The sequence below is a fragment of the Leucopleurus acutus genome (genome assembly GCF_964270905.1).
Source record: "Leucopleurus acutus genome assembly, chromosome: 5".
Classification (NCBI taxonomy): Eukaryota; Metazoa; Chordata; class Mammalia; order Artiodactyla; family Delphinidae; genus Leucopleurus; species Leucopleurus acutus.
Window position 1 is genome coordinate 122,810,950 of NC_139147.1, and position 1,153,433 is coordinate 123,964,382.

Below are 1,153,433 nucleotides of genomic sequence, written 5' to 3' on the forward strand. Positions count from 1 at the left end.
AGGCTGGGTGGAAGGAGGGCAAGAAAGGAAACAGGAAATGCCTTAGGGGGCCGTTGCAGTTGGTGGCTTGGACTGAGTGCGCACTCTCAGGAGTAGTGAGTAGACTGGGGTGTGGGGGAGAGTAGGGGAATGGGGAGGATGAAGAAAGTCCATGATACCTTTCATTAAAATGTAGTTTTCAACCAAGATTCATCATCATGGTGAGTAGAGGTGCTAATTTAAGAACACTTTCCACGAATAGAGCAAAGTTATTCCAATGAGTCTTGGATAATTTGATTGGTGCCATTCATTGAGCCTTGACTATGTGATAGATACTTGCTTTACGTGTAGTTTCATCTCGTCTTCATGACAACCCCTTGAGGGAATTACCACCATCATTGTAGAGATGAGGAAACACAAGCTCTAGTGAAACCACGGGTGAGCATCAGAGCTGGAAATGCACCCTCGAACTCCCAGTACCCTGGTTTTCCCCCTGCTCTGGGCCCTCCCAAGATGCTTTGCTCACTGCTCACTGTGGGGCTCGGAGGAGGGCTGCTGGCTCCTTTACCTTCTCTGAGCCGCTGAGCCCGTCTCAGATCTGCCAGCAGAGGGAGGCTCACAGACCAGCCGCACAGGCCTTTAATGAGGTAGAGCTGCTAAAAAGGAACATTTAGCAGCATGTTTTATTCATTTGTTTTCTGTGAAATATTAATCATGAGCTCCTGCTAACACCAGGTTTGGGAAGCAGTGAGTAACTTTGACTTAGGGCAATCTTCAAAGTACTGAACCTGGGACGTCCATGGCAGTCCAGTATTTAAGACTATGCTTCCATCACCCTGATACCAAAACCAGACAAAGATGTCACAAAGAAAGAAAACTACAGGCCAATATCACTGATGAACATAGATGCAAAAATCTTCAACAAATACTAGAAAACAGAATCCAACAGCACATTAAAAGGACATACACCATGATCAAGTGGGGTTTATCCCAGGAATGCAAGGATTCTTCAGTATACACAAATCAATCAATGTTATACACCGTATTAACAAATTGAAGGAGAAAAACCATATGGTCATCTCAATAGATGCAGAAAAAGCTTTCGACAGAATTCAACACCCATTTATGATAAAAACCCTCCAGAAAGTAGGCATAGAGGGAACTTTCCTCAACATAATAAAGGCCATATATGACAAACCCACAGCCACATCATTCTCAAAGGTGAAAAACTGAAAGCATTTCCACTAAGATCAGGAACAAGACAAGGTTGCCCACTTTCACCACTCTTATTCAACATAGTTTTGGAAGTTTTAGCCACAGCAATCAGAGAAGAAAAGGTAATAAAAGGAATCCAAGTCGGAAAAGAAGAAGTAAAGCTGTCACTGTTTGCAGATGACATGATACTATACATAGAGAATCCTAAAGATGTTACCAGAAAACTACTAGAACTAATCAATGAATTTGGTAAAGTAGCAGGATACAAAATTAATGCACACAAATCTCTGGCATTCCTATTCACTAATGATGAAAAATCTGAAAGTGAAATCAAGAAAACACTCCCATTTACCATTGCAACAAAAAGAATAAAATATCTAGGAATAAACCTACCTAAGGAGACAAAAGACCTGTATGCAGAAAATTATAAGACACTGATGAAAGAAATTAAAGATGATACAAATAGATGAGAGATATACCATGTTCTTGGATTGGAAGAATCAACATTGTGAAAATGACTCTACTACCCAAAGCAATCTACAGATTCAATGCAATCCCTATCAAACTACCACTGTCATTTTTCACAGAACTAGAACAAAAAATTTAACAATTTGTATGGAAACACAAAAGACCCCGAATAGCCAAAGCAATTTTGAAAACGAAAAACAGAGCTGGAGGAATCAGGCTCCCTGACTTCAGACTATACTACAAAGCTGCAGTAATCAAGAGAGTTTGGTACTGGCACAAAAACAGAAATATAGATCAATGGAACAGGATAGAAAGCCCAGAGATAAACCCACGCACATATGGTCACCTTGTCTTTGATAAAGGAGGCAGGAATGTACAGTGGAGAAAGGACAGCCTCTTCAATAAGTGGTGCTGGGAAAACTGGACAGGTACATGTAAAAGTATGAGATTAGAACACTCCCTAACACCATACACAAAAATAAGCTCAAAATGGATTAAAGACCTAAATGTTAGGCCAGAAACTATCAAACTCTTAGCGGAAAACGTAGGCAGAATACTCTATGACATAAATCACAGCAAGATCCTTTTTGACCCACCTCCTAGAGAAATGGAAATAAAAACAAAAATAAATGGGACCTAGTGAAACTTCAAAGGTTTTGCATAGCAAAGGAAACCATAAACAAGACCAAAATACAACCCTCAGAATTGGAGAAAATATTTGCAAATGAAGCAACTGACAAAGGGTTAATCTCCAAAATTTACAAGCAGCTCATGCAGCTCAATAACAAAAAAACAAACAACCCAATCCAAAAATGGGCAGAAGACCTACATAGACATTTCTCCAAAGAAGATGTACAGACTGCCAACAAACACATGAAAGAATGCTCAACATCGTTAATCATTAGAGAAATGCAAATCAAAACTACAATGAGATATCATCTCACACCAGCCAAAGTGGCCATCATTAAAAAATCTAGAAACAATAAATGCTGGAGAGGGTGTGGAGAAAAGGGAACACTCTTGCACTGTTGGTGGGAATGTGAATTGGTACAGCTACTATGGAGAACAGTATGGAGGTTCCTTAAAAAACTACAAATAGAATTACCATATGACCCAGCAATCCCACTACTGGGCATATACCCTGAGAAAACCATAATTCAAAAAGAGTCATGTACCAAAATGTTCATTGCAGCTCTATTTACAGTAGCCAGGAGATGGAAACAACCTAAGTGTCCATCATTGGATGAATGGATAAAGAAAATGTGGTACATATATACAATGGAATATTACTCAGCCATAAAAAGAAACGAAATTGAGTTATTTGTAGTGAGGTGGATGGACCTAGAGTCGTCATACAGAGTGAAGTAAGTCAGAAAGAGAAAGACAAATACCGTATGCTAACACATATATATGGAATCTAAGAAAAAAGAATGTCATGAAGAACCTAGGGGTAAGATAGGAATAAAGACACAGACCTACTGGAGCACGGACTTGAGGATATGGGGAGGGGGAAGGGTAAGCTGTAACAAAGTGAGAGAGTGGCATGGACATATACACACTATGAAACATAAAATAGATAGCTAGTGGGAAGCAGCCGCATAGCACAGGGAGATCAGCTTGGTGCTTTGTGACCACCTAGAGGGGTGGGATAGGGAGTGTGGGAGGGAGGGAGATGCAAGAGGGAAGAGATACGGGAACATATGTATATGTATAACTGATTCACTTTGTTATAAAGCAGAAACTAACACACCATTGTAAAGCAATTATACTCCAATAAAGATGTTAAAAAAAAAAAAAAAAAGACTGTGCTTCCACTGCAGGGGGTGCGGGTTCAGTCCCTGGTCAGGGAACTATCCCGCACAAAAAAAAAAAGGAGGTACTGAGCCCTCCCCTCATCCCCACCCTCCGAGTTATGTTTTTCGAGCTGAGCTCTATCTCATGATCCTCTCTTCTGAAAAGGAAAACAAAATATTCAAAGGGAAAGAAAGGGAGGGAGAAGAAGCCCAGGGTGGGAAGGGCGGCAGTTGGCAATGCTGGGAGAGCAGCAGTCCAGGAGGAGGTGGGGTATGGGACATTGCAAGGTCAAGCTGAAGACCTCCTCTTCCAGCATGGCCCACTGAGAGGGGGGACGTGGACCTGAGCTTAGGCCACCCTCCACCCGCCAAGTGGTTTTCTGCTTGCTGGGAGGAATGTCAGCAATGGACACCCAACAGAGGTGGTCTTTATTTTTACTCAGCCCACAGCACACAGTGCCACCTTCTCTTCAGGGGCCCCCAGGGCTAGGAACAGGTCTAATAAACAGTCAACAAGAAGAAGGGAGTGGCCAGTATGTGGGGTGGGTATCCAGTGATTTTCAGAGATGGTACAGCCTCTTCCCTGGGGCATCCTCATCATAATAGTAGCAAAAGGGTCTTTTCCCCCAGGTAGGAGGAAACATGCTACTCTGTTTGACCTGCTGATAAAGGAGGTAACTGGATTGCTGCCCTTAGGTAGTGACCAGTCTGGGAAAGCAGACAGGTCAGGGAGCTCCCGGGCTCATGGTCTCTGTTCTCAGGGAGCCCCTGATTTGTCCTTGGGCAAATTCCAGCCCAATGTAGTTTATACAACCACGATTTCCAATAAAGAACAGGAAATGGTGAACACATGCATGAAAATGACTTAGGTACTTTGACACATTTGAAGAAGTTTTAGGTAATATATAGGCTACTTGTTTTAAGTAGCCATTAGACACAGACTTTAAAAACCATTCTGTTTTTTAGATCCAAATACATATGAGAATTTGGTATAAAAGTGGCATTGCAGATTAGTGGGGAAAAATGAATTATTCGATAAAATATGTTGGGATTACTAGATTATCCCATTTTCAACAAACAAACAAAACTTGGGCTTCCAATCTCACTCCTTAGATAAAATTAAATTCCAGATATATTTAAATACAAAAAGGTAAGCCAAGTCAAGAGAGTGAGAAGACAAACCACAGTTTGGGAGAAAATATTTGCAAAACACGTATCTTATAAAGGACTGTTATCCAAAATATACAAAGAACTCTTAAAACTCAAAAATAAGAAAATGAACAATCCAATTAAAACATGGGCAAGAGATCTGAACAGACACTTCACCGAAGAAGATATACAGATAGCAAATAAGCATGTTCAACAACATATGTCATCAGGGAAATGCAAATTAAACAATGAGATACCACTACACACCTATTAGAATGGTCAAAATCCAAAACACGGGCAATTCCAAATGTTGATGAGGATGTGGATCAACAGGAACTGTCATTCATTCCTGATGAAAATGCAAAACGGTACAGCTGAAATAGGAGGGAAGGGGGCAGGGCGCAACCTTTGAAAGAATGACTAGCCCAAGAACATGGCATAAACTGATTAGAACCAAATGGGTCCAAGATGGCAGACAAGTCGACTTCCACTAGACCTTGAGCCTCAGAGCATATGCTCACTGTATGGTGCCTTCCTCACCTTCTGAGATGGCCCACACTCTGTGGAGTGTGTTTCTTCCAAGGCCTCTCTCACCTTCTGAGATGACCTGTGCTCTGTCTGTGGAGTGTGTTTCTCTCTAAATAAATCCGCTTCCTACCTATCACTTTGTCTCTCACTGAATTCTTTCTGTGATCAGACATCAAGAACCTGAGCTTTGGGTCTTTCCTGGTGGCGCAGTGGTTAAGAATCTGCCTGTGAAGGCAGGGGACATAGGTTCGATCCCTGGTCCAGGAAGATCCCACATGCCGAGGAGCAGCTAAGCCTGTGCGCCACAACTACTGAGCCTGCGCTCTAGAGCCTGCGAGCCACAACTACTGAGCCTGCATGCCACAACTACTGAAGCCTGTGCGCCTAGAGCCCATGCTCTACAACAAGAGAAGCCACTGCAATGAGAAGCACGCGCCGCAACGAAGAGTAGTCCCTGCTCACCGCAACTAGAGAAAGCCCGTGTGCAGCAACGAAGACCAAAAGCAGCCAAACATAAATAAATAAAATAAATAAATTTATTAAAAAAAAAAAAAGAACCTGAGCTTCATTAAGTCCTGAAACCTGGTGTGTGATCTCATTTGGAAGACTGTGGGTTTTGTCCATGTTTGACTCTGGCCACATGGGTTCAAGTCCCAATCATGATTTTGGACAGGTTTGAGTACCGACACGTGGATTCGAGTCCCAATCTGAGGTGGACGGTTTCACAGCCACTTTGGCTTCCACTTTGGAAGACAGTTTGGCAGTTTCTTACAAAACTAAACATATTCTTTCCCTACAATCCAGCAATTGTGTTCCTTGGTATTTACCCATAAGAGCTGAGAAGTTATGTCCCCACAGAAAAATCGGCACACAGGATGTTTATAGCAGCTTTATTCATAATTGCCAACATTTGGAAGCAACCAAGAAGTTCTTTGTAGGTGAATGGATAAATAGACTGTGGTATATCCGTACAATGGAATATTACTCAGCACTAAAAAGAAATGAGCCATCAAGCCATGAAAAGACATGGAGGAAGAACCTTAAATGCATATTCCTAAGGGAAAAAAGCCAATCTAAAAAGAGTACGTACTGTATGATTCCAACTACATGACATTCTGGAAGAGGCAAAACTATGGAGACAGTAAAAAGATCAGGGGTTGCCAGGGGCTGAAGGAGGGAGAGATGAATAGGCAAAGCACAGAGGATTTTTAGGGCAGTGGAACTATTCTCTATGATACTATAATGGTGGATACAGGTCATTTGTCAAAATTACACATTTGCCAAAACCCATAGAATGTACAACCTATGGTAAAACCTAAGGTAAACTACGGACTGTGAGTGACAAAGATGTGTCAGTGTATGTTCATCAGTGATAACAGATGTGTCACTCTGGTTGGGGATGTTGACAGTGGGCAGGCTGTACGTGTGTAGAGTCAGGGAGTGTATGGAAATTCTCTACTTCCCACTCAATTTTGCTGTGAACCTAAAACCGCTCTACAAAATAAAGGGTATTAAAAAAAATTAAACCATCAGAAACAAAACAAAAAAGCAGAGCCAAGCAGTATTATTCATAATAACCCCAAACTGGAAAAGATGCAGCAGATGAAAGGATAAACGAATTATGGTTTATCCATATAATGAAACACTACTCAACAATAGAAAAGAAAGAAAATATGCACAATAACATGGGTAAATCTCACAGATGTTAGTGAAGGAAGCCAGATACCATTCCAATATGACATTCTAGAATAGGCAAGACTAATCTAGAGGGAGAGAAAGCAGACACATGATTGCCTGGGGTGGGGCTGGAGGTGGGGATTGACTGTAAAGGGGATGGAGACACATGGAGGGAATTCACTGGCTGGAACTCAATCAGTGAGGTGATGGAAATGCTCTTAACTGTACTGCTGATTACTTGGCTGTATATATTTCTCAGAACTCATTGAATTGCATACTTGAAGTGGGTGCATTTATTGTGCGTAAATTATACCTCAATAAAAGTGATTTGAAAATGAAACCGTAAAAATGTTAGAAGAAAATATGAGAGACTTCCAGAACGTGAAAGACAAATACCATATGATTTCAGTTATATGTGGAATCTAAAATATGGCACAAATGAACAGACTCACAGACATAGAGAACAGATGAAAAGGGGGAAGGGGGAAGGAGAGGGATGGACTGGGAGTTTGGGGTTGGTAGATGCAAACGATTACATTTAGAATGGATAAACAACAATGTCCTGCTGTATAGCACAGGGAACTGTATCCAATCTCCTGGGATAAACCATAATGGAAAAGAATATAAAAAAAGAATGTATATATGTGTATAACTGAGTCACTTTGCTGTACAGCAGAAATTAGCACAGCGTTGTAAGTCAACTCTACTTCAATTAAAAAAAATTTTAAGAAAAGAAAATATGAGAGGCTTCAGAAAGTATATAATTTTGTCTTGTCTAAATAGGGCATAAAACCTAGATGGCATAGAAGAAAAGACAAATTTGATTATAGAGATGAAAATTTTCTGTAGAGCAAAAAAATACCATGTACAAAAGAAAACAAGTGACAAATTGGGGGAAATATTTACAACTTGGTTTCTCTTGTTCTTAAAGAACTTGAACTGAAACTGTGTAAATATAAACCTGTGTTGTCTCAAAACTGAGCCTGGGTGAGGGATATAAGGGCATGTATGTTTTGAGGACTGTGGGTGGTGATTGGAGTTGTGCTGGGTTAATCGTGGAGGACTTGGCTTGCTAGAGGAAATGATTTATATATATATATATTTATTTTTATTGGAATAGAGTTGATTTACAGTGTTGTGTTAGTTTCAGGTGTACAGCAAAGGGAATCAGTTATACATATACACTCTTTTTTTGGATTCTTTTCCCATATAGGCCATTACAGAGTATTGAGTTAGGTTCCCCGTGGGAAATGATTTCTATTAACAGGGCTTATCCCATGCCCACCTGAAACTGAGAGATACAACCATAAACTCACCATCCAACTTTGGTCTCAGACTACTAGGGCTGCTGATGTTGCCATTGCTGCTGCTGGTGCTTGAGTTTAGTGTATCTGTGCACATCAAGGTTGGATAAGGGGGCACTGGGATCTAGGAAGATTTTTATTCCCAGGATAGCCTCATTCCCTACCCCTGTGTCTTGATCAGGATGTAGGAAATAGCCCTTTCTTATGAGCTTGAACTGTTTTCCCAAATGAAATCTTAAAAAGGAAACAAATGGAAAACTTCTCCTGGGCACTGCTCCCCTCCTTCACTGCCTTGCGTCTAAGCATTGTCTAGGAACTTGGTTTCTGATTAACCAGAGTCTAGTTCCGGATTAGACTGGCTGACCCTGCTGATCTCACACTTGGCCCAGGCTTCTTTTCCCTGTGGCAGCTCTGTCTGAATCCTAAATAAAGACAACCTGGCTTCTAGGCCAAGGTCAACTGGTTGGCATAAAGTCCAGACCTGGTTAGATGCTGTGTCCTGCCCAGAGCTAGCTTCCTGGTCTCAGGCCTTGGGCCCCAGGTCACCCCCCCGCAGCCCACTCTGAATGGTATTTCCACTCTAAGGCATGCTGCCGGGTTGCCTTGATCCCAGCCCTGGCCCCTGGCTTCTTGAAGAGGAAGTCCCTTTCTTGTGTGTCCCTTAGATCCCCTCCTTGCTCTTCAAGCCACCCCCCATTTGCTTTGAAGTTGCTTGTTTTTCTTCTTCAGGAGCTTTCTGTGGATCTGAGCTCCCAGAAATCCTTCTAAACCTTCCTGGTTACCTGCTATGTGCCAAGTACTTAGCTGGATGCCGGAATCAGCCCTGCCCTCAAGTTGCTAAACCTCACAGTTTAGTGGAGGTGGTCAGACAAGTAAACAGGCTGTAACAAATCATGGCTGTGATAAAGGGAAGCACGGGGTGGGGAGGAACGGTGGGAACCTAGAAGGCAGAGAGAGTCACCCAGCTAGGGAGATCAGAGGAGATTCCTGCAGGAGGTGATGCTTGAGTCCAGATCTGAAAGGCAGACAGGGAGACATGTCAGGAAGATGCCTCAGGCAGAAAGAATAGCCTTTCTGCTATTCTGCTATTTCATGCTTCTGTAGAAGCATGAAACAGGAGAGTGAGCTTTGGAACATGGAGGTGATGCTGAAAACTCAGCCTCTGTGCACCGGAGCTGAATCGAATCTTGGAGACAGAGTTTTGGGTGAAGCAGAAAAGAATAGCTTTATTGTTTTGCCAGGCAAAGGGGGGACACAGCAGGCTCCTGCCCTTGAAAACTGTGTGTCCACACCCAGCAGGATTTGGTGAGAAGTTTTATACCAGTAGTTCAAGGGTGGGGTTGCTGATAAGATTAGGGTGTGTGCACGGTCCGCACTCCTTTAATCTAGTCTCAGGTAATCTTTTTTCTTTTTTTTTTTTTTTCTTTTTTGACCATGCAACATGGCTTGCAGGGATCCCAGTTCCCCAACCAGGGACTGAACCCAGGCCCTTGGCAGTGAGTCCTAACCACTGAACCACCAGGGAATTGCCCTCGGGGAATCTTTTTTTTGCGGTAGGCAGGCCTCTCACTGTTGTGGCCTCTCCCGTTGCGGAGCACAGGCTCCGGACGCACAGGCTCAGCGGCCATGGCTCATGGGCCCAGCCGCTCCGTGGCATGTGGGATCTTCCTGGACCAGGGCACAAACCTGTGTCCCCTGCATCGGCAGGCGGACTCTCAACCACTGTGCCGCCAGGGAAGCCCCGGGGAATCTTTTGATGAGCTTTTCTGGTTACTTTAATCTGACCAAAGGTGGTCTTCTCTGGAATGAAGAATGCTGACATCTTCCACTTGGGAGTTTTAATTCTATTAAGAGCTTAAAGATACTGTTCCGTGTATCCCGTGAGGCAGAACCAGGACCCTGCTCCAAGGCTGCACTATTATTTCTTGGCTATTCTTCCCTTGTCTCTGCATTCCCTCCCTTCCCTGATTAGCAACTGTTTGAATCTGCCCTTTGGGACTCAGGGAAGGTCCTGGAGGCTGTTCCCTACAAACAAGGAATGGGGAACCCAGAAAGGCTTCCATGCCCAGGAGCCCCACAGGGTCCTGCTCGGTTTCAGAGGTAGGAGATCATTTTCCTCTGTTGGGCTATATTTGTCAGGAGCTTCTGTTCCTTTTGTAAGGCCCATCTTACCCTGGATTAGCTATCTAAGATCTAATAGAAAATTTAGCAACTTAAAACAGCAAATGTTTATTATTGCATACAGTTTCTGCGGTCAGGAATTGGTAGCAGCTTAGCTGGGTGGTCTGACTCAGGATCTCTCACACAGTCCCAGTGATGCTGTCTCCCAGGCCAGAGTCATCTGAAGGTTTGACTCAGGTTGGAGAATCTGCTTCTAAGCACACTCACAAGGCTTTTGTCAAGCTTTGGTTTCTCACCATGTGGTCTCTCCATAGGGATGCTTATAACAAGGTATAACACGGTAGTGGACTTCAGTGAGAGACTGGTAGAGAAGGAAGCCACAGTCTTTGTAATCTAATCTCAGAAGTCACATCCCATCACTTTTTTTTTTGTAAATGAATATATCTCCCCATTTGTATTTGCCGTTGAAATGGAAGTCTCTTATTCTTTAGGACATTTTTTTAAAATTTACTTTTGGCTGCGATGGGTCTTCATTGCTGCACACGGGCTTTCTCTAGTTGCGGCGAGTGGGGGTTACTCTTTGTTGTGTTGCGTGGGCTTCTCATTTCGGTGGCTTCTCTTGTTGCAGAGCCCAGGCTCTAGGCGCACAGGCTTCAGTAGTTGTGGCATGCGGGCTTCAGTAGTTGTGGGTTTTGGGCTTCAGTGTTGTGGCTTGCAGGCTTCAGTAGTTGTGGCTCATAGGCTTCAGTAGTTGTGGCTCGCAGGCTTCAGTAGTTGTGGCTCGTGGGCTCTAGAGTGCAGGCTCAGTAGTTGTGGCGCACGGGTTCAGTTGCTCCGTGACATGTGGGATCTTCCCAGACCAGGGCTCGCACCCGTGTCCCCTGCATTGACAGGCAGATTCTTAACCACTGCGCCACTGGGGAAGCCCCATCCCATCACTTTTATCACACTCTTCTGATCACACAGAACAGCCTTGGTACAATATGGGAGGGGATTAAACAGGAGTGTGAATCCAGGAGATGGGATCAATGGGGCCATCTTGGAGGCTGGGTACCACATATCCTACGGCTAAACTGGATTGCATCACCTATGATCTTAGGCATAGTAACATGTAAACTTAGTTTCCCAGCCATCCATGTAGCTTCGTTGGGGCCCCTCATCTTTATTTGGAATCTCTTAGAAAGTTAGACATTTCCTTGCCTCTTCCTGCTTGAGGGGTGAGGGCTTTCCTTTTGGCCTCCCATCTTTTGTGTCTAGTTTGTGGAAGTCGCTGCTTCTCACTCCGCTCCTTGGGGGATTTATCAATAGGACACACTCTGAGCCAGATGAATAACCAAATCTTCTCTGACTCAACTAACAAACCATGTCTACCTTTTGAGCGTCTAGGTACAGCCAGGGGGTAGCTTTTCTTGAATCATGTTACTTTGGTTTTACAATTCCAAAATATTAAAAGGTAACGTTCTTCAAGAGAAGAGGACGGGTGCTGTTGCCTACAGCTTGGAGAGGTGGTATATGTGGTGTGGTGGAAAGAACAGGGGCTTAGGTTGCAGACAAACCTGATTCTATCATTGGCCAAAGTCCTTAACCTCTCTGGGCCTGTTTTCTCATCTGTGAAATGGGTTGCTCTGAAGATCAAATGAGATAATTCATGCATAGCATTTGCTGGCAGTAGCTTGTACAAATTGGTATTTTATTTATTTACTTTATTTTCTCTTATTAATGATACTGGTTTTAGTTTTATCACTACCATCTTCTCTCAAGATCCAACTCAATTTTTACAGCTACTTCAAATCTACCACAGTAATCAAATCAACATTGCCATCTCTGTGTTCTAAACTCAAATAGCATCTGAGTCAGCACTCAGCACTTAATTACCTATCATCTTACATTACTTTCTATTTATTTTGTGTCAGTCCTGTCTTCACAGTTAGATTCTGTCTTTTCCTAATTGCTTGACATTTGTTCAAGATACTGGGTGTTCTTGGGAAGTTGGCTACAAAGTGAATTCCCTGCTTTGAGCTCAGAAGACTTTCAAGTGGGGAAGAAAAGGGAAGGAGGAAGGAGCAAAGTAGCTAAGTACAGATATTATCAGGAATCTCTGCATGTAAAGTGTTGTATTTTATTTCACCTGCTATGATTTTGTTGGGTTTCCAAATTAATTGCTAAAACCCTCAGTACAGCTAGCAACCAGCAGGGAAGCTATCAAACCAGATTGGATTCATTTCTTTAAAACAGTGAATTAATCTGACTTCTGCAGAGGAAAACAGGCTCTCACCCTTTAAAACTCTTCTTAAAATAAACCAATCTAATATTAATCTGAAAATATCACGTTAACAGTTCTCCCTGCAACACAGAAGTGCTACTATTTAAAAAAAAAAAACCAAACCTACGTTTCTTTGCCACAGTTAGCAACATATTCATCAATGTGGAGACTGTTTTGCAATAAGGGAAGAATGGTTCCATTAAGGTATCAGCTTTATGGAATCTAGTGGCTGGCTTCAAATGCTATTTTAGGGCCTCCGTGACATGTATAAATGTCTGTGTTGACAGCTCTAGCTTCCTGTTACCAAATGTGAATCAAATTAGTCCTCATTTAAAGAAGGAACTTATTATACAGAGAAAGTTGAATTACAGGGTTTGTTCATTAGTGCACACATTCCTTTTATAGAACCTGCTGTTGCAAATGGGAAGGATCTCCAGCACACTGTACATTGTTGGAAGTTTCTGCAGAAGAATAATATTGCAGTACTGCTCTGGTAATGACCTAAGGAGCAGGTCATTCTGTGGGTACCTGCTGAAGCCAGGGAAGGGACTGTTCCCCAGAAAAATTCATAGTCATAAATAAAAAAATTGGCGAGGGTTCCATTGATTGCTTCTAAGAGTCAATGGATCCTTGGTTAAGAAGCTCTAGGTCAAGTTGACTAGGGAGTTTGGGGTTTTAGGAGGAGGCTGGGAAGTCAGTGATGGCCCGGAGAGTATGGCCGTGTCTCACTGGCTCCCCTAGAAGCCAGCATGGAGTGCTCAGGGTGTTTGAATGAGTGAATGAATGAATGAATGGATGGATGGCTGGAAACACGGTGAGTGCTGATGTCTATTTAAGATCACGACCGAATCAGGTCAGTGACTTTAGGGAAGAATAGCAGTGTCGGTGATGACCTCGTATATAATCCCTTTTGTCCTTTCTCATGTTTGCTTGGGATAGCAGGTTGGTAAACAGAGGGGTCATGTTTGCATCTGATCTCTGACCCTGTTTGGAGAGGAGAGAATCCAGACTCAGCCAGAAGGCACAAACATTGTCCCTTTGTGGGTCCTGCTTCTCCTCTAGGAGCCCCCGTGCCCTAAGGAGCTCAGTCTCCCAGGAGGGCCCACCTTGCAAGTCTCCCCTTTCCATAGAGCACTTGGGGCCTGTCTGCACCTTCCTTTTCTTCCTGGCAAGATGCCCACGTCCTTGGTGCCGTGATCTCAGAAGGCAACCGGGTAAATGAATTCACACCAGCCAATGTGTAACACCTCAGCTCTGTTGCTCAAAGGGGATTACTCTGTAGCGGTGCTAATTTGATTACCGGGACAGGCCGGTGGGAGAGGCATTTGTGAGTGGAGTAGCCCTACCCAGGGTGCTGACAGCCTTCTCTGCCAATGAGCATCCCTTGAGACCTCGGAGCACAGGTCCGGGTTTGGGTCCTGGCTCCTCCAGTCACCAGCTGTGGGATCTCGGCCAAGTCATGTTCATTTCCTTTAAGTCTCTCTTCTCTGAAGTGAGGAAATAACTCTTCCAGGCTCCCAGGGTGGATGGGAAGAATAGACGAGTGTGTAAATATAAGAAACTATTGGGCATTTGGCAAATATTTTAATGAATGTTATGCATGGATTAGCCTTGTTGGGGGAGGCGGGTAAAGTTTGGGGTGTTGTAGAAATGAGTCCAAATAATCCCACTGAAATTCTGGTATCTAGGGGTCAGGTTTGGAGATAAATTTCAGAAGTGATTGAATTCTGTGGGGCTCCCCTACCCCCGCTGCCCCCAGTGGGTCCCAGCCAACACTGGAGGCCCCTCCGAGAACCTCTTCAGGCCTCCTTGATGAGTCCTCCAGGCCTGGGCGCCACACAAGCGAGAGTCCCCGTGGGAACAAAGGGTAAGAAGTAGAACGTGATTGGAGCTTTGCTCCCTTTCCTATCTGGGAAGTTGCTGGGGAAAGCAGAGGCTCTGTGTGTCTTGATGTTTGTGAAGGAGATTTGTGAATAAACAACTTGTGTCAATGTCAGGCCACATTAGGTCAGCCCTTTCAGATGTCCAGCACAGAGCCTTGTCGCTGAGAGGCCCCCCAAGAAGGGGCAGTGTGAGGGAGGCCATTGCTGACTCACCTGCCCGATCAGGACTGCATCTCATGCATTCCTGATCGCACTCTTAAGCACTCGTCATAGAGATGCATTTTCTGAGATCAGATGCACAGGGGGAGAAGCAAGGTGGAGTTCAGTATCAGACAGAGTGGGATGTTGTGGAAATGCTCTGCAGGCAGCTCTTGATGCCGCTGGTGGAGAGAGAGATCTGGAAGCCACCAGTCAGGAGGTGGCAGGTGAAGCTGTGGGAGCTGATAAGCTCTTTGGGCAGGTGTGCTGAGTGACAGGAGGGATGCCTACATCTAGTGGGCTGGTGGGAGCCTTTGGCCTGGGTACAGAATTAAGGGGAGCACTGTCTGTAGATCATTTAAAAACAGTAATAAAAACTGATTAATAGTCAGCTTTTATTATCACGAGTGCAAGTGATTCTCAACAACATCAATGATAAAATTCTTCTTTCTGCTGGGGCAGATGGCTCCCACACCCCATCCTTGGTATGTCAGCACCTGTGTCCCCTTGCATTTGTTCATTCCTTGATTGGAGAATGACTTCCCAAATGGCACACCACTCTCCAGGTATGCTCGGACCAAGAACTCTGCTGGTGTTTGCCTGAGATGCTTGAATAGAATTACAACATGGTGATATCCAGAAAAAGGAAGACAAGAGCTTCTAGAGATGAAAGAGATTCCTGCATCTGGAATTTGTTGGAATCCAACAAATTTCCTATGTGCCTAGTTTAATTTGGGTTTTCGTCACCTGCGATAGAAAGAATTCCAGTTATATAAATATCATATTAGTAACTATAGGCACAGGAAACTCCAAAAGCATTTGGTTGTACACAAGGTGTTCTGATTGTCACCTAGTAACTGAGGTAGAGGCTATGGTTTCTAGGTTTTTCTTGGCTTTGGTGACCTCTGTAATCACCAAGCAAACAAACACAGTTGGCAGGTCACAGAGACACCTTTATGTACACACCAGAACTCAGTAGAAAGCTGCTTGGACGCCATCCAAGGCAATTATTTACAGAAGTTCCCAAAGCATATAATTATAGGGCCACAGTGCAGGGCCCTGCCCCATGAGGGCAGCTCCCGTGTGTAACCAAGAGTGTTAGACAAGAAAATCACTGAACTGGCTGAACTTGCATTTAGGATAAAAAAAAAAAAATCAATCAATAAAATAAAATAAATAAATATTCCACTGCATAAGCTTAAAGCAAGGAGACCTGAATCAATAGCATTTCACATGAGAAAGCTTTGAATATTTCAAAGAGGCAGAAGAAGCTGTCTTTGGGTTTTGAATTTATGCCACTCCCAACACAAACAAGTAGTTGACACAGTGGTTAAAAAAAAAAAAAAAAAAAGACTGACGTTATATTCCCAAGCAGGCCCTCTCTCATTAGTAGGAAGATGGGTTCAGCACCTTCAGGCTTATAGGGGCCTTGTAGCTCGTGATCTCTTAAAGTGAGAGATCCTTTTTTTGCCTAGCAATTCCCTAAAATAGCTGTGAATATGCCTGCTTGGATGATGTACCTATCCCTGAACTAATCACTGCCCAAGGGGATAGGAGGGAGAGACGGACTTGTTTGGGTCCCTTGCCCACCCCTGTGGAGTACGAGGGAACATCCTCCCTGACTGACAGCCCCACGTAATCCCATGGGTTAGTAAAGGGTAGTTCCACAAAGCGGGGAGACAGGGGTGATAGCAGGTAACAACTGTCCACAGGAATCCTGTGAGTTTCAAAACCTCGTTTTCTTTCCCATTGCTGCTCCCTTCTTTCCGATCACTTTGTTTAAAAACTTGTGAGTTGGTTAGTCTGTCATCAATCGGTTTCCCCCTCTAAACTCCCCTAGGCTGGAAGCCTGCAAACTACATTCCGCAGAATCTCTTTCAGCTTGCTTCTGGTAGGATCTTCCAATAGGAGACATTGGCCAGAGACTGGAAGGTGAGAGAAGGACCCCCCAGTTTCTGGTAGGGCCTCTGGGCACAGTGGGGACAGGAGCTGTGGCCAGCAAGCGCAGGCTCCTGGGTGTGACAGCCTCAGGAGTATGCTGTGGGTGACAGCAGGGCTCTGGGTGACACCACCATTTTCTCCTTTGCGTCTTCAGCTCCGGGGTTAGCGCGTAGTGGCCCCGCAGTTGCTAATCCCTTGGTGATTTCCCCTCTTTTGCTCCTTTCAATATCTTGTAACCAATTCCTGGTACAGTATTAACACCTTTTTGTTTAAAATATGTGGAGTGGCTTTTGTTTTTCTAATTGTACTAATATAGTCTTCATTTAATTTTGTTATTAGAAATTCTTATTTTTTTCATTTAAAAAATTTAAAACTTGTGGCAAAATACACAAGAGAAAATCTATCATTTTTTTTTTTTTTTTTTTTAATTTTGGCCTCACCAAGTGGCTTGCCTGGGATCTAAATTCCCTGACTAGGGATTGAACCTGGGCCTCGGCAGTGAAAGCACCAAATCCTAACCATTGGGCCACCAAGGAACTCCTGTATCATGACATTTTTTTACAGTGTACGGTTTAGTGACATTAAGTACATTGATATTGTTGTATAGCCATTACCACCATCCATCTCCGCAACTTTTCCATCATCCCAAACTGAACCTCCCCATTTCCCCCTTCACCCAGCCTCTAGCACCACCATTTCACTTCCTGTCTCTGTGAGTTTGACTCCTCTAGGTACTTCATATTAGTGGGATCATACAATATTTTGGGACTGTCTTAGCATAATGTCTTCAAGGCCATCTATGTTGTAGCCTATGTCAGAATATCCTTCCTTTTTAAGGCTCAGTAATACTGCGTTATATGTACATAACCCATTTTGATTATCCATTCATCTGTTGATGGATACTTGGTTGTATATCAGCTTCCTAAGTACCACAGACTGGATGGTTTAAACAAGAGAAATTTATTTTCTCACAGTTCTGGAGGCTAGAAGTCCAAGATCAAGGTCTCAACAGGACTGATTTCTTCTGAGGCCTCTCTCTCCTTGGCTTGTAGATGGCTGTCTTCTTTTTGTATCTTCACATGGTCTTTCCCCTGTGTGTGTATGTTTAATTTCCTTTTTTGTATAAGGACACCAGTCATGTTGGATTAAGGCCCACACTAATGACCTCGTTTAACTTTAATTACCTTTTTAAAGGCCCTGTCTCCAAATATAATCACATTCTGAGGTCCTGGGGGTTAGGACTTCCATAAATGAGTTTGGGGGGCAGAATTAACCCCATAACAGGTTGCTTCCACCCTTTGGCTATTCTGAATAATGCCACTATGAACATGTACAGATATTTATTCGAGTCTCTGCTTTCAATTCTTTTGAGTATATACCCAGAAATGGAATTGCTAGAGCATATTGTAACTCGATGTTTAGTTTTTTGAGGACCTGCCAAATCATTTTTTCCCAGCATCAGTACCATTATACATTCCCATCAGCAAGGCACAGGATTCCAACTTTTCTACATCCTTGCCAACACTTGTTATTTTCTGTTATTATTTTATTTTCATAATAGCCATTCTTATGGATATGAAGTAGTAGCTCATTGTGGTTTTGATTCGCATTTCCCTAACGATTACCGACGTTAAACATCTTTTTATGTGCTTGCTGGCCATTTGTAAGTTTTCTTTGGAGAATGTCTATCAAGTCCTTGGCCCACTTGTAGACATTTTTATTTTTCAAAGAAACCGTATACACACTATAGCAATAGTAAGTGAATGAAATGGGGAATATATTCACCAGTAATCCCTAGATGTGAGATGACCACAGACAACTGGTACAACCTTACAGAGTCAGCTGTGGCAAGGTGGCACAGCAGGTGGACTCGAGAGCCGCCATTGCCTGGGCTTTGATCTCTGGTTCCTCCACTTACCAGCTATGTGACCTCAGGCAAGTTTCTTAATCTCTTGTGTCTTGGTTTTCCTATGTAAGAAACGGGAGTAATAATACTGCCTACTTCATAGGGTTGTTACAAGGATTAAGTGAGTTAACAATTAGCACCGTGCCAGGTACAAATTCATATAAATTAACTATCAGCATTTATTCTCTGGATCCCAACCTTCTGGGCTGCCTCCACAGCTGGGCTCCATCTTGTGTCCTCTCCCGCCACTGCTGGTGTTTCTCTTTACCCAGTGATCCACCAGGCAAATAGATCTATGTAGCAGATACTATACGCTAAAAGCTTTTTACATACTAACTTTAATTTTTTACCATTACCTTCAACAATAGTCTAGTGATCCTGGGCTCTGGCTCAGTGATCAGCTGGGAAGGAATCTGGGTTCAGATCACAAATCTCCTCTTCCTGTGTGACCTGGGGCAAGTCACTTCACATCTCTGGGCTTCAGTTTCTTTCTTTTTTTTTTTTTTTTTGGCTGCGTTGGGTCTCTGTTGCTGTGTGCGGGCTTTTCTCTAGTTGTGGCAAGGGGGGGCTGCTCTTCATTGCGGTGCACGGGCTTCTCATTGTGGTGGCTTCTCTTGCTGCAGAGCATGGGCTCTAGGTGCACGGGCTTCAGTAGTTGTGGTTCACGGGCTCTAGAGCGCAGGCTCAGTAGTTGTGGTGCACGGGCTTAGTTGATCCGCGGCATGGGGGATCTTCCCAGACCAGGGTGTGAACCCGTATACCCTGCATTGGCAGGCGGATTCTTAACCACTGTGCCAGCAGGGAAGTCCCTGGGCTTCAGTTTCTATATTTGGAAAATGATGAGAGTGATTCCGATTTCACAGGGTCACTGAGGGGTAAGGCCTGTAAAGCACTTAGCACACACAGTGCTTGGCACATAGTAAATGCTAAAAAGATATATATTACTATTATATCCATTTTACAGATGAGGAAACTGAGTCTTAGAGAGCTAAAGTTATTGCCCAAGGTCATAAACCTGATGTTGAGAGAAGATGGACCAAAATCATTTTCTTTATTATTTTCTTCAGTTCTGCATACATGATTTTTGTGCAGTTCCTGCTGTATGATAAGAGTGCAGACATAAGTTTGTATTTTTTTTAATTGCATTAAAGCATGAGTAATTTTCATGTTGCTATGGCAATATGAAGACCTGACTATGTAATATACCACTGAATAATCCAGCATCTTCATGCCCATTATTTCCTTCTCTTGGATTATTTCCTCAGGATAAATTCCCAGAAAGGAATTTGATATGTCAAAGGGTGTTAACATTATTTTGATTTTGGATACAGAACATCATGTTGTTTTCCTAAAGAGTTCTGCGATAGTAATTATATTTGTATGACTGTAATTTATTTTCTGGTCTCCTTGAAATAATTGAACATTGATAAATAATGATGTAGATAAGTAATCTCCAGGCTGAAAAAGAGTGAATAGGTTGGGATTAGATGATAATCCTGTTTGGAAACATGTGACTAAGTAACCCCAGTTACTGGATGTGGGTATGTATTAGTTCTTGTCTACTAGATGGGATGCTCACATCATCCGGTTAAGGAGTGTGTATGTTATCCATAACTGACCAGCTCAGTCTCTGGGCATGTGAGGGTATCAGCAGAAGGGTATGGCTTGTTTACTGGGTCCTGCTGAGCACTTGGCTCACCTCCAGAAGAGGCCTCTTGTTCTGAAAGGAACCTGGATCTGAGGTGCCTGAGTGGGAGCCATTCTTCAAATTCTTAACTCAGGGTGTGGAGTCCAGGAGAACAGGGCTGACATCCTTTCTCCTTCACTATTAGTCTTGGGATCTACAGAAAGCTCTGAGAGTCTCTGTTTCTTTATCTGCACAGGGGAAGGGTGATAAAGTAGATAGTAAATATTTAACAAGCCTTCAAATGGCTTCACATATATTAAATCATACCATTCTCAAACAACCCTATGAAGGAGATATTATCACTAATCTCATTTTACAGATGAGGAAGCTGAGGTACAGACTGGTTAAATAATTTACAGTCAGTAAGTGGAGGAGCCAGGGTTTGAACCCAGGCTCTTGGGCTCCAGAGCTTCGGACTTCAACACCACGCTCACTGTTGAGTAATATGGAAGGTTAACAAACCTTAGCTTTAAGGGCTATTGTGAGGATTGGGGATGATGACACATTGGTATGTGGCACTGGTCTTGCTATTCTACAGAAATGGTCACTCTTGCTAAATTTATCAGTGACGTCCATATGACCAAACCTAATAAAAACTTTTCTGTTTTCATTTTCTCTGACCTCTCAATAGCATTAAACCCAGTTGACCATTTCCTCATTCCTTTTTTTTTTTTCTTGCAGGATGCGGGCCTCTCACCATTGTGGCCTCTCCGGTTGCAGAGCACAGACTCCGGACGCGCAGGCTCAGCGGCCATGGCTCACAGGCCCAGCCGCTCCACAGCATGTGGGATCTTCCCGGACTGGGGCGCGAACCCGTGGCCCCTGCATTGGCAGGCGGACTCTCAACCACTGTGCCACCAGGGAAGCCCCTCATTCCTTTTTTTTTTTAACTCACAGGCCATGAGGTAGGTTTTTTCCTTTTTCCTTTTTTTTTTCTTTTGTTTAAATAAATATGAATCACAATGGTTCAACGAGTAAGGCAAATTCCACGAATATAAAAGCTGCAATTTGCAGTATACCATATCTAGAACCCAAGGGAGGTGAATTAGACAGAAGTGGTAGTCATTCTAATTAAACAATCAGGTGACGTCATGACAAGTTGGTTTTTAGCGTCAAAACTGTCCATTGAAGTTTCTTTTTTCTTAATGATCAGAGGTCCCACGTTGGCTCCAGCCTCTTTGTTGTGTTTCGTGTGTGATCCATCACAGAATGGGAACTTTTTGGCCTCTGACAATAGCAGTGCACAACTTTATCTCCCAAATCCTCCATGTCAAAAGCATGCACCATCTTGGAGTTTTCTTTCTGGCTGTGAAGGTTTACCATAGATTTGCTGCAATGATCTCTAACATAAAATCTTTTGTAAGCTAGATAACCAGCTGCAGCTGTCCCAACAGTAATGGTAACAGGCTGCAGTCCATTCAGCTCTAAGCTGGAGGTTGCATTCATGACGCTGTCACTTCCAAAGTGTGTACACAGGACACCCAGCACAGACAGCTCGAGTAGCCAGCCCGAGTCACGGTGCGAGAGGCGTCCCCAGGGCACCGATTCCAGGCTGCTCACTCCTTCTTGAAACACTTTTTTTTTTGGCTTTAGTGACAATCCACTCACAAGGGTTTACTCCTACTCCTCTTGGTTGTTCCTTGTCAGTCTCTTTTTCTCTCTTTTCCTCTTTTAACTGACTTCTAAGTGTTGGTGTGCCCTGGGCTGGTGTTTCCTTAGCCCTCCTCTCTTTTCTTTCCCTGGGAGATCTCACACAGTCCTGTGGTGTAAGATATCATCTGTATTATATATTTGTTGATGACCCCTGTATTAGCCAGGGTTCAACCAGAGAACCAGAACCAGTAGGAATATACAATGTATCAAGAGACTTATTGCAAGGAATTTCTTATGTGATTTTAAAGGCTTGCTAGGTAAGCCCCAGATCTGTAGGTCAGGCTGTCAGGAAGAGCAGGCTGGAAACTCTTCCCCTGTCCCCACCCTGGCTAGCCTCCATCTCCAGCCTGGACGACGACTGCCAGCGCCATTTAACCTGTCTCTCTGCTTACATTCCTGCCTCACTCTCATTGTTTACCTTCTTGTCTTAAGCTACCCATTTACCAGAGTGTTTCTTTAAGGTGCACAGCAGAGTGATTTGACTTAACATACATCATGAAAGGACTGTCATAATAAGTTTAGTGAACATCCGTCATCTCATCCAGATACAAAATTAAAGAAAGAGAAGAGAATATTCCTCCCCGTGATGAGAACTTTTCGGATTTCCTCTCTTAACAACTTTCATCTGTAACATCCAGCAGTGTTCATTCTATTTACATGTGGTACATGACATCCCTAGTACTGATTTATCATATAACTGGAAGTTGGTACCTTTTGACTGCCTTCCTCCAATTCCCCCTCCCCGCTCCCCAACCTCTGGTAACCACAAATCTGATCTCTTTTTCTATGAGTTTGTTTGTTTGTCAGAGAGTGACCCTTTTAAAGCATAAACCAGATTTACCTGATTCCCATATTTGAAACTCATCAGTGACTTCCTGTTGCTCTTAGCTTAAAATGGAAACCTCTGACCTTGGTGGAGTATATTGCAGAATTGGTCACAAATTTTTCCCATCCCTGTCCACATGCCCCTTTGCTTTGTGACTTTGCCACTCCTCCCATAAAGAGGAGTAGTCCATTTTCCTACCCCTTGGATTCTAGGCTGGCTTTGTGACTTGTGTTGACCGACAGAATGCAGTACAAGTGACATTATTTGACTTTTAAGGCTAAGCCTCAAAAGGCCTTGCAGCTTCTACTTTTATCCTCTTGGCATGTTCCCCTGAGACCGACATGTGAAGAAGGCTAGTCTAGCCTCCTGGAGGATGAGCAGTCATGTTGACAGAGAAGAACTCTTCCATCCGAGGCCCTCTAGACTGACCGGCCAATAGCCAGCACTAACCACCAGACGTGTGTGGGAAACCATCATAGATCATCTATGCCCAGACGAGCCACCAAATGATGGCAGCCACCTAAGTGACACCAGGTAAGCCTGGTGGTTCTTCTGCTGATCCCAGCCCAAATGGCTGCCTTCCAGAATTGTGAGCAAATAAATGGCTGTTGTTTTAAGCCACTAAGTTTTGGGTTGGTTTGTTACTCAGCTCTGAATACCTGTTACACTTCATCTACAAGGCTCCGTATGCCTTTGACCAGCTTCTCTAAACTTATTTCATACTGTTCCCTCCCTTGATTGTTCTACTGTAGCTCCACTGGCCTCGTCCTGTTCCTGGAATATTCCAAAGTCTTCTCTTCCTCCAGGCCTTTGCTTCCTTTGGCAATTGCATGGCAGGTTCATCTTCATCTTTCAGTGTGTATTAAAATACCATTCTTCAGATTAAATTCAGATACCATGGAGCAGTCTCCCATGACCACTCCTCTATGTAAAGTTGCCTGTGCCAGACACTCCCATGTTAGGATTTCTTTCCTTACCACAGTTTAAAATTATCTTGTTCCTTTATTTGTTGACTTGTTTTACTGGAAGGCAAGCACCACGATTCTTCTCAACACAGCACTACAGGCTGCCACTATCAAAAGATAAACCCTAGCCCCTTTGTAGGCAAAGAGCATGGTTACTCAGTGAGGAAGACAGAACGGCCGGGAACTCTGACAGGTGGCTGAGAGGCAGCATGAGGGCATTCGATGGGGGAGAACTTCTCCAGTGACTCAGAAGCTGCCTTTAAGTCACACTTCAGCAAGGTTAATCCCTCCCAGGCATCTGGCCCAGAGCACCTTGATTTCTCTTCTTATCAATCCTGCCTCAGTTCTGGGAGTTGCTGTGTATAAATTATCTCAGTCTCGAGGATCGCTCTGGAGACTTGGGATTTTTGAAGAACTACTAACGATGGTTAATGTTTTCATTCACAAACATAAAGTGTAATTTAATTAAACAGATTTTCTTCCTCCTGAACTCTTCATACAAACCTTCAGAGATTTAGGCTCCCTGCTAAAAAAAAGAAAAATGTTTTTACTCCTCAAAGTTGGGACAAGGGATGTAAGAAGAGGCGTTGTGAGAAAGTTCAAGAAATACTGTTTCATTATCATTTTCTTAGGTTTAAAAATAACCTTAGGGGCTTCCCTGGTGGCTCAGTGGTTGAGAATCTGCCTGCTAATGCAGGGGACACGGGTTCGAGCCCTGGTCTGGGAAGATCCCACATGCCGCGGAGCAACTGTGCCCGTGCGCCACAGCTACTGAGCCTGCGCGTCTGGAGCATGTGCTCCACAACAGGAGAGGCCGCGATAGTGAGAGGCCCGCGCACCGCGATGAAGAGTGGCCCCCGCTTGCCACAACTAGAGACAGCCCTCGCACAGAAACGAAGACCCAACACAGCCAGAAAAATAAATAAATAAACAAAAATGTGGGGTTTAAAAAAAAAACCTTAAATTCTAAGAAAAAAAATTAATCAGAAAACTGACCTCCTGGAAACAGCTGTGGGAAAGCTGAATTAAAAGGGGTGAAGTGAAGGGGCTTCCCTGGTGGCACAGTGGTTGAGAATCTGCCTGCTAATGCAGGGGACACGGGTTCGAGCCCTGGTCTGGGAGGATCCCACATGCCGTAGAGCAACTGGGCCCGTGCGCCACAGCTACTGAGCCTGCGCGTCTGGAGCATGTGCTCCACAACAGGAGAGGCCGCGATAGTGAGAGGCCCGTGCACTGCGATGAAGAGTGGCCCCCACTTGCCACAACTAGAGAAAGCCCTCGCACAGAAACGAAGACCCAGCACAGCCAAAAATAAATAAATTAAAAAAAAAAAAAGTAACAAATGTTCAAGTACAATTGGTGTCCAAAAAAAGGGGGTGGAGAATGACAGCTTTATTCCAGATATGAATCTCGATACTTCTCAACACAGGAAATGCATACAATTACTGCAGGGAAATAAGACATGATAGCTCATTTATTTAATTGAGTTGAGAGAATCATAATTTTCTTTAAGCCTCTGAGCAAAATATAATGTATTCTAGCACTCAAGAATAATATTCAGAGAAGCCATAGGACAGAAGACTATTTGAATGAGAATGGAGTGGTGGAAGTGGAGGGGAGGGGGAGGGGAGGAGGGTTGCTGATTACTCCTTGTTCTGTGCCTCTCAGATCCATTTTCTTCCCTGCTCTGTGTCCCAGCAGTAGGTTCTCTCCAGCCTCTACCCTCTAGCAATCAGGTCGGGTCCAGCCAATGGAAAACACCAGCAGAGGATTAGAAGATGGAAGGAGAGAGAGGTCAGGGTATTTACACCTCCTCACTGTGGTTCTGCTCCTCTGAGGCAGTGGGTCTCAAAAAGTGATCAGCATACCAGCAGCATCTTCATCACCTAGGAGCTTCATAGAAATGCAAGTTCTCGGCCCAACGCCAGACCTTCTGGGGGCCCAGCAATCTGTATTTGAACAAGCCCTCCAAGGTGGTTTTGATGCTCTGTAAAATCTGAGAACCAATGATGTACAGCCACAGCTTCTGGTGGGCAGACCTTTCTCTGCAGTCCCAGCTTTTACTAGACTCCAGTAATTCTGTCCCCTTCTTTTGTCCTTCAGGTCTGGGGGTAGAAAGGGTTTCTCAGCACGGCTGGTACTTCAGTAGCTCATAACCTCTTGATGGTTGCCTTATCCCTGCCTATTGTGCCTTTGCAAAGTCTCTTTAGTTAAAAGGTTTGAGTGCACTGCCAGTCTCCTGCTATCTGCCTGATTGATTTGCAGAGGCAGCAACTGTGGGCAAAGGCTGGAAAGCTAACTGGCCACGGATAACAGAGCACAGGCATATCAGGCTAGCAGGGCAGGGAACGCATGGGAGTGAGCCTCTCCTACGTACCAGGTGTTCACTCGTTTAAGGCTCACAAACCTCCTAGAGGAAGGTATCTTCTGTGTTTCACTGATGATCACCTGAGCCAGACCCCAGACTGCACCTCTGTCATAGATTGGCTGATTCTTCTTTCTGGCCAAGGAGACTCTTCCTGAGAATCCTGCCCCTGGAGTCCTCACACAGGTCACACCTTCACCCCTCAAACCATCATGAAGTTGTTGTTAGGGGCCGGGGGGAGACTGGTAGGCCCCTTAAGAGCTGTGTGATATTGGGCACGTTGCATGGCCACTCTGAGCCTCAGGTTCCTCAACTGTAAACAGGGATTTTAATGCCTGCTCTGTGGTGTGTTGGGAGGATTGCACCAGGTGACATATGTAGAGCACCTGAAACCACATCTGGAACAGAGTAGGAGCTCTGTAAACCTGAGTGCCTCTGCCTTCCCCACAAAGGTGTGCTAGGGAGAGAACCTGACTGGCTAAGTGAATCAGGTCTCACTTTTTAAAAAATATTTTATTGGAGTATAGTTGGTTTACAATGTTGTGTTGGTTTCAGGTGTATAGCATAGTGATTCAGTTATACATATACATATATTCGTTCTTTTTGAGATTCTTTTCCCATATAGGTTATTATAGAATATTGAATAGAGAACCCTGTGCTATACAGTAGGTCCTTGTTGGTTATCTATTTTATATATAGTAGTATGTGTATGTTAATCCCAAGCACCTAATTTATCCCTCTCCACCATGTTTACCCTTTGGTAACCATAAGTTTGTTTTCGAAGTCTGTGAGTCTGTTTCTGTTTGGTAAATAAGTTCATTTATATTATTTAAAAAAATTAGATTCCATATATGAGTGATATCATCTGATATTTGTCTTTCTCTGTCTGACTTACTTCACTTAGTGTGATCATTTCTAGGTCCATGCATGTTGCTGCAAATGGCATTATTTTGTTCTTTTCTATGGCCGAGTAATATTCCGTTATATATATGTACCACATCTTCTTTATCCATTCCTCTGCTGATGGACATTTAGGTTGCTTCCATGTCTTGGCTATAGTAAATAGTGCTGCTATGAACATTGGGTGCATGTATCTTTTTGAATTAGAGTTTTCTCCAGATACATGCCCAGTAGTGGGATAGCTGGATCATATGGTAACTCTATTTTTAGTTTTTTAAGGAACCTCCATACTGTTCTCCATAGTGCTTGTGCCAGTTTATATTCCCACCAACAGTGTAGGAAGGTCAGGTCACACTTTTTATATAGATGTTGGTCTGGAAACATCATATCCCCAAGGAAAGGCACTTCCAACAGGTGGAATCCTCAGGAAGTCAAGAGGACTTGTCTAAGCTCTGAAGAACTTGGTCAGTAATTGAGGCTTGGTGAGAGAGAGGCGGGGCTGACCGTTGGATATGCAGTTTGTTTGTCTTTTAAAGTAAGTTATGCTCTGGAACTTGCCCCCAGTCTCTCTCCTGTGCTCTTCCTGTCTCCTTGACATGGTGGTGACCAGAGGAGGGCAGTGCCTAAGGGGTATCTGGAGGAAGGGTTCCCTTAATGTGACTTTGCAAGCTTGACTCCCTCTGCTTGGAACTGTCTCTATCCTCACCCAGGCCAACTCCTGCTAACTCCTACTCTCTGCTCAGAGAGTAGGTCCTTCGGACCTGTTCCCTGGCTCCAGCCATTCTAGGCAGAGTTAGCTGCCCCTGTTCCACAACACCCAGCCCCATGCATTCCTCAATTGCCACAGTTGCCAAGGGTGTGGGGTCTGTTTCCTCTCCAGGCGCAGGCATTTGTCTTGCTCACTTGCATCCCGGGTCTAGCCCAGGACCTGGTCTGCGTTGGGGCTCAGGGTTCCCAGATGCTCAGCGGTGCATTTAGGAACAGCCTGGGAGAGGGCTTGCCTCAGGCCTGATCCATCTCCCATTCGTCCCTGGTTAAAGCACATACACATGTATTTCTTCCACGAACGTTGGTGGAGTATATGCTGGGTTCCATTCTGGATGCTAGAGATGCAGGAGTGGATTGGATGCAGCTCTCCTGGAGCCTGCAGGCTAATAGGGAGGACGACTGTACACTAGGTAATACTGATACACAGCAGAAGCCCTCAGTGGCCCAAGAGAGGTGCCAAGCTACGGGGATTAGCGGAAGAAGGGGTGACTCCCTGTTGGGCTCAGGGAAGACCTCACACACAGGTGCTCTGTTGCCTTCCCGATAACAGAATATCTTCCCAGCAGTTATAGCACATTTCTAATATCGTGATAGCTGCTGTGGTGAGGTGGGGTGATCCCAGACACACCTATCCCATGGTCTCTTTGCTTACCTAATCTATGGGTCTCAGTCTTGTGTCACGACTTCTTTTAAAACAACGGCCCTAGCCAGCCCAGGAGGTGTTCTAGAAATCTAAAACAGATGGGTTTTAGAAATCAAAATGTTTTAGAAATCTCAGTCAAATGGGGACCCATTTGAGTGGCACAGTGATTGGGGCACCTGCTGGCAAGGTCAGGGTGAGGTCAGGGATGCTAAACATCCTGCCAGGCCCAGGACAGTCTGGCTCAGTGAAAAACGGTGGCAGATTGTACATGACTCTCAAGTGCCCTGCCTGACACTCAAGTAGGTGGAAAACTTGTTTATAATGCTCTGAGCCTAAAACCTAATCCCGTTTTATATGTAAACACAAAAGTATTTTCTGCTCAATTTTAATAAACACTGAATTTTCCAGGGGTGCAACTACTGTGTAAACCAAAGAACAATGTACTTTATTTTGTTTGGAATTTTGCCAAGGGTTGTTCAAGGGGTTGGAAATCATGTCACCAATGGCAACACTGTCAGATTTGATGCCCAATTTAACTTTCCTGTATCAGTCTGCATTTATAGCTGCTGCATTTGTATTGATTTAAACCTTATTTTTAAATGCCAAAAATAAAGAAAAAAGAGTTGACAATATATATGCTTTAAAGCAACCATAGCAACAGAGATTATACCCAGTGCTGAGGTGAGATGGGCGGGTGGTGAGACGATAAGTAACTTGAGGATGGGAGTTCTTTTAGGTACAGAGGTTGAGGAATCCTTTCTGCGGAGGGGATGTGAGGTGAAAAGTGAAGCATGACAGAGCTAGCCGTGCAAAGGCCCTGAGGTCGAAATAGCTGGGCATGTCTTAGGAACTGTCAGAACCCCCAGGTAACTGGAGTACAGGTGAGCAAGGGGAGCAAGGGCGGAGAGCATCAGGGATTGAGGTTGAGAAGTGAAAAAGGGCCTTGAAACTGCAGTAAGGATTTTATTCTCTGAAAATCACTGAGGGGTGTGAAGCAGGGGATGACCTGGCCGAAATCATCTGTTAAAAAGATGAAGCTGCTGGGAAGGTTCGAGGTGAGCCTAGAATATTTTGCAGTGCCAGAAAGCAAAGAAGGCAGTCAACGTGGAGACATTACACATGACATTTTCCTGTTGTCTGGAAAGCTTAAAGGGAGAGAATAAGTGCTCTGTAAATATTTAATGATACCCTGTGTTGATAGAAACTAATCAGAGAACAATGCATGGCAGTTCTGTATTGTGGATTTGTGTAGAGCTACACTGTTCAATACAGTGTCGCTGGGCATATGTGACTATTAAGCACTTAAAATGTGACTAGTGCAACTGAGGAACTGAATTTTAATTTTATTTAATTTCAATTTACATTTAAAACCTGAAACTTGACTCAGTTACTAGAAAATGTTTAGGTGTGTTGAGAATAATTTGATAGCTCATTAATAATTTTATATTGATTACATGTTGAATTGGTAATACTGTAGATATATTGGATCAAGTAAGAGACTTTATTAATATTACCAGTTCTTTTTACTTTTTAAAATGAGGCTACTAGAAAATTAAAAATTATATTCTGGCTTACATTATTATTATTATTTTTTTTTTTTGCGGTACGCAGGTCTCTCACTGTGGCGGCCTCTCCCGTTGCGGAGCACGGGCTCCAGACGCGCAGGCTCAGCGGCCATGGCCCACGGGCCCATCTGCTCCGTGGCATGTGGGATCTTCCTGGACTGGGGCACAAACCCGTGTCCCCTGCATCGGCAGGCGGACACTCAACCACTGCGCCACCAGGGAAGCCCACATTATTATTTTTTATTTTTATTTTATTTTTTTCTTGGCTGCAATGCAAGGCTTTCAGGATCTTAGTTCCCTGACCAGGGATTGAACCCGGGCCCTGGCAGTGAAAACGTGCCGAGTCCTAACCACTGGACCACCAGGGAATTCCCTCTTTATTGTTTTTTTAAAGTGTGTCTACCCTTAGTTGTTGTTGTTTTTTTTAATTAAAATATAGTAGAGTTACAGTTTTGTGTTAATTGCAAGTGTACAGCAAAACGATTCAGTTATACATACATATATATCTATTTTTTTTCAGATTCTTTTCCCTTATAGGTTATTACCTGGCTTACATTATATTTCTAGGAGACAGAGCTGCTCTAGATGTTTTAACGATGAGCCCTCAATTCTGTTTTCAACCATAAAAAATCATTACACGGACAAGGAACTGTAGCGACTTCCACTGTTGAGATTTAATGTTCCAATTAAGTGGAGGCTATAAATGAGATTAATGGGAAAAATAAAGGCAAACCCTGGCTTGGATGTTGATGAAGTTAGAGGGTAACATGCCAACTTCTCCTTCCTCTTTGTCCTTAAATGCACTCCCTGCCTTTGTGTAGCGTTTCTTTTCTAAGGAAAGGGGGTAAGGTTCTGTAGTTCGCCCAGTCAGAACTTCTGGTCTCCCTTTTCCTGGTCCCCTTCCTGCCCTTCCTTCTCAGGGATTCACATCCCTTTACCCTCCATATCACCCATCTTCTCTGGAGAAACACAGGATAGAAATTTAACTCTAAAGCAGGCAACCTTTCTTTGTAAAGGGTCAGAGTAAATAATTTAGGCCTTGTGGCCATAGTCTCTGAGGCAACCCTTCAATTCTGCAGTCGTAGAGTGAAAATAGCCACAGACAATGTGTAAACAAATGCGCTGGGCTGTGTTCCAGTAAAATTCGATTTATGGATACTGAAATTAGAATTTCATATAATTTTCCCATGTCATGAAATAGTCTTCTTTTGATTTTTTCCTAACTCTTTCAAAATGTAAAATCCATTCTAGACTCAAGGGCCATACGAAAACAGCCTGGCAGGATTGGCCCTCGGGTCCTGGTTTGCTGACCCCTCCCTAAAGTATAAGTGAAGACTCAGTGTAATGAGCTATCCTTTGGGGAATATTGGGGCCAGAAAGATCTTTTCATTCCTTCACCATACAGCTCAGTCCCAGCCAATTGTAAGTACTCAGTACTCTACCTGAGTGACTGAAATTTCAGTAGCCCTGTCAAGGTCGGGAGGTTAAACACTGTAGATCATCCGAGGACCTGGATGGCTGGAGGGACTTCTGTGCAGTAATCAGTCTCAGCGACAGTTCCCTGCTCCGAGTCCTGTACTCTAAAGGGCCTGCTTTGGCCCTGGTCTGGCTTTAACCTCCCCAAGGGATGAAGAATCTACAGGGCAATGGAGACATGCCCATTTGGAGACTCACCCCTTCCTCCATGCTTCAGGTATTGGGATCCCATAACTCCCTGCCCAGATGAACTCAAGTCCACTTTTATGCTGGTGTGGCCTCTACCCTGGGTCCATTCTCCTGTGCAGAGACCACACTGCCAGTGTGCTCACACTTGGGCCAAGGGATGGCCAAGCGGCTGCTGTTTGCACAGGGTGCAGTGGAGCTTGGAAGCACGGACTAGGGCTGTGTGTGTTGCGGTGAGCAGGGGCAGGGGCTGGGCCTGGGATAGAGGGCCAGGGGTGGCTTCTTCTGTCTGGCTGTGTTAGGCGTAGAATTTTAAATGTAAACCTGACTAGGTAATTATGATGGTATATTTGTCATGGCAGCAGGATAAGCGATATTTTAATCAAGAGTTTGTTAGGTTGACTTATAACTTAAATATTTAGACATACAGTCTTTGGGCCTCCATTTATATCCTCACGCTAAACTCTGCAAATGTTAGGGTAGGCCTGCTTCCACAGTTGAGTTAACTTTGAAATGGAGGTGGAGGGTGGGTGGGAGTCAGTGGTGTGGTAAAGCTGACTTGTACTGGCTGCTGAGAGCCCATTGTGTGCCTCTATTTCCAACTCCATGTTCAGTGACTCCATGTTGGTAGCTTGAAGTTGGTCAAGGTAGGAGTATTTACGCCATGGAAATGGCAATGCCATGAATCAGAGTTTTGGGCTTTTTTGTTTGTTTTGAGAACTGGTTGCTAAGCATTTACCAGCACACCACACGCCGTGTAACTGGCCATTGTTTGTGACAGAGGCTAGCTTGTCCCCTCCTTGCCCCGTACAGAGTCCTCATTTACTATATGAAGAGAGAAGACCCGGAGAGATTTTCAAGGGACACGTTCAGCAGAAAAGTGTGATGGAAGCTTACTGAATCATTCACTCATTTGTAAGAATTTCTGAAATAAACCAAGTTTCTGGTTGTCCCGAGCCACATGCTTGCATAACGCCAAGCTCTGATCCTTAGGGCAGCATTTGTATAGAGAGGCCCCACTTTAGACTGGGGCTGCTGATTTTGATCAGCTCTAGCAAGACATGAACATTCCCAGCCTCATACCTTGTGTTTGCAGAATACCTCTCAATTCAGATAAACATGTAACGTTTTCATGGTGAGAATTCAGATGCACGTGGTGAATCCCTAGATTCCTTTCCCTGAAGGTACCAGTAGCAAAAGCTATGAGTTTCTTCTCTTGTTTTCCATGCCTGCCCTCTGATGGTGAATTGAGAGAAATACAGGTAATTCCCATGAATGCCGTAGATTCTGGAAGACAGGTTTGCAAACGCAGCTACCTGCTGGGCCAGTGTAGAAGAATGAAGATGGCAGGGTGTGAGAAGAATGGGGAGTTGTGGGGTGTACTGGAGAACTCAGGGCCCGTCTAAAAGGGAATGACCCTACTGACTCAGGGTGGAAGGCTACTCCTAAGATGATGCGTCTAGACAGAGGTCATAGCCTAGGAGCCTACAGATAGATGTCTTCTGTTTGGCCTTCACAGTGTAGATCCATGCAGTGTTTCAAAATAGTTCCGTACATTAAATTTTTTTTATTTCCAGAATTTTGGTAAATATCTGAATATTTGGGGTTAAAATCAAAAGCAAATGGGGACCAGTCTTGAAGTTTCCCTGAGCAGACAAAACCAGCTTAGTCATTAATTTAGCTTAGTTACCAGTTACCACGAAGACACTGCCTTCTCACTATATGAGCTGTTTTGTAACGTTGTACCCCTGAAACTCATTCAGGTTTGGCTTGAGGGCTCCCAGTTTGCAAACTGTCTTTTTGATGTTGTGCACTATATATATATATATATATATATATATATTTTACTAATTACTACTTCTGTGATTCATAGGTTTTGTTTTGGCTATTTCTGAACATGGCATGGGCAACCCCAAGTTCACACTGCCACATGGCAATAATTGGGTGATATAAAAACTATTAGAGGGCTTCCCTGGTGGCGCAGTGGTTGCGAGTCCGCCTGCCGATGCAGGGGACGTGGGTTCGTGCCCCGGTCCGGGAAGATCCCACATGCCATGGAGCGGCTGGGCCCGTGAGCCATGGCCGCTGAGCCTGCGCATCCGGAGCCTTTGCTCCACAGCGGGAGAGGCCACAACAGTGAGAGGCCCGCGTACCGCAAAAAAAAAAAAAAATAAGAAAAACTATTAGAGAGATTTTGAAAATGGCAACTGACGTTCAAGAGCAAGTTACTGTAATTTTCCCAAAGTAAGAATTATCTCTACAACATCCCTGACAGACGTGGCCATATGTTTTATGCTTTAGGAATTCCAGAAATAGGGAATCCATTATTTTTCATTTGCTTTTAATTTTTTATTATAAGACATTTCATACAAACAAAACCACGTGCATGCACACACACACACACACACACACACACACACACACACACTATAAGGTATGTAGTATAATAAAATAAACAGCCTCCTCTCCACCATCTATCTTAAGAAATAGAACATTACCAATGCTTTTGAAAGCTACCTGTGTTCTATCCCTGTTGAATCCTCTCTCTCCCCACTGAGGGTAAATACCATTTGTTTACCTTACCATTCCCTTGCTAAACTTAGTTATTCTGAGAATAATTCTAATAATTTGTTTATTGTCACTTTGGGTTTTTCTAGGTAGAGAATCATTTCATTTGAGAAAATTAACTGTTATTTGTTCTTTTCCAATCCTTGTATCTCATTTCTTTTTCTTGAATTTTTGTACTGATTAAGTTCTCTGATTCAGCAGTGCTGAGAAGTGGTAATAGTAGGGGCATCCTTGTTTTATTCCTGATTTTTTTAAATGTTTGTTTCATTGTTAACTATAATGTTTGCTGTAGCTTTTGATAGGCACACTTAGTTAAGTAAATTCCCTTCTATTCCTAATTTGCTAAGAATAGCATTTATGAATGGGTGTTGACCGTGATCAAATGAACTTTTTCTGTGACTATTAAGGTGATAATATGTTTATCTTTAACTTTTTGTTATGTAATGTACACAGAATTAGAGAGAATGTTATAATGAGTCCTCGTGACCCATCATCCAAATTCAACAGTGATCAATTTCCTGCCATTCTCGTACCATCTCCTCCCCCACTTCTTTGTTTTTTGGGGTATTTGAAAGTAATTCCCAGGCATCATGTAATTTAATCGGTAAGTACAGTAATGTGTACCTCTAACAGATAAGGACTTTTTTTTTTTTAATCTATTTTATTTTTTTATTTTTGGCTGTGCTGGGTCTTCGTTTCTGTGCGAGGGCTGTCTCTAGTTGCGGCAAGCGGGGGCCCCTCTTCATCACGGTGCACAGGCCTCTCATTATCGCGGCCTCTCCTGTTGTGGAGCACAGGCTCCAGATGCGCAGGCTCAGTAGCTGTGGCTCACGGGCCTAGTTGCTCCGCGGCATGTGGGATCCTCCCAGACCAGGGCTCGAACCAGTGTCCCTTGCATTGGCAGGCAGATTCTCAACTGCGCCACCAGATAAGCCCCCTGGCAGGAGTCCTTTAGACCCAACCAGGTTGTCAGTTACGTGCCACGCAGTCTTAATTTGGATGTTTGGTGGTCGTCTGGGTGGATCTTTTCAAGTCCAAAGAGATAGAGCAATAGGAGAATGAGAAAGACTGAGGGGGAAAAGCCTTGGCCTCAGTGCGCTTCTTCACGGCCAGAGAACTGGTCTCTGCCAGATCCTGCAGGCGACGTCAGCTGCCCCTTAACGGGCTACTTGAATCGACGTGGCTCAGGGTAAGTCCCAGCCACCCTTCAGAGGGGAGCCATAGCCCAGTAGGCGGATCGAGATTATGGCCTTTGAGGCCCCGCATTGGGTGCCAGGAAAGATGTTGCAGGAAAGAGAGTGGGTGCGAGAGGATGGTCACATCCCAAGTCATGTCTGAGTCCCTGGGATGGCTGCCAAGTGTGGGTTCTTGGCTTTGTGCAGGCAAGGATTCAAGAGCAAGACATAGTAAAGTGAAAGAAGGTTTATTCAGGGAGATACACACTCCATAGACAGAGTGTGGGCCATCTTGGAAGGCAAGAGGCCCAGATAAGGACTTTTAAGAAGCCCAGCCACAATACCCATGATTACTCCCCCACCCCCATAATAATAATTCTTTAATATCATCTAATATCCAGTGTGAGTCCAGTTTTTCCTGATTTTCCAAATTATTGTAATTTTTTTTGTTGGTTTATTTGAACCAGGATGCAAAAAGGTGCACACATTTCATTTCATTAGTGTGTTTCTTAAATCTCTTTTAGGCTGTAAATTTTTTCTCTTCTTTTCAAAAATGCTATTTATTTGGTGAAGAAACTAATTCATTTGTACTATAGGGTGTCTTGCCTTCTGTATTTATCTGATTTAATTTTGAACTGTTATTTACATGTTATTCCATCCCTTGTGTTTCTGAAAACTAATAATTAGAAGCAGAGACTTGATTAGAGTTAGGATCTTCCTTTTCTTTTTAAAAAATGTTTAAAATTTTAAAATATTTATTTAGCAAAATTTCTCTATAGGTGGTGCTGTGTACTTCCTATTTCGTCACATCAGGAGATACATAATATCCGATTGTCTCACTTTTAGTGATCTTAATACTAATCAACTTGTTCAGGTGGCATCAGCCTAACCCATCTATTACAGTCTCCCATTCACCTTTCACGCCATGCTTTTGGTAGCCATTGTTGATCATTATCGCTATGATTTCATTAGCGATTGCAAAATAGTCATTTTCTAAGTCATTAACTCTTCCTACATTTATCATTTGTGATTTTTCTGTAAAGAAGAATTTAATCAATTATTTGTTTACCGTGAAAAAGAGTCTGAATGGGAAAGGCAAGATAAATGCTGGATTCTTTTTAAGTGTCAATTTCAGAATGAGTTGACATCCTAGCAACCTCCAAAGACATCCAATGATGGCTTTATAAAATTATCATTACAAATCAATGTATTTTTATATATTTGTTGTGTGGTTTTTTTATAATATTCTTTTTTCTTTTTTTTAAACCCCACATTTGTTTATTTATTTATTTTTGGCTGTTTTGGGTCTTCGTTTCTGTGCGAGGGCTTTCTCTAGTTGTGGCAAGGGGGGGCGGCTCTTCATTGCAGTGCACGGGCCTCTCACTATCATGGCCTCGCTTGTTGCGGAGCACAGGCTCCAGACGCGCAGGCTCAGTAGTTGTGGCTCACGGGCCCAGTTGCTCCACGGCATGTGGGATCTTCCCAGACCAGGGCTCGAACCCGTGTCCCCTGCATTAGCAGGCAGATTCTCAACCACTGCACCACCAGGGAAGTCCTATTTGTTGTGTTTTTTAAAGTATACTTTTATATATTTGGTGTTTCAATCTATTGAAATAATAATTGTTATTTTTTAATTGAAGTATAGTTGAATTACAATATTGTGTTAGTTTTAGGTACACAGCAAAGTGATTCAGTTATACATATGCATATGCATATTTTTTTCAGATTATTTTCCATTGTAGGTAATATTATAAGATATTGAATATAATTCCCTGTGCTATACAGTAAATCCTTGTTGCTTTTCTGTTTTATGTATAGTGGTGTGTATATGTTAATCCCAAACCCCTGATTTATCCCTCCCCTCATCACATTCCCCCTTGGTAACCATAAGTTTGTTTTCTATGTCTGTGAGTCTGTTTTGTATGTATTGATAGATTCATTTGTATTAGTTTTTAGATTCCACATATTAGTGATATCGTATTTGTCTTTCTCTGTCTGACTTCACTAAGTATAGTGTTCTCTAGGTCCATCCATGTTGCTGCAAATGGCAGTATTTCATCCTTCATTATTATTTTCAATGCTTAAATTTTCCCATCTTTGGCCAGCAGGAGCTTCTTCAAGCTGTCCCAGTGTACTGCTGAGATGCCCCCAGTAGCCTTTGACATGTTCCTTGATTTCTGTTACGACAAGATGTACCAGGATCTTTTTGTATATTTCCTTCCCCAGATGTGGCAAAATTTGTCCAAAGAGCCCTGGTTCCTTTTAAAGGGTAATAATATTTATACACCATAATCTTGGGGTTAGGGGTGTATTTATTGATTCTACTCTTTTCAGAATAACCATACCAATATTACAACAGACAACAAGACCGTTGAATGCAGCTTTGATTCCTTTTGATCTTTTTTTTTTTAACCCTGTGATCTATCCTACTAGGGTGTACAGTCAAAATACTGTGTTTAAAGTCACTTGAGGGACTTCCCTGGGGGTCCAGTGGTTAAGACTCCGCACTCCCAAGGCAGGGGGCCCAGGTTCCATCGCTGGTCCGGGAACTAGATCCCACATGCACGTCACAGCTAAGAGCCTGCCTGCCGCAACGAAGATCCCAAGTGCAGCAATTAAGACCCGGCGCAGGCAAATAAATAAATATTTTAAAAAAAAAGAAAGGAAGAAAAGAAAGGATCACACCTGAAACTTACATGATATTGTAAGTCAACTATACTTCAATAAAAATAAATAAATAAATAAAATAAAGTCACTTGAAATAATTCTGTGTAGTTATGCTCCCAGACTGACAAAGAATTAGATTATTTTGTTTGTTTTAGTTTTAATTTTTAGGGGTTGCTTTTTATTTTTTGATTCAATTTTGTGTTTTATTTATGCAAAATTTTTTTTTTTCTTTTTTTTTTGCAGTACGCGGGCCTCTCACTGTTGCGGCCTCTCCCGTTGCAGAGCACAGGCTCCGGACGCACAGGCTCAGCGGACATGGCTCACGGGCCTAGCCGCTCTGCGGCATGTGGGATCTTCCCGGACCGGGGCACGAACCCGCGTCCCCTGCATCGGCAGGCGGACTCTCAACCACTGCGCCACCAGGGAAGCCCTATGCAAAATATTTATATGATTCCAAAGTCAAACCATTGTTAAAAAAGAAAATCCAACTGAGTAAATTTTGAAGATCTTATAGGCTTTATTCAGTGATTCATGAATCAGGCAGCATCCCATCTAGCAGACAGAAAGGAGCTCCAAGAAGCTGTACAAAATGAAAGACTTTTAAAGGCAGAAGGGAGCAGGAACAAGGAAGTTACACTAGTCAAAAAAGTGGGTTGGTTATTGCAGGGTTACTTTCCTTTAGGGGATGACAGGGGTCTGTCAGGCAGATTACCTAACTAGTGCTGAATAGGCAATTTCTGATTGACTGGTTTAAGACGCTATTTCTGGTAGAGTCAAACTCGTAATTAAGTTAAGTCTTGGTTTGGTGACATGGAGCTTAGCATAAGCAACCCTATTTTAGTCCTGTTTTCTTCCTTTTAATACCGTAATACAAAGTACATTCAGAGAACTTTAGCTTCTACCTTATCCCAGCCCATCTGTTCTCTTCCTCCCCTTTTATATGACCGTTAATTATTAGGTTTTGGTTTATCTGTTCTTTGCTGCAATGACTTTTGACACTAACCACCAAGAGTTAGGCCAGACTTCATGGGTTAAGAGCACAGTGCTCCACAGACTAGCCTCACTTCAGACACCAGCCAAAGCTAGGGGGTTTCCAGGGATCCCCCACTTCTGAATAACTGGCTATAGATTTGGGGGTTCTCACGACCCAAACAGGTTTGATAATTTGCTAGTGACTCACAAAGCTCAGGAAAGTTCTATAGTTGCAATTACGGTTTTATTATCGCAAAAGGGATACAAGTCAGAACCAGTCAGAAGAAGAGATGCGTAGGGTGAGGTCTGGGAGGGTCCCCAGTGGGAAGCTTGCTGTGTCCTCTCCCTGTGGCATCAGGACAAGTTGCCCTCCCAGCACACTGATGTGTACTGATATGCATAGAGTGTTGTCAACCAGGGAAGCTCACTCGAGGTATCAATACATTTTATTGGTTTTTTATTGGGATTTCATTATGTAGGCATGATTAGTTGAATCATTAGCCATATGATTGAATTCAATCTCTAGTCCCCTCTCCCTGGAGATCTGGTTGCTATCACCTGGTACAAAGCCTCAACCCTCTAATCACATGGTTATTCTTTCTGGGTAGCCAGCCCCCATACTGAGTCATTTCCTTAGATAAACTACCTAGTGGCCCACTGTCAGGGAGGAAAACATTTTCGTCTACCCTTCTAGGTTCTTCTGACTTGTGTAAGAATTAAATGGACAATGAGGTGGATTAACAGGAGAAAATCAGACAAAAGTTTAATAACAGGTATACCTGAGAGAGACCCAAGAAAACAGAGTAACTCACCAAAGCCCTCACCTTAAATACCATCTTCAGCTAAAGACAAAAGAGGATGTTAGGGGTAGTAGTTTGGGACCTCAAAGGGGAGAAAGGGAGTTCACATGGATATGGAAAAGCAAATGTTTGGTAAACAAATGTTTGCTGGGCTGTGCAGAGACCATGGGACACGGAGTGGACTCTGATCTCTGGGTCTTGCTGGGTCTCCCCCATCACAGCTAGCCCATATTCTTTGTAAATATTTCTGACGATGGCTCTATTCCGGGAACAGGCCCTTTATCCAAATTCCTTCAGGCAGTTAAAAGGGTGGTCACGAGACAAACTTCCTGAGTCTTCTGTTTTTTAAAAACAATCAGCCAAATTAATCCTCATGCCCAAGAGACGTATTTTGGGGCAACAAAGTTTGCTCCCCTACGCCACCATGAGTCATGTTAGCATAAGCTCTGGGGTGGTCTGAAGAGCCATCATGAATAACAAAGACATTCCTAGCACTCAGGAAATTCTCAGGGTTTAGAGGCTAACTCCCAGGAATGGGAGACAATGGCCAGCCAGATCGATTATATAGGAATTGCTTATTCAGTTTTGAATATGTAAATTGTATTTTTTCTTTAATGTGTAAATTTAATTGAGTACATTAATGCCTTTTCTTTTTTTTTTTTTTTTTTTTTTTTTTTTGCGGTACGCGGGCCTCTCACTGCTGTGGCCTCTCCCGTTGCGGAGCACAGGCTCCGGACGCGCAGGCTCAGCGGCCATGGCTCACGGGCACAGCCGCTCCGCGGCATGTGGGATCTTCCCGGACCGGGGCAGGAACCCGCGTCCCCTGCATCAGCAGGTGGACTCTCAACCACTGTGCCACCAGGGAAGCCCCATTAATGCCTTTTCTAACATTAAGCATACTTTGAATTCCTAGGATAAACTCAACTTGGTAATGAATATATTTTTCATGGGTTGCTGGATTCAGTTCGCCCATATTTTATTTATGATTTTTTATGTATGTTAACCTTGATTATTTTATCAGTGTATGCTTTTAAAAACGTTTTTAATTGGGATATAATTGATTTACAATGTTGGTTAGTTTCAGGTATACAGCAAAGTGAATCTGTTATACAAATACATATATCCACTCTTTTTTAGATTCTTTTCCCTTATAGGCCATTACAGAGTATTGAGTAGCGTTCCCTGTGCTATACTGTAGGTCCTTATTAGTTATCTGTTTTATATGTAGTAGTGTGTTTATGTCAGTCCCAATCTTCCAATTTATCCCTACATCCCCCTTACCCCCCAGTAACCATAGTTTATTTTCTACATCTGTAACTCTATTTTGGTTTTGTAGATAAGTTCATTTGTAGCCTTTTTTTAGATTCCACATATAAGTGATATCATATGATATTTGTCTTTGTCTGACTTACTTCCTTTATATGAGAATCTCTAGGTCCATCCATGTTGCTGCAAATGGCATTATTTCGTTCCTTTTTATGGCTGAGTAATATTCCATTGTATATATGCACCACATCTTCTTTATCCATTCCTCTGTTGATGGACATTTAGGTTGCTTCCATGTCCTGGCTATTGTGAATAGTGCTTCAATGAACATTGGGGTGCATGTATCTTTTCCACTTATGGTTTCCTCCAGATATATGCCCAGGAGTGGGATTGCTGGATCATACGGTAGCTCTATTTTTAGTTTTTTAAGGAACCTCCATACTGTTCTCCATAGTGGCTGTACCAGTTAGCATTCCCACCAATAGTGTAGGAGGGTTCCCTTTCCTCCACACCCTCTCCAGCATTTATTGTTTGTAGACTTTTTGATGATGGCCATTCTGACCAGTGTGAGGTGATACCTCATTGTAGTTTTAATAATTAGGGATGTTGAGCATCTTTTCATGTGCTTTTTAACCATCTGTATGTCTTCTTTGGAGAAATGTCTATTTAGATCTTCTGCCCACTTTTTTTTTGGTGGCTTATTTTTACTTATGCAGATATTTTTATCCAATGCCAAAGAGGCTTGTAGACAATTTTAACAGCCAAGTGTCCAAAATGCAGTGATACATGCACAGAGAAACTAGGTAGAGGGAGGTTTTTAGGAAAACCCAGACACTCGGCTGTGAGCACAAGGAAAGCAGAGGCCTGAGTCTTTGTGCAGTTTCCTAGTAGTAAATGTTGTTTGTCGGATCGGTTTTTCTTTCCAGCACTGTGACAGGAGCTTAAGGATGGAGGACACCACTGACCTCAGGGGAAACAAAAACAGGCCTCATTTTCCAGGACCGGAAGACCTACCATTACTCTCCCGGGGGCCTCTCCCAGGGCCTCGCTTCAGCCTGGTCCTCAAGGTGGGTAGAGAGACTGCAGGTGTGGTGGGGGATCACCTGAAAGGCAGCTTCTTGGGGAAATCCTTTTAAAGAAGCGTGTGTCATAGCCCAGGGGTTCCAGTAACATTCGCCCAGTTCAGAACATCTCCGCTGGCTGGGCCTCTTAGGAGGAAAGGGATGGAGGAAGGCATAAAAATGCCTCAGCGGACTTTCCCTCGGGACGTGGACCCTCCAGAGCGCTTGCACCTGCACGAGCTCTGAGATCCCGTTCCTGGGGGACAGCCCTTCTGGGGGAAAACTTGAGAAATGTGGTCCTCATGCCTAGCTCACCCTGTAGTGGAGCTGGGTGCGTGGGGCTCAGAGAGGAGCAGAGGCTGTTCCAGCATCACTCAGGCGGTGGATGGGACGCCGAGGGCTCCTGTGCAGCCTCCGTCCCTGGGGCCCTTGTTGCCTCGGACAGGAAGATGGTTTGACTTCTGCAGAACCTGTCATTAGGTCATCTGGTCCAGGACTTTCCAAAATGGAGGACAGTGAGCTCCTGGTGGCCTGGGTCCTGGTCGCCTCGTCCAGCGAGCAGGGCAGCTATGCCAGCTCACAGCCTGGAGCCAGGCCTGGGACCGAAGCCTCATTTCTGTGCCCCACATGCCGGGCCTCCGCCATAGCACCGGTGTCCCCAGGCCTCCCGGGGCCTCGGTCGGTGGCCCCGTCCCTTCCGGCTCTTCTACCCATTTTTTGATTGGGTTGTTTGTTATTTTCATATTGAGCTGTATGAGCTACTTGTATATTTTGGAGATTAATCCCTTGTCAGTTGCTTCATTTGCAAATATTTTCTCCCATTCTGAGGGTTTTCTTTTCATTTTGTTTATGTTTCCTTTGCTGTGCAAAAGCTTTTAAGTTTAATTAGGTCCTATTTGTTTACTTTTGCTTTTATTTTCATTATTCTAGGAGGTGGATAGAAAAAGATCTTGCTGTGATTTATGTCAAAGAGTGTTCTTCCTATGTTTTCCTCTAAAAGTTTTATAGTATCCAGCCTTACGTTTAGGTCTTTAATCTATTTTGAGTTAATTTTTGTGTGTGGTGTTAGGGTGTGTTGTAATTTCATTCTTTTACGTGTAGCTGTCCAGTTTTCCCAGCACCACTTATTGAAGAGACTGTCTTTTCTCCATTGTATATTCTTGCCTCCTTTGTCATAGATTAGGTGACCATAAGTGCATGGGTTTATCTCTGGACTTTTTATCCTGTTCCATTGATCTAGATTTCTGTTTTTGTGCCAGTACCATATTGTTTTGATGACTGTAGCTTTCTAGTATAGTCTGAAGCCAGGGAGCCTGATTCCTCCAACTCCGTTTTTCTTTCTCAGGATTGCTTTGTCTATTCATGGTCTTTTGTGTCAATGTGTGCTTTTGATGTCAAGGTTATAATAGCTTCAAAGAATAAAAATGGGAGTTTGAAATATTTGTTCCTTGAAAGGTTGGTGGAACTCACCTGTAAATCCATCTAGTCTGGCTGGTGTTTAACTGTGGAGAAAATTTTAAACTACTGCCTGAGTTTCTTTAATGATTATAAATCTATTTAAATTTTCAGCTGAGTCAGTTTTATCAGGTTAGATTTTTCTGGAAACTTATTCATTTATTTGTATTTAAAATTTTACTGGTATAATATTGTTCACAATACTTTCTTATTCCTTTATTCTTAAAGTTTAAATTTTTATTTTGAAATAAGTTCAAACCTACAGAAACATTGTAAGAAATATACTAAAGAACTATATTCTTTACTTAGATTTTCCCACTGTTAATATTTTGCCATATTTGCTATATCGTTCCCCCCACCCCTGTGTTAAAAAACAAAATTCAACTGAGTAATTTTGAAGATCTAATTGACTTTATTCAATGGTTCGTGAATTGGGCAGCATCTCATCTAGTAAACAGAAGGGCACTCTGAGGGGCTGTACAGAATAGAAGGTTTTTACAAGTAGAAGGAGGGAGGGGCAACGAGGCTATTAACAAAAGAAAACAGAGGATTGTTTCAGGCCAGGTCACCTTCTTTGTGGGGAAGAGCGAGGGTCTATCATACATTTTACCTCTGCTTCTTTGGAGGACTAGAGGGGTAACACAGGACAGATTACCTCATTGGTGCTGACCAGAAAAAATCCCAGACTGGCGGATTAAGACAACATCCTTGGGGAAGGTCAAAACCACAGTTAGGTCAGGTATTAAATCTAGATTTGGTATCATGAGCTTTAGCACAAGTGATGCCATTTTAGTCTGTGGTTTTCTCTTTAACACACTCTCTCTCTATTTTTTCTTTTTTTCTCCTGAATCATTTGAGACTAAGTTGCAGATAATCATGCCTCTTCGTAGGTTAGTACTTCAGTATTTATCTTCTAAGAATAAGGGTACTCTCTTACATAACTACAGGGAACTCAATGAATTCAGGAAATTTAATATTTAGCAAACAGACAATCTGGCATTATCTAATATACAGTTCATATTCCACTTATGCTAGTTGTCCCAATAATGTCTTCTATAGTGAAGGGGTACAGAGTCTGTCACCCCCAAATACACCTTTTTGGCATAAAGATCATTTTAAGCTGATTATTTTTAAGAAACAGCAGACATAGGAAAGCTCTGAAAACTGAGTAGCATTTACCCTTTTGTAAGAGACACTTACAGTGATAAGGGAAATCTCGATTTGTAAGGGCATCTCCCTGTCTTTACCAGGAAGAGAAGGGTGACTCTATATCTCAGGAAACTTATCAATGGAGAAAGCAACAATGTAAATCTGTATAACAACTTTATTCTTGTCTACTGTGCTTTCTTCCTGGTCACCCCCCATATCTAGCCTCTCCCCTCCCCTGCCCCAATATCTTCTTTTGTCTGTAGCTAGAGATTTAAGATGGTGGCTTGGGCCATTTCCCTGGGGAGTTACTCAGTTTTCCTGGATGTCTCCCATGTATACAGGAGGTACACATGTTATTAAACTTCTGTTTTTGCCTGTTATTAATCTGTCTCTTATTACAGAGGGTCTTAGCCAAGAACCTAGGAGGGTAGAGAGGAAAATATTTTTTCCTCCCTAGCGTTACTTTTTACTGGTTCATGACCCAGTTCAAGGTTACACGTATTTGTCATTGCTCTTAGATTTAAGAGTTCCTCAGAGATTCCTTGGCCCTTTTTTTTTTTATTTTAAATATTTATTTATTTACTTGGCTGCATCAGGTCTTAGTTGCGGCAGGCAGGCTTTTAGTTGCGTACGCGGGATCTAGTTCCCTGACCTGGGATGGAACCCCGGGCCCGCTGCATTGGGAGCACGGAGCCTTATCCACTGGACTACCAGGGAAGTCCCTCCTTGGTCCTCTGTGACATTTACATTTTGGAGAGGACAGGATGGTGGTTCTGTACAAGTCTCTCATGTTGAACTTGTCTCACGTTCCTCATGGTTAGATGTGAGTTATACATTTCCTTGTAGGAGCACTGCAAAATATTGTTTGCTTCTCAGTGCATAAGTCATCATCACAAGTCAGGTGATGATGATTTGTTATGTCAACTTTGATCACTTGGTTAAGGTGATGTCCAACAGTTTTCTCCACTGTAAAGTTACTATGTTACTTTCTGTATTAAATAAGTAATTTAGGGAGGTACTTTGAAATGATGGAACTATCCTATTCCTTATCAAACTTTCACACATGAGTTTTAGCATCCATTATTGATTCTTGCCTGCATCAATCATTATGATGATGGTTGCAAAACAGTAATTTTTCTAGCACCTTCATTCCTTTTTTTTTTTAACATCTTTATTGGAGTATAATTGCTTTACAATGGTGTGTTAGTTTCTGCTTTATAACAAAGTGAATCAGTTATACATATACATATGTTCCCATATCTCTTCCGTCTTGCGTCTCCCTCCCTCCCACCCTCCCTATCCCACCCCTCTAGGTGGTCACAAAGCACCGAGCTGATCTCTCTGTGCTATGCGGCTGCTTCCCACTATATCTATTTTATGTTGGGTAGTGTGTATATGTCCGTGCCACTCTCGGTTTGTCACAGCTTACCCTTCCCCCTCCCCGTATCCTCAAGTCCATTCTCTAGTAGGTCTGTGTCTTTATTTATTGGTTGACATTCTCTCTTTTTTTTTTTTTTTTTTTTTTTTGCGGTACGCGGGCCTCTCGCTGTTGTGGCCTCTCCCGTTGCGGAGCACAGGCTCCGGACGCACAGGCTCAGCGGCCATGGCTCACGGGCCCAGCCACTCCGCGGCATGTGGGATCTTCCCAGACCGGGGCACAAACCCGCATCCCCTGCATCGGCAGGAGGACTCTCAACCACTGCGCCACCAGGGAAGCCCTTGTCTTCTTTTTAATTTGCAGTATTGTTTATTTGTTCTTTCTCCTTTACTGGTCCAATATTGCCAGAATTTTGTGTACTTTATTAGACTTTTCAAAGAACCAACTTTTTGATTTGTTGACTGCCTTAGGTTTGGTCGCCCCAGAAGTGGACAATCTGTGGCTTTCAGATAATGGTGCTGGCCAACTTAAGACCATCCCATAATTAGAATATGTATCTTTTCTAGTAAAGATGAATTGTTGCCTCCTCCAGGGTAGAAGAGATCTAAGATAATGAACTTGACACCAAATGTCTGCTTATGTCCTTGAGAGATTGTACCATATTGGGGGCGCAGCATTGCTCTGTACAGCTGATGGTCAGGCACTCAGCAGCAGTGGTAGCTAGATCAGCCTTGGTGAGAGGCAGCCCATCATGTCAAGCTACCATGACTAATCCATTCATTCAGGAAACTTTTTGCAAGATTGAGGTGGCTCAGGCTCACTGGCATTCACTGGATGAGTCGTTCTATCCCTCTGCTTATTCAGTGCTTCTGTTGCTGCCACTCACACTTTCTGGAGAGCATTGGTGTGGGCCAGAAAGATCCACACACTGTGCCCATTCCATACTCCATCCACATGCCTCGTCCATCCTCGGACATCCTTGTTTCCAGTCTTCCAGTCTTGATCCTTCCAAGCCCTTGACCAAGCAGACGAACCATTTGCCATTACCTGGAAGTCTGTGTGTATCATTACTTCAGGCCATCACTTCCCCCACACAAAGTGCATGACCAATTTACTTTAAACACTGCCCACTGGGAGGCTTTTTCCTCACCACGCTTTTTCAGGGCCATTCTCTGTAGCAGCAGCCCATTTTTAGTTTACACCAACGTATTTTGCTGACCTAACTACTATCAGACCTTTTATTTTTTTCTTCCTCTGTCAGCTGGCTGTAGAGAGATCCCCAGGGGCCACTGATGTGGGTTGATGGTAAGGCATCAGGGCGAGAGATGCAGGGTATGTTGGACCTGGACCACCTCTTCATACTGTTTTCCTATTTCCTCCATACCTGCTTGAGCCTCATCCCAAATGTATTATTTTCATTGTGTGACAGATTGCAATTTTGCCTGTCTCAGCTTATGATTTGGTGGGTCTGACAACTGCCCCAGTTGATGATGTTCTATGGTCAGACCTTCAGTTTCCCCCAGGGTCCAGTACTGAGCCAGAAGCTGTCTTTTGAATGGCCCTGCTCCAGAACCTTAGGGGTCTGGGCTGCAACTCTCATCCAGGGTCTTGCCAGAGACTCCATAGAGTTCCCTTAACTACCACAGATGCCTCTAGCATCACTGGACCTGCCAGACCATATGCACGAGCATTAGGGCTGCTTGTACCACAGTCTGAGTCCACCGCAAATCTCCCTCTTGCTCTGGCCCCACTCAGAACTGGCAGCCTTCCACGTTACCTGCAAGGTGTTCAGGCAGTATTGTGTTTCTTTCTTAGAGGCAGGTGGCACCAAGTGCAGTAACTTGTCCTTTATTTTGGAGAGCATGTTTGGCATATTCTAGACCATGGACTCCAAAAAACATCACTAGATAGGTAGGGTTCCCAACCTTTGTTAGGGTTTATCTGCCACTCCCTGGCATAAATGCTTATTTCCAGGATGTTCCGAGTACTTGTCACTTCCTAGTCTCCATGTCCAAATAATGTGAAATCATCAGTATAGTGGACCAACCTTGGAATGTCAGGATGTTCAAGATTCCTTCAAGTTATATTGTGACAGAGCAGGAGAGTTAATACAGCCCAAGGGCAAGGCGGTAAATGTGCACTGCTGTCCATTCCAGGTGAATGGGAAGTGATTTGGTCGTCCTTCCTGATGGGGCCAGATCAGTAGATGCATTCCAAGTAGCAGAGGCTGTGTTCATCTGTTCTGTCAATAATAAAGATACCGTATCTGGCATAGAAGCTGCAAATGTGGCTACCTGTAGTTCAGTTTATAGTAGTCTACCATCACCTTCTATTATCCATCCGGTTTTGCAGGGATTACAGTTAATTAAAAGGGGTGTATGTATCTTTAAGTCTTTGAGAATGGCACTAATCTCTGTCATTCTGCCTGGCATTTTGGGGCCCTGGTCTCAGTGTCACCTCACAACTTGTATATAATAACACTGTAAAGGTCTGGGTAGTTTGCTCGCTCCGGTGTACAGCTACTCTGATAAATGGCTGGAGGTCCCTTTGGGGGAAGAATTGGGAGAAATGCTACTATACTTTGTGAAAATTAATAACAGGGAACCTCAAGTAAACGTGGAGTTGGGAAGGCCTGGAGAGGGAGCTCTCATGCCCTCTCATGCCCATTGTCCGTTACCCCAAACAGGACGACTTCAGTTACTGACCCCAACAGGAAGAGTGGTACCTTGCACGACCAAGCAGGTAGTGCAACTACATTACTCCCACAGTAAGAGAAAGGAAGACTTCTTTCTTGCCCAGCAGCAAGCCCCAATGGAAGACGCCACAGTTCAACCAATGAGACGCCGTACTCACCGGGACTTTTACTTTCCTCCATTGAACTTTCATTTTTCTCCCCCTTACTGATGACTTCTTTTCCTTGTCCCAAAAGCCTGTTATGTGTAACTCCTTGGAGCACCTCTCTGTTTGCCAGATGAGACATTGCCTGATTCATGAGTCATTTAATAAAGCCAATTAGATCTTCACATTTACTCAGTGAAATTTTGTTTTTTAATGACCTGTTGTGCAGACTTGTATGGGATCTGGTCTCCCCTTTTATAGACGGCCTCTGGGTTTGAGAAGCATCTGCCTTCTGCTAACTGGCTCTTGTTTTGGTTATACAGTCATCCGTTGGTACCTGCAAGGGATTGGTTCCAGGACCCATGTGGATAACAAAATCCATGGATACCCAAGGCCCTCCAGTCGGCCTTTCATATCTGTACGTTTTGCACCCATGGAAAGGGAGGGTTGACTGTGTGAGTGAGTCACAGATCCTTGTTATTCGTGGTTTTCTTACTTTGTTACTTACTATAACAAAGCCCAAAATTAATTACTTATCTCTCCTCCTAAACTTACTTTAACATTAATCACTTTCATTTTGCTTCCATCTAATTTTGTTTGGTATTTTAAATCTGTTTTGTATTATTATGTTAACCCCACAAATTAGACATTATTTTTCTTTTATATAATTGATACTTGTTTAGATTTACTCATATATTTTTAAATTTCTTTGCTCACCCTTTCTTCCAGCATATCGGACCTTCCTTCTGGGATCACTTTCCTTTTTTTTTGGATATTTATTTATTTATTATTTATTTAACTTTCCTTCTTTGTAAAGTGCATTGTTTGGAAATATTTTTGTGAAGCTCTATTGGGAATGAATTATCACCGTTTTTATTTGTCTGACAACACCTTCACTGCCTTTTTTTCTTTTCATGAGCTTTTACATTGAATGATAACATAGAGACAGTGAAGTGCACAGTACTAAGTATAGAGCTCGATGAATTGTTTCCAGGGGAAGACACCCATCCAGCTCCCCAGAAGCCTCTCTCCCGTACTCTTCCTCTGTTACCCCCCCCCCCAAAGGTAACCACTTTTCTCACTTCTATCACCATCTGTTCTTAAATTTTATATAAATGGGATCATACATTAGGTAATGTTTTGTTTCTGGTCTCCTTCTTCAAACATTATGTCTGAGAATCACCCTTGTCATGTGTAGCAGTGATTCATTCTCTCTTTCTATTCTTTTATTCTTTGTCCACTGAACATTCAGCTGTTTCTCTTGAGTTGCTATTTTACTCAAGTTGGTCAATGCCCGTCTTCGTTTTTTTTTTTTTGGCCTTGTCGCACGGCTTTTGGGATCTTAGTTCCCCCGACCGGGGATCGAACCCGGGCCCACAGCAGTGAAAGCATGGAGTCCTAACCACTGGACCACCAGGGAAGTCCTGGTCAACGCCCATCTTAAAACATGGCTGCAGGCTCCACATGTGGTCTGACTAACCCAGAGAAGAGGGAGGTATTTTGTTTTCTTGGGAGGAGGAGTCAGGAGGCCGTGGAGTCGGGCAGCCTAGGCTCCAATTACAGCGATGCAACAGAGTGAGTTACTTAACTTTACTGAGCCTCAGCTCCCTGGTTTATAAAATCGAAACTACAAGGTATCTGTTTTATGAATCCCAATGTCCTCAGTGCCTGGCATCGTGTCCGACACATAGTAGGTGCTCAGTAAGTGCTAGTTGACTATATGAATGAATAAAGTAATAGTACCTACTTTGCAGGGGTTGTGAGGTTTAGAAAAGATACATGTCAAGTGCCCAACAGAGGAGCTAGGGCACTGGAGGTACTCAACCAAAGGCAGATATTCTTATCAAAAAATGATTGCCTAGGCCAAGGTGCTCGTGGCTTTCTACATTTTCCAGGATGAGAAAGAGTTTAAACCATCACTTTGGGTTCTGATGGATTACCAGGCTTAAACTGTCACACGGTACACATTTACTATGGAGTCCCACTCTACAGAGGGTGCATCTGGATTGCCAGGCACTGCACTATCCCAATATGGTAGCCACCGGTCACATATACCTACTTAAATTTAAATCAATTAAAATAAAAATTCAATTACTCAGTCACAATTGCCATACTTCAGATGCTCAGTAGCCACAGGTAGCCGGTGGCTGGCATTTCAGACAGTGCTCATCTAGAACATTCCATCATTGCATGAAGTTCTGTAACATCACTGCATGAAGTTCTGTTGGATAGAACTGGCCTAGAGTCCATGGTGGCAGAAAGCAATGTGATAGAGTGTGGGCAGAACCATAAATTAGGAGGCTGAAATACAAATGTGACATGACAAGCTTCTGAACTTCAGAAAATGGAGAGGAAGGACAGGTCCTTGGGACATGTTGGACGAAGAATGGACAGGACTTTGTGGCAGGGTGAGGAAGGCAGATAGCACACAGGCTCTGGAGCTTGGCAGGGTTGAAATCCTGGCTCTTAACATCTCCCAGCCCAGTTTCTCATCTGTAAAATGGGAGTAATAGTATCTACCTCACAAGGTGGTTGAAAGCATTAAATTAGGGTGAATGGATTAAGTAGAAAGGCTCAGCACAGGGAGAGTCATGAGTAGGGCACAATAGATGGTAGTTGTAGTGATATTAAGGTTCTAGTTTCGGGGCTGGGGGAAGAGATGCTGATTGACAGAAACATCTCTCACTGCACATTTCCTTTCAGGACTCTATCCCCTTCTCCCAGAAACTCTGGTGTCCTCTTTCCCCAGAGGCCCCAGTGTTATAGATCTCTGTATGGTCTCCCTGGCAAGGTCCCAATCATTGGACTCTTGTCCTGTCATTATCAAACTTCCCTGTCTTGGGTTACACTCCCACATCTGCAAGATGACTTAAGATAATGAAGTCAAGTTTTAGGTTGGAAAAGACCAAAATGGTCATGTGTCTCCCCCTCTCCCCTAAATCTGATGTTTGAAGCCATTCTACTGTAAGATTATCCACCATAATTCTAATAGTAACGTCCATACTGGAAGGTCTTCTGTTTGCTAGGACTGTGCCAGCCACTTTATATGAGTTGTCTGTCACATGGCCACATGTTGTCCCATTTTCCCAGAGGAGGACACTGGAGTTCAGTGAGATGCAGAGACTCTCTTGTTACCCCCTCAGAGAGTAAGACATTGAAGATGTCTTCAGTTTGGTCATTCCTCTGTTGGTTGTTTTGCTGTTTTCCTGGGGTTAGTCAGATGTCAGCATGCTTCACAGGAAGCATGGCAAGAGGGAGATCCTTTTCCAGGAGGTAGCAAGGCTGAGGATGGATGCCACAGGGCAGAGGGGGCAGCCGACCTCCTGGAGTCTGTAGGAAAGAGGAAAAGAGAGCAGGGAGTGGTCCTGCCTGGGGTGCCGTTGTGGGACTGTGGGTGTTCCCTCGTGTCTTGGACCTAAAGGAGGAAGCCAATCTTTCCAGCAGAGGCAGTGGAGGTGGTAGCTATAGGTCACATGATGGTTTTCCTCCACCCTAACTCCAACTGCCGTTATATTTCTCTTTACAGAATTCATATCTTTTATTCCCCTCACAACTGCGAGTAAGATATTATTTCCATTTTATGGATATTAAAAACAAAGCTCAGAGAAGTGAAGTGATTTTTGCACATCATAAATGGGGGGACCTGGGATTTGGACTCACGACTCTCATATGATGCTCTCCTCTCTTGTTTTTGAATGAAATTCTAACGATATTCTTTTTATAATAAGTGCTACTTTAATTTGATCTTTCCTAACTTCAAGGAATTTCCCTGTGCCTGTTAATATGTTTTTAAAAGATCTGTTGGAACGTTTGGGAGAATCAGCTGCATTGAAGAAATCTTGCCAGCAGGTGGCGACACAAAACCAATAACTCGGGATCCAAATCAGTGCTTTTCAGAGGACGGAATGGTACTCGCTGCTGTGTCCTTTGAAGGATGGGTGTCTGGCTTCATCTTGTGACTCCTGGGCTACTGGATTCTCCAACTCAGCTATCTCGGGGCTCACCTTGGTTTCCTAAGGCCCTCAGGACAAAGTCCCCACGCCTTAGCCCTGCTCAGACCCTTCTGGTCTGGTGAGTGAGTTCCTCCTCCTTTTGCCCTCCTCTGCTCCCTGCCTTCTGGCTTGATGCTCCTCACGCACCTTGCTTTCCACATTCCAGGCCTTTGTTTCTGCTGGTCACTCTGCCTGGAAGAGCGCTTCTGTCCTCCCCCATCTGGTTAATTCCTTCTCATCCTTGGGGACTCAGCACAAGGCTCGCCCACAGGAGACCCACTCTGCCTGCCCCTCCCCGACCCACCCAGGACGGGTGGGGCTCCTTCACCGTCATCTGCCTGTTACAGCACTGGTGGCCCCCGGTCCTACTCTTTCTGCTTGGCACCTTCCTCCTAGACAGTGCCCTTCAGGGTAGGCACTGTGTCCCATCCATCTCAGGTTATTCCTAGTGCCAGGCATGGAGGAGGTGCAGAAAAAAATCGTTGCTGAATGAATGAACAAATGGATGTTTATGGAGAGGGCCAGTGACCTGTCCGGGGACATTCCGTCCGCGGGCTTTTGTGGAGCCCCAAAGGGCCGAGTCTCTTGTAGTCACGGACAGCCATCACCGGGAGGGCGGCTCTCCCTTGGCCTGCACGGTGGGGTATTTGTGTTTTCCGTGTGGGGCATTTCTTGCTTCATCTCAACAGCCTCTTTGACTCTCCTTAAGTACCTCCAAGGAAGGCTGCATCTTCTCAAGACGCAAAGAAGAGTAATTTAAATAAGTGGAAGGAAAATGCATTTAATTGTATTATTATACTAATTTATGGCTCCTGCCTCCCTCGAAAAAGTGCTTTTTCACAGTGTGGAAGCCCATTAGGGCCGGGAGTTGAAACATTGTTTCAGATGGCTGCTGAGAGACGATGGGCTTTGTTTTCATAGCTCTCGAAGCAGGTGGGTAAACAGGCCTGTTTCATTCCCTCTACAAGGCCAGATCGCGACTCAGGACTCAGGGACCCCTGCTGCAGTGTCTGCACTCCCAGCACCGTGCCTGGCACACAGTAGGTGCCCAGGAAGAATCTGCTTAGTGGGTTCACGAATGAACGATAGGGGTGGGACTGGACGCAAGAGTCAGGGCGACTCAGCGTGGTTGGGTCTCTTTCTGGTGAAGTCCCGCGAGATCTGGTTGTAGGGAGCGGAGGCAACATCGCACGTCTGTGGGACTCCTGCTTGCCGCTCTCGCGGAGCGCCACTGCGCACGCTTCCTGGGGTGAGCCTAGTTTCCAGATCAGCAAGTTGAGGGGCAGATGGGTTAAGTACCTTGCCCAGATCACAGTGTCAGAGAGGGGCAGAGTCAGGATGAGCAGCCGGCCTGTGTGATGCCAGCGTTCAGGCTCTTCCCTCCCGCAAGTCAGGCTCTTTTAAAGGATAGCTACCTCACGTGGAGCGCCTGCAATGTGCAGGCGCTAAATGAGGCATCTCTCTGTATTATCCTAGCATCTGGTACATAGACGGCGTCAGGTAATGGCTGCAATCACTGTTAATAAGGATCCTCACAAAATCCTTCTGAAGGAGGCATTGTGATTTCCACGGTGTAATAAAATGCAGATCCTGGGTCGGTAGTTTTGGGGCGCCCCCTGAGATTCTGCATGTCTAACAAGCTGGATCGTGCGAGTCCGCATTGCACCCTGAGTGGAGGGATGTAGAGAACAGAGCTGAGGTAAGGACACCCCGCTGTCTAGAGCTCAGCTGCCTCCTCTCACATTCTCCAGCCTCTAGGTCCCCAAGTCAGGTTCCCCAACCCTGTGGGCAGCCCTCTGGGACTGTGCTCTCACGGTGGTCAGGACACTCTGCATGGGGGCCAGCTGGGGCCAGCTCAGGGTGCCCAGGTCAGGCCTACCCTCCCTGGAGTGGACTCCAGGGCCCTCTCAGTGTGAGCACCACTGCTCCAGGCCAGGTCCGTCCATCTGCCCAACCTCCTTCTCTGTTTTTGTCTGGTACTTGTCTTCCATTATGTCACCAATTTTTTGTTTTTTGGTAACCGCTTTATTGAGATATAATTTACCCATTTAAAGAGTACAAGTCAATGGTTTTTATTTTATTTTTTAAAATATTTATTTGGTTGCACCGGCTCTTAGTTGCGGCTCACAGGCTCCTTAGTTGCGGCTCGCCAGCTCCTTAGTTGTGACATGTGAACTCTTAGCTGTGGAATGCATGTGGGATCTAGTTTCCTGACCAGGGATCGAACCCAGGCCTCCTGCATTGGGAGCATGGAGTCTTATCCACTGTGCCACCAGGGAAGTAGTATATTCACAGAGTTGTGCAACCATTACCACAACTGATTTTAGAACATTTTCATCACCCCGTAAAGAAACCATACACCTTGTAGTCATTACCTTCCAACCCTCCCAGCCCTAAGGAACTACTATTCTGCTTCCTATCTCTGTGGATTTACCTATTCTGGACATTTCATAGAAGTGGAATCGTATGTGGTTTTTTTGTGACTGGCTTCTTTCACTTAGCATGATGTTTTCAAGATTCACCCACGTTGCAGCATCCGTATTTCACTCCTTTTTATGGCTGAATAATATTCCATTGTATGGATGTATCCCAAATATCAGTTGAATAATTCAGTTGGGGTTTTTCCACTTTTTAGTTGTTATGAATAATGCTGCTATAAACATTTGCATTCAGGTTTTTACGTGGACATGTTTTCATTCTCTTGGGTATCATATACCTAGGAGTGGAATTTCCAGGTCAAGTGGTAACGCTATGTTTAATTTTTTGACAAACTGCCACACTGATTTCCAAAATGGCTCCACCATTTTACATTCCCTCCGGAAAGGAACAGAGGTTCTGATTTTTCTAAATTCTTGCCACCACTTGCTATGATCTGACTTTTGGATTCTAATCATCCTAGTGGTGTGAAGTGGATGTCACAGCATCTCAACTATTGCGGTGTCAAAATAACTTTTTCTAGTACCTGCCCTTCAGCTGTGCTATGTTGACACTCCCCTTCTTTCCAGATGTCAGTAGCTGTCACCTCATCAACCTCTGCACCAGAGATACAGCTCTTCAGCTACCTCTAGTTATTAGAAGAGTCTCATTCCAGTATTAAAGACTCAATCCTATTCGCTCAAAAAATGCAACCTGATGTCTGATTCAAAACTCTCCCTCTCAGAGCTGTGTCTCTAAATGTTAGTTTGAGGGTGTGACATGGCTGTGTCTTCAGTCATCATACTCTCCTCTTCCTTTCTGTTCTATGTTCTGGCTTCTCTTGTGGGAAAATAAGAGGGTACCTGTCTCCTCATCTGGCATGGAGACTGCAGGTCTCTGGTGGTCAGTGCTGCTACTCCAGTCAATGCATCTGGTTCTTTCTTTTTTTTCTTTAACATCTTTATTGGAGTATAATTGCTTTACAGTGGTGTGTTAGTTTCTGCTGTATAACAAAGTGAATCAGCTATATGTACATATATCCCCATATCTCCTCCCTCTTGCGCCTCCCTCCCACCCTCCCTATCCCACCCCTTTAGGTGGACACAAAGCACCGAGCTGATCTCCCTGTGCTATGCGGCTACTTCCCACTAACTATCTTTTTTACATTTGGAAGTGTGTATATGTCCATGCCGCTCTCTCACTTCGTCCCAGCTTACCCTTCACCCTCCCCATGTCCTCAAGTCCATTCTCTACGTCTGCATCTTTATTTCTGTCCTGCCCCTAGGTTCTTCAGAACTATATATATTTTTTAGATTCCATATAGATGTGTTAGCATATGGTATTTGTTTTACTCTTTCTGACTTATTTCACTCTGTATGACAGACTCTAGGTCCGTCCACATCACTACAAATAACTCAATTTTGTTTCTTTTTATAGCTCAGTAATATTCCATTGTACATATGTACCACGTCTTCTTTATCTATTCATCTGTCTATAGTAACTTAGGTTGCTTCCATGTCCTGGCTATTGTAAATAGAGCTGCGATGAACAATGTGGTACATGACTCTTTTTGAATTGTGGTTTTCTCAGGGTATATTCCCAGTAGTGGAATGACTGGGTCATATGGTAGTTCTATTTTTAGTTTTTTAAGGCACCTCCATACTGTTCTCCACAGTGGTTGCACCAATTTACATTCCCACCAACAGTGCAAGAGGGTTCCCTTTTCTCCCCACCCTCTCCAGCATTTATTGTTTGTAGATTTTTTGATGATGGCCATTCTGACTGGTGTGAGGTGATACCTCATTGTAGTTTTGATTTGCATTTCTCTAATGATTAGTGATGTTGAGCATCCTTTCATGTGTTTGCTGGCAATCTGTATATCTTTTTTGGAGAACTGTCTATTTAGGTCTTCTGCCCATTTTTGGATTGGGTTTTTTTTTTTTTTTTTGATATTAAGCTGCATCTGCTGCCTGTATATTTTGGAAATTAATCCTTTGTCAGTTACTTCATTTGCAAATATTTTCTCCCATTCTGAGGGTTGTCTTTTCGTCTTGTTTATGGTTTCCTTTGCTGTGCAAAAGCTTTTAAGTTTCATTAGGTCCCATTTTGTTTATTTTTGTTTTTATTTCCATTTCTCTAGGAGGTAGGTCAAAAAGGATCTTGCTGTGATTTATGTCATAGAGTGTTCTACCTATATTTTCCTCTAAGAGTTTTAAAGTGTCTGGCCTTATATTTAGGTCTTTAATCCATTTTGAGCTAATTTTTTATATGACAGTAGGGAGTGTTCTAATTTCATTCTTTTACATGTAGCTGTCGAGTTTTCCCAGCACCACTTATTGAAGAGGCTGTCTTTTCTCCATTGTATATTCTTGCCTCCTTTATCAAAGATAAGGTGACCATATTGCGTGGGCTTATCTCTGGGCTTTCTGTGCTCTTCCATTGATCTGTATTTCTGTTTTTGTGCCAGTACCATACTGTCTTGATTACTGTAGCTTTGTAGTATAGTCTGAAGTCAGGGAACCTGATTCCTCCAGCTCCGTATTTCTTTCTCAAGATTGCTTTGGCTCTTTGGGGTCTTTTGTGTTTCCATACAAGTTGTGAAATTTTTTGTTCTAGTTCTGTGAAACATGCTGTTGGTAGTTTGATAGGGATTGCATTGAATCTGTAGATTGCTTTGGGTAGTATAGTCATTTTCACAGTGTTGATTCTTCCAATCTAAGAACATGGTATATCTTTCCAACTGTTTGTATCATCTTTCATTTCTTTCATCAATGTCTTATAGTTTTCTGCATACAGGGCTTTTGTCTCCTTAGGTAGGTTTGTTCCTATGTATTTTATTCTTTTTGTTGCAGTGGTAAATGGGAGTGTTTCCTTAATTTCTCTTTCAGATTTTTCATCATTAGTGTGTAGGAATGCATGAGATTTCTGTGCATTAATTTTGTATCCTACTACTTTACCGTATTCATTGATTAGCTCGAATAGTTTTCTGGTAGCATCTTTAGGATTCTGTATGTATACTATCATGTCATCTGCAAACAGTGACAGCTTTACTTCTTCTTTTCCGATTTGGCTTCCTTTTATTTCTTTTTCTTTTCTGATTGCTGTGGCTAAAACTTCCAAAAGTATGTTGAATAATAGTGGTGAGAGTGGGCAACCTTGTCTTTTTCCTGATGGTAGTGGAAATGGTTTCAGTTTTTCACCATTGAGAATGATGTTGGCTGTGGGTTTGTCTTATATGGCCTTTATTATCTTGAGGTAAGTTCCCTCTATACTGACTTTCTGGAGGGTTTTTATCATAAATGGATGTTTAACCTTTTTGAAAGCTTTCTCTGCATCTGTTGAGATGATCATATGGTTTTTCTCCTTTAATTTGTTAATATGGTGTATCACATTGATTGATTTGCATATATTGAAGAATCCTTGCATTCCTGGGATAAACCCCACTTGATCATGGTGTATGATCCTTTTAATATGCTGTTGGATTCTGTTTCCTAGTATTTTGTTGAGGATTTTTGCATCTGTGTTCATCAGTGATATTGGCCTGTAGTTTTCTTTCTTTGTGACATCTTTGTTTGGTTTTGGTATCGGGTGATGGTGGCCTCATAGAATGAGTTTGGGAGTGTTCCTCCCTCTGCTACCTTTTGGAAGAGTTTGAGAAGGATAGGTGTTAGCTCTTCTTTTAATGTTTGTTAGAATTCGCCTGTGAAGCCATCTGATCCTGGGCTTTTGTTTGTTGGAAGATTTTAAATCACAGTTTCAATTTCAGTGCTTGTGATTTGTCTGTTTATATTTTCTGTTTCTTCCTGGTTCAGTCTCAGAAGGTTGTGCTTTTCTAAGAATTTGTCCATTTCTTCCAGGTTGTCCATTTTATTGGCATATAGCTGCTTGTAGTAATCTCTCATGATCCTTTGTACTTCTACAGTGTCAGTTGTTACTTCTCCTTTTTCATTTCTGATCCTATTGATTTGAGTCTTCTCCCTTTTTTTTTTTTTGATGAGTGTGGCTAATGGTTTATCAATTTTATTTATCTTCTCAAAGAACCAGCTTTTAGTTTTATTGATCTTTGCTATCGTTTCCTTCATTTCTTTTTCATTTATTTCTGCTCTGATCTTTATGATTTCTTTCCTTCTGCTCACTTTGGGGGTTTTGTTCTTCTTTCTCTCATTGCTTTAGATATAAGTTTAGGTTGTTTACTTGAGATGTTTCTTGTTTCTTGAGGTAGGATTTTATTGCTATAAACTTCCCTCTTAGAACTACTTTTGCTGCATCCCATAGGTTTTGGGTTTTCGTGTTTTCATTGTCATTTTTTTCTAGGTATTTTTTGATTTCCTCTTTGATTTCTTCAGTAATCTCTTGGTTATTAAGTAGTGTATTGTTTAGCCTCCATTTGTTTGTATTTTTTACAGATTTTTTCCTGTAATTGATATTTAGTCTCATAGTCTTGTGGTCAGAAAAGATACTTGATACGATTTCAGTTTTCTTAAATTTTCTGATGCTTGACTTGTGACCCAAGATATGATCTATCCTGGAGAATGTTCCATGAGCACTTGAGAAGAAAGTGTATTCTGTTGTTTTTGGATGGAATGTACTATAAATATCAGTTAAGTCCATCTTGTTTATTGTATCATTTAAAGCTTGTGTTTCCTTATTTATTTTCATTTTGGATGATCCATCCACTGGTGAAAGTGGAGTGTTAAAGTTCCCTACTATAATTCTGTTACTGTTGATTTCCCCTTTTTATGGCTGTTAGCATTTGCCTTATGTATTGAGGTGTTCCTATGTTGCATGCATAAATATTTACAATTGATATATTTTCTTCTTGGATTGATCCCTTGATCATTATGTAGTGTCCTTCTTTTTCTCTTGTAATAGTCCTTTTTTAAAGTCTATTTTGTCTGATATGAGAATTGCTACTCCAGCTTTCTTTTGATTTCCATTTGCATGGAATATCTTTTTCCATCCTCTCACTTTCAGTCTGTATGTATCCCTAGGTCTGAAGTGGGTCTCTTGTAGACAGCATATATTCGGGTCTTGTTTTTGTATCCATTAAGCCAGTCTGTGTGTTTTGGTTGGAGCATTTAATCCATTTAATTTTAATGTAGTTATCGATATATATGTTCCTTACCATTTTCTTAATTGTTTTGGGTTTGTTATTGTAGGTCTTTTCCTTCTCTTGTGTTTCCTGCCTAGAGAAGTTGCTTTAGCATTTGTTGTAAAGCTGGTTTGATGGTGCTGAATTCTCTTAGCTTTTGCTTGTCTGGAAAGGTTTTAATTTCTCCATCGAATCTGAATGAGATCCTTGCTGGGTAAAGTAATCTTGGTTGTAGGTTTTTCCCTTTCATCAGTTTAAATATGTCCTGCCACTCCCTTCTGGCTTGCAGAGTTTCTGCTGAAAGATCAGCTGTTAACGTTACGGGGATTCCCTTGTATGTTGTTTGTTGCTTTTTCCCTTGCTGCTTTTAATACTTTTTCTTTGTATTTAATTTTTGATAGCTTGATTAATATGTGTCTTGGCGTGTGTCTCCTTGGATATATTCTGTATGGGACTCTGTGCTTCCTGGACTTGATTGACTATTTCCTTTCCCATATTATGGAAGTTTTCACCTATAACCTCTTCAACTATTTTCTCAGTCACTTTTTTTTTTCTCTTCTTCTTCTGGGACCCCTAGAATTCATATGTTGGTGCGTTTAATGTTGTCCCAGAGGTTTCTGAGACTGTCCTCAATTCTTTTCATTCTTTTTTCTTTATTCTGCTCTGTGGTAGTTATTTCCACTATTTTATCTTACAGGTCACTTATCCGTTCTTCTGCCTCAGTTATTTTGCTACTGATTCCTTTTAGAGAATTTTAAATTTCATTTATTCTGTTGTTCTTCATTGTTTGTTTGCTCTTTAGTTTTTCTAGGTTCTTGTTAAACATTTTTTGTGTTTTCTCCATTCTGTTTCCAAGATTTGGGATCATGTTTACTATCATTACTCTGAATTCTTCTACCGGTAGACTGCCTATTTCCTCTTCATTTGTTAGGTCTGGTGGGTTTTTATCTTGCTCCTTCATCTGCTGTTTGTTTTTCTGTGTTTTCGTTTTGCTTATCTTACTGTGTTTGGGGTCTCCTTTTTGCAGGCTGCAGGTTCGTAGTTCCTGTTGTTTTTGGTGTCTGTCCCCAGTGGCTAAGGTTGGTTCAGTGGGTTATGTAGGCTTCCTGGTGGAGGGGACTAGTGCCTGTGTTCTGGTGGATGAGGCTGGATCCTGTCTTTCTGGTGGGCAGGTCCACGTCTGGTGGTGTGTTTTGGGGTGCCTATGAACTTATTACGATTTTAGGCAGCCTCTCTGCTAATGGGTGGGCTTGTGTTCTTGTCTTGCTAGTTGTTTGGCATAGGGTGTCCAGTGCTGTAGCTTGCTGGTCATTGAGAGGAGCTGGGTCTTAGTGTTGAGATAGAGATCTCTGTGAGAGCTTTCACCATTTGATATTATGTGGGGCCAGGAGGTCTCTGGTGGACCAATGTCCTGAACTCGGCTCTCCCACCTCAGAGGCTCCGGCCTGACGCCCGTCTGGAGCACCAAGGCTCTGTCAGCCACATGGCTCAGAAGAAAAGGGAGAAAAAAAAAGAAAGAAAAAAAAGTAAAGTTATTAAAATAAAATAAAAATAAAAAATAAAAAAGTAATGAAAAAGAAAAGAAAGAAGAGAGGAACCAAACAAAAAAACAAATCCACCAAGGATAAGAAGTGTGAAAATCTATATAAAACAAAAAACAAAAGAACAGGCAGACAGAACCTTAGGACAAATGGTAAAAGCAAAGCTATACAGACAAAATCACTCAAAGAAGCATACACATACACACTCACAAAAAGAGAAAAAGGAGAAAAAAAATGTATATATATAAAAAAGAAAAGGGAAGAGAGCAACCAAATCAATAAAGAAATGTACCAGTGATAATAAGCTCTAAATACTAAACTAAGATAAACATAAAACCAGAAACAAATTTGGTACAGAAAGCGAACCCCAAGTCTACAGTTGCTCCCAAAGTCCACCGCCTCAATTTTGGGATCATTTGTTGTCTATTCAGATATTCCACAGATGCAGGTACATCAAGTTGATTGTGGAGATTTAATCCACTGCTCCTGAGGCTGCTGGGAGAGATTTCCCTTTCTCTTCTTTGTTCGCACAGCTCCTGGGGTTCAGCTTTGGATGTGGCCCCACCTCTGCATGTAGGTTGCATTAGGGGGCTCTAGCTCAGGCTTGGGGGGAGGGAGGGGAATGGAATGCGGGGCGAGCCTGCAGCAGCAGAGGCCAACATTATGTTGCACCAGCCTGAGGCGCGCTGTGTGTTCTTCCGGGGAAGTTGTCCCTGGATCCTGGGACCCTGGCAATGGCGGGCTTCACAGGCTCCCGGGAGGGGAGATGTGGATAGTGACCTGTGCTTGCATACAGCTTCTTGGTGGCTGCAGCAGCAACCTTAGTGTTTCATGCCCATCTCTGGTGTCCACGCTGGTAGCCTAGGCTCACACCCGTCTCTGGAGCTCATTTAGGAGGTAGTCTGAATCCCTTCTCCTTGCGCACCCCGAAACAATGGTCTTTTACCTCTTAGGCAGGTCCAGACTTTTTCCCGGACTCCCTTCCGGCTAGCTGTGGCACACTAGCCCCCTTAAGGCTGTGTCCACACAGACAACCCCAGTCCTCTCCCTAGGATCTGACCTCCGAAGCCCGAGCCTGAGCTCCCAGCCCCCGCCCTCGGGCTGGTGAGTGCCGGTCGGCACCGATCTTTTGTGCGGGAATCTCTCCGCTTTGCCCTCCGCACCCCTGTTGCTGTGCTCTCCGCCGTGGCTCCGAAGCTTCCCCCCTCCGCCACCCGCAGTCTCCACCCGCGAAGGGGCTTCTAGTGTGTGGAAATTTTTCCTCTTTTACAGCTCCCTCCCAGAGGTGCAGGTCCCATCCCTATTCTTTTGTCTCTGTTTTTTCTTTTTTCTTTTGCCCTACCCAGGTACGTGGGGAGTTTCTTGCCTTTTGGGAAGTCTGAGGTCTTCTGCCAGCGTTCAGTAGGTGTTCTGTAGGAGTTGTTCCACATGTAGTCGTATTTGTGGGGAGGAATGTGATCTCCATGTCTTACTTCTCTGCCATCTTGAAGATCCCCTCTCATGCACCTGGTTCTTAATGCCCTCTCTGTAGACAACATTCAGGTGCAGGCTGTCTTGGGGGGTTGCATCGCTGAGTTCTTTTGGGGGGCCTGTGGGCCGTCCTCAATGCACAGCTCTCTGATATTGGAGACGTGGCTGTGTCTGATGTCTTCTTCCATCAACCCTGAGACCCTGCCCAGGCCGCCCACCTCACAGCCCCTCCTGTTCAGGTCTCCAGCGTGGATCTCCACTCCTAATGTAGTCTCCTCCTTGTGTCACAGGGGAGGCAAGGGCTGGGGCAGGAATAGCCTCTCTGTGGTCACTCTATGCCCTCCAAAGGCTGAGGACTCCACACCTCTCATTCATTTCTCCTCCAACACAGGGGACTTTCTGAACTGAGAACCTGGGGGAATTGATCACCTTTTCCCCACAGCTTTGGATTTCAACAGTGATACCAAGAAAAAGGGTAGAGTCCCACGGTACCTCTTACTTCCTGTTCTGTGGGGCAGGGATGAGGAGGACTTCTAATGCACCTGGCTGGCTTCTCAGGAAACTCAGACAAGGCACACAGTCCATGACCTCCATGGTTGTAAATTCGAATGACATTCAAATGAAAATGCATGGACAGCATTTCTGAGTTGCAGGTCAGGAGTGGACCCTAAACATGGGCACAGGGATTGCGAAAGCCCTCCAGATCAGCCCCAGCACACTTATCCTGCACTTTCTCAACACTTGCACACCCAGCCTGGATGGGATCGATTTACATTTGCTGTTTCCTATGCCATTTCTCAGGGACCCAGCACAGTGGCTGAGAGCCCTGCCACTCGATTCCCACTGCCTGGCTTCAGATCACTACTCTTACTTTACTAGCTGTGGACCTGGACAGAGTCGCTGAACATTTCTAAGCTTCGGGGTCCTCATCTGTAAAATGGGAATATTAATACTGTCTGCCTCATAGGCTTGGGGGGACTGAAAAAAGACAATGCGTGTGTGTCTTAGTCTGTTAGGCTGTTATAATAGAATACCGTAGACTGGGTGGCTTACAAACAACAGAAATGTATTTCTCACAGTTCTGGAGTCTTGAAATCCAAGATCAAAGTGTTGGCAGATTAGGTGTTTGCTGAGGGCTCTCTTACTGGTTCATAGGTGGCCATTTCTTGCTGTCCTCACATGGTGGGAGGGGTGAGGGAGTTCTCTGGGGTCTCTTTTAAGGGCACTAATCCCGTTCATGAGGGCTCCACCATCATGACCTAATCACCTCCCAAAGGCCCACCCTCCTAATACTATCACACTGGGGGTTGGGATTTAACATCTGAATTGGGGAGGAAGCAAATATTCAGTAGCAATGTGTCTTATGTGGAGTCTGTACAAATTAAGAACTCCATTCCTCCCCCAACTGAAAAACAATTTGCTCTCAATGAATAATTTAACATGTGAATTTAAATCACTGCCTTCTCTAATTGCAGAATGAAAACTTATTTATTGGTGTAGAGGAAACTGGTCACCAGTGGAGGAAAGAGGCCACTTGGAGAGGTGTGTCAGTTACCCTCAGAAGCTCCTCACCCTGGCAACCTGTCTACCTCTCCCTTCAATGCACAAAGTGGGCACTCCACCCATGACCTCTGCCCGATCACATGGACACAAGATGGAAGAGGGATGCAAAAGGAGATCTGGTGCTTGAAGATGCCTGGTCTAGAGCTATATCGCAAAATTCAAATCTAGCCTGATTCTGGTGATTTAATAGTAACAAGAAGGAAATATTTTAAAAAGCTCTGCATTGTGTTAGATCTAGATAATAGTGGAAGCACTTTTAATTTTGTTTAAAGGTACTATAAACTTCTTCAGAAGGGAAGTCAAATTATAATTGCCCATTGCAAAAATGAAGACTGCTGGGATTTTATGTTTTGAAAAACCCAAAGAGGCAGGAAAAGAATTTTAAAATGTTCATTTTGAGTTACATCTCAAATGTATGTCATAAATATAATTAATCAACTGACTACCTCCTACTCATACCACTTTATGACATTCCACAATTTTCTTAAACAAGTTTCACACTTAGACATCTATACAAAGAGCCGGCTATCATTTAGATGAGTGAAGGTTCGCTCTGTAACATGAAAATAACACACGAAAGGGAATCTGGCTCCTAAATACAGAGCAGAGGTGGTTATGGCTTGTCTTACTTGGCACTTTCACCCCTGTTAATCAACCAACTAACCAAAAGCTCTTTCCTTAGTTCAGACCTTGAATATTCAGTTTTCTTATCATTTTACAGACAGCATCTTAATTTTAAAAGTACTTCTGGGTCCTAGGTAATGGTTCCATCATTTTCTTTTAGTAAGAACTGATTTTCTTATTTGCAAATGAAGCAACTTCAAAAAAGGATTAATCTCCAGAATTTACAAGCATCTCATGCATCTCAATACCAAAAAAACAAACAACCCAATCCAAAAATGGGCAGAAGACCTAAATAGACAGTTCTCCAAAGAAGATATACAGATTGCCAACAAACACATGAAAGGATGCTCAACATCACTAATCATTAGAGAAATGCAAATCAAAACTACGAGGTATCATCTCATACTGGTCAGAATGGCCATCATCAAAAAATCTGTAAACAATAAATGCTGAAGAGGGTGTAGAGAAAAGGGAACCCTCTTGCACTGCTGGTGGGAATGTGAATTGGTACAGCCACTATGGAGAACAGTATGGAGGTTCCTTAAAAAACTAAAAGTAGAACTACCATATGACCCAGCAATCCCACTGGGCATATACCCTGAGAAAACCATAATTCAGAAAGAGTCATGTATCAAAATGTTCATCGCAGCTCTATTTACAATAGCCAGGACATGGAAGCAACCTAAGCGTCCATCGACAGATGAATGGATAAAGAAGATGTGGCACATATATACAATGGAATATTAACCATAAAAAGGAATGAAATTGAGTTATTTGTAGTGAGGTGGTTGGACCTAGAGACTGTCATACAGAGTGAAGTAAGTCAGAAAGAGAAAAACAAATACCATATGCTAACACATATATATGGAGTCTAAAAAAAAAAAAAGGTTCTGAAGAACCTAGGGGCAGGACAGGAATAAAGACGCCAACATAGAGAATGGACTTGAGGACACGGGGAAGGGGAAGGGTAAGCTGGGACGAAGTGAGAGAGTGGCATGGACATATATACACTACCAAATGTAAACTAGATAGCTAGTGGGAAGCAGCCACATAGCACAGGGGGATCAGCTCAGTGCTTTGGAGGGGTGGGATAGGGAGGGTGGAAGGGAGACACAAGAGGGAGGAGATATGGGGATATATGAATACATATAGCTGATTCACTTTGTTATGCAGTAGAAACTAACACACCATTGTAAAGCAATTATAATCCAATAAAGATGTTAAAAAAAAAAAACCCTGGTTTTCTTACTTAAAAATCAGGGAGAGAGAAGTTCTCATTTATTGCATCTGCCTTGGCCTAGTTTCATCTCAGCAGGCCATAGCAAGCTCACAACGACCAGCAGGCGGCCTGACTCTGTTCTAGAATCTGGGAGAGGTCATCAGGTCAGGCTGTCAAGGATTTTTGGTTGCTTTTCAACTAAGCACTAGAGTCTCAGATGCCTCAGTAACAAGACGAACAGTGCCTCCTGAATCCCCAGTCCTCTGTGGTATATCCACATGCCCACCTGTCTGCATTGCTTGGGGTAGCAGGCTTCTTTGTCATCTTCGTTCTACCAGAGGCCAGGGAATTAGGAATCATGCCCCAGTCTGTTGCCTGGGGTCTGTCTCCCCCCCCCCCCACCCCATACCTTATCTTACCAGCTCCATCTTAGCAATGCCTGGCTCTTTTTAATTTTTTTAACTTTATTTTTGGCTGCTTTGGGTCTTCCTTGCTGTGTACGGGCTTCCTCTAGTTGTGGCGAGCAGAGGCTACTCTTCGTTGCAGTGCATGGGCTTCTCATTGCAGTGGCTTCTCTTGTTGCGGAGCACGGACTCTAGGTGCACAGGCTTCAGTAGTTGTGGCTCACGGGTTCTAGAGCACAGGCTCAGTAGTTGTGGCGCACGAGCTTAGTTGCTCTGCGGCATGTGGGATCTTCCCGGACCAGGGCTCGAACCAGGGTCCCCTGCATTGGCAGGTGGATTCTTAACCACTGTGCCACCAGGGAAGTCCCCCTGGCTCTTACTTGCCTATTCTTACTTGCTTCTGTTTCTCTTCTCCTTGAAATGACTTGGCTTGATCCTGAGTTGCCCCTACCCCACTCACGGGTCTGCTTATTTTCTCTGAAGCCACACCCCTTTACCATGATATGGTTAATTATCAGTGTCTGGCCTGGAAGGGGACAGGTTTGCCAAATGGACAGTGTTAATAATTATCACATACTTCATGTATGGAGCATTCCTGTGCTCCCTCTTTGTACACACACACACACACACACACACACACACACACACACATTTAATTTTAAATATAATACATTATAAATATATGAAAAAAATAAGCATAATTGCTTTTTGAATCTTTTGTATCTGTTTAATTTCCTTTATCTTCAGTAGTTTTTTCAGTTTTTTTTCCATTTGGGTCTGAAGTGGTAAACTCAGTCCTTATTTGTTTGAAATAACTTCACTGGGATATACTAGCCTGGCTGAAATTAGTATTAGTATAGGTTGATGAGTGTATTCTCTCAGTACTTCAAAGATATTTTCCTATGGTCTTCTGCCCTTCACTGATGCTATTTGTTGAGGTGTACCAGTTTAATTAATAGTATTTTGTAGGAAATCTGTTATTGTGAAGTCTATACCAGTCTAATTGTTATTATTTTGTTGAAAGTTTGCCCTTTATCTCTAGCTGCTTGTAAGATTTTCTTGGGTGTTCTATAGTTCTGCTATGATGTGTCTTGGTTTAGATTTACTTATTTTCCTCATATTCATTATGGTTCCTAAATCTGAGAAGCTATGCCTTCATCAATTCTGGAATTCTCAGCCATTATTTCTTATAATTTTTTCAAATATTACCTTTCTCATTTACTGTATCTTCTTCTGGAAAGTTTATTAGATATAGGTGAACGTTATTGTTTTATCCTCAGCTCTTTTAAATACTCTTTCATATTTTTACATCTTTTTATCTGTTTGTGCCTTGTCTGTGGAATTTCTTCAGGCTCATCTTCCAGTTCATTATTTCTCTGTACAGCTTTGTCTAGCACTATTTTACTAAACCTGTCTTAAGTTTTTTAAACATTATTTCAATGGTTGAACTTTAAAAAAATCTTCATTGAGATATAGTTCACATACCATACAATTCACCCAATTAAATTATACAATTCAGTGATTTTTGTTATAAATGGGTGAATTTTTAATGTCCAAGAATTCCATTTGTTTATTTTAAAAATGTGCCTGCTTTAAAAAAATATAATGCCTTGCTTCTGATGATTATACTTCATTTATTTTGGGTTATTATTTTAAACACATATATTTATGGTCTCTATTATATTGTCCTATTATCTGAAGCTCTTATGAGTATTCTGTATGTTTGCTGACTCTCACTCAAGGTAGGTTTGTTCCTCATTTGCTTTTTAATTTTAAACTTATGTTCAGTGGACATTTATCTATTGGAATCATCCACAATGTGGGATAAAATTGTGTCCTTCTGCAGTGATTTTTCATTCACTTCTGTCAGGGGCTCTAGGGATATTACCAGCTTGTAATAGATTTCTATGCTAATTCATCAGCTTGGGGTTTTCTGGAGTATGCTGATCGTGTAAATTTTAACTTTAAAGCTATGTGAGGTATGGGGCTGTGATCATAAGTTCCCAGGGGAGGATTTTTTTTTTTTTCCCCACACAGCTTGCAGAGTGGTGTCGTTTTTTTCTCCCTGTATTTATGGGTAGGTTTTTCCCTAGTCTACACTGTCACCGAGAGTATAGTCCTTTGATGGTCCTGGCTTCATGTGGGCTTCTAAGCGGCATTTCCTTACTTTGATTAGGTTGATGGTCTCATCTCACAGTGTCCCCAAATAAGCATTAAAACCCAAGCCCTGGGCTTCCCTGGTGGCGCAGTGGTTGGGAGTCCGCCTGCCGATGCAGGGGACGCGGGTTCGTGCCCCGGTCTGGGAAGATCCCACATGCCGCGGAGCGGCTAGACCCGTGAGCCATGGCCGCTGAGGCTGCGCGTCCGGAGCCTGTGCTCCGCAATGGGAGAGGCCACAACAGTGAGAGGCCCGCGTACCGCAAAAAAAACAAAACAAAACAAAAAAACCCCAAGCCCTGCATATTTCCACCAGGAGACATATACCGGAGTGTTCATAGCAGCTTCATTCATCAAGTTTCAAACTGGAAACAACCCAAATGCCCATCAACAGTAGAATTGCTAAATAAATAGTGGATTTTTTTTTACCATGGAATACTACACAGTAATGAAAAGAGCAAATTGCTGATACATGTGATAACATGGATGAATGAAGTAGACATACTATTGAATTTAAAAAAACTAGACAAAAAACGAATAGCCAATGTACAATTCCATTCTTACAAAAATCCAGTACAGGCAAAGCTCATCTTTGGTGATGAGTCAGAATAGTGGTTACCCTTGAGGGGAGATATTGATGAGGGGTTACGAAGGAGCCTTTTGTGGAAATATTCTAGATCCTGATCTGGGTGGTGGTTACATGGTGGTACACATATGTAAACATTCATTAAGCTTTGCACTTAAGAATTGCACATTTCACTCTATGCTGATTATACCTCAATAAAAGAGTAAACAAACAAAAGCTAAGATCCCCCAGAGCAGTCATAAGGTAGCTGGCATGTTTGCCTCTCTGCTTTGGAGTTCCTTTGTATTTCTGGGCCAGGGAGATGAACGTTTCTTTTTTTGTGAGTTCAGCTGAGAAGGTAAGAGAATATTTGTGATATGTGTCCCAGAATCCCTGCTGTTTCTTTGAGGCTGGCTCACAAGAGTCCATCATATTGCGGATCAAGAAGCCTTAGGTCTCCTTCTGTCTTAAATCACTTTGGCATGCATGTAGCAGGTGCATGCAGCGTAATACGACATATTTTTAGCATGGTTGTTTCTCTGCCTAGGTGTTCATGACAAATCCCTGAGGCAGATTTGTGTTCAGGAAGAGCCCCTGGTGTGGGCCCTTTTCATTATGTAAGTGTAAGTCCCCCAGGGCTTGGTAAAAGGACAGAAGAGGGCCTGATGTGGCCTAATGGAGATGAACCCTATCCATGATTCTTGTATTCAGAGCTGATTTGGGGAGAAGGGTGTGCAAATTTACAGAGGGGTCAAGGAGTCTCCTGTGGGGAAGGCAGGGAGATTCTGATTGCCCCCACTGAAATATTCAGCTGTACCAGACCTTCTCTGATGGGTTGGGGATGATCTAGTCTGAGGTCCTCCAGTAAGAAAATGGCATCCTCTGGAGAGGTGACCCAGGCTGAAAATTGGGGTCTCAAGAATCATAGAGGGGCCATATCTGACACAGGTTGCAGTTGAGGCAAGAAGCCCTTGATGACCCAGCCGCCTTTCCACTAGACTTATAATTGAGGCATACTGGCTGTGCATGTGAGTGTAACCTGAATGACTGCATCATGAGAACCAAGCATGAGACCCCCATGGCCTGTCCAGTGAACTGGAACAATGACAGCATCACCTCTGCAGTGGACCAGTTGTTAACAGCATTACTGCAAGGCAGAAACACACTCAGTGACTGATGACAACTTGGGCTTCCTTGTGGACAGGTCAGACTTTCCAGTTCTCACTCCACCTGGCCTTCAGAAGTGGAACTGAACCCCTTAGGTTGAATAAACTATAGAGCATGAAAAGTGAACTTACTCAACTTCCCTTGCAGCTAGGGGTGGTCATGTGATCTAGTTTTAGCCAATAGGATGTAGGCAGAATTCCCATTTCAAGTGAAAAGAAAATCATCTCTTTTCCCTTTGCTCTTCCTCCTTCTTTCCTGGAGGCACAGCAGCTTTCCTGTGACCACAAGAATGAGTCATAAACTAAGGATGCTGAGCCAGGAGCCTGGATCCTTGAGGACATCCTTGAGCAGTGGTCCAGCCCTGGGCTGCCTAACTCTGCATTTCTTATTATGGGAGGGAAATACACCCCATTTGTGTATTCCACAGTTAGTTGAATTTCCAATGTTTACAGTGGAACCCACTTTTAAGTGTTACTAGGGAGAGACCCAAGAGGGCAGACACTGTATTGCTTAGGGCTTGCAACTGCTCGAGTGATGAATTGGAAAAATGAAAGAAATGCGCTCATGTTTGTAGCCTCAGCTGGTGATGTGGATTGTGTGGATTTAGGCATTATCTCATCATTCCCCAAATAGGACTAGGACAGAAGCAAGGCAGGTGCGGTCCACGCTTGATACCCTTGGCAACTGAAGCCCAGAGATAGTCAGTGAGGAATTTTCTAATTACGAAAGTAATCCAGGTTCATTGTACAAACAGTGGAAAATATAGAAAAGTGTAAAGCAGAAATTACTTGAAATACAGCCCCCTCCAACATTTTGATGCATTTCATCCTGGTCCTTTTCCTTTGTGCAAGCACACACCCATACTCACACTTTTTGATTTTTCATTGTTTTCTTAAGTGACTTTCCAGAGGTTGCGTGGATCGCCAGTGTGGAAACCAGGATGCACGCTGGGGTTATGGTGTGCAGGGCTAAGAGCAATCATTTTGTTTAGTAGATAGTAGCCTGTAGTGTAACTTATTAGCTTTTTCTCTTCAAAGAATAAGAAGAGAGAGGATGCAGAGAAGGCCAGGAAAGGCCAGAGTCTTTTCTCCCACTTTAAGGAGGAGCTGACTGAGGTGTACCGTACTTAGCGTAGAACCTGGTGCACGTCAGATGCTTAATGTTTGTTGAGTAAATGTTGAATGAGTTTTGCATGTATAGGCACTCTGACGACTTATAAAATCCATCCATTTGTTTATTCATTCAGCACATATTTATTGAGCACCTGCTATGTGCCTATCTGTGAACAATGACAAAAATCCTTTCCCTCATGGTGCTCACCTTACAGGGAAATGAATGAATAAATTAAGAACCCAGTGAATTGAGATGAGGAGGAGTTGTTGCTTGGATACCAGTTGCTATAGACTGAATGTGTGTGTCCCCTCAAAATTCATATGTTGCAACCTAATCCCCAATGTGATGGCTTAGGAGATGCAGTTTTGGGGAGGTAATTAGGTCAGGTGGATGGAGCCTTCATGAATGGGATTAGTGCCCTTATAAGAGAAACCCCAGAGATCTCTCCTGATTTTTCTACCCTGTGAGGACACAGCAAGAAAAGGCTGTTTGTGAACCAGGAAGAGGGCCTTCACCACATGGCAAATCTGCTGGCATCTTGATTTGGGACTTCCCAGCCTCCAAAACTGTGAGAAATAGATGTTTTTTATTTAAGCCACTTAGTCTATGGTAGTTTGTTATAGCAGCCCAAATAGACTAAGATACCAAGATACCAAGAATGTTTTCTTTCTGACCTTTGAAACAGGAATAGTTGTAGAACTTTAGAATGACAGATATAGAACAGACCTTGGGGAACATCTAGTCCCATGGAATATACTTCTTAAAGCCTGAGAACACAGTATTCAAATAAGAACTTACTACAGACAGCCAATTTATAAAGCAGATAAAAGAAGCACTTCTTTGTATCTCTCTCCAGTTCCTTAAAGATGTTCTTTGCTTTTGAATCTCTGTCCAGTTGCCATTTCACTTCTCCACTTCCCTCACAAAACTTGAAAGGATGTGTACACATGCTCTCTCCATGCTCTATGCTCCCAATCGCTCTCCAACCACCCCTGTCCAGGTGTCACCCTTATCCTCCATCAAAACTGCTCTTGGCAAAGTTCTCCAGTGCCTCCGTCTCACCAGATTCAATGGCACTCTTCTGTTCACCTTGTACTTGACCTCTCAGCAGCTCTGACATGCGGCTTCCTCTTCCTTGAAACATTCTCCCCTTTGGTGTCTATGGAATCATTCTCTCCTGGTTTCCCTCCTATTTGTCTGACCATCTACTTCCATCTCTTTTGTTGGCTCTCCTCTTCCACCTCTACATTTTGTTTGTTTCTTTGTTTTTGGCTGCTTTGGGTCTCTGTTGCTGTGCATGGGCTTTCTCTAGTTGTGGTGAACGGGGGCTACTCTTCATTGCGGTGTGCGGGCTTCTCATTGTGGTGGCTTCTCCTGTTGCAGAGCATGGGCTCTACGCGTGGGCTTCAGTAGTTGTGGCTCGTGGGCCCTGGAGTGCAAGCTCAGTAGTTGTGGCACACGGGCTTAGCTGCTCCGAGGCATGTGGGATTTTCCCAGACCACGGATTGAACCTGTGACCCTGCATTGGCAGGCAGATTCTTATCCACTGCACCACCAGGGAAGTCCCCACCTCTATGTTTTGAATTTCCCATGAGTCAGTCTTAGACCTTCTTCTCATTTATCCCCATAGCCACTCCCTAAGTAATCTCATTGATGCCCTCTCTTTTAAATATCTTCTGTATTTTGATATATTCTAGATTTCTATTGCCAGCCCAAATTTCTAATGAATCCCAGACTTAAATATTCAAATGCCTGCTTAACATTTTGATATCTCATAGTCAACTCAAAATTAGTTATCAAAGCTGAGTTCTCCATCTCCACCGTATTCAAATGTCTTAACTCCAATTTGCCCTCTCTGCATAAACGACCCCACCATTCAGCCACATGTGCAGTCCAGGGAATCCCTTGTGACTCTTCTCTCTCCTCCAAACCACACAGCCAACCCTACAAGCCCTGCCTCTTTCCTCCTCCCAAATATATTTCTCATCTTTCCAGGTTTTTCCACTGCCACTACTGTAGTTTCAGCCACATCAACTTTTGCCGGATTATTGCAATCACAGCCTCTTACCCAATCTCTCTATTTCCACTCTTTTAAAATACAAATCATTTCCTAGTACTCTGAGGCTTCAAGATCCTTTCGTGGCCTTGCAGTGCCTCAGAGTAGAATCTGAACTCCTTTTCAGGGCCTAGCAGGCCCTGTGTGCTTGGACTCTGCCGACTCTCCAGGGGCAGGTCTTTCCACTCTCACCTTGACCACTGGGCTGCGGCCACACGGGACTTCTTTTAGTCTCCCATGTGGGGCAGGGTCTTTCCCGTTTCCGGGCCTCTGCCCGCAGAGCTCCTCCCTGAGCCTGGAACCATCTTCCCTTCACTCTCCCTGTAGCTCTTTTTTAGTCTGGATCACAGCTTAATGGCCTCTCCTCCGAGTTCTCTCTAAACATTCTACCCAAATAGCTGCCTAATTTCCTTTATCACTTCACCCTGTTGGTTTCCTTCATGGCACTTGTCCCAATTAGCAGCTATTTGTCTGTTTACCTGTGTATTGTCTGCTTCTCTCACTAGGTTGTATGCTCACGAGGTCTGTTTTGGTTACTGTAGTGTATCTGATGCAATATATACTCATTGAATCAGTGATAATGGATGAGGTGCAAGCCAGATGGTTGGCCTTCTGACCTCCTGTTTGTTGTAGGCTTCCCATCGGTGACTGGAGAGGCTACTGTTTTGGTTGCCCAGCACCCGATCCTCTTATTTCAACTAGAAACACACCCAGGTGGGAGTGGGTGCAGCATGTTGACCCAGCTGGGCCAGCAATGGTTCTCCACGACATGGCCATAGTTCCAGCCTAGGAATGGGCATGCAACCCAAGCCTGGTCAACCAGAGTGCTTCTCCAAGGTTCTGCTGAGGCTGGCAGGAAAGACTCTTCCCTCATTAGCTGTGAGGCTATAAGGATGTTTGCTTGGAGCTGCTGAGGCAGTGGGCCGGAGAGAACAAAGCCAGAGAGGGGGAGACAAGAGGCAGATGGTGGGGGTGTCCTGATGGTGTCCCCATCACGGGCAGCTCACTGAGCATGCTCCAGTCCTGGAATGACCACGTCTGTTAGCTCACTTCCCATCCTTAACACACAGGCTCACGGGAATCATGAATACTGAGAAGCAAGCTTCTTCTGGATGAGTGTTAATACCTTCTATTTCCATTATTGTTTTTTTTTTTTTTCCTTTGAGCTGCTGGGAGACTTCCTTCTTCATTACCCGTGTCACACAGAGAGCTTGTATGCTGCAGGCTTTGATCTAAAACTGTTTAAAGTGAAACAGCTGCTTTTGCTGAGCAGTCTCACCCCAGGTCCCCGGAGAACATGATTGGATAATGAAATGCAAATGGTTGGACCAGGGCTCTGGGGTGGAGGATGCCCTGCCCGCCTCAGCAAACATTGGCTGTCTAAATCCTGCTCAAGACTTCTCCAAACTGTCTTTCCCATCCCCAGCTGTTCCAAGCATCTGAGAATGTCCACATGAACTTGACTTTTTTCCCTCGTCGCTACATGTGTTTAACCCTTAACCGGCATCTCACTTCACTGTGTCCATCCCCTGGTGCTGGCTCAGGAGTGCCAGTGCCTCCCAGCCCCCTGGTGATTGCCACTCCCGTGACTTACATCTTCCGAGCTCCAGTTCTTCATCCTGTCTCACCAGTCATTCAATCTCAGCAGGCTTATGTCCCATAGAGCACTACCAGGTCTAAAGGGAGAGTCATTCTTCCACTTCCCCAGTTCCTTGTCCAGCCTCTTCATTCCTTGCAGCACCCCATCCTTCTGCCCTGATCCCAGGCTCTGACCTTCAGACTCATCTTGACCCTTCTCTTTAACTTGCTCTGCAGATCCAGGCGGCCACCTGGATCTGGTGATTTGTTGATTGATGGTTTCATCCAACCCAATTACCCAGGACTCTCTGTCAGGTCTTGTGTAGGTGCCGGGGAGATAGAAAATAGAGCTGCCGTCTCTCAGTCTATTGCTTAGACCACTGAAGCAGAACAGCTGTGCCCCTCGCCCAAGGACAGATGAAAGCTCCCTAAACTGCATTTTTGTGCATATCACTCCTCTGACGAAAATCCATCATGGCTCTCCGTGGTGCACAGAATGAAGTCCAACCTTAGAGCTGGCAGTATGGCACCCACGTGAAGCTGTTGTGCACCTGAAATGTGTCCACTCTGAATTGAGATGTGCAGTAAGTGTACAATCCGTACAGAATTTCAAAGACTTCATGCAGAAGAAAAAAAGAAGCCTATGACATGCCTCATTAGGCTTTTAATTAATTACATGTTGAAATGATAATATTTTGGATACAGAGTTTTTAAATTAATACATTTTACTTAAAAATTTTAATGGGGCTATTAGAAAATCTAAAATTAATTATGTGCCTTGCATTGTATTTCTGTTGTCAGCCCCGGTTGAGAATATGAAGTTTCCCACAATCTGACTCCTAATGACCTAACACGTTATCTCCTGTTAGCCTCACAATAGGCAGAGGTGGTTTGTGTTTTTACACCGTTTTACTGATGAAGGGACTGAGGTTCAGAAAGGAATGGGGGGCTAGATAGATGGATGTGAAGGTCAGCATCGGGCACACACGCCTGACATCCCACAAGCCTCAGGAGAGCCCCATGTAGCATCACATCCACGATGCCTGCATGCCATTGTCCTGTTGTTTCCTGTCTGCCATTCCCCAGTGGACAAGATAGGGAAGAGGGACAATAAAATCATGAAAGCCCTGACTGGACAGACCTGGTGCTGGAGGACCGACTGCAATTATTTACACAGAATCACATGTTAGCTGAGCTCAAGAAGAGCTCTAGTTGAGGTTCGTCATTGTGGGTACAACTTGGTCGGCCTCCCACCATGAGTGGCCACCATGGTGAACAGAAAAAGTAAGCTTTGGTCTTAACCCAAGTTGGAGGCCTCTGGTGGCTGATTTCTTGGGTTTTGGAGGTTGCTCCTTGTTTCAGAAGTTGGTGGGGAAGCAGCTGAGCGGGTCAAGAGTGGCCCCTGGAGCTGCAGGAGTCAAGGGGAAGCAGGACCATGCAGCTTGGGAGAACCTCCTGATATGCAAAGGACTTGCTGGGGCCAACCAGCTGTTAGGAGGTGCAGCTGGGATTCCAACCTCATTGCCTATGCTGGTTCTAACCACCGCACTGCACTGCCTCTCAGAGGACACGTCCCACTTTCTGTGAACCTCTGGTGTCAAGCATACTTCTGTGTACTTCGTGGGGCTCTGTGTACCACATCAGAGAGTTGAAATTTAACCGGAAGACACAAGGAGAAGTTGGAGAGGTCTGAGCAGGGAGTCAGATAGGGAGATTGATAGCCAGGGTCTAAACAAGAAATTAAACATGACTGTAACATGGATCGAATAGACCTGCCAAAGGCCCATTTGCATGATGGAGATTGTTGAACAAATTCATCTAAGGGAAGAAGGAGCCAGGCATGATGAGCTGGACCCTCGGTTTCTGCAAGAGTAATTTCTGTGCGTCGAGGTCTTTCTCACTCATACCAGGGGACATGACATGCCTGGCAAGCCTGCTTGTTTAGAGTTAGTTGGCAGATTTCCAACAAAGGATGGCTGGCAGGTGCCTGGGGGATGTGTGTCGGGCAGCAGTGGTTTCTGCCAGCAGTCAGCTGGCATTGGGGAGCATACATGATACAGCCCCTGGAAGGACCAGCCCTGGTCAAGGGGAACTGCAGGGAACTGGAGTTCCTGTGTGGGTGAAAGGAGCCAGTGATGCTTAAGGCATTTCTGTTCGTGTGGCTCCATCTGTCCCCATAGGCCCGGGGAATTTGGGGACTTTGAGAGTCCTGTGCTTGGAGCACCCTTTATTGATCCCTGGGGACTGGTGGGAAGGGAGCATGGCTCAGTGTCTGGTGGCTAATTTCCTCTAGAACCCCCTGGAGGGATTCCTGATTCTGGTGGACCACGGTAGCCCTAGGAGTTGCTCAGGGAGCCTTGCAGGGCCTTTTCCCCATTCTCTGATCACAGGCAGCTTCTCAGCTTTGACAGATACGTGTATTCAAGGAACCACCTCTTCGGAACTAATCTTCGCATTGTCTTGTGTCAGAGGTCCTGGCTTCCTCTGTAGATGTGAGCGCCTTTGTGGCACACCTCCCAGGAATAGATAAATGGTAGTCTGGGGCAAACAGCTTCCTAGTTAACGGAGTGTAACTTTTTTAAAATTTTTGATTTTTTGCATCTGAGACAAAAATGCAGTGGCATGGGGCAGTGCAACCTCAGTGAAGTGCTTCTCTGTTCTTTTCGTTAAGGAGGCTCCTATCCAATCTCTCATCCACCCAACCACTCACTCCAAACACTTTGGCTTATCTAAGGGGCGAGTGGAGAGCTGGTAAAGCTGATTACTCTTCTTTAGTCAGCCTTTGAATTGGAAACATTGAGAGCAGACAGAGATCTCTGAGATCCTCTGGTTCTGTATACATGTTGCATAGATGCAGAAACAGAGGTTCCGGGAGGGGATGGGACTTATATAATGGAGAGCTGCTAGCAGAGGGGCTGGGGCCAGGGCCCAGGTGGGTGCTCACTGGCTCCCTACATAGGCATTTGGCTCGTGGAAGGATATCTGGGCCCCATCTGCCCTGCCGTAGTGAGTCCTGTTCCTGCATTTCATTTGACTCTTGTCACTAGGGCGAGCATCACAGTGACATGGGAAAGGCTCCAGATATCAAGAGAACTGGGCTCCAGACCTGTCTCCATCTCACCAGGCTGGGTGGCCTGGGGCACACTGTCTGATACCAGCCCTGTACTTTTGCTACCACTTTACTGAGTTTGGATAAGATGCCTCTTGAGCATGAAACACAAAAACTCCCAAATGATCCAAAGCCTGCGTGCATTAATTAATACATGCTGTCTTAGTCAGTTTGGTCTGCTGTAACAAAGTACCATAGACTGTGTGGCTTAAACAACAGACACTTACTTCTCAGAGCTCTGGAATCTAGGACATCCAAGATCAAGGTGCCAGCAGACTTGGTTCCTGGCTTGCAGGCAGCCGTGTCCTCACATGGTAGAGAGTCCTGGTTTCTCTTCTTATAAAGACACTAATCCCATCATGGGGGCTCCACCCTTATGACCTCATTTAAACTTAATTACCTTCCAAAGACCACACCTCCAAATACCATCACACTGGAGATTAGATTTCAACATATGAATTTTGAGGAATACAAACACTTAGTCCATAACACATGCATTTATAAGGTGGTTATTAAGACCCACTGTGTGCTCAGCACTAGAAATATAGAGATGAAAGACATACTCCCTCTCCGCAGGGAGCTTCCAGGTGAACAGGTGAGAGCCATGGAAATAGCATTATCTAACTTGGGCGATTTGTGGGTTTCCTGAGCCCAGCTGGGGGACAAGGAAGAAGGCATGATGCCTGCAAATGACATCTGAGGGGCAAGAAAACTGGACTCAGGAACCCTCTCCTCCTCCGTGCTGGCCAAGGGCTCTGAGATTCACAGTGGTAATTAATTTCTTTCTCTTTCAAAGATAACAGGGAAAATGCGAATACCGTGGGGAGGGGACATTTTAGTTTTTTCCCAACCATCAATGTTATGACCAGTAGGTGAGCACCCAGAAGCAGTAGGTGGAAGGGAGCCTTGAAGAGGGCCTGGGGCTGGGGGTAGGGCAGAGAGGGGAGGCTGGAGACAGGAAGACACCACTGGCTGCCTGCCTTGCTGGGAGAGCAGGTGCTTCTTCACCCACATTTATGGGTCAGATGGTTTCCTCCACATGTTCCCCCCTTCTCTCCTCTGTCATTTACAGCCCTTTTCTATGGAAGGAAGTCATTTGTTGAGAAGAATCTGTGGTGTGGGTTCACCCATTCCTCATGCCTTGTCATTAAGCTCCACCATTTTTACCCTCAAATGATTTTAACTTTGTTCTGTGAACTCTCAATCCCATTTTCTCTTCCCCTTGAGGATTATCTCTAGCCAGTGTTAAATAAAGCTCACTCACTGGGCCACCTGCTGTGACACGCTAGCGAAATTATTCTCAGTATTAGTCTGAGTCATGTAATTGAGCACGTAAGATTGTTAAAAAAAATCATTATTTTTGTGGTTTGAATTATGGTTGGATTTCATGTGCATTCCAAGGGCATTTCAGGGTATAGTGCTAAATATATATGAATCAGGTCTACTGCACATTTATGTTTTTTAGGTCAGTTATATACTGATTTAATATTTTTATCTACTTGATCTTTTGTAGATTGAGAGAGGAACTAAAATTTCCTTACCATTTTTTTAACCTGTCTCTCCTTCCAGGTGCTATAATTACTGTTTTTTGCCCACTGCTTCTATGTATCTTGTTGCATTGATATTCATGACTGCTATATATTCACTGTGAATTGCGTGCTTTAGCCTTATAAACGGTGCCTTTCTTTGTACTGTTTAATGCCTCATGCTCTGAACTTAACCTTGTCCAATATTTAGGTTATGCCCTCTGCTTTTTTTCTTGTTGTTTGCTTTTACCTGTTACACCTTGGCCCATTCTTTTATTTTCAACTTTTCTGAATCATTTTGTTTTTTGTGTATCCCTTGTCTATACCTTGGGGTTTAGCTTTGCTTTGTGATCTTATCTGAAATATATTTGTAAACAGATAAGTCCGTTTACATTTGTTAATATGACAAATATTAATATTTGACCTTGGTGTGGCATATTATTTTATGTTTCTCTTGTGTGGTTTCTCAGCAAGTTGTTACAAAATGAATTTTCTTTGTTTGAAAAGATCATTGGCAGTTCTGATACTCAGCAGGGTTTGTATTTTTGTTCTCGTGGTTACCTTTATAATTGTAGCTCTGTATAATATTGTGAGTGCTCTATTTCTCTAGACAGAATTGATTAGTTCTTTTGTATGAATAATGATAACATTAATATGCTTCATGCTCATACCCTCTCTTCCATCACCCACATTTAGTTAGCTGAGCGTTTACCATTGTCTTGTAAAGTTGTTTACACATACTCCTTATTTGCTTTGTCAGCTTTGTATCATATTCTTTGGCTCCCCTATTACAAATGCAACAAGTTGCAAACTTACCCTACTTTTCATCTTCCCTACCCCTTCCCCTTTCTATTTTTTATTACTTGTATCACTTAGACATTGTTAAGGCATATAACATTTAAATTCTGTCACCTCAACCTCCAGCTTTGTTTAATTACTTAATTATTTTTTAATTTTTATTGAGGTATAATGGACATAGAGCATTGTATTTGTTTCAGGTGTACAACATAATGATTCATTATTTGTATGTATTGCAAAATGATCACCACGCTCAGTCTAGTTAACATTTGATGTTTAATCTTAATTTTGTGATGGTGGTACACAGTACCCTTCACTTGCCTTTTTGCTGTAGTTTGTTTCCTCCATTATCTCCTGGCTGGCTGATGGTTGATCTTGTAGATTCCTCAAGAAAGGTTCATGGGACAATATTACATAAGTTTGAAAATTTCAAAACTGTTAGTTTTGTTTGCTTTTGGAAGGACATTCTTTGCTGGGTATAAAATCCTTGGCACACAAGTCTCTTTCTCTTTCTTGTAGATGTGTTAACTACATTATCTTCTTGTTTTGAATGTTGCTTTGGATAAATCTGAGACATGCCTGAATTTCCCCCTATTTAATGGCTGGTCTCTTTGCCTGGATGCCCAGAAGATTCCTTCCCTCTTTCCCTTCCTTCATCTCCTGCTCCCTCACTTTCCCCTTCTGCCCTCCTGTCTCTCCCTCTCCCTCTTTCTCTTTCACCCTCCAACCCTGTGGGATATGTCTCATGGCTGACTGTTCTCATTCAATTTTCCCTGGTTCATGGTGTACCCTTCTAATACGCAGAGTCGAATCTTCTTTTATTTATTCAGTTTCATCGTTTCTGTTTTCTTCCTTATGGACTCTGGTTTTGTATATGTTGGACCTCCTTTGCCTGTTGTAGGTATCATTTTCTTTCTAATCCCCTTTAATTCCATCTTATTTCATTTAATCTTGGTTGCATTTCTTGTATCTGTCCTTTATATCCTTTAATGTCTTTTCTACAATGTATAGTCTCCCTTGTAAACTTTCCAATTTTGTTTTAATTTTTCTGATGGCTTTTTAAAAAAATAAAAAAAAAATTTTAAGAACTTTTGGCTGCGTTGGGTCTTCATTGCTGTGTGCGGGCTTTCTCTAGTTGCGGTGCACGGGGGCTACTCTTCGTTGTGGTGCGTGGGCTTCTCATTGCGGTGGCTTCTCTTGTTGCAGAGCATGGGCTCTAGGCATGCGGGCTTCAGTAGTTATGATGCGTGGGCTCAGTAGTTGTGTCTCACAGGCTGTAGAGCACAGGCTCAGTAGTTGTGGTGCATGGGCTTCGTTGCTCCACAGCCTGTGGGATCTTCCTGGACCAGGGCTCGAACCTGTGTCCCCTGCATTGGCAGGCAGGTTCTTAACCACTGTGCCACCAGGGAAGCCCGGTAGGCGGATTCTTAAACACTGCGCCACTAGGGAAGTCCCACTGATGGCTTTTTAAACTTTCTGTCAATCCCTTTACAGAGTTCTGCTTGCTCACAGTTCATTTCCTCCTGTTTTCTTGCTACAACTTCCCTGAATTCCGGCATTTCTGTTTTGTGATATTCTTTTAGAGGGATGGTTGCTTTATTAATTTTTAAGTATCCTGGTGAAATATTTATGTACTTTTTTTGCTTTATAGCAACATGTTTTTGAATGAATGTTGTTCACCTGTTGGTAAATTTTGCTGCTCTTCAACTTTTACCTTACAATAACTTTGTATAGATGAGATGATGCCTGTTCACCTTAAAAAATTGCTTATCATTAAATGTGCTGAAGTTTTTAGTCCAGCTCTTTACATGCAGTGTCTGATGTAATGCTTCATAAATCAAAGCTTCTTTTGCTTTTCCCAAAAAGGACTGATTGCTGGAAATATGGTTTAACTGTGTCATCCTCTGTGTGGCCTTACTTCCTCTGTTTCTCTGAACCCCAGGGGGACTCGTCCTGTGCTTTCTGCTTCCCTCGGTCCCTGCACCTTGCTGCAAATAGGGTGGTAGCTTACACACTTCATGGTGAGTTGCCTGCTTTCAAGAGTTTTATTTCTACTGACACTTTTAAGATCCGCCATCATTAAGTTCTCTCACAACTCAATTTTTCTTTTTTTCCCTTTCTTCCCATGTGGTTTCTGTCTGATTCAGTTGCTTTTGTCAACCCTTAAGCATATTTTGGAGTCTGCAGATTATATTTGGTTTCTAGTTTCACTGCAAATGGAGTCTGTGGACATATTTTCTTCAATTCTCCTTGCCCCTTTCCCATGATTTTATGGAGAGGATGGACAGTAAGCTGAAATGGGCAGCCATGTTTATACCAGAAGCCCCTACAATGACTTTATTTATTTATTATTGAAGTATAGGTGATGTACAATGTTGTGTTAGTTTCAGGTATACAGCAAAGTGATTCAGTTACATATAGTGATTCAGTTATATATATATTTATATATCTAAAGACTATATAAATATATTCTTTTTTCAGATTCTTTTCCCACATAGGTTATTATAAAACATTGAGTATAGTTCCTTGTGCTATGCAGTAGGTCCTTGTTGTTTATCTATTTACAATGACTTTAAGGTTATCTTCCATCATAGGTTTTTCTTGTTTTGAAACATTGGAGAACTGAGGTCTCTGAGTCCTTGGAAGAGTCCCTGCCTCTGCCCCTGACTTAATAATAAAGGAGATTACAGATTTTTTAAAAAACCTCATATCCTCGACTATCCAGAAATTTAAGGAATATGTCTTTTAGCTAAATCTGAGTTAAAACTTTAAGCACTAGAATTTTCCACTTGAACCATTTTGGAAGGAAATCGTTCTAAATACTAACGTATTCCTTGCTTTCCTGGAGCTTCAAGAATCTACATAGGTGATTGGATACTGGGGGTTATTATGACTATATTGTACTAAAACACAGTTATTTCATTGAAGGAGTAGAGGGTGTTGGCTTCTGTAAGAAGAGGCTCCCCAATGTAAATTTGAAGTTTCTTGTCATACATAGCTTTCCCCCCTTTTTTTCTGGTGAGTATATTTTCTGTAGGTGCCTTTCTTGTAGCTTTGTGTTTGCCTGTTATGGTCCTCCTTTGAATTTGATGAAGTCTCAGCATTCAGACAACAAGGATTGATAGAATTATATATATAGTGAAAGTAAATACACTTTGGGCGTGACATGAGGGACTCTCCCATGAGGAAAGTGCACAGACCTGGTAATATCTGCTTGAGTTGCTTGGGAATCTGTCGTTTCTTGGATCTCAGCTGCCCCATTCCTCTTTGGAGAAAGTACCCTGCCTAAAAGAAGAGAATTCGCATGGCTGTAACTCATCAAAATGGGAGGTAGGAAAGTGAAGAATGCACTTCAGCGAGATAGGCAGGCACTGTAGGCTGCATGGAGAAGGTCATTTGACTAGATTACACTAGGTAGGTTGCGTGTGTAGCCACTGCTAGAACCAAAGTTAGTTTGCTGACCTTTGGCAGAGAATAAAACAAAAGGGAAAGTAAGCTGAATCGTTACGTTTCTGACACATCACATGTTTCTGTGGTTTTGATTTTGTACATGCTTCATGTTGTTATTGTAACCGAACATTGTAACTCTAATTTAAAATGCCACCGCTGTATAGTCTCTTTTCTCTGGAAATACCCTGGAAAGTCTAAGGAAAACATTTGTCACTGCATTCCATTGCCTTGCAGAGAAGGGTGTCTGTGTTCTTAGTGCCCTGTTGTCCCAGCCTTGGGGGAGGGGCAGATGTTTGTTATGCAGGCCAAGTGCACAGGGAAGGTTCTAAAGTTGTTAAGTGTAAGCTGCAAGATTCTAAGATTAATTGGGCTTCACTTTCCAGTGAGATTAGTGTATTATAAATCATAGAGGCATATTCCATCAGTCTGGCACCTGGATGCAGGAATATGATAACCCCTAACTCAGCAGAAACGTACCTTTCATCCATTACGGCATCTCTCCTGGAATGAGCCGTGTGCTCCTCAGATAGGGCCAGGGCAACAGACAGCGTTTTAAAGACATCTTTGAGATCACTTCCTCCTTTTACAGCAGGGAAGGCATTTCTATGGCTCCTTGGTTTTATTCTACAATAACTTTAAAGGAGACAGATTTAAAGGAGTATTTTCTGGGTACTTAGTTTTGTTCAGCCCTTGGGTAAGTTCTCTGGGGTTTCAAAATAAAGATATAATATGATCTCTACCCTAGATGAGCCTACCGTTTAGTTGGGGAGAAAAGCCATATTAATTCTGATTATGTGATATTAATGCTAATTGATACTGTTTATTTAGCACTTACTATATGCATACCAATCAAATATACTAAGAAATGATTCATAGAATGTCTTTCAAAATAAATGCTGACAAGGTCAGAAAAAGGAGAGATACGTCTTGGCTGGATTAATTGTGAAGGTCCCTAGAGGAGGCAGGCCTGTGCTGGGTGTTGTCCACAGGAAGGCTTTAGTGAGAGGAGACAGGCCACATTTCTCAGTGTGAGGGTACGGATTGCAAGAGATAAGCAATGTTAGGTAGGCAGTGAGGCATACAGGAGGAGGCTTGCAGGTGGCCAGCAGAACCACAGAATGTGCAGAGTCCCTTGCTCTGCACCTTTTCAAAATGGCAGATGGAGAAGTGAATGCATTACAGCTAGATAGGCAGGTAGGGCTACACAAAGATCATTTGACCAGACTATGTCAGCTAGGTTGTGTGTGTAGACACTGGTGGGACCAAAGTTAGTTTGCTGACATTTGGCAGGGATATTAAATACGTTTTCCTCCCTTCCTCCCTCTCCTCTCCCTCCTTTCCATCCTCCTTTCTTTTTTTCCTTTTTCTTTCCTTTTTTTTTTGCGGTACGCGGGCCTCTCACTGCTGTGGCCTCTCCCGTTGTGGAGCACAGGCTCCGGACGCGCAGGCTCAGCGGCCATGGCTCACGGGCCCAGCCGCTCCGCGGCATGTGGGATCTTCCCGGACCGGGGCACGAACCCGCGTCCCCTGCATCGGCAGGTGGACTCTCAACCACTGTGCCACTAGGGAAACCCCATCCTCCTTTCTTATTATGAACATTTCAAGCTTATGGCTCTGTCTCTGCTCCTTTAATCATCCTCTTTGATTCTCAGCTCAGTTCCCTTAGCTACAATGTCATGGCCACACACTGTTCATTCTACTTTATTCATTTTTCCCCTCAACAAGCCCTTATTGAAAATTCCGTGTGCATCTTCAGGAAATAGACAATCTTACAAGGAAGACAATTAAGACACAATTACAGTATGTTGTAATGAATACCTCGAAATGAGAAACACAGGATACTATGGGAGCAGATAGCAAGAGAACTTGATTTTATTAAGGGGAGGAGGGTGTCGGAATGGAAGTGACATAGAAATTGAGAACTAAAAGTGTGAGTGGAGATGTTCAAAATTCTCCCTAATTTATTTATTCAATCAGTACATAGCCCTTGAACAGTTCTGTGGTCTAAACAGGGTCCTGGGCTCTGTAAACCAAACAGCTGTAAACAAAATGAGCAAAGCACCTGATCTCATAGAGCTTACACTCTAGTAAGGATGAGCAGACAATGAATAAATCAGTAAATATATATAATATTTTGGGTGTTATGGAAGAAAATGAAATGGAGTAAGATGATAGAGTGTATGTTCTTGTATGCGTGCGGTAGTATGTACTGTTTTAAATAGGGTTGTCTGGGCTTCTCTGTTAAGGGATATTGGAGCAAAACCGGATGCATTGAAGGAGCTATCTGGGTGGTGGGGTGCAGCAGGGAGGGGACAGCATTCTAGGCTGAGGGAGCCACTAGGACAAAGGCTCTCTGGAAGATGTGTGCTAGGATTGTCCGGGAAACTGTAGAAAGGCCAGGTGGCTAGAGCTCTAGGAAGAGAGTGGAGATGGATGCGGTTGTGGAGGTCCCTGTGAGCCTGAGAAAGTAGGGTCTTGCCCCCTATAAGATTTACATGTAAGAGGATCCCTTTGGCTTCGGTATGGAGATCTGACAGTAGAGGGGCAAGAGTGGAAGCGAGGAGATCAATTAGGAGCCTATTGTAATGGTCCAGGCAGGAGATGCTGGTAGCTTGCTGGGGTGGAAGGGGGAGAGGTGGCTGGATTCTGAGTATGCCTAAAGGGTAGAACGGACAGGTTTGCTGATGATTTGGTTGGGAGAATGAGAGAAGAAAGGGATCAATGATGACTTAAAGGATTTTGGTAGACCAGATTTGCCATTGACTGAGATGGGAAAGACCATGGGAAGAGCAGGTTTTGGGAAGCAAAGATATATTAAGTTTGTTATGCCATCATCCAAGCGGAGGTTTTATGTAGCCAGATCGTTTCACAGTTTCAAGGGAGAGTTTGGTACATTGTCATGGAGATCAATAGTTTGACCTCAACCCTTGAGATAGACAGGTTGAGATCATCAAGTGGGTGAGCCTAGAGAGAGAAGAAATGAGGTCTGAGAGCTGAGCCTTGGTGGGGGGCACAGGCTGTATTGTTTAGAGATTGGGAACATGAGAAAGATCCCACAAGAGGTGGAGAGGAAGCAGCTGATGAGGTAGAAAGGTCAAGGAGTGCGTGCTGCCCTTGAAGCCAAGTCAAGAAAACTTGTTTCAAAGAGGATGGAATGACCACCTGTGTCTGACACTGCTGAGAGGTCAATGGAGATGAGGTCTAGGGGTCATTGGGGACCACAGCAGGTGTGATGGAGTGATGGGGGCAAGGCCTGATAGGGTGGGCTCAAAAGAGGACGAGAGGAAGAAAGCAAAGGCAGCTCGTGGAGTCACCTCTTCCATGGAATTTGGCTACAGGGGAGGGGGCAGAGAAAGGAGGCTGTAGCTGATGTGGGAAATCGGGTCAAGAGAGGATATTTCCAAGTGGGGGAAAAGCAGCAAGTCTGTGTGTCTGTGGGAATGATCCAGTAGAGAGGAAACATGATGATGCAGGAGAGAGTGGCAACCGCAGGAGCAAAGTCCAGCAGGTGAGAGGGCGTGGGATCCAGCAACCAGTGCACAGGAGCAGCGGCAGCTCATTCCTGCAACAGGAGGGCAGGTGGGTGGGGGCCTGGGAGTGAGTGGCGTATGAGTTCTCTCCTGATGGCTTCTGTTTTCTCGGTGAAATGAGAAGCTGGGTTCTCTGCTGTGCGTGAGGACGGGGAGGAGATGTCAGAGATGTGTGCGGGGGCAGGAGAAGGGGAGGCAGCTGTCTAGGAGGGTGGGAGAGCATGGACTGGGGTCCGAGACGTGCCTGAGGGGGCAGCAGCAAGGGCTCCCTTTAGGCAAGTGCTCATGAATTAAAAAATGGCCCAGGCGGAATGGGTCAGGACAGCGTTTAACCGGGTAAATCAGATCTTGGGCTTGTTAAACCCTGGCAGCGGACGTTTTTGAAGAAGGATTCTCAGGATAGTGTTGAACATTGCTATCAGCCTCATGTCGGGAGCGCAGGGCTATATCCTCAACAGGTGACCTCTGGCCACAGCCCTGCAAACCAGGCACAGGATCACGGGACTTCCCACGGGCAGGCAGGACCCCAGAGGCTGGCCACACGTGGTCCCTGCATGACTCACTTCTGCTTCCTTTAACTGTTGCTGGAGGCGTGCTGGAAGATTAGGAAAGTCATGCAAGCTTTGGGAGGCCTGTAAAGATTGACACACAAGGATTTGGGGCAGAGGTGTGTCAGTCGATACGAGACAGCTCTCTAGTGCACAAGGAGTTCCAGGCAGAGGGACTGCGCGGGGAAAGCCTTGGTGGGTGGGGAGCATGGACGGAAAGGGGCATTGAGGACCTGAAAGTCGTTTGGAAATGTGGATTGTAGGTGCTGTAGGCAGCTGTCCTCCTCACTGTCTTTCACCCTGACGTGCTCATTTTAGCCTTTATTTATTCATTCGTTTATTCATTCATTCATTTACTGGCTGTGCTGCGCGGCTTGCGGGATCTTACTTCCCCGGACCAGGGATTGAACCTGGGCCACGGCAGTGAAAGCCTGGAATCCTAGCCACTAGGGCACCAGGGAACTCCCGTCTCTTTAGCCTTTAATCATGCTGGTTTCCCTGCCGGGAACGCCCCTCCATTTCTCAGGGTCATGGGGCTGTACAACTCCAGGGGGCGCCATTAACACTGTCCTTTATGTTTCCCTCCTGAGTCAGCTCAACCTCCATCTCTTCCAGGACAGCCCCTTCTCTGGCTCCAAGCCACACTCACTTTCCTTTCTGTGAATTCCTAACCTAGAGGGTAGGGTTGCCAGATTTAGCTAACAAAAACAGGATGTCAGTTAAATATCACATGGGACACACTTATACTAAAAAGCTATCGTTTATCTGAAATTCAAGTTTAACTAGGCATCTTGCGTTTTATCTGGCAACCCAACAAGATTGGGAAACACAGAGTTAAGCATTCATTCAACATATCTTTGTAGAGGTAGGACATGCCCTGTACTGGACACTGCCCTCTGGGCTGGGAGGCACCAAACGTGTATTTAGGTCACCAGCCAAGTAGGGTCTCAGAAAAAACACTGCAAAATGTTCAGCTTGAATAACTCCTCCAGAATTTTGCAATCATAATATCTAAAGAAAAGCTATTTTAATTTCAGTATATGTGAAAATTTTGTGACTTATTTTCAGAGTATTATAATTTTTTTTTCTTTTCTTGGCCATGCGGCTTGTGGGATCTTAGTTCCTCAACTAGGGATTGAACCCTGGCCCTTGTCAGTGAGAGTGTGGACTCCTAACCACTGGATCTCCAGGGAATTCCCCGGAGTACTATAATTTTTAATTTTAATGACATATGGGGATGGAGGCATCCATATCTTTTCAATGCTTTGGACATCAAAAAGTCTCCATTAAGACTTGTCTGTGTACGAGGAGTTTGTCATTTGTTATTATCATCTTCAACATCACCGCCTTTGGCATTGATCAGAAGTGGCGGTTACTAGGCAGAGGCAGGGTGACCCAGGGCTGCACCCCTTCTGTGACATTTACTAGCTGTCCGATCTTGGCAGGTGACTTGATCTCTCTGTGCCACAGTTTCCCCATCTGTACAATGAAATATAATCCTAATATCGACTTCAGAGGGTTGGTGAGAAGATTAAAGGGTTAAAACTTGTGAAGTGCTCGGAACAGTGCAACATTTATCTAGTACTCTTACCATGTTAATGACATTCATGGGCGATGTTTCTCCGAGGTCACTGAGTTCCAAATACTCTAAGTCTCTCTAATTTCACTATTCCTGATTTACTTATAAAGACCAAGGCAAATATATTTAATTTAGGAGACCCAAGGTGAACTTTATAGATACCCTAGGAATGAGAGCCAATTGAGAACTCACTTACTATTCATAACTAAGTATACATTAGTATACCAGGTAAGAATCAGTTCCAACTGATGAAGCATTTAATAAATGACATTATCTAACTGAATTCCCCAAACCTCTCTGAGAGTTAGGTATTATTAACCCCACATTACACACAAGGAGGTGGAGGTGTGGAGCAGATAAGTAATTGCCTAAAGTCACCTAAGTAGTAGTTAGTTGACGCCGGGTTCAAGTTCGGGATTGTCAGATTTCAAAGCCCATGTTCAAAATGAGTAAGCATATTTCTCAACCTAAAAAGCTCGTGGAGAGAAGAGAAGAGGCTTGAGACCATTCATTCATTCATTCACTCTCTCACTCCATTCATTCAGACATTCAGTGACGTGTGGAGCCTGCAGAGGTGTGAAGGACAAGGCCCTGCCCTCAGGAAGGTCACAGTCATACAGAGCTGGTTATAGCGAATATGGTAAGTGTTCTAGCAGAGGCAGGGTAACATAAAGTGCCGGAGTAGCACAGAAGAGGCACAGCTAATGGTACCCAGGAATGGGTCGCTGGCTGGGAAAGGCATCAGAGACGAGACGCCATTTTGCTGGACCGTACAGACCAAGTCAGAGAAAATTGCTTATTTAGGCATTGAACGGGCGCTGTATCAGATTTGCAACGAATGCCACTTCACCAACATGACATAATAAGGAAACAAATATTTTTGAAATTCTGCTTGGTACAAAGTCCTGTGCTAGACACCTTTTATGGACAGAGGTTAGCTTCCTGACAACCATCTCAGGTAGATTCTCTAATCTCCCTTATACAGATAAAGAAACTGAGGCTCAGAGTGGTTGAGATGTGCCCAAAGTGGGAAGTTATTACTTATTTAACAAATTCAGTTATCTGTTCATTCATTCAATAAGCATTGGTGATGTGGTTGGTTCTGAATATCAGTGGGGAACCAAGGAGAGCTAGACCCACCCCCCCACAGAGACTACTGTCCAGTGGGGAAGACAAATATTATCTATCTATATATATATATATATATATATATATAATGTTTTCCATATATATATATGGAAAACAATACATCCTTTGAGAAGAAGTTTCAAGTGAGAGTGATTGGAGAGCCCCTAGGATCTATAGTTGGGATTGTCCTCTGGCCCCATGCAGGCTTGTGCCCAGGTTTTAGGGGGGAGGTACCCTCAGTCAAAACTTCCAATGCAGCTGTGCCCCGAGTCTGCAGGGAGCACGGCAGGGAAGAGGAGGAACATGGTGGGCTCTAAAGGGTGATGGAAGAGACCGTTGATGTGCACGTGTGAGACACCTTTGGGGGTGCTGGGAAGGGAGGTTGGAGTGGCTACCGTTCTGTAGGGGAGAAAAATCTGAGCTGAGAAATGCAATTTTGTGCTCTAATTCTGATACTAATTTTACTTCTGTTTTTTTACAAAGTTCAGTGTTAGGGAGAGCAGGTTTCCCGGAGGGTGAAGAGCAGGGCTGCCCTGTTGATTCAGACCATGGTACCCAGAGTGTGCAGAATCTGTCCTTGTGGCCATGTGCTTTCCCTGGGTGGGTGTGGTGCAGAATGGGCTCTGTGCTGGCGAGAGATTGGGTGAAAGCACTGGGCATCAGGAAGGCTCAAAGACAGGTTCGGTATTCCCTAAGACCAACTATTCCCCCTTATTGCTTTGATAAGGGCTGATCCTAGGAGGCATGTTATTCATAGTGATGATTTCTTTGTTAGTTTAAGGTTTTGGCTGCAAGCAACAGAAGCAGATCCTGTCTAATGCAACCAGTTGATTGAGAAATCTCAATTCACTGAGATATAAACATCAAATGTTTTATTTCATCCAACTATACTAGTGATTCTCAAACCTTAATGTACTTATTATTTATTTATTTATTTATTTGGCGGTATGCGGGCCTCTCACTGTTGTGACTTCTCCCGTTGCAGAGCACAGGCTCTGGACGCTCAGGCTCAGCGGCCGTGGCTCACAGGCCCAGCCGCTTCGCGGCATGTGGGATCCTCCTGGACCGGGGCACGAACCCGTGTCCCCTGCATCGGCAGGCAAACTCTCAACCACTGCGCCACCAGGGAAGCCCTAGACTTTTTATTTTTTTATTTTTTTCGGTACACGGGCCTCTCACTGTTGTGGCCTCTCCCGTTGTGGAGCACAGGCTCCGGACGCGCAGGCTCAGCAGCCATGGCTCATGGGCCCAGCCGCTCCGCGGCATGTGGGATCCTCCCGGACCGGGGCACGAACCCGTGTCCCCTGCATCGGCAGGCGGACTCTCAACCACTGCGCCACCAGGGAAGCCCCTTAATGTACTTATGAATCACCTGGGGATCATGGTTAAATGCAGATTCTGGTTCAGCTGGTTTGGGCTAAGGGCAGACGTTCTGCTTTTCTAACAAGCCAATGCTGCCAGTCTGTGGACTGCACTTGGAGTAACAAGGAAATCTACCTTATGCAATGCCCCTTGCCCCTTTGTGATTCTGGAAACATGATCCTTGTTTTATTTTCACACTTTCCAACAGTTGCATGTTCTACTCGTTCTGGAAGTCAAAGCTTATTCCTCCTATTCATTATTTTAAAAACTTAAAATAAAGGTTTTAAGAATTTATTAGTCTCAAACATTTTGGACAAATCCTTCTCTTTCTCTAGTGCAGGCTAGAGTTGCGGTCCTGCCTTCTTAGATTGGGAAGGAGGTGTGAGGTCTGGTCCTGAGGTTTCCCCCTCTCCCACCAAGTGCATCTCATCAGGGGTCTCCCTGGAGACAGACAGGGAAGGGAGGCAGGGAGGGGAAGGCTCTCTCCTTAGCCTCCTCCACACTGGCCATGGGAAGTGTTGCAGACACTAGTCCGCTTCAGGCAGCTCTAGCCATCACTGGAGCTCTTTGCTGGTTTCTCCATGACCGTGCTGTGTGGGGTTTGGGGGAAGTGCTCACCGTGGCCCCTCCATCTCTTGGGAACCTACCAGAGGGGCAGGTTTACCTCCCTTTGGCTCCTGGAGGTATATCCCAGTGGCCCTTTCACCAGGCTGGGCATCCTCTCACATGGCCCTGGAACCAGTTATTCCTGTGGAACCAGCCTCTGTGTCTGGTGCCGGGTCCTGGCTATGGGGCTGGTTGAGTGGAGTGGCCATTCCTGCTTCTCCCACTCACGCAGAAACCCCTTCGGGGGGACCCCTTGGGTCCAATGTCGGGCCATTGGGCATCCCACAGCCGCCTTCCAGGACTAGGTGGGAAGTGGGCCGAGGCTCCCCATCAAACCGTCTCCACCTATCCCACTCCATGCCCAGAAGCCACTCTGTCCCCTCCTGCTTCCAGGAACCACCACCCTCAGAATTCAGTCAGCACTCCTGACTTGAGGCTCGTGCTTCTCTTTGGGACCTTTTCCTCCCAGGTGAAGTGATCTCAGGGAAAAGAGGGGAAGGCAGAGGTGAGTCTCACAACACAATCCTTGCCATGTTGGTGCTGATGGCTTCCTCTTGCAGGCGTCCTGCCTCTTTTTGGCCCTCCGTGGGCTGGATATTTGGATATAAATCTGTCCTTAGTCTAAGCCATCGCATAGCACCAAGTAGCAATGTTCCCCCTGTTCCCTATGGACAGAACCCTGGCTGCTGGCAGAGCAGCTCACCGATGAAGGTATTTTTGACAGCTCCAGGTGTCTGAGGCTGTCAGCTGTGCGCCTGCTACAGGATCTGGACTCGTGCTTGTCACCGTCATCTCTCAATAGGAAACTCTCACACACTCATCCAGAGAGACCACAAAGCTGAGCCGTTACAAAGCAGACAGATCTTTGTGTTTGTGAAAGCTCCCAATGAATACTTCACGGAGAAAAGATTAATAAAACATCGTGCAATTAGCTGCTTCCCTTCAGCCGTTCCATCTCATTAAGGGCGGCACAAGGCACCCCCAGGTCTAACCTGCAAGCGGCTGGCCTGGGCCCTGGCTGGTGGGGCAGCCCTGCTGGTTCAGGGGAGCCACAGCCCCAGTTTTGCATTGTCTGGAGAAGAATTTTCTCCGCTAAGTGATGTGATAAATGGGGCTGGCTCTCAGCAGGACAGCTTTCAGCAGTCGCACCTTTATCTGTATCCCAGATTTTTCCCTTCATTTACTCGTTTATTCATTTATAGTCTTCTGTATGCTTGGTGCTGTGCTAGGTGCCGGGTAAGGAGCAGTGGTCTGTAGCTCCACTTCCGAAGCCCCTGCCGGATGGATGCCATCAAAGGCTTCTTCTGAGCCGCTTCCTGTCTGGTCCCCTCCCCCCATCCTCCTGCCTGCTCAGCTCTCATCTTCTACCCCGTGAAGACCCTGAAGGGTTCATCCCGTGTTTTGTGCCTTTGCTCTCGTTCTGTACGAGGCCCCCTCCCAGGCTTCCTTCCCTGCATCCCAAAGCTGTACAAAGAGACCCTGTCTCCTCTCCGCTTCATGAAGAACGACACGGAAAAGGCAGTGATGGGGACCATGAAAACCCCGTTTCAACGCCTCCTTCTTACCTGGGCTAAGAAGAATCACGTGAAGCGAGCCTTTCTCGTCTGAGACTTTGTTTCCTGTTTGGTCGTGTTTTCTTTTCTCTGGAGTAGAATGGTTAGGAGAGGAAAATAGGTTTGAACGTGAATCTCAGGTCCTAGGAGGGTAGCAGGTAGCCTTGGGCAGGTGGCCGCATCTCCGGAAGCCTCAGGGTCCCGCCCTATGGAAAGAGGAGGACAGTGCTGACCGCGCAGTGTGGCTGAAGGATTCACAACCTACACTTTCTGGAAGGGAAGCTGCGACGGTTACGGTTTGGGTAGTGCTGGGTGGGCATCAGACCCAGAGGTGCTGGGCTGAGTGGCCAGGTCTTCCAGCCCCTAGGGGACAGGTCCATCCCCCTGATGCAGGGCACTGGCACTTTTCTGCCTTTTGCTGCCGTCTTTAAAGGGTGACACTGTCCCTGCTTCCAGCCTGGCGTCCCTGTGTGAGGCTGTGGCCTTGGTCTGGGATCAGCATGTTGACATGTTGCCCCGGCCCCAGAGACAGGAGCTGACAGCGCCTCCTGACTCCCATCAGACTGAATCAGCTCGCGGCCTCCCGAGCAGGCTGTGACCCCTGTGAAGCCCAGTTAGACCCGTGGGATCGAGAGCATCGGGCTGGAATGTCCCGCCTGGCAGCCTGACGGTCCATTCCTGTGTCAGGCCGCCTCCTCTGAGCCCTTCTAAGCTGGAGGCAAGAAAACCGGGCCTCAGTGAAACATCTTGAGAGCCAGAGTGACAGAGGAGGGGATGTACTCATAGCTTTGTTTGATCACCCCACACAGGCAGTTTGGATCGCTGTAAAGTGAACGGATTAGGACATGCAATTATCTGGATGATCGCTTCAGCTCACTAGCCAACTTCACCTCCGTGGATGAGAGAGAGAGGAGGGGGAGGGGCAGAGGAAGAGGGAGGGGGAGGGGGGAGAGGGAGAGAGAGAGAGAGAGAGAGAGGGAGAGCGGGAGAGAGGACAAAGTAGGAAGATTGGTTTGGTTTGGACTAGGTCGTGGTGGTCTTCCATGAAGATGGAGAGTTTGGGCTCTGTGCACCCACCCCAACCCAGTGCAGTTGGAATCATCGGACAGTTTGGATCACAGACGTGATAAAAGCAGATGAGTTTGTTGGGAAGGTCATCGAAGGTCATTGTAGCGAAGGCTGTTGCTACCCAGCCTAACTCTCTTGTTTATGTTGGGGCCATCTCCCAGCTTCTGAGTGTTCGCTGCTAATAGCTCACAGCTGTCGCCTTTTTCTAAAGCGTTGTCCTTAGCCACTCTGCCTGAAAAATAACACGCCCTGCCCGCCGCCTCCCAAGTCAATGGCTGACACTCAGAGGAGGCAATCAATCCACTTTGCCTCAGGGTGGCACCAGCTCTGGTACAACTAGTGCCTCTGAACTTACCTGAGGGCTCAAGCTTAGAGCACATCCTTGCTTGGTTCCTCCCTCGGCCTCATCCTGCTTTGCTCAGCTCCGTTCTTTGAGAGCATCCCCCCGATATATCACTTGAACAAGAATCCCCATCTTAAGCTTTGCCTCTGGGAAACCTGACCTGTGCAGTCATTGTGCACAGGAGAGTGGTAACCTAGTGCTGGGGAGATGAGGCAGGAGGCTCTGCAATGGTTCAGGCAGAAGTTGATAAGGTCAAGACCAGGGAAAGTGGCAATGAAAAGAGAGAGTAAGAGAGAGATGCCAGAGACATCAGGATGGGTGATGTACCAGGACCCCTGGGTAAGGGGGTGAAGGAGAGGGCAAACATGACTGATACTTCAAGTGGAGGCGAGTGAGGGCACCTGTGGTGATGCCACAGGTTAATGAAAGAAGCAATGTTTACTGTGCCCTTTCCTATCTCTGGCTCACTTCTCCCATCTTCTCTGGGCCTTTCCCTGTGGCAGCTGCCCCTCTTCCTGGACTTGTTTAGGGTCACAGTTGTACCCTGCACGGCCATCTCCATTCCTCATGTGTGCCATGTCTCTCCAGCTAGACGGTCATCTCCGTGGGTTCCAGAACTGTGCTGTGTTCTTTTCTGTGCAGAACTCCACGTGTGTTTTTCATATGTTAAGAGACTAAAGAGGTGTTTGTTGACTAATTGCTAGATTAGCTCTTAAGGCTTCCTCCAAACCTTGGTGAGTCCTCCCTGGCCAGGTTGAGGTTTTCAAAGCTATAATGTCGTGACCTGTAGACCTTGGTTTCTGCACCATTAACTTATTTCTGTTTCTTCTCGACTTTATTGAGGAATAATTTATTTCAGATAAACCACATCTTTAAAGTGTGTGATTCAATGAGTTTTATCCGTTATGTACATTCATAAAACCATTATCACAATTAAGACAAAAAGCATTTTCATCACCTGCATTCCATCCCCCTTTGCCCCTGGCTCCATGTAACCACTGATCTATTTTTGTCACTTATGGAATAGTTTGTATTTTACAAGAATGGAATCATGTAGTACATGTTCTTTTGTGTTTGGGTTCTTTCACTCAGCACAGTGTTTTGAGATTCATTCATGTTGCTGAGTGTATTAGCAGTCCATTCCTTTTTAAAAAAAAAAATCACACTTAATTTTGGGATAATTGTAGATTCGCATGCAGTTGTAAGAAGTAGTACAGAGAGGTGCTGTGTACCCTTTACCCAGTTTCCTCCAATGGTAACATCTTGCAAAAATGTAATACACCATCACCAACAGGATACTGACATTGATAGCCAGTTGTCACAGGTTGGAAATCCCTCAGGTTGCCCTTGCTAGCCACATCCCCTTTCTTCACTCCCCCCTTCCCCAATTTTAACCCCTAGCAACCACTAATCTGTTCTCCATATCTACAACATTGTCCTTTTCAGAATGTTATATTAATGGAATTGTTTGTATCACAGTATGTAACATTTTGGGAGTGCTTTAAAAAAAAAAGGATTTATTTTTTAGCTCAGTTTTAGGTTCACAGCAAAATCGAGTGGAAAGGCAGAGATTTCCCACGTGCCCCCTGCCCTCACACATGGATAGTCCCCCCATTATCAACGTCCCCCACGAAGTGATACATTTGTTACAATTGATGAACTTGTGTTGACACATCATAATCAACCAAGGTCCATAGTTTACAGGGGGTTCCCTCTTGGTGTTGTATATTCCCTGGGTTTGGACAAATGTATAATGGCCTCTGTCCACCATTATCGGATCACACAGCGTAGCGTCACTCTCCTAAAAACCCTTTGTCCTCTTCCTATTCTCCTTTCCTCCCCCCCCATCCTTGGCAACCATGGATCTTTCTATTGTCTCCATAGATTTGCCTTTTCCAGAATGTCATGTAATTGGAATCATACAGTATGTAGCCTTTCCAGATTGGCTTTTTTTTTTTCTTCACTAATAATATGCATTTAAGTTTCCTCCATGGCTTTTCATGACTTGAGAGCTCATTTCTTTTAGACAATATTCCATTGTCTTTATGTACCACAGTTTATTTATCCATTCACCAACTGAAGGACATCTTGGTTGCTTCCAGGTTTCGACAATTATGAATAAAGCTGTCATAAAGATCCATGTGCAGGTTTTTGTGTGGACATAAGTTTTCAGCTTCTCTGGGTAAATACCAAGGAGTGGAATTGCTGAATCATATGGTGAGAGTGTTTCATTTTTTAAGAAACTGCTAAACTGGCAGAAGCATTACAGTTAGAGAAGACAAATTCATATCCAAAATACATACCTAGTCCAGTGAGAACATGTTGCCACCCACCCCATGATGAAATGGGTGCAATATAATCAACTTGCCACTAGGTGGCTGTCTAATTCCCTTAGGGAATTGTGCCACACTAGGAGCTTGGGGCTGGGCTCTTCTGCTGGTAAGTTAGACCCTTGGTAACAGCAGTAACCAAGTCAGCCTTAGTGAGGGGAAGTTCATGTTGTTGAGCTTGTGTATAGCTGCCATCCTGCCAACATGCCCACTTCATACATCATCTATAGAGCAAACATTGGGGGTGATTGATATCCACAGAACATTCCACCTTGTCCGTGTTATGAAGAGTCTCCTCTGCAGTGGATGTCCTTTGGTGAGCATTCACATGGAACATAAATATCTTTCACAACATTTAGTACGTTTTTGGTCACTGTTTCTTTAAATATTTCTCTTTCTAATTCTGGCGCTCCAATGTCACAAATGTTAGACCTTCTGATATTTTCCCATAGGTTCTTGATGCTGTATTCATTTTCAGAATGTTTTATTTTCTTTGTTGTTTAGATCAAATAATTTCTACTGATCTGTTTTTAAATTTGCTGACTCTTTCCTCTGTCCTCTGCATTCGGTTTTTGAGCTCATTCAGTAACTTTTAAATTTCATAGATTCATAGTCTCCTTTTTAGTTCTCAAGTTTTCATTTTAAAAACAGTTTTTATTTTTCTACTCGTATTGTCTACCTTTCCATCCATTTTGAGGGTATTACCTTCACCTCATGGAACATGTTTATAATAGTTCTTTTGTTTGTTTGTTTGTCTTTTGGGTTTTTTTTTTTTTGCGGTACACGGGCTTCTCACTGTTGTGGTCTCTCCTGTTGCGGAGCACAGGCTCCGGACGCGCAGGCTCAGCGGCCATGGCTCACGGGCCCAGCCGCTCCGCGGCACGTGGGATCTTCCCGGACCGGGGCACGAACCTGTGTCCCCTGCATCGGCAGGCGGGCTCTCAACCACTGCGCTACCAGGGAAGCCCTATAATAGTTCTTTTAAAGTATTTGTCTGATGATTCCAACATCTGGATCATCTGAGAACTGACATCTGTTGATTGTATTTTCTTTTGAGAATTGGTAACATTGCCCTGATTCTTTGTGTGCTGAGTACTTTGGAACACTATGTGGTGAATCTTTGGGTCCTGTTAAATTCTCTGCAGAATGTTGATTTTATTGTTTCAGCAGGCAATCAATCTGATTGGGTTCAAACTGCAAGTTCTTTCTTGCCATCTGTGGCAGTGGTTCCAATGTTTATCTGGGTTTCAAAGACTTTGTTATGCTGCTTTGGGTCTATTCCATGCATGTCCCTATCTAGGGCATGGGCAGTGGATGATACTGTAGTTCCGATTTCAGAGACTTGGCTATGACGCTTTGGGTTGATGCTGTGCATGTACAGCTTAGAGGTGATCCTGGTGCTTGTGAGAGAATAAAGGGATCTCCCTCTGCAGCCCTCTCCTCTCTAAGATTTCCTCCACACTCTTCGCTCTCCAGAGCCCTTTTCCCAGGTCCTCTGCTGTGTTTTTCTCTGGTGTTTTAGGACCCCTGTCTGCTGTATAGTTCTGCAGTGGCACCACCCTTTGGTCAAAGTCAGAAGATAAAAGAGGGGAAAACTGGGAAACTCATCCCTTGATGTGGATCACTGTTTACGTGTTGGTTCCCTTCCTTAATCTACCTAATTTGTTAACTTCTCGGAGTCTGCAAGTAGTTGTTTTTCGTACTTTGAAGTTTTAGTTGTAACCAGTGGGAGAGAAGGCTGGGGTGGGCTTAATTCATTTTGGCTGGCTCTGGAATTTCCAGGCAACTGTGTTTTTAGAGCTATTGCTAGGACATTGGAGTATGCTGCCTGAGAGTCGAGTGGCATTATTCCTGCTTCGGAGCTAGTGAACAGAACAAGCTGGTGATTGGGACCTCGAGTAGAGGGTGCCACAGAGAAACAGAGGGGCCTGATTGCCACAAAAAGGCTAGAAGTGATTTCCCTTTTCTTTTCTACTCAAGTAGGTATTTTATTTTATTTTATTTATTTTTATTGAAGTATAGTTGATATATGTTACTTTCAGGTGTACAATATAGTGATCTGGCAATCAAATATACTATGAAATGATGACTATGACAAGTCCAGTAACCACCTGCTCCCATGCAAAATTATTACAGTATTATTGACTATATTCCTTATGCTGTATATTACATCCTCATGACATTTATTTTATAACTGGAGGCTTGTACCTCTTCTTTTAAAAACAATTAATTAATTTTTGGCTGCATTGGGTCTTTGTTGCAGTGCACGGGCTTCTCATTGTGGTAGCTTCTCTTGTTGCAGAGCATGGGCTCTAGGCATGAGGGCTTCAGTAGTTGTGGCACGTGGGCTCTAGAGCGCAGGCTCTGTAGTTGTGGTGCACGGGCTTAGTTGCTCCATGGCATGTGGGATCTTCCCAGACCAGGGCTCGAACCTGTTTCCCCTGAATTGGCAGGCAGATTCTTAATCACTGCGCCACCAGGGAGGTCCCCCTGATCACTTTTTAATTGGATTATTTTTTATATTGAGTTGTGTGATTTCTTTATATAATTTGCATATTAACACTTATCAAATTTATCATTTGCAAATATTTTCTCCCGTTCAGTAGGTTGCCTTTTGTTTTGTTCATGCTTTCCTTTGCTATGCAAAAGGCTTTTTAGTTTGATATAGTTCCATTTATTTATTTTTGCTTTTGTTGCCCTCGCCTGAGGAGACAGATCCCCCAAAATATTGCTAAGACTGATGTCAAAGAGTGTGCTGTTTCTGTTTCCTTCTAGGAGTTTTATGGTTTCAAGTCTTACATTTAAGTCTTTAATCCATTTTGAGTTTATTTTTGTATATGGTGTAAGAAAACGGTCCAGTTTGATTCTTTCGCATGTAGCTGTCCAGTTTTCCCAACACCATTTATTGAGGAGACTGTCTTTTCTCCATTGTATATCCTTGCCTCCTTTGTTGAAGATTCATTGATCATATAAGCGTGGTTTTATTTCTGGGCTTTCCATTGATCTACGTGTCTGTTTTTGTGTCAGTACCAAGACCTTTGCGGTATAGTTGGAAATCAGGGAGTGTGATACTTCCAGCTTTGTTCTTCTTTCTCAAGGTTGCTTTGGCTATTCGGGGTCTTTTGTGGTTCCATACAAATTTTAGGATTATTTGTTCTACTTCTGGGAAATACGCCTTTGGTATTTTGATAGGGGTGTCACTGAATCTGTAACTTGCTTTGTGTAGTATGGATATTTTAGGAATATTAATTCTTCTAGTCCATGAGCATGGTATATCTTTTCATTTATTTGTATTGTTTTCAATTTCTTTTATCATTGTCTTATTGTTTTCACAGTACAGGTCTTTTACCTCCTTGGTCAAATTTAGTTCTAGGTATTTTATTCTTTTTGATGAAATTGTAAATGGGATTGTTTTCTTAATTTCTCTTTCTGATAGATTGTTATTAGTGTATAGAAATGTTACAGATTTCTATATACTAATTTTGTATCCTGCAACTTTACTGATTTCATTTATCGATATTAGTTCTAACAGTTTTTGGGGGGAGTCAATAGGATTTTCCATATATAGTATCATGTCATCTGCAAACAGTGATAGTTTTATAGAAGTGACTTCCTTGATCACTTGTAAGCAGATTTCTGTTTGTTTTAGGAACATGCTACGCATGTCATTTGCTACCAGATTCTTTGGAAATAGGAGATTTTTGCTTAAACCATGATGTCTGCTGAGGTGTAAATGGCAACTGGTGCCTGCAGTAACCAAAGGATGTCGTTAGTATTACACGGGCTCTTTAGCTGAGTCCCTGACTGGGTCCTGAAACTCCTGGTATGGCCATATATGACTTTTTTCATCATCTTCTTCTTTTTTAAAAATATTTATTGATTTAATGATTTGGCTACACCCGGTCTTAGTTTCGGCACGTGGGATCTAGTTCCCTGACCAGGTTTCGAACCCGGGCCCCCTGCATTGGGAGCAAGGAGTCTTAATCACTGGACCACTAGGGAAGTCCTGATTCTTTTCTTCTTATAAGAACAAATAGCAGTAGTAATTTTAGACTCCTGTCCTTAAGTAAGGGAGACCAAAACCTTTTGCACCCCAGCTTGGAAGGTTTGCTGCATATCCATACTGGGGAGAGAGAACATTATTCTCATTCTGCTGTTTAAACCTCCTTTGTTTAGCAATACTATTTATTAAATCTTTTGATATATATGTAGTTTTAATCAAAAGGAATTTGTATCTAGCTTTGACTGCTCAGCAGAAGTAAATAAAAACACTAAAGATAAATGTGTTCCTTTGATTCCCAAATAAAGCAAAAGGAAGTTGCTGTTGGAATTTGCCTTGAACCCCCAAATTTTTGCCCAGCAAAATTAATACAAAGGGTCATAACATTCAAGTGTGCCTTTTCCTGGGACAGTTTGCTTGGGCCTGTGGGGATTCAGCTGTAAGTCGCGGGCAACCCCTTTGTAACTGGCTTCAGTCAGTGAGGGAGAATTGTCAGAGCTGGCGTCAAGGACTTTTAGATAAGGGGGGTATTCTGCTAGTTGGGGAAATGGTTGGGTAGAAGGCAGGATGTAGCAAGATATTTCTTGGATTTTGTGTTTGACAGATTTAAAAGGCATGTGAGACCTTTGGCCCAGTCTCTGTCACCTAGGGTTTTGAAAACTTTAATTTTATCCTAATTAAAAATAATTGAGAGGGCTCCCCTGGTGGCGCAGTGGTTGAGAGTCCGCCTGCCAATGCAGGGGACATGGGTTCGTGCCCCGGTCTGGGAAGATCCCACATGCCACGGAGCGGCTGGGCCCGTGAGCCATGGCCGCTGAGCCTGCGCGTCCGGAGCCTGTGCTCCGCAACGGGAGAGGTCACAGCAGTGAGAGGCCCGTGTACCGCAAAAAAAAAAACCAAACCAAAACAAAACAAACAAAAATTGAAGTGCCGTTTACTCCAGGGAGAGGGGCAGCCACAGAGTTTGTGGACCCTAAAGCATTAGACATGTCTAAGCCTCACAAACTTTTCATCCTTTCCCTGGGGTCCCTCCTGAGGCAACACCTTCTTATGGGTCTCACTGAGGGCTCAAGTTTCAAGAAACGCCATAATGAGTGTTTGAAGGAGGAAGTTAAGAAAAGCTGCCTTCAGGCCTTTTTTCTGACTAAGAAGCTTACTAATCAGACGGCACAGTTCAAGCCATTTGGCACAATCTTACCATAGATTAGAATGCCCCCACCCCCAGGCCTCCAAACAAAAGCCAGAGTGCCAACCAGGGGGACCAGTACTGGGAGGGGGCTTCTTGTTGTAGTCTGGGGTAGAAAGAACCGAAGACCAGTGCCGTGAGTCAAAGCCAAGATCAACACCAAGACCGTGGCACGGGGTGGGGGAGGGATGGGAAAAGGGGCCTGAATCGACAATCAGGAGTCAAGCTGGACGTGGAAGGAATGGAAGTGGTTCTGGAACAAAGTGGGCTGGTCCTGGGTGGCTGCTGGCTGGCACTGGTGCAGGCGAAGTTTACCTTTGTTGGTCGGGAGGAGCGGGGGACTGGTGTAGATGGGCTTGTTAGGTGGCCCTAAAGGTGTAGGATCCAGTCAGACAATACTGAAGGGGACTCTCAGTGTTTATTTCCCTTTCTCTTTGTCATGGTTGTAGCTATAGAATCAGTTGTAAATAAATGACATTTTCAGCTTGTACATTTTCCCATTTTACAGTTACAAGTATTGCTTTAAAATATTTTATTATTAAAAAAATGTGCCGAATGGTTAAAAAAAGCACAACTTGGAAAGCACAAAAGAGAATTAAGAAGAAAATAAAAATGCACCAGGAATTAGACCACCCGGAGATAACTGTCATTGGTATGTTGGTGAATTTCCTTCCTGGTATTTTGGATGTTAAAAGAAACTTGTTGAGCTTGTGTTTTCACGCAGATGAGCTGACCAGGTGAGCCATGCTGGCTAGGTGTGAACCCCATCAGCCAGGTGAGCCATTATCCAGAGCAGAGACCTCCAGCTTGAGTGTTGATTGGAGAAATCTCCAGACACATTTGCCCTGAGTAGATGGACCCTGTTAGTGGTCTGACATTATTTTGTCACTATCATTGGTGTGTTTCATCACATGGAGCATCTGATCCCATTTGGACCCAAGACCTGGGAAGGTAAAGCCCAGAATTATGATCCAGTTAAGGGAATAGTTCTGCTGCTTATGCAAGTCTAAGGAGGCCCATTTTCAAGTCAGTGTCATTACAGTCACTCAGTGGGGGAGCATAATTCTCCAAGCATCTTCTGTAGTAAGACCTTATTACGATGATGGGTGTAAAGAAATATCCATGAGACGTGCACATCTGATGATAATGAGAACCCCAAACCGTGACATGTCCAATGAACTGTTGAACTGGAAAGGATTTTATCGGAAATGGCGGCCACCCTCCTGACTCTCCAGCTATGATGGGAAGTTATGGAGTGTCGATCGTCCTCAACACTGCCCACAGAACGGCTGGATGAAATCATATAAATGCAAATTATGCTGTAATTAAAGACGAAAGAGGCAAGAAGCGAAACATTTAGCTGAGCATGACCTTCAGGGTCCTCTGTTGCTTTTGAGAGTCCAGGAAGGCTCTGAGGGTTTGCTTTGAAATCATCCCCTTACGCTGTTGACAGGGACAGGAGGTTAATGAAGAGAGCTGCGGCAGTGGTTTTGAGAGAGCTGGCATGCCATTTCGGGGTGACAATCACTAGGGGGTGTCAGATTGTTGGTTCTCTGACCCCTCCCGGCAGGAGGAAGAACAGGCTCCCTGTTACTTATTTGTCTCTCCACCACCGGTTATCTTCCAGGGACCCAGCATTGGGGCTGATGGAAAAGGAAGAAAGAAAAAGTGTTCTTCATATGGGGAGGCAGTGCTAAGACCGTTTTCATGGGCTGTAATGACATCTATTTTTAATTTAATTTTTTCAACAGTTCTAACATTCGATTCCAAAATAAAGTAAAATAAAATAAAATAAAAACAAGTGAAACTCTCTTTTTCCACTTTCAGCCCCTGCCCAGCACCGCTACCCTTCAACCTCAACCACAGGAACCGCTGTTATTAGATTTCTGGGTGTCCTTCCAGAGTGTCTTTGTGCTGATACATGCAAACATTAATATACTCTTATTTCCCTCCATTTTTATGTGGAAGGTAACATACTGTATTTTTTTTTTTTTTTTGCGGTATGCAGGCCTCTCACTGTTGTGGCCTCTCCCGTTGCGGAGCACAGGCTCCGGACGCGCAGGCTCAGCGGCCATGGCTCATGGGCCAAGCCGCTCCGCAGCATGTGGGATCTTCCTGGACCGGGGCACGAACCCATGTCCCCTGCATCGGCAGTCGGACTCTCAACCACTGCGCCACCAGGGAAGCCCAACATACTGTATTTTGTACGTTGTTCTTTTCATTTAACATATCATGGAGCCTTTTCCATACCAGTACATGGAAAGCATCCTTATCCTTTTCTACAGCTGTGTATTGCTCTATGGATGTACCATACTTACTAATCCCCATTCATGGACATTTCATTTATTTCCAATTTTGCTACTGCAAACAAGTGTCACTGTTTTGTGTGTCTGCTTTCCCCTGGGTTCTGAGCTCCATAGAGCCTATGCCCTGGGCGTTATTCATAACACATAATACAGTTTCCGATACATAGTGGATGCTCAGTAAATGTGAGTGGTGGAATTGAGTGAAATAGAACACCAAAGACTCCATAGAGGCAGCCATGGTGAACACAGCTGTCAGCCTGCCCACTGGGGTGATTACAGTAGGCCTGGTAAGACCTTCCTTCCCTCCCCAGCTCAACTCCAGATCTTCTGGGTCATAGCTGGAATCCCTCTATTCCTTTCATCCCTTTAGCTTCCTGCTCTCACTTGTTAAAGAGCAAAAGCTCCACCCTGGTGTTTGCCAGTCATGTGCCTCTCAGTGGGGGTCTTCATACTCTCAGAGGAGGTCTCCCCTCTCCTGGCCACATCACACATTCTGACCATTTAGGAGGCAGAGGGACAGACACGTACAAGTGAGTCAAGTCATAACTGGCTCTCATTCATGCTGTCAGGTGGTCACTTACTTGGTTGGTCCAGGGCCTCAGAACAGAGACTCTGGGCTCAAATCTCAGCTCTGCCACTTCCTAGTGGGTGGCATCAGGCAAGTTGCTTAATCTCTGTGTCTCCATTTTATTTTTGAATTTTATTTTATTTATTTTTTTTATACAGTAGGTTCTTATTAGTTATCCATTTTATACATATTAGTGTATATATGTCAATCCCAATCTCCCAAATATCATATATATGTGGAACCTAGAAAAATGGTACAGATGAACCAGTTTGCAGGGCAGAAATAGAGACACAGATGTAGAGAACAAACATTTTTTTAATCTGTAAAATAGAGATAGTTAACATTTATACCGACCTCATAGGGTTGTGGGTGGGATCAATGAGCTAAAGTACTTATATCAGTGCCTGGCATGCAGTAAGTGCTGGTAAGGGTTTGCTATCGTTGTAATTGGCCCTCAGGGTGGGGAGGGGAGTGGGTGCCTGCTATCCACTCTGAGACTCTGCCAGCCCTCCTGGGCAACCTCTCAAAGCTGGGAGGGGTTGGCACTCTCCTTACTGCTTTCCTGGGTCACTTCCTTTGACACCAGTCAAAGCAGGATGGCTTGCATGAACTTCACTAACATTAAATGCTCCTTTCTTGTGTTGCCTTTGCCTTGTTAGTCTCCTGGGAATGAGCACACAGATCTTTGATGAGTTTTGCTTAAGATAATAAAAAGTAGCCAGCCTATTCCATCAATTTCCAAGTAAGAAGGAAAAATCATGTCATGATGATAGCACAGGGCAAGATCTGATTGTGGGTTTCCTGTATCAGTGGTTTTATCAGATAGGAAAGGGAACGAGAGGCAGGGCCTACCCTGTATTGTTGCAAGGTTTCTACATTTTTACGTGGAATAGTACAATTCTAACTTTAAGTGGATTGAAAACTTAAGGACGTATATTATAATCCCTACAACAACCACTAAAAAATATGATTGAAAGAGACATAGTTGAAAAGCCAAAGAAGAATTCTAAAAATTATTAAATTAATCCACAAGAAAGCAGGAAAGGAGAAGGAGAGGAACAAAATCAGAGAACACAAATAGAAATCACATTAAAAATGCTTAATCACTATTCAAAAATAAAATAAATAAATCATTGATACATGGAACAATATGGATGAATCCTTAAATTCATCAAGAATAAGCATCAAAAAAGAATGCATACTGTGAATCTTTATTCTCTATATCTATATCTATTTATCCGTATAGCTAGCTAACTAGCTATCAAATTCACTTGTATGAAGTACTAAAGTACTGAACTGAATCTATGGTGGAAAAAATCAGCAACCGTTGCCTTAGTGGGAAGAGGGCAGGGATTTAACTGGAAGGGACATGAGGGGATTTTCTTGGGTGATAGTTATATTATGTATCTTTAAAGAGATTTGGGTTGAATGTGTGTATGCATGTCAGATTCATCAAATGGTACACTTAAGATTTGTGAGTTTCATTGTATGTAAGTTTACCTAAAAAGAAAAAAATAAATTAATATTCACTTTAATTATGGTACACATGCTAAAATATTTAGGGTGAAGTTTACTGATTTCTGCAACTTACTTGCATAAAAAATAAGGTAAATGATGGATAAAGAGTTGGATAGATGGTAGATATATAATAAAATAATTATAATCAAATGTCAATTGTAGAATCTAGGTAGTGAATACATGGTATACATTTTTTCGACTTTCCTGTATGTTTGAAAGCTTTTATAATGAAAAATTGGTTAAAAAAAAAAAAGAAGGTGAAACAAACCATTTTCAGATAAAACCTGTGGAAATTTGTTGCCAGCAGACCTGCACTACAATAAATGCTAAGAAAGTTTCATGTGGAAGGGAAATGATACCAGGTGAAAATGTGAATCTGTAAGGAGGAAAGAAGAACCCTGGAAATCATAAATAGTACATACTGTTTTTCCTCTATTTTCTATGTTACTTAAAGCCAACTGACTGTTTAAAGCAAAAATGATGACAAATGTATTGTGGCATTTAAAATATATGTAGAAGTGAAATGTTACAACAACAAGAGTACAAAGTCAGGAGGGGGTGTAAAGAGAATTACACTTCATAAGTTCCTTCATTGTAAAGGAAGTAATATTAATTTCAGACAGAATGTGATAAGGATATATATTTTAATTATGAGAGAAACCACAAAACATAAACAAAAATAGTTATAACTAAATAGCCGATGAATGGAATGTAGAACTGAAAAATGCTTGATTAACCCCAAATGAAAGAAGGAAAAGAGGAAGAGAGAACAGAGTAGATAAGTAAAAAAATAAGAATTACATTAAATGTAAATGGACTAAATATGCTGCTTAAAAGGCAAGAGATTCTCAGACCAGATAAGAAAGCAAGACCTAAATCTATGCTGTTTAAAAGATATACACTTGAAATACAAAGACACAAGGAGGTTAAAGTAAAAGGAAGGAAAATATATGCCGTGCCAATACTAAGCACAAGAAAGCTGGTGTGGCTATATTACTATCCCAGAAGGAGCATTACCAGAAATAAGGTGGGTCATTTCATAGTGAGGGGCTGTGTTTTTGTTTAAACATCTCTAATAAAGATTCTGAATTTCAATCAGAATATTTGCCAAAACAGCTGTTTTGTGTTTGAGTTCTTCATTTTTTATTTCTCTTCCTCTCACGTCTCATGTAACTCCTTCCTCTCTAATATTATTAATTTGTAATAAAGTGCTTTTCCCATTTTTATTTCTTTAAAAACTAATTAGCAAAAATAAAATTTAAATAATTGCCCATAGTTTCCTCTTTGTAACCATACATTTGCCTTCCTTTTATCTTGTCCCTCTGTGGTCCTGGTGCATAGGCATTTACAGTTTTTATAGCTGAAATTATAACACGGGTACAATTTTGTGTTCTGGTCATTCTCTTATATCAGTAAAACACCCTGTTTATGTTGCATGTATTATGGCAAGTTTTCTCAGCCTTGGCACTATTGAAATTTTGCACCAGATTTGTTTGTGGGGAGCTGTCGTGTGCATTGTGGGTGGCTTAGCAGTACCGCTGAACTCCACAATTACTAGATTCCAGTAGACCCCAACCCCCTAGTTGTGACAATCAAAAATGTCTCCACTTTGCCAAAAGTTCCCTGGGAGGTACAATCACCCCTCGTTGAGGGCCACTGAATCTGGGAATCATTTTTATTCACAGCCTAACATTATATACATTTAGTTGAGGACTCATACTTTGCCAAAATAATTCCTATTACTGGACATATTATTTCCAACACTTTCCATTTAAATTTAAATTCCATTTAAATTTCACTATAAGAGGCATGCTCATAGCCATTCCTTCCTTCTAGGCTACTTATTTTCCTTAGAGTAAATTCCTGGGTATGGGGTGTGTGGGTTCAAGGACATTTGACCATCCTCTTTTGAGGACTTTGAGGAGAAGAATGATCCTCAGAGTGATCGAAAGCTGGGGATTTCCATGCCCTGAATCAGTCCCCTGCCAATATAAATCACGCAAATCATTTAGGACCCATCTGTGTCATGGAGAAAAGTGCAAGGTGACTTATACATTTTGGTGCTGGGTCAACAAATTAGTTATCTGAGCTATAAATTACTGCAGTGATCCATAAATCAAATCTGTATTATATAAATCAATAGATACAGATATATGATGAGAATTTAAGAATACTAATTTATAAAATGCATTATGATAAATTGAACCACGCAATAAAGGAAAACTGTGGCACATCCATCAGTGCCTCCTCACCCAAGGAGACATTAGATGCCCAGACTGGCAGCAAAGGAGCTGGGAAGTAAAGTCAATAGACTCTGCATGGAAGGGGAATATGGAAAACTCTTAGTGATTCCTGCAAAATAGATTGCTGATGTATATTTTAACTTTCAAGAAACATCTAAAGTGCAGTTTTCCTTTTTTGTATTTTTTTCCTCCAGAGTCTGGTGCCTCTGGATTTAAGGATGGTTGAGAAAGTAGCCAAGCTTTTTCTTGCTTCTCTGCATGCTGCTGCTCCAGCCTGGAATTCTTCCCTCCAGTTCTCTCTCTTCGCTTATATTCATCCTCCGGTTCTCAGTTTGAATGTCCTTTCTTCAGGGACACCTTCCCCCACACCCCTGACTGGATCAGGTCATCCTGTCAAGGGCTTCTATAGCTTCCCGCTTCCTCATTGCTTATGTATCCATTCCCACCCATTGTTCATGCCCATGATCGCTCTCCCGCATGAGAGTATAAGCTCCAGAGGAAAATAGTAGCGTCTGCCTTATCCTCTGCTATATATCCAGTACCTAGTACATTGCCACAGACTACACACGCTAGTGTTCCTGGAATAACTGAATGACAGGAGAAAGGAGGGTCCCATAGGTAGGGGCTGGGGGCTTGGAGATGCCATCTCTGGCAGGTGCTGGGTCAGTGATGCGTAGTATTTATTCTAAACTTCCTCAGCTGTTTTATGAGAACTTATTAAAGGAATGTTGTGGGTCGATAAGTTTGAAAAAATTGCATATTTCATTCCGCACTAGGAGAGTTGGGATGCACATCACCATAGGAAAGGCTCTTCTAGTTAAAAATGTTAAATATTGGGCTTCCCTGGTGGCGCAGTGGTTGAGGGTCCGCCTGCCGGTGCAGGGGACACGGGTTCGTGCCCCGGTCCGGGAAGATCCCACATGCCGCGGAGCGGCTAGACCCGTGAGCCATGGCTGCTGAGGCTGCGCGTCCGGAGCCTGTGCTCCGCAACGGGAGAGGCCACAACAGTGAGAGGCCCACGTACTGCAAAAAAAAAAAAAAAAAAAACGTTAAATATCGTTTCACTGAGGTCAGGGTATCCAAACAGAGGGAGGTTATCTGGGTTGTGAGTTTTGCCAGATCCAATCACCAGACCCTGATCAACACAGTTTTCTTAGGCGTTTCATGGTCTCCCCATCCTGGACAAGGTGATGCCAGAGACACAGGCTACAAATCCTTTCCTACCAAGAGATCGTGTCTTGTTGGGGGTACACATACGTACCTGTAACTGAAATCTCAGGCAAACTCTCTGGGGTACGAAACAAAAATTTATTTTTTTCTAACCACAGCCTTTAAACCTGCTCTATTGTATTTCCCTTCCCCACCTCTTGACAAGAGTTCCTGCAGACCCCGCGATTTTATGGTCCCTTTAACTATAGAAATAGTCATCCTGACAATCAAGACTCACATTCACGCAGCAGCAAGTCCTTCTGGTTAAATCCCCACTTCAGCTTCTCTCCCATCCAAAGCCTCTCCTCCCCAGCTCAGCTGTGGCCTGTGACTGAGGTCTTCTTTTATTCTGTCTTCATCTTCAGCTCTTCTGGGGTGGGCAGGAGGAGGGGGTCTTAAAGACAAGGGCCAGACGCGCTTACACCCGGCTAGAGATGGCAGCGGCAGCGGCGGGGGACTCCGACTCCTGGGACGCGGACACGTTCTCTGTGGAAGACTGGGTGCAGAAGGTGGGGGGTGGCGGCACCACCGGCGGGGACCGCTGGGAAGGCGAGGACGAGGACGAGGACGTCAAGGATAACTGGGATGATGATGATGATGATGAAAAAAAAAGAAGCAGCAGAAGTAAAACCAGAAGTAAAAATTTCAGAAAATAAAAAAACAGCAGAGAAGATAAAAGAGAAAGAACGGCAGCAGAAGAAAAGGCAAGAAGAAATTAAAAAGAGGTTAGAAGAACCTGAAGAACCTAAAGTGTTAACACCAGACAGATAAACTGCGGCTAAAGAAATTACAGGAAGAGTCAGACCTCGAATTAGCGAAAGAAACATTTGGTGTTAATACTACAGTTTATGGAATAGATGCTATGAACCCATCTTCAAGGGATGACTTCACAGAGTTTGGAAAGTTACTAAAAGATAAAATTACACAATATGAAAAATCACTATACTATGCCAGTTTTTTGGAAGCCTTAGTTCGAGATGTGTGTATTTCATTGGAAATTGATGACTTGAAAAAGATTACCAGTTCATTGACTGTACTTTGCAGTGAAAAACAGAAGCAAGAAAAGCAAAGCAAAGCCAAAAAGAAGAAGAAAGGTGTGGTTCCCGGAGAGGGATTAAAGGCTACCATGAAAGACCATCTGGCAGATCATGGTGGTTATGATGGAGGATATGTTCAAGATTTTGAAGACTTCACGTGACCTTTTATCTTCTCCTGGTGTCTTCTTTCTGTTGCCCACAATCCCTTCAACATGTAGCACAACTTCCTTTCCTTTCAGTTCTGCCAAATGCTACAATCAGAAGTTCAGCATCTTTTGTGCTGGTTATTAACCCCTTGACACTTAGGTGCTAATGTGCAAATGAGGGAACTTGGATCTTGCTGCCAAGGGGTTAAAATTGGGAACCTCCATTGCTACTAAATCATAGTTTAAAAAACCAGACCTAATAATGTTGTTGTTGCTGCTATCTGATTCCATAGCAGCAGTCACTAAATTGGAAACAAAGGTTGCAACACGACAAAAAATTGTGTAGTATTTACCAGCACCATTCAGTAATACAGCCTTAACCATACCTCCTTGAACTACTTCATAACTTGTCAAGAAAAGCAGTCTGCTGTAAGGGCATGTGGTATGCACCTAGTATTAAAGTTGCTTTGTCTTAAAATTGAGCGTGAGGATATTAAAAATACATTGTGAAGAAGACTGCTTATCTCAGAGTGAAGATGGCGGCTGAAAAGCGCTAGTTTGATACTTAAAAATTAAATGACCAAAACCCTCCAACTTGGAAGCTGAAGAAGGTAAACCTCTCCATTATTGCATTACCAAGTTGTGGAATCTCTTGAGTGCATAGACTGTCCAGTTTCTATCTATCAGACTATTCTACTGAGGGAGTGCTTCAGATGGGGGAGGGAAACTCCTTACTACCTATTTTATTTGTCTGATTTAAGTGTCTGAGAAACAAATCTCCTTTGTTCTCTGAGGCTGCAGGGGATCAGCTTTAACGGGGTTTTGGCATTTCCTTTATAAAACTTCGTTTTGTTCCGCAAACTGCGCCATTTAACTACAGTTTGGTAAATTGTTATGTTAACAATTATGACATCTGCAATGTTTTATAAAGCAACTAATTTAATAAAGTCACTATTGTGAGGAAAAAAATAAAATAAAATAAAATAAAGACGAAGGCCAAAACCTTTGTGCTTAATGGGCCATGCCATTGTGGTCCCCTCTCCACTCGCGGGGACTGGGCGTGGATGGTCTCCAGGGACAGGCAGGGTCATGCTGGCTGTCTTGCAGGTGAATATGTGGACTTTCCTGAAGCCCCTCAGGAGGAGGCTCCCCACGGTCCAGGTCCCTGACCTCCTGTGATGCTCCTGTCTGCCCCCCAACCCAGGCTCTTCCTGGGGGAGCCCCTTGCCCTGGCAGCCCATCCCTGGGGTGATGCCAGCCCACTTCCTCCCATGGCACTGGCTAGGACCATGGGAGGGGCACCCTTGTCCCTCCAGACTCTGTGGCTCTGTCACCTCATGGGGCTGTCATGGGCTGCTCTGCTCAGCCTCCCACCTTCAGAGCTCTCCAGGTGACCCTCAGGAGACTGTGGCCCCTCCCTCCCAAAGTCTGGGCCACCCACAGCCAAGCCTCCCAAGAACAGTCTCGCCACAGTCTGCACCGGGGCAGCCTTGGGGCCGACATCTGGCTGGAGAGGGGCAGCCAGGCTCCCTTTCAAAAGCACCCTCCACCTTTCCGGGAGGTGCCCCAAGAGCCCTCTTCACCTGGCTCGGCTGGACGGGAGCGCTCACCTCCCTCTTCAAGGCCATTTCCTCCAAGGGCTCCCTCCCCCATCAATGAGCTCCTCTGGCTTTCCAGGCTGCATATACAGGAGGGTGCAGTGGTGGGGTCAGGCTTACAAGACCTCTAGCTTGTTTCTTAGTAAGCACCTTGGGGCTTTCTCCATAATTAGGGGCACTTAACACTAAAGACCCTCAGCTGTGGGGCTGTGGGTCTGAGCTAAGCAGGAAAATCTTTCATTCTTCTGTTCATGTGTAGGTGAATGGGCAGCATCAGACCACACATGACGATGGACTTGGCTGGAGGTCTTTGCAATGCTCAAGGCATGTTTGGAATAGGACAAGACCACAGATCTGAGAGTCTGGGGAGGTTTCCAGTGGGAGTTGGGGCCTGATCTGAGCTTTGAAGGATTTTTCTTTATTTAAAAAATTGCATTATAAAAGTTATATAGGTTTCTTATAAAGAACAACCACAAGATAAAATAAAACTCCTTTCCGGTCTCACTTTCCCAGAATAACCTCTCGTAGTAGCTCTGTATTGCCCTAGACCTTTTAAAATATATATATGGGGACTTCCCTGGTGGCGCAGTGGTTAAGAATCCACCTGTCAATGCAGGGGACACGGGTTCGGTCCCTGGCCCGGGAAGATCCCACATGCCGCAGAGCAACTAAGCCCGTGTGCCACAACTACTGAGCCTGCGTTCTAGAGCCTGTGAGCCACAACTACTGAGCGCACATGCCACAACTACTGAAGCCCACACAACTAGAGCCCGTGCTCTGCAACAAGAGAAGCCACCGCAATGAGAAGCCTGTGCACCGCAATGAAGAGAAGCCCCTGCTTTCCACAACTAGGGAAAGCCCGCACGCAGCAACGAAGACCCAACACAGCAAAAATACATAAATAAATTTAAAAAATGGTTAACTTAAAAAAAAAAGAAAGAAAATATTTAAAAAAACGTATACGTAAACACACACATCCGAAACACAAATAAAGCACAAGTTTTTTTGTTTTTGTTTTAAGACAATGTGTACCGGCTTGAAGGATTTTGAACAGTCTTTCACCAAATATTTGTGTGTGGCTGTGGCTTGCGATGACACCGTGCCAGTTACTGAGGGCAGGGAGATAAGGCACGCTGGCCAGGCTTGGAGGAACAGGGCTGCTGGATGTGGCTGTGCCTGGGTCCTGTGGCCCAAGCACATGTCCTGGCTGTGTGCAGCCCGTGAAGGTGCCCTGGAGCAAGGGATGTCTTTTCATAATTACAGCAAAGGCATTGGCTCCCTGAGAAAGGTCCAGCTTCCTGGTGGAGCCAGAGAAAGGAACAGACCACTCTAACGCTGGAACAAGGCTCGAGGGTGACCCAAGGCCTTGTGGGCAAGGAGATAGGAGATCTCCACACCGAGGGAGCATGAGCCGTGAGGCCGGGGACCTCTGGGGACTCAGAAGAACACCTGGCTTCTGCCTCTGGGATCTGACCGTTTACCTGGGGTGAAACTCACACACCTGAGATAAATGTCAACAAATTGACCAAATGAATGATGTGCTGAAGTGTGAGATACAGATGGTACAGATGGTGATGTGCTGAAGTATGAGATACAGATGGTATTCTAGACATCTGGCTTCTGTGTGGGGACATGCCGGCCAGGCTTTCTGATGGTCAGTGTAACTCCTCTGCTCAAAACCCTTCACTGGTCTGTCTCCTGTCACGTTCAAGAGAAAGAAAACCCAAACTTCTTTGCAGGGACATAAGGAGGGCCCTCTGAGATCTGAGTGCCCTCGACCACTCCAGCTTCATTTCCTGGCCTTTGGGTGTTCCAGGACCCTCCACTTACACGGAGACTCTTGGAGTCCCCAGAGCGCCCTGCCCTCAAGGCTCTGCAGCTTCTCGGCCTCGGCACATGTTGCTCTAAGTCTGGATGACCTTATGTGCCCCTCGCTGCCCCTCCCGCAGTCTGGCTAACTCTCCCTTGGTTCCTAACCATGGCAATGCCCGTGAGGTTTGGGAATTTCCTCCTAGAAACCACTTCTGATCTTTTCGTTTAAGTGGAGTTGGGAGCAGCCTAGCTGGTGATATACTTTCTCCTATTCTGTCATTCATTCCTAAAACTTCATGGCAGACAGAGGGAGAAAGGAGGTCCAGATAACCCAGTGTGGTCTCAGAGAGGGAGGCCTGCTGGAAGAGGCACTGAGCCTTTGTACATATTAAACTTTACTTGCAGCGGCAAACCATTACATGCTCTGCTGAGGTAGAAAATGGCATTTTTCTTTAAGCTCTGTTATGTTTGAAAGTTATTTGAATAATAGTATACTCGTATATCCAAATCAATTCCTTGTTAGAATGACTCGATGCTTTTGAAACATCGTCTTTGAGGACACACGTATTTAATCTTGGTGGAATATCATTCTGTTTGCTGACACCATTCAGCCTCAGTTTCCATTTGCAGCCAGAATTAACATGAAGGAGCTCTTAATTGTGTTCTGTGAATCAAAGCCCAGAAAAAAACATAAACATTTGTCTCAAAAAGAAAACAGGGGCTTCGCTGGTGGTGCAGTGGTTGAGGGTCCGCCTGCCGATGCAGGGGACACGGGTTCGTGCCCCAGTCCGGGAAGATCCCACATGCCGCGGAGCGGCTGGGCCCGTGAGCCATGGCCGCTGAGCCTGCGCGTCCGGAGCCTGTGCTCCACAGCGGAAGAGGCCCGCGTACCGCAAAAAAAGAAAGAAAACAGACTTCTTATATACGAAGTCTTCTGGGTACTCTGGAAAGCCTGAGATTGTTTCCACCAGCCGAGCAGGTTAGGCTCTTTGTGCCAGTTATTGGCTACGAGTGATGGATGGATTTTCCTTCCTGGGCACCAAGGACGGTGGATGATGAAAAATGGTGACCCTGCCCGCTTGCCCAGACCCTGCCATCTGCCCTGTTGCTCCCCTCCTGCTTTGTGAAATTCGTCAGGTGAGCACTGTTCTAATGGCTGCTCCAACCAAAACAGTAAAAACCTATCAGGGGAGCTACCTATTTGTATCCAATTGTGTTAACTTCCCACTAACATGCTTTTCTCTGCCCTGCCCTTAACTTCCTTTGACGGATGATGTAAGAAACTGATGGGTGAAGCCCTCTATGGTATTTATTGTAGCTGGTTGGTGAGGATATTGTCCACTAAATCAGTGGACCTTGTTTGAAGAGCCATCTGAAACATTTAAAGCTCGAGTCCAAGAAAGGCATTGTTTCATCTGCAGAACTACGATGCTTTATTTTTCGTGGACAGTTTCAATTTTGTAATTGATTTGCTGTGGCTGCCAGGAAACTCAGAGCCCTATTTGCAGTCCAGTTTTTACCAGTGTATGACCCTATGATCCTATATTTATGTATGCTGTCCCTTGATTCACCTTCCTATTTTATTTACACTTCTTTTCTGATTTCATTTGATGTATATTTATATTCGTATCTCCAGCTCTAGCCCCTTCTATCAAACACACAGAATGAGTAGAGCCCAACAGGGTGCTAGCAGAAGATAAGTATTTATATGTATTTATTTTTTCCACTACAGTCCCATCAGACCTGCTCTGTGGCTCATACTTTCTTGCACCTTGGATAAAATCCCTGTGAAGTTCCATAACTTTTCTTGACACTCTTAGGGAAAAAACATCTCTTGTTCACTTTCCAACACCAGAAGTCTCATCTTACTAGTTACAGTGTTCACTCCAGAGCAGTAACCAAAATTCAGAACTTTCTTCCGGGTTCAACTTCTCCAGCATTGAGCTCACTTCTGGATGGGAACCTTGTTGGGGAGTTGTGGACTGGGGCGGCAGTCAGCATCTCTTTTGCCCCAAATTGCTGTTCTAACCACCTGTACCTTCTTCTGCAGATTGCCTGTTGCTCCTCCTGAGTTGAATGGAAGATAAGGGGTAGGAAAGCTCTTACCTGGCTGAGGTTGCCTTGTCCTAAGGTAGAAACAGTCTTGGTCTTTGCAATATGACCCACTCAGCTTCCATAATGAAGCCTGGGGGCTAAAATACAGCACATGTCTCTGTCCCGCTGTTGGTGGAAGGCAATTTGCTCCTGGGACATCTCAAGCCAAATCTCATACACTTCTCCAGACCAAGGTGTTGCACTTGTCTCTGTACCTGTTACACTCTAAAAGCACAGGGCAAACTCCCCAGATGGTTCTTGAGATGCCCTTTCTGGATCTTCTTGACTTCACAGTTTGGCTGTGGGTACTCAGAGAGCAACCTAGGAGGGTTTAGTGAAGGGACTATGGACAGAGGTGCGGCAAAGTAAGAACAAAAGAAGGTGAGGCTCCCAGATACCAGCACTGTGCCCTGAAGAGGGTAGGGGAGCGAATGATGCACTTGGGGAAGATAGGCTGCCGGACAGCTGCAGTGGCTACAAGGAGCCAGCCATAGCCAGGTGGGGCGTGTTATGGGTCGAATTGTGTCCCCTCAGAAATATATGTTGAGGTACTAACCCCCAGTATTCTATGAATGTGACCCTAATTGGAAATAGAGTCTTTACAGATGGAATCAATTTAAGATGAGGTCATTAGGGTGGGCCCTAATCCAATATGACTGGTGTCCTTATAAGAAGAGAAGACAGAGACAGAGACACAGACCAAGAGAAGATAATGCCAGGTGAAGATGGAAGAAGAGATTGGAGTGATGCGTCTACAAACTGAGGGACACCAAGGATTGCTGACAACCACCAGAATCTAGGAGAGAAACAGGGAACACGTTCTCCCTTGAGCCTCCAGTGGGAGCCAGCCCTGCCGACATCTAGATTTTAGACTTCCATTCTCCAGAACTGTGACAGATACATTTCATTGTTTTAAGCCATCCAAGTCTCTGGTCATTTGTTGTGGCAGCTCTAGGGAATCAACACAGGGTGGGGTGGGAAAATTCCTTCAGCTGTGTTCTCCTGCCTTATTCTCTCATGGTGGTGCCCCTCCCTGGACAGACCCCCACTCTCTGGAAGCCAGAAAGCAAAGGAGCAGCTGCGCAGTCTCTAGAGGTCAGCCTCTGGGCACAGGGCAGGGCAGAGGGTGGAGGGACGGTGGTTGTAGGTGGAGAATAAGCCCAGCCAGCCCTGCCTCCGGCTTCTGTCTTCTTCAGTGTCAGGGCCAGTGGTGGCAGGGGATCCATCCGAAGGGCACTGGACAAACTGCTGCCTCGACCCTTCTTTTCTGCCCTTTGAATCTGGTTCTTTCGTGAGCACAGGGGCTTGGAACACAGCTGGCTCCTCACAACTGCATCTTGGATCGGAAGTCAGCTTTCCCAGGAGAACGATGTTATAACCGGGCGAGGAATGGTATTTCCGTGCTGAGAAGGGCAGTGATGTACAGGCTAAAAGGCTGGGGAACCGTAAATGTGAAAGGCTGTTCAAACTCATTTGTAAGCAGGCAAAGTCAAGTCGAAACTGCATGGAGATGAATCAATTGTCACCCTCTGGGTTGGCTGGCTGCCAGGGCTGGCTACTTCTCCTTGCAGGGCTGGCTGTGGGTGGTGCCAGGTGTAGAGACCCAGCACAGCGCTGACACATATTAGGTGCTCAGCAAATATGACTTCCTCTCTCTTCATGCGCAGCCCCTCTCCTCAGCTCCCCTAACTGGCACTGTAAAGAATATGACATTGAATGCACAAGGCACAGCTTCAGTGTATCAGTGCATCAGTGCTGCAGAATCCACCTGTACTGATGGAAACCCCTGCTGCTTTCACACTGAGCGCTCTCGGCAGTACATACTCCTGGGCAGAGCAAGTGCTCTCGTGAGAAAAGTGATTGAATTCAATCACATGGGTCTCAAGGGAAGTGGAAGGGCAGGGTGGGTGCTGAGAGTTAAGAAAAACACTTGCGCCTTATGACAATGGCATCAGAATTGTAATCCCATTGAGGGATCCCGTAAAAGTTGGATGAGGGTAGCTGCAGTGGGTGCTCTGCTCATATCTCCTCAGAAGTTTTCACCATTTCCACCTATACCAGCCCAACATCCAGGAACCAGCACCTGCATCTTTGTTAGGGTTGCCCTTGGGCTACTGGAACCCCCTTTGTCCCTGTGCACTGCTGGCTGGAAGTGCCTATGAATTAACGTCCCCCTGGGGTCCGTCCTTAACCACTGGCTGATGGATGTCCAGGCAAGAGTCTCCTGGCTCCCTGGAGCCAGGATAGCTCTGAGCCATATTTTTGTGTCACTTTTCAGAGTTCTTCCATGAGATTAAAGTTCAGTCTTCCATTGTGGTAATTGGCTTAATAACATGCTTTTACTTATTGCCTTCACCTCCCATGACTACCAGCCCCCTCTGCTACCACTGTTTCTGTACTTCCTATAGCTGGTTTGTCCTCCAGTGCTTGGTGCAGGGTCTGCTTCTGGGGCAACCCAAACTAAGACAGGTGGCAAGCTTGGCCTACTGAGCCCATGGTCTCCAGATATTGCCCCTTCTGGGAGTCAGGGATTGGACTAGCCTTGGCCACTGGCTTCTTGCTTTTTGTGTTGATTCATCGCCAAGAGCTGCATAGCTCACTCACAACCTCAACATAATGAAAACATGTATCTAGCACTTGTCACATGCCAGGCACTGTTCTAAACACTTTGCATGAACTAACTCATTAAATCCTCATAGAAACCCTACGGACTAAGTATTATTATTCTCATATCAGAGGTGAGACAGTAGGCTCAAATGAGGAGACTTACCCAAAACACAGGGCAGGCTAATAGGGCTTCAAGCCAGTCTTGTGACTTTAGATCATGCTTTTCCCACTGTACATTTACACTCTATGAAATGTGCTTTTTATTTCTGTGTATTTTTGTTAGCTTCCATGAGAATCTGGGGTACAGTAACTGAGTCCTTTTGTGGAGGTTATTAGCCCTCCATGGAGGGATTGGGGGGAAAAAAAGATAAAAGAAAGATATTAAGACTGAGTGTTTTGTAATTCCCCAAACTCATATGTTGAAGCCCTAACCCTCAATTGGAGGTAATTGGATGTGAGGCCTTTGGGAGATAACTGTGTTTAGATGAGGTCACGAGGGTGGGGCCCCAATGATGGGATTAGTGTCCTTATAAGAAGAGGAAGAGAAACCAGAGCTCTCTTCTCTGTCCACCATGTGAAGACACAGCAAGAAGGTGGTAGGAAGAGGACTCTCACCAAGAACCAAATCTGCTGGCATCTGGATCTTGGACTTGCCAGCTTCCAGAACTGTGAGAAATAAATGTCTATTGTTTAAGCCACCCAGTGCATGGTATTTTGTTAGAGCAGCCTGGATGAAGACAGAAGGAAAGAGCCAGCCGTGAGACTATAAGAAAGGTTAAGGATGCTGAGAGGGAGTAAATTCTGGCCCTTGAATGGCAGTGGGTCTCTTAGCTACCAGGATGGGTCATGGGGTGAGGTGGTCACCGTTTGACAAACCTGGGCTTTGGAGAAGAGGGTCATAGGAAAACTGCTCAAAAGGGTCAAGGAAAGTTTTCTCCAAGGCTTCCTCCATCTTATGCATTCATGGTGGTTCTGGGTGCCTGGGAATTCTGAAGAATCCAGAGGGCTCAGGTTAACCCCCGAGCCACCATTGGGCACTGGAAGGAGGACCACAAAACCAGTTCCCTCTTCCAGGCATATTCCATTCTGCAGAGTTAGCAAAGTTACCAATATCTTCCTGATATTGCTGGGAAGGAAGGCCTGAGAATTTTCTAGCAAGGTTGGGTAGGGTTAACTTATGAACAATTAAAGACTGGTATCATTCTCATCTAAAACTATAGTGAAAAAGGGGGAACTAAGAGATAAAGTAACTTGGGAGGATCACACAGTAAGTGAAGGAGCCAGATTTCAAACCCAGCGCCTATATCTGGAACCTCCATTTGTAAGTACCTCACCATATTGTACCCTTAATAGGATGGTACCTGCTCTACTATTTTGTGTCAAATGTATTTGCCATCATTCTTATTTTTATGTAATTGAATATAAAAATAAGCATAAAAGCTCATGGGGATGCAGATGGCCAAGTGCAGGGGAAGCTAAATGGGCAGAGATCTCTGAAGTCCCTATTCCTTTTCAACCAAGAAATTCCATATTTTAAGTTCTCCATAGGATACCACTGGGGTGGAGACAGTTTGGGAACCACCAATGTGGTAGGAGATAAGTAGATTTGCATTTTAAGATCAAGGGGATTGAACTGCAGAAATGGATTTTTTGGGGGTAGGGGTGTTGGGAGTGGAGGGATCAGTAAGAGGCCATTGGAAGAGCAGGAGATGGTGGTAGCTTGGAGTAGGGACCAGGGGACATGCAGAATGAGAGAGGCTGGTGGATTTAAGACCTATTTTGGAATTAACATCAATGGGAAGTCCTGCTGTCATTCTTGGGGACATTGAAATCCTCATGGATGGTCCATTCCATGCTCTGCCCCTCCAAGTCTTGCTCTCCACACCTCAAGAAGCCTTCATCTCCTCTCCACTTTAGCCATCAATTCTAATGGCCATCCCACAGCCCATACCATCCTTATCACTTGATCTCCTCCACTGTGACATCCCAAACTGTGGTTTTACTCTGACCATCTCTCCCAATCTTTCTATCACTCTCACGGCATTCCTCCCACAGCATCTTCTCTGTGTTCACATTGAGATTTCTACCCCCTTGATCATTCTAATTTCTTTCTATTTTCACCCTTCATTTAGTCACTTCCTTCCCAATCTACCTTGGGCTCATCACTTCAATCTTTCTCTTGCCAAGATCTTCCCTCCCCTTTATACTTGTCCTTCACTACCACCCACACAAGTGAACACCCTCTACACCAGATGGATCAGTCTGGCTGTCTACCTTCTCCAAATGCTGTTGGACACAATTACAGAATTTTGCTGGTCGGGCCACCAGAAACTCATGGTTCTTGACCTGAGTTAGGTGCCCAGCTCTGCATGGAAAGATCGTGTTTCCCTCTCAGTGTTCCCCTCTGTTCCTCTCAGAAGCTCATTCACACTTTCTTCTCTCTCTTCAAACCCTATATGCAAATATGTTTCTCTTCACCATTGGGGGTTGACTTGGCCTCCACTGAACTGAGGAAGTAGATGCTCAGAAGGGCACCCTCCCAAAACTTGCTCTACTACCTCAAACTACCTCCACCTCCACCCACTTTGTCTCCTTCCTTCTGGTCTCACAGGAGAAAGCTCTCTTCTCTGGGGTAGGGCCACTTGCTCCAGCTGGGTCCCAATTTTCCTCTCCTTCTCTTTGTACATTCTGTTCACACTCTGACCATCACATTCTTCTCATTTTGGAAGGGTCCTTTGATCACCCTTGGCCCCCTGCTCTCCTCATTAGCTGAACAAGATTCCTTCTTGTTTGCCCCACTTTTAAGGTCCCCAACCCATATGTTACATGACTTCAGAGCTCAAGCCATGAGGTCGGTGGGGGTCAGGGCTGGGTGAGAATTGGGTCCTTCCAACCTTCCATTTCACTCATGGACCAGGTTGGCCCTGGCTATATTTCTACCAGGTGTGTCTTAGAAACCTGGGCATCTGAGGAGAAATTGAGTTTTCTGAATTGCCATCAACATTGACCTTAAAAAAAAAAAGCCCAATAAGAAGCAAAGAGGATATATCTCTCGATTTCAACCCTGTGAACTTCAACTGGAGAAGTGTGTTTAGGGAGCTTGTTCTTCGCAAGCTTATTACAAAAATAATACAGCTACATAATTGCAGGGGGAAAATGAAATTTTATTCTCTTTCTGTGATGGCCTCGAGGGAAAATAGAAGCACACAGAAAATTTTCTACCTAGGAAAAAAAACCAGAACCTCCCCCAAATGCTATGTAATTTAGTCATTAGGTGCTTTGGAAAAAAAAGTCTGTTTATCTGAAACCCCTAAAGAAATATCTTCATGGAGAGATTATTTCATTGAAATTTAGTTTAAGGAATTATTTAAAGAACATTGGTCTTTACCACCCATTAATCAGATTTCATTTGATCTTACTTTGGTTTCTCTTTAGTTATGGGTAATTATTTTAAGACTGCTGATTGCCTGCTATAAAGGATCGGATTTTTATGTTATAAAAACATTTTGAATGATCTATGGGCCTGAACACTGTGGGGGAGACTGGGAAAGTTCTGGGATGCAAATTGCTTTAAAGTCGATTGGGCTTGGTCTGGGCTGTGACAGAGAAGAATGAAAATGGAGCAGCTCTGGAGCTTTGCTTCAGAGGCCGAAGGTTCCTCAAGCGTGGCGGAGGTTTTAAAGGCGGCAGCAGATTGGACGGAATCTCTGGAGATGGGGTGTGAGCCACGCCCACTTTGGGGGAGGACTGAAGCTTCTGCCGGCTGGAGAGGACACTGCACCTCCTACAACATGGGCTTCCTGGGACCCCAGAAAAAGCTCAGGTGGAAGGACCAATGCTTCTGCACCCCCAGTACGCATCCCTCCGGTGGGAATCATGCCTCTCATTTCCCAAAGTCCAGCAGACCTCAAGGCAGACCTCAAGTGCAAGCAGACAGGAGGGACACGAAGGGGGAGGACCCACGTGGTGTAGATGGTCATATGCCTGTAGTCGGCGTGAACTGACAGGGTGGTGGGACCTTGAACAAGTCATTCAAATGCTCCAAGTCTCAGTTTTCCCACCTGAGCAATGGGAGAAATAAGGCTGTCGTAAGGAATCAATGAGATGATGCACATAAAGCACTCAGCCCAGTTCATGGCCCATCATAGACACTCAGTATATGTCCTTCTTGGCAGTACCTGGTAAATGGGTTCATATGCGCCATCTTGGGAGCTGTTATGATGATTAAATACTGTAACTTAGGTGAAGGACTTAACACAGTGTTGAGCCCACAACAAACACTCGACACAGGGGAGTCATTAGTGTGAGTATCAGTAGCATGTCCGAGTAGGCATTTGATCAAGTCCCTGCCCACCTTCCGGAGCTCTCCTCTACCCCCTCTCCCCTTCCCTCACGGCCCTCAGGTGCGCTGGCCTCCTTCTGTTCCCCCACTTCCCAAGCCCATTCCCTTCTCACCTGCCCCCTCTATCTGCACTCAGGCCTCCATGTCATCACTCAGCTCTCAAGTCTAAAGTGATGTCTGTAGAGAGACCCCCGGGCTCAAGAGCCTCTCCAAGTCCCCTGCACCGACCGCCATCTATCCTGCGTGATGCAGCACAGGCCAACATCTACTCAGTTATTGACTCTCCCCTCCGTCTGGACTGGAAATTCCATGAGAACAGGGATCTCGCTGTCCACTGCTGTCCCCGGGGCATAGGACAAGGTCCAGCACAGATTAGGTGCTCAGAAAACACCTTCCCCAGCTTCAGCCTATTGGGTACCCATTAGGGAAGCCCATGGGGGGATTCATTTTAGAGTCAACATCCCAGAGCCTTGAAAATGCTCAGTGTTCTGTGGAATAGGCCACTTAAGGAACCTAACAGCACTGGACACTAAGAATGTCAGGGAAACATATCCCCCCAGAGAACAAAGAAGCTGAATCTACAGACTGGTCTGAATACAAGAGGGGGGTTCTGTCTTCTAGGAGGGAGCTGGTGGCAGCAAGATCCTCCTGGGGTGCCTGCTGCTCAGGGAGGTGGGAGAGGAAGACCCACCTACTTCCTAGGGATAAGTGCTGGGGTCAGAGCTGCACAGACACACCATGGAATGACCTCCATCCAGGGGCCTGGGCCCCACGTCGGGCTCCCTCAGCAGGGTGGGGTGGTGGAAAAGGGGTAGAGACTCAGGCCACACCTGTGGAAGGGCAGTGCATGGTTCCCTGCAGTGATTCAGCCTAGAACATGTGGATGGCCTCAGGAATAACACAGAAAGTGTGGGAGAAACAGGAGAAAGGGGGCAGTGGTGAGGTGGCCAGAAATGGTCAAAACAGAAGGAGTAGGGAGGAGCAGGCTGAATCTCAGTGTCTAATGGGTATAGGAAATCCATCCATCCATCCACCCACCCACTCAACCATCCACCCACCCACCAACCCATCCATCCATCCATCCATCCATCCACCCATCCATCCATCCACCCACCCACCCACCCATCCATCTATCCAACCATCCACCCACGCATCTATCCATCCATCCATCCACCCACCCATCCATCCACCCACCCATCCACCCATCCACTCACCCATCCACTCACCCTCCCACCCACTCATCCATCCACCCATCCATCCATCCATCCATCCACCCACCCACCCATCCATCCACCCACCCATCCATCCATCCATCCATCCATCCACATATTTCTCTCTCCCTCTTCCCTCTCTCCCTCCCTCCTTCCCTCTTTCCCATTTTTCCTTTTCTCCTCTTTCTGTGCCCCCTGACTGGTTGGGGACACAAAGTAGTGCCTAATCCAAACTCTCAGTGAACTCACAAATTCGGGAGGGGGAGGCAAGCTAGAGCATAAGATACATTTCTAAAAAATTTTATTTTATTTTATTAAAAAATTTTTTTATTGGAGTATAGTCGCTTTACAATGTTGTGTTAGTTTCCACTGTACAGCAATAAAAAATTTTAAAAGGTGCTTTTTTTTTTTTGAAAGAAAGGGTGCTTTTTTCTTGAAGTTAAAAAAAATCAATAAATTTATAAATTGTTCCCTGAACAATGGTGCCCATAAGTCATGCCTTTGCCTAGGGGAGCTTTCTAGAGCCCCAGCGGCTGTCCTGGGGCTGCAGGCACACACGCCCACCTGCGCCCCCTGCATGCGGAGGTGCGCGTGCTGAGACCCCACCAGCCTCCCATCCTCCAGCAGGTGGCTGAGTCAGGATCAGACTCAGACTGCATTTGCGAGAGCAGCAAGCGAGCAAGTGAAATGATGCCAAGAGCGGCCCGAAGCGCATCTGGAACAGGGCACAGCTGCACACATGAGGGTGAGCCAGGGGGTGTGGGCGAGCCCGGCTGTGCCCACGTGGGTTCATGCTGGAGCCAACTCATGGCTGCTGTCCCAGTACCCACATGGCAGGGAGGTCTGTGCGCTCACAGGTAAGTGAGTGTATGTGTAGATTGCAATGGCGTTCCTCATGTGTGGAGCCCTTGTCCAGTGTACAGCTGGACATCAGTAAACAGCAGCCCTGCGGACAAGTAAAGACATATCAATGTCAACAACACCAAGTGCTAAGACAGAGGTGAGCACAGTCCCGAAAGGGAGCATAGGGGGCGGCACTGACATTGCTCCAGGGGGTCCCTTTCAACGCTCTCAGACTGCCTGAGCCCGGGGCTTCTTGGTTCTGTAAAGAGCTTCTCAGATGGACAGGAATGACTCCAGCTCTTCTCTCCTTCAACTCCCAGACCCCGACTTGGCCCCATCTGCCTTTGTGTCTTGGTCCTGCACTTTGCCTGGCTTGCTGGGGTGGGGTCCTGGCTCTGGCCTCGCCTCCTCTGGACGCTGGAACGACCCCTCAGCACCTTGGGCCACATACATGGACAGGAAGCGCCACGCACCTGCTCCTGCTGAGGCCTGGACACCCCAATGCCAAGTGGGCTGCAGGCGCCCAGCAAGGAGGGAGCAGTAGGGCCTGTGCTCCTGGCGGATTCCTCTGTGCTCTCCCGGGGTGCTGCCCTAGGAGACCATCACAGCCTCCTGGAGGGACTGATGGTCTTTTAATTAATTTACTTATTTTTAAAATTTTTTGGCTGCACTGCACGCGGCTTGTGGGATCTGAGATCACTGACCGGGGACCGAACCTGTGTCCCCTGATGTGTAAGTATGGAGTCTTAACCACTGGATTGCCAGGGGAGTCCCAGGGACTGATGGTCCTGGGGCTTCAGGCCGGAATCGATGTGGTGAGCAAAACGCTGTGATTGAACAACCCTCACGCAGTGGATTGTACCAGGACCCACATCAACCAGCACATCGCAGAACAAGCTCTTGAGGGATTCCGGAGTCGTCCGTGTTTGCTTTGTAAAACTTCCCTGCAAAGGATCACTTCGGGCTGGCAGTGGATTGCTGCTACCGGATTATCTTAATGTCTTCCTGGAGAAACTTTGTGCAGGTTATTCTTCTTGCTAATAAGTATCATATCTACTTATCTATCTGCTCAGGAATAGCAATTCAACACTGCTAAGGCTGTCCTTGCTGGAGAAAACCCTATCTTTCCTGAGACGTATGCATGTGCAATCCTGACTTATCACAGGTCTTCCTGGGCCCAGGCTGCTGGGGTATTCCTGACACTCTGTCTGGATTACAGCGTGAACGGCGCAGCTCCTGTGTGTTTGCCATGACTGTCTGCACTCAGAGGTCTCCACGGCTGAGGGTGATGCAATTGCATGAGTCCTCTTGCCACCCACACATCACGACTAGCTATTTCCTGACACTTTCAAACAAAGTAGTTCTACCAGCATATGCGCATATGTTAGAAGGTAGAGTGGAGTAGTGGGGAAAAATGAAACAAAACAATAAATATGGATTCTGAGGCCAAGACTAAGGTTTGAATCCTGGAAATATTTGCCCCAGTAGCTGTGTGATCTTGGCCACTGTGGTAGACAGAATAATCCCTGGAACCTCTGAATGTGTTAGTCACAAGGCAGAAGACGCTTTGCAGATGTGATTAAGGTAAGAATCTTGAGATGGGGAGGTTATCTTGGATTCTCCAGGTGGGCTCAATGTAGTCACAGGCATCCTTGTAAGAGGGATGTAGAGTGAGAGGAGATGTGATGATGGAGTGAGGGGTGAGTGAGAGAGGGAGGGAGGGATGGAGAGATTGAGAGAGAGGCAGAGAGAGAGAGATGACAGAGACAGAGAGACAGACAGACAGAGACAGAGAGAGAGAAAGAGATGACATTGGAAGATGTTACGCTGAAAATGGATGAAGGGGCTGTGAGCAAAGGAATACAGATGACTGTTATAAGCTGGAAGAGGCAAGGAAAAGGATTCCCCTTCGAGCCTCTGAGGGAATTGTGGCCTTGCTGACACCTGGACTTTAGCCCAGTGAAACCCATTTAGACTGTCTCATCTCCAAACCATACAATAATAAATGTGCGTAGTTTCTTTTTTTTTTAAGTTTTTTTTTTTTGATGTGGACCATTTTTAAAGTTTTTATTGAATTTGATACAATATCGCTTCTGTGTTATGTTTTGGTTTTTTGGCCCCGAGGCCTGTGGGATCTTAGCTCTCCGACCAGCGACTGAACCCGCACCCCCTGTATTGGAAGGTGAAGTCTTAACCACTGGACCGCCAGGGAAGTCCCCAAGTGTGTGTAGTTTTAAGTTACTGTTTGTGGTACTTTGTTACAGCAGGCATAGGAAACTGATACCGGCCAGGTACTTTCCCTCTCTTAGCTTCCGTTAGCTCATTTCTAATAAGAGAAGAGAAGGCAGGCTAGGAATTGCTTTCCCATAAGGTTGTTGTGTGGGTGAATCAAGTAGTGACCGCTACTTCAGAAGGAAGAGGGGAAGGCCTTTGGCATCAGGTCCTTGGGCCCGTGCTTCTCATGCTGTCGGTGATGAAGCCCCCCTCCCCCCTTTTAATAAATTTCAATCCACTGTGGATCAATACTTTTATAAAATGCAATACAAATGAACCATTAGAAACAAATGAAATAAAGGACATACAAAATCCAAGCCTCACTCTTTTATTATTAGATTCAGCAGCCATAGAATTGTGCTGGGTAATTGCTCTGAAAATTTCTCTACATTTACTCTCGCCTTCTGTCCTCGTGTCGCTTTCTGTGGGCGGGGAACAGACAATTTGCTGCCTGGTCCTGGCCCACACCCTGAGCTGATTGTTACCTGGAGGTGAGTATAGGTTGCAGTCGAGGCCTGGGGCAGTCAGATTGCCTTACAGATGAGGTGATGTCCAGGCTGAATTCTGAGGTAGGAATAGGGGTTTACCAGGAAGAAAAGAGCAAAAACAGAACAGGGGAGATGTTGAAAGGACGGAGGCAGAGAGAGAAAGACAAATATCATATGATATCGCTTATATGTGGAATCTTAAAAAAAAAAAAGATACAAATGAGCTTATTTACAAAACAAACATAGACCCACAGACATAGAAAACAAACCTATGGTTACTGAAGGGGAAAGGGGGACATAAATTAGGAGGCTGGGAAGTAATATATACACACTACTATATATAAAAGAGATAACCAACAAGGACATACTGCTTAGCATAGGGAACTATACTCAGTATTTTGTAATAACTTGTAAGCAGAAAGGATCTGAAAAAGAAGATAGATATATATACACACACATATATATAATTAAATCACTTTGCTGTGCACCTGAAACTACCACGAAATTGCAAATCAACTATACTTCAATTAAAAAAATCTTAAAAAAGAAAGGCATGCAGGTGAGGAGTGCTTCATATCTCAAATATGAATTTACCTGCCAGTGTCTTTGAAGGACAGCAGTCTGAAATTTGAGCTGTTCTTGAACCTTGATAAAGAGGAGACTACAGGTTGGTATAGTGTTAATGATTAGGACATGACCTCTCTGCTTAAAATCTTTCGGAAACTTCCCCCTGCCTTTGGGGTCAATTGACAGCTCTCAGTGGAGCCCTGCTACTTCCCCTTGATCCAGCCTCACCTGCACCAGCCCCTGTGCTCCAGGTCCATGGGACTCCCTGCCCATTCTTCCAGACACGTCCTTCCCCAGGACCCATCATGCTGTTCCTCTGACAGGCATGCTCTTCTGCTTTCTCGTTGCCTGGCACACTCTACCTGTTCTTCAGGTCTCAGCTTGACCAGCATTTCCTCAGGAGACCTTCTCTTCCTTCCCAGCTTTTGTCTTGTTACAAGTTTCAGTGAGCGTCTAAGGCAGGGTTTTGCCTGCCTCAGCGCTCAGTGAATATCTAGTGGTTGAATGAGTAAACACGCTGTATTTCTCTCTCCCCAGCAGGTACCACAGTTCCAAAGAAAACTTTTATGTACTCATCTGTTTAATGTTAATATTCCCACTAAACTATAACTATATGGGGTCAAGGATCATGTCTGTTTTGCCCCCCACGGTGCCTCAAACACAGTAGGTGCTAAAATACACATTGAATGAACATGTGAATGATTGATTGAAAGGATGAGTGCTGGGAGCTGGGTGGGATCGATGGGGAAAACCCTATGGGAAGAATCTGATTCTCTTCCTTGGCGTCACCTGAGACTGGGGGTAACAATAGCTGACATTCAGAGGGCTCCCTCACCCCTGAAGTCTCCTGCTTCAGACAATCGTGAGACCCAGTCATCACAAGAAACAAAGGAACTTTTCAGATCATAAGAGGAATCGGTGAGGTGAAGGTTACATGCAAGCAACTTCTTCATGCTCAAAGATTTTATTGTAGGAATGTCTTGGACATTTTCTTCAGATAGCCATAGAACAACCACATTTATAAGGCTGTGTTCCATAATAGTAAGACAACAACCAGCAAGCTAACAAAACCCACGATAGAAAACAACAACAGCAACAAAACAACCAAACGACCCAACTGTGCGAAGCAATTAATCAGCCAGAAAACTTCCACAACTCCTGGGACACGTGTAACACAGAGGAGCTGGTCCTTGCATATGTCAAGTGCTCTGTATATGTTAGTGGATGTGACTTTTGTTTTCTTGGATACAGATGGCATTCCATGGTCCTCCTGACTTGGCAGGATCTGTGGCTTCCTGGAGCAGATGTAACAGCTGTTGCGTCCTTGGGGAGACGGGGCTGAGCCGGAATTGCAGTTGGTTGACGTGCCTGGCTTGATGCGATGCGCCATGATGGCTGTGAGGACTGAGGAGGACCAGTTGGCCACCTCCCAGGTGCCCCTCTGAAGCTGTCAGCTCTGGCTTTCCAGATGGGAGTAGGTTACCAGCCAAGGGTGAACAGTCAGAGCCTCTTCCTCTGTTGGCGACAAGCGTGGCTTCACTGGAGCATGAATTCCTCAGGTTCGGTGGCCAGGCTTCTCTTTGGAGCCTTCGTGGTCTCCAAGGCAAGGTCAGCACTCAGTTGTGCCTGTTAAAGGCTCACTTACAGGTTCTTCCCTACAGACACCAGTTCATAATCCTGGAGAGGGAAAATGATCTTGTGGAAAGAAGCCAATAGGAGGGGAGTTGGGAGAGCTGGGACCTAGTCCTAGGTCTGTGATCTCTCAGTTGAAGGTCTGAATGGGAGAAAAAGCGTGAGGAAGAGGGAATTCTTCCTGCCTGACCTTGAGTGAGACATTGTTTTTTTCCTTCCTTTGGACTTGAACTGAAACATCAGCTCTTCCTAGGTATTGAGGCTGATGGCTTTTTTAAAAATGGTGGATTAATAGTCTATTTAAAAAAATTTTATTGGAGTATAGTTGATTTACAATGTTGTTTTAGTTTTAGGTGTACAGCAAAGTGAATCAGTTATACATATACATAATCTATTCTTTTTCAGATTCTTTTCCCATTTAGGTTATTACAGAATATTGAGCAGAGTTCCCTGTGCTATACAGTAGGTCCTTGTTGGTTATCTATTTTATATATAGTAGTGTGTGTATGTTAATTCCATGTTCTGGATTTATCCCTGCCCCCAAACCTGATGGCTTTTGGACTGGAACTTTCACCATCAGCTCCCCTGGTTCTCAGCCCTTCAGACTCAGCTACACCACTGGCTCTCTCAGGTCTCAGCTTGCCAATTGTAGATCTCGGGGCTTGTCAGCCTCCAAATCATGCAAGCTGGTTTCTAACAATAAATCTCTCTCTTTCTCTCTCTCCCTCCATCCACAACACACACACACACACACACACACACACACACACACACACACACACAGAGTTGATTCTGTTTCTCTGGTGACCCTGACTAATACAGCACCGTTATAAAGTACGGTGATCAGCATGGTGATGGAGGTCTGAGTGCTCTGTCACAAAGATTCCACCAAGACAAGAAAGTGGGCCTTTGTTCCCATTGCTTAGGAGTCCCTGGGGCACATGAACCCTCCCTAGCATCAGAGCAGGCCCCAGAATGGCAGCCTGCCCTGCCCTGGCAAATTCCAGGTACCAGCCTTCCTTAGCGTCCAAAGCTTTGAGGGGTATTGGCAGATGCACAGAATTGTTTATTCAGCAAATGAGCATCAGGCATCCTTTATGGGATGGACCTTGTTCCAGGAATACAGTCATGAAGAATGCAGAGTACAAGTCTCCCTTCTTATGGGGCCTTTGGTACAGCAGGGATGCGAGAGCAGGCAGTAAGGAAACAGTGATGTGTGAAGACATTAGGCATCATGTTGGCTTCTTGAGGCAGTAACATTAGGTAAGAAGTGCATTACAAGCAGAGGGCAGAGCTAGGGCAAAGGTGGGTGCAGAAAGGGGGCAATGGGGCTTGGCCTTGTAAGCATGACAGGGTGGTATTTGGTGAGACTGGAGGCTCTGGGATGGAGTCCCAACAGTTAGGTTCACAGGCATGGAAAAGAGCTCAGACTTACTCCAAGTGGGAAGAAAATTCTTTGGAGGGTCTTGAGTAGGGGACATTGTGATCTGACTCATAATGGAATACAGTGTCCCTCTGCCACAGTTGTCCAGGTGAGAGCTGATGGTGGCCTGGACTGGGGTGTGGGCAGTGAGGAGGGACAGGCATGGGAGGTGGGGTATATTTTGGAGGTAGAGGAGTTGCTGCTGAGGAGGGGTACAAAAGAAGACATGGATTCAAGGAAGTGATATGGCCATCTCTAAGTTCAGCAGAGGCCCGGACTGGGGTCAGGGATGGCATCTGCCACAGAGAGGTCAAAGCCAGCAGGTTTTGGGCTGAGGCCTTTCCTGGTCAGTCCCTTCATCCCACCGGAGCACTGGGTTAACACCCGCTAACCTCTTCCTTAGTTGCCCTCTCAGCTGGCCAGAGCTGCCTCTGGAAGCACCTCAGGTCACTAAGGAAACTTGGTGCTACTGTCTACTTCTCTTGTCTTCAGGCCCGCCTGCCATTCCGGGCACCCCTGCCTCCCAGGACTGGAATGCTCCTCCATTCCTGGGCCTCGTGGGGGCTGGGCGGAGGTCACCGCATGCCTCTGGGTGAGCGGGGGTGGGTGGAGAGCTGCCCACAGGACACGGTCTTCCCCCAGGGTGCCAGGCTCACACCTGTGCACTGTTCATGCCTGCAAGGCCTTCCCCCTCTTCTGGGGTCTAACCCTGCTCATCCTCCGAGCCTTTTCTTCCAGCCCCTCCCACTCCAGCCCCTCCCACTCTTTCTTCCATCCCCTCCCACTTCCATCCCCTCCCACTCCATTCCCCCTCCCACTTCCATCCCCTCCCACTCCATCCCCCCACTCCTTTGCTTCCAGCCCCTCCCACTCCTTTGCTTCCAGCCCCTCCCACTTACAGCCCCTCCCACTCCTTTTCTTCCAGCCCCTCCCACTCCAGCCCCTCCCACTCCAGCCCCTCCCACTCCTTTTCTTCCAGCCTCTCCCACTCCAGGCTTCTCCTCTAAGTGCCCACAGCCTATTGGTTAAAGTGAATTGTCTCTTTACTTGAGGATCATCCTTCCTGAGCTGGAGAATTCCCTGAGGGCAGGGACCATGTCTCACTTCTATTCCCAGCCCCCAGTCCAGGGAACTCTGTCCCTGTTTGGAGTTATGCAACCAATGCATCCATCATTGGCCACAGCAGCAGTGGGCTGGGGAGAGAAACTTGCCTTTCCCAGAGGTGTCCATCTTCCCTTCCACATACGGTACTTAACACACCAGCAGGACAATGACAAGAGACTCCAGCTCTATCTTTGTCTCCCTGATTAGGCAGACCTAGTTCTGAGTTCAGGTTGTAAAGGAGATGCCGTGATTGCTTCTTGAATAGAAGACCCAAATTTGCTTGAACTTAGGCAATAAGTATTCTATTTTTCTGACCTCTTTGGCATCAGGTTCAAAGCAGAACGCATCAGATGTTCTATAATACAGGCTCAGAGTTGGGCTAAAATTCAAACATACTCATACTAATGGGGAAAAATCTGGAGGCTTTAACCACAGCTTGTGATTCAGCCTGATTGACAGTGTTTCCATTTTGTGAAGTCCCTGTTTTCATGTGAAATGAATGACTCCTTTTTCATTTTGCTCCTGAAATAGGGAAATGTTCTCATTGTGGAGGGAAATCTCTACAAGCAGCCCATTAAATAGTAAAATGTTACTGCTGTGCCTGCGTGAAATTATTACCCACGGAAAGCATCAGTCCCCAAAGGGGGACCATCCTGGAGGAGGTTTGCCCAAATTGCAGAGCTTGGAGGCTATTTGCTCATCATTTGGGGAGACATGCCTTCAACATCAATGTCTTTCTTCTCCCCCAAGTGAAACCTTGGTCTGGATGTCAGCTCGGGAAACTCAACTCCATCTACTTCAAGAGAAAAAGGACTTGGTTGGAAGCATCTTAGGTGTGTTGCTGAATCCAACCTCAGAGGTAAAGCCAGGCAGCAGTACCAAAGCTGGCCCAACCCGGTTCCAACCTGGGAGTCTTTATTCTGTGTCCCTTCTTCAGTTTCCTGTCTTTGTCCTTCTGTCCTGCTGTTGTCCAGACTTTCTCTGTTCCCCAGTTCTCATGGTGGGACCTGGTCACCACTACCAGCTCCCAAATTTACGAGCTACACGCAGACATCCAGAGAGAGCCTGATCTCTTTCCCAAAGGCAGTGCCCTTCCCTTGACCATCCACGGTAAGCAGCGGGCAGGTTGTATTATCATGTGGAGCTTCTACTACAACCCTGTGGATGGGGTGGGGAAGGGTCAATGCTTAGAAAAGTCATAGTAGGAAGATAATCCAAGAGGTGTCCGTTACATGGATAGCAAAAGCCTAGAGTCATCCCACAAATGGATAAGAAGTTCAGGGACTCCTGCCATGTTGGAATTCAAGTTCTGACAATGAAACCCATAGATATCTACTTAGGAAAAAGGGGTTGTGATTCCATGTGAAGCTGTGGCTAGATCTAAGTTTCAGACACTTAACACCTCATTCTAGGAGCTTATGCTGCTGACTTGCGGGGTGGCCACCCCTCCCCGCAAATGTGGTTCCTTTTCCTTCCCCAGACTGGCTCTTCCTTATGTAACATCCACAACAAACCAGGGGCTCCCGGCCACATGATGAAGCTGCTGTCCTTCAAAAACACTCTTTCTGTACATGACCTCTCAGCCTGCCAACAGCCCCATCTTACAGATGTGGAGTTGAGGCTCACAGAGGTTGGGGAACTTGTGGAGGTCACATCTATAGGAAGGAGGACTGGGAAAGGCATTCACATGTTTCTGGTTCTAAAGCCTTTATTATTTTTTTTAATTTAATTTTTATTTTATATTGGATATGGTTGATTTACAATGTTGTGTCCGTTTCAGGTGTACAGCAAAATGATTCAGTTATACGTATACATGTATCTATTCTTTTCCATATTCTTTTCCCATATAGGTTATTACAGAATATTGAGTAGAGTTCCCTGTGCTGTACAGTAGGTCCTAGTCAATCATCTATTTTATTAAAGACTGTATTTCATTACACACACTGACAACATCATCTACACAACATCACGTCTCGAGACCAGGTTGTTAGCAAGGAGAAAACAGAGAAACGATGGATAAGAAAATGAAATGGACTCATCATGAGACAGGATGTAGAAATGTTTGGGTGGACCAGATAGGTTTCCTGGCCACCAGGACCTCAGATGGGCTTATGACCTATGTCATGTCTTGTGGAAGCTCGTGGCCCTCCTCCAGATGTTGTGAATTTCCAGGTCCCCTTGGCACCCAGCCTCTTCGGCCTGTGGGTGCTTTCTCCATGTGACCTAGCCTCAACCCAGACGTGGAAACACACTTCTCTTCTTAGGTAACGCCCTAAGTCTAAGTAAAACCTATTCACACAAAGTATTTATTAATGTGAACGTAGGAATGTTAACCCTTCCTTGAGGATTGGGGGATGGGTAGAGGATGGTTTCTAGCTGGCCATCCAAATAGGCTAAGGTTTGACATGAGTCACTCCCACTCTTACATTATGTATGGTGACCGCAGCCAGGGACATTTCCATGCCCTCCTCACCCCACAGAGTCCCCTCACCTCTCAGTATCTGCAGACCTCCCCTCTCCCCTTTCCTACTGTTCCTTGTGTTTCAGAGAAAAACACAGAGTCCTCCATTTTCCTATGCCTAGTACCTGCTGGATGGAAATCCTCTTCTTTTCCCCGCCCCCTTCAGAGTCCTTGGGTGGAACTAGCACTTCTGTCCAAGGAAAGCCCCGCTCCCCTGTCTGCCCCTGGGGCTGCTGTTTGCGTTCTCCCGGGTCCAGCCTTGTCCGTCCACCTGGAGCTGCAGCCACCCTTTGCAGCCGCTTCCATAATTTCTGCTCTTGGAAGTCATTTTTCTCTGACAGCACAGCACTAGCTCAGCGATCCCTGCCCAGAGCCTCCAGAAGCAGCCATCCTTGAGGACAGAGGGAAGGTATTTCCTGCAGGTGAAGCAACCAGGAAAGAATGTGGTGGCAGGTGGGAGCACGGGTGTCCAAGGAGCTGTGGGGAGTGGGGCAGAGGGAGCGTTGGGTTGGGGGAGTGAGAGAGAAGGTGATGCAGGATTCTGTCAGCCTGGGAGAGGGCTTCACGGTCTGCATAGGAGGAAACGATGGTAACAGCAAACTTGTCTTTGTCTCTTTGGCCATGCATGGAAGGTAGGGTCTGGTCCTTAAATATTTCTATGTCTCAGCCCTAAGCATAGTTCATAGAGGCAAATGGTAAATAGGTGCTGATGAATGAGTAAGTGCAGGAACAGGTTTTGTCAACTGTGAGAGGGATTTAAGGCATTAGGGAGTAGGCAGGTCTAAGGGGCCATTTTATAGCCCCTGAAGTCCCACTTGGCACACATCCACTTCAAGGTCAGCTCCGGGCTTCAGAAAGGCAGTCCCTGGGGTCTTTAGTTGATGGACTAATGAGGCCCACCAGCAAGCCCCTTGGGGAGGAGTTAACCTGCCTTATTTATTCTTTGTATTTCTGCCGCCAGCACATACAAAACGTGCCCCAAAGGAAACTCTTCCAAATAGAGATCCTTGTGGCCACAAGGTGGCGCCATTGTTCCGACCAAAGACCCCAGAGCCTGGGGGCAGGACCACATGGCTTGGAACTTTGAGTTAAATCCAAACTCCTCCAACCTCTCTGTCAGGCTCTAATCTCAACGCAGTGATATATTCTAATCCCATAACAAGGGGATTAACAACCCCACTGTAGCTAATTTGAATTGAAAAGATCTGTTTCGGACAGTGAATTCCAAGACGCTTCCTTCCCTCAGGGGCAGAGAAGGTAGGAGCAGTGCCTGTACAGACTCTTGGATTGCTTGCAGGCTGACCTGCTCTCACAGGTGCAGACCCGCAGACCACAGCGCTCACTGCCTCCAGCCCCTGTGCGCCATTTTGGTGGCTGTCACACAGACAGCTGGGGGCAAATGGGGGAAGGGTCCCCACGTAAATTCCCATCACTCCTTCCCTTTGCACCAAGCTCTTGGCGTTGACGCCTCTCTACTCTTCTCCATGTGTTCACATCCTACCCTTTCCTCGAGGTCCAGTTCCCAAAGAGGCTCTTTGTGCACCTCCTGCCCCAAGGACTAAGACCTTCTCTGAATTCTGGAAGCTCTTCTGATTTAATGAGCACTGAGAAATACGACTGGTATCTACCTTTTCATTTACTGTTTTTTTTTTAACATCTTTATTGGATTATAATTGCTTTACAGTGGTGTGTTAGTTTCTGCTGTATAACAAAGTGAACCAGCTATACGTATACATATATCCCCATATCCCCTCCCTCTTGCACCTCCCTCCCACCCTCCCTATCCCACCCCTCTAAGTGGTCACAGAGCACCGAGCTGATCTCCCTGTGCTATGTGGCTGCTTCCCACTGGCTATCTATTTTACATTTGGTAGCGTATATATGTCCATGCCACTCTCTCACTTAGTCCCAGCTAACCCTTCCCCCTCCCCGTGTCCTCAAGTCCATTCTCTACATCTGCGTTTTTATTTCTGTTCTGCCCCTAGGTTCATCAGGACCATTTCTTTCTTTTTTTTAGATTCCATATATATGCGTTAGCACACGGTATTTGTTTTTTTCTTTCTGACTTACTTCACTCTGTATGACAGACTCTAGGTCCATCCACCTCACTACAAATAACTCAATTTCCTCTCTTTTTTATGGCTGAGTAATATTCCACTGTATATATGTTCCACATCTTCTTTATCCAATCATCTGTCTATGGTCACTTAGGTTGCTTCCATGTCCTGGCTATTGTAAATAGAGCTGCAATGAACATTGTGGTACAAGACTCTTTTTGAATTATGGTTTTCTCAGGGTATATGCCTAGTAGTGGGATTGCTGTGTCATATGGTAGTTCTATTTTTAGTTTTTTAAGGAACTTCCGTACTGTTCTCCACAGTGGCTGTATCAATTTACATTCCCACCAACAGTGCAAGAGTGTTCCCTTTTCTCCACACCCTCTCCAGCATTTATTGTTTCCAAATTTTTTGATGATGACCATTCTGACCAGTGTGAGGTGATATCTCATTGTAGTTTTGATTTGCATTTCTTGAATAATTAGTGATGTTGAGCATCCTTTCATGTGTTTTTTGGCAATCTGTATATCTTCTTTGGAGAAATGTCTATTTAGGTCTTCTACCCATTTTTGGATTGGGTTGTTTGTTTTTTTGATATTGAGCTGCATGAGCTGCTTGTATATTTTGGAGATTAATCCTTTGTCAGTTGATTCATGTGCAAATATTTTCTCCCATTCTGAGTGCTGTCTTTCATCGTGTTTATGGTTTCCTTTGCTATGCAAAAGCTTTTAAGGTTCATTAGGTCCCATTTGTTTATATTTGTTTTTATTTCCATTTCTGTAGGAGAGGTCAAAAAGGATCTTGCTGTGATTTATGTCATAGAGTGTTCTGCCTATGTTTTCCTCTAAGAGTTTTAAAGTGTCTGGCCTTACATTTAGGTCTTTAATCCATTTTGAGTTTATTTTTGTGTATGGTGTTAGAGAGTGTTCTAATTTCATTCTTTTACGTGTAGCTGTCCAGTTTTCCCAGCACCACTTATTGAAGAGGCTGGCTTTTCTCAACTGTATATTCTTGCCTCCTTTATCAAAAATAAGGTGACCATATGTGCATGGGTTTATCTCTGGGCTCTCTATCCTGTTCCATTGATCTATATTTCTGTTTTTGTGCCAGTACCATACTGTCTTTTTTATTTTTGGCTGCCTTGGGTCTTCATTGCTGCACACAGGCTTTCTCTAGTTGCGGTGAGCAGGGGCTACTCTTCGTTGCGGTGCAAGGGCTTCTCATTGCTGTGGCTTCTCTTGTTGCAGAGCACCGGCTCTAGGTGTATGGGCTTCAGTAGTTGTGGCACATGGGCTCAGCAGTTGTGGCTTGTGGGCTCCAGAGTGCAGGCTCAGTAGTTGTGGCACATGGGCTTAGTTGCTCCGCGGTACGTGGGATCTTCCTGGACCAGGGCTCGAACCAGTGTCCCCTTTGTTGGCAGGCAGATTCTTAACCACTGCACCACCAGGGAAGTCCCGCACTGTCTTGATTACTGTAGCTTTGTAGTATAGTCTGAAGTCAGGGAGGCTGATTTCTCCAGCTTTGTTTTTCTTCCTCAAGATTGCTTCGGCTATTTGGGGCCTTTTGTGTCTCCATACAGATTGTGAAATTTTTTGTTCTAGTTCTGTGAAAAATGCCATTGGTAGTTTGTTAGGGATTGCATTGAATCTGTATATTGCTCTGTGTTGTATAGTCATTTTCACAGTGTTTATTCTTCCAATCCAAGAACATGGTATATCTCTCCATCTGTTTGTATCATCTTTAATTTCTTTCATCAGTGTCCTATAGTTTTCTGCATACAGGTCTTTTGTCTCCCTAGGTAGGTTTATTTCTAGGTATATTATTCTTTTTGTTGCGGTGGTAAATGGGAGTGTCTCCTTAATTTCTCTTTCAGATTTTTCATCATTAGTGTATCGGAATGCACGAGATTTCTGTGCATTAATTTTGTATCCTGCAACTTTACCAAATTCATTGATTAGCTCTAGTAGGTTTCTGGTAGCATCTTTAGGATTCTCTGTGTATAGTATCATGTCATCTGCAAACAGTGACAGCTTTACTTCTTCTTTTCCGATTTGGATTCCTTTTATTTCTTTTTCTTCTCTGATTGCTGTGGCTAAAACTTCCAAAACACTGTTGAATAATAGTGGTGAGGGTGGCAACCTTGTCTTGTTCCTGATCTTAGTGGAAATGCTTTCAGTTTTTCACCATTGAGAACGATGTTGGCTGTGGGTTTGTCATATATGGCCTTTATTGTGTTGAGGTACTGGTTGTTTCTTGACTCCACATTGAGGTGGTGATTCCCTTGAGACAACACTCCATACCTGGAGCTTGTTTCCTGCACAGAGCAAACACCTAGTCCATATTTATGGATGTAGAAGAGTGAAGTAAAACATTGCTCCATATTCAAGGAGCTGGGAGATGTTTAATAGCAAAACATAAAGAGAGAGAGAGAGTTCTATGGGTCATTACTCGTGTTCTCAGATAGCTAGCTATAGATTATGATCTTAAATCATGATCTATAAACTAGCAGCATGATGTTGTGTTAATACTATTATAAATAATGTTAAGAATAGGTGCATTTATTGAGTTCCTGATATGTAGTAGTCACTGTGCTATGCCTTTTACATATGTAGTTCACTGAGATTCCCCAACAATCTAGGAGGCATTATTTCCAATTCCCACATGACAAAAGTAAGGTTCAGGAAGATTAAGTTACCCGCTCAAGTTTCTAAGTTAATACTGGCCAAGCTCTGTGGGCTTGACTGTGGGGTTGGAAAACTCGAGCCACTTTCATAGGGACTCATATGCTGGGGCCATGCGTGGCTCCACTTAATCAGATCTGACTCTTGAAGGGCCCCAGGGGCACGGAGAGCATAACAGCTGGAGGAGTGGCCTGGTGGAGGCCAGAGCAGTGCATCCTGGGGACCTTGATTGAAGTGAATCCCTCAAATTGTCCTTCAGTAAGAACCAGACAAGGCCCAAAGTATAATGTATTTGCCGAGTAGAATGTGTGCAAAGAAGGTATATCATTGCCCACTGGTATGATTTAAGGGTCACCTGAGACTTCTCTGCCCCCAAATATCTCCCTCTCTAGCTGTTATGGTGCCCCAAAGGATGTCACCATTAGTTCTTATTTCCTTTGAGTTTGAAATGTTTTTCAGTCTCTCAACATTCTCAGTCATCTATCACACCTGGCAAGGGATGAGTTGAGAGCCACTTGGGAGGAGGGTGGGTGCCTGCAAGTGACAGGAGGCCGGGGACAGCTCTGGTTCCCTTGTGTTTTCATGGCCAGGGATGAGGCCCACAGGCAGACAGAAGGTTACCGACAGGGCCTCTGTAAGGCAGGGGAGAATCCCGCTTTTGGATCGGGACCAAAGAGTCCTTAGGACCCTGCTTTTCACCCGTTCTTGGTACCCTGGTTCCCCGAGGCTGCCACTCCTGCAGCAGAAGTTCCAGATACAACGGTTTGTCCAGCAAGAAGAACAGGTGTTGCCGGCGATGCGAGATGGAGGGGGGAAGACAAGTCTTCAGTAGAATCTTCACTCTGCTGAAGATGCCTGCCATGGAAATGCATTTTCTGGGGGAGAGATGTCTCTGGCTTAACACTGAGTATTTCCTTGTTGGAAAAAAAAAAATGCTGAAAGGGCCTCACTGCTGCCTGCATGAGCAGAAGGAACCCGCAGTTGGTCTCTGATGCTGGAAATGCTTTTTGCAGAGGATAAGGCCTTTCATCCTACTATCAAAACTAGGCTGAGGCTGCGAGTCGTGGCAGAGTAAATTTCTGATACCCTTTTCCCCGGAGAGTCCATTGCTATGGAGGAAAGGAGAGAGGCCTGAGCGCCTGGGGAGGACGGGCAGGTGGGGCAAGGCAGGCTGGGGTATCAGGGATGTCGTTGCACTTGCTGATTTCGCGGTGCACTGTGGGTTGGCCTCCTTGTGCAGGTCCAAAGTGTGTGCGTGTGGCTGGCTTGGCCTGACTATTTAGTAGTTTTCCGGGTGACTTTTCTAGAGTGGCTCCTACCTTGGTTGGCCTTGTTTGACTTCAGAAAGTTCCCAAAGATATCCAGCCCTAATCCCTGGAATCTGTGAAGGTCACCTTATACGGAAAAAGGGGTTTTGCAGATATGATTAAGTTTGGGATCTGAAGATGGGGAGATAATCCTGGATTATCTGGGTGGCCCCTATATGTAATCACAAGTTTCCTTAGAAGAGGAAGGGCAGGGAGACTCGGCTATAGTCAAAGCCGAGAAGGCCACGTGATAGAAGCAGAAGGAGGCAGGTCAGAGTCAGAGAGAAAAGATTCTGGCTTTGAAGATGGAGGAAGAGGCCACAAGCCAAGGAATACAGCTGTAGAGGTTGGAAAAGACAAGAGCAGGGATCCTCCTTAGAGTCTCTGGGGCTTACATGGCCCTGCCAACACCTGCGTTTTGGCTAGTGAAATTGTTTTGGATTTCTGACCTCCAGAATTGTAAGAGAATACACGTGTGTGGCTTTAGGCCACCAAGTTTGTGCCATCTTGTTGCAACACCCCAGGAAATTAATACATGAGCTGAGGTGGGAATTGTCATCCTTGGGACCCTGGCCCTTAAGCGGCTTCCACTTTAGGAGGTGAGATGAGACCCACGGGAATCTTTGGACACTAACTGTGCACCATATTGTTTCCCAGAACCCTTAGCAGTGGAGTGGAGTGGGGCTGGGCCTGGGGGCCAGAGGGGTTTAGGCTCAGAGACACCAGTTCAAGGCTGGTGCCATCACCTCTCATCTGATTGACTTTGAGAGCATTACCTGAACTCTTGAATTCCAGTGGCAGAAAACGCGGCTAAGTGTGCAGCCTGCTGTGAACAAGAAATGAACTAAGGGCTGCAGTGGAGTCACGGTGAGGTCAGTGCCTGGTCCATTCATCTTAAATGCCTCATCCTTCTCCTCACAGATACATGAGGTATCAACGTTCTGAGTAACTGGGGAAGTGATCGTGAATTAGTAAAAAAAATCTGAATTCTAGGCTTTTGGTAAAAAAAAAAACCCAAAACCCATCATTTTATAGATGGGGAAACTGAGGCTCAGAGAAATTCCTGACTATATCTCTGGCGCTGTCAGTTGAGTGTTCCTTCCTGCTAGTAAGATGTGTTCCTTCCTACTTTGTCAGTTACCAAACCCATGACTAGTTCTTTGGCCTTTAGCTCTCCTCCCTCCCATGGGCACAGATCAAGAAAGAAAAAAAGGATGGTTCTATAAATGAGTGCTGCGCGGGCTCTGCTGACATTGAAGTAGACTCGGATGTTTAGTGATGTAATCTACTGTAGCATAAGAAATAATGGCATCTAAAATCAGGCTCTGATGAGGCTGAAAGGACAAATGCTTCATTTTCCTTGACTACAGTTGAGTTCCTTTATGCAGATAAAAAACCGCGAAGGATCCAAACTGGCGTGTGGAGCGTACACGTGCACACGTGACCAACGGGGTGTGAGTGAGTGAGTGTGCGGCAGGCATGTGAGCTAGCGTGGGTATCACGTCCTCCGTTAACTTGAACTAGGGGCCTCAGAAAGCAGAGCCCAAGATAAGGGTTTGTGTGCAGGTAACTTATTTTAGCAGGTGATCCCAGGGAACAGGAGTGGGGAACTCAGAGAAGTGAAACAGAGAAGGTGGGAAAGCCAGTCCAAGGGCGAGTCATCCAGCTGCTTACTGCTGCGGACAGTGGGCTCAAGCCTGCTGGGGCCCCAGGTGGAGGGTCCAGGATGGGCCTGGGGCTGATCCCCACGCGGGGTGGGAGAGGGGGTCATTGTTGGCCGTGTCAACAGCCTTCACCCATCTCGCCTGGTTCTCGTTGCCGAGGGCCTGACCACGTGGCCACGTGTGGTTCACAGGCAGGGGCGGGGCATCTGGCAGGAGAGGGAAACACACAGCTGGGGAGGCAGGTGTTTGCAGCTGGTGGCTGCTGTAATGGGGGCCGTAAAAGGGCAGGCAAAGAGGGCGTGAAATGAGGCTCAAGACGTGTGACATTTCCTCCTACTAGAACATCCTTTTGTGTTGGTGTTGGAACCTCACTTCTGTCTTGTTATTAAAAGCGTCTTCCATGCATTGGAGACGGCAAGTAGAGACCCGATGGGTTTTGTCCAAGCTCAACAAACTTTTTAGAACCTTTCTGAGCTAATTGACATATCAAGGGAGTGACATTGGGCAAGGATCTGGGATGCGTCATACCCTGTGCTAGAAGAAAGGATGAGGAGATGAATACAACATGAGTTCCTGTCCTTAAGGAGGTACCATAGCTGAGGGGGTGGTGCTGGCTTGTGGCAATTGATGGGGGTTAAAATCTCAGCTCCTCAACCGTTAGCTGTGGACCTGGGAGCCCCACACCACTTCTCTGAGCCTCAGTTCCCACACTGGCATGATGGAAATAGTAATAACGTCTCCAGAGGTAGGATATCAAAATTAAATGATGTAATGAAGGTACACTGCTTAGCCCAGTCCCTGGCACATTATACATACTTGAAATGGCGCTGGTAAGAAGCTTGCTTGCAAGTGGGAAGATGCTGGTACATGGGTAAATTCCTGTCCACGTGCTAAGTATTGTGTATGTTGGAGGGAAGCAGAGTGAGGGGTTAGTGAAGGCTGTGTAAAGATAAATTGTTGAGACAATCATACAAGAAAAGATGACATCACATGGTAGTTTTTTAATTTTCAAAGTTATTTCTGTTAATACTACTCACTTCATTTTTTTTAAACATCTTTATTGGAGTATAATTGCTTTACAATGGTGTGTTAGTTTCTGCTTTATAACAAAGTGAATCAGTTGTACATATACATATGTTCCCATATCTCTTCCCTCTGGTGTCTCCCTCCCTCCCACCCTCCCTATCCCACCCCTCTAGGTGGTCACAAACCACACATGGTAGTTTTAATATAAAACTCAAGTCAAAGCAATTGAGAAACGATCAGAACCACTAGCAGGTTCAGAAGTGTGGATGCTTAGATTACACAGCAAGAGGTTATGGGGGAGAAGATTCGAGAAAACAGACAGACATACCATGTTACTAGATTGGAGGAGATGGTATTTTAAAGATGCCATTGCTCCTCAAATTATTGTATAAACTCAATACTTCACGCTCATTGTTAGTATGAGACTTGTTGCTACTTCATGACTGGAAAGAAATTTGTCCATATCTACCCTGTCACAGCTTTGACCTAACAATTCCATTTTTAGGAGTCTATCCTCCAGCAATACTTAAACGAGCACGAACACAACCAAGTTTCATTGCCATAGTTTGTGCTCGCAGAAAACTGGAAACCGTCTAACATTCTTCAATAGGGAATGATTATATGATATTATGGAATGCGGTGTAATGGCAAATACAGTCTGTGTATATTGACAGGGAGGTTTTCTAAGGTGGTGAGTCACAGGATACTATATAGAGTATGGTACCAGTTGTGTGTAAATGAGAAAATGGACCTGGGACATCACCAATTTCCCTGGGAACTTGGGCAAGATTAAAGAGGGACTTAATTCTTTTCAAATGAAAGAATATTGTGTTTGTTAGTGTAAAAAAAAAATGGTGAAAAGGAGTCACAGATGTATTTTCTTTATAGAATAGTCCCAGTACAGTTTTGATATATTATTGTTCCAAAATTTGACTCTTAAGTGACACTCCTAATTTCATGAAAGTAGCCTAGTCATCAAGTAAAAGCTTAAATGAGAGTATTCATTTCTATTTTTCTTGACTTATGGCTCAGTATTTAAAATATAGCTTTTCGTCATGATCACTGAATATTGACTTTTCCATTTTCTTATACTTTTAGATTCATTTCCCTATTCATGTAAAACTCGATGGGTGACAGTAAAGTTTTACGTTCCTTTTTATTCCTTGATTCCCCAGAATTCTTTTCCCTTTTCCATAAATCACACATGAATATACTCCTGATTTTCACATTTCACCTTACAGCCCACTGTGCTGGTTGCATTTGCTACCTCTTAGCGAGGCCACGATGTCTAGGAGTCTTTGTCTTTGCTGATGAAGCCTGCACTCAGATTTTGGGGCACGGATGCAAACTGTTCTCGCGGGGTCCCTGATGGTCTCACAGGTGCCTCATGGGGGATGCTCAGGGGCTCCCTGCCCTCAGTCTTCCCTTTCTTTTTGCTGTCTCCTTTAGGGTCACACTCTCCTGGAGGTCCTGCCTGAGAACTTTGAGTCTTGTGCAACTGGCCGGGGAACTTAGAGCTTCCAGATTCTTCCAGGGAGCCCCCACAAGACAAGTCTCTTTTCCTAGGATCAACGGCATTTCCTAGCTGTCATGATATTAACGTCTTCTCCAGGAGGGGGGTAGCTGGAAAGAAAAGAAGGCCAAGCAGGGAAAAGCAAACCTCCTTATGCCACAGCAGATGAGAATGTAAAGTAAAGAGGAGCAGGACGCTGTCAGATGGAAGAGGGGGATGGGTGGCCCAGGCAGAGAAGAAGGTCAGAGAGAAGGAACAATTTGGGGAGGGTGTGAACTCGCCAGGGCCCCCTTCTCACCCCACCTCCACGTGCTTCAGCAAACTCCTCTCAGGGACCTTGTCCAAGGTTGTAGATCCTGACATCACAGAGTTTTTCTCTTTGCCTCAGTCCCTTCATGTATAAAATGAAGCTAACGCTAGTGTATAGCTCATCAGATTATCATGAGGATTTAATGAGTTAACATTTGTAAAGTGTTTAAAACAGGGCCTGGTGAGCCGTGAGGGCCGTATAAGTGTAGGTATTATTATGATGAACAATCTGTGGCCCTTAATTTTTTTTTCTTTTCCTTACAGATTAGCTATCTGCTTTTAAATTTTCTTTAGAAAATTTTCTTTTCTGTTCAGGGAGAGAAAAGAATCTGTCAGCTTTTTTTTTTAAAATAAATTTTTTTATTTTTATGTTTGGTTGCATTGGGTCTTTGTTGCGGTGCGCGGGCTTCTCATTGCAGTGGCTTCTCTTGTTGCGGAGCCCGGGCTCTAGGCGTACAGGCCTCAGTAGTTGTGGCTCACGGGCTCTAGAGCGCAGGCTCAGTAGTTGTGGCGCACGGGCTTAGTTGCTCTGTGGCATGTGGGATCCTCCCGGGCCAGGGCTCGAACCTGTGTCCCCTGCAATGGCAGGCAGATTCTTAACCACTGCACCACCAGGGAAGCCCCAAAACTGTCAGCTTTACACATTTAAACAACAAAGTGGTTTTACTTCAGAAACAGTCCCCGTCATCCCGTCCTGGCCAAAAGTTTTTGAAATTTGCTTTTCTTTTTCTTTTTCTTTTTTTTTTGGCGGCACCATGCAGCTTGCAGGATCTTAGTTCCCCGACCAGGGATTGAACTTGGGCCATGGCAATGAAAGTGCCGAGTCCTAACCACTGGACTACCAGGGAATTCCCAGCATTTGCTTTTCAGTTGGGTTCATCTGATTTGATAAAATGTTGGCCGGCCTCTGGGTACATGTTCTTTTTGCTGGCTTTTCCTCTTGTTGGAGGATCAGTGATGGCCCCATGGCCCCTGTTGAGGTATAGTATGGAGGGAAGCTATGCCGTAGGCCCAAAGTTGCCCACAATGTCCAGCCCCCTGCCTGTGGGCCCTGGGTGGGCCTGGGTAAGTAGGATGTTGGAGAAGTGTAGCCTGCCTGCAGGGTGAGCAGATAAACAGGCTCCAGGATGGGAGCTTGATGTGTAACTATGCCGATTGCTATAGTGTAAACACTCCTACTGTGGCTGATTTCAGACGGCCAATATGAGGTCCCTGAATGTGGAGCCGGGAGGAGATGATGTTGGTGGTGTGGACCCGCTTGCAAACTGGTATGAGCCGGCTGGGGCTACCACCACCTGCTTGGGAAGGACATGGACAAACAGAAGAACCTTTACTTCCATAGCAACGGGGCTGGGGCTAGTAAGGATAGGAATGTTCCTGTGGGGATTTCTTTCCAAGCAGGGAATATTGGAGGAGTCAGAAATGGATTAACATTGGCTGAGCCTCTCCTGAGTACTTTCTGAGCTCTGTGCTTTGCAGACATGATCTCATTTGATCTTTGTGATGACATTGTGAGTCAGCGAATGCCAACTCCACTTTCATAGGAGAAGACAGAGCCTCAGAGCTTTAAGTAACTTGCCCAAGGTGATGCAGTGATAGAACAGGGATTGAAACAGTGCCGGTGAAAGCATAATTACTCCTGGGATCGAAAGCAGCAGAGAATAACACTAATGAAGAAATTATAGGTAATCCTCTATGGGTGAATCCATTCTCACTTCACTCCAGTCACTCTGACATAAAAATCATGGATTTAAGACTTGGGAGGAGGCTTTATTGAGCTTAACCCCTCATCAAACAGATAAGGAAATTGAGCTAGAACAGCTGAAATAGAGATAATATGAGCACATGTGAAGTCATAGTTAGGAAGGTGGTCTGTGCTCTTGGGAGAAGGAGGAAAGAGGCGGTTTTACTTCCCCAGGCCCCTTCCTCCCCCAGGGCAAGAGGCAAGGGCATCAGTGCCCTAATTTGGGAAAAACAGAGTGATTCCTGGAACCAGGATTGTAAATAAACCCACAGGAGGATGTGCATCCTTTCCTCTCCATGGGGCCTTCCCATGGGCACTGGAGACATGGGTTCAAACCCAAGGAGAGAGACACTGCTTGAGGATGCTGATGACGTCACACCTGCAAGTGGCCATCCAGCCGGGCACTTGCCCCGTGGTCTCCATCTGAGGAGGGCTGTCTTTGTGAACAGTCCCTGGCATTGTGGTACTTCCTGGTTTGGCTGTCACTCCTGTGCAGAAGGGGTGGGAAAGTTCTGGCCTTAATCTCACATTTCAGCCTTTTTTTTTTATTATTAGGGAGGAGCTGAGGAGGGACATTTCAAACCTGCTGTCCATCCTGCTTTCATTTCCTCTATGAATGTGATGACTTAGCCCCTGGGTCAGATGGGGCCAAGTTACTAGGGGCAGGGTCACCATGCCTTAGGCCTGCTTCCCCTGTCACATCCTGTGTCCAAGGACAGTGGGTTCCCTCTCTCTCTCTCTCTATGGTCCCTGGGCAGAGCCTGGTCAGCTTAAGGGCCCCCTGTCTTTTCTCCTCTCCAGATGGTTAAGTGGGTAAGATCTTTCTGGTGGTAGAGGCATAAAATAGGTGCTCAGTTGAGATGAATAGATTAGTTTTTTCCTACCCTACTGCCTTTTGGGGGTGTTGCATATATGCCTATAAAATCTGCTGTTGTGCTACCTACAGTTTATTCACTCGTTCATTCTTTTTAAATTTTTATTTATTTTTGCAGTACGCGGGCCTCTGACTGCTGTGGCCTCTCCCGTTGCGGAGCACAGATTCCGGACGCGCAGGCTCAGTGGCCATGGCTCACAGGCCCAGCCTCTCCGTGGCATGTGGGATCTTCCCGGACCGGGGCACGAACCCGTATCCCCTGCATCGGCAGGCGGACTCTCAACCACTGAGACACCAGGGAAGCCCCCATTCTTTTTTTTAAAAGAATTTTTATTAGAGTATCATTGATTTACAATGTTGTGTTAGTTTCTGCTGTCCAGCAAAGTGAATCAGTTATATATATACATATATCCACTCTTTTTCAGATTCTTTTCCCATATAGGTCATTACAGAGTATTGAGAAGAGTTCCCTGTGCTGTACAGTAGGTCTTTGTTGGTTATTCATTCATTCTTTTGTGCATCGATCAACAGGTATTTATGTGCCGGGAGGGCTAAACTCTTAAAGATCTTGGAAGCAGGGCTCTTCACTTTTCATCTTGCATCCCTGCAGGCTCTGACTCGCACCCGGCTACACGGGCGGACTTGCCCAAGACTTATGGCATGTCCTGGCCTTCAGCTTCTGGAGTGCTTTGCAGTTAGCCCTGTCCTTCCGGGGTGGCCTCAAACTCCTAGTTATAGGCCCCGCATCTGTGGTGCCAGATCACATGTACCTTACCCCTCATCCACTGCAGGTGTTAGATTGGACTATGAATCTCTGGGATTTCAAAAGATTCAGGCTTAATGACCCAGCTCCAGCTCATGTCTATATAAAAGTCAGGGAACCTTAGCAAAGCCGGTCGGCACAGCAGACTGGGAGGCCCATGGAGAAACGGGGGCTCAGAGTGGCAGGGGGAGGAGGGAAGCTGGGGAGGAAAGAAGGACCCAGAGCAAGGCTGCCTCTGCTGGCAAACCACAGGGTCTGAGCTAACGCAACAGTAAAGGGACAGGCGAGCCGGGTCTCAGGCATGGATGGACCTCACTGTCTCCGTGGTCAGAGCAAGGAGCCGGGGGCTTCCTGGACGGAGCTGGAGGTCATTTCCCTTTCCAGTGAGAGGGCAACTTGTCCAAGTAGAAAGGAGAAGGGAATTAACAGCACGTGACATCCTTAGCAGTCGGGAAATGGTTGCGAAGCCCCGCAACCCAGGCGGATCTGAGGAGGGCCACAGGCTCAGAAGCCCACAGTCCCGATTTCAAGCTCTGACCTGGCCACTCTGTGGTTTTATGACCTTGGGTAAACACAAAATCTCTCAACCTCAGTTGCCTTTTCTCAAAGATGGGGCCGAGAACACCTACGTGGCCTTGTTGTAAGGACTCCATAGGGGAATAGTTCTGAAAGGCCTGGCACAGAGCAGGTGCTTGATAAATACTGACCTTCCTCCTCCCATCCTTAATTAGCATTTATTTCTGTGGTTAATGGTCTCCAACGATGGCACCCAGTAAGCCGGGCTTCCTGATGTTCACGTCTTGCCTCTGGGCTGGCTTGGGACTAGCTCTTGGCCTGCAGGAGGCAGTGGGAGTGATACTGTGTGATTTCCCAGGCTAGATTCCTAGCAGCTTTGCTGCTTCCCCTGGGTCTCCTAGAAGCCTTGCTCTCGGGGTGTGGCTTCTCAGAACCCCGCTGGCGTGATGATACGAAGCGGGCATGGGTAGTTGCTCTGGTCAACAGCCCTGGCTGAGCTCCTAGGTGATCACCAGTGTGAGCTGCCAGCTGTGTGGGTGAGCCACCTCGGACCATCTTGGTCAAGGCTTCAGGTGGCTCCAACCACAGCCACTGCATGGAGACCCCAAGAGAGGGCCAGTTAGTCAACTCGTCGAACCAAAAGAATGAATGAATGAATGAATGAATGAACAAATAAATAACTAAATAAATTTGGTTTGGTTTTGTTTGAAACACAATGTTTTGCACTGGTTTGATAAGCAGTAGTAGACAAGGGGAACCATTCAGATTTATTATTGTGTGCAAACTCCATCATGGCTTGCAGTTAGCTATGAAGCTATCTGGAATTCCCTTTCTAGAATGCAAGGTCCATCTTACCCGAGTTTTGCTGGGCTTAGGGTCCAGCATAGCCTGAAGCCTTGGCCACATGGGTGAAGGAAGAGGATGGGCAGAGAGGACAGCCTGGGGATTCAGCCTGGGGTCCAGAACGTGGTCTGAGTGCCCTGGCTCAGTTCTCATGCTCAAAGAGGCCACAGTTTCTGCATCGTGAGTGCCTGTAGTGAGCCCAGCGCTTTACAGCTGTGATGTTAGCTCATCTTCCCCAGAGTCCTGTGCAGCAGAGGTGATCACACCTGTTCTATAGATGGATAAAGAGAGGCTCAGAGATGTGGAGATATGATTTCACCCAAGGTCATGGAGCCAATGAGCGTGGTGTCAGGCTTTGTGTCCATTTCTGCCTGATTCTGAAGTCGGGTCTCTTTAAGCTGAGACCTGGAGCATTCTTAAGGGGGTACTTCTTCCCCCATTCCAAGAGCTGCCCTTTGGCACCAGAGACATACCACACGCGTCTGGGTGGTGGAGGAGGGACAATTTCCCCTAAAGGGTCAAAACCAAGGCCTGCTGTCCATCCCCTTAGAACCCTGTGGTTCCAGAGCCAGGTCAAGGGTCTTCCCTCTGCTGAACTTCCAACCTGAGCATAAGCGGTCATTCTCCCCAGAGCCCTGAATTTCCCAGCAGGGTGGACTGGGGGTCCATGCACAGGCAGGTGCCGAGTGGGGGAAGTACCGCTGCCTGGCCGTGCCGAGGCTCTGTCCACTGCCTTCCCACGCCACCTGCTGCTGTCCCCAGGATCCCGAGCCCATCCTGGGCCTCTTCATCAACAGAGGCAATGAACTTGGAGAGGTCTAAAGTGGGAAATGTCTGGGCTCCTCTTCTCCCCAACATAGGAACTTACATTTCCCTGCCAGTGGGCTCTCAGCACGCCTGCTTTATCTTCAGGAAACTAATAAGATGTGCTTCAGCCCAAACAGATTTCTACCTAAGCCTATTATCAGATGGCTTGCCAGTCACTCTCTGTCTACCTGCCTAGCTTTCTGCAGAGACGGCGCCTCCTTTAAATTCCGGACAAACTCATTCTCCACAGTCAGACCTGTGGGCTGGGTCAGACTCAGGAAAGCTGTCGGTCACTGTGGGCAAAGGGAAGGGCCTGGCTCATCCAGGGGCAGAGGTGGCACTGCCCATGCAGGGGGCTTTCATGTGGGGAGGGGAGATGAGAGTTGTTACAGAACAACACCTGACGGGGGCAGCATGGTCCAGGCACCACTTCCTTTAATTGTCATAACAACCCTGTAAGGGGAGTATTATTATCTCTGTTTACGGTCAGGAAATTGAGGCTCAGAGGTGTTAAGTGATTAAGATTCCCTTCATTCGTTCATTCATTCAGTCAGCAACTCTTTACCAACTCAGTGTGGGTTCCCCTGAAGCAGAGCCTGATGCAGGGGTTTGGGCCTGTGTGATGTAGTGAGGGGTGCTCTCAGGAGAATCACAGCAGGAAGTGGGGGAAGCAGGTAGCCTGGGGAAAGGGCTGAACAAGGATGTGGTCTCAGGTGTCGTCTCGCCTTGGCCTGAACCACTGAGGGGGCTCTGGAGTATAAGTAGTGCCACAGAGCTGCCCCGCCTCAGACAAGCGGGCTGACCTCTTGAACCCTTGTGTCAGCTGGTCACTGCCCCCTGAGGGTGGTGGTACCACCTCCCAGTGTCCCTGGCTGAGACAGCTCCTGTCATCCTAAGGCCATTCTCTGGGGACGGTCACATGTGCCAGCTCTTGTAGCAGGAGCTGGTACAACGGATGCTGTAGGTTGACCTACAGTGACTCATTTCACCCAAGAGGACCAGGGTCTGTGTAGGGTAACCTCGCTTTGCCCAGGACTGAAAGGTTCCCAGGCTGCAGGATCTTCAGTGCTAAGACCTGGGCCGTCCTGCTGTTTTGCTGAAGGACCTGCTTTCAGCTTCAGGTTCAGAGGATTCACTGGCAAAATAACCACTCCACACTTCAATAAGCAAGAAATAAGGAAATTTATTATATTAGTAGTAGGTTACAGTATAAGGACAAGCTATATATATACATATACATACACATACATCATCAATGTGGGAGCACTTACATCTCTATGTATGTTACTAGTTTGAGAGAATGTTCATCACCAAATTGAGACAACAAGCAACATCATCAACCTGGGAGAATTTGCATCACCAGGTTGGGAGAACAAGCAACATGTAAAGAGATAGAAGTGTGTACATCACCAATCCATACCCGAGCAATGCTGGGAGGTCCCTGGAACAGCATTCTGGGGTCGTAGCTGGGAAGGTCCCGGGCCATGCATCCACCCCACTGGTGAGACTTCAGAGTGTCGTCCCGAGGAATCCTGCTTTTATCACCAAGCCGCAAGCTAATAATCATCAGTTTACGTGCAAATGTGCAGCTCTGGCTATTATGTTAGGTGCTTGTATTTCTAATCGTAAGTCTCAGAATGTTCGCTGATCCCCGGGAACTGGCCAGATTCCCAGGGCCCAGGAAGCTTGGCAACTTACTCCCTTTGCTGGTTCTCAAGACCGACTTTCACGGCTTCTGCTGGTCAGCAGTTTGGCGTGAAACTCTTTTCAGGATCTCTGTTCAGTCAAAGGCTTATGATTGCCTCTGAAGCCTGAACAAGACTATTTTATTCACTTCCCTAACACCTGGGCAGCCTGACGCTAGTAGTGCCCCCTACTTGGCGGCAAAGGGCTCTGAGTGGGGCGCCGACCACGTCTCCTAGATTGCCTGAGGGTCGTGACGTGTAAAAACTCTTCTTGGTAATGGGTAGTGGTCAGTGGTAAAAAGACATGGTCCCTGCCCTCAGGAGCCCAGAGTCTGGTTGGGGAGACCCACAAAAAAGGACAATGGCTGCACTGAGCGAAAGAAGCACGGGAGACTCAGGGAAGGAGGGGTGGGGCCTTTGGAGGGGGACAGATAAGGTTTCCCAGAGGTGACAGCCAGTATGAAGCTGAAAGATGGCTTAGCTGGGTGAAGACGTTGGGCGAGCAAAGGCAAGGGGATATTCTAACAACGAAGATTTCAGATAGAAACCCAATTCAACTACAGAAAAAATATGGGCTATCCAAGCATGGACTTAGAGATGCTTCATGTATTAGTTACCTAATGCTGAGAAACACATTTCCAGCGCTTAGTGACTTAAAGCAACAAACATTTATTACCTCGCAGTTTCTGAGGGTCAGGATTTTGGTAGTGGCTTAGGTGGGTGGTCCTGATTCCAGGTCTCCTATGAGATTGCAGACAAGATATTGGATGGGGCATCCAAAGGCTCGACTGGGGCTGAAAGGTCCACTCGCATGGCTGTGGGCAAGAGCTCTCTGCCTGTTGGCAGGAGACCTGGGTTCCTCACCTGGGTCTTTCTTTAGGGCTGCTTGAACGTCCTCTGACGTGGCAGCTGGCTTCTCCCAGATCAAGAGATTCAAAAGAAAAGAAGATAGAAGTGCCTTTAAGACCTACCTTCAAAAGTCTCACCCTGTAATTTCTACCACGTTACATATATCAGAAGCCACTCACCAAATCCAGCCCACCCACAATTCCCCAGTTAAGCTCCACCTGTTGAAGGGAGGAGTGCCAAATAATTTGTAGACATATTTTAAATTCATCACACCAGGTTTGACTGGACTCAGGGATGAAAATGAGGTCTCTCTCTCTCATTCTTTCTCTCCTGCTTCCTTTTCACCAAAACACATGTTAGAAATGCCTTGGCTACTCCTGTTAAACCATTCCCCTCTGTTCCTCATTGACTCAATCAGTGTTTATAAGGCACTTACACAAAGCAATGATTAAGCCAAAGGAATGTATTTCTAACAATAAAATATCAGGCATTGTGGAAGGTTGGTAGGGGAGACATTTTGGGGTAAGAAGCATAACTATCTCCTTGTTCCAGGTAGAAAATGATCTCATCCCATAATAATTAAATGTAAGGGACCACCGCTTTTCATATCTTTTTTTTTTTCGTTTCATCCTTACAGCACTTACTGGCTATGCCATCCTACATGAGCACCAAGGTCCTGGCTATATGAGTGTGACCATCAATGCACAGGGTTCAACACCAGTTACAGGCTTGCAGAACTGGGCCAAATAACCACCACCAACAGCAAGAATAGCAGTTTAAAAATTCCAGGCACTGGTCTAAGGGTTCTATACATATTATCTTGTGTGATTCTCACAACAGCTCCAAAAGGTAAGTACTGGTATTACTGTCATTTTGCAGCTGAGAAAACTGAGGCTCAAAGAAGTTGAGTCAGTTGTTCACAGTTACATGCTAAAATGTGGTGGTTTTGAATCCGGGTAATGGGATTCCAACTGCTCTGCTCTCTGCATTCTGCTAAATTGACTTTGGTTAACACACCACATTCTAGGTCAACGACATGATCCTCTGGGTGGAGACTCGCTTATGTGGGTTGCATGTGGCATCTCCATATGTTCTATGGAAATGGCAGATGGATACTATCGTGAACTCCCCACGACCCCTGCGCCCCGCCCGGGAACATTTTGTTCTCCGTGAATCTTCAGGCAAAGTCAGGATTTCAACCACTGTCACTCCCCTGGGAAATATCTTACAAGAAATAGCAAAGTAAATCTTAGCAAAAAAAAAAAAAAAAAAAAATGCAGCATATTAGAACAGGAGAATATAGCATAACCGCGTGCATTTTCTCTGCATCTTCATACAGGTGCACTGCACTGAGAAAGGGCTCTGAGCCCCTTCCTGGAGCAGCATCCTGGGAAAGGCCACCCCAAATGTGGTCATTAGGAATGCGGTTCTCTGACTTTCCTCTTTCTGGGGCATGGCAAGGTCAAAGCTGCACACACCTGCCCCTCTGAGGTCAGGTGTGGCCGTGTGGCTTGCATTGGCCGGTAGAATGTGAGTGGAGGTGACATGTCTCACTTCTGGGTGGAAGCCGTGCTCCCTCCCTCTGCTGCAGGGCTGGCCAGGCTGCAGATGACACATGTTCTGTCAGCCTGGGTCTCAGAGCGGCACAGCCCAGTGGGCAAGTGATAGGCATGCAGTGAGAGAGAGAGTTACACTTTCCTTAAGCCATTGATTTTGGAGTTGTTGGCTACTAGATCATGATCGGGTAAGTCATGACTGGTGCATCAAGTCTGTCTGTCCCCCTGCTGAAGGAATTACCCTAGGTCTCTAATTGATCTCAGGGACAGATTCTGCTTTGGAGACTGCTGTAGCTGGATTTGAGATGGACCCATTCCTCACCTCAAAGTCACACTAACCAAAGTAGATTAAAAATGGAAAATTGAAATGAGGATCATAATGGCCCTTGATAGATGCATGGACATTTAATTTTTCAAAGACTTTCTGCATTGATCATAATTTTTGCCCAGAATAACAACAAAAACTATATGCGACAGATTCTCTTTTTCAATATCTACCATCCCATTTGCTCCTCTGCAATGTGACCTTGCCCTTCTTCTGTCAAGAGATGAGGTTGATTTCCCAATCCTTGATTCTAGGCTGGACTTAGAGGACTTTGAGTACTTTGACCGATAGAATAAATCCAGTGGACTTTGTGCTTTGCCTGTTCTGGGAGTAGCACTTAATTGACTGCATCTTGTCTGCTGTGTTTAAGCTCTGAGATGAGATACCATGTGGAGAGAGAAAGAGAGAGAGAGAGAGAGAGAGAGAGAGAGAGAGAGAGGGAAAAGATATATTAAGAGGTACTATTGTGCCAGATATGTGAGTGAAGAAGCATCGTAGAACTGGATTTTCCAGCCCCAGAGGCCCCAGCTGATGCCACGTAGGGCTAAGATGAACCACCCAGCTGGATCCTTCCCCAGATGCGTGACCCATATAATCGTGAGCAAAACAGATGGTTGTCTTTAGCCACTATGTTTTGTGGTGGTATGTTATGCAGAATTAGACGACCACAGCTTGAAAACCACAGGAAAACCTGGAGATAGTCAGGAAACTGACACTAAATGACGCTAACTCATTTGCACGGGATAACAGTGCTCCTTGGTGCAGTAAAAAGGGCTAGAACACACATCTTCTGATTGTCAGCCTTGTCCAGGGTTTTTCCACAACAAAAGACATCCTGGCACATAGGATGCTTGGAGCGTATTTTGCAGAGGATCTACATGACAGGAAAATGAAGCTCAGAGAGACTGAGGGCCTAGCTCAAGGTCACCTGGGGAGTCTGGGCCACTGACCAGACATAATCCCCCGCCTTTTGACTCCAGGGTCCAGTTCGCTGCCCTACAGTCTTCTGATTTCTCTATTATCCGAAAGAAGAAGAGCGAATTGCTTGAACAATTAAAATGTGTTTTTTTGCCTTTGTTTCTTGGTAACACCCTGTAAAAGCAAGATCATTCTCAGGGGGGATGGTAAATAAAAAGCTATGAAAGTATCTCATTGCCACAGGCTGAACATTTGAAGGGAAATTTGCTGAGTATGAGCCGTACTTGAAGCCAAGGGAACCGAGGAGACAAGGCAGCAGTCTGTTCCCACAGCCGGAGACCCCAGCCTCACTCAGACCCACCCTGGCCATTCGTTTTCTCAAGATAGAAATAAAAATATCTTGACATGCTTCATATATAATATCTAATAATTATATATATTATAATTTATAAATTATATAGTTTATATAATGGTGCAACCATTTTATCGAGTGGTTTAAAGCCCCGTTACTGTCTCCAATATGTTCTCTCACATCTTTCTCTCTCAATAATGTTACCTCTAGAAGATTTTATAGCTTTCTGGTCACTTCTTGGTCACAAGAACCCTGTTTTCAGGTGTTAAAAGGTCTAGTCAGATCTAAATAAAACCCCTAATCTCGCATCTCACTTCTCTTCTTCCAGGTTAGAATGAGCCAGACTGAGGGATCCACAGTGGGAAAGGAGGGTACAGGGACCTTGTCCTGCTTCCTTGATGTCCTTCCATGGCCCTGCTGCTGGCTCCCGCTCCCACTACTTTTTCCCCCAAAGGTACACCCACAGCATCTTACTCCACCTGGCAGTCACTGCTTTTGAATGAGATTCCCTCAGACTGCCTCAAGCCCACTAACTCCTGTGTCCACTGGACACATGGGAATCTCATACATCCTTGTCCCACCAAATGGTGGCAGTGCAGCCACCAACTCTGTCCCATTTCTCCTTGTTCTGACATTATGGGCAGCTACTGTCAGGCTCTGCCCTTATATTTCCAGGCATGAGTCTCTAGGCTCATGTATCACAAATCCCAGAGTAAATTATCAAGGTGTATCAGTTAGCTAGTGGTGCAATAATGCTGTGTAACAAACCACCCGCCAAACTCAGCAACATGTAGCAATAAGCACTTATTCTCACAGTCGTGGGACTTCAGTTCAACTGATACAAGTTTGCCTTGTCTGGCAGCTCAGCTTCAAGTGATGGTTCTAGGTGGTCTTGGCTCCTTGCTGCTGGTTGGGCTCAGGTTTGGTTCATGTGTGTTCCTTCAGGGCCAAAACTAAAGGGGAGCAGCTTCCCTGGGGAAGCTAAACCCGGGAGATGACAGAAGTACAAGAGAACAAACCATGCACACTTCAAATCTCTGCTAATTACCATGTCTGCTAATATCTTGTTGGTCAGAACAAGTCCCATGACTGAGTGCAAATCCAGAGATGAGGAGGTAGGTGTACTCTGCTCACCATGGGGTCAAAACAAGTCACATGACCAAGTTCAAAATCAGTGGGGTAGGAAAGAACACCCCCATGGAGACGGTTGATTGGAAGGAATATTTGCTCAATAGAAATCTAGTTTACTACAGTCACTAAGATGGGATTTCGTTTCTGCAACTCAGCTTCTAGCTGGAGAGCAAACTACCAGCCCTCCTTCTTGCAAGCACCTTCAGTCTCTCCAAAGAGTTCTCCTCTTCCTGTCTTGAGCGGGGGCACACCTTCCCCTCCACAGCAGAGGAAGGGAGGAAACCAGTTCTCGAATCCTACTTTATGTTCAATGAGCTCTCTTTGAATGACTCATCTTCTCAGTTATAAGCAGGATGGAGTATTGGTTACTGGACTGGTTTTGCTGTCTTGTAACTAGTCCTGCATGGATGTGTCTAGGGATTCTCTTTAGAATGGGTGTATATGTACCACGTTTTGTTCTAGCTTTGGAGCTTCAGCCAAGCAGAAGAAAAGTCCAATTAGCTGGTCTCTTTCCACAGGATTATCTGTTTCTCCCCCTACTCCCCTGCAACACCAATCAGTGGACACCTTTCCGTGCCAACATATAAACTCTCATTTCTTTTAATGACCTTAGAGTATTTAAAAGTATGGAGATATCATTATTTAAATACCCAAGTTCTTAAATGGTAGACATTTAATTTGTTTTTATTGTTTTGTTATTTTGAACAGCTTTGCAAGAAGTATTCCTGACATGCATCTTTATACGCTTGTTTATTTCCATAGAATATACTTCTAATAGTGGGATTGCTGAATTAGCAATAAACTCTAAAAAATAATCTGTGTTTTCTTCATGGGGAAATTAAAAGCTAACATAATATTTCCATGCAACATTTCCTTACAACCACTACTGCCAGAGGCATTACTCTTTTACATTTGTGTATACTGGCAATTCTGATGTGAAAGTGGAAAGTCCCAATGGTAAATCTGATTTAGAGTTGGGGAGATACAGGCAAGAAAAACACCTCAGTTGCTCCCTTTTCCTTTCTCTAAATTTTGTTGTATACATGCTTGAAAGAATGTATTGCCAGGTTGTAGTGCCAGGTTGAAAGAATATCTAAAGACCCAAGGAGAGACCAGTCACTGGAGTTTCTGGTTCCTTGCAGGGTCTCCAGATTCTTTGCAGCAGCAGCATTTTGTGTCTTCTGAGCCAGACTAACATGTCAAATGCAGGAGTGACAAGGAGGACTGTTCTGATAATACATAGCCACTTAATGGGATGGACAAGCTAAAGATCATGATTGCATCCAGATTCCCTGAATTCATCATGTACACCATGGAACAGAAACTCTTATATTGAATGGTAATAAAAGGAAATATCCCAGCATCTATTCTTCTGTCTTTGAGTAATACTATTACATTGTAATAAATTTAAAATATTTTAAACATTTCTTTTCTGATTATTAAAGAAATACAGTCTCTTTAGAAAGTAGAAGAAATGTATAAAGATGCAGAGAAAGATTTACCCCATAATCTCACCACTTAGAGGCCTATAGAATAAATTTGGTGTTTTGGCCCTGATTCATACAAATATTATTGCTTGGTCTGCAAAAAAGGAGTATCACCCCCTGGTGGGCGCTTCCTGAATTGCAGGTAATGCAGGTGATCGGTCATTTACTAAGAAAGAAACAATGGAGAAAAGGAAGTGTTAGATTTGTTCACCTTTATTTCAAGACAAACGGCCTTGGAAGATTCAGCAAGAGCTGGGGAGAGGGGATGGAAGAAGCACAGGCTTGGAATCAGAGGAGGAACACAGAGGTGACAGAGAGGGTTTCCAAAATAGATTCATTTATTCAACACTCTTATCCTAAGGCACCTCTGCTTGTTACTATTATTAAATTTCTTCATATTTCATTGGCTACAGTATAGTAAGTTGAAGACAGTGTAAACCTGCTGTTTTTGTTTTTGTTTTTCTTTTGCGGTACGCAGGCCTCTCACTGTTGTGGCCTCTCACGTCGCGGAGCACAGGCTCCGGACACGCAGGCTCAGCAGCCATGGCTCACGGGCCCAGCCGCTCTGCGGCATGTGGGATCTTCCCGGACTGGGGCACAAACCCGTGTCCCCTGCATCAGCAGGCAGACTCTCAACCACTGCTCCACCAGGGAAGCCCAAACCTGCTGTTTTGGTTGAGTAGCTCTTTGGAAGCAAATTGAAACATAGGCTTCCCACATTTGAAAATCAGGCAAAACTATTTAATCTTTCTAACGTTAGTTTCTATGACTTTAAGAGGGCAAGATGAAAGAAAAAAGTAACAAAGACAAACCAACCAACCTAACCACAACCTTTTTCTTTGGGTATTAGAGAACTGGCAAAGTGGCTGTGAGGAGAATCTGCGACCCGGGGACCCTGGAAATGGGATTTATTTGCAGGAGCTAAATAAAAGGGGCATGATTCTCTTCCATTTAAACCGTGCTCTAAAAGGTTTCCACTTTAATTATATTAGTCACCACAGGAGGCCCAATGCTCAGGCATTGCCTAGGCAACCCTCTGTCACAGATGCTGATGCTGCACTGGGGGCTGGGGAAGGGCAGCTGGACCATAGCAGGGATTTCTGACCTTGTCAAGTTTGAGGGTCTCCCTAAATGTTGAGCTATTTCTGGTACCTCCACAGGCTAGTGTTTGTGCTTTCAGAAGGTCTTTCTATATTGCATTTGTTCATTGCCACAGCAGCATCAAATTTGAAAAATGCAAGCTCGTGTGTGGAACAGGTGCTGCTACTTTCTTAGGCTGAGCTCACTGCTTGGTGAACATGCCAATTCCAGGGGCTCTTTGGTCGCTCTGTGGCCCAAATATTGGGCCTTTCTAGGCCAGGAGACCTCTGTGAGCCTTCCATGGCAGTGATGGTGACAGGCCTCCCAAGACTGTCCTGGGAAAAACAGCAAAGAGGCCCTCTTACCCTCATCTCAGTGTAAAATTAAAGAGCTCATAGATGGGCAAATTCTCCTAAATGCAGGGCCTTTGATCTTGGAACCCCTGGACTCCCGCAGGGCAGGGCATGGAGGTTGGATGAGGGCCTTCTGGACTGCATCGAAATCCTGTACCAGATCTTGTGTATGTGTGCTTTTCGCTAGGGTCTATCATTCTCCAGATTCTCAAAGAGAGTCTAGGAATTTGGGAAAAGTTCAGAACTGCTCTGCCTTAAAAGATGCAGGTCTCACCAAGACACGGCTGAATGGAATGAAGGCAATCGCGTGGATTAACATTGCAATTGTAGCAACTACTCCCAGTTACTGGGCATCTGCGTCAGTCTGGCACTGTGCTTGAGGCTGTGGGGATGTATTCTCCTTCTGTAACCCGTGGTCCTCATGAGTGTCCTTCCCGGTGGGTGTTACTCTCCCCTTTAAAAGAGCGAACTCCTGAGGCTCAGAGAGTGTCAACACCCCGCCAGGGTCCTGCAGAGACAGAGGGGCAGAGACTGGACAGGGGCCCAGGTCTGGTGCCTTGATGCTGGTGCCTCTCTGGGAAATCACCCTGGGAAGGTGACAATGGCTCAAATGAGGTGTCCTCCTGGGAATCCCTGCAAATGTGTGAGAGACTTCACCTTCCTATCCTGTCTCTTCCTGGAGAGCTGGGAGGGAGACCTTGTTTTTAGAGTTGGTGTCAATCTCCTGAGAAAATCCACATGTCACAGGCAAAGTCTCAGGTGAGGTCCCTCCAATCAGCAGGGGGGGACTTCCCTGGTGGCACAGTGGTTAAGAATCCGCCTGCCAATGCAGGGGACACTGGTTCAAGCCCTGGTCCGGGGAGATCTCACATGCTGTGGAGCAACTAAGCCATTGCGCCACAACTACTGGCCTGCACTCTAGAGCCCGTGAGCCACAACTACTGAGCCTGTGCGCCACAACTTCTGAAGCCCGCACGCCTAGAGCCCGTGCTCTGCAACAAGAGAAGGCACCGCAATGAGAAGCCCGTGCACTGCAACGAAGAGTAGCCCCTGCTCACTGCAACTAGAGAAAGCCCGTGTGCAGCAACGAAGACCCAAGGCAGCCAAAAATTAAAAAAAATTAAAAAAAAATTAAAAATAAATCAGCAGGTGGATTCTTACCTGCAAACGCACAGAGTGCTGGGCTGATCCCAAGGGAAGGTGTCTCATTCATTTCTCTAAAGCTTAACCATTCAATTTTGCCCACACAAGACCTCAGCTGCTTTTAAAGTGGGAAACAAACACTTGAGTTCAGGGTGCTAATGTCCGACACTGGACATCAGTGGCTCTTCTGTCACTGGGGGACAGGGGCCCAAAGCCTCTGCTGAGATGAGACAACAGCACAAAGGAAGAGCCTGTCTAGACCTTGTCACAGGGTCTTGGTGTGTGTCTCTGGGTCCAGGTGAGGACTTGGGCCCCTCTTTCAGTGTCTTTGTCCTGAAGGCCACCTGGAAGACTTCACTCACCCGCCATGCCATCCCTCGGGTATCATCTGTCTCCTCTGAGACCCTTTCCCGATTCCCAGGGCGTCTCAGCCCTCCTCCCAGCACGACCCAGCCTGCCCTACACACGCTGTGCCCTTTTCATTAAGTTTCTCTCCTGAGGGTGAGACAGCGCCCCCCTCATCTCTGTGTCCCCAGCACCCTCCCCATGCCCCCTCCCCCTGCCAACCTCTCACCTTTCAGCTTCATTCTCAGACTAGCTGTTCGTGAGAAAAGTGTGCAGGGTGAAGGCAGAGCCCTCACCTATCACAGCCTCCAGGACAAGGCTGCGTTCTGTCTCAACCTCTCTGTGCCACTTACAAGCTGTGTGACCTCGGGCAAGTTACTTAACTTCTCTGTGGCTCAGTTTCCTCACCAGTAAAATGGAGATAATAATAGTGTCTACGTCATAGGGTTTTGTGAAAAGTAAATGAGTCCGCACATGTAAAATGCTTGGTACAGTGCCTGGAATAGAGTCATAAATGTTAGCTCTTTTGGTTATAATTACTATTATTATTCATTTTCAGCTCAACAACCTATATATGCTCCTCATTAACCACAGGATAAACTTAAAATTTGTTTTTCATTGACCCCTCTAATCTGGCCACAAATCCCCACTTAGGCTTATCACTCAGTGGAGATGAAAAACACATTCCTGTGTATTTTTCCTTCTGACACTTCTGGTCGCCAAATGTGTGAGGGTTTTCCCACACCAGGCAATTGTGCATGACAACAGCTGGGTGTCCTTTAATTCACTTCAAATCTGACCTTGTCTACCTGGAGTCAGCTTCAGATCCCACCAGGGAAGGGCTTGGTCCCACAAGACTGTCCCCACTTCAGACCTCTCAAAATACCCAGGTCTTTACCTGCATTTCTGAGCCACTGGCTACACATCAGCTTTCCTAAAACCCCTCTTTGGATTTGATCATTTGCTAAAACAGCTCACAGAACTCAGGGAAACAATCACCTATGTTTACTAATTTATTATATAATAGAGGATACAGATGAACAGCCAGAGGAAGAGATACAATAGGTGAGGTCTGGGAGGGTCCCCAATTCAGGAGCTTCTGTCCCCATGGAGATGGGGTGCATCACGCTCCAAGCACACGGATGTATTCACTAGCCCGGAAGCTCCTAGAACCTGTACTTTTGGGATTTTTATGGGGCGTCATCATGAAGGCATGATTGATTGTTAACTCCATTTCCAGACTCTCTCCCCTCTCTGGAGGATGGAAGGTGTGGTGCTGAAAAATTGCAAGCTTCCAGTCATGGTTTGGCCTTTCTGGTGACCAACCCCCATCCAAGAGCCACGTAGGAGCCCACCCAGAGTCACCTCAATAGAACAGAAGATGCTCTCATCCCTTAGGAAATTACAAGGGTTTTAGGAGCTCTGCATCAGAAACTGGGGTCAAAGGCTAAATGTTAGAACAAAAGATTCTCCTAGAGCCCCTATTTACAAGGGTTTTAGAAGTTCTGTATCAGGAACCGAGGGCAGAGACTAATGTATATATTTCTTTTTGTTTTACACTCATGCATTTGACACACTAGTCCAGCTTCTACCTCCTTCTTTGTGCTGTTCCGCTGCCTACTTCTCGTTTCTCTGCTCCTTTAATTCCCTTCAACTTCTGTGACCCCAGCGATGTTGCATGCCTTCCATGAAACTTGGTCTGGACACAGAGCCCAGTAGGGGTGGCCTTGACTTTCTCCCACTGCTTCAGCTGTGGAAGCCCATGGAGGGCAGAGCCTGCTCTGTCTGCTCCTCTATTTGGCTGGTGCAGTACTTGGTCAATTTTTATGGAGTGAATTTGTGGTCTACTTTGGTGTTCAGAAAGAAACTTCCTAGGCCTGGTTTTATTAAGATGAAAGACTCCCTTTATCTTGATTTTCTTGGAAGGCAAAAAAAAAAAAAAAAAAAAATCAAAGAAATAAACCCTGAAACATCTACAGTTTTATATAAAAGGCATTATTTCTGAGCTAAATGATTTTTTTCCTAAAGGAAAATTTAGAAATTGTAGCTCTTGGTGGAATTAAAGGAATGAAAATGTAGTCATGCATAGATTCACAGCAGCTGAAGAACTCTGTTTGGGACTCTATTTTGCTACCTCGTACACTTTGGTAAAAAATTCAAGCTTCTGGGCTCGGTTCAGCTTTGCAGTAGCCCGTGTCCCTTGGGCTTCTCCCCAAATTGCATCTTTTCCTAGATTCAGTCAATTATTTGCCTTGGAGTGCATTAGTTTTTCTGAGAACTTCTACACAAGCTGACTCTTCCGGTTGTTCACTGGCAAAGAAATCCTTTGATTTCAAACCAGAATGTCCTCACAAATCATTTGGAACCCAGGGTGACAGGGAAATGTCCCACCTTATCCCTTCCATCACGTCAGCCCTTCCTTTCCTCCCTGTTCCTTTCCTGTCACAGAGCTGTGCCTCTTTATTTTTTATTGGAGTAGAGTTGATTTACAATGTTGTGTTGGTTTCAGGTGTAGAGCAAAATGATTCAGTTCTATGTGTATATATTCTTTTTTCAGATTCTTTTCATTATAGGTTATCACAAGATATTGAATACTGTTCCCTGTGCTATACAGTAGGTCCTTGTTGTTTATCTATTTTATATACAGTAGTGTATATCTGCTAATCCCAAACTCCTAATTTATCCTCACCCCTCGCCAACTTTCCCCTTTGGTCACCATAAATTTGTTTTCTATGTCTGTGAGTCTGTTTGTTTTGTAAATAAGTTCATTTGTATCATTTAAAAAAATACTTTGAATTTTATTTAGTTTATTTTTTTATACAGCAGGTCCTTATTAGTCATCAATTTTATACACATCAGTGTAAACATGTCAATCCCAATCGCCCAATTATCACACCACCACCTCCACCCCCTCGCCGCTTTCCCTCCTTGGTGTCCATATGTTTGTTCTCTACATCTGTGTCTCAATTTCTGCCCTGCAAACCAGTTCATCTGTACCATTTTTCTAGGTTCCACATATATGCGTTAATATATAATATTTGTTTTTCCCTTTCTGACTTACTTCACTCTGTATGACAGTCTCTAGATCCATCCACGTCTCAACAAATGAACCAATTTCGTTCCTTTTTATGGCTGAGTAGTATTCCATGGTATATATGTACGATATCTTTATCCATTCTTCTGTTGATGGGCATGTATGTGGCTTTCATGACCTGGATATTGTAAATAGTGCTGCAATGAATATTGGGGTGCATGTGTCTTTTTGAATTATGGTTTTCTCAGGGTATATGGCCAGTAGTGAGATTGCTGGGTCATATGGTAATTCAATTTTTAGTTTTTTAAGGAACCTCCATACTGTTCTCCATAATGGTTGTATCCATTTACATTCCCACCAACAGTGCAAGAGGGCTCCCTTTTCTCCACACCCTCTCCAACATTTGTTGTTTGTAGATTTTCTGATGATGCCCATTCTAACTGGTGTGAGGTGATACCTCATTGTAGTTTTGATTTGCATTTCTCTAATAATTAGTGATGTTGAGGAGCTTTTCATGTGCTTCTTGGCCATCTGTATGTCTTCTTTGGAGAAATGTCTATTTAGGTCTTCTGCCCAATTTTGGTTTGGGTTGTTTGCTTTTTTAATGTGGAGTTGTTTGAGCTGTTTATATATTTTGGAGATTAATATTTTGTCCATTGATTTGTTTGCAAATATTTTCTCCCATTCTAAGGGTTGTCTTGTCATCCTGTTTATGGTTTCCTTTGCTGTGCAAAAGCTTTGAAGTTTCATTAGGTCCCATTTGCTTATTTTTGTTTTTATTTCCATTACTCTAGGAGGTGGATCAAAAAAGGTCTTACTGTGATTTATGTCAAAGCATGTTCTTCTTATGTTTTCCTCTAAGAGTTTTATAGTTTCCAGTCTTACATTTAGGTCTCTAATCCATTTTGAGTTTATTTTTGTGTATGGTGTTAGGCAGTGTTCTAATTTCATTCTTTTACATGCAGCTGTCCAGTTTTCCCAGCACCACTTATTGAAGAGACTGTCTTTTCTCCATTGCATATCCTTGCCTCCTTTGTCATAGATTAGTTGACCATAGGCGTGTGGGTATATCTCTGGGCTTTCTATCTTGTTTCACTGATCTATGTTTCTGTTTTTGTGCCAGTACCATATTGTCTTGATTACTATAGCTTTGTAGTGTACTCTGAAGTCAGGGAGTCTGATTCCTCCAGCTCCGTTTTATTCCCTCAAGACTGTTTTGGCTATTCGGTGTCTTTTGTGTCTCCAAACAAACTTTAAGATTTTTTGTTCTAGTTCCGTAAAAAATGCCATTGGTAATTTGATAGGGATTGCACTGAGTCTGTAGATTGCTTTGGGTAGTAGAGTCATTTTCACAATATTGATTCTTCCAATCCAAGAACATGGTATACCTCTCCATCTGTTGGTATCATGTTTAATTTCTTTCATCAGTGTCTTATAGTTTTCTGAATACAGGCCTTTTGTCTCCCTAGGTAGGTTTATTCCTAGGTATTTTATTCTTTTTGTTGCAATGGTAAGTGGGAGTGTTTCCTTAATCTCTCTTTCAGATTTTTCATCATTAGTGTATAGGAATGCAAGAGATTTCTGTGCATTAATTTTGTATCCTGCAACTTTACCAAATTCATTGATTAGCTCTAATAGTTTTCTGGTGACATCTTTAGGATTCTCTATGTATAGTATCATGTCATCTGCGAACAGTGACAGTTTTACTTCTTCTTTTCCAATTTGTATTCCTTTTATTTCTTCTTCTTTCCTGATTTCCATGACTAGGACTTCCAAAACTATTTGAATAATAGTGGTGAGAGTGGACAACGTTGTCTTTTTCCTGATCTTAGAGGAAATGCTTTCCGTTTTTCACCATTGATAATGATGCTTGCTGTGGGTTTGTTGTATATGGCCTTTATTATGTTGAGGTAGATTCCCTCTATGCCCACTTTCTGGAGAGTTTTTATCATAAATGGGTGTTGAATTTTGTCAAAAGATTTTTCTGCATCTATTGAGATGATCATATGGCTTTTATTCTTCAATTTGTTAATATGGTGTATCACATTGATTTACGTATATTGAAGAATCCTTGAATCCCTGGGATAAATCCCACTTGATCATGGTGTATGAGCCTTTTAATGTGTTGTTGGATTCTGTTTCCTAGTATTCTGTTGAGGATTTTTGCGTCTATATTCATCAGTGATATTGGTCTGTAATTTTCTTTTTTGTAGTATCTTTGTCTGGTTTTGGTATCAGGGTGATGGTGGCCTCATAGAATGAGTTTAGGAGTGTTCCTCCGCAAATTTTTGGAAGCGTTTGAGAAGGATGGGTGTTAGATCTTCTCTAAATGTTTGATAGAATTCAACTGTGAAGGCATCTGGTCCTGGAATTTTGTTTGTTGGAAGATTTTTAATCACAGTTTCAATTTCATTACTTGTGATTGGTCTGTTCATATTTTCTATTTCTTCCTGGTTCAGTCTTGGAAGGTTATACCTTTCTAAGAATTTGTCCATTTCTTCCAGGTTGTCCATATTATTGGTGTAGAGTTGCTTGTAGCAGTCTCTTAGGATGCTTTGTATTTCCGTGGTGTCTGTTGTAACTTCTCCTTTTTCATTTCTAATTTTATTGATTTAAGTCCTCTCCTTTTTTTTCTTGATGAGTCTGGATAATGGTTTATCAATTTTGTTTATCTTCTCAAAGAACCAGCTTTTAGTTTTATTGATCCTTGCTATTGTTTTCCTTGTTTCTATTTCATTTATTTCTGCTCTGATCTTTATGATTTCTTTCCTTCTGCTAACTTTGGGTTTTGTTTGTTCTTCTGTCTCTAGTTCCTTTAGGTGTAAGGTTAGATTGTTTATTTGAGATTTTTCTTGTTTCTTGAGGTAGGCTTGTATAGCTATAAACTTCCCTCTTAGAACTGCTTTTGCTGCATCCCATAGGTTTTGGATCGTCATTTTTTCATTGTCATGTGTCTGTAGGTATTTTTTGATTTCCTCTTTTATTTCTTCAGTGATCTCTTGGTTATTTAGTAACGTATTATTTAGCCTCCATGTGTTTGTGTTTTTTATGTTTTTTCCCTATAATTCTTTTCTAATCTCATGGCCTTGTGGTCATAAATGATGTTTGATATGATTTCAATTTTCTTAAATTTACTGTGGCTTGATTTGTTACCCAAGATGTGATCTATCCTGGAGAATGTTCCATGTGCACTTGAGAAGAAAGTGTAATCTGCTGTTTCTGGATAGAATGTCCTATAAATATCAATTAAATCTATCTGGTCTATTGTGTCATTTAAAGCTTCTTTTTCCTTAATTATTTTCATTTTGGATTATCTGTCTATTGGTGTAAGTGAGGTGTTAAAGTCCCCCACTATTACTGTGTTACTGTCAATTTCCTCTTTTATAACTGTTAGCAGTTGCGTTATGTATTGAGGTGCTCCTATGTTGGGTGCATATATATTTATAATTGTTATATCTTCTTCTTGGGTTGATCCCTTTATCATTATGTAGTGTCCTTCCTTGTGTCTTGTAACATTCTTTATTTTAAAGTCTATTTTATCTGATACAAGTATTGCTATTCCAGCTTTCTTTTGATTTCCATTTGCATGGAATATGTTTTTCCATCCCCTCACTTTCAGTCTGTATGTGTGCCTAGTTCTGAAGTGGGTCTCTTGTAGATAGCATATAGATGGGACTTGTTTTTGTATCCATTCAGCAAGCCTGTGTCTTTTGGTTGGAGCATTTAATCCATTCACGTTTAAGGTAATTATTGATTTGTATGTTCCTATGACCATTTTCTTAATTGTTTTGGGTTTGTTTTTGTAGGTCCTTTTCTTCTCTTGTGTTTCCCACTTAGAGAAGTTCCTTTATCATTTGTTGTAGAGCTGGCTTGGTGGTGCTGAATTCTCTTAGCTTTTGCTTGTCTGTAAAACTTTTGATTTCTCTATCGAATCTGAATGAGATCCTTGCTGGGTAGAGTAATCTTGGTTGTAGGTTCTTCCCTTTCATCACTTTAAGCATATCATGCCACTCTCTTCTGGCTTGTACATTTTCTGCTGAGAAATCAGCTGTTAACCTTATGGGAGTTCCCTTGTACGTTATTTGTCATTTTTCCCTTGTTGCTTTTGATAATTTTTCTTTGTCTTTAATTTTTGCCAATTTGATTACTATGTGTCTCGGCATATTTCTCCTTGTGTTTATCCTGTATGGGACTCTCTGTGCTTCTTGGACTTGGGTGGCTATTTCCTTTCCCATGTTAGGGAAGTTTTTGACTATAATCTCTTCAAATATTTTCTCTGGTCCTTTCTCTCTCTCTTCTCCTTCTGGGACCCCTATAATGCGAATGTTGTTGCATTTAATATTGTCCCAGAGGTCTCTTAGGCTGTCTTCATTTGTTTTCATTCCTTTTTCTTTATTTTATTCTGCAGCAGTGAATTGCACCATTCTGTCTTCCAGGTCACTTATCCGTTCTTCTGCCTCAATTACTCTGCTATTGATTCCTTCTAGTGTAGTTTTCATTTCAGTTATTGTATTGTTCATCTCTGTTTGTTTGTTCTTTAATTCTTCTAGGTCTTTGTTAAACATTTCTTGCATCCTCTCGATCTTTGCCTCCATTCTTTCTCCGAGGTCCTCAATCATCTTCACTATCATTATTCTGAATTCTTTTTCTGGAAGGTTGCCTATCTCCACTTCATTTAGTTGCTTTTCTGGGGTTTTATCTTGTTCCTTCATCTGATACATAGCCCACTGCCTTTTCATCTTGTCTATCTTTCTGTGAATGTGGTTTTTGTTCCACAGGCTGCAGAACTGTAGTTCTTCTTGCTTCTGCTGTCTGCCCTCTGGTGGATGAGGCTATCTAAGAGGCTTGTGTAAGTTTCCTGATGGGAGGGACTGATGGTAGGTAGAGCTGACTGTTGCTCTGGTGGCAGAGCTCAGTAAAACTTTACTCCACTTGACTGCTGATGGGTGGGGCTGGGTTCCCTTCCTGTTGGTTGTTTGGCCTGAGGCAACCCAACACTGGAGCCTGCCTGGGCTCTTTGGTGGGGCTAATGACAGACTCTGGGAGGGCTCATGACAAGGAGTATTTCCCAGAACTTCTGTTGCCAGTGTCCTTGTCCCCACTGTGAATCACAGCCACCTTCCTCCTCTGCAGGAGACCCTCCGACACTAGCAGGTAGGTCTGGTTCAGTCTCCCCTGAGGTCAATGCTCCTTCCCCTGGGTTCCAATGCACACACTACTTTGTGTCTGCCCTCCAAGAGTGGAGTCTCTGTTTCCCACAGTCCTGTGGAAGTCCTGCAGTCAAATCCCACTAGGCTTCAAAATCTGATTGTCTAGGAATTCCTCCTCCCTTTGCTGGACCCCCAGGTTGGGAAGCCTGATGTGGGACTGAGAACCTTCACACCAGTGGGTGGGCTTCTGTGGTATAAGTGTTCTCCATTCTGTGAGTCACCCACCCAGCAGTTATGGGATTTGATTTTACTGTGATTGTGCCCCTCGTATTGTCTCACTGTGGCTTTTTCTTTGTCTTTGGATGTGAGGTATTTTTTTGGTGAGTTCCAGTGTCTTCCTGTTGATGATTGTCCAGCAGCTAGTTGTGATTCTGGTGTTCTCACAAGAGGGAGTGAGAGCATGTCCTTCTACTCCGCCATCTTGATTCCTAATCTCTCACTGATTCTTATTGAGGCCTTTCTTATATATTTTGCCACCAGGTGACTCCTAAAGTGCTTGTTCCAAGTGGAAGGTAGTGTGGGACTGTCAAATGGGGATCACATGCATGATGCCCTGCTTTTCCAGCTACTAGGGGATGCTCGCATTATGTGTTCTGTAACCCCCTTCCAGGCAATTGTTGTATCACTCCAACCTCTATCTTCACATCCCCTGCCTCTCCATTTGTATCATTTTTAAAGATTTCACATATAAGTGATATCATGATATTTGTCTTTGTCTGTCTGACTTACTTCACTTAGTACAGTATGATAATCTCTAGGTCCACCCTTGCTGATGCAAATGGAATTATTTCGTTCTTTTTTATGGCTGAATAATATTCCATTCCATTAATATTTGATTACATACACACATATATAGTACATTGTGTGTGTGTGTGTGTGTGTGTGTGTGTGTGTGTAAAATTTCACTGACCTTGGAATGGATGACATGGTTCAGATGCAGTGAATGTGGAGCACTTATGTGCATATATGTGTGTGCCCATATGTGTGTGCATGAGTGTGAGAATATTAGTGTATATGTGTGTGTGTGCGTGACACAGCTGAGTGTGTGGGTCTGGGTGCTGCTGAGAGTTTGTACAAGGAAGACATGGCAGTGGGCAGAAACAGGGGTACTTGTGGGTAGCAGTGCTCCTGCCATTTTGGGGTTCATATTATCTCTCCATTCCCTGCATATACTCCTTTATTTATCTCAGAGCAGAGCAACTGTTGAAATGATATGGAAAATTTAAATGATATCAACATTTCCCCACATACCCTGTTTTTCATTATCTCTCAAAGCAAAAAGAGAGATATATAGCACAGGGTAAACTCAGAGTTTAACAACTCAAATCAATGAGCATTTTCTGAGGACCTGTGGTGCCCAGCTCCCCGTTCATTCCTGTCTCCCTGCCCTTTTGCAAGCCGTCCTTGTGGTGCCCTTTCCTCTGGCCTGTGCCTTGTCCAATTCCTGCCCATTCTTCAAAGGCTAGCTCTGGCCCTACTGCAGCCAGGAACCATCTTCCCACAACTCAGGCCACCATCTAGTGGGTCCCAAATGTTTGCTGGCCTGGGAGAGCGCTGCTCCTCATGGTCACCCAGAGGCTTTTAGGAAACACCAGTGCCCAGGCCCCTGGGCTATATAATCTGATCAGTGGCTCTGGGGCGGGCCCAGGCATCTGTATTTTTAAAACGCTCCATCAGTGATTCCAATGCTCACTTGGGGTGGGGGTAGCTCCAGAGGCCAAGCAATATGCCCAGTTGCTTTCCAGTTGGCCTTGTGGTTAGGAAGCAACCCGAAGATGGGAACTAGCTTTATGTCTCTCTGGTCTCTCCTGAAGAGCCTAGCTGAGCTGGGGACAGTTGATGCCATTAGCATTCTAGCAAATTACAGAGTCACATTCACTGATGATTCGAGTTTGTGCCCCTAGCCCAGGCCTATCCTTTGGGTCCTAGTCTTACAAAACTGTGCCAATTATTAAGCTTGTGTCTCCCAGCCCCTACCCTGCCTTTCTGGACTCAGTCTCTGATGCTGAGGGTGGGGCTCTGCAGATATAGCTTTTTTTTTTTTTTTTTTTTTTTTTTGCCAACTGGCTCCATGTGGTTCTGCTACTAGGGGACACCAGAGGAAGACTGGATGCCTTGAAGGGGGTGAAGGCAAGAGCTCCTTTCTCTCTTGCTCCCTCTTCTGGGTGGCATCACTGCCCTTCCCAGTGATGGTCCTTCCCAGCCTGTGGCAGTTTAGCTGTTACTGTCAGTTTCCAGATCTTTTCCCCACTCTCCTAGAACTGGCCTCCTGGAACTCTCCCAGAGACACCAGCACCAGTCTGGCAGCGACCCTCGCTCAGAGATCTGGGCCCCAGCTCAGCAGGGCTCCTCCTCTGAGCCTCTGGTTCTGATAACTCCATCCTCTTCCCTTCATTTCCCCAGTCCTAGGGGTGACAGTGGCTCCTAGGAGTGATAGTTGCCACCTCTGTGTTATCCCAGTGTCCCTTTTCTGTCCTGGGTCCTCCAACATCTATTGAACCAATTCCCATATTCAGTTCTCTCTGTTAAAAGGACTGGTGTGTTTTCTGTTTTCCAGACTGAATCAGGCTGATACAATAACCAGCTGCTGCTGTTTGATTCTGCTCACTAGTCCCTCAAGTATCTCCATCCATCCAAGGCAGAACTCTAACATTTCCCCAAACTGAAACTTGTCCATTCTTTCCTGTTTGGATCCATCACCCTCCTGGTGCTCAATCCAGAATCTTCGACACCATCCTTGATTACTCTCTCCTGCTCACTCATACACACCCCACTGGTCTGAAAGGGCTCTTGATTCCACCTCGAATCTGTCCTCTCAGCCCAGGTAACCACACTTGTGCTAACAGTGCTCCTGCCTTTTCCCTTGGCTCCCTGCAACTCACTGCCCATACAGAACCAAAAGTAACACTACTGAAATATAAATAGGGTTGTGACATTGCCTGGCTTACAGCTTTCTGAGATGCATGACCTCTGTGATGGCCCACAAGTTCTGCCAAGGCCACTTACCCATCCTTCTCTCCTCCTTGTTTCTTGCAATGCAGCCTCCGGGACTGTGTTCCTGTGTTTCTTCCTGCCACAGGACCTTGGCACCTGCTGCAGCTCTATCAAAAATGCTTTTCTCCTCTGCTTGTCACATGACTGGTTCCTCTCCTTTCTTAAGGAGACAGGTTTAAATTCACCTCTTGGGAGCCCTTCACTGACAGCCTCTGTTTTAGTCCGTTTGGTTGGCTATAACAAAGTATCATAGACTGGGTGTCTTATAACAACAGTAATTTATTTCTCACAGTTTTAGGGGCTGGAAGTCCAAGATAGGGTGCCAGCATAATCAAGTTCTGGCGAGGACCCTCTTCTGGGGTGCGGATGGCTGTTTTCTCATTGTGGTGGAAAGAGAGTGAGCTAACTCTCTGGCTTCATCTCATAAAGGCACTAATCCCATTGTTGAGGGCCCCACTCTCATGGCCTAATTACCTCCCAAGGTAATTAGGAAACACCATCACTTTGGGGTTAGGGTTTCAGCACATGAATTTTGGAGAACACAACATTCAGGCCATTGCACCCTCTTTAGAATTGATACCTCCCAGCTCCATGCTCCTTTCCTCCCTAGCACTTTTCATCATTTCTAGTCATCTATATACTTATAGCTTTATCTGTCTTCCTCATTAGACTATAAAATATGTGGGGCAGGGACCATACCTGTTGAATTTCCCACTGTGTTCCTTGCACCCAAGTCTCATTACAGGTGTGTTAAATGAATGAATGAATCTAGAGTGAATATAAAAAGAAAAAGAAAAAATGTAAGAAGAGGAGAGGTGCCAGAAAACTACCATTTTCTTAGCTATCAACTGCACTAATATACTATAAGCTCTTTTCAAGTAGACACTGCCACTAATTATCTGTTCCTATAGCCATACACTGTTCTCTAAAGAAAGACTGATAGAGATGCTGAAATACGTAGATATACAGAGAGATTATGGCTGGACACAGTGGTGTATATAGATGAATCTCTCTGTTATATTTGGCACATATATATATATATATATATACACACACACACACACACACAAACATATATGTACTACTGTGTACGTGCAGAATTACAAATCACTATATTGCATGCCTGTAACTTACATAATATTGTACATTAACTATACTTCAATTAAAAAAATTTCCTCCTTAACAGTATTTTCCACTTTGTAACATGCTTTCGTGTATATTACTCATTTGAATTTGACGACAATCCGAAGAAGCAGGGAAAGAAACATTATTCTTATTTAATTAAAGATCAGCTCTAAAATACCTAATCAAACCACATCATCATATAGACAAAGAAACTGACATCCAGGGTGAGAGAGGGACTCGCTCAAAGCCATGCAACTGGTTAGTAAAGATAAAGTGCTGGTATTACACCAGATCCTTGCCTCCCTTTTTATACCACAGGAAGGGTCCTGGGAGGGTACACTCTGTGTGAATCATAACCCCAGGGAACAAATGATGTGCAAGGGTTTCTGCATCATTAAGAAATTTCATCTTGTGTTTGGAAGAACAGCTCCGCTACCGCTTAAATGGGCCTCTCAGAGAATCCCACTAACTTCTTTGTTGCTGAATGCAAGTTTACACATTCTCTAGAGAGGCAAGATCAGGGTGCTGGTGCTTCTCTGATTCTGGCCATCCTACTTGGCTCTGTGAGTAGGTGTGATCATTGTAATGCAAAATTCATATCATTCTTTTTTTTTTTTTAGTTTAATTTCCTTTTAGTTTATCAGTAGTAAAATCCCTGCTGGCATGTCATTTAATTTGCTCCCCGTGCTAATGATGATTTTGAAGGCTTTTGCAGAAATGATTATATGGTAATACCAAATCTGATGGTGGATTCAAGCCATCATTTATAGTAATAGGATCGTAATGAAGCTCCCTCGGGTATTCCTTCTTGTAGTGCTGTTTGGGGGCGGGGCAGGAATCTGCTTGGCTTCATCTCACATTATTAAAAGATCATCACTAAGGATCCTTCACAGGGAATGGGGCTTTTCTGGCTCTGATGCTGAGTCTCCGGGCAAAATAATGGGTTGCAAAGCCATGATCCTCCGGGTGAAGCCAGATGAGCTGGCCACACCTGCCACGGGGCAGCTCATGAAAAGGATGGGATTAGAGGAGGTGGAGACCACTGACCACCGGTCCCTTTCCATGCCCACTCCCACTTCTGTGTGTAGACCCTCATGGTGCAAACTGACCTGTTGGGGATGGGTTCACAGGAGGGTGACTCTGTGTGCCTGACTTCCAGCAGTAGTTCTTCTGTCTCTGGTATTAATGTGCAATGTGAGTTTCACTGAGCCAGCCACTGGGACAGAATGAATGAGATGCCATCTCTGTCCTAAAGACTGGGGACCAATGAGAGCTCCTGAGCATCACGGGCTGGAAGAGGTGTCTCTGTGGGGGATGGGGTGGGGGAGGAGGGCTCGGGGTTTAGTGAGAACCCAGGAGAGGAAGGAGGTATCATCCCCACTTAGACCACCTGGAGAATCAGCAAAGACTTCACACAAGTGGTTGAGCTAGGTCTTGAAAGACTGGTGGTATTTTCTAGGCAGCAGTGGGGTGGGGTTCAGGAGTGGGTCGTTCCAGGCAGATGGGGCCTTTTCAAGCTTGGGTACTTCACATTGTCTGAAGGGCCTGGCCAAGTTCAGTGAGGCTGGAGCTGACACACGACTCTGCCATTCTTTCCTGCCATGCTTCAAAGAACCATAGGAGGGTGCCTCCCACAAGCCCTTCTACTGCTCTTCCTCTGTCTGGGGATCAGAAAGAGTGAGAAGAGGGAGTACTCTCCTTCTTATGGCTCTGGGGCAGACCTCAGACCATGGGGTTAAAGTTATGGGAAGGCAAGTTCAGGCTCAATAACGAGGAAGCGCATTCTAACAACGTTGGCCTTTTCATATTAAAATAGTCTGCATAGTGAGGGAATGAGCTCCCCATCAATCAGTGACTTGCCCAAACACCGACAGCTAGTTAGACCAGGGTCAACATGCATACCCAGGGAGCCTGACTTCAAAGAGAGTGCCTTTTTAATTTTTTTCAACCAACGCTACCTCATACAAAACACCACAGAATTCTGAGCCTAGGATTAGGTCCGAGCTCATGGAAACGTAGCCACTTGCTGACTTTTGTATCTTAGTTTCTATTTAATGAGCAAACAGCAAGCCATGACATCAGGCATTTCCTTTTATTAGCTCTTAGTAGACTTCTGCTGAAATGGCTCAGATGTCCCGGGAACATGGTCTACAACCTCGTTGAAGAATGTGGGGAGAAAGATACATATACACACGTGTGTGTGTCTACATATGTCTATTTTGTGGTATGTCTCTGAGGTTGCTGCCTGCCCTGCGGGGGGCACTCAGAAGCGTTTCTGGAGGGCAATCCGGATATTCTTCAGCAGGCCCCACTTAGCTCGGCTCTTCCCACGCCCATCCGGTGTTACCACCTGCAATCAGAAGCAGAGAGCCATGGCACCAGCCACAAGGGAAGCAGCAGCTCCCAGGAGCCCGGCCCCGGCTGCGGGCCAGGCGCTACACACATCAGAGCATTAGCTCCTCATGTCAACAGCCAGGCTAGTGCCATGGACCCCATTTTACCAATGAAAAAACAAAGGCACAGAAGAACCAGGTAGCTTTCCTGAAGTCCCGCAGCTAATATGTGGTGGGGTTGGGATTTCACAGACAAGGTCCCACTTTTTAAGACAGTTCAAGGACTGACTGCTGATTACTGTGTTGTGGTTGTGACCCCAGGTGGGCTTCACCAGAGATTAGCCCCAGGGGTCCTCCCCCCAGTCCCTAGAAATTGCTTCTGTCACAGCTCTTATCATTTGTAAATTTCACTGAATGTGTTTAATTAATTTTCTTACCAGACGGTGAGCACCTTAAATGGGGTGTGGAGGCAATGACAGTCTTTCCTCTCTGTAATCCCAACAGTGGTTATGGTACAGAGAAGTTTCTTAGAAAAGTGAATGAAAGGTGAATAGAACCATTATTTGTACATCTGCCAACTGTTTCTCTTCGCAGCATCATACTATCTCTGATCACAGTGAATAGTCAATGCTCCCTAGAAAAGGCAGCTTACATTGGGTAGCAGAACCCTCCTAGAGGTCTCACCAACTCAGCTTAGATGAGGAGCTCTGTGCCTTACCTTGAAGGCGGTGGACTTCTCCACAACTATGGTCTGGCACCATTCCTATTCCTTCCTAATACACATTTACTGAGAAGGCATTTAGGGAGTGAGGTTAAGATCCAGGTATGAGAGACAGCCCACAGGATCAATCAGGATTCATGGGGCAGATGGGGCTAGTGGTGCAGTTTGGATGAGGAAGAGCAATGTTTGTACAAAGTATATGCAAAGGCTTTTATGTTTGTTTTCAAAGGGAAAGGGCAAAAAATAGACACCGTTATTATTATGCTCTCTAGTTTTACAAAATTTACTTTTAGTTTTAGAGAAAACAGGGTTTCATGAAAGATAAAGATTATGTTATACCTATGATGTTAGATTATTCATTGCTGGATAAAAATGGACATAACACATAGAGATAATCCTGATAAGGGTGGTATAAATGTGTAAGATATACACACAGAGCTATCAAGGGGCAATGAGGAAGGAATAACAGTGTTATGGTGGGTTGGGAATTGACTCATAAAAATAGGGAATTGAAGTTCTGCCTTAAAGTATAGTCAGGATCTCCAGAGATAAAGACTTGAGTGGGACATGTGAATGGGGCAGTGGGGAATGAGGTGTGTCTGTGAATCAGAGGATCAGATGAAACAGGACAGAAGAAACAGAGAACAGAACTTGAGATACTAAAGAAATTGAAATGATAGTTGGCATTCCCTCCCCTGCCCAAAAGGCTCAGATGGTTTTTCAAATGAATTCTACCAAACTTTTAAGAAAGAGTTGTTCTAGAAAATAGAAAAAGAGCAATAGTTTCCTAGTTCATTTTTCAAGCTAGTAAAATATTGATTCCAGAACCAGACAAAAGAAATATAAGCAAAATATTATAGGTCTGGTTCACGAATGATGAGAGATGCAGTACTCCAAAACAAAATATGAGCTAACTAAAACCAAGTATATTAAAAAAATAATACATCATGATCACATAGGGTTTAGTCCATGAATGCAAGTAGAGTTTAACATCAGAAAAATCAGTGTCATTAATTTCATTAATGCCTAAAGGAGAAAAGTCATATGATTATATCAAATAATACAAAAAATTCACAAAGTTGCACAAGCTCTCAGAAATTTAGAAGTAGAAACAATTTTCCTTAACTTAATAAGGTTTATATATAAAATTTACCACTGAATTATACACTTCAAAAGAGTGAATTTCTTAGTATGTGAACTATATTTTAATAAAACTTTTATAAAAAATGAAAAGTCAGAGCACTGTTAAAAAAAACTAAATCAAAAATCATCATAGCTCAATGGAGAAACATTAAGATCAGGAATAAGACAAGGATATTAACTCTCACAGCCACCATTTTCTGTAGGACCAATAGCCCTGGCCAAAGCTATAAGGAAAGAAAAAGAAATAGTGGTTCAAGACTTGTAGGGAAAGAGGTAAAACTATCATTATTTATAGACGATAGGATCATACGCCTGGAAAAACAAGCAGAATCAACAGAGAGACTCTCAGAATAATGAGATATTATTGATATTGCTGGAATCAAGATTATCCTACAAACACAGTAGTTTTTATTCTAAACCAGCAGTACATTAGAAAGTATAATCAGATATAAAAATAACATTAATAATATCAACTAAATCTGTAAAATATCTGGTTTAACCAGGAATATATAGTACCTCTATGGGAAGATTTTAAAACTCCATACTATTCTCCATAGTGGCTGTACCAATTCACATTCCCAACAGTGCAAGAGGGTTCCCTTTTCGCACACACTCTCCAGCATTTATTGTTTATACATTTTTTGATGATGGCCATTCTGACTGGTGTGAAATGATATCTCATTGTAGTTTTGATTTGCATTTCTCTAATGATTAATGACGTTGAGCATTCTTTCATGTGTTTGTTGGCAATCTGTATATCTTCTTTGGGGAAATGTCTATTTAGGTCTTCTGCTTATCTTTGGATTGGGCTGTTTGTTTTTTTGTTATTGAGCTGCATGAGCTGCTTGTAAATTTTGGAGATTAATCCTTTGTCAGTTGCTTCATTTGCAAATATTTTCTTCCATTCTGAGGGTTGTCTTTTCATCTTGTTTATGGTTTCTTTTGCTGTGCAAAAGCTTTTAAGTTTCATTAGGTCCCATTTTGTTTATTTTTGTTTTTATTTCCATTTCTCTAGGAGGTAGGTCAAAAAGGATCTTGCTGTGATTTATGTCATAGAGTGTTCTACGTATGATTTCCTCTAAGAGTTTTAAAGTGTCTGGCCTTACATTTAGGTATTTAATCCATTTTGAGTTAATTTTTGTGTATGGTGGTAGGGAGTGTTCTAATTTCATTCTTTAACATGTAGCTGTCCAGTTTTCCCAGCACAATTTATTGAAGAGACTGTCTTTTCTCCATTGTATATCCTTGCCTCCTTTATCAAAGATAAGGTGTCCATATGTGTGTGGGTTTATCTCTGGGCTTTCTATCCTGTTCCATTGATCTATATTTCTGTTTTTGTGCCAGTACCATACTCTCTTGACTACTGTAGCTTTGTAGTATAGTCTGAAGACAGGGAGTCTGATTCCTCCAGTTCCGTTTTTCTTTCTCAAGATTGCTTTGGCTATTTGGGGTCTTTTGTGTTTCCATACAAATTGTGAGACTTTTTGTTCTAGTTCTGTGAAAAATGCCAGTGGTAGTTTGATAGGGATTGCACTGAATCTGTAGATTGGTTTGGGTAGTATAGTCATTTTCACAATGTTGATTCTTCCAAGCCAGGAACATGGTATACCTTTCCATCTATTTGTATCATCTTTAATTTCTTTCATCAGTGTCTTATAATTTTCCACATACAGGTCTTTTGTCTCCTTAGGTAGGTTTATTCCTAGATATTTTGTTCTTTTTGTTGCAATGGTAAATGGGAGTGTTTTCTTAATTTCACTTTCAGATTTTTCATCATTAGTGTATCGGAATGCAAGAGATTTCTGTGCATTAATTTTGTATCCTGCAACTTTACCAAATTCATTGATTAGCTCTAATAGTTTTCTGGTAGCATCTTTCGGATTCTCCATGTATAGTATCATCTCATCTACAAACAGTGGCAACTTTACTTCTTTTCCGACTTGGATTCCCTTCATTTCTTTTTCTTCTCTTATTGCTGTGGGTAAACTTCCAAAACTATGCTGAATAATAGTGGTGAGAGTGGGCAACCTTGTCTTGTTCCTGATCTTAGTGGAAATGCTTTCAGTTTTTCACCATTGAGGATGATGTTGGCTGTGGGTCTGTCATATATGGTCTTTATTATGTTGAGGTAAATTTCCTCTTTGCCTACTTTCTGGAGGGTTTTTATCATATATGGGTTTTGAATTTTGTCAAAAGCTTTCTCTGGATCTATTGAGATGATCAAATGGTTTTTATACTTCAATTTGTTAATATGGTGTATTACATTGATTGATTTCAGTATACTGAAGAATCCTTGCATTCCTGGGATAAACCCCACTTGATCATGGTGTATGATCCTTTTAATGTGCTGTTGGATTCTGTTTGCTAGTATTTTGTTGAGGATTTTTGCATCTATGTTCATCAGTGATATTGGCCTGTAGTTTTCTTTCTTTGTGACATCTTTGTCTGGTTTTGGTATCAGGGTGATGGTGGCCTTGTAGAATGAGTTTGGGAGTGTTCCTCTCTCTGCTATATTTTGGAAGACTTTGAGAAAGTTAGGTGTTAGCTCTTCTCTAAATGTTTGATAGAATGCACTATGAAGCCATCTGCTCCTTGGCTTTTTTTCTTGGAAGATTTTTAATCGCAGTTTCAATTTCAGTGCTTGTGATTGGTCTGTTCATATTTTCTATTTCTTCCTGGTTCAGTCTCAGAAGGTTGTGCATTTCTAAGAATTTGCCCATTTCTTTCAGGTTGTCCATTTTATTGGCATATAGTTGCTTGTAGTAATCTCTCATGATCCTTTGTATTTGTGCAGTGTCAGTTGTTACTTCTCCTTTTTCATTTCTAATTCTATTGATTTGAGTCTTCTCCGTTTTTTTCTTGATGAGTCTGGCTAATGTTTTATCAATTTTGTTTATCTTCTCAAAGAACCAGCTTTTAGTTTTATTGCTCTTTGCTATCATTTCCTTCATTTCTTTTTCATTTACTTCTGATCTGATCTTTATGGTTTCCTTCCTTCTGCTAACTTTGGGGTTTTTTTTTTTTGTTGTTCTTCTTTCTCTAATTGCTTTAGCTGTAAGATTAGGTTGTTTTTTTTGAGATGTTTCTTGTTTCTTAAGGTAAGATTGTATTGCTATAAACTTCCCTGATAAAACTGCTTTTGCTGCATCCCATAGGTTTTGGGTCATCATGTTTTCATTGTCATTTGTTTCTAGGTATTTTTTGATTTCCTTTGATTTCTTCAGTAATCTCTTGGTTATTAAGTAGTGTATTGTTTAGCTTCCATGTGTTTGTATTTTTTACAGATTTTTTCCTGTAATTGATATCTAGTCTCATAGCGTTGTGGTCGGAAAAGATACTTGATATGATTTCAATTTTCTTAAATTTACCAGGGCTTGATTTATGACCCAAGATATGATCTATCCTGGAGAATGTTCCATAATTACTTGAGAAGAAAGTGTATTCTGTTGTTTTTGGATGGAATGTCCTATAAATATCAATTAAGTCCATCTTGTTTATTGTATCATTTAAAGCTTGTGTTTCCTTATTTATTTTCATTTTGGATGATCTGTCCATTGGTGAAAGTGGAGTGTTCAAGTCCCCTACTATGATTGTGTTACTGTCGATTTCACCTTTTATGGCTGTTAGTATTTGCCTTATGTATTGAAGGTGCTCCTATGTTGGGTGCATATATTTTACAATTGTTATATCTTCTTCTTGGATTGATCCCTTGATCATTATATAGTGTCCTTCTTCGTCTCTTGTAATAGTCTTTTTTTAAAGTCTATTTTGTCTGATATGAGAATTGCTACTCCAGCTTTCTTTTGATTTCCGTCTGCATGGAATATCTTTCTCCATCCCCTCTCTTTCAGTCTGTATATGTCCCTAGGTCTGAAGTGGGTCTCTTGTAGACAGCATATATATGGGTCTTGTTTTTGTATGCATTCAGGCAGTCTATGTCTTTTGGTTGGAGCATTTAATCCATTTACATTTAAGGAAATTATCAATATGTATGCTCCTATTACCATTTTCTTAATTGTTTTGGGTTTGTTATTGTCTTTTCCTTCTCTTGTGCTTCCTGCCTAGAGAAGTTCCTTTAGCATTTACTATAAAGCTGATTTGGTGGTGCTGAATTCTATTAGCTTTTGCTTGTCTGTAAAGGTTTTAGTTTCTCTGTCAAATCTGAACGAGATTCTTGCTGGATAGAGTGATCTTGGTTGTAGGTTTTTCTCCTTTATCACTTTAAATATGTCCTGCCACTCCCTTCTGGCTTGCAGAGTTTCTGCTGAAAGGTCAGCTTTAACCGTATGGTGATTCCCTTGTATGTTATTTGTTGTTTTTCCCTTGCTACTTTTAATATTTTTTTCTTTGTATTTAACTTTTGATAGTTTGCTTAATATGTGTCTTGGAGTGTTTCTCCTTGGATTTTCCTGTATGGGACTCTCTGTGCTTCTTGGACTTGATTAACTATTTCCTTTCCCATATTAGGGAAGTTTTCAACTATAATCTCTTCAAATATTTTCTCAGTCCCTTTCTTTTTCTCTTCTTCTTCTGGAACCCCTATAATTCGAATGTTGATGCGTTTAGTGTTGTCCCAGATGTCTCAGAGACTGTCCTCAATTATTTTCATTTTTTTTTTCTTTATTCTGCTCTGTAGTAGTTATTTCCACTATTTTATCTTCCAGGTCACTTATCAGTTCTTCTGCCTCAGTTATTATGCTATTGGTCCCTTCTAGAGAATTTTTAATTTCATTTATTGTGTTGTTCATCACTGTTTGTTTGCTCTTTAGTTCTTCTAGGTCCTTGTTGAACGTTTCTTGTATTTTCTTCATTCTATTTCCAAGATGTGGGATCATCTTTACTATCATTATTCTGAATTCTTTTTCATGTAGACTGCCTATTTCCTCTTCATTTGTTAAGTCTGGTGGGTTTTTACCTTGCTCCTTCATCTGCTGTGTGTTTCTCTGTCTTCTCATTTGGTTAACTTACGGTGTTTGGGGTCTCCCTTTCATAGACTGCAGGTTCGTAGTTCCCATTGTTTTTAGTGTCTGCCCCCAGCGGCTAAGGTTGGTTCTGTGGGTTGTGTAGGCTTCCTGGTGGAGGGGACTTGTGCCTGTGTTCTGGTGGGTGAGGCTGTGTCTTGTCTTTCTGGTGGGCAGGTCCACGTCTGGTGGTGTGTCTTAGAGTATTTGTGGGCTTATTATGATTTTAGGCAGCCTCTCTGTTAATGGGTGGATTGTGTTCCTGTCTTGCTAGTTGTTTGGCATAGGGTGTCCCGCACTAGAGCTTGCTGGTCGTTGAGTGGAGCTGGGTCTTGGCATTGAGATGGAGATCTCTGGGAGATTATCGCCATTTGATATTAAGTGGAGCTGGGAGGTCTCTGGTGGACCAATGTTCTGAACTTGGCTCTCCCACCTCAGAGGCACAGCCCTCACACCTGGCTGGAGCACCAAGAGCCTGTCATCCACATGGCTCAGAATAAAAGGGAGAAAAAGAAAGAATGAAAGAAAGAAAGAAAGAAAGAAAGAAAGAATATAAAATAAAATAAAGTTATTAAATTAAAAATAATTATTAACATAATTTTTTTAAAGTAATTTTAAAAAAAAAGAAAGAAAGAAAGAAATAAGAGAGCAACCAAACCAAAACACAAATCCACCAATGAGAACAAGTGGTAAAAACTATACTAAAAAACAAAACAAAACAGAAAAACCAAATAAACAGAAAAAAGATGGACAGACAGAACCCTAGGACAAATGGTAAAAGCAAAGCTATACAGACAAAATCACACTAAGAAGCATAAACATACACACTCACAAAAAGAGGAAAAGGGGGAAAAAAAAGTATCGTTGCTCCCAAAGTCCACCTCCTCAATTTGGGATGATTTGTTCTCTATTCAGGTATTCCACAGATGCAGGGCACATCAAGTTGATTGTGGAGATTTAATCTGCTGCTACTGAGGCTGCTGGGAGAGATTTTCCTTTCTCTTCTTTGTTCGCACAGCTCCTGGGGTTCAGCTTTGGATTTGGACCCGCCTCTGCGTGTAGGTCGCTGGAGGGCGTCTGTTCTTTGCTCAGACAGGACGGGGTTAAAGTAGCTGCTGATTCGGGGGCTCCGGCTCACTCAGGCTGGGGGTGGGGAGGGGTACGGATGCGGGGCGAGCAGAGGCCGACGTGACATTACAGCAGCATGAGGCCCACCGTGCGTTCTCCCGGGGAAGTTGTCCCTGGATCCCGGGACCCTGGCAGTGGCGGGCTGTACAGCCTCCCTGGAAGGGAGGTGTGGAGAGTGACCTGTGCTTGCACACAGGCTTCTTGGTGGCGGCAGCAGCAGCCTGAGCATCCCATGCCAGTCTCTGGGGTCTGCGCTGATAGCTGCGCCTTGCGCCTGTCCCTGGAGCTCCTTTAAGCAGCACTCTTAATCCCCTCTCCTCGCGCACCAGCAAACAAAGAGGCAAGAGAAAGTCTCTTGCCTCTTAGGCAGGTCCAGACTTTTCCCCGGACTCCCTCCCAGCTAGCCGTGGTGCACTAACCCCCTGCAGGCTGTGTTCACGCCGCAAACCCCAGTTCTCTCCCTGTGCTCTGACCGAAGCCGGAGCCTCAGCTCCCAGCCCCGGCCGTCCCGGCGGGTGAGCAGACAAGCCTCTCGGGCTGGTGAGTGCTGGTCAGCACTGATCCTCTGTGCGGGAATCTCTCTGCTTTGCCCTCTGCACCCCTGTTGCTGCGCTCTCCTCCACACCTCTGAAGCTTCCCCCCCTCCGCCTCCCGCAGTCTCCGCCCACGAAGGGGCTTCCTAGTGTGTGGAAACCTTTCCTCCTTCACAGCTCCCTCCCACTGGTGCAGGTCCGTCCCTATTCTTTTGTCTCTGTTTTTTCTTTTTTCTTTTGCTCTACCCAGGTACGTGGGGAGTTTCTTGCCTTTTGCGAGGTCTGAAGTCTTCTGCCAGTGTTCAGCAGGTGTTCTGTAGGAGTTGTTCCACATGTAGATGTATTTCTGATGTATTTGTGGGAAGGTGATCTCCACGTCTTACTCTTCCGCCATCTTCAGAAATTCTCCATTTTAAGGATTTTTAAAACAAAACTTCAAAAGGTCAAACCATGAAAAAAATAATTGATGACTTTGATAACATCAAAATTGAAGATTTCTGCTGTTTCATGACATACACGATGAACAAAGTTATAGACAAATGTCAGAATGGAGAAGATATTATCAATGTCTAAAGCCATTATCTAGAATATATAAGGTCATACTACAAATCACCTAGGAAAAGAAAAATGCAATAGGAAAATGGGCAAAAGATATTTAGCAGGCTATTTACAGAAGAGGAAATCCTGAAAACAACCATACGAAATGAAATTTTAAACAATAAGGAGATAGCACTTTATACCTATTGGGCTAGCAAAATAGTAAAAGCTGGATCATGTCAAATGTAGGTGGGGCTTAAGATATGGGGTCCTCATTCATTCCTTATGGAAGAGTACATGCGTGCAGTCCAATCAAGTATGCACACACTCTACCCCCCAGCAATTTCACTCATGGTGTACGTCTGATAAGGGCTGAATTGTGTCCTCCCAAAATTCTTGTGTTGAAGTCCTATTCCCAGTACTTCAGAATGTGACTTATTTAGAGATAGTGCCTTTAAAGAGGCGATTAAGTTAAAATGAGGTCATTATGGAGGGTCTTAATCCAATCTGACTGTTATCCTTATAAGGAGAGGAAGTTTGGACACACAGAGACACACCAGAGGTGCACTCACACAAGAAAGGCCCCTGTGAGGGCACAGGGAGAAGGCAGATGTCTGCAAGCCAAGAGGAGAAGCCTCAGAAGAAAGCAGACCCACCAAAACCTTGACCTTAGACTCCTGGCCTCCAGAACTGTGAGAAAATACATTTCTGTTGTTTATGCCACTGAGTCTGCAGCATTTTGATGTGGCAGCCCTAGCAAACTAATACAATGTCCCAGAGAAAGTCCCACGTCCCTATCCCACCCACAAAATGTCAGGAATGAGGCTGTTTACTGCAGCATTATTGGAGGTCACCTGGGTGTCCATCCTGGCTGAATAGACAGGTAAAACTTGGTGAACAAACACACACTGTAAAGGATGAGGCAGCATTAGGAGTTAGGGACTAAATGTGCCCAGTGACATGGATGGATCATTAAAAACACAGTGTTCAGGGGAAAACGGTAAGACACAGTAAGTTATGTAACAATACTAGCATTTGTGCAAATTAATAACACATTCAAAACAATACACGCCATGTAAGAACACATAAAGGCAGCAAGATGCACATAAAACATATTAGAATGGATATCTAGGGAGGGTCACAAAAGGAAACAAATACATGAACAAGAAAAGGGCCTTGCATGCACCAGTACTGGTAAAGGACCATGAATTGAGGTGTCTGACTAATTCAACCTTCTGTGTATGAGGTTAAAAATGATAGGTCCAGCTTGAGCCTGAATTAGACTCATTCCAGGGTTCTAACCTATTGGCAGGGCAAGTAGGGAGGGACCAATAGGGTTCTATTTACGTGAACGATCAAGAGGCCTTTGGGAAAAGAATGAATTCTAAGGAGATGACTGCAAACCACTTTGATTTCGTTTCAGGGCATGGAGTCACGGTGAGTATGTGGGTAGGTGAGCGGGTAGTTTTGGGGTAGTTATTCCGAATGTGGACTAGTGTTGGTCACTCAAATTCCTCTAACCCCACCCCCTGAAGATGTGTGTCTCAGCCTAAGGTGGAGTGTCTGCAGTAGGGACAGAAGAAAAACCAGAGGGGGATTTCATGAAACTGAAGTAAGATGCCCAGGAAGGCCAAGCAGCCCTGCTCTGTGGCTGGAGTTCCAGCCTGAGTGTGGCCTGAGCAGGTAGGAAGAAGTACTGCAGATGCTCAGTTTATCTGGCAGGACCACTTCCTGAGCACACGTGAGGCACTGTTGGGGGGTGGGATCCAGTATAGACTGAGAAGGAATTTGAGAGGATGGGTGGGGCGAAGGGTGGGTGCCTTTCCTGAAAAGCTATAGGGAAAGACCCAGAACAGTACCAGTTTGTGAGTATTCTGGGGCCTGAATGTTTACCTCCAAGTCAGATGTAACCTGAGATATCTGGTCTACCTCAGATTGTGGTAGGCAGAATAATGGCCCCCCAAGTCCATGTCCTCTTCCCAGGAACCGGTGAACATTTTATGTTACATGGCAAAGGGGGATTAAGGTTGCTAGTCAGCTGGCTTCAAGATAGGGAGATTATCCTGAATCATCAGGTGGATCCAGTATGATCCCAAGAGTCCTTCAAAGTCAAAGAGGAGGCAGAATCGAACCAGAGAGATGATGGTGTGAGAAGGACTCAGCCTAGCATTATTGGCTTTGGATATGGAAGAGGCCATGAGCCAAGGAATGTGGGCAGCTGCGTGAAGCCAGAAAAGGGGAGGAAATGAACTTTCCCCTAGAGCCTCCGGAAAGCACACAGCCCTGCTCACTCCTTAGATTTCTGGTCTCCGGAATTGTTAAGTTAATAGGTAAAATTGTATTGTGTAAGCTACTAATTTGTTACAGCGGCAACAGGAAACCAGTGCGCATGTGGAAAGTTAGATATTTCATAGGAAGACTTCCTGGAAGTTAGCAGAGATTTGCAGTCAGAGGGAGACATCAAGGTGAGGAGGCTGTTTTCAAAAATGGGGGCCGTGGTCATCAGGTACACTGAGGTTTAGATGAAAAGCAGGAGGAGGAACTGAGGTCACAGGGTATGTGATTTGCCTAAAAACACATCTCCATTCCTTCAAAAAATATCAACAAGGCGCTGGGTCATTAGAAGCTCTCAGCTGGAGACTTGGGAGCCAAGAGAGGTGAGGAAGGCCGGCACGATGCCTGTCCTTGCTGAGCTTGCCGCCTAGCAGACTGGGGGCTTGGACCCAGGTACACCCGCCCAAGTCCAAAGATCTTCCCAACGCATGATCTTGCCTCGCAAGAAAAATAAAAGTGCCGCTCTCACGGCTGTTGCTCTGACAACATTCTCCCAGAGAGTGGTGCCAGGTCCCTAAGGCTGAGCCCACTCTGCCTAGACTTTGCTGCATCTGATTATCTGATTATGGTACAGGGGATGAAGAGCTCCTGCCTTAGATGAGACCTAGGTTCCCACTCAACTCCTTTGAGTTACACGAGGCCAGACTCTTTTCCTCTCTGAGCCTCAGTTTCCTCATCTGTAAAATGGAGGCAATAACTCCCTGCCTTCCGAGCGGTTGGGATGATCAGTGATAATGAATATACAGTGTCTGACACAGAGTCAGCCTTCAATAAGTGAGACCTTTAAAAAGCATTAAAGTTAATTTTCATGCTTTGTCTATTAGACTACATATAAAATCCCCCCAAAAAAATCAAGCGACAGACTATGAAAATCAAATATAAAAGGTGTTATTTCACTTCCTTTACAAAAGGATGTATGGTGGAAATATTGCATTTTGGATAAGAAATGATTCTGCTGCCTTGTTACAGCATTTTAAATGAAACCTTTCAGGAATACCTGCTTCGAACTGATGCTGAAGGAAAAATACTTCGATTTTATAGGAAGGAGCTAAAGTCATTACTTTTATGAAGCTTTATAAATGTCATTCAAACACACCATCTTCTTTTCATTTGCTATTGAAGCCTTTACTTATGCAAATCATGACAAATGTAAAGGAAAGCCAAGCTTCCCCTGGAATGCTAATATAATCACAAAGAGGGAGGAAGAATTACTTCTGAAGGAAAAATCTATATTGCAGCTCTGTGAGTCAGATGAAAATGAAGCTTCCAGAAAACCTCATTAGTTAGTGCTCTGCTCATTAAGAAATTGTGTTAAAAAGCAAAGAAACTGGAATGAGTTTCCTTCCCTTATAGGGAGCGCAAATTCATCACATAAACACAATTTCAGGGGGATTGTTATTTCTTGATTGATGGTGAAAAACACTTAACAGCTCTCAGGCATCTTATGGTACTTTGTAATTATTAATTTTATTTATTTAGACGTTCGTTCATAGATTCATTTGTTTGGTCACGTTTTCACTCATGTATTAATTCAATAACCATTAAGAACCATTAAGCTATGTGCACAGTGCTGGTAAGGCATTGTGGCAGAAGGAAAGATGAATTAGACGTGAATTTTGTTTTCAAGGGGTTCAAAATTTAAGATGGATGACAAAATATCTACCTGAGAAAGGCTGACACACTCCTGTCTCTCCACCCCCGTCCTTGGCCCTAGCATCTAAAAATGACTTAAGATACACACAAAAAAATATTAGTAACAGCACCGAGTGCGCCCTTCATGAGGAATTAAAAAAAAAATGAGAAGGCAGATGGAATTAGATTGAAGGAAAACTCCATAGTCAAAAGGACCTGCTGTCAAACATGGTAGCAACTGTGGGTGTTCCGTGCTCTGGAGAGAAGAGTATCAACAAGAATTGGTCTATGGGGCAACTGACGGACAGGGTACCTGGCTGGGGTCTAACACGAGGAGTAACCAGGCGACTTTCTCATCCTACGTCCTTCCCGTGTGAGTGTCTGACCTCCGTGGAGGGGGAGGGGATGCACATGGGTGCCAGGCTCCAGAAGCAGAGCATCGGGATGGAGTAGAGAGCCCCCTCCGCCTGCCTCCAGGAGACTTGCTTCTGGTATAATGACCAAGAGCATAGTCCTGCCCCACCCTACATCCTGCTTCCCTTTATCACCAGAGGTAGCAACCAATCAGATTCTCTTCTGCAAACATGTGACCAGAGCCCAAGGGCGTGAAGCTAGTCAGATTGTATTGGTCGCACAGAGCATGGGCCAGGAACCTCCAAAACCACATGCAAGCTGCATTTAGGGGAGGAGAAACAATGGGCTAGCTGAAAATGGTGCAGATTTAGAGAGAAGCAGAGATGGAAGGAGGGGCTGTGGGCGACACAGAAGAAGGGAATAGAGAGAGAGGGATTGATTGAGAGATTGAGAATAAACTGATGGCTTTCCAGCTTTTTTGGGTATCAGATGTATGTCCTGGCTGGAAGGGGTCTCATGAGACTCCCTTCTCTCTCGGGCTTTTCAATAGCCGAAATGAATGGATTTATTCTCTTTACTTCTAAAGAATCCCTGATTAAGACTTAATCTACTCTGATTCCTAAGAACACCATCATGGCTGTACAGTAAGATAGCTCTAGGCAGTCTTGACATTTTTCTTCCCTTTCTCCTTTGAATATCAATAAAATTATACCCATGAATGTATTTCCCCTGGGGATATAAAGCAGAATCAACCTTGCATCACAAAAAAGATAGGAATAATCTTGTCCCTTCCATTATTTGGAGTCCATCCTGGCTTACTCACTGGCTATTCCTTAACTTTCAGATAAACAACAAATAAATTTTTTTAGTATTATAAGTATATCCTAAATACTGCATGAGACATACTAACACTAAAAATTTATTCATTGCTTGTGACATACTAACACTAAAAATTTATTCACTGCATTGTATAATTATAAATTTATAATTAAATTTAGATTAATTATAATTTATATTGCTTAAATCTGATACCCTATCCTTGCTTTGATTCACCGCTGACGCTAATACTTAACTCTTTTTTTGTCCTTCTCACACCACAATTATTTGTTTGCTAGACCCTGAGCTCCGTGAAGGCAAGAATTACGTCTTATTTTCCTCGGAACTCTACATACTAACACAATACCTGACACAAATGTTTTCTGAATCAAAGCGAACTGACGATTCTCATTTGCAAAGTTGGCTGAGGCCAGAGGCCCTCCCTGTGCCCTTGAGTTAATGAGTTTTCTGGGAGTAGAGAGGGAGGTCATATGGTGGGTTCCATGACCTCATGATCAATCCTAACAGAGCTGTATCCATAGTGGATGAAGAACTTCCAACTGAGAAATAAAGTGTCTGGTACCTTGCAGATGTCACTCCACTGCCCAGGACCGTTATCGTTGACAGCTCTCACTTTAAACAGATACTCGGTGTTGGGGGTCAGGTTGTGCAGCTCCAGGTTCTGCTGCGTTATATCCCGAATTTGTGCACAGAGCTCTGCCTGCACATTGTTAGGAGGGGAATTAATGAGTTCGTAGAATTCCATCTCAAAAGAGTCCACGTCTTCTATTGGGCATGTCCAGTAAACCTAGGAAGAAATGAACATGTCAGTGGGTTACTAGCACACACCATTCAGCTTTCTTTCCCATGAAGATCTGTGTCGTGGACTCTCTGGGGTGAGTTTAAGCTGACTCATCCCCTCTAGCTGCTGAAGACTTTGAATTAGACCTTGTGCAACAGTCCTGAAAGGCTTTGTGATGAATCCTGACGTGAGGCTTTCAATGCGTTTCAAGAACAGAAGAATGCTCCTCTGGCTTCTGCTCCTGTCACTGTGGAGGTGAACTTGTCCTCCTGACACCACTAACCAAAGTGGCTACCATTTATTGAACACATATTATGCACCAGATTCTGTGTCAGACATTGCCTGCCTCGTTTAGTCCTCACAGTTCCCTAGGAGGAAGATTTCATTATCCCATTTTACAGTGGAGGCTCAGCAGGCTTACATTCAGCGATTCCAATGGAACCACAGACTACTAAAGTTGAACAGTGTATCTAGTTCAACTCTCTGTTTCATACACAAGGAAGTAGAGTCCCAAAGAGGTGAAGTGACTTATCCAAGTCATGGAGAATATATGTTCACACTCAAAGCATAAAATGTCACCTCTTGGGAAGAGGTATATTAACAAGTGTCAATTAGCAGAGTGTGCCTGGCATATAAATATTTTATAATAATTGCATTTTTAAACAGATATTGCATGGTTTATTTAAATGTTAATAAATTTAAATGTTATTGTGTATAAAGTTAATTTATAATTACTCATAAGTATATAAATTTTAAAATTTGTATTGATTTGTATAATTAATTTATAATTTTTTTATGAATTTACACTTTTAAAACTGTACATTTACGTGACTTGTTAATAAAAATTAACTTATCTTTTCTGATTATCAAAACATACTCATTTAAAATACATACCTGGAAAATACAGAAAAATTATAAGGAAAGAAAGAAAATAAACATCTCTTTTAATCCCACAATTCAGTTAATAATTCATTATATTTCTTTCCAATTTTGGAATATACACAAGCACACAAATACATATAATTTGGATTATTATTGCTCTGATTCCTGCTTTCTTTCACTTATTACATTTTATATATGTCCCTATATCATTAAAAATTCAGCAAAGCACCATTTTAATAACTGCCCTATAAGTGATTTACTTCTTCTATAGCTGAACATTTAGGTTGTTTCTAATTTTACACTCTAATAAGTAATGATGCATTGAACACTTTGGGGCATGAATCTTCATTGAATTTTTAATCACTTCCTTGGGAACGAGTTCTAGAAATAAAGTTGAGTTTTTATGAAAAAACTCTTTAGGATTTTTAAGGTACAGAGTGACAAGTATAAGGCTAACTTAAAGAATATTTCCCATGCCAAAAGAACACTGTTAGTCAACCATCACTTGAGAGAGATGCCAACACAGATTTCGTCTCCTGCATTACTGAGTACTATGATTCCTGTGTGAATTACATCCCGTGATCCTGAAATACGGATCAATGATATTTTTACATCAAATACCACTGTTTGGCAGTAGGTTTAGGTGTCCTATCTTGAGAGTCAATAACTTGACTGGATTTTTTCTGTGTAGGGTCCTTTCTTGAGCTCATCAAGGGACCATTTATAGGTGGCATAGGGTGACTGTTCTCCAAGCCCAAGTACAGAGCAGGTATCACCAGTCCTTCCCCTGCAGAGCAAAATCCCGCCCACCTCCCAAGTGGTCTGAGTTGTGTGAGATGAGACCTAATGCCATCCCTGATATAATATCACATACACTGCAGGTTTTGCTGATCTATGATCATTTGGAAATGTAGGTTCAGCTGCTCCGTTGCGGGCATCTGTTATGTGAAGGGCAGAGATACTTTTGCTGTGTCTGACAGCCTATGGGAGGGTATGTTGTACATGTTCTACCTTGCAACATAAGGTCATTCTTGGGGTCAATTATAAATGCCAAGACATAGATTATAATGTCTCAGGAAAATAGAAAAGTAAGGCTTGGTCAGTGTCTGCCTTTCATTTTCTTGTTTTTAGACCCTTGATACTAAATTGTGGTCTGCAGACCGGCAGCAATGCCAACATCTGGAAGTTTGTTAGAAGCGTAGAATCTCAGGCCCCACTGAGACCCACTGAAGCAGAATCTGCATTTTAACAAGATCCTCAGGTGCATATTAATGTTTGAGAACCACTAGTTTAGGATTCAAGGATGCTAAAAGTCTTTGTGAGTGTTCTCGGATCATGGAGACAAAAGATGGGCTCTGCCACATGGAAGCAGGCAGTGGGTTGGCTTGGGAGATAACCCTGTAGGACCCCAAGAGGAGGCAAGATATGCTCTGATAGAATATCTTTTTTCCTCGCTGGACTTTAATAAAACATTCTATAAACAATTCAATTTAGGTTCAGCTGGATTTGAAAGGAATGTTAAGAGATGCGCCATTTGTTCATGTTAGGCCTAGAAGGTCAAAGAACAGCCATGTCCCCTGAAGCTGGGTGATGGTAGCTGTAGAGGTCTGTGAGACATCCACACACCTCCAATGCCACCACCCCCCCCCCTTCCCCAAAAAGCTGAATCTCGGGAGATAAGGATTGGAATTCCATTGGGGATTATCCTTCTAATCTTTCCAAATCATGAAGAGTCTGGATAGTTTCTTTAGAAGAAGTAGCAGTTTAGAGGAATCACAGCTGATAGACAACAGAGCCTGCTTTTCTAATTCCAATTTCTGTGCTCCCTCTACTGCTACACGTTCTCCTCTGGAAAATATTACCCTCTCCAAGAAGTCTCTTCAAATTACTTTGTTTCCCAAATTGTGCTCTCTTTCAATAGAGAAGCTGCCTTTGAAGTGGAGTTGGGGCTTTCAGATGTACTTCTGGCTATGAGTTAAATACATTGTTTGGTTTAAAACAATCTTGGGCTACTTAAGATTTCGGGAACTTATCCCTTTTGAATGGACTGACCACAAAGAGTCTAGAGGGACAGATTTGAGTGACCGGACCCTGGAGGTCAAACAAGTAAGTGCAACCTTTCCTGACTACCCCACTCCATTCCATAGCCCACACCCTCCTATCTTCCCTACAGGGCCCAGAGCCTTTCTTACCTTGGCAGCTCTCGGATACACCAGAGTCTGGTAGATAAGAATTGGGCCTGGAGTCTTCAGGGAGCTATCATTGAACGAGTACCAGTTGTGGAAGCTGCTGCTGTCCTGCACAGGCTGGTTTTCTACCCCTGCACTCCAGTAAGTGTAGAGGCTGTCTGTGGGCTTGGCAGGTCCAGCGGACTGGGCTCGCCCGTAGGCCTCCAGACCCATCTCGGTCTTCTCACAGTTGGGGCCATTAAAGGACAATAGGGAGGAGCTCCGCTGGCTCTGCTGGTTGCCGAAGCTGTGGGTGCTGCAAGTGACCTTCCTGGCAATCATCGTTTCTGAGTGCAGGGGGTAGGGTGATGGCAGGGAGTTCCCCGAGGAACACACCTTCTTGGGCCCTGCGGGGAAGAGTTCGTGGATGGCATTGGAGAGCTCAGCAAAGTCCAAGGGCATGCAGTTCAAGGAGTGGAACCGGAGCTGTGGGTCTGGCCTGTAGGTATTCTGGATGCCGTCCTCGATCTGGTCCACCAGAATCTTGGCCGACTGCAGGAACGCCACTTGGCCTGTCTCCTTCAGGGCTTCCTTGGAGTAGGCGATCAGGCCACCCATCTCGTTCACTTTCATGGTGGTGACGTACACATAGTGTTCAATCTCCTTCTGCCTGGACACTTCCAGGTTCTCTATCTGCTCCATGATGGTTTTCTCTTTCTGCTGGAGAATGCTACGCAGCTTGAGGAATCCATTTCTGATCTCTTTGCGCTTTACCTCCTTGTCAGCTTTGAAGCTGTTTTTTAAAATGTTGAATTCCATGAGGTCATTATCAATTTCGTATCGGACTGCAAAACAACCAAGTGAGTTACTTCGGTTAAATTTTTCATTTCTCCAGATGTCAAAGCCAGTGGCAAACTGGAGCAAACTAACTTGGGCTCCAAAGATGTGGGTGGAAAGGGAGGGAAACCACTTGTTGCTGGGCTGAAAGATGCTAGCATAGGTTTATAAAATGAATGTGGCCTCTCTCCATACACCCCTCTCTTTCCTTGTGTAATTTCCTTGTGTAATACTTCCCTTGGGTAGGACAGCCATCCTTCCCTGGCATACTTCTATCTAGTAATCCCTGCAGCCTTGGGTCTAAAGTTGGGAGTTCAAGGCCACCTTTGATGTTAGTTTTCACCAGACTTCACTTGTCAGCAAGTTTTACTTGAGAAGAGATGATGTCACAAAGTGATGGATTTCCCCTGTGTGAAAACTTAAGCTTTTGCAGGGGTGGGAGAAAGAACTAAATTTCTGATGACTGCTTCTAAATACTGCCTTGCCTTGTTCATCAAAACCCAACCCTAGACAATGGTGGCAGATCAGCAAAGTTCCCCTTCACTGTGTTTGCTCTTTAACATGTTCCTTTTCTCTGCTGGGGACTTTGACTCCCTTGGGTTCAGCTGGGCTCCCTCTCTTACTTACTCCACACTTACTTTCCAGAAAGCATCTGCTGTTACACTTCAAGGAAAACCGAGTTTATCCTGCCGCCTCTCACGTGGCATTTGGATTTTAAGTTCACTCAGTCATTCAACAAACATGTGACACCTGTTCCATGTCACATGCTTTTCTAGGCTCTAGGGATACAGATATGAGTGTGAGAGGTCACTGATGTTCCAGGCACGCATAAACCCAACGATACTGCAGTGTGGAAGATGCTGGGGCAGGATGAGCATGTGGGCCACCTCTGTCTGTGAAATGGCAACTTCACAGTTGCCATTTATAGGGTCTTAGGCAATAGGCAGTGGTTTATAGGGTCTTTATAGGCATTAGGCAGTGATTTCAAGACACGTCAACCTTCTGTGGCCTATGCTAGAGGTAAGGCCCTCCCCATGAAAGGCTGACTCTGCAGTGATTTGATGGGCTATAATCCTCTCCAAATTTTACTCAGCAGTGGGGGTGACCAAGTCATGTTTCTTAACATAGCCCTGGGTCCACAGTAAGTTGGATCTCTGTGGGTGGTGGCACAGAGATGTGCATTACAATAAGAGAAACCCTCGGGTTCTGGCAGACCATGAGAACAGGACCACAGCTGTCTCAGTTACCACCATGACTAGGATGTGTAGAAGTGCTAGAATGGTGTTTGTTGAGTGAAAGCCATTCTGTCCTGTTTTCTAACATCTTTGGGGTGAACGTCAGCAGTGTTGCTCTCTGGCCTGCTTTCTGAAGCCCCCATTTCCTCTGCTCACCTCCTCCCTCACACTGGCCCAGAAGGGATGGGGAGGCAATACAGATGGGGGCTGAACAGGAGACTGTCAGGATGTGATTGCAGTGGTGCTGAGAAATGCTCCCTGCCCTCTCCACGTGCAAGCCCTGCTGTGACTTAGGGCCCCTGAAATTCCACGTTATACATTAATTCCTTTGACTCTTCAATAGTTACTCACTGTTAGAAGAAATCTGAATAGGAAATTCCTTGTTTTATTAGGGATTAGTTAGGCTCCTTAGAGCTGAGTCTGGAGAGGTAGGATAAAAATGTCTTAGATGAGGGGGAAGATGCCCCTTACAAATAAGGCAGTTTTGCAAGAGCTGGTCTTAGAACAAAGTCAAAGCAAGGTCTCTTTCAGGCACTATATTTAAAACTAGCTACTTTTTTTTTTTTTTTTTTTTGAGGTACGTGGGCCTCTCACTGTTGTGGCCTCTCCCGTTGTGGAGCACAGGCTCCGGACGCGCAGGCTCGGCGGCCATGGCTCACGGGCCCAGCCGCTCCGCGGCACGTGGGATCTTCCCTGACTGGGGCACGAACCCGCGTCCCCTGCATCGGCAGGCAGACTCTCAACCACTGCACCACCAGGGAAGCCCAAAACTAGCTACTCTTTATTAAACGTTTATATAGATCCAATCCATACATTATCATGTATCACACATATGGATCATATCTATATATTATCATACATTACATATAACTTCAGAAGAGGAAGATGTTGTTTCCATTTATAGATGAAGACACTAGGGCTCAGAGAGGTTAAGTGACTGCCCAGTGTCACACAGCAAGTAACTAGAAGGACCCAGGGCCTGTCCCTAATTCTATTTGTCTAACTCCAGAGCCTATGATCTTAATTGCTCCAGTTGCCCTTCTCAGTCTTCTGTGACATCAGAATCACCTGGGGTACTTAAAAAGGAATCCAGCCAAGCTCAGGCCACGGGTTCCGCCTTAAGAAAACCCTCTAGGAACCAATGGGGGCTTCCATTGGCCTGGCAACGTGGCTCCTGTAGGCTTTCTTTAATATAGGGGCTTCCCTGGTGCTGTTCCCAAATTGAATACGTGTCAATTGACAAACAATGTTTCTAGGCATGGAGCAATTGAGAAATCAAGTTATTCCTGAAATATTCATGCTGGTGAGAGGCCCTGGGGGACATATTTAGCAAAGTCTGCCCCTGACCCACTTCTATGTCCAGTGGGACCTTCCTGTGCAGCTCAGCGGAAAGCTGCCTCCTTGTCGATCTGTTCAGACCTGTTTGTATGGACACTGACATTTCTGACAGGGGACAGGCTGGGTTGATCTGGAGCACGCTGGTCATTTGACTCTAGGCCACCACGTAGGGAAACAGACCACAGGTGTGGTGGTGGTTCCCATTGTTTTTCAATCTCTTTATCTTTAGATTCTGGTCACTGTTTAGCAGAATAGGTTGTCAAATGAATGTTGTGGAATTAACATGGACTTCGGAGTCAGAGAGACCGGCTCTGCCATTTACTAGGGGACTTGTGCCAGTTCCTTCTTGGAATCCCAGTTGTCTATCCTGGGTGGGGGGGTGGAATATTAGTGCCTGTACTGTAGGATTATGGAGAGGATTAGACATAAGTCCTCTAAAAGGCCCCGGTAAAGTAGGCCTCTGTTCAAGGAAGCTATTCCCAGGGGCAAAGAGCCTAAAAGGATCCCTGAGATCCTCATGTCTAACCTGGTGGATATACACCCAGAAATTATTGGGCTCTTTGCCGAACCCTGTGAAATATCACTGTACTGGGTTCCATCACGAAAACCTGAGTCAGTTTCCCTTATAGAAACTATAACTATATTATATGTAGCCAACATAAAATAACCATGAGCAGGTGTGCAGAGGAAAAGTGAGCTGTTGACTACAACATTACTGGCTATTTCTGGGTTTTCCCATTATTATGTATTTGCTATCAGTTCCTTTACTGAGCTGCTTGCAACTTCAAGGGAAATTTAAAACTGAGGTAACTCTCAGCATTGACTTAATTCTTTTCCCCTTTAAATTGGGAAGATACTGAAGAAATCCATCTTTAGGGACAAAACACCTTAGAAAGGCTCACAGAACTTCAGGATGCTACAGGATCAATCTCTTCCTTCTCCAAAGGAGGAAATGAGGCCCAAGGTCATGAAAATTATAACCAAGATTATAGAATCTTTATGTACTTATTATGGGCTAGATCGTTTTTTGCATGCTTCAGTTAGAGTATCTCATTTAATCCTCACAACCACCCAGTGAGGAAAGAACAAATTGTTCAGGGAAGAACAAATCTGACATCGTATTAGATCTGTTCCTTTTGCTTTAACCTTTGCGCTTTGTTAACATGTGGTTAGTCCTGCAGGCTCTGCACCTTTTGTAAAAGAATGTTGCCTATAGCCTGAAATATACGGGATAGCCTATTCTCAAGGCTCTCATCTTTAAAAGTCCATTCACATAGAGATAAAAAGTTGCAGAACAGAGAATAACATTTGTCTTGTTGGAGGTTTGCAGGAACATCGTGACCTGACCTATGTGGACAGCTGCAAGAACAAAGGATACAGACACCAAGAAGCTTGCAGCAACCAACCTGACCCCTCCCTCACCTTGCTTTTAAAAGTGCCTTGCTGAAACCCCTCCCAGAGCTTGGGGTTTTGGGGGACAGGAGCCACCTGTCTCCTTGCCTGACCCTGCAATAAATCTTTCTCTGGTCCAAACTCCAACCTATTGTCAGTTTGTTTGGCCCCACTGTGTGCCGGGCACACGAACTTGCATTGGGTAACACCATTATCCCCATTTTATAGATGAGAAAACCAAGGCACAGGGAGGTTAAGTGGCTGGCGGTAGTTGCCAGATGTGGATTCCAGGCCACTGACTTGCAGCCTGGCTCAGTGTCTCCCAGGGCTTGGACTGCCCCACCAGGTGGAGGTAAGGCTCTCTCTAAACAGATCCTCCCAAATCACCTTCCCCATCAGTTCCTGAGCTAGGAGTGGTGGAGGGAGAAGAGGGGACCAGGACCTGCTTTGAACTTGGCGATGGCGCTGAAGAGCGCGGCAGCCCTCTCGGAGCAGGCATCGATGAGGCTGATGGTGTCGTGGTCATTGTGTAGGGCAGTCTTGCAGAAGCTGCAGAGCAACGCGTGGTCGTTCCGGCAGTACTCAATGACGCGGCTGGACGGGTGGTGGATGCAGATCTTCTCGTCCTGGTCCTCGGTGCTGGTGTCCACGAACACGTGGTCCTGCATGGCCACGTCCGAGTGGAAGGTCTTGAGGCACTCGTTGCACAGGTTGAGGCGGCAGGTGATGCAGCGCTTGTAGGCGATGCTCTGGCTGCGGCAGACCTGGCAGACGATAGGCCCGCTGGAGCGGTCGAAGCGCCACCTGAGGTAGCCATGCTGCTGCATGTAGCGCTTGGTGAGGCGTCCGCGCAGGTAGTTCTCGGGCAGCAGCATCTTGTGGCTGTAGGGCATGCAGTGCGAGCGGTTGCACACGGGACAGATGAGGATGAAGAAGTTCTCGGTGACCTCGGCGTGCTTCTGCAGCTGCCGCAGGCACTTCTCGCACAGGCTGTGGTGGCAGGGTAGTATGAAGGAGTGCAGGCGCAGCTGGCTGCAGATGGGGCACAACAGGTGGCTGACCAGGTTGCTTTTCGCGGGCATCATCTTCACCTTATCCAGTTGCGTGTCGCTGCTCCCGATGCGCAGGGCCATCTTGGAGCTGCAAGGGGAAGCAAACACGGGACCTCAGGAGGAGAGCTCCGTTTCTCCACCTCGGAAGGAACCGGGGTGTCACTGAGCTGCTTTGTGGTGTGATGGGGAGGGGCATGGCTGTGCCGGGGTGGGGTGGGGAGCGGGCGGATGGTGCCTGGGTTCTAAACCCCCCTCCACCATCCTTTAGCTGGGCGACACCAGGTAAGTTAATTAACCTCTCTCTGCCTCTCTCCTCGTTATAAAATTAGTACTCGCCTGATAGAGTTTCTTGAGAACATTAAAATTGATTTGAATACCTGCATGGCCTTAGAGCAGTCCCTGGAACACAGTAAGTGCGATACGACTGCTTGTTAATTTTTGAGCAAGAGAAAAACAGTCCAGAGGGGCTGGCACTGTCAGCTGGGTCTTGGGGTTCTGTTGGCCCTGGATAATATCACAGAACACCCACAGCAGACAAGGCCATTCTGGGACTGTGATGGAGCAAAACAGAAACAAGACCACTTCTTCATGTTTGAACTCAGACAAAAGCAAGAACATTGTCCAAACCACAAAAATGATCAAACATCCCCTGTCCTGGTTAAGGACAGTGATTGCTGCTTTTTCACCAGTTGCAGCATCAGGCTCAACTCTGTTCTTCCCACCTTCTAGGCAAGATTTATTAAGATACCTAATAGGAGATTTACCCCTGCGTCCTCACCTAACATGCGCCTAAATCCTGTAATGACTTAGTGATGCCTTCTTACGGAGACACCTCACACTTGCTCGTGGTGTATCTCTCAGTTGTTGCCCTGGGCCAGTAAATGCAGTCTCCTCTGGGCACTGACATTACTATTGTGTGTGAGATGGAACATAGAAGAAGGTGGGCAAAGTGTTCTTCACAGGACACCAGGAGGTTAGTTGCCCAGCCAAGCCCAGCCCCCGTGTGTTCTGATCACCAGACCTCAACTATGACCTAAGGGGCTAGGTGTTAGGGGCGGGTTGCACATGGTGAAATGCGCTGCTTTAGAGTTGCACTTTTGAGATAAGTTTCTTCACCTCTCTCACCCTCAGTAAATCAAAGCTCACAATACTACTTCCTTCATGAGGATTTTAAAGTCCCCATGAGATAATCCACGATAAGTGCTTAACTCCCTGGACATAGTAAGCATTCAATGAATGGCCACTAGAGTGACTCCCCTCTGTTCCTAGCCAGCTCATGTCCACAGCAGGGGAAAACAGTGGTCAAGTCTATGAAAAATATGTGTTTGTATGGTGTGTGTGTGTGTGTGTGTGTGTGTGTGTGTGTTGAATCTTTCTCTAATATCTGAGGCTGATTTCATATATTGTAAGAACTATGGATGAAGTAAGTGCATACTTGTAAACTTTCAAGTGCATGTTCTAAGAAGCTACAATCAGGGCAAAAGCAGTTTATGAAAATAAATGAATTAGCCATGGGGATGGAGGTGTAAAACATACTTATTTGGACCTAGAGTCTGTCATACAACAGCGTGAAGTAAGTCAGAAAGAGGAAAACAAATACTGTATGTTAACACATATATATGGGATCTAAAAAAAAACAATGGTTCTGAAGAACCTAGGGGCAGGACAGGAATAAAGACACAGATGTAGAGAATGGACTTGAGGACATGGGGAGGGGGAAGGGTAAGCTGGGACGAAGTGAGAGAGTGGCATGGACATATATACACTACCAAATGTAAAATAGATAGCTAGTGGGAAGCAGCTTTGTAGCACAGGGAGATCAGCTCGGTGCTCTGTGACCACCTAGAGGGGTGGGATAGGGAGGGTGGGAGGGAGACGCAAGAGGGAAGGGATGTGGGGATATATGTATATGTATAGCTGCTTCACTTTGTTATACAGCAGAAACTAACACACATTGTAAAGCAATTATACTCCAATAAAGATGTTTAAAAAGAAAACATACTGATTTTGTGACTATTCCTATCCCTTCTTCTCTGTTTGTATTAGCGATGTCTAGGGGTTGCGTTTGGCATTCTGCCTGTGTTCTCTTTTGCGTTCTTGCAGTCCCTATAAGCCTCTGGATCCTTCCCCATTCCCTTGGCCAGGGACCCAGGTCTCAGAGCCCAGGCAGTCAAGGGTGATACCCGAACATGTTGGAAGGGAGTGGCACCATGGGGACAGTGCCGGTTATGGAGACGCGGGCACCTGGATAGCTCATCCCTTAGAGATCTGCATGCTGGTGTCCAAGCCTGCCAGACTCAATGTTCTCAGCTCTGCTCCTTCTCTGCTTTCCCAGCCTCTCTGCTTTCTCCTGCTCCAGCTTTGGAGGGGTCATCTGGAGGGGGGAGGGCAGATGTTCTAGTTTCATAAGGTGGGGCTATGAGAATCAGTGTGTAATATAAAGGGAGACAGCACGAGAAATCAGAAAGAAGGAGGGAGAGAGGAGGGTGCTGGGGAAAGAGAAAGACAGAACAGGGAGAAGAGACAGGTGTTAATGGCCCAGGGAGTTGGGGTGAAGGTGAAAAAGGAAGTGAGAAAAAGAGATGAGTAAAGGCAAAGGGGGATGAATGAGATCAGACTGAGGCAGGATGAGGAAAACACTGAGAAGGAAGCAGTGACGAGGAACAGGGGAGGCGGTGGGCCAGACACCAGGAGAGAGGCCAGGTGGAAGATAAGCCTCAGCGGACCCAGCGCCAACCCCCTGCCACTTGCAATAGCATCTCTGAGCATCATCAAAACTCCTCAGGCTTGGACTTGGGCATTCAGGGGTCATGACTCCACGCCACAACCATCACCAAGCCCAGCAGCCTTGCCTTTCTGTTGAGATAACTGGCCTCTGCTCCTCTGTACCGTGGCAGCCTCCTCCCAAATTTAGGCCTGTTCCCCTTGTACTTGGGTTCCCATATATCACCTGGCAAGTCTCCTGGCTTCCCTTCTTTTTCCCTCCAGGCCATTCTGCACTTTAGCGCCACCTGGGGGCAGGAGAGTTTTTTAAAAATTCTGATGCCCAGGACATACCTGAAGCCAATGAAATCAGAATGTCTGGGGGTGGGGGCCAGGCATCAGTAGTTTTTAAAGATCCCCAGGTGATTCTAATGCAAAACAAGGTTTGGGAGCTACTGGTCTAAGCATCTCCAAAGCACCAGTGTCATCCTTCCCCTGTTGAAATGGGCTTGGTGACTCTTCATTGCTGATGTGCAGGAAATGGGGCAGTTGAGAGGAGAGAGGGGTGTGAGAGTTACTTTCTGCACCTTAGAACTTCTGCACTTGAATCCAGAAACCCTGGGTTCTCTGTTCGTGCAAACACCATGCGAGGTCCATGAACTGAGAGTAATTTTTATTAACCAGCTACAAAGGGCTGAACTGTGAGAGAGATCATATCCTTCCCCTGAATTCACGGAGCGTTTGCTCACAAAATTGTTTTTCCAGCCTCGAAAGGCTTCCAACCTGCCTCTCATCTTTCCGCCTCTCCAAGTGCTGTCATCTTAGAATGCTGAGTTTTGGTCTTTCCCCTCTAAGAAGTCTGCCTCTGCTATTCCAGATGCCCCTCATGTGTGACATGAAGAGACCGCCTTGGTCAGGGCAGGAAGAGGCTATGCAGTGCCTGACACAGAGGGTTAATGCCCTAAGTGAGAAATTGCGACCCTCAGTGCCATGACTTCTGGGTAGGAACAAAGAGAAGGCTGGCAGGAGCTCATGGCCACCTGGGGTACTTACACAGGCCATAGGGTTCGAAAGCGGCCTGTGGAAGTTACTCTTTTCCAATGAGTGTTGCAGATATCAAGGGTTCAGAGGAGGAAGGGCAATTTATATTTTTATATCACATAACAGATTTCAAAGCAATATTAAGCCCCTGAATCATCGCAGGTACCATACTGTCTATTTTGCAGGACAGCATTTTAATTTAAGCATACAGACTCTAGGTTCAAATTCTGACTGCATCTTACTAGTTGTGTGATCTTGGGCCACTGAACCTCTCAAATGCTCAGTTTCTTCACTGGTGTGATGGGCATGAGGTAGGGGTTACCTGGGGTCACGCACGTGGTTCCCGGCAAGTTGCTTACACACTAAGTATTAGCTATTAGTATTTTGTAGAGGTGAGAGTGGTGGGGTTCAGGAGAGCTCAGCACTCACTCACACAGCTGAGGGAGCTTGGGTTTGGAACTCAGGTCTATACTGATTAGTGACTGTTTAGGACACGTACACTTAATTGCTACAAAGTGTAGTTTTTTTTTTTTCTTGCAGTTGAGGTAAATTTTATTGCTACATTTTGAAACACAAAAAATATTTAAAATAATAGCACCATTGAATATACGTTTTTACTGTTACATCAAGTGCAAAACAGACTTTATAGTATTTTTAGCTCTTTTTTTCTTCTAGTTTTATTGAGATGTAATTGACATATAGCACTGTATAAGTTTAAGGTGTACAACATAATGATTTGATTTACAAATACCACACAGTGATTATCACAGTAAGTTTAATGAACATCTATCAACTCATACAGATACAAAATTAAAGAAATAGAAAAAAATTAAAAATTAAAAAAATTTTTCTTGGGCTAAGAACTCAGGATTTATTCTCTTAACTTTCATATGTAACTGACAGCAGCGTTCATTATATATATCCTGTGGTACATCACATCCCTAGTAACCTATCTATCATAACTGGAAGTCTGTGCCTTTTGGCTGCCCTCATCCAATGCCCCACCCCTACCCCCTGCCTCTGGTAATCACACATCTGATCTTTTCCTATGAGTTTTTTTGTTTTTGAAGAGTAATTGACCTACAACACTATGTTAGTTCCCGTTACACAACGTGTAGTGAGTTGCTATTTCTATACATTTCAAAAAGAATATCGCGATGTCTAGTTACCAACTCTCACCATACAATGACTGTGTGATATATTTGCACCAAGACATATTGTAACGAGAGTTAATTGCTCCCAAGTTCCTGGCCTCCCTTTTTCAGATAAAGAGGTGGAATTGGGGCGGGGCTGCTGACCTGCCCTGTCCCCACAGCTGGCAGGGGCCCCCCGCCCCCAGTTTTCCTGAGCCCCGGCGGCCCGCGTCGGGCGCGCGGCACTTACAAGGTACGGATGCTGGGGAGGCGGCTCCTGCGGAACGTGATGGCGGCATAGCGGCAGCAGCGGCTCTCATAGTACTGGCACTTGCGGTTGCTGCTGGTTGTACAGCAACACTTACAGTCGGGGTCATTGGCCCAGGAGCAGCAGCAGAAGTGGCAGTTGGGGCTCTCGGAGAAGGTGCAGTGGCAGCATTGGCAGTCGCGCTCATCCTTGTAAGGACAGGGAAAGCAGGTGCAGTTCCGCTCCGAGGTGAAGAGGAACTTGAAGCACAGACAGGAGCATAAGCGGGGACACCTCTGCCATGTGAAACATGGAGCGCAAAGACACGTGGCAGTCTCCATGGCGCCTACACGATTGCCACCCGCTCCCTGGAGCTCTTGGTGCCTCCTCTACCAGGATCCTGCTGTCCGTTCTCCCGTGGAGGGGTCCCTCCTCCCCTGGATGAGGCAGTTAGCTTGGAGGTTTCAAGAGGTTGGCTGTTGTGAGGTCTTCACAGGCGGTGTCCCTGCTAGGAATCTCACGGGCTGGCATTTACATAGATCAGTTCCAGGCCATTTGCTTATGTCACAATCCCTGTCTCCCCACCATATCTCACCACACAGGATAGGAGGGAGGGTGGGATCTGGGGGGTAGTGGCAGGTGGGCTGACAGATACTCCCTGTTTCCAGAGGACCAGCTCCAGAGGAGTGTCAATGAAGAGAGCATCCTGTCCTGTATCACACTTTGGGTTATTGGCTGGATTTCCGAAGCTATTTCTCTTTGCTTGGTCCTTTTCCTGCAACTTGGGCAAGTTGACTTCAGGGTATGTCTTCATGGGCTGAAAGCCTGGGTATGATGCATTGGAAAATACAGACTGACATGATATTCCTCTCCTTGGGCTTTTTTTTTGTATTGATAGGACTCTTTATTTGATGAACAAAGTGCAGTGTTTACAAACAATAATACCACATATAAAGGGAATCACCATTTGGAGAAAGAATTAAAGGAAAAACAGATATAGGTTCTTTAAAGCACTTCTGTCAGTAGTGATTGAGTTTGTCAGTTGCTGCATAGTCACTGCTGATTTTTATGAGGCTTCAGGCGTTAGTCACTGTGAATATTTCTTGGCATTTTTTGCAGCCTCATGGGGTTAGACTGAGACTCAAGCTCTGTTTCCTACGCCCCTGCACTCTTCCCCAGTTCTATCTCACTGTATCCCTTTTATTAAGAGGCTGGAACTCTACATGAGACTCTTTATCTCTTCTTTTAGTATATGCTCAGCATCTCTAGAAATGACCTTCTATTTTAGGAGAGAATTTTGCTTTCTACTTTATGCAGCTTGCAAAGATCGAAAGAGCAGAAATTTCATTATCATACCATATATATAATATGAACACTGTCTTATTTTTTCCAGAAAGAAGCAGAGGTGGGAGCTGAATTTGGCTGTAGGAATTTATTGCATAATATATTCTCTCTTCCTATGATTATCAACTTTATAATAAGAAAGAACATTCACTGAGTGCTAACTGTTCCAGCCACACTTTGATTTTAGATTCCTACAGATGAGAATTTTGGATCATAGGCTATATACTTTATTTATGTATTTATTTATAATTACTAAATTACTTACTTAAATGAATGTGACAGTTCATACTGACAGCAGTGGTGTATGAGAGACACTTTTTCCACACATGCTTTTTAAAACAGAGTTTTATCAATATTCCTATCTGTTCTCTAGACACAGAGGTTTGAGTTTCACTCCTGAATTTATTTTCATCATTGGTCTGTGCAAGACTTCCTCTTTTTAAAAGAAAAATAAAATTTTTATTAAGATATAATTCACTATTTTAAAAAAATTATTTATTTTAATTAATTAATTTTTAAAATTTTAGCTGTGTTGGGTCTTTGTTGCTGCGCGAGAGCTTTTCTCTAGTTGCAGCGAGCGGGGGTACTCTTCGTTGCGGTGCGCAGGCTTCTCATTGCGGTGGCTTCTCTTGTTGCAGAGCTTGTGGGCTTGTGGGCTTCAGTAGCTGTGGCTCTCGGGCTCTAGAGCACAGGCTCAGTAGCTGTGGCACACGGGCTTAGCTGCTCTGCGGTATGTGGGATCTTCCTGCACCAGGGCTCGAACCCGTGTCCCCTGCATTGGCAGGTGGATTCTTAACCACTGCACCACCAGGGAAGTCCCATAATTCATTGACTATTAAACCCACTGTTTTAAAGTGAACAGTTCAATGGTTTTTAATATATTATATAATATATTATAATATTAATTATAATATATTATTAATATATTATATATATTATATTTTAATATAATATATTATATATAAAATATATTGTGAATATATTTTAATATATTCACAATTCACAAAATTGTGTAACTATCACCAAGATTTATTTCCAGAACATTTTCATCACCCCCAAAAGACACACTGTACTCATTAGCTATCATTCTCTATACAGAGACTGTGCCCCATCCCCACAGTCTCTGGCAGATATTAATCTATTTTCTGTGTCTATAGATTTGTCTATTCTGGACATTTCATATAAATGGAATCATATAATATGTGGTCGTTTGAATCTGGTTTCTTTCATTTAACTTAATGTTTTCAAGGTTCACGCATGTATCGATATTTCCCTTTTTTATGACTGAATAATACCTTTATAATAATATATTTGGATTGTTTCCACTTTTTGGCCAATATGAATAATGTTACTGTGAGCATTTGTGTACAAGTTTTTGTATGAACATGTGTTTTCATTTCTCTTGAGTGTATACCTAGCAGTGGAATTGCTGGGTTATATGGTAACTCTATGTTTAACTTTTTGAGGAAATTCCAAACTGTTTCCAAAACAGCTGCACCATCTTACATTTTTACATTCCCACCAACAATATTATGAGGGTTACAATTCCTCTACATCCTTACCAAAACTTGTTATCATTTTTAAAAAATAATAATTATTATAGTCATCATGGTGGGTATGAAGTGGAATCTCATTGTGGTTTAGACTTGAATTTCCCTGATGACTAATGATGTTGAGAACATTTTGATGTGCTTATTGGCCATTTGTATATCTTCTTTGGAGAAATGTCTACTCAAATCCTTTGTCCATTTTATTTTATTTATTTTTTAAATTAATTAATTAATTAATTTTTGGCTGCATTGGGTCTTCGTTGCTGCACATGGGCTTTCTCTAGTTGCGGTGAGTGGGCTCTAGTTCATTGCAGTGCGTGGGCTTCTCATTGCAGTGGCTTCTCTTGTTGTGGAGCATGGGCTCTAGGCACATGGGCTTCAGTAGTTGTGGCTCGTGGGCTCTAGGGCACAGGCTCCATAGTTGTGGTGCATGGGCTTATTTGCTCCGCGGCACGTGGGATCTTCCCTGACCAGGGCTCGAACCTGTGTCCCCTGCACAGGCAGGCAGATTCATAACCACTTTGCCACGAGGGAAGTCCCCCTTTGCCCATTTCAAAATTGAGTTGTCTTTTTTATTGTTGAGTTGTAACAGAGTTCTTTGAATAATATAGATACTACACCATTACCAGATATATGATTTGTAAATATTTTTTTCCATTCTGTTTTTAGTCTTTTCACTTTTTTTCACAGTGTCCTTTTTAAAAATTGTTTTCTTTTTTTGCGGTACGCAGGCCTCTCACTGTTGTGGCCTCTTCCGTTGCAGAGCACAGGCTCTGGACGCGCAGGCTTGGTGGCCATGGCTCACAGGCCCAGCTGCTCCACGGCATGTGGGATTCTCCCAGACCGGGGCACGAACCCATGTCCCCTGCATTGGCAGGTGGACTCCCAACCACCGCACCACCAGGGAAGCCAAAAAAATTTTTATTGGAGTATAGTTGATTTACAATATTGTGTTAGTTTCAGGTGTACAGCAAGTTCATAGTGTCCTTTGAAGGACAAAAGCTTTAATTTTGATGAAGTCTAATTTATCTATATTTTTGTTGTTATTGCTTGCTCTTTTGGTGTCATTTACGAAACCTTTGCCTAATGCAAGATCATGAAGATTTATACCTATGTTCTCTCTTAACACTTTATAGTTTGAGCTATTACACTTAGATCTTTGATCCATTTTGAATTAATTTTTAAATTTGATTTGAGAAAATCCATTGACCACAGATGTACAGTTTACTACTGGACTCTATTCTATTCCTTTGATCTATATGTCTATCCTTATGTTGACCACACTGTTTTGACATTGCAGCTTTGTAGTAGGTTTTAAAATTGGGAAATGTGAGCTCTCCACATTCTTTTTTCTTGTAAAGATTATCTTGGATCTTCTGAACCTCATGTATTTCAGTATAAATTTTAGGATCAGCTTTTCTATTTTTTCACAAGAGGCCATTAGAATCTTGACAGGGATTGCATTTAATCTTTAGATGACTCTGGGGAGTACTGCCATCTTAACAATATTAAGTTTTCCAATCCTTGAACACAGGATGCTCTTCCATTTATTTAGGTCTTTTAAGATTTCTGTCAACAATGATTTTTAGTTTTCAGTGTACAAATCTGGCACTTATATGGTTAAGTTTATTCCTAAGTATCTTTTTTGGATACTACTGTAAATGAAATTGTTTCTTAATTTTATTTTTGTACCATTCATTGTTAGTGCATAGAAATATAACTGATTTTTCTATATTGGTCTTATATCCCGCAATGTTGATGAATTCATTATTAGCTCTAATCTTTAAAAACATTTTTTAAATTTTTTTAAACTTCATGCCATCTGTGAATAGAGATACTTTTAAATGATGTTTTTGAATATGACACCAAAAGCATAGGCAAAAAAGCACAAATAGATGAGTGGGACTACATCAAACTAAAAACTTCTGCACAGCAAAGGGAATAATCAATAGCATGAAGAGGCAACCTATGAAATGGGAGAAAATATTTGCAAACCATATATTTGATAAGGGGTTAATTTCTAAAATATATGAAGAACTCATACAACTCAAGAACAAAAAAAAGACCCAGATCGTCCAACTAAAAAGTGGGCAAAAGACCCTAATGAACGTTCTTTTTCCAAAGAAGACATACAGACAGTCAACAGGTACATAAAAAGGTGCTCAACATCACTGATCGTCAGGTAAATGCCAATTAAATCCACAATGAGATATCACCTCAGGAAGTGGAGAAAAGGGAAGCCTTGTGCACTGTTGGTGGGACTGTGAAATGTTACAGCCACTGTCGAAACAGTATGACAGTTTCTCAAAAAATTAAAAATAGAACTAACATATGATCCAGAAATCCCACTTCTGGTTATATAGCTAAAGGAAAAGAAATCAGTATCTTGAAGAGATGTCTGCCCTCCTATGTTCATTGCAGCATTAGTCACAATAGTCAAGATATGGAAAAAACTTAAGTGTTCACTGAAAAAAGTGGAAAAAGAAAATGTGATCCGCACACACACACTCGTACTGGAATATTCAGTCATAAAAAAGGAAATCCTGCCATTTGTGCAACAACATGGGTGAGCCTGCAGGATATTATGCTATGTGAAATAAGTCAGGCAGAGAAAGACAATTATTGCATTATCTCACTTTTATGTGGATTCTGAAAAAAGAAGTCAAACTCATAGAAACAGAGAGTAGAATGGTGGTTTCCATGGGGGTTGGGGGATATGGACAGATGTTGGTTAGGGAGTACAACCTCCATTTATAAGGTGTATAAGTTCTAGGGATCTTATGTACAGCATGGTGAATAGAGTTAATATTATAGACTTGAAATTCGCTAAAAGAGTAGATCTTAAGCATTCTCACCATACCAAAGGTTATGGATGTATTAATTAACTTGATTGTAGTAATTGTTTCACAGTTTATATGTATATCAAGTCATCAAGTTGTATACTTTAAATATATACAATTTTACCTCTTAATTATTCCTCATGTAAAGCTGGGGAAAAAAAAATCAACATACAAAAATCAATGACCAAATGTCATGAAGAACCTAGGGGTAAGACAGGAATAAAGACACAGACTTACTGGAGAATGGACTTGAGGATGTGGGGAGGGGGAAGGGTGAGCTGTGATGAAGCGAGAGAAAGGCATGGACATATATACACTACCAAACGTAAGGTAGATAGCTAGTGGGAAGCAGCCGCATAGCACAGGGAGATCAGCTCGGTGCTTTGTGACCGCCTGGAGGGGTGGGATAGGGAAGGTGGGAGGGAGGGAGACACAAGAGGGAAGAGATTTGGGAACATATGTATATGTATAACTGATTCACTTTGTTATACAGCAGAAACTAACACACCATTGTAAAGCAATTATACCCCAATAAAGATGTTAAAAAAAAATCAATGACCTTCATATACACAAACAAAAACAGAAGATGTAAAAGGAAAAAATACCCATTTACATTCACAAACAAAACAAAAGCAAAAACCAAAGTATATAGGTATAAACTTGACCAGAAAAGTTCAAAATCTATATCAGGAAAGCTCTAAAACACCCTTGAAAGACTTAAATGTAGACTTGAGCAAATGGAAATATGTACCATATTTATGGATAGGAAAACTCAACATCTTAAAGATGTCAGTCTCCCTAAATTAACACATTCAATGCAATTCTGACAAAAATAGAATTTTTTTCTGATGCTAGAAATGTTGATTACAATGTTTACTTAAAGAACAAATAAGCAAGAATAGTCAGGAAAATTCTGATGGAGAATAGAAATAAGGGGTGTACTTGTACTAAATATTTTTTAAAAATTTAATGCCTCTATAATTAAACAGCATTGGTGTTGGTGAAGAAATTGACTGACACTGAAAGGTAAATAGAAAAATACAAATAGACCAAATTGCATATGGAAATTTAATATGTATATAAAGGCAGCATCTCAGGTCAATGGGGAAAAAACAAGGTACTTAAGTTATGTGGTTAGGAGGATTAGATAGTCTTCTGTAAAAAAATAAAATTTAATCCATTCTTCACACCAAGATAAATGCTGAGTGGATAAGAGATTTAAATGTGGTGAAAAACTAAATCATACAAATAATAAAAGGAAACATGGATTAATGGCTTTGTAACTTGGGAGTGGGGAAAACCTTCCTAATTATGACAAAAATGCAAAAGCAATAAAGGAGAAGATTGATAAATTTGATTATGTAAATAAAAATATTTTAAAGGACTGAAACAAAACACAAACAAAAAAGTGAAACAAAACCCTCACAAAAGTACCCAACCCACCCATCATTAACAAAGTAGAAAGACAATGAAAAATTGAAAGCAATGTGTAAACTATGGGCAAAGATTTGATATCTTTAACATCTAAGGAGCTTCTAAATATTGTAGATGGAAAAGATCAGGTTTCCTTCAGAAAAATGAGCTAAAAATATGAAGTTTAGAGTAAAAATGTTATTAGCCTTTAATCAATATAAAGGTTCTTACCTTTGTTCATCATAAGTGAAATGCAAAATAAATCAACACTGAGATACCATTTTCCACCCATCGGATTACCAAAATTGCAAAAAATTGAGAACATACTCTCTTGGCAAAGCTCTAGATGAACAGAAGTTCTCATATATTATTGGTGAGAATTTACAAATGGCACAAACACTAGGGAGGGGAATTTGACATAATTCTTGAAATCTCATCTACCTGTTAACTCAGCAATTCCAGTTCTAAGACTTTCTCCCAAAGATATACTGACAAAAATACAGTAAAGGTTCATTCATGGTGTTATTTATTACAGCACTATTTGTAATAGCTCAAGACTAGAAACAATCCAAATGTCCATCATCGAGGAATTGATAAACTGAAGTACATCCACACAGTGGTATCTAATGCAGTTATATAAAAGAATGAGAAAAGACCTCTGTTGATTGTTTGAAAATGATTTCCAAGGTATTCTTCTCAATGCAAAAAGGTGTAGAAATGTGCATATAATATCCTACCATTCATCTCAGAAAAGGTCTTAAGTCATTGGTTTATCCTGACATATGAGATAGAAGGATAAACCAGAAATTTAGAATTATGAGGGAGTGCAAGAACAAGGTTGAGGGGAAAATGTATCTTAATTTATAGAATTGATTTAGAAACCACTTAAATATTTTAAATAATTATAGCACAAAATTAAACTAAAAAGAGCAATCCTAATACTAAAAGCAAAATGAAAAAATGAGCCTGTGACTTGAGTTGGTGGCATAGCCATACAAAGAGGAATTATCTTGTTAGTTTATTTTTTTTATTAAAATTTTTTTAACATATTTATTGGAGTATAATTGCTTTACAATGGTGTGTTAGTTTCTGCTTTCTAACAAAGTGAATCAGTTATACATATACATACATCCCCGTATCTCCTCCCTCTTGCGTCTCCCTCCCTCCCACCCTTCCTATCCCTCCCCTCTTGGTGGTCACAAAGCACCGAGCTGATCTCCCTGTGCTATGCGGCTGCTTCCCTGTGCTATATACTAACTATCTATTTTACATTTGGTAGTATATATAAGTCCATGCCACTCTCTCACTTTGTCCCAGCTTATCCTTCCTCCTCCTCGTGTCCTCAAGTCCATTCTCTAAGTTAGTTTAAAACACGGTAATTTGATTGTACATTCCCAGTGGGGTTTATCCCTAAGTAGAAGAAAACAAAGCAAAGAGAAATCTTATGTTCCTTCAGTAATCATATTGTTAATGGTAGTGTTGGTATTGTTATTCTGAAAGGGTTGTGTGTGTATTTTTCAATAAAATAAATGAGAAATTTTGTTGATGTCAATGAGAATCACAATTTTTGGCATGGGAGAAAACATACAGATGGGTGACTGCTGAAGTTAAGAAAATCAGTAGTCCTGATTTCAATTAAAAATACCAATATCCACTCACGATGTATTGTACCTGAAAAAAAAATTTCTTAACTCTGGCCACTGAAAAGGTCAAGAAACCACAACTTATCCACTAATAATGAACCCCCTTGTGGTCTCTGAATTTCAGCAACACGAACCAGGGCTCTTTGGAGAAATGGATGATCCCAGGTCTGGGGCAGGAAATGTACAAGACAAATGTGGGTTTAGATCTACATTTTACAAAATTCCACAGGTCCCTTTTGGCACTAGTTCTTTTAGCTTTGCTAGAGAATATAGGACAAGAAGAACAGCAGGCCAGCAGGGCAGGGGAAGGAGTGACAGCTCAGGTATAAAGGAATGAGACCAAATGAGTGGGTATAGTGATGCTGTGGTGCACCGTCCAGGTATCCTTGTTAAGTCTGAGATACGCACTCCTCTTGCTGTCTGGAGTGTTGGCTGCTCGCAGCGCACACCTGAATCTTTCTCTGGAAATTGCTTTCAGTGAAGGAGAGCTGCCTTGCTAAAGATTACACCCCTATTCAGGGAGCAGTCCTGCCTAAATTGGGACCACTTTAAAGGGCCATCCCAGCTACTGAGGAAGTCCTATTAGAATGGCTGAGGAGTCCAGTTGTAACTATATTACAGTTTAGCTCTTCCCGCTGCACAATCCTGTTTTCTTCACTCCCTAAGAACCCTCCCCAATAAACTTCTTGTGCATAAATCTCCACCTAGTAGTTTGTTTCTTGGGGAACCTGGCCCAAGAGATGGGTATGGGAGCCATTCTGGCTTATAAGCCCCACCCCCATATAAGCCAATATGTTTTGTTTCCTCCCAGGGGAATAACTTCCAGGGGTCCTAGCAAGGGGCATGCACAGTTACAAGAATGCACTGCATTCAGAGAAGCTCAAACTATGGATTTCCCCTAGGTATTTATTTATAGTTAATGCATAGTCCTCCAGGCAAGGTGTAGTTTACTAACTAGAAGTCATTCCGTAAGCAAGGTTGCCTGGTAACATAGATGACTTCCACCTTTATTATGTTTCCAGGGGAACAGAGCTAGGAAGTTAACTCAAGGTCATTTTTTTCATAGAGAAAGAGAAAGAGTTTGTTAACCCTTCATTCACATTTAAAAACCTATGAATTCATAAAGATAACCAAAATAAAATAAAAATTCCAACGATCCTCTCTTAGAGGATACTAGGAAACTAACTTGTTACTTTGAAACCTTGTAATAAAGGGAGAGAATTTATTTAGACTCTGTTGTATGAACCATGCTTCAGGATAATGAGTTGATAAAGGGAATTTTCTCTTTATAGAAGTATCCCGGCTAATAAATGAAGAGGGATGGAATTGAATTATTATCCATTGCACCTCCTACTGAAAAGATGAATCTAGACAATGTCACCAGGGACTGCTAATAGATGACTATATTAAACAGTAAATGTAGGGACTTCCTTGGTGGCACAGTGGTTAAAATTCCCCCTGCCAATGCAGGGGACACGGGTTCTAGTCCTGGTTCGGGAAGATCCCACATGCCACGGAGCAACAAAGCCCGTGCGCCACAACTACCGAGCCCGTGTGTCACAACTACTGAAGCCCACGCACCTAGAGCCCATGCTCCGCAACAAAAGGCACTGCAATGAGATGCCCGCGAAATGCAATGAAGAGTAGCCCCTGCCCACCGCAAATAGAGAAAGCCCTCGCGCAGCAACAGAGACCCAACGACCCAGGAACTACTAATAGAGCCAAACCAGAGACCACCAGACATTGTTGGGTCATTATTTTAAAAAAAAAAAAACCTCATTATTTAAAAAAAAAAAGACAAAAACTCTACCTGTGCATTTTTGTGTACTATGTGTACATGAGAGGGAGACCAGAGGGGTGTTGACATGGGTTCCTTGGGGTCGGGGGAGTGGGAAAGTGCTTGGGTGGATGGTGGAGAGATGAGGCTGCCGAAAAACGCTGGTAAAAATATGAGGAAGCTATGACGTGGCCCCTGTCACTGGCAGCTGGGCTCTATAGCACGAGCATGGGTTGTGGGATCAGGCTGCGTTCCGGTTCAGCTTTGCCCCTTACCAGGGGTGTCAACGTGGAGAGTTCAACAGTGTTCATGGAGCACTTCCCGTGTGCCTGGCTGGCCTAAGAGCTGGTGATACAGCAGTAAAGATGCAGTTCCTGTCCCTTGGAAGCTGCCATGCTAATGAGGGAAGGAGAAAGGTCGACATGTATAAGTTGCACAGGGTGCAATGGGCATATTGCTTACCTTTTATGGACCTCAGTTTCCTTATCCATAAAATGAGTTACGACATCTGCTTCACAGGGTAACTATGAGGTTTAAATAGGTGCAACATGAGTCTCACTGCACCATCTTGGGCCACAGTCTTCTGCAACCTGCTGGTATTTCCTCCAGGGGCGGGAAGATGAGCACTGAGAGTGGGTAAGGTGGGGCGGGGGCTTCGGTCAGGGAAAGTCAGTCTGAGAGCTAAGACAGAAGAGTGAGGTAGAACTGTATGATGGTTTCTTGAGAACACAGAAAAAAGGAGCCGAGTGAGTGCATTTATCCTTCACTTGAAATCATTCACTTCATGCTTACTACCTTATACAGCAGTGAACACAATAGACCAAGATCTGTGCCCCTTCAGAGGTAATAGTCCAAAAAGCGGAGACAGACAATAGACATTAAAAGGAATAAATGAGTAAATTCTGTGATACATTAAAGTTCTATGGGAAAGAGGAAAAGCAGAGCAGGGGAAGTGTATTAGTTAGCTAGGGCTGCTGAACAAAATATCACAGACTGGGTGGCATAAACAGCAGAAATGTATTGTCTCACAGGTCTGGGGGCTGGAGGTCTGGGATCGAGACCAGGCTCCCCTGCAGGCTCTAGGGGAGGATTTGTACCAGGCACCTCTCCTAGCTTCTGGTAGTTCCCTGGTAGTTCCTGTGGCATCTTAACTTCGGTCTTCACGTGACATTCTCCCTCTCTGCATGTGTGTCTCAATGTCCAAATTTTACCTTTTTATAAGGAGACCAGTCATATTAGACTGGAGGCCACCCTACTCCAGGATGACCTCATCCTAACTAATTATACTGACAATGACCCTATTTCCAAATAAGGTCGGATTTGGAGTTATTGGGGGTTGGGACTTTAACATGGATTTACAGAACAGGAAGGGAGATTGACGTGTCCAAGGGGTTGAGCAGCCTGCAGTGTTAAATAGGGAACCTTGTTGAGAAGGGGGCACTGGAGAGAAGGTTTGAAGGAGGTAGGGAGTGAGCCATGTAGATATCTGGAGAAAAGAAGGGTGTCCCAAGTAGAGGGGACAACCAGTGCAAAGGCACCTTGGCAGGAAGGTGCTTGAGATTTTCCAGGAGCAGCAGGAAGGCAGCATGGCTGCAGCAGAGAGTATGTGGAGTGAACCAGGAGATGAAGTCAGATGGGATCAGGCCCAGATCATGCAGCCCTTGGAGGCCCGTGAAGGACTTTGGCTTTTATCAGATATCGGTGGTTCTGGGCAGAGTGGCAATGTTGATAGGACACTGTGGATGGGTGGGGAAGTGGTTAGGAAGTCGTGGCTGTGACCCAGGTGGGAGATGACTGAGATAAGACTGGCATCCTCTACACCCACCCCATTGTTCTCCATTCCCCATCACTCATCTTAATCTCTAGCGGTTCTTTAATCCTTGAAGAATGTGAGCTGGTAGTGGCTTAAAGAAATGTTTTGAATGGTTGTCCAATGAATCCTAGGTTTTGGAGGCAGTGCCTTGGGGCCATGTGAGGGTGCAGGAAATCCTAAATGGAGGAACTCCCAGGTATTCCCACCCATTCCCCCTGCCTCTGCTTCATTGCCCACTTTATCCAGAAAATTCAATATCTATGGTTTGTATAGAGGGTCTCATTAAAGAGTTTTATTTAAAAACAAGAAGATTCCTGCTTCTTAAAAATTACCCATTGTCTTACAGCATTTCTCCTGTCTGAGATATTTTAAAGCCCTCTAACTCCAAAGAAATGAATCTCTAACGGTGGAATTTTAGATCATGGTTCTGCTTGTTTTGCTACAAATAGATTTTTTTACTTCATCAAATAATATGGATGATGATAATGTTAACTAATATTAATTGACGGCTAAACTTGCCCGTGTTTAGGATCCTGCCTAGGATTGTAAAGAATGAAGCTATTCATAGTCATAGATTCGTGAAGTCATTCATGTTGGAGCCTGGAGAGCTCGTAACAATATTCTAGTTTCAACCCTCTCATTTTATTTACAAATAACTGAGAGAAATGTTGACTTGGTCGAGGTCATCCAAGAACAGCTGGGTCTAGAATCCAAGCGACCTATATCCCAGATCCCCAATTTTCCCATTACATCCTGCTGGAAGGCAGGTGTCCTCAGACTAGGATAAGGAGTGCCATATCACAGCTGTTGAAACAAAGGATAGACAGGAAATGAGTGCTGAAGACATTTGATGTGACATTTACTGTCCCTGGGAGTTCAGGTTTATAAGCTCCACCACATTTAAGAGCCTTTTAAAATCTCTAATTGCTCATTTATCTGATGTTACAAAAACAGTCTCCACAGATGCAAACTGGTAGGTAAACAGCTTGTTGAGAATTTATTTAAAGTGATAAACTAACATAATGCATCTTCTCTTCAGAGAATTGTCAAAAGCACAGGATTGTACCACAGTTTGTAGTAATATTTCTTCTGGAATCATTATTGGCTGTGGCCTCCTAATTTGCTGGGAGAATATTTCATTTCTTGATCCACGAACTACTGCACTGTAAATAAACCTGGCAGTTCCCATGGGGACAGGTGGATCAGAGTAACCTGGTGAAGGGTAAAGAGGATAATTTGGGGGTTGGTCAGATCTGGGTGTGAGTTCTGTCTGCCTCTTAGATCTGTCTTACTTGGGGTAAGCATTTTAGTTCTCAATGCCTCATTTTTCTCTTTGGTTAGATGGGAATTATAATATCTACCTCATAGGCCGGTTGTGGGAATTAAGGGAGTAAAGGCTATAGGGCATCCTCTGCCATGCCTGGCTCTAGTAGGTGCTAAATAGTGATCCACTCTATTGGGAGGCAGAATAGAGATGTGACTTGAAGGCCAAGTGTAGTCCTTGGACCAGCAGCCTCGGCACACTCCAGTTTGGGGGCTTTGGAGTCAGTCTGGTTGGGTTCAAGTTTCAGTGTGTTTACTAATTAGCTATGTGGCTTTGGATAAAATCACTTTCTCAAAGTTGCTGTTTGTTCATCTGTGAAATGGGAAGGATACCATAGGAGGACCCAATTTATGGGTCATTTTTATATAGCAGTGAGATGCTGCAGAGTCTCTCGCCATGTCTGGCATGTGAGAAATCACTTTTAGGATTCTCTAGAGCCTGCCGTCCATAAGCAGCAAGCCTGTGGTAAATAAAAGTAATATGACAGCTTGGGATAAGGAAAGCTATTTCCATGCACCTGCTTCCAACCAAGGTATTAGATGTCCAGACCACAACCTACCACCTGTTTGTCTCAGTACTAAATCTTATTAGCGGTTAGCACACTTTGGGAGCAGAAGAGGTGAGGGGAGAAGAGGGCTGGCAGCTGCCTCGAGCATCTGATAAGAGGGTCATACCAGCAGGATTGGAACAGACCTGACGGTCATCTGCTCCAGCCACTGTTGATACAGCAACACTCCACCAGCAACCTCGACTCATGCACCCTCAGCCTTTCCTCGTACTTCTCTGGTGTTGGGAAGCTTCTTCCTTCTGTCTGAGGAAGCCCATTTCAGTTCAATTTGGGAGATCTCTAGTTCTTGGGAAGCTCTTGAGTCAATATGCAGTAAGACTCAAGGAAACAGAGTCAGTTTGGAACTGCTCTAGACTGAATATTTGTGTGCCCGCCAAAGTTCATGTGTGGAAACCTAATCTCCAGTGGGATGGTATTTGGAAATGGGGTCTTTGGGAGGTGATTAGATCATGAGAGTGGAGCTCTCATGAGTGGGATTAGTGACCTTAAAAAAGAGACCCAGGGCTTCCCTGGTGGCGCAGTGGTTGAGAGTCCGCCTGCCGATGCAGGGGGCACGGGTTCGTGCTCCGGTCCGGGAAGATCCCACATGCCGCGGAGTGGCTGGGCCCGTGAGCCATGGCCGCTGGGCCTGTGCGTCCGGAGCCTGTGCTCCGCAACGGGAGAGGCCACAACAGTGAGAGGACCGTGTACTGCAAAAAGAGACCCAAAGATTTCTTTGCCCCTTCTGCCATGTGGGGACCCAGCAAGAAGACTTCCATCGATAAACCAGGAATGAGTCCTCACCAGATCCCAAATCTGTACCTTGATCTTGAACTTCCCAGCCTCCAGAACTGTGACAAGATAAATTTTTTTTGTTTAAGCCACTCTGCCAGTGGCAGTGTGAATGGACTAAGACAGGAGCTATACCTCAGGGTTGGGAACAAGGTTCTTCAACGTATTACTTTCTTCTTATGAAATCATTTTGGTTGATTTTTATTCATTAACCAATTTGGGGGACATTTATACTCCCAAATGGTAGACACATTTTTTTTCTATGACATATTCACATGTTTAATTCGCAGTAAAAGATTTTTGAATTCCACAGGAAAATAAGTAGTTTCCTGATTGGATTAAGTAAACAACCTATTTAATTTGTATTAGCTCCAAGCTACATTCAAAACCTCATAGGTCTCTTGTGCTAATTATATGACAGGGAACATTAACCTTATTATTCAGAACTCTCATTTTATGACTGCCCTGAGTTAGCTTAACAGTAACTGGTCAATGTCATCTACTTGAACAATCTGAATCCTTGCCCCCCGGCGAATCCTGTCTTCACTGGGTAGAAAGGGTTCAGTAGTTGGGTTCCAGCCATCAACACTCCCTGTAGCAACCAAATTTCCCCTCAATAGCTAGGATTAATCATCCCAGGCAGAAGAGTAATCCACTTCTTTGCTTGTTGGATCACTAGTACGCAGAGTCCAACTTGACCAGCTCTCAATCTTGACTTTCAATTCAAAGGACTTCCAGTGGCAAGTCATCCAGTGACAAGACTTCCCTCTTGGATCTAAGACTTGTAAAACTAGTAGAGCCCAAAGGTATAGAGACAGCAAGTAAAAATTCTGCAAGTGGATTGTCAGGTGTAATCATGAGAAGGGCTGCTCCTATTTTCACCTTGTGATTCTCAGACACATGTACACTAGCTCTAGGGAAAACTACCATATATTGGATATAGGTTCAAAAACATCCTTTAGGAGAGTACCCCAATCTTGCAAGGTATTGTTTCCCAACTGGCTCTGTGCTGAGTCCTCAGAAGGCTGTTCTCTGATTCTATGAGTCCAGTTGCTTCTAGGTGATGCGGTAGGTGGTAGGACGGGTTGGAATTCCTTGAGTGTGAGCCAGTGTTGTACTTCTTTTGCCGTGAAAATGAGTTATTTGGTCAGAAACAGTGTTGTGAGGGGTAATGAGACAGTGAATAAACATTTAAGTTCACGGATGGCTGTGCGCTCAGTAGGGTTGGTCCATATTCAGTAGAAGGACCTATTTCAGTGAAGTCAGACCGTTGACCCTCTAGGATGGAAGGGCGGCACGGTAATCACTGCACCACCAGGTGACTGGATGGCTCCCCAGGGAGTGGTGCCAGGTTGGGCTTCCAGCATTGATCTCTGCTATTGGCAAGTCACCACTCAGCAGTGGTTAGGCGGGTTAGAATTGGTGGAGGAGGTGCATTTTGAGCTCACCTATAGTCTCCATCCCTGTCGCTACATTCAGGGGCTCGTTGAGCAAGCACTGTGGTGACTGGGGCAAGAGGTTGACTGACATCAACAGATCCTATTTTGTCCCCCGATAATAACAACCTCCTTTGAATGAGCAATCAGATAGATACACATATCCAGATGTTATGTCCATTTTTAGAGGTCCATCCACACAATTTCCCTCCAGACTTCCTGGTCACCAATTCTTTTCTTTCAAAACACTGACCTTATAGCCAAACCTTTAGCCACTGTCTCTGAATCAATGTAGGCTCTAACCTTCTGTGAGTTGATTCATCATGCTTCATCCTGCCCAACCTAGAGTACTTGCAGCTATCTAGATACATTAATTCTTCAGTAGGTTGTCAACCTTTTTCAGTCCGAGGCATGCTGTGATCAATTATCCATTGCCCAAAGTCCCATGGAGTCAAAACTTTGATAGCGACTGTATCTAAGTTTCCCAGCATGCTGGTTACACCAGCCTTGTTCCTGGTGATTAATTTCTACCACCTGGTCTCTCTGCTATTTCCAGATCCCATTATTTCCATTAAAATAATGGAGCCATTAAAATGGCGATGGTATTGCACGTCTTATGTTAACTTTATTCCTGAAAGAATAAGTTTGTTGACTGCACTGTAACTGAAAATTTAAATTTCATTTTCCATTTGTTTTCTGCTGAACTTGATTTTAGTGTATTGAATTCATATGCTATGAACTTGCTAAATTCACTTATTAATCCTAATAATTTCATTGTAGATTTCTTAAGATTTTCTACACCATCATGTCATCTGTGCATAAATACTTTACTTTTTCCTTTCCATATTTTTTCTTACTTATTGTAATGGCTGGGAATTCCAGTTCAATGCTGAACAGAGGTGGTGATAGTGGACATGCTTGCTTTGTTCCCAATCATAGGGGAAAAGTATCCTATCTTTTACCCTTGAGAGTGATGTTGACTGTAGTTTTATTGATATTGATTGTAGTTTTAAAATTATATTCCTTTTATAAATTCCTTCTGTTCATAGTTTTAAAATTATTAATGGATGTTACTTTATCAAATAATTTTCTGCTTTTATTGAGACAATCAAATGGTATTTTAAAAAATGTTCTTAATTCACAAATGAGACCATCTATCCTTTGAGTTTTCAATATAGGAAATTTTTTTTTTTAATACAGATTCAATGTCTCTGATAGTTACAGGGCTATTCATATTATATATTAAGTCTTGTCAGTTTTGGTAGGTTGTGTTTCTAAAGGAACTTATCTATGTTTTTAACTTGTTGAATATATTGGCGTAATATTCATAATCTCTTATTATTTAGTATTTACAAGATTTGTGGTGATGTTTGCGCTTCAATTTCTGAAATTGGCATTTTGTATTTGTTTCTATTTTTTCTTGTCATTCTTACTAGGGATTTTTAAATTTATTAATTAAAAAACCTTGGTTTTATTGATGTTACTTACTATTTGTTTTCAATTTTATTCATTTCTATTCTTATTTTTTATTGTATGGTGGTCAAGAATGTACTCTGTAAGATTTCAATTTTTTGAAATGTCTTAAGCCTTATATGATCCAACATAAGGTCTAGATTGGAGAACATCCCATGTTCATTCTTCAGTTGTCTATAAATATTAATTAGTCCAAGGCACTTGATAATGTTCTTATCATCTGCATTTTTAGTGATTTTTTTGACTAGTTCTTCTATAAATTACTCAGAGAGGTGTGTTGAAAATTTCCAACTATGTTTGTGGTTTTATCTATTTATTTCTTTAGTTCTGTCAGATTTTGCTTTATTTTGGAAGCTCAGATATTAGGCACATACACATATATTAGTGCTTAATGAATTGGTTCTTTTAGCTCTCTTTTTTCTGTAATAGGTATATTTATTTATTTATTTTTATTTTTGGCTGTGTTGGGTCTTTGTTGCCGCGTGTGGGCTTTCTCTAGCTGCGCGATGAGCGGGGGCTACTCTTTGTTGTGGTGCGCGGCCTTCTCATTGCAGTGGCTTCTCTTGCTGCTGAGCACAGGCTCTAGGCACGCGAGCTTCAGTAGTTGCAACCTGTGGGCTCACTGGTTGTGGCTCACAGGCTTAGTTGCTCTGCGGCACGTGCGATCTTCCCGGACCAGGGCTCAAACCTGTGTCCCTTGCACTGGCAGGCGAATTCTTAACCAGTGCGCCACCAGGGAGGTCCCTGTAATAGGTATTTTAAAAAATATGATTCCGTCATATTAATTAACCACCAATTTTTAAATGTTCAGTATTTGATGTCTCTTTCAGGTCAGTATTCAGTATTTGAGTATTTTTTTGCTTTTAACTTATTTTTCCTTTATATTTAAAGTTCATCTCATGTTGACAGCATATAGTTGGTTCTTGCTTTTTTATTCAGTCTGACAACCTCTGACTTTTTAAAAATTGAGGTATGGTTGATGTTTAATGTTATATAAGTTACAGGCATACAATACAATGATTCACAATTTTAAAGGTTATACTCTATTTATAGTTATTATAAAATATTTGCTATATTCCCTGTGCTGTACAATATATCCTTGTAGCTTATTTTATACCTAATAGTTTGTACCTCTTAATCCTCTACCCCTATGTAGCCCCTCCCCCCTTCCCTTTCCCACTGGTAACCACTAGTTTGTTCTCTGTATTTTTGAGGCTGCTTCTTTTTTGTTATATTCACTAGTTTGTTGTATTTTCTTAGTCCATTTATATTTAATGCAATTATTGAAGTTGGATTTAATTATAGTATCTTATTGTTTTCTATTTGCCCCATCTGTTGTTTTTATCCTTTGTTCTCTCTTTCTTATCTTTTTTTGGGTTAATCAAATAGTTTTTAGTATTATACTTAAGTTCTTTAGTAAGATTATTATAACAGTTTTGTTCTATTTTACCCCCAGTCCTTTGTGCTATTCTTTTTTTTTTTTTTTTTGTGGTACACGGGCCTCTCTCTGTTGTGGCCTCTCCCGTTGCAGAGCACAGGCTCCGGAGGCGCAGACTCAGCGGCCATGGCTCACGGGCCCAGCTGCTCCGTGGCATGTGGGATCCTCCCAGACCGGGGCACGAACCCATGTCCCCTGCATCGGCAGGTGGACTCTCAACCACTGTGCCACCAAGGAAGCCCTATTCTTATATATTATATTTACATATGTTAAAAGCCTGGAAAACAGTGTTATATTTTTGGTTTTAGTCATGTGTCTTTTAAAGGAATTAAGATTTGTATAATATCTTGTATTTACACACATCTTTACTTCAGTTCTCTTCAGCCTTTCTGTGTAGATTTGAATTTCTATCTGATATCAGTTCCTTTTAGTCTGAAGAACTTCATTTAGCATTTCTTGAAGTATTATTCTTATGACAGCAAATGTTCTCAATCTTAGTTTATCTAAAAATGTCTTTATTCACTTTTATTTTTTGGGGGAATATTTTCCACAGGCTATAGAATTCTGAGTTTTTCCTTTCAGCACTTTAAAGATACCACTTTTTTGTACTTTGATCTTGGTTGTTTTTAAAGAGAACTGGCCATTATTCATATATTTTCCCCCTTAATCTAGTGTGTTGTTTTCTGTGACTGCTTTTGAGATTTTCACCTATCTTTGGAATTCAGCAGTTTGACCATGGCATGCCTAGCTCTGATTTTCTTAGTATTTGTTTTGTTTTGGTTTCTCTGAGCCTCAGGATCTACAAATTGATGTTAACCAAATTTGAAAAAAAAGTTCTGCCATCATTTTTTCAAATGTCCTTTTCTTCCCCATTGTCCCTCTCCTCTCCTTCTGGGACTGTAGTTGCTTGTTATTGTCCCATAGGACACTGTGACCCTTTCATTAAAAAAAATTCCTTGTTCTCCATGCTCTTCACATTGGAAAACTGATACTGATCTCTTTCAAGTTCAATGACTCTTTCTTCTGCTATTCCCAATTTGCCGTTAAGCCTATCCAGAAAAGTTTCATGTCAGTTATTATACTTTTTAGTTTTTAATTTTCTATTTGGTTCTTTTACATAGTTTCCATTTCTCTGCAGAGGATCCTCCTCTGTCCATCTATTTTTATATTTACCTTTAAGTGTTTGAAAATATAATAATGGCTTTAAAGTCCTTAACTGGTAATTCCAGGGTCATCTCAGAGTCAGATGATATTGATTGATTTTTTTTTTTCTTAGCTATGGTTCACATTTTCCTGTTTCCTCATATTGTCTGGTAAGATATAACTGTATACTGAACATTATGGACGACACATGATTGAAACTCTAGATTTTCTTATTTTCCTCCAAAGATTGGTGATTTTCATTTTAGGAAGGAGTTTTCTTGGTTGCACTCAAACTCCAAACTCTCTCTTCTATGATGGGCAACAGCTGAAATATGCATTCAGCTCTTTCTGCCTTTTTTTTTTTTTTTTTCTGCGGTACGCGTGCCTCTCACTGTTGTGGCCTCTTCCGTTGCGGAGCACAGGCTCCGGATGCGCAGGCTCAGTGGCCATGGCTCACGGGCCTAGCTGCTCCGCGGCATGTGGGATCTTCCCGGACCGGGGCACGAACCCGTGTCCCCTGCATTGGCAGGCGGACTCTCAACCACTGCGCCACCAGGGGAGCCCCTCTTTCTGCCTTTTGACGGTTGCTTTCTGCCAAGGCTCCAGGTATTTTCTTCCATGTGTGTGTAATTCACGGGTCAGCTGAGGATTTGGGTTGGCTTTACATGCAGATTGTAGGCTTTACCTCTATAGCCCCCTGGGTCTCCAGCCACCCCGGCAGCCATGTATTCCATCCTCTGAGTCCTTAAAGCTGCGGAACTGTGGATGTTTGCTTGACTTCCAGCCCCACTTTGTATGGATTGGGGAAAGCCTGCTGATGAAAATCTGCATGAACTAATATCCAGCGCTGTCCCCTTTTATCCAGCTCCTCCAGTGTCTACCTGGTTTTATTGCTCTTTAATGCTTCCAGGTAGATTAGATTTTCCCCAAGTTTGTCCAGAGTTTATAACTGATATCTGTGGGAACGTTTATCTGATATAAGCTACTCTTGTTACAGAAGCAGAATTCCTGTACCTTAAACTTTTAATTTTACCATAAAATATATACTTGCACACAAATTCACCAAGTTTTTCAGTACGGCCATGCCATTTTTCTTCGAGTATGTATCCTTTTTTGAGTACGTATGTCCACAGTTTCTAATTTGGATTTCTTCAGGAGGAGTAGAACAAGAACTTAAAGACACTTGTGAAGGACAAAGCCTGTCTTGGTGGTCTTAGGCTCAAACGGACAATTATACTCACCCGACTTCAGCAGGCACAGTTGACTTCAGCTTCAACCAGAAGGTTATAGGTCAGTAAATACAGCAAGACAGCATCAGGTATATTTTTTCAGTGGTGTTCTCATAACAGTCAAAAGTCTATTTTTTAGAGCTTTGAAGGACAGCTCAGGTACTATGAAGGAGACCAGAATTGTGGGTATGAAAGTGAGACTGTATTTCCTAATTATGGACATGACAATATCTCCCATCCTATATGCTCTCCTTAAAATGTGAAACTGTGAGTTCTTTCACCTGGTGGTAGAGAGTTTATCCCCTTCCTTTGGACCTACTTTAGAACAATTTTGAAAAAAAATGAGGATCATCTGCCCCTCAAATATTTGCTAGAATTCATTAGTAAAATCATCCGGCTGTAGTATTTTGGGCAGATGTGAGATCTTGATGGGGTAGCTCTTTGACATATTTTTTAGTTTCTACCATGGTTTTCTCCTTAATTTGGCAGTTTTGGTAATTTATATTTTCTTTTAAAAATCATATATTCCAGCCTTCCCTGGTGGCGCAGTTGTTGAGAGTCCGCCTGCCGATGCAGGGGACAGGGGTTCGTGCCCTGGTCTGGGAGGATCCCACATGCCGCGGGGCGGCTGGGCCCGTGAGCCATGGCTGCTGAGCCGGTGCATCTGGAGCCTGTGCTCCACAATGGGAGAGGCCACAGCAGTGAGAGGCCCGCGTACCGCAAAAAAATAAAAATAAAAAAATCATATATTCCATTCGTATTTTCAAAGTTACTAATACGGTGTTGGGCAAAATGTTTCTTATATATCTTTGAATTTTTCAGGCATATTTGTTTTCTTTATTCATTTATAACTTTGCACTTTCTTTCATTCTTGATTAGGCTACCTAATAACGTATTAGTTGTGTTGATTTTTTTCTCTAAAGAACCTGATCTTAAAATCTTTAATTCTATTAATTTTTGATCACAAGTTCATTGTTTTTCCTTGAACTTCTTTTTTTTTCTTTCCCTTTTAACTTTCTATGTTGAATGCTTATTTAATTTATATTCATTCTTGTTTATTTTTGTGTTTAAGTGTTTAAAGTTATGAATCTCCCTGTGGGTACAATTAGAATGTATCCCAGTTCTAATTTGTGATGTTATTATTTTATTTTTTAGATATTTGACAATTGCAATTTATCTATTATCTTTGGCCCAATAGTTAATTGAGTGATGTTTTCCCCCTAATTTCCAAGTGTTTGGCATGTCTATGTTTCTTCTCGCTATTTATTTATTGTTTTATTGTATTGCAACCTTAGAATATAGTTTGCATTATAACAGCTTCTTGGAATTTATGCCTAAAAGATGGTAATTTTTATAAATGCACCATAGCAACTTGGAAAAACTTAAATTTAATTATATAGTTCATATATTTTATATCCTTATTTATCTTCATATACTCGATCTTTGGAGATCTAAAGAGGTATCTTAAAACCTTCTATTAGTCTTATATTTTTGTCAGTTTCTCTCTGTATTTCCTGTGGTTTTACTTTAGAAATGTTGATGCTTTGTTATTTGATTCCCAGCGGCTCATGACAGTATTATCTGCACTGTGGATTGTAGCCTTCATCATTATGAAGGGACTGCTTCTGCCCTCACACAATGCTTTTGACCTTGAATTCAACTTTGTCTAATAGCAGAGTCACAATTTCTGCCCTTTCTCCATTCAGGCTTCTGCCCCAGGTTAGGAAGCTGGTTTGGAGACAGGAGAAGTGGTGTGGCTGCCCGTCTCTCTCTGTCTGCCCTGCCTGTATTGTTTCTCTCTATGGTGGAAGAACAGCCTCCCACAGAGGGCCCTGTTTCTCCTCTGGCCCACCCAAGCGCAATGTCTCCATCTCTCCTAGGTGAGAGCTCTTCAGGTCCCTCTCCCTGATCTTTTCAAGTTTCCTAAGCACTGGAGGTTCACTGGTGAATAAGACACAGACCCTGGGTCTTAAGGCCTCTCACTCTAGTGGAGACATTCAGAGGGAAAAGTCACACTAGAGAATAGCAAGGGTTACAACTGATGCAGCCTCTGCTCTATGTGGGTGGATGCTGTAGGACTCAGACACCCCAATCCAGTCCTCCTGAGGAGGTCACACAGGTGACATAGAGCCTACATAGAAGATAGCCAGGCAAATGGCAAAAAATATGTGGGCATTCAAGACAGAGAGGATGCAATGATCAAAGGATGGAGATGGGTATTTATATACATACATCACAAAGAAGGTGGTTGAGTTTCAAAGGAGTGAAATAATTAGCCCAAGGTAACAGTTAGTAGGTAATAGAATCAAGATTGTGAACCAGGTCTTTCTGACTCCAAAGTCTGTGCTCCGCCCACTCCCTTGTGCCACTTGCCCAAATGCCATTTTGCCCTCAGTGATGTCCCATTTCCTCATCCTCTTCATGTATTTATGTTATTAATTATCACACTTTCGGGGAATTCCCTGGCGGTCCAGTGGGTAGGACTCTGTGCTCTCACTGCCGGTTGGGAAACTAAGATCCCGCAAGAAGCGTGGCACGGCCAAAAAAAAAAAAAAAGAAAAAAGAAAAAAGACTAATTACTAATTATCATACTTTCTAGTGACAAAGTGACAAATCTTTCACAAAGAAGAGCAAATGGCTGACAACGGTTTAAAGTCTGAGCTATTTTCTCTCCAAAGAGATCTGTATTTTAATGAGATTAAAGTCAGAAGCTAAAAGAATGCAACTCCAGCAGTGGAATTCCATTCCTTGTTTAGAGAAGGGAGTCTTTCAGAGCCTGAGAACTTTCACCTCTGGAGCTGAACCGAAGGCTGAACTCACTCTCAGCATCCCTCTTTTCTTTGGTTTTCTATTTTGTTTTCCTTTGTTCACATGAATTCCCAATTCTTTTGTACAGGGGAGTCCTAACCCATCGCTACTGTGATTGAATCCACACAAGAGCCCTGGACCTCTGGGAGGAAAGTGCTAAGAGGAGACACAGGCTTCAGTGGGTGAGAGCCACACTTTGCTCAGTTTACAGTTTTCTAAAGCTGTTCTGTCTTATGTATAGGTTCTTCCTTCATTTCCAGGTCTTGTGAGTACTCCTCTTTCTTGGAGTCCAGGGCCTTCTTAGTTTGAAAGGTGTTTTGAGTTGTCAAGGATGCTTAACTCACCAGTGACAGGAGGAAGCCAGCTTCTTCCTGAACCGACCTAAGGCTCTGCATGAGTTTCTTCCATAAATTCATGCTTCCCCTTTTATCCCACACCCTCACACCCCTTTGAGGTGGGAGGCACTCTGAGGCCCTGAATCTGATTGTCCCCTGCTCTAGGGGGTGCATCTGCAATGGGGAGGTGGGAGTGATACCTACCAGGGTTCTTGGCTTTCAATAGAGATTGATAAGAAGCCAGATAAGAAATTCAGGCAAGTCTCTTTTGGGGCTTCTGTGGCTGCAGAAGGGAGTGAAAACAAGTAACAGGTTCCCTTGATTGATCCCCAAGCGGGGCGAGCTATTTCCTCATATGGGTGAGGGTGGGGGTGTGTCCATGGATTGGGCTGGAGGCATGGCTTAGGTGGTTTGCCCACACCTTTGGTGGTGTTGAGTGCAAGGGGCATGGGCAGTACACTGCTTTTGCTCCTGACACCCTGTTTTTGCTTCCAGCTCTTCAGAAGTGGCAGTGGGATTTTTTGGTCTTTTTGTATCTTCTTGTCCATAATTTGTCCCAACTGTGCATGCATGCAGTTATTTTTAGTCCCTTATAGTTTCTTTGTATTTTGTTCCTCGAGGAGACATTTGTCCAGCTGCAAGCACTGCAGTAAAGGGTCCCAGGTCCCAGGTCCCAGCCTGTCTCAGGACGGGGAGGCCTTCCCTTAAGCTTTGTCTCTTCTCTCTTTAGGGACACAGGTGGCCTTGTCAAGTGTCTGGCCAGTGAGAGCCTTCTTGCTCACAGGCATGTCATTCTGTGGCTCAGGCTTTCCTGAACTCTGCTCTTTCAACATTGATGGGCAGTTGCATATTTACACTGGAGATTCCAAACGCCAGTGGTTGTTGTTTTGAAACGCAAGGATTTCCTAACACTTGACATCAATTATTCTTGACCTTCCTTCCGTGTCCCTTCATTCAATCAGTCCAACAGACACCACACACACTATCTTGGGAAGTTAGAGTATGGCCAGGATGTGCTAGCTACTCTAGGAAATGTAGAAATGCAGGCTGTTTGTCTCTCACTCAGTTTACACTTTTACCTTCACTGAATGTATTTTTCAAACTTAAAATCAGGGTACATGGTGGGGCACTCAGGATTTTTTGTTTGGTTTGGTTTTGAAGTAACAGAATACCCAATCAAAACCTGCTTAAGCAGCAAAGAGGAGATTTTGGCTCATTTAACTGAACCATCCAGAATTATAGATGCTTTCAGGCACAGCTGGATTTAAAGATTCAAACAGTCTTATATCAGGACTCAATTTCTCTCCACATCTCATCCCTGCCTTTCTGTCTTGGCTACATTCTCAGGTGCCATATGGTAACACGATGGTGGCAACAGGTCTCAAACTCTTTCCTCCTTACAGTTTAAATCCAGAAATGAAGACACTTGTCTCTCTCCCAGAAGCCACAGCAACATCTTATTGGCTCTGGTTGGGTCATGTGACCATGCCTACGCCAATTGCTATGGCCAGCGAAATGCAGTGTGCTTAGATCCAAGTTATCTGTTCACCCCTGGAGTTGGGCATGGGCTGAACCCATCAGGAGCACATGGACTGAGTGTGGGAGGGGGTGGTTCCCCAGAGAAAGACAAGGAATAGTTACCAGCATGGCAAACGGATGGTAGGGAGCAAAAACTGGATATTCACCACACCTGCTCTGGCCAAGAATTTTTGAACTTCCAGACATAAAATCAGTTTGAGAGAAGTAATATGATGCCAGTGTATTGTCATTTCTGGGACATATTTTTTGTGCAAAGACAAACTTGTCATAGAATATCAGTGATTTATGGTCACTGAACTGTTACCTCAATCCCTATGGTCTTTATAATTATTTGGTAATATCTCCCAGGGGAAACCAACAAAGAGGAAACAGTGTGTCTCACCAGGTCTAGATATTGTTGGCAGTTTTAATAGAGATCGTTTTGAAAATCTATTTATTATATGTGCCGAGAACCTATAAATTGCTCTCAACGTTTTCCAGAGAAGTGTGAAGTGCTGTGAAGGCTGCCAACAAAATGTCAAGTCGGCCAGAGAAACCTTTGGAAAAGATGTTATTGTTTCCCATTAGCTTTCATTCCATCTGAATCTGAGCAGTTGACCTGAGGAAGGAAATAGGAGAGAATAAAGGTATGAAATGCTGAGTAAGCCCTTTACTAATGATTTCAGTGGGAGAGATGCCACCTTTATCATTGTAATTATAAGGGAAACACCCATAGTTTCAAAGACATTGGAGTGTCTCTGCTTGCAGAGCAGAACATTATAGTTTGAAAAAGGGACCTCAGCACAAATCCTGGTGGGGGGCATCTTTTATAAGTAAACTCAAGCTAACCAAGTGATTCCCCAAAGTTCGTCAGATTTTCAAGAAGGCAACCAAAATTATTAATCATTGCACATATTTTAGAATGAGCACAGAACAACGAATTTATTCCAGGATGGTGACCTCATAGTGGTGGGGACACAGAACCATGCTGCATAGACCAGAAAGCAGGGCAGTGGAGGACTGGATACAGGTGAGTGGAAGCCGTTCAATTCAGGAGTCTCCCTGAGAAACTGCCATTCCACTAGAGGAATGGTCTCCCTGCCGGCGAGGGGAAGTATCTGGGCAAACTCATTAAAGACAAAACCATGGTAAGTTCCTAGAGAATAGTAGGCCCATAAACTTTGAGGGGCTTGTCTCTTGGGGCCTTGAGTGGTAAAAGCCCTAGGCTGGAAGGTTTTTATTTTTCATTTTGTTTTTATAAATTAAATTAACATGATGTATTACTTTTGGGAAGGATTTTGTGCCAAAAGGCCAGTGGTCTTTCCTATGGTCCTGAAGTCTTCTAAAGGATGATCTTAGGGACTTAGATGGCCAAGAAAAAAAGTTAAAAGCAGAAGATGCTAGTGGCCTTATGTAATCTACAGCTGTAAGGCCCAATGTACTAGTTAAGTTTTATCTCTCCTTTCCCCCTTCTCTCATGTCTCATGTGCTTATATGTAAAGGTCAGCGCACCTTCTGCCTGGAAAGGGCCTCATCTAGAAAAGGCCTGGATGGTAACCTGAGAAGGTCAGCTCTACACTTGGTGTTAGAAATTCCTTTCCAGCTATTTTTGGGGTGCCTTCCTTTGAGAATACCTTTCCTCCTCTTTGGAGAGGTGAGACCTTAAAAGGAAGTATCTCAGATGGCTTGGGTTACAGCTGCCTGTCACTCAGGTAATGGAAGCCCTCTACATGGTCCAGCCTAGCTTACAGAATGGAATTTGGGGCCACAAGCTCATGGTAACACATAAGGTGTCTCTGCAGGAGGTTGTTCCTGGGATATATGACTCCTGGGATATACGAGGCAAGGAGGGGAAGCTGAGACAGATCGCCATGCAGAAATGGATCCTGAATAGTTGGTGCCCTCGTTCCAGACACGCTCAGCCTCTTTGCATCATTCATAACCACCCAAGGTGGAATTTAAACCCAAGTCAGTCCGAAGCCACACCCATGCCCTTTTCCCTAAACTTTTGCTACCGAGGAGTAGGGCCATGAAGTACAGGTAAAATTTGGAAAGGCAGAGGGATGGGGAAGGAGGATCTGACAGAGGACAGAGGAGAAAGAAAAGATACAAGAATGAGAAGGCACTAGGTGTACTAGGGGTGGAAGGAGGCAGGGTAGTTGACTTGAGGCCCATGGGACCTGAGGCCCATGGAGTAGTGGGAATGAAAAGTCATGGTGGAGAATTGGTGACCAGGAAGGGGCTCTATCTTTGGGAACCAGATGGAGAGTCTGGGAGGTTTGAGCAGTCATGGGACATGATGGCAGCCAAGTATCAGGGGTAGGAGCCTGCTGGCCACTGTGGTTATCAGTGGCTGAGCTCCCCAGACTCTTTTATAGACAGGAAGCCCATCCACCGGGCTCCGTTTCCATTACTGCCACAGAGAAGTCTGTGCCGTTGGCTCTTCTTGCTGCCTTGGGGACTTGTGGGCCCGTGACTGACGAGGTGTGGCTCCCAGCCTGCCCTCGGCACTGTCAGTTAGAGGAGACTGAGTCCCAAGGCTCTTGGTGGATGTTCCAGAGTCCCCACAAGCAAGCTATGGCTAGATTTAGACGAGTCACAGGTGTGGAAGAGATCCTGGAAGTAGAAGAAGATGGGTTTAGAAAGAAAAAAATGGCTCCTTATTAGCTGGTCTATGTCACAGATGCACAAAGACAGCTCTTGGAGGGAGGGCAGCATGCTGGGTAAAAAAATGGGGATGAGAGTTTCCAAGAAATAAGCTACCTCCACCCCGCTTCTTACTTATCTTTAGCACTTTGGAACCAGTGTGGCGGAGATGCATTTAGTTTCCAAGAAATGGGGGAAAAAAAAACCAACTGGCTTAAACAAATAATGACTTGCATGACTAAAATGCCCATAGGTAGAAATTGCCTCCTTCAAGCTCAGTCTGACCAGGACGCTGCTCCATTGCTCCAGCATGCTTTCTGCTCTGCTGTTGGTCAGCTGCATTCCCAGACTGGCTTGCCTTAGAATTCAGGATGGCTGCAGCAATGCTAGGCTTCACATCCACACACCACTCCATCCAGAGCAAGAGAGCTGCTCTTTTCTTTCTTTCTTTTTTAAACATCTTTATTGGGGTATAACTGCTTTACAATGGTGTGTTAGTTTCTGCTTTATAACAAAGTGAATCAACTATATATATGCATATATCCCCATATCTCTTCCCTCTTGCGTCTCCCTCCCACCCTCCCTATCCCACCCCTCCAGGTGGTCACAAAGCACCGAGCTGATCTCCCTGTGCTATGCGGCTGCTTCCCACTAGCTATCGATTTTACATTTGGTAGTATACATTAGTCCATGCCACTGAGAGCTGCTCTCATTCCTGATATTGGCTCTTTTCTAAACCATCCAAAGTCCCGAGTTTTATTTTAATTGGATCAGTTACTCTGGTGAAGAAGAGGGAGTTATGCTGATTGATGTAGGACATTTGGGGCCGATATCAGGAATGAGAGTGGTAGGTCAACCTCACTCAGACCATATGCCTGCTGTACAGTGGGGTGGTGAGTGATAGACATTGTCGGGGGGAGGGGGCAACCAACAAATCCTCTCCAGGGCTTATCATTTTCTCATCAAGGCAGAGGACAAGTGCATCCATTTTGTGGTAAGTGTGTGGAAGAGAAAAATAAAAAACATTTATACCAATACAGATCTAGGACCACAGATGGGATGAGTATGCATTGCAATGGAAATGCTGTACAATTCACAGCCCATCATTCTTTTTTCGAAATTAACGAACTGCCTTATAAACATAGTAGTACTGGGAATTCATATTAAATAGTTGGTCTAAATGTGGCATTTATAAATGAGCTGCTTGCTCAAGGTAAGTTATTACTTGAGTACATAATGGTGTTTGCCAGGTAACTGAATACTTAAAATGAATAACAAAAATTTACTATGAAAATGAAGTATTTAAATAAGTAACATTTTCTTTATTCCCACAAAAATATATCATTTGCAGCAAAGGCAATGACTGTAGAGTCATTTGCTCTATGACATTTCCATAACGTTGTCATAGAGATAGATAGATAGATAGATAGATAGATAGATAGATAAAATGACAGAAAAGGTGAGTTATCTCCCTTTACCATGTTTTTCCCAAATATCTTGACAGACATAGGCTTCTGGTTCCCTCTGTCTTGATGGGACACAAAAAAGTTGATGACAGCTCTTCACCCACCCAAACTAGAGCACAGCATCTCTCTACGTAAAATTAATTTGAAAACCAACATGTTTTCCTCAATCTCTATCTTTACGGTGATTTGACTCGGGTAAGGAAAGTCATTGCAACAGCCCCAGCAGAGGCAACAGAGGACACACAGGTCCCTCACTCCTTCAGGGGATGCAGAAACTCAGGATAGACCTATCCTGTTGTAGGTGTGGCGAGGCTTGCCTTACCTGTTCAGGGGAATCAAAAGGAGAGGAGTTTGCGATGGTGTTGGATTTTTAAGCCCTTTTGGAAAGTGCAAGAGTTCGTTGTTCATGATGCTGGGGTATAATTATCAACATCAGCAAAATAACACCTCTGAAGAGACAGGGCTGAGCCATGTGCTGAGGCCAGAACAGTGCTAACAGATCACCTAGAATATAGAGTTTGACAGTTTGTAGATTTGGGTCTAGTCAATGACACAACTACATTTTTTCTCATCTGTGCAAGGGCTCCATGGAAGCACCTGGGATCCCAAATCTGTCCCCTACTGTTCTGGCTCAGGAGCTGAAATTTTGTTTAAAACTGAGCTTTTTTTTTTTTTTTTGTCCATAAGACGCATGTCCCCAGACTTTGCTGATCATATGCTTCAGCTCAAGGCACACTATCACCCCCTGTTTAGTTTCATACCCTCTTTCATTTATTTTATTTCCATTTTTCCCCTTTATCCCCCAAACCCACTTAATTTCCCTTATTCTGTAGGTGCCCATTCTAGAATATTTTATGTACATCCATTCAATCCACCTTCCATGTGTTTATTCAGATAAGTCTGTTCTTCAAGACATATCATGCAGGGCTTCCCTGGTGGCGCAGTTGTTGAGAGTCCGCCTGCCGATGCAGGGAACACGTGTTCATGCCCGGGTCCGGGAGGATCCCACATGCCGCGGAGCGGCTGGGCCCGTGAGCCATGGCCGCTGAGCCTGCGCATCTGGAGCCTGTGCTCCGCAACAGGAGAGGCCACAAGAGTTAGAGGCCCGCGTACTGCAAAAAAAAAAAAAAAAAAAAAAAGATATATCATGCACAGTTTGTTTTAATTTATGTCAATGGCTCTGTACTATAGATCTCATTGTGCTGTTTACTTTTTCTACTCAATAGTGTTTTAGATTTATCGATGTTGCTGTGTTAAAAATCAAATCTATTACTCCTCCTGCATAGCATTCTATCATAGGCAAATTCCACAATTATTTATTCAGAGGGACAACTAGGTTGCTTTCTCCTCTTTGCTATCACAAACAACACAGTGATAAATATTTTTGCATGTTTCTTCTTGTACTTGGATTTGTGTAAGTGTTTCTTCCAGATAAGCATCAAGTTATGGGGCTTATCTTGTCACTTCTTGTCACTCAGGCCTTTTTTTTTTTTTAACATCTTTATTGGAGTATAATTGCTTTACAGTGGTGTGTTAGTTTCTGCTTTATAACAAAGTGAATCAGTTATACATATACATATGTTCCCATCTCTCTTCCCTCTTGCATCTCCTTCCCTCCCACCCTTCCTATCCCACCCCTCTAAGTGGTCACAGAGCACCGAGCTGATCTCCCTGTGCTATGCGGCTGCTTCCCACTAGCTATCTATTGAGATTGCTCTCAAACACAGCAACACCAGTTACTCCTCCCAGCCAGGCACTAGATAGTAATGGTTTAATATATGTCAATAATTGGGTGTTTTATCACAGCATCAACACTTGTGTCCCACTGAGAGGGAAGCAACCAGAAGCCTGTGGCTATTGGGCTCACTGGGTAAAACATGGTGTTTTCTTATTTTAACGTGCCATTGTCCGATTACCAGTGAGACTGAGAATTTCCTCATATACTCATCAGCAATTAGGGGTTTCCTTCTTGTGATTTTCCCACATCATTTGTCTATATATTTTTAGGTTTCCTACCTTTTTATCACTGGTATGATAGAGAAAATAAAGGAGGAGGGTATGGGTAAACTACCATTTGTTTAATCATTGTCCTATTGATATGTGGATCATTTCCAGTTTGGGATAAAGCAACAAGTTGGTTTATCATTTGAAATCTCTCAATATAATTCACCACAGTAACAGAAAATAATTTATTCTTCTTAATAGATACAGAAAAAAAATTTGACAAAATTACAACAACACATGGAAAATTAGGAATAAATGGAATTACCTAAACCTGATAGAGCATTTATGAAAAACCTACAGTTCATATCATACTCACTGGTGAAAGATTGAATGATTTCCCCCTAAGTTTGGGAAACAAGGGAAGCATGACCACTCTTACCACATCGCTTTAACATTGTACTGGAAGTTGTAGCCAGTGCAATAAGTCAGGAAAGAGAAATAAGAAGTACATAGATTGGGAAAGAAGAAGTAAAACTGTTTTTATTCACAGATAACATAGTTATCTCCATAGAAAATCTTAATAAATCTATAAAAAGCTATTAAACTACTAAATGATTTTATAGGCTTGCAGGACAGAAAGTCAATGTACAAAAATAAATTGTATTTCTATATACTAGCAACAAACACTTCAGAATTGAAATTAAAAATCCTGTTTAAAATAACTGAAAACAGGGCTTCCCTGGTGGCGCAGTGGTTGAGAGTCTGCCTGCCGATGCAGGGGACACGGGTTCGTGCCCCGGTCCGGGAGGATCCCACATGCCACAGAGCAGCTGGGCCCATGAGCCATGGCCGCTGAGCCTGCGCGTCTGGAGCCTGTGCTCCACAATGGGAGGGGCCACAGCAGTGAGAGGCCCGCATACCACAAAAAAAATAAACTAATAATAATAATTGAAAACAAAATTATTTAGGGAAAATATAAAATATCTAGAGGAAAAATTTTAAAATACATACAAAATCTGTATATACTGAATATATTTTTAGTATACTGAAAATTTATTGCTGGGAAAAAATTTAGAAGACTTAAGAGTCTTCTAGTTTCTGGTTCTGCATGTAAGGAGCTTAGAAGTCACCATTCCACCCTAACAACAAATAAAATGCTGAGAAGACTGAAAAATCAACAGGTCTAATCTGTAAGAGAGGGGAGGAAACAAGGCAAACTGCTGCCCCCAAGATTGAAGAGGCAGGAGAATGCATGGAGTCATGGCCTACTGGAGCAGAGATTCATGAGTGGAAACTGCCAAGGAAACCAGTGCTTGGGGTAGGAAAACCTGAACTGTAAACGACTAACTGCTGGAGGCTTACTGTGGACAAGGCTGAGAGTTAAAATCTCTAGAAGAATGTAGTCATAGGGGAAACCCCCAAATATTGTGAGATTTACCTCCAGTAGCTTGATCAGCTTCCCACAGTAAATGGTGATATCAGAGAAAGTTCCCTTGTGCTTCCCAGAGGAGCAGGGGAAAAGGAACCATTCTGAAATCTAGAGTGCTCTGTTCTTCCCAACAAGGCTTGCACTCAGGGAAACTTGTTAACTGGAACTTAACCTGCTGGGGTGTTTTCAGAGCCTAACTGACTTGGAGAAAGAAAAATAAGCAAATCGGGCTAGTTCTAGCCCATCCTGTCCCACCTAAGGGGGGAGAATAAAAAACTGAAAAACTTTTATGAAGTTCACAGTCCAGAGACATAGGCTCACTAAAATACCAAGCCCTAGTTATAGGAGTTATTGAACATTTCCCCTCCCCCACACCTTCCCACTACTTCACTAAAGGCCTATTTACTAGAGTTCCTTTTACCCTGTAAATCATGTCCAGCTATCAAGAAAAAAAATCACAAGGCATACAAAAAGGCAAAAAAACACAATTTGAAGAGACAGAGCAAGCATCAGAACCAGGCATGGCAGGGATGTTGGAATTATCAGACCAGGAATTTAAAACAAGTATGATCAATATGCTAAGGGTCCTATGGATAAAGTAGGTAGCATTAAAGAACAATGGGCAATGTATGTAGAGAGATGGAAATCTAAAGCAAGAACCAAAAATAAACCCTAGGGATAAAAACCACTGTAACAGAAATGAAGAATGCCTTTGATGGGCTTATTAGTAGACTGGACACAACTGAGGAAAGAATCTCTGAGCTAGAGGATACAACAATAGAATCCTTGAAAACTGAGAAGCAAAGAGAACAAAGACTGGAAAAAACAGAACAGAATATCCAAGGACTGTGGGACAACTACGGAAGGATTAACATATATGTAATGAGAATACATGAAGGAGAGGAAAGGACGGAACAAAAGAGATATTTGAAACAATAACGACTAAAATTGACCCCAATTAATGTCAGACACCAAACCACAGATCCAGGAAGCTCAGAGAACAAAATTACACATAGGCATATCATGTTCAAACTACAGAAAGTAAGAGATAATTTAAAAAAAAATCCTGAAAGAAGCCAGAGGGGAAAAAATGTTTTCTATAGAGGAACAAAGACAAGGAATTACTTCTGACTTCTCAGAAACCATGAAAGAAATAAGAGATTGGAGAGAAACATTTAAAGTATTTAGAGAAAAACCCCACCAAACTAGAATTTTGTACCCTGTGAAGTTAGCCTTCAAAAGTGAAGGAAGGGCTTCCCTGGTGGCGCAGTGGTTGAGAGTCTGCCTGCCGATGCAGGGGACACGGGTTCGTGCCCCGGTCCAGGAAGATCCCACATGCCGTGGAGCGGCTGGGCCCATGAGCCATGGCCGCTGAGCCTGCGCATCCGGAGCCTGTGCTCCGCAACAGGAGAGGCCACAACAGTGAGAGGCCCACGTACCACAAAAAAAAAAAAAAAGTGAAGGAAAAATTAAGACAAATAAAAATTTGTTTCTCAGACAAATAAAAGTTAAGAGAATTTGTGGCCAGTAGTAGACCTACCTTGCAAGACGTTCTTTAAAGAAACAATACAGCTCAGTTAACTGGGGTCTATAAAAAGTAAGGAAGAGTACTAAAGAAGAAATGCATGAAGGTAAAATAAAAACTTTTATTTTTCTTATTCTTAATTGATTGAATAGATAACAGTTTATTTGAAATAATGCCAACAATGTATTTGATTGTGTATGCTTACGTATATAACTTATGTGTATATATATGTTTATGTATACTTTAAAAGGACATAGGAAATGGAGTAATATACTATGTTTATCAACTTGAAGACTCAATATTAAGATGTCAGTTCTCCTAAATTGATCTATAGATCCAAAACAATCCCAGTTGAGATCCTAGAAATCTCTTTATAGCTTCTTTAAGAAGAGGCTACAATTTTTATAGAAATGCAAGGAACCTAGAGTAGCCAAAGCCACTTTTATAGAGTCGAGTAACAAGGGAGGACACATAGTACCTAATTTCTAGACTTACTACATAAAGCTACAGTAATCAAGTTAGCTTGGATTTGGCATAAGGATAGACATATAACTCAATGAAATAGAATGAAAAGTCCAGAAATGGACCAAATTGATTTTCAACAAAGGTGCAATGATAATTCAATGAAGAAAAGCTAGTATTTTCAACAAATAGAGTGGAACCAATTAGACAGTCATATGGAGAAACAAATGAACCTTGATCCTAATCTCATACTATATATAAAAATTAACCCCTAATGCAACTTACTATATTATAAAAACTAAAACTATAAATTTTCTAGAAGTAAATATAGGAGAAAATGTTTATGACCTTGGCTGAAGTAAAGATTTCCCAGATAAAACACAAAAAGCAGAAACTATAAAAGACAAAATTTGATAAATTGGACTTCATGAAAATTAAAACCTTTGGAAGCCCTGTTAAGAAAATTAAAATTCAAGTCTCAGACTAGGAGAAAATGTGTGTCAGCCATATATTGGATAAAGGACTTGTATCCAGAATATACAAAGAACTTTTTTTTTTTTTTTTTGCGGTACGTGGGCCTCTCACTGCTGTGGCCTCTCCCGTTGCGGAGTACAAGGCTGTGGACGCGCAGGCTCAGTGGCCATGGCTCACGGGCCCAGCCGCTCCGCGGCATGTGGGATCTTCCCAGATCGGGGCACGAACCCGCATCCCCTGCATCGGCAGGCGGACTCTCAACCACTGCGCCACCAGGAAAGCCCACAAAGAACTTTTAAAACTTAGTATTGAGAATCCAAAGAACCCAACTTTTAAAAAATGGACAAAGATTTGATGACTCTTTACCAAAGAAGTTAGGAATGGCAAGTAAGCATATGAAAAGATGGAAAAAGGAAATTCAAATTAAAACCTCAACAAGATATCACTACACACAAATAAGCATAGCTGAATTAAAAAAACTGATAATACCAAGTGTCAAAGAGGATATAGAACAATTGGAACACATAAATTATGGGAGAGGAAATGGCATAGCCACTTTGGAAAATAGTTTGGCGCTTTCTTATAAAGTTAAACATATATCTATCTACCATATGACCCAACCATTCCAATTCTAGATTTTTATCCTACAAGAATGAAAACATATTCCACATAGAGATTTGTACATAAAGTTCTTAACAGCTTTATTCAAAATCGACAAAAACTGAGAACAACACAAATGTCCCTTAACAGGTGAATGGATAGTGATATATGCTTGAAATGGAAATCTACTCGGCAATAAAAAGGAACCATCTGATGATAGATGCCACAACACAGTTGAATCTTAAAAGCATTGTGTTAAATGAAAGAAGGCAGACACCCAAGAACATATACTCTATTCTTCCATTTTATGACATTCTAGAAAGAGCCAAACTATAGTGACAAGATGCAGATCATCATGGCCTGAAGCCAGGAAACTTAGGGGATGCCAAAGGGAACTTTTCGGGATAATGAAAATAGTCTATATCTTGACTATGGTGGTCATTACAAGATGGAATACTTTTGTCGAAACTCATCTCACTGCGCACTTAAAACAGGTGACTTGGGCTTCCCTGGTGGCGCAGTGGTTGACAGTCTGCCTGCCGATGAAGGGGACGCGGTTCGTGCCCCGGTCCGGGAAGATCCCACATGCCGCGGAGCGGCTGGGCCCGTGAGCCATGGCTGCTGAGCCTGCGCGTCCGGAGCCTGTGCGCCGCAGCGGGAGAGGCCACAGCAGTGAGAGGCCCGCGTACCGCAAAACAAAAAAAAACCAGGTGACTTTTTCAAAGTTAGATTAGACTTTAATAAATCTGACTTTCCAAATTGCTGTAGTGTTTGCTGTGTTGGTTGCAATGTTTCCATGTTGTTGGACAGTGGATCTGGCATCAGAGTGCCGGAGGGCCCAGGTTAGGGTGTGGGTGGAGTACTTTGAAGAAAGGGGATCAGCCTGAGCTGCAGAGGAGTCCGCGGCTTTAGGGAAGTCACCTACTTCCCCTGGCACCGAGGGGTCGGCGTCACCTTTCTTTCTGCTGGAGCCCCCATCAGCACCCGGGGATCTACGTATGACTGCACAGCTGAAACCCCCCACTTCCATCTGGTGAAGGAGTAGTGGCCCAAGAGAAGTTTAAGGAAAAATAACAATGCTGCCCCACAGGGGAGAGGACAGTGCTCTGGGGCTCGGGCCAGGGCATCAGCTGCTTCTCTGATGTGGGCTTTTCCTCTGTTGATGGACTGACTGATTCGGCAGGGGCTGGCTGAGCACTTTCCTGCGCCCAGCCCTCTGTGATCCAGCAGGGCTCCATTGGGGACTCCCACTGGTCCCTCATTTCAAGGTTCTCACAGTCTAGGAGGAAAGGCAGACATGAGCATAGATAATCATGATGTATTTGGCAACTGCAATGATAGAAAAATGTATGTATGGGAGTCCAGGGACTGGGACTCTTGTATCTCAATACTTTCACCTATTAAATGTGGGTAATAATAGCAACCTCCCAAGGTCATTGTGGGAAATTAGCAAAATATCTAAAAACATCTTCAAATCATCCATGGCACAAGTTGTGTAATGAAGCTGCCTTCATGGCAAGTTTCTGATCTCCAGGCCCCGCTGGTGTCAGGCCCATCATTTCCAAGTGGAGTATGGCTTCTGGCTGAATAGATAAATCATAATAATAGCTACCAGGTGCTGTGCAAACATTATACAATTTAATTCTCATAAACATCACGCGGAATCTGTACCATTAGCCCCATTTTACCCAGGAGAAAAGCAAGGTTCCTGAAAGTTATAGACCTGTCAAGTCACTCGGCCAGTGAACTTTGACTGGAGTGAAGGGGAGTTAGGAAGGTAGGACACCATGTGTTTCTTTTTCCCTCTTAGTTTTATCCTGGCTTGGTTATCCTCATTTTGTTATCAAGAATCGCAAACCAAAATGCCGTTAGGAGCCAGGTAGGTAGGTGATGTAGACGAGAGAGAGGGCTGGGTGTCAGACTGCTTCGGGGGTGGAACTGTGGGGAACACCGCCCGTCTAGAGAGCCAGCATCTTCTCAGCTCGAGCCAAGTTCTTCCAAGCAGGGGTGCCAGCTCCATGTGACCAGCTCCCCTAGTTTTCCAAGAGAAGCAGAAATCTGAATTTCTTTAAAGTAATCTTTAAAGTGAAATATCCTGTTTTTAATTTTTAGTTTGAAAATTAAGAACAATTTTGTGTGGACCTAACTAAACGTGTTGTGGGTTAGATTGAGCCCCAAAGTTTGCAACATTTGGTCTATATAATTTTCTTTTAGCCTAAGATTACAAACCCAAAAGGAATTCTGCCATGTGCTATATTTAAAGATCTGGAATAGTGTATTGAGTTTTTGGATGACATGCTGCTTGAAACCATCTTGGCAGGTGTATTAGTCGTAATTTGCCAGAGAAACAGAACCAATAGTATATATATACATATGTATGTGTATATATATATATATATATATATATATGTATACACATATGTATATATACCCTATATATATGAGAGAGATTGAGAGAGATATTATATTTATTTTAAGGAATTAGTTCATGTGATTATGGAGACCCAGGAAAGAACCAAAGTTGCAGTTCCAGTTTGAAGGCCACATGCTGCAGAATTCCTTCGTGCTCAGGGGAGGTCAGCATTTTATTCCATGCAGGCCTTCAGCTGATTGGATGAGGCCCACCCCACTATGGAGGACATTGCGCTGTACTCAAAGTCTACTGATTTAAATGTTAATCTCATCCAAAAAAACTCTCACAGAAATATACAGAATAATGTTTGGCCAAATATCTGGGTGCTGTGGCCCAGCCAAGTTGACACATGAAATTAACCACCACAGATGGTAACAGAGAGGCAATTTTGACAGGTGGGGCTGGGCTTCCTTTGGGGTCTGGAGCAGGGATCGGTCTGGGTCGTGATCAGCGGTCTTACATTTGGGCCTATGTTCCATACAAGTTGTCTCTAGAACACAGCCCAGAAAAACACCCAGGAAACTAGGAAACGGGGACAGCAGCCTGTCATCCAGACTTGGCAGCCTTAATACAATAACTTTCAAGGGAAAGGCTAAAGTTGGGTGTTTGCTGCTGCCCGGAACAACTTTGTTAATCATTACAGACCTCAGGGTTAAAAGCCAGGATGTTGAAGAAATTGAAGGCTAACACTCTGGGTCAGTGAGTGAAGGTTTTAGCTGCCTGAAGGTCTGTGGGTCGTGCTTTGGCCAGTGGACAGAATGCCTTGATTCGCACGCATTATTATAAGCCAAAGAATCATTTATTTGTTAATTCAGGCTTCAAATGGCAAAAGCAGCTACCTGGAGAGGCTGAGTGGTGTGGAAGAGCGAATCACAGGGCCAGGTTTGGACCCAACCTTTAGTGCTCAGAGTCTGAGCTGTGTCCCTGTGTAGAGTGTGTAGGTGGCTCTGCAAGGTTAGGAACAGGGCCTGTGCTGAGGGGTTGGACATCTAGCTTCCAGCTCTGATCAGTTTCTTAGGTGTGAGGGACACACAGCACCTGCTCTGGCCCTCGGCATCCTCATCTCATCAATAGGAGCATTTCCTGAGTTTGTCTTGGTACATTTTTGGCTACATACTCTCTGATGGTCTTTTCATATGTCAATAATTTTGTGATATTGTTTACAGAGTAAATAAAAGATAGTTCAGTCTTTCCTCCATCATGGTTGATCCAAATTTGCTTCTTAATGTTGATTGTTTTAAAAATATTTCTTTCGGTTGAAGAATTTATTTTTGGAAACATCACGTAAATTTTTAGGGTTGTCATCACATCTGGGGAACCTTCAAGTTTTTTTTTTTTCCAGGTATGTCTCATGTAATGATATATTTGCTTAAATACTTGTGCATAATATCACAAAAATTGGACAGTTTGGTCCTTTATGTAATTTCTATATTCTTTGAGGCATCTTTTTCTACCGCGTCTTCCTTAATATTTCAAAGAATTTTACCAAAATAAATTGAATGCACTTAGAGAAATTGACTGAAGCATTCTTAAAATGCTTAAAAATAAGCAAAAGAGAAAAAATAATGAAAATGAAAAAAAGTGCTTTAAAGGAGCTGCACAGGCTACATTAAATATGAAGAACTGCACATGTCATAAATCCCTAGCTACCAAAGATGCATGTTTAGGGGAATTGCCTGTCTTGGTCAGCTGTGGCTTGCTTGGTAAGGAGAAGCCACATAGCTGAATAGTGCTCTGCGTTCCAGCATGAATGCTTCAAAGCCTTCAGTAGGTCAATATGGAATTGGGTTTCTGTGACTTAACACCCACCCACCCTTTGGCTTTGACACCACAGAAACGGTATTAAGGGTGGGAGCAAGAAAAAATAGGGGGTAAGATACAGGACCCTTGCAACAGGGTCCTGTATCCCTGACTTCTGTACGGAAATGCTTCTCCTTACCAACTGGTACACTTCTGCGTTATGGAAACTATGCATGTTGCACTGAAGGTATTTCTCTTTTTGTTTTGGACGCTTGGAAGCTCCTATCAAACCCTATGACCTTAGTAAATAAGAAGGACTGTGTGATGTACACTTTTAGGAATTTTGGCTTCAATGCCTTATTCTAATGGTAGCTAATCAATTTCTCTCTCTTGTTTTTGGTCTGTTGTATACATATTTGAAAAGCTCCACGAATCCTATTTAGAAAAGTAAAAGAGGTATGAATAAAAGAAGGGTGATGTTTTGGGGAGAGAATGTCTGACATGGAGTTGAGCAAGAGGGGCTATGAATAAGAAAGCTGAGATGGGAGGAAAATGGGTTTTGAATGTTGAAGAAATGTGGGAAATGGAACAGGGGAAGAATAGGAAGTTACAGACAGGATCGAGATTTGAGAGGGTATTAGCAAAGACCCTGTGAAATCAGAGCAGTGAGGACAGCTCAGGAAGAGGGAGAGTCGCTCCCAGCAACACCTCAGTGCAGTTTAATTACCACATTTTATTTAGTTAGTAATTTTTTTTTTTTCTGGTCTGGGTATATTAAGGATTTTTCTGTTTCACTATGATATGTCTACTTTTGGATTAGTTTGTGTTTATCCTGTTTGCTTGTAGAGCAAATTTTAATTTGAGAACTTATGTGTCTCTTAAATCCTGGGAATGTTCTACTTTTATCTATCAAATATTACTTCTTCATTATCTTCCATGTCTCTTAACTGGTCTTTTTGATAATTGTCTCTATTAGGTTATCCTCTGGGTCATTTCCTCTCAGAATTCTTTTTTTTTTTCCTTTTTTAAATTGCAGTTGACCTACAATATTATATTAGTTTCAAGTGTGCAATATAGTGATCCAACGTTTATATACATTATGAATTGATCACCACAATAAGTCTAGTAACCATCTGTCACCATACAAAATTATTACAATATTATTGACTATATTCTCTATGCTGTACATTCCATCCCCATGACTTATATATTTTACCTCTGAGTCAGTTCTTGTATTGTGCCCAGTGTAGCATGTACTTCCTCTCTTGAGTTTATTTCAATAGCTATATATTTAATTTTCAAGATTTCTAATAGCATTTCCATGATTTACTAGTATTTTAATTTCTGCCTATCTCATAATTTCTGTTTTTTATTGATGATACTTCTTGTCACTGAGGATCCTAGACGTATTTATTTAAAGTTATTATCAGACTGTCTAGAATTTTACTTTCATCTGGGGTGAATTCATGTTGGATTGTTTATTAGTTTATTTTGTTTTCTGTCTTTTATTGCGTTTGGTTTCCTCATGTGTTTTGGAAGACTCGTCATCATCAAGAGGGAGGTCTTGCTCTATCCACACATACATTTCAATTGGGATACATTTGACTTTGTATAAGAGGAAATCCAACCAATGCTGGTTAAACCATATGACATTTACTACTTACTTTAGAACTACAGAGACTGGGTGGTCCAGAGTTCATTGAGTGGTCCAGCCATATAAGGATTCCAGGTTGTCTCTTTTTCCTTGATAGTTACAAGATGCTGTCTCAGCTTCAGGCATCTTGTCTTTGCACAGGAACATCCCAGGTTAAATGGGAGATGTAGGCAGAAAATGGAACCTTTTTCCCACGAGTGCTTTATTTGGAAGAAAATCTTTCCTAAAAGCCCTGGGCAGTGAGCTGGTTTGGGTCCCTCACCTGGTGTTCAACACATATACTTCCTACTCAACCTGCAAGAATGAAATTTTCAGACAGCCCAGACTAATCCAGGGCTTAGCAAGACAGAAGTTCTAGCTCTACTCACCACTTTGGATTTCTCTTCCATTTCACGTTGATAGACACAGTCATCCTGATTTTGAACTTGGCTATGATTTTAGCAGTTTCCTTTTATATTTCGTCTGTCATTACCATCTGCTCAGATTGGAGGAAAGAAAGGGGGTTTCAAATTTTGTACTTATAATACTACATAGATCCAAGTCCCACTCTCCTTTATGTTTTAAATTATGAGATGTGAGCACACGTTGGGTAAATGATCAAACTCACACGACTAATGGAGATAAAGTTTACTTGTTTTGAAGGATGTGGGCTGGACTGGTAAGGAGAGGTCCAGCTTGTACTGCACTTCTGGATGTGTGAGGCACAGGTGAAGCTCAGAGCAAGATATAAACAAACACCCTCCACGAGATGCATACTTACCCGGAGAGGACACACCTGCTTATTCAGCTTATTAACACTTGAAGGCAGAGTTTGAGACCCGATGTACTTTCCATGTAAACCTGAACTCAAAAATCAACCACCATAGACAGAATTTTTGTTACTTAAACCTTGAATTAGCTATGCTACAGCAGTTGTGGAGAGTATTTCACATTAATTAATTTTCATATTAATTAACTGGAATGTCAGTTACCATTTGGAACTGATAGGGGTAGGATATCAACTTTTGACCCATAAATCCTTTTTCCCTGCCCAGAGGGTCTTTATGTCTATGCCACAAGGCCTGGGGTGGGGAGGGGGTTGGCAGGTGGAGGGAATTGGAGGATCTTTTCTGTAACTTCCTCATGGGAACACATCTTATTAAAAAAATTTTATTGAAGTATAGTTGATTTACAAAATTGTGTTAATTTCTGCTATACAGCAAAGTGATTCAGTTATACATATATATACACATTCTTTTTCATATTCTTTGCCATTATGGTTTATCACAGGATATTGAATATAGTTCCCTATGCTATATAGTAGGACTTTGTTTATCCATTCTTTATTTTTTGGCCATGCGGCAATGCGGGCTCTTAGCTCCCAGACCAGGGATCAAATCTGTGTCCTCTGCAATGGAAGGGCAGAATCCTAACCACTGGACTACCAGGGAATTCCTTATCCATCCCTCTATAATAGTTTGCATCTGCTAATCCCAAACTCCCAGTCCATCCCTCTCCCACCCCCCCTCATGGGAGGACGTCTTTTACAGATCAAGTTATAACACAGCAAGCAAATAACACTTTGTTTCCCCTGCACCTATTTGTTTATTGCTGGCTTTTCTAGAGTGGCTGGACCAGTTTTGGAGCAGAGGTGGGCTGCTTCAAAGACTTTATTTCAAAGGTTTTGTTTTCAGAACTCACTTTCTTCTCTTTCTCTCAGAGGAAAAAAAATGGTAGCTCTGTGTAGTTTATTTACTAGCAGCTTTTCCCAGGGAGTTGAAGTTCAGCATTTCAAAGCCTTTGTTTTCAGATTTGTTTTTCTGTACACTTTTTTTTTTCAAAGATAAAAAGTTAGATCTATACAGTTTATGAAAGTAGTTTTTCTAAGGGGATTTGAGGGCAGCTTCTTGGAGGGCTGAAGTATACATTGCCAACTTCTCCCCAGCTCCCAGTCGGCTGTGTTCAAGCAGAAGGGGGCTTTGGCCTGTGACTTTGGCAGGGGGGCTGTAGCTACCATCTTATTACCCCTCCTAACAGTCTGGGGTCCAGCTTTATAGCTGCTCAGCTACTGGCTTCTCCTCAGGCCCCAACTCAACCTCTGGCCACATCCACCTTCATGTTCATGTCCATACCAGCTGCTGGTGTGGGTTAGGGCATTGGTCTTGTAAAATACATGCTTCATGCTTTTTTTTTTTTTTTTTTTGCGGTACGCGGGCCTCTCACTGTTGTGGCGTCTCCCGTTGCGGAGCACAGGCTTCAGACGCGCAGGCTCAGTGGCCATGGCTCACGGGCCGAGCCGCTCCACGGCATGTGGGATCTTCCTGGACCGGGGCACGAACCCGTGTCCCCCGCATCGGCAGGCGGACTCTCAACCACTGCGCCACCAGGGAAGCCCCTCCCTTGCCCACTTTTAAGGAGCTACTGCGTGCAGCCCTTTAGCTGCTGCCCAGGGGAGGGGATGTTAGTGCTCACTGCATGTAAATGATGGAGCTCTCACAGATGATGGGAAAGCAAACCAACAGTTTACTTGGCTTTAAGGATGTAGGTACAACATGTAGGAAGCAGCATGTCAAGGCCATGCAAACATGGGACGGTTTTTCATAGCAGGAAGCCTGCTATGGCCTAGAGCAGGGGTTGGTGAAATACAGATCATGGACCAAAATTAGCTGGCCATCTGTTCTCATAATTGACTGGACCAGAGCCACAGTTGTTTGTTTACATATGTCTGTCGCTACTTTCATGCCAAAGTTGGGTAGTTGCAACAGCGATCACATGACCCCCAGACCCCAAAGTATTTATTATCTGACCTTTTGCATCAAAAGTGTGCCAACCCCTGGTCTTCAGTCTGTTGAGGAGAAGAAACTTGAGGTTTCCGGCAAAGCCCCGAGAGATTCAGGAAGGCTCTCTGAAGGCTATCCGACACCCCTTAAAGTACCTGTTTTGGCTGTGTGAGATACGAGTGATGCTAAGCCACGTACCAAGATAAATCCAAGTGAGTGTGACTTTGTCTGTGTACGACCGCCTGAGTGAGGTTCCTGGTTGACCTGGGCCCATTGACCCACTCTAAGGGATGCTATGCTCGTAGGAAAGGACAGAACCAAAAATGCTATTGTAATATTAGAAACGAAAAAAATATTTGTGATTATTTGCATCTTTGTGAAGGTTTTGGGGTGTTATATTATTTGCTTGGCGACCCCTCACTAGACGTAGTGAGGCCATAAACTCTTCGACCGCTCATCCTAACCCATTTGTAGGAGTTCAAACCCACTTGCTGACCCCAAGGTCAAGGAGCACAGCAGAGCTGTGGACTGCCACAGTCTGAGACAATCCACAAAAGCCACCACATTGTGAGAATGAGTGATGCTTTCCTCCTTGTCGAGTTTCTGCCCACTCATCCCCTGCCCCGGGTAGAACAGCTGAGGAAACACGGTGCACAAAATGTGTAGTTTATTTACCCTGGGGGACCACACCTATGGGAGCATCTCCAGGTGTGCTGTACCTAAGCAGTTCCGGAGCACGCAGATTCAGGACACGGTTTTTCCTTTACAACCCAAGACTATTCTCCATAATTGTGATGTATCCCTCAAACGACTGTAAAGAAGCCTGAAAATAAGGCAAAGATGTAAGATGTTCTTTTAACGGCTAACAAGCTCAACCAAGGATTATTTAATTTTTATGTGAATGTTCCTGTGTTTGACCTTGCTATTTGCTATTTGTTAGAGTTGAGACATTGTAAAATTTCATCTCGACTTGTAATTCTGTTTGATAGAGAGTTGCCCCTCTCTCTCCCAATTATGGTTCTACTGCTCTGTAAAACAGTAACTAGTTTTACATCTGGCCCAGCAATGATCTTAAAAAAACTTTTTGTCCTTTCTTTCCCTAGCAATTTCATTTCAGCATTCTTTTTTAAAAAGCCTTTTGCCGATGAACTCCACAAACCCTATTCTTCACATACTCTTGGAAGCAGCTGTATCATTTTACTGGCATGTAGTTATGGTGAAAGGCATGCTCCAAGCCTGTAATGTCAAGCCCCTCCTCCCTTAATGAACTCTCACATCCCATTGGCCAAAGCAAATCTCCTCAAACACAAGGGCAAAGGAGGTGGGAATGAATCGTAGCTCAACAAGTATCAAATCAGTTGTGATGGTTAGTTTCAGGTGTCAACTTAATTGGCTCCTTGGGATGCCCAGATAGCTGGTTAAACATTATTTCTGGATGTATCTGTGAGGGTGTTTCTAGACGAGATTAGCATTTGAATTGGAGGCCTGAGTAAAGAAGCAGCCCCTCTCCAGTGTGTGTGGGCACCACCCAATCTGCTGAGGGCCTGAATGGAGCAAAAGGGCAGAGGAAGGGAGAATGCTCTCTGCCTGACCGCGTAGCTGAGCAGCAGTCTTTGCCCTCGGCACCCCGGGTTCTCGGGCCTTCAGACTCAAACTGCAATTCTGCACCATCGGCTCTTATGCTCATGGGCCTTTGAATTACACCGTTGGTCTTCCTGGCTTCTCAAGATTGCAGATGGCAGACTGTGGGACTTCTCAGCCTCCATTATCCCATGAGCCAATATCATTTATCTATCCATCTGTCTATCTCTATATCCATCTATCTATATCACTATTTATATCTATATCAGTATCTGTATCTATCTCTGTATCTCTATATATCTTCCATTGGTTCTGTTTCTCTGGAGAACTCTAACTTGATACACCTACCACAGTGGATAAACTGGGGCATTCCATTAGCAGGACTCACTGCAGTGCACTCATTGTCAGATTCTCAGAGCAAATAAAAATGATCATGTACTATATAAAATGGAAAAGCATGCAAACTGTGCTGATTGCAAATTGCACCCCCATGAATGTGTATCACAGACTTGGTTGAGCTGATTGGAAATAATAAGCAAATTTAACCAGTTCAAACATGGTAATGCCATAATCCTGCCCTGGTATCACATACAGAGATTTTTTTTTTTTAAAAAAGAATGCCACTTGCACAGCTTTGTAAGTAAACAGAGCTGATATAAGCATGTTCATAATAGACTAAGGTTACACCCATTGCAAAAACATCTAGGATGGAATAGAAAATTTGAATTAGAGGTGGGAGACCACAGCCCAGGGGCCAAATCTGATCCAACGCCAGTTTTGTAAATAAAGTTTTATTGGAACACTGTCATGTGCATTCCTTTACATGTCATCTTATGGCAGCTTTTGTGCTACAAGGGCACAATTGAATATTTAAAACAGAGACACAGGGCCCACAAAAAATCTACAATATTTACTCTTCGGCCCTTTACAGAAAACATTTGCTGACCCCTGATCTAGAATAACCCAGGTCTGATTTTTGCCTATTCTTGAGCTACCTCTGGATACACCACCGTCCATAAGCAGCAAGGTTAACAGTGAGGGCAGCAGGGCAAGCATTGCTAAACCCGCAGCCCCAGAGAACCAGAGCCTCCTCGGAGCTGTGGGGACCTGTTGAGAGCTTCTTCCTCCCTGCTCTTTTTCGAGCTTTCTAGAAAAAAGTCTTCTGAAGGGAAGAATGTTCCGGGTGTTACCATACCTCAGAGATTGGAAAGGTTTCCCTCTCTCATACACCTTGAGCTGAAAATAAGAGATATTTATTTGAAATGTGAAAGACTCCATTTGCAGCAGAAGTGACAGGCACATGCAGTGTCAGGCTGCTCTCTCCCCGCTGACATTGCCGGGATTAAAAATAGCCGTTCTGTTTGTCCTTCAGCCCTGTATTGAACTGGAGCCTCTGAGCCGAGTTCTCCTTAGCTTCATGCTTAATGAAGCATAATTTGTATTAATAGCAGCTATTAAATCTAGAGTGCTTAATAGGAATTTACAGAGGAGGCCCTGAGTCACCGAGCTCCTCAGAAGTGGTCCCCAGAGAGCTGAGCTCAGGCGTGGATGCTGGCGGCGATGAATCTTGGGCCTGATGAGGTGAGGCAGCTGTGGGTGAGCAGTAGAGAAGCAGGCCCCAAACCTCCCATCAGCCTCGAGTTTTCTCAGATCCCAGGTCCTGCGTGGTGGTCCCTGCATCAGGTGGTGGCTACATTCCAGGAAAGGCAATGTTGGGTACTGGGGAGCAGGTGGACTTGATTATTTTACAGAGCTGCATTCAGATTTGGGTTCTGCTGTGTAACCTTGCTCTGGTCTCTTAACCTCTCTGAACCTCAGTTTTTTTTTAACCTGAGAAATTGAATGGGGATGATATGATATGATATGAGGAATTTCTATGAAGAATAATAAAGACAGAAATGAACTTTTGATGCTGGTTCTGTACCTCTCTGTTTTCTCATCCTTCTTTAAAAGTATCACCATTTTAAAATGTCATATGGAAAGATTTCTGTAGGAAATGATTGTGGGAAGCAAAATACCTCCTCTTTAGGCCTGCATTAGCAAACATCTCCTTACTCGCCCAGGCTTCCTGCCGTTAACACACGCTGTGTTTGTATTTCCACTGTCGTAAATTCCCTGCTAAAATGTCTGTCCCTGCCCCCATGAGCTCCTTAAAGGCAGTGGGAGAAGAAAATTGTCCTTCTCGTCTTGGACTCTCCATTGTCTTAGCACAGGGTCTGGCACTAAGTAGGTGTGCGATTGTGTGGTTGTTGTCATCACTGTCAGTGTACAATTAAGAAAACAGTGTTAAACACGTGATCTAATTGTCTTTTATAATATTACCAGCTGCTTGCACTTGGGTAAATCACTTTGTCCATCTGGACCTCAATTCTCACATCTGCAAAAATGGGTTAATAATAGTACAACTTCATAGGTTGTTGAGACAAGTAACTATAAAAATAAAGCACTTAGGTTGGGCTTGTGACCTATGGTAGTTATTTTTACTGGAAGTGCCCTATAGTGACTTCTACCAGGGGAGAAAAAGCTGAGGAGCCTTCAATGCACAGCCTATAGCTTTTTCTGACAATTGCACGCTCAGTGTGAATGTCCTTTTCTGCCCTGGGCTGTGGGGTTGGTCGACATGGTGGAGGCCTGGCTCTAAGCACAGCTTCTGCTCAGCACTTGAGTAGCGGGGAGAAAGCAGCAGAACGTGAACCTTCAAAGAAATGATCAAGTTGGCAGCCTCCCTTTGGAAAGTACTGTTTGAGGCAAGTCATTGCAACTATGGCCCGGGGCCATTTAAACGTGCCCAGAAGAGAACACCTTTAACAATCTACTAAAGCTCTCATAACAGCTCTCGTCTGGGACTCGGGCAGCCTCCAGGAAAACAGACATGAAGACCTGGCCGTATGGGAGCCTGAGCATCCTCACGGAGCAATCCTTTCCAAGGAGAGGAGGAGACTGCTTACTGTTCTATTGTTTTAAAGAATAAGCTCGTGAGCCTGTAACTGTCCACTGAGTGACAACACGCAACAGGGGGCTCTATTCATTTCTGCGATGTTGGCTTAACCGCAACGAGCCCATCACAGTAGTGGGGCTCTTTGCTGGACCACGTACATCCAAACCAGACTTCCCAGAACTTCTGCTCATCTGTGGAGTGCAGGCGGCTTCTGCAGGGTTGATGACCTGCCAGGAGCTGAGGCAGATCCCCCAGCCCCAGGTAACAGCCTTCGGGACAAGAAAGGACTTTGCATTTGCAGAGGAATAAACTGTGGAGTGACTTAGGGAGTCATAGGGGCAGGGCAATAATAATCAAGCCGGCTCACGACCTTTTGCCCCTTTTTCCTTCACTGAGAAAGTGCTGAGGTGCCAGGCACAAGCTGAGACAGTGGATATGAGACAGGCTGGGACCTGGGACCCTTTACTGCAGTGCTTGCACCTGGACAAACGTCTCCTTGAACAATAGAACACAAAGAAACTATAAGGGACTAAAATTAACTGCATGCATGCTGCAGCGTGAGTCCCAATAAAGTCTTGCCTGAATTCCTCATCTGGCCTCTTATTTATTTCTGTTGATTAAAGAGTCCAAGGACCCAGGCCGGTAACACAGAAACTTGGAAACAGCAAGTTCCCCCATCAGGGAGCAGGTCCAGCTTTTGTTTGCTCTTTACTGATCATGACTATGCAATTAGGTAAAAAGGGGCTATTTATTTAGAATAACAAAGAAATTATATCAAATTTCATATTTTTAAAAGCTGACAAAACAGAAAAATAATACTGTGCTTGAATTAACAGTCAGACACAGCTCTGTAATGCTTTTTACTAACATATTTTGATAGCATATACTTTGATCATCTTTCATGTGGCAACAATTTTTTATTTGTTTTTTTTGCGGTACGCGGGCCTCTCACTGTTGTGGCCTCTCCCGTTGCGGAGCACAGGCTCCGGACGCGCAGGCTCAGCGGCCATGGCTCACAGGCCCAGCCGCTCCGCGGCATGTGGGATCTTCCCGGACCGGGGCACGAACCTGTGTCCCCTGCATCGGCAGGCGGACTCTCAACCACTGCGCCACCAGGGAAGCCCCATGTGGCAACAATTTTATGTTATTTTCTAAGGACGACAAAGATGATTCAGTCATTCCTTTTGCATAGTTTGTCAAAAATTGCTTTATATTATTGGTGGTTGAGGAAAGTTTCTTTCATCCTCATGTGTCATCAGAGTAATGGCATGTAAATGGGAGAATTGTACATTTGGGGAAAACTAATATCTCCAGTATATGGGTTGTCTGTTCTATTTCTCTTGCTCTTTTGTTTCTTGTTTGGTAGTGCTCTGATTCTCACCATCTCTTTTATCTTTCCTGCTGTTTTGTTATCTATACATTTTATTTTATTTTATTTTTTAAAGATTTTTTTTGATGTGAACCGTTTTTAAAGTCTTTATTAAATTTGTTACAGTATTGCTTCTGTTTCTTATTTTGTTTTTTTGGCCCCAAGGCATGTGGGATGATCTTAGCTCCCCGACCAGGGATCGAACCCACACCCACTGCATTGGTAGGCGAAGTCTCAACCTCTCGACCACCAGGGAAGTCCCCTATACATTTTAGATATCACAGTTCCTTCCTTATCTTCCTCTGGACCACCAGCCTTTTAGTCTAGTGTGATAGAAGAGGTTTGGACATTTTGAAGCCTTTGTTAGTCTGTCTTCCAGTTGATATTTTTGGCTTCCCCTAGGATAATTTCCTTCTGTCCTATTTTAGTTTTAAAATGTTCATTAATTCTGAAAAATTATACAAACTTGATCTGTAATTAAGAATTACACAAAGGACATTCAAATCCACTTTTTTTTTTTTGCAGTACGCGGGCCTCTCACTGTTATGGCCTCTCCCGTTGTGGAGTACAGGCTCCGAATGCGCAGGCTCAGCGGCCATGGCTCACAGGCCCAGCTGCTCCACGGCATGTGGGATCTTCCCAGACCGGGGCACGAACCCGTGTCCGCTGCATCGGCAGGCGGACTCTCAACCACTGCGCCACCAGGGAAGCCCCAAATCCACTTTTGAATGCCAATACTTTGTATCTAACTGTGTAACTGTGAAATCAACTTACTTTTATACTTCATACATTGATTGTGTAGGAGTTGGGCCAGACAAGTGTCTTCAGGTCATTTTCTTGCATCAGTGGTAATTTTTTATGCAGTTTTATCTGAAACTTCCAGACTTTTTTGGAGAAAAAATTGCATCAGCTACACTAAGCTGTACCCTGATACATGGGGACGTTTAAGACACACTATTTTCCACATAGACATGTTCTCTGTTTGCATTATTGCTACAGGTTTGTGCCATATAACACAAGAATTGTGATAAAATTGACTGTTACACTCCATTCAAAAGAATTTTAAAATGTGTGCCAAGTTTATAATTGTGTATGCAACATTCTTGATTGTAATCCTAAGAAGAGGGACATTCTTATCTGGGTATGGACGAGCCCCGAAGCCTTTGCTTACAGTTGTTTTCTTCCTGTGAAGATAAGAGCATACATCTCTAGCTCTGGCTTCATGCATTTTCACTGTGTTTCTTTTTCACCTGCAGGTGCTGTGGAACATGTTTATACTGTCATCTCACCTCTGGACCTTTGTACATGATGCTGGAGGGGTCGGCACATGTGGGTGGTAAGAGTATCCCACAGAAATAACTGTGTAGCACTTTTGTAAAATGCCCCACTCAATCCAACTTAAATCTATCCCACAACCACTCCAATGTCACCTACATGAGGGGAAGTGACGCAGGGGGGATGTCGGAGAAAGATGACAGAGTTGAGCCATTTTGTTTAAATATCTTATTTTTGACAAATCATGTGACCATGAAGACACATTGTTGGGGCCCCTGGCAGAGTCTAGGGAAGGAGCTGGTTAAGTGAGGAGTCCTGAGGCTACAACATCCTCAGCTTCATAGAGAATCTATCTCTGTCCATCCATAGAGAGGGAGGAAAGAGGAAAGATAGGCTAGTAGACAGGCCATAGCAGGATGATCTGATTGTTCCATGTCAGAGGGAAGCACAAGGGTGTGGAGAATCAGAGAGGAGGGGACCTGGGTCAGCTTGGGCGGCAGGGAAGGTATCCTTGGGGAGATGGTGTCCAAGATGAAACCTGAATGATGACCAGCACTTAGCCAGACAAACTGGATGAGAGAGACGTTTCGGGTGGGGGGCACAGCATGAGCAAGGGTCCAGAGATATGGATGTACGTGGAGTCCAGGGATGCACAAGTAGCCTGCACTGGAACTCAGAGTGTCAGGAGAGGAGGGGACAGAAAAGAGGCTCATTAAAAAAGGCAGGGGTGAAGTCACAAAGGGCCTGGAGTACCACGCTAAGGGGACTCTAACCTGGGTGATGGGGGAGGCTTTGAAAGAGGCAGATGAGATTTGCATTTAGAAAGCTCACTTAAAGCACTGTTGAATTGAATAGGAGTGGGGTAATTAAGGCTGGGGCTGGTGCAGTAGTATGCGTAAGAGTGGCTTTGCGTGAGAAGAGAAGGCCCAGATGTTAGGAAAAAATAAGAAATATTGATAGATGAGAGAAAAAGACTTTGGATGAGTGGGGATTTCCAAGGGTAATGATCCAAGTGTCTGGGTTGATGTGATGTTGAGAGAGGCCAGAGGGAGAGAAGTAGGTTTGCTGGGGAAGGTTGATGAGCTGCTTGAGGTTCTTACAGGGCATCTCAGTGAAGATGCCCCGTGAAGAGGCACCAGATGCATCCGCAACGCTGGGGAGGCACCTGCCATAGCGGTGACTTTTGGAAGTCAGTGAAGCCACAAGCATGCATGAGATCTTCACAGGAGAGAGCATGGCACGGAATCGAGGACATAGCACCAAATCCTGAAGCAGTAACGTTGAAGGCAAAGAAGTGAAGGAACATTCATAGGAGATTGTGAAGAAGTGGTCAAAATGTAGGGGGAAGATCAGTCTCCAGGGACGTTTTCTTGAATTTGATCCTAGAACAGGACAGGATCAGACAGAGCTTCCAAGGAGCTCTTGATGGTTGGGGAAGTCCCCCAAATGGCAAGCATGATTTCCACTTTACAATTCCAGGTCATTTTCTGTGTTGGCATCATCTGGTTATTGTACCAGCAACTTAAAGAAGAAAACAACTTCCATTTCCCTTTTTTTTTTCTTCAGGGGGACTCAAGGAAATTCAAAACCATAGGACTCTCAGTATCTGAGGCAGACATCCACGCGATTAATAGAGAACATAGACAAATACAGGATAATTGAGGTTCTGCCTAAGATTATCCTATGACTTTCTATCTCCAAGCCCTAATATGTAACCCTAGCTTTTGCATATACATGTGGATTCACCAAGGAGATTATTATTATTATTTTATAAATTTATTTATTTATTTATTTATTTTTGGCTGTGTTGGGTCTTCGTTTCTGCGCGAGGGCTTTCTCTAGTTGCGGCAAGCGGGGGCCACTCTTCATCGCGGTGCACGGGCCTCTCACTATCGCGGCCTCTCTTGTTGCGGAGCACAGGTTCCAGACGCGCAGGCTCAGTAGTTGTGGCTCAGGGACCCAGTTGCTCCGCGGCATGTGGGATCCTCCCAGACCAGGGCTCGAACCCGTGTCCCCTGCATCGGCAGGCAGATTCCCAACCACCGCGCCACCAGGGAAGCCCACCAAGGAGATTATTTAACTCTTATTTTAGTTTTGTGTTGCATTATATCTAGATGAATATAGTCATTCATTCTTTCAGTTAATTAGCCAGAATAATGCTATGTAGTTTAACACAACAAAGGTTTATTTCCCACTCATAGTTCATATCTACCATGGGTCAGCGGGAGTTCTACTGCACATGGTTACTCGGGATCCAGGCTGGCAGAAAGTCTACCATCTTGAAGCTATACCATCTGGAACATTTGGCTTCTGCAGTCACTTTAGTAGGGAAGAAGAGAGCTGCTTTGTCATGTCCTGGCTCTACAATGCTTTGTCGCAGAAGGTATATGAACCGCTTTGAGTCATAGCCCTTTGGCCAGGACTAGTCATGCAGCCCCATAAAACTGCACGGGGTTGAGAAATGTGGAGGAGTATATAGTGACTGTTACATGTCTGTGCCATGCTCCATATTATACAAAACAATAATTTTATTATACAAAACAATAATAAAATACCTTACAATTAATATTAGCAAGTATTAGGAAAATGCTTTTATTGAAAATCTAAACAAACATAAATGGATATGCATCTATGTCTGGTTTCATTGGAAGCAATTTACTTTTTAAAATCCCTACTTATTTAGATGTTGACATATTATCTGTAACATTACCACATTGACATTACATTTATATATTTTCCAATATTAATTTAATTAAGAGTAATGATATTTTTTACTGTTGCTGCTTTTATTTGAAAAGAAGTATAGGAAATTCAGAAAGTTACAATCATAAAAATCATAGCTATTTTGCCCTTGATATAAAACCCAATCTCTGCATAATTTAAGCATATCATGATATGTTTCTATCTTTGCTTCCTGTAGTAAGTGCTCAAATACTACAGAGATAAAACACACAACCACGAAGAATTGAGCTTCGGGCTTCCCTGGTGGCGCAGTGGTTGAGAGTCCGCCTGCCGATGCAGGGCACACGGGTTCGTGCCCCGGTCCGGGAAGATCCCACGTGCCGCGGAGCGGCTGGGCCTGTGAGCCATGGACGCTGAGCCTGCATGTCCGGAGCCTGTGCTCCGCAACGGGAGAGGCCACAACAGTGAGAGGCCCGCGTACCGCAAACAAACAAACAAACAAACAAACAAAAAACCCACAAAGAATTGAGTTTCAACAAAAACTTAATTCACCAATAGAATTTTCTTCTCATTCCAATTTATAGGGAAATTACTAGACTACAAAATGTTAAATTTCCCGGTTTTATTATCCAGTACAATTTTTTATTCGGAACTAAAATCATTCAATACAAAGTTTCCAAGTTTGGGATTCCCAGTTATTTGGAGAAAATAAAGCTCATACGTAAGATTTTTTTTTTATTTGAAGGAAAGTCAGGGGATAGTTTCATTTCCTTTTCTTGACTCAGAAGCTACCATTTCATAGGCCAAGATAGAGAGTAATGCTTTTTCTTCATTTTTTAGAAAAAACTTTTTAGTCTTGTGTAAAGAAAAGTACTCTTCCTCTGTTTCTCCTTTGCTCAAACACTCACCACACCTCTGACCCCAGATGTGTGGGTTTTCCACACACCAAGCAACAGTCTGTGACACCAGATGGGTGTCTTGTACTTTACTTCAGTTCTGACACAATCTATCTGGAGTCAGCACCAGATTCCAGAAATTAAGGATTCAGTCCCATGAGACTATCCAACTTCAGACACCAATCACAAAGTCCCAGGTTGTCGTCTGTAGTTCTGACTCATCAGTTATAACCTGGGGTTCCCAGAACCCCCTCCTGGGGCTCCATAATTTGCTGGAATGGCTCACAGAACCCAGGGAAACACTGATGTTTATCAGTTTATTTTAAAGAATATAATAAAGGATATAAATGAACAGCCAGGTGGAGAGATACAAGGTCTGGAATGGTCCTGAGCACAGGCGCTCCTACCCCCATGGGGTTGCGGTGCTCCAGCCTCCTGGCATGTAGATGTGTTCACCAACCCAGAAGCTCTCTGAACTCCATACTACTGGGATTTTTTATGAAGGCTCTATCACGTAGGCATGATCAATCATTAACTATCTCCAGCCCCTGTCCCCTTCCCAGAGGATGGGAATGGGGTGGGGTTGAAAGTTCCAAGCTTCTAATCACAGATTGGCTTTTCTGGTGACTGGCCCTCATCCAGGAGCCCACCAAGAGTCACCTCATTAGAACAAAAGACACTCCTATCACCGAGGAAATATCAAGGGTTTTAGGACCCCTGTGTCAGGAACCAGGGGCAGAGACCAATATATATTTTTTCTATTATTTCACACCTTGAAGAAATTTTCATGTTATTTTATGTTTATCTTAAGCTCATATTTATAACACAGAATAATTTTAGAAGGTTACCAGTTTCCATAGCATGTAAATTACTTTCTTATTGAAAGGTTATACTTAAAAGTAAAATTGGTAATTAAATTGAGTTTAATTATAATAGCATCTCATTTTTTGATTTTGAATTCAGCTTGAAATTTATAGAAGTTATAACTTGCAGCTCTTTACAAACACTTGCATACAGGTCATTTTTTTCCTGGTCAAAACATATTTATTTCTCAAGAAAACTTTTTAAAACAAGTTTTTAAAAAACAATTTTACAAATGGGGTTTTAGACTTTCAATTAACTTTTTTATATTGGACATTTAGGAGACACCCTTACTTATCAGACAATCTCTCTCTCTTTCTCTTTGAGACTTCCAGTCTCTGAATATCATTTTAAAGCTATAAGTTACAGCACATTTGTATAAATTTGTAGAACACTAAGTTCACAGCTTTTCTTTTTAAAGAGCAAACTCTTTGTATTTGAAAATGAGAAGAAAGATTAATATATGGTATCAGGAATCCATTTGTTTGCAAATAACAGAAACTCAACCAACATTGGTTTAATTGGGGTGGGGAGGGAAGGTGGGGAGGGGAGGTGGGGAGGGAGGTGGGGAGGGGAGGTGGAGGGGGAGGTGGGGAGGGGAGGTGGAGGGGGAGGTGGGGAGGGGTGGGGGAGGGGGAGGTGGGGAGGGGAGGTGGGGAGGGGAGGTGGGGAAGGGAGGTGGGCAGGGGAGGTGGGCGGGGTCCAGGCTGTTACTCTGGCTTAGCAAGGCCACCAGGACCCCAGGCTTCTTTACATCTCCTTGCTCGGTCCCCCTCAGCACGCCCACCTTCCGCCTTGTGTTTGGGTCACATGGTTACAAGGCGGCTGCTGCACCTTCCAGTCCTCTTATCTGTGTTCCAGGCAGGAAGAAGGAAGAAGGGGGAGGGCGAAGGCTGACTAAGCCTTGCCTTTTAATTCAGGCAAGAACATCTTCCTCAGGGTCTTTCTACGTCTTATTGGCCAGAACTGAGTGATGCGGCCATGCTTAGCTGCACGGGCACAGGGAGGCTGTATAATTTTAACTGTTCCGTTCATTAGCAGGGAAGTGGGAATGGATACCGAATTGGCAATTAGTAATGTTTGCTGAACTTACCTAAGTTAAAATAATTAAAATAATAATTAAAAGCTTAACATGTACATATTTATTTAACCAGTGCATGAGTAACATTCAATGTTATCATCCCTTTAAGAGTTCCTTCTTATAAAGAGAGCCATTTTAAAATATTTCTCAGATCCATTCTTATAACCTTCTCTATCTGACACCTGGGTATTTATCCCTTTTTTTCTTTTTAGATAAAAGGCTATTTTTAAAATAAAATCTGAGGAGGACTCTTTTGGTTAATTGGTGAGATAACCAGGCAGCTGTAAACAGACCTGATTAAGGAAATGCTAGAAGGCTTAACACACAAACCCAAGAGTATCGAATGATTACCAGACTACAAAATGTTACATTTCCCAGCTTTGCTCTATAACGTGTTTTAATTCATTTTGAACTTGCTCATAAAGTCCAAAGTAAGTGTTCCTGCTCAGCGGGAAGCTCTGCTTCAAGCGATCCGTCTTCTGCTTCTGCCATCGTCAACGTTGCTTCCAAGGATGCACGTTGCTCCGGATCCAGTGGCAGAAGGGAAAGAGCCTGCAGGACTGACTGTTCCCAGAAAGTTTCTAAGGGACAGGCTCAGAGTGGCTGGCATCACTTCCATACACATGCCATTGGCTAGAACTTTATCTCAGGACCACGCTAACTGGAGCCCCGTAGCAAGGAGAGGGCGCTGTGATCTTCTTGCCTGGGAGAAGAGCAAAGGGGTTTGGGAAAGAGAGAGCTGGGTTCCGCCCCACAGCTGATTCGGCTGGTCAACAATTACCTTCTGGCAAACACTGGTTGAGTCTGGCAATTCGAGGTTGGTGGGGCTATATTTCTCTCCTCCACAATTTTGCTGCAGAAGAACAGCAGAAACACATTCCAAACTCAATTCTGATCAAGGTACAAGAAGTCACCAGTCACGTGAGCTCCGTTTGTAAACAGGTGAGTCCTCACTCTCTATCTTTCCTGACTGCTATGAGTACATTGAGTGAAAGGTTTACTCCAGGGCAAAAGATATTTAAGACATTCCGATGGCAGAAGCAGCCAGCCATAAAGCTGGGGGGCTGGTTGGAGTGCTCTGTAAATTGGGGGCTCCCAGGGCCAGTGAGCTCTAGACGTCAGTGCTGGTGTGAGGAAGCTGCTGCTCCTTTTGTTTTTTTTCTTTTTCTTTTTTTTTTTTTTTTTTGCGGTACGCGGGCCTCTCACTGCTGTGGCCTCTCCCGTTGCGGAGCACAGGCTCCGGACGCGCAGGCTCAGCGGCCATGGCTCACGGGCCCAGCCGCTCCGCGGCATGTGGGATCTTCCCGGACCGCGACACGAACCTGCATCCCCTGCATCGGGAGGCGGACTCCCAACCACTGCGCCACCAGGGAAGCCCTGCTTTTGTTTTCTTACCTGTTCTTAATACAAGGACCACAAAGACCCAAGCCGTCTCTGTAGGCAACCACATATCCTGACCCACCCCTCAATTTCATCAATTCAAATTAATTTGCTGTTATTATTATTTTTAGTAGTAGTACTAATTTGGACCTCAGGTGCAAAAGGGCTGACTCAGTGCACCCTTCAGCTCATGTCATGTTGTCATCATTGGTCTCTGTTCAAGGCCCCATTCCCTATCGCATGGGTAATCCATGTAACGTGTCAATGTATGTTCTTTTATCTGTATGTGAAAACATGTATGGTTTGTGTGCATTTTTTTGTTAACTTATATTGATTCTGTTGAGTTAGAGATCTCATTCTGTTACTTATTTTTTTTCTTCCCTTATCACTGTTCTTACATGATGTAGCTATGTTGCTATGCGTGTTAGGTTTCCCAGGAAACAGACTCTTAGATAGAGATTCGCGTGAAGGAAGTTTACTGGGAATGTTCTGTGCTTCAGGATCAACCCCTGGGAGACGGGGAGGGGAGGAGGGAGAGAAGCAGGACTGGACAGTGGGAAGAACTGACCTGTGATGCAGATGATGGGGACCTTGTGCAGAGCTCTAGAGCTGGAACTCAGGCAGAGTTGCCCTAACTTAAGGCAACGGGCCCAGTCTCAAGGCATCAACCAGTTATCGGACGTGGGTGGGTAAGGTGCTTGCTCTGGTTGAGAGCAATTGTCAGATAAGGATGTGGCTAAGAGCATCCGTGGCCAGAAGCTCCAGGGGCTGGAGGAAGAATGGTTCTGTTCTGACAGAGGCCGGGGAGCACACTCTACTATCTGCTACTCCACACGTTAAGTCCAATCTGTTATTTCTGAGCCCTGCTTCACATCCCATCACGTTTACTTACATGTCTTCAGATGGCCTCAACTTCCTGGTACGGCAAATGATGTTGCAACAAACATCCCCATTTACCAGGTGGATCCGAGACAGCTTCTCTGGGGATTGTCAGGCTGGAGTCCTGGGTCCTGGGTCCTGGTGCTGGTTGCCTGTGTTCTCACCAGCGGGGCACAAGGGTGTTTGGGCTCCATCAACTTTTGACGCTACCCAGCTCTCTAATTTTTGCCCATTGGATGGGTCTGTGATGTCTGAATTTGGTTTAAATTTGCATTTCTATCATTGCTAATGAGTCCGAGAATTTCTTTATCTGCCTTTTAGCCCCTTGAGTTTCCTCTTCTTGAAATGTCTGTTCATATTCTTTGTTTATTTTCCTCTTGGGTTCTGAGAAATATTTCTGATCTCTCTTTAGCTGGTAAAAAACCCCTCCTGTATAGGTTTTAATAATGATATCCAAAGAATTTAAGCAACCCTCTCTGGAGTGTGGATTCCTGTTTAGAATATTTCAATGTTAACTAACCATTCTCTCTCTCTCTCTCTCTGCCTTACATACAATGCTGTTTATTATGAAGTATCTTTGAAGAAATTATCACTTTGATTATACAACAATTGTCTAGTTAATTTTAACTGAGGATTTCTTTGGAGTGGCTGTTAGTGTGTGTGTGTGTGTGTGTGTGTTTGTGTGTTTAACCCTCACTGCTTTCTTTGTGCCTACTATTAATCTTTTTATATGTAAATCTACAAAAACTTACAATATTTTCTAACATTTTAGGGTTAGAACTTCCATCTTATAGTCGACTGAATCTATAGAGGAGCTGAACGAGGGTAGAAAGGCTGGTTTCCTTACTTCTCCTTCCCTCCCACCCTCTCCCCCTCTCCTCTCTCTTCTCTCTCTGGTATATTGGTCAAAATAAGAGTCTTGGGATCCCTGAGTTCTCTCATTTTGGGGATGGCTTTAAGGTGCATGGTTTTTCTCTAAAACAATATCCCGTTTGAGGGAAATATTTTTATCCCAGAAAATGTAAAGCCTTTCTAGCCCCATGATGCGCGCACCCGCCAGGCCACCGTCCTGGGTGGGCACATCCTTGGACTCTTTTCATAGCTCACCTCCCACGCCGGGGAGAAACGCCCCCAGGCTGGTCCGCTTCAGCTTTCCTCAGGGGACGTTTATGTCGGGGGAAGAATCCAATCACACCCATATGTCTTGGGTTGAGATATTCATTGTGTACAGACCAAATCCTCCCAGGGTTCTTCCTGCAGAAGCCCAGGTTGCCTTCAAGATGGGCTGACAGTGCAGGCTGAGTGTCTTCTCACCCCCAGGAAAATTCAGTTTCCACTCCAGCTAGCACACAGTTCTGAAACTGGTGCCTTAAATTAATTTTCTCAGCTAGGAGTGGCTATTCTTCAATGCACCTCTTTGATACCACCTTTTTCCTTGCGTCTGGTTGCCATGTTTCCTCTTGTATGGACAAGTTGAGGAAATCTGGCAGCACAGCTGTTGCAGGTATGTTGGACATGCACCCAGGTTGCTCATCTCTGAAAGCCTTCGCCAGAGTTTCCTGGTAGCGAGCAGTCTGTCCCACTGCCTCTCTGTCAAACCCGGTCCCAGCCGGAGGTACCTTCTAGTGAAAGAAGCATGCTTCCACTTGTGTTTGGGTCAAAAATCTGCTAACACCAGGCTTTCGTGCTACCCTTCCGGCTGCTGTTGAGAGAGAGAGAGAGAGTGTGTATGTGCAGCAGAGGGTCTTTTAAATCAAAGCGATCTCCTGCCAAGTGAGAGTTGACATATTTTTGTCAGGCAAAAAGTTAGTTTATTATTTATTAACAGAAGGAAAATACACAATGTAGTTTTCAATTTTTCAAACATGTCATGTCTGAAAAGGCTCGTGGCTGCCTATCACCGGCATTGCAGATAAATAGCTACATTTTCCAGAAAGCATCCTGCTCTTTGAGATCAATTCAGGCTCCCTAACCGCCTTACCTCATGCTTAGTTAAGTCTGATGGGCACACGGACGAGCTCTGGACTGCAGGATTCCACACGGGAAGGAGTGGCGGATGTATGTCTGTTACATGTAGGTGGTGGCCAGCTTATTAACTGTATCATCAGCCGTGCAGTGGGTTTCCCTTTATCTTGATGTTATGGAGGTCTCTTGGTAGATTTTGAGCAGGCAAGTAGCATAATCTTAATCGACAAAACCTGAGTCCATTTGGATTCGAGTAGTCCCACGCCTATTCTACACATTCACAGACTCTCCATCAGGTGGCTCATCCTGGCTGAGGCATGGCGTTTCAGGAGATGGAATCCCAGGGAGTTTTGGAGTAAAAGTCTTAGGGGAGGAGATGGAGAGAGGAAAGCAAGATGGAAATTCTACCAGATCTGCAGCCCATATCTGAACTCAGGTCTCAGTTCATTTACGCTGGAGAAGGCACTGCTGGGAGATGTTCCTGGAAGCTCAGATTCTCTCATCTTCCCAATGATTCTGTTCATAAATATCTGTTGCCTTCAACTAGCTAAAGGCGACTTTCTCGTTTGCAGCTAGGAACCTTGACCGGTACGCTTCCTTTTTCTCCCTCTTCTCTCAACTTAATCACTTCCTAAGGGAATTTTAGCTTTCTGATGATGGCAATCCACCCTAGTATAGATGCCCGTAGCTCCAGAGGTGCCTCCTTTGCAGAGTTCATAAGTGTAATTATACCCTTGCTTATGGGTTATTTAATAATTATTTTGTTCTCCACTCGACTGGTCATCCAGTGAATGAGGAGAGCTGGTACTCCTGGTATCCTGGTACCTGGCTCACAGGAGACACTGAGTAATGACTGTGGACCATCTTTGGGCAACAAACAGACAAATGAACAAACAGACTCCAAATTGCTCTCAGGAACATCATAGAGTCCAGGACGCAGAGGTCAACAGAGACCTCGGGGATGGCTCGCTGGCGTTACTGCTCTGGGAGAGGAGACCCATTTGCCCTTGTTTCTAAGTGTGTATTTCCACATAGTTTGCTCTCCTGTTGGCTTTTAGACTCTCTGGTTTACAGACTTTTTAGCACTTGCTTTATTTTTGGAACTATAGCTGTGTAACGGGGACTTCTCAGTTCTAATCTGCTGTGTGCTTGGGGACTAGTGGTAGCCCAAGGTGCTAAAAAGGAAAAGAGCGTTTGTTACTGGGCTCCAGCACCTGCACACTTTGCTTTCTCAAAGGCAACATTTCACTCTTCAAGGCTGGTTATTTCCTAGCCATGTGGTCAGACGCTTGGTTCCGTAGCCCAAGCACAGTGTTTAGAAAACCACATCTGTGTGGGAATCTGGGCTCTGCTACTCACCAGCTGTGTGACCTTGACAGGAGACCTAATCTCTCTGGAACCCAGTTCCTTTATATAAAATGAAGATGAAGATGATTTCCACATGGGGCCGCTGGAAGGATTACGTTAGAAAATACCAATGAGATGTTGGTCCAAAGCAAAATACAGTGAAGTGCCTTTCCCCTTCCCCCCTTTCTGAAAACCTCTATATTGAGGAGATAAGGTGGAGACCACCCATGGAGACCCCAGAACCACTGAATGAATGAATGAGTAAAAGAATGAATGAATGAGTGAGTAGATGAAGGAAGGACTGAATGAATGAGGGTGTGACCCACAATATCTCTGCCTAGGGGAGATTGGAGATCATAACTGTGGTGTAATTTATTGACTGAATGCCTAAAGGGTTGGACATTGTGGCAGACTTTTAATGGAAATTATCTCATTTAATTATCATGAGTCCTTTAAGAAAGGTACCATTATCACCATTTTATAAATGAGGAAATGAAAGCTCAGGGAGATTGTCACATAACAGTGGTGCCGTGACTAGTAAGTGGTTTTACTAAGGTATGAAAATGGAAGGCCCTAGATACGTACGGGTGTGCGTAGGTGTATTTGCAGATGTATGTACGTGCGTGTGGTGTTTAACTTCATCCCAAGAAAATGGTAGGCCCTTATGACATGACTGTGCAATTGTTGGGTGACTGTAAATGTTGGTGGTAATTAGAAGGGTAAGGGCAGATAAAGTGAAGGGTAGAACAGGAATAATGGTTTGACAATGTGGCCTTGAGGAAGGGAACTCAAGGTCAACTCACAGAGGGCTTCTAGGGCTGCCTTCCTATCTTTTAGGGAAGAGACAACTGGGCTGAAGGCCCTGAGTGAGGTCAGAGGGTGGTGCTTGTAGATCCTGGGACCCAAGGCTGGGGGCCTGTGTCCAGCTAGGGTCCTGGTGAGGTTCATAGGCACACATGGAAGTCTCTGCAATGGGACCGATGTATGTGATCTTGTCCTCCTAAAGGTTTCCAAGTAGCTTTATGAATATAGAGCTCACAGAATATAGGCACCCACTCTTGGACTGATCTATGGGTTAAAAGCACCAGTGGGAGCCTGGGTGACCCTGAACTGTAGCATCCTGGCACCTCGGCTTATGCACTTGGCTTCTCTGCACTTTGTAAATGGAGATATAAATCTAATAAAGTTTTGTGAGGTTAAAATAAAATAAGGCATATAAAGCACAGCGTAGGTCCAGGCACTTAGTTTGAGCTTAATACAATTCCTATATTAATAATGATTCCCGTGACAAAATGTGTTGGAATGGGAAATATTTCTAAGCCATCATCCATTCAGCTTTATTTTAAGATTATTACAAAGGCCTGGAGAGGCTCTTTGGAAGGTTTCTCCCTTGGTTTACTTTGCTCACATGTTCTGGTCCCAGTTGGGTGGGATTGAGGCAGAGTGAGTTTCAGGGCAGGCTGTTAACACGGTGAACAACCAGTGGAGAGGAAGAGATTTCCCAGGGATGTCGTGTGTCGCCCATGGCACCTGGCCTTGGAAGACAACATTGGGCCCTTTACCTTTTCCATTTCCCTTTGGCAGCCCAGCATCTCAGCGTGCATGACACCAGCCAGCTCCAGCCTGTAGGTTTCACCCCTCTGCTGGCCAGCACATCACTGCCGACATCACACCCCCGGTCTGGCACCCTCTATCAGCAGCAGTTTCTACCTGCTTGAGCTCCACAACTTTGCGTAGCCTTGGAAGTGCACTGATGGAACCTGAGGTCTTGCCTTCGTGAACACAAACAAGAGGATACAAACTGGAAATTTAAGGCGTGATACTAAGTGGGCTGTCAGAGCAGATAGGGCTTGAGGCAAATGGAGCAGGGTCTCAGAGGCATCGTGCCTATATGTACATATATAAAAGAATCTAGCTTGTTTGCCCTGAGGAACGGGGGGAACCCCTGGAGCTCCAGGGCCCTTGTATATGACGGGCGAGTTCCTGTAGCCTGTCAGCTGGGGAGGGCACCTCCCAGCAGGGCTTTGGTCTCATGCAGGCACAGAGTCAGAGAGGGAGGCCGGGAGGAGGCTGCTGTGGAGGCCGAGGGATGAGGGGATGCTTTTGAAAGAGACGGGAGGGAATAGGCACAGAGAGAAAATGAAGAGTCTATTTATCAGACAGCAAGAACATGGGTCCCATTGTTTTGGGAATAAGGGAATGGTGAGAACTGTCAGGGACCCTGTACGCTGGGCTCCAGAGAAGCCCAAGGATAGGTGTGTGTGTGTGTGTGTGTGTGTGTGTGTGTGTGTGTGTGTGTGTTTTGCAGGTGAAGATAGAAGGATTCCCAAACAGACAAAGTCTTCTCAGTCTTCTTGCTGCCTCTCTGAGACGTAGTAGGAAAAATATAGTTCGATGTGATAAACATGCTGTCTTAACATCAGGCAGAAGAGCTCCTCTTAGGGTGGGAACAATCTGTATTTGGGAGAAGGTCATGATGAACTTCTTGGGATAGAAAGATGGGCATGGATTTTGGCTGGAGACCAGGGTATGAACAAAAGATGATGAAGCTGCTCATCAAAGAGAAAAAGAAGGGAATTTTTTTTTTTTTTTTTTTTTTTACTGCAGACAAGGATGGGGGAGATGTGAACAGGGGTAGGAAAGGAAAGGGTGGAGAGGGCAGGCAGATGGTACATGGCTGGAGGAGGGTAGCCAGAGGAGTTAAAAAAATGACAGCGCCTATAGGTGGTGTTTGCTGTGTCATGTGCAATGCGGATGCCTTCCACGACGCCAACACCTCCAAGAAAACTTTGTTTGAATTCTCCCTCCTTCTCTCTGGAAGCAAAAGGTAACACTTAACCCCTGGGTGGGCCCAATATGAATCAGGAGGGAGAGGCAGCTATACCTGCGACTCCCATAAACCTAGGGAAGTGCTGTGGTTCCCCACCAGCTTTGGAGGGGGAGGCAGCACATCTTCAGTGGGCTTCAGGGGCTAGATGGCCCTGGGCGGCACCTGGGTGTAAGGGAAGGTCAGCAGGAATGGAGAGGCAGGAAGGAACAGGCTAAGAGAGAGAGAGAGCGAGCTGTGCTCAGCCCCACCTGCCCTCTGCAATGCCCCCAGCTCCTCTGGGTCTCATCTTCTTCATCTTAATTAAGATTATACACATTGAGCTCCAGCGCTTTGTAGGTGCTCAGTAAACACCTTAGCTTTGCCTTTGTTTTGGTCTCCAGTAACAGTGCTGCTGAGTTCAGCTCTGAGGATAACAGGGTACCCTGATGGAGCCCGGATAGTGGCCAATTTGCCATGTCACCACCCCTCACATCCCACGCCCCTCTCTTCCCCATGCATGGATTTAGGACAGAGCCCCAGAGAACCCAGCTAAAGCTGTTCTTGCCATCTTACTTCATCAAACAGTCTGAAAAATAAAAACTCTCCAACGTCATCCTTACTGTGAAATTCGAAAATCATATTTATTCACCAATTCACAGAAAGTGTCGTAATGACCACCAACATGAATCAGTTTGTAGACGTTTACAAGCCAAGGTTGAAAATAAATATCTGTCTATGTGTTAAATAGGCATTTAACAAATTACTTGGAAATGGCAAGAATCTGAATTGTTAGAAATTTAAAGTTTGTAATTCAAACATGGGTAAGATCACAGTCATGGGAAGAAGCCCAGCAGATTCCTGTGGTGGTACTTATTTCTTCCTATATCTTTATATACATACCGATTCTCAGTGCCCCTCACGCTGTGTCAGCCTGGAGTGGATAGGACAGCTCAGTCAGGCAGGGAAGGGGTGCTGAGAGAGGGTAGGGGTGTGAAAGGGCATTTCTCGTTCGTTGAGCAAGTTGATAGTGTGCTCTCCTGAAATTAGATTCAAGATGCTGTAAACACACAACATCCTTCTAACGAGATAGTCCAGAGTTTGCCTTGTATGACACTCATACACACACAATAGTATATGTAGCAAATAAACACATGTTTTAAATTGAAAGAATTCACTCTGAGGCAGCTGGAAGATCTCAGAAGTCTGACATGTGCCAGGTACACACTGGCCCAGCCACGGAGATGCAGACGGCCACAGCAAGAGGCATTCTGGCCACACTGGCAGGAACTGCCCAGACTGTAACAGTGATCTAAGGTGATTCTATAAAATGATGCTACTGGTCTTTCCTCTGTCTGTAGTGTCGACACCAGAGAGGTTCCAAGAAGAGAAAGCTCACCGGACCTTTTCCCCACACACTGTGGTTGGGCAGCTGGGAAGAAACAGCCATCCAAGGCATCTAAATGGTGGTGGCATCTCCAGATGAGGGAGAAGGGAAGGGCAGAGAGAAGGAGTTTCTAGACCTTTCAGACTGGCTGAGCCCAGAACCTTTACATTTAGTTCCAGAACTGAAGTTGGCAAAATTCAACGGAATATCATTGAGTATTTAGGAAATGGCAGAGGTTAGAAGAGGGGAGCCCCCAGCCCTGTTCCCTGTAGAAATAGCTTGCTGGAAGTTATGCAGATTTGGTTTAAGTGCGATCAGCTCACTTAATGTAACATCCCATCACGGATCACTACCAGAGAGCCATACCCAAGACCTGCAGCTGGCGGAACACAGCACCGCATCTGGGAATCCACAAAGGCTTCTCCTCAGCCAGTTGTGATGATCTACGAGGAGGATGTCGCCGACCCGCTTCTCTGCAGCTCATTTAACTTGGGGTATAGTGACACTACTGAGTGTCTACTGAGTGGTGACAAGCTGGACCATCAATTTCTAAATGCTTAGCAAACGCCTACTATGTGCCAGGCGCTGTTCCAGTGCTTTGAGAGCTAGAAGTAAACAGCAATGAGAAAAAGTCTAACGTCCAAACCAGGGCTTCTAAGGAACTTAAAATGTGAACCATCGACATCTTCAGTCTATATTTCACTTATGTCTGCACTATAGATATGTATATGACATATATTTAGCGGTCCTTAGGTACTTGTCTCTGAGAATTTATATTTAATATATTAATTTTCCAAATGAATGTCCCACAAAAATCATTCTGACTCTTACCTTACTGACATAATGTCCATGCCAATAACATAGCAGACCCACTCTAATCCCTACAGATTTCTTTGAAAACAACTGATTTCTACATGCAATTTCTTATCTAAACTCACCAACTGGTTTTCTTCAGTCTCATTCCGAGCCTGTCCAGCTCAGTCCACCAACCACCGGTTCTGGAAGCACTGAGGTCAGGCTGGAAGCCATCAGGTGGATTGATCCATCATGACTAGTTCAACGAAGAACTGAAATCACCTTCAAACAGCTCTGACTTTGGAAACAATTGATTTGCTGCCTCTGTGGTCATATGGCCAGACTCACCCCTACTTGACTGAAATCTGGATATGGCTTTCGATCCAGAGCAATCCTCTGGCTTCCCCGGTGAGGGGTGTCCCTGTTGCTGTCACTCCTGCACAGCCTCGCCTGTTCCCTCTCCAACTCTGAGTCACCTTTCCCCTCCATCTCTTCTCTTGCTTTTTTGGGTGATCAGCCCTGGCTACTGGTCTAGCTTACCGACCCCCAAAATGCTTCTGCTTTATTTCCACCCCTTGAAACCGATGAGTAAAGATGGGCATGACCTCTCCAGAATCCCATCTGCCAGAGGCTCCTCTGCAGCCGTGTAAGGGAGCTGGGGGGCTGGGGTGGGGGCTCCAGATCTCTGCATTCCATATGCACCAGGACGGATGTACTTTTGTCTCCGGGGGTGGACGTGCACATGATAGCCACACCTGTGACCCCCAGGCACAGGTGGAGGCCCCCAGCACAGCGCTGTTAACGGACCTTCCCAAGGGCGGATGCCTCCTCACGCTTTTCACTCCCTTTTCTACATGGGGGCTGGAGCCTGTAGCTGAGACTTGCGGTCGATTTTCTGCTTCTGCAAATAGACACAATCTGTGGGCTCATTTCTCTGATAGCTCTTTCCGCTGGGGAAAAGAACCCTCCAATTTTGTTTGTGTGTGCGTATGTGTGTGTATGTGTGTGCGTCCCGTTTCTGTACTGAAATGCTCAGGAAAAAGGGTCTTGGCAGCAGAGATGCATTTTCATTTCAAGATAAAAGCAAACAGACATTAGAGGCGACGTGTTTCTCTTGCCTGTGATTAACACACACCGTCTGCATTTCGGCCCTTCTCATGTCTGTTGCCCTCTTTTCATTAGTCTGTTGGGGACTGAGCTTCATCTTGATGAATCTCCTCTGCAGTGAATCTGATAAAAGGGCCTGGAGAGCAGCACAGGGCTGGGGGCATTAACACAGTACGGCTTTCGCTCCTCGGATGCTGCCCCTGACTTTGGGGAGGAGTAAGTGGTCTCGTGGAGGCCCACCTACCCCTGCTCCTTGCCTAAGGGCTCCTGTTACAGGTTATAGCTGGGAGGGGGTCCCTCTTCAAACAACCCCACTCTCTTCTCTTTCCACTGTTGCCCTTCAGATGGAGGAGGATGCACTTCCATCCTCCGCCACCTGCATTTATAAAGGACCTGAACTTGTACGTGAAAAGAAGAGATGGCGGAGTCTTCCTCCACTGGAGCATCTTGATTTTTCAAACCCCATGCGCTCATGGAAGTTAAGTGATCTCTGCTCTGCCATTTACTTCAGCATGTATGGAGCACATGCGGTGGGCCAGCTGCCCTGCTAGCCACCCAGGGTGTTGCGATAGACAAGACCCTCTTCTTGCTTTGAGGAGGGGGCCTGTGACGGCAGAGGAGGCAAGAGTTGGGGAGCCATACCAGCCTCACACAACCATGTTTTCCAGTGCCCTGGTCAGGCACCCCATTAGGCATCTGGGAAATGAGGCCTGTGGTTCCTTTTCACTCAACTGAACGTTCTCATGGAGTGGGACCCTGACTCTGGAGACATGTCAGCTCAGGGGTCCAGAGGTACCAGCTCTTCCCTGCTCCTGAGAATGGCAGGAACCAGCTGGTATTGGGACATGGTTCTCTCTAGTGTTTCTGGCAAACGTAAATGGCTGGTATGTCCTACCCAGTGGCACACCGCGTGCGTCTCACCCGTATCCAGGCTTCCCAATGAACACTCCCCCTTATTCACTCACTCTATGCGGTGTCCTGGCTGGATATGAGCCTCTCACCCTCAGTCCACAAGGTGTCCCTGGCCTGCCTGCCAACGAGAACAAAACCCACCCTGTTTCCCGAACTACCGAAGGCCTCTGTGTCCACATTCTGCCATCCCACTCTGCATCCTTTTGTCCCATAGGAGCCTTTGTGATAAGTGACTAACCTCAGGGAAACACATAACATGGCCTTAAGGTCTTGGGCCAGAAATGTTTCATGAGAAAATTCACAAAAAGAGGCCAGGCTGTCAATGAAAACTCTTCTGCATCTCAGCCACATGAAGAAACACTATATCTTCCCCTCCTGGGTCCGGCTAGCTCTCCCCACACTCTCTCCCCAGCACACAACTGGACAGCCCTATTTGTTCTTGTTAGTACGTTCTAATTTGTTAGAGATGAGTTATTCCCCGTATGATCTCTGTGGTCTCAGGAGATTGAGCATTTAACCAGAAGACCTTTTCCAAGATGGGCTGGAGAAATGGAAGTGTCCTATGGGGCATTTGGGAGGACTCAGCAAGGAGACGGCTGAGAGGACCAGGGATGGGTCTGATCAGGAGGGGATTAGGGTTCACAGGAACTAAACAGCAGATGCTGGATCTCCCAGGCCATGTATCTGGGCTGTTTCCCAGGCCATTTCTCTTCTATGCTTCCACCCCAAGGCCCAGCACCCCAGCGCTCTGACTCCCAGAAATCCTTACACGAAGACAGATTCTGTCGCCCACAGCTAGGTGTAAATGACTACTAGGGCACTGACTAGTTACTTCCGAAGGTTTGTGGACCTTCACAGAGTTTCAGCCATAAATCAGAAAGTCAAATCAATAATCGGTGGACCTTAGGGATCTGGTTGATTGGGAAAAAGGGCATTGGTGGAACCGGGCACCTTTGCCAGGTCGTGGAAATTCAAGGGCCAAGACGTCTGTAGGGAAGGCTGCAGGTTCGATTTTGGGTTTTGTTTTCTAATTTCAGTAACATCCAGAGTGAGTTACTGCCCTTCCAAGAAAAGCCATTCATTCCCCATCCAATTTAGTGCCTGCATGGTGACGCTGCATGCGTCAGTCTCATTACAAACAGAGCGATGCTGCAGTCACCTGGCAGTGTCCTTAACTGACCCTGCTCCAGTCCTGCCAGGCCCTGGGCGGTTCCACCAGCATTGAGGCTGTGTGGAGACCAGTTCTCCTGGTGATGCAGGGTCACTGCTGCAGTGTGATTGTTTCCCCTTAAAATACAGCCTTGGAGAAGGTCGCTCAGCTTATAGGAAGCTGGAAGGTGGCCTCTCTAGGGCTGGGTGACCTCACTACAGCTTCTCCTGGGCTGCGTCTTTCTCCAGGACGAATGGGGCCAGACCAGCAGGAAGTGGCTCATGCCCCAGGGAGGAGTGGAATTGGGACTAGACCAGGGTTCTCTGAAACCACTGCTTCAGGGAGCGTGGTTTAGATCCTAGAGGGCCCGGGATGGGGGTGGGGCAGTCTGTCTGGCCCCCTCTCATCACTACACAATTCTTTTTTTTATCTTGCTAACAGTCGTCTGCTCCCAATGCCAGCTTAAATCCTTCTTCTCATCCTCTACCTCCGTGGTTTTCAAACCTTAGTTCGCTTCAGAATCAGAGAGCTCCTTGAAACACAGATGCTGGACCCCACCCCCAGTTTCCGGTTCAGCGGGTCTTGGGCGGGGCCCGAGAATTTGTATTTCTCATTTGTTCCCAGGTGATGCCGCTGCTCCGGCCCAAGGATACCTTGAGAACCTGGGTTCCACAGGGTGGGGTGTGAACATGCAGCGGGTCCTCCGGAGTCAGCCCTGCTTCCCTCTCCAGCTCTGACCTGGGGCGTCCGAGGTGCTCGCTCACTCAGGCTGTCCCGTGGCTGTGGGCTTTCATGCTGGTCCCTGGATCTGGGTCACCCTTCCTAACTTCCGACGTCTGGCTGCCTGCTCTTGGTATGTAAGAACATCCTTTGAAATGTACGTCTCAGAAATAACTACATTTCCTTGTCGATTGCATTATTATGAACTTTCATCAAATCTTTAACCGTGGTCATTTTTAAGTCTTTTGTCATTTACAGACAGTTCTGGGTGTACTCTGATGCTTTCGCAAAAATGTTCCTATTAAAGGGTTTCATCTTCAAGGAATTCATGGAAAAGACTCTGACAAGTACAGGTTTCTGGTAACTGACTATACTGCTGAACTGAATGAATAAGCATTTTCAGAACTCTAATGGAAAACTGATGAATTCATAAAAGTGCTAACAAAAGATCAAGATAAAAAAATTAATTACATGGGACTGAGTGAACTGATGAGGATGATTATAATTTTTGTGACTTTCTGTTCGAACATAAAAAAAAAAAATCCCCCCCCCCCCAAAAAAAACCAACTTCCTTTGGTTGCTTTCACTGAATCCTAGCCCTCGGCCATGTTATTTCTGCCCCGTAGGCGGGGTGACTGGCTTCCCTCAGCAGGTGAACTGAGTCAGCCTGGGGTGGAATTAAGAAACCCATAGGGAAGCACTGCCTGCTTCCCTAGAAAGTTCTCCACTTGGCCTCAGCAATGTGTGGCAGGGCTCCCAGAATCACACCTACCACTTGACTTAGGGTGGAGAACTGGCAGAGCAAGTTATCCCCCCTCTCCCAACCCCAAACTCTGTCCCCCCAGCCCTGACGGCTCAGAGACAGCCTCCAGCTCAGCAGAGGGAACATCCCAGCAGCTTCCAAGACCAGGAGATCCTCACGGGCAGGGCCACGACTCATCCATCCTCCCTTCCCCATTCCTGGCACCGGGGTGGCGCGCCACGGGCGCTGAGCAAGGGTTTGCTGAATTACATTGAACATCGCTGCAAACACGGAATCCCATCTGTTCACTGATGGCATACAGGGGGTGTCTGATTGCTTTCTGGGGTGCTGGTGGAGGTGACATCTTCTGTCTCTTTTCGCCTCCCTGGGATAGTCAAGTTTGGCTTCTAACCCACTTCTTACCAAGTCAACTAACTCTTCTTTCCGGTTGGTGCCCAAAGGAAAACTAGGGCAAGGTCTATAAAGCAGGTACAGAATAAATGTATAAAGTAAAGCAAATAAAGGCAGGGAGATGAAGGTGCTGGAGTAGCCTTCAAAACTTGCATTACTCATTTCCTTTGCCTACAGCTGGACAACGGAAAGTGGTTCCATGAAAATTCAATTGTGCCAGGGCTTTGGCTTGACAGCCTCGATAAATGTCTGATGCAGCTAGAGAATGGTGTAGCACCCGTAGCCTGTCAGAGTACATGGCAGGAGGCTTCGGGGACCCCCCAGAGGCCTCAGAACGATCTTCCCTGAAAAACATCTACTTTGCACTGGTAAATTTTTTCAGAGGATTAGACCAGCTCTCTCACTTTTTTGTAAAACTGATTTGGTTTATTTAAAGGAGAGGACGGTTAAGAGAAAGTCCTCCTTTGGCTAAAATTGAATCATACAGCCAAGAAGAATGCTAATTTTGAAGTGTGCCGGGGCAGCCTTTCTACTGATTATGCTGTATTGATTCAAACGGTCACAAGACTTTTAGATCATTTTTAGAGTGATGGCATGAGCAGGGCTGAATGGAAATCAGTCTGAAATAATGAACATTCCTGCTTAGAAATCATTATGGGCTGAGCCATTGGGGGAAGGCCCTGGGCCTGGGAGTTAGCCCTTAGCTCAATGGGGTTTGTACTCCGCGGTCAGCAGGTTCCTGGACCCAAGCCTTTCAGTTCTTGAGGAATGCTTGCCTGCGTGTGAGGCAACTCAACAAGCAATAAGTATTTTTTGGTTTTGGGTTTGGTTTTCCCCCGGAACATGGATTTTAAAAACAGCTTAATTAGGGACTGTGGCGTTATTTGCTGTTTATTTTGCAGGCAAAGACCACTGGGGAGCTGCTGGGAGGGCGTAAGATAGGAACCTGCTTTCCCTGGGCAGCCGGAAGGCTGCTTTCCCCACACACGTGGTTGAGGTGTGCAATCCACGGCCCCTGGGCAAAATCTGGCCGGCCGCTAGGTTTTGAAAGGCCAGTGGGCTCAGAAGGGTTTCTCCATTTTTAAATGCTTGAAAATAAAAATCAAAAGAGTCATAAAATTTTGTGACGTGTGATGACAATATGAATTCAAATTGCCTGCTCCTTCTTAGTGTAAAGTTTTTTGGGAAATAGAGCCGTATCCATTCATTTAAGCATATGCTACCGTAGCAGGGTCAAATACCTGCAGCAGAGACCACACGGCCTGCAAAGCCCGAAACACTTACTAACTGGATCTTTACAGGTGAAGTTTGCCAGTCCCTGTTGTATAGGAACAGAGGACATTGCTTCCCCTTCAGGAGCCCAACTCCCTGCAGGGTCCGGGTCCGCCAGGCACAGCCCTTGCTACAAGCAGAGGTGGGTGGGCTAAGCCCTGCTTGATAGCATGGCCGTGTACATTCAAGAAAGAAGTGGTGAAAACAGAACGCACGTTTTTGGTAGCTAGATGAACTGGGGCCTTGGTCAGATTTATAGCATTTGATTAAACCTACTAGAATGTACCTTTCTCGTTCTTTAACACTGATGACCAACTAGCTGATTGCTTTACTCCACTAGGGCAACTCATTCTGTACTGGCTTCTTTACCTCAACCTCTTCTTTCACTTCCTCCCTGTCACCTGAGTCATGTGAGAGGTTTCCGCCTATGTATTTGCAACCTCCAGAGAGCACGATCTGGTCATCCACTTGGCAAGACAAGCACTGGTCTGGCCTGTGGCCAAACTGGTCAGCTGTTCCCCCCGGTACAAGTGTACATGTACTGCCGCTGCTGTCTGGGTGAGAAGCCACAGGGGATCTGGCCATCTGGGAGTTTCGGTTCCCAGGTGCCAGCAGATGGAGCCTGGACAACGCTGGCCTTATGAATGGCATTTTCCACCCGCGGTTAGAATCCCTGCGAGAGGGCAGATCACATTACTCACCACTCACCTGGATACTCCCCGAAGCTTCTGCTACTTTTATATAGTCTCCCCTTCTTATTCTCACCCATGGCGCCGAGCAGGGTGCTGGGAACACGATAAATGCCCACTGACCCAGCAGCATCACTTCAAGTGCCTTGTCCTTGGGGCTGGCACGCAGGGTGACCTTCCACGGCAGGAGTTGATGGAAAGGGCTCAGTGGGAAACAAGGGGACTTGACCCCATTGTTTCTTTACATATGACAAGCTCCACTTTCACCTGTTCCCTCCCCCCGCCCCCCCAGCCCTGAAAAACCCACGAAATGGTTTCACATGCCCCAAGCAGCTCACCGAGCCGTGAATAAGTGATGTAGCCATAGAAGGCAGTTGGAGGGCACCAGACCACCTTCCCCACCACAGCCAAAACGAAAGCCCTAGCAGGAGAAAGCACTCTCATGAACACCGGACTTAAATGTTTTAAATCAAAATCCAATTCAAAAAGAAGTGGCTTTAAACCTATAAATACGGTACTCATTTTACTGCCTTAATTTTGGAAGAATTCTGTTAGCTCCTAAACGCCTGGCTAAAAAGTCTCTTTTTATTTAACTAAGGGGTCTGTGAGGACTAAAAACCCAAGATTTTCTCCTTCTACATGTGCAGACCCTGCCTGATAGAAAAGGGCTATTTGACTGGGACAATTCACAGAGGTGTCTATTTCCATTCAATGAATATAAAATCCCAAACTTCTGCCAGTGTCTTTTCTAAGGAGGGGAAAATCAGAGCCTGTGACTTCTCCTCTCCCTCCCTCTGCATTTGTCTCTTGTATGATTTCTGTGCCTGCCTGTTTCTCCTCTGCAACTATCAAGTCCTCTGAGGGAGGAGCTTCTTTCGCTTTCTCCCTTTCCCACAGCTGCTGGTAGAGCGCTTGGCACGTAGTAGGTCCTCCGCAATGCCTGTTAGCTGCATGAATACGAATAGGTAGAATCAGGGTGGTAGGCACTGGGCCAAGAGTGGGGAGTCCCATCTTGTCTATGCCTCAGAATGACTCTGAGCAAGATGCTGAATCTCTGAACCTCATGAAAATGGGTCTAACAACAGGCGTTCCCCACTCCCTCATGGGATTATTGTGAGGCTCAAAGGAGGAAACAGATGCAAAAAAACACTTTAGGCGAAGGAAACGGCTGCCCAAGGTGGTTTCTTCAAATCAGAAGGTTGCAAAGACCTGTCACAGATCCTCACTGGGTGGAGGTCAGATAAAAGACATTGATGGTGGTCCCCCTTCATAAGCTCTCTCTGAGTAGGAGAGTAGCTGTGTCTCTCTGACACAGGGAGTAGGATGAACAGATTCCGACCTTTCTTTTGAACCTGAATACCCTGTGCCTAGGGGCCAGCTCTGTGCCCGTGCCAGTACGGGATGGGCTGGGAATTGGGGTGGGGGAGAGAGGGGACAGATCATACATACTGAGGACAAAAAAAGCCCAAGACGTTTGAAACAGAGACATTCTTAGAGCCTCATGGAAGTCCTCTAACAGCCCTAGCTCTTGCCTGCTATACTCTCCGCCAGAAAAGATCACAGACCAGTTACTATAGCAACAGTTCTCCTCCAAAAGTGTCCATGTTAAGATGGAGATGGAAAAGGTTTCCTTATTAAAACAAAGAAGTAGGAAAGAAGGAAATGGGTTTTGGATATATTTGCCCTCCACCCAAAGCATTGCTCCTTTTCTGAGAAGAAAGAAGCTGTTATTATGGCAAAGATGCTTCTAATTTCTAGCAGTTAAATCTCCAAACTCTTATTTCAGACTCGGCGCAGTTCATGCCTGTTCCAAAACATCCAAGAGGAGTGTTTCTTCTCAAGAGGCAAAACTGTGAACTAGGGGATGAGGGACCCTAAGACTAGACAGTGAGAGCCTTGCCAACCTTGGGGTCGCTCTCTGGCCCAGGAGAGCCCAGCCACCCCTGTCACCCAGCTCTGCATCCACCGTGAAGCCCTTCCTTCTGATCCCTGGCTGTAGGCTTGTCACAGCTGTCACCCAGGGCAGCGGCTACGTGTAATGCTTCCTGGCCCTCATGGTGTCGTGTGGTGGGAGCCCCCAGCAGGGCAGCACCGCGGGTCTCAGCAGCTGCCGGGAAGGCAGGTTCTCAGAGAACTTTGGCTGGAACCAGGCCCTGCGGTGGCCAAGGGCCTGCTCTTGGCTTCGGACTTTTCATATGACCTTCTGTGGCCTCAAAAAGGACAAAGGGAAAGGCTCTCCAAAATGGAAGAGCACGTGTGTGTGGCGGGGGGAGGGGAGCAGTGGGGACAGCCTAGGCAAACCCTTCCCTGCAACCTTAATTCGGTACGGACGTTCCTTTGAAGTGCTGAGGACTTAGACCTCGGGTGTGTGGAGTCTGACCATCCTGCTTGTAGGAAGCAGCCTGGAGAGTCAGGTGCGAAGAACCTGATGGTCGGTGTGGAGACACCACGGAGTCAGTGCCCGTACGGGGGGTTGGAACCTCAGGGCCCTGAGAACGTGGAGCCCAGGTAGGGGAGCGACATGAAGGCTGACCTTCTCCCCTGTAGGGAAGAGCAAACACGGTACCCACGGATCCAGGCTGCTGGGTGAGCCCAGTGCAAGAGAAGTGGGGGCCACAGGACAAAGTCCCCCCTTAAGTCCCCAGTGAGGATGACGCTGGGCTTCTGGGAACCACCCCAGGGCTGGGACGCGGGGAGTACCCAAGGCATAAAGGGTGGGCTCCAGGATGCTGGGGAAGGCCTGCCGGGACCTGTCATAGAAGTCAGAGGCGACGTGATAGGCTGGGGCGTACATCAGGGTGGGGCTTCCAAAAGGGACACGTGGGCGGGTGCAGAAGGCGGGCACTAGTAGGGGAGGGTGGAGTCATCCCACTCCAGCTGCGCTTGCGCGGCTCCGCCTTGCCCGTGTCCGCCCCTGCCCACCCCATACTCCTCGTCACTGCCCTCGGAATCGCTGCTGCTCGAGCTTAGGTCTTCCTCTTCCTCTTCCTCGGTCTCATCTTCCCCACGCCCTGGGGCTCCGTGTTTCTGGATGGCAGGGAGAGAAGGGAAACGCTCATCAGGGATCAACCAGGAGCCACGCTGGAGTTTTTCTCCCTCCATTAAGGAGACGTTTAGGGCCCCTTGCAACTCCTTCCCTTGATGCTAAACCCTTGGGCTGGGAGATGGGCTTCCTGGAAGGGAAGTCCTTTGGTGAAAGACCAATCGGAGGGCAGAGGACAAAGACAAGAAATGGCAAATTCCAGGACCCAAACTCAAGGTAAATCGTTGCGTTTTAAACATTGGACATTGAGGCCGATCCCATCCATCATTCAGGGAGGCTTTCGGGCCAAAGTTTCTTTTCTGGCATTTCTGAAACCTATCTACATAGGTGTCCAAGTCTTTAATGACTTGCTTCTCAATGCGAGGATAGCATTTAAACTTGTACCCCTCTTCCAGGTGGGAAAATAAGGTCTCTGGGAGCAGAAGGTCTTCTAAGCCGAGACTCGGCTGTGCCGCCCCTCAAAAATACTCCTTTCAGAAGGACAAAGTTCACGGTCCTCATTTTCCACGCCTGTCCCTCACCCGCGGGGTTTGTGTCCTCAAACTCTACCCCACGCCTTTCCAGTGCCCTCCCCCTCCCCCCAGCTTTTTGGCAATTCCAGTCAAATCTTATTTCTGGATTTATGTTTTGAGTTCATAAACCAGCCATAAGAGATGTGAGCCCATGCTTGGCTACATGCCATCTCTGGAGTGTTTTCTCTTCTACCTTTGCCTCCCCCAGATCCTCCTCATTCTTCAAGGCCTGGCTGAGGCTCCAAGAAGTCTCCCCTGGACAGCCCCAGAGGCTCTCCCTGCTCATGCTTCACTGATTGCAGGCATCACGGGGTTAGCCCTTGGTGAGCACGCTCTGGCCGGGTACTCAGAGCGCTCCAGGCATAGTGATCTTGCCTCCTAGGCCCAAGGCTCAGCTCTCTGAAGGTGGAAATGCTGGGGTCCCCAGAGTGGTGCGCTCAGCCCCATACCTACAGCACACGCTGGGACGAGCTGACCGGCATTGGCATGCTGGCTCTGAAGTTGGAGCAGGAGGCCAGGTGAGGCGGGGAGACTGGGGACCGGCTGGGATACTTTTCATTCCTCAGTGGCTCCTCCTCATGGCCACTGACTCCCTCGCTTTCTTACTCCTGCCTTTCCCCCCACCCAGCAGCCATGGGCAGACCAAAGGGCCCGACGGAAGCGGCTTTTCTTGAGTGTCCTATGTCCAGATCAGGGACATTTGGACACTCATGGGTGGATTCTGGGGGCTGATGGCCAACTGGAGAGAGAACTTTAGAATCAGACAGGCGTGGGTTTGAATACTGGTGGTGCCGTTACCAGCTCTGGGAGTTTGAGTACGTCACTTTCCCTCTCTGAGTTGGTCCTACCTTGGTAAATGAGGAGGGTGACTCCCACTTCACAGGTTGCTGGGAAGATTAAATGAGGTGGTGCGTGTTGAGGACCCCGTGCAGTGCTGGCATGATGGGGGCTCAATAAATGGCAGGTATTACCATTGGGTTTTTGTATTAACGTATTCTGAGACTTTAAGTGAGCTCTGCAGGCAGATGGAGCAAAGCCATCTAACTTATACTGGTAGCTAATCAAAAATTCAATACCGAGTCCCTGAGAGTGAGTCAGCTCTGAGCTAAATACTACAGGGGAGGCCAGGGACAGATACTACGTGGCTGCTTGCCGTAAGAAATGTCTGCTTTTGTTTGTTGGGTGAGAGCAATTCACACGTTTTTAAGCAGTGAATGCATTTGGTGGGTAAGTGTGGCTCACGCAGGTTGAGAGGCTGGAGGAGCCCAGAGAAGGGAAGGACCAGTGGGGCTGGGCTAGCCGGGCAGGGCTTCTGGCACAGGAAGGATGGAGCTGGGTGGAGGAGAGGCATCCCGCTCTGAACTCCCAGCCCCCGCGTGACGATTGTTACCTCCATGGGGTTGACCGTGATAGTAAGTGCCGAGTCGTCCCAATCCATCTCGGCTTCCTTGGCAGCCTCAGACTCCTGGGTGAAGTGCTGGTGGGCGACCCGGACCCGGTACATGCCCATGGCCACGACAAACACTAGCATGCACACGGAGATGATGATGACCACCGTGGCGATGCTCGGGACCACTGGAAGGAGGAAGGAATTCGCAGGACGAGGTGAGCGAGGGACTAGCTCACCCTTGGGATGGAACACGATTGAAACATCCACGTGTAGGTTAAAATCTGCCCTACGCTGCCCAGTTGGAGAGCTCTGCGTCAGAACCTTACTCTGTCTGGGCTTCACTTTTTTCATCTATATGGTAGACGTCATCATTCCTATCCCAGGGGTAGTTGTGAGGAGCAAATGAAATCATCTATGTGAATTTCCACAGAGGCACATAGTAGGTGCTCAATAAGTGCACATTCTCTTTGATCTCTTGCTTTTTCCATCAAAGCATAGGGCAGCCCCCTTCCCCTCCCCCGAGAGCTAGAAACTGTGGAGTTCAGTCGGGACAGACAGAAGTGCCCGCCAGATAGGAAGACAATATGGAAGGTACTGGAACAGAAGTAAGGGTGGGAGACTTTGCTATATGGTGCATATGTGTGTGTGAGCATGTGTGAGGGGCTCAGGGAAGGCTACATACAGCATGTAGCTTTGAGTTGGGTCTAAAAGGACTTGCAAAATTTTACCCCAGCCCTTTGTAACGTCTGCTATTACACATTTCTTATAACTTCTTGTGTACTTGACCTGCGCCCTCCTGAGGCCGTGAGTGCCTCAGAGCCAGGCCCATAGCTTCTCCATGGCTGGGCACCTCCTTCAGTTCTGGGCGCCTCTGGCGCTGCTGCACCCTAACTGCTGCGTGGACGGTCTTGAGTCACCATCAGCACCTGGTGTCCTGAGGTCCCTCCTCCCATGTGACCTACCTGAACTGCGCTGGATGCCAGTCTGGGATTCCGGGTGGTGGACAGACTGGAGGAAGGGCGGCTGCACGATGAGGTGGTTGACGTGCTCCTTGTCTGAGACCCTGACCTCATGGAGGACGCTGACCTGAGAAGAGCAGGGAGGGGTGCAGTGGGCCGGGAGTGGCAGGTGGACCAGTGGCCGCAGTTCTCCCGAATAAGCGAAATGAATGAATGGGCGGGCCGGGGCGTCCCTCACAACTGCGGGACTCACTCACCTCCAAGTTGAACTCATTGCTGGTGTAGCGCCCATTGAGTTCCGAGCACTTGAGCCTGAACCGCCGGGCCTCCAGGGCAGCTGGACGCCAGTTGCGGTAGCGGATGTGACGTAGCACCTGCTCATAGCGGCTCATGGAGCCCACACCTGTGTCAAGAGACCACACCTGTCATAAGAAGGCAGAAGAGGGGCTGGGGAGACAGGCTGCAGCTGCTGGCGGTGTGGGTCTCCTGAAGTCGGTGAGGGTAAGAGCTCAGGGTGTTTAGGGGCAGACAGTGTGCCAGTGCAGACATTCTAAGGAGCCAATTAAACTGAAGCACAGAATTTCCACATAGATTGGGCTCTGACCAGAATGTTTGGCCTCAATCTGCCAAATGTTGCTGTAATACTTGCTGAGATCAAACATGATAAGAGCAGGCACCCGCCTAGTTTCTACAGATTTCCCCAGGAGTGGAATGGGAGCCAATTCCCCCGGATACTGGAATAGCTCATCAAAGGAGGGGCTAGAAGTCCACGCTCTGAGGTCAAGGGTTCCCTCCTGACCCACCTCCACAGGAGATGGAGCTGCCATCCCACTCATGACTCCCTGGACAGGGCCACTGAGAAGGGACCACCAGGTGCAGGACTGAGCACGGCCTTACCGTAGATGGAGTAGCCGGCCGTGGAGTTGGTGGCGTCCAGGTGTCGCTGGTGGAGCTCACTGTGGTTGAGCTCCAAGCACTCCTGTTTGGGGTCCAAGTCCCCTCCCAGCACTAAAATGTCACAGAAATCTAAGTTGTGAAGCATTTCTTCAAAAACTGCTGATTTGGGGGCTGTGGGAGGACAGACACATGGAAAACACAGGAGTGAGGACAGCTCAGGTCATGGCCCTGACACACCGTCCTCCTCCTCCGTCACTGAACCCCAGGCTCAGGCTGGGTCAGGAGGAGAGGCTGGGCGATCCCAAATATCACCTCCACTGCTCAGATGATGTCCAGGCAGCCCCTGAGGCTGGGCGGCACGAATTTATGTGAAGAGCATGAACACAGCAGTCAAAAGATGTGAATTTAGGGCTTCCCTGATGGCGCAGTGGTTGGGAGTCCGCCTGCTGATGCAGGGAACATGGGCTTGTGCCCCGGTCCAGGAGGCTCCCACGTGCCGCGGAGTGGCTGGGCCCGTGAGCCATGGCCGCTGAGCCTGCGCATCCGGAGCCTGTGCTCCGCAGTGGGAGAGGCCACAACAGTGAGAGGCCCGCGTACCGCAAAAAAAAAAAAAAAAAACCCCAAAAGATGTGAATTTGTATACCAGCGCTGCTTCTGAGAAGCCGTATAGTATTAGAGAAACCACCTACCGCTCAATTTCCTTATCTGTAAAGAGGGTAAGGGCATTGAGAGGATTGAAAACAATGTGTGGCACAGAATAAATGCTCAAGAAGGATTGGTCTCCTTTGGGACCAGAGATGAGTGCCCCTCCACCAGCCTCTCATAGCTTTCCCCGTGTGGTCATGGTGTGTGTCTGTCTCTCCCAGCAGACTCTGAGCTTCTCAAGGGCAGAAGCACTTTGCGTGACTATCTCTTCAGTATCTGAGGGGCTGGCATGGAGCAGTATGATGACACATTGCTGAAGTGGAGCTGCACTGGTGATATAATTAAATAAGTAAATTGGTTAGTCTAGTTGACGAGCTGCTGCATCCCTTGGCAAAGTTCCTGGGGGAAGGGTAGGCTGAGACACTCCATCTTCTTCTCCAGGGTGGGCAAGGTGTGGAAGTAAGTGGTGGGCTCGGGCTCCCAGACTTTTTGCCTTTGTGGCACCAACCCTACCATTTACAGAGGACACCCCTCCCCTTGCCAGTTTATGGAAGGCTGGTCCTAGGGCTGGAGACTAGCCAGTCTGGTCTCTCTTCTTCACTGCAGTGTGGCGCTGACCTGGAGGTGCCGGCTCCCTACCCCCAGCCTCCAGGGGTGGCCTTTAGTGTGGAGGTGGGAGCACTTTCTCCATCACTAGAACTGTTGAATGCAATTGCCGTCTGTGGACTTTATCCTGGCATCTGTCCCAGGCCTCGGCAACATGGCAGTCAGCAGACCCATCTTTCCAACCCTTGTTCCTGTGTTTCTGGTTCCTGGACAGCCTAGCTGTCCTTGCCTGATACTATGACCCCAAGTTTCCCAGGGGAGTGTCTGAGTATTTGAATGCTGGACAGGTTGGCAGTCCTAAATGAAAATCCTGCTTTAAAATAAAAAGTGATTAGTAGTTATGGAGTCCTTGCTATACGCTAGGCACAGTGCAAAGGAAATCCTAACAGACACTAGAGGGGGTACTGTTACTATTCCCATTTCACTGATGGGGGAGTGGACAGTCCATGGGGTAGAGTGCGGCGGATTGCCTGGGGTCACACAGACAACAGGGGAGGAGCTGGACGGCAACCATGACCTTCTGATACCACACTTTGTGAAAGTCTCAACCTCTGGGCCGGTGGTCTTCAAATATTTTTGATCTTGCGGGCTTTTATTGAAAAATTTGTGAACTAGAGATCATTTAAATAAGTATATTTACTCATTAAGCAGACTGGTGTATTTTGTGCATGATAAAAGATTTATGAAAACAAATTTTGAAAGGATTCACGAAAGATGAGAGAGCTATTTTAAATAATTATTTTATTTTGTTTAGTTTTTAAGGGATACCAGAAACATTTTTTGCTCTCAGCGGGTATATGTTGTTATAAATAATTTCGTACACTTACTTTTTAAATGCTTGCCAATCTCAATGGCTTCGTGTAGCATTGGCAAAATCTAAAAGCACGTTAATATACACTTAACAAAGTCTGTCATTAATAATGGTACACGTATATCTCTCTTTCAAATGGCCTGTGGTTTCTGGGTTTTCTTGGGAGCCGTACTCTTGTCAGGTCAGGTTGGGTCATCCTGGCTCCTATGACCCAACTGCCGACTGATTGCTCACCCTAGGTAGGGGGTGTGTTCACCCCACCATTTTCTCTCGTCCTCTTGCGCTTGCATATGGACAAAATCTTCCATCAGTTTCCTTGATTCCCACTGTGCTGAAGGGACTGTACTGGGCTCAGGGACTTACTGGCAAATCAATAAGTTGGGCTCTGGAGGAGATCCTTGTCTGGTTTAATAAACAGATCATCACCACCGAGGGCTCGCCAGTGTGTGTGAGAGAGAGCGCTAGTGGCTGGAAGCATACCTAGTGGTTGGGCGTGTACAGTACCAGCCTGGGGTCAGGCTGGTGGGGTCTTCTGGAAGAGGGGTTGAAGGTAGAGATTTTTGTCAGCAATAATGGGGAACGAGACAGAGAGGGACCTTCCAGGACGAGGGTAGAGAGTGAGTAGACACGTAAGCTAACACAGAGGGAGAGAGGGGTGTGATGTCATTGGTACTGAAACAGCACAAAGAGTGAGTCGCTGAGGGCAGAAGATGGTGGTGGAGAGGGTCACGGGTGGCAGACGCCATTAGCCTGCTTGTTTACGGCACCCATAATAATGATTATTCTTACAACGATAAAAGTGAAATTTTAGAAGTACTAACAATAGCTCTCGGGCACTTGGCTACGCAGTCTGCATGCACCTCTCATAAACAGAAGGTGAGATGTGGACCCAGATAATTGCTTGTCCCTGCGTTGCCTATAGGCTGATGTCAGGCCTCGGGAATCCAGATACTCTCAGCTACGGCCTGCAGCCACCGCAGTCGGAGGCCCTTCCTTTTCCTGTCTGATATTAGCCACAGATGAGGGCAAGAGGGAAGATCACACGACCTAATGCACCTTGGAGAGTAACTGGGAAACGGTCCTGCCCAGACAGGTGGTATAACGCCATCTATTTTTGTGAGCTAAGAAGGGCTGTCTTGCCAGGCATCCCATTTGCTGGGGACCAGCATGCTTTAAGGCAGTGGGTAGTTAAGATTATTATAGAAGCAGCCCTTCGGGAACTCAGGCCCACTGGCACTAGCACATCGTTAGCAGCTGCTCTGGGAGGGGGAGAGGGAGAGTTGAAAACATTCTTTTGGAGGAGGCAGCAAAGGACGGTTCTCAAACTCGTATTCCCCCCATAGATCTGGGCCCCAGGTTTTCCTGCCTTCCTTCCATATCCTTCCATCCCTCTCCCCCCCACCAGCCGAATATACTGTAGCTTTCAGTGCAACTCAGTGTTTCTTCCTGGCAGACAATTCAAATTACTTTTACTGAACAGCCCTCCCGACAATGAAACCGTTGGGAAGAACAACTGGAAAGTCCCCTGAGAGTTGAGAGTGATATTGCCGAAGGAGACTTTTGCGGTGTATATATTAAGATGCAGCTCTATTTTTTTCTTCATGCTTCTTTAACTTTTCTTCTCATTACCAAAATAATACACGTGTACTACAGAACATTTTGCAGTTGTAGGGAAGTGAAGGGGAGCAGAAACAAGTTGGCTGTTTTCCTGCTTCTCAGAGAATATCACTGTTAGCATTAGGTGTGTTTCCTTCTGGGCATTTTTCTACATATTATTTTTCTTGACAGACTTGCGATCACTCTCCACATAGCTACTCTGTAATTTGCATCTTGCTTTTTTTTTTTTTAACTTGCTGTTTGGCATAAGTGCCTTCCCTCCAACATCATACCTCTTCTATGGGGGTACCACAATTTGCTAAGCCATTCATTCCTCTCTGTTATTTATCTGCATTGTTTCCAGGCTTTTTTGTTCCGTTATCATAAATTACCCCACTATGGTGAACAATACCTCAGTTGTCCTGAAGTGTGATTGACGAGAAACATACTTTACGTGAGAATTTAAGGTCCCATCCCCCCCCACAACCCAGTATGCACCTGTACCTGTGGTCTTCAAGTCACCGGGGGCCTCGGTTTTGGTGAAGGTGCTCACAATCTTGATGTCGGGGAAGAGGGTAACCCCTTTGGGGCTTTCAAACTGGGCAGTGGGTCTCCAGAAGCGGTCCGTGCCATGGAGGGTGATCTGGGGCTCGACGGCCTGCAGCACCATCACGTAGGCGTCCACGTCGGGGAGGCTGATACACACATCTTCTCCAAAGCACCTGGGAAAACAGCAGTCACGGCAACTGAAGAGCAAACCCTGGAATCATCCGGCCATGGACAAAGATACATACAGCCACCTCTAGTCCTCCACGAGACATCCTGACTGCCCGAGAGCCTCTGAGGATGTCAACAGACATTCAGATTCAAAGCCACATTTTAGTTGAAACTACTAGCAATCTAGGGACTTGAAAAGCTTAGCTCCTGGGTGAAATAGGAATTTTCTATACCAGCAACAAGTAACCATTAGACCTTTAATTATCCTTTAACAAAGTAATCAATGGCAACATTAATTAGACAGCAACTGCTTGTCATGTGCATAAGGATTTGGTAAATAAATTGTTGTCTCCCTGGTTAGTTACAGCCATCTTACTGAGTGAGACGCCAGGGCTAAACTCTCCTGCCTGCCGGAACAGCGTATATGTTCTCTCTCTACAAGGATATCACACAAGTGCGGTGCCTCTTCCAGATGTGCCAGCAGACTGCCATTGTAATCATACTCCTTTTTCCTGATACACTGCCACAAAAACATCTGGGAGCCAGAGTGGTGTGACAACAAGAGCAAAGCCTCGGAAGTGAGACAGACAAGGGTCCATGCCTGGCTCTGCCACCACTCCTGGACTGGGAGGCTCTGGGCAAGGGGCACGACTCCTGTGAACCTCAGTCGCTTCATCTATACAGTGGGGATGAATAATTAATTACCTTGTAGTAGTAAGGCTTAAATGCAGGTGACATGTAGATAGGAAGCTGCCCAGGAGCCTGCATCATGGTTGGAGCTCAGTAAATGTTGACAGATCTGACAGTGTCATCAGACCTCATCAGGCATGTGTGTCACTGGCACTCTCTGCTGATCATCTAGACCAAAGACCTAAGCTAAAATGGAGAACCCCAGGGTCTAGAGAGATACTCTGGGAATGATGGGTGGACTCCAGCTGGTGGCAGCCATCAACTTGCATCCCTTGGCAAAGTTCCTGGGGGAAGGGTAGGCTGAGACACTCCATCTTCTTCTCCAGGGTGGGCAAGGTGTGGAAGTAAGTGGTGGGCTCGGGCTCCCAGATTTTTTGCCTTTGTGGCACCAACCCTACCATTTACAGAGGACACCCCCCCCTCTTGCCAGTTTATGGAAGGCTGGTCCTAGGGCTGGAGACTAGCCAGTCTGGTCTCTCTTCTTCACTGCAGTGTGGCGCTGACCTGGAGGTGCCGGCTCCCTACCCCCAGCCTCCAGGGGTGGCCTTTAGTGTGGAGGTGGGAGCACTTTCTCCATCACTAGAACTGTTGAATGCAATTGCCATCTGTGGACTTTATCCTGGCATCTGTCCCAGGCCTCGGCAACATGGCAGTCAGCAGACCCATCTTTCCAACCCTTGTTCCTGTCTTTCTGGTTCCTTTTTCTGGCTCCAGGTGCCAGGCGACTCCCTTTCTGCTTCTCAGGAGTTTTTCTGGGGTCCCCTTCCTAGCTGCCCTCCCAAGCAGCTGTTTGGCTGAGAAATGATTTGATAGGCCAGTAAGGGTGTTACTTAAAGGTCACAGTGATGGTCTCATCTCCTTAATTTAACCCTGATCCCTGGGGACAAGAACCATGCCTTTTCTTTCTCTTGCATACTCATGGTATTTAGGAGCTCTATCAAGGCTAGGTTGGTTAATTTAATTGAATTAATAAACATTTGTTGAGCATGATACTATACACAGAAGAACCCTAAAGATGCTTCCCAAATCTATTAGAGCTAATAAATGAATTCAGTAGGTTGCAGGATACAAAATTAATATACAGAAATCTGTTGTGTTTCTGTACACTGACAGCAACCTATCAGAAAAAGAAATTAAAAAACAATCCCATTTACAATTGCATCAAAAAGAATAAAATACCTAGGGATAAATCGAGCCAAGGAGGTAGAAGACCTCTACTCAGAAAACTACAAGACATTGATGAAAGAAATTAAAGACATTACAAACAAATGGAAAGATATACCATGCTCATGGATTGGAAGAAATAATATTACTAATATGATCATACGACCCAAGGCAATCTAGATTCAATTCAATCTCTATCAAAATGCCAATGGTATTTTTCACCAAACTAGAACAAATAATTCTAAAATTTGTTTAAATCCATAAAAGATCTCAAATAGCCAAAACAATCTTGAGAAAGAAGAACAAAGCTGAAGGTATGACACTCCTGTCTTCAGACTATGCTACGAACCTAGAGTAATCCAAACAGTATGGTACTGGCACAAAAACAGACACATAAATCAATGGAACAGAATAGAGAGCTCAGAACTGAACCCATGCATATATGGTCAATTAATCAATGATAAAGGAGGCAAGAATATAAAATGAAGAAAAGACAGCTTCTTCAATAACTGGTGTTGGGAAAACTGGACATCTATGTGCGAAAGAATAAAACTGGACTACTTTCTCACACCATACACAAAAGTAAACTCAAAATGAGTAAGACCTGAAACCATAAAACTCCTAGAAGAAAGCATAGGCAGTATGCTCTTTGACATTGGTCTTAGCAATATTTTTTTGGATGTGTCTGCTCAGGCAACAGAGACAGAAGCAAAAATAAACCCATGGGACTACATCCAACTAAAAAGCTTTTGCACGGTGAAGGAAACTATCAACAATATAAAAAGCCAGCCTGATGAATAGGAGAAGATATTTGCAAATAATCTTATATAGTAAGGGGTTAATATCCAAAATATACAAAGAATTTATACAACTCAACAGCAAAAAACAGGTAACCCAATTAAAAGATGGGCAGAGGACCTGAATAGACATTTTTGCAAAGAAGACATACTGATGGTCAACAGACACATGAAAAGATGTTCAACATCACTAATCATCAGGGAAATATGAATCAAAACCACAATGAGGTACCACCTCACCCCTGTCAGAATGGCTAATATCAAAAATAAATAAAAAGTGTTGGCGAGCATGTAGAGAAAAGGAAACCTCTAAACACTATTGGTGGGAATGTAAATTCGTGCTGCCACTATGGAAAACAGTATGGAGGTTCCCCTCAAAAACTAAAAATAGAGCTGTCACATAATCCAGCAATTTCACTTCTGGTTATTTACCTGAAGAAAATAAAAATGGTAATTCGATAAGATATATGCACACTAATGTTCATTGCAGCATTATTTACATTAACGAAAATATGGAAGCAGCCTAACTGTCCAAGGATAGATGGATGGATAAAGAAGATGTGGTTTTATATATTTATGGTGTGTGTGTATATATATATATATATATTTGTATATATATATGATATATATTTGTAATATAGTATATATTTAACACATATATTAATACTATAATAATAATAAATGATGTGTGTGTATATATATATATATATATATATATATATACACACACATGGAATATTACTAAGTCATGAGAAAAAACAATAAAATCTTGCAATTGGCAACAACACGAATAGATCTAGAGGGTGTTATGCTAAGTGAAATAAGTCAGACAGAGAAAGACCGTATGGTTTCACTTACATGTGGAATCTAAAAAACAAACCAAAAACAAACTCATAGATTCAGAGAACAGGTGGTTGCCAGAAGGGAGGGGGTTGGGGGTGGGGTGAAATAGGTGAAGGAGATTAAGAGGTACGCACCTCCAGTTATAAAATAAAAAATCCACAGGGATGTAACATACAGCATAAGGGATATGGTCAATAACATTGTAATAACTCTGTATAGGGACCTATGGTTACCAGACTTATCATAGTGTATGTAAATATCAGATCACTAAGCAGTACACCTGAAACTAACAAAACATTGTATGTCAACTATATTTCACTTAAAAAAAAAAAACAAAAATAGAACACAGATCCATTGGGGGGTCCTCATAGGGAGAGTGGAGAAGCTGCCAATAGTTGAAGAGAGGTGAATCCTGTTTTACGAGAGAACATTCCCAGGGACCATCCCTGATGCCTTGGCCGAGCCCCAGGCTGCCCAGCGTCCACTCACTGGACCTTGGAAGAGACTTTCAGGCGCCGCACGCCCACGGTTGGGAACTGCCTGGAGTTGATGTAGGAGACCTTCTGGAGGGCACGGTTGATGTTCCCAATGTCGTCACCTTCCATCACCAGGACAGACTGCGAGGGGTTGAAATGATACTGGAAGACAGAAGGCAGTATCACAGGAGAGAATGATCAACCATGTACCCAGTCTCACGGAGACCCTCCATCTCCATGCAAAGGCCACTAAGTCCCGCACAGGCGTCTCCAGAGCACGTGCAAGTGCAGGAGCTGTGTGCACAGGTAACTGTTTTAACCCGTCAAGCAATCCCTGCTGCCCTCTGGTGGGCTTCGGGACCCTCCTCTGTAAGATTCCCCGTGGATTATAAACTCCTGGTGATACCACCTGGAGCCACAGGATGCATTCTGAAAGCCCAGACACAGTGCTCTTGGGGCCCCGCCTTTGGTGCGCTCATGCTCTGGGCTACGATGGGGTCCCTCCCAGAAACTTTCAGTTCTTGGACGGCCACGCCCTCAGCTCACAGCCCGGAAACCTGGGGCTTTTGTTCCTTTTGCTGTCTTGACTTTGGCCTTGAACTGCTCCCCCATTCACCCTGCACTCCACCTCCTGACCCATGTCCCATCTTTTTAGTTTCCAACCTTAAAGTTCATTTTTAAGTTAATGGCCTTCCTTCTCTCTTAGATCCGATTCTTGGTCTTGCCTTCTAGGTGCTAGACTCTGGTTTCCCGTGAGTTTTAATCACTTGCTGTCTACACGCCTGCTAGCTGCCCTAGGTTTGTTATCTATCTGTCCTATCCTGGGTCCCTGGTATCCCACGCTGGGTGAAGGCCCAGGGGCTACGATGCTCCCCACTGAGTCACTTGGGTCCTCAAACCAGATAAAGTAGATCCAGACTTGTCTCTTCCGTGGTGTTCCCAGCAGTTTCTCTTCTTTGAATGGAGCATGGAGCATATATATCCAAATATATATATGTGCTAAGTGAAAGTGTCCATCTTATTCCTATCTCCTATCCAACCAATTTCCTCAACCTTATCCCACAGGTGATCACTGTTCCATTAATTTCTTAGTGACAAATTGCATTATTGTTCAAAATTAGTTGTTTCCCCTCCCAGTGAGATGCTTATTTATGCTACTCTTCCATACAGGATATACATCTTTGTCCTGTTGCGCTCAATAGTGGTCATGTGACTTGCTTGGCCAACAAAAAGTAGGCAGAGGTATTGTTTGGTTCACACCCGGGTGGTAGATTTCACAGCCAGTTAATTCGTGGTTCCATGTCCCTCTCCCTCTGCCATGAAATCTGCAAAGTTCCCTAATGGTCTATCAGCCTGGGTCTCACAGTGAGGGGGGCAGAGCTGCAGCCAGTCTTTAATGGGCATGAAGTGCACACCATAAAAAAAAAAATTGCTGTATAATTCACTGAAATTTTAGTCACTTGTTACTGCAGCATAACGTAGCGTATCCTGACAGTTATACCTAAGCATTTTATGAATATATAATCAATGAATATAGATTCCCATTTTTCTCCTTTCTTACACCAAAGGTAGCTTGTTACATACTATACTGTACTTTGCTTTTTTCACTTAGCTTTTGTCTTGGAGAGCTTTTTTTTTTTAAAGTTGTTTAATATTATTTAATATTAAATCATTTACTTAACCAGTCTCATAATATGAACATTGGGTTATTTCCAGTCTTATACTAATAATGGCACAATGAATAATCTTATATATATAACATTTCCTAAGTGTGTAAATATATCTGTAGTATAAATCCCTACAAGGGAAATTGCTAGGTCAGAGCGTATATACAGTTTAAATTTTGACAAATGATGCAAATTTTCCATTGCTAGGGATTATACGAATATGCTCTCCCTCTCATAGCATATGAGAATGTTCTTCCAAAACCTCAACAGAGCGTGCTGTCGAACTTGGGACTTTTGCCAATCTGATAGGTGATAAATACTATCTTAGTGTAGTTTTATTTTGCATTACTGTTTCCATGAAGTAGATTGAGTATGTTTTCAAGCTTTTAAGGGAAAATCTATCTATATTAGCTTTTCCCTGATATGACTCAGATGTCTTTACAAGAGTTCCTGTTCTGTGTCCAGACGCTACCAGGAGGTAGTTATCTCATGAGTACTGTGCTGCCATTGTCCCGCATAATAAGTCCCTTGCATTGTGACCCCCAGCCAACTGATAGCTCAGTCTTTGTCTCTTTCAACTATCATGTGATTGTTTCATTGTTACCTCCTCCTTGAAGCCTCCCCAGCTTCCCTCACTTAGGTCCCCACTGAACTCCTATAGTGCTATGAAATGGTAGTATAATTATTATAGTGCAGTGACTAGGAGCTCACTGAGGACAGGGGCTCTGACTGTTACCCCCGAATCTCAGAACCTTGTCCTAGTGCCCCGGAAGCCCCTGTTAGATGAATGAGTGAATGGTCCCCCGCTGCCCTCACTGTTGTTCCTCTTTCCCTATGATCCAGTTTCCTCCTGTCCTCAAAGCCCTGAGCAGGGTCTCTCTGAGCTGCGACGTCTGGTCACAAGCACTGTTCCCTATGCTGGATTCAGGAGCCCCTGGGCATATGCACAGGTGATGCTACAGTCGGCCTCTTGTTGGTCTCTCTCTTGCTGGGGCTGACTCACTAGCTTAGCGTGCTCAGCCGTGGAGATGCCACATGCTGGTGAATCATCAATAGTTCTGAGTGTTTTACAGATCATCCATTTCTCATTTGAGCAGATTGAAAGTCATTCTTCTAAATATACCACTTAAGTTTCCATGTATTTTGCACTCTCCCCGTCCCTGCCAACCCCTGCTGTAGCAGTCTTTTGGTGCTTTTGCTATCTGTCTGTCTGTGTGCCCCCCACCAGCAGACTGTGAGCACTTCGAGGGCAAGGTCCACTGACTTTTTTCAGCATCTAGAGGGTCCAGTACACGACAAGCATGAGACAAGATGATGCCCCCTGCAGAAAAGGCCAATCTCTGAGCCGTGCATGAGGGCTGAACAGGAAAATCAAGCAATTCATCCAGGAGGATGGACTGGGCAGCAGCCCGCGGCATCAGCAGAGGGCACTCCCACTGAAGCCTCCTAGGGAGAGGACAGGTTAGGGAATGTGTTGGATCTCTAGTGAATACCCAAGTCTGGCTGCCAGAGCACCCCAAGGACTGCCACAGGGCTTGAGGTGGGCACTGGCTAGCCGTCAGCACGGTTCTTGCAGGATCAATAAAACCCTCCACTAGAAGAGGTCTTGCTTGTATGTTTGTGTTGTCTTTCGTGGCATGACAGAGTCGGTCTCTGGTTTTGCGAGACACAGGATGGTATTGGCATTTCCACAGGGGCAGGAGATGGCTTCCTGGGGACCTAGCAAAAGGTGACAGCACTCACTCTCCCTGGAAAGCTGGGCTGTAGCCACAGTGGTTCCTTTCTTTGAACCAAGAAGCGGTTAGACAGATGGTCTTAGCAGAATGGTCAGCGGTCCTGGAGGGTCAGGCTGGGACATCAGTGAAGTCCCTGCCGAAAGCCCTGGCCTGTTCTTTGAGGACAGGCTGGCTGTGGCCCTCCAGGCACCTCGCCTTCCCTGCCAGCTCCTCTGGGCTGGGACAGATGAAGATTCCCTGCAATAGAGGCTCTTCTGTTGCAACTGTCAGCCAGGATTACTTTTCAAAAGAAGCTGGGGCATCAGCAATGCCAAGTGCAAGGTCCGCCCAGCAGGAGAAGGGAACTGTGATTTGTTGAGAGCCGAGTTATCAGGTTTTCTAGGGGAGATCTGTATCTATATCTAGATGTATATCTATATCTATATATCTCATCTGTATGTGTCTCTTTGCTATATCTGATATATAAATATATGTAAGGATATATAAAAAATATATATGTTATTCAATTCTTACATCACTACAAAATAATACTAAGTCCATTTTACACACAAGGAAATTGGGGCTTTAAGGATTAAAGTACCTTGCCCAAGGTCACCCCGGTCATGAATATCCATACTGTGCTTTGACCCTAGGAGGGTTTCGTCCCAAAGCTCTTGCTTTTTCCCACGCTTCCACACTAGAGATGACAATTTGGCAGGGATGACGCTATGAAAATCAGAAGCGTGTGTTCTTCAGGAATGTGGCGATTCCACAGTGTCTCATATGGTTACATAACAACAACCACCTCGATCATGTGATGAGTCCAGACATGCTGGAGAAATAGCTGGAAATATGCATGATCCAGGGGAAGACAAGTGAGACGAGGAACCCACGTGGGACCCCGTGAGTAGACGGGATGTTTTCTTAATCACGGCAGGCCCTCACTTTTTGGACTAGCCAGAGGGGAGGGAGGAGGCCGGGAGCCAGTAGAGAAAGTATTAGTCATTATTCAAAAAAGAAATGAGGGACGAAGGAGGAAAGGCAGGTTGGAAGCAGTTTTAAGAATTTTCAAGAATGCCTTCTCATCTGAGTCTTGTGGCGGAAAGAGCCTAGACTTATTTTGGCCAAGTCCCTGAGCCCCAACCTCCTTATTTCTGAAATGGGGTCATAATATTTAATTTGTTGTGAGGAGTAGGGATAATGAGCTTAAAATAGCCCCCAGTGGGTGCACCGTAACATCGTGTGTGTTTTCATTAACTTCTCATACAGTGAACTAGTTCTTGCCCGCTGCGCCCTAAGGATGGGAAAGGATCGTTTGCAGTGACTGGTTCTGAGCAGGTGGTATTCTAAAAAGTCAGATGAGCCCCCTCCACTCCCCACAGCTCTGGGTGCCATTTCATTTAGCACTTCCTCTTTCACAGGCTAGGACCGCTATGTAGGGATTGCTATGGTTCTTAATTTATAGTTCTAAGAATGTGTGGCTTGTAAGTCCAGCATCTTTGGTTTATGTGTTCTGTGGTGCTTGGAATCCTGCAACTGTGGCCCCATGGGATGGTCTAGAGCAGAGAAGATCCACGCAGGGGCAGGGAGCAAATCCAGAATCAGAGAGGGGACGGATTCTGGATCTGTTGGAGGACAGATTTCACTGGCTTGACAAACCCCTGAGGGAGCAATACAAACAGTAGACCAGGGATCAGACCCCAGGCTCTGCCTGTGAGGATATCTGTATGAAATGTGCCACGAGGGGCTTGCCTGGGCCAGCTGCCATGAAATTGACAGGTGGAACGCTGGCCTTTGCAGTACAGGCGGTCTTGTGAGTTTCCTTCAGACAGGTGATTAGCTATGGAGAGCACCTGTGTGTATGTGTTTCATGCATTTTAAACAGTGTTCTGGAAGGTCATTCATGCTTTACCCTGCTTGTGTACTCCTCCCATCTTCCCCCTCTGACCAGGGCTCCAGGGTGAGCATTCTGAACCCCACGCCTGTCCAGATCATGCTGCCTCGCCTGGAGCCCTTCAATGGTTGCTTGTTGCCAACAGAAAAAAAAAGTAAACACCAGACATTAACAAGGCCCCGTGACCCGGCCTCTGCCTACCTCTCTGGTCCCACTTTCTAGCTTGCCTCCTGCAATTTGGGCACTTGTAACACTGGCTTTCTGCCTAGAGTGACCGCCCTGCCCTCTCCCTTGCCACCCACTGCCTGCCTCTCTCCTGGTTAGTTCTTACCCGTCCTAAACAATACGCTCAGGCTTCACCTCCTCCGAGGAGCCTTCCCTCCCCGCTGTTGCTCCCGGTTCTGAAGCTCTGGAGCAGAACTGCCTGGGATCACATTCTGGCTCTGCTCCTGACTCACTCTGGGATCCCTGGCAACTTTCCTTTCTCTTCCAGGCCTCCATTCCTCATGTGCAAAATGGGAAGATTCATGGTACATTTATCATAGGTGGTTCTGGGGCTTAAGTGAGTTAAACGCATAAAGGTTTTAGAACAGTGCCTGGTACCCAGGAGACCCTCAGTAAATGTCGGTGCTCATAATCATTGGAGCACCGGATTACAGGTGTCTGCTTGGGCCACTGAGTGCCCCAAAGACAATAATCTTGGAACATTCATTTTCGTTTCCCTCTCCGCAGCCCAGAGCCAAATTATATGGGTGTCTGCGGAATGTTTGCTGAAGTGACTGCAACGTGAAGTCGAGGCATGATTTGCCCAGATCACTGGTCCCTCCAAGGCCAGCCCAAGTCAGAGCCCCACAAGCAGTTGGCCACTGAGAGTGTAAATGAGGGGGCCCTCTGTTGGAGTGGTGACCCCTGTCCAGGAGACGCAGGCCTGGGGTGGGGAGGCCGGGCAGCTCCATGGGCAGTGCTGAGTGGGGACGGATGGGAGGTGGTGGGAAACCTCTGTTCTGGTCACTCCCTCCTTGGGAAAACTTCACAGCCGCTGGGGCCTCATGGGGCTGTCCTGTGTCCCTGGAGACAGAGGGTGGGCCGCCCTCACTCCCAGAGAGGAGGCCAAGGGGCTGCCTGCTGTCACTGGGGTCCGCTATGATGGAGCGGGGGCTGTGATAATGTCTACCCTGCTCTTTGCTCAGGACCCCGAGGCCTGATGCGGGCAGGCGCTCCTCGGTCCAGGTGAGGCCAGATCTATCCCCGCCCATCGTGGGCGGGGAGGTGCTTGACGAGGACAGTCAGCCACATCCTGCGCCCCTCAGGAGGAGCTTTTCTCAAAATGCAGCTTGGATTCCCTTGGATCGTTTGAAGAGTTTTATGTTGTGTGGATGACGAAATTGTGAATCTGTTCATATTCCCTTTGGCAGCCAGACATTGCCTGGAGCCCAATCCGGGCCTCAACTTAACAACATAAGACCCAGTGACCTCTGCATCTGCTTTCTAATTCCACCCACCCCGGGGTGACCTTCCTTTGTAATTACTAGTTTCCATGGTCCAAACTTTTAATCCTACTTTTCTGTATTTCTGAAGGTTGTGCTTGCGTCACTGCTCCCTCAGTTCCTTTGGGCAAATAAACAACAAAGCAGCCCCCCAACCCAGGAAACAATGAAATGCAGCAACTCCCTCCAGGTAGACATTGAACGTGTGCCTGCTTTTATGCCCTGAACTGATTGCACTCGAGGGCTTCATCTAGGAATTTCAGGAGACGGCACAGAGTCTGTTGTGCGGTCACGGTCACCGTCACCGATCTCCCTGCTGTGGCAGCACCTTTGCCATGGTACCAGCTCGATGTGACGTGACAGGAAATGACTCCGCGTCCAGGATTGCACTGGTGTTTAGCAGCCTCTGCCTCACAAGGCACCGTCTCACCGGGAGCGATGCTGGCTCCTTCCTTACCTTTATTCCTTGGCCCAGGCTTTCCAGGGAATTGATATCCAGCCCTTCTTTGCAGGCCTGCAGGCAGGAAACCACCTTCTGACTGTCCATTTTGCCAGGGCGGATGGTGAGACTGGCCAGGCTGCCGTGGAAGAATTGAGCAAAGCGCGGCTTGGTGACTTCTCCTCCTAAAAGATAAAGAAGCGTCGTTATTTGCCCTGTGGACATTGGGTAGGAAACGTCACTTCAAGGCGCCATCTGGCTGGGGAGCCAAGAACACAGTGGCTGCATCCCCTGAACCCGAGCTTTTCCTTCCAAGTGGTGAGCGCAGAGTTGTGAAGCCCGAGTCTCGAGAGGATGTCATTGGCCGCCAAGACCTTGGCACTCCTCCAGGTGCACCTGTTTAGGAATCTGGAATGCCTGAATTTAAAACATTTACTTTCAGAGGCACGGGAGGTCTTAAAAGACAGGAAGGGCCTACAGAGTAAAAGTAGGAGAGGGAGAATCTGCCAGTGATGAAAGACGCGCCGTGCGCCAGGCTGTGTGCTGGGGACTTCACCTGAGCGAGCCTGCAAAGAAGGGATCATTGTTTCCATCTGACGGATGAAGAACCCTGGGACTCAGAAAGGTTGAGGGACTTGCCCCAGGACACACAGCTAAATGCTGGAGCTGGTACTCTAGTGGTGTATGTGACTGCAGAGCTGGCATTTGCTCTCCTGTATTCATTCCACAGAGAGGCTGGCCTGCGATTGAGGGGTCCTAGGAGCCCCAGGTCCCTGGGTTCTGGCTGTCTCACAGTGAGTTGATTTCACATCAGCTCCGATCGAGGTTCTCTGGCATATAAGGGCTTCCTTGATTCTCTTCTACCTCGGACCTTCTTCTCGTCACCCAAGAGTTTTTTTTACTGTTCCCTCTACTGGTTGTGCTGAGTCCCGTCTGAGCCCAGGTCGGCTCTTCTGCATATGAAATTGATCAACGCGGCTTGTGTGGCAAAGGCAGCCTGGAAGCCACCTCTTGTCATTTTTCTCCCTCGTTTCCTTAAAATAAAAGCCCCCCTAAGGTCCATTGGAAGCCTCACCTCCTCCACGAAGCCCTCCCCACTGACTTCACGGAGCACAGACCCCTTCCATCCCTGGGCAGCTTATGTCAATGATCTTAGTCTGGATCTTGCATTTCTGTTTGTTCAGAGAGGTGGCTGAATGTACAGGAAAGATGGATCTGGGTGGAAATCCAGCTTTGCTAATTCCCTGAGGAGGTTCTGTTGCCTCTCTCAGCCTCCACTTGCTTGTAGGGGACGTTGCTGGGTTTTGCGTCCTGATTCTCCTGCGCTGTCTCAGCCGTGGCCCCCATCCGTGTGCTCCATGAGAAACCTCCCTGTGGACAGCTTTCCCCAGCATCTGGAGGGCAGGTTCCTGGAAGGTTCTGCCGGAGTAACACCACAGCGATTTCTCTGCCCTTCAGTGAGCCACGCTGTGTCAGCCAAGTCTGGAGCTCTGCCTGGGTGGCAGAGGGCTCTCCACAGGGTGCTCTTTTTCAGCCCCAGGGAGGGTGGGTGTCCTGATATCTGCATTCCTATAGCCTTCAGAGTTCTCTCTACTTAGCAGCTAATCCTTCCTTATTCTAATACGCTGTTATAGTTAATAACTTTTTATATTTCCTTGTTGAAATTACTGTGTGGTTTCTCTCTCCTGGCTGGGTCCAGACTGATACACCCTCTAGGTTTGCACACATACATTTGCTCACACCCGTTCCTCTCACACTGAGAGGCCACCTTCAGACTGCTCAGATTAGGCAGATCCCACTGGTTCTTCAAGGCCCCTTAGGCCCCCTGCCTACCTTGCCCTCTCCCTGCTCTGAGCCTGGAACACAATAGTTCATTTTAATGCACCCTCACAGCTCAGCATTGTTAGTTAATGTATTTGTGCTTTATGTCTTCAGTAGCCTATAAGGGGTGGTTCTTGACTTCGGCTACACATTTTAATCACCTGGGGATATTTATTTATTTATTATTTTTATTTTTTGCGGTACACGGGCCTCTCACTGTTGTGGCCTCCCCCGTTGCGGAGCACAGGCTCCAGACGCGCAGACCCAGCGGCCATGGCTCACGGGTCCAGCCGCTCCGCGGCATGTGGGATCTTCCCGGACCGGGACACGAACCCGTGTCCCCTGCATCGGCAGGCGGACTCTCAACCACTGTGCCACCAGGGAAGCCCCCACCTGGGGATATTTGAAAAGATAAACTGACCCTGGTGAGGGGTCCCACCCCCAGAGATTGTGACCTAACTGGTGTGGGGAGTTTTTTTAAAAATTGAAGTATAGTTGATTTACAACGTTGTGTTAGTTTCAGTTACATGGCACAGGTTCTTTTCCCCTATAAGTTATTACAAAATATTGACTATAGTGTAGTTCCCTGTGCTATATAGTAGGTCCTTGTCGGTTATCTATTTTCTATATAGTAGTGTGCATGTGTGAATCCCAACCTTCTATTTATCCCTTAGCCCTGTTCTTTCCCCTTTGGTAACCATAAGTTTGTTTTCTATGTCTGTGAATCTCTTTCTGTTTTGTAAATAAGTTCATTTGTATCTATTTTTCTTTTTAGATTCCACACATAAGTGATTTTATAATATGATATTTGTCTTTGTCTGACTTACTTCACTTAGTATGATCATCTCTAGGTCCACTCATGTTCCTGCAAATGGCATTGTTTCCTTCTTTTTGATGGCTGAGTAATATTCCACTCTGTATATATACCACATCTTCTCTATCCATTCCTCTATCTCTTTCAGGTGAATCAAACATGAAGTCAAGGTTAAGAACCAGTGGGCTATACACTTCCTGAGGCCAGGCTTCTACATACTCCTTGCGTCAGCTCTCTCCTTTATGCCACCCACAGGCTTACTCTTGCCCCTCTCCATACGCTGCTGGAATTTATTGTTTTAAGTCTGTCTCCTGGATGGCAGGGAATACTCATGCAGGATTCATTGTAATGAAGACAATACTGAACAGGTATTGGGGCTGAGGGCTGCCCCAGGCACTTTGCACAAGTTGGCTCATTTATCCCTCTCAGTAACATGAGCCCCTGTCCCTGTGTCATCAAACATCTTGCACCCTGCCTGGCACACAGCGGACACTTCATAGTTGTTTGCTGAATTGAAGAAGATGGTCCAGCAGAGTTGTAGACCTGTGGTGCCTCTCCAGCATCCATCTCACTCCTGTCCTCTTGCAATGGCAGCCCTGAGGTTTGGGGGGTTGACTTGAGTTCCAGGGATGGACTCTGTTTAGTCAAAGGTTATTCCATCTCCATTGCTCCAGGGACAGAATGAGGTCTATACTCGGGACCCCTCATACCAGGATGAAGCCAGTCAGCATCAAAAAGCCATAGGAGTTGGTCTAGGGTTAATCATAAGACCGAATTTAAGCCAGGGAGCTGAGCGGGGAAATTGACTGGCAGCCTCTGGGAAAAGAGCTTCCATCTTCTCTCTAGAAAGTTTCTGGAACCTGCTCTTGCTCTCTTTCCCTGGAGATCATTATGTGACGATAGAAGGCTGAGAGCGGCTGCAGCCATCCTGCAAGCAGACCAGGGACAACCAAGGCAATTCCTCGAGGGCGCGGCGCCAGGAGAGCAGAGAAGGCTGAGCGAACCCTGAGCAGACCTCCTCACTGCTTTACCACGGAGTGTGCTCAGCTGTGGCAGCCAATCGTCCATCTTTACAGCTTAAGCTGCTTTAACTCAGACCGTTGTTACTTGACACCCAGAGCATCTTCACATTGGAAATGAAAGGAGAAACCTCTATTGAAGTGATCAGTCCACACATTTGGCTTTGAGGGATGACCTGAGGTGACCATGGCTTTGGGTATGGGGGAGCCAATGTGGGGTCTTTGGATTTAGGCCCTCGAAGCCCTCATAGATACGGCACTCCTCACAGCCATTAGCATGTCCCTACCCTAGTAAAGGGACACTTCTGTTGATCTGCAGGAAGAAGGGTGTGAGCCTGGGTCTGAATGGTAGAGCTGCCCACTCCAAGGCATCCAGGTGGTCATCCCTTCCCCGCCTTGTCCCCCACTTGGAGCAGCAGATCCAACAACAACTCTCAATGACTGGCATGAACTATGTGCCCAATGCTGTTGAATCTTCATCAGACTCTTGGGAGGTAGGTACTTATTCTTTTTTATTTATTTTTTTACATCTTCACTGAAGTATAATTGCTTTACAATGTTGTGTTAGTTTCTGCTGTATAACAAAGTGAATCAGCTATACGTATATATATATCCCCATATCCTCTCCCTCTTGCACCTCCCTCCCACCCTTCCTATCCCACCCCTCTAGGTGGTCACAAAGCACCGAGCTGATCTCCCTGTGCTATGCGGCTGCTTCCCACTAGCTATCTATTTTACATTTGGTAGTGTATATATGTCCATGCCACTCTCACTTTGTCACAGCTTACCCTTCCCCCTCCCCGTATCCTCAAGCCCATTCTCTACTAGGTTTGTATCTTTATTCCTGTCCTGTCCCTAGGTTCTTCATGACCATTTGTTTGTTTGTTTTTTAGATTCCATATATATGTGTTAGCATACGGTATTTGTTTTTCTCTTTCTGACTTACTTCACTCTGTATGACAGACTCTAGGTCCATCCACCTCACTACAAATAACTCAGTTTCGTTTCTATGGCTGAGTAATATTCCACTGTATATATGTGCCACATCTTCTTTATCCATTCATCTGTGGATGGACACTTAGGTTGCTTCCATTTCCTGGCTATTGTAAATACAGCTGCAATGAACATATTGGTACATGACTCTTTTTGAATTATGGTTTGCTCAGGGTATATGCCCAGTAGTGGGATTGCTGGGTCATATGGTAGTTCTATTTGTAGTTTTTTAAGGAACCTCCATACTGTTCTCCATAGTGGCTGTATCAATTTACATTCCCACCAACAATGCAAGAGTGTTCCCTTTTCTCCACACCCTCTCCAGCATTTATTCTTTGTAGACTTTTTGGTGATGGCCATTCTGACCGGTGAGAGATGATATCTCATTGTAGTTTTGATTTGCGTTTCTCTAATGATTAATGATGTTGAGCATTCTTTCATGTGTTTGTTGGCAATCTGTATATCTTCTATGGAGAAATGTCTATGTAGGTCTTCTGCCCATTTTTGGATTGCGTTGTTTGTTTTTTTGTTATTGACCTGCATGAGCTGCTTGTAAGTTTTGGAGATTAATCCTTTGTCAGTTGCTTCACTTGCAAGTATTTTCTCCCATTCTAAGTGTTGTCTTTTGGTCTTGTTTATGGCGTCCTTTGCTGTGCAAAATCTTTTAAGTTTCATTAGGTCCCATTTGTTTATTTTTGTTTTTATTTCCATTTTTCTAGGAGGTGGGTCAAAAAGGATCTTGCTGTGATTTATGTCATAGAGTGTTCTGCCTATGTTTTCCTCTAAGAGTTTGATAGTTTCTGGCCTTACATTTAGGTCTTTAATCCATTTTGAGCTTATTTTTGTGTATGGTGTTAGGGAGTGATCTAATCTCATACTTTTACATGTACCTGTCCAGTTTTCCCAGCACCACTTACTGAAGAGGCTGTCTTTTCTCCACTGTATATTCTTGCCTCCTTTATCATAGATAAGGTGACCATTTGTGCGTGGGTTTGTCTCTGGGCTTTCTATCCTGTTCCATTGATCTATATTTCTGTTTTTGTGCCAGTACCATACTCTCTTGATTACTGTAGCTTTGTAGTATAGTCTGAAGTCTGGGAGCCTGATTCCTCCAGCTCTGTTCTTCATTCTCAAGATTGCTTTGGCTATTCAGGGTCTTTTGTGTTTCCATACAAATTGTGAACTTTTTTGTTCTAGTTCTGTGAAAAATGGCATTGGTAGTTTGATAGGGATTGCATTGAATCTGTAGATTGCTTTGGGTAGTAGAATCATTTTCACAATGTTGATTCTTCCAATCCAAGAACATGTTATATCTCTCCATCTGTTTGTATCATCTTTAATCACTTTCATCAGTGTCTTATAATTTTCTGCATACAGGTCTTCTGTCTCCTTAGGTAGGTTTATTCCTAGATATTATATTCTTTTTGTTTCAATGGTAAATGGCAGTGTTTTCTTAATTTCACTTTCAGATTTTTCATCAGTAGTATAGGAATGCAAGAGATTTCTGTGCATTAATTTTGTATCCTGCTACTTTACCAAATTCACTGATTAGCTCTAGTAGTTTTCTGGTAGCATCTTTAGGATTCTCCATGTATAGTATCATGTCATCTGCAAACAGTGACAGCTTTACTTCTTCTTTTTCAATTTGGATTCCTTTTATTTCTTTTTCTTCTCTGATTGTTGTGAGTAAAACTTCCAAAACTATGTTGAATAATAGCGGTGAGAATGGGCAACCTTGTCTTGTTCCTGATCTTAGTGGAAAAGGTTTCAGTTTTTCACCATTGAGGATGATGTTGGCGCTGGGTTTGTCATATATGGCCTTTATTATGTTGAGGTAAGTTCCCTCTATGCCTACTTTCTGCAGGGTTTTTCTCATAAATGGGTGTTTAATTTTGTCAAAAGCTTTCTCTGCATCTATTGAGATGATCATATGGTTTTCCTCCTTCAACTTGTTAATATGGTTTATCACATTGATTGATTTGCATATATTGAAGAATCCTTTCATTCCCGGGATAAACCCCACTTGATCATGGTTCATGATCCTTTTAATGTGCTGTTGGATTCTGTTTGCTAGTATTTTGTTGAGGATTTTTGCATCTACGTTCATCAGTGATATTGGCCTGTAGTTTTCTTTCTTTGTGACATCTTTGGTTTTGGTATCAGAGTGATGGTGGCCTTGTAGAATGAGTTTGGGAGCGTTCTTCCCCCCACTGTATTTTGGAAGAGTTTGAGGATAGGTGTTATCTCTTCTCTAAATGTTTGATAGAATTCGCCTGTGAAGCCATCTGGTCCTGGGCTTTTGTTTGTTGGAAGTTTTTTAATCACAGTTTCAATTTCAGTGCTTGTGATTGTTCTGTTCATATTTTCTATTTCTTCCTGGTTCAGTCTCGGAAGGTTGTGCATTTCTAAGAATTTGCCCATTTCTTTCAGGTTGTCCATTTTATTGGCATATAGTTGCTTGTAGTAATCCCTCATGATCCTTTGTATTTCTGCAGTGTCTGATGTTACTTCTCCTTTTTCATTTCCAATTCTATTGATTTGAGTCTTCTCCCTTTTTTTCTTGATGAGTCTGGCTAATGTTTTATCAATTTTGTTTATCTTCTCAATGAAACAGCTTTTAGTTTTATTGATCTTTGCTATCATTTCCTTCATTTCTTTTTATTTATTTTTGATCTGATCTTTATGATTTCTTTCCTTCTGCTACCTTTGGGGTTTTTTTGTTCTTCTTTCTCTAATTGCTTTAGGTGTAAGGTTAGGTTGTTTATTTGAGATGTTTCTTGTTTCTTAAGGTAGGATTTTATTGCTATAAACTTCTCTGTTAGAACTGCTTTTGCTGCATCCCATAGGTTTTGGGTTGTCGTGTTTTCATTGTCATTTGTTTCTAGGTATTTTCATTTCTTTTTATGGCTGAGTAATAATCCATTGTATATATGTGCCACATCTTCTTTATCCATTCATTTGTCAGTGGACACTTAGGTTGCTTCCATTTCCCGGCTATTGTAAGCAGAGCTGCAATGAATACTGTGGTACATGACTCTTTTTGAATTATGGTTTTCACAGGGTATATGCCCAGTAGTGGGATTGCTGGGTCATATAGTAATTCTATTTTTAGTGTTTTTTTTTTTTTTTTTTTTTTTTTTTTTTGCGGTATTCAGGCCTCCTACTGTTGTGGCCTTCCCACTGTGGAGCACAGGCTCTGGACGCGCAGGCTCAGCGGCCATGGCTCACGGGCCTAGCCGCTCCACGGCATGTGGGATCTTCCCAGACCGGGGCACGAACCCGTGTCCCCTGCATCGGCAGGTGGACTCTCAACCACTGCGCCACCAGGGAAGCCCCCTATTTTTAATTTTTTAAGGAATCTCCATACTGTTCTCTATAGTGTCTGTATCAATTTACATTCTCACCAACAGTGCAAGAGGGTTCCCTTTTCTCCACAGCCTCTCCAGAATTTATTGTTTGTAGACTTTTTCATGATGGCCATTCTGACTGGTGTGAGGTGATACCTCATTGTAGTTTTTATTTGCATTTCTCTAATGATTAATGATGTTGAGCATTCTTTCATGTGTTTGTTGGTAATCTGTATATCTTCTTTGGAGAAATGTCTGTGTAGGTCCTCTGCCCATTTTTAGATTGGGTTGCTTGTTTTTTTTCATATTGAGCTGCATTAGCTGTTTGTATATTTTGGAGATTAATCCTTTGTCAGTTGCTTCGTTTGCAAATATTTTCTCACATTCTGAGGGTTGTCATTTCGTCTTGTTTATGGTTTCCTTTGCTGTGCAAAAAGCTTTGAAGTTTCATTAGGTCCCACTTGTTTATTTTTGTTTTTATTTCCATTTCTCTAGGAGGTGGATCAAAAAGGATCTTGCTGTGATTATGTCATAGGGTGTTCTGCCTATGTTTTCCTCTAAGAGTTTTATAATATCTGGCTTTACATTTAGGTCTTTAATCCATTTTGAGTTTGTATACTGTGTTAGGAAGTGTTCTAATTTCATTCTTTTACATGTAGCTCTCCAGTTTTCCCAGCACTACTTATGAAGAGGCTGTCTTTTCTCCATTGTATATCCTTGCCTCCTTTGTCAAATATAAGGTGACCATATTTTTGTGGGTTTATCTCTGGGCTCTCTATCCTGTTCCATTGATCTATATTTCTGTTTTTGTGCCAGTACCATACTGTCTTGATTACTGTAGCTTTATAGTATAGTCTGAAGTTAGGGAGCTGGATTCCTCCGGTAGGTACTTATTCTATAGTTACAGAGGAAACTTGGGGTTACAGGAGAAAGTAGCCAAGGTCACATGAGCAGGAATTGGTGAAATGTGGGCTCTAGAGAGTGAGTACATCCATCTGTGCTCAGGACTAACTGGGCAAACTAGTGGCACTGGGCAGCCCAGTCTAGAATGTGGCTTGGAGAGAGCCGCTGTGGTCTGCCATCCAGGCCCCCTCAACTTCTCACTCAGAAGCTCCATCCTTAAAGACCACACTCTGTGACTCTCCTGGTTGCCAAGACATCCTCCTACACAGTATTTTCGTTCAGCGAAACACCCATATTTCCTATTTTTGACTCAAGAATCCCAGATCTGTGATACACTCTATTAGTGATGCAGCTCCAGGAACGGAGTTCTATTAGCATTTTGCAATAGGAGGCCAGCAAAAATTGGAAATATATTTGCACTCAGAGGTGGTTGTGATGTAGGATTTAAAAAAAATAATGGATACATTGAAAAATCGCTTTCTATTTAATATCTAGGGTGTCTGCACACACCACATGGCTCCCCTGCTAACATTTAGACATACACATGCTCGTGAATTATTTTAAGAAAAGAAAATAACCTGATTTCTAATACAAAGAACCTTCTCTAAATATTTGCAAACACAATGTTGGATTCCTCAGGTTAGATCTGCACACATTTTTAAAGTGTTTTCTGTTTGCCTAGCCTTCTGTTTGATTCAGTTGATTATAAGATGGGACTGTGTTCCCTAGGAGCTCACATTTAGTTGGGAGAATAGACACTGGAAAAGTAAAATAAAAATATGGGTAAATTTCCAGTACAGCAGATGTTCTAAGGCAGTGCATGATTAATTTCCAAACATGTGATTTAGACAACGTGTCCAACAGATCAGAGGGGGAAAAAAATAACATCCATGATTTAGTATTAGGTCCCTAAAACATGGAAAATTTCTTTTATATACTATTTTATTTAATGCTTAAGTGGCAGGATAGTACTTTTGAGATCATAGCCTCTCTTCTTTATTTTTTTCTGAAGCCACAATTTTTAATAAAAGAATTCCAAAATCAAACCTGGCCTCCTGGGCCATTATGAAGAAATATTTATCAAGTGAATAAGAATATGCCTCTCTTCTTCTGATTTCTCCCATCTTACCCTCCACTTAAACGCACCTCTGCCTTGTGATCATTGCCGCAGGGAGGGTTGTGACGGGGGAAGAGAAGATGGGGCTTGAAGCCGAATCTCTTCCTCATTTTCATTTGCAGAATCCTAAACCTTTAGAAGGGTGGGGAAGATGTGGGTATCTTCAACATCTGGGGGAAAATAGAGGAAGAAAATCTGCCTTCCCCCAGTCTAGGAAATGATACCCCAGACTGGCGGGTGGCAGGGAAGGGGTGGGGGGATAAGATGAAAGAGATGCAGAGTGAGGGCACCTGAGGCCCACCACCTGGGCTGAGCCCTGGAAGGGGTGTGTGATATTGGGAGGGAATGCCAGCCTGGCATATCTGGACAGATGGACCATGGATGGTTTCACAGAGAACATGAGAAGCAGCAGAGGTATTTCTGTGCCCCTAAGTAAGGCAAGGGAATACAGAGAGCACTGATGGCCCTAAAGGACCATTAGTGACTGAGGACCAAAGAGATGGGCACTATTTCAGTGGATACCTGCATGGAAAGATGACTGGAGGCCCCTTGACACCCTAGCGGCTTCTACAATCCAGCCCCCTGAAATCAGCGAGCACCCTAAGGAAATGGGAGAATTCCAAATTTGCCAGGGTTAAATCTCCTCCAGTCAGATAGAAGAAGGGCTTGAAATGAAACTAAGATGGATGTGGAAAAACTACTTTTCTTTTTGTGAATCCAGATTCTTACCTGCTGAACATACAACTCCTTTTACAGATGATGTTTTCAAAGCTAGGTAGGTAAATGGCCTAATGCCCTACGGGCAGAAGTTAGTGAAATTCTGATTCAAACCCAGGTCTTGCTTGCCCCCAAGCCTTTGACCTCCACGCCATACAATACGTATGGCCGGGAGAGTTTGAGCGGCATTTCTTGGAGGATGTCATAATTGGGGTGCTTCAGGAAGATGGGGACAGGTTGGAACTGACACGGGGCTGGGGGAGAATGTCCAGTGACACTGGGTTCTGTAGACACTGAATGGTTTCAGAAGCAACTCTCAATGATTTGTGTCAAGTTTGCTGGGAAACACAGTTGTCCTGAAAAATAATAGTGTTTGGCAAGTGTGATTTAACGTTACCTGTGTTATTCTGGGTCGGAGTTTGCACTGGGAATGAATTCCCCCCCCAGCTTTCTTTCCACTGGGAGGTGAGCCCATCGACTGTTCGCGTAGCTTTAATCAGTCATGTTCACCTTCCTCTGAGTAAAAGATCTGTGTCGTGCGAAGGTACCAAGTCTCTTCCCCTTGCAAAGCGTATGCGGATGCTGTGATCTTTTTTTTTTTCTTTTCCTGCTGTTATTCCCACAGCTATTTAGTCTGAGAAACCCATGGAAAGTAGTGGGGGCCGCGTTCCCTCTTGCTCGAGTTGGAGGCTGCCCTGTGCATGGTTTATTGATGGGGACACTCCTCAATGAACACAATTTCATGGATGGTTGGATATCAATTTTGAGCAATGCAAATGGTGAGACCATCTGAAATCTTGCTTTCTCTCATTTCCTCATTTCAGTGATGGAGACACACACGGAACGCAAAGACTAAGTGAAGTGTGTAATAGACCCCCATAAGCTGCGGCTTTTAAAACTGTCCGTGCAACCCCGGGGGTTGAACTGTAGTTGCAGGGACTTGTGGACAGGGACGCTCTGCCATCAGGGCTGGCCATGACACATTCTCAGCAGGCTTTCTCTATCCTTTGGTTTTTATGTCTCCCTCCCTCCAGCCTTTCCAGCAAACATTTACACGGCATGTTCTAAGTGAGTGAAACATACGACTTATGGGATGACCACAGAAGTCATTACTCCGGGGTTGGGGACCTAAGTTGATGGAGTTAGAAGGGCCCTCATATATCACCCAGGGTGGCCCCTCCACTCTCCAGGACCACAGAGGCAAGACATGGTCCTCAAAGACTCAGAGCAGATAAGCAGCAGTAGTGAGGGTCTGGAATTCTCGTCTGATTCCAAACTCCACCCTCCCATTAAACCATAATGCGCGAGGGGCCTGTGGTTATCTTTGGTCTCAGCTTGATTTTGTCTGATCTGTGGGAAAAAATGCTCAGGGAGTTTGGGTAAATGGTTTGACCCCAGATTCCAGAATCCTCTGGTCTTCCTTACTTGGCTGTGAAACACCATCTGACTTTACGTGTCCCTAGAAGCAGAGGTGATGTAGCAGCATAATGAAGGGTGAGGGCTCTGGGTGGCACAGACCTGGGTGCAGATCCAGGCTCTAGGTAACCTTTCCCAAGGTCCTTATGTTATCTAAGTCTTAGTTTCCTCATCTGCAAAATGGGGATGATAATCACACCCACACCATAGGGTTGTTAAACAGAAGACAAGCCAGAGCTGAGCACAGTGCAGGAACTCAAAATTGGCCACTAGTTCTGGTGACAGCAAGAACCAAGGGACTCTGAAATGAGTCACGTGAGTTTTCTGTCTCTTTCTTCAGTGGCCTTCTCCTGTTTTTTTCTCCCCGCTCTGGTGTGCCTCTCAGAGAAGTTAAAATGACACTGTTTTTACTCTAAGACCCTTGCCAAAATTTCTAATTAATATCACTTTCAGAATAAGATTCAACGTTAAAATTGTAACTCAGTTATACTGTGTTTCCACACATGAATGCCTGAATTTTATTCATCTGTGTTGTCTTTTTTTTTTTTTTTTTTTTTTGCAGTACGCGGGCCTCTCACTGCTGTGGCCTCTCCTGTTGCGGAGCACACGCTCCGGACGGGCAGGCTCAGCGGCCATGGCTCACGGGCCCAGCCGCTCCGTGGCATGTGGGATCCTCCCAGGCCGGGGCACGAACCCGGGTCCCCTGCATCGGCAGACAGACTCTCAACCATTGCGCCACCAGGGAAGCCCATCTGTGTTGTCTTTAAACCAATATACCCTCATGTCAAATGAACTCCAGGTCCTAGAATCACCTTTTCTTGATTTTTTAGTACAGACAATGCAAAGAGACACCTTGTTGGTCATCCCTGTGTGTCAGACCATGAACCATACGCCTTTGTCAAAACAAACTCAAAAATGGGGTATAATTCAATAAACACTAATTATTGACCTTCTCCAGGACATGAAGTAGGAGGAAAGAGAAGGGGAGGAGCATCTGTGAAAGCAGATAGTCCTTACTTTCTGCAAACTCATGCCCTAGTAGTGGGTGGAGATCTGCATTAATAACTCCAATGAGATGTTTCCCAAACAGTGCTCCAAGAACACTATTCCACAAAGAGTGAGTTCCACAGTGGAATACGATTGAGAAACATAGGTTAAGTAATGTCAAACTGATTGGTTTCTTGGCAGGCTTTTGAGAGCTTTGAATAAGCAAATGTGCATTGCGACTCTTCAATGTGGTGCTGTGGGGATGGTTTACGCAGTTTCCCAAACTGGACCTTGGCCTCCTTGAGGAAACTGTGGGACCGAGCTTCATGAACCCCTCGGGAAATGCCACTTGAATGTAAGGCGGACTGTGCTAGCACGTGCCTCTTTCTCCCAGCAGCAGAGACCCCCAGGGATGCAGAATAATTTCAACACAGACTTTATTAAGAGAATTTGTATTAAATTAGACCAAGCTTATTAAGTGACGGCATGTATTCCAAGTCTCTGCACTACTTTTAGTGTCTGGAAAAAAAAAATGACCTGAAAATGTACAGCAGAGCTCAGGTCCACATGTGGCTCTAATTCCTCTCTGTCTGAGGAACAGACGCTATTGATTACTGCAACCCTCAGGGTTATTTCTGCCTTTTTATTCCTTTTTTGGCCATTCCTATTCTTTGCCTTGACTCCTCCCCAAAGCCACAATGGGGGTTCTCTCTGTCTGTCCCTTAACAGGTTCTAATTTTTAGAACCATCCCCTTCTTTATCTCCCGCTGCTTTATTTGTTAAGTAGGGGTAGGACTCAGCCAGACCAGGAGCTAGGGCAGAAAGCCCTTCTCATCCAAGGCCAGAGGGGTGCCACTGTCAGGAACAGGCAAAGCTAGACACTCTAGGGAGGTCAAGGTCCAGAGAGCACTGGAGGAGAGGCCCCAGCAGAGGCAGGGATGAGGTGGTCTCTGGGGACAGAGCCACAAGCAGAGAAGTGTGTGATGAGCTCCCCCAAGAGCAGATGAGACTCAGGCAGAGGGCAGGGTGGTACTTTCTGGGGTGCATGTCTAGAACTATGTTTCTTCAGACATGTTCAGCCATTTCATTAACAGAACTTTTGCCCTGATATCATACAAAATGGATAAAACAGAGCTGCTCTGGTTGTCGTGTTGGGGGAGAGGTGCCCTGGGGTGTCACCTGCTGAGGCACGTCTCTGACACCCCGGGGACTCCCTAAGGCCGTGGTCTGGCACATCAGCAGGCTTCGCGATTCACCCCCACGACAGCTGAGTTACAGGCCCTGGTTGGTTGGGCCCAGTGTAGAGGTCCAGGCACAAAGCAGATGTGATTATACAGTTTTTACCATATATGGGTAGAACTTGAAGTTTTGCTGTTAAAAATGGATGAGTAGGGGGCTTCCCTGGTGGCGCAGTGGTTGAGAGTCCGCCTGCCAATGCAGGGGACACGGGTTCGTGCCCCGGTCCGGGAAGATCCCACATGCCGCGGAGCGGCTGGGCCCGTGAGCCATGGCCGCTGAGCCTGCGCGTCCGGAGCCTGTGCTCCGCAACGGGAGAGGCCACAACAGTGAGAGGCCCGTGTACCACAAAAAAAAAAAAAAAAAGAAAAAAAAAAAGGATGAGTAGGGACTCTAAGGAAAAGGACAAATTAATTAGTCTTTCAAAAGATCTTCTCCAATGGCGTGACCCAGAGAGAGACAGGGACCTGGTATTTGTCCAAAGGCAGCCGTTTCTGACTGATCAGACTGATCTCGGCCAGGAGAGAGGGTCTGATTCCATCCCCAGAACACTGACACGGAGCACAGAGGTGATGGTCAGGTGGCATGTAGTGGCCATGCAGAGGAAGGAGGACTTTTTTGAAAGGCGAGGTCCATCCTGACTTCAAAAGCCCTTCTCAAGAATTAAAATATGCTGCCTGCTCTAGGCCGTACTGGCAACATTTCTTAAGTGTAAATGAAGTCTCAATTTTTTTTTTAATTACTGGAAAAAATACCAATGAAAATAAAGTTCTACCAATGACTTTGGCTTTCCAATTCACGAACAGGGCACAGTAGGCTCATTGGGGCTGCAGAGCACTGCCCAGCCTCGGTGCTGGAGCCAGTTCCCAGGAGCAAGAAGCTGCTAGCACGTTATTTTCTATCCTCATTGTTAAACCCCAACTGGAAATCTCACCAATGGGAGCCAGTTCCCTTGCCAATCTCAAAAGTACTTGAAAAACTCCCCACGATTACAGACCCAAAGGGGTTCATTCACACAGCGGGCTTAGAGCGTGTAGATAAGTGGACTTCGGGAGGTTTAGAAACATGCCGAGATAAAGACTGCGTTACAGGCCATCAACTTCACAGTGCCATGTCCTATTGAAAGACCTTTTGATGTCTCCTTCCAAGACGAAAAGAGAATCCAGGCTCCTGACAAGGCAAGATGGCGCACTATGGTCTGGCCTCGACTCCTTATCTCAGCCTCCTCTCAGCTCATTCTGCTCCATGCACGTTCCAGTGATAGGGCGCCCTGGGCATGCTGACGTCAAGCTTCTCCGCCACGCTGTATGCTGTTGCCGTCTTTATCTTCCTAGCGAACTCTTTCTCATCCAATAAAGCCCAGTTTTAAAGAGTTTAAAGGATTTTTCTCCTATGCTGAAAATTCACCAATAGATTATCATTCCCCTCAGAGAAGATACTCAGATCTTCTCCATACCCAGAAGCCTGGATGATCAGGTTCTCTCCTATACCATCAGCCTCATCTTCCAGCGCCTATAGATGGACCTGGGAGGGCAGGGTCTGAGTGTGAACATTAATCCTGGGGAAAGGGAGAAGGTCAGTGCATGCAGGGAGCCACGGGGAAGATGGTATCCCAGAGGCCAGAGTGTACCAAGGTCTTGCAGGCAATCTGCCATATTGGGTTTAGGTGCAAGGAGCAGAGAAGGAGGTGGACGAGGCGACCAGCAGATGTTTTCAAATTTACACATTCATTCAACTGAAACATGCCAAGCACACTCCATGGACCCATCATCTAATCCTTGTAATAAGGAGTAGGTATTACTCTAGATTAAAAAGAAAAAAGTAGGTGAGAAAGTAGGAGTTCAAGGGAGTTAGGGATTCTGCTGGATCCACACAGCTAGTGAGTGGCAGGGCTGGAATTTGACTCAAACTCAATTTTTTATGACTCCTAAGCCTAAACTCTTTTTTTCTTGTTCTGTAGAGGATCAGTTGAAGGAGTATACAGCAAGAGATTAGCAAAGAGAATACAGAGTTTCTGTGGCGTTTCGATTCCAGAGTTGTCAGATATCTCAGAAGGTAAAGGGTTTACAGCATTTGTGTCAATACACATCAGTTCCTGCATTTTCCCAAACACATAATCACATCAACAAGATGACCAGTCAGCAACAGTGGCAACAAGCCACAGTGGAAGGCAAAGAGGCTTTGAAGAGTGGAGGTTGGGCGAATCTGACGGGGTGACCGTGGGTAAGCTACCTCACCTCTCAGGCCCTCAGTTGTTTAATCCACAAGTGGGGACTTCCTAGTGCTTTCTCAGAGGACTGTAAACATCCATGTACATAAAGGGCCTCCTTGCAACAGTGGCTCTTAAAGTTTCCTCCAGGAAATGACATAAGGCACTTCCACTCACATTTAATTGGCCAAAGCAAATCACATGGCCACACTTTACTCCAAGGAAGAGTGGTCCTAGCATCTATCTGGGAAGAGGACAGAAATACTCAAACACCCTAGTGACCGTTCTTTCTCCCACACTCTTTTAAGGCATTTTTAAAAATCTTTATTTATTTATTTATTTATTTTGGCTGCTTTGGGTCTTCATTGTTGCACGTGGCCTTTCTCTAGTTGCGGCGAGCGAGGGCTACTCTTTGTTGTGGTGTGCGGGCTTCTCATTGCAGTGGCTTCTCTTGTTGTGGAGCACAGGCTCTAGGCACGTGGGCTTCAGTAGTTGTGGCACATGGGCTCAGTAGTTGTGGCACATGGGCTCTAGAGCCCAGGCTCAGTAGTTGTGGTGCACAGGCTTAGTTGCTCCACGGCACGTGGGATCTTCCCGGACCAGGGCTCAAAACCGTGTCCTCTGTTTTGGCCGGTGGATTCTTAACTACTTTGCCACCAGGGAAGTCCCTCTCCCACATTCTTTTAAAATGAACGTACACTTTGGTTTGAAAAGCATTTTTGTGGTATAGCTTTTAAATAAATTGTCATCAGGTATAATATTAGAACTTCTATTTATGGAGTGACAATGTTGTCTTCAGATGTGGCCTAGGTGGATATTGAGGAAGGAATCAACTCCCAGAGAATGGAGTCAAGGATCACAAAGAACATGTCCCACCCTAGGGCAGGGGCCCTTACAGCATCTGCCCAGAGGGATTTCAGAATTGCTGTGGACCAAAGACTGCTGTGTTTCTCTAACTATTCCTCTTACGTAGTAGAAATGTTTTTTGGTTATTCTTCTTCATTCCACTGTTGTATAGTGTGTGTGTGTGTCTCTGTGTGGGTGTGTTTGTGTGCATGTGCACGTATGGAGGGGGTGATGGCTGTGGTGGTAGCAAATACTTCTTCTTGTTAGTGTATAGGTCTCCAGATGGAGTGGAGCCGCATCTGGGCCAGATAGAGAGCCTCCTGTGCATCTCAACCCAATGAAAAGATCATCAGGAATCACTCAGAGAACCTGTACATTGAGCTTGGAGCCAGTCACAGGTGGGACTTAGAGGTTGTCTCATTTAGAGAAGGGTGGCTGTGTTTTTATTGTGGGAAGGGCAGTCAAACGAACATCGCTGACTAAGTGGACAGACCATAGTGTTCATCAGTGTCGTTCGTACAATAGTTCCAGTTTTTCTTCCAGACGTATTGTAGATTTCACTTCCAGGCTTTGTTGGAGTTAGGTGTGGCCATGTGACTTGCTTTGGCCAATAACGTGTGAGTAAAAATGACTGGTGTCACGTGTAGGCAGAAGCTTTAAGGGCTTGTGCACCGTCCCTCATGCTTTCTTTTTCTTCTTTCTCAGCGTGCAGCAGTGCGGCTGCTCTGCTGCTTGGGAAAAGCAGAGAGGAGCCCCTGCTCTTCTGCAGTGAATATGAAGTGAGAATTATTTGAAATAACTGAGAACTGGGGCTTGATTGTCACTACAGCACAACTTAGCCTATTCTAACTGATCCAAAGAGACCATCTTAATTCTTTTTTTTTTTTTTTTTTTTTTTTTTGCGGTACACGGGCCTCTCACTGTTGTGGCCTCTCCCATTGTGGAGCACAGGCTCCGGACGCGCAGGCTCAGCGGCCATGGCTCATGGGCCCAGCCACTCTGTGGCATGTGGGATCTTCCCAGACCGGGGCACGAACCTGTGTCCCCTGCATCGGCAGGTGGACTCTCAACCACTGCGCCACCAGGGAAGCCCTTAATTATTTATAAAATCACTTTATTTTGGTGGGGCTGGTCTGCCCAGTTGGCACGTAACTGGGAAAAAGTGTTTTCAACTGGCCTTGTTAGAGTTCGGGGCAGGTTTCCATTGCAGGCTGGGGTGACGGGGATCCAGATGTGGTCCCTGAGGGCCTCTAGGGAAGAGTAGTGGTAAGGTTCATGGTGAGGACATGACTGGGGCCCCCTTATCTTATGGGCAGCATCCAGGCTATGTTCCGGAATATCCACGGGCTGACTGGGGGTGTCCAGCTGGGGCACGGAGCCATCGCTCCAGCGCAGCTGTGTTTAGTGACTAATGATTCCTGTGCAACCTCTAAATTGGTGCCTTGCTATACTAGTTAGTTTCATGGACTCTTGCCAGATGACACCGTCTTCTTTCCTGTTATCCTGGGGAACTCTGCAATACTGAGGAAGCTCCTATCACATTCTACTGAAATGTCTGAGAAGCTTTCTGCTATCCCGTGATGTACGTCAGACTTCAAGTAGGTGACTTCTGCTCAAAAACACACTCTCTCACTCAGGCATAAAAAAGAATGAAATAATGCCATTTGCAGCAATGTGGATGGACCTAGAGATTATCACACTAAGTGAAGTAAGCCAGACAGAGAAAGACAAATATCATATGATTGGTTTATACGTGGAATCTAAAAAGAAAAGATACAAATGAACTTATATACAAAACAGAAATAGACTCACAGACATAGAAAACAGACTTATGGTTACCAAAGGGGAAAGTGGGGAGAGGGATAAACTAGGAGGTTGGGATTAACATATACACACTACTATATATAAAATAGATAAACAACAAGGACCTACTGTATAGCAGAGGAAACTATACTCAATAGTTTGTTATAACCTATAAGGGAAAAGAATCTGAAAAAGAATATATACACACACACATATATATCTCTGAATCACTTTGCTGTACACCTGAAACTAACCCAACATTGTAAATCAACTATACTCCAATTAAAAAATATATACTCTCTTCTGTTGCCTCATTCCTGCTTTGTTTCCTTTGGACTTTGTGTCTCTAGTGCTCCCAGGGCTGCACCATTTGCCTTTCTTGTCATCTTCTCTTGCATGGGGCTGCCCAGAACTCACTCTTCGTCCCAGTGCAGAGGGGCCTATGTCTCCCCTAGAGGAAGCCAGTCCTCTGAAGACTTACTCTTATACCATAACCCACCTTTCCCCTAAGCCCCCATGGCGAATGGTCAAGGCCACCGATCTTAGTAACTTTCAAAGAATCCATCAACACGAGTTCGAGTCATCTCAAAGTGCTAACCTGCTTATTTGAGCATTTTACTTCCCCTCTGCTCTCCCATTGGTACTATAAAACACCCCAGCTGCTAAGGGGGCAATGACAAAGATGCCAGCAAATCTGAGTGGGGAATAGAGAGGCTACCTGCATGCTCAGAGGGCTGGTTTTCCTGCTTCCAAAGAGATTAGCCTGTGTGCAGGGACTGGAGGAGAGGCAGCAGCAGAGGAAATGAGGAGGGAGCAGGGACCTTCAAGCGAGAAGGCAGCAAAGAGCCTCCATCCCTGGGGAGCAGGGAAGGGGCTCAGAGCTTAGCAGAACTTGAGGGCGGCCTCTCGTGGCTTTGAACCTATGCGCAATCCACCCGCTCCCTCCGTCCCACATATTTGTGAATTCCCGGTATAGAGGGTTGGGGTCTTGGATAATTTGATTGGGAATAAAGAGAGATCCTTGGCTCCTGACCTGTGTAGCAGTCAACAGAGCCAACTGGCAATTTTGTTATAAGATTCCACATTCAGCCCCACACAGCCCCAGTTTGAAACCGGATAAGGTTCCAGAACAATAAAAGGCATTAGCAACTCAGAGGCAACCTGAAATTCTCATGTTGATCTAAAATCAAAATCTGGTCTCAAGCCAAGTGCTTTATTATTATACAAGCGTAGTGCCTGGATTCATCCTTATTTTTATAAGTTCTGTTTTATTAGTAAGGGATAGAAAATTTTCCTGGCTGATTCTCATACCACTTGCTTTGCCCTTTTCTCTGTCAGTACCTTTCATGGACTGTACGCAAATGGGCCAGGAAGAAGGTCTGGACTTAGGGTTACCTTGCCAACAAGCGCCGACCGTAAGTTGCATGGCTATGTGAGACGGATGAATGGGCCAATCGTTGGTCACCAGGTATGGTTCATACGTTGCTCCATCCATGTATAAGGTAACCACAGGAAACTCCACATTGATGACATAGTAATGCCATTCTTTGTCACAAATCTAGTGGAAAGAAAGAGAAGCAACACTTAAAATTGAACAGGCAGTGAAACATCAAACAGACTGTTATTCTAATTATGAGAGAGGGAGAAGAGACCTTTAGATCAACAATGTTTATTGCAAAGAACTCAATGAACATAATGGTTGATATGCACTGAGGTTATAGAAACTCAAATCAAACGTGATGGGGCAAACCGTGGAGTAGAGGAACACCTGAGAAGCTAATCGTCAGGCAAACATTTGGCTATCGGCAGATTATCTCCGTCACATAATTACCAGCTCTCTAGGCTGGCAAGTCCTTGGTGGACAGGTGGAGGTGTCCGCTTAAATTTGCGCTGTATCAAATTTTTCTTAGTTTTTCAATAGAGAGAGAGTAGAATTAAAATTGTTTTTCTAAGCTCCGGGAAGGATGCTAGATTGGAAGTAGAAATGAAGAAGAAGATAGAGAAGGGGCAGAGGAAGGGAAAGAGAAAGAAGAAAATAGAAGAGGAAAAAATTAGGAGTTAGGAAGAATCAAGGAGAAAGCAATGACCATGGGAAGAGGAAGAAGAATGAGTTTCAGAAGAATTGGAACCCCCCCCACACCGGCAATTCCTTTGTCTCTAGATTAAGGCTTGTCTGAGGAGCTGTTGTAGTCTCACCCTCCCTTCAACCCAAGCAAAATAAATTCTGAGACAGACAGTCTGCCCAAGAGGACTCAGTTTTATCCTTCCTTAGAGTGCCTCGGGAGCTAGAGAAGAACAACAAGTGGGTCCTCCTGGCTGGACTCAGTGCACAGCACTCTTGCACTCATGTCCCCTCACAACTTTTGCACCTGTGATTTCTGGTCTTAGGCCTGGGAATGAAAATCTAACCTTAATGGGTGGGTAGAGACATTGGGGGCCAGGATAAAGTCACAATTCCTGACCTCAAGATGCTCAACTCCCACAGCATCATGCAAAATAGAAACCAGTATGGCACACGTCTTGGGAAAAGCGATAGGAAGCATAAAAGGTGACAAGGCTGGGGATGGGAGCCCCCTCCCTCCGGCCCCCTAAGCAAGTGTCTTGGAAGTCGCATTAGGCTCTCTCTCCTCCCCACTCCCTCTCCCTCAAATCCCTCTGTACCCTGTGGAGTCCACCTCGGAAGCGTCTCTCATCTGTGTCCTCTTGTCTCCATTGCCCCTGCCGTCTGTGGCAACGCAGACAGATGAGTTCTGCATGAAGGTGACCCCAAGTGAGGACATCAAAGTCCTCCCTACACCCCGCTCTGGGTTAAATGTGCTGTTTCTCATGAATAGATAACACGAAAGGGATGCTAAATGATGTTTTCCCTTTCATTCTGGAATAAGATTTTTTCCCCTTAATGTTCTTTTTATACGGTTCTGTCTCATGTCTCAGAAAATTGCTTCTTTTGAAATCCATTAACCTGATAAAGCCTGATGAATATTTTAGGGGCCCTTGGAAGGTAAGCAGGAGGGGTCCAGGCAGATGTCTCCAATATCCTGTTCCACTTCACTGAGTACAGCTCAGTACCTGATACATCTCACTAGAGGTCCTAACTCCTTACACCCACCTCCTGCTTGACGCCCGAGACCAGACACTGCGCTGGGTGCAGGGATCTTGGGGTGGGTCTCTGACCCAGGTGAGGCTGACCTAGGGGTGTAGGTGTGGCACCAAAGAAGATCTGAAGACACAGTCTAGGGGTGATGAAAGAGTGGGGAGCTAAGGAGAGTTCTGAATGAGGAAGCATCTAATCCAAGGAGACCCAGTGCACGCTGGACTTGGGGTTTGCAATCACGGATGGCCAGTCAGAACATCCTGGGGATGGTCTCTGAGGCATCAGGAAACCTCTGCCCGGTCCCAGGGTGGAGAGCGGACAGATGGCAGTGCCGTGACCCTGTCCACACCTCATGCCCTTGGAAATACAGGCAGAACACCATCAGGCAGCACTGGGGGGCTCCCCTGCCCAGGCCACCATCACCACTCTTCCAGTGGCCTCCCTCTCGGGCCTGGCTGCCATGTTGAATCCACGCACTGGCTGACTCTACATCACTCTGCATCTGCCGTAGCTGGATGGAGGCTGGTTCTCTGGCCCGCTTTCTTTCGCAACACTCACAGCATTTTTGTAGGACAATACAAAAAAATGCCAAGGAGGAAGCAAAATAAGTCCGTAGCTTCACAGGAGTAGCAATCCCTGTCAACGTTACAATCTTCTCCTAGGCATCCCCACATCCCCCAGCTTTTCTGAAATGTGCTCCATGAACAGCAGCCCCTGTGATGTCCCACCTAAAAACAGTGATGTCCCACCTTAAAAAACAGTGAAGCCTTGGTTTTTGTTTTTGTTTTTTCATTTCCCATGTCATTAGCCTATCCAAGGTTCCCAGCAGCCTCAAAGTATACACCTGTAACAATTTTTCAACCTTTTGGGAAAACGGAACTTTTCTATTTATAGCATTCCTATAAGCATCCCATGAAAAAAGAGTTGGGAAAGGTCTATTTGGAACACACTGTACATACAACTTGAAAGTTTGCTTATCTCACTTAACATCAGTATTAAAATGCCTTTACTGTCTTCATTTTACATGGCTGTATAATATGGATACACTCCATGATACTAGACTATATTTTATACTTCATTATTCCCTTATTCTCAGGTATTCATTGTGTACCAGCAATTATAAATGATACCACAATGAATTTCTTTTTGCACAAATATTTCTCTGCATTTCTGATTATATCCTTGGAAGAGATTCCTGGAATGGAATTACTGGATCAAACGTTGGAGGTATTTTTGAAGGCTCTTGACAATACATCATCCAATTTTTTCCTGCAGTAGTTTGTGCTTATTTATACCCCTGCCACACAGTGTGAGACTGCTCGTGCACTGTACCTTTACCTCACTGAGTATTTAAAAAAATAGAAAATCCTGGCAATTTGGAAGGGGGATACGTTCTAACTTATTTTAATATGGGTCACAAAAGATGGCAAGATTTATATTTTCCGAGGTCAGAAGGTAGGGCCTTCTGGGAGTGGGGAGCAGCCTGAGCTGACCTAGAGGTAGTAAAGGTTGGGAGCTTCCCCAGTGAGCTCCTAACTCGGTGTCCAAACAGAGGCTATCAGTCAGACTGGGCTTACTCCTGCAGACTTCCTGCACCAAGTAATCTATGAAGGCAGCTAAAGGAAATGCCTAATTAGGGTTTCATACATGTGGATCTATGATGAGAAAGAGACCCTCATTAACCCTCTGCAGGGACAAACGGTAACTGAAAAATGATCAAGCCAGGAGGCAGCAAAAATAACTGTGTCAAGGCAATAGCTCCACCATGAAAGGAGGAAATTAGGCAAAGTGACCTTTCCTGGGGGGAGAGAGGAACTTTCATTCCTGAGTGTGCATGAATCCCTGGGGAACCCAGCTGGCACCAGGCATGTCCAGTGCCATCCCCAGAGACAATGCCCAAGCCCTCAGCTGGCCCAAGGACGCTTTGCCCTCTGGAAACCTGCAGGTGTGTTCCTACGGTGTCTGGCGGCCGCTGCTGTCTAGCTGGGGAGTGAATCAGAGACCGAGGCCCAGGGACAAATGCTGGATATCCGCCCAAAAGGGTGGATGGCAGGGACATTGCCAAGGAGGTCTGAGTTGGGAGCAGGCTGGTACTGCAGGGTTGAGTTGGAGACTGGGGAAGCCTCCCATGAGAGGGGAGGAGATCAGGCTGCCCACAAGTTGGTCCAAATGTCCTTGAATGGGCCACACTGGAAGTTCTGAGTTGGTTTTCCTAGGGAGTCAGGTATTTTTGAACGCAGTTATTCAATGTGAGATACATTTACCTATGAACCAATGTGCGAGGGAATGTACTAAGGGCTGCTTGGGATGCAGCACTTAGCAGATACATGCTTTGCCTGCAAGATTTTCAATCTGGGGCAGGGCATGGTGGTGGTGGTTAGGTATCAAATACACAGAAGACTCAGATGCAATCGGAATTGAGATAAGTCTTACAGACAAGGTGCAAAGCACTGTGAGATCCAGACTTCTGGTTGGGAGAAGGTGGCATTTAGGGTGGCTAAAACTGTTAAGATTTCATTAGGAATAGATGGCAAGGAAAAATTCCAGGAAGATGGAGCAGAAACCTTTTATTCCCTCATTCATCTGTCCTTTCAATTTTCAAAGAAGCTAGTAGGTTTGGGGCAAATGGAGATTCACTCATTCACTCACTCCTATAGACATTTACTAACTGCATATCCTGCTTTTAGAAGAAAAGAAGGCACCTGCCCTCATGGACCTTCCAGTTCAGACACGGAATTGACAGAAAAGCTTGTAATAGTTGTGACTCATGTCCACAGATTTGTGCAAGGCACCAGGGTGATGCCGTGGAGGGGGCGGGTGTCTGATTGCACTGGGAGGAGGGAAGGAGCACAGACACAGAGCTTGGAGGGGTCACGTTGGTTTGGGCAAGGTGAGGAGTGGCAGGTGAGGCTGCAAGGATAGCTTGGAACTGAGGCCCGAGGACTTGAACAGCTTTTCTTCTGTAGGCAACAGGACTTGTGGGGGTTTGGGGGCTGCAGGACGAGGATGGTCGTCATAGCAACAATCAATCTTGGAACAAGCTTCTCAATGTCAAAGCAGCTTTTCCTCTCCCTTGTACTATTTAATCCTCACTGCAACCCTGTAAAGCAGGAGGACCAGTTGTGTCTTGGGCAGAAAATTATTAGAAAATACAGGGAAAGAAATGACATGGTTTCTAACCTCAAGGCGTTGCTACTGGATGTTAAGTGAACCACAACCCCATGGTGGGCTTCCCTGCTTGGCCTCTCTTCTTTCCATTCCATACACAGCCACCGGCTCAGCTTTGCATGCAGACTGCCAAATCAGGATCTTGAGCAGATACTTATCTTCTGAGCGATGGACTCCCATGTCAGATTGCCCCTGAATGGTCCACTAGATGTTCCACAGGCACTTCAAACTCACCATGTCCAATATTGAGCTCTACAGCCCCGTGCTCCAGCCCTGCCTGCTCCCTGTTCTGTGTTCCCTGCCTCAGCAAATGCTCCTTCATCCAATCTGTCATCCAAGCTGGGACACTGGGCATTGCTTTCAACTTCCTCCCTCTGCCCCTCCCTCCAGCTAAGTTACTGCCAAGTTCTGATGATGCTTCTCTTGTCCACTCTCATCTCTTCACCCTCGCTCCTACTCAGAGCTTATAATAAGTACTAGAGAGGGGAAAGGCTGAGAAAGTATGTGTGGGACAGGCTGTTGCAAGATGGAAAGCATTTCAGCAGGGGAAGCGGGCCAAATGTAGCAGGGGAAGGGTGGGAAAGCTTTGGTATGAGTGGGGGGCAGACAGAGTGAGGGGCTGCCCTGGGGCTGAAGGCAGCCACAGAGTGTGGTGAGCAGGGCAGCCAAGGAGGGGGTGGGGGGTCCACGCAGGTCAAGCCTGGGGGTCACGGGTTGGGTGTCACATCTGCTTTAGGAATTTCTGGGGAATTATGTTCTGGACTTTGGGAAAATACGTAAAGCTTCCTAATCCTCAACTCCATCTGTGCAGTGAGGATAATAATAGTATCTACATCGTAGGGTTACTGTGTGAAATAAGCTAAAATAAAACACCCCCAATGCTTAGAGCATATTTTCAACCTGAACAAACCTGCAAACTCCTTTCCTTTTCCAAATACATTGAGATGCTGCACAAACTATAACAGCAACAATAACAAAATAAAACAAAAATAATAGAGTTAGAAAGGCTCAGGCTATCAGCCATGGTTTCGAAGCCCACGAAAGTGAGGAATGTCTCAGGTCCCCATGCAAAGAAAACTCGAGTTGGCATGTCTGCATAAAGCCTGGGACTGTCTGAAGCCTGGGTCTTGGGACAACCACTGACATCAACCTAAGGGTGCTGGGAGGAAGCCAGCCAACCTCTCCGACACATGTCTCCTCTGAGACGTTACACACCCAAGCCTGCTCTAAGCATGTGCATTGGCTCCAAGTGTAAACAGCCCACATGGTGTGGAAATCCAGAACTCAGACACTATAAAAATGCATCCTTGGGAGTTCCCTGGTGTCCATTGGTTAAGAATCCGCCTTCCAATGCAAGGGACGCAGGTTGGATCCCTGGTCAGGGAAGTAGGATCCCACGTGCCGTGGGGCAACTAAGCCTGCGCACCGTACCTATTGAGACCACGTGCTCTGGAGCCTGCGCGCCACAACTATAGAGAAACCCATGTGCCACAACAAAGAGCCCTCGAGTTGCAACGAAAGATCCTGCATGCCGCAACTAAGACCCGACACAGCCAAAAATAAAAGTAAATAAATAAATAGATATTTTTTAAAAAAATGTATCCTTGAAGTCTTTAGGCCTTTATCAAAGACATACTCAAAACCTCTGGACAGACATGTGCCCACAACCTAGGGCATGAGCAGGACAATTCCTGCCGGAGATGAGCTCAGAGTAAACACTGATAAAACAAAGAGGGAACAATCTTTAGTGTGTGAGAAAAAGCATCAAAACTCACGTTCCAGGAACCAGAGAAAATGGAGCAATTGGAAAGGGGTTAGGGGAAGGCAGGTTTGAAAAAGAACCAAAGAGAAATGTCAGAAATAAAAGACATAGTTGTTGAAACAAACAAACAAAAAATCGAGAAAGCTGACAAAAGAGTTAGTGAATTGGAAGAGAGATGAGATTAGAGCAAAATGAAAAATTTGATAAAGCAATAAAGAGAGATAAATTCTACGCATGATAGAAGGATACATTCCAACCAGCATCCTGTCAGATGTGTGAGGCCAGCGGTGATGCTAGTGGAGAGCAGTGCGGCTGGGATCCTGAGAAATTTGTACACCACGCTAAGGAGTGTGTTATTTTATTTTAGTGCCTTGTGTTCTAGAAAGCTTTTCTTTATTGCAACAGCCTTATCAAGTGTTAGATTCAGATGACAGTGGACACATAAGCTATATAAGCTCCTGCAGGGTAGGTCAAAACTGAACTGGAGAGCTCCTGAAATGGAGAGCTATTGAACCAGGAGGACAGAAAGCATGCAAACTGGGTTCTCACTGAGGACCTGCAAGGCCATCTGCCCTCAGGCCACTGTTTTGGAACATCAGAAAGATGAAGTCTTGGTTAGTGCCAAGATCAACCGCATGCCAGAGCAAAGACGCCACTCTTATTTGCAAATCTATTTAAGATTTCCCCAGGAGGTTGCCTGCACTTCTGAACTGGCAGGGAGAAGTTCAGTGGGTTTTCAGCAGTAAGTGTTTATGACAGCTCAGAAAGCACCCGCTGGGCCTCCTGTCAAAAAGCAATCGACAGATGAATGGATAAAGAAGATGTGGCACATATATACAATGGAATAGTACTCAGCCATAAAAAGAAACGAAATTGAGTTATTTGTAGTGAGGTGGATGGACCTAGAGACTGTCACACAGAGTGAAGTAAGTCAGAAAGGGAAAAAAAATTACCGTATGCTAACACATATATATGGAATCTGAAAAAAAAAAGGTCATGAAGAACCTAGGGGCAAGATGGGAAAAAAGATGCAGACCTACTAGAGAATGGGCTTGAGGATACAGGGAGGGGAAGGGTAAGCTGGGACAAAGTGAGAGAGTGGCATGGACATATACACACTATCAAACATAAAATAGATAGCTAGTGGGAAGCAGCCACATAGCACAGGGAGATCAGCTCGGTGCTTTGTGACCACCTAGAGGGGTGGGACAGGGAGAGTGGGAGGGTGGGAGATGCAAGAGGGAAGAGATATGGGGATATATGTATATGTATAGATGATTCATGTTGTTATAAAGCAGAAGCTAACACACAATTGTAAAGTAATTATACTCCAATAAAGATGTTAAAATAAAAAAAAAAATGAAAACACAACTGCTGACTCAGGGCAGCGGAGCACAGGGGAGCAGGAAACATGAAAGGTAATCTGAGTCAAACAGACCACCCCCATTTGCAATTTGGTTGAGGAACATTCGGACAAATCTTCAAAACCATCCTGAAAAACTGTTCTCGTAATTGGTGCTTGGACAGTGTAAATCAAGAATTTCTAGCACCCCGGATCTACACTCATCCATGGGGGGAGAAGACACACTGTTATTAGGCAACAATGATTTACGTGGGACTCTGGCACCATTCTATGATTTTTGCCTACATAACCAACTCACTGGACCAGCTGGTTTTTCCCTTCCCACCACCCCCCAGCATGACACCCTGGGAAGATCCCTTAACTTTCAGGCCTTACTAATGGGCCTCATTTCCACTTAGTGAAAAAGTGCACTTCAATTGGTCTCTCATCCAGGCCAAAGCTTCTCTTGCCCAGGCTTGGGCTAATTGGCAAATTCTGCAAAGCCCCACAGAGGTAGGGTTGCCTGAGTTGATGTGCGAGCCAGAGGTTAGAGCACAAATCCTGCTCTCAGTGAAGTAGGGACTGTGCATTCCAAGGGCTCTGTGTCCTGCAGGAGTGAGTAGGCGGGACAGGACCAGCCAATGGCTATGTGGCCCCTCACTAGCCATCACTCAGGAAAATGCTCTCTGCAGACCCTTTCAGGCTTCTTTTCCAACTGGGTTTTGTAAAACACTGTCCTGCAAGATGTACCATGAACAATGGCTTCCAGAGACAAGAATATCTTGGAAAAGTTTTACTGAACACAGTAAAACAGATTTCTTTTTGCAAGGTGACTCAGAACTGTGGTTCTCAGAGTGTGGTCCCTGGACCACCAGCATCAGCATCACCTAGTGCTATGAACTGAATGTTTGTATCCCCTCAAAATGCATATGTTGAAGGCCTAACTCCCAATATGATGATGTTTGTAGGTGAGGTCTATGGGAGATAATTAGGTTTCGATGAGGTCATGCAGGTGGGGCCCCCATGGTGGGATTAGTGCCCTTATTAGAAGAGGAAGAAAGACCAGAGTCCCCTCCTTTTCTTTCTGTCACGAGAGACAGGGAGAAGGCAGCCATCTGCAGCCCAGGGAGTGGGCCTTCACCAGCAATCATATCTGCAGGAACCTTGATCTGGGGCTTCCCAGACTCCAGAACTGTGAGAAAATAAATGTCTGTTGTCTAAACTGCTGGTCTGTGGTATTTTGTTATAGCAGCCTGAGCTAAGACGTTGAGGAACTTGCTAGACATGCAAATTCTCAGGCCCCACCCCAGACCCACTGAACAGAAACTCTGGAGGTGGGGCCTGGCAGCTTGTGTTTCAGCAGGCCTCCAGGTGATTCAGATGGGCTAAGTTTGAGAACCTCCGCCTCAGAGAACTTAATATGCTAATGTGGCAGATAGAATAGTCAGTTTGCCGAATTTTCTGACCTCATTTATTTTATTTTCCTGTTGGGCACCTATGAACATCACCTGCAACAAAAAATCTCAGAAGACACATGGTGTGAGATTCATCCAGTTCATTCAACACAGGTTGATTGAGCGCCCACTATGTCCCAGGCACTTCCGGGCACTGGGAATGCTACAGTGAACAAAACAGGAAGATTTCCGCCAGTGTTTCCCACTGTCCACCATATGCCACCATCTCCCACCACCCCCACTGCCCGCATCCCTCCCCGCCAACCCTGAAGCTTTCCTGCCTCTGATCACTCATTTCTCCCAGCTTCCCCAATAAGCATTAGGACTCCCTTGCCCCCCAAAACAAAAAGCCTGCCCAGCTTTTTCACTCCTCCCTGGTTTTGGTTTCCGGGATGTGCCATGGAATTCGTATGTAGACATTTTCCTCCTGAATTTCCTGAACAGCTGACATCTGTCAGGGCCCTGGGGCTCCGATCTGAGCCTCGGAGGTACGGCCTGCCTGTTGCAGTTTGTAAGCAACCGTGTACAGAGTGAGTTCAATATTTTCACAGGCCGGGAAGCACATGTCTTCAATTAGACAGTTAGGAAAGAGACTATTTCTCCTCTGGTGCTCTTTCCCTGATCGTAATCAGCTGCACAAAGACCAAGCGGATCGCTCGGCTCGAGAAAGGGGGTTGAAATGGAGTCACTTTAGGATGGGGTTGAGGTGTTTACAATCTCATCCTGTGGGTGCAACCCCCTCCCGCAAAAGACTGTGAGCTTCTCGAGGTGTGGTTTAAGGGAAATGATGGCCACTTGACAACTACTGAACGAATGAATGATTACAGTAAAAGCCAGCAACAGTGGAATTGGTTCCTCTAGAAAAGGGTGACAACCCTAATCTTGGATTCCAGCCTCTAGAACTGTGAAAAATAAATGTTTTTTTTTTTTAAAAAAAAAAAAGAAAAGGGTGACAAGAGTCCAGCTCAGGAAGCTGGAGCATGATCATTGGGATGAGCCCATATGTGTGTCAAACACTTGGAGTTGGGCTTCCCTGGTGGCGCAGTGGTTGAGAGTCCGCCTGCCGATGCAGGGGACCCGGGTTCGTGCCCCGGTCCGGGAAGATCCCACATGCCGTGGAGCGGCTGGGCCCGTGAGCCATGGCCGCTGAGCCTGCGCGTCCGGATCCTGTGCTCCGCAACGGGAGAGGCCACAATGGTGAGAGGCCCGCGTATCGCCAAAAAACAAACAAACACTCGGAATCCTGGCAACCTCATCAGGTTGGCAGCACAAGAGGAAGGACTGCAAAAGCTCAGCAGACATGGAGAGCTCCGGAAGGTGGGAGCCTCATGGGGTAAAGGAAGGAGGGTAAAAGTTGTCAGATATAGGTGAGTCCCAGTATGACTCTGGCCAGGAAAGGGTCCATAACTATTGCTCAGTCCTCCCCGCAGCCTCCGGCTTTGATGCCCATCCTGGGAGCATCAGCACATCCTCGCAGTCCCACTGAGAGGCAGTGGTTTTGGAGTGAGCCAGGTCAGAGGAAATTTCCCCTCTGCCCTCTTACCTGGACTTGGACCTGGGGCAAGTTTCTTAAACTTGCTGAGTGGCAGTTTCTTTACTTGTGCAATGGCTAGAACACCCATGTTGCAGGAAGATTTGATTATGTAGTCAGTGGATATTTATTGATAGCAGTTATGGGTCAGGAATTATTCTAGGTGTGGAGTACAAAAAGTGAGGGAAAATAGACGCGGTTCCTTCCCTAAGGGAATAGGCAGAAAATAAAACGCTCGCATAAATAGATGTAACATTATATCTGAAAGAAATACTAGGAAGGGGAGGTACCAGGTGCCATATGAGCCCATAATTGGGAGGTTTACCTAGTTATGGAGACCGGAAGTGATGGTGAGGGAAAGGAGGCAGGTGAGGGGACCAGTGGGGTAAGAATGTTCAAGGCAGAGGGAATAGTGCAGGCGGTGGCCCTGTGGCTGGAGCACAGAGGGTGAGGGGACAGCTCGTGACAGGGTGGGCAGAGAACCTGGCAGTGCAGGTGTCATGGGACCATCAGTCTCTGCCCTTCTCCCCCAAACTCCTTGCCCCCAGGAGCCTTCCTGTCTCCTCAGACTGGGCTCTGTGCTGCCCCAAACCTGTGGAGGTGCCCATTCCCCACAAGGTGCTCACCCCTCAGCCCGACCCTAGAGAGGGGCTGTAGCATGTTCAACGCTGACGCTCTGGAATCAGGCCTCGCGGGTTCGAATTCTTATTTGACTACTTCCTGGCTATGGGAGAGCAAAATGTGACAGGACAAGCAAGCCACACCCCCTCTCTATGCCTCAGTTTCTTCATCTATAAAATGGAAATGATGACAATAGTAACCACCTCATGAGTACTGCATTTAGATGACTTAGTACCTATAAAACACTTAGAACAGCACCTGACATAGTGAGGGCTTAAGAAAAGTAGGGGTTATGGTTGATGTTTGCCTGCCCCTCATTACCGTCATCCACTTCCATTGTTCCTGGCATGAGCTCTCTGCCCTCCCCGCATGTGGTCCAGGACGTGCCCAGCCCTCCTGTGCTGCCTCTCTCCCCACCATGCCACCCAGGCTATTCCGTGCCAGCCCACACCATCCCCGCCCACCTCCACCCTCCCAAGTCCCTCTCAACACTCAAGGCACATATGTAATCCAGCATATTCCAGTAGCTACAGTGAATTAACTTAATACTGTGCTCTATTTAATCTGATACATCCATTTATCATTTCAACATGTAATCAATATTAAAACTTAGATATTGTACATCACGTTTTACTTATGAAGTCTTTGCCATCCATTGTGCATGTCACACTAACAGCACATCTCAGCTCAGACTAGCCACATTTCAAGGGTTTGACGGTCACACATGGCTGGTGGCTCTCTCATTGGTGAGGCCAGTCCTTGACTCTGAGATCCACGAGGGCAAGGACCACGTCTGTCTCCGGGTTCTTGGTAAATGTAGATCGCGTGAGTGAAAGCATGAATGGAGAGGTGAACAGCTGTCATGTTCTGCCAACCCCTCTCTGCTCTCCCCTGAGGCCTCTTCCTCTGTTACTGGGCACACAGCCTTTCAGCCATCATAGGGACCAAATCCTGGGTACCAAGTGCCCATGACCTTTCTAAAAATAAGGTGAGGGGAGCGCTTAAAAGACCTGGAATCCCAGCGAGCGCTATACGGAGAGATATGCAAAGAAGGAGAGGTGGGTGGCAAAGGTTCACCCTGTGTCAAGGAGGACAGACCCCATCCTAGGGAGCCCTCAGGCTCCTGCCTTCAGGTAGAGAGGGAGGAATGGATGTCTGTGAGGAGCTGCAGAAGAGCAGGTGGGAGGGTCCTCTGGAGCCTTCGACCAGCCTTCGGGCCCAGAGAATATCAGGGACTCGTTCAAGGTGAAAGAGCTTGTTAGTGGCAGGGCTGGAGCCCAGAACTCCTGTTTCCTGTCATCAGGTGCTTTTGAATGTTATCTCTTGGCAAAGATGAGAATGAATCATAGGCTGTTTGAAGGGGACCCCAGTATATTAAACAGGTTGCTGAGACGCAGCTAACTATTCAATAATGTATTTGAAGAAAATTAATTTTTCATCCTGCCAGTCAGAATATTGAGGCTGGTTTTCCAGAAATACAGAGTCTGACTTCTCCTTGCAAGTTAAAAAAAAAAAAAAAAAAGGAGGCATCTCAGTGGATACCTTTAGAGAAACATAATCATAGTTTAGTTGATATATATCTCGGTGTGAGCGAATAAAACTCCTCTGAATAATTCAAATAAGAAATTCTGCCCCTTTGGAAAATTGAGCTGATCTTGAACGGAATTGGTTAAGTGTTTCCATCTCCAAAGACACAGCACAGGACAAGTCAGCCAGCGTGTCCTACATCTCAGATCTCGCCAAGATTTCCTCAGGTATTGGCTCCGTAAACCAGGTGCCACGTGGCTAACCTGTCTCACCTTCGGCCACATGCCCGCCCGGTGTGTATCTGTCAGCTCTCTGGCAGAGTAGCTGAGACAAGTGTGCTTTCCAAACGGAGAGGATGAATCTGCAGCACAGAGGCTCCACCGTGTGGGCTTCCCACACTGATCTTGCTCTGGTGGCCTCTGGAGTGCCTGGTTATAATTACAGACTGTCAGTGGGCCTTGGCTGTGAGCATCATGGTTGCTCCAGAAAAGACCCATCCCTGCCACAAGTGGATCACCTGTTCCCCCCTGCAGAGAGGCCTGTTTGCATTTCACAGGGACCTCCAGGGAAAACGCCTGAACAGGTTGCCTCAGCTTGGAATTCCACAGCAAAGAAATTGGGTTCTTTGTTTGCCATTAAGTTTGGAAGAATTTGTGGAAATCTTTAGGGAACAGTTGTGGTTATAAATCCATTAGCACATCCAAGGTCTTAAGACCAGTCTGTTAGGGAGATTTGCCATGTGGAATTTTCACACCTGGGTTTTAGTCTCATACAAAGCTTTGGGAACAGTTTAGGATCCAGCAATATCTCTTCTCCCTCCCCACTTCCCCTGCAACACCCCCCCAAAAAAACACCCAAAGAAACATAAAATCCTGCCAGCACCAACCTTCCCTGGCTTTGGAGAGAAGTGGGGTGCTCTGACCAGCTCCAAGTCCAGGGTGGTCACTCAGCGTGAACTTCTGAGCGCTGATAGGGTGCAAAGCACCTGCTGTTTCCAAGCTTGGGTCTGACTGTAGATATCAGAAAATACAAATGGGCTTCCACATTAACATAGAGAAGTGTGGCTCATTCATCCTGGCTTCTATCCAAGCTACACTGTTCAAGGACCAGGTTTTACAAAGTCTTCAAACAAGACTGGGAAGGTCTAAGTCCACAATTCTGTGTTGGCCTTTGTATTAGGCTGCTAGGGCTGCTACAATGAAGGAGCACCCACCGGTCTTATAAGACCAAGAGCTATTGGTCTTACAGTTCTGTGGGCTAGAAGTCTGAGATCAAGGTGTCGGCAGGGTTGGTCCTTCGAGGGTTCCGAGGGAAGGTCTGCTCCATGCCTAGTGTTGGGTAGCCACGGGCCCTCCTGGGCTCACAGATGCATCCCTCCAATCCTCCATCTTCACATGGCCATCTTTTGATAAGGACACCAGTCATATTGGTTTGCGGGCCCACTCTACTCCAGTATGACCTCATCTTAACTAATTCTGTTCACAACAACTTTGCAAATAAGGTCACATTCTGAGGTATTGGAGGTTAGGACTTTAACATCTGTTTTGGAGGGACCCAGTTCAACCCCTAACAGCCTTCTCTTGTTCCTGCCATGTTCCCAAAGTGCAGGGCTGGGACGTAGAAAGTGCTCCAAGGCTATGCCCAGCATTCCATCCTACCACGCACCATGACAGAAACAGCAAAGTGGCCACATAGGTCACCACTGTGTTTTGGTTTGAGGAACGAAGATTCTTTGAATCCTGTGTAATAATGGTAAACTGTGAGATGTTATAGGTGTTCAGGAAGTACACATAAAAGAAGAATCCCTAATTAAATAATTTAATCCCATTGAAAAGTCTGCACACTATATTCATTCATCATTCATCCATTCATTCATCCATTCAATAAATACTCATGCAGCCTGCCATGTGCTAGGCGTCCTGCCTCATGTGGAAGAGGCCGAGGTCCTGCTCGGGGAGCCTGGAGCCTTGGCTCTTCCAGGCCATGCCTCTGAGGTTCCCTCTCCAGTGGTGTGGCAGAAGCAGGGGAGATGCTCAGACTTAAAACCACTTCATAGAGCATTCATTCTTATGCTTGAGTGTGAGTAAGATAATACGATATATATGTAAATAAAATATTGGTCTCTACTTCTGGTTCCTGACCTAAAAATCCTTGTAAATAAGGGCGCTAGGAGAATCTTTTGTTCTAACGTGTAGTCTCTGACCCCAGTTCCTGACACAGAGCTCCGAAGACCTTGGCAATTTCCTAAGTGACAGGAGCATCTGACACCAAACTCCTAACCCCCTTGGAATCTCCTGTGTGATAGAAATGTCATTTGTTCTAATGAGGTGACATCTGGTGGATGGAGGACAGTCACCAAAAGGGCCAAGCCATGATGGGAAGCTTTTCAGTCGTACCCGCTATTCTATGGCGAGGGGAGAGGGGAGGAGGAATGGAAAAAGAGTTAGTAATCTATCATGCCTACATGATGAGACCTCCATAAAAATCCCAGTGGGGTTTGGGGAACTTCCGGGGTGGTGAACACATCTATGTACTGGGAGCGGAACACACCCCAATTTCATGGCGACAGACAGTCCTGAGTTTGGGACCCTTCTAGACCTCGCCCTATGTATCTTTTCATCTGGCTGTTCATCTCTGCTCTTTATCTGTAGATTTTATCATATAAAACTTATACACATAAGTAAATGTTCCCCTGAATCCTGTGAGCTGTTCTAGCAAATGATCCACTCCAAGGAAGGGTTCGTGGGAACCCCCGATTTGTAGCTGAGCTAGACAGAAGTGGTGGGTAACCTGGGAACCTACTAGCTGAGATCGGCACCTGAAGTGGGAGCCGTCTCCTGTGACTGAGCCCTTAATCTCCGGGATCTGTGCTAACTTCAGTTAGTGTCAGAATTGAATTGAATTGTAGGACACCCAGCTGGTGTTGGACAAAATTGCTCGGTGTGGAAAAGAGAAAAAACCACATCTGGTGTCAGAAGAGTTATGAGTGTGGTATAGTGTGAGAGTTAAGGAAAAGCACACAGGAGAATTTGTCCCACATACACCGAGGCTCTAAGGGAGTTTCTGAATTTAGGAGGTAAGCGGAGGGTGGTGCTGAGGAGAGGGAGGGAAGGCCAAGGACGAGTGCTCTCCCAGGTCCTCATGGACTGCGGGCTGCCTTGCCTCTCCTGTGGCTCTTCCTAGAGATCCTGATGAAGGATGCCGTGTATGACCTTGGTCCTCATGGACTGCGGGCTGCCTTGCCTCTCCTGTGGCTCTTGCTAGAGATCCTGATGAAGGATGCCGTGTATGACCTTGGTCCTCAGTCCCTGTGTGAGGGGGAGGTTCTCCTTATGAACCTGCTACTATAGCTGGGTCATGAAAAACTTCTTCCCTTTGTTCCAAACTCTTGAATAAACTTTTCTTTTTCTTCTTTAGGAACTTCCTTAATAAGTTGCATTTCTCACAAAAGCCTGGGAGACAGACACCCAGGATTTAAGTCACCCCCAACTGGTAGGCAGACTAATGGTCCCCAAAGATGTCTCTACCCTAATCCCTGAAATCCTTGACTATGTTCCCTTACTTGGCAAAGGGGGTCTTCAGAAGTGATTAAGTGAAGGATTTTGAGATAAGAAATTAGCCTGGATGATCTGGGTAAACCCCATGTAATCTCAAGGGTCCTTATAAGTGAGCGGGAGGCAGAAGAGTCAGAGGTGATGTGAGGAAGCAGAGGCTGGTGTGGTGTGAGTGCTGACTTTGAAGAAGGAGGAAGGGGCCATGAGCTGAAGAATGTGGGCAGCCTCCAGAAGCTGGAAAGGGCAAGGAACCCCATTCTCCCCTAGGGCTCCCAGAAAGAACACAGCCCTTCCAACACCGTGATTTTAGTCCCGATTTCACACATCTGACCTCCAAACTGTAAGATAAATTTGTGTTGCTTGAAGCTATAAGTGTGCGGCAACTTGTACAACAACAATAGGAAACAAACACACCCATCTTACCCAACTCATAATCCCTGCTTCTCCAAACACACTGTTGTCTTTTGGTTCTAGGCTCCATTCTGCACCCTACTTGCATCGCTTGACCCTCCTTCTCCTACTTCTCCCACCCTGATTGGCCCACCCAGGCCAGCTCCTACCCCTCCACACCCTACTCCCCACACTGCTCTCCACCTCTCCACCCCAGCCCCAAATCCTTCACTGATGCCAGGCGCAGTTGCTCTGACCCCTGAACGCCCTCAGTATCTTCAGGAGGGTTCCTCACTATGTGTAACCTATGGCCACTTTATATAAACAAACAAGGATCCCATCTACCTAAAGACATTTAAGTGGGTGAGGCTGGCCACACACAACGTAGCTGGAGAACTACCCAATCTCCCCAAAGCCAGGTTTCCCCACGAACTAAACGCTGTTTAACAGGGACTTGTTTTCCTAAAATGCTAACGGTCTTTGCATTCAGAGGTATGGAATTAGTTGGCCGTGGTTCCAGGCAGTGCTAAGCCTGAACGATGTGCTCTTCAAAATCTCTGCAATGTCTTCCCAGGGAAAGGCACCCTTAAGAGAAAGCTCCTACTTCGTCTTCCTGTGATCCCCACTTATCAGTGGTACAGTGAGTACTGACCTCTCTCATCTGCTCTGTGCCACTCACTGGGCTAAGAACTTAGCACGCATTGCCTTAATCAGTTCTTCCAACAACTCTTGGAGATGGTAGTATTATTTTCCCCATTTTACAGATCCACAGAGGCTAAATAACTTGCCCAAGGTCTCACAGTGAGTCTGTGTCCAGAGCCTGGCTGGAAAGCCTTGCTGAGCAAAGTGTGAGCCATCCATAGGCAGCAGCACCTGATAGCAGCACAGGTGTCCCCAGGGAGCTGGTTAGAAACTACAATCTCAGGCCCCACCCCAACCCTCTGAATCAGAATCTGCATTCTAACAAGATCTCCAGGTGATGGTCTTGCACATTAAAATTGAATGGCTCTGCTCTAAACCGCAATGTGGTGCTACCACTCCAGAAAGAAAGAACAATCTATTGTCGGATGTGAATTTGAATAGTGTGTCTGGTAAGGGTTCCTGCAGGTCAAGTGGAAGTAGGCACTGTGGGAGGCTGGAGGGCCTTGGGAGAGGAGGTGAGGCCTCTGGAAGCATTCCATTTCATCCCGAAGCCTTGAGCTTCAGGATGTCCCTCAGGCTGGGCAGGGGAGGCCCACTCCTACAGGTTTGCTGGAGGACGGCCTGCAAAGGGTGTTAGAGTTTCAGAGGGATGGGGACGGCTCTTGCAAACACCCCTGTCTGGGGCTTCCCTGGTGGCGCAGTGGTTGAAAGTCCGCCTGCCGATGCAGGGGACACGGGTTCGTGCCCCGGTCCGGGAGAATCCCACATGCCGCGGAGCGGCTGGGCCCGTGAGCCATGGCCGCTGAGCATGCGCGTCTGGAGCCTGTGCTCCGCGACGGGAGAGGCCGCAACAGTGAGAGGCCCGCGTACCGCAAAAAAAAAAAAAAAAAAAAAAAAAAAACCCAAAAAAACACCCCTGTCCAGACCACATCTTCAGTCCCTTAGCCTAAGGAGGAAGGGATGGCAATTCAGGGGAGCTAGGTGGTCAGAAGGAGAGAGAGAGAATAGAAGAAAGCCAGGGTAGGGAAGGAGGGATGGGTTGCTTTGGGGAGGAGGTGTCTCATTCACCAGATGTGTTGAGTGCAGGGCCAGCTTTCTCAACAGACTCACTCCATTAAGCAGGGTCGGTGGGGGGGGGGGGTCTCCCCTCTCCCCAACACTCACGTAGAAGTGAGAGGAACCAGGCTGGTACTCAATCTCTATCATGACTGCCTTTAAACCCATTCACTTAGATCTCATTTATTTATTTATACCCATCTCATTCCTCATGAGATTTAGGATTGATTTGTATTAATAATAGATACTTAATAACCATAATTAATGGTGACGGCCCTCATCATCGTCCATTAATGAAATAATACCTTATTATTTTCAAAGTACCCATCATATTATCCCACATTCTCCCCAGAGTCCCTGGGAGGATGAATGGATGGGTGTTTATGCGCTCAACAAATGAGAAAAGTACATGCTTGAGAAGTAAGGTGATTTCATCAGAGGCAGCTTATGGAGTGGGCAGGGGGTCTCCTGATTTCAGATGGCCTTGCTTCCTTAGTATTTTCTCCAACCCACTAAACCCACATGAAAGCCAAACCAGCAGTAACAACACAACACTAGTCCAATGCAGGCAGAAGCAGAGAGCACACCCCCTGACTCTGATTCAGGAACACTTTCCCTGGTTCGACATGATCGGAGCGCAAGCCACATGCGAGATTCACGACTGCAGACTCCTGCTTGACTGGTTTGCTTTGGTCCCATGGTGGGACTGCCTGTATCTATTAGAAAGTTTCTCTCTCCCTCACAGATTGGAGTGTATTCCTAATTTTCAAATATGTTTTTCGTTCTTTCTTTTTCTTTTTTAATTCATGAATTTTATTATTTTTTTAATAGAGCAGGTCCTTATAAGTCATCAATTTTATACACATCAGTGTATACATGTCAATCCCAATTGCCCAATTCATCACACCACCATCCCCACCTCCCCACCGTTTTCCCCCCTTGGTGTCCATACGTTTGTTCTCTACATCTGTATTTCAATTTCTGTCTGGCAAACCAGTTCATCTGTACCATTTTTCTAGGTTCCATATATATGTGTTAATATATGATATTTGTTTTTCTCTTTCTGACTTACTTCACTCTGTAGAAGTAAGTCTACAGTCTCTAGATCCATCCACGTCTCTACAAATGACCCAATTGCATTGATTTTTATGGCTGAGTAATATTCCATTATATATATGTACCACATCTTCTTTATCCATTCGTCTGTTGATGGGCATTTATGTTGCTTCCATGACCTGGCTATTGTAAATAGTGCTGCAGTGAACATTGGGGTGCATGTGTCTTTTTGAGTTATGGTTTTCTCTGGGTATATGCCTAGTAGTGGGATTGCTGGGTCATATGGTAATTCAATTTTTAGCTTTTTAAGGAACCTCCATACTGTTCTTCACAGTGGCTGTATCAATTTACATTCCCACCAACAGTGCAAGAGGGTTCCCTTTTCTCCACACCCTCTCCAGCATTTGTTGTTTGTAGATTTTCTGATGATGCCCATTCTAGCTGGTGTGAGGTGATACCTCATTGTAGTTTTGATTTGCATTTCTCTAATAATTAGTGATGTTGAGGAGCTTTTCATGTGCTTCTTGGCCATCTGTATGTCTTCTTTGGAGAAATGTCTATTTAGGTCTTCTGCCCATTTTTGGATTGGGTTGTTCATCTTCTTAATATTGAGCTGCATGAGCTGTTTATATATTTTGGAGATTAATCCTCTGCCAGTTGCTTCATTTGCAAATAATTTCTCCCATTCTGAGGGTTGTCTTTTTGTCCTGTTTATGGTTTCCTTTGCTGTGCAAAAGCTTTTAAGTTTCATTAGGTCCCACTTGTTTATTTTTGTTTTTATTTCCGTTACGCTAGGAGGTGGATCAAAAAAGATCTTGCTGTGATTTATGTCAAAGAGTGTTCATCCTATGTTTTCCTCTAAGAGTTTTATAGTGTCCGGTCTTACATTTAGTTCTCTAATCCATTTTGAGTTTATTTTTGCGTATGGTGTTAGGGAGTGTTCTAATTTCATTCTTTTACATGTAGCTGTCCAGTTCTCCCAGCACCACTTATTGAAGAGACTGTCTTTTCTCCATTGTATATCCTTGCCTCCTTTGCCATAGATTAATTGACCATAGGTGCGTGGGTTTATCTCTTGGCTTTGTATCTTGTTCCATTGATCTATGATTCTGTTTTTGTGCCAGTACCATACTGTCTTGATTACTGTAGCTTTGTAGTATAGCCTGAAGTCAGGGAGTCTGGGTCCTCCAGCTCCGTTTTTATTCCTCAAGACTGCTTTGGCTATTCGGGGTCTTTTGTGTCTTCACACAAATTTTAAGATTTTTTGTTCTAGTTCCGTAAAAAATGCCATTGGTAGTTTGATAGGGATTGCATTGAATCTGTAGATTACTTTAGGTAGTATAGTCATTTTCACAGTACTGATTCTTCCAATCCAAGAACATGGTATATCTCTCCATCTGTTGGTATCGTCTTTAATTTCTTTCATCAGTGTCTTATAGTTTTCTGCATACAGGTCTTTTGTCTCCCTAGGTAGGTTTATTCCTAGGTATTTTATTCTTTTTGTTGCAATGGTAAATGGGAGTGTTTCCTTAATCTCTCTTTCAGATTTTTCAACATTAGTGTATAGGAATGCAAGAGATTACTGTGCATTAATTTTGTATCCTGCAACTTTACCAAATTCATTGATTAGCTCTAGTAGTTTTCTGGTGGCATCTTTACGATTCTCTATATATAGTATCATGTCATCTGCAAATAGTAACGGTTTTACTTCTTTTTTCCAATTTGTATTACTTTTATTTCTTTTTCTTCTCTGATTGCCGTGGCTAGGACTTCCAAAACTATGTTGAATAATAGCTGTGAGAGTGGACATCCTTGTATTGTTCCTGATCTTAGAGGAAATGCTTTCAGTTTTTCAGCATTGAGAATGATGTTTGCTGTGGGTTTGTCGTATATGGCCTTTATCATGTTGAGGTAGGTTCCCTCTATCCCACTATCTGGAGAGTTTTTATGATAAACTGGTGTTGAATTTTGTCAAAAGCTTTTTCTGCATCTATTGAGATGATCATATGGCTTTTATTCTTCAATTTGTTAATATGGTTTATCACATTGATTGATTTACATATATTGAAGAATCCTTGCATCCCTGGGATAAACCCCACTTGATCATGGTGTATGATCCTTTTAATGTGTTGTTGGATTCTGTTTCCTAGTATTTTGTTGAGGATTTTTGCATCTATATTCATCAGTGATATTGGTCTATAATTTTCTTTTTTTGTGATATCTTTCTCTGGTTTTGGTGTCAGGGTGATGGTGGCCTCATAGAATGAGTTTGGGAGTGTTCCTTCCTCTGCAATTTTTGGGAAGAGTTTGAGAAGGATGGGTGTTAGTTCTTCTCTAAATGTTTGATAGAATTCACCTGTGAAGCCATCTGGTCCTGGAATTTTGTTTGTTGGAAGATTTTTAATCACAGTTTCAATTTCATTACTTGTGATTGGTCTGTTCATATTTTCTATTTCTTCCTGGTTCAGTCTTGGAAGGTTATACCTTTCTAAGAATTTGTCCATTTCTTCCAGGTTGTCCATTTTATGGGCACAGAGTTGCTTGTAGTAATCTCTTAGGATGCTTTGTATTTCTGCAGTGTCTGTTGTAACTTCTCCTTTTTCATTTCTAATTTTATTGATTTGAGTCCTCTCCCTTTTTTTCTTGATGAGTATGGCTAATGGTTTATCAATTTTGTTTATCTTCTCAAAGAACCATCTTTTAGTTTTATTGATCTTTACTACTGTTTTCTTTGTTTCTATATCGTTTATTTCTGCTCTGATCTTTATGGTTTCTGTCCTTCTGCTAATTTTGGGTTTTGTTTGTTCTTCTGTCTCTAGTTCCTTTAGGTGTAAGGTTAGATTGTTTATTTGAGATTTTTCTTGTTTCTTGAGGTAGGGTTGTATAGCTATAAACTTCCCTCTCAGAACTGCTTTTGCTGCATCCCATAGGTTTTGGATCGTCGTGTTTTCTTTGTCATTTGTCTCTAGGTATTTTTCGATTTCCTCTTTGATTTCTTCAGTGATCTCTTGGTTATTTAGTAACGTATTGTTTAGCCTCCATGTGTTTGTGTTTTTTACATTTTTTCCCTGTAATTCATTTCTAATCTCATAGTGTTGTGGTCAGGAAAGATGCTGGATATGATTTCAATTTTCTTAAATTTACTGTGGCTTGATTTTTGACCCAGGATGTGATGTATCCTGGAGAATGCACTTGAGAAGAAAGTGTAATCTGCTGTTTCTGGATAGAATGTCCTATAAATATCAATTAAATCTATCTGGTCTATGGTGTCATTTAAAGCTTCTGTTTCCTTATTTATTTTCATTTGGGATGATCTGTCCATTGGTGTAAGTGAGGTGTTAAAGTCCCCCACTATTATTGTGTTACTGTCAATTTCCTCTTTTATACCTGTTAGCAGTTGCCTTATGTATTGAGGTGCTCCTATGTTGGGTGCATATATATATTTATAATTGTTATATCTTCTTCTTGGGTTGATCCCTTGATCATTATGTAGTGTCCTTCCTTGTGTCTTGTAACATTCTTTATTTTAAAGTCTATTTTATCTGATACAAGTATTGCTACTCTAGCTTTCTTTTGATTTCCATTTGTATGGAATATCTTTTTCCATCCCCTCACTTTCAGTCTGTATGTGTCCCTAGGTCTGAAGTGGGTCTCTTGTAGACAGCATATAGATGGGTCTTGTTTTTGTATCCATTCACAAGCCTGTGTCTTTTGGTTGGAGCATTTAATCCATTCACATTTAAGGCAATTATCGATATGTACTTTCTATGACCATTTTCTTAATTGTTTTGGGTTTGTTTTTGTAGGTCCTTTTCTTCTCTTGTGTTTCCCACTTAGAGAAGCTCCTTTAGCATTTGTTGTAGAGCTGGTTTGGTGGTGCTGAATTCTCTTAGCTTTTGCTTGTCTGTAAAGCTTTTGATTTCTCCATCAAATCTGAATGAGATCCTTGCCGGGTAGAGTAATCTTGGTTGTAGGTTCTTCCCTTTCATCACTTTAAGTATATCGTGCCACTCCCTTATGGCTTGTAGAGTTTCTGCTGAGCAATCAGCTGTTAACCTTATGGGAGTTCCCTTGTATGTTGTCATTTTTCCCTTGCTGCTTTCAATAATTTTTCTTTGTCTTTAATTTTTGACAGTTTGATTACTATGTGTCTTGGCGTGTTTCTCCTTGGGTTTATCCTGTATGGGACTCACTGTGCTTTCTGGACTTGGGTGGCTATTTCCTTTCCCATGTTAGGGAAGTTTTCGACTATAATCTCTTCAAATATTTTCCCAGGTCCTTTCTTTCTCTCTTCTCTTTCTGGGACCCCTATAATGCGAATGTTGTTACGTTTAATATTGTCCCAGAGGTCTCTTAGGCTGTCTTCATTTCTTTGCATTCTTTTTTCTTTATTCTGTTCCACAGCAGTAAATTCCACCATTCGGTCTTCCAGATCACTTATCTTTTCTTTTGCCTCAGTTATTCTGCTATTGATTACTTCTAGTGTAGTTTTCATTTCAGTTATTGTATTGTTCATCTCTGTTTGTTTGTTCTTTAATTCGTCTAGGTCTTTGTTAAACATTTCTTGCATCTTCTCGATCTTTGTCTCCATTCTCTTTTCGAGGTCCTCGATCATCTTCACTATCATTATTCTGAATTCCTTTTCTGGAAGGTTGTCTATCTCCACTTCATTTAGTTGTTTTTCTGGGGGTTTATCTTGTTCCTTCATCTGGTACATAGCCCTCTGCCTTTTCATCTTGTCTATCTTTCTGTGAATGTGGTTTTTTTTCCCCACAATCTGCAGGATTGTAGTTCTTTTTGCTTCTGCTGTCTGCCTTCTGGTGGATGAGGCTGTCTAAGAGGCTTGTGCAAGTTCCCTCATGGGAGGGATTGGTGGTGGGTAGAGCTGACTGTTGCCCTCGTGAGCAGAGCTCAGTAAAACTTTAATCCTCTTGACTGCTGATGGGTGGGACTGGGTTCCCTCCCTGTTGTTTGTTTGGCCTGAGGCAGCCCAACACTGGAGCCTACCTGGGCTCCTTGGTGGGGCTAATGGTGTACTCTGGGAGGACTCATGCCAAGGAGTATTTCCCAGAACTTCTGCTGCCAGTGTCCTTGTCCACACAGTGAGCCACAGCCACTGCCTGCCTCTGCAGGAGACCCTCCAACAGTAGCAGGTATGTCTGGTTCAGTCTCCCCTGGGGTCACTGCTCCTTCCCCTGGGTCCTGATGCGCACACTACTTTGTGTGTGCGCTCCAAGAGTGGAGTCTCTGGTTCTCCCAGTGCTGTCGAAGCCCTGCAATCAAATCCCGCTAGCCTTCAAAGTCTGATGCTCTAGGAATTCCTCCTCCCATTGCCGGGCCCCCAGGTTGGGAACTTGACGTGGGGCTCACAACCTTCACTCCAGTGGGTGGACTTCTGTGATATAAGTGTTCTCCAGTCTGTGAGTCACCCACCCAGCAGTTATGGGGTTTGATTTTACTGTGATTGCGCCCCTCCTACTGTCTCATTGTGGCTTCTCCTTTGTCTTTGGATGTGGGGTATCTTTTTTGGTGAGTTCCAGTGTCTTTCTCTCTATGATTGTCCAGCAGCTAGTTGTGTTTCTGGTGTTCTCACAAGAGGGAGTGAGAGCACGTCCTTCTACTCTGCCATCTTGGTTCCTAATCTTTTTTTTTAATTGAAGTATAGTTGACTTACAATGTTGTGTTAGTTTCAGGTATACAGAAAAACGATATATATATTTTGTGTGTATGTTCTTTTTCCGATTGTTTTCCATCGTAGGTTATTACAAGATATTGAATATAGTTCCCTGTGCTATACAGTAGAACCTTGTTGGTTATCTATTCTATATATAGTAGTGTGTATATGTTAATCCCAAACTAATTTATGCCCCCTCCTTCCCCCTTTGGTAACCATAAGTTTGTTTTCTATGTCTGTGAGTCTATTTCTGTTTTGTAAATAAGTTCATTTGTATCATCAAATATGCTTTTCTTCTGTGGTCATCTGTGTATGTATATAAGCTGCTTGGTGTGTTTGCTCAATTCCCAGATATTTTCTGAGTCCTTAAATAATTACCAGTAAGGCTGATTTGGGGACCAGCCTCTGATATGCAATGAGAAGAAATGCCTTCCTGTTATGCTGAATGACTGAAGAAGTAGATATTTATGTTCAGAATCCTTGGGGATCATAAGCTAACTCTGAATTCCTTCCTAGCTCCCTGTGAAATGCCCTGATACCCAACCCCTGCCCTCACCTCAATGAGAATATTTTTACAGGGATCTTAGGTATCTGTAACCCATGCAAGGCAAGGGGTGAACTTCAGGCACCTGGGCATGCCAGATAGAGACACTCCATGAGAAGTATTTAGAGACGGAGGGATTGTACCACTCACTACACCGAGGGCACTTCTGCCAGTGAGCAGAGCTGCCTGGCAAAAAGACCAGCCCCTCCATCTCTAAATGCTGCCCCAGCATCCCAGGCCTTAGGGCAGCTTGGCACCCTGCTGGGTCTTTGTTTGTGGTGATGCAGTTCTCAGGGCCTCAGCCCAGAAAAAGAAGAGAATGTCCAAGCAGAAGGTATCCTCCCATGTGCTTGGCTGACCATTTAATTACAAGGTCCAATCAAACTAATTACACTTTCGGGACCTTGAAGACATCAGGTAATTAAGGGCTGCCTCACTGCTGAGTTCCGGTAGATGGTTTTCAGTGCAGTTGGTAGATGGGCTGTGAGTCACACAGTGAAAAGGAAACCTTGAGACCAAGGCAATCAGGAGAAAGAGAAGCATCTGGAAACAGCAAACTGTCCAAGGACTCAATATTGGCTTGATATTTTCAGAGTCAGAGAGATAGTATATGAATTTTTTTCTAGCAAAATCCATCATCATAGAAATCTGATTTTTGTCATCAGATTATATGACTGAGCCACAGATGGTAGGAGCTGAGTGCTGTGAAAATTAAACAACATAAACCAGTTATAGGGCAGGGTTGGGCATATAGTAAATGCTCAATAAATGGTTATTATTATTACATAATCATTGTTAATTATTTGGGTTAGTGCAAAAACATTTATCAAGTGCTCAGCGTCGGGGACTCCAAGGAATGCTGTTCTTGCAGGTTCTTGGGGTTTCCAATAACAAATGTAACCAAGACTTAGAGGAAACACTTCAGGAAACCAAGCCTTACACTTGGGTTGAGATGCAAGTTCAAGGCTACCTAGTTGTGTAGAGAAGTGGTGACAACTAGTCACCACTTGGGCCACGTGATTCGCAGCTGTGGGTAAGGCCAGCCTCCACGGGTGGTGGCCCTCTCAGCCTCTCCAGGAGGCAGTCTGCTGTAGCAGAAAGAACACAGGTTTTTAGAGAGCCCAACTAAGGAGCAGTGTGGCTTAGGACCAGCCACTTCAATGTTCCGAGCTTCAGGTTTCCCATCTGAGAAATGGGGGTAATGGTTCTTCTTTGCAGCCTGCTGTGCTGATTAAAAGAGTGAATGCAGGCAAAGCACCTAGAGCAAATCCCAGCCCAGAAAAACTCAGTAATGTTCAGTCCTTCAACCCCCTCCTCTCTTCTGCTGAATTACAACCTTCTGCTGAAATTCAACCCCCTCCTCTCTTCTGCTGAATTACAACATTACAACCTGGTAATGTCATCCAGCTCCTGGTATGATAGGGCAGCACTTTTGCCGAGTATTTCTTTGTGACCCCCCCACAGAAGTTAACTTAATGACTAGTATAACGCAGGTATACACAGTAGATGCTGCTCACAACATACCTGACTAAAGAAGCAAACTTGTCACACTGCCCTTAGGCTCCATGACGAATGCTGCCGTTATAAGAACAGCACGACTGAGATTCTAAACAAACCCTGTAATGCATGTAAATGATGCTCCACCATCCTGCATAATAACACAGATTTAATTAAAATCACTTTAAAGACATCCGTTCAAAGCCTCGCTCCGTCCCTCTGTTCCTTTATCAGACTCTCAATTTGCTGACTGGAGTGTGATTTTTGCTGAAACCTCTGAATGGCAAATCACATTTTCATCCTAAAGTGTCAGAGATAAGGCCACACAAGAGAATCAAATAATTAAAGGCCAAAGAGGTAAACCCAGCTAGGAGTGCAATGGGAAGACATAAGTGGGCCAATGATGTCCATGGACTTTTTTTTTTTCTTTTCTTGTGTTGATTAAACCAAAGGTCTTCGCTGTAAATTAGAGCCATGTTCTCCTGAAACATGAATCTATGTCTTAAGTAAAACAAAAAATGTCCATGGTTGATTGTAACAATTCAGACTGCCGGGGTGAGTGTCCTCGGCAGAGATGAGGAAGGTTTATCAGACTCTTTGTGGAATATTCCTTTCATGGTGGGAGGCCCCTACCTTGAATGGAAGCAGTTTACCTACAGACTAGTAACCTCTTCCCATCTATGTTCATCTTCACTCATCCACCCACCTACTCATCCACCCATCCATCCGTGCATCCATCCATCTGCCTAGCCACTCACTCATCCACCCATCCATCCATCCATCATCTACCCACCCATCCATGCATCCTTGCCTCCAGCATACACTCCCTGAGCCCCTGCTACGGGGCAGGCACTGCTTTAGTCCTGGGGGACACAGCAGGAAATAAGACAGAGGAAGTTCCTGTTCTCATGGAGATAGACTACATAATTACATTAAAAAATCGTTACAGAATATAAATGAGGGCTGTCCATATTGATATTCATTCAACCAAATTTCCTTGAGCAAAGTGCAAAAGGGCAAGACCTCCTGGTTGCTGAGGAAGCAACTGTTGTCTCCTGAGAGGGTAAGGCCCATCTCTGATTTAGCCCTGCATTCCTAGTGCCTAGTATGAAATCCAGGACACAGTACACACTTAGGAAAAGTGCATTCAGTGAAGAGAATCTACTCTGGGGCTACTCAAGGACAGGGATACTGTCTTACCTGTCTCTGCACAAAGCAGTTCAGATAGGTTTTAATTCATTCCGCTAGCATTTCCTGAGACCCATTCATTTCCCAAATATTGCCCATGTCTTTTAGTGAACATATGTATGTGTTTTTGCTGGGTGGACTGCTGGGAGAATTAGCAGGAGATACTAGGAGATGCCACCAAACAGTTTTCCAAAGTGGCCGCACCAATTTACATTCCCATAAGCGATACGCAGGAGTTGCAATGGCTCTACGTTCCTGCCAAGTCTTAGTGTTGTCTTGTTTCTTTTTTTTTTCTCTTTTTCTTAGCCATTCTGGTGGATGTTCAGAACAGCTCACTGTGGATTTAATTTGCATTTCCCTGATGTCTAGTAAAGTTGAGCTTCTTTTCAAGCGTTTCCTGGCCATTCGAATAACTTCAGTGAAGTGCTTACTTGGGTGTTTTGAAGGTCCAGGATTTTTGACTGCTTTGTGCACTGTGTATCCTCAGTGTCCAGAGCAACTCCTGCCATGTACTAACTAGGTGCTCAAAGGACGTATCTGTAAATAAATGTGCAAATTCACACGCTTTTCCTACTATCATTTTAATATTTTTCCTTTAAGTCAACTCACTTTTACTTAAATAAACTGACTTAGAAAGTAGTTTAATATCATCTCATAGCTCTGAAATCACAGTTGTAATGTGCAAGTTACACTTTTTTTTCTCTTACACATTAAAATAAATGGGCAACAAATTTGTAAATATCCATTCATGTATTTCTATTTTTTTAAAATGTATTTATTTATTTTAGCTGTGCCGGTCTTAGCTGTGGCATTCGGGATCTATTTAGTTGCAGCACGCGGGCTTCTTAGTTGTGGCATGCAGACTCTTAGTTGTGTCGTGCATGTGGGATCTAGTTCCCCAACCAGGGATCGAACCCAGGCTCCTCTGCATTGGGAGCGTGGAGTCCTAACCACTCGATCACCAGGGAAGCCCCCATTTGTGTATTTCTAATTTCTCCCCCTTAATGCCATTGGTGATAGACTAATATCTCCCCAATTAAATGAGTTGATTCCCATGAAACATTTAAGTGCTCTTATAGGTTGACTACGATTAGCTTTCCTGTATACCAGTGGTATGTGAACCACACCAGCAGACCCAGGGCAAGGGTGAAATGGGCGCTCAGGAAACACGTAGGTCAGGCAGTGGTGCTGCAGCCCCCACGATGTCTTCGGAAAAATGGCCGAAGTGAGGTAGCCAAGTGGACAAAAGTCACATGGAGACATGGAAAGACAAATTAACACTTGACTCCAGTTGTGATGTAAAGTGTGTTTTTCAAGATTTGAAGTGACCAATTGTGCTTTCCTCCCTGGAAAAAAAACCTGAAGACTATTAGGGACAGATGACTTGCAGGGGATTGAGACTGTGCTACAATCTTATTAAATGAACAGCCTTTAAATGTCCCGCCTTTCTGTCCCTAGATCGGGGGCTGTTAGATGAAATGCAAAAATGGAGCAGCCTCCAGCGATAAAGTATAATGAGGAAGGAAGCCTTCTAGGCTTCCTTAACTGACCACATGTGAGCTTTCCCTGACGTCACTGCCAGGCAGGCATGCTGTAGGACCTTTGCAAGGTGTGGGGTCTGCCCCATGGTGACTAAGCCGATGATGGTGTCAGTGTTCAGCCCACGACACCGCCTGGTGAAACAGACTGCCCTTACCTGAAAGGTGGCAAGTCACAGAATCCTGCTCTCAGAAGCCAAGTCTGCTCAGAACATACTCCTAGGGGATGTGCCACATTCTGAAGTGGTCCAGGGCCGTTCAGGCAGGGAGGATAAAGGCCTTCTCTGTGTCTCAGCCTTCAGGTTCTGGAATGAAACTCAGTGGGAGCCCCTACTCTGTGGGGCAGATGATGCCATGGTGTTGCCCATGAGCTGCTTCTTCTGAGAATGAGTGTCTAACACACAGGCACCGAGGGCATTCACGTACAGCCTCAGTTCCAGTAGGAAGGGATCCTTCCTTCATAAGATTTAAAAGCCCGCTTCCCACCGCCGTGGAGGTAGAGACACGCACAGAGAAGAAGTGATTGGTGGACTTCCCTGGTGGTCCAGTGGTTAAGACTCCACGCTTCCAATGCAGGGGGCATGGGTTCGATCCCTGGTTGGGGACGTTCTCTATGCTGTGGGGTGTGGCCATAAATAAATAAATTAATTTAAAAAAAGGGAAGTGACTGGTGTGGAGCCCATATGATCCACAGAGCAGAGACCTAGGCAGCCATGCGCCTCCACTTAAGTCTTTCATGCCTTTAGCCTGCACCGAGTCAGTTAGAACCTCTGCAATGGGAACAGGAATTGAGAAGCCCCAGGGTAGCCTGTGATGCCCACAGAAGGTTCTGGTCAGACTGACAGGGATGAAGAAAGCCTGGAGTCAGAAAGCTATGCAAGGTGCAATGCGTTGTGTTACCACATTTAATCCTTCCAACCCTGTGGGGTGTTATTTCATCCCTATTTTTTACAGAAGGGGAAACTGAGACCCAGTGAACCTACTTTCTCAAGTTTAAATATTGGCAGAGCTGGGACTCAAACCCAGAAAGTCAGGTTCAGTAATCTGTGCATTTAACCACTAAGCCAGGTTACCACCCACTACCAAGTACACCAGAGGGCATAGCTTCTTGTTTTCATAAAGCCCAGAATTCCAGAATCCTCCAGGACAGATTCAAACTGGCTATGCCAAGACTCTGCTCTCTAGTATGGGCAAGAAAAAGTAAAAATGCGAACAAAGATACAACAATGTAATTTATTATCATCTAGCGTGAGTCAGGTGCTTTATGCACATCTCTAATGCCTATTAACCTATTTTTGAGATGAGGACACAGGGCTTGGAGGGGTTAAGTAATATTCTAAGTTCCCACTGCTAGAGGGCGGCCGTGGTGCAATGTGAACCTGAGATTTTCTGTTCAAAAATCACGCTTTCGCTTCTATATGCTTTCGTCTGCCCTCATGAGGCTGTATATTTTCCCCAAGTATATCACACACAGCCGTCCTTCCTCTGCCATGGGCATTTGAATGGTAAAGCGTCATCTGTCACTTGCGAAAGGAGCTGCAGGCCTCAGGATGCCCCAGGCAAGCCTGGGCCAATTCCCACGTGCCCCAGCAACGTATATGTAACATACACTTACTGTGCTTGGCGTTCTTATTAAAACAAAAAGCTGTATTACTTTGCTGTTTTACTTGGTAAAAATGACTTTTTAACTTTTATCGTTTGTATTTTTCTGTTGCCAAGTCCATTCCCCCTCCCTGTATCCTCAAGTCCATTCTCTAGTAGGTCTGTGTCTTTATTCCCATCTTGCCCCTAGGTTCTTCATGACCATTTTTTTTTTTTTAGGTTCCATATATATGTGTTAGCATATGGTATTTGTTTTTCTTTTTCTGACTTACTTCACTCTGTATGACAGACTCTAGGTCCATCCACCTCACTACAAATAACTCAATTTCGTTCCTTTTTATGGCTGAGTAATATTCCATTGTATATATGTGCCACATCTTCTTTATCCATTCATCTGTCGATGGACACTTAGGTTGCTTCCATGTCCTGGCTATTGTAAATACAGCTGCAATGAACATATTGGTACATGACTCTTTTTGAATTATGGTTTTCTCAGGGTATATGCCCAGTAGTGGGATTGCTGGGTCATATGGTAGTTCTATTTGTAGTTTTTTAAGGAACCTCCATACTGTTCTCCATAGTGGCTGTATCAATTTACATTCCCACCAACAGTGTATGAGGGTTCCCTTTTCTCCACACCCTCTCCAGCATTTATTGTTTGTAGATTTTTTGATGATGGCCATTCTGACTGGTGTGAGATGATATCTCATTGTAGTTTTGATTTGCATTTCTCTAATGATTAATGATGTTGAGCATTCTTTCATGTGTTTGTTGGCAATCTGTATGTCTTCTTTGGAGAAATGTCTATTTAGGTCTTCTGCCCATTTTTGGATTGGGTTGTTTGTTTTTTTGATATTGAGCTGCTTGTAAATTTTGGAGATTAATCCTTTGTCAGTTGCTTCATTTGCAAATATTTTCTCCCATTCTGAGGGTTGTCTTTTCGTCTTGTGTATGGTCTCCTTTGCTGTGCTAAAGCTTTGAAATTTCATTAAGTCCCATTTGCTTATTTTTGTTTTTATTTCCCTTTCTCTAGGAGGTGGGTCAAAAAGGATCTTGCTGTGATTTATGTCATAGAGTGTGCTGCCCATGTTTTCCTCTCAGAGTTTGATAGTGTCTGGCCTTACATTTAGGTCTTTAATCCATTTTGAGTTTATTTTTGTGTATGGTGTTAGGGAGTGTTCTAATTTCATTCTTTTACATGTAGCTGTCCAGTTTTCCCAGTACCACTTATTGAGGAGGCTGTCTTTTCTCCATTGTATATTCTTGCCTCCTTTATCAAAGATAAAGTGACTGTATGTGCATGGGTTTATCTCTGTGCTTTCTATCCTGTTTCATTGATCTATATTTCTGTTTTTGTGCCAGTACCATATTGTCTTGATTACTGTAGCTTTGTAGTATAGTCTGAAGTCAGGGAGCCTGATTCCTCCAGCTCCATTTTTCTTTCTCAAGATTGCTTTGGCTATTCGGGACCTTTTGTGTTTCCATACAAGTTGTGAAATTTTTTGTTCTAGTTCTGTGAAAAATGCCAGTGGTAGTTTGATAGGGATTGCATTGAATCTGTAGATTGTTTTGGGTAGTATAGTCATTTTCACAATGTTGATTCTTCCAATCCAAGAACATGGTATATCTCTGCATCTATGTGTATCATCTTTAATTTCTTTCATCAGTGTCTTATAAGTTTCTGCATACAGGTCTTTTGTCTCCTTAGGCAGGTTTATTCCTAGGTATTTTATTCTTTTTGTTGCACTGGTAAAACATTTTTTATTTGAGTCTAGATAATAGGTAGAATAGTTTCTCTTTGCTTTCTGCCCACATAGCTAAAGCCTTATTGTCCCCTTATATTTGTGTTGGTAATGAAACCTTTTGAGAAGGCTGTATTTGATGGAAGGGTACATGACCCTTTTAATAGAAGCAGACCACATTATGAAGCTGATGCCAAGCTCTGTTTCCAGGGCAACCTAAACAGAATGGCAAGGGGTACTTGGTTTCTAACATTTCATGTAATGTCATGAAGGCAGATATTAGACTTTCCTATTGGGAAAGGAAAGAGTTTTCTTCCCCATGAGCACACAGGAAGTTACCACCTACCCATCAAAGAGAAGAAGGCAGTGAATCCACAGGGTCAAGCACAGGGGTGGCTCCAGCACTGTCTTATCTTCATCTTGGACAATGGAGTCAGGACAGGATTAGGAAGAATAATTCATCCCCTCTGATAAAGAGGAGGGAAGGCCAAAATATGTACCTTTAATTACATTATAAGGAAATTGACTGCAGAGCCTCCATTGGGCTGTTGTTAGAGGCTGGTTTGGCTCTTGATGGCTAAAGGGCCACAAAGTCTGGAAGTGAGAGATGAGGATTTAAGGCAATGCCAAGTAAATATGGGATGGTCTTGATGCAAATGAGGGGTCATTTCTGAGACCTTTGTAGATACCCTGATTTGTAAATATTTTTATAATTTTCCCTTTAACCTCTAATTTATGGCTAAAATCATTGCTTTTGCAGACCTCTTCACTTTATTCACTTTCACATTGAGCATAAACAATTTGAACAAAGAGTGGTATTTCTGCTTAAAAGGGAAAAAAGGACACTTACTCCATCCCAGTATGCTGATTAGCAGATGTCACACACAGGCCTCTAGGACCCAATGATACACAGTTTTAAAATGTACCTAAGATTTGTTTTAATCTGGTGTGGCAAGGTACACCCATGAAAGAAGTTGTTTTTATACTCATAGATCCCTACAAACAGGAGGCATGGCACACTGTGAAGGGCCACACAGGGAAGCACCAGGGTTGCTCAGGAGGCAGAGTGCGTGGGAAGAATAATTGGCTGAATAATTCAAGTGGGCTCTGGGCTATAAGGGTGGTCCCTAGTTGTCCAGTACCTGGCCCTGGAATGCTTTATGGCAGGTGTATAGTGTTCTGGTCTGCAGGAGCCCAATCAAAGGAGGCAGATGGGGTATGGACTCTGGATTTATTGGCTTTCATAGCAAAGGTGTGCTGGCAGACAATTCATTTACTATCTCCAGGAACCAATTAACCCTGGGAGAGGTACTTCTTTCCTGGGTCCACAAGGCCCCCAAATGTCAAAGCATCAAAGTATAAGGGAAAAAAAAAACATGATTGATACACAAGGAGACAAGGTTGACACTGTTGCTTGCAGCCATGAGAGCAGCAAATTCCACCTTGCTCTCTATTCCCACATTCCTAGGTCATTTTCCAAATCCCTTAAACTTACACCTGTTGGTTCTCTTGCTTACTTTCTGAAACCCAAACCTCATAATTTTCTCTCTAGGCCCTTGACAACCCTGTTTCATGGCAAATAGACAACCCTACATTCTTAAATATTGTGCCCAATTTCAACTAGGGTTGGGAGGGGTCAAGCACAGGGGTTGCTTGGGAAGGGTTGGGAGGTAAGATCAGGCCCTCCTTCATCATTCATAGCACCTCTTGAGCACTCTCCTTAAGCATTGTCTAAAAATCCCAGTTCAATTTCTCCATTCCTGTTGTGGCCCGTGCACATCAACTGTTCTTTGCCATTGTCACCACCATTGCCCATTTATTTGTCTGTTTCAAGAAACCTACAACATCCTTAACTTGTTTTTTTTCCTGATCATCCCTTTAATCTCATGGTCTTTAAAGTAGGCCTTCTTTCATACGCATCTTTAGTTTATCATAGTATACTTAGAGCTAACATTATAACACTTTACATAAAATGTGAGAACCATGCAACAGTATAACTCCATTCCCCACACTCATCATTTGTTCTACTGAGTTTATGTATTTTAAATTTATATATATTATATGCCTACAACACTGTTGTAATTGTTGCAGTAAGTCATGGTCATTTACAGAAATTAGGAGAGAAGGAAAGATGGTCTTTTATATTCACTCACATATTTACCATTTCCAGTTCTCTTCTTTCCTTCTTATAGATTTGTTTTTCCCTCTGATACCATTTCCTTTCTAGCTTGAAGACTTACTTTGTCATCCCATTGTCTTTTGGTCCCCATCATTTCCAGTAAAATGTCAGCTGTAATTCACATTACATTGTTGTTTTTCTCCCATATGAAAAATAATTTTTTTTCTTTTTCTCTGGGTGCTTTCAAAGTTTCCTCTTTATTTTTGGTTTTCAACAGGTTAAGGATGATGTGCTTAGTAGTGTTCTTTGTATTTATCCAGTTTGGGACTTGCTTATCTTATTCGAACTTTAAAATGATGTTTTGCACCAAGTTTGGAAAATTTTTCGACCACTACTTTTTCAGTTAATTTTTTTATGCCCCATTCACTTATTCTTGTCCTTTGGTCCTTTTAAGAATTTTCTCTTTTCTCCTCTCCTTTCTTCTCCTCTCTCCCTTCCCCCTCACTGGCTCTAGATTTTAAGAAATCTTTCTTCTCTCCCCTTCCCTCTTCATATTGTACAATTGCTTTTGATCTCTCTTCCAGTTCATTGACTCTTCTATCTCCAATCTGCTGCTAAATCCTTCTTTTCGTTTTAGATATTGTATTTACCACTTTAGATTTGACATTTCTGTATAGTTTCCATTTCTTTGCTGATATTCTCTATCTGTTCATTCATTGTTAGAACATTTACTTTAAAGCTTTTTAAAACAATTTAAAAGAGCTGCTTTAAAACTGCTTTCTGAAACTTCCAATATCTGTGTCATCTCAGGGTCTGTTTCTCTTGAATGATTTTACTCTGAACCTTAGGTCACATTGTTTCCTGTTTCCTCACATGTTTAATAATTTATACTTAATACTGGGGACTGTGGATTGTACATGTTAGAAACTCTGGATTCTTGTTATCTTTCTCTGAGATTGTTGATTTTTACTAAATTACTGGATGGTCACCTTGTACCTGTAGAGTTTGGTTTTATACTATATAAGGATATTACTGTTTGGGTTTACCCTTAATTTTGGACAAGCCCATAAATCCTGGCATATGAACTTTATTTCTAATATATGTCTCTTCTGTCATTTCATTGGAAAACTCTAGGTGTTTACCTAGTCCTTATAACTTGGAGGAATTCCAAAATTTGTCTAATTTCAAGTAAGCAGTAACTAAAATCTCTGATCAGGTTTTTCATCTCTCCTGCTATCAATTTTCACTGGGTTTCCAAAGTCTCCTCTGTGCGTACCCAGTTCAGGGGTCAGACAAGGATTTGCGGGAAGTTTATATTCAGAGTTTGAGTTCTCTTCCTGTATATCCCTCCTTTCTGATATTAACTCCCTAAATTTCCAGGAATTCTGGCATTGATGATCTTCATTCTATAACACTTCAAGCTCAAAGAACTGTGGCTTGCTTTCTTTGTTCCTTCTTTCTTTTCATTCTTTAATTGTTTTCATTATTATTTTTAATAACTTTATTAAATAGCTGTATAGATAAAATTTATTTTATATATCATAAAATTCACTTGTAATCGTATGATTCAATAATTTTTAATAAATTTATAGAGTTGTGTAACAACCATCACAATCTAGTTTTAGAACATTTCCATCACCCCAAAAAGGCTGTGCTCATTTACAGTTGACTTTTACTCTGACTTCGAGCCCTAGGCAACCATTGATCTATTTTCCATCTCAAAATTGCCTTTTGTGGACATTTCATATAAATGAAGTCATAGAATATCTAGTCTTTGTTGTCTAGTTTTTATCACTTAGCATAATATTTTTGAAATTCATCTATGTTGTGTAAATCGATATGCTGTATATATTGTTCCTTTTTATTGCTAAACAGCATTCCATGTATGGATACACAATAGGTTATTTATTCATTCACCCATTAAAGAACATCTTGTTTTTGTTTTTTTTGTTTTTGGAAGCTTTTATCAATGTTCCTCAGATAATACCTACATAGCCAAACTGGTACTTGTAGGTCTATAGAGCAGTGTTTGGGAATCACAGTGTAGAAGATCAGATTATGACATTCAGATAAGGACTCATTTTTTAAAATTTAAGCAGCATTTATTGGACACATTTGTTTGTGTTAGACACTGTGTTAAAAGTTAAAGAGGTGAAATAAGACATGAAATCTCAGTGTAGTGGAAGAAATGAACCAACAAACAAATAAGTGTAATAAAGTGTGAAAAATGTGATAAAATTCTGGGGCCTCCATGGAGTTAAGGTCAATTCTCTACAGGAGAGGGAATTACAGGAAAGTCTTTATCAAGGATGTGAGCCTTGAGTCTTGAAAGATGGTCTTGAAAGAGGAACAGGTCAGTCAGATAGTGGAAATAACTTGCCTTCCCATGACACATTCTCTTTTATTCTTAAAAGCCATGCAGGGCTTCCCTGGTGGCGCAGTGGTTAAGAATCCTCCTGCCAATGCAGGGGACATGGGTTCGAGCCCTGGTCCAGGAAGATCCCACGTGCCACGGAGCAACTAAGCCCGTGCTCCACAACTACTGAGCCTGCGTGCCTAGAGCCCATGCTCTGCAACAAGAGAAGCCACCACAATGAGAAACCCACGCACCACAGTGAATAGTAGCCCCCGCTCACCACAGCTAAAGAAAGCCCGCGCGCAGCAACGAAGACCCAACGCAGCCAATAATAAATAAATAAATAAATTTATATTTAAAAAAAAGTCATGCAGATATGTGCATACATAGTGTTGTCCAATCTGTCTGTGCCTGGGAATTGTATGGAAGCAAATTATTCCTGCGAGTGTCTGCTGAGACCAATGCATGGAGAAATACGGTGAAAACTTGGCAGATACCCCATTCTGCCGAGCTATATAAATACTCCTCAACAAGATAAACACATAATGGAAAAGAACACGGAGCTTTGGAGAATAATGGACTTGGTCCAACAGTTTAGGCAGATTACTTAATCTTTCAGAGCCTCAATTTCAGTATCTATAAAATGGAGTTAAGAAATAACTTCAAAAGTAACCGGGCAGCTTAGACTTAATGTATGCAAAACAATGAATTTAGGGATTGGCACACAATAGCCTCTCACAAAATGCTAGTTTTCTTTTTTTCCATCACATATAACGTTATTGACTGTTTGCCATTCTTACACCTAAGGGCTATTAGAAGTTAATGCAATCACAAGGCTTATTTTGTGTTTTGATTCTGATTTCTATTGTCTCAAGAAAGCCACCATCTTCTGAGTAACCAAGAGATGCAGTAGCTGATTCATAATGAGGCCTTTCCTCCTTCTAAATATGCACTAGTTGTCAAGGTGATGGAGGAGGTTCATTAGTTAAAAGCATAATTAAAGGGCACTTCCTTTAGCTAAACTGATGAGCAGAAAGTGCAGCAATATTTGCATGTTTAGACATTAAGGACGGAAACAGATGACTCAGTGAGAGGAAGCAGGGAAGGTAGGGCAAATTACTATCACTGCCCAGGGCCTCCAGGGTTATTGCTTTGCAGGACATCCTTGGAGGAGTGGTCTTCCCTGGGAAATCAGCTTCACTGGATTCCCTTGTTTTATGGGATGAACAGCCCTTTCACCACTGTACCTCAGGAGCAAGGTGATCTTTACTTCAAAAGATGCTAAAATATGATTCCTGATAAGCTGAGCTTGGAATCTGTTTCTTGCTGGACATCCATGCCCTGTTCTAAACACTTAGGTATCAGCATGGATACTGATTCATTCTTGTCATCCTGTATATTCATTAAGGTTGTAAATTCTCCCAAGTCAATAATAGTGCCTTTTACCCTCTTGGCATATGTGTGTCTTGAGGTCATATTCAAGTTTCTTCCATTTATTAGATAAGAGATGTGGAAAGATCCCTACTATGTCTCCTATTCCTCATCCTTAACCTGGGTGTTTTGCCTAAACTGCAGGATTTTTGTTAGAATTAAAAGAAAGTGCTTGGCACGAAGTAAGAACAGAAGTAATGTTCAATGCAATTCTCCTTCTCAGTATACAGTGACTTCATGGTGATCTGTGCCTCTGCCTCGTGTCTCTTAAATGAGGGCGTTAGCACTAGAATGTGTCATTTTGTATCAGGTTTCAATTTTGCCAATTTCTTGTTTTCTATACTGTGGAAGTGACAGAGAGAAAAAATATCTTTCATATAACAAATGCAGACACTTGGGTTTGATGCCAAGGAGGAGTCTCCCTCCCCTCCCACTGGCACCTAATCCCCAAAGCAGTCTAAAAAGACAGGAGCAAGGCACAGCCAGTGTGGTGACTGAGTCAAAGCTGCCTCCGTTGGGACCACCCCAAGGCTTGAGCATCTTATTACTGAAACAGTGATTTGATTTACTAAGCATTTGTAATTGTGTTGACATTGTTTTCTTCTTTTTAACAGTAAAATGATAGTCTGTTTTTAAATATGTATTACTGGATGTCTACTGAAAAAAAATGCATTTGTTGCCTCTGGGCAGTTGTACAGGCTAAGACACAAATAATGATTTCATGGGAGCAAAAGGAATTACTGAGCAGATGCTCATCTGGGGAAAACAGACCAGAGAGGAACCAGGTCTGACAGCAAAGGGAGAAAGGTATAGGATAATTAGCATATTTGATTTGTTTAAATTTAGCAGTGGTATAGCCTTCTACTTCAAGATGGAATGAGAGAGTGGGAGAAGACAGTGAGATTGCAGCAGAGAAGAGAATTATAACCTAGCAGGACCCTATGGGACCTTCCTGGTACAGACTCCCCCCTGCCCCCAATATGCTCTGCCTGCCTCTTATATGTAGAAAATCTTTAGCCTCCTAGGCCTTCCCTGAGTTCCAAAGAATAAATTTAATCAGAGAAGTGAGAAAATGCAGAAGGAAAGGAAAACAGTTAAGCAAGACAAAACAATAGTTTAGCCATTAAACAAAGTCAAGGACTTTTAGTTCCTCCACAAGAGCCATAAATAATATTCTGAGCCATGTCCTTTGATCTGTTTTGCAAATTCTGAAACCCCCACCAGGTGGAAGAAGTGAACTCTATGTTGCCCACAAGCACGTAGATGCCAGACAGGCTGGAAACAGAAGGTTGATGATGTTGACTCCCAATTACCTCACCACCAACCAATCAGAAGAATGTCCAAAAGCTGATCAAGCACGCCACAACCTTCCTCCCTCACCCTGTCTTTAAAAATCTTTCCTTGAAAGCTATTGGTTTCTTAGGCACTAGCTGCCTGGACTCCTTGCTTGACGCCCTGCAATAAATGCTGCACTTTCCTTCACCACAACTCAGTGTCAGTAGATTGGCTTTACTGCTAGTGGGCAAGCAGACCCAGGTTTGGTTCGGTAATGGAATGACATTCCTGCAGGTCTCAATTCACCGAGAGTTTGGATTCTCCTTTAGCGTAGGCTCTTCAGAAGAAAAATGAAAGAAAATCCTTTGAGTAGTAATGGAAATCCAAGAACGCCTTGAGAAACCAGCTCTTCAAGGAGATGGCTCAGGACATATTGATGAGTAACTAGGGAAGCCCTCAGCGGATTTGTGGAGACTGTGTTCCCAGTACGACACAGATAGAGTTATCTATTTGTCATCAGATCTTACTGTTGGTTAGGCTCGAGATCAGCTCTGCTCACATCTGGCAGCACTCATCTTCACCTCGCTGAACTTCCCTTCCTTCCTTTTATTCACTTTACTTTTGTCTCTTGGTAGCTTCCTCCTTTTAATCATAGTTATGCCCCTGAAACTCTGAAGAAGTCCCTTTCTTTCCAATAATAATAGCAGTGGCTGTTTGCTAACTGCCCACTTGTAGATCAAAACTACCTGTGCCACCCAGACGAACCAGAGCAGGGGGTTCATTGGGGAGCTGCTTCTAGGGAGGAGGAAAGAGGAAGTGGGAGAGCGAGTCAGGGACAGAGAACAAGCCAGTACAAGAGGGCATTGTCAAGGTCATGGCTGTGGCAGGTGGGATGGGGGGCTGGCTTCCCAAGGACTCCTGAGAAGAGTGCAGGGGGCTGCCCAGAAATGCTCCCCACCTCCAGGCCTAGGTGCTCCCATGCCCTCTGGGTGAGAGGTGCTCCCAGGGCAGTAAAGCTGCTACCCCTGGACTGTGCTCCTTGGAGCCAGGAGGCTCCTCTCGCCTGGGAGCAAGCCCTGGGGCACAAAGCTGACAGCACAGTGGGGTGAGGTGTGAACTCGAGGGGTGACCTCCCAGTGAAGCAGGTTTCTGTGCTTCAGGGGAAGGACGGGTATTATCTAGAGGATCTCATTCATGTATCAGCTTTGTCAGTTGTAAGCTTCCAGGTGAGGCTCTGTCAAGAGAAAGACGATTTTCTGTTTGTTTTAGCATTTTCAGAACCAAGCATGAAGGTCTCAGTGTTTCTTCCCTAAAGGCAGAGAGGTACCTTTAGGGAAGATGATAAGAGCCACTTATCATGGCTGGTGAGGGGGCCGGCACCTTAGGCTAGAGGAAGAATATGGCTTAGGACAGAAGGAAAGGCTAAATATGCCCCTTGGGAATCCTAATCCAGAGGCTCGTGAAGAAGCAGGCTTGGTGAAAAGCAAAGTAGGCAGTGAATGGGGGATGTTAAAGGCAGTGCCTCTTCCTTCCTCCCTCCCTCCTAGGGCCACGCCTCCAAGGGGAGGGGCTCCATAGAGACAGGGGTGTGGGGGTAGGCAGAGGCACCACTGTGGGTACAGAAGATTCTCTGAACCTGCCTGGATAGCTGGGCCCAGGGTCACCTCAGTAAAGTGTGGGGAGATGGGAGGTGGCCTCCCCAAGGCTGATGAACAGAGTATGCATTTCCTATTGCTGCTATGAGAAATAACCTCAACCTTCGTGTTAAAACAACTCAGATTTATTATCTTACAGTTTGGGAGGTCAGAAATCTGAAATGAGTCTCCCTGGGCTACAATCAAGGTGTCAGCAGGGCTGTGTTCCTTCTGGAGGCTGTAATGGACAATCTGTTTCTTTTTTTTCCCGGCTCGTAGGGGTGGCTGCATTCCTTGGCTCATGGCCCCATACCACTCTGACCTCTGCTTCCTGTCACATCTTTTCTGACTCTAATCCTCCTGCCTCCCTCCTATAAGGAAACTTGTGATTACATTGGATCCACTTGGCTAATCTAGGATAATCTCCCTAGCTCAGGATCTTTAATTTAATCACGCCTGTAAAGACCCTTTGCCATGTAAGGTAACATATTCACAGATTTCAGGGATTAGAAGGTAGACATCTTTGGGGCCATTATTTTGTCTACCACAGGTGGCTCACTTGGGACCCCGAGGAGCCCAGGTGAGGTATTGTGGCATAGAGGTAACCAGTGCAGCAGAGATGGGGCAGGATGAAAGGCTTCCAGGAAAGGAGCTTTAAGGTGGAGAGAACACAGCTCAGGGAATGGGTTGAAGTGGTGGATTTCCAGCATATTGGTGCCCTCTCTAAAGAAAATAGAACAACCGGGCTGACCACGTCAGCAGTCACCTATCCAAAGAGCAGGAAATCCAGGCATTGCACAGTCCCAACCCGAGAGGACCTAGGGTGTCTTATGTGGGTCTGAGGACCCTTCTCCGCCAACACCATGAAGTCACAGATGCCACATCTCCCCAAATGTCTAGAAGTTCTTAGAGATAGGAAGAGGAAAGGAGAGGGACTCAGAGAAGTGGGGGTTTATCGGGGGCCCTTCTGTATTACAGAGAAATAAAGACAAGAGAGCCACTGTATTTGTGATTCTCCCCATGTCCATCATCCTTTCAGAACAACCCTGCAAGTTGGCATCTTAGAAAACGTCATTTGGGATTCCTACAAAAGGAGAGGCAAAAGAGATTCTGGACATTCTTCCTCCCCCTCTGTTTAGGACACATGTTCCTAAAGGAAAGCAGATCTCACTGGAGACCAGTGTCCAGGGCAGGACAGTGAGTGGGGTGGCGTCACTGCTTTAGAGGAAACACGGCCAATGCATCCAAGAGTTAGTCTTTAAATGTGGAATTAGAGCACTGACGATGCCCAATTATTTTGCTCATTAAGATGACTGGTCTGGACTGGACTGACCATTCTCCAACTAACTCCTTGGCACTTGGCTATAATAATGATTGAACTCACTCATTTGACTCCCATTTTGGCTGTAAGAGCAGTTGCAAATAAGCTGATTCTACATCATTCTAACACTCTTTTCTCACCAAGAATAAAGGATTTTGCTTCTTCCAGGGGCTTTAGATGCCTTTGCAAGTAGAATGGACCTGATGGGCAAAGGCATTGGCCTGACAAATGTGAGTATTTGGCTCAAATCCTGGCTCTGTCATTTGTTTCTGGGGGAATTTGGGCCTGTGACGTATTCTCTCCTTTATGTGGGAGGAAAGAGGATCACCTGGGTCTAAGGGACCCTGCCCCACTCACACTGGCCCCTTTTCTTTGGGTGTGGTGTGGGGCCATTGGGGACCAGACATGCCCCCTACTCCCCCTGATACTGGGAATCCAGCATTCTTCATGAAGGGTGGGGCAAGGGGCTAGGACAGGAAGCGCTTAGAAAGGACAAGTGGGTCTCATTAAAGACGGTTTAAACTTCTCAGATAGTCATGTTATGGTATGGTTTTCCTGTGTCCAAATGATAGTGGGGCTTTTTGGTTGTTGTTTTTTTGTTTTTGTTTTTATCAGTGACCAGAGTATAAAGGGGTACCACAGAACATTTGTTTGGTCTGATGATATGTTTTTAAATGAGAAAATATTAAAAATTGGAAGATTTTCTGTAGAAATCTGATTTCTCACTTCTGAACGACTGGAACTGCACCAGGCCTGGATTCTTGTGTGGCCTGGAGCTGTGTGGTGGTTGAGTCTGAATGAGGACCTACATTCACCCAGCCAGGCATCCATACTTACTTTGACTGCTTCTCCTGTCCACGATTATTTGGGACTCTTGCAAGAGAATGCTCTCCAGGGTCTCTCAAACTGGGTATAATCTGGGCAGGGCTGTGGGCTCCCAGGACAGGGTCATTCATATCCTTCTTCTCTCCCCCAGTGCCTGTTAACAAGTTCTGCACAGAGAAGGCAATGGCCAACAGAATGTATCTCACTTCTGCTTCCTGTGCTACCTGCGATTTTTCAGAGATGCATCTTTTTCCCTTGTCTGAGCCTGGGGCACCTGTCCTCTTATTGGTCCGTTAAGGCTGTCACTCAAGCTGTGTCTTCCAATAGGTGAACAGGCTGTAAAATATCAATGGGTCTCCTTCCCAGCACCAGCAAGTCCAAAGGGAAGATCATTAGAATTCGTGATGCTGAGTCGACCATATCCAAATAACATGAAAGCCAGGAGGGGCTGCAAATTAATAAACCTTTCCCATGTGAGCTGGCAGCTGGGCCTTCTCCTCTGCTCTGGTCTGGGTTTGCACATGACTAACTGCAGGCTTGAGGGATTTGCATTAGCAGATCATAAGTAAAAATCCCATTAAAATGACAGTCTCCTCATCATTATGATCCCTTTTCAAGAGGTACACTGGATTGCCAGGGCATTTCTTGGGGTTGCTTGGTAATGGATTTACTTGGCAGTCCATATACCCTGGCAAAGGCCTTCTGAGGTGTAGGGCAAAGGGGTGGGTTTTTTGGAAGCACTCAGCTCCTCCATGACAACTAGCACACTCCCTGGGCACACACCTGAAGAGCTATGTGGAAGCCCGCCCACCTATCACGCCCTGGTTTCCATGCCGACAAGTAGCATCTGTCATGTGATTGATCTCCTGGCTGTGGAAAGAGAAGTGGAAGACCCTGATTCTATCACAACCCCTGCTACTGGCCCCACTGAATGGCCTGGCCTGAGTTACATTTGCTTAAATGTGATACATTTTGTGAACATCATACTAGCATTCCTCACATTTGCATCCCTCAAATTCTTAGTCTTCTATTGAATAACGAAATGCTTTGATTGTGGTCCATTATTTGGGGGTAAATTACCAACTCAATAACATGATATAAAAAGGCTCTTGGCATTTAATTCCCACCTGCTCCTCCAAACTGGGGTCCTAACACCTGTTGAAACTGTACCCAAGCCCCTGTGTCCCTGTCTTTGGAAGTAAAAGGCTTTTGCTTTAGTCTCTCAGGCCTCCCCTGAGTCTTAAAAGAATCCCTAAGGTGGGCCAGGAATTTAAAAACACACAAAACATTAGACTGCCTTAAAAGAGTTAATGATTAAGAATGGGAAGATGTAGAAACAAAGAAGAGCTGTTGGGCCAGGAAACTGGTAACAGTTGAGACTATAAACCACCCACATAGCAGAGTCACCAGACCCACCAGGTGAAAACTGCTGACCAAGAGCACGTAGACCCCAGACTGGTTGAAACCAGAAGATTGGTGATGCTTGAAACTTCACCTTGAGCCAACCAATCTGAGAATTGTGCACGAGCTGATCATGTATGCTGAGGGCCTCTCCCTCACACTGCCTTTAAAAACTCTTCCCTGAAAGCCATCAAGGGGTTCGGGTCTTTTGAGCATGAGCTGCCCATTCTCCTTGCTTGGCACCCTGCAATAAACGCTGTGTTTTCCTTCACCAAAACCTGTGTCAGTAGATTGGCTTTACTGCATGCAGGAGAGAGGACCCAAGTCCAGGTTCCGTAACACTGTCAACACCTTCCCCTTCCACCCCTTCCTTGTGCCCTGACACACAGAAAGCTTACAGTCCCCTGAAGATGGCCCTCCTAGTCATTCCTTGCCAGCTACCTGGCTCCATACCTCTGAGCCCTCCCACCCTTCCCAGTGGCAGGTGCCCCTGGAATGGGCTCCCACAGACTCCCCCTACCTGGCCCTCTGCCTTCTGTCCCAGCACACATCATATAGGACTGTACATAGGATTGTACACTGTCTGTTTATGTGTTTGTTTGCCCCATTATCATGGATACTTCCAGAGAGCAGAGGCTTTAGTTTAGCTGCAGAGCCTGGCACACAGCTTATGCTCAGAATAAATGAGGTCCCATCAGGCAGTAGAACATTTATTATGCTTTGGAATCCCTAAGGTGGGCCAGGAATTTGAATACACACAATACATTAGACTGGCTTGAGCCCTTTCTGGCCAAGGCCAGGAAGTTTTGTAATAGTTACAGAGCCACTGGTGGTAAAGTCAGTGAGATCTTTGAAATAATATATTATCAAGATCAAAGCTGAACGTTTGAGACCCAGAGGGTAAAAATGGCAAAATTTTAGAATTTTAAAGTGTTCCATAAAAATGGATCAAACAATCAATTAATCACCAGGAGGTTTTAAAAGATCTCAATTTTCCTTTTCTTCTTCCCTCTCTCCCTCCCTCACTCCATTTCTCCTTTCTTTTGATCTCAGTATCCCTTCATCGTTATGCCAACTTTTACTGGGCACCAACTGTGTGCTCAGGGCTACAATTTGCACTGAGAATTTGGAGAGTAAGACACAGTCCTGCCCACCAGGATCTCAGTACCAAGTGAGCAGAGAGGAAGGACAAATGGGTCACTAGGATAGAGTAAGTATTGGGGAGTCTGGGAAGCATAGAGTCTGGGGAGCACAGAGGAGAGGCAAACTACTCACAGGGTGACCTGGGATGGCTTCCTGAGGGAGGATACTCTATCAGGTATACACAGTTTGGGCATCAAGTGATTTACTTCCAAGAAACTTCTGGTAAGTTTCTGTCTACATAGGGAGTTAAATAGGGGACAGAGAAAGCTGGGCTTGTCTGTATATACCACTGGATTGCTAGCATGAGTTTGGTGGAGGTTTCCTATATCCCACCCACTGTGGCTCCTTGCAGGGCATGAGCAGCTGTCCAAGTGAGCTGGGGCTTCTGGTCATCGATAGGCAGCCTTTACATTTTTAAATATTAATTTGTTTAGTAGAAGAATACTATAGACTGAATTATGTCCCTGCAAAATTCATATGTTGAAGCCCTAACCCCCAAACATAGCTGTATTTGGAGAAAGGGCCTACCTAACCTTCATTAGGAGGTAATGAAGGTTAAATGAGGTCATAAGGATGGGGCCCTAATTCAATAGGGCTCATACTTTATAAGAAGAAGGAAATGTACCCAAGCTCTCTCCACCATGTGAGGACACAGTGAGAAGGCTGCTGTCTACAGCCAGGAAGAGGGCCCTCACGGGGGTGGGGGTGGATGGAATTGGCTGGCACCTTGATCTTGGACTTCCCAGCCTCTAGAATTGTTTAAGCCACCCAGGCTGTGGTATTTGGTTGTGGCAGCCCAAGCTAAGACAAGGAAGACTGAGCTTGAACAAAGTGAAGATTTGACAGTTTCATAGGGTTTCATCAAGACTATAAACATTTTGCACTTTGCATAATTCCTATCTCTAAATTAATTTTAAATTAAAAAATAAAAACATTTAAAATTTTAATTAGCAAGTGCACCAAAGAGGCAGCCTAACATACGGAAAAAGCAGTTCCTAACCATGGTTTGCTGTGTGACCTTGGGCAGGTTACTGGGCCGTGGTCTCCTGCCTCATATTATCCACCTGGCAGGACTGGGGCAGAGATGAGAATAAGCCACTCATGCAGCGTGCCTAGCACAGAGCGGGCACCCATGAATGGTAATAAATGAGATCGGAGTAGTTTGGAAGGTATTCAGTGACTCTCAGCCCCTCCTTCAATTTGCCACTTTGGGAACAGATTTCAAAATTCCTAAATTCACTATATTTTTTATCTATAGAACCAGAATTCGTTCCTCACCTATTTTAAATTCCAAACCCTGTGACTTCATTTGCCTGTATCAGTGCTTCTCAATCCCATCTTAGGAAATGCTGCAGGGCATCTATAATGATCTCAGCCAGTATAGCAACGTTTTTTTTATTAAAACCCCTCATGATATGGAATTTATTTTAATTTATCTCAATTCATATTACGTATTTATAAAAACATCCCATAGAAGCCAAATGGCATTTTAGAAGTTAGTTGAGAGGCTGCCGGGAAGTCAAATAAACAATGTCAAGATAGCATCATTTCTGCAAGACCCAGAATTCCTAATTCAGAGGAACATATATTAATCCAGATGCCATATTTCCAAAACCCTGGGGTACAGCAGGATGGGATTTACTGAGAATGGACTAGGCAGTTGCCACAGGGCTCTCTCAAACATCTTTTGCATCAACCTGGCATCCTTGACCTTGTCACGCTGCCTGATGTTCCACCATTGAGACATTCCCTGAGGTTAATGAATCTGTTTTAAAGAGCATATGTCAGTACTTCTGTATGGAGGAAGCGGGGTAGCGATCATACTCATCTTGGTGGAAATGAGTTCCTTCTGGCATGCTTCCCAGTGACACACTCTGAGACCAGCCCCACTGGGGGTCTGAGGCTTAAGTAGAAAAGGGAGAGGGTGGGGTAGACACGGGTAATTGGGAAAGAGAAGGGAAAGGATTATGAAACGTTCAGCCCTAGACAAGATGAGGCAGGTGGCACCCACAGGGGGGTTTGGAGGGAGAAAAGAAGACTGGGGGCCCCAGAAGCTCCCAGAATGTGGGTTGGGCAGAAAGAAAGCAAAAACGAGATGCAGTAGAATAAGCATCGTTTCATCTCCTTCATTAAGCAGCGTCCATTCGATGACCCTCTTCCCTGCCGACTGCCACCCTCCCTTCTGACAACGTAAAGCCATTGAACAAAAATGCATGCCCCCCACCTTCAAATCTAAGCAAAGGCCAACTCTGGGCTTGCTGCACTGACACTTCTTCAGCGGCACGGCCGCCCAGAGAAGTACCACCTCCGCAATCTCAGCGCTGCACAGCCCTCCGAAACAGACACTTCAAAGCTTTTGATTCCAACCAGACACTTCATCTGTCATTGACAAGTACGACACAGCGGCCCTTGTGATCACAAGTCAGAAGACCCTGGAGTGAGGCAGAGATTTTCCCACTTCAGAAAAGAACATGAACTGCTCACAGGGCACTGTGTCACTGATGACTTCAAAGTCCTCAGGTCCCTGTTCTCAACCTGTGTCACCAAAAGCGAGGCTGCACCGTCTCCCAAAGAGAGCATCAAAGAGGAGACACGGAGCATTTATGACATCAATATGCGCTAACAAAGATCAGAAACTGGGCTTGGGGATGGAGAGGATCAGCTTCCCAGGACCTCCGCGCAGAGAAAGTCGACAAGATGCACGCTGGCACCTACCGGGTGCGGGTTCTAGCCGGGAAGTGTGGCCCTCCCCACCTCCGACTGGTCTTTAAGGCTGCAGTTGCCATCCCGACTTTAAGATGCTGTGTGTTTCCCAGAGTTGATTTTCCCCCAAATCAGCAAGTAACCAGAACCGTGAGATGCCTACCCACTGCCACCATCCCTGGACTAACCAACCATCCCCGCACGCGGCTGAGCAGGGCGCAAGCGCGCTGTGAGCGCCATACCTGGTCCAGCTTCCAGTGGAACTCCGCGGGGCGGAAGGTGTCTGCCTGATCGAAATCCTTGCGCAAGAGGAAGACAAGGCGGCAGTTGTGCACGTACAGGGCGTAGTGGTGCCGGTTCATTTCTGAAAAGCAGAAAGAGGATTTGAGGTGTTCCAGATTCCCTGTGCTGATCTCCACTCCATCACTTAGCACACCTCAGAAAACAAAGAAACAGGCATTCCAGTTTTCTCTTTTACAACTGCATATAAGAAATATAGTTCTAGAACACACATAGTGGAGCTCTCTGAAATGAAAGAGGAAGATTCAAGAAAGCTCACAGCAGAACTTCTGCTGAGAAGCCATTTGGGCTTTAAATGCCAACCTAACTTATACTCAGATACTGCATCAGATCCTGGATAAAATTACATAGGTTCACAAGCTCTTTTGTTGTTTTTTACATATACTTCTGGGAGGGTCAAAGGGCCTCTCTGACAATCACATCAGCCACTCTGGGTTCCTTTAACATAGCTGGATTCTCCCGGAGTTCTGGGCTTTTATTTTATTTCACCAGGCTTGCCAACAGCAACCACAGAGCATGTCTCCTTTTCTGCCTAATCTGTGTGCAGTGAAGGAAAGCTGCCTCACTTTTAGTTGCTGGGAGGAGGGGACATTGATTTCCCAGCGTTAGACATAGTTCCCTGAATTTCCAAAGCAATGAATAAATACTTCTTTCCCCATACACAGACAACAGATGGGACTTTTCTCTCCCCCGATAAAAAAACTTCCTTTCCCGCTTAAAAAAAAAAAAAAAATCACACCATGGGTCCCAGCCATGATGTCCTATAGCCACAAGATAACAGCCCTGGGAAGGTGAGGAGCTGTTCTTCGACCAGTACTCAGAGGACTCACACGTAGTAGCACACACAGAAATCTAATATGATGCACATGTTTCATAAATACTGGGCTAATGAGCAGGTGACCAGATACAGCAGAAAGAGCATGGGCCCTAGATTCAGAGAGACTTGGGGTGGAGCTGTATCTCTAGATGACGCTGAGAAAGTTAGTCAGCCTCTTAGAGGCTCGATTTCCTTCACTGTATCATGACAGGGATGCTGGGCTATCCTGATATATCATGAGAATAGGATATTGTGATTGATTCTTGCACATCCTCTAGAAACCTTGCCCGTGGAGGTATGAGTGGGAGGAATCAACGCCAGTCCCACTTCTAGGCATGGGCTTTCAGTTGGTTTCAGCCCAATAAGCTCATGAAAAGCCCCCTGCCACAGCGAGTGGTTCAGGACCCAGGCCCGTGTTCAGTAGCGCAGCCCATTCTCCTGGCCATGGGGCTTCTGTCACGAAAGTGACTCAAGTCAGGCCAGTGATTCTGGAGCTGTTCTGAGTAGTTCTGGGAGAGAACTCTCTATCTCTTAGCAGGAAGCAAATAGAAGAGACCGCCACCTCTCTCTAGAAGTTGCAGTATATAACTGGGAAGCTTGGAGCTGCTGCAGTCATATTTGCTAACATGAAATTGATATACATATGGCAGCAGATCTGAAAAATTGCAGAGAAAAGGACCCAGCACCTTGATCACACTTTACCTGAAGCTGTTTAGCTCTGTTAGTTACAAGAACCCTACATTCCCGTTATTATTTTGATTTTTAATCATCTGATATCGGTTTGATCTGTATTTCCTGTTCCTTGTAACTGAAAGCATCTTAATTGATACAATGAGGAAATGTGTGTAAAGCATCTGCCCAGAACAGATGCTCAATGACTGTTAGTTATTACAAGGACTATGACACTGCCTCGTGACCATGATGACATAACAAAATAGTATCAGATGCCGTTTTCACAAAAGCGTTACCGTTTTTCAGGATGCAACCAAAGGATGGAAGGAAGGAGAATGTTTAGTTGCCAAGTGTTGTAGGTTTGGTCAAGGCCAATGTTCGGGTGACCACTCCACCTCTGCATTGATGAAACACCCAGGACTGGTTATGGGGATTTTACTAAATACTTCTTGGTTCCCTCACTATTGCTTAAGCTGATTTCCTATAGTTTCTGCTGATAGCTATCAGAAAGATATAGAAAGCAGATTTCTCCCCCTTAGCTTCATTTGGAGTCAGGAGAGGTTGTGGTGAAGAGGTGGAAGAAGAATGAAAGGACAGATCTCATGGGAGTAACTCCTGGCCTCCCTCCAGAGGGTCCTCCCTCCCCCGCCCTCCGTTAGCTGCGTCCCTGGGGTCACCACCCACACCAGGGTAACTGGCTCTTCCCTGTGCTGGTAACATGATACACTCAGAAATCAGCTTCACTTCTTTCCCTGTCCCTGGCAACTCCCCTCCGTTTCTTTGCCCACGTCTCTGGCAGATCCTAATGTATTCTGGTCACTTTCAGATGTTAAAATAGTCCGTAAGGGTTCTCTCCAGATTAAACACCAGTGTCTCATCAGTTAAAAGATCTTCGCTCCTCAGCCTCGCCCCGTGGCTTGGTGGCCGCCCGTGGGGAAAGGATGAGGAAGGTGTGTTCTTTGACTCTTCCTTCATTCCCCGAACCTCCTCCAGCTCCAGTCATGGTCGGGGCAGGGGAAAGCAGCGAAGAAGGAAAGAAGTGGAGTCTCTTTAAAGAAGCAGTGAAGTTTCTCATTTTCCCAGGGATGTCCAGTGTCCTCTGTCACGTGGGTGTCTACATATGGGCTGCTTCAGGGGTGCACTGGCTGGGTTTTGGAGAGGCTCTGCAGAGATCCCCCCCATGGCCACGGAAGTGGGTTTGGGCCCCGGTGAAATATGATTTTAGCCCTCCTCTAAACCCATAAGAAAGGGCCTGTTCTAATCTTTACATAGGAATTGATCTGATAAGTGAGGCAGTCCTTCCTGGGACATTAGTGCCAGCTTCAATCCCGCCTTTCTTGGCACTTACCTCTCCATTCCAGGTGTAAGTGATGTTTCCATGATTGACACCTTTCATGATTCCTCTCAGCTCCTGCCCTCCCTTGGTCACTTCTCCCTCCCACCCACATCTCCTCCTCCTGATGGATCCCCTCTTCCTGGCATGCAGACCTCTTGGCTGTAGCTGTGACCATTTCTGGTTGCCCACTTGGTTCCCATGATTAGAAGAGAAACATCTGTGTTCCGTCAAATTGTAGTAGGGCCGCCCCTGCTCCGCTGCCCCTCTCTTCTCACCCCACTGCTGAGGCAGTCCCCATCAGCCTCTTGCCTTCACACCCCCTGGGCAAGAGTCAAGTCCAGCTTTCATGTACCCTAAACTCCTGGGACACGAGTCAAACTTCCCCAGAGCTCTCCTGGGCTCTGCTCCAACACCAGCCTGGAGCAGATGTACAAGTGTTTGCAGCTCAGCCAACAGGCAGCTGGGAGTGAGATTCCCACCTCCTCTCTACCTCAGACAACCTCGGTCTCTCTGAGCGATTTTCTGGGCATCTCTGGAAGTGTGGGAGTGTTTCTTTCCCAGCAGACTGGGGGACCACCCCAGCACTCTCTAGCAGGCTGGCACCTCTGCCTCTGTCATCTGGTGATTGCTGGACCAGGTTGGCCCCTCTGTCTTGGAAAGCCCTGTATGAAAGTAGCTAGCACTACAGGTGGCACGTATCATTCAGATGAAACGCAGAGTTAGCAAGAGAGCTGCATGCCAGGAAGAAGGGGTCCTACAGAAGGAGCAGATGTGTGTTGGGAGAGAAGTTTCTAAGACAGGGCAGGAAAGAAACTGCTCACACCAGGAACGGAAAGAAAAGGGCCAACAAAGATGGTGTTGGAGGGGGCACCAGTGCCTCATGCAGTATCCTTGCGGTAGAGCCATTGCTGGGTATTCAGCTAACCTTGTTTCCTTTGCTCCTAGACACGTAGCTTAACTCACATCACTGCTTCTCCCATGGTTAGGTGGAGCCTTGGGAACAAATTCTGGCCCAGAAAGTGTGAGTAGAAGTGAGGTACACCGCTTTCTGGTCTAGCTAATAAAACCCTTCTGTGTTCAACCCTCTATTCTAACTTTCTGTTCTGTGGTTGAAAAGGGCAGCGATAAATAATTGAAGTACCTTGAGTCCCTGAATATCTGAGCAAAGCTAAGCGACCTCATTACCCAGCCCCACCTAGGGTTGCTGGACAATGGCAGGAGGAAAAACTGATGAAAGGCTGTTAGTCATCGAGATGCTTCTTGTTGGTGGTGAGAGTGGTTTTCTTTCTTTCTGAAAACTGCAATTAGCCCTTGGCGACTAATCAATTCTGCTCTCCAACTATTAATAAATTACTTCATGATAGGCCAGCATTGGTAAGTTTTAATTAGTGGGCAAGACAGAAACGAGTGCAATTTTCACTAAGGGCGACTTGGTAATTTACGTCGATAGCCTTCCTAACATTTATATTCTTTGACTCAGTAATTCAGCTTCTGGTCAGGAAATAATGAGAAGCGTCCATACAGGTATATACAAGAATGCTTATTATATAGTACAAGAATGCCTATTACAGCATTGTTTTGTTTGCATTTAAAAGGAGACAATCTAAATGTCTAACAAAAGGGAGCCAATTAAATGAAGTACAATAAAGCCTAATGACAGAAGACTGTCATGTAATTCTTATTTTTAAAGAACATTTTATCACGTAGAGAAATGATCTGGATATATGTAATGTTATTTAAGAGAAACATAACATAATGGTATCACATGTATTATAAAAATAGATGGAAAACTGTAACAACATTCTACATATACATAGAAGTAAAAATAAGATTTCATTTGGTAGTGAAATATACCAACTGTTAACAGAAAATCCCTCCAAGTATTAGAATTTTAGGTGACTTTTGTATTCTTTTATACTCTTCTGTGTTTTTTAGGCTGCCCGTTATAAACATGTGTAGCTTTTATAACTTGGACATTTTTCTGACATATAAAAGCTCTAATCGAGTTTTAATTTGTTCCTGATAATTTTTTATTTAGGGCAAGGAGATATCTATAGGTATTTCTTTAAGGCAGAGAAAAATCTTCCGCATCTTTTCTTGTGCCAGCGTTGAACTGATTTGCAAAGGGTTACTTTATACTGAGCCCAAAGCTGAGCAGCTCCAGAACCTGTGGGTTGGAGGGGCTGACATGCCTGTTCGGGGTGCTGCTCTGATGAAAGTGAGGCATCATCATCTAATGCAGAGTTTTCAGCCGTGGCTGCACAAAAGAATTGCCCAGACTCTGACTTCCTGAGCTGGGGCAGGGCCCTGGCATCTAGGTACTTCTACAAGGTCGCCAGGTTATTCTAGTGCAGAGCAGGGTTGAGAGCCGCTGGTCTAGTAGCGTGGACCTGAAACGCGGGCCGGAGGAGCTACGGCCAAGTCTGTTCCTTTGATAATCAGTTGTGTTATCCTTGGCCAGTTGCTCAAACTTTCATATTCTAATTTCCTCCTGCGTAAGCCAGAGGTCTATATGTGTCAGGCCTGCCTCCCAGGGGTGTTTGATACATTTCAGAAAGGACTCTATGTGTGTGGGCGCTAACTCCAGCCAGGGCTACTTTGCATACATCTGTGTACTCCTAAGCCATTGTCTCCTGGATGCTGGCCCTGGATCAAGGAGGGAACAGCCCACCAGACACTGCGAAGATGGGGCCCCAGGGTGATTCCTGCGGTCCTGGGCTGCGCTCTGGACCCAGGCCCAAATCTCAGTGCCACCTTAAGCGTGTCTACAGCGTCCTTCCTGTACGAAGGACCAGGAAAACAAATCCTTGGCACTGGCTCTGACACAGAGTCACCATATGACTGGGAAAAGCTGGGCAACTCCCCCCGTTTCCGTTTCTGTATCTAGAAAATACATTGGCTTTTACCACAAATATTGATTGAAACAGGAAATGTGGGGTCCTGGTAGTTGTATAATGTGGAATAAAACTAGAAATAATAATGATTATGACAATAACAACATCAGGTTAATTAGTCGAGCACAGATTCTTTATCTGGAGCTGCTAAGGGATTTCATGCCTTATTTCATGTTTATTTTCCCCATTCTACGTATGGGGAGACTAAGGCTCAGTGAGATTAGCAACTCCTTGATTTTCCTTAAGTAGTGGAAAAGCTGCCATGGGAACTCTGGCTGTTGAGCAGCAAAGCTGAACGGTCAGCCGTTCTTCTATCCTGTCTTCTCACTGCACTATCAGCTGTAGTGTAGAGTAGTTATTTATTTGGGGTATTTTAACAAGAGGAGCATTTGAAATGGGAAAAGGTGGACTTATAATTTAAGATAGACATAACATTTTCATAAGATATCAGAGTATTTGTGTGTGTGTGTGTGTGTGTGTTTGAGTGTGGGGTGGTGTGTGTGTGTGTGTGTTTGCATGTGGGGTGTGGTGACCAGAGCATAGCGATGGAGTTAGCTAGATCTAAGCTTACATTCCAGTTCTGATACTTACCAGCTGAATAACTTGGGACAAGTTACTTAAAGTCTCAGGGATGTTTCCTTATCCTTAAAACAGGAAACAAAATAATGCTTTCGTAAAATTGTTTGTAGAGATGTGAGGCACTGTTTAGAATAGGAAGAGCTAACACAGATTAGACTTCCGGTGCGTCAGGTACTGTTCTATTGCACTATACATACAATGTCATTTAATGCTGATAAAAACCCTATGAGGTAGATAATACTATAATGCCCATTTTATAGACTAAGAAAGTGAGGCACAGAGAGGTTAACCCACTTGCCCGAGATCACACAGCCAATAAGTGGTAGAGTGGTTTTTTTTTGCGGTATGCGGGCCTCTCACTGTTGTGGCCCCTCCCATTGCGGAGCACAGGCTCCGGACGCGCAGGCTCGGCGGCCATGGCTCACGGACCCAGCTTCTCCGCGGCATGTGGGATTTTCCCGGATCGGGGCACGAACCCGTGTCCCCTGCATCGGCAGGCGGACTCCCAACCCCTGCGCCACCAGGGAAGCCCATGGTGGTAGAGTGTTTTTAACCACCAAGCTGTGAACTGCCTTACACAGGCTCCGCAAGATAAAAACTGCCTAGCAAAGCTTAGCTATCATCGTCATGCACAGCAGTGATTTTCAAACTGCTGTTGTAAATTAGCAGGACCCTTCCATTGAAAATAAACTTCTGGAAATCTGTCTATATATTGATATAATACCGTGAAGGTAGAGCTGCTTTGCTTGAAGTAAGGATGAAGCCTCCTCCCCCAACCCCACCTCATATAGCAGCCCTAAGTTACTTCTGGGGACACTGGGGTTCTGAAGACCCCAGTCTGAAAACCACGAATCCCAGCTTTTTGACTCTTTGTGTCTGTACCCTGCCTCCCTTTCCTGGTCCTGCTCTACCCCCAAGGCGAGGAAATCATCAGCCAGAAAAACAGAGACCAGAATATTTTCCCAGGGCCCCCGTCACACTCCCGCTTTTCTCCCCCACCCTTGGTGGCCGTGGCCGTGCCGGACCAGCTGGGACAGAGGGGGCAGATGCCAGGAGGAAATGCAAGACTCACCCGTTTTATCTGAGTTGCAGAGGATGGTTTCCTTCTCAGCTCTCACACCAGGGCTGGGGCCATGCTTCATCCACATGGTGATAGTGAACTGATCCGTCAGGTTCTTGGGTACAACCCCGTCAGGAATCTTGGCACCCTGCCTGCCGTCGAACTTGAAGATCATCTCGCTGCTGTCCACCAGCAGTCCTGCGGTCCAGTTGGTGGCGGCGCTGGGGGACGGCAAGAGGTCGATGATGCCAGAAGAGGCTCCTGCAGGGGATGGGGACAGAAGGAACAAAGGGTCATTCCTCCCAGGGGGGGTGTCCTCACGTTCTATTTTCTGCTCCTGGGTCAGAATGAACTACTCGGCGTCCTTACCCAGAGCTAGGTGCTCAGCCCGAGCTAGGTGACTCGGGAAAAGAAGGGTTAAATGCCATCCTTGCCCGTGTTGCTTACCGTTGGCTTGCAGAGGCACCAGTAACTTACAGACAAAAGTATTGCATGTGGGAGGACAGAGTGCAATTAACTATTATACAAGAAAAAAGTGCTGGAGGAATTAGAGAAATGAGATTACCCTGGGGGTTTCGATAAGCAGACAAGGGTCCTGGAGAAGGCCAGGGTTGGATTCGGATCGATGGATTCATTCACGCGCTCATCCATCCGTTACCCTGTCAGCCATTTATTGGGCACCAGTCGGGTGCCAAGACCCCTGCTGGGTGCCGGCGACGTAAACGTGAATCAGCACAGTCTCTGACCTGGAGGAGCTCAGACCCAACACATCGACAGACAACTGGGATGCAGTGTGATCAGAGCTGTGACGGGGAAAGTTCAGGTCCTGACCCCGCGAGAAAGAGTATGAGTCACTTTGCACTCACCACGCTTTTTTCCAACCATTCGTTTAGGCCAAATGGTATAGCAGTTGAGAACACGGGTTTTGAAATCAGCAGAACCTGAACCTGATGCCTGGTGGCGGCCTGGCTTGCTAGCCTTGTGACTGTGACCAGTGACCTCACCTTTCCAACTCTCCACCCCCTTCTCTGCCACCTGCCCTCCCAGCTGTTGTGGGAACTGAATAAGAGACAGCACCTGCACTTGGGGCAGCATGCTTGGCACGCGGTGAGCGGAGCTCACTCCTCGTTAGCTATAACCCTGTCGTTATTGTTAGAGCTGTTATTATTTCTGCTACCACTGTGATTCCAGGCTAAGGATATCCTGAGGCCGTGGGAGTGCCATAGACAGATTTGTGTCTTGGGAGAATCACACCAACAGCTTTGTGGAGGGCAGAGCTGAGTGAGCCCGCAAGGCTGGCCCAGAAGACAGGATGGCCCAGCTGGGAGGATAACTGGGCCGCCACGGACTTCCCACTGAAGCTCAGGTGCTGCCAGCAGTGTTCTCTGCATCCTTACGTCCCACAGAGGGGCAGGGCTCAGCTACTCAGGGGAGGAGGAAGGTCAGGGGCTTCCTGATACCAGGAAACAAGAGCCAGGGAGTCCAAAGTATGCTCGGTGCAGGGGACCAAGTGTGTGTGGGCTCCCACCTGGCACAGCACTGACCCGGCAGTCGTAAATGGGTTTAATGGACAGTGGGTGTGTGTATTACCTGCCATTTGTCTGGGATCATTGGACTTCTGAATTCGGTATATCAGGGCCTCATGTCACCTAGGGGCTGCGTTTCAGAGTCAGCCACTACAAACATCTACAGTTAAAATGACACATGAAAATCCCTCAGGAAGGTACCATATTGGAAACCGATGTACTTCTTTGAAAATGTTTAACCTAGCCAGTTCTCCCTGCAGCCTTGGAACAGATGCCCATGGGTTTGCAGCTGAAAGCTGGCTGTGTGACACATCTGTATCCTTAGAGCAGATGCTCTGCTTAGCCCTGTGAGGAGCTCGCCCTGGGAAAGGCCTCTGGGACCTGCAGTGACTGAGATGTGGCGGGGTGGGAGGTGGGAGTGGAGATTCCGGTTTCTTAATTTACAATCACCCTGCAGCTATGCTCATCAAGGGGAAGTGTGGGCAGCGTTGACTACGTTATTAATGCGTTTTTCTTGGGGCTTTTGCCTGGTAGCGTGCCATGTTTATAACTGCCTTTTCTTCTACCCAGTGCCTCCGTGAGATGCTTCCGGGCATTACCCAATGCTCGCATGAGCCTGTCCATCCAGCCTCTTGTTCAGGCCCCCCACCTCTCATCAATATTACTTGTTCTCCTATAATCCTTGAGACTTCCTTGATGTCCATTTTACTTATCTGATAAGCTAATTCACACTAATGTTTTAACGACTAACAAAGCCTTAAAGGTTATCACCCTCCATAGGTATCTGAAAGAAGAACTCTATCAAGGTGGTAGCAGGTAGAGATTTGGGGGTGGCTGGGGAATGGGAGATATGTAGTCTTTGGACCAAGTTCATCTTCCTAGAACTCCCCAGAATAATGCAACCTGGCAACAGCTGCTCTGCCCCACGAGTGAGTTGGCTCAGACACCAGGATTTGTCCAGCATGACGACAGCTGGTGACTAGGGCTCACAGGGAATGTGTTGGTTCCCGAAATTTCAGGTGGCCAGGGAGACGCAGGCTGAGCACCCCAGGCTCCTGACTTCTAGCTCAAGCCAGAGCAGCCAACACAATCTAGCAGGGCCCAGTACAGGGCCCACACAGAGCCACAGGCCTGAGCATGGGGGAACCAGGGCAGGGCTGACAGGGCTCAGAACTCCACCCTTTGAGGTTCCTTTTTTTTTTCCAGTACGCGGGCCTCTCACTGTTGCGGCCTCTCCCGTTGTGGAGCACAGGCTCCGGACGCGCAGGCTCAGCGGCCATGACTCACGGGCCCAGCCGCTCCGCGGCATGTGGGATCCTCCCAGATCGGGGCACGAACCCGTGTCCCCTGCATCGGCAGGCGGACTCTCAACCACTGAGCCACCAGGGAAGCCCCTACATTCTTTTTTATATTCTTTTCCATTACGGTTTATCACAGGGTATTGAAAATAGTTCCCTGTGCTATACAGTAGGACCTTGTTGTTTATCCTTTCTATAGGTAATAGCTCACAGCTGCTAACCCCAAGCTCCCACTCTATCCCTCCTCCACACCTCCCTTACTCCTTGGCCACTGCAAGTCTGTTTTCTATGTCTGTGAGTCTGTTTCTGTTTTGTAAGTAAGTTCATTTGTGTCATATTTCAGATTGCACATATAAGTGATATCATATGGTATTTGTCTTTCTCTTTCGGACTTCACCTAGTACGATAATCTCTAGGTCCATCCATGTTGCTGCAAATGGCATTATTTCATTCTTTTTTTATGGCTGAGTAACATTCCATTATATATACATACCACATCTTCTTTATCCATTCATCTGTCAATGGACGTTCAGGTTGTTTCTATATCTTGGCTATTGTAAATAGTGCTGCTATGAACATAGCGGTGCATGTATATTTTTGAATTATAATTTTGACAGACCTTTATTCTTAGTTTCCTTGGAACATTTTATTGGGCATTGAGTGAGTGTCAGACTTGAATTAAATACTTCAATGCTTTTTCTTAGTTACTCATCAATGTGGTGAATACGATTACGATTCCAGTTTACAGATAAGAAACTTGAAGCTCAGCGAGCCTAGAATCACACCAGCTAGTAAGGGGACCCGTCATCAGGGTTTGCCAGCCCTGAAGCCCACACTCCCGCTGCACCACCTCAAACAACCTGGAGGGAGATCTTGCAACCTACTGCACAGTTTAAAAAATTGAAGTATAGTTGATTTATAAAATTGTGTTAGATTCAGGTTACAGCAAAGTGATTTGGTTATACATATATTCATATGTATATATTTGTATACTTTTTTCGATGCTTTTCCACTATAGTTTATTACAGGATAGTGAATATAGTTCCCTGTTGCTATACAGTAAATCGTGTTGTTTATCTATTTTATATATGGTAGTGTGCATCTGTTAATCCCATACTCCCAATATATCCCTACCCACCCTGAACCTCCTACACATCTTACAAACATGGAAACTGAGGCCCAGAGAGGGGAAATGACTTGACCAGGATCACACAGCCACTCAGCTAGCTAGAGGCAAGTCCAGCTCTCAGACCCCCAGCAATGTTCTTTCTATCACACAGCATAGTGTCCTGCCAAGCCCAGCCCAGTTTTCAGGACCCCACCTCCCTGGACAGGTGGCTGTCCACAGAGAGGCATGTGCCCTGGCAAGGCCATCATTGTGGAGCTGTGTGTCTTCCCTGGTGAGGGGAGCAGCGTGCCACCCTACCTGACCCACAGATGTTGCCTCCTGGGAAGCATCACTCTGCATTTTACCAGATGGTGCAGGCTTTCACAGACTCAACAGATTGTATTTCATTTTTTCAGTGCACTTAAATAAACTGAGAGAGATTTTCCTTTCTCCTGAAGTTCTCGCTCCTTTCCCCAAAGGATCCCATGGAAAGCAGTGGGTAAACAGGATGCATAACTCAGAAAGGTGGAACAGAAACATCTGCACATCAGTGTGTATTTTTTTTTTCCTTTTTTTTGCGGTACGCGGGCCTCTTACTGTTGTGGTCTCTCCTGTTGCGGAGCACAGGCTCCGGACGCACAGGCTCAGCGGCCATGGCTCACGGGCCCAGCTGCTCCGCAGCATGTGGGATCTTCCCGGACCGGGGCACGAACCTGTGTCCCCTGCATCGGCAGGCGGACTCTCAACCACTGCGCCACCAGGGAAGCCCCAGTGTGTATTTAAGACACCCTTAGGAACGCTCACAAAGGTCCCTGGGACCACCACGTTGCTGAGAGTTCACACTGGTCTGGTGCACAGCAGCTGCAGCCTGAGTGCAGGAGGCTGACAACCAGAGGTGAGGTCTGGTTTGAAGGCCCTGAGCCCTATCAGGGTGGGGAAGCATCTCTGAGTCAGCAAGTAGATAAAGACAGGGGTGACTTAGGCAGATTTCAGGACGCACAGTGGAGCGAGAGCCCACATGGAGCCTGGGGACAGTGGTCACCGTCTGGACTTCTTAATTGCTGGGTTTGCATGCTGCTTTGGTGCCTTGGTGAGGGCAGAGTGTCCTTAGCATTTCACGGCAGGCCTGTGGCAATGGTGACAGACATGGAGCCTCAGCCATGCCTCCTCATGGTCCATCATGGGGCAGGGGAAAGGATGGCAAGAAGGAGAGGGTCTCAGGGGAGAGGAACGATTGTGCTCAAGGACACAGGCCTCATTCTATAGAGTATTCTCACGATTAGCAATAGCAACTCCACGTTACTTCATTAAACGCTTATGTAATGTCTAGGTTATGCCAGGTACTGTGGTGAGGATGGAGCAATGAACCAGATAGAAATGGGCCGTACCTCTAGTCACCCAGTAGAAAGTCTTTTAGTTTTGGCACGTGGAAGAGTTCATTGCTAGAGAGTCTCAGGGGAAGCCAGGGAGGCCCTCTTGACAAAGGCTGTACTTGAACTACATGAAGATAGAAAGCATTCTGTTCTCAACATACTTTTCTGACCCACTGATAGCACTTGGCCTTGTGACTTGCTCTGACCAATGAAATGTGAGTGCAAGTGACGTGTCATCTTAGGGCAGAAGTTTTACAAGCCAGTCCATGGTTCATCACATGTTTTTTCCATCTGCCATGAGATCAACAATGTTCTAGGTAGAGGCCTTTCTGTTAGCCTGGATCCCAGTGGGAAACTAACATAGAGCAGAGCCACAGTCAACCCGAGAAGGACATGTGGTAGGAATAGAAAACAAACCTTTGTTATTTGAAGCCAATAGATTTTGGGATCACTTGTTACTGCAGCATAACCTGCCCTATCCTGACTGATACATCACATTAAGTGACTGACATCAGCGGCTACCATTTGCACTTCTCTATCTGCAGACCTTCAGGATAGATGTGGAGGGCTTTCTGATGTCCTTTCCAGAGCTCACACCGTTGATCAGACTATCATTCCACCTCTGGAATCCTAGACGACAGGGGTTCCTCAAAGGCCCTGAACTGTCCAGGTGAAGCACGCTGGGCTTTGGATGAGGGTGGGCAGCCAAGCTCTTGGGGCAGAGCCGTGGATACCCAGTTGCTGACCAGCCTGGGAAAGGCCACTGTAGGCAAAAGCCTTCTCCAGGAATAGAAGGGCCTGCTGTATGGTAGCTGTGTAATTGACTGCAAAGAAGTCATATCCAAAGAGAAGCCCATTGCTCACTGTCGTCACCCGCGGGCCAGTGTGTGCACGCTTGCTCATGTATGAGTAGTGATTTAATGGGACTCCCAACACGTATGCATCAGTTTTCCTTAGAGTCAGAGGCCCACTTCAGCCCTCTGAGAATGGAAACACTGGCTATGACTGGGGGGCTGGTTCTGCCCCCCTGGAAGCTCCAGCTGTTTAGAGGCATCTTGGAGGAACCGATGATGGCTTCCCCTGGTTGGGGTGTTCTGAAGGTATAAAAGCCTTGAACTGTGATTCTCAGTGAGGGCAAGCTCTGTTACGCTGCACGGTGCAGTAGAAAGCCATGGACTGAACTTCTTTTACATGTCTGTCTTCCCCAGGAGACTGAATTGTTAAGTGGTCTTACTAACTTCTAGATAACCTCACGAGTTAGAACATTTGGACACTGAACAAATATTTGCTGAACTAATAAATACATGAATGAATGAATGAATGGATTTGCTACGAAGACCTCCTGGACCCACAAGTGTATAAATCCCGTGAACAGCTCACCGACTGGTAATCTGAGCTGGTCTGACAGCTCAATCCCTTGATTTAGCAGAAGGGTCTCTCTCTGCAGCCTTTCCTTCAACAGGACCTGTCCTCGGAGCTCTTGACTACATGTAGAAAGCAGCTGACCCCGAGTGTCATACGGGGAGGTGCCGGCCAGATGCCAGGAGCCTGTGATTCCAGGGAGGAGCAGCCCTGGCCTCTGGTCTCCGAATGACATGTGTGTCACAAACTGCTTTGCTATTTATTGTAATATGCAGAGACTCAGGGGCACGGAAGTGAGCCTTTTCTTGGGCTCTGGTTAACGTCAAGTTTAATTGGGCCAAGAGTCACTGGGGCTTCATCATGCATTTCATACTCAAGGCAGTTCTGTGACACTTCACCTCCGGAAAGCCTGGGACTGAGATGGGAGATCCCTTCATCTTGAATCTCTGAACCCAGAGGAGGTGATAAGCAGCTTGTCCAACTTCCCCGAGAGGCCTGGCTTCATGTAAGCCAGTGGCAATGGGGGACCATGTCAGGCTAAGTTTGGTCCTACAAGCTGAAGGGGACACAGGTGCAGGGCCCTGTATGGTTTTTGTTTCAAGATGGAATGGAAGTGTTTCCATGCACAAACTGCAGGCAGCGATATGCCTGACGTCCAGTGTTCCCCTGGAAACAAAGAGGCCATTTCTGGTGCTACTGCACCTGTCCGGTGTTTCCCGACAGCAGCTTTGCCCAGCTGTTGTCCGACGGCCCCTTACGCAGGATCCCATCATTGCTCGTTGTGGAGCGACGTTGCAGGAGGAAGAAGGAGGTGGGCAGCGACCGGACCTCCACAAGGCGCCTCTGGGGAGACACCCTTGCCTGGGTCACCGCACAACAACAAATGTCACAGAAGCAACGCCAGAACTCAGACACCAGGAAGCGCCCCAGGACTGACCCTGGCGAGCACAGAGGGCAGGCGAATATTGACTTAAGGGAAGTGTTTGGAATGGCGAAGGAGAGAGAGATTCTAGCGGGAAGAAACATGAACAAAGGCTTAGGGATGGGAATGAACTGGGAACGGCGACAGATGGGGTACCCTGGCCAAGAAGAGGCAGGACGGCAGGGAGAAATGGGCTATAAGGACAAATCAGCAGGATGGAGGTGGGTCCTCGGGGTGTGGAGAGCCAGGCTAGAGCTAGGCATCCACACCTGGATGTTCCACAGGTCCGGTCATCACTGCCCCCTAAATCCGCGCTTGCCCTGAATTTGGTGGCTACTGGTTGGTGGCACTCTCGTCCAGTTAGATGCTCACATTAGAATCTTCTAAGATTCCTTCTTTTTCACTGCTGACAGCTAATCAGTGATTGACTCTTACCTCCTAAATCTGTCTTAAATTCATCCCTACCGCCACTCCCCCGGTTCAGAAATCATTCTCTCTTGCTTAGACTATGATGATAACATCTTAATTGGTCTCCCTGTTTCCACCCAAAGTCAATAAAGATTTGTAGAATGAAAAGTGCATGAACACCGGGGCTTAAAGTGTCATGGTGGCTCCCTGGCTGGGAAACCCCGCCAGCAACTTGTCGACCGTCCACTGAAAACACAGAGAAGCTTGTCTCCAGAACCTAACGTGCCCCATGGGAGTCAGGAATTACAACCCAGGCTCTGCTTTAGAAGCGATCTGGCCTGCCTTTCCCTCATGGTTTGGAGAGCGCGTGGGGCCTGAGGAAGCCGACCCCAGAGCAGATGGGCATCTGTCTCACTCATTTGCTCCTGCCCTTCTTTCCTGAACTCTCCCTCCGCCGATTCAAGAGTCAGACTCCTAATCTGGAGGCAGGAGTGGCCCTGCCCGTCAGGCTCACTCAGGGTTTCCAGAAGTGCGATGGGAGGTTGGCACTGCCGGGAAGCTCACCAGAAAGACAGGCAGACCTCTCTTAACAAATGGTCGCTCCCAGCACCAGATAAGCTCGCATCTCAGGGGAAAGTGCTTTCCTGACTGAATTAACCTGCCTTCCTGCCACGTAAGGCTGGCAGCCCAGAAGCAATGAGCTATGTTAACAACCAGATGCAATCTGGCTCTAAAGTTTCTTCGCTCAGAAAATCCTTCTCACTCTACCTATCTCCTGGTGTCCCCTTCGCAACATTCAGAATCAAATCACCAGTGTGCACCCTTGGGCCCATCTGATCTTTAACAAGCTGATTCCATCATCTCTTTCTAACCTGGAGGAGTTTAGGAAATGACCGTCACCCGCGGTGGCAGGGGGTGGACTTGACTTATAATTCAGGTGCGCGGGGAGCGAAATGGGATATTCATTCAAAGTAAGTTGTCAGCGGAGCTGGCTTCTCTGCTCCCGGACTGAAGGAGAGAACCAGAGGCAGCTTTCTCAATACTGCGGGCCCCTGACAGCCATTTTCACAAGAGCAGCTTGGAATATGGAGGTTGTGGTGTTTTTCCGAATCTCCTGCATCATTCTGGAAAAACGTGCCTTCCCACATGCCCTCCTTGCCGGCCTGGTGACATGACAAATAGGACGCGGTGATACCTGAGCAGGGTGTATTTCACATTCAGTTCTCAAATTGTCACTTGGTCCTTTGGGCAAGAGCTGTGTGTGTGAAGGTGTGTGTGTGTGTGGGGGGCGCACGCACGTATGTGCATATTTGTGTATGCATGTGTGTACCTGTGTGTGCCTGTATGCACCTGTGTGTGCATGTGTGTTCATGAGTGTGTGTGTCAATGTTGAGAGAGAAAAACTGCCCTGAAGAGAGTAGTGGAGGGGTCCCCAGGAGGGGATGCAGGCTACGCTGTGTGTTCGGGACCTCCTTTTCCTTTGGTGGGGATGGAGTTACCCCCAAGTGTAGGCCCCGTCTAAGAGGAAGCTCTTTCCTAAGCTGCCCACAGCCCAGCTGGAGAGTCAGTGTGAGGGCCTGAATATTCTTGGAGAGAACAGAAATGAAGTATACGTGGTGGGGATGAAGGAGACCCATCCACCCGTGCACGGTGTGGTTTACCAAGCACATGGCACCGTCCCCCCCCGTATTGAGTATCTTATTCCACAGCTGACTTGAGCAGTATACGTTCCGGCTCCAGAGGCCTGGCCCGGAGTCACAGACCCTGAGCCAAAGAGCCCTTCATTCCCACAAACCTACCTTCAAAGTCTGGCTCTGTCACTTTCTATCTGCATGACCTTGAACAAGTCATTTTTCCTCTCTGGGCCTCAAATTGTCCATCTTTAAAACTGGGTGAATAAGACCCTCCTCAGTGTAGTGGGGAACTTAGGGTAGGGCATGTGAAGATTCTAGGAGGGTGCACACAGCAGGTGCTCAGTAAAGCTAAGCTCCCTTGTACAGAACCTCCAGCAGCCTGGCTCCTAGTTCCGGCCTGCTCCTATCTTGGGGCGCCATCTTTCAGCCTGTGGACAGCAAGCCCTCTGTCCCCCACACTTGGACTTTCCAGATCCCACCTCCACTCTCGCCCTGGCTCTTCTTTTCTGACTTGGGCAGCCAGGCCTGGCTTCACCGGCATGTGACCTGAACGATCACACGAGGCCCCCAGCTTGCTTTAATGCTTTGCTGTTGCTGCCTTAAAATTCTTAATAATTTTGGAAAAGGGCCCTGCACTTTCACTTGCACTAAGCCCTCAAGTTCCATAGCTGGTCCTGGGGGAGGAGACCCACCTCTCCCCAAGTGGCTGACACCACCCTTCACACTGGCCCCTGGGCAGGCACCTCTCTGTAAACCAACACAGTGGAAGGGATCCCTGTTCCTTCAGGCCCTGTGCTAGGTGCTCTTAAACACATGGTGTCGGGCTTCCCTGGTGGCGCAGTGGTTGAGAATCCGCCTGCCAATGCAGGGGACAAGGGTTTGAGCCCTGGGCCGGGAAGATCCCACATGCCGCGGAGCAACTAAGCCCGTGCGCCACAACTACTGAGCCTGCGCCCCAGAGCTCGTGCTCTGCAACAAGAGAAGCTACCACAATGAGAAGCCAGCGCACTGCAACTAGAGAAAGCCCACGTGCAGCAACGAAGACCCAACGCGGCCAAAAATAAATTAATTAATTAAAAAAAAAACAACATATGAGGTCATGAATCCCTATTTTACTGATGAAGAATAGAGGCTTTGTCACATCACTTGCCCACAGCCATATAGTTGGTCCATGGTGGGATCTGATCAGGTGTGTCTGATGCCAAAACCTGTGCCCTCTGACCCTTTAACCATGATAAGTAAACAGTATCCATCCAGAGGTTACACATACCGATGAAGTGGGGAGGGGCGATTCTTTCATAATATAATAACATATGCTTTGTATATATTGTTTAAAAAAATAATTAAAAACTAATCTCAACAGGGAAAAACCTACCGCATAATTTCTGAAGGGATTTCTCAGAGTAGGTCTCGCGGTCACAGCCCTTCCCGATGTAGTTGGTCTGCAGCTCTGTGGTGATCTGGATGGAGGACACGGCCCCGTCGCACGTCTCCAGGTGGATGCTGGGGAACAGGGGCACGCTCCCTGAGCCAGGCTGGTACTCGATCCTCTTGGTCCAATCTGAGCAAACAAGGGAAGAATGACACTAAGTCAGGTACAGACAGTTCCGCTATAACACGTGTTTTGAAAACGTGAATTTGTTCCACCACAATTGATATATTAGGAAACAATTTGAGGATAATGGGAATTTCACATTTGCTTATGCAAGATTTCTTGCACGAGAAATATTAGGTGAATGCAGAAACCTGCACCCAGCTGAGCTGAGCCGAGCCATGTGGGAATGTCCAAAACAGGCACGTGCACAGACCTCAGACATCTACCAGCGGCTCCCCTCACCATGTGTGAAAAGCCACACCCGCCTGGACCACTGTTACAACTTTCCATTCCCATCAGAAAACCCTCTTCACAGTAACGTACCAGCTGCAACCTTTCCTGTGTCCACTTCCACAAGCAAACCTCAGGTCTCTTCAAGTACTACTTATTGTAGTACTTATCTATTTCTTAACCACTTAACCTGTGTAAAAGTAACACCGTGCTAACGTTTTCCCTCTCTCTCTTTTTTATGTGTCACTGATGACATTTTCGAGTGTCAAGCCCCTTGCCCCATTTTCCCCGTTTTGCCCAGCAAGGTGAGTTTTAGGAACGTATACCTCTGGTCACAAAATAAAGGCGAGCAAGGTAATTCAGGATTACATGAGGCCACGAGGTGAGGTGCAAGGACTCTTTCCCAAATATTCAGGACTGTGACCCACTTAAGTAGGGCTGATGGTCTTATCCCTGCTTTTTAGTGGAAAAATAACTTGGAGACAATACAATGCTGGAGAGGAACAAAATCACAATCAAAATGGTACCACACGAAACACAGCAATCAACAAAAATGCACACCAAGCATGAGTGTACACAAGAATTGATTGAAACAACCATAGCAGCCACTGAAAGTCACAGGCAAGTTGAGGCCACGCTCGTGGTGACTGGCAACAGCGCTTGCTGAGAGCGACAGCTGCCTGAGAGGTCTGTGCCAGCCTGAGCCAGACTTGTGGGTAGAAGTCTGAATCATCAAGGAACATGAGTTGTGGATACTATTAGTTTATGAATCTCAAACATCTGTCACATTGCTAGATGGTATCCTTTTGCTAAGGTAGAAATGAGAAGCCGTGGACTGCCTGCCCTCACCCTTGAGAAACTCAAGAGAGTCCTGCATGTAGGGTCATTCATCAGCCACCCAGGGGTTCCCCACAAACACCCCATGGGCCACCGGCCGCCACCTTGAGAAACCAGTGGCGTGGAAGGGCTGGGCTTGCGGACTGTCAGATGGCTTCTTTCGGTAAGAAAGCATTTATTTGTTTGGGGTTCTTATGTACCTGGCTCTGCTTGTAGCATCACGGATACAGCAGTGAAGGAGTCAGGAAGGGTCCCTGCCTTGTGGAGCTGGGAGAGACAGGCAGATAATGAATATGTCCATGCTGTCCTGTCAGGGAGGGTAAGTGCTATGAAAAGAAAAGTGGTGACAGAGAGTGACTCTTTAGATGGAGAGAGTTCCTGTCTGAGCTGAGACCTGAACGTCAAGGATGAATGCCCATGGATGCCGCAATGATCTTGGCTTGACTCAATCAGGTCAGGAGTTCCTTGGGAAGGTTAGTGAAGGTCTCCTAGCCTCAGGTACCTCATCAGTGAAGTAGGGACCACACTGGGGGGCTGAGGGCCAGGTGCAACAATGCGGGCCTGACATGCAGTAGGGCCCCAGTCCATGTTATTCCTTCCCCAGCGAGCAAAGGAGACGTGCATCCCCCCTGCACTGCAACCCTGCCACATTCCAGCTAACCAGGTAATTTGGGTTTAGCTCTGAACCCCTGCATTAACCAGCCATACTTTAAGGGGTTTCTCTGAGCCATAAGCAAAGATTGCACACCACGTTGTGGGGTTCATCACCAGGGAACTTGCCACGGGAGGATGTTTAAATGATGGCGACTACAAGTAAAAGAGAATACACCCAATTACATGTTTTTACTCAGAGCTCCGCGGAGCTGTGTCTTCTCCCGGAGGATGAGATCACGAAGCTGCTATAGCCCACGCTCTAGAGGTCAATCTAAAGGACCAATCACTGGTAGACAGGAGAGCTTTTTCTTAGATATACCTAAAACTCACAGTGCTGTAAGCAGAGGTCCGCACATGACAAGTCTCGTCGTGTCCTAGGCACACAATGTTTCGTACTATTGAGCATTCAATCATGCCATTTCTTCTGCGTGGAGTGCCCTTTCTATTCTCTTCTGTCTGTCACCGCCCCCATGTAACCTTTCAGGATTTCTCCAGTCTGGGTTGAAACCCTCCTCTGTGCTCTCACAGCATATTCACCATTAGACTACAGTATTAGACGCCAAGCTGACGGTTACCCTGAATCCCCATCATTTTGCACAATGGCCGGCACAGAGCACATGCTCACTAGACAGTGGTAGGAAGTGTGAATGGGTCCTGTAGGATATCATCTTGGAATTATCCATTCGTGTGCCTGCCTCTTCCTGTAACTAAGAACTCTTTAAAGGCAGGGATTGTGAGTTTATTTTTGATCCCTCCACACCTAGCTCTGAGCACGGGAAATGTTTGCCAGGTGGATCTGAGAAGCCTCAGAGACCTAACCTTGACTTCAGCCATGGCATCCCTTCTTGAGCCACAGAGAGAAGCCACAGCCCGTTGGTAGCTTCTCTGGTACTGCCTCCGTCTGCCCCTACCCTCAGTCCTGCAGAACCATCCATCCCAACAGCAGCCCATCACGTTTGCTTTTCTTTGTCCTCAGCAAGGCAAGTGGTCCAGAACTGATAATGGAGGAATCTCTTCCCAATAATTAAACATGGTGTCAAGGAGGGGGCCTCTTTCCTTCCCTTCCTCACTCTTCTCTCCCTGGATCTTCCTTTTCTTTAGAGATACAGATTTAAAAATAATCAGGGGAACGGTTTTGTGCAGGGGGACCTTGGTATGGCCTTACATCAGTATCGATTCCCTTTATTCTGTGGGGGCTGTGGGTGTCTCTTTCTCATCTAGATATTTTAGTGGTTATCTCTGATGAGAAATTCCACATCGAGTCCTTTTCTGAAGGAGTGTAAATAAAGAAGCAAACAAATAACGAAGGAAAAGTCAGTGGAGGCACAGTCCTAGCAAAGTTTTAATTCTCTTTGCCGCCCCTGGGTAGAGGGGACGAGTCCCGCTCTGAAGAGCAATCAGGCACAGAAGAGCTGTAGGATCATCACACCTGCCAGTTGCTTTGGTGACCTCATGAGGCTTGTTTTTGAGGGTTTATGAAGCGTAGGCAAAATTGCAACCATATAGTAAAAGAAATCAATGAAGCTTTCTGAGTGTGGCGTCCTGGAGACAGTGGGAAGCTCACACAAACATCTTTCATTTTCCAAGAAGGAGTTGGGGTGGGGATTAAGAGAGCAAAATGCAAGTCATCAAATTCAGCCTTTGTCACATGAAATACCTATTCATCTTCATTTTCCAGGGGGAAGGATGGCAGGATGGCTAAAAGTATGACCTTTAAATTCAGGGTGTCTGTGTTCAAATTCCAGGCCTCCCACTTCCTGTGCGAACGCTGGGCAAACTACTCACCCACCCTGAGTCTCAATAAAAGTCACACCCGCCACCCAGGATCTGGGGGGATTAAATGCAGTCGTTTCAGCCTCAAACACAAGGGACGCATTCAACAGTTATTATTGTTAAGTGATTATTTATGCAATAACATTTATTGCAGGAAATAAGAAGACATAAAATTATTAGCACCTACAAGGTGCTAAGGGCTTTTAGGTCTCTTCTTTCATTTAATCCTCCCAGCAACCCAGTGAGTGAGTGCTACTATCTTTTCTTTTTTTAAAATAAATTTATTCATTTATTAAGTTTTGGGCTGCGTTGGGTCTTCATTGCTGTGCGTGGGCTTTCTCTAGTTGTGGCGAGCAGGGACTACTCTTCGTTGTGGCGCGCGGGCTTCTCATTGCGGTGGCTTCTCTTGTTGCGGAGTACGGGCTCTAGGTGCACGGGCTTCAGTAGTTGTGGCACACGGGCTCAGTAGTTGTGGCTCACGGGCTCTAGAGCGCAGGCTCAGTAGTTGTAGCACACGGGTTTAGAGGCTCCGCGGCATATGGGATGTTCCCGGACCAGGGCTTGAACCCGTGTCTCCTGTATTGGCAGGCAGATTCTTAACCACTGTGCCACCAGGAAAGTCCATGAGTGCTACTATCTTAATTGTGCAGATGGAAAACTGTGGCTGAGAGTTGGTGTGACTTGCCCACAGTCACAGGGCTCTTTTACAATAGCTCCTCCATGATTCTGAGGATTTGCTGGAACTGAGAATGGTGAGTTTTACAGATTCATTTTTGTCTTTCAAGATTTTAAATTTTATTTATTTGTTCAGCTGTGTTGGGCCTTTGTTGCTGCGCGTGGGCTTTCTCTAGTTGTGGCGAGTGGGGGCTACTCTTTGTTGCGATGCGCGGGCTTCCCCTTGTGGTGGCTTCTCTTGTTACGGAGCACAGGCTTCAGCAGTTGCGGCATGCAGGCTCAGTAGTTGTGACGCACGGGCTTATTTGCTCCGCGGTACGAGGGATCTTCCCGGACCAGGGCTCGAACCCGTGTCCCCTGCACTGGCAGGTGGATTCTTATCCCCTGTGTCACCAGGGAAGTCCCCAGATTCATTTTTGAATCTTCAATTTGCACTGATATATGAAAAAAAAGATGATAATCTCCAATGCTCGTAAAGGATCAAGGAGTGCTGTCAGTTTTATCACTGCTTGACCTTAGGGGCAGTTTGTGTGGGTGAGGGGTTGCTTGGACACTGAAGACTGGAGAGATCTAGGCTTGAATCTCATCTCCTCCGAATGCGGGTCATGTGACTTTTACAAAACAGTTGTCATCTCTGGGCCTCCGTGGCCTCATCTGTACATTCGGGATAGTTACACCTCCTCGTGGGCTCATCGTGAGCATTGAAGGCTAAGAGCCCAACACAGCAACCTTCCTGCTGAAGCCTCATGATAGAAACATCCCACTCCTTGGTTCACAAGCTTCCTAAACTTCTCTGAGCTGTCCTGCTTGGAAACAAAATCTTTTCAATGTATAAAGGACCTAGAGATTAGTTAATGAATTGTGGTTCCACTGTTTTCTCAAATGAAGAGAAAGGAAGTAGACCACCTGTTGTTTTAATAATCAAGCTCGATGACATCATAAGTATTCCTGAAAAGGTTAGCACTGGAATGCCTTCAGGAACTAAATTCCTTCTCGGTGCATTAAGGATTTAGAAACAGGACGATTGCATTATAACTCCTGAATTGGGGGAACATATATTTTCTCATCTGGAGAATATTAACCACTTGGAACTCTCTTATTAGATGCCTGTGGGTGGAACAAAGCTAATCTGAGACTTCTGGAAAGCACAGGCTTTGAGGGCTCTTGTAATCCAAGACACTCAGGTCCATTGTTCCAATTCTGAACTCAGAAGGGACGCAGAAGGATGAAAGGGACAGACACAGGTGTGTCCGAACATTCCTTTTTCCTTTATTGTTCATGTTCAAAGGGCCTCCAGCTCTTCCTGGTCTCACCTTCTAGCAGAGGAAGAAGCATCGGGTTTTCTAGGATTCATACAAGGTAAGTGGCTGGATGTGGGGATGCTGGGAGTGGGAGGGATAGGAAAGGGGTTTTCGCTCCTGATCAGGGATTGTTCAGGCAGCTGACATTCTAACCAGTCTCTGCAGGCATCAACCACCTGGCATCTTTCAAGACTTTCCCTTAGAAATAAGTGGCTTTGATTTGGCACCAGGGGACTTCCTTTCCCACAGGGCAAAGCCAGGGAGGTACCTACGCTTAATAGGGAGCATCTTTGTCTCCACTGGCCGTCCAGTGCCTCTGAGTTGGGGGTGAGTAAAGAGGTAGAGATGGGCTGGAAAGGTAAGTGGAGATCAGATGACAGATGCTGGCTAAGAGGTTTGGGTTTCATCTTAGGGCCAGTGAAGAGCCATAAATGGGTGCTTAGTGAGGCCATGAAGAATCTAGACTGTGCTTTGAAAAGATCACTCGGCAGCTGGCTTAGGACTGGTGCTCATTTGCAGAACACTAGAACATTCCTGATTGCCACCTCTCCGTCAACCCACTCAGAGAATCACCTCTGACAGTGTCACACGATGTGGAATTAACTTCAATTCAATTTAACTAAATTCAAGAGTGTTAACTCTGCAGCTGGACAGACTCAGGTCTGAACCATCGCTCTGCCACTTCTTGGCTGTGTGGCCTTAGGTAAATCAGTGAACCTCCCTGAGCTTCATTTTCTCATCTGTAGAATGATGACAACACAAATCTACCTTGCAGAGCTGCTTTGGGAATTGGAGAAAAGGTATGCAAAGCACCAGGAACAGAGAGCTACTGCCACCACTACTATCATCAGTCTTGTATCATTCTTATCTTTATTCTAGATGATGTGTATTTACTGAGCACCTACTATGTGCCAGGCAGAGCCCCAGGCAAGGGAGGCAGAGAAGTGTGACTCATAACCCTTAACTGGATGGTGCTGACGGTCAGGGCAGTGGCAGCCACATGGCCAGCTTTCAGGCAGACAGAGGGACAGAGGGACAAAATGTGGGTCCCAGAGAACAAAGAGGAAGAGATAAGTTATCCCGACCAGGGTGATCAGAGGCAGCTTCCTGGGGGAAGTGACCTGGGCTTTGTTTTAATATAGGTGGTATTATTATTTAAGTGTGATAAGGCCAACAGATCAGGATATTATTGCCATTGATAAGAGAATTTGTTATACTCACAAGTCCCAAAGAGAGGGGGCCCACACCACTGGGGGCACATGGAGAAGCACAGGGTCAGTCAGGAGGCAGAGGGAGAGGGGAAAACCATAGGCAAGAGCCTGTACTGTGGTTTGCATGGGAAGGAAGAGGCGAGGCAGGGTAAGCAGGCTTAGGATCGCCTAGTTCGTATAATTTCAGTGGCCTCTGGGGCGTAGGGGCTGTCCCTCGATGTCTGGTACCTGGCCCTGGGGTGAGTAGGGCAGGTGAATGTTGGCTGGAGTGTGAGAGCCTGATAAAAGAGGTGGATGGGGATGTGGGTTCTGGGTCGGTTGGTTAGTGTTTGAAAAGCAAAAGGGTAAGTTGTTTGCTCTCTCTAGGAATTACCTAATTGAGAGGGGCAGTCCCTCCAGGCTCAGCAAGTCAAAGCATCAGGATGTCAAAGTTGTCAAAGCATCAGGATGTTGTCAAAGCATCAGGATGCAGATGGTAGAAGGCATGCTTAACACAGCACTGGAGAATGAGGGGCCTTCGGGGGGCAGAGAGAACTCTAGGGTGTCACCATCATGGCCTTGGGGCTGTACAATGCCAACGGGTGCCACTTAGATGGAAAACGACATGAATGGTGCCCCCTGACCAGCAGTCTGGCAGGACTCAGAAAGCACAGACAAACGTAAGGCCAGGGGTGGTCCTCTAGGAGGCCTGGTGTGAGATGGTCCGGAAAGGAACTTTGGGGCCAGGTTACAAGGGACTTAAGTGCTGGGCCAGGGAGCGGCCCTTGTTGTAAATGGGAGTGAAAAGGGCTGGCTTCTGAGACTCGCCTTCTCTCTCCTCTCCCTACAGGGCTCCTGGGGTGAATTCCTCAGTATCCCAGCCTGACTTTGGGTAGGGCCGTGGTGACACTTAGGCAACAGAGTATAGAGATGAGGGGTGAGGAGTCAGACGCCTGCCTTCTCTGCTTACCAGCTAGTGCTCCTGGGGCAAGACACTCTCTACCTCAGTTTCCTCATCTGTAAAATGTGGAGAAATTACAACTACATCTCAGGGAGCTGGTGTGAAAATTAGATAAGACCGTACAGGTGTTACAGCCAGGACTTGTGCCAGGCCTGCATGACTCCAAAACCCAACCCCAAAAAGGATCCCTTGCTTTTCTGAGTTCATTTTCATTTAACATTTCCTTTTCTGCTGTTGTGGGTTTATAACCGTGAGATGGGACATTCAGCCAGAAGGAGGCAGGAGGTGGTGAGGAGTCCAGTCCAGGTTCCAAGACCAGCTTCATGTGCAGAAGGGCCCCATACTTGGTGTAACATTCTGCTGTCACTTTCTTGAAGATCTTAGTAATTTTAAACAAAAGGCTTTTCATTCTCATTTTGAACTGGGACCCACGAATTACATAGCTTCCTTTCCAGCTGAATAACCTTGGGCATGTTCCTTAATGGTTCTGGGCCTCAGTTTCTTCATCTGTAGAATGGGAATATTAATTACCCCAAAGGGAAGAGCCCAGGCTTTGGGGTTAGACCCAGGTGTGAGTCCCAGCTCTGCCACTTGGTACCACGGACAGGGGGGCCAGTCAGTTCCTTCCCTGCCTGAGTTTACTCACGCAAACACTGGTGATGTTATCACCTATTTCAGAGCTGCCGATTGGGTTTCTATCAGATAACAAACGCAAACCACTTACCCTGGGCCCAACACATAAGAGGCACATCTACTTTTGAGCATTACATTATACGGCTTTCCCTTCCCCAATTAAAAACAATTACATGCAGGCACAACTTAAAAAGAAAGAAAACACAAACTCTCTGAACTAATTACAAATATAAGGAATCCTTGCCCTTCCTTTATTACTAACCCCTTGGCATTTACTATACTTAATCTTCACAGGAGGATTTTTATTACCTTTTAGTTCTTACTAAAAAGGGAGATCTTAATTAACTACAAAGGAGAAGAAGGGAGAGAAAAAATACCCACGGTTCAGATCAGGGAGTACAACTCAGGTCAGCCCTCCGCCTGGTGGTCAGTCCCTGGCCCCTCTGTGGCGGGTCCTTCTCTTCCTCCTGAGAATTATTTACTCTTTGTTTATCACCCAGTCATGCTCTGGAGCATAACTTATACATCACTGTGCAGGGCCTGGCACATAATAGGTGCTCAATAAATATCTATGAAATGAGTGAGTGATTAGATGTATGAAAAGCTACACACACACACACACACACACACACACACACACACACACACACACTTTCCAATTTCATCAAAGGCGAAGAAGGCAGTCATCTGGAATTCAGAGATTCTGGACTGCCACGCATTAAAATGAAAAGGATCCAAGACGTGGCGTGTGTGTGTGTGTGTGTGTGTGTGTGTGTGTGTGTGTGTGTGTGTACACATATGTACACACCTCCGCCTGAGTTTGAGTGTCTGTGGACAAGTGTGTATGATGATGAAATTGCACTTACATATGACTCCAATTTTGGAAAACTTCATGTATTTGCAATTTTTCTAATCCCCTGAGATGTCTCCATAAATGTCAAATGAAACAACTAGTAATTTGTCCTCAAATTTTGTCCTGCCTGTGAAGTTCTCTCTAGTTTCCTGATGACAGAGGGAGTCTAATTCTGTCCCAAATCATCACCATGATTACCGACTCCTTGGCCTGATAATACCCTGGGTGATTTCAGAGTCAGGCATGTAGGTGGACAATTTCAGGCCTTATTCTGGGAGCACCTGGGAAACTTCAGACAGCTTCCTGACCAATAGCTTCTCGATGAAGCCCGAGGCTTCTATCGTACCATCTTCCTTGGCCTGCCATTGTCAACCAGGAGAACCAGTGCTGAGAGGTAAGGACCATGTAAAGATGGCCTGTGATCAGACCAAGTTGGAAACATAATCCAAGTCTAAATCATTTCTGATTTTGTGGAGGGCAAGGGCAAGGGCAAGGACAGATTCTGGGGCAATGCTACTCACTGTGGTCTATAGACCGGTGTGGCCTTGGAACTGCTTGTTACAGTTCTGTCATAGAAATACAGGGTAGCATTTAGAAATTTTATAGCAATTTGACAGAGTAATTTTACATTTGTTGAATCTAATTATACTTAAAAATTGGCTTATATTTTGAATGCCTTTGCTATTTATTTCATTTTTCTAGAAATCTGTCTCTATTATATTTTTGTAAAATCATGCTCCATGATGATTGGGAAAAAAAACTGGTCCTTCCCCATAGATGATTTGAGAAGTGCAATAGGGAAGAACAAATCTGTTTCTTTTACTTTAACCTTTGTATTCTGTTGTTTTTGCTTCCAGTTAAGAATGTTGCCTATAGCCTGAAATATACAGGATAGCCCATTCTCAAGGCTCTGACCTTTAAGGGTATAACACTTTTCCATTTGTATGGAGATAAAAAGTTGCAGAACAGAGCATAGCATTTGTCTTGTTGGAGGTTTGACTTGACCTGCCTGGACAGCTGCAAGAAGGAAGGATTCCAGCACCAAGAAGTTTGTAACAACTAACCATGCCCCCCTCACCATGCCCTTAAAAGTGCTTTGCTGAAACCCTTGGAGGAGTTCGGGGGTTTTTTGGGCACGAGCCACCTGTCTCCTTGCATAACCCTGCCATAAACATTTCTCTGCTCCAAACTCTGACGTTTCAGTTTGGTTGGTCTCACTGTGTTTCAGGCATTTGTAGCCTATCAGACATAGAGTGTACATATGCTTTAATGATTAAAAAAGAGGGCACGTCGACCAGAAGTAAACAACGTTCATGTTAAAAGTAAAGATTAAATGCCCCTCTTCTTGGGACGCCAATGCTGATACTCCTTTGATGATAAGACTCCCATCCCAGGTGCCGAGGCCATACTGACTCACTGCGTATGTGCCGATCTGTTCTTTTTTTTGAAAACCTGAGGAAGTATAACCCTGACTTGTTTAATATTCTTTGGTCTGACAAGATATAAAACTGTGCTGAAAATGCTGTTTCTCCAGAGCAGTTTCTGAGTCATCTGGGAAGATGGCTTCCGGGTTAGTCTTCAGTCTGGCTCAAATAAAACTCTTTTCTATTCTTATTATTGATTGTTTATTGACTATTTTCATTGACACCCTCCTCCGGTGGAAGGAGTACACATCCCCGGCCTGGCGATTTTTGGCTTGGTGATATGACTGGCTTTGACCAGTAGCCTAAACGATTCATTTATTTCTGTGATTGTTTTCCATCTGAAACTCTCACCCCCTACCCCATTCCCATCTACCATCACAAGTTCCACAAGAGCAGGGACTGTGTCTCTTTTGGTTAGATTTTAAATCTCCGGTGCCTGGTGCAGTTCCTGGAACATGGCAGGTTCTCAATAAATATCTGAAGAATGAATGACAAGGATGCTTCACGGAAGGTGTTTCTGCCCAGGTTCTGGGCTCCAGGGACAGACTTTCTTCTTGTTGCCTTCCTTCTGGATTCTCCTCTCATTCCAGTCTCTCGGAATTGAAGATACTGCTGCTGTTCGGCAAGGCTGGGTTTGGGGTCCTTTCTGTGTGCTGCTTCTCCAGGTCCACTGGATCTGCACATAGCCCTTGGGTGAGTCTGTTCTGCCTCCACGCCTGGCACAGGCTCCCGGGACACTGCAACCCAGTCCGGTTGGCCCCTGGCTGTCCATGCGCTGTGAGGGGATCCATTCACTTCGGCATGGTTCTCTGATGTCCATGTGATCACCTTAGTTTTCCAACAAGCCTCTGAGCCTGCTGGCCCTCCCCTTTCACCCTGGCTCCACGCTGTCCGGGGCTGTCAGGGCAACAGCCGATGCTGCCATCCGAGGGAACCGTATGGTGTTCAGAAAGCAGGGTCCCCACCTAAAGCTTGGTTGCTGCTTTCTCCCCAACCTTTTCGTCCCCAAAGATCCTCATCTCACATGCTTCTCAGCTCCCAAACAGAAACACATCCAGCAGAATGGATGCTGGAAAGGTGCAGAAACCAGGCAACTTAAGAACAGCCATTCCGGAAAACAATTCTCCCAAGGGGGAAATCATTAACTCAACCAGCCAGGGTGTTTTCTCTTGGATTTATAGAAACTCTTCTCTCTTATGTCCAATAAACATGAGCATTTTCCAGGCAATTTTCTTATCTTGGGACAAATGCATTATTGGTGCAAGACGGCGTAGCTATTCTTCAAGAATCTTTATGTTTATAGCCCTGAAAAGCATTTACAATGCTAGAGTATGGGATTTCAGGCACACACTTTCAGTCTTCTTGTAAAGATGGCTTATGTAAACTTTTCATACTCCAGTCACGTAACTCTCTTTAATCAATAGATCTGTTGCACACGGTTGCAGAATTTATTTATTTTTTTAAATAAAAGGACCACGACTCCCCGTGATATTAGAGGACTGCGGGCAGGACTTTTCATTCCACTGAGCGACTTTCTAAAACTAGAACCAAATTATCATCTCTTCAGAAAATACGGCACAGATCTGCAGAGTCCATGAAATACACTGGCAAGCCGAGAGTCCAAGTGCACAGGGGTGGAGGGAGGTGTCCCTCACATGGCCGGGGGCAGCGGAAGTCATCGCAGACAATTAGGAAGATGCTTGGTCAAACTTATGTCAGGCCTCAAAATGCCCAAACACTTTGCTCCAGGTAACACACGCCTGAGAAAGTAATCCAAAATGCCAAGACTTTCGCACAGGTATTCACTGATACACAGAAAAGTGGAACCAAGCTAAAGCCAGACAATCACACTGCCCTAGCTGACTTCAAGGACCCCGTCAAGCATGTTTGACCTTCTTGGAGAGAACGTCACGCAGCTGCTGAGAGCGCGGTGAGGTTTCATGACGTGGGACAATACATGTGGCACAAAGTTAAGTGGAAAAAACCCAAAGTTCAAATAACTATGTATGAAGGGAGAAAGGTACACTATAATACTGATAACACTGCATTCACTGGATCATGGGGAATTTTTTTTTTGCGGTACGCGGGCCTCTCACTGTTGTGGCCTCTCCCGCTGCGAAGCACAGGCTCAGCGGCCATGGCTCACGGGCCCAGCCGCTCCGCGGCATGTGGGATCTTCCCGGACCGGGGCACGAACCCGTGTCCCCTGCATCGGCAGGCGGACTCCCAGCCACTGCGCCACCAGGGAAGCCCGGGAATTTTTATTGTAATTATTTTCCTTTAAAAATTATTTTCAAATGAGCACGAAATACTCTATAATTTAAAATATGTTTACATTAAAAAGTTGCAGTGGCTCAGTTGCTACTTATTACACAGAACCGGCAAATGTTGCCTGAAAACCATCCTTCTCCCTCGCCCACCTGGGCCGACAGACAACCTGCCTCTTCTCTTTGCCACAAAGGGCTCCTGCTGGCATGTCTGAGTGCCGCCCACATACTGGGTACGGGGTGCTTCGTCTTGCATTCAGTAATGAGGGATGTTATGAATCCACGGAGCTGAGAGCCTGAGAGCAAAAGCCTTGGAGGCTGGGAGGAGGTGACATGCTGTCACTATTTGCTTCTGGGCCTGGAGCCTGGAAAAAGGTGGGAGAGTCTGCCCAAGGGAGGGTGCCATTTGCCCAACCTCCGCGGGTGGACAGGCCCCAGCTCCTCGCTGGCGGGTGCTGCCTGTGTGTCACTGGCCGCCATCACCCAGGGATGCAGCGTCTCGGGCCAGAGACAGACACTGGTGGTGGGAGACGCAGAGGGGCTTCCGGTCTCCAGCTAACGCCTCATTGATGAAACAAGGCAAAACAAACAACCCACTTGTCTTAAACTGGCTGAAAATGTGGTCACGTTTTACTCTAAATACTAACTTCCCCCAGTCAGGTTACAGAAATTCGTCATCCTCAGAGTGTACTAGTTTCTAGAGGCCCCAGACAGGTTCCCCACATTGGCCCATGATCTGATAGGCAGCTCCAGGCCCCCCAGGCCCCCTGAGCTTCCACTTTGCCCTGGGCCCACGTGCCCGTGCCTGCTGCCCCCGTGGCGGGCCTTGCTGACTAGGGAAACCAGCCTCCTGGCTGAGGGTACCAACTGGGGATGCTCTGAAGGCACCCAGACCTCAGCAGCTGAGGTTGGCTGGGCTCCATGGAAAGGGAGGGAGGAGGGACCCTCCCTGCGGAGCCCCACCATGTTCCTCGGGGCCAGGTGAACTCTGGCTGTTACGCCCACAGCCTTACAGGAGCTCTCTGGAAAGTTCTGTCTACTTCGTTCACTGTCCGCATTGGAAATCTTGCCACATATGTCATGGAGACAAACAAGGAAACACACACTGGTTCATCCACCTCTGCAGAATTTTCCCCACACCCTTCCCTGCAACGCAAACTCTGGTCCCCCGTCAGTTAAAGAGCAAGAGATGCTGAGCGGGACGCGGGTGGAAACCGATTGCTGGAAGGTGCAGCATTTAAGCACCAAGCTCTCTGGGGGGTACTCCTCCCTGCCCGTTCCCAGCACGGCCTCCATCCCCGCCCCCTCAGTGCACCTGGTCAATGGTACTGACCTCCTCGATGCAGCTTCAGTGCCATCTCATCTGGGAAGACTTTCCAAAGGCTCAGGCACGCCTGTTCTCTGCTCTCCCAGCCCCTGGGTCCCCCGTCCCTGCTCTGACCTCCCTGGATCAGAATCATCTATTCAGGACCCGGTCACCTGCTTGCCCTCACCCTCCAGCTCCAGCTCACAGCCCCAGGACTCCCCACCCACCTGGCTCAGGGTAGGCCCTGAGGGGTAGTTCCCTGAGTTGAATGGAAGCTATGAGAGCCTCTCTTTTGTGCTGGGACCATGGCCGTCCCCCTGCGTGGTTAGAGTGGGGTCAGTTCTCCAGGCCCCTGTCTTGGCATTTCCGGGGTCATGACACACTCCACAGTGTGAATCCAGGGCTGACTCACAGCTCTCCAGCCTGTTGCTCAATCCACCAAGAGCCATGTGATGAGGATGCAGAGAGGAGGGGGCACGATTCTGCCCACTTTAGAGATGAGGACAAGTGTGGCAAAGAGGGGCAGGTGGCTTGCTGTGGTCACAGGCATATCACGGAAACCAAGTGTGTTTGACGTGCTGATGGCAATATCAGTGTCTAAGCTAATGCCACCCAGTAACGTCTTGCCTGGGCCTCTTATATGTGCTATCCGTCTGCCTGGCATCCATCTGAGGAAGGAGGGCCATTTCAGCGATGGGACGACTGAGCCTGAGATGTGAAATCACCTGCCTAAGGTTACACCCCCAGCAAATGGCACCAACAGCCTGGCCTGACTCCTAAAACCACTTTAGAGGCGTCTGTTTCTTCATCTCCCTTGTGGGTCTAATGGAGCTGCTCCTGTGTGCCGGGCACAGTTCTGCCTCGGGACAACCCTCTGAGACAGGTACTGTTACTAGCCTCACTTTGCAGATACCACATCCGAGGGCTCAGAGAGGTAAGTGACTTGCTTAGTGTCCCTGAGCTAAGGCATGATGAAACCTGGATTTGAGCCCAGATCTTTCTGGCTTTGGAGCCAGCCTTCCTAAAGCCATACCCTCTCCTGACTCCCCGCAGGGAGAGATTCAAGTGCCTGCAAATATTAAAAGAACTGTCAACGGAAGAGGAAGTAGGCTGAATGTGTGTGGCTCTGGGGGAGACCCAGGTCCATGGAGAGATAGGGTGGAGTGTGGCGTTCTGAGTCAGAAGACCTATACCCGCCGTGGTTCCACCTCTCAGCATTTGGGTGTCCTTGGGCAAGCCCGTCCCCTTCTCAGAATCCAAGGGATCATCTAAGAAGGCTGAGAGATGCCCTCCTATCCTGAACAAAGGCAGGCACCAGTGACAGGCTTGTGTGGCAGGAGTGATATCTCTCCCCACTGCTACCCTGAAAGCACGGTGCCCTGCTGTCCAATGACACGTCTTCTTTATAGCACGAGGGAAGGGTTCTGACTGCAGGATTCTCTGCAAGATAGCTTTCCTCCAATGGTCTCCCAAGGGGGCCAGTGTCCTCCTTTGCTCTGAGACACTGCATCTGACTGGGCAGGAGCCCTGAGTGTGCGGGCAGAAGGGACTGGGGTTGCAGGCTGGTCCTGTCTATTACCAGCTGGGTGGCAAGACTCTCAACCTCCAAGTCTCCACCTGCAAAATGGGAAACGAGCAGCTTTCAGGGTGTGGTGAAGCATGAGTTCGTGAGTACCTGCATCACCCTCACACAGAGCACAGCACACAGGAAAGTGCGCCGGCAGTGGTGACTATTATTGGCTGAGTGTCGTTTGGGGTGAGTGCAGTCCACCCACACCCCTCCCTCGCAGGGCTGAGGTTAGGCACCCAGAAACCTTGGGGTTCATTTCCCCCCAGGCTCACATGGAGCCACGGGGAGCCAGGCTTGTGCATGGGTGCATTTATCCAGCAGGTCTTTTTTTTTTTTTTGCGGTACGCGGGCCTCTCACTGTTGCGGCCTCTCCCGTTGCGGAGCACAGGCTCCGGACGCGCAGGCTCAGCGGCCATGGCTCACGGGCCCAGCCGCTCCGCGGCACGTGGGATCTTCCCGGACCGGGGCACGAACCCGTGTCCCCTGCATCGGCAGGCGGACTCTCAACCACTGCGCCACCAGGGAAGCCCTATCCAGCAAGTCTTTAAGTGCATTAAAATGCTGCCGAGTAAGAAAATTAGCATCCTTGTCAGAGCCATTTGTTGCACCTTAAGGATCTACTGTGTCAGTGCTGTCAAAACAGGTCATTATTCACGGAGGAGGAGAGCCCCACGAAGCCTCTCTCGGGGCGCGGATGCTCACCTGGCAGATTGGAGCTAACTCAAGGACCGCGGTCCTGGGGTCACGCCCACCAGAGTTAGTGGAATTCCAATGACTGGGTTTGGGGGCAAAATGTTCCATCGTGATTTAAAAAATTGAAATAAAGGGAACTAGAAAGAGCTGTTCTTCACTGAGCCCCACCACGTGTGGTTCTGAGGGCGGCGCTGTACCCGCAGACTTTCATCCCATCCTCATTAGAAGGCATTGTTGTTCCCTTTACACCTGGGGAAGCTGAACCAGGCAGGAGTGACTTTCTCGAGGATGCAGACCGCACTGGAGCTGAGCTGGGACTGACGCCTGGGTTCTCAGCCCCCGAGACTGTGCTCTTCCCTCCCCACCCCACTGTCTCCCTTCGGTTCCGGTCTTCAGCTCCGAAATCAAGGACATGATGCTCAAGCCACACAGACGTGCCCAGCTCTGTGGATTTCAGGCTGTGTGTATGTGCGTGTGCTCATTTGTGTGATAGTATCTATTGTATCGGTTTTGATCGTAACATTATTTGCACGGTGGTTTAAATTTTGCAAAGCATTTCCACACATAGAGCCTCTTGTGGTCTTCTTAACAATCTTATGAAATAACTGGGCCAAGGATCATGATTCTTAATTTACAGTTGAGGAAACCGAAGCTCAGACAGGGAAGAGGTTTCAGCAAAGCCTGCGGACCAAGATGGAGCTAAATACTGATGGAGCCCTTCTTATCCCCATCCAGCTCTGTCTTCTCTGGTTTGTTCCTGATTCCTGCAGCCCTGCGACCCCATAACCTTCCTGACTCCTGCATCCCTGCGCCCCCATCACCTCCCTGACTCCTGCAGCCCAGCACCCCCGTCACCTTCCTGACTCCTGCATCCCTGTGCCCCCATCACCTTCCCCCAGTGTTGGGTTCAGGGCTACACTTGGGAAAGGTCGGTGGAGGAATCAGAGGAAGAATTGTGGAAGGAATAAAGGGGGAGGAGAGGAATGTGGAGAATGGGGAGACGGGGTCGGGTAGAGAATTCTGATAAAGAAGAGAGTCAGGAGGACAGGAGGAGAATACACAGAGGGTGTGTGGGACAAAGGAGCTGAGCCCCTGGGATGAACCTCAAATAAAGCCAGGTTCTGTTCTGACGAATGGAAGAGCAGATGGTGGGTAATTGTCATGCTCATGTCTCTTATAGGAGAAAAGCGTCTTCCTGCTCTGGTGTGAAGAGCTGAGCTTGGGCCTGACGTCTTTGCATTTGAAGCTTAACACCCAGGTCTCAGCCTCAAGTGGGGTTTCTCTGGCCGGTGAGATCACCAGAGGCAACTTTACGTGCAGACAAATAGTCTGCAAGAGATGGACAATCTGCAAGTTTATTTTCAAATGAGCTGTAATCTCAAGGGGGCAGTGTGCTGGACCAGGCTCGATCAAGGAAGTGTGAGTTGGGTGAGTCAGGGAGAGGGGAGAGAAAGAATATTGGGCACCTTTTAGATGGAACCTATATATTGCTTCATTGAACTCTAACTGCCCTTTCAAGGTAAGTCTCCTCACCATTTTGGAGATAAGATGAGAGGTTAAATACGTTCCCTAAGGACACACCGGTTGTGTCTTTTCTGAACAGTTTTCTGAGATGCCCCTTTATAAAGCTGGTTATATGCCTCTTTGGAAATTCCCAACCTCCTTGTTCTATCCTCCTCCTTCCTCCTCATACCCCAGTCCCTCTGGGATAGACTGACATGAATGTGAATTCCATCTCTGCCATTTACCAGCTGTGAGGTTTTGGGCAAGTCACTCAATCTGTCTTGGCCTAAGTTTTCCTCATCTGTAAAATGGGCTAGAATTGCTTATCTGTCCTCTGTGCAGTGAACCTTGCTTTGGACTTTTGTAATTCTTTGCCTCTGTCTAAATGTGTCCATTTATTGTTCCATTTTTTTCTAGGCTGTCCTAGGTACTCCAATAAACAACTTCCCACTAAGGAGTCAGTGGACAATAATAGCTTGGTGCAAGTGTCAACAAACATTTTCTGGAATGGACCATAGTAAATATTCAGGCTTCGAGGGCCATCTGGTCCCCATGTAACTACTCTGCTCTGCTGTTGTATTGCAAAAGCTGCCATGAGATAATATGTAAATGAATGAGTGTAGTGTGTGCCAAACAACTTTATTTACGGGCACTAAAATTTGAATTTCATGTAATTTTCATGTGCCACAAAATATTATTCATCTTTTGATTTTTTTTCAAGCATTTAAGATGTACAAACCATTTTGTAGCTCACGGTTTCACAGAAACAGGTTGACTAGATTTGGCTTGTGGGCTATACTTTGCTGAACCCTGGCTTAACGGTGACATTTGGCATTTGCAATTTAAGTGGGGATTATCCTGTTAAAGAAGAAAACCACAGGCCACAAATGGCATTGCTTGTGATAAGCCCATGATATCAAACCTAGATTTAATACCTGACCTAATTGCAGTTTCAACCTTCCCAAGAAACGTAATCTTAATCGGCCAGGCTGGAATTTTATTCTCAGCACCAACAAGGTAATCTGTCACGTGCTTCCTCTCTATCCCCCAAAGGAAGAAGAGGCAATCTGCATGAGAGACCCTTGCCCTTTACCCCAAAGAAGGTGACCTGGTCTGAAGCAATTCTTTCTTTAGCTTTTTCTTTCTTTCTTTTTTTTTTTTTTGCTAATAGCCTCCTTGCCCACGCTCCTTCTATAAAAACCCTCCATTTTGTACAACTCCTTGGAGCACCTATTTACTAGATGAGATGCTGCCTGATTCATGAATTATTGAATAAAGCCAATTAGATCTTCACATTTACTTGGCTGCATTCTGTTTTTTACCAGATTTGGTGGCAGCAGTGGGATGGAAGCAAACTTCCAATGGCATTTGGGGACAACAGGGAACACAGGCATGGTGCCCCATGAATACTTTTCAGTTCACAGTCCTCCTCACCATTTCCGAGGGCCATTGGCAAATTCCTCTCAGTTTGAGCTCCATTCACTTTGCTTTCAAGCTCCCAGTATAACTGGCTTCCTTTACAGGGCAGGTCAGCTTGAGCTGGTAAATGATTCTGCCTGCAGCCAATTGAGCTGACAGATGATTCTGCCTGGAGCCAAGCCCTTAGCCTTTCAGAATGCAATTTCCCGGTTTTTGAGTGGAAAACCCCAGCCATTGATTCTGTTCCCAGATTCCACACTGGGAACTGATGAAAGTTTAGTGTGCAATTCCTCATGTGCTTGGAATCCTTCCCCAGATTCCATGTTGGGGACTGTTTGTGGCAGCTGCGGTTCTCCATTTTGTTTGGAATCAGTCCTCAGTTCCTCAATCCTTGGGGATGGCTGGTTCAGTCCTTTCCCCAAGGTTCCATGGGAATTGGTGGTGGTGCATACAGGGCCTTCTTTTCGCCAGGACACAGAAACATCTCTTGGTTACTGCCTATATGTTAATGTGCACGTGTTTGTCTTCTTTTGTGTAGATAAAGGCTAATTGCTAATGAGATCCTTTATATCCGAAACTTGAGTGTGCCACCTCCGGCATACCTTCTTATTTTATGTCTGAGCACTGTGATTCCAGAAGCTGTAGGTATTTACAAAAATGGCAAAATCTTGCTCAGCTTGTTTTGTGTCCTGAGAGCTGGGCTTGGTAGCCACCAGCTTGAGGGTTCCAAAACATGGCTAAATAGAAATGTGAGTCATACCCCATTTATGGCTGGGCACAGCTGGATAGAAATATGGGTTAAGCTCCATTTGTAGCCAGGGACCTACCAAACTGCTGTCAGCCCTTAGAGGAATTACAATGGCCATTATGAGGAATAGATAGATCATTTAAAAAACATACATAAAAGCAAGGGCTCCATCATACAAACAGAATGGGATACCTATTTTAATAGGTGTGCAGAAGTCTACAATGGTTTTTGAAATTCCAAAATAGCTACATTGAAAGACTTACTGCAAAAGCCTAATGAAAAAATTGAAGACATAAAAGGTACCTAAAACAAAAGCTACAACCCAATCCTTTGGGGAATTGGAAACAACTGTCTTTGTCTTGAAAATCTCTGCAGGGTCAAAGGTGTGGCTCTCTAGGAGTTCAAAGTTCACCTGCCTTACAGGGAACTATCTTCAATATCCTGTAATAAACCATAATGGAAAAGTATATGAAAGAGAATATATATTTGAATCACTTTGCTGTATACCAGAAATTAACACAACATTATAAATCAACTATACTTCAATTAAAAATAATAAAGCAAGCAAACAAAAACCACAAAGTTCACCTGCCTTTTTTTTTCTTTTTTGCCAATCCCCAAACCTCACCTATTCCTCTCAACATGCTTACAAAAATCAGGACATTGGAAACAGAATTGTACTGCGCTTAATCTGTGCCTTTGTGATATAAATTTCCTATTCCTATCTTCTTTAGGACCAAGGAGCCATTCTTTGAGATGCAATCTTAATAGGGAAGTTTCTTACCAGAAGAAAAAGAAAAAAGAGTGAGGAGGTATTTGGAAACTGGGCTAACTAGAAATCTTACAAATCTTTTCCACTAATATTAGTAACTATAAGCTCTCTGTGTGCAGCAGTATGTTTCTTTGTCTATATATGTATATGTAGATATGTTTTTCTACTTTTGGATGGTATCGCCAAAATTAACTTGTAAAAGAGCTCTAGTTGGTTTCATTTGCTTCAGAAATATAACAGAAACTAACTCAAGTATTTTTCAAGTTCACGTGATTTAGAATAATCTTTAGTAAATAAAAGCTAATTAAAACAGATATACCTTTTAAGGTTATTGACATTGAACATAATGCAGATAAACCACTTTTATTCTGCTCAGTTTTATTAGTCAGATTCATGTTTCTCTGTTGCAAAATTTGTCAGCAAAAAATAAAATAACTTAGAATGATGACTGATTTTGTCTAGTGTCCCATGAAGCTTTTGTGGGTAACTTAAACATGATTGATGACAGCAAATGTTTTAGATAGATGTAAATAGGAAAGAATTTATATATAAACTTTTCAGCAACAATTATATTTTATGGTATAGGTACTTAAAAATAGCCTTTGAAATCTCTTTTGGTAACTTGAAACTTTTGAGTTTTCTAAAGTTAAATGGCCGAAATGTATTAAATATCTAGGTCTTTTATAAATAAGAAAATTGTGAAACATTAATTACTGAACATAGGTTTATCTACTTTTGGCTTCCTACTGCAAAGAAACTCAAGATAAATTTGGTTCTATTAGTGATAGGGATAGAGTAGGATAGTTACACAGGTAGTTGTAGAAGTCCCAGTAGGGGATTATACAGAGGGAAACCTAGGGAACTTTGGGAGACCACTGTAAGTTAATGATAGCTCAAGAAAGCTATCAGAATGTCGTGAAATGAAGCAGGCTTGCTTAACTATAAGGCCATAAATAAAAGCATGAGATATGCCTGAGGTCACTAAATGAAAGAAAAAAAATGAGGCCTGCATTCTGCCGGTTGAGTTCATCAAGATAATGAACCTTAGGACCAAGGACAGGAATTTAAGGGAAAGGTGACATTCCTAAGTAGGAGACCCTCATATGGAAACCTGAGATGATTCAACATATTTTAGTATATGTTACCCCCTTCTGCTGATTTGAATAAGAGCTACGACAGTCCTAGTTTGACCTCATAGGGTCAAACACTCTCCTGCCTGATACGAAGGAGGAGGTAGTGATGTAAGCCTGACAGCTACTTGAAGAATGAAGAAGAAGGTGGTCTTCTCCCCTCCTCCACTTTCCTTTGATTATAAAAATGTAGCCTGCTGAATCTGTGGGGCAGAGCCCCCTCGCCTGCCCACTTGCTTCCCTCACAAGTGTCCTATGTTAATAAATCTACTTCTTGCCTATCACTTTGCCTCTCACTAAATTCCTTCTGTGCTGAGACACAAAGAACCTGAGCCTCAGTAAGTCCGGTCACCAGGTGAGTGACTCTAATTAAAAGACCATGGGTTCAAGTTCCAATCAGAGGTGCAGTTTCATTAGTAAACATGTTTTGTGTCACGCTGAAAGACTGTCCTGTGAAGAAACACATGTTTCTAGAAATTATGAAATGCATTCATAAATTTGTCAATCTAAAAAAAATGCTCGTCTGACATGTGGTTCAAAATTGCTTACTTCTGAGTTTTCACTAGAAATTAAGGTTTCTAAGAGTTAAGAATTCTAATTCATATACGTAATTAAAGCTATTCGTAATAATAAGGGACACAACTTTATATGCAAGGAAAGTGGGATGTGTTTCTTGGTTAAGAAAAGATATGAGGTATGGAAACGCATTCCTATTAAGGGAAATGAGAGTAATTTTGCCTAAACTGGAACTTCTGGTTATGAAGGACAAACTAAATTGTGTACAGAAAGTTGATGAGAGTGAGAAAAAGGTGGAATTTTACCTTGTATAATCCCTCAAACTGGTGAAAATTGAGTCGATATTATAAGGGTGTTAAGATATGCTTTACTATCAGTATATGGTCAGGCCACTCAAGATGGCTGTTCTCTTGCTCTCTGTACACCCCCTGCCAGACCAGTGCCTGCTTCACCTACACCCTACACGCATGACTACATACTTACCCCAGGCCCCAGCTAGTGACAGCATATCAACGGGGTGGTGAGGGGTGTGCCCCCTGCTGGTTTCCCTGGCAACTAATGAGCCAACCTGATGTCAGTTTCCCATATAACTGGCAATCTCCCCATCCCCTGGGGAGGGAAGACTGCCACCCTGTCCTGCCCACCATCCGCTGCTGCATGCGGGGGTGGGGTGTCCTTGCAGGACCTTGCTTCAGACGTGTAAGCTCCCCCATCCATTAAACCACGGACGTCTCTGTTGCTGATTCCGGGCTCTTTCTTTGGTCTTGAAGCTGGGCAAGCACAGGCCTTAGAGGCCTGCGGGGTGCAGCCCAACCATCAGTAATATACTTATGTGAAACTAAAACTTGGTTTTCTTTCATCTGCTAAAATGACAAAGGAGATTCTCTTTCCACATGCACTAAAAACCTGACTGACCCCTGGATTGAGCAGGTAAATGTGAAGCAGGAGGGAAGGAGCCAGGGCACAGCCTTTGAAAGAATGACATAGCCTGAGGACATGACATAAACTGATTAGAACCAAATGGGTCCAAGATGGCGGACAAGTTGACTTCCACTAGACCTTGAGCCTCAGTATATGCTCATATCAGCAAGCTAAATGACACACCCACAGGCGCCATGACAGTTCCAAGACCATAACCGATCAAAAAGTGGGCAGTGGCCCAATTCCTTGAAATCCCCGCCCCTTCCTAAAATAGCTGGAATACTCCTTCCACTCATTAGCTTATGGAATTATCCACTCCTATAAAAACGGACAACCCCACACCCTGGTGCCTCTCTTACCTTCCGAGATGGCCCACACTCTGTGGAGTGTGTTTCTAAATAAATCCACTTCTTACCTATCACTTTGTCTCTCACTGAATTCTTTCTGCGATAAGACATCAAGAACCTGAGCTTCATTAAGTCCTGAAACCAGGTGTGTGATCTCAGTTGGAAGACTGTGGGTTTTGGCTGGGCTCCAGTCCCATCCACGTGGGTTTGAGTCCCAGTCTGGGTTTTGGCCGGGTTCGAGTCCCGGCCGTGTGGGTTCAAGTCCCAACCTGAGGTGCACAGTTTCAAATGCAGGGAATAAATCCATCTCCTGGTTAGGAGTAAATACAAGTGAGATATGATCAGAAATCTCTCCTTAACACTTGGAGACATTACAAATTCTGTTGCAAAAGCACTAGCTGTCCAGCAAAGGTCTTTATACTCTCTGGTCAAGGTTTTTCTTGATAATAGAATAGCCTTTGATTACCTTTTAGCTGAACAAGGTGTCTGTGCCGTACCCAACACCACCTGCTATACCTGAGTTGACACTTTAGGGAAGTTGAAACTCAGTTACGTAGGATTACTGAACAAGCCACTTGGCTTGAGAGGGTCACTGCTTCAGTGGGGTCTTTCTTTGATTGGTTTGGGTCTTGGGGACCATGGCTCTGAAGTGCACTCCGAACATTGAGAATTATCCTGCTTATTATAATCATAATAATAACCCCGGTGTGTTGTATTCTCTCAAAACCCTTTAAATGCATGTTTGCAGTTGCTAACTACCAAGCTAATGATCTCCCTAAGACTGGAACATCAGAAAAAAAATGAAGAGAATGATCAACTTAAGCATTATGAGCCTCGAACTGTGACCTGTGAATGTCACAGGGATCAAGCAAAGACACTGTGACCTATAGATACCACACCAAGGATCAACAAAGCCGTGAGAACTACAGAGCAATAGGTGAGAGTGGTGTTATTGCCTTAACTTTTGATCATATCTCTCAGTTAGGCTGAGAGTTTGACCAAAAGGGGGAACTGTTAAAGAAAACCACAGGCCCAAAAAGGCACTACCTGTGCTAAAGCCCATGATACCAAACATAGATTTAATACCTGACCTGACTACGGTTTTGACCTTCCCCAGGCATGTAATCCTTTCTTTCTTTCTGTTTCTTTTCCTTCCTTCTTTCCTTCCTTCCTTCCTTCCTTCCTTCCTTCCTTCCCTTCCCTTTCCTTTCCTTTCTTTTTCCTCCCTCCCTCCCCACTTCCTTCCTTTCTTTCTTCCTTCCTTCCTTTCTTTCTTTCTTTCTTTCTTCCTTCCTTCCTTCCTTCCTTCCTTCCTTCTGAAGTATAGTTGATTTACAATATTATATTAGTTTCCAGTGTATAAGATAGTCTAGGGATGTAATCTTAATTGGACAGTCTGGAATTTTCTGGTCAATGGAGACCCTTTACATCCCACAAAGGAAGAAGAGGTAATATGAATAATAGACCCTTGCCCTTCTCCCAAAAGAAGGTGACCTGGCCAGAAAAAATTCTTTCTTTTCTTTTGCTAGTAACTTTCTCACCCCTCCCTCCTTCAATAAAAACCCTCCATTTTTACAACCCCTGTGAACACTGGACGCTGCCCAATTCAGGAATTGTTGAATAAAGCCAATTAGATCTTCACATTTACTGCACTGAATTTTGTTTTTTAACAATCCTTTAGAACACAATGTTGGTACCCTAATGGTAGTATCTTGGACTCCCTGGTAGGACAGTGAAGGAGGGAACGGAGGGCAAGGAGCCACCCTTTGCTCTGTCTTTCAGCCTGCAACAAGGGTGACATCACCAGAAGTCCTCCAATGGACACATCGCCACCTTCTGAGCCTGCCTGTTTCTGTTTAAGCAAATCTGGGTACCTACATGGGCTTATCACTCTGTGATCCAAAGTCAATGCCTCTGAAGTAGTCAAACCTAAGTCAGCTCTTTGTGGTACTTGATCGATAATTGATCTGACCTTTGCAAGGGACAGGGTGAAGCCGACTGACCCCTGGGGCGTGGGCATTTCTCTCCTTGACAGGGTGGCAGGCAAGTGGACAGCTGCAGAAGGGACAGAATATATACTTGACAAGGCTTAGCAGTGGTCTACTCTACCCAAGGCATGCTGACTGCGTCTTGTCCCCTAGCCTATCGGGTCTCATGGGATTTGCCTGAAAATCTAACCTCCTTTGCTGCTCAGTACTTTGAATTGGTTTTGGAATAAATACGTGACTTTTATTTATTTTTTTTATATTTTTATTTATTTATGGATGCAAAGCCTTCCTCCCTTTGCTGCCAGCTGAGCCTCTGATAAGCCCTGCTCTGCCATTGGTGAGTGATGGTGGTAAGCAAGCTTTTAGGTGATGGACAGAAAGTTCGGGGAGTGTCAGGGACCGTGAGGAATGTGGTTGTGCCCTCAGGGAGCCCATATCATTTCTGGGAGGACAATATTCACCCACAGAAAAAAGACAGAGAATGGAATACCATAACCCGAGCAGGTGATGTCTTAGCCAAGGTCTGAAAGGCAGGTGGCAGCAGAGCCAGGGGGTGGGATGTCCTTCGTGTACAGCTGGGTAAGGCCAGCATCGCCTTGGGATGCTGGGAAAGCCCTACATTCCTGGAAGGGGTTATTGTGATGGAAAAGAGGACCAATGCCCTGGGGCATCACTGGAGTCTGGGAGAAAGGGAGGGCTCTAGCTGTGAGCAGGTCCCTTGCTCCTCCAGCAGAGCTAGCTCCCTGGGACAAGCTGAGCGCAGAAAGGGCTTGCGATGGCACTGACTGGAAGTGAGTGGTCCAGGGGAGACAGAAGGCTCTGAGCATGATGGATTGCTTTCACTATGCTGCAGTCCCCTCCTGCCTGGAGGGGAATGACTTAGAACAGGTACAAGAATTTGAACGGCCAACTGCGATTGCTTGGTGACTGTCATTGCTTGAGAGAAGCCAGCTCAGGGAGGAGCCTCTGTTCTGGGCAATTACGCCTGGCACACGTCCGCAGAGCCCGCACTCACAGCTGGGTCCCAGGGGCTTGGGGAGCGTCGCGGCTCCTCACCCTGGCATCCGAAATCTTGGCTACCAACCCTCCCCTCCACCGACTGCTCCAAATTCGCTCCCCATTTGCTCCCCAGTCCACACCCCCTCCGCAAGCCAGACTGGTTCCTGACATTGTTCACTGTGCCCTGAATGGCCTCCCGTCTCTTGGTTCCTCTCCTATTTTATACAGTGCAGCCTTCACCCAACACCTGCTTCAGGAAGAACCAGCCTTTCCCCTAGGAACCGGATGGGCTCTCCCAGTGAGGAACTGCCTGCTTCATCTGTGGTTAACAAAACAAAACAAAACGAAGCAGACAAACAAACAAAAAGCAACCCAGTAAAACATGGCTCACTCCAGTTTGCTCCATAAAGCTGGGAGAAGGGGCTGGACACCAGACACATATCTGGGACCTGTGGTCATGCTCTTCCCTGGAGAAAGGAGCACTTTGAGCTCTGAGGCTGCAGCCCTGGCCAGGAGTAGAAGAGAGAACAGCCCCGAGATGGGCTGGTCAGAAATGGCGGTTGCCCCCAGTGGAGGAGTAAAGGACCAGTACGGTGGTAGGACGGAAGATTGCTCTCTAGGTCTGGGGCCTGGGATAGGAATGCCAGGAAAACAATTTGGCCATCACCACACATATCTGAGATCTTGGAGGACCTGTCTGTGATCTGAAAGCCTGCTGGGACAATGGCTGGGGAGACAGACGTAATGGCTGTCTACAGTGGGTGAGCTCGAGGGAGGAGGGGGGTGATGCAGAATCCAGTGTCGGCTTCTCCCACCCAAGGCTGGCAGACTTAGGCAGGGAACCACCATCACGTAGTTGGTCCAGACGTTACACCTGCTTACATCGCTTTGCCTGGCACGGTGAGCAGGTGCAGGGAGGCGCTGCTTCCTTCTCGTCTTTGTTCCACACAAAGGTACATTTTTCACCATTCATTCATGCATTCAGCACTTGCCAATCACCTGCCTTGTGCCTGGCCCCGTGCTGGGGCTGCAGACACACCAGTAGATGGATAGCATCCCTGCCTCCTGGACCTCCCTGTCTAGAGCTGAAAACAGCCTCATGCCCCGAGGTAGGGGCCCCACGCATTCTTCACACGCAGAATGAAACATTATCAACACTTTTCACTTTGCATACATTGAACACTGAAACAAGTACAAACTCCATTAGGAAATTACATTTAAATATATTTCAATGTGATTCCAAATCTGTAGGTGTCTCATTTATCAAAGACAAAAGAGATTGGGTTCATTCTCCAGATACGGCTTTGTGTTTTGCTTTCCTCACTTTAAATCCCATTGTGAGCTCCTTCCGAGCTTAGAAAGCTTTTATATTCTTCCCAGGCTTTCTTTTCAAAAGTGAGACTTTCACTGGGGCCAGTTGTTACACGTCAAAATAAAACAAGGTGAGTTCTTCTTCACTCAGATAGCTATTCATTCATTCATTCATTGGTTCATTCATTCAATGACTGTTTCTTGAGCACCTACCATTGGGGCCAGACATATGCTAAACCTGAGAAATTCCACTGTGAACAAAAGAGACAGAATCCTGCCCTCAGGGTCCTCAGGGTCAAGTGAATTACACTCAACCAGAGTTCAGGTCCCCTGAGGTCAGGGACACACGGATTCCCACTCTGGCTTGTTCCTTTTCCTCTGTCTCTTGCTTGAAATAGACAGACACAGAGAAGACTCTCCTTTGTTCTTTACCTCTCACAAGTCTTAGCTGTGTCTCCCCCACTCAGCATTTCACCTTGTCTACTTTGTTCAAAGGCAAGCGATTCCGGTTCTCTCCAGAGGTGGATTTAATTACCCCCTCCCATCTTTCTAGTTGCAAGATGAAGGAAGATAAAGTTGTGCAGGGGACGATCTGAGGGCAATGACCCAGGTGGGTCCTCAGGTGTCCTTGCTTTGCACCATGAGGTCCTGCAGTCTGGCCTGCTGAATTGGATTAGGAATAAATGCCTGCCTAAAAGGCAGCCATTCAAGGTCTGACCAGTGACCTATATGTGGTCTGGCGTCAGCCTGTCCCATAGGGACATGAACGACCAACACAGCTAATCGCACCCTCTCTTGGGGAGTTAAGAATGAAAGATACAGAGCAATAGACATAGAGAAAGAGGTAGAATGTAACAGGGGCCCTGAAGCTTTTAAGACCTATGAAGGGAAGGCAGCAGACAGAGGCACGAAGTGGATGAAACCATGGAGCGCCCTAAGTTATGTGTAAGCAGAACCCTGCGACAGCATCAACAACCAAAACGGTGGCACAGAGATAACTCCAGCATCCCTGCTCGGCCACCAGAACTATTGGTGCTACCACAAGAGCTCTTGTTATTCCATAAACCATCCAATCCTCTGCGAGCTCCATCTCTGCAGCTGGGCTTCCCATCCTTATTTCCCCTTAGTTCATTGCTACACCTGCATCCTCAAAGGGTAACCTGAACCTTCTGTCTTTGCATCCTAAAAGATCTAAACTAGCACAGATATCCACCTCCATCGAAGGCCATTGCTTCTCCATTACCAGAGCCAACACTTTAGAAACCCCCTAACACAGAGGCTGGACTCTGGATCTCCAGCCTCTGCCTGTACGCCCTCTGTGCAAGCCCAAGGAACACGCAACCTTCCCCAGGTGCTGAGCAATTATTAAAACTTGAAATGCACCAGCTGAACTCCAAACCCTTAGGTAAAGTGAAATGGCCCTTTCTCCTGAGCACTGTGGGACAATTCCTATTGATAGGAAGAGGTCATGAGACTTGAGAAAGGGCACACTGGACAAACTGGGCACACGAGTTGGATGAGTTGGCTTGGACATTCTCAGCTGTAAAATGGGGGTACTCTATCGCCCAGGAGTTGTAAGAACAAACAGGCTACTCTATTTCTCACAGCAGAGTGCCTGTGCTTCACAAATTCCTCTAGTGATGCACTGTGATGATTGGAGGGCAAGTCCAGCACCTCCTATACACATGGCCAAGCTGCCTTCACCCAACAGTACTGACAAGAGCAGGCCCACCTTGCCAGCCAGGCTTGCAAACTGGCTTTACGTCCACCTGCACCAGGGTGTCCTGCGCTGCAGGCTTCTGTCCACAGTCGTAGGCGGTCACCAGGATCTCATACTGGCGTTGCTTGTCATAGCTCAGCTTCTCCGTGTTCCTGACATTGCCTGAAGATACAGGGACATTGAAAATCATTTCAGATCAAGTTAACCACGTTGCAGTTCTTCAAAATCCCTTCTGCCCTCTTTCAACCTTCACCAGAATAAAATGTCCCCTTTCTCTATCTCTTTGTAAAGACTAGGGCAAGTAGGGGCGTGGCTTCCACGTGTGACCTGCTTGTGCCTTGGTGGCAGATTCCCAGGAACTGCCGGCTGGAGCCACCCCAGCTGTGCAACGGAACTGCCGGGTAATTCTGCCCACACGTCTGGAATCCAACTGGTTGTGTTAAGTACGGGGTCGTCAGAAGACCACCCTAAAGTGCACCAAGCTAACCCTACATTAGGCTGTGTCCCTAATGTAGGGCAACGTATGCTCATCTGACATGAAATCTCCGGGAAAAAGATGGAATTCAGAAACGTCCTGACACGTATTTTTTTAACATCTGGGCTCTTCGCCAGGAATGTTCATTGCCTCATCTCACATTATTTTGCTACCAAATAGGAAGTAAAATCAATACGAGAAAACGTGTGACCTCTCTTCTGAAAGCTACACAGAATAACAGATTCCTTGCCCTGGTGGCAAAGACATTTTTCTCCTCCAAGAGAGACCAGACATTGTTTCTGAGCCATTTGTGTGTATTTGTTCCTGTGGGTTTGATATTATGGTTCAGAAATAGATCTTTGACAATTGATGAGCAAACTTTTAATTGACTATTTTTGCTGAAATACAATTTTAGTTTCAAAAAATGAAGCAAGGCCTGACGTGCATTTAATACTTCTTCCTTTTTTTTTTCTTTTTTGCGGTACACGGGCCTCTCACCGCTGTGGCCTCTCCCGTTGCGGAGCACAGGCTCCGGACGCACAGGCTCAGCGGCCATGGCTCACGGGCCCAGCCGCTCCGTGGCATGTGGGATCTTCCCGGACCAGGGCACGAACCCGTGTCCCCTGCATCGGCAGGCGGACTCTCAACCACTGCGCCACCAGGGAAGCCCTACTTTTTACTTTTTGATTCCCAGCGCTTAAAGTCTCCCTTTGTTGAGAATAATTTCATTCTGGCTTTTTTTTTTTTTCAGTGGTGGAGCTGACAGCAAATTAGAATTCAAATGATATCATCATCCTTTGCCAGAAGCGAAATCAAGAGAGTGGCATGGACATATATACACTCCTAAATGTAAAACCGAGGATACCTAGTGGGAAGCAGCCGCATAGCACAGGGAGATCAGCTCGGTGCTTTGTGACCACCTAGAGGGGTGGGATAGGGAGGGTGGGAGGGAGGGAGACGCAAGAGGGAAGGGATACGGGGACATATGTATATGTATAGTTGATTCACTTTGTTATAAAGCAGAAACTAACACACCATTGTAGAGCAATTATACTCCAATAAAGATGTTAAAAAAACAAAAAAAACCCAAATAAACCAACAAGCAAATACACAAACGTGGAATGGCTGACTCAGGTATATATATTTCATTTTTGTGCACCTTTGTTAAAATTAAAAAAAAAATTATTGAAGTATAGTTGATTTACAATGCTGTGTTAATTTCTGCTGTACAGCAAAGTGATTCATTTATACATAGATATACATTCTTTTTCATATTCTTTTCCATTATGATTTATCACAGGATATTGAATATACTTCCCTGTGCTATATTGTAGGACCTTGTTCATCCATCCTATGTAATACTAGTTTGCATCTGCTGATCCCAAACAACCTCCTTGGCAACCACAAGTCTGTTCCCTATGTCTGTGTGACTCAGGTATATTTTTCTGTTTCATCAAAACTAAGGGGAAACTTTTTAATGAGTTTTCTTCCATGCCAACTGATGTATATTGTTCATGCAAATTGAGACAACAGGGACTGACCCAAGAAAGCTCAGAAAATTAGAAAAGCCACATCACGTGTTAAAGATAGGAAAAATCTATCCACCCGTCACTCAATATTAGTAAGATAGCACTCAGCACGAGGTCATGAGCAGGTGCTATGAATGTGAGCATAGGTCAGGGTGTGGAGGGTCAGGGGGTACGAAGTTGCCCAAGACATTGGACCAAGAATTGGAATCATTTCTTCTGCTCTCTGCTCTGGACTGTTTCTAAAAATGCAACTGCAGCCAGTGATTGGAAGTCAAGTTTCCTTTAACAAAGCCGGTCAAGAATCTCTGAATAAAAATGTGTTTGCTGTATCTTTGGCCTGGTGGCGGATGTTCAGAATCCCTTTCCTTTTTCTCCAGATATTTGTTTCGGTCTCAGCTCGGGGTCCCAAGCGCATCTGCAACAGCTCACTGTGGGGTTGGTAACATTCCCTGTGGCTTCTGTTAATAAATTAGTTCGTGGTTAGAGCCATCACAGGGGAGGACTTCTACCAGGTGGAAGCACTGCAATAGGACCACGAGAAGTATGTTTCAGCAACATCTAACTGAACAAAAGGTTTTAACTTTCTTTAAAGTTAAATGGCTCTCAAAAGATACACCTCGTAGAAGAGGAAGGCTCAGGATTTACTGTCCGTGTGACATTCAGCAGACCAAACACTACTGATTGCGGCAGAAAAATAAACAAACACACGAGCCCGCGATCCTTGGCTCCAGTTACGGCAGCTCCCCTTCTGTAAGAAGTCTTAATGAAACTGAGAAACTACTTTACCTTCTCCACCACCACCGACTTCACGCATGGGAGAATGGGTTTCAGAGCACAGGATTTGAAGCATCAGAGTATAACATTTTCACTGATGGTTGTAGAGGGAAGGGTCGTGTTTGGCTAAGTCACACATTTAAAAACATTTTGAAAGATCAGAAACAGCCCTCCTTTTTGCTTCTGTGACAATTGTGTTATTTTCCCCACATGTGAATGATTTCTCCTAGAGGTGCCTTCTCAGGAGAACCGAGTCCACAGTTAACCCAGGTGAGTACTGATCTCTGGGCTTATTTCTCTGTTCCAGATGAACTTGAGAAGGTTAACTCTCAAAGAACTATCCGTACCTACCACGTGTCATAGTGAAGGTATTTTTTAAAACCTCAGGTGGAGTAGCGGTTGCAATGAGACAAGCACACTTACCTGCACCCTCCTTCTGATGGAATTTAAATCGGAGTCGCCCTGTAGGAAACTTATGCAGGCCAGTCACTTTGCAAGTGTTCATACCTTTTGGCCGTGCAATTCCACGTCTAACAACTGACTCCAGAAAAAATGATAAAAATTGCAGACAGAGGTGCAAATATGTTCATCTAAGCATTCTTTATTACATTGAAAGAGAGTAAAGAAACTGGATGCCCAATGGTAAGAGACAAGCTAAGCCTGATTCTCTGCTTAGACCGACTGCTGTTCGTGCTAAAAGTGCTAATTACGAAGCATGTTTGTGGATGGAAAAAATCCACACAATCGAATGTTAAGTGAAAAGGGGAAGCTAAAGAAAAGCAAGGAAAGCGTGGCCTTATTTTGTTCAAGAACTTCGTAGAAGAAGTGCTGGTAGAATGTCAGTAGTGGTTCTCTTTGGTGGGATAACAGGTGACTTACTTCTTCTTATACTTTTCTATGCTTCCCTTGTTTTCCACAAAGGACGTGCGTTTCTCTTCTATTCGGGTGGAAGAGAAGTGTTTTCATGTACTTGGAGAACAGACAGACTTGAGGACACACTGTGCTCATAGGTTATCCGATGCCTGTTACTCACCAGGGCAGCCTGTGGAGGGCTCAGCAGAGGCTGCATGAGACCAACCACTGCTTGGAAGGTAGAAAAGTCTGCCAAGTGGAGACCGGGTGTCACCGAGAGCCCTGATGCTCCCTTAGCCATCATTCCCATCCCTGGCTGAGTGCAGTACTTAATTCCCATGTTACAATGAGGATCTGAGGCCAGTTTTAAGTAGCTTGTCAAGGACCTCTCTCTCTCTCTCACACACACACATACACAGAGTGGTAGGCGTAGGATTAAGACACCTTTGTATTTTTGAACTTAAATACCACTGCCATGTGTTCCTGTCAAATGTCACTGAAGACAGTGATAATATCACTGGTGAAAAGGCTTTGGGACCAACACTCGGGGGACCTGGCTCCAGTCCCCACTCTGCCACTGAGGTGACAGCTGCTGTATGGCCAGCTCTTCATGCTTTAGGGATCAGTTTTTCCATCAGTTCAATGGAAGTGAGGAAGGAGGCCCTCCCAACCTCAGAGAGACCAGCCAAATGCTAGAAGATGGGGGGCTGGAAGCCATCTGAAATGGATCCAGAATTTCCCAAGAGGGAGGTAATGCCACCAACTCAGTTTTTGGCTCATAATTTCAGTCTGTAAATCCATGGGGAATGAATACCCTTCATGTCCCAGTCACCCAGGTAAATATCTAATAATCATGGCGCCATGAATGGAACACTATATGCTAAGTACCTGTGAACATCATCCCCAGGCACTGCTTCTCCCTGAGGCCTCACTACCCCACAGTGGGGCAGGGACTGTTACTGCCATGGGTTTTCAGGGGAGGAATTCAAGGGAAGGGGGGCCGAAGACTTCTGGTTGGAAGAGGTTGAATCTTGCGTTAAAAGAAAAAGTCCTGGGGCCAGAATGAGTGGAGCCCAACTCAATAGTACTTTTTCTTTTTTTTTTTTTAATTAATTAATTTATTTTATTTTCGGCTGCGTTGGGTCTTCGTTGCTGCGCGCGGGCTTTCTCTAGTTGTGGTGAGCCAGGGCTACTCTTTGTTGTGGCGCGCGGGCTTCTCATTGCGGTGGCTTCTCTTGTTGTGGAGCAAGGGCTGTAGATGTGCAGGCTTCAGTAGTTGTGGCGCGCGGGCTCAGTAGTTGTGGTGCGCCGGGCTTAGTTGCTCTGCGGCATGTGGGATCTTCCCGGGCCAGGGCTGGAACCATGTCGCCTGCATTGGCAGGTGGATTCTTAACCACTGCGCCACCAGGGAAACCCAGCAGTACTTTTTCAAATGTGCATGCAAAGAACTTCTTCAAGGAGCTGGCAAGGTCACTGGAAGAAGTGATGGATAAGGGCCAACTGGGAAGCTCATTAGAATGGGAGCTGCTTCTGCGTCTGCCCTTAGGTCCTGCCTTCATTACTTGAGAAATGCTTTTGTAAACCTCGCCATGGGCGGGGTGGGCGGGGAGGGGGGGGCACGCTCCCAGAGTGCCGGCTCTCCTCTTCATCTCAGGCTGTAAACCAACGCTGGAGGCAAAGGCCTGGCAAAGGACCATTACTCACTTTTAATGAGACAGCTAGGTAAATAAATTGGCATGTGTTAGTGAAATGGCTCATCAAGGTGAGTAATTATCTTCGTGACTGGGGCAGTTTACCCTCAGGTGAAGGGATTTGCATCTCCTCTCTCCCGGGTCGCGGCTCTCCAGAACTAAGCAGGAGGCCAAGGGCAGCTTGACCACTTGTTCCAGATACCCTCCGCCATGTCCAGTCTAGCTCTTCAGCAAGGACTTGTCACTCCCCAAGTTCCACAGCTCTTGTGGACATAGACAGCACAGCTGATCATAGGGGACCAGAAACATACAAAGCAGTTGTTTCATATGTTGTAGAGTGGCGTGTGTGTGTGTGTACGTGTGTGCGTGTGTCATGTATGTCTGTGTGGTGGGGACAGGCCAGCCACTTCATAGGGCCTGTAGGAAAAGCTATCAGGAGCAGTTCTTCTAATTGAAATTACCTGCTTCTTAGTCCTGAACCAAACTTTAAAGTCCAGTATTTTCTCCTTTGCTTTCTCATGCGTTGATCTTGTGTCCTACACACTTAGCCTCTAGTGATGTCCAGGTGTATGACGCTGGCCACACGTTTGAGCATCTTTTAAGGAAACTTCCTTATTACCATTTTGTCTGTTTGATGAATATTGGTTTCATCTTCTGAGACAGATCATAAACTCCAGGAGACCAAGGATGAGGGTGTCTCCTTGGCCTCCATGCCCTATGGAATCTGCTGCAATTCTCAGGATGCAGAAGACTCTGTCACAGGGTAAGTTTCTCCCTGGTCTCAACATCAAGAAACACGGGAAGCACTGAAGATTTGCGAGCAGGTGACTGATGGTATTTCCCTCTAAGCATGGGCTACCGGGAGGCTGAGGGCTAATTCGTTGCCTGACCCTGGTTCATGGCACGCTTTGTGCCCCACCCTCACCCTTGACTCTGCCTGACTTTCTATTTTTTATTTGATTTTTTTTGCTAGAGGGTAAGCTCCATGTGGAGCAGAAGCTCCACTTCTGCTTTGACTTCCCCTCTCTCTCTATTCCCAGTTCCCAGCACTGTACGTGGCACTTAATAAACATTTGTGGCGTGGACGAGTCTCAGGTTTTGCAGCTTTGCCATCACTGAGCAGTTAAATCCTATTTGAAACAGTGAGGATAATGTACGTACACCCACACACTCCTGCTAATAATGAGACAATAGACTTGATTAATATCAAGTTATTGAGAATTACAGTTAAAGTGGGCTGAGTTGATTGGGTCTCTGGCTGTGGTGTTTACACTGCAATGAGTTTTTTAATAATGGTGATGGGGAAATATCCAAATGGCTTTCTAGGATTCTTTTCAGTTCAGTAAGCTTAGTTTGAGATTGGAGTGTGGTGGGAGGGGTCTTTCATTCCTCATTCTCACTGGGGTGGAAGTTCTCAAAAACCCTTGGCAAGAGCTTTAAAGATTCCTGAATGGATCTATAGCTTGGACGGTGTTTCCAAAATCTCCGCCTTCCCTTTTAGCTTCTCTCTGTCTGGGAGCAGATTGTCGTGGTGTGGCTAATGTCACACTTGTTATACAGGAAACTCAGATGTGGCTGAGTTGATGGCATGGCTCACATCTGGATGACGGCAGGAAAATTCTACCAGAAAACCAACCTGTCTTCAGTATCCAAATGCGTGGCATTGTGAGTTCTATAGACTATTCACTGAGGAGGTTTCTGGGGTGTTTTAGACCTGGCCGGGCTGCTGATTACGTAAGGTCATCCCTTCTAGAGCAGGGCTGAGTTCTGGGTTACAGAGCCTACATCAGGGATAGCAAGGGAGGCGTCACCTGCCAAGTGCATTCAGAGCCCTCACTTGGCCTTCAAAGGGGTGGGGGGTGGAGGTGTTTCCCTGCTTCCATTCACTGGGGTCCTCTCAGGACACTCACCATTTCTGTCGATGGCAAAAGGAACATCAGTTGTGACGATTTCATAGTTGCAAATCTGGCTGTACTGTGGGGAGCAGTCCTCGTCGACAGCCTCCACCTGCAGGATGCTGTCGTAGATCTTGCCCTCTGTCACGACAGCCTTGTAGGCCGGCTCTTTGAAGGTGGGAGCAAACTCATTGACGTCCTTCACCTGGATATGGACCACGGCCCTAGGACCACACACAGGAAGGAAGAGATGGTGGTAAAGAAAGGATCACACCATCCTCCCACACCTCCCACAGGTACTGACTCAGGTCCCAAGGTCAGGAGAGTAGAGAGACCACAAGACAGTCGGGGTGGCTGTTGTCTGAGTGTTCTGTCCTCCCTCCCATTGAGACCCCTTTACCTGTCCTTGCCCCGATCCTCTGAGATGAATCCACCCCAGAGAGGTGCCTCCCCTTCTCTGACCTTCCTAGTTACAGAGCTTTAGGTGACGCATTTCCTCTATCTCCTCATTCCCTCCGCTATTCATTCACTCCAACCAGTAAGAATTGAACCACTCTTACTCTGGGTTAGGGGCTGAGCTAAACTCTATTTGAGAGTTACAACCCCAGATGAAAAGTGCTGTGATGGAGAGAAGCACATGGCCTGGCAGAAATCCAGGGAAATGTCCCAACGAGGTCTGCAGGGATGGGCTGGCTGACAGAAGGCTTCCCAGAGGAAGTGACATCTGAACTCAGTCCTGATGGTAAAAATAGGAGTATCTTCATGGGGAGCAGAGGGGTGGAGTATTCTAGGGGTAGAAGGAGGCCCGCGCTGATGCCTGTAGGGGCCTGGGGACCTGGCCAGCAGTCAGGCTGGCCGGAGCAGCACGGTGTGACCACTGCACATGCATATCTGAAGAGCAGCGTGTGAATGGAGATGGGAGGGCGGGGGTGGGAGGGGTCCAGGGAGATCCATCAGGTCACTCACTTGTGCGATTTCTTCCAGGCTGTCTCCTGGGGCCCCGTGCCACAGTCGTAGGCCTGGATGATGAACGTGTACTCCTTCTGCAGTTCACAGTCGATGGGGCTCCTGGCGCGGAGCCGGCCCTCTCCCGACGTCTTGTTGAGCACCACAGCCTCGAAGGGCAGCTCCTGGCCATGGATCTTGAATGCACAGATTTCCCCTGCAGGAGGATGGAAGGCAGAGAGCGGGGATCCTGAGAACGGCCACACTGAACACAGAGCTTCGACTGGACCAGATTTGCAAACCCAAAACCAGACCATTTCCTCCACACAGATAATTGTCAATGCAGAAGTGGCCTTTGGGCTTCCCTGGTGGCGCAGTGGTTGAGAGTCCGCCTGCCGATGTAGGGGACGCGGGTTCATGTCCCGGTCAGGGCAGATCCCACATGCCGCGGAGCGGCTGGGCCCGTGAGCCATGGCCGCTGAGCCTGCGCGTCCGGAGCCTGTGCTCCGCAACGGGAGAGGCCGCAACAGTGAAAGGCCCGCGTACCGCAAAAAAAAAAGAAGCGGCCTTTAGAACTAAACTCAGACCAACACGTTCATGTCCTGGATGGTAAAACTGAAATGTGCCCCATCCGGTGTACCCGGCAGAAAAAGTGGGGTGTGTGGGTGCTCATCAAGCAGGGAGCTGGCTGATATCTCACTTTGCCCCTTTTCCCAGGAGGTTTCTCCTTTGCCCTCTGCCCAGTATGAGATTAAGGAACTTGCCTGCGGTCAAAAGACAAATGACTGCAGAGGAAAGGAGACAAAGGCCAAAGCTCTCAGTGTCTTTTGTTTTGTGACAACATCCTTGATTCTTCAAAGTGTGCTCTGTGAAGCAGCGGCCTGGGCATCCCTGGGGAGCTTGTTAGGAATACAGACTCCCAGGTCCCACCTGGACCCCCTGAGTCAGTATATGCATCTTTTTTTTTTTTCTGGTGTGTCCATGATGTCTTTTTTTTTTTTGAAGTATAGTTGATTTACAATATTGTGTAATTTTTGCTGTACAACAAAGTGATTCGATTATATATATATAATGGAAAGAATATATATAATGGAAAGAATATATATACTTTTTTTTTTTTTTTTTTTTTTTGCGGTACACGGGCCTCTCACTGTTGTGGCCTCTCCCGTTGTGGAGCACAGGCTCCGGATGCGCAGGCTCAGCGGCCATGGCTCACGGGCCCAGCCGCTCCGCGGCATGTGGGATCTTCCCGGACCGGGGCACGAACCCGTGTCCCCTGCATCGGCAGGCGGACTCTCAACCACTGCGCCACCAGGGAAGCCCTTATATTCTTTTCTATATAGTTTATCACAGGATATTGGATATAGTTCCCTGTGCTATATCGTAGGACCTTGTTGTTTACCCAGCCTATATATAATAGTTTGCATCTGCTAACTTAATGAGGGTCCCCAGGTGATCTGTTTGCTCAGTAAATGTGAGCAGCATTGCTTGGCTCTGTCCTTTACTCTTGGTTTAAGCGCCCCGCGTTGCTGTAGCCTCCTCCCCCTTCTCGCCTCCCCCCCTTCACGTCTCTCACCTACCACTTCCCTGCGGGGACAGGGACACCACTTGGAGTTGCCATGTTCTCTCCAAACAGCGGGGGTGAGTTTATGTGAGTTCCAGAATCCCTGTGGAGCCTGAAAAGTCAACTTCTTAAAGAGCTGACCATGTTGTGAAATGAATACATTTCTCTCCGTCAGCTGGGTTCATGTGTATTATAGCTATTTCTCAGCATTAAAACAAGACCACGAAAATATCTTCTTTATCTCAGTTGATGGATATTTGTTTCTTGAACCCTGACTGTAAGCCCTGTAGTAAGTGTCCTGGAAAGTACTGAAGATTTGAGACACGTTCTCTTCCTGTGTTGAGGGAGCTTACAGGCTTGTTGGGGAGACGATGTGCAGATGTCCAGAAAGACCCTTCATAGAGCAAAGGGGTGTGTGAGTGTCACATGACACGGGCAGCAAGGTGTCCAGCTATAGGCTGCTGGGGAGTGAAACACAGGCTTGAGCCCAGGGGCTTGAGTCACGTTCCAGGTTCACTACTGACTTGTTGATTTAGTCAAATTATAGTGACTCTCTGGGTTTCAACTGTGTCACCTGTAAAAGGGCCCAGGAGATAATGTTGCAGGGAGAACATCTACCTGACATGCCCCAAGCCTGGTCTGACATTGCCCCAGCTGCACTGCTGCGACCAGGATGAGGTGCCTACAGTCTAGAGTTTAAGGGGGGCCTCAGGCTCAGGGCGACCAGGCATCTGCCCACAAAGCACAGGCATCGTGAGGAGAAGGGGTAACGCGGCTGCGTGGCTGCTGTGTGTCAGGCATCGAGCTTTGTACCTCCGCCCAGGTGATCTGGTTTAATCGTCACAACAACCCTGCAAGGCAGGTGTTTTATACCAATCTGTACAAATTAACAACAACAGCAAAAAGGATCAAAGGAGTTATTACTTGCTTAAGGTCACAGAGCGGAAGTTGGTGCAAACCCCAAGTATGGCTGAGTCGTAACTCCACGCCCTCTCTGCCCCACCGCGCCGTCTCCAAGCAGCCCCGTTACTTCTAAGGGGACCGCCGAGGGAATTGCTTCCAGTAACATTCTACATTCCCACTCAAGGCTCACTCAGGAGAGGAAGTCCCCACCCCATTTTACATATAGGAAGGTGCCCCGATCTCTTACTGACAATGTTTTCTGGGATGGTCAGTCAATACCAGTTTTACCTTTAGGCTTTTGTTTTTTATTATTTCGTCGATCCTCAATTTCATTATGAACACTCCACTTTCACTACATTCCCTCCTGGCCATTTCTCAAATGTAGTTGTGGAATAATGGACAAGACAGCTTGTGGGCCAGGCTCTAACAAGAAGGCTGGTTCCCATTCCATCGCTGTTGCTCAGGCCAGTTACTGCCTCTCGGACAAGGCTAGCTCTGCAGCCTTCAGGGCAGGAGAACAGGTTACAACGCATCCTCAAGTTTCATTTCTGCTCTGAATTGGCTGGGGTTGAAGGGATGGACTTCTGACATGCCTGCCTTGAGATTCTATCCCAAGATCAATGTCAATGTGGGAATATTAGCAGCGAATGAGCCCAGACTGGTTCTGGGGTGTTCTCTGGAGTGCCCAACTACAGCCATGATTCTAAGACCCATCAGACCAGACCATTTCTCTTTGAAGAGTCCAATTAAACTAAATATAAATGAGGGTCATTTTCTGTTGGAGATATCTGATCACACCTAAAGTAGTTCTCAAGGCTCAGAAATCCTGAACAAGAAGAAAGGAGAGGAAGGAGGAAAAGGCAAAGGAGGAGGGAGAAATGCAGACATAAGGGGAAGGTAAGAAAAAGTAAACCTCAGGGCAACGTAATTTCATCGAACTAATTTCAGCTCAATAGAACCAGAATTTTTTGAGGATGGAGTGAGTAAGTGCAAGGCACCATGCTGGGGCTGGAGACACATAAAAAATGACTTGTATACCTTAAGGGATAAAGATACCCGATCCTCAAGTCCTCATTACCTCCTAGAAGAGACAGTGAAGTTCACAAGGGCGATGCCATGCTCACTTAGTTTGCACCAGCTCAGACTGAGATGGGACTTAGCCCCCTTTAAACAAAAACTAGAATTCATGCCACACTCATTTATCCCACCTCTTCATCTGACCTGTGTGTTCTGGTTGCAAAAACATTCATTCGTTTATTCATCCATTCACTCACCTCATATTTATTAGGGACCGCGCACCCAGCACTGGCAAAACAGTGATGAACAAAACCCTGGCCCATAAGCTGCTGGCAGTCACGTGTGGGAGGGAAATAAGGAATCAGATAATCAGCTACCTTTATGAAGGATGGCGATGGTGATACACGCATTGAAGGAGGGCTTCTTGGTGCTAAGAGACTTCTGACCTGGGCAGGTCAGGCAGGGAGGTCTAAGCTAAGGATGTGATGGCTCAGCTGAGATCACAGAAGAGAAACAGGGAGGCACCCAGGCCACGAGGAAGGGGACTGAGTTTCAGGCAGAGGGGGCAGCACACTGTAGTGCCCTTCAGAAGGAAGGGACATGGGACTGCAGAGACCGATGTGGCCAGAGTAGAGGCAATGGGGTAGGGCCAGTTTCATGGGTGTGTGACCTGAGAGGCACATGAGGGCCATGTACTCAAGAGGGCCCTGAGCTTGGTTGAAATCTCTGCTGTCACCATGTTGAAATTCTTAATAATTTTATCTTTGAACTTGGGTTTTGTAAAGGAAGGCTGATGGGACAATGGAGCGTGTTCTGAGCAGTGGAGATGGGTGTAATAGGCATGCCTCCCCGTTCCTGCTCTCTCTTCATATCTAGTGCTCAGGATGTACCACAAGCACAGCATTATGGTGGACCCACGGTGTGGGGATGGGGGAGCGGCATTCAGGGGGACTCAGAGACAGAACAAGGTAAGCATATGACAGCTACGAGTGCATAGTCCACTAAGCAGGGAGCTGACAGCCCCGAGAGGCTACCCCTTCTGTTTGAACCAAAATTGTTTTGAACACAGAAAAAAGGCAAGCAACCGAAGAACATCGTCCTATCCTTTCTTACTATGTTACTTCCCTGTAGTAGCCAATCACTTATGCTGAAAATGATGACAGAGAAGAAAAGGAAAGATAAGACAATCCATTATTCCTTTCTTTTCACACCATCCTTACTATCAGCAAGTCAAATGCAGAGAATGTTGGTAGAATACGCACATATCAAGAAGTGAAATGAAAACCATGGAGTACCATTTGTGTAGCCTTTACAATGCTCTGCTAAAGAATTAAATACATATGCATACCTGAGCTAGAACATGCAAATGCTGTAATTTTCAGAGATTCTGCACAGCAGTTAACTGCTCTTCTGTTTGCATTTGAAACAAATGGGCATTGCACAGTATGAAGATAAACTGTAAAATCTATGCTAATCATTTAAAAATTTTTCTTTACTTAGAATCACATCAAATAGCAAATTAAAAGCACAGCAAGTTGAGAGACTGTGGAAGGAATATCCTGGGATAGAATCCTGAGGAGGAAGGATATTTAAAACTGCAGTTCCCAGTATCTGTGAATGAAACATCGGGCTATCACGATCTTTTGTGAGGCCTGCCGCTAGAATTCGTTGTAACTAATAAAGCACTATAGTGGGAGGGTGATGTACTTAAAAGATCACACCTAATGGTTTCTATATAAAAAATATTGTAACAGGGAAGAACAAAATCTGACTCCATGTTGGATCTGTTTCTTTTACTTTAACCTTTGCTCTCTGTTGCTATTTGTTACTATGATCACTAAAAGGATGTTGTCTATAGCTATTGGCATACATAATGGCCTCCCTCGGGGAACACTGCCCCTCTGCCTAAATGTTAAACTAAAGTGCTTTAGTTCAGCTCACAGGGAAACATTCTGACCCTGCCTACCTGTGAATGGCTGCAAGAAAGAAGAAATTAACACATCACCTCCCCTAGGCTGGCCAAACCAGGAGATGTTTTGCAAGACTTATGGCCTTTTTACTTTACTTCCTCACCTCCTCCCCATCTCTGTCCTATAAAAGAAACTAGCATCCAGACCCTGATGGTACTCTAGGACATTAGTTTGCCAACTTCTCAGACTCCCGGCTTTCTGAATAAAGTTGCTATTCCTTTCCTCAACACCTTGTCTCCTGATTTATTGGCCTGTCATGTGGTGAGCAGAGGGAGCTTGTACGCAGTAACAATATCACTTTTAAAATCTTGCTTTCCTAGAAAAATGGTACAAATGAACTGGTTTGCAGGGCAGAAATAGAGACACAGATGTAGAGAACAAACGTATGGACACCAACGGGGGAAAGCGGTGGTGGGAGGGGTGGTGGTGGGATGAATTGGGAGATTGGGATTGACATATATACACTAATATGTATAAAATGGATAACTAATAAGAACCTGCTGTATAAAAAAATAAAATACAATTCAAAAAAAAATGTTAAAAAAAAATCTTGCTTTCCAATCTGCTTTCTGAGGTGGGAGACTTAGCGTGCCAGGACCTGTGTGTGGGAGTGCAACGCACAGATGCACATGCATTTGGGACCAGCAACGGGTTCTGTGGGGAAATGGGGCCAGCAGCATGGGGCTATCTTGCAGTGGCTGTGGCCTAAGGTGGCTGAACTCAGCTTCACCAAGAGCCCCCTGGAGGGGCCAGACCAGAAGAGGAGCCCCTGCAGTGTCTGGGGCTGGGTGGCGGGGTTTCCATGGCTCCAGCCCCTTATTACCTACCTCTATCTCACAATTACCTTTTCCTCTGCAGTAACATGCCTCCTGACACACCAGCAGAAATTGGTGTAGTTGTCTCCTAATTCCTCCCCTAAGATTCTGGGGGAAATGAATGAATGAATGAAAGAAATTGATGAATGAATGAATGAAATTGATTTTTAGAATGTATTTTGTTCCTACTCTTGCATACCCTTGACCAACAGATTGGGTTGATTCTATTTTCCAAGTGAGGAAACTGAGTCTCAGAGAGATTACCTGGTTCACCCAAGGTCACTTTGATGGTAAGGAGTGGCTCAAAGACCGATGTCTAGACCCTTTGAATCTAACACTTGTACCCTCTGTTCTTTCATGTGGGTGTGATGTTCCAGAAGAGGGGTTCTCAAAGTGTAATCTGTGGACCCCTTGGATTCCCAAGGCCCTTTCTGCTATGTCCACAAACTCAAAATCATCATCCTATGAACACTAAGACATTATTTGACTTTGTCTCTGTGTTGATATTTGCATTGTTGGTATAAAACCAGTGGTGAATAAAATGCTGGTGCCTTAGTAGCACCTGACCTCATTCTATGTGACATACAGTCACTGTAAAAAGAAAGAAAGAAGGAAAGAAAGAAGGCCAATTTCACTTAAGAATGACTTTAACGATGCGGTAAAAATTACCCATTTTATTAAATCTCAATCCTTGAGTACATGTATTTTAATATTCTGTGTGACAAAATGGAAAGTACACATAAAACATCTTTGCAGAGCAAAGTACGCAGGTTTGTCTCTAGGAAAAGCTTTCATGTGATTTAAGTTGAATGGGAGCTAAACTAGGAAGTTTTTGTAGGGGATGCTATTCTTACTTGAAAGAATGATTGACAGACAAACTATGTTTATTCAAACTTGAGTGTGTGGCAAACTTCCTTTTAAAGTAAGCCTGTCACTTCAAGGAAAAGAACTCATAGTAGTGGTTGCCAATGATAAAGTTGAGACTTCAATTTTGGAAAATTTGTGCCTGCCATAGAGAGTGAGACAATTTACCAATGCTTTAATACTTTTCTGATGAAGTGAGTAGTGCTATTAATGACTGACTGATAATGTATAATGAAATATGTCAACTTTAGAAAGATCTACTTAACCATAAATCACTAACTTCTAAATGATCAATGCATACTGTTACACAGAATGTATGGGTAAAAGATTCATTCAAAGGGCAAAATAGACCAATGGATTTTAATGCAGCAGTGTATAATGAGTTCATTGATGTGATTCCAGGTACTTTATTGTATTGTAGCTAAACTTTAAGAAACCATTGCTTATGGAGTTCTGGTACAGTATCAGAGAAGAATAGCTACAATTATCTGAAAAGATTAAAATACTCCTCCCTTTTCCAACTATGTATCTGGGTGAGGCCATATTTTTTTCTTCACATACTTTGACCTAAAAGGCAGATCACAACAGATTGAAGGCAGAGAAGACATGAGGATATTCAAGGCAGACATTGAAGAGATTGCAAAAATGTACACGATGCCACTCTTCATACTAAGTTTGTTTTGGAAAATGTATTTTTTGGATCAAATTATGTTATATGTGTTAACCTGGAATGTGTTTATTATTGTAATTTTTAAATAAGTTAATAAATAAGCATTTGTAAGTTTCTTAGTTTTAATTTCTAAAACAGTAAATATCAATAGATATAACCCACATAGATAAACGCTCTTCAGAGTCATTAGCAATGTTTAAGAGCATAAAGGGTTCATGAAACCAAAAAGCTTATAATTTATCAACCATAGTTTCCACCTAGATCATGATTCCATATCCTATTCCTGATACTTGAAACATGACCCACCACCTCTCAGAAAACTCCCAGTCTCAGAGGAACTCATTTTTCTATGTATTGCACAGCTGGGGCATTTGCAGTGAGAGTAACCAGGCAGAGCTCAATGTCTACAGAGCTCCGGTGGTGGGGAACTTCATTTCCACATCCTCATCCAAGCATGGGTGGTAAACATCTGGCTCTGGAGCCAGAGAGGCTGGGCTCGAATCCTGCCTCTATTAACTACCTGTGTGACCCTGGGCAAGTCACTTATCTCTCCGTGCCTGCTTTCTCATCTGTGAAATGGGACAATATTAGCAATAGTTACCTCATAGCGTTCTTGGTTGTTGGAAGGATTAAATGAGTTAATATACACAAAGTGCTTAACAGTGACTGGCATGACGTATGTACCACCTAAGAGTTAGCACTCCTCACTCTTATTATGTTGTAGAAAAGCCACATACTTCTGGCTAACTCCCTGTCCATGTTTGAGATCAGAAGAGGCTGAATGTGGAGCTCGTTTCACCATCAGAAGTATTTTGAATGTGTGTCACATGTGTCATTAAAAATCAGTCTGGCTCCTTGAAGTACCTTACATTTATCAGTCACAGCTTTCACATCTTTATTTTCCTGAATATCGTTGGCTAATATCGTTGGCATCCTGTGAATTTGCAAAATCTCATCCAGGGCCAGTACTGCCTCATGGGGAAAGTTCATTGAGGGGGTGGGAGGTGTTGCGTGTCTGATTTAGCTCATCACAGTGACTGGGGATTGCTAATGGCCTTTATTGGTCAAGAGCCAAGGGTGCTAAATGTCCTGCCTTGAGCAGGCCGGTCTTATACCATCAAGAACCGTCTCATCTGAAATGGCCATAGCATCCCCTTGAGAAACACTACACCCCCAGCATGCAGCTAGTCTGTTGGAGCAAACATGGCCAGGTTCATGACACCAGCTTTAGGGAAAATGATAGGTCCTGCAAAGGCTTCTCTTCCAGATTTGTGAGGTCCCTCCCGATGGAGGGTGGTACCATCTGCTCTCAGCTGCACACTCCCAGTACACACACTTGGCAGGCAGGGAACATTGACCACACTGCCGGAGGGCTGGGCGGAAGGGTTTCTTAAAGCGTACTCTACATGGAGACATCTGTATTCGCTTTAGGTGTAATAAAATGGAAAGGACAAACGCTAATCACAACAAGAGGTACTCATGCCCAGAATATCAAATTAGGGCCGAACTGAGAAATCTACACTTTAAAAAAAAAGGTTGATTTTAAGCCCTCCCATTTCAGAGAAAAACTTGGATAGTTAGGGAGTTTGGGATTGACATGCACGCACTGCTATATTTAAAATGGAGGGGAGGACCTTCAAGATGGTGGAGGAGTAAGACATGGAGATCATCTTCCTCCCCACAGATACATCAAAAATACATCTACATGTGGAACAACCCCTACAGAACACCTACTGAATGCTGGCAGAAGACCTCAGACCTCCCAAAAGGCAAGAAACTCCCCACGTTCCTGGGTAAGGCAAAAGAAAAAAGAATAAACAGAGACAAAAGGATAGGGACGGGACCTGCACCAGTGGGAAGGGAGTTGTGAAGGAGGAAAGGTTTCCACACACTAGAAGCCCCTTCACTGGCAGAGATGGGGGGGTGGGTTGGGGGGAAGCTTCAGAGCCGTGGAGGAGAGCGCAGCTACAGGTGTGCAGAGGGCAAAGTGGAGAGATTCCCGCACAGAGGATTGGTGCTGACCAGCACTCACCAGCCTGAGAGGCTTGTCTGCTCACCCGGCGGGGTGGGCGGGGGCTGGGAGCTGAGGCTCGGGCTTCGAAGGTCAGACCCCAGGGAGAGGACTGGGGTTGGCTGCATGGACACAGCCTGAAAGGGAGGGGGTCCAGGAAAAAGTCTGGAATTGCCTAAGAGTCAAGAGACCATTGTTTCAGGGTGCATGAGGAGAGGGGATTCCTTCCCTGTCTGCCCACAAAAGGCAGAGCACCGCCTAAATGAGCTCCAGAGATGGGCACGAGGCTTGGCTATGAGCTCAGATCCCAGACACGGGCATGAAACGCTAAGGTTGCTGCTGCAACCACCAAGAAGCCTGTGTGCAAGCACAGGTCACGATCCACACCCCCCTGGGAGCCTGTGTAGCCCGCCACGGCCAGGGTCCTGTGATCCAGGGACAACTTCCCAGGGAGAACACACGGTGTGACTCAGCCTGTTGCAATGTCATGCCAGCCTCTGCCGCTGCAGGCTCGCCCCGCACTCCGTACCTCTCCCTGCCCCCAGCCTGAGTGAGCCAGAGCCCACTAATCAGCCGCTCCTTTAACTTCCTCCTGTCTGGGTAAAGAACAGACACCAGCGGGTGACCTACATACAGAGGCAGGGGAAATCCAAAGCTGAAACCCAGGCACTCTGTGAACAAAGAAGAGAAAGGGAAATTTCTCCGTGCAGGCTCAGGAGCAGTGGATTAAACCTCCACAATCAACTTGATGTAACTTTCATCTGTGGAATACCTGAAGAGACAGCGAATCATCCCAAAACTGAGGTGGCGGACTTTGGGAGCAACTGTAGACTTGGGTTTGCTTTCTGTGTCTAATATGTTTCTAGTTTTATATTTATCTTAGTTTAGTATTTACAGCTTATTATCGCTGGTAGATTAGTTTACTGATTTGGTTTGCTCTCTTCCTTTTATATATATATATATATGTATATATATATATATACATATATATATATAATTTTTTTCTTTTTTTCTTTTTCTGAGTGTGCATGTGTATGTTTCTTTGTGTGATTTTGTCTATATAGGTTTGCTCTTACCATTTGTCCTAAGGTGCTGTCTGTCTGCATTTTTTAGTATAGTTTTTAGTGCTTGCTATCATTGGTGGATTTGTTTATTGGTTTGGTTGCTCTCTTCTTTTTTTAAATTACTTTTTTATTTTCATAATACTTATTTTTTTAAATTTTCTATTTTAATAACTTTGTTTTATTTTCTTTCTTTCTTTTTTATTCCCTTTCTCCCTTTTCTTCTGAGTTATGTGGCTAGCAGGGTCTTGGTGCTCTGGCTGGGTGTCAGGCCTGAGCCTCTGAGGTGGGAGAGCTGAGCTCAGGACATTGGTCCACCAGAGACCTCCTGGTCCCTTGTAATATCAATCAGGGATAGCTTTCTCAGAGATCTCCATCTCAATGCTAAGACCCAGCTCCACTCAACGACCAGCAAACTCCAGTGCTGGACACCCCATGCCAAACAACTAGCAAGAGAGGAACACAAACCCACCCATTAGCACAGAGGCTGCCTAAAATCATAATAAGGTCACAGACACCCCAAAACACACCACTGGATGTGGTCCTACCCACCAGAAAGACAAGATCCAGCCTCACCCATCAGAAAACAGGCAACATTCCCCTCCACCAGGAAGTCTACACAACCCACTGAACCAACCTTAGCCAATGCGGGGAGACACCAAAACCAATGGGAACTAGGAACCTGCCCCCAGTGAAAAGGGGACCCCCAAACACAGTTAGTTAAGCAAAATGAGAAGACAGAGAAATACACAGCAGATGAAGGAGCACAGTAAAAACCCACCAGACCAAACAAATGAAGGGGAAATAGGCAGTTTACCAGAAAAAGAATTCAGAGTGATGATACTAAAGATGATCCAAAATTTTGGAAGTAGAATGGAGAAAATACAAGAAACGTTTAACAAGGACCTAGAAGAACTAAAGAGCAAACAAACAATGATGAACAACACAATAAATGAAATTAAAAATTCTGTAGAGTAATCAATAGCAGAATAACTGAGGCAGAAGAATAGATAAGTGACCTGGAAGATAAAATAGTGGAAATAACTACCACAGAGCAGAAAAAAGATAAAAGAAGGAAAAGAATTGAGGACAGTCTCAGAGACCTCTGGGACAACATTAAACGCACCAACATTCAAATTATAGGAGTCCCAGAAGAAGAGAAAAAGAAAGGGATTGAGAAAATATTTCTAGAGATTTTAGTTGAAACCTTCCCTAATATGGGCAAGGAAATAGTCAGTCAAGCCCAGGAACAGCAGGGAGTCCCATACTGGATAAATCCAGGGAGAAAGATGTCAAGACACATATTAATCAAACTATCAAAAGTTAAATACAAAGAAAAAATATTGAAAGCAGCAAGAGAAAAACAACAAATAACGTACAAGGGAATCGCCATGAGGTTAACAGCTGATCATTCAGCAGAAATTCTGCAGGCCAGAAGGGAGTGGCAGGACATATTTAAAATGATGAAAGGGAAAAACATACAACCAAAATTACTCTACCCAGCAAGGACCTCATTCAGATTCAACAGAAAAATTAAAAACTTTACAGACAAGCAAAAACTAAGAGAATTCAGCACCACCAAACCAGCTTTGCAACAAATGCTAAAGGAACTTCTCTAGGCAGGAAAGACAAGAGAAGGAAAAGACCTACGACAACAAACCCAAAACAATTAAGAAAATGGTAATAAGAACATACATATCGATAATTACCTTAAATGTAAATGGATTAAATGCTCCAACGAAAAGACGTAGACTGGCTGAATGGGTACAAAAACAAGACCCGTATATATTCTGTCTACAAGAGACCCACTTCAGACCTAGGGACACATACAGACTGAAAGTGAGGGGATGGAAAAAGATATTCCATGAAAATGGAAACCAAAAGAAAGCTGGAGTAGCAATTCTCATATCAGACAAAATAGACTTTAAAATAAAGACTATTACAAAAGACAAAGAAGAACACTACATAATGATCAAGGGATCGATCCAAGAAGAAGATATAACAATTGTAAATATTTATGCACCCAACATAGGAGCACCTCAATATGTAGGGCAAATGCTAACAGCCATAAAAGGTGAAATCGACAGTAACACAATCATAGTGGGGATTTTAACACCCTACTTTCACCAACAGACAGATCATCCAAAATGAAAATAAATAAGGAAACACAAGCTTTAAATGACACATTAAACAAGATGGACCTAATTGATATTTATAGGACATTCCATCCAAAAACAACAGAATACACTTTCTTCTGAAGTGCAAATGGAACATTCTTCAGGATAGATCATATCTTGGGTCACAAATCAAGCCTTGGCAAATTTAAGAAAATTGAAATCATATCAACTATCTTTTCCAACCATAATGCTATAAGACTAGATATCAATTACAGGAAGAAAACTGTAAAAAACGCAAACACATGGAGGCTAAACAATACACTACTAAATAACCAAGAGATCACTGAAGAAATCAAAGAGGAAATAAAAAAATATCTAGAAACAAATGACAATGAAATCACGATGACCCCAAACCTATGGGATGCAGCAAAAGCAGTTCTATCAGGGAAGTTTATAGCAATACAATTCTACCTCAGGAAACAAGAAACAGCTCAAACAAACAACCTAACCTTATACCTAAATCAATTAGAGAAAGAAGAACAAAAAACCCCAAAGTTAGCAGAAGGAAAGAAATCATGAAGATCAGAGCAGAGATAAATGAAAAAGAAATGAGGGAAACAATAGCAAAGATCAATAAAACTAAAAGCTGGTTGTTTGAGAAGATAAAAAATATTGATAAACCATTTGCCAGACTCATCTAGAAAAAAAGAGAGAAGACTCAAATCAATAGAATTAGAAATGAAAAAGGAGAAGTAACAACCGACACTGCAGAAATACAAAGGATCATGAGAGGTTACTACAAGCAACTATATGCCAATAAACTGGACAACCTGGAAGAAATGGACAAATTCTTTGAAAAGCACAACCTTCCAAGACTGAACCAGGAAGAAATAGAAAATGTAAACAGACCAATCACAAGCACTGAAATTGAAACTGTGATTCAAAATCTTCCAACAAACAAAAGCCCAGGACCAGAAAGCTTTACAGGCAAAGTCTATCAAACATTTAGAGAAGAGCTAACACCTATCCTTCTCAAACTCTTCCAAAATATAGCAGAGGGAGGAACACTCCCAAACTCATTCTAAGAGGCCACCATCACCCTGACACCAAAACCAGACAAAGATGTCACAAAGAAAAAAACTACAGGCCAGTATCACTGATGATCATAGATGCAAAAATCCTCAACAAAATACTAGCAAACAGAATCCAACAGCACATTAAAAGGATCATACACCATGATCAAGTATGGTTTATCCCAGGAATGCAAGGATTCTTCTATATAGGCAAATCAATCAATGTGATACATGATATTAACAAATTGAAGAATACAAACCATATGATCATCTCAATAGATGCAGAAAAAGCTTTTGACAAAATTTATACCCGTTTATGATAAAAACCTGCAAGAAAGTAGGCATAGAGGGAACTTACCTCAACATAATAAATGTCATATATGACAAAACCACAGCCAACATCATTCTCAATGGTGAAAAACTGAAACCATTTCCACTAAGATGAGAAAGAAGACAAGGTTGCCCACTCTCACTGCTATTATTCAACATAGTTTTGGAAATTTTAGCCACAGCAATCAGAGAAAAAAAAGGAAATAAAAGGAATCAAAATCAGAAAAGAAGTAAAACTGTCACTGTTTGCAGATGACATGATACTATACATAGAGAATCCTAAAGATGCTACCAGAAAACTACTAGAGCTAATCAATGAATTTGGTAAAGTAGCAGGATACAAAATTAATGCACAGAAATCTCTTGCGCATTCTTATACACTAATGATGAAAAATCTGAAAGAGTAATTAAGGAAACACTCCCATTTACCATTGCAACAAAAAGAATAAAATACCTAGGAATAAACCTACCTAAGGAGACAAAAGACCTGTATGCAGAAAACTATAAGACACTGATGAAAGAAATTAAAGATGATACAAACTGTTGCAGATATACACCATGTTCTTGGATATGAAGAATCAACATTGTGAAAATGACTATACTACCCAAAGCAATTTACAGATTCAATGGAATTCCTATCAAACTACCAATGGCATTTTTCACAGAACTAGAATAAAAAATTTCACAATTTGTATGGAAACACAAAAGACCCCAAATAGCCAAAGCAATCTTGAGAAAGAAAAACGGAGCTGGAGGAATCAGGCTCGTGGACTTCAGACTATACTACAAAGCTACAGTAATCAAGAGAGTACGGTACTGGTACAAAAACAGAAATATAGATAAATGGAACAGGATAGAAAGCCCAGAGATAAACCCACACACATACGGTCACCTTATCTTTGATAAAGGAGGCAAGGATATACAATGGAGAAAAGACAGCCTCCTCAATAAGTGGTGCTGGGAAAACTGGACAGGTACATGTAAAAGAATGAAATTAGAACATTCCCTAACACCATACACAAAAATAAAGTCAAAATGGATTAAAGACCTAAATGTAAGGCCAAACACTATAAAACTCTTAGAGGAAAACATAGGCAGAACATGCTATGACATAAATAACAGCAAGGTCCTTTTTGACCCACCTCCTAGAGAAAGGGAAATAAAAACCAAAATAAGCAAATGGAACCTAATGAAACTTCAAAGCTTTTTCACAGCAAAAGAAACCATAAACAAGATGAAAAGACAAGCTTCAGAATGGGAGAAAATATTTGCAAATGAAGCAAATGGTAAAAGATTAATCTCCAAAATATACAAGCAGGTCATGCAGCTCAATATCAAAAAAACAAACAACCCAATCGAAAAATGGGCAGAAGACATAAATAGACATTTTTGCAAAGAAGAGATACAGCTTGCCAACAAACAGATGAAAGGATGCTTTACGTCATTAATCATTAGAGAAATGCAAATCAAAACTACAACGAGGGGGCTTCCCTGGTGGCGCAGTGGTTGAGAGTCCGCCTGCCGATGTAGGGGACACGGGTTCGTGCCCCAGTCCGGGAGGATCCCACGTGCCGCGGAGCGGCTGGGCCCGTGAGACATGGCTGCTGAGCCTGCGCGTCCGGAGCCGGTGCTCCGCAACGGGACAGGCCACAGCAGTGAGAGGCCCGCGGCCCGCAAAAAAAAAAAAAAAAAAAAAACTACAATGAGGTATCACCTCACACCAGTCAGACTGGCCATAATCAAAAAGTCTACAAACAATAAATGCTGGAGAGGGTGTGGAGAAAAGGGAACCCTCTTGCACTGTTGGTGGGAATGTAAATTGATACAGCCACCATGGAGAACAGTATGGAGAGGTTCCTTATAAAACTAAAAATAGAGCTATCATACGACCCAGCAATCCCACTACTGGGCATATACCCTGAGAAAACCATAATTCAAAAAGAGTCATGTACCACAATGTTCATTGGAGCTCTCTTTACAACAGCCAGGACATGGAAACAACCTTAGCTCCAATGACAGATGAATGGATAAAGAAGATGTGGCACATATATACAATGGAATATTACTCAGCCATAAAAAGGAACGAAATTGAGTTATTTGTAGTGAGGTGGATCCACCTAGAGTCTGTCATATAGAGTGAAGTAAGTCCAAAGAGACATTCCATTTTCCTAAAGCTTTGTGCTGAGATCAAATCCCCCTCCTTTTGGAAGATTAACACAGCACAGTTATTTTGTTACTGAAAAACCAATGAAGTGAATGCATTTTTCCTTCTTCGGCAATGTTGTTAAAAGAATAAATGATGTAGCAACTAACGTAGATGCTGAGAGATTTGGAGAGGTCCCCAGGGCTCAACTAGTCACCACTGGGTCAGGAAGAGCTTGAAGAGCCGTCGGGCTGCCATTTGGTCTGGCTGGTGCCCATGGTCTGGAGGTGAAGGACTCCAGGTACAAAAATGTGCTGTAGTCATCATTCACTCAGCAAATCTTCCCTGGGTGTAAAAAATAGAGTAAGAAGAAAATGAACAGTAATAATTTATAAAATTCACTCTAGCTCACATTTATTGGGCATTTACAATGACCCAGACATTTACTTAGGATGACAGTGAAAGCAAGTGGCCTGCTTCTCTCTATGTGCTGATCTGCCCAGCCAGGGGTGGGAGGTTTAGATGACCTGCGGACCAGCTTTGTCTTCGCAGACAGGAGAAAGGAGAAGGAGGCAGATGCGAAAGGAGGTGAGTGAGATAAAGTACTGCTGAGGCTGCAGCAGGTGTCTGTTCTGGGTGTTGTGAGAACAAAAATGATGATGGATTAGTCAAATCTCTCCCTTAAAAGAAGCAGTTGTTGTGTAACCACCCCCGAGGAATTCTGTAGCTGCAAGAAGGAAATCGTCTCAGCCTAAATAACTCTGCTGAGATAAGACCCAGTTCTGTGAACACTATTGTGTCTTTCTGTTTGCAATGGTGTTTCAGTGCTGCTTTTCCCAACAGAAGGGTAGTATGGGCCAGTGCCTAAGGGTCAAACCCTGACTCTTCACTTGTCTTCACTGAAACGGATAAAAAGTTAATCTTTCCCATACATTCATTTCCCCATTTGTGAAATGGGAATGCAGTCATCTCCCTCCTATGGCCACCATATTATAATCAGTATAATACTTTTTTCTTTCTAAAGCTGAGAATTTATTATGGCCTCAACCGCATTGGGTGATTTGTGGAAAGTTATAGAATGGAACTCTCACCACAGCTGCATGAGGAAGTCGGCAGAAGGTGATGGCAGGCCATATCACATGGGCTCTTTCCTAGTTCCACTGCTGTGATCTTACCAGTGTTAGTGACGTCCAGCCCTCCGGCTGACCTCACCGGTTGATCCTGAGGTGTCCACAATTTGGGTCATGTGTGGACAGATGGCAGGAGGAGGGAGGGAACAAGAAAACCTCACTGACCAGGACTGTGTTTACAGTGTCTAGATTTTTAATATTTTACGAGAGTGTTTTAAACCCTGTGTCTCAAAAATGACGGCTCTGGATGCAATTACCAGATGGGAATAAATACCTTTCTGACTGCCAAGCAGGAATGGGGACTGTCAAATAAGGGTACAGAATCTTACTTAAAAATGAAGAGATCTTATTTGCCCACAGCTATTGGGTACAGGTGAGTAAGACCCACAACCATTACCTGGAATCTTATCTGAGAAGCTAACTCCTTGTCCCTTAGAGAAAATAATGGATGTTGAAGCACCCCAGAGAGTGAAAAAGTCCCATACAGATATAATGGCCCTTTACTGCTGTCCAATTATCTCCATCGACACAATTTTGTAAGCATCTACTTCCTGCAGGGAGGGAATCTTACTAGATGCTGAGGTCTCCAGAAGACTAAGACTCTGTCCTTACCCTCATGGGGCTCACAGTTGGGTTTCAGAAATAGAAGCTATATATTGGAGCGAATAATTAAAGGTGTTTGGAGTTAATGAGTGCTAGTGAATTCTCAAGATATAGGGACTGACTACCGCAGCCTCCTCAATTAACCGGAGGAAGACCTAATATTCAAATAGAGTTGGTAGAATGATGCTGACAGCTAAACTCTCTGGAATCTCTTGCTGTTCCCTTTTTCTCAGTGTCCAGACAGGAGTCTTACATATGGCGTCAAGGGTGAACCAGTCAGAGGTTCAAGCCCATTTTTTTCAAATTTATTTTTTTTCCCTCTATTCTGAGTTTTTCTCATCTACAGTGCCTTTTGGAACTTGGATAGACACAGGATGCAAGTTTCTCTTCAAAGAATGACTTGTGGAGTGCCCTACTCTACACTTTTCAGTGCAGAGGCCACTAGCCACAATGTGGCTCTCAAACACTTGAAATGGGGCTGGTGTGGCCAAGGAACTAGATTTTTAATCTTATTTAATTTTTATCACTTTAAATGTAAATTTAAGGACAGATACTCAATACAATTACTGGGAAACTTTTAAGTATGCTTGGAGGTGGATTTAAAAGTGCTTTTTAATGAAAAATAGAATGTAAAATTTCTCATTACTAATTTTCTATTTGATAACTTATAGAAATGATAATATATGATATTTTGGGTAAATTCATTTTCACCTGTTTCTTTTTACTTTTTTTAGTGAGGCTATTGGAAAAATGACATTGTATAAGGGGAACATTAGTTAGAATGTCTGTGAACTGGTCACAAACCATGGAAACTAGAAGACAGAGGAACAACGTCTTTAAAAAATGAAAGAAAAATACTTATCAGTCCATAATTCTATAGCAAGCAAAAATAGTCTTCAAGAAGGAAGGTGAAATGAAGACATTTTTAGTTCATCTCCACTAGACTGGGCCTACTAGAAATGCTGAAGGAATTCTTTTCTGGCAAAAGAGAAATGATATTGGGGGAAACATGAGTCTTCAGGGATGAAGGAAGATCAATAGGAATTGTAAGTTACTGAGTAAGTCTAAAAGACTATTTTTTCCTCTTTATTTGTTTAAAATACATATTTTAAACTATTGTTTAAAGTAAAATCATAACATCGTCTCTGGGGCTTATGTATACGTACAATACACTTGATCACTGTAGCATAAAGGATGGCAGGAGAGGGCTGGTAAATGAACCTCTATGGTTGCACAAAATTATAAAATATAATTCTAGGAAAACTGTGAAAATTCATAGATATATATAAAGAGCAAGTAACCACTACAAATTGAAAAAAAGATATAGCTAAGACCTCAGTAGATAAAGGGAAATTCTAAAGAATGTTAAAAAAAATCCCAAAGAAGGCAGGAAAGGGGTAACAGAAAAACAAACATCAGAAGTTAAACAGAAGACAAATAATAAAATGGTAGATCTGACTCCAACCATATCAATAAGTACATTAACCATTCCAATAAAAAGAGGTTATCAGAATGGATAAAAACGCAAGACCTAACTATAGGCATGCTGTATATAAGAGATGCACTCCAAATATGAAAACACAGATAGGTCAAAAGGGATGGGTGGGAAAGAATCCAATACAAATAGTCAGCATAGGAAGGTTGGAGCAGCTAAATTTGTATCAGATGAAGCTGATGGCAAACAGAGATTATTGCTAAAGGAGGACGTTTTATAACTGTAAAGGAAGAGATAGTGACCATAGAAGCATAGGCACCTAATTATAGATCCTCAAAACATATGAAGCAAAAATGGACAGAATTAAATGGAGAAATAGTTCCCCAACCACAGCAGGAGAATTTTAGTAATTGATAGAACAACAAGATAAAAAACAATAAAGTCATAGGTAGTTTAAACACTATCAACCACTTTGTCCCAGCTTATATTTATAGAACATTACATTCAACTGCAGAAAACACATTCACTTCAACCTCACATGTCATGCCCACAAAGACCATATGCTGGGCTATCACATGAACCAATCAACGAAAAAGGCTGAAATCCTAGAGTCCGTTCTCTGACCACAAAGGGATTAAAATGGAAACCATTAACATTTAACAATAAGAGATCTAGAGAAACCCCAGATATTTGGAAATTGAACAATATGCATTTAAATAGTACGTGAAACAAAGAAGAAATTGAAAGGGATATTAGTAAATAATTGGAACTAAAGATAATATAAAAACAATATAGAGGGCTTCCCTGGTGGCGCAGTGGTTGAGAGTCTGCCTGCCGATGCAGGGGACACGGGTTCATGCCCCGGTCCGGGAAGATCCCACATGCCGCGGAGCGGCTGGGCCCGTGAGCCATGGCCGCTGAGCCTGCGCGTCCGGAGCCTGTGCTCCGCAACGGGAGAGGCCACAACGTGAGAGGCCCACGTACCACAAAAAAAACAAAACAAAAAAACCCAATATATCGAAATGTGTGGGGATGCAGATAAATCTGTGCTCAGAGAGAAGTTTATAGCTTTAAGTGCATATATTATTAAAAAAAATCTAATATCAAGAAGCTAGGAAAGAAAAGTTAGGTAAATCCAAAGTACATTTTAAAAACCCTCTTGATTATCATATTTAAATCATATGTTAAATAATTTGTAATTTTTATAAAAATATCTTCCAGCAAAGAAAACTCCAGGCCTGGATTGTTTCATTAATAATTTTATCATATATCCAAAGAAGAAATAACACTAATTATACATAATTTTTCTTTTAGAAAATAGAGGAGGAGGGAACACTTTCTCTTTTTAAGAGGCTGATGTTACCCCAATACCAAAACCTGACACAGACATTAACAGACACTGTAAGTGAGGGAAATGACAGACCTCTATCTGTCATGAACATAGACACAAAAATCCTTAACAATATACTAGCAAATTTCATACAACTCTAAAAAAGGATATGACTAAGCAGAACTTCTCCTAGAAATGCAAGATTCTGTCAATGTGATTCACCATATTAACAGGATAAAGGAGAAAAACCACATGGTCATTTCAATAGATGTGAAAAAGAATTTGCCAAAATTCAACACCCATAGGTAATACAATCTCCCAGTAAACTAGAAATAGAGGAAACTTGTTCAAACTGATAAAGGGCATCTATGATAAACCTGCAGTTATCATCATACTAATTAATGGTAAAATAACAAATCCTTTCTTCCTAAAATCAGGAACAAGGTAGGAGGCCTGCTCTCGCTACTCAGTAGTTCTCGAGTGCTTATTTTGTGCCACGTACTGTGCCAGTCACTTTAGAGTAACTCTTTGTGCAAGTAGAAATAAGAAGCCTGGAGCACAGAGAGGTTAAGAAACTTCTCCAACATCACAGAGTAATCATAAGCCAACATTTATATTCATATCCACCCGATCTCAGAGTTCACCTCTGATCACTACTGTCTTCTCAGTAGTATAATAATAATTATTATTATAGAATCTAGAGGTGGGGGAAAGCCCCTGTGTCTGGCTTCTTCACGCTTTCCCCTCCCACAAGCCCACAGGCAAAAATAACTGCTAACACTTGCAGATGCCGGCTAAAAGGTACATGGTTTCCTGGAGATGCTCGAGAGAGCTGCCGCCTGATTAAAACCTCTCCATCAAAGACGCCATGCTATCCATCAACAGTAATAGTCATACTGCAGTGGTATTTTGCTACTCAAAGTCAGTCTAATTTGCTCATTTTCATTATTTAGAGGCCGTTAATTAAAAACCCAGCCGATGTTTATTTTGCTCCCCTCACATCACCAGTGATTTCTTGCTGCCGTGCTTTCACTGCATTACAGTTTAATGACTTGACACGGCCGGTGGTGGGTTTCTTGTGGTTGTGTCTCCCATTATTTTAATTTCAAGCAAGACATTAAACTGTTGTAAGAATTCAGCCATTGCTGGTGAAGCGTGAGGAACAACCATGGTGCTCATCTGAATGAAAGAGCAGGCACTACTGGGTTATACACCAGGCAATGGACCCTCGTCCCTTCTACAGAGAGAATGGAGGGGTTCGGATTTGGGGCAAGCAAAGGACTGACTGCAAGTGTTATACTGGCCGGAAACTGACAAGCTTAATCCAGGTCCCACTCAGCTATTTCATCATCACCTAATGATGGAGAAGGCATTGCTATGCCAAAAAGTAGCCCATGTCAACTGTGATGTCTCTAACAAAGCTAATGTTTTATTTCTCGAGAGTCATGCTCATTTTCAATTCACTCTATAAATTATCTAAATGTCCTTAACTATGAAATTAATGTTGTGTATCCTTGCCTCTTTGAGCAGAATTGATATTCTGAGAAAATGTGTCATGCTTATCTGGCAATTCCAAACCTGCTTGGCGAGGGCCACTTCAGGTAGAGAGAGGCTCTGCTCTGAAATTGCTGATTGAAGGTTAGAATATCAGAAAGCCAAACAGCAGCTAATGCACAAGCTTTTTCATCTGGAAATCAAGAAGGAGCAAAAACCGCCTTAACAAGCAGGCTTTTGCAGATTATCTGCAAACGGGAACCTGTGGAAACAGAAAGGCTTGCAAGCTGCGCATTTGAGAGGTTACTAAGCAGCTGATATTACCATCAGCAGCCTTTGTTCCTAAGAAAATGGGGCATCCTAGCTGCTCTTTGTCAACTAATAAAGAACTCTCCCTTATATGTATCTACTGGGAGAACTCCAAAACCCAGTTTTAAGCATTACCTTGTTTGGGAGCCTGGCTTCTCAAGCTGAGATGGGCACCACCTCCTTGGAGCTCCCCCATGCCCCATGCTTCCCGGCCTCCCTGCACTTTTCTGCCTGCATTGTCAATTGTTTCCACACATCTTTTTTTTCCCTTTGGAGCTTCTGGAGGCAAGAATCTATACTTATCTCCCTGACTTTACTGCCTAGCTTAAGGCCTAACTTAATACAGGTGCTCAGGGGATGTTTATTGGCTGTCAAAGTCTCAATCAATTTAAAGGAAAAATGGTATGATGGTTAAGACCAGAGTCTTTGGAATCAGGATGACATGGCTTCAAGTAGTAGCTCCAACATTCCTAACTCTGTGAACATGGCCAAAATGCCTGAAGTTCTCTAAACCTCAGTCTTCTTATCCATACAATGGGAATAATAACAGAACCTACTATACTGCGCTATTGTGAGGTGTAAATCAACAAGGCAAAGTGAAGAAAGCACTTTGCAGGATGCTAGCATGGAGAATGTGCACGGTAGTGCTGGCAATTGCTCACACCAGTGGTGGCACATTTGTACTGAGGCCGAAACTCATTTGCTTCTGATTTCGACCTCGCAGGAGAGAAAAAGCCTCAGAGAAGGTCACCATCTGGTGTCAGAAAGATCCCAGCAAGGCCATCACTAGGATCCCGCCTCCAGGTTTCCCTTTGCCAGTTGTCAAGCCCCTTCCTCCTTCACTGGGTCATTACTAGGTCTGTTTAGCCCCTGCTTCAGACCCCAGTTTGCTTCTGGGGCTCTGTCCCGGGAACCATCTTTGGTGGGCTGTCGTTCCAGGCGCCAGGGCTCCTCTAATGCCTGATGCTGTCCCTAAGCTTACCCTGTGGCTGGCTTCTTCTGAACTGGATACACTGTTACATCCTTCCCAGATTCACCACCGGGCACGGGGCACTCTGCCTGCAGGGACTCTCACCCTAGCAACAAGCCCACTGCCAGCAGGTATTCACCCCGTTTGACAGATGAGTCAACTAAGGCACAGAGCAACTGAATGACTTATTCAAGGTCACTATGGGATCTGACCCCACGTTTTCCTGGCTCTGGTGCTCAGACTCCACACCAAGCTGCCTCCTTGTATGGCAAGGCCTCTGAAATTGACAAACTACTGCAGGTATACAATACCTCATATTTTCACTTCTTGACAAGTTCTGCCCATAATCCATATCTTGTACTGAAGTTCCCAAATGTCTGGGTGGGGAACCCTAAAGGGGCAGAGGCATATTTTAAATGTTTAATTCAAGTTAAGGCAAGTGTCAGGAAAATCCATATTTCTAGCTGCAGAAGAAAGAGAAGTGGCAGCCCCATCGATATTACAGAAGTATATGGACTATTTTACTGTTCTATCAATTCTTGGAGCTAATAAGTCAGCATCTCAGGGGACACCTTCATAGTTTAAAACCAAAGTTCAGAGGCTGCTGCCTGTCAGGCATGACTCCAGCTTTCATTCTGATCAAGGTGAGTGGGAGATGAAGGACCTTCTTACACAGCGACCAGACGAGCACCTCTCATCAGGACCAGGGCTGCTCAGCTGGTAACAAGCACCTCCTATGTGGCTGGCTAATTCTTCATTTCCTTGTCATCAGTAGTGCCTGCAAAGTCCACACAGAAGGCAGGCAGATTAAAATGTTAAACTCAGAAGAGAAATTTGAAAATCAATTTGAGGTTCCTGAAGAAAAGGCCAGGGAAGATAATTAAGACTCGTAACTCCCAGCTTCAGCTGCTTCATGTTCTAATTCTGGGACAAAATAAAACCATCATTTTCCAAGGAATCAGAGTGAGCAGGAATGCAATGGTAGGTCTGAGCATGCTCCCCAGGCTGAGAGCCACCATGGCCAAGGCATTCCAAGTTCATGGACAGGACATGCACCCCAATGAGCCAGGCTTTCTGGCAAACTGACTCAAAACAACTCTCTCATTTTCTTTTCATGTACCTTTTTTTTTTTCTGGCCACAGAAAGCCAATGCAAATGGCAAAGGTTGGCTGCTTCCAAGTTTACAGTAAATAACTTGAAAGAGCTGTAGATTGCCCAGGACCTGGGTGTCAGGAGCTAATGCATTCTAAATGTAACCCATTTCCAGCAGAGCCAAACTCCGCTTTGACATTTTCCTTCGCTGCACACGAATATTTGTATTTTCGATGCTTTGCTCTGTCTCTGATTTGCCTATTGTGATTCACGCGGACCAGCAATGCTAATAGGATGCTTCATTTCCCCCTTGGGCCAACACAAGATAAATTACAGCTTCGTGATCCATCTCACTGTGCGGTAAATACCCCTGTGCTTCTTCGTACTTTCCATGCAAAACATATGTGGAGGCAGTTCACTTTTTAAGCTACCGAGAAATGGAAGGAGAGATGGAATTCCTCCTTCTCTAGGTAGGGGGTATTTGTAGAAGACCCAGAAGAATTTAATTCCCTGGCTCCCAGCAGTGAAGTTCACATAATTATACTATCTCCAGTGAGATCCAAAATTCTGCATACCCCAGTAAAATAAAATTGACGGAAGGAGTCATTTCTGCAGCTACTCAGAATTGCCTATTTTTCATCAATTAGGAAGTCTGCATTGCACATTTCTGGGCAAAATTATCAGCCCTAGTTTTTCATCCTACTCCTGTTCAACGAATAGCATTTGGCCTGGAACTTCTGTGGTCAGCTTAGAGTTCAACTATTTATACCTTTGTCACTTGTTACTCTCCCAGCCAATCACACTCATGCATGGGATATTAGGGGTAGTTAATGAGCACCTGTTATTTCCAGACACTGCAGAGGAGGCAAAAGAAATAGAACACCAAGCTGAGATCTTCTTAGGAAAAGGAGCTGGATGCACAAGCAACGTGACATTTTAGACCAAAGAGAGATTCAGAACTTTTCTTCTAACGTTTCTCAACCTCAGTTTTCCAAGAATCACCTTCATGATTTTGGCAATAATCCACAAAGACTTATAATATTTTTACTTCACAATTTTAACTAGATTTGCTTGATTTTACTTAAATTTATTTATAGAGAAGATTTTAACTACTACTGTAATTTTTTTCATTTGTCACACTTTTATTTTTTTAATTTTTTTAAATTTTATTTTAAAAATTTTATTGGAGTATAGTTGATTTACAATGTTGTGTTAGTTTCAGGTGTACAGCAAAGTGAATCAGTTATACATATATCCATTCTTTTTTAATATAATTTGAAAAACAACACAATCATTGACAAAGTGAAGGCACTATTTAGGTACAATTTCCAGTCTGACATTGTTACCCTCATAGTGAGGAAACAGATATGTGTTTAACATGGAGTCTGATAAGTACAACAGAGACAAGTGAGGAGGGAGCAGTTAGCCAACTGTAAGGGTAGAGGAAGGCTTCCTGGAGGAGGGGACATCTAAGTTGGGCTAGAAGGATGATTAGGAGTTCATCAGGAAGACAAGAAAACCTTCGATATTCCCTTGTGGTCTTCCTTGTGTCTCTGGCACCAGCCAAGATGTCTTGGCATTAATTTACCTGCTGTCCTCTCTGGAATCATGCAGAGACAGTAAATTACTAATTATCTAACATGGACATCAAAATTGATTTGCACCAGCACCTTTCAAATTGTTTAGGTAGTTGCTGTGACATGATCTGATTATTTCTTTCATGAAACAACTCTAAAATGTTGTCTGTTCTCACGCTCAGCATCTCTCATTTGTTTAGATTGTTATGATTTATTTTAAAGGCCACATTGTCAGCTACTCCCACTTTCTCCAGGTTCTGATGCTCTGCTAGGGTCAGAAGCCCAATCTCTCTAGCTTGACACAAATGTCCCAGTTTTCAAAGTGCACGAAGTTTAATGATGCCTGGTTGTGGCGACCTCCCTCCCTGAGCTGAAGAATCCATTTCCTGGCCACCTGATTGTCCTATAGCAGAAAACCCCCAAAACCTTTTAGTTGAATTTCCTTAATTTCTCCTCCTTAGGGCATAGAATCATCTCATTTCTCACAGAGCCTATGTGAAGCATGCTTCAGGTTTATGCAAAGGATAACAGCCTGTGATGCTTCCTCTTTTTTGGATATCACTTCTCTATGGCAGGGAGGTTTTTAGCGGGGTTACCCCAGCAAACTGAGCCCCAAAACGAATGAGGTACAGCACAGCCCACAGATACAAACAAAGATGGCTGCAAGGGTGCCTGCCACCTTCCGTGAAATTGAACAGACGTCCTTGGAACATCACATTGATTAAACACCACTCAGTTGAAAGTAGAGACTACGAATCACTCATCTTCCCTGGACGATCAGCCTCCCTTGGTGTTACGGGGCCACGCGCTATCTGGAGGAAAGAGTGATGGTTTCCGTCTATCAGAGACCCACAAAGCAGTCCCCAGCACCCACTGTGGGTGAGACCCGAGCAAGGTGTCAGGCAGCCCATGGAGAATAAACCTGGCAGCGACCCTGCAATCTGGGATCTGGCCTACTGGTGAAACTGAGTTCCCTTGAAACCAAGTTTCTCTGCTAAATTTATGATTAACCTCCCTGCCCAAAACTTTACTTCCTCTTTTCTTGTCCCCCACCTGTTTCCCTCAGGAATGAGGAGCATCAAATCAAAGTGGGGACTGAAACCCAGCAGGGCCCTGGAGGGCCTTCCCAGGGACAGACCCCCGGCCTCACTGCCATGTTCCCCATCTCTTGTTGGTAGAAAAGTTTTAGTCTCGCAGGGCTCCCCTGAGTCTCAAGAGACTGGCTCGGGTGTTAGTGATTGGAAGCATGTGAACATGTAGTAACAAAAGAGAGCAGTTGCGCCAGGAGAACTGGCAACAATTTAAACAATAGATCAGCCATATTGCAGAGTCACAGAATCTTTATTTCCTCCCTGAAGGACACAGATAACAGTGTCTGACATACATTCCTGAGTTGTTTTTTACAGAAATCAGACTCCCACCAGATGGAAACTGCTGACCACAAGCACGTAGACCTCAGACCAGGTGGAACCAGAAGGTTGATGATGTTGACTCTTGAAATACCACCTTGTTACCTCACCACGCACTAATCAGAGAACCGTGTACCAGCTAATCACGCGGCCCAAGACCCCCTCTGTTTTCTTACTCTTGTCTTTAAAAACCTCACACCCCAGCCAGTCAGTAAGATGGATCTGAGACAAAATGAAGTCTCCCATCTTCTTGGCTGGCACCTTCTCATCAATAAACTTCTTTCTGCTTTGGTTTGTCTGGTCTTACTGTGTGTCATGCCCATGAACTTGGTTCTTCAACAATTGAAAAGGCAGGTATCAAACAAATAAGTACAAGACTGAAGATGTGGTTACACATTGGGTTTAATGTTAAGATGGGAATGAACAGGAAAATAACTGAGCACGGGGGGATGGTAGGTGAGAAGAGAAGAAATTCTCTTAAATTCTCATGAAAGAATGTGAAGAAATTAGTCAGACAAATTGGGAAACTGGGAAGGAGGGTGGAGGGCAGATGCATAGTGCAGCTGGGGTAGAAGAAACAAGCAGTGCAAAGGCCCTGAGGCAGAAGTGTGCAGCCTCCTCTTATGGAACAGAAAGGGAGTCTGAATACGGTGAGGGTGGGGTCAGTGGCAGGAGAAGAATCAGAGAGGTAGGTATGGACATATCATGTTCTCTAATTCAAGGCTTTCTGACCCAAAATTTATTCTTTAAAGACTTCTTGCTTTCTGGTATCCAGAAGGCCTTGTGGCAGAGGTGGCCTCTGTGAGGTTGCTCTAAAATGGCAAGCTCTGATTGTTCAGTTCAACAAGCCCTGGTACATCACCAGCCTTGTGTCTGGCTCTGTGCTCTTGTCTGGGACACTTAGCCGGTCAGCCTGGAGGCTCCTGCTGGCCTGCCACCCTTGGACCCCCCACAGTGTGGAACTAGAGCTGCAGTATCAGCCCTACTTGGCCGGGCCAGGACTCTCCCCTGTATGGAGGAACTGTGTGGCCAGTAAGTACAGCTTGATAACAACAATGAGAAGTCCCACCCAGGATGAGCCAGGCATCACGCTGTGTGCTTTACACACAGAACTTCATTGAGACCTTGCAGTGATCTTGGCATTAGGTGCTTTTATACAGAGTAGAATGTGGTGGAGGTGAAAAAGGGTTGGGTGATTTCCAAGGCTACACACTTAGCGGGTGGCGGAGTCAGCCGTAGAAACTATTGAGGCTTGAATTTTGTCCCCCCCAGAAAAGCATGTTGAAGTCCCAAATGCAGAATGGGACCGTATTTGTAACTAGGGTCTTTCCAGAGGTAATCAAGTTAAAATGAGGTCATTAGGGTGGGCTCCAGTCCAATATGATGGTGTCCTTATAAAAAGGGGGAAATTTCAAGGCAGAGGCAGGCATACACAAAAGGAAGACGATGTGAACACACAGGGAGAAGACGGCCATGTGACTGGAGTGATGCATCCACAAGCCAGGGCATGCGAGGACCGCCAGCAAACGCCAGCAGCTGGAAGAGACAAAGAAGGATCCTCGCCGGGAGCCTTCAGAGTGAGCGTGCCCTGCTGACACACGTCCAGCACACAGAGCTGTGAGACAGTGTTTCTCTTGTTTTAAGCCACCCAGCTTGTAGCATTTTGCTATGGCAGCCCTTGGAAACTAATACAGAAATCAAACCTGAAGCTGATACCCTCTGCTTTCTGAGCTGCAAAGCCCACCGACACACTTTTGCTCAGCTGCCCTTCAAGTCCACTTGGTCCTGTACCGGGGCCATGGGGATGCAGAAGTAGAGAAGGCCCTGGAAGGACACGCAGTCCAGCCACGGACTGTCCCGTTCAGCTACACAAGCCCCGTGTGAGCAGATGGGGATCCCGCACACAACGTGCTCAGGGTAAGCTTGTTAAATAAAGGAGGACCTGTGTGTCACAGTCAGCCACAGAGGCCCAGCCCGGGGAGGGGGGGGCCCAGCCCGGGGGGTGTTTTGGGGTGGGGAGGCAGGAGGCTGGGTCAGCAGGAGAGGCCCTCCAGGGTTGGCTGAAGGTGCTTAACTAGGCTCTGTGCCTCTGACCAGATTTATCTCAAGAGGAAATGAAAATAATTCTTGTCAGTGTTTCCAAATTTTGGAGGAATTGCAGACTTAAAAAAAGAAATTATCAAGAACTTCAATAAAAGGGCTATAAATAAAACTTATTATCTCACCGTTATGTGCTGTCCCTCAAGGTGGCCGATCTGACAAGCATTCCAATTTATACCTGGCTGGACAAGGCTTAGAACTCACATGGACGTATCCTTTATTCTTCTCAAGAAATAGGGCCAGACCTCAGTAGGGGCCGTGCTTCCCCCTCCACAGGGGCTGATTCTTATGGGGTCTCCTGGCTCTGTGACAGGCACACACTCCCAAGGGCTCTTCACAAATATTTCTGGATGTTCTCAGAGCCCAGCATTGTCAGAGTGGGCTCAGTGGTCAGGCATATAGACTACTGTCAGGGCGGGGTCATTGAACAGACAAAAGGCGGCTCTCATTCCAACAAATATAGCCCTGCTGGTGCCTGAAATTCCACCAGCAGAGTCCATTTCCTTAGGCTGGTATCTCTTGGTTTTATTTTTGTTTCATTTTCAATTTTTATCGTTATGCTCAGTAGATAAAATTTAGAAATATAAAAAGGTAAGAAAAGAAGGGTAATCCTACTGTTGGGAAGCAATCAACAGTAATTTTTAGGCACATTCTTTTGGTAAACTTTTTTTAAACAGTAGATCTCATGCTTTATGTACAATTCTGTATCCTGTATCTTTGTTTCATATTATAAGGGCATTTTCCTAGCTTATTAAAGACTCCCTGCAGGCATTAATTTTAATGGTTGCATAATGTTCCATTGTATGGATAATGGCAAACGTTTTTAACCTACATTCAAATGGTTGAAATGTAGGTTGTTTCCAATTTCTTACAACCTTAAGTAGTACTGGGATAAACAGTTTAATGTGTTTTTAAAATAATGTTGGCAAAATGATGATGAATTCTAGGAAGTGGAAATACTGAGTCAAAGGGCATGAATATTTTAAAAGTTCCTGCTATGTTTCACTATTTTACTTAGAAATGCAGCCTTCCATTTCCCCTTCCCCAGTAAGAGAATGCATTTCTTTTTTTTTTTTTTTTTGCAGTACGCGGGCCTCTCACTGCCGTGGCCTCTCCCCTTGCGGAGCACAGGCTCCGGATGCGCAGGCTCAGCGGCCATGGCTCACGGGCCCAGCCGCTCCGCGGCACGTGGGTCTTCCCGGACCGGGACACGAACCCGTGTCCCGTGTCGGCAGGCGGACTCTCAACCACTGCGCCACCAGGGAAGCCCGAGAGAATGCATTTTATCACCAACATTCCACTATGCTAACATCAATCTCCTAGGAAATGGAACCAACCTACCCATTTGCGGGGTGGACACTGGCTGAATGACTGTGTTATGACCCCCAGCGAGACTCAGCCAATGAGCTACTCTGAAGAGCCACTCTCCTCCTCTTCCCTGGGACTGGTCCCCTGGGGTACTCTGGGAGCACATTCCTCTCAATATGGTCTGGAGATTGGAGATCATCTGCTTGTTTTTTGGCCTGGCTGGTACCCGAGACTCTCAGCAAGAAACAGCAGGCTCCTGCCTGCTAAATGAGATGGTCTCAGCTCCTGCTGGCAGACACCCAGCCGCAACTCAAGGGGAAGGTGATTCATCTTTGCCTCTTCATTCCCCTGGAATGTGCGGTCCTTTGGGGATTTTCAACTAGCACCTCTCCCTCCAGACAGTAGGGTGGGAATTGAATGGAAGGGAGCAGAATGTAGCTGTCGCAGGGGAAGCCCAGCTGCTAGACTAGTGCTGACAGCAAAGACTGCTGAAGGCTTCAAGCCCAAGTGTATTTCAGTGGGTAGCAGGCAGGCTTGGGCTGATTTAAGTCACACTGATTGCGATAGGAAGGGGGTGGGGGGAAGGGTAACGCCATCTACAACATAAGTGAGCAACTATTATACATTAAACGCTAGGTGTGACGTTTCATGCATATCAGCACACTTAATTCTGTCGAAACTCTTGAGAGTTACTTTACCAAATTTTAGAGAAAATGAAACCAGAGCTCAGAGAGGTCACACAGCCAGTAAGTGACTCTCAGGCTTCAGACATAGTTTATCTGATTCCCACGCTCATGTGTCTTCTGGGTACCTAAAGAAGCCCTTCCTGGTGGAGCCTCAAGGTCTCCCTGCTGCCTTCCTCACAGCCAGATTCAAATGGGCGATAGGGTCCGATGCCAGTGAGAAAGTCTAGGTCTCATGTCTCAGGTCTCTTATAGCCCCAATGATAGATAAACAAATTACAGTCTCCCCTTCCTTCCCTCTTTTCTTTTCTTTCTTTCTTTCTCTTTCTTTCTCCTTCTTTTCTTTCTTTTGTCTTTCTCTTTCTTTCCTTTCTTTCTTTCTTTCTTTCTTTCCTTTCTTCCTTCCTTCCTTTCTCTCTCTCTTTCCTTCCTTTCTTCTTTTCTTTCTTTCATCTTTCTTTCTTTCCTTCCTTCCTTGCTTTCTCTCTTTCCTTCCTTCCTTCCCTCCCTCCCTTTTTCTTTCTTTCTTTCTTTCTTTCTTTCTTTCATCTTTCTTTCTTTCCTTCCTTCCTTCCTTTCTCTCTCTCTCTTTCCTTCCTTCCTTCCCTTCCTCCCTTTTTCTTTCTTTCCCTTTCTTTCTTTCTTTCAAGTGAAACAAGTAAAGTGTTTATTAGGAGGAAAAAGGGTACACGTGGATGGACACATTGGTGGGCTCAGAGAAAGAGTTGCACCCTTGCGGTAGTTTGAATCACTTTTATGGGGCATTTCTTCTGGGTTTCCTCTGGCGATTCATCTTGCTTTGCCTGGATCTGAGTTTTATTTGGTTTATCTCAGGGTCCTCCCTTGTGTGTGTGCCCATCTCTTAGCCAAGATGGATTCTAGCGAAGAGGCCTATGGGTAGGTGGACATCACCTACTATGGGGTGGCGCCCCCTCCGTTTTTGGACCCTGAGGAGCCTGCCTGTGCATGTGTAAGTCGGAAGGTCTCCTTGACCTTGAGAATGAGAAATATGTGGCCTCTTTGTCTCTTACCTGGGCAGGGCTCAGCTTCTCCTCCCTCCTCCTATTGTCTTCATCTTGGAGTGTCTGTCCGCAGGGGACCAACTCCCGCTGCTCAGCCTGGGGCCCATCTATCTCCTGCCTCAAATTCCCCTAAGAGACGTAGACCCCAAGAAATCTTTACTGGGAAGATGAAGGGCGAAGGTCTGTCTTCTGTAGCTTCTTCAGGCTGGTAAGGGCCTCATAGACCCTACCTAGTTGGGGCAGTCATTGCATTTCAAGCTTCACCTTTCCTAGCTCCAGGAGAGAACTCTTAGTCTTTGGAAAGACTCCATGAAGTCAGGAAGGCTGTAGGTACTAGCCTTGTACAGGCTAAGTGTGTACAGTGCCTGGAACATAATAGATAACTGATGTGTACTGATATTAGCTTCCTTTCTCCATTGGGGTCAAGTGGATTTGCAGTTCATTCATCACATATTTACTGAGCATCTACTATTTGCCATCCAGAGTAATTCCTGCGAGGATCTGCTGCCAGGAGAAAGGAGTATGGGAGCACTCACAGCAAGACATGGTCTTTCCCTATAGTGTACCTGGCAGGAAGATGGTTCTTGTCAAGTTTTAAGACCTCATCAAGAAATGCTGATAGAAGAATGATCTCAAACCCAGCTCATGGACCTTCCATGATGCTTCCTTCCTTGGAGACTTAGGAGAACAAGACTACAAATAACATGATGGCTTACTTCAATTAAACTGAGACACTGCTCTCCTGTGGGCAGATCTTGCCAAATTTCCTGGGATTGTACAGTCAGACAAGACCCTGGATTTACAGCACAATTCTGCACAGGGACTTTTACAATGACAGGAAAGGACAATTTTTTCCAGCATTTACAAGCAAAATACATGTAAGCTTTACCTCTACGGAGGGGGATTTGGAATTTTGGCCAGTTGCTTACTGGATTATTCAACTAAGTACTTTGCAAGTATTTGGTTGAATACTTAGTTGAATAAAGAAGAGATAGAGGGATGATGCAGATGGAGGGGGATCTTTGCAGGGACGTTGTGATATTTCAGTGGGATCACGTGGAAGGAGGAAAGCATCCAGCCTCTCTCCCTTCCCTGTCCATCACTGCCCTTGGCTAGGGAACCTGCCGGCTGCAGCCTAGAAGGTACAGCCTTGAGTATTACTTGCCACCATCCTGATGGCTAAGCAGGTGGAGATAAGGCAAGAGATGGAAGTTGAAAACTGAGCCGAGCTGAGCTGCCCAACCGGAGCCTCTCTTCCCAGTATTTGGAATTGATTGACAGTGACTGAGTCAGTTCGATGGTAGTAGGTTCTGGACTACATGGCATGCAGATTTGAGCTGGGTGCTTGGGCTGGGCCTTGGGAAAGCAGATCTCAACTGCTTGAAGAGGGCACATGGAACAGAGGAGCAGAGAGGGAGAAACAAGGAACCCCAGTGTGAGAGACACACGGAAAAGATAGTTGATGATAATTTTCCATTTCTAATGAGGCTTGAATATCCTTACTGCACTTTATTTCTCTGCCATTGGCCTGTATCCTTTCAATAAGCCTTCATCGTATGGAGATAGCATGAGTGGCTTGCTGTTTCTGGCCACTCAAGATGTCCTTTCTGAGACACAGGACAACCCGCACAACTGGTTGCTTCACGACTTTGCCTCAAACTTGCCATTTGGTAATTAAAGAGCATACAAGACAGTAAAGTAACAGTAGGCTATCAACAAAAAGATGAATCAAGGCAAAGGCCATTTAAAACAGCGTGAAAGGCAAATAACAAGGCTAAAATGAAAATGAATAACATAAAGATAAAGCTCAAAAGAAAAGTTGAATATGATGAGAGAATTAGTAGATAAAGTAGAAGCCAGGGATAAAAGTACAAAGGAGATAAAAGAAAGCCATTAACTCCTACATCAGTTGAGAACAATTAAAATACAAGAAACGAAGGAGCAAAGTGAAGACAAAGACTATAACCTACAAACTATAAAGCTAGCTTAATCAGGCAATAAAACAAAATGGATAAGAAGATAGAGCTCATTTGGCCCTGGTGCAATGCCAAAGTCTTGAGTTTCCAAGAGCAAAGACCCTCAGGGCCCCTCTAGCCATGTTAGTGGCAGCTGGGCACAGGCTCCCACGACTGTGTTCCATGGTGACGGGTCCCCAAGAAAATGGTCTCTGGCTGGAGGGCCCCAGGGTCAGAGAGCAGGACATTTGTCCTCCCCTCTTCCTTCTTCCCTCTCTCCCTTCATGTGTCCCTCCTCCCTATGCCAGCTTCTTCAATGCACAAGGGTGAAACCTGGACCAGGGCAGCTGCCCTCCGTCAGTCCCTCAACTACATTTTGTGAGCAGCCTAGAACAAGGCCCATTCATACAGTCCATTAGAGAGTCCAGATGTCAAGATTCAGAACTGCCGGAGATGGGGGGAAGGGAACCCTCGCGCATTATGGCGGGAATGTCAACTGGTACAGCCACATGGAAAAAAGTATGGAGGTTCCTCAAAAATTTAAAAGTAGAACTTCCACACGAGCCAGAAATTTCTCTTCTGACTATTTTTCTGAAGAAAACAAAAACACTCATTTGAAAAGACACAGGCACCCCTACGTTTTTTGCAGCATTGTTAGCAACAGGCAAGATATGGAAGCAACCTAAGTGTCCATCAGTAGATGAATGGATAAAGCAGGTGTGTGTGTGTGTGTGTGTGTGTGTGTGTGTGTGTGTGTGTGTGTGTATCACAGAACATTACTCAGCCTTGAAAAAGAATGAAATCTTGCCATTTGCAACGATATGTTTGGACATTATGCTAAAGGGCATTGTGCTAAGTGAAATAAGTCAGACAGAGGATGACAAATACCATATGATGCCACATATGTGGAATCTAAACAACAAAACAAATGAACAAACAAAACAGAAACAGACCCATAGACACAGAGAACAAACAGGTGGTTGCCAGAAGGGAAGGCGGTGTGGGGGTGGGGTGGGGAATAAGTGAAATGGGTGAGGGAGATTAAGAAGTACAAACTTCCCGTTGCAAAATAAATGAGTCACAGGGATGAAATGTACAGTGTGGGGAATATAGTCAATAACTTCATAATGGCTTTGTATGGTAACAGATGGTAACTAGGTTTATCATGGTAATTATTTTGTAATGTATAGAAGTATTGAATTCCTGTGTTGTGCGCCAGGAACTAACATAGTGTTGTAGGTCAATTATACTTCAATGAAAGAAAAACAAGATTCAGAACTGCCACCCTGCTCCTAAGTGGGCAAAGGAAGCTGGGAGGCTAAAGGCCTCGTCTGTCTGAGATTCTGAGAAATGCACAAAGGCTTTGGGTTGGGCTGGTGTGGCCAGAGGAAATCATCAGAGCAAAGAGTTGTCTATGAGCAGCTGGCCTCCTTCTCCCAACCCTCTCCAGGGTACTGAGAAGCGTGGGAAGGCCAACCTCAGTGCAGTGATACTAAGGTCTATTCTGACGCTATCAAGAAGTTATCAAGAAGTTATCACAGACTGTGCTGTGTTACCCAGCACAGTCAAAGGGAACAGCCATCTGACTATGAAAATTATTGGTTCCATTTATTTGAGTTATAAGATCATTTAGGTTTTCCATTTCTTCTTTCATCAATTTGAAAAGCTGTATTAAAATTTTGTTTATGTCAGTTACATTTTCAAATGTATTGTCATAGTCATTTTTAATACCATTTGATTGTCATTTAACATCTGCTCTCCTCTCTTTTCATTCTTGCTCTAGGTTGTGTCTTCTTTCTTTTTAACCTGATCATCCTTAGCAGAGGTTTATCAATTGTATCAGTGTTTTCAAAGAAAGAGCACATCCAAAGAATAGAAATTAATGAAATAGCAAACAAACTTACAATAGAGAGGCCCATTCGGGCAAAAAAGGATAGCTATAAGACACAGCTAGCAACGCGGAGAGAAAGGCTAACGCTACAAGAGGGTTTAGGCATGGGTCCTATCGGAGATCACTCTGAAGACACATCAGGTAGGCTGTGGAACTTCAGGAGGACAGAAGAATGACAGCATTTGCAGTCTGAGAAGTGCAGGGGGAGGAAGGGGTGAGGGGAAGGCCTGAACAAAGGCGTAGAACAGACAGGTTGATGGACTTGGTTTCTCTCCTGGGATTTAAGGTCACAGAGTTACACAGCAACTAAGGGCCAGATCACAAAGGGCTGTGATGCGAAAGCCAGTGGGCAGGAGTTTGTGGCCCATCCTGAAGTTACTGGGCACTGACAGTGTCTGCCGGATGAAGGACGTAGCCCTGTAGGAGGACCTCTCTGCAGAGGAGCAGAGGGCAAAGCAGTTGGACAGGGAGACTGCTGGCAGGCTGTGGAGGCCATCCAGGCCTAGTGATGGGGTCCAGCAGTGGGAAGCCTGCGGAGAAGATGGAGAGAAGGGTCTAGAGCCCAAGCAATTGGGAAGGGAAAGAGCCGATAGCACATGAGATGTCCAGTCCTTGAATGAGGGCTCCAGAAACTTCTGGCAGGGATGAGTGACCCATTGTAGTGGTCCAGTGATGACAGGGAGCCTCAGCCTCTTTGCTCTGACCCTTTCCCTCCAGCAGACTGGGAAGACAGACCCCACCTCGCTCTTCAAAGAGATGATTACACCTCCCTGACCTTCCCACTCTTAGAGCCTCACTCGTGACAGTGCATGTAGGTCAGAGCAATTGCTCCTGTGCCCTTAAATAGAGTTCTCTCCCTCCTGAGCCAACAGTCCTGACTGCCAGCGCCCTGTGCACGTAGAGAGCTCTTTCTGCTAAAGACAGTTGCACACCCTGGCTGCGCAGCCCGATGGCTCAAATCAAAAAAGGCTGGAGAGATTCCTTCTGAGCTGTTGGTCTCTGATTCTACTGCTCAACGTGACAGACAGCACATAACAGAGCAGACCTCAGGATGGACCTTCTGTGGGAGTTCAGCACAGCAGAAAGATGATCATTTTCTATTTGAAAATGTAGTTTTCACACTGAGCATGCTTTTATGCCTGGTGGTCACTCAAGGAGCAGTCAGGGGGAAGAGGTCGTATTTCCCTGATGGCTGAGCTGAACTTCTCCCAAGAGTAAGAAACAACAGTCCTCAAAGTTTCAATGAGATTCTCTCTCATATTACCAATGTTAACGTAGTAGTACGATCATGTGTGCTGGAGTATACTCTGCCATTTTTAATGGATATTATACACACTCATAGCTCCTTTTATGGCTATGACCTATGTTTGGAAATTGCTGAGTTAGAACAGGTTTCTTAACTGCAAGCCTTCTTCGAGACTTTGATATGCTAATTTGTATTGAGGATTTCCAAGAGAACCAGCGTTCCCAAGATTATGCATTCTTGGAATCAATTTTTTGTAGAGCATCTCCTGCAACTAGATCTTCACAAGGTACCTTTAGGGAAGATTGGATTTCATCCTGGAGACCATGAAAGCATTATGGCCTGGGACAAAGGCATGTGTGTTTAAGTGTGGAATTCCTGACAGAACAGTAGTAAACTGGGTTCCTGTCACTCCCTCCCCCCTTTGGATTTCCCAGGCTGGGGACAGCCCCACCTGCTGCATACCTTTCTCCAGATTCGTCCTATGCCTTTGCAGTTATTCCTGCTCCATCCAGACCCCCAATTACAAACCCTCTTGCCATGCAGCTGTTACTGGTTTAGTCTCTCTGGCCACCCAAGGCCCATCATGAAGCATCAGCGTATTACAACAGCTCCAGGAAGGGTGAGGTGGACATCTTGGGTGTCCCTCTAGGGTTAGGGCTGGATGAGGAGAGCATGCCCACTTACTGGCAGTGCCACTGTTTAATATAAATCTCCCTGACCACAGATTTGCTGATCATGCGCTACTCAGCAATTGTACCATAACTGGTTTGATGGAGAAACCCTGAAATTAATGAATATGTGGCCCTAGGTGAGTCCTATAATCTCCCCGAGTTGCAGTTACTAAGCTGAAAGTAAAGATGCAATTTCCTTCTCTGGCATTCTTTAAGAAGGATTATATTGGATGATGGATGCTGAGGCTCTAGTCTGAGTTTAGACTGGACTCAATATGCCTGGGCATAGGTTGTTGGAGGGCAGACATTGGGATGATTTACAGGAAGGTTCCAGGGAAGGCCAGTGTTGGTGAGTGTATTCATTTGTTCATGTTGTTCTACAAACTGGGTGACTTAAACAACAGAAATTTATTGTCTCGCAAATCTGGAAGCTAGAAGTCTGAGAGCAAGGTGTTGGCAGAGTTGGCTTTTTCTGAGGGTTGTGAAGGAGAATCTGTCCACGCCTCTCTCTGAGCTTTTGATGATTTGCTGGCATCACCCCAATCTCTGCCTTCATCTTTACATGGCGTTTTCCCTGTGTGCATGTTCATGTCCAAATTTCCCATTTTTATAAGGACACCAACCACATTGGACTAGGGGCCCACCCACTCCAGGATGACCTCATCTTAACTAATCATATCGGCAAAGACCCTATTCCCACATAAGGTCACATTCTGAGGTACTAGGGCTTAGGACTTCAGTGAAAGCATTTTGAAGGGCACAATTCAATCCATAACAGGGAGGAATGCGGGATAACCCAGGAAGTTCATACAAGATCTGGGAACTGCAGAACTCTGCATGGTCTGCAGCCTGCATCGTGCCCGTGTCACGAACAGCCTGAATGTTGGGATCATGTATGTTGACAGTATGTTACTAGTTACTGGTGTGGAGGTCCCATTTGCACCAAAGACTGATGAGGCCTGGGGAAAGCAGCTTGTGTACGAAATGCTTGGCGCGTGTCTGGTCCTTAGTCTATGACAGCTCCTTGTCACCCACCCCCTAACTCCCTGTGTTCCAGCTGAGCACGTTCTCTCCTTCATCCTCTGTAGATTTTGTTTTTTGCAACCGCCTTCCAGGGCCATTTCTTCCAGGTTCAGCCAACCCTGTTTTCAAAGATCAACCTACACGCTTCCTGTGGCTGAAGCCCTCTGCTTCCCAAAGCCCTGTCAGATCCCTGCCTCTAGAGGTACCTGTCGGGACTCATAGGAGGCATGCTGCATCTGACCCCCTTTATCTTTTAGCAGCCACCATGCCAGGGGAATTGCCGGGTGAAATATGTCACCTCTGAGAAGTGAGAAAATTCCTTAACAGCAAAAGGTGTTGTTTTCACTTAGCATGTGTTTAAATTTTTACACAATGCACAAACTTGTGGAAATCACAGACTCTCAGATGGGTGTTTGATATCCAGATTCACCATGCTTTCCTCGCCAAGTCACTGGAGGTGGCGTGGTGTGTGTGTTTGGTTGGGGTGGGGTGGTACTAGGGTTCTGATGGAAGGAATATCGTGTGCTCACGGGTCCAGCATGGCCCCTGCCGGGATCTGGGCATCAGAGAAAGTCAGCTCATCTTTGAAATGTGTATTTATTCATCTGTAAGCTTGAAGGATTCTCTTTTTTCAGCTATGTGTCCTCCCCATGTAAGCTTGGCTCCAGACTGCCCAGGGCAAGGGCAGGCTGAGTAAGTACAGTTCTCTCAGGCTAGTGGAGTTATACTGGGGTCTCCTCCATCCTCCTTCAAACCTGACACAACAACCATGTTCTAGAACCACAAAATCAGGACCAAGCTGTGTCATAAGCTTTCCATGACGATGCCATCTTTTCCTCTCTTTCTTCCTTCCTGGTGTAAGTATATATGGCGTATCTACCATATGCCAGGCACAGTGCTGGGTGAAGGATACAAGGTAAGCACCAAGCCATCTTGGGTTTCTGGTCTGGTGGGGCAGGCACAGCCCCCAAACTTCCAATCCAGGACTGTCCTTCAGTCCCATGATTATTGACCGTAAGAAGGTGCTACCCATAGTGAGGTATGTGTATCCATCTCCAGCCTTGATCCGAGACAATCTGCAATTAGGGATTTCAACTCCTGGAGGTAATACAAGGCTAGGTAACAGAAGTGAGTGAAGCAGACTAAGTTAAGGATGACAAGTGGGAGCTTGGCCATAGGAGAGCTGATGCCGGGTCCAAAGTGGCTGGGCTATTATTTAGCTCTGATTGTGATCAAGCAGAAATTGAGGACCCACGCTGAAACCTTCAGATGCTTTTGCAGATTTTTATGAGAAATCTCCTGATTTTTAAATATTAAAAGCCAATCATTTAAAAAAAAGAATATTAAAAACAAATGAGCAAAAAAACACATTGGGCAATGCAAGTCAGATATGTCAACTGATCAGATTCGATTTGCAGACCAAAAGGACGGCAAGTGCATTGACCAAGCAGGGCCCTACCCACGTACAGACTTTCCGTGAAGGATCATCACTGCTAGCTTCTGCTGGATCCCAGGTTTAACTGGTGACATCAGAGGCGGGAAAGCCCCATAGCGGGCGTCCCTCTGCTGCCTGCCGTGAAATGCAAGTATGAAGTTCATAAATATCCATGACATGAAAATCTCTCTCACCGACTCAGTATTGACTTATAATGGCTGCTGATGGATTTTACACAAGACAGGTAAATAGGAAGCTATAACAACTGAAGTGCCTAGAATCCAATGGATGAATTTGTTAATTACTCTTCCTCATCTCAACGACTGGTCTCAGGCATTGCTGGGTAACAGAGCAGCGACAATCTAGCCCCAAATTCATTCGTTTCCTTAAAAACTGCTACTGAACCTCTACTTAAGGTGGGCATTGTGACCCCCAGTTGGGATGGCGAGTCCTTGCCCTAGGGGTCCGCACTCTCCTAGAGGAGTAGAGTCAACCGTCAGTCAAAATGCCTGAATTGTGCACTGGCTGTGAGGGGGGCAGGCTAACCCTGGAAATCTATACAGTAAATTACGTTCTTTCTTTTGTGGGTGAAGAGGTCGCGTATGTGGCTCACGTTTCATTGGAAGTCAATGCTGGGTTTTCTGGATTCATCCCCCATGCCACAGAGATTTAATGGACAAAACCAGATATGGTGGGAGAAATTTGCAACATTTTTGTTCTGAAGAAATATTGAATCTTAGTTAATTTGTTTTCTAGGAACTGTAATAAGCATGGAAAATTTAATATTTTAAATGCCTTGCATGTATTTAAGACTGTCCAAGTGTTTCATAAAGGTCATATTGTATTTCACACAAAAAAAGGAGTCACCCGCCTTTCTTTCTAACTGCTTTCCAGATAGTTCTTTTCATTTAAAGCTCACACAGAACACTGTAAGATCATCAATGAATGCTGAAGCTATAAAAAATAACTCTTAAATTTCCACAGTGAATGAATAGCAGGTGGTGGACACTCTGGAGAGAGAGGGCAAATTCTCTGCTCTCTGACTGTAGGCAAGAGAGAGGCAGAGGGAGGGTGGAAGCGCAACTTAGAGACCTGGGTCTGTCTGGGTCCTGGCATCACTTTTTGACAGCTTCCATGGATCCTCCTGGGGGCCTTCAAGCATAGGTAGAGACAAGGACTGGTTAAGAATCAACAACAACTTGGAACCAGCAGGAAAGCTGAGACTCTGGCCCTGACCCATTGAGGAATGGGGCTCCATTCAGGCCGAAGACTGTATCCTCCAGTAGGGTCTGGATGGCTCTGGGTCCCATGTGTCCTTCCCCCAGCGCTGTCTCCTCCAGCCAGGATGGCTTCTGTCCTTCTACTGGGTTAGCCCCACATTTGAGCCTCTCCTCGTGGAATCATTGAATCAGCCTCCTCCACTGCACATACGCCAAAGTCGTCTACATCTGAGGCCAGCTTTAGTCCTACGGAGCCTTCTCTTCCAGGAAGCCCTTCCTATTTACTTCAGCTCCCTTCTGGAAGCTCCTGAACACAAGCATTTATTGAGTGCCTACCACATACCTGGGGTTTTATCTATAAATTAGGTTCTTTCATTCTCACCGCAACCCAGCATAGAAAGTCTCCTTCACAGATGAGAACACAGTGGGTCAAAGAAGTTCCCCACGAGGTGTGGGGCCGCCCAGCTACTAAGTGGTAGGTGTGGAGTCTGACCTCGTAGCGTTTTCCCTTTCTGGAGAGAAGTCACTCATTTTCTACATGGTGCTTCTGTACCATGTACCGAAAAAAACCTCGATTCTTTTTCAAAGCATTTTTACGGATTCATGCGTTTTCTCTTAAAACTTCCTCTCTTTAATATCTTGATAAATGGAATTACCATCTACCAAGTGTTTTGATCCAGAAATCCAGGAAGTTTCCTAGATCTTTCCCTTTCTTGTACTCCTCACACGTTACACGTAATGAATGCCTGAAATCCCACCTCCTCATTATCTCACCAATGTGCCTTTTTCTTGCCTTATAGTTTACCTGGAAAATTGCCATAGCTCCTAACTGGCTCCCCTCCGATCCAACTTCCATAAGGCGGCCAGAAAGTTCTTTCTATAAAGCTAAGCTGATCATGCTACCGCAGTGCTTAAAATCCTTTAGTGGTTAGCATTTACCTTCAAATAAACTCCAACCACTTTAGCTTCAGCACCAGAGTCTCTCTATATGGGGCCCCGGTTTCTTCTCCCACATATCCACCCACCAGCCTCCCATGCCGAGGCCCTTGCAGGGCCCAAGGCCAGCTTTAGTCTTTTCACATGGGGTAGGTTTCTCTTTACTTCCCTCTTCATCTCATCTCTACCTGTAACAGTCACAGTCCCAGGAGGAAAGAGGAGAGGTGGGTAAACAGACTGCTGACCAGGGTGAGGTTCAGGTGTAGAGAAACCACAGGGACTGGGGCAGGGGCCATGGACACAGACAGCACCCCAGAGCCTGAGTGGGGGTGAGGAAGCAGTCTCAGAGATCTGAAGCCAGAGGCTGTGATGACCGGGCCACCTGACAGGACATCTGGCCCTTGGTCAAGGGCACATCCGCCTGCAGTGGCCAAGCAAGGAGGGTGCCAGGGCAGTGAATAACCTGGCGTCACTCTCCTTCCTTCCCCTGAGCACCTGCCTGGCCCCACTGGCTGAACCAGCTGGAAGCCAGAGGGCAGGGCACAGAGTAAGACAGGAGACGAGGGTTCTGGAGGGGAAGAGGCCCCTGTACCGAGCACACTACTCATCCCTTGAACCAGGCCAGGCCACCTTGTCTGGGAGGCCCTCTTGACCACTCCACCCTCGGCTAACTCAGGTGTCCCTCCTCCGTGCTCCCAGTGCTTCATGACGGGCTCAGTTTGGGGGATCAGAGAAGGTGCACTGAGAACGCGCATGGACGTATCTTTTTACATTTCCCTGGTGGCCCGTCTCCCCTCCATCATGGGTAATGGGCTTCACATATTTACAGTTTTCTACCTCAGGTAGGCTTTCTCTGATTTGCTTTGCCAAGAATAATTACCTGGAAGCGTCCAAAGCCCTCCATGGTTTAGATTTCAGGGTCTGGAGATTGTTAGATTCTGCAGGGTTTTAGATTTCACTGTGATTTCTTTCTTCACCCCAGCGATGACACATGTAAACACAGCAGCTTCTTCCTGTGCCCAGACGAGAGTCATGAGGGCGCTGAGCACGCGCTACGTCTAGGCCCTGTGCTCAGAACTTCCAGGCTTACCTAAGTCATCAGGAGTCCTAGGAGGTAGTGACATAATTCCAGTTTGACAAATGAGGACGTGAAGGTTCCTGACCACACACAGTGCCACACATTTACTAAGTGGTAGAACCAGGACTGGGGTAAGAAGTTTAGGAGCTTCATGAATTAAAAATGCTCTGCCGGGAGACCTTCAAGATGGCAGAGGAGTAAGACGCGGAGATCGCCTTCCTCCACACAAATACACCAGAAATACATCTACACGTGGAACAACTCCTACAGAACACCTACTGAACGCTGGCGGAAGACCTCAGACCTCCCAAAAGGCAAGAAAATCCCCACGTACCTGGGTAGGGCAACAGAAAAAAGAATAAACAGAGACAAAAGAATAGGGACGGGACCTATTGAAGGAGGAAAGGTTTCCACACACTAGGAGCCCCTTCATGGGCGGAGACTGCTGGTGGCGGACGGGGCAGAGGGAGCTTTGGAGCCGCGGAGAAGAGCACAGCAACAGGGGTGCGGAGGGCAAAGCGGAGAGATTCCCGCACAGAGGATCGGTGCAGACCGGCACTCACCAGCCCGAGAGGCTTGTCTGCTCACCCGCCAGGACGGGCAGGGGCTGGGAGCTGAGGCTCGGGCTTCGGAGGTCGGATCCCAGGGAGAGGACTGGAGTTGGTTGCGTGCACACAGCCTGAAGGGACTAGTGCGCCCCAGCTAGCCGGGAGGGAGTCCGGGAAAAAGTCTGGACCTGCCTAAAAGGCAAGAGACCACTGTTTCGGGTGCGCGAGGAGAGGGGATTCACAGCAGCACCTAAATGAGCTCCAGAGACGGGCGGGAGCCGTGGCTAAAAGCGCGGACCCCAGAGACGGGCATGAGACGCTAAGGCTGCTGCTGCCGCCACCAAGAAACCTGTATGCGAGCACAGGTCACTCCCCACACCCCCTTTCTGGGGAGCCTGTGTGGCCCGCCACTGCCAGGGTCCCGGGATCCAGGGACAACTCCCCCAGGAGAACGCATGGCGCGCCTCAGGCTGCTGCAACATCACAATGGCCTCTGCCGCCGCAGGCTCGCCCCACACTCCTTACCCCTCCCTACCCCCGGCCTGAGTGAGCCAGAGCCCCCGAATCAGCGGCTCCTTTAATCCCGTCCTGTCTGAGCGAAGAACAGACGCCCTCTGGTGACCTACACGCAGAGGCGGGGTCAAATCCAAAGCTGAACCCCTGGGAGCTGTGCGAACAAAGAAGAGAAAGGGAAATCTCTCCCAGCAGCCTCAGGAGCAGCGGATTAAAGCTCCACAATCAACTTGATGTACCTGCATCTGTGGAATACCTGAATAGACAACCAATCATCCCAAACTGAGGAGGTGGACTTTGGGAGCAACTGTAGACTTGGGGTTTGCTTTTGGAATCTACTTTGTTTCTGGTTTTATGTTTATCGTAGTTTAGTATTTAGAGTTTATTATCATTGGTAGATTTGTTTATTGATTTGGTTTCTCTCTTCCTTTTTCTTAATATAGATATATATTTCCTTTTTCTCTTTTTGTGAGTGTGTAAGTGTATGCTTTTTTGTGTGATTTTGTCTGTATAGCTTTGCTTTTACCATTTGTCCAGGGTTCTGTCTGTCTATTTTATTTTTTTAAGTATAGTTTTTAGCGCTTGTAATCATTGGTGGATTTGTTTTTTGGTTGGGTTGCTCCCGTCCTTTATCTTCTTTTCTTTTTTCTTTTTAAAATTACTTTTTAATTTTTTATTTTTAATAATATCTTTTTTATTTTAATAACTTTACATTATTTTATTTTATTTTTTCTTTCTTTTTTTCTCCCTTTTCTTCTGAGCCATGTGGCTGACAGAGTCTTGGTGCTCTGGTTGGGTGACAGGCCTGTGCCTCTGAGGTGGGAGAGCTGAGCTCAGGACATTGGTCCACCAGAGACCTCTTGGTCCCTTGTAATATCAAACGGCGAAAGCTCTCCCAGGGATCTCCATCTCAGCTCCATCTCCAAACCCAGCTCCACTCAACGACCAGTAAGCTCCAGTGCTGGACCCCTATGCCCAACAACTAGCAAGACAGGAACACAACCCCAGCCATTAGCACAGAGGCTGCCTAAAGTCATACTAAGGTCACAGACACCCCAAAACACACCACCAAATGTGGTCCTGCCCCCCAGAAAAACAAGAGCCAACCTCATCCATCAGAAAACAGGCAATATTCCCCTTCACCAGGAAGCCTACACAACCCACTAAACCAGCCTTAGCCACTGGGGGCAGACACCAAAACCAGTGTGAACTATGAACCTGCAGCCTGCGAAAAGGAGACCCCCAAACACAGTAAGTTAACCAAAATGAGAAGACAGAGAAATACACAGCAGATGAAGGAGCACAGTAAAACTCCACCAGACCAAACAAATGAAGGGGAAATAGGCAGTTTACTGGAAAAATAATTCAGAGTAATGATAGCAAAGATATCTAAAATTTTGGAAGTAGAATGGAGAAAATACAAGAAACGTTTAGCAAGGACCTAGAAGAATTAAAGAGCAAACAAACAATGATGAACAACACAATAAATGAAATTAAAATTTCTCTAGAAGTAATCAATACCAGAATAATGGAGGCAGAAGAATGGATAAGTGACCTGGAAGATAAAATAGTGGAAATAACTACCACAGGGCAGAATAAAGGAAAAAGAATGAAAAGAATTGAGGACAGTCTCAGAGACCTCAGGGACAACATTAAACACACCGACATTTGAATTATAGAGGTCCCATAAGAAGAAGAGAAAAAGAGAGGGACTGAGAAAATATTTGAAGAGATTATAGTTGAAAACTTCCCTAACATGGGAAAGGAAATAGTCAATCAAATCCAGGAAGGGCAGAGAGTCCCATACAGGATAAATCCAAGGAGAAACACCCAAAGACATATATTAATCAAACTATCAAAAATAAAATACAAAGAAAAAATATTGAAAGCAGCAAGGGAAAAGCAACAAATAACACACAAGGGAATCCCCATAAGGTTAACAGCTGATCGTTCAGCAGAAACTCTGCAAGCCAGAAGGGAGTGGCAGGAAATATTTAAAGTGACGAAAGGGAAAAAACCCACAAACAAGATTACTCTACCCAGCAAGGATCACTTTCAGATTCAACAGAGAAATTAAAACCTTTACAGACATGCAAAAGCTAAGACAATTCAGCACCACCAAACCAGCTTTACAACAAATGCTAAAAGAAATTCTCTAGGCAGGAAACACAAGAGAAGGAAGAGACCTACGATAACAAACCCAAAACAATTAAGAAAATGGTAAAGGGAACATATATATTGAGAAGTACCTTAAATGTAAATGGATTAAATGCTCCAACCAAAAGGTATAGACTGGCTGAATGGATACAAAAACAAGACCCATATGGATGCTGTCTACAAGAGACCCACTTCAGACCTAGGGACACATACAGACTGAAAGTGAGGGGATGGAAAAAGATATTCCATGCAAATGAAAATGAAAAGAAAACTGGAGTAGCAATTTTCATATCAGACAAAATAGACTTTAAAATAAAGACTATTACAAAAGACAAAGAAGGACACTACATAGTGATCAAGGGATCAATCGAATAAGAAGACATAACAATTGTAAATATTTATGCACCCAACATAGAAGCACCTCTATACGTAAGGCAAATGATAACAGCCATAAAAGGGGAAATCGACAGTAAAACAATCAAAGTAGGGGACTTTAACACCCCATTTTCACCAATGGACAGATCATCCAAAAGGAAAATAAATAAGGAAACACAAGCTTTAAATGATACATTAAACAATATGAACTTAATTGATATTTATAGGACATTCCATCCAAAAACAACAGAATACACTTTCTTCTCAAGTACTCATGGAACATTCTTCAGGATAGATCATATCTTGAGTCACAAATCAAACCTTGGTAAATTTAAGAAAATTGAAATCACATGGAGTACCTCTTCCAACCACAATGCTATGAGACTAGATATCAATTACAGAAAAAATCTGTAAAACATACAAACACATGGGGGCCAAACAATACACTACTAAGTAACCAAGACATCACTGAAGAAATCAAAGAGGAAATAAAAAAAAAATACCTAGAAACAAATGACAATGAAAACATGATGACCCAAAACCTATGGGATGCAGCAAAAGCAGTTCTAAGGGGGAAGTTTATAGCAATAGAATCCTACCCCAAGAAACAAGAAACATCTCAAAAAAACAACCTAAATTTACACCTAAAGCAATTAGAGAAAGAAGAACAAAAAAACCCCAAAGGTAGCAGAAGGAAAGCAATCATAAAGATCAGATCAGAAATAAATGAAAAAGAAATGAAGGAAATTATAGCAAAGATAAATAAAACTAAAAGCTGTTTTCTTGAGAGGATAAACAAAATTGATAAGTCATTAGACAGACTCATCAAGAAAAAAAGGGAGAAGACTCAAATCAATAGAATTAGAAATGAAAAAGGAGAGCTAACAAATGACACTGCAGAAATACAAAGGATCATGAGAGATTACTACAAGCAACTATATGCCAAAAAATTGGACAACCTGGAAGAAATGGACTCATTCTTAGAAAAGCACAACCTTCTGAGACTGAACCAGGAAGAAAGAGAAAATATAAACAGACCAATCACAAGCACTGAAATTGTGACTGTGATTAAAAATCTTCCAAAAAACAAAAGCCCAGGACCAGATGGCTTCACAGGTGAATTCTAACAAAGATTTAGAGAAGCACTAACACCTATCCTTCTCAAATTATTTGAAAATAGAGCAGAGGGAGGAACACCCCCAAACTCATTCTACGAAGCCACCATCACCCTGATACCAAAACCAGACAAAGATGTCACAAAGAAAGAAAACTACAGGCCAATATCACTGATGAACATAGATGCAAAAATCTTCAACAAAATTCTAGCAAACAGAAGCCAACTGCACTTTATTTTTTTTAACATCTTTATTGGAGTATAATTGCTTTACAATGGTGTGTTAGTTTCTGCTTTATAACAAAGTGAATCAGTTATACATATACATATGTTCCCATATCTCTTCCCTCTTGCGTCTCCCTCCCTCCCACCAAACAAAAAATCTACAAACAATAAATGCTGGAGAGGGTGTGGAGAAAAGGGAACCCCCTTGCACTGTTGGTGGGAATGTGAATTGGTACAGTCACTATGGAGAACAGTATGGAGGTTCCTTAAAAATCGAAAAATAGAGCTACCATATGAACCAGCAATCCCACTAGTGTGCATATACCCTGGGAAAACCATAATTCAAAAAGAGTCATGTACCACAATTCATTGCAGCTCTATTTGCTATAGTCAGGACATGGAAGCAACCTAAGTGTCCATCCACAGAGGAATGGATAAAGAAGATGTAGCACATATATACAATGGAATATTACTCAGCCATAAAGGGAAACGAATTTGAGTTATTTGTAGTGAGGTGGATGGACCCAGAGCCTGTCATACAGTGAAGTAAGTCAGAAAGAGAAAAACAAATACCATATGCTAACACATATGTATGGAATCTGAAAAAAAAAGGAAGGTTCTGAAGAACCTAGGGGCAGGACAGGAATAAAGACACAGATGTAGAGAATGAACTTGACATGGGGAGTGGGATGGGTAAGGTGGAACAAAGTGAGAGAGTGGCATGGACATATACACACTACCAAATGTAAAATAGATAGCTAGTGGGAAGCAGCCGCATCGCACAGGGAGATCAGCTCAGTGCTTTGTGACCACCTAGAGGGGTGGGATAGGGAGAGTGGGAGGGAGTTGCAAGAGGGAGGAGATATGGAGATACATGTATATGTATAGCTGATTCAATTTGTTATAAAGCAGAAACTAACACACCATTGTAAAGCAATTATACTGCAATAAAGATATTTAAAAAAATGCTCTGCAGCCACAACTTTCCCAATTCAAAATATAAATAATAAAAAATATTGACAGAAAACCAATGCAGATGATGGAAGTAAAATACTTTCTAAGCTTTAGAATTCTAAAGTTCTGGATGCATTTCTCTGAAGCTGGACTTCTCCCCATTTTGTGTGTCCCCCTCCTTTGCTGGTGCCTTAACCACCTTTTGGTGTCCCTACTGGATCATCTGGCCCTGGGTGAGAAGCCTGGAATCTGGGTGGTGGGCTCAGCACCCATGTTCTTAACTACCAGACCCACTGCCAGGCCACCATGGCAAGCACTCCTTTGAGTGTAGAGTGGCCTAGAATATTTCTTTCCGTCTGCAGGTGGCCACTACTGCAGTCATGTGAGTTTGGCTTTGTCTTCCCTCCTGCACATGCTGCCCAGGCCCCATCCAGTGCTGCTACTGCTCTGGGTTGGTCAGTAAGAGCACCCAGGTCACTCCCAGAACTCAGATCACGGCATCTTCCACCTTTCCTAGGTGTCCGCTTGTCCCAGAGGCTGGAAGGGAAAAAGCCAAATACAGCAGTCCCCAGTTATCCACGGTTTCAGTTACCTGCGGTCAACTCTGGTCTGAAAATGTTAAATGGAAAATTCCAGAAATAAACAATTCATATGTTTTAAATTGTGCACCATTTTGAGTAGCATGATGAAATCTCATGCTGTCTCGCTCTGTCTGGGATCTCCAACCATCAACATTCTCTGCTCCAGAGACCCAACCTTCGACATCATCAAGGCTCAATGATTCAGTATCACCTGAAGCAGGTGATCTTCTTTTTGACATATCCTTAGAAGGTCTGTAGTAGCCAAATGCTATGTCACAGTGCCTACACCATTCACCTCACTTCATCTCATCACGTAGGCATGTTATTATGTCACAGCATCACAAGAAGGGTGAGTACAGTATAGCAAGATGTTTAGAGAGAGAGAGAGAGAGAGAGAGACCACATTCATATAACTTGAATTACAGTATATTGTTTAAAATTTTCTATTTTATTATTAGTTATTGTTGTTAATCTCTTACTATACCTAATTTACAAATCAAACCTTATATATATTCTGTATTCAAGTCTTTTATCAAATATATGATATACAATATTTTCTCCAAGTCTATGGCTTGTCTTTTCATATTTTTAATGGCGTCTTTTGAAGCACAAAGGTTTGCTAATTTTGATGAAGTCCAATTTATCAGTTTTTTATGGGTCATGCCTTTAGTGTCATACTAAGAACTCCTTGTCTTTAAGTTAATGAAGATTTTCTCTTGTGTTAGTCTTAAGATTTATAGTTTTACCTCTTATGTTTAAGTTAATTACTGAACCATTTTGAGTTAGTTTTGGTGTATGTTGTGAGGTGAGTCTATATTTATCATTTTGCATGAGGATATCCAACTATCCTAGCACCATTTGTTGAAAAGACTATCCTTTTCCCACTGAATTAACATGGTATCTGTGTTGAAAAATCACTTGATCAAAAATGTAAGGGCTTATTTCTAGACTCTCATTTCTGTTCCATTGACCTATATTCCTACCCTCCCACCAGTACCCCCACTGTTTTGATTACTGTAGATTTATAGTAAAGTTTTTAAATCACAAAGTCTAAGTCTTCCAACTTTGTTCTTCCTTTTCAAAATTGTTCTGGCCATTCCGGGTCCTTTGACCAGCTTGTCAATTTTTGCAAATAAAAGCCTGCTGAGATTTTTATAGGGATTGCATTGACTATATAGATCCAGTTGTGGAGAACTCTCACTGTAATAATAGTGAATCTCTCAATCCATGAACTTGGATTTATTTAGATATTTATTTAGCTATTGCTTATTTTTTTCTCATCAATTTTTTCCATAGTTTTCAGTGAACAAGTCTTGTACTTCTTTTGTTAAATTTGTTCCTGGATACTTTATTATTTTTGATGCTATTTTGAATGGAATAATTTTCTTATTTTTATTTTGTTCACTGCTAGCATATAAAAATACAATTGATTTTTTAATATTGATCTTGTGTCTTTGACTTGCTAAACTCATTCATTAGTTCTAGTAGAATTTTATTGATTCTGTAGGATTTTCTACATCCAGATTCATGTTGTCTGTGAATAAGAACGATTTTTACTTCTTCCTTTCCAATCTGCATGTCTTTAATAATTTTTGTTGTTGTTGTTGTCTTATTTCACTGACTTAGAAACATCAGTTCAATGTAGAATAGAAGTGCTGAGGGTGGACATTCTTACCTTGTTCCCATTTTGTGGGGAAAGCTTCCAGTCTTTCATCATTAAATATAATATTAGCTGTAGTTTTTTTGGTAAATTCTCTTTATTAGGTTGAAGATGTTTCTCTATTTTTAGTTTGAGTGGACATTGAATTTTTTCACATGCTTTTTCTGCATCTACTGAGATGATCACGTAGCTTTTGTCCTTGCCAATTTTTCCCATTCTAATAAGATGGTGTAGTATATTAATTGGTTTTTGGATGTTAATGCAGCCTTTGATTCCTGGGGAAAATTTCAGTTAGTCATGATGTATAATCCTTTTTATGTGTTGCTGGATTTGACTTGTCATATTATGAGAATTTTTGCATCTATGTTCATAAGAGATATTGGTCTGTGGTTTTCTTTTTTTTAAATTTTTATTGGAGTATGTTTGTTTTATAGTGTTGTGTTTGCCTCCACTGCCCAACAAAATGAATCAGCCATACACATACAGATATCCCCTCCCTTTTGGACTTCCCTCCCATTTAGGTTATGGTCTGTGGTTTTCTTATGATGTCTTTGCGTGACTTTGGTATAATACTGGCCCCATAAAATGAGGTGAGAAGTGCTTCCTCCTCCTTTAGTTCCTGAAGAGTTTGTGAAGAACTGGTGTTATCTTCTTTAAACATGTGCTAGGATTCACCAGTAAAATAATCTGGGCCAGGGCTTTTCTGTGGGAACATTTTTAATTACTAATTCAATATATTTGCTTGCCAGAGATCTATTCAGATCTTATATTTCTGTTTGAGTCAGTTATTTGTGTCTTTTTAGAAATTTTTCCATCATTGAAGTTGTCTAATTTATTGATAGAAACTTGTTCATAACATTCCCCCAGTTTTTTGCTTGCCTTTGGTCAATTTCCAGAGTCCAGAAATGGTTATTTATAATTTTTTTTTACTTTTATTGTCCTTAAAAATTTTTTTATTATCATTTTTAGTTTTTAAATTAAAAAATTTAAAATTATTTATTATTATTAGTTATTATTGTCCTTTTCGAGGAGAGTATTTGCCAAGCTCCTCACTCCACCCTCCTCTTCCGGCTCTGATACCATATCCTCATTTCTCAGTGAAGGACTTAGTGTGGATGAGTAGGTCAGACATTTGGGCTTCTATTCAAATGACAACTCCTCCGAGAGGCTTTTCTTGGTCATTCTCCTCTCAAAAGCCTCCTCACTCTCCCCTCCCCCCAGGTACTTAAGATCACATCAGTCAGTTTTAATGTATCATACTGCTAATCACTATCTGAATTTCTTCGGTCAGCTTTTTACTTATTTATTGTCTGTTTCTTGCTCCATACCTCCCTCAAGCCTCCCTGCCAGAATATTAGTGCCATGAAGGTAGAGGCTGCCCTCAACTCTATCTAGAGCTGCTCACCTCAAGGGGCCTGATAAATACCTGCTGATGAATGAGGGAATGAAGGAATAAAGAAAGGAAGGGTTATAGGAGGAGTAAGGCCTTGCTTTCCAGACCAGTGGTTTTCTTTTTTTCTTTTTTTTTTTTGCGGTACGCAGGCCTCTCACTGCTGTGGCCTCTCCCATTGCGGAGCACAGGCTTCGGACATGCAGGCTCAGCGGCCATGGCTCACGGGTCCAGCCGCTCCGCGGCACGTGGGATCCTCCCGGACCGGCGCACGAACCCGCGTCCCCTGCATCGGCAGGCGGACTCCCAACCACTGCGCCACCAGGGAAGCCCAGACCAGTGGTTTTCTTATCCTCTATTCTTCCTTCCTAAATTATAAATGTGTTCCCAGGAGCACAATGAGGGGAAAACTAATATACGTGGAGCTTTACTGCCCAAGAGAGGCAGTAGACATTTACTGCACTTTTCTAAGACTCCCTTGCGGTTAGGTTGGGGCCAAGTGACTAGTTCTGGCCAGTAGAATGTAACTGGAAGTGAGCATATTATGTCTTGACTGTCCTAACTCAGCAAGATAGATATTTAAAGATGAAGCTGCTGAGGGTCAGAGCTTAAGCAAGATGACCAACCTCACCCAACTGATAAAAGGTGAAGCCAGCCTTATTTCTAAACCTAGTTCAAAAGATTTGGGATCCTTCTGCGTTTTCATTATTCCAGGCAACCTACATGGGAGTAATTAAGTCATCAAGTTATTATAAACAATTAACACCATAAATGGTTTATTGTGAGTTAGGCAGAGAATCAAAAGTCCCATTTCGTTTTCCTTCTACTTCCTTAATATGAGTACACATAACGTTCAGCGTCAGCGCAGCCCTGGCTAACTATCAAAATGATTTTTACGTTGACTTAATTAAAATTTAGGACAGAAGAGCTAGTTGAGTGTGGAAATGGTTCATTATATGATGTTCAATGTTTAAATGTAAGCCTTGTGCTTGAGCACTTCAAATGCTTTTGTTCGTTCACTTAATCACTCATTCATTTACCCACCAAACATTTTTTTCTGGTTTGATTTCCTCTCACTCCCCTCTAGGGGAGGCAGAGATGAGGACACTCAGCCCCTGCCCTGAAGAGCCGAGTCCAGAGGGAGACAGGACAACAGGCTTCTTTACCCCCACAAACACCAGCAAATAAACCACCATCTCCTGCCTCTGCACTAATTCCCAGGGCAGTGTTCCTGGAAGATATTGTCGGGGGGTCATGGGGTGACTGCAGACTTGGAGATGACATCTTTGATTGACAGGACCTTTGTTCTTGGCATAGATGCCTGCATGTCATAAGGTTTGGCTGCCATCCTGCCTGGGAGGGCCATTTGGCTGTGGTCTTTGTGCTATTTTTTTTTGCCTCCTGATGACTGCCTCGGAGTGCGCCTGTGCGGGGAGCCCCACTGCCCCCGACCTCACTGCATCAGCACCTACAAAACCAAGGGCTGGACTAAACCAGCCTTTCCCTCCTCAGGTGCACATCATCTGTGGCATTTCAAAACCACCCATGCTGTTATCCCACCCCCAGACTAACAGGATCAAAATATGGAAGTTGGGGGATTGGAATGATGGGGTGGGAGATGGCAGTAGAGGATTGATACTTCTGAAAAAGCTCCCAGGGAACGGTCATGAGCTGCCAGGGTTGGGAACTAGAGTAATATTAATCTAGAATAATCTCTTGGGTCCCTTCCAGCTTTGTGCAGAGGTTAGAATATGCAAGACATGATCGAAGAAATGGTCATAGTCTCGAATTATTTCCATGGCTGAAAGGCGTTCCTAATGCCTTGTTTTTCATATTGCCTTATGTTTTCCTAAGTGCTTTCATATTCATTAAGGGAATGATCTTTAAATACTAATACTACAGCAAGATAGGTCATTTTAGGCATTTTTCGGTGAAAAATTTTATAGATGAAAAATCCCTCTTAAAAGGAGAGTTCAGAGTCTCTCCCAAGGTCACCAACTATTTAGCCACAAACTGGGATCAGAATCCAGCCAGGCTGTGGACCCTCAGCTCAGAGCCCCTTCCAGGAGCTCTCACTGCTCCCTAAAGCCAGGAAGGTTCTGGGAAGTTTTTCCAAGGGGATGGGGAATGGGGTTGGCCATGTCTCCCTGACACTGTGAGAGACCGGGGAGACAGGCTTCACAGAATTCTCAGCAGAGGAGACCTGTTGATGGGCCATCTCCTGACATACAGCGTGGGGAGCCCCAGCCTGCCCAGATGGCACTCCGCCCGCCCTCGGTCTGATGGAGGATCAAAGACGTCTTAAGCCTGATGCGGACGTGGCGAGAGCAGCCTCCCTCAGTGTCAGCCCGGCCAATGCTGTAACAGAAAGAGACGTTCTCTCTAGGGCACTTCAGACTTAACCCCTTGCTATTGGATAATGGGCTGTCAGAATCTATAAAAAAGTCTGCAATTCAGAAATGCATCATGCTTTCCTCAGTATTAAGTCTCCGCGGCTGGTCAGCTAGGCACTGCATTAAATGGCTCAGATGGAGAAGTCTGAATCCCTGGAGCACCCTGGCGACCCTTGGCCAGGCTGGAAATAATGGCACCCAGATTCCCCCAAACCACAGTCCTCTGTGTCCTGCATAAAATAATCGGAGTTCCAAATATCTCCTTCCCCGAATCTCATTCTAAAGGCATGTGGAGAAAGCACGAAATGAGGTGGATCCAGCGTCTCCACTGAGCTCTGATCCCTGTCAGGAGCTGCCTCTTCTCTGCCCAGGCTCTGCGTCACTGTCTGCCCTTGCCTCCCTCACATATAGGGACCATCTCGGGTCAAGGAGGCAAATGCCGAGTGACAACAATAATAAAAATCTCTATGCTAGAGGGGCACATACCTGAGGCACCCAGCCCAGAGTGAGACCTGGAAGGCTTCCTGGAGGAGACGTCCAAGCAGCAGGAGGAACACACGGTGCTCCGTGACCACGGGCGGGGATGGGACCACTGGCAGCTTCTTGGCACCCTCCTGGCAAAGCCTCACGCTGCTGCATGAGGTGCCCATGGACGTTCCGTCCGTCTTTAGGAACCGCAGACGAGCCATCTTGTATCACAGCCAGCATCTGCAGGCGGGGCACAGGCCAGGCCTGCGTGGCACCTGTGATTCTTATACTTGAGGGAGGTAGAGTGATTTGTGCGTGGGGCCTTATGGGCTACCCTCAGGACTGGGCTTCAGGAGTCTCTGGGGCTCTGGGCTCAGACCAGATCTGCTCTCTTTTAGGCTCTTCAGGGTTTTTGCAGGAATCTGCTGAACCCTGAGATCATCCGGCTGTGTGTGGGAGGGCGGGCAAAGAACTTCCTGGCCGCATTCATTCTTCAGCCAAGGGCTGTCCTGATTGTAAGCAGAAGGGTCCCCTGGAGGCTGCAGCCATGGTCACTGAGACGCTGGTCCACACGCTCCCAAGAGGGCTCCCTGGCTTTCCGTCTACAGCAGGACTCCTGGAAAGCTTCTCTGCTGGGGTGGGAGGAGAGGGGAGCTCTCCAGATTTTGGCAGCCTCTCCCGGCAGGCCTCTGTGGTTCTGTCCTCACATCTGTGTGTCTGGATATGAGAGTAACTGTGTCCGTGGGAAAGGGTGTCTAGAGTATGTGCTCACGGAGGTGGCTCTGATGTTGCTGGTCCAGGGCAGCATTCAGACACATGGGGTCAGTTCATCTCTCTGGTCCCTTCTGGCTGGGCAGCATTTAACTGTCTGATGTTAATATCCCTTCGAGGGTAACCACTGCTGCCACTTTAGAAGATTCATGCAACCGAGTACATTTAATTGGCAACATCATTTCAAGCAATTTAACAAAAACTAAGATCTGCTAGACACCTACTATATTCCTGCCGCTCTGCTAGGAACTTTAATATAAAATACCTCGTTTCATCTCTAGTTTCCAGATTGATGTGTAGGGAGTGACTTGCCCAGGACCGCAGAGAAATGAGCTATTACGTGGTTGATCTGAGCTCCAAGCCTGGATCTGCTTTGCCTCATACTGACCGTGTGTCCTGGGGTGTGTTCCTCTGTAAGCCTGTTTCCTCGTGGACGACACCACATGTAACGTGGCTTACAGAGTAACTGGCGCTCAGTTGGTATTCATTCCCGGTTTCCTTTCCCCTTTTCATTGTGTGAAATGATAATGTAAACATTAGCGCAAAATGTTTTAAAAGTTTTCTTTTTTTTTTTTTTTTTTTGCGGTACGTGGGCCTCTCACTGTTGTGGCCTCTCCCGTTGCAGAGCACAGGCTCCGGACGCGCAGGCTCAGCGGCCATGGCTCATGGGCCCAGCCACTCTGCGGCATGTGGGATCTTCCCGGACCAGGGCATGAACCCGTGTCCCCTGCATCGGCTGGCGGACTCTCAACCACTGCGCCACCAGGGAAGCCCCTAAAAGTTTTCTTTTTAATGGAGGACAATTGCTTTCCTAGGTATTACTTAGCTCAGGTCCATAGGGAAAAGCCCTTGATCTGGCCTTAGCTCATGGGGAGTTTTGTCAGTTGCAGGAGCTTTGGGTCCAGGATATCCTCAGGGACCCGCACTGTGGATCCACTCCTGAGCTGTCCATTGGGGGTGATCTCTCGCTCTGCCGACTCCCAGCTCACTTTCTGCTTTCCACTCCCTCTAATAAGGGTCTACGCCCGTATTTGTCTTCCCTTCAAATTCCCATGCTTTCCGAGCTGTGGGTCCAAGGCTTTTTGAGCTGCAGGCCACAGTCTCTTCTCTGGAGGAGCTCACAGTCAGTGGGAGAAACAAATGATCAGAATTCAATGTGGCAAGTGCTGGAGGACCAGGGACTGACAAGGGTGGCAGGGGCCCTACCTCAGCTTGCAGGACCCAGGGAGGCTTCTGAGAGGACATAAGGACGTCTGAGCTGTGTCTTCAGTGACATGCGTTTCATTAGATGCTCAAAAAACATTGATGGTCATCTTTTCGTTCATTCTTATTCAAAGACAAAAGCTTACATTCCCTTACAATTTTAGAAGGCGACAAACAGATGTTCACCTACCAGGAAAGAAGTGCAGCCTTGAGTGGCATAAATTTCTCCTTGTCCTGGACCTGGTCCTCCATCTCCACTCCTCCTGGGAGTAGGAGGTGTAGTGAGTGGGAGACAGGAAGCAGGGCCACCTCAGCCTGCCTTCTGTCACTTGTGCCATGCTTGGGGCCGGCCAGGCCACCTCTCATCCCCCCAACTCACAGGGTGCAGGCAGCAACTTCCTTCTCCAGGACACTTCCTGGGCTGCACCAACCCACACCGACCCTTCATCCCTGAAACTTGGAGGCACGTCATGGCCACCCCAGCGTTGTGTCTGATAAGCCCATATTGTTGACAGTTCTCTACCTACAGACGTATTCACTCAGTACCCTCTTTGTGCCAGATGCCACATTCAATGCTAAGGGCATTTTCTCGTTTTACCCTCACAACAATCCTCTGTGATTGATATTAATAATCCCATTTTACAGACCGAGAAAGAGAGGCTCAAAGAATCAAAACAAGCATGTGAAGTAGCAGACAAATTCCCTGAGTCAAACTATTTATTCAGGAGAGTGAAGGTTCATATTTAAGTTTAAAGAAAAAAAAATGAGGCGCCACTTTAAAATTAAAAAAATGCCATATTCTAAGAAAGTAATTCTTATATCCACGCACAATTTAGTAGCAAAGCCCCTTCTTTCTGTAAAACACCTCAGACTTACACATTAGCTTATCTGCTCTTCTGATAATATAATGGAATCGGGGTGTGGCCTCTCCTTACTGATTAACTCTGAATCCTGCAAGGACGGGCTGAGATCAGTCCTGTGCATCCTCAGACACTTCGTAGAGGCGGGGCATAGGCTGGAGCACGTGATGGGGTCTAAAGAGACGTCCACCCTGAAGGGCATCTGCCAGTGAGCAGTACACCTGTGCAGTGGGCTGGGTCCCCGCTCCAGAAGAGCAGCCTAGCAAAGGTAAGTGTGAAGATGGTGAGGAAGACGTGCCAGGGGAAGCAGTGAGAAAGCAAAGTCTCTCTTCAAGTCTGTCTCGCAGAAGAACGTGAAAAAGGGTGGCTTTCTGTACTTGATTCCCAGCAACCACAGGCCACTCCAGATTCACCTCTTCTGTGTTAAAACACGACACGCCTGTAGTCACAACGCAGGCTGGGGCTGCATTCTTTGGAAGTGGACCTTCACGGTGTCTCCGGAGATGCCGGAGGGGCTGGGGTGGGGTGTGGGAGTCTGGGAGGATGTGGAACAGGTGGAAATCCTCTTTCTCTGACAGTGCCACCCAAAACGCTAGGACATTGGCCAGTGGGGGCTGATTTGGGGGCAATCACACATGGAGTGACACAGAAATGAGGCTTACATTTCACAAGGGTGGTAATGTGGTGGGTACCATTGACTGACAAAGGCTGTAAAGTTTCTTTACAATGAAAGTGCACATTTGACCACACAAAGTATGCAATTTAACCACACAAGGTATGTAATCTTACAAAGCTAGGTGCACAAACACCCCCAGATGGAAGTCCAGAGTCCTCTCGTGGCCTCAAGCTCTGCCCTGACCCGCGCAACTAGGTGGCGCCATCTTGCGGAGGCTGGATGCTGTCGCGTGTGAGATGCTGCGTTGCCACTTTCAGGAGGGTCTTTCCTAACTGTTTCCAGCCTCACTTCCTCCACCTCCCCTCTCTTCTAGATACCAAGGCTATGTGCCCAGCTACTCTCCAAATACAAGGAGCCATTGAAAAACAAGCCAGCTCACTCCTGAGTGTTAGTGTGTGATGGATGACTTGTTGCCCAGGCTGACCATTTTCCAGTGGGCTCAGCCTTCAGACCTGCCTTAGGTCCACCCTTGTAGTTCAGAGTCTGCAGTCTGATGCAGACTCAGCACTTGGGGCTGTTCCTCTGCCCTGGATCGCCAGGCAGCCTGTTAGTTGAACCCAGGCAAAGATGGACAGCACTGCATGGCATTTGTATAATTACTCTGACAGTATTACTACTTAGAAGTTAAAAAGAACATAAATGGCCCAGAGTAAATACTTTATCATTATCATTTATTATTATTTCATTGTGGCCATCTGAGTAAGCCTTAGAGCTGTGAACAGAGAGTAGATGTTACTAGCAATCTGAGACAGAGGACGCTCTCTGAAAAGATGGGGCATGGCTGAGGATGCTGGGAGGTTGGGTGGGGAGACATGAATTCCTCTCCTATGAAGGAGAAAACTGGGCCCAGTTAGGAAAAAAAAAAATCCAATAATAGGTATAATTTTAAAGAGTGGCTTTGAGTAAGTGTGGGGCACTGCTGACATTGCCATAAGTGAAAGGGGCTGCTATATTTCTTAGAGAATCTCTTCGGGGTTTAATGAATGGGTAGGAATCTTTTTTTTTTTTTCTTTTAACATCTTTATTGGAGCATAATTGCTTTACAATGGTGCGTTAGTTTCTGCTTTATAACAAAGTGAATCAGTTATACATATGTTCCCATATCACTTCCCTCTTGCGTCTCCCTCCCTCCCACCCTTAATTATCACATCCATTGTCAGAATGCACATGCAGCTGCTAACCCAGCAGCTTTGCTCAAAGTATGCTAACTGTGTCCTTATTTACAAGGTAATTGCCCCCAGAGCCTTGCTGTCTATCACAAGGGGTGGGGGGTATGGGGATTCTTAATAGGAATTCCAGGAAACCCTGAGTTTCTAAGCCCAGCTGGGTAGTGAAGGGAGAGATTGAGTTGGTCTTAGGACAAAGCCTCACACACCAAAGAGCAATAGGACTTTCCATTATGCCTTCATGAACCCAGAACCTACCCTTTCCAACAAACAACTGTGGATTCAACTGTAGCCCTAGGACCTCCCTTTGGCTTTGATTAATAAAAAATATTAAAGATTGTTTTATAATTAAAGGTATCATTTGTTGAGTCCTGGGACATGCATCATCTCTTTTAACTATCACAGCAACACTCTGGTGGGTCCAATATTATCCTTAGTTTTGAAGCAGGAAAACTGAGGTTTAGTAAGATTCACTCAACCGTCACAGGTCACTCATTGGGATTAGACCGGGTCTGGTTCACTTTCTTGTCCAGGTGTGTTACTCAGGTACACTTTTTGCTACAGGTTAAACCATGGCTGATTTTCTCCCTAAATTATCCAGCTTTATTCCTCTTCACGTAGCTGATACACCTATATCAGTGCTCCAGGAATTTTAACTTGTTCATAGTCCCCAAGTACAATGTGTGAGCTCATGCCCTATGCCTTTGCACTTGCTGTTCCCTTTATTTGAAACCTGTTAAGAAAAAAAATACCGGGCTTCCCGGTGGTGTAGCGGTTAAGAATCCACCTGCCAATGCAGGGAACACGGGTTTGAGACCTGGTCCAGGAAGACCCCACATGCCACGGAGCAACTAAGCTCTCGCTCTAGAGCCTGAGAGCCATGACTACTGAGCCCGTGTCCACAACTACTGAAGCCGGCGCACCTAGAGCCTGTGCTCCGCCACAAGAGAAGCCATCGCAATAAGAAGCCTGTGTGCTGCAATGAAGAGTAGCCCCTGCTCGCCACAACCAGAGAAAGCCCACGCACAGCAACGAAGACCCAACACGCCAAAAAATAAAATAATAAATAAATACATAAATTCTAAAAAGAGAAGAAAAAAATACCAAAACTTGGAAATCAGTTAATCAATGATTAGGTGATCCTTTAATGTCATCACGGAGCAGATTCTACAGCTTGTGGGCCAGATCTAGCTAACCACTTGTTTTTATAAATAAAGTTTTATTGAAACCTAGCCACACCCATTTATTTAACTATTGTCTAGGGCAGTTTTTGTGCTGTGATAGCAGAACTGAGTAGTTACAATACTTACGAAGTCTAAAATATTTACTATCTGGGTCTTTCTAAGTATAGTTTGCTGACCCTTGCTCTAGGGGGACTTGGCTGTGTTTTTCTTACTGTTTACTATTGATTAGGTCCCAGATATTTCATATTCTGTAAAGGTTAGAGGTTAACATATAGAAAACATACATTTTCTGGTAAGGAACAGATGCTGGTAGAAAAGAATCTCAGAAGTTATAAGTTATAGTTTCATTGCCCTGAAGAAATTACCCAGCTTTGCATCTGATTTATCTATCTTTTTTCAGAATTTCTTTTTATTTCACAGACTATATAAAATCCCAGTTCTCATATTCTCTTTTGTACTGATTTTGTCATCTTGCTGGTTTCCTCATTGACAAGTTAAATGAAACTCTGATACATTCCCTCTCTCTCTCTCCCCATATTGAGATATGTCTTTTGACAAGCTCTTCTATCCTCTTCTAAGCATATGTCAATACTTACCTGAGTCGTCCCCCTCTTTGGGCAATCTTCCCTCATCCCATCCTGGTTACTGGCCCCTCTCCCTGCCCCTGAAGCATCCTGAGTACCCTTCCCCCAGCACTAATTCTCTTAGGTTGGGAGTGATACAAGGGATGCTGGGCCAATAAGGACTAAGCTTTCTGTGGGGTCTGAGAGAAGAAACTGCTCAGGTGTTGGCAGGAGAGGGTGGGTGGGATTGGTGTTGAGGGGTCCAGGGTTTGTGAAACACCTAATCAGCCTTCTGATAACTTTACTCAGTGACTTTCTTCATCTCAAGCAGCTAATCTCTCACTCTCTAGAACTACCGAAAACCCCAAGCTTCAGTAACCTGGAGTCCAAGGCAGAAAAATCACTGATTCCTTGGATGAAGGAAGAAACCGAAATCAGTGGCTGATTCTGTGCGTACCATCTGCAGAAGGCTAACATGAACTTGAAAGCATCTTGTGAATACATCTGGGAGAAGGGAACCCAAGAAGTTTCTAGCAAGCAAGGAGTAAATGGGTGAATGGAACAGAATCACACAGAGCACCCACTGCTATGACTTTGAGATGGCATTATGTCAATCATATGCTCATTACTTAACGTGTCCTTCATTGGTTTACTTTTGGAAACCTAGAACATGTAGAGGAACTCTCACAAGTCACACTCCATCCCTGCCCTGCATCTTATTTTCTGCATTAGATCTGGTCCCTCACCACGGGCCTTTCAGGGACCCAACAGCCGTGGCAAAGCTTCCTGTTGAAGGTGGAAATCTGTAGCTGGCCTTTTAGCTTGCGCATAATACCTGCATTTTTTGCAAGTTCGTTTTATGTGAGTGAAACTCCTCTAGCTGTTATTACCTTCTGAGATTAGTGTGAATTTCTGGCAGGTAGTGTTCTTGTTCTTGGCATCGTTAAAGAAAGATCTGCTTTTCTGGGATGTGGTCCTTTCAGCTTACCAGAGTTATTCTCTTTCTTCCTAACTGCCACCAAGCCGAGAGGGAGGACATCATTTGCTGTTGCAGCCAGGTCATTTCCCCTGGGGATGGCAGGGTGCCTGTGTGTAGGAAGAGGTTCATTAGCCCCCAGCCGCTGCCTGACTCTTGGTTCTCCTTCCAGGACTTCTGGCAAAGTTTCAAAAACTGTCATAGAAATGACCCTCTCAGTCTTATGGGAGATGTCAACGAGGCGAGAGCGGGGAGAGACAGAGAAGGCTTTTGAGAGAGATACTGGGATGCAGAATGCTTGTCCCCTTTTGCAAGCCAGCCTGCTTACTGCTCCCTTAACCTTGTATCTGTAGAGTCTTGTTAGAGAGGGAAACGTGTGCATGGAAGGAGAGCTAGCAAAGGGTACATGGATACTTGTTGCTTCAACTTGGGGTCCTGTTGTCTTGCAATCAGATTCAAACACCTGGGCTTTCAAATATTTGAGCAACCATTTCAAAGACATTTCAGTTTCCGAGATTTCGGGTCTGGCCATTCCTCAGCCCTCATGCCACACTCCCTACTGCAGCCGTAGATGGGACTCCCACCGGAACGCCATCTACTGTTTTCTTGGCGAATCTACAGGATTATATAAAAAGCAACCAACAGACATTTCTTGAAGGACTAAATGGATGATTCCTATGGCGAAAGGATTTTCATTTTACAAAAGGGAACATGGGCTTTTCCCCCCATGTTACATTCCTTCAGTGCATTCTAAAAAGCAATTGGATTCAGACCCAATGGTAAAGTAGAGCATACGTTGATGGTGAGCATACACAGAGTGAGGAAAAAGCAGCCAGCCACGGTAAAGCCTGATGGCTGGTCTCAGCAAAGCCACTGGGACCCTATTTGTACCATAATAGGGAGGAGGAAGAGGGGACACAGGGGAGCGCTCTGGGAGAGCAGGCGGAGGGACTGGCTGGAATTCTGCTCTCCAGAGAATTTACCTGTATGCACATGCATGTGTGTGTGATTGACACAGTGGAATCTTTTTTTTTTAATTAATTAATTTATTTATTTTTGGCTGTGTTGTGTCTTTGTTGCTGCACGCGGGCTTTCTCTAGTTGCGACGAGCAGGGGCAAATCTTTGTTGTGGTGCACAGGCTTCTCATTGTGGTGGCTTCTCTCGTTGCGGAGCATGGGCTCTAGGCGCACGGGCTTCAGTAGTTGTGGCTCGCGGGCTCTAGAGCGCAGGCTCAGTAGTTGTGTTGCACGGGCTTTGTTGCTTCGCGGCATGGGGGATCTTCCTGGACCGGGGCACGAACCCGTGTCCCCTGCATCGGCAGGCGGACTCTCAACCGCTGAGCCACCAGGGAAGCCTGACACAGTGGAATCTTTAGAGAAGGAGTTCCCTCTAGTACAGGTCAAATGGCAGCAGGGCCAGCCTCATGTATTAGGCAGCTTAGGCCATTCTATATGTGGTGTGACTCGGAGCATAATATAAAGGCCTTCCTGCATGAAATTATGCCCCTATCTCCTACTGTGGCCTACCTTCCTATAACAGGGGTCTTTCATTCCTCAGAGAAATTTCAAACTCTAATTCTCTGAGAGAAAGAAAAATAGTGAGATTTGTGCTGAGATGTAAGTGACTAATAGCACATCCTTCCTTGAGAGCAGACTGGTGCTGATGCCTGTTTGGCAGGAAAAGTGCCCTGGCTGATAGGGACACAGGGACACAGGAGGGAGAATGCAAGGCAATTGTAGACAGGCTTTGCTGATTGACCCTAAGTGGGGGAATGAATCTAAAGGTGATCAGAGAAAGAAAAAGCCCTTCTAACTTGAAAGAGATGTTTTAAAAGTTAAAAAACATGGTTTTAGGCACCAGTGCTCCAGAAATGAAACCACAGAATTCAGTTCAGCCTATGCAAGTCTGTGGGATTAGACTGAATGATTTAGTTTCTATCTGAGAGTTTGAAGCCAAAGAACTATAGCTACATCTCCTTTTGGTAACTCTACCATTTCAAGAGGAACTTTTCCAAGGGCCAAAGCTTTATTGGTTAACTTTGCAAGTCTAGGAGACAGACCCAATACCCAACACCTGTACCATGACTCTCCCTTTCTACCCAAGTGACAGTCAATGCGAATTCATCACAGCATCCTCTGTACTGAGTCATTATTAAGCATCAGATCCTTCTCAACTCAGCTCTCCAAGCTGCCAGATTAGTTGATTGGACTTGGCTCTTGGGTCAAAATCTAATTTTTTTTTCTCGGTCAAAAGCAATGAAGAGGTTACACATATAAATTCTTCAAAGGTTCCATCTCTATGCTTTTTTTCCCTGAAGAAGCAATTCAGGGTAGATCATCCCAGTAGATATGTAGTAGGTCTATGAGCATTTGATGAAAACTCATGTGAAAACAAGCACACACAATTGACTCCTTTAATAATAATTCCTGAGAGGCAGGCTGAAGGAAGCACTACCTGGAGATCATAAAAGTATATTTGCTATGACTGCTAACTCTCTGTTGCTTTGAGAGGAGAAATGATTCATGGAGGTCTTATCTACACAGAGCTCCAGCCATGCCCAGCAAGAATGAAGTGTTGTAGTCTGTGTTTTAGTGATTAATCAGATGTTTGCTTCACCAAAAAACAGAGGAACCACGATGAGATAATAAGTCCGTTCCAGGTCCATTCCACCTTTGTTCACTCTCTGGTTTAGTACTCCAGGAAAATGACTGGAGCTCACCAGTATGGTGGACTCTGCAGTACTATCTTATAAATATCCATTGAAGAAAACCACAGCAGACTCAAGATGAAGCAAAACTTCCTCGGGATCTCCAACTCCCTCAGATTCCACGTCATTGGAATGATTTAATCTTTCCTGTTCAACAAGGAAAAGTTCAATAGAAAAATACTTGTGTGTTTATTTTGTTTTTTGATCTATTAGGAGACTCCAAATAATACATTTTACTAGGTGGTATTTTGTGAGAAAAGCATCAAGAAAATGACTCTGTTCAAAATGTGTGAACAGGGTTTTTTCAGGAGAAAACAGAATCTGGGCCCCTTGAAAGAAAATAAAACAAAATTTTAGTAGAGCTGTGAAATCTCTCTCAGGAGAGAAAAGTTATAAAAAAGTAAGATTAGATAAGATATTCTTTCAGTGTTTACTATCTATGTATTAGAAGAAAATAAAAATATGGTGACCTAGGGACTAGTACAGGGAAGTCTATGATACTAGCTTAAGCAGGTTAAGTGGATTGATTGGTAGATGGAGGGTCCCAACTTTAACCATCATTTCAGATTCTGGATCATCTAGTGAGGGCCATGCACATTTCACTCTCTACCCATTACCCATAATCCTCACAGCCACATTCAAGGTTGTCATTATCTCATTTTTGCAGGTGAGTACCATGAGATGCTGAAAGATAAAGTCATCGACTAAGAGTCATTAGGGAAAGTGAGAGGCTGACTGTACAGAGAGACTCAAAGAAAGTTTTCAGCCCCAATTTTAGATAAGTAGGGATTGAAAATGGCTCACTTCAGAGTTTCTGCATATTTGACTCTTGCTACTAAACGTACTTAATTCTCATAATTCAATCCTACAAGCTTATCGAATAACTCCTATACCGTGCAATGCCCTTGTGCTAGCAGGGGGTGCTGCCCAGAAGATCTGAATGGGCAGAACTGGGAAGGTGGGCAGGCAAAGCACACCCCAGGGCTGTGGATACATAGAGTGGTCAAATGAGAGCAACAACAGAGCGGGTCACTGAAGACAAGACAGAGGTGCCAGCACACCCTGTACCTGTCCCATAAGTTCTTATAATAGCTCCCTGTAGGGGACTTGCCTGGTTGTCCAGTGGTAAAGAATCCGCCTTACAGTGCAGGGGATGTGGGTTCAATCCCTGGTCAGGGAGCTAAGATCCCACATGCCGCGGGCACCTGGGCCCACACACCACAACTACTGAGCCCGCGCGCCTCCACTAGAGAAGAGAAAACCCTCATGCCACAACTAGAGAGAAACCTGTGTGCCGCAAAGAAGACCCGATGCAGCCAAAAATAAGTTAAATAAATAAATAGATAATAAATAAATAAATCTTAAAAAAAAAATAGCTCCCTGTAGCCCGTCTCTAAATGAGGATACCCAAAAGAACTTGTTTGGGCTATTATATGCAGGGTGGCTGCATGGACTTGGCTACCATGAAATTCTAAATTTGCATAAACAATGTGGTATCTTGCCTGATGAATTCTAAGGCCAGTTCAGCTGGCATGGAGAAAACACCACTGAGTTGGTGAGACTCATCTGAATGCTTGCGTGCTTAGGGGAATTAGAAATGACACAAGAAGGGGTAGAAGGGTTTGGGGCTCTGCCATTCCCTGCCATCTCTCATATTCTGTGTATTGATTTGGAAGTGCCTTTTGAATGTCTCCACTCACTTCTTTGGATGAAAACCCAGCCTGAGAAGATATGTGTGGTTTCAGAAAGCCGAGATGATGGGTTATTATATCTAAGAGTACCACACTGAACAGGCAAACACAGATAATTGAGTTACCTTCAAATTGGTCATTCACAGTGAAAGGCTTTGGAAGAAGCTGAAGTGGGTTGAAAGCAGCCTGTAAGTCTGTCCCCTCCACCCTCCTTATCGCTTCTAGAATTTTCCAGAGATGAGTGGCAGCCACACACGTTACTGCCTTTAACCACATGCACGGCCTTCTGCTCCACATTCCCAGCCCCACCCCCTTTACCAAAAAAATCAACACAGGAACACCAATGACAAACTGATGGCAGATCCTGCCTAAAACAGCCCATATCTACCCAATGCCTCCTGGCCTCGAATCCTCCAAGCCTACTACTTGGGGAACAAACTGGAAGCTATTCAGACCTACTCCCTATCTAAATCAGGATAGGAGGAACAAAGTTCAAAATGTGCAAGTGAGGGTCTGATGCCCTCCAGTACAGAACCTAAGCCACACGATCTACACTGATTTCCCAGTCCCCACATGCCTCCAAAGCAGATGGCATTTGTGGGACACAGTCAGATGTGCCCAGACAGCTCGGATGGTTCATTCCAAATGGGCCTCCCACTTGGAAGTGCTGAAATCCCAGTTCTATCTGTGCTTCCCCAGAGCTGTCAGCGTAGAGAGATCTCAACCCCCTCACCCAACGCCACAAACACAGCATGCATTTGCTTTTCAAAACCTTCGAGCTTGTGCTGTATGCCGGGAAAAGAATGGTGACTGAGGTGTGGTTCACCACTCATGGATGGAATGGTGGGGCTGATAGAGACCAACAGATATGTCCACCTGGTGCAGGATATGCAGAATGTTATGGGAACCCGGAGAATAGTCCAGGAACCTAAGTGTGTTGTCAGGAAAGGTGTCCCAGAGGAAGCAGAGCCTGCCTGGACTCTTCAAAGATGAGTCAGGGAGTGGGATGTTTTGACCTCCAAAGGAAGAGAATTTCAGGTCCAGGGGATGGCATATGAAGGTCCAGAGGCCAGAAAGAGTATGACACTTGCAGAAGAAGTACTGGGCGTGATAGATTAGATCACCACTCAGTAAATATTCAAGCACTGTCCCCTGCCCCCTAGGAGGAGTCTATTGGCATGCAACTTGACTTTGGGCTGAGAACATGACTCATTTTGGCCATTGCTATATTAGTAGACACAATGTGAGCAGAGGTTTAAAATATGCTTGCACAATCAGATTTGCTCTCTGTGCCCTTGCTTTTTGCCATGAGAACATGTCTCAGAACACTTCAGGCCCAGCCATGAGATACGTGTAGAGCAAACTTACACCCTATCTTAACTGAACTCAGCTTAACTCAGCCAGACTCCAGATGATGACAGACAAGTAAGTAGTAAATAAATGCTTATTTCTGTATGCCAACAAGAAGTGGGGTGGCTTGTTATGTAGCATCACCAAAAATATAGTGGACTGATACACCAGGCAAGGCAAAGAATGGGAAGAGAGAAGGCTGGAGAAGGAAGAATATGCTAATCATAACCAGCTGGAAATAAACACAGCAGACAAACAAAGGAAGCAAGAAGCAGCCCTGAGGCTTGAGGGCAGGGTCTGCCTTCTTTTGGATGGTCACCCATGCCTGACACTTAGCGTAAGCCTGAGCACACAGCAATTAGTAAAGACAGTTGGATGATCAAACCAGTGAGTCCTCAGCCAGGAACAAACAACGGCCTATACATGCATCAGCAATACCAGACTACTTGCAGCACTGGCTCAAAACTACCCCAGGCAAAAATGTAGCTATGGCCACAGCCTAGAAACTCAAGTTAACAGAATAATCATATGAACTTACTCAGTGTAACCAGGATTTACATGAGGATTAAGGAGGAGTAAAACTTCAAATTCTATTTCTATTTTGTCTAGACCTTCCAGGTTTAAGGAAAATCCCACAAGCCTCTAATATAGACAATACTGAGTATAATAAAATGCTTGGTGACTGAGGTCAGAAACATTTATTCAGTAAACACTTGTTAAGAACCTAATGTGTGCACTGCGCATTGGTAGACCGTGGAAGACACAAGTTCACTCTTTAAGACAGTCTCTTAAATGCAAAGATTTGTGTGAAATCTTAATTCATCGGTCCCAAAATTCTTTCCTGAGCTAACCTCACAGTAACCGATGCTGTGGTTTTGCCTTAAAATGAGCTTTTTCAAAATGAAATGGAGTTAGCTATTCTTAGGACCTCTAGAATTGAGAATCAAAAGGTTCTCAGAGCCACTGGAGATATGGAGAGGGAATAAACCAAACAAAACACGAGTATCGTCCTTTCTAGCCGACCTAGAGGGTAATTTCAACTCAACCTCTGTGATTATGGGGGAGCCTCTGTGGTGGAACAAAGGAGAGCAGAGAGCCTGAGAGAAGAGAGTCAGGCGTCAGGGCCCATGGGATGGGGTGACAGAAACACTATTACAGAAAATAAAGTCAGGGAGGGAACTGGGACAGAGGCTACAATAACATACCCCACCCATGTGCTCTTCATACAATGTGACTGACACTCCTCCCATCTGGGAGTGGTTCTGACCACAGTGGAAGCTACGCCATGTGAGTTCCAAAGCCTGGTCATAAAAGGCAAGATAGTTTCCACGTGGTTGTCTTTTGAGAGTCGCCTTTGGAACCCCAAGACATCATGTAAGCATCTGAGTGCCCTGAGGCCGCCATGTTGCGAGGAAGCCCAGACCACACTGAGAGGCCACAAGTAGATGATCTGTCCACAGTCCCAGCTTAGTTCCAGAGGACAGCCAGCATCAGCCGCCAGGCATAGGAGTGAAGACAGCTTTGGATGATTCTAGGTCCCAGGTGTCAAGTCCCTCCAAGCCTTCAAATCTTCCTACTGAAGCAGGGACATTGAGAACAGGGACAAAACGTTCCCTCCTAAAGTCCACAGCAACCAGAAGTGGCTGCTGCTTTATGGCACTAAGTTTGGGGTGCTTTGTTACACGGCAACAGATAACTAGAACAGGAATCCTGAAGGGGACTGCCTCCCTGGTTTTAAACCTCTGCAGTTAATGGTTGGCAAGTCATTTGCCTTACACAGGCAGGAACTGCCTGTATCTCCCAGCCCTAAAGCAGAAACACAAGCATACCTAAGGGTTGTAAATGTGTTCCTCTGCATGGGGCCTAGGCAGATACCTATCCCTTTACAATAGAGGTTCTCAACGGAGGGTGATTTCCCCTCAGGGGATATCTGGCAATGTCTGAAGACATTTTTGATTGTCACAACTTGGGGGGAGTGGTGTTACCGTCCTCTTGTAGGTAGGAACCAGGGATACTGCTACATCCTAAATACACAAGACAGTCCTCCACAACAAAGAATTATTCTGTCCACAATGTCAGTAGTGCCAAGATTGAGAACCTCTGCATGAGAAGACAGCAAGCACCCAGAGCTGCGAAATTTGCTGAGAATGTTCCATATTCACAGGGGAATGCTACCTGGGCCGGGAAGACAGGCCACTACAAGGTATGACTGAAGACTCTTTTCTCCTCTTTTAGGTGTTAAATAAACAAAGTGCAGTCCACAGGCCACCCATCCGGTGCACCCAGACCCCACAATATCCTTTCTGAACCTTTCCTTCTGCACCAGGCTCCCTTTAAAGCAGAGCAATTAGACACCTGCTCTCAGACTCACTCTGGAAAACTGTTTCTTTGGCAAAACAAACAAACAAAACCCAAGGATAGTGAATTTTAGGACTGTGTGGCTGCTACAGGTGACCAGGAAACTGGTACCATATGAAAAGCTGTCCATTTTCAATGCGTCACTCTCACTTGCTTCTTTGACAAAAAGCCAGGGATGAGAGAAGGGAGGAAACTGCTCTAATTCACTCATTCATCCCACTGAGAATTGGACACAATGTGCCCGGCCTGGGGAGGCGGGGCTGGGTGTTTTGAGTGCACGGAGGTGTGGAGCAGATTGTCTTCCAAGCTGCTGGGGTGTTTTCAGGTGGATGGATATGAACTTCTCCTTCAGCAAGATTTACATCCTGTTTACCTTGGGCAGCAAGGAGAAAGTGCAGCTGAAAGTCCCTTTCACTTTTACAGTGAGGGCAAGGCTCCCGGCTGATTTATGGAGCCGCTCAGGCGGCTCCATCGGAAGTGACGCTGCAAGATACACGCTCCACAAGGCCAGCAGCAGGGGCCAAGGTCAGGGTCACACTCAGCAGGAACTGAGGCTGCAGACAGACCACTCCCTGCAGGGACTTCTGGAGGAGCCGTGTGCAATAGTGTGAAAATCAAGCCACAACAACACAGAAAGAAAGGATGAAGGTCTGATGAGACCCTGTCATTTTTTTTTTTCCAAAATGAAAATACCTCTATTCTCCCTGATTATCAAAGTAATTATGTTCATTGAAAGAAAAAAAAAAAACTTCAGAGAATATGGAACAATAAACAAAGGAGTATAGTATGGAAAAGGGGGGTGGGATACAACTACATTTACGGTGGAGAAACCTGATAAACATGGCCTCAGCCAGGTGACTAAGGTCAAATTTAACAGTGGCAAGTCAGCTTGACAGTATGTATCTTTGATATGATGTGATGAAAATGGCCCTGGACCTCTGTGATCTTCCTCTCCAAAACTTAGAGCCCCAGTCTAATCACGAGAAAAACGTGATACAAATCCCAATCAAGGGGCATTCTTTAAGATATCTGATCAGCCTACCTCAAAACTGTCAAGGTCATCAAAACCAAGGACAGTCTGAGAAGCCGTTTCAGCCAAGTGTAGCCTGAGGAGACAGGATGACTGAATGTAATGTGGCGTGCTGGATGGGATCCTAGAACACAATAAGGACATTAGGTAGAAAGTAAGAAAATCTGAACAAGTGTGGACTTTAGTTAATGAGAATCTATCAATACCGGTTCATTAATTGTAACAAATGTACCATAGTAATGTGCGATGTTAATAATAAGGCAAACTGAGAGCGGGGTTTATGGGAATTCTCTGTACTATCATTTGAAAATTTTCTGTAAATCTAAAGCTACTCTAAAAAATTAAGTTTATGAAAAAACAAAAAGGAAATGAGAATGCTCTATAATTGCACCCTCCAGGCAAACTACTGTTAACACCATGCTTTAAAGCCTTCTCTTTGCATATACAATCATTCTGTATGTATACATATTTTTATTATTTTCATTTAATTTTTTTTACAAAAAATAAGACTATTCTATAAATTTTTAACCCTTTTTATTCCTTCTCTGGCAATCACTTGCCAATCTAGTCAGCATAGATTATTACAATGTTCCATATGCAGGGGAAGGTGAAATTCACGTAAGAAGTATATTAGAACACCTGAAAGTCAGGTCTACTTCACAAGGTAGCCTGGACCAATATGCAATGCGTGCTTTAGGAAGCCATCTGCTAGGCAAGTACTAGTTTCAACAAGATCATAAAGGGACACATCCGAGCTATAGCCAGGGGAGTGGGGGAAGAATCCTGATGTTTCACACACCACTCACTTCACAACCACCACCTCTTTGAATTCTCACAGAAATCCTACAAGGTCAACCTGTTTGTACTCATTTTCAGGAAAGGAAACCAGGGGACACTTGTACCTTGCTCAAGGCCAGACAATGAGTCAGTCGTGGAGCCAGTGTCTGAACCAAGTCCAACCCCCAAACTTGGGCTCTTTCTCCCGCATAATGCAGTGCTGTTGCTTGGACCAGGTCTGACTTTCAGAGTCGAGGAAACCATGACCAGATGGGTATAGATCAACTGCAGTGCAGCTGCTGGAATAAGGACCATTCAGTAACATATGCCCCAAGCACTTGTCTTGCGTAGTTTGAATACCTGAGTGGTCCAGGGGTTCTATTCTACGTGTGGGAACCACAGAGCACATGCAGTTCAGCCACAGATGAAAACTTCCAAACTCCATTTCAAGGTCCCCATGGCTCTGAGGAAGCACAATGCCAAGCTGAATGCAAAGATTCGTGGGCCCTGGTCCCAGGGATGTCATTTAGTAGGTCTAGTTTGTGACCTCGGAGCTGGCTGTAATTCCAAAGGGTCTCTTCTGGTCTTCTTAATACATTTTCCTCGGAGAATGGGATGGTGGTGGGGGAGAGAGAGAGAAGGAAGCAGAGAGAGAAGCATAGCAGGTCAGCACAGAACATTGGTCATGGGGCCAGGCCTCTTCTTGGGATTTTAAAAAAGCACAAATAATCCAAACGGAAAAAGCATTCTTGAGATGCTTCAATCCATCCCCTTATGGTTCAGGCAAGGTATCAACGTTCCGAGGGCCACATTCAAACCTCGACTGCCCTCCTCAAACCCACAAACCACTGTCCAAGAAGCAGATGGTATGGTACGGCTGGTCATGGCCGCTGACACAGGGCAGCTTTGCCGAGAGGAAACACCGCATAGCAGGACACATCCCCATTCCCTCCTAATGGAGCAGCACATGCGGGTCTGTGTCAGGCGGCCAGAAGCCTCATCTCTGCTCCCACCTCATTAGTTAACAAGAGCCCACAACGCCCCACTGTCTGCTCGGAAACAGCAGACAAGACAGGCGCTGTGCCCGGAAGATTAAGAGAGCAACTGGCCAGGCTGGGGAAGGGGAGGGCCTGGCATCTGTACACTGAGAACCTTCAGGCCTGGAGGAAGGATGGTCTACACTTCCCCCGTCTTTTCTACAAGGTGCGTGCTCTCCTGGGTCTCGGACTGGAAAAGCCCCCGAAGAACTAGTGCCAGACCTGTGCAGTAAAGGGCCCTAGTCTTTGCACAATTATTACACATCTTTCTAGGGCCCAGCAAATAAGAGCTCTCCAATGAGGTCAGGGTAACACAGTGCTGGAAATTCCGAGGGTGCGCTTACTATGAAAGCCGCCTCTGACTGCGCGCCCCCTAGGGGCCACGAGTGGAACTGGACATGTTCTGCGCATTGCCACGTTCCATCTTGGCTGCCACCCTTGTGGAAGTGATGTTACTATTTCTGCTTTATAGACGAGGCTCAGGGGGCTTAAAATACTTGCTCCATTTGCACAGCTGGGACTTAAACCCAGGCATGAGCACGAATGGCTCCCGGAAGGCCTGTGGCAGTGTTATGGACGCAGGTTTTATTCTAGGAGCTACGGGGTGACAGACAGATATGTGGCCTCAGGTTTGTATTGCAAATAGATTCTTTTGGCTGCTGTGTGGAGAGGAGAGTGGAGTGGGTGTGTATGGAGACCCATCACTACGTGCCTGAGAGGAGAGATAGCAGTCAGAGAAGTGGGAGGAAGACCAGGGTGCTTGCTCTGGGTACCCGGAGGACTGCACCGTATCTGACAAAGTCATTTCCATGGAAACAGGAGGACACTGTTTATCCACGTGTGGACCGTGGACTCCGCGTCAGAATCACTACAGGTGCTCTTAAAATTCAGATTCCTGGCCTCTATCTCAGATTTTCTAAATCTGAAGCTCTGGGTGGGTTTGGGGGGCGGGGTGTTAAAATCTGCATGATCAAGAATTTAGAATTAAGGGCTTGGGCCCTGGAGTCAGAGCGCCTGAGTTTTCATCCCAATTCTGTCACTTCAGTGAGCCCAGGAAAGTTACTTGCTGTCTGTAGAACAGGTCTCATTCTAGTATCCATCCCCTATGGACATTCTGAGGGTTCAATCAGCTAATATTATAAAGCCCTTAAACCAGTTCTAGGCCAAGAGTAAGAGCTCAATTAGTGTTCAGCTACCTGTGAAAAGGATAATGCAAATGGAATGAAAGCTGGTAGAGGCTCAGGCGCTGGTCCCCCCTCCCCCTGCAAACAGAGACGCTTCCTTTGTGGGCTGGTCTCCGGAGCTCAAGATCTCGGAGTGAGGAAGATTCTATTCTCCATCTGAAATGAAGCTGTCCCACACCCTGAGTGTATCTCCACCAGCTGTGGCAGCCAACGTATCCATAGCTCCGGCGCAGATTCAGACACAAAGGCAGCATCTCGGCTGTTACGGGTTGATTGTGTCCCCTACCTCCACCAAGATGTTAAAGTCCTAACCCCCGGTACCTGTGAATGCGACCTTATTTGGAAAGAGAGTCTTTGCCCATGATCAAGTTAAAATGAGGTCATTAGGGTGGTCCCTAATCCAACATGACCGTATCCTTAATAAAAGGGGAAATTTGGACACAGAATGAGACACGTACAGAGGGAAGGTGATGTGGAAATACAAGGAGAATGCCATCTATAAACCAACGAACGCCTGAGGCCACCAGAAACCGGGAGAAAGACAGATTCTCCCACACAGCCATCAGGAGGAACCAACGTGTCAACCCCTCGATTTCAGGCTTCCAGCCTCCGGATCTGTGAGACAATACACTTCTGTTGTTTATGCCGTTTGCTTTGTGTTTGTTACAGCAGCCCTTGGACATTGATACATCTGCCAACACAGAATGGGCAGTAACTGGGCCCCAGAGTAGAGAGAGAGAGAAATGTCGGCTCCCAGGAAGGAAGCCCTCCATCCCCGAATTGGGAGCCTGGATCTGGCCAGCTGAGTCCCAGTGGGCAGCGGCCCTTTTGGAGACAATCACATTGCTGTTGATTGGGAAGAGGTAGGTGCTGCGTGCTTCCCTCAACTGTTCATCTCCGGGGAGCTGGTGGAGGGTGAGTATTGCAAGGACCACGAGCCCCTTCCTCACTTGTGAGGCTGTGCGATTTGGTTCACGACCATGGGGTGCACTCAGCCGACGCATCAGCCCATTGTCCAGTGAACGCTGCCAGTTGAAGCCCCTGGTAGCTGATTTTCTGTGGCGCAGTTCACACAGAGCAGTGGCGAACGGCTCCATAAAGAAAACACAGAAGACCTCCGTCTCTTCCACCCCCTCACCTCCCGCCCCCAGGACTTCAGCTTTTAATACACGGAGAGCAGCTGGCTTTCAGCGAAATCTTGGCATGCCTACACTGGCTCTGACAGGCTGCTGAAAGCTGGGGGCTGTGTACTTGGCAGACGGTCAGTTCCCGGCCCCACCTTGTTACGTGGGGCCTGGGTCGGGGACCTCTGTGCCCCAAATCCGAGTCCCGAGCAGTGGGAGAGCTCTGCCACTCCACGGGCTTGTCCATACTTCAGGGGATGCCTGGTGCAGGCCAGTCCACAGGCAGAGCCCGGAAACTAGAAAGAAGGAAGGTTGAGCCCCCTAGAATGACACTCAAGACCCTTCATACTCGTCTGCAACTGCAGGCCCCCCTTGTCTTCTTCCTCCCCTCACCACCAGGCTCCAGAAAGGCTGAACGAGGGATCCTTCCTGAATTCAAATCCGGTCTCCCTCGCGTACCTGCCTTGCGAGCTTGAATATGGTCCCAAGCCTCCGTTTCTACCTCTGTAAAATGGGGAGACAAATATCTATTCTTTCTGGCTATTACCTGGTTATTATAAGGATTATAAGAAGTAAAATGTTCAAAGGGCCTTCACGGTGTCCAACTCACAGTCAGCACACGGGAGAAGCTATTATTGATCGTCAGTAACTCATGCATCGGTAACCTAATTGGACAGTGTTCAACCTACAAATAACTCTGCTGATTGACAACAGAATTACCAGAATCAAAAAAAGCAGTAATTGACTCATTGAACCTCACTCCCCTGCTGCTTCCAAAGGCCCAACCGTGACACTGGAAAGGACAAAAGAGGACTTTTCTGGTTTAACTAATTTAACTAGTTTAATCTAGTTTAATTTAGATTCTGGTGTGGCGTGGAGCCTCAGTTGTCAGGGAGGGGGAGGGGTTCTGAGAGCCGTAAAGGTCGAAGAGTAAGCCATTCTGGGCCTCCTGCCTCTCACCCATGCACACACACACACAGACACATACACACAGACACACACACAGACACACAGACACATAGACACACACAGACACACACACAGACACACACTGACACACACTGACATACATACAGACACAGACACACACACACACTGACATACATACACAGACACACACACAGACACACAGACACACACAGACACACACAGACACACACTGACATACATACACAGACTCACACTGACATACATACACAGACACACACACAGACACACACACAGAGACACACACCGGCATACATACACAGACACACACACAGACACACACTGACATACATACACAGACACACACTGACACACACAGACAGACATACATACACAGACACACACACAGACACACACACACACACTGACATACATACACAGACACGCACACAGACACACACTGACATGCATACACAGACACACACTGACATACATACACAGACACACACACAGAGACACACACTGGCATACAGACACACAGACACACACACACACACACTGACATACACAGACACACAGAGACACACAGAGACACAGACACACACTGACACACACAGACACACACTGACATACATACACAGACACACACACACAGACACACACAGACACACACTGACATACATACACAGACACACACAGACACACACACAGACACACAGACACACACAGACACACACTGACATACATACACAGACACACACTGACATACATACACACACACTGACACACACTGACATACATATACAGACACACACACACACAGACACACACTAACATACATACACAGACACACACACAGACACAGACACACATGCAGACACACACTGACATACATACACAGACACACACTGACACACAGACACACACACAGACACACACACTGGCATACATACACAGACACACACAGACACACACACTGACTGACATACACAGACACAGAGACACACACACAGACACATAGACACACACACACTGACACACACAGACACACACACACACACAGACACACACACACACAGATACATACACACAGACACACACACACAGACACACACAGATACATCACACACACGCAGCACAAAGACACACAGACACACACACACAGACACACACACAGAAACACACACAGATGCATCTCACAGACACACATACACAGCACAAAGACACAGACACACACACATACACATCACACAGAAACAGACACAGGCACAGACACACATGCACAGCACAAAGACACACACACACAGACACACACCACACATGACACAAAGACACAGTGCCATATTCAAGTCTTTTGTAAGCTCGTTTTCCCCTTCCTCTTGGAAGAATTGACTTCCCGAAGCTCATGGCCTCCGAATTTTAGGGGTGTGATTGAATTGATATCAGCATGGCGGGAATCGGCAGCCATCTGAAGAGATCTCTTTACATAACCGTATTCTCCCTTCTGTCTTTATTACAAATAACGGTAACCTCTTAGAACTGCAATCTCGAAGGCTTCTGACCTGATTTTATCCTGTCTTTAACTCTCTTTGAGACTCTGGCTGTCTCCAACAGGGGCAACCAGACTGCAGCCTTCTGTCTTAGAGCACGGTAGACCTGGGCCTGCAGAGGAAGAGGGGGCCTCGGCACTGGAGGATGCACAGAGCCCTCTGGGTCATGTCAGAAAAGGAGCCGCTTCAAGTCTCAACGGGGCTTTCTTTGCCTTCTTCATCTCTGAGTAAGGACACATGGCTCTGAGTTCCCTTGACAACTTCTCCCCACCTGCTGCCTGCCATAATGGATCATTTTTAAGAACTAGAAGGTGGCACTGAAGTGTATACCTCTTTAACTACTTCCACCCTCATAGTATACGATCCTTTGAGTCCTCAGTGCACCTAGCTCCATTTCCTGCCGTAGCCACCCAGTAAGTCGCCAGGTCCAGAGGTCCTGGGTGGCCAGAGGCAGGCTTCCTGTCCCACGCTTGGATTTTAAGCAAGACCAGGATGCAAGTTACTATCCACAGGGCAGGACACTCAACAATAGTCCCATCTAGAGGGGGAAGGGGCCCCAGCCTTCGAGTCTCTACAAGGCAACCTGCAGCCAAAGAAATGTCTGGTCAGGGTCAGGTGCCAGTCACTCCTTCAAGAAGCCCCCATGGCCACTCCTCTATTGACATTCATACCCTCCTGGACGTGAGCAGCTCCCCTGGACACTCAGGCTCTGTGCCTGCCCATGAGGTAGCACCAAGTGGTAACAATGATGGCAATCCCTGAGGCTCTGGGGTCAAGGAAAGGCTGACTTCCAGGGTCCTTAGCCAGACTGCTGGCTTGGCTTTACACTTGCTTGCCGGCCGGTTCCCACACTTTCCCTCCAACTTTTGCTGTTGATGTTCAGCCCAAACTCAAGGCTTCATCTCCCCTACCACCGGCTGGCTCCCCTTCCGCTTCCGCAAACGCCTTACCCACCCATCCTGTAAGACTCCTCTCAAATTCTACATCCTCTGTGAACATTTCCAGATACCATGATGATTTAGTGATCCTTCTCTTGGCCTCCCACGGGCTATCCCTTCTTTCTGTCAGCGATCAGAACTTATTGCAATTGCTTTCTGTGGGCCTCCCCACGTGGCTTGGAGGTGCTCTAAGGCGGGACCCTGGCCTTCCATTCATACCTCCACAGCCTAGCCTGGGGCCTGGCACAGAGCAGGGTTTCAGCAAATGTTGTTGTGCACTCACTGAATGAACATGGGATAGTAAATGCACGAGTGACATAGAGCAGAAAGTTGCAGTCGGGCAGTGATGCATGAGGCCATCAGGCTGTTCTTGCATTTTAATATTTTAGGACTGCTATACTTCCTCCACTTTTTCAGGTCACATCCATGAGAATGAGTCATTTCTCAGCGGTGGGGGTGCACGACTGGGTTTGCTCATTCTATGAAGCCTTATTGTAATGGGTGATAAGCAATGACTTCAGATACTGCTTGATACCTTTGGGGTAGTGCTTGGTTGTTTTTCCCAATGGACCTTTGTATGCAATGTCTCAATCAGGGTGGGACACCCTCCAGAGATAAGAGCACCATCATTTTGCAGATGAGGAAACTGAGGCCCAAGAAGTTAAGCAGTTGGACTCCAGGGCACGTGGCAAGCTAAGATAAAGCTGAAATGAGGCTTAACCCCGCCTTCTTCTGTTACACTATCCACATCTCCAGTCTGCCCATCCTTGATCAAAGTGACATATCCAGACATAAAATCCATGTGTGATTTTTATCTCATCTGCTCATAACAGTCTCACCAACAGGCTGAATGTGGAGTTGCAGGGGCTTTTGGGGCCAGTGTTTTGGCCCTAACAACTGTGTAGATGGCCTGGTCTAGTGAACTCACCAGCCATATATCTGCTTATAAGCTCAGGCTTTCTCTGTCTTGCCCTCAGTAATACTCATAATCAAATTTCAAATTAACTCAGAAAAGAGTAATCATTGTACATCTCCTCTCTTCTCAGTACTGTTAGTTGCTGTGATGAAACAGAATGAGTGAGGGAAAGATAGATAGTGTGATAGGGTTCCTAAGTGGTAGCAGAGAATTCCACTGGGGTGAGAAGGCAAGGGACTGGATAGCGGAAAAGAGAAAACCAAGGACGATGTGAGTAAAACTATAGTCAGACCATGGGGCGGGGGCCCTGGCGAGAGCTTACATGCCATGCTAAGGCGTTTGAGCTTTATTTCCTAGACAGTATATAGTCATGAATCATATAATGTTAGAGCTGGGAGGATTCTCAGAAATGACCTGGTCCACTCATCCATTCCACAGATGGACATGCTGAGGCCCAGGCAGGAAATGTGACCTGCCAACAGTCACATGGTGAATTATTGGCAAATTAAGCGCACAGTCAGAGCTCTGATTCAAGAAGTCCTCACTGGTGGCAACCCAGAAGTGGATTAACTCGTAGAGAGATGGATGAGTTGGACAATGCTGACACCCCTTGGCATAGAACTCATGTATTTACAGAAAGGGAGGCCGAGAGAAGTGGAAAGAGATCCCTAAAGGAGGGGAAGGTGGAGAGAGGAACAAGACGACATGTAATGAACTCCATCTGGGGTCACCCTCAGAGTCAGGCTCTGGGCTTGGCACTCTGTATTGTCTCTTAAATTGTCTGAACAGCCCAGGGAAGGACCATGAACTCCCTTGAGAAGGAGGTCTGATGTTCAGAGAAGATTGATAACTTGCCTGAGCTTGAACCTGGCTTTGAATAAAGGTCAGTAAGACACAAAGACCTCAAGCTTTTTCTGCCCTCCCTGAATTTTACAAGGTCATGCTAAGATCTTGAGCAAATGAACAGGGATTGGACCCCTCCTCCCAGCCCACTGCCAACCCCCTGCCTGCCTCTCTTCTTGTTCCTGTCTTATGCCTCTGTCCAGAAGAAGGGCAATGAGACCCTGCCTATAGACTTTCTGACCAGAAAAGACAATGAAATTCACCTCGGAGATGTGTAGACCAGAAAACCCAGTGTCCGCTCTATGAAAGGGATGGGGATCAACAGAGGTAATCAGAGTCTCTTATCTTCATGACTCAGCACCTTCCAAGTTGAGAAGACCATGTCCACATCCACAACATTTCTCATCCATTCATTACAGCCAAGTGTTCATCCCAGCCCAATGAACCCCTGCTCCACATGGCTTCCCAACCAGGAACACAGGTAGATTTGGGGGGGAAATCAACTGAATTTCTACTATTTGCAAAATATAAGCAAGAGTGAAGCCACTGCTGAGCACCTGGAGTGTCTCCCTGTTTCCTACAGGGTTGATTACTATCAGTACCTTTCTGGGCTTATCCTGCAGGACAGGGCCATGCTCACCCCCCCACCCCCACGCCAGCCAAGCCTCATCTCTCCTTTCTCTACCTCCAAGTTTCTATTCCAACAAAACGGAACAGTTAGAGCCCCCTGTGGACATTCTCGTCTCCTTGTCCTTGAACTTACTGTTCTTTCTTGGAATGTCCTCCACATCTCCCACCCTCCACCTTTACCTTGTGTGAAGACAGCTATCTGCCACTGCCTCTTCCCCAGTCTGGGAGAGGGACCCCTCGTGTTCACAGAGCCCCTGTGCATTCCTCTGTCACTGCACTGATCACCGGTCTATCTCTGTCTGCCTGTCCCTCCCCAGGACAGGGGCTGGATTGCTTCATGTCTGCAGACACAAAGCCAAGCACATTATCAGAAAACACTGAACACCTTCTTGAATAATAAACATATGAATAAATGAACAAATAGATGAATGCCAATAAGTACTACAGTGATCCAAGTGAGCTTGGAAGCTTGTTAGAATGAGCAGAGACTTGAAGACAAACACTGGAGAACATGGGAGTACATTTTGTGAGAAGAGTGAGGGAGAAAGTCAGTATTAGCCAAGGGCAGATGCAGAAATAAAATGTCATATAGGGCATGGGAGAGGGACTGCCTTGGTTACAGTGTCAGCCTTGTGGATAAAAGTAGTCAGACATAGGGCAGAACCCCAGGTGACTGAGAACCACAGCTGGCCTATAAGATGGCCTTTGTGCAAAGTGGAAAAAGGTACCTTCTTGGTACAGATGCCAACCTGAAGCCACATGGCCTGGAGAATGAGTGGTCAGTATCCTGTTAAGAAACAAATCTTTTATTCTGCCGGATGTAGCACTTGAGGGTGTGGCCTGGTGAGCAGAACAAGTATCAAATTTCAAACTCCTGTGTTAGGTGCCCTTGTGCAATACCTGACCTGCACAACTGTGGCCTGACCTTGACGGTCTGGGTAAGATGTATAGAGAACAAGAAGCACAACTGAAGCCTAATTCTTTTCATAGATGCTGACTTTTAGAGCTATTTGGTCTTTTTATCAGCCTCCAAGCCTCAAAGTTCACTTCTTCTTCCAGAAATCCTTCCCATATTTTGAGCCCCCCTGAAAGCAGAGCCTGAGACAAAGACTTGGACCAGGTAATTTCCTTGGGAGGTGTCTCAGGAAGGCAAAGTGAGGGGGCAAGGAAAACGAGACAAGGAAACTTGGAAAGGTGCAGAATTGAGCTAGTTATTGCTGTGGGCAAAATGGGGCTCGATCCTGCTGGGAAGCCACTGAGAATCATGTAGAATGCACACGGAGATTTTCCCTCTAAAGAACGAGCAGCTGAGATATTTATTAACCATCCCCATCCTCCACCTCCCATTTGTGGGGAGTTGTTCCTGGGAACATGAACTTTCCCACACTTCTGGGCAGCGCCTGAGTGTGAAGTAGGTGCTCTGAGTGGATGTGGAGGTGCTGAGAGTATGCACTGACCTGTCCATCGTGATTGCACTGAGACCAGAGGGGCTGAGGGGGCAGGATTCGGGACACAACAAGTAACTGACACAGTATATCCTTAGGTCAAATCAGACATTGGGAATCTTCTTTTTACTTGAAGAAGTCAGGAAGAGAAGCAGCCCCTCTGGTCCTCTCTCTCCCAGGAGAAGCCAAAAATGTTGGTTGCAGACCTGGCTCTCTGCCATTCATTCCCTGCAGCAACCAGCATGATGGGACCCTAAGAAAGGCAGCCTCTAGCCATGAATGATAAAGGTGCAGGCACTCACCAGTTCTTGGGGGCCAGGTGGGGTACTCAGTGCCATTCCTCCCTGAAGAGGGGAAGGGAAACGCACCAGCTTAGCTCTGGCCCTTGGGTAACATTGAATTACTTACATTTAATATTTTATGGCAGGCTTAATGATATAAGCTTCATTCTTTAGCATCTATTAGAAATGAAGGAACATTTATATTTTAGTGGCACCCAGCCATAGATTTCCCCATGCCTGCTTTTCTGGGGCCTTGCCATGAATACAGGAAGCAGATGAGAAGCCATCGATCAGAGCTTGGATCTTAACCCCATAAATATGACCCGAATTGCTTATGCCTATAAAATCAAAGGAAGAGGCTGATTTTTTATGAGGTTGGGCTGAATTTCTTTTTTAATTCAAGGTGTGTCACATGTATTTATAAGCCCAAATCACGATCCTTTCAGGGAAGGTTTGGAGATTGTTCTGTGAATACCAAGTACCCAGTATAGAAAACAGACATGGGAAGGAGGACCCAAGCAGGGTCCTGGGCAGCAGACCCCTGGACCAGCCATTTCGGACACATCAAGCAGAAAGTCACAAAGTCAAAAGAAGATGTCTCAAACACTCATTAGGATAGCCACTATTAAAAACCCAAACCCAGAAAATAACAAATGCTATGAGGATGTGGAGAAATTGAAACCCTCGTGTAATGTTGGTGGGAATGCAAAGTGGTACAGCTGCTAGTGAAAACAGTATTGTGGGTTCTCAAAAAACTAAAAATAGAAATACCATATGACCCATCAATTCCACTTCTGGGTATATACCAGAAATAATTGAAAGCTGGGAATCAAAGGGACATTTGTATATTAATGTTCATGGCAGCATTATTCACAATAGTCGAAAGGTGGAGGTAACCCAAATGTTCCTCAATGGATGAATGGGTAAACAAAATGTGGTAGATACACACAATGGAATATTATTCAGCCTTAAACAAGAAGGACATTTTGACATGTGATACGATGTGGATAAACCTTAGGAATGTTATACTAAGTAAAACAAGCCAGTCACAAAAGGATAAATATTTGCATTATGACACTTATATGAGTTATCTAGAGTATTCAAAATCCTAGAGTCAGAAAGTAAAATGGTGTTTGCTCAGGGCTGGGAGAAGGAGGAAATGAGGAGTAATTGTTTAATGGGCACAGAGTTTCAGTTTTGCAAGATTAAGAGTTTTGGAGATGGATGGTGTGATGGTTGCATAATGATGTGGAAGTACTTAATGCCACTGAACTGTGCACTTAAAAATTGTTAAGATGGTAAATATTATGTTATGTATATTTTACCATAGTTAAAAATTGCAAAAAGATAGGTACAAGAGGGGAGATCAAGATGGCCAAGTAGGAGGTTGCAGAGGTCACCTCTCTGCATGAACACATCCAAAATACATATACATGTGGAGCAATTCTTGCTGAAAAAAAGAACTGGAAACTGGAAGAAAGTCTCTTCTACAACTAAGGCTGTAGAGAAAGATCTACAGGGAGTTGGGTAGTAAGGGAGGAGAAGTGATCAGGTCAGGACCCGGGGCCCCTATCAGGGGACACAGAAGAGAAGGGGGATATCACAGGCTTGGAGATCTTCCTTGGGGAGTGAGGGGTTCAAACCATATATTGGGCACCCCAGCCCTGGCGTCTGACACTAGGAAGATGAGTCCCCTTTGCTGGTGTGAAAACCAGTGGGTCTTACTGGACACCTGTAAGAAGCTAAGACTCTGCTCATAAAGAACGTGCACACACTTTGGCTTATTCCTGGAAATAAGGTGGAGGAAGCAGATTGAAAATGGCTTGGGGTTCTGGCCAGATTCCTGAGACTGTCCCAGCGTGCGCCCCAGCCAGCACAGGGTGTCTGCTCCAGCCCCTCTTCCTTTGGTTCAGCTCTACACGAGAGAGAAGACTGCCATTGCCAAGGAGAGTGTGCACGTGGTGGGGTCAGAACTGGCTTGGACCTGGCCCTGCATCTGAATGGAGTGAGGGCAGTTGTTGCTGGCAAGCGTGTGAAGGCAGAGAATTGGAAACAGCCTAGGGCTCTGACTGGCTTGCTGGGACCATAGCAGCCAACACCTCAGCCTGCACCGGGTGCCCACTCCAGCTCCTCTTGCTCTGGCACTGCTCTCCACTACGGTGAAGGTGCCATTGCTGGGGGTGGAGGGAGAGCACACAATTAGAGGGAATGGAACCGACTTGGATCTGACCCTCAGGGCTTCTGCTCCAGCACTTTGGATGCTGCCCCTGCCCCCAATAGGGTAGTGACAGTCATTGAGCATAGGAGAAGCCCCGGCTCACACCTTGCACTGGTTCTAGCCCCTCCATTTCCAGCCCTAACTTCCACCAAGGTAGTAGCTGCCAGCACACCCAGAGGAAGATCCAGGTCTCCCACCAAAACCACTGGGCATGCACAGACTGCATAGGGATGACCCCACATAAAGACACACTTTCAAGACCTAGATAGGTAACTGTTTCACCTAATTTCATAAAGACAGAGAAAGGTAAACAAAATGAGAAGACAAGAATTTGTTTCAAATTAAAGAACAAGAAAAAACCTGAAGAAACAACTAATGAAACAGAGATAAATAATTTACCAGATAAAGAATTCAAAGCATTAGTAATAAGAATGCTAACTGAACTTGGGAAAAGAATAGATGAACATAGCAAAAATTTTTACAAGGAACTAGAAAATATAAAAAAGGACCTATCAGAACTGAAGAATACAGTAACTGAAATGAAAACACACTAGAAGGAATTATCAGCAGACTGGCTGATAAAGCAGAATGCATAGGATATCTTCAAGATAGAATAATGGAAATCACCCACTCAGAACAGCAAAAAGAAAAACAAATTAAAAAAGAAAGAATAGTTTAAGGGACTTCCAGGACAACATCAAGCATAATAACATTTTCATTGTAGGGGTCCCAGAAGAGAGAGAAAGGGATAGAAAATGTATTTGATGAAATTATGGCTGAAAACTTCCTGAACCTGAAGAAGAAAACAGATTTCCAGATTCAGGAAGCACAGAAAGTCTCGAACAAGAGGAATCCAAGAGACTCACACCAAGACATATCATAATTAAAATGGCAAAAATTAAAGACAAAGAGGGAATTTTAAAGCAGTAAGAGCAAAACAAAGAGTCACATACAAAGGACCCCAATAAGGCTATCAGCTGATTCTTCTGGAGAAACTCTGCAGGCCAGAAAGGAGTGGAATATATATCTAAAGTGCTGAAAGGGAAAAACCTACAACCTAGTATACTCTACCCAGCAAGGTTAGCACTCAGAATTGAAGAGGACAAAAAGGACTTCTCAGACAAGCAAAAACTAAAAGAGTCCATCAATACTAAATCAACTTAAATGTGAAAGGGTATTCTCTAAGTGGTAAAGAAAAAGCTACAACAAGAAGTAAGAATTTACAAGAATTTTCCACTAGTAAAGGCAATATATATAAGAAAGGCTATGGGTCAACCACTTAAATAGGCAAGTAAAAAGACTAAAAGGCAAAAATTGTAAAGTCAATTATAACTAAAATAAACAATTAAAGGACAGACAAGAAGATGTAAAATATGACATCAAAAACAGAAAATGAGGAGGGAGTAAAAATTTATATTTTATGTATATCTTTTAGAATGTGTTTGAACTTAAATGACTATCAGTTTAAAACAAGTAGAGACAGTTATAGGTCAACATATATGAACATCATGCTAACCACAAATCAAAAACCTACAATACATACACAAACTAGACAGAAAGGAACACAAGCATACTGCTAAAGAAAATCATCAAGCCACAAGAGAAGAAACTAAAAGAAGAAGAAAAGAATAGAGAAGAACTACAAAAACAACCAGGAAATAAGTAACAAAATGTAATAAGTACATTCCTATCCATAATCACTTTAAATGTCAATGGACTAAATGCTCCAACCAAAAGACATAGGGTGGCTGATTGGATTTAAAAAACCAAGACCAATGTATATGCTGCCTACAACAGATTCATTTCAGATCTAAAGACACACACGGACTGAAAGTGAGGGGAAAGAAAGATATTTCATGCAAATGGAAATGAAAAGAAAGCTGAGTGGCAATACTCATATCAGATAAAGTAGACTTTAAAACAAAGTCTATAACAAAAGACAAAGAAATGCATTATATAGTGATAAAGGGATCACGACAAGGAGAGCGTGTAACACTCATTAACATATATGCATCCAATATTGGAGCACCTAAATATATAAAGCAAACATTAACAGACATAAAGGGAGAAATTGACAATAATACAATAATAGTAGGTGACTTTAACACTTACATCGATGGAAAAATGATCCATACAGAAAATCAATAAGGAAAAAGAGGTTTTAAATGACATTTTAGACCAGAAGGACTTAACAGATATCTACAGGACATTCCATCCCAGAAGAGCAGAACACATATTCTTTTCAAGTGCACATGGAAAGTTCTCCAGGACTGATCAGATGCTAGGCCACAAAGCAAGTCTCAACATAATTAAGAGGATAGAAATTATATGAAGCATTTTTCTGACCACAACAATGTGAAACTAGAAATCAATTGCAAGAAGAAAAATTGGAAAAACACAAACACTGGAGACTAAATAATATGCTACTAAAAAAAAGAAAAAAGGGTCAATGAATAAATCAAGGGGGAATCAGAAAATACCATGAGACAAATGAAAATAAAAACACAACTTTCCAAGGTCTATGGGACACAGCAAAAGCAGTTTTAAGGGGAAAGTTTATAGTGATACAGGTCTACTTCAAGAAATAAGAAAAATCTCAAATAACAACCTAACTTACCATCTAAAGGATTTTTAAAAAGAACAAATAAAGCCCAAAATCAGCAGAAGGAAGGAAATAATAAAGATCAGAGAGGAAATAAATAAGAGACCAAAAAAACAGTAGAAAAGTTCAATGAAACCAAGATCTTTCAAGATATCCCATGTTCATGGATTGGAAGAATTAATATTGTTAAAATGTCCATGCTACCCAAAGCAATCTGTTACATATTTAATGCACTCTCTACCAAAATACTCATGACAAAGAATCCTAAAAGTTGCATGGAAACACAAAAGACCTGAATAGCCAAAGCAATCCTGAGGAAAAAGAACAAAGCTGGAGTTATCATGCTCCCTGACTTCAGACTACATTATAAAGCTACAGTCATCAAACCAGTATGGTACTGGCACAGAAACAGGCACATAGATCAATGGAACAGAATAGAGAGCCCAGAAATAAACCCACACACATATGTTCAATTAATGTATGAGAAAGAAGGCAGGAATATACAATAGGGAAAAGACAGTCTCTTCAATAAGTGGTACTGGGAAAACAGGACAGTTACATGTGAAAAAATTAAGTTAGAATACTTTCTCACACCATATACAAAAATAAACTCAAAGTGGATTAAAAGCCTCAACGTAAGACTGGAAACCATACAACTCCTAGAAGAGAACATAGGCAGAACACTCTTTCACATAAGTTTGTAGCAATATTTTTTTTTAGATCAGTCTCCTCAGACAAAGGAAACAAAAGCAAAAATAAACAAATGGGAGCTAATTAAACTTAAAATCTTTTGCACAGCAGAGGAAACCACTGAAAAATTGAAAAGACAACCTACTGAAGAGGAGAAAATATTTGCAAATGATATGTCCTATGAATCCAAAATATATAAACAGCTCATACAATTCAGTATCAAAAATATCCAAACAACCCAATTAAAAAATAGGCAGAAGACCTGAATAGACATGTTTCCAAAGAAGACACACAGATGGTCAACAGGCACATGAACAGATGCTCAACATTACTAATTGTCAGAGAAATGAAAATCAAAACCACAATGAGATATCATCTCACATCTCTCAGAGTGGCTATCATCAAAATTACACAAATAACAAACGTTGCCAAGGATATGGAGAAATGGAACCCGAATACATCATTGGTGAGAATGTATACTGATGGAACCATTATGGAAAATGGTATGGAGGTTCCTCAAAAAGCAAAAATAGAATTACCATATGATCCAGCAATTCTACTCCTGGGTTTGTATCTAAAGAAAAAACCCCACTAACTCATAAAGATATATGCACCCCAATGTTCATAGCAGCATTATTTATAATAGCCAAGGTATGGAAGCAGCCTAAGTGTCCATAAACAGATGAATGGATCAAGAGGATGTGGTGTACATATATACATATACATATATACATATATACATATATATACATATATATATATACAATGGAATATTACTCGGCCATGAAAAAGAATCAAATTTTGCTATTTGCAACAACATCAATGGACCTGGAGGATATTATCCTTAGTGAAATAAGTCAGACAGAGAAGACAAATACTGTATGATATCACTTATATGTGGAATCTAAAAAATAAAAGAAATGAATAAATATAACAAAACAGAAACAGACTCATAGATATAGAGAACAAACTAGTGGTTACCAGTGGGGAGAGGGAAGGGGGAAAGGGAAAGACAGGGATATGGGATTAAGAGGTAAAAACTACTATGTATAAAATAAATGATACAAGGATATATTGTACAGCATAGGGAAAATAGCCAATGTTTTATAATAACTTTAAATGGAGTATAATCTATAAAAATATTCAATCACTATGTTGTACTCCTGAAACCAATATAATATTATAAATCAATGTCACTTTAATAAAAATACATAAATAAATACAAGATATAGATAATAGGAGGCCTTATGGATGATCTACTTCAACCCACTGATGAAACAATTGCGAGAAACAGGTCCAAAGAGCAAAGGTAACTTGATTAAAATCACACATCAAGTGGATGGAGGACCCAAAATTAGAATGTAGATCCTGACTCTCAGTCCAGTGCTCTTTCGACAATCCCATACTAACTCATTTCATTATTAAGCACTGTGCCAAGTGTCAATAAGAAGTTTATGGAACTACATGCCAGGCACTGTTCTGAGGTCTTTACATGTACTAGCTTATTGAATACTCACAACGACCCTGTGAGTAAAGAACTACTAATATTTTAATTTTACAAATGAGAAAACTGAGGCAGGGAGAGGTTAGATAACTTGTCCCAAGCCACCCAGTGACAGAGCCAGAGTTTGAACCTAGAGTATTAGACTCCAGAGTCCACTGTCTTAATCACTCTACTGTCCCACTTTCTCATCAGAACTCCTATTATCCCATGTTTCAAGGGAGCCTTCCCAAATACAAACAATATAATGAACCGTACTGTGAGGATATGTCTCAGTTCTCTTCTACCCATTGTGTATATGCTGAGCTCCCTAGGGCTTCTAGCTTAGGCAAAATTAGGAAAAAGAGAGGAGTTGAGAACTGTGGGAAAACAGCCAAAGATATGATTCCCCCTCAAATCCCAGATGTTTTACAATCCAGTGAGAAGGTCACTGAAAGAAGAGTCTGTGTGGACTGGGAAGCTCAGTGAAACTTCTCTGTCGAGTTTCCATCTGCCCTGAGATTTGAAGAATGAACAGGACTTGGCTTAAAGGTATGGCTTATGTGCTGAATATGTGGTGTGCAGTCCCATCCTGGGAACTGTGGGGAAGATCAAAACACAAATGTCATTTATTTACTTTGCAGGATGCCAGGAAATGTCTGTCTGCACTCATTTGGTTGGAAACAGGGTCCATCTCCTGGAACTTTCCAGTTTAGGGCTAGAGAAGACATCTAGTTTCTTTCTGAAGAAGTTAAAATAGTCACAAGACCAGCGTAGATGAAAAGAAGACACAATGAGTACCCAGAGCAATTGATAAACCATCCTCGAGAAACCTGTGGTTCCCACAGACTTCTGGAACCATCTCGGGGTACTGGGATTGAAGAACGACTGGCCTGAGGTGCTGGAACTCCAGGTCTTCCACCGCACAATTTCACTCAACAAATGGGCCTGTGACTAAATATGTCTGAAAACTATAGTAAGAAATGAACATGCTATACTGGGTTCTCAGCGCCCACAGCATTCTGTGGATTGGCAAGTAAACCAACATTTATTGAGTACATGGTACTAATTTCAGTTAATCCCCACAGAAACACTAGGGAGTAGGATTTACAGTCATGTCCACTTTACAGATTAGAAATCTGAGGTGAATGAAGGTAAAGTGACTTGCCCAAGATTGCACAGCTCTTTGTCAGTAGAGTCAGTACATGAACAGAAAGCCGTCTGACTCCAAAACCCATATTCCCTTGAGTACACCAAGGAGCATGCCCAGAGTTTTTGCTGACTCCATCTTCTAAAAATGGGGAGAAGTATGAGGGAGGTTTGGCTATGGAAGATCTATACCCCAAATTTGAGACCAGTGGTGCACTGATCCTACATGGGTTCAAGGAGGCTTTCAGGTCTTCTCCTGCATGAAGGCACCTTGTAAGTTGCACCTGTTGCCCCAGCAACAGTGGCAGGTGGTGAGTGTCTGGGGTTATCCTCCCTGTTATTGTCCCTCTGGAGGGCAGAATGATGGCTATGCTGTGAGGAGCAATAAGAGCATTTGTTACCATAGTGAACGGTAGAAAATCAGATTTTGATTGGGTACCAGTAAGCCTAGCTTCAATTCTAATGATTCTCAGTTTCCCCCATAAGACTGAGTCCTGGCTCATTCAGGGATGAGGCAAGATAAACTCATCCTCTTTGTCTGCTGTGTGCTTTCTGGCATTGCTTTAATGATACTGACCTCTTTGCCAAGAGCTATATACACAGTCTCTTTAATGAGGTGTTATTTTTTTCTGTGCAATAGATAATCTTGTTTGACTGCATTTTTAGTTATTCTTCAGGGCAAACACTTTGTATTAATCTTAGCAATGACAGATAAAATGTCATGTATAAAATATTTCACATCCAGAAAGTTGACCTTTCACTCTTAAAATTGATGTCTAAAGCAAATACGGTTGTAGAGAGCACTTTGGGAAAATGTCACACCAAATTGCACAGGTCAATGAGACAGTTTTGTCTGAAGGTGCAGAGGCGAAAAGAAAGCTGCTGATTCTAACGAGGACCTAAGCTTTCATTACTTTGGTCCTTAATAATTGGCATAAAGTCATGGCGTTCCGTACCACGGACAGCACCATGACATGTCTTGCCTGACTAAAACTGGCAGCTGGTCAGAAAGAGTAGTAGCTTTTGGAGAATTCTGTCTCTCAGGCTCTCGAGTCCTTGCCAAAATCTGCCATGTATTAACATGCAAACTTCTAAGTTTCTTAACTAATCAGAGCTGATGTTATTCTGAAAATGAAGAAAAGCTGGGATTATGAATTTATATCGTGTATGGGAAATGCTCAACACATTCTAGGTTCCCTGTTCCTCAGTTCCATGGAAGATTTAGGTAATTCACAGAACAACCAATGAGAACATGATCTCTGGAAGCTTCAGGCACAAGACATGCAATGTTGAGAAGATCTTGCCTTTCGAGGCCTACTTCCTCCTCTTGTCTTGCCTCTCCAACTAGATGCTTTCCTTATTGATGGTCAACTACTAATCTATGAGATGCTCTAACAGTCACATAAAGCTTTATCTCCCAGAGGGAAAGCATTGTTTGGGGAATCTTAAGAAATGAGGGGCTATTCAAGGGTCAAAGAGTTAAAGCAATAATGGTGGCACGTCAGGTATGATGCCAAGCAGCAGGGGAGAGTTTGGATATGAAACATGGAGGGTGGAATTCTGACACACCCAGTGTTTGTTAACGCATTAAATGGTACTTCTTTCTGTGGCTTACACTTCATTGTGGGGTAGGACTGTACGGAGGAAAAGTATACATTTGACTTCTTAAAGGCTTTGATCCAGTAATAAGCTATGGACGAGGCATTTGGAGAAGGTGGAGGTCTTCATGAACAATTCACCCATCATGAAGTGAACTGCACTGTCCACTTAGACATTAAACTTGTTGTCTGGAAACCTCATCTCATGCTTTCTGATCCATTTCATCAAACTTCTTGCCTTGGAGTCAGCTTCAGCTCTTTAATCTCTTTGTAATCAAAATAAATGTCTTAATAAAGATGCATGCCAATCCTCTTTAATTTGTCACAGGTATTAACTGTGGCTTCCCAAGTTTTCAGCATTTTCATGACACGTTTGCAGTCTCAGAAGCGTCTCCTAACCTGCATGTCTCTGGTCACCATCACCACAATATCACTTCTAGTTTATATAACCTGTTTTCAGGGCAAAGAGGTCCTCTCCCTCATCTCTCGCTTATTTCAACAAATCTGTTAAAAATGCATGAGATGCAGAGATTTTCCCACATAGTCTGGGCTGCCTTTTCACATTGATTTCGACAGAATAGAAAGATATAAATATACATGCAGATCCATGCCAAGAAGGCGTTCTCTGTGGTCAGGCTAAGCACCATTATTTTTTAAAATTGTTTTTTTCCCTGTTAAAAGAGGAAACAGGTGAATTATAGAAATTTTGAACATTGTAGGGAAAAAAAGAAAACCAATCAATCAGGTGCCTATACCTTAGAAAAATCACTGTCAATATTTTGGTCTGATTTCTTCTAGTGGATTTTTTCCTATACATACTTTTATTTTATAGCTATGTTTGCCTTTCCGTAGTGGAAACAATGTGGTGTATATGCATTTTTATTTTACTCACTATACATTATAGAGAATTTTTATATGTCATCTAAAATCATTTTTAATACTTCAGAATTAGGGGGGTATATTATTGATTATTAAACCATTTCTCTATTGTTAAACAATTAACTTCTTTCTTTTCCTTTTTTAAAATATTTAATTTAATTTTCATCGTTTTGGCTGCGTTGGGTCTTTTTTGCTGCGTGCCAGCTTTCTCTAATTGTGGCAAGCGGGGGCTACTCTTCCTTGCAGTGCGCAGGCTTCTCATTGCGGTGGCTTCTCTTGTTGTGGAGCACGGGCTCTAGGCGTGCGGGCTTCAGTAGTTGTGGCACGCGGGCTCTAGGGCGCAGGCTCAGTACTTGTGGCGCAAGGGCTTAGTTGCCCCACGGCATGTGGGATCTTCCCGGACCAGGGCTGGAACCGTGTCCCCAGCATTGGCAGGCGGATTCTTATCCACTGCGCCACCAAGGAAGTCCCTCCTTTTCTTTCTTGCTTTTAGAAATTATACCACAGTTGACAGCTTTCTACATAAAGGATAAATATTGTAACATGATAGTTTTTTAATAACCGGGTGCTCCATTAACTGTTTTAAATTAGTAGCAACACTTTAGTGAAGGCCTAATGTGCGCACAGTCCTTTTCAAGGTAGTATGGGAGAGATGTGACAGTATGATATCATGTCCCCAGCCTTGAGTCTTATTCAAGGGGGTATGGCACAGGCTCTTATCTTGCTGTTCTTCAGAGATCTACTCATTTTCCTTATCGGTAGATTTCCTAGTCTATTGAGATCAGGAGGACATCCACTTCTGGGTATGACCTATGAACACTGTTGAGTGGGGATGTGATGCTGGGAACTGTTGCAGCCATATTTAAAGAAAAGCAAAGGACCAGTCATAGGACAGAAGCCAACACTGGCATTTGGATCTTCAGTGATATCACAGAGTTGATACTCAATTCCACCTGGTGCTATCCTGACCCCCTGACTTCTTATTACATGAGAAATAGAATTTTCTCCTTCCAGTTTTTTTTTTCTAGTTGAGTTGGACTTTTTATTAATTGCTGAAAGCATCCTAACTAATAAAGTCAACACGTGTCATAATAATGGCTACCATGTATAAAACTATTGTACAGACTTCATCTTTAATTGAACAGTAATTCTCTTCATTGAACAGATAAAGAGACTGAATATCAGAGAAGCTAAGCAACCTGCCCCAAATCACGGACCTGGGATTTGAATCCATATTTGTGTGAGTCTGGAGCCTTGTTGACGGGGAGATCAGAGACGTGAAGAGTGTCAAGCATATTGTTTGTGAAGGTGAAGAGGAAGCAGGTAGCTTCCTTAGCACCTGTGCTCTTCATTGAAATGTGCATGTGTGGAACTTACTGCTTTATAAAATCTTTTTTGCATCTATGAATCTATTTTAGTATCCCCCAGGTATCTTGTGGAAGAGGAGACAGGTCCACAGAGGTTTAAGTGCTTTTGTCCCCAGGCACAATGCTAGCAGGCATCAGAACTGGAAGCTAAGTTCCCCGACCCGTGGTCCAGACCTCCCTCCACTAGAGCCCACTGCTGGGGAAGGCTGCTCAAGGGAAGAATCCCATCCTCCTTCCTGGTTTTCTCTCTTCAGTCCCCACCATTCAACATTCTTATTTTTTCAAGCACAGCATCTACCCTGTGGCGATGTCAACAAATATAATACATCAGAGAAAGAATTACAAATATTTATGGCTGTAATAATTTCTCACCCAAAGAGGGGGCAGGGATCAGATCATTAGAGAAAATCAACCCGGCATGAAGTGTGATTTTTATTTCTCCCTTCAATTTTAATTCAGATAATGTAAGTGATTTTCTAGAAGTGAGAAATTTTGGCTCAGGGAAACAGGACTTTGCATGACAGAGATGTCGGTTTGCAAATAGGGGACTTAGTTTATTTTTTTAATAAATTTATTTATGTTATTTATTTATTTTTGGCTGTGTTGGGTCTGTTGCTGTGCGCGGGCTTTCTCTAGTTGTGGTGAGCGGGGGCTACTCTTCGTTGCGGTGAGCGGGCTTCTCATTGCAGTGGCTTCTCTTGTTGCGGAGCACAGGCTCTAGGCATGTGGGCTTCAGTAGCTGTGGCTTGCGGGCTCTAGAGCGCAGGCTCAGTAGTTGTGGTGCACGGGCTTTGTTGCTCTGCAGCACGTGGGATCTTCCCAGACTAGGGATCGAACCTGTGTCTCCTGCATTGGCAGGTGGATTCTTAACCACTGCGCCACCAGGGAAGTCCCGGGGACTTAGTTTTTGATTCACTGATTCCATCAGAACTTTGTAACCCAGACATCCCTTAGAGATTTTCCACCCGGGACTTAGAGATTCCAAGACTGATGATAGCATTCCAGTGGATGTGTGTCTGAGACACACCTTATCTTCTCTCTCACTCACTCTGTGTCTTTCAAAACCTGCATTTGGGCAAATTTTTTGTTTATTTTTAAGGTTCAACCAGAAATAATAGAAGGGTTCATTTCAAAAGAACCATCTGCTCTAGAAAATTTCCCTGACTCCCTCCACCCTCAGGCTGGCTTGGGGTTCCTCCTCTACATTCCTGCAGTCCCTGGAGATGATCCTCACTTGGCATCTGTCACTCTCCATCCCACTGGCTGTTTTCTCGTCCATCTCCCCCACTAGAATCTGAAGTTCTTTAAGCGGAAACTCTATCAGGCTTGTGTCTGCATCGCCAGCCCTAAGCTCTCAACACATTCTTTATTCCATCACTCTTAAATGGCACCCAGAACACGACTCAGTGTGGGTTCACATCTCAGTGTTCAGGATGGGAATTAGTAGCCAGGTTATCTCAGCCTGATGGGAACCAGCAACGTAAAACGCAGTCCAGGGGAAGCCCGGTCTCTCCCCCGCATTGAATTTCTGTCCCTTTCTCTTTACTGACAAAGTCCTTGTGCTGGGAGCTTACTTACGACTAAGACTCTGCCCTGCAAACAGTCCCTGCCACCGAGCTTCCCTTCTCCTGTGCAGGGGGCTCTGCAGCCTGGAGACATAGATCCACAGAGGGTGGTAGGAGGTGCCGGTGAGGGGCCTGGGGTCTACCCTAGAGTCAGACACTAGTTGAGCCACTCTACTCTAGGTGCTTGTCCTGTGCTGGACAAGCCTGCAGCCCTTCTCCCCTGGGACCCTGGATTCCCCAGGAAGCTGGGAGCACGGGTGGCCCCTTGACAGCCAGTTTGAATTGGACACGAAAGTAGCAGAAGTGGGAAAAATACGCATTTCTCAGGACTCTTTCCGAGGAGAACCATCTGATCATCTCTGGGGGTGGCATGGGGCTGAAGGACCACCAGAGTCTCCTAACTACCTTCTCAGAGGGAAGCTCTGGTTATCTGAAGGCTCTGGTTATTTGAGGTCTTCGGTTTCTCAGTGGGGTGCACACCCCTCCCCCACCCTCAGTCTCACTCCTAAATAAAAGTGTGGCAACATTTTAAGGACTATCAGCTTGAAGGGGTGCTACGTCATTAGCTTCTGGGTCCCCAACAGTCTCTCTATCCCTGCTGAAGGAGAGTGGTGGACCTGAGGGGCGTCCACACCTGAGCGTGGAGGAAGCAAGTGCAGAGGAGGTGGTACAGACTGGACAACGCAGACCACTGGCGGGAGCTGTGAAGATCCAAAGAGAAGCGGGGGAGGCAGGTGTGGTGCTGAGGGGGGCACATGCTCACCAACTGGCTGGGCCAGACCCCGCCTCACAGGCAATTAGGTAGGAGATTGATTTCACTGGGCAGGAAGTGTCGAAGGTATTGGCAGAGAGGAGAGGGGCGGACCGAGGAGAATTGAGCATGAGTCAGGGCTGACCCTGGGTCCAAGGCTATGGAGGGTCCCCAGACATGTCCTTCCTAACCTCATCTTCAAGACCCGAGGCCCCCATTCCAGGAACAAGCTGTGCTCTGCCCAAGGTATACCCATACAGCCAGGAACGCCACGCTTTTCCATAATCATTCACCATAATCACTCACCGTCAGTCACCTAGACACCCTTGCCCTTTACCCTTTGTAACCAAGCCCATCGATTTCAGCTTCACGCCCCCCAAAGATAAGGGGGCACCCTGCATTCTCCCAGCATAACCTTTGTATGTGTCCCTTGGGTGGAGCGTTGCTCTTGGCACTCAGTAGAAATGACTTCAGATACGTTTCTCTGTTGCCTCTGCTCACCTCTCATCAAACAAATAAGCAGGTGTGAGCAGCCCAGTTTCTTAGGGACCGCATTTACCTTCCGTTTGTGTCTTCTCGCACATTTTCCATCTATTCTTGCATTTCTGGAGAGGCATCAGGCTACAATCCCATTCCCCCAAATGGCCTCTTCCTACTTGACACGGTTCGGAGCTCCAACTAATAATATGATGCTCCCGAACCTGGTATAATCCGGAAGATACATAAAAATCGAGCCCCCCTCAAAGAAAAAGGAAGCATGGGCATCACCTATCTGAAGGTAGGGTCTGGTTGGCACCCAGCTCTCAGGAACTCTGCCAGCCTGACTTTGTGTGGCCAGGCCTGAGGTGTCCACTCAATGCCAACAGTGTACCCTGGAGCATGTGACACCTGCAACTAAAATCACCAAATCAAGACCATGTCTTCTATCACTCCATCATTTTCCAGCAACCCTGTCACACCCTCTTTCTCTCCTTTGAGAGAAGGTGATAGAGCTGTCACTTTTAGTTTTGGAGCCATGGCTGGGACTCCCTTTTCTGTGTTTCCTCTCACCTGGTTTCCCCATCCCCTACCTGGAAACTAAAAATGGGGGTGAGTTCTGACAAGGCCCCCCAGTATCAGATCTGTGATGCTGTCCAAGTGGGAGGTTGTCCTGGCAACCTTATTCCTCCGCCCATCCTCGGGATCTCCTGGCCGCCTTGCACTGTGCAGGGCTCCTGCAGGGAACCCAATAACAAGGGCTGTCAGAGCAGCTGGGCTGAGGGAAGATGCGACGCGTGGCTGCCTGTGGTCAGACCCTGGATGTACATCACGCCCCGAGATGACACTTCAGATGAGAATGCATCTCACGGCAGGACAAGGACGTTTTTTTAGGACACTAGAACACAGCGTTCAGAGACCACTGGGAATGCACTTGCAATAAAGTATAAAAGCCATAAACAGCAGCAAAGTGTTGGCAGCGAGAGTGGCCTTTTCTCTGAGGGGAAGTGGCTCAGATGCCACTTCTCCAAAGCATCAGCGTAGTGCTGTGCCTGGGGCGTGTTTCAAAAGAACAAAACGATTATTATGTGAAGCAGAGACCGAAATTCCTACAAGGGTTTGCGCCTTTGCTTATTATTAAAGTGATCTACAATCGCGCTAAGGTGCAAGCTCAGAACTTTCGACGTGATCTCTTTATCCTCCGTGACAAACCTCGGTCACGGTACTTGTGCTGGACACTGTTGTTGGCTGCCTTCCCAGTATCCATGTTCTCACCCGCTTTCCTAATTAGATCCTGATTTGACGTGCAGTCAGCCCGGCCCCAGCCTCACAGGGGCAGCCTGATTACTTAAGAAGCAAATCAGTGCATGTTTCTCTGTGTTTCTCTGGCCATTGTAGCTTGACTTGGAGGGGACTCACAACCATGGCCCAGACAGACTGAGGATAAGAACACATGTGGTGTGGTTGGGGCACTGATTCTTTTTCTCATTCTCCCCTGGGATGAGAAGAGAGTGGCACACAGACCCAAGTGCCACTGGTGGCCACCTTGTGATCGCAGTGAACCGCGCTTAGCATGGTACCCATGCTGAGGACAGCAGAGCAGAGGGACAGAAGACCTGGGTCCCTGATACCGTCACTGAGCTTCTGGATCTATTCCCCCTGCCTCCGGGCTTCCGGTAGTAGGAAAAAAGACATTTCCTTAATTCCTGATTCAGGGGAAGGTGGAATTACTCTTGCACTTGGAAAAGTCCTAACTGATCGAGGACTATTATTTTCTTCACTTTACTGATGAAGAAACTGAGGCTTAATTAGCTTTTCTAAGGTTCTACAGCTAGTAAACAGTGTAAAATCCAAGAATAATTTTACTCCAAACTCCAAACTCTTAATTACTGTTACATATAGGCTCTTAGAATAATATGCAAAATTTTCACAGTTCACCTTTCTTGAAAGGAAGAAAATTACATTAAATCAATATTGTCCCCCGAGAACTCAGAGCATATATTGTTTTGCAGGGAGGGTTGATTTTAAAAATTATTTTAAACTTCAAATCTTCCACTTTACTTTGTCTTCCATTTCCTCTTTGGCTAGGTACAGAGCAGGCACTCAGTCTGTGTTTCTTAAATGACACGCCTCAGCTCTGTAGGGAACGGTGGCTCCGAGGAGGGGCCTTGGGTCCCTGGACTCTTTCTTGTATCACAGTAATTCCCTGGAACTCTAGCATGTGGAGACATTCGTGCCAGCATGAAGAAAATAATCAGCTTCCAGTGACAGCAAAGTTTTCACAATTAATCACTAATATTTAGGTCACAGCCTGAGACTTGAGGGGCCCTCGTTACTCTCCTAGGAACAGGTGTTCCAGCGGCGCTCTTCAGTAACTGCTCTGCCCTGTTGGGTACCGTGAGTTGGCTTCTTCAGACACCCAGCATCCTGACATCATTCTTTGCTGGAAAACAGGGATTCCTGATCTACCTGCTCTGTCTCTGCTGAACGCGACTCCGCCCTCTGCTCTCCCCAACACCCTTGGAATTCATCTCATTACCTAGCCTTCCAAGCCCTTTCTTTGCCCCTTTTTCTTGTCGAATGGCGTTGGGCGGTCACTGGCCCACCTGTCTGCCTCTGCCCAAGGCACCTGGGGTTTGCCTGGATAGCACCGTTCCTGCGAGACTTCCCAAGTGATGACATAGCACAGGTGTTAAGAGCGTGGCCTCTGGAACCAGTCCACGAGGCTCTGTCGCTCACGAGGTGAGTGACTTTGGAGAGGTCACTTCATTTCCCTGTGCCTAGCTGTCCTCATGTAACACAGGAGTTGAAACAGTCCCTGCCCCATGCGGCCAATATGCACTGCCCCGCAGTCACGCTGCAATGAGCCGCACCGCTCTGGGGGCTCTGTTGTGCACACTGCCTGCACGTCAGCACAAGGTGGCCCTGACTTGAGCGTAACAAGCAATTAAACATGCTTCATCTTAGGTATTATTATTGTTATTATTATTACTTTTATTGACTAAATTCCCTGGGATTCTCCCTGCCATCCACACCACCCCAGTTGCTATGTCCTTACAGAAGGGGACAGAGTGGGTGAGAGTCCCTCAGGGCTACGTTCTGCATGGATCTTTTGTAATGGTGGGTGGGGGGTTGCAGTCTCTAGAAGCCTTGATTACAAGAGGAACAAAACTAGTGAGGCTTCCTAGGGAACTAACAAGCCTGGCATTAAATGTGAGAGAGGGCACATGTGAATTTTGGTATTTCTCCATTCTCTAACAATTGGACATTGAGTCAGGTATCCTTAACAAGCCCTTATTTATTTATTTATTTAATTGAAGTATAGTTGATTTATAATATTGTGTTAGTTTCAGGCGTACAGCAAAGTGACTCTGATATATGTGTGTGTGTGTGTGTGTGTGTGTGTGTGTGTGTGTGTATTCTTTTCCATATGCATCTCGTTTATAGTTTATGATAGGATACTGGCTACTTCTCTGTGCTATACAGTCGGTCCTTGTTGTTTATCTCTTTTATATATAGTAGTTTTGTCTGCTAATCCCAAACTCCTAATGTGTCCTTCTCCCACCCCCTTTCCCTTTTGGTAACCGTAAGTTTGTTTTCTATGTCTGTGAGTCCGTTTCTGCTTTGTAAATAAGTTCGTTCTTAACAAGCCCTTTGAGTGTTGGGAGAGTAAATTAGTACCCAAGGTGTCACCTACACTGTCTCAGTTGAGCCTCCTCGTGTCCCTGAGAGAAAATCAAAGCAGAGAGATGTCCTACTTCGCATGTGAGGAAAAGAAAACGTCTGAAAAAGTGGTGACTCCTGACAAAGCTGGGCACTGCTGGGTCCGATACTAGAACCAGGGGTCAGAGGCCACCAGGCTGCAGGGCAGGCCTGGCTGGGAGGTTGTCAGCGGAGGTCTCTGGCCTCTGAAGCCATATCCCTTAGTTCTGGTTGCTTCAGAAAGCCACAAAGCTGCAGCTTCCATCCACCGAGGCGACTTACTAGATGTGTCCTCCCAGGAGATGCCTTAAACTGTACCACCTGCGCTTTCCAAGGATGACGCAAAAGCAACAATCCTGTGGATAATTGAGCCATCTGGTCCACTCAACGCTTCTTGGGTATAATTCATGGAGATTGTTTTCTTCGTTTGTTTGTTTATTTTTTAAAGGCTGGGCTTCATTACAAAGAAGTATTGTTCTCAGAGGATCCACTAATCGGGAAAATCACCGACACTCTCGGATGGAAATATCTCTAATAATTCATTTATTATGACTCCAACTAGCACTGAGAACTTACTTTCTTGATTCCCTTGAGTTATCCCTAAAGTGAGACAATTTTCCCATCAACATGCTAACAGCCTACTCTGCATTATTCCACGGCAAGCTTTATTTGTATTCGCAGTGAGTTTAAACCTTGGAGTAGTTTGATGAGATTAATAGGAGGTGTCTCTTCAAAAGTTGAGTGGTATAACAATTTCGCAATGCCTCCACGAACTATGTGCAATGAAATATTCACTTCACAAATGCAGGGACAGATTAGAATATCATTCACCTCCAAGGCAATTACAGCTTCTGATCACATATCACCACCACCCCTGGGAAAGGTGTGATCTCCCCTGTTAATCGCTCCCCAGCCTGCAGTCAGTGAGCACCTGCTTTTGTCCCATGCAGCTCTGGAAGACGCGAGACACAGTCCCTGGCATCAGGGAGCTGGCATACCAGCAGAACAAACCGATGATTAAAATGCCATGCGATCGAGAGGCAAAATGGGTAACACAGACACTAAGAGATGTTGAGAAAAGAAGACAGTGTGGGTTGAAGAAGCGGATCCACAGGAACGACATTCAATAATTGTAAGAGTACAGGCACCATCTAACAAATGCTACTTGCACTAACACCAGGCTAAGCATCTGACATAGGCCATTGAATTCAGACTTGATCATAACTCCGTAAGTCTGGGGCTCCCCCAAACTCAAACAGCTGTCATTGTTGCAACTGGCATGGCCATGGTTCTCCTTTAGGATCTAGGACCTAAGATCTGGGGTCAGGAATAAGGCCAGGTGAGATCCCATTCCCTGTGCTGCCCTCTAGAAAGGGCTTCTCTCCTTGACACCACTGCTCATACCGAATGGTAGTCATATATTAATCTGCCTGTCCCCAGACCAGGCTGTGAAGCTCATAGCTGGGTTTGATTGATCATCACACCCGTGGCACCTCAGCAGAGTGCGACACACAGCTGGAACTCAGCAAATGCCCATGGAATGAGTGAGTGAGTCTTAACATTTCCAGTTCCTCCAGAGCTGGGGTAGATAGATGAACGCTCCTTTGCAAGCCCATCCTGCCTCTTTCTCCCTCAGCTCAGCTCTCCTCCTGCCTCGCCCATTGCCTCAGTGAGACGGAAATCAACTTGGAGGCAGTGATCAAACATTCTTCACTTTTTATTCCCCCTACTCTCTACTCCAGACCCCGTACCACACTAAGCCCATAACAGCCTCCAGAAACTGACTTAGGTTGTAAACTTAATGAAAGACATCAGCTCCGATTTGGGACTTTTGCTCGGACAGATGTGGCAGCTGGGTCCCCTGGAAGGCAAGTTGCTAGGAGGAGCCCCTATATTCAGGGGCTCCTGCGCAGGACACTGGAACCTTTTAATTGCCCTTTCCTAATTGAAAACCAGTTTGATAACTAAAGGACTTGAGCAAGGGAACAATGGAAGGTCACACATTTGGCACATGGGGAAGGCAAAAAAGCCACAGTAGTGAGTGGATAACAGCATCCACTCATTTGTTATGAAGAAATAAACATTTTCATAATTCGCCTACTAATTAAAATAGCAAATACAATCAAATCCAATTAATGTGGATTGGTCTGTGGGGCTTTAAATCAGAGGAGCCTGGTGGATTGCTCTGGAGTCATTAATTAAGTCTGATGTGATTTCTTCCAAGCAAATCTTCTTGGTGTACTGTCTTTCCCAATTACAGTATTTACTATCAGCTGGGAAATCACAGGTGTCATTCAGACCTGGACTTGGGCAAGGGCCTGTTTCAAGGCTTTCACTCACTTAGTTCTGGGAAGGCTTTCCATGTTTCTGAACCTGGTTGGTACAGGTGGCAGTTCTGGGGTCCAAGGCAGGATCAGGGAGGTGAGTGAAGGCTGACCCCCTGGGTCTTCACCCCTCCCCATATCAGCAGTGCTTTTCACTGTCCATGTCCTGCCCTCACCAGGAAGCACCCACAACCTTCCGGGCCACTGTACTATTTCCTTGGCCTAGGCTGGGAAGTGATGAAATGCTCTCACGTAAGCGAGATAAATGGAAACTTAGTTCACGCTTGCGTTCCCTGAGGGTATTTTTCAGTGCTCGCCTTGTGCTAGAAGGTGGCCATGAGTGAGCAGAGGCCCTGCCCTAAGGAACACAGGTGCGTTTTCTTTGGGGAGACAGATATTTACAGTGACAGTTACTCCAATGCCCCCAGGGGCCAGGCCTGGCACAAAACCAGGAAGTGGTCCTCATGTAAGAAAAACAAGGAGGGATGGGACTAAATGGGAGACTGTAACCTCCTTCCTAATGGGGTGACCACTACTAACTCACAATGATGGTTTCATGTCAGGGATCCATGCCCCAGTTCCTGAATGTTCTAGGTTTACTGAATGGTTAGAAATCTAGATTTTTATGCAAAAATCCCTGTTTGTGTTTGTTTTTCTAAATTGGCTTATTAAAAAAAAAAAAAAAACAACACACACTGGAACACTGAAACGTGGGCCCCTGCAGGGTATTATGGAGATAAAAAGAAGAGCACCCAACTCCCCCACGTGGGTAGTCCTGTGAGATCTCCAGGAGAACAGCCACATGGATTAGGCTTAACAATAAGCAGCTCTTACCCAGATTAAGGAGGTGAGGACAGGTAGGAGGCATAAGAAAGTATACCTGCAAAGTCACGGTTCAAAGGGATAATCTGATCCCTTCCCCGTCCCAGGCGTCTTTGAAGTGAACAGCCATCCCAGGAGCAATGCCAGGGCAGCAGCTAAGGGAAGCACCATGTCAGGAAGCCTCAGGTTTTTTGTATATCATGAAAAAGTTCTGGGCTTTGAATTAAACTCATGAGATTTCCTTTCTACCCAAATCCCTCCCTAAGAGCTTGGCTTTGAGGATAGCTATTTAATTTCTCAAACTGAAGATGGAAGCGAGAAAAAAAAAAACATTTCATGGCATAGTTATAGGGATCCCATGAGACCATACTCGGGAAATCTCCAGGACCTGTCACCTGCCAATGTGTGCCCTACAGGTGACGGCGTGGTCCAAAGCACTTCCTTTCCTTGAACCAGGCTGTCTGTACTGCGTACTCTAGTCCCTTGGCCCGTGGCCACCCAAGGACGGGGATGGAGGTGGGTCAAAGGGCAAAGCGGGAAACCCCAGAAGGTAGGACCTGTTTCTGTTCCCACTTTGAGCTGCCCTCGACATTCCCAAACTGGCAGAGCTAACTTCCCAAAGGCCTGAGGACCAACGGCAGAGAAAGTTGCCGCTGCATTTGCTGTGATTTGGAGATGGGGCCATTGTGCTTCGTGTTGCAAAGCCATTATGATGTCTAGACTCTCTATCAATGACACACTTCACACTGTGGGTACAGAAAGAGTCCCTGAGTAGCTGACACCGATGCACTTGAAAGCTGTAAAAACCTCCCTGTCAATCTCTGAGTCGTCCCACTCCTGGAATCGTTATGCCCCTTTGCTACAACTTTATAACCCATTTGTGCTTCTTCTAAAGCATTGACCGCAGTTGCCACCTCCTCCAGGCGTTCTTGGCTCGCCTCTGCTCTCAGCCCCTCTCAGCGGTAATTTGTCATATAATTCAAAATGACACTATGCTCCACTGCACTGCCACCTCTTCTATGGAGTTTTCTTGGGGCCCCTCCCCCGGCAGAGAGGATTTGGCCTCCACTTAGGGCACGGAGGCTACACTGAAGAGAAAAAGGAGCAATGGACTATGGAGTTAGAGAGCCCTGCATCTAGTAACCCAGGCCGACCTCTCTGGGCCTCAGTCTCCTTAGCTGTAAAAAGACCGAACAGTCCTTCATGTGCAATGAGAAATGCACAACGCACGGCATCTGACATATAAAGGGATTCAATGAAGAGCCATAAAATGATCTGTTGTGCTTGTTTTTCTGTCTCTTCTGCTAGAGGACAAGTTTCCAGATGGTGGTGACAGCTCCTGATGCATCCACCTTTGTAACCCAGCACCTAGCACCAGGGATTGGCACATTATTTGATTCATTCAATGTAATTGCCTGAACTTTTTCCCCCAGAGGCCTTGCGTTGCTTCTTTCAAATGTTTTCTGTATGTTAAGGAAAAAAATTAACAAATATACCAATAACATAAAATAGAAATTGCCCAGGATTAGGGTGGAGACCTTTGGAGACAAGCTAACAAAGAATCCAATTGCCAGAAATGTCAACCCTTAAGAGGTTTTGCTCTCGATTTTTAAAACAAATGCAAATTCCCAGCGCTATTTCTCCCTTGTACCCGTTGTCAGTCTCTAAAACCAAGCCAACCAAATCGTGTTCCTCTGAAACCCCCCCGCGTTTCTTCCTTGACCCCAATTAATTACAATTTCATTGTGGCTTTGCAGAGGCCACCTCACCGCTGGCCGCAACTCGCTGACCTGTCTTAGCCCTTGACAAGGCTCGTGTGAAAGAAGGAAGGACCCAGAAGATGTTCAGTTTCCATAGTTCTCATCATTTTATTTGAATTAATCTATTGCTTTAGGCCTCGCCGTGGGGAATGTGGGCTCTCCGTTCCCCAACCAGGGGTTGAATCGGTGCCCCCTGAATCGGGAGGGCGGAGTCTTAACCACTGGACCTCCAGGGAAGTCTCAATTCTCATTATTCCAAAAGAGCGCTTAGAATTGTCTTGCCTACCCCCAAGACAAAGGGATGACTTCAAACCAGCTCCCAGTTCAAAGCCGAAGAAGAGTTGCAGGCTAAAGCAGAAAGGCTGTCAGAACAGTTTGCCTCTTTCCCTGGGGGAAACGGAAGACAAATAAAGAGGAGGAAAGTCAAACTCCTCCTGCGCAATGATGAAGGAGCAGGTCAGGGGCCCAGCGTTGGAGAGAATCACTCTGAGAATCGCTCCCCAGCCAGCCCGCTGGAGGAAGGTCACAGTGCACAGAACACGTGTCCCCGCCGGAAGGGAGGAAACCATTTATTTCTGTGTAACTGGGATCCCAATTTTTAAAGTAATGCCCACCTAGCGATCTGAAACCAACTACCTGTTAGCAAAACTCGCACAGAGCAAGCAAACAGCTACCAGGGGGAGATCTCAGATTCACGTCACAATGAAACTCTTGGCCGTCTCGCTAAAAGTAAATGTCTCCCATGCTTCTAAGCATTTGGAGAAGACAGGCACAGACTGCAGGGGAGAAAGGAAAGCCCTGTGAAAGAAAGCAGAACCAGGCTTAACTGGATTACCTCTAATGAGGTGCCTCAGATGAAAATGGAGAACATCGGATGCACGTGTAAAGAAGTAACCGGAATAATCTTCATAATTAGAGATGCAACGTTAGATAAGGCTTTTCATCCCCTGCATGGTTTGTTAGTACAGTCTCACTCCTCCATCTTCCCACCCACAGGGCCCAGGACACGGGGCCCGTGTCTGGGTAGAAATCCTGGCCCACGCTCACTAGCTGTGGGACTTGGGCAAGTTCCTTTTACTTAACTCTTTGTGTCTCCCTTTCCTCATCAGCGGGAAGCAAATGATTAAAATAGCACTTACTTCATAGGGTTCTAGTGGGGATTATAGGGGTTGTTACATATAAAGCCCTTAGGATAGTGTCTAGAACATAGTAAGTATTCATAAGCCTTAGTTGTTGCTATTATTAATGCATGTGCCCACCCATCATCTATGTGTTCAAACAGTATTCATTAGGTATTTTCAATGTCCCCAGTTCTGGGCTAGTCAGGTCTGGTCACACCAGCCCTAATTCAATGGCTTCCCACTAATCTTTTTTTTTTTATTCAAGTATAGTTGATTTGCAATGTTGTATTAGTTTCAGGTATACAGCAAAATGGTTCATATACATATATAACTAAATATATGAATATATATATTCTTTTCCTGATTATTTTCCATTATAGGTTATTATAAGATATTGAATAGAGTTCCCTGTGCTATACAGTAGGACCTTGTTGGTTATCTATTTTATACATAGTAATGTGCATCTGTTAATCCCAAACTCCTAATTTATCCCTCCCCCCTTACCTTTCCCCTTTGGTAACCATAAATTTGTTTTCTATGTCTGTGAGTCTATTTCTGTTTTGTACATAAGTTCATTTGTATTGTTATGTTAGATTCCACATATAAGTGATATCATATATTTGTCTTTCTCTTTATGACTTACTTCACTTGGTATGATAATCTCTAGGTTCATCCATGTTGCTGCAAATGGCATTATTTCATTTTTTGTGTGACTGAGTACTATTCCACTGTGTGTGTTGGTGTGTGCGTGTATATACCATGTCTTGGCTATTGTGAATAGTGCTGCTATGAACATTAGGGTACATACATCTTCTAGAATTAGAGTTTGCATCTTTTTCAAATATATGCCTAGGAGTGGGATTGCTGGATCATATGGTCACTCTATTTTTATTTTTATTATTATTATTATTATTTTTTTGCAGTACGCGGGCCTCTCACTGTTGTGGCCTCTCCCGTTGAGGAGCACAGGCTCCGGATGCGCAGGCTCAGCGGCCATGGCTCACGGGCCCAGCCGCTCCACGGCACGTGGGATCCTCCCGGACCGGGGCACGAACCCGCGTCCCCTGCATCGGCAGGCGGACTCTCAACCACTGCGCCACCAGGGAAGCCCGTCACTCTATTTTTAAAATGAAGATTCTGTTGACCTCCCAGCCACGTCCTGCTCACCTGTTCTTCCCGTCTCTGCTCTGGCACCACTGGCCTCCCTCCAGACTCTGACCAGCCCCGCTCCCCACTCCCCAGGGGTCTTTGCTCAGACCCTTCCCTCAGCCTGGGATTCTCCAGGAAGGCAGAGTCTGTATCTGTTTTTGTTTGTTCTTGAATCCACAGCAACTAACATAGAAGCTGGTTTGTACCAGGTGCTCAATTAATAGTCATGAACTAATGAATAATAAATCAATGAATTAAAGATGAAAAATAATACATAAGACAGTGCTAAGGCATGATGGTACTAGCTAACAATTATTTAATGCTTGCTCTGTGACAGGCACTGTTCTAAATGCTTTCCTTGTATTATCTCATATCCATTCCAGCTTGAATGGCATGAAGTAGACTCGTTGGAGAGCAATGCACTGGAACAGGACTGGGTAGGTAAGGAGATCCCAGCCTAAGTCGACAAGGGAGAGAGAGCTGGAAATAGACCACTGGAATCAGTGAGTTAACCCCATGGTAAGGGAGAACAGAGGGCTTGGCCGCAGCCCAGAAATGACCTCTCAGTTGTGTTTGCAGACTCTAAGAGCTCACGGAGGTGACCAAATCCTGAAATGAGGGCTGAAGGATGCACAGGGAATTCTACTTCTACAGGAAGAAGAACGGCAGCTACAAAAGCATGAAGGCTCACGAGAGCCTGGGAAACCAACCAGTGTATGAAACGAGGCAGTGGTAGTTCGCCAGGGAGTGGTGGGAAAGGGGCTGGGGAGATGGTGGGGGGGAAGCCAGACCAGCCAGAGCCTGCGGGCCAGCCTGTGTCCACAGAGGGCTGTAGAGGAAATGACCGGATGTAGATTTCATAAATATATCTGTGGCGGCAGCACTGAGTTTAGATGGGATGGGACCAGGCAGGAGAGAGGAGAAGAATTGGGAGACCTCTTTAGTAGCTCAGGGGACAGATGTTCGGACCGGAGAAGGCCAAGTCAGCAGGAGATGGAGATGGGGCAGGGGTGGGAGAGGAGAAACACGGAAGGTTAGAACCCCAAGGACCAGAACTTCCTTGGAGGTGACAGACGGAGGTCGGGGCAGAGAGGCCCAGAAGAGTGACCATGCCACAAACAGCAACAGTCCCAAGCATCAGTTCTGCTCCAACTGGCAGGCTTCTGTCCTGGAAGAACTGGCCATGTGTGTTCGCGTGTGCATGGTGGGAGGGGGAAGGGGGCAGAACCCAGGCCTGAGAAAGTGGGAGGACAGGGCCAAGTACCTGCAGACATTCAGGACGTTGCCCCACAGTATGGGAAGGAGCAGAGGGGCTGAGGAAGGACTTGGTGATCTGGGGGATAATTCCTAGTAGGGCACACGGGGTGATTCTTGTAGCTGCCTAGCTCTTGCAGCTGTGACCTGAAACTCCTGACTGAATGCCCCGATCACAGAGGGACCCTAGTATGCCCAACAGGTCTGCTGGCATCCCCAGGTCCTGCGTCCTCTGGCCTGCCTCTTTTGCCACCAGCTATGCCCTGATTGGGAGAGGACCAGCCCTCCACAATACTGAGAAATCTATGGTAAGACTTGTCCCCAGAGCGTCCCCTCATGCTACTCCACCCCCAGAGCCCTCCGGGCCACTCACCTCCTCACCCAGTGCCCAGGGTCTTTCCCACCTTCTCCTGTCTCAGACAAGAGCCAATTCGACAATGCAGACCACAGTCCTGCACAGGGCCTGCCAGGCCTGCATAAACTGGGGCCACCTCTCACCAGCCTTACCTGGGACCACCCTCCTGTGGGAGCAGCAGGTGGCCCAGACATCTCCCCAGTACCCATGTGTCCCCAGCATCTTGCTGTCTCAAGCCCTTCACAGGTGTGTTCATGGCCACCTTACCTCGACCTCCTACTCAGTCTTGGGCTTGGGCCTAAATGGGCCTTCTTCAGAGAAGCCTTCCCTTGGATCCCCAGTTACGTGGTCTCGGTACCCTGTACTTCTGTTTTGCCTCTCGTCAAGATTACAATTCAAATAATCAGTTGCTTGATCATGTACTTAGTGTCTGACTCTCTCATCTGACTCTAAGTTCCATGAGGGCAGGGACCAGGATGACCTATTCACCGCTATATCCCTGGTATTCAAAATTAGAGCCAAGCACATAGCAGGCACTCAGTGAATATCTGTTGGATAAACAGGAATGAATCATGAATGCAACCATGGCTCAAAGGTCACACAGCCAGTACAAGTTAAATCAGGATGAGAGTCCCCTATTCTGCATAGGCCAGTCCAGTTAGGAACTAGTTTTTAGTGGAGAATTTGCCTTTACATCTATGTTAGGGCGGTGCTTAGGAAAGTAGTGGGATGGGGGAGGGAGAGAAGGGATCTGACACGCATATTGACTTGCTGAGAACGCTGTATGGCTTAGCACAAAACTGGAGTGAGGACTGTGCTTCTGAAATGTTAAACACTGTTTAATAATTTGGCGCCGTACGATGGGGGGTTTCTGTCAACACAGAACACGCAGCACTCCAGCTGGCTGAGAAAGGAGCAGGGAGGTTTGGAGAAATTCACGGGTTCCCTTGGGGAAGGCCGACTGATCTGATTTCAACACCACACACAATGATTTCGAATTGTGTTCATTCCCTGCAAAATATGCTTGCCACAATTCACCAGGTAGGCTCTCCCAGAGGAGATCCAGGATCTTCCAGCAAGACCACATGTATCTATCAGAATGCAGCATCCATTCCGGGGGGGACTGCAAGAGACTGGCAACCATCGGGGTCATTTATGGTGAGCCTACTACGCGCCAGCCCTTCACCCGCGTTTCCTTCCTCAGTGTTGAGCAGCGCTGTCTGAGTTGAGCTGGTGATCCTTACAGCTGTGTTGTGGTGAGTGACTCGCCTGGGTCCTGACATCTAACAGGAGCGGTGCAGCCCTGGGCATCTGAAGCCCTCTGGCCCCGAAGCCTGTGCTCATCCTCCAGTTCTAGCTTGTCTGGCTCCTGGGTTGATATTGGTGTCATTAGTGTCCCAGAACTGAGGGGTCTGTAGCCTTCTATTGATGCCAAGAACCAACTCCAACGTGGACAGCCACTCCCTGGGCGCACGTTTCCAAAAGGCCCAAGATGAAGTTGACAGGCTCAAAGTTCAGCAAATGCGGGGGGATGGGGATCTATCACAGGCGTGGGGTGGAGGTCCTTTGGTCCACTTCTCACCTTCAAAAGAGCCTTGAGACTTGATGTTTGGTCTTCATGGTTATACCTGTAGATCATGTTAAAGGAACACCCCAAAAGACTTCAAAGGAAGCCTTCACCACATGACTCTAATTGTTAAATGTAATCATTTAAACGCACCATGGTATTTCTAATGGGTTTGGCATTGCTCTGTTTTTTAGTATACCAGAAGCCAGAAGTAGAAATGGCTGCAACCCTTCTGCTCCCATGAATGGTGGAGGAAAGCATAAAATTCACAAACTAGGGTCTGGCCATTTTAGGGAAGTTGATTTCAACAAGACAGAGGAAATGCTGGGAAGGATGAAGGAGCAAGACACAATGAACCAATTAAAAGAAACAAATATTCAGGTCTTCCCTGGTGGCGCAGTGGTTGGGAGTCTGCCTGCCGGTGCAGGGGACACGGGTTCGTGCCCCAGTCCGGGAAGATCCCACATGCCGCTGGGAGCAGCTGGGCCCATGAGCCATGGCCGCTGAGCCTGCACGTCCGGAGCCTGAGCTCCGCAACGGGAGAGGCCACAGCAGTGAGAGGCCCGCGTACCGCAAAACAAAAAAACAAAAAAGAAAAAACAAATATTCAGTCAGCAAATACTTAACAGGCACTCACTCCATGTCTTGCCCCAAATCAGGCATGGTCCCACGGACATGACTAAGCACGGCTGAGCACTCACTGTATACCTCACACCTTATGCCCAGTCCTGAGGGGACTATTTAGAGATGATCAACCTCACCGTTCTGTTTGTGCATCATGGGGGAGTGAGGCATGGAGGTGGGGTTGTCAGAGGCAGAGTCTATGCCCTGCTGAAGGGGTCAGGGAAACACAGGGGCCAGGAGTCCCCAGGGGGAACAGCAAGGAGGGTGGGAGGAGGGGCAGCATGGGATCCCATGGGGAAGTTGCAGTTGGCTCATTGGAGAGGATTGGGGAGGCGTTCCACAGGGCAAGGGACTCTGAGTTACTCAGCGATGCTCGTATAGAAACCACAGAAATGAAAAAATAAATAAAAAAACGAAAACAAAACCCCCCAAAGGGCTCCCAGAACACCAGAAATCTGATGGGGATGCAACAAACTGCCCTGAGTCGGTAGAAAGCCACTTCGCCAACTGAGACATAAATTTGCTGGAAAAGCCACACTCTGTGGGTGCTGAGAGCAGCGGCTGAGCAGTAACAGGATTGTGGGTCTGGAGCAGGTGAAGTGACCCGGGAAGCCCGGCTCTCTAGGTAGAGCAAGATAGCACACAGACGGGGAGGGGAACAAAAAGGTGTGAGGCAGCCGTTGTTCTCAATACATTCATTTTGTCTCACTCTCCAGTCCTGCAAATCAGATTCTGTATTTTGCTTCCAGTTGACAGAGGCAGAAACAGAGACTCAGAGTTTCAGCAATTTGCCCAAGACCGCAAAGAGGTGGAGTCAGGGTCCGTGGACGATGGAGCCAGGAGGGTTGGCAGTAAAGCCTGAACATGCTGCCGTCCTCGTAGAGGGGTGATGCTGTGGGGAAGAACTGTATCTTCTAATGGGAGAGGTCACGGTGAGTGTTTGTAACAAAGGGAAACAACTAGAACAGGAGGGATTCTCCATGGCACTTGGGTCATTGATTCAGAGTATTGATGAGCGCCGGCTGCGTGCACAGAACTGGCCTAGGCACTTGGCGTTCATCACTAACGCGATGGGAGTCCCGTGAAATCACGGCGGTGCACAGAAAGAGTGCTGTGAGTCTATTTGGCAAGGGCAGTCTGGGGGAGACTGGGTCTTGGAAGATGAATAGGATGTGGATTTGTGCAGAAAGGAGGAGGCCTCTCTGAGGTGGGGAGGAACACACCATGAGCCACGGATGGGTGTGGGGATGACTGCGGTCTCCACCGCCCGCTTTTAGTCCAAGCAGAGAGATGGACACTTCAAAGCACCATCCCCTCCCTGACTGTAAAAGTAACGTATGCTCACTGCAAAGATCCTTGGAAAGACAGAGAAGTGTAAAGAGAAAACTAAAATGTCATCCATCAGTTCATGGTGTCTATCCTGCCAGGCTTTGTTCTGTGCGTTAAAAAACAAACAAAAAAATGAATCCATGGTCAGATTGTACATATAATCCCCTGGCTTGCTTTTTTTTTACTTAACAAAATCTCGGAAGTATTTTGTTCTCCTAAAATATTTTTCAAGAATCTGGGTTTCCATGGCTGCATGGTCTTGGTTTAGGGCCTCCTGCGTTCTTCTTTGGCCCTGCCAGCGTGTTGCCTGTGCTGGCTGATGCGGACATGGCTTTCAGGAATGGTGAGGCTGGCCCACCAAGGCCTCCTTGGCCTCCTCTTGGCGTCCTCTTGGCATCCTCTTGGCCTCCTCTTGGGGCACCGCCTGAGGGCCCAGTCACCTCTCCCTGCGCCCTGACTGTTCTCCCCTCCCCCTCTCCTCCCACGGTGTCTGGCCTAGCTTGGGGTGGTATAAAGGAAACAAGAGGAAGAGTCTACTTTCCTTTAGGAGGCCAGGGCCCCAAATACCTTCACCCCACCACGCTTGCAAACAGTGACTAAAGGATTTTAGAAGGTATTCTCTAGAGACAACAGAGTTTAAAGGAATCTGTTTCAGGTTTCTGGACGTATTAAGAGATGCGATTTCTAATTCAGCTCCTATTGGAAGTGAGCATATCAGGCTACTACTATACAGATGAAGCCCCTTTTGACCCTGGCTTTTGTGGTGACAGCTTGAATCCATTTATAAGGTCCTCAGCATAGAGCGGAGAGGCTGCCCCATGTTCAGTACTGGAAATGGGGAGGGAGGGGGCATCGTGCACGGGGGTGTGTGTGTGTGTGCGCACGCGTGCACGTGTGTGACACAGCTCACCTGATTCTGCCCTTCAGGGGTAAAAAAACTCTCATGCATCGCTTACGACTGACAGACATGTGGGGCACTAGGCACTTGATAGAGATAAGTTTTCTTTGGGTTTATACGAATAGGCATGGAAAGTACATTGTCAGCTTTTCTAACCTGAGGAGACAGACAGGTTAGCCTCTTGCGCACCTACGTAGATGTCACACCTACTAAGTGGTGCGGTTAGGTAGGGACTCAGATCTGCCTAGATGCAAAGCCAGCTCTCTTTCCACAACACCCCTGCCCCTGCGCTGGCTTCAGGAGGTCAGAGGGGTCCCCTGTCTCCATCACCACGGCCCCAGAGAGCCAGTGGCAGCACCCAAACCTCCAACAGGGGCTTAAGTCAGAGCCCCACCGTCAGCCAAGGACTCCATTTGGAACTGAACCCAGCATTTGGGAAGATTATTAGGGATGAAGAAAAAAACATGAAGGGCTCTGAGGTTAGCCACAGTTATCAGAAAATTCAAAGAAATGAAGTCTCATGCAGTTACAGTCTGGAGCCATTTAATCTTCTTACTGTCAGTTTCCGAGGTCACCACCCAGGTTGCTTATATCCTTTTCTGAGTTTTACATATATTGGCCATTTAAACCATACAATTCTCCTAATGAGCAAGGTTTCTGATCACCATTTCAAAGATAAAGAAGACGAGGCTCAGAGAAAGAAGTAACTCACTTAAAATTGAAGAGAAGGAGTGGCAGGCACTGCTGTGGACCTCATTTTCCCCAAGATTCTGGATTCTCACGGTGCCAAGTCCACACGCTCTGCCTTATGAAGGTGACCTTATGGGGTCCTTGGTCACGGCTGGTCTCCTCACGCATCCAGCCAGAGAGGGTTGACACCTCCTAGGACACAGGGCAGTGTTCCCTCCTTTAGAACATCCAAGTTAACGGAGCCAAGTTACAATGGCCAAGGGCCAAGCTGGGACACGAAATGGTCCCTCAGGCCCAAATTTGCTCTGACACCCTTTGTAGACATCTCTAGAGACCTACTTTGTCTGCCCCACTTGCCTTTCAACTGGATTCATTTGAAAATTTGGAAGTAAATGTGTTTTGTAAACTGTAGAAAGCTCTATGCTGAGAGGATGTTATTATAATTACACCTGAAAAAGATCCTGGAAGAATTATTTAGAGACTATCCCTCTTTTATAAATGAAAAATTGTCCAAAGGAGCTAAATGACTTGTCAAAGATGGCGAGGTTGGGAAATGGCAGAGCTGAGACCAGAGGCTGACTTTTCGTTTGGATCCAAGTCAGTGAAACACTAATTGAGCACCTACTGTGTATTCAACATCTTACCAGGCACATGGGAGAAAAAGATGCCAGTCTCTGAATGAAGGGGAGCACAGCTAATCCCCTCTCGTTCCCCAAGCCTAGTGGTAGGCTTGGCACCAAATACGCACTTAGGAAATACCTGCTGAATGAATGGCTGAACTCATACATGCTCACACTCTTGTTTCCTCTTGTGAACATTTAGAACCTAAACTGACTACCTGAGGTCTGAAGTTTCCAAGAAGGCCCCAGGCTTTCCTGCCATCTCCCCCCGCGTCGTGTTCATCTGCATCCCCAACAAGACCACATACCCTTCAATGGTGGAGACCTTGCTCTTGCTCTAGCCTCCCCTGCTGTGTGCATTTCAGGGCTGGACAGAGTCTGGGGATTCAGTAGTGGCTGAGGAATCACAGTCCTGCACCATTTCTGGGACGGACAGCCTCGCTAAGGCAGGCACGCCCCTCGCTCACGCCAAAATGCCAGCATCCTCATTTGGAAACCTAGCCCACCTGGTTCCACACTGGGCTCACACCATCCCCCCATAAGCCACCATTTGCCCCCCCCACACCCCCACCCGGCCTCCCACAGGGAAACACTCCCCTGTCTGCTCTATGTACCTGCCTTGCCCCCCATTGGACGGTGGGCCACACAAGGCACCGCCCCCCGCCGGAAGGTGGGCCGCGCTAGGTACGCTCTTTCTCTAACTCCAACCTCCGCAACATCTAGATCAGGGTTTTCCACATGCCAGGTACTTGATAAGCTTGAGTGAGACACAGAAAACATTTTAGCCACACGTGTTCGGCTTGTTTTCAGTGATGGTTTGCTGGCCTTTGAGGGTAAATGCTTTGAAGACGATATTTTTCAAAGAGCTCCTATGCGAAGCCAGAATTAATAAGCATCTAAATTACAAATCTCACCATGTAGAACAAATTGGATTTCTTTTCATTAATAGCAAGGAAGCAGAAAACAAGCCCAATCCCAAGGGAGCCACATGAATACATGTGGCTGGCATTCTTTTCTTCCATCTCTAAACCCATCTTTATTCAATTATGTAGCTCATAAATATGGCCCCTGTATGTCAGCACAGCTAACAAGTGGTCTCCAAGGTCAGAGGCCTTCTGACAGCTCACCCAGCCCTGCAATAACAGTCATGGCTCTGAGTATGGGATTCTTTTTCTCTTTTTGCTTTTGGAGGAAAAAACAAAACTACGAAAGCTAGCAAAAACCAACCAAGCCTTAAATGATCACAATGTTCCAAATATCAAGATGTGGGCCTAGTGGCTTTTTAACCAAATAACTGTTAATGCTTTTCTCTATAATAGCATAGAAACTCTGTTATTGATGGAAAACGAAGGCCAGTCCATGCACAGAATATTTTTACATATGCCTTCTTAAAAATGTATTTGCTTTAAAAACAGGCCTCTTTTGCAGAAGTCTGATCACCATAATAGCAAAGGCTCTTCTCCAAAACAATTTCTGTAAGAGTTGGAGGAAAAGTACGTTGAGTACGTTCCCCATTTGCCCTGCTGAGCAGGGGTTGGGGGTAGCCTCCAGGAAAAGCACTTGGTGCCCTGCTTGTAGAGCAGAAGCCTAATGCCTAGCAAGTTAGCCAGTCATACATCCTTGACCTTCTTGTCTCCAAAACAGAGATTCTCCAAGGGCAATCCAGGGACCCCTGGGGTTCCCTGTGACCCTTTGGAGGAAGAGCCCATGAACTCAAAACTATTTTCATAATTTCATGAAGATGTTTTTGTCTTTTTCACTTCTAGTAACTCATGAATATACAGCCAAGTTTTACAAAAGCTACGAGGTATAATATTACAACAGAGCGAATGAAAAAGCTGCCATGAGAATTCTGCTGTCTTCTATTAAGCTAGATCTTAAAAGAAATTCGCCATCAGGTAAAGCAGTGCCACTCTTCTCACTGGATTCACTTTGTTTCGAACAATACAGAACATAAAACCTTCAGCAAAGATGTTATTTATGGGGCTTCCCTGGTGGCGCAGTGGTTGAGAGTCCGCCTGCCGATGCAGTGGACACGGGTTCGTGCCCTGATCCGGGAAGATCCCACATGCCGCGGAGCAGCTGGGCCCGTGAGCCATGGCCGCTGAGCCTGTGCGTCTGGAGCCTGTGCTCCACAACGGGAAAGGCCACAGCAGTGAGAGGCCCGCGTACAACAACAACAAAAGATGTTATTTATGTTCACATCTAACAGGTTGATTATTGTTGTTGAATGAATAAATATTTCTAAAATAGGTCAGTTTTCATTCTAATAAGGTAAGTGTTGATAGATAGAACCTACATAAATCAGTTCTTCGTGGTCCTCAATAATTTTTAAAGAGTGTAAAGAGGTCCCAAGCCCAAAGAACATGAGTGGCCCTGTCCAAGGATCCCCCTCAGCTCTGCATGGACCTACCCTGCTTCTACTCATCCTGCAGACCCATCTCCAGCACCCCTTCTCTGGAAAGCCACTTCAGAGGCCCCATTCCCCAGGTGAGCCCAGGCTGGTCTCTATAATTGCACTGATTACATACACAGGTTTCCTTGTCTGCACTGCCCAATGTCAACTCTGTAAGACAGAGCTGGGGAGTTTTCATTCCTGCATTCTTGGTACCCAGGAAGAATTTTGTAAATGCTAAAAGAAGGAAAAATGGCAGAAGGAAGGGAGGCAGGCGAGACAGTCCTTACAGGGATTTGGGTCTGAAGGTTGTTAATTAGCATCAAAGATCCAGTAAAACCCATAAAATTCTCAACTACAATGTTTCACCGAAGGGCCTAATATTGGCTCAGTCTTGTGTCAAGGTCTTCGGTTTCTATATATTACACATAAAGCTACCTTGATGTATTTACTAAACTGTAGATTTTGGGACCCTACCTCCAGAGATAAACAGCAAATCATATATAGCTGATGAAAGGTGGAGGGGTAGAGGGGGAAGGCTGCTTTCTGGGCAACATCTCCCAGCGAGGAAGACAGAACTGTAGTTTTGTGACCAACCAGAGGAAACATCTGCAAGTTGTTCACAATTTGGAAGTTCTATCAAAAGGGGAGGCTATACACGAAACCATCATCCCATGTGGCATTCTTCCAACCACGAATAGACACCTTATTATATCACAGGAGAGGAGAGAGAAAACTTCCCCTGAGAGCTTCAGCACGCAAGTTTGCATAACTCATGCCAAATTCTTGAACGGCACATGTCCATGCAAACCAAATTACAGGGAAATCACTAGTGTGATAGAACACAGCCATGATCAACAGAGACAGACGTCTCTGCAGCCCCTTCATGACACAGCGAGGTGGGATGGAGAGCCGCTTGGGGTGCAGACAAGGCTCAGTGGCTGACACAGGAGACACAGTAAGAGAAGACAAAGAAGGGGGTCTGGAGAGGGTGTGGACTGACACATACCTTGCTATACCTAGCTAAGGACCTCGCCACTTCTCTGATGAGAAAGGACTGCAGGTAATACGAATCCAACATGACAGCTGGACTTAAACATGAATTCTTTCTGCGAATTTGTTATGCAGATAAATGCATACATGCATGCTATGATTATAATAGCGGTTTAGTAAACAGAATTTATTACACAATGTAGTTTCATTCTCAACTCATCCTTCAAACAAACTTCTTGATTAAGCACTCCCATGGGTTTGGTTAAGGAAGAGAGATGGGAACAGGGGGTGCCCATGTAAGCACTCAAGCCAGGATCTGGGGGGTGGGCGGCTGTCCAGGAGCACAACCCCTTCCAGGAACGTGGCTGCCAGAATAGGGCCTGCTCCCGTTCAGCTGGGTCATGTGCTACAGTTGATGGAAACTTTGTCCTGGAGTAGTTTGGGAGAACTTCCTGCAGGAGGAAGCATTAGGCACTGGGCTGTTAGGCAGAGTTGAGGGGAAAAAGTGTGCAGCTCAGCCTATGCAGAGTCCAGGTGAGAGTGAGGGGCTGAGGCCAAGGAGAAGGGGGAGGGTTGGAGGCCAACCTTGAATTGGGTGCTCACTGTGTCCACCACCTGGCAGGGCACTATTGTGAGAGGTTTTTTTTTTTATCGTAAAGGGGCTGCAGGTATTTCTCTTCCGCCCATGCCCAGACCTTGCATCCCCCAGCCCAGCTTTTGCTCAGGCCTGAAGTACCTTCCTCGCCTCTTCAAATCCCTTCATCCTCTTAGCCCGGCTCTGATGTCCCTAACTCTCTCCATTCTGCCCAGCTGGGTTTCTGCCCTCCTGCCTCCTCACTCCAACTGCAGGTTACCTGCATTTCCCTTTAGGTCATACCTTAAAGTGTGGTTCCTCGTGTGCTCATCCCTCCTTGAACCCCTCCCACTGCTGCCCCACTGGACAGTGCACATACACGAAGTACATTTCCCTTTGCCTGCCTGATAAAGATTTTATGAATGAATGAATGAACAGCTGAATGAGTCTCCCTGTGTGATCCCGGGCAAGTGACCTCCTCACCCTGGGCTCCGTCTTCCCCATCTACGGAAACTGGCCACTGCCTGTGGCCTCCCCAGTGTGAGGAAGGTGGGCGGCCAGTCAGAGCTTCTTGATTTCTCAGTGCTTCCTACTCCCTCTGCACAGTCTGTTCCTGGCACCAACCCTCTTCACCCCACCAGACACAGCACAAGCAGCTTCTCCCTGCTGACCTCTTTGCGGCCCCTCTGTGTCCTCAGCATTTCTTATCACATATGCTGGGCAGCTATGACTTTCTATGCCTGTCTCTTTCTCTAGACAGTGAGCTCCTTGAAGGTTCATGTAAATTACATGAAGGTTCAATGTAAATTACAGTTATTGGTATCATTACTATTGTTATGAGCGTCCATGTAATGGACACCATATTTGAGACATTTTTTTAAAGATTTTACATAGATGATTTTCTTAAATATTTACAACAGTCCAGTGAGCTAATATCTGTATGCTACGGGTGAACTAATTATGCCCATTTTACAGACGAGAAAAACTGAGGCTCAGAGATGTTAAGTGAACTCCAAGGTCACACAGCATGTACATGGCAGGTCTGAGTCCACGCCTGTCTAAATCAAAGCCAGAACTTTTTGTTTTTTTAATTTAAAATTATTTTTATACAGCATGTTCTTATTAGTTATCTATTTTATACATAGTGGTGTATATATGTCAGTCCCAATCTCCCGATTCATACCAGCACCACCCCCCTCAACCCTGTGTTCGCCCCTTGGTACAAAGCCAGAACTTTAAATGACTATTCTTCACATCATCACCCCACTTCTTACCATGAGGCCTAGCACATAGTAAATGCTTAGTAAATTGTTGGTAATGGATACATGTATGAATGACTATTAGGTTGAGCCATCATTATTAAGCTTGAAAGCCCTACATATTATCTATCGTCTATGCTCATAAAAAAATGATTCATCCAGAGTCACATTGCTTCTTTGGGCCTCAGTTTCGTTGTCTAGTCACCAGTTATAACACTATATGTTGGGGGTCAGCAAACTGTGGCCCCCAGGCCAAACTCAGCCCTATGCCCATTTTTGTACAGCCTGCAAGCTAAGAATGGTTACTGTATTTTTAAATGTAAAAAAGACAATAACATTTCCAAAAAAATGGTAGCTCACTTTTGCTCTTTGGCCTGCAAAGCCTAAAATATTTACTATCTGGCCCTTTACAGAAAAAAAGTTTGCCGACCCCTGTTCTCTGTAGTAATTCCTTCACAAGTTTATCGTGAGAATCGAGTAAATGTTTTTGGAGGAAACGTTCTGAAAAGGAAGATGCAGTAGCAAAGGCATTCCTAGGAATAATAACTATGAATATCAGTTAGAGTGTCGATGCCAGAGGTGGCCGTCTTTCCCAAAGTCTTTGGCATCTGTTTAAAAACAGTGGGTGTGAGACTTCATCTCCTTCTACCCTCCGAGTGGCTGTGTGATTTCTCTGCAAGATTGATTCTCAGAGTCGATGCAGAGATCACTTCAAGGACTGAGCCTGGCTGACTAAATGCCAAACTGGCCAGAATACTTGGCAAACAAACAACTCAAACTGAGTCCAGATGTTTCCTAATTAGTCAAAATATTAGTAAGAAGTTAATTACTCTAAATAATGCCCAGAGAGCTCTGCATAGAGGAGCAGCTGGAGGGTCTAAATTTCACCTGAAGGAGTTGGGCACACCCTGGACATGGCTCCAGTGGTCCTGTCCTTGTCTGTCCATCCATCTGTCCATCTGGCAGACTGGCCACTCCTGCTGGCTCCATGTCAACTTGCTGCTGCTTCTCTCCTGAACCTCAGGTTCTAAATGTGAAAATGAACTCAAGTTACCCCTCTCCCCTCTACCTAACAGGGCAGTTATGAGGAACTAATGGAAAAATGGATGTGACAGTATAGCCTTTGCTATGATCAGAAAGAATAAAACACAGTCCTCACGGGAGAGATGGTCAGAGCCGGAAGCCATAAGGAAAATCTTGGTAGATTTGACTTTATGAATTCGACATTCAACTAGCATTTATTAAGCTCCTATTATGTGCCAGGCGCACATAAGAATTCACAAACTTCTATAGGGAAAACAAACTTAAATGTCAAATAAATTTTAAAAATGTGCACATTGTATATGACAGACAAAGGGTTGGTGTCATTAACTTATAAAGAGCTCTTACATACCAGTAAGAAAATGATGAGCATCCCCATTAGATTACAAGAGGGTGTGAATGAGACAATCCATAAACAATAAACCAAGTGAGCCGTAAACATCTGAAAAGATGCTCAGCCTTGCTAGCAATCAAAGAAATGTACATTGAAATGACAGTGGGATGTCATATTCCATTATACCAGTGAGGTAGGGAGTTAAAAGTGCCTGATGTGGGCAGACCTGTGAGAGGGTGTTGAGAATGCAGGTTAGTTCAAACCTCCCAGAGGGCAACTTACCAGTACATATCAATATCTTCAATCAACATACCCTGTCTCTACCAACTTTCCGACAGGATGGTTTTTAGGGAACTGACACAGTGGTTCTAAAGATTCTAAAGATCACCTTCAAGAATAAATATGTAAGGACTGCCAGGGGGCTTCAGAACAGAAGATCTTTCCAGATACTAAGCCAGTTAAAGGTAGAAAGCTGTGGGTTTTAGGTACTAGAAAAGACAAATGGATCAAGAGAGGAGCATGGAAAATTCATAAACAAATCCAAATATAAAGGCTGCATTGGAAATCAGGGAGGGAGGGTGGCAGAGAGGACTCTTCATCAGAGAAGGGTTGGAGCATTTGTATAACTCTTCAGGGAAAAAAATAAAGCTAGATCTTTACATCACTTTTTAACCCAAAATAAATTTCAGATAGATCAAAGATTTATATGTAAATAACACAAGTACCTAAATATTGAACAAAAACGTGGGTAAATCCTTTTATAATTTTTTACAATCCTTTCTATAAACGAAAAGCTATGATAAACAGTTAAAAGATAAATTAAAAAGCTAGGGTAAATATTTTAATATATATGATGGATAAAAGGCTAAAATCCCTAAAATACAAACTGATTCCAAAGTCATAAGGAAAAGTTCAATACCCTTCCGCCCTAAGTGGACAGAGAAAACAAATAGGCAATTTACGGTAGAAATATAAATAGTCGATAAACATACGCTCATCCTTGCTTATGATAAAATAAATATAAAGAAAAACAAGGTATCATTTTTTCCTAGAAAACTGGCAAAACAATATATTGGGTTGGCCAAAAAGTTTGTTCGGGGCTTTCCGTAACATCTTAACGGAAAAACCCAAATGAACTTTTTGGCTAACCCAATATATAAAGGTATGTATTGATATAAAGTTTCAGAGAGACGGAGGGAAGGAGAGAGAAAATGAATGCTCATTGATGGCAGGGTTTGATACACTCACACATCGTGGGTGGGGATAAAAATTGGTCCCCAGCCTCATGGAGTCCCTGCTTCCCCATTGGCTAAAAATGAAAATGACAATAGCTGCCTGCAAACGCTATTTCTAGTTGAAATATATGGTACTGAAAGTACTGTATAATTTTATAAAGCACAATCGCACGCCTTATTGTGTGCAGTTCTCCCAGCAACCCTGTGAGCGATATATCGTTATTCTCACCCTCACTTGACAGATGATGAAACTGAACCTGAGAGAGGTTAAGTAACTTGCTTAATATTACTTGACTAATAAAGGTTAGAAAATGGATTTACACCCACGTAGAGTCTTTGGACTCTGCATCTTGCAGGGTTCTCTTCCCTGTGTAGCACTTATTCTAATAGGCACTCAGGAATGCTGGGATAAGTGGAGATGGATGCCGTAGCAGGTGGGTAGGGCTGTCAAAGGGTTCATTCTTCAACAAAGATTGGCAAAGGAGTTAGCGCATGGCCAGCACTATGTGAGATGCTCGGGACACGGTTGTATTCTAGGCAGATAATGTTCTTGCACATTGTGGGACTCTATTATAGTGGGGCAGATAGAAAAGAAACTCATATCAATGGCATAGCTAACTGCAGCAGAGAAGGCTCAATTGAGGAGGAGATATTTGGGCTAAGGTGCTTGTAATGGCATGGAAGCAGCTGAGAGCCATGGGATGGACAGAGCAACAGCATACCAGGGAGGGAGCAGCAAGTGCAAAGACCCCACCTGTTGGAGGAACAGAGAGAGGCCACAGGGTCTGAGTGTCCCAAGCAAGGACAAGATCGGCAGGAGAAGAGCATGGGAGGCAGGTCTCCGAGAGGCCCTGGGGGCTTTGCGGGCCATGGGGGAGGGTTTTTGTTTTGTTTTGTTTTGTTTTTGAGGGGATGGTTTTTATCTTCAGGACCTTGGGAGGTCTTCAAACTGAATGAAACAAGAGAGAAATATGATGTGGAATTTGCTTTAAGAAAACCCTCCAGCTTTGAATGGAGAATGTACCAGGGAGGGGCAAGAGCTGGAGCAGAGAGACCCGTGGGGAGGCTCATGGGGTCCTCCAGGTGACGGACGATGTGGCCGGGCAGGGGGGACTCAGCGATGACTGTGAGTCCGAGTGGTTGGGAGCTTGTGGCTTAGAGGGCGAGGATGGAGGGATGACCATCTGTGGTGGGAGGAGGGGGCAGGGCTCTGCTTTTGACTTTGGATTCAAGGTCCCTGGGAGGCAGTGGAGCAGAGATGACCCTTGAGCAGGGGAATATGCGGGCCTGGAGTTCACGGGAAGTCTGGCCTGCAGAGGGTAAAAACAGTGCATCAAAGACTCTCCAATGTTTGGCGGACGAAGAGGAGGCAGCAAAGGAGCAGGAACTTCCAGGAATACCACAGAATCCCAGAGTCCAAGGGAGAAGTGTTTCAAAAAGGAGAGAGGGCAGTGGGCATTGCTGAATGATGTGAGGGCCAAAGGGAGCAGACAGGGGAATGTCATCTGATTGAGCTTCGCGTCATCTACTGGTGACCTTGACAAAGCAATTTCAGCTGCACATCAGGAAGGGAGGACAGATCAGAGGGGGGTGAGGTGTAATAGAGCGAGGAGGTCGGGCAATGAGTACAGGCAACTTGTTGGAGATTAATAACTGCTAACAAACAGTGAAAGCTCATGCTGGGCCCCTTCTGTGTGCTCCACACGGATTCACTGATTTAAGGTTTCAACAAGCCTAGGGGACGATTATTAATGATAGCCCCTTTTTACAGATGAGGAAACCGGGGTGCAGAGAAATAAGCAGTGCTTTGCTAAGAAGGGTAGTAGAGGTCTTTGGATGCAGCTGAAGGTGAAGAAAAAAGAGGGATTTAAGTTTTCCCTTTAATACCAGGTACTTGAGCCTGTTTGTATGCTGATGGGAGCAGTCCCTTAGCTGGGGGTATGAAAAAGGGTATCATTGCAGGTCAGGTGACACATCGGCCCTTAGAGGAGCAAGGACTTGCCTCCACTGAAGGGCGGGGAGGTTAGGGAGCTGTCTTCTGATGGCTTCTATTTTCACAATGAATTATGGGGTGCGGTCCTCAGCTAGAGGAGTAGAGGCTAAAGGTGGTTTGAAGGCAGAAGAGAAAGTGTGGATCGGATTCCTTATGCCTACACATTGCATTATCCGTGCCACACTCTCAAGTGGAGGGTGAACCAGGGCCCCACCAGGATCTCAACCAGGGAAGAGCCTTCCCTGTGTCCCCCATTGGCGGGGTTGGGTGTGTTTGGGTCTGTTTCCCCTGATGGACCAGGAGCTTCTCAGAAGACATGGGGATGCCCCTTTCTTCCCTTCTTCTCTTCATTTGTAACAATCTCTCCACCTGTCCCTCAACCTCACCTCAAAGGCTCCCCCTCCAAGAGGACTGAACTGGTCTTCTGTAGTCCAAATCAAAGAACTCCCTCCAGATAGACGTTCTTTAGCACCTTGCACCTTGCAGGCTCCTCCTGCTGGATTAGCGCTCCCAGTGATAGGAAGCTCCCTGAGGGCAGGACTCCATTCTCTTAGCCCCCTCTAAAGCTCTCTCTATTACCAGTCCCCTAAATCCCCACACAGGGCCAACTGTAGCGCCTGACTCATGGGAATGGCTCAGTAAATGAGTGCAAGACGAACTCAACCCATGTCAAACCAGGCTCAAAAAAATTCAAAACATGGGAATTCTGAGACAGTTCCAGAATACATCATTATCTTAAACATGCAGAGAGACAGTGAAAGTCTTTTCCTAAGCCTATTAGCAAAATTAGAGCACTAAAGGGATTTTGATCTTTATTTCTCCACCTTTTACATAAAGTCTGGCATTAAAAGCCTTAAACATGTCTGTTCAGCATCTAGTAGTCTGGTCAAAGAGGCTTCAGAGACTGTTTTACATGCCTCTCAAGCCCTGTTTCTAACCCGAAAACACAATTTCACCTGACGCAGTATGACAATTTGTCATCATTTAGCATATACGAAATTCTGATAAAATCCTGTGTTTTGGGTCCTTAAATCTTGTCTGATGTGTAAGAAACTCATATATGAGACTACTGACAGGGTTATACTTTTAGTTCATGAGCAAGTTAGCAGGGATGTGATTTTAGAAAGGCAAAAATTGCTAAATTCTGTCCTCATACAGGTGTATCTTTTGGTGCAAGCACGTGCTCATTTCTTCGTTCATTCATTTATTCATTCAACAAATGTTAAGTCATCTATGATGTGCCAGTCATTGTCTGTTGAAGAAGGAAGGGAGTAAAGGTCTACTCAAGTGTTTGGCCTTGACTCTGAAGGCTGTGAGGAGAAGGGTCTGAAAGAGGACAGAGGCCTGGTTGGCCCAGTGCCAAAGCTGCAATTGTGCTATGGAATTAGGCTATGGTCCCCATAGGTGCTGTTCCTTCAGCTTAAGGTTTTGGCCCGTTGCAAACAGATATTGACTAGGTACCTGAAAAAAGACCTCAACTTCTAAAAATACAACTCAGTGTACACCAACAAATTTTGAAATTGGATGCTGAACCAGTCTCTCCGGGTTTGGATCCCAGAACCTCTGTTTCCTAGCTGTATGACCCTGGACAAGTAACTGAATTGCTCTGTGCCTCAGTTTCCCCATCTATGTAACAGGCATGATACCACAACTCATCTCATAGAGTTCTGAAGCTTAAGGGATGGAATCCAAGTAAAGTCCTTGGAACCATGCCTGGCGCACAGTAAACACTTATACTGGCTTTCTTGGGGCTACTTTGTGTTGGGTCCTGTGGATACAAAGGGAATAACTATGGTTCCTCTCCTTAGGGAGCAACCAGTGGAGATCCCAGAGAGCTCTAGCACAGTGTGCTCAGGATAGCACTGCAATAGCAGCAGCATTGACCCGGGTGAGGAAAAACAGGGTAGGGGAGGAGAGGTGTCTGGGGAGGCTGCCGGGGTCGAGGTAGGTGGGTATGAAGGATGACTAGAAAGAATCCAGTTCGTTCAGGGGGCTGTGGAGAATGCCGGGCCTGCTCAGAAGCAACTGGATTCTCCCCACGAGTATCAGTAGATTAATTCATTAGTGTTCAAGCCCAGTTCACAGTCATTTTCGTATAAATCCCTTGGAAGGTGCTAATGGGACATTCTGCGGCATCAAGGATGGCACTGCAAGTGATAATTAGTCAGTAGTGTTGGTGGAAGCAGGAGCTGCTAACTGGAGCATAGTGAGAAGGAAAACCGAACCAAATCGATCAGCATTTCCTCAATCCAATATTACAAACCTCAGAAATTATGTCCTGGACTGGGGAGGCTGAAAGCCAGAAAAAAACCTCAGGGAATCAAAGTATCCCAATCAACTGCGCTTTTTCTCAGCCAGCACTGAAGACTCTTTCCAAAACATCCAGGAAATGGTGCTCAGTGATGGCAATAGAATCCTTTTCCAAAGACCTGGGTCTCTGAGAGGATCCTAGGGAGTTGGAGTGATCATCATTTCTTACTGACAAGGGTCTTGGGTGAGAGCGGAAGGGCCAGGAGAATGAGTTGGCCATGCACTGATCTTGACATATGTCCCGAAGTAGAGACCTTTCCCTCCATCTCTTCCTTCCTTTCTATCTCCCTCCTTCCTTCTTCCTTCCTTCTGCCTTTCTTTCCACTCTCCTTTCTCACTTTCCTCAAATTTTCTATTTCCATGTGATATGTGTTCATAATCAAACATTCAAAGATTACAGCAGGGATATATCTGAAACTTAAGTCGCCCACACCCATCTCTGACCCTCCTGTTTCCTGTTCTACTGATTGCTTTTCACACGAAGGTTATGCCTTGTCTACTGAGAAGAGGAAGTGATTAGCAATCAGTGGTTGAGTTCAAAATCTGAGCTAAAATCACCTTGATAATCATAACGTAAGATCCTCCCCCATCCAAAGCCATGCTGAAAGATGAGACGCCGAGTCCTCGGAGGTTTTGGGAGTGCTTTTTGACTCATCAGTCCATCCCTCTCCTCCTGAGCACTGGGGATGCTCTCAGAGGGAGAATGCAGTTTGAGAGGCACAGATAAAATACATGACACGGTGATCTGGAGATCAGACAGACCTGTGCTGGAATTCTGGCTCCTCCCATTACTCATAAGTTGTGCGACCCTGAGTAAGTCACTGAATATCTCTGGGCCTCAGTTCAGGATTTGTGAAACGGGAATCTAACACCTACATCACTGGGCTGCTTGAGAGAATTGACATATATAAAGTATTCTCTCTTGCTTAAGAAAATATACTATGTTTTCTCAACTTCCACTGTTGTTATGGATAACCTTTTTTAAAAACAACTTCAGTGAGATATAATTGAAGTGCAGGAAACTGCACACATTTAAAGTGTACATTTTGATCCATTTTGGTATGTGTCTATACTGTGAAACCATCCCTGTAATGAAGATAACAGGCCTTTTCATCAGCTCTCCACATTTCTTCGTCCCTTTACCATTCACCCATCTCTCTGCTGCCATCCCAGGGATTTCTGTCTTCAGAGATTAGCTTTCCTTTTCTAGAATTTTATATAAATGGAATCATACAGAGTGTCCTCCTTTTTTTTTGGCCCAGCTTCTTTGACTCAGTATATCAATGATTTTGAGATTCATCCATGTTGTTGGATCTATCAGTAATTCACCACTTTGTATTGCTGAGTAATATTTCACTAACTGCACTCTTTTAGTTGCTAAGGCCACCTTAACAAATCACACATCATCCTGGAAAATTCAAGAAGCCAGAAAGATGTTATTGTCTCTCATTCTCAGAAACCTTTGCTTACTATTATATTCTCCTTTGATACATGATACCTACTCCTCAGCGGGGCTGTTAAGGCCCTTCATTATCTGCTCCTTGGATTGAGCCAATCTCTTTCCCCTCCGCTGGCCAGTCTGATCCCTCACTCCAGCCAGGCTGGGCCCCTCCCTGTCACCCACACTTTCCAGGGTCTCTCCAGTGTCTGTGCCCTGGCTATGCTGTTCCACAGCCAAGAACAGTCTCTTATCCCCTCTCCTCTAAAAAGCCAGCTGTCCTGATGGTCCAGGGCCTGCCTTACCTCCTCCAGGACCCTGCTGCTTCCCTGGCTACCATTCAGCCCCTCTTCCTGGCTGAACTCAGCACGTACAGAGGAGCAGGTTCCTCCCTCCTCCAGCAAACAGCCTCCAATTGGAAGCTCCCTGCCCGGCTCTGAGCTGAGCCCAGGAATAGGGAGACCGGCAAGACGGTCCCTGCCCTCAAGGCGCTCACAGTCTAAGGCCGGACAGGGAGGCAGACAAATGCATTGTTAGGCCCAAGGGTAGACAGAATGTAGGGTAAGAGGGAGAGGTCATGCATACATGTTTGTCTGCGATGGGGAATTGGGAATGGGCATCATCAAACCATTCTTTCCTCCCCAATTTGTCAGAGACACCCTAGAGCAGGGAGCAAGTTTTGTGCCTCTCCTCTTCGCCCCTGCCAACCATATCTATACAGGGCTGAACGGAGATGATATTCCTATTTAATTGATTGTGAAGGAGAAATGGTCCAAAGAGTCTCTCCTTGAAAACATCACACCTAACACGGAAAGGAACCCACCACCAGGTGGGAATCAAAGGGTCCAGGAAGAGCTCCCCACTAAGGTGCATTCCATAGGCCATCAGCATTGCCCCAGGAGAATTGAGACCTGCACAGGGGGGCTTGTTTCTTTACCGGGGCTGCACTTCCAGGTGCTGCTCAGAGGTTGGGGATGAGATCAGACCTATTGCTCCAGAGGCCACCTGCACCCTCTACTGTTGGAGAAGCAGCTAATCTTAAAGCCCAACAATAAAATTTCCCAGGCTTCACGCACCACCCTGATTCTCACAGGTACCCTGAGGGGCGAGCAGGGCTGGGCCTAAACTTCCCACTTGGCAAAGTCACTGAAGCCCAGGTGGCCAGAAGATGCCTCCAGAGAGGGTGATCAACCTGTCCCAGTTTTCCTGGGACTGTTCTGGTTTGAACACTGAAAGTCTCACGTTCTCAGTGCTGGGCAAACCCGTATGGTTGGTCACCTCCGCTCCAACACACATCCTCTGGTTCACCTTTAACTTGAGCCCAGGGAATCTGGAAATGTGGTCACCTGACCACTGGCATGGGCATCAAAAGCCCTCAGGCTGGCCACCACCGATCTGTTTCAACAAGCCTTCCTGGACCTCCCGATGCTCGCTCCGATCTGAGAACTACTGCTGTAGGCACATCCGTGGTAAATAGCCTCACGCAGGAGTATACGTCAGCTCCTGCCTCCGCTACAACCGCCAGAGCCCCTCCTTTGCACCTGTGCAGCTCTGATGCAGCAGTGGTTGGTGCGCGGGGAGGGTACCTGCAGGAAACTCCTGCCCCCGCGCAGGCTGATGGATGGGTCCTGTGAGGTATAACACCCCCTGAGGTGACAGGAGATAGAGCCACTGGGTAAATGACACCCTCTTCCATCCCTTGGGCCAGCAACTTGAAAGCACAGTCTGTACATAATCAATAATAAAAATTAATCAAAAGGAAATAAATGTAAAAAAACAGTTCCTTAATCTCACGGGCCACATTTCAGATGCCCACCGGTCACATGTGGCTAGTGGATGCAATAGTGGACAATAGGAGAAACTTCTTAGCATCAGGCATCACAGGAAGTATCCCTGGGTCCCAGTTTGCCCACAGTGGTGACCACGTGGAGGGCGTTCCTTTGTATCGGCTCTTCTCCCCTTCCCTCTCGCACTCCGCACAGCCTCCTGTCTTGTCACCTGGAATCAGCAAGACTTTGTCCCGCTCAGCTTTCTCCAGGCAGGGTGGGAGGTGGGGGCGGCAGGCCAGGACCGGCAGCTGCGAGGACGAAGCCCATCCTGACTCCAGACCTCCGCTGGTCCCCCGCTCTGGCCATCCCCCTGTCCCCAGCGTCAGGCTGAGTCAGATGAACTGGTGGAGGATCTGCCACCAGCCCAGCAAACACAGGCTGTTGACAGAGGGGGTCTTTACACTGAGAAATGTGACCTGAAGCTAACCAGAGAGCAAAGCCTCTGGCATGAACCGTTTCAGACAGAGGTTTGCGTTGACTTTGAGAGGATGTGTGCTGCTAAAGTCTTTCTTTCCACAGAAAGTGGGCACCTGAGGCAGGCGCGTCCAGGTGGGGCAGCTCGTGAGGTAGGAAACCCACCGTGGCAACACGCACTCCTGATTTGAGAACTTGATGCCCCCAATCCCCTGCAGTGTGTGAATAATGTGATTTTCTTAGAAATAAAACCACTCATGTCTTCTTTAGGACTCCATCAATATTAGATACGTGGCACAGCCCTACAATTGCTGTTACCCTCAAGACTGGTTAAGTGTAATGGCGTCTTGACGTCTTTTCAATTCAGTTCGATTTGACAAGCATTTACTGAGTAATTATGGTGGGCCTAGAATGGTGCTTTTTAGCCCGACAATAACTTAGAAGCCCAATCTATTCTTTCACTTAAAAATAAAATCTAATAGCATTTAATTTAAAATATATGTAATTCTTCATTTTGACAAAAACCTACCCAGTTTTCATATGTCATTACTGCATCTTTGGTAAAGGCTTGATTTTAATAATAAATATCTTGCTGCGTCCTTTTTAAAAGAAAAAAAGCTATGTTCTTTTGGATGACAATTTTATTTGATCAATAACTCCTGCCGAAAGCACACACGAGCTGCCCAGGGTGAGATTACCAGCTTCCAATTTTTAATTAACCTGTATCTCCTTTTCATGCGGAAAATGCCAATATCAAGTTCCTATATAAGTCATAACTTAAATGCAGCCCATCCAGCTCCTGGCCCTAAGCTTTAAAGAAGGGAGCAATTAAAGAAGCTGACCGGGCAGAGAACATTATCAATTAATGAGAGAAGTTAAAGAGACTGTATTACATCAATCGGAAAGACAAATTTCAACTGAGCCTTGCTATTTTCAGTCTGTGGAGGAATGACTTTTCTGTTTGGACTCATCCACCTTTGCCTGTGACTGAGTGACCCAGAGCAAAGCAGAGACTCTGCCGTGGCTGGGAGGGGAGGGTGACCTAGAGCAAGGCAGAGGAAGCCCAGGTGCGAGTCAGGCTCTGCCATCTGGGAGACGCGTGTCCATCTCCTACCCCCTCTTGAAGTCCTTATTCCGCCTCCGAAAAGTGAGGGTAACGCAATCAGCCCACTAACCCCAAAGGCTCACTGAAGAGACCAGATAAGATCTGGGGAAGAAAGTGAAGCATGAATCACCTGCAAGGAAAAGCGGAAACCCTGTATGTGGGTGTGGGTGCATGCACACGTGTGTATATATATGATGCACATGCGTGATTGTACGTGTGTATCAGTATCTGGGTATGCATGCGTGTAACCTAAAAAGTACGTAGACGGGGCTTCCCTGGCGGCGCAGTGGTTGGCAGTCCGCCTCAGCTTGCTGAGGATGGGTTGCAAATGATAAAAGTCGAGATGCCTGAAACTTTAAAGCAATACACACACTGTACAACAGCACAGTGAGAGAAGCGTGAATCCCTTTTAATTCAGACCTAGTTGCAGAATTCAGTTCCTCTGTCCGCCAGCTCTGGGAACTTCAGCAAATCACCCCACCACTCTATAAGTTGGTTTCCTTGGTGTACACAGGATAATAATAACCCTCCAAGCAGATGGAGATCACACATGGGGAAGGAAATAGGGGAGAAGAAGGAATTTGTGGGGTTGTTTTAAAAATTGAATTAGGTGCCAATGTTTTAAACTTGGGAGATTTCATAAGAAGCCCGATTTCCAGCTTCTTGGAGAATCAGAAGTTCTTCCTCACCCAGTCCTCTTTCCCATGCCACAGAAGCCTGCAGTTCTATGGGCACCGCACACTCCCCAGCCCACCCAGCCCCTGCAGGCCCACGGCAGCCATGGTGCCACCTGTTTGCACCTGCTCACTTGACGGTAAGGCTCGCTCTGTGATGCTTAGGGGGATGTGTGTAAAGGACCTAGCGCAGCAGTACATCCCCACCATCCTTTGCCAACAAGGATATACAGTTTCTGGCTGGTATGCTTACTGCCTGAATAATCCCGCTGTTGAGCTTTATTTCTCTGTGGTTGGCACGACCAGTCGCCTGCCTCCTCTAGCAAACAAGCATTCCCGTCCCCACACTCCTGTCCTCTCTGGAGCAGTTAGCTAATCTGATGCAGCAGCGTGTGTCTGGAGGGCCGGTGCTTGAGAAGGGTGGGTAGTTCCCCTAAGGCTGGGCTTTCATTGGTTTCATGTCCTCTTTCCTGATTGTGGTTCCCAAGCTTGTCACTGGCTGTCTCTTTGATAGTTTCTTTTCCAATTTTTTTTAAATTAATCAATTTATTTTTAGCTGCATTGGGTCTTCGTTGCTGTGCGCAGGCTTTCTCTAGTTGTGGCCAGCGGGGGCTACTCTTTGTTGAGGTGCACGGGCTTCTCATTGTGGTGGTTTCTCTTGTTGCGGAGCACGGGCTCTGGGCGTGTGGGCTTCAGTAGTTGTGGCTCGTGGGCTCTACAGAGAGCAGGCTCAGTAGTTGTGGCGCACGGGCTTAGCTGCTCCGCGGCATGTGGGATCTTCCCGGACCAGGGCTCGAACCCGTGTCCCCTGCATTGGCAGGCGGATTCTTAACCACTGCCACAAGGGAAGCCCCTCTTTTCCAATCTTAATCAGAGGGCTCCCTTTAGAATCCTCCACTACTCACCCCCAACCTCAAAACTTGTGCTCCTAATCAGTTGTGGGTTGAGGAATCAGACTGCCGAGCTTTTAAAATCAAAGACCTTTTCCCCATAAAATCTCAACGAGTGGACTGTGAATGGGGGCCTGGGAAAATTTCTCAGAGTAAATTAATTAGGTAACTGGAAGTGTCCCGCCCCATGTTTCTGGATTAAGAGATATGGGCAAAAGAGCGGTGACCACAGAACCCCAGACCAGGTCTGCCCATAGCGAGTAGCTACTGAGATGCTCTGGTGAGATACTGAGATACTCAAGGTGAGCTTAATGTTTTGTGTTTGTTTGTTTTATTTTTTCATTTCTGAAAGTTCCTCAAAGTCCAGGAGCTCACTGAGGGCAGGAACAACTCTCCTTCCCGGTATCTTTCACTGTACCTGCCACCTTATAGGCACCAAATCAATATTGGTTAAAATGAAAAGAATTTGTTCCTATTATGTTCCAGTATTCGAGGTACCCATATGCATTTATATATGAATTCACTCAAAAGCATCTACAAAGTTCCTACTCTATATGAAATGCTCTTTGAATGAGATTTTAAATAGTTAATGACACCGCCTCCCAACCCCTTGTGAGGCTATATCCACCACACACATGGACTCACACTCACACTTTGACCTTGAGTTTTAAAAGAGGCCTTAGGGAAACTCTAAACCATGGCCAGTGTGCTGTCCATGGCATCCAGGACAGATACTGCTAGTCAATTACATCAGTCATGTCACCCTTTCTTACTGAGCTCAGATTCTACCTCAAAACCCTTCTCCCTACACTCCCCTGGAAGACTCTACCAATTAAGCCTAATTGGCTTTTGAATGAATAAAAGTTATTTACCATCGCAGATCAAGTTCAGTGTACCAAAGCCCTTGTTTTACCAAGACTGGGGCTGAACCCAGACATGCGAGGTCACTAGCACTGATTCTCAAACTCCCCCAGACGCAGCCCTGGCTCTCCCGGCCCCCAGTGCACCTCACCTATGACCCCCAGGTGTGTCACCTCTACGTAAAGCTGCCTGCCCCCCCCCAGCCCACATTGCATCATGGCGCACTGGGAGACGCCCCAGTTCTACAGCTGAACAGAAATGCAAGTCTTTCCTGAGCTGTCTCAGAAGCCATCCAAGGAGACTTCCTCCACAACGCACAGCAAAACATTCTGAACATTCTCTGTCTCTTTCTCAGTTCCTCACAGGCATGGAGGCTGCTTTCCAGTTACTTTCCTCGGCCTCCTAACTCAAAACTTCTCCTTTCACCGGCCCCCTGCCTCTGGCCGTCCCTTGTCCCTCTACGTTCCAGATATCTCCTACTCTTTCCACCAGTCACTTTATGCCTTTTTCAATGCAAATAAATCCAGCCCCTCAATTTTCCCGCTTACAAAGCTACCATGATTCTGCACAAAAAAGTCCAGGACTTGATGTGACAGTCCGTGTCCCACTTACGGGCAGGGGACGGGGAGAGAACATGGATATTGAAATGGTAATATTTCTTTCTTTTCGCACACATATTATTATATAAGATTCAGGAATCTCAGGATGTCACCAACTTTGGACATTCCTTCTTCCTTGCTAAAATTTCCCTTTATTTAAGAGAGGACATGAGTATTTTAGTTTGATGCCCACACAGTTCCTTGAACTCCCTTCTCTGGCCCAGCCCTGTGCTGGGGCTACAGGCACAGAGGTGAATAGAGCAGGGCCCTGGCTCTGGGAGCAAACAGACTGCCTGTTTGCTCCCAGACAAGCCCAAACAGGCAAGCCCAGGGCTGGGTTCACTGCCACGGGACGGCCTGCATCGCTCCAGTAAGGCCTACTCGCCTTTGAAACAGGTTAAGAGGGCACTGCCGGGTATGGACCCCCCAGGGCAGTGTGAAGAAGGAGGCCTGATCATCACCTCAAGGTGGGACTATTTGCCCATCTTTCTGCCTCCTTTGGTCACATGGCAGCGACTTTACTGAGCACATACTGTGCAGCAGGTACCTGCCAGGTGCTGGGGACCCAGGAGCAAAGAAGGCAGGCTGCTGGCCTTGAGAGGCTCATGTCCACTTTAGTCAAGCAGATGTCATCTGCTTTCCCGAATTCACCCTGTCGGGCCTGAGCAGAGACCAAGCTGCATTGCTACAGTGGTCAGGAAGGTGGGTCACTTCAGAGTCGGTGACTTGGTTGGCAGAGCAAATCAGGGGTTTCCTGAGAGCACAGCCACCTGCCCATATCCATCATGAAGGCTCCATCCTCCTCTGTTTATCTCTCCGCCCATCTCCTTTGAGGATGCCCTGAGCTGTCTCTTCTCGAAGAACCAGGGCCTGTGGCAGCTTCAGTCCACAGGCTGGTCACCCAGCAGTGACCTGGCCACCTTCCCCGTGCCCTGAGCTCTTGTGCTGAGCCTGCAGCAGCCAGGGGGAGCTCTGTCTGCAGCCCTGGGCTTTTCTCTGTCTTCTGCAGTCAGGGGTCCCCTAGTGGGCATCGAACAGGGAAGCCCTGCAGGGGACGGGCACATAAAATACCATCAAGATGAGCCTCACAGACGTAACGTTGAGGGAAAGAAGGCAGACACAAGTGTCCCTGCTGCGCGATTCTATCTGTGTAAAGACTGCGACAGGCAAAGCTGATCAATGGTGATAAAAATCACAAGAGTGGTTATACCCTGAGGGTGGAAGGCAAGAGGGGGGCTTTCCGGGCTGCTGGAAATGTCCCATACCTTTGTCTGTACAGTAGCTTGTGTACATATGGAAAACATAATCCTTCTGTGCCTGCAAGATTAGTGAACTTTATATAAATTATACCGTGATTGGAAAGAAAAACAACCCGCCTTTGGGGGCATCGGCAACGAGGTCATTGTAACTATGCACAGGTAAGCTCCCTGGCACTGCTCTGTGCCATGCTCTGCTGGGGCCCCGGCAGCAATGAAGAGGGACAGGGCGGATCCTCGCGGAGTTCAGGGACTGGCCGCGAGACAGCCGTGTGCTTCTGGGGGAGGAGACAGCTGCAGGCCAGTCCTGGAGAGCAGGCAGCCACTGGCCTGTAAGCAGGAGAGGCAGGCTTCCTGGGTGAGGGGCGGCTGAGAGAAGCCCCGGAGAGCGGCGGGGGGCTGGGGTGTGGCATGAAGGCGGGGAGTGCCGGCAGGGAGGGCAGGGAGAGCAGGGCCAGACCTCAGGGTAACACCTGTGAGTGCCTGGGTCCACCACCACTTATCTCATCTCATTATTCAGGCCAAGACCCTCCAGGGGTCTAGAGGATGACTTATATGATTCAATTTAGAGCCGCCAGTCTTGAATACCAAGTAGAGGCAGGAGCTCAGGGAAGGGCCATCTCAGACCACCCAGATCAGGCCCGCCACCTTATTTCAGCCTCCGCCTTATTTCAGGCGGCCACAGACAGGTGGCGGTGAGAGGGGATTTCCAATGGGGCGGGCCTCAGACCTGACATCTCCCAGCACCAGGAGGGACAGCCTCAGCTGCTCCTAAAAGATGCAGGTTAATCCTTGCTCTGAAAGCACCGTTGTCACAACCAACAAAGAATTATTCCTTGTCTCCGTGTATTGTTCATTTCCTCTTTCAATAAAGCCTCATGGAACACGAATATTCCTTCATTTCCATTACTATTAGTTGCCATGGCTCTGAGGTGAATAATAAGGCTGGGCAATCAATAGTAATGCTGGAACCACTGAACACAACATCTCCTCCACCATCTCTCCCCTGGCATCTATCTGCTTTATTAAGTGGCAAAGTATACTATATTTTACAAAATGCACTAGTAAGGGAAACAAATCTACAAATAATTATTTTAAAAAGTTAATCGGTGGTATAATTCAATTATGCAGCATGCAACGCAGAAAAGTTCTCTTAATTACAACGGAATTGAATGGAACATTCTTCAACCTTAACCTTGTTATTTTTCAAGGTGAGCTATTACTAACTCACTCCTAGGATGGCTTTCAATAGCCTCTCTTTGCAGCAGCTGTCTGCAGAACTATTCAGAAGGGATGTGTCTCAGGCTGGAGGCAGCTGGAGATGGATGGCGGATAAACAGATGACTGGAGACTGCAGGTGAAAGCAAGGCGTGTGGGCTCTGAGGCTGGACACCCCTTGCCACTGGAACAAAGCCAGTGACCTTGGGGGAAGCAACTTAGTGCCTCAGATCTACAACTGACCTCACCGCTCCTACCTTGCGGAGCTCCATACCTGAGATCACAGGTACTGGTAGCTGACCTTACTGACGGTTCCACCCACATCCTCCTGGCCCACATCTGAGTTCACCTGCAGCTCCACGACTGTTTGCTGTATGCTGATCGCTTCTTACCTCAAGAGCCTGCATCTTCCAGCTTCTCTGCCCAAGGACTTTCCCAGGGTCATATAGATTGCTCAGCTGCTTATGAGGGGCAGTCCAGGAGAGCTGATCCCCAGAGGCAACTCTCAACCAATGCGGGACTTGTGTCGACAAACACAACCTCTCCACCCTTAGGTGCACATTCTCATGATATCAGTGGCCATTGCGGTCTTCAAGGGGCTGAGGGGATTCCAGGATGCAGGACTTTCAGTGCTAACACTGGGTCAGTCTGGCAGACTGGGATGGTTCATCATCCTAATTATATGTCCGAGGGTCCCCAGGGGAGTAGAACCCGGCTGCCTGCAGCAGGAGTCTGTGCGTTTATGCTCCATTCACTGGCTTTGCTCCCTTCCATCCCATGTCCCTCACTCCTGTACTTGAGCTTCCTGGGGTCACCCCCCGGTAAACCACCTCCAGCCTTGTCTCAGGGGAAGCCCAGACTGACTTAGCACTCAGCTTCGAAGTGGTTCTCTCCCCACTCCCGCTCTTTGCTCCACTCCAGACACTTGTTCATACCTGGGCTGAGTGTGGGCTGGTGAGGTGACCAGGACCACAAAGGAAAGGCTGCCTGCTGGAAGTTAAGGGGAGTCCCAGAGCCTTCATATCGGGCATGCCAAGGGGACACACATCCCACTGCATCCTCAGTGACCTGTGAATGGTTACGGTGCTGCCAGCTGGCTCATTCTCCAGACACTAGGACCAGCTTGGACATTCCCCACTATTCCCGTGCCCATGGAGCTCACCTGGGCGAGGAAGAGAGAGGGGCATTCTTTGCCCTCCAGGTGGAATAGGAAAGGCCGGCCTCTGGTTTGTATCCAGGCTCTCTCCCCAACCCACGTTAGGGCCCAGGCAGCCGAGCCTCCCTTGTCTCTGGTCTCTGGTCCCCCAGTGCTGGCCGCTGCCTCAGCATCTTTGCTCATGTGTTCCCCTGCTCACATCCTCCTGTGGCCTTTCTAACTCCTACCCTTCAAGACTAATTGTCAGCCCATATCATCCAGGAAGCTCCCCTTGAATGATCACAGCCACCCTGAGCTCCATCTTCCCACAATTACCTGCACCACTTTGCGTTCACTCGTTGCGGCTTGCGTGCTGCTCCACTGCGCCCCCTGCTGGAGGTGAGTGCCAAGGGGGTAGAATGTGAACAACAGAGGTATGAACTGTGTGGGGCGCACAGGAGGAGCTCAGAACCTGCTGGGAGGTGATGAGCCATCGTGGACATGAGTCAGACACCTCCTAAGAGGGCTCCTGAGAAGCAGACCCTGAGACACAGGTTCTTGTATGAGGGATTCATCAAGACATCCTCCCAGGGGAGACCTATAAGGAAGTGGGGTTGGCTGGCAGGAAAGGGAGGAACTCAGATGAGGAGGTGATTTCAGGCGGAGTCCCACGGAGGGGTGGCTTCACGTGGATTCTGCGAGGGTCTCTGGAGGGTAAGATACCGCTCAGAACTGTCCTGACCTGAGGCAAGGGGCCTGGACTTTCATACTTGGCTGGACAGTCACTGGTTCAAGGTGCCCTTGGGGGAGATGCATGGATCCCCAGGTACCTCCATCTCTCTATTGACAGGAAAAGTTCTATCCAGGAGGCCACAGGCAGTCCTCCAAAGACACTCAGCTGCTGGCTACTAAGAGCCAAGGCCAAGGAAGGCCCCTGCTGCCTCCTCTGGCCACCTGGGCACACAAGCCTCCACACTCTACACGAGTTGCTGCCTCATAAAGGCAAGTAAGTATCTGAAACTTCCCCAGTTCTCAGCCTAAATTCGGACCCATCTGCCCTTGCTCATCTTACCCTCTGTTTTGCGATCCATGCCTGTCCTTTGCCCTCTGACCCCCAACAGCTTTGCCTCGCTCCTCAGATCTGATGAGACCACTGTCAAAAGCTCTTAAGTCTTCTTTTCCCACATCACTCCGCAGGCGTTTATGGATTGAGGTATGAGCAGAACAAAACCAGGGTAGCTGCTTTCAACGGGAACACATGTACACGCATAGCTGATTCCCTTTGTTATGAAGCAGAAACTAACACACCATTGCAAAGCAATCAGACCCCAAGAAAGAATAAAAATAAAAACACTGTGCTATTATCGTGATGAGCAGGAAAAGGAGGTTGGAGAATGCAGTTAGTTGGTTTCTGCTTGTACTTTTATGCTAGAAGCTAAGTGTTCACTTGCTGAACCACTTGTGGCTTGAGTAATCACATTTTGCCTCAGCTGGGAACCCCCACACACGTGTGTGTCTGCATCACACCAGCACACTTCATTTGAATTGCACACGCTTTCCTTCTTCTGAAATTAGTCAGGCCTAGTGAGCAGCTTCATGTACTATTAAACGGGCAGATCTTTTGATGACGTCAACAATCAGCCCAGAGGGGAGGTGGGCAGACGGCAGCACTCTGAATAACCTGACATTTGCCCTCTCCTGCCTGGACTTAGCCGGCATTTGGGCTCCTGCCCTCTTGGGTGTCTGGGGCCCTGATGAGCAGAGGTGACCTCCGAGAGATTAGGGGATAAATGATTACAGAATGCAATGGCGCTGTGAGGCATCAGTTGTTTGGTGAACCAGTACAAAGTGATTATGAGAGCACCCCGGGAAGGAGATCACCCAGGGACGCTGGTAAAGAATTATCTGGCATGAGGAGGTCAGGGAGTAATTTCTCTTAAATTATGACTTGGTTGCAAGGGTGCTAAATGGAGGTCAAAGGCAGGGTGAGAGGTCAAAGGCAGATGTCTTACTGGGTCTGTCAGGGAGGAGTGATGTTGGGGAAGGCGCTGCATGCCCTCCCTTGGGACCTCTCTGGACCACAGGTTCCAGAATTCTGCTATCAGCCACAGCCAGGGGATACCGCATATGCTTTTCAAGTAAAGCGGAGCTCAACCGTTCTGTAAGCCATAATAAAGCAAGCTGGAAATGCTGTGTCCCTGTGGTACTTGCCACCTCCTGGACCAGGATTTCCAGGCATAGATCCACAGCCCCACAAGGTGGACAACGTGGATCCCTACACCCTAGCATCCTTGCCCCTTCTGCACCCACATAACCTGACCTCGCAGTAGAGGATCCCGTTCTTTATGGTCCAATGCATGGATCGTTCCGGCGGGGACCCTGGGGTTGACAAGGAACTGACTGTGGGTCACACACGTTCTTCCGTTCTCTGATTTTGAATTCTGTCCTCACACCCAGACCGCAGGTGCACCCCAAGCAAGGACTCTGTCTCATTTTGTCACAAGGGTGGCTGACATAGAAACTGGGTGACTGCCTTCTTCCATTCAGCCTCCTCCCTCCTGCGGACACCCCCAGGAAGAGTGGAGCCAGGTGCCTCTGGGCGCAAGTCCAGCTCCAGCATGAACTCTCACCCGTGACCTCCCTGAGTGCCATCTCCTCACCTGTGTCAGGAGGTCCCGAGTACTGCAGGTGAGGGAGCGAGGCAATGAATGAACAGCACCGAATAGAGGCCGCGGGGTTAGTCCCCTCAGTAAATGGGAGCCATCAATCCTCACTCACTAGGATATCTAAGCAGTCCTGGTATTTACTCTTTTCCAATTTCCTTGGCATGTTCATCTGTGAAGATGCACCTCATATGTTGGCTTTGAGGCTTAAACGTGCTGCTGTCTGTAAAGATGGGGCCCATTAGGGAGCATTTGCTCGAGAAACCATCCAGCATTTCCTCCCCTTTGCTTTCCATCTATCTTTACCACTTCAAACTCATCAAATCCTCACACAACCCCTCTGAGATAGGTACAATTATTATTATCGCCATTTTACAAATGAGGAAACAGAGAGGTTAAGTAACTTTCCTGGGATCACACAGCTTCTGAGTGATGGGGCTGGGATTTGAACTCGGGAGTAAGCCCCTTCTCTTAACACTACCCCAAGTCCCTTTGGGAAACACCTGGAGAAGCACCCTGATGACTCAGGTCAGGAGCTGCATGTCACCGGTCCCAATTTCCTACAACACTTGGTCTGATTCCCCATTGGTAAAAGAATTGCGCTATGCATAGAATTTAACTCAATAATAATGAAAGCTTTTCCTTCCAGAAAGGTCCACTGTTTAATTACCTCCATTTCTGTGAATGCCGTGCAGGCTTGGGCCACTCTGCCCCACAAGAGTGTCGATCATTAGATTTCCGTTAATTAATATGGAGTTTAATCTTCTTTGATTACAAACATTGGTTGTTGCTGATCTTTCAGCCATGCCTGCCAGCGTGTATGTATCTGAGTTCCAAAACACTCAGGCACCATCATGCCAGGAGAAAGGTGAAATGAAACATTAAGCTGAGTTCATGGTCAATTTAATTAATGCAAATGTGTGGCTCTGTTCATTTGTCCCAATGATACTTTTCAATCAAGCTATTGGGAACGAACACCTCTTGACTTTATTTTCTATGTCCTCTTAAAAAAAATCCTTTCTGCAACAAATAAGCAAGGTAGGGCCTAACGGACACTTCAGTTGTATGCAGTTCTACGACTCCATAGAAAACCTGCCTCTTGACTGAAACTCTGCAAAAAAAGATAAGGGTCTCTCAGCAAGGAGAGAGTAAGCCTGTGAATCGGCAGGACTGATGGTAGAAGGTAGGTGTGAGTGTCAGGGAGAGACAGAGAGAGATGGGGGGAGGGAAAGAGAGAGAAGAAAAGAGAGAAGCAAGAAGAGGTAGTAAATGTAAGGTTTATCCACTAACAGATTTATTAAAGATTTTCCTGGTCCATAAATCAAGAGGCAGATCTCTACCAAATATTAATATTTAACATCTGTGTAGAGCCTTCCAGGGCCCAGAGCACCAGCACACACACTAACACACACACAACAATCAAGGTAGGTACCTATTATGGTTTCCATCCTGCACATATAGACAATGAGACTCTGAGAGCTCAAGTGGGCTGCTTAAGGTTACACAACGTCAAAGTCAAGACACGGGCTGTGTGCTTCTAGCCCACTGCCACCGGGATGCTGTGTACAGTTGTGCAGGTTGCACACTGCACGAGAGTGCCTGGGTGCTCCCATGGTTCACAGGCTAAGTCAACACCATGGCTGGGTACAGACTCAGCCAGAAGATTGGGACTCTTCCTGATTTTCACAGCGAAGCTTCTGCTTGCCAAGCCACATACCCGTGGATGGCATCTGTCCACAAGATGTGCCATTCTCTAACGTGCCCCAAAGTGCCTCATGGAGCAGCTAGTCCAGCCTGCCCACCCCCTTGCCCATCAGATCTATCCCAGCACCTGTAAGTACCATGTGCATGTGTTTCTCTACATGCATTCCCTGAACTTCCTGAGGGGTAGAACTGGGGTCATCTCTGTGACCCCAATGCCCAGCATGGGGTTTCTAAACCCCATGAAAGAAAGGTTGGTTAAAGGGCTGAGGGGATAAATGCATGAAGGCATGTCCAGCGCCCCTTTCACTGCACATTCCTGGCCCAGACCTCTGCTGGGTGATCCCTCCCTCTCTGAAGACCCAGAGCCCTCAGCTCCTCCCTGTTCGGTCTCAGGTCATTGTGCAATTACTAGATAGTAAGCTACGTGAGGGCAGCCACAGGATATGCCAGTGAACCTTTTCACCACAGAGCTCAAAGCTTGCCATCTCATATTATTTTCCTCCCCTTTCCTCTGCCTCCAATCCATTCCCTGTTTCTATGTAGTCTGTTTCTCAAGGACAAATGATATGCGTACGTGACAGGAGATAATGGATGTCACTGTGGGTGTAATTTCATTTCACAGAATCAATCAGAGTCCAAGAAGAGCTACCCTTTCCAGGAATCCAGGCTTCTGGGCTGTTCTACCGAAGCCTTTATCCACACTGTTCTGTCCCTATGCTGGGGCTTCTGAGCCAAACCAGAATTCTCATGCCTTCAAAGCTCCATGCAATGTGAAGTTGAGCATCAGAAAGATGGCAAAGCCCTTCCTCAGGCCAAACACCCTAGAAATCACTGAGGTTTCCCCTTGTACTTTCAAAGCCTTCCCTGTCTGCTGGCCCAGGGCATGGCAGACCACCTGGACTTCTGCCTGAAGGCCGCAGCACAGTGATTTGAAGCAGCTTGAACCTCGAGAATGTAGGTACGTTCCCAGCTAACAAAGGATGTGTTCATGAACCTTCAGCTTCCTTAGGTAATTTTTATTGCTCGACTCATCTGTTTCAGTGAGGTTCAGCTTTTCTCCCTGACCTACAGTGTTCCCTCAATAACCATAGGCTTTCGTCTTGCTCTGAAACTCAGAAATGTGCAGCAGACCTGGGGATTGGAACCTGTGGACAGAGATGTTTAGGCCAGGGCAAAGGCATTCTACATCAGAGAACATATACAGAGGAGCAAAGTGGAGCTGGGTTTGCTACAAATCTCACTTATCTAGATTTGCTCCTTAGGCTGCATTCTCCTCATCTTCCTTGTTAAGGAAGGATGTGAGGCTTCAGAAGAGCCTTGGCAGCTTGAAAGGGGGACCCAAGTGTTGTAACGGACAGGAAGATACACAATCTTCCCCACCTACACACTCAACTTGATGCTCTGGGAGGTCCATCCTCCATCCTCCTAGGATTTCCCAGGAAATCCTAGTTTCCCAGTTTCCAAATGTTGCAGCTCTGTTTCAGGGATGTAAAACATGGGTCTCACTTGTCCCAATTCTGTCCAGCTGCACTCATGGTAGACATTGCTAATTGATCACGATGCTCTTCTGTACTGAGCCAGTTTCAGCCTTGGCATTCTTTCCAACACAGTGTTCCAGACAATAACTAATAATCAGAGTTGGCACATAAAAAACCCACAGTTCTCTTCATGATCTCAATAGAGCTAAAATGGAGAACAAATCATTGGTTCACATCCACAGTCAGGTAGAACAAACAGTGGACCTAAGAACTGGGTATTTAAACTTACTGTGGAGGACGATCACTTGTTAGACTAATCAAATCCTATATGGCGACCATCAGCCCCAGGCTACACTGTCAGAGCTTTAGTGCCTGGCCCAAACGAGATGGATGAAAAGAAAATTTAGCAATGGAAATCCAGACACATTTTCATTTATTCAGCCACTTCTTGAGGCAAAACAACCTACTTAAATCAAATGATGGGTTTTAGCAACCAGTATGTAAACAGAATACCAACAGATATATCTTTGAATTGTTCTCTAGTAGCTGAGAACAGGAATTGTTCTTTAGGAATGCACACGTGTGGGTGAAGCCAGGAATTTCTTACACTTAAAGTAGGAGTGCTACTTCTTGGAAGATGCTCTCTTCTTTTTATAAGAACACCCGAACTACTTTACATAAATGCACCCAGATTGGTTCAAGATGGCAGAGTGGAAGGATGTGTGCTCATTCCCTCTTGCGAGAGCACCAGAATCACAACCAACTGCTGAACAATCATCGACAGGAAGACACTGGAACTCACCAAAAAGCTACCCCACAGCCAAAGACAAAGGAGAAGCTGCAGTGATATGGTAAGAGGGGCGCAATCACAATAAAATCAAATCCCATAACTGCTGGGTGGGTGACTCACAAACTGGAGAACAATTATACCACAGAAGTTCACCTACTGGAGTGAAGGTTCTGAGCCCCACGTCAGGCTTCCCAACCTGGGGGTCTGGCAACGGGAGGAGGAATTCCCAGAGAATCAGACTTTGAAGCCTAGCGGGAATTGATTGCAGGATTTGACAGAACTGGAGGAAACAGAGACTCACTCTTGGAGGGCACACACAAAGTAGTGTGCACAAAGGGACCCAGGGGAAGGAGCAGTGACACCATAGGAGGCTGAACCAGACCTACCTGCTAGTGTTGGAGGGTCTCCTGCAGAGGTGGGGGTGGCTGTGGCTCACCTAGGGGACAAGGACACTGGCAGCAGAAGTTCTGGGAAGTACTCTTTGGCGTGAGCCCTCCTGGAGTCCATCATTAGCCCCACCAAAGAGCCTGTAGGCACCAGTGCTGGGTCACCCGAGGCCAAACAACCAACAGGGAGGGAACTCAGCCCCACCCATCAGCAGACAAGTGGATTAAAGTTTTACTGAGCTCTGTCCACCAGAGCAACACCCAGCTCTACCCACCACCAGTCCCTCCCATCAGGAAGCTTGCACAAGCCTCTTAGATAACCTCATCTACCAGGGGGGAACCAGCAGAAGCAACAAGAACTACAATCCTACAGCCTTTGGAATGAAAACCACATTCACAGAAAGATAGACAAAATGAAAAGGCAGAGGACTATGTACCAGATGAAGGAACAAGATAAAACCCCAGAAAAACAATTAAATGAAGTGGAGATAGGCAACCTTCCAGAAAAAGAATTCAAAATGATGATAGTGAAGATGATCCAGGACCTTGGAAAAAGAAAGGAGGCAAAGATCGAGAAGATGCAAGAAATGTTTAACAAAGACCTAGAAGAATTAAAGAAGAAACAATCAGAGATGACCAATCCAAGAGCTGAAATGAAAAATACACTAGAAGGAATCAATAGCAGAATAATTGAGGGAGAAGAACAGATAAGTGACCTGGAAGACAGAATGGTGGAATTCACTGCCATGGAAGAGAATAAAGAAAAAAGAATGAAAAGAAGTGAAGACAGCCTAAGAGACCTCTGGGACAACATTAAATGCATCAACATTCACATTATAGGAGTCCTGGAAGGAGAGGAGAGAGAGAAAGGACCTGAGAAAATATTTGAAGAGATTACGGTCGAAAACTTCCCTAACATGGGAAAGGAAATATCCACCCAATGTCCAGGAAGCACAGAGAGTCCCAGGCAGGATAAACCCAAGGAAAAATGTGCTGAGACCTATAGTAATCAAACTGATAAGAATTAAAGACAAAGAAAAATTATTAAAAGCAACAAGGGAAAAATAACACACAAGGGAATGCCCATAAGGTTAACAGCTGATTTCTCAGCAGAAACTCTAAAGCCAGAAGGGAGTGGCAAGATATATTTAAAGTGATGAAGAGGAAAAAACTACAACTAAGATTACTCTACCTGGCAAGGATCTCATTCAGATTTGATGGAGAAATAAAAAGCTTTACAGACAAGCAAAAGCTAAGAGAATTCAGCACCATCAAACCAGCTCTACAACAAATGCTAAAGGAACTTCTCTAAGTGGGAAACACAAAAGAAGAAAAGGACCTACAAAACTAAACTCAAAACTCTTAAGAGAACTGTAACAGGAACATACATATCGATAATCACCTAAAACATGAATGGATTAAATGCTCCAACCAAAAGCCACAGTGTTGCTGACTGGATACAAAAACAAGGCCCATATATATGCTATCTACAAGAGACCCACTTAAGACCTAGGGACACATACAGACTGAAAGTGAGGGGATGGAAAAAGATATTCCATGCAAGTGGAAATCAAAAGAAAGCTAGAGTAGCAATACTCATATCAGACAAAATAGACTTTGAAATAAAGACTATTAGAAGAGACAAAGGAGGACACTGCATAATGATCAAGGGATTAATCCAAGAAGAAGATATAACAATTGGAAATATTTATGCACCCAACATAGGAGCACCTCAATACGTAAGACAAATGCTAACAGCCATAAAAGGGGAAATTGACAGTAACACAGTCATAGTAGGGGACTTTAACACCCCATTTTCACCAATGGACAGATCAACCAAAATGAAAATAAATAAGGAAACACAAACATTAAATGACACAATAGACCAGACAGATTTAGTTGATATTTATAGAACTTTCCATACCAAAACAGCAGATCACACTTTCTTCTCAAGTGCATATGGCACATTCTCCAGGATAGATCACATCTTGGGTCACAAACTAAGCCTCAGTAAATTTAAGAAAATTGAAATCATATCTAGCATCTTTTCTGACCACAACGCTATGGGATTAGAAGTAAATTACAGGGAAAAAAATGTAAAAAATACAAACACATGGAGCCTAACAATATGTTACTAAATAACCAAGAGATTACTGAAGAAATCAAAGAGGAAATCAAAAAATACTTAGAGACAAATGACAAGGAAAACACAATGATCCAAAACCTATGGGATGCAGCAAAAGAAGTTCCAAGAGGGAAGTTTAAAGCAATACAATACAATCCAATACAAACAATACAATCCTACTCAGGAATCAAGAAAAACCTCAAATGAACAGTTTAACCTTACACCTAAAGGAACTAGAGAAAGAAGAAGAAACAAAACCCAAAGTTAGTAGAAGGAAAGAAATCATAAAGATCAGAGCAGAAATAAATGAAATAGAAAAAAAGAAAAAAACAGCAAAGATCAATAAAACTAAAAGCTGGTTCTTTAAGAAGGTAAACAAAATTGATAAACTTTTAGCCAGACTAATCAAAAAAAGAGGGAGAGGACTCAAATCAATAAAATTAGAAATGAAAAAGGAGAAGTTACAATGGACACTGCAGAAATACAAAGCATCATAAGAGACTACTACAACAACTCTATGCCAATAAAATGGAGAACCTGGAAGTAATGGATGAATTCTTAGAAAGGTATAACCTTCCAATTCTAGCAAACATTTAGAAAAGAGCTAACACTCATACTTCTCAAACTCTTGCAAAAAATTCCAGAGGAAGGAACAGTCCCAAACTCATTCTATGAGGCCACCATCACCCTGATACCAAAACCAGACAAAGATACTACAAAAAAAGAAAATTACAGACCAATATCATTGATGAATATAGAGGCAAGAATCCTCAACAAAATACTAGCAAACAGAATCCAACAACACATTAAGAAGATCATACACCATGATCAACTGGGATTTATCCCAGGGCTACAAGGATTCTTCAATTTATGCAAATCAATCAATGAGATACACCATATTAACAAACTGAAGAATAAAAACCAAATGATCATTTCAATAGATGCAGAAAAAGCTTTTGACAAAATCCAACACCTTTTATGATAAAAACTCTCCAGAAAGTGGGCATAGAGGGAACTTACCTCAACACAGTAAAGTCCATATATGACAAACCCATGGCCAACTTCGTCCTCAATGGTGAAAAACTGAAAGCATTTCCTCTAAGATCAGGAACAAGACAAGGATGTCCACCCTTGCAACTATTATTCAACATAGTTTTGGAAGTCCTAGCCATGGCAATCAGAGAAGAAAAAGAAACAAAAGGAATACAAATTGGAAAAGAAGAAGTAAAACTGCTACTGTTTGCAGATGATGTGATACTATACATAGAAAATCCTAAAGATGCCACCAGAAAACTACTAGAGCTAATCAATGAATTTGGTAAAGTTGCAGGATACAAAATTAATGCACAGAAATCTCTTGCATTCCTATATGCTAACAATGAAAGATCAGAAAGAGAAATTAAGGAAACAATCCCATTCTCCATTGCAACAAAAAGAATAAAATATCTAGGAATAAACCTACCTAAGGAGGTAAAAGACCTGTACTCAGAAAACTATAAGACACTGATGAAAGAAATCAAAGATGACACAAACAGATGGAGAGATATACGATGTTCTTGGATTGGAAGAATCAATATTGTGAAAATGACTACTTAAAGCAATACTACTTAAAGCAATCTACAGATTCAAGGCAATCCCTATCAAATTACCAATGGCATTTTTTACAGAACTAGAACAAAACATCTTAAAATTTGTATGGAGACACAGAAGACCCTGAATAGCCAAAGCAGTCTTGAGGGAAAAAAACGGAGCTGAAGGAATCAGACTCCCTGACTTCAGACTATACTACAAAGCTACAATAATCAAGACAATATGGTACTGGCACAAAAACAGAAAGATAGACCAATGGAACAGGATAGAAAGCCCAGAGATAAACCCACGCACCTGTGGTCAACTAATCGTCGAAAAAGGAGTCAAAGATACAATGGAGAAAAGACAGTCTTTTCAATAAGTGGTGCTGGGAAAACAGGACAGCTACATGTCAAACAATGAAATTAGAACACTCCCTAACACCATAAACAAAAATGAACTCAAAATGGATTAAAGACCTAAATATAAGACCAGACACTATAAAACTCTTAGAGGAAAACATAGGAAGAACCCTCTTTGACATAAATCACAGCAAGATATTTTTGACCCACCTCCTAGAATAATGGAAATAAAAACAAAAATAAACAAATGGGACCTACTGAAACTTAAAAGCTTTTGCACAGCAAAGGATACTATAAACAAGATGAAAAGACAACCCTTAGAATGGGAGAAAATATTTGCAAAACGAATAAACGGACAAAGGATTAATCTCCAAAATACATAAACAGCACATGCAGCCCAATATTAAAAAAACAAACAACCCAATCCAAAAATGGGCAGAAGACCTAAATAGACATTTCTCCAAAGAAGACATATAGATGGCCCAGAGGGACATGAAAAGGTGCTTAATTAGTATTAGTAATAATAGTAATTATTAGTATAATTATTACTAATTATTAGAGAAATGCAAATCACAAGTACAATGAGGTATCACCTCACACCAGTTAGAATGCGCATCACCAGAAAATCTACAAACAACAAATGCTGGAGAGTGTGTGGAGAAAAGGGAACCCTCTTGCACTGTTGGTGGGAATGTAAACTGATACAGCCACTATGGAGAACAGCATGGAGGTTCCTTAAAAAACTAAAAATAGAATTACCATATGATCCAGCAATCCCACTACTGGGCATACACCCAGAGAAAACCATAATTCCAAAAGACATACGCACCCCAATGTTCATTGCAGCAGTATGTACAATAGCCAGGTGATAGAAGCGACCTAAATGCCCATCAACAGATGAATGGATAAAGAAGATGTGGTACATATATACAATGGAATATTACTCAGCCATAAAAAGAAATGAAGTTGGGTCATTTGTAGAGACGTGGATGGACCTAGAGACTGTCATAAAGAGTGAAGTAAGTCAGAAAGAGAAAAACAAATATCGTATATTAACGCATATACGTGGATTCTAGAAAAATGGTACAGATGAACCGGTTTGCAAGCAGAAATAGAGAAAGAGATGTAGAGAACAAACATATGGACAAAAGCGGGGGAGGGGGGTGGTGGTGGTGGGATGAATTGGGAGATTGGGATTGACATATATACACCAAAATGTATAAAATAGATAACTAATAAGAATGTGCTGTATAAATATAAAATAAAATAAAATTCAAAAAAAAATGCACTCAATACTTTTTCAAGTTTGCCGTGGTTGTTTTGCATTTCACTGTTGGGGTGTGATTTCCAGTGCTATATGCTTTTCTCTCTTCCACCCATTTACACTTTTATTGGTTCTATTCACCTATAAGATTAAGAATTTAGGAGCATCTACTCAGGGAACCACATATTCTCTGCATTCCCTCTGGAGATTGAGAAAAATTAAAGGACAAAAGGTTGGGAGGGTCACCAAGCCAACACTGAGTGCAGAGAGAGGGCCCAGACAGTAGGATGATGGATTAAGTCACCCTCGGCAATCCAGCGCCCATGTTTCTGGTGTTAGGCTATTGAAGGGTGTCAGGTGCAGTACTGGAAGATTTGTTAAGAACACCCACGAGTCAAGTGGATCCGTTGTACCTAGCTGAGCAGAGGCAATGCAGTATTGCTGTCTGCACGAGCTATGCCCACCTAGCGAGGGGCCCAAGAACCCTAGAGCCTAGTTGGCCCAGTGCAGGAGTGCTTTCTGAATGTACTGTTATAGTTCACAGGAGGGAAAACTCAGACCAGCACAGATGCCTCTATCTGTGTAATTTTTCTGGGCCTCTAGCCTTGACCATCTTTTTGATGTGTAACATTCTTGCTGACTGACACATTTTCCTTTTCAGGAGCTCTGTGTGGGAGTGGGAAGAATGAAGAAAATCTAGCCCTTACCTAAGAAAACTCAAAGCACTGATGGTTTTATTTTTCTTCCGGATAAAACTGGCTTTTCTTTCATATCTGAAGCAGGAGAATCACTCTTAAAAGTCAATGCCGATGGAAAGTGCATTCATACTGCACTTAATCACACTCAATGGAGACAGGCTAGCATGAGTCATTGCCTTTTTTGACAAAAGCTTGTTTTCTTGCCGGCTGGCCTCAAGGAGCCTCGGGTGGCCCCCACACAGCTGTGGTTTAGAACTGGACCCCATGGAGACTGTGCAGTGCCCCTGAGTCTCTGAGCCCTCCCTGCTCTGTTGAGAAGCTCTTAATCCACACTTTCTCTCTCCTACTACTGTCTGAGCCTCCGGAGGTGACACCAGCCTAGGACTCCCTCAGCCCCTGTAAGCACCCCCAGCAGGGCGCACCTTTGCCTGGAACTGTCTTTGTTTCCACATCCGTCCCCTAACCAGAAAGGGTAGTGTAGACCCATGATTGAGGGCCTGGGTGTCTGCAGCTTCACAGTTTGGACCCAGTTACTGGCTCTGCCATGTACTGTGTAAATTCAAGCAAGTTATCTGACCTCAGGTGCCTCCTCTAAAAAGCGACAGTAGCAATAGTACCTCCTCATAGAGTCATTGTGGAGATTAAATGCACTACATGATGGCCAGCACATGCCCCCAATACTTCATAAGCGTTGGGGGTAGAGAGGTAGGGATCAAAGACGATCAGCTCTTCCGTGGCAGGGCTCTAAGTCACCTCTGTAACCTCAGCATCTAGTCTGACACAGAGAAGGCTCTCAACAAAGGCCTGCATGTGGAAGCAGGCCTGTTCGCTTAGATCTCCCCCACTGGCCTAGTTCCCAGTTCATAGCCATTGTTCTATGAGAACCATGACCAGTTCTTACTTTCTTCTCTCTCTGTCTGGTGATCCTGGGGTACTCCCCTAACAGGCTAGAGATTATATTTTGCTGGCAGGTCAGGGGAACTAGTGCAAGGGAATTGTCCTCAAAGGGAATCATCACCAACCATAGCTGATTCTTGTTATTCTAGTTATTCGCAGTATAGTTATAGTCAAGAAAGTCACCACAAACACTGAATTCATGAATACTGAATCATTGCCCTTAGGGGGAAATATAGGATTAGGTTCCTGAGATCCTCTGGTCATAACATTTTCATCAACTGATAAACACGTAAACTTGTTTTGGACCCGTTTCTGTTTAAAGACACCGTACTTAATACATATCGTTGACTCATTACCATTGAACTCATGGCCAGAAGGACTAGAATTCACGCCTGAACGAAGCTCATCTAACACAAGTATTTTCTCCATAAGGGACACTAGACAGCATTTCAACACTATGCTTGGAGGCCATTTTAAACAGCAAAATCACCTGTCAAAAGCACAAAAACGCAAAAGCCACAGCACTAAATGGACAATGACAAGGATACTTGTTAACAAGATGAGTTGAAACACAAAGACAGAGCATCACCTTGTTCTACCTCAGCTGGAAACCGGTACATTAGGCAACTCAAGTTTTTGCCACTTTGCACGTACCCACAAGTGACTGTGAAGGTATTGTGAGTATTGATATTGGGATTGCAAATCAGTTTTTGCAAGTAGGTGAACTTGCAAATATGGAATCTGCGAGAGATGAGGATGGACTGTGTATGATCATGAAATATGGATACTCAGTGTGGCATTCGTAATGAATGCCTGTAAACTGAGGCTTCAAATTTAGCTTTAAACTTTCCTTCGGGGATGTTTCTCCTTCTTGCAACCAGCAGCGAATAGTTAATCTGAATGTTTTATTGCTCGAATAAGAGAAGCCTCACCACTCACATGAATCTGATCACCATTTGCCTTCATCTCAGCCATCAGCCCCTCTCGCTGCCACACTGTACATTTTTCATAGTCTGCTAGATCATTTCCAACACATACACATACATACACATGTTTCATTCTCTGCTGGATCATTTTCAACTGCAAGTAAACATACACAGAAATATAGTATATACAAACACAATTATGTTGCAAAGTTTTTACTATAATCTCCATTTTCTAAATCAAGAAACCTAACCTCAGAGAGGTTAGGACACTTACTGAGGTCACACAGCTAATCAGGCAGAACAGGGCAACTATAACATCTATAATTTTTATAGCATTATCCTAATTAGCTTGGGTGTATGGTTGACCTTGAATAACTCCCAATATCAATGATAAGTAGCAGAGTAAACTCTAAAGACATTCTGATGGCTAAGATAAGCTATAAAAGATACATGGAGCTGACATACAATTACCAAAGGGACTGACCCAAATGTGAGTCAACAGTGTAATACAGACATCACATTTGTGAGGTTATCCATTTACTGCCAAGGACATGTCCACATGTAGCTTAGTACCTCCCTACATAAACAGTCATGATGTTATAGGCATATCATGATTTTCATCAATGAGAAAGCTGATATAGTGAACCAGTTTTGAAAATAAAGATAATTATAGAGAAGACCCTTCTTTTTTATTAGCTTTTTTAATTTTAATTTTTTTATTGAAGTATAGTTGATTTACAATGTTGTGCCGATCTCTGCTGTACAGTGAAGTGACTCAGTTACACACATATAGACATTCTTTTTTTTTTTTCTGTTCTTTTCCATTATGGTCTATCACAGGATACTGAATATAGTTCCCTGTGCTATACAGCAGGACCTCATGTAAACTATTATACATAGGATGGATAAACAACAGAAGACCCTTCTCAAGCACTCCTTGTCATCAGACAGCTCCCGGTAATCACAGGGCAAATGTCAGAAGAATGGAAATTTCCAACATTTCGTTAAAACCCAAAGAGGTCTTGCACCCCATAGAAAACTCAAAGCTCAAAGATATTAAGATGGAAGTTTCCACAAAAGACATTAAAGGAAAAAAAAAAAGATGAATAGGGAGGAAGTAATGGAATTTAACCGAACGTAGAAAAATTCATCCTCGCTTCAGGTTTGAAAAGAATATATATCACAGCAGCAAATGGGAAATGACAAACCTCCCATCAGAAACATGACTTTCATTCTTATTGTGTGCATTTACAGCTTTTCCAAGGATTTGACTAAAGAGAGCCAGAAGAAGAAAAAAGGAAAAGACAAATGAATTGGAAATGACCTCATCTATTATCTATGGCCATATGGAAGAAATAATGCCTTCCCAAAGCTGGGCCATGGATTAGCTGTCAAATAAAAAACCTATGTATAGGGCTTCCCTGGTGGCGCAGTGGTTGAGAGTCCGCCTGCCGATGCAGGGGACACGGGTTCGTGCCCCGGTTTGGGAAGATCCCACATGCCGCGGAGCGGCTGGGCCCGTGAGCCATGGCCGCTGAGCCTGCGCGTCCGGAGCCTGTGCTCCGCAACGGGAGAGGCCGCAAGAGTGAGAGGTCCGCGTACCGCAAAAAAAGAAAACAAAAAACCTATGTATAAATACTTGACCTAAGCACAAAGCATTAAAGTAATTTCAGCTACATACCTCTGTGAGGCAGTCACCACCCAGGTGAAATTAGCAAGTGGGTAGTTAGAGGTCTCCACACTGGGCTTTCTTTTCCTAATCTCAAGGTCTGTTTAAATAACTTTACTAAAGGGAGCCTAAGACAATCAAAGGAGGCTGAAAATCTATGAAAATGTGTAAAAGAGGAAATTGAAAATGTGATTAAGCATTGGGGAAAGGATTCAATCAATAAGAAAGAATAACAAATTAAAACAAAGATGAGATCATTTTGCAACCAACATAGGAAAAAACATATAAGAATAGTGCCCGCAGAATCTATGAAAGGCAGAACATCTGGATACGATTAGTGGGAAAATAAAATAGTGAATCTGAAAAGAATAGATGTGGAGAATCTTAGAAATGTTTATATCCTTTTGACCTAGCAATTTGTCTATTGGAACTTCATCTTAAGGAAAGAATCTGAAATGGACAGTGATATTTTGGCACAAAACTGATGACTGTAATAGTTTTTAAAATATTTATGTTTCTATCTGCAAAGGTTTGGAAACAACCTACATGCCCAACAGTGGGAAAACTGTTAATTAAATTGTGACACATCTATATGTCAGAACAGTTTGCAGCCATTTAAAAACACATTGTGAAGACATTTTTAATGCCATGGGAATAATTAATATACACAAAAATAATTTTGTACATAGAATGTGATCTCATAGCAGACACACACACACGCACACACAAACACACACACTGCTACACAAAGAACACTGGAAAGAAATAGGCTGGAATACCAAAAATGCTTGCCACCCCTTGCCAGTGAGACTACCACCGATTTTAATTTTCTTCTGTATCAACAACTGAGCAATTACGAATTTAAAAGACAAGAAGATACTCTCATGACACTTACGATCTGCAGTAAATCTTTTCTGTCATTTCTCCAAGTAATACAAGACCTTCCTCATTACACAGGCAGACTGGGTTACTGTTGATTATGTCTCGTCCACTGGATCATAGTTTTTCTACTTATTACCTAAACACTTTCCCTTATTAAATCATTTTAATCTCCTACGTGATCCCCAGAGACTTCCACTCATAGCATGCACCTAGGGCTATTCATGGAGCACACACTCAATTCTTGTACAGTCTTTGCTTAGTTTGAAGCATGTTTGCTTTCAAAGTTTGAAACTGATCCTCTACACCCTTCTTCAACAGTTCCAGTGAGCGCTGAATTCAGTTTCATGAGTATGGTCATTTAGGAAGCACCTATGCCTTTCTACATCACACATACTTGTCTCAAAAGCTCCTGGTGCATTAAGCTTGTCACCCCAGCCAGACCTGGGAGTGTGACATCCAGCTCCCAGCACGTAGCACGGAGTTAGGCATAGCGCAAACCCATGCCTGGTGTGTGCTTGCTGGCAAAGACATCCACTTCTTACATCAGAATGCAAATTAAACACAAGAAGTGCATTACAAATGTCATGCAATGGCTCTTACGACATCTTAGTTAATGATGTGTCTTTGATTGTCTTCCTGTTGGACTGAATCAAATAGAAGTCTCAAACAATCAGAAAATTTTAACCTGAGGACAGCCAAGTTCAAAAGGGAAGCACTGCAAAGCCTTGAGAAATACTCCTTTTCTATAATGTCAGGTCCAGCATATGTTCTAGGATGTAAAGCAGGGAAGACAGAGAATGGAAATACCGACCAGAAACTCATGCTGAAGGATGTCAAAAGGCCAATGATCACTTCTTTGCTCCTACTTGGGGCCTGGCAGAGTGACGGCACGTTCTCATTTCATGTCACTCAATCTGAAATAATCCAGTGAGATTGATGTGATGATACTCTTTTTACAGGGCTCGGTATCCGACTTCCACTCACACGTTGGAACAGGTTGCAACTATTCAATACATATTTTTCTTTAGGAATTAGTCTGATTGTGAATTTTAAATGCAGCATTTTTTAAACACTGGAGTAGAGTTGATTTACAAAGTTGTGTTAATTACTGCTGTACAGCAAAGTGATTCAATTATACATATACATATTATTTTTTTAATATTCTTTTCTATTATGGTTTATCACAGGATATTGAGTATAGTTCTGTGTGCTATACAGTAGGACCTTGTTGTTCATCCATTCTATAAGTAAAAGCTTACACCTGCTAACCCCAGCCTCCCACTCCATCCCTCCCCCGACCCCCTCCCCCGGCAACCACCAGTTTGTTCTCTATCTCCAAAAACACAGAATTCTTAAGGTTGCTTTTGGGAGAAGTGTGGTTCAAAATAAAGTTTAAGGCCCACCTTCATCAAAAGGGAGGGTAGGTTTGTAGTAGAGTCTGAAGTCAGGGAGCCTGATTCCTCCAGCTCCGTTTTTCGTTCTCAAGATTGCTTTGGCTATTCGGGGACTTTTGTGTTTCCATACAAATTGTGAAATTTTGTGTTCTAGTTCTGTGAAAAATGCCAGTGGTAGTTTGATAGGGATGCATTGAATCTGTAGATTGCTTTGGGTAGTAGAGTCATTTTCACAATGTTGATTCTTCCAAACCAAGAACATGTTATATCTCTCCATCTATTTGTATCATCTTTAATTTCTTTCTTCAGTGTCTTATAATTTTCTGCATACAGGTCTTTTGTCTCCTTAGGTAGGTTTATTCCTAGATATTTTATTCTTTGGTTGCAATGGTAAGTGGGAGTGTTTTCTTAAATTCACTTTCAGATTTTTCATCATTAGTGTATAGGAATGCAGGAGATTACTGTGCATTAATTTTGTATCCTGCTACTTTACCAAATTCATTGATTAGCTCTAGTAGGTTTCTGGTAGCATCTTTAGGATTCTCTATGTATAGTATGATGTCATCTGCAAGCAGTGACAGCTTTACTTCTTCTTTTCCGATTTGGATTCCTTTTATCTCCTTCTCTTCTCTGATTGCTGGGGCTAGAACTTCCAAAACTATGTTGAATAAGAGTGGTGAGAGTGGGCAACCTTGTCTTGTTCCTGATCTTAGTTGAAATGCATTAAGTTTTTCACCATTGAGGACGATGTTGGCTGTGGGTTTGTCATACTGGCCTTTATTATGTTGAGGTAAGTTCCCTCTATGCCCACTTTCTGCAGGGTTTTTATCATAAATGGGTGTTGAATTTTGTCAAAAGCTTTCTCTGCATCTACTGAGAGGATCATATGGTTTTTCTCCTTCAATTTGTTAATATGGTGTATCACATTGATTGATTTGAGTATATTGAAGCATCCTTGCATTCCTGGAGTAAACCCCACTTGATCATGCTGTATGATCCTTATAATGTACTGTTGGTAATCAAGACAGTATGGTACTGGCACAAAAACAGAAAGATAGATCAATGGAACAGGATAGAAAGCCCAGAGATAAACCCACACACATATGGTCACCTTATCTTTGATAAAGGAGGCAAGAATATACAGTGGAGAAATGACAGCCTCTTTAGTAAGTGGTGCTGGGAAAACTGGACAGGTACATGTAAAAGTATGAAATTAGAACACTCCTTAACACCATACACAAAAATAAGCTCAAAATGGATTAAAGACCTAAATGTAAGGCCAGATATTATAAAACTCTTAGAGGAAAACATAGTCAGAACACTCTATGACAAGAGTCTATAAATCACAGCAAGATCCTTTTTGACCCACCTCCTAGAGAAATGGAAATAAAAACAAAAGTAAACAAATGGGACCTACTGAAACTTAAACGCTTTTGCACAGCAAAGGAGACCATAAACAAGACCAAAAGACAACCCTTAGAATGGGAGAAAATATTTGCAAATGAAGCAACTGACAAAGGATTAATCTCCAAAATTTACAAGCAGCTCATGCAGCTCAATATCAAAAAAACAAACAACCCAATCCAAAAATGGGCAGAAGACCTAAATAGACATTTCTCCATAGAAGATATACAGGTTGCCAACAAACACATGAAAGAATGCTCAACATCATTAATCATTAGAGAAATGCAAATCAAAACTACAATGAGATATCATCTCACACCAGTCAGAATGGCCATCATTAAAAAATCTAGAAACAATAAATGCTGGAGAGGGTGTAGAGAAAAGGGAACCCTCTTGCACTGTTGGTGGGAATGTAAATTGATACAGCCACTATGGAGAACAGTATGGAGGTTCCTTAAAAAACTACAAATAGAACTACCATACGAAACAGCAATCCCACTACTGGGCATATACCCTGAGAAAACCATAAATCAAAAAGAGTCATTTACCAAAATGTTCACTGCAGCTCTATTTACAATAGCCAGGACATGGAAGCAACCTAAGTGTCCATCAACAGATGAATGGATAAAGAAGATGTGGCAGATACATAAAATGGAATACTACTCAACCATAAGAAGAAACGAAATTGAGTTATTTGTAGTAAGGTGGATAGACCTAGAGTCTGTCATACAGAGTGAAGTAAGTCAGAAAGAGAAAGACAAATACCGTATGCTAACACATATGTATGGAATCTAAGAAAAAAAATGTCATGAAGAACCTAGGGGTAAGACCGGAATAAAGACACAGACCTACTAGAGAATGGACTTGAGGATATGGGGAGGGGGAAGGGTAAGCTGTGACAAAGAGAGAGAGTGGCATGGACATATATACACTACCAAACATAAAATAGATAGCTAGTGGGAAGCAGCCGCATAGCACAGGGAGATCAGTTGGGTGCTTAGTGACCACCTAGAGGGCTGGGATAGGGAGTGTGGGAGGGAGGGAGACGCAAGAGGGAAGAGTTATGGGAACATATGTATATGTATAACTGATTCACTTTGTTATAAAGCAGAAGATAACACACTATTGTAAAGCAATTATACTCCAATAAAGATGTTAAAAAAAAAAGAAATAAAAAAAAATGGTGGGTAGGCACCTGCATTTTGAAAGAAGAGTCCCAGTGCCCAGGAGAGGACTGAGGCAAGGAGGCGGTTGTGGCTATATTGGGGGGAAGGTCTCTCATCTTTAGTGGTCATACCCAGGGCTAACTTGGAGCTAGAAAAAGCTTTGTCATCGCACGAGACCTCATATCAGCAAAATGTGGGAAGAGGGAATATGTGGGTTGTCAGAGATCTGACTTGAACACATGGAAGTCAGTTTTTCAGATTCAGAATTTAAGGCTCTTAAGTTTCCAAATGTCCAAATGCCCTGGGTTATTTATTTGGAGGCAATAATTTCTGTTCTTCAAGTTTGTGCTGGAGCTGAAAGAATAGGAGTTATAACTTTGGTTATGTGTCCAGTTTCCGAGAACCAACAGGCATGTGGCCAATGACCACTGAGCATTTCTATGCCTCAGTTTTCTCGCAATAAGCTAGAGAAAATGGTCCCTGCTCTGCCTCATTCGCAAGGATAACATGAGGACCACATGGGACATATCTGAAGGCTCGTCATAAAGTGGAAAAAGTTTCTACATTCTTAAGCTATTTTAAATCACAGACTTTGTAATTTTATAAATGACATGGGTCTGCTTCCCATAAAAGTATACCCACCTATATAAAAATTGTACCCACAATTATTTCAGACAGTTCATGGAATTCCTGAAGCCACAGTGAGTCCTAGCTTGAGAAATTCTCTTGTGAATTACTTATGGGAAATTCTCATAAACTTCCTCCCCACAGGGCCCAAGACCTCCTCACCTCTACATGGAATAATTTTTTTTTCTTGCAGGAAGCCAAGAAGATTATTTCCATCTCTTATATAACGTTTGCAAGGATCTGCATCTCTTCTTACACTTGTCATGTATTTGTAACGAGAGGTGAGAACATAGGAAGTCTGCAAATATCTTGTGAAGAATCCTTCCTTATCTATTTTATGATTTCTAGAAAAAACTGGGGAGAAATGTGCCCAAATTAAGTAAGGGACCCACAATTTCTGCCCCAAAGATAGTTCCAAAGAAGGCAGAACACGGCTCCCTGACTGCTGCAAAAAGTTACCCAACTGCCCTCAACAAGGCCTGCCTATGGTTTTGAGAACTGATAACCCACCCTCATCACCAAGCGTGGGGTCTCCGATGCCAGGAGTGTCACTCAATCAAAGCCTCCCACATCTGTCAGGACGGTGACATGGCAACTGTCATGTCTGGAGGATGTGAGAAAAAAACAAAGACCGAAACTCTAGGTGGGTCCCTGCCTCCTGGGATCCAGAACTTCTATCTCCTTGTAATGAAAAGAATTCAGCTAAGGTCTGTCCCACGGAAGGGAGCCATCCCTGATTCTGGCAGCTCTGCAAACAGCCTTTCCACTTCCTGTTTCTGTCTGTGTTCTCTCTTGGTGTACACACCTTTCCCTGGGAGGAAAGGCTGGTACACCCACCTGTCAGAGGCCCCTGCTCACACTTCCCCTGCCTGCACTGTGCTGCTTTGAATTTTTTAAGTGAGTTATAAAAGAGCAATTATACAAATATGATTATGTAACATCATAAACAACTGTAGCTCCTGCCAACACTAATTAGGGGCGCCATCCCCTCGGTGCCACGTGCACGGTGCCCTTGTGCTCAGAGTGGCTGATGACAGGTGTCCTGGGTATGCCGATAGGTACCCCATGGAGGTAACTCCCATGCGCCACCCTCCCAGCCACTGAAGGACCTGGAGTGACCATGGCAGAGCTCAAGTGCTGACCTTGACTAGCCCCCATCTTAGCACCTCATCTTGCCCATGACCAAGATTTGCTGACTCTGTCATGGCAACTGGAACTTTGTGATCTCGAATCTGCCTTTTTCTCTCCGTCCCTCTGCCTTGACCTTGGATAGGGCTTCCCCTGTCCCTTGCCTGGTGTACTTATACAGGGAGTCAGAAGGATCCCGGTGATCAAACTCACACACGTGTAAACACGTGTAAACAGTCTTAGGCAGGAAGGCACATTTGGCCAACAGCGAGATAGTTTAGGCTGAGGGCAGGGAAGATCCAGGGGTTGATGTTACCTTAGCACGTTGTCCTGGTCTCCCTGGCTGCCCCAGAGACACACGGGCCAGCAGATCCAGCCATCGCTGGCTTTCATGAAATGGGCTGGGTCAAGGCTGACCCTCCGTCAGCTGCCCACATATCCCTTCAAGTCTCTGAGCCTCAGCTGCTACTTCCCTGAACCACATAATCAGCTCAACGAGACGCATCTGTACACCACACTTTCCTAACTTGCTTACAGCTTACCGAGTTGCACTCTTCCTTCCCACGATCCTCTGCAGACGTGCTTTTCCAACTTTCACATAAGCCAGATGACCCAGAGAGCTTGTTCAAATGCAGAATCTGATTCAGTAGTGAGGGCTGAGGTCTCCCCAGCTGAGGCCCGTGCTGCTGGCCTGTGGACCACGCTTTGAACAGTAAGGGTCTCTGAGTGTTAGCATGGGACCTCTGACAAGGGTAGACTGCTCGCATCTTTACGCAGGATGGGATTTCAAGCCTTGGGCTTCATTTTAGAATCTGCTCCCCCTTTCCCCCGCTCTGTCCACTAAACCTGCTTGCTAATCTCCTCGTCTCTGCTCGGCTCTCATCTATCCCTGCTCCCCTCAATTCTGTTTCCAAGGTCTTCTTTACAAATGAAACCCACATCTCATTGTGTCACTCCCTTGCTTAACATTCTGCAGTACCTCGCCATTGTGCTTAGAAACCAACTTCTTCGTGTGGCATCCGTGGCTCGTTAGAACCTAGCCCTGTCTCCCCACTGCTGTCTTCGTATCTCAAGCTGCTGCCACAGCAAGCACGCTGTGGTCGCAGGCGTGTCATAGCTGTGTGTCTCCAGGCTTTGAGTGAGATGCTCTGCACTGAAACCCCTCCTTCCCACCTCCCCCTTCTGCACCCAGGCAATTCTTACGCCTCCTCTCAGGCATGGCCCCGAGTCCACTGCCTCGGAGTACTAGACCCATGCCTTCCTGTTGTTTCCCTCATGTGACAGAGCTCCATGAAGGTGGGAGCTGGGTGTCCTTTTCATCATGTACACAGGGTGCTGTTGACAGCACAGATCACAGGCTTGGCTCAGAGAAGGTTCTCAGTAGCTCAGAAGGAGGAGGGAGGGAGGGGAGAAAGAAGGATGGAAGGAAAGAAGAAGGGAAGGGAGGAAGGAAGGAAGGGGGGGGAGGGAGCCAGCAGCTGCTCTTGGTGACTTTCTTGTCTTTCCCCTTGCCACCCTAGTCAAGGAACCAGGTGTCCATCACCAGGCTAGAGTAAAGATGTTGTCTCCAAATTTCGAAACATTTTTAGCTTTTCCTGCCAAAATTTTGAGGAAAGCAAATTAGCTCTTCAGACTCTTACTCACAAAACATTCATTTAATAACTAGGCAAACTACCAAAGTATAGAAACAGATGCTGAATAAATAATATAGGCCAGAGAAAATTTTCGTGGTAGAAGATACTCATGATTATTCTTTCTCAAAAAATTTTAGAAATGTCAAACTCAATGGCCTGGCCCCAGAGGAGATGCCAAATTTTAGCACTGAGAATGATGACGTTACCTTCCGGTAATGTCACTCATTTGTACATTTCTTCCTTCCACAGACTGTGCCTGAGTGCCTACCAGGCAGGACTCAGTGAAAGCCAGCCAGGAAGGACGTGGCACTGGCACTCACAGAGGGGACCACGCACCGACACATCCCCACACGCATGCAGCCCGTAGGGGTCACAGCCAACATGTACTTGGAACAAATGTCACAGCATGGGCACCTCGGCCACACGGAGAACCAGCCGGTGGGGAAAAGGCTCTTCAGGGAAGTCGGCTGCTTAAGAAATCTTTTATAATTTCATGTTGTCAGCTCTGGATTTATTAAAGGTCACCAAAAAGCAATACTCTTTTCCACTGAAAAACCAGGCTTTGAATTAAGGTCTGCCTAAAACCACATTTCACATTAATGGAGACTGTATGATGAAAATGGATTTTAATTTTAGTGTTTTCCTCTCAAGTTTGGGAAAAAGAGTGATTAATTAAAGAGAAGGCTTTCCTCTCTTTTCTCCCCCTGGGTGAGTTTTCACAGCCATTCAGCCTAATTATCCCTGGCTGGGACCCCGCTGCAGCTGAGCACAGCTCAGAGAAAGCTGCAGAGAAAATTCTGGCTGCAACCCCAGGGGCTGAGGACCTTACAGGGACAGTGGCTCCCATGTTACTCCAGGGGAGCCTGGAACAAACAGCATTACATCAAATGATTATGTAAATTTGACTTCTCAAATGTAATTAAAATAGATTTTGCGCATTTCTTCCCTATGAAAACTTCATGAAGCATTAGCCCCAGCTGCCCAGAAAAGGCACAGCCAAACGGTTATGACTCTCAGCTGAAACCATCTGACATGGAAATCTTCCCTAGCTTATTCTCCAATGATGGACTAACCCTTCCGCTGTCAGGGTTTGGCACATTCTTTGGAGGGCCCTGGATGAATGCGGTTTCTGGAAAGCGGAACCAGACCTGGCTCTCTCAGTGTTCCTAGATCCTGGTACGGCACCGGCACCAGTGAACTGCGCTGAGTGAATGCGTGATGGCTCAGACGTGTGTGCTGCCGGCGCCGAATGTGTGGCTCTCAAATATTGTCTGTCGTCCCAGTAGGTTGTCCGCTGCTCTTGTTTTTGATATATCCCTCCACAGCACAGATTATTCCCAGGTTTCCAAGAAAAAATGAAGCAGGCTTTTTGCGTAAGCCAGCTGAGTTGATCTCTGAAAATGGATTGCTATTCGCTTGATGCAGAAAACCCCACAAAAGTCATGTAAATCAAGAGGTTCAAATCTTTGTGTCCACTTTACAAACACCCATGTGACTGCCCAGGCCATCAGGTTTGCATATCCAATAAGCCACCGAGGATCTGAAAGACGTCCCTTTACAGGAGCAATGGGTGGCCTTCTGTCCCTACAGTGGTGGAGTTGGCAGATGTGTCTAGGGAAACAGTGGGGCTGGACACAGGGTTGGTGGCCCCCACAGAATGCTGTTTTTGCTGCACATGCTTAAAAATGCAAAGAGGGATGATAAACTTAAGGGTTTAGATGTAGATTCTCTGGTCACTGAGCACATCCAGGTGAACAAAGCTACTGTACCTACAGAACTCATGGTCGGATTAGCCCTACATGAGCTCCACCTGCCACATTGAGATGATTCTTATTAAAGAAGAACAGATTGTCCCTAAACTCCAAGAGGAGGCTGCATGGAAGAAGAAGATACCCCAGAAGAAACTGTAGAAACAAAAACTTATGGCTCAGAAATAAATTCAGCATAAAATAAAAGCAAAGCAAAGTTAAAAAAAAAATTAAGCAGGTACCTCTTGAAAGGGGCTCTTGCTGTTTCTTAAATTGACATGATTCCGGCTGGTGTCTGGGGTCACACTGCTGTCTTTCTGGGTTCTCTTTGGCAGTCGCAGGCCATAAGCCAGGATGCATGGCTGGGTTGGTACTGCTGCTGCCGCCAGCCTGTTGCCCTGCTGGGCGAGGCTGTCTGGTGACTGTCCTAAACTTAGGCTTTTCCAAGCCCCTCCCTGAAATCTGTAACCTCCTGTACTCCCACGTTCTCTTAGCTGGGACCCGTGAGTTAAAGTAGTTTCCAAGAATGGTGAGTGATGAGAATATCTAGAATTTAGCATGTAATAGAGGAGATGAAATAGGTTTTCATGCCAGACCACCTGGAGCATAAAGTAACTCTCCCTTTAGAAACCCCCTAAACCTTAATTTTCTCATCTGTAAAATGGAATAATGCCCTCAGGTTTGGAAGACAATTAAATTAGAAAAAATCTGCAGAGTACCAATACTGTACCTGGGACATTATAAGTACCCAATATGGAAGTCATTTGCTGTTATCCCCCTAGCCCAGGTCATGTCAGCTAGTTAGACCAGACTCCATAGCCCTTGACTCCCCCTGACCATTTCCTCCTGAGGGCTCCAGCCCCCAAAGTAGTGTGGTGCCCCGTAAGCCCTCTGCACAGCATCTGCTCAACCCTCAGCTTTGTCAGACTTCTCAGACTACAGGCTGGACACGTCGACTAAATGTTCTTGTGTGAGCTGCAGGGCAATTGCTCCGGCTAGAACATATGTCTGTGTCAATTTTTCTTCACGTAAGCTCAGATTTTCAGCTGGACTCATTTGAACAGAGAAGTAACTTTGGAGACAGGACAGACTCTCTTGAGGTTCTGTCTGTTGAAGTGACATCTTAACAGAGGTAGGGCTTGACTTGTACAAGTTGGCTGGCATCTCAGCCCCGCTGTGGCTCCTGGAGTCATAGAGAACGTACTTAGGAGAAGCGGGGTGGTGGGAGTGGGGGACTGTGGCCGGGAACAAGGAATCAAAGACCTCATGGGCAAACCCTTCCTCAGACCCTCTCTCTCTTCCCATAGATACTGTGGTGGTTAATTTCATGTGTTATCTTATCTGGCCATGAGGTACCCAGATTAAACATTATTTCTGGGTGTGTCTGTGAGCACGCTTTGAGAAGGATGGGCATTTGAATTGGTGGAGGACCCAGTACAGTAGATTGCCTTCGCCAATGTCGGTTGGCCTCATCCAACCCTTTAGGACCTGAATAGACAAAAAGGCAGAGGAAAGATGATTTTATCCCTTTTTTGCTGCCTCACTGATTGAGCTGGGACATCTCTTCTCATCCTCTCCAACCCACGGACTGGGATTTACACCACCAGCTCCTCTGGTTCTCAGGCCTTCAGAGTTGGACTGAATTAAACCCCCAGCTTCCTGAGACTTCAGCTTGCAGACAGCAGATTGTAAGACTTCTCAGCCTCCACAATTACATGAACCAATTCATTCACACACACACACACACACACACACACACACACAAACACACACACACACAGAGGTTCTATTTCTTTGGAGAACCCTGACTAATACAGATACTGAACTAAAAAAGCATGAATTTCTAAAGTGTCAGTGCTAAGCGGTCTCCTAGAAATCATCCGATCCACATCTGTCATTTCAAAATAGGCTAAACGGAGCCCCAAGGAGGGAAAGTGACTTGTCCAGGGTCACATAGTTACTTGGTGGGAGTGGGAAAACCGTGGTTGAAACCTGACCTTCAAATCTGTGGAATGTAGCTCCTTCTATCTCCTCTGTGTACACGAACAATTTATCATAAACTAATCTTCAAACGTGTTAATGGAAGCCCTCAGTTGGAGAAATTCTATAAGGACTCCTTTTGTTCTTGTGAAGATCCTTTAGCGGTCGGTGTGCACAGGTGGAATTGCTGTGGCCAGACCTCAGCCCTGGAGATGGGAGATGAGCTGACGCCCGAGTGTCCCTGGTGCCTCAGCCCCTCCTTCACATCCTAGTGTTCCAGCCGTCCCTCTTCTGACTGCTGACGGATGTCTTCCACGTACTATTGCTGGAAGTTCTTAGAGTGAGTCTCACACGTGCTCTAGAGCAAGCCCACTTAATGCACCATGGCCCTGCGGAGGCCTGCTGCCCACAGCATTCCAGGAAGATCCTTAGTCTCCTCCACCTCTGCCCAAACTTGCCACCTCCCCTCCTCCGGGCTGGGGTCCGCTGCTGCTCTGCAGACCCAGCCACTGCTGCCTGCAGGAACCATGACAAGGTGCCTTGTTCCTGGCGGGTGGCACTCCCCCATGGGGCCCCTGGGCAGTACGGCTCGTGTCCTTACTTCAAAACGGCCCCTTCGGTTTAACCTATTTTTCTGTGGGATGTCAAATCAAATGCTTTGTTCTGCCCCAGGAATGGAATGGACGTCACTGCCTCTCATCTCCTCTCAGACACCCACAGCCAGGTCTTTGAAGTTTGCCTCTCACATGACCATCAGTTTGTGCCCTCAGATGCCTGGGAGGTAGCGGGTCTGAAACGTGCTGACAGCCGGAAGCCCCTACCGTTCATGCATCCTGTTTGGTTAGAAACGTGACCTCAGTCCTGGCAGCATGTTAGAATCACCTCAGAGAGCCTTTAAGGAATCCTGATGCCTGGCCCAATCTGGGCTCAATTAAATCAGAGTCTCTGCGGGTGTGGCCTGGAAGTCAGTGAGTTTGCCAAGCTCTGGGGAAGGCAGGGAGAGTGGGTCCTGTGTGGGACTAGCTGGGCTGGGGCGTGGGGAGCCTGCGGGGTGCTACGCCTGCTCTGTGTCGTCACTTCCTGCCACATAAGGGGGACAAAGGTTTGTCTGGGGAGGGTTTGAGGAGCGGAGGTGTCTCACTGTCCAAGTGCCTCATGGCCCTCCACACACTGAAATGCCTGCATCTCCCGCTCAGATGATACCATTCAAACAAAAACAAACAAACAAAAAGGCAAGCATGCCAAAAACCATTCGCAGGGGCGAACAGCAGCAAAGGAAATAAATCACATCATTTTGTTTCACTTTAGAGACCCAGGTGTTCTGTGTTCTCGCGCTTGTTTTTTTACATGAAAGAAATCTGTCTGATATACAGGTTTGATGTTGATGATTTTTTAGGCTTAGGGAAAAAGTGGTTTAACACAAATGCAGTTCTGGGCGCCATAAAGGTGCCACAGCTTTGCAAAGGCCACCTCTCGCCAGTACGGTGACAAGTAGGGGCATGAACGGCCCAGTTTGCCTGGAACTAAATAATTTCCCAGGACGAAGGACCTGTAGTGCTAAAACTGGGAAAGTCCCAAGAAAACCTACCAAGCTGGTCATCCTACCAAGAGTGAGGTCCTCATTGCTGAGTGGCTGGGTGTTCAGCGTGGCCACAAAGGAGACACAGGGTTAAGAATGGACCCTCGTGGGGCAGACATCACTGACAGCCAAGTCATGACCCAAGGTCTATGTGAAGGACCTCTCATGATCATCAGCTCACTTTTCTGAAAACCAACTAAAATCTCAATGGCATTCATTCCTAATTAGAAGGGAATCTTCATAAGCCTGCCGTGGTGGATGTGTTCCCCACGCTACATTTTCTGGTATCATTTCATAACTACAGCCCCCAGGTATTTGGTGCCAAGAATCTTTTTTTTTTTTTTTTTGGCACATCTGGTGGGATCTTAGTTCCCTGACCAGGGATTGAACTCATGCCCTTGGCAGTAAAAGCACCGAGTCCTAACCACTGGACCGCCAGGGAAGTCCCTGGCTCCGATGATGCTTTCATCCATTATTCACAGTCCTTACAATAACTGAAAATAGCATTATTATTCCCATTTTAATAACCGTAGGATTGGATCCCAAATCTATGTGAATCCACAGCCCGTGCCCTGCTTACTACATTTGCTGCCTCTCAGAAATACATGAGTGTTCCCCAGGAGATAAGCAGCCCCCGTAGATGGCTTCTAAGGAGCCCAAGACCCCCTCCTGGAATTCCCCAGACTTGCCATCCCACCTGCCCAGAGGTACCCCCGTCACTCTCTGTCCATCCCTTACTTGGACTGATATATTAGTTTGAGATTTCCCATTGTCACTGAGATTTCAATATAGTAATAGTGATAATAATAATAAAATCATCATCATCATTATTATAAGAATACCACCAACAACAGTGTTAAATGCATTTACTATGTGCCAGGCATTTTGCAATGCATTTTACAACATGTTTCATGAAATCCTCATCCTGTGAGGGGGGTATCATGACCACTGTTCAGTTGAGGAAACTCAGGCTTAGAAAGACAAAATAAATCATCAAGGTGTACACAGCTACTTAGGGGTTTCAAATTCACATGTGTCTGATTCCTCCTCCTGGCTCAGACAGGCTGGGACGCGGAAAGGCATCTGGAATGATGCTTTGAACTCATGGCAATGAAAGTTCCCCCACTAACAACTGCCCACACAGAACAACAATTATTTAGCAGGAATATCCTCTGATTGAAGGGGCAGGAGGTACATTCAATTAACATTTCATTCAGAGTCAAAATTCATGACTCTCCTGGGGATAAAATAAAACGTCACCTTAATCATAATTAAAATTGATACTCAGCTTCCATCTGATAGGCATCTAAATCTATTTTAGTGTTATTAGTGTGGAAACAGATTCTCCATCAGTGTTGTTCCTGGCTCATAAATAAACTAAAGTAAAAACAAAATAAATTTTAAGTTGCAAGTATCAACGTAAATGCATTTTTACAGGTTGTCTTATTTACCGTCACAGATTCACAGTTTATTGATGGCAAGCTTAAAAAAAGCTACAGATATCTGTACTGCATAATAAGACTTTAAGAAAATAAGAATATCACAGATACACATGCCCCCAGTAGCTGCTATCAGCCACGTGCTAGAGCAGGGCCCGTGCTACACAGCAGCCTCCCTCAGTCCCAGGAACACAACAATTAAGTGGGAATTCACAAAGGGCGAGGTCACTGTCCAAAGCCACCACAGATCCCTGAAGTCAGGAAGTGTGGCGCCTCCCCGAATCAGAGCGAGACCGTGTCACCGCAGAGCTGCACTGCCTCTAGAGAAGGAAAGAAGTATGCACTGTGACCAAGGACATCCTCAACTCCAAAACCTGCCAGTCTTACATTTTCCTTCTTGGAAGTTAATAGTCTCTGGTGCATGGCAATGTGTTTCCCCCAAGGTCTGGAAGCCCTAGACCAGTCCAGTACACTGGACCCTCTCCCTGCATTACCCTCCCCTCTCCTTGTCAACCTGGTAAACTCATGGTTTTTCTTCCAAAACCCACTTTAGTCATCACATAGGTAAAGGGTTAAATATTCCTTTTCCTTTGCAACCTTCAAGCCCTGTACATCCATCATCTGTCCCGCTTATCCACAGTTGGGTGATTTCTTTATTTAAATGCCTGTCTCTCCTTCAAGCCTTTGAACTTCTCGGGGATGCAGCTGAGTTTCCTTCATGTTTATATTCACCATGCCTAGCACAGTGCCTGGCACAGAAGCAATTACCTACACATGTTCACTGCACCGGATTAGAACTAAATTGGTGGAATATGTCTTAGCCCGGGACTTATGTCTATTTGGACTTTATCACAGGTGTACTTTTATTGAGTTATTTATTCATTCAACAGACATTCCCTAAATACCTACTGTGCTCTCAGCCTTGATGACTAAAAGCCAAGTATAAAATACTTTGCCAGCCCTGTAACGTGTGGTTGTCAAGTTAGGAGATAAATGACATGCATAGTAGGAAACTAGATCAGCGCTTCCAAAAATGTGTTCTGAGAACCCAAGACACTGTGAGGAAGAGGGTCCATGGTGAGGTCAGCATGGGGACCCTCCCAGCGCTGCTTCCTGGGGAATCATCCTGGATGTTAGCACAGCTCAGGTCTCAGCAGTCCTGCAGCAAGATATACCACCATGTTTTTAAACCCTGACATTTCAAACTTTATTGAGATTTAGAACTTTTAAAAATATAACATAGGGCTTCCCTGGTGGTACAGTGGCCTGCCGATGTAGGGGACACGGGTTCGTGCCCCGGTCTGGGAAGATCCCACATGCTGCGGAGAGGCTGGGCCCATGAGCCATGGCCGCTGAGCCTGCGCGTCCGGAGCCTGTGCTCCGCAATGGGAGAGGCCACAACAGTGAGAGGCCCGCGTATTGCAAAACAAAAATATATATATATAAAATAAAATAAAAAATACATATATATATATAAAACATAAAATGAACATTCTGTAGGAGCAAATGTTACAGAGGACAAATTGCAATTTACATCAACCTAGAACTATAAGCCTAATGAAACATAAACACAAATAAAAAAGGAAACTCCCTTCCCTCTCCCAGAGTCTACAGTCCAAGTTCTTAGCACTTCCTGTAAAGGCTGAGACCATGGAACCCGCGGAGGCCCTGCAAGTATACAGTGGAGATCATTACCTGTGTGTCTCAGCCACACACAGCCCAAATGGGGCACTTTCACTCTGTACTGACATGAGGAACAAATAGGTATCCACAGAGCGTGCACTTCTTTGCAATCATTCACACATATGTACACATGTCCTCCATCTTCTCCACCCTGTGTTCACCAAAACCTCCTCCCATCCTTTAGTGACAGACAGATGAGAGCATCATTACCCAGGATGCCTCGGGAAGTCAACACCCCTTCATGACCCACGTGTGGGAAGCACAGAACTAGCCATTTACCCATCAATGGCTTTCCTCCTAAAGTCTGGATCAAAATATTGAGTCTCATCATCAATGCCTTTATATAGTGAATAATTCCACCCTGACTTGGGAAATGAAGACCAAAGCACACTGCTCTTCCTGTCCACTCCCAGTGGGCTTTGTCACCTATGCCTCCCGTGTCTCTGGCACTGTGCTACACTCCAACATGATGGGGATGGGCTGAACTATGAGACCTGAGAAGCCCTCTGCCCCTAGAGTGTGTTTTGGAAAATGGAACTGATGCAATTAGCAAACATGTGCTTCTGAGGATCAGGGAAAGAAAAAAGTGCAGTAGGCTGCAGTGACTTGGCAAGGGTTCTAGAAGAATCAGGGATTAACAATGAGTCAGGAAGAAGAGAAAGAAGTGGGCATTGATAAAAACAAGCACATAAAAAGTTCAGATAACCCTGGCAGTGTATGTGTACTCCTGTATATGAGTCCAGAATGAGGGAGACATGGGTCAGCCCAGGCTCTTCATCCGGGAGGGGTGGTGTTGTTGCAGTGGTCCTCTGGGAGAGAATCACCTGGGGAAGTAGCACTTTTCCTCCACAGGCTGTTGGGCAGTGAGGACTCCATCAGGCCCTATCGCTCCTGTGAATGCCAGACATGGCAGCCTGGGGAATGGGAGTCATGTCCTCTCATAAAGCTGAGTCCCGTGATCTCTCACTGCTTATAAGTTTCCCCTCGGGAAGGTGACGGCTGAGTGTGAAAACCCCGCAGGGTCCATAGAAACCCTGTAGTGTCCAGCCACGAGGGAAGACAGTGTGGCAGAGGCTGTGTCTTTATCTCCTGTAGGGAAAAGTTAACTTCCCTGGCCTCTGGGAAGCCAGAGAACAGAGAATAGATGTTTGGAATAAGGCATGCCAGGCTCCAAAATGTAAAGTCAGTTTGAGTAAAAACTACTCTCAGAAGTTGGCCCACGGTAGACCATGTCCACCTTTACCAATATTATTTTTCAAACGTTCTTAATATTTCTGTTCATATTTCTCATAGACAGATTTTCCTAGAAAATATTAAAGATGCATTTAAAAATGACAACATTTTTCTCAAGGAAACTTTCACTGATTCCTGGAATAGGCCAGGTTCCTCCATTTTTATGTATTCATAAGGTACTATACGAGTCCTCTCCTCTGTAGCACATAAGGAGAGCTGTATTTTTTTTTTTTTTTTTTTTGGCCACACTGCATGGCATGTGGGATCTTAGATCCCTGACCAGGGATCGAACCCAAGCCCCCTTGCAGTGGAATCGTGGAGTCCTAACCACTGGACTGCCAGGGAATTCCCAAGGGAGCTGTATGAAATAGCATATGTGCTTGTTGAAGGCCTGTCTTTCTTTCTGACAGCAGGACTCCACCTGCCTTGTTCACTGATATATCCCCAGATGCTAGCACAGTTCCTGATCACAGTAAGCACCCAATCAAAATTTGTTAGAAGAATGAATGAAGGCATAGTCTAATCCCTTCTGCCAGAAGAGTCTGAGACACGAGGATCAGGGCAAGATGCCTGGGAACAGTTACAGGACATTAATATCAAGATGAGAATTAAGTGCAAGATCAATTTCCTCCTCAGTCAGCTCTTGTTTATTCTAACACACAGATCTGAACGAGTGACCTGGACCACAGGCCAGGGTCAGTGAATTCATGGAACATTGACTCCATTCTCCTCTCCCTCATCCATGGCAGATACTAAAATTTAAGTCCTCACAGAACACTTACTTGCTGAACATGGACATGTCCTGAGAATATTTTACAACAGAGCACTCCCAGCAGTCACTGCCAATTGCTTGGAGATGACGGGAGATATAAAACCTATTTAACATCCTGAGCATAGGTGACAGGGACGGGCAGGCACTATTTGACAAAATGGATATAAGTTGCACCATGAGATGGTACTCTTAATATTCCTTTTTTAAAAACTACCTTGCTAAAAATATTGAGAAACAGAACACATAGAATGATAATTTACAAATCATAATTCCTACAGCTGATTTCATGCATTATCATTTTTCATGTTCTGTCACATTGTCAACAATTACAAGTTCCCATCTCCTAGGATGTCAGTGCATTACAACCTGATGATGGGGGATGCATACCACTTCCCCCACTCTTAACCTCCTAGATGATGGTCAGCATGTCATCTGGGAAGAGGAGGGTTCTCTGATAGAGAGGGTGAATGTAGAGGCAGGGAACCTAGTAGTGCCACAAAAAATTTTAGCTTCCTCTTTTATCCTGGCTTCAGAACACCCCTTATCCCCTGGTCAGTCTTTATTGCTTCAATCTCTTGAAGCTGGCTCTCTAGCTCTCTATTCTGCTGCTTTTCTAGGACCAAAGTTAAGGATCATCTACCATGAGTAAAGGCCCCACCTCTTGGCCGACAACACATGTGTCAGCACACTGGCAGTATAAGTAAGATCCATGTGTGTATAATTTTACATCTGTATAAATGTTATCTGCCCTCTCAACAAACCTGTCAAGTTGACAATATTGCTCCATCATTTTCAGATGAGGAAATGAGGTTTAGGGAGGATATGTAACTTAGCCAAGATCTCGTAGCTGGTAAATATTATAGATCAGTGGGACTCAAATCTTGCCCTTTGTTTCTAAATCTCATTCTTTTCCCACAACGTCATGCAGTCTCTCATGCTTATTTTCTTTGTTTATGATAACTTGCTCTGTAAGGACTACCATAAAAAGAGCAGGATATCCAGGTGCAATTAAGGTAGAGCTATAGCTGAGGCTTGGGCCAGGCTTGTAGAAATGCCAAGGCCAGAGGTAAGTGCACAGATGGAATGTCTGTGCCCAGGAAAGGAAGAAAGGTAACCTATTCTCTGGCACGAGATCCTACAAGATAGGAAATCTTTTGTTTCTTTTATAAATGTTTCTATATCTATGTGTGTATATGTATACATACACACATACATATATGTATACACACATGCATGTATGTATACACACAAATATATATACACATATATATCATTTCATGTCTTCTAAGATGCATTTTTTTTCATATTTTATCAACGAATCTTACAATCAGTAAATCAATGGCATCTCACAATTTCTGGCCAGGCTGTAGTCATGCTGTAGTTTTCATTGCCAGTGTGTACACATCAAAATGTGAAGAATGACTTTTAGCACTTGGAGAAAGTTCAGGATACAATAATGAAGCACTTTTAAAAAATGCTGTATGAGCAATGCTCTAATGGCATGAAGGATAATATTGTAGGCAAAAACTTTGGCTTGGACAACTCTGAATGACAGGTGATTAGAAAATTCAGCCTCTAAATGTGAAGATAATTTGAAGGCTCCTCAACCATTTAATTTTACTTATATTACTTTAAAGTATGCATGGGAGGGATAACAGTCTACTGTTCGTTTTAATGAGTCTTTTAATAAGTATAAAATAACATTTTTTTCCTAAGTATTAGGAAAACGTGTCACAGATTAGCTGGCAACGCTTTTCCTGTCTCAGTGGTACAAATAACGGTGCATCTCACATTTGATGGCATCTTAGCATCAATAAATAGAACTCACGTACATATTGTGTATGTATTCATATGTGAGTGTGTCTATTCTGCAACCTTGAAGAAAAATTTAGTTACAGGTCTGGCCTGAATCAAAATTGTGAAGTTATCTCATTTTGCTTTTCATGCCACCAACCACCCTGCCCCACACTCACAGCCAGTATTTGGGGAGACTGGCAGCAAAAACTGCAATTATTAAGGCCTTCCTGCAACCCCAATGTGGCAAAGATTGCTGGGATAGACTATGAGAGGCAGAGTACATTTGAGAAATGCACAGATTTGTTTTTTCACTTTCATTTCTCCCCCCAAATGAATGTCTTCAGTTCAGCTGGGTAATCTGACCTCCCTTTTAGATCCTTATCCATTGTACTTTACACCATGAATGCTGAACAAAAACTCTAGAATTCAAGTCCCTTCTTGCCTTAGTCATTCTATTATTTCAATGCATCACAAATTTCTTTGTAGCTGAACCCAAGGCTCTGAGGCATTCTTGAAATAGGCCTTTTAAAGCTGACATTTTTAAATCACCCGTAACTCAAATTAAAATGGTTTTGACATGGTGTTCTGAGAAGGCACAGTGCTTAATAGCAAACACTTCTCACGTATCAAGCAGGATTAGTCAGCCTAATTCTAAAAAGATGTCATAATGAGTATGCCGCAATAGATGTTTTAAAACTTGCGCCAAATTTGCTTCTTTTTTTTTTTTCCTTTTAACATCTTGGAACGTGAAGGGAAAGTTCCACATCTGAAAATGAAGAGAAATCTCTTATTACCAATTACAAAACATGAGGCAAGAAAAATGGATAAGGTTCAGACTTATTATTTCTTTGTCCTAGTGGAAGTAAAATATATCAAAAATAGTTGCTTCTGGACAGTATAGATTTTCTTCCACTCTGTGCAGAAAATGTTCTTAAAATAGAACACAGAGAACTTAGCTGAAAACCATGCATAATTCAGCATAGAGAGTTAACCATAATCTCTTTACTCTGTTCAGGTAAATGGTTTGTGTTCTGAAAATAGGAATTTTCCAGATAGTGATGAAAAGTCAGGTTATATTTTTCTTCAATACAAGAATCTGTCACAAATGGAGGCTCTGGCAATCCATCCCATGGCCCCAAAGGGTCAAGGGAAATGTCCTCAGATCTGAGACAGGATGCAAATACAGCACTGGGATTGATGCTTGGAGAAGCACCCATGCTTAGTTCTGAGTACAGGAATGGGCAGAATGGGACTGTGCCTTTGAATGCTGGATGATTTATGTGAAAACACACATTAATTTCCTTCTTCTGTAATAGGGAAATACCAAATTATCACTTACACAAACTTTGACTTGATTTACAGAAATACTTTTGAGACAGTAGTGCCTCAAGTTTAAGAACACGACTTCACATCTCTGGCTACTCCAGTTGTTAACCATGCAAGCTTGGGCAAATTACTCAACCTCTTTGTGCCTCAGTTTCACCGCATATAAAACGAGGATAAAAATAGTATCTAATGGGACTTCCGCTTCCCACCGTGATGGAATAATAAGAAACGACTGCCTTAAAAATCCAGAACATTGGGAAAATGTATAAAACACTGGTTTTCAGATATTGTACAACAGGTAACACAGCACAGTGATCCCGGAGAGAAGAGAAGTATGAGAAAACTACCAAGGCTGAGGGAAGAACTACTGAAAAAAAGCAGACAGATTAATCCACGGAGCTCAGGGCTAGGAATAGTTTGCGTTCCCACCATCCAGGGAGGAAAAACCTCGTAATGCATGAGGCATGGAGTAATGCCTCAGTAATGAGGACAAATTATCCCTCGACTAACAGCTGATCTGGCCCTATTTAATGAGGCTTAAAGCAAGGCTTGAAAAACTAAAACTGATGCCAAGAAACTTAACTGCATCCCAGAATGAAGCCCCAAAACATTTAAAGGTATAAAAAAAGTCCCACAACTCAACACCATAAAATTCACAATGTCCAGTATCTAATAAAAATTTACCTGGCATGCAAAGAAGCAGAAAAATATATTGCAATATAAGAAGAACAACCAGTTGATACAAACAGACCCAGTAGTGGCACAGCTGATAAAATTAGTAGTCAAGGACATTAAAACAACCATTATAAACATATTTCATGTGTTTAACAAGTAAAAGAAAAGAAAGCACAGGCAGATAAGGAAAGATACGGCTGCTACCTCCCCTTCATATCTGTGGCTTTTCTCTAAAAAGTCCTTTTCTCAGAATTTGCTTTTCCCAAGTATTTTATTCTCCTTCATTCCCTTTCTTCCAGTAAATAAAGTGTCTTCACATTCTTTAATTTAGCTCAGAGCAGTGTTTAAACCTTGGATGAAGACAAACCTCCCATTCACTCATAGATTGGGAATACATTAGTCTCCACACTAGGAGGAGGCTTAGGAACCCCAAGGATGGTCTGGGTCTTCCCCTTGGGGCCCCTACCTCTCCCAGCTCCACTGGCAAAACAGCTCTGGAACCTGTGGGCACAGACCAGGTAGACCTCCTGGTCTGAGAGCTCCTCACAGACAGCAAGGGCTGCTCACCAGAGCACAGTGGAAAGGGAAGACCTGCCCCCTACCAGTCACAGCAAACTAGAAGATTAATTAAAGTCACTCGGACCAACAGGTGGGTCCCCAGACCTGCACAGCACTGGACACATTTAGGCCCTGATTTATCACTTCCACTGTGTTCACTGAGCATGCATTTAAATGTCTCTCCAAACAGACTGATCCATTTTTGCTCCCAGCAGCACTTAGACTCTCCTCTACCACCACCCTACTTCTGGGGGGCGGGGTGGGGGGAATGTTACATGCTAACGAGGAAAGTCTTCAGGTAAGGGAGAGGGTAGAACAAACTTGTGTGGGACTGTCAGGGCCCTCATCTGGCCCTCAGATGCCAATCACTGGGAGAAGCACTGCTATCTGGGGCAATTTACATTAATCAGTCCATGTGCCCAGCTGTATGCAGACAGCCATGGGCTAAAAGCACGGAGGACAAAAATGAATGTGTTTTGCACGTACTATGTGCAAGAAACATTTATTAAATTATATTTAATCCTCACAACAACCTTGAAAGATACATATTCCTATTTTGTAGTTGACAAAATTGAGGCTTAGAGAGGTTGAGTGAGTCACACAGCTAAATAAAGCCTGAGGAGACAAGTCTCATTTACAGAGCAGTTGTTTGTCCTAGGGCTGTATGAGCTGTGGAAAAGAGGACAGCACTGTGGTTGGGGACCGCAGTCCTGGGTGGGCTCCTGTAGGAAGTAGCACAGCTGCCGGTCTTAGGCTGTGAAGCAGGATGAGAGAAATTGACCTTAAGGGAATAGCATGATAAAGCAAAAGAACAAGAATGGTCAGGTCAGTGAAGAGGCCCATTGATGGGGACAGAGGCTGAATGACATCAGAGTGGATGAAACGGATGGATGCCAGTTTTGATCTCCTCACATGGGCACTGATATATATAGACGATTTTATGCAGACAAGGAAGTTTTAGGAGATCTGGCGTTCCTAGAGAGCTAAGCTATTCCTTTTGGGGAGGGAAGTCCAAAATCCAGGAGATCTCCTTGGAATGTCTTGCTATGCTACTAGAATACAACTGAATGAGATCATAACAGCTGACATTTATTAAGCATTTAAAATAAACCAAACACTGTGATAAGAGTTTTCCATGTCCCATCTACTCTCCACTATAACTTTGGTAGTTGGACATTACCTTCATTGAGCACATTTCAAAGAGGAGGAGACTGAGGCCCAGAGGCTTAAGTACCTTATTTGCTCCAGTTCACACCATTGAGCAGTGAGCCAACTGTAGGCACAGGCAGCGAGATTCCAGAGCCTATGCTCCACCTCCTCACAACTCAAAGTGCGGGCTGCAGAGCAGCTGCATGGGCCTCACCTGGGAGCAGTAATGCTTGTATATGAAGATCTTTTTCTTAATGAATAGGAAAGTACTTAGAAAAACATAAAGCGTTATCGCAGGGAAAGTATTAGGAATACCTTTCAGCCATTGGAGTTAAGACCATGACCCTTTCTTGGGTTATGCCTTGCATATGTAAATCTCAGCACAGAGCTGAATGGGCCCAGATGCTCTTGAGCAAAGCTCTATAGCAGGCGTTGGCAAACTTTTTTTGTGTGTGTGAAAGGCCAGGGAGTAAATATTCTAGGCTTTGCAGGCCACATGTTCTCTGTCATGACTACTCAACTCTGGCATGAAAGCAGTCATAAACAGCACATAAACAAACAAGGGTGGGGCTTCCCTGGTGGTGCAGTGGTTGAGAGTCCGCCTGCCGACGCAGGGGACACGGGTTCATGCCCCAGTCCGGGAGGATCCCACATGCCACGGAGCGGCTGGGCCCGTGAGCCATGGCCACTGAGCCTGCGCGTCCAGAACCTGTGCCTGCAATGGGAGAGGCCACAGCAGTGAGAGGCCCGCATACCACAAACAAACAAACGAACAAGTGTGGCTGAGTTCCAATAAAACTTTATTTACAAAAACAGGTGATGAGCTGAATTTGGCTCTCAGTTTATAGTTTGTCATCCCTATTTTAGAGCACCAAATATTACCCTCTGAAAGAGGGGCTATGGAAGAGAGGGAAGGTAAGAAAAGATACTTCAAACTGAACAGACTTTCTACTAGCTACCTGGATGCAGGACATTTCAATGGGGGCAAGAAATCTTTGGATTCTGGGTGTCCGGGATGAACATTACAACTACTACCAGGGTGAAGAAGAGTATCAGACTATTTGTGACAGGGAGACTTTTTGCCCCTTCATATCCAACTCTTGTTAGATGAGCTCGATAAAGTAGAGGGAAATGTCAACTAACATCCGTCAATTCTTTTTAATTCATTTTTCTTTACTGAATGACTACTATATACCATGTAGTATAAATAAACACAGGATAAATTATGCAGTGTTCCTGTTCTCAGAGAGCTCATAACCCAAGGGGGAGGAAGATGTAAATAGGTAGCCTACCAGTGTGCATGCTAGCTTGGAGGTAACCACGGGGCACGGCATGAACTTGGAGGAGGACATCTTACACAGACCAGGAGAAGGGAATCAGAGCAGCTTTCTGAAAGAAGGTAACCCTCCATTGATACTTGAAGGCTTGGAGGATACGGAATCAACTAAGTGAAGGAGGAGTGGCAGAGTAAACAATGTTCAAAGGCTAGAGGCAGGAGGAAGTGCAGGGGGCTAAAGCAATCGGAGTGCAAAACCAGAGAATTAGTCTGAAAAGGGAACGGAGGGCAATGGGTGAAGGAGAACCTGCGGCCAGATTATCAAAGGTCTTTGCACCCTCTGAAGGAGGTGGGCTCAATTCTTAGGGCAATGGGGTGCATTGAAGCCTTTTAAATCGGAGAGAAAATAATGCATGGATTTCCGTTTTAAGAATCCAGAGAAATTTTACTAAGGTTTCACTACGGAAAATGGATGTACTGGGGAGGAGGGGGTGGGGTGCAATACAGAGGAGAGGCCAATCAGGAAGCTCTGGCAGTGACAGGGCTCAAAGGGAAGGGGTAGTCCTAGAAGGAAGAATTATAGAAGGAGAACTGATAGAGCTTGGTGAGTTTTGAAATGTCAGTGGTGAGAGAGAATTAAAGACACTCAAGTTTCCGGCTGAGTAACTGGGTGGGTGTTAGTGTCATTTATAGCAACATTCAATACAGAAGGAAGATCAGGTTTGGAGGAGAGGTAGTGAGATCAGCTTTTGACTCTGAGTGTCTGTGGGACAGACTAGTAAACATGCTGAGTAGGTAGGTATATGGGACTGGGAGTTAATGGAGAGCTCTGGGCAGGAGGTAAGGAATTTGGAACATCAGCTTTTAGGAATCGTGATCAAAGGGATGGCAGAGAGGAGACCACACAAAGAGAGTGAATAGAGTAAGAGCAAAGGGCCTTGGAGGAATCCCAGGGGAGAGATGGTCAGAGTAGGGAGACGATGAGGGAGGAGGGAAAGGGCACCCCTGATGAGGGAAGGAGGACCAGGAGAGAGTGGCATAACATCATTGCCAAGAATGGCACATGGATTATCTCCTGTAATGTTTCCAACAGCTGTATGGCTAGATCTGATTATTCTTATTTTACAGGAAAGAGAACAGAGAATCAAAGGGGAGAAGTAACTTGACTAGGTTTGCAGTGCCAGTGAGGTTTGGAGGTGGGATTGAAACATGTTTGGTTTTTAATTTGAAACCTATGTACTTCTATCCCACAAGCTACATCACAGGTTTCAATAATAAAATGAATGCCTTTTATTTGTATGTACTTTGCTCTAAACGTTGTTATAAACATTTAAAGTATATTCACTCATAATAATCCAATGATATACAGTACCAATAATGTAGTACCATTATTATCCTTATTTTTCTAATGAGATAACTGAGGCACAAACTTGTTTAAGACTGTGCAGTTAAAAAAAAAAAAGGCAGATCTTGGATTTGAACACAGGAAGTCTGGCTCTCAAGTCTGTGTACCTAACCACTACACTATACAACTTAAATTGATCTGAAACCTTTCGTTCAGCAAAGGCTAATGGAGTGACTACCATATTCCAGGCATCGTGTCCAATCCTGCAATTAAAAAATGTGCTAAAACATTACAATTCCTACCCAAATAGATCTTACAGTCCAGTACCACCTAGAACTGATTCTCAGTCATATTTAGAAAAGACAAACAATGAAGAGACAATAGAGTTGAGTGACAGAATGTGGAGGAAACTTGAACTGGGGACAGTTGAGAGAAATGCAGGCTTTTATTTAACACCTCAGTGTGGAGTACTTTTCTAGACCTGAGATGAGCTATAATGGGCAAACTAGTTGAAAGGGCACAGTCACTTAAGGATATTTCAGACTTGTCTTGACCTGAATTTGTTTCCCCCTGTGTTTCTCAGTGGAAGGTATTTTTGTGATGGTTAATTCACTGTTCATGAGACAATCTGCACTTTTTAAAAAATCATAAAGTTTTTTCAATCTCCTTTTTATGGTGGGAATAGACTGAGACATTTAGAATTTAGAGGGCTGGGATTTATGGAATCATGGAGCTCATCCAGTGCTGGGTGGTTGGGAGGATATTAACAACTCTGGAGGCAGGAAGGGGAAGAGTGTCTACTTCAGGTGGGAAGGATTCTTGGGTAACATCACCCAGGACAGTGGGAGCCTCCCCCCAAAGAAGCTGAGACCCTTGTTTCTTCTTAATAATGGTCTCTTCTATCTCTGGATAATAGCTCTTTTCCCAATGCTCACCATGGGATTTCATTGTTATGGAGATGAGAAAGGTCTGAATTCGGAGGAATCTACAATAGATGCTGCAATGTGGAGAAGCAGTAGTTACTTATAAAAAAAAACTGAGAGAATAATTCCCCTATTTATTAAAATCCAAGTTTGAGCTATCTCATTGCCTTCAGGAACTGCCAGGCTGACCTGCCAATGAAGTCTCCTGAGAACCTATAAGGCTTTTTGTCCTCATACTATTATGGGAGATCCCAGGGAGACTACAATATCTAGAGGGTGGTTTGGGAAGGATTCCCTCTACAGATAACTAAAGGTCATTTCTGAAATAGGTGTATTTACTCTTTGAGACATGCTCCAGGGACTGGACTAACCAGTCATTGAGGGTATTACAGGTAAGTTTAAAATGCCCATGGGTTTGACCTATTTCTTTGAATGTAGGCTAGCTGCCTATTGGACCACACAATACTACTATGTGTAACCTTCCCAGCAAATACATTTGCCTCATGTCAGTGCTGTCAGGATGTATTTTTCCTTACAGAAATCAATGCCAAAACTAGCCCCTACCCCTGCTTACTGAGACCTGATATTTCATCAGTGCCCCACCCATCCATTTATCCATCCATCCCAGTCACCTAGGAAACACTGGATGACCATTTACTTTACTGAGCCTTACTCTGAGGGCAAGGAGATGAACCAGACACATCCTCCAAGCTGCTCACAGACTATTAGAGAAGAAAGATAGGAAAGCAATACTTGCAATAGAGTGAGATAGATTCTATGATAGTTGTACATCAAAAACAAAAAATAGATTGAGCTCCCATCTCACATCCTGTTCAGAGCGACAATCATGGGAGAGAGCACAAGTGTGAGAGAACGAGTCAGCAAAAGTCTCTGTCTATATCCCCATAGGGCAGAAAGAAATTCTTCATTGTTAGAGCTTTACCTCTCACAGAGCAAGAGCTTATTTTGCCTTTGTAAGAGAGATCTTGATAAGGAGAAGGCTGGAAAGTTGGGTCTAGAGGAGCCCTGGAGGAATCTGTGGAGAAGGCAAGAGTGGATACGGTATTTCCAGGCTTTCACAGTGAGCATGGCAGCTTCCCCACTTCCTTCTTCACTTCCTTGTTTCCTTACTTCCTTAACGCCTGAAAGATTTTTAGCTCTCTTGAATAATCACATGAGGAACATCAATATATTATTTGCTTTGTCGAAGGAAAACAACTTAGGATGCTAGAACAAAACAGTGGAATGAGAACCCTCAGAACCTCCTTTTCCCATGAAGATACTGATCCAGCAACAATACATGAATCAATTCCCTCTGTCAGAAAAGCAGAAGCCAGTTAAAAGGATCCTGTACCCAAGTGAGTGCAAAACCAGCTGTAATAACTATAAAATGTTTTATGTATGCCCCATGGTAACCACAAGGAAAATACCTATAGATGATACACAAAAGAAGATGAGAAAGGAACCAAAGCATGTTTGCACAAAAAGTCAACAAAATACAAAGGAAGATTGCAAGAGAGAAAAAGAGGGACAAAATTGCCATAAGAGAGACAGAAAACAGTGAACAAAATGGCAATAGTAAGTCCTTCCCTATCGATAATTACTTTAAATATAAATAGTTTAAGCTCCCTAATCAAAAGACATAGAGTGGCTGAATGGATTAAACAAAGCAAAACAAAACAAAGATTCAACTATATGCTGTCTACAAGAGACTCACTTTAGATTTAAGGACCATATAATGAAAATGAAAAGATGGAAAAAGATATTCCACATAAATGTCAACCAAAAGAGAGCAGGGATGGCCATACTTATATCAGATAAAATAGAGTTTTAAGTCAAAACTGTCACAAGAGATAAAGAAGGACATTGTATAATGACAAAAGAGTAATTCATCAAGAAGATATAACAATTACAAATATATATGAACCTAACATCAGAGCACACAAATATATGAAACAAACACTGACAGAATTGAAGGAAGAAGTAGATAGTAATACAATAATAATAGGAGACTTCAATACCTCACTTTCGGTAATGGATAGAACATCCAGACAGAAGATCAATAAAGAAACAGCAGATTGAACAACACTATAGACCAAGTGGACTTAACAGATGTATAAAGAACATTCCCCACAACAGAAGCAGAATACTTATTCTTCTCAAGTGCACACAGATAATTCTCCAGGATATAGTGTTTTAGATCACAAAAAAGTCTTAACAAATTTAAGAAGATTAAAATCATTTTCTGACCACAATGGAATAAAACTAGAAGTCAATAGCAGAAGACTAAAAAATTCACAAATATGAGGAAATTAGACAACACACTCTTGAACAAAGAAAAAATCAAAAGGGAAATTAGAAAATATATTGAGACAAATGAAAATAAAAACAGAACATATGAAAACTTAAGAGATGCAGCAAAAGCAATACTAATAGGGAAGGTTGTAGTAGTAAACACCTACATTAAAAAAGAAGAAAAATCACAAATAAACAACATAAATTTATACCTCAAGAAACTAGAAAAAGAAGAACAAACTAAGCCCAAAGTTAAGAAAAAGAAGGAAATGTTAGAGATTTGTGCAGAACTAAATGAAATAGAGAATAGGAAAGCAACAGAAAAAAAATCAATAAAACTGAGTGTTGGCATTTGGAAAAGATCAACAAAATTGACAAACCTTTAGTTAGACTAACTAAAAAGAAAGGAGAAAAGACTCAAATAAATAAAATTGGAAAGAGGAGACATCTCAACTGATGTCACAGAAATAAAAAGAATTACAAGAGACTGCTATGAACAATTATACACCAAAAAAATTGGATAGCCTAGAAGAAATGGATAAATTCATAGAAACATGTAACCTACCAAGACTCAATTATGAAGAACTAGAAAATACGAACAGACCTATGAATAGTAAGGAGATTGAACCAGTAATCAAAAACACCCAAATAAAGAAAAGCCCAGGACAGCTTCACTCAAGAATTCTCCCAAGCATTTAAAGAAGAATTTATGTCAATCCTTCTCAAATTTTTCCAAAAAACTGAAAAAGAGGGAATACTTCCAAACTCATTTTTTGAGGCCAGCATTATCCTGATACTAGTGCCAAAGACACTGCAAGAAAAGAAAACTACAGGATAATATCTCTGATGAATATTGATGCAAAAATCCTCAACAATATACTAGCAAATTGAATTCAACAATACATTAAAAGGATCACACACCAAGACCAAGAGGGATGTATCCCTGGGATGCAGCGATGTTTCAACATATGAAAATCAATTGATGTGATATATCACTTTAACAGAATGAAGGATAAAAAAATCACATGATCATCTCAATAGATGCAGGAAAGGCATCTGAAAAAATTCAACACCTTTTCATGATAAAACACAGAACAAACTAGGAATAGAAGGAAATTACCTCAACATAATAAAGGTCATATATGAAAAGGCCACAACTAACATCATAATCAAAGGCAAAAGACCTGAAAGCTTCCTCTCTAAGATCAGGAACAAGAAAAGGATGCCCACTCTCACCACTTCTATTCAACAGAGTATTGGAAGTCTCAGCCAGGGCAAATAGGCCAAAAACAACAACAACAAAACAAAAAACAAATAAAAGGCATACACATCAGATAGGAATAAGTAAAACTGTCTCTATTTGCAGACAACATGGTCTTATATGTAGAAAACCCTAATTATTATACACACACACACAAACTGTTAGAATTAATAAACAAATTCAGTAAAGTTGCAGGTTACAAAACCAACATGCAAAAATCATTTGTGTTTCCATACACTAACAACAAACTATCTGTAAATGAAATTAGGAAAACAATCCCATTTACAATAGCACCAAAAATACTAAAACATTTAGGAATTAACTGAGGAGGTGAAAGACTAGTACACTAAAAACTACGAGAGAAGTTAAAGACATAAACAAATGGAAAGACATCCTATGTTCATGGATTGGAAGACTTAATATTAAAATGTCCCTACTATCCAAAGCAACCTATAAATTCAATGCAACCTCTATTAAAATTCCAATGTTATATTTTGCTGAACTAGAAAAAAACCCCGAAAATTCATATGGAACCACAAAAGACCCTGAATAGCAAAAATAATCTTGAGAAAGAAGAAAAAAGCTGGAGGCTTCACACTTCCTGACTTCAAAACATTATAAACATTATAAAGCTATAGAGTTATATATATATATACACATACACCAGTGAAACAGAATAGAGAGCCCAGAAATAATCTATGCATATACAATCAAAAGCTCTTTCACAAGGGTGCCAAGACTTCACCATAGGGAAAAAAATAGTCTCTTCAACAAATGGTGCTGGGAAAACTGGATATCTACATGCACAAAAATAAAATTGGACCCTTATCTAACACCATAAACAAAAATCAACTCAAAATGGATTAAAGACTTAAGCATAAGACCTGAAATTTAAAAAAAATCCTAGAAGAAAATGTAGGGGAATAGCTTCATAACATTGGTCTTCACAATGATTTCTCAGATACAATACCAAAAGTACAGGCAACAAAAGAAAAATTAGACAAGTGAGGCTCCCTCAAACTAATTAGACAAGTGGGACTATGTCAAACTAAAAATCTTCTGTGTAGCAAAGGCAACAATCATCAGAGTGAAAAGGTAACCTATGGAAATGGGAGAAAGCATTTGCAAACCATATATCTGCTAAGGGGTCAATATCCAAAAAATATAAGGAATTCCAACAACTCGATAGAAAAAAACCAAATAACTTGAATAAGAAATAGGCAAAGGACTTGAATAGACATTTCTGCAAAGAAGACAAATGGCCAATAAATATGTGAAAATATGCTCAACATCACTCATCATAAGGGAAATGCAAATCAAAACCACAATAGCTATCACTTTACACCTGTTAGAATAGCCACTATCAAAAAACCCCCCAAACAAAAAATAAACAAAGAAAATAATAGGTGTTAGTAAAGATGTGCAGAAATTGGAACCATTGTGCGCTGTTGATGGGAATGTAAAATGGTTCAGCTGCTATGGAAAATAGTATGGAGGATCCTCAAAATATTAAAAATAGAACTACCATATGATCCAGCAATCCCACTTCTGGGTATTTATCCAAAGAATTGAAATCAGGATCTCCAAGAGATGTCTGTGCTCCCATGTTCACTGCAGCATTATTCACAATAGCTAAGAGGTGGAAATAACCTACTATCCTTCTTTCCCCACACCCTCCTTAATCCTGGCAACCATTAAGCTCTTCTCCATTTCAATAATTTTGCAATTCAAAAATGTTATATGAATGGAATCATGCAGCTGTAGCCGTTTGGCATTGGCTTTTTTCACTCAGCCTCATGCTCTGGAGACTCAGGTAAGTATCAACAGTTCACTCCCAATGTGTTTTCAAAGGCATTTTCACACCTAGGGGAAGTTCTTCATGAGCTTGTGTGAATATGCCAATAAAATCCCTTGCAATGTTATAGGAGGAAACATATTCTCTAGAGTCGTTCCTTTTTTTTTTGTAACATCTTTATTGGAGTATAATTGCTGTACAATGTTGTGTTAGTTTCTGCTGTATAACAAAGTGAATCAGCTATATGTATACATATATCCCCTCTTGCATCTCCCTCCCACCTTCCCTATCCCACCCTGCTAGGTGGTCACAAAGCACTGAGCTGATCTCCCTGTGCGAGACAGCTGCTTCTCACTAGCCATCTCTTTTACATTTGGTAGTGTATATGTGTCAGTGCTACTCTCTCACTTCGTCCCAGCCTTACCCTTCCCCCTACCTGTGTCCTCAAGTCCATCCTCTACATCTAAACAACCACCTTCTGGAGGTTTCGACACTGCAGTAATGGCCACAAATATTTTGAAAAGTTTCCAGTGTGATTTTTGTGCATGTGAACTTGAAAAGGGAATAAAAATGTCAGTGGCCATATTCATCTTGCATAAAATATTTGAACTTTATGCTGCACTAAAATAATAAATTGTCTCTGTAATAAGACATGGGTGATTAAGCAAGAGAAACAATTCATGTAGCTTGAGTTGAAAAGAAGCAGTGCAATTGAAGTAATGTAATCACACCCTAGGAACTCAAGGAGGGGGTGTGTGCCCAGTGGAGGTGACTGGTTTATGCTTCTTTGTATAATGTATAAGGGAAGCGTAATTTAATTTGCAAACAGCAATCTTTAGAAATCAATTAGGAATTTATTCCAAAGAGGGCAAACACCAGTCAGTGATTTACAGACTTCTCTACAAGAGAAGGGAAGTTCAGCATTTAGTGCTCAAGTCTTGCCTTACACATCTCTGCAGGACTGACTCCGGGGGGTGGGAGGATGTGATGGGATGACAAGGAGAGGCATCCTTCTTTGCAAGTAGCCCCTTGCTTGGGCTCCTTGGTGGAAGAACAGACCCTGGTATTTCTCATTATACTGTAGACTTGCTTTTCCAGTCATCTCTAATCAGCATTTTCCTTATCATTCTCAGAACATAGAACATAGGCAGTCAGTCTAATAAGAATTAGCAAACGAAGATTTTGAGGTCATGTAAGTTTGGGGAATGCTGGTTTAGTCAAAGTTAAGGAGGCATCTTTACTGCAGGAGTGCTCAGACCCTTTGATATGAGGCTGTGCATGGGAGATCTACAGATTATTATGAGTAAGATTGTACAGTTATAATGACTGATTGTAAGATTGTAATCAGGATTTTTTTTTTAACTTGTCTGACCAGGGGACCTCATTTTCTTGTGAAGATTTACCCAGACGATAAGCTGTGACAAAGCGAGAGAGAGGCATGGACATATATACACTACCAAATGTAAGGTAGATAGCTAGTGGGAAGCAGCCGCATAGCACAGGGAGATCAGCTCGGTGCTTTGTGACCGCCTGGACGGGTGGGATAGGGAGGGTGGAAGGGAGGGAGACACAAGAGGGAAGAGCTATGGGAACATATGTATATATATAACTGATTCATTTTGTTGTAAAGCGGCAACTAACACACCATTGTAAAGCAATTATACTCCAATAAAGATGTTAAAAAAAAAAGATTTACCCAGATGAAAGCACTCTGGGTCCCACTCTGAGGGGCCTTGTTTCCTGTCTGTGGGGCCTGTGTGAACAGGGACACCATAAAAACAAGAAGATATGCTCTATGCTGGGGGGACTTTCCATTGTGTTTCCTGATGTATCACCACTCCCTAGGACAGTGCCTGGCTCATAGTAAATGCTTACTGAACACAAGTTGAACAACTAAAAGTAACTACTATTGCTTGGGGAATTGTGCTAAACTTTTTTTTTATATATTACCTCATTTAACTCTCAAAACGATACAGAGAACTAGGTCTCATTGTTACTTGCTTCTATAGATGAGAAAACTGAGGGTTATGATAGTTCATTAATTTTCCCAAGGTCATACAGATAGGAAGGGGCAGGCTGGGGCTTGAATCCAGGTTATATGACTCCACAGCCCACACTGGTAACTGTTTCTCTACATTTCTTCTAGGAAGGAGCAGAGACGTACATAAATGAATCCAAAACCCATGCAGGAATCGCTCACAGGAAGGGAACTAGCCCAAGTGGCCCTACTGAAACACCCCACTCCTCTGAGCTAACTCATGCTTGGACACGGCCTTCCAGAATACTCAGGGATAACACACATTTCCAGAACCCTCCTGGCTGCAGAGGCCGGCACACATGCCTGTGAGAACTGGAGTGTCCTCAAGAACCAGAGTCACCAGAATCACTTGGCTTGATCTTCATTTAGTTACATGGGGTTCTCTTAAGAGTCCACACTCAACACTGAGGCATTTGGAATCAAACAGCCACAGAAACAGGGGTTAGGAGGTGGGGGGAGGCGGTGATGAAGGCCATGGAAGCAATTAAATAATCGCTTCCAATTAGAAGTATTTATTTTAGAACAGTAGACGGAGGCTCAGGAGAGAGGGCGTCTCCACCTCTCGGTGTTCCCAGTATGTCTCCATGATGCGTCTACCCCCGCTGTGGCAGACGAGCAATAACAAACTTGCCCGGGAAAGCGGACGCTGATATGGTAACAAGCCTTGTGCAGAGAGCCATTCTGAGGATCCCTCTTTGGAAACAGGAAGTTCGTCTCTCAGAAAGTGCTGAATCAGCACCCAAGCGCTCAAGGGTCTCTTGAGCTCTGGCCAAAGGCTGGCAAAAGACCCCAGAGGCCAGCTCCGCCCCCGGGAGCTCACCTTTGCTTCCTCCTGTTGATGCGTTCTCCATGCCTTTTGTGTTGGCTCCAGGTAAGAAGTCACCTCTGACCCAGGATGGGTAGGACATTTAGTGGTCAACACGACTGCAACTCAGCAGAGGACAGTGGTTAAGAAGAAAAACTTTCAAGCCAGATTGTCTGGGTTTGATTCTTAACGCTTCCACTTTCTAAGTGTGTCTGCTTTGAGCCAGTTATTTTATTTCTCTGGGCCTCAGCGTCCCCATCTATGGAATTGGGATAAAAATGACAGCATCTCTTACGATTATGACAAGGATTAAAAGATAGAAGAGACGTAAGGTATTTACATGTGAGGCTCGTCTTCTGCGTGACTATATGTCTTGCTGACCCTCTGGTTTTCAGATCAGCCTCGGTGTGTTTAGTGTGGCGAGACAGTCTCTTGGTATTGGATCAACTCCAGGGCACTGATAAATTCTACTTTGGGGAGCTGCAGTGCCGGGGTCCCAGTCCTGGCTGCCGTGTGAGTCTTGTAGACCCTGGATCCTAGGTCTCAACACAGGTGCCAGCCAACCTTCAGCACAGTTCCACATCAACCCCCGAAGGATGGAGATGTCACTGGAATTCCCGAGGTCTGCTGGCATCAGAATGAGACGTGGAGACTCCTAATCTAGCCTGTCCTCCTGCCTCTCAGCATTCCAGGTCTCAAGCATTTGCCCCACATTCTGATGGGATGTTTAGTTCTTAGCTGCAGACATACTCCAAGGACTGTCTAGAGTGATAATTGAGAATTAAAGTCACAGGCAAAGACTTGAGGACAGCAATTGTGCGTTTAAATTTATTGTCCTGCTGAGTATCCATCATGTTTCAAGCCGTAAGAGCCCTTAAACGATATTATTAATTCGTTCTTTCAATAATAGAAAACATTTTTTCAGCAACTGGTAAAGGCCTAACATTGTAGAGATTCAAAGAATAAGACTTGGCCCTTGATTTCTGCTTTGAATGGTGGTACATTTGAAGTTAGACCCAGTACGGGACCGGGCTCACGTGTGTCCAGGGCCTGGCTAACTCCTCACCTGTCCGCCACTCCCCACCTGCTCTCAGTGTGGTCTCCTTACAGCCCCAAATCCACAGTCCCACAGAGACAGTACCTCAATTGACTTTCTGGCTTCCTGGCCCCAGAGGCCAAATTTATTAATGTAGATAATAATATTGACCTCACCAGCTGGTTGTGAGGATACAGTGTAGGTGAACCTGCTGGGCACACAGAAGGAATATCCTCCTCCTTTCCTTCCCTGGATGGAAACTGCCTTGTCTCTGTCACAGATCAGCACAAAATGATATTGGGTCTTGTTCTGTTCTTTCTTGCCTCTGAGTTCACGCAACTGCTTTTGCTTTGGGATTTTCAATTAGATGGAATGCATTATGGAAGCAGATGCCAATTCTGCTCATGTATCCTTATGATGTATTTCTACTGAAGACATTTCTACTGAATTAAATGGAAATGGCTCTTGGAGAACTCGCCTCTGAAGGCACCCAGAATCTTCTTCTTGAGTGATGGTGTTAATAGTAATAGACAAGGGAGGGGCACTTGCTCTGCTGCCCAGGCAAGGATGCTTGGTTCCAAAGCTAAACACATCTAGGCCAATTTAAGGCTAAAATTGGAAACTGTCTGTAAACTAACCACAGGGTTCAGGTGGGAAGACAAGAGGCCGGATTCCACATGTGGTCCTGATAATATCCACAGCTCTATTTTCCCAGGGAACCTGCACTCCCTGCTCCCACCAGTGTTACAAGCTAGCCACCAAATACATCATGACACTGACATAGAGCATGATGAATATAGTGAGATGACACTTGGAAGGTGGGCCACCTCCGCCAGGGGGTGCTGTGAGCAGATTAGACCGCAGGCCTCTGAGGACTCCTGCAACAGGTGACACAGCACACTCTGTAGCCCTGCGACGCTTAAAGCTGAACTGTTGCATCTGATTGTTTTCATCTGGGAGTTATTTTCCTGGTAGCAGGGAAACCATGAGAGGCAGGATAGCATAGCATCTGGAGCCCGACGGCCTGGCTCTGCCACTTACAGATGTTGACAACATACCTGAGCCCTCACGTCTTCCATCCTCCATCTAACATCTATAAAATGAGGAGAATAAAAGTGCCCACTCCCTGGGGTTGCAGTGATGCGGAATGAGTAAATATGGCCAAAGCTCCCATAACAGCATGGAGCACAAATCCCATAACCCAATCAAAAAATGGACAGAAGATCTAAATAGACTTTTCTCCAAAGAATACATACAGATTGCCAACAAACACATGAAAGAATGCTCAACATCACTAATCATGAGAGAAATGCAAATCACAACCACAGTGAGGTATCACCTCACACCAGTCAGAATGGCCATCATCAAAAAGTCTACAAACGACAAATGCTGGAGAGGGTGTGGAGAAAAGGGAACCCTCCTACACTGTCTGTGCGAATGTAAACTGGTACAATCACTATGGAGAACCGTATGGAGGTTCCTTAAAAACCTAAAAATAGAGCTACCATACGATCCAGCAATCCCACTCCTGGGCATATATCCAGAGAAAACTCTAATTTGAAAAGATATATGCACCCCAATGTTCACTGCAGAACTATTTACAATAGCCAAGACATGGAAGCAACCTAAATGTCCATCGACAGAGGAGTGGATAAAGAAGATGTGGTACATATATACAATGAAATATTACTCAGCTGTAAAAAGAGAATGAAATAATGCCATTTGCGGCAACATGGATGGACCTAGAGATTATCATACTAAGTGAAGTAAGTCAGACAGAGAAAGACTTATTATATCACTTATATGTAGAATCTAAAAAAATGATACAAATGACATTATTTACAAAACAGAAACAGACTCACAGACTTCAGAAACAAATTTATGGTTACCAACGCGAAACATAGGGGAGTGGGAGGCATAAATTAAGAGTTTGGGATTAACATAAACACACTATTATATATAAAATAGATAATCAACAAGGGTCTACTGTATAGCACAGGAAACTCTACTCAATATCTGTAATAACCTATATGGGAAAAGAATCTGAAAAAGAATGGATATATGTATATGTATAACTGAATCACTTTGACATACACCTGAAACTAACAGAACATTGTAAATCAACTATACCTCAATACAAAATAAAATTTAAATTAAAAAAAAATAAAATTTCCAGAGGAAAAAAAAGAAAAAACCAAAGCCGTAAGTAAGCAGCAGATATGATAGTGACAATGCTGTCTTTCAGAGACATTCCTGTCCACCTGAGATGGCATGCCCTCAGGGAGGTGCGGAGGTCAGCCAGGAAGCTTGGAAGAAGGCAGGCTTCCCAGCAGGTGCTTTCCTGATGAGTGCTTTACCAAGCGGATGTGCAGAAGCCCAGCTGCCCCTACGTCAGAGTTGAATCCACTGGCCAGTCTGGAAGGGCTGGGCACTGCCCCTGCATCAAGGCACCATCAAGGTGCTCTTTCCCACTGTATTTACCAGCCTCCAGGACACCAAGATAGGACTTGCACCGAATGAAAAGTGAGCAGCATACATAAAATATTTAAAAATTCATCAAGAAAGAGAACTCTGGAAACAAGATTGCTCCTAGATAAAAAAGCCACCCTTGTTTGCGTAAGGAGCTCAAAATTCTCTGAATGAAGGAGCTGTGCTTTGAAAGGTTACCTGTGGGAAATCTGGAGCTTTTAAAGCCCTGAGCTTTAATTAAAGCTCACTCATAGGCAACTAATGTGTGAGCCCAGAGGTCCCCTGCGTGCTCTCTGGGAAGGCAGGCCAGAGAAGGGCTTTGATGAGAGGAACAACTCCTGAGTCCTTGGCACCCATGTGAGAGCCGCGTGCCCCCGTTCCTGTTCCCTCTCTTTAGGAAAAGTTGTAAACCCCACTCTTCAGAGACGAATGCACCCGGCAACCGAGTGTCCATCATTCCTGCAGTTCATGTATGACGATTGCTATGGTGCTACCCAAATGGACCATAGCGTGGTTGGAGTTGATGCGCTGGTGGTTATTTTTTTAAATTCTGAATTATTAAAATTAAAAAAAAAATAGGTCCGCGCTCTTTCTACAATAATCTTGTGTGTGAACCAAACGCTGCCACTTGGGGTTTCCTGCTCCGCCCAGGTTGGGTTCCCTTTTTGCCACTCCACCACCTCTGCTCACGTCGTTCAGTGAGATGGTTCAGACTATTGCACCATTTAATCCTGCCTCACACGACTGTGTTTGTGAAGGCTGTTTCTATATCCTCATCCCTCTGGGGACGCCACATACTCCGTTATCAGACACAAACTCAAGTCGTCATTTCCCTCAACGGATTCACCCCAAACACTATCTTTGCTCCAGGTGTCATGGGTCTTGGGCTATTTTGTAAAACTGTCACCTGCCTTGAAAGGTGTCTGGGGAGAAAGCTCCTGTGGGCTAAATTTGGCCCAAAGACATGCTTGCTTGACCTGCTCAGTGTTTTAAAAAATCTGAACTACTTGCTGAAATGTAAAATTCAGGAGGTTTAGATGGATCAACTCAGATTCCCCTTGAAAATCAGGAGAGCTAGCAATCTGGGCCAACGAGGCAACAATTGCTGGGTCCTGCTTTCCCTGAGAGCAGACCTTCTCCAGCTCACCACGATCCCAGGGCTCCTCTGTCTTATACTCTGCCTCCTCACTCAAATTCACATCCTACTTGGTCCTTGGGTGGGGTCTTTCCAACCTAAAAAGTAAGAACTAAATAAGTGAGCAAAGGTTTATGAGTGGCTGGATTGTACCGAGAGCACCACCCCAGAGCCCTAACAGTTTTGCAACTAAGGGGATGCAGGATGTTGCATCTTTGCTTACATAGCATTGATGAATACAGGCAAAGAAATAGTAAGTTCAATGACTCCAGAGTTTTGCTTCCAAATCTGCCAGTATGTTGTGAGAAAGCCCCTAAACAAAGACGGTAAGAAACCTAGGACCAAAGCACCCAAGATTCAGCGTCTTGTTACTCCACGTGTTCTGCAACACAAACGTCGGCGTATTGCTCTGAAGAAACAGCGTACTAAGAAAAAGAAGGGGGCTTCCCTGGTGGCACAGTGGTTGAGAGTCCGCCTGCCGATGCAGGGGACACGGGTTCGTGCCCTGGTCTGGGAGGATCCCACATGCCGCGGAGCGGCTGGGCCCGTGAGCCATGGCCGCTGAGCCTGTGCGTCCGGAGCCTGTGCTCCCAACGGGAGAGGCCACAACAGTGAGAGGCCTGTGTACCGCAAAAAAAAAAAAAAAAAAAAAAAAGGAAAAAGAAAAATAAGGAAGAGGCTGCAGAATATACTAAACTTTTAGCCAAGAGAATGAAGGATGCCAAAGAAAAACGTCAGGAACAGATTGCCAAGAGACGGAGGCTGTCCTCTCTGAGAGCTTCTACTTCTAAGTCTGAGTCCAGGCAAAAATGAGATGTTCTAAGAGAAATAAATAAGATCAGACACCAAAAAAAAAAAAGACTGGAATCTCTTAGCTAATAGGGGTGGCCATTTTTCTGATAAGAACCGGGAAATTTCTGCTGATAGTAGCTTAGTTACATAGACATTGTGTTTTTACAAAATAATAACTGTTATATTTCTTGTCAACATTTATTTAGTTTTGTTTTTATTTCCTGAGTTCCAGCTCCACGATGAGCTCTTGAAAAATGACGACAGGTCCTATTGCTGGTCATCTTCTGCTGGAGCAGATAGAAAATGGACCAGCTCTTCTATGCTGAGTCATTAATTAAGACTTTGGGGATGATCTGGTTCATTGCAGGGCCACAAGTGCTAATGTGCTTCAGAGCTAGAGCAGAGCATGGTTTGGTTTCTTCTTTCCCTTCTGCTTTAGAGAACTTTTAAAATTTAAAGCATCATTTCCAAGCTTCCTCGGCACTTGACACTTCTTGAATAGTTTCACTTTCTAGCCCAACAATAGTGCCCTTGCTTTCTAAGGCAAATATGGCTTATTTTTCTTTTCTCTAGAAGCAGCTGACTGGGAGAAAACCAAAGGTGAGGGGAGGCTATCTGAAGAAATATGTCATGTGCTACATACAATTTCTAGGGCAAGAACCCCTCTCTCAAGACACCAACAATTTCTATTCCTTCCAGACCTTGAAAAGGTACAGAAAATATCATAATCCTATGGTAGACCAAGATTTATTTTGCTTTTTGCATTTTCCTACCTTTAAATGTTTGTCATATACAAAGAAATCAACAAAACTGTATTTTGATGGTGACTATTGAATGATGATCAGTTTTTCTTGGATCTCAGCAAATTGTGGAGGAGGTGCCACTGTGGGCTGAATGAGGTTGAATTCTAACAGGAAAAGTCAGTTCTCGGGGCAAGTTACAAGTCTGCTCCACGGACAGCCATCCTGGGTCAAAGTGGCTTAGTTCAGTTTGTCAAATTATTTTTGATTGGCGAAAACATCCCCAACCTTGGTGCAGAATTGCTTTTAGAAGAGTGAAATAACAACCTGTGCTTTTTAAAATAACCTTTTCTCTGAGGATATAGAAACCAAACTGGAACATGTAACAGACGCTCAGCTCCAGCCAGAGCCAGCTCCTGGGGAATCACGAAGTCAGCCAACTCCAACTTGAGATCCCCTCCTTTCTCTGTTACCTGGCAGTTAAGAAATGGCCCCCCTGGAGTCACATTTTTGGGATTCCAATCCTATTTACTAGCAGTGTGACCTTGAGCAAATTATGTAGCTTCTCCGGACCGTGGTTCCTCATCTGTAAAATGTAATGATAGCACCTCCTGCATGGGTTTTTGTAGGATTAAATGAGTTAGTACATATAAAGCATTTATACTAGAGCGTGGCACGTGGTAAAGTCTTAAATATGTCAGATTATCTGTGGAGCATCCTTTCACTCCACGGTCAGTTGGCTTCCCAGGTTTTCTTACCTGGTCTTGGATTCACTGTCTGGACATATCCCTCCCACTTCACTCCCATTACCATCAAAATCTAATACCTGCATGGAACTTTGAAGTTTACAAAAAGCACTCACACTCTAAACCTCACATACTTTTTAGATCAACCCCGGGCATTATTCCCCACTCTGCTTGACTGTTTTGGACAACTTAGCATCACCTTCTCTCCTCTGTGTTTTGTCCTGTATCACAGGCCTAGAGTCCTGGGAACTAGATTTCCTAGAATTCTAACCAGCAGGTAACAGATTTCTATCTTTGTAGGAGTAACAGCAGAGAGGCACATGTAGGAGAGTTTGAAGGTGGAGGAAGAGCAGAGCCCTACTGCCCCTGAAGCCATGGGGGGTGAGCAGCCCTGGGGGCTCTCCAGCAGAGAGCAGATGGATGGACTGATGCCAGGTGCACTGGGCATCCTTCTGCAAATCACCCCCACTGGTGCTGCAATTCCTGACTTCCTAAATGCTAGTGGTGGTTTTCCCTTTCCTTCACCCCACAGCTTCTCTAAAGACCTTATGTCCTCTAATCCCCTCTGTGAAATCCCTTCCTGTTGGAAACAGCTGGAGTGTTAGCCATTTCCTTGACCAAACTCAGACTGATATACTTGCTTTATATTAAATAACACACATTGAGTATGTACTATATACAAAGCACTGTTTTAAGCTTTTCATAAATTACTTATTAAATCTAACAATAATGCAGTTTGAAAAGCAGTGCTATTATCCTGATTTTTCAAATTAAAAAAATGGGGCACAGAGAGGTTATGTTACTTGTGCGTGACTATTACCAGGCTCTCCCCACTCTCTTAATTTACTGAATGTTTGTTCTATGCCTGGCATTGTGCTAAATACCTACATGAACAAAGAGTCTCAGGTTTCCCAAGGTAACACTGGTAGTTAAGAGCCAAACAAGGATTCCCATCCCTTCCCAGCTCTGCATCCAATGTTTCTTTCTCTCCAACCTCTGATACCTCTTACATGGAGACAACTATCATGGGGATAAAGACAGATAAACTGTTATGGTTAAGGGGTGTCTGGCTAAGTACTAGTTGTCTGCCCTGTGTTCTAATGGCACCTTACATTTTATGGAGGAAACTGTTTTATTCCAAACAACGAGCCTGTAGTGGTGGGTCTTGAAGGCCGGGGAGAGTTTGTGATCGTCACAGAAGGAAGAAGTGGGGGTAAACAGGGAAGGAGAGAGGAAATGAAAAGAAGAGGATGTGAATGCTGTAAGAGGGAGTGAAGAAAAGAATAAGGGAAAAGGATGAAGGCAGAGGAGGAAGACGGAGGGAGAAGGAAGTCAGAATGATGGGCAGCTTTTCTGATTACCAAACCTACCAGTGGCACAGAAGAGGGCAGAAAGAGAATCTCCCTACCTTCTATTTCTACCAGGGGATTCAGGTCCCTGTCATTGCAAAATTTAATAACTAAGTACATTTACTAAAATATTCATCCCTCTGCCCTAGATTTACATCATAATGCACAACCCGTAAGTGTTAGTTATTTTAGTTGCTTGATAAAAATTTGATACATTCAGATTAACGCACATATAATAAATAGTCTAATTTTATTACGTTGTATAAAGACTTCCAAAATATATGGTATCTGTGCTTTTCCAAAGTGTAAGAAAACACATAAGGCTTCAGACAGTCAAAGAAAGATTGCTTTCATTAAATTATGCAGTTATTGAGTTTCTCCCCCTAGGCTGTACTCTCCCTGGTCTCAAAGTTATCTGCCACATGAGTCATCACTTGTGGTGGGAATTTTCCCTCGATCTCTGGATGCGATCCTTGAAAACACCATTTAAGTAATTGGGAAATTCTTTATTGAAGGGCTGCAAGCAGTGAAGATGTGTCAGAAAGAGGTCAGACGAACTGGCAAGTGTTGTGCCAAACTATTTGGAAAAGATGCAAGTTCTGACTCTAGTCCCTGGGATACCTTGACGCTAAAGAATATTGATCACTGACTCTGTGCTGGGCACTTTGAAAACCCTTTCAAAGTGGATAGGCATGTTCATCCCTTTTTTAAAATATATAACAGATAAGAAAGCTGAGGCTTGGATAACGTTATCTAAGATAGACTTAGAATGGCTATTTTGGGGATACCTTATAGGTATGGTTCTTTATTTTAGATTAGAATGATAAACCAAACTGCCTGGCTTGGTTGAACTTTCCAGATCACCAAATCTTGAACAGATTGGCTCAAGGATGGGAATTAAATTTGGACCTTCAACCTCCTCTGGGGTCTGTGAGTTCCCTCTGCTCTCATATTCGTCCAGTAAATCCTCTTCTGCTTCAGCCAGCAGGGTGTGTTTCTGTTGTCTGCAACCAAAGCATTCTGACTGATAGAGAACAGAGCTGGATTTGAGCCTCGATCCTCATGAAGCCAACGCTAACCCTCTGTGAAGGAAATGAGACTCCTCCTCCTGGTAACCCCACCAGGGGCCCTACATTCACGTCACAAGGTCAGACCTCAGACTAGGTGAATGAGGGTAGACTAGATGTTCTCCTGGACCCAACAGGGAAGACAAGACATTGGGCACCAACTGCTACTCCCCAGGACAGTGCTTCTGCCTGGTATTCTGGGCATCTCTGGCCCTGCTTGCCTAAGCCTGGGGGGGGGGGGGCAGGTGCTCCTCACTTTACTCTGATAAGAATCAATAGGCATCCCTAGTTTCCTTCGAACTGGCTTCCTCCACTGCTCACGCCAATCAGAATGGTCTGGGAGAGGGATCATGCTCTCTGTCCCCTTTGCTCACTGGCATTTTCTAAGGGCACTCGGCATCACCTCGGTGACCCTTTCCCCCTGCCCAGGCCTGCATTCCAGGAGAAGAGATCTCACCCAAGGTCAGCCCAGTGCCCACTCCCAGAACAAAAGCTACTCGTCCTGCCTCCTCTTTCTCTGGGGCCTGAAGCTGTGCAGATCCCAGGTGACATGAATACCAGTGTAATGGTGAGATGAAGGGAGGGGATAACCTCAAAGAACCCAGGGCTGGTTTGGCTTTATCTAGTGTGTTGCATTCCCTCCTAAGAGTGACACTTTGAGAGAGGATCTTCCAAACTGGGTGCATTCAGGAGGCTGCCTGATGCTCACAGGGTCTAGAAACCAAGTGGCAGAGGATTTGGCAAAAGATTAAGAAGAATTGTTAGTGGGGCGACATGCTAGTTCCCATTACGCATTCGGAGGGCAAGTGTGGCCATGAGGAGGAGGTACACTTAGTGGCTGAGGTTCCAGAGGACAGAACTAAGAAAGAAGGATGGGAATTAAAAGGGGGAAGATCTTGGTTTACTATGGGAACAAATGTTGTAATTAGGGTTGCCTTCTCTGGTACTGAGTGTTCTGTTCCTTTAAGCATCTGAGCAAAAGTAGGAGATGTCTGCCCAGGGATGCTACTGGAGGGATTCCAGCCTCTAGAAGAGAAGACCTGATCATATGATCCCTGAGTCCCTCTCTCTTGAAGATTCCAGGATTACAAGGTACTTAAACGTTGATGGACAATAGGGGAGTAACTAAATAAACCGTTCTATCCATGTTCGGAAATCTTGACAGCCTCTGAAAAGAATGAATCAGAGCTAAGGGTGCTAACACAAAACCAAATTTACAACATATTGTAAATTTGAAAAAGCAAGCTGCAAAGAGATATTCCCATGTAATCCTGTACATTTTGGAGGATATGTGGGCACACGAATACAAACATGCAAACACACACACACGTCAGGAAAATTAATACAAAATATAGTTGAAGAGTGTGGGACTGGAAATGGTAGGTAAGAGGAGTTTAGACTCATTTGCAATGTTTCTCTTCTTTTTTCTTTTTATTTGTTTAAACAAGGAGAATATATTAATGTACTACTTCTGGTATTAAAAATGAAAGGAAAGTTGCTAATGGCTATGAGGTTATAAAAATGAAAAGAAAAGTGTCGATAGCTATGAGCTATTTCTCCCAGTTAAGGAGTCGGAAGTTCCACCTTGATTGTTGGTTCGTTGGTTCATTCATTCCTCAGTAGCCATTGAACGCCCCCTGTGCACCGGCAGTGTAGGGAGACAGGGCATGGTGGAAAGACAGACAGAGTTCTCTCCCTCAAGGAGCTTATGGTAGAGGAACCAGGAACTACAATAGAGTGTGGCAAGCACACAGCCCAGGCAGGAGGCATCAGGATCAGCTTCCCAGAGCCTTAGGACTGAGGCCTGGGGCAGGGGATCCTAGAGTGGGGGATAAGTATTCTGGGCATAAGCAACATTGGGTGGCAAGGTCTAGAGTGAACAGAAGGGCAGCATATTTGAGAACATGAAATAAGGTTGTTATAGCTGCTGGGAGGTAAGTGGGACAGAAAAAGATGAAACTAAAGATATAGGCAGAATGCACATACTAGAGGGACTTATGGGTCATGTTTAAGAGTTTAGACTTTAGCCTAAGTCAGCAGGGAGTCACTGAAGAATTATAAGCAGATGAGAGGTTGAGGGTGGAACTCCCGGCTCACTAAAGGCAGTTTCCAGGCCGGGTGGCTCTGGGTAGTCCTCAGAACACAGCACGTAAGCTTTCTACTTACATCAGTCTGGATTTCAAAGAGGTACAACCAAATCAACTTGTAATCATCTGTATGCAGATTAATTGCTTTGTGGATAACCTGTGGCAATTGCAAAACGTTAACCCATAACTGATCTTCCATTCTCGCACAGGACAGTGACGGCTGCCTTTCTGTCATCAGTCACCAACTCCCCTAGGCCTGCAAACTCATTCTAACACTGGATGGAGCCTAACCAATCCAGAAGGAAAATCTCTGCCCAAAATGATTAAAATAATGCATAAGAAAGCCAAATGTAAATGACTGCTCATTCAAGGGAATGCCCACGGCAGGAACCCATCACATTCCCGAGGAGTCAAATGTCCACGGTTGATTCAGCGCAGCCAGGCAGGAAACAGGGGACAGGGAAGGGGCTTGGTCCTTGGTGTCACTGCACTGCTGTGCGATGGAGTCCCGGCTGCTCACTAGATCCCTGATGTTTGACAGGTCACTTAATCCCTGGGCAACAGTCTCTGCATCTGATATCTAACATGGATGATACAGGGAAAATCTATGCAGATTTAGAGTCAAAAGTCAACAGGCATGCTGAGAATTGGAAATCAAGCATAGTCAAAATTACACTTGAAAACTAAAACAACAAAACCTTACATCCTCTCTGAATTTTGAACACCAGGCACTTGGAAGCCCAAAAGATTCCATATTTTTTCTTTTTCTTTTCCCATATTTTCCTGATTACTGGAGGTGAAGGTCTAGTTTGAAAGGCTGAGGGAGATATGGTGAACAGGGTGAGGGGCCGGGGATGTAGAGGTGAGATAAATGGAGGTTTCTCTTTTACAATCCACATCTGCTTTCATTCAAGTAAATTGAATATGTACGATGATTCAGCTCCATTATACCACTGTAGCTACTACAGCTACTTAAAAGTTTTTTGTTGTGGGGATAAATAGATATATATGAATTACCCAGCATATCTTATGTGGTTTGGGACCTCTCTTTCTGTCTACTGGTCATAGATAATTGAGAACAGACCGCTCATCCCTGCAAACAAATCACTCTAGAATGGACCTTAAAGAACAGAGCTGGAAGTTTCTTTAAAATCATCTAAACTGAATTGCTGAATTTATGGAGGAGGAAACTGAGGCCAGGGAAGGGAGCGATGTACCAGAGCCACACTGCTGGTGAGCGACAGGGCTGGGACGAGGTCCCCATTCTACTGACCGTCATAACTCCGATTCTACCACGTGGAGCCCCCACAGGAGGCTGGGCTCTATCCATCCAGGGAATGAGGCAACCCTCCCCAGCCCTAAGTCTACAAAACCTTGCTTAAAAGTCATGCTCACTGTAATGTAAAGAGAAGAGTCTCTAGTTACTGTTGAAGTACTTGAGAGTAGGAGTGGGGGTATTATGAATTTGGAGACTTGAAGCTTCCTAGGAAGCTGAGGGGATGCTGCACTATCCTTGACTTCATGGACGTCTAAGTATTTTTTATAAACCCTCCTTGTCCCCACATTTCATCCCAATTATTGTAAATAGGTCCGCTCTGCAGGTTTCTATAAAAACCCTCCTCTCTCAAGCCCACTGCGTGGACAGAGCCCACAAAGATCTACTCAAGATGAAACATCCAGGCAAGGGGCATCCTCCCTGGGGAATGGGGCAAAGACTGGTCAGGACACGGGTGGCTTCACCGTGATGAGTTATCCAACCAAAAGGGAAGCAGCCTGATGTCTTCTTGAGCCTCTACAACCTCAGCTCAGGCTAGTGCATGATTTCCCTGAGGATGACACAAGCAAAAGTGAACATTCCTCTCAAACTTCAAGAGTCTGTACTCCAGGTGAGAATGCCTCCTTCCTGCTGGGCGTGTGTCACGTCGGTTGACTGGTTCCTCAATGCCAAACACCTGCCTGAAAGTGTGTAATACTTCCAGATGTTTCTTAGTATCCAGCATGCTCCAGCTACGGCTCTTTCTATCCATTTGAACACCGCAGCTCTGGTTCTAGGGCCGCACCCTTGAAAACATATTCTGATCACTCACAGGATGTGGGGATTGGTAGATTTAGGAAGCGCGAGGGAAGGGCTCTAGTGTCAGGCACACAGGAGGTCAAATACTGATCCTCCACTGACACAACCAGTAAGTCCCTTTGCCCCAGTTCCTCATTTGTGAAACAGGAACATGGCAGCAACCTCCCAGAGCCATTACACAGATGTGGTGATACATGCAAGGCTCCTAATAAAAGAGGGTGACACAATCGGTACGCAGTGAAGAATGGATTTTCTCAGAAGAGACGGGAGAGGTTCCATCTTGTTCACCACCGCATCCCCAGCACTTAGCACATGGCAGGAGCTCAATAAATATGAATAAGAGAGGGAATGTATGAATACCTGAATGGCCCTGTAGGTACTTAGAAAGTCCTTGAAATCTATGTGAGAACTCAATTCATTGTCTCCAACTTACACTTAAAAAGTTAGAACCACTTCAAAGTTGAACCACTGAAAAGCCCTCTTCCACTACCACTTGAACTGAGTCCACTGCATCTTACCATGCTGGCCTCTTCATGCCACTTGTCCTCTCCAGCTTCCAGCCCACAGGGAGGGGGGTGTATAGGGGGCCCTGTTACCTTCTCAGCCATTAAATACTGGGGTGCTCTGCTCACTCAGCCTGGGGAGCTGCAGCTTCAGACAGCAACACAGACATCGCTGCACTTCAACATGGATCTCCTGTCTGGAAGGGTCCCTCATGAGCGGCAGCTGATGCAGTCTCACCTGGTACCCCTTGGAAGTATGTACGAAGGCACAGCAAGGACCACCCCTCACAAAGCACCCAAATCTGGCCCTGGAAGTTAACCTCCTGCCAGAATTGACAGGCAAGTGCTATCTCTCACTAATCAAATGAAAATGAAAAGGACCCACTGATGGCCACCTAAGCTCTGTGGTTGAAAGGAAGTAACCTGCTGACCCCAAAGTCCATTGAGCCCCCCACATACCCCCGATCCAGAAGTGCAAAGTCAGTACCTACCCAAAGGCTGAGCCATCTTTCTTCTACTAAATGGTTCCTGGTTTGATAAGCAGAATGCTGTCCTCCACACAACACCCTCAACTCTCCACTCTGACTCCTGCTGACAACCACCAAGAGACACACATCATTGTTTTTACTCTATAGATAGTTGAAGTCCCTAAGTTTCAAAAATCTGAGAGCAAGAAATGGGAGTCAGTAGATGAAATCGCAGTGACACATTTTTCCTAAATAAACGGCTCTCATAAGAAGCTGCTGTGATGGTCACAAAGATATGAAGAAACTTGGGAGCAGTTCAAGCTGGGAATTGTTATTTTCTATCCATTGTATGCTTGCAGAGTATAAAATAACCAGAAAGTGGTGATGGGTATTAATAATAATAGGTTAGATTAATTGCACTCTTTCTATGTGTCAGGCATGGCTACAAGCTCTTTACAAATATTGATTCATTTTATTCTCCTAATTACCTGTTGAGAAGTAAAGAAAAGTTACACAGCTCACTTGAAGCCCCAAGGTCTTTAGTTGCAGAACTGGGTTAAAAGATAACAAATAATGTGAAAACCCAACAGAATTAATGAAAACAAGATGAGTGAAATAAGAAGGATTGCAGCAGAACCCCAAAATGCAGGACTTCAATGAAAATTTCTATTGGTAACACATAAAAGCAAAATGAACACTGGAAAACTATATGAGTGATGAAAAAAATAAAACAAGAAGACGTCTAAGAAGGCAGGTAAATGCCAAAGCAACACACGACAATATCAGAACACACAATACTCACAGAGGGCAGAGATTCTAAGCATCATCTGTATTCGGGGGAAACAGAATCAGTAAACAAAGATATTGTAAATTTCTCTTGGCTAAAATGAAAAAAGAGAAACAAAAAGCTAAAACAAAGAAAACAAAAAAGATGAATCATAATTGTAAGATTAAAAGATCTTACTGTATTCCAAAGTCAGTTAAAAGAAATCTTTTCCTGGATATGGCCAGCTAAATTTACTAAATCAAGGATTAAGAAGATTACTTTTAAGAAAATTAGTAAAATACTTTTACTCATAAGAAATTAAGTTAGAGCCTCACCAATCCTACATCAAAACAAATTTCAAATACAGGTATCTCTGCTTTTTGAAAGTTTGCTTTATGCCCCTTCACTTTTTCGAAAGACCTACATTAGTACCTGCTTTCACTAACTGAAAGAAATCCGAAGAGGATTTTCACTTTTGCAAAAAAAAAAGGCGAAAAGCAAAAATAGCATCTAGTGTTTGTTTTTCAGGGAGCCTTTATGCACTTCGACCAGAATGACACCACCAAGCTCCTTAAAGCCCAGGGAACTATACTCAGCACCTCAACATCAAGACACGATAACTTTGAAGTGTGTCTGTGAGCATCTGTGCTTTATCTTGATTTATTTTGTGTATCTGTTAGCAAGATATGTCCTAAGATAACTGCTCTTTGCTTTATGTCATTTTGGCTTATGAAAGCCTTGAAAGAAATGCTCTACCTTCGGATAGTGGGGGAAACCTGCAGTTTAAAGAGTTAATTTAAAAATGAGCCATGTATAACCTTGGGGGAAAAACTGTATTAGTATTGTTTGGATATTTGGATGAAGAACATTTTTTCCTTTTACTCAGAGCAAAAAGTAATGGGAGGGACTTCCCTGGTGGCACACTGGTTAAGAATCCACCTGCCAAGGTAGGCGACATCGGTTCAAGTCCTGGTCCGGGAAGATCTCACATGCCGTGCAGCAACTAAGCCCGTGTGCCACAACTACTGAGCCCACATCCCACAACTGCTGAAGCCCGTGCGCCTAGAGCCTGTGCTCCACAAGAGAAGGCACCGCAATAAGAAGCCTGCGCACCGCAATGAAGAGTAGCCCCCGCTCGCCGCAACTAGAGAAAGCCTGTGTGCAGCAACAAAGATCCAACATAGCCAAAAATAAGTAAATGAATATATAAATTTGTATTAAAAAATACCATTATAAAAGAAGTAATGGAAAAAAAATCACAAAAGAAAACATCAATGGATTTGACTAATACATTTTAAGATATATATCCAAAACAACCTAATCAAAATTTAAAAGCACAAAAGAGCAATATTTCTTACAAAAGTACAGCAATAGGTTACTATTAAAAAGAAGAAATTAGAGATAGATTTTTTTGCATTTTAATAGGGAAGCAATAATCATTTACAAATATATGAATAAAGAACTTACAAAACAAAAAATATATACACCCATAAACATTTTGGAAATGTTCACATTCCCTAGTAATCAACAAAATGCAAAGTAAAACTGCAGATTTTCTTTTGGGGCAAAACAGGGGAGAGAGCAGTTTGTTTCTTAATTGTTAAGTGAGTTCTTTTCTGGAAGCCAGTTCTGCACTGGGTACCAAGAATACTAGCAGTGTTCACATTTGACCCACCAATTCAACTCCTAGAAATATATCCCATGCACCAATAAAACAAGTGCATCAGGGGGTATCCAGGAGGACTTCTCCAATCCCAAGATGCTCAATCTGCTCTGTTCTAGATGATTTTAAAAACTACCATCAACCTCAGTCCTCACAGGTGTTTTGACCTTCTGAATTTGTGGATCATGTTCCCAAACATCATCTTATTTAATTTTTGAAACAACTCCCTGAAACAACTCCCTGAGTCTGAGTTAAAGGTCACAGAAAGTTTTCTCTGCTGGCTGAAATCATGCCACAAAGACATGAAAATATAATGACAGAATGAAAAGCATGGATCACCTAGACCAAATCCTTTCTCTTAAAAATTAAACAATTGGCTTTCAGAGAGGGGAAGGTTCTTACTGAGGTTCACGTGGTGATTCTGGAACACTCTTTCTCTTGCACTAACTCATTGGAAAGCACAAACATTCCCGGGAAGGAGGGCCTGCTCTCAAACTCTTCTCTTTTCTGTTTGTTAGATTATTAGCTAAAACACAGGCATCTTGGAAGTTGGAAATGGGACATGTGATGGGTCAGTTGTGATGGAGAAATAGGAGGTTAAGGAAGCTCTGAAAAAGGGTCTGGGAATCTCCCAACATTCCACCGTTGCACAGGAGGGCTCTGGTCACACAGTGATCCTGGGGATGGGTAAAGAAGTAGGAACAGAAGAAAGAGAGAACCAATCCCAATTGCTCACTCCACTGCTCAGGTCATGGCAGGCTCTGATATCTCCCGGGACTAAGAATTCGTGGTTCAACTAGCTGTGTTGTAGACCTACCTCTGTCTGCCATTTCAAGCCAACCAAGTGCCTGTTGGCCCCTGAGATTTCCCTGGAAGGACCCTGGACAGCGTTCCACTAGCATTCCAAAGAGAAAAGCCCATCAGACCCTCCCTAAACAGAGATGCTAACAGGGCAAGTACAAATGTCTCCCTGGAGAGTCCATGGGGGGCTTCCCTGGGAGATTTTAAACCTGATCTCAGCCTCTCTCCTTGGCTGCTCTGAATCCACTTGGTAGTGCATTTATCAAATCCTTCATTATTTAAAAGAAGCAGCTCTGAAGAGTTGGTTTGGGGAGCTAATTCACGTCCAGAAGAGGAGTCAGGTTTGGCTTCTACTGTCAGGTGTCCGCACATTTGATAAGAGCAGATGGGTATTAATGAAACCAGATTCTACCTGGAGCACTTCAAGCTCATTTCCTGCTGGCTGGGGCCGCAATTCCTCCATCAGTTCCTTTGGGGATACTTTGCCAAATCCCTGCCCTGCCACTCATCCTTAGCCTCCGCCTTGGCCTCTGCTTCCAAGCTGGGGAAGGCTGGCCCCAGCCATGACAGCATGCCCTTCCCTCCGGGCATCTGCCTCCTGCTGAGCCCAGGGCTCCACTCTGGAGAAGGAGAAGGTGTCCCGTGGGTTCCCTCCCTGCCTCTCTCTACTCCCCGACTCCACTACCGGTAACCCACCCACCTACCCTCCCACCCCAGTGAACAGACTAATCTGGAGTTGTTTCCAGCTATGGGTCTCAGCAGCAGTATTTCCACAGACAGCAATTGGTTACTAATAAAACAAACGTTCTGAAGTTTGTGAATGATTTCCTTTCTATTTTTTTTTTAAGTAGGAGTGGATTCAAGGTTATATGGATAATAAAATCTCTTACCCCTGTGGATTCTGGTGCATTTTTTTCAGGGACAGAAGATAGAACTCCCAGCCCCTAGGGGCACGGTGCACACGCCACCCACCCTCTGGGCTGACCGACGGGCACCACTGGTTTGGGGCTTTGTGAGGCCCGGCTGTGTGCATTGATCAGGGAGTAAGAGCTCCTTAGGGCAGGGACCTTGTCTCATTGTCCTCTGTGCTCCAGCCCCAGACACGGTGCCTGCGTACGGTGGGTGCTCAGTCCTCATGGAGTGGCAGAGGCGGTGCTTTGACTGATGGACTAACGAAGACCTGCATCGTGAGCATGCGTAGAACATGGCCGTGTGGAGTCAAGTCTGAGCAGCAAGGGCACCCAATCTTCAGTCTCCTCACGCATCCTCTGTGGATCTCCTCGCCTCATCTGCTTTCCAACCTCAGTTTACTATGTCTCTGATACCTCACCTTTTGTGACCCAGGAGGTACCTGGAATCGCTTTTCTCTGAATCCCTGTTTCATGGTTTGGCTAAACTGACCATTTATCACGTGCTCAGGTGCTCCTCGAGCACATCCTGCCTTCTGAGCATTCCTCATGGCTGGGCATAATGTCCTCCGCCTTTGCATATATCCTCGCCTTCCGGCGTCAAGTTGAACCACACATAGGTATAATGAAAAAGAAATGTGAAAAACATGGCATTTAAATGGGTGTCAGAGGGACCTGGGTTCAGATCCCAGCAAATCCCTTTGGATGCTGTGTGACGTTAGGCAATTTACATAACCTCTCTGACTTTCACTTTTCTCAACTTTTAAGTGCACATGATAATGTTTACCCTGTCATAGGCAGGACAGAGGCCACATCTTAAAGAAAATGTCTGCCCTTTTCTCACACGCCTCCTGACTCCCCTACTCCCCACCATATTTTGAGCCCCTAAGAATCATGAGCAGGTCAATAATGCCGTGAGGTCCACCAATGTATTGTCATTAAGTGTCACCAGCTCCTTCCAATGCCTCATAGATCCAGAACAGGGGACAGGCAGGTCTGACCCGTCACAAGCACTACTGCAGCCTGGCTGCCTGTGGGGCAGTGACCAGGGCACACTGGGGCACAGACCCCAGGCAACTGCAAGGACCTCAAGGTAGCTTATGTTGCTGCTCAGATGGGGGGAGGGGAACCCATCAGCACATCTAGCTCTTCCGGGAAAGGACATCTGGACATATCTGGAGTGACCAGCTGAGTATCACACTGTTACCCTTAGTTCCAGATCCTTCACTGCACCCCCAAGTTCTGCCCAGGTACCACGTTAAGTCAACCAACTAGCCAAGGAATGAGCCTTTTTCCAAATTAACACAAAACCACAGACACACGTGCAAATAATTCTAAGAGCGAATTCACCGAGAAGTTATGACGCGCCAGACACCATTTTCCGTGTATTCATTCATTAATAAACCCGTTAAATCTGGGGCCCTTCAATTATGGGTGAGGGGAGGGAGGCACAGGGAGGGTCAGTAACGTGTGCAAGGTTGGAGAGAAAGAACCGGATGATAACCCATCAGTTCTCCTTCTCTGGGCCATCACATCTTCTGGGAGGGTCCCAAATATCAACAGCCCCCACTTGTAGATCCCTGCTGCATGCCAGAAGTGATTTCAGGTATTACAATTTCCATATTCCAGAAGGGGAAATTGAAGATTTGAAATGACTTACTCGAGATCTCACAGAAAGAATTTAAAGTCGAGCCTTTTTCTAACATGCCACACTGCATTCCAAAGGACGTTTTCCTTTGGAAAATGGAGAGCAGAAGGAAAGGGGAGATCCATGGAGATTAATCGCCAAAGGAAATATCCTCATAGGGTGGTCCTGGTTGCCTCCTACTAACGAAGACCCAGAAGAAACACCCTTCTCGCCTGTCTTTGTTCCCTCCGCCAGCATCTGCCAGTTAGGCAGAACCTGGGAGCTTCCTTCCTTCCCATGTTAAGTGCAGGTTCCGCGTTAAGTACAAATGTTTGCAGCATTTCCCTCTTCCTTCCCCTCCTCTGTCTTTGAGCGCAACGCTGTTCATTACCATCCCTGTAACCTCTCCAGGATAAGCACTGCCAGGAGAAACCATTGTCTTGTCAGAAAAGTCCATTAAGGCTGTCGGGCTCCCTAACAAATCAATCAGGCACCAGGAGGCCTTTCAAAACGATATCATTTGCTATTCAGGCGGAAACAAATAACTTTCCCAGGTGAGCGGCAGAGGCGCGGGCCACGGGCCAAATTGCGCCACGGTCTCAGGAAAGAGCTGACATTTTCCACCAACAAATGGCACAGGGTGTGCTTATCTCTCCCGTATGAAAACAAAACCACACTTTTCTTGACCCCTCTTTCCCCATCAGCTAGTCCCCGGCTCTCTGTGGGTCCAGACTCACCGCCCCCAATTTCTTTCCTCTTGTTTTCTATTGCACCAACTCCAATCAGACCTTCCTTCACCCTCCCCCGAGACTGCCCTTTTCAAGGTCATCAAAGACCTCCGTGTTGCTACGTGCAAGGACCGTTTCTCAGTCCTCGCTCAGCTTCCTTGACCTAGCAGCAGCAAGGGATCACTCTCTGTCTTTGTCAGAGATACTAACTGCTGTAACAGCCATCACCAAATCTCAGTGCCTGAAAATCATAAAGGATTATTTCTCACCTGTGACATATTCTGGAGTGTGTGTGCATGTGTGTGTGTGTGTGTGTGTTCGGGGTACAACTCCAAAGAGTCATTAGGGGACCAGATCCTCCCATCCACAGGCTCCACTCTCCCCTGAGGCCATGGAGAGCAGGAGATTTTGTTGGCCAGGCCTGCAGGTGGCATACCTCACCTCCACCCACATTTCACTGTCCAGGACTCAAGGCACAGGGACGCATCTAATTTCAAGGGAAGGTGGGAAATATAGTCTAATTCTGTGCCCAGAAAAAGAGGAACTTGTTTGGGAGCATCTTACTAGTCTCATCCGTGCTCCATCCACACTGTCTTCACTTTATTTCCAGATCCTTTACACTCTTGCTTTTTTCCTAATAATTGGTTATTTCTGCTCAGTCTCCTTTGCTTGTCCCATCTCTTCCCTCAAACATCTGAATATCCCATGGCTTAAAGGACTAGCTGTATACCAACAACTCGCAATTTATTTCCCCAGTCAGACCTCTCTCCCAAGCCCTAAACTTGAGTATCCAATTGCTTACTTCATATCTCCACTTAAATGCTACAAGACATAGCAATGGATTATTCTAAAGTGAATGCCCAGTATTCCTTCCCAAACCCACTGCATCCACAGCCTTTCCAACTCAGGCAATCGCACCTCCATCTTTCTAGCTTGGGCCCAAAACCTTGGAGCCATCTTAGACTCCTTTATTTCTCTCACATCTCAAATGTAACATATCAAGAAATCCTGCTAGAAGACCTAAATAGACATTTCTCCAAAGAAGATATACAGATTGCCAACAAACACATGAAAGAATGCTCAACATCACTAATCATTAGAGAAATGCAAATCACAACTACAATGAGATATCATCTCACACCAGTCAGAATGGCCATCATCAAAAAATCTAGAAACAATAAATGCTGGAGAGGGTGTGGAGAAAAGGGAACCCTTTTGCACTGTTGGTGGGAATGTAAATTGGTACAGCCACTATGGAGAACAGTATGGAGGTTCCTTAAAATACTACAAATAGAATTACCATACGACCCAGCAATCCTGCTACTGGGCATATACCCTGAGAAAACCTTAATTCAAAAAGAGTCATGTACCAAAATGTTCATTGCAGCTCTATTTACAATAGGCAGGACATGGAAGCAACCTAAGTGTCCATCGACAGATGAATGGATAAAGAAGATGTGGCACATATATACAATGGAATATTACTCAGCCATAAAAAGAAACGAAATTGAGTTATTTGTAGTGAGGTGGATGGACCTAGAGTCTGTCATACAGAGTGAAGTAAGTCAGAAAGAGAAAAACAAATACCGTATGCTAACACATATATACATGGAATCTAAGGAAAAAAAAAATGTCATGAAGAACCTAGGGGTAAGACCGGAATAAAGACACAGACCTACTAGAGAATGGACTTGAGGATATGGGGAGGGGGAAGGGTAAGCTATGACAAAGAGAGAGAGTGGCATGGACATGTATACACTACCAAACGTAAAATAGATAGCTAGTGGGAAGCAGCCGCATAGCACAGGGAGATCAGCTCAGTGCTTTGTGACCACCTAGAAGGGTGAGATAGGGAGAGTGGGAGGGAGGGAGACGCAAGAGGGAAGAGATATGGGAACATATGTATATGTATAACTGATTCACTTTGTTATAAAGCACAAAATAACATACCATTGTAAAGCAATTATACTCCAATAAAATGTTAAAAAAGAAAGAAAAGAAAAGAGAACAAATCCTGCTAGCTCTACCTTGAAAACCTACCCACCAAAAAATGAATAAATAAATAAATTCCACTAGTTCTCACCTCCTGTTAGATGCCACCAGCATTCCCAGCTGGATTATTGCAGTGTCCTCCTCCCTGGCTTTCTGATACTGCCTGCATCCTCCTACAATATATTCTCAATGCAGCAGCCAGAGAAGTCTTACCAGGGGTAAATCAGTTCATTCCACTCCTCTGCTCCAAACCCTGAAATGGCTCCACGTCACTCAAAAAAAAAACAAAACAAAAAACTGAAGTTCTCACCACAGTCCGCACCCATGCCTCTGTTTCAGTCCTGTCAATGAAAAACCTTCCTGCTGCCCACTGAGTACAAACTCCCAGGTTGGCAGAGAGCGGGCTCCACATTTTTGCCCCATTGCTTTTTCTTGCTGTGGCTCCCACTTCCTCCACACATGAGGCCTGTGTGCCAGGCAAAGGGACCGACCACACCTTTTCCCCCTGCATCTCTGCTCCTGGCTTCCCCTCTCCTTTTGAATGAAGCCTCTGGGACCCAGTCATCTTTCAATGGCCACTTCAAGAATTACCTCCCATAATAAAGGTGAACTGAGATCACATTAGTCTTTAAAGGCCACAGTGGACTCGAGGGCATCTCTCATGTCAGCTTCCTCACTAAGTAAATGTTCAGAGGGCAGGGCCTTTGTTATATTCCCCTCAATCAAAAAGGATAGGGCTTTAAACTCATTTATCTCCCTTTGATTTAAGAGACATTTTACTCTGTGCAAGGATGGGGGACCTAGAGGCTAGCAGGTCACCTTCCCCGACTTCAGGGTGGTCCCTGTTGAGAGAGGAGAGAGCTGGATGAACAAGCAATTCCAAGGTCATATTGTCAAGGTCCCATAGAGGGAAGTATTGGGTGATGGGTCAGTGGGATGGGGGGAGGAGCTGGGAAGGCTTAGCAGGAGGCGGTGGCTGACCCACAGCCTGAAGATGCGGTAGGTGTTAAAGAAGAGACAGGTGTGGGAGGAGCAGGCATTCTAGAGTAGAGATCAGGGAGGGACTCAGTAATATTTGTTCAGTTCAATCTTTGAGAAATGTTCTGTCTTCGATGCTCTTTCAAATGTTTGAATATATACATACAATGCCTTAATGAGATTGAAGAATTACTTGGATGCCTTAGAACAGGGGTCCCCAACCCCCAGGCCATGGACTGGTACCAATCCATGGCCTGTTAGGAACTGGGCCGCACAGCAGGAAGTGAGCGGTGGGCGAGCGAGCAAAGCTTCATCTGCCGCTCCCCATCGCTCCCCACCGCTCACGTTACCGCCTGAACCATACCCCCACCCCCCGCCCCCGTCACCCTGGTCCATGGAAAAATTTTCTTCCACGAAACGGGTCCCTGGTGCCAAAAAGGTTGGGGACAGCTGCCTTAGAACCAGACACACTTTAAAAAAATAATAATAATAACAGGATCTTCCATTTCAAAATAACCTTTTAAACACTTCCAGATGCTTTCATATCCATGATACATTCTGGTTTTTGTTTTTTACTACTGTTCTGTAGATATAAAGAACATGGTAATAACACTCCCATTTCACAGATTTAGAAATAAACTTGGAAATGTTGTATGGCTTGCTAACATAGACAAGCTAATTGTTTTAAACACAGGTCCCCCCTCTTTCCCTCTTAAGACTTTCTGCTACATTTGGGGGTCATTACCTGGAGTCTAAGGATGGAGTGGTTTAGGGGCTCCATGAATCCCTTAATACTTAAGCGAAATTCTCCAAGCATTTTTCAGGGCACTAAGTTCTCTATATTTCATTACATATCACGGGGACTGCGATTTTAAAATGTGTACAAACTATTGTACCATACTACAGTCAAGGCATGATGACCTTGACCAAGGACAAACTTGGGACTGGTTCGTACAGCTTCTTCCTAGAATGAAGCTTCAGGGGAAGAACAGGCTACATGTAGAATACAGACTTCTCTGAGCTGAACTGCCTTCATGCCTGCACTAACGTCTCCCAGGAAGGACCCGGAAATAGTCACCAGCTGCTCCAATCCTAGCATAATAATGCCCTTCAGCCAGAACTTGAACTCTATTTGTGTACAGTGTTTGGTTTCAATGCCACTAAATTTAGAAGACCATTGCGATTTCTAACACCCATTGTCTGATTTGGATGAAATGTCATTGAAGTCTAATTAAGTAATTGCTAGAGGCAAACTTTGCTGGGTCCACCTGATGGTCAGTTACTGTTTAGTTCGTTCATCCCTGTGGGTCTCTGGAGAACAACTTTGGAGTGCCTCAGATTCACCTGCAGTGCTTGTTAGCCATCTAGCTGTCCATAGCTCCTCCAAGCCCACTGACCCCATCTCTGGAAGGCCAGCTGTGAGCAAGTGTGGGGACTCTGGGATGGAAGGAGATAATTGGGAGAAAAGATGTCAGTGCGTCCCAGTCATCCCTGGTGACAATAACCAACTGGGCAGGAGGCTGAGTGGCTCCAAGTTTGAAAAGCACCCAGCTGATTGGAAGCACTGATCTATTTGGTGGTTTTCAAACCTGGCTCTGCATCAGAACTGCCTAGAAAGTCTCAAGACAATTCTGATTCTCAGGTCCACTTCAGACCTACTGAGTTGAATTCTTTAAGGAGGAAACCCACGAATGTGATTTTTAGGTCTGTAGGTGACTCTGATGTTCAGGCAAGGGCATGGATGATTAGATGAAGGGTTACTCTGATGAATTAAGCCTGGACAGCCACAAAGATCATGCAATTTGTACGTGGTAGACTGATTGTCCACTTCTGGCCCTGAGGCCCTTGTGGAAACTTGAGAGAAAGCGAGGGAGTTAGCATCTAGATGGAAGATAAGCAGGCAATAAATCATTGCACCTGTGGGGTTTGATCAGGTCTTGGCGAACCAGACCTGCGTATCAGATGAGAATCAGACCTGGGAACCAGAAACAGACCTACCCGGGAGCTGACAGAGTCAGGCAAGTAATCGAAAGCCCCCGTGTCTCTGTTTATTCATCTCTAAAGTGGGGATAATATTAACTTCAGCCTAATGAGATTGTTCAGAGCAGGGAGTGGGCATACTACCATCCATAGGCTAGATTCAGCCAGCCTGGTTTTTTAGCCCACAGGCTAAGAATGGCTCTTATATATTTAAATGGTTACATTTTAAATGGTTATATTAAGTACCTACCTAATAGCTTTTTTTTGCGGTACGCGGGCCTCCCACTGTTGTGGCCTCTCCCGTTGCGGAGCACAGGCTCCGGACGCGCAGGCTCAGCGGCCATGGCTCACGGGCCCAGCCGCTCCGCGGCATGTGGGATCTTCCCGGACCGGGGCACGAACCCGTGTCCCCTGCATCGGCAGGCCGGCTCTGCCTGCCACTGCGCCACCAGTGAAGCCCTACCTAATAGCTTTGATGTTACCTTTTGACCTGCAAAGCCTATGATATTTACTGTTGGGCCCTGTAAGAAAGTTTGCTGACCCCTGGTTTAGAGGGTTAAATGAAAAAATTGATGTGAAATGCCTGGCATGTATTTCATGTTATTTACAAGAACTCTCAGGATCTGAGACCTCCTCCTGGCTGGCAGCCAGCAAGAAATAAGGGACATCAGTCCTACAGCCATAGGAAGTTGAGTTCTGACAACAACCAGGGAGCCTGGAGGACAACCCCTGCTCCAGGTGAGAATGCAGCCCTGCCGACACCTGGACTTCTGCTGGTGAGACCCTGAGAATAGGACCCAGCCACACCACGCCCACCCAGTCTTCTGACTCTCAGAAACTGAGATTGTAAGTAGATGTCTGTTTTTCTTTTTGTTTTTGGCCACTGTGTGGTTTGCAGGATCTTAGTTCCCCGACCAGGGATTGAACCCAGGCCCTCAGCAGTGAAAGCGCAGAGTCCTAACCACTGGACCACCAGGGATTTCCCAGATGTTGTTTTAAGGCACTACATTTGTGGCACTTTGTTAAGCAGCAAGTGAAAACTCAGACAAGCCTTCAGACACCAAAAATCTGACTTTTCTCACCAGGAAAAGGCACTCTGACTTTCCTCTCACTCTCTGGAAGTCTCCTGCCTACTTTTCTCTGCCTTCTCTCTCAGGTTCCCTGGCATCCATGGAGCTCCACCGACTATCCCTCGCGCTCAGGGAGTTTGCAGTCCTGGAAACACAGACCCTTGGGTACGCCACTCAGCTGTGCGTGCCTTCATCCATTCCTCAGGGGTTCCCTGGACCAGGTGCAGGGGATACTGACACGAACAAGCCAGGGCTCCTGCCCTCAAGGAGTCACTAGTTCAGGTAGAGCAGGGTACGGTAACATCTTCAGTGCAGCACACATGGAGCAGGAAAGAGAACTGTGCTGGGTCTGTTATGCCCAGCAGTGCTCAGTGAGGCGTCTGTGTGCCAGACACTCTGCTCAGCCCTGACGATACAGAAGTAATTCAGCCTGCAAAAAGCTCACCTACTCTTGTGACTCCGGCTCAGCCTCACAGCCTCGACGGCTACAGCAGTGTCATTCACCTCCAATCCAGCTCTAACGTGCCTCCGCATCAAGACATTGCCAGGTCCTTTAAGGCAGGAACTGAATCACACCCATGCCTACATGCTATCCCATGACTCATAGACAATTGAGAATTCAATTTACCGATTCTCAAATGCCCTCTTCTCTAAACTTTAAGCAAATTCCTCCCTGTTTTTCTTCCACCGACCTTCACAAAAACATTAGCAATGCATCTTTAATACACTGAAGGTCTGTTCTCCACAATTATAAAATACTGAAGTTAAATCCTCATAAAATAAACACAAGTGAAGTGATTGCAAGGTTTAATCCTTTGCCAAATGTGTGGGTTAATCTATGTGTATGTAGGTGTATATGTGTGTAGTGTGTTGGCAAAGCAGTCAGTTTTGGCCTTCGAGTAATTTTTTCCTCAGACCTCCACTGGCCAGCTGGGCCAATCCAGGAGAACAGAGCCACAGTAAGGCTTATACGGTCTGCCCAAGCTGAGGGCTCAGCTCTTCTTGTGGTTGCCAGGGAGTGTGTGGCACTGATACCTTAGTCCCATGGTTAGCTGATCTGCCTTCCCCAAAGACACCAACATACCATGAAATACGCAGCTGGGCCAGCCCATGGTGACACAATCATTGGCTGGTTCAGAAGGGGCAATTTAATTATGGCAAGAAGTCAAAATTTAACAGGACCATCAACTAAGAACCAAATACAATGAGGTGAAGACATTTTTTTCTACTGCGGAATGCATAAAATGTCCACTCTATAGAGTGATGCCATGCAGAAACTCTCCTTACTTTTGCCTGAAGCCTCAGTACATTTGACAGGCATCTTCGAGACCACTTCAAGAGCCACAAATGAAATTCTCAAGTTTCTCAGGATCTGTAGGGTATGAAAGCTGGAAATACCTTAGAGATAATCCAACCTAATAGTCTATCCTCTTGGTTTACATTCGAGAAAACTGAGGCTCGAAGAGAGGAAGTAAGTTTTCCAAAGTTACGTCCTGAGCTACATGCAGAGTAGAAACTAAAACTGAAGCCTCCTGCCTTCCAGAGCAGGGTTTCTCAATCTCGACACTATTGATGCTTTAGGTCAGATCATTCTTTGATGTGGGGAGCTGTCACGTGTATTTCAGTATGTTTTGCATCATCCTTGGTCTCTACCCACTAGATGCCACAGCAACCCTCCACCCCATTAAGAAAATGAAAAAATGTCTCCGAACGTTGTTGAGTGTCTCCTGGGGGGCAAAAATCACCCCAGCAAAGAACCGGTGACCTGAACGAATGATGCCAGCTTATGTGAATTCTGACTCTAAGATGTACCTGGCTGTATGATCTCAGCAAGTCACTTAACCTTTCTGAGACTGAGTTTCCTTATCTTTAAAGTAAAAGTAGTACCAGCTTCACAAGTTCACACGATTGGTGACTGTAGATGGAATTATGCATGTAAGTCTGTCGGTAGAGTGCCAAACACACAGTAGGCAGGCAGTGGCTATTATTTTTATGAGCTATGATAGTTTGATACCAGTCTATTTCCAGCAAGCTCTTTCTCCTGTCTGCAATTTGCTGCAAATGCCACTGAACCATCATTTCCTAGTGGAGACAGCTACCTCGGCAGCAGTAAGCTGAGGCTGGGGCCTCCCCACATTTGGAGGAAAGGGAGAGGGCTTGTGAGTCAGGCAGGGTTGTATTTGCCGTGAAGGAAGACAAGCTATGTGCTTTTTTGTTTGTTTTTTTCATGTCTTTAAGCTTCCTTATCTCCGGCTGCAGGGTTCTGCAAAATTAAATTCAATTAGTATTTGTCATCCTTTTCCTGGCTGAGTAAGTCAACTTCTTTTATTGCTGAAACTCATAAAAAAAAGTGGAATTGCCAAAGAGCTCTGAAAATTTCAAGGTTTGGAGATGGAAAGGCCCGAGTATAAGAGAGGAAAAGTAATTTTTTTCATAACAAAATAACCATGGTGTCATTGTGATCACAGGTAATGTTCAGGTATGAATATAAACAGAAAGTTCAATGCTGGGGTTTTCAAACTCTGGCTTTACTACAAAATCTGTGTGTGCAGAAACACAATACTGTCCAATACATGAGAGTGGGACAGCTTTTGCTGATCTAGCTGCCTCTCTCTGGTTGCACCCCACCGTGGGTATTTATGCTGGTTGGGAGTTCAGGGGACTTGAAGAAACATAAGCATCTTCAGAGTCAGGACTGATCATCTTATATCCACCCTAATGACCAAAAGGGGTCAAAGGAATTTGTGATGGTGACTTCCTGGGTTCATCCCTGTCTCCTTTCTACCCTGGAAATGGCAAGTGGTACCCATTCCATTCCAGCCCTTGGTTTGACCAGGCAAATGCATGCGAGACAGCGGCTCTTTCCCTTCATTCCCATCTCCAGGCCCTGTCCATGCAAAGATAACTCATGCCCGAACCCTACATCCAGACGTCAGCCCTCCTATTTCCTTGGTTTTCATTAATGTGACTCTGGATTTTTTTCCCAAACCATCATGAAGATTGGGAAAGCTCTGTTATCTCTGACAATGATCAGGACACACTGATGTAGCTAGGAGGCTCCTGTTCTCTCTCTTTTGGCTGTCATTGGAGCCAGTGGAGCCGTCCCCAGGTATTCCTCTTACACAACAAGAAAGATGACTTTGGATTCCTGAGGAAATCGACTAGGATTAACCATCAGAAAGATGGTCCACCTAGGGAGCTGCCCATAGAGTCACATCTATTTCTGAAAACCTCTTCTCCATCATGATGTCCACTATAGGAGGGTGTGTTTTCTTTGCTCGTGTAAGCTCCATAGTGAGAAGTCCTTGACTGTCTCATTCACCACTGTAATTCACATGCAGTAGACTCTCAAAAATTTCTTTTGAATGAATAAATGAACAAATGTGGGACAGGCAAACATCCCTCTTTGGCAGTGTGCAAACCTCCAAGTGTGCCAAACCCACAGTCCTTCATCCTTCACTGCCTGGGTAGCTTAAACCAGAGGACACATGCTGGTGGCCTGGGGCAAATTCAGCCACCAGTGTTGTTTAATCTGTAGACTGTCTGCCCACACAGTGCTCTATAGATAAAACTGAATTATTTACTTTTTTAAAAAAATTTGGAAATTTCATACAAAATTCTGGATTTCTGGCTTCTTTTGGAAAATGACAAGACCTGGTAGACTTGGGGTTATATTTACAGAAGAAAATCATTAGACTTTTTCCTATTTACTAAGCATAATTTAAAATCCTGGAGATATATATACATAGGAAGACTCTGAAAGTTGGAGAGAGGCAAACCAGTTAGGGAGCTTGAGAACCCAAGAAACAGCATGATGGTGAGTTCCCTGGGTTTTCTTTTTGCCTCATATATCCCAAACTTGAAGCTGAAGAAGGCTGCAACTCAGAAATGCAAATAGGCACAGCAAAAAAACAACAAAATCCCAAGCAAAAGGTTGCTTTCTCTAGCCAAAGGACCAGAAAAAGTGCTACATAGCAAAACAAATAATTTTCATACAATTGCCGCTCTATTCAGATAAATGCTACATAAAAAACTGTGACCTCATCTCTACCCATGCCATAAAAGGCTGAGTAGGGATCCTAGACCTCCAGTCCCATGATGCTGTAATGAGGTACCCCAACATCCTGGCTAAAGTTTTGTCAGGGAGGGTCAAGTAGGGTGCTGGGACTTTCATCCCCAACAGGCAGTAATGATGACCATCCTCCAGTGTCAATGAAGACCATGTGGGGAGCCTGGGTGTCCACCCTCACCTGACAGTAATGAGGAGCCCTCCCTGCTCCCCACTGGGATGGTGTCAGAAGAGGCTTAGGAAAGAGTCAGGACTTTTACTGTTGCTCAGCTGTAATGAGGCTGTCTCCACTGCAGTATCACTGGAGACCACGTGGGAAGCTGGAATTCCCTGCCCAACCCAGAAGTAATGCGAAAGCCCCCTCAGGTATTAAGGAAAGCCAAATAGAGAATCTAGACTCTTACCTCCAGTTGTCAGTAAGGACATGGTGCCCACCCTTCTCTCTTGCTCAGTGTCAGAAAAAGCCAATTAAAACAGATGGTATAAATAAGATTTAGAGTTTCACAGAATAATATAAAAATTTTCAGGTTTCAACAGAAAATCACTCATTACACCCAAAATTAACAAGATCTCAAGCTGAATGAAAAACAGAACATCAATAGATGGCACTGCTGAGATAAAGGACATATGAGAATTATCTGACAAAGGTTTTAAAGCAGGCATGATAAAAACACGTGAATGGTCAATTATAAACATGCACGAATCAAAATAAAATAGAAAGCCTAAGCAAAGAATTAGAAAACCTCAGTAAAGAAATGGAAGATATAAAGAAGAACCAAATGGAAGTTTCAGAAGGGAAAAACACAATGACTTAAATAAAAAGCTCAGTGGATGGGCTTATCGGGAGAATGGAGGGGGGAATCAGTGCCCTGGAGGAGAGAAAAACAGAAATGACCAATCTGAGCAACAGAGGGAAAACAAACTAAAAAAGATGAGAGAGAGTTACAGAGCTTCAAGGACTCATGACAAAAGATTTAACGTTCACATCACTGGAGCTCTGGAAGAGAGGAAAAAGAGAGCAATGCTGGAAAAGTATTCAAAAAAAAAAAAGTAATGGCTGAAAACTCTCTTTTGGACAAGAGACACAAACCTATAGATTCAAGAAGTTGAGTGAATATCAAACAGGATGAACCCAAAGAAGTCTAAGCCAAGGTGACACAATTAACCTCTGAATATATAAGACAGAAAAAATATTGAAAGCAGCCAGTATAACACTTTATCTACAGGGGAAAAACAATTAGAATAACAGGGGATTTTTAACCAGAAACCAAGGAAGTCAGAAGGAAGAAGCACAATATTTTTCAAATGCTGAAAGAAAGTAATTGTCAACCTGGAATTTGACATCCAGCAATAATATGATTCAGGAATGAAGAGGAGATCAAGACACTCTCAGAGGAAGGAAAACTAAGAGAACTGGTCATCAGAAGACCTATGCTGAAAGAATGGCTAAAGGAAGTTTTTGAAACAAAAAAGAAACTGTAAAAGAAGGAAACCTGGAACATCAAGAAAACAGAAAGAACATGATAAACAAAAATATGGGTAAATTTTGTCAGTTGCTTCATTTGCAAATATTTTCTCCCATTCTGAGGGTTGTCTTTTGATCTTGTTTATGGTTTCCTTTGCTGTGCAAAGGCTTTTAAGTTTCATTAGGTCCCACTTGTTTATTTTTGGGTTTTTTTCCATTTCTCTAGGAGGTGGGTCAAAAAGGATCTTGCTGTGATTTATGTCATAGAATGTTCAGCCTATGTTTTCCTCTAAGAGTTTGATAGTGTCTGACCTTACATTTAGGTCTTTAATCCATTTTGAGTTTATTTTTGTGTATGGTGTTAGGGAGTGTTCTAATTTCATACTTTTACATGTACCTGTCCAGTTTTCCCAGCACCACTTATTGAAGAGGCAGTCTTTTCTCCACTGTTATTCTTACCTCCTTTATCAAAGATAAGGTGACCATATGTGCGTGGGTTTATCTCTGGGCTTTCTATCCTGTTCCATTGATCTATATTTCTGTTTTTGTGCCAGTACCATACCGTCCTGATTACTGTAGCTTTGTAGTATAGTCTGAAGTCAGGGAGCCTGATTCCTCCAGCTCCATTTTTCATGCAGCTCAATAATAAAAAAACAAACAACCCAATCCAAAAATGGGCAGAAGACCTAAATAGACATTTCTCCAAAGTAGATATACAGATTGCCAACAAACACATGAAGGAATGCTCAATATCATTAATCATTAGAGAAATGCAAATCACAACTACAATGAGATATCATCTCACACCAGTCAGAATGGCCATCATCAAAAAATGTAGAAACAATAAATGCTGGAGAGGGTGTGGAGAAAAGGGAACACTCTTGCACTGTTGGTGGGAATGTAAATTGATACAGCCACCATGGAGAACAGTATGGAGGGTCCTTAAAAAATTCCAAATAGAACAACCATATGACCCAGCAATCCCACTACTGGGCATATACCCTGAGAAAACCATAATTCAAAAAGAGTCATGTACCAAAATGTTCATTGCAGCTCTATTTACAATAGCCAGGACATGGAAGCAACCTAAGTGTCCATAGACAGATGAATGGTTAAAGAAGATGTGGCACATATATACAATGGAATATTACTCAGCCATAAAAAGAAATGAAACCGAGTTATTTGTAGTGAGGTGGATGGACCTAAAGTCTGTCATACAGAGTGAAGTAAGTCAGAAAGAGAAAAACAAATACCATATGCTAACACATATATATGGAATCTAAGAAAAAAAAAAAGGTCATGAGGTACCTAGGGGTAAGACGGGAATAAAGACACAGACCTACTAGAGAATGGACTTGAGGATATGGGGAGGGGGAAGGGTAAGCTGTGACAAAGCGAGAGAGCGGCATGGACATATATACACTACCAAACGTAGGGTAGATAGCTAGTGGGAAGTGGCCGCATAGCACAGGGAGATCAGCTCAGTGGTTTGTGACCACCTAGAGGGTGGGATAGGGAGGGTGGGAGGGAGGGAGATGCAAGAGGGAAGAGATATGGGAACATATGTACATGTATAACTGATTCACTTTGTTATAAAGCAGAAACTAACACACCATTGTAAAGCAATTATACTCCAATAAAGATGTTTAAAAATATGGGTAAATATAATAGACTTTCTTGAGTTTGCTAAATTACATTTGACAGTTGAGGCAAAAATCATAACATTCTCTGATGTGATTCTAAATGCATGGAAAAAATATTTAAGACAATTATAAACAGGGGAGAGTAAGGGGACCTAAATGAGGTAAGGTTTCTATATGCTGTCTGAACAGACAAAATAATGACACCAGTAGATTCTGATAAATTATGTGTACATACTAGCCAGAACAACCACTAAAAAAGATACATACACAAAAAGATACACTCAAAAACACCACAGATAAATCAAAATGAATTCTGAAACACATTCAAGTAATTAACCGGAAGGCAGGACTAAGAAAACAGAGTTGCAAAGAGATAGAGAGAACACAGAGAAAATAATAAATAAAATGGCAGACTTAAACCCTAAAAATGTCAATAATTACATGAAATGTAAATGGTATGAATACAGCAATTAAAAGACAAAAATTGGCAGAGTAAATTAAACAAAAGATCCAACGTATTGTCTATGAGAAACTTACTTCAAATATAATGAAAGAGGCAGACTCAAAGTTAAATAATAGAAAAAGATATAGCATGCAAACATTAATCACAGCAAAGCAGGCTCGCTATATTAATATCAGATAAAATAAACTTAAGAGCAAAAAAATCGGGCTTCCCTGGTAGCGCAGTGGTTAAGAATCCACCTGCCAATGCAGGGGACACGGGTTCAAGCCCTGGTCTGGGAAGATCCCACGTGCCGCGGAGCAACTAGGCCCATGAGCCACAGTTACTGAGCCTATATGACACAACTACTGAAGCCCACGTGCCTAGAGCCCGTGCTCCGCAAGAAGAGGAGCCATCGCAATGAGAAGCCTGCATGCTGCAATGAAGAGTAGTCCCCGCTCGCTGCAACTAGAGAAAACCCACGTGCAGCAATGAAGACCCAACACAGCCAAAAATAAATAAATAAAAACAATTTTTAAAAAGAGCAAACAATTGCTAGAGACAGAGAATGACACCATGTAAAGATTAAAGGGTCAACTCACCAAGAAGACATAGCAATTCTAAACGTGTATTCACTAGACAACAGAGCTGCAAAATTTGTGAGGCAAAAACTGATAAAACTGAAAGGAAAAAGATAGAATTTGAAGCTTTCAACAGCCCTATCTCAACAATTGATAGAACTGGACAGGAAATCAGTTAGGATATAGAAGGAAATCAACAACACTATCAACCAAAAGGCACTTTTAGAACACTTCACCCAACAATAGCAGAATATATGTTCTTTTCAATCACCTGGAGAACTTATACAGAGATAGATCCTGAGCCATAGAACAAACCTCAAAAGATTTAAAGGAATTAAATTCATACAAAGTTTGCCCTCCGACCACAAAGGAACCAAAGTAGAAATTAACAACAGAAAGATAACAGAAAAATTTCCAAACATTTGGAAACCTAGCAAAACTCATGGCTCAAAGAGGAGGTCTCAATGTAAATAAAATTAATACACTGAAGTAAATAAAAATACATCAAAATTTGTACAGCACAGGTGAAACCGTGCTGAAAGGAAAACAGATAGCATTTAAAGCATACATTAGAAAAGAGAACTTACTAGAGAATGGACTTGAGGATATGGGGAGGGGGAAGGGTAAGCTGTGACAAAGTGAGAGAGAGGCATGGACATATATACACTACCAAACGTAAGGTAGATAGCTAGTGGGAAGCAGCCGCATGGCACAGGGAGATCAGCTCAGTGCTTTGTGACCACCTAGAGGGGTGGGATAGGGAGGGTGGGAGAGAGGGAGATACAAGAGGGAAGAGATATGGGAACATATGTATATGTATAACTGATTCATTTTGTTATAAAGCAGAAACTAACACACCATTGTAAAGCAATTATACTCCAATAAAGATGTTAAAAAAAAAAGAGGAAACATCTAAAATCAATAATCTACACTCTTACCTCAAAAGCCTAGCTAAAGGATAGCAAAATAAGTCCAAATGAGTAGATGAAAGAAATGTTAAGATAGGAACAAAAATCAATGAAATAAAATATAGAAAAACAATAGAGAAAAATCAGTAAAATAAGGAGTTGGTTCTTCAAAAAGGTCAGTAAAATTGACAAACCTCTAGCAAATTTGACAAAGAAAAAAGAGTGAAGACAAATTTTCAATATCAAGAGTGAACTAGTATATATCATTCCAGGTTCTTGCAGACATTAAAAAGATGAAAAGAGAATACTAAAAACAATTCTACACAAATACATCTGCCAATTTATATGAGATGGGCCAATTCCTTGAAAAACATAACCTATCACCACTCACCCAATGTGAAATAGATAATTTGAATAGCCTTATAACTATTAAGGAAATTTAGTTTATAATTGTAAAACTCCCCAGAAAGCATTTTCACTGAAGGACTCTAACAAACATTTACAAAAGAATTAACACCAGTGCTACACAATCTCTTCCAGGAAATAGAAAGGGAGAAAACATTTCCCAATTCATTTTATGAAGATAGTATTTACCCTGATATGAAAACAGGTAATGGCATCTGGTTTCGCATCGGATGAAGAAAGATGAAGAGGATGACAGACAAATAAAGAATATGACAGACTAATATCCCTCATGAATATGGGAGAAAAAATCCTGAATAAAATATTAGCAAATAGGGCTTCCCTGGTGGCGCAGTGGTTGAGAGTCCGCCTGCCGATGCAGGGGACACGGGTTCGTGCCCCGGTCCGGGAAGATCCCACATGCCGCGGAGCGGCTGGGCCCGTGAGTCATGGCCGCTGAGCCTGCGCGTCCGGAGCCTGTGCTCCGCAACGGGAGAGGCCACAACAGTGAGAGGCCCGCGTACCGCAAAATAAATAAATAAATAAATAAATAATTAGCAAATAAAATTCAGTAGTATGAATTTTACAAGTAGAATTATACACTATGACTAAACAGGGTTTCTTTAGGGATGCAAGGTTGGTTTGATATATGGAAATCAATCAATGTTATCACCATATTGACAAACTAAAGAAGAAAAACCACACATTCATATCAATCAATACCAGAAAAAATAATTTGACAAAATCAAAACCCATTTATGACAAAACAAGGACAAAAAAACTCTCAGAAACCTTGGAATAGAATTCTGCCTCAACTTGATAAGGAGAATCTACAAAAACCCTATACGTTATATTATACTTATTGGTGAAAGAGTGAATGCTTTTCTCTAAGTGCTGGAACAAGGCAAGAAAATCTTCTCTCATTTCTAGTCAGTGCAGTAAGGGAATAAAAGGAAACAAAACTGTTTCTAATTGCAGGTGACATGATTGTCTATGTAGGAGTTCAGCAAGGTTGCAGGACACAAAGCATAAAAATAAACATATAAAGGCAATTGCATTGGACTTCCCTGGTGGCGCAGTGGTTAAGAATCTGCCTGCCAATGCAGGGGACACGGGTTTGAGCCCTGGTCCGGGAAGATACCACATGCCGCAGAGCAACTAAGCTTCTGTGCCACAACTACTGAGCCTGTGCTCTAGAGCCCGTGAGCCACTACTGAGCCCGTGTGTCACAACTGCCAAAGCCTGCACATCTAGAGCCGGTGTTTCTCAACAAGAGAAGCCACCACAATGAGAAGCCTGTGCACCACAACAAAGAATAGCCCCTGCTCGCCACAACTAGAGAAAGCCTGCACGCAGCAACGAAGACCCAACACAGCAAAAAAACAAACAAACAAAAAAAGCAATTGCATTTTTATACGTTAGCAGTGAATACATGAACAACAAAATTAAAAATACAATATCATTTATAGTCGAGCCTTCTTTGTAAATTAAGTTCAGACATTTAGAGTCATGTCTGATAGACTACATGTGGGCGTGAGAGGAGGGGTGAGTGGAGACACCCAGTGGAAACCAGACAGCAGGCAAGAATATCTGTGCTTGTGAGAGAAAAGAGAAACACTACAAATGAGAAAAAACTCTGATGGTAGAGGGCAGAATCAGCGGCAGAAACCTGAGTGGAAGGTTACGTACCACAGCACAGCTCTGGCCTGCATGGGAACCTATCCTACATACCTAAAGCCTGGGAGCGCCCATCCATCTCTGGGAAGGGAGGACAGAAAGAAGTGTAAACACTAGGAGTCGAAACAACATTTCTGCGGGAACCCTCAGCAAGGGTGGACCGGAAGAGGAGAAAGGCCATTTCCTCCTTGGCTGGGAGAGAGGTGGTGAGGGGAGGTGATGAAGCCCTATTACTGGGCCAATCAGCATCATGGTGGAGCCCTAAGTTCAGTGTTAGTGTAACAAGCGTCATAGGTGGGCAGTGATGGAGCACGCACTGGTGGAGGCTGAGATAGGATACACACCCAAATGGTACGGCCAGCCCAGGGCAGACGCCATAGGGGACGGGAAACAGCACTGAGAAGGATGGCCCAAAGATCGCTGAGGTGGAGGGACAGCAGAGGGGCAGGCAGCGGTGGGGGAAGTTGAGTGAGTGTTATATCTGGCATCTTACCTATTTAGGACTCTAAGAGAAAGACACAAAAAAGGCAAAGGGCCAAGGGGTGCTCTTGGACACTGGACCTGAGGCCAAAGAGCATTGTGTTTTTATCCTTGCAACCTTCAGCAAAACGGGCCAGGAGTGGGCTTTGCGGATATGCTCACACTTTCCAAATTGTTTTCCTTCTCTGACCTTGAAATTTTGCTATTAGTATCATTACCGTGCAGAAAGAACTCCTGCTACACTGGGATTCACCTTTCTACTAAAAAAAAAATACAAAGTATTATATTTTAATAAAGTCCCAAGCCGACCGTTGCCAGGGATGTCATTTACCATGGCACTCAGCTGGAACTTAGACAAATAATAATAATTCTTTAAGTTTGTAAATCATATTGAACTTGGTTTAATAGGCCCTCTCTCCAAACCTCTGAAAGGATGGCTCATAAAAAACTAATTAGTTAAAAAAAAAAAAAAAAAACTAATTAGTTTATAGAGACTGTCAAGGTTCATGGAGGACAGCTGGCCTCTGATGCCTCATCTGTGATTACAGGCAGCTACAAGATCATAAAATCGAGCTCTGAACTCACGTCAAGGTATTCAGTGATCTCACGCTGGACACTGTGCCAAAGCAGAAGAGCTGAACTATAAATGCCTGCCTGTACTCCTGTTGGAATCTCCCAACAGGCGAAGACATTTAGGACTGGCATTCATCGGCCCCTAATTCCTATTAAAGTAAAACCATTGACCTTACAAATCCATGTTCATAATTAATATTTGTGATGGGGTCCGATTGCAGGCCTATTCAATATGGCTACTGTCGTAAGCTGCAGAGATAGCTTCTAGAGAAGGGATTTGAATCAGTCTTAACTTGTCTAAGCTTGGCTATTAAACGGTCCAATTATGGACAGTTGCAGCTGGTTTTCAATTATCATTGGTTTCACCATGATGATCACCGGTTACGGCTTTTTAAGAGGATTTCTTCAGTGTTTTCAAATTCCCAGTGCCTTCTTCTCTATGCTGTTCCCTTATTCTAACTTTCTTGGGCTCTTCTCTCTCCTGTAGCTCAAACAATGCCTCGTGCCCTTAATATAGTAAACCACATTAACAGGTGGTTTTTATTTGGCCTCTTTGGTTTTCAGAGACAGAGACATAGTCATCTCAGGGCAGAGTGGAGACACAAGTACAGAGATCAGCAGGAAACCAGGACCACTCAGGAACTGAGGCCACAGTTCCCATCAGGGCCCACTTAAGATTCTGTTCCCTCTGGTCACATCTGTTTCTCCCTGGAACCAGCTGCCTCCTCTCAGTCTGCTGACCAAGCCCTTATACTGTGATCTGCATGTGTCACAGAAGTTTTACCTGCAACCCTCACCCTCCAGTGTGGTGCCTCAGTACTCAGACAGGAAGCCAACTGGCCTACGTGGTCTTTTCTACCCAGGTAGCAGGTCACAGGCTGGAACTCGCCAACTCATCAGAGTCAGATGTCCACTCCAGGTCCAATCGCAGTCAGGCAAGGGGGCTGGGTCATGTGGCCTGGAATCTGGCCACCAGGGGCAGTGAATGTGAAAGTACCATAAACATGCTGGCATCACACTAGTCAATAAGGCCATAGACTGGGAGTCCTTTACGCGCCGATGTCTTTGAGCTTGGAGCTGGAAGGGTGCCTGTGCCTTTTGAATTGTTTCTCCAGCAAAAGCAAAGGCTTTGTTTTTGTTTTGTATGTTTCCTGATTCGTTATATAAGGAGCTCTGGACTTTGGACTTCAGTTGGGCCCATTGTCTTTGGCTGAGCTGGACAGAGTCAGGGACACTGACACAGAGATGAATGAAGCTAAGAATGTCCTCAGGGACTGAGGCCAGGAACTTGACCTCAGGGGCACTGTGCCCACTCCCACCGAGTCTACCAGGCATGGGATGAAGCAGAACAAAATGGTGGCAAAACAGAACAGTGGTTAACAGGGAGCAGTAGAAAACAGTGCACTGGGGAGTCCTCCTGCAGAACAGAATCACCCTCAAAATCGGGACACCTGGCAACATTTTTCTGGCAGGAGTATCAGGACTGCTACAGGAAAGTCCAGTGATTGCTGTGTGGCTCCCATTTTCCTCCCTTTTGAATCAGAATTTATTGTGTTTTTCCTTTCCCTGGAGGGTGTGTAGGGGAAGATAAATTATCTTTTTAGTTCACAGTTCTCTGGATCAAGAGAAGCTGCGTCCAGACCTGAGGAGGATCACAAAATCTTGGCTTCAAGCTAGATGCCATGACTGGATACCACTTTTGGGAGTCCCAGGATGCAGTGAGCATAGTTTGCCTGAAGAGGGATGTGAATAACTGTGGCCTAAGAGTAGTGATAGAATGACTGCACTGATGACCCTAACTTGTCGCCTCTCTGTGCCCTTTGGTACTTTGCTCCCACTCTGGGCTTGGCCATGTGACTTGTTTACCTAGTGGGACAGTGACAAATTGTCCCAAGTAGCTGCTTGCAAAAGTCCTTGCACATTTCTGTGCTTTTAAGCTTCTCTGCAATGAGCACAGGAATATATATGCTCTGGCTAGCCTGCTGACACGCCTAAGATTACATTACTCTAGACCAGCCAGCCTACAGCCTGCCCATCAGCTGTCTGCAGACACCTGAATGAGCCCAGTTGGCATCAGCTGAGTCTGACTCAGATTAGCACAACTGCCCAATCAACAGGTAGACTCATGAGAAAGAATGAATGGCTCTTGTTCAATGATCCTAAGTTTTGCAGTGATTGTTGGACAGCAACACTTAACTGAGATATCAACTTTACCATTTGGAATGACAACTTCTTTACTACCATGTTCTGAGCAAATTATACAATCTGACTTAACTCCAGTCTCTCCTTCTATAAACTAGGGTTAATGAGAATGCCTATTTCAGAGGATTGTTGTAAAAAGTAAATGATGTAGTGTGTGTAAAATACCTACTACAGTGCCTGCTATGTAGTATGGGCTCAATAAATGTTAGTGAATTTTCAGTGCTGTGTGTAAGTTGTTTCCTGTATATGGATATATGATCAAGGGGACAACTTAGGGGTTAAAATCCACCTCTTTCTCTACTTACCAAGTAACGTGCTCTGGTGCAGGACAGTGTCTGTCTGAAAGAAGGGGCAGCTGTTTCTAATTGGCACTGTTACCATATGGGCTGGCAACAGTCCTGCTAGTATTATTAATTTTATTGTTCACTTTTCATCTTGTTTTAGTATACTGTCATTTACTCAGAATCCCAGGAGACTTGAAATTCCTGCATTCAAGGGCGTGTCTCAAGCTCTCTCTCAGGGCCAGCACTCAAGTTTTCCACATCCCTCCTGCTGGGGTAATTAACTCGATCCAGTTTATCAGGACCTTCTCAGTTTTGGCAGTGAAAGTCCCACAGCCTAGGAATCTCTCTGTCCCAGGCAAGCCTCCCTCCTTGAATGCCCCTTACTCTTCATCCTTATTGATGGAGAACAGCCCACACTACCCACTGGTTCTCCCTTAAGCCTTAGTTTTACCTGGAGCATGACTTCACCTTCACTAGAGTCTTCTCATCGAGAAGGTCAGGGTCACTGGTGGAGAGTTTCCTACCTCCAGTCACCTACCTCCAGTGACCTCCAGTCAGCCCCTGTTGTGGGGATTTACCTGGGACCCTCTCCCTCTTCCTCCTCCTTGACTGACCACCGCTTGCTCCCAAGCTCCTTCCCCTGCACTGTGGCTCTAGTCCCTCCTCCAGCCATCCCTTGTGACCATGTGTGACCACACTCACAGGGTCTCCAGCTGCTGCCAAAGAACCCAGTCCAGCCAGGCTCCTGTGGAGAGGTCTGGGATACCAGGATTAAGCATAGAATGTGATGGAGGAGAAGTGAGCAGTAGAGTCTTTATGATGAGATGGGCCATCCAAAACTCACCAAGGCTGCGATGCCACATGGCCTGAGAGAAGTTAAAACCAACAACAACAAAAGGCCACGTGGCAGGGGATACACAGACAGACAGTTTCAGCAACACTGAGAGCCACTTTCGGGTGGACCAAGAAAGAGGATAATTAACAAGAAGAAAAAAGTGGAAAGATTTGTTATAGCCAAGAGAAAAAATTCAGGGCAAAGACCCCAAACTCATGGGCAGCAGAGAACCAGGGAAGCTCCTTATTCTCCCTCTGGCAGAGCAGCTCCACCCTAGAAAGTGTGGCGGCAGGAGTGCTGTGTTCTCTTCTCAGTGAGGTTAGGGCTTTGTGCTCCAAGCTCCCGGTGCCCAAGGATGACTTGATGGCTCCTGTCTACCCCCACTGGAGCTGAGATCTGCTTCCTGAGCTGCTGGGCCCTCAGCAGACAGGAGGGAGATATAAAACGTGTGAAAGGGGAAAATTGGAGTGAATGCAGTGCCCGTGATGGGATAACCACGAAAGGACCCCATTATGCCCCCAACCCCACACCCATCACCGTCAAGGCTGGCAGCTGCCAAGCTGGCAGAAGAAAGAGAACCAAGGAATAGAGATGATCAACACTTCAATTCCAGAGTGGTGGATACATCAGGCCTGCCTTTCTCCCAGCCTGCCTCGCGAGCCCCTCCAGCAGCAGCAGAATCGGGACCATAGGTGCGGTCCAATAAGCCTTGCTGCTTCTGGGGACTACAAAGGGACCTTTTCATTGTCACCCCCCTCCCCGTCCCCCCCAGTGATCACAAGCATCAACTTGACCAGATCTTCTGCCTTATTTACTGGTTGTTGTGCCTTTAGCCCTCAATTTTTTTCAACTTTAAAATAACTTCTGTATCGTTCTCAAATCACATCTTGCCTACAGCTGGAAACGCTTAGATCACAGTCACAGTAGTGAGGGGGAGACATTGCCATAGGGATGGAGGCCTGAAGCCTGCAGAGATGGGGACAGGGGACTCTGCCACAGGCTGCAGACAGGGGTGGGAGTCCCCTCCAGTCCTTACTTCCCAGTCTAATCTGAACCCCACCATCTGCTCGAAAACTGGGCAATCACAGATCATATCAGCAGAAACATTTGACAACACAATCGCAACCTGTCACTGAAAATAGGACACATCTGTTTATTTTATTTTATTTTTTACTTACTGTCTATGAACTAAACCATAAACATAAAATCCTGACTCCTATGTTTATATAAGAAAGGTATTTTAAGCAAAGTTGCCCATGGCAGTGTAATTTTTTTTAAATAGGAAAATCTTGTAAACAACTCAAATATACAAAACCCAGTAGCATGATTAAGTAAACTATGATACAAGTATATGATATATAATTATGCCTACATTTAAGGAGTATTTTTTTAATCTGTTTTAATCTGCTTGGAAAATGTTCTGTGCAAAGAAAATAAAAAAAGGCTCTGAACCATACATACTATATCCAAATTAATACGACCTATGTATCTAGACATGAATAAAAACAGGTCGGCAGGGCTTTAGGAGTGTGCGTATACTGTTTGACTCTATATTCTTTTTAGTAATTTTCACATGTATTTGAATGAATAGACGCTGGTTCCTGTTTATGCTAGATTCCAACTCTGTGTGTGAGTTATGTGGCTACTTCCCCAAGGCAGTGGCCCACATTGTAGATCCCAGAGCTAAGTCTAAACCTGATTGTCTGCAGGCCCTGCTATGCACTGACCTCTGGCTGAGGCCAAGTGAATGCTCAGAGAGCAGGGTGGGACACCACCCTCTGGCCCTCAGGAATGAGCCCCGCGGCAACCAACTTGGAACGCAAAGGCGTCCGTGGCGAGGCTGACACAGACGGCCCCTCTGCTGCCAGGACCACAGCTCAGAGAGCCGTGGGGCAGGACAGACTGAAGATGGCTGTGTCCGATGCCAGTGATCCTGAGGTTGCTGGATGGGGCAGTGAGGCCTGGTTGTGACCGTTGCCTGGTATCCACGTGGTACTCAGCCAAAGACCTCTTTTATGGCTTTTTGCCACTGCCATAAATTACCTAAATACTTATTTACTTACATTTTTCTTTAAATGTCTTTAAATTTTTCTTTAAGTTTTAAAAACTTCATTGAATTTATTTAAAAAGAAAACTGAAAAGCCAGCAATATGTGCCTCAAATAGAGCGTAATCTAAATAAAATACAACAGAATGTTATTAAGATTCTAGCGCAATGCTGTTGCCTACGGAGGGCTATTGGGATAGCGCCTGCTCTATCTTTGTCAAAAAGAGATTAGCAAGTGTTTGAGAGGTACTGAAGACATCTTGAGCCTCCCAAATTGCACCTCTCTCCTTGACATAATCAGAAAGATTAAAAAGTTAAAAGGGAATGGATTAGCATGGGATTCAACTTTCTTTAACACTATGTCCGGGTACCATGGAAATCTTCTACTGCCAGTGACATATACCTCAAACACCGGACAATCGGCAGAGGGGAAAGAAGGCAGGACTTGGAGTCTGAGGGTCTGGAATTGAGTGACAGGGCTGGTCTGTCCTTAGCTTGGTAGCCTGGAGCAGTTACTTAATTTCTCTAAGTCCCAATGTCCTTATTTACAAAACTGAATCATAATAGCTGACCTACTTTTTCCACAGGGTTGGTGTGAGGCTTGGATGTAATTTTGTGTGTGCAGGAGCTGGCACACGTGTGTGTGTGTGTGTGTGTGTGTGTGTTTATAATAAAAGGGCACATGGTCTGCAGCAATCTGAAAGTATATCTTGCAACGAATAGGTTACTCCACAGGGATAAATGATAGGTAGAATGTAAGGGGACGTTCATTTTCAGCTAACGTTTACAGAGTTCTGCACAATTCACAAACGACTTTCCCCTGCATTAGTTAACTGGTTGTCCCCAGACTGCCACATAACCAAACAATACAGGCAACGTAGCTTGGTGGTGCAAGTGCGTGACGGCATCAAGCCTTCAGAACAAACTCCAAGCTTACTTTTCTTCTTTCCTTAACATCATCATCACAGATTTTAATCACACCGTTGTAATCAACCTAAAATGAATAAAACACGGCTATTGATGATAATGAGAATTATTATTACTCTGATTACTCTCACTACTACCCTTGCTAGGATCATCAGAGCTATGATACACTGGACATCTCCTGGCTGCCAGCGCTCTTGGTACTTTGCATTAGTATCTCATTTAATCCATGTATTAACCCAGGAATAGGTACTGTGTTTACCTCCATTTTAAATATAAGGAAACTGCCCCTCAGAGGAGTTAGTACCTTATCTGAGACCATGTAGCTGGTCAAAGGCAGAGGCTAACTGTGAAACCACGTGCGTCTGCTCGGAGCCTGGGACTGCTCACAACCAGGATTCCTTTTTCGCTATAAGACACCATCGCTGTACAAACCCCCAGGGAGGATCTCTGCCGTTGGGCAGCTTTGGGGCCCAAAGCACAAACAAGGGCCCTGGGTGAGTCCAAAGACAAGGAGGCAGATAGATGGGCAGATGCTGCACAGAACAAGGAGGACCCATGGAGACAACCGTGGAGGGAAAAGCACCTTCTGCTACAACCGGTTAATCGAACCAGGCCAAATCATGCCCCAGGCAATTTTCTGGGCAGCCTTCAGAGAGTCACCCAGGCTGGGAAGTCAATTGTTCCTGATCATTCTGTGTAGCCCTTTGCTCCCCAAAGATAAGTCCAGACTGGCCCAGTGTAGACAAATGAGCAGGTCTATTACTTCTGAAAGGCAATCTAATTCCCTTCAAATTTAAAAGTTTCCACGGTTTCCTAAGAGGCCTCAGTGGGGCTCATGTAGAAATTAATAAGCTCACGGTGTGCCCAGCTTGCTTTCATTACCATTTTTTTTGCCAAGTAGTGGACAGAATTTGCATTATGACTCAAGGATTTTTCTGTATGTGATTCTCTAAGATCACGTCCACTGAGCTCAGACACCGGGTTGAGAACTGAGTCAGGTCTCATGGACTTGACTGAGGTCTGAGGGAGGTTTCACTGACTGAGAGAGAGCACCTCTGCTAATCAGCTGGGTCAGGAATCAAACGCAAATATCACAGGGAAAGGGAATTCCCAGCAAGGATGAAAGCCCTGGGCTCCAATCCCAGCCCCACGGCTAGCCTGCTCTGGGACACTGAGTAACTTTCTTGGGCTCTCTATGAGTCAGTGATCTCCTCTATGAAAGGAGAAGAGAGAAGGATCATGAAAAGTAAACTCAAATCTACAAAACTTCTACTATATCTTGAATCTTTGCAACATGCATCCTAGACATTCTTTACATTTAATCAACACAGCAACCCTGGGAAGCTTATACATTTATTCCACAGATGAAAAGAGTGAGACTACTGTAATTGGTGAATCCATCTTATTGCCATGAAACCACACCGTCAGAATGAGCCATACAGGGTCAGGGAATGAGAGATGTGTGTGAATGTGACCGCAAATGCACACAACTTCTCTGGAAAGCATTTTAACAGGTTTCAGAACTTTAAAATATTTGACCAATTAATTCCAATTCTGAAATCCATCCAAATGATAGAATCAGAAATGTAGACACATACTGTAATAAAAAAGACGTGAAATAGATAAACTGCCAGTCATCTGACACCAGTCTGAATGGCCATCATCAAAAAGTCTACAAATGATAAATGCTGGAGCGGGTGTGGAGAAAAGGGAACCCTTGTGCACTGCTGGTGGGAATGTAAATTGGTACAACCATTATGGAGAACAGTATGGAGGTTCCTCAAAAAATTAAAAAACGAACCACCAAAGGATCCAGCAATCTCACTTCTGGGTATATACCCAAAGGAAATGAAATCCGGGTCTTGAAGAGATTATCTGCCTTCCCATGTTCATTGCAGCATTATTCACAATAGCCAAGATAGGGAAACTACCTTCTGGCAACGGATGAATGAATAAAGGAGATGTATACAGACATTATTCAGCCATGAGAAAGAAGGACATCCTGCCCTTTGTGACAATATGGATGGACCTTGAGGGCAGCATGCTAAGTGAAATGTCAGACAGAGAATGATAAATACTGTATGATATCACTTATATGTGAACAGTGAAAAAGCTGAACTCATAGAAACAGACAGCAGAATGGTGGTTACCAGGGGTTGTGGTGGAGAAACGTGGAGATGTCAGTCAAAGGGTACAAAATTCAAGTTATGAGTTTGGGAGATCTAATGTTCAGCATGGTGATTAGAGTTAATAATATTATATTACATGGGCTTCCCTGGTGGCGCAGTGGTTGAGAGTCTGCCTACCAATGCAGGGGACACGGGTTTGTGCCCCGGTCCAGGAGGATCCCACGTGCCGTGGAGCGGCTGGGCCTGTGAGTCATGGCCGCTGAGTCTGCGCGTCTGGAGCCTGTGCTCCACAATGGGAGAGGCCACAGCAGTGAGAGGCCCGCGTACCGCAAAAAAAAAAAAATAATAAATAAATTATATTATATTATATTAGATACTTGAAAATTGCTAAGAGAGTAGACCTAAAATATTGTCACCACAAAAAGAAGTGGTAATTATGTGAGGAGATGGAGGTGTTAGGTAACACTATGCAGTGGTAATCATTTTGCAACATATAAGTGTATCAAGTCAACACGTTGTATGCCTTAAACTTACACAATGCTATATGTCAATTATATCTCAATAAAGCTGGAAAAAAATAAAAGAATGGTAAACTATAGAATATTCATTGAGTTGGAAATCATGCAGCCATTTAATGAGATGCAGAAGAGTATTTAATAAAATGGTGTATTTTCATTAGTAGGAAAAATAAGTTATAATATTGAATATAAAGTGTATCACTATTTTTGGATTAAAACAGAGTAGCAAAATGACTGGAAAGAAATACACTAAAATGTTAACAGAGACTCTCTCTGGGGGTAAGAAGATTTCACATTTTCTACAATAAGCACATTGTCGTAAGCAGGAGATATATAACAAAAGCTATTTTATATCCCTGAATTTTGTATTTATCCACAAAATTCAATCATGATTTTTATTTCAATGAGTGATATTTTAGGTAGGAAATTTTTCTTAAAAAGTTTTTAAAGAGGGAAAATCTCAAGAGAAACCACACAGAGCAAAAGTGATACGGGTGGAACCATCCCCCCATGAGCTTATAGCTCATCTCACTGGCTAAGCTGGAAATAAAGACCACTGGGATGAGGGTGGAAAAACTGACACACAATACCAGAGCAGGTGATAAGGGGGGGGGGGGGACCAAAAGCTGCAGTTGACTTCAAGAAGTGATTGCAGCTGGCAGATACGAATTTTTCAATTTTATGAGAACGATAGGGATCTGAAATAAATCTTCAGTATTTTATTTTTAAGATAAATGTTTTAAGATAAATGTTCTTTGCAGCATGCATGGCTGGTTAGTGTTTGTGTCCTGTGTCAGAGCCAATCATAAATAACACTGAGAAAAATAGCTTTGACCATTCTAAAAAGCACCTTTACTTTTTACCCATAAGAACTTGGAAGATTATATTTTGATGCATTTAGCTAGATTTTTTTTTTTTAAACGTAGCTGCCAATATCAGGCAGAGTGTAGAGATTGTCTTCAGATGGAAATAACTGCTCAGGGCTTCGCTTAGAAGCAAACCTTAGTTTCAAGAGGTGTCAGAACACCTGCGGTCACATCTGATGGTCTGAATACAACTTCAAGTTTAAAAGTATTTGATGGATTTAGAATTGAAGGAAATCCTTTGGTCAATCTTCAGGTGAAATGATTAACTGTCCTTCAGGTCGACAACCGAGGAAGGTAAGTGTTTGTAATCCAAACTTTCAAATAGCAGATTTGTTTGAATTTTTTTTTTTCCATTTTAGTCTTTACATTAGAGTTTATAAGTTTACTGTAGAACAGCTTGTTCAACGACCTCAGTTTCCTAGTACACTACTGGATGAGAACAGGGCTACACTGAGGTGGACACAACGAATAAACAGACACATCCCTCACTTTAAAAGTGTTAGCCTCACTACCTTACAGTGACTTAAAAGCATCTGTTTACTTCCCATTTAATATGTCATTAGTTTTTTCTCTTGTATCTTAAAGAGGGGTCACATACTTGAATGGAAAGATGAATAAAGGACCTGCACATGCTCAGTCTAATGATGGAAGCCGCAACACAACTCTGTATTTCAGATCTAATTCATCAAGATAAACCAGAATCCTGCAGGTTTTATGCAAACTTTCCCAACTTCTAAATGCTGTCTCTATTTCATTTTTTAAAGCACACAGTGCATGCCAGTCCAAACATTCCCATAACCCAAACATTTTTGCTAGTGTTTGTCTTAAAATCTCATTTCCATGGGGTTGGTGAGAATTGCTGATTAACCTCAGTATAGTTATGTCCAAGAAGGGGATGAGTTGGAATATTCCCAGGCTGGTAAAGAAGGTCTGGGGAAGACACCTCATCTACTGTGGAAAAGACAGCACGGGATTCACACTGCCAAGTGGCCTTTGGTTGAGCTGGGACCTCTGAGGATGGCTGGAAGATGTATGGAAATGTCCCAACTCTAAACACCACGGAAGTCACAGTTAGGTACCCTTGGTGGTTATCATTCTACATAAAATAAAGATTAAGCCTTCTTCTGAGAGTCTAGAGTATCTCCCCCATGCTCTGCGAGAATGCTTATGGGTTTGTCTTCACATAAGGCTGAATTTCCCCATTTAACTCACCCCCTCACTCCTTACTTTATAATGTTCTGTAATGAAAAACAGGACTTCACAGAGCTTATCTCTTAGAAGTGTGAAAGAGCCATTTTTTTCTGCCCAAGTAGCTCATAATGTGACAGACAAACTGTCAGAAAAACTAGACTTCATCATGGTAAAAACCTCAGCCTGGCACCCATCAATCATAAAGCAATCTTCCAGAAATCTTGAAAACCTTCATTAAATGTCCTATCTTTCTTCTGACAGTTACAAAATGTTAACAATATCACTCATGTTGTAGGCATCTTCAGAAATTCTTTGTCCAACCCCTCCCCGCCCCGCCCCGCCATCACCCATCCCCTTTTCTTTGCCAAAATCTATGGAAACGTGAGACACAGCCATCTTCTTTCACACACCCCTCCTGGGATCTGGCCCTTGCAGGAGGTTAGAGGAGGAAGCAGTGGTCATCTTGATGACAATGAGAAGGCTCTCTAGCTGCAAGGGCAAATGGCACTGCCTCCAGATTCCTCCTCTAAAAGCCACACCCATTTTGAAGCTCAAGGGCACAAGTCTGTCCTACCCTGAGCAAATAACTCCAGATCCTTTTTGCTTTCCTTTTTCTCTTATCAATCTACCAAGTTACAAGTCTTCACCTGTTCTTGATATGTGGGTAGTGGGGACAGTGTGTTACACATCTTCTCGTGTCGATGAGAAGATACAGAATTTTCCCTCTTTCTAGAGGGAAAATTCCCCCACAGGCCTTGCTGACCCAGCTTTTCCAACTCCAGAGACCCCTTCAGCAATATACCATCTCTCACAACAAGAAGATATAAGGGTCTTGCATTGCAGGCAACACCAAGGAGAAAAACCATAAGGAGATACAGAATCCACACCAGGAATCAGAAGAAGCATACAGCTTTGAAAGCACAAGCTGATCTGTGAGAGCCACAGGTGGTGACAAGAGCAATGAAGCCCAAGCCTGGGTTTCGTGGAGGTTTCCCAACTTGTCTCCCAAATGAGCAGAGCCCAACCGTGCTAAGCTATCATCTCACCTGCAAAAGGAACCGGTGCATCTTTATCCAGGGCGACAAGTGGTGGGTCCAAAATGACTGTGTCGTTGTTCTCTGTTATGACCCCGTGATACGAAGTCTCAATCCATGGCTTGTGCTTGTTCACTGGAAAACAATGGAAACAAAAAGATTGACTTTTAAGATCATTATTTGAATCCATAATAATATTATGAATATTGCCCAAATCCCATTATTTCTATTTCTAGATGCCCAGTATAGATATTTTAAAAAATTAATCAAAAGCTTTAATTCTTAAATGCTACTATCTATTCAGAGATGTTTCAGAGTTAAAATCCATCATCAATCAACAAACTAGTAGATTACAACTGCGTGCTGGGATTTCTGACCTCAATCTTATCCAATCCATCATTAGGAGCTGTTACTAAATTTTATATACATGTATATGGATAAGTACCAACAAATGTGTAAATATACAACAAACATTTTAATATTTTCTGATCCATTAAAGACTGAGTCTGTCTACATGGTCTAAATTATATAGCATTTTAAGTTGCTCTTCAATAATTTGATCAGCTGAAGGATATACTGTATAATGTACAATTAATACACTTAAAATGCATATCATATATATATATTACTAGTTGAGGTGTCCCCCCCCCAAAAGATGGATTGGAGTCCTAACCTCCAGTACCTTGCAATGTGACTTTATTTGAAGATAGGGTCTTTGTAGAGGTAATCAAGTTAAAATGAGGTTATTATGGTGGGCCCTAATCCAAAATGACTGGTGTCCTTATAAAAAGGGGAAATTTAGCCACAGAGACAGACACGCACACAGGGAGAGCGCCACGTGAAGAGTGAAGTTGTGCTGTCACAAGCCAAGGAACTACCAAAATCTACAAGAGAGACCTTCAGAGCAAACATGGTCCTGCTGACAATCTGATTTCAGACTTTTGGCCTCCAGAACTGTGAGTCAATAAATTCCTGCTGTTCTAAGCCACCCAGCTTGTGGTACTTTGTTATGAGCAAATGAATACAAGATAACTTAAAGTCAACCAGCACTAAGACTTGTACCGGGATTGGTGTAATAGTCCTATGTGAAAATCTTATCTGGTGAATATCCTATTTCTGCTAATTCCAGCCCCTTGATTTGTCTCTGGCCCAGCTCTCCTATGTGAATGGCTGCAATGGCCTCTTGGCTTGTCTTCCAGTAAGAAGTCTTGTCCCATTCCAATCCGCCCTCCACACTGACATTGAGTGATCTTTCTAAAGTAGTAATCTAATTCTTCAACTGGGGGCTCCTTGGTTTGTCCTTTTATTCCCCCAGAGGAATCTGGGTGCAGAGTAACTGCTTTAGGAATGAAATGACAGATCATAGGGAGCCCTAGAATAACCAAAGCTGTCCTAATGCTAATCCTCACAACCTGCGTCACAGTTTAAGAGACGTTGTCACATGTGTAATGCTCCCCCCAGCAACCTGAGAGGTAGGTGTGATCATTATGGAAATGACAAAGAAACCACTTTCACAAGGGGTGACTTCCCCAAGATGGCCACAGGGTTAATAACTAACAATGGTGAAAACCCAAAACTCTTTCCTACATCATGATATCCAAAAAGTGCCCCCCCCACACACTCATATCATAATATATGTAATACACATTATACTATATAACCCACGTTATAATATATATTATACACACAATACATATTACATATTGTTTCAATAGCCATGGCAAAGCAAAAGCTTACACATAGATTTGAGAACAGATCTGTGGCAGCGGCCCTGTCCCCTTCCCACTTCATCATGCTTTGAAAGGTCAGTTAAGAGCTGTTCCAGGATTGGTGGTAGGCTCAACCTGGGCCACTGTTTTGCCCTTTGTCACCCATTCCACAGCAACCATGAACTAACCGAGGGGCAGTTTAGCGGGGCATGGATATATGCGTGGCTATTCTCAGTTGCTGGCCTCTGAGACCTATTTCTGATGATTGAATCATGCCCAGGGTAGAGAGCCCGTTGCCTAGAGCAGGTCTTAATGGGGCAGCAGGCTCAGCCATGCTCACTTGTTGGCATTCAAACTAGTGCTTCATTACGGACCCTGGAAGAATTACAGCCACTCTGGGTTGTCCCCACACTCCTTTGCTCTTTTATTAGCCATCAACACAAATGCAATGTAAATAATTTGCGACTGTTGGGAAAAATAATTAACCTTTTTTTCCTTTAATTAAACCTAGGGGCCTATTCATTAGAAATGTGTACAGAAGATATATCAGGAGCTTACCCAGTGTTGCAGATTCACACACCACTTGGCTCAGTGGCAGACAACGGAATCTAGAGTCACGGCTGCTGGGCTGTGGCCCTGGTTTAGCCACTTCAGGGCTGATTCAGTGCAAGTCAGTTGGCCACGCAGCATCTCAACTCCCTCAGCTATAAAATGGGGAAGATGACACCGCCCACAGGGTTGTCATGTCATTCAGATGTCCTCCACTGGCCACACAGCCCCTGCTCTTTCATTACCCCCCTGCTCTCTGGGCAGTGAAAGTGTCACAGGAAAGGTGCTCTGCAGACCCTGAAGTTAAGAAGTCGAGATTTCTGCATCATTAGTGGGGATTCTCCTCTCTATCACTACTATAGTTAGTTGAGTACCTACCACATATTAGGCATTTTACATTCATTCATTAACCCTCACAACAACCCCTCTAGGTGAGACATCGTATCTCATTGTACAGGTGAGGAACTGAGTCTCAGAGGGGTTTAGATATTCCCTTTTTGGAAAATAAAAAGGTTCATATTCCTAAAATTTCTTCAGTTCTCTCTCACTTTCTAACTTCCTTCAGATCTATCTCAACTTTGCTTTGTCAAGGTTGATAAACATTTGCACTTTGATGAGTAACCCCAATGAAACCTTCTTTGCTTTGTGTATAGATCAAATCCTCAGGTTTGCAAACCAGTAACTTAAATTTACATTATTTTGACTACAAGGATACAATTCATGGCTGAGCCAATTATCGTGCAAGGATTACTTTTCCTTCCTAGTGGTCCAACCATCATTCCAAGAACACCATTCCTTGTATAGAGACCAGTTGGATTCTTGATTCATTCATTCCATCAAATGGCTGGATCATCCTCCATTTTAACTTGCATTATATTTGGAACCAGCCTCCTTCATTTATTGTTTTTAACTTTTTATTTTATATTGGAGTATAGTTGATTAACAGTGTTGTGTTAGTTTCAGGTGTACAGCAAAGTGATCTAGTTATACATATACCTGTATCCATTCTTTTTCAAATTCTTTTCCCATTTAGGTTGTGTCATAGTAATACTGAGCAGAGTTCCGTGTGCTATACAGTAGGTCCTGGTTGGTTATACATTTTAAATATAGCACTGTGTGTACTTGTCAATCCCAAACTCCCTGACTATCTCTCCCCCCAACCTCACCCGTCTGCCCTGGTGACCATAAGTTTGTTCTCTAAGTCTGTGAGTCTGTTTCTATTTTGTTAATAAGTTCATTTCTATCATTTTTTTTAGATTCCGCATATAAGCAATATCATATTGTTTATTTTTTGTTTTCTGAACTTAATGATTGTCTTGATTGTCTTTTTATTTCTGATGAGTAATGAAACACAGAACTACTTCCCCACGTCCCAACAATATTATAGCTTTTTAATCTTTCCATCTATTACTCATTCCTCATTTGTAAAACGCAGACACTTTCTTCATGGGAATGTTGTAAAAACTGCACGATCATTTAGGCAAATCTAGTACTCCTGACATGACTAAGCATTCAAATACTCTGAAGTCCCCCTAGCTCATCTCACGCTTCTGAATGGTTGAAGTATAACCTTACATTCTCAGAGGTATTTAGCCCAGCTTCACTCATTCAACAAATATCTATGGAGTACTTAAAATGTGCAAAAACAGTCTAAACATCGGCAGTAAAATGGGGGAAAATGTCCCTGAAAAAAGCATTTGACAAAATTCAATATTCATTCATAATTAAATCTATCAACAAATGAGGAATAGAAGGAAACTTCTTCACTCAGATAAAGAGCTTTTATAAAAATCTATAGCTAACATCATACTTAATGATTGAAGAGTGAATATTTTCCCACTCAAGTTGGAAATGAAAAAGTAAAATTGTCTTTATTTTCAGAGAACATGATCATCAATGAAGCAAAATCTACAGAATCTACAAAAGTACTCCTAGAGCTAAGAAATGAGTTGAGGAAAGTCACAGGATAGAAAGTCAATCTATGAAAATCAATTGTATTTCTATGCACTAGAAATAAACAATTGGAAATTTAAATTTATTAATATAATAGCATCAAAAAATGAAACATTTAGGAATAACTTTCACAAAATACATGCAAGATCTGTAAATTCTCTAAGATATTGCTGAGAGAATTTAATGAAGACCTGGAGAGGTCTTAGTGGAGAGATAGACAGTGTTCATGATTTGGTAGACTCGATATAGTTAAGATGTACATTTTCCCCTAACTGATCTATAAGTGTCAATGCAACCCAAGTCAAAATAATAGCAGAAGTTTTAAAATGGTTAAGCTAATTCTAAAATTTATATGAAAATGAAAAAGACCTGATATAGCCAAAACAATTTTGAAAAAGAAGAGCAAAGTTGGAGGACTTAACACTACTTGATTTTAAGACTTATTATAAAGCTACTGTAATCAAGACAGTGTGATACTAACATAAAGATAGACATACAGGTCAATAGAAAGAATGAAGGGTAGAGAAATAGACACACATACATATGGTCAATTTCTGACAAAGGTTCCAAGATAATTCAGTGGGGGAGAAGATAGTCCTTTGATTAAATGTTACTTTGGAACTTCAATCCTGCTGCTCATCATACACAAAAATTGTCTCTAAATAGATCATGATCTTAAATGTAGGAGTTAAAATTACAAAACCTTTAAAAGAAAGCATAGGAAAAAACCCTGAGTGTCCATGGTTTAGGTGAAGATTTATTAGAAGGGACAAAAACAAGCATGAATCATAAGAGATAAAATTGATTCATCAAACTTTATAAAAATTATAAATTTCTATTCTTGGAAAACAATTTTAAGAAAATATTTTAAAGTTACAGACTATGAGAAAATATTAAATAAGCATAGCTCATAAAGGACTTGAATCCAAAATTTATAAAGAACTCTTACAATACAAAAATAAGACAAATAATGGTTTTTTTTAAAAGGCAAAAATTTGAACACACTTGTCACCAGAGTAAATACATGAACAGCAAATAAGAACAAGAAAAGATGTTCAACATTAATAGTTATCAAAAATGTGTAAATTAAAGCCACTATGGGATATCACCATGTCACTACTAGAGTGGTTAAAATAAGATGGACAATACCAAGTTCTGATGAAGATGTGAAGCAACTGAAGGTCATCCATTGCTGGTAAGAATGTAAAATAATACAGTCACTTCGGAAACAGTTTAGCAATTTCTTATAAAATGGCTCAGCAGTTCCATTCCTAGGATTTATCCCAGAGAAATGAAAACATAAATTACACAAAAACCCTTGTAGGTAAATGTTCATAGACTCTTTATTCAGGATAGTGCCAAAGTGGAAACTAAAATGGCCAGCAGCTAGTGAATGGATAAACAAATTGCAGTATATCCATACAATGAACACCTACTCCGCACCGAAGAGAAATCAACTGATGCGTGCGACAAAATGGATGAATCTCCAAAGGAGTTCACTGGTGAAATGAAAGAAGTCAGACACAAAAGACTTCATGCTGTTTGATGCCATTCATATGACATTTTAGAAAAGGCCAAAGTATAAGGATAGATAACAGATCAGTAATTGCTAGGGTCTGCTTGCAAAGGGGCACAAGGGAACTTTCTGGGTTGAAGGAACTGTTCTGTATCTTGATTGTGGTGATAGTTACACCTCTATGTGTCTTTGTTGAAACTTATCAATTTGCACATTTAAAAAGAGTGAATTGTATTGTGCGTAAATTATACTTGAATAAATATTGGACGAAAACAAAGTCCTTATCCTCAAGAGACTCTCAGACTAGAAAGGGATCCACGATACCAGTGTAGCAAGAGGTAGGTAAGAAGAGGAAAAGCAGACCGCTATGGAAAAAGAGAGAAGTACTCACCCCACCATGGTAATCCAGAATTACCTCCTGGAGAAAGTAGATTCTAAGTCCCGAGCAGTAAGAATTAAGCAGGGATACACGATATGGAGGGTCCCAGGCAGGAGCATTGCATGGGCAAGGGCCTGATGGTAAAGGCACCCTGCTACACCATGGGGAGAATGTGAATAGTTATATTTGGTCAGAGACCATAGCTTGAGGGGCAAGGCCAGCTAAGAGGCTGGACTGATGGATATCATCTACATCACCCAGGGCTTATTGGCTTGCACAGAATCATCCAGGAACCATTTCCAAACCCTGGCTTCAAGAGACACTGGAGAACCATCTCCTTTCCAGAAAGAAGCAATAGGTATTGATGCTGGTGGCTCGGCTGTAATTTCCTATTTAATTTCTTCCCTTCCCTGACAGACGTTTTGCCTTTTTGTTCCAATAGACTGAGGCCAGTCAGCACACGCTTTGCTCCATTTGGTTGTAACTTCAGAACTGACTTTTCATCGGTTCTTCACGAGATAATGTCCCTGTTTGCTATACAACCCCTCTTGAGGCTGAACTCTGTCATATCATGCCCCCTTAGGAACTGCTTCTTGCCTCTGTCCTGTCTCCTTTCCATGACGTTTCAGCATCTGGAAAATGCCTGTATCTTTGCACTCATATAGAGGAAATGCCAGTGTGATATTTCTGCTCCATTTATATAGAGAAATTAGGTCTTGCCCCTCAGTGCGCCTTTAACTAGAACACAGATGCACCTGCAGAACACGCCTTGGCTCTCGTCTCTCGGCTTCCACTCAATGCACCCACTGAAAAACTGCATTAACACTCAATCCAAGCAGCAGGGCCAAGGGGCTGATGATTCACCCTTTGAGTCTTTCTACCTACATCCTTCAATTAACCCTCTGGCCATTGCTAGCTCCTCAATCCTCAGAATTCTCCCTGGGTAAAAGTGAATTGTGAGTAAAAACATACCAGACTGATTGCAAAATGCTCCAGTGAGGTTAACTACATCCTAGGAAACAGGTCACTCTAGTGACTGTTCTTCTGCCTGCCATGCCCAGTTTCCCCTTCTGACTCCATCCGCTGGTAGAATTGCCTAGACCAGGGGGCATCCGTGGGTGGAGTAGGCTGGGCCAATTGGTTGGATCTTTAAACTTTCATTTAAGAGGCCAAGAAACTATAATGTATTTGGCGATGGGCACTTGAGGTGAAAATTCATAAGGAGTTGGGGCTGGCGTTCATGCAGTGATCACCCAACCCAACATTTAGACGGAGATGGAACGCTATTAAAATCCAAGAAAGCTAATCGGTCAGGAGACAGAGGATTTGGGAGCCGACATACAGAGAGAAGAGAAGCACCCCAAGCAGTTGCAGAAGATATAGAGGCTGGCCCCCCATCCTGTTCTCCAGTCCTGGCCCCGCTCACCCTTCACTGACTCGCCAGCCTGCCGTGGCTTGTCTGAGGCTCCCAAGTGAAGCCTTTCAATAATTCTTCCCCCAACCATCATTTTTTAAATTTGCAGTAGTTTGAGTGGGTGTCTGTTCTTGCAATAAAATGACTCCTAACTACAATAATTGTCATAGCATTTCAAAAAGTATTTTTATTCCTTGCTTCGGAGTGAGGGTGGGATGGGATCTGTGTCTAGGTGGAGGTAAGCCTGCCTAAGGGCAAATCTGGTCCTGACTTCCCTGCCTAGGATCCATCAGAAGCTCTCCTGCTCTCCAACCACAAGATCAGGGAAGCCACCAAAAGACCCCTGCTCCCTCCGTGACCCATGCCTTTGCCCTCATTGTGCTGTCTACCCCTGTCCTCACACTCCTTTCTCCTGGCTCCTGCCTGTTCATCCTGCCAGAGGCAGCTCCAGCACCCCCTCCTCCAGTGGTCCTCCTCTGTACACCTTGTCACCCTGCATTGCCTGCTATTAGGCTATAGGTCCGCCGCATTGCCATTAGCTGGTTCCTTGCCCCTCCTTCCCCCTCTTCAAGGAGAGGAAGCATCCTAGTCACAATGATGTCCACAGGTCCTGACACAGTGCCTGGAACCTTGATAAATGAGGTGAGCACACCTTTGCCTTCCCAGCACCTCCTGAAGCAATTAGCAGCTCTTTGGTTCCAATGAGCAGGTATTCCGACGTCACCCAAATAGAAAGAGGGTGTGCCTCGCAAAACATAGGGTGACATTTGCCATCACTTAATTAGAGGCACTATATATCTCTTGCTAGAGGTACCAATTAGAGAGTTTTAAATGCAAATCCCATGTGTGTGACTCACATATGCAAAGATTCACAGAGGATAAGGTTACATTATACTGTGTTAATTGGGTTGAAAAAGCATTTGAAGAAAAGATGGCTGATGGGTGCTTTCAGTGAGGGCGGACCAGTGCTTTCCTTCCCTTCCTTCCTCCTTTCCTTCTATCCATACATTTATCCACCTTTCCTATGTTTTTCTTCCCTCCCATCTGTCATTTTCCATCCATAAATACTCAATTGTTTAGAGTATGGGTTCTCTGAAAGTCATTAACTAAATTGCCCCAGCCTGGGGATGAACCATATACCATTATCCCATTGGGTACTGGCATGTGGGCAAGGAGAAAGACTAGCAAGAACTGTGCACTGGGGAATTGTGTAATCTCACAAAAGTGCGATTTTTCAGCTCTCTGCACAAGCCATCCAGATAAAGCCAATTGCCCGAAGCTTGCCCTAAGACAGACCCTGAGATTAGGTGTAAGTGGTACTGGGCTTAATGTCATAGTTCTGACACTATGTAACCAACAGGGTATTTTAGTCAAGTATCAATCTTCCCAGACCTCTGCTCACTCTCCTTTAGAAAATGGAGGTAATACCAACCCTGCAGGGTTACTGGGAGGAAGATGAAATGAGACACTAAGCCAGAGCTGAGTCAGTGGTGATGAGCACCCTAAATGTCCCCAGTAAAGGCCCTTTTATTCTGAATCTCAACACCCACAGCTTCGGTGAGGACCCCCATGGGACCCAGCCTGCCCCATATAGACATGCCCAAGCTACCCAATAAATCTACTGGTGGGCGGGGAAGATTAGATTAAGACTGTGAAGAAGATTCGGAGCCATTCAGGAAAAAAATCTTTTAGAATAGGAAGAGGGGAGAAAAAGACTGTGACGGTTTAATGCTCCCATTCAATTACTAGAGCCAACACACTTCCACACAAAATGTCTTACCTACTGAACAACCTTATTGGACTGAAGTGTGCACTAAATTGTCATACCTATAATTCCCCAAGATTGCTATTACTTCAATATCTCATCCTTCACTGCATTTAAAATATCTCTAACGCCTAAAACCAGCCCGTAACTTACTTTGGAATTGATGCTACTACATGTAATTGTCTACAACTCTTTCTGTAATCCACTGTTCAACCACGACCACTACATGACTAATCAGCAGCGGCCACTCCAGAGGGCCTACTATGTGCGGTCTCATGAAATCCTCCCCATCGCCCCTGTGGGAGGGTTGCATAGGCTCCACTTCATGGATGAGGTTATGGAGGTTCAGGGAGTTTAAGGAAATCATACAAGGTCATGGTCCCTAATGGAAGGACTGAGGTGCCCACCCCACTGGGTCATTCCTCCCCCAACCAGAGGTCAATGCAGCAGCACATAGTTGTTTCCATCCCCTGTGGGTCGAGCCTTGGACCAAGTGCTCTGAGGGGGCACAGAAGAGCCAAGACTGAACAGACCAGAGAACAGGCAGAGTTCTCCAGAGAAATAGAACCAATGGGAGACAGAGAGACTGAGACAGATAGAGCTAGATAGAGCTAGAGCTAGATAGAGATAGGAGATATATATATATATAGAGAGAGAGAGAGAGAGACACACACACACACACATACATATATAGATACGTGTGTGTGTGTGTGTGTGTGTGTGTGTGTGTGTGTGTGTGTGTGTAAAGGAATTGGCCTACACAATTGCAAGGGCTGGCAAGTCTGAAATTCATGTGGCAGGCCTGCAGGCTGGAAGCTCAAGTAGGAGTTAATGCTTCAGTCTTGAGGCAGAATTTCTTCTTTCCTGGGAAAACTCCATTTTTGCTCTTAAAGCCTTTCAACTGATTGGATGAGGCCCATCCACATTATTATTATTTTTTTTTTTTGCGGTACGCGGGCCTCTCACTGCTGTGGCCTCTCCCGTTGCGGAGCACAGGCTCCGGACGTGCAGGCTCAGCGGCCATGGCTCACGGGTCCAGCCGCTCCACGGCATGCGGGATCTTCCCGGACCGGGGCACGAACCCGTGTCCCCTGCATCGGCAGGCGGACTCTCAACCATTGCGCCACCAGGGAAGCCCCCACCCACATTATTGAGGATCATCTCCTTTACTTAAAACAATTGCCTGTAGATGTTAACCACATGTCCAAAATGCCTTCACAGCAACACCTGGATGAGTGTTTCATTGAATAACTAGATACTATAGCCTAGCCAAATGGACACATACAACTAAATATCACACTCACTGAAGAATCTTTTAAAGTATTATATTCAAAATGAGTGAGAAGATTGGATGTGACAGTGCAACTTCCTTTTAACCTCAGACAGAAACACACCAAATTCTTGTTTCTTTACTGGCAAACTAATAAATAAAACCTTTGTGGCTTTTGCTATCAACTTTGTTCTAGAAGGTAGCAAATGTGAGATACATTTTTATTGCAAATTCCATTTCATGTCTTAGATCCCAAGGTGTTCAGAACAACGAATGGCAATTTTCTGGTTTACAGTATATTCACCGCAGAATGCTCACCTGTTTCTCAGTGCTTCAGAAAGAAAGCACTGGCAGGTCAATTTCACTTCTTATTTATGCGGATTGTTATCTGCATTTCTCCAGCTCTGGCTCCTTCCTGGGAAGTTGTGGGATATCAGAGGTAGAGGATAGGCTAGAAAAGCCTGCCCTCTACCACCACCAAACACACAAAATCATCATAAAACTGAAAGCCAAATGCCCTAGGTCACCCTCATAATCAACCCTGATCAGGGTATCAGACGAGGTGGTTCCATTTGTATTCAAGTTGAATTATCTGCACTCCCATCTGCTCAGCCCAGCTCAGCTCCGCACCACTGACTCAGGAAAGCATTCTCTGACCCTCCCCTTCCTCTCCATCCCTAAAGACACCCCGCAGACTGAATTAGTTCTTTCCTTGTCCCACCATAGCCCCCTGCCTATCCTTAGCACATTAAGGACTAAACCGGGCTATAAATATCCTTTTGTGTCTTTCCACTACCAGATGGTGGGTAAAGATGCTGGGTCTTTCATGCCTGTATCTCTAGCCCTAGCACAACAGTTCTCAAAGTACGGCCCAGGAACCCTGAGGGGTCCCTGAGACCCTCTGAGGGGTTCACAAGGTGAAAACTATTTTCATGAAAGTGCTGAGGTTGTATTTGCTGTCTTTGTCCTCATTCTCTCTGCAGGAGTTTTCCAGAGGCTGTATAAGAGGTATCACAACAGAATCCAGAAACAGTTCTGAGAATTCAGCTGTCTTCTCATCAGCCAGGCATTTGCAAAAATGTAAAACAAGGGCACTCTCCTCGTTGTTTTACAGTTTTGGATAATATAGTTATTTTTAATAAAAAGTGCTCTATTTTTATCAATATGTGATAGGTTTTTAAATTATTTTAACTGAATTAATAAAGATATATAGATCACATTTTATTAGCTCTAATTACTAAGGAAATAAAGAGCAATAGACAAAATCCACAAAAACCAAAGCTTGTGGGTTGTAATGATATTTAAGAATGTTAAAATGTCCTGAGACCAAAATTTGCTGTATAACCTGGCAAAGGACTTAAAACATAGTACATACTACTCACGTAGGAATAAAGAGAAAAGGCGTGAGCAGAGGGACAGGGGAGAGTGAACAAAGAGACAGAGTTGAGGGAGGGAAAGAAAGGATGTCTAAAGTTGTCAAGGCCAGGCTCACATAATCAATTCTTAGATTCATCTTTGTTGGGGGAAAGTCCATCAACATGGTGACAAGATCAGTCCTTTCTCTCGTTCTGGTTGGGAAAGAAGAGCAACTGGTTGACTTAGTTTGCACACCACTTGTTGTAATGTTGTGTAGCTAATTTTGGCCATGCTGATTTTCCTGGAAAAAAGCAAGAGGAACTTCCTCTCTTGCTGTATGAACCTGAGCGCATGCTGTCAAGAGAATAATTGTCTGAAATCACAGTCCTTATATCACTTGCAACCTGGTTGGAGACACCACCATAAAAAGACACAAACTCCATATATCATTCCTGCAAAAGGCATCAAAGGTTAAAAGCATCATGATGAATTTCTGAAATAAATCTGGACTCTGAATTTTCAGAGTGTTTGAGAGGCAACCATTGCATCTCAACAGAGAAATCATGATCTTAGCAATTTTAGAGGGTAACTCCACTGCTAAAGGTGTCAATTTTTCCTAGAGGTAAATAGAACAGGTCTTTGCAGCTGGAAGAGTCTCTCAATGCTTAAGGCATCCTTCTCAAAAGAAACTTTTGGGATCCCTGATCTGACAATTTCTAAGCACCCTGGGGTCTGGCACGTGGCAGGTGCCCAACAAGTGTGATTAAAAGATCAATAAATGAATATGCTCTTACTGTTTTTGTCAATCATCTGCACAAAGACCCATGTAGCACTCTGCATGGAATCACTGTTCCTCACCAATTATAAATTCTCCTAACCAAGATATCTGGTTTGGACATATTTACTTCTGAATAACTTTGGTTGATCAAGAGAATGTTGGTTTCCACATACACCAACATTACTTCTGGGGATAACTGAACAAGGAAGAAATAAGGAAATAAAAGCAAAGAGGATGTATGGACAGATAGGTAAAGGACATCGGCAGAAGATAAACACCAGCCTAGAACAGTTCAGCATGGAATGAGAATTCCATGGAATGCCATGGAATTGAGAAGGTCCCAGGAGGAAAGTAACTCCGACTCATGAAAACAGATTGTCACAGGACATTTGGTGGGGAACAAGATATATGTTATTATCTGTTACAAAACACACAAATGTATGAGCAATGAACTGATTTAGGGTTGGAAAAGTCTACAAGATTCTTATGAGCACAGAATGATGCATGGAATTAACTGTGCAGAGCTCACGATAGTGAATTTCAGATGGGTATCATGTTATTGATATTGCTGCATATGAGTGAAAATGGAGATATTTATTTAAAATGTTATATGTTAATCCTCAATATCACTTTTGCATATCCTTTTTTAAAAATGAGGATTGAATTTCTCAACAGTGATGGCTGCTCCCATTGTATGTTTCCAAGAACTCAATCCACTTCACAAAGGGCATGGGCAAGACCTCCCCTGCTGCCCTGCTGGCATCTGGAAGGGTTAATATGGCCCTTGTCCTTTCTGATGTCAGCAAGGTCTACCGGTCCAGGTCCTCCAAGAAGCCGATACCAAGACCCAAGATGGGATTAAATGTGCAAGAATTTTATAAGAGAAAATGCAGATTCGATCTTGGTGCAAATGTAATCCCAGTGCAGGAAAAAGAAAGAAAAGGTTGGGTGAACGTGTCTCATACCATCATGCAGTCTACGTGGGACTCTCCAAAGTCGAAGCCCTAGGGCCCCCTCAAGCCCAAGGCAGCAGTCAGAGCAACCCCATGTCTCCCAGGAGTCTTAGCGTCCCCCAGTATCCCCACACTCCACAGGAATAGCCCGTGGAAGGCATGGCCTCAGAGCCCAGGTATTTTAATTCCCAGTCCCTAATTTTGGGAGAAAGGAAGGGCAAGGATGTTCAGCTTTTGAATCCGAGTTACCTGCTCATTTCTTACAGATGAGTCCCTGACCAGGTATCATCTACCATCCCCATTCAGATGTTCAGGAAGCCCTCCCCTCCGCTGACACTTGGGAACAGAGGCAACTTTTGATTTCCTTCCCACACTCGCTCCTCACATAAGGGGCACCATCTCAGAAAATGGCACCTTTACAGATGCTCAAGCAAAAACCCCAGGAGGGGCTTGATTCCTACCTTTTCCTAACCAGCAATCCTCTCACACCCACACAGAGTCCATCACAGGTTCTGCCATTTCTACACCAACACAGTGGAAGGTGGAAGCCCTCTTCCTTCTATTTGGCAAGATCCTATGCCCAGCCAATATTATTCCTTGCCTGAACCTCTGCAAGAACTCTCAACTTTATCTTTGTGTTTTCACTCTTCTCCCCTACAATCCCTTTTCCACAGAGCTTCTGGAGCGACGGTTTCAAAGAGAAAACCCGATCATGAAGCAAGCCATGGCCATTTCTGCTTAGACCCTCCCAAATCTGCCCATCACATTTGAAATAAAATTCAAATTTCTCCCATGGTCTATGAGGCCCAGTCCTGACTCATCCCGCATCACTTTTCCTCCCCCGCGATACACCAGCCACACTGGTTTCCTTTTTATTCCTCAAATTCACCAAACGGAGTCCTACCTGGGGTGCTTGCACTAGCTGTTCCCACTGTGTGGAATGCCTTTCCCCAACAGCATGACTAGCTGCTTCCCATAACTCTGCCCTCAGCTCAGACCTCAAAGAGCCCTTTCCTGAAGACCTCATCCCAACTGTCTCTCCCTGCCCCCATAACCCACTCTTTAATCATTCTATCACAGGGATCACACCTTCTGTAAGACTTGACTCTGTGATTGTCTGTCTGGCCCCTGTGGAATGGATGCCCTGTTTTGTCCATCACTGTTTCTCCGGAGTTGAGACAGTGTCTGGTCCACTATAGGCTCTGATAAATACATGCTCAGTCAGTGAATAAACGGGCACCCATCATGACTGTCAGTGAGGTCAGGGAAGTGCCTTTCTGACATGGGGCCCCCTCTTGTGGAGCACCTTCCTGGCTCAGCTCAGCTCCCTCCGGAAGCCGCATTCCCCACACGGTGCTCTCTTCCACCTCCCTGGCTGATATCACAGCCCTCTGATCGCCCTCCCCATGGCACCCCAGGCATCCACCATCATCCTCCATTGGTGGATGGTACTCAGACTCTTTCTATCTCAAGCCTCTCATTTTCACCCAAAGAGAATCTGAGAACTCCAGAGGCCTTTTAACCTCCAAAGAATGAGGCTCTCAGAGAAGGAATTCAGGGGCGAGGTGATGACTTTGAGAATGACTTCTCTGATTCACCTGTGCCATGATTTCCTTTTTTTTTTTTTTTTTTTGCGGTACACGGGCCTCTCACTGTTGTGGCCCCTCCCGTTGCGGAGCACAGGCTCTGGACGCGCAGGCTCAGCGGCCATGGCTCACGGGCCCAGCCGGTCCGCGACATGTGGGATCTTCCCGGACCGGGGCACGAACCCGCGTCCCCTGCATCGGCAGGCGGACTCTCAACCACTGCGCCACCAGGGTGGCCTGTGATTTCCTTTTTAAACACGACCCCTAAATATACACAGGTACGCCCAGCCCTCATAGCTCTTTCCACAGCACCCACTGCCTGAGCTGGGCAGAATGCCGAAGCTCCAAGCCAGAGCTCCAGCCACATTCCCGCCACAGGTAGGCGGCTCCAGCCCTGAGGAGTGACATGATCACAGGCAGAGCATCCCCATGCTTTTGCATAGGGTGACGTGTTTTTAAGTGCCTGGCAGCCCCTTGTCTTCCCTGTGCCAGCGGGTGCATCTGCTCCTCCACCCCTACATCTTTTTTGTGTGTGTGTGGTGCGCGGGCCTCTCACTGCCGTGGGCTCTCCCGTTGCAGAGCACAGGCTCCGGACGCGCAGGCCCAGCAGCCATGGCTCACAGTCCCAGCCGCTCCGCGGCACGTGGGATACCCCCAGACCGGGGCACGAACCCGTGTCCCCTGCATCGGCAGGCGTACTCTCAACCCCTGCACCACCAGAGAAGCGCCACCCCTACGTCTTTATAAAGCAGCCTCCACCTACACAGTCTGAGCGACAGGGTCCAGAAATGGAGCTGAGAGGGGTCATGTAGGTTACAAGGTGCCAGGATCCCCCCTCCCCTCTCAACAGTAGAGGCTGAAACCTCATCTCTTCCTCTACAGGAGTTTAGCGAAAGCCCCACATCATGCCCTGGCATGCGATTCTGAAATCCTCATAAACCAACCTCTCAGAGGCGCCACATACACCAGGAAGGCGCCCAAGCTCCACAGCCCATGTGGCTCCAGTCGCAGGTGGATCAGGCTTCCTCTGGGAATGTTTGAGCTGGAGTCCGTGCGCGTGGGGACACTCCTTGGCTCCAGAGCATGTCCCCAGGGTTTGTACCTACCAGGCTCTCTTTCGGTATCTGCTGGATTCACGAAGCATTTATGTCTTGGATACGTAGATTGCCTCCAACTCCACTAAGCATGGAGTGGGAGAAAATGGGATTTCCTACAGCACAAGGGAAGGGAACTAGCTATGAAGCGTAGCTTTATGATACGGGGGCTGCTTCATCCTGGGGGTTGAAAGAGAGAGTAGATTCCACCCCCTGGAAACAACTTTCAAAATGGTTTCCACCCACACATCCATCTGGACTAATGGAATGTGAACACTGATTGCCCATGTACACGGTGGAAGCCACAAGTAACAGTTTCATTCCACAAAGATTAATTTAATGAGTAACTACTGTATGTGGGAGGGACAATGGAGGTACAGCACTAAGTAAGTACATTGATAATTAAATCGGCATCTGTGCTGAGAAGGAGAAATACAAGATCCCATGAGGATACATGTCAAGACCTTTTGAGGTTGTTGGAGGGCCCACTCTTCAAAAGGGACAGGTGAGGGCTTCCCTGGTGGCGCAGTGGTTGAGAGTCCGCCTGCCAATGCAGGGGACACGGGTTCGTGCCCCGGTCCGGGAAGATCCCACATGCCGCGGAGTGGCTGGGCCCGTGAGCCATGGCCGCTGAGCCTGCGCGTCCGGAGCCTGTGCTCTGCAACGGGAGAGGCCACAACGGTGAGAGGCTTAGGAACATAAGGGCAGCTTCTGCTTGGAGAAGCTCCCAATAACATAAGAAAATGAGAACAGGATTCAGAATTCTCACTGTGTGATTGGGTAGCTCAGATGTAATTTTGTAGTAACTTCAGAGGAAGGGGAGGTCAATAATGACCTTCAGGAGGTGAGGGCTGGACCTCAGCTGGGTCCTGCAATGATGAGCTGGGTAGACAGAGTGGTGAGGGAAGGGGAAGACCCTGGATATCCACCTCCATGGCTCCCTTCTCTCTCATCCATTAATTCATCTTTTACCATATTTATTGTATATAACGTCCCTCACAGAATAGTCTCCTGTGTGTCTGCTTTCCAGCCCCACTACCTCGGCCAAACCACTACCTAGGCATCCTCCCTACTGAGGGCAGACTGGCCTGTAAAATGCAGGTTGGACCACCCCACCCCCTGCTCCCCTCCTTCTAAGAGCCCCCGTCGCCCTGTAAATAAAGATCACACTCCCTAGCCTGGCACACAGGCTTCTCATTCTATAATCTCCATGTGCCTCTGACCTCTGTTCATTGCCTAACCCCCTGGACACCTTGAGCTAATTCCCATTTCCTGGGTGTAGCCTGCTCTCTCTCCAGCCCTGCCTGTAGCCCAGAGCTTCTCTCCCAGCCATTCCTAGGGTCTCTGGGGGATCCATCACTCTTCCTTCATGACCTTATTTCATGGACCAAGGGTATCCCCAAACCCCACACTTTCCTACCGCAACCACTCATGTATCTCTTCCACACACACTTAAGCAAACCCTCCTGAAGCTATTCGTATCTGTAAATGATTGTCCCCTAGAAGTCTCCTGCTCCATCGATCCTCTGAGCCCAAGCCGCTAAGTGTTGCCCAAGCATTTACTGAGCACCTGCTGTGTTTCCAGGCCCATGTCGACCACCAAGAGAGGCACAGGGGCAGGCATGGGTCTTGCACTGATCACAATCTAATGTCAAATGACATCACCGCCAGCAAGGAAGCCCTTTCTAAGAAGGTGCAGGAGCTGCCATGTACAACTAGGTCCATGTTGTACGTTTGACTCTGCTGTTGCCATTCTTGGGTTGCTGTTGTCCATGTTTTCCGTGGGTTGAGCACCTATCCTACGTGCCGGGAACGGTACCAGGCTGTGGCAGGCAGGGTTCCCTGGGAAACAACTCTCTAAGAGCTTACTGTGAAGGATATTTCATCAGCAGTGGCCTTGGGGTCACAGCTGTGGAAGAGAAGGGATGGAAGCAGGAATGGCAGAGGGAGAACTGATGCAGGCTCAGTGACCCACCAGCGATGCTCTAGAGCTTGAATGGCCCTTTCTGCGTTATCCGGGCTTGAGCTGAGATGGGCAGGCCTTTAGGCTCTTGCATTCATCAATCACTGGATGAGGGCCCCTGGAAGGGATTTAACTTTGGGCAATATGACTCTTCACAGCTGAGGCAGGGCCTGAAGGGGCTGACAGCTGGAAGCTGTTGCTGCCAAGCGTTCTCCCAGCAGCTGGGGCACATCATGGGGTTCACTACACAGCTGCTTTCCATATCTTACTTTGGAAAATCACAACAGCCTGAGAGGTAGATGTCATCTCCATTGCACAGATGAGAAACAGAGGCACAGAGAGAGTATCCCTCGACCAAAGTTCTACAGGTGGATTTGAACTCCGTTCTGATTTCACAGCTTATACCTGTGTCACTGTGCAATGTTCATTCCTCCCAAGCAAGTGGGTAGGGGCTCAAAGTGTGCCCCCTCTCCTACATCTTGGGCTTACAATAGACCAGAAGGACCTCCTCTTCCCTGAAATAACCAGGAGGATGCAGGCAGAAGCACCACTTTCGGATCAGTCTGGGCACAAGTGGATTGGACCACTATGTCTACTCACCTGTGCCTCTGTTGCTGGGGCTGGGTAGCATTTAAGCCACATTCAGGACCCCAGGAGATTGTAGCAAGTCTAGGACTCATGGATGAGATTAACTTAAATAAAAATACAGGAAGCCCAGTTAATTTTGAATTTCAGATAGACAACAAATCATTAATTTAGTATCAGTATGTCCATGCAATCTTTGGGACATACTTCTGCTAAAAGGTCGTTTGCTGCTTATCTGGCAATAAATTAACTGGGTGCCTGGTATTTTATCTGTCAAGCTTTCTCACGGGTGAGGTGGAAGTCGTGTTTCCTTATCCTCAAGATGATTCCAGTGACGTGAAAGTTTCCTCAGACCAAGCTCTCTCCCAGTCTGCAATCCACTTTCCTGCATCCAAAGTTTTTCACTGCACACTTAACGTGAATGCACCCCCGGGAGAGGGGACCCATGAGCTACACTTATTCACCCTCGAGGTATTACTGAGAGCAGGTTTTGGGGAATATACACAAAATAACACAGATGGGGAAGAGGGATGCCAGGACAGGGCATCACTAAGGGGCGAAGGGCTCAGGATGAAAGAAAAGTCTCATGATGTGCAGGGCAGCCTGGTGAAAAATGGGCAGCCTCCATCTTTCTCAGTCTCCCTGAGGGGGGGTCCCAGTCTTTCTGGAGTGCTCAGCGGGTTCCTGGGCTCTCCTCTCTCTGGCTTGGAGGAGGACACTCTTCTCACACTCCCACAATAAACCCCTGCCCACTAGCAACCAGCTGCACCCATGGCCTGCTTATGGGCCACCCGGAGTCCAGTGGCCTAGTGCCACTGCATCTGAAACAGACGCAGGTATTGCAAAACCCCCAGCTTCGCACTCAGAGTCTCCTGGTCCTGTCATTGGCCTAGAACCTGATGTCTCTGAGCAGCTCTGTGATAAGGAAACGGTGTTTAGATCATCCGAAAGGCCATCACAAATGACCTGAACATCTTCCCTTTCTCCCGACTTTCCAGACAAGCCATTCCCTCTTATTATCCAGAGATTCATAAAAATGCATAAGCGAAGGCAACGGCTTAGACAGTTTTCCTTTAGGAGTTCGGCACTAAATACACGAAACGAATTCCCTCAGCCTTTGGCCAAGAAGACATTAGATATGGACTATTACTTGTGTTATCATTACATTAGAGGGTCATTATGAAAAATAAAAGTTCTAATCAGCGTGAACATTTATAAGGTGCCATGATGGGGAATATGCCAGGCTAAGCCGTCTCAGATATCCAGAGGAACCACAGTGAGTAATGACTTTGAACACAAACAGTTTGAACACAAAGAATCACTTGAACAAATCCCACTCAAAGTCGTTAGCAATTAAAGGCTTTAGGGAAAAGACGACGTCCACCCCACCTCTCCAGCTAAGTGAGGGTTCTCTGGGCGTTCCTTGCGGGCCTTTACCCTCCCACTCAGCCTCCATCTGGAAGAAGCAGACCTTATGTAGTCCTCGCAGGGTTGCAGGCAGCCCCGCGTCCCTCTGAGGGCCACAGCGGGGGGTCAGGAGCCGCCACGTGAGCAGTGGACTCTCCACCCCTCTTTAATTCTGTCCTTTCTCACTCATCTGTTTGTTTCTACTGTGATCCTCTTTTATGAGTTCTAGATGATTCTGGAATGAGATGCATTCACTGCCCCCTAACACAGGATGATTTCTAAATTAGGATTGACATATATACACTACCATGTGTAAAACAGATAGCTAGTGGGAACATGCTATAAAGCAAAGCTCAGGGGCTTCCCTCCCCTGGTGGCGCAGTGGTTGAGAGTCCGCCTGCCGATGCAGGGGACACGGGTTCGTGCCCCGGTCCGGGAAGATCCCACATGCCGCGGAGCGGCTGGGCCCGTGAGCCATGGCTGCTGAGACTGCACGTCTGGAGCCTGTGCTCCACAACGCGAGAGGCCACAACAGTGAGAGGCCCACGTACCGCAAAAAAAAAGCAAAACTCAGCTCGGTACTCTGTGGTGACCTAGATGGGTGGGATGGGGGGTGGGTGGGAGGGAGATGCAAGAGGGAGGGGATATACGCATACATATAGCTGACTCACTTCATTGTACAGCAGAAACGATCACAACGTTGTAAAGCAATTATACTCCAATAAAAAAAATAATAAAGTGAGCAAGGTACCCCCTCGTCATGTTGCAGGGGACCCTGTCACATCCATGGGAAGTGTGGGTCAACCCCATGGGCCCGACACCAGGGCAGGATTCGTTCGGTGTGTCGGTCACCCCAGAGTGGCCATAAACAGACTGAATGAGTGGGCAAGGGGCAACCCATGCAACCAGTAGGGCCAAGGATCCAGCAGAGAAGCTGAACCATTCCTGGAGACCAAGGGCCCTCTCAAGGGGGGCCAGGGGACAGGAGGGTCGTCTTAGAAGGCTTTGCCTCAGGACTCCTTCTGTCCTCCTGTGGGACACGCTCCCTGACTTCCCAGGGAGAGCAACCGCCTCCCCAGGGTGCCCACTGGGTCCTGCACAGACTCTTATCTGAGTGCATGCAAATAGTTCAGCTGAACTTCCTTGTTTCCATCTATTACACCCTGGCCTCCGCTAGTGAAAGAGAGTATCAGACGCCCTGACTCATCCACCCATACATCTGTCCATTCATTCATTCAATCATTAATTCGCTCAAAAGATTGACAATCAGCAAGTTCCTTTCACGGTGCCAAGTGCTTACCTCGTCTCTGTACATCCAGCACCGGAAACAGAGGCTGGCACAGCGTAGGTACTAAGTAAATGTTGATGAATAAATGCACAGGTGCCTGAGGACTTGTTCTGCTAAGGGGGCTGCATTCCCAGCTGGGCCTATTGCCGGAGGGATGGAGGAGACCATCGAGGATAATATCACTGTGGGTAAAGTCTCAGATTCGAGACTGACGTAAACATCCCAGCTGACCAGCAGTGTCTCCCTCACTGTTGCGTCCCAGCACGCGAAAACTCTTCTACGCCAGCGCCATCACTCTTTTGGATTAAGATGTTTTCTTCTATGTGCTGCCAGTAAAATGTTTACTAGATTACTTTCGCCACTTTGTAGGTGCAACACCAATTCCTGTCGAATTTTCGTTTCCCCCAGTTGAACTTCCTCTGAATTACCTACGTGCTTTATTTAGCAAAACCTCGAGGAGCCTTTGAGGAGGAGAAGTGCTGCCCATTTGTCTCCACACACTGTCTGCTCCACGAAACCCTTTCATTTCACTTTCCTGGGTGCTGTGCTGCGGCCCACCCTCTTGCTTTGAGCTATCTCATCCTTCTGCTTTTCAGCGCTATCTTAACAACGCTCAGCTGAACTTTTGCTATTTCTGTAATACCCCTTTGCTAATAAAAACAACCTGTGTCGCACACTTAACTGCAGTTAAATCCTTCCTCCCTTATGGTGTGTTCAGCAATTTTAGGGCATCCCAGCTATTATAAGGTATCATATGCTTAGTTGAACTTACTGAATTCCACTTGTCTCCAGTTTTGTTTATTTTCTTTTCTGTAATGGATTCTGTGCCCCTTGGCGTGTACTTTTCAAAAGGCTTTCTGATCCAGCAGGGATCACAGGAAATTATACCTCACCAGGGAGCAACAGGTGGGTTCAGGGGGTCCTGGGGAAAGGTCTTCCCAGAGTCTGCACCGCGGCTCCAAGCATTCTGGCACTGCACGTCCAAGCCCCTCTAACGAATTCCCAGAAACAAAGCAGCCTTCTTGTGGAAACGCGTTTTCAAATGGCAGGCAATCTCACTCACGGGCAATGGTTTTCATCGGACAAAATGTTCTGTAACGCCATCTGTCCCACATGGGCGGGATGTGTCGGAACGATCATTCTGCCAGCTCCAGGAATGATATTCTTTGAACCCAAGAAACTTTCCTATGCTTGGAAGAGGCACTGGAATCTTCCCTGGAACTTGTTAAACTGCAGAAGGCTGAACAGAGCACGCAGATGAAGCTGGAAATGTGTTAGAATTTGCCACCGGGGCTCTTGGGCTCAGACCTGGGGCAGCCCTGGGCAGGACACTGTCTGATCATGAGCCTTGGCTAGCGGAAAGCAAAGCTGCATTTCTCATCAAACACCAGCATCTGCTCAGACCACTGAGAGAGATTTCTTCTAAGTAGTCCCTTGAGAGCCTATGTACTTATTCCAGAGATTTCAGCCTTGCCAGAACCATTTGGAAAGCTTCTTTCTGAGAACTGCCTTGAGAAGCTATGATCCTTCCAGCAGATTCTTTACACAGCCTGTATGTGCTGTGCAGAGCACCTGGCCCATGCCATTGATTTCTCTTAGAAACCCCACACCTTTAGGAATCATTTTCTCTCCTCTGGATCAGGAGACATTAGGCTCAGAGACACTGGGGGTTTCCCTGTGGCTTCCCCACTCCTATGGGCCAGGAAGGAAGGTGAAATTGAACCAGGAGGGAAGGGGGCAGGGCACAACCTCTAAAAGAATGACGTAGGCCTTGAGGATAGGACATAAACGGACTAGAACCAACTAGGTCCAAGATGGCAGACGATTCAACTTCCAGTAGACCTTGAGCCTCATTCTACGCCCACTGTAATACATTAGCATCTAAGTGACACACCCACAGGCGCCACGACAGTTCTGAGCCCAATCATAAAAGGCCAAGAAGTGGGTGGTGGCCCAATTCCTGGAAATCCCCACCCCTTCCCCCAAATAATCAGAATAATCCTCCCACTCATTAGCCGATGAAATTACCCAGCCCGTATACTAACCACCCCATATCTGGGGGCCTCTCACCTTCTGAGACGGCCCATGCTCTCCCTTGACCACTCTCACTTTCCGAGACGACCCCATTCCCTAGGGCCGCTCCTGCCTTTTGAGACGGACCACATTTTGTCTACGGAATGTGAATCTCTCTAAATAAATCCACTTTGTATCTATCACTTTGTCTCTCACTGAATTCTTTCTGCAACGGGGCAGCAAGGCCCTGAGCTTCTTTAAGTCCTGAGACCAGGTGTGTGATCTTAATTAAAAGACAGTGGATTCAAGTCCCAATCTGGGTTTAGGCTGGGTTCAACGCCCGGCCCATGGGTTCAAGCTCCAGTCTGCGTTGTGCAGTTTCAAAATCAGGGCTGCCTCGTGTCAGAGCTTGAACTCTTCCCACCTACCCATGCTTCTCGCTGTCTAGAGTTTTGAATAAATACCTACTGAGCTGACACCATGTAATGGATGCTCCACTGGAGGCTGGGTTACAGAGTTCTGATGAAGATCTGTCCTCTGATCTAAAAGAAATCACAGTATGGGGAACGATGCCATAACTCAATTCTTCCAAGATGACAAAACTGCCAAGGAACGGACATGGAGCTGCAGAGGTGCAGGGGCAGGAAATGGTCTTCTTGGGGGAAAACTGGAGTTGAGAACCTCGTTCATGGAAGATAAGAGTTGAAATGACCCTTCAAAGATGACAAGGAATTATCAAGCCCCCAAAGAAAGGGAAGTTGTTACAGGCAAAAAAAAAAGTCACATGTAAAGGCCCAGAGGCAGGTGAATGTGTCACCTGTTGGGTGAGTAAAAATGGTTTAGTGTGATGCAAGGTAGTGTGGGGCGGGGCCCAGTGCATCTTCTTTATCTACTCTTTTTCAGCCTTAAAAAGGAAGGAAATCCTGCTATTTGCGACACCACGAATGAACCTAGAGGACATTATGCTAAGTGAAATAAGCCACTTACAGAAGGACAAATACTGACTGAGTCCACTTATATGAAGTGTCTAAATTAGTCAGACTCATAGAAGGAGAAAATAGAATGGTGGTTGCCAGGGGTTGCAGGGAGGGGGAATGAGGATTTGTTTTTCAGTGGGTGGAAAGTTTCTATTATGCACGATGAGCCATCTCTAGAACTAGAGATTAGCTGTACAACACAGTGCCAATAGTTAACAATCCTGTATTGTGCACTTTAAAACATGTTGAGATGTTGAGGATAGATCTTGAGTTAAGTGTTCTTACAAAAAAAAAAGTCCACAAAAGAACATAAGGAAATTCTTGGCAGTGATAGATATATTTAGTACCTTGATTGTGGTGATGGTATCATGAGTGTGTGCATATGTCCAAACTCATCAGATGTACGCATTCAATGTGTGTCGCTTTTTTGTATATCAATTACATCTCAATAAAACTAAAAAAAAAAAAAAAAAAAAGAGCCCAGCATCACTGACTTCCAGAACAAGTAGCACTTTAAGCCTAATCTAGCCAACCCGAGCTGCACTACTTTGGGATTTGGGGTTGTAGGGACTCTGAAAACAACCTAAAAAAAAAAGAAATGAAAAGACATTTTAAGTACTTCCGATGTAATCCGAATAAGTGCACCATCTCCTAAGGTGACGACTTTTAACATGAAGCCTCATCTGGGGGCCTGCGCACATGAACAGGAGTCCTCTTTGTCTCCACCCCTCATAATTTTTACCTGTTATCAGAAGACCTGGGAAGATGTCAGTTCTCCAGCAAGTCAGGCAGCAGCCCTGTTGACAAGCGTCCATCCCCTAATCTCCAATCAGACTGAGTTCCCTGCCTCTCATGTGAGTAGGGAGGCTCTTGCTAACCAGACTCTCTCTCTCTCAAGACTCAGCCTGAAAAGAGCGGTCTTGAAGGCTTCTGTTAATTTTATCTGGCGGGAGCACGCGGGAGCACGTGCAGCTCAAAAAGACATCTATTAAGTTGTCAGTCATGATATCATTCACTTTCACAGTGTTTAGTATCTACCAAGTGGAAGCTGACAGCCAGCACAAAGGCACTCTGGGAGGGAGACGGCAGACATGCCAATTAGCATAGCACCCTCCATGTACCTTCGTGGGTTAGGAAAGCTGGAATCCTAACATGTCTTTCTGCAAGCTTCCTTCAAAGATCTCAGGCAAAGAAGCCCTTGGAAGTATGCTATCAGAGCATCCTGAATTCTTACACAAATCATTAGGCTTTCTGACTGAAGCCTGTCCTGCCTTGTGGGGTGGCGGGCACAGACAGCACACAGAAACTTCTTTCCTCGAATGACAGAACAGGGTGAAATGCAGAGAGAGTGAGCCATCGAGCTCTAGAAGATGCGCTTCATCCAGGGCCCAGGAAGGCTTAGCAAGGCTGATTCTGGATGTAAACAGAGGTACTAAGAACCCTTACAGTGAAAGGGAAGGGAAGGGATTTCCATGAAAGAATTGGGTCTACCTGGCAAAATTACCTGTATTCATATCTGTGAAGATTATAATCACTAACAGCTGCTGCCGTTTGGGGTTTGTAGACTATGTCAGGCACTTGTTAGATGCTGTACACACATTATCATAATTCATAGCAGCCCAATGGTCCTGTTGTGACGAGGGGACTATTATCTTTATCAGACAGATGAGAAAATGGAGCTCTGGGAGCTCATTGGTCACGATATTAGCAGAAAGTGGAGGTGCATTCAAGTTCAGGTTGATTGGCTGCTCTTCACACTTGTAGAGTTTAAAGTTGCCCGCAACATCCCAATGCCCTTTCAAAGGCATCATCGCCTCTGACCTCCCATGAGGTGGATGGGACAGGTGTTATTCCCATCTTACAGCTAGGGAAACTGAGGCCCAAAGAGATAAGGTACTTATGACCTGAGGTCACAATGGGCTAAACCAGGATCGGGATGCTACCTCCTGCCTCTCAGGACTCCTCTCCAGGTCACACGAGGGCCCCAGAACGTTAGACCAGTCATTACTTGAGCAAGAATGTCCAGACACAAAGACAGGATGATGATAAGACTCAACACATGAAAGGGGGGTTGAAAATAAGAAGAAAAACTATCACAGAAATTCAGGTGTATCACTTGGTCACTCATGACTCTTCCTGTAATTTATGGAAATGGAACCTGGGAGTCTCTAGCACCCGGTGTGGGTTTGTCTGGGGGGCCCAGCTCTGGACAACTCCTCGGCTTTTTCCAAGGACTTCCAGCTCCCTCATACCCCTGGGGTGGAACCTTCTCACTGAGAGGTCCTTCCTGGCCTGGGCAGCCTGGACCGTCCTGTGGTCCTCCAGGCTCACCTCAGGCTGGGGGTCCTTTGTGAGCAAGCTTCATGCTCTTAGGTGTCCCTTGTCCCCAGAAACTACATCCACTGGTCCTAATGATATTCTGCACAAAACCGTGAACTCCATCCTCAGTGTACACACACAGGAAGTAAAAGGAGCCAAGTTGAGACTTTGCAAACACACACCTGGATGCCAAGATTTACTGAAGGATGTGTACTCTTTAACCTATCCATCTCCTTAGGGAAATCACAAATGACTCTATCAATCAGATGAATGAGGCAACCGAGTCCAAGAAGAATGAAGTGAGGTGTCCAAAACCTCAGGGCCATCACATGCGTTTTAGAATCCAAGTCCCATCTTCTTCTACCCCCAGGGAACAGCTCTTCTGTGTTTTGGTTTCTGCCTTAATCAAGGGAGGCAAGGTTGGAAACTATTCAGGAAAAGAGCCCCTTCTAGGGATAAGCATGGCTCGTAGGGCCACAGAACTCACACCCGGGAGTCAAGAGAAGGTCCTCTGTGACAGTAGAGCTGGATGGAGCATAGAGGCTCTTCCTCACAGTCAGGGGGTGTGGGTGAAGCCCCATCAGCTGTGCGAAGAGTATATGCTACGTGAGGGGCCCCTGCCAAGTCTGAGCAGGGCTAGCAGCTGGGTTTCCAGGCAGCAGAAGCTGCCGGGAGCTGACTGACCCCACTCCAGTGACCGTGCATGTGCTCTAGCCTGAAGACCACCTTCCGAGGTCCTGGGGGATTCTGTTAGCAGCTGTTTCCTGTGCTGGACAGGCCAGCAGTTCTCCCACATGTTATTACTGCCATTATTCTCCTAAGACAGGCAGCTTCCCCGAAACTCAACAATAGTGACTCGGGTCTCGAAGACCCAACATCAGCCATGCTTCCTCTAAAGCAGCCCTTATCATGAGCTTGTCCCAGTCGCTCCTGCTGTGCCTTCCCCAGGGGGGCTCCAGTATGATCCCTGGCACAGTCCCGTTCTGCTGATGGCAAACAGGGCCCACCTGGTCAAAGCACAAGGCAGAGAAATACTGCACAGGACCAGGAAGGACCCCAGCACCAGGACTCCACCCAGAAGGCATGAGGCAGGATTGGGGACCTAGTCCAAGGACCGGGCGTTAAAACTGGAGCAGAGACCTCACATCCTCTGAGGCTCACCCTGTGATAAAAGCTGCAATTGAAGCAGGGCCAGAACCTAGAACACCATGTCCTTCAGGATCCACTTTACCTCCTCCTCCAAGAGCCTTTCTGGACCCCTGCAGCCCACAGCCCTCCCCAACCCTGGAGATGTTCTGTGGAGGGGAGCCATTGGACCCTGGGTCACTGGCCGTCTCCTAGCGCTACTGCTTTGCTGCATACCGGAGTGGTATCTCTGAGTTTTCTTCCTTGATGGAGACCACAGAGAGGTTTGAAGTGATTTAGGGAGGGGTCTCCTGTCACTTCCGTGGTGCCTGGGACATGGTTGAGATCACTGCAGGAAGCCAATGACTGCCTATCAGGAGGCACAGTGGTAAGCAGAGGGAGGCAGATTTGGGAGTTAGGCAGCCCTGAGTGCCAATCCTGACCCTGCCACTTAAAAGAATGTTCCCCTTGGGCTTCCCTGGTGCTGCAGTGGTTGAGAGTCTGCCTGCCGATGCAGGGGACACGGGTTCGTGCCCCGGTCCGGGAAGATCCCACATGCCGTGGAGCGGCTGGACCCGTGAGCCATGGCTGCTGAGCCTGCACATCTGGAGCCTGTGCTCCGCAACGGGAGAGGCCACAACGGTGATAGGCCCGCGTACTGCAAAAAAAAAAAAAAAAGAATGTTCCCCTTAACAAGTTGCTTAACTCGCTAAGCTCTCTGAAATGGAGGTGGTCGTGCCTACTCAGGTAGTTTTGGGAGATCAGAGATAAATAATAAAAGAACCTAGGCTGCCTAAACCAGGGGTCCTCAAAGTGTGGTCCCTGGACAAGCAGCGACAGCATCTCATGGGAACTTGTTAGAAATGCAGATTCTTGACCCTACTTCAAATTCACTGAATCAAAAACCCAGGGATCGTGCCTAGCATGTGTTTTAACAAGCCCCACGGGTGATCTTGACACACCTAAAGGTTTAAGAACTTTTGTATGTACTCAGGAAGTAGTCTGTCCACAGCCAGAGATGAAGGAATGATCTTCACCTGTAATGACTTTCAGATACAGAGCCAAAGGAAGGAAGTGGCCAGTGGACAGACCAGTCATGACATAACGGTGATCATCTGGGACAAGTCATTGAATACAGGACGAGAGTGTGGTTCCTGTACCTACACTTACAACACGAGTCAAGAGTACATTCAACTCAATCTAATCCAATAAGAATTTGAGTGGTTGCTATTACACAGAGTAATGAACTCGCCTTAAAAGCAGGCGCTCGGGCCTTCCCTGGTGGCACAGGGGTTAAGAGTCCGCCTGCCGATGCAGAGGACGCGGGTTCATGCCCCGGTCTGGGAGGATCCCACATGCCGCAGAGTGGCTGGGCCCGTGGGCCATGGCCGCTGGGCTTGTGCGTCCAGAGCCTGTGCTCCGCAGCGGGAGAGGCCACAACAGTGAGAGGCCCGCGTACCGCAAAAAAAAAAAAAAAAAAAAAAAAGCAGGCACTCAATACACAGAGACGGAGTTAAAGCCAGTTAAATATGGGCTGTCACTTATATTTCTTTAGATCTGCTTCTCTGTAAAGTAGACGTTTTCATCCCTTGCTGTACATTAGAATCACATGGGGAGGGACATCTGTGGTGGCACAGTGGTTAAGAATCCACCTGCCAATGCAGGGAACACGGGTTCGAGCCCTGGTCTGGGAAGATCCCACATGCCAGGGGCAACTAAGCCCATGCACCACAACTACTGAGCCTGTGCTCTAGAGCCTGCAAGCCACAACTACTGAGCCCTCATGCCACAACTACTGAAGCCCGTGCACCTAGAACCCATACTCCACAACAAAGAGAAGCCACTGCAATGAGAAGCTGGCGCATTGCAACGAAGAGTAACCCCTGCCCCCTGTGACTAAAGAAAGCCTGCGCGCAGCAATGAAGACCCAACACAGCCAAAAATAAATTAAAAAATAAATAAATTTAAGAAAGGATCACGTGAGGAGTTTTGAAAGATCCAGATGCCCAGGCTACAGCCCAGACCACTCACATCAGCATCTCTGGGAGGGGGTGAGACCCAGGCATGAGTAGTTTTTAAAGCACCCAAGGTGATTGCGTTGTACAGTACAGGGATACAAACCACTGGAGCAGGTGGGTCAGTCTGCGATGCTGGTCACCTGCAGGCCGGCAGGAAGCAGAAGCCAGCCCCTTGTCTTCATTCCCACCCCTCCACCTCTTGGTCCCCACCCTCAGCTCACAGACTCAGCCATTCTCACTGCACAGGCAGAAAACCAGCTCATGAGTTGGAAGAAGTCACTTGGACTTCACAAAAACCTCTGGAGAAAGGAAGAGCAAATGTTATTATTTCAGTTTTATGAATAAAAACACAACATTGTTCCTGTGAGATTCTGAGACGTGTTCAGTACTTTGCCTGGGTTGTTGGGCGGTTAGAACTGATCTGAGAGAGGACCTTCAACACGGCGGAGGAGTAAGACGTGGAGATCACCTTCCTTCCCACAAATACATCAAAAACACATCTACATGTGGAGTAACTCCTACAGAACACCTACTGAATGCTGGCAGAAGATCTCAGACTTCCTAAAAGGCAAGAAACTCCCCACGTACCTTGCTGTGTGGCTGACTGGGTCTTGGTGCTGCAGCCGGGTGTCAGGCCTGAGCCTCTGAGGTGGGAGAGCCGAGTTCAGGACACTGGCCCACCAGAGACCTCCTGGCCCTACATAATATCAATCTGCGAGAGCTCTCCCAGAGATCTCCATCTCAAGGCTAAGACCCGGCTCCACGCAATGATGAGCAAGCTACAGTGCTGGACGCTCCAGGCAAAACAACTAGCAAGACAGGAACACAAGCCCACCCATTAGCAGAGAGGCTGCCTAAAACCATACTAAGTTCACGGACACCCCAAAACACACCACCAGATGTGGACCTGCCCACCAGAAAGACAAGATCCAGCCTCATGCACCAGAACAGGCACTAGTCCCCTCCACCAGGAAGCCTACACAACCCACTGAACCAACCTCACCCACTGGGGGCAGACACCAAAAACAACGGGAACTACGAAGCTGCAGCCTGCAGAAAGGAGACCCCAAACACAGTAAGTTAAGCAAAATGAGAAGACAGAGAAACACACAGCAGATGAAAGAGGAAGGTAAAAACCCACCAGACCAAACAAATGAAGAGGAAATAGGCAGTCTACCTGAAAGAGAGTTCAGAGTAATGATAGTAAAGCTGATTCAAAATCTTGGAAATAGAATGGAGAAAATACAAGAAACATTTAATAAGGACCTAGACGAATGAAAGAGCAAACAAACAATGATGAACAGCACAATAAATGAAATTAAAAATTCTCTAGAAGGAATCAGTAGCAGAATAACTCTGGCAGAAAAATGGATAAGTGACCTGGAAGATAAAATAGTGGAAATAACTACTGCAGAGCAGATTAAAGAAAAAAGAATGAAAAGAATTGAGGACAGTCTCAGAGACCTCTGGGACAACATGAAATGCACCAATATTCAAATTATAAGGGTCCCAGAAGAAGAAGAGAAAAAGAAAGGGACAGAAAATATTTGAAGAGATTATAGTTGAAAACTTCCCTAACATGGGAAAGGAAATAGTCAATCAAGTCCAGGAAGCACAGAGAGTCCCATACAGGATAAATCCAAGGAGAAACATGCCAAGACATATATTAATCAAACTATCAAAAATTAAATACAAAGAAAAAATATTAAAAGCAGCAAGGGAAAAACAACAAATAACATACAAGGGAATCCCCATAAGGTTAACAGCTGATCTTTCAGCAGAAACTCTGCAAGCCAGAAGGGAGTGGCAGGACATATTTAAAGTGATGAAAGGGAAAAACCTACAACCAAGATTACTCTACCCAGCAAAGATCTCATTCAGATCTGACGGAGAAATTAAAAGCTTTAAGACAAGCAAAAGCTAAGAGAATTCAGCACCACCAAACCAGCTTTACAACAAATGCTAAAGGAACTTCTCTAGGCAGGAAACACAAGAGAAGGAAAAGACCTACAATAACAAACCCAAAGCAATTAAGAAAATGGTAATAGGAACATACATATTGATAATCACCTTAAATGTAAATGGATTAAATGCTCCAACTAAAAGACACAGACTGGCTGAATGGATACAAAAACAAGACCCATATATATGCTGTCTACAAGAGGCCCACTGTAGACCTAGGGACACATACAGACTGAAAGTAAGGGGATGGAAAAAGATACTCCATGCAAATGGAAACCAAAAGAAAGCTGGAGTAGCAATTCTCATATCAGACAAAATAAACTTTAAAATAGAGACTCTTACAAAAGACAAAGAAGGACACTACATAATGATCAAGGGATCAATCTAAGAAGAAGATATAACAATTGTAAATATTTATGCACCCAACATAGAAGCACCTCAATACATAAGTCAAATGCTAAGAGCCATGAAAGGGGAAATTGACAGTAACACAATAATAGAAGGGGACTTTAACACCCTACTTTCACCAATGGACAGATCAACCAAAATGAAAAAAAATAAGGAAACACAAGCTTTAAATGATACATTAAACAAGATGGACTTAATTGATATTTATAGGACATTCCATCCAAAATCAGCAGAATACACTTTCTTCTCAAGTGCTCATGGAACATTCTGCAGGATAGATCATACCTTGGGTCACAAATCAAGTCTTGCTAAATTTAAGAAAATTGAAATCGTATCAAGTTATCTTTTCCAACCACAATGCTATGAGACTAGATATCAATTACAGGAAAAAAATCTGTAAAACATACAAACACATGGAGGCTAAACAACATGCTACTAAATAAAGAGATCACTGAAGAAATCAAAGAGGAAATCAAAAATCACCTAGAAACAAATGACAATGAAAACACCACAGCCCAAAACCTATGGGATGCAGCAAATGCAGTTCTAAGAGGGAAGCTTATAGCAATACAATCCCACCTCAAGAAACAAGAAAAATCTCAAATAAACAACCTAACCTTACACCTAAGGCAATTAGAGAAAGAAGAACAAAAAATCCCCAAAGTTAGCAGAAGGAAAGAAATCATAAAGATCAGATCAGAAATAAATGAAAAAGAAATGAAGGAAACAATAGCAAAAATCAATAAAACTAAAAGCTGGTTCTTTGAGAAGATAAACAAAATAGATAAACCATTAGCCAGACTCATCAAGAAAAAAGGGAGAAGACTCAAATCAATAGAATTAGAAATGAAAAAGGAGAAGTAACAACTGACACTGCAGAAATACAAAGGATCATGAGAGATTACTACAAGCAACTATATGCCTATAAGATGGACAACCTGGAAGAAATGGACAAATTCTTAGAAAAGTACAACTTTCCAATACTGAACTAGGAAGAAATAGAAACAGACCAATCACAAGCACTGAAATTGAAACTGTGACTAAAAATCTTCCAACAGGGCTTCCCTGGTGGCGCAGTGGTTGAGAGTCCGCCTGCCGATGCAGGGGACACGGGTTCAGGCCCTGGTCCGGGAAGGTCCCACATGCTGCGGAGCGGCTAGGCCCGTGAGCCATGGCCACTGAGACTGCGTGTCCGGAGCCTGTGCTCTGCAATGGGAGAGGCCGCAGCAGTGAGAGGCCCACGTACCGCAAAAAAAACTCTTCCAACAAACAAAAGCCCAGGACCAGATGGCTTCACAGGCGAATTCTATCAAACATTTAGAGAAGAGCTAACACCTATCCTTCTCAAACTCTTCCAAAACGCAGCAGAGGGAGGAACACTCTCAAACTCATTCTACGAGGCCACCATCAGCCTGATACCAAAACCAGACAAAGAAGATACAAAAAAAGGAAACTACAGGCCAATATCACTGATGAACATAGATGCTCAAAAATCCTCAACAAAGTACTAGCAAACATAATCTAACCACACATTAAAAGGATCATACACCATGATCAAGTGGGGTTTATCCCAGGAATGCAAGGATTCTTATATATGTGGAATCTAAAAAAAAAAAAAAAAAAAAAAAAGGTTCTGAAGAACCTTGGGGCAGGACAGGAATAAAGACGCAGATGTAAAGAATGGACTTGAGGACACAGGGAGGGGGAAAGGTAGGCTGGGACAAAGTGAGAGAGTGGCATAGACATATATACACTACCAAATGTAAAACAGATAGCTAGTGGAAGCACCTGCATAGCACAGGGAGATCAGCTTGGTGCCCTCTGACCACCTAGAAGGGTGGGATAGGGAAGGTGGCAGGGAGATGCAAGAGGGAGGGGATATGGGGATATATGTACATATAGCTGATTCACTTTGTTATAAAGAAGAAAGAAAAGAAAGAAAGGAAGAAAGGAAGGGAGGGAGGGAGGGAGAGAGAGAGAAAGGAAAGAAAGAAAGAAAGAAAGAAAGAAAGAAAGAAAGAAAGAAAGAAAGAAAGAAAGAGAAAGAAAGGAAGAAAGAAAGAAAGAAAAGGAAGAAAAGGAAGAAAGAAAGGAAGAAAGAAAGAAAGAAAGAAAGAAAGAAAGAAAGAAAGAAAGAAAGAAAGAAAGAAAGAAAGAAAGAAAGAAAGAAAGAAAGGAAAGAAAGAAAGAAAGGAGTCTGCTCTACCGTGACATGCTCTCTCCAGCTTCTACCTAGAAAGTGTCCACACACTGAGCACCTACCATGTGGTAGGCACTTGACTCATCCCTAATCCTTAGCAACCATGCTGCCAGACAAAGTATGATGATTCATATTGTATAAAGAGAAAACCCAAGTGCAGAAAAGTAATTAACTTGCCTGATATCATACTGATAGTAAATGATGGAGCTGGGGTAGGACCTGGATCTTTTTTGTTCTTAGTGCTCTTTCCATGTCTGGGAGAGAAGACATGAGAAATGCCAACACAGCCTCTCAAAATGGACTTTGATTTGGAGCCATCACAACAAAGCAACTCAGAACCAGAAAGAGGCACGTCTATTTTTCTAATTTTGCACATTCCTCTGTCTTTTCTACAAGTCCTGGAGGAACCAGGAGCAGAGAGGACCTCGGAGGGCTGTACTGACCTGGGTGAGAAGAGAGGGTCGTCCAGGGATTGAATGGTTCAAAGAGAAAGCCATTCAGAGCAAGTGTTCATGTGTTTCCGTGGCCCACCAGGATCCAGGAGAAGGTGCTGACATATCTTCCAATGCCCCACAAGGTGAATTTGTCGTTCAGCGCTGAGGTTCAGACAGAGGTCCCCATGTCTTCCTGGCTTCACTCACCCTTGATCTCAGCACACCCAAGCCGTGCTGCCCCAGGGCACCTGTACAGTGCACCTACCTCAGGTGAGTCTGACCCAGGAAGGATGCTCCTCCCTAAGCACTGGCCCAGTGGCTGCACGGGGTCCCCATTTGCTGGACAAGGGCCAGACAGGTGGTCTAACACAGCAAAGGACCCTGCCAAGCAGCACTGTGGGGACAGCAAAGCTGGTTTCCTTTTCTATCTGTCCCTGTCCCTTGTCACATAGCACTCTGTCCTCCCTTCAAGCACAGGGTCTTGGAAGAAATCTGCTATTTGCCATTTTGTGTGTTTGCAATATTCACAACCCATACCCTATTGTATTATTATGTTAGACTCTGGTCCCTGTGGAGAGATGTCAGGTCTCAGGAAATTAGACAAAGGTAAGTAATTTAGAGGAAGGAGAGCTGCTGCCGGCTAGGAGACTCTTTATTGGAGAGTCCATCATTCGCTGCACTGGTCACTGGATTTTGCGTTTCCACGTGCATATGTCCTGTGTGTGTGTCCTTTCCTAAGAACTTCTGTTACGCAAGAAAATTAACACACAAATAAAATGGCAATAGAGAAAACAAAAGGATGTGGACCCACACAGACCTGAATTTCAATTCTAGGCCTGACGTGGCACAGCCCACACAATCAGTCCTTTCTTGATCCCTTATTTGCAGGGCAGGGGACAGGGAAGCAGGTTCTGCTCTGAAGTTGTCCGTCTCATGGTGCTGGGTGAGAACTCAGTGAAGAAAGACAGAGGCAGTGTTTTGTAAACGACAAAGCTTTATGTAAATATTGCCGTAGTTGCAATAAGAGCTACCATTATTACATCTCTTTGTGATTTGCAAGTATGCTATGCCACACACATTCAAATCATATCAGTATTGCCCCTAACACATTACAATCCCTGGGTTAGGTACAGTCTTTGCCATCAAGAGCTTATGGTCTAGGAGGAAGAGGTTCCCAGCTAGACGACACTGAGAGGTGGGTGCTAAAGAAGTCGGAAGGGAGCACAGGGAGGGAATTCAGGTTCCAGAGGAGGGACACCTGACCTAGACTGCAGTCCAGGAAGGCTTCATGGATGAGGTGACCCCTGAGCTTTGTCCAGGAGGATGTATAAGAGCAATGCAGGTTGGAAGCCTGGGGATGGTGGTAACTTTCTAGGCAAGCAGAGAAACAGCATGTACAATGAAACAGAAAAAAGAACAAGTATACTATGTTTGGGATGTCAGTAATTTGATATCTGCAAAGGACCCCAGCTCTTGCCTAAGTGATTTCATATCACTGGGTTCCTGAGCCCTATTGAGGTTAGGACCGGAGGAATATGAATCTCTCCTTGCCCCTGATTAGAGAGCTAGCCCTCATCAGTGATTCCTTCTTCAGAATAAATCAATGCACCCCCAGTACCTATCCCAAATCCCTGCACACCGTTGGTTCTCAATAAGTATTTGTTGAATAAATGCATCTTCAACCTCCAATATAATCTAGAGGTAGCAGGCTATGATTATGATAGAGTATCAAACAGTCCTACATTTTTGTAGCCATATCATTTATAAACTGACTTCAGCTATCTCTACAATGACCTGACATATTCTGCTACTCAATCTCCACAGTCCATATCTCACATTAAACCCAGCTACCCTGGCTCTATCCGCCCACAACTCCTCCTCCAAGTGCAGAGTAAGAAGAGCAGTCATTCGTCAACCCCCTGCTCCCTGCCAGGACTGTGCTCATGGGTTTCCCTAAGTTTTCCCATCCAATTCTCCCAACAAGCCTGCAGGGCAGTTAAGAGTCACCGTGTTTTACAGATGCACAAACTAAAGCTCAGAGAGGCAAAGTGATTTTCCCAAAGTCACACAGCTGGTTAAGCAATAGAGTCACAATTCCAGCTCAAGTCCCTTTCACCCCCAAAACCTGTGTTTTTTGCCTCTGGACCAAATAATAGTAACAATAGCAACAAAAATAACAATTACATATTGAGTCTCATGTCTCTCACTGACACAGCAAGGTACTAATTGTCATCTTACTCAGTCCATATAATTCCCTTGAGATAAGCACCTTTGTTCCATTTTACAGTTGTGGATCTTGAAGTTCAGAAAGGCTAAGTAACTTTCGTTAAGACACAGCTATTAAGTTGTGGCACTAATTCTGCCTCATTCCAAAGTCTGTCCTCTTTCCACAATATCCCTTTGGTGCCAGTTACAAACACAGCAAAACTCAAGGGGGAGATCTGTCTATGTTCAGTAGGAATCCAAGATCCTATTGGGGCTTGATGACGAGGAGTGATATCTATATTTTAATTACTAGAGCACTATTATCCATCCAAATCATTTCAGGGGAGCTTGGCTGGTAGCCATAATCAGCCTCGCTCTAGTTGATAAGCTCTGAAGAAACTGCTCGTTAAGAATGACAGCGACCTTTACTCTGTCTTCCCGGATCTAAAACCTTTGAATCTTCTTAAGACCAAGATAAACAATGACTTACCCATATTGATGCTCTAAGATAGAGATGTAAATCTCCCAAGCGTACACCTGCATTTACCAGGCTCTCAAGGCAAAGAGCAGAAATATGACTGGGTTTGGGGTTATACGACTTTAGAGATTAGGGTTTAAGCCAGATTCCTAAGATGGAGGGGCTCCGGACAGGAAGAGACTCACACAACACATTTCTTTTATAAACTGACTTCAGCTGCCAAAAAAACAGCGACATATACTCCACCCGATTAACACGCCCATTTGTCAAGAAGCCAAATCTTATTGCTCCACGTGGGATCATGGGTGCTCCTCTATGGCTGTGCTTCCGGGCTGGGAGAAGACAGTGCCGCGGGCCGCCCATATGGCCCTGTAATATCTGCTTTCATCTTCCCCCTTCAGATGACTTTCTTTGATGTTCCTAGAAGTTTAGGTGCTCATGAATTTCTCCTACCCACTCATCTATGTTTAGAGAATGTGAGACTAGAAACGCAGCAGAAAGAACACATCAGATCAACCTCATTCTCCATTCAGCTCCAGATTCCACCTCCGAGGATGGCCACAAGGATGACACGGAGGAAAACTGTGTCGGAAACTCTCCAGGGCTTCCCAAGTGTGTGCCCCAAAAGAGGGAGGGAGTGTGATTAGGGATATCAAAAAGTTTTCAGAATCAATAAGTTTGGGAAACTCGGAATGAAACAAAATTAAACAGGTATCTTTACTACAGATCTCAGAGTATTTTATATGCAACTAAGCATTGTATAACTCCAAAGGATGCCTGTGATACTCGGTATATCCCCAATATATCTTTTTAAAAGCATCACCTCGGACTGTTGTTATTATGAGGAATACCCCCTTGGCAATGCTGTCTAAACCTTTCTTGAACCCATTCTTGTTTGCAAAGTGATCACACCCTGGGGCAAGAAATTCCACGTGTTCTCCATTCTAAAATGTTCTTATATGCACTTCCAACCTTTTTTTTGCAACCTAGTTGGGAAACTCTTCACAAGCCATCACCTAGGGGTTTGCTGAATGTATTTATATATTTTGAAGCTTTTGACGAATATGATGTTCCCTGATGGATTAGTGGAATGACAGAGCATGCATCTTGGGCACTGAGTAACAGCTGTTCCCTCCCCCTCCCCTCCTTGCCCCAGCCCAGCTCAGCAGTGATACTCTGCATTGCACAGTGTGTTGTCTGGTGGTCTCTGTGCTGCATTGGGAGAAATCCGTAAAGACGATATTCAGCAAGTGTCAAACTATCTTCTCCTAAATTGATGCTCAAGTGATAACTCCCTCTGCCCAAAGAGACCTGATGAAATACCTAAGCTTTCTCCGTTTTAGCACAGTCCACATTTCTATGAAAACATTATTTTAAGGGGAATGTCTTGAGTCCCGACTGTTTGGATGGTCTTACGAGCCCCATGCATGGTTGCTTTTCCCAAGGAGCCAGTTGTCTGGGGGTGGGGCTGGGACTATCCTGACTCATGGAGAGGAGCCTTCCTGTCTGATGTTGGCCAGAGAGCAGAGAGCCATCCAAACAGGAGACAGACAGACTCGGGCTGTGAGAGCTGTGCGACTCTAGTGGAATGACTTCTTCTACATCCAGAAGAGGAACACCCAGCTCAGAGGACATGCATACAAGCAAAAGGGAAAAATAAAGACATCTTCTGTGCTAAACTGAGGAAACTGAGATTCAAAGTCAGTAAAGCTATATCACAGGTAAATGATGAGGTGTGGTTCCGAGCCAAGTGGGAGCTTTAATTTCAAGTCAGTTGCTCTTTCTACTCTAACTGCAATCAGCTACCCAAGGGACATGGGTAGGGGGATATCGCATCAAAGCGCTGACCTCCTGAGGTCCAAATTGCAGCCAGAAGTGTCCTATTGCCTCCACGGTGGGCTGTGGCTATTCTAGTAGGGAAGGATACTATTCCTGCATCTCCAGGGAGAATGCCCCAGGTTTTCTATGTGGTACCGAATGTCCTGCATGGTGTACCTGGATTCCTACCTCCCAAGTTTTTCCAGTAGTGTGTAATATGGTTGGCCTCCCAGTAACATCTGTTCATGTTCTCGAACCTGGAAATGAAGGTGGGCTCCTGACTGCCCCACCTTTGCCCCTCTCCAGGAGTCAACCTTCAGACGCTATGGGAGTGATCTGGGCCTTTCAAAATGTAACCTTGGCCATGCTTCTACCCAGTCCCTAGTTATTGATGTACCAAGCGTCAGTTGCCCCCCAACTGTCAGGTCACTCTTGGAAATGCCTTGGCTATAAACACAGTGGGCTTAGGCATGGATCAAAACCTTGTCTATGACTCCACTGAAGAATCAGACCTCTGTGTGATTTCCAAGTCGACAGATAGATGCTGCCCCATTAAGCAAACATCTTAAGAATGTACCCCATCTCCACTTTAACATCCTTTAAAATGATGACAAAAATCTATCATTTTCCAAAGACATTGAACATTCCTTTCAATACAGTATCTTCGAAATGGGACTTCCCTGGGAAGGCCTAAGGGGTTTTGCTGTCCCCACAGAGACACAGATGCAATTACAAGGGACTAATCATTTTCTAGCTATTGAGTTGAGCTGCTCTTGTAAGAACTGCCTGAGACATCCTTTGCTATTAATCATGTATTTCAACTTTAAGAAATACAAAAATATTTTAAAAGAGCTCACTTCACTGGAGCACCTGTTTTGCTCTATACTTTCACATGTCATCTCGTTCAATCCTCAGGACACCCTATTGTGCTCAACATCCAGCCAGAAAACTGAGTTTCAGACACCCTAAACAACTTCTGACACCTAGAGAGTGATAGAGCTGGGACGGGAAATTGGGTCTACCAAAGCCCAGGGTCCAGGCATCTTTCCTACCCCATGCCTCCTCTCCTCTACATTTCACAGCACAGGGGAAGTATTTTCTCTTCTTTTCCTGCATGGGGAGATGAAGTTGGTTTACACAGTATTTTTTAGATGTATGCATTCTAACTGAGGTTACCTGTATTAGCTTGAAAAACTAAGAAGGAAGGGACATATGGGTCTATTTATTATTCACCTTCAAACACAGAAAAAAGAATTCTTTAAGTGCTACCGGTAAAAACCATGGAAGCCAGAGGAAGGCGTTTCCCCTTAAAGTGAGGCACCTTTCACATTCTTTCCTACTGTTAAACTTCAACCAACATGATGTGATATTTGAGCCCACCATGCAGAATCGCGATACGTATCATAATTGCAGCTCTCCGTGTGAGCTGTGTATCAGAAACCTTAATGTCATTGCCAGACTGAATCTTAATTCATCTCTGAGAGAAGCTTATCACTTTGGGGGTGTTGTATCACCTGCTTTTAAATCACACACAACTAGCGCCACAATGATCTGTTTAGTCTTCAATGTTTTAAACGTTGCTGCCTGTGTCTATATGAATTTCCATCTGCCAGCCAGTTCAGACAAAACACTGGTCAACTGTAGGGCAAGTTTCGGGCCTTCCCTGTGCTACGTTCTTACCTCTGTCTTTTTCGTTCCAGTCCATCCTCCTCTACACAAATGTCAGAGTGAGCTTCCTAAAATACAAAACTGCCTGGGCCACACCCTGCACAAAAGGCTTGAATGACTCCCCAACATCAACAGGACACAAAAGCTCTCACCATCCAGACATCACTTGCCCCCATCCCCCCATCTCACACCTCTACCACCTTCAAGCAGAAGCAGAATTAAAGACAACACCAGAAGTAGTTAACATTGGGCTAAACGTTGCCAGAGGGAGCCAGGTCTGCCTGTTGCCCCTAAGGGACTGTGGGTATTCTGGATGTGAACCGCAAACTTGACAACCTCTCTTAGAATACAGAAAGAAAGGACAAAAAGGTAAAAGTCAAGACGGAGAAAATGATAAATACAGATGATGACAATCACCAAACACATATATTGCTTGTATTCCATAAGAAAACACCAGTATAGTCTACACTATAGAAGCAACAAATAGATAACAAAAAAAAGAGAACATTTCCTGAGCCAAAAAATGACCTAAGAGGATCATTGCATTTACAAAGAAAAAATTCCTCCGAGAAACTCACTCTTAGTAACCTGAGAAAATTTGGATTTGAAAGGACAAAATATGGTCTAAGATGTACCTGAACAAAAAATTATGAAAAAAGTTTGCTGCCAAAGAAATAGGGTCAGGCGTCCTCAGACTTCTCCTTTGGTTCACTAACTGCAAGTCCCAGATCTATCAAGTTGTGAGGGACAGAGTTGTTGAGACCCAACAGACGAACAAGGAGTCACGTTGTCCTTCATGTATGAAGCAAGTGGAAAGATTACCTTTGGTCCGTAAAGGTTCAGAAAGCCTGCCCCTGATGTCAACTTCTTGGGGGAGACGGTATCGAAGTACATCTATGGGAATGAACTCAGTGCAATCAAATCAGTGGGAAGTAAAATTAAGAGCTCAGGCGTACGGTATAAAAGGACTGTCAGTGCTGAAAACAGTTAAACACAGGATCCAAACATCGCTTTGAATCGGGCTAAAAAATTGCAAATGCCAAAACTTCTTGAAATCAAAGATACAAAATATAAAATCGGCGCTAGAAAAGCATCGCCAGCTCCAGCCTCCTGCAGGCTGGTTCAGGACCCCTCCTCCCAGCCCCTGAGCTTCCCTCTGTCACAGCACTTAACCCCACACGTGTTTCATGTTTGTTTCTTTACTGTTAGAAAGTGAGCCCCTAAGAGCAGGGCTATTTTATTTGTGACCCCACCACTCCACCCTGCCATGTGGCATATAGTTTGTAATTATGAATGTTTGTTGAAGGGATGAATGAGGAAAAACATGGTGTCCCTTCATTATACCCCTGGGCAACCTTCCCTAAGGACTTGATCTCTGATTCTCGGAAGGACTTCAGTGAGGGTTTCGTGGCACATGCATCTGATACTTCCTCTGATCATCAGTGGAGCTTCCCTCAATGTCTCCCTAAAAAATGCCGTGGGGTGCTCCTTACACGGCGAGCCCCACCGTGGCTGTATAGAGTGCAAGTGCAGAGGCCCACGGAATGCTGTGGTTCTCTCCAGCACTCTGGAGTCTGTTGTTGCCACTCCCGAGAGGCAAAGACGGCAACTGAGGCTCCCAGGGGTTGTGTGATATTCCCAAGTGTACGTCATGAGAGATGCGTGGGAGCTGACTGTGTCTCTCTGGCTGTGAAGTCCCCGCCCTGGCCCTCGTCTGGAAACCTGTCTTAGAGACGATCACACTATGACACACAGGACTTTTATCTCCTGAATGTCAGCAGGCCAAACCTGGCATCTGTCCCACCAGGCGCCTCGCTCAGTATGCTGGGGAACTTGTGTTCACTGTACATTAGGCAGCTGAGTTTACCAGGAGGACATGGCGTCCCCTTGATGAATGGCGTCAGGGTTGCATTTACATGAAAGCAGGCTTCCTAGGCGTGATAAGGGGCTGAGCGATGCATCACTTGCTGTGCCGGCGTGCACAAGTCAGAAGTGATGAATAGGGCTGCAAGACGAAGGGCTCGGAGCAGTGCCGAGCTTCAACACACCGGGCTCGGCTGATGGGGTGCCCGATTAGGGGTTCCAGAACGCCAACCCGCTCAAGACCCAGTCATTCATATACCCTTCTGCTTGTCAACAGGTGACTGAGCACCTTGTCTGAGCCAGTGCTTGCCAGATGCTGCAGACAGAGAAGGAAGGTGTGGTCCTTCCCTACCATCCAATAATGAGAGCATAGAGTATTGAGCATTTACTGTGCACCAGACACTACACGTGCCTCGTCTCCTTGAATCTTCACCACTTCCCTGTGAGGTAGGTATAATCCTCTTTTAAAGAACGGGAAAACTAAGACCAAGAAGGATTAACTAACCATCCCAAGTCGGAGCTAATTAGGAAAAAAAAACCTGGTTTGGAACTCAGGTCCACTGACTCCAGGAGTCCTTGCTAGTAGTTATTCTGCAGAGATGCAGACAACAGTAGCTATGGGTCGTGTCACACATTCTTCATGCTTTGACTATCTTTATTCTCATGACAACTTCATGAGGAAGATGTTATTTTCCCAATTTTTCAAATGAGGAAACCAGAGTTCAAAGAAGTTAAGACATATGACCAAGGACACACAGCTTGTTAAGGGGTTGGAAACTATATGCTGGTATCACAAATTCTTCCAAGAGCCTCACAGGGCTGCCAAGGGAGTGGCCAGGAGAGGTGTTTCCCAGCCTTTGGTCTACAAAGTGGGTGAATCTGAATAAACACTCTCACCAAATGTGACCCTTATATCTTACACAGTGGTAGGGATCTGGTTTTGATAACATACTGTCACCACAGGGGAGGCTGGGGGATCTCTCTGTGCTAGGTTTACTTCTTATAAATCTGTAATTAGTTCAAAAGAAAAGGTTTTTTTTAAGTGATAGGAATCAATTCAATTAGACAAACACTAAACACTCAAATTGGGATCAACTCTTTGCTGCTGTTAGGGGAAACTGTCATGGCCACTCAGTTTCTAGGATCACAAGTTTTTAGATATAAGATTCACATTTCCTAAAATGTGATGACTTCATGTTCTAACCCTTACTGTGGAAACACTATCTACTCTTCCTGCTGAGAATTTAATTATGCATTGTGTCTGCATTTCTGATTCTCACATGTGTTAGTCTCACATGATCCAGTCAGCCCATCCCCTTTTCCCGACAAGGTCCCTGGGCTGGACATCTTCCACTTCCCCTCCAGATGGACCTTCCCTTCTCTGACCAGCTGTGTGCTCCGGGAGACAATGGACCATATCAGTGAGCTCCCGTGACTGCCCACTTGTGGTTGGGTTCAGAAATCGGGGCTGCTGCAGGGATTGAGGAAGGGAGGAGAGAGGTTGGGGTATTTACTGCCCCAGCAATCTCCCCTTAGCTTCCTGCAATGTGGCCTAGTTCCTCCACTGAAAGGAAAGTCACAGCGTTTAGGAGACCCTCCCTTCCTAGCTTTATTTTCAGGTTCCGTAATAAGTCCCGCCTCACGCAGGGGGGCAGGGGCGGTGTGTGTGTGTGGGGAAATCGTTTGTTGTCACGTGCTCCACCATGTCTAGACCAGGGTACCACACTATCTCTTGTCGTTCACAACATCCTGCCCACACTTTTGTAAATAACCCCTTTATTAGCCTTTCTTCAAACTACCTAATTTGAATGTGCCCTCTGTTTCCTGCCAGGATGCTGTCTGATGCCATCTTCGAGAGCAGAAACCATATTGAATGCATTGTTTCATTACCTACGGTATCAACCATAGAGCAGAGTCAGGCCCACAGTGGGGGGGAATTACCTGATTGGGTATCTCCTCACTCATTCAAGAGTTGGACTAGTGGCAACTTTATTTAAATTGATTTTTTTTTTTTTTTGCTAACGAAATTCTATTTTAATTGGGAGAGCTCAATGTTTCCTAATCTATTTTGGGGACACAGATCTCTTTAAAAAATCTGATGATCTATCTTCAACCTAGAAAAACATACAAATGTATGTTTTTGCAAATGTTTGCATAAATTTTCAGGCAGTCCATAAACCAGGGGCCAAGAATCCCTGCAATGTATCCGTTATTTATTAAAGCAAAGATTCTATTGCAATGTGAGTACTTGCTTCCTAATTCTGAGACACAGTCAATTCTAAATGCTTTACTATTACTACTGTGTTATTATTATTATTATTATTAAAATGGGGATGACACTTGGATTTACAAGTCAGTGTGGTATTCCCAGGATCTGGGATGAAGCTTGAAAATTCTAAACTCTTATAAACAACAGAAGAGAAAAATAAAAACAGAAAGACTTAGATAGCCCTTACTCTGTGCCTGGTACTGTCCTAACTGCTTTATAAATATTGAGTCATTTAATGCTCACAATAACCCAATAGTCAGTCCTATTCTTATCCCCCCAAATCTTCTCAAGCCCTTGATATTAGCCTGGCTCTTTCCATTCGTAAGGGTCAGGGAAATCACTTCTTTTTTTTAAATATTTTAATTTTATTGGAGTATAGTTGATTTACAATGTTGTGTTAGTATCAGGTGTACAGCAAAGTGAATCAGTTATACATATACATGTATCCATTCTTTTTTGGATTCTTTTCCCATACAGGCCATTACAGAGTATTGAGTAGAGTTCCCTGTGCTACACAGTAGGTCCTTATTAGTTACCTATAATAATGTATATATGTCAGTCCCAATCTTCCAGTTTATCCCTCCCCCCCCCCCCACCCCCGGTAGCCATAAGTTTATTTTCTACATCTGTAACTCTTGACTAGGAAATTAGACTCAGGTGGGATCTGAGAGCCGTGATTCCTGACAGCCCACTCATCCTACTTCCATAGACCCCTACCCTCAGCACTGTCATTCCACTCAGCCATCTGCGTTATGGTCACCTGTTTGTGCACTGCCCCTGCCATCACACCAGTGGTTTTCAACATCTTTCCCATGGTGATGCACTTGATCTAGAACTGCAGCATGTTACTAACAATAATTAAACCTACTGTGTTTTGAAACCTTCCTATGTACAGGACTAACCCCACTGTAAGAGTTTTATAGGCATTGCACCTTAGTTAATTCTCATGACAATTCTATCATTAGGAGTGTTACTATTCCCATGTTACAGATGAGGAGGCAGAGGCTTAGAGAGGTTAAGCAATTTGGACCAGGTCAAGTGACTAATAAGTCCTGGACCTGGGATCTGAACCCTGGCAGGTTTCCCCAGATTATTACTGCCTTCCGGGTTTGAGATAATAATGGGGGGCACTCCCATATATCCCAGCTCGCTGACCCTAACATCACCCCTATTTCCCCCACTCAAGAATGCATCCTGGTATGCAACTGAAGGAGAGTGACACTATCATGATAACCTTGAACCTGCTCTGAATATTTAGAATTCAACAATTTGCTAATTGCATTATTTTCACCATTGCCAGGAAAATAGCACTTGCACCTCCTGACAAATGCCAGCCTACATGTGTATCTGCACAAAATGTCAGGGATCCACTACTTTGGGCAGCATCCAAATATGGCCATTTCTGTGTCCCCAGCACAGCTGAGGCCCTCATCATTTAAATGAGAGCAGGCAAGGGTACATGAATGAATGAAGTTGGAAAGGATGACCCTCAAGTCTTAAAGGTCAAGTAATAAAAAAATTGCAAAAGGATTGGAAGGAGAAGCAAGTGATGGAGAGACCATACTAGCCTGTTCCTCCTCTTATGCCACCTAATATCCCTCCCTGATCCTCTAACCCATCTGCCTACCAGTCCTTGTGAAACTCAGAGAATATTGAAAGCAAACTCACCTCAATCCCTCACCCAGGGCTGAGCTTTGGAAAGTTCCTTTACCTTCTTATTCTGATGGAAACCCAGAAGTCCCTAGGGCACTCAAACAGGACTTTCTAGCGGTAGAGGCTAATTTTTCTGCAGCTCAGAGAAGGGGGAAGGTGCCTTTTGGATCCTCACTACCACTTCCAAACCCTGTCGCTGCCTTCCTCGTTCAAAACTGTCAGCTCTTTTGAAGCATATCATCATGCTGCTGTCATCTGCCAGATTCCCAGTCACCCTGCGCCCCGCCATTCACCAATGACTTCAGACCTGCCTCCCTGTCTTCATTTGGGGGACTTGAACATCAATGGCAATGGTCTGTCCATAACCATGACCTCTGAGTTCCTTGACCTCCCTGACCCAACCTTTTTCCTCCTCCCACCTCAGGCACCCAGTCCTAAGGTCATACATCATCACCAATCACTGAACCAACTACAAAATTTCTATTTAGCACCCATTACTGACCATCACCTCCCATCCCTCCTGCTCATTCACTCTGGCATAAATGCACTAACAATTCTTTGACATCCCCCCCTCGACAGGGCCCTGCATTGACCCCACTGACCCTGCCACTTTGTTGCTGTCAACCATGTTCCGGTGTCTTTATTTCCATCCTTATTTTGCTTAGAGTGCACTGTCCAGCAGTTTAATCCCTCTCTCACAAACCTGCCTAACTGCCTGGGCTCTCTCTCCTTCTTTCTCTCCTCCCTTACTCCAATCCCAGTTTAACCCAAGTACCCCCCTTCTCAGATTCTGCCCCATGTAAATGTGTTTAGAGAAAATCAAGTAAACAGTTCTAGCTCAGCCTATGCGTTTGAGTCCAAATTTCCAGTGAGTGGTCAGCACCATGGACAGCGCTACAATATTTTCCCCAGGAAATTCACTGTCTCACTCCCCATCTGATTATTTCACACCTTCCCTTCTCTACTTAAAACTCCAACACTGTCTCTCCCCCTCCTAACTCTCAGCCGTTAACTCTGCCTCATATTTCATAAAGAAAACAGATGAACTCAAGGAACTACCTCATGTTCCCACTCCCAATTTCTCTGGCTTACTGCCATCTGTTCTCACATACTCTGCTTTCCCTCCTATCGCGGTAGCAACTTCCCTGCTCCTAAGGTCAAGCCCTCTCTGTAGACCTCAGACATGTTCCTCTTGCCCACTCGATGCCCTCTGTCTCCCAAACAGTCAACTTCATTCTCACCATAAACATGCCTTGACATTGACTCTCTGAAAACATTCCCCGCCCTACAATTCCACTCCCCGCTTCAGTCTATGCCCCATTTCCCTGTGCCTCTTCATGCAACCTTTCTCAAAAGGGTTGACAACACTCAAGGTTCTCACTTCTTCCCCCTCATCATCCCTCAACCCACTTCAGTTGGGCTCTGTCCCCACCGCTCCACTGAGGCCACTCCTCCATGGTCACAAGTCACCTCTGTCCTGCTAAATCTAATAGTCAGTTCTCGGGCCTCACCTTATCCAGCCTCAGAGAAGATCACACTGAATCACTGTGTCCTCTAGGCCTCTGCGTCACCACATTCTCTCGGGCTTCTTCCTACCTCGTGGCTGCTGTCCCCTGTCTCCTTGGCTGGGTCCCCTCTCCTGGCCTCAGTGTTGGCCAAGGGCTTGGTCATTGGCCCTTGGGCCTCCTCTCTATGTTCACTCACTTCCCACACGTTTTCATCCTGCAGGAAACTTTACCTCCTCCTGTATGCTGATGATGCCACCATTTCATCCCCAGGCCTGAGTTTTCCCCTGAGCTTCACACCTGAATATTCAATTGCCAACTCTGCCAGCATCTCCACTTGGATGTCTCATAGGCATCTCAACACGCTCAGAACTAGACTCCTGATTGCCTCTCCCAAACCTGTTCCTTGCCCAGTCTTCCCCAACCAGTTATTGGCACTGCTATCCACTCAACTGATCAGACCAAACATGGGGGGGGGGGTCATCCTTAACTCCTCTTTTCATGCTGCCTGCACATCTCATTCATCAGTAAGGCCTGCGGCTCTACCCTCAAAAATGTCCACAAATTCATCCCTTTCTTACCGTCTCCTACTACTTTTACCGTAGTGCACGTCACTAGCATCCCTTGCCTGGGCTACTGCAGTAGAGAGCATCTGGTCTCCCTACTTTCATCACTGTCCATATCGGTTCAGCTCCTCTGTAGCAGTCTGCTTACAACCCTGGCAGCTTTGTATGGTAATATTAAATAAAGATTAGCTGTAATGAGGCCCTCCCCAATTTGACCCTGGCTTTCCTCTCCATCTCATTGTCCAGCCATCCCCAAATAGGAACAGGCTTATTTTTCAATACCCTGAACAAGTTTTTACCCAGGGTCTTTGCATGTGCTGTTCCTTCTGCCTGGGATGTTATACCCTCTGTCTTTTCACAGTTGGTATCTTAGCCTTCAATTTCCAGCTCAAGTGCCATTTCCTTAGAGAAGCCCTCCCTGACTACTCACTCCTGGTATCTCTCTTATTTATTTTCTCTATAACACTTAACAAACACTTATAATGCACTTATCACGCTCTAGGCACTGCTTTAAGTGTGTTACAAATATCAACACACTTAAACCTCATGCTAATCACATGCTATTAGTTTTATTATTATCCCCCTTTAACAGATGAAGAAACTGAAGCACAGAGAAATTAAGTTACTTGCCCAAGGTCCTATCATCTGGCATATGTCAGGGCCAGGATTAGCACTCAGGTGAAGGCATTGGGGTGTATGCCTTCCAGGGGTCCTTCTTGGTGGGGGACAACGCTAAAGAGAAGTCACTAGTGTAAGAGTGAAGTGGTCCGATGTGCCCTAGGTTAGGAGTAGAAGGTGCTCTAAGACCCACTGTGTGACCTTAAGGGAGCCCACCTCTCTTGGAGGGTCCATAACCATGATTGTTTTGCCAGCCTTGACATGAATGGGTGGATGACCTGGAAGCTTACCTCAGGTGTCATAGGTACTACTAATACCACCACCCCTGTGACTACTAACACTGCTTATAATATGATTAGGACAATCTCTGGAACTTTTGGTTGAATGTCTCCTGCTGTGGCCCTGTGCTTCATAGGCTCATCTAATTCCTGCAACTGTCCTTAAAGACTATCCTCATTGGGCTTCCCTGGTGGCGCAGTGGTTGAGAGTCCGCCTGCCGATGCAGGGGACACGGGTTCGTGCCCCGGTCCGGGAAGATCCCACATGCCGCGGAGCGGCTGGGCCCGTGAGCCATGGCTGCTGAGCCTGCGCATCCGGAGCCTGTGCTCCACAACGGGAGAGGCCACAACAGGGAGAGGCCCCCGTACCGCAAAAAAAAAAAAAAAAGAAAGAATGTGCGACAGACCTATGGGCCACCAAGGCTAAATAAAACATCTTGCCTGTTACAGAAAAAGTGCGTGGACCCCTGCACTGGGAGACCAAAGTGACTGGTGTGTGTACCTGTCCCTCTGGGGCGCTCTGGAGAGCATGCTGTGCCCACTGCTTTGCCACTCTTCAGACAGACGCTGTCCCCCCATGATCCCGAGTGGTGCACACTCTTCCTGCACCATTAATTCTTGTTTCCACCCCATTGGGGAGATAATGTGGTACAGGGCAGCATGCTCAAGAGGGCTCTTCATGGGAATTTCCTAGGAATCCATTTCTTGGGAGTAAACGCATTCTTTATTATCTAATAAAATAGTTATATTGTGAATGAGGAGTTCATGATTCAGCTAACGTGATCCCATTAGCAGGAACGGCCACTCCTTGCCACGTGGTTTCTGATGTGGACCCAACATTCTGCCCCTCACATCCATGCACTGTGTTTTGCTGGCTTTGAAGTTAAGAGGGGCCATCCAGGCTTGCCTCCTCATACATGCCAGCCCTGCACAGCTAATAGATTCATCCTGTTAAGGATGCATTGACAAGCTCGTGCAGTGGGGAGAGGCATCCTCCGGCGGCAAAACCTGCACTGAATGCTGGTGCGCCCCCAGGAAAATCAGCATTATAGTCACACCTAAGCACTTCTGAGGGGTGTGTGAGAAGTGTCCTCTGCAGCACGGGTCCCCAACCACCGGGATCTAAGGCCTGATGATCTGAGGTGGGGTTGATGTAATAATAATAGAAACAAAGTGCACAATAATGTAATAATGCTCTTGAATCATCCCCAAACCATCCTCCCCACACCCAGTCCTTGGAAGAACTGTCTTCCACGAAAACGGTCCCTGGTGCCAAAAAGGTTGGGGACCTGCTGCACTGCAGGACAACAGGAGAGAGAAGCACGCGGAGATGACCCATGCTCAGCTCTGCTCTGCTCCTGATTGGATCAGAACTATAATTAATGACCCCCATTACAGTTGTGTTTTTACTCCCTCTAAAGTTGGTGTTAACTTCGAACAGCAGACTTGTGTGTTTTCTCACCGATTCATTTTCTCAGGAGGGAAGGTGAGATGCACTGCAGGATTCCTGCGCTTGCCCCCTGGTGCCGGCAGTGCCGTCCTCGCCCTAAATGCCCAGGCCTCACGCTTCCGGGGGTGAGCTGCAGAGCTGAGCCTTCCCCTGCTGGGGACTGTGCTCCTTCCGGAGGAATTCTCCCACTGGGAGCGCTTCCAAGTCCAGAAGGGAAACCCTGAAGGCACCCATTTTAGGTACCAGCAAATCGAGGCTAGAGGAGCTTCCCTCCACGCAGCACCCAGGTGGCAGCGGAGGACTCCAAAGGCAATGCTCTCTCTGAGAGACAGGAGGCTGCTGCCCACGCATTCCAGCAATCGCTGTGCTCTAACTTGCGGCTTACATGAACCCGGCATTTACTATGTGCTGGCTGGTTTACACCCACTACTTCACTGAACTGTGTCTTGTCTGCACATCTCACCCACGTCTTTGGGGTAACGGGAGGGACCAAGGCTTCTCCCTCCTTCCACTCCTCAATGTCTAGTGCTAGGCATGCTCCCATCACCTCCACCACCACCACACCCACTCCGAAGCCTGCTTTTCCCCACCTGTATCACAGAGCTCCAGCAGGGAAAAGATGAAGATGTCATGAGGCCAAGTAGGCAGATCCCTTGACCTACAGTCTGCCCACGACAACTTCCATGACTGCTAAGTCCCACGGAAAGGAGCTCATTGAAGAGGTGGTTAGGGTAGGAAGGGGCAGCAGAGACCAGTTTTCTATAAACTACAGTTATCACTGCCCCTTCTCCTTTCAGTGAAAATTTTACTATCAACCACATAGGTCCAACGCTTTTAGCTCCTCAAAGAGTTTTCACAGTCATAGATTTGTTGAGCAGAGCAGCTCTGGGACAGGAGGGGAAGGTGGGATTATGGCCATTTTACAGATGGGAAAATCAAAGAGGCAAAATGACCTGCCCAAAGTCACAAAGAGAGCTCAGGGCATGCCATGGTGCTCATTACTAATGACCGATTGACCCTGGGTTGACTTGATTATGAGATTCTGCTGAGTGGAAGCCATGGAGCCATAGCATGTCTTTTCTGCTCCCCATACAGTAGGAAGCAGTTCGCAGAGATAGGCAGTGGGAAGGGGAAGGAACATGAGCATGACCTGTGGAAACTCTGAGCTGTGACACCCTCACTTCCTGAGCCAGCATCTGACCCCTTCTGGCCCTGTAACTAGCGGGGGGCTGGGTCTTCTCTCTCCCTCCCTTATGCCTTCCTTGGCTCCCACCCACATGTTCCCACCAGCCTCTGGGGCTGCTTCTCCACCTTTAGCCCCAGAACTCCTGCCCCGTGTCCTAGGAATGCAGGGGCACCACCAGAGGAATTGTTAGCAAATGAAGTGATGATAATAACAGCACCACCGCTTACAAAGCCTCTTCCCTACTCCAGATGTGACATCTATTTCTGTCTTAGGAGACAACGCATTGTCCATATTCTAAACATGAGGACCTCAGCCTCGAAGAGGTTAAGTAACTTGCCAGTGTCTGAATTCAAACCTAGGGGTATCTGAAATTGAACCAGTGTCCCCCCTGTGCAAACTTCCCAACAGAACTCATTCTGAGGCTCAATACAGCCCCGTCCTTTTACCTGGCCCAACTTCCATGACAGGGCCCAGGTTGCTCCACTGAATTATGTCCACTTTGCCTCTTCTAACCACTGTCGATTCAGAAAAACAACCATAGCGTCCTCCCCGAACCTCAGCACTGCCAGATCCTCCAGAGCATTCAGCTTTGAAACAACCTCAGAAAGTCCTAGCAGTGATGAGTCCAAATGATGGCTCTTCCATGGAATTGGGAGGTTTTTCCATCATTCCCCTTGCCCAGATAGCCCATTCTTTTATTTACTTATTTTTTGTCTTTCAATTGTAGCGTATGTCTTGTATTAGTCAGCTCAGGCTGCCATAACAAGACTGGGTGGCTTAAACAACAGAAATTTGTTTTCTTATAGTTCTGGAGTCTAGAAGTCCAGGATCAAGGTGTTAGCAGGTTTGGTTTCTTCTCACGCTAATCTCCTGGGCTTGCAGATGGATATCTTTTTGCTGTATCCCCACATGGTCGTCCCTCTGTCTGTGTCCTAATCTCCTCTTCTTATAAGGACACCAGTCACATTGGATTACAGCCCACCCATATGACCTCATTTTACCTTAATTACCAATGTAAAGGTCCAATCACCTAATACAGTCAAAGTCCGAGGTACTGGGGTTTAGGACTTCAACAATTCAGATAACATGGCCTAAGAAGGAAGCAGTTAGCATCAGGACATCCCAATTACAAGGTTTCCTAGAGGCAAAGGGACCAAATGGGAGGAATATGGAACCCAGTTAGGAGAACAGAGTCCCAGGCCTGACTCTGCCCCAGGCTCCCTTTGCGACTTTGGGCAAGTTGCTTCACCTCCATGATTTTCCCATTTGTAACATGGGCAGTTCTCCACTTTCCCCTCCTGTCCCAGAGCTGCTCTGCTCATCCTATAAATCTATGACTATGAAAGCTCTTTAAGGAGCTAGAAGCATTGGACCTATGTGGTTGATAATAAAATTTCCAAAAAGGAGAGGTGCGGTGATAAGTGTGGTTTACAGAAAGCTGATCTCTGCTGCCCCTCCCTATACCCTAACCAGAGACCCAGCTCTTCAGTGAGCGCCCTTCCGGGGGAGTTAGCAGTCATGGGCAGACTCCAGGTCAAGGGATCCACCTGCTTTGCCTCATAACATCTTCATCATTTCCCTGATGCAAGTACCGCTAATTCTGTGTTACAGGTGACGAAAGGCAGGCTTAGTGGGGAGGGATGTGTGGAGGTGGGGCGAGCATGCAGAACCTAGGCTGTCTGATTCTAGAGCCTGTGCTCTTGGCCTCCTGCTGGACCGAGCCCTGGTTACCGGCACTGAGGGTGCTGAGCTGTGTAAGACACAACTCCACCTTCAAGGATGCCCCAGGCTGCAGAGGCCACCGCGATGTAATGCCCAGTACAGAAGAATCGGATTGAGGAAGAATTACTCTTCATCATGCGGGAGCAGAGGAATACTCACCAAGGGAGCAGGGACACCTGAGCAGGGCTTTGAGGTCTGAGAAGGAAGCAGGCTGAGAAAGGCATGTCAGACACAGGAAGAGCATAATGTACTCAGGACCATCCTAGTAACACCGTTCCCCTGCCTGCGTGGGACTCTGGGGTGGGAGGAAGAAGAGGGGTCAGGAGTACAGCAGCAACGCCAGAAGACAGACCGAAAGCAAACAGCACCCAGGTTCTAAAAGGGGCAAAATGGTAGATGCTGGAAAACCAGATGAAAGCACTCTGCACACTCGCCGGTGGTATATTAAATGGGGGGGCGGGGTTGAGTGCGGGCTTAGCAGAGGGTTCAACCACAGCTAAAAGAAAGCTACCTGAGCACAAACACACCAACCCAAACTCTCTTCCAATAGGGCAGGCGGTTGGAAGGAGTTGGTGTTTCCCAAGGCTGCGTCTGGTCCTCCAGGGATGAACTTAAGTGGTAAGGGCACCTGGTGATGAATCAGACTGACTCACAAAGGGCTTGGATCAGAGTAGGACAAAGTGAGGGGCCCAAGGTACAAAATTTAAGGAGGCGCTCCCTTCTGGCATCGGTGCAAGTGCACGGCCATCCCTGGGACCAAGTGCCTTCTTAATTACACGCCCAGGAGCTGCACTGACCTCACCTGACTCTTGGCCCCGCTGGAAGGGAGAAAGTCAGTCTCTTTTCAGTTTGGATCAAATCCTTCTGTTTGCTCTCTGTCTCTAAACCCGGCTGCCCTTTCTCTGGCTTTGAGTGGGCCTCATGCTTACAGCCTCCTGCAGGCCACAGCGTCTGGCTAGAATTTAATACTATTGCTGTGATTTCACCATATTTACTTTCACAGATATACAGCGAGTGATATTAGTTTCCATTCGTGGTCAAAATAGAAAGTTTCCTTGAAAAATAAATTTGCTTAAAAAAAACTAAGTTCCTCTGAAGAAAACTATTAAGTCAATAATAGAGCAGGGCATCTGCGGATGGGGAAATCTTATGAGGTGGGGACTGTGGGACCGCAGCTGGCAAACACCAGGATTTCCCACTCAGATGGAATGGGTAGGCTTCCAGAGGCAAGGAAAGCTCACGTCCCGGTATTAAGCACCAACACACCAGACACTCAGTCCACTGAAGAAGCCACAACTGCCCAGGACAGGGGAACGCAGGTTTCCGGTCCAGCAATGACCCTGGGTTTACATCTCCCATGCAAATGATGCAGGAAGCTGGCTGCTTCCAGAACTTCTCAGCATAACCACCGGGGTCGCTCTCGGTCACTATAGCAAGCTTCTCCACGCAAAAGATTTCTGATCAAAGCTGGCAGGCTACTTTCTCTTTCCTGAAGAGTGAGAGCCTCTGAACCAGTGACTGTTCATTGAGAACAATACAATGGAAACAGCTTCTTGGTAAAGGTTTCTTTAATGTTTCAACGCATCTCTTGGGGAATGACACCCTGATGACCAAAGAGGGTATGGCTCTGGTGCCCTCCCTTGAAAGAATACCAAACACAAAAGCCTTTGTCCCAGGAGGTCCTGCCAAGGTGCAGAGATCAGAAAGGGACAAACTGGTTCAGGGAGAAAAATCTAATCAGAAGCAGGGACTTTTTCTGCCTGCCCTTTGCGGATGACCTTCTGTTCACATTTCCCTGCTCTATCCCTGCGCCAGTGGGAGTGAAGAATGAGCTCTCTTTCTAGCCTGGTGAGCAGAGGAAGGGGTGAGGTTCCAGGAAATATGTGACCCCTCAAAAGAAGCAAGGGATGAGGCTGCCCATCATTCATGATGTTATACCTTTGAATGCTGTAAACACACACACAGAGAAAAGCAATGTATGTTTTAGGGAAATGCTGTGCACCCCACTACAGAGTCCTGTAACTGGGAAGATAAAGACAGAATCAGACAGAATCACAGAAAGAAAATAAATAGTCTCAAGGACCTACTGTATAGTCCAGGGAACTCTACTAAATATTCTGTAATAACCTATATGGGAAAATAATCTGAAAAAGAATGGATATATGAATATGTAAACCTGAATCATCTTGCTATACACCTGAAACTAACACAACTTTGTAAATCAACTATACCCCAATACAAAATAAAAAATTTAAAACAAAAGAAAAGAAATAGGCTTAGGGGCTGAAGAACGGGGTGCAGCTCCCAGATCCACCTCTCACTGGCTCAGAGCATGTGATTTCGAATGAGCCTTGCAACTCCTGGAGCCTCAGTTTCCTCAACTGTAAAATGGGCTGGTGCTTCCTCCCTTCCGGGAACAACTGATATCATCATCAGAAAGCATACCGGAAATGAGGATGTGGTAGCCAAACCGGCCAACGCTTTTCCTTATTATAAAGAAGGAAAACAAATAGTACCCAGGCGCAGGAGTGGGTCTGGGAAAGTCAAGGTGTGAGTCCCATCAGGGCAGGAGAGGGGAGACTGCAGCTGCTCTCACCAAGAGGGTTCCAGTGATGGCTCCTGGTAAAGCAGGCATCAGGCATCAGATGTTAACCACATTAATGATGGATAAACTGCGGGCAGAGGGTGAAGGTCTTCGTGCAGCCAGGATGGTGAAAACAATGTCAACCCATTTGTTAGTCATTCATCATTTACTTTCATCCAACAAATGCTTGAGTGGCACACCTACTGTGAGCCAGGCACCAGGAATAGAAGTGATAGACGTATGATACCCTGCCTCCAAGATCCTTAGAATCCAGCCATCTGAAGGCATGAACTCACTTGAATGCACAAGCTCTGCCGTGGAAATTGGACAAACCTTATTGTAAGAGCTATTATCGCTTTGTCTAATACCGTCCCTTTATTCTCCCAGCACAAAATGTATTGAGTAGCTTGGGCTGGGGGATGTAACTTTAGAGATTAGTCTCATGCAAGTCTGTTCCCCAGAGCTTACAGGCTAGTGATGGATACAAACAGAAGAGAGAGAAGACAGGATGCTACATGATGAGGGTCATGACAGACGCAGGGGGTAGTAGGAGCACCGTGGGGCAGACCTATCCCATCCCACGGGTGAGGACAGGTCTAGAGGGGAGATTCCTTAGCAAAGAACCAACAGATGCAAAGTTCTAAAGTTGAGCAGTTCAACAGAGCTGGGGCTGGGGCAAGAGGGGTGGGGAGCACAGCCACTGGGTTGGGAACTCCTAAGGCGAGGAAGAATGACATGAGATCTGCCAGGGAGGGGATGTTTGGACCAGGCTTGTGGGCAGAGGCAAGGAATCTGGGCTTTATCCTGAAGGCCAGCAAGGAGACTTGGTTGGAGTATAGCTATTCACATCTGCTCAGAGGCAGCTGTAAGTAACTGCAGGCCATCACCCGTCCCCAGAGCATCCCATGTTCACTGGCCTGACCTTCCACAGTTATCCCATGCACCTGGTGCCTTCCTAGGATTGCAAATAACTTCCCACATTTCCTGTCACTGATTCATGCGTGATACACACACACACACACACACACACACACACACACACACACACACACACACTCAATTGCTTCATTCATTTTATTTTTAAAATTAATCTTTTAATCTGAGTCCTGCGCTACCACCAATGAGTGGCATAAATTTGCATAATCTATCCATCCAACCACTCTCTGCCTTACGGTCCTGACCTGCAAAACAGGAATGATCACACCCAGCTTAACTTGGAGGGTTATTATGAAGGGAAATAAGATATTTTTTCAGGAAACTTTGAAAAATTTAACCCCAGGTTAATGGAATTATGTGACTGAAACTCTTACAACCGCAGCTCCATTCTCATCTGTGTGAACGATGCAGCAGTGTGGGTTGGAATCAGGGCACCAGATGGCATGGCCCTGAAATGGGAGCTCGGGTGAAGGCAGTGTGAGCACCCCTGGCCATGCTGACTGGGGGGCAGCTCCCACTAGCAGCTGGAGTGAAGCCCCGAGAGCCTGTATCACTGAGGGAGAGAGTCGGGGTCTGCAGGCAGTCCACAGGCTCTCTTTGGCTGGACCCCCAGGTTCACAGGGTCTCAATAGACCACAGAGAAACACAGCTGGGGTGCTGCTGGATGTGCTGAATTGGATGTCAGGTGGCCTACTGATGTGCCAGGGAGCCAGTCCTCCAGAAAACAAAAGCAAAAATCTCAATCTGTAGCATTGGCTGATTTCCACAGTGTAAAAACGCCAAACTTGGCCAATTTCAAGCCACCAGTGGTTTAAGAACTGGCTCCCCAAATTCCAGAATATTTAACAATTGGTTCCCCCATGCTGGCAGAGCTGGCTCCAGCAGAACACTGAGGCAGCCATCAGAAGGATGGAGTTGGCATCTCAAGGCCTCTCCAGAAAATTACCATCAACAGATGATGAGCCATTTTCTGTGATAGGCATTTGCACTTCACTTGGTTTAAATGAAAATCGGCCTCAAAGGGATCTTTTATGGTATGTTTTTCTCCTGTTCTGTCTCCAAAGGCATGTTTGCAAAGAGAACTTTCTACCGTGCCTTTTCCATAGCACCAGTAAGTAGGGATCTTCCCAGAGCCCTAAAGGGGCAGACAGTCCCCTTTCTCTCACGGTGCTTCCTGAGTCAGACGTGCAATCTTAGCTCAAGTTCATCTTGCCTTTGCTTAGGACCCAGCACTTCCCCAGGTCTGTATGCATCCTTGAGAAGCCAGAGGTGAGAGTGATCACAGCCCTCAGATTCATCTGTATTTGACAGAGGGATAAATAACTCTTTCCCACTTACTGAGTTTACAAAGGAAATCACGGCATTGTGTATAATATACAGTGTGTGGTTGTCTGCATCTCCGCCACTTTCTCCTTGAAATTTCCCCATGAAGATGCACTCCTATGACTTATAAGGCTCCTTATTATTGTGGGTTTTAAAAATGTATATGTTACACCAAGAAATTTAGAGGAAAAGTAATTATTTGGAGTATAGTGAAAAAGACACTTTTAATATTTGGTCCTCTCCCTGTTACTGCACATCATCTGTGATTTCAAAAGCAAAATAAGCTTCCAAAATACAGGTGGTCCTGAAATTGCTTAGAAGACAAGCTGTGAAAGGAATCTTTCTCTTTTCTTTACCACCCCTCATAGAACAGAAATGAAAATCCCATCAACATGGTGCTTTCTCTACTTGAGCAGGAAATCAAAGCAGATTCTATTTTAAAGAAAGACACTGGCTTCAACAAACTAAAGAATTCCTTCCATTTCTTTCACTGGCGTTTTGAGCTAGCCTTGCCAGTGACACTCTGCATCTTTACTCCTATGCTTTGCACACACTTTTGTATTGTGAGGATGTGGAGAAAAGGGAACCCTTGTACACTGTTGGTGAGAATGTAAATTGGTGCAGCCACTGTGGAAAACACCATGGAAGTTCCTCTAAAACACTAAAAGTACAACTACCATATGACCCAGCAATACCACTCCAGGGTATATGTCTGAAAAAAACAAAAACATGAATTCAAAAAGCTACATGCACCCCAATATTCATAGCAGCACTATTTACAATAGCCAAGATATGGAAGCAACCCCATTAACAGTTAAATGGATAAAGATGTGTGTGTGTGTCTGTGTGTGTGTGTGTGTGTGTGTGTGTGCACATAATGGAATACTACTCAGCCATAAAAAAGAATGAAATTTTGTCATTTGCGGCAACATGGATGGACTTGGAGGGCACTATGCTAAGTGAAATAAGTCAGACAGAGAAAGACAAATACTGTACGATACCACTTATATGTGGAATCTAAAAAGCACAACAAACTAGTGAATATAACAGAAAAGAAGTAGATTCACAGACATAGAGAACAAAGTAGCAGTGACCAGTGGGGAGAGGGAAGTGGGCAACATAGGGGTAGGGGAGTCAGAGGGACAAACTATTAGGTATAAAATAAGCTATAAGTACTTTTGTAAAACACAGGGAATATAGCCAATACACTACAATAGCTATAAATGGAGTATAACCTTTAAAAATTGTGCATCACTTTATGGTACACCTGTAACATATAATATTGTACAGCTACTACACTTCAATTAAAAAAAAAGACACATTAAAAAAAGAGCACAGGCCTTGGGGTCAGACTTTGAGTTTGAAGCCCAATTTGGCATCCTATGAGCTGTGTGGCCTTGGGCAAGTCACTTGCACTCTCTAAAACTCAGTTTCCTCAGCTGTAAAGGAACGTTCCAGGGCCGTCCTAAGGATCAAATAAATGAGTCAATGCATATAAAGCCCTTAGCACCGTGGCTGCTGGGGCAGAGCAGGCACTCCATAAATGCTGCTGCTGCTTCTGTCTAGCTGCTCTAATACATGTACCTTGTCTTTCAGCTACACTTTGACTGCTGGAAGGGATGGGCCATTTTTCTCGTCTCACAGATCCCAGGAGCACACCGAGTATAGGTGCTAAGCAAGGTCTTGCAGACCGAGGTGTTGTTGAATCAGGATGTGGAGGTAAGAAGAAAGAGAGCTGGGCCCAGGTAAGAAGGAAGCCCTGGGGGAGGGAAGAGGGTGTCTCCTCTGTGGACATCCCAGACCTAAGCAAGAACCCTGCTCCTTCACCACGTGGCTTCAGACTTGTCTCATGGTAGCCTCTGATGAAGGGGCCTCCCCAGGCCCCTGGTGACTCAAGTTTCCACCAGGGAGGTCACCTCTCTGACTTGGCTAACAAAGATGGGGTCTTTCTGAGCCACATCCGTGAGCTCGTCACCATGGACTGGGGGGATCTGGCCAGAGGAGATGAACAATGAAACACAATCTCAGATGGAGAGGACAGTGCAAGAAGAATTGATAGATGTAGCAGGACAGGGACTGTGTTTGCGGGGATGGGGGTAAGTGTAAAGCATCAAAAGGGAGATGTCCTCCCTGGGCACAGACTACTTGAGACTGTCCACTAGAATCACTGTCCCTCCTTGAAGTAATGAGCTCAAAAAGAAAGCCCACGAGATGAGGACCATAGAGTGACACATGCTAAGCCTTGACTGTGCAGCTTCATCCCCTGAGGACAATAGGAGAATGGGGTTGAGGAACCTAGGACCCCTCTGGAGCACAGTCAGAAGCTGGACAATGGTTCTGTCCAACTAGTCTGCTTTCCTTTCCTGGGATCCGATTGTAAGTCCTATCCTGGTCTGGGGGTTAACAGGGCAGCAGGAGAAGCCATCACCCAGCGCTCCAGAAGTTTACTGTCTGGCTGGGAAGCAGCGCTTGCAGATGGGCAGCCAGAGTCAGCCTAGAGGTTGAGAAGCAGCAGAGAGAGCTTAGGACTGAGAGTTAGAAAGTCAAGCCCTTACTCCCTGAATGATTGAGGTCAATGAGCCTTGAGGAACCTTGGCTTTCCTATATCTACAATAGAAATCATCATCATCACCACCATCCCAGTGACTGCAGCAACATATTTACCTTCCAATGGAATTATTTTAGACCGTCCATAGTTAGCTTTTAAATTTTTCTCTAATAATGAAGAACAAATAAAAGTATTTGGAGGAATAGCAAAATGAAAATCCCCGACCTTAGAATCAAAGTTCTCTCTTCTCTACAGAAGTGTAAGAACTAAGTTCTTAACTCAATAACATGGTGTCCCATCGTGTTTAATGGTTACATTTCCCTTTTTCTTATTGCCAAGATATTACTGTGCAAATATGCTCTGAGGTTACTCTTGAAAAACGGCCCATTTCCCAGTCTTTTGTGTTTTCTGTATTAATGGTCAGGAGTGAGCAGCTCTTTAAGAAAGATGTTGATCATCTTAACATCCATTTGGAATTCAAGAAGTTCCTCCTGATTAAGAAGCCCAAGGAAGCACAGATCCATGTGCCATGCTTTTCAAAATAAAAGGATTGATAAATTCAAGGCAAACCCTGAGTACTAAGGTGGAATTATTCTGATATTTGCAGATTTTAAGATGAGTGGTGATAGTGACTGAAATTGTCAGCCCTTTAACATAAAGAAATATTTTAGCAAATCTGGGCGTAAAACTGGCATACAAAGTCTGAGAATCATGGCTCTGGGAAAGCTGATGAGGCTTAACATGACAATGGAGTTGGCGGGATGATTGTGATCAAATGGTCAAACTGGGAGGCAATCTAGAAAGCTTTAATGAATTCCCTCTAATTACTGCAGAGGAAAATGAGCCCCAGAGAAAAGCATGGTTTCCCTAGGTCCCTTGGGCGTTGACTACAAAGTTAGAACTGGAGCGCGTGGCCTCATGATGAGTCACATGAAACCCAATTCCTCACGGTCCCTTTTGCTCTAGGCTGATTCTTCAGTTCCTGTCTCTGTGCTGCCTTGAAATTCTTCTTCTGGAAATCGAGGGTCTTTCCACCAACCTGGGAACTTCCTCGGTTCCCTCAGAATTCTCCCAGCCCCTCTGAAGAGTTGCATGGGTCCCAGTGCTTTAACAGAACAGCCACCAGGAGGACTTCCCTAAAGTCCAATAGCCTTGGAAAGACCAAGGAGCAGTCTACAGAAGAGGCTCATGCCCTCACCACAACCATCGCTGGCCTCCAGAGGCAGCAGGAAGGAGCCTGTCCACCTCTACCTGAACCACAGCCAAATATCCCCTTGGTCAGGCAGGAGCACTTCTCCCAATGAGAGCAAACCAAGGCTCTTCAGGGCACAGGTCCAGCTAAGGCTTCCCCCAAGCATGAGTTCCAGATTTTCTCAGGAAACAGTCAGAGCTGACCTGCCAGGAGGTGATGTGATCTTCCTCAGAAACACCTGGATTTCTGGGACAGCAGAGAGCTCACCGCTGGGGCCAGCAAGCTCACACCAGGGAAGGGGCCACGGTGCAGGTGGTCTTCTCATGTTCTATTTGGGCAAGGAAGAGACAGGAGTGATTTCCATATGTAGTGTACTGAGACCCAAGAAAGACCCACAGGCCCAGAACTAATGCCCTTAGCTATGAACCACAGTGCCTGGGATTCTACCATAGGAATTCCACCTGTCCCCATCTCTTGTGTTCAAATCTGGGCTTTTCCACTTCACAGCTGCCTGGCTTGAGCAAGTTATTGGACCCCTCTGAGGCACACGTTCCTTACCTTTAACATGGGATCATGATTCCCAGCTCATAGAGCTGTCCCCAGGATGGGAGACTATAAGGGGAGCTCTCCCTGGCACCCAGCAGGAGAACAACGAATGTTGGTCCCTTCCTTTCCCTTTGGCTGCAGGGCTTCCCTTTCTGGGCACATCTTCTACATTATGTCCAAAGAGGGAACGTAGTGAGTGTGTTCAGATGCCTGCTCCCTGCAAGAAGAGATGGGACTCTTAGCTGCAGGGGGAGCACTGGGCCAGCAGGAGAGAGAAATGCCTGGAAAAGGGAGGCTGGAGAGAGGCGGGGTTGGGGGTGGGTGTGGCTTAGCTGCACTGCCACTGCCACTGCCCAGGTTCCATTGGCTTCAGGAATCCCTAAAGAGTTTTCTCCCTAAGTCTTGGGCAAGTATATGGAGACTTTGATTTCTAAATAATTGCACATAATATGGTATTAAGCACCGAGATTTATAACTTTAAAGAGCAAGGATAGTTTATGCCAAACACGCTCCAATTTCCCCACGTGAGCTAAGACTGAAGGTTTGAGATGGCCCATGTCAACTCCCTGACTTGTTGATATGGTGGTTCTACCTGTATGTACATAATTCCTGGAAGCGTCAATGTTAAAATTTCTGAAGAAGATCCCATCTGGAAAATCCATTTCTATATTTTCTGGAGAGGAACACCCAATGCCTGGTACACAACACCCTCCCGCCCTTCTCGCAGGGCTCCCTTATCTGCCCTTCACTGCGCTGGCACAGCGGCTGGATGGGAACAGTGGGCTGGGCTCAGTCTGAGGTCCCCTACTGCTACTGGCTGTCTCTCCTCAGGGAAGTCCCCTAAATGTTTTAAACTTCTGTTTTCTTAGCTATCAAACTGGGAGATGGACACCTACGTCCCTGCAGTCTTGTGAGGATTAAAAGAACGAGGAGGAAAAAAAAATCATGTCATTAATCCCCAGTAGAATGGTGAATCCTTTCCTCTCGGGGTAACAAGGGAGAAGCCTTAGAGAGTGTTCTCGCTCCTGCATCTTCCCTTGGGTTCCACTCCAAGGTGAAGAGGTGAGGATCCAAACCCTGCCCTGGCCTTGGACTGCAGCGATGCTGACTGAAGGGGGCGCCACTGGCTAGTGAGACAAGCAGGGAAGTTTCCTTCTGCTTGTGGGTTTACATACGGGTGTACTCAGAATGTTCTCCTCACCCTGGAGAGGTGAATATGCAGATGTCTGCTCCAAGAGTCCCTGCTTAAAGGACCGGGTGAGTCTGACATTTCAATGCCAGGGAACCCCTCTCCTGAAAACTGGCCCTACAAGACTCTTCCCTGGAGCTGTCCTTGGATGTCACAGAACAACAGGGACACCAGGAGCTCCTCCTGTCTGAAGGAGGGAGACTAGGGAAGAGCTAGGGGAAGACGGCAGATCCAGGGGATCTGCGCCTCCTTGTGTTAGAGGAAAAGGGTAGGGAAGACTCTGATAAGAGAGTGGAGAGTCAAAACGAAAGAGCCCAAAGGGCAGCCTACTTTTGGGGAGCCAGGGCAGGATGTGGGGACCCTCCGAGCAGATGCCGTCACCAAGGACCACATCGTTCTGGAAGTTCCCTGTGGGCTGCGCAGAAATTCTAGTGTGTCCTTGTCTGTCTTTTCCCAGTTGTCCTAGCACTCAGTGAAAGAATCCATCCAGACTGCTAGTCGTCTCAAAGAGAATTTTTCTCATCAATGCCAGACAGTGAGAATGTGTAAAAGAGGAAAAGTTGTCACATCATTAATTGAATGATCATTTCCAAAGTGAGTTCCCACTCAAATGTTCCCCCTGCTTACAGCTTAACAAGAGTGTCGGGGAAAAATACTCAACACTTGACTTAGCATAAAATAGCACACAGGTGCAGTTATAACACCATTTTTGGTAAGCATAAGGTAAAAAGAACATGCGTTTATACTTCCTAATTCTATTTTTCATGACAGTGTTCTAAAAATCTATTGTGAAATTTTGCTATCTTGCTTTTATGAAGATTCATTTTGCAAGTGGCCTTTCTTCTGTATAAATTATGTGTAAAGAACAAGGGCCTTGTGCACTGTCCACCATCATGTGTGGGTTTGGGAAGACTTAACTGACCCTCCCATCTCCTTGTGGGCCATCCTGGAGAGGGACCTTGTGTTCTAGAATTCCAGGCAGAAACTGGAATGTGGACACAGGGGAGGAGACGGAATGCTGGGACATCTGAGGCCAGGCCTCCTGCCCCTTCTCATGTGTCAGGGAAGCTGCCCTCTGGGGTGCCAGGCGGTGGGCATCCAGCCTGCAGGGCCCAGGAGGAGTACTGAGACACAATTCCGGGCTCACTTTGTCAGTGCGAAGAAAGCCCTTTCGGATCAATCTGCCCCATTCCTGGGAGAATTCCGGCAGGCTCTGGGGAGGTTTCCTGGAATTGGCTTTCTGGAAGCAGCACATTCTAGGGACGATGTGGGTCCCAGTGGGGACCTCTCTCTGGAGCAGAAATGGTCCTGGTCGTCTATCACTCAGAGAATCTATCCGTCTGCAAGCTGTGTTGCTCAGGGTTGGACCGTATTAAAAGAAAGAAAGGGTGGAGGCTCTGCAGACCGGATCTGACACGGTAAGGCAGCCTCAAATGCCTGCCCTACACATGGCCATTTGAAAAAGCAGGAACCCCACTGGTCCTCCCCAGGGGAGTGATCGTGTTCCGCAGGTGCTCTGCAGGTGACACCAGGCCGACCACCTTGGTCCCCACAGACTGAGCAGGGGGTTGGGGGCTTACACTGAAGGAGATTGGACTCAGGGACCACCACCTCTTAGGTCACCAAGTATGACCTGTGCTCCAAGGGGACCCTATGTGTGCACAGCAGCAAACGGACCCAGAGCTGCCCTTTCTCAGGGGTGGTAGTACAGATGCCAGGGAATAACGGGAAGGCAGGTCCTGTCCCAGGACACAGAGGTGCAATGCCAGGTGTCTATAAGGCCGGCTACATTGTCTAGTCTTGGGCTAGTGGGAGGCCAGGGTGCCAGGGGTCTCATCGAACAGCATCCACACTGACTGCCTTTCCTGGGGAAGGCACCTGCCTCGTGGGAGGAGCCCAGCACAGGGTAGATGCTCAGTAAATGTTTGTCTGATGAATGACTCTGTGAAATCTGCCTGGTGTAGATGCCGGGAGTCAGCAGTCAAACCCTTCACTGTTGCTCTGAGGAGGGGAGAGGATTGACGCTCAGTCGCTTGGGAGAAAAGTAATGTGTTCTCTCCTTCACTGAGGGACCCCAGGCCTCGAAGCGGAGGAACGGAGGTTACCCTCCATGACTAGCTATGACCAAAGTTACCAAAATGTGGGTCATGTGTGGGCCTTTTAAATGTTAGGGTTGAGAGAGTTTCGAGCTGTCTTAGGATACGATGCCTTCATTCCCAGAACTCCGCTAGTTTGGGGAATGAACCTTGACAAAAACCAGATGTTCAATCAGGGTCGGTCACGAGCATGGCTATTAACAGGCACCTGAATGCACTTTGTCGGTAACTTTAGTAAAATAGCGAAGTCAGAGGGAACAAATATTTAAAGACAATGCATCTTAAGAGGGATGAATTTAAAGAAATAAGCCTCTGAATAAACGTGGTACTTCCCTCACTCATTCTTAACCGCTATTAGTCACTGTTTAGCCTAAACCTGGAGCTATCTCAAGACCTGAATAGAACACTTCTTTCTAAGCAACCCCAAGTCCTTGCCCTGGAATGAGATTCCTTCCATGTTACCACCAGAAATTCAGGTTTTGCCTTTAGTTTTCTGTTTCAGCAACAGCTTCTTTTTTTCATCCTGGCTTTCGGTTTTTCCTGAATTATGAACAGCGACTCTTTCTGGGGTCAATCAAGGGGTATTTGGTATGAGATAGAATTATTACACTTTGCACTGTTGCTGAGGATGTAAAGTCAGCCCAGATAACTCTGCTCTACTGTGAAGTCAGCAGGCTTGGGGTGGGAAGCAAGAAAAGAGGGGGCTCTTCTCAGCTGGACATTGCTTAGTTGGCAACAAAGAAAGAATCCTGGGTCTTTTCTCACATTGTGCTGGGGACAGAATAGAAATGTCTGCTGCTGGCAGCTCTCACTTGGAGAACAATGACTTTCCAAGGGTGGGTGGTAATACTGCAGTGAGTTTCTCTCTTTCTCCCGTGCCCCTAGCTCGCTGCTCTGTAAAGAAGAGGGCAGGAGGGAGGGGCTGTCTCTGGAAGAATCCAGGTTATCCTTTGAAGGGGGCCATAGAACCGGTCAGCAGGGGGAAAGATAGCCTTAACAACCGCACAAGAGTGAATTGTGCAAGTTGGCAATATTCTGATGAAAGCTGTACAGTTCCTTCCATTCCGGCTAAGATGACCAGCCTTTACTGTGAACAAGTATCTCCTTGTTCTCTGATAAGAGCAAGGTGAAGATAAAGCTCTAATCAGCTTCCGCAGTTCCCGCTACCGTCTCCATCCACCATGCTCCGGTTCCCTGAAGATCAGAATACCACAGTTTTTCAAGGACTGGCAGGTATTTTGTTCTCTGTTGTTGCACAGCCCTGGTATTGTGAAGCCTTTTTTCTCGTCTTTATCTTCCCTCCCCAACTAGCTCAAACACTCCTTGAGAGCCCAACTGGGACTGAGTACACAGTAGGTGCTCTATAAAGGCCTGTCCCATTGGCTGCGATTCTCCAAGAATTTAGCAAAGCCATGGAAAACAAGAGAAAAGAATATCTCCCCCACCCCTTCCAGAATATTGCTTTGTATTTTATTTTTGACAATCTAGACATGGTTGAGCATACTTCCTGGTTCAGACTTAATTTGGCATCTTGTGACTAGGATCCTGAGATCACAGCTAACACGCTTTCTCCAAAAGGACCCTGAAAAACACATGAATGCATAACTCACTTCTCCAGGCTGCTGTTGGAAAGATAAGCATACACTCTCTAAATGACGCTACGAAGAGCCTGTGATGATGGGATTGGAGGCACTATGGCAGGCATGGGAGGTTGAGGGAACACTGTGAATAGAGGCTTCCTGTCTCCCCTGAGAGCTCACAGTGGATGGTGTGGCTGACTCTCCCCCAGTCACAGCAGGCCAGCTGTGCACGTTCATTCAGTTCTGCAGCAGGGGGTGCGGCAGGCAGTGCGAAGGCAATGCAGAAATTAGCATCCCCGTGGCTTGGCTAAATGGACAGACCAGCATCTTGTCAAAAGGGGATTTCTCCAGGCGTTCCATCCAGCTGCTACAGCTACGTGAACTGGCTCTGGCCAATGGATTACTACAAGCAAAACTGAGTGGTGTCACTTCTGGGTCAATGCAGTTAAAGCAGCTGTGCCTTTTCCGTCATTCCGCTCCCTTCCTTGGCCACATGTTCCAGATGGAACTAGCCTGAATCCCTAGGCCATCCCCCAGGAGAAAGCACACATACGCTGGCACACTGGAATAGCTCGGCAAATGCAATGACGGCCAATATTAATGTTAATATTACTACTACTGTCTGGTGATCAACTGATAACGTGGCAACCAGGGTCAGTCTGTGGCCAGCATGAGGCAGTGAAGTCCACTGGGGAGGGTGGGAGATAGAAACTCACACCTACCCCGTGAGCGCTTACTGCATACCAGAAACACTCCTTGTTTGATTCTTATACAAATCCTAATGATAAAGGAGATATTAGCTGCTCCATTATCCAAAAAAAAAAAAAAAAAAAAACTGGCAGAAGGGCTCAAGGACACGTGACTGGTAGTGCCCAACATCAAGAGGGAAACCCAGGTTTGACCCCTGCACATCTGCTACCCTCTTCCTAACAGGTTCCCTACAATCTTGCCTTTCCCTTTGCCCGCACGAGGGCCTGTAATGATACATCCTGACCACAAGGGGCATCACAAAACCTCCCAGTAAAGACTGTCTTGGCAGCCTCTCTAAGAGCACCAAGGACACAAGGTGAGAGCAGAAGGTAATTATAATTGCACTTGGGCCTTGGTGCTATCAGGAAGCATCACTTCAGGGTTTATGGTAGTGTCCCAACTCTCTACAGCAACCTAGTGGCCCAAAGATGCCTCTCCTATCTTGTTAGATTGTAAGCCTCACAGCCCACCTCTGTTGTACGTATGCAAGAAATTATCCCCAGCCCATGAATAGGACTGTGGCCGTGTCCTCATGCTCAGCCTGGACCCTCAGTGGTATATTGGGCTGCGTGGGAGGCTGCGTAATTAGAAGTACATTTATTAAAGAAAAGGAAAGGAAAACCTTCAGTGACACAGATTCCTACTTTCCTATCACAGGGTTTTTATATATATATATATATATATATATATATATATATATATATATATTTTTTTTTTTTTTTTTTTTTTTTTTTTTTTTTTTTGCGGTACGCGGGCCTCTCACTGCTGTGGCCTCTCCCGTTGCGGAGCACAGGCTCCGGACGCACAGGCTCAGCGGCCATGGCTCACGGGCCCAGCCGCTCCGCGGCATGTGGGATCCTCCCGGACCGGAGCACGAACCCGCGTCCCCTGCATCGGCAGGCGGACTCTCAACCACTGCGCCACCAGGGAAGCCCCACAGGGTCATATTTTAAAGAGAATTTAAGAGGATCTCATAGTTTCTAGTCTTTAGAGTTTAAAAGTGAATATTGAAAGCAACATTTTAAATCATTTTCTTTTGCTTAAGAAAAAGCTGCCCACCTTGATCACTGCCGAAAGTTAATAAGTGGAGGATGAGGTGCATTGCCTTCCGGTGGCAGATGGTCATTTTAATACCTCAGTACAGTCCACAGACAGCCAAGGGCCTTGAGTGGGGAGCCACTGCCACATCACAAGGGGGGGGGAGAGAAATAAGAGGAAAAGGCCCCATGTCAAGTCAAGAAAGGAAATGAGTTCACAGCAAAAGATGAGAGAAGTCGTTAGGGTAAATAAGGAGAGCTAGGGCTTTCCAAAAAGGAGTTCATGAAACTTGCATGGTTTAAAAACCAAAAGAAATGCAATTTACAGAAGGTGGCGATGTGGGATTTTAGAAAGAGTTATTGGGCATGTGTATGCAACATGTGTTGCATGTGCATGTTTCTTTGGGAGACAGGAGGGAAAAACACTTTGTGTAACCTCTCAAAAGGAGGGAGAAAGTCCAACACCGCCAGTCTTTAGACAGGGCTCTGCAACATCTGATTATCAACTGTCAAAAAAATCAGCGGCAAGAGCATCATGCTACCGCCTCGGCAGCGTCTCCCCACAGGCTGGCCCAGAGCCCAACCGACAGAAACCGTCCCAGTATCCTCAATCCACCTTTTGTTCCTGTGTTCATCTTACCCCTTAACCTGAGACAGCCATTTTCTTCAGGGTTGGCAAACAGATTTCATCTACTCTGTCAGCACTAACTGAACCTGCAGCATCACACTGAGAGGAATTCATGCTAGAAATGCTTTAGACAGCTAAAAATGTGCATCTCTCCCCCTCCCTTGCAGATAGGGATGGCCGTGGGACCCAGTTCTTGCCATTGAGACGGAAGCAGCAATCTGGTGGGTGTAGTGGATTGAATACATCCTCAAAGATACGTCCACATCTAGGACCCTGTGAATGTGACCTTATCTGGAAAAGGGGTCTTCGCTGATGTAACTGAGTTAAGGATCTAGACATGAGACAATCCTGAATTATCCAAGTGGGCCTTAAATCTAATGACAAGTGTCCTTACTAGGACACACCAAGGAGAGGCACATGGGAGAAGAGAAAGCCACGTGAAGATGGATTCAGAGATGAGAGTGATACGGCCACAAGCCAAGGAATGCCTGGAGCCTCCAGAAGCTGAAAGAGGCAAGAAAGGCTTGTCCTCTGGAGCCTGGAGGGACCCCAGCCCTACGGACACCTTGATTTCAGACTTCTAGCCTCCAGGCTGTGAGGGAACAAATCTCAGTCCTTTTAAGCCACCAAGTTCATGGTAATTTGTTACAACAGCCCTAGGAAACTAATCCAGGGGGACTTCCAGCAGAGCTCCTTAAAAGCTAGCAGTTACTCTTTCACCCTTTTGTTCATTAAAATCTGCCCAAGGGGAGAAAGTTGCTATTGGATGAGATTGTCTGGGCCATGTGTGGACCAGCGGATTCTTGTGTCCTCCTCTGGACTGTGGCATCTGGCACGCCCCTCACTTGCCTAATTGTCCCAACACGTGACTCTTAATGCTTCAAGTGTTCACATAGGATCTCACCTCTAAATATGGCTTGAACCTGTGGTTTAATCCTAGATTTATGATCTGGGCTGGAAAGTGTTTGCTCTTTTGGGCGTGGCAGTCCAGTGAATTTCACCTTTCCCCCCTGCTCCTGAGTGGGTACTCAACTCCTAATGCTTTTGCATAATATAAAACAGTAATAATTAATAATAATACTTTCGGGAGCACAGAGTCTATAGCTCAGTAACTTAGAGCCAACAAATAAGTTGTTTGGAAGCCAGATAGGAGAAAAACAGGGGACTTCATGTCTACTATAAAACAGTGAACTAGGTCCAAAGAGGCTTACATATTTTTGAGTATTTGTGATTGCCTCCAAAGCCAGGGGAATGAATAAAATCTCCAGCAAAAAAAAAAAAAAAAAAAAAGTTTACTGCCTTCAAAATAGTAAGTATGCAGTGTCTGTACATTTCCAAGCAAACTTATTTTGATTAAATCATTAATGTCACTTTATAGCTCTTTCTCTCTCTCCCTCAGTCTTGCTGAAGGATTTAACATCAAGTAATTCAACAGTGACAGTTGGAGAGAAATCAGCTTTGAGATTTCTCATTAAAGGTAATGCTGTGTTAGTAGCCAAATACTCAGAAATGTGAAATGTTAAAATTTAATGGTGCAGAAAAGGCTTATTCTAACTTTGCGGATTGTACCATCTTTGTGGAAGTTGGTAGAAAATATCAGTTTGGATTTGTGGAAGCCCAGTGCGGTTGTAATAATGACAGGAGTTTGCAGAAGTCAGTATCCACCAAGCTGCAATCCTTCTGTGGTTCGCTCTGTGGAGTTCTTGAAACCTCCCATTGGCTCTCACACTTGCACAGAATAAAGTTTCCCATTGGTCTCTGCTTCTTCTCTCTACACTCTTCACCATTATTGGCCTTTAAGCTGAATAGGCAAATGTATTCAGTTTATATTATCTTCCCAATGCCATTTTCAGAAATAGTCTGCTGAATGTCTTATATCACTGCGTTGTGCTAAGCATTTAGGAAATTCATTTCTCTAAGAGGAATAGCAGGAAATAACGTTTCATTGTATTTTAGGCAGAGAACAAAAATACGAGGACTCCCATCCAATGTAATCAAAGCTGCCGTTTGCATTTGGGAGAAATAATTACATTCTTTATCTCCTGATCTTAAATCACTTCCTGAAAACCTCCAACACCTGTGACAATGAAAATGTACAACTCCACAAATCAGTCAATGAATCCCATCTGGAAACTTTAATAACAGCACCTTCCAGCTCTGTAATTGCACGGGAATTGAGGAGAGCTGGAAGAGGAGGTATGTGTGGGCTCTCTGGCCCACCCCATCTATTTCTCTTCTAGAATTTGAAAGCACATGTGCAACGACATATCGTTCTGAATAATTTGTTTCGTTTTACCTACATATTTCATATTAGCATGCCTTATCTCCTCAACTTGACTGTAAGCTGCTTACGGGCACATAGTAAAGGCTGAGTAATATTAGCTGCTATGATCATTTTTATGATGCTAGTTATCCCAAGAGAGACAGTAGCCCCTCAGCAACGCTGGGCAAAGAAACCCCTAAGCAGGAGAGCAGAAAGTCCAGATCAGACGGTTGGTGTATCTCTCCAGTTTAAGGATGGATTGGAGAGAGGAAAGGACTGCCGGGCCTGGAGACAGGAAGTCACCCAAACCACTCTGTAATCTTGGATAAGCCACCCAAACCCAAAGTCTGGCGTGGCCTTCACTGAAAGTGCAACCCCTCCGTGTAGTAAACCACCCAAACTTTCTGAGAGTTGGCATCTCCACGTATGAAGTGAAGGAAATAATAAAGTTGCCATTATTACATATGTAAGAATATATGTAATAGCAGAGTTGTTATTTATATTAGAAAAAAATATACTTAGAGTTCCTGGTACTTTATAGGTACTCAAAAAGTGTCCATTCATTTGAGATGATAAACCTATAATATTATGCCCAATATTAGGGCTGGGAGAAGTCTGAGAGCTCAGCTGGTCCAAACTCCCAGCTTATAAATGAAGAAAGCAAGGCTCAGAGAAAGGAGTTGGACCACCCAAGTTTAACCAGGAACTAGACTACGCAGGGTTAGCGATAGAAGCCTTGCGTCCTGGGCCCAGACGCTGGCTCTATTTACCCCTGCCTACTGCCCCTCTTATTTCATGCTTCTTCAAACAGAACACCAAGTCCAAGAGGATTAGAACTGTCCCTTCTCTCGTTTTCCCCACGGCATAGCAGACCAGTCCAGGCAAGAGACCACAGATCCCTTGTGAGATGCAGCAACTCTGAATCAAGAGCTTGTATCCACTGGCCAATGTCCAGCAGGGGCCATATCTATCTCTGGGCACTTTCAAAGGAGGCTTTGATGGCTCTCCACCTGTACTGAAGCACACACCGGCTAATGCCCCTAACTGATACGGTCCTGGGTCATGACTCAGAAGACTTCCCACAACCAATCATCACCAGAAGAAGCCATGGGAACGGGGGCCAGTCATTCAGCAAAAGAGCAAAATACCAGGCACCAATATCACAGTCTACCATCAGAGCTTCATCCCTTCCAGCTATGACATTTAATCTCTGGCACATCACAAAAGCTTTGGGGAGATGTAATGTCCTATAAGCCGTTAATGTCAGTTGGAATATCAGAAACCTTCTACTGGCAAAGCTGGGAAACTTCTAAGTGAAACACGATCTTCATTAGATAGCACTGGCTTGAGAGGCAAAGGGGCAGGAGTTAGAAGCAGAATTAGTTATGCCCTGAGCTATTCGGGGAGCTGGAGACAGTAGGAAACCACTGGCCACCAGATGGAAAATGAGATTTTGGGAGCAGGAAGGCAGGCAGGAGGAAATATGATACGGTCTGAGAACTCTGAAACTACACTTTGGAGTCATTTGGTAAAATGAAATGACTTTCCCTTAGAATCTATTCTCTGGGAAAGGCGCTTTTGTTTTTCCAAGAAGCTGACTAAATTTCAACCAGCGTCCTTAAATTTCCTCATCTACCCATTGCGGTTTATCTCCTAGGAGAGCAGCTTGACACAACTGCACAAGCATTAGACACAAGAGCCCGTCGCAGACAAATCAACGGCAACCCACTCACCCACAGTGTGGGTGCCAGCTTATAGCTCTATTACTTCCAAGTCCTAAAGCTAATTTACAGGGTTTCGAGCAGCTGTCGCTGCCCTTGGAAAACACATAGCATTAAAGAGACACAGATGTTTGTCACTGATCACTAACACACTCCCTGTCCCCCAGATGTTCTCTTCCAGCCACTCACCTTTCCTCTCCCATTTCTGCAGAAATCTGAGTACAGCATGACCAATACTCATAACCAGGAGACCAAGCAACGTGTCCAAACACTTTCTGAGAATTGAGGGTGTCTGTAGCTGAAGTGGAATACTATTAATAATCATGCCAAGGCTTGATGCTAATTATTGTGTAAGGCAGAAAATGCATGTCACTCGCCCTCCGTCAGCTGACACTTTCAGGAATGGAATAGTTGTAAACAGCCCACCGGTTCTGCCCATTCTCCGGAGTCACTGGTCTTCCACATCCATACCCACTGTCTCTGTTAGCAGGAGATTTGTAAGATTTAAAGAACTTTTCATGTTTGACATTTGGCTTGAGGGCACTGGGGAGCACAGTCAAGCACGCTGGAGCACCAAAATAAGGGGCGGAGCCCCATGACAAGACAGTTTCAGAGACCGTCCTCCCTGCATGGTGGTGATTCACGGAGGAACTTCAGAACGAAATGCAATGGTGCAAGTTCTGTGTATTCCATTAATATTCTCTCCACCATGGTTGCTCCCAAACCCAAATACCCTTAATATGTGAGGAGCTATAGTCTGGTGTTGGGAGGGGGACAGAACTAATTGGAAAGGGATAGAGAAATTGAGCTCATAAAATCTTTGTGAAAGTCTCTTGTAGGGTTGAAGACACCATTTGCCACCTATAATGTGGTGGTCTCATACGGTCAAGAAAATCTGCTTAAGTTTCTAGAATCTGTCTGGGTCTTAACCGAAGGTACTTCAAGGCCTCAAGAGGGCATTGATAGTCCCATGGGTCCTGGCAATGACTTTGAAGTCCTGGTTGCAGTCACATCATTGATGTATTAGAACATCATTCATGCCAAGTTAGTATGCTACACATGAAACCTGCCACAAGGAAAAGACTGTATGCTGACGAGGACCTCAGAACGTGGCCAATTTCCATATTCAAAGGGAGATTCTTGACAGTATAACTTGGGGACACAGACCTTGTTGGGGGCGTAGCTTTTTTCCGCTTTTTTCCAATGTTTGTTGCCATTGCTGTCGCAGACTGAAGGATATAGTGTTAATACTGCAAAGCACTCTAGCTGTGTAATTTTGGCACTTAATTTTGACGCTGCCTTTATAATTTAGAAAAAGAGTTTTGAGGGCTGAACAGTTCATTTGCTAATATGTTTTTCCTTTCTTCCCCACGGAAGCTCTTGCACCATTTGAAATAAAAATTCATTTCCTTGAATACATGGACTTGATGCTAATTAAAATGACTGTGAGAGTTAAAGGAACCAGCCATCCCCAGGAAAATAGAAGGTCAATTTTATTTTCCAAAGGGCATGGGGAGAAATTAAAATACCCTTAATTCAAGTCATAGATTTCGTAGAGTTTGAAGAGACTTTACAGCTCCTCTAGGAAAGTACGAGAAAGGGCATGGGCTCTGGAGTCAGATAGACGCGGGTTTGATGCTTGACTCTGACTCTGCCTGAGTCTGTGGCCTTGGACAAGGTCCTCCGCTCCCCACCCCAATGGATTAGGAAGAGGTTTTAAGTGTGACTGTCAAGTTCATGCAGCAGGTGATTCTGCTCTATCTTGGTGCTGGGGGTGAGGACCTGGTGTCTCTCTTATACCAAGAATATTAGCGATGGAAAAGGCAGTCCAAGCTCTGTTAATTGTTTGAATTTCTCCTATGGAACAAATGGGCTGGTTTCGGAAGGAACTGTACCCTCTCGGGGGTGAAGCCATTTACTATAGATCCCCCTGGGGAGTGTCTCCAACAATTAAGCCCCTCCCAGATTCCCTTCTCGGGTTCGTGCCCTATCTGGACACTATTGGTACTTTTTTAAAAAAATTAATTAATTTATTTATGGCTGCGTTGGGTCTTTGTTGCTATGCGTGGGTTCTCATTGCGGTGGCTTCTGTTGTTGCGGAGCACGTGCTCTAGGCACGCAGACTTCAGTAGCTGTGGCTCAAAGGCTCTAGAGCGCAGGCTCAGTAGTTGTGGCACACGGGCTTAGTCGCTCCACGGCATGTGGGATCCTCCCGGACCAGGGCTCGAACCCGTGTCTCCTGCATCGGCAGGCTGATTCTTAACCACTGCACCACCAGGGAAGCCCTATTGGTACTTTTATTTGCTCCTTGTTCTTATTATTGACTTGACTTTGAATCAACTCACTCTAATGAGTTATCCTTGTCTTAAGATGTTATTACTTCCATCTGAGAAATAGTTTGACATGTCCATTGCATGTGTTTTAATATCCAGTGAAATCAGTGCAGAACTATACACCAGCCATGTTCATCCTGCACTATTCCAAATCCTTTTGCACACTGCTCGTCAGGAAATACTTCTCGAGGGGAGAGTGAGAGTGGAAGATCGCCATGGTTTCTTCCCAGCCCATCTTTAAAATGGCCAGATCTATGCCCCTCTACCGCACCCTGTGGACGCTGAGTCAGAGCGCATCCTGCACTCTGAGGACCCTCAGTCATTGGCCTTGGGACACTGAAACTCAACACCCAAGAATACGAAATGTGCACAATCATAGGGATCGGAGGGAACGTTACTGGGCTCCATTATTTGAGGATAAGAGAGAAGGAGGCCAGAAGTGGGCTGCGGGTGCAGTGGGAGAGAGATTAAAAGACTGAAAACTGCCAAGTAGGAAGGCAGAGAGGACACCTTCAGGCCAAGGAGGGTATGGACTGGAACTGGGCCCCCTCCTGGCTGGCTGGCCTGGCACCATTATTTATTACTTCAACTGTCACTTAGTTGACTTTATAAGTAGACTCTGGCTTAAGTAATAATAATATCTGTGAAATAACGGTTCAGGGAGCAACACAGAGGGCAATGGCCATGCTCCCCTCACCTGAGGAAGCCTGGCTGGGCCATGGTTGAAAGAGTCAGGTTGCAGAATGGGCCTGTAGCCTGGCCTTTATTCATTCTCCCTCTCTCTCTGTCTCTGTCTCTGTCTCCAGTTCTGTAGCTCCCATCTGAACACCTTGGGTAACAAAGGCTTAAATCGTCCCAGGAGTCCATATGGTGCAGACACACCGTGGGGAAGAACTGATGGAGCTGGTGGCCTCCAGAAGGGCAGAATGGCGCCCACCCACCCGCCGTTCCTGGTCCTTGGCCCCCTGACCAGCTGGCTCAGAGAATGTCCACCCACCAGGCAGTGCCCAACTCACCCCTCCCAGGGGATGGTCAGAGACACACCATGGGGCCGAGTGGGGACGGGGGGCTAGGGGCGGCTCTCTCAGGATTATCTTTTCTCTGGTACTCAGTCCCCTCTCTGAATCCCCAAGGATGGTAAGCACGCAGTGAGCTCACGGCGAGCAGAGCTTTCACTGTCAGTGCAACCCCCTCGTGTAGTCATGAACTTGCTTGAAGCCACAGAGGCTGGATTCAGACATAGGTCATCTGACTCCCAGCCCACTGCTCTCTGCAAAGTGACCTCATCTCTGTCTCTGTCTTCCCAACCCTTCCAGCCTGGAGCACGGCAGTGCCCACAAGCACTGGCCCAGGATGAGACATCCTGCTGGGGACGGGTGGGGTTGGGCGCCCACTCTGTCTCCCAGATCTGAGACCTTAGGCAAGACCCTCGGCTTCTCGAAGACTTGATTCCCCATGACAAAAACAATGACACTTCCCTCTAAGTCTCCTGCCACAAGGACAGGAATGACGTTTGTAAACACCAAGCACATGCTAAGTGAACACCAGTTTCTTGCTAGGAGCTACTCACTACTGCCTACCCAGGGCGCGGAGCAAAGCACGGCATCGGTGTCATCCTTATCCTTATCAAGGTGCATGTTTTTCCTGGCAGGACTACCCACTTGTCCAAAAGCATGTTTCCAGGGAATGGTACTGGGAAGATTCTTCAGCGAACCGGACAGCAAGACCACTTCTCAGGTCTAAACATTTCTAAATAAGGCCAGGAGGGTTGAAGGGCACACACTGCACTCCCAAGAGCCTCAAAGTCTCATCCACGACAGGAATTCTGAATCAGTCCCCCTGAAGCCTCCGATGATCAGGGGGCAGGAGGGAAGCCCAGGATGTGCTCCCTTTAAAAGTCCCGTGAGTGATAGCGAGGCACAGCCAGGCTGGAATAATTGCACCACTATTTATTTAACCAATATTTACTGAGCACCTACCACTTGCCGGGACTGGGAACATCATGATGAATAGAGGAAATCAGACAAAGCAAACAGAAATCGCAAGATTGTGCAACGAGGCATAAAGGTGAACAGGGGCTGCTGTTCCCATTCATAATAGAACTTGAAAACACAATGGAACTTTTTGTTTTCTAACATCTCTATTGGAGTATAACTGCTTTACAATGGTGTGTTAGTTTCTGCTGTATGACAAAGTGAATGAATCAGCTATACATATACGTATATCCCCATTTCCCCTCCCTCTTGCGTCTCCCTCCCACCCTCCCTATGCCTCCCCTCTAGGTGGTCACAAAGCACCGAGCTGATCTCCCTGTGCTATGCGGCTGCTTCCCACTAGCTATCTACCTTACGTTTGGTAGTGTATATATGTCCATGACACTCTCTCGCTTTGTCACAGCTTACCCTTCCCCCTCCCCGTGTCCTCAAGTCCATTCTCTATGTCTGCGTCTTTACTCCTGCCCTGCCCCTGGGTTCTTCAGAACCACACAGTGGAACTTTTAAGCACATCATCAACAGAATCTCTTGTGGGGTATTTTTCCTTTTGATATTTTCCTTTGTGCTTGGCTCCCAGGAACCACAGAAGGTCTGGAGTCGCGGATGGCCCATGTGTGTTACATTTCAACGACAAAAAGTGACGAAGATGTTTTCATTTACAGAGCGATTTAGGAAAATGATTTCATAGGGAAGTGCAGCAAGTCACCAGAAACATTTTGAAATGTCTTCAAACTGTAAACAGATTTTGGAAATGAAATGCTCTCAGTTTCTTTCTCTGATTGTCACTTACCACCCAGGCAGGGCAGGATGTTTACCAAGAATTCCTTCCCCCAAGGACAGCTGGGAGCTGACACAGCCAGCAGGTGAAACTGGGGAAAACCTGTTCACTGGCACAGCTCCTGGGAAGCCAGCCTCCTGAGAGTACAGTCAAGGAGTAAATTTCCTTCTTTAATTTAAAAAAAAAATTATTTTTATTTTGTATTGAACTATAGTAGATTTACAATGTTGTGTTAGTTTCAGATGTACAGCAAAGTGATTCAGTTATATATATATATATATTCCTTTCCATTATGGTTTATTGCAAGATATTGAATGTAGTATACTTCTCTGTGCTATACAATAGGACTTGCTCTTTATCTATTCTATACATAGTATTGGGTTGGCCAAAACTTTCGGAAAAACCCAAATGAATGTTTTGGCCAATCCAATAGTTTGTATCTGCTAACCCAAAACTCCTAATTTATCCCTCCCTCACCCCGTTTCCCCTTTCGTAACCATAAATTTATTTTCTATATCTGTGAGTCTGTTTCTATTTTGTAAATAAATTCATTTGTACTATTTTTTAGATTCCACATACAAGTGATATCATATGGTATTTGTCTTTCTCTGTCTGACTTCACTTACTATGATGATCTCTAGGTTCATTCACATTGCTGCAAATGGCATCATTTCATTCTTTTTTATGGCTGAGTAATAGCCCATTGTATGTGTGTATACACACCACATCTTCGTTTAGATTTCCTTTTGTCTCTAGATTTTGCATCACTTTTTTCAAACTAAAGAGTTTCTGATCTGGTCATGTGATGAAGGTGCGTTCTTCAACCCGACCTGGCCATGCCCTGGGTCTGTCTGGTCCCTCGCAGGCACTCTGCACACAGCCTATCTCATGCCCAGTGTTTATGGAGCACGACCTGTTCCGCACCATGCTGTACCTGGTGTTTGTCCATAGCAATCCCCACAACTGCCTCAGGGGATCGCTGTCATCAGCCCACCTTTCAAATCAAGAAACAGTGACTGGCTCTGAGTCAAAAACTTGCTCAAGGCACCACAGCTGAAAACAGAGCGCTACTCCACCCAGCCCAGCACATCACACTAGGAAGAGCCCAGCATCACGAAGATTCTTCCATCAGCTTACTGGGCCTGCATCCTTCAATGCTCCCCATTAGTTCACACTCTCAACCTGGCAAATAAGGGCCTCCAACTTCCTACCACAAAGCACTGTTCCATCCCCCCGACCAGCATCCTCTACACCCCCGCCTCCTTTCCTGTCTTTCTTACCCATATTATGTCCAGCCTGCCTCAGAGACTGAATTTCCCCCTTCAGAACTTGCCCCTGTCCCTAGGCTAAGTTTGCTCTTTCCTTCAAGGGTCACATTCATCCAAACATCTTTCAGGAAGACTTCTCTGCTGGTCTAGCATTCTCCTCCCATGAGAAGCCACTGTTCCCTACTTATGGGTCTGTGTGTTTGTGCTGTCTCTCCAGTAGGACTTAAGTTACCAGAGAAAAGGTGTCAGAACTTGGACTCACTCTTCCCTCATATCTCCTGACACTATGCTAGAGACCAGGAGGCATTTGACCTGCATTTGCTCATTCTTTGATAATGTCCCTCTTTTTTCTCATTGACCCTGGATGGAACAGATTTTTTTTTTAACATCTTTACTGGAGTATAATTGCTTTACAGTGTTGTGTTAGTTTCTGCTGTACAAGAAAGTGAATCAGCTATACGTATACATATATCCTCATATCCCATCCCTCTTGAACCTCCCTCCCACCCTCCCTATCCCACCCCTCTAGGTGGTCACAAAGTTCAGAGCTGATCTCCCTGTGTTATGCACCTGCTTCGCACTATCTATTTTACAATTGCTGGTGTATATATGTCAGTGCCACTCTCTCACTTTGTCCCAGCTTACCCTTCCCTCTCCCCGTGTCCTCAAGTCCATTATCTACATCTGCATCTTTATCCCTGTCCTGCCCCTAGGTTCTTCAGAACCATTTTCTTTTTCACATTCCATATTTATGTGTTAGTATACGGTATGTGTTTTTCTCTTTCTGACGTACTTAACTCTGTATGACAGACTCTAGGTCCATCCACATCACTCCAAATAACTCAATTTCGTTTCTTTTTATGGCTAAGTAATATTCCATCATATAAATATGCCACATCTTCTTTATCCATTCATATGTAGATGGACACTTAGGTTGCTTCCATGTCCTGGCTATTGTAAATAGTGCTGCAGTGAACACTGCGGTACATGACTCTTTTTGAATTATGGTTTTCTCAGGGTATATGCCCAGTAGTGGAATGGCTGTGTCGTATTGTAGTTCTATTTTTAGGTTTTTACGGAACCTCCATACTATTCTCCATAGTGGCTGTATCAATTCACATTCCCAAAACAGTGCAAGAGGGTTCCCATTTCTCCACACCCTCTCCAGCATTTATTGTTTGTAGATTTTATGATGATGGCCATTCTGACTGGTGTGAGGTGATACCTCATTGCAGTTTTGATTTCACTTCTCTAATGGTTAGTGATGTTGAGCATCCTTTCATGGGTTTGTTGACAGTCTGTATACCTTCTTTGGAGAAATGTCTATTTAGGTCTTCTGTCCATTTTTGCATTGGGTTGTTTGCTTTTTTTGATATTGAGCTGCATGAGCTGCTTGTAAATTTTGGAGATTAATCCTTTGTCAGTTGCTTTGTTTGCAAATATTTTCTCCCATTCTGAGGGTTGTCTTTCCTTCTTGTTTATGGTTTCCTTTGCTGTGCAAAAGCTTTCAAGTTTCATTAGGTCCCATTTGTTTAATTTTGTTTTTATTCCCCTTTCTCTAGGAGGTTGGTCAAAAAGGATCTTGCTGTCATTTCTGTCATAGAGTATTCTGCCTATGTTTTCCTCTAAGAGTTTGACAGTGTCTGGCCTTACATTTAGGTCTTTAATCCATTTTGAGTTTATTTCTGTGTATGGTGGTAGGGAGTGTTCTAATTTGATTCTTTTACATGTACCTGTCCAGTTTTCCCAGCACCAATTATTGAAGAGGCAGGCTTTTCTCCTTTGTATATTCTTACCTCCATTATCAAAGATAAGGTGAGCATATGTGCATGGGTTTATCTCTGGGCTTTCTATCCTGTTCCATTGATCTATATTTCTGTTTTTGTGTCAGTGCCATACTGTCTTGATTACTGTAGCTTTGTGGTATAGTCTGAAGTCAGGGAGCCTGATTCCTCCAGTTCCATTTTTCTTTCTCAATATTGCTTTGGCTCTTTGGGGTCTTTTGTGTTTCCACACAAATTGTGAAATTTTTTTGTTCTAGCCCTGTGAAAAATGCCAGTGGTAGTTTGATAGGGATTGCACTGAATCTGTAGATTGCTTTTGGTATTATAGTCATTTTCACAACATAGATTCTTCCAATCCAAGCACATGGTATATCTCTCCATCTGTTTGTGTCATCTTTAATTTCCTCCATCAGTGTCTTACAGTTTTCTGCATACAGGTCTTTTGTCTCCTTAGGTAGGTTTATTCCTAGGTAATTTACTCTTTTTGTTGCAATGGTAAATGGGAGTGTTTCTTTAATTTCTCTTTCAGATTTTTCATCTTTAGTGTATAGGAATGAAATGTATTTCTGTGCATTAATTTTGTATCCTGCAACTTTACCAAATTCATTGATTAGCTCTAGTAGTTTTCTGGTAGAGTTTTAGGGTTCTCTATGTATAGTATCATGTCATCTGCAAGCAGTGAGAGTTTTATTTCTTCTTTTCCAATTTGGATTCCTTTTATTTCTTTTTCACCTTTGACTGCTGGGGCTAAAACTTTCAAAACTATGTTGAATATTAGTGGTAAGAGTGGGCAACCTTGTCTTGTTCCTGATCTTAGTGGGAATGGTTTCAGTTTTTCAACATTGAGAATGATGTTGGCTGTGGGTTTGTCATATATAGCCTTTATTATGTTGAGGTAAGTTCCCTCTATGCCTACTTTCTGGAGAGTTATTATCATAAATGGGTGTTGAATTTTGTTGAAAGCTTTTTTCTGCATCTATTGAGATTATCATATGGTTTTTAACCTTCAGCTTGTTAACATGGTATATCACACTGATTGATTTGTGTATATTGAAGAATCCTTGCATTCCTGCGATAAACCTCACTTGATCATGGTGTATGATCCTTCTAATGTGCTGCTGGATTCTGTTTGCTAGTATTTTGTTGAGGATTTTTGCATCTAAGTTCATCAGTGATATTGGCCTGTAGTCTTCTTTTCTTGTAACATATTTGTCTGATTTTGGTATCAGGGTGATGGTGGCCTCGTAGAATGAGTTTGGGAGTGTTCCTCCCTCTGCTATATTTTGGAAGAGTTTGAGAAGGATAGGTGTTAGCTCTTCTCTAAATGTTTGATAGACTTTGCCTGTAAAGCTTTCTGGTCCTGGGCTTTTGTTTGTTCGAAGATTTTTAATCAATGTTTCAATTTCACTGCTTGTGATTGGTCTGTTTCTATTTTCTATTTCTTCCTGGTTCAGTCTTGGAAGGTTGTGCAGTTCTAAGCATTTGTCCATTTCTTCCAGGTTGTCCATTTTATTGGCATAGAGTTGCTTGTAGTAATTTCTCGTGATCCTTTGTATTTCTGCAGTGTCAGTTATTACTTCTCCTTTTTCATTTCTAATTCTGTTGATTTGAGTCTTCTCCCTTTTTTTCTTGATGAGTCTGTCTAATGGTTTATCAATTTTGTTTACCTTCTCAAAGAACCAGCTTTTAGTTTTATTGATCTTTGCTATCGTTTCCTTCATTTCTTTTCCATTTATTTCTGCTCTTATCTTTATTTCTTTCCTTCTGCTAACTTTGGGGGTTTTTTGTTCTTCTTTCTCTAATTGCTTTAGGTGTAAGGTTAGGTTGTTTTTTTCGAGACTCTTCTTGTTTCTTGAGGTAGGATTGTATTGCTATAAACTTCCCGCTTAGAACTGCTTTTGCTGCATCCCATAGGTTTTGGGCCGTGGTGTTTTCATTGTCATTTGTTTCTAGGTGTTTTTTTTTTTGATTTCCTCTTTGATTTCTTCAGTGATCTCTTGGTTATTTAGTAGCGTATTGTTTAGCTTTCATGTGTTTGTATTTTTTACAGTTTTTTCCTGTAATTGATATCTAGTCTCATACATTGTGGTCGGAAAAGACACTTGATGTGATTTCAATTTTCTTAAATTTACCAAGGCTTTATTTGTGACCCAAGATATGATCTATCCTGGAGAATGTTCCATGATCACTTGAGAAGAAAGTGTATTCTGTTGTTTTTGGATGGAATGTCCTATAAATATCAGTTAAGTCCATCTTGTTTAATGTGTCATTTAAAGCTTGTGTTTCCTTATTTATTTTCATTTTGGTTATCTATCCATTGGTGAAACTGTGGTGTTAAAGTCCCCTAATATTATTGTGTTACTGTCGATTTCCCCTTTATGGCTGTTAGCATTTGCCTTATGTATTGAGGTGTTCCTATGTTGGGTGCATAAATATTTATAATTGTTATATCTTCTTCTTGGATTGATCCCTTGATCATTATGTAGTGTCCTTCTCTTGTAATAGTCTTTATTTTAAAGTTGATTTTGATTACTACTCCAGCTTTATTTTGATTTCCACTTACATAGAATATCTTTTTCCATCCCCTCACTTTCAGTCTGTATGTGTCCCTAAGTCTGAAGGGGGTCTTTTGTAGACAGCATATATACAGGTCTTGTTTTTATATCCATGCAGCCAGTCTCTGTCTTTTGGTTGGAGTATTTAATCTATTTACATTTAAGGTAATTACAGATGTGTATGTTCCTATTACCATTTTCTTAATTGTTTTGGGTTTGTTATTGTAGGTCTTTTCCTTCTCTTGTGTTTCCTGCCTAGGGAAGTTCCTTTAGCATTTCTTGTAAAGCTGGTTTGGTGGTGCTGAATTCTCTTAGCTTTTGCTTGTCTGTAAATGTTTTAATTTCTCTGTCGAATCTGAATGAGATACTTGCTGGGCAGAGTAATGTTGGTTGTAGATTTTTTCCCTTTCATCACTCTAAATATGTCTTGCCACTCTCTTCTGGCTTGCATAGTTTCTGCTGAAAGATCAGCTGTTAACCTTATGGGGATTCCCTTGTATGTTATTTGTTGTTTTTCCCTTGCTGCTTTTAATATTTTTTCTTTGTACTTAATTTATGATAGTTTGATTAATATGTGTCTTGGCGTGTTTCTCCTGGGATTTATCCTGTATGGGACTCTCTGAGCTTCCTGGACTTGTTTGACTATTTCCTTTCCCATATTTGGGAAGTTTTCAACTATAATCTCTTCAAATATTTTCTCAGTCCCTTTCTTTTCCTCGTCTTCTTCTGGGACCCCTATAATTTGAATGTTGGCACATTTAATGTTGTCCCAGAGGTCTCTGAGATGTCCTCAATTCTTTTCATTCTTTTTTCTTTATTCTGCTCTCTGGTAGTTATTTCCACTATTTTATCTTCCAGGTCACTTATCTGCTATTCTGCCTCAGTGATTCTGCTACTGATTCCTTCTAGAGAATTTTTAATTTCATTTATTGTGTTGTTCATTATTGTTTGTTTGCTTTTTATTTCTTCTAGGTCCTTGTTAAATGTTTCTTGTATTATCTCCATTCTATTTCCAAGATTTTGGATCATCTTCACTATCATTACTCTGAATTCTTTTTCAGGTAGACTGCCTTTTCCTTCTTCACATATTTGGTCTGGTGGGTTTTTACCTTGCTCCTTCATCTGCTGCGTATTTCTCTGTCTTCTCAGTTTGCTTAACTTACTGTGTTTGGGGTCTCCTTTTTGCAGGCTGCAGGTTCGTAGTTCCCGTTGTTTTTGGTTTCTGCACCCAGTGGGTAAGGTTGGTTCAGTGGCTTGTGTAGCCTTCCTGGTGGAGGGGACTGGTGCCTGTGTTCTAGTGGATGAGGCTGGATCTTGTCTTTCTTTTAGGCAGGACCGAGTCCAGTGGTGTGTTTTGGGGTGTCTGTGAACTTGGCATGATTTTAGGCAGCCTCTCTCCTAATGGGTGGGGTTGTATTTCTGCCTTGCTAGTTATTTCGCATGGGGTTTCCAGCACTGGAGCTTGCTGGTCATTGAGTGGAGCTGGGTCTTCATTTTGAGATGGAGATCTCTGGGAGAGCTCTTGCTGACTGGTATTATGTGGGGCCGGGAGGTCTCTGGTGGTCCAATGTCTTGAACTTGGCTCTCTCACCTCCATGGCTCAGGCCTGATACTTGCCCAGAGCACCAAGACCCTGTCACCCACATGGCTCAGAATAAAGGGAAAGAAAAAAAAAGAAGAAAGAAAGAAAAGAAAAAATAAAATAAAATAATAAAGTTATTAAAATAAAAAATATTATTAAAATAAAAAAGTAATAAAAATTTTTAAAAAGGAAGAGAGCAACCAAACTAATAAACAAATCCACCAATGATAACAAGTGCTGAGAGTTAAAGTAAGTAAACATATAAATCAGAAACTAGTCAATCGCATACAGCAAACCCCAAGTCTACAGTTACTCCTAAAAGTCCACCACCTCAACTTGAGGATGATTTGTTGTCTATTCAGGTGTTCCACAGATGCAGGGTACATCAAGTTGATTGTGGAGATTTAATCTGCTGCTCCTGAGGCTGCTGGGAGAAATTTCCCTTTCTCTTCTTTGTTCGCACAGCTCCTGGGGTTCAGCTTTGGATCTGGCCCCGCCTCTGCGTGTAGGTTTCTCTCTGGCATCTGTTCTTCACCCAGACAGGAGGGGGTTAAAGGAGCCACTGATTAGGGAGCTCTGGCTCACTCAGGCCGGGGGGGATGGAGGGGTATGGAATGGGGGGCTAGCCTGTGGCGGCAGAGGCCAGCGTGACGTTGCAACAGGCTGAGGCGCGCCATGTGTTCTCCTCCTGGATGGAGCAGATTGATGGATATAAAGAAGCTGAAAAGGAAGACCACCAAAATGGGATGGCCTTGAACACCCAGGGCTTCACTTCTCTCTCAATTTCTTGGGTGTTTAGAGCCTGCTGAACAGATACATTCTGTTCTCCATTGGGCACATCAGAGGGCTGTCCTGGAACAGTGCTGTCCTGCAGATGCCAGGGTTGGGGCCTAGACTTGAGGGCCTGCACTGAGGGGAGCCACCTAAGTGTTTAACCAGGGCACTCAGAGACCACAAAGTCCAAGGTCAAATCTGAACATTGGCCAAGAAAGGAAGCCAGAGGTCAACCCCAAAAGAGCAGAAGGACCATGCTTGATTTCTGAAGGGTGCACAAGGCCACATGTAGGAAAACAAGCCCCCAAGTAAGACTCCAAAGAGGTCTGAGCAAGTGGAAAAGGAGGTGAGGGGGTGAGCGGGGACCAGGGCTCAGCCAGCTTGTGTAACTGAGTTCAGGCTGAGTGGTACATGAGAAGCATTAGCCTCTATGCTGACGGGTCTCAGGAAGCCAGGACCAGACTAAAAAGGCTGAGAAAATGAGAATGCATCAAGCGCCAGTGAAATCCTGTTTGTGGGTCTTGCCTCAGATAACCTACTGCAAGCTGTGAGGGCCTCTCCAGCAGCCCAGGAAGAGCCCCAGGGATGATATATGATGTCACCACATCCACTGTGGTGGGCCACATCTTCCTGGTATTGAAGGTCTCCCTGACACTTCAGATTCGGGTAGACGATCTGGGGTTGGGGGAGTGATAGGAAGGGGCCAAGTGACAGCTGCCGTGGAGAGCTGGCTTCCTTTGTTTTTCTGCAGTTATAATTCTGTGAAGGTCAGTTCAAATTACCTTGAATGTCGGTGTAGACTTGGTGGACATAAATGTGAAATGGGGTGGGGTTGTGGGCTCAGCTATATTCTAGATTAAAAATATAAGACTTTCAGAAAAAATGTCTCCCCCAACAAGTTATGGCATGACCAGGTGTCACATAAAAGTCAACCTTGTTCTATGTGTTCTGTACAAGAGTAAAGGATACTCTGGATTATAAACTGTGTCTGGAACTCACTGTCTGGCCATTAACAGAACAAATCCCATTCTCAGATAATGGGCATCTGTTAAATCTTCCACTATTAATAGCAAATGTTGCCTGTGGGACAGAGACGTTTATGACAGCACCATCTCTTCTGTGATAAAAGTGTTATTTTAATCTTATTGTATTTGCATCTGGTGTTCTTAGGGGGAAAAGAATAACGGACCACAAAAAACCCAATGAATCCGAGATGTCAGCATAATGAAGAGCTGATGAGAAACCTGACTCTCCTACCTTCAAACTTTCATCCAAACCATAGAGATATGTAGCTCCAAATACCTTAAAATCCAGACTTCTTAAGCTGGACTTTGAGACCCACAGGGATATGGCCTGAGTCTTGCCCCGTGGTCCTGCCATTCTTGCACCTTACACTCAAGCCATGCCAACATTTTGAAGTTTCCAAATATTTCACACATTACCATATCTCCCTGTCTTGCTACCTACGAAGGACTTACCTAACCTGTTTAACTCAAAACTCACCTTTTCTGAGAAGCCTTCAGTGACTTTCTTCTCCCATCTCTGGTTGGGTTAGGTATTTCTTTTGGGGATCCCTACAGAAATTAATGATTGTCTCTACATAAGCCTCAATTTACTGTGCAGGTGTGTTTACTTTTTTATTTTCTTTCCTTAACTTTGAAAGTACATTCCTCAAACACATGGGTCTATCTTATTCACCTTTTTATCCACAATGCAATGACCCAGCTCAGGGAAGTCTAGGATGGGTAGAAGGGTGGACTCATGCTGAGAGATAGACTCTGGCAGGTAGAAAAATGGACTCTTCCAATGCAGGACCCTAAGAGACACCTATAAAGGCAGGGGATATTATAACTTTACCTAGGATATTAAAAATATAAATTCAATTAAAAGCATGGCCACAATTCATATTTTTAATCATTAATTGGCTTATTTGCCTGATCCTTGACCATCCATCTACCTGGACTCTGTCTTAATCTCAATGACCTGTCCCTTGACCTACTGAGGAAACTTAATCTAATCTTAATCAGATGTTCTTTCTACCTCCTTCCCTTAAACTCAACAAAGGTAAAATGGACATATCACAACTCCTATCTGCTTGGTCTTTAATGACACTGGTTCCTGATCCAGTACTTTACCCCAGCTCCCAAATCCTGTCTCAGATATGAGCTGGGATCCTCTTCCCTCCATTTAAAAACCTTCTCCACGAGACAAAAGGTCTTCAAATCGCCTTTCACATGAGCCATTGATCTGGGTTTGAATTCAGGTTCTGCCATTTGCCAGCTGAGCAATCATGGGCAAGGTATTGGAGTTCCATAAACCATAGCTATATTTAAAAATCTCTAAGCCATTTGTGAAATGGAGACGATCACAGTTCCAACCTGAAAAGGCTGTTGTGAAGAGTAAGTGAGACAGTGAAAGAGAAGCTCTTAGAACCATGTGTGGTACACAGTGACACCTAATATGTCGCCAGGATTTGTCAAAGACAGCTGTGCAATAACGTGGAATGAGAGCAATGCCTAAAGTTCAGGCAATGGTAAAAGTCTTACTTTTTAAGAAGTGAGAAAGCATGAATCCAAAACTACTTGTCATAAGATACACAGTGATGCCCAAGAAAATCGTAGAAAACATCTTAGATTATTTATAAGCTCTTAAAAAACAAAACAGTAATCCTGAGGACCCCAAATGGACTTATTAATGACAAATACATCAGGTTAACCGTAATTTTTTACTGGATTGATGGTCAGGGATATGCATTAATAATTACAATAACAGCAAATACTTATGTTGCACTTACCATGTGCCCAGGAACCATCCTAAGCACTTTATATGTTTGATTCAATCCACAGGAAATCCCAGTGAGGTAGTAGGTACTATCAGGATCTTCAATTTACAGTTGAAGATACTGAGGCACAGAGGGTTTAAGTAATTTGCCTAAGATCATACAACTATAGGAAGTGTCAGAGGTAGGATCTGAACTGAAGAAGTGCAGCTCCAGAGCCCGTGTTCCATGCATTACACTAAACCCAGCAAACACACTACTACTCTGCTACCATGTTCCCAGAGCAGACATTGCTAATCAATCCCAGCATTCATTGTCACTGAACAGAGATACAGCCCCAACATTCTTCTCAAGATAGTAATACTTCAGAGGGACCACACCTAACCTGTAGGCATAGTCACACCAGAGGAAATCCCTTTGCCATTTCTGCCATTGGCATAACATGTTCAAATGTCCACAGGGTAGTCAGCAAAGTCTATTACGAAAGTCTTATGAATTAGGTGGGGGAAAAGCCCCAAGAGAGATTTGCAGTTGGCTGAACACATCTAATCATTTCATACGTCTCACTAATGGGTCAATGCTCATCTGAGGGGCTCTCCAGGAGTTACCCCAAATGAGCTGTACTTTAGCTGGCTCTGTGCAACGTGATTGACCAAGGACTTGTACAAAGGGCTAAAGCACAGAATCTGGCAAGTACACAACTGAGTCACAAAGGAGATCGTAGTTCAAAACCTCCTCTGAAGCTATAAATCCTAGGGTGTCCACAGGGGCCAAGTTTCAGTCTCTAGATGTAGTTCTATTAAGCCTATATCCACCCAGGCTTGTGTGAGATCCTGGGGCAGCGATGGAGGGAGGAGCACAAGAGGAAGCAGAGTCAGGATGCTGAGAGCGAGGTGTATCAAAGTGGCACCTGTGTCTCTCATCAGACAGACCCCAGCACCCAGCCACAGATCACTGGTCACGTCCACTCTCTGGGCAGAGTAGTTGACCCCACAGGACGTGCATTCTCATGAAAGATACATACAGCCCAACTGACCCCTCCCCACTTCAAGGCCAGGGTGGCCCCAGGAGGTAGCATGGTGAGCAATGTCCCTAGTGTGTCGAATATCAGCTCATACCACAGTCCTACCTGCAGAGATATAACAAGGAAAGTAAGTGGATCTAATGCTGATCAGAAGGACTGTGCCTAGGAGACCATGATGCTTCCCAGTTGCTGGCAGGAAAACGCTCCCTGTGCAAAGAGGGAAACAAAATGCTCTGATCCACCATTTTTCTTTCAGCACAACAATGACACCCATCTGTTCATTGATTTCTTTTATAGAAGGCAGGAAATGAGGTGTCCACAGAGACCCTGGATGAGTAACGCATAACAGTCGCCAACAGAATCGACCCTCAATTAACTGTACTGGTGGAGAGAGGCTGCAAGAATCCCAAATATCTGACAATCCTAGAAATATTCTATTTCTCTTTGGAATTGTTGTGGGGAGCAAATGGTGGGAGATTCAGCCACACACACTGGAAACAAACTCATGGATTACACAAAATGTATCATCACACTCACGCTTACATATACACACTTACATTCACATGTACAAAGAGGCTGGTTGAGTCCTAATTCAAAGAGCAACAGGGCTTCATTAGGAGGGCACTGCATTCCCGGTCATTGGAAGGGGTTAGGCAGGGATGGAAAACACTTATTGCAGATGCTGGAGAGAGGATTCAAGGGTCTGATGGGAGGACTGCCTCTAGGCTTCCTCCAAGCCCCTAGAATCTCTGCTTCTGGAACTTGCTCAAGTTCAGCAACAGACTGTATCCTACATGAGTGTGCCCTGCACTGTGTAGTAATCAGAGAACCTTCAACTATTGTCTCCTTGAACCTGTGAATTTGGTAAAATAACCATAAGACAGCAGCATATTCTATTACTGTTGTCTGTAGGCTTGGTTTCTGACAGACGTTGGCAGACTCTCAGCTGCTGCAGGAAATTAGATTTTGTCAGGCAGCTGGAATACATATGAATGAATGAATATTCACCCATACACACCCCTCCTCCTCACCTCAGTGAAAACCCACGGATATTAAAGGACTTGCCAGAACTCACGCAGCTGGTTAGAGGCTTCACTGAACAGGAACTTCATTTTCCCATTCCCCGCCTGGTACTCCAGCCACTTCTTGGGCTGGTAAGAAAGGAGGATGCCCTTCTTTATTTAATATGTGATCCCATACACATACTTCTCCGTCTTTAGGTCACCAGCACAGGGTAGTATGCTGCAAACATGTGTTGGTGCCTCTCAGAAGGCAGATGGGAGATGCACATGTGCCCAGTTTGCCATAAGAAAGGCAAAGAACATAGTAGAAATGTTGACTCCTTGGGATTTGGCCTCCCATTCCTCTGGGGTTGTGTACAACATCAGGAAACATCTACAGTCCCAGACCAAGAGAACCTATTACTTCTCTTTGGTAAGAACTTTCTAAAGTTAATGAAGAATGTTTCCTACCAATCTCTAGCTTATGTGTCTCATCAAAAATATAAGTACTGAGTTCACCTTTGATGAGTACTGAATGGAGGCAGAGGACCAAAGTTCACAAGAAAGGAAGGAAGGAAGGGAGGGAGGAAGGGAGGGAGGGAGGAAGGAAGGAAGGAAGGGAGGGAGGAAGGGAGGGAGGGAGGAAGGAAGGAAGGTCGCATGTTGACATTCTTCCTCCTGTTCTTCACCCTGGCTGTGTCCTGCCCACAGATGTCTCTTAGGCAGCGTTACCACTAGAACTGGGTAGCATCTCTGTACTGAGTGAGGACTCCGGAGGACAGCTGGGCTAAAAACCGTACGCTGAAAACACAGACTCACCATATGCCACTCAACACAAGAACCAGGGTCTGCCCCTGGAAATACAAAGACACTCAGGATCAAGGGGTCCAAGGGTGATGAAGGATTGGAGGGATAAATCATGGTAGGAGGGTAAAAGAAGGGCAGATATCTGCCATTCAGATATCTCTGAATGGCCAGTGTTGCTGTTTGGGAAGGCCTGGTTTTATTCTTTCAATCATTCATTGATCTAACCATTCATCCATCCATCAATCTTTTCTGCCATTTATTTGATACAGATTAATCGAACAGCAACATAGTGGATTTACCACTGTGCCGGGTCCTGGGCATAGAGTAGTGAACAAATTAGATCACCTTTACCACAGAACTTGCAATCTTGAAAAGAAGACAGAAAATAGTCAAATCACCATGCAAGTAGATAAGTAAAAACTGTGATAAATGCTATGACATAAGAGTTCAATTCACGAGTGCTTATAAATATGACCCCGATCTAGTGTTCAGTGATTAAAAGGATTCCATGGGGAAGTAACATTTCAGCTAAAACCTAATGGAGTTTAGTAGTCCAAAGAAGAGGAAATAGCGTGTGCAAAGGCCCTGGGGTGTAAATGCAAATGCTGTCTATGGCTACACCGATTTGAAGAGTAAGCACATTTTCTGCATGTTCCTGATGGCAAGCCCTCTGCTTGCTACCGAGGCAAACATGGGGAATGTATCAAAGGTACAGCCTGGATGTAAGTTCACTGCAACCAGGAACCATGTTCAATTCTCCCTCATATCTCCAGCACCTAACATAGCCCTTGGCAAAGGTCAAGCCCCAGAATGAGTAATAAGTAGGACTCTATGGTAGATCATGAGAAGGTTCATGGATCAATTTAAACGATTGGAAGTAGTACAGAAAAGCAACAAGAGCACCCCAGAAAGGGGATGGTAACAAGGCTTGAAAGCAGTCACGCATGTGGGGTATGAGAGGGACAAGGAAGCCACCTCTCCACTCGGAGCAGGTTGTGTAGAAGCATTAGAACTGTTGTGAGGGGCTTGGAGAAGTAAACAGAGGTCAAGTTCTGGAGGATCTTAAAATCCAAGGTGAACCTAACTCATTCTGATCCCAGAAATGAGGCAGAATAGAGACACATGCAGTCCCAGGATGCATTTCCGAGACTCTGCCTGCCACCTGCAAAGCAAAGCCTAGAAGCGTGGCCCACCGGACAGTTTCCCAACAAGTAAACCCCAGTGCAAAAAGCAACGTGCATTCCCATCATTAACCCTGCCAGTCCTCTGGATATAGCACACAGCCCTCTGAAGTCAAGGAGTAGGAGAGAAGGCAAAAAAAAAAAAAAAAAAGCCAGCTACAGGAGAGGAGCCTAGAGCCCTCAAATAAGGTCAGAAGAAAGATCACAGAAAAGGATTAACATTCCTGAGTAACTCCCCAACCCTTGGGCACAGAACAATGCTCACAATCCTCTCTCTGGACGCCCACCTGCTGGGAGTCTGCCCCTGCAGCTGCTCCAGTTAAAGTGTTTTGTCACTGCAGCACTCCTAAGAGACCTGTTATCTACAAACAGCTGGGGGGAAATGTCCTGCCTGACACTAACTCCAGGCAGGTGGAGGGTGGTGAACAACAGAGGGGGTTACAGTTAGTTAAATGAATCAGCCGATAGGTAGCTGGATCTGCATTTTATATAAAAATAATAATAAGTAAGCTAAATCCTGAAGAGTTTAGCAACTTGCTGAAGGCCAAACAGGTATTAAGTTGAAGAGCTTGATAATTTACCTCTAAGCTCTCTTCCGTCTCTAGAGCAGAATGCTGGCTAAATTCAGTAGATCAAAATGAGCAAAGCTCTACCTCTCACCGGACAGATTCCTGGAGTCTTCCTCTCTGAAGCATTCAGAAGTGCTACTAAAGGACATAGGGGTGGCAGGATGCTGGGGCAGTGGCTGGAATTGGAGAACCGGAGTCAGGGTGGGTTCAGGGAAAGGGGACTGAGGAATTTGCCAGTATGACCTACCAGCCCCTGGGGCTGCAGTGCAAAAGCCAGCGATTTCCTCTCCCCATTCCCTACTAAATAAAATGAATGTCTCTGCCTCATGTCACAGTTTGCATTTTCAATCCGATTCATGGGGAAACATTGGCAAGTAATCTTTATCCGTTTCAAGTGTTTAACTTTTCACTCAGAATGCTAATGGCAAACTTGAGAAAGAAGGAACATCAACCTTGGCACGAAGAAATTAATCTTTCAAAACAAAGGAACAAATGAAACTTCCCCAAGCTTTTGATTCTTTCATATTGTCTATCTTTTCTTCATCGTTCATTTTTAGTAGTATCTTGACATCTGTGAGGGATCTGCCCTAAGCGGGGGGAATAAACCCGAACTGACAAATGCCACTATAGGGCAAAACTCCCCCCATTCAGTGTGTCTCTACTCGAAGAGAGCCCTCAGCTTCTCACACAGCTTCACCTCTTGTCCTATCCTGTCGTTAACAGAAGCATCTTCTTTTCTTTTGGAGATGCATTTTCCACAAAGAAATAGCATGTTTATGTCATCCCTAGAATCGCTGTGTATGTTGTAGAGTTGAGGATGTGCGAGGTCGGCCAGCCTCCATCTCCATTTCATTTCAGTGACACTCTCTTTCACACGCAGCATCCTCACAGTGCCAGAAACAAACCTGCGCTTCGATAAACTTACTATGTAATACGTATCTTTAGCCCTTTTGTAGAGATAAGGGGAAAGAGGCTAAGAGAATTAGGTGTCCCATAGCTGACAGGTGACAGAAGTAGACTGAAATCTCCCCAATTACTGAGCAGGACCCTGTGCAGCCCTCCTGGGTACAAAAGCCTTTCCTTGTCTGCCAATTATTGTTTGTAAGAAAAAGGGCTTCAGCCTCCTAGACCTTCCCTGAGTTCCAAAGGGAAGATTCAAACAGTTACTCGTTAGGCAAGTGAGGGAATGCAGAAACAAGGGAAAAGCAGTCAAGAAACAATAGTGCGGCAGTAAAGCAGAGTCTTGGTTTCTCCTCAAGGGTTATAGATAACAACGTATCTTTGAGTGTTTCTACAGGAATTAAGGACCCCAGCCAGGCTGAGCACAGGATTCCTGGAACACCACCCTGTTACCTCCCCACCAACCAATCAGAAGAAAGTCACACACCTTGCAGCCCATCCTCCCAATTTTCCCTATTAAAACTCTGCCCTGAAAATCTTCAAGGAGTCTGGGTCTTTTGTGCATGAGCCGCCCATACTCCTTGCTTTGCCCTTGCAATAAACCATTCTCCGCTCCAAAACTTTGATGTCTTGGTTTATTTGGCCTCACTGCGCTTTGGGGCACGTGAACTCAAGTTCAGCAACAACTGCAGATATCCGTGTTACACACCTTGCAATCATCTCATTCTTATAGCAAACCTTGGATGTTGCCTCACCTGCGTGGATTCACAGAGCTCCAGTCCCTGGGAGAGCAGTGATTTGAGGGTATATTGAGCAGTATCCTCACAGACGGGGGGATAAGCAGACACAGCCAAGAATTAGAGCTGCAGGTGGACTTCTGGAAGCTTACGAAGGGGGCAGAACCTCGGACAGAGTGGAAACAACCAGAGGGAAGCTGGGGACCAAAGGAGTCGGGGGCTGGGAGGGCTTTTGTCTTGATGGAAAAAGACCCACAGATGAGGGAAAGAAGATGGAGTTCGGATAAGCATGAGCCCAAACAGGACCCTGAATAGATGAGGCTGAGACCCACTGTGGCTCAAAGGAAAAGACTGGAAGCCGGCCACTTGGGTACTATCTTCCAATATTCATTCATACATTTCCTAGGCACCCACGACGTGCCAGCTACTCACAGGAAGGTCCTGGAGGTTCAGAGGTGAACAGCACACAGTTTTTTGCAATTTTGGAATTCACTCTAGAGATAAAGACTAGTGAAGAGATGAGCACAGTACAGTTGAATTAAGTGGGGTTGTTGTGCAAAAGAGAGTGGGGCATGAGAGGATGGTCACATCCCAGGTCTCAGGCGAGTCCCTGGGATGGCCGCCAAGTGTGGCTTCTTGGCTTCACACAGGAAAGAATTCAAGAGTGAGCCATAGCAAAGTGAAAGAAGGTTTATTCAGGGAGATGCACACTCCACAGACAGAGTGTGGCATCTCGGAAGGCAAGAGAGGCAAGAGGGTATGGGGCTGTCAGTTTTTATAGGGCTGTGTAATTTCATAGGCTAACAAGTGGGAAGAGTATTCCAGCTATTTGGGGGACGGGGTGGGGATTTCCAGGAATTAGGCCACCACCCAATTTTGGTCTGTTGTGGTCGGCCTCAGAACTGTCATGGTGCCTGTGGGTGTGTCATTTAGCATATGCATTTAGCATATGTATTACAATAAGTGTATACTGAGGCACAAAGTCTAGTGGAAGTCAATTGTCTGCCATCTTGGACCCAGTTGGTTCTAACCAGTTTATGTCGTGTCCTCAATGGCTGTCATTCTTTTAAAGGTTGTGTCCTGACCCCTTCCTGTCTCAGGGTGATGGCAGAGACCCAACTGCTGTCAGAGCCTAAGGAAGGGCACCCACTGGGCCTGGGAGCGGAGGAAGGGGAAGAAGATTCAAGGACGGTTTTCCAGGTGCCCATATCCTCTCCCTTCCATGAGGCAGCAGGAGGACCGTGAGACTGGAATGTGAACCCTGGCCTCACTCTAGCAGTACAACTTTAGTCTACATTAAATATTTTATTCTCAATCTCCTCATCTGTAAGATGTGGATAAAATACGTCATGTCACTGAACTGTGAAAATAATGTATACGAATACAGCTGCTGCAAAGTAGGTATGTATTAATTCCTCCCTAGCAAATAATCAAGAATAATCAAACTTATAGGCACTGGACCATTTAAAAAGCTAAACCTGAAAACCAACATATTCTTCCTCAGAATTTTTTCTAGCTTTTTAAAAATAACTATTTGAACCTCACTTTGGGGGGAAATAAAATAGACTCATTCCTCCTTTCCATCCACCCAGGTAATCTTTTCTACAGGGTTCATGGTAGCTGACCCTTCCACTTCTGCTTGGCTATTTCCAAGGCTTATTATTATCTTTTGGAGGAACTTTCTATATCTTTTAGAGATTTGAGCTTGCTCCTTAAAATTGAGACTAAAGTGATTATTGTTAATCAACAGACTTAAAAAGCCAAATACATCACACAATTCTTTCTTGGCCTGTGGCTGAGATGCCATTGAACTGTGTGACTATAACGAAATATGAATTCCAAGATGGTGATGGCATCAGCAAACCAGAGCCATGGCTTATTTACTGAGTAGCTGTTTCCTAGCAGGAGCCGTGCTAAACACCTTTACAAATACGCATGATGCTACCTGAGCCTCATAACCACCCTGGCTAGGGAGATACACTTATGCTGTTTTACAGATGAAGTAACTGGCCAATGGTCATGCAACTAATAACAGGCAGAACCAGGATGCAAAAACAGGTCTTTCTGACATCAAAGATCACACTCTTGCCCCCAGCATCCCCAGAGCTCCTCTGTCTGCACAGACATCATTTCTCAGTCCTCCTTTTCAAAGACTATGAAAACTCCAGCTTTATTTCACCCAACATGGCTGCCGTGTCTATCAGAAAGTTGGATTTTTTTTCCCGAATTCTCATTTTCTCCAACTTATAAACTAAAAGGAAAAAGTATCAAGTTCATAACTAGTTCAATAAAAACCATCCCAGAAATAAACGATTACATTTATTATCATAACTCTGCTAACACTACTGATTTTTCCCCCACACTATTTCCCTTTTCTTTGCTGTCTTTATAGGCGACCAGCAGCAGGAAAACTCACAATTAACCCCACAGACAGCACGAATAGATCACCGTGCTGTCACTCTCGCCCTCTTCTGAGATGGAGCATAATAATTCTAGGCTGTGGCACAGCTTTTCACCTACCAGTCATCAAGGGCCCCTATTGGAGACAATATACTCATTACATAGAGCTCCTCAAGCTGCTGTCAGCTTGCAATCCTGGATTGAAAAGTCACCTTTAATTTTCTAATGCTCCCAGCTGTATATTGCATCACACTTGGTTCCATGTTGGTAAAAAAATGGGTCAGTTCTGCCTCAACCATCTCCCCTAGACCTTAGTGACAAACACTATGCATTGGACAGCTCCAGATTCGATTCCCAATTCTTTAATTGAACAATCCACCAGCAGAAGTTAGTGCGGTGCTTCTGTGCTTACCACCTCATCGAGAAAAGAAGCCAAACACAGATGCGAAGTCTATCATAGGAGAGCTGGTCTGAGCATCTCCTAACATTGATCCAAAGGAGGATGGGGTCAGGGGCAGGGGGGTAGGTTCCACTTTTGTCTTCTGTCCTTCCTCTCTTCCTTTGCTACCCCAAATTAAGCTTCTTAGTTGACCCTTTGCAGGGGAATTTCTCCACCTAACCCAGCAACTTCTCATGGCTGATTCATTTCCCTCCAGTTTCAACCATTTCCCCTGAGATGGAGCTACAAGCTTTCATAATCACAATCAAATCTGGACTGGATTCCAGGAGAGTCCACACGTAAATCAGCAAACAGTTAAATTCCAGCAGAGGGGCAAGTCAGCCATTCCAAACGCTGGCAGCTACAGCCAGGTGGACATTTGATATTGGATGAAAGGGCACGGGAAAAAGGGCTGTGTGGGCAGTGGGTGGATGAAGATTCTAGGGTTGAGTAGTTTTAAGCCATAAGATTTGAGTGGTTTTTTTTTCTCTCCTCTCAATGAAGGGGATGCTGAGAAAACCCTTCCCACTGCAGGCAGGATGAGGTTTTGTAGGTAGGCCCTGTCAGCAGTGCAGGGCAGGCCTCTTCTGCTCAGGACATTAGCAGGGCTTGTTTCCACTGAGCAGGGGGTGCCTCTCCCATTTCTTATATTTGCAAACTTCCGCATGGTACCAACAGAAACACAAATAACTGGTGCAATAGAAACACTGGTAGAACTCTTAGGCTCTTTAAGAACCTTGCTTTAAATGTTTAAGCATTTAAACAATGCTTTTAACATTGACCAGGTGCTTAGGGAAAGACGGAGAACCTGACGATGTGTATGAGAGCTCTCTGATAAGAAACCAGTCAGTCAGCCCGGGATGGCCTGGAACAGATCAGAGGAGAGGACATCCTGGCAAAGAATGAAGGAAAAGTCAGCAGTTGGCAGAAAAGTGCTAGGACAGAACAGGCCCAGAACACAGCTATGACCAGAGACCCAGCTCCAGCCCTGACTGTCTAAGAGAACTTCAGGCTGACAGTGAGGATTCCTTAGGCATCACATGTACTTGATCAGAATTCACTTTCTACTCGTTTGCTTCTAATAAGTTTGATACGCTTTCCATTTCATTGAGAGAATCTGGCCTTTCCCAGTCATCTTCGTGATAGTTGTCCTTGTAAGTTCAGAGGTGGAAAATGCAATTCAAGCATTAGTGCTGGGGAGCCAAGTGGAGAGGAGGGGTAACCAGCAGCTGTGAAGCACGGTGCCTGGCTGGGCCTGGATGGACTTGGCTGGGTGGGCAGAGCACCACCCTGTGAAGCAGCTTTGGGCAAGGCAGTGTTTGGAGCCATGAACCCACAGATGCAGAAACCATGGCCTCCATTTTCATGGTGTCCTCACCCTTCAATGTGTCCTCGGTCAAGCCGGGAAGGCTAAGAGCCGTAAAAATACAGAAAACAATTCATACTACACAAACAAAGTGTCAAATAAATCACGCGGGCATTCACTGCTGTTGAGTTCACAGGAGGCACAGGGGGTCAGGGAAGACTTCAGAGAGAAGCTGGGCCTGGAAGGGCGGAGAAACCACTGGCGGTGAGCGGGCAGTCCTGGGCCACATAGCTCAGGTCCACGAAAGCTCCACCAGAACAGGGCTGTCAATCTGTTTCTCTCACTGAGGTTTCCCTGGTGCGGAGAAGAACACCCAGCACAGAGTTGGCACTCAATAAAGATTTACTAAGTGAATGAATGAAATAATATTTACTGAGCTCCCACTAGGTACTGGGTATTGGGGTTGTAAGGACTGATGAGAACCTTTCACTCCAGTGGCTTCTAGTCCAGACAGAAGAGTAAGCAAATGATTCTCATTTAGAGCGTTAGGTGCTATTGTGAAGCTGTGCTCAGGACATGCATGACCACCAGGCCTGGGAATATTCACCTAGTTTCTCTGTTGTGTCCTGTATTGGGAATAAAAGACATAGAGAGCCCTCACGTTTGAACTATTGATACCAAGCAGGACCCTGTGGGGCTTCTGGGCACAGAAGCCTTTTCTGTGTCCCCCATTTCTTGTTTGCAGGAAATAGGCTTCATTCAGCCTGCATGACCTTTCCTGAGTTCCAACAGGCAGGTTCAAACAGTTGCTAATCAGAGAAGGGAGGGGATGGAGAGGCAGGGGAGTCACAGTTAAAAGAAACGATAGTGCGGCCTTGGGGCAGGGTCCTGGCACCCCCTCAAGGGATACACACAACAATATCTTTGAGCTGTTCTGCACATACTGAAACCCCCTGCAGGTGGGAGAAGTAACGGTATGCTGCTCACAAGCACGTAGACCCCAGACCAGTTGGAATCAGAAGGTTGATGATGCTGACTCCCACTTACCTCCCCACCAGCCAATCAGAAGAATGTCCACGAGCTGATCATACCCTCTCTGAACCATTACTGTAAAACTCCTCACTACCCACTCCAGGTCGGGACACACAGTTTTGAGGGCATTAGCCTGCTGTGGCCCCCTTTGCCTGGCAAAGCAATAAAGCTATTCTTTTCTACTTCACCCAAAACTCTGTCTCCGAAATTTAATTCGTTATTGGTGTGCAGAGGCCGGATTCGGCTTCACTATGGGAGTCAGAGCATAATGCGCGCAGTTCTAGTGAAATGCTCTTAGGCACTGCAGAGCAAAAGCATTAGAAAGAAGGGCCCAGCACTGGACCCAACAGTTCTTCTAGGGATTTATCCCAGGGTTAGAAAGATTAAAGATGTGCCTATAGGGCTTCCCTGGTGGCGCAGTGGTTGAGAGTCCGCCTGCCGATGCAGGGGACACGGGTTCGTGCCCCGGTCCAGGAAGATCCCACATGCCGCGGAGCGGCTGGGCCCGTGAGCCATGGCCGCTGAGCCTGCGCGTCCGGAGCCTGTGCTCCGCAACAGGAGAGGCCGCAAGAGTGAGAGGCCCGCGTAGTGCAGAAAGAAAAAGAACCCAACCAAAAATATTGGTTAAATAAATTGTGGTACCTTCAGACAATGAAATACAATGCAGCCATTAACACACTATACCAGCACATTCATCCACGCAGAAATATGTCTCCAGTGCATACTTACTTGAAAATGTAAGATTCAAAGAAAATGCATACTGTAAGATCCATTTTTTTACAAGTATATGTTTTCCTTAAGAAACATTTGAAAAAATGTACTCAAGAAAGTTAAAGTGATTATCTATAAATGATTAGATTATAGGAGGGTTATCCAGAGTGAACATGCATTGCTTTTGTATAAGGAAAAAATGTTATTTTAATAAACAATGAACAGTCCTTCCTGCCCCATACACATACTAAACAACACCACAGACTAAACTGGCCATCTAGCTCATGTCAGGTGAGTGAAGATTCCACGGCATTCAGGGCCATCTTCCCTGGGGATAGCCCTGTGGCTGGGATCAGCCTCCCCAAGCCTGCCCCAGCTCCTGGCCAATTGTGAATACAGTATTTAACTCCATCATTTAAAGGCTTTTAAAGAACTAACAAACACCTAGCAGGTTAGATCCCTAACACTCAGAAGATCTGGACCATATCTTCTCTGCATTTCTCTTTATAGAATTTACCCTCTCACTACTTCAAGCTCAAATGACCTCATCATAAAACAGAAGGCTCTAGAAACTCCTGAGTTTATTATTTACTGATGATCTCTGGAAAGGACCTGTGCAGAAGCAAATTCTCTCTTCAGCTGCCCTGAATAATCTGACAGCAAAGAGATTACCTCCAGGAGGGCAGAGAAAAAAAACAGGCCGGGGGGCCGGGGAACGAGACAATAATGAAAACCCATGTGCCATATAATGACCAGAGTCCTCATTTTCCTCCTAATTTTTTGCTAAGGATGAACCACCCGGATGGACTTGTTTTATGATGGGATCATAAGGGAGCCGCTTGCCGGCAGGTCTGCTCATCAGGTGGCGTGTGGGAGGCAAGCACTGACAACCACAGGCTGCTCAGATGACATGACCCTCATAGCCCAAGGCAGCTCCTTCCCTCCAAGCTATTTTTGCATTTTTAGAACTCATTTTCTGCTGCTCTGACTGTGGAAGCCTTGCTCCTTCCTGTGGGTGGCTGAAATGAGGAGAGCTGGTGATCACAACGTGAGTTTGTCAAAAGTCACCCAGGCAGTCTGGAGGGAGCACTTTAATTAGAGAAAATGAGTGCAAGGCAGGAAGTAAAAGGGTAACTACCAGGCAGCAGCCGCTGATACCCACCCGAGTGATGATGACGTGGACCCCCCCATCCCTCTGCCAACATCGAAGCCCTCACTTGTTCATGTCCGCTGTGACTGTGAACTGGAGACGAGACGGTGGGAGAGCTGAGCTTCAGAACCACGAAGAGCTGGGTTTCACTGGACTGCCTTCCTCTCACTACCTCCACAGTTCCAACTCACACATCATAGCTGTGTGACAGCGGGCATCTGTGGGATGGAGACACTGACACTGCCTGAGCAGGGAGGGTGTAAGGAGCTGCAATAAAGAGGGGGAAGCTCCTGCCCCAGGGTCGGGAATGATAAACGGGAGGGTGTTTCTGTTTAGATGTAAAAGTATTAGCATTTAAGGAGAAATCAATCATCGAAAGATAAACCCGAAAAATCCCCCACTTATTTGGAAGTTAAGAAACACACTTCTAAATAACCCGTGTGTCAAAAAAAAGAAACCGTGATACAAACAGAAAACATTTCAAATTCAGTGGCATAAAAAATATACCCATCAAAACATGCAGGATTCAGCCCTAAGTAAAGAAAGGGCAAACATGAATATGCTAAAACATCCATCTTCCTAAACTGGAAAAAGAAGAGTAAAATGAACCTAAAGACAGTAGAAGAAAGAAAAAGAAAAGATTAAAGCCACTACTGATAAGATAATCAGCGTAATTTAGAGAGGATCAAGAAAGCCAATGGCAGGTTCTTTGAAAAGGCAAATGAGAATGATCAACTTCTGGTGTGGCTGATAAAAAAAGAAGGAGGGAGTAACCAGCTTCAGGATTACTAGTGGAGGATTTTGCTAGGTGTGACTGCTGCCCCCAGAGTAGGCCTCTACCTACCATAGGTTGCTGACAGTGCAGGGGAGAGACAAGACATGTGTCCATGAAAAGTACCAGGAAGAGATCTCGGGCAAGTGAGGTCTCCAGGTAGGAGGTTCAGAGGAGAGAGAGCCCCTGACTGGGAAGCCAGAGAAGCTACTCCAACAGGGCTGAGAGCAGAACCCCTACTGGGTCCTACAATGAGATCATTTAATGCCAAAGGGACTCAAATGATGTGAAATAAGATGGCATCTCATAGTGGCCACAAATGCAGGGAGTCAACTGGAACTGAGTTGACATCTGCAACTAACTAGCTTTGTGACCTTGTACAAACTACTTAACTGCTCTGTGCCTCTATTTCTTCATCTGTAAAATGGGAGTAATAAGAATGCCTCCTTTACAGGGATAACCCTCCCAGACTTCAGACACTGCTACAAAGCTACAATAATCAAAACAGTATAGTATTGGGCTTCCCTGGTGGCGCAGTGGTTGAGCGTCCGCCTGCCGCTGCAGGGGACGCGGGTTCGTGCCCCGGTCTGGGAGGATCCCACATGCCACGGAGTGGCTGCGCCCGTGAGCCATGGCCGCTGAGCCTGCGCGTCCGGAGCCTGTGCTCCGCAACGGGAGAGGCCACAACAGCGAGAGGACCGCATACAGCGCAAAAAAAAACAAAAAAAAAAACCAGTATAGTATTGGCACAAAAACAGACATATGAATCAACGAAACAGAATACTGAGCCCAGAAATAAACCCACACACCTACAGCCAATTAATCTTCGACAAAGGAGGCAAGATTATACAATGGGGAAAAGACAGTCTCTTCAGCAAGTGGTGTTGGGAAAGCTGGACAGCCACACATAAATCAATGAAGTTTGAACACACCTTCACACCATACACAAAAATAAACTCAAAATGGCTTAAAAACTAAAATATAAGACATGACACCTTAAAATTCCTAGAAGAGAACATAGCCAAAACATTCTGACATAAATCGTAGCAACATTTTCTTAGATCAGTCTCCCAAGCAAAAGAAATAAAAGCAAAAATAAACAAAGGAGACCTAATCAAACTTATAATGCTTTGCACAGCAAAGAAAACCATAAACAAAACTAAAAGACAACCTATGGTACAGGAGAAAATATTTGCAATAGATGCAACCAACAAGAGATTAATTTCCAAAATATACAAACAAATCATACAGCTCAATATACAAAAAACAAACAACCCAATCAAAGAATGGGCAGAGGGCTTCCCTGGTGGCGCAGTGGTTGAGAGTCCGCCTGCCGATGCAGGGGACACGGGTTCGGGCCCCGGTCCGGGAAGATCCCACATGCCGCGGAATGGCTGGGCCCGTGAGCCATGGCTGCTGAGCCTGCGCGTCCGGAGCCTGTGCTCCGCAACGGGAGAGGCCACAACAGTGAGAGGCCCGCGTATCGCAAAAAAAGAAAAAAAAGAATGGGCAGAAGACCTAAATAGACATGTCTCCAAAGAAGAAATGTAGATGGCCAAAAGGCACATGAAAAAATGCTCAACATCACTTTATTAGAGAAATGCAAATCAAAGCTCCAATGAGATATCACCTCACACTGGTCAGAATGGCCATCATCAAAATGTCTACCAAAAATAAATGCTGGAGAGTGTGTGGGGAAAAGGAAACCCTCTTACACAGTTTGTGGGAAGGTAAATTGGTGCAGCCACTATGGAGGTTCCTTAAAAAAATAAAAATAGAGCTATCATATGAGCCAGCAATCCCACTCCTGGGCATACATCCAGAAAAGATGAAAACTCTAATTCAAAAAGATGCATGCATCCCAATGTTCATAGCTGCACTATTTACAATAGCCAAGACAAGGAAGCCACCTAAGTGTCCATTGACAGAGGAATGGATAAAGATGTGGTATGTGTATACAATGGAATATTACCCAGTCATAAAAAAGAATGAAATAATGCCATTTGCAGCAACATGGATGGACCCAGAGATTATCATAGTAAGTGAAGTAAGTCAGACAAAGACAAATATTATATGATATCACTTATGTGTGGTAACTAAAAAAAAAAATACAAATTTATTTACAAAACAGAAACAGACTCACAGACATAGAACACAAACTTATGATTACCAAAGGAGAAGAGGGGAGGAGAGAAGGATAAATTAGGAATTTGGGATTGACGGATATATACTACTATCTATAAAATAGATAAACAACAAGGACCTACTGTATAACACAGGGAACTATATGCAATATCTTGTAATAACCTATAATGGAAAGGAACCTGAACAGGATATATATATATATATTTAAGTTTATGTTTATAAGTATAACTGAAATCACTTTGCTGCACAACTGAAACTAACACAATATTGTAAATCAACTATACTTCAATTAAAAAGAGAAGGGTACCTCCCTTACAAGGCTGTTGTGAGCATTAGAAGAGGTGGGTACAGAGGACATGCTCAGTTGCACTGAGGGTTACTGTGAATATTATTATGGTTTTTACACGTCTATGAGCAGAACTCAATGTACCAGTTTGGGCAGGGAGGCAGAACTGCACTTCTGTGGACAGGCCCAGATAACCGGGGAACCCTTTCCCCTCCATGCCCTCAGCAGTCACCTATGAAGCACCTCCAACGTGCCAGGAACAGTTAAGGTTTCCAGCACGTGGTCCAGGGAGGGGCAGCTTCAGTCACTGTCCAGGCCAGTGCACGCCCCCAACTGAGACTCCTGTGCAACACCCTCATGGGCGGGGAGTAGGCAAGATGAGGAAATCTCTCTCAGATACTAAAGGGCCAAAGAATCAAGACAAAAGTGCTTGATTATAGCCCTGAGCCGAAGTGGGCAATTTTTCGAAAATACACATTTTACTTAAGGAAAATCAAAGGTCAAATGGCAGATGGAAAAAAAAAAAAAAAAAAACACCCAACAGCAAGTTGTTGCGTTGACCTCCGTTTTTAGGTCAAGATCTTTGGGGCTGGTGTTCCCAATGCCCACAGTGGAGGAGGACGGCCTACCTGACCAGCCACCTCTGGCGGCATCACCAGCAATCGGGCCTCCCCTCGCAAGGGCACACAGCCTGCGCCTTCCGAGAGCCTCCAGAGAGTGGGGCGAGGCAGGCAGGAGAGGACTGAGTTCACAGCTTTTCAGGCGAGTTCTGCCAGACCCAAGGACCATAAATCCCAGAAATGGAAAACAGGAGTGAGAAATAAAACCCCTGGCTTCCAGAGAACTGCCAGCTACTTTCTTTGGGCTGTAAATAACCACAGTTAAACCAAGCACCCTTTGCACTTCTTGGCAGTGAAGTGCATGAAAACATCTGATGCAAAGGTTTTAAATGCTTAGGTGCTCTCTGCCAACATCTACTTAACCGCCCAGAGCTGCATGGTCCAAATCTTTGAAGTGAGCCAGGCATACCTCTCCCTCCACTGCCCCTGACCACCGCCTTAGGGGGCCCTGACTGGTGGGATGCTGCGTGACATCATGAGTGCGGAGCAGGGGTCAATTAAGCCTGGCAGGAGCTGGGTGGCCCTGAGCGGTGGGGCCATCTGTCCCAGTGCCAGCTCTGGCACTCACCATTCCGCAAGCCCTAAATCAGTCAGCTGGTAAGTGGCTGAGCCCAGATCCAAGCCCGTGTGTCCTGGCTCCAAAGCTCGGGCACGATTTCAACAGGCACGTCACAGGCTCCCAGGAAATGCATCCTGGGTGGTAACTGTAACTATGATTTTGGAGCTGGGACTACGTTTTCTCCCCTCACCCCTTTCTTCCAGCTCCTTCTGGGTAATGCTCCGATTTCACCACATTACAGTGAGCCTGGTAGTCAGGAGCTCAGTCTTTGGTGATTTTGCATTTTCATTTTGATGCTATCTCCTAGGTCAAGGAGTCAAGGCCATCTTTTGGACCATCTGGATAGCCATCTTTGAACCAAGAACTGCTCAAAGACGTAGCCCCATGGTTTGTGTTGCAGGGTCACTGCAAATGAAGACCAAATGACATCATGGCAGTCTGTGGAAATAAAGATTTCAAAGTTAACTTGAAAAGAGAAAAGTGCTGGGGAAATTGAGTCCTCTGCATAGAATAGGCAAAACCGGAACTCAAACAGGCTGTCCACAGCAGTCTGCGCGTGTGCACGTGAACTCAATAGCAATGAGCACGCAGTAAATAGCCCAGGAAGAATGTTTCTGGTCTCAGTTCCAGTGATAATTAGATTTATTACTGTTTAACACACATTTCAATAAGCCAGGATGCTAACCTTACTTTCAAATAAACTGGATAGCTTCACAGGATTATCAACGACCGCTCATTAAAACCGCTCATTTGAAGGTTTTGATTATTCATGGGTCTGAAGAGCCTGAACTAACAAGCAAAACCTAAATGTATTTATATAATGTAAAAGCCTAGGGCTTCCCTGGTGGCGCAGTGGTTGAGAGTCTGCCTGCCGATGCAGGGGACACGGGTTCGTGCCCCGGTCCCGGAAAATCCCACATGCCGCGGAGCGGCTGGGCCTGTGAGCCATGGCCGCTGAGCCTGCGCGTCTGGGGCCTGTGCTCCGCAACGGGAGAGTCCACAGAAGTGAGAAGCCCGCGTACCGGGGAAAAAAAAGAAAAAAAAAATTATTTATGTAAGCAGGCCTTCCTTTTATCGGTATTATTGAACCGAAAGTATAGATTCTATATATAAAATTGAACCCGTGTCTATACAACGCCATTGTTTAATACGTCCATCCTTCAGTTTCAGAATACGCACATCTTATAAGCTTGATAGTGTTAACTTGAATTTCATTGGTTTTGTATTTGTTTATATATGATTTATACATTTTTTAAATTTACAGGATTATTAGAACTATAAAGCTACGAGGTTTGTACTTAGTTCAGTAGTTCCACATTCTAGAGAAACCTCAAAATAAAAATAATTAAATTCAATAGAACGGGTTCCTGAGAATTTTTTTTCCCTTAAATGGAATGGATACATTACTCAGGTTTGAGAAACACTGACACAATGAAACCTTAATGATGGGTATTTAGGTCGTTTCCTGTTATTTTACTAATACAAACAATGTGCACTTAATCTTTTCCAAGTATCTTTGCGTGTTTGAGGATACCTGGAGAATAAACCTCTAAAAGTGGCAACAGGGGTCAAAGTGTAGATGAATTTACGATGCTCATAAGAGCAGTCATAATACCCTCGAGCGAGACTGCAATTGCTCTTTCCAAACTATGTATGCAAATGTCTGTTTCCACGCACCCTTGACACTTTTTATGTCTTTGCCAAGCTCGTAATCTGACAGGTATTCAATAAACTAAGATACATCAGAGTTGTTGCAGTTTACACTTCTTCATTGAGGGGAAGAATGAGCATTTTTCCATAGTTTATTTGATATTTTTCATTTCTTTCTTGTGTATGTATGAACTGCTTGTTGATGCTCTTTGCTGCTTAGATTGTTTTATTATTTCCTCATTGATTCATTGGCCCTCTTTGCTTACAACCTCTGTCCCTCAAGGTGAGGATATTCTGTTTTGCAAGTGTCTTCTGGCTTTGCTATAGTAAATTTACTGGGCAGGCTTTAAAAAATGTTTTAAGTAAAATACATCAACTTTCTTTTGTACCGTTGTTTCCTTTTAGCTTTTAGATGATTCCACTGATTATTATTAAATATTGTATTCATCTATGATTTCTTTCATAGAAGGTATAAGCAAAGTACTGAGACATTTTTCTAGATATCAAATAGTTTACTGAATAGTCCATCTATTCCTCCTGATTTTAAATGTCATCTTATCTTATACTAGATGTAAGTTCTACCAATATTTGGACCTATTTCTGTACCCTTTCATAGCACTGAACAATTTTCTATTCATGTGCCAATACTGAACTGATTTAAGTAGTGTGTATTTATCAAACATTTTGAAAATGGGTAAGGCTAGTCTGCCCATACCCATCTTTTCATGTTTACATGGATATAGTCATGTGTTTAATTTTCTGGGTCAGAAATCTGCAAACTTTCTGTTAAAGAGACAGTAAATATTTTCAGCTTTTTGTGGGCCATACAGTCTCTGTATAGTGACTACTCAGCTCTGCCTTTATAGCTCGAAAGCAGCCACGGGTCATATGTAAACAAATTTTGAGTGTAGCTGTGTTCTAATAAAACTTTATCTGCAAAAACAGCGGTGGTCTGGACTTCAGCAAGCCCTAGTTTGCCAACCTCTGTTCTAAATGAACCCTAGTATCATTTTTGAAAGCTTTCCCACCTAAGCAGCCAAACCAGCTTTGGACTACTGGTTGGGATTGCTTAGAATTTAATGATTAAAGTGGGAGAATTTACATTTTTAAACGTTGACTCTTACCATCCAAGAACACATTCTTTCCTTCCATTTATTCACAGCTTCATTTTTGCTCTCAATAAGACTGCGAAGTTTTCCTCCTAGCTGCTGCACATTTCTTGTTTAGTGTGAGGTATTTTATCTGTTTTTATGTTTGTTACTGAACATGAAATTATTTGTACACATTGACTTTTGTTCAACCCACTGGTTCAACCTACTAGTTTAATGCAAGGCTTATAACCAGATCTATAGACTTTTCTGGGATTGATAGAGAAATCCCATGGGGCCTAGATACCTTCACAAATGTTGCATACTTTCCTGGGAAGAGTCTATAGCTTTCATCAGAAGCTCAAGATCACTATCCATTCTCCTGTCCCAAATTAGAGATGCCCTGCCCCAAGATGGGTAAAGGCCAGGGCTTTGGTATTGAAATGGAACCCAAATATAGGTAACCAGGAACATACTGGCTGTGGAGTCAGGGAGAGTGAGAGCCACCGCCCTGCCCTGGCTCTCTGCGGGTATGAGTGATATAGCCAGGTTTATGCAGCAGTTTCCTACTGCTGTCCATGTGGGCAGTGCTGCCTCAGGGCTGAGATATCCCAGGGGGCCTGTGGTCATCAATCTTGCCCACATCCAACTTTCCTTGACTTTCAGGATGAGGTCTCCTCTTATTATAAACCCTCTATACCATGGCCAATCTCACCTCCTTCCTATGGAGTTTTGTTTTGTTTTGTTTTTGCGGTACACGGGCCTCTCACTGTTGTGGCCTCTTCCGTTGCGGAGCACAGGTTCCAGAAGCACAGGCTCAGCGGCCATGGCTCACGGGTGCAGCTGCTCCGCGGCATGTGGGATGTGGGATCTTCCCGGACCGGGGCACGAACCCGCGTCCCCTGCATCGGCAAGTGGACTCCCAACCACTGCGCCACCAGGGAAGCCCACTTCCTATGGAGTTTTGCTCAGCTTAACTGCTTACTGGGATCATGAACTGTCTATTGCCAACTGCCCCCTAATGCCTTGCCAGGATCCTTTCCTGGCCCTCTTCTAGCCCTGCAGTCCTATCCTCATGGAGAAAGCCAGCACAGGAGGAGGAAGAGCACAGACTAAAGGGTCCAACAAACCCAAGTTCAAATCTGGCCTTTGCCAAAGTGTGCCGTAAGGCAAGGTGTGAACTTTTCTGACCTCAGAGAAGTAAAAGGCAACCTGCCTGCCTCCGAGCATGGCTGTAGAGATTGAAAGAGTTAACACATAAGAGCTGAAAGCCACTCTTACCGTGGAGCTTCTGTTCAGCAATGGGATGGTCATAACTCACTTCTTATACAGCCAGCTGGCATCCATCAGGCTCAGCCTCTGCCTGTGAAACCTCTGGAGACTGGGAACTCTACCCTTCCCCCCAGCAGGGCAGACTTTCTATGGGGTCTCAGCAGTCTATACTTAGGAGAGGTCTACCATGGCCCTGCCTCTAACCTGATGTCTCAGTGCCATGGTGTACCCAGGATGTCCCCGCAGGTATCACTCCCAACAAGTGAGAGGCTTATGTCTTCACATTGCAAAGAGCTGGCCTGAACTGAAAATGAGTATAGGACAATTCTGAGATCCAGAATTGGATCTCAGGCAAAATTTAAGGCAAGATTTAAATTTGAGTTTTCCTCTTGGGAAAGGAAGACTCTCTCACTGTCACTTCCCAAGCCTTGGTTTCCCTGTCTGCAAGATATGGATAAAAATAAGGGCAGCTAAATATTAATGGATACCTACTATGTGGCAGGAGATAATTCCTCCTCCAAACCCTATGATAGGAGATTCTGTTATCATCACAGAGACACACAGTGGTTAAGTAATATGCTTAAAGTGGCAAAAATGACATTTGAGCCACGTAATATGATGTTCGAACCGACTCTTTTTTTTTTTTTTCCGTTCTTCGCGGTACGCGGGCCTCTCACTGTCGTGGCCTCTCCCGTTGCGGAGCACAGGCTCCGGACGCGCAGGCTCAGCGGCCATGGCTCACGGGCCCAGCCGCTCCGCGGCATGTGGGATCCTCCCGGACCGGGGCACGAACCCGCGTCCCCCGCATCGGCAGGCGGACTCCCAACCACTGCGCTACGAGGGAAGCCCTAGAACCGACTCTTAATTGACGTCATCTACATGCTAATATCGTTGGAGTGCTTTAAATCACATATAATTCATACATTTCCTGCACTGGGTCAGGTCCACAGTAGATGTTCAATAAATGACAGTTGCCCTTTTATAAGGCAGAAATTGACCCTCACGCCAGGAATTGGCCTCTTACCAACTGGCTATCACATTAGAAATTGGCCAAATCTTCACTGTCCACTCCATCAGGGATTAGACATCCCATCAGAAGTGGGTCATCATCAGAAATCGGTCATTCCATCAGGATGATTTAAAGAGGTCATGTTCCAGCTAAAGCCTGCCCAGGAAGCAAAGTATCACAAGGTAGCCTTCAATTCAACAAACATGCATTGTTCTCTGGTGGAAAGAGAAATGAAGCACACTGCTACCAAATGCATCTAAAATTCAAGTACCCAGGGATTCTTAAAGTCCATCTGGATGGGAAGAAGAACAAAGAGGCATAAACTCGAGGTAAACAGTCCATATGGAACCTGAGGGCAGTCTACCATGTGCCAAGCACTGCTCCAAGAAGCTGCCGGTATCTGTTTATCCAGGCCTCAACTCTGGAAGGGTTCCTTGGGTCTATTTATAGATGAAGATTCTGAGATCCAGAGAGGTTAAGTGAATGTCTGGATTCCTGGAGCTTAAAAGAGGTAGTCAAAAGCAAATGGCCCTAGACGCTTTCTTCCAAACTTCAGGGCCACCCTCCACTTGGCTGTAATGGGTCCCCACAAAAACAGGGGCGTATGCCCAGGACAAACCCTGCCTCTTGCTTAACTAAACCAAGGCTGGCCTCGCTCTGGAACAGACACTTGGCCTCACTTTATATCACCTCCCAAGGAGTATTTGGTTGTACCTGTTTGCCACGGCCGTGGGCTTGGGAATCGTAGAGAGATAGAGTTGTGTCTGCAGCGCCCAGCACAGAGCCTGGAATAGAACCAAAGCCTCATACACACAGTGTCCAGACTGTACAGACACAACCTCTGCCAAGAGGGCGGGCCTTCATGTCAATCAGAGAGAAGGTAACACACATCGTTAATTCTTATCCTTTTTAGGGAGGCGGCAGGATGAGGTGAGGAGATTGGTTATTTCAAGAACTCCATTCCCTGAAGCCAGTGAGCCAAAGACACCAACTTCAAAACAATGGAAGCAGCCCCATTTCTCCCAGGAAAGTGTCCTTCCTCAAATGGCCACCCACAGGGGAGCCTTTGTGATCGGGGGGATGCCAGCACCTGCGATCCAGGCATTTACTCGTCAGGCACACTCAAATTTACATCCCTCGTGATTATGTGTGATCACTGGGAAATCATTCAACTTTCTGGGACTCCATCTTTTCCTCTCTAAAATGAGCATAATGCCTACCTTCCTGGACTTTCTGGAGGTTCACATAAGATCATTTATGTAACATACTTGCCACAAAGAGGTTTTCGATGTGGCGGTTTCTTCCTCAGGACTGAAACATCATCTACCTAGGCCTGCAGAGACCCCAGGGACATTAACTGTCTGAAGCTATAGGAAGTAGATGAAGGCTGTGCCTCGCCCCACCAACAGAGCAAGAATTTGCTTAGGAGGTTGGGATTAACATATATACACTACTATATATAAAATAGATAACCAACAGGGACCTACTGTATAGCACAGGGAACTCTACTCAATATTTTATAATAACCTATAAGGGAAAGGAATCTGAAAAAAGTGTATATATATATATACATATATACGTATAACTGAATCACTTTGCTATACACCTGAAACTACTTCAATAAAAGTAAATAAATTAATTAGAAAAAATTTTGATAGTTGCAGAGAATGACAGCAATCACTTCTAAAAACAAAAATTGAGAGAGGTAAGGAACCCAAGGCCATTCAGCCTGAAGAGTGTGCTGGCCCTGCACTGGCAGCTTTACTCAATGATCTTCAGAACCGCCTACGAGAAGGTGACTGTGTCCCCAGTTTAGAGAGGAGGAGGCCCCGCCTGCCGATGCAGGGGGCACGGGTTCGTGCCCCGATCCGGGAAGATCCCACATGCCGCGGAGCGGCTGGGACCGTGAGCCATGGACACTGAGCCTGCGCATCCGGAGCCTGTGCTCCGCAACAGGAGAGGCCACAACAGTGAGAGGCCCGCGTACCGCAAAAAAAAAAAAAAAATTATACAGAATCTAGAGAGGAGGAGGCCGAGGCCCAGTGAGTTTGTGTAACATCACTGCCTCCCTCTCTGAGTTGGTAAGACAACTTCCTGCTACCCTACGTTACCTCATTTAATCCATCAGGGAGTCACACAGGCTGGGGATGCAGGGAGGGTCAGGGGTCAAACCTCTTCTCCCCCAGGATTGATGAAATCCACTCCAGGCATCTCTTTCTCTGATTAAAACACATGGATGATAAATTACCAAACTCCTTGACGTGGAAATGTGAATGATAGGAGTGCCACTGACAACTGGTTCAGGGTGGTCGTCACAGACGCGGAAAGAACTGTCACGCATAGCCTACCTCCTTGCCGTTCTTTTCTGACTCCTAAGCATCTGTGAGTGTCTGTGGGTGAAGGGAAATGAAGGTGATGCATTAGAAGGGAATCTGGAGGTCACAGTGGTCACGGATGAACATAAATCAACAACCTACTGCTTTGGTTTAATGTAACAGGAGCCTAAGTAGAGGATTCTTTCCCCCAAGGTAGCAAGGCTATAAAATGAAAAGAGTCTGTCCTGACAATCAGCCTCTCCTGTTTGTGCTTATTCCTTTCTTTTTTTAATTAATTTATTTTATTTTTATTTATTTATTTTTGGCTGTGTTGGGTCTTTGTTGCTGCACCTGGGCTTTCTCTAGTTGCGGCAAGCGGGGTCTACTCTTCGTTGCGGTGCACGGGCTTCTCATTGCGGTGGCTTCCCTTGTTGCGGAGCACGGGCTGTAGGCGCACGGGCTTCAGTAGTTGTGGCACGCAGGCTCAGTAGTTGTGGCTCGCGGGCTCTAGAGCGCATGCTCAGTAGTTGTGGCTCCCGGGCTCTAGAGCACAGGCTCAGTACTTGTGGGGCACGGGCTTAGTTGCTCCGCGGCACGCGGGATCTTCCCGGACCAGGGCTCGAAACTGTGTCCCCTGCATTGGCAGGTGGGTTCTTAACCACTGCACCACCAGGGAAGCCCTGTGTTTATTCCTTTCTGATGAAAGTTTTGGTGCCTTCAGCCTTATTCACTTTCCTGTCTAGCCCTTCTTCCAGGAAAGCATCTCCTAGAAATCAGCCACACTTTTATGTTAATATACATCCACTTGTCTTCTTTCAAAGGGTTATTTCCTCCCTTGGCCTTTTCTCTCATGATGGAACAAAAGTTTGGTGCCTCCAAACAATATTTCAGGCAACAGAGAAAGACTGGAGAGACAGCTTTGGAGAAACACTAGAACAGAGGCTATGTAGCCTCCTTGTAGAAGCAGGAAGTGGGAGATTGCTTCTCCAGCTCCCATCTGTTCCTGCAGACAAACAGGCTGCTGAGGGGCTCCTGACAGGCACCATGGAGAACAGGGTGGAACATTTCAGAAAATTTCTGGGCTTGTGCCTACCTGAAAAATTGTAGGATGATGGAGTAGAAAAATCAGGGACCTTAGAATCAAGGTGTAAATCTCATCTCTCCCGCTTTCTAGCTGAAAGACCACTGGCAAGTTATTTAATTCCTTCATTTACCCATTCTGTTGAATAGGGATAATAATATTTGCGTATCGGTTGTTGATGGTGAGCGTTACGTGGGATAGTGAATGTAAAATGGGTGGCAAATCATGGGAACTTGATAACCATTAGTTCCCGTTCTCTCTCCACCATGGTTGAGGAGATCATATAAGAGCAATTCTTCCATGGGATAGTAAAAGTAGTCAGTTAAGATCTAATATTTCCATGCAGCATTTTATCACTCATGAGTCTAGTGCCCATCACTCCCAAGGCTGTATTTGCCAACATCGTGCTTTAAATGAATGAAGCAAAGCATGAGGATGCATTTAATGGTCCTTGGGAATTGAACCTTGAAAATCCCAACATCTTCGGACCTTCTGGTTCCAGAGAGAAAATATGGAGAGTCTGGGATGCCAGTTAAATTTGGATGGTGACCCAGAGAGAAAGAAGATTTGCTTCCCGGGGCATCTCCCTCTGCCCCCAGCCTTCTTGGTATCGCCTCTCAGGATAACATATTCAAGACCATGGGAAGCACCTAAAGTCTTGAAGTTATCAACACAATGGCTTTGTAGGGATAAACTTCTTGACCATGATGAGGAAATCCTTTCCCTCAAGTTACTGTTAAAGTTGCGTCAGTACAAGTGGTCAAGTTTTTCAAAACCCTGTCCCGTTGACAGTCACAGAACTCAAGGGTGAGTAGGTGGTGAGGGCTAGCTCCCAGGCTGACCATGAAGTTAAAGAAAGGCAGGGCCCAGGTGGCCAGGTCTGAGCCTCAAAAGTAGGAAACTGTGGATTGGTCTCTAGATCCAATCTGTCCCAGACCCTGGCTCACCTGCCCTTGCCTCCCACACACTTGCCCTTGGCCTTGACCACCTGACTTCATTCTAATCTCCCTGTGCCTTTGACCACGTCCTGGTCATTGTTTTGCCCCATCTACTCACCTGCTCCAGTAAAACCCTGACTCAGTTTGTTTTGACCCTCCTCTGAATATTCATCTATTTTGTCTTGATAATTCATTAAACACGATTTTAAATTGCTTCCATGGCTATTAGCCAAGTTAACTTTTTGAGTCAAATCTGATCATATACGATTCCTCAGGATGCCATACATTTCAGAAGCTTCCCAATATCTTAGCTTAGAGATGTAGGTTTTATGCTCTTGTAATTTAATTTAATCTATTCCAAAATCATGGTTATATTCCATTTCTCATCTTTAATCTTGGGTATTTCTGCTTTCTCCCTTATTTTCTTGATTATATCTCAGAAGAGCATGTCCATTTTATTGGTTTCTTCAAAGAATCAGCTTTTAGGCTCACTTATAAATTCTAATGTTTTTCTATTTTTCTAATACATGAATTCCTACCATATTTATGGTTTATTGCTTCCTAATTTCCTCAGATTTCTCCTTTTTAATTTCTTGTGTTGAATGCTTTATTTATTTTCATTCTCTCTCATTGATTATTAAGAATTTAAGCCTATGGACTTGCTTCTAAGTACAACTTTGGTTACATTCCATAAGTTTTGGTATACAGTGTTGCTCTATGAATAGCTTGTAATTGTGGTTTTGATTTTCTTTTGTACACAAAAGTTGTTTAAGAAAGTCCTGTTTTTTCTTTCCATGTGATTAGGTTTTATTTTGCTTTGATTTTCCTGGTAAGTACTGCAACATGATTCTCCATCAGCAGGGATGACATTCTTTTTTTTTTTTTTTTTTGCGGTATGCAGGCCTCTCACTGTTGTAGCCTCTGCTGTTGCGGAGCACAGGCTCCGGACGCGCAGGCTCAGCGGCCATGGCTCACGGGCCCAGACGCTCCGCGGCATGTGGGATCTTCCCGGACCGGGGCACGAACCCACGTCCCCTGCATCGGCAGGCGGACTCTCAACCACTGCGCCACCAGGGAAGCCCAGGGATGACATTCCTATTCCACTTTTCAGAGAGAAGAACCTGAAGCATGGTGAGCTTAAGCAAGCAGACTGGAGCTTCTGAGATAATAAGCAATAAAACCAGAAATGAGAACCAAAACTTTTTGCATAAGAAGACAATCTCCAAGATCATTATTCAGCAACAGGGAACGCGCACAACCGTCAGTGGGCTTTTCCAGGGTTGGGGAGGGACGTGAAGAGTTTTCAGCAGCTAGAGACAAGGCCTCTAACAGGGCATGGAGGTCCTCCTTCAGTGACGCTGAGAAGACACCTCCCAGAGTGCTGTGCGCTGCAGCACTGAGCAGGCTGTAAGGTGGTGAGTGGTGTTTCTCCATCTGCCGGCCTAGGTCCAGAAAGGCCCTGGAGAGTCTTAGTACACAAGTGCCCCAGATGCAAGCCTTCCAGCACCCAGAGGCCACAACTAGGCTTGTCCAAACGGGGCCGGTGCCCACATCACTCCCTAACTGTGCGCTACTCCCTAACTGTGCGCTACTCCCTAACTGTGCTTGTTATTTAATCCTATGGAGTAGTTCTCAGCCCCCTTCACTGATAAAGAAACCAAGGCTCAGAGAGGTTAGGGAACACATCCAGGGCAGGGTCGATGGTGCAAGATGGCAGTTCCTCAAAGGGTGACAAGACATGGCAGGAAAACATGGTGGTGGTTGAGACATTCTTATTTCAGAGCAGGCTTCTGGTAGGAGTTCAGCCAGGGTTTTGAACCTCTGCTTATATAGTTAACTTTTAAATGATTTATTTCCAACAATCCTTCCCTAAGATGAGGGGGTACTTAACCCAGCCCTGGGTACTATAGGTTTAGGGTGGTACCCCGTACATGGCAGGTGCTCAGTTAACATGGGGTTGGGAGGTTCCTTCACTCCTTTCCCACTCTAGCTTGGGACTCAAGCTGGAAGGCCATGGTCTACCTTTTGCAGAGTCTGACACCAGTAAAGTGCTAGGACTGGCAGAGCCCAGAGAGACCATGATGTCCAGGGGTTCACTACTGGGGTTCATGGGTACAATTCAGGGGGTGCCTAAAATCTGGATAGGAAACACATCTTTATCCTCCCTAATCTCACAGCAATTCAGGATTTCCTTTACTACGTATGTAGGCAGCAGACCACAGCAGTCCTAGCTGTGGACCTAGGACCTGGGACTTTGTGACCAACAGAAATCACAGGTGCTTGCGTGGCACGTCACAGTTATCACAGACATCTCAGAATATCATTTACATCCATCGCTACTTCAGAATTAGGATAGGTATTACACCCACAACCAGGTTTTGTCACTTAATGTGTTAATAAATAAGCATATATATTGCACTATCACAATTTATAAATCTTTTGATAGCTATTTCAATATAATTAGTTCCCTTTATAATCTAATGTATTTTATTTTACTAATTAAAAAACATGACTCTGAGAAGGGGTTTATATGTTTCACCAGACTACTACAGAGGTCCATGGTCCAAAAACATGTTTAAGAACCCTGGTTATATAATTATTAGAGAAAGGCAAATCAAAGCCACAATGAAGTATCACCTCATACTGGTCAGAATGGCCATCATCAAAAAGTCTACAAACAATAAATGCTGGAGAGGGTATGGAGGAAAGGGAAACTTCCTGCACTGTTGGTGGGAATGTAAATTGTTACAGCCACTGTGGAGACCAGTATGGAGGTTCCTTAAAGACTAAAAATAGAGCTACTCTATGATCCAGCAATCCGATTTCTGGTCATATACCCAGAAAAGATGAAAACTGATCCAAAAAGATATGCACCCCAATGTTCATAGCAGCACTATTTACAACAGCCAAGACATGGAAGCAACCCAAGTGCCCATCAACACACGATTGGCTTAAGAATCTGTGGTGTATATATACAATGGAATATTACTCAGTCATAATGAACAATGAGATATTGCAATTTGCAGCAACATGGATGGACCTAGAGAATTTTATACTAAGTGAAGTAAGTCAGACAAAGAAAGACAAATATGTGATATCACTTACATGTGGAATCTAAAAAGTAATACAAATGAATTTATGTACAAAACAGAAACAGACTCACAGACATAGAAAATAAACTTATGGTTACCAAAGGGGAAAAGGAAGGGGGAGGGATAAACTAGGAGTATGGGCTTAACAGATACAAACTACTAAACATAAAATAGATAAGCAACAAGGATTTACTGTATAGCACAGGGAAGTATATCCAATACCTCGTAATAACCTATAATGGAAAATCTAAAAAAATTATATATATATATATAATTCAGTTATATATATACATATATCTGAATCACGTCACTGTGTACCCAAAACTAACACAATATTGTAAATCACCTAAACTTGAATTAAAAAAAAAGAAGAACCCTGGTTATAGACAAGGAAATAGGCCCAGAGAGGAGAAGTGATCCACCCAAGGTCATACAGCAGAGTTGGGACCAGACTCCATCTTCCAACCCCACTAGCACAGGATGAGTTACAATAAGGGGGACATGGGGGTGTGGGTATGTGTGTCATCATATGACACAGCTTAGTCATATGAGGACTCGTGACAGCTGTGGGAGGAAGGGCCAAGGCAGGGCAAGGGTAAAGGGAAGACTGCGCCGTCTGCAGTCCTGCCTGCTCAGCCAGGGAGGCCCTCAAAGCAGCAGTTACAAGTATTTATTATTTGTTTTCCCGAAGTCTGCTCACATTGAGCCAACTAATAGATTAGATGATCCTTCGGTGGCCACACAAGAGGGTGGTAGGGCTTGATTTGTCTTTGCGGTTAAAACCCACATCACGTACATGCGTTCTTTATACTTGTATTTGAGCAGCTTAGGGAGAGGATATAATCCCTCAGTATAATACCTCACAAGGGTGGGCGTGCTTGTCTGTAGACTAGGAAGCCCTCCACTTAGAGAATGGTCCTTTACCCCATTACCTGAGACTTGCTGAGGTCAGTAACTTGGAATCAGAAAGAAGGTGCTTCTCAAAGGACAGTGTACACACGTTTAGCGGGGACTAAATCACTGCACCCAGCATTTTGCACACTGGGTGCCTGGGACTCCTGGCTCACAGCCACCATGCTCCTGGCCTTCTCCAAACGCCTGACTCATCTCCTCACGCTGAGCCCTCACTTGGCATTCCTTCTCTACACTTCACCACTTTTCATCATTATCACTATTATTATTACAGGGTAGCAACTGCTACAGCTCGAGGACTGCTAGCAGGCAGGAACTGTCTGTAAGGGAGGCTGCTGCATAAACAACCATTTAAAATACTGTGTGATCAGTGTCGGGATCGGTGAGCACAAGGCTTCCGGGCACTTAGCTGAGTCCCGAAGAAGCAACATAGGCACCAAAGGAGTTTCAGGCAGAGAGAAAAGCACATGCAAAGGCACTGTGGTAAGAGATAGCATGGGCCATTCAGTCCTCAGCAGGACTTCCCATCTGCCTGGTGCAGAATGCAACTGTGTCATGTCCCAGTTGGCTATAACAGTCCGGATGCGATTTATTGGAAAGGTGGACTTTATCCTGGTCTCAGAGGAAAGGTGTCGAGAGTACTCTCGGAGGGGGTTCCAGCCCAGAAGAGTGGTGCAGGGGACTTCCCACCTCCAGCTCTAGGAGAACACCTGCCCCAGACCCGGAGAGAAGCTGGCTGGTGGGGATTAGAGTAAGCCAGGTTCCTGTGTGCTGTCCACAGCCATGGAACCCCCGTCCACCCCCACTCAGGGCGATCTGGAGAGATCCACGACCTATAAGTTCAGGAACATCCGGAAGGGAATGTGCAAATTCAGTCTCTGCAGTGAGCTTCTCATTTCCACAGGGTTACAGAGAGTGGGGGCTAAGTGGATTTGTGGACCTGTGTTAGCAGCTAACTGATGCTCCAGATAAAGGTAACTGTCCATTCACTTGCATTTATCTACACGCCTTTTAATTCCTCGCCTTTGAAGTTTTAACTACGGCACTGCTTACAAAATAGAATTTGATCCAGAAAAGCTACCTTTGAGAAAATGATCAACGTTACTATTTCTGTGTGAATTGAGAAGGTTGGAGTCTTGGGGAAAAGCTTGGGATTCCCTCGGGGAATCTTGCTTCTTGGCCCCCAGGCAGAGAGTAAGGGGTGTCTCCTCCTGTTCGCCTCTGCTCAGGGCTTCCCTCTGCCAGAGCACTGGGCCAGTGTCCAGTCCTGATCTGTTTCCTCCTCTGTCCTCTCTCCAGGCTGGAAATTCACTGACGGCAGGGATTAAGGTTCATCTTTTCCAGGTTCCCTTGGCACAGACCCGACCCCAAAAGATGCTCAGAAAATGCTGAATGAGTGACAAGAATGGCACATCCATGAAACTCAGATCCAGCGCTCAGTATGTATGCCTGTGAAACTCAGATGTTTCCCTGTGTTGCCCACCACTGTGGTTAACCAGTTACCCAGGTCAACCACAAGTCTCATTACCCCAGATCCCACAGAGGGCAGCCCACTGGTGATGGGCCCAGCCTCTAAAGGGCTTGCTCTAGCAGCCAGATGGGGAGTACTTCCTCTGGACCAGGCATCCCTGAGGCCCCATCACATCAGTCATCCCATCTGGACCTGCCATTGCGAGGCTCAGCTCACTCAGACAGTCAGGGTGTGGCAGAGCTGGGTCCCCTGAGATCCAGGGTTTCCGCATGTCTGGGAAAGCTGAGGCTGCCCTTGCCCTTGCCAAGTTCACTTCTAAGAGGACTTTGGGTATTGTATCAAGGCAGCTCCTGGTCAATTTTGCAGGTTAGCAGTGGGACAGCCTTGGTTATAGTCGTAAAAAGCCTACCTCCCCTGACCCCATTCCCCCACCTCACACACCTCTTCTCCAGTAATATCACACCTGACCTTCACTGACAAGTTTATTCTCCTGTATCTGGAGGACTAGCCTTTCAGCTTTTCTAACAGTACGTATATTACATTATTCCCTCGAAGCTAGGCTATCTGCACAAATAAGGCATAATAACAGAAGAAAGAAGGATAACAACCCTTTACTGAACTCTTCCTATACGCCAAGAACCTTGCTGAGTTATTTACACACGTTATTTAGTTCTCCTAACAGCCGTGAAGGAGTTTCATTATCCTGATTTTATGGATGAGGAAACCGAGGCTCAGAGAGATGAAGCAGTTTGTCAAAAGCCACAGAGCTGGTCGGGCAGGGCTAGGGATTTGCTCCTGAAACAGGGATTTCAACAGGGATTTCAGTTGCTCCTGAGATCTGCCTGTGATGATGTTCTGCTTAATCCCATCGTTAAGTGAAACCATTATATCCTGAATAAGCTCTTTCTGCATTACTAAGAGTCCCTAATTTTTGTTGTTTAAAATGCATACTCTCTTTGGACATTTTGTTTTCTTAGTAAGCTAAACACTTGTGTTGCAATTTGGGAAATCGTAGATTGAGGATCCACGGAAGCCGCAGAGATGGGAAGACACAGGGCCAAGGAGCAGGCCCACGCAGCTGCCTCCAAGTGAGTAGCTGAAAAGGGCCAGTTCCTTCACTGCACGGACCTCAGTCTCTCACCTGAAAAATGGGGATAATCATATCCAACCTGCCATGCTCAGAGGAGGCCACCGGGAGGACTGGACATAATGGTAAGTGTGCAACGGCTCGACACATGGGCCTGAGAAGGAGGCCGGGGTGAGGTCCTGTGTCCCCTGGCACCCTCTTGTGTAGCTTTCAATGGTGCCCTGCTCATGAGCACATGTACCTCCAGCAAGGGCAGGCCTATGTCCCAGTTCCTAGCACGTCACCGTGAGTCATCTATTCAGCATTGAACATACATTTTTGGAGCCCCCATTGTGTCCCGGGCATGGTTCCAGGCCCTGGGGAGATGGCAGTGGACCAGCTCTGCCCAGGTGGAGCTGCTGCCGGCCTCCTGGGGATGAAAGCCCACACTCCTGGGGCACTCATCATGGCTGTTCCAGGTACCTGGTGCATCTCAGTCCAATTGATGCTCGCCCACTCCTCTGAGGGAGGAGCCAGCATTACAGTTAAGGAAACCAAAGCACAGAAGGTTAGGTAAGTTGCCCCAAGTTGCACAGGTGGGAAGCAGCAAAGCTGGGTTTGAACTGCGCGGTCTGGTGCCAGAGCTCACACGCCATCAGCACTCTCTGCTGCCGCGTATCTCTACCTGCTTTCCCTCTGTCTCCAACCCTTTCACCTTTTCCTCTGCAGCTTCTCCTGCTCTCCTTTCTGGTAGCCCCCTCCCTGTGTCCCAGGCCCTCGTCCGTCCTGGAAGCACAGCAGCCTCCCTCTGGCCTTCCTGCCTCTTCTAGCCTCTGCCCAGCTCCCACGTAGCCTCTATCACCTCCATTCCATCTTGCCTCCCACCCCAGCTGAGTCCCCAAGAGTCCAGGTATAGAGCCCTGGCCTCAAGGCCCACCACGGTCTGCTCTGACATGCATTTCTGCGTTTCTCTACCCGCTCCCCAATGCTCAGTTCACAAAAACTATCCTCCGCGCCAGAGAGCCTAAACTTTTGGGGGGATCGCTGGCCTTTTTCAGAAAGCTATGGACCATCCTTCCCCAGGAAAAAAACATGTATGAATACTTCCCAAAGTTAGCACGCGCCTTCTACACTGTCACGATGCCACCATGAAGACCCCAGCAATAGACACACACATTGTTTTTTTCCTAAAGATTTTGTTTTTTTGATGTGGAACAATTTTTTTAAAGTCTTTCTTGAATTTGTTACAATATTGCTTCTGCTGTACGTTGTGGTTTTTTGGCAGCCGAGGCATGTGGGATCTTAGCTCCCCAGTCAGGGATCGAACCTGCGCCCCTGCATTGGAAGGTGAAGTCTTAACCACTGGACCACCAGGGAAGTCCCTAGACACACAAATCTTATTACTGTTCCTCAGTTCCTTAAACGTGTGTCTTTCCATCTCCCTCTCAACATTTTCTCCCACCCCAGATGCTTCCTCCATTCCTCTCTTCCATCTAATGAAATCCTCGTGACCCATCAAAACCCAGCTCCAATGTCACTAGGCCAGAGAAGAGCTCTCCCTTGATGTTTTCACCACCAGCTGCCCTCATGGGATTTCAGTGCTCCCTGCCTGGAATTTGGGACCACACCTCATTTCTACCTACTCCAATGGACCTCTTTAGGGCAAGGATGCTGGCTTAGCTGTCTCACAATCTTTCACCTCATGCAGCACAGAGCTCTGTAGACAGCAGGCATATGGTGTCCATTTTTTGAAAAAAACTGAAAACTGGAAGCAGCCATCCTTATTTCCAAATAGAAGATTCTAGGATGCTAATGAAATGGAAATGGATGTTTCATCATCTCTGTCCCACTAATAAGGCCCTGCAAAGGGTGGACTTCTGGAAAATTTCACCAGACATAAGCCTAGGAAAATGATCTCTTGCCTTTGCCATTTGTTAACAATATAAACATTTCATACCCACTCATTACTGCAGTTCTTGAATTCCTACTTAAATTTCTATTCCTTTAGTAATGGTAACCTAGTTTATGGGACTCTATGGCTTCAAAATAAGGTCAGATCCTGATAATTAGTTGTGATCCATATTTTGTATCTGATAATTAGCTTATAGCTGCAATGAAAATTGGGCCCTACATTTTCGGAAGGTGGAGTATTTTAAGAAAGCAAGGTATTCTTCATGTGCTCTGATCTCTGCTTTGTTAAAAGGTTGTTAAAGTGAGAACTATAACATAGGAGAAACATGAATATATTTGCTCTCAAGATGCAATTAAAACAGAATGCAAATATGACTAATGAGACGATTAACTTTTCTAGAAATATTATGCGAGAAAATCAATTCCTGGGATGTAACATTTCTGTGCTAAAAAATTCAGTTTGATGGCATCAGTGACCAAAGGGATCTAGGAAGAAAAGACATTGCTACTGTCAGGGAAGGCTGAGGAGGGCATGAAAAGTACCCATGTCTTTCTAGCTTGATCTGCTCAGCTATGAAACAGCTGCTGCTGCAAACGCTCCCATGTGGCTCCTGCATGTGTGCTGCTCTGAGCAATTCTTTTCAACATGGCACCGCTAGAATGGCATTAATTCAGGAGTCAGGAACACTTGGTTCAAATCTCAGCACCACACCGGTTACAGCTAAGTGGCCTTAGATGGTCCATATCATTGCTCTGGGCCTTGATTTCCTCCCCTGTGAAATGCAGATTGTGATACCTGTCTCACGGACAGGTGAGGATTCCATGAGCCAATGCATGTAAAGCACTTGGTATGGAGATTAGCAGGCTGATGTGTCCTGGAGAAATTGCTATCGAAGCTGCTGCGTGGGGAGGGCACAGAAACCCCCTGTTCCAGGAAGAGGCTCTGGCATGAGGTAGGGATTCCAGCAAGGATGACTCAAGAGTCAGGATACTGGGTCCCACCCCGCCCTTCACGTTCAAGCCAAGTGATCTTGGGCATCGTTGTCATTCTTTCAACATCCATAAAACAGCAGCATTTGCCTAAGTGATTTGCAAGGCACTGTTCTGGGAACACAGCACTGTCCAATGCTACAAAATAGTTCACACTTTTTTCCAAATAGTTTGTTACAAAGTAGCCTCAATTTCCCTAAATGTGACCTATTCCACGCTTATTTGGGTTTCGGTCCACAGTTTGGTGACCAGAATTACACTGCAATTAAACAGTCCAATCTGTAGCCCTTAAGGGCCTCTAAGTTCTGCAAACTCTCTCTCTCTCTCAGTCCTCATTCAGGAGCTGCACCCTATCTTTCCAACCATATCTGTGGGCATTGATCCAACCCACGTGTTCCATGAGCCAGGCTGAGGATACAGAACATGGTCCTGTCCTCAGGAAGACTGGAGTCCAGTGGGGATGGCAGACCAGAGAATGACAAGGCCAACCGGGTGGGTCATGGTCTACAACAGAGAGCGCACAGGGGCCCCGCAGGCAGAGAGGGGGTTGGCAGGGTTAGGAAAGGCTTCCTGGAGGAGGTGATGCTCAAGCTGAGCCTTGGTCATCCAACCAGACATTCATCCAACAAGCAGTCTGCAACTATTTATTGAGCACCTACTGTGTATGAGGCATTTTGCTCAATGCTGAGGCTATAACACTGAATGTAACCATGTCATTTCCTACCTCAAGAATCCACAATACTGGGCATGTATCTGGAGAAAACTCTAATTCAAAAAGGTACATGCACCCCAATGTTCATAGCAGCACATTAGCACAATAACCAAGACATGGAAGCAACGTAAATGTCCATTAACAAACGAATGGATAAAGAAGATGTGGTATATATACACAATGGAGTACCACCCACTCATAAAAAAGAATGAAATAACGCCACTTGCAGCAACATGGATGGGCCTAGAGATTATCATACTACTGAAGTAAGTCAGAAGGAGAAAGACAAATATCATATGATATCACCTACACGTGGAATCTAAAATATGACACAAATGAACTTATTTACGAAACAGAAACAGACTCACAGACATAGAAAACAAATGTATTGTTACCAAAGGGGAAAGGGGGTGGAGGAAGGATAAATTAGGATTTGGGGATTAGCAGATACAAACTACTATATATAAAATAGACAATAAAGCCCTACTGTATAGCACAGGGAACTGTATTCAATATCCTGTAATAAACCATAATGGAAAAGATTATGAAAAAGAATATGAATATATATATATATAACCAAATCACTCTGCTGTACACCAGAAGCTAACGCAACATTGTAAATCAACTATACTTCAATAAAAAGAAAAAAATTTTTAATAAATAAAAATTGCAAAAAAAAAAAAAAAGGCTCCACAATGGCTCACTCTAGCCACTCATTGCAGCGCTCATTCTATACCCTTCTGCCTTACTGACAGAACCTCCCCACTGTGGCTGGGCACCCAACCCCAGCAAGCAAGCTTCTTTTTTCCCAGAATGCCCCGCCATCCTAGACTCCCTCCCCGCCTCCAGATTCAGCCCAAAGCCATCGGCACTCTCCGGTTCGGCCTCCTCCCAGGCCTTCTCTTTATACTGATGCCAAAGGCCCGCGTGCACATCTGCTCCTGATGGGGTCAGCATGAGAGGCACCCCAGCTATTTCACTTCCACGTATCTCACACCCCCAACTCAACTCCTTTGAGCGGGGGGCCTTGTTTCCTTCTCCTTTTATACTTTATCGTGCCAAGGACAGCTCTAAACGCCAGGCAGACTGGGAGACTGATGAATAGGGTGCTGAAATGAGATGTTTCCTCTACTTGTTATCACCTTCCTAAGATTAGCACTAAACCAGGGCATGTTTTGTTTTCTTGTCTGAGGTGTCAGAAGGAAAAAGGCATCATTTACTGAATATCTACTACATGCTGGGTACTGTGCGGGATGCTTTCATGTCACCCCTCTTTAACCCCCTCCACAAGCCTGCAGGCTAGCATTTTTATTTCCTTATTGCATATACAGAAACCAAGGTTTAAGGAGGTAGGTTAGGGACTTTCCTGGTGGTCCAGTAGTTGACTCGATGCTGCAGGGGGCTCAGGTTCGATCCCCACTCGGGGAACTAAGGTCCCACATGGCGCGCGGCTCGGCCAAAAGATTTTAAAAAAAACGGAGGTAGGTTAACTTGCCCAGGGCCTCACCACTAGTAAGGGGCAAACCTGAGGTTTAAACACAGCTAGGCGATTCTGAAATCTAAGCTGTTCTTCCTCCACCAAGCTTTTTCTCAGGAACACATGCCCTTTTCGACTTCCAAAGACCTGCTTAAATTCTGCAATCTGGAAAGATACACAGAACCTGTTTGCCGTATGATTATGGTGGCTTGAAATCAGGTGAAAATCCAGGGCCTGCTCAAGGAGAGGAAAGCCCATCCGAGCCAGGGTTTAAGCAAACAAGATAAGAAGAATAAGAAAATGGTTTCTGGACACTGCCATCCATCTCTGGGAAGCCGTAGGTAGAAGGCAGCAGGTGATGAAGTGGAATGAAATTTTGAGAGAAAAAAAAAAAAGATGAAAATGGAGGTTTACACATCACTGAGCTGCCTTCCTATCTAGAGGGAAAACCCAACATTAATAAAACAGAAAACCTTCAACAAAATCAAGCCAATTTTTCTGTCAAGTTCAGAAACAACAGTCCATAAACCTACAGGCGTTTCCCAGGTGTGTTCCAGAAATAGCCAGGTTTCTGAGAAGTTGGGTGGAAATGAAATTGAGGGGGAGCTTAGTCCCTGCTAATCGTGTGAGGGAAAGCTGCCTTTGTGGCTGCAGGATGGAATAGAAGGAGTGTCTCTCGTGACAGCAGCTTTAAGTTTTCCTCCTAAGTGCCCTCCTCCCCAGTCAGGGCCATCCTTGACAGGGAGTTAACAGTAGTCGACAAACGCTTAATACACAGCAGAGTGCTCAGTGAATCAACCTCTGCTAATAAATTTGTCCATGAAGAACACTCACACACACGCACACACACACACACTCACACACACACGCACACGCACACGCACACACGCGCACACACACACACACACACACAGTGCAGGGTCTCCTACAGACAGACCCACTCGCACCCTACTTACTAGTCAAGAGGGGGCGCTTTTGTCTCCTTCCCTGGTACCAGGTAGGGGCCTCTGGCAGAGACAGGGGCATGTGGCTGTCAGTGGTGTGAGAGGAGGTTACAGCAGAGTCTGTGGGGTCGGACAGATCTAGTTTTGAAAGTCATTCCCACCACTAACTGGCTACACAGCCTTGGATTTGTGCATCTTACTTTCCTTACCCGGCCCTTGGGGTGTAATCCCTTACCTCTTGTTATCCTGACGTCTCAGCATCTGTCAAGGAGGGAAAAGCATGCCTACTTCTTGGCTTAAAGTAAGAACTTAAAAGGATAGTGCAAAGCTCTTGGCATAGGGAGGGCACTTAATAAATGCCTGGCCTCCTTATTTGGCCCACCCTCCCCGAATCTGGCCAGTTCTTTTTTTTTTTTCTTTATAATTTTTATTAGAGTAGAATTGATTTACAATGTTGTGTCAGTTTCTGCTGTACAGCAAAGTGAATCAGTTATACATATACATGTATCCACTTTTTTTTAGATTCTTTTCCCATACAGGCCATTACAGAGCATTGAGTAGAGTTCCCTGTGCTACACAGTAGGTCCTTATTAGTTACCTATTTTATATATAGCAGTGTGTATATGTCAGTCCCAATCTCCCAATTCATCCCTCCCCACCCCTTACCCCCTGGTAACCATAAGTCTATTTTCTACATAAAGGCCCAGTTCACCCTCACTTCCTCCAGGAAGCACTCCTTGACTATATGGGTCCCCAAGGACCACTCCCTCCCATGAGCTCTGTGGTACTGTTGGTCACCACCAGTCCCTTGTGGTCACTCACCACCTTGTCCCGTGTGCTGGGAATCCCCAGCCAGACTGAGCTGCCTGAGAACCAACTGTGGTCACCCACTGGGGTCAGGCCCAAGCCTCCTTCCAAGCAGACAGTTAGTAAATCTGTGCCTACAGACGAGGCATTCAATCACCCAAGAGGGGTTTCCAATGACACAGAGGCTCCTCACGTGCACTAACCCTGACTACGCCCAAGCACTTGGCAGTCATCATCTCCCTCTATCCTACCACATCCCTCTGAGACAAGGGTTACGGAGTCCATTTCACAGATGAAGAAACTGAGGCTCACAGAGGTGAGCTAATTGTTTCCCCAAAGCCGTGAGGCTCAGAGGGGCAGGAATGGAGGAAGAACCATGAGGGAGGAAGGGAAGAAGGAGAGATGGGTGATGGAGAGTGGGGCCGACAGAGACAGAGGGTCAGCCAGGAGGGACTCCTCTTTGTTGAGCCCCTGTGGTGAGCAGCTCTGAGATGGCCTCATACCCGCCCCTTCCCTTAAGGCCTTCCCCACCACTTGGGAGGCGTCTGGTGTTCTTGGCACTGGCCACACACTTCTGTTTATCATGCCCAGTGAAAGCTAGTGAGAGAGTCACCGTGGCCCTGACCTCTATCCCCGGCCAGCTGACCAGCCGGTTTATCTTCTGTACAGTCCAGTAACTCCGGAGAACCAGAATTGGAACTAGATTGCTTTCCTCTAATAAAATTTACGGTGTATACAAATTCAATCACATCATCGTGTGTGCCAAGGGTGGCCGAGGAGCCCAGGTCACTTACACACATCCATCACCAGGGTACGGAGTCAGGGGCATGAAATTGTCTCCCACCCAGAGCCCAGAGGACGACAGAGGCACAGCGAGGGCACAGAGGGGCTGCCGACTGGGAGGGCCGGGCTCTTGGGCAGGGTCCATCCTCCCTGCACCCAGGAGGGACAGGGAGCCCACATAGATGCTCTGGGAGACCTGACTGCCAGCTCCACCCGTAGGAAGGGTCTGTGCTCACTCCTGCAGACCCATGGTTGGCTATGTTTTCCTGATGGCAGCTATGTCTGTCCTTACCACACAGCCTAGGGAAGGCAGAAACGACGTACTGTGCCCACACCCGAGGCATGCTATTTAATCCTCCCCAGATCCTCGCTGTGCAGAAGTGGGGCTGTCAGAGAAGGAAAGTGAGCTCAGAGAGGTTAGGTAACGTGTCCAAGGCCACACAACCTACAAATTGACAAGCTGTGCTTGGAACCCAGGTTTGCTGGGCTCCAAGCACAGGCCAAGGATCTTCCAAACAGGAGGAGAAGGCTGCACTTCAGAAGAGAAGCTCAGGGAGGCCACTGCTTCCCTTAGGGGGTATTGCCAAACCCACTTCACGGCGGTGGGAGATTCGGCTGGTTAGAAATAAATATTTTAAACAAGTGCTTTTCCCCGCCCAGCCTGGGATTCTTCTGATCTGCCAGGTCTAATAAACACAGACTTAAAAGAATAGACCTAGAATGGGGTGGGAGCACGTTTGGCTTTCTGTGATAACTTGATACCAGAAATATCTGAAGAAAATATCGGCCTTCTGCACAGGTTCAACCAGCCAGGCCTGGAGGGGGATAAACAGACTTCAGTTCTCTATCCACTGAGGGTCATTTGACCTCAAGCAAATCATTTAAACTCTCTGAGCCTCAGTTTCCACTAAGGCAGGGGTTCCAGAGTGTGGTCCCCAGACAAGCAGCATCAGCATTGCCCGGGAACTTAGGAGAAACGTACATTTTCAGTCCCCACATCAGACCTATTTATTGCACCTGCAGCTCTGGGGCTGGGGTGCCACAATCTGTGTTTCCAAGTCCTCCTGGGGATTCTGATGCAGCTCAAGAGCCCCTCTGCTTGAAGGCCATGACCCTCATGCTGGGTACACACTGGAGTCACCTGGGGAGTTTCTACAACAGTCCCAGAACCCAGGCCACGCTCCAGACCAATGACATCACCATCTCTGATGTAAATGAGGTGAGACTTGGGCCTCAATACTATTTTGAAGCTTCCCTGGTGATGCCAGATGCCTGTTCTCTGGAGATGATCACACAGTCCTTGCAGGAAGTGGAGAGCCGGGTCTAAGAGCACAGATGGAGAAACACAAGTGTGAATGAGGCCTCCTCTTGGCCCCTGTGGCCTGCAGATGGCCCACTGCTCCACCCTCTTCCCCTGTCTTTTGGGCAGGGCCCAGCAAGCATGCAGGTGGGGTATGGATGAAGGATGAGAGCGCTTTTAGGAAGATGCGCAGCGGCCACGCTGAGGATGGATTGTGAACTATAATGGGGCTTCATAGAAGTCTGTGATATTTCATCCAGGTCCAACTGTTTTTCATTCATCAGAAAAAGTCCTGAAGGTCTGCAAACTTGTGCAAGTGGCATAGGCCCTAAATTGATGGCTTCTCCCCACAGCCTCTCCCTGGAGCAATTTGCCATTTAAAGCTCGGTTCTACCAAAGACCTTGAGGCTGTTCACGCCATCAGCCTGGCGTGGACTTTGAGTGGGAATCAGATGCTGTGGTTCCTGCCTCTCTTGGCCTTGAATCCCAGCCAGGGAACACCAGAGGCTGCGTGGAATCCAGGACAGCCTCCGAAGGCCCCTCTGTGGGAGCTTTTCTTGTGGTTGGTCCAGTGCCGTGTTTCTTTCTTTGATGTTCCTGAACCTTTGCATCCCTCTTCACCCCTGCTTGGCCTTCAGACCCCTCAACAGCAGGAACAGTAAGGATGACAAGGAAGCAGCCACACACACCAGGCCCACTGCGGGGCCCTCATCTGAGCCAAAAGCATGGGAGCTGGTGACACCCCTCTCGCCCCTGCAGACTTATTCTCCAGCTCGCCTCCATGTCTGGGAGGCTGATGTCTACCGTCTGCTTCATCCACGCTCCCTTGTTGTCTGTCTGGTTGGGTTTAACCAAAGGAAGGCACCAGGAGAAAACAGAAATGGCAGGAGGAGTGACAGGCTGGGGTGTTCGTTCCTCTGACTCTCTCCATCGGTCCCAGTGTGGTCCCTGCTCGCCTACAGAGGGTCTCAGCTGCTGCAGACCATCCTGTCTCTACAGCCACAGGTCTGGGCAGGGCCCAGTTGCCGGTCCCGCTAACCGCTCTCCCCCTGCCCCTGTGGCCTGGGCGCTAAGGGCTGCCATGTTGCCAGGCCTGGGCGCTTCAGTCTCCCATAATAGCGTCACCCCTTTAACACTGCCCACACCTTGGAACCACGTGAAACTGCTGCGTCTGTAGGTCAAAAATGGTCAAGTCACTGGCAGCTCCATATGGTTCATCTAGTAAAGAGTCCCTTCCTTAACTCTCTTCAGTTAATCCCTCCAAGTGGGCCTCTGTGTCCTGCTCAACCCACACAGCAGGTGTGGGGAGATGCTGTTAGCATCCATTCACAGGTGAGAACAGAGACTCAAAGGCCTTTGCTGAATCGTCCCAGGTGAAGCGTAAGACTGAGAAAATAGTAAAGTGGAGAGTTTACCGTGTGTCAGTTGCTGCGCTAACAGTTCATACAGGTGATCTCATTTAGTCCTCAAAACTGAGGTACAGACTGTTATTCTCCCCATTGTAGACTGTTATTGTCCCCAGTGGGGACATCGAAGCCTGGGTAAGTTAAGAGCAGGTAACTACTTCTGGTCAAACTCAACCAGAAGCAAGAGGGAAGGAAGCTTGGAGGAAGCAGCCTCCAGAGGTTGCCCCCCCACCCCACCCCGGGCACAGGACAGGACAGAGAAGGTGGAGACGGGCCCGAAGGGACAGGAGGGGATTAACAAGGTCCCGTGCTTTGGGTTCAGATAAAAGGAGAGAGTGTGTGGGCCCAGCGCTGGGCCGGTGGCCTCACTGCAGACCCTTAATCACAGCCTGGTTTTTATCCCTCGAGCCCGTGTGCTGCTTCTACCGAGTTCCTTCCCACTGAACTGTATGACCTTCCACTCTCTTCATTCTGCCTGTTCCCTCCCACTGGTGGCCCCTGACATACTTAGTACAAGATTCGGTACATCATACAGCTGTAGGAGGCAATGGAACCACAGGTGAGAGTGATTAAGCCTGGAGAATGCCAAGTGAGCGGCACACTGTCCCAGGGTCACCACTGTCTTGAGGTTTTGCAATGGGGCACAGCCCACCTCCCCTTCCCTCGACTCTTTTAAGTTCACGTTCAGCCCCTGGGACCCTACTGTCCTCCTCCCAAAGCGATGCAGTCGACAGGAAGCTTTGGAGCCACAGAGACTGTGCCCAGCGCCAGCATCTCCTAACTCCATGCCCTGGATCCCTCACCTGGCCCCCCTGCACACAGCATCCTCCCCTTCAGGGAGGTAAGGCCCTCCCCTGCTCAGAGAGACTAAGAAGACAAGATAGCAAAGGTAAAACATGTAGAACCTGCGAGCATTTGATAAAGGGCTGGTCTGGTCCCTCCTTCTGGAAATAATCATTCTAGTCTGGAGATTATAATTGCTGGTTAAAAAGAGAGGCTAAAACTGTGTATCGCACTTTGATTTTATGTACATGGGATTAGAAAACTTGCCGTAAAAGATGGTTTTCTTGGTTTTACTGTGAAATTTCAGGACTTCCTTGGCAACAGCCTTTAGGAAGACAAGTCAGTCAAAGGCCACCCAGAGAGGGGCGAGTCGAAGGCGATGTATTCCTCTTCGGGGCTGGCCCTCTGCAGGGCGTGCTGTCACTGTGTCCTCCGTGGAGACGCCTTTCGTGCCTGGGCCAGAGTTAGCTCCCTGCTCCCTGTGATGCCAGGTCCCTTTGACTGTTTCTCTGGCTCAAACTCGAGTTCCAGCCAGTGCCACCTGCCTGGGCTTCCCCAGGAGTCTGCAAGGACCACACAGTTGGGGCTCATCAGTGCCAGCCAGAGGGGTACAGCTGGTCAGACTAGGAGGGAACAGAGACGGTGAACCAGGTGAGGCCGGAGACCAGGAGGCGAGAGAGCAGACTCTCTCTCTGGAGCCGGGGGCAGGGTCTGAGTCTGGCCTTCGCCCCTGGGTGTGGTGGGGCTGCAGGTACCTCACACAGCTGCAGGGCTATGGCCTCCGTAGGAGTGGATGCTGAGTTTGCCGGTTCCCTGTCCAGCCTACGCTGAGGCCTTGAACTCAGGACCACCTCCAGAGGAGGGGCTCACACCGCCCCACCAGCTGGGGACAGAGGCACCCATGGGGCAGGGGGAAGGATCTGGAGCCCGAAGTCACCCTCCCCACATTCACAGCCAGTTCTTCTACTCACTAGCTGTGTGACGCTAGGCAATCTGTTGACATTTAACCTCTCTTTGCCTCGGCCAGCTGTCATTCCGGACGCTGGCCAAGTTTGAGGGCCATTCAGTGTGCAGGCAGGGTTTTTGAGGAAGTCTTCAGTCTCACCACAGATCACCCCTGGGCTCTGGGCATGATGCCTGAAATTCCACTGCAGACCACTCATTCTTGGATGTGTTCATTCACTCAATCATTTAACTCTGAACTAAGCTGGATTTCCCAAAGTATGTTCCAGTACAACCGTGGCATACAAGCTGACAGCAGGGGTTACCCTGGAGGGTATTATTTTAATTTTAATAGCCATGTATACTTTTAATTTCCTCATATCAATATTTAAGGCAAGCTCTATCAGCTTTCCATTTAAATAAACAATGCTAAGATTTCAGATAAATGTACCTCCCTTTAGATCATGATTCTTAGCATTATTCGCCCCCACTCCTGTCCAGTCATCATGGCAACAATATCCTTCTGGTCAATTTTTTATGCTTTATACTTCAATTTTAATGGCCATACTTTTCTTTATTTCCTTGTAACATTATTTAAGGCAAGCAATAATCATTTTCCATTTATAGGGGTGACATAGGTTCCTTCTTAAATTAATTTCCATACGAAGTGAGTTAGTTAAAAGAAAATATTATGTAAATGAAAAGCCCAGGTGGAATATTACATGGCTGTTAGAAAGAATGAACTACTGATCTACATATCAACAGAGAGAGATAAGCTGAAATGAAAAGAATGTTGTAGACTCAATACGCATTTTGTGGCATCCTTTACAGAAAACTTAAAACATACCCCAAAGAGGACTACTGATATTTTTCATGACTACATGTATAGAACTGTAAAGATATGCAAAACTGACTAACAGGTTGGTGTCTCCTGTGGAAGGTAAAGGGGAAAGAGAGGAAGGAGGACGGCCAAGATTGATGATCAAAGGGGATATAAAGTATTAAGAGTTTTAAATCCTTTTTTTTTAAGGAGAGACAAAGTGACTTGAAGGAAATATAACATGATGCTAAAATTCTGGATGGAAGCGACACGATGTTTACCAAATATTCTTGCCTTTTCCTTTATTTTATAAATCTCTCAACATAAATAACACAGAGGGTATGAAGATGTGCAAAAAATCACCCAGAAGGGATAGCTGGAGGTGGCAACACCAAGCTAGGCCTGTTGCCAAGTTCCAAGGATGCGAAAATGACAGTCGAGTCCTGGCTCTCACAGTGTCATACTCGAGTGGTAGGTGCAGAAAGGAAACCGTCCCAAATCTGTGACAGATGTGAGGCAGGAAAGGCCTTCTGGAGGAGGCGACACCAGAGCTGTCGTTAAGAATCGGGGCTGGGATCCATTGGCCGATGAACAGAAAAATAAAAGGCGATACATCCACACGATGGAATGTTACTTGGCAGTAAAAAGGATTGAAGTACTGAGACATCCCTCAGCACAGATGCACCTGAATGATGCTGGGCTTAAATGAAAGAAACCAGACACAAAAGGCCACAGATTGTACGATTCCATTTTTACGAAACGGCCAGAATAGGCAAGTCCATAAAGAAAGAAAGTAGGTTAGCGACTGCAGAGGGCTGGGGGAAAGGGAGGCTGGGGAAGTAACAGGGAGGCTGCTCACGGGTACAGGGTTTCTTTTTGGTTTCAAATGCATAACGAATCAAATGAACTGAACAGTGTATTGACTGCTAACAGGCATGGGGTTTTGTTGATGAAAATGTTCTAAGATTGATTGTAGTGATGGTTGCACAAGTCGGCGAATATACTAAAAATCACTTTACAACACTCTTTAAATGGGTGGATTCTATGACTTGTGAATTCTATTTCAATAAAGACGTTTAGGGCTCCCCTGGTGGTGCAGTGGTTGAGAGTCCACCTGCTGATGCAGGGGACGCGGGTTCGTGCCCCAGTCCGGGAAGATCCCACATGCCGGCCCGTGAGCCATCATGGCCCGTGAGCCATCATGGCCCGTGAGCCATGGCCGCTGAGCCTGAGCGTCCAGAGCCTGGGCTCCGCAGTGGGAGAGGCCACAGCAGTGAGAGGCCCACGTACCGCAAAAAAAAATAATAATAATAAAAATAAATAAATAAATAAATAAAATAAGGCTTTTATATTCAAGTAAAATAAAGACTCAGGACTAGGGTGTGATGGAGCTGGAGGGATCGTGACTGAAAACAGCTCAGCCCATCTCCCTACTTCAGCAAAGCTTTCTCTCCCCCGCTCTGCACAATCTATGCTTGGGATGCTGAGACACAGTAAAGACCCAGGCAGACAGGACCTGTGCCGCCGTGCAGGTTCTCGCCTGGTGAGCAGAGAGAAGCAATCACTCTGATGGTCTAAAGTGACACAGAAATGCCTTAAAAACATTGTAGGAAATCGTCAGATCTGGAAGGTGGGGAAACACCGTTCAGACAGAGGGAATGACGTGTACAAAAGTGTGGAAGCAAGAGAGACTGAGGCTTTGCTAGGAGTTTGGGCAGGATGTAAGCACTGAAAGGAGATGGCGGTAAAGAGACAGGCCAGGGGTGGAAGAGCCTTGGACACACACGTGATGAAACCTCCGACAAGACCCGGCTTCCCGTCTTTCCTCCTGCACCACCTACCCCTCCCCACAATGTGTGAAAGGAAAACTCCATTTCCCCTGGGACTGTCCTCTACAAAGATCTTGTCTAAGCTGGTGCTGCATTCTTTTGTTGGTTCCCAGACAAGAGACCATAGCCTGCCTAGAATCTGCTTCTGCTGACCCCTCTGGTTTCCGGACAATGAACTCTGTGTACATGAACCAGATGGTCCCTTGTGCAGCGTAGATGGCCGTCTCAGCCAGGGGCTAGCTCTACGTGGCCAAGTCACTCTCACAGACAGCACTTACACGGCCTTGGGAGGACACTCTAAATAAACTTGCTTTGAGTCGGTTAATTAAAGTCACGACCACATCTTGTCTATTTCAAGATGATAAAAATGAGCTATGATGTCTCCCCACTGCTCTCTGGATTTAACGTGGTAAACATCAGGAGTAATATATCGTATGGAGAGCTCACCGAGGCACAGGGGAAAGGTATCTCCAATCTTTATTACATTGCCTCTTCTCCGCGAGGGCCATCTGATTTGGAGGGGGCTTAGTTCCTTCATTTATCACTGCTACTGGCAACAGGAGCTGGATGTCAAAGCCCCATTTTCTTCCCTCATCCCCCCGTCATGCTAGATATGACTGATTCATGGCTGGGCCGGCCTAACAGCCGGATCCCACACACTCCACCTTGTAATCGTGAAAAATACTCTCTCCCCTTCAACGGGACTGTCACCCTCACTGCCTTATCCACAGGCAAGACTTTATTCTTTTCCTCTTGCCACTGGGTTCAAATGAAAAGAGAAGTAAAACCACATTTCTAAAGAAGCGGTCCATTTTCTTTAATCTCTTCAAATCGCTTGTCCACTCGAACTCTCTTTTTGCCAATGGGAAGACACACCGGCGCTGAATAAAACATTCAGACCCCTGGCAGCATCTGGATGAGGTCGGGTCAGGCTGCTCAGGGAGGAATACTAACACTCGCAAGTAGGGCGACATTAGCCACTGGCCTTCCTCTTTCCACGTCCTGGGCACAGAAACAGCGTGGAATGATACCAGCGGTGGAAACCTCCTCCTGTGTATAACACACCTTGTAACGGTTCTGTTGAAAAAGTTGACTCTATTTAACATATGCAAGGCACGGTCTGGCAACTTGAAAAGGTTCAGGAGGTTCCTTTCTTTGCACATTGGCACCCAAGGGTGTCGACTAAAACTTACAATGTGTTTCTATAATAAATGACACAGAGAAGTTAGGATGCACGCAGATTGAGGACTGCAGTCAGCTTCAGGGCCAGGACTGCCTCAGCTGTGCGCAGGAGGGCAATGCCTAAGGAAGACACCAAAGGGGATGAGGAAACGAAGGCGCAGCTACGGAAAACAGCTGATGTGCAAGGCACAGGAGAAACTGACCAGGTGAGCTCAAAATCTGGTCGCTTTAGCAGCTTAGTAAGCAATGGTATGAAGTGTACAAGCTCACCTACAATGCCTGGCTTACAGGAGGCAAACCATGAATTTTTTTGTACAAAGGGATATTGAATGCTGGAGCTTTGATTTCTTAAAACTGCTTAAAGTAAAAGAAGGAAAGTTCCAATTTATCTAACTCAAAATAATTTAGGCAGAGTTTGACATTTTTGACACTTAGAAGTTGTTACTGTTGTCTTTTAATCTAATTCATATTGTTTATCTGTTCCTACTTATTTAATAAATTACTTTAGGGCTTCCCTGGTGGCGCAGTGGTTGAGAATCTGCCTGTTAATGCAGGGGACACGGGTTCGAGCCCTGGTCTGGGAGGATCCCACATGCCGCGGAGCAACTAGGCCCATGAGCCATAACTACTGAGCCTGCGCATCTGGAGCCTGTGCTCCGCAACAAGAGAGGCCGCAATAGTGAGAGGCACGCGCAGCGCGATGAAGAGTGGCCCCCGCTTGCCACAACTAGAGAAAGCCCTCACACAGAAACGAAATCGCAGCACAGCAAAAATAAATTAATTAATAAACTCCTACCGCCAACGTCTTCTTTAAAAAACAATAAAATAAAATAAATTACTTTATAAAATACATATGCATTTATTAATACTTATATATATATATATATATATATATATACACACACACATATAATTTACACATATCAAATGGAATTCTCCCCCAGAACTTAGAATCCCAGTCCTGAAGTTGTTTTCAGCCCCACAAATAACCTGGTGGCAGGGGAGAGATATAGGGCATTGTTGCGGAGAAAGAAATCAATAGTGTTTTTAACACAGGCTCTAAATCTGAATTAGCTACAGGAATATCATGCATGGTTATAAACGAAAAAACTCTAATTTACTTACAAATAGTTCCACATGTTTTTCATATTGTCAGTACTGATAACACAAGTATTAACGTGCAAACGATGGACATACAAACTAGAAAGATCCATGTGACTAGGAATGAAGAATTTGACCAAAAACCTAACAGTGAACAGTGGTGGAAGCAGGAGAGGAAAGCAAGTTGGCAAAATGCACCCAAAAGCCTTAAAAGGTCTCTACCCCTTGGCCTCAAAATTCCACATTCTAAGAGTTCATCTTAAGGGCATCATCAGAAATACACACGAAAGATTTATATTCAAATATGTTCACCGCAGACACATTTACAAAGAGAACAAATGGAATCAAAGTATTCAGGAAAAGGAAATGGATTAAATAAATTATGGTGAATGCAAGGGACAGACTTGCATCTATTACACAATGAATGAATGAATGACGTTCCAAATCAACACTTGTCCAGAAACCCTTAAGAGAAGAAGAGAAGCATGAACTGGCCTCACCAGATATCTAGGGATAAGTGGCTCAGATTGTCAGGATCAATGAAGTAAAGACAAACTCACTGGAACAGATCAGTTTGAACTCATAATGTGTTTTCTCTAAAAACAGGTTAACCCACGTGAAATTGCCAATATCGGATCACTTTAACCAATAACATGACAATTTCATATAGCTTAACCGAATACATTTTCCCGAGCTCTAGCTAATGAGAAGACTAGAAACAATGAAAAACCCAGCAGCAACGGCACCCCTACTACCTAAAACACATTTTTCAGTAAAAAGGAACAAAGACCCCTTAGAGAAATGGCTAATTCTAGGTCTGGGGCAGGAGATGAACAAGAGGAGCCATGTGCAGCCTGTGTACGTTTCTGCCACGACAGGAAGCACGGATGTCATCAAAGACTACGGAATTGTGTCTCAGAGAACCCAGGCGCCGGCCTAAAGAGGCTTCCACTGACCACAGACGGGTCAATGTGAATATCGATAATAATGTTAACTGAAACATTATTATCTGAATGATTACTGAAAAGCACATCAAATGTGCTTCAATCCATGTTTTCACAGAACACAAAACACACATTAGTTACCTTCAAGTAAGGAAGATTAAGGAACCAACTGCTTAGTTTGAAATCTGCCAAACAGTTAATAAAGGGAAGTTTATCTTAATAAGAGTCTTTCAGCTAATAAGGGCAGAAGGAATGATAAACTTGGAATATCACTATTCCACAGGCCCCAGTGAAATAATTACTTAGGCAATAATCATTAATGACTACCAATGCCACAAAAGTAAGGACAATCAGATATTACATACCATCTGATGGAAATATGCTACACCACATGAAGTCATCTTGCCAAAACTTCAAACCAGAACCTAGCAAAGTTCTAGAGCTAACTATCAATTTACCGGAAATACAGAGGAGAGAGGAACATGTTATAAAGATATCACAGGGACATAATTTCAGACCGTGGGAAAATCTACAGAAAAAGTTAACATATAAACTGCAAGAAAAAAGTGCATGTGCACGCGTGCACACGCAGGGAGACTTTTAAATTAAAACACACTTCTGAGACATATCAGCCAATTGCAGTTTATGGACTTAATTGGACCTTATTCAAACAAACCGTAAAAATCTTTTATAAGCCAATTGGGGAAATTTGAACAGTGACTGAATATTTCATGATGATAAGAAATTACTATTAATTTTTAGGTGAGATAATGACACTGTGGGTATGTATTTAATGATAAGCCCTTATCTTTTAGAGATCCAGGCTCACGTATTGATAAAAGACATGATGGTTAAGAGGTCCTTCAAAATACCTCCATGGCAGATGAATCAAAAGTGTTGAAACTTGGGCTTCCCTGGTGGCATAGTGGTTGAGAGTCCGCCTGCCGATGCAGGGGACGCGGGTTCGTGCCCCGGTCCGGGAAGATACCACATGCCGCGGAGCGGCTGGGCCCGTGAGCCATGGCAGCTGAGCCTGTGCGTCCGCAGCCTGTGCTCCGCAACAGGAGAGGCCACAACAGTGAGAGGCCCGCGTACCGAAGTGTTGAACCTGGGGAACTGTACATGAAGGTTTATAACAGTGGTGTGTTTCTTGTCATATCTGTTTGAAATTTTCCAGCCTCAAAAAGTTCTTTAAAAGTTTGAAAATAATCATTAAGATTGGTAAAATGTGTCAATGTATTTGTTTTCAGAAAAGGGATGTTACAAAATTGCATGTACTGTATGATTCCAAATTGGCATATAAATATATACGTATAACACAAGAGAAGAGACTAAAATTATACACTCCAAAATGCAAACTGTAATTATCTCAGGGTGCAGGGATTATGTAAGACTTTTATTTCCTTTATATTTTTATTTTCTGTAATTTGTACTTCTTTATAGTTATCACACGCATTTTAATCTAAAAAGTATTACCACTCTTTACCTCTAACAGTGTACATAATGTTCAAGAATTTGATTAAATATACTCCCATCTATAAATAAATATGATCTAAAATGTAGGTCAAATTAATGACAAAATGCTAAATGTTGGAAACATTCTGATGAGTGACAGAATGTCTTGCATTTTATCTGATGCTCAACCTCCTATAAAATCAGATCTAGCATCCTCACTGAAGGGACAAGAATAATGGGAATGGGCAGAGCATTCGATGCGATGCTGTGATTTGGACATTAATACTATGTCCACTTCATGCACAAAGGGGAAGGAAAGTAGACTCTGAAAGTGAAAATCCAAACATTTCCAAATGTCTTAGTTGTGCCCAGATTTGGGCATTTTTTAAAATTAATTTTTATTGGAGTATAGTGATTTACAATGTTATGTTAGTTTCTGCCATACAGCAAAGTGAATCAGTTATACATATACATATATCCACTCTTTTTTAGATTCTTTTCCCATATAGGTCATTACAGAGTATTGAGTAGAGTTCCCCGTGCTATACAGTAGGTTGGACTTTTTACCTACATATCTGTATTATGATATGTACCCCAGGATATCATTAATTCCCACTTACTTCAAACAGGTGTATCAACAAGGAAAGGTACAGGTGTACAATGCCATCTGAATCTTCAGGGCAAACACTTGACAAAGTCATGGGATTCTTCTAGACTGGAGCCAAGCTGTCTCAGAGCTGGTTCTAATTAAAAGCAGCATAAATCACTCTATGGATTTGGGGCTGGGCTGGAAATGTTTTAGATCAAGCATACCTCAGAGATACTGTGGGTTCGGTTCCAGACCACTGCAATAAAGCGAATATGTCCATAAAGCGAATCAAGTGAATGCTTTGGTTCCCCAGTGCCCATAAAAGTTATATTTACACTATACTGAAGTATTAAGTGTGTCTAAAAAAAACAATGCACATGCCTTGATTAAAACTACTTTACTGCTAAAAAATGCTAACCATCATCTGAGCCTTCAGCAAGTCGCAGTAGTAACATCCAAGATCACTGATCACAGATTACCATACAAGTATAATAACAATGAAAAAGTTTGAAATAGTGTGAGAATTACCAAAAGGCGACACAGAGACATGAAGTGAGCTAATGTTGTTGGAAAAATGGTGCCGATAGACTTGCTCGACACAGAATTGCCACAAACCTTCAATTTGTTTAAAAAAAAAAAAGAAAAAAGGAGCAGTATCCGAGAAGTGCAATAAAGTGAAATGCAATAAAAAGAGGTGTGCCTGTAACGGAATGGAGGAATGGAAACTGTTCTGAAAAGTGAAACAAAACACTAGTGGAATGTATGTGCTTGCCAGGGCTTCAGAAGATAAATGTTCAGCCACTCATTCACCAGATACTATCCAGCATCTAGTTGGTGTCAAGTCCCAGGCCAGGCAGTGGGAAAGAAAACAGGCAAATGAAGCGGTCCCCAGCTTTGCAGAGCTCACAGTTTACCGGGAGAGACAGATTTTAATCCAATAAAAACACAAATCTATAATTACAAGTGGGGATGAACGCCCTGAGGCCAAAGAACTGGCTACTTTGTGAGCATAGGACAGGGGGCCTGGTCCAGCGCTGGTGCTCAGAGCAGGTGCCTTCCAGCTGAGATGTGAAAGCAGCACGTGGCACCCACGCAGCTGGAGAGGTGAGTTGGGGAGAAGACGCACAAAGCAGAAAAGCGCTGTCTTAAGATGGTACTTCCCAGGGATGTAGAGGAAACAAGCATGACTGGAACCCAGGGAGCTCAGGATGAGGTCGGGAAGGCAGGCAGAGGGCGGTGGATCCTCTCATTTAATCCGCATAACAGCCCTGGGATGCAGGTATTATTATTATCCAAGATGGAGCAATTTCCCACAACTAGTAGGACTTAGAGCTGGGACTCAGACCCCGACTCCAAAGTCCACCCTCTCACCATGCTCTGTTTCTTCTATGTTCACAGGGCCGCTGTGTTGGGAATGACTGAGCGTGGCAGGGTGGGGTTGGAAGACCACCCGAGAAGCTCTCAGAGTCATCAGTTTCCCATCGCCCTGTATAATTCACAAAAAGCTTACAGTACACTGAGGAAAGACATTCCAACTAATGGGCCATCCTAGGTACTTAGTGATTCCCTTGACAAGGTGCCACTGGGATCTCCAAGCCCTCTTCCAGTCTTGGGATGAATCAGAATTCCAAAGGAGATAGAGCTTTGGTAGAAGTTCCTTAGCTGACACAGGCCATAGGACTAGCTAGCATCCCGGCTGGCCAGAATTTAAAACTCCCTAGGAAAATGTTGTTCTCAGAAAAATTCCAATATGTGTGATTAGGCAGAAAACAATGTCCTTTGAGTGTCAATCATCCCTAAACCAGGTAAGGGTAGGTTCCCAGAAATTCCCATAAAAATTCCCCAAAAGGCCACTAAGGGCATAAGAAGGACAAGAAGGGGGGTCCCAAAGCCCACGGTGTTTGGATGGACTGTGTGTGTGGATAGATTGCTTCTTGCCCAGAACAGGATAACAATGCTTCAGTCCGAACTACCATTGAAGACCCACCAGGTACCTGGGCTTTGCTTTATTAATATACCTAATGCCCACCCTGTGAAGTAGGCATTACAATTCCCACTCTGTGGATGAGAAATGTGCATTTGGATCTAGATTTATTTGACTTCAAGTCTCTCCCCCAGAATAAATGAATTATTGAATGAAGAGGTTGCAGAAAAAAAAGTTGACTGGTATCAGTGGATATCAAACTCCGAAAAATTCCCCCTGACCTTCCTCCATGCTTCTCACTCTCTTGGATCTCCAGAAGCTGGAATTCCAGCTGAAGGAGAAGTTCTGATAAAGGAGAGGAAGGCAGGGCAGGCTCCCCTAAATCTGCAAGCCCCCTGGGGTCAGCATTTGCAGGCATACTACCCACGTGGAATGCCTCATGGCAGGAAGGGGATCATTCCCAGGGAAACAGCACAGAGTACCTCTGCAGAGAGGACAAGCCCCATTTCAAACTTTGATTCCAATTTGGCATTCAAGACTCCTGTGGCCTCTGGGATTTTTATTTCCTCTTTCTCTGACAGGATGGTGACATCCTGATTCTAGGTTAATGACTAAAATATGAGAATTCTCATTAGATGCTCCCCCATAGTACCTCCCTCTCCCCTACTGCTAGAGACAACTTCTATAAAAATCATTTGCTCCTTTCCATACTGCATAGACTTGGATTTAAGCATTAATTCAGTTGCCTCAGGCTGTCACCAAGAAAATTACTTATTAATTTCTATGCACTGCAAAGCCATCTCTAAAACAAATAGAGAGTTGACTTGAGATTATCAGCGTTAACCTCCATGTTCTGGCTTTGTACTTTCTGTCAGAGTCTCGAAATGTTTCAAATATAGCGTCCTACACATTTGGTCACATTTACAAAATGCAAATTTACTCAACATTAATTGAAAACGTCCATCGGTGAGGTCTTGAAAGTTTGCACCCTTTCAAGCTATTAAAAGGCTAATGAGAGACATTTTCTGCCATATATTATGATACAACTAATTATTTCCACCTCCTCCTGTCTAAAAAAAAAAAAAACGACTCAGTAGATTAATAGGCTGTAACCTTTTGATCTTCAGCCCTCTAAGAATATGAAGAGTGTTATGGACCCTCTCCCTAGTAAAACCCAGCGTTTCACCCAGTTATGCACATGCACACACAAAAAAATTTTGCACAGACATAAAACAGCATTTCAGTTATTTCCTGGCTCACCTAAGATCCCAGGAACCCTGAAGAATGTTCTGCCTCTCCTCTTTTTTCAGTCTACTCAACTGTTTATTAAACCGATGGCTGCCCGTTTCATTAGTAGTGTCGGTGCTGAGTGAAGGACGCTTGCAGAATGATAAGCGGCATTTGTGTTTATTTCTCTGCTCCCACACTAAATTATCAGGTGTTTTGCATGCATTTTAAGAATGTGCTCATGGCCTCTGGAGAAGACAGATAAATGCACCATTGGAATGGGGCAGGGGGTGTCATACCTGGCACCCCAGGGAAGTTACAGCAGAAGGGGAAGGCTCTTCTCCGAAGCCCAGCAGCTGGCCCAAGGTGGGTGTTCAATAAAGCTGCTTTGGGGACTTCCCCGGTGGTCCAGGGGTTGAAACTCCACGCTTCCACTGCAGGGAGTGCGGGTTCGATCTCTGGTGGGGGAACTAAGATCCTGCATGCCATGTGGAAAGGCCAAAAAGTTAAAAATAAATAAATAATTTTAAAAAAATAAAGCTGCTTTGGTTATCATTGTGAAGTCATTACCTTTGAGAACCTGGTCCTTGATGCAGTTAGGTTGACCCTGCCACCATGCTACGTCCCTTTGGTCTACACAGGAGGTCTGTGCAGCCTCAGTGTTCTCTTAAGCTGTGTCCCAGAGCATATCATAATTTTTCTATACTATCTACTATGTGCCAGGCCTCCTATTTCTTTTCTAATATTGAAACAACTCTCTAAAGTAGGGGTCATGATTGCAATTTTACAAATAAAGAAACTGAGGCTCAGAGAGGTGAAGGGACTCATGCTGGCTTACTGGCTGATAAGTGTTGAAGCCGGATTCCACCGGACCCATCTGACTCCAGTGTCCTCGCTCTCTGTCAAGGGCCAGGCTGTCTCTCTCATCTCTACAGCCCTTTTCACTTTGCTTACACACCAACTCATCTCTCGAAAACAAACCCAGAGGAGTATTTTGTTACCTTCGATTTGGTAAATGGGGAACTTGAGGGGCAAGGAGACCAAGCGACTTGCCCAAGGTCACACAGATGGCAAAGAGCGGATGCGGGGCTGGAAGCCAGGTCTTGGGTCCTGGGCCACTGCCGACTCTGCACCATGCCTGACGCCCAGCTGACAGGAAGCGGGAAGGCGTGCCCACACTTCTGCCACCCTGTACCCGCTGTGGACCACCCAGAAATGGTACTTACTGGCCCTGGAACCTGGGCTTGGTGGGAGCAAAGACAGAGCAGGAGAATAAGAATAAATTTGAGGCAGACTCATAAAAAGACTACATGGGAAATATATTTTTAACGAATTAATTTTTCCCCTGAGTATATTTATGAGCCTGTTCTTCCCAGCAAGCCTGTTCATTTTGCACAGACATAATTTTCAGGACAAGCCCCATGCAATATGTCCAGGGGCAGCACCCTCCTTTTGTCTGCGGTAGGGGGAGAAGGAGGTCAAAGGGTCCTCCCACCTATTTGTGCTTTGCTCTGGGCCCAGAGCAGCGTGCCCCAGTATCCCCTAGGCTAGAGAGTGCCTGGACAGCTGAGCGGTTTGAAGGTCCTGGAGTGTAACCTCCCCATTTTACAGAGGGGTCCTGAGGTCCAGAAAGAGGAAGGACTCACCCAAGGTCCCCAGTCAATTGTGCAGTGGCTACAGGCACAGACGGTAGAGCCAGACTGCCTAATTTGAATGCCAGCTCTGTCTCTCACTAACCATGTGACTTTGGATGGATAATTCAGTCTGAGCACAGAATTACTCGAAGACATAGGAATCTTCCCCAGCACATCTCAAATCATGCAAGCTGCCAGCCACCTGATTTCTTCCCCAGGTCAGCTTTGGATAACACCACCCCGGTTTCACTGTAGCAGCAGAGACCCAGCTCTAACAGCTTCTGAGTCTGTGTCCTCTCCATTACACCAAGTTCCAACTCACATATGCCGTCCTTGTTGTCAAGAGATGCCTGGAATAAGGAAACTATACAAATATCCCTTGATCTTCAAACCCATTCACTTAGATGCTTCTCCCAAATAGAGAAGCCCAGAGTCAATTTGGTGCCTGAAAGTTGAGTGCAAAGCATCAAGACTTTGGATAGCAAGGGATACCTGCTCTATCTCAAAACATTTATCCAAACAATTAATCTCCTCACTTGGGACAGCAAGAGTTGCAGTAGTAAGGATGCCTCCCCGGGACCCTTCCGGGTGGCCGCCAGGACACAGACAGTCCACGCCTCAACCACTCCAGGGATATGGTGGTTACGTTCACCCAACCCGTTGACAACTGTTAAGTCACTCCTCATTAGAAAATAGCCAAGAATGACCAAACAAGGCTCTGCCCATCTTCCTAGTCCAAGAACGTCTTCCCTCCATGTGCCACGTGTAAAAATTGGTTTGATTTACCACAAAATGAAACAGAGGCAAAACTTGACCACATCCCACCCCCACTGGCTTCCTAAGAATACCAATCCTTTACCTGGATTTATTGGAGGCCCTTAAAAAAACACCAGGCGTAGCTGTTGAGTTCTTTGGCAGAAGGGCATCCTAGCCTTTTGACATGGCACTGTCAAGATGTTCCAAGATGAATAAAAGCTAGAAGAGGCAGTGTCAAGCTCTCCTCAACAGAAGGCTGACATGAGAAAGGAAGGACACGCGCCCACCATTCAACCGGGGCTCCTCTTTCTTCAGCCTAATTTATGCCACAGAGCCCTTACCCTCTTTCTCTGGCTGTAATATCATGTGCCAACGAGGGGACGTCAAGGCGGAAGATGCCATTTATCTGCCATTTGGGGTCCTTAGAGAAAATATTGCTGGGCACGCATTTTTAATGAACAATTCCAAAAGTGCATTCAGGAGTTTAGGTTTCAGTTACATCATCTCCAGTGAGGGGACAAGACCATTTTTCTTGTAAAAAGACTGAAGAGGGGTAGGAAAGAACATTGGGTGTCAGGTACCTGACTAGTCCTGTGTCCTCCCACCCTGGGGCTGTTTCCTCAATGGGAGAATGTGGGGTACAAGGTCTCCACTGCCCCTCAGCCCCATGTTCTCTGAGTCTTCCACCTGTCTGGTGAGAAGAGACCTCCCGTACGCATTAGAAGACAGGGAAACTGGAGGCTGCAAGTGTGACCCGCACTCCCCACTTCTGTCGACTTCTTAGCTCCCTGATGATACAGTTCAGCATACACCCAGCTTTAAAGAGTCAGTATCAGGGAGCAATGCAAATCGAAACTACAATGAGGTCTCACCTCACACCAGTCAGAATGGCCATCATCAAAAAATCTATAAACAAGAAATGCTGGAGACGGTGTGGAAGAAAGAGAACCCTCCTACACTATTGGTGGGAATGTAAATTGGTACAGACACTATGGAGAACGGTATGAAGATTCCTTAACAAACTAAAAACAGAGCTACCATATGATCCAGCAATCCCACTCCTGGGCATATATCCGGAGAAAACCATAATTCGGAAGGATACATGCACCCCAATGTTCATTGCAGCACAATTTACAATAGCCAGGACATGGAAGCAGCCTAAATGTCCATCCACAGAGGAATGGATAAAGAAGATGTGGTACATATATACAATGGAATATTACTCAGCCATAAAAAAGAACAAAATAATGTCATTTGCAGCGACATGGATGGGCCTAGAGATTGTCATACTGAATGAAGTAAGTCTGACAGAGGAAGACAAAATGTCAGATGATATCGCTTATATATGGAATCTAAAAAAATGGTACAAATGAACCTATTTACAAAACAGAAATTGAGTCACAGATGTAGAAAACAAATTTATGGTTACCAGGGGGGTGGGGGCGGGGGCAGGGGGGAGGGATAAATTGGGAGATTGGGATTGACATATACACACTGCTATATATATAAAATAGATAACTAATAAGAGCCTACTGTATAGCACAGGGAACTCTATTCGGTGCTCCGTAATGACCTATATGGGAATGAAGTCTAGAGAGTGGATATGTGTATACGTATGGCTGATTCCCTTTGCTGTGCAGCAGAAACTAACACAACATTGTAAATCAACTATACTCCTATTAAAAAATTAATTTTAAAAAAAACCCAAACCAACCAACAAAAAAAGAGAGTCAGTATCAGGGAAATAAGAAAGAGCAGGGGCTCTGTGGGCAGCCATCCTGGGGCTTGTATTCTACCTCTAACCAGAGGTCTAACACTGGAGAAGTGACCTAACTCTTCATTTCCATCCCTATAATGGGTATAATATTATCTACTTCACAAGATGATGATGTGGCATGGCGTATGTCAAGCAGCTAGTATGTGCCTGGCACTCAGCAAGCCCTCCAGACAGGAAAGGGTGACTTCGCATCCTGCTGCCGCCCCCGGCTCTGTGGTTTTTGCCAGCACACAGCTCCTGACAGTTCTCAGTGCTGCCGCATGCCGTGATGGACAGCGTGTTTCATCACTGAACCAAAACACAGAAAAGGCAGAGCCAAGGCGAAATGCTAAGAGAACCAGCTGAAGCTCTGACCTCTCAGAAATAGCTTTGGCTTCTCTGAACTTGGCCTTCAGGAAATCTATCCGCTGTATTCTGGTGACTTTGAAATTCACTGACGTCTCCAACCTGAGTCTTTGGAGATCTCAGTGTTAGACTGACCAAGGTGAAGCAGAGGGATCAGGAGATGGGGAGAAGAAATAAGGAGGAATCCTAGAAGAATCAAACGATAGTGATCCCAGCACCAGATATGAAAATAACACAAACGCCAAAGCTCTGGGGGAAATTTAACTTCAAAATTTACAATATTTAGACATCTGAAATATAGCACGTCTCATCTCTGTGTTTTGCATGTGTGCATTTCTTACATGCAGACACTCCCCAAGCCCACATTCCCTACCAAGTTCTTAATTCATTGAGTCAGATAGTTTGGGGAAGAGTATTCTAAAGGCTTGGCAATGTTTTTACGAGGATGACTTCAAATTTCGAACAATAAAGTTAAAAGTCAACATGTGGGGACTTCCCTGGTGGCGCAGTGGTTGAGAATCCGCCTGCCGATGCAGGGGACACGCGTTCGTGCCCTGGTCCGGGAAGATCCCACATGCCGCGGAGCGGCTGGGCCCGTGAGCCATGGCCGCTGAGCCTGCGTGTCCAGAGCCTGTGCTCCTCAACGGGAGAGGCCACAGCAGTGAGAGGCCCGCGTACCGCACAAAAACAAACAAAAAAAGTCAACATGTGGGGCACAGGCCTTGCACGCGTGGGCCTGACATCCTTATTGGTGTTCTCTTTTCCCCTGGGATCCTTTACAGATCTAAATTCAACTGTGAACGCTAAGGACACACGCATTACCATATGGACACCAGACTTTGAATCACAAAACTCATTATTTCTGCCATACTTAAAATGTAAAAAGTCAGGGAAAAAAACAACAAAGGAGAGAATTCATTTCTCTTCAAAAATTGTTTCCTTCCTCCATTTACTGCAAACCACCTCCATTCTCCAGACAGAGGGAGAGAAACCTCTAGAAAGCCTGAGAGAATGTGCTGGAGTCTCAGAATGAGAATGTCCCAGATCCTGGGAGTTTGGGGAAGAGGCAGAGAAAAGAGGAGATGGAAACGATTTTAAGACGTAACAGCATGAACATGGAAGTGACCCACTGAACCCATCACACAGTTTCAGAAGGAAGCCCTTGGCTTCCTGCACAGCCTGCCCCGTACAAGTCAGCGGGGCTTTTTAAATGTAATACAGAAGCTCCACGACTCACTCTGCAGGGGCCATGCTCTTCATAGCCATAGCTTCTGGGATGGCTAATTCTGTGTGTCAGCCTGACTGGACCCCAGGGTGCCCAGACAGCTGGCAAAACCTTATTTCTGAGTGTGTCTAGGAAGGTGTCTCCAGATGAAATTAACATTGAATCAGTGGACTGAGAAGCCGTTTGCCCACCAGTGCAAGCGGGCATCGTTCACTCCGCTGAGGGCCTGGATGGAACAAAAAAGGCAGAGGAAAGAGGGATTTGTCTCTTCCTGCCTGGTTGCTTGAGCTGGGACAGAGATCCTCTGCTCTCTGAGCTCCAGATTCGCAGGCCTTCGGACTCAGAGTCAATTACACCCCCGGCTTGTCCTGGGTCCCCAGCTTGCAAACAGCAGACTGTGGGACTTCTCAGCCTCCTTCTTTGTATGAGCCAACTTCTCAAAACAAATCTTCGTGTGTGTGTGTGTGTGTGTGTGTGTGTGTGTGTGTGTGTGTGTGTGTGCACATCCTATTGGCTCTGTTTCTCTGGAGACCCCTGACGACTACAGCTTCTGAGACAGAAAACCCAATGTGGAACATTCTCATTTTCTCAAACTCTACCCCCTTGGCTAAATCCCAGCACCCCATATGCCCTCTTCAAAGAGGCAGATCCAGGAGCAACGCCTCTCTACCTGTTGAGATTCTGGGGCTGCAGGAACAAATCATCACACACTGGGTGGCCTAGAAACTTCTTCTCTCACTGTTTTAGACGCCAGAAACCCAAAAGTAAGATTTGTCAGGGCCACGTTCCTTCTGAAGGCAGAAGGGAAGGGCTGTTCCTTGTTTCTTCCAGCTTCTGGGGGCCCCTGGCTTGGGGCTGCATCCCCTGCATCTCTGTGTCCTCTCCTCTTCTGATAAAGATGCCAGTGGTTGGATTTAGGCCCCAATTTAACACAGTAGAACCTCATCTTAACCAGTTACACCTGCAAAGATCCCATTTCCAAATAAGGCCACCTTCTGAGGTTCTGTGGACACCAGTCAACCCACTACTACGTCTAAGGCAAAGCTGTCTCTCCGGCTCCTGCACCCGACCCGCCGAGTCACGTGGGCTCTGACGAAGCCTCTGGGCTGACAACTGCAGGAGAAGGACCGACACTTACTTTTCCAGGTTCTCCTGAAATACACAGCTGAAGGGGAAGTCTCACCACCAGCCCCAAATCTACCCTGTGATGCCATGGGCAATAATCCCCAGAGCTCCGTTCAGGGCGGGGTGGGGGGAGGTGATCCCCCCAGGTGCTGCGTGATGAGGCTCTCAAGGTCACTGTCCCGCCTCTGGCTCGGGAACCTGGGCTCTCAGCCAGGTGGCAGGGAGGCGCCCCAGGCACGGGCAGTGTGGAGTGGGGAGGCCTCTGAGATGGGGGTCTCCCCTCCCCTCTGTGGGCCCCTGGTACCCATCTGTAAGACGAAGAGCCAGCTCCGGCTCCCAGACGTTCCTGGCAGGGGACAGTGAGCTAACCGAGACAGCAGGGCCTCGGGGACAGAGGTCTCACACTGAGCCCACCCAGCCCCAGAGTGTCACTTTGCACTGGGTGGCTCAGGGCCCTGAGGGGTCGGAACTTCGACCCCAGCCGCTCGGCGCCCCCATTCTGGTGACCAATCCAACAAGAGACAAGCGGCACTTCCACTCCCCAAGCCCCATAACACTCTGTGACACGGAGAGGAAGCAGAGGAAAGATGGCCCTTGAATGGGGAGGCAATTTTTTTTGTTTAGTTTTTTCTGCTTTCTGAGCCTTGAGACACATTTTGCACATACCAACCCCGCACAGGACATAAAGGGCGCGGTGATGTATTTGCAAGCACGTCCATATGCTATTTATTTTACCTACTGAAATATCATTTCTGTCGGCGAAAGATATTGGGTCTGGTCAGCTTTTACGCTCTCGGCACCTTCCCCTCCTGACAAAACCCTTCCCTATAAATCTGCGGTCCACAGCCGGACTTCGGAAAACACTTTAATAGTTCCCAACTCCAATACTTTTCCATAGTGATATATCCTCATGTCAAAAACACTGAAGTGCTGAAGCTTGAATTCATTCAAGAGAGCTCATCAACACCCCTCCAGTGGGATGAGGGACTCAATCTCCTCCCAGCCCCCTGGGGGGATGCAGGGGGTGAGGGGAGATGCTGCAGAAGAGGTAGACCCGCAAACACCACCCATCACTCCCCCTCCGGGAAGCAGGACTGGGCCACCTGGAGGGGGAGGGGGAGGGATGCCCTTCACTATTATCAACAACAGCCATGGTCACTGCCCTCAATCCCATGTAACTCCACGCAGGGTACCTCCTCCGTTCCCGTGAGCGCCCAGCCCTGAGGCATCCAGCATTTCCTTGCATGACCTGTGAGCTGCTTCCACGCCCATCCCACACTCAACTCTATCCTTACCCCGATAAAGCAAACCCAACCTCAGATAGGACACCCAGCAAGACGGCTATTACTGAAGATCTCAGAGGGGGCCACATCGTACATCATACCGAACACATCTGTTAAATCTTCCTCGGACATTTCTTCGGCCTCATCGCTCTCTCCTTCTTCTCTGGCTTTGCCCATGAAGAATGATTTAACCCCTCCTCGGCATCCCCCACCAGCATCCATTGGGAAGCAGTGAGAGATTAGAAATAGCCATCTGTAATATTAAGGATAACAAAACCCCTATATGGCTGTGCTCTTTGCTTGTTCTCACCTCTGATGGGGAAGCTGATGAGCACCTTGCCGTAGTCACACAGCCAGAGAAGGCACAGAGTCAGGAGGCAAACTGTGACCTGCACCTTGCAAAGTAAACACCTGGAAAAAAGTGAACCCCTTTCTGCACGCGCACCATATTTGTGAGTGTATTTTAAGGCCTACCGCTGGGTGGACGCGGATTTAGTTTGGGTCAGCATCCCCATGCATAAAATTTTGCTCACCAAAAGCTGGAATGTACCCAAGAGAGCAAATGGAAACAAAACTACTTGGGGAACACCATTGGGGTCCCTTTCAAAGTTCCTGTTTACTGACAAATAATGTGGCAGCTGAAGGGAAAGAATTTGAGAAACAGCAACGTTCCTGACCAGGGAGATCCTAGACAGGGGACCAGCTCTGTGGGGTCCTTAATTTCTCATCTGCCAAAGGCAAGCAGTTGAATATGGTTCCAGCTTGACTTCCTTAGTGTAGTTCAGATAATTTCGTAAGTGATCACTAAAGTTTATTCTAAAGGGCCAAACCCCTGGCATTGGGTATATTCGTTTAACAAAAGGGGCAACTATTACTTATTGAGCAGCAGATGTGTGCCAGGTGCTTTATACGTAGCATCTTGAGACTGAAAACAATCCTGCAAGATAAGGGTTATCATCTCCATTTTACAGATGACAAAACTGAGGCCCGGAAAGCCCAAGTAACTGCCTCGAGGCCACGGAGCCGAGACTTGGGTCTGTGTGCATCTCTACGTGCAAAGGTTGTGCCTCCTTTACCTGCAGTATCACCATGGGACTGAAGACGAATAGTCCTATAGGGACGAGAAGGCATCACACAGACCCAGCTGTGTGAGGTGTGGGTAAGATCCAGGCCCGACGGCTGCCTGAACCCCAGGGTAACTGCTAGTGACCAGACGTCCACTGGGGCCAGGCCAAGGCTGCCAGAGGGCTGCAGAAAAGTCCTTTAACCCCTCAGGGATCTCCAGGGAAAAGAAAACCTCACTTCACGGGAAAAAGGACATGCAGCTGAGGTGGGCCCTGCCTGCGGCTCAGTCCAGGTCTCCCTGGGGGAGGACGGCACACTCCCCCAGGCTGCCCACATGTGTGAGGGACAGACGCAGGGGAAGACAAAGGGTGGGCGCCCGGGCAGGGGGTGCCCTGTGCTGTGGGAGGCGCACATGTGGAACACTGCCACCTCCATGCTCAGACTTGACATGTCTTATTAGTACATAGCCACAAAGTGTAATGAGAGCTAATGTTGCATCAGGAAGTGTGCTAAGAGCTTTACATGGACTCCCTCATTGAATCCTCACCTGCTACACAGTAGGTATCCATACTTATCCCCATTTTGCAGATGAGGAAACTGAGACCCAGATGGGCTATACTCTACAGTGAGTGGAGCTGGGGTTCAAACACAGGCAGTGGGACTTCAGAGGCCAAGAGTTTAACCTCTGCTGATGGCCCCCAACCCCCATCATCCCCCACGGGACCTTCCGTGCTGCTGTGGAACGGGGAGGAGGGCAGCGCCGAGTCCTGGAGCAGGAACCAGAACCCCAGGTCTGGGGCCGGGTGGAGGCCACACCCAGGCTCAGTGATTCCAGCCTGAGCTCTCTTCCCTTGGGACCAGACTCCTGCCAAGAAGCAGTGCCTGAGAGGAGCAGGGTAGGGGCGGTAGCAGTGAGACACACAGCACCCAGTGAGAGCTGCCTGGTAAACAAGGAGTCAGAGCTCTGAGCTCCCCTGGGGCGCCCGCCACCACGGAGGCGCCCTGGCGCCCAGCTTGAGCAGCTCCCAGGGCAGCAGACTCAGCTCACGTCACTGAAAGCTGTACCAGCGTCTCCTCTGCCTTATGAAGCCAGGACTGGGACGCAGGGTGCAGGACAGCACCCTCCACAGAGCTGACCTGTGCAGAGGGGCTGCATGTGGGCCCAGGACCTGCTGAGGGAATGGGGGCTTGAGGTGCCCCTAGTTGGGGAGGCCAATGCCCCAGCGTGTCAGGGACACAGAGCAGCCCCACCCTCGGAGGACCTTCCAGTCTGCTCTCCGTATTACAAATGGGGACACAGCCTCAGAGAAAGCACGGGCAGGTCCAGGCACAAACGGCAAATTTTCTTTCAGACTCGAGAAAACAATGCCAAGTTTCCTCTGTTTGAGAGAGTTCTACCTGCTCTCTTCAACGCATTTGCATTTCAGGAACAGAACCGGTCCTAAGCCTTGCTCTGGGCGTTCATTCCAAATTGTCAGGGTTCTCCCCAGCCTCCCCACACCCCCCTGATTCCCTGCTTTGGCCATATTGACGTAGAAACTGAAGACACAGATAACGGGCCCCTGGGCTTCTCTGTCATTCCCAGTAGGAATTAAATCATTTTTGTGGGATCTGTGTGTGCCCCATCCCTCCCACCACTCAGTTACTCCAGAAGGCCAGGGTGGTCTGCCATAGTCACCGGTGGACCCCCAATGCCTAGCAGAGATGGCACACAGTAGGCGTCCAATAAATAGTTTTTGAATAACAGAAGACATTTTCACAACCATACCAGAAATTTATCTCACAAACGGGTGGTTCTTCAAGAGACCCCTTCTGAGATTGTGTATTTCTCCCAGTGACTCTCGGCACAGTCTGGAATTCCTCTTAGGGGCCAATTTCCTGGGCCACCCCTCCCGCCATTCATGCCACCAGCATCACAAGCCTGGGCACCAGTAACTCTCTTGTGAGGTCCCCCTCCCTGAAGGTAACTTCTACCTGCAGGACAATCTCTCCTCTTGCTGTCCTGGGCCTGGTTCTCTTCCCCTGGGGGTGAGATCTGTTCAATTCTGTGTCTGCTCACTGAGCCATTGATTTTGGGCAAGTGGTGGTGTCCAGGGACCAAGAAAGGATGACCAGCATGGCAGGAGGGAGGGGCCTCCCAGGACACACATCTCCCAGTGAAGGGCAGAGGTCACCGTAGAAGGCTGAATCTTTTTACTCCCAATCCTGCATCACCTTCCTCATCTACCCAGCACCTTTCCTATATTGGAGGTGTCATGATGGGCTCTTAAGGGCACAAACTCTGGGAAGGGTCCATGCAATAGAAAGGGGGCTCTTCATTTCATATGTCTTGTTCAGAGGGTCCACTTCTGCACCTGTCTGCAGAGGTCCATGACTTAGCTCCCATGGGACCAAGCATCACATTAACAACAAAATCATCTAATATTACACAAGTCACACCAGCATTTGCCTTATTTTACAAGGGTCTGGCACTGTTAGGTAACACCTACCTGCCTCCACCACTTCCATCCCATTCTCTACTCAGCAACACCACGTGTCCTTCTGCAATGATGTCACTCCCCTGCTTAAGCCCCTCAGCACTCCCCGTAACCTCCAGGCTGAACGTCAAGGAGTACCCTTATCAAACAGCCCTTTCCCAATTCACTGTCGGCCTCACCCCCTGACACCCTGTGTCTCCTACTGTCCATTTCAGCCTCAGAACAGCTGCACTTGCCATGCCGCCGCACCGTCCGGGCCTCTGCACACACAGCTCCCCTGGTTCTCTGCTCACCTGGCACCTCTCCTGGGTCACCTGCCTCCATCTCCAACTAGGGCTCATCTCTCTTTCTTGCGGAGCTGCACATCACACATGGATCTGTCCTGGCACCTACTTGTGACACTGTGTTGACTCTGCCTGTCTCTCTGTCCCTCCCGACTGTCAGTCCTCTACAGGGGCAGCCTGCATCCCATTCAGCTCTGATGCGACCAGAGGGGCCAGGGCCCGAGGACAACCTGAGCTTCACAAACATGTGGGGCTTTGTAATATCTATAAAAGGCACAAGAAATCCTGTCGCATTTCTTTGATGATGCTTCTTGACTTGCCCACGTTCAATCACTTGATTTCTTAAAAAATCATACTTAGAAATGACTCTGAGGGACTTCCCTGGCTGTCCAGTGGTTAAGACTCTGCACTTCCACTGCAGGGGGCACAGGTTCGATCCCTAGTTGGGGAGCTAAGATCCTGCATGCCGTGGGACGCCAAAAAAAGAGAGCTGACTCTAAGCCCTTTTTGCTGAGAGATCGCACATGGACCATTACATCAGTTCAGGGCAAGCAACCCAACCACCCACAAAAGCTCATCAGCCCATTGAGGTCTCCCCCACCCTTACTTGTATTTGTACAGCTAAGGAGCTGGGTAGGACTGCAAGCAGCAGGGCAGAGGAGCGCCCCTAGGAGGATGGCCTGGAGCACAGCAGGCCATGTGGACACAGTCAGGCAGACCAAGGAGCCAAAGCATTATTAATGTAGGAGGCGCCTCTCACCTGCACAGGGATGGCTCAGGCCTCTGCAGCCTGTGCTTCTCCCCACCTCGCCCAGTAGGCTGCCTGGCTCCTTCTAGAGTCACCTGGGAAAGTGAGGGGCCTCCAGCACCTCTATGCTTCTCTTATCTCGGGCATCAAGGCTGCGCCCCAGCCACAGGCTCTGCCCCATTGCCACTGCCTCCAAGGGTCCCCTCTACCCTGGAGTGGACCTGGAGTTCCCGGTATAATCTTCCACTTTCACCCATCAAGACAGCTTGGCATGCACCATGTTCTCTCAGCATCTCTCCAGGCTACTTGTCTTCAGAAGTGCAGTGCCCAGGTCCCAGCTCTGCCCACTGCCAGGCTAGGTGCACTGCACTCTCACTCTGATTCTGTGCTTCTCCCCCAGAAGTGTGTTGGATGGCTTTTTTTTCTTTTCTTTTTTATTTTATACTTGCATATAGTTGATGAACAATGTTGTGTTAGTTTCAGGTGTACAGCAAAGTGATTCAGTTATACATATATATGTATCTATATTTTTTCAAATTCTTTTCCCCTTTAGGTTATTACAGAATATTGAGCAGAGTTCCTTGTGCTATACAGTAGGTCCTTGTTGGTTATCTATTTTACATATAGCACTGTGTGTACACGTCAATCCCAAACTCCCAATCTATCCCTCCCCCCAACCCTTCCTCCCAGGTAACCATAGGTTCATTCTCTAAGTCTGTGAGCCTGATACAAATGAATTTATTTACAAAACAGAAACAGACTCACAGACTTAGAGAACGAACCTTTTTTCATGGTTAACCTTCAATGGTTCCACACTGTAATCTGAACTAATGTATTAACAAGGAAGAATGGCTCCATTCTGGACATGAATGGGGGGTCTTCTTGCCTTAAATCCCTAAGAAATGCACCCCTTATGGGTAGAATAGTGGGTACCGTGGCATGTGGGTAAAAGTGTTTGGACCCATAAAAAGAGGGGACTTCATGGCACCCCCTCAAATCATCCCAGAGTAGTTCCATGGACTCCCTTAGTGCTCCTGGAACATGAATTAAAAACTAGCAGTAGGATTCCTTCTTGTCTTGTCTTGTTATGGTACAATCCTGTGACTGAAGAGGATGTTTGACTTCAACATTGCCTAGGCGTGTTCTTCCCGATGTTTGCTTATGCAAGCAGGACTAACCAGGAATGTTTTGAAGAAGCCTTTTCTTCCAGCTCTACAAACACTGGCCAATGTCCCTGCATCTTCTCCTTTAGCCGAAATAGACATCACTAATGTTGCTGAGTTACCTGTAGATTTGACGAGACCAAGTGGATTAAATCCTCAGGCCAAGAATTCCCAAGATTATCAGGCCTTAACAGTTCATGACAATCTGACTATAAAAATTTGCAGTGAGATCCTAACATGTCCATATTCACCAGAAATTCGGGTCTATACGAAAGCCTTGAGTTCTTTAGAACTCAGGAGCAGTCTTGCTAAAGATCTTCTCATTGTATTGAATGAGATTCTGGAGCAAGTAAAACAGAGAACGTGTCTGAGAGCTTTGGAGAAAATCAAGCTTCAGTTAGAAAAAGGAAATGAAGAACATGGTGACCAAGCTGTAATGGCACAGGATGACAACACAACTACAACTGTTTTTCAAAGTGAAGATGAAAAGAATAAAGAAGTATATATAACTCCTGTCAAGGATGCAAAAGCATCCCGAACGAAATCCACTCAGCAAAGGACCAACAGAGGACGGAAAAGAGTGATAGCTTCAGCTAGAACGAACAGGAGACGTCAGACTGTTGAGGCTGAGGTTGACTCTGAAAGTGATCATGAGGTTCCAGAGCCAGAATCAGAAATGAAGATGAGGGCTTCCCTGGTGGCGCAGTGGTTGAGAGTCCGCCTGCCGATGCAGGGGACACGGGTTCATGCCCCGGTCCGGGAGGATCCCACATGCCGCGGAGCGGCTGGGCCCGTGAGCCATGGCCGCTGAGCCTGTGCTTCGCAGCGGGAGAGGCCACAACAGTGAGAGGCCGGCGTACCAAAAAAAAAAAAAAAGAAAGAAATGAAGATGAGACTACCAAGACGAGCCAAGACACTAACCTTGCACAATTTCTCAGTGAAGATAAAAATTAGGAGAAGATATGATGGAGGTGGAGTCCTTTGAAAAATGTCCTTTAAAATTACATTCAGTTCTTTGCTTTAATAAAGTTACCCTTGTATGAAAAAAAAAAAAAAAAAAAAACTAGCCCCAGCATACAGAGCCACACTCATGTACACACAGCCCACCCAGCCCCCATTAGAACATGAGGTACACACCCCTGACAGGGAATTTTCTAACAGAACAGGGCTTGCAGGTGTCTCAGAGCTAAGTGTAGAGCGAAACAAGCCTGGCTCCTGGCAAGGTTGCAGGTAAACCGCATCACTGAGTCACTTGCGTGGACCTGGCTCTCCTGACCTGCTTTCAGGCCATCATCAGCACACACCCACCCTTAGAATCCACTTCCTCTCAGGGGTCTGTGGTGGAGTTAAGCTCTTCTGGAAGCTTCCGATCCCTTCAGCCCACAGGAGCATTAAGGAGCACAGGGGCAGTAACTCAGAGTACTTAAGAGTATGCCATAACATCGTGGCCCTTAAGAGGCAGGGGACTGTCTGCGCAGCTCAGAACGATGCTTCCCCCGTGGAGAGAGAACCAGGGAAACTACGGCTCCAGGAAGCACTGGGGGCATCAGATGGGAGAAGCTGGGAGCCCCACATCTTAAAAGTTATCATCTCACAGGAGAGTAGTTTTTTTTCTCCACCTGGTATCTAAATACGGGGTGGAAATGAGTGCTGGGTAGAGAAGGGAGCACACGAGCACTTAAGTCATTTATAGTTTACATTTTTACGGCACAGCCGAGACCGGCATCCGTTTTCCACCTGCAATTAGACGACGGAGCAGGCTGCCAAGTCTCCCTGTAAATAGTGCCTATTAAAAACATCGACACCACGCGGTGACTGATCGACACCGAGGACTTATTCACTGAGCCAACAGCGGTTTTTACTTTTGCCATTACGCGGGGTGATACGTAATAATTTAGATAATGCACCCGGCCAGAGACACTTATAACTCTGGTGTCAGAGCCCTGCCTTAGAGGCCAACCAGCCCTGGGGGAGGAGGGAGGAGGCTCCCGGTCACAGCAGAAAGCCTGGAGCCTGCTGGCCTTGGACCTGCCATCCCGGGTGGGATGTGGCCCATATGGCACCCAAGGGGAGGACTTGAGCCAGAACCACTGCCTTTCTCCTTCCCTTGCAGCACTCTGAGCCTGTCTGCAGGCCAGACCCTCACTCTCCTCGTGTATCAGTGGGGACAAGACAGCCGTCACAGGGGACAGAGCGGGGGCGATCTGCGAAACTAAAATGAGCTACTTAATGGCAGGTTTACGGAGATTCAATTATTCATAAACGCATGTGTGTACGTGCCTGAGGGTTCTACCTGAGTGCACATGTGTGCACACAAGGAAAGCCCCTCCCCTACTCCCTCCAGTACAGGCAAGACACTGCCTCCCTCTAGGGTGGGGTCTCCTCGGAGACTTTTTTCATTTGTTTCACTTGTCTGGCACCAGATGGTGTTTAATGCCTTTGCTGAGTTCTGGTGGCAGGTATTGAATTTCCCCCTCAGCATTAACCCTTCTCTGTGTTGGGCCCCTGGGTGAAGACCTAGGCTGGCGATGCTGGGCGAGGCACTCGGACAGGTTTTCCGTGGGAATGATGCTCTGGGGACAACAGGGACGAGCTCTACGCACTCCACAGGGTTTCAACCCCCCTCAAGTTGTGACATCTCCCAAATCTGTGCTCCCTGGGCATCTCCCTCAAGATAAGGGAGCACAGTTTGACATGCCCCCCAGAACACTCATCACCTACTGCCCCAGCCCAATTCTCCTTCCCCTGTACCAACAGGCACTGGCATCCCCAGCGTACCCAGGAACCAGACCCACCCTGACTTTCCCCTTCATCCCTCATGCAATGGGTTCTGATTCCTACTAGTTCCTCTGGCTAAGTATCTCCCCACTCCAGACCTCCTCTCCATCCCCACTTCTGCCACCAAATTTGTCACTTCCTACCTGGATAAATATAATTGTCCCCCAACGCCCAGTCTCCCAACCCACCATCTGGCCCTCTTCAGCATCCTTCTAATATATAAATCCAATCATGTCCTTCTTCTAAATACTCTAAACTCTTCAGTGACTCCCACCAAAAGCGGGATGAAGCACAAACAAATAGGACGTGTGTGTGTGTGTGTGTGTGTGTGTGTGTGTGTTGTGTGTGTGTGTGTGTGTGGATAGATAGATAGATGGATAGATAGATATAGATAGAACTGGTTCATGACATTATATAGGCTGGCAAGTCCAAACTCTGGAGGGTAGGCTAGCAGTCTGGAGTCCCAGAAAAGAGCCAGTTCAAGTTTGAAGGCCACATGCTGCAAAATTCCTTCTTGCTCAGGGGAGGTTGCTCTTTTGTTCTGTGAAGGTCTTCAACTGATTGAACGAGGCCCACCACACTAAGGAGGGCAATCTGCTTTACTCAAAGTCCACCAACTTAAATGTTAATCTCATCGAAAAACACCCTCACAGAAACATCCAGAATAATGTCAGGTTAAATATCTGGGCACTGTGGCCCCACCAAATTGAAACATAAAATTAACTATCACACAGTCTCTCTTCTATAATGATGAGTTGAGGCTTCAGGAAGCAAGCAGGACTGATCTTTCTCCTGCATGACCAGGGCAGAGTGCCCTGAGTGGCTCTACACAGAGGAAACTTTTTATTTTCCACAACCTGCACTACTATGACCCGGTCCAAACACCACCTCCTACTTAGTTTATTGTCACTATACAGCTGCGGAAGGTGGAACTTCTCCATGGTATTTCCACGTGTGTTGTGACAGTGTTTGTCCTGGACTATCTTTTCAAGGACGTTTATAGAAACAGATTCGGAGGATAGAGATGGTATCTCCTTCCTGGGCAGAGGGCAGATTGTCTCCTGAACAAGATGATAAAGATGCTGTCTTACTCCAGGACAAACTTTGCCAATAGCCCCTTATAAGACTGTGGGTTCCTCAGCCTGGGGTTCCTCAGCGGTGACACAGACCCACTGTGTGCATAGCATCCACCTGGGCTGCTCCGAATGGCCCCGGTAGAACTCAGGGAGCAAGGGGAATGGTTGTGAAAGAGAGGCAGGGGCTGTGCTGCCTGGTATCCTGTGAGTAATAAAATCCTTTATCTCTGACCAGGCTTGTGTCTGCCAACATCTATGAGACTGTGGCAGGTGAATTTGTTAGCTTGGAAGCGGACTCTTCACGATTTTTGACATACAGCAGTCCAATCGCTCATTTGTAATCTAAGTCAGGTCACGTTGCTCCTCTACTCAAACTCCTGCAATGACCCTCATCTCACTCAGAGGAAAACGCAAAGCCCCTACAATGGCTGCAAGGCCCTGCAGAAGCCCACCTCCCACCCCCATCAGGCCTCTGACCTCATCTCCTCTCTTCCCCCATCCTTCACTCTCCTCCAGACACAGTGGCCTCCTCACTGACCCTCAGACACACACCAGGCACATGTCCTACTGTGGACTTTATCCCGCCTGTCCCACCGGCTGGATGCCCTTCCCCTCATCCACGTTGCTCCCTCCCTTCCCCACCTCCTTCACATCTTTGCTCAATGTCACCTTCTCACCGAGACCATCCTGAATGCCTATGTAACACCGCATCCTCCCTGCCATCACAGGCCCCCAATGCTACCTCCCTAACCCCTGGATCCCCAAAGGGCTCCCCACCTGCACAGATGCCTCCCCAAGTGTGGCCTTCTTGGGTCACTTTCCCCAGTCTCAACATCACCCTTGCCCCAGGCAAAAGTGCCCTGGTCACAGCCCCACCCCTGACAATGCCTGATGATTCAGTGGGCACCCAAGGTTCTCTCAGCTGCGGAAAGGGAAAGGTCACCTGGGACATGATAACAGAGAGAAAGAAGCAGCTCTCCACTCAGCAAAAGGGCAGCGCATTGGCTGGTCCTGGAGGCTGGTGGAGGGAGCAAGGGGTGACTGGCAGTGGCTGGTATAAATGTCTGCATCCCAGGAGCTGCAGATATACTTGGGGAGGGAGACGTGGCCCAGGGCTGCGCTCCAGCCCGGCGTCCGGAAGGAGACTATAGTGATTCAGGCGTTCCAGGAGCACGTGGACCCCGCTCCCCACCTCCAGCACAGGCTGGGAGCATCTGGAAGACTCAGCTTATTTTTCCAACTGGTCCATTTTCTACAGCATCTCATACTCTTTCCAGTTACAGTTTTGAGTTTGGTGATGATGACAGGCTTGCTCTGCTATTTATGCTTCTGATTATTTTTAGTGTTTCGCGATTAAATTTTCTTAAATTACAACTTTAGACCCAGGCATCAGATTGTCTGTAACGTGCCACGGTGTGTTCATATGTGCCGTTTATATATATTCGGGTTGCAATAGCCTCAGAAAAAAAGACATTTCAATAGTTGGCACCCAAAGCCCTTGTTTCCATATCACCCACCCGTTTCCATGCACTTCTTTTCTATTCCCACACTCAGTGATGCCCTCCATATCCTTGTAAGCCCAAACACAGAGCTGGGCGAAGTAACTAAGCCCTCGTTCAAAGCCACCAGAACTGTCGGCCTTTTCCCATCACCTCAGCACCTCCCCCGTGGGCTGGGTACACGGTTAGCACAGCCTGCGATTCTGCCCTCAGCCCCGGGGCCCAGAGGCGCAGCCCCTTCTACTGTTTTCTCTCACCCAGAATTAGATTCATCAATTCCCAGAAAGGCTGCCTGAAGTGACGTGGTTTACCTTCTGACTCGGGGCCCACCATGCTCCCCACTGATGCTCTCCTGAGGCGGTTCCCCTCCCACAGCCGTGCCTGGACCATCCACCCACTGCACAGGCCCTCTTCCCTTGGCTCTTCCAGGATGCACTGCCCTGACAGCCCCTGGCTTTTCTCCCTCCTGTTGCCTGGACCAGGTCAGCACTCTCCCTGACGGACACATTCACCCATGGCTGTGCAGCTGTAACGGCCACCCTCCACGCCTCTGTCTCCGGCCCCACCTCCAGACCGCATTTCCAGGGCCAGCTCTGCTTCTGTGTCGATGCGCCTTGGAATTTCAGGCTCACTGGCTCCCCTCTAAAGCGCCTCCCACCTCCTGAGCTCCCTCGCTGGGTTCATTCAGTCTGCAGCTGCTCAGTCACCCAGGGTAAGCCCGCGGGATCAAGGGCACTGGCTGTCACTAACCGCATACCTTTTCCAACCCTTCTGACTCGCTTGCCTCACCACAGAGGCAGCGAAAGCTAATGACTCGCCTTTCTTGCAGCGGGAGGTGGTCATGAGACACGATTCTGTCCAATGAGTTAGAGACAGACGTCTGCTGGGGTGTCTGAGAAAGCTTTTACTGTCCTGAAAATATGGACCCATGCAGCCGGCTACCCTTTCTCCTTTCAGCTTCCCAGTCCCCCCAAATCCCCCCAACACTGAAGTGCACCTGGAGCCGCTGCAGCAGCCCTGAGGCCCCGGGCACAGCAAGTACACAGCCAACAGCTGAAGAGGGAAAGAGACCACTGGGGACTTTGGTGGCACGGCCGAGGGACCCCTCAAGCTCTGGACAGCCTGTCTCCAGATTGCTTCTCCGAAGAGAGAAAGACATGTCTGCATTGTGTTTTCTGGCACATCCTTACTGATCCACTTAGTTCCTTCTTATCTCTTCTCCCTCCACTCCCTGGCTTGCTTGCAGCAGACCTTCTCACTCAATTGCTCTCTCCCTCTTTTCTCTCTCTTCCTCCCTCCCGTCTCTCATCACTGTCTCTTCAAGTGCTTGCTTTCTGAGCACCCACTCTGGACAGGCTCTGTGCTTCAAAGAAGGAGACAGTGGCGTCCTTAGTGCAGGGCGGTGCGTACAGGCAATGCGACAGGCTAGGTTCCCCGTGCACCTTCCACCGTGCTGAGCTTCGTCAAGTCTCCTGTCGTCGTTCCTTCTGCCTTCTTCAGCGGCTTCCTGCACACCCCCAGCGCAAGCGGCATCTCGGATCTCCTCCTCTGATGGACTGCGATGACCCTCATCTCCCTCAGAGGCATCTCTGGCCTTACTCTCCTGACTAGGATGGTTCCGTATCCCAGAGCTGGGGTCCTCTCCCTCACAGCCCCCGCTCTCAGGCTTCCCCCACTGCGCCGGCCACCTGAGCCCTCGGCTCAGCACTTAGAACCCCCCTGTCCCCAGACACTCACTCTTCCTGCAGGAACTCTATGAAACCCTGGTGTGAGGGCAGCAGCGGCCAGGGAAAGGGGCCCAGTGGTCCAGGGGTTTAGGAAGGACCAGGGTTACATTCTGGCACGTCGTCCAGAGGCAAACGGTCCTGTGGGAGTCGTCGGAGGGCCAGGCCAGGAAGGTTATGAGCGCTAAGTAAACGTACACTCTGTGCTAAGCCCTGGGCCGGTGGCAACCATGTATTATCTCTCTTTTTTTTTAATTGAAGTATAGTTGATATACAATGTTGCGTTAGTTTCAGGCGTACAGAAGAGTGATTCCAGTGAATATATATATATTCTTTTTCAGATTCTTTTCCTTTATAGGTTATTACAAGGCAGTGAATGTAGTTCCCTGTGCTATACAGTAGGTCCTTGTTGCTTATCTATTTTCTATATAGTAGTGTATATCTGTTAATCCCAACTTCCTAATTTATCCCTACCCGCCTCTTTCCCTTTTGGTAACCATAGTTTGTGTTCTATGTCTATGAGTCTATTTCTGTTTTGTAAATAAGTTCATTTGTATCATTATTTTAGATTCCATACATAATTGATATATATTTGTCTTTCTCTGTTTGACTTACTTCACTTAGTATGATAATCTCTAGATGTACCCATGTTGCTGCAAATGGCATTATTTCATTCTTTTTTGTGGCTAAATAATATTCAAAAAGTCTACAAATAATAAATGCTGGAGAGGGTGTGGAGAAAAGTGAACTCTCCTATGTCGGTGGGAATGTAAATCAGTGCAGCCACTATGGAGAACAGTATGGAGGTTCCTTAAAAAACTAAAAATTACCATACGAGTTACCATAAGATCCAGCAATCTCACTCTTGGGCATGTATCTGTAAAATACAAAAACTCCAATTCAAAAAGATGCATGCACCCCAATGTTTATAGCAGCACTATTTACAATTGCCAAGACATGGAAGCAACCTAAGCGTCCATCAACAGATGCATGGACAAAGAAGATGTGGTACATTATCTCATTTTTAAATGCACAGCTGGGATAGTTGTATACAGAATGGATTCCAAGGCTCAGAGAGATTCAGCAGTGGGTCTGGAGTCACACAGCAAATAATGGGCAGATCCATGGTCTGAGGTAAAGAGAAATGGGGTTGGAGGAGCTGGTGATCTGTAGGTCAAGGTGGCAGGCAGGCATGTCCTGGAGCAGAGGATACCCTCTCCCCATGCTCTGTCACTGGCTCCTCAGCTCTGCTGAGACACCCTCCCAGAACCGGGCATCCACAGACGCCAGCAGAGTTGCTGTAACAGACATGACTCTAGCACTGCCACACCACCAGTCAAGGGTTATAGATCCTTGGCAATGTTGCACCCTAACCAGCTGCCATGTTAGCAGTGCTTGGCGCCAGCCGAGGGAGGGTCCCTGGGTCCCTGGGTCTGAGGAAGAGGGTCTGTGGAAGCAGCCTGCCCGCCAGGGCACCTCAGGTTCTGTGAGGAAATGGCCCTGGGCAGGTGGGGAGGGGTCCTGGTTCTCTGAGCGCAGACCAATCCCCCACGTGACACGTCTGTAACCTCTGGAACACACAGGCCACTCAGCTGCACCTGTGGGGTAAAGACAAAGGAATCTCCAAATCTGCACTACGAAGAGCCCCTCTTTCTTCAAATTGTTTTATAAATGCCAAAGTGCTTTCATATCCACTGTTTCATCGGGTCCTCACAACAATCAAGGCAGCATTACTTTTCTAATTTCCTACACAAACAGCATCAAAGCAAGGCCCCAAGAGGCTGGCTGTGCTGAGGACCACACAACAACTTTAGAGTGCAGTGGACGGCGGTAACAGTCAACTTTGTCACCCTGAATTTCCTTCTGGTTTCCAGGGAGACCCCGGGCCCAGAGAACCCCACCTCCTTGCACAGCAGGCGGTTCAGGGAAGGGCCTGAGACCCCAGTCAGGCCGCTCAGAATCCTCCACTCACATTTGATGGAGTCCTCAAGAGAGAGCAAAACATACACCTGGAGCAACTGAGCACCACCACCCTGCCCAGAAGAACGCCTGCCAGAGAACGAGGCCAGGTTACAAGAAATCCAGGCCTAGAAATGGGAAGATGAATTTCTGGGAACCATCATGGAGCACACAAATCCAGCCATGTCTGAAGCCCCTCCCACCGCTGGAATTTTCATGTGTGGGTGAGTCAATATCTTCTCATCTTAGTTAGGACAGAAAAAGTCTCTTACACCAACACAAAGAATAAGACCAAGGCCTCCTAATTGGTGGCAAGGGCACAGAAATCTCCTGAAAGACAGAAGAGAAAATCAAAGAAAAGCATAAGACAACCACAGACAGGTACTTTCACTCAACCAACGAATATCTGAATTCAACAAAGCACCACGCTAATTGGTTGGAAAGACAGCCCTGTCTTCAGGGAGCTTAATAGAACAGGACAGGTACAGACACTCTGGAAGGGCTGGGGGTGGCAGCAATAATAATACAGAACTAATCTGATGGAGAGTCAGGAAAGACTTTCTGAGAATGTCACATTTAAATTGAAACTGAAGGATGATCAAATGCAAACCCCATGAAGCAAAGTCTGGGCAGGTACAAGAGCACAGGTGAAACTCCATTGCTGAGACAGCAGTTTCATTACCAGTGACTCATGCGTATTGGGGCATTTTTGTGTGGGGGAGCCATGGGGATTCTACACTTTCTTTTATAATTTGGATGTAAATATATATGAAAATCTTTCCCAAATAATCAGACAAGCATGCCAAGAAATATTTACAAGAACCTTTGTTGCAGCAACGTTTATAACAACAGAAACTTACGATAACTGAAATTTTCAAATAACAGAATATACCGATATGCCCTTACAATTGAAAGATATTTTAAAAGACAGTGTAGACACACATTTATTGACTTGGAAAGATGTACATGTCTAGGAGAAATAAGCGGGTCTCAGAGACTATATATAGGATGATTTCATGCATTGAGTACAAAAGAGGAATTCAATAAATACTTACTGAATGAATGGCAAATAAATACCTCTGAACAGATAAACATCAAACAGAATGTTTGCTGTCATTATTTCTGGGTGATGGGATTATTAGTGATTTTAAATTGTTTTCTAGATCTGCTTATCTGAACTAATTTTTGGTACCGTGCACATGAATTACTTGCACAATAAAGAGGAATGAAAAGAAATCTTTCCAAAGCAATCAATGACCCAATAAGGTCAGTTTTAAGATCGAGACGTATAATTAGGACATGGGACCTTAAAACAAAACAGGAAATAGTGTGTCTGGATAAGCATAATAGATAAGAAAACGTTCCTCCTCCAAACGTGGAAGAGAAATAAACCTTTCTTCAATGTCACAGCCAGAATTTGTTTAGCAGAAGTCCATGACATATTTCATATTTATTCAGCAATCTGTAACACAGCACGTTAGTTAAATTGTCATAAAGGAAAACATTTATATTGATGCAAAAATGAAGTCAACAGGCTTGTGTTTGTATGGTACCAACGAAACCATTTTTAAAAAGTCTATATATGCCAAACATTTAAATATTTGGGCAAATCTGCAAACAAATGCCCTTTGGACCAACTTCTGGGGTGACTGATTGCACCCCCCATGTTTCTCCCAGATGTTTTAGCAGAATAGAGAATATGGCCTCAGATGACCAAGCCAGTGGCTGGGTAGGATCACAGCCAGTTACACTGTCACCATCACTAATAGTATGTGCTGGGCAAATAACACCACCCACTCTCTGATGTCCTTTTGAAACCTAACTGTAATCCTCTGCTTGTTCATATCATTGGGAAAATTCTGTTAACTTTGAAACTCTGGAGGTCCTGATAGAGGCAAAGCACTGCCTCTGATCCTGGCAGATTAGAAGAAAGCCGACCGCAGGTGTTATGAAGCTCCTGACAAATGGGGGGCTCTGGGCCCTGGGGACCCCTATAAATTGCAAGAACAGCTGCCTGCTCCTCCCTTGGAAGAGCGTGGAAGTTCACAGGAGCCTGAAGATGTCAGGAGAGGCATACTGCAGGAGCGGGAAGTGAGAAGAGCCTTGGAACACTAACCAAAAGGAAAAGGATGCCAGGGACATGGTACCCTGAAAAGACCTGGGTTGTAGCTTCTGGGAGCTGGCCAGCTCATAGCTGCTCCCTTAAAGAAGCATGGGACACTCATGAGGCAAACTCAAGGACTTGGGAAAGAAGAAGGACCATCACGCCACAGAATCATGCCCCCAACACTACTCGCCCTGTGCTGGAATCAGCTTTTTACATGTGGTCGTTCTCCGCTGGAACAGGAGCTCCTAGGAAGGTTGTCCCCTATTAGGCCTGGCATCCTTGAGGCTGGCACAGTATCTGACCAAGAGTCTTCAACTCAGTAACTATTGGCAGTTAAACGAGTAGATGAGTGCCTAAAATAAAAATTGCATCTCCCCCAAGGCTAGGTTCTAAGTCCGCACATGCTATGAAAATCATGGGTGGTCAGGCAGGTAGGGCTCTGCGTGTGAGTCCTGGTGAGCAGAGGGTGAAAGAAGGTCTAGGAGGCTGGTAAGATCATTTGAGGCAGCCTGAGGAAATGAGTCAGAAGCTGGATTAACAGGAAATCCCTTAAATTGCCCAGACAGTATAGAACCAGCCAGCATCCTTCTTCCACTATTGGACAAGGTCACTCGTTCTTCTATTAAGGCCAGAGGAAGTGGTTACCGGCTCACAGAGAGTTACCATGGTGCACAGCGTCACATATGCACACAGAAGTATGCAAACACAGGGACACATTTGGCATTGCAAGGTTCTCACACCATGGCGGGTACTTGGGAACCTAGGCCAGCCTGAGCCTCCTGCTGCCCCCAGGCCTGCTCACTCTGCAGCCCACCCACTTGGAGTGGAATGGTGGAATCCCTAGCATTATTTCAACTGTTCTTTTTCTCTCCTTTTCAAAATTGCTGGAAGCACAAATAAATGAAGGAATTAAATTCATAGATGATGGGACTCAACTATACTCCTGTACGTGAATTACCATAAGCTCAAAAAGAAACAGGGATGAGATGGGATGAGATAGGATGGGGAGAAGAAAAATGCTCCACCTTAGAGGACAGCCCTGGCCAGCAGCCCCGATGGGTACCACTCATGCTGTGCTAACCACGCCAGCTGCCAGAACACCTGCCTCTCCTGCTCCCCTGTGTCCCGTTTCCACACCCATCTAATCAGGCCCTGGCCTGAGCATATACTCTTAATGATTCAGTCCCAAATGAGGCCTGCGTGCTCCTGGACGCACCTACGTTTTTCTGCATGCTGTTTCTTCAGCAAGCCCGGCAGCTTGGGGAAGCCATCCAGCAAGATGAACGAGCCCCCACCCCATTCCATCTTATTTTCAGATTCCCTAGTGAGTGATAGACGAAGAGGGCTTCAAGGTGGGCCAAGCAGGAATAAAAGGGCAGGAACGGGCATAGATGTATAGTTACATATTACTATCAGTGCCGTGCCGAGCTGTATTGGAGACAAAAGGAAAAATCAGTAACACTGATCTTATATCTATTTTAAATTTTGACATTTTTTTCGTCATGGATTTTTGCATTAATTTTGATTTTCTAAAATGTTGCATTAAAGTAATAGTTTTATTTCTGAGGTTGTGTGTGTGTGTGTGTGTGTATGTGTGTGTGTGTGTGTGCAAGCCTCCTGAAATTTCACCCGAGATGGGTACTTCACTCATCCCAGCCTAGGCCTTACTGACAGAGCTACTATTTGTTATCAGTCATATACCAGGCACTGCACTTAAAAAGTATATATAAGGGCTTCCCTGGTGGCACAGTGGTTGAAAGTCTGCCTGCCGATGCAGGGGACACGGGTTCATGCCCCGGTCTGGGAAGATCCCACATGCCGCGGAGCGGCTGGGCCCGTGAGTAATGGCTTCTGAGCCTGCGCGTCCGGAGCCTGTGCTCCGCAACGGGAGAGGCCACAACAGTGAGAGGCCCGCGAACCCCCGCAAAAAAAACCCAAAAAAACAACTGAAGAATGGAGAGTATTTGTTCTAGTTGAATGCAATTCTAACCAATACCTATAGCCCACTAGCTTTTTACAAAGTGCACTTGTGTATGCCTAGAACACATCTGAGATGCTCTACAAGAAAGTGGTCAGGGTTTCTCTGGTGGCGCAGTGGTTGAGAGTCCGCCTGCCGATGCAGGGGACACGGGTTCATGCCCCGGTCTGGGAAGATCCCACATGCCGCAGAGCGGCTGGGCCCGTGAGCCATGGCCACTGGGCCTGCACGTCCGGAGCCTGTGCTCCGCAACGGGAGACGATACAACAGTGAGAGGCCCGCGTACTGAAAAAAAAAAAAAAAAAAAAAAAAAAAATATATATATATATATATATATAAAAGCCTCACAATACTCCTATCAGTACTTAGGAACATTCCCATTTGACAAATGGGGAAAATGAGACATGAAATGTTAACAGCATAGAAAGTGTCACACACCTGGGGAGAGGTAGTGAGGACATAAATTCAGGAGGCAATCAAGTGGACCATGCTTGATTAGAAAACATCAACCTACTGTGTATCTTATTGAGGGGACAAATGGCATGGGGCAAGCATGGTGAGGCGCTCTACAGCCAGCCAGAGAGATTTAAATGGATCCCATGGTGCCTGCAGAAGTTCCAGAGACTTGGAGACGAACCACTTCCATGAACACTTCCATATGAACTAAGGAAAGGCTTCCCAGCTACAAGATTCACATACTGAAGAAAGCCTTGTCGGTTTTTTAAAAACCAGGCTTTGAATTTTTCATAAGATTATTTTAGATTTGTGGGAGGAAGATTATTATAAAATCTGTGGCCAAAAGTCTTTTTCTTGAAATTTAAATTTTTCAGAAAGAAGAAAACAAAATATATCACAAGAAAAATGTCTAACTTGATTTAAAGCCATCGGTCAGCCTTCTTTATGTGCTCGTGAATACCACGTTCTCATTAAGGCCCAGGGATCCATGGAAACCCCACTGAGAAATTGTGAAACTTCCACGGGGATTGAACTGGGAGCTGCCTTTCCAAGAATGTGGATGTTATATTGAATATCAATATATCAGCTCTGGCTCCTGAACCATCGTTTTGCTAATGTTAGCAGTAGCATGAATGAACTTAGATATCGCTAACTCTAGCCTAGTTCAAATGTACAATATTGCTCCGACTAAGCCGTCAACCTCAGGAGCTGTGAGTTTTCACCATCCTGGTATGTGTGGGCTGGCATCGCTACAACTCTGTTTATCGTTTCATTTCTTTTACCGTAGTTGTTTGCCAGCTACCTTGCCAGTTGGTGACGACATCAGCCAAAGTCCAAACGTGGGGAGACGGGGACACACATCCCAGGTCAAGATCTACTTCTTCTTCCACTTCACTACACTCACTTTTCTCCCATCAGATTTTCTTCAGCACTTATCAGCGCCACACCATGTAGCGCATAATTAAATATAGTCCCATCTTGTTAAGAATTGAGAAACTTGTGTCTCCTCAGGGAGAATGTAGTGGTTCAATGGCAGGAGTTTTGTTTTACTTATTCACACAGCACGCAGAGTGGGTGGGATCAGCACATACTAGCTATACGTTAGAAGGTTTGCTGGGGCCAAAAGGAGACATAAAGGAAGGTAGGTGGGGCTCTGTGTGCGAGTCCTGTTGGGCAGAGGGTGAAAGAAGGGCTAGGAGCCTGACACGACTATTTGAACAGCCAGAGGAAATATAGCCCGAGGCTGAATTAACACCAAAGCCGGGGAGGGAGGCCAAGGTCACCACAGAGTGAGAACAGACAGGAAATACCGTGAACAGGGGAACCAATAATCACAACACAAACTGGGAGGATCTGGAGTGAGGAGGGGGACAAAAACCAGCTCACGCATGTGATTTAGGACCAAGACGGTGCCTGACATGAGGGTATTGGGGGTCACCTGATAGCCGAGGAATCAAGGGACACTGTCCTCCTTAGAGCTGCCCTGCCAAGAACTACCGCATCCCCAGGCCAATGTCTGCAGGGCTTAGCTCCTCTACCTCTGGGTTCCTGGGGCCACCTTCCCCAGTTGTGGTGATATCCAGGGCTGGCCACTAGTTACCATTCTCTCTTCCCTAGCCTTCTCCAATGGCCATAGGAGATGAGGGCTACCTGATGTAATGATACTCGTTTATGAATCATAAACTTTGGTTCCAATGCACCAATAGAAGGGGCATGTTATATGGCCATATTGTGGAGAACTGAACAACAGTGCCTGCTCCAGGATGGAGAAGAGTTTTAGATTTCAATACTTTTCTCAGCACCCAATAAAATCATGGGGCCCTCACAAATAAACCCACTGGGTCTTTCACGAACTGGCCAAAGGTCACAACCAAATTATTGCAAGAAGCCCTTCACACTCAATTTTACTTGTATTACTTGGAGGGGCTAGAAAACATCTCTTCCTGCCTAGAAATTTGTTTCTTTTTCCAATTCGGACATCTTCCTCAAGTCCTCACTCCTAGATGAAGAGCTTCATCATGCTAGTGAATTACTGGAAGGTCATGAAGGCAAGAAACTTGGTCCCTGAGAGGGCCCCAGCCTTAGAGAAAGTCTCTAAAGTACGGGCTCCCAAGTAATTCTAAAGGTTCACCCTTCCTGCTGCCTCTCTGAGTGGCTTGTAGTGCTGATTGCTAGCTGGGGTTTCCCTGTTGGGATCCAGATGGCCAGTGTTGGATTTACACTGACTCTCCCCACATCCCACCTCATCAATGTCAGCCCTCTCCTGGAGGGCTCTCCAGAGGGCGCCTGTCATAAATGGAAATCAGGTCAGATTAGTCAACTGCTTCCATTAAGAAAGCTACCTTCCAACTGATTGACTATCTCTCTTTTTGTGTTTAATTATGTGACTAAACAAGAGCACTACATATTAATGGAGGTGCTTGTTTAATTATTTGGTGTAAGAGAAACTGCAGCTTCATCTTTACAATGAGGAAAACTGCCTGAACTATGGAAACTTCAAAGAGGCACTGAGCACTGACTGGTGTGTAATATATAAATGTATGTGTTTTATTGGATCATACTTTTCTCACCTTATCTACCTAACAGAAAGAAAGGGGAGTCCTCCCTGGCAAAAAACAATATTAAAGCTTCTACAGTTTTCTGTATTCAATGACCAGCATACAATAAAAAATTACAGGACATATGAAGAGGCAAGGAAATTTGACCAATAATCAAGGAAAGAAAGATCACAGAAACAGACCCATGTACTATCCCATTATTTGAGTTGGCAGATAAGGACTTTAAAATAATTGTGATTGGGTTTCCCTGGTGGTGCAGTGGTTGAGAGTCCGCCTGCCGATGCAGGGGACATGGGTTCGTGCCCCGGTCCAGGAAGATCCCGCATGCCACGGAGCGGTTGGGCCCGTGAGCCATGGCCGCTGAGCCTGCATGTCCGGAGCCTGTGCTCCACAACAGGAGAGGCCACAGTAGTGAGAGGCCCGCATATCACAAAAAATAATAATAATAATAATAATTGTGATTAACCTGGTGAAAATAGAAGAAAAGATGAACAAAATGAATGAAAAAATGAAGAATTGCAACAGAAATTTGAATGTGTAAGAAAGAATGTAAAAAGCTACTTTAGAACTGAAATATGCAATGTATCAAGTTAAGAATTCATCAGGTATATTTAATAGCAAACTGGACAGAGCAGAAGACAAGATAAGTAGATAGCCACACTAATGTACAGAGAGATAAAAGAATAGGGGAAAAAAAGAGAAAAGAGTACAAGAGATATGTAGGAAACACCCAAGTGGTCTAACATAACTGTAATTAAAGTTGTAATATGTTTTGACTTTGGACAGACCTGGGTTGAACCTCCCCCTCCTCTGAGGTTACTTACTGGGTCACTTACTGGATGAGTGAATGGTGTGCTTGGTCAGGGACTTAACTCCTTTGAGTTTCAGTTTCTGCAGGTACAAAACGGGAACAAATAAGCCAACACTGTACCTCTTTTTAAAGTGAGGCAGGAGGATATTTTGAAGTATTTATCTGTGTGCTTCTCCTAACCTTCTCTGTCCCCAAATCAAGACACATGCCAACAAGCAGAACTCTGGAATAAAGGCCTTAATACAGAACTCCAAGGCTCACAAGCCCTTGGTCAATGTGGAAGATGGAAAGAGAAGGATACAGACTCATGGAGTGGCTTCTCCTATCTCTCAGGCACAATGAGAGAGCACAGGATGGGAAAGTGAAGAAAGGAGCGATAATGCAGGTCAGGGAAGAGCAAGATGAGAAACCCAGGCGGCTCCACCAGAGCAAGTACCATCCCTTCCCAGGACCCAGAGATCACATGAGAACAGCTCAGCTCTTAGAGATGCTTTGCATTGCCATTATCCAGTGATGACCACTGAGATGGGACAATCTATAGACTCCAGTAGGAACAATGCTCATCTGGGCCCTGGTGCTCTGCTAAGTCTTTTTTTTTTTTGCAGAATTTTTTTCCTAGTTTTATTGAGATATGATTGACATACAGCACTGTGTAAGTTTAAGGTAGAGAGCATGATTTACATACATCATGAAATGATGACCACATAAGTTTGGTGAACATCCAATACACAGATATTATTTTAAAGAAATAATAAGATGTATATAAAAGAGTACAATCCCCATTCCTTCACCCTCCTACAGTCCCCTCCCTCCCCAGACATAATCACTACTAAGTGTGAATTCTTCTTATCTTTATCTATATATCCTGACATGTAGTTTTTTTTTTTTACATCTTTATTGGAGTATTATTGCTTTACAATGGTGTGTTAGTTTCTGCTTTATAACAAAGTGAATCAGTTATACATATACATATGTTCCCATATCTCTTCCCTCTTGCGTCTCCCTCCCTCCCACCCTCCCAATCCCACCCCTCCAGGCGGTCACAAAGCACCGAGCTGATCTCCCTGTGCTATGCGGCTGCTTCCCACTAGCTATCTACCTTACTGTTTGGTAGTGTATATATGCCCATGCCGCTCTCTCGCTTTGTCTGCCAAGTCTTTTATCTGACCCTCTCCATTTGGTCAACCCCTGTTTTATGGACTGAGACATAGATAAAATGAGGCAATAATTCCAATATTTGGTAACATTATTTGCAATTGTATCAATTAATGATCATTATGACTTACTACATATTATTTCATTTATAGCTAGCGTTGAATGAATGCACACTATGTGCCAGGCACTTGTCTTAACATTTTACGTGTATATTAATTTCATTAATTCACTTATAATTAATTCTTTATATTTATTTATCACAACAACCTTCTAAGGTAAGTACTAACTAAATCTCTTCCTCAAGGTCACCCAGCTAATGAGCTTGTCAACTCTTACCTACCACCCGAGGGATGGATACTATCTGGTGATAGTATGTTAGGAACCTTTTATACTTGGGCTGGCTGAACCCAAACAGCAACATCTGGGGCTCCGCCCCTCATCTGCAATGCAGTTCGGTGGTTAACCATCATTACCCCTGCAGCACTGCCGTGAAGTGTAAAGGAGATAATTCTATAAAGTGCCCATCAGAGTGATCAGCACATTGTCAACACTCACGAGACATGCTGTCTCTTACCTTTCATTTGTGTGATAACAGAGAGCTCAGCAAAAAGGGAAGCCCTGGAATTTTTAAAGTTCCATACATATGATTCGCACAGAAAATGAAAGTTACAAACATCTACTTTTCTTGTTGTGCTTTTTCCTGTGTTTAATGGAAGTGAAACAAATAACAAATATGTCTGTCTCCGATTTGGTTTAGGGTTGTCAGCTACAGCATCAGACCTTACCAGGGTATATCAGAAACACTGCCTTAGTAGGTCTCATCCCTGCCAGGCACATCTGAGATGCACTTCAGGCTTCCAGAACAGGTGCCCTTCTCTGACTGAGCAGATAACCACACAGGCCCCACTCAAGGCTCACATTCCTCCTTAAAGAGCTGCACATACAGAGGGAAGTAAGTCAGAAAGAGAAAGACAAATACCGTATGCTAACACATATATATGGAATCTAAGAAAAAAAAATGTCATGAAGAACCTAGGGGTAAGACAGGAATAAAGACACAGACCTACTAGAGAATGGACTTGAGGATATGGGGAGGGGGAAGGGTAAGCTGGGACAAAGTGAGAGAGTGGTATGGACATATATACACTACCAAACGTAAAATAGATAGCTAGTGGGAAGCAGCCACATAGCACAGGGAGATCAGCTCGGTGCTTTGTGACCACCTAGAGGGGTGGGATAGGGAGGGTGGGAGGGAGGGAGACGCAAGAGGGAAGAGATATGGGAACATATGTATACGTATAACTGATTCACTTTGTTATAAAGCAGAAGCTAACACAGCATTGTAAAGCAATTATACCCCAATAAAGATGTAAAAAAAAAAAACAAAAAAGAGCTGCACAGGTGGAGGAACGGCCCTGGGGCCTGAGGCAGGCAGGTATGGGATGCAGATTTATTCCCCATCCCCAGGTTTCCCAGGAGTCAGGATCAGAAAACTTCAGGGCATCTCGGGCCATCACCGCAGAGACTGCCCCAAGTGGCTGATGCCTAGAGACATCTCCTCTCCAAAGGGCAGGCACAGCGGCATGTGTGCCCCAGGCAGGGCAGGCCATGGGGACAGGCAAACATAATGGGGCCACTGGAGGCTTCAGAACCAAAAAATCACAAGGGGGCTTCCCTGGTGGCACAGTGGTTGAGAGTCCGCCTGCCGATGCAGGGGACACGGGTTCGTGCCCCGGTCCGGGAAGATCCCACATGCCGCGGAGCGGCTGGGCCCGTGAGCCATGGCCGCTGGGCCTGCGCGTCCGGAGCCTGTGCTCCGCAACGGGAGAGGCCACAACAGTGAGAGGCCCGCGTACCGCAAAAAAAAATAAAATAAAATAAAATAAAATAAAATCACAAAGTCCAGGGAGAAGAGGAAAGCCAAGGCTGAGGCTCCTGGTCTTCCCATCAGAGGTAATTTCATTTTAAACTAGGCCTCAAGGTTTCCAGAAATCTATTTAGATCTTATGTAGCCTCTACGTGTGATTAGAATGTAAGTCAGAACATCAGTTGAGGAAATGAGGCTGTCAGCTTCTGAGACCACTCTGGTCCAGGGCAGGGCAGCGCCGGGCAGGCGGCCTGATGGGAAGGGGGACGGCCAGTTCCTGAAGCTTAAGGGGGACGGTCAATGTCCTGGCCTGGCCGCGGTCCATCCTGCACCAAGTGCCACACACCAAACTGCGCACCTTACAGAACCTTCCCAGAGCCCTGTGTTACGGACACTACTATCCCCAGTTTCCGTAAAGGAACTGACACTAGGAGACATGAGGTCCCTGCTCCAGGCCTCCTAGTTGGTAGGTGCAGGGATGCAGAGCCAGGTCTGCATGATTCTTAAGCTCAGGGAGCCTCATTTCCCAGCAGCACGCTCTGTTCTGATTACTGAGGTGTCGCCCTGGGCCAGACACCGCACCAGACACTCTACAAACATGGTTTCATCTAAATTCTCACAATCCCCCTGGGAGCAGGAAAGAAAACGTTTTAACCAGATGCCTATGAATGCTTTTTCTAACATAAGACCATACAAACCTCTAACTGGCAAGAAGAAAGAAGGGGGCACTATTATCTAAACACATGCACTATTATCTAAACACGTAATTCCAGGGTCCTAAGAAAACTATCATCTCCAGGCCTCTCCCTCATGGAGAGATACACCACATTCATGGAAAGGGTGTTTTCATCATTAGGGAGATGTCAGCGTTCTCCAAAATGGCCTATAAATTTGATGCAACTCCATTCAAAAACAACACCAAGCTTTTTCAAGGGATTTGACAAACGGATTCTAAATGTATATTGAAAAGAAATAGACAAGGCACAGCCTGCACTGCTTCCACAGAAGAAAACAGTGAAGGAACTTACCAGATACGAAGACTACACAGACTAAACATAGAGATGTGATCATTAAGACAGAAGAGTGTTGGTACAGGACTAGAAAAATGACCCATAAACCAGAGATCCCAGGAAGAGATTTTCACATACGTGGAACTTTAACATCTGAAAGAGACGGCATGATCATCACAGGGGAAAGGAAGTGGTAATTCAATCCGCGGAGCTGGAAAATGTGGTTCTCTGTGTGTAAAAATTGAAACTGGCTCTGTAACTCATCATTCACAAAAATCAACTCCCTGTGTGTGTGTGTTTGTGTGTGTGTGTGTGTGTGTGTGTGTGTGTTTAGCTATCTATCTTTCTGTCTTTGGAACAGGAAACGATTTCCTAAACAAGATTAAGAAAGTTCTACCAATCAAAGAAAAGATTGATACATTTGATTTCAACAAAATGAAAAACTTTTACTCATCAAAAGATGACTCAAAGAAAGAAAAAGGGCAAGCTACAACCGGAAGACGATATCTGTGGAATAGACAGACCAACAAAGGATTAGTATCAACACTCTAAAAAGCACCTACAAAGAGATAAGAAAAACACAAACAACTAATAGGAAAATTAGCAACAGACATTACCAGGCATTTTCACAGAAGCAAAAACACTTATAGCCAATAACATATGACGAAATGCTAAGCCTTGGTAGCAGTCAAGAAATTGGAAATCAAGATCACAAGATTTCATTGTACATCCATTCAGCTGCAAAAAGAAGAATGCTGACAATATTCAGTGTTGGAGAAAATGCAGTTTAATGTGGCTATTCTACACATTGCCAGTAGGGATATAAAATGATACAAGTATTTTGAAAAGCAATCTGGCATCATTTTGCAAATTTGGCCAGTCACCCGCCCAAAGGCCCATCAGCAGCAGAATGGACAAATAAAGGGTGTATATTTCACACTGAAACATTAAACAGATACACTTGAAGAGTAACATCTTCAAGTCGGCTGGACAGAAAAAGTCCCAGAAGACAATATCCAGTAAGACACTTTTTTTATAAAGTTCGAGTAAAACCAAACAATTTGGGTTTAGGTTTCATGTGTGATTTTAAAAACTTTAAAAAAAATAAACAAGGGAGTAATAAACTCGACCTTCAGAATCATGGTCACCTCTCTGGAGTAAGGGAGGCATGTAGCTGGGGTGGGGGAAGAGCACATGGGTAGGTGTAAGTTACTGGTAACATACAATTCTTGGTTTGAGTTGTGAGTTCATAGTGTTTGCTATATTTTTAATAAATAAAAGAGGGCCACTGATAATACTGTGTCATGAAAAGAACTATGATTAATCCAATTCTGTATACCTAAGGTCCAATTTTAAAAATCGGGGATACGGGTGCAATGGAATATTGGCGATTGCCAAACACTGTCATCTATAAAAAGTACCTATATATCACCCACACTGCTGTAGCCAGAAGTTTTCCATCCCCCCTTTACACCTTAGCACAGACAGCAGGTATGACTACTTTTCCTTGTCATGCCCATGACAGACATCGGTAATGGATCTGCTAAGACGTCAAGCTCCTTCTTCACACAGCTCTCCCCATACTCACTTGGGATGAAGCATATGGAAAAGTGGCTGAGTTCTGTACAAAGAAGCCCAATCAGGATGTCAGAACCGCAGACAATTCAGAGAAGAAGAATTCAAGGGATCACAGGCGAGAGAGAGGAGAAAAGTCAGCTTATGGAGCAAGATGCAAAGTCCATAAAACTGCCATGTGGCTCCCTGGTTGACAAAGCCCTAGACACAAGCCCCTGCCCACTTGGTTCCCAAGAGGAAGGGAAAATCAGAATGGACAACAGCATATTTAACTTGACACATAGGAAATATGCTGTTCTGTGAGGTGTGGAGGCTGGAAATGAAAACCAGTTTCCCAAAGAAATATCTCCGTTCATGGGTGACTGGGTCATTTGGGGTCCCAGAGGAAAAATTGGATGTTCAGAGCTCAGGAAAGAAATGTGATTCCTCTGATGCATCCTTGAATGCTCACTGCAAGCAGGACCTCGGCCTGGACAGACAGATGCCAAGGAAGACGCAGGGGCGTGGCTGATATCACCAACTTTCAACTCTCCAAAGCCCCTCAAAGTCAGAGCCACAGCTCAGAACAGGCACCCAGCAAATGTCAGAGAGACAAAGGTCAAGACACCAGTAATGCATGGTGTTCTTTATGTTCAAAGGCAGTCTTTTGAGCCTGAGACCTGAGTCATTTAGGAAGGACATCAGGATTCTAAAGAAGGAAAGAAGGGGAAGAAATCATAAGGAGAGGACCATCTCTCTCTTGTAAACTCACTAGTGGCAACAGAAACATCTCATAATTCTTATAACACCTTCACTTCCTAGCAGAGTATGGGGCAGAGTATATTCTCACTAAATGCTGTTGATTGCCTAATCAATTTCTCCCATCCAAAAGTCTCAAGTAAGCAACAAGAAATATGCAGGAAGGATGCACCTGGAGTTAATATCATATAAGCATTGAATAGGAGCGGAGGCTGGGGGACAGGGTGGTTAGCAAGGGAACCAGCCCTCTCAAGGGCACTGCACATTCTGGAAGGTGTGCTCAAAGTCCAGGATCTCAACACAGGCATAATAATATGAGACCTCACAAAAGGTGAGGTCACAAGAAATTTAAGACCTCACAAAAAATTGTCTCCATGTAGGAATAATAAAGACAGAATGCCAGATGTGTGATTCAGAGCAATAGAGTAAGCATGAGATCAGAAATTAGGAGATCTAAAGTAAGACATCACATCTCAGTTTCCTCATCTGTCAAATAGTACGACACCTACCAAAGTGCTGTAAGGATCAGATAACATGGATGTGAAAGTATGATATGGAACATTATAGAAACACAAGGAAAGGGCACAGGCAGTTTCTAAGCCAGCTCAAAGATAGGGCTGGGTGAAGGCAAGTTGAAATTTCTGGGAGGCAAATGCACTTCAGTGTAGGAAGACACAGTGCCTAAACCCAAGACCTGCACGGTTTCAGGCATAGCACAAAAGTGCTGGGTCTGCCTGTGAGTAAGCTTTGTTCTTCACCCCTGACACTAGCATGTACGAAGGGTAGATAGGCCATCATCCCTGGGGACTGAGCCAGGCTAAGCCAGCACTCCACTGGGAGACCTTTCTGAAATCCCGGTGAAGATTTCACCACAGGTGTCCTGGGTTGCCCAGGAAGCCCCCAGCAAGCAGCCCGTGGGGACCAGTCCTGCTGCTACAGATTCCCAGTACCAGTCACACGTCTCTTTGTGCAGCGGCCTGCATTTATCATTCACTTGCACACACTTTTGTCAATTTCTCCCAAGCTCACTAGGTCAGTATTTTTAACCCCATTTGACAGATGAGAAAACTAAGACTCAAATTGGCTCAAAATCATATAACTGGTTTGTTGCAAAGTCAGGATTTAAACCAAGATATGCTTTTTCACAAAGTGTACAATTTTGTCCACCGTTTGGGGAATTTGTGTTAATAAATCAATCAGTGTGAATACATGAACACACAGGGAGGTGCAGGCACAGTATATGAGTTTCTTTTTGGGGGGTGGGAGAAGTGGGGACATACTCTTTGGGCAAAAGGCCCTCCAGGAGAGGGCGTGTTTGGGGTTAAGCTGAGGTTTTGGTGCCCCTTTGCTCATTATCCACAGACCCAGGATTAGCTGGGCGCTGGCATCACTCACCCCTCTTCGTCCTTGCAGGTCAGGAGAGAAGCAGCAGTAATGGGAAGCAAAGGGCCCTCCAGGGTCCCCCACTGCAGAGGTCTGTGGTACAGGCTGAGTTGGGACAGAAGCCACATGGATCTAGAACCAAATGGATCTGAATCTTGGAACCAGTGTGTTCCAGAACCTCTGCAGGTAGAAACAAAAAGAGGAAGAGAGACCCCCAGGCCCAAAAGAAGGGTTTGGCTTAAATTACCCAAAAGAGGTATTCTTGGAAAAGGAGGAAAGACCAGGCTGGATCTTTCTATGGGAGCAAAAGAGAGAAAGAAGGCCCATGCCCAAACCTTTCACCAGTGGTTGCTGCCAGCCACACACACACACCAGGAACTGTCGCCCAAATAAGATCTCAGGCGCTGGCCAATTAGCCCTCCTCCCTTATAGGGGAGTTAAAGATGGGCTTGGGAAGAGAGGCAGGACTATAAGAAGAGAACATGAAACTATTAACTCCCTGTTCATTCCATTAGGATGCAAGAGAGAGGACCTCAAAGGGTACAAGAGCACACTGAGACAGAGCGACGAGCAACGGGGGAAGTGGGAGAGGAGAATACACCACGTGTGGTCTTGAGCCCTGATAGATGCTAGTGTGCCCCTGAGTTTCCTCTCTCAGGTGCAGCTCATGTTGTTAGGGGCTACCACATGGACAGAACCTTGGAGAGTGAAGAAGAAAGCAGAGCTGAGAGATGGAGAAAGCCATGTCCTAATCACACGTCCTGAGCACCTGGATTCAGCCATGCCTAAAGTCCACTATTAGGCTTTTCATTGTGTGAAACTATAAATCCTTTGTCTGTTTGAGCCAGTTTGAGTTAGGTTTTCTATTATTTGCTCCTGAAACAATTCTGGCTCATATAAACGTCACCACTTCTCCAGGGACTTAACAGAGAATGGTACATAGTGGACATCCTATAGATAAGTTAAATCTAACAACTCTGTGGCAGCCTATTTAAATCCTGGCCTTCAAAAGTACAGCTGAACATCTCCCTGTGCCTTCTTGGGAAAAAGAAAATCACCCTGTTCTATTTTGACTTCTGATCTCATTGCGACATCACTGATTCCTTAGGAATTGCTATGGGGAGAAGCTTATTGTCTTCTAACTTTTGGAAGAGCTCTTCTAATTAAGGCAATATTAAACAGTAATAACTGTCTTATAATTTTATGGCAATGCCTATGATCACATAAATAAGCATTTTATATCCAATTAGCGTTTTATATTTATTCAATCCTAAAACAATCTACCATTTTTATTAATCAAATAAAATAGCATTTAATAGATACGGTTGTTTTAGCTTCTGAAATTAGCCACATATGAAATAGCAGTACATCTAATTATGCAATATATTGCCCCAAAAGAACAATACAAGCTTGCCAGGATTTCCATCAACATGACACCCATATTTACCTAAACAAGCTAAACCCAACATTTTCCAAATTTCCATCATTTGCATAATACTCTCATGATTTCTGCTGTAGCCATGTGCCACCTGTCGTAGTATTTACTTAAAATATTTCTTTAAATAGACCCATATTGTTCATTTAAATAAGTTTATTTTAAAAAGGAAACTTTATATCATGAGTTTGATATGCTAGCTATGCTTTAAAGCAATATTAAAATAAAGACATAGCTATTAACATAAAAACAGTTTATCTCTATACCCAGTTAAAGCCATTCTGTGTGCCAACAATGGTCGTCAAGGTACATTTGGGAGAAATGTGAATAAACCATTCCAGTGAGACCTCCAAGGTCATCCTGTCTAGCACCTTCCTGAGCTTACCTGTGTCACACGGCATCTACCTGTTTGTCTCTAACGCATCCAGGTAGGGCCTCCACCTTGGACCTTCCTGTAGTGAGCCTTCTCCTCTTTATGAAGCATTTCATTACTTATTTATTGATAGACCAGGAACTTGGCAGTAAAAAGTTAGGATCATTTTTTACATGGTGGGTGACCTCTTTGATTTTGCAGGACAATTTTAAGCGAAGGGTGCCAGACAATTTAAAATAGCCACATTTGCAGACCTACAGATAAATACGAAGTCAGGGGAATGAACCCTAGAAGCACATAAGTCTGTAAACACTCTTGCCTATTTTATTTTAAAGCTGCTTTTTATTTTCTCAGCATGGTCATAATATTCCACAGAGTGGTCACCCTTATGTTACCACGCAACATATTATGGCAGTGGCCTGGCCTCCTCCTGGTATATCAGGCCCAAACCTATTGACATTCAGAAGCAATTTTCAGGACAAACAATGCTTCTTTTTTTTTTTTTTTTTTTTGCGGTACGCGGGCCTGTCACTGTTGTGGCCTCTCCCGCTGCGGAGCACAGGCTCCGGACGCGCAGGCTCAGCGGCCACGGTTCATGGGCCCAGCCGCTCCGCGGCATGTGGGATCCTCCCAGACTGGAACCCGCGTCCCCTGCATCGGCAGGCGAACTCCCAACCACTGCGCCTCCAGGGAAGCCCAAACAGTGCTTCTCAATAAACACATGCATGACATTTATACCCCTATAGGGTATAAAAAAGAGGATTCCAATGATAATAACAGTGAATGTTAAAGTAACAGCACAATGGTTACCAAAAATGCCTCACAGCCTGCTAGCAACAAAAGGACCCCCAGGATATGGACGAAGAACGGGGTATTTCTGCTTACCAGTTCAAGGGTGAGTGCAGTTGTTACTTCAGCCATCTGGCTTGGAAATCATGTAATTTGTAAGGAAAAAAATATGGGCAGGCCAAACGATTTCCAAATTTGTACGTAACGTGACACTTTTAAACCTTTTATTGATATCACACTTTCAAATCTGCTCATTCCAATGCACATGGATTACACTGTTGCTGGCAGTGGAATCCTCCTTTTACGAGGGAGGAAATTGGGAAGAACCGTGGGCTGCAGGGCGGGTGGGAAAAGCCTTGCCATGGTGCTTGCTCCGGGGGGAAGGCGCTGCCCTTTGACAGCACCCCAGACGCAGTAAAGGCTCAGCGCACAGCTGCCGAATACGTGAGCCCCGTTGATTCTCACACCCTCCGTTCGGAGCTAAGAAATCTGAAAGCTCAGGGAGGTTCCGGGATGCACTCACCTGCGCAGGTTCTGAGAACTCCGGTCCCCGGAGACAGCAGCCTTTACTTCAGGCAGGGAGAAATGAGAGCAGGCAGGGCAAAGGGAGACGCAGAGGGTGGACAGTGGGAGAGCTTTGTGACAGGCAAGGAGTACAAGCCGTGGGCAGAGGCAGTCTGCAAGCGGAGAGCAGAAAACCATACAGGAGTGAAAACCCTCAGAAAGGCAGGGGAGAGGCAAACCGCAGCCCCAGAGCATGGGAGAAAAGTGAGCAGAAGAGGAAGTGTGGGTCCACGGTGGGATGCGGAAAAGCAACCCTGCAGGGGAAAGGCGGGGCCCTTGGTGGCCGCAACGGTGCCTCTGAGGCCCACACCACGCCGCAGCCCAAGATGGGCAGAGGAGGAGGGGGCTGATAGGGGCTGCAACATCAGAGCTGAAACCCCAGAGAGGTCCTGGACCCAACATTTTCACCCGTTTTCGCCCTCAAAGGCCTCTGTGAGGAGGGACTGAATAACACAAGTCCAAGTGCTTCCCAAGTTGTAAAGCAGATGAGAGGGCCTGTCCCAGGGTAGAGGGCTCTCCCTGCACCCGCTGAGGATGGAGTGTGGCTGGACTCCTTCCCATATTAGACGCGTGAGATGGCACGTGGCTTTCACACTCTGTCCTTACACTTACCAAGGGTGACTAAGTGATCACCACGCAAATCCACCTGTGTTACAAGCCCCAGAGCCCGGATTTTTATTCATATAAACATAGTGCAGTGGTTAAGAATCCGCCTGACAATGCAGGGGACACGGGTTCGAGCCCTGGTCTGGGAAGATCCCACATGCCGCGGAGCAACTAAGCCCATGCGCCCCAACTACTGAGCCTGTGCTCTACAGCCCACGAGCCACAACTACTGAGCCCACGCGCCCAGAGCCCCTGCTCTGCAACAAGAGAAGCCACCGCAATGAGACGCCCGCGCACCGCAACAAAGACCCAACACAGTCAAAAATAATAAATAAATAAAAATAGATAAATTTATTTAAAAAAAAATCTCCAAATCCAGGCAGGCCCCCACCAACCAGCAGCAGACTTCCATTTACACAGGGATAATACTGAGCCCCCCCCAGTACTCAAGCCTCACCATGCTCTCTGATGACTGCTTGCAACTTTCTCTGCTCAGATATCCTCCCTGCACCTCGCCCCTACTGCGGTATCACCTTGCCTCTCCAAGTAGCCAGCAAGAAGGCCAGGTTAGCTGCCCCTGCCCTAGTGCTTCCACAGCTTAGTCTCCCCATGAACCACGAAATCCTTGGGGCAAGGACTACATCTTAATCACCCTTGTATCTCATGACCTAGCAGAGCAACCAGCACATAGTAGATGCTTAGTAAACTTTTTCTGGAAGGTTTTTTAAAATGTTTTAATATTTTCTTTTCCATTGAAGTATAGTTGATTTACAGTGTTTCAGGTATACAACAAAGTGACTCAGTTATATATGTATTCAGTTATATATTTTTTTCTTTCAGATTCTTTTCCATTCTAGGTTATTGCAAGATATTGAATATAGTTCCCTATGCCATACAGTAGGTTCTGTTGTTTACCTGTTTTATATATAGTAGTGTGCATCTGTGCTTAATAAACTTTTGAGAAGGGGAAACTGACTGTCTACTGATGCCCCACAAATACTATGGAAAATGGACCAAGGAGTCACCATACTGGGGGTTCTTTTCATTATATTGCAGCTTTGCTCTCAACACTGTACTTTAAAATTCCACCCAGCTGAAGGTTGCCCATCTTTGTGAAGACTAGCATGACTTGTTTTTCTTTTTTTCTTGTTCCTTTGTTATTTGTTTTTAACTCATGACGTTGAAAAGGAGAATCTAACTGGGACCAATAAGATGAAGGGAATGTTTGACACGTCAACTGGTGGCTCTAAGTCAGCGCTTCCCTGAGAGGAAAACACAGTGCAGGGAGGTAAGGGCAGGAGCTCTATCTTCTGGAGAGTCAAGTATTTTTAATAATCCAATTAAAGCAACCTGAAAGTACAACTGCCTTTGCCTTTCACTTATACCATTTGAAAAGATCTTAAGCAATGGCCATGCCCAGGGCTGGGCCGTTACAAACCGCTGGTGCTTTGACAGTGTGTATCAAGTTGTTCTTAAAGTGTTGATACCTCTTACTCAGAAATTAAAGCCATAGAAATGTACCCTAAGGAAAGAACATGAGACATGGGCGTAGACTTCTATTGAAAATGTTAATTATGGCATTATCTAATATCAGCCAACACTGGATGGCCGGTGGAACCACTAAAAACAGCCGACAAAGCTCATCATTCCCATATTTCAGCTCAACCCCCGTGTAATCCCACCTTTCTCACCATTCAGGGCTGCTCTCCAAGGGCTGCTTTCCCATTATGTCATTGGTTTGCAGCTTATGTCTTATAGATAGCTGAGGTATTACAGAAAAGGAAAAGCACTTCCTTAATACTATTTTTCTGCACGCCAGCAAACAGCACGGAGATGTCGTTGCTGGCGGTGGAATTTATCCACCTCGAGCGGTAGAAGGTTTCCAGGTCTCCTGTCTCCAGCACTCTTTATCCTCCTGGTGAGGCTTGTTGAGGCGCCAGACACACATACACACACAAAACAAACTGCACACCTTGAGGGCAGCAGGCGAGTCACCAAACCCCTCTGAGTTCAGCCTCCGAGCTACAGGAGCTGGAATTAACTAAAGACGTGGCTTTTGATTTTGTCCTTGGAAACCTGCCTTGTGTGACAGCTGCAATTGTTCCTGAACTTGTACTGCACTAGTAGTCTACAATGTATACTTTAGTATTTACCTAAACACTTCACTCTTTTTTCTCAGATACAGAGAACGGGCCAGGTTCCAATTTAGCACGGGAAGGCTGGTGCTAGCCAGCTTCCAGCTCTTCTAGTTGTATTAACATTGTACAACTGGCACTTTTCTAAAGGCATCTCGATGGGAATGCTGCTTTGGAGACCTAAAGCCTCCCTAAAGGCATCAAGCTAGATAATAGGCATGTATGATCTATCCTGAAGTCAAGCAGTGTACATAAGGAAAACGGATGAGGACGATCAGATGTATCTCTTTGGGCAGATACCCAGCCCTCAAAGCAACTCTGTTTCTCCAACATCCCCACCGTCTTTCAAATATGGTCCAGTAACACCAGACCGTAGCCAGCCCCTGAGTGTGCAACAGATGCTGCCCACAAACCCAGCTCTCTGGTGCTGTGTTCTGGTGCCAGAGCTGTGTTAATCCCAAGAGAATTACCTCTCCTTCCAGCCAGGCAAGAACGCATCAACACTGACCTACTGCTAAGGACAGAGCTGAGCGCGATCAAGCAGCACAGGAATGCACAAGTTCATAAAGAAAAGCAGGGTTGGGGAGAGCTGCCCGGAGCAACAGAGAAAGTTCAAGTTAGGCTCTGAACAGTCTGGGCTGCAAGGGAGGGTCAAGCAGAATCTTTGCTAGTAGACTTGACAGAAAGCTATATGTGCTCCACAGATGGGGCATCAGGGTGGATGGAACAAACACCCTCCCCATGGTATGCTGAACCCTGTGTCATGTGAAGGGGAGCAGGGACTGGGGGCTGCATACAGGAACACGGACAACGGAAGGTTAGACGCCCAGCTCTGCCACTTACACTGGGCAAGATGCGAGCCTCTATGGGCCCCATCATACTCCCTCAAAGGGCTGGGGTGAAAAGTAATGAGGTAACAGAGCATAATACCCAGGAACACAAAACCATGTAATAAAGACATGTTATTTTTAAGAATTACATAATGATGATTCACAACAAAAACCTCTATGCACATGTGATAACTTACTTTAGAATTTTCAGTACATCCTGGAACATGCTCTATAAAAATTCAGTTCTATGTGCTTCCTCAATAATATCAGAGAGGAACACATGTCTGCTCTACCTCCCAGAGTTAGGATATGAGAGGAGAGATGTTCAGAAGTTGGAAGGCCTGAAGTGCTAGATGACACCAGGGTGATTCGTTCCTGTCCACTACACTGGACCACCAGGCTTGAGGTTGCATTGTCTAACGTGCTAACCACTAGCCACGTGTGGCTATCTTCATTCAAATTAATTACAATTAGATAAAGTTTAAAAATTCTATTCCTCGGTCTCACTAGTCACATTTCAAGTGTACATGTTGCTAGCAGCTGCCGTAGTGAATGGCACAGACGTAGAACATTCCCTTCATCACAGGAAGTCCTACTGGACGGTGGTGCAACCTGGATGACACAAACTGAAGCTCATGGCAACCAGGCCCTAAACACAGACCCCGACAAAGGAATCTCTGGGCAACCAAGATTCCACTGCCTTTTCCTCCTCAACTGTATCCCTAAGTCCCTATATTTAAATAAGCTATTTTTAGTGACAGCTATAGACATCTTTGGGAAGCTGATGAAAGTAATGGATTCTCTCTCCAGGAAAAACAATGCACATCTGAACACAAACACACACTCCTACACACACAATTTTGCAAACGATGTCAGAGTTTCAGGAGGTACACACCCATGGACCCCTGATTAGGAACCGCAATCTAGAGAACAACCCAGAAGGACTATTTATCAAATAGTTGACTGATATAAAGCTGGGAGGAATACCTAAGAGGTTTTACAAGAAATAAAGCTCAAAAAGCTCTACTTCTGTTTCATACCACTTTAATTGGGGCGTTCCTTTCTTTGTCCTTATTTAGACCGAAACGATCAGCTCCCCAGGCTAAGCTCACTCAGTCCACTCCACTCCGCCCGTGTGAGCCTCATGTGTCTCAGCTGAGTTTGGATTTTAGGCAGAATACAGTGGGCAACCACTGGAGAGTTTTAAGCAGCAATGCGACATGATCTTACTTGTCTTTAAAAAAAATCTGTTGAGTGGACAATTGTCTGTGGATAATGATTGTTGAGAGAGTGTGGAAATCAGAAACAGGAGACCAGGTAACAGGTGATGTAGGCGAAGGTGGCAGACAACAGTGACTTACACACGGTTGTGGCAGTGGAAATAGGGAGAAGTGGGCAGACGTGGAACACATTTTGGACGCAAAGCTGATGGCATTGTTGCCAGTTTGGAATGTAATGGGTAAAGAAAAGTATTTTGGCTGGCAAGCGTGTGGTGCCAATATGAAAAGGAAAGGATTTGAGATTGGAGATGGAGAATAGGTGAACAAGACTTCTGTTGACTTTTGAGATATTCAACTAGGACCCAGACAGGAATATCAAGCAGAGAATTGGAAGCAGAGAATTCTGGGAAATTCTCTGGGGATCTGGGAATCCAGGGGAAACGGGAGCAGAGAAACTGACAAGATGTGTCTCTTTCTGTCTCTTTTGGTAGATGATGCTTTACTGTCTTGAAGCAGCATCTGTGATGATACTCCTTGTTTGTGACCACCTGAAGCCTCCGTAGCCATGGGTCATCCAGGAGAATAGTTCCAGGGTAAGAACCTGAGCTCTTGGGTAAGATCAGAACTTATTAGTCTCCTCAGTTACCGTGCACCGGTACCTGCCACCCCTCATCTCCTCAGCTTCCCCAAACACGTTTCCCCACCAGGCCCCTCCTACACTCCCTGCTCAACTCCCATGATGAGCATTTTTGACCACACTATGGTTATCAGTAACCATCGTGTGGCTCACTAACGAGATGGATCAATTTATGGAATGACTCCAGTGGGTTTTACTTCTGGTTCTGAGAGAGAACCCAGAGAGGAAAAAAGGAATGTAATGAAGGGAGACCACTGGGGAGGTTGAATCAACTTACGAATGATTAAAAAATAATACTGCTTTATATATTCATTTTCAGAAGCATTAGACTGTTGGGTTTTAATTTCATGTTATGACAAATATGCAAAGTTAATAACATGCTATTGATTGGGTAAGTTCCCCTTTAAAATGTGAAGCACTTTACACAAAAAAAGATACACAGTATCTTCTAAAAAATCTGGGAGTTGACTGTAAACTATATTAAAAATTACATACTAAATTATTACATCATTTAATACTATAGTGTAGCAAAAGAAAAGTGGCATTTTGATTCTCCAAGAAATTTCAATCACACGGGTATTTGAAGATTTAATAAAAATGAGCTCTACACATAAAATTCTATATTTTTAGAAATCCGAAGGATAACAGTCTTAGTAATATGCAGTAATTTCTCCTATCCCTCAAGTTCATAATATAATGGTATGTGGATTTTCTTGGCTGTAGGGTTAAAACAGGGGATTTTAAGGCCTTGGAATGAATATGTGAACCAAGTTATGACAGTGAATTAAGGAAAAAGCTCATTTCTCTCTTAGGAGTGCTTTCAGGCATATTTCTCCAGATGAGACCCACAGCTTAAAATCTCTTTCCTAATTAAGATTTTAATGTGGTTAGATTATATTAAACCAGATAAAAACCACCCCTCCCATCTTTTTTTCAGTCCATTCATTCTTTTTGTAAACCGATTTCCACATGAGTGGCTGCTTATGAAAGGTGAATAACACACACATAATCAAGTTTCGCTGATCAAAACATGCAGACAGAACATGCCATAACCAACCCCAAGTTCTTCCAGTAACATCGGGGGAAAAATATCAGATTAGGGGCAGATTTTACATAGGAAAGAGCGCACCTCTGAGGTTTTTATTGGTTGCTTTTTTTTTTTAACATCTTTATTGGAGTACAATTACTTTACATTGTTGTGTTAGTTTCTGCTGTATAACAAAGTCAATCAGCTATACGTACACATATATCCCCATATCCCCTCCCTCTTGCATCTCCCTCCCTCCCACCCTCCCTATCCCACCCCTCTAGGTGGTCACAAAGCACCGAGCTGATCTCCCTGTGCTATGTGGCTGCTTCCCACTAGCTAGCTATTTTACATCTGGTAGTGTATATATGTCCGTGCCACTCTCTCACTTTGTCCCAGCTTACCCTTCCCCCTCCCCGTGTCCTTAAGTCCATTCTCTACATCTGTGTCTTTATTCCTGTCCTGCCTCTAAGTTCTTCAGAACCATTTTTCTTTTTTTTAGGTTCCGTATATAACACTCTTATAGGAAAACATAGGCAGAACACTCTATGACATAAATCACAGCAAGATCCTTTTGGATCCACCTCCTAGAGAAAGGGAAATAAACACAAAAATAAACAACTGGGACCTCTTGGTTGCTTTTGTTTCTGAAGTGTTTGTGATGGTTTAGAGTATTGTTTATTATGGAACCCATAGAAATACGTATTTTTCTTTGAACGAATATCTGGAATCTGCCTAATATCAACATTAGTCAACTTATCTCAATAGTGTCTGGTTATGTCTAGTTCCTATTAATTTTTATAGAGTCCTTAATGTTTTTTTGCTCTTGTACCCTTGTTGTCCACACATTTCTTCTTCACGGGATGCAGCAAAATCTGGTTTTCAACTTTAGCCGTGATGTAAATACACCACAGGAAGATTTTAGTACCAATTCAGTGAAACTAGAGATGGACGTCTACTCACAAGCAGGTTGGGTTCGGATCCCATCACCCAATGGTGGGGCGCGGTTGGCAAGTCTCTTTGCCACGGTGCACAGCTTTTTCTCAGATCTATGAAAGCTTGTAAGATGCCAAATAAAGAAGCCCCTCCAACCATTGTTAAAAGACCTCCTAGCATTTCTAACTATAAACAATTATCTTTCAGCAGAAGTTAAGCCTCTACAGAAGCATTCAATACCAAGAGTATTACATTCGCTTAAGGAACCGATGAAAGTTTTATAACTAAAAAAAAAAATTTAAGATATTTTAATATTACTGTGATACACTGTCATTCAAAAGTATAAACATATTAAAAATGAATACCAAAAGACCTCCCTAAAGTGTAACTGGAGCATGCAATAAGTTCATTTGTCCCCGCATAATCTAAAAATAAATTGAAATAATAATAACCCCAAAATATGAAAACTCAACTAGAAACAAACACAAAAAGAGACGAGAAATTAGTAGCATATTTAGTTTGTGGATGAACACCTAATTTGGTCGGGAAAAGCTGCCCACAGTGCATTTGGCTTCTCCTTAGTAGAAAATAAATTATTATTGGCTAAATTAGCAAGTTCCTCATCACTCAGGTCTATTCTTCTTTGTTCTGCTAATAGAGAGAAGGAGATACACAAATCATGGCAACTCTCCCACCAGCCATCTTTGAATACTGAAGACAGATATTGACCAGCAAGAGACGGAGGGGGCCGGGGCACGGCAGCCTTGGAAAGACAGAATTACCTTCTCCACCTGTGAGTCCCAGCCTGGAAACCTACTTTTTCACCTGCTTACCTTGCAGCATGAGCCCAAGGGAGACACGGGCTCTCAGGGCCATTATGTGGTCCAAAGTCATCGTAGATAACTGGGAAGAATAAAGACTCTCTGAAAAGGCAACCATCTTCCTTCACAAAGCAGCCAAATGTCTTTATACAACTAATTGAAATTGATTTAGCAAATGCAGGGACACAATTTGGAAGCCTGGACTCTTTTTTGTTCCTTTGATTTAGTCTGCCTAACCTGTCTCACCGTTTAATTCTAATAATTAGATATAGCCAGAAAAGTAAGCTGGTAGGAATAGTCAGTGACCATTAATTAATATCTGGTATTCCGTTCGTTGAAGAAGAAAGTCCAATTTATGGAAACTTAACATAGCCACCTTGAAGCTTAGGCAATGATAAAAGTTACATGGCAAGGGGTGAGACTATACTTTCAAAGGACACTAATACCCACATAGATGTATGCTCTTTTGCATGGGTCACTCTTGCCCCTGCAAAGAGGTTAATTCCATCCATATCCCTACCTCCTAGAACAGAGCTAGGAATACAGCAGACACTCAAAAATATTTGTTAAATATCACTACATTTTCACAAAGAGACCAATCTGGGAGTGAGGGCTACATCACTCCAATGAACACAGCCAAATCGTCTCAAAAAGTCCGTTGAGAGAATGACATTTTCCAGAAAGCTTGAGAGAAAAGAGATGATGTCACTGAGATACATCAGTAAAACTCCAATATGTGCAGGTGACCCGTAGACAGAGATCCCTTTGATCTGCCCAGTGAAACACACACATGAAGGTTTCTCGAGGGCAGCGTATTCTGGGCTCCATTCTCTGCCCCACCCTCCATAATACCACACACCATTCATTCCAGGCATCCAGGTAACAGTTACACGAGGAAACTAAGAAAGCAGTACGCTACGTCCACAACTGCTGCTGGAAGTCAGTATGCGCCACTCCCCGTGGTCACATAACTCTCTGTGAGCGTGACAAATCGAATGCAGGGCACAAGTCCAATGCCTCTATATCCTATAGTCCCTGGAAGTGTTCTGATCACAGTGGGTGCAAAACTCGTTCACCGGGATAGTCAACAAATATCTACCTAGTGCCTACTGTGTGCTGGCACTGTTCCAGGGCTGTGGATATATCAGGGAACCAAGATGACAAATGCTCTCATGGAGATTACAGTCAAAGAGGAAGATAAATAAATACATGTATAATATAGAGCAGAAATGGCAAGTGCTATGAAAAAATATAATGCAGGAGAAGGCGAGAGACCATGATGTGGAGAAGGGTTGCCATTTTACACATGATAGTCATGGAAAGCCTATCTGATGAGCTGACATGGAAGCAGAGACCTATCTGAAATGAAGGCATGTGAATATCTCGGGGAAGAGTCCAGCCGAGAACTGCAAGTGCAAAGGCCCTGAGGCAGGAGCAAGTTTGAAGCGGTCAGGAACCTTAAGAAGGGCAGTGTGGCTGAAGCAGAGTGAGCTGGGGACAGAGTGACGGGCAATGAAGCTAGACAGACGGGCAGATCATGCAGAACCTTGCTAATCATGGTGAGGACTTTAGATTCCACTCTGGGCGCCCCTGGAAGGCATCTGAGTTTTAAGGTTTCCTTTTTTCAGACTGTAGGTCCAAGGTGGGAGCAGGGAAACGTCTACTGCAGTAACCCAGGGGAGGGATGATGATGGCCTGGACCAGGGTGGTGACTGGACAGGTAGAGAAATGATGGGTCACGGGTGCATTTTCAAAGCAGAACTCACAGGATTTCGCGATGGATGGGATATGGAATGAGAGAAACAGACAAGAGACAAAGATGACTAAAAGATGGCCTGGACAAGTGGGTAAGCGGAAATGCCATCGGATGGCACGATGCTGATGATGATCTAGTAGAATGAAGAGCTCATCTCGGTTCTCCAAAGTTAAAAATTAGTCCTCACAAAACCGAGCAAGCAACCACATAGGGTCGTCCGTAGGAACGTGGTCTTCAGCCACCTGCACGATGAGAAAGAACTGAACCTGTTATTTTGAGTTCCATGAACAAGGAAATGTAAATGACAAATGACAGCAGAATTGCCCATATTTGCCCCGCACACCCTTAGAGAACAAGTGACAAATCTCAAGGGCTCTGCGGTGTTGGGCAGTGGGCAGTGGTCACTGCTAATGCGGCCCTCACAGAGGAGGCAAGGAGCCCTGGCGGTCACCACAGACTGGCCTGGAGCCCTGGCCATTTATCGTGGATCACAGCCCACTGCTGGACAGGCCTCAGAAGTCAGGGGACCAAGCTGCACAGCCTACTCCCTCCGAAGCGGGTGTCCACATCCTGGGGCATGGGCAGGGGGACCCACTAGGTATTATATATCCATTTTTTAACATTTTCTTTTTTAAAAATGTGTGATTACTTTTTATCAAAGTCCTACATACACAGAGTTAAGAATCAAACTGTTCTGCAGGGCTTGCTACAACACAGCGGCTATCCCGAATCTCCCCTCTGCCCCATTTCCCACTTCCCAGAAGCAACTGCTGTTAACTACATTAGCTGCCTCTTTCGTTATTTACCTCCATATCTCTAAATAAACGTGTTTATGTTGCTTCCTCATTTTTCACCTCTAGGCATCATCTTTCCACTTTGGAAGAAGAGGATTTAGTTCTTGTTCTCTCTCCACTCCATACAACTAAACATGGACACACACACACACTCGCATAAACACAACATACACACACGCATGTGCACACACACATATATACGCATACACATACGCACGTACACACACGTGTGTGCACACACCACCCCCAATCTTCCCAACAGAGTTGGCTATGTTGCACTCTGGTTAGCCCTATATTCAGGGCTTACACAATTATGATTAAGTAAATGCCATTCCCACCTAAATCATACAGATGCCTCACTTTCCCTTATCTGTACAACAGTTTGTAATAACTACCGTGATTTCTGTCTTTCTTCTTTCTACGCACTTTCTCTAAGTTACCGAGCAGAATCTAAACCTGTAAACTTTAAATGTGTAAGCTCACTCTCTCTGACTCTCTGTGCCTCCTGCACTCGATATCGTGGAGATTTCATTGAGAAAGGAGACAGCAGCCCAAGAACAACATTTCAAAAACAAATTCGTAAGTATCCCCTGAGAAAAGAGCTTTCCCCAGGAGCGTGGGAAAGGCCTGGCTTAGCACCCAGCAACAGTGGGTGTTGGGTTTCATTGGATTCAAGTTTTTGGAACAATTGAATGGATGAGCTCAGAGGGCCCCTTGCTTTTCTCTGCTTCCTCACTCTGTTGAGACAAAATGTCCCTTTCGGTCCTCCCTCAACTTTGCACTGGCCCTTCCTCTGGTGTTTGAACTTAGCACAGTGTTCTCCAGAAAGTGACGCTGCTTCTGTGTGAGGGGCTTCCTCAGAACCAGCCCCTCCCACTGTCAAAACGACAACTATCCGTGCCCCTGCCCCCCACGCCACCACATGTCACGGAAGCAGGCCAGCAAGGGAAACATTCGGAACACGCTGAGCAGCGAACATGGGGAAATAACCTTGATTCCAAAGCTATACCTTTCTCAGCAGGTGAAGAATAAAAAATAATGCGATTGACCCCTTCCCTGGCCAGGACACAGAAGCAACAGCAGGTCTGTTCTGTGCCGGGCAGTGGCTTTCCTACAATGCCCAGGCTGCCTGGTCGGGGGCCTGGCTCTCAGCCTCCAGGCCAAACAGACCTGGTAAAAAGTCAGCACAAGGGAAGGAGGGTCCCCGAAAGGCTGCAAAGCCTGTGAATTAGAATGATGCCCGTGGAGCCTGGTAATCCTGATATGAGGGTGCTTAATCTAGCAGGTACCTTGGAGATTCACAGGTGAGGAAAAAAGGCACAGGGATAAAAATCCAGACCAGTTGACACTGTTTATGGCTAACACCATCATTTTGCTCAAGACCAACGTGGGATTCTGGAAGGAACAAGAGAAGAGGGGACAGACGGTGAGTCTCAGGGCTTGTAGTGTCTGGGGCCCAAGGATGCTCGGCGAGACTGTCTCCACGCTTGGGGTTCTCTCCGCACTGGGGAGCTGGCTTTCTCGGTGGTCCCCTCCTCCTTTGGTCCCTCTCCCATCCCTGTCCAAACCTCCAGTGTGCTTGCCCGCGGGGCTCTGAAGCACTGCCCAGCCCTTTGTTTAAGGAAATGTGGTGGGGATAAGAGATCAGTTAGGGCTGCAGGAAGATGGGAGAAAACAGCAGGCATCAAACCAACTCCCATCCTCACCTACAAATCATGTGTTAGAGCTGCCAGGCCGGTCCTGGAGGGCTGGAGGTTTTGTCCTTTCTCTCCCACAGGTTCCTATTTGCAAGTGGCTGCTGGTCCTTTCCAGGCTGGGGCCCAGGTGGTAAGTGGCTGAAGCAGGAAGAGGAGGCAGGTGGAGGAGGCGGGCCCTTCATTACTGGAGGTCTCCAAAGGAGCAGACTGCATATTTGGATTCTAGGGATTACGTCTGCTGGGGAGGGTGGTAAGTCCCCAAATCGCCGACGCACATGCGGGCACACATATATCACATCAATAACACAGCCGTACGCTCACACCCCCGCAGAAATCAACCCTCAGCATATTCAGCTCCCTTCCACTATAGATGTGGAAGAAGCGGCCTGGCGAGGCGAGGCGACTTGTCCATGGCAGGCTGCATGCTGGACCAGGACACAGAACCACCGTCCTTCCTCCCGCCCCAGCCATCTGCCTGCTGGGTGAATCCGTCACAGGCCTGCCGGTTGGCACACGGGGGCAGGTTTGGGCAGAAAAGGCAGGGACTTAGGCTCAGACAGACTCCATTCGACTCCTGGCTCTATCACCATTGGCTGAGTGGCCTTGGACAAGTTCTTGACGCCCCCACCCCCAAGCCTCAGTTTCCCTCATCTATGCACTGAGGAGAGTATTACTTGCTCCCTGCACGGTTTCAAGGATTCTGTGAGATTCCAGGTGTACAGCACCTGGCCCAGCGCCCCGAGAACGGCAGCTGTGCCCTTAAGTGGCAGCTGTTAGTAATTCTCACCTTAGTATTCAGATCTGTGGCAAATTTAGATGGCTTGGCCCATCCTGGCCGAGCCTTAAACTCTGGGTGGTCTCAGGGTAGCAGAACAGGCTCTTCCCAGGGTTTCCAGGCTGGTCTGCCAGCTCTGACTGCTCTGCAGAAATATCTGGTGACAGTCTGGGATCAATTCTGAAACTCAATGATGTACACAGAGGGGTCATGGTACTTGGATGAGTTGTATTCCTCAGCCTTTTGATTTGAACTCGCTCCATGGCTCCATAGAAAAGTCAGCTTAATGCTACCCCAGGCTTCAGTCTCTGCACGCTAACAGTCGCCTCCTAACTGGGTCATGAGGATTATGTGCAGTCAGGTGTCCAAAGCCCTCAGCAACTGCCTGACACCCCGTAGGAGCTTCTGGTTGTGGCGGCACTTGTGCTGTCGTAATGACCATGGCCATGATTCAGCCGGGGAGCAGGGACCGCACATGTGATGCAGGGCCTTCTGATTCACTGAGGATGCACCGCCTGCAGGAAAGTGATGGGGGAATGATCCATTCATCCACGCACTCACTGTACAAGCACTCACAGAGTCCCACTCTGTGTCAGTCTGGCCTGGATGCAGGGACCCACACATGACCAGGAGCCAGTCCCTGGTCTTCATGACCTTGTGTATTGAGAAGCCTGAAGCTCTGCACTCCCATCACTGCTTGTCTAAGGGTCAGACATCACAGGTCCTTTCTTAGAACCAAGATTTCCTGAATCTCACTTTGCAATGTCTCCATCAGTCCCTTAGTCCTGATTCAGGTGAATGACCTCTACTCAGGGTACCATTCCATATTTGCAGTTAATACTGGGAATAATAGCACCACTCTCTGGTTCATGAACACTTAACAAGCACCCACTCTGTGCTCTCCAGAGCCAGTGGGCCCTTGACAGCTGCCGTTTCTGCCCTGAGGGAGCGCATGGTCAGGCACAGCCCTCCCGTTCCATATTCCAGCACCTGCCTCCCTCTGCCTAGCTGACTTCCCGAGCCCCACCCCCGGCTCCTGCACCTCCCGCTCTTGAGGCCTTGCCTGTGCCCACACCCCCCGCCCCCTGCTCGCTCACAGCGAGCACCGAATAAGGGTGGGTTCCTTTTCCCACCAGTTATCCAACATCTCACCCGTATATAAAACTCTGCAGGAATCCTTTCTCTTTTTCAAGGTAGACTAAAGGAACAGTTGATTTCTAACAATAAAGACAGATGTGCAGACAAAATTCCTAGCAAAAAATACCAGATGGCCATTTCTGGTTTTTTTATTGATTCATCCAGTCATTCATTCATCCAGTTATTCATTCAATAAACACTACTGAGACCTAACTGAGGGCCAAGGCAGAAGAAAGCAGTGGTTCTACAGTCCTCACATTCTGCCCTGGACTGAGGTAGTGGGGTCACCTCTGGCATCGCCCTCAAATTCCCCATCGTGCACCCCCTGCACTGTGGGAACTGTCGTGGTGTAATGGATGTTACTGACCACAGTTTACTGAGACCTGGCAATGGACAGTGCTTTCCGCTAAGGGCTTTCATTGATAATCTGGAATCTTCAGAAACCTTTGAGTAACTGGGATTACCCTCATTTTACTGAGGAGAATGCTAGGCTCTGAGAAGGAGCTGGGTGGCGCTGTCATCAAGTGATGGAGCTGACTGCAGCCCACTGTCAGTATCCACAGCCTGTGCTCTTCCTTTTCCGCTAGACTTAAAACTTACAGGGAATTCAGATCCTCAGAGAGTAGTCACTTCGTTACTTCCTTCTTCATGCAGCTCCTGCCTGCAGTGTGGGGGAAGAGCAGAGGACTGAAATGTTTTTAGGGGGCCTGAAAGAAGAATAAATGAGGACCTTCCAATATCCCTCAGGACCCCATTAAGCCCTTTCCTCCAGGAAGCCTCTGCAGACACAGAGTTTCTCTGACCCTCTTCAGCACCTAAGGTCAGGGATTCAGAGGCTATCAGAGGCTGTACTGGCAGAGGGTGACACTGGAGCCCAGTGGGTCTCGATGGCTGATGTCATACACAGTCATGAAGCACAGCTGGGGCTGGGATCTATGTCTCCTGTCCTCCTGGCTCCAGTGCCTGCTGACGGAGGAGGGGCAGTACCGCCCAGGCCACTAACTGTGGGCCTGGTCTGCACTCCGCAGCTATGGGCGGGCTCAGAACCCAGAGCACCTGCCCAACTCACCTAGATGGAGACCTCTTACTCTGCTCAACAAGTCCTTCACTGGGCAGACTCTTCCCTTCCTTCAAGTCTGGCTGAGGCCTCACCTCCTCCAGGAAGCCTGCACTGCTCTCCATCCTACACTTCTCCCCAAGAGACAGTCATCTCTCCACAGCCAGCGACTGAAGCTCCTTCCTCTACATGTCCCAGGCCCCAGCCCAGGGCCTGGGACAGAGGCGCACTTAATAAATGATTGCTGAATCAATTTTGTTGAATACACCAGAAATGATACAATAGTCTCAGGCTCAAATAGCTATTTCATTATCTGGTGAGGAATTAAAAGATGCCAACTCGTCTTTAAAATAATTGACTGCTCTTTTATGAGGCCTCTCGTCTCATTTTTCTCCAGCCCTGCAGAGCACTGAGGCTTCTGGGCACCCCTCCTAATCAGAGGTATATTTATTCTATAAGCGTTTCATTTACTGGCACTGAGATTCCAAATCTTCAGTGGTCACTGCTTTTCTCTGGCTTCAGGAAGGACTACATATAGCTATTCGGTCCCGAGAAGAGCACATGAATGCCAAGAAGAAAGCCTGATAATTCTTATCCATAATCTTCCCCTTGACTGATGTCCTCAAGGCAAAAATTCGCCATTAAAAGCAGCATTGACTACCCAGGGTTTTACAAAGACCACGGGCCCTCCATAATGTTGTGCAAAGCATCTGACACAGGGCAAGGGGCAGGTGTACAACGGATCTTGCCATCGTCCTTTTAGCTTTTCTGCAAGCCGAATCCCATCATTATGCTTAAGAGCTATTTCTAAAATGAGCATCCTCTCCCGGCCACTGACCCGTCATGACTTGGTAAAGAGAGAGGCCACAATTCCCCTTGGAAACAACAGCATGAGCACCAGTCAACTCCTGCCAAAGGGGATTGCAGGAGGCAGCCTCAGGGCAGGGGTGGGGTACAAACATTGCAGTTGCCTCTGACAGGGGCAGAGGGAGGGCCCTCGAGGCCAAGTGCAGCTGCGTTCAGGATGAGCCTCGCAAGGCAGTTCACAGGCCACTGGCGACAAGTGTTGTCATGAAAATGGTCACCAAGGGTTACTGACACATCACACTGCTGTCACAAAGCACGTACTGTTCTTATGTTTCATACCTTACAACTGGGCTTTGAGCGCCTACCCTGTTCAGGCCAGGGTGTGAGGTGCTGCGGAGGCTACAACGTTGAATCATCATTGTAACGACCTCCATTTACTGGCACATAAGGAGAGCACCCTGCACCAAAGGCTTTACGCACGCCATAGCTTGCAGTGCCAGGAAGTCTGGGCAAGAGGTGTTTTGTTGTGTTTTTTATAAATTTATTTATTTTACTTATATTTATTTTTGGCGGCGTTGGGTCTTTGCTGCTGCACGCGGGCTTCTCATTGCGGTGGCTTCTCTAGGTGTGCGGGCTTCAGTAGTTGTGGCGTGCTGGCTCAGTAGTTGTGGTACACGGGCTCAGTTGCTCCACGGCGTGTGGGATCTTCCCGGACCAGGGCTCGAACCCGTGTCCCCTGCATTGGCAGGCGGATTCTTAACCACTGCGCCACCAGGAAAGCCCAAGAGGTGCTTTATCTGAGAGAAGGTTCTAACCTATCTGTTTAGGCAGGTTTAATCAGTGACTCTCAAGCTGTGCTGCTCATCAGAATCATCTGAGGGCCTTTTAGTATTCTGATGCCCAGGCCACGGCCCAGCCCAAATTACCGGACAATGTCTAAGAGTGGGGTGCAGACCTCCTTTTTTGGAAGCCCTGCAGGTGACTCCAGCAATGGTCTAGTGACCGACTGAGGTTCCCACGGCTGGCTGTAGGAGGACAGGGTGACTTGGACTCAAATAGGTCTGACTCCGAAGCTGGGGTCCCATCCTAGGTCCCTGCCTTCAGGTTGCTCACAGACTCTATAAGGGGAACTAGGCCAGTCTACAATGTTGCAGGAGAAAGTCAGTCAATGCCACGATGTGGGTGCTAAGGGTTAGAGTTCAAGGGAGGAGAGATCCTTGAACTGGGGGCAAGTGGGTGATGATTTATTTGGGAAAGTTTCCTTTGGAAGGGGCCTAGAGGCACAGATCCATAGTGTGGTAATGGAAGACGGTACAGGTGGACTGTAGGTTATGTATGACGCAGGGAAGGAGGGGAGCAGAGCACGCAGGACCCACGTAAAGACAATGACTCAGTTAGGTTGGAGCTTAGAGGCCTAAGAGAGTAGGCAGAGGCAGGGCAGAAAGACAGGTGGCTGCAGGGAGGACCTGATGATGTATGTGGTTGGCAAAAGGAAGCCCCTGAAGGTTCTCCAGTGGCAATGGAGACGCTCTTAGAAGAGTCATCTGGCTGTGGCACAGGGGAGACACTCAAGGTCTACCATGGAACAAGAAAACGACTGAGAGATCAGGTGGGTGGGATGGAGTTCAACTAGGAAGAGGATGCAGCCTCCCCAAGAATTCATAGCTGACCCAGGCTAGGGCAGTGAGACTGAAAGGAGTAAGAGCCATCTGAGGGCAGAACGGACAAGACTTGGCAGTGACTGACAACCCAGGAAAGCCTTGCTTTTGGTAGCAGCCCTGCCACTTATAGTTAGGTGACCTTGGGCAAGTCACTTAACCCTCCTTGCCTTGATGAACGGGAATAATCAAACCCTCTCTGCCCATCTCAAAGGCAGGCTGTGAGTCTCCCATAAGAAAATGCATATGAACATGTTTGGAGGAGTGAAAAAGCATTATATACAAAGCCCTACACAATTTCATGATGGCCGTAATACTCTGCATGTTCTCCTCACTTTTCCAACCTCTTAAACTTGAAGGCTATGCTACCATATGAGAAAAAAAATGCGAATAATGATCTCTTTTATAGCTCAAAGTTATGAACAAATAAAAAGAGTTTATGTCTTTTGCTGCTGCTGCTAGAGAACAGACTTACCAACATGAATTTGAGTTAAAATGTCAATAATTTTTCATTGGAGTTTCTTAAAATATATTTAATTTCTTTTTACATCTTCCCCTTATTTTATGCAGCAATATATTCGACATATTGAGTTTCTGGAATACTTCAAGATCCAAACTAAACAGAACACAGAGCCATAAAAAAGTTACAGTCTGTCTTTCGCTTAAGAAAAAGAAAAAAGAAATCTCTCAGAAGACGGCGGTTACGAGGGTCATAATGTTTATGCCAAGAGTCCTCAATCAGTTATACTTCTTGAAATTTTGGTAACATCCTAAAAGGACTGAAGAAGAGGACAAGTTTGAAGGTTAATCCTCTATTATCCCCAGAATTCCATTAACTAGTGTTCCACAGTTCCAAGGGACCCAGTGCTTGCAACTGTGAATTTCTAGTTAACTCTGACCTCCAGTTTCCTTTGTGGCCTCTAGTTAATTCTTCAGTCCCCATGGCCTACAATGTGAGTACTGAATTCTCCAAAGACTTCACATGTTCAAGAAGGCAAAAAATGCCATCCAAGTGGAGAGTCCCATTCGGGTTTCTCAACCTATTCTAAACCAAATAACCAATCATTAAGGATTTGGATTATACCAAATATTTAATCATGTTTGTTGCTATGCAGATACATGTGCACACACACACACATATATATACACAGATATATGTCTATATGTGTGCTATATATATATATAACACGCACATATACACACATCCTTATTGTATCTTCACAACAAACTAGAATTATTGTTGCCCACTTTGCAGAAGAAGAGGTTATATAACTTGCCAAGGGTCACACAGCATGGATCTCGTGTTACAAAATATTTCAGCAGACCCAACACCCTGCATTCACTCTCCCATTTCCAGAGAACCTTAATGTGAGACCTTGGGACCTAAGAGGTGTGAATCATCCCATGTGGTTCTCTTCACTCCAAGAGAACCAGAAGGACCACTTGGCAAACTGACCACCTGACAAATAGGTAGTGTCTGCAAGCATGTTATTATGTGTAAATATTAGTGAGATGTGTAAAAAAACACATAAAAAATAAAATAAATAAAGTTATTTGCCATAACTTCAAAATATCCAAGAGACATTCAGAGTATTTTATTCCTGGGAAACTGGGAGTTCTCATTGTTAGGCAAAGAATAAATTGGCAACCACTTTTAATAACAAAACAGCTTTTCCTAAAGCAGGAGGGAAGATGAAAAGCATCCACAGTTTTGGAAACAAAATTATACAAAGAGGGCTTCCCTGGTGGTGCAGTGGTTGAGAGTCCGCCTGCTGATGCAGGGGACACGGGTTCGTGCCCCGGTCCGGGAAGATCCCACATGCCGCGGAGCGGCTGGGCCCGAGAGCCATGGCTGCTGAGCCTGTGCGTCCGGAGCCTGTGCGTCCGGAGCCTGTGCTCCGCAATGGGAGAGGCCACAACAGTGAGAGGCCCGTGTACCGCAAAAAAAAAAAAAAAAGAAAGCACAGTTAGGCTCCCAGAGAATGCATGGGGTTTTGTCCTGTAGCCACCTTGAGTCCCATATGCCAAATCCCCTCGGCTTGCTCCTGAAGGACAAATGTGGGTGACAGCCATGACCATTCTCTGGTGGTCCTTCCTTGGATACCTGGGTGTTGCTGAGTGCAGATGGAAGATGACAGTGGCCACTGCTGACAACTGATCTGACCTCCACGCCCAGGAGCTCAGGTAGAGGCATAACCTACTGAAAAATTAATCACATCCTAATGGATATGATTTAAAAGCTTCAAAAGACAAGGCCACCTTGCAGGTTTCTGTTGGGCCAGTCACAGAAGAAGGCAGAAGAATGGCAAGAGGCTTTCCATTCACAAGATCCCTCAAAAGTAGCTCTTATTCCTCTGCTCCCAAAATCCATCCCATTCATCTATCATTCCTGTGGCTTCCGGCCAGTGCCTGACTCCTGCCACGATCAGGCCATTACCAAGGCCATTACCAGTGATGGTGGCAATTACAAGGCTGAAGCTTAAAGAGCTGCGGGCTTCCTCCGCCCTCAATGCATTTACACATGTCTGTGACCTTACACATTTTCCTCTCCTGATTTATACTCCAGTTTCCCAGTGGAGACGGCCTGGGAGCCTGGCTGCATGTTGGGGGCTGATCCCCTGCCTCACTCTTACTAGTCACCTTTCTCCTCAATCTCCCGCCTCTGGCAGGGCCCAAGCCCAAACGGACCCAAAATAAGACTGAGCCACCAGTCTGACTCTGGGCACCTTCCCTTCACTCATTCAGTCCATCGACAGACACACATGTACCTTTGAGGACTGTAGTCACTGATCTCAACAATCCCAGGCTCCAGTGGGATTTTTTTTTTATTTTATTTATTTATTTTTGGCTGTGTTAGGTCTTTGTTGCTGTGCATGGGCTTTCTCTAGCTGTGGCGAGCAGGGGCTACTCTTCGTTGCAGTGCACAGGCTGCTCATTGCTGTGGCTTCTCTTATTGCAGAGCACGGGCTCTAGGCTCGCGGGCATCAGTAGTTGTAGCACGCAGGCTCAGTAGTTGTGGCTCACGGGCTTAGTTGCTCCGCAGCATGTGGGATCTTCCCAGACCAGGGCTCGAACCTGTGTCCCCTGTATTGGCAGGTCGATTCTTAACCACTGCGCCACCAGGGAAGTCCCTCTAGTGGGATTTAGATTAATGAATAAATAAACCATGAGAGTGCAGTGTGGTCTGTGCTCCAAGGGACAGCAGGGTTCTGTGCAAGCTCAGAGAGAAGGTTCCAGTCCCAACCTGCAGCAGCCTGGGAGGGCTTTCTGGAGCAGGTGAGGCCTGGCCTGGTGAGTCTGAAAAGACGAATAGGCATTATCAGGCAGTTTGAATGGGGAGAGAATGGCCATCCCCCAGAGGAAACAGCATCATCCAAGCAGGAGGTAAGAGCCATCGTGGTGTATGTGTGGGAACGACAAACACGGGGTCCAGCGTTAGGCTGGGGCTAGGTCATTAAGGACCATGCAGTCAGGGAGCTTTGACTCCATCCTCGATATGATCGGAGCAGCCGAAGGGATTCAAACAAACAGCGGCATACTGGGATCTGGGCTTGACGACGATGTTTCTGGCCGCAGGGAAGATGATGGGTTACAGATCGTGGGGAGACAGCAGAGCTATGGCCTGAGTAGGAGGCTACTGCTGTCGCCCCAGGCACGGCAGTGCTGAGAATGGAAGTCGGTGTCATCCTCACTCACGACCAAGACCTACTTGGATGGCAACACTGGTCTGCAGAGCCCAGATCTTCCCAGGTCATTTGCTCACAGTGAGTTGGAGCCCAGGGCACCCTTTCCACTGGCTGGTCCATTCTCCTGGTCCTGGCCCGAGCCCTTCCAGCACCTCCCTGCCCTCCGGGGACCAGTGCTGAGGAAGCACCACCACCTTCCAGAGGTAAACAGCACAACACTAGTTCAGTGGGCCGACCGTCGAGCCACCGTCCAACAGGTTGTCAGGGCAAGTTGATCTTGAAAGAGAGTAACGAGAGAAGGGCTCTGGTTTTAGAGATGGTGAGCGGAACAGCAGGCCGCAGAACACTGCGGGGCATCCTGGGGCTTCAGGGAGACGTGGGAGGTCTCTGGAGGATGCAGGAGGCTGTGGGAAGGCCCTGGGCCCCCTGCCAGGGGGCGGGCAGGTCCCCGAATGGAAGAAAGCTAGGCGCTGGTGCCTTACCTGGTTCTCAAGAGGGCTGGGCCAGCTCTGAGAAAGGAATGTGTTTGCTCCCGTCTTGATACCGTAAACCAGAGCTGGCCACCCTGCCTCACATCTGGATGGAGCAGTGCCCTTTACCCGCCCTCCTTCCCCTTCAGCGCTCACCAGAGCAGAGGTCCCAAGACCATGACCAGCAGCCCACGCCCCAGGTGTGGAAGATGCCATTCCCACCCCACAAGAGAGAAACAGATCAGCCTGGCTTCTGCCCAGAGCTGTACAGTACCCACGGCTCACTCATAAGTCCAAATGCCCCCTTCCTTCCCCTCTGCCTCTCTTCCGGGTCACGGCGAAGGTCGTGAGAGGTACCACTCCAGATACCAAGGCAGAGAGGTGGGTTCAGACAGTGCTGTTGTCAAGGATCAATGACTGCATCTCTGGCAGAACCACTGCCCACAACTAGATTTGGGCAAATGATAGAGCCTTTCATTCATTCTTTTAAACAGCCTTTGAACAGAACTGCAGAAAAGCTTTTTCTTTACCAAGTGACACCGTGTAAACGTGCCAGGGACCCAGAGAAGGTGGCACTAAAACCTAAAGCACGCAAAATGATATCACTGCAGAAAAGTCTCAAAGTATAAAATATCAACCGTGGTGGTGTTGTCTGAAGCCTGCCATCAAGATGAATGGGGGTGCCTAGGAGACACATCAGATGGCATTCGTCAACTCCCTGTTCTGAAGGACAAAGCAGGTCATTCTCGACAGAAGAGAAGGGAGGCGGCAGCCACAGGCCAGACACATGTAGCTGGGAGATGGAATCAAACCTCCTGGAAAGAGCAGTTTATAACAAAGGCAAAATGCATTTCTTGTTTGCTTAAATAAAATGAAGAAAGAGAGAAGACAAAGCACCCCGGGAAAGGTTTGGGGTTGCACAGCCCACAGGATTGGGGAAAAGACACAACAGTCTGTCCTCCGGTGCATAAGCCCGTGTCTCACTCCCTCTTCAGAAAGCATCCTGGCCCGGAAATGCAGACCGTCCCTCCAACTCCACAGCCTCCAGAGCCCCTTCTGGGTGGCTTGGCCCTACGTTGCCTGCTTAAGGGCAGCAGCCCCTTCTCTCTGAATGCTTCCTCCAGCTCATGCTTTGAGCCCAGGCTCAGGTGTCATCTCCACCCGAGCGTCCTCTGGCTCTCCAGGGTGGGTTAGAACATGTGCTTGCAACATGTCCCATGCCTACCTTTCTCATCCTGCAATCATGCGCTTTCTCAGATGCAGTGGGCCCTTCCCCTGCCATGCAGAACACCTGCCCTGACCCCCGGCATGGCCCAGACTGGATTATTCGAGGATCGTTCTCCCCTTAGACCAGAAAACCCTTGAGAGCACTTCTGGCAGGGCTCTAGCCCTGAGACAGAGGACACTGTGAGGTGAGCTGAAGGAGGACGGTGACGCTAGGGCCACGGTTCCCAAAGTGCGTGCCGAGGCACGCCGGGAGAGCCACCACAACCTCACAGAGATGCCCCTGGATGTTTTAGATTTTCCGAGGGACATACAGTGACATCTGCCAGGTGCCATGCAAACGACTAGCTCGAGGTAGCTCAGTTTCAACGTTAGAGGGCTGCCTTCCTTTCATGATGCCATCTTTGTGAGCCCTAGTTTTCAGGATTCTCATGATAAAAGGCAAGAACTGTGCAAAAATCAATGCGGAACAAGATATGCAGATGGCACTGCCCAGTGTGGCTCCACGGTCTGAGACACCATGTGGTACCTTGTAGGCACTAAGTTGTTAGAGCATAAATAGTTATTAAATTTGGGGGACCAATCGATTTAATAAGCAGAACCCCTTTTGGCCTAGGGGCACTGTAAAAAAAATTCCTGAGACACAGGTAAAGGGTGCTGGGAGCTGAGAAAGTTGGGGAACCTCTGCCCTGGCGATGTCATCCAAGCCGACCTGCAGTGCTATTCACTCCAATAGCCGTTGAGCTGCTACTGTGTGCCAAGCATTGCGCTCAGCATGGGCCACCCAGACGGGCTTCTCAAGGGTGAGTCCGGCTCTGGCCCCAGCCCAAGACGTTGTCCAGGAAGAGCTCCTTGACGAGCTGTGCTGAGAGACGAACCCACCACAGTCATCATCCCTCTCGTAGCCCAGAATGCAAAGCAGGAAGCAAAGGCCTTCTGGATCTGACTGCAGTTCCCAGAAAAAGAAACTAACACCAAACTGATGGTTCTTGGAACTCAACAGAAGTCCTCATCAGATGCATCAGAAACTTCTCTCTTTAAGGTCAGTGTGGTGAGTGGCTCCGAGAAGGCTCAGAGAAGAACGAAGACAGATTAGCACGGAGACAAACTCTGTTCGTCTTCCTGACTCCTAAGTAACCCCAGAGATGCTGGGGTGCAAGGCCCCAAGACAGGCCATGTGAGAGCTGGCATCCTTGGGCTGCCACAGTGGGCAAAGGGGATGGTCCCAGCCAGCATCTCACTACATACTGTGCTCCTGGGAAGAAGAGTGGAAGAGGGGTTCAGGCCCTTCCAGCCACAGCAACCTCCTCTGCAGAGCACAGGGGTTCATGTTTGCAGGACCAGTCGACTAAGAGTGAGTGTCTCACACCACTTAGAAGACAAAAACGATCTCACCCTTTCTCTTGCCATTTCAAGGCCCATCCCTTCCAAGAGGTACGCACTCTGTCGACTCACTCCCACTAGCTGGGACCTTGGGCAGGTTTACCCAAATCTCAGAGTCTTGGCTACTCACCATAGAATGGAGATAATTCTAGCCCACGTTTGTTATGGGTGTTCAACATCATGATGTACGGAAAGTTTCTCAAACAGGAAACAGAGTTCCTCTCCTCTACTAAACTCTCTGAAGCACACAGTCTAACATTAGGTTTTATCTTGTATTGCTTTCTCATATGTACCCTATGTTTCATGAAACCTTCTCTCGTTGCCCAAAGGAAATAGGTTTGATCACTTGGTCCTCTGACTACTGTTGACGCTTACTTTTCCCCTTATGTAAATTCATGCATTTATTTGTTCAACAATTATTTATTGAGTATCTCGTCCAGCCAAGGACAGCAAGCAAGAAAGGCCAGTCTGCCTTCATGGAGTTCCCAGTCGGTCCCACAATGTGGTTGCTTCCACAGTCCCATACCTGCCACCTCCAACCACCACCCCCCCTTAATACTAGGAAGGGTATCGATTGTAGAAGAAGAAAAGAAGGTGATGCGATTGGCAGAGGACTAGGTTACTTCATCACCAAGTATTATAAAGAGAAAGTTGAATTCAAGCAGGACATTCCAATCAAAGACCAGCAGGACATGAGTCTATTCTTCTGAGGAAAAGGGATGATGAGCAGAAACAGGGCTACAGACCGGAGTGAGAAGCAGGGGTTTAGAAACCACTCTGTGCACAGGTCATCCCCCTTAGTTACTCTCTGCTGAACACGTAAAAGAGTGACAGGAAGGGGTCTCTGTCCTCCTCATTTCCACTCCTCCCTGACCTCAACTTTGATCAGGGTACCAGCGCAAGGTTCAATAAGTCAATTAAGGGCTTCCCTGGTGGCGCAGTGGTTGAGAGTCCGCCTGCCCATGCAGGGGACACGGGTTCGTGCCCCGGTCCGGGAAGATCCCACATGCCGCAGAGCGGCTGGGCCCGTGAGCCATGGCCGCTGAGCCTGCGCGTCCGGAGCCTGTGCTCCGCAACGGGAGAGGCCACAACAGTGAGGGGCCCGCGTACCGCAAAAAAAAAAAAAGCCAATTAAAATAATTTAATAATAATAACTATTATTATTATCATCATTATAATGCATCAATGTTTTGCCCTAAGAGGTAATTACTACTAACAAAAGATACCAGTTAAACATATAACTACCATATGACTCATCCATTCCATTCCTAGGTATTCACCCAAGAGAAAGTAAAGCGTATGTTCCCAAATGACTGGTATATGAATGTTCATAGCAGCTTTCTTGGGAAGCAGCCCAGATGTCCATCAGCTGAATGGATAAACTAATGTTGGTTCACCCATACAATGGAACACTATTCAGCAATGAAAAGGGATGGACTATTAATACATGCTACAACAGATGAATCTCAAACTAATTATGCTGAGTGAAAACAGCCAGACAAAAAGAAGAGTAGATTTTGTATAATTCCATTTATATAAAGTAGAAAATGCCAACTAAACGTAGAATGATAGGAAGCAGAGCAGCGGTTGTCTGTGGGATGGGAGTGAGGTGGGGAGGTGTAGCAGGGGAGAAGTATGGGGGGCATAAGGAAAATTTTGAAGGCGATAGATTTGTTCATTATCTTGGTTGTGAGGATGGCTTCATGGGTGCACATGTATGTCAAACTTATCATATTGTACACTTGAAATATGTGCAGTTTACTGCATATTAATTATACCTGTTAAAAAATGATAATAGAGGCTAGAGAACTAAAGGGATATAAATAGGAAGATAAACCAATGGACCCCTCTTGGAAAGCAGTTTGGCAAAATGTATCAGGGACCTTATAATGTCCTTACCCTTGGATACTTCTTCTTGAACTGTATCCTAAGGACATAAAAAGAAATACAAAATTTTCACTACAGAATTATTTAAAATGAAAAAAGGAAATAGAAGCCACTAATATATCTGACAAAATGACTGCTCAGATAAATTATGGTACACTCACATATTGAAATATTATGTAGCCATTAAAGGCAATGTTTATGAGGAGTTTTTAATAACCTGGAAAAATACTTATGTGATAATGATAAGTGAAAAAAGTAAGATATAAATTATATATATGGTATGAATTAAATTATGTAAAAATATGCATAGAAAAATCTAGAAATACCTTGAGGATTACCTCTGAGTGACGGGAAATACAGCAATTTTTAATCTTTTAATGCAAATTTTTAAATGTTGCTACTATTTTTTATGCTTTTTATTAATTTTCTATAAAAAGAATGTATTTTTTTAATTATAAAATAAAATAATATTCAAGGAAACCCTCTAGTCTTTCCTGTTCCTTGAAAAAGCAAGCCTTGCTATAAGGATAAGAACCAGATTGCATTTCTCTAATCTTTGCATCTGTGAAAATGTAGATGTGTCTTTCCTGCAAATTGCCACTCTGTAACTTGAATCCGTGTTCAGTCCTCTACTTTTAGAAAACCTAGAGAACCAACCAAAGAACACCATATGCTGTCACCTAATTTTATTCTCTATTTTGTTGAAGCTCCACGTCTATCCACATTTTGAGTGTAAGCCCTTTGAAGGCAGAGGTGGGGTCTTCTCTTTCATTTATATCTCCCCTGTCCCTCCCACCCCACTGTGCCGTAACATGGAGGAAAGAGCTGAGAGGGCAGTGAGTCACACACACACACACACACACACACACACACACACCCCATGATGACCGTAAATGAATAATAATGTCACATCATGTTCTTATGCAGGCAGGGGATTTGGGGAAGAGAAATAATGGCCCCTCAATGTTTAATCTTGTGATGTTGTATCTTCGTAGCAGTCAGGGTCTAACCAGGAAAACAATGACTACTCTAGATACTTTAAAGAGAGGCAATTTAATGCAAAGAATCAATTACCCAAGTGACAGGGTCCAAGGAAGTTAAGCAGCAAATGGCAAGACAGGAAGCCATCACCACCAAGTGCTGAAGGGATAGAAGAAGCAGGGTCACCAAAGCCCAGAACGTGGAGCCGCAGGGCAGAACCTAGAATCTCGGCAGGGCAACAGCAGGCGCAGGAGATGTGTGGCAGCAGTGATTTCCGGGGGCAAGAAGCAGAGGGAGAAACACTTTGACTTCTCCTTCCCCCACTCTCCAGTCTCCACCAGGGCCTCCCATGGGTTGTACCGAGGCAGAGGCAATTGGCAAATTGCTGGGGACCACAGTGGCCTCCCTTACAAAGCCCAGGAACAGGAGGGTGGGGACAGATCTGACAGCAAACAGGCAAAGGAATGACACAGTCATTGCCCACATTTCATCACATTTCATTGTATCTATGGCACCATCCATTAAAAGACCCATCTTGATTTCAGATATGTTAACATTTGAAAGCACAATCGTCATCCTTGAATTGATGAAACATGGTATACCTGTGCAGACGCGGCGGGATGGCCCAGTGCTTCGAGGAGTATCTATTTTCCCAGACGTATTGGGTTTCCTTTGCGTGACACCGTTGTCTAATCCTGACTCTACAGGGGCACATTCTGATCCCTTAGAAGGAGCAGGGGGTTGCCAGGTGTGTTTCTCTGCAGGTTCCTAGTGGATCTCCCTTCCCGGGTGCTCATTCCCCCAGCCCACCAGGTAGATCATAACTCCAAGTATATCAAGGCTTCAAGTTCATCATGTCAACCTGGGCAGAATTCAGATGTATTATTTTATCCACGGATGCCCCACCATATTCTACAACGGATTTCAGTCTTTTGTACTGAAATGCATACCGTGCCAAAGGAGAAAAGGAACGACTTAGGCAGAAGAAGAGGAAATAGAAACAGCAGAAGGATCAAGCTAAGAAAGAAAGAGCACACATCACTCACTCCCAAACCTCCTGAACACGTGCTGGAGGTGGGGCACATACCCCACGTGGCCAATAAGCCCTCCCAAGAGTGGGTCAGCGACATCCTCAGTCCTCATCGACAGTCCCCACCCCCAGGCTCCTAGAAGACATCACTATGGAACAAGGGTTCCGGTGGCCATTACCCTGCCCAGACTACAAATCAGGCGGGAGCAGGTATTTGCTCTGACCAGCCTTCCGAGTGACAGCTGTCCCCAGACGCTCCCTGTGAAGGAGTGCAAAGCGGCCTGGGCGCCCCGGCTAAGCCCTATTTCCGAGCAGCCCCGGCTGCCTCTGCAGTGTGGATCAACAATCAGACACGAGGTCCCCCGCTGGCAGGTGGGAGAAACAGTGGCTTTCTCACAGGCAGTGACTCAGCAGGAAAAAAGAAGCAGAAAAACAAGGGAAAGTGCTTGCCTTTGAAGAGTTTGACACGTGGGCTCCCGTGGTGATCCTGAGACTGTGGGCCTGAGAATGTTTCCTGTGCTAGCCCAGCCCCCCTAGCTCAGGGTGGGGAGGCTCAACATTAGAAAGGGGGTCCCCGTTCTCCGCAGGCCTTCAGATGGCAGCCCATGGAAAACAGGCTGGTCTCGGCTTGTGCCCAACATGGCACGCACTCTCTGCTGACTTCGGCTCCTTCCCTGACATCGTCTGCCCTCTCCAGAGCCCTCAGAGTCCCACACTCCAAAGCATCTCATTGAATCAACCAATCATCCACGCCTTTGCCCACTCACCCAGTCAAACGTTTGTGAGTTACCAGGTACGGGGGAACAGGGATTGAATTAAGAGATGAGCCTTGCCCCTTTCCAGGCCTCACTATCTGGCAGGCAAATCCAGCTTTTCATATTAAAAAAAAAAAAAAAGTAAGGCTCTATTTGAGGTATGCACAGGTTAGAGTCAGGACACAACTGTGGGAGGAGAAATGTAAAATGTCACAGAAAAGTCGCCCATGAAGAGAAAATCCCTCTCCATTTTGGGGATCTGGTATGGAGGTTGTGCCTAGGGAGGAGGTGAGGGCAACCTAGGTCCTTCAGGGGGAGGGAGTGGTCCTGCCTGGAGGGGGAGACACCTGGTTCCTTCCTTGTGCTCTAAGTGCCAGACCCAGGCTGGAGATGAGGCTGGAGAGCTGGGCGGCCCCAAGGCATGGAGGGCTCCCTGCTCAGAGCAGTCATCAACCCCCCCATCACCTCCACCAGCCCTGACTCTCCAGCCTACTTCAACGCCCGTGTTGCCCTCCTGCCCGGAATCATCTTTGAATATTTTAATCTGTCAGCTTGTTGGTTTCCCCATCAAAATGTAGATCTTCCTGTTTCTCTCCAATCAACAACATTCACCCAAGACTTCTCTGCTCCAAACAGCCTGCTCAACCAGGAAGAGGCGTTGAAGGTGCAGGGTCGGGGATGAAGCAGACCCAGCCTTGGTGAAATGAAGTTTAGGAAGAGCAATATTCCAGCCTGAGTAGTTCCTCAGGCAAAAGGACACTTACCAGCAAAAATAAATTATGGGATTTTTTTTTTTAGTTAAGATCTTGAGCTTTTCAGGAAATCTTATTACTGGTGACTGACAATGGGCATTGTGCTCAGGTTTTTGTCATGTAAACCCCACATCTATCCAGCAGCCGTAACCTGTCAGAGCCATTCACATTCTTTGGAGGGTGCCTTTTCTGTTTGCTTCATGATTATTGCTTTTAACCTGAAAACAGGGGAAAAAAGAGAGCCTGTTCCGAATGGGACATCCCTTCAGTAGACCTTCTGTGTTTCAATTTCAAAATCAATACTTCAACAATAAACGAGAACAAAATTTCCTTTGGAGACTAGGCTATGAACAACTATGCCTTCCCTGCTCTCAATCTACCGGGACCCAGCTGGTGGGGCTCACAAGACAGAAAATCGCCAGGCTGGACCCATGGAGGTGATGGTGGCCTCTCGACCTGGCCCCGGTGCTATTTTCTGAGGGACTCCCAAGCACACAGGAGGAGAATGTAAGAGGAGAAGACACACTCTTGCCCTCAGTGAGTACAGAATGGAGTCAGGGAAAAGGATGAATGCACAATAAATAGAGAACAAAATATGGAAAGGTGTCACCAAATAGGAAGCTGCCTACCAGAGCGATAGTAAGAGCACAGACTCAGAAGTCACAGATCCGGCTTCAAGTCCCAACATCATCACTTATGGACTTACTAAGAGCACTCAGAGACTTCTTCAACTATAAAGTGGGGAAGTTATCCGACTAGGCACAGAGCCCCTGTGAGGGTGAGCTGACGGGTGTAAAGTCTCTAGAACAGGGGTAACTATGCTCAAGGTCCGACCATCTCCTCATCACCCCCTTCCCTCCAGCCTTTGGGTTGCACCTCCTACGGGGACCCATCTTCCCTCCAGAGGTCCCACTGTGCATGCTGCCCCCTCATAGCACGTGCTCCCTGCCTGCTACCCAGGAAATGAGTGTCCTCCATCCTTTCTCTCTTGGGGCATGAGAGAGTAGAGACCACTCTGGCTAAGGCCAAGGTCAAGGACATAGTCAAGGAGAAAATGCAAGCCATCATCCAGTGAGAGAAAGCCCTGAGGTGAGCAGGACCTGCTTCCAGATGACTTAGGAGAGGAGGCAGCTGGGTCCACAAGAGGCGGTGCAGCTTCTACTCTGTGTCCTGGTAAGAAGCACGACTATCCTTCATGCAGGCAGGAAGCTGAATCATATGCAGCCTCTGGTCAGTAGCCCCAGCTGAGCCCAATCCTTGAGTCATCCAGGCCCAGGCACCAGACACGGGAGTGAAGAAACCTCCAGATGACCCCAACCAATTCCTGATCATTCAAGACCGCAGGCATCACGGAGCAGAGACAAGCTATCCTCCCCACCCCACCCCCATTTAAATTCCCAAGCCACAGGATCTATGAGCATAAATTGGGATTAACATACACACACTACTATATAGAAAATAGATAATCAACAAGGACCTACTGTATAGCACAGGGAACTCTACTCAATATTCTGTAATAATCTATATGGGAAAAGAATCTGAAAAAGAATGGAGATATATATATATATATATATAAGATATATATAAGACATATATATATGTAACTGAGATATATATATATATATATAACTGATTCACTTTACTGTATACCATTGTACAATATTGTAAATCAACTATACTCCAATAAAAAATATTTTTTAAAAACGTTGCTGCTTTACATGGATTAGTTGGGGAGTAGTTTGCTAGGTAGCTGTAGTTAACCAGAATACCAGCCTCTGCTATGCCCAGTGGTTTACATCCTAGGCCTTACGTTATCTTTCCAACAGCATCTTGAGGTAGGATTTCATATACCCATCGTAGAGCTGAGAAATCCAACTCTCAGAGAAGTTATGCAACTTTTCCAAGATCCCATGTCTTCTAAGCTGCATAATCAGGACCCCTACACAGCATCAGCATTCACACACCATTCACACACCAGGCATCAGTCAGCCACCTAGAATTAAAAGAACTTTTTAAATAAATCAGGGGTTGTCCTCAGTACCTGAAATCACCTATTTACATATATTTTATATGCTGAGAATAGTCACCTCTGAAATAAAGTCATTTGGCTGTCAAAAACATAAAAAATACCAAATCGCATCCACTTGAGCTGGGCCATGTGACTGAAGTTAAGCGGACGGACTAATTCCCGTCAACCCGCTCAACCGGCAGTGGCTCAGGGCACTAAGTCTCTCAGAGAAAGGGCCGAATTTGTACCAATCAGATTTTTTCACTGCCTTACCTGAAATGACAGAATGACCACAGTCATTCAGACTCATGGGCAAACCGGGGTGGGTGGAGGGGAGAGATTTTCTGTTCTGCCGGCTGTTCCACGTCAGTGAAGGAAGCCTTGCAGACAGAGTTAACCGCTTTGCAAATTCACTTATAGGCGCTCTGGGAAAATGCTGAAAATAGACACTTGAGAAATCTGGCTGCGATCAGAGGCACCAGATGTTGCCCCAGATGTGTGGATGATGTGTGCTGCAGGCATCAGCCTAATTCACCTCATTTCCCCTGGGGGGCTGGGCACCCACCCTAGCCCAGATCTTGGGGAAGGAGCTGGGGCAACCTTGCCCTCAAGGGGCCTTCAGAATCCTGGGCCCCAAGGAACAGCCGCCCATCCCCCCCAGGCCCAGGGAATTTGGGCCGCAGAGCCCTGCACAGAGCTCGCTGCAGGGAGACCTCCTCACCCCGGGTGGGAGTGAAGGCCAGGCTAAGTGCCACACAGGAGCGCCCCAATTCAGTGAAGGGGGACACCAGTAAGGGGTAGCAGTCCTCCAAACGCCCCACGAGACCTCACAGCGGCCAAGTGAGTCTGACTAAATGTGCAATGGAATCCCAGCATTGAGATCCTGAAGTACCAGATTCACTATAGAGAGCAAAGTCCAGAGAGCACCCAAGTGCTCTCTATAAAATACCTTCTCTTGGGCTTTCCTGGTGGCGCAGCGGTTGAGAGTCCGCCTGCCGATGCAGGGGATACCGGTTCGTGCCCTGGTCTGGGAAGATCCCACATGCCGCGGAGCGGCTGGGCCCGTGGGCCATGGCTGCTGAGCCTGCGCGTCCGGAGCCTGTGCTCCGCAACGGGAGAGGCCACAACAGTGAGAGGCCCGCGTACCGCAAAAAAAAAAAAACAAAAAAAAAACCTCGTTTGCCCTTCTATCTGTTTGGGTTCCCTCAGGAGCGGGTTCCCTCAGGAGCAGTTTCCACCTGAGAAAAGGATTTGAGTGCAGGTGGTTTATCTGGAGGCGATCTCAGGAAAGACCAGTGGGGGAGGGGAGAAATGACTCAGGAACAAAGGGTGGAAACTGGGCAAGTGGAGCCCAGACCTCGTGGGAACCCCTGGAGGACCACGTGAAAGGCTGTGATGTTCTCCCACCTCAGTGACAACGGAGCAGTCCTGTCAGTCACGGGTGGAGGACCATTCCTGGGGGTGTAAATTCCCTGGGACTTCTGACCTGGCCCGCACACAGGCAGAGAGGGGTCTCACGGCCAGAGACAGCACACAGGCAAAGGGCACCTAGTGCTGGAAGTTGGGCCTGAATCTATGAAAATGGCAGGAGCAGAGGGAACGTGGGCAAGGCACCCTCGATGGCCACACAAATCCCCTCCTCACACACACCCTTGAGGCTGCTGAGTAGTCTCTATCCAACCTGCATCTTATTAAGTCTGTTGACAATGTACACTGGAGAAGGGGTCAAGACCTGCTGTAAGGCCAGCCGGGAGTTCACAGCCCACTGGGGAAGAGGCCCCTAATTCTAAGCCACTGGTAGCAGGCTTCACCGGACTCAACAGCTGTTCTACTCCTCCAGCCCAGCTGGATGAGGTGGGTGGGGAAAAGACCGGGCCTGCCCCACCCTAGACTGACTGTGGGTAGAAGGGAGGGCCATCGCAGACCTGGTTTTGTGACCAGTCTCTGATGTAGGGAGGTCTGGTCCTGAGCCTCCTGGCAAAGCAAACGAACAACAACAATAAAAAAAAAACAAAGAGTAAATAGGCATGAGGGATCTTATCGGAGTCATAGAGATGTTTTAAAACTGATTGACGATGGTTGAGCCATTTGGTAAATTTATTTTAAAAATCATTGAAATGTACACTCGAAATAGGTGACATATAAAATTTGCTTCCACTGGTTACAAAAATAAATTTATTTTTAAAAAATTTTAAAAATAAAAACCCACATTACTCCACAAAACCATTGCGTCCTAGGACTGCCTGAGTGTAACCCCAACCTTATTCGCTGCCTACGAGTGGCATATCGGGTTCTTGATATAATCCATTTAGGGCATTTGTTTCCTTGGAGAGTAAGCTAATGCTGAAATGAGAAACAAATGTAGAGAAGGTCTGAATCATCCTGAAACACCCAAGAGATACTAGAACACCATGCCCTAGACATTGGTTTTACTCCCCAGATTTTGTTAGAAGTACTTTTGTCTGGCTGGCAGAGCTATTTCATACAACCTCAGGCTTTTCCTGCCATGATTTTGCTTTTCCCAAGTTCAACCTTTTCAGGTGACTCAGGATGTAAATTCTCCCACGAAGTTAAAAAAGATTCCACTTTCTAAAGAATCCCTGAGGAACCAATGTAGGCAGAAAAAAAACAAAGCAGTCTTGGAGCAGGAAGCGTGTTAGTAAGTTAAGTTGGAAGAGTGCGTGTGAGAACTCTCCCTTCCCAGCTGGGTCTGGGAGGGAGCTTGCAGGGAAAACACTTTTAAATGCACAGCCCATCGTCCATTATAATTGAAAATATGGTGATGCATAGGAGATGATGTTGATTTTAGAATCAGAATGTCAACCAGGTCTTCTCATTTCAGAAATACACATATCCCTTAGTGCCCTGAAGTTACCGTTGGGCTGAAATTTTTATAAACTCAACTCCAAGTCAAATATTACAGAACTACCAAATGTCACTGAACTCCTTTTTAAGGGGATATACCATTTCCCATTAAATCAAAATGTTAAAATGCACTTTCATCTCAGAGTTACTGAAACTCTCTTTGGCAATTCAGCCTCTCTCTTAGGAGCACCTTAAAGCTCATGTGAAGGAAGGGGGAAAAATAAACAGACATCTAGGGATTAATAACAAAATAAAACCCCTCATTCCTCTAAATTATCAATGAGAACACTAAGGAAGAATTTTCCATCCAAGAAAACAATGTTTTATCTCTGAAATATCAGTATGGACCATAATAAATACTCTAGCCAGTTTGTTAGCATTTAATCCATCTGGATATAAACAGGAAAAGCTGTTATTTTTGCCCCCTACGGTGCTATCAAGCTCCTCCCTCCTACTGGATGGCAACTGCCTTAAAGAGACTCCAGCCCAATTCTACAGCTTTTCAGTCAATTACTAAGACTCAACCCAACTCATTTTTAAACTCCTATCTGATCCACAAAGCTTCTGCTGCCCCACAAAAGGCAAGGTATTCCTAAGTCTCCTGATGGAGGGGTCGAGTGTGGTCTGCTCTCTCCTCCACCCCTCCACCCTACTCTTCTGCTTGTGGGGAAGAGAAGCAGAAGGGAAAGGGGAAGACATGTCTCTATACTTAAAGCAAAGTATGTTCTCCCAAATACGTGGTATTCAGTGCTACAGATGAAAGAGGGAGCCCATGACTAAGCTTTTTCATTGATGGGAAAGTTACTTTACATTAATCATCCCGGAAGGATATACACTCTAGAAATGGCCCCCAGAATCATCAGCCTCAGAGGTCCAAGGTCCTGAGCCGTCTAGATTCCCAGGCCCCAACCTGTCTCACCCCCAACATGTCACCTACTCCCAGCCTGGCTCCATCTTAGGCAAAGTAGCAGTCCTCCCTGCCGCTGGTCTATCCCCTTAAATGATGCTGCAGCACATGGTTGACGGGCTCAGTGCGGTCTTCCAACATGCCCCCTGGGAAGGCTTTATTCTTCAGAAGGTCTTCTGGTGAAACGGGACAACCTCTTTCAGGTGGCCACCAGCTAGTGGCATTTTCCCCTTTGCCCCAAAAGTTCCCCAGAAAGACTACAGCTCCAGAAGCTGTCTACCCTTTAAGGCAATTTCACCTGCAAGTACATGTGGGATCCAGCTTTGGTACATCTTAGAAGCAGGAACTTAGGAGTCAGTGTGTGTGTGTGTGTGTGTGTGTGTGTGTGTGTGTGTGTGTTGGGGTATATCCTCCAGGCACCTCTCGGCCTGGACATCCCCCAGCACACCATCTAGAACTCCACGGTTCTCTTCCTTGTACTAATGGCACTGGAATGAGTCAGCTAAATATTCTTCGTGTAGCTTTAATAAACCCCAAGTTTCTCAGGAATACAACCATCCTATGAATTAAGGCCTGAGGATACTTTTGTCTCGTTCAGAATTTCACCGGAAGTATGTCACCATTTCTTAACATCACATCACCCCAATATCAACCATGATTTTTTTTCTTTTTTTTTTGCGGTACGCGGGCCTCTCACTGCCGTGGCCTCTCCCGTTGTGGAGCACAGGCTCTGGACGCGCAGGCTCAGCGGCCATGGCTCACGGGCCCAGCCGCTCTGCGGCATGTGGGATCTTCCCGGACCGGGGCATGAACCCGTGTCCCCTGCATCGGCAGGCAGACTCTCAACCACTGCGCCACCAGGGAAGCCCAATCATATTTGACTTGCCAATACCACGCACCTGGAGCCATCTGCGTTTGCAGCTGTGGCATTCACAGCAGACATCTAATTCGCTACTCCTCTAGTTTAGGTGGGCACAAGCATTACACACTATTTTATGATACATTATTTTCCTTTTAGTTTCTTTACATTTCAGTTAAGGCATTATACTGATTTGTTAAATTATGTATGCAAGCAAGCAGTAATATCAGCACATTTCATTTCAGGATAATAATGGGAGGACTACAAAATATTTGTTGTAAAAAGGGGCCATTGTTTCTGAAGCAATGCAAACCAGTGGTCTGCCTTCATAATCCTTTCTGCTTATTTCCCTGTTATGCACCCTGAGCCTTTAGTCAAACCCAGTTGGGTCCAAGCTCTAGCCTTAATATCTAGAGGGAGAAGCTGTTCCCACTTGAGCCAGAGTTACAGGAAAGCGGCAGCTCAGTCCTGTCCAGGCCCCGGCCCCAGCAGCATAATCGACACAAAAACTCCTGCCCCAAGGAGAAGGGGGGCTTCAGGGTCAGAGTCAGGGCTGTTAGCCACCCGCCCCACACAGCCCTGCAGAGCCACATCTCCAGGGAGCACCCCCAGGAGCTTCCCCTACCAGCACTAGCCTCCAAAGTCCTGGATTTGGGTGGGATGGGGATGGTGGTGATTCCCTGTGCACAGTGTCAAAGCTTGAATGCTTAGAACTGAACCAGCGTATCCTTAGATCTGGAAGTAAATGTTTGGACTTTGAAGGATTCCCACTTGCTCTTTTTTTTTTTTCTAGCTATGGGGGTAGCACTCCACGGGCCTCATCACATGGGGCCATCTCATTCTAACTGATGGCAAAGCTTTTCCAACTAAAAACCTTATCCTGGCCTCTCCATACACATGCATCTGATGTCACTAACTGCAAATCGCTTTTAATGGCCTGTTTGGAAAAGGAGGCGTGCTTAATACATGTAGGACTTCTACAGTCTGAGGCTTGAGAGGATGCTGACAGGAGCCAGGAGTAACCACTGAGAGACATGGAGGGCACGCTGGGCAGAGCGTAAGACCCGCAGAAGCCGATGGTTACAACTTAATGCTCATCGGCGCAGTGACAGAAGATGTTCTCCCAGATAGGTGGTATTCAGTGTTACAGATTAAAGAGGGAGCTCATGACTAAGCTTCTGCATTGATGGGAAAGTTACTTTACATTAATTATCCCAGAAGCACATACACTCTGAAAACGGCCCCCAGAATCATCAGGCTCAGAGGTCCAAGGCCCTGAGCCATCTAGCTTCCCGGTCCCCAGTGTGTCTCACCTCCAGCACGTCACCTGCCCCCAGCCTGGCTCTATCTCGCCATCCTTGAACGCACCAGCTCATGCCAACGATAGCCAGCACCCAGCCCGCGATGCTAACCTTCCTAACCAAATCCTCCTTCTCCACCAGCCCTACTCGGGTGGGCTTGCACTGGAAAGATGGGCACTGGGGACCCAGGGGGATGAAGGAGAAAGATAAATCAAGAGGAACTCCACGCCAGCCCTCCATCCCCACAAGGCAACGAGCTGAGTTCTAGGGAACTCCAGACATCACTCACCCTCCTACCCTGTGCTAGACCACACGTGCCTGGGGGCACAGGGTGAGGACGTCACAGACACTGGCCTCAGGGATAAGACAGTTTAGTGAGGAACAGGCAGGTGGGCAGGTAGGCAAGCTGATAAAGTGCCACCGTGGCGGTCCGTATGGGAGCTGTGTAATCGAGGTAGGGGGGAAGAATACTCCCAGGGGATGCCCAGGGATGGATCCCAGAAGACGCACCAGGCTGCCAGACAAGGCAAAGGCGGATGGGGCAAGGGCGGGGTGTGCATCGGCGCAGAGACACAAGAAGACCCATGAGGCAGGGAACTGGGCTCTTTCTGCGGGTCAGGCTGAAGCGTGAGGACAACATATGGAGAGAAGATTCGCTCATTCACTCCTCAGCCACTGTGCAGGTGCTGGGCTCTGCTCACACGAGCTCACCTTCTAGCCCAGGAACAGCTGGGCACCCGCTAAGGGCCTTTTGGGATAAGCCAAGGAAAGTGGACTTTATCCTGAAAGTGATGAAGTGACATGGAGGGATTCTGAGCAGGGGGTGATGGACTGGGTGTGTGTGTTTGAAAGAACCGCCAAGGGCTGAGTAGAAGTGGATTAAAGAGGAACCAGCCCATGAACTGCAGGGATAGAGAAGTACAGTCAGGCAAGGAGAATCCAAGTTACCAAGTGCTCTCTGAGCAGTGAGGCCCCTGCCTCTTCACCCCGCACCCGCTGCCATCCCTATCCTGAGCTGGCTGCAGTAGAAAGACAAGAGTCAGGGATATAGATAGCGCCTGCCACAAGACGCAAGGACCAGAGACAAGAACAGCTCAGGACACTGAAAAACACTGAGAACACCAGACAGAGAAGGATCGGTGCTCTACAGACTGCTGAGCAGGTGTGCTGGCCGCTGCTCAGGAGAAACCCTGCCCTGCCTTTAAGCAGATGCAATCGGGCTAGAGAACCAGGTGAGTCCTTGTGGCTAATGAAGGGGAGACACTGGGCTTGATGCCCGTATCCAGGCAGTGCTCCTGTGGTTGGATCTGAGCACACCCCCAGTCTGCACACCTGAGGCTTTTACATCACAATGGATGGGCAACCCCTCCCTTGTCTCTTGGGGTGCCTTCTTAGGTGTTCAGGAGGGATGGCTGGGGATTGGCAGGGCTCAAGATCCCTGGAAATCGAGGCTGCCTTGGTACTGGGGAGAGAGGATGTCCAAGTGCACGTCTTCACCCACGGCCAGAGAAGCCACCCACACCAAGTACCAGGCTATCTCCATGCCAGGACCCACGAGTGAAAAGACATCAAGACCTACCAGAGTTGGCAGTCAGCCTGGGCAGGAGCCCAGCTTTTTAAGACCTGTAGCCACCACTGCCAGCTTTTAGATGACAGAAGGTGTCACATAAGACTCATCCCGGGAGGGCTTCCACAATTTGAGCACAGGAGCTAAATCACCCTAATGTGGTTTGAGCACCATGACAGAGACCTATCTGCCTCACACGTCCCCCACCCCCTCCAGAGAGCCTGCCACGCTGCCCCAAACGCCACCAGTGTGCGAATGCGTAACCCTAGGGGTTGAGCAGTGTCCTCTCTTTCTAAATGCGCACATCGCCAAGTGAGATCCTGCATCATGTCCCATTGCCTTAGCTTACAGGAATGTCAGGGCGTTTTCTCTCTGATAAGATGATGTAAGGAGAGCATTAGGTCACCACGTCTAGTAGACTTGAGACAGGGGCAGGGGCAGCTCCAAATCTCCTCTACCAGAGCCCGTTTGGTTGGAAGTATGAACCACATGACTTGTTTGGAAGCTGTGGCTGCATAGTGAACCCTCTGTCTTTAGTTAAAGGTTAGGTGGTTCTGATCCACAGAAGTAGCAAAGTTTTCTAAAGATGCTTCTATTCACGTTTCCCATTGGATGGAGAAAACAAATTGTAAGATTAGGAGGATGATGATTCTCATGATTATTGGTAGTAATTTAAGAAGTGGGTGGGCTTCTCTGGTGGCGCAGTGGTTGAGAGTCCGCCTGCCGATGCAGGGGACGCGGGTTCGTGCCCCGGTCCGGGAAGATCCCACATGCTGCGGAGCGGCTGGGCCAGTGAGCCATGGCCGCTGAGCCTGCGCGTCCGGAGCCTGTGCTCCGTAACGGGAAAGGCCGCAACAGTGAGAGGCCCGCGTACAGCAAAAAAAAAAAAAAAGAAGAAGTGGTTTCCAGGGAGCAGCCAAACGCTACCTCCAAAAGCAGACCTTGGTACCACCAAGGTCTTGCAGAGAGAGATCCTGGAGGGACTTAGGGAGTAGGAAGAGATATGGCAGGAGGGGAAGGAGCGGATGAGAAGGGTGCTGAAGATGACCCGACAATTCCGTCAGCCCTCCCCTCCTCCCTCGTGGGCTCTGAGACAAGAGGTGGGACACGTCTGAAAGCAAAACTCCAGGAAAACTCCGTCTTCAAGCAAAGATTCTTGGCTGGTCTCTGACTCGAGTTCCTCCAAGTAAGAGCGCTGCAATTTAAGGACTGGAAGGTTGGGGGGGGAGGGGAGGCAGGGGGGTTTTCAAGAGGGAAAAGATACAAGTGCAGTTAAAAAAAAAAAAAAGGTGCTTTATTTGTGACCTCTAGTTAAAAGAAGAATAAATCACTAAAAAGACTTAAATATAACTTTAAAATTAATACACAAGATAAGCCATCTTGATATTTCTCATGATGGCGCCATAAAGCCAAAATAATTGGTTTGCTTTCAGGAAAAAAACATAAATAACCAACAAAAAGAAAGTGAAACCTAGATCTTGAAAGTGAAATTCTTTTTAACTCTGATTATAAATTATCTCAGCCTCCTTCCCTGCTCCAAATGACCACACACCCTCCTACAAACAAACAAAAACACACAAGAGACGAAGAAATGAAGAGGGAGGGAGGAAGGAAGGAAGGAAGGAAACTCTTAAAATACCATAAACTGCAAATTCAATATTTTCTCTCATTCCCTAGCATTTCTGCGAGTTTCCTGAGTCATGGCCTGTCTTAGTTCTTGACTCTACATCCAGATTCTTCATCCCTTCCGTACGAGGTCTGGAGGAGAGAATCTGGAGCATTTTGCAGCAGACAAGTGTGCCAAGAAGTGCTGGCAGAGCAGAATGAACTGAGATTCTAGGACTGGGTGGGGTTCAACTGTCCTTGCATGAGGACCAGAGCACATGATTTTCCAACTCCAGAAGCAGGGAGAAGAATCCCCGACACTCCAACTTTGTTCTCCTACATTCTATTTCATGTCTAACCATTAGTGATGCGCTAGCTCCAGGGCAGACCGTTATCTGAGACACACAGCATTTCAATGGGTTTGTGGAATAAAGTGAAAATCTGCCCCTAGGAAAGCACTTGTGGGTTTGAGAACTTGAAGGAACAGAAAGAGTTGGAAAAATAAATATTCAGAACCTCAAACCACCAAACACACAGTCAATCAAGCTAGGGAAATGCTTATAGTCTCCTCCCCTGATTCTTCATAGGTTTTTATAATGCGAGCCCTGCTTCCTCTCCCCGCTGTGCAATCTCCAGTAGGCAACGACAGTAAGTCCTGCAAGTAGGCAGAGCCCCCATAGGAGAGGAGTGGTCCCAGTGACCAGCTGCTACAGAAGACCCAGGTACTCGCTCAGGAAAGTTTCTTTGAGGAGCAGGCTTTCAGCTAGATGCAGAGGGACTCCTCCTCTCTCACTCTCCATCCCAGCAGGTAAAGAGACAGCGGTCTTGGCCCCCAACTCAGGCGGGCCTGAGTAGAGACCCCCAGCTGAAGAGGTTAAGCCCATTCCCATCTCCCTGTCCCTCCTCCTTTCTTCTCCCAATAGCCTCCCAAGGTCTTGTTCACCACAGCCCAACCTCAGCACCCAGATAGATCAAGGGTAGGGATGTAAAAAGGAGCGGCAGCTGGCCCAAGGGAAGAGGACCCTCGGGTGCCCCAGTGGGGCACTAAGTTCCTATCACGCACACCCACTTGGGGCTGCCCTGTCCACAGCCAGACCCACTGTTGCTGGGGTGTATTTTGTGAAAGAAGGCAGAGCATTTGGCCTGAGCACACAGCACAAGCATCTCTGGCTTCAGGTACTGAGTGATGGGCTAATTGTTTCCTGACAGCACGAGAGAGCCTGAATATCACCCATGTTCTCCAGCTCCAGAAGCCCAGCATAAACGGTACTGCTGAAGAGGAAATCATAAATCTTAAGACCAGGATTTCAGTATTTTTGAAGGGTTTCATTTCTCCTCCCTTCCAACTTTGATATATGTACTTACTTAACAAGGGTCTGGTGAGGGTTCATCGAATTAATATATGTAAAGTGCTTGGACTTTGAAGAGAATATGCAATATAAATGCAAGTGTCGCTAAAAAGGTTAATCTAATTTACATCTAACACTTTCAGTTCATGGTGTTAATGAACTATATCCTTTTAGAGCGTGATTAATTTATTGAAATGTGATCACTTTTCCTAGTGCTATATATGGGTCAGCTTCTCCTCTTATTGTATCTAACTTTACAGAAGAATTCGGCATTTTATAAACTAAAATAATAAATCAAATACCCGGTAATGGTTATATTTCATTAATTACAAGGAGACATGCATTAGATTAACATTTATCTGTTTTAATTAACTTGCTGAGATGCAGTTATCCATGCAAATTGGAAAATGACACATCAACTTGACATCATATTAACAGTTTTGACTGGTTCTTCCCTGAAAATGTATGGGCCTGCAACTGCTGGACCCCTTGCATAACCATGGTGAACGCCCACCGTGTACCATATGCAGAATGTACATTAAAGAATTAGGAAGGGCCTTACCGCTAAATTCAGACTTCTCCTGAAAATATCATTAATTAAATTGGTAAGACAGTATAAAGACGGAAAGATGTAGGGTTTTGTTTGGAGGGTTGGAGTCCTGAAGTCTCAAAACCAATTTCTTAAATCTGATCACCTTATTTTCTTAAGCACTTTATCCTTCCAAAGGGTATTCAGAGCCACTTGCACGTGGATACTCAGAACTTTGACTTGGAGTCACTGCCTTCTCCACAGGCGATTTCCTCGTCAGGCTTCTTTGAAGACTGCAGATTTGTTTAACTATATAATACGACAGACATCACGGAAATGCAAAGTGGCAGAAATCACAAAAATGATGTGCTGTGTGTTTTGTTTTGTTTTTTTCTATCGGCAAAACTTAAGTCAAATTTCGGCCAATTAAGCATTTTTAGAAGCTATGGGTGGCATTTACAGCCTTTCTCAGTGAGAATTCCAGCGGCATCTGCTGGACTTGACTCCCTTACACATCTTGGTGTGGTTAGAGTTCACTCAACTCATCTGCAGAACTTAGTGTTTTCAACCTTTACAAAGTGAATGCTGTCATTGGTTTGGAAGGAGAATCAGTTAACTAAAGGGGAGAGGCCCGATGACTAGTTCCTACCAGTGACCAAAGGAAGGGAGTAGCCCTGACCGGGGGAAGTGTGCATGGGCAGAGTCCTCAGGGACTTGCAGCCAGTGTGGGTGGCATCACCCCGGCATATCGTCACTCCCTCAATACTCAGCATTCACTCTGGACCTCAGACTGTGCTGGGCACCAGTCACACAGAGGTGACCAGGATGCTTCCCCCTCGAGAGGGTCACAGTCTGCCTGGGGAGGCAGGGAGGTGATAGGCACTGTGATGGGGGAAACCAGAGGTGGTGAAATAAAGAGGGTCAAGGCCCCCACCCAGGAGCAGCCCTGCAACCCGTGTCAAGAAATGAAGCATTCCCTGGGGAACTGTCAGCAATAGGGGCTGGCAGGGGCACTTCTCAACCTTGGCTGGGCATAACAAACAACTGAGAGCTTTAAACTAAACCCCAAGTCCTAGATCAATGACACCAGCATCTCTGCAGGGGTGTTCCAGGCACCTTTGTTATTTTGAAACTCTCAAGTGGTTCCACTGTGCATCCAGGCTTGAGAGTCACTAACCCAATGGATAAGAGGGTAGTCTCTGAAAGTAGACTTTGTCCATTCAAATCCCAGCTCTGCTGTAGTAGCAGTAGTAGTTGGGTGAGCTAGGTAAGTAGCTTAACCTTCCTGGCCTCAGTTTCCTCACCTGTAAAATGGGCATAATAAGAGCACACATCTGATTGAGTGGAGGACTGAATGAGTATTAATACCCATAAAGCACTCAGAACAGAGCCCAGCACACAGTAAGCTCTTGATGGAAGATAGTATTTACTATCTGGAAACTGCTGGAAAGTTCACTGAGAGAAGAGAAGGCCAGATGAGAAGTGAGGGGAGAAACCATCAACGGACTTTTATGTGAGGCTGGAGAGTTTGGATCTATCTTGAGAGGACTGTGGCTTGTCTTCAGGGGTGAGGCTCTCTGTGTATCCTAGCTTCAGAGGAGGCTTGGGTTGCAAGAGCGTAGGCAGAAGATCTCTGTAGACACTCGGTCCAGGCCTTTGCTCTATGAATGCCTGAGCTCCTTGAAGGGGTGATGGTAGGGATAGGAGAGGTAGAAGGTGGGAGAAGGGCTGGTTTCCTCTAGGATGGGAACTGGTGGCCTGTTCCATCTCCTATCCCCAAGCACCCCCCCGGGGCATTGGCAATGAAATGTAATAGGAGAATTGGACTTCAGGTGCTGGAACCCCAGTGGCAGCAAAGATTCTGCTGCCCATGGAAGGTGAGAGTCAGCCGGGGACATCAAGAGGCCAGGCTGTTCAGACAATGAGCGTCACAAGGGTAACCTGGGAGGGATGGAACCTTGAGGCAATTCCAAGAGTGTTACGTTATTCTCAAAGCCCTGGGACCTTAACAGACTGCAGCAGGGATGGTGAAGGATGGAATTCATGATGATTGGGATGGCACTCCTACAGTCCTGGTGGGACCGGGGTTGATGTGACCCATCCTGGCAACAGGGTGATGGATGGGATGAGGAGGGGGTGCTTTCATTCCCAAGAGATGCTAAATAAGGCAGTAGCAACGGGCATGGAGGGGAGTGGGAAGGTTCTAGGTCTTTATGGGTAGAATCAACTGGACGTGGTGAAGGACGGGGTGTGATGGAAGAGGACAGATGAGGATGCTGGGGGACTCCAGGGCTCTGGCTTGGGTGAGTGTGCAGATCTTGTACCTTTGATCCAAACAGAGGCCACAGAGTAAGCAGCAGCTTCGTGGAGGGAAGAAGAGAGGCTGGGTTGGCACACACTTGGGGCTGGTGGTACCCCAGGGCATCCTAGAGGGGCCAGACATGGAGCAAGCCTCTGAGCAGGGCTTAAGGTGAGCTAGGAGAAGAGTTGGTCAGGGCCACCTCCGGAGGACTGATGTAAGCAGAGGACACTGAGCTGGGGACAAGCAAAGTCCTGAGAAGGTACTGGAAACAAGTGCCTGAGGATTAGAAAACCACTAAGAAGTGGGAGAAGTGGCCTTCGGGTGACATCATCCAAGATATCACCTGGCTTCCTGGTGCTGGGTTGCAACCAACAGCAATTAGTCTGACCCCTTGGTCTGATTCCTGGCTCTGCGGCTACATGCCCTGTGGTGTTCACTTACCAATCTGTAAAATGGGTATTAGTGAAAAAGACAATTGACATATATAAAATCCTGCCACAACAGCAGAAGAAAAGGCAGCCTTATGAGCAGTCATGTCACCTTCTATTTCATCTATGCCATCTCTCTTCCCTCTTGCCACACTCGCCTTTCAGCATCCCCTCCTCATTCTCCCCAGAGTCCAGGCTTCAAGTACATCTAATATACTTGAAAGTGTCTGTGGTAGCTTTTCTTAACCCTGCCTGCTTAAAAAAAAAAGAGTCAGAGGAGGGCCACGTTTAACCCAAATGAACAACTGCTGGGAGGTCTTCCTGATTCAGGAGACCCCTCCAATGGACCATGCAATGCAGACAGCTGCCTTCTCTACTTGAGGCCAAGCATGACGGGAGGGGAGGAAGGCTTCCAGCTGCCGGGGCGAGAAGAGAAAGATGATGTTCGCTCCTGACGGGGAAGACAATCAGGGAGTGAGGCTTCCAGAGAAACTGATTCTTTCAGCAATTTTGAAGACCCAAATGTTCTTGAACTGCCTCAGAATGTTCCAGGGCAGCAGAGCCTCTCTGGCCTCACTCAGAGCATAATCTTGGGCTGAAAACACATCATTCTGCTAGGTAAGCCTGTGTGATATGGGAAATCCATGTCTGCCACACTGCTCTGGGTTCAAATCTCAGTTCTACTGTCTCTAAGCTGTGGGACCTTGGGCAAGTTACTTCCCTTCTCTGGGCCTCAGTTTCCTCCTCTGTAAAGATGGGATAGTAATTCTACTTGCATCATTGGTAGATCAAACCAACTGGGGTTAAGATGAAACCAACTGACAGATATAAAGTGCTTAAAATAGTGCCTGGCACACGGTATGCATTCAATAAACATTCACTCTTTTATTAGCCTGATAAATCTGTATGCAGAAATATATTTGTCCAGGGCTGGGCTCCCTCCTTACTCCTGCCTGCGTACCAACATGGGCATTCTTACCTTGCATCTACCTGTCCTGCCCACCTCTTATCTGCTGACCAAATGCCTACTCGCCCATCAAGACCTCTTTCATTTTCTCTGTTAATCTTTGCTGGCTTCTCCTATCCTTGCCAATTTCTTCCTTTCCCACAAAACTTTTTCCAGGTGTTTCATGCACAGTCTAGAGTCTACCCTTTTCCCAGAAGCTACCACGTTCTCCAATAGTTTGTGTCATGTGTGATGTTTGCCCTAGAGAGAGCTCTTTGATATCTGATATTTGTTTTAGCTTTTCAATCCGCTCATAGAGAATAACAGGAGACTGAGACATAGCTCTTGGCTGAAACAGCTAAAAATGGGGCCCAGTGCATGTTTGGGTTGGCCTCACTCTCACCCCAAGCATCCTCCTCCAACCACTGCCGCCTCCTGTCTTCTGCCTATTGCTCCCCCAAAGCTGACAGCATGATTGGTATGGATGAATGTTTGTGTCCTCCCAAAATTCACATGTTGAAACTCTACCCTCAATGTGATAGTATTAGGAGACAGGGCCTTTTGGAGACCCTCTCCTTACAACCCAAATCCCAGCATATTAGGATTAGAAGAGATCATGAGGGTGGGGTCCTCATGAATGGGATTAGTGTCCTTGCGAGAGTCGTTAGAGAGCCTGCTTCCTCTCTCTGCATTCCACACAGAAGGACACGGTAAGAAGTCAGCAGTCTGCAACCCAGAAGAAAACTCTCACCAGAACATAATCATTCTTGGACTTCCTTCCTTCAGAACTGTAGAAATCAATTTCTGTTGTTTCTAAGCCACCTGATCTATGTTATTTTTGCTACAGAAGCCCCAGCTGATTAAGATGGCGAACTTCTGTCCTGTTCAGTGCCAGTGTCTTCAGCTCAGCATGCTTCCCCCAGCTCAGTCCTCTCATGATTCATCTGCAAACCCACCATTCCAATTTCCACAGGGTCCAATTAGTGGTGGGCTAGATAATAAATAATAAAATAATAATCTGCCTCAAGCTGTCATTTGGCTATCACAATGTCAATTACCCCCTTCCACATAAACATGCATCATCACAGAGGTTGCCAGTGTCTTAAACAAACAAACAAAAAAGAGTGCTTCTCTGCATTCTGAGACAGCAAGGCTGGAAGGAAAGTGTTTGCTGGTCAGGGGACTTCTCTTTACAACCCAAATCACACCAGTAAAGCTCTTCCTCCAGAGACCAGAATCCCACACCTTCGGCAGTGGCACATAGAGATGTTTATTTATTTAGATAACACACATTGCTGAGTCCTCCCTCAGAGCTGGCCCTGCGTTAAGTGCCAGGGCTTTTGAGATGAATGAGACAAGACATGGGTCCCAGCCTCAAAGGCATTCATAGACTAGTGAAAGAGGCAGGTGTTTTCACAATTCAAGCCAAATGTCTATGCGTGCATGTATTTATATATGACTATGTCCACACATATGCACATGTGGAGAGAGACAGAGGCAGAGAGAACAGAGTTTGAACAGAGGAAAGATATGAACGAAGCTACTGAACTGCCAAGAGGTCAGTCAGAAAGGGAGAATGTCACCAAATCTCAGATGCTAGAACCCAGTGTTTAAATGATCAGTAATTACAGTAATTACAGTCACTGTGTATTTAATGCTGTTTACATGCCATGAACTGTGCTAAGTGATTTCTAAACACTATCCTGACAACCACTTGGCAAGGTAGATCTTTGTATCCCCATTTTATAGATAAGGAAACTGAGGTTCAAAGGGATTCACTGATTTGTCCAAGATTATCTTACTGGGAAGCAGTAGGGCCAGGATTGGAACCCAGGTTTCTCTCGCTATGAAGCCCAAATTTTCCTTCCTACAGGACAGGAGAAAACATCCAAAATCTCTGTGTCATTAAACAATAGCACTGCAACTGCAAACAGGTGGATTCACCAAGCCACTCACTACTGACCGCTGTGCTCACATCCGGAGGCCAGGCAGTGGGGTGGACTTGGAGACCAGGACAGGGAGGGAGAATCAGGACAAGATTCCAGCCCTCAGAGCTCACAGGGCAGTGCTGGAGCCAGACAAGGAGCACAGGTACACCAGAGGGAGAGCCACATCCCGGGGGACCAGCCAGGGGGCCCAGTCAGGGAACGCTCCTAGGAGAAACCATGCCCAGGCCTGGCTGTGTCTTGAGTCACAGAAGGCATTAGGCTGAGGAAGGTGACCGTCTAGCTTGAAGACATGGTCCAAAGGGTCCAGGGCAGGAATGAGCACATCCTGGTCCAGGAACCACAGGTGCTTTGGGATGAGTGCAGGTCAGAGTGCACCCTCTGATGCAGTGCTGAGGACATTTTGTCATTTGTGCTTCAGTTGTTGGGGAAATAACTACCACACCCCAAGGAGACACATACTACTTTCCAAGAGATGATATAGGACAATTCACCATAAAAAGTCCGCACCACCTTCGCCCCCACGGGAGGTTCTGCATGTGCACTTTGGAATACGCAAGGATGGTTTTTGAATCTGTAAGAGGGAGGATGAGGCTGCCGCTTGAAGCTAGAACACAGGTTTCCATGGCTGAGAACAAGGCCCACTCCATTTATCTCCCAACAGGCCCCTTGAAACAGCAGCCCTGGACTCTCCTCCTGTGTATGCAGGGCCACAGGGGCTCTTGGGAATCTCAGAGATACAGTCAGCTTCCCTGTGGTCACTAGATCTGCCTTTAAATCCAAAGGGGAGAATATGCGATGAACAGTCAAGGGGCACTGGCCACGGTGAGCCTTCGCATTCTCACCCCAGTGTCACATCCTCCCCTGGTTGTCCTGGCAAGTCACTTGCCCTCTTTCAGACTTAGCTTCTTCCTCTGTGAAATGGGCTACCAAAACCAGCCCTGCATTTGTAAAAATGAGAGACAGCCCAGTTAAACGGATTAGCGCAGTGCCTGTAACACACTAAGGAGAAGTTCCACAAACTGCAGTTACTACAATTATACAACTACTGCTACAATTCCGCTCTGTCTCCTCCCCTCCCTATTACCAAATGCTGTGCTTGCAAGCCCTCTTCCTATCTCTATCTCCCTTGTCTGCGTCCCCATCGCATGTTACTATACTTGGCACAAACTCAGCCTGCTGTCATTCTCTTAAAGTTTTCACATAAAAATCTTGTCTCCAGTCAGATCAAAGTTCTCAAAGCAAGGCAGTAGTGAGATGGGAATGGTTGGTGGGGGGGCGGGGGGTGATCTTATATTTTCTAAGAATCCTCCAGAGCACTGAGCCAGGCTCTGGGCACACACACAGGCGGGCACTACATCAGTTACTGCTGATGGTCTCTACTCAAGCATCGTCCTGAACAACCAATACCTGGATGTTGAGGACTGAAAAGCGTTTGTGTACCAGATCCCTGAGACCTGAGACCACTGCTGCATCACCAAATTTGGCACAAATCTTAAGAGGTTATTTTGTATTGCCTTTTCTTCCCTGGATAAGACACGCCTTTCTCTGCTCAGAAGCTCCTTGGGTCCACAATGCCTTCCCAAGCTTTGCTCATGAAACATGTGCATAGGATCTGGTCTTTTCAAAGCATCCAGAAAGTGTTTGTCTTTTTTTGAATAATCAAGATACAGGAGAGAAAAGGAAGGGGTTATAATAGCTGCCTGGCCACTGTATTATTTCCGACGTCAGGAATATGTTTGTACTCAAAGTGCAGAGATTCTGCGAAAACCCCAAACAGTTCTCAGGGATTAGCTGCTCAATTCCCTACAGGAGGAAGCAAGAAACACAAAGGCAGAACAAGCTGTGTGCCACAAACACGACATCGTACACGAGCCCAAGCCGGGAGGACATACTTCCAGACAGTTGTCCAGAGGGTGCATTCAGGTCTGCCACGCAGCTTGATGCCCCACTCCCATTTTTCCTCTGTGAATGAATTCAGAAATTGTATGGGAAAAGAAAGCTATTTTTTTGTTCAGTCTTCTTCATAGGTCTTCCTGACTTTTCTCCTTTTTAGTGATGGGGATAATAATGACATGAACCTTAGAAAAGGCAGAGTCAGTGGTGGGACACATCATATATGAAGCATACCTTCAGTATCTCAAATGTTCTTCAGAAATTATATAAAATTTAGAGACATAAAATGCACATGCATTGTAATAAGGAGAGTCAGCCCTGTAAATCCCAGCTAAAGTGTCAGAGCAAATGTCTCTGTTTTGATCAAATATTACATATTTGTCTTTAAAAAAGAAATGAAAAGAAAAATGTAGCTAACGGCGCCCTTTGCAGCCCCCCAGTGGTTGGAAAGAGAAAGAGGAAAGAACGCGGGGGAGACAGCAACTCTAGCTCCGCAGGACCAATCAACTTTTTACTCCGGAAAGACAAATGGCTTATTTTCAACATGAAATATGTTCTAAGTGGAGAAGATGCAAGGTGTTGGTTAAAATGCACATAATTATTCACATATGCGTGAATCACTGAGAGCCTGGATTTTTTTTTTCTTTTCAATCTTTCTCTTTTATCTCTACCAAGTTTTCCATTTTGACCTGGGAACCAGGCGATGCATAAGCATACCAGGTCTTCTTCCCAAACAAGTTTTTTTCCCTTCCTTCACTTGCTGTGAGCCCCCCTGTATGTAAACATCGGCTTAAACATACGCCATTTGCTCCGCTACAAAGTGACGAAAAAAATCGAAAACATGTAATCTGCCTATTTAACAAAGTGTCTATATTGGGGAAGGAGAGCAAACGATTTGGTCGTTCTTTGTTTTTTATTCTTGCTTTCACCAAAACAAGCGTCTCTCTGAATGATCAACGGCTCCTTTACCCATTCCTTTACCTTTCCTTTACCACATGTTTGAGACATTTTCATAATCAGTTTTCGTCTTCCCCCCAAAAAAACTACCTCTCAAGGATGGGGGTGGGGTAGGAATTGATGAAAAGGAACAGGATGCCTGCTTATAAAATAATGTTACAAAAAACGATGCCACCAAACTAAAAGATTACAGCATAAACAGAAACTCTCCTATTCTCAACCGTCTCACTCTCAAGTTGCGGGAGAGGCATTCCCGAGGTCCTGAGGAGGCGAACTGGCTGCCTCGCGCTCTCCCCACCCTCCAAGGGTAATTAAACGTAGAATACATTCCCTCCTGAGCCACAGGTAAGCTACAGTTCAAAGCCAGTTTGCAAATCAGGTTGCCGCTAATACGGAGCCTCTTTATCTACAAGAGCAAACTCCTCTGTCCTCTGAGGATTGTCAGTGACCACGTTCCTTCCCGTACTGGTTGCCGGGCAAATCTGGCCACAGCCTTTAAACCAATCGCACGCCCTTCTATCCTAGTCAAAACGCAGAGAATCAACAAGTTACCACCAAGCCGGGCACTCCAGCCCAGAACTGCCACCGCCTCTCCTGCGCCCATCGCTACCCAAGCCCGCTCTGCTCCTCCCTTGCCTCTCCCACCACCGTCCAGCAAGCACGTGACCTTCCGTTTCAGTTCGCCCTCCAGACGCCCCCACCCCGGCGCTCCTCCCCGCGCTCCCAGGCAGCAAATTCCGCGGCTCGCCAGCCTACAGTCTCCCGACCGCGCCAGGCGTTCACCAGGATCTTGCTTCCTCCGGGGCGGGAGAAGCGGGGAGGTCAAGAACTCCAAGCCAATAGGGTTGCGGGGAGGGAGGTCACCGGATTCCGCGCCTCTGTGCTCGGGTGCCCAAGCACAGTCGGAGAGGCCATGGGGAAGGGTCACATCCCGCACTTCTTCCGGACTCCGCGGCCCACCCGGAGGGCGCGCGTTCCCAGGGGAGCCAGAGCCGCCCTGGGGGATCCTGAAGCCAGCCAGGGAGGCCTTCCCCGGAGCCCACAAGTTTCCACCCCATCCCCGAGCTGGGAAACGAGCTCTGCTCCCTCCTTTGACGGCGCCGCCACTGATTCCTCCCTCAGGGCTGGAGCAGACAACTGCCTGTCCGCGCCGTGCCAGCGCCCTGCTCCCGCCGCTCCCGGGCCGGAGCCTGCCACTCGGCCACTACACCCCCACTCCGACGCAGAAAGCCCACAGAGTTGTCCGGACTCCCCAGACCTGGCCTTCCCCTGGGTCCCTAGAACCTGCCCAGGGGTTGGGCCGGCGTCCGCAGGTGGAATCTCTCTGGTCCAGGGCGCTGGGCGCTCACTTTGGTCATCCCGGGCGCACGGAGGCCGGGGAAGCTGCGGCAAGGGAGGGTGTGCAAATCCAGCGGGGTCCCCGCCGCTTGCACCCTCAAGCCCGCCCTGCTTCCCTCCTCGGAGACGAAGAAACTTCCCCAGCACCCACCTTTAGAGGCGAGGAGGCGGCGCCGCCGGCTGCCCCCGCCGCCGCCGCTGCCGCTCCCCACGCCCAGCACCAGCAGGAGCGGTACCCAGCACAGCCTCCCAGTCACCATCCTCGCCGCCGCCGCCGCCGCCTACGAGCTGCCGCTGCCGCCGCCGCCGCCTACTGCCCTCGCCGGCTCTCGCCTTCCGGTGTCCGCCGGGCCTCGGGCCGCCTTGCCCTGCCGCTGTGTGCGCTTCGGGCGCCGCCGCGCTCGGCCTCCGGTGCCCGCCGCCGCGCCGCTAGCTCGCCCTCAGCAGCCGCGCTCACTGGCGCGGACCCCGAGCAGCTCCGGCGCTCACCCCAGGACGGCCCGTGACGTCACGGAGGGAGGGAGGTGGCTCCTGCATATTCATGAGACGCGGACACCGGCCGCGGCTCCTAGGCTCGCGGCTCTGCGCCCTCGCCCCCCAACTTTCCTCCACCGTCCTCGAGCTCCGGGGCGCTCCTCCTCCAGGTAGGACTCGGCTCCCAGAGGACCGGGTGGGCGGCTGCGGGGAGCCCTCCGGCCTCGCGCCCTCGCTCCGGCTCTCAAATAACTGCCTCGTGGGAGGGCTGGCTCCCTCAGAAGTGGTCCCCGGGAGACTGAGCGTCGCCTGCGAGGGCTCAGCGCACCGTGCCCCGCCACGCCCTTGGAGCTGACATCCGTGCGGAGGGTTGGGCGGGCGGGCGTTGCTGCAGGTCCTGCCCTTGGCCGGGTCTCCGGACGTTCTGTGCCGCCTGGTCTGGGGAGGGCGCCAGGCACACGCTAGAGCTGGAAAGCGCGAGTGCTGCTCGGAGTTGCCAAGATGGGTACATCACCGCGGACCCGGAGGGCAATGGCCGCACTCCGCACCATCTTGGAGAGGCACGAACAGCCACGGCTCTCGGAGGCTGATGGACCAGATCACAAAAGCCAACGTGGGCCGCTGGGCCTGACGAGGCTGCAGTGGGACAGACACTTCCCTGCAGTATGGTACCCAGGCAAGAAGTTACCACCTTTCTGTTTCACTCCAAGCATCTTGAGACCAGGCCACCCGACGTCATGCCTTGTAACACCTCGTGAGTAATTGTCAGTACCCAGAGTGCAACGGCCTTGCACGCTTGACAACTCCCCACCACCCCCAGGCCACACAAGGTTCATAGAGGTACTCCCTAAACATTAACTGATGGCTCAGAAGAAATCCTTGACCTTATTTGCATACATATATGCAGTGCCAATATCACACCCAGGTCAGGGTTCATAAGGAATAGTTAAGGAAATAGAGAAATCTAGAAAAAAAAAGTTATTTATTCATTGATTCAACTCATATACTGAGCACCTAGACAGGTTATGTCACCCTGCCACTGGACACTAAATTAGACATTAGACAGTCCAAAGGCCAAGGAGAGTTGTCCGTCCTCTCCTCAAAGCCTTTGTTCCTGTCTGAGAAGCCAAAGAGGGCTGTAAAAGGCGATTACAGTGCTTTGTAAGTGTTATGGTCCTACACATTCTTTATGTTGCCAGATATGTGCCTATACAAATCAACTAACAAAATATATGTTGCAACGGTGTCTAAACAGCATCCTATAATTAATAACTGTAATTTGGGATACTCAACAAAGCCATAAAATCCATTAACAGCCCTCATGCTGCTCAGCCGCTCTGCACCACCCTGGCAGCTCACTCAGAGCCGCTGCAGTTGTGCAGGTCGACTCTTCTGCATTTCCAGGCACCAAAAAGCGCTTGCAGGGCAGCCATGACTCATGGCGGCTGCAGGAAGGCTCAGCCTAGGCAGGGCGCTTCACCTGCAGGTCTCCTTAAACCCACACAACCCACATCTGTGCTCTTATTCTTTCTCACATGCACAAATGGAGGCTCGGGGAAATTAGGGAAGGAACTTCCTTGCCCAAGATCAAAGAGCTAATAAGTGCCTCAGGTCCATATCAGGCTCTTGCCTTTTTCAGACTTGATGTCAGGATCCAGAAAGGATGGCATGGAGGCAGGGAAGGTGAAGGTGACCCAGGCAAAATCAGGGAAACCAGCAGATAGAGGAGAAATATAAATTTGTCTCATTTTCTTCTGTTTGTGCTCCATCCAATTACATATCTGCCTCCCCTTCATTTTCTAATAAGTAGACTCACCTTACTAACTTACCCACACTGTCCCTTGATGTCATTCCTTTGAGTTTCTTTAAGACCAATTGGTTAGTCCCAAAATTTTTACATGAAATTTCAAATGCAGACCAAATAATGAGAAGGGGAAATACAGCTGATTGGAAAGTATCCCCACCCCATGTAGTAGATCACCAAAAAGAACACAGCAGAGAAAGACACCAGGGGGCAGGCCAGTGAACAAGAGGCACAGCGTTGCTAGCCTCCATCTCCTCCTCTGGAGGTAATAACCATGCCTGTTGTGAAAAATCAAGTGTACTAATGACCCCCATTTGTTCATGTCCCCCTGAATTCATTCCCTTTGGATGTATTCTCCCACCTCAACTCAGAGCTTGGCCACATGACTTGCTTTGGCCAGTGGGACGGTAACATGCATGTTTCCTCTTCCTCTCTTGGACCACTGCAGTAGGGCAAGAGACCACATGGAGTAGAGCTGAACTGTCCAGCCAGCCAAGGCCATCCTAGACTGGTCAGCACCAGCTGACCCACGAGCTGAACACAGACACATGAGCAAGCCCAGCCGAGGTCAGCCAATCCTGACCCGCATCAGAGCCGCCCAGCTGACTCATGAAGAGGAATAAATGGTTGTTGCATTAAGCCATTATGTTTTGGGGTGGTTGATTAAGGAGCATTATGCCTACTTCGTAAGGTCATTACAAGAAGTAAATGAGAAAATATATGTGAAACACTCAATATGTTGCCTGGCACATAGTCACCATCCAATAAATGTAAAAAATGTCTCCCTTTTATCTCTACTTCCCAAGTCTCTGAAATGCCAGTCATAACGCTGATTTGTGTCTTTTGAGAGAAAGTCACCAACAACCCGGCTTAGAGGGGATGAAGGTGAGTAAGTATAGACTTGGAAATTCTCGGGCCACAAGAGCCTCAAGTCCACATCATCTGTATGGAGCTGTGCCCTCTGCCTGTGCTGGGCCATTGCAGATGCAAAAAAATGGGTAAACCAACACAACAAATAATGTGTCCCTGTTCACTTGGTGCCAGGCTTTGCAATGGGGGGTTTTGCAACCCATACTTATTTTAATCATTGCAACAACAGGTGTTATGTTCCCTATTGTGTTCTAACCAGGTTACTGTCTAAGAAAGTTTGAGTAACTCATCTACATTCACCTATTTGTGCAGATTGTGAATTCATGTCTGCCTAATTCCAAATTCCATCTTTTTCTCACACATCATGGTTTTGAGAGAAACATATACAATAAGTAAACAAAAAAATGTAGTTTCACAGATTCATAGACATGGAGAACAGACTTGTGGTTGCCCACAAGGGGGAGGGAAGGATTGGGAGTTTGGGATTAGCAGATGCAAACTATTATACATAGAATGGATAAACAACAAGGTCCTACCGTATAGCACAGGGAACTATATTCAATATCCTGTGATAAACCATAATGGAAAAGATTATGAAAAAGAATATATATATATATATATATATATATATATATATATATAATTGAATCACTTCGCTGTACAGCAGAAATTAACAAAACATTGAAATCAACTATACTTCAATAAAGTAAATTTTTTAAAAAAGTAGTTTCAGATAGGAGAGACCTTCAAGATGGTGTTAAGAGTAAGAAATGGAGATCACCTTCCTCCCCACAAATACATCAGAAATACATGTACATGTGGAACAACTACAGAACACGTACTGAATGTTGGCAGAAGACCTCAGACTTCCCAAAAGGCAAGAAACTCCCCACGTACCTGGGTAGGGCAAAAGAAAAAAGAAAAAACAGAGACAAAAGAATAGGGATGGGACCTGCACCACTGGGAGGGAGCTGTGAAGGAGGAAAAGTTACCACACACTACGAAGCCCCTTCACTGACAGAGACCGAGGCTGGCAGCAGGGAAGCTTCGGACCACGGAGGAGAGCGCAGCAACAGGGCTGCGGAGGGCAAAGCTGAGAGATTGCTGCACAGAGGATCGGTGCCGACCGGCACTTACCAGCCCGAGAGGCTTGTCTGCTTACTCACCGGGGTGGGCAGGGGTTGGGAGCTGAGGCTCAGGCTTCGGAGGTGGGATCCCAAGGAGAGGACTGGGGTTGGCTGCGTGAACACAGCCAGAAGGGGGCTAGTGCGCCCCAGCTAGCCGGGAGGGAGTCCTGGAAAAAGTCTGGACCTGCCTAAGAGGCAAGAGACCATTGTTTCGGGGTGCACGAGGAGAGGGGATTCAGAGCACCACCTATATGAGCTCCAGAGACGGGTGCATGCCTTGGCTATCACCACAGACCCCAGACACTGGCATGAGACGCTAAGGCTGCTGCTGCTGCCACCAAGAAGCCTGTGTGCGAGCACAGGTCACTGGCCACATCTCCCCTCCCAGGAGCCTGTGCAGCCCGCCACTGCCAGGGTCCCGGGATTCAGGGACGACTTCCCCGGGAGAACACTCAGCGCGTCTCAAGCTAGTGCAACGTCACGCCGGCCTCTGCCCCTGAAGGCTCACCCCGCACTCCATACCACTCCCTCCCCCCAGCCTGAGCCAGAGCCCCCTAAACTGCTGCTGCTTTAATCCCATCCTGTCTGGGCAGGGAACAGACGCGCTCAGGTGACCTACACACACAGGCAGGGCCAAACCCAAAGCTGAAACCCAGGAGCTGTGCAAACAACGAAGAGAAAGGGAAATTTCTCCCAGCAGCCTCAGGAGCAGCGGATTAAATCTCCACAATCAACTTGATGTACCTGCATCTATGGAATACCTGAATAGACAACAAATCATCCCAAAATTGACGGTGGTGGACTTTGGGAGCAACGACATATGTAATTTTTTCCTTTTTCTCTTTTTCTGAGTATGTATTTGTATGCTTCTTTGTGTGATTTTCTCTGTATAACTTTGCTTTTACCATTTGTCCTAGGGTTCTGTCTGTCCTTTCTTTTTCTTTTTAGTATAGATTTTAGTGCTTTTTATCATTGGTGGATTTTTTTTTTTTTTTTTTTGGTTTGGTTGCTCTCTTCTTTCTTTATTTAATTCTTTTTTTTCTTTTTTATTACTTTTTAATTATTTAACTTTTAATAATTATTTTTTATTTTAAAAACATTATTTTTTCTTTCTTTCTCTCTTCCTTCCTTCCTTCCTTCCTTCCTTCCTTCGTTTCTTTCTTTCTTTCTTTCTTTTCTCCCTTTTCTACTGAGTCATGTGGCTGACAGGGTCTCGGTGCTCCGGCCTGGTGTCAGGCCTTTGACTCTGAGGTGGGAGAGCCAAGCTCAGGACATAGGTCCGCCAGAGACCTCCTAGCACCATGTAATATCGAATGGCAAAAGCTCTTCCAGAGATCTCCATCTCAAGGCTAAGACCCAGCTCAACTCAACGACCAGCAAGCTACTGTGCTGGACACCCTATGCCAACCAACTAGCAAGACAGGAACACAATGCCACCCATTAGCACAGAGGCTGCCTAAAATCATAATAAGGTCTCAGACACCCCAAAACACACCACTGGATGCGGTCCTGCCCACCAGAAATACAAGATCCAGCCTCATCCACCAGAACACAGGCACTAGTTTCCTCCACCAGGAAGCCTACACAACCCATTGAACCAAACTTACCCACTGGGGGCAGACACCAAAAGCAATGGGAACTACGAACCTGAGCCTGCAAAAAGGAGACAGCAAACACAGTAAGTTAAGCAAAATGAGAAGACAGAGAAACACAAAGCAGATGAAGGAACAATGTAAAAACCCACCAGACAAAACAAATGAAGAGGAAATAGGCAGTCTACCTGAAAAAGAATTTAGAGTAATGATAGTAAAGATCATCCAAAATCTTGGAAATAGAATGGAGAAAATACAAGAAACATTTAACAAGGACCTAGATGAACTAAAGAACAAACAAACAATGATGAACAACACAATAAATGAAATTAAAAATTCTCTAGAAGGAATCAATAGCAGAATAACTGAGGCAGAAGAACGGATAACAGACCTGGAAGATAAAATAGTGGAAATAACTACTGCAGAGGAGAATAAAGAGAAAAGAATAAAAAGAATTGAGGACAGTCTCAGAGACCTCTGGGACAACACTAAACACACCAATGTTCGAATTATAGAGGTCCCAGAAGAAGAGAAAAAGAAAGGGACTGAGAAAATATTTGAAGAGATTATAGTTGAAAACTTCCCTAATATGGGAAAGGAAATAATCAATCAAGTCCAGGAAGTGCACAGAGAGTCCCATACAGGATAAATCCAAGGAGAAACATGCCAAGACACATATTTATCAAACTATCAAAAATTAAATACAAAGAACAAATATTAAAAGCAGCAAGGGAAAAAAAACAACTAACACATAAGGGAATCCCCATGAGGTTAACAGCTGATCTTTCAGCAGAAACTCTGCAAGCAAGAAGGCAGTGGCAGGACATATTTAAAGTGATGCAAGAGAAAAACCTACAGCCAAGATTACTCTACCCAACAAGGATCTCATTCAGATTTGAGAGAGAAATTAAAAGTTTTACAGACAAGCAAAAGCTAAGAGAATTCAGCACCACCAAACCAGCTTTACAACAAATGCTAAAGGAACTTCTCTAGGCAGGAAACACAAGAGAAGGAAAAGATCTACAATAATAAACCCAAAACAATTAAGAAAATGGAAATAGGAACATACATATTGATAATTACCTTAAATGTAAATGGATTAAATGCTCCAACTAAAAGACATAGACTAGCTGAATGGATACGAAAACAAGACCATATATATATATATGCTGTCTACAAGAGACCCACTTCAGACATAGGGACACAAACAGACTGAAAATGAGGGGATGGAAAAAGATATTCAGTGCAAATGGAAATCAAAGGAAAGTTGGAGTAGCAATTCTCATATCAGACAAAATAGACTTTAAAATAAAGACTATAACAAGCGACAGAGAAGGACACTACATAATGATCAAGGGATCAATCCAAGAAGAAGATATAACAATTGGAAATATTTATGCACCCAACATAGGATCACCACAACACATAAGGCAAATTCTAACAGCCATAATAGGGGAAGTCAACAGTAACACAATCATAGTAGGGGACTTTAACACTCTACTTTCACCAATGGACAGATCATCCAAAATGAAAATAAATAAGGAAACACAAGCTTTAACTGATACATTAAAGAACATGGACTTAATTGATATTTACAGGACATTCCATCCAAAAACAACAGTATACACTTTCCTCTCAAGTGCTCATGAACATTCTCCAGGATAGCCCATATCTTGGGTCACAAATCAAGCCTTGGTAAATTTAAGAAAATTGAAACTGCATCAAGTATCTTTTCTGACCACAACACTATGACACTAGATATCAATTACAGGAAAACATCTGTAAAAAATGCAAACACATGGAGGCTAAACAATACACTACTTAATAACCAAGAGATCACAAAAGAAATCAAAGAGGAAATCAAAAAATACCTAAGAACAAATGACAATGAAAACACAACGACCCAAAACCTATGGGATGCAGCAAAAGCAGTCCTAAGAGGAAAGTTTATAGGAATACAATCCTATCTCAAGAAACAAGAAACATTTCAAATAAACACCCTAATCTTACACCTAAAGCAATTAGACAAAGAAGAACAAAAAACCCCAAAGTTAGCAGAAGGAAAGAAATCATAAAGATCAGATCATAAATAAATGAAAAAGAAATGAAATAAACAATAGCAAAGATCAATAAAACTAAAAGCTGGTTCTTTGAGAAGATAAACAAAATTGATAAACCATTAACCAGACACATCAAGAAAAAAAAGGGAGAAGACTCAAATCAATAGAATTAGAAATGAAAAAGGAGAAGTAACAACTGACACTACAGAAATACAAAGGATCATGAGAGATTACTACAAGCATCTATATGCCAATAAAACGGACAACCTGGAAGAATGAACAAATTCTTAGAAAAGCACAACCTTCAGGGATTGAACCAGGAAGAAATAGAAAATATAAACCGACCAATCACAAGCACTGAAATTGAGACTATGATTAAAAATCTTCCAACAAACAAAAGCCCAGGACCAGATGGTGTCACAGGTGAATTCTATCAAACAATTAGTGAAGAGCTAACACCTATACTTCTCAAACTCTTCCAAAATATAGCAGAGGGAGGAACACTCCCAAACTCTTTCTATGAGACCACAATCACCCTGATACCAAAACCAGACAAAGATGTCACAAAGAAAGAAAACTACAGGCCAATATCTCTGATGAACATAGATGCAAAAATACTCAATAAAATACTAGCAAACAGAATCCAACAGCACATTAAAAGGATCATACACCATGATCAAGTGGGGATTATCCCAGGAATGCAAGGATTCTTCAATATATGCAAATCAATCAATATGATACACAATATTAACTAATTGAAGGAGAAAAACCATATGATCATCTCAATAGATGCAGAAAAAGCTTTTGACAAAATTCAACACACATTTATGATAAAAACTCTCCAGAAAGTAGGCATAGAGGGAACTTAGCTCAACATAATAAAGGCCTTATATGACAAACCCACAGCCAACATTGTTCTCAATGGTGAAAAACTGAAACCATTTCCTCTAAGACCAGGAACAAGACAAGGTTGTGCACTCTCACCAATATTATTCAACATAGTTTTGGAAGTTTTAGCCACAGCAATCAGAGAAGAAAAAGAAATAAAAGGAATCCAAATCAGAAAAGAGGAAGTAAAGCTGTCACTGTTTGCAGATGACATGTTACTGTACAGAGAGAATCCTAAAGACTCTACCAGAAAACTACTAGAGCTAATCAATGAATTTGGTAAAGTAGCAGGATACAAAATTAATGCTCAGAAATCTCTTGCATTCCTGTACACTAATGATGAAAAATCTGAAAGAGAAATTAAGGAAACATTCCCATTTACCATTTCAACAAAAAGAATAAAATACCTAGGAATAACCTACCTAAGGAGACAAAAGATCTCTATGCAGAAAACTATAAGACACTGGTGAAAGAAATTAAAGATGATACAAATAGATGGAGAGATATACCATGTTCTTGGATTGGAAGAATCAACATTGTGAAAATGACTATACTACCCAAAGCAATCTACAGATTCAGTGAAATCCCTATCAATCTACCAATGGCATTTTTCACAGAATAAGAACAAAAAATTTCACAATTTGTGTGGAAACACAAAAGAACCCGAATAGCCAAAGCAATCTTGAGAAAGAAAAAACGAGCTGGAGGAGTCAGGCTTCCTGACTTCAGACTATACTACAAAGCTACAGTAATCAAGACAGTATGGTACTGGCACAAAAACAGAAATATAGATCAATGGAACAGTATAGAAAGCCCAGAGATAAACCCACGCATATATGGTCACCTTATTTTTGATAAAGGAGGCAAGAATATGCAATGGAGAAAAGACAGCCTCTTCAATAAGTGGTGCTGGGAAAACTGGACAGCTATATGTAAGAGAATGAAATTAGAACACTCCCTAGCATCATACACAAAAATAAACTCAAAATGGATTAAAGACATAAATGTAAGGCCAGACACTATCAAACTCTTAGAGGAAAACATCGGCAGAACACTCTATGACAGAAATCACAGCAAGATCCTTTTTGACCCACCTCCTAGAGAAATGGAAATAAAAACAAAACTAAACAAATCGGACCTACAAAAACTGAAAAGCTTTTGCACAGCAAAGGAAAACATAAACAAGATGAAAAGACAACCCTCAGAATGGGAGAAAATATTTGCAAATGAAGCAACTGACAAATGATTAATCTCCAAAATATACAAGTTCATGCAGCTCAATATCAAAAAAAAAAAAAAAAACCCAATCCAAAAATGGGCAGAAAACCTAAATAGACATTTTTCCAAAGAAGATATACAGATTACCAACAAACACATGAAAGAATGCTCAACATCATTAATCATTAGAGAAATGCAAATCAAAGCTACAATGAGGTATCACTTCATACCAGTCAGAATGGCCATCATCAAAAAATCTACAAACAATAAATGCTGGAGAGGGTGTGGAGAAAAGGGAACCCTCTTGCCCTGTTGGTGGGAATGTAAATTGATACTGCCACTATGGGGAACAGCATGGAGGTTCCTTAAAAAACTAAAAATAGAGCTTCCATACGACCCAGCAATCCCACTGCTGGGCATATACCCTGAGAAAACCATAATTCAAAAAGAGTCATGTACCACAGTGTTCATTGCAGCTCTATTTACAATAGCCAGGACATGGAAGCAACCTAAGTGTCCATCGACAGATGAATGGATAAAGAAGATGTGGCACATATATACAATGGAATATTACTCAGCCATAAAAAGAAATGAAATTGAGTTATTTGTAGTGAGGTGGATGGACCTAGAGACTGTCATACAGAGTGAAGTAAGTCAGAAAGAGAAAAACAAATACCGTATGCTAACACATATATATGGAATCTAAAAAAGAAGAAAGAGAAAAAATGGTTATGAAGAACATAGGGGCATGACAGGAATAAAGACACAGATGTAGAGAATGGACTTGAGGACACAGGGAGGGGGAAGGGTAAGCTGGGACGAAGTGAGAGTGTGGCATGGGCTTAAATATACTACCAAGTGTAAAACAGATAACTAGTGGGCAACAGCTGAGAGATCAGCTCGGTGCTTTGTGACCACCTAGAAAGGTGGGATAGGGAGTGTGGGAAAGAGATGCAAGAGGGAGGAGATATGGGGATATATGTATATGTACAGGTGATTCACTTTTTTATAAAGCAGAAACTAACACACAATTGTAAATCAGTTATACTCCAATAAAGATGTTAAAAAATAAAAATAAATTAAAACAATTAAAAACTAGTTTCAAATCAGAAGAGGTAGCTTTGGGAATTCGATTTTTAAAAAAATCTTTATCCACCGTCACTTCTGCATAATGACTTTTCAAATAACTAGTTGTCACGAAAGTAGGGATATAAATCTGAATTTATTTGAGGCTCCCCCCTTTTTTCTTGATTTGCTATTGGAGCATGTTCCTTTACACATCTTGCTCAAAAAATGGTGGAAAGAATGATGTAAGGCTTTGGTCACTTTAAGCTCCAAGTCCAGGGCCCCACCTGGCAATGCAGTAATGAATCTCAGACAATTTATTTGGGTTAATAGTTTTTAATAAATAAATAACTCTCCTGTTTCAGGAAATAGAATCCAAAGGGAACAGGCCTGACATAAACACCGCCATTCCCTCTCATTTTCACCAGGGTCATTAATGCCTTGCCCAATTAAGCACCAAAACACAGCCCCTAAATAATTTAAACTGGATAAATGAAGAAAATAAATAAAATATACCAGCTTATGGAAACTTATTTTTAAAAAGAAAATTAAACTGCGGCTTTCTACATGATCTAAACTGAATTTAACTGAAAATACTTAACTTTAAAAGAAAGGTCAAAAACCTGACTGTTTAAGAACTGGGGTCATTTATTGCTCCCCTCCCCCATCTTGGCAGGCAAAGCTGGGTCTTCATGACCCACCAGCAACTGGACAGGTTACAGAATTTTCAACATCTCTCAGATGTTTTGGTGCTAGTGCAGACACTGCTGTTGGCAAAGGAGCTTTTTAAAGTTCAGGCATTTTTCTTCACGAGAAGGCAAGACAAGCTTGTTCACTACCAAATCCAATTCATGTTCGACATTGTTTAGACATGAGTGTTCTATGCTTGGTGAGGTAGAGTGCCTGACTGAAAACAAAGATGTCATTGATGACAGCAAGGAATGATTCTGGTACAGTCTCCTACACTTTCCTTGGACGTTTATACCCTGTGGTGTTAAAAAAAAAAAAAAAGCCATAAAATTCAGTGACACTTCTCCCATTGACGGATGGATCTATCTTTTCTCTCTTTGAATCTGAGCAGGCTTGGGACTGCTTCTACGGGTAGAATTTGGCAGAAGCGATGTTCTGTGACTTCCCAGATCACAAGGGCAATGAAGCTTCTGCCTTGCTCACTGGGATGCTCATTTTTGGAGCCTGGAGCCTGCATTGGCAAAGTCCAACTACCTTGAGGCCGCCATGCTGTGAGGATCCCAGGTCATGTGAAGAGGCCACATGTAGGTGCCCTGACAGCCCCAGCTGAGTCCAACCTTTAAGTCATACCAGAACCTCCAGATAATTTCATTTCCTAGCTGCTGAGTCACCTCCAGCTGTTTGGACCTTCCCAGCTAAAGTCTCAGACATCATTAAACAGAGTCAATCCATTCCCATTATACCCTGCCTGTATACCTGACCCACAGAATCCACGAGTATAACAAAATGGTTGTGAAACAGCACATAAAACATTGACCAACTTAAACTGGTTTTGCTTCCTTAAATAACTTGTGGATTAATCAAACCTGGAGTTATTTTACAGAGACGGTGCTGTAAATGTGGAAGACAGGAACTCATGTCTCCAGGATGACCCAGAACCAAGAATCATCAGTCTGTGAAACTCAAAGAATAAAAATTTTGCCACCAGAGCCCTTTATGAAGCAAGAAGTCCTTCAGTAAGGAATACTCAGCTTCCAGCAGGCAATTAGCTTGTACAGACTCATTCAAGACTAGCCAAACAGTTTCCAAGTTTGAAATTCCCCTAACTCCTTAATTTCACCTTTGAACCCTGCATCTGGGAGACAGATTTGAGAGCCTCGTCTTTTGCCTCCTTGCTGGTTGACCTCTCAATAAAGCTCTTTCTTTTCTCAAAAGCTGGCGCCATAATATTGGTTCCTATGCATGTCAGGCAGTGAGTCTTTGCTCAGTAACAGTTGTTTATGCCACTAAGTTTTGGGGTGGTTTGTAATGCCTCCAGAGTAACTGGAACATACTTCTTCCAACTTGGTCTACAACAAAGGCTGGGAAAAGAGAAATATGGTGAGGTCAGTCCTGTGTGTGATGTGTAATTAGTCCCGTTCTGTAGCTCAAATGTTGAGACTTGTAAAGGCCAAGAAAAGGAACCAGTGGAGCTTCGTGGAAAGAGAATGAATCCTAGAATTGGACAAACCTAGATTCCAAACCCAGTTCTACCATTTTCTAACTAAATATGACTCAAGAAAACTGCTTATTCTGTTTGAACCTTAGTTCATCTAAAAATTGGAATACAGTATGTAACCTAATGTAACAAGGTTATTTTCAGGGTTAAATGAATTGTAAGGAGGTGAATCCTTTCTCGGCCAAATGGTAGAGATGCAGTAAATAAAGCCATCGATAGTGATAGTGGATACTCACCTAGGGCCACACCTGATGTTGGGCACCTTCTTTCTGACTCTTAGCCCATTATTTGGTGTTGTCTATGCAGAAAAAAATGTGCACACATATGGACACACATGGGCCCACACCAGCTCCAGCCCCACCAGCTGCTTTGCCAACACTGGCACAAGAAGCACCAGACCACAAGCCCTGCCAGAGCAGTTCAGATGCTGTATCTAAATCTACCTGCTCTGTCATTTCAGGGCTTTGTTCCACTAGGGGGGATGAGAAGGAACCTGCCATTTATTGAGCACCTACTATGAGCCAGACATTATACACATTATGTCATTTAGTCCATCCTCAGGCCTGAGAACTAGAAGAACTGATGGTGTAGTTCCAGTCCAAAGGCTGGCAGCCTAGAGACCCAGGAAGATCTGATATTTCAGTTTGAATCCAAAGGCAGGAAAAAGCCAGTGTTCCAGTTCAGAGGTATTTCATAGGGACACCTAGAATAATGCTTAATCAAAAGTCTGGGCACCTTGTGGTCCAGTCAAGTTGACACACCAAATTGACCATCACACATGGCTATAAATGAAGGAGCTGGGATTTGAACTGAGGTCTGTCTGCTACTGGAGTCATGTTTTTCCAGCCAAAGACAATGTGTCTAGCCTCCATTGTGTCTGTAGGTGCAGGGTTTGGATGGAGACAAGGAGGGCTGCCCTGAGTCACCCTGACTGTAATCCCAGAACAAGTTTTGCACAGTAGCCTTTGCCTTTCAGCACAACTTCCCAGGATCCAGGCCTGTCTCCCTGCTGTCTAAATCACTACTGGAAGTTCTTCTGGAGGATGCTCCTCCCTCCCTTCTCTCTCTAAGGGTTTGACTCGAGTTCCATGCCCTAAACTGTCCTCTGCTCCCATCCTCTCCTACCTGGTCTTCATACAACCAACTGCCTAACCATCAATATCCAGCTCTCCCCCACTGCTGGGAGACTCTCCAAGGCTCCCCCGGACCTATAGGTGAAAGTCAAAGCTCCTTCATCAGGGTTCAGTACCCTCACGAGCCTGACCTCCACTTCCATTGATAACTTGACTTCCTGTGACTCCGTTATGTATCAACTATGCTCCAGGCTGCTACCTTCACCGTCTGTCTGAAGACACCATGGAAACCCTGCTTCTGCAGCTTTGCTCACACTGTATCTTCTACTGTTATGGGTTGAACTGCATCCCCCCCCTCCCGCAAATTCGTAGATTGAAGCCAGCACCTCAGAATGGGACTATATTCAGAGATAGAGTCTTTAAGGAGGTAATTCAGTTGAAATGAGGTCATTAGTGCGGGTCCTAACCCAATCTGACTGGTGTCCTTATAAGAAAAGGAAATTCAGACACATACGTGGAAGACCATGTAAAGACACAGGGAGAAGACAGTCATCCTCAAGCCAAGGAGAGAGGCCTCAGGAGAAATCAACCTTGCCAACATCTTGATCTTGGACTTCTAGCCTCCAGTATTATGAGAAAATTAATTATAAGCCATTCAGTCTGTGTTGCTTTGTTGTGGCAGCCCTAGAAAACTAATATACCACCTACAGTCTCTCCCTCTTCCTCCCCACTAACCACTCAGTCCTACCTTCAATAGATGTCTTCTCCTAATTCCCCAGGACCTGTCTATCTTAAAATCCTCAAGGGGCTTCCTATCTCGCTTAAAACAAAAGAAAAAAATCTTAGTCTAACTTACAAAGCCTTACTTGATCTGCTCCTGCCTGCTTCTCAGACTATTCTCTCCATGTCCACTGGCCTTTTGTCCAAGCTCTTTTCTGCCTTAGGACTGAACTACTTCCTGAAATTGTACTTCCCTCTGACCATCAGGTGACATTCAGGTCTCGTCTTAAATGTCACCTCTCCAGAGAGGCCACCAAGTTACTGTCTAACATTGCTCTCTTTTAATTCTCTGCAATCACTCTTTGCCGATATTTTCTTGTGAATTTACTTGCTTATTTTCTTCTTGTCTCTTCCCAATAGAATACAAGCTTTAGGAGACGAGAGACTCATGTAGGTGGCACACAGGTGTTAAATAGTTACTTGTTTAATGAATGAATGAATGGTTTGCCTTCTTTGAACAGAGTATTTTTCTGCATTACTCTTTTTTGACTATTTCACCACACATTGTACTGCAAAACCACTCTTCTTATAAAAATCTAGAGCTAATATTTTCATGTCGCATTTTGCAGGAAAATTCAAAAAAATCGTATTGGTGGAGATGGTGGTAAAGGGTAAGAGAGTATCTTAATGGATAGGTGGTGAAAGTATTGTTTTCATTTTATACACGAGGTAACGGAAGCAAAGAGAGGTTACACTGTTGGCTTAAAGTCACACAGCCTGGGCTAGATTCTAGTTCTCTTGATTCCTGATCCAGAGCTTCCTCTAGACCATGCTCAGTTACATAATGGGGGTTAGTAGGTGTACAAACATCCGTGCTTTAAAATGCCTGGAGCCGACCAGGCTAGGAGCCAGGAGATGGCTTCCACACCAACAGCCCAATGGAGAGGTCCCTGTGAGAGAGAAGTGAAGAGGTAAACATTTCTTTACTTTCCCGGTTCAGAGAAAGAGGCTACCCATGCTTGCTCTTCCTCTTTCATAGCCATCCAGGCTTGCTAGACTGCTCCAAGGAAATCATCTCACCCAAGTAATTTTAAAGTTTTATGTCTCTCATATTTCTCAATATTTAAGAAATTCTTTTCCAGGTTGGCATGGTAATGTGTAGTGAATCATGTGTCCAAAGGGGACAGGATATATTATAGTACCTTCACATGATGTTCTACAGCACCTGGGAATGTCAAAAAGCAGTGTCGTGTGGTGGCACATGATAAACGGTATGTATTTGCCAACAGAGGAATTGAAGGACATTGAAAACCCGATGCTTTCCCTAAATGGCAAAGTGTGGCTCCCTTCCTGCTTTTGTCCATGAGCAACTGAATATTGGAAGCTGACTTTATTGTAAAAAATATTAAGCTATTTTTTGGATTTAGAGTTTGGGGATGAAACTCTTAAATCAGACTACTAAAATTCAAAGTAAATTCATTTTCCTAAAATTGGTCTAAAGGTTGATTTAATACTGAAGCTACCTAGGAGAGAGAGAGGGAGGGAGGGAGAGAGAAAGAGTTTTTCAAAGAGCAAATGTGCAAACAGTGATTATGAAGATTTAAGTAACACAATTCATATACATGAATATGAAACTTTGTACTTTACAAACAGAGATTAGGGCTTCTTTCAGACTCTTTATAGAAACTGATCAGATGCCTGTATCTTCAAAGTGCTTAAAACATGCCTGTAATTAAAAATTCTTTAAATAGCTGAGCTGCTGTTGAGGAATAAATAAGAAACAAAGACATTTTCAGGCACCCAATGCTGGGTCACCAACAGGCCCTCATGGAAGGAAACTCTAGCATGGAAGAAGGAATACTGAACAGTAAAAACCACATGGACACATCTAAACAAAATCTAAGCAATAAAACAAAACAAAACAAAAAAGTTAAAATAATGAGTAATTTGAGTGGCATATAAACAAAATAGCAGCAAAATACTGGGCAAAACTAGCATGAAAACTAGAATAGAAAGCTCAGAATTAAAATATTCTTTGCTCACAAGTATGCTGGTTAAAACGTTAAGGGTAAGCAGTTAAAGATAAGATATAGATCAAATAACTTCCAAAAAATTAAGGAGAAAAGGGGATGGGAGGAAACGTGATCAGTCCAATAAATGACAGTAAATGAATAAAAAAATATAAGCATAGAAGGCAGATTTTTTAAAACAAAATAAATCGATATGATAAATCCAAATATACCATTACTAAATATGAAAGGACTAAACTTACCTATTAATAGAGATTTGAAATTAGGTATTTTAAAAACGCTGCTGTAAGCTGTTTACAAGTGAAACACCTAAAAAAAGTTGAAAATTAGAGTGTGTGTATTGGAGAGTTCTCAAAAAACTAAAAATAGAACTACCATATGACCCAGCAATTCCACTCCTGGGTGTATATCCAAAAGAAACAAAAGTTAACTGGAAAAGATACATGCCCCCCAATGTTCATAGCAGCATTATTTACAATTGCCAAGATATGCAAGAAACCTAAGTGTCAAACAACAGATGAATGGATAAAGAGGATGTAGTGTATATATATATAATGGAATACTACTCAGCCATAAAAAAGAATGAGATGTTGCCATTTGCAGCAACATGGATGGACTTGGAGGGCATTATGCTAAATGAAATAAGTCACACAGAGAAAGATAAATACTGTATGATATAATTTATATGTGGAATCTAAAAATACAACAAACTAGTGAATAAAACAAAAAAGAACCAGACTCACAGATACAGAGAACCAGTGGGGAAAGGGAATGGGGGAGAGGCAATATAGGGGTAGGGGGGTAAGAAGGGTTATTATGGGATTACATGAAATCATGTTTGTGAAACTTTTGAAAATGGTAAAGCACTATAGAATTTAAAGAAACTTTCATTCAGTTAAAAAAAGTATTACTAAAAATAATGAGGATCTTTACATAAAGATAAAATGGTAAACTTGCCAGGAAGGTATAATAGTTCTAATCTTCCATGTACTTAATAACATAATCTCAAAATATATAAAGCAAAACTTTACAGAATTACAAGGAGTCATGAATTCACAATCAAAAGATGTTAATGCACTTCATTTTGTAATTTATAGGTCAAACCTATAAAATTTAGTAATAGAGAAAATTTGAACAATACTATCAGAAATTCTGCTCTAATGGACAAATATAAACCCAGCAATGAACAATTAAAGAATACAATTTAATTTTCAAACACAAGTTGGATATTTACAAAGCAAATGTTAACAAATTCCAAGAAGTCTATATCGTGTAGACAGTATTTTTATTACCATTATACTAAAATATAATTAATAACAAAAAAGGTTTTTAAATGCTCACATCTTTAAAAATCAAGGGGAGGGCTTCCCTGGTGGCGCAGTGGTTGAGAGTCCGCCTGCCGGTGCAGGGGACACGGGTTCGTGCCCCGGTCCGGGAAGATCCCACATGCCACAGAGCGGCTGGGCCCGTGAGCCATGGCCGCTGAGCTTGCGTGTCCGGAGCCTGTGCTCCGCAACAGGAGAGGCCACAACAGTGAGAGGCCCGCGTACCGCAAAAAAAAAAAAAAAAAAAAAATCAAGGGGAAAAACTTCTAAATGATTAATGGATCAAGGAGAAAATCAAAATTTAAAAACATTCAGAAATTGAAAAATAGTGAAAATACTACGTATTAACACTTAGAAAATGAAGCTAATGTGATATTTAGAAAGAACAGTCATTAATGCTTACCTTGGAAAAGAAGAAAACGTGAAGATTTTTCAGTTGAGCAACCAACACAAAAAGTCAGAAAATGGACAACAATCATACTTGGGATTGTGTGAAACAATAGCCAAACAGAGAAATGGAACAGCAGAGAGAGCCTAGGAATAGACCAACACATATAAAATATGTAATATATGCTCAGAAGTCAGCGGGGGAAACGATGGACTATTCAATCGTGGCAATAAAAGAATTCCAGATGCAACAAAGGCTTCATCTGAAAAATGCAAAATTATAAATTTTAAAAGAAAGTTAAGGAGAATATTTTTACAGCTTAAATGTAGGGAAGAATTTCCTCAGCACAAAACAAAAAGCACAAATCATGAAGAAAAGTATTGATGTATTCAGTACTTTGAAATTAGGAACTTTGGTTCATTAAAAGACACCATAAATAAAATGAAATGTGAAACCATGGGGGTGAAAATTGATATTTGCAATCCTTATAACTAACAAAGTATTGGTATCAGAATATATGAAGAATTTCTACAAATCAATAAAAATAAACTAAGCAATTAAGAAAACTAGGGGAAATTTATAAACTGGTAATTTATAGAAAAATAAATCTGAAAGGCAAATTAACACTCAAAAGATGCTCAATATCACAGGTCATCAGGGAAATAGAAATTAAAAATGATAAAAAGATACTGCTATGATCTGAATGTTTGTGTCCCCTGAAAATTAGTATTGAAGCCTAACCCCAAATTGATGGTTTTAGGACTTGGTGTCTTTGGGAGGTAGTTAGGTTATTATTAGGTGATTAAGCTCTGCTGTCATAATTGGGATTTGTGTCCTAAGAAAAGAGATCCCACAGAGATCCCTTGCTCCTTTGGCCATGTTGAGAATACAGTAAGAAGATGGCAACCCAGCAGAAGGCCCTCACCTGACCACGCTGGCACCCTGAACTTAGACTTCCAGACTCCAGAACTGGGAGAAAGAAATTCCTGTTGTTTAGATGCTACCCAGACGTGGTAGTTTATTATAGCAGCCCAAACGGACAAAAACACATACCATTTCACACTTATCAAATTAGAAAAGTTGTAGAAGTCTAATAAAATCATACACTGGTGAAAATGAAGAGCAATGGTAATATTCATACGTTGATAGTGGGAATGTAATTGATATAAGCACATTAGAAAGCACTAGGCAGAATCTACAAAAACTAAATATGCACACATACTCTGATCCAGGTTAGTTTCATAGTGCTACCACAAACTGGCTGGCTTAAAAAAAAAAAAAAACAAATTTATTCTGTCACAATTCTGGAGGCTAGAATCTGAAACCAAGATGTCAGCTCTGCTCTCTTTAAAGCCGTTAGGGGAAGATCCTTCCTCATCTCTTCCAGTTTCTGGTAGCCCCGTTCCTTGGCTGTGGCAGCATCTCTCTAATCTCTGCCTCTGTCTTCACATGGCCTCCTCCCTGTATGTCTGTGTCTTCACATGGCTGTTTACTTATGAGGACACCAGTCATACTGGATGAGGAGCCCACCCTACTCCAGTATGACTTCATCTTACCTGAACTAATTATATCTGCAAGGACTCTATTTCCAAATAAGGCCAGATTCTGAGTACTGAGAGTAAGGGGGACTTTTGGAGGGAATACAGTTTTACCCATAATACCTAGCCATCACTATTAGTTATATATTTAAAAAATATATACATGTACATAAAAACATGTATATATATATATTAATTGCAGTATTTTTCATAATTATGAAAACAGAAAACTATAAATATCCTTCAACAGAAAACGTGTTCATCGATTATGATATATTCAGGCAATGGAATATTAAATAGCAGTTAAATTAAATTAAGTAGAACTCATATCAAATGGGAAAACCAAATATCATGATAAGAATAAAATACAAATTGCAAGTTTCCATTTTCAACAATATGATAGATTAGCTATTAAAGTAATAGACAAAACAGAAAATTTTAAATATATTGCTGAGCTGACACAAAAATAAGGATTCTGCAGAATAAAAAATTCAGTGAAACCTGAAACCCTGGGAAGTATGTGAGCAACAAAGCTGGCTCTGCCCTGGGTGATTCTGCCAGTCTTGTAGACCTTGAGGTTCACTTTTAATGTCTGCCTGGTATGTGATGTTCAGAACCTAAAGTCTATATTCTACTTAAAGAGGCTACACATTTACTATGAGATTCAGGAATAAACCTCACCACACAGAAAGGGACAGCAAGGACACCTGTCTGTCTAAACCCTAATGCTGAGTAAATTAAAAAATATCTCTCCTGGGCATCCATAGATATAAACCAGCCCTTTCATGTGTTTGTGGTCTTAAAAAATGTTATCTGTGCATTCCAAAACAAATTATAGCAGAACATTGAAATTAAAGTCCCAAGGTGGTAGCACCTATAGGTAGCAGAAAAAATGTATACACTGAGGAATAAAACTTTGTGTAGCCTTCAAAGAATTACTACAGGTAAAGTTTGGAGTAACATAAACAGCACAATTTCAAAAACTACATATACATATGTGATTACAAACCAGCACACAGATAGCAAAAACAGACACACAAAAACATCAGATATTGGAATTTGGAGACATAAAAATCTAAATAAGCATGTTTAATGTACCTAAAGAAAATTTTTAAAAGGATTCAGAAGAACAGAAGGAAGAAACCATTACTGAATAACTAAGCAGATTTTAGAGAGAACAAAATACAGCTTTAGAAATTAAAATATGTGATTATTGAGATAAAAAACAAAATGAACAAACTAATCAACAAATTACTAAGTATTTGAAGAGGAATTTGGAACTGCCAAAAAGATGCAGATAATTACTCAAAATTCAGGCCAGAGATATTATGAGTAAAAAATATAAAAGAAAGTTCAAAAGACATGAGAGATAGATGGAGATTTCCAGAAGAGGCCAAGAGAGAAAAAGGGAAGAGATAATATAAAAATAAGTAGTTTCTGAGAACATTACAGAATTGTTGAGCGTCACCAAGTCTCCAGTTCAGAAATTCTAATAAATTAACAAAAGGATAAATACTTTTAAAAAGTCCACACCAAAATACGACAAAGTGAAACCTGAGAACACTATAGACAAAGAGAGATTACCTACAAAGAGAGATTTGATGATGACCTTTCTATAGAAACAGTGGGAGTCAAGACACAAAGTGCTGAAAGAAAAGTACTGTCAAAATTTTCTTTCAAGAATGAAAATGAAATAATGCCATTTTCAGACAAAAGAAATGTATCACCAAAATTACTCTCATTAACATAAATTACAAAGGAATAGGGAATTAATCCCAGATGGAAACTCTGAGTTACAAGAAGAAATGGTGTGGTAGGCAGAATAATGCCCCCAAGGATGTCCACATCCTAATCTTTGGAATCTGGAAATATATTACCTTACATGGCAAAGGAGAATTAAGGTAGCAGGTGGAATTAAGGTTGCCAATCACCTGATCTTAAAATAGGGAGATTATCCTGGATTATCTGAGTGGGCCCAATGTAATCACAGTGGTCCTTAAATGTGGAAGAGGGAGGCAGAAGAGGAGGTCAGAGAAATGACAGGATGAGAAAGACTTGGCCCAACATGCTGACATTGAACATGAAGGAAGAGAGCCACCAGCCAAGGAATGTGGGCACCTTTTAGAAGCTAGGAAGGACAAGATAATGGATTCTCCCTAGAGTTTCCAGATAGGAATGCAGCTCTGCCAACACCATGACATGGGTCCAATGAAACACACTTTGGACTTCTGAACTACAGATCTGTAATGTAATAAATTAGTATAGTTCTAAGCCACTAAGTTTGTAGAGTTTGTTACATCAGCAGCAGGAAACTAATACAAGTGGGGAGCTAAGGTATTGATAAATATCAGTTTAAATATAAACAAAAATTCTCATTGTAAAGTAACAGAGGCAATGCCAAATTTGAAGGAAATAGGATAGGATTAAAATATTGCACAATAACAGCATATATATTTTTGAGAATATATTCGTCAGGATCCTGTCAGGAGATAGAATCCCCTCTGTGATTTGAATACAGAAAATTTAAAATAAGTAATTATTAATGGGGAACTGGAGTAATATGGAATTAGCTAGTGAGTGTGAAAGAAAATTACAAAGAATACATGAATCACATATATAAGAAACAACCACTATCCTTTGGGTAAGTTAGAGTGCCCAAGGAAGAGTCACCCATGTCTTCCCTTGGACTGAGATCCAAACATCACTGGGAAGGGCAAAGCTTGGCTCACTGGATAGCAGAGAAGTCACTGAGGTACAGCACTGGTGAGACCTATGAGGATCCATCCTCTGGGGTGACAATAGAGGCCACAATCAGGTAGGTATCAAGCCTCAGAATTTGGGTGGTGCTAGAGAAAGCTGCTGGCAGAAGAATATGTTCCAAATGAAGGAACAATATAAAACCTCAGAAAAAGAAGCAAAAGAAGTGGAGATAAGCAATCTAACCAACAAAGAGTTCAAGGTAATGATCATAAAAATGCCCAGTGAACTCAGAAAAAGAATGAATGAACACAGTGAGAATTTCAACAAAGAGTTAGAAAATATAAAGAGGAAACAAACAGAGTTGAAGAATAAAATAACTGAAATAAAAAAATACACTAGGAGGAATCAATGATAGATAAATGAACCAGAGGAGCAGAGCAGTAAACTGGAAGAGTAGTGGAAATCAGCCAAGCTGAACAGAAAACAGAAAAACGAATGAAGACAGTTTAAGAGCCCTCCAGAACAACCTCAAGCATACTAACATTCATATTATAGGGGTCCCAGAAGGAGAAGAGAGAGAGAAAGGGGCAGAAAACTTATTTGAAGAGATAACAGCTTAAAAAAATCTCTACCTTGGGGGAGGAAAGAGACATTCAGGCACAGGAAACACAGAGAGTTCCAAACAGGATGACTCCCAAAGAGGTCCACAAGAAGACACACTATAAATAAAACGGCAAAAGTTGAAGACAAAGAAAGAATCTTAAAAGCAAGAGAAAAGGGACTAGTTACATACAAGGGAACTGCCATAAGTCTGTCAGCTGAATTTTCAGCAGAAAATTTTCAGGTCAGAGGGAGTGACACAATATGGCCAAAGTGATGAGAGAAAAAAACCTACAACTAAGAATACTCTACCCAGCAAGGCTATCATTTAGATTTGAAGGATCGATCAAGAGCTTTACAGAGAAGCAAAAGTTAAAAGAGTTCAGCACCCCTAAACCAGCTTTACAAGAAATGTTAAAGGGACTTCTCTAAGCAAAAAAGAAAAGACCACAACTAGAAATATAAAAAATTACCAAAAATACTCAGTGGTAAAGTCAAACACACAGTAAAGGTAGGAGATCAACCACTTATAAAAGCTAGTAGGAAGGTTAAAAGACAAAAGTAATAAAATTATTTATTATCCATAAGTAATTGAAGGATACACAAAACAAAAAAATATAAAATATGATGTTAAAAACATTAAACATTGGGAGGGGGTAGTAAAAATGCAGGGTTGTTCGAATGTGTTTGAACTTAAGAGATCATCAACTTAAAATAATCATATGTATACACACACATGCACACAGACAGAGGAATATATATGTTGTTATATATGAACCTCATGATAACCAAAACTCAAAAACCTATAATAGATATACAAACAAAAAACGAGAAAGGAATCCAAACATAACACTAAAGATAGTGCTCAAATCACAAGGGAAGAGATGAAAAGAAGAAAGGAGCAAAAAAGAACTACAGATACAACTAGAAAACAATGAACAAAATGGCAGTAAGTTTATACATATCAATAATTGCTTTAAAAGAAAAAGAACTAAATGTTCCAATCAAAAGACATAGGGTGGCTGAACGGATGAAAAAAACAAAACCCATATATTTGCTGTCTACAAAAGAATCACTTCAGACCTAAAAACACTCACAGATTGAAAGTGAGGAATAGATGAAAGTGAAACAAAATAAGAATTCCATGCAAATGGAAACAAAAAGAAAGTTGGAGTAGCAATACTTATATCAGACAAAATAGACTTTATTATTTTAAATTTGTATCTCTTTTTTTTAGATTCCTCATATAAGTGATATTATATATTTGTCTTTATTTCTTTTCTTTTCTTTTTTTTTTTTTTTGGCCATTCTGTGCAGCTTCTGGGATCTTAGCTCCAGAACCAGGGATTGAACCCAGGCCATGGCACTGAAAATGCTGAGTCCTAACCACTGGACTGCCCAGGGAATTCCCCAAAATAGACTTTAAAACAGACTGGACAAAGAAGGACATTATATAGTGATAAAGAGATGAATCCAATAACAGGTAACAACTGTAAATATATATGGACCAATTTAGGAGCACCTAAATACATAAAGCACATATTAACAAAGATAAAGGGAGAAATTGACAGTAACATAATAACAGTAGTAGTTTTTAACACCCCATAAACATCAATGGACAGATCAATCCAAAAAGAATATCAAGAAGGAAACACTGGCCTTAAATAATAGATTAGATCAGATTCACTTAATAGATATATACATATATATAACATTCCATACAAAATAGCAGAATACACATACTTTTTAAGTGTACATGGAACATTCTCCAAGACAGATCACTAGTTTGTGGTTAGGCCACAAAACAAGTCTCAATAAATTTAAGATTGAAATCACATCAAGCATCTTTTTCAACCACAACGGTGTGAGACTAGAAATCAATGACAAGAAAAAAACTGCAAAAAACAAAAATAAAAACACAAACACGTGTCAGCTAAACAATATGCTACTGGACAACCAATGGGTTACTGAAGAAATCAAAGAGAAAATTAAAAAGTACCTGGAGACAAATGAAAAAGAAAACACAATGATCTAAAATCTATGGGACAGGGACTTCCCTGGTGGTCCAGTGGTAAAGAATCCACCTTCCAATGCAGAGGACGCAGGTTCAATCCCTGCTCAGGGAATTAAGATCCCACATGCCACAGAGCAACTAAACCCACATGCCACAGCTACTGCCCGCATGCATCTCAACTAGAGAGCCTGCATGCTGCAAACTACAGAGCCCATGTGCTCTGGAACAACTGCGCCACAACTACAGAGCCCACGTGCCCTGGAGCCTGCACGCCACAACTAGAGAAGAGAAAAACCCACAGGCTACAACTAGAGAGAAGCTCATGCACCCCAATGAAAGATCCCGCATGCCTCAACGAAGATCCCGTGTGCTGCAGCTAAGACCCAACACAGCCAAAAATATATATATAATAATAAAAGAAAATCTATGGGACAGAGCAAAAGCAGTTCTAAGAGGGAAGACTATATTGATACAACCCTACTTCAGGAAATAAGAAAAATCTCAGATAAACAATTTAACCTTATACCTAAAGAAACTAGAAAAAGAACAAACAAAACCAAAATCTAGTAGAAGGAAAGAGATAATAAAGATCAGAGTAGTAATAATGAATAGAGACTGATAAAACAATAGAAAAATCAATAAAACTAAGTGCTGGTTTTTGAATAGAGAAACAAGATGATAAATCATTAACCAGACTCATGAAGAAAAAAAAGAGAGATGGTCCAAATAAATAGCATCAGAAATGAAGGAGGAGGTGTTACTACCAACACCACAGAAATACAAAGGATCATAAGAGATTACAATGAATGATGATGTACCAATAAACTTGACAACCTAGAAAAAAATGGATAAATTCCTGGAAACATATAATCTCCCAAGACTGAATCAGAAATAAATACAATATATGAACAGAACAATTACCAGTAATGAAATTGAATCAATAATTTAAAAAAAACTCCCAACAAAAGAAGTCCAGGACCAGAGAGCTTCACAGGTGAATTCTACCAAATATTTAAAGAAGGGTTAAGACCTATTCTTCTCAAACTATTCTAAAAAAACTGAAGAGGAAGGAATGCTTCTGAATTCATTCGCCAAGACCAGCATCACCCTGATACCAAACAAGACAAAGACACCACAAAAAAAGAAAATTACAGGCCAATACCCTTGATGCACATAGGTACAAAAATTCACAACAAAATATTAGGAAACCAAATTCAACAACACATTGAAAGGATTATACAACATGATGAAATGGGATTTATCCTAGAGATGCAAGAACTGTTGAATATCTGCAAATCAATCAATGTGATATAACACATTAAACTGAAAAATAAAAATTATATGATCATCTCAATAGATGAAGAAAAAGCCTTTGATTCATTTATGATAAAACTCTCAACACAGTGGGTACAAATGGAACAGGCCTCAACATAATACAAGTCGTATATGACAAACCTATGGCCAATTTCATACGCAACTGTCAAAAGCCAAAATCATTTCTTCTAAGATCAGGAACTAGAGGATATCTGCTCTTGTTACTTTTATTCAACATAATATGGAAGTCCTAGCTACAGCAACCAGATAAGAAAAAGAGATTTAGAAATCCAAATTGGAAAGGAAGAAGTAAAACTGTCAGTTTACAAATGACATAATACTACATATAGAAAATCTTAACAACACCACCATAAAACTATTAGAACTAATAAATGTATTTCACTAAGTTGCAGGATAGAAAATTAATATATAGAAAGCTGTTGCATTTCTCTACACTAACAACAAACTCTCAGAAAGAAAAATTAAAAAACAATCCTATTTTCAATTGCATCAAAAAGAATAAAATACCTAGGAATAAATCTAATCAAGAAGGTAAAGGACTTGTACTTGGAAAACTATAAGACATTGATTTAAAAAAAATTAAAGACAACACAAACAATGGAAAGATATACCATGATCATGAACTGGAAGAATTAATATTATTAAAATGACTATATGACCCAAGGCAATCTACAGATTCAATGCAATCTCTATCTAAATGCCAATGGCAATACTCACAGAACTAGAACAAGTAATTTTAAAACTTGTATGGAACCACAGAAGACCCCAAATAGCCAAAACAATCTTGAGAAAGAGGAACAAAGCTGGAGGAACAAAGCTCCCTGTTTTCAAACTATGCTACAAAGTTACAGTAATTAAAACAATATGGTACTGGTGCAAAAACAGACAAATAGATCATTAGAAGGGAATAGAGAGATCAGAAATAAACCACACTTATATGGTCAATTAATCTACAATAAGGAGGCAAGAATATACAATGGGGAAAAGACAGCATGTTTCATAAATGGTGTTGGAAAAAACTGAAATGCTATATGCAAAAAAATGAACCTGGACTACTTTCTCACACCATATACAAAAATAAACTCAAAATGAATTAGTAAGACCAAACCATAAAATTCCTAGAAGAAAACACAGGCAGTGCACTCTTTGACATTGGTCTTAGCAATAATTTTTTGGGATCTGTCTCCTCAGGCAAGGAAAACAAAAGCAAAAATAAACAAATGGGACCACATCAAACTAAAAAGCTTTTGCACATTGAAGGAAACTAGCAAGAAAATAAAAATCATCCTACTTAATGATAGAAGATATTTGCAGATGAAATATCCATTAAGGGGTTAATATTCAAAGTAAACAAAGAACTCATACAACTCAATATCAAAAAAGCAAACAACCCAATTAAAAAATGAGCAGAAGACCTGAACATTTTTCCAAAGACTACAGATGGCCAACAGACATATGAAAAGATGCTCAACATCACTAATCATCTAAAAAATGTAAATCAAAACCACAGTGAAATATCAGCTCATACCTGACAGAATGGCTATTGCCAAAAATACAATAAATAGCAAGTGTTGGCAAGGATGTGAAGAAAAGGGAGCCCTCGTGCATTTTTGGTGGAATTGTAAACAAGTGCAGCCATTATGAAAAACAGTAGGGAGTTTCCTCAAAAATTAAATAGAACAGTCATATAATTCAGCAATTTCGCTTCTGGGTATTTACCTGAAGGAAAAAAAACACTAATTCAAAAAGATATATGCACACCAGTGTTCATTGTAGCATTATTTACAATAGTCAAGATATGGAAGCAACCTAAGTGTTCATGGATAGATGGATGAATACAAAAGATATGATATACATATACTTGTATATATATACACACAATGGAATACTACTCAGACATAAGAAAAAATGAAGCCTTGCCATTTGCGACAACATGGTTGGATCTAGAGGGTACTATGCTAAGTGAAATAAGTCAGACAGAGAAAGACAAATATCATATGATCTCACTTATATATGGAATCTAAAAAACAAAACAAACAAACAAACAAAAAAGAAAACAGACTCATAGATAAGGAACAAATGGGTGGTTGCCAGAAGGGAGAGAGATAGAGTGGGTGAAACAGGTAAAGGGGATTAAGAGGTACAAACTTCCAGTTCTATAATAAACAACTCACAGGGATGTAATACACAGTATAAGGATCATAGTCAATAATATTGTAATAACTTTGTACAGGGACAGATTGTTACTAGACTTATTGTATGAAAATATCAAATAACTATAATGATTGGAAGGAAGGAAGAAAGAAAGGAAGGAAAGAAGGAAGGAAGAAAAGAAACAAAGAAAAAGAAAGGAAGAAAGAAAGAAAGAAAGAAAGAAAGAAAAAAGAAAGAAAGAAAAAAGAAAGAAAGAAAGAGAAAAAGAAAGAAAGAAAGATAGAAAGAAAGAATAAAGATTGGGGAAAAAAGAAAGGTATAAAGATTGGGGGAAAAAGGAAACAAACTATTACTGTTTGCAGATTATAATACTGTAAATGTGGAAAGTAAAAAACTCTATAGAAAAATCATTAGAATCAATAAGAGCCTTTAGCAAGATTATGGGATACAAAAATAATATGCTCAAATCATTTGCCTTTCTATATACCAGGCACAAATAATAAAAATAGAAACATCAAAAAAACCCAAAAATAATTACAATAAAAGACCTCAACAGAGAATATGATAAAACACTATCAAGAAACATTAAACAGACCTAAATAAATGTCTAGAGATAAGTTATGAGATCAAGAGTATTTTTTATTTGAAAGATGTCATTTCCCTCCAAAATAACATATCAATTCAATGCAATCCCAATAAGAACTCAAAAATGCTGAATAATATATCATTATGTATATGTACTATGTGTGTATATATATATATATATATATATATATATATCTCACATTTTCCTCATCCATTCATCCACTGATGAACTCTCATGTTGTCTCCAAACAATGCTACAATGAACATGGGGGTTTAAATATCTCTTCAAGATACTGATTTCAAGTCCTTCAGATATATACCCAGGAGAGGAATTGCTGGATCATATGGTGATTCAAGTTTTAATTTTTCAAGATGTGGTATATACTATATACAATGAAATATTACTCAGCCATGACATAAAAGGGAATCCTGACATTTGCAACAACATGGATGGACCTTAAGGGCACTGTGTAAGTGAGATAAGTCCGACGGAGAAGACAAATACTGTATGATCTCACTTACATGCGAAATCTAAAAAGCCACACTCGTAAAGACAGAGTAGAACGGTGATTACCGGGGACAAGGGGTGGGGGAACTGGGAAGATGTTGTTTAAGGCTATAAACTTGCACCCAGAAGGTAAATAAGTTCTGTAGATCTAATGTACAGTATAGCAGTTATAGTCAACAATACTGTATTATAAACTTCAAAGTTGCTAAGAGACTAGATTTTAATTGTTCTCACCACAAAAAAGAAATGATAGATATGTGATAGGATAGAGGTGTTAGCTAACATTATGGTGCCTTTCAGATTACAATATATAAATGTATCAAACCAACACATTGTATACCTTAAACTTATACAGTGTTATATGTCAATTATATCTAAATTTAAAAATCCAAAAAGAGTTATTTACCTTTTTGCTTTATGGAGCTTTACACACTAATCTAAAATATATTCATAAGTACAAAGGACCAAGAAAAACCAAGACATTTTCAGAACAAGTTGGAAGATCTTGCCCTACTTTGCATCAAGACTTATTACAAAGCTGTAATAATTAAGATAGAAACAAACGGTCCAGTGGAGTAGAATAGAGTATAAAGAAACATACCCAAGCGAGTATGGATAAAAAATTATTGGATACCAATGAGGACATAATGCCTTTCCATAAATTGTACTGGGACACACCAACTCCAAGTGCGTTAAGAAACCTACATGAGGGAGCTCCCTAGCTGTCCAGTGGTTAGGATTTGGAGCTTTCACTGCCATGGGCCCAGGTTCAGTCCCTGGTCAGGGAACTAAGATCCTGTAAGCCACGTGGCACAACCAAAACAACCCAAAAAACAAAAAAGCAAAAAACCCTACATGAAAGGCAAAATTATATTTAAAAGATAAGATAGGAGACTAGCCTCATGACCTTGAGGTAGAGGAGTTGTTTTTTTAAAACAATACATAAGAAGTATTATGACCATAAAGGAAATGATCAATAAACGTGATTACATTAAATTAAAAGTACGTATTCATCTAGTACCACAAAAAGAGTGAAAATAAGAGCCTCAACTGTGAGAAGTTGTGATATATCTCAGCTACCTACGTCTAGTATTCTGAATATATGTTATTAATTATTTACGAGAATTATAACCACCAGATTGTCCAAACCTAAAAGCCTGATCATACCTAACATTGATGACAATGTGAAACAACAGGAACTATCTTATCCTGTTGGTGTGAGTGGAAAGTGTCACAATTCTTTGACAAATTGTTACATAGGAAAATTTAAGATACACATCCAGTGACCAAAGAGCACCACGCCCAGACATTTACCCTAGAGAAACTGTTGCACACCTGGACCCAGGAGACATGTATGACTGTTTATTGCCACACTGTGATCATTCCAAACTGAAAACAGCACAAATGTCAACACACAGTAGAAGGGATAAATACATTGTGCATTCAGTGGAATATGATAAGGCAATGAAAATTAATAAACTACTGCTATAGTCTCGAAAAACATGAATAAATCCCCAAAACATAACGTCAAGCAAGAAAAGCCAGCCTCAAAGGCCTGACTATATGTGGCATTATTACATTCCCATAAAATTTCAAACCTAGGCAAAAGGAAATTATATGTCTTACGAATGGATTCATATATGGCAAAACTACACACAAAGCACAGAAGTGACTGTGACAAAAACCAGGATTGGCTCTCGTTTGGAGCTGTGAGCCCCCTGAGCAACTAGGACAGGCCAGACACACACAGTTGGCACTCAAGACAGTTTTATTTTCATTAGATGCTATGGCATCTACAATGTAAGCTATTAAAGTGTAATTGTTAAACATCCTTGTGGTCTAACCTTGTCTCCACTCCGGGCCACAGGTCGCAGATAGGACAATCACAAAACTGTCCCTGCTGGTCACGACTCCCTCAGGTAGTGTTTGCTGAGAACTCTTTCGATGGACATAAAAAATAAAACTAAAATTTAAAAGACCCATAGCTCTTCTGTGCAAGACTCTCGCATCACGAAGGGGAGGCAGGTGAGAACAGAGACAACGACAAAAGAGTGTAGGACGTGAAAGCACTGTTAATGATTAAATACGTTACATTCGTTGCAAAAATGAATTGCTTTCCACAGGGGTCTTCCATCGTTTAGCCAGGCACTCCCCAAAGGAAGTTGGTGTGAGACAGTTCGCCCAGTGAGGAGGGATGAGAGGAGAGATTTGCTGGTATTCCAAACCTCACCACTTCTACTTATGTCTACTGCTCGCTGCTTACTGCCTCTAGAAGGACATGTGCTGATTTCACCTACATCACCCCACCCCCCAGGAGAGGCTGGGAACGTGTGTTGGATTTTGGTAGTGAGGGTCAGGGCCAGGAAACCTGAGAAGGGGAGTGTGGGGCATGCCCTGTGGAAGCAGATGGTTCTCTGACAAGACACTGTCGCTTGGAAGGAGGACTTGGGACTCAAAAGGGGCAGCATCCCTAGAAGAGCCTGAAATTGAGGGGTTAGGATGTGCTGGCCACAGTGATAGATGGAGATGGCCTCTGGCTATGAGAGATGGTCGGGGACACCTCTCTTGGGACCCCAGATGGATTGAGCTGCCAGTTATCGTGTGTGTTTATTTCCCTAGTCTTATCCGGGATCTTGTAGTGGAGTCTTGGTTAAGTATTCCTGCCTGTTGCCAGGTGCTGCCCACAGGGGAATCAGTGAGAAGCAGCAAATCATTAGGATTTAGAAGGGGAGTGGCACCACCTGAAGCTACCTTGGTGATGGCAGCAGTGACCCGCCAGGGGTCTCCAAGGAGAAGGTGAACAACAGAAGGCGGAATCAGGGCTACTAAACCCAGCCTCCTCTCCCCAGTGTGCCCATGTGACAGACCCCAGTTATGTTTTATGAAGGGGGTCAGCAGGTTCTGCTTTGTCAGGGCAGCTGACTTTGGGCCAGCGCAGGGTGGCAGGGGGACTCTCTGTTTCTCACCAGGAGTCTGCATTTCCCCAGAAAACAGGAGGACACTGGAGGAAGTTGCACAGTGGGTGATCACAGAGCAGGACAGTTAGGGCTTGCGAAAATCTCTCTTCCAAATATATCTCAAAGGGCATTTGAGACAACTGTTGGTGGCTCCCCAGGACACAGATGTGGAGTGCCATCTAAAAAGCCCATTGCTCCCCCAGGCCTAATTTGTCACTCTCAGGCCAGGGAGCAAGGATGGGCATGTTCCTGATTTAGTCTCTGCCTTGTCACTTTCTGAGGGAGAGATTTCCCAAGTCCAGCAGATCCCCCGCATTGTGTTTTCACAGCTGTGTGCTGTGCTGCTGTCACCAGTTCATGGAAGAGAGACTTCCAGTATAGACAGGACTCCCAGATGAGCAGAGAGCACGCTGAGCTCCCGAATGAGGTTTTAGAGGCAACAACAAACAAACAACTTAGACAGGGAACCTGGGGCAGGACCACTTGCAACCCAGGCTGACCCAGAAGTACACTTCCCTTCCAGACTCCAAGATTCCAGACGCCAGGAGCTAATGTCCTGGAATCGGTCCTAACATGTAATCAAGGCTATGAAAAAGGAGATCATTTTTGCCTGCCAGTTTTAATTGAATTGTGGGGAAATTACGATTAACTAGAGCCCAAGACAGACAGTTTCTTAAAATACCGAGGAGAGAAGCCACATGCCATTCGGAGGTAGGCTGTTCCTGCCGCAGCAGAAGCAAAGGCATCTCCCATGTAGCTCCCATGTACAGATCCGAGATTTCCTCCTGCCACTTGGGTTTTCAATCCAAGGAAGTATTGGGAGGCATTCAGATTCCAGCTCTGGGTTATCCTTGCAAGCGCTGCCTCTCCAACTGCATCTCATCCAACTACAAAGTGGGGTCTTAGGAAAACAAATGGTCTCATAAATCTGGAAATAGCCAAAGCGGCACATTATTTTGAGACATGTCATTGCAGTTCTGCTGAAACCCTTAGTTTATTTCCACCTGGGATTTTTGCACAGGGAAGTTGAGATTGGTGGGGAGTAGGTGGAAGCCTCTCTAGCTGCTGTGGAGATGGGAGAGGAATAGAATAAAGTGGGTGTTTAGAAAATCCATGAGGCAACTTGACTTATTCATGCCAAGACCTCTCCCTCCAGATCACCTCTACTCCTGGTAGAGCAGAGATGGCCCCCGCTGATGAGAAAACTCTAAATTTCACCCCTGTCCAAAGACTAAAGAGGAAAATATACTTGCATGGATGGGAAATGCACTGGAGAGAGGCACAGAATTTTCACTTTTAATAAAAATAAAACAAGACTGCCGTTGAGGGAAATGAAAATGGACTTCTGAAAAGAGATACTTTTGGTAGTTCTGAGCAATGGAACATGGTCTGCTGGGTTTCACAGACCAGGGCACATATCCTGTAAAAACGGACAACTGAAAAAAGAGATGGGGGGCTTCCCTGGTGGCGCAGTGGTTGGGAGTCCGCCTGCCGATGCAGGGGACACGGGTTCGTGCCCCGGTCCGGGAAGATCCCACATGCCGTGGAGCGGCTGGGCCCGTGAGCCATGGCCGCTGAGCCTGCGCGTCCGGAGCCTGTGCTCCGCAACGGGAGAGGCCACAACAGTGAGAGGCCCACGTACTGAAAAAAAAAAAAAAGAGATGGGAATCCTGGACAAGCAGTTCTCCTGTAGCCTGGACAGAGATCTGTAAATTTAAACTGCTTAGTTGCTGACCATGCTTGAGAAGTGTCTGATTTGGACATGTCCACCCAAGTCCTTGGTGATAGGCAGTTTAGAATCCACACTGTGCCTCTGTCCTCACACTGTGAGGTGCTTTGCTGGCCATCGGATACCTCCATTTGCTAAGTACCTCCTGGCCTGGGCTGGCGGAGCACTCTTTGCCAATTTCTTTGCCAAGCTCTAAGGTCTCTTCCCTCCCAACTGTGGAGTCCTGCCTGCCTTTGGGTCCAGTGTTCTACCCGTGGCATTTGGCAGCTTGAAAATAAATGGAAATCCACAAATAGGCAGTGTGGGCAGCTGGCCGCTTCTTCTACCTGCAGACGAGGTTATGGCTAACGCAGTTCACTCCAAAAGAAGCCAAAGGTGACATATATTGGGAAACTTTCCACTTCTTGGAAATGATTCCTCTTATTGCTTTTCAAAGAAAATTTAAAATTAAGGAGACTGAATTACAAGCGTCTGTTATAGGAAGTAGTAAGATGACCATCGATTAGGTCTTGAAGAGAGACTCACATCTCAGATTTTGCAGTCTTAGACTTGTACCCACAAAACCTCCAAAGAATTGTGTGCTCCCAGAGAAGTTAACCCCTTTAGCCTTTAAATACTCACCATCCACACATGCACACACACACAAGCCATTTTCTCCAGGACACCCAAACCTTACAACACCTGAGGTTTGATTCTCTGATATAGAAATAAACATGACTCAATCCTGCTTCTTAAAAGACTGCCACATGTGAAAATGGCTTCAATGGGAGCAAAAAAGCTATTATGATGACTTTTTTCTTGTATTAATCCTCTGGGTCTCATGGGGAGTTTACCCTCCCTGGGCTCTAGGAGGCAGAGGCAGTGGACATCTTATACAAATCCCCCCTTCTGGGAATGGCTGGAACATCCCCCAGCAAATCACAGGTCTCTGCTTGCAGGATGGTTTTCAATTGAACTTAGCAAGTATTTATCGAGCTCCTTGCTGTGCCCCAGGCCTGAGCTAGGCTAAGCCATGCACAGGAAGAAAGATGGAGAAGCACCTCCACCTCCTCTGCCCCTGGTCAGGGTGGACTGCTGGCTCCAGCTGGAGAGCAGGGTGAGCCAGGCTGTGGGGAGAAGCTCCCGCAAGGCCAGGCTTTGGGACATGTCAGCCCTTAGGACTTGTTTCCACACTATTCACCCAGAAAGTTACATCAGAGGCAGCATGGAAGGAAAGGGCAATTCAATCCCCCCATCCACAGTCCAGAGGCAGAGGGAAGAAGAAAGGTGAGACGTGGCAGGACACGGTCTGAGGTGCAGTTAGGCTTGTAGCCTGGAAGTAAGGCAGGGGATGGGTTAAAAATGCACTTGGGGGCTTCCCTGGTGGCGCAGTGGTTGAGAGTCCGCCTGCCGATGCAGGGGACACGGGTTTGTGCCCCGGTCCGGGAAGATCCCCCATGCCGCAGAGCGGCTGGGCCCGTGAGCCATGGTCGCTGAGCCTGCGCATCCAGAGCCTGTGCTCCGCAACGGGAGGGGCCACAACAGTGAGAGGCCCGCGTACCGCAAAAAAAAAAAAAATGCACTTGGTTCCCCAGCTATTGAAAGCCAAGCAGGGAAAACCCCTGAACCCATCAGCTTACCCATGTTTCATTTCCAGAGGGCAGCTGCTCTGCAGTGAGAACGGCCCCTGGGATCCCAGCTCTCCCCACTGTGGTAGTGGGCGATTTCATTTGTGATAAAGAACACAAGCTCCGGAGTATGTGTGCTTGGGATTAAATTCTGGCTCTGACACTTCAACTTCTAACCCTCCATTTCCTCACCTATAAAGGGGGATAAGAGTAATACCACCTCCCTGATAGGGATGATGTGAAGCCCAAGGAGATCACTTAAGTAAGCACAGGACCAGGCACCAGGATTCCGTAATGTTGCCTATTGTTTCACATTTCTTCAGCAAGTATATATTAAGTGTCTCCTAAGACTGTGTCAAGCCTTGTTCTTTGGAGCTCCCCGAAACAAACCCAACAGAATCACTGTCCTGTGGGAACGTATGAAGAGGTGAGTGAAGAGAAATCAGTTATAGTGCAGGTGGAAAGCGCCACGAGAAAGGAAGCCAGGAGGCTATTGGAACATGAGGAAAGGTGCCCTGACCCAGCCCGAGGATGAGCCAGGCTTCTTGGAGCATTCAATTCTCGGTTTGCCTTAAAAGGGAAATAGAACTCACGTGGTGCCGAGAAATATGGGGGATCAGAAGGGCATCTCAGAAAGGCATTATTGACAAGCTCCCAATGGACAGAGCCTATGGAGGCCAAATAGCTAGGAATCCTTGGCAGAAACCCAGGCTAGGGGTAATGAGGGCTGGACTGAGGGCAGTGGAGTCCAGAAATATTTAGGAAGTGAAACTGGCAGAACTCAGAGGTTGGTTGCATATAGACTGTGGAGGGAGAAATCCAGACCAGGCTTCCGGTGTGGGAAGCTGAGAGGAGGGTTGTGCCAGTGTCCAAAACAGAGAAAGGAGGAGAAGGGCAGGTTTGGGATGGGAGGGTAAGGAGCTTGGGTCTGGGGCAAGTTGGATCAGGCTGGCTTAAATGTCCAGAGGTGGGACAATCAGGAAGTAAGGCAAGGTGACCATGACGATGGGGGCTGAAGTGGGTGGCTGGGCAGACAGAGCCCCCGAGCAGGCAGGGCTTCAGTCTGCTTCTCTCGGGACTCCAGAGACTTCCCTCGCCCTCTGCCATCCTGCACTGGCCCCAACCATGGCTGCTGCAGCAATGGAAAAGCATCATGACTCTTCCATTACTTGCAGATAGTCCACAAAAACACTGGTCCTCTCGCCTCCCACCCCTGACCTCAGATGCACCCTCCTCCTCTCTGCCCCTGCAGACTGACCTCTCTAAAAGAATACATAAACCGGTTTACTTCCTTGCTTAATAATCTTCAATGGCTCCCCATTGCCTTCACAATTCAAGCAAATCTCTACAGCATGGAGGTTCCATACCTTTCTGTTCATATAGTGTCTACATGGTTTTCAAACAACTAACAGAAAAAGGAACAAGTGTAATCAGCTATGGATATTCTAGAACAGGTAGAGATGGTTTCAGAATCCTTCAGTATCTTCAGTCCCGCCATCATATTGGGTAATACTCCAGCCCCCAATATTGTCAGGCACCAGCGTGCCCTAGAATTTCAGAAATGGGAAGGATTTTAGATGCCAGAGAATTCCCTGCCTCATGCAAGGCCTTCATGTTGTGGCCCCTGTGGCCACTCTCCCTCCCCTCCTTCCTCTTCATACCCACTGCCGTTCCTCAGGGAATGCATAGGAGCTGCAGATTCTGGTACCATCCTTTCACATATCAGACTGCCACACATACTTTTACCAGACTAATTACTACCCATTATTTAGGACTCATCTTGAAATTCACCTCCTTCAAATCCTTCCAGAAATCTCTGATGTCTCAGGTCAATTAGGTGTCTTGCCTCTCCACTCCTACCCCTGGGCTTCCTTCCCTCCATCGTATCACAGACCACATCGTTGTCCTTGCTGTCTCCTCCTCTAGATGGTGAGTTCCTTAAGGCCAGACGTTGCATCCTGTCCATCTTTATACCACTACTCCATAGCACAGAGACTCAGCATAGAGTAGTGTTGACTAAAAAAAAAAAAAAAAGCACAACCTAAAAGTTGAGAATTATGTTTTATTTGGTGGACTTTCTGAGGACTCAAGCCCGGGAGGCCACTTCTCAGATCGCTCTGAGGGACCTGCTCCCAAGAGGACAGGGGGGAGTCAGGATGCACAGGAGTTTTGCAATAAAAGCCAGGTAGTTGGGAACATCAAAGATTACTGTTAATTAAAGAAAATCAGACATGTCAAGTTCATGAATTTAGCGCTTTTCTATGCATGGGAAGATGCAAGGGTCTGGGCTCATTGAAATCATTCCTCTGATAGGCCTTTAACTGTCTAGGGCCAGTATCCTGCTTTTCTCCATCCTGAATTCCACCAGGGTACAGAGTTGGGGACGGCTCCGGTGGCTGCTGGCTTGATGGCTGCAACATCCTTCGTTTACTAATACGGCAGGAGACATTCTTCATCCACTGTAGGCATCCAGACTAGATTAACTGATTTCTCTAAAAACTCATGACTAAGTTTGTTCCCCTGTCATGAGGTTCATCTAGATGCCAGACACCTGCTCAGCCCTCGCCTCCTCCAAACAGTCAGCAAGACCTGCAGTAGCATCCGTTTCTAAGCAGGAGGACTCATGAACACTCCAAGGGGGATGTCGCTGTAGGAAGTATTGTTTTCTACAGGGTGGCAGAAACACGATTATAAAGCGCAGCAAGTGGCCCTTGGGGAGTGGCACCATTTCGTTGTTTTATCTTGCCTTCTTCATTATTCTAAGAAGCTGGGGAGGAAAATGAATATTAGACATTCCCCAAAGAAAGTAGTTTCATCACTTTCCTTTTAGACAGTGTCTACATGGTTTCTAAACTGGATGGAAAAGTAGGAAGTAAGTCCCTTGCTCAGCTCTCTTAGAGTGGGTAGAGATGGTCTCAGACTCCTCCAGCATCTTCAGCCCTTTCATTCTGGTGGGTGACACCCTGGCCCCCTACAGCTCCATACTCCAGAGAGTCCTTCCTGACATTTTAGAACTGCAAAGGAAGCTTCGAGACCATGTAATCCTATAGCCTCATTACAACCATCAAAAGAACTAATTCCCAGGCACACTTATAAGTAAATGTGTACTCCATCCGATTAAGTGCACACCTAAAATATCAAGAAACTGTGAAGTATTCCAAGGTCAAAGGATTAAAAAAGTATTCTTTTAAGGGTTTTGAGTATGAGGTCCCTCCCTCCAGGAGCTCAAAGTCTGGTGAGGAAACAGATAATTTAAACGGGAAATCATAAGCAAAGTACAGGAACTAGTGTAAGCACTGGCAGGAAGGGGCGGTTAACCCAGAACAGGAAAATCATCCCTAGCCTCTTATAGATGGAAGTATCTGGACTGAACCCTCAGGTATGAGTTAGCCAAGTAAAGAGGGTGGGGTGGGTGGGTAGCACGGTGTCCTGGCAAAAGATAGTGCATATACAATGTGAACTCATGGCAAGTTTTGAAGATGGCAAGTGGTTCAGAAGAACTGAACCTTGGATTTGGAGACAGAGTAGGGAACAGTGAGAGAGGAAGCTGCAAAATGGGGCCAAGTACAAACTGAAGTGCCTTGTATTGTGTTCGTAATGCATAGTGATGCTGAGCCATTTAGACCTCTTCCTAAGGCCAGTAGGGAGAAATTGAAGGGGAGTGATAGGAACAGATCAGCATTTTAAAGCGATCACTTCACTTTGGCTGCACGGGGAGAAAGGACTTGAGAAACAATAGGAAGCCACAGCCGGACGAGAGAGGAGCTGAGAAAGGGCAGCAGGAATGGAGAAAGGCTGGGATGGTGAGAAATGTTTAAAAAGCAGACTCGAGAGTTGTTGGTTATTAACTGATGTGGGAGGTTAGGAATGGGAAGGAATCAAGGGTGATGTCAGGTTCTGAGTTGGGTGACTGAGTGATGCCAATTCTGTGAATGAAGAACACGCAAGAGGAGACCAGGATGAGGCCGGGACATAAGAAGAACTGTCATTTATTGAGCACTTACTATATGCCAGGCATTAAGATCAATGCTTTTCATGTTATTACCTCATTTAATCCTTATTACAACATTATCAAGTAGGTAAGAATTATTATTCAGAATTTACAATAAGATACTGAGGCACAAAGATATTGAGTATTTTTTTTTTTCCGCAATATCCCACAACTCCTAAGAAGCTGAGCTAAGATTCAGACATAGGATTGGGTAGAAATCAACAATCCTGTTCAGTTTGGAATGCTAATTAGACATACAAATGGAGCTGTTGGATAGGTAGCCAGAGTCTAGATTTCAGGAGAGAAGTCCACCCTGGTATCCTGGAGGTCAAGAGAAAAAAGGGCTTCAAAGAAAGAGGGAGTGATTGACAGTGCAAATGCTATTAAGACATGAACACCAAGATTTAGACTGGATTATTGGATTTGGGATCTGGAGATCATGGATCTCAACAGAGTGGAATTAAGAAAGTGGTGAAGACAAAAGTTATTCCTGGTGGGCTCAAAAAATAATGGGAGGTGAGGTAGCAGAATGGTGACTATATACTCTTTCAAAGAGCTTTGCTGTGACGCGTAGAAAAGCAATAGGGCAGTACAGGGTCGAGGGACGTTTTGTTGTTAAGATGGGAGCATGCTCGTATGCTAATAAGAATGAGTCAATAGGGAAGAGAACCTTGATATTTTAAGAAAGAGAGAGTGGAAAGGTCTAGGAGAAAAATTCAGATTCAGGTGAAATGGTTGGCTTCAGACAGCAGCAAAAGGGGTGTCTCCGTTGTCGTAAGGGGAACGGCAGAGCATTGGGAAGCAAAAGGTTGGCAGAAGCAGTTTTCTTCTCATTTCTTCCATTTTATCAGTGAAAGAAGAAGCAAGATTACAAGCTGAGAGTAAGAAGATGCCGGAAGTTTGAGAAGAGCAGAAAAGTGTGAAATATTGTCTAGATCTGAGGACCTACTTGGGATCTGTGATGATAAATCCAAAAAGAAACCTGATGGGTTTTCTCCAGGCATGTTTAGCTTCTGAGATGCAACTGTAGAATGGGTGTGTTACCGAGTCCACGTGGCACGACCAGCAGACAGAGAAGAAGGTAGACTAGTGTCTCCAATAAACCATCTTATCAGGATTTGGATGCCAGTTTCTTTTATAGCACTGAGAGTGGGAGGAGATGAGGAAATAAAGTAAAAAGGCCATAAGATTTGCAAATGTCCCCTGGAATGGCCAGCCTCAGGGAGGGGATGTGTTAATTTCCACAGCCATCTACACGTGGGCAGGGTGAGATTGTCTCCCTGGGAGCTGAACAGAGGCACTTTAGTTTAACATTCAGGCAGAGGGGCAGGGTTCCCTGAGGCAGGCCATTATGTATGATTATAATAACAAAAGCAAGGAAAAGCAAAGGTTATAGTCAAGGAAACAGATCAGACATGGAGTCCGATTTAGCTCTTCCCTGTTACACATGGAAAGTTGGCTTTAACCAACAGGATTCGGGTTTTTTCAGGAAAGTGCAAGGAGCGGAACAAAAAGCAAGGGTGTAGTCGAGAATAAATGGTGATGAAATTTAAATTTGAAAATAAGGGAAACAGGGGTGATGGGTAGCAAAAATGTGGCTGGGCTGAAAATTAGGATCCCGAGGAGTCAAAGAATGGCTAGAGTAAAGGCACTAAAGGATGGGAAAGTTGGCAGGGGTCAGAGTCTGCTATGCTTTAGGCTAAGGCTTTGAGGTTACAGTCATTACTCACGAGAAGGTCTCTGGTATGCCCATGGGAGGGGGTGATGAGGTAGAGTGGAGGACGATTTCATCAGAGATGGGGCAGTTAAGCAACTGAGAGATCAAGAAGTTGGATGCCTCTTTCCACGAACGCCAAAGTCACCAAACATGACTTTGGTGCAGGAGAGAAATACAGTGAGCCAGGTATTCAAATCTTTGATGACTGACATCTGAAGAAGGGTGAGAGGACAGTATATAATTGCAACAAACAGGGCTGGACCCTGGACATTCTGATGATAGGCAAGGCGAACCGGAAGACGGAAAAAAGGATCACCAGGACACCGCAATCAGCAGCCGGGAGGGCATCTACCTCAAGTCTAGGCTCTAAAGGAGGAAAGACAGCCTCCACTTGAGAAGGCTGCTGAGGAAGCCAGGTCCTTGGGGGAAAGTCAGCTGTCAGTACAAGCAAGGAGGTGAAGGGACCAGTCAGAGAAGAGGTCTTTCCAGGGGACTCAAGAGATGGGGTTAGCCGGGGGAAGTGGGCCAAGCAGAGCTGTGTGGATGAGGAAAGAGACCCAGTGACTGGGGTCCACAGTGATGAGATTAATCCTGGCTGTCCCTTAGGACTGCTGTGTCACAAGTCCTCTTTGGGGTCTACTGAGCTTGAGGTAGGGCATCAGGACACATTGATGTCCAGTGGGTGGTGGCAGCTACAGGTCTGAGACAGAAAAGAGAGCACCAAGCTAGAGAGATACAGACTTAAGAGCTGGCCACCAGCAGATGGCTGTTGAAGCCATGGGAATGTGTAAGACCACCCAAGGGTGGGGACACTGCGAGAAGAGAAGAGGACCCAGCACAAAATGCCCAGCCACACTAACCTTAAGAGATGGCAGAGAGCAGGAAAGTCACTCAGGGGACAGAAGGAGCATCCAGAGGAGATGGAGGAAAACTCGAAAGCCACGGGGCCACGGAGGCTACCTGTGGTAAATACCGCAGAGAGGTCAGCCGAGGTAAGGAAGGAGAGAGGCAACTTTCCATTGCATTTAGCCACAGTCGCTGGTGCCCTTGGAGAGAGCCATTGCGGTGGCTCCGTGGAGGAAGAGGCTGGGCTGCCATGTGCGGGAGCGGAGTGGGAAGAGGTGAGGAAATCCCTCCCCCCTGCGTCACATCTTAGCTGTGGCAGGTTGAACAACCCTCTTGGACTCTCTGAACCTCCATTTTTTAAAACCTGGAAATAGGGATATTAATCCCATTCGTATGGGGTTGTGATCAAGTAAAATTAGGTAAAATAGTGTGTTTGACAAAGAGTAGGTGTGCAATAAATGGTAATTACGGTAAACAGGACACGGATTATTGCTGTTGCTTGGTGATAAAGGATTTGAGACATACGATTGGAGCCAGAATGGCGTGTGGGGTTCATAGATTTATCTTTGTTTCTTTAACTTGGAATATATTAACAGGAGCATGTTGAGAGATGGAAAATATAGCTGTAGAAAGTGAAGAAAACTGTCCCTTGTTGAAATGAACCCACAACCTTGGCTGTATTAGCTCTGTTATGAGGAATAGAGCTTACTAGCAAATGTTCAGATACGTTTGGAAAAGCTGCCAGGGTTCCCAGAAAGTGTAGCTGTTCAGAAACCTCGGGAAATGCCATCCACAGCTTCAACAGGCCTTATCATTCCAGCTAGAATATGCATTCTGGAATGAAATGTTGTTGATTATACATAGCTGGGTTATGATTTTCTGATTTGTGCAACAATATCTCTCTGAGAGGAAGACAGATTGCCATGCATTGAATTCCTAATCCGAAACCTAATTTTGTCCACGGGACTGTAAATTTTCATGCATTACCTGTAGGGAAAACTTCGGTTTCTAAAAAACAAATATTATAGAGCTTTCTATGACCCAGAGAGACTTGTGTAGCAGGCATGAGCGGCATGGCATGGATTTTTGCCAGCCACATTCAGGTGCTGAATAGAGAAAACAGCAGATGCTGAATCTGACCAACTACCACCCTGGGTCCAGGGGCCCCTCACCTTCAACAAACTCAATTGCTTAAGGTCTGAATTAGCACCAGAAATAAATGAGGAGACGATGCTGCTCTTTAGCAAATAAAGTATAGAAGAGTTCATTATTCATGTGTCACTGCGGTATTTTTGGTCTATCTAAAGGGTCTGCAGGAGAACCATCCAAGCTTCAGTCACCTCTCCAGGCCTGGGGGAGAGGAAGGGTGGGGTCAGAAGATTACAAAGGCAGCTTAAGATGCGGTGCCAGGAAACCAACTCGATCTTAATTTTCAAACTTAACTCAGTTTACCTCCTCCAGGAAGTCCTCCCTGATATCCTTAGGTTTAGGGGGTCTGCTCTGTGTTGCCATGGTCTCCAGTGCTTAAACTCACAAAGCTCTTATTTACTGAAGGTTCCAGAATGTCTCTACAAGAATGGGTTAATACACGTCAATCTGGTGAGTAAAGGCCACTTGGAGCTGTAGTTCCCTATCCTTTTATAGAGGATTGAGAAAATACCAGTCGTGGGGGTCAACAATTGTGGGGAGGTGCCACTGGAAGATTAAGGAAAACCTTAGCAATTGGCAGACACCTGCATATTCTAAGTACTCAGGAAGAGTTTGTTGAAATTATTTAATTGATGGAATGTTTTTTGTTTGTGGCCTGAATCACTTCTTGCCCCTTGGTCCTTTGAGCTCACGCTCAGCATGTATATTTCCCTCCCGGCTGTGGTACTTTGCCCACTACTTTGAGACACTCTGGAGGAAGAGAGAACAGGTTGAATTTGTATCAACCAGAAAAGGACTTAAAACGAAGTATGAGATTCTAAACTGGTCTCCAAGAAAAAGTTAAGATTTTTGAGAATAAAAATGAGGGGAGAGCATTGTAAATAGTAAATCAAGTCTGAGCACAACAGGGAGAGGAGGGGCACAGGAGAGGTCTGATGTGACTGCAGCACGAGGTAGGAGAGAGAATGGACGTGAACCTTGGACCATGTTCTGAGGGGTCTTGAGTGCAGCTCCAAGAACGTAAACATAATTTTAGCTGGCAATGAGAACCGCGGAAGGCTCTGGAGCAGAGGATTCTTAGAAAAACTGTTACTTACAAGACACAATTGCCCGAATTTGCATTAAAATGATAACCTTCTTAAGTATCCATTGTTTAAATACTAAGCACTTTTAGGAATAATCGCTGTTTCTTAAAATTGAGGCATGTGGTTCTCTTTCATAACTAGTATAAATAAGGTCATTTATTTGATGAATTTGTAATTTGTCATACATCACACTGCACCAGGCACTGTGAGGGTACAAAGATGTGTGGAATCAGATTCCTGCCTTCCGGAAGCTTAACGCTCAGAGGAAAGACGAGGTGACTATAATATCAGAACACAAATGTCCAGTGGAGTCAGACTCGTGTGGTCGGAAGTAGCAGAAACCTACTCACATTAGCTAGAGCTGGTTACAGACATAAGCCATGAAATAGCTCATGGTAAGGATACAGATGTGACTCAGGGACCCGGGAAAGGGCAGAGAAGCTGGGCCGACCCAAGGGCTGGCAGGAGAGACTGGAGGCAGCTCCCCCCTGCCCACCCCACCCCACCCCACCCCCAGCCTCCTCGTTCCTCTCTCGTGGCCAAATCTCTGCAGCACAGGTCACATGGCTGCCACTGCATGCCTGGGTTCCAGCCACACTCCAAAACGCTGCTTGAAATCAATGGCTTTCAGGCCCAAAGAAGGATTCCCAAGACAGAGAGCCCAGCTGGCCTGACTTGGGTCAGGTGTCTGGCCTGGTCCAATCGGCTGTGGGGTGGAGATGGGTCACGTGGTGTAACCAGGACCCCCCCCCTCCCCTGTGGCAGTGGGGTGCACTCTGTCCAAAGAGGAAGCAATTGTGAGATGGACAGACACCCCCAAACACGCCTGCCTTGTCAGTGTGCTCTCAGGAGCTCAGAGGGCAAGTGGTCTGGGGATTCAGAGGAGGATAAAATCACTCCCAGCTGAGCGGTGCTTGGAACCTTCCTGCCCTCAAGGATCAAGGACCTCCAGGAGGGGTAGAACCCACTGGAAAGACAGACTAGAGAGCAGAGAGCTCACACCCCATCCAGCGAGTGCAGCGTTACCTCTTCATGAACGACTGAAATATTGTTCTGTTCACATGAAGTCTGCTAATTTCTGCAAATAAAGTAAAATTAAAAGAGGTGGAGATTTACATATACAAAGTACCTTATATAAAGTAGAGAACTAATAAGGACCTACTTTATAGCCCAGAGAAGTTTACTCAATATTCTGTAATGGCCTATATGGGAAAAGAATCTAAAAAAGAGTGGAGATGTATATATATATATATATATATATATATATATATATATATATATATATACATGTATAACTGATTCACTTTGCTGTACACCCAAAACTAACACAACATTGTAAATCAACTACACTCCAATCAAAATTTAAAAACAAAAGAGGTGGAAACAAGAAAATGACTTCATCGTTTACAGAACCAACACCAGGCTCTTTGCATCCTTGCCCTGGGAGGAAGGATAAACAACTCAAGGACAGAGTCAGTCTAGCAGGGTTTGTGGCACAAGATGACCAGCTGTGGCACGGTCCTTGGAGATGACCATGTGTGTGCCTGAGCCACTGGGAAGGGGCTATGTTACCAGACAATTTAAATGTTAAGAGGACACTTCCAGCAGCTGTGTGCAGAATGGATGAGAGAGAGCAAAGTGAACACAGGGAGACCAGTTACGAGGCTGCTGCCGTGTCCCAGGTGAGAGAAGATGGTGTTAGATCAGGAAGGAGACCCTGGAGATGGAGAAATGTGGATGGATTAGAGACACAGCTAGTGGGGCAGTGCTGTGTGCTGGTCGGCTGTAGGGGCTGAGGGGAAGGGAGGAATCAGAGGTGGCTCCTAGGTTTCTGGGAAGGCAGGAAGGTGTCGTGTTCAGGAGGGAACAATTAAGAGTTCCAGTTCGGAAGGGTTAGGTTTGACATGTCTTTGAACTTTCTAGGTACAGTCACGTTTGTGCAAAACTGGAGTGCAGAGGAGAGTTCTGGGCTGAATGATGCGTTTGAGGGCAGGGAGAAGCCTCTCAAGGGAGCTTACATGAAGTGGATTTGTTACGAGGATTCAGAGGATTGTCACCCAACCTGAGGGCAGGCCTCCCAGGAAGCTGCAGCCAGCGAGCCCTGCAGACAGATGCCAGATGTCTTTGCCTTTGTACCATGATGGACTCCTATGGCCTCGGCGAGCCTGGGACTCCTGTCTATCTTTCTGTCCCTCTTTCTCTATGTCTGCTGTGTGTGTCTCTGCATTTTTCTCCACGTCTCTCTCTATTTGTCTCTGTGTGTCTGTCCCTCTGACACTCTGAATGTGTGGGTGTGGGCCTCTCCCTGTGTCTTGCATCTCCAGGATTATTTCTCTCCTTTTCTCTCTTCATATGCTTCTGTCTCTGTCCATCTGTCTGTCTCTATTTCTGTCCATCTGTCTCTCCCTGTCTCTGTCTCTTAAACTGCTTCTTTTGACTTATTTGTTTCCTTCTCTCTCTGCTTCTGTGTGCAAATGACCAAACATGGCTTCCCCATGCAACGTTGACAGCACTTTCTGATTTCTTGCCCAACAGAGACTGACCACCAACTCTGAATCCCAATTCCAAATTCCTGGGGAAGAGAATCCGATTGGCCCATTTTGACTCAAGTGTTAATTTCTGGTTCAATTCATCTGTGGCCAGGAAGGCTTGAAGCTGGGGCAGGGAAGCGTCAGATGCTATAAAAATGCAGGCTACTGATAAACAGATCATGAAGGTCCTGGCCAATGGAAAAGAGAAAGAGGAAGAAAGACTCTGAAAAAAAGATAAAATGCTCACTACTCAGAAATATTATAAACATCTAACTAGAAACACTAGCAGAATCAAACAGCGTAGGAGAGCTGGGCAAAATTACTGTGTTAAAGGGCAACCTTCAAAATCGGTATCATTTCTTTACACCAGTGATAACCAATTAGCAAATCTAATTTTTAAATAGACGCAGTTCACAATAGCCAAAAAGTGTAGAAAAGATGTAAGAATGAACAAGACCTAGAGGGAGTAAAATTTTCAATTCTAATAAATAAAAATACACATATATATGATCCGAATAAGTGGAGATCCATTCCAAGGTCATGGACGGGACAACTTAATATTATAAGAATATCAATTCTCCCCAAATTAGTCTATAAATTCAAGGCAGTTACAATCAATTTTCTAAATGGAGTTTTTTTTTTTGCGGTACGTGGGCCTCTCACTGTTGTGGCCTCTCCCGTTGCGGAGCACAGGCTCCAGACGCGCAGGCTCAGCGGCCATGGCTCACAGGCCCAGCCGCTCCACGGCATGTGGGATCCTCCCGGACCGGGGCACGAACCCGTGTCCCCTGCATCGGCAGGCGGACTCTCAACCGCTGCGCCACCAGGGAAGCCCCTAAATGGAGTTTTGAAGGAATTTTATAAATGGACTCTATACGTTTACATGGAAACAGAAGACCTGACAGAATTCCCTCTGAGGCATCCGGACCTTCACAAGCAGTGGCTGCTGTCTGCTGGGGGTTGGCAAGAGGGTTGCAAACCCTTCGGAGCGTACTGAGCCTCACCAGAGCCTCGCTGTGCACTGCAGCAGTCTCTGTAAACTGAAGCAGGGCGACAGGGCAGAGGGAGGTCTCCTGAGGCACAGAGACAGGATGGGGGGTAGGAATGGAGGCCAACATGAATGGCCCACAGCAGAGAGAGCTCCCAGGGCTCAGAGAGCTGACAGTTGAGTGGTAAAGTGTGGAAAGATCTCCAGAGCCTTGGGTCCCCAGATCTCTATCCCTCCTAAGGGGAAGTCTTGATTCCACCCTCAAAATATTTCAAGCCAGAGGAAATTTGAATAAAATTAAAGGTGCAAGAAAGCCCCGGACTCAGCTCTCCTAAAGGTTAGATTGACTCAGCCCCCCTCTAGCAGCCTGAGAGAAGGACCATGCCTTTTCCTGGAGGATAGAATGACTTAACCTCAGTCTCTACTGCTTTTTTTCACACCATGGCTGCCATACAATTGTTAAAATGATGAGACATAAGAACAATCAAGATAATGTGATGCATGGTCAAGAGAGGAGGGCTTCCCTGATGGCGCAGTGGTTGGGAGTCCGCCTGCCAATGCAGGGGACGCGGGTTCGTGCCCCGGTCCGGGAAGATCCCACATGCCGCGGAGTGGCTGGGCCCGTGAGCCATGGCCACTGAGCCTGCGCGTCCGGAGCCTGTGCTCCGCAGCGGGAGAGGCCACAACAGTGAGAGGCCCGTGTACCGCAAAAAAAAAAAAAAGAGAGAGAGAGAGGAAACAAACAGACTCATTTATTTAAAAAAATAAAAAAAGTAGAAAACAAACAAACAAGAAAATAAGCTCTCAACAAGCTAGGAATTGAAGATGTAGTCGTTTCCTACTGCTGCTGTAACAAATGACCACAAACATAGTGGCTTAAAAACACACATTTATTACCTTACAGTTTTGGAAGTCAGAAATGCAAAATGGAGTCTCACTGGACTAAAATCCGGGTGTTCGCAGGCTGCATTCCTTTCTGGAAACTCTGAAGGATAATTTGTTCACTTATATTTTCCACCTTTCAGAGGACACCCACATTCTATAGCTCAAAGCTAGAAATGTTAGATTGCTCTGATCATTTTTCTGCAGTTACATCCCCCTATGACTCTCTTCTTCTGCCTCCTTCTCCCTTTCCTAAGGACCCTTGTGATTACATTTGGTCCATCCACGTGATCCAAAATAATCTGCTACTGTAAGGTCAGATGACTGGCAACTTTAACTCCATCAGGAACATGAATTCCCCCTTGCCATGTACCTGAACATATTTGAAGGTTTCTGGAATTAGGATGTGGATGTCTTTAGGGGATCATTATTCTGCCTACCACAGAAGGGAACTTTCTTGATCAAATGTAAGGCATCTGTGAAAAACGTGCAGTTAACAATCATATTTGATGGTGAAACATTGAACAGTTTTTCCAAAGATTAGAAATAGTTCAAAGATCTCTCCTCTCACCAATTCTGTACAACATTGTACTGAAAATCCTACCTACTTCAATAAGGCAAGGAAAAAAGGCATAAAAATTGGAAAGGAGGAAGGAAATGTGTCCTTATCTTAAAGTGACAGAATTTTATATATAGAAAGCTATGGAATCTCTGAAATTTAGAAAGCGACTTTAGCCAAGGTTACAAGATGTGGGATCAATATTCAAAAATTAATTGTATTTATGTATATTAGTTATGAACAGTTGGAAAATGAAATTTTATTTTATTTTATTTACATCTTTATTGGAGTATAATGCTTTACAATGTTGTGTTAGTTTCTGCTGTATAACAAAGTGAATCAGCTATATGTATACATATATCCCTATATCCCCTCCCTCTTGAGCCTCCCTCCAACCCTCCCTATCCCACCCCTCTAGGTCATCACCAAGCACTGAGCTGATCTCCCTGTGCTATGCGGCTGCTTCCCACTAGCTATCTATTTTACATTAGGTGGTGTATATACGTCAATGCTACTCTCTGACGTTGTCCCAGCTTACCCTTCCCCCTCCCTGTGTCCTCAAGTCCATTCTCTACCTCTATGTCTTTATACCTGTCCTTCCCCTAGGTTCATCAGAACCATTTTTTTTTTAGATTCCATGTATATGTACTAGCATACAGCATTTGTTTTTCTGACTTACTTCACTCTGTATGACAGACTCTAGGTCCATCCACCTCACTCCAAATAACTCAATTTCGTTTCTTTTTATGGCTGAGTAATATTCCATTGTATATATGTGCCACATCTTCTTTATCCATTCATCTGATGATGGACACTTAGGTCGCTTCTATGTCCTGGCTATTGTAAATAGTGCTGAAATGAACATTGCGGTACATGTCTCTTTTTGAATTGTGGTTTTCTCAGGGTATATGCCCAGTAGTGGGATTGCTGAGTCATATGGTAGTTCTATTTTTAGTTTTTTAAGGGACCTCCATACTGTTCTCCATAGTGGCTGTATCAATTTACATTCCCACCAACAGTGCAAGAGGGTTCTGTTTTCTCCACATCCTCTCCAGCAGTTATTGTCTGTAGATTTTTTGATGATGGCCATTCTGACCAGTTTGAGGTTATACCTCATTGTGGTTTTGATTTGCATTTCTCTAATGATTAGTGATGTTGAGCATTCTTTCATCTGTTTGTTGGCAATCAGTATATCTTCTTTGGAGAAATATCTATTTAGGTCTTCCACCAATTTGGGATTGGATTAGTTTTTCTTTTGTTATTGAGCTGCATGAGCTGCAGTTCATATATATTTTGAAGATTAATCCTTTGCCAGTTGCTTCGCTTGCAAATATTTTCTCCCATTCTGAGTGTTGTCTTTTCATCTTGTTTATGGTTTCCTTTGCTGTGCAAAACCTTTAAAGTTTCATTAGGTCTTATTTGTTTATTTTTGTTTTTATTTCCATTTTTCTAGGAGGTGGGTCAAAAAGGATCTTGCTGTGATTTATGTCATAGAGTGTTCTGCTTATGTTTTCTTCTAAGAGTTTTATAGTGTCTGGTCTTACATTTAGGTCTTTAATCCATTTTGAGTTTATTTTTGTGTATGATATTTGGAAGTGTTCTAATTTCATTCTTTTATGTGTAACTATCCAGTGGAAAATGAAATTTTAAAAGACATCTATAATAGCATCAAGTAAATGAAATACGTAGGATAAATCTAGCAAAAGATAGGCAAGACCTGTATATTGAATGTTATACAGCATTCCTGAGACTAATTAAAGAGAATGCAAATAATTGAAAAGATACACCATATTCATGGATTAGATTATTCAAGATTGATAAATTGTCCATTCTCTCAAAATTGACCTATAGATTTAATGCATCCCAATCAAAATCTCAAAAGAATTTTTTTTAAAAAATTGAGAAGGTGATTCTAAAAATATACATGGAAGTATAAAGGATTTAGAATAGCCAAAACAATTTTAAATAATAAGAACAAAATTGGAGAATTTACACTATCTGATTTCAAAACTTATTATACAGCTAAAGTGATCAAGACAGTCTGTTATTGGCATAAAACAAGTAGGTAGATCAATGGAACAGAATAGTAAATCTAGAAATGCACCTACACATGTGCTGATTTTTGACCAAGGCACCAAAGTAGTTCGATGGTGAAAGAAAAGTCTTTTTAACAGTATGTGCTATAAGAACTTGTTATCTTTGTGAGGGGAAAAAAATTGAACTTGATATCTATCTCAATCCATACACACAAAAAATAATTTAAGAGACATTTTAGACTTAAATGTAAAAGCTAGAAACATAAACTTTCTTGAATAAAATAAAACATATGATAATATATTTGTGACTATGAATGGGTAAAGATTTTTAAATTAGAACTCAAAAGGAACTAACCATAAAAGGAAAAAAATGTTAAATTAGGCTTCCACAAAATTAACATTTTTTGCTGATCAAAAGTAACCATTAAGAAAATGAAAAGGCAAGCCACAAACTGGAAAAATATTCATAATACATTTATCTGAAAAAGACACATATCCAACAGATTGAAGTGGGGAGGATGTGATGAGAACTCCTACAAGTCAACAATGAAAAGATAATAATTCAAGAAAAAAATGGACAAAGGGTGTGAAGAGGCACTTCACAAAAGATTAGCCAATAAGCACGTGTAAAGGTGCTCAGCATCATTAGTCATCAGGGAAATGCAAATTAAAATCACAATGAGACACATTTCATATCCACTAGTATAGCTTCTATCTAAAACTGATAACACCAAATATTAGTGAGGATGTGGAGCAACTGGAACTCTCAGACATTGTTGTGGAATGTGAATGCTATGATGATTTTGAAAGATAGTTTGGCAATGTCTTATAAAGTTAGACATAAGCCTATGCTAAGACCCAGCAATTCTTCTCCTAGGTATCTACCAAAGAGAAATGAAAACATACATCTGCGAAAAGACTTCAACAATAATGCTTATAACAACCTCTACATAATATATAAAAATCAGGACCAATCCAAATGTCTATCAAGAGACAAGTGGAAAACAAATGTACTCAGCAATAAAAAGGAATGAAATGCTAATACTTGCAACAACAGCAGTGAATAAAAACAACTACATATAAGAGAATGTGAACTAATTCCATTGATATGGAGCTCTAAATCACCCAAAACTAATGGTAGTAGTAAATAGAAAATAATCATGGTTGGGGGTAGAATTAACAGAAGGGCATGGGGAAATTTTCTGGGGTGGTAAAATATTCTGTATATTAAGGTTGTCTTACCTAATTCTGGAAATTTATTCTTCCATATAAATTATTGAGATATAATATTACATGGAAAGATCCTAAGTATTCACTTAAATGAATTTTGAAAGTAATATGTAAATGTCAATGCATGCAAGTTATATCTCAATAATTCCTATGGAAGAATAAAAACCTATAGTTAACTAGGACATCCTTAATAAAGAAGTATAGCAAGGAAAAACGTGCTTTATCAGAAAATAAAATAAACTATAAAGCCATAGTAATAAAAACAGTCTGGTATTATTCTACAAAACAGATTATGGACCAATAGAACAGAACAGAGAGCCAAGACAAACATTATCATACCTTTTGTGTAACAAAATAACACTACAGATCAAAGAAAATATTGGTTTAATAACAATGTTGAGAAAAACCGGAACATAAGAAAAATAAAGCTGGATTCCTACTTAAATATCACTTTATTCCACATAGATAAAAGATCTAAACATCTAGAATATTGTTATGACATAGAAGTAGGAAAGCAAGTCCTAAAAAATACTTCAAAAGCACAAACCACACAGCAAAAATTAGATGGATTTGATCATATCAAAATGAAGTATTTTTCAATTCAATGAAAGACATTTTGGAAAGTTAGTAGGTGACAGAATGAAAGCATATATTTTGGGCATTTAATACCAAAAAAGGAATTTATTATTTAGAGTACACAAGAAACTCCTGTAAATCAAAAGGAATACAAATAGCAATCCCATATTAAAAATGCTCAAAGATATGATTTATCAATTTATAGGAAAGAAAACTCAAAATGCTCAAACTTATTATTAATCAGGGAAATGTTAATTAACAAAGAACCATCTCTTTATACTTATCAGACTGGTAAAATTGGAAAACTGGATAATGCTAAGTGCTGGAGGGTATTGGGGTATGGAAATTTCTGTGTACTGCTGATGAGAGGGGTGCAGCTATTCTGGGAAGGTCCAGTGAGTACTTAATTAAATTAGATATTGAAATACCTATGACCCAGCCACCCTGCTTCTTGTGTACATATCTCAAGAAATTCTCACACAGTCTAAGGTGCACAAGTATGAAGATATTGAGTTGATGAAGGAGGTTAGAAGAGTGGCTAAGCTATATCATAGTGAATGCACATCATGGCATACGTACCAGTCAGCAGGTAGTAGCAATGGATCAAATATGTACATGGCAACAAGGATGCTTCTGGAAAACACAGACCTCAGTAAAATAAGAATGAGAATGAAACATATGATACAACACCATTTAGGTAAATTTAAAATACATGTACACAAAAAGACAATATACCATTTGCAAAAGGCATTACATTAAACAATTTAGAATAAATGATTGGCTGGAAGGAGAGGAGAATGGAGAATTAAGAAGAAAATCAAACAACAGAGGGACCTTGCGTGGACCATGATGATCTGGGGTCACACACTGATAAAAAGAACTAACTCAAGCCTCTACACCTGCAGCTTAAAGCTAGTTGGAGGAATTCCTTCTCGGGGGAAGGACAATTATCTGGAAGGGAGAATGAGGGTTGCAAAGTCAACGGATAACAAAGTCAACGGGTTACAAATTCAACAGGTTACTGAGAGCCCACAGTGAACCAAATGATTACAAAGGAAGTGTCTTCATCTTGAATTATTTTAGAAGAAGGAATTGAAGTTCAGGGAAGCTAAACAACTTGTCCAAGTTCACAGTTTGTAAAAATCAGATTTCAGACTCAGTGTCAAAACGAGTCATCACTTGACTATTACTGCCCTGGCCCATGCCGACATGGTCGCTCAGCGGGACTGCTGCCCTAGCCTCCTCACGGTTCTCCCTGCTCCCACCCATGCCCCTATTGTCTACTCCGCAGAGCAGCTGGAGCGTCTCTGTAAATCCCTGTAAATGTAAGTCAGATCGTGTCACTTCTCAGCTCAGAACCCTGCAAGGCTGTTCCAATCCCACATCATTTGGAATGACATCCACAATGCCTACATGTCCTACACACCCCAGGATGGCCTGGCCCCTGCCTCGCTTTCCAGGCTCATCTCTGATCACTCTCCATATTGACCTTCTTGCTGTTTCTTAAACACTCCCAGGACATTCCAACCTCAGGACTTGGCACTAGTCTTTTCCCTCATTCTCACATGGCATTATCCATCCCTTCACTCAGGTCTCTGCTCAAATATTACCTGCTAAGAAAGGCCTTCCCTGACCACCTTATCGTCAATGCACCATCTTCTACTCATCATTTTTAATGCTTTACTCTGCTTTGCTTCTACCACTTATCCCTTCCTGACAGCACACTATCTATATTTTTTTTGGTTGGTTTATCTCCCACGTTAGGATGAGGGCATCCTACTAAGATACTGCTCTGAGTCATATGCTCTGTACAATCCCTGGCCCAGGGAAAGCCCTCATCCAATATATGTGGGTGATTGTCTGCATGTCTGAGCCTAGACCCATGTTCTTTCCACTGTACCACTCATGGCTCCCGAACAGGGCTTGGGGAAGGGAGTACAGGAAAAATAGCAACAACGGGACTTCCCTGGCAGTCCAGTGGTTAAGACTCCATGCGTCCAATGTAGGGAGGAGGGCGGGTTCTATCCCTGGTCAGGGAACTAAGATTCCACATGCCGCGCAATGCAGCCAAAAAAAAAATTAGGAACAACAAAGGTCAAGGTGGCCCTTTACTAGAAAGCAGGTGTGTGGGTCAGAGAGACAAAAATCCCAGAACCTGATGGGGCTGAACAAAGTGGGGGCAGGAGGAGGAACCAGCATTGAGATTTTAGGATTTTAGCCGCTCTGATCTTTCTGCTTCCAAAAAAGATGAAAACCAAACTGACCAACCAGTTCTGCGACCCTTAGATCAATGCCTGAACTTGCTCCCATGAACCTCAGGGGAGACAGATTTCACAACTGTCCTACAGAATCCCTTCCCCAAGTCTAATGACCATCAAAATAAGAAATCCATGCCTTATTACAGGTATTAATTTCTCTTGCTGCAATTTAATCCCATTTCCTCCAAGAAACATGCTGTGTAATTGAGACATAAACAAGGGGGTAAACTGCTATGGAAATCTAACATCATTTACACAACTCAAGAGATTTTCCCCTGGATTGTAATTATGCGTCTCTTCTTAATCCCAGCTACCTCTCAGAAGCTAGCTCTTAGGGCTGAGCTTGGCAATCAACTTCCATAAAGATGCCACTTAGGAGGTTGTCCTGAGTCCCTCTGAGGAAGGCCGGCTTTTGGGGGCGTCTTGCGCTCGCTGAGGGGGCACCTCGGGAACAATGGCGGAAGGAGATAATCGCAGCGCCAACCTGCTGGACTATCTACTATCTAGATCCATCCGTTCTGTTGGGTGTTTCCTGTTTTGTTATGTTTTTGTGCTTGGCAGACTACCGTGTTCCCATTCTAGCGCCTAGAATTTTTGGCTCCAATAAATGGACCATGAGCAGCAGCAGAGATTCCATGAAATTTGCAGCAATCTCGTAAAAACTCGACGCAGAGCTGTGGGCTGGTGGAAACGCCTCTTTACGCTAAAGGAAGAAAAGCCTAAAATGTACTTCATGACCATGATCATTTCTCTTGCTGCGGCTGCTTGGGTGGGACAGCAAGTCCACAACCTCCTTCTCACCTACCTGATAGTGACTTTCTTACTCTTGCTTCATGGACTAAACCAACATGGAATCATTTCGGAGTACATTGGAATGGCCAAAAGAGAGATAAACAAGCTTCTCAAACAAAAAGAAAAGAAAAATGAATAACGCATCTGCTTTATGCAGTGTGATTAATGGTGTATACATTGTCCTTGGGGACAGTGTCTGTTATGCTGTCTGGATACTAAAATGTTACAGATGTAGCTCTTTGCTGTCCCTCATTCTGCCCTTAGTTAGTAGAAACTCTGACTTGCCAAGTAAGGCTTTATGCCCAGTGTCTTCATGGGTGTGCTCTCATCCGCTGGCCTTATATGGACAACTCATTCATCATTACCACTTGGCTTGGTTTTTCTCACCCAGGGTTAACTGAACTCTTACTTTTAAAATAATATAGTGGTGAACTTCATCCTTTAGTACAGTTAACGGTGGCCTGGGATAACTGTTCAAGTTGATCTTTGCTTTAGCTGGATACAAGATAGTGGTCTGTGACTACAGGAAGCTGGTTCTACTGTCTACTTCCACAGTCTGCTTAAACAACTGTCTGGCTTCGTGAATATAGAAACCAAGTTTACCACTTCTGATGAAGAGACCAGTTAAGATTCATTCCTCATTCTGTTTCGACACTGTGGGAGAAGAATCCTCATGGAATAAAATGAAAGGAATTCCATGGCCTAGTATGTGTTGGCTTCTCCCTTGTGCAGAATTTAGCAATTTGTTGGAAGCATTGATCCTCCCTCCCAAATGGGTAATCTGACAGGCTTCGAACTCTTGTTCCCGTGCACTTAAACTTGAAGTTAGTACATCCTAAAGTGCTTTTTAGTAGCAGGCTTACGCAAGATGGTATTTAGGATTTTTAGCATACTTTTGATTTCAGATTTTCAGCTAAATGAAACTAAAGTACATAATAGGTTAAGAGTCATGTCTCTGACCTTCACTCCAAGACCAGCCAATAAAGAACAAAACTCATCCTGTGTTTAGTCAAGATTCATTTCAGTAGAAAATCCTACTAGTTTTTCAAGACCAGAATAAGCCTTTAAAGGTAAGCCTCAAGGTTCTCATTTTATGGTAACACTGGCTGCTTTTGGTCCCCATAGATGGAGTAGTTGAAATCTGTAGGAATGAACCTCTGAGGGCTGGAAATGTGACATATTGGGGAACAATTCTTAAACTGATCAACTAGCTGTGATATAGTTTTGTGAATTTACTGCACTGATGCTGTAAAACCTGGACCTTGTGGTATATCTGTTCCTAAGTAAGTGTTGTTTTCTCTCCTTCAGTATTGCTGTAAACAGTGGCACCCATGTAGCATATGTTTGACTTTTCTTTTTTTAATGTTTCGTATACAAACTACCGTAATTTACATGTGTTTCCTCATTGTAAATAAGCTTGTCTTCCTAGATTTTTGTGTGTATTCTACCAATTAACTACTTTTGCAGTTTTAATCCTGTATTATTTCTTCTACTTTGTTTTGTGTAAAAGGGGAAAAATAAAAAAGCTGGAGTCCCAAAAAAAAAAAAAAAAAAAGATGCCACTTAGTGTATGTCTTTCCTAAGGGACACTATTGACAGAACCATTAAGAGGAGATATTCCTTGGTGGGAGGGAAGAAACTTCTTTTCTCAAACAATTCATTGCCCCTCTGCTAAAAGCACATTCACTATTCATTTTCACCATACTCAGTGATGTCCTTAGGAGCGCTGGAAGAACAATGGTCTGGCTACAAAACCCATTCTGGTCTTCAAAAAGAAAGCAGGCTATTCTCCCTCAGCACCACCTGAAATTCCATCTTCATGGGTTCATTCCTTTTCAGTTAAACATTGCCCTCTTCAGGTTCTGCATCTAAAATGTCAACAGCTGAAGATGAGAGAGACAAGTCCTTAATGTCTCAGTGTAATGGGAATGTGTGGCTTCTGCTGCATCCTTCAGCCATCCTTCTTCTGATAGCTGCATCCATCTCATACATACATCTCAATTTTTTTGCAGTAATCATCATCAGTTGTATCAGTTAGTTTTTGCTGTAATAACGCTGCATAACAAACAATTACAAAACCCTAGTGTTCACAGAAATAACCATTCATTGGTCATAGTCTGGAATAATGTATGTTTATCACATCTGGGCTTGCTCACATTTCTAGGGACCACCTGGCTGTTTGCTATTTCAGGGCAATTGGAGTGATTTGACTCTGTTCCATGTGTCTCTCATATGCCTGGATATATTCTTCTGTTGATGACAGAGGTGCAGGAGGGCATGCAAAACATTCAAGGTCTCTTGAGGCCTTGGCTCAGAAGTGATACATTCTTACCAGCTATTGAATAAATGCAAACTTAAACAAATACAAGGTACTTTTTCCACTTATCAAATTGGAAAGATGAAACAAATATTGAGGCACAGGATTGGTGAAATGGAATTGAATGTTATCATACTTGGTAGAGAAAGAATCAACTGGTAAATTTCCCCATATGGTGACTTGGCAAATGTTCTGTCCCTTTGATCTGGACACAACACTTCTTGGGGTTTATCCTAAGCAAACAGAGAAGTGTACAAAGATCGGTGTACAAGTACATCTAGTACAATAGGTAAAAGTTGGAAAAGTTAAATGTCCAACATTAGGAGATGGATGAAACAAAGTATAGTACTTATATGCAATGGAATACCACATACTATATATTATATATGGTGTTATAAATGTCAAGAGATATTTACTCCACAGTTGGGTAAGTATCACATGTTGAATGATTCTACTTTTGTTAAGAAAACACACATATATGTAGATACATAGTCTTTGAAAAAAATGTTTAAAGGAAGTACCAAAATGTTCATTGCAATTATCTATCTCTGGGTGGAGAATTATGAGATATTTTACTTCTTTTTGCTTGTCTATATTTTCTCATTTTTCTACAGCAGGCCTGTATTATTCACTTAATTTAAATCTTATTAAAATGTGTCTGGTTGCTCATTCTGCTGAGAGTTGCAAGCTCTCTAGCTTGCAACTTTTTCAGGAGTGTTTTGCCCACAGTGGACTCCAAACTCCCCTGTCCCTTGACCTGGCCCTTTGATCACCAAAGCTGGCGTCATAACCATAACCCTCTCCAGTTTCATTATTGCAGTGTTTTTATAACCCTGTAACCATCTAATTCTGGGGTAGGAACTGCAGTGCCAGTGGCCCCTGGCTCTCTAGCACCACCTGGAGTGTGTAGCCTGGTGACTACGCTTATGCCAGGGCTATGGTTCTATTCTGGCTACCGGGCTCCTTTCTGCAAGAAGCAAAGTGAGGAGTGCCTTCCCAGCCCCAGAGCTGCCACTGACTATACCCTGGGAACAGGAGCCCTGTACAGAATGCACCAAGGAGCTCATTACTCAAATATGCCCAGTGGCAAACCATTTGCAAAGCGAGCAAGCTGTTTGTAGAATTAATAATCACTCTAGCATTTGAGTTTCACTCACAAGGAATGTTAACAGCACATTGTAAACATTATTCATGTTAATATTGTTTTTTTAATCCTTCATCTTCAGAATGAAACGTTCCTTCATCTGTCCCTAATCCAAAACTTATATATACTTGAAAAAATGTATCTGGTTAGCACCTAATGTTTTTCAATTTGTATTCCAATGTCTATATTGGCTTTGATTTGGCTTAAAGTCTTGGCTGAACTTCCAAGACTGTGGGGTGACAGATTCTTTGAGAAACACAACTAGGATGAGCTGAGAGCAGAGATCAAATTTGAGTCTCATATGCTCTACACTGAGATGTCCCGGGAGGTGACTGGACCTCTTTCTACCCTCCCACTTCCATCTCTGTATGTTTCAATCCATTTGACTGCCATTACAAAAATACCACAGACAGGGTAGCTCAAACAATGAACATTTATTTCTCATTATTCTCAAGGTTGGGAAGTCCAAGGCCCAAGATCAAAGGCAAGGAAGGAGAGAGGAATCTTCAGGGTCTATTTCATAAGGGCATCAATCACTTTCATGAAGTCTCTGCCCTCATGACCTAATCACCTCCCAAAGGCTCCATCTCCACATGATTGCATTGGGAATTAGGTTTCAATATATGAATATGGAGGGGACACAAACATTTAGTCTAAAGCATTGTACCTCTGTGCATGGGATTCAAGGGCCATAGAGCCCCTGACTAATTTTTGTTTTCTCCATCCATCAATTTATGACAGCTCTGTATTAATATCTCCCACTAGGACTGGGGACAGTCTATTTCTCCTTGTAATCCTGCCTATTTTTAGGCTTTGTTATTAGGAGCGTTAAGGTCATAATTATTATATCTTGATGAATTACACCATTTGTCATGTAGCATCTTAATGCTTTCACTTTAAAATCTATTTTGTCTAATAGAACATCTCTTATTTTGGGGTTAGTATTTGCATGATATGCTATTTCCATCCCTTATTTTTAACCTTTCTATATTCATTTTATTTATGACGCTTAGAAGCAGCAGATAAATGGATTTTAAAACATTGTTTTGATTTTTAGTCAACATGATAGTCCCTGCATTTTAATAGGTTAGTTGAATATATTCACATATTCAAACTGTTCATATTAAACAAACCTATATGTTTACATCTGCATTACTAATTTTTTAAATTGTTTGCCATGGTTTTCCTGTCAATTTTTTCTCTTTTCCAAACTTCTCTTTTTCCACTGATTGCTTTACTTCTCTTAACCCCCTGCGCTTTGTTGGTTTGATGGTTACAATACCTGTTTCTATTATTTTAAAGGTTGCTCGAAAAAAATTAACTCATATCTTTAATTTTATATATTTTTTAACAAAGTCTAAAGTTCGGGGGTTTTGTACCCTACTTCCTTCCTCTAAACCACATGAAATCATCTTCATTGTTGATACTGCTTAGAATTTCACTTCTACCTCTGTTGAGGAGCTAGGAGAGAGGAAGAAAACTGGTGGTAGAAGGTAAGCCCCTGACACTAGGCATACTAATAATACTCATTCACATTTCTTTATCTTACACAATTAAAATCACTTTATTGTATATTTTATTTTTTTAGAATATATGTTTATTGTGCAATATTTTCAAACAATACAGAAAAGTAGAAGCGGAAAGTAAAAGTTACCCAAAATACCTCTACCTTGCAAGGACTACATTTGGGTAACCATTCACTCATGAGAACATGCATATGTACCTTTTCATAAATGGATTTATTTATTCACTTTTTAAATCAAATGACTGGTTTCATTGAACTCTGAGTTTTGCTTACCTCTCTTTCTCTAATACACACATCTTATGTAGCCAATATATTAACAGCTTACCTACATATCCCATCCTAGCTTTTTCCTTGTTCATTTAATCACAGATTAAAAAGGTGAAAGAAAGAAAGAAAGAAAGAATGAAAGAAAGAAAGAAAGAAAGAAAAAAAAAGAAAGAAAAGGAGAGAGAGGGAGGGAGGAAGGAAGGGAGAGAAGAAAGAAAGAGAAAGAGAAGATGGACAAGCAGATAAATATATAAAACTTCAGTCATTGTTTATTTTATAAAACTAGGATTATATTACTTACACTTCTCTGAAGTTTGCTTTTCCCACCTTATAATTCATCATGTAAATCCTCTGCAGTCAGCTCCAATAGACTTAACTCATTCTTTGTAGACTTTTATTATGGAAATTTTCATGCATACACAAAAGGAATGAGAAAAGTATAATGAACTCTCACATATCTATCACCGAGTTTCAACAATTATCAATATTTACATTTTGCCAATCTTGTTTCATTAATCCTTCCTGTGGTAGGCAGAATAATGGCCCCCCAAAGATGTTCACATTCTATCCTCTGAGAATATCTTACCTTACAAGGCAAAAAGGATTTTGCTGGTGTGATTAAGTACACCGAAATGAGGAGTTTCTCCTGAATTATCTAGGTGGACCTAACCTAATCGTGTGAATCCTTAAAATTGAGAATCTTTCTTGACTGTAGTTAGAGAAGGAGGTGTAAACAGGGAAGAATGACCAGAGAAGTGCAACTTTGCTGGCTTTAAGATAGAGGCAGAGGGCCTCGAACCAGGGCCTCTAGAAGCTGGAAAAGGCAAGGAAACAGATTCTCCCCTAGAACCTCCAGAAAGAAACAGTCCTGCCAGCACCTGGACTTTAGCCTCGTGAGAACTATGTCAGACTGTTAATCTACAGAAGTGCAGGATAACAAGTGTGTGGGGATTGTTTTGGCTACTAGGTCTGTGACAATTTGTATGGCAACAATAAAAACCTGATACACCTCCCTTTTCTCTTCCTCTCTTCCTCCCTCCCTCCCTCCTTCCCTCTTTCCTCCCATTCTTCCTTTCTTTCTAGTGAGGCTTGCAGTATTTTTTAGCAAATTTCAAATATCATCATATTTTACTTCTAAAGAGTTTACCATATATTTTTAACAGATGAGGATTTAACAAAACATCACAATACCTAATCCATCTTACAAAACAAACAAGTGTTGAGTATCATCCAATAATAATCTATGTGCAGATTTTCCTGTTTGTCTTTAAAAAAAGTCTTCCTTTATACTTGGTTTGTTTAATCAGGTTCTAAAGAAGGTCCTTAAGTTACATGTCATTGATATTTCTCTTAAGTCACTTTTAATTCATAATATTTTCCTCTTCTTCCCTTTTAAACGGGCCATTTTTTGAGTAAAGAACTGACTTGCATTACTCCCACTGACATTTCATTAGTTAAAGCAAGTCATGTGGCCAAGCCTTATGCTAATGGGGTGGAGAAGTATAATGCTCTTACGAGGAAGGGGAGCAAATAATGGAGAATAATACAAACTACCACTGTCACTCTCTGATGTAACAAAGAGAGCAGCAACCTTGGTGGGTCAGTTCTGGGGTGTCCTGAGAGTTGTTCCTGGAAACTCAACCTAGACCCTGCTCCTCTAGCCCTCACAAGGATTGTGTACCTACCTCATCTCCCACATAACTCACTTTCTCCTCAAATTAACTGTAATTGAACTCTGCAGCCACATTACAGATGAATCACGGTTTATTCATTCCACATTGATAAATAATCATTTTGTTTCCAGGTTTTTTAGGAAAAAAAATGCAACTAAATATAATGCTGTAACAAAATCCTTTAAAATATATACTCGAATGCTGTATCTTTACTCGTATGGGATAGCTTTTTAAGTGTGGGATTATAGAGCCAGAGAATATAGATCTTTTTCATTATAATAGCTATTTCCATATTTATTTATAAAAAAAGCTAAAATAATGATTCCAACTTTCTTCCTATATATTTACCAGGGGTATGTAATCTGACTCCATAATATTTTACCGTATGATAGGTGACAAATATTATTTCTTAGGTCCTTTAATTTGCATGTCTCTGACCACTAGGGAAGCTAGGCATTTTTCTTTTTTTACATATTTATTGAGGTGTAAATTACATACCATAACATTTACCTATTAGAAAGGTACAATTGAATGATTTTTAGTAAATTTATAGAGTTGTACCACAAACACCATAATCTAATTTTAAAACTTTTTCCTCTCTCCAAAAACTTTCCTCATGCCTGTTTGCAATTAATTTCTGCTCCTACCTAGCCCAGCTCCAGGCAACCACTGATCTGCTGTTGCTTTAGGTTTTGCCTTTGATGGCATCTTGTATAAATGGAATCATATAATGTATAGCCTTTTGTGTCTGGCTTCTTTCACTTAGCATGTACTCAGGGTTCACCTGTGTTATGGTATCCATAAACAGTATTTTCCTTTTTATTGCTAAATACTATTCCCTTGTCTGGATATACCACATACTATTTATCCATTCACCAGCTGATGTACACTTGGATTGTTTCTACTTTGGGCTATTGTAAAAATGCTGCTATGAAAATATGTGTATAAGTCTTTGTGTGGACATATATTTGCATTTCTCTTGGTTAGATAGCTAAGTGGAATTGCAGATAGGATAAATTTATGTTTAACATTTTTAAAAGTGCCAAACTTTTCCAAAGTGGCTGTACCCATTTATTTTTCCACCAGCAATGCATGAGGGTCTGTCTCTCCACAACTTTTGATTTAGAGCCATTCCGGCGGGTGGGTAATTATATCCCATCGTGGTTTTAAATTGCACTTTCGTAATGATTAATGATGTTGAGCGCCTTTTCACATGCTCATTAGCCATTCATATATTTCCTTTGGTGAAATGTCTACTCAAATCTTTTGCCTGTTTTTAAGTTGGGTTGCTTATCTTCTTATTATTGAGTTATAAGACTTCTTCACATATTTTAATATAAATCATTTATATGTATACACACATATATATAATTTACAAATATTTCTCCCAGCTGTGATTAAGCTCCTGGTGCTCATGCTCCATCCACCCTGGTAGAACCACTTGGGCAACCAAATTTAGATGGAGGGAAATAATGAAGAATAAGAACAGTCCCGGACAAGATGCCAGTCCCCCCTGTCCATACCTGAAGCTCAGCAGGTTTTCCACGAATAAACACTTCTCAATATGTTGTTTGCCGCTGGTCAATTTCAAGACTTCTAAAATGGTTGTTTGGGCAGTTTTTCCCAATATTTTAATTGTTTTTTGAGGAGAGGATTCACCAATCCCTTCACTCCAACCTGGACGTTACTAGGCAACCGTTTTTATGTTTATGATGATTTGGAATTGTCAACAGTCCCAGCAAGTGTCAAGGCTGTGTTCTATTTTCTCAAATTGGGACTGGGTCCTGCACGGATCCCTGAACCACTCACAGTGGCCAGGGGAATGCAACGCTGTGATTGGCCAGGCCTGAGTGCCCTGCCCACCCCCAGAGTCTGGGAGGGTATGAATTCCCACAGCGCTTAGCCTGAGTGTGGAGAGGGCTGGTCCTATAAGAGTGAGTTGGGGTAATTTTTCCTTGAAAGGTGTCATGATGCTAGGTGGCAAAAACAGTCACCGTTCACTACAGGCTCCCTTCAGAGCTGTAATTCCTGGAGTGAAGCAGTTACCTCACAGGCCAGGGACCAACGCCTCCAACGTCTACCAGGTCCATAGAGACCCTGCTTGACCAGTCAGCCTTGCTGAGTTCTGAATGATCCAGACAGACATAGCCTCCCACGATTCAGGCACAGAAATCTGGCTTCGGATGAGAGCAGATTTCAGTGCCTTCTAAGCTTTCCTCCAGCCGGAAGCCTCAGAACCTAGAGTTCTAAATTTCTCTTTTGCTTTATATTGTATTTTTTCTCATGTTTCCTTGTGCCTTCTTTTTTTTTTTTTCTTTTTTTTGCAGTACGCGGGCCTCTCACAGCCGCGGCCTCTCCCGTTGCGGAGCACAGGCTCCAGACGCGCAGGCTCAGCGGCCATGGCTCACGGTCCCAGGCGCTCCGCGGCATGTGGGATCCTCCCGGACCGGGGCACGGACCCGCGTCCCCTGCATCAGCAGGCGGACTCTCAACCACTGCGCCACCAGGGAAGCCCCTCCTTCTGCCTTCTTTTCAACAATGTTCTATTTAAACATCCTTTACCTTTCCATCCTAAAAAACTCCCCTGTTCTCTTGTTTGTGTCTGGCGTTCTCTGCCGCTCTGCCTCGCTCTCTTTTTCCATTATCAACATCTATTTATCGAACACCCACAGCAGTCAGGTAGTGTGCACAGCAACGTGGGTGCAAAAACAAAGATCTATTAGCTACAATCCCTTGCCTCAAGTTTTACAATGTCTTTGCCCGAAAGAACCTATCATTCATGGCGAAGCTTAACGCAAAAGTATAACATGTAAGTGCACATGAGGGATGCTGTCAGTACAGCTTCTGCATTCTCCCAAAGCTGGCCTTGCAGACAGACAGCTTAGCTGAAAGCATCTGTAACTACAAGAAGGAATCTAAGCATCAGGATACATTCCTCTTCCCAGGGTTTGAAATTCCTCCCTTCGTCTATTAACACTTCTGAAAAATGCCTGTAACTCGAGAACCACTAGGATGCTGGATGCCAGGCATTTAGAATGGAAGATGAATTCATCCCAAAAGGTACGTCGCTTCTTAAGATGGGCAGTATCAACTTAAATACAAGACGGCAGTTTTGATGTGGTGGGGGAGGGATTCTGGAGCAGGGATCTGTATTGGGGAGGGGGGCTTGCATGGGGCTCCCCAAGGGCATTGTGTGCCTCTGATTCAGGATAAGGTGGGTACAGAGGAAGGGTGAGGACCCAGAGGGGGAGGGAACCTCCAAGTGTTGATTCCACACTTCTGTGCCAAGGACCACTCAGAATTCCATCCATCTATTATCCCTTGGTTAAGTTTCTTCCTCCTTTCTTTTCCTTTCCCACTCAACTGCCAGTTGGTGGGCAGTAGTTTATATGTGATTTAGAGCTCAGTGACCTAGACAAGGCATTTTGACTTTTGTTGAAGTTTAAAAATTGCGCAATCTCTGTGATCGCTGGTTGCTAATGTCACAGGCTGGTGAGTAACTATAAAGGAAAGCAAAATCTTCCATTCCTTCATGGGCTTCTTGCCATCATAGTGAATTATCACAAGAGCAATCCAAGGGCAGAAACACCCCTTTTGGAAGGGGAAAATGGAGAGGATTATTCATGCTATGGAAATTTTGAGAGACTGAAAAAATAGACCCTGGAAAAGGGGAGGGGGGGAATCACACAGTAAGAAGGGAAAAAACACTATCTCACCTTTGAGTGCAAAATTAGTTTACCTTCGTTAAGACTCCAATCCCATGAAAACTATTATTATTTAAGAGAAAAACACTAATTTTCAAGTTTGTGCTATTTCTAGTGATTCCAATCTGCTGTGCAGGAAGTGTGAGAGTGCTGATAATTAAGGAACACTATGCTGGGCGATGATAACACACCACCTCTGGATCCCAACTCATGGTACCTTGTAAATGTGACAAAATCAGATTTGATACTGCTAAAATGTCAGAGCTACACGTTAGCAATTCTCTTATTTCAATACAATTCAGTGATGCTTAACTTCGCACTGCAATCCTTGTGTCAGTGTTCCTTGTCATAAATAATGCGAGTTCAAGATAATTATTACAAGGAAATATAAAAAAGCCACAAGCTGAAATCATTTACAGCTCACTTCTTCCCCGGCTTCTGGTCACTGACCTGCACAAATTGCACAATTCATAGTCAAGAGAATGAGGAGAGCTGGTGGATCTCCTCACGGCCTTCGAGAGTGAAACGTCAGGAAATGAATTGTCTTCCCACCCACCCATCCCTAGACCACTCTGATGACTCCCTAGCAGACACCCAAGCCTCAACCTGGCTGTATTTCCTTATTCTTCCTCTTCTCATACCAATCTCTCTAAATCCTATCATGTTTACCTACTTCTCCAATCCCAGGTTCTGTTTCAGATCTTCCCCATCTTTTGAAGTCACCTCCTATGTCCAGGTCTGAGCCCTCCACCTGGCTGCCTGCATGAGGCATCCAGAAAGGCAAATCTAAGTGTGCCTTGCTTGAAAACCCTGCAGTGGTCCCCTCTACCCCTAAGTTGAGGTTCTAGATCTTCGGCATGCCCAGACGGTGCTCGGTGATCTGCTCTGCCCATCCCTCTGACCAGATGGCCCCACTCTTGCTACCTGCTCCTTGTACTTCCTGCCCGAACCAGAAATACCAAACCATGGAGGGCTCCACACACCCCTATGCTGCTTGAGCTGCACCCTCTTGTTCATGCCAGCCTTATCCACCACCTTCGCCTGGACAGCTACACTCATCCTTTAAGACTATGCAGAAGGCATCTCCTCCAGAAAGTCTTCCCTGAGCTCACGAAGAGGAATCAATGTGCTTTCTCAGAATTTCCCATCCCTCTATCTGTCCCATCATATTGTTTACCTTTCCTTCAGCGCTGACGGCTGGGAGGTCCCTCCGGACAGGGACTGGTTCTCATTCCTCTTTCTACACCCAGCACAGAAGAGCAGCCCAGGGATGTTGTAGGCATTTTCTGAAATTTGAATCTGATTGTGGGTTTAATTAAGTTATTGGTAAAAATTGTACAAATTCAGATTCTATAAGGAGGGGGGAATCACTTGCTTCAATCCCTGCAATTCCTGTATTAAAGGAGCGTGACTGGATTTAAGCATTTATTCAAATAGGTCATAAAATTATAAAATCATGGACTGTGTATTTATCCACCTGTAATATATATTGTTCTATGTTCTAGAACTTACATAAAAGTGTCATTCTTTATGTTTTGAGATATATCTTGCTTTTTTCACTCAATAATGCATTTTTTAGATTTTACATTGAAAATCTAGCTCATTCATTTTCATTGCTGTGATAGATTCCATTGTATGACTATATCATGACATATATGTTCATGATTGTTATATTTTCTTGCTAGACTATTTGAGCGATATGTAGGACTTCTTTTTATCTCTAATAATACTTTCTCCATTAAATTCAATTTTCTCTTATACTGGAAACGCCACATAGCTTTCTTTCCTTTGATTTGTGTTTGTAGGTATAGCTTGCCCCTCTCTTTATTTGCAAATTTTCACTATGATTTTGTATTAGGGATGTTTTAATGAAAAACAAAAAGCTTGATTTTTATTATTTGTAATCAATCCGTTGTTTTTTCTTTTGACAGGTGATTTTAAACATATGAATGCTGATATATTTAGATTTAGTTATTACCAGGTAATTTTTAAAATTTACTTGTTTCTTTCAAGTTCCTTTCTTGGCTTTCTTGCCTTCTATTAAATTAATAACATTTTCTTTATTTTTTCCTTTCTCCTCTTGACTGGTTTAAAAGCTATATACTATATTTTACTTTATTGTTGTTTACTTTTTATTTTTTTAATAAAAAATTTATTGAGATACAATTCATATACAATTCACTCATTCAAAATGTACAATTCAGTGGCTTATAATATATCCGTGGAGTTGTGCAACCATCACCTTAACATCCCAAAATACTTTAGAACATTTCATCACCCCAAAAAGGAACCCATACACATTAGCAGCCACTCCCCATTTCCCCCAGACGCCTCCCTCCCAACCCCAAGCCACCCCAATCTACTTTCCTTTTTTAAAATTATTTATTTATTTATTTTTATTTTTGGCTACGTTGGGTCTTCGTTGCTGTGCACGAGCTTTCTCTAGTTGCGGCGAGTGGGGGCTACTCTTCGCTGCAATATGCGGGCTTCTCATTGCGGTGTCTTCTCTTGTTATGGGGCACAGGCTCTAGGCATGTAGGTTTCAGTAGTTGTGGCATGCAGACTCCGTTGTTGTGGCTAGCGAGCTCTAGAGCGCTGGCTCAGTAGTTGTGGTGCACGGGCTTAGTTGCTCCGCAGCATGTGGGATCTTCCTGGATCAGGGCTTGAACCCGTGTCCCCTGCAATGGCAGGCGGATTCTTATCCACTGCACCACCAGGGAAGTCCCCCGATCTACTTTCTGTCTCTATGGATTTTCCTGTCTTGGACATTTCTTATAAATGGAATCACAGAATACGTGGTCTTTTGCGACTGGCTTCTTTTCTTAGTGTAATGTTTTCAAGGTTCACTGATGCTATAGCGTGTCAACACTTCATTCCTTTTTATTGCCAGGTAATATTTCATTGTACAGATATGTCCCATTTTATTTATTCCTTGATCCAACAAATATTTGAATTGTTTCCACTTTGGGGCCCTTATGAGTAATGTTGCTATAAACATTCAGGTACAAGTTATTGGGCAGACATATGCTTTTATTTCTGGGGTATTTCTAGAAGAGGAATTTCTAGATCATGTGGTAAGTCTATATTTACCCTGTTGAGGAACTGCTGGACTGTTTTCCAAAGTGGTGTTTTACATTCCCACTAACGCTGTATAAGGGCTCCAATTTTTCTACATTCTCACAATATTTTTTATCTGGTTTTTGGTTCTAGGCATCCTAGTGGTTATGAAGTGGTATCTCATTGTGGGTTTGATTTACATTTTCCTGATGGCTAACGTTGTCGAGCATCTTTTCAAGTGCTTTTGGCCACTTGTATATCTTCTTTGGACAAATGTCTATTCAGATCCTTTGCCCATTTTAAATTGGGTTACTTCTCTTTATATTATTGAATGGTAGGAGTTCATTATATACTCTAGATACAAGTCCTTTATCATATATATAATTGTCCAAAAATACTCCCCCTGTCTGTGGGTTGTCTTTTCATTTTCTTGATGGTGTCCTTTGCAGAGCAAAGGTTTTTAAGTTTGATGTTTTTCAATTTACCCATTTTTCTCTTCTGTTGCTTATGCTTTTGGTGTCATATAAGAAACTATTGCCTAATTCAAGGTCACGAAGATTGATACCTATGTTTTCTTCTTTTAATTTTTAAGATGCATACTTAATTATGCTACCATTTCCTTTATTCTTTTTTTCTGAAAACCTACTTAACACACTTGAGTGTCTCTTAGCTGATTTTTAAATTTTAATCTTCTTATGCTATATTCCAAATTAATTCATGTCTACTACCTTCCCATTTTTCAACTTCCAATCTAAATTTGATTCCTGTTTTAATTTTAATATTCCATGTGTCTATTTTTCCAGGATTTCAAATTGTTCTTTTTCATATCCACTGGTCCTGTTTCATTTGGCCTATTTAATTTCATAAATGTCTATTTTATTCATGGAGGTCATTACTTTATCTCTTTGAGGATCCTAAATATGCCTTTTTAAAAGTAATTTTCACGTTGTCATTTTTATTTCATCTGGAGTTGATTCATCTCACAATTGTCCACCTTTCTTAGCATTACATTTTTCTCTTAGGTTTGGGAGTTTTTATGTACAAGCTCACCTGGAGTAGGGAGGTTTATTTTTTTTCAACGTCTGTCTCTGAGCTCAAGACACATAATAATTGCTCACAGTCCCCCTCCAATGGTGATATTTTGGGTATTTCCAAACAGTCAGGCAGCAAATGTCAGCTTGGCTGGGACCTCCCTGAGCCTGCATCCCTGGGCCTCACCTCCAGTGCAAGGTAGTTTTCATCAGCCATTGCTCCAAGCAGCAGGACTTTATATATCGTTTCTTTTTTTCTAAATGACAAGAAGACCCAGGCTCAGAGACATTGTGAAGCCAACTCAAGGTCACAAAGCTGAGAAGTTGTGAGAGTGGGATTTAAACTTAATTCTCTGACTGCAAATCCCAGTGTGCTCCGTGGCTCTGAAGGAGGGTGGGAGCAAGTCATCTTCACATAGCCCTAGGGTCCCAATCAGAGAAACACTCATGGCCCCAGGAAACAGAGGCCTGCCCCTGAGGGTGCTTTCACATAAATATTTCTTAGTTTGAATGAATCACCTACAAACTGGTTGCTACTCCCTTGAGCAGCTGGTTGTGCCCAGAAGGAGACTTTGGAGTGAGTGGGTGAGTGACACGAGTTCCAGTCCCAACTCTGCCACTTACTTTCAGGGTAGCTTAGATTATGTTACATCTCTGAGCCTATGCCCTTAGCTGTGAAGTAGGGACAGTAATGCTTATCTTCAGGTCGTAAGAAGGATTCTGCAAGCAGGCTCACAGAGTGGTACTCAGTCATGGTGATTCACGTTTCCCTTTCTGTGGACGTAGTCAGTTTCGCATAGGGCCCTGAGTATTGCTGGGAGCGCACTTCTTTTCCTCCTATCCCTAGAATCTGAAAAAAGCACATGCCTGGAAAATCCAAGGCACAGCACATTAGACTTTAACACACTCCCTGCTATGAGATACATTCCCGTACTCATCAGGACCATGGGGTGGGTAGGAGGGGGTAGTGAAACCACGCAGGACCCTGTGGGGCTCCTGGGCATGGAAGCCTTTCTGAGTCTCCCATTTCTTCTTTGTAGGAAAAAGGTTTCAGCCTCCATGACCTTCCCTGAGCTCCAAAGGGCAGATTCAAACAGTTGCTAATCAGGGAAGGGAGGGGATGCAGAGACAATGGAGGAGCAGTCAAGAAACAACAGTGCAGCCTTGAGGCTGGTCCTGGTTCTGCCTCAAGGGACACACAGAACAATGTCTTTGAGCTCTTTATAGAGCAAACCCCCCCAAGTGGAAGATGCAGCATTCTTCATTCCAGAGAAGACCACCTGAGGCCAAATTAAAGGAAACAGAGAAGCTCATCAAGAGATTACCTGAGGCCAACATTCAGATGCAGACGTAGAGAATGGACCTGAGGACACGGGGAGGGGGAAGGGTAAGCTGGGACAAAGTGAGAGAGTGGCATGGACATATATACACTACCAAATGTAAAATAGATAGCTAGTGGGAAGCAGCCGCACAGCACAGGGAGATCAGCTCGGTGCTTTGTGACCACCTAGAGGGGTGGGATAGGGAGGGTTGGAGGGAGATGCAAGAGGGAGGGGATATGGGGATATATGTATACAAATAGCTGATTCACTTTGTTATACAGCAGAAACTAACACACCATTGTAAAGAATTATACTCCAATAAAGATGTTAAAAAAAAAAAAGAGAGATTACCTGAGGCCAGATTAAAGGAATGCAGGCCCTTCACATACCCTAATCTTATCAGCAACCCCACCCTTGAACCATTGCTATAAAACTCCTCACCAAATCCTCCCAAGTTGGGACACACACAGTTTTTGAGGCAGGAGCGCTCTGTGTCCCCCTTTGCTTGGCAAAACAATAAATCTATTCTTTTCTACTTCACCCAAAACTCTGTCTCCGAGATTTGATTCGGCCCTGGTGAATTTTGGCATCAGTAACAGGAAGGCAAGACCCATGAAGGCCCCCATTCTGGTCCTCACGAGAGAACATTTTCCCTTGATAACCTGGAATAGAACAGAGCCTCTGGGAGGCAATAATTCTGGGTGACAACTCCATAGGCTGGTACAGACTATGAAGCAAGTCTCAAGACGATGCTTTTGTTTCCAAGAAAATAGGAGTAAATCAGAGACTTGGGATTTTCCCTGAATAATGCATTTGAGCTTCCATTTTGAACAAGCTTCAACACCAAAACCCCCTTAAAATAAGACTTATGCCTCAGGTGAGGCAAATACTTCTTAGATATCCCCAAAAGCACAGTTCATAAGAGGAAAAAAATTAATTGGACTTCATCAAGATAAAAACTTCTGACATTGTTAATAGCATGAAAAGAAGCAAAGACTGGGAGAAAATATTTGCAAACCATGTATCTGATAAAAGACATGTATCTGTAATATATAAAGTAAGAAGAAAATAAACAATAAAACTTTTTTAAAGGGACAAAAGGTTTTAACAGGCGCTTCACAGAGATATACGAGTAGCTAAAAAAACACATGAAAATGAACTCAACAGCATTTGTCATTGAGGAAATGCATATAAAAAACACAATGAAATATTACCACACATCTATTAAAATGAATAAGTGAAATAGATTCACGATGGCAAGTATTGGTAAGGAACTAGAATTTTCATACACTGCTGCTGGGGATGTAAATAGAAGAATGATTCGGGAAAACATTTTGGAAAGAAGTCGGACTTAACTTACTGTGTGAGCCAGCCATTGGACTCTTGGGGATTTATCCAAAAGAAAAGAAAGCATGTGCTCCTGCAATGTTCATAGTAGCTTTATTTGTACTAGCCTCAAACTAGAAATGACCCCAAAGCCCATCAACAGGTGAAGGGATGACAAATTACGGTGTATCCATACAATGGAACACCACTCAGCAATAAAATAGAATAAACTTTTGATTCGTGCAATATGGAAGACTCTCAGAATAGTTTTTGCTGAGTGCGAGAAGCCATACAAAAAAAGAGTACATACTGTGTGACTCCATTGACATAAAACTCTAGTAAATGTAAATGAATATGTAATGACAGAATGTAGACTAGTGGTTACCTGGAGCTGGGTGGGCAGGAGGGAGCAGGACAAAGCTTCTGGGGTTGATTGCGGTCGTGCTTTCATGGGTGTGTACATATGGCAAGACTTACCAATATTTTACACTTTAAATATATGCAGTTTATTGTACGTCAATTATATCTCACTAAAGCCCTTAGGGGAAGGAAAAAGGAGGAGGACAAGGAGCCTTGTGTTCAGTGATTCTCAGCTGTTGACCAGTCCTTCCAAGACACTAGCAAAAGTCCCAATATATGGGAATATTTTCTCAAATATGGAAATTCTTACTAGAAACTCAAGATCACATAGGGTCTTTCAGGGTCTTTATAAGTTTTTGAAAATTGATGCTTAGAAAGTGTTTTTTTACATGGAACTGTTACCCCATCTTTTGGAGTTTTTGATGGAACTTTTTGATTCAAGTCTCCCCTCTATCTTTTTCCAGTCCCGGTCATTCTCCTAGTCACCTTGCTGCAGGCATAGTAAGTGTGGGGTCTCAGCTTCCTGGTGGCTGTCATTGCAGACATGCCCTTTCTCACTCCAGCCTGCTCCCTTCAAGCCCCTGACACTGAAATCTTGTCTCTGCCTGCCCACTAAGCTTCTGGATACATTTGGCTTTTTATCTCTATTCTATTCTCTGTCCTCTAACCCATTTAGCCTGGTCACCCATGAGGTCCTTGGCACTAGCTGTGGTCATCCAGAATTCAAACACTGACCAGATATACCTGGCACCTCTGTGTAGGGGCTGAGGGCAGAATTGTGGGGATGTCATTCAGATTCTCTTCGGCTGGATTGTTCTCTGACCTGCAGATAACATCTCAGTTTCCTTCAGCAAAGTGTAGACATTTCGCTTCCCCAGAGCATCTCCATGGAAACTTTCCTGACCCCCACCCCAGGCTGGGTTGGGTGCCCTTCTCTCCTCTAGGATCCCATGTTTCCCTTTGTCTTTCCACTTACTTGGTTTTCTTTGTATTTTCTTGTCTTTCCCCAATTCATATCCCTTTCCCAAAATGTGAAACTCTGGAGAAAAGGAATTTGTGTCTTAAACATCTCCATGTTCTCAGAACACAGCATAGATCTAGGCACATAAGAGACAAACAGGCAAACTCTTCATTTAACTTAGAACAGTTATACGAGCAGGACCTGAGTTGATAGGTCATGGAGACTATCTGTTTGTTTCAGCTCCCATTACAAATGTGGTTCCTTGACTTTCGATTTTTATCAGTGTGGTTTGAAAGGAAGCATTGACCCTGTTCTCTGATAAACTTTAAAGAATGTCTAAGCCTTAAAGACATATAAACACTAAAGAAGAATCGATTTATTCTTCCCAGATGAACTCTAACCTGCTTTCCAAATATATTACTTTTCTTAATCCTATCCAGCAACCAGAAAGCTACGTTAGTTACATTCCTTGAAAAGAGAGATGGCCAAGATTCGCATCCCAAGTCTCTGGACGATCTACTTCCCACATGTGCCCGATGGGTCCTCCAAGCAGAAGAGCAGAATGATCACACCAGGAAAGTTCACTTCTGAAAAATGCTGCTCCCTAACTACTCTTCTGCCTGGGGAGTGGGCTAGAGAGTGGGAATCATCTGGGACCCCTCCTACCCCTCTGGTTTGAGGTCTATACCAGAGGCCCAACCAATCAGCCTATTCCTGCCCTGATTCCCTCTGGTTCCTGCTTGGATAATGTCCACTGAGCAGGAGGCATTCTCAGACCTGTCTGACCAGTACCCCTAAGAGGTGGACAATGGATGTTGTCCATCTTTCCTCCCTGCCATTTCTGGTCCTAACCCCTTTATCCCACCCTACCTCCCTGGGGGAGAAGGTGATGGTCTCTGATGGCCCTTGATCTTGTTGGGTTTTGCCTAGACCTCAGCTCATCAGGAGCGGAGCCGGGGGCAGAGATGAGGCCAACGGTGGGAGGGTGATTACAGTTACACATAAAGCAGGGTCACGGAGGAAACCTGAGAAATAGCAGCCCAAGCCCTTTCTATCACCACATTTTCTGCAGTGGTAACTCAGGTAGAAAGCAAAAATGACAGTCTGCATGGGAGTAGCCCTGATGCTGAATCCTGAAGAGGAGCCAACACATGTTTGAGGTTTCAGGTTCCAAGGGACTGGATGGTGGCCAACTTCTGTTCCGTGGGACCTGTTTCAATCACTTGGAGGATGTAGGATCCAGTGACAAGGCCTCCTTTCTGGCCAAATCTGGGGTGAAGACATCTGACCACCTAGCAGGATGAACAGGCCCAAGACAATGAGCTGTGAGCTCCCAAAGGCACAGAGAGAGCAGTCACTGCTCTCAGCACTGAGAGAAAACCACAGTCCTTCACATCCTCCTCCTTACACTCCAATCCTCCCCAGATGCAAGACCCTCAGCCTGACCTGCTCATGTGCTAGAGGGACCCACGCCCAAAGACATTGATGCAGAGTGAACGAGTACAAGTCAAGAGCATGAGGAGGGACCAGGAAAAAAGCTAGATCTCTTCTCAAGGAGGAGGTTTAGTGAAAGTAACAGAAGAAAAATTAAAGTTCATAGAAACTGCAGAAAGCTGTACAACTAGAAAATAAAAAAAGAATTTGGGGGAAAAAATTTTTTTTTGGCCATGTGGCATGTGGGATCTTAGTTTCCCAACCAGGGATCAAACCCCATGCCCTCTGTAGTGGAAGCGCAGAGTCTTAACCACTGGACCACCAAGGAAGTCCCTGGGTAAAATTTTTAAAAATCTGAATTGAAAAATGCACTTGCAGAACTAAGAAATAGAATTGATTAAACTGAAAACTGAATTGGTAATATGAAACATCAAGTAGAAGAACAGTCTTACTACACAAGACCAGAAAATCCAAAGAAAATCAAGTGAAAAGAATAAGAGACATGGTGGATAGATCCAGGAGACCTAAGATGCAAAATGCAGTTTCAGAAAGAGATAAATGAACAGACCTAGGAGAAGCAAAAATGTTTTTTAAAAAAAAGGAAAAACTCTGAGTTGAAAAAGACATAAATTTTTAAACAGGAATAATGAAAAAAAGGATATACATTTGAGAAAATTTCTAAACTTTGAGGATAAAGAGATTTGCTTACAGGCTTCCAAACATGGCAAGAAGCTTCAACTGCAAGAGAATCAGAGCACAACAGATTTCTCATCTGCAACTTTGGACACTAGAAGACAGTGGAACAATATATATTTAGTTTTTCAAGAAAAGTATTGTGATCCAAGAATCTTACACTGTCCAATAAAATATTCATACAGGAAGAGAAAGATTGTTTTTCAGCTCAAGAAGACTCATAATGAATGCCACCCAAGTATATTTCTAAGTAAATTACTTAAGGGAGTACTCTAAGTTTTTAAAAAATTAGAAAAAAATCTCAGCATACAATATTCAAAGAGTAGGAATTAGTAAAAAAAAAAAAAAAAAAAAAGTTAAGTCCCCATTCTGTTCCTGGATAGAGTGGTGAGCAAGACACAGCCCTGTCCTTCAGAAGCTCCTATTCAGGTACTCAGTATTGTGAAGATTTGGTGGCGTGATCTGGAGGACAAGGAACTGACGTGCTGGTTCTGTTTGGCAGAGTTGGGGATGGCATTTGAGTTGAGAACTGAATGTAAGGAGGACGCAACCTTGCATACTTATAGAAGAAGAGCATTCTGAGCAGAAGAAACACAGTCTCTGTGAAGAAAATAACCATGGCATGTTCTGCTCATTCAGAAAGAATGGGTGGCTGGCCATCGGGTACATGGACCGCAAGGGAGGAAGAGAAGGTCAGGGAGGAAGTTAGCAGAGACCACCACCAACTCACTGAAATCTAGGTTCTTCTTCTTCCAGGACACTCTGTTAGATCAATCCTCCAGTCTCCCGAAAAAGTGTGTGTGATCACGAGAGTTTCCAGCAAGCGCAATATGAACAGAAGTGCTATTCGATTCTGCCTCATAAAATCCACCCATATGCACTCCTCCCTGCTTTTCTCCCTCCTCCACCTAGTTAGAATGAAAATGACCCCTGGGGTGACTTTGAAAGAGAAACACAAGTTGAAGATGACAGCAGCCTGTATCCCTGAACTTTACCAATCAGTGCTGGTATTTGAGCAAAAAACAAACATCCCCATGGTTTGCGCCATTGTCGAGCATTGGATAAATTTGTTTTAGCGGTTGGCACACTGTGACCACCACAGGCATGCAGGATCTTGTGGGACCGTAGTACAGGGTTTAATCTTCTCTCCAAGTGTAATGAGAAGGGCCAGAGTTATAATGGGACTGGGAAGGGGAAGAAGTTCAGTAAGGAAGTGACACAATCAAATTTAGATTCTTGGTTCTAAGGGCAGGGATCAATCAAGAGGCCATTGCCATAGTTTTGGAGAGAGATCACTGTGGCTTGGAGTGGAGCTTTAGAAATTGAGATGCCATGATGTGATTCAATTAAGAGAAATTTTGGAGCTAAAGTTGATAATTTGGATGCAGGATATGTGAGAAAGAGGAATAAGGGATGATTCCTGAGTTTGAGGTAATTTACAGAGATGTGGACAATTACAGTAGAAAGAAAATTTGAGGAATGGGAAATTCAGATTTCTGTTTTTTCCTGTTAAATCTGAGATGTCTATTAGACATCCAAGTGATGTGTGAGATATATGAATCTTGCGTTTCACACAGTAAATGAGAAGCTTCAGTGTCTCTTTTTCTGAAGCCTATGACTGGGACCTCTTAGGGGAGACTGTTGGTAGAAAAGAGTCTGGCATTTAGAATTCTGGTTGGCAAGGAGGAGCTGGCAGTGAAGACTGAGGAGTGCTACTGAGGTAGGAGAAAGTCTTGCAAAGTGCAGATTCACAGGAACATGGTGAGATTTTTCCCAGCAATATTCGGCTGCACTGGTATAAGTGAGGAATGAGCAGATCATCGGTTTTAAGCAATTCAGGCTTTTTCCAATCAAGTACTTAAGCAGAATGTATAAGTTTCCTAGGGCTGCCATAACAATACGGTGGCTTAAAGCAACAGAAATTTATTCTTTCACAGTTCCAGAGTCTAGAGGTCTGACATCAAGGTGTGGGCAAGGTTGCATCCTTCTGGAGGCCCTGAAGGAAAATTCACTCTATGCCTCTAACCTAGTTTATGGCAGCTACCTGCAATCCTTGGCAATTCTTGGTTTTCTTTGGCTTGTAGACACATCACTCCAATTTCTACCCCCATCTCCTAACTCTGTGTCTTTCTGTGTCTGTTTCCTCTTCTCTTGTAAATGGCATCTGTCATTTGATTTAGAACCTGTCTTAATCCAGGATGATCTCATCTCAAGATTCTTAATTACATCAGCAAAGATCCCTTTTTCCAAATAAGGTCACATTTAAAGATTCCAAGTGGTTGTTCCTTTGCAGGGAGCCACTAGTCAACTCACTATAAGGTGCAAAGGTCAAGTGAATGAAAAGGATTTGCAAGGGGGCTATAGGGCTGGATCATGGACTCCAAGCTGGATGAGGAGGGAAAGAAAAATAGGAGAGGGTCGTGCAGAGTAAAAGACTGGTGAGGTCAGAAAGGGAGAACCAGACAAGGGAGCTGGGGAGGTGGGGTAAAAGGGGGGGATGACATCACAATGGCAGAGAGAGTTCAGTTATTGATGATGACAGAGTCTGGGGAATGGGCACCTAAGGGAGTGACTGCGGTGGCATCTGAGAACATTCCATTGGAGGAGAGGAGGGCATGGGACTCAGAGAATGTTGGCTGGGTCACCAACGTGGGTGATGAAGCCCTCAGAATGATGATGGGAGTAGAGAAGGGGGATCAGTAAGCCAGGTACCAAAAGCATCAATGAGTGAGGGACAGACAAGGGGTTAGGACAGCAACTAGGAGGACTGAGTAAGTAACAGTTATGACTAAATCAGAATAGATGAATGTAAGGGATTAAAAGATGTAGGATATTCTATCAAAATGAAAAAAAACAAATCTGGTAATCAAAATTCCAAAGGATTCCAAGAAAACCCAGGAGTTGGTGGGGGGGCGGGAAACAGACAATGATGAAGGAAACACATTCTAAGAGCTTCATTTTGATGAGGGATGTGTGGCTGGAATTGAATTGAATGCAACTACTAAAAAGTCTTCTCTTAGGAAATTGAGATGGTTAGTATATTGATAGAGAAATACAGATTTGAATATACTCTTCAAAATATATACCCAATGAAAAATGAAACATCTAGAAAGGTATCCAAATCACCAGAAGACAAAATAGTAACAGAAAAAAAGGTGTATCAATGAGGTAAAAATTGGTTAGGGGAAAAAAAAAAAAAAAAACCAGGGACAAAAAATATATAATAGCACAAAAAGAACACAATACAATAAAATAAGGCCAAACATGTCCTTTTTCAATTATGGTCAGTGTATTTAATGTCCCTGTTAAAAATAGTGATAAAAAATCATTAGGCAGTCATTAAAAACAATCATTGTGGTGATTATTTCATGGGTGTACAATTGTGCATTTTATATATGTATAGTTTATTGTAAATCAATTATACTTCAATAAAGCTGTTTTTTAAAAAACAAAAACTCTAAGATTGGGTGTAAAAACAAATTCTAATTTTATGTTCTATGCATACATCTAAAAAAGGCAGAGGAATCTTGAAAAGAGAGGTGGCAAGTGTAAACAAATAGAAAATGGGGCTGGCGATGTTTACATCACATAAAGTGGATCTTGAGGCTAAAAGTATCGCAAAACAATATAGGTATATTTTAATGATAAAAGGTGAAATCCGCAAAGATGGTCTACAGACAAAAAGCTTTAATGCACCAATAACATAACTTTAAAACATATAAAGCACTGACTCCCAGAAATACAATGGAGAGGCAAATCCACAATCACTTTAAGAAACTCTAATACACCTTAATACACTTCTCTCAGAACTTACAAAATCTAGTAGATAAATATGAAATAAATCTGTAGAGGACTTGAATAACAATTAACAAATGAGTTAGTACACAAACAGACATGAAAATTATACTCAACAAATGGAAAATGTACATTCTTTTCAAACACCTTAGAACCTTGCTTATATATTAGGACACAAGGTAAACATCAGCTACTTACAAAACAAATAGAAATCATAAAATAAAACTAGAAGATGTCAAGAAAAACTTAGCCCATAAAAAGTAAACAAACAAAATTCCACTTGGAAATTTTGAGGCCTTTTTTCTCAATCATCTTGAATTAAAGAAGAAATCAAAACTGGAATTTTAATTAGAAAAAAATGAGAAAAATTTCATGTTAAAATCTTATGGTGGGGGGCTTCCCTGGTGGCGCAGTGGTTGAGAGTCTGCCTGCCAATGCAGGGGACACGGGTTCGTGCCCCGGTCCGGGAAGCTCCTACATGCCGCGGAGCGGCTGGGCCCGTGAGCCATGGCTGCTGAGCCTGCGCGTCCGGAGCCTGTGCTCTGCAACGGGAGAGGCCACAACAGTGAGAGGCCTGCGTACAGCAAAAAAAAAAAAAAAAAAAAAAACAACAGAAAAATATCTTATGGGAATCAGCCAAATAGTGATATTTAGTAGAAAATGTGTAACCTTAATGTTATGTTTTAGGAAACGAAAATTTTAAATAATGAATTAAACACCTAATTCAAGAAAATAAAAAGAACCCAGAATAAAATGAAATGAGATAGAAGGAAATAAAATTAGAAACAGAACTTGTTGAAATAGAAAACAAAAAGAAAACCCTGTGGTCAAAAATAATAAAATAAAAAGGTTGTTCTTGGGGAAAAGTTTCAGAAAATGGAGAGGTTATGCCCTTGACAACAGAAAAGGCAGTAAATCCATCAGGAATGACCAAAAAAAGATAAAATTGCAAATAAGAAGGTTTTAAAATGTTAAGACAATGCACTATAATTATTTAGAAATCTAAAGGTGAATGATTTCTTAAGAAAATATTTTTCTTAAGAAAAATTCTTAAGAATTACCAAACCTGACTCAAAAAGTAGAAAACCTAAACAGTCCAAAAAAACAGAAAAAGTTGTCACCAAAGATACGTCTCTAAAAAAAGACTTTTATGCAGAAGCAGAAATATAATGTTGTACATATGAAACTTATATTAGGTTATAAATCAATGTTACCTCAATAAAAACAAAAGCAAACCCAGAATATTTCCTGTACCGTACCAAAAAAAACCCCAGCTCAGCACGTTTATAATTCACAGTGCAGTGGAGGCTGTTTATTAATCCTGGCTCTGCTACTTATTGGTTGTGTCACTTTAGTATGGTTGTCAGCTTTAGCAAACAAAACTACAGTACACCCAATTAAATTTGAATTTCAGACAAACAGCAAATAAATTTTCTGTATAAGGATTCCCATTTGTAAGTTGGAGCTTTTCCCACTTTAGGTTCTGCCACCTGTGGCCTCGTTGAGGTGACTACCCTCTTTCAGCCCGTCTCATGTAAAACAGGCATTTAAAGAAGATAGTAAATGTATATAAGGGCCTATCATACCTTGGAGACTATTCACTTTTTCTTCCACTGAAAACACTGCTGTGGCAGCCAAGCCTTGGGTGGTTTTGCCTGCATAGGTTTTTCCCTGGGGTGAATTTTTATGTGTGCTCTTCCCTGGTGAGAAATGATAATTAAGACAGAGAAACTTTGCCTGGTCTCTGCCTCTGTCTCCTTTGGTTGCACCATTTCCCTTGGTGACCAGCTCTCAGAAACCAGAAGAACACTGCCTGCTCCCCTAGATCACACCCCCTCCCCTACAGGACCCTTGCCCTTTGAGCCCACCTTAGCACCTCAGCCAGGCCTCTCTCCTTCAGCTGCTCAGGTGCCCACACCTGGCCCCCTCATCTCCCTCCATTTCCAGCCTACACTGGGGCCTTTCTGCAGGAGTGGAAAGGGTCTACTTGGCCTTGTCTCAGTCTCTGGGCTGCAAAGCCATTAGGAGCTGCTCTGATGATGAAGTATCCCCACATCCTCAGCCCCCATCTGCTTCCCCGCGCACTGGCCTCTGCTTCGGCTCACTGGAGCGGCTGGTATACAATCCCAGAGCTCCACACGTTCCTCAGCTGCCTTTTGTTTACACTTTACAGGGACTGCTAAACATTAAGGACTCTACATTAGGGATCGTGGAAGGAAAGGCTTTATTTCTACATCAGCTGAGCTCCTACTATGTGCCAGACACTAGGCTAAGCCTCTTGCCACGTACTTTTCTCATTTAATTTTCAGATTATGTCATTAGAGAGGTGTCAGTATCTCCGTTTTACACATTCAAAGGCATAGGTTCAGAGAGTTTAAGTGTCTTGTCCAGGGTCATGCATAAGTCAGTGGCAGAGCTGGAATGTAAATTCAAGTCTCTTTGACTCTAAGTTTATGACTCTGTCTTTTCCATGACCTCTCACTGATTACCAGCTGTGGAAACTTTGCTTTAATAGGTGTGTGTGTGTGTAAGATTTTTAAACTTCACATAGATCTGGGTCAATTCTGTTTTCTCCAGCCTCCTGGTATCCTTCTTGCTCTCAGTTATGGGTTTGTGGCTTTGCCTTCCTATCTATTCAATCCCATGGTCAGCCAGCTCAGAAAGCAGCCCATGGACTAAGGAAAAGCGAGGTTGCCACTGCCTGTAGCTGCTGTGGTGAAACAGATCTCAGCATAAAAGCCTGAGTCTCCAGGCAGTGTCTTGCCTGAAAGCACGGACCCTTACTGAGTGGGAAGCAGCCAGGCTGGGAGGCACCTCAGACTCGCCCTCTGCTCTCTGCACACATCAGCCACCAGGGTCATGTTGGCGTGCTGACCAGACCCCGAGCCTGTCTCCTCTTTCATTTTATTTCTCTCTCCTCTCCCCCTGCCCCCACCCCACTCTTTCTCTCTAGAGCTGTCATAACAAAGTGCCACAGACTAATTGGCTTAAACAACAAAAATTAATTTTTTCATGGTTCCAGGGGCTGAAAGTCCAAGATCAAGGTGTCAGCAGGGTTGTTTCTTCTGAGGCCTCTCTCCTTGGCTTGTAGAAGACTGTCTTCTCCCAGTGTCTTCACATGGTCTTCCCTTTGTGTGTCTGTGTCCCAATGTCTTCCTATAAGGTCATTAAACAAATCACATTGGGAACTGGCCCATCCCAATGACTTCATTGAACTTATTCACCTCTCTAAAGACCCTGTCTCCAAATACAGTCACATTCTTTGGTGCTGGGGGTTAGGGCTTCAACATACAAATTTTGAAGGACAAAAGGCAGCCCATAACACACTCTCTCTCTCTCTCAGACACACACACAAATACACATCTATTACTACGTAAGACTGAGGCTATACCAGTCTCATTGGAGATTCCTGTCTCCCAGGTTTTCTTTGGAAGAGAAACTCAGTGCCTCAGCCACTGGCTCCTTATTACTAAGAAGGAGGAACCATGGGTGCTGGCCAAGGGCTGGGGATGGGGAAGGTTTCCATGAGTACAGAGGGCTTGAAAGGATGCTGGAGATTTCAGGGAGGGCTGGTGGGCCTGGTGCATTTCTCACTTGTGAGTGTGCAAAGACTGAGAAGAACAAGGTAGGAGAATTGGGACCCATCATTGACTAGTTTCAAAAACTGGAGTCCACGGTCATGTTCACAGAGTCTTCAAATCCTCAACAAGGGGAATTTTTCAAATTTGTGTTTTCATCTGAATGATCATGTAAGAACATTAACATAAGTGCATCCTGAAATATCAAGATGACCACCCAGATGCAAGGGCTGCCATTTCAGTGCCCACGTTGTGTTCATTTCTATCGTTGTGTTAGTGCCAAAGAACACTATTCTAAGTGCTCAGAGCCAAAGAGAAAAGAACATATTTGAATCTATGCATAAATATAATGTTTATGCAAAGGAAGTCCAAATAATGGCACAGTGCATGATATAAAGTGGAGTTTAAGTTAATTACTTGTTAGAAGAGAAGAAGAGAATTGAATCATTACACGGCACAATTAAAAACCTGACATGCGGAGGTAGTCATATATCTTAATCCATCACTCATCATATTAAATTAACAATAATTAATGTTACTGGTTTTTAATCAATTTTAAAAATTGGTTGAATTTGTTAACCAAATTTTTTAATTGGCTTAAATTTCTTAATTTGTTTTGATTTTTGTTTGTATAGCCTATTGCTATAAGAATTTGAATGCAGCTTTATGTTTATATGCATTTAAGAAATATATTAAATTTAAGTCCAGACTTATACTGCTAGTTAAGATGAAGTAGATTGTATCAGACTAATTCTCTGGCTAAGAAAAACTGTAAGAGGACTTCCCTGGTGGCACAGTGGATAAGAATCCGCCTGCCAATGCAGGGGACACAGACAGGTTCAAACCCTGGTCCGGGAAGATCCCACATGCCGAGGAGCAACTAAGCCCGTGCACCACAACTACTGATCCTGCGCTCTAGAGCCCCGCGAGCCACAACTACTGAAGCCCGCATGCCTAGAGCCCGTGCTCCACAACAAGAGAAGCCACCACAATGAGAAGCCCATGCACCACAATGAAGAGTAACCCCCTGCTCGCTGCAACTAGAGAAAGCCCGTGCGCAGCAACGAAGACCCAACGCAGCCAAAAATAAATAAATATATATATAAGAAAAACTGTAAGATAACAATCCGAAAGCAGCTGTTTGATGGCATCAGAGAGTAAACAAAGTATCCAAGTCTTGAGGAAAATGCTTTGGGGTGAGCCCTGCATTCAACAGGGTTTTTCTCCTTGAATCATTTATCAATTCCTGGCTGGGAGCACTGAGTCAGGAAAAAACAGAAACAGTGTTCTAAAGTATCCAGTAGTCTCACTGGGCTGGACAGAAGCAACTGCAGTTCAAACTACAAGGAAACCAAGACTTGAACCCCAAGGCCCTGGAAAAAGAAGAACCACAGAGAGAGAAAGCTAATATTGAACCTGAATTTTCCCTTGAGTCTTTTTGATTTCCAAGCTACATGTTGGATGAGACACAGTGAAACCAAGGGGAAAGTAGTTGCCAAGACAGGAAAAATCTAAATATGGGCTGTTGTAGCCTCATGGGGCTGGCAAGGCCTTCAAACCAAAATTGAAGTTTGGGGCCTGCCGTGAGCGAGGCCCTGGTAAACACTCAGGGCTTCAGGTGAGATCCTAGAAAAGTTATGTCTTAGGAGTAAGGGCAAACCAGAAGCAGAAAGGTCCCCCCTCGGTCAAGGTGATCTTGCCATATCTTACCTGCTTACAAGAAGCTTTGTTCTCTTTCTGGTTCTAGCCTGGCGAGAGAAAGTGGTGGCAACGTGGAGCTGCTACCCCATAACCTGCTGAGCTCGCATGTGTGGACGGCGGGGCCCCATGGCTTCTCCCCCCACCTCCAGGCCACCAAGGTCGACACCAACCCTGAGGAGCTCAACCCCAGCTTTGTGGCGCATATGATACCCAAGGTGGCGTGGGCGAGCCTTCTGGAGGTGGCTGATACCCTGCATCCGGCTGAGGCGTCCACAGGGCCAATCCACAGTGTGAGTAGGTTGAGAAATTTCTGAGGAAGATGCACCACCAGCGACAAATGTGTTGGAGGGAACTCCGCCATGTCCAGAGCCTGGGCGTCTGTTCTCCATCCGCGGTAGGATCCTCAATATGATGCTAAGTGATGAGAAAACTGAGACTCAGCTATACCAGGCCCCGGGTTTTCATTCTGTGACCATGTGTATCTTTGTTTATATGTATCTTGTGTTCTGGTTGGATCATGTTCATCCCCAGTCCTTGACCCAGCGACACACTGAACACGCATTTTCTTGAGCTCAATATCAATATATATATATATATTTCTCATTAAAGGTTAAAAAAAAAAAGAAGGAAGATGATGACAAATACATATTCTTCTCTGAGGAAGAAAACAACAAGTCTCTAAAACTTTTTCAACACAATGTCCAGAATTAGATAAAGAAAATTACCAATCATGTCAGGAACCAAGACCAAATCAGTGAAAACCAAGAGAAAAATAGTCAGTATCAGTAGGCCCACAGGTGAGCTAGATATTGAAGTTACTGATAACTTTAATTTGTTCAAGAATGTATATAAAATAGAACGCATAAATAGAATATAAATATAAGAATATATAAATATAGACCATTACACCGGGGAATTATAATCTAAAAAAAAAGTCAAATAAGAATCCTGTACCACTAACCTCTCTAAGCCGTCGCCTAGTCTAGAAACCTAGGCCTTATTCCTGATTCCTTCACCTTCCTCAGCCTATGAATACACCTCTGCTTCACTCTCCATTGCTACTGTCACTTCCCAGTTAAGGCCAACCTCATGTCTCACCTACATCCACACTCCGTCCCACAGAATGAACTTTCTCTCTCATAAATCTGACTGTTCCTCTTCATAAACTCGTTCGATGGCTCCCCTCTTGTCTTCGGAATAAACTCCAAGCCTCTTCCTGTGAGCTACCAGGCCATACATGACCTGACCGTGGCTTTCGTCTCTAGTGTGTGTCTTGCTTCTTCAACGCTCCAAACCCCGGCGAGCACTCGTCCTTCCACTACAGGCAATTAATTTCAATCACCAAATGCACTGTGCTTTCTCCAGCCCCTGAAAAGTACATACACTATTTCTTTATTGGGACACTTTCTTTCCCTTCACTTAGAAAATTCCTTCCCACCCTTCAGAAACCTTGTCTTCCAAGGAGGCTCTCTCTGGTCCCTCAGGACCTCTTTAGCCCCCTCTCCTAAAATAACGTGCCCTTTATCAGAGCACTTATGATGTTGAATGGTAATTAAACATCTGCATGTGCATCTCCTCCACCAGCTTACAGACTCTTTGATGACACAAGCATGGCCCTCTGAGACTTTGCACAACAGCTCACATATTATAGGTAAGCCTGAGGATGTCATTGCCACCATCCCATCGACCAGAGAGATGGCATTGCAACCGGGGCTGCAATGAGAACAGAAGCTCAGCATATTTTAGAAAGGGATTCAGCCCACCCATGAGCCCACCCAGGATCCAAGTAATGACCTTGAGACTGTAGTCGTTTGCCTCCACCCACATGGGTCCCCGGAGTGAGATCCGTCTCCATGGAGAGCTGGTCGTTAGAATCAAGCCCAGAGCCTCTGGAGCCCCACACCCCTTCACACCAACCCAAGGATAGCTAAACACCAGTGTTCCATTTCCAAACCCCAGGAAGGTCACGAGTATAAGGAACACACTCCCCAAGGGCCTGTCTTCAAATTACGAAGAGTAAAGCTAGCTGTTTTCTGGCTGCCACTGCTCTTTCTAAATGGCCTATAAACGTCTATGTTCTTCCCCAAAGTGACCTTTTCTCTTAAAGCCTACGTAGGGTAATCAGCTCTGTCCTACCCACCAACTGGACTTGGGCTCAGAAAAGTCCATTCAGAGTGACTATACAAACATAAGGACAGCTAATACTCCTCCGTGGATGTTGCACAGACTCCGGAATAGATGAGGCTGTTTTCATCAATAACGAATCTGAGATGGTCCTCAAGGCCCTGCTCTTAAAACCGCAGCGCACACTGATCTCTAGCATGGCCACGAGTGGTGCACGTCGTCCAAGGTGGCAGCTTTAGAAACAGCTGCAACAGTAATACTACTAGTAAATAAGCGCTACTAAAATTTTTATATGGCTTTACCTTTTCACCTTCACAATGAGCCTCTAGACTGAGCCCTATTATCTCCACTTTGGAGGTAAGGAAGCCGAGATGCTCAGTACTTGTCGAAGGTCACACAGAGACATGCAGCCTGGATTCAAAGTCAGGCAGATCTGACGGAGGCACGTATCTTATGACTATTTTCCCTGATGTGGAAATAACTGTTCCGGGCACAAGTTGATCCCGTTCCTCTGAGATGCTCTGGACTCCACTGTGCCTGGGAAGAGGCAAACATAATTTTGAATTCTAAGCTTATAAACCTAAACTAAAAAAGTTGTAACATCACAATAGGTCGAGAGTCAAAGCCGTTTTAACTCTAGGATATCGTCTGCTGAACAGGAATCTGTTTCTACCCTTTTTAAGGTCTCCCTTTTCGAGAGCATCTCTGGATGACATTTGTGCCAAGCAAACTCCCTCGTGTAAGGAGCACCAGGCTCCCCCCACCCGCCGAGATCAGTCAACCAAATGGTTGTGTGCCTGAAATCTCCTTCCAAGGAGCACAGGCCCTCATCCTCTGATTACACTTGATGGTACAAGATAAAGTGAAAAAGAAAGCTTCGTAATGATGATACACTGCGTCCTGCTGCAGCCATAAGGAATGAAAAACTCACTGCTGCCTAATTCACAAGACAGCCAGCAACAGCCCAAGTTCATTCCAAGGTAGAGACATTATTAACTTGTGACCCAGCCTAGGAGCCAGGCAGCTGTGAAATGTTTCATTTAAAAAACAAAAAAGAAAAAGAAAGAAAGAAAAAAGACTCCAGAACATATTGCTGATAAAATGTTTACACTCAGTTTAACAAATTTTATAGTAATGGTGCTTTAAAAATGTGTTTCTCATGAATGGCTTTGCGATACTAAATGCAAATAAGGACATAATGAGTTTGGAATTGCAAACAGATTACCTCTGCCCTGGAGTTGGTGGTATCAGCACATTTCCTACCCCAGCCAAAGCCACATGCATGGATTTGCCATGTGACTCCTGGCAGATCCTATAAATTTCATTTTGGCCACCTTGTCGAGTTACATGGTTACTGCTGGAAGGTTCCGTATGGCTGTAGGTGCCGTGGCAACAGACCAGACACTTCTAACCAAAAAAAATGGCCAAACATCCTAGGGATTTGGTAGCTGGCCATATAAGCACCATGGAAACAAGAGAAACTGAGGAAAGTGAGGAGTGCCAGTTTTGCATGGAAGCATCAGAGATGTGATTTTAACCCAGAGAAACGCAGCACAACTTCGAAGCATGATGGGGCTGGATGCTGAAGTGCGAGCCGGGGCACACAGGAACCAACCTTTCAGGCAGGACCCTGCAGACCCTAGGGAACACCTGTGTCTGCGAGGCTTTCTGTCCCCATAGACCCTGGACACAGAGAAAGGAAGAAGCTCAGTTTCATGATCTATGATAACTCACACTCAGTAGTCCCAGGCACGCACCGTTACGCTGCCTGCTCAGGCCTCAGCCGCTGGCCGGTGTGGAGGGCGAGAAGATAAAAAGGGTGACATTAGAGTGAGCAGAGAACTCTCATCAGGGTGCAGAGAACACAGCCGCTAGAACGTCAGGGCATTAGGTGGAGTGACCAACACGTCTCCAATTGCCCCGAACTATCCCCATTTTAGCACTGAAAGTCCCCGTCCCAGGAAACCTCCCAGTCCCTGGCAAACCTTAGCACCAAGGCACCCCGTGCAGAGAGGAGCAGAAGCTGTAGCCTCAGCAGCCATTCCTGAATTAAACTCAAGGCAAATCACGCAAAGCTTGAGGGAGGGCTGCAAAGCCTCCTGAAAGGCGGTGCTCATGATGGATGTGGAGGGCTTGCAGAAACAAAACCCAACAGCTTGGCACTGAACATCTGGAAGGAGACAGTGGCCGTCCCAGTGCAGGCAGCTCTGGAGTATTCATGATTCACAGTCATGAATAAGAGGGGCTGGAGAAGGACCAGTCCAGGCTGGCACGCCGGCTCTCCAAAAATTCCTTGCAAGACTTAGAAATGACGATTGGAGCTCACCATGTATCTCTTATAATTTATGTATATGACAAGAGTATTTATTTCTCCTCTGTGTGTGTGTGGGCCGGGCTCCGTCATGTTCAATACATTTTTCTGTCCACCTCACAAAGCCCTTATTTAAAGAACCCTCTGGGATCATGACCCACGTGAACGGGCTTGGCCTGACCATTGGAGTGACATTCTGGTTCAAATTCTGCTTTAATCTCTTTGATCTGTGCCCACCTGCACATCTCCCTTATAGAGCTCTGTCCTGACGAGGGTCCTGCAGTCTCAGTGTGTGTCCCTATTATGCAAATAGGATTTCACAGCCCAGGCGGTGATGGGGTTCAGGCAGAGGCCAGGGTGATTCATCTCACGGATCCGAGGGAGGGTTTACCCGTTATTCATTCCTGACAGAGGCCACGATATAAAATTACCTTTAAAAAAGACTTTGAACATCATAAGACCTCATGATGTTATTATATAAGGGACGAATATAATTATTAATGAGTATCATTGTAAGAAATTAGAGTGGAGTTTGATCCATTCTTCCTCTCACCCCTCGTGCCCCTTTAGGCCCTGGCAGACGGAGAACATACAAGAGATGCTAGCTAGGAAGGGACCTGCAGAGGTTACACTCATGGGTCAGACAGGTGCCCACTAACCCCCAAGGCACAAGAGTCCCCTAGACAGACTGGGCTGGAGAGAATGCTTTTCTTCACTGCCCTTCTGTGACTTGAAGACCACGGACTCTGAGAATCTGAACAGAACAGTGGTCTGAGCTGGGCCTCCAGAGGCCGACCTCACCTAGTGACCCCTGCCCAAGTGGAGACTTTCAAATGCAAGTGCCCTCGAGACTGGAGGTTGGCCAGTGCAAGAACAGGAAAGGGGATGCAGGGCAGCTGTGTATGACTGTGCAGGTCGTGCACTGCACAGAAGCGCCCCGTGCCGGGGCAGGTGAGAACTGCAGTCTAGCCCCAGCTCTGCTCACCAAACATCCTATTGAAGCAAAAGGGGTACATTTGTCTTTGCACAAACGTGTCATCTACTCACTAACCCCTGTTCCTGTTGGACCCTTCCTGCCCAGATGGGCATCATTTTCAAATTCACAGAGAGAGGTTAGTCTGCTGTCTGTGAGCAGTACACTGAGCCTTCCCACCCTGCTTCCTGGTCAACGTGTGTCCTTCTGAAGGTTAGAGGCGCCACTGTTGACCGAGTTAGCAGATGACAGGAGGAAGCCTCTTCTCTGTGGAAACAGGAAGCTGGCAGGATTGGGGTTCTGCCCTAACTCCACGCAGAGTTTGCCCACTTATCCAAATGGGCTACACAGCCAAGTCTACGGTCAGCCCGGGGACATCTGTCCTCTCCGGGGCGGAGGCCAGCAGAGGAGCTGCGCCCTCACAACTTCCGGCCATGCCACGCTTCACTAACCAAGGGCCTGTGGGATGGGCAGTTCAGCTGTCGCCCCCAGAAGCCTCTAAAATGGTCAGAACAGGGTATTAAATAAAATCGCTCCAAGTCTCCGTTGCACCAAGGCCAAAAATTCACCCCGATTATATTTCGCATCTCAAATGTCAAGCCACACCGTCCGATATAGCTCAGCAGAGGAAGCCCTATAACGAACACCACATGACAGCATAAAATACCCCAAGGAGCAGTTTAAAAATACCCTGAACTTGAGCTCTGTGGAGCCCTCTCCATTATTAAATTCTAGGAGAGAAATCAAAGTTCAAAACTGGAGTTCCCATCTTTTTTTGCAAATTAAAATCCCGAGAAATGAAAGGGCTTGCCTCCCAGATTTGAATTCCCTGAGTCTTGGCCAGAGGAGCTCCCCCAGCTGGAGTGTGAGTGTCTCCCCACCCCCCACCCCCTACCCCAGGAGCTGCTTTATGCCTCGTCTGTCCGGGATGGATGTGTCTCTCGACGACAAGGAGGTGGGATTTATCCAAACCGAAATCGTTGTGTGTCCCACTTTTCAAAGAATTTGAAAGTCAATAGGGCACACAGGAATATCCCAGTGCCAGCCCCGCACCCACCAAGTTTAGCCTAGCAACATGATGTTCTCAGAACCCACGTGTCTGCTGCCAGCCAGGGGATGTAGCAGATGCTTGGGTGGCATCTGCGGGAAAGGAGTTAGAGAAAACAAACGTGAGGCATAGAAAGAAAATATTCGGGGTCTCAGACTCACTAGAAGTGCCAGGAAGACTGGCACGTGCCGAGGTGCAGCCCCCGGCTTCCAGGTCTTCTCTGAGGTACCATCTCCGGTGCATCCAGCCCATGTTTGTAAGACCTCCAGACTCCTGCTGCCCCTTGGAGCCTTCTGCTCCTGGCAGCCCTGGGGCCACTTCACTCCATCAGTCCCACCTGCCCCTTCTCTCCTGTGAGGAGGAGCCTGCCCAAGCCAAGTGTGTGTAGCTCTGCTCTTCTCACACCCCGACTCCTCTCTGGGACTCTCTTCTGCATCCTGGGTATTTCCTGCCCTGCCCCGTATTCCCTGCTGCTTCTGCCTCCCTTCCAGGCCTTGTAAAACCTGTCTGTTGGGGCTTTTCCTTCTCCTTTTGCCTTTTAACTCAGCTGCAGGAATGCCAGGAACCGAAGCTGCTGTTAAGGCTTCTGGAGAAGGCCATCTCTTCCTGCAGTAAGTTCCTTTCCAAAACCTCGCCTCCCCTTTCCTGTGGCAGTGGGATAGCCTCTGGGGTCTCGTCTCCTTCTGGGGTTCCCTGACTCCTTTCGGGCCAAGTTTTACAATGTATAACCTGCCTGTTTGGTCTGCCCCGTTCCCTCTCTACCATGGGTAAGACTAACACTGTTTCTGGGTCCTGGTGTTTTCCTTTATTTTCTGATTTCTTTGTTTTCAGGCCCAGATGTTTGTGGTCCTGGCCTTCTCCTGAATTGTCATGTTTGGCTGCACACAGCAAGAGAAAAAGCCGGAGTCAGAGGTAAAAGGATCCGTTACCCAAACATATCCTGCCTATCTTTGTCACCTCCTCTCTGAGAAGAAGAAGTCCACCAGGATGTATCTTCTCAATAGTCATTCATCCGACAGATATTTATAGAGGAACTTCTGTGTGCTAGGAACCGTCCTGGATGCTAGGACACGGCGGTGAAGAGCCCCTATCCAGGCATCACACTCAGGGGACCAGTCCAACATCTAACGTGGACCTGACTCAGCCACGGATTTCCTACGTGTCCCCCTTGGCTTCCCTTCCAACTCTAACTCTACACATTATCTGACACATTTCTTCAAAACCTGTGCCAGGCCCCCTTTCCCACTAGTGATAAGTATCTCACCTTGGAATTTGCTTTAATATGCTGGAATCATTCTCCCGGGGTCATTCCCATTTTCCCTCTCAAATCTATGCAAACTTCTTTAACCCATCCCAGTCTTCAAGCAGGGGTTCCCCAGCTGCTTAGCAAAACTTTTTCTAGCTAAAGCTTTCAATTCCTTTCTTAGGCACGAGATCTGTAATAATTCCATTTAATTTTTTGGTACCTGAATCCAAAAAAAAAAAGGCATACCCTTGTATATCTGAATCCTTATGCCTCTTTCTCCACTCACAGATAAAAATCTTCTGTTTCTCAAAGGAAAACCCCACATTTCATGTCCCTGAATCTAGAATCCTAAGTGCCAGATGCTGGGCCAGATGCTAGGTATGCAAAGACTAATTACATCTGAGAAAGTAAGGAGTATACATATCCATTAGGGAAATAGAAACCACTCTCCATACTTCAAGAGGGAGAAATTTATTGCAAGAGATTCAATATTTATAAAACTGATGCGAGATCCAGAGAAGTAATGATAATGGAAAACTGATGCTGACTTTCAGGAAATGAGGAAGTGAAAGAACGTCTCAAAGCCACTATCTGCATGGATCTGCCATTCCTAGAAGTAAATAATGACTTGTCTTCTTCTTTTGACTTCCAAATCTCATGCACCAGCCTCTCATTTGAAGAATTGAAACGGGAGCTCTGCTGGCAAGGGAATCTGGTAGTTTCCAGACTTCCAGCCCCTGTGATACAAGGACAAGCTTAGAAAGCCAGAGGGGGTGTTGCATATCAGAGGACGATTGGTAGCTTAGTACACTAGCTCTAACTAGAAGGGTCAAGAAAAGTCTCCTGCAGAGTGACATCAGCTGAGTCTTGAAATAAGAAAATGTGGGTCCTCCAGAGGGAGCGGCGTAAGTGAAAACACTGGTGGAGCCTCCTAAGGAACGTCAAGTTAACGAGTCCAATCAGAGCAAAGGAGTGGTAGGAAATGGGGCTGGACTGAGGCCAGGCGGTTAAGCAGACAAGATTCTGGAGGGCACAGTATGCCATGCTAGAGAGCCTGGAGTTTATCCAGCCAATAATAGAAAACCTTTGGAGGACTTTTAAGGAAGAAAGTGACAATCAGGTGAGTATGTTTAAGAGATCCCTTTGTCAGTGTTGAAGAAGTTTTCTGGAGGAACTAGGGAGACCAATGAGAAGGCTTTGCTGTCATCCAGGTGCCAGGTGATGGACCCGAGCAGTGGCCATGGGGATGAGAATCAGGGGCTGCTCTGGGAGGCGGTACAGAGGTAAGGCTAAATGATTCATGGGCTGTGGGCATGAGAGAGAGGGAAGCGTCAGTTGGTTTGGGCGATTAGAGGATGCCAGGATGGTTCACTGAAGTGGGAGCCTGGGAGAAGGGTCATGTTTAGGAGGTGGGGGAGGTGAGGACTGCTGAGCTCGGTTCTGCTCAGGTTGAGTTTGAAGCGCCTGGGTGATGGAAAGGATATTAACACCAACAAGGTGTGAGCTGACATCGCATCCGAGGCCAGGCCCTCTGCTCAGTGCCAGGAGCACGTGGCAATCCCTGTCTTGGAGGAGCTCTGACTTCCCAGGGAATTCAGACAGTGAATTCTTCACCCAGAGAAGCCTCGACGATGGAAATCCTTGGAGAATATTCAAACTTCACTTGAGGTAAATGTTTTCAGTTCTACAATGTCTGCAAGTAAAACTGCCCTAGAGACTTTCAAAAGCACATGGGAAATGGGTGTTCATGTGCCTTCCTCTGGGCCCCAAGGTGGGCTAGGAATCACGGGAAGGGAGGAGAAATCTCTTCTGCCATTTGATCTCGATGAAATCCCCAGCCTCTCTGAGTTCTAGCTTATCCATCAAACAAAATGATTGGGCTTAAGACAAGAAACATTTTTAACTAGGCACAGAGTGATTTAAGGATGGATAAGACAAGGCTGGAGCCTTGGACAGCCAGTCTACTCTGTGTGGCTGGTCTGAGGGCTTACTGGGGCTGGATTGGAAGTATCAGTAAGATGCAGCTGAGGCACTGGTATAGCCTAGGGCGACCATTTGCCCCCATTTTCCTAGGTTTTAGCTCTGAAGCTCCCATGCCCTGGGAACCCTTCCACCCCAGACAACCCGGGACAGCTGGTTGCCTTCTGTGGTGACAATGTGCTTCTCCAAGCACTTGTCAACAAGGTTCCCCATAAGAATTGGGGAAGAGGCCTCAAGACATCCTCGAGCAATTTCAGCCGTTCCGCCTAGACCTACCTACCAAACACCTGTCAACCAGGAGAGCAAAAAGTACATAACACAATCTGTGTCAAGTTCACTTTCTGATGGAAAACCTGTCTGACTGTCTCATTCGTTGTGCGAATCACTCCCCCACCAACTCTTAATCTCCTTTCCCTTGCTTTATTTTTTAAGTTCATTCCATGACATTTTTCCAGCTTCTGTCATACTAGGTAACGTATGTAATTATTGTCTTTATTATTTATTGTCTGCCTCACCTGCTAGTATGTAAATTCCTTGAGGGCAGAAATCATTCACGATGTTTTTTTTTTTTTTTTGCGGTAGGCGGGCCTCTCACTGTTGTGGCCTCTCCCGTTGCGGAGCACAGGCTCCGGACGCGCAGGCTCAGCGGCCATGGCTCACGGGCCCAGCCGCTCCGCAGCATGTGGGATCTTCCCGGACCGGGGCACGAACCCGTGTCCCCTGCATTGGCAGGCGGACTCTCAACCACTGCGCCACCAGGGAAGCCCCATTCACGATGTTTGATTCTTGCTGTGTCACATTTGTCTGGAACACTGTAAGCCCTCCATCTACGTTTGTGGAATGAATGAATGAGTTAAACGTGCTCTTGATGTATAGCATTTTAGACAGAACACAAACCAATCTTGACTTTTTTTTTAATTCAAATGAGACTAAGGAGACCTTTGCATTATTTCACATTCAAAGCCGACTGTTGACACATTTAATCTTGCTAAACTCGCCAAGTGTGGTGGCTTTCTCCTGCCTACGGGTTACATAATCTTCCAGGCACACATTTGAATCACCCAGGCTACCCTTTACACATGGCAGCTGTGGAGTGGTAATTGCGAGGGGGTGTCTCTGAAGGGCTGGAGAAGGCAGGCCATCTGCCGCGGCGTCGGGGACAGCCAAGGGCGAGGATGCCAGGCCTCCCGCCGTGCCTCGTCTGTCAATTAGCTCTCCCCACGCTGGCTGAATGCGGGCTGCAGGCTTGGCTGGCCGGAACCATGGATGGAACAGAAAGGTCCCTGCTTAGGGACCCATCGGCCCACCTGTGCAGGAGCCCGCACGGGATTGGGTGGATGTCAGCATCTCCTAGGGAAGCAGGCAGGAAGCTCTTTCCATATTCCCATTCCACAAGCCTGAGATGGGAAGGACTGAGATGTCCAAGGTAGCAGTCGGTCAGGCTAGCGTGGGGCTGCACGGCTCCTTGACCCCACGCTGAGCTTCGTCCCTGGCCTTTGGGCCCGCTGGGATCTCAATGCCTGTGATGTTTCTCGCCCCTAGGACAGGCCCAGTGAACATGTTTCACTTGCAAATCTCTGCAAAGATCTCACCTCTTCCGTGTGATCTTTCCTGACCTGACTACCTGCCAACAGAATTAATCACTCCTTAATCTGAGCTACTTCAATAATAATAATAACAACAGCAGCAGTAGCTGCCGGCACTAGTCACTGTGCCGTACCTCACACGTGGCACTCTGCTTCCTGTCCCTCACGTCTCTGTCTTCACTCGGTGGCAGGGTGTCTCCCCACTGGCTCTCACTCCTCTGGGTCTCAGCTCCCAGGAGACAGGATCTGTGTTCCTTTGATTCTTCTCTATAGGCGAGGCCCTACCAGTGTTGGGCATGTCGTAGGTGCTCAGAAAGCATTTCCTGAACTGAATAATAATATAGGTAAAGAGCTGGTACTGTGGTAGCTTGACCCAAATTGATCCCACTAATTAGGTTAATTGGGAGTATCTGGAAACTGTGATGGTCTTGAATCTGCGTCTACCGCATCAACCTGCATTTTCTTAGTTTCCTGGGACGTTATGAATCTGTGAGAAGGGCCCAGCTTCCCCAGGAGGAGGGATGCCAATGGCCACTGCAGCCGCAGCCTCCTGTGGGTTCTCAGTGTCCTGTGATGCCCAGGGCTGCGTGCAGAGTGGGAGTCAGGGGTCCGTCGGCTGCCCCAGAAGCTGGCAGTTGGATTGTAGATGTACGTAAATGCAGGTACCACTGAAAAGAATGTCCCGGAAGGACCAGATCTGTGTGGGAGCCCAGCTCAGGGCAGTGGGGACCCAAGCAGTGAGGATGGGAGTTCATGTTACTACATCAATGGCTGTTCTCCTTTCCCCAAGTTTCCTTGTCACATGGCCTGTCCACAGGGCACCAAACCATCCAACTAAGAACCAAAGAATGTGATGAGACAGGACCCGGGTACATAAGAGGTGAAACCCAACAGTCAGCTCTGTGAGCCATTCAATCCTTCCCCGTCAGATGCAAAGAATGCCAGAGAATCGTCCCCTCCTCTTGCTACCAAAAAATGATGCCCAGCCTGGCTCAGCATCAGTACCACAAGAGGCCTGTATCCCAGGATCCTGGGAAACACCGGAAGTGGCCTGGCGGGGAGGAGCTATCTCACCCGTGCTTACCCAGGGCTCCTTGACTCCCCTCTCTGGCAGCCAAGGTCTGGTTTCCCAGAGGAGTCAGAACAGGGGAATGCAGATAGCACTTACTGCTCTCCTCTTGGGAGCCTACCTGCTCCTCCTGTAAGACACGCTCCCCCAGACATGCTGAAGATGGACGCCAGTGCCCAGACAATAATAACTGTGATAATAATCATATTCACATAGCACCTACCCTGTCCCAGGTGCCGTTCTAAGCATTTTACACACAGTAACTAATTTAAACCTCCCAACAACCCCTGAAGTATGTATGTATTACTATAACCATTTTATAGGTGAGGAAACTGAGGTACAGAGAGACTAAATATCCACGATGCCATCCAGGGGCCCTAGGAAGGTACTCAACTCAAAACCCCTCTTCCACTAATAGCTGCTTTTACAGTTAGTACATTTCTCTGCAGGACAAAAATGAGAGCTCTTTTGCTATGAAATGTCCCTAGTAGAAAAAGCCTGGAGTAACCACTACATGGATAAAGGAAGTGGTTAATATGTTAGGCTCATGAATTTATTTCCTTTCCCACCTTGCATCAGCTGTGTGACCCTGGGCAAGTTGCTGAACTTCTCTGAGCCTCAATTTCTCTTTATGGGAAATGGAGATAGAATTGAGTTGCCCCAAGGATAACGTGAGACAATCCCTGTACAATGCTTAGTACATGTGAACATTCAGTAGATGTTGGCTGCTTTCATTATTATGAATACTGGTGTTACCTTACTGAGGATTTATTTCTCTGTTCCTTTTTGCAGTGTCTCTAGCAGAAAGCAAAGTCTTGCCGAGGTGGGAGGGAAGCAGTTTTAATGAGAGGTGAGCAGGCAGAAATCATTTTGCCACGTCGGTTTCTGTCTCAGGAGGTCTAATATGAAACAGGGAATGAGAGAAGGGTCCCGTGAGGACATGGGTCCCACAGAAGTGGTACCAGAGGATCCCACAGAAGGTGGTGGGATGGTCCAGAGAGGCGTGGCCAGGTGAAGAGGTGTGCAGTCGCGCCTGGGCTTTCTAAGCAGCGGAGGCACCTTCAGCAGCCTCCGCTGCTGCCAGCTGTTTGCTCCCAGCCAAGTTGCAGATGCAGACAGAATTACCCCACCTCGGTAGCACCAGGAGCCTGAAACGGCGGCCCCGGGCAGAGAACTCTTCTCCGTTCCCACTTCCGGGACTCAGGGGGATGTTTTCCTTTCCTTTGAGAGGAATGTACTTCCAAGAGATGGTTGGGCCATGAGGCCAGAGAGGAGGCAGAATTGCCCAGATAGCACTGTCTCTCCTGTTACCCGCTGGTTCTTATATAATGTAAGGCCCTCATGACACATTTCCTCCTAGAATTATGAGGCAGGAATGGGGCACGTGCCAACCAGGCACCCTGCTTACAATAATCGCCTTCATTTTCCAGATATGAAACCTCATGCTCAGAGAAGCTAATATCTTGTCCAATGTCACACCTGGATCTTAGGCCTTTGTGTGCCTCTGAGGCCCTTTTGTCCCCTCCGATATGGAGCACCACTACACTTCCAGAGATATTTACTTCTGAGCTGCTTGCTTTTTTCAGGTGCAGAAAGTTAAATAAACAGATGCGCTTCCCTTTTTTCTAGTTTGAGCTAAATTTAGAGATCACTGTCTCTTATTCTGGTTTCCAGATGCAATTTCCTCCTTTCGTTCTCTGATGTACTTCCAGCAAGCTCTTTTAAAAATCTTTGTCTTAACTGCCCTAATGCTTGGGTAAGCTGCCTCAGATTCCTACTGGGAATTGGTATAGAATAAATAACAATTTTTAAATATTTACATTTAAACTTAATGTCTCCCTGGCCCCCGACACAGAAAATGTGTGTTTGGGAAATGAGATGTTCTGATTATTAGGATATTCTGACGGATGGAGAGATGGGCATGGCCTATTCACAAGTGGAGCGGGAGGCTGGCAGCTTGCCTGGTGTGATCTGAGCGGTGTGCAGGGGCTGGATGTGCGGGGATTAATACTTCCTGCACTCCTGGCTGACACCTGATACGCCCCAGTGAGAGTTTCATCCTCCAGATGACCATTTTCCTTACCTGTTAAACTTGAAATCCCTCAGGAAATGTAGATGGTCGAAAGAAGGGTCCCACGCAAGCTGGTTGCAGGCATGGCCACCTTCGTGCACCCCTGTTAGTCAGATCGTCTCCCAGGGCAGGGGGCATGGTCTACGGGGGACGGGGTCACCCCGAATGGGTCACCGAGGCACCCTGCCTACACTGTGTCATCTGCCAGAACCGCCTTAGGAGCCAGCAGCGTTAGTTCTCTCCTCTTGGCCTCGCTGCCCCTCCGCCACCTCCAGCCTGCTCTCACCCTCCCAGTTTCTGACCCCATGGCTCAGGCTGTCATTCTTACCACCATCAAGTTGGTGAGGCTTGCCCTTCCCCCTCCCATTTTCCTGATTCTGGGCCCCCTTTTCCATGCCCGCAGCTCTCCTGTCCACCGAAAGCCCTGTGCCTGACCTCACGCTTCCCCAGGAATGTCCATCCCCTCCTGCAGCTGCTGCCCAGAGCTGTGGATCAGACGGGTGGGAAGACTTATAGTGGCTGGGGGGGTGGCACGAGGGGGTGACATCGATCATCTGTGGGACACAGGCCTGCCACTACCCCTCTGGGAGCCCCATCAGTACAAGGGTCAAGTTGGATTTAGCAGCTCTGAAGCCCTCCCAACTGAGACCCTCTCTGGTTTTCTAAAGTTACTGTTGTCAGGGCTGTGGTTCAGCTTGAAACACCCTAATGGTGCCCATCTCACTTCCCCAGACCACACAGGGCTGCGTCCCACCCCACCGGTTCTGAATTCTGATGTGACAGCACACAGAAGGGGGCTCACAGGACCGTCAAAATCCAGCTTTGAAGCATTTCCGTTGCCTGGAATCCGAAGCCCAGGTCCCTGTGGCTCATTCCTCCACCAGCAGAAGAGCTAGGTAGACTGAGGTTCTAGAACCATCAGTGTAGCAGGCTCCCAGGAAGCCCATTGCAGCAGACAGCCGGGAGCCTCATCCCCCGACTGGTACCTCCTAGGAGGCAGCGGGGGGCAGGTGGTCGGTCTGAGAAGGTGGGGAGGAAGGGGCCTCCTCTGGTCCTGCCGCTCTACGCTATCACTCTACCTGCATCTCCAGAGCAGCCCGCAGGCTCTGTTCCACACCTTCACCTAGCAGGTGGACATCCTTCATGGGCCCAGCCAATTTCTGCCCTCAAGAGATTAATTGTAAACAGATGATTATTTCTGCTCTGCCTCTAACGGGTGGAAAACATGGAGCATGTTTCTTCTAGGGCTGCTTGCCAAGGGCTGGGTGTGTGCAGAGGAAGGGGGCTTTTCTTTCCAGGTCATTGCCGCCCCCCTAGGTGTCAAGCTCCTCTCTCCTCTCTGGCCCATGGAGAGCAGAGTGTTGGCATGGGGTGGGTGGGATGGAGACTTAGCAAAGCCTCAGGGCCCAGGGGGGCATCACTCCTGCTAGTTCACCAACATTAACCTGCTGACCGATGCTGAAGGGTGATCTCTGTGACTGCATCTTAAAGGATAGTCAGCGGGGCTCCTCAGCTGGGGCAGTGTCCTCTGTTCATTCACAAAAAGCCCCATAGCTTCCCTGGGGTGACTGATGGCCCAGCTCAGACAGGGCTCCAGGCTCGAGGGTCTTTTGCTGACTTGGGGGTAGCTTCACAGGGCTTCCCCTTCAGAATCTTCATCTAGTTTTAGGGTGTGTGTGTGTGTGTGTGTGTGTGTGTGTGTGTGTGTGTGTGTTGGGCTGGATAGGAAGGGGAATGAAACTTCCTGGAATCACAAAGCTTGCCTTTTTGTGTGGGCCTGAATTTTGAATTCCAAAGCCAAGAATTTGACATCTCCTGGTGTTCTCTGAGGTCCTCCTTCCCCAGGGCAATGCGATTCCAACTGGGTTGCCTGAACTGGGGAGAAAGCCTCAAGATACAAGGAAGTCAGGTTAGGATAGAGTTGGTTAAAACAATATGTTATTTTAACACATGATCCAATCTGAAGTTAATATGCATAACTCAGTACACTACAAGGCATGACTAATTCTTACAGAAACATTTATTGAGCATGTACTATATACTTTATGCCAAGTAATATGTGAAGCTCTTGGGGGAATGGGGAGAGATGGCATAAAGATAAATAAGACAATTTCTACTCTCAATCTACTAAAGGCAATGAAATATACAGACGTTACAATAATTCAAGACAGGCTATAAAGGCAATGAGATAAATTATAGAGTGTTTGGGGGGTAATAAATGCATAAAAGGGAGAACAGCTTAAATATAGTAGGGAAGACAATCTCATTCCTTACCTAGAAAACTCAGGCTAGTGCACTGAAGAGCCATAAAAACCAAGTGAGTTTGGGAAGGTGATTGGATACAAGACCATACAACAACCAGGAGCTTCCTCTACTCCAGTAATAGCGAGTTACCAAATGTCATGGGAGGAAATACCTTATTCATGTCCACAACCAAAACTGTAGTACATCTAGGAATAAATCTAACAAGAAATGTGCAAGACCTGCTTGAAGAAAGCCATAAAACTTTACCAAAGGACACGAAAAAGAATTGAGTAAATGGAGAGATATCTCAAGTTGTTACACAGAAAGATTCACTCTTGCAAAGATGACAGTTCTCCTCAAATTAATTTGCTATTCAGTATAGTCCAATCAAAAGTCCAATAGATTTCTTTTTGGAATTTGATGAGTAGATTTCAAGTTTATCCCAGAAAAGAAAATATGCATGAACCACCAAGAAAAATGTTAAGAAAAAGACAGAGGAAAAAGAGAAGGAGAGAGAGGGGACCTTCTTTGCCATGTATTATAACATATAATATTATTATATTATAGCTAAATTAATTAAAGCAGCATGATACTCATGCAGGATTAGATAAATAGATTAAATTAGGGAGAAAAAAATATTCCAGAAACACACCCAATATATATTTTACATGTGATAAAGGAGGTGTTTCACTAGCGGAATGAATGGAGTACTCCAATGAATGGCATTGGCCTTGAACCCATTGTTTTTCCCTTAAGAAAGGCATTGGATACAGTGGGGACTCCTGGCTTGGGAGTCAGAAAAGCCTGGATTTGAATCCCTGCTCACCAGTTAAAGCTGTATCACATTGAACACGTTTCTTCAACTCTCTGAACTTTCTTTGGAAAATAGGGAAATCAATTCCTGTCCATCTACATCACAGGATTGTGATGACAAACGAAACAATCTGTATATATAAACTGAGCTTGTGTGTTGTAATTCTCAGGATTCTAGGAATGAAGGCCCTGGGGTTAAACAAAATCAAACAAAAGCAAAACCAAAAAACCTTCATGCATCTAAAGCCTGAAATGTCACCATAAGAACATTTTTCTTTATTTCACGGTCTTGGTCCGCGTTACAGTGTAAATTCCCCGAGAGGCTGTTTAAAGAAACTATCGCCAACCATGGACATCTAGAGGAAAGAAATCCTCTGAGAGCAGGCTTAAATGAGCAAGACAGCATGAAAGAAGCAGCAGAGGACAAGCCCAGGGGCAAAAAGGCTGGAAAAACTAAAGACCATCTTGATCAACTCCCAAGAACTATAGCAGGTCAACTCTTCAGCCTTCATGAAGAATGTTGGTCGTTGGCTTGTTTGCTCTAATATCCATTCCCTTTGCTTTGCCTTCTCTGCTCGGCATGTACAGAATTGCATGTCCCAGGCTCCCTTGCCAACCTACTCCCAGGTAGGTTCAGCTAATGGGAGACACTAGCAGAAGACTGGAGGCTGGGAAGAATGTCTTGCATCACCTCTGGTGGTATCTCAGCGAGGGATAGCAGCAATGGCTGCTTTTTTCCTGTGATCCCAGCTCCAGAGACACAGACTCTTCCTTTATTGTCTCATTTCTCACTGTACAAGACCTCACTAACAGCAGTTTCCTGTTGTTGCTGACCCCTGGGATTCCCCACTTTCCCATGGTTTGGCTTCTCAGCTCTTCTGTTATTTGCAAGGCCAATTCCCTGTGTTAAATTCCTGTATTTGAAAGATCTCGAGTGGTTTCTGTTTTCCTGACCGATAGGTAGCATCTTGGAGAAACTATTAGATACTTACACTAACATTAATACCAACAGTAATCTAAAATTTATTTAGTACCTACACATGCCAAGCATTGTGGCTTGAGATTGATTTATTTATTCCTCATGTCAGCTCCATGAGGTAAGCACCTTTTTACCCTGATATTACAGATTATACAAACGGAGGCTCACATTCAAAATTGAAATCCTGTCTTTCTCTGGAAATATTTCTTATTCGGGAGTGGATAGCTGATTCTGAAATAGAAGAGATCTGAGTCAACCCATGAGATCCTATAGCCCACAACACTGTCATTCATGTTTCAGGAGGCTCTTGATGGCATCTACCCCCTTCCAAGCCCCCATGTTGCTGGGCCCACCCTAAGTTACAACCCCCCTGGAGCTTCTGTGTGTGAGTGCAGACACACTCCAGCTACCTCAACAGCTGAAGTGGACACTGGTTCTGGCCAGTTCTTCTCTGAGTAGGAAAACATGACCATGACCAGCAGATGGTCATCTGTCCTCTTCTAACAAAGGTCTGTGTGGTGGCTTTGATGAAGAGGACTTGGACTGACACCTCAGCCAATTCCAACTGCAGAATCTTTTATCACCAGCCCAGAGCCTTTGCTTAAGTTTAGGCTGGTTGGGCCTTTTCCTTCCTGAATCTTGTCTTCTATCATTTTGCACAGAAAATAAGAGGTGTTATTCAGACTGTGCAGAAAAGGCTGCAAATTGCTCTTCTTGTCCTAACGCTTCTCAAAAACATGATTTTCCCCATCACTCCCCTTCCCATCTCTTCCGCCATCAGCACCACCTATTATTTTAATATCCTCCCAAGGTAATGACATTGAAAACCCACAAAGGCTGACTTCTCTCTGCCTCAGCTTCTCTCCTTCCAATTCATTGGACTTCTCTCTGCTTCAGCTCTCTCCTTCCAATTCATTATTATTTTCTCATGTGCTCCTAGACACATCTCTCCTCTGTATCACATCTTGAGATCAAGAGTTCTTGGACTCAACACGCAAAAATTCATCAGACTCTTTTCCTAATACATATGCTTGTCCCCTTCTAGAGAACTCCATGCCTTACCTGCTCAGTGGAAGTACTTAATTCACTTCAGCTGATTAAACATTAAAAAATAGATAGATGAGAGATAGATAAATAGATAGATAGATAGATAGATAGATAGATAGATAGATCATGTTCATGAGGACCACTTTCCCCCAGATTCCAGCTCTTGGAGAATATAAGGAATCAACAAAACAACAGCAGGATGTGCCTGGGTTTTTTAAATTTTTATTTATTTATTTATTTGTTTGTTTATTTTTTGGCTGTGTTGGGTCTTCATTGCTGCACGCAGGCTTTCTCTAGTTGCGGCGAGCGGGACCTACTCTTTGTTGCGATGAGTGGGCTTCTCATTGAGGTGGCCGCTCTTGTTGCGGAGCATGGGGTCTAGGTGCGCGGGCTTCAGTAGCTGTGAGTTGCAGGCTCTAGAACGCAGGCTCAGTAGTTGTGGTGCACCGGCTTTGTTCCTCCATGACATGTGGGATCGTCCTGCACCAGGGATCGAACCCGTGTGCCCCGCAGTGGCAGGAGGATTCTTAACCGCTGCACCACCAGGGAAGCCTGGTGGGCCTGTTTTTTGTTCTGAATTTTTGTTTTGTTTTGTTTTCCGAGGGAAGGAGGTCCCCAATGTGTTCTACAATTTGGTTTAATAACAAAAGACTAAGCGACCAAAAGTTTGTCTTTGGTTCAGAACAGACATCTCCTTTTTTCCATTACCCTTGGGACCAAATGGAAAGTAGGTGTGGCTCTAGATAATCATTCAGCTTCTTATAAACTAGAAGTCACTCATATCTGCTTATAAGAGGATCCAGTTGGAGAACAGGCTCAGCGTTTACAGCTCTTCCCTGCTTGAGTCTTATTCTCTTCTAGAAGCAATTAAGCAGAGCAATTTGGACAGTGTAAGCAATTACTTTAAACTAATGTAACTTCTTATCATGTCAAGAGATCTATTTTGTAAAGGAGGACAGTTGCTGGTGAGAAATTGGAAATGTAAGGCCATCTCTTCACCATCAATCAATCAATCCATCTCAGAGTTCAGGTGTGAGCTTAACTTCGTGCTGGGCCCTGGGAGGGGACAGGAAGTGGCTGACCCAGCCCCTGTACTCTCTGGATTTACTGTAAATTTAGGGAGACATGGTTAGTAAGGGTCACTCCTTGATCCTAAACTGTGCTCCCTTTAAAGTAGTCAGGACGGCAGTTGGGCTGTGCTCAGCAGGGGCACGTTTACATGAGGGACCTGGAAGCCTCCTAGGAAATGCGGCAGAACACACAAGTTTGGGTGCAGGATAATGAGCTGGTCTGGTGCTAGGGGAGAGTTGGTGAGTAATTCTGAGTGTAGCCTGACTCAAGAGTCTGGTTCCTGCCGTGGAGATAACTCACTTGGAAGCCTAGGTAGAGAGGGCTGAAAAAAAGGCAAGGTGTAAATTAAAGGAGGAGTTCTACCGTGTTCATCAGGACTCTTTGGTTGCAAGGAACAGAAACTCGCTGAGGCTGCATTAAACAGAAAATGAGAATTTATTTTAAGGGTATGGGTCAGTTTACAACACGCAAAGATCAGAAGGCAACTGGAAACCAGAAAATTCTATAACCAGCAATGGAAAACCAGCAGGAGTCCAAGAGTGCTGTTTCTCCATCCGTCTTCTCTGCTTCTCTCAGCTCATGGGGGACACTGTTTCTCAGAAAGCTCTCATTTAGCTACAAGAGTGTAATCTAGAAGATGGAGAAGCCGACAATGAATGAGAGTGGAAGAAAATTTACAGAAACACTGAGTCAGAGCCCTGAGGAACTGCACCTACCAGTGGACTTTTTACTTATGTGATGCAGGAAATCCCCTTCCTTTTATAATCCAGTTTATGTTGGCTTTTTCATTAATTGCAACCCCAAATATCCTAACTAATACGGAGCCCTGTCCCCCAGGAAATTTTATTATTTCCTTACATCTGGACAGCACCTGAAGTCAAAGAACTGATACAGCTCTTATGCCATGTGTCCTCCCAACAAGCGTCTAGAAGCAGCTTGGCGACTCTGTCTTTACCCTGTCTTGTGTTAAGGAGGAAGGATGATTGAGTTTCTTGGTTTTTTTTTTTATTGTGGGGAGGTATATATAACATGAAATTTACATTTTGACCATCTTGAAGTGGCATTAAGTACATTTGCATTGTTGTGCAACCATCACCGCCATCCGTCCCCAGAAGGCTTTCATATCTCCCACCTGACACTGTACCCATTCAACTAAAACTTCCCATTTGCCCTTGCCCCCAGCCTCTGGCAACCACCACTCTACTTTCCGCCTCTATGAATTTGACTACTCTAAGCATCACATATAAGTGGAATCATACGATACTTGTCCTTTTGTGACTGACTGCTTCCACTTAGCGTAATGTCTTCAAGGGCCATCTATGTTGTGTCACATGTCAGAATTTCCTTCCTTTCAAAGACTGCATAACATTCCATTGTACATATATGCCACATTTGTTTATTCATTTGTTGATAGACACTTGGTTCCCACCTTTTGGCTATTTGAAAATGCTGCTATAAACATGGGTGTACAAATATCGGTTTGAGTCCCCGCTTTCAGGTCTTTTGTGTTTATACCCATAAGTGGTATCATAAACTAATTTTGTGGGTCATAAACTAATTCTACATTTAATTTTTTGTAGAACTGTCGTACTATACTCCACAGTAGCTGTACCATTCTACATTCCCACCGACAGTGCATGTGTTCCAATTTCTCCACATCCTCTCCAACATGCATTTTGTTTTGTTATATAATAACCAACCTAATGGGTGTGAAGTGTGTATGGCTTTTTCATCATTAATAGACCACCCCTCAGCCAGGCACATGCAACTAGGAGACGTCACGCCTTAGGTAGCAATTGATGATGCTATTGGAGCACAGAGGTAGGACCCCTAACTGAGCATGGATCAAACAAATAGGAGTTGCTCAATAAATAATTGTTAAAAGGGTGAGAGGGTAAGCAGTTATTTGAAGGTGACTCCCCCCAAAAAACCCCAGAAAACTCTACTGTGGGGCTGGGAAAGTAGAATGGGTGGGAGGCTAAAGGCAGGAGGTATAATGTGGGGCGCCAAAGTGAGGGATGACGGTAAGAACAAAGGGTGAGGTCAAGCTCCCTGTATAAGGACATCTGGTCCCGGCACCCCAATCCCCTCTGTACCCCTTTTCCCTAGTGGCTATCTTTGTCTAAGTCTAGTGCCCACCTTTAGATTTTTTAAGGCCCCTGTCTCCTGGAGTGGTACATTCTAATGAGAACATCAGTGACAGCCGTGCTTTACACCAATCATATGTGTTGTTGCGAGTACTCAAACTGGGTGTCCCTTTTCAATCCATATCCTTTCAAGCTTTAGCTGGAGAAAGGATCTGTAAGGGTCTGAATCTCAGCAAACTTACCTGAAAGCAGCTGTGGAGGTTTGTCCTTAGGACATGAGACCAGGGTTGATTAAATCAATACTGTTTCCACTGGGAAGAGCCTGGGGGATTAAATACTGAGAAGTTTCATGGAGCATCAGGAACACTTCAAAGCATCTGGAAACTTTGCCTCACCAAACCCTTAAAAGCAATCAGATACTTCTCTAAAGTTTTTCCAAACCACGTTGGTCTGGACATGAGGTTGGAAATCTCCTGAGAAGCAGCCTCTTTCTAAAGTTTGCTTTTTCTCTTTCTAGGGAGGATGAAAATAGAAAACGAACAACAGTGTGACCTTGATGATGTGATTTTCTCCCCAATAAACAGGCCATGAGGAGGTTGGAGACATTTTGTTTTCCTGTTTTCTGTGCTATGTTCTGGAAACCCTGAATGCCATTTCCCTGACATTTCACTCCTCCCACCAGTTTCTTCCCCCAGTCACTGATGCATCTTCATCATTCTCTCTTCTCCTGCCCCCGCCCTGCACACTCTGATCTACAGCCCAGCCAGCAGCAGCTGGGGGGTCTCCCAAGGATATATGGACACCCCAGTCTATCCTCGGTGAGGGAAGAAAGGGCAAAGTGACCATGCACCCAAGGTCAAAGTATTCAAAATATCCAGTGTGTTCCTGTTTTCTAAAATATACCATTCTGACTCTATGACATAAATCACAGCAAGATCCTTTTTGACCCATCTCCTAGAGAAATGGAAATTAAAACAAAAATAAACAAATGGGACCTAATGAAACTTAAAAGCTTTTGCACAGCAAAGGAAACCATAAACAAGATGAAAAGACAACCCTCCGAATGGGAGAAAATATTTGCAAATGAAGCTACCGATAATGATTAATCTCCAAAATATACAAGCAGCTCATGTAGCTCAACATCAAAAAAACAAACAACCCAATCCAAAAATGGGCAGAAGACCCAAACAGACATTTCTCCAAAGAAGATATACAGATTGCCAACAAACACGTGAAAGATTGCTCAACATCATTAATCATTAGAGAAATGCAAATCAAAACTACAATGAGATATCATCTCACACCAGTCAGAATGGCCATCATCAAAAAATCTATGAACAGGGCTTCCCTGGTGGCGCAGTGGTTGAGAGTCCGCCTGCCGATGCAGGGGACACAGGTTCGTGCCCCGATCCGGGAAGATCCCACATGCCGCGGAGCGGCTGGGCCCCTGCGTGTCCGGAGCTTGTGCTCCACAACGGGAGAGGCCACAACAGCGAGAGGGCTGCGTACCACAAAAAAAAAAAAAAAAAAAAAAAAAAAAAAAAAATCTATGAACAATAAATGCTGGAGAGGGTGTGGAGAAAAGGGAATGTAAACTGATAAAACCACTATGGAGAACAGTATGCAGGTTCCTTAAAAAACTAAAAATAGAACTACCATTATGACCCAGCAATCCCACTACTGGGCATATACCCTGAGAAAACCATAATTCAAAAATAGTCATGTACCACAAGGTTCATTGCAGCTCTATTTACAATAGCCAGGACATAGAAGCAACCTAAGTGTCCATCAACAGATGAATAGATAAAGAAGATGTGGCACATATATACAATGGGATATTACTTAGCCATAAAAAGAAATGAAATTGAGTTATTTGTAGTGAGGTGGATGGACACAGAGTCTGTCATACAGAGTGAAGTAAGTCAGAAAGAGAAAAACAAATACCATATGCTAACACATATATATGGAACCTAAAAAAAAAAATAGTTCTGATGAACCTAGGGGCAGCACAGGAATAAAGACATAGACATAGAGAATGGACTTGAGGACACGGGGAGGGGGAAGGGTAAGCTGGGATGAAGTGAGAGAGTAGCATTGACATATACACACTGCCAAATGTAATATACCTAGCTAGTGGGAAGCAGCTGCATAGCACAGGGAGATCAGCTTGGTGCTTTGTGACCACCTAGAGGGGTGGGATAGGGACGGTGGGAGGGAGGCGCAAGAGGGAGGGGATATGGAAATATATGTATATGTATACTGATTCACTTTGTTATACAGTAGAAACTAACATAACATTGTAAAACAATCATACTCCAATAAAGATGTCAAAAAAAAAAGAATGAATACAGGTTTCAGGGATGTATTATTTCAAACTGGATATTAAAAAATGGAGTAAGGAATAAAAATAAAATAAAATATACTGTTCTGGCCCAGGTGGCTTCACTGGAGAATTCTACCAGATATTTTAGGAAGAAATAATATCAATTACACAAATTCTTCCAGAAAATAGAAATGGCAGCAATAAAAAGGAACAAACTACTGATACATGCAACAATACAGATGCATCTGAAAAGCATTTCGCTGAGTGAAAAAACCAGGCACAAAAGGCCTCATAGTGTATTATCCAATTTATATGACATTCTGAAAAAGACAAAATTATAGGGAGAGATATAAGATCAGTGATATCCAGAGGCTGGAGGTGGGAGGAGGAAACTGGATGCACAAAGGCACGCAGGATCTTTTTGGGGTGATGGAGTTGTTCTATATATTGATAGTAGTGGTGGTTCTGACTGTATACATTTGTCAAAATTGGGCTGTACACTTAAAATGGGTGGATTTCACTGTATTAAATTATACCTAAAAAATACTGACTTAAAAAGAAAGAAAATCCTAGCTTTCAAAGGATTAAATTTCAATTTATTGAAAACTAGTTTTAAAAAGCCACATTTACATGTATTATTAAATATATATGTATGTATGTGCATATATACACATATGTGTACATATGTATGTTCACATATACACATTTTTTCTTCTCATGTTGCCATGTTACCATAGCATCACCAATGCCAGGAATAAGACCAGCTTCTCCCCTGGGCTCCCTGTCTCTAGTTGCCGTTACTCTCACCCATCTCCTTCGTCTCAGCCAAGTGGATCTTCCGTAAGCTCAGCTTTGTGCATAGACACAGTAACAACTTAGCCAAGGGCAGAGTTAGGTCCTGCCCTCAGGAAACTCACAGCTTGGCAAGCTCTGAAGGGAGCTATGCCATGGATAGGCAGTGGGCTTGTGAATTACGTTGTCCTTCTAAAATAGTAGGCATGATCTGAGGATTCAAGTGAGAAAATGTATGTGAAGAGCTAAGCACCTAAGAAGACCCCAATGAATATGAAAGATCAGTGGTATTTTTATCAACATTTCTACTCTTTTTCTTATCAGGCTCCATTTGGCTTTCCTGTTGTTAGGTACCATTTGCTGGAAATAAACTAACCCTGTCTCAGTCATCTCCTCACCGGCAGACATGAGCAAGGGATGGGAGTGAATCTTACATTGTATATTGAAGCATGAGGACCCTCGAATGATAGTCAGTTAATTCTTCTGACATGGGTTCTGGCACCATCTCCACTGTGTCTAGGTCCAGGAAATGCTGGCACTAGTCTTACATGTTTCAATTATTCAACAAATATTTCTTGAGCATCTAAGATATGCCAAACATTCTTCCATATACTGGGGATACAGCAGTGAACAAAACTCCCTGCCCCATGGATCCTGCTTGTTCATTCTAACGCAAAGTGACCTAATATAAAAGAAACACTGTCTTCACATCAACAGTCATTCTGCTAAAAGAAGAGTTAAAGGGCTGTAGGATATCTTCTTACCTTTGATTTTAAAAGTTTTCCAATATGAGATAGAAAGGATCCTAAAAGTATAGAGGAGAAAACCTATGAGAGATGCAAAATTGGAGCAATGGGGTAAAACTAAAGAATAATTTAATGAGCTAAGAGCAGTAGATGCCAGATGCTTATATATATACAACCGTCAAAATCCAACTCCAGACTTTAGGAGGGACAGAGACAAACTCTTTTAGTGTGTAAAAGAAAACAACAAACAAACAGGTAAAAGGACTCAACATAATGTCCCATGAGGAATAGATTAAGTTTAGCCCAGAACTGAAGGCTGTAGTATCTCCCCTCACGTACTTGAAGGTCCAATTGTAGAAGAGGGATGAGGCTTGTTCTATATAGCCCTAGAAAGTAGAAGCTACAGGGAGATTCTTTGGGCTCAAAATGAAAAAGAAGATTTTTACCATCACAGTAGACTTAATATGGTAAGGGATACCTCAGTTTGGAGTGAGTTCCTATCCCTGGAGGTGTTGAATTAGGGGCTGTGAAATTATTTCTCAGGAAAACTGCTTTACCTTGACTGGGAGGCTAATTAACATCAACTTATTAGTATGCAGTGTGCATCTACCATGTTCTGGGCGCATGATCCTGGCCCTCAAGGACCTCTGGGTCCAGTGAAGAAGACACACAGTTACCCAACTCTGTGAGCAGTGATCAGTGTAGTGATAAAATGGATCACGGAGCTCAGGGAGCACAGCCCTTAACTCAGCGCAGGGGTCAGGGAAAGCTCCCAGTAGGAGGTGACCTGAACTTAGTTTCAAAGGATAAAAAGGAATTAAATAAACAGTGAAGGGCCAGGAAAAGAATCAACTTAAAGTAGTGGTTTTCAAGCTTGCACCCCGGACCCATAGGGCATCCACATAGACTTTTGAGGGCCTTCCTGGGGGGTAGGACCATGTGACCAGAGTTTCAGACACTTCCTCCACTTCAACAAAGGCAGGGGATTTTAATCTATTGTATATCTTGGGAACCAACTTAAGATTTTCAATCAAATATTCTGCATCTAAAAAAAATCAAAAGACATTAAACCAGCAAACCATATACCAGAGTCTGTGCCTACTAACTTGAAACAGGCTTCATGAGATTTTGGGTTCGTATTGGAAGTACAGAGGTAGTTTATGATAGGGAGGGGTCCCATGGAGCCCCAGACTCAGCAAGGGTCTCCTTGTTTCTGCCATTCAGCCATGCTGGTGGGTTCTGGAATAATGCAGTGAGGTCAGGAGGAACTGATTTAATTTCTTTTTCCAGAGGGAAGCTGTGACTTTAGAAGAGAAATAAGGACCCAACTTATCCAAGGTGCTAAGCCATGACATGGTTTTCTGAGCCCTCCCTCACCACTCTGGGGGAAAAAAAATCAGCACCAAGGACAGTGCCAGCTCTGGGCTGCTCACCACAAGGGAGACCCAGCAAGAGAATCCAGCTTCAACTTTCCTCAACATAATAAAAGTCATATATGACAAACTCACAACCAACATCATCCTCAATGGTGAAAACCTGAAACCATTTCCACTAAGATCAGGAAGAAGACAAGGTTGCCCACTCTCACGACTATTATTCAACATAGTTTTAGAAGTTTTAGCCACAGCAATCAGAGAAGAAAAAGAAATAAAAGGAATCCAAATTGGAAAAGAAGAAGTAAAGCTGTCACTGTTTGCTGATGACACGATACTATACATAGAGAATCCTAAAGATGCTACCAGAAAACTACTAGAGCTAATCAATGAATTTGGTAAAGTAGCAGGATACAAAATTAATGCATAGAAATCTCTGGCATTCCTATACACTAAGGATGAAAAATCTGAAAGTGAAATCAAGAAAACACTCCCATTTACCATTGCAACCAAAAGAATAAAATATCTAGGAATAAACCTACCTAAGGAGACAAAAGACCTGTATGCAGAAAACTATAAGACACTGATGAAAGAAATTAAAGAGGATATAGACAGATGGAGAGAAATACCATGTTCTTGGATTAGAAGAATCAACATTGTGAAAATGACTCTACTACCCAAAGCAATCTACATAATCAATGCAATCCCTATCAAACTACCACTGGCATTTTTCACAGAACTAGAAGACAAAATTTCACAATTTTTATGGAAACACAAAAGAACCCGAATAGCCAAAGCAATCTTGAGAAAGAAAAATCAAGCTGGAGGAATCAGGCTCCCTGACTTCAGACTATACTACAAAGCTACAGTAATCAAGACGGTATGGTACTGGCACAAAAACAGAAATATAGATCAATGGAACAGGATAGCAAGCCCAGAGATAAACCAATGCACATATGGTCACCTTATCTTTAATAAAGGAGGCAAGAATATACAGTGGAGAAAAGACAGCCTCTTCAATAAGTGGTGCTGAGAAACTGGACAGCTACATGTAAAAGAATGAAATTAGAACACTCCCTACCACCATACACAAAAATAAACTCAAAATAGATTAAAGACCTAAATGTAAGGCCAGACAGTATCAAACTCTTAGAGGAAAACATAGGCAGAACACTCTGTGGCATAAATCACAGCAAGATCCTTTTTGACCCACCTCCTAGAGAAATGGAAATAAAAACAAAAATAAACAAATAGGACCTAATGAAACTTAAAAGCTTTTACACAACAAGGGAAACCATAAACAAGGCGAAAAGACAACCCTCAGAATGGGAGAAAATATTTGCAAATGAAGCAACTGACAAAGGATTAATCTCCAAAATTTACAAGCAGCTCATGCAGCTCAATCTCAAAAAAATAAACAACCCAATCCAAAAATGGGCAGAAGACCTAAATAGACATTTCTCCAAAGAAGATATACAGATGGCCAAGAAAAACATAAAAGACTGCTCAACATCATTAATCATTAGAGAAATGCAAATCAAAACTACAATGAGATATCATCTCACGCCGGTCAGAATGGCCATCATCAAAAAATCTACAAACAATAAATGCTGGAGAGGGTGTGGAGAAAAGGGAACCCTCTTGCACTGTTGGTGGGAATGTAAATTGGTACAGCTACTATGGAGAACAGTATGGAGGTTCCTTAAAAAACTAAAAATAGAACTACCATATGACCCAGCAATCCCACTACTGGGCATATATCCTGTGAAAACCATAATTCAAAAATAGTCATGTACCACAATGTTCATTGCAGCTCTATTTACAATAGCCAGGACATGGAAGCAACCTAAGTGTCCATCAACAGATGAATGGTTAAAGAAGATGTGGCTCATATATACAATGGAATATTACTCAGCCATAAAAAGAAATGAAATTGAGTTATTTGTAGTGAGGTGGATGGACCTAGAATCTGTCATACAGAGTGAAGTAAGTCAGAAAGAGAAAAACAAATACGGTATGCTAACACATATATGGAATCTAAAAAAAAAAAAAAAAAAGGTCTTGAAGAACCTAGGGGCAAGACGGGAATAAAGCCCAGACCTACTAGAGAATGGACTTGAAGATATGAAGATATGAGGAAGGGTAAGGGTAAGCTGGGACAAAGTGAGAGAGTGGCATGGACATATATACACTACCAAACGTAAAATAGATAGCTAGTGGGAAGCAGCCGCATAGCACAGGGAGATCAGCTCGGTGCTTTGTGACCACCTAGAGAGGTGGGATAGGGAGGTTGGGAGGGAGCGACACACAAGAGGGAAGAGATATGGGAACATATGTGTATGTATAACTGATTCACTTTGTTATAAAGAAGAAACTAACACACTACCATTGTAAAGCAATTACACTCCAATAAAGATGTTTAAAAAAAAAGAATCCAGCTTCAGATCCTCTACACCTCGCACCCATGTGAGCTCTGTGCCTGCATCTTCCCAGTTGATGAAAATCCCAGGGGCCCCATCTTACTAGAAAATCAGACCCCATCACACTTAAATCATTTCCCATCTAATTTGAACAATCTCCTTTGATTTAGAGGTACAATTATCCTTAATAGCATGCTAAATATAAAGGTATACCACTCACCTCCAGGAAGTGACCAAAGAAAAGAGAGCTGAGGGAGGGACCCTAATATTTTCTGTGTTCTCTACTAAATGCTAATATACAGCCAATTAACCACAGCTGGGGATGATGGGTTTTTGATGGTAAGGGGGGATTTTTGCTGAAAGAATCATCTCACAGGTCAAGGTGAACGTTTACCCCCACCATGCAAGAAAGCATAGGAGGGAAAAGGACAAATTCTCCTTGGTCATAGGAGACAGGAGTAGGTGAGAAATCAGAGTCTGAGCCCTGGCTTTCCAGGACGCAGGATGGTTGGCCAGAAGCAGGAGCATTGTACACCTGGCCTACCTCTTGGGGGAAGCAGGCGTCAGAGGCTTATCTTTGACAACCTTTCTTTCCCCATCTCTTGAGGAGACACTATGAAACAGTGTGATGGGCACTTGGATCTAGCCTCAAACATTCCTCAGTGTCCTAGCCACACACACTTGGCAGGTCACTTTAGTTCCCCAAACCACAGCTTTTTCCTAAGTAAAATGAACACAATATCTTCCTTCCTCCAGGATCATAGGAGGACAAAATGAGAAAACCGGTATGAAAACATCCAGCACAAGGCTAGGTGCATAGTAGGTATTGTAAATATTACATTCTACCCTGCACACTTGGAAGGCATTGTTTCTCTGCAGAGTGGATTGATATGGTTTCTAAGTGGCTTATTGATGACTGTTCAGAAAGCATAAGCCTCTCTCTCCATCTGCTGACTTTCTGCAAAGGCAGGCACACAGGTTTGTGCCAGGTTCTCAGCTCAGTCTTATCTAAACTTGCCCTTGGCAGCATCAAGTCCACGTGCTCCAGTGAAGTCAAAAACAGGCCAGTAGGTTTTGCATAGGGGTCCAAGATATCTCTTCCAAATCACCAGTTTCTCAATGACAAAGGAAATGAGCCTGAAAAATGTCTATACCTTAATCATTAAAGGTGCTTTAGCTGAGAACCAAAATCCATAGTTTTCCTCCTTTAACTAGAAAGTGACGGCTACGCAGTTACTAAATTGAATATTGTGCTTAGTTCATTCTGAAATGACTTGTGTTAATTACAAACTCTGTGACAAGCATGGCTCCTACTGGCCTTGGGTCTTTGTCTGGTGGGATACCCCTTGTTCTTAGAGACTGATCTCAGGTGTCCCTTCCTCCAGGGAGCCTTCACTGCCTCAAGATGGCCTGGGTGCCCCTCTCTGTGTCCTTCTTGTCTCCCTCACCCAGCCAAACTCCCTAAGAATGGAACCTGACCCTGAAGTTTTTGTGGCTCCGGTGTCTGGCACAAAGCCTGAGGCAGAGTTCAGCTACAGGTAGTCTGTTAGATGCTGAATGAACATGCCTGAGATCTCCTAGTTTAAAAATTTCCAAAGTATATTTCACAGAATCCTGGTTCTAGGGGTTATTACTAGCTGTTATATGAAAAAAAAAGGTTTTTGTGGTCCGTTAAATTTGGGAAAAGGCAATGTTGAAGAAGTTTCCTTGTTGTGGAATTCTGAGAACTATATGACATGTTTATGTGCCCTGTGAATGTCTAAGAACAAACTAGCAGCAGGGCCTCCCAGACTTGTTTAAACTTGAACACCGAGGGGGAGGGAGAGATTAAGAATGGAGAGGGGGGGAATGTCAGGCGACTAGATGTCCGTGGATCATACTTCAGAAAACACTGTCCTAGACTGGCTTGCAGGAGGTTGCATCTCATAAATTTAAGAACCTGAAAAAGGAAGCAAAGCATGCGATCCCCTGGAAAGATAGCATTTGGGGAGCTTGAAGACAGGGGCCATGTATCCCAACTATCCCTGCTCTATTGCAATAGCAAAACACAGGCTTCTGTAACAGGAGCCTGTAACCATGGAGTTGGGTTTCTTCTGCCTGCGAGTCTGGGGTTTCATTTGCACCAGCTTCCCTGGAAATGCAAATTGAGAGCAGCTGGCAAGTCCCCATCAGCTGCTAGACAGCCTAGTTGCCCTACAGTTTCCTTATCAGGAAAACGCTTCTGGAGGCATTTAAGCCTTCTAAGAAACCTCTTTATTAGAAAAATGCATTGCTGTGCAGAGGGAATGTGTGGGAAGGGAAACTCAGGTGTGGAAGCCTGGCCATGGTGTCTCTGCTGCCATTCCTGCTATCTTGTCCATCTTTCCCACTAGACGCTGCACACCTCCCCTGTGGCTTCTCATCACTTATGGGCCAATTGCATTTGCATCCTCCAGGCAAAGCTTTGCAGGGAAGCTGCTAATGGGCTCAGCTCACAACCATCCCCGTTGTTGGGTCAGCCCATTATTTCTGGCCACCTCTGGACTCTTGGCACCCTATAAACAGATCCCTCCTGGACCAAGGGCTGATCCCTGGTCCAATCAGCAGCAGGAAGCGAAACACCACATTGCTTCTTCCACCAGGAGTAAGGCAGAGCCCCACTGGCTGAAGAAGGACTCTGGCCATGCAGGCACCAAGCTGGGCATGTCCAGGACAAATCCCCTCTGATAGCATTGCTGGCTGCACTCATGGGGGTAATGCAGGCAGAGTCACTTCACGAGTCTTTCACATCAACACAGAATGAAGCTACACACGGCAACCCTCCGTCTGAAGACATCTGTGTTTGCTCACACATGTAGAGTAGGGCTTTCTTAAGGACTTACGGACTTTGCAATGGATTGCCTGAGTTCAACTGCCAGTTGACATCCTAGACCGAAAATATACTTCAGTCTTCTCATCTGCAAAATGGGGATAACAATTAACCTGATTCAATCGATCAACCACGTGCAAAGCACTCAGAAACAGTGCCAGGCCATTAATGAACTGACTACTATCTCTACTCTCCTGGGAGGCAAATCTCCTGAGTGGAAAGTCTCTGGTGTGTCCCTCACACCCAGTACTCAGCCTAAGGGCAGCAGGTGTCAGGTATTTGGAAAACACTTGGTTGGTTAAAACCAAATCCAGAAAGCAAATGTTAGCCTGCAGACACTGAGCCCTCACTGGACGAGGCTTGTGGGTGCAGCGGGGCCAGCAGGCTGCTCTCTGGAAAGGGGAGTGATCCACAGCGCTTAAGAAAGGAAGAGCAGATGTCATTCTCCACCAGGGACTTTGCTTCCAGCAGCAGCATGTCTTGGCATATCCCAAGCAGTATGTAATGGAAACATACTGTAATCATCGTGTCCAGTTGGCTCTACCTCCAAATATACCTTCTGACTGCTGTTATCTCTCTCCGCTGCCCCACCCTTGTCGTTTCTCCAGCCTCTCTCATCCGGCTTACGGTCACCATCTCCCATTTATTCACTCGTGTCCTCCACAGTCAGCATTAGGGGGACATTGGAGGCACATTAATCAAATCAGGCCTCTCCCCGCTGAAGTCCTGTCCCGCCCCACCAAGGTCCCTGCCCCCAGGTCTGTTGTTTTCTCTCCTGCTCCTTCCCCAGGCTCCCGGCCTGCTGCTGTGCAGTCCTTCACTTCATCCTCAGGTTCCTCAGCCTCATGTAGCCCTGTACGCACTGCTCTTCCACCCAGAAGTCTCTCCCTACTCATCACCTGGGTCTCCCAGGCCTTCTCTGACCACTCTCTCAGGCTAACTCCGACGCCCACTGCATTCCTGTCTCCTACCTCTGCCTTTCGTTCTTGGCATGTATCGTGAGTTATCCTGTATTTATTAATGTGATTAGGTGTCCATTGTGCATGCCTCCCAGTGCACTCTGAGCTCCTAAAACCGTAGATCGTGTCTGTCCTATTTCCTATTGTATCTCCTGTGCTGACCTCAGCTAAATAAACATTGATTAAATGAATAAAACCTGATATGATCTGTGAAATCAGAGGCAGCCAGCAGAAACAACCCCCAGGGCTCCAAGCACAGCAGCCAGGACCACCCCAAAGCTCCCCAGAGAGGGTGGCGCTGGCTTGAGGGAAAACCTAATTTTATAGGAGTTATCGAGCTGCTTGGCACATAATGTGGTCCAAAAGATCTTTGTGGAGGTGACATGCTGGTGGTCTGAGGACCCAGTGAAGTCCACAAACATGTTTTCTCCTGCCTGCAGTGTTAGCAACTAATTTTTTTTTTTTTTACTTCAGTATCCAGATTTCCAGATAGTGATGAAAATCTGGAAGATCCAGCAACGCCAAGCCCACGTTCCCACACGGCGTAGCCTACTGGACCTATATTACCTACCCTCCCCAGGTGAGTATGAGCTCCCCACTCCCACTGTTTGGTCTCACCCACCCCCGGCAGCTGGACCCCCCTAGGCATTGGAGTTTTTGACCTGGGGGCTGTTGTCACCGGAAACACGGAGACATCTCTGATGATGAGTGAGAAGCACAGAGGCTCTGGACAGCCTGTTCGTTCCCCTGACGTCATCCGGGTGGGATGATCTCTAAACCAGGAGTCAGGAAGCCCTTGGCCGCAGCTCTGCATGTAGTGGGAGCCCAGGACCTGGTCCCTCATCAATCACTTCAGCTTCTCCATTTGATAAACAAGACTACTGCCTTCACAGGGCAATAGGGCCCCAGCCTCACCTCCATCCTCCCGTAGCACAGCACGCCGCGCCACCTCCTGCTCATCACCTCCAGTTTGCTATTCTGCCTCAGCAGACCCTCACATGTATCTCCATCTTGCTGTCGCCCAAACGTTGCTCAGAGGAATAAGGCACTAACGGTAGGATGGCAGGCAGCCGTGTTGTCCCCCTGGTCTCCATACACAGTGCTGTGGAGTGGGTTACCTTCTCCAGTCCCGAGCAGACTGGCCCGCTCTCCGTGGTGGGCTCTCTGATGCTCCCTTGGAGCACTCCATTTACAGCTTGTGAATTCCAGGAAGACCCTAAGTAAGCCAGCTCAGGTTAACTGGGTAACTCTAATCAGAAGAGCCCCCTCCCCTGCCAGGTACTCCACTGCACATCCAAACACCCATTCTCCATTTCCCTGCAATAGTCTTTTAAACCTTACTGTCACCGTGGCCTCATGATGGGACAGCGTGCTCTCCCAACCCTCCACTCTAGGATGAGCTGTGTGGCTTGCTTTGGTCAAAGGAATGTTAGCAGACTTGAAGCCGGCGATGTGCTTGAGTGGTTGGTATTGTCTCGGTGTGCTTTTGTCATCACTGTGAGAAAAACAAGCCATGGCTGGCCACTGATCCAAGAAGGAGGAGAGACACGTGACACTGACCCAGACCGTCTGCAGCCTGGAGCCAAGTCTGGCCGAGCCCCGCTAGATCAGCCAGTCTACCACCCTGCTGACCTTCAGTTAGGTGAGTGAGAATTAACGTTTGTTTTATAAATGAGTTTGGGGTGGTTTGTTATATGCGAAAGCTAGCTGATACCCATCATCCTGTCGCTGGATTTTTGTGCACTGCTCTGTGACCCAACACTCCTCTCTTCCCTGCCTGCTCTTAAGCCTGCCCTGGGGGGGCAGTAAGTCTTGTTAAGTCACAGATGTGGAAACCAGGGATGCCCAGGAGCACTGTTGTGGTCCTGCCTGCATGGATCTACCTGCAAGCAGGAAGACTAGAAGGACCATCTGAGCCCCAATCCTGCTGGCTTTTATAAGCATCTCTAATTTTGTGCTTACATCATCTTTCTTTCTCTCTTTCTCTCTCTCTCTCTGTCTCTTTCTCTCTCCCTCCCTCCCTCCCTTCCTTCCTTCCTTTCTTCCTTTCTTCCTTCCTTCCTTCCTTCCTTTCTTTCTCTCTTTCCTTCCTTCTTTCTTTCTTTCCCTCTTTTTTCAGAGTGCAATGCTATCGTAGAGTTTTGTTTTTTTTTTAATTGAGGTGTAATTGACATATGACATTACATTAGTTTCAGATGTACAACTTAATGATTTGATATGTTTATATGTTGCAAAAATATCACCACAAGAAGTCTAGTTAACATCTGTCACCTTACATAGTCACAATTTTTTTTCTTGTGATAACTCTTAAGATCTGCTCTCATTTCAAATATGCAGCCTTGATGGGCTGTGCCAGTCACATTAAGGACTTTTACAGTACTCTGGCATTTTCTAAACAAGAGGAAATCACAATTTATTTAACACCTAAGCCTTTTTTCTAGACTCTATATTATATTGTTTGGGCTCACCACAGCAAATTCTTCAATGTTAAAACTTTTCTCTGTTTTCACATTTGAACAGTTTTTGGGGGTTCGTGGATTTTTCGTGTAGCTCTTATATACCCCTATGTATTATAGCTATATCATGAAATTTCAACTGTCAGCCACATGTTGGTAAGACACAAGCAAAGTACTACTGTAAATAATTTACTTTTTAAATTAAAAAATATTTTATGTGCCTTTGGCTAAGTATATATATACATATATATATGTATGTGTATATATATATATATATATATATAGAGAGAGAGAGAGAGAGAGAGAGAGAGAGAGAGAGAGAGAGAGAGCGAGCATATATTTCAAATATGCAATATAATGTTATTAACTGTAGTCAGTATGATGTACATTACATCCCCAGGACTTATTTATCTTCTAACTGTAAGTTTGTACCTTTTAATTCCCTTCAGCCATTTCATCCCCTTCCACACCACACCTCTGGCAAACACCAATCTGTTCTCTGTGTCTTTGAGGTTGGTTTTGGGTTGGGGAGTTTGTTTGTTTGTTTTAGTCTTTTTTTCTTTTTGTTTTTAAATTCCACATATAAGTGAGGTCATATGGTATTCATCTTTCTCTGGCTGACATTTCACTTAGCGTAATGCCCTGGAGGTCCATCCATGTTGTCAAAACGACAAGATTTCATTCTTTTCTATGGCTGAACAACAGTGTATAACACAACTTCTTTATCCATTCATCCATTGATGGACACCTAGGTTTTTTCTGTAGCTTGGCTCTTATAAATAATGCTGCAATGAACATGTGGGTACACACATTTTTTCCAATTAGTGTTTTTATTTTCTTCAGATAAATCCCCAGAAGTGGAATTGCTGATTCATATGGTAGTTCTATTCTTAATGTTTTGAGGAAACTCTATACTGTTTTCCATAGTGGCTGTACCACTTTACTTTCCACTAACAGTGCACAAGTGTTCCTTTTTTTCCACATCCTCACCAACACTTGTAATTTCTTGTCTTTTTGATAATAGTTAAATGTGAAGTGATAGCTCATTATGGTTTTGGTTTGCATTTCCCTGATGATTAGTGATGCTGAGCATCTTTTCATGTACTTGTTGCCCATCTGTATGTCTTCTTTGGAAAAATGTCTATTCAGATCCTCTGTTCATTCTTAAATCAGATTGTTTGGTTTTTTTTTTACTACTGAATTATGTAAGTTCTTTATTTTTGAAATTAACCCCTTATCAGGAATATGGTTTGCAAATATTTTCTCACATTCTCACAGGTTGCCTTTTCATTTTGTTGATGGTTTCCTTTGCTATGCAGAAGCTCTTTATTTTGATGTAGTACACTTGTTTATTTTTGCCTTTGCTTTTGCTTTTGGTATCCAAATCCAAAAAAGTCATCACTAAGACTGATGTTAAAGAGGTTTTGCATGTGGCTATCCAGTTTTCCCAAAGCCATTTATTGTCATTTCCCCATTGTATATGTTTGGTTCCTTTGTCATAAATTAATTGACCATATACATGTGGGTTTATTTCCAGCTCTCTGTTTATTCCATTGATCTATGTGTCTGTTTTTATGCCAATACCATACTGTTTTAATTACTATAACTTTGTCATATCATTTGAAATCAGAGAGCTTAATGCCTCCAGCTTTGTTCTTTTTTCTCAAGACTGCTTTGTCTATTCGGAGGTCTTTTGTAGTTCCATATAAATTTTAGAGTTGTTTGTTCTATTTCTGTGAAAAATGCCACTGGTATTTTGATAGGGATTGCATTGAATCTGTAGATTGTTTTGGGTAGTATGGATATTTTAACAATGTTAATTTTTCCAGTCCATCAATTGGAATAAATTTTCAATTTATTTGTATCTTCTTCAGTTTCTTTCATGAATATCTTATAATTTTTAGTTTATAAGTCTTTCATCTCCTTGGCTAAATTTATTTATTTATTTATTTATAAAATTTATTTATTTTATTTTTGGCTGCACTGGGTCTTTGTTGCTGTGCACGGGCTTTCTTTAGTTGCGGTGAGCGGGGGCTAATCTTCGTTGTGGTGCACAGGCTTCTCATTGCGGTGGCTTCTCTTGTTGCGGAGCACAGGCTCTAGGTGCGCAGGCTCAGTAGTTGTGCCTCATGGGCTCTAGAGAGCAGGCTCAGTAGTTGTGGCGCATGGGTTTAGTTGCTCTGTGGCATGTGGGATCTTCCTGGATCAGGGCTCGAACCCATGTCCCCTGCATTGGAAGGCAGATTCTTAACCACTGTACCACAAGGGAAGCCCTCCTTGGTTAAATTTATTCCTTGGTATTTTATTCTGTTTGATGCAATTGTAAATGGCATTACTTTCTTATTTTCTCTTTCTGATAGCTCATTATTAGTGTATAGAAACACAACAGGTTTCTGTATATTGATTTTGTATCCTACTATTTTACTGAAGTCTGTTATTAGTTCTAACAGGTTTTTTGTTTGTCTGTTTCGTTGTTGTTGTTGTTTTCAGTGTATGTCGTCTTTCTTCACCCCTCTTTTCTGGAAGGGTGGAACCCAAGTGTCCCACACAGGCATCCAGAGCAGAGCCCAATGTTGGATGCTCTTTAGGTCCTGGAGACCCAGCAGATCTTGGGTCTGTCTGATCCTCCCCTGACTGGTGGAGACAACTAGCCAGCATCAGTTAGGAAGACTTGTTAATCACATTGCTCATGGGGAGGTTATTCAAAATGGGTGTTCATACATCTGGAGGATGGATCAGAAAGGAAACTACTTCTTTATTTTATTTTTTAAATTTAATTTTATTTATTATTTTATACAGCAGGTCCTTATTAGTCATCAATTTTATACACATCAGTGTATACGTATCAATCCCAATCTCCCAATTCATCCCACCCCCATCCCCACCCCCCTGCTGCTTCCCCACCTTGGTGTCCATACATTTGTTCTCTACATCTGTGTCTCAATTTCTCCCCTGCAAAGTGGTTCATCTGTACCATTTTTCTAGGTTCCACATATACGTGTTAATATACGATATTTGTTTCTCTCTTTCTGACTTACTTCACTCTGTATGAGAGTCTCTAGATCCATCCACATCTCTACAAATGACCCAATTTCGTTCCTTTTTATGGCTGAGTAATATTGCATTGTATATATGTACCTCATCTTCTTTACCCATTCGCCTGTCAATGGGCATTTAGGTTGATTCCATGAACTGGCTATTGTAAAGAGTGCTGCAATGAACCTTGGGGTGCATGTGTCTTTTTGAATTATGGTTTTCTCTGGGTATATGCCCAGTAGTGGGATTGCTGGATCATATGGTAATTTTATTTTTAGTTTTTTAGCTTCTCTATGGAGAAACTCCATACTGTTCTCCATAATGGCTGTATCAATTTACATTCCCACCAACAGTGCAAGAGGGTTCCCTTTTCTCCACACTGAATCTGTAGATTGCTTTGGGTAGTATAGTCATTTTCACAATGTTGATTCTTCCAATCCAAGAAAATGGTATATCTCTCCATCTGTTTGTATCATCTTTAATTTCTTTCATCAGTGTCTAATAGTTTTCTGCATACAGGTCTTTTGTCTCCTTAGGTAGGTTTATCCCTAGGTATTTTATTCTTTATGTTGCAGTGGTAAATGGGAGTGTTTCCTTAATTTATCTTTCAGATTTTTCATCATTAGTGCATAGGAATTCAAGAGATTTCTGTGCATTAATTTTGTATCCTGCAACTTTACCAGATTCATTGATTAGCTCTAGTAGTTTTCTGGTGGCATCTTTAGGATTCTCTATGTATAATATCATGTCATCTGCAAACAGTGACAGTTTTACTTCTTCTTTTCCAATTTGGATTCCTTTTATTTATTTTTCTTCTCTGATCGCCATGGCTAGGACTCCAAAACTATGTTGAATAATAGTGGTGAGAGTGGACATCCTTGTCTTGTTCCTGATCTTAGTGGAAATGCTTTCAGTTCTTCACCATTGAGAATGATGTTTGCTGTGGGTTTGTCATATATGGCCTCTATTATGTTGAGGTAGGTTCTCTCTATGCCCACTTTCTGGAGAGTTTTTATCATAAATGGGTTTTGAATTTTGTGAAAAGCTTTTTCTGCATCTATTGAGATGATCATATGGTTTTTATTCTTCAATTTGTTAATATGGTTTATCACATTGATTGATTTGCCTATACTGAAGAATCTTTGCATCCTTGGGATAAATCCCACTTGATCATGGTGTATGATCCTATCAGTGTGTTGTTGGATTCTGTTTACTAGTATTCTGTTGAGGATTTTTGCATCTATATTCATCAGTGAAATTGGTCTGTAATTTTCTTTTATTGTAGTATCTTTTTATGGTTTTGGTATCAGGGTGATGATGGCCTCATAGAATGAGTTTGGGAGTGTTCCTTCCTCCACAATTTTTTGGAAGAGTTTGAGAAGGATGGGTGTTATTTCTTCTCTAAATGTTTGATAGAATTCACCCGTGAAGCCATCTGGTCCTGGACTTTTGTTTATTGGAAGATTTTAAATCACAGTTTCAATTTCATTACTTGTGATTGGTCTGTTCTTATTTTCTGTTTCTTCCTGGTTCAGTCTTGGATGGTTATACCTTTCTAAGAATTTGGCCATTTCTTCCAGGTTGTCCATTTTATTGGAATAGAGTTGCTTGTAGTAGTCTCTTAGGATGCTTTGTATCTCTGCAGTGTCTGTTGTAACTTCTTTTTCATTTCTAATTTTATTGATTTGAGTCCTCGCCCTCTTTTTCTTGATGAGTCTGGCTAATGGTTTATCAATTTTGTTTATCTCCTCAAAGAGCCAGCTTTAAGTTTTGTTGATCTTTGCTTCTTTGCTATTATTTTCTTTGTTTCTATTTCATTTATTTCTGCTCTGATCTTTATGATTTCTTTCCTTCTGCTAACTTTGGGTTTTGTTTGTTCTTTCTCTAGTTCCTTTAGGTGTAAGGTTAGATTTTTTGTTGGAGATTTTTCTTGTTTCTTGAGGTAGGCTTGTATAGCTATAAACTTCCCTCTTAGAACTGCTTTTGCTGCATCCCATAGGTTTTGGATCACCGTGTTTTTATTGTCATTTGTCTCTAGGTATTTTTTTTTATTTCCTCTTTGAATTCTTCAGTGATCTCTTGGTTATTTAGTAATGTACTGTTTAGCCTCCATGTTTTTGTGTTTTTTACTTTTTTTCCCCTGTAATTCATTTCTATTCTCATAGTGTTGTGGTCAGAAAAGATACTTGATATGATTTCAATTTTCTTAAATTTACTGTGGCTTGATTTGTGACCCAAGATGTGATCTATCCTTGAGAATGTTCTGTGAGCACTTGAGAAGAAAGTGTGATCTGCTGTTTTTGGATGGAATGTCCTATAAATATCAAATAAATCTATCTGGTCTATTGTGTCATTTAAAGCTTCTGTTTCCTTATTTATTATCATTTTGGATGATCTGTCCATTGGTGTAAGTGAGGTGTGAAAGTCTCCCACTATTATTGTGTTACTGTCGATCTCCTCTTTTATGGCTATTAGCAGTTGCCTTATGTATTGTGGTGTTCTTATATTGGGTGCATATTTATTTATAATTGTTATATCTTCTTCTTGGATTGATACCTTGATCATTATGGAGTGTCCTTCCTTGTGTCTTGTAACATTCTTCATTTTAAAGTCTATTTTATCTGATATGAGTATTGCTACTCTAGCTTTCTTCTGATTTCCATTTGCATGGAATATATTTTTCCAACCCCTCACTTTCAGTCTGTATGTGTCCCTAGTTCTGAAGTGGGTTTCTTGTAGACAGCATATAGATGGGTCTTGTTTTTGTATCCATACAGCAGGCCTGTGTCTTTTGGTAGGAGCATTTAATCCATTCACGTTTAAGGTAATTATCGATATGTATGTTCCTATGACCATTTTCTTAATTGTTTGGAGTTTGTTTTTGTAGGTCCTTTGCTTCTCTTGTGTTTCCCACTTAGAGTAGTTCCTTTAGCATTTGCTGTAGAGCTGTTTGGTGGTGCTGAATTCTCTTAGCTTTTGCTTGTCTGTAAAACTTTTGATTTCTCCATCGAATCTGAATGAGATCCTGCCTGGTAGAGTAATCATGGTTGTAGGTTCTTCCTTTTCATCACTTTAAGTATATCATGCCACTCTCTTCTGGCTTGTAAAGTTTCTCCTGAGAAATCAGCTGTTAACCTTATGGGGGTTCCCCTGTATGTTATTTGTCATTTTTCCCTTGCTGCTTTCAATAATTTTTCTTTGCCTTTAATTTTTCTCAGTTTCATTACTATGTGTCTCGGCGTGCTTTTCTTTGGGTTTATCCTGTATGGAACTCTTTGTGCTTCCTGGACTTGGGTGGCTATTTCCTTTCCCAAGTTAGGGAAGTTTTCGACTATAATCTCTTCAAATATTTTCTCGGTCCTTTCTCTCTCTCTTCTCCTTCTGAACACCTATAACACGAATGTTGTTGTGTTTAATGTTTTCCCAGAGGTCTCTTAGGCTGTCTTCATTTCTTTTCATTCTTTTTTCTTTATTCTGTTCCACAGGAGTGAATTCCACCATTTTGTCTTCCAGGTCACTTATCCGTTCTTCTGCCTTAGTTATTCTGCTATTGATTCTTTCTAGTGTAATTTTCATTTCAGTTATTGTATTGTTCATCTCTGTTTGTTCCTTAATTCTTCTAGGTCTTTGTTAAACATTTCTTGCATCTTCTCAATCTTTGCCTCCATTCTTTTTCCAAGGTCCTGGATCATCTTCACTATCATTATTCTGAATTCTTTTTCTGGAAGGTTGCCTATCTCCACTTCACTTAGTTGTTTTTCTGGGGTTTTATCTTGTTCCTTCATTTAGTTCATAGCCCTCTGCCTTTTCATCTTGTCTATCTTTCTGTGAATGTGGTTTTTGTTCCACAGTCTGCAGGATTGGAGTTCTTCTTGCTTCTGCTATCTGCCCTCTGGTGGATGAGGCTATAAGAGGCTTGTGCAAGTTTCCTGATGGGAGGGACTGGTGGTGGGTAGAGCTGACTGTGGCTCTGGTGGGCAGAGCTCAGTAAAACTTTAATCTGCTTGACTGCTGATGGGTTGGGCTGGGTTCCCTCCCTGTTCTTGTTTGGCCTGAGGCAACCCAACACTGGAGCCCACCTGGGCTCCTTGGTGGGGCCAATGGTGGACTCTGGGAGGGCTCATGCCAAGGAGAACTTCCCAGAACTTCTGCTGCCAGTGTCCCCATCCCCATGGTGAGCCACAGCCACTGCTTGTCTCTGCAGGAGACCCTCCAACACTAGCAGGTAGGTCTGGTTCAGTCTCCCCTGGGGTCACTGCTCCTTCCCCTGGGTCCCGATGCGCACACTACTTTTTGTGTGCCCTCCAAGAGTGGAGTCTCTGTTTCCCCCAGTCCTGTCAATGTCTTGCAATCAAATCCCACTAGTCTTCAAAGTCTGATTCTCTAGGAATTCCTCCTCCCGTTGCCAGACCTCCAGGTTGGGAACCTGACGTCGGGCTCAGAACCTTCACTCCAGTGGATGAATTTCTGTGGTATAAGTGTTCTGCAGTCTGTGAGTCACCCACCCAGCAGTTATCAGATTTGATTTTACTGTGATTGCACCCCTCGTACCATCTCATTGTGGCTTCTCCTTTGTATTTAGATGTGGAGTGTCTTTTTTGGTGAGTTCCAGTGTCTTCCTCTCAATGATTGTCCAGCAGCTAGTTGTGATTCTGGTGTTCTCATAAGAAGGAGTGAGAGCACGTCCTTCTACTCAACCATCTTGGTTCCTAATCCGCAAGGAAACCACTTCTTTTTGTTCCCTCCAATGGTTTCCTCTCTGCACCCCCATGGTTTGGGTCTCTGCAGCAGCCTCCTTGCTGGTCTTGGCCATTGCTCTCACACCCTGCTCTTCCCACAGCATCCAGAGGGGTGTTGTTTCTAACCTTCCAATGGCGTAGGATTGAAGCCCAAATCCCTGATCACGGGGACAGAACCACTGTAGTCTGGTTGGACTGATCTCTCCCCCCAACTCTCCTGCTCCCCATTTCTAATCACCCCTTAACACTCACCTCTGCCCAATACCCTGATAACCCCCAAACTTGTACCTCCAGCCTCCCCTCCTCCTTCGAGCTTCAGAGCCTATGTTTCTCTGTGTTCTGCCTATGTCTATTACAGTTATAACAAATTACCACAAACTTAATGGATTAAACAATTCAATTTTTTTCTCTTACAGTTCTGGAGGTCAGAATTCCTAAATTCAAGGTGTTGTTAGGGCTACATTCCTCCCAAAGGCTCTAGGGGAGAATCAGTTTCCTTGCTTTTTCTGGTTTCTAGTGGCCATGTATACCCCTTGGCTTGTGGCCCCTTCTTCTATCTTTAAAGCCAGAAGCATAGCATCTTCCAATCTCTTTCTCTCTGCTCCTGTCATCACGTCACTTTTTCTGACTCTGATCTTACTGCCTCCCTCTTCTCACCCTTATGATTACATTGATCCTACCCAGATAATCCAGGATAATCTCCTCATATCAAGATCCTTAACTAAACCACGTCTGCAAAGTTCCTTTTGCAGATATAAACTAAAATATTCCCAGGTTCCAGTCATTAAGGCATGGACATTTTGAGGGACCATTTTTCTGATTCCCACACAGCCCCAGTTCAAATTCTTCCATTCTCAGGAGACATCCATCCCAATTATTTTTGGTGCAGAAAAATGACTCATTGTAATCCAAGGTCACATTTCTTCTAGAGCCTTGTATTGCTGGCATCTCATGGGCATGCTCAAACCCTATCCCCTTAAAGACAACTGCTCCTTCTACTCAGACACCTTGAGCCCATGCAATCAGAGGCAGCTGAGTACTCATTTTCCATCGGCACATTTACTGACTGCTCTGAGCTAGACCGTGTGACAACCCTGGGATACAAAGATAAAAAAGAGAGAGAGTCCCTGCTCTTGAGTGGTTTATAGTCTCCTTATTTTCCCTGTGTCTTATTCATATCTTTTTCCTGAGTCCAGCTCCTGCCTGGTGTATGGCAAGTGCTCAGTAGAGTCTGTTGAGCTGAATTGACCTGAGATGTCACTCAGCATCATCATCCTCCTATAAGTTCTCTCTGCTGCTCTCTTTCTGTTCTTATCATCCTCTGTACCATTCATGATTCATGGCAAGAAGTGCCTCCCACTAGACTGGAGCCCCAGCTTAGGGGAGGGGACCAGGGCAGTGTGTGTGTGTGTGTGTGTGTGTGTGTGTGTGTGTGCTCTACTTGGTGCCAGGTGTCTGATGGCTGGACATCACTCTCCCATGTGATGATTCACGGTGACACTCCCGTGCTATTGTGCTATGTAGTTCAGATACATAAATACTTGTTGCATAGAGCAAGTGCCTGCCTGATCATGCAGACACAGAAGGGACTCTGAATGCACTAAAGGAACATGTTTCTGCAGCTAAAGTCACATTAAATACTTATGCCTGAGAAACTAGCATTTTTCTCCCACAGAGAAAGAAGTCAGGACCAAATTCTAGAATGGCTCTATCATGAACAACAACAAAAGTGGTACAAACAGTATCTACAGCCATGCTTTGGCAATGAAGGAGTTCAGAGGACCATTCATTTGTTCAACAAATGACTGATGGTCTGCTGTATGCCAGGCACTGTTGTAGACACCAGGGGATTGGCAGTGAACAAGACAGTCAAAACCTCTGCCTTTCCAGAGCTTGCTTTCTGGTAATAAGTGATATTTATTGAATGGCAACTATGTGCCAGGCATTGTTCTAAGCGTTTTACCTATGTTAACTTCTCCTGGTCATCTAGGGACTATTATTTCTTGTTCTGCTTTACGAAGGGGAAACTGAGCTCAGAACAGTCAATTAACCTGCCTGAGATCACAAAGCTTCAAGGTGGATGAGTTGGGATTTGGTCCCAGGCAACCCTGTGCTATGAATCATACACTGAACTGCTTCTTGGCTCCTTTTTCTCGTGTTAGAGGTGGAGAATTTAGGAAAGAGTCTTAACCTCCCAAGAGTTAGAGCAGAGAGAGACAGACTCTGGGATTTGGGAATTGGGAGGAAAGAAGTTGAAAATAAGAAGGAAAAGGAAAAGGTATTAGGTCCCTACTGGCCTCCACAAAACCTGACATCCCATCATTAAAGGTTACATTTCTCTGGACTAAATATCACCGTGGTCTTTGTTAAGTAGCCTTAGTATGAATGGAGCTAATGTTCTCTGAGCTTCTTCCAGAGGTCAAGAAGACAGCAGACACTTTGTATAATATATCTTATTTAATCTTTATATCAACCCTTTAAGGTCAATATAACACAATTCACCAAAGGATAAAAACAGGTTAGGCTATTGGATGAGGCATGTTTCAAACCCAGGCATGTGGAAAGCCCTGCCTAATCTCTTTCCAAGACCCACCCCTCCCTTTTTTGGTCTGCACCATCGATATTACTTAAAACATTCAATTCTTTTAACCCAGAAAATCTACTTCTAAAAGTCTGTTCTTAGAAAACAGTCAGATGGGAATAAGAATGTTTATTGCAGTCTTATTTACACTAGCAAATTTTAAAAGTGAGGAGAGGGAATAACACAAGCATCCAATAACAAAAAAACTAATTAAATAAATGGTGGGACTCATTTAATAAAATCCATGTAATACTTTCATTAAGGATATATTTATCTACCCTCAGATGATAGGCTCCCAGACCTACCTTTCAAATGGGCATTCTTTTAAGACTGACTATATTTTTATGCTGAGTACAAAGCTTTTTTTTGGAATAAATCATTTGCTTTAGCAGGCTCTTCTCTCCATTAAATTCCTTTTCAATTTTTTTAAAATTGAGGAAAAATGCTCCTCTGAAATATAAATGCACATCAAATGTAAACTTTAATATTTGCCAGTTCATAGACTCACCAAATTTTAGAACCAGAAAGGATATTAGAAATTGTCTAGCATAGATAAGGAAACTGAAGCTCAGAGATGCTGAATTACTTCCTGAGATCACACAGTAATTAGGTGGCAAGAATGTGATATAAAACCATGTTTGGTTTCTAGCTACATCTTGTGTTATCTCCATGATTTCCATGGTAAAAATATTTGGCTATCAGAGGCCTGAAAAACTGAAGACATTTCTAGGAAAATGATAAGAAAAGGGGTTTGTGGGTTTCAAAATTTGAAAGCTTTAAAAGTAAATGACAAATTTGCAATATAATACCATTGAGTGTATCCTTCATATATTAAGGACTTCATCAAATCAATACAAAGATAAATATGTAAATTCTAAATATCAAGCAAAACAAGACATATAAGAAGGCATTTTATAAAAGAAGAAATATAAGCGACCCATTAAAAATTAGAATGGATGAAACAGGTGAAGGGGATGAAGAGGTATAAGCTATCAGTTATAAAATAAATAAGTCACAAAGATATAATGGATAGCATAAGAAATACAGTCAATAATATTGTAATGATTTTGTATGGTGCATAATCTATAAAAATATCAAATTGGTATGTTGCACATCTGAAAATAATATAATGTAAGTCAACTTCAATGAAAAAATAAAAGAGATGATCTAATGAAAAATAAGTTAAACTTCTCTGTTAATCAAATACATGCAAATTAAAACAGTTAGATACCATTTTCCAAACTATCATATAAGTCAAGATTAAGGCGAAGATAGCCCAAACAGGGAACTGGACACCCTCATACTCTCCTTTTTTAGCAGAGCAATTTGGCAGTGCTCATCACAAGTCTTAAACTTTTACACATTCTTTGAGCCAGAAGTTCACTCCTCAGAATTTATCTTTAGGATGTATTATGGTTGTGCCTAAATATGTCAACATATAGATGTTTATCCACCTATTGTTTTTAATATAGAGAGTGTTTGAAACAATGTCTAATAACAAGAAACTGATCAAGTGTCTTTAGTGTTAATCCATGTAATTAACAAAAATGTAGTCTGCAATAAATGAGAAATAAATACTTGATATATTAAAAAGAAAGATATATTTCAACATGGAGAATTGTTCCAGAGATATTAGGCAAATATAATCAAGTTTTGAAATAAATATGGAGGCTTGTATGCACATATCTATATGAGGTAGAACCATTGAAACTGCCATTTCGTAAATCAAAAATGATTGGTTGAATATTGGCAATTTCATGTAGTTCAACCTAACAGGAAAAAATATCTGATGGCTATACACCAAAATGCTCACTGTGGGTGTCTTATTGGCACTTTCAAAAGGATTTTCACTGTTTGTGCTCTTTTTTTTTTTTTTTTTTTTTGCGCTGTACACGGGCCTCTCACTGCTGTGGCCTCTCCCGCTGCGGAGCACAGGCTCCGGACGCGCAGGCTCAGCGGCCATGGCCCACGGGCCCAGCCGCTCCGCGGCATGTGCGATCTTCCCGGACCGGGACACGAACCCGCGTCCCCTGCATCGGCAGGCGGACTCTCAACCACTGCGCCACCAGGGAAGCCCTGTTTGTGCTCTTTTATAGCTAAATTTCTTCCACAGTGTGCATGCATTGCTCTTGATCAGAAAAACCTATTAAAATAAATGCAAATAATTGGAAACATTAAGAGACCGTTTGACATTTATTCTTAAGGAATACGCTTGGTCTCTCAGATGTTATGATCTGAGAATAGATTTTTTTAATGATCCAGTTCCAGTGGTTAAATTGAGAGCTTATGACAAAAAAAAAAAAAAAAATTGAACAATGTGGGAAATTGATTTGTGAAATGACTTTTCTTTTCCTTTTGGAAACATTTGAGCTCTGGGTTATTAATCAAATTGTGTGCAACTTAAGGTAGTGAAATCACTGGACCATCTTAAAACTGCATGAGCTGGGTCTGGCACCAGATTAAAAGCTAAACCCTTGCCTGTGAAGAATATGTAACTGGCTGAATAAACTGCACACCGGTTAATCTCGTGTGCCCTAAGGATCTAAGAGTTCAAGGTTGGGATGATGAACCAATCCATGTCTCCAGCAGAAACGACCACAATACTCAGAAGTCAGAGTTTTGTATATATTTCCATTGGGTAGGTCAGACATTTATTAACTTAAATGAGACTTCAAACTTTGAACCACAGGAAAATGCAGGCAGAACTGGAATCTTTGCTAGGAAAGACAAGATAGCACACATTATACGATATACAGTAAACAGTAGCAATAATGATTCTAATGCAAGGGAGGCAAAGGATTCCCCTTGGCAATGGAACATCAAGGAGACCCCAATAAACAGTTTTGCTACTTTAATATTGCAAACATATGGTCTTTAGCCAGGACACTGAAACCACTCTTCTTTTTTGATTCTTCATCTCCAAGCTCCATTCCATGCTGGAGATTCCATGCTCCAGAGAACTGAGAAGGGTCCTCCAGAGCTCTGCTCTCCTCCTTGATTAGAATGGTTAGCTTTGGCTGTTAGTTTTTCTTACAGGTTTGGTGTTTTTAAAAAATATTTAGGTCCTTTCTTCTTTTGTTAATGGTGAGCGCCACAAGGAAAGAAAACATTGTTGACACCGTTCTATGTGTGCTACATAGTCACCCATGCTCGTAGATATAATAAGATAAAATTCTGAAAACACTAAATTAATGTGCTTTTCACCTTTTCCTGCATAAAGCATGTTTCTCAGCCTCCAGCCAGCCATTATTGTGGGAGAAAGGGAGGGAGCAGAAATGGCATATGGGAAACTCCCTTTAAACAGGAACCGGAAGTAGAAATCCCATCCTTAGTGAAGAAGAGAAAGGGAAAGAGAAACAGGTAGAAGAAGCAGATGTGAGAGGCCTGTTCTGAATTTCCCCTCCTGGTGGTGGAGGATTGTACATAGGCTAAGGGGAAACTAACGTAGAGGGGCTTTTGTCCTGCTTCCTGTTCGGGGCTCAGGAAGTCCTCCAGCAAACCGGGGAGCCCACAATAAATTCCAAATAGCAGCTCAGAATGGTCACATGTGGGGAGCCTGAATTAGCATTCCCAACCGTGCTCAGGGCCTGTGTGCAGAGAAGAGACCCAGCATGGCCAACGGAGGGAGTCAGACTCTATTTTCTGGGCCACAGAGGAATTGTTCCTGTGCCTGTCAGCTTCTCCCGACTGGCCTTGGTTCTCAAGCCATATCCATCCTACCTGTGGTTCTACTCACTTCTCCTCAGACTGAATCTACTCCCAGAGTACCACAAGGACACCCACTATCACCCCAGCTTTCCTGGCTATATCTACTCATTCCTGGGGATGTCTTCCCAGACAGCAACTGCTGGCAGGAGCCAGAGGACCAGTAGCTCATGCTGGCTCCCCTCTGTCACCATCTCAGGAGGCCCATGGACAGAGATCCAGCCCCACCTCCTGGGAAGTCTTTAATCCATCTCAGGTGGTCACCGGTAGTTGGCTCCTACAGCAATTACCCTGCTGGGAAGAGAAGCAAAACCATCCCATTCCCACACACGCATGACCTCTTGGTTGAGCCAGAATCAAAATCAAACATCTAACTTACCGTCTCTCCATAACTGCTGCAGGAACTGATTTTACTCTCCAAATATTTATGACTTTTGGGATGTAATACAGCTGCCCTACTTGAGCATGGCTCTGAGAGATTCAAGCCATGTCTGGTCTCAAAGCTTGTGACCAGGAAAGAAGGCGGCTCTGTCAAGAACAGGGACGGGAGCAGAATTTACACCATCTTCCTTTCAGCCCCTGACACCTCTTAGGATTCATGGCCACCCTGTGTGCATTTCATCCAACCATTCTGCAAGCATCAGATGAGCACTCCCCTCTGCCAGGCCCATGCTCACTCATGGAGGGCAGGATAGGATGCAGACCCTTCCAGTAGCTAACCATCTGTAGTGGGCTGAATGGTGGGCCCCCAAAAAGACACATGTGTGTTGTGATCCCTGTAACCTGTTATTATTAACTTATATGGCAAAGATGTGATTAAGTTAAGGGTCTCTAGAGGGGGGATTATTCTGGATTATCTAGGTGGACCCTGAATTCAATCATATGCATTCTTTTTTTATTTTTTAACATCTTTATTAGAGTATAATTGCTTTACAATGGTGTGTTAGTTTCTGCTGTATAACAAAGTGAATCAGTTATACATATGTTCCCATATCTCTTCCCTCTTGCGTCTCCCTCCCACCCTCCTTATCCCACCCCTCTAGGTGGTCGCAAAGCACCGAGCTCATCTCCCTGTGCTATGAAGCTGCTTCCCACTAGCTATCTGTTTTACGTTTGGTAGTGTATATATGTCCATGCCACTCTCTCACTTTGTCACAGCTTATCCTTCCCCCTTCCTGTGTCCTCAAGTCCATTCTCTACGTCTGCATCTTTATTCCTGTCCTGCCCCTAGGTTGTTCAGAACCACTTTTTTTTTAGATTCCATATATATTTGTTAAAATAGTATGCATTCTTATAAGAGAGACACAAAAGGAAAAGACACAGAGGAGAAGCCAATGTGACCTTGGAGGTAGAGATTGGAATCATGTGGCACAAGCCAAGGCACATCTGGAGCCACCAAAAGTTAGGAAGGGCCAGGAAGGATTCTCCCCTAGAGCCCTCAGAGGAAGCGTGGCTTTGTGGCTTGATTTCAGAACCTTAAGGGGATCCTTTTTTTGTAGCTTTAAACCACCTGCTTTGTGGTAATTTACTTCAGCAATCCCAGAAACTAACACAGCCCCTAATAAGGAAATGTCCCAGTTAGCTTTTCTAAGGGCAAGTGAGGAACAGGGGTCCATTCTCAGGCCTTTCTCTCCAAGGAAGGACGCAGGGGTCACTCCTGGGGGCAGATGCAGGAGAGTTTAAGACAAGTCTTGGTGGGTCAGATCAATCTTCTATAATATGAAAGATTCTGGAGGGAGAGAATCCTCACCCAGGCCTTGCTTTCTAAGCAGGGGCTCATAGTTTTCTCCGAAATGTAGCTATTGAGAGAAAAATCCCAGTCTTGGCCACCATTTATACCGTCTTCCCAAAGAGTCACCAGCCTGTGTGTTTTCTCATCATAGAACCTCTGGTGGAGGAAGTGAGTACCCACCCATGTGGATGGACAGTCTTCAGCGTGACATCAGATGGGTCTCGAACAAGGCTGCCTGTCTCTGGGAGGGCAGCGGCTCAGAGCAGCAGGGCCCCAGTCAGCCACAACCCGGAAAAAAGGACAGAGCACTGTAGGCCCAGGCTTCATGACCTCTGAATGGGAGCTGTCCTTGTGCTGGGTCCATTTGAAGGTTGTGCTTGTCTAATTAGTTTAGACTTTGCTGATGGATAGATCCTAAGACATTTCAGCCAACCACTGAGAGAATTCCACTGGTGGAATAGACGATTTCAGTATCGTTCATAATGTTCAGGAAGTGAGATGTTACACCTCAAGGACCAGGGCTACCATGTTGTATGTGGATTTTAGCCACTCTTTTCTTCTCCTAACATTTTTTTTCCATGTGAATGGAACTCCCTGAAGTTGGGTAAAGTGAAGGTCCTGTCTTGGACAACCAGGGCAGCTCACTAAACTGATGGAAAACCACAGAATGGTCACTCTGGGCGAGACACAGCACAGGGAAGGGCCACAGGGGGTAAGAGGGGTAAAGAGCCCTGAGGATGGCTCCCAGTCAGCCAGGAAGGTAGGGATAGATTTCTGGGAACAGGGGGACCTCTGCTGGGGCATGAAAACTGAACTGTTTGAGAGGAGGTTCTGCAGGATGTCTGGGTTCACCATCTTGTTTCTCACTAGCTTCTGCCCTGAGTTGCTTGTGACTGCCCATGGTTTTTAAATAATGAAACTCCTACTGCTGCTCACCCAGAAGCATGCTTCATGACATTACCTGTGTGGGAAGCAGCTCAGTCACAAATCAATCTGTATACCTGAAAAGACCTACACTGGGGATTTCTTATTTGAGAGTGTATGTTGGGAACTTATGTTTGCTTTCTGGGACCACAGTGTATTAATAGACAGGCCTTGTGTCCTCCAGCTGGCAGTCCCTGGGTCTCTCCTTGTACATTATTTCAGCTGTTGTAGAGCAGTCTGCATACTGCCCTCCAGGACCCCCAAGGCTTTCACAGAGGCCACATGGCCTATAATTTAAGGCAGCCCATCCCAGATGTACTCCCTAAGTTTGGTCTAAATCAAACTTACCACTTTTATGTTTTGCAATAACAGGTAAGCACAGGAAAATTTGGTTTCATTTATACAAATTCTGTCTGAGCATCAGGAACCCCCCAGGGAATAGGAGAATTTCCATCACCAGGAGGGTGTTTACCCAAGGCCACCAGACACAGCATGGTCAGCTCCAAGAGCTAGATCTGTTCTCCTAAGGACCTACCTTCAATGCCAGGGAAGGAAATGGTAGAAAGAGGAGAATGAACTTCCACATCACAGCCAAGGGTATGGGGAGGTAGAAAACAGCAGGTGTGAGAAATAGGTCAGGGCAAACTGCTCAGAACTAAAGCTATGAATGCTGAGAATGTGACTCAAGATGCCAGATGGTTCAACAAAAATACCTGAAGTGCCTAATAAAAATGTCAGTTTCAAAATATATGTATATCTGATTTAGGATGTTTATTGACAATTAACATTCCCACCTTTACTTTGCACAGCATCAGATGGCTTTTAACCATTCTCTGTTTCTCATTTTACTTAGAAAATATTAATCTAAAGAAAATAAAACAAACTGTATTAGAGACCCATATAACCTTCATCTATAATCAAGTTATATTTTTGCCACATAAGTGCATCACATTTACGCACTCTCTCCAATAGTTTGGCTAAATCATTTAGCTAAACTATTTAAAATAAGGCATAGAGGGAGGGTTTGAGATGGTGGCATAAGAAGATCCTGAACTCACCTCCTCCCATGGACCAAACAAATCCACTGCTACATGTGGAATAAATCCCTTTGAAAGGTACCTAAAAGCTGGATGAATAGTCTCTACAACAAAGGGTAAAAGGACAGCATTAATATAGGTAGAAGAAACAGAGATACAGACTCACCAAGGGAAAGACCACACCCCAGTCGCAGCAATCCACAGTCAGGAAGGAACACAAAGTTATGGCCTTTTTCCCTGAGGAGTGAGAGACGTAAGCACCACATCAGGCACCCCAACTCTTATATCCTGTACAGGAGAGATGAGCCCTCAAAACAGCTGGCTTTGAAAACCAATGGGGAATATGTCCAGAAAAATTATAGAACTACAGGGAGGGAATGAAAAACCTACTCTTAAAGGGCTTGTGCACAGACTCACTCAACCTGAAAAACAGTGCAAAAACTCCAGATTGAAAGGCTCATAGACTATAGAAGGGGACCCACTTGCTAACCTTGAAGTATCTGCCAGAGAGCAGGAACCAGTTAGGATAATTCCTGGGGACTGAGACACTGGTGGGAGCCATTTTTGCAATCTCAGGCTACCATACTAATGCAAGCGCTGGCAGGTGCCATTCCGGAATTCCCTCTAACCTGTTAGTACCAGTGGGCACACGCTGCTGAGAGCCCTGATCACCCCTGTGCCTCCACTTGAACTCACAGCTTGACAGGTGATAACTACACCCACTAGCAGCTGGCAGCAGCCGTGACTGGGCCAGCAGCTGTCCAGGGGCCAGCACTGCCCACCAGCACACCACAGCAGTACACTGCAGCAGCAGTACACTGAAGCAGCAGCCGTGGCCCCCACCACAACAAGAGTGTACATGCAGCCCACATAGGGGACACCAATTGAATGCCTGGCTCTGGTGCCTGGTGGATTGTGTTTCTGAGCCCCACAAGACATCTACATAGGCCACTTCCTCAAGACTGGGAGAGGTAGCTGACTTAACTAATACATAGAAACAAGCACAGAGAATTAGGCTTAAAATAAGGAGACACGGGAATATATTCCAATAAAAAAAAACCCCACAAAAACCTCAGATTTAGGTAGATTGTTCAGAGATGAACAATCTACCTAAATTACAATAATTAGTTAAGAGATACATAAAATAAAAAGATGTAAAATGTGTCATCAAAGTATAAAACATGGAGAGGAGTAAAAAGATAAAACTTTGGAACATGTTCAAACTTAAGTTGCTATCAACTTAAAACAGACTGCTATTTACACAGGATGTTATATGTGAACCTCAGGGTAACCACAAGGAAAAAAACTTAGAGTAAGTACTCAAAAGAAAATGAGAAGGAAATCTAAACATAGCACTAAAGAAAACCACCAAAACACAAAAGAAAAGAGAAAAGAAGAAAGGGACAGAGAGGAGCCAGAAAATAATGAACAAAATGGCAATAATTATATACCTATCAATAACTGCTTTAAATGTAAATGGGCTAAATTCACCAATCAAAAGACATAGAGTGGCTGAATGAATTACAAAACAAGACCTAGCTACGTGCTGCCTACAAGAGAAATAACAAATAACTTCACTTCAGAAATAAAGACACACATAGACTGAAAGTTAAGGGATAGAAAAAGATATTCCATGCATATGAAAATGGAAAAACAAAACAAAACTGGAGTGCCTATACTCATATCAGACAAAATAGACTTTAAAACAAAGACTGTAATAAAAGACAAAGAAGGGCAGTACATAATGATAAAGGGTTCAATCCAGGAAGAAGATATAACAATTATAAAAGTATATACACCCAACATAAGAGCACCAAGATATATAAAGTAAATATTATTGAACTTAAAGAGAGAAATTGAAAACAATACAATAATATTAGGGGACTTTAATGCACCACTTACATCAAATGAACTTAATTGATATATACAGAACATTCCATCCAAAAGCAGCAGAATACACATTCTTCTCAAGTACATATAGAACATTGCCAAGGATAGATTACATGTTAGGTCACAAAGCACATCTCAGTAAATTCAAGAAGATTAAAATCATGTCAAGAATATTCTCTGAACACAATGGCATAAAACTAGAAATCAACCCCAAGGGATAAAACCACACAAAAAGATGGAGATTAAACAACATGCTACTGAATAACCAATGGATTATCAAAGAAATCAAGGGTGAAATAAAAAAAAATACCTAGAAACAAATGAGAACAGAATATGTCATACCAAAATCTATGGGATTCAGCAAAAGCAGTTCTGAGAGGGAATTTTACAACAATACATTCCTACTTCAAGAAACAAGAAAAATTTCAAGTAAACAATCTAACTTTACACCTAAAGGAACAACTCCAAAATTATCAGAAGGAAGGAAATAATAAAGACCAGAAAATAAATAAATGAAATAGTAACACAATAAAAAGATCAATGGAACTAAAAGCTGGTTCTTTGAAAAGATAAACAACATTGACAAGACATTAGCTAAACTAACCAAGAAAAAAAGAGAGAGGGCTCAAATAAATAAAATCATAAACGAAAGAGGAGAAGTTACAACTGATGCCACAGAAATACAAAGGCTCATAAGAGACTACTACAACCAATTATACATCAATAAATTGGACAACCAAGAAGAAATAAATTTCTAGAAACATACAATCATCCAAAAATGAATCACAAAAAGTAAAAATCTTAATAGACTAATAAAGAGACTGAAACAGTAATTTTAAAAAGCTCCCAACAAACAAAACCCCAGGACCAGATGGTTTCACTGGTGAATTCTACAAAACATTCAAAGAAGATTTAATACCTATCCTTCTCAAACTCTTCCAAAAATTGAAGAGAAGGGAAACCTTCTAAGCATATCTTACGAAGCCATCATTGATACCAAAAGCAGACAAGGACACCACACACAAAAAAGAAAATTACAGGCCAATATCTCTAATAAGCATAGATGCAAAAATCCTCAACAAAATATTAGCAAACCAAATTAACAATATATAAAAAGGATCATACACTACAGTCAAGTGGGATTTATTCCAGGGATGCAAAGATTGTCCAATATCCACAAATTAATCAATGTGATACACTACATTAACAAAGGAAGGATAAAAATCACATGATCATCTCAATAGATGCAGAAAAATATTTGACAAGATTCAATATCAATTTATGTTAAAAAGAAACCTCTCATCAAAGTTGGTATAGAGGGAACATATCTCAGTATAACAAAGACAATTTAGGTCAAACCCACAGCTAACATCATACTCAATGGTGAATAAATGAAAGCCTTTCCTCTAAAATCAGGAACAAGACAAGGATGCTTACTCTTGCCACTTCTATTTAACATAGTACTAGAAGTCCTAGCCATAGCAATAGACAAGGGAAAGAAATAAAAGCATTCAAATTGGAAGGAAAGAAGTAAAACTGTCACTATTTACAGATGACATGATATGATATATAGAAAACCTTATAGGCTCCACCAAAAAACTATTAGAACTAATAATGAATTAGTAAAGTTGCTGAATACAAAATTAATATAAAGAAATCTGGTGCTTTCCTATACACTAATAATGAACTATCAGAAAGACAAAACAAGAAAACGATCTCATTTATAATCCAAAAGAATAAAATAACTAGGAATAAACTTAACCAGGGAAGTGAAAGACCTATATTCTGAAAACTGTAAAACCTTGATGAAGGAAATTGAAGAGCATACAAAGAAATGGAGAGATATCTTGCATTCATGGATTGGAAGAATTAAAATTGTTAAAATGTCCGCACTACCCAAAGCAGTCTACAGATTTAATGCAATTCCTCTCAAAATGCCCATGACATTTTCCACAGAACTAGAATAAGTGATTCTAAAGTTTGTATGGAACCACAAAGACCATGAATAGCCAGATCAATCTGAGGAAAACAGAACAAAGCCGGAGGTCACACTCCCTGACTTCAGAACATACTACAAATCTACAGTAAGCAAAACAGTATGGTACTGGCCCAAAACGGACACATAGATCCATGGAGTAAAAATACAGACCCCAGAAATAAACCCACACACTCAATTAATCTATGACAAAGGAGACAAAAATATACAATGGGGAAAAGACAGTCTCTTCAATAAGCTGTGCCCAGAGAATTGGACAGCTACATGTAAAAGAATTAAATTAGAACATTTTCTCATACCATATGCAAAAATAAACTCAAAATGGATTAAAGACCTAAACATAAAACCAGAAACCATAAAACTAGAAGAAAACATAAGCAGTACACTCTTTAACATAAATCGTAGCAATATTTTTTTTTGATCTGTCTCCTCAGATAAGAGAAACAAAAGCAAAAATAAACAAATGGGACATAATTATATCTAAAAGCCTTTGCATAGCAAAGGAAACCATCAACAAAATGCTAAGACAACCTATGAATGGGAGAAAATATTTGCAAATGATATATCTGATCATGGGTTAACCCAAAATACATAAACAGTTTGTACAATTCAACCTAAAAAAATTTTTTTAATGGGCAGAAGACCTGAATAGGTAATTCTCCAAGGAAGACATCCAGATGGCCAACAGGAACATGAAAAGATGCCCAAAGTCACTAATCATCAGGGAAATGTGAATCAAAACTACAATGAGATATCACCTCACACCTGTCAGAACAGCTATCATCAAAAAGACAACAAATAACAAATGTTGGTGAGGAAGTAAAGGGAACCTTTGTACACTGTTGGTGGGAATGTAAATTGGTGCAACCACTATGGAAAACAACAGGGAGGTCCCTCAAAAAATAAAAAATAGAACTACCATATGATCCAGCAGTTCCATTCCTGGGTCTGTATCTAAAGAAAACAAAAACACTAATTTGAAAAGATGCATGCACCCCAATGTTCATAGCAGCATTATTTACAATAACCAAGATATGGAAGCAACCTAAGTGCCCATTAATAGATGAATGGATAAAGAAGATGTGGTAAATATACACAATGGAATACTACTTAGCCATAAGAAAGAATGAAATTTTGCCCTTTGCAGAAACATGGATGGACCTGGAGGGAATTATGCTTAGTGAAATAAGCCAGAAAGAGAAAGACAAATACTGTATGTTTTCACTTGCATGTGAAATCTAAAAATAAAACAAACAAATGAATATAACCAAAAAAAAGAAAAGAATGAAATCCTGCCATTTGTGACAACATGGATGGACCTTGAGGGTACTATGCTAAGTGAAATAAGTCAGACAGAGAAAGATAAATACCATATGATGTCACTCATATGTGGATCTAAAAGAAAAGGAGGAGGAGGTAGAGAAGAGCAAACAAAATAAAACAAAAACAAAAAACAAACTCATAGATAGGAAGCAGATCAGTTGTTACCAGAGGGAAAGGAGGTTGTAGGTAGGCAAAATGAGTAATGGGGGTCAACTGTCTGGAGATGGATGGTAACTAGACTTGTGCTGGTGATCACTCTGTAGTGTATAGATGCTAAACTAAAATGCTGTACACCTGAAATATAAATAAATTTAAGATAATAAAGTAAGGCACAGACATTAGGACACTTCACCAACAGATACATAACTATTAATTTTTTGAAAAACTTACATTGTCTTACCAAAAGCCTATTTTCCAGGAGCATGAAACTCACTGATAGACTTCACGCTAGTTATGTTGTGTTCATCAGTGCACGGATTATTACCTAACAACTTTCCATGCAATGCAATTTGAAACAGAACACTGAATCTTTTTACACACATTCTCTGCAGAAAGAACATACCCAAATATCTAAACTATCAAGTCTTTAAGGGATGGGATGGGTATCAGGCGGAATCATCTCAGCCCCTCCAAGACGCAGTGGGAGAACACAGAGAAGTGGGCAGTGGAACAGGGGACAGGCCAGTGGCTAGAACCCCCCGCAACCCACCTGTCCCCTCTGTGTGGGTGATGCCATGGGGATGAGGGTGCAGTAAGTGGATTCAAGGAGAACTGATGCAGAGGCTGATTACAAAGACCGGGGAGATGAGAAAACAGAGAAGGGCTGAACAGGCATGTGACACTGAGGATGCTGTCGTATTACTAATAATTACGCTAGAATTGCCCCTTGAGTTCTTAAATCGGCCCCGGGGGCTGACTCCAGACCGTCCACAACTCCAGCTTGCTTAATCCCTGCTACATCTCCTGGGTAGACTGTATTATCCTCATACTGAGGACAAGACAAAGTGAAGAAAATGTCCATATTCACAGTATTTGTCAGGACACTACCTGATAGAAGCTATTCTCAGACCAGTCTGTGTTGGCTCACATATCAGATGAGCAGGGGTTTGGGCCGGGCCCCACCACAGGGCCAGGCCAGGGTGTTTAATCTTGTGCTTCTCCCCTCCCCTAAAGCAGAGATGGAGACCCACCAGGGGCGCAGGCAGGAGTCAGAGGTCCAGTCTCAGGGAGGCCTTTAGTGGCTATGCCTGGGGTCAGGGAAGGAGGGGCAGAGGATCTGGGAACGTTGGTGGATCCAGGTCAGGCCCTCAGGTCATAAATATCTTCCTGCCAGGGAACCGGTCACTTTCAGGGGCCCTCTGCTAAGGCAGATGGGCAGCATCTTCTTGACTAACACCTCAGCCATGGAGCAAAGACCGCTGGACATGAAAAGCTTCCTAGAAGCCCCAGGGAATGTTTGAATCACTCCCTACCCCCCACCAGACCCCTGAGTCCAGCTCTGTGTTAGATAGAAATAGCCATGGCTAGGACCCCAGCCTGGGTCCTCCCCCAGCTGCCCACCACTTCCAAAGGTCACTGAGGATTAGGAAGGTGGGCTACTCCAGCCCAATCACACCATCCCTCTAGCTCGGCCCCAAGCCCTGTGAGGGCAGCCTCATGCAGGAGGATTCCTTTTGCTGGGGTTAGAGGCTGGCCTAAGCTGATCTGACACAAAGCCACCACAGCAGCTTCAGAGCCCCTTTCCCTGGGTCCACAGCCCAGTATTGACCTGCAGGGCCTTCTTACTTCCGCACCAGCAGGGGCCACTGCCCTAAACCAGGTACTGCAGGGCCCCCTGCATGAGTGACCCTTGAGTTGGTGCCTCCCTGGCTTTCCACAGGGAGGCAAAGAGAGGTGCATACTCCCAAGCAGAGGGGACCCTGGTCTCCTCTGACCCACCCAGCCAAACCAAAGAAGAGTGCCCAGAGAAGGTAGTTTCAAAAAGAGGTCTTACTGCAGCCGAGGGAAAGCCCAAGAGAGAGAGAGAGAGAGAGAGAGAGAGAGAGAAAGAGAAAGAGAGAGATGCCTCTAGCTAAGCAGAGCTCTAAAAACCTGTGTCCATCACAGCAAACCTCCACCCCTGGTACCTAAGTCCTTACCACCATCCTCTGGCTGGAGTGAGAGAGTGAGGGCGCCTCACTGGCCTTGGCCTCTGGGGCGTGTCTGACCCTCTAAACTTTGCCCTCCTTCCCCTCTGCCTGCTCTGATCTCAGGGGATGGAGCCCCCTGTATCAGTCAGCTCCAGCTGCCATAACAAAATACCACAGGCTGGGTGCTTCAAGGGCAGAAATGTCTATTCTCACAATTCTGGAGGCTGGAAGTCCAAGATCAAGGTGTTGGCCGCTTTGGTTTCTCCTGAGGCCTCCCTCCTTGGCTTGTAGGTTACCATCTTCCCCGCGTCCTCACAGGGTCTTTCCTCCATGTGCACATACCCTGGTGTCTTTCCCTATTATTAGGACACCAGTCTTGTGGGATTAGGGCCCCACTTTCACGAACCCACTTAACCTTAATTGCCCCTTCAAAGGCCCTATCTCCAAATACAGTCACACTTGAGGTTAGGGCTTCAGCATGAATTTTGAGGGAACATAATTCAGCGTTTACAGTTACATCTTTCCTGACTTACATCTTTCCCCATTCCCATCCTGCCCTGCCTTTTGATTCCAGCCGGGAGGTAATGCAGGGTTTAGATCTCTGAATGTGCATGCACACTCACTCCCGTCACCCAGCCACGTGTAAGAGAAATTGCAGCCAGACCATGTCGGAGTCTCCTCCCTCTTAGGCACTTCCATTCAAAACCTGAGGCTTCCCAAACCTGGTGTTTTGTTTTGTTTTTGGTTTTTTTTTTAACATCTTTATTGGGGTATAATTTCTTTACAATGGTGTGTTAGTTTCTGCTTTATAACAAAGTTTATCAGTTATACATATACATATGTTCCCATATCTCTTCCCTCTTGCATCTCCCTCCCTCCCACCCTCCCTATCCCACCCCTCCAGACGGTCACAAAGCACCGAGCCAGTATCCCTGTGCCATGCGGCTGCTTCCCACTAGCTATCTACCTTAAGTTTGTTAGTGTATATGTCCATGCCTCTCTCTCGCCCTGTCACAGCTCACCCTTCCCCCTCCCCATATCCTCAAGTCCGTTCTCCAGTAGGTCTGTGTCTTTATTCCTGTCGTTTTTGTTTCTCTCACCCACTTAATTAAGGAGTGAGGCAGAAGGGTGCTTTCTCAAGCATGATGACAGTTCTTAGTTAGCACCATCCAGCAAATAACTTCTTAAATTGAGGACCAGAAAGCACTCCGTTTTCTGGATATCTACAGCAACACAGCTGTCGCCAAGGCTGTGATTCCCAAGGCTCAGGCTGAGATGGGAGGCGATGCCAGTCGCCTCCCAAAGGAAGATAACAATGTCTGTCGGTCTCAGGGACTGCAAGACCATGCCACTCTCCCAGAGCTTCCTGAGTGCATTCCAGGGGTGGCTGATCCTCCAAACACCGCCAGGCACAGCTGCCAGCTAGGAGACCGGGGAGAAAGGCATCTGATCCCAGTTCAGAGCCCACACTCGCCTCCTTCCAGTAAAACGCCCTGGATGAAGCACCACCCCCGCTCCATCCCTGTCCTGAAAAGAAGTAAAATGCTTCCTTGTAGGAGAGATCAGAGGTGGTGCATACAAGACACAGTGTCAGGCTTTCTTCTGAGCAGGGAGGCTCTGGGTAGAGAAGAAAAGTTGAGTTCAGAAGTTAAACTGTGTACCTGCTTGGAAACCCATGTCTCGTGTCTGCATTCCTGGACAGCTGATGGGAGAGAGACAGCGAGGTTTCATGGCCTCTGCTGCTGGAGTGAGGGGCCGCCGTCACCTCCTCTAGGTTGCTTTGAATTATCTCCTTCCTCCTTTGTGTCCACAGAGCAAAAGCATTTTCTCCAGTGATGGAGAAAGAAACCCCAGAATGTCTTGGCTGTAGCCACAGCTCTGGGAGGAAAGACCTTCCACAGGTGCTCCGAGAACCCGACAGGTAGTATTCCAACCTCGAGCTGACCGGAGCCACCTCCTGCCCTGCAGGCTCCAGGGAGGCCGAGAAGATGACAGCTCACATCCCAGGAGAAGCACATCAGTGCCGTGCTGGTCTTGCACCAACAGCAAAGACCGGTGTGCCTACCCTCCACCCAGCATCCACTCCCCGTGGTCATTCTCTACTCAGAGCGCTTCTGCACCTTCCCTGGTGTGACGGCCAAGGCCGTAGGAGACGTGACGCCCACTCAGTCTACTCTAGCTACCAAGTTTTCCTCCACTGAGGCTCTCACCAACCAGGATGCTCCAGCACCTTCAGGCCCGTGGGGCCTGCTACAAGCTCTTTCCTTTGCCTAGAAGTCCTCCCTCACCCCCTCGTCATCTGCTGACAGGCAAACCCTTGCTTTGGGAACCCACCGTTTCAGGAACCCACTGAGAGCCCTTGAAAAGAAGCACTATTTTATTTATGTGTCTACTCCCCGACACAGTACCTAACCTTGTGCCAGCTGGCGTTCCCTTAATAATCGCTTTTTACACGGGTGAATATGGATGTATCAGTTTTCTATTGCTGCATTAACAAAGTACTACAACCTTAGCAACTTGAAGCAACACACATGCATTACCTCACGGTGTCTGTGGCTCGGGAGCCTGGGCACAGCTTCAAAGGATCCTCGGTTCAGGGTCTCACAGCCTGCAATCGAGGCATCAGCCTGGCTCTGTTCCCATCTGGAGCCATGGTCCTCCGCTAAGCTCATGTGGTCAGGCAGAATTCACTTCCTGCCATTGTAGGACTGAGGACCTCAGCTCCTAGAGGCTGCGTGCATGTCCCTGCCAGATTAGATAGCTAGCATCGTAGAGGCTCCCATCCTCATGACCAGAGGCTCCCATCCTCATGACCAGTGTCTCTCTCTCTGTCTCGCTCTCTCCCCAACACCCTACCAGCTAAGAAGGAGTCTCACATAACATAATGTGACCAGGGGAGGCATAACCCAACACGTTTGCTATATAATGTAACCTAACCAACCTGATGTAACCCATCACCTTTGACATATTCTACTAGTTAGAAGCAGGAGAATAGTGGGGGTCACCTTGGGGAGGTCTGTCACAATCAACAACTCAAAATGACAAATGATTTAAAAAAAAAGAGAGAGCTAACATTTATCGAGCTCTTACTATGTGCCAGGCACTGTTCTAAGGCCTCTCTAAGCATTATCCAATGAATGAATGAAGTACGGAATCCAGTGAATGGATGAAGTATAGAGAGAGCCTGGATACTGCATCTGGATACCATGATGTGGGAGAGAAGAGCAATGGGAAGGGTGAAAAAGCAATGACCACCCCCTCAAAAAAATATTCCATATCCCCCCCACTAGGTCATACAGTGACTCAGCTCCAAATCAGCTAATCATCTATCTTTGCACATGCTCAGAACCAGGCTCCCCACTATGACCAAGCCCCATGTTATGACCTAGGTCCCCTCTACCTGACCCAGACCCTCTAGTGCCAGCCTGTCTGGCGAGCAGAAGTGTGCTACCTCGCTTGGGCCCCATGACCCCTTTCTCTGTAGTTGTGGACACTGGAGACCACTCCCTCCTTGGCCCTCTGTCCCCCTGATCCTGGTTCCTCCTCTCTCTCTCCTTCTCTCTGGTAGGTCCTCTCTGGCCAGTCCTAGACTCTCGCTAGTGCCCAGGGATCTGCTTCCAGCCCAGCAGTGCTCTCCTCCGAGACCCCCTCCCCTGTCCTCTACCCGCTGTGGACATAACTGACCCCACGGCTTCAATCTCACTGCTCACCCACGACTCACACACCTGTCCCTCCACTCCAGCTTCCCCACGGAGTTTCAGGGTCACATTTCCAGCCACAACGTGGGATAGCCCGCAGGCTTCGCAGCTCAACGTGGTAAACGGAATTCACCAGCTCTTCCCCAGACTCGCTCCTCCTGGGTCCCCCTCCTGGTTACCAAGCACAGTGCTGTGGCTCTGCTTTCCCTCCCACACCCCCCTCCCCACGCCTCATCCTGCTGATTCCACCTGTGTAACATTTCTCATCCTTCTCTCTGCCTCTGCCTCACACTGTCCTTCATGATCTGTCCCAGTCTACTCCTGAGTGGCACATCTTGCCACTCCCTGTTGCCCCAGAATCCTGCCCTCTGGCTACACTGAGCCATTTTCAGTTTCCTGAAGGCATGAGTTTTTCTCTCCCCTCCAGGATTTCACCCTCTGAACCCACTCCACCTGGTAAGTCTCCCTCTGTGTAATCTTTGACTGATTTCAATTTGTCTCTCAGGACTCCACATAGATGCCACTTCATCCAGGAAGCCTTCTGGGATTTCTCCAGGAAGATGAGGTTGCTCTCTTTGGGGCTCCCAAACCCCTTGTGCTATCTCTACCAGAGGCAGAGATACCGTCATAAGGTGTTGGCATCTCCAGAGCCCCCATCACACAGTACCAGCCTTATCTGTTCCCTCATCTGGTCTGTAGATTCCTCGAAGGCAGGGTCTCTGTGTCCCCAGGGCCCAGCCAGGGCCTGGCTCACAGTAAACAGTGACAAATGTGGGCTGGCAGCGGTAACAAATGAATCACCTGCCACTCGCCAGCAGCGCCAGCTGTCACCTGTCCATTTCGCCTGCACACTCACCCCCATCAGATTTGTTTCAAGACTGTGCCCTACTATTTCCGACCTCAGCCAGGGCCTGAGGCTATAACCCCTGCTTGCCTGAGTCCATTTCAAAGATATAGACATCACTGGGCTCCAAAGGTGTCGGACATGGGGAATTTTCAGTAAGGGGCTGAATAAGCAAAGCTCTCCTTCCCCACTCCCACCAGACACATATTCATTTCTTTTGCCTGGAATGTCCCCTCTTTTCCAGCTACGTAATCCCTATCATCTTCCAAGACTCAAGTAAGCTGTCACCTCTGCCAGGAAGTCTTCCTTGATCCCCAGGCTGGACTGGGCACCCCACCACATACCCACACAGCCCCCATGCTCCCCGCTATGGCACACTTAGCCCCCTGTATTTCAATTTCCTATTTACTCTTTGTCTCCCCCACCATATCGCAGCTGCTCTGGGACCAGACCAGAGTATGCAAAACCCAGAGGGCTGGCCAGAGCAGTCTGGGTTCACCGCAAAGGGACCCCATTGAAGAAGCTGGAGCCATGGGGTAGCAAAATGAAAGAGAGATAGACCTCCTTTCTGACTGCTTCGAACAGTTCACCTTAATGGCTAAAAGAAAGATTCACTTGATGAACTCTGGTCCTGAAGATGCTTAAAAGATAAATATTTTTGAAACAGAGAAGCTACCCTTTCTACTCTGGATTTGGAAAAATCAAAGCCTTTCTTTCAAGTCAGTTTAAAAGATTTATGAGGCCTACTCCTTGCTGTGTCTCTGGAGAGATGTTCCCTTAGAATGCATTAACGAGTAGCATAGGAACCTCACCGCGGCCGTGGTAGGTAGGGGCCACCAGAGTTCTATCTCACTGTGACCCTTGCCAGGGGCGGGGGCTGATTCCTGAGATCATCACAAAATCGGCACCATCGAAGCTTTTGCAGAAGGCTTCGTGACCAGCATCTTGCTGTAAAGAAGCCCTGAACTTGGAGTCACGGGAAGGCTGCACATGGGCCTTTGGTGTCACCATCCATGTGGATACAAGTGTCAGGAACCCAACTCAAACTGCCTGAAGTACAAAAAGGACTTTGTGGGCTCACAAAATGGCAAAATCCAGTGGTGCGTCTGCCTGCAGACCCAACCAGACTCAGGAGCTCCGCCCAGGCCTGCAGGCCCCAGGCTCCCGTCCCACGGCAAAGCCTTTCTCCAAGCTGCCGTTCCCTCAGACTCCCCGCCAGGTGACCCCCCAAGAACCCCAAGCTTCCATCCTATGAGTCCAGCGGCCCTGGAAGATCAGAGGGGCCCCGCTCCTGAGAATTTCAGCACAAATTCCAGGACTAATTCTGACGGGCCAGTTTGGGGTCGTGTGATAACCCCCAAAGCAGGAAGGTTTAATTCATAGCAATGCTACCTTATAAAAGGGGAATGGGAACTAGGCCAGCGAAAGCACCAGAAATCCACGGTGTTGGGCAGATCACTGTGCCTCCCTGGGACTTGGTTTCCTCATCTATAACACAGGTGATTGGCCTTATCTGGGAAATCGCTAGAATCCCTTAAAAGACGCAAAGAATGACATAAGCTGAAAGCTGAAACAGATGTTTTTAAAAGTTTTAGTGACTTGGGTCTGATGTTTACCTGGGTGTGTTTAGGTATCATGGAAGAGGTTAGAGAGGTCAGGAGGGACAACCATGCCCCTTCAAAATCCCCCCAGAGCCAAACACAGCCTGAATGGTGACCTCTAGGACCTAATGGGGTGTGGCTCCTTCCTCACCTACTGCCCGTGCATCCCGTGGGCTCTGCCCCCCCTTGGTACCTCTGGGCCTAGAGCAGTTGTTCTCACTGGGGATAATTTCGCTCCCCTTCCCTTACCCCAAGACCTTCAGTGATGTCTGGAGACATTTTTGATTGTCGTGATACGCAAGGGAAGGGAAGGGGCTGCTGCTGGCACCTGGCAGGTAGAGGCAAAATATCTAGATATTTAGATGTTGCTAAATATCCTACACTGCATTGGACAACCTCCCACAGCAAACAGTTACTTGGCCCTACGAGTCAATAGCGCTGAGGATGAGAAACACGGGTCTAGAGGGAACAGTTCTGAGGTACCTGCTGTGTTCACCCTGGCTTTCAATCTGTACAGCTATGAATCAGTGCGTAGAGTTACATGGAGTTGCCGCCAAGGAAAGTCACTGGCTGCAAGAATGGTTTGAAGATGAGACAAGAGAGCCGGGGCAGGAAGACCAGTTAGGAGGCAGTTTTCATAGCCCAGGTGAGAGCAGGGCTGGCTTCGTGGGCGTGTGGCCTGTGCAATCACACAGGGCCCCGCACTTAGAAAGGACCATGCTTGGTTTACTGCTCTGCTGTCCCCGTCTCAAGATTCTTAATAATGCTTGAACAAGGGGCCCTGCATTTTCATTTAGCAGTGGGTCCTGCAAGCTACGGAGCCAGTCCTGGGGGAGAGATAGCGGGGTTTGAACCAGGGCAGTGGCCATGAGAACAGAAGGGCCACCCTTCTCTTGAGCAAAGCACTGCCCATTTTTCTCACTCCCCAAAGCCCTGGTCACCGACCAACAACAGGGGCTGGGGGAGCAGAGTTGATTGTTGCAGGTCTAGTACAAAACAAGGTCACCTGAGTGAAAGCATCCAGAGACCAAAGAAATGCACAGCCTTCCTCTAGCCAGGCTGGAACAACACTTCCAACCAAGAAGGGATGGTTCGTATCCACTTGGCCTCCTTTGGAGAGACAGAGAGAAGCAACCCATGCAGTACCTGAAAGCAGTGAGGAGGCATTTGCAGGTTTAACGTCAAGGAATAAGAACACATTTCTCCTGTAGAGGTCACACATGGGCTGAATGCTGGGGTGCAGGGCCAGAGCTGCTACCTGAAGGCAGGCTGGAGGCCAGGACTTGGGTGGGCTCAACCATCTCAGATCTTCCAAGGGAGCCCACAGGGTAGTCATTATGGGTACAGACTCCACAGTCAGGGGCATCCATGTGCCCATTCACTCCATCACTATTAGCCCTGTGACCCTGAGTCATTTACTTAACACCTCTGAGCCCACGTTTCTATCAAATGGAGAACCAGTAGCACCAGCTGCATGAAGGGCTGGGTCAATCAAATGAGATGTTGTACTTATTAAATCCTTAGCCAAGTGCCTGGCCTGCAGAAAGTTATTTAACCTCCCTAAGCTTTAGTCTGCTCAGCCATGAAGTAGGGAGATAAAATAGCGCCTACATCACCATGTTGCCAGGAGGGTTAGAGCAGATGCTTCGCGGGATAAGTATCTGGTGTGCTTTGTTGTTCTTACCATTGCTTGGGCTCTGAGACTCAGAGCCATGTGACCTAAAATTGATCTCCACGATGAAGCTGTGCCCTTGGGAGGATGCCACCTCCAGGCCCAACCCCAAAGGAAGCTGTGTCTCTCCGCCTATGCCTCCGCATGAGGAAACACATGGTTTCCTAGTATTTCCCTCAGCGATACCCAAAGCATACCCATATTGATACTCCTCTTCATAATGCAATCAGCACTCCTGACTCCATAGCGTCCGGGAGTACGGGTGTATGTGTGTGCACGCACATGTACTTGGATTAGGGAGAGACCTTCTTTAGATGGCCAAGGTGTAATCACACAGATTCTCTGGAAGCTTCTGCCTCTGCAGATGACCACCAAGGGAGCACGTGCTCTCTCCTCCTCTACCACTTGCACAGTGACCGAACGATTTCTGACCATTCCTTTTCTTACAGACATAGACCAGCTTAAATGTGTTTATGAAACTTTGTGTTAAATAGTGTGAAGTACCAAACTGTCCTCTGGCAGCTGCAGAGGTCATTGTTTAACTGAGACAGCATTTTTCAAATGTGCTCACTGACGATGATTTCAACCACAACCATCAGTTCTGAACGCCTACTGTGTGCACTGGGTGCCATGCTGCGTCAAAAGTGCCCTCGGTATACTTGATCCTGTAACAGTGCTACGGTTGAGTGAAGCAGAAAGGACATGGGCTATGGAGGTAGACAGCCTGAGTTAGAGCTCCTGCCCTGCCTTTATCACCTTGGGGAACTTAGGCAGGTCACTGGAGCCTCTGAGACTCAGTTTCCTTGCCCGTAGAACCAGGATGAAGGCACCTCCCTACCTCCCAAGGTACGCTAGAAACCGGCTCTCATAGTTTACGGGATCTGATTGTGCACCTTTCTTCCCAGCTCTCGGTTCAGTGACTACAAGTTGGCAGGTTGAAATTAACCACGGTGAGAAAATTTACACCACAGTAACTGGCAAACTGCACATCAAGGATTGCTTTTAGTTTATTTTTTTCACATTTTTTTGTCTTTTTAAAATTGAAGTACAGTTGATTTACAATGTTTTGTTACTTTCAGGTGTACAGCAAAGTGATTCAGTTACATATATATTATATATATAAATCTATTATTTTTCAGATTCTTTTCCATTATAGGTTATTACAAGACATTGAGTATAGTTCCTTGTGCTATACAATAGGTTCTTGTTGGTTATCTATTTTCTATATAGTAATGTGTATATGTTAATTGCAAACTCCTAATTTATCCCTCTCCTCCCCTTTCCCCTTTGGTTACTGTAAGTTTGTTTTTGTGTCTGTTTTGTAAATGAGCTCATTTGTATCATAGTTTAGATTCCACATATAAGTGATATCATATGATATTTGTCTTTCTCTGACTGACTTACTTAGTATGATCATCTCTAGGTCCATCCATGTTGCTGCAAATGGCATTATTTCATTCCTTTTTCATGGCTGAATAACATTGCATTGTGTATATATACCACATTTTTATCCATTCATCTGTCGATGGACACTTAGGTTGCTTCCATGTCTTGGTTATTGTATATAATGCTGCTAAGAACAGTAGGGTGCATGTATCTTTTCAAGTTAGGATTTTCTCCAATATATGCCTAGGAGTGGGATTGCTGGATCATAAGCCTTGCTCTCTTTTAGACAGCCAATTGTTAATCACTTACCAGCATGCTACTGCCCACTTCATATGCACAGAGACTTAAAAAACTAATGTCTTTCTAGCTCTCTGCACAGTGCCTGGCACATAATAAGTGCTCAAAAGTTGGTAATTATAATTATGATTCACATTTTCATATAATGCAACTGATATCCAGAGCAGTTGTAGAACCTGCCCTTGGCCATGGAACCAATACGTGGCAGAGACTGTCAGGTTCTGTCTGGTCCCACTGCTTTTCCCACTCCTCTTTAAATCCCCTCAGACAAGGTACAGTGATAGTGGCAGAGACTGGACAAAACCACGATGACACACTTGGTGACTCCCGGATGGAGAGGCAGGGGTGGGAGCAGGAAAAGAAGATTGGAGCAAATCTGGAAGGATAGTGGGACTCAGAGAGTTTGAGAAGCCTCTTCAGGCTGGGAATGAAGTGAGCAGAGGCATGTGGATGGAGTGGTGTGGCCCAGGGGCAGAGTGAAGGGGCCAAGGGGTCTGTCTCCCTCCTGCAGCAAGGACTCAACCCAAGCCGAACTCAGATCACTTCCCAGTTCTCTCAATGTTGACCAAGCTGTGGGGCCCGCAGCAGAGTCTGCCCTTGGACTTGCACTGCCCTCCACGTAGCAACGCTGTCCTCCTCCCAGCATTACAACGGGCTCAACCTTCTCACAGTCTCTCAGACAAACAGCTCCAATTGCTCCAAACCGGTCCTCCATGATCCATATTGCATCATTTGGTTACAATGTGTTTAGAGCTCAATAAAATATGACCCAATCATATTTAAAGGTAAGTAGTAAAGTTTATTTTAAAGTCATCCTTGTCATTAGTCATAGTATCACATTTATGGAGCATCGTTGTCCGGTTGTTTAATTCTCCCTGCGAGGTTGGTATCATCATGCCCACTCGACAGATGAGGAAAATTGAGGCTCAGATTCAATGACCTAATCAAGGAATCTCATCTGGGAGGAGGCTGTGGCAAGACTCAAACCCAAGTCTTTCTGACCCCGAAGTTCCGGTCCTTCACACCCAGTCACCCGCTATTTTTCTGTGGGCTGTTTCACTCCACATTCTGCTTCCTGGTACCAAGCTCTGCTGCTGCTTTCCCCCAGGAAACCTGCAAAGAACCCAGAATGCACATTCTGATCAAGTGCTGCTCAGACAATAGCTGCTTTTGGATGGCACCCCAGGGCTGCAGCGTCTCCCTAGCTTGAGACACTGCTGACAGGAGGAGCATGTTACCTGTTCTGTGCTCACTGCTCTGGTTCACTGTGACTTAGTATCCGTGAACCCTGAGGAGTGCATTCCCGAATGCTGTCAGCTCCAAGCAGTGCCCTCGTGATTCAGAGATGCAAGCGAACAAGGCAGCCGAGCCAGGGGCAGGCGTCCCAGGCTCACTTCTGCAGAGTCACACCAGATAAACAATCCACTCCAGCTAAACAATCAGAGGGCGAGGGCTGAGAGATAACGAGCAGATGCCCACAGGCTCCTCCCGTTGCCAGGCAGCTGGGCCTAATGAAAACCCACGTGCCTGGAATTGGGAGGTGGGTTCTCATCCTGACTGCTAATGCCAGGAGTGGCCTTGAGCTATGCACGGACCCACAGGTCTCAGGCTCCCCAGATGTCAAGTGGGAAGAGTAAACCCACCTGATCTATCTTGTGCAGTGGTGCTGGGCATTTTACAGAGAGCCTTTCTCAACTCTCATCTCTTTCAGGAAACAGCTTCCAATTACTCCAGGCCAACGTTCTTTCCCTTCTCTGGGATGCTAAAAAAGTTGCTCAAATATGCTTCAAATATGCAAAACATGGTGTATGATCAATGTAGAAAATTTGGAAACTACGTAAAAGAAAAAAACCTTAAAATTACTCATAATCCCGGGCTTCCCTGGTGGCACAGTGGTTGAGAGTCCGCCTGCCGATGCAGGGGACACGGGTTCGTGCCCCGGTCCGGGAAGATCCCACATGCTGCGGAGCGGCTGGGCCCGTGAGCCATGGCCGCTGAGCCTGCGCGTCCGGAGCCTGTGCTCCGCAATGGGAGAGGCCACAACAGTGAGAGGCCCGCGTACCGCAAAAAAAAATAATAATAATAATAATTACTCATAATCCCACCATGCATAAATATGTATTTTTAACATTTGTTATCTATCACACCATACATATACGTAAATGGTGAAGGTAATTCTCTACAAACAGTTTTGCATTTTTCATTTAATGCTATATCAAAAGAATTTCATGTCACTAACACCTTTGTAAGCATCATTTTACATTCTGTAAAATATTCCATTGTGTGAGGGGTCAATCTATTTCCCCCATTGCTGAACGTTTAGATGGTTTCCAGTGTTTCAATATTATAAACTGTATTTCACGAACATCTCTGTTCATAAAGCTTTTTCTTCTCCACTTCTGATCATTCCCTTAGACAGATTTCTAGAAATGACGCCATCTGGTCAAAAGGTAGCAACAGTTTGAAGCCTCATGTGGCATACAGAAATGTTGCAGAAATGTCGTTCATTTCCATCAGCGGAGTGGGACAGGGCCAAGCTCCCACAGCCTGTGCATCACTTCATTATTTTCCTTTTAAAAAGTCTTGCTATTCTAATCCAGACAAACAGGATTCTGCTTCATTCAGATTTTTAGAATGACTTGTTAGGTGTTTTGTTCATTTTCTGAGTGGGTTTAATTCTGCTTTGTGGATTTGTTGTTTAAACCTGTATCTTACATCTAATCTCCTAAGAGACACAGTCTCAGTCCACAGTGGTGAAGTGAACCAAAATTCCTTCTCTAGCCCTTGTTTAAATGTTTCATATGTTCCTTTCACCTTCCTACCTTAGTCCCACTCTCTTGTGGCTGTGTCTGGCTTCTTCTTTCACTGACTCAGGATCTTAAAGAGGCCTCCAGGAGAGCATCACACATCAAGGTCTGGCAATCAGGATGGAGTGCTATGATGGCTTAGGAGTCTTCCTCTCCCACTAGACTGTAATCTTCTTGAGGGACTCTCGTATCCTTGGCCCAAAGTAGGAATTGTCCAACCCCAAACTCTGGCCAGAAGTACCACATAGACATGTATATCCCTTCTCCATTCCTAGTCACTCCTGCCAACTTGTGAGCTGGGAAAGACGGCCAAGAAGGGTTGTGCACGTGCGTGGCTCAGGCTGTGCTCTGGGCTCTCTGGTGGGGCTGCCTGTCCTTCCGATGCCCATCCTTCTCCACAGCTGGGAGTATGAGGCTTCTCCCCTGTGGCTGGTGCCGACGTTGGCCCAGTTCGGGGGAGAAAAGGAGCAAGAAGGTCCCAAATGATCTCGGATGCAAAATAAACTCTCTCTGCCATCAGCCTCACCAACCATAAGGCCAGTGTGTATGTCCCTCTCTAACTCCTGTACAACATGTCTCGCTGCCCCAAAAGTCATCAAGAGAAGGAAAGAGAACTCTGGGCACCCCAGATTCTGAAACACCCACAGAGGTGGTTTAGTGCCAATAAAGGCTGCACCAATAGTTTTTCCACCCTTTGCTAGAACTAGGTGAGAGGATGTTGGAATTAACAAATAATTTCTCAAATCCATGAAACTGACTTTTTCTCTTAGACCATTATTTCCCAAATCTGTTTCTAGATTCTATGGGCTATGATTGGGGTACACATGTAGAAAAACATTCTGTGACCAGTTTCCATTAGAGAAACATTGTGAAACAAAGTAAATGGATTTGTCACCCATAGGATCTCTCAGAGCCTTTCATATACTAGAATACATTGTACCTCTTCAAGAGGAGGTTAAGGGACTTCCCTGGTGGCACAGTGGTTAAGAATCCGCCTGCCAATGCAGGGGACATGGGTTCGAGCCCTGGTCCGGGAAGATCCCACATGCCGTGGAGCAACTAAGCCCGTGAGTCACAACTACTGAGCCTGCTCTCCAGAGGCCATGAGCCACAACCACTGAGCCCGCGTGCCACACCTACTGAAGCCCATGCACTCTAGGGCCTGTGCTTCGCAACAAAAGAAGCCACCGCAATGAGAATTATGTGCAACGCAATGCAGAGTAGCCCCCGCTCACCACTAGAGAAAGCCCACATGCAGCAACAAAGACCCAACACAGCCAAAAGTAAATAAATAAAATAAATAAATTTATAAAGAAAAAAAGAGTAGGTTAAGGAATGTTTTTCTCAAACATCTTTGACCTCTAAACCTTCTGTCTGGGGGCATCTTACAGGACTAGGGGTCTGCAGAACATGCCTTGGACAACCTGAGTTCTGAAGCTTCAGGGATGCCTCTGCCAGATGTTTATGATGTTTCCCAGGAGAAGGGGCTTCTTGTCAGAAGGGAAGCTCTGGCTCAGTCTCTCCCTGAACCAATCCCCTCCCTACCCAAGTCCCAGCATGGCATCTGGTACATCTCTGCCTAGATGGTATAGGGAAGAGGTAGGCAAACTTTCTCTGTAAAGAGCTAGACCGTTTTACAGCCATATGGTATCTGTTGTGACTGATCTCCTGCCATAGCAGGAAAGCAGCCATAGACAATATGTACACAAATGGGCACCACCATGTTCTAATAAAACTTTATTTACAAAACCAGGTGGTGGGCCACATTTGGCCCATGGCCCATAATTTTCCGACCCTTCGTGTAAGCCAACTCAGACCAGGGAAAAGGGCCTCAGGGTATTAAGTGTGAAGAAGCAAGTTGGAAAGGACAATGTCATGACAATCCCCCAGAGGGTAACCCACTCCCTGATGAGGAAGCTTCCCCCACAGCCCGCCATAGTTCAGCTGATGGAGAAACGCCGTGTGCGCTCCCAGCTCTGAGGGCATAGCCAATACCCCAGAACCCAGTGCTGCCACCGTGGGATCATAGAAAGACTCTGTAACTCAAAAGCCCCAAGGGAAGCCACGTGAGCCCTGTGTGAAGTCCTCGGCATTCCTGGAGAAGTATATTTATGTAGGTGCACTGAAGGTCAGTGGCCTCGTTTGAACCGGGATGTTTAATTGGAGAGCAGCTGCTGCAGACCTCAGGGCAGGAGAACGGGGCTGAATGTCTGCCCACATTCCATTGTGCCGTTTCTCTCCTGGGCCGGCCACTGGGGAATGCACAGGGAATCCGAGGACTGCCAGCAATTTGAACCCCAGAGCAGAGGGCCACTTGGGCTGAACTGGCTTCAGAGATACCAAAACAAGCCCCATTCTCTGTAAGCTGGGTCCTCATCCTCCAGCCCAGGATAGAAGGAACCTCAAGGCTTGTCATTCAGAATCAAGGGCTTTGTCAGCAGTGTGTGGGCCTGGACAGGGAGGTATATGGCCAAGTTTAGAAGGTTTGACTCAGAAATATAGCAGTGGCTGACTACTGAGGACCTACTATACATCAGGCATCTTATTTACAACAGCACAGATTCTTATCTGCAGGGTCCGTGTTACCCCATCTTAGAGTAGAAAACTGTGTCTCAGAAAATGTATGTGAGTTGTCAAAGTTTACAGAGCTCGTGAGAGGGATGGAGCTGGGATCTGGGCCCAGATCTGTGTGACCCCATTGGTTACCCCAAGATGCCAATCTTCTCTCCTTCCCTGGCCCTTTTCATCTTCTAAACCTGACTGCTCCTAGGTCTATGGTCCTGAGTTGGGTTGGGGGTGCTCCCCACCTCTATCCATTCCTACTTATACTATCTAAGACATGCCTAGCCTTGGAAAGGCCAGTAGTGATGGTCTGATATATAGTATTGAGGTTTTCCTAAGATCTGAGATTTCCATGTTCAAACCTCACATGGACCATGATAAGAAGTAGGTGGCAAACGAAGCTCCCAGAATCATCAGGGTGGCCTTTACCAAGTGGCAGCACTGATAGTTCAACATAACTGGGTGTGCATTATAATAATGGGAAACATCTCCTAGGTGTTTCCTGTACAATAATTTGCATACATTATCACATTTCATCTTCCCAGCTATCTACTGAGTTAGGCACTATCATCATGCCCATTTTTACAGATGAGGAAACCAAAGCTCAAAAAGGTTAAGTAACTGGCCCTGATTGCATATCTAACACAGCCTCCTTGAGGGTGGCTCCCATGCCATCACTACTATCATGCTCCAAACCCACTTTTCTTCTAGCTGTAACTTCAGTACAGGCAATCCGGTTTTAGATCCTGCAGATAGTGGGACACAAAGGACCCAGCTCCCCCAGAAATCAGCCCCATGGTCCTTCCCCCTCGAACTGGACATCCATCACTTCTTTAGGGGATACCCACCTAAGCCCACTCATCAATGGCTTATCCATGCTAAGGAACAGAAGTCGTCATGACAGCACACCCTGGATTTTCCCGGAAAGTCCAGATTCAAAACGTTCTGCTCCATTTTTACCATGAGTCCTAATTTATAACTCAGAGAATGCACAAAAGTGACCATATTGGGGGAAGTAAGTAGGGTAACCTAAGAATTTGGGAGCGAGATCCACACAGAGGAGGCTCCCTGGGAGGTTCAGTTTGGAAGACGCAGAAATATTGAACTTCCTGGATCATCTCCAGAATGAAGAGATACTATGGTACAAGTTGTCTAAAATGAGATGCTGCTGAAAGGCCCATATGTGGGTCGACAAGGCCTTTTCATTAAATCTTCCACAGACCCCGGCCCAGAACTAGCAATACAGGAAGCTAACTGAATAAATCTTCTTTTTTCCCTGATGGATGAAATTGAATCAAATTAGAATAAAATGCAAACATCATTGTTGTCTTGGCTCATATGCCCTAGAAGCAGAGCCCCGAGACGGGGTCTTTATTGGGTTGTGCTCTCAGCAGGAGGGGAGTGAGGGAAACACAAAGGGCAGGAGAAGAGCCAAGCAAGCTGTGGTCCCAGCTGGAGCCCAGCTTCAGCCTGATCCCATGGAACAAGGCCAGTCCCTCCTTGAGTCAAGGGGGTCAGGCTTTTGTACACCCACACCCCCAAACCAGAGTCCATCAGTCTTTGGTAGACAGTCCCTGGTGTGATCTCCTGGACAGGGTGGTTCCCTTTCAGCTGAGGGCAATTCCCTAGAGAACAGCAGCTGTGATCCATGGGCAGCAAATACTTGCAGTGCTGGGGGGATGGGTTAGGGTTAGTATCTGCCTGGTGAAGGGGAGCTTGGCAGGGTACCGACAGCATCCATCCTAACTGTCCAAATTATAAATCAAGTTTGCAGGCCAGGACCAATTGAAGCCAAGTGCTTCACAATTAACCACAGTCAGATAAAACTAAATCAAATCAGAGGCCTTTCCACATCCTCTTCAACAGGCTTACATTAAAGATTATTAGGGTAGGAAGTTCCCCTAGGGCTAGGGAACACAGGGCAACCAGAGAACTTGTCCTTAAGGAGCTTATCTTCTATATAAGGAGTCAAGTGGTTAGATAAGAAAATGATCTATCGATAATATATCCAAATAAAAACATAACTATCACTAGACAGTATTTTATTCCTGCCCATGGGCCTGAATACAAAAGAAAAAACAAAACCAAAAAAACTTCCTGAGCTGAAAGAAAGGGAAGAAGAAAGTGTTTGGGCCAAGTCTGGGAACTTTTCATGGAGAATTCTCTGTAGGCCTGAGCTGGAGGAGATCTTCAAGACCATGCACTCAAGGATATAATTATTAGACGTGAACTTCTCCATCAGCCAGGGCAGCACCACTAAGCAACCATGGGATGCTTTTCCGTGGAGCCCAGAAGTGTACCGCTTCAAGAAAGCACAGCCAGCCAACCAAAACGCCACAGAAAATGAAAACTGCCAGAAACAACAGAGGAGATAGCACGGCAAGTCCCGTGACGAAGGGATCACCCAGGGGGTTGATAAGAGCGCTCAGAACTCTGGAACCAATGCGATGGGAAAGGGAAAGCCACGTTCCTAGGACGGCAAGCAGTGCTTCAAGAGGGCGGAGGAGTAAGACGTGGAGATCAACTTCCTTCCCACAAATACATCTACATGTGGAACAACTCCTACAGAACACCTACTGAATGCTGGCAGAAGACCTCAGACTTCCCAAAAGGCAAGAAACTCCCCACATACCTGGTTGTGTGGCTGACAGGGTCTTGGTGCTCCGGCCTGGTGTCAGACCTGAGCCTCTGAGGTGAGAGAGCCAAGTCCAGGACATTGGACCACAAGAGACCTCCCGGCCCCATGTAATAGCAATTGGCAAGAGCTCCCCCAGAGAACTCCGTCTCAAGGCTAAGACCCAGCTCCACTCAATGGCCAGTAAACACCAGTGCTGGACACCCCATGACAAATGACTAGCAAGACAGGAACACAAACCCACCTATTAGCAGAGACCCTGCTTAAATTCATATTAAGTTCACAGACACCCCAAAACACACCACGGGATGAGGCCCTACCCACCAGAAAGACAAGATACAGCTCCACCCACCAGAACACAAGCACCAGTCCCCTCCACCAGGAAGCCTACACAAGCCACTGAACCAACCTCACTCACTGGGGGCAGACACCAAAAACAATGGGAACTGCGAACCTGCAGCCTGCAAAAAGGAGACCCCAAACACAGTAAGTTAAGCAAAATGAGAAGACAAACACACAGCAGATGAAGGAACAAGATAAAAAACCCACCAGACCAAACAAAGAGGAAGTAGGCAGCCTACCTGAAAAAGAATTCAGAGTAATGATGGTAAAGATGATCCAAATCTTGGAACTAGAATGGAGAAAATACAAGAAACATTTAACAAGGACATAGACGACTAAAGAGCAAACATACAATGATGAACAACACAATAAATGAAATCAAAAGTTCTCTAGAAGTAGCAGAATAACTGAGGCAGAAGAATGGATAAGTGACCTGGGAGATAAAATAGTGGAAATAACTACTGCAGAACTGAATAAAGAAAAAAGAATGAAAAGAATTGCAGACAGTCTCAGAGACTTCTGGGACAACAATAAAGGCACTAACATTCAAATTATAGGGGTCCCAGAAGGAAAAGATAAAAAAAAAGGGTCTGAAAAAATATTTGAAGAGATTATAGTTGAAAACTTCCCTAATGTGGGAAAGGAAATAGTCACCCAACTCCAGGAAGTTCAGAGAGTCCCATACAGGATATATCGAAGGAGAAACACACCAAGACACATATTAACAAAACTATCAAAAATTAAATACAAAGAAAAAATATTAAAAGCAGCAAGAGAAAAGCAACAAATAACATACAAGGGAATCCCCATAAGGTTAACAGCTGATCTTTCAGCAGAAACTCTGCAAGTCAGAAGGGAGTGGCAGGACATATTTAAAGTGATGAAAGGGGAAAACCTACAACCAAGATTACTCTACCCAGCAAGGATCTCATTCAGATTTGATGGAGAAATTAAAACCTTTACAGACAAGCAAAGGTTAAGAGAATTCAGCACCACCAAACCAGCTTTACAGGAACTTCTCTAGGCAGGAAAAACATGAGAAGGAAAAGACCTACAATAACAAACCTAAAACAATTAAGAAAATGGGAATAGGAACATACATATCGATAATTACCTTAAATGTAAATGGATTAAATGCTTCAACCAAAAGAAATAGACTGGCTAAATGAACACAAAAACAAGACCCGTATATATGCTGTCTACAAAACACTCACTACTGACCTAGGGAAAATACAGACTGAAAATGAGGGGATGGAAAAAGATATTCCATGTAAATGAAATTCAGAAGAAAGCTGGAGTAACAATTCTCATATTAGACAAAATAGACTTTAAAATAAAGACTATACAAGAGACAAAGAAGGACACTAAATAATGATCAAGGGATCAATCCAAGAAGAAGATATCACAATTGTACATATTTATGCACCTAACATTGGAGCACCTCAATACATAAGGCAAATGCTAAGAGCCATAAAAGGGGAAATAGAAAATAACACAATCATAGTAGGGAATTTTAACACCCCTCTTTCACCAATGGACAGATCATCCAAAATGAAAATAAATAAGGAAACAGAAGCTTTAAATGATACAATAGACCAGATAGATTTATTTGATATTTATAGGACATTCCATCCCAAAACAGCAGAATACACTTTCTTCTCAAGTGCTCATGAACATTCTCCAGGATAGACCATATCTTGGGTCACAAATCAAGCCTTGGCAAATTTAAGAAAATTGAAATAGCATCAAGCATCTTTTCCAACCACAACTCTATGACTCTAGATATCAATTACAGGAAAAAAAAACTGTAAAAAATACAAATACATGGGGGCTAAACAATACGCTATTTAATAACCAAGAGGTCAAAGAAAAAAATCAAAGAGGAAATCAAAAAATACCTAGAAACAAATGACAATGAAAACACAATGGCCCAAAACCTGTGGAATGCAGCAAAACAGTTCTAAGAGGGAAGTTTATAACAATACAATCCTACCTCAAGAAACAAGAAAAATCTCAAATAAACAACCTAAACTTATACCTAAAGCAATCAGAGAAAGAAGAACAAAAAACACTCAAAGTTAGCAGAAGGAAAGAAATCATAAATATCAGATCAGAAATAAATGAAAAAGAAATGAAGGAAATGATAGCAAAGATCAATAAAACTAAAAGCTGGTTCTTTGAGAAGATAAATAAAATTGATAAACCATTAGTCAGACTCATCAGCAAAAAAGGCAGAAGACTCAAATCAACTGAATTATAAATGAAAAAGGAGACATAACAACTGACACTGCAAAAATACAAAGGATCATGAGAGATTACTACAAGCAACCATATGCCAATAAAATGGACAGTCTGGAAGAATGGACAAAATCTTAGAAAAGCACAACCTTCAGAGACTGAACCAGGAAGAAATAGAAAATAAAAACAGACCACTCACAAGCACTGAAATTGAAAATGTGATTAAAAATCTTCCAACAAACAAAAGCCCAGGACCAGATGGCTTCATAGGTGAATTCTAGCAAACACTTAGAGAAGAGCTAACACCTATCCTGCTCAAACTCTTCCAAAATATAGCAGAGGGAGGAACACTCCCAAACTTATTCTGTGAAGCCACCATCACCCTGATACCAAAACCAGACAAAGATGTCACAAAAATGAAAACTACAGGCCAATATCACTGATGAACATAGATGCAAAAATACTCAACAAAATACGAGCAAACAGAATCCAACAACACATTAAAAGGATCATACACCATGATCAAGTGGGGTTTATCCCAGGAATGCAAGGATTCTTCAGTATACACAAATCAATCAATGTTATACACCATATTAACAAAATGAAGGAGAAAAACCATATGATCATCTCAATAGATGCAGAGAAAGCTTTTGACAAAATTAAACACCCATTTATGAGAAAAACCCTGCAGAAAGTAGGCATAGAGGGAACTTACCTCAACATAATAAAGGTCATATATGACAAACCCACAGCCAACATCGTTCTCAATGGTGAAAAACTGAAACCATTTCCTCTAAGATCAGAAACAAGACAAGGTTGCCCACTCTGACCACTATTACTCAACATAGTTTTGGAAGGTTAGCCACAGCAAACAGAGACTAAAAAGAAACAAAAGGAATCGAAATCAGAAAAGAAGAAGTGAAACTGTCACTGTTTGCAGATGACATGATACTATACAAAGAGAATCCTAAAGATGCTACCAGAAAACTACTAGAGCTAATCAATGAATTTGGTAAAGTAGCAGGATACAAAATTAATGCACAGAAATCTTTGGCATTCCTATACACTAATGATAAAAAATCTGAAAGAGAATTTAAGGAAACACTCCCATTTACCACTGCAACATAAAGAATAAAATACCTAGGGATAAACCTACCTAAGGAGACAAAAGACCTGTATGCAGAAAACTATAAGACACTGATGAAAGAAATTAAAGAGGATACAGACAGATGGAGAGATATACCATGTTCTTGGATTGGAAGAATCAACGTGAAAATGACTATACTATCCAAAGCAATCTACAGATTCAATGCAATCCCTATCAAACTACCAATGTCAGTTTTCACAGAACTAGAGCAAAAAAAATTTCACAATTTGTATGGAGACCCAAAAGACCCTGAATAGCCAAATCAATCTTGAGAAAGAAAAATGGAGCTGGAGGAATCAGGTTCCCAGACTTCAGACTATACTACAAAGCTACAGTGATCAAGAGAGTATGGTACTGGCACAAAACAGAAATATCAATCAATGGAACAGGATAGAAAGCCCAGAGATAAATCCACACACATATGGTCACCTTGTCTCTGATAAAGGAGGCCAGAATATACAATGCAGAGAAGACAGCCTCTTCAATAATGGTGCTGGGAAAACTGGACAGCTACATATAAAAGAATGAAATTAGAACACTTCCTAACACCATACACAAATATAAGCTCAAAATGGATTAAAGACCTAAATGTAAGGCCAGACACTTTAAAACTCTTAGAGGAAAACATAGGGAGAACACTCTGATGTAAATCACAGCAAGATCCTTTCTGATCCACCTCCTAGAGAAATGGAAATAAAACAAAAATAAACAAATGGGACCTAATGAAACTTAAAAGTTTTGTACAGAAAAGGAAACCATAAACAAGACGAAAAGACAACCCTCAGAATAGGAGAAAATATTTGCAACTCAAGTAACTGACAAAGGATTAATCTCCAAAGTATATAAGCAGCTCATGTAGCTCAATATCAAAAAAACAAAAACCCAATCCAAAAATGGTTGGAAGACCTAAATAGACATTTCTCCAAAGAAGATATGCAGATTGCCAACAAACACATGAAAGAATGCTCAGCATCACTAATCATTAGAGAAATGCAAATCAAAGCTACAAGAGGTATCACCTCATACCAGTCAGAATGGCCATCATCAAAAAATCTACAAACAACAAATGCTGGAGAGGGTGTGGAGAAAAGGGAACCCTCTTGCACTGTTGGTGGGAATGTAAATTGATACAGCCACCATGGAGAACAATATGGAGGTCCATTAAAAAACTAAAACAGAACTACCATACAACCCAGCAATTCCACTACTCTGCATATACCCTGAGAAAACCATAATTCAAAAAGAGTCAAGGACATGGAAGCAACTTAAGTGTCCATCGACAGATGAATGCATAAAGAAGATGTGGCACATATATACAATGGAATATTACTCAGCCATAAAAGGAAAGGAAACTGAGTTATTTGGAGTGAGGTGGATTGACCTAGAGACTGTCATACAGAGTGAAGTAAGTCAGAAAGAAAAAAACAAAAAAACAAATATCATATGCTAACACATATATATGGAATCTAAAAAAAGTGGCTCTGAAGAACCTAGGGGCAGGACAGGAATAAAGACACAGACGTGGAGAATGGTCTTGAGGACACAGGGAGGGGGAAGGGTAAGATGGGACGAAGTGAGAGAGTGGCATGGACATATATACACTACCAAACATAAAATAGATAGCTAGTGGCAAGCAGCCACATAGCACAGGGAGGTCAGCTCAGTGCTTTGTGACCACCTAGAGGGATGGGATAGGGAGGGTGGGAGGGAGACACAAGAGGGAGGGGATATGGGGATATATGTATACATATAGCTGATTCACTTTGATATATGGCAGAAGCTAACACACCATTGTAAAGCGATTATACTCTAGTAAAGATGTTAGGGGAAAAAAACGGAGGGCCCACACTAGAGCCCAAGGCCCTGTCTCCCCATCCGGGTGTTTCCCTGGCCCTGGGTGGAGGCACTGGGCTCTCTTCAGTGAGTACCATGTGTTGGGAGCCCTAGGTCTCCCTGGGATGATTTACTTTCCTGCTGCACTGGAATTCTTCCTTCACAGAAACCCAGATCTTGACCTGTCCCAGGGCAGTTCTCAGAAACCACCAAGGTCCCTTCCTGAGGGATGACAGGACCACCTTGAGTGACGGTTGTGGTCCCACAAAGGAAGGGGTCCCTCCTTTCTGAGGGGATAGGAGTATGGAATATGAAAGAAAAGACGACTCCATCTGGCCCTATAATGTGGGGTTGAAATCAGCTTAGGCGGTGAGAGGATGCACCCATCCCCCGTGCGGTGAGTGTGGACTACTAATGGCTCAGGCCAACCCTCTCTGTAGAGAACTGCCCTCAGCTCAGTCCCGGAGGCTACAGCCCCACCCGCCTGGAGATGGTGCGCCACTGTCCCGTGCATGGAGTCTAAGAGGAATTAATTCACTCAATTATGTTAACTTTGCAACCTTACGTTTATTAAATCCACGGTTCTAAAACTTGAGAGCACAGAAGAATCACCGGGGGGCAGGTCATTTTACAAATCAACTCTCAGGCCTCTTTACAAGGAGACAGGGGCTGTAGTGAGAGCAAGCGGTCCAGCCCTGCACAAGAAGGCCTGCACAACAGAACTGCTAAAGTCCCAGCTCCTAACCCCTGGCCATCTACACCATTCCATGTACGTACGGTCCCCACCTTCTGATGGCATCCCCCCCCACTCTCTCTTCCGCTGTCTGTGTTCCAGCCACAAGGAATGGAAATGAACCGTATTTCTTCCCACCTCAGAGTCTTCACAGAAACTGCAGGAAAAACTCGGACCCCACTCGCAACCCAGTTAATTCCCACTTCATAACTCATTTCAAAAGTCCCGTCCTCGGAGCTTCCCTAACACCCCTTGCCCGTACCAGACTTGACCCACCGCGAAAAACTACACCGTGTGATGATCGCCTACTGCCCACCTTCCCCGCTGGGCTGTAAGCTGTCGATATGGTCTGTTTTTTTTCACTGTCTTAGCCCGGTGCCCGGCACAAGGCAGGAACCCGATAACAATCGTCTGGCCAGGGGCCTTGCCATTTCGCTACTGTTCTTGCACGGCTGGAGCGTTCCTCCTTCAAATGTCTGCTGTGTGCCAGGCCCAGACCAGGTTCTGAGCACAGCAGGACAAATCGGTCATCGGGCACGCACCATCCAGCTCATAGGGGGGTGTTTGTCTTGTGGGCACCAAGACCTGTGGACACGACCTCTGTGGAATTTCAAAGGTTGAAACATGTTAACATTTGAGCCTCACCCAAGGGACAGGCAAGAACTTTCATTCTAAAGCAAGGTCATGTATCCAGCCCGCCATGATATTCCCCCCTCTCCCTGGTCATGACACAGGTGGTTTGAGCTGAGCTGTTGTTATGCTGGGAGGATGGTAAGTGGGGGAGAAGCAGCCAGTTTGATGAAATGCTCTCTCTCTCTCTCTCTCTCTCTCTCTCTCTCTCTCTCTGTCAGGTTTGGACAAGGGCTTGCTTGACACCTGTGGCCCGTCCAACACCCAGTGCTGAGAATATTTTCCAAGCTTCTTCTTGCTTCACAACAGCTCGTTCACATTTTAAGCTGCCCTAGATCTCCACAACCCACAAGGTATATGTGGTATCCCATGGTGCGGCCTAGCCGAGTCATCTTACTATTGGGAGGTGTCTAAAACGCTGTCCTTCTTCAGGTCACCCGTGGCTTTGGGTCACCTGGTCTAAACAGCCTCAATTCTCTGCGAACCAGAAATGAGGCATCACAGTTAAGTCTGAAATGGAGAAACAGAGGAAGTAACGCCTCAGTGAGGACGGGCGGCTGAGAAGGGGAGACTCGGCAGGGCCAGGGAAACTGGTGGCTATAGGTGTGTGAGCACCTCCCACCCTCCAGGATCAGTCCCTGGGAAAAGCTGGCTGCTGAGGCTGCCGGGAGATAGGTCCGCAGCAGCTGAGGAATGTGAGAGTGGGTGGGGAGGCGGGCATCAGACCAGGCTCAGTGCGTCGGCCAAGGCTGGCCTTCTGGGAAGGCAGAAGAGGCGGGGTAGGGGTGCCATGGGCCCCCTCTTACCAAACAACAGTCTCTCCGGCCTGCCTCAGAGCCCCAAACTGCCCTGACATGCCCCTCTGGGCTAGGGCTCCCCGGGTCCTCACTCAGACCTCAGACATAATGACCGTGGGAAGCCATTATTTATTCTGGTAAAACAGTGATGCCTCACCCTGACTGCACAGCAGAAACACCTAAGGAGTTTCTTGAAATCCAGAACCCAGACCACACCAGGCCAGTTATATCAGCACCTCTGGACAGGCACTTAGGCATGAAGGTTTTAACTCCCTAGGTGTTTTCAATGTGGCCTCAGGTGAGAACCTCTCCACCCACAGCTTGGTGGGGATTAGCTTCTCGGGTCAGCCCAGTCTGAGAGCAAAGGGACAGCACACAGGTGTGGAGGAACCGGCCAGGTGTCATAGTGATGTAGTTGAACTTCCTCTTCACACCACACACAGGAGGGGGCATCATCACCCTCAGGTCCGCAATGAGAGATTCAGAGCAGGAGAAGTGAAGCAGCAGGGCACACGCCGACACGGTGGGACCCCAGAGCCTTCACTCTTCTCAGGAGTCCTGCCACCGGGAAGGGCTGACAGGGGAACAGCAAGTAACTGGGGACACGTGGGGACTGTAGCGGTCCTGCTCTCAGGGTGTGGGCAGTACAGGTGTGCTGCCAGTGGGATCTGGTCAGCCTGGGCGTGGCACTTTTATGACCTAATGAACCAGGAGAGCAGCAGTGTGTTTTCTGCCTCGGAAAAGTCATGACTTGTCTGCAACCTTGTCTCTGGGGTGCCCTGTGCATTTGTCTTGGGCAACCCCTACGATCAAGACGAGCTTTTACAGGCAGAGTAGGTGACCTCCTAAACTTTGTACAAATGCACGAGGCATGAGAAAGACAGCTAACTGCCTCCCGCATCTGCCTTCCCCACCATCTGAAACCCTGCCACCAGGGCACCGGGACTTCCAGGTTAAACCCCTGGCTCCCAAGCTTTGCTGCACATTAGAAGCACCTGGGGAGCTTTTAAAACTCCCAGTCCTCAGGTCACACACCTTATCAATTAAATCAGAACGTCTGGAGGTAGGAGTCAGGCATCAGTAGTTTTTAAAGGTCCCCAGGCGATTCCATCACGTGGCAAAGTTGGAGACTCACTGGGTCAGGAGTTGCTCTCCGCGAGCCCCTCATACAGTGCAGAGGGCAGGGGACCCACCCCTGCCTCCCTACCCCTCTGCCCCCTCCCGGGGCCCCAGTGTGGTCCAGCTGGTCAGTTCTTTTCCCTCTTGCCCAGGAAGGCTGCTCACAACAGTTTTCTCCCTCATCACTGAGCCGAGACCAGCTCTGAAAAAATGCTCACTGGGCTGACATATATGTCTCTTTCTCCCCTTTTTTCTGGAACGTGGTTTTCAAACTTGAACAAACATCAGAATCCCCTGGAGGGCTTGTTAAACCCAGATCCCTGTCCCCTACCTGCTAGAGTTTCTTTTTTTAATTTTTATTGGAGTACAGTTGCTTTACAATGTTGTGTTAGTTTCTGCTGTACAGCAAAGTGAATCAGTTATACATATACATATATCCTCTCCTTTTTAGATTTCCTTCCCATTTAGGTCACCACAGATCACTGAATAGAGTTCCCTGTGCTGAACAGTGGGTTCTCATTAGTTATTGATTTTAAACAGTTTCTGATTCAGTGTGTCTTGGACTGGGGCCTGAGAATTTGCATTTCTAGAAATTCCCAGAGGATGCTGATGCTACTGGTCATTGAGGGACCACACATGGAGGACCACTGGTCAGAGGAAAGGAAGGGAAATGGGTTCTCAAAAAAGTTCACAGAACAGTAGTTGGCAGGGGCTTGACACGGGGGTGTCAGAGAAATGCAAAGTGATTGTCGATGAAAAGAAACCTTATCTCTCCAGCTCCTTCAAAACCCATGAGAAGGAGAGACTGAAAGAGAGGCGCTGAGTGATGGATGGCCAGTCAGGGCAGGTCTGATTTGGCCACTCACGGCTCCCCATGGCATGACAGAGGGAGGGGTCCCTGTGGGATGTGAAGTTCTGAATTTTAGACCCCCTTTGTCCAGAGGAAAACATCAGTGTAACTCTGGTCTTCCAGGGAGAGGATCTGAGTGAAGCAAGCCATTCTTTAATTTCTCCTCTGAAGGCAGAGTCTCTCTTGTACCATCAGCTTCTTTTTCTATCACTCAGAGAGGCAGCAAGGAAATAGTGCTCAGAAAAATTACATTCGCAGCTATTTCAGAGCGTGCCTGGCCCCTGGAGCATGCATATAATTGCTACTTATAAAAGGTTGATAAATGAGTTGCAAAATATACAGCTACTTCCTCTGAACATGGTAAGGGGCCTTAATCCAGGGGTCATTTTACATAATGCAAACCACAACTAATGAGTCTGATTAAAGGATGCATTAATGGTAGAGAATGTTTAGAAACTAAAGACAAGCATCTCGTCCTAGGAGCGTTGAGCAAAGTCACATCAACTCAAAGCCTGACGGGCCAAGGTTTCAGGGGAACTGGCTTCTGAGCTCTGCTTAGTCACCTGTGACCTTCCTGCATGACCTTGGGCAACTCCCAGACCCTTTTCCTGCCTCACTTTTCCCAGCAGGGGAGCCGAGAGTATCATACTTGCCCCTTGGTTCTCAGACACTGGTTCTGGGCCTAGAGTTTGCTATAAAACTGGTCCCTTGGGTTGGAGCCATTAGAGAGCCTGCTGCCCAGTAGGCTGCTCAGGACCTAGGTAGTGGCAATAGGTGACTTTCCATCCAGATGTCCAGTTTCCGAACACAGTGGAGAGAGGAGCAGTGGGAAAACAGAAGAGCTTCCATCTCAGATGACCATTTCAAACTTCCATAATGATGAAGAATGATATAAGTGCATGTGTATATTCGAACCTAGGTGGGAGTGTGCAAGTGTGTATATGAGTGTGTGTTTCATGAGTGTTTATGGTGAGTGTGCATGAGTTTGTGAGAGTATGGATGTGAGTGGGTGAATGTGTGTGAGTGTCTGTGTATACATGTATTATTAGGGATGTGAGTGTGTATATGAGCGTGGGTGTGTTCAGATGTGTGTGCGTGTGTGTGTACAAGTGTGTGAGTGTGGGCAGGTAAAGAACGTTTATGTGTGTGCACACATGAGAGAGTGTGTGTATGCATGTGAGCATGCATGTGCATGTGTGTGCTGGGGCATGTGTATGGGTACCAGTTTTCAGGTGTCCTGCCTTTTAGCCTCTCATAATGCTCTTGCCCCCTGCTGGTCTTTGCATTATCTCCTTGGCACTGTTCTCACAGTAATCCCAAGAGGCAGTTCAATAATGCAGGCTGAAAGACATGGAAACAACCTAAATGTCCATCAACAGATGAATGGATAAAGAAGATGTGGTACATATATACAATGGAATGTTATTCAGTCATAAAAAAGAATGAAATAATGCCATTTGCAGCAACATGGATGGACCTGGAGATTATCATACTAAGTGAAGTAAGACAGAAAGACAAATATCATATGATATCACTTATATGTGGAATCTGAAATATGATACACATGAACTTATCTACAAAACAGAAACAGACTCACAGACATAGAGAACAAATTTATGTCACCAAAGGGGAAAGGGGGTGGGGGAGGGATGGAGTGAGAGTTTGGGATTAGCAGACGCAAACTAGTATATATAGGATGGATAAACAACGAGGTCCTACTGCATAGCACAGGGAACTATATTTGATATCCTGTGATAAACGATAATGGAAAAGAATATGAAAAAGAATGTATGTATATGTATAACTGAATCACTTTGCCGTACAGTAGAAATTAACACAACATTGTAAATCAACTATATTTCAATCGAATAAACTAAAAAAAAAAAAAAATGCAGCCTGAGGTGTGTGTGCAGCAATTTGTGACAGCCTTTCAAAGCAAATTGTTTTAGGCAGAAGACTATAGCATTTTAATGGCAGTACTATGCCTAATCCGTTCATATGTTGTCGAAAAAAGAGCAGGTTCTGCGGAGGCCAAGGCAAGCTGTGGCCCAGAACTGAAGACCCTGTCAGCTGGGAGAAGACAGAGAAGAGTTTCATACTTAGAAAAGGGCCGATTATTTCCAGGCCACAAACAGCTGCATCATTACTGCTTAACCAATAAAAGGTTTCATTTAAAAAAATGCCCAAGTATTTTATGAAGACCTGAATATACTTGACCTGTGTCCATTGAAGATTTAACTATGAGGTGTAAACAGATGCTTTCAGCGGGATGAACTGAGGACACATGACCGAAGGCATCCAATATTCTCCTTACATCAGAACAAGTGTTTGCAGACACTAGCAGTCCTCCCCACCTCCAGGGTTTCAACAAGCCCTTATCAAAGGAGAAATCAACATCTGAGCCTGAGACTGGACCAGTCATATAGGAATGTTTCAGGAAAATGAGGAAAGACGTCCATGGGCTCAGAGGACGAAGGGAAACCCCCTCAGTTCCAGCTTCCAACATGGTGGCTGGACGTAGCAGATGCACAAAAAGCTTTTATAAATGAAGTGAACACGTGAATAGATGAATCAATCAATCAATCAATCAAATAATGCTAAGGAAGAAAGACAATGAGCCCCTTCCTGGTTTACAGAACAATCTTTTATTAAAGTGAGTCTTGCCAAATGATGTTTTTTATCCTTAAGCCTGCATGGTCCCCAGAAACAATAGGTTTTCCAGAAGAAATTCTAGGAACAAAATAATGATTTTCAAATACCAATGTCTTTGCCAGCCAAAGGGACCAAATGCTATAAGTCTGATGTGAAGAGTAAAGCACAGTAAGAACCACTTATTGTTACCGTGACTGCTCCTTGTAAAGCTATCTAAAACATTTTGAAACAATTCAACTACTTTTTACTGAGCAACAAATATGCTGAAGGCTCAGCGGCCACCGTACCTACCAGAAAGACCAGACCCATTCCATACTGTAGAGCTCCAGCTCCATGGGCCCTTACTCAGAACATATTAACTCTTACTTAACACACAATCTGGGAGATCTGCACTCCAAGGCACAGACTCATCACTTTAAGGTAGAAGGTCGATTGCTAGACACAGGCAGAGTGATACTGACAAGAAATGGTTTCATACATAAAAAGGAAGGAGGAATAAGTCCATATACTACTATGGAGAAATCTCTAGCATATGTTAAGTGCAAAAGGCAAGGTAGAGAAAATGCAGAGTATGCTACCAATTACCTACAAAAGGAGGATTTATAAATGTGTGAAACATTGTTGGTTACATTAAAAGTAAATGAGAGCTAACTTTCTTTAAATATACCTTGTGTTACAGATTTAATTTTGGAACCATGTAAATATTTTATCTAAGTATAAAATAAAATTGAATTTTAGAAAAGTAATCCCTTAAAATCAAAAGCAAAATGAAATAAGTGAATCTAACTCTGTACTCAGTTGGTAGCATAACCACAGAGAGGGATTATTCCATGCGATTTTAAAACACAGCAATTTGACTTTACATCCATCCCTAGTGGAATATATCTTAAGGACAAAAAAAAAAAACCTGCAAAAAACTCTTAAACTCACATTTAATGTTTAAATCATAATGTTCAAGGTGGTATTTGTATTGTTATTCTCAGACTATTGTGTATATGTTGTGCAGCAGAGCAGATGAGTAATTATCTGCTGACATTGAGAAATATTTGCAATATGATAGAAAAATAACCATGTAGACGTAAGATCAATAGGTTAAGTAAAATTCTATAGTCCTAAACCTGAATTGGTAGCAGCAGTATTGACTCCCAGTATATTTTATCTTAAATACATATACATACATATACATTTTTTTTCCTTTCTCTGTCCACTAAAAAGCCCCAGAAATAGGGACTAAACTAGCAACATGGAGCACCCCTCATGCCCATTTCCCAGTAAATGAAACTAAGAATCCTTGGAGAAATGTTTAATTAAAGGTCTGGGGCAGGGATTTCATAAGATGAGTCTAGGACGTCTTGCAGGGAAACTATCAAAGTCCTGTAGGGTCAGGTCAAAAGGATTCAGGAGCACACTCAAAAAGTCTCCCACTGGCCAAGGGGAGGCAATTTGAACTTCAATAATGATAATAACTAGAATAGATTCAAAGACGTCAGATAGGTTTCAATCCAGAGTCATCCCGGGAAGACACAAATGAACAACTAATTATCTTAAAAACTGGTGAGGAGAAGGGGAAAGAATCAAGCATGAACTTGCATTTCCTAAACGAACTATCCTTCAGGGTAACTGCAGAGTTGACGAAGAGAAGCATCCATTTATAGACACCTCCAGCTAAAAAACCAAGACGGCATCACAGAATTGGGGTGTCGACATTTCGCCACTGCCAATGAGCTGACGGTGTCGGCAGTGAGCATTGCTGTCACAAAGAGAGACAGACAGGCACTGTGTGCCTCCTTATGGACATACACAGCACTACCTGTGAAGTGGCCATAAAAGCTGAGCCTGAATGTATCAAGCCTCTAGATTTAACTACCAATTAACAAGAAATCCAGGCAACAGAGGAACCATTAGACTGTACCACACGAGTACAATCAGCAAAATCCACAGTGTGATAAACTTTCCAGGATAAATGACCCAGACCAGCCTTTTCTAACAAATAAATCGCAAGGGAAAAAGTATAAGGAAAACTGTAAACTAAAAGAGATGTAGGAGTTATATCGGACCATCACAATGTGCGTACCTTATTGATATCACGATTCAAACAAACTATTAAAAATATGTATGAAGCATTCAGGGAAATCTGAGCACAGATTGGTTATGAAATTATTCATATTAATTAATTATTATTAATAATTAATTATTAATTATCATATTATTAATTATTCAGATGTTAAGAAATTATTCCTGATTTTTTTGATGTGATAATGGTATTGTGTCTGTGATTGTTTGAAGAGTCCTTATCTTATAGAGATATAACCTGAAATATTGAGCAATGAAATGATACAATAGTTGGAATTCACTCTAAAATAACCTGGAGTGGGGTGGGAAGGACGTAGAGAGTATAAAGGAAAAAAGACTAGCTATGAATTGATGCCTGTTGAAGCTAGATGATGGATAAATGGGAGCTCATTATACTATGTTCTCTACTTTTGCGTATGTTTGAAATTTTCCATAATGAAAAATACAAGAAAAAAAGCAACTGACAGCCTTATAGTGAAGAGAAACAAAAAGATAAATAAAACAACAAAAAAGCAACAAGTAGCAGGCAGTGTCTAAGAAGACAGAGGCATGGAATAGACTGTAAAGAGCCTTCTCAGTAAGAGAAGGAACCAGAAAACCCACATGAGTTCCACCTATCTGAAAAATTTCATTTGGGGAAGACTTTACCCCTGAACAACTTCCATAAATGGAGCTTTACCAAATTTTTATTTATTATAAAAATGCCATATATATGTATGTATATATATACATGTATATATATATACATGTATATATATACATCACTCCCTAGGTCTTGAGTGACTTCTCCACACATTCTCTAATTTTATGTTCCCAACATCTCTATGAAGACGTCATTGTTCCTCTTATTTCACAGATGAGAATGCTGAGTTTCAGAGATGTTAAATGACATCCAAGACCACACAGCTGGTCAGGGCGGGAACTGGGATCACAGACCGGGGCTCACCTCCCCTGCAGAGAGGTTGGGTTTCCCCCTCTCTACGCTGGCTCCTCTCTGGGAAGGACACCAGAGGCCTTTGATGGACCCAGCAGGTCTCTCCCTTGGAGAGGTGACACCCTGCTCTCCAAAATGACACATCCTGCCTGAAGCAAGCAAACCTCCCACAGCCTGTTGACTCTCCCATTCCCAGGACACCCCCTTTTACATTCAGCATGCCATCGCTGTGCAATTTCATCTAATCTCACTATTAATGTTGAAGGATGTTTTCATTAGTGTTTGAGGCTTCATGTGCTCGTTAGATAGAATACTTACTTGCAGGTGGCAGCTGTCAGCTCCTAAGGAGGCTTGTTGCAGCTCAACACACTGAACGCAGTGCCGTGGGGTCTCGTTTCTGTGGTGGCAGGTGTGAGATGCCACGTGCCCTGAGTTAGAAGCCCTCCTCTGGCCTTCACTCCATGGAAAGAAAGGCTTCCCTTAGTTTAGTGGACATTGGAGCTGAAGAATTTGCAGCAAAGGCAGCCACACTGACTCAGCTCCTTGATGCAGAGTGAAAAGCAAGCCATCCGCTGAGAAGGTTGGTGATTCTGTGTCACCCTCCCTGCCCAGTGATGTGACACAGAGGTACCATCAGGGCAGGAGTTAGGAGGTTTGTGTGGCACTCACAGTCAGTCCCTTCCTCCTGCAGACCTCACAGTCCGCATCTCAAAGATGAGGGTGATAGTCCCCCCAAACCTAAGGCTGTGGGAGCAGAGAAACCCATCCGAGCGTGTGTCCTGGGATCGCTGATGTCACCGCAAAACCGTGATCTCTCGGGTCAGCCCGCTCTCGGACCAAGGACCCTGGTAACAACAACCAGCATTCAGCAAGTCCGGCTGCATGCTGGGCGTGGGCTTCATGGAAGGGAAGTAAATTGTCCAGTCACCCAACGAGTGGGTGGCAGAGCTACAGATAGACCCCAGTGTTACTGATGCTAACGCCATGCCCTTAACCTCTTGCTACCCTGCCTTTGTACCTTTGAATCCTAGAACAGAGGGAGCACATGCTAAATACCCAATCAACATTTTAAGAAAATAAATGAATAAATAAATGAAAGAATGAATAATTAGTACCCCCCAGCCCCAGAGAGAATGATGTCCATGCTGGTGGGGAAGTGATAGTTCAGTCCAGTGCACTGAAATTGTGTCTTGTGTACTGTCATGTTAGAGATGCCCAGGGTTTTGTAAATAGCATTTTTCTGCTTATAATGATACTAATACATGCTTGCAGTAGAAAATTAGGGAAGCACAGACAAGTGTAGAGAAGGAAATAAAACTCATTCATAATCCACCCCTGGAAAGGTAGGTGCTGCTGACATTTGGGCATAATTCACCCCAGGAAAAGAGAAAATCTTAAATAGTGCAAGGCCTTAGGCAGCCCTCGCTGTCTCCACACGTGTCCTGATACACCCAAGTCAAGGGGTTCGGCAGAATTCCAATGCCCACCCCACCGACAACAATAATAATTATAAGCATTTCTATAGCACTTAACATGTTGCAGATATTATGGTAAACACTTCACATATTAACTCATTTAACAGCAGGAGAAAGAGCCATTTTATAGGGTAAATTTCAAGATTTTACAGTATCATAAAATTCAGCCAATAATCTTAAACTCTCCTCTCTTTCCTTCCGCTGCCACTCACAAGGAAAAAAAAAATCTTTTTTGGCTAACACATGAGCAATGACTTCTTAAGCACCTGCTTTTACCAAAAGAGCACTAGGCAATGCTCCTTGTAAAAAGGGTCCCTTCCGCCCACAGGCTCTTACTGGGTCATAAAGGAAATGGCATGGGCCCAATGAGCAGTAATGATCACTTTAGACCAGAAGCGTTAGCAGTATCTGGGAACTTGTTAGAAATGCAAATTCTTCAGCCCCGTGTCAGACCTACTGAATCAGAATCGTTGGGTTGGGGCCCAGCAGGCTGTGGTTCAACACGCCCTCTGGGAGATGTGACACGCACCAAGTTTGGGAACCTCTGCGCTAAGATATCCTAGTCCTGGCATTAAAGGGTTGATGCCAAGCGCACCTGATGTCCGACTTGAGCGGAAAAAGCCACTGTGGGCTAGAGAAGTGAGGGAAGCCATTCTGGAGGAGGTGATCTTTACCTAGAGCTCAAAAATGTTCCCTTTGGAAGGAGGAGAAATGGGGGATGAGGGAACGCTAGCTGAGCTTTTGCACTCAGACAAGAGATGGACACCTGGCCTTGCTGTATCTGGGGCAGCACAGACAGACATAAGGAAATTGCTCACTCCCTCACCTTCAGATTTCAGCCCTATCATCACCAGTTAATAGCTGTCAATAATGATTACTGTGAAGAGGCAGGGAAATGCCAACTGGGCAAAAGGGAGTGAGGGGTGTGGGCAGTGGGGAGTCCGGAGGTGGTGGGGAGGTGATGCCTGGAGCCCACAAGTGGGCCCTCATTGATCGTCCTGTCCCTGGGGTTATGCCCCATGTCCTCTGTTACCACCAGCCTCCAGGACCCCCAAAGATGACACCCAAGGACCAGAGCACGAGTCAGTATACCCATCACTCCACGGCAGCGTATCCATGAGGACCTGTCATATGAACAGCCTTGGACTGGGGTGGGCGGTGGTCACAAAACAGGCCCACGCTGGTCTTGCTGGTCCTGGGACTGGTTTCCCCCAGGTCCATTACTTCCGCGACTCCACTTTGCAGGACAGAGGCGTCGACCCCTTGAGGCTGTTATTTCCCAAGCTCCAAGATCGGCTCGCTTCCACCTGGCTCAGCCAATGAGGAAGAGGGGGAAGAGAGAAGCCGGCATGTTTATCCCCTGCTCTCTCTGCTTCGGGGGCACGGCCAGCCATAGTCTCTGTGGTTCCAGCACCCATGCAGCCCTATCACACGCTGGCAAGCCTCTTCCCTTTGTCCCCACCCCTACCTCACCAGCACCTGCAGCTGCCACTGCTGCCAGTGGTGTAACCGTATCCAGTTTGCTCCACCAAACTGCCTGGTGTGACCTCGCTTTCCCCGTCAAACTGTCTGACCTACTGTGCACCCACCCTGGCCACTTCTGCCAGCCCATCCTCTGATGTGCAGGGCCCTCCTGAGGCTCTCAGTTCTCACAAAGGCCCAGGCTCCTTGGCAGGTCCCAGACCCCCAGCCTCCCTCCAACTTCGTCTCCTGCCCTCCTCTGGCCAAAGAGAAAGCCTTGTCAGTCTTAACTGACATCTTGTGCCCCAGGCCTTGTCCTTCCAGGTGCCTTATCCTGGCCACTTCAGCTTAGCAGTATTGACCTATCAGAACCATCTCCTTCCTTTAGAACTCAGCTTGAATGCCCCCTCCTACAGGAAGCCTCCCTGCTTGCACAGCCTCTCTCTATACTCTGATCCTGGAGGTCTCTTCTGCCCCCTGCCCTGGCCTATCTCACCTACAACATTAGAACATGTACTAGGGATTTGCCCAGGCCTGGTCCCCAGCTCCATAAGGGCAGGACCAAGATATTCCCAGCCTCTTTCCCTACAGCTCCTGGCACAGAACCTTCCACAGAATATAGTCCTAACTGACAGCCTCCAGACTCATCACCTCTCCCATCCAGCGGTCTTTCTAAAATTATCAGTTTACCTGCCTGGCCCTTCTGTAAACCCTGCAACAGCCCTCCTGTCCCCAGGATGGAGTCTTCACTCCTCAGCGTGCCCTAGAGGCCCTCCTTGATGTAACTGGGGCCGTGGTGGGTGCCCCAGACTGTCTACTGACTGGGCCTTCTTCTCCTTCTCTCCTGGTCCCCGCCCTACCCATCCCCCATCCCTGCTCAGCATTGGACACTTAGGTGGCAGATGGCAAATCTGTAATAAACAAAATGTGACTCTTTGATGGACTTGCCAACCTGACCAAGTAAGTCCCATGGATTCCAGCAGTGCTTTAAGTCCTTTCCCATTTGCTGCTGGTTTTTAAGAACATGAGAGAGAGATTGAGGCTGACCCAGGCTTGAATCCAGGCTCCATCACTCACCAGCCCTCACTTCTCCAAGCTCCATCTCCCCCTTTCCTGCACTACATGGGTGCCTCCCTCGAAGGGCAGCAAAATGATCAGTAAGGGCGTTCCTAGCACACACTGCCGGTGCCCGGGAAGCACCGGGTAGTGCCTTTTCACTGACCAAGATACCCATCCCACCTGAATCTCTCCGCCCTTAGGGGAGTTTGGGGTCTATCCTTCCTGCAGGAAAACAGGTCCTTACCCCTGCATACTGCTGTGTTGGGGTTGGAGTCTCTGCTGCTCTCTGTCTCCCCACTTTAAACCCTCCTGCTTTCTTCTTCCCCAAACAGCTAGAAGACAGTCAGCCCCTCCCCCAGTCCCACAACTCAGCGATAGGCTCATACCCTGTAGATTAGAGCACGGAGAGCAAAAAATGTAGTCATGGTGGAGCAACTCAGGCATTTTAGAAGCATCTGTGCTTTGGGAAAATTGCCCACATCTTGACCCTTGGGGGTTCAGGTGTCCTCACTCCATCTCCCCCTGGCCACTTAGCTCTGAGGGCAGAGGTCCCAGAGTGCAGAATAGAAGCTCCACGGTTTCTGTGAACCAAGTGATGACGGAAATGAAGAGGCGTGTGGGATTCACCCCTCAGGAGGTCAGAAGTGTCTCTTCGGCAGAAACCTCAATTCAGATTGACAAATATTTAGGGAGTGGCTACCATACGCCAGGAACTAGGAGAGCAAAGACTGTGGGATTTTGAGAACAATATCTTTTCAACTCTGCGTCCTCTGGTCCTTGCATAGCATCTGTGCCTGCAAAGGCTCGGGGAAGTAAAGGGGAAAGAAAGGAAAAGAAGAAAGGAGGAAGCAGAGTTCCTTGTGTGTGCCAGGATCTGGGATCCAGAGTGGTCCCTGGCCCTGCAGGACCTGGAGCATCCTGATGGCTCAGACATGAGGGCCTTTGAGATGGTCTGTCTCCCACCTCATGGCTCAGCTCTCTGAGGGCAGGCCCTCCCATCAGTCTTCTCAGAGTGGGGCCATGAGTGTCCCTCGGAGTCAGGAGGCCACCTAAGAGAGACCCAAGGGACTAGGAAAGCAGCCCAGTGTGAGGCCTTGTCAGCCGGCGCTCTTGCACCCCCAGGTGGAAGGGAAGGTACTCACACAGTAGATACAGCAACAGCGACATCCCAGGTGGCTTCCTGGAGGAGGAAGGCATGGAGCAGAGCCTTGAAGGATAAGGTTTATCTGAATGGAAAGGAAGGAACAGGAGCATATGAGCAAGAGGACAGGGCAGGAATACACAGGGGTGCATCAGGGAACACAGAGCGGGAAGTTAGTCAACAAATACACCAAGTGGAGATTCCCTATAGAAGAGTGTGTGTGTGTGTGTGTGTGTGTGTGTGTATGTATAAAATAGATAACCAACAAGGACTTACTGTAAGCACAAAGAACTGTACTCAATATCTTGTAATAACCTATAATGGAGAAGAATCTGAAAAAGAATATGTATAACTGAATCACTGTGCTGTATACCTGAAGCTAACATGACATTGTAAATCAACTATACTTCAATGAAATTAAAAAATAATAATAAAATTAAATTAAGTTTTTTAAAATAGAAGAAAAGAGAAGTGTTACTAAGTGCCAATACAGCTATCAGCACACACTGACAGCGCTATTGCCCTTAGATGTTTATCACCTGCTCCCACATGCACGGCTTCCTTCAATTGTCCCACTGATCCTCTTAGCCACCCCTGATCAATGGCTTCTCATACTCAACTCATCAGTCATTCCACACCCTTCCCTTATTCTTTAAGTTCCCACCATCTCCTCATGCCCTTTGCTCTCAGCACATGACCTGTGTGTCCCGCTTCACACAGAAATGGAGACTTTCTAGGAAGCTTCCTTTGTAGGCTCGCAAGCCAAGTTAGACATTCACTGCTGGCTGCCGTGAAAAGCATGAACACCTGCTTATGTGGCTGCCTTTCCTGCTAGACTGGGCATTCCTTGAGGGCCTGTCTTCCTTATCCCCCATCACCTGGGCCCAGCCCATAATCCGGACAAGAGTAAGTGCTGAAAGAGTGACTCATACTTACTTGTCAGGTGGGTATTATTTTTTCCGTTTAGTTAAGGGAAATTGGGTCAGAGAAATTAATTGAACTGTCCAAGGTTCCCCTTCCAGTGAAAGGCAGAACCCACAACTCCTGATCCCAGGGTTGGCACTCTTCAGACCCTAAGATTGTCAAGAGAGAAGCCAACAGGTGTCCCCAGAATGGGTCAGCCTTCCCACCTGGCCAAGAGGCTGCCATGTGCACCACCGCCCAAGGAGGCCCAGACAGCAGAGGTGGAGCCCCTGTGAAGGCAGTTGCTGTAGAGTTGACACGCCTGCTCGTTTCTGGTGCATACATGTGCTTCCCTGCCAGTCATCCGCAGACGGCACTGGATGAGCGGTCGGCTTCTGGAGAAGCTGCGTGGGTGGAGCGTGGCCAACATATGGCTCCCATGCCTTCCTGTTTATGCATGTTGATGTTTCCCCACGCTGTGTGCTGAGTCCGTATCTTCTGTTTGTTTTGAAGTTAGTACAATTAGTGAACTGGGCTTGACTTCTCTCTCTGTGCCAGCTCCTGGCTCACTTCTAACTGAATGGTTCCATTAGAGGCTTTTCCTGGGATGTGCATCAATGCTGTGATACCATTTGCCCTTCCAGGGATGTGCCGACCAACGTACCACCCAGAGCGGGGGATGCCAAGTCAACAGCAGCAGAGAGGACAAGGTGTCGCGCTTTCCCTCACTTCAGCCTCTCTCTACAATCACAGTTGCCAGGACACAGGGTCCCCAAAAGGATGTTTTTAGGGGCCTTTCAGCACACACAGGTGGCAGTGCTTCATGTGACTCTGCCACTCCTTTGTTTAAAACCCCTCAGAGAGCCCTCTGTCCTGCAGGGTCCTTCAGAAGCACCCTTCATCCAGATCCATTGCCTTCCAGCCCTGCCCTACACTCACCTCCACACCCAGCTCTCCCGCGATCCTGGAGCACTGGCTGTTGCGGTACTGCCCACTGGTGCTCTTGCTTCTTCCCAAACCTGGAGTGCCTTTCCTGCTCTGCCCCATGTGGGATCGTCTGTGATACCACATATTGAGAACTGTTGTTATATTCCTGCCAAGTATGGTTTATTGTACCCATTCTACAGATGAAGACACTGAGGTACAGAAACGTTGAGTGACTTGTCCATGGTTACTCAGCTAGCAAGTAACACAACTAGGATTTTGACCTGAGACCTCTTTCACCACAAACTCTATGGTTTTAAAAACTTGTTGCTTCTATACCACACTTTCATCTCTCAGGATTCAGTTCCCCTCCTCTCTGAGGTCCTGACTCCCGTTTACCCTGCCAGAAGATTCTCTGTCTCCCTCCCCACCACCTCTCCAGGCAGACACCGAGCTGAGCACCTGAAATGCGGCACAGCCCTTTGTCTCTGTCACCCCACTGGACCAGGAGCTCTGCAGGTGGGGAAGAGCTCACAGTTTGCCCGTGTCCCTGGCACTTGTAAGATGCACAGACACACCTGTAGGTGATCACTGTACTATTTCATTTCTTATTTTTATTTTTTAAGTTTAATTTTTTGTTTAATTTTTATACAATGTTTAAAGGCTACTTCCCCTTTACAGTTATTACAAAATATTGGCTCTATTCCTCGTGTTGTGCAGTACATCTCTGAGCTCATCTTAATAGTTTGTGCCTCCCACGCCCTCCCGCTACGTTGTTTTAAAATGAACTAACTAGTGGGTGACAAAGCCTATAAGTGCAAAGGGCAGCAAGAACTACAACATGTTTTCCCCAGAGTGACCCATCCCTTTCTCCTCGTTACAATACCTGACATGCTTTTGGAGTTTCCAGACTTTCTACTCAAAAGGCTACCTGCTTCCTCTTGAACAGCGTTCCTGTGCTACAGCTCTGCTCACCTCGCATGGCGTGCGCGTCCCTGGTGGAGGCTGGCAGATGGCTGCCCTGGGCACGTGACTGGCCCGTGTCTCCCACCCTCTCTTGCAGAGACGTGTGGCCACGTGACTGACACGTGGCCATGATGTGGACCCTTCCTAGGCTGCAAACACTCATGTAAATTCTGACCCTTGTGGAGCGACTTTTACAGAAGATAGGGTGGAGTTCCCTGCCTTGCTCATCAATGCCGGTCTGCACAAGCTCAGCCCTCATGGGAGGAGGTCCGTAACCCTCCTCTGTCCCGGCCCTCGTGCAGCTCCTTCACTGGCAAGCCAAACTCCCTGTACTTCCTCCACGTCCACATGGAGACATGGATTGGCACCCACACTGAAGGGGATGGAGGACACTTGCAAGTCCCCATTGGATATGCTGTGACGCTGCAGCTTCCCCTTGACCCACCCTGAGATGCTGTGGGGCACTCACCCATCTGAGCCTCCCTGTGGCCGCACCCAGGCCCATCTGGGGGGCAAAGGGTGACAGCACATCACGGGACTCCTCCGAGCAATGCAAGCTGGTCGCCACCCTGAGCAGGGCAGGGGTGGGAAGAGGAGGCCAGGCAGGGCCTGGGACACTAGGAGGAAAGGAGCAGGCGGCTGAAGGCCTGTCCCAGTGAAGCAAGGAGGCAGCAGGAGGTGGGACCATGAATGAGCTGAGGGTCAGCCTTGGGTCCAAGCTTCATTGTCCCTTGTACCCATGTGCTTCACTTACAGAACACAAGTTCAAAGGTCGATTGTTATGAATTTCAAGACAGCGACCACAGAGCGTTAAACCCCAAGTGTGGGACCCTTCTAAATGCAGGGCCCTGTGTGACTGCACTGGCTGTGCACCCATGAAGCTGGTCCTGGGCTAGATGGAGGGTCAGTAACCATGGGGTCTCTAGAGAGTCAAGAAAAGAAGAGCAGGGGGGGAAATGGGTTATCAGGATGAACACCAGGAGGAGGTGAAACCTGGGGAGACGTGACCAGGCAGAGGGGAGGAGAGGGGCTATCACAGCCCATCCCATGCTGGATACAGGAGAGGAAGACCCCACCCTTTGTTCTGTACCCATGGTTCTCACAGTGTTGTCCCCAGCCAAGCAGTATCAGCATCACCTGGGAACTTGTTAGAAATGGACACTCTCAGGTCTCACCACAGGTTCAGTGAATCAGAACCTCGAGGGTGGGACCCAGCAATCCGCATTGCAATGAGCCCTCAAGGTGATGGCAGAAGCTCTGGTCTAGCTAGCAGTGCATGTAGACCACGAACTCTCACAGTGATCCCAGAGAACAGGAAACCCACAACAGAAGCAGTGAACCCCACCTCTGCTGCTTGCCTAGCTGTGTGACCTTGGGTGACTCAGTTAACCTCTCTGTACCTCCACTCCCATCTGTAAGACGATAAGGATCCCACTTCATAGGGTTGTCCTGATGATGGAATGACTTGAGACATATAAGAGTACCTAGCACATAATAAGTGTTTGTTAAATAAAATAATGATGGAAGTTCATATTGATCAAACATGCATTATATACCTGGCACTGGGCTCTGCTTATGGTGATGATTTCATTTGATTCTTACACAGGTTGTTGCTTTTCTTCTCATCCTCTTTTGCAATAAAGGAAGCTTGGGGAGTGAGTCCCCGAGGCCAACAGAAACTGCATTCTGGGTCTACTGCTTACTGGCCACACGGTATTGAGCCTTACTTTGGTCCTCTCTGAAGAGGAAATGAAAGCCTCTGCCTAATTTGGTTGCAATGAGGATGAAATAAAGTCCTGAAATGAACCTGGTACATAGTAGTCCCTTACCACATGCTGGCTCTTTCACAGTAACGTGTATTCTGTGACATTCTGCGGGTCCTGCTCACCCCCAGCTGCGATGTTCTTTGCCAGATGAGGTTTCTCTACCGTTTCTCCCTGGCTCTTAATTGCCACATCTCTCTTGAAGCCCCGCTAATAAGAGAAAAAACTCCCTCCCATCATTTCCAGACCTTGCCATTTGAAGCAGCTGGGGATGGCAGCCTGGGCTTTCCCTTTTTCTTGGCAATTTGTCCTGTTTTCCTCTTCGAAGAAGGTATATAAATATTCAGAGAACACTGGCATTTAGATGCCCTACAGTTTAGGGATCTACTTAAAATTAAGCATGCTGAATAAAAGTCCATTATGAGTTGTTCTAAACCCCTATAACATACCATCGCCAACACCCCGGAGAGCGGGTTCTTTGCAACTTCATAAACAGGGTGAGTTGTGGGTGTCTCAGCTGCACTTGGCTCTACCTCGGTTCCTTCTCGTAAATGTGGATCGGACCCTTGAAACGCTGTGTGTATGAGCCTGGCAGAGGGCACCAAGCCCAGCCTAGGATTGAGGATCCATTAAAGAATTATGTCCTGGTGCAACCTCCGTGTAACCTCTGAACGGAGGTGAAGAGCAAACTGAGAGAGGGTTTAGGAAAACCAGCACATAAATCTCAAGGTCTGAAATGTCCTTCCTCCTTTTACACCTGCATATCTGCTTGTCTGGACGATCTGGAAGCTTCCTCACACTCCCCCTGCAGGGCCTCCTGTGGATGTGATGGGCTGAGGCACCTTACCCCAGCGCCTATGATGGGGCCTTTGGACTATCTCCAATGAAGCCTTTCCCACTCCTTTCTCAGGTAAAATAAACTTACAGTTCAAAGGAAGAACTACACACACACACACACACACACACACACACACACACACACACATTGTACCAATGTCTTTTTCTTGGTTTTTATATTATACTACTATGACATAAAACGTAGCTATTGGGAGAAACTGAGTGAAGGGGACGCAGGACCTCTCTGGACTGCTTTCCTGTCAATCTGTGACTATTTAAGTTAAAAAAAATTCAAAGGGAGACACTAAGTTTCTTGCACAGGCTCTGGACACGCAGGCTCAGCAGCCATGGCTCACAGGCCCAGCCGCTCCGCGGCATGTGGAATCTTCCCGGACCGGGGCACGAACCCGTGTCCCCTGCATCGGCAGGCGGACTCTCAACCACTGTGCCACCAGGGAAGCCTGACACTAAGTTTTGAAGAGTGCATTCTAGGCTGCTTGGTGAATGGCGCGTGATGTGAAGGGGCTGTCACCACTTGCCCTAGGAAACAGTTTCCTGAAAGGGTTTGAGTGATCTAGGTTTTTTGGTAAACTGGTCCTTTTGATTTAAACTCCAGGAAGGAAATTTGATTCACTAGACATTTGCAAAACTATCTACTAAGTACCCTGCTCTATGCTAGACTGTTGAGTTTGAAATTTATTAATTATAATTAGAGTAAACACCAATATTACATTATAGAGAGTACTATGTTTTATACTATACTGAGACCAATAAGTCTTCACACAGGCTAGTCCCTTAGTCAGCACATAAAATTTTCATTGACTGGTTGGCTGATTCCATGCTGTTTTCCTGTCTAAGTCTTGACTAATTTCAATTCAATAAACGATTCCACAAATGCCTATTGAGTACCTATGATGTAAAGTCTGGGACTCAACAAATACCAGTTAAACCAATTATGTGCTCAGTGCAGTGGGATTCAAGTAGGTGATGCTAATCTGGCCGAACTGTACTGATCTTAGCAATGGCAGTCACAGGGCACTCTGCATGTTGTTTGTTGCAACCACTCTGTGTGGTAGGTAGTATCATCATCATCATTATCCTCTGCATCATCCGCATCGTTGTCCCCATTTCATAAATAAAGTAGAGAAGTGGAATAACTCACCCGAGTTCACACAGCTAGTGAGTAGTAGAGTTGGAACTCAAACCTATAGTATGATTGGAGAGTCTAAGATTTTGACCTTACACTGCACTGCCTCTTTCTAAGAGACAGAACCAAAAAGTGTACAAAGGGCTATGGGATCACCTAGGCAGGAGGGATTCACTCTAGGATAAAGGATGAAAGAGCTCCCAGAGGAGATGACATCAGAGCTGAGTTCTGAAGAGTAAAAGGTCGGTCAGCAGAGCTGGAGGTCAGAGAAAGTGAAACACCAGACTGAGCAGTCACTCTGGTATCCTCCTTAGCCCTGTGCACCAAGCCCTGTTTCCTTTATCACTGCCTGGTGATGCCTGTATTTCAAAGCCCTAGGAACTCAAGTCCTGTGGGACCAGATATGTTCACCATCCATGCAACCTGTCCCTTGCTTTGTGAGCTCTCCAGGAGAACTCGCTCTCACCATCTGAAGGTGCAGGTTTGTCTTCTGGAGCTAGCTTAGATGTCTCTCCTTGTTCTCTGGGTTGCAATGGCTTTTTGGTACCCAAACGTGGCAAGGATATCTTTAAGTGCTCAGATAAGAATTTTTACTGTGGAAAAAGGCCGCACATAACATGAAATCTACCTTCTTAATCAATTTTTAAGTGTACAATACAGTATTGGTCACTATAGGCACATTGTACAGCAGATCTTTAGAAATTTTTAATCTACCATGACTGAAATTCGGGTATGAATTTGAAGACAGGGACTTGAAACCCAAGCAGTGGTTTGGGCACTGTCCAAGGTCCTAAAATACTAATACCAGAGCAGTAGTGTCTCTGTGAATCATCAGAAAATGCTAGAACTGACAAAGACCCTTAGCCACTATTTTATTCAACTATCTTATCAGTGTTGAAGATGAGATAGAAATCAAAGAGATAAAGGCACAAAGTGAAAGATTTTCCTTAAATAAAATAAGCTAGAAAAAAACATACATGAGACTGCTTTGGAAATTGCAGAGTTCAAAAGGCAGGTCATTTCTCCTAAGAGAACACTGTGGCCCCAGTCTAATGCGCACCAGATGGGGAGTTCACTGAACTCTAGTCCAAATCCCAGATCTGCTCCTCAGATAGTAATACCTTCCATTCCAACCTCACAATGATCAAAAATAAAACTGAGATACTGCAGGAGAAAGCACTTTGGTATCACGGAAGCAATAACACATAAGATATTGTTATTACTAGTAGAGTAATAAATAGTGAAGCACACAGTGCCATGTTAGACAGATTTATTCCTACCAAATAAAAATCTCTTAGGTTCTGATTCTCTCACAAATGCTCTAGAGTAAAGCTCTAAGTCCTCTTTTTATGGAATCAGCCAAGCCTGTTAATAAAAAGAAGGCAGCTCCCTTTGGAAGAACACTCATCCCTGATGTATCTCAAGTGATAAGGCAGGACATCTGACAATGACCTAATGACAGGACAGGAAATTCACCTTCTCTGGGACAGATAATGAGGGGTCAGAACAAGCAGAGGGGTTGTAGTTCTGAGCCTGTTCATCTGAACAACAAGGCCCAGAGGTGAAGCTGGGCAGGAGGTTATGCTACCCAACCCCAGGCTAAGAACACAGTCACATCACATCCAAGAGACTCAAAACATGTTTATTCATTCCACAAACACTGTGGACTCCCTGCATTCCGTGGTCTCTACCATCCAGTAACTCGCTGGAAAGGGTGGCAGAAGTAATGTTATGCTGTATCTTGAGCTTTCCACCAAGGACTTTAAATATCATCCTTAAAATTTGCCTGAAACAGTTAAATAGAAGAATAGAAAGGTCAGTCTTGGTTTTTTGAAAGCTAGTGGGGCTCCCATGGAGACAGAAAGAGCAATTAAGGGCAGGTATCTCAGCAAAAGGGAATGAATTCTAAACTAATAGGGAAAAGAGATGGAGAGGAAGGTGCAGTTTCCGGAAGTAATTTGATGGGAAACTCTTGTCTGATAGGCTTAGGGAAGGGAGGGGAATTCTAGAAAGTTGTCTAGATTCCTGGATTGGCATCTCGAGATGACATTGGTGCCATTTATAAGACTATTGAATACAGAAGGAGAAGGAACAAGCTTGGGGAGGTGGGATGGTGAAGATGATGAATTCTGTTGGGTATATGGTAAGTTTGGAGGCCCTGGGAGCAGGTGCAGTCCTTGGTGGAGATAGGTTTGGGATGCAGGCAGAGCTCTGGGCTGGACTGAGAGTTGTCAGCAAGTGGATGGTAGTTAAAATCAAGGGGTGGGAGCTTAGCCGGGCAGCAGGTTGACAGTGAAGACGCCACAGATCCAAGGCCAGAAACTTGAGGAAGCCAGCCTACAATGAAGCAGAGAGGGTCTCATGGGAGACCAAGAAGAACCAACCAAAGAAGTGGGAGGAGACCCAGGACAGAGTGATGTCAGGTGATGTGCCAGAATCCCCAGAAGTAGGATTTCAATTTGCCCAGAATGAACGACACCAGCTCTTCAAGTTCTAAATTTCCCAAAGAAGTATAGAGTGGAATGTTCCCTGGGTACCAGGCTTTTCTGAAAAGTCTGCTGAGGAACCAGAGAATCAAAAGACACAACTCCTGCCCTCAAAGTACCTCGATCTAGGGTATGGACCCTGAGGGATGTGAGGAGTCAGAGAAGGTTCAGGGAACATGGCAGTACTTAGGAAGGCTTTGTGGAGAGGGGACTTGACACTAGCAAGGTGGAAAAGTGTTGGAACTAGACTGGGGAACCACAAAATAGAAACAAAGAACAGAATGGAAAGGAACAAGGTCCCTGTGGAATGCACCTTGCCTGGAATTCTCACTGTGTTATTACCTATACTCTGCCTTGCAGCCAAATTAAATGACATGAATTCCTCTAAAACTCTAAGCTCTATCTGCTTGCAGGTCTTTGCACGTGCTGTGTCAGCTACCTGGGCTGCCTTACACTCCTTCTACAAATGCACATCTTGCTCCAGACTGATCAACAGACTGTGAACTCCCTGAGGGCAGAAACTGTATCTGATCTATATATCCCTAGCTCAAACTTAATGCTATTAAATTCACACTATCACATTTGTTAAACTAAATAACTGAATGCTAAAAGCAGCTTGCGTAGGCTGGAAGAGGCAGGGAAGATGCTCTGAGAAGTAATGTGGTTTTTAAGTGATTCACCAGGTGTTTGAGTTTATAAATTTTCTTTACATTATTCCAGTGTGAGACCAACTGGCAGATCAATAGATTTTATAGTGGCAGTGTGAGGTTTAAATTAGATTCGGGGAGAAGCAAACGTCATCTCCAGATTGAGAAGTTTTTTTTTTTTTTTTTTTTAGCCTATCAACATTTTAACTACAAAAAGCATTTTAATCCAAAGCAGGCTGGGTAATCGCTTCTGAAATATTGCAACGTACCAGTAACAGATCCCTGGGAGCCTGGGAGCTCAGCTTTATGGAAAGATAAATGTTTCTCTCTTTGACTTTTTAATATTCAGAGAGTTCTTGACTTGGGAGAATTGCGTTTGACCAGTTACCACTTCGTACTGTGCTGGGCTGAGCCCATCCAGTTATCCAGCCCCATTCCAAGAGTGCTGATAGGGCATGACTTCCTGGAGGCACCAGGCTCAGCATGATTTCTCCAGTTTCATATTTGCTAAGGCCGAATTTGCTCATTAAACATTTTATTGTCTTAAAAAATAAATTCCTCCTAGCTGGAATCACTCTTCTATCCCCCTCTCAACCCACCTCACTGCAGTGAATGCAGGCTCTGCAGCCAGACTGCTTGGGTTCAAAACCTGTTTTCTACCCTTTCTAGCTGAAGGATCCTGGAGAAGTCACTTAACTTTCCTGAGACTCAGTTTCCTCACTTATGAAGTGGAGATTATAATTCACCTACCTCATAGGGCAATTGTTCTCAGCTGGGAGCAATTTTGCCTCCAGGGGACATTTGAGTGTCTGGAGACATTTTTGATTGTCAGGATTGGTGGCGAGTGCTATCGGTATCTAGCAGATAGAGGACAGATGCTGCTAAACATCCTACAGGACATCCCACAGGACAGCTTCCATAACAGAGTATTATCCAGCCCGAACTGTCGACAGCACAGAGATTGAGAAACCCTGCTCACAGGGTTATTAGGAAGCACTTGATACATGTCACCCTCTCCCCACCTCATCATCAAAATCCCATCAATTCCTTGGCCTCTAGCTCCCTTGTTCAAAATCCTCCCCTCATCTGTTCTTCACCCCATAACTGCCACAAAGATCCTGATGAAATCTCACATCTCTTCACACCTGAGACCTTCGTCTATCCCTAATTTATCTTCCTCGGTTCCCCCCCCACCCAGAGCAAACTGTGGGTTCCTCACTTCCAGGGCTTGGTATTTTCCTCTATGTGTCTTCAGTATCAATTGCAATGCCTGGCACATGGTGGGTGCCAAGTGAATGTTTGTTGGACCAGCTTGAAATCCACACCTTGCTGAACTATCAGATTATCCATTCCAATACTCTCACAGGCACTAACCCCCAAAAGATTGCTCAAAGATAAAATCTCAGCCATCTCTCCCAAAGTCCCAACCTCCACTTGTAACTTAATTTCCCACCACCCTACATGAACTTTTCTTTCAAACCACACTGTCATGTTCATTGTCTACAAAGCACATCTTAGCTAGTCTCGTTTCTGTACATTTGCTCAATCCATGTCCCCTACCTTGGTTCCTCCTCCCTTCTTTTCACATAACCAAATTCTCTCCATCCTTCAAACCCAAACCCAAACCTACCTCCTCCCAAAAGCTTTCCTGATGACTCCAATCCATCAGCCACTGTCTATTTCTCTTTCTCTGCACATGGTCACTTTGGGCAGAATGCTTCTCTTTCTGAGACTCAGTTCCCTCATCTGTGAGGCAGGCATTGATGGAGTCTTTTATGCAGCCCCAAATTCACCAACTTTCTCCAATCAAGTATTAAAACTATGGAGAAATAGGGCAAAGTTTGAGAAATAACTCTGCAGTCTATATCCATAGACGTTCTTAATATTATTTGAGTATATCTCCTAGCTTTCTCTTGATTTAAATTGTCTAATTCTTCCTATTAAAGTAAGAAGGAGAGATTGTTTTATTTAATTATTTGGGGAAGGGGAGATCAGGAAAAACCAAATAGTTTTTAAAATCCCATCCCTTGTCTCTCTGTGCTCCTTAGCCCCAGGCTCTCAGAGTGGAAGGTTGACCATATGTTCCAATAAGCTTCACCCTCAGAAGTTTTAGCTTCCATTAATAAATGTAATTGAGAGCAATGAAACATTTGGATCTCCCTTTAATAAGTCAACACAACGTAAATGAAGACAGTGGTTGACAGGAGCCTTTTGTCCTGGAAAAGGAGACATCTCTTCCCACTGCAGCCTGCTGTTTGGGGGAGGGGCTCAGGATGGAGGATGAGACTGCTGGGCGTATGTATAGAGAGCTACCTGCAGATGAGGTTTGAAGGGTCCTGAGAAGCCCCCATCCCCCTTGCATCTCTGCCGTCCATCTGATACAGCTCCTGAAATCCCACTAGTAGGAGCTCAATTCATGCCTACCCACATCTGGCTCCTCCCTCAAGGTTCACTCCTAGCCCTACCTGTGAAACTAATCCTGTTCTTACTCTGGGAGAATTTAAGAAGGTTGAGTGGGGAGTAGAAAAATTTCCAGGAATTTTTGCATTCTTTGGAGAACCTAATGAATTGGTCTGTTTTAGGTGGTAATAATTCAATAATTAATTTACAGTCACACACTCATTCAGAAACCCTAGCCTCAAACTGTCACAGCTGAAATGTAATGGATGAAGATGAAAAAAGAGGTTCCTGTCCTTGGATCTTCTTATCTAATCTGGGAAGCAACCCCACAAGGGTAAAGCCATCAGGGAGAAGGGAAGGAACAGCCTTGGTGTCTGGCGGCTGACAGCTGCCACAACAACCTATCCAATGTCTGACCAAGGGGAGTGGTTCTTTCACTCACACATTTGGCAAACACGGTGTGTCAAGATGTCCCCTAAATTCTCTGGGGTTAGTCCACTGGTTTTCCATTATGGAGGGCAGATGCGTACACTCTTGACCCAACAACCCCACTTCTAGATATTTATCATACAGATACACTTACACGTGTGCAAGGTGGTACATAGGCAGGCATATTTGTGCAACATTGTGGTAGCAAATAATTGGAAACAACCTACACGTACATCAAAAGAGGATGGTTAAATAGATTATAGTACAGCTGCGAAAAAAAAGGCATGATGGATACCTAAATCAAAAGCAATCCAGTATGCTCTGTTAAATTAAGAAAGCAAGATGCACGGCAAAGTGTGTGTGGGGGAATATTATTCAGAATATCTGTCTGTGTTTGTAAATGCACAGTCCCCAGAAGAACACACACGGAGCTGGTAATGGTGATCAGATCTGGGACAAAGACTGGGTGGAAGAGGAGGTAAAAAGATGGCTTACTCTTTTTTGTGTTTCCTGTTTGTATCCTTTTGAATGTGTGCCAAATGCGTATTTGCAAAGAATAAGTAACTTTACAAAAGGAAAGAAAGGCAAGGGTTTTGTATGAGAGTGTGAGTCTCAGCCCTTCTACCTACAAGCTGTATACCTGGGGTGGGCTGTTCAACCTCGCTGAGCTTTCGTTTCCTCAGTTTCTAGGCATGGATAATGTTATCTTCCACATCAGATTATCATGAGGACTAGAGGAGACAGTGGTCCATGTTAGAGGCTCAGTAAGTGGTACTCACAGCCACCAGCATCCCGGTTACCAACATCACAGCAAGTGAAGAGCACCGAGTGTCAAAAAGGCAAGTGTCAGCCTAAAGGCTGGCTAGTGGCTGCATCAGAAGATGGTCTTTCTCTCTCCTTGGTCACAGGCTGATTCCTAACACTGACCAAGACTGACCCTGACCTTGAACTCACTGTACTCCTAAATCCTGTCCAAGTAACTCCCTAGTTATGGCTCTAGTCATGAGCAGGGCAGGGTGTTGGCCTAAGTGTAGATTGCAGGAGAAACAGAGAAACAGTAGAGAGCCAAGCTAGAGGTGTGGCTGTGACAATCTTGGTTTAAAAGCTCTCCAGTAAAACTGCCCTCACTGCTGGCAAGAGTGTGAATTGGTCCAACACTTTACAGAACCGTTAGGCAGTATTGACTGGAGATAAACATAAACACACCCTATAATCAGCAATTCCATTTCTCAATATATACCCAACAGAAATGATTGCATATGTCCACACAAAGACTTGCACATGAATGTATGTTCATAGCAGCTTTATTTATGTCAAAAAATGATAACCACAAAAATGTCCATCATTAGAAGAATGGGTAAGCAAATCACGGTATATTCATGCAATGGAATACCACCCGGAATTAAGAAAGAATAAATGCTTGTGCCCCAGGGAGATCAGCTCGGTGCTTTGTGACCACCTGGAGGGGTGGGATGGGGAGGGTGGGAGGGAGGGATACACAAGAGGGAAGAGATATGGGAACATATGTATATGTATAACTGATTCACTTTGTTATAAAGCAGAAACTAACATACCATTGTAAAGCAATTATACTCCAATAAAGATGTAAAAAAAAAAATAATTAAAAAAAACAACTACTTGTGCCCAACACAACATGTGCAAATCACACAGATGTCAGTCATATTGGATTTTTTAAAAATTCAGACACAAAAGTAAATATACTGTATGTATTCAGCAACTGGCAAAATTTATCAATAGTGACAGAAGTCAAAGTACTCCTTACCGTGGGAGGGTAGGTACTGAGTGGGAAGGGGCACAAAGGAAACTTCTTGGGTGCTCGAAGTGTTCCATATCCTCATCTGGATGGCATCACGTGGGCGTCTACGTAGGCAACAAATCAAGCTGTGCCCTCAAGATTAGTGCAGTCGGGCTTCCCTTGTGGCGCAGTGGTTGAGAGTCCGCCTGCCGATGCAGGGGACGCGGGTTCGTGCCCCGGTCCGGGAAGATCCCACACGCCGTGGAGCGGCTGGGCCCGTGAGCCATGGCCGCTGAGCCTGCGCGTCCGGAGCCTGTGCTCCGCAACGGGAGAGGCCGCAACAGTGAGAGGCCCGCGTACCTCAAAAAAAAAAAAAAATAGTGCATTCAATCCGTTTTATGATGTGTATATTATAATACAATACATCTCAACTAAAAAAGAAAAAAAGATGTAATAACAAAATAAATAAACCTCTCATAAAGTTTTCCCAACCTGCCCCTGCTCTGACCCACCGTCGTTGGCCAGAAAGTCCATCCTGTTATCTAAGTTGTCATCCTTCCCACGCAGGGCTAAGCCTCCCCCTTCTGGCTCTGTTCAAATTGGTCCAGGAAAACATATCTACTGGAATGGCCACTTTCCTAAGAGGCCACCTTGTCACTTGGCGTCTGGTCATGTCAGCCATGTCCCTCCACTGTGGGGACAACGGGTCCCACTCCTCACGATTCCACGCACGCGCGCTTGGGTGGGACTCACTAGCGTGGAGCAAGGGAGCGGGCTGCTCTCCTTCAGGCCGCCCAGCTCCCTCCTGGGAAGCCGGTGCCCAAAGTGGGATGGTGCCTCTGATCAGTAGAGGAACAGAAATCCACCTGCAACTTCAAGGAGGGGTCCTTTGTTACGTGTCTGGTGTCAAAACAAGAGAGAAACAGATGGAAATCAGAAGGGCTGATGCTCCGGTCTGAGGTCTTTGGAGGCTGCTGGCTTCCTCTCTAAGCTCCCTCTGCTGGTTTTTGGAAAATATATCTGCTTGGCCAGGATCTACGCTCAGGACTGAACTGGCCGCAGCCAGGGTACTCCATGCTAGAAAGCTCCTTTCACGTGTCATCCTCCTTTCCCATCTTTTCCCTGGAGTCCGCGGAGGGCCTATCACGGATCTCCCAACCAGCTTCACGGCAGGAAAGCCAGGACACCAAGGGAAGAGGGACTGTGACCTTCAGCCAGGTGATCATTTTGTCATCCTCTCTGTCCCCCAACGCACACACACACACACACACATTCACACACACACGCACACACACGTTTCATTTTTTTAATTTATGACATCTTTATTGGAGTATAACTGCTTTACAATGGTGTGTTAGTTTCTGCTTTATAAAAAAGTGAATCAGTTATACATATACATATGTTCCCATATCTCTTCCCTCTTGCGTCTCCCTCTCTCCCACCCTCCCTATCCCACCCCTCTAGGTGGTCACAAACCACTGAACTGATCTCCCTGTGTTAAGTGGCTGCTTCCCGCTAGCTCTCTATTTTACGTTTGGTAGTGTATATATGTCCATGCCACTCTCTCACTTTGTCTCAGCTTACCCTTCCCCCTCCCCATATCCTCAAGTCCATGCTCTAGTAGGTCTGTGTCTTTATTCCTGTCTTACCCCTAGGTTCTTCATGACGTTTTTTTTTTTCTTAGATTCCATATATATGTGTTAGGAAACGGTGTTTTTGTCTTTCTGACTTACTTCACTCTGTATGACAGACTCTAGGTCCATCCACCTCACTACAAATAACTCAATTTCGTTTCTTTTTATGGCTGAGTAATATTCCATTGTATATATGTGCCACATCTTCTTTATCCATTCATCTGTTGCTGGACACTTAGGTTGTTTCCATGTCCTGGTTATTGTAAATAAAGCTGCAATGAACATTTTGGTACATGACTATTTTTGAATTATGGTTTTCTCAAGGTATATGCCCAGTAGTGGGATTGCTGGGTCATATGGTAGTTCTATTTTTAGTTTTTTAAGGAACCTCCATACTGTTCTCCACAGTGGCTGTATCAATTTACATTCCTACCAACAGTGCAAGAGGGTTCCCTTTTCTCCACACCCTCTCCAGCATTTATTGTTTCTAGATTTTTTGATGATGGCCATTCTGACCAGTGTGAGATGATATCTCATTGTAGTTTTGATTTGCATTTCTCTAATGATTAATGATGTTGAGCATTCTTTCATGTGTTTGTTGGCAATCTGTATATCTTCTTTGAAGAAATGTCTATTTAGGTCTTCTGCCCATTTTTGGATTGGGTTGTTTGTTTTTTTGTTATTGAGCTGCATGAGCTGCTTGTAAATTTTGGAGATTAATCCTTTGTCAGTTGCTTCATTTGCAAATATTTTCTCCCATTCTGAGGGTTGTCTTTTGGTCTTGTTTATGGTGTCCTTCGCTGTGCAAAAGCTTTGAAGTTTCATTAGGTCCCATTTGTTTATTTTTGTCTTTATTTCCATTTCTCTAGGAGGTGGGTCAAAAAGGATCTTGCTGTGATTTATGACATAGAGTGTTCTGCCTATGTTTTCCTCTAAGAGTTTGATAGTTTCTGGCCTTACATTTAGGTCTTTAATTGATTTTGAGTTTATTTTTGTGTATGGTGTTAGGGAGTGTTCTAATCTAATATTTTTACATATACCTGTCCAGTTTTCCCAGCACCACTTATTGAAGAGGCTGTCCTTTCTCCACTGTACATTCCTGCCTCCTTTATCAAAGATAAGTTGACCATTTGTGTGTGGGTTTATCTCTGGGCTTTCTATCCTGTTCCATTGATCTATCTTTCTGTTTTTGTGCCAGTACCATACTCTCTTGATTACTGTAGCTTTGTAGTATAGTCTGAAGTCAGGGAGTCTGTTTCCTCCAGCTCCGTGTTTTGTTCTCAAGATTCCTTTGGCAATTTGGAGTCTTTTGTGTTTCCATACAAATTGTGAAATTTTTTGTTCTAGTTCTGTGAAAAATGACATTGGTAGTTTGATGGGGATTGCATTGAATCTGTAGATTGCTTTGGGTAGTAGAGTCATTTTCAAAATGTTGATTCTTCCAATCCAAGAACATGGTATATCTCTCCATCTGTTTGTATCATCTTTAATTTCTTTCATCAGTGTCTTATAATTTTCTGCATACAGGTCTTCTGTCTCCTTAGGTAGGTTTATTCCTAGATATTTTATTCTTTTTGTTGCAATGGTAAGTGGGAGTGTTTTCTTAAATTCACTTTCAGATTTTTCATCCTTAGTGTATAGGAATGCCAGAGATTCCTGTGCATTAATTTTGTATCCTGCTACTTTACCAAATTCATTGATTAGCTCTAGTAGTTTTCTGGTAGCATCTTTAGGATTCTCTATGTATAGTATGATGTCATCTGCAAGCAGTGACAGCTTTACTTCTTCTTTTCCGATTTTGATTCGTTTTATTTCCTTTTCTTCTCTGATTGCTGCACCTAAAACTTCCAAAACTATGTTGAATAAGAGTGGTGAGTGGGCAACCTTGTCTTATTCCTGATCTTAGTGGAAATGGTTTCAGTTTTTCATGATTGAGGACGATGTTGGCTGTGGGTTTGTCATATATGGCCTTTATTATGTTGAGGTAAGTTCCCTCTATGCCTACTTTCTGCAGGGTTTTTATCATAAATGGGTGTTGAATTTTGTTGAAAGCTTTCTCTGCATCTGTTGAGAGGATCATATGGTTTTTCTCCTTCAATTTGTTAATATGGTGTATCATGTTGATTGATTTGCATATATTGAAAAATCCTTGCATTCCTGGAATAAGCCCCACTTGATCATGGTGTATGATCCTTTTAATGTGCTGTTGGATTCTGTTTGCTAGTATTTTGTTGAGGATTTTTTGCATCTATGTTCATCAGTGATATTGGCCTGTAGTTTTCTTTCTTTGTGACATCTTTGTCTGGTTTTGGTATCAGGGTGATGGTGGCCTCGTAGAATGAGTTTGGGAGTGTTCCTCCTTCTGCTATATTTAGGAAGAGTTTGAGAAGGATATGTGTTAGCTCTTCTCTAAATGTTTGATAGAATTCACCTGTGAAGCCATCTGGTCCTGGGCTTTTGTTTGTTGGAAGATTTTTAATCAGTTTCAATTTCAGTGCTTGTGATTGGTCTGTTTATATTTTCTATTTCTTCCTGATTCAGTCTTGGCAGGTTGTGCACTTCTAAGAATTTGTCCATTTCTTCCAGGTTGTCCATTTTATTGGCATAGAGTTGCTTGTAGTAATCTCTCATGATCTTTTGTATTTCTGCAGTGTCACTTGTTGCTTCTCCTTTTTCATTTCTAATTCTATTGATTTGAGTCTTCTCCCTTTTTTTCTTGATGAGTCTGGCTAATGGTTTATCAAATTTGTTTATCTTCTCAAAGAACCAGCTTTTAGTTTTATTGATCTTTGCTATTGTTTCCTTCATTTCTTTTTCATTTATTTCTGATCTGATTTTTATGATTTCTTTCCTTCTGCTAACTTTGGGGTTTTTTGTTCTTCTTTCTCTAATTGCTTTAGGTGCAAGATTAGGTTGTTTATTCGAGATGTTTCCTTTTTCTTAAGGTAGGATTCTATTGCTATAAACTTCCCTGTTAGAACTGCTTTTGCTGCATCCTATAGGTTTTGGGTCATCGTGTCTCCATTGTCATTTGTTTCTGGGTAGTTTTTGATTTCCACTTTGATTTCTTCAGTGATCACTTTGTTATTAAGTAGTGTATTGTTTAGCCTCCATGTGTTTGTACATTTTACAGATCTTTTCCTGTAATTGATATCAAGTCTCATAGCATTGTGGTTGGAAAAGATACTTGATATGATTTCAATTTTCTTAAATTTACCAAGGCTTGATTTGTGACCCAAGATATGATCTATCCTGAAGAATGTTCCATGAGCACTTGAGAAAAATGTGTATTCTGTTGTTTATGGATGGAATGTCCTATAAATATTAATTAAGTCCATCTTGTTTAATGTATCATTTAAAGCTTGTGTTTCCTTATTTATTTTCATTTTGGATGATCTGTCCATTGGTGAAAGTGGGGTGTTAAAGTCCCCTACTATGAATGTGTTATTGTCGATTTCCCCTTTTATGGCTGTTAGTATTTGCCTTGTGTATTGAGGTGCTCCTATGTTGGGTGCATAAATATTTACAATTGTTATATCTTCTTCTTGGATCGATCCCTTGATCATTATGTAATGTCCTTCTTTGTCTCTTCTAATAGTCTTTATTTTAAAGTCTATTTTGTCTGATATGAGAATTGCTCCTCCAGTTTTCTTTTGGTTTCCATTTGCATGGAATATCTTTTTCCATCCCCTCACTTTCAGTCTGTATGTGTCCCTAGTTCTGAAGTGGGTCTCTTGTAGACAGCATATATATGGGTCTTGTTTTTGTATCCATTCAGCCAGTCTGTGTCTTTTGGTGGGAGCATTTAATCCATTTACATTTAAGGTAATTATCGATATGTATGTTCCTATTCCCATTTTCTTAATTGTTTTGGGTTTGTTATTGTAGGTCTTTTCCTTCTCTTGTGTTTCTTGCCTAGAGAAGGTCCTTTAGCATTTGTTGTAAAGCTGGTTTGGTGTTGCTGAACTCTCTCAGCTTTTGCTTGTTTGTAAAGGTTTTAATTTCTCCATCAAATCTGAATGAGATCCTTGCTGAGTAGAGTAATCTTGGTTGTAGGTTTTTCTCCTTCATCACTTTAAATATGTCCTGCCAGTCCCTTCTGGCTTGCAGAGTTTCTGCTGAAAGATCAGCTGTTAACCTTATGGGGATTCTTTTGTGTGTTATTGTTTTTCCCTTGCTGCTTTTTTTTTTTTTTTTTTTTTTTTTTTTTGCTGTGTGCAGGTCTCTCACTGTTGTGGCCTCTCCTGTTGCAGAGCACAGGCTCTGGACACGCAGGCTCAGTGGCCATGGCTCACGAGCCTAGCCGCTCCATGGTATGTGGGATCTTCCCGGACTGGGGAACGAACCCATGTCCCCTGCATCGGCAGGCGGACTCTCAACCACTGCGCCACCAGGGAAGCCCTCCCTTCCTGCTTTTAATATGTTTTCTTTGTATTTAATTTTTGATAGTTTGATTAATATGTGTCTTAGCATGTTTTTCCTTGGAGTTATCCTGTATGGGACCCTCTGTGCTTCCTGGACTTGATTAGCTATTTCTTTTCCCATATTAGGGAAGTTTTCAACTATAATCTCTTCAAATATTTTCTCAGTCCCTTTTTTTTCCTCTTCTTCCTCTGGGACCCATATAATTCGAATGTTGGTGCATTTAATGTTGTCCCAGAGGTCTCTGAGACTGTCCTCAGTTCTCTTCATTATTTTTTCTTTATTCTGCTCTGCAGTAGTTTTTTCCACTATTTTATCTTCCAAGTCACTTATCCATTCTTCTGTCTCAGTTATTCTGCTATTGATCCCATCTAGAGTATTTTTAATTTCATTTATTGTGTTGTTTATTGTTGCCCGTTTCCTCTTTCGTTCTTCTAGGTCCTTGTTAAATGTTTCTTGCATTTTCTCTATTCTATTTCCAAGATTTTGGATCATCTTTACTATCATTATTCTGAATTCTTTTTCAGGTAGACTGCCTATTTCCTCTTCATTTGTGAGGTCTGGTGGGTTTTTATCTTGCTCCTTCATCTGCTGTGTATTTTTCTGTCTTCTCATTTTGCTTATCTTACTGTGTTTGGGGTCTCCTTTTTGCAGGCTGCAGGTTCGTAGTTCCTGTTGTTTTTGGTGTCTGTCCCCAGTGGCTAAAGTTGGTTTAGTGGGTTGTGTAGGCTTCCTGGCGGAGGGGACTAGTGCCTGTGTTCTGGTGGATGAGGCTGGATCTTGTCTTCCTGGTGGGCAGGCCCACATCTGGTGGTGTGTTTTGGGGTGTCTGTGGCTTTATTATGATTTTAGGCAGCCTCTCTGCTAATGGGTGGGGTTGTGTTCCTGTCTTGCTAGTTGTTTGGCATAGGGTGTCCAGCACTATAGCTTACTGGTCGTTGAGTGAAGCTGGGTTTTGGTGTTGAGATGGAGATCTCTGGGAGATTTTCCCCGTTTGATATTACATTGAGCTGGGAGGTCTCCTGTGGACCAGTGTCCTGAAGCTGGCTCTCCCACCTCAGAGGCACAGCACTGACTCCTGGCTGCAGCACCAAGAGGCTTTCATCCACATGGCTCAGAATAAAAGGGAGGAAAAAAAGAAAGAAAGAAAGAAAGAAAGAAAGAAAGAAAGAAAGAAAGAAAGAAAGAAAGAAAGAAAGGGAGGGAGGGAGGAAGGAAGGAAGGAAGGAAGAGAATAAAAGAAAACAAAAGAAAGTTATTAAAATAAAAAATAATTATTAAGAAAAAAAATTTTAAGTGAAAAAAAAAACAAAAAACAGACGGACAGAACCCTAGGACAAATGGTGAAAGCAAAGCTATACAGACAAAATGTCACACAGACGCATACACATACACAGTCACAAAAAGAGGAAATGGGAAAAAATTATATATCTTGCTCTCAAAGTCCACCTCCTCAATTTGGGAGGATTCGTTGTCTATTCAGGTATTCCACAGATGCAGGTACATCAAGTTGATTGTGGAGCTTTAATCCGCTGCTCCTGAGGCTGCTGGGAGAGATTTCCCTTTCTCTTCTTTGCTCGCACAGCTCCCGGGGTTCAGCTTTGGATTTGACCCCGCCTCTGCGTGTAGGTCCCCTGAGTGCGTCTGTTCTTCGCTCAGACAGGACGGGGTTAAAGGAGCAGCTGATTCGGGGGCTCTGGCTCACTCAGGCCGGGGGAAGGGAGGGGTGTGGGGCGAGCGTGCGGCGGCAGAGGCCGGCATAACGTTGCACCAGCCTGAGGCGCGCCGTGCGTTCTCCCGGGGAAGTTGTCCCTGGATCACGGGACCCTGGCAGTGGCGGGCTGCACAGGGTCCCGGGAGGGGAGGACACACGTGTTTCTGATGACCCTGGTTCCTCAGGGAGAGACTGGGAATTTCGCTCACAGAATAGTTTTCCCCAAGAGTATGGAAAACCATCCAAATTCCACTGTCTTCCAAGCCCTAATTTACCCAGACCTGAAGCGTAGAGACGAGGTGGCCTTGGAGGCCAAGATTATAAGCTGCTTAAAATAAATGCATCTATTTCTATCTCTGGGCCCACTCCAGGGAATCTTGCCCCTCAGGAATTCTGAGGACATAGGGCTTCAGAATTCCCTCCGGTGTCATTAGAACCACTTGAAGTGTAATTATAGCTCTTTTGGCCACTGACCCCTGGGAGCGGGGGGCACAGAGGCGAGAAACAGAATGCACTCATTTTAGACTCTTCAGCTCTATTCCAGTAACAGCTATTTAAAGCCCTGTCAAGCTAACCAATTGCTGCAATCTTGTCAGAAGGACGTCTGTCTTTTTATTTCCATCTTTCCAATTCCAAGATTGGATTTAGGTAAAACTTCGCTTTAAAGTCCTTAATGGATGTTTGGAATGATGAAGAACGTCGGAGCATCAATTCACAGTGCAGAGCCTACCGCTGCTCTGATTTCTGTCTGGGTCAGCTTTTCCAGCACCTTCAGTATTAAAGAACCTATTTGTTCAGATCCACAGAACCTGGTAGGACAAAGTGTAAACATCGTAATAGCCTGGACTCTGAGGCAATAGATTTGGAAACATCTGGTTGATTCTTTACAATGTTATCCGAGTAATAATCCCTATCATTTGCTAAAGAAGCTGGGCTTCCTATTGTATGCACTTGGACCACATGATGGCTGAGAGTCACGTGAGTGCCACATTCCCAGGGGCTTCCCTGGACCTTGCATGATTCCCTTCCAGACTCCACTGCAAGCCATTGCCATCGTCACCACTCAAGGAAGCATCTTGCTGTGCAAGGGAGTGAGCCTGATGCTGTTATGAGGATTAGCAAGAAATCTGCTCAAAAGTGAGTCTTTCACAAATAATGATTGTTAGGGACAGACTGTTGAATCTTGAGCAGCAGGAACCCAGCAACCAAGTTCCTCCAGGGTCCCTTCCCACACGTCATCCACCAGGTCTGCCCTTCAGCTTGAGGTTAGTACTGCTCAGCTCTGGCCCCTTCTGCATGCTGGTGGTAGCTGGGAAAAGAGAATGGTAGGCTCAACATTCAGGGTAGAAGCCATGGCCCCAGGGCAGGGCAGGAACTGGCAAGAGGAGGCAGAGGAGGAAGGAACTGCTGTCCGGAAGGTGGGCACTCCAGGAAGGGGACTGAGCAGGAGAGTGGATGTGGCCACCAGGTTGTCAATAGTTGCTATGCCCAGGAGAAAGAAGGTTTCAGTGACCAAAGAAGTTTGGGAAATGTTTGATCAAAATTAAATGGGTTGGGCTTCCCTGGTGGCGCAGTGGTTGGGGGTCCGCCTGCCGATGCAGGGGACAAGGGTTCGTGTCCCGGTCCAGGAAGGTCCCACGTGCCGCAGAGCAGCTGGGCCCGTGAGCCGTGGACGCTGAGCCTGCGCATCCGGAGCCTGTGCTCCGCAATGGGAGAGGCCACAACAGTGAGAGGCCCGCGTACCGCAAAAAAAAAAAAAAAAAAAAAAAAAAAATTAAATGGGTTTCTTTTCAGTGAGACTTCTGAGACCCTTTAATGTGCAAATGATGAGGATTATACTTTGTGGTGCTTCTGCAGCCTGTTAGATCTCAGATTCCCTTTCTTTTATTTCCAGGGCATCTCAAAGGGTTAATTCTTTGGTCAACTGGGTCAAGTTGGAAGCTATGTTTCCCAGAATCTCCTCCTCTCTAGGGTCCCAAGTTCAAGCTGGCTAAAAGTAGAACTTGAATGAGATCTGAAAAGTAGAAATGAAGCAGTAACCATGTTCTTCTGAAGGTTTCTGAGGTCAGAGGAGGTGACAGACAGAGAGGAGCCTGATGGATTCCGACTTGCTGTTTTCTATCACTCTGAGCCTAGCTCTTCTTCCCAGTTTGTAGTCCTAATCACCAAGAGTGGTCACTGGTTTACCACTAGATTCTTGGCAACCACAGAGATGGCAGCTGTGCAGCAGTTTCCCATAGACCTCTCAATGGGTTCCCCCTTCCCATTTCCATGTCTGCAGCCCCGACCTGCCTGGATTCTCAGATCTTCCCTAAGAGAGCCAACTTTCCATCCACATCAGATCTGTAGGAAGATGCGTAGAGATGGCAGCTGTGCAGCAGCTTCCCATAGACCTCTCCATGGGTTCCCCCTTCCCATTTCCATGTCTGCAGCCCCGACCTGCCTGGATTCTCAGATCTTCCCTAAGAGAGCCAACTTTCCATCCACATCAGATCTATAGGAAGATGCATAGTGATTATTCATGATCCTTTAGCTTCCCCTTCCAGAGTGTATTAGTTTGCTTGGGCTGCTGTAACCAAGTACCGCAAGCTGGATGACTTATCAGGAATTTATCATCTCACAGTTCTAGGAATTGGAAATCTAAGTTCAACATGTCAACCAGGCTGGTTTCTTCTGAGGCCTCTCTCCTTGGCGTGTAGATGGTGACTTTCCTCTTTGTCCTCATATGGTCTTCCCCTGTGTATGTCTGTATCCTAATCTCCTCTTCTTATAAGGACACCAGTCATATTGGATCAGGGCCCACTCTTGTGGCCTCATTTAATTTTAATTATCTCCTTAAAGACCCTATCTCCAAACTCAGTCATAGTTTGTGGTAGTAGGGGTAGGGCTTCAACATATGCATTTGGGGCAGAGGACGTAAGTTCAGCCCATAACATAGACCATCTCTTCCCTGCTCCTCCCACAATTGTGGGAAGTCTATTTCTTGTCATAAACCCCTTATTCTATGGCACAGTGGCTGCACTTCCCTAAGCCCTAATACAGAAATTGGTAGTAGAAGTGGGATGATGCCGTAAAAGAAAATGAAAACAAGAGGTATTGGCTTTGGAAGTGGATGGCAGTAGCTAAAGAAGTAGTGGGATCAAGGGGTGCCCCAACCTGCTACCTGACTCCAGCCTGTAGAAAGACAGCAGAGGCCTCTAGACGGTGGTGGGCTGGAGTCCCTCAGAGTCAGGGATTCAGGGATTACACCGGACCGAGACTTCCAGAGCCTCCCTGCCAGCCCAGCCGTGACTCCCTGTGCCAGTGGCTGAACCCAGAATCTGAAGAGGAAGCCCGTGTCAGTGGTGTCCAGCCTCATCCTGCTGCCAAACAGAGCACCAGACAGGAGCCCCCAACCGCAAGGAAACAGTCCTCTTCTCCAGATGACCAGACACACGTGCAAAGCAATTAGAGAACCACGGAAGAACAGCTATAATTGTCTATGTGTATGTTGCAGACAAGCACGTCCCTCCTCTCCCCTACATTATGCTCCAGCCAAACCAAACCACTTATAGCTTCCTGAAATGTCAGGCTATTTCATACCTCAGGGGCTTTGTGCTGACGCTCTCTCCCAGCCAGAAGCCCTGCCAGCGTGGCTGCCCAGCAAACATCTATTCATCTTTCAAGCATCACCTTTTCTATGAAGCTTTTTCTCTTGGTCCCACTGGGTGGCTGTCATTTATTAAGACTTGCCATGTGCCAGTAAATGTGCAAGATAGCTCAGTTCATCCTGTGAACTACCATGAAATAGGTATTCTTAGCCACCCCTTGACAGGTGTTAAAACTAAGGTTCAGAGAAATCAAGTGATTTGCCAAGTTCACCCAGCTTACAGGAGATGCACCTGGGCTTCAAACTCAAACCATTGTGATCTAAGTCCGGCTCTACACATACTCATACATGTAGTATAGATTGCTCCTCTGAGGCCAGGTTTGAGCCAGAGACTAAGGCCATCCTGGGATCCTTATTAGCATCCTGCTGTGTACTACAACAGTCTGGAGGTCAACAATCCTTTGAGCAACCCTTTCTAAGCATGGCGTCCATCAGTGTCCAGATCCCTCCTGAACGCCCCGGACGGAACACAAAAATGCCTGTCAGCATCAGGAAGGGCACTCTCCACCAAGGGAAACCTCCTGCCGTGTATATATCAGAACTTTACAGATGATCTAGGTGGTACCACAGACAATGGGAGAAGGAAAGATTGTTTAGTCAGTGGTGTTTGGAAACTGGCTTGTCATGAGGAAAAAAAGAAAGCCACGTTGTCACTTTATGCCGAAGATTCTGGGTAGAATAAACACATAAGCGTCGAAAGTAGAACTATAAACTTCATAGAAGAAAATATAGATGGATATCTATTATCAAATACCCCAAAGCACAAACCATAAGGCTAAAAAAACAAAAATAGGTAGATATCAAAACTTGTAGTTGTGGGGTTTAACAAGAGCACCATAGACAAAATTAACAGATCAATGACAGACTGGAAGAAGCTATTGCAATGTCTAATGCCAATAATGGATTAGTATCTACTCTAGACTCTACTGGGAACTTCAGGTCATCAAGGAAAAGGACAGGAAATCCAATTATTTTTTAAGGGGCAAGGATAAGAATCAAGGATATAAATAGATGGATTGAACAGAAAATGAATAACAAGTTGATGTTCTCGCTCTCTAGTAATCAAAGATATGCAAATTAAATCACAAATGAAACAGTGTTGCACAGCCATCAGACTAGCAGAAATTAGAAAAGTGGGTAATTCAGGTCCAGGCGAAGAAGTGAGGAGATAGGAACACTTGTGCCCTGCTTGCTGGGAGTTTTAAGTCGGTACAGCTGTTTTGGAAAGCAATTTAACAGAATTTAGTACAATTATCGGTATTTATGTCCTATGAACTGGCAATTCCGCTCTTGTTTGTACAACCCGGAGATTTTTCCACAGATCTAATATGAAAAGCAGTACGAGGATGTTTGTCAATCGTGTTATTATTTCTGATAGCGAGAAGTTAAACTTGGGCCATCACTAGAGGGATAATTAAGTGAAATGTGCTGGAGAATAAAATACCAGGCAGCAGTGAGGAGTTGTGGACTTCTAGAAGCACATAAATCAACATGGATAGATCTTAAAAAACGTAGATTTGAATGGGAAAAGTCAGACCCAGGATGGTTTTAAGGCACAATACTCTTTAAATCAATTAAAGCTAAGCGCGCATAAAACAACTTCAGATATTTTACAAGGTGACACGCATCTTTACGATTTTTACATAAAATGCCTTAGAGTAAGAGCTTATGGGGAGTTAGGGGGAGATGGGGGTGGATATCAGAGATGGGGGAAATAAACGAATAGACAGTAAACAAACACATAGCTCTGGAGAGGGGTCCTGCATGGATGGATGGTGATGGTGAGGCGAGAGCCAAAGGGTATGAGGAGCTGCCGAGGCCCAAGCAGAGGAAGAAAAACATGGGAGAGAAAATACAGGAGCAAGAGAACCGTTTCCCCAGCGCTGGCCCTGGAGTAAACTGCCTGGCTTCTCACCCTGGTTCCACTACTTGATAGACTTGGCCTGGAGCTAGTTATTTCCCCGGACTCTGCCTCTGTCTCTTCAGCTGTAAGATGGAAATGCTTTCAGTACCTACATCAAAGGATCTTTTGAACGAATGGTCAGGCGGCATCCATGCCCAGCACCCATAAGTAGTGCGGGCTGTGTGGACAGTAGCCATGTTTGTTTCTACATCAATTCTGCCGTGTACTTTAAAAGCCTAAGGTGACATGACAATGAGGACATGCACAGGGTCTTTTAATCAGCCATTGCACGGATCATTTCGTTTTACTGGCAGGCTGTTCGTTCCACCCCGGACATTGTCACAGCTACCCTAGAAACCTCAGTGACCTCCACTATGTCTTTTGTATCAGACAAGACCTGGGCAATGCTGCTGAGAGCTGGACAGGAGAATGGGAAGGGAATGGCTCTGGGGTCAGAGACCTACCTGGTTTCCTGTCCTGGATCTGCACTCACCACCTTCCTTAAGCTCTCTGTGTTACTGTCTTCATCCACAAATACAGATAAAAACAGCATCCCCACGAAGCTGTTGTGAGCGCGAAATGTGCTAACGAGCAGAAAACTCCTAGCACATAAAAAGTGCTTTGTAAATAATTGGTACTATTACTTGTGCCGGGGTGGAAAGAGGGGACCTTCTTCTGTATCAGGTGAGAATGCCCTAGCAAAGACCAAAAGAGGAGGGAATAGTGTGTGTAACGCCAACAAGGAGCCACTTGTTCCACTCTAGTTACTAGCTACGGGTGTGTGGTGGGCTTCCAGTGCTGAAAGACCCCAGAACTTAAAGGAGGGGGGGTCTGTTAGCCAAGCAGATCGCTGGGAATCAGCACCTGCTTCATAGCTGAACTTGCTGGAAAGTAGGCACTGTCAGATCTCAAAAATGATTGTATTATTCTTATAAATGACTATTTGGCTTCCCTTGGGAACTCAAGAGGCGCTCATAAGAGAGAAACTCAGCTTCCCGATGAAGGGGGCTGTTTTCAAACCAGAGCTGGCATGCGCATCAGTTTTGCTGAGGGGGAGCAACTCTTTCCTCCCCCTCCGGTGTGATGGAGTGGGAGGAAAGAGTTTGGTTTCTTGCACGAGAGGGAACTATGTCTGAAACTTCAGCCTTGGAGAAAAGATGAAGGGTTGCTGGCTCCGCCAGTGTGCTGGGAATGATGACTGTGATGAGAAACACGGTATGGGGCTGATGGGGTCCAGCAGGACACAGTCAGCTGGTGACTTTCACAACAGGGCAAGTTCCCATCCATTTTGGCTTTTAATTGATTTAGAGTTTGTTCTGATTCTGCTGATTTGTCCTGCCAGTGCCCCCTCCAACCCGCCCCCCCCCATTACAGATATGAGAAATCTTCCCAGGGCTCTTGTCCTGCATTTGATGGTCCCTGGCTTAGACATCTGCAGTGTCCCCCAGGGTCATTTTAGATTTCCAAAACTCTTCCCCGTCTGCAGCCTACTTGTCCAAGAGTAACTGTTTGGTTGAATGTTATTCCTACCTTGCCTTCAAGACCCTCCACGATCTTGCCTTTTTGACCAGGACCCCCTCTGCACCACGGACGCAAGGACCCTCTGCAGACCTCCCCTTTCATCCCCACAGACACACTTTTGCCCATCCTGAGATGCCCTCTCACTCCTTCCCCCCTCTCATCAGCAACTCCATTCAGCCCTAGTTCATTAAGCTCCTGGCCCGGGACCAGGCCAGAGAGGACAAAGGCAGAGCTTCTGCTCTCAGAGCTAGTGAGGGGAGAGACGAGTCACTAGGAACTAACTCAGAGTGATCGGCAAAATAGTAAGAGACAGCACATGGCTCAGTGGGGACCCCAATGGGGGACTGGTCAGAGGAGGCCCAGGAGGCCCCCTTTCAAGTGCCAAAGCTGACTCCATCTACCACCTCCAGGAAGCCTCCTCTGACCCTGCCAGCATCATCTAAGCATCTGAGAGGCAGTCAGTGCAGGGGTTGGGAGCCCAGACTTTGAAGCCTGGCTGCCTGAGTTTTGAATCCCAGCACTATCATGTACTAGCTGTGTGACCTTGGGCTAGTTACTTAACCTCTCTGAGACTTTGTTTCCTTATCTGTAAAACGGAGGTAATATTGTGTGATTAAATGATATAAATATGTAAAGTACTACTTAAAACAGTGTCTGGCTCAGTATTAGTGCTGCAGAATGTTTGCTGTTATTGTCTGGGGTCTTCATACTACACTGCCTGTGGGGCTTCTCTCCCATGCCAGAGCTGCTCTAGAAACACTGTTGCAAGGTGGCATTCAGCAAGAGATTGACGTTCCTCTACACAGATACATATATATTAGCAGAACACTCTGTCTTTATCTCCATAATGACAATTCTTCTGTTGATCATAATCTCCCTCATTGGCTCACACAGTATCCACGGACTCCCAAAGAGTGTTAATAACACTGCATTTTGATTGGCATTTTTAAGAATAATAGTAATAAAAGAAACTTCTGTCTTGAATGTCCAAGAATAGATTCTGCATAAGTCTTGCAGCTTCAGGCCTGGGACAGAATTGGAAGAGGAAGTGATCATTTGTCATCTTTCTTTATAGGCTGCATTTCTGGCATCACTTCAATGTTAAATGGGACTTTTAAAAATAGTCTTAACAAGCATTTTGACAGACTCCATTCTGGATACCAGAGAATGTAACCATGGAGAGTCAGCATGTGTGAAATCTGACCTGTCCTCGGCCAAATGGCCAGTGACTAGAGTCCCCTCCCGGGGTGGGAAGGGGGAATGTGTCTGGTGGCAGCAGGGACACTGACTTAAGAGGACCACTTGGGAATATGGTACTGGTTGGACACTAAAGCCCTAGATGTCTCCCTCCTGAAGCTGACACATTCCCAGGAGCTCAAGGCAGATTCAGTCAAATGAGAGGTTGCTCCTCCCGCAAAGGTCACCCCTCTGCTGGAAGCAGTGAAGGAGACCCTGGGTGTGACCCATGGGGGACACAACCCAGGCCCATTCTTTCTGGAGCCTTGTCACTTCAGGATCAAGTCCAGGTCAAACTCAAAATGTCTGTGGATATAGGCTGAGTGCCTTTGTACACAAGTGGTGGGTCTGGTGGGAGGAAGGGGTTGTGTGAAGAGGGAAGAGCCCAGACCCTGTCACTGCAGCACAGCTTCGCGGGGTGGAAGCATCGGGTTCTGTAGAGGCAGAGGCTCCTGGACGCTGTCCTAGTCTCTGTGCACTTTGGTTCCCCATCTGTAAAGTGGAGATCATAATAATTACCTCTTAGGGAGATGGTAAGTAATTGCAGGGCTTGATGCGTAAGATATGGTAGTGATTGCTGTTATTATGATATCAGCAGGAGATGAGACCCTGTAGGGGTGGGGTAAGTGGGTGCACACAAAACCATTCTAGGGAGAATGACAGGGACCCGCTTCCAGCCAGGATCCCAGAGGAGTCACTGCCTACTGCCGTGATATCAACTCAAAGTGGCTCCAAGGGTAGCTGACTGGTCCACAACCTTATGCTTGTTATTGCCCCTGACTCTCCTCGAATGCCTCATCAGATGATGCTGCAAATTCCAGACACTCTGCTCTACGCCTCTCTTCCCCTGGCCACTGGGGCTTTCTCTTCCTCCTCCCTTTTCCCCTCCCCTTCCTCCTTTTCCTCCGCATCGCCCTCCTCTCACATCCCCTTCCTCCGACTCCTCTGTATGCTCTAATCACACTGCCCTGTCTTTTTGTCTTTTCTTCTTTTGTCCAGAGACAAAGTGAAAACTCAAATTGGGATGGGGGAGACAGAAAAGAGCCACCCCTGAGCATCCTCGACTCAAGCACATGTGACCACCACCAGAACAAGTGCCCAAGGATGTGACCTAGGGGCTCCCACGTGGAAGCGCACTGATGCAAGAAGGCAATGAGTCCTCAGAACCCAACCCAAATGAGTACACGTGGGAAACTGATAGCCTGGAGAGGGAATGAGATTTAAACCCTTGAAACCTTGTGGCAGAGCTAATATTCCAGACCCCAATCAGGATCTTTCCCCTAGACTTAATCACATGGTGTTCAGGCCCCAAGGCATCTCTGAGACCAAAACTCCAGCCCCTTCTTTCACAGGTGGGTAGCTGAGTCCCAGAACCCAAGCCGCAGGTCAGGTATTAGCTGAGCTGGAATGAAAATGCATGTTCTTCACAGCCCACTTCTCCCTCCCCATCCACTCGCCTATCAGCATTACAAGGACTGGAGAGGTATGAACAACTCCCACCCAAACACCCAAACATTCTCTCTCTCTCTCTCTCTCTCTCTCTCTCTCTCTCTCAGACCGTGGCCCCCAGTCATGCACCCACCCACCTATTCCCTAACCCCACACAGTCACCCAGCTAGCCTGAAGGAGGTCAGTGATGTACCCAAGCACAGATCACAGACTGTGTCCTGTTCACCGTGACACGCATCCTCTGAGCATGTACCATGTGCCCGGTTCTGGACCGGGCATCACAGCCTTCAGCAAAGCGTTCCCTGACCTTATTTCATCACACTCTGGTGGGGAAAGAGGCAGTTTCTGTGCCACGTGATCCACACTTTTATTGAGTGAGGTTTAGGAACACAGTGAGAGGGCTTGGCTCAACCTGGATGTCCTGGGAGGCTTCCTCGAACAGGAAGCCCGGGCTGGCTCTTAATGATTTAATAGAAGTCATTCAGGAATCCCTGGCTCAGGACACAGCCAGTCTAATACCCCAGAAGGAGCGAAAATTGCTATGACTGCAAGTTCAAGCTTATTTGATCGATAATGCTCAGAGTAAGTGAACGTCTGTACTCTTGATATTTTTTCTTCATTTGTTTGTAAATTTAATAAATCTTGGTCAAAGAAAAAGGACAAAACCCCTATCTACAAGAAATCCAATTATATGCACTTTCTTTGCCTTCTCTGAATTCCATCGCATCCAACTCCAAATTTCAACAGATGTGCTTTATGTTCACAGATGGACTATAACTTTCTCAGAAGCAGGGACCATTTAGGAGGGACAAGACAGAAACCTCCCAGAGGCCAGACGCTGCATCTTTTCTATCTGTGTCTGAATCCCCTGCTCTGAGAGCAGAGCGTGACGCAAAGAAAGGGAACTATTAGCCCTGGAAGCTGCAGGACAGCTTCTAGGCTGAGCTGAGCAGGGCAAGCCTGGGCCCAGGGTCATGGATTCTTTAAGGGCAGGGCCAGGTGTTACTCATTTGGGGGTCCCTCCAATACTCATTTTAGGGTCCCACCCACACAGAGCCTTGCACAGTGCCTGTATACAATTGACATTCAATGCATGTCTATTGAATGCGGCTGAAATATTTTGAAAAATCAAATACAACCATACCATTTTGACAGAATGATGGCCTTCTTTTTAGATGATTTTGGGGGAGAAACTAAGAATGCTCTGGAGAGGCTCTGTCTCTCCAAAATGGGCAGCCATCTGAGGCCTCCTTCCTGCCCCTACCCTGAGTTCTGCTGAGCTCTGCCAACTGAGAGGGGGCATCTAAGGTGCCAATTGAGCTCTCCCCTGAAACAAGGTTTCCGCTCCTCGGGGGTACTGGCCCAACAGCTGAGACGGTTGTCTAGGCTTAGGGAGCTGTCCTTCTGTCCAGGTGTCTTGCAGGACTGAAACTTAGGCACAGAGGCGGGAGAGAGAAGGGGGACAGATTTTTTTTTTAACATATTAGCACTAGGGCTCTTGGCCAAACAAGCACAAAGCTTTATGAGACGATTCACTTTAAAACTTCTCAGATGCAAGAGGGATCACGAAGCAATTCAAGGAGGTGAACAAGTATCCATGTGCACAAACTGGTTCGGTCTCCACGGCACCAGGTAAAGCCAAGTAGAAATGGTTTAACTCAAGTGACATCATTCGTTGGGTTTTAGCAATGTGTTCATTCTTTTTCTTTTTTTAATGCATATAAAATAATACAATGCGTGGAATCAAGCAATAAACAATGCTGTAAAGTTTACGATGACGAAGCATCATCTCCTGACTTCAGAGGTCACCGTACCCTGAAGCGATTGATGCTCGATCTCCAGAGTCCCTCGTTTTGACAAATCCGTCTTAAATCTTTGCCCCTAATGATGTATTTGTCATTCTTTGTCTGAGAGGTTCCCCAAATTGTGGAAGTTTCAGGCACCACAACACCTGGATCTGTCCCCAGTCCGAGCTCCTCGACATCATTTGTACCTCAGTCTTGCTTCTCAGAGGAAGAACATTCCAACTCATCTGCATGTTTTCTCTGGTATGTATCTTCATCTTGCTAAATAAGACACTTATGAGGCCAGTCCTTGCGCTGTTTTAGGCATTGTCCATCATCTTCTATTATAAAAGGTAAGGAGGGAGCCCTCTCCCCCTCCCACCATCCCTCCCTTTCCCCCGCCATCCCACAACCTTTCCTCCCCATCCGCCCAATTGCATCACATCACAATTTTCGGAAGGATTACTGTAGAGTGTATATTTCTAGAACCATATAAATATGGTTCACGACTGAGCCAAATAGTGTACTGTAACTACAGTTATTTTCTTTTACTTGTTTTCATTTTTCCTGAAGTTGAAATTGCCTTACATTTTCGCTTGCTTGTTTTCTGGGCATCAGTCACTAATTCATGCTAAACTTGGACTCAGTTGTAAAACAACTCTCATGACAGTTAAATATATGAGATAATCTCTACATTCCACTTTTTGTTTCTCTGGTGACACCACTCCTGGGCCCCTCCACCCTCTTGCTCCAGTCTGAAGAGTCGGTGTCTAGAGCTGCCGCACAGCTGTCATCCTTTGTCATCAGCTGGAAAATCCCTTCACCTCTCCCTGTGCTGGTTCCTCCATCTCCTAGATTCCTTGGGTCTTGTTTTGTTCTGTTTTTGTGGACTCCTTTTTTGTGGAGCACATCCTTCTACAAACTGGGTGCACGAGAGGTTATTGTTTTATTCTTGACAGTTTGGCCATGCAGAGAATTCTAGACTAGAAAACATTTCCCCTAAGAATTTTGAAGAATTGCTCTTTATCTGCCAGCATCCTGGGTTGCTGTTAAGAAGTCTGATGCCGTTTTGAGTCCCACTTATTTTTGTATGATTCTTTCTCTCTCTCTCTCCCTCCCTCCCTCCCTTCCTCTCTCTCTCTCTCTCCCTGAACATTTTTAGGATCTTTGCTCCATCTCTGGTACTCTGGCCTTGGTGCAAGTCATTTTTCACCCACTGTGCTGGGCATGTGACAGGACTTTTGTCTCTGAAACTCAAGTCCTTCAGTCTGAGAAATGCACTTTTATGATGTCTTTGATAATTTCCTCCACCATACTTTTCTGTTCTCCCTTTATAGAATGCCTATTAGTTAGATTTAGATCTTGTAGATAGAATCCATAATTTTCTTTTTCTTTCTTTTCTTTATTTTTCTTTCTTTCTTTCTTCCTTCCTTCCTTCCTTTTTTTTCCTTCTTTCTCTCTTTCTTTCTTTCCTGCACCCTGGAATATTTTTCCTGACTTCTGCATGTGGATGATAAGATTCCCCCATCCCCCATCACCAGCTAAAGAAGAGGAGGTCTGGGGGTCTACCCGCTCCTATCACAGACTACTGTCTGCCTGTCTCGAGTCTTACCCTTGTGTTCAGAGCTACGCGGGCTTCCCCATCCCTGAACCTTCTGGCTCTGGGTGGGAATAGTCAGGTTCTCAGAGGCGTCCCTGCTGCAGCCCCATGCATTGCAGCATCACCACCACCAGTACCCCATCTTCCCAACCCCGTTGCTCTCTCTTCCCCACTGTCTTCTTTGCTCCTAATCTCTTCGTCTTGGCAGATTTATACCATTTTCTTTCCTTTTTCCTACCATTGTATTAGTGTCTCAAGAGGGAGTAGGGATAAATGCATGTGTGCAAACTATTCTGTTTAACTCCAAGTCTCTACTTTTATTTCTTCTTCTGTTTCAAAAATCACAATTTTATATTGTTTCACACCAAACAGAACTGTGATTTGTGTTTCACAATTTAAATTGCAAAATTTCTTAATTTTGACAGTTCTAACATATTTTCAAGAGCCTTAAAAACTTCTGGGAATTTCAAGAAATGCTATATCCACCCCAGTTCGAACTCTGTATGCTCTACTTAGGATCCAATCATAAGTAGTCAGTGGGAGTTGACTGAATTATTATTCCATTATTAAAGTAGAGACTCAGGTCCCTGCAAGATCTAGGGGTGGTGGCAGTGAGCACAGAAGGACAGGTTCCAGACAGGAGGGGAAGGAAGACATCTTGAGGCAGCCTGGACAGGAGGTGGGATAGAGAAAGGAGAGGGAGGGTCAAGAGGGACGTAAGGATTCCATCCTTCTGTTGACACCCTAATTTCACTGTGCCGTTGGACCATTGGGTGGTCCAGCCACACCTATGGGACACAAGTGAGGCATCGAGTGGTGTTGAACTTGGCCTCTCCACCTGGACAGTGCAGGGAGGAAGTGGGTCTTCACTTTTCAGAAAGATATTGAAGGAATGAAATGAGATGATAAATTTGAAAGCTCTTGGGAAAAAAAGGACTATATAAATGCACAGTGTCATTACTGGATCTAGTGTGGCTCAGACAAGTCCGGTACTAATTCATTGTAACGTTATGGGGCAAGTACATTACAATAATCTACGGTGCAGATAGAAATGTCCTTTGCCCATGGCAAATGTCTAGAGTGCCTGTGAAGAAATGCAGCATTCAACAAGGAAACTAAAGCCCAAGGCATCCAAGGTTGATGCAGGAAGAGATCTCCCTTCCTGAGATCTCAGGACATGCGTGAACATGGTGGCATCCCCAAATGGCGGGAGTCGGGGGCCTGAGTCACCAGGTGGAGGCTAGCCCTCACTGACCCATATCAGACTTCATCTAAGTGAGGAATGAACTTCTGTGCTAAGCCACTGAGATTTGGGGATTTATCTATTACCACAGTATAGCCTAACCTGCCCTGACTGAGAAGCCTGAACTAAGAAGGGCTGCGGCTCCTACATGGGTGTCCAGGGAGGTATATGGTGATGAGGTGATGAGAAGAGAGACGGCTACTCAGATACAGAGGCCCTTCCCTCAAGCCTGGAGGGAGAGCTGAGACCAGAAATGGGCCGCTGGGTCAGGCTTCATCAAGCATTCTGGGGAGAGTCAACAAGGGGCAGGATTGGAAGTACTGAGAGTTCACCTCACCAGATGTTACTGTCTTATCTTCTACGTGGAATCAGCCCCAGGGTGTCTTCCTCTGTCTCCTGTGCCTGCCATGAGGACGCCCCACGGTGCATCTCTCAGCCTGCCGTCTGTCGGACCCAGTCTCATGGAGGCACATTCCCGCCTCACCTGTCTCAAGGGGACACATTAGCCACGGTCTCCCTGACTACAGAGACCCCAACCCTCCTCAGAGGCATGGGTCTCCCCTTCAAGTGGGACCTCCTTTTAGAACTTCCTTAGAGAACTACACATCACCCAACCTCACCCAGCCTTTGGTCTCTGCCACTGGAGCAGGTGTAGGAAGGATGGCCTCGTCTTACCAACCTTCCCAATTCATGTTGAAACACAAGCACACCTCAGTTACAGCTAAAAGCACAAACTTTGAGAATGCGAAGTCCCTTAGACATCCTATATTTCAATAGCTCTTAATATTGGGGAGGGGGTCATGTGACCCTGTTAAGGATCTGATACAATCAGAAAAACACACATAGTAGTAACAAAACGTTGAGTGTGGATTTTCCCAGTGGATTCAGGATTGTCTGCAAAGCCCCACACTGGGGGAAGAGAGTCACGTGTACACTACATGCTAAAGTAAGCCCAAAGCAATTAGAGCCAGATGCCCCCTCCCCAGGGCTTGGGGGAAATGGCAGAACAAGGCCTGCTACCTCCGGCCCCCGGCCACCCTGCCCTTTGCCAGTCTATCTATGCTTTTTTTGAATTGAGTTTTATTAACAACATCACAAGCCTGAGTTTGATGAGTGGGGAGAGTCTGCCGGGCAGCCCCACCCTGCAGATACAGGGACCCCTTGGCTGCAGGGGCTCCTTGGGGTGCCCTAAGAAAAGGGGGATACATCCTTATGCAGGTTGCAGGGATCGGGGGCAGGGCAGACTCAGGCCAGCACCAGCTTGACTCTGGGGGCCAGTTGCCCAGGAGGAGTATCCCAAGGAGAATGGAGGTCAGCAGAGAAGAGGGTCACATGCCTTTGCAGAAGGCAGGCACACAAAGCTCCAAGAGATGACCGAGGAGCCTGCAAGAGAGCCCCTCAGGAGAGCTGGCCTCACGCACCCCTGAGCGGCTTGGTAGACGTGGTCCTCACAGGCCCCTCCAGTGTGATGCTGGATGGAGGGAAGGTTGGTGATGAATTTGGGAGAAAGCTCAACATGCGTTCCCTGTAGTTTAAGGTATATATTTAAACTGAGGTTACAGCCTGCTTCTCTGCTAGAAATTTCTGAAGGCGGGAGGCTGGCAGCCCACACCAGCAGAGTAAGTCAGGATTATGGTGTCAATAGCCCACCACCACCATCTGTGAATGGGAGACCTGTGGCTGGTGCAGGAGAGGACCTCTCCTCCCCTTGACCCCCAAGAGGAGCGCTGAGGTTAGAGGAGCACACAGAAGCTTTAGGCTCTCCAGGTGGCCTACGTGAGACCACAATCCATGTCTCACGTGGAAAGAGGCATTAGAAAAACGGACTATGGATAAAATAAAGGAAATACTGTTTTTCCCTTTCTGGAAAAGTCCTCAGCTATGGGGAAGCTGAGCCCTGCCCCCGAAGCCCATGATCACCGTTGATATGGGGACCCTCCACATCAGCCTCCAGACAGAGCTGCCTCCACACCAAACCTCAGCAAGGCCAGCAACACCTGCCTCCCTCCACTGGCCAGTTATCAGGGGTGAGGGAAGACTTCTGCTCCCTCTCTTTCTCCTCTTTGCCCTGGACCCTAGATCCAAGGATGGAGAAGAGTAGGTGTCTACATGGCAAACTCCACAACCCCCAACTCTAAGGTGTCAGGCAGGGGAGCAAACCATACCTCCCTCCTTTCTGCAAGTCCTGGAGTCCCAGTGTCTTTGTCCGTCTAGGCTGCTACAACAGAGTACCACTGACTGGGTAGCTTATACACAACAGGAGTTTATTTTTCACAGCTCTGGAGGCCAGAAGTGTGAGATCACAGGGCTGGTCGTGTGAGGGCTCTCTTCTGGTTGCAGGCTTGTTGTATCCTCACATGGTGGAAGGGGTGAGAGAGCTCCGTGGGGTCTCTTTTATAAGGAACTAATTCCATCCATGAAAGCTTCACCCTCATGACGTCAGCACCTGCCAAAGCCCAACCTCCTAATACCATCACTTTTGGGGGTTAGGACTTCAGCATATGAACTGGGGGGTGGGGCGTGAGTATTCAAACCATAGCACATGGGTAACGTCTTCCCTGGGGGAGGAGAGGGGAGGAGCTCTAAATGGAGTTTCAGATTGAAACTTTCAACTGAACTCAACTTCTGATAGTGGAAAGTGACAGAAAAGTGACAGAATCTGCCCACGATGTTGCTAGAGAGAGAAAAGAGTCAACATACCCAGTGGAAGGCAATGATTAGAAAAAGATGAAATCATCTCATGTTTCTACCCCAAGTTAGTTAAGACTGTTCAGTGAACCATCCATGCATCCAAAAGTTGGCATCTGATTTCAATGTGTATATGAGCAGCCAAAGATTTCTTTAAGTCGTCCCACCCATTTTACAGATGAGTAAATCCAGAGAGGGGAGGTGGTTTGTTCAAAGACATAGAGTTGGCAGCAGAACCTAGAGAACCTGGCAGCACTGACTCCTGACCGTGTTAAAGGAAGTGCCTGTGTCTAGTTTCGTCCCTAATCATCCGGCTTGGGCTACAAGGGCAGCGCTCTGGATCCAAAGCACTGAATAGCCTCTCGTGTCCCAGGACGGCCTGAGGCAGTGTGGAAGGCAGCCTAGATGGAAGAGAAGAGCTCTTAGACGGTGCTTCTCATCCATTTGAGAATTTGATATCCAGGATGCAGGGTAGGAAGGCACACCGCACAATTCACTGTTTTGCTTGAAGTCCTGTGCGTTTCAGAACACACACATCCATATTCACTCGTAAGTTGAATAAAGGACAAAACAAACCCAAAATGCAAAGACTGTTGGATGGTAAACCACTTTGGAATACCCACCCTCACTCTTCCCCTCCAGAACCGCTGACTGTTGAGTTTTAACAGTTGAATGCCATGAGGTCTAATTAAAGGGAGAAATGGAAGAAAATGTGAATAATAAACACAAATCTCACACACACCTCTGAGGAAAGATGTGTGTTCTCAATTTTACCTTAAATGACACTGAACTGTTTCATTTCTCAAAAACTAGAAGCCAGCCTTCCTTTCCTGTTAAAAATTGTGCAAACATGACACATCTTCAGCATGCCTTGCTAACCACAGATTCCATTATGTGTTTAATCATTGACTATTCAATAGAGCATTGATGCATTTTTGTCTGGAACTAATTCACCTTTGTCTGTGCCTTGTCACGAATGTTCGGTGAATCACAGATGGGATCGTAGAAGCGCTTCGAGTGTCGCTGCCCAACACAGAGCCACATCCTTGGGATTATTCCTGTCAGGCCCTGTGCTCACAAATGTTCATGCTAAAGCCACCTGAAAATGTGATTTATGAAAGCCACCAAGTGCGGGACTACACCTCTTCCCTTCTAATGAGGACTAATAAATTACAGTCTGCAGGCCGCTTAAACCGGGGAAGAAAGTGTCGTCTGCGAAATTAACGAAAATGAACGCCCTTACAGCCCATTAAGACCAGGGAGCTACCCAGTTGGAAATCAGGCTGAGACGTGTTCGTTGTGGAAGCAAAGTATTAGCAAATGCGTACGTCCGGACTTCTCTGTAGTGGAAAGAAAATCCCTGCTCACTCCTAGAGAATTTCTGCCTTGCTTTTATGGATTGGGATTTATGAATTTGACCAGCATCACAAACAGCACAGGGTGTAATTCTGTGATGAAATGGGCACACCATCCTGCAGGGCTCTTTCTCGGGAAGGACCAGCTCTGTGTCTGGGCTCAGACACTGATCGGGGTTGGCAGGGCATGAATGCCAGAGATTTAAAAGGAGGAGGGGAAGAACTTATCCCAAAACTGTTCTTATCCATTGCAATTATCTTGGCTATTTTTGTACCAGAAGCAGAACACTGGCTGAAGTGCAAGTGCCCTCCAGCAAGAGAAGGCCTGGTTGCTTCTGCTCAGCCGTGAAATAGTATTCTAGTATAGGAGAAATATTTCTTTTTAGTCTTTTGTGAAAGCTGGGTATATGATGTGACAGCTAGCATATTGTTTCATAAAATTGTCCATTTATTTAAAAAACCCATCCACAGCCTTTGATGCTAGGATTGCCTTCTTGTAGCTTGCTTTTATCCATGGAATTTCCATTTCTTGGGCATGTGAGATCTATTTTTTTTTTAGTGGTTGTCCTAAAGTAATGGACGGTTAAATTCATATATTCCATTAAGGGACTCTACTCTTCTGTTAATCTCAGGGGAGGAAAAACATGGCCTGACTTTCTCTACCATCCTCATTGCTTCATCTTGTTCTATTTTGTTGACTTCAGTGCAGGCCTGTGCACCAGCATGGCCCAGGGTTCCGAGGACCACCTGGGCTCCCTGAGACAGCCAAAGCCTGTGATTTAAGCTGCAGTTAGAGTCAAGTCTGAACCTGGGCCAAGACTGGAAAAGTTTGGCCTGCTGATCAATTCTTTTTTTCATTAATCAGCAGAGTTGTTAAAATACCCTCAAAACCATTGCCCAGACCTCAAAGCCCCTTGAATGAACAGGACCCAACTACTGTTTTCCCTTTATTATCCTTTTCCAGAATAGTCTGGCTAGAGAATGAGCCCCTAATATTTTTAGCTATAGTAACAACTTAAACTTATAGAGCGCTTATTCAAATGCAGGCTCTGTTGTGTTTGTACCTTTTAACTTATTTAATTACAATAATCATATAAGGTAATTATCTCAAAATTACAAATATTATCTCAAAATTACAATAATCATATAAGGTAATTATCTCAAAATTACAAAAAATTACAAATTACAAATATGGAAACTGAGGCACAGAGAGGTTAACAATTTGCTGAAAGTCACACAGCCAGTAGTGGAACCAAGCTCAGTACACAGGCCATGTGGCGACATAGTCTATGCACTAAATCACTGTGTTTACTGCCTCGCATGAAATAAAAATGCAACGTGTGATTGTATCATGAATGACCAAAGTCTTTTGATCTTTCTTTCCATGAATTCCTTCATTCAGACTCTAGAATGTGCATAGCATTGTGATCAAACTTAAAGAAATAATAAAATATAACTATAGAGTCCTTTCCTCCCACAATCCAAAGGTAACAGAAAGCTGAGTATTGTATTACGGTGCAGAGAGGAGGCGTGGAGACGCAGGACTGCCAGCTGTGTCTCCTGGTGGCTGTGGGAACTTGGCGGCTTAACTTAGCCTCTCAGAGGCCATTTGCCCACGTGTATAATGGGGCTGGCAAGCATTGCCTCATGGCACCCCACCACCTTGCAGGAAGGGTGTGCTCACACAGGTGACTTAGGTGGTTGAGGTGGGATGATGGAGGGCCAAGGTCTGGGGCAGGGACATGCTCTGATATAGCTTTGGTCTGCAGTTCTGACTTCTAGATTACACGAAGTCCCAGTGTAAGTGTGGTCCGGAAACCATGCTGTTAAAAAGTGGGAAAGAAGACAGTGTGGTACTGGCACAAAAACAGAACTATAGATCAATGGAACAAGATAGAAAGCCCAGAGATAAACCCTCCCACCTATGGTCACCTAATCTATGTCAAAGGAGGCAAGGATATACAATGGAGAAAAGACAGTCTCCTAATAAGTGGTGCTGGGAAAACTGGACAGCTACATGTAAAGGAATGAAATTAGAACACTCCCTAACACCACACACAGAAATAAACTCAAAATGGATTAAAGACCTAAATGTAAGACCGGACACTATAAAACTGTTAGAGGAAAACATAAGCAGAACACTCTATGACATAAATCACAGCAACATCTTTTTTGACCCACCTCCTAGAGCAATGGAAATTAAAACAAAAGTAAATGAATGGGACCTAATGAAACTTAAAAGCTTTTGCACAGCAAAGGAGACCATAAACAAGATGAAAAGACAACTCTCAGAATGGGAGAAAATATTTGCAAACGAAGCAACTGACAAAGGATTAATCTCCAAAATATACAAGCAGCTCATGCAGCTCAATATCAAAAAAATAAACAACCCAATCCAAAAATGGGCAGAAGACCTACATACACATTTCTCCAAAGAAGACATACAGATGGCCAACAAACACATGAAAGGATGCTCAACATCACTAATTATTAGAGAAATGCAAATCAAAACTACAATGAGGTATCATCTCATACTGGTCAGAATGGCCACCATCAAAAAATCTACAAGCAATACATGCTGGAGAGGGTGTGGAAAAAAGGGAACCCTCTTGCACTGTTGGTGGGAAAGTAAACTGATACAGCCACTATGGAGAACAGTATGGAGGTTCTTTACAAAACTAAAAATAGAACTACCATAGGACCCAGCAATCCCACTACTGAGCATATACCCTGAGAAAACCATAATTCTAAAAAACACATGCACCTCAGTGTTCATAGCAGCACTATTTACAGTAGCCAGGACATGGAAGCAACCTAAGTGTCCATCAACAGATGAGTGGATAAAGAAGATGTTGTACATATATACAATGGAATATTACTCAGCCATAAAATGGAATGAAATTGTGTCGTTTGTAGAGACATGGATGCACCTAGAGAGTGTCACACAGACTGAAGTAAGTCAGAAAGAGAAAAGCAAATATCGTATAAAAATGCATATATGTGGAATCTAGAAAAAAGGTATAGATGATCTTATTTGCAAAGCAGAAATAGAGACATAGAGGTAGAGAACAAATGTATGGATACCAAGGGGGAAAAGGGTGAGGAGGGAGGAATTAGGAGACTGGGATTGACACACATACATTATTGATACTATGTATAAAGCAGACAACTGATGGGAACATACTGTATAGCACAGGGATCTCTACCTAATGCACTGTGGTAACCTAAATGGGAGGGAAGTCCAAAAGGGAGGGGATATCTGTATGTGTATGGCTGATTCATTTTGTTGTACACTGGAGGCTAACACAACATTGTAAAGCAACCATACTCCAATAAAAATTAAAGAAAAAAAAAAGTGGGAAAGAGGCCCAGGGCAGTCTTCCTGAAGAGGAAGTGGAACTGGTTGGAAGCATCAAAGTAAAGATGGTTTTCAGACATTAGGAGCCATGGCTGTATGATGTGACCTCTGATGGCTCTAGGAAGCCCCATCCTACCACCTGTCTGTCCCGGGTCTCAGTGGTATAACAAGATGCTGCCCAGAGCATGGAAAGGGGTCCTTCTCAGAAGATGGAACAAACTCCTACACACTTGGCCAAGCCTGTCATCTTCTGTGGGTGCAGATGGAAGTAGGGCATTGAAGGGCAAGGGGAAACCTCCTTCCCAGGATAACTTCCCTGGATCCCATGACCTGGGGCTTCCTGCAGTACTGAGTGGGGCAGGCATGACTGGGGGGCAGAGGGAGAGTAAAGGAGGTGAAACAGAGAGCTTGTGCATTCATTCAACAAACATGTACTGGGCTTTGTGCCAGGTCCTGCTGGATGCTGTAGTGCACTCCCGTTTGCCTCTTCAAAGATCTTCTGCTCTAGTAAGAGGATACAAAGAAAACCCACATACGTTCACTCAGCCTGTAAGCATCCATTCTACCTAAGGCAAGGCCCTCAGCCACGTGGCACACACACCCATTGGCTGATGACCGTCACTGCCCCCAGGCTGCACGAACACAGAGGGGCTACCCTGCAACCTCACACCCCAACAGAGAGGCTAGAACCTGGAGCCCACCAACAGACTCTGGGTTCTAGGGTTCTGGCTACAGTATGAGTTTCAAGGGGCTTGGTAATAGGTGACTCTACCAGAGAGGAAAGGGTTACCTGCCAGACCCTGGCCTGTCTGGTTTCCTGCCACATATTCTCTCTAATCCCCACACTTGGGGAAAAGAATAAGGCACCATCTGCTGACTGTCCAGATGGGCCAGACACTGACTTGGAGATCTACCCCTAGGAGGTAGGTGTTAGAATTCCCATTTACATAGATGAGAAACTGCCCTGAGCATGGGAAATTGGCCCATAGCTATACTAGTTGCTAAATGGCAGAATTAGGATTCGAGACCATCAAACATACCACAGGTCCGTCTGATTCACTCTTCTCACTGCAGCCCGGCTTATAGGATGCTTCATGCCCAGCCTGCCTCTCCAGCCTTGCCTCCATTCTTGCTCTCCCTGAATTATTTGTGTCCCCCAAGTGCCCCTGGGCCAGTGCCAGGCTCTTCTAAGTTCCACCTTAGTCTCTCCAACACTCCTCAAAGCTCAGTTCAGATGCCGTTTCTTCTGGAAGAATACACCCTGGATACCCCCAATCCCCCTACCCCATCACCAAGGCTGAGCTCGCTCTGGAGTCCCATGGCACCTGTGCTTACCTCTTTCATGGCTGACCCATCAGTGTCATTGTCCTGGACTTCTGTGTCCTTGAGGCCAAAGCTGGGTCAGATTCATTCTCTGGCTCAGAGCCTAGACCATGACCTGGCTCAACTGGGACTCAAGAATTATTTGTGGGAGGGAAGGAAGGAAGGAAGGGGGGAAGGAAGGAATCCTGGCCCCCACAGGTCTGTCATACCTCCCTTCCAGCCCTACCTGGTCTGACCTCCCAATACCAGCTGACTCTCAGATCCAACAAAGTCACTGATTTCTCTGTCCCCAGATCAGGGGACACATTCCCAGGATGGGGCAATGTTTAGTCTTCCCAAAGGGCACGATTTGTTGGCTGGTGATCCGCAGTGAATTTTTAATCACAGATCAGCCACTCCCCCTCCCCCTCCCCCTGCCCCTGACAAGTCTCAGTGCTGCGTGTGCTGAGGGACCGGGGACTCTGTTTGCCAAGGATCCGCAGCAAAACTAATCAGGAAGGAGGATTGTTGCTTAAGCCTCTGCACTGGCTGCTGAGCCTCCTGCAAACAATTTTGTATGGTAACTGTTCCCTCAGTTCCGGGGATAGTTCAGAGCTGAGAGCACTGAGTTGTAGGCATAGTTTTCTCATACTGGGTTATCAGGGCCATTATTACCAGGAAGGGCATGGAAGTTAGTGAAATAAAATTTGTAACAGGGGCCAGTGTGGATCTAGGCTTCCCAAGTTATAAAGTCTTTCGTGTGTGTGTGACCTCATTGAACCTTTACAACAACATAGGAGGAGAGATCATTAAACCTATTATTTTGCTGGATGCTTACAAGATGTGTAAGCCAGGCCCTGCACACACTTG

At 44.9% G+C, this 1,153,433-nt stretch overlaps 2 protein-coding genes and 1 pseudogene across 4 annotated transcripts; 1 reads left to right on the forward strand and 2 right to left on the reverse strand.

The window, feature by feature from the left end:
- The first annotated feature begins 112,099 nt into the window (after positions 1-112,099).
- On the forward strand, positions 112,100-112,933 carry LOC309962446 (eukaryotic translation initiation factor 3 subunit J-like; annotated as a pseudogene). Its single transcript has one exon. The product of its transcript is annotated as a eukaryotic translation initiation factor 3 subunit J-like (transcript).
- Positions 112,934-179,297: 66,364 nt separating this feature from the next.
- Positions 179,298-208,697, reverse strand: TRIM42 (tripartite motif containing 42; the record flags this gene model as incomplete). The annotated part of the gene is made up of 5 exons (XM_082839530.1): positions 179,298-179,384; positions 194,110-194,334; positions 197,403-198,223; positions 202,623-203,320; positions 208,360-208,697. 5 exons carry the CDS (start codon positions 208,695-208,697, stop codon positions 179,298-179,300), a joined length of 2,169 nt encoding a protein of 722 aa, XP_082695656.1.
- A 78,283-nt stretch (positions 208,698-286,980) lies between these two features.
- Positions 286,981-921,269, reverse strand: CLSTN2 (calsyntenin 2; the record flags this gene model as incomplete). Of its 2 annotated transcripts, none has more annotated exons than XM_082839413.1 (17): positions 286,981-287,163; positions 289,082-289,266; positions 290,044-290,167; positions 290,298-290,443; positions 290,938-291,108; positions 295,100-295,317; positions 299,296-299,444; positions 306,503-306,669; positions 327,108-327,270; positions 377,145-377,266; positions 384,573-384,821; positions 395,567-395,752; positions 425,540-425,689; positions 432,759-432,967; positions 433,710-433,905; positions 678,959-679,081; positions 920,878-921,269. In XM_082839413.1, the coding sequence occupies 17 exons, from the start codon at positions 920,984-920,986 to the stop codon at positions 286,981-286,983; spliced, it is 2,850 nt and encodes a 949-aa protein (XP_082695539.1). The 2 variants fall into 2 exon arrangements, with proteins under 2 accessions (XP_082695539.1, XP_082695540.1); XM_082839414.1 differs by having other exon boundaries at positions 295,094-295,317; positions 920,878-920,986.
- Between the last annotated feature and the right edge of the window lie 232,164 nt (positions 921,270-1,153,433).